The following is a 1,117,007-nucleotide window of genomic DNA, read 5'->3' as shown; positions in this document are numbered from 1 at the left end:
TTAATACCTAAGTATAATTATTTTAATATTACTTTCCAATATAATAGATACATACAAGATCGCCCCGGTTTATTGATATCACCTTGAGTGCTATTTATTCATCAAGAATTGTACGCCTGGGCTCTGTTGCGTTACGTGAATGCGAATGCGTGTGTATGTGACTGAGATGCAAGTGCAGAGCCATTAAAATCTTGAAATTGCATGCTAATAACCGTACCAGGCCGCTAGTTAAGTGGGCAAATATGTTGTACATGCTTGTTACGAAATGCAGAGCATGTAATTTGCTTCTCTGCCAGCAGTGCCATTATTATTGCATATTGCATTCTTGATTCGCTCAAGAGAGCAGTGCCAAATGCCTGAAATCTACAACTAGAATTTTTATGGCTATCGTTAGTTTTCTTCGAATAAAATATTATGGAACTTTAATTATAATTAACTCGCAAAGCATGAAAAATGCACTTAGTTTCGCGGGGATCAATGTCTACATACACCATACCTCATAAGTATCTTAAAGCTTCACATATTTCAATCTTATACATATAAATATAAAGAAATATAAATATTACAATTATATAAATATTTGTAGGTTTGCCATATTAAAATTCTATTGAACAACTCATATTATCATTTATTTTTTAACTTTGTATGCACTTCTAAAAATGTATCTTAAAATTCTCTAACTCTTTAATGAGTATACATATGTACATTGTTTTGGTTTCTGTAAGTTAGGGATCCACATCCGTTTGATTTAGAAGATGGGGGAGGGGTAAATGGGGACGGTGGCCAGCATCAATCATCATCAGTCGCCCAGCGATCGTTTGTTCGCCGGAAGTCACAGCCAATCTAATGTTAAGTGCCCACTCCACTCCACTAGATACATAGATACATTTGACACACATACGCATAGCACACAAATTACGACTAGAAAGCATTTTCCGAAATGTCCGCGGGCCATGTGTATCCATTGAAAGACCCCGATATCCACAGTGAAGCCTCTCAATTGGTCCGGGTGATTAGCGATTAAAGCGAAGAAAAGAAAACGCACTAATTGGAAAAAGGTCCGACTTCCTTTCCACTTCACTTTTGATTGCATACCCAAACCTCTGCATTGAATGTAATTAGAACAGTGAGGCCTCGATAAAACGATTGTTCGATCCGTAAGAGTTTATTTAAAAAATCGTGAAATTTAATCTTTAGACGCAGTATTTAATCTACTTATACAGTCTATATAGCTATAAGCCTACACATTTATCTTGGGTCTTAAAAAAGAATTAAACCCATTTCAATTGGCAGAAGTGGCGCCTTCATTGTTCCACAGTCTACTTTGTCCGTCCAAATTGGGGCTTCACTGTCCGTGGAAATTAAAGAGCGGCCCTTGTCTAATGTCTAATGGAGAAACTGTTGCATCCGCAGCTCGAGGCCCAAAGCTGAGTCATGCTATTATTTTTATCTTTCTCCACTTGTGTGCCACAACTTTTCTTTACGCTTGAGAATAATCACGCCATCTCGGCCCAAAAGGGCCCCTAGAAACAACCCAGCCGAAGTAGGCAAATAAAAAGCTTTTAAATGTTTTTTGTTTTACATTTGTATTTTTAAGAGTTTTTTTTTAGTTTTTGTTTTTTTTTCCGCTTCTCCTCTCGCTGGAGAGTTACAGTAAAAAAGTTCTTTTTTTTTCATCATGTTTGCATAAGTATTACAAAGTTTTAAGGAAATATACACAGTATTTGTTGTAGTTGTTTTTGTGGTTTTTCATTTTCATTTAGCTGCTTGGAGTTTGGTACTGCTCCATACAATATACACAGTTTGGTTGTTCAAAATAGTTTTTTAAAGTTAAAGGGGTCTTCGAGGGGGGAAATAATTTGGCCAAATATACGAAATATTATATAAGACAGTACATACAATTTAAAATGTCACATCGATAATGTACATACAATAAATATGAGTTTAGAGTGTGAGTGCGTGTAAAAGTGTGTGGGTGAGTGTGTGTTTTTGTGTGGGGTGGGCTAAGAAGAATTTTTAAATAATTTCAATTATAATTACATTTAGATAAACAAAATAATAAAATTGTTTTTAATGATTGAGATCATGACACAAAGTAAATTGTAAATACTTTTGGCACACGCGTGCATCAGGCACCGAAAACACGCTGAGAACGCTTGAATTGGTTTGGATTGGGGGTAAGAGTCTATATAATGGATGCACGGCGCCGATCGCTTGTCTAAAATTAGCATTGCCTAATTACATTTTAATCTACATCGTAAATCTGCTCCTAACAATTTAAGTCTGTCGCTTTTTCGCGTACAATTTACGTATTGCCAATGTACAAATAATTTTCTTTTTACACATAAATATTTAGCATACACATATCTTTAACTTAATAATTTCCATAATTATATCGATATCGCCATGCATCCGGATGTATTATAATTATTGTTTTTTGCCTGTTTTTGGCCGTGCACGCGCGCCGATCTTTTCTGGTTGTTATTTTGTTGTTGTTTCTGGTTGGCTTCTTTTTTTTTTTCTTCGCTTTCTCATTTTCATTTTCATTTGCAAGCAACAACAATTTTTGGGACCGTCAAGTCTTTTTTAAAACAAACGTACAATCCATACACAAAAGTTTCTTTGCATTTGGGGGGGTACACAAAAAAATAAACAAATTATTTTAGAAATTAAAATTACGTTTACAATAAATATCATATATTGCAATTGTTGCTCCGCCAAGGGGCCATTCGCCGTTGTCCTTCTCCAGAATTACTGCTCCTTATCTTCCAATTCGCTAGTACCATTATCCACATTATTGTTATTGTTGTTGTTGTTGTTGCTGATGTAACTATTCTTGCCGTGTTTCAATATCCCCTTGTTGATGGCCTTGCGAACGCGGTAAGTGCCTGCAGAGATAAGAAATAAAGGGGTAAAGTTAGTGATGTAAAATAGTGCAAAACATACTGTGACTAATCACTATGCAAATGGAAATGGGGAAAACAAAAATAAAAGTGCCAGCGTCACTTTTGACCTTCAGAAAGCAAAAGGGAAAGCAACCCAAGGTGCAGCGAATCTAATTACTTGGGGTACTACCTATGCATACGTGTCAGTGGGTGTGTTTTTCTTGGTCAGCTTTCTTATCTCGCTGGAATTATGCACACTTGTGCAAGCTAAAACACACGGAGAGTAAAAACCTATAGAGAATAATCGTATACCTGGTCATTGGCTGGCCGATAAATAAATGTCATGGCCACAGCGATAGCTGCAATCGAAAAAACTGCAGCTGTCCTGGGCTCTGGAGGGGGAGGGGGAAGTGCTTAGAAGGGTAATCTACGAACGGGAACGTTCGCCCTACGAAAGCGTTATAATGACAGACAGCAAAATGTCGCACAACCCCAATTAGTTGATTTTGTATTCGGCGTTGTTGCATTGAAACAAGTACAGTCTATCTTGATCAGATTGGTTTTTTACTAATCCCTCAACTGATTTTAAATCATTCTGTTTCAGCAATGTTGAATTTATCAAACAATTTTGTTAACTGAACCTTAAGCCCCTTATTCCTGTTTTTTAGGAACTTATTTCAAAAACTAACGAAATAAAAATCTCCGAACTGTCAGACTTCCTCTTCCATTTCTGAAGTTTAATTTGAAATAACAAAGAATACACATTTAAATATTTCTATTAATTAACTTTGATGTCTAGAAAAGTATAAATGGTAATTGAGCTTTAGATTTAATGTCAAGCCTAGTTTAGATGTGTTTGGAATTAGAATTGTGTATTATAATAAAAATTGTATTCAGTGCTAGAGAATGTCGACTGTACTTCCATCAAGCCTCAATCGCTAGCAGCTGCGGTTGCCTCATCACGTAAACCGCTGGAGCTTAGACGATCGTTTGGAGACGACGTCGATGATCAAACCGCAGCCACTGCGCAGTGACCTAAAAGCCGAACAAAAGCAACAAAAACGGGGAACACAAAAACAAGAAAGCTCCTAGGCTTGCTTAGAAAACCGAATACTTGGGCACCCTTGCAATTGGATTTTTCTATGTGTACGGTATGACCAAAATAATAATAAATAATATAATCTGGCCTTTGTATTTTTATAAGGCCAGTCATTTTAGAAATATTCTTATTCTGAGTAACATTTTTTTTGTTTTCAAAGTAACTTACACATAATACATAAGTCGATTTCTAGACCGAAATTATTAGAACTACTGGCCGAATTAATTAAGATTAATTTTTTAGATCAAAAACGTTTATTTTGTTCTTTTTAGTAAGACAACAAATTTTAGCACTAATAATAAGATTTCATTTTGGTAAAAGTGGAACGAAAAAAAAATTGGAAAACCTTTCATTGGGGGCGTTGCAAACTTGGGGCCGAAACTTGAAAGCCCCAAGAAAGAGAAGGGAAATCGCTGGCAGCCACAGAGTCGCGCTGCCGGCGATATAATCAAATGTACAGTTATAGAAAATTATAAGCCAGCGACAAAGAACGTCAAGCGAAACGGAGACAAGAAGAGGAAAAGAGAGGAAAACGGCAAATAAGCGATCGCCTATTGTAAAAAACGGGTGGGGAAAAAGAGGAAGAGAAGGTGGGGGAGTGCGTTTACCGTTATCATTATAAGCACGCAGCTCTAACTAGCTCTCTTTCTTTCTCCACCTATCTTTTTCCCTTTTGCAAAACAACAAAACGCGTTTTGTTTACGAAATGTGTGTGGAGAGAGAGGCGGCGATGAAAACAGGAACAGCAACAAAGAACTCACATTATAAATATTTATGTGGGAGCCCACGAGAGAGTTTCTGCATGCATAATTAAAAAACATAAATTTAGAGGGAAATCACCACACATAACTTGCTTTTTGGGGCGTGGCAAGAAGTGCCAAGCAAAACAAATGGGATGAAAGCCAAATAGATCGCAAAAATATAATCCAAAGTCATGGTGTTAGCGCTACACAATATTTAGAATCCAAAGTAAAGCAAACTGAAACCCGAATTTCCTATAAAAAATTGTAATCAATTCAAAATTTTGTTTACAAGAGTTGCGGTAAAATCGTGCTAATACTTTAAAGTAGAGAATTAAATGACTATAAGATTTGATCATCAATTAAAAAGTCATTGGAAAAATTGTCAAAGGCAACACTGCGTATTATTAATCATACGACATGTTGCTTTCAATTTTTTTTTTAAGCCCTAGGTTTTTAAACATAATTTGTTCATAAACTATTTATGCTCACTGCATGCAACTTATATTTTTTTTTTGCATTCAAAAATTATTACATTTACCATCATTTGTATTTTTCTGCGTTAACTGTAAATGTACAGTGGAGTCCAAAACATGGCACAAAAAAACGCGGGAGGGCGAGATAACAGAACTTGTATCTAATTGATTTGTTTTTCTTCTTTTGGACCAGTTTTTCGGACCTGCCACAAAAGTACACAACACAACAAAATACAACATTTGGCGCTGCTGTACTTACGCGATTTGCGTTTGCTTGTATGCGTGACCTTCACGAGAGTTTTGAAAAACATCAACAACGTGCGTGCGTAGTACTACTACGCACAATAACACAGATACACACGCACACACATACGGATTGCTTATCAGCGAAGACGACTAAAAATAAATACAAAAATACGAAATTCGCGCCAAAACGCAAAAAAACATCATCAGCAGGCAGACAAACAGAGAGAGAGAGAAAACAGGCTCTCTTTTGAAAATAATATATATGTATGCGTGTGAGTGGGCTGACGTCGTCGTATAAGAGTGACGCTATTGTTGTTGTTTTCTTCTGGTTGAGATTGCGCTTGTCGTTGTGGGTGCGGCTTTTAAAACAACAAAAAGTGGGGAGCCCACTAATACATCTACAATAAGATCCATGTACAGTCGCAGGCGTGTGCCAAGTAGTTGATTTTTGTTGTTTTTTTTTACTTTTGTTTTTTGTTCCTTTGCGAAACTGCAGCTAGCAACAACAACAATAAAAACCAGAAGGCGTTGGCGCTGATTTAAATTTAATTGAGGCCTCTCAATTAATTGCCTTTGCATTTTTCGTTGTTATTTTTCGCTTTTCTGCTGCAATCTCTTTTAGCGAAAGAAAGAAAGATTTTTGGCGCGCGATTGTTATTCAACAGTTTTTATTTTGACGTACAGTTTGTTGTTTAGCTTTTTTCGCTTTGACACACTGCCAAAGACAAACTGGCGACAGCTCTCTCTTTCTCCTCATTCTCTCTTTCTCTATCTGTTTGCCACGATATCAACGGAATATCAACGTAAAGTAAATCAGTCATAAATAACAATAAGCCCAAAATTGAAGGTACAGTCGAACTTCTATAAATCGAAGTTAGCTATCTCAAAGTTTCGGCAAAATATACAAATCTTACAAATACAATTACAATTCTTCAAGTTTTTACGATTATTCATTAAAAACTATGGAAAACTGACTTGGTATTTGGTTTCCAAAAATATACATATGTAAGTCTACGAAAATATAAGTTCAGAAAAATTTTTAGATCTAACCAAAATTACCGAATTAATTCGGTTTAAGAAAATAAATTAGATGATCATGACTGGCTAAAATATAAAATATTGAACATAAAATAAATGCATCAATAAAGGTGTTTCCTACCAAGAATCAAAATCTGTAAGAACGTCAATTGTTGCAGGAAAATTATTCGACTTTGGCCATATTCAGAAGTTCGGTTAAAAACAATTTAAAATTCGACTTATGCAAGTTCAACTGTGACGCAAAAAATAATATTGCGAGTTTCTCCTCAAGAGTCAATAACACAATCGGAGCCTTGACATGCGGAATTGATAACGAAGTCAGAGTCACAATGAAAGCGAAGTGTGAATAAAGTTCGTAGCATTTTTGTATCGTAAAGTGGTTAGGAAACAGCAGAGCAAAATGGAACGGGGCACAATAACAAACGTCTATCAAAACAAAAACCGAAAAACAAGCTTTCGATGCAGAGGAGAGATTCCGAGTTCGTACGAAAAAAAAGTACGTGAAATGAATATGAAAGTGTGGGGGGGAGGACGAAGGGGGAGCCCTGCCAAGCAAACCGATAAAAAAGAGCCATTAACGGCACTTAAACCAGTCCAACAACACACATCTGAGTGCAGTTTGTGTGCACAGTTGTTGCAAATATTGATTCGAGCCCTTAGCGCAGTTAAATAACCAAACAAGGGCAAATTAATAAATACAATACCGTCTGGACGATTAGAACCCCCAGATAAATTGAAATTAATTGTTTGGATATTTCGAAAATATTGTCTTAAGAACTATTTTTTGAATTATCTAAAGAATTTGGAATTATCTAAAGAATTCCTCAAGTCAAAAAAATTAAAAATTTTACAACCAATGAATAGTACAATCCAATAAATTTTGATATACATATTCGACCTTTTCTGAATGAACAAAATTTTGAAATATCAGATTTACCGATCATTTCCCTGTTAATAAAATAAAAATCTTTCGGATACGCACCTGAATGAAAGCAAAGCAGAATCGGAAAAAACTACCCAAAGCGGGAAACTCAGAAAAATTACACAGAACGTGACAATAGGAATCAACCCATAAAGGTTTTACGAAATTATAAAAATCTGAAAACAGGGGTGGTTTTTTCGGCCAACGGAAAGAATTTCATAAGGGTGAAATTGAACCGAGTAAAAGGACGAGCACAAACAAGGACTGCAAGAAGAAGGAATAACGGATAAAGAAACGAAAATCAGGTGCCTGCTTATTGGACACCTATGAAAAAACCTTAGATGTTTTATAATTAACACCAACATTACTTCCGCATGTCGCCACTCTTAGTTCCAAATCTGATAATAGCACAACTTCTACCTACAGCTATTGCCAGCTAAAGTAAAATACTTATTTTTGGAATCAGTACAGTATTTTGGAAAAGAAAACATGCCCAAGTAGAAATTCGTAGGAAATTTGGTCTCCTGTTTAAAAAAATACTTTTTTAAACTTTCGCTTTCATATTTCAAATAATTATTTATTTACGTAGATACATATATCTTTTCTAGAATAGAAAATAGTTTGCCTTCTGATCAGTAGAAATATTTGTTGATGATTTAGTCAATTCTGACCTTTTAGATAAATTTATCTTTGGGAAACAACAATTTTAGGGAACCAAAGAGTGTTCCAATTTCGATCTCATGGCAAAAATAAACATAAAAATCATGGGAAAAAACTTACTTTTGACTAGTGGCTGAAACGCATATGGCTTTTGGCCATGTCTCGTGCTGTTGGCCAAATCCGCACTGTTGTCGCTGCCTTTGTTGTTGTGTGTGCATTTCTGGAGGATCAGCTGAGCGCTGGCGGAGATCTCGGGGGCGGTGAGGGCCACGCCCCGCGCCACTTGGCTGGCCTTCGGATTGCACTCGTCATCGGCATCGGCACTTGGTGTCGCCCGGCTGGTCGGGTATCTCATGCCCCTTAAGGCATCGTCCTGCGCCCGTTCGCGCTGCTCCACCAGGAGGATATCGAAGCCGTAGCGCTCCTTGACGCACATTCGGTCCGCGCATTGCGTTTGGGCCAACAGCTGGTCGATTTCCGGGTCCCCGGGGGTGCTACCAAACAGATTCCGGCGGATTCGTTTCTTTTCCGAGGCACTGGGCGGTGGGCGTGGCACTATGGGGGCAAGCTGAAGGGTCAAACTGATTGGCTGACATAAAATGGCCATGGTTTCTGATTTTTCTGATTTTCTTTTCTCACACTTTTTGTATCTTTGTATCTTTTTTTTTTTTTTTGGTTTGTTTGCAAGTATTCTCGCTTTGTTTCTACTTTCAGCTTTCACTTGAACTTTCACAGAAACACTGCGCGAAATTCACGTACGTATCTTATGCATTGCAATTGCAGTTTCAATTGGTTTTCTACCGCAGACGAACTAATTTTGTGTATTTTTTTCTGTACTTTTAACTTGGCTCTCCACTTTACGACTTTCACGGGAGAGAGCTAGGAGAGTGTAGAGACAGAACACGACCGTTCGAGGCAAATTTCGAAAAACGAATGAGCGCTAAAACGTAGGTGGAGAGACATCGTTGCGGGCACCTATGTCATCGATGTTTTTAAGACATCGGCAGTGTTCCATCTCTAACGAGTTTTGCCCACTGTTAACGATTCCACTCGAGTTCTCACGGGCTCTGTTAGTTTTCACTCCCGTTCCTACGTACTGTTAACACTACAATATGCACTTTGATCATATCTTTGTAACAAATGTTTACTTATTTAAATGACAAACTATAATAATTAAGCAAATTTTGAAATACACAAATGTTTATTTAGTTATTAACTGGCATTTAAATACTCTTTTTCCAAATGAGCACAGCCGTTTTACAGCCGATTCTCTCAGGTGTTACGCTCTTTCCCTGTTAAACTAAAAGTAACTCAACACGCGCGGCTTACGGAGAGAGTGCGAGGTGACGCAAAGTGGAAGGAGGCTAGTGTGGTGACGTCATAGATTGCAAGTCCAATTTGAAATACTCAAAAAATTCTATTTAATGTATAAGTGTGATTGCTGGAATGGGTAAAATTCTGTTTTTATACATTTATAATCCTTAGATTGCTTATGCTTTGATTCCTAAATTGTTAAGTTGTTTTAAAACAGACTAAATTATTTTAAAAATGTACTAAAAAACTGTATTGTTAGCCTTAAAAAATAGCTATTGCTTAATTATTTGGAATCTAAACTAACCAATCAAAAACACATGGCAATTATATAGTATAGTTGGCTATTCAGGTAAAAATAAAACTTTACTCTTTGAATTAAATATGGAAAAAATTAACTTGTATTTTTGAATGAAGTTTTTTTTCACTTTGCTCAATATTATATCATAAATCTAAATTGCATCAAAACAGTTTGCTGTGATGAATTTAAAGTAGTTTATCAAACATTTGAATAGCAAAATGACTTCATAGTCCCTGGTAAAACATCTCAAATATTAGTTCCAGTACGGCGGCACCTTCCAAGTTTCCTCTTTCCCCAAAGAGCGACACTAATTGCAAAGAGTACCTGTAATGAGTGCCAAAGAGAGATCTCTACAAATCAGTTTAATGTATTTCCCCTACTAACGTAAATACTAGACCGACCTACGATATTGCCCATTTACGTGTAACAATTATGGAAAGTGAATCTGTTTTTGTGTGCCAATTATAGCCCGTGTAAATACAATTAGTTATGCTAGACTCCCGGCTTGTTTTTGTTTATCCCACACAAATACTATGCTAAGCGCTAACTAGCCGATGTGTTAGTGCGATTTGGGCCCTAACCCAAGGTCGAAAGGGGCTTCATGCGGCATTAAACGGCCTAATTGGCTAGACGTGCCTAGAAAAAAAAAACCACTTGCCACAGGGAACAAAAAAATTCAGCGGAACAATCTGTATAATAGAGAGGTAAAATATGCAAAAAATAAAACGAAAAAAAACACTTTCTCGTTGGCGGCGCCAGTTCAAGCGTAACTTGAACAAACGAAAGTGAAAAGAGTTGAAAAACCGCATAGAAATAGAGGTAGGAGTTGGTAACACGCACACACACACACACTCGCATTAATGTGGGCCACGGCTCATTTCAATATCACTATTGCTGAGTCAGCAGAAAACCGGGAACTGATCATCGAGACTCTGGATAAATGCAGCTGTTATGTGCTATATGCTATATGGTGGACCTCGGATCGGGCCTTCAGACCCATTTCGTCTGGCTCTTTGACCGCCGCACCGATTAGTCATTTTAAAGAGTGGCCCGGACAAAGGCCGCGCCCAAAGGATTGCGATTTATTATTGTTTTCGAGCGTACAGTGGTCACTCGCAGAAGGGTTTTCAGGAAGCATGCAAAATAAGTAAAGATTTTAAGGCAACTGGTTTTATTTTTGGTCAAGGCTTTAAAGTTGCTTACAAGGAATGATCATTGTTTTGTAGAAATCCCCAATCTAATGCAAATATTATTGGGGGTATAAAGATCCTAATAATAGCCATATTTTAACTTTACTTTCATTACATTAACATTATTTCATTTTACATTATTTTCATTTTATCCATAAATTAAAATGTTGTATTAAAATAAAATAAAAGTAATCTAATCATATCCCCTATTTAAGACTATAACCTAAATATAATAAGGAAATAGATAACAAACTTTTTTAAAGAAAAGGGAGACTTGAAACTTAGAAACATTAAACGACTAGGAAAATGTATTCAACATACATATGTACATATGTTCATATGTACTCAAGAATATACAAAGAATTTTACCAACCTTAAAGGGGTTTATAGGTAAGATTTACAGATAAGTAAATAATGTACATTATTACAACATTATTAAATTTCGATATTTTGTATTTATAAAATCGAAACCCAAGAATTCTAATTCAGCAGTGATCACTGTATACAGATGATGATTGTTTTCCCTTCCTTATTCTTATTTTTTTTGGCGCGATGTCCAAATTCGGATTGGCAACTACCTGCTTGAGAGGTGAACAGGGGTTGAGGGTTGCGACCGAGGGATCAGATGGGATCGGGATTGGGAACGGGATCGGGATCGGGTGGATGTGGACGTGGATCGGTGGCACAGGTCGGAGTGGTGCCAGCAATTCTATGCAAAAACCAACCCTCGCGCCAAAAAATCTCTATAAAAACCAGGCACTCGAGGGGGAACAATGCAGTGCGCAAATGTGTGAAAGTTGCACAGATCCCCTTTTTCACGATTTTCCCTCAAATCCCCCACCCTTTTTACTTTTTTGAGACCCAGTTGCTGCGTCATTTCCCCGAAATGCGTTTCAGCTTTGCTTATTTTGATTTTTCACTGGGCATTATTTGAATGCATGTCAGGGATTCGGGTGTGTGTGAGTGTGTGTGTGTCTAGTGTCTGAGTATTTTTATCTTTTAGATGTTTTCTGGGTACGTGTCTGGGTCTACTGATGGGCTACTTTTCCGCCGTCACTTCCGCCGAACGCAGCTTGTATGCGGAAAACTCAAGCTGTTTTTCCTGGCCGGGCAGAAATTAGTTTATGGCCCACGTACCAACCAAACCAAGTAACCCGTGGAATGAAAAGAAACCCACCGAACGGAACTGATCAATGGAAATGTCGCACGCGCTGCTCATAAGGTTAACTGCTGTTTTAATGTCGAAATACTGGAGGGAGTTCGGGATACACAGAGGTTGACGTCACGTCTGTCTAATTAATAAATGAGCTCATTAAAGAGCCCCTTCTTTCTGCTTTCTGTCTCCCTTCTCCATTTCTCCTCCCCCCGTCAGCTGTTTTATATTTTTATTTTCATTGTGTGCAATGTGCAATATGGATTTCTGTCCCGGTTGCGCGTGGCAACAACAACAGCAACTGCGGATACGGTTGGGTGAAATGTATCTAGCAGATACATTGCACAGGCAAAAATTATGCAAATTTTGTTTGGTTAATAAACCCAAAATAAGCCTTATTTATAATCAATAGATTTATTTGGGAGTACTGAAATAAATTACATGTTTTTTATGATTATTTTTACGTATTAAATTAACTAAATATATTTAAAGCCCTATAAATGGTTTTAGGCCAACTTAAGTTGATCATAACTTTGGCATTTCCTTTTCAAGTTGAAAGGATATCATGAAAAACAAAAGGGAATTATAAAAATATCGTGATTCATGTCTTTTAAACACAAAAATGAAAATGAATAACAAACCCACCATTTTTCATGATAAGTATTTTTTTTTTGTTAACATTTGTAATTCTACTAATTTTCAATTAATCAGTAATAAATGTTGTCATGATTCATGACACATGATTATGTAAACAAGTAGATCTGTTATCAAATGATTTCATACCTCAGATGATATAAATAAACAAAATTGGAGACCTGTAATATTAGTCGAATTGTCTCAAATGTTTCTCAACTAACGAATTTATCAAGTGAATTTCCTTTTGTAAACACAAGAGAATTATGTTTATTTATTATTGATGAGTGTTCGTTTTGTTTTTGCCAAAAGGCCGAAGGCATACAGTAAAAGTTAATAAATACAAGGTGTGGAATACATTTTTAGATTGGATAATATGAAGCGGAAAAACGGATGATTTTCTCCGTGTATTCTCTCAGTCTCTAAGCTATTTTTAGTGTGTGGATGCGTTTCGAGGGGGTGGTATATATGTGGCATAGGGATTCAAATGGAAAGTGGGGGCACTGCGATTGCCCTCTTCTTTGAAATGCCTGGCAAACTCAACGATGGAACCTGTCCCGCTGCAGTTTGCTTTCCATTTTGCGTTTTTATTTTTTGAGGCATCTGTAAATTTTGCGCCAATTTCTGCGGCTGCTGCTGTGGATGTGGCTATATGGATGTGGATGTGGCTATGTGGATGTGGCTATGTGGCTATGTGGATGCGGCTGCCCTCATCATCGGAGCCACACGGATACGACTACGAATGCGAATACGAATACGAGTGCGAATACCTGCTGCTGGTAATTTTGAGCACACATTTTTTGCGCCAAAACCAAAACCTGAATCTGACACAGCCCGGTGCAATCGCCCTCTCCCTTCCCCTGCACCCCCCGCTCCACATCTCCATTTCTCTCTTCCCGTTTCCGCACTTGAAACACATCCCCATCTACACGGCGAAAAATCAGGACTCTATTCGGTTATCATACTCGGATTTCCATCTATTTTTTTTATATATTTATATTGGATATTTTATTCTTTTCGGACTTGAAATAGATTATCATTCTGGAACTTAACCATTAAGGAATTATTGTGATCGAAATAAGTATTTAAAAGGTTTTCTCAGAGTACTTACATGAATTTCCGAAACTGTTACTATTACGTTAAGGAAATATTGCGATTAAAAAAATTAACTTTTAAAATTTATTTTTAAATGATTTCCTCAGAGTTTAAAAATGTATCAAACAAAAGTTTTGACTCAAACTGATAAATCTGGTACACACAAATATGCCATTAAATGTTCAAAAAACTTTTAAAGATATATAATGATATTAATCTATTATATTTAAGATAGATATTGGTATTAAAAAACTTAAGTGTCAGTATGTATGTACACTGATAATTTCCTATAAGTCCATATTATTGTGTGTTTGGCCATTTGTATCTGAACTTTATCTGTCAGCCATGTCTACAGCAATTTCTCGCAGTGCACTTCTACATCCTCACACGCGTTCGAGTATCTCGTTGAGCTGCTCAAGCTGGAACAAGTGCTTTGCTTTTTCCTTTTTCATTTCTCCCGCCCCGTCGATCGTCTCGTTTTCCTTTTGCTGGTCCTGTTTTTTGAGCAGCAGCCGGAGAATCGCAGAAGGGAGTCGGAGTTGGCTCAAAGCATTCTCGTTTTGAGCCGCCAAAAGTAACATCTGCTCCCCAAAAAGCATAGACAGTCCAGGAATTGTCGTTGTCCGCTTAGGGTTTCATTTTGGTTCCCCGTTTTTTTGGCTTTCATTATGGCCTTGCCCAAAACAAAACGTAAAACGAAGCGGGGAAGGGAAGGGAAAAAGGGTTGAGGCATGCGGTTTTGAGCAGGGGATCCGAGCTGAAATCAGGAACTTTCGGAGGGGCGATAAATGCGTATCAATTGGACACTCGAGAGATAGAATTACACGTTCCCATTCCAGTCCGTTTATAGGGGGTTTGTAATTAAGGCCATTCCCTGATTGCTCTCATTGTCCGCGGTTGTTATTTCCTCAATTCAGACTCAATATTAAGAAAAAGTCTTAAACTCTTTTATATGGAGAAATCACTGATGTGCAAATTACACTGCATTATATTGCTCTTATTAAAGACGGTAAAAATATATAAGGGAAATAAAGGATTTTTATTTTTTGAACTTGTACACTTTTAAATAAATCTGAAATCAGGAACTTTCGGAGGATCGATAAATGATTCCCTTAATTCAGACTCAATATTAAAATAAAATCTAAAACTCTTTTATATGGATTAAAAACTGATGTGCAATTTACACTGCATTATATTGCTCTTATTAAAAATATGTAAGGGAAATAAAGAATTTTTATTTTTTCATATTGAGTTTTAGATGGTAAGACATTAAAATTCAGTTATATATGTTTTTGATTTGACATAAGGCCCATGAACATGGATGAATCATCCTTATTAATCACATATGCTGATACATATTTTAAAGGGAAAATAGAATATATCTAGGTTTGTAGCATAACTTGATATCTGTCCAATTTACACTGTATTATATTGCTCTTATTAAAGACGGTAAAAATATAGAAAGGAAAAAGGGGATTTTTATTTTTTTGAACTTGTACACTTATAATCTTAAAATAAAGTAAGGTAATCTGTCATGGATGAATCATCCTTATTAATCACATATGGTGATACATATTTTAAAGAAACAATAGAATCCATCTAGGTTTGTAGCATAACTTCATATCTGTCCGTTTATTTGTAGGGGAAAAAAAAGCCTTTTTTTTTTAAATATCTATCTGGTATCTATTTTTTGGTGAATCTAATGTTGGAATCACTAAATGGCATTAATCTTCTGTAAAATTAGTTTTTGTTTCGGGTTTAACAATGGACCCTAGAACTTAGATGACTGATCCGTATTACTCACTTATAGTGACTCACATTTAAAAGGGGACATTATGAAACTATCTATGTTTGTGGCATAACTTGGTAACTGTGATGTGGCGAATCAGCCTTCGATGATTCAGATGCAGCAGGCGCATTTTAACTTCGATGTTCTACCTTATGGATTGCCCTCTGCCCTCAACCCCCCTCCTGTTTTTCCGTCCGGGTCGCCGAGTGCTAATTTGCTTCATTTATCTTTCCTGGTTTCGGACCCTCTCCCTCTCCCTCTCCCCTCCCCGATCCCAATATGCACTACAATTACTCTACGTGACTCTTGGGCGCTTAATTGCAGCCAGCAGAGTGGATGGTTCGAGTTCTGGTTCTGGTTATGGTTATGGTTCTGGGTTGGCTCTGGGTTTTCTCTTCACTGTGTTGTTCTGCCTTTTTTTTATTCTGCAAGTCCGTCTGCTGCCCCATAAATCTCACGCGCCTCCGATTGCAGGGGTGTCCGGTTCTAAGCGCTGGACATAATAGATAACACTGGGCGTCCCCGGGAATAGAGGCTTTCGCAGGCAACACAGGCTACACAGATCTCGGGTTCTGGGAGGTGGTTTTCCTCCGCTTTCGCTTGGCGATCGTGTGACTGACCAACGGGAAAGCTAATGGCTTGGCCACCACCACTGACCGAGATCATAATTCATTTGTCGGTTGGCGAAATCCAAGACAAGTCGCATGTGTGAATGGGTGCTGAAGTGGGTCGCGAGCATAAATCAAAACGGTGGGTCACTTTGGCCATGCCTCGCTGGATTGTTGCATGCAACACGCCAGTGGTACATAAGTCGCGATTTGTTTCGTAAGTCAGTTCACCGACCCACTTGCGGAATCCTATTTGCCTTGGGTGTGTCCGCGATCTCGGGCCGTTACTTTTCACACCCAAACTGGTTGGAAATGCGAAAACTAGCGACAATTGTCGCTACCACAAAAAACGGAGAAGGGGGGTACACGGCAAAAAAATATCAGACAGGTTTTTCATCCAGTTTTATTTGTTCTCTTAATTGTAATCATTTTGACTTGGTGTATTTGGTGTGTATCTAACTTTAAGAACCTCATTCTTGTCTAAATAGTAAACTAAAATTAGGTTTCAAGCTAAGAAAACGTTTGAAAACTAAACACAACCTTAATTTTAAGGTTGATATATTTATATATAATATTTTTAACCATTTCCTAAGCTGTAATTGCTTGAAAAAATATAATTACTATTGGCTTTGATATTGTTAGAATAAAGACTGTTTGATTGTAAACCTAGCCAAGAGGCAATCATCTCTTGATTTAAATCAGAAAGGCTGTATACCCCTATTATTATATTATTAAAATAAATTGAGAAAACTTTATTTTCTCTGTGCAGTCACTTGGAAAATGCACAAACAAAGGCGAGCAACTGAGAACCGCCAGCATAATAATTGATCGCTGCGGCGAACGACTTTCCAACTGGTTTTATTTCAAACCCAAAGCACTACACAGATTTTTCCTTAATTTCCCACCAGTTTTATCCAGTTTTTATTGCCCTCGTCAGGCATTGTCTAAGATTTCCTCTATTTATGCTTTGAATTTTTTATGATTACTTTCCACAGGCCGCGAACAAAAGAGTTTTGTGAGCCGAAAGTTTTCCTATTTTCCTATTTTCCTCCCGACTCCTCGAGATGTTTTTTTGGATGAATTATGAGCCCGGGAGTGGTGACCTCAACCAACTTCCCCTTGTTCGTCCCCCGGGTGGTTGGTGGTCCCTCTGTGGCTTCATTTCATATGCGTTTCAGTCGGGGGAAGGGGCAAATGTGAATGGACTCTATTAATGTAATGCGATCTGCGGCGCATGGAAAAATCAAATGAAATGAACTGGTCAGTGTGAGAGGCAGCCGTTTTGCTGCGCCTGTCTTACCGCCTGATGTTGATGTATCTCTGTATCCCTGTATCCCTGCCCCTCCCATTTATTTGTATCTTGTATCTTTGTATCTCGCGGCGCACTAATCTGACAGCATCTGGTCAAGCTGACGGCCGGGCAAACTATTTCTGGCATATTGCATTTCGCGTTTAATTTGGCTGATTACATGCAATGGCCATGGTCCACAACTGTGTTTGTCAGCTGCCCAAATATTTCGCCGCCGACTGTCAAACATCCCGCATTGCATCATCGCCCACTAATGCACTGCAAAGAAATCTAGGTTTTTTTTTTATTTGCAATATAAATATACATTTGAAGTAATATAAAACCCATTTTAAGCTAGTTCACAAATTAAGTAAATATCCTTAAAAATATTGCCTATATCATATTTCATATCCTGATCAAATATGAATAATATATCATTTTTCTTATCCTGATCAAATATGGATAATTTTATTTGTGAGTTTAAGTATAAAGTGCGTTTGGATTCAATTTTATGCTAATTAAGACCTCTAGTTTATAATTAAGTAACCAAATTTTAAAAACCAGATATAAGAAATTTGTTATTTTGATGCGTTGGTGGTTGTAAATTGTTTTTAAAGAACTATTATATATAAATAAACACTAGTCACAGTATTATGTTTTATTCCAGTCTGCCAAAACTCTCTTGATCTATTGAAAATTGTACTAATCTTTTTAAAAAAATAGTTATTTAAAAAGACTGATATTTTTAGAAATTAAATAGTATTTTTCAGTGTAATTTAATGTTATTTTATTTACTGTGTGTGTCATCAGACTTAGACTCCCTCGCTTTTTCGCTCGTGTCTTGGCCCTTTGTCTGTCAGCGGCGTTTTGTTTATTTTTATCTGGTGCTATTTCAGTTCGGGTTGCTCTTGCATTTCCATTAATTTTTGTGCGCGGCTGCGCGTTTTATTTGGTTTGGTTTGCAAGTCAGGCGACTACGGTGAAACATAAATAAATATTTACATACATTTCATCTCTGGCTGCGATCACGGCTGGCTTCCTGCCTAAATAATCGCGGATTCAGCCAACACCAACAGATGGAAAAGGAAATGCACACAGATGCAAGAAAATTCAGAAATAAAGTACTGCAAGAGGTGGTATTACTGCGATTTTCCTAGATATAGGATTGTATATATATTGTATATGGTATAGTATTTCATATTATATGTAAGACTTTTGCAATATTTTATTTGAATATCATAATTTAAACTTACATTTCTAAGGTACTTATATTCTTTCAATGCCAACTCCCAAATTCTTAATCTTGTTTGATTAACCAGTCTTCAGTAAATGTTTTTCTATACCTAAAGCTAAATTAGAGGAACTGCAATATAAAGATTATTTACACACCAATATGAATTGATTAATTGACTTGGTTGTTTTCCAAGACTTTTAGTCATAAATAATAGGTTTTAAATATATTTTCATTATGCAACCATCGATTTGTATCCGAGTTTGAGGTATGCCCTAGTTACTGTACATATGGCCAGGAATACAAATATTTCGGAATATTAATTTGTGTGAGGATTGACATGCACTGAAAAAACAAATGATATAATGGGGGGACACAAAATATATTTAGAAATGTTATTTAAGAAAATTGTTATCAGGATGTTTATAATGAACGTATACGACTGTCGTTAAAAAAAGGGTAATTAAATAATTATTCCATTTTGTAAGAAATCGGGCCTATGTCTTAGAAAGTAAAACATATAAATACTGTACGTAGTTTATATAAATATTATAATATGCTGATTAATTTATTAAAAAGAAAATTATAATAAAAATCTTTAAAAAGTAAAAATGAACCACTTGATCTTTGGGTGTTATTTTTTCTCTGTAGGAACACTTGATGGTCAGTGGATCGTGTGCCGCTGTGGGCAAACACACATATCATCCAATATATCCGGGACTACTGGGCGTAGTGATGCCTCCGGGAACTTGGGCCCCGCCCAGTGCTAAATGCCATCACAACAAAGACGGAATCCAAACCAAATCAGAGGCTTATTAATGAGCTCCGTTTTCATTTCTGTTTGTTTCGCATAATTATTCAGACGATATCTGGACGTCTCTGACGAAATCCGTCTCACATTTGGAGATGGAATGGGGAATACAAAAGTTACCGCAGATGAGAAATTTAATCAGCGGGTTCGATTTCCGCTGGCATCATAAACATCCATGACATTTAGTGCCCACTCAACGCCATTATAGATTTCTGGCATATATTAGCAGCTGATCCGATGACGTTTCACAATCATAATCATGCGGGCCCCTCGGAGAAACACTCTTGTCATGTATTTTCGTCACATTGCGAGTGTTTTTTGAATCCCCCGAATTCGATGTGCCTATTGATTGATCAATGGGGGCGGTCGGTCAATTGAACATCAATTGAGCGAAGCTAGTGACAAATGCCCTTTAATTTAGTGTTAAGCCAGATGGTACTTAAAGAAATATAAGTGTAATTAATTTGAGTTAATTTATTTTTGTGTAAATAGAAAATGAATGTATAGCAGCCCATTACACAAAGCAACATTTTATTAGTTTTAATCACATAAAATTTGAACTTTTAATGAATCTTAATGAATATTCTTAGGAACAATTATAATATAACATGAACTTTCTGAAGAGTAATATTATTTCTGAATTGCAAAAATAAGATTATAGCGAAAACGGGCTTTATTAAAACTAATAAATGTCTATTATATTTTTAAGAATTATTAATCAAGGCAAGATAAAAACCTAATTATATATATAAGAGCTCAAGTGCTTTTAATAGTATTATAACAAAAAGGCGTAAAGAATTGTTAATTTGATTTTTGAAAAACTACAAATTTTGGTTTTTAAAATAAATATCTTTTCAACTCGCTCATATAATTTCATCCCTCCATGAAATTCGAATAGTTAACAGAGGTTCACTAACATGCGCTTAACAGCACTCTATTTGTAACATTTAACAGCTGCTAGGTTAACAGCACATTTTCGTAACATAACATAACGTAAAAGCACAACGTTAGGTTAAACGTAAACAGCTGTTTTCATTTGTTGTGATCAATTTGGTTTGGATAAATTCTACTTTTGTTTACAAATATCCACCAAAAAAACAAAAATGCGACGACGAGTAGGCCTGGGAGCCATCCAGCAACAAAAACTGGCCGCGGAGAAGTATAAAGATAAGGGAACCGACCTGCAGGAGAACCAACTCGAACAAATGACCAAACAAATGGAGGTTTTCCGTGTGAAACTGGAGGAATTCGCAATGAAACACAAGGAGGACATCCGCAAGAACTCCCAGTTTCGCAAGCAGTTCCAGGAAATGTGTGCCGCCATCGGAGTTGATCCCCTGGCCACAGGCAAAGGATTCTGGAGTGTCCTCGGAATGGGGGACTTCTACTATGAACTGGGTGTCCAGGTGGTGGAGGTTTGCCTGGCTGCTAATCACAAAACCGGTGGACTCATGGAACTGGATGAACTGCGACGACGTCTAATCGCCGCGAGGGGTCAGAGTGCAGTGCACCAGGAGATCACCAAGGAGGACATCCTTATGGCCGCCAAGAAACTGAGCATCTTCGGCAATGGGTAAAGGTTTTTTTCTATATGACTCATGATATGAAAGAAGTGGGGAAGAATCATTTATCAGCCTAAAATGCATTTTAATTATCGTTAATAGTTTTGTAATAAATTTAATTTATTAACTTTCAGCTTCGTGGTGCACAAATTGGGCAAGGGAAAGTACATAGTTCAGTCCATTCCCGGAGAGCTGAGCATGGAGGAGACCAACATTCTGAATGCAGCCTCCAACACCGAACAAGGCTGCGTTACGCAAAGTCAGCTTATTAAGGATTTGGGGTATTTGTTCTTCTTGTTTATCCAACTGAATGTTTAATAGTTATCCCTATGTTTTCCTAGATGGACCGACTATCGTGCCCAACAGTCACTGGACAAGGTGCTCGGCGAGGGCCTCTGTTGGATTGACAAGCAGGCGGATGAAGAGCCTTCCTACTGGTTCCCCAGCTTGTTTCCCGGTCGCAATGCTCAGACTGCAGTTGCCTCTTAGTGCTCTCATAAAAATAATTTAATCTGTACAATAGTTATCATAAAATATATCTTTGTACAACTGTAAAATCAGCGGCTTGGCCTAGAATGGATGCCTGGAGCTGTCTCCGGCGGCGCCGCTTTTGAGCAACATGTTGTCCGCCACCAGCTGGTCGTTCTCCTTCTTTAGCTCGTAAATGACCGACTCGAAGCGCTGCGTGATGTCGTCCATGGCCTTCCGGTACTTGGACTTCATATTCTTGTGGTCCACCAAGTAGCGCTCCATTTGAGTCTCGTAATGCTTTTTCCTACAAAGGAAGCAATAATGCATTTAATTTGCATTTACGTTATATCAACAAGTATATTTAATACTATTTGACGAATTCAAATAAATGTTTAACTTTGTACTGAAGTTGATCACATTTTGTAAAATATTATAACTTTAATTTCGCTTATGAGAAAAGTACATAATCAACTCCATTGTTAAGTATAAATAATAAATAATTTAGATTATTAATTAAGCAGTATGGTTGTGTAAATGTGGAAAAACCACCTAAGTAGGATGGAAATGTATTTTGTATACCTACAATTTGAAATCTCTATCATCCTCTTCTTGCATATCGTTCAGAGATCGCTCCAACTCGTTGAGTCGCCTAGAGGTGACTTCCACCTCGGTTTCCAGCTTTTCGTTTTGCTTGAGAACCTCCTTGTATTTCTGCTCATGGCGATTGTTCCGCGTCTCCAGCAAGTGAACTACCGATTTGTGTTCGGCGGACTCCTTTTTAAGCTAATAAATAATTTAAATTATATTATATATATACATAGAAAGTTATCCTTTGTTATTTCACCTTCTCCTTTAGGGATGTGATAAGAGTGTCCTTCTGCCTGAGCTTGTTCTTCAGTTGGCCCACTTCGTTGTCCACGCGCTTTGAGGCCTCCTCCATGATGCTGCCAATGTTGTTGGCCAGTTGGGTAACCTCTTCCTTGTAGACCTCGGCCAGCCTCTTGGCCTCCATCTTCTCCCTGGTGGCCTCTTCGCTTAGGGTGATGGCCTCCTCCACCTTTCGAATGGCAGTAGTTTCCCGCCTCGTGCTCTCCAAAAGCAGATTGTGAGTGTGACTGAGGGACAGCTCGTACTCCTTTAGCTGCTTCTGTAGGCTGGCCACCCGGGCCTGATCCTGGTCCTGCACCTTCAGCTGGGAGTGCAGCTGCTGCAGTTGCTCTCCACCCCGCTGTTTGTGCTCGTGAAGCGCCTTTATGGTCTCCGCCTGCGTCCGCAGCTCCTCCTGCTGGGCAGACACCTTCGACTCCAGCATTTTCATGGCCCTTGCGTACCGCTGAATTATCTAAAAGAGAAATCCGAAAATGGTTAAGAAATTTTGGGATTTTACTCGTTAGTCTTTGGTTTCCATAATGAAACGTCAAATACTTATCAAGTCATGGCTTACTACAAAATGTAAGTACATATACATATTTAAAAATTATTCTACATTTGGGAGTTTCTTAACAAGTTTTTTAGGACCTCTAAAATGTATTATTTTCGCAGATGTCGCAAAAGTACTAGCCTTTTCCCACATAAAAATACTTATAAAAAATATTTAGAATATTATTGGACTAAGTATCGACCATCTTGAAGTTAATTTACCAATTTCAATAAAGTTTTCCCTTTCAAATAAATACCTGATCGTCACCCGACTGCTGCATCTGGACGCGATAGTTCCTGAGCTCCAGTTCCATGTTCTCGATGGTCCTTTTGGAATAGTCCTGCATCGATTGCAAGCTCTGCCGCTCCTTGAGCAGGGATTCCACCTGCTTCTTGGCGACTTCCAAGGCTTTGTTGGTCAGTAAAAGGCTCTGCCTGAGATCCTGGTAGTCCCCACTGGCCATGGCGTTCTTGCATTTGGCCAACTCGCTGGTCAGCCGGCCGTTTTCTTCCTGCACTCCGTTGACATAGATGCGCAGGTTTTTCTGCTCCTGCCGGAAGTTGCGCAGATCCTGGTTGGTATCCCGCACCAGGCGCTCCACTGCATCGGCCACTTCCCGCACACCGCTGCTGGAAGGATTAGTATATTAATAATTTAAATGGGTTTAATTTATATTGGTTTTTATTTTGCCTACCTGGGAAAAGCATCCTTTTCTTCCGGTTGTCTCATTGTTGTTTTGTGTGGAATCACATTATTTTTTAAACTTTAAGGGGGCTATGTAAGCATTTCTAATAATGTCTTATTGAGTCAACATTATGGTTTTGGTCATGAATTTTTATTTTGGGGGACAAACTCCTAGATGTATTGGTGAAATACATGTTTACATTTCATGTCATTTAATAGGGGTTTTATTGTTCATACTTTCAATATTAATTTTTCAGGTGTGTTAAGTTTGTTAAAGAGAGACTTAAAAGAACATAAAAGGGGATATTTGTGATACCAGACAACAGAGTACTAGTTATTTGGAATTGATTGCAGTGACACTTTTGTTTCTTGTATCAAGTTAGCTTTGAAGCCAGATTTTCAGCAGTATCAAAAGCAGTTTTCGAAGAACTTTGAACTAATTGCTTATTAATTTAGTTGTATTCTCGCGCGGCTGGGAACCTTTTTTATTGCACCGAATCTATGCCACTGGCAGGCTTTTGCTGTCCGTTGTCAATCTGTGACGACCTGCCACCCTTCAAGCAGGTATTTCTTGCAATGGAAACCAGGCACGAGTCCTGCCACGGCCGCTGACCCCCGACAAGTGTCGGTTGTCCTGGGCAACGAGACAACGGGGCAGCCAAAACAAATGGTGAAGTAATCGGAAAATGGTCAACTTTTCTTTTACAGTCGCTCGCCATGCCGCTGTTCAACAAGAAGTTCGAGTCGAAGCCGATCCCGGTGCGTCAGGGGCGGTGCAACATCGGACATCCTGTGGCCACCGAGGAACTGGACGACTTCCGCCAGATCTCCCTGACCCTGGGCAACAAGGAGCTGCGCTTTGCGGACGGCATCTGGATGCATTCGTCCCGAAAGGGCGATGTGGATGACATGCTGAGGCTAAACAAAAAATTCCGGGCCCTCGAGGAGGAGAACAACATGTGCAACCTGAAGATCGAGGTGATGTTGGACCTGCTGGCCGAGCATGCCACGGAACTCAATGAATTGAAGCCAAAGGAGAAATGAGATGAATATGTTTTAGGAATGTATCTAGGACAATAAAGGGTGGAAATTGAGGATAACTTTGACGACACTTAATAAAACTATTATTGAATAGTCAATAAGAACAATATATTAAGTGGTTTATATTTACAAAAATTTTACATTGGAAAATCCTAATAATTAAAAAATATATTTGTGTCTATCTTAAAGCTATGCATTTTGCAATATTTATAAGAAATTTTATTCATTTTCTTAAATCCTAATAAATAAAAAATATATTTGTGCATTTTACAATATTTATGAGTAGTTTTACTTATTTCTTTAACTTTATAATTTTTATTGAATTATTTAGTTCAATTTAGTAAAATACAATTAAAAACATGATAATTTAAGCTTAAATAAAGCATCTTTGAACTATCCTACTTCTTTCCTTCATAGACATCTTCCAATAACAACCTGTACTTTTAAAAATTAAAACTTCTTAAAACTTGTATTAAGGCTGATGAGTGCTAGTGACAACAGCGGAGTCCTTTTTCTTTTTTTGTTTATCTGCCAAAAGCTGCAAATGGACCTTTCTCAGTCGTGAGAACTCTTCGTCGAACTTTAGCATGAGATTATCCATATCCTTCTTGAAGCTGGCCATTATTTTTTCCTGCACCACTTGGTATACTTCTATTTCATTCTTGTGCCGCTTTTTCCTGTAAAAACAAAAATAAGCTATTGATCAATATTATAGATACAAAATATTTTTGGTCTTACAGTTCAGCTTGATGTTCCTCCATATCGGAATTAGGATCATTTACTGATCTTTCTGCCTCCGCCTCAAGTTTCTCATCCCGCTTAAGAGCTTCCTCGTACTTTTCCTTCAAGAGAATTTTTACCATCTTGGGATCTTGATTCGTTGGTTTCTGAGGCAGCTATCAGGTAGGATAACAGATTATTAAATTCTTAAATTTTTAAGGTATTTTTGCTCTTACCTGCTCACGCATGGAAATAATACAATTTTTGCTCTGGTTCAGTTCATTTTTTAGTTGGTCCATTTTAAAGTCTACGGATTTTGTGACGTCTTCAACTGTGCTGTCCATTGAATTATTTTCCAAATGTGGGGCAACATATAGTTCGTTTTCATCCTTGTTCTCCAAGAAAAAGTTGTTATGCTCGCCCTGATTGTGACTCATTCTTCTTCTCTTCTTAACTAACACCAAAAGTTAACTAACTAATTATTGTGGAAAATGCCTAGATCAACGTGGAATTAAAGCCGAAAATGCTATGAATTTACAAAGATCAGGTTGTTAAATGTAAACTAATTATGCAAAGGGAACTTGATTATTATTTTATTTACGTATTTCTAAGTGTGTTTGCTCATAAATAATTACTATAACCAATTAGCAATTTCACACTTATTCAGTCTTTTAAACTAGAAAAAAATGCTATTAAGGTCATTAAAGGTATACAAAAAAAGTTATATTTATTTCAGTAAAGCAATCTTACGAAGTCATATACAAAATTATCTAAATGACTTTATCTAAATGACTTTCTAAGTTTCTAAAATGCAAACTACAAATTTGTATCAGTCTAATGGATTGCCATCTAATAGGTTAATGGCTCAAGAAAAATCAAATCAGGCAGCAGGCTTGTTTATTTATCGTAAATACCATAAATATAGTTTGACCCAAAGTTACCAAACGTTCGATGAAGACCCAACCACATACTCGAGATCTATTTATAATGCCACATTAATCAGTTTCACATGCCCATCGGGGGAGTTATCAAGAGGTCTGGCTGGGGGGCTTTTGTTGACCGGCCCATTGGGCATTAATTTGGATTTGTTGCGCGAGCATTGGAGCTGGTCAAATTGGTGGCATTGTTGTCGCCATTGGCAGCAATCTATAGACGCCATCGGTGGTATGGGTGCTATGGGTGGTATCGATGGCTCTGGTATCGCAAGCGGTCCGCCGACGAGCTGCCGCTGGCTCCCGCTTCGTTTATAGGCCGCTTGATAAGCCGCCACCTCACCAGCCGATAAACCCCGGCAATTGAGCAGTTCGTCCGCGGTGATAAAACCCATCGATGAGCTGTATAAATAGCGCTTTGAATTTACATGACCTCCGCCGGTACTCCACTCCTATCTCATTCACGTCCGGGGCTAGACAAATTTTCGGATCGCCCGATAAAGCTTAGTCTAATCTTTCCCAGGGGGGAAGCGGAAGTACGAATGGCGGTGCGGGTGCCTTCACTGCATATGTACATAGGTGTCTGCATGGGCCCCATATCGGTCCACTCCATCGACTACTGTATATTTACGCACCGATATTGATATGCGATAAGCAAAACTGCTTATAAAACACATTTATTTTGTTGTTCCCAGCAATGCCAGCACCTACAGCAATAGGACACTGAGAGAAAAGCGAATCACATGCAGGTTTAAGTTGTGGTATATTTTAGTATGTTTATTCTATTGCAGAATATTTTTTTTATGTACTAAAAATAAAGTTATTAAAAGAAATCAAACGTGTTAACAAATCCATTATCCATTTTATTAATTTCAGTAAAGAAACTAAGAAAAGAAAAGAGAAAATATCATTATGGCAAAAAACGGATACAAATTCTATTAAAAACTCTGTGAGGAAATCTATAATCTCAAAATAAATATTTTGTATTTGGTTCAGTATGTTCTAGACAAATTGATCTATATAATTAAGATAACGGTATCAAACTTATAAATTATTTTACTTCCATATTATATTTTCTTGTCATAATTTTTCTCAGTGCACTGCCCACGGCTGCCTGTGGCCGCTGCCGTCGCCTCCGATGGGTAACACTTGTTCGAATCGTGTATTACAGTAGTTTGTTGATAGCCAGCCCCGCGAACGGAACGCGTACGGAAGAAAACGATCGCGAGATCGATGTGGCTACAATATTTACCGACCACAATAGCCAATTGCCGGGAGAAAACAAAAGCAATTGGAGCTCCAGACGGAGGAAAAACTAACGTTTTGTGCGAACTTCGCGAATTTCAGTGGCGCAAACGGCAAGTTCTGTGTGGCATTAGGTAACCGGAGACGCAGACCCGGAGTTCCGGATAACGAAAAAAGCCGTATCAGCTGAAGAGGGGCGAATATGAAGCCATCGTGTCAGTTGTCCATCTGCTGTTAGCCGAAGTGAGTGTGTTTGCTCCTATTTTGATTCCACTTCTCGGCCAGATCGGTAAACAAATTGTCTATTAAACAATCAACTTTTCACCTAATAAATGATATCGTATAAATCAATTGAGTCGATGCCAATCAAGTGGGGCAACACAGATAAATCTCCATCACAATGGGCCGAGATCGCAGATCTGGACGAGGCAAAACGAAATGCATAAACAAACGTCCCTCGCATCAAAAGTGTTTTATGAGTTTTGTGTTTTGTGGTCGAGCAAGTGATCGGGAAATGATTTGTTCACGACATTCCACTTAAAGGAGGAACATTCATTTATTTATTATATTAGAATGCATACAGAATATTTAAATGACCAAGACAAAAGCTACATGTTTCGCAAGCATAAAAAAGCAATTAAAATGAAGACTTTATTTCTTCCAATCAAGCTGTATTTATTTAACTCAATTTTTGATATTTTATATCCCCAATGGAGATCATAAATTCTCCCCAACAATAGTCATTTTTCGCATCACATAGTTCTAAAATGGATCATTAAGTTTTGAATACAATTTCCGTTCCGAACAGTTAACCGTTACAGCCCTTCTATGCGCTTCTCAATCTATTGAGTGCCCCGAAAGTTCTTTGGTAGCTGCCAATCAATTGATAAACGGGCATTATAGCTGTGGCAATGATTTATTGTTGCATAAATGGCACTCACTATTTATTAATAAACGAGAAGCGAAATTCTGATAATTTATATATATGAGAACCAAGGATTTGTGCCGCATTGTTTGTGTTTGTGAGCCAATGTAGAGCACCCGTTCGCTTCAAATGGCCAAGTAAATAAACAAAAGTAGATTTTTACACTCATCGCCGACAGCGCACAATAAAATGTGTGAAAAATGTGCTAGAGCCAGTGGAAATGCAACCGCGTAGACCAAATAAATAAATAAATAAATTCAAACTTGGAGAGCCACGAATGTTTGCTAAGAAATTAAATGAAAATCGATCAAATGGGAAATAAACGAATGGCCAGCCAGTGGAATGCCAAATAAATAAATGCCAGACCATTGTGTGTGCCCCAAACTAACTAATCAAAGTGTTCGACAGGTTCCTTTAGCGATAACAAGTGGAAGTGGAAGACAATGTCGTGGATATGCTAAGTGGAAATGGATCCGATGATTTGTGATCTGTGGTCTGGCCACATCTGGCTATTGATTCTCATTTGTTTCTGCGGCTTTCAACAATGTCGCGGTTCTTTTGTGGACTATACAGGTAAGTTGGTTTTGGATTGGGGTATCTTATTATGAAGTGCAGTTTAAAATGCAATTGGGTTTTAATTGTTTCCCTAATTTTATATACTTGTCTTATTTAATTATTTGGGATGACCCAATTTAGGTAATTTTAAAATTAGTTAATATCCCTAAATCATTTAAAAAAGCTTAACTACCCGTAAATTACTTGATCTAATGTGAAGTGGAAACTATGAGTGGTGACACAAAAACTAAATTTGATTCACCTTAGAAGCTTTTTGTAACTCTACGTTTCCGCATTCATTCGTCAAAATGCTCAGAAGGTTAATCGCAACTTTGGAGAGCACAGTGCTTGATAAGATACTGTCAATTTGGCTATCATCGACACAGAAAATAGTAAACAAATTTCGTGCCATTGCCTTGATTGAATGGTTCGTTCTTTTCTTTTTATTTTTCGCCGGTGCAGAGAACACAGAGTTGATTCAACAGAGAGCCGGGTTTGATGTCAGGCTGCAGTGCAATCTCAAGGGTTTGGTGGACGATAGTATGTTGGATGACATCAAGATACATTGGTACTTCAAGGTATTTATTGATACAAAAGTACTATTGCTTAATTCTCTTGTTATAAATCTTTTAACTTCTTTAGCAATGCAGTGAAAATAATTGTCATCAGTTGGAGTCTGTGGATGAATGGACCGCTCTGCCTTGTGAGCCAAGTCTTTGTCGTCCGGAGTTGTGGCTCCGGAATGTGACGGAGCGGTATTCCGGACTCTACAAATGCAGCATCAATCCTCACATTTGGGATAAGGCCCAAGCTGTGGACGTTCAACTGGTTCGCACCTATCAGCTGGATGTTAAAAGTGAGTCCAATTTATAAAACTACAATCAACAAAATAACAAACAAATATTAATTAAAATAATCTATTCTATTCTATAATATATTCTTTAAATAAAACCATGATTGGTCAACCAATTTGTAAAACAAAGAAAGACTTCTTTGCTTTTAAGAATGCAAATTTTGAATTCGGATCAGTCATAATTATAGATCCCTTCTCCTTTTTTTAGATACCTCCTTGGCCGCTCCCGAGTTCGTGGACTCGTATCCGAACAACAAGACGACTTTGGTGGGCAGTAGGGTGGTGTTCCAGTGCCGCGTCCACAGCGAGGAGCATCCCACGATCAAGTGGTTCCGCCGGCACACCTATGTGGGAACCCAGTCAGTTGGAGAGGCCTCGACTTCACCCACTGCCTCCAATTTCAGCACTCACATTGTTCGTTACAATGGTCGGACTTATGAACTGCTATCCACAGATCCAGAGAAGTTGATGGCTCCCCAGATATATCTCAGCAAGTTGATTCTGGACGGAGTGAGATTTAGGGATGCGGGTCACTACGCCTGCGTGGCCATCAGTTATCGGGGTCACAAGATCCGGGAGGCGTTCCTTGAGGTACTCCCCGTTCAGGATGATTCGGAAAAGGAGTACTGGTCGGATTACGATAGCAGCGAAGATGGAGTTTCGACCAGCGATCCTCGGGAGTTCCTGCTGCTCTTTTTAATGCCTTTAGGATTGGCACTACTTCCACTAACCGTTTGGTTCAGTTTTTTGTTGTACAAACGCTGCTCTGTGAATCACAGTGATTGCCAGCGAATGGATTCGGATGAGGATCTGGACACGGAAAGGTGCGTCCTTGGAGGGAATTAACGCATGAAGCCATAACCGGAATTGATGCAAGCTGCATTACGCTTATTAAGTTTATGAATAAAGACTGTAAGTAGAGTTAAGGAAGTTGTACATATGTTGGATTTAGGATGAATGCAATGATTAAACATATTTTGTAAGTCTTTTTGTTTTAATTTTTCATGTCCTTCACATTATTGGTTTAATCTTTAATTTAGAGAATTTAGACATAATTAAGCAGAATTTATTGAATATTCTAATTTCCCCAGCTAACAAGTCTTCTAAGCCCCTTCCTTCACTTTTGATACGAATGAATTTCAAGAATACCTACAGTTTTGTGCCATTTGGTTGAATGTGATGGTTGTGTTCGAATGTTACTAAGGCAGGCTATTTAAGCAAAGTTCAAAATTTCCGTCGTATGAAATTCAAAATTAGTTTAGTCTTCATTTGGGCACCACCACCACCACCACCGCCATCAACGAAGTTGATATCAGCAACTTCATATCCACATCAGCATCCTGATCGATCCTTTAAAGAAAAGCCACTTGTTTCTACCATCTGATGATCTTTGAGATTTGCCTGCGGTTCCATTTGATGCGACAGATCCAAGTTCACATATCCTTTCTGGTCAACCAACTGGCACCATTCGAAGAGTCCTCCATTGGAGAGATATCCAACTAAATCATCCCATTGCCGAAGCTTTGGGTAACCTAAACAGACAATCCTAAGAGGGATTCCCTGAATGTCTGGATCGAGGCGAAGCCGCAGTATGTTGGGCTACTACGAATACTTCATGCCCGGGATCTATGACTATCCGGTGACGCACAGTGCCGCGGCTACATTCAGTGCCTACAATATGGATCCCATCCTGGCCAGCGGCTCATCGCCATGGTCGATTCCCAGTGCCACCTATGTGGCAGGACCATTGGGCGTCATAAACTACCTGTCGGATGTGCAATCGCACTTGGCTCTGCCCATCAGCCAGAACCTGGGAACCGGTCTGATCTACACGGCCATCGGTTCCAATAACCTGGATTCCTATCCTCATCACTCGCTCCATGACTACGGGCAAATGGAGGAGGATGAGGGGTACGGGTATGAGGACACTCAGCTGGATCTCTGCCTGGCTCATTTGATTTCCGATTCCGATGGGGAAGAGGAGCAAGTGGAGGAATCCGATGTTGATCAGTCGGGCGATTCCCAGAGCTCCTCAAAGAGTTACTCATCTGTGGAGATCACCGAGCAGTCGGGATCAGGGGAATCGGTGAAAGCTGAGGAGGTGCCCAGAAGGCAAAGAAAGTCTTCGCGTAGGCGCATCTACGAGGCTGAGCAGGGTTACCTGGTGGAGGAACCCTCCAGTGAACTATCCGAGGAGGATCCCGAGGAACTGCCACCCAAATCTAGGACATAGATCTTCATTCAGCCGCTTGTTGACGTTTCTATTTCCGATTTACTTTTCCATTGATTGCGTTGCGTTCAAATTCGAGCAGTTGCAAATCAACTTAAGACCGATTTCCAGATTCGTGTTCAGAAGTATAGCTTACGCATTATCTGTATGCAAGTATGTAGAATTGTACAAGCTGTTCAAATTTGATTTATCGTTGCAATTTGATAGTGAGCAAATATATATATCTTTTATAACAAATGTTTTTATCTTTAAAATCCTTAGGCAAACATCCTATTCATACAATATTTCTGTCTCCTTTCTGAAGACTTGTGGTTTGATTCTCAAAAAATCTGCATTCAAAATTTTCATTTTAACGTTGGTCCAGTTTTTTGACCCATTTTCCTGTCATTTATTTCCAAGTTTCCGATGTGTTGTTAAAAGGTGGCCCACAACAGGACTTCCGCAGTCCACAACTTTATCAAATTTTATCCGATTCCAAAGTGGCATACCTCCAAAGACTTGTGGTTTGATTCTCTAAAAATCTGCATTCAAATTTTTCATTTTAACGTTGGTCCAATTTTTGACCTATTTTCATGTCATTTATTTCCAAGTTTCCGATGTGTTGTTAAAAGGTGGCCCACAACAGGACTTGCGCAGTCCATAACTTTATCAAATTTTATCCGATTCCAAAGTGGCATACCTCCAAAGACTTGTGGTTTGATTCTCTAAAAATCTGCATTAAAATTTTTCATTTTAACGTTGGTCCAATTTTTGACCCATTTTCATGTCATTTATTTCCATGTTTCCGATGAGTTGTTAAAAGGTGGCCCACAACAGGATTTCCGCAGTCCACAACTTTATCAAATTTTATCCGATTCCAAAGTGGCATATCTCTAAAGACTTGTGGTTTGATTCTCTAAAAATCTGCATTAAAATTTTTCATTTTACCGTTGGTCCAATTTTTGACCTATTTTCATGTCATTTATTTCCAAGTTTCCGATGTGTTGTTAAAAGGTGGCCCACAACAACTCTTCCGCACTCCACAACTTTATCAAATTTTATCCGATTCCAAAGTGGCATACCTCTAAAGTCTTGTGGTTTGATTCTCTAAAAATCTGCATTCAAATTTTTCATTTTAACGTTGGTCCAATTTTTGACCTATTTTCATGTCATTTATTTCCAAGTTTCCGATGTGTTGTTAAAAGGTGGCCCACAACTGGACTTCCGCAGTCCACAACTTTATCAAATTTTATCCGATTCCAAAGTGGCATACCTCTAAAGACTTGTGGTTTGATTCTCTAAAAATCTGCATTCAAATTTTTCATTTTACCGTTGGTCCAATTTTTGACCCATTTTCATGTCATTTATTTCCAAGTTTCCGATGTGTTGTTAAAAGGTGGCCCACAACTGGACTTCCGCAGTCCACAACTTTATCAAATTTTATCCGATTCCAAAGTGGCATACCTCTAAAGACTTGTGGTTTGATTCTCTAAAAATCTGCATTCAAATTTTTTATTTTAATGTTGGTTCAATTTTTGATTTATTTTCATGTCATTTATTTCCAAGTTTCCGAAGTGTTGTTAAAAGGTGGCCCACAACAGGACTTCCGCAGTCCACAACTTTATCAAATTTTATCCGATTCCAAAGTGGCATACCTCTAAAGACTTGTGGTTTGATTCTCTAAAAATCTGCATTCAAATTTTTCATTTTACCGTTGGTCCAATTTTTGACCCATTCTCATGTCATTTATTTCCAAGTTTCCGATGTGTTGTTAAAAGGTGGCCCACAACAGGACTTCCGCAGTCCACAACTTTATCAAATTTTATCCGATTCCAAAGTGGCATACCTCTAAAGTCTTGTGGTTTGATTCTCTAAAAATCTGCATTCAAATTTTTCATTTTACCGTTGGTCCAATTTTTGACCCATTTTCATGTCATTTATTTCCAAGTTTCCGATGAGTTGTTAAAAGGTGGCCCACAACTGGACTTCCGCAGTCCACAACTTTATCAAATTTTATCCGATTCCAAAGTGGCATACCTCTAAAGTCTTGTGGTTTGATTCTCTAAAAATCTGCATTCAAATTTTTCATTTTAACGTTGGTCCAATTTTTGACCCATTTTTATGTGATTTATTTCCAAGTTTCCGATGTGTTGTTAAAAGGTGGCCCACAACTGGACTTCCGCAGGCCACAACTTTATCAAATTTTATCCGATTCCAAAGTGGCATACCTCTAAAGACTTGTGGTTTGATTCTCTAAAAATCTGCATTCAAATTTTTCATTTTAACGTTGGTCCAATTTTTGACCTATTTTCATGTCATTTATTTCCAAGTTTCCGATGTGTTGTTAAAAGGTGGCCCACAACAGGACTTCCGCAGTCCACAACTTTATCAAATTTTATCCGATTCCAAAGTGGCATACCTCTAAAGACTTGTGGTTTGATTCTCTAAAAATCTGCATTCAAATTTTTCATTTTACCGTTGGTCCAATTTTTGACCCATTTTCATGTCATTTATTTCCAAGTTTCCGATGTGTTGTTAAAAGGTGGCCCACAACTAGACTTCCGCAGGCCACAACTTTATCAAATTTTATCCGATTCCAAAGTGGCATACCTCTAAAGACTTGTGGTTTGATTCTCTAAAAATCTGCATTCAAATTTTTACATTTACATTTTTTGACCCATTTTCATGTCATTTATTTCCAAGTTTCCGATGTGTTGTTAAAGTCCACAACTGGACTTCCGCAGGCCACAACTTTATCAAATTTTATCCGATTCCAAAGTGGCATATCTCTAAAGACTTGTGCTTTGATTCTTAAAAATCTGCATTCAAAATTTTCGTTTTAACGTTGGTACAGTTTTTGACCCATTTTCATGTCATTTATTTCCAAGTTTCCGATGTGTTGTTAAAAGGTGGCCCACAACAGGACTTCCGCAGTCCACAACTTTATCAAATTTTATCCGATTCCAAAGTGGCATACCTCTAAAGACTTGTGGTTTGATTCTCTAAAAATCTGCATTCAAATTTTTCATTTTACCGTTGGTCCAATTTTTGACCCATTTTCATGTCATTTATTTCCAAGTTTCCGATGTGTTGTTAAAAGGTGGCCCACAACTGGACTTCCGCAGGCCACAACTTTATCAAATTTTATCCGATTCCAAAGTGGCATATCTCTAAAGACTTGTGCTTTGATTCTTAAAAAATCTGCATTCAAAATTTTCGTTTTAACGTTGGTACAGTTTTTGACCCATTTTCATGTCATTTATTTCCAAGTTTCCGATGTGTTGTTAAAAGGTGGCCCACAACTGGACTTCCGGAGCCCATAACTTTATCAAATTTTATCCGATTTGAAAGTGGCATACCTCTAAAGACTTGTGATTTGATTCCCTGAAAATCTGAAGTAATTTTTTCAATTTAACGTTTACCAATTTTTTCATGGATATTCATTTTGACATTTCAGGTTATTTAAGCTTCAGAATGCTTCAGTTTGCTTCCTTCTTTGTTTAGGACCATATATAATACGTTGTCATTAATAATTAAAACAATTATAAGCTCAGTGAACATTAAATACAGTGAATTTTTCAAACGACTTGTTTTTACGTATACGTTATATTTATTGGGAGTAATAGAGTGCTAGGAAATAAAGCCAATTAGCATTAAATGGCAAACTTTTCCTCATGTCGTGAGGCAAATATAAAGAGTTGTTAAAAATTGAAAGACAAATAACCTGCATTTTGAATATAAAGACAAAAGTATTGTTTTCAAATATTCCTCACTTGAGTGCAAATTAAAAAAAAACCGTATGTCACACAGTAGCACCCAGTCGATACCTAAATTACACATTCCGATTGAGCAACTAATTTAATTATTCGCACATGTCCATCGGATTTGCTCTCAGTTTACTCATACTAAAAATTGTCTCACTGTCTCTCTGTTTTTCTCTAGCTCTCTCTGTCTTTTCCCATAGCCCCTTCTCTTTCGCCTCTTATCAACCCCTCTCTTTCTAGTTGTGGGACTGCCTTCTATCGTCCGCCGCTCAGTTGTTGTACGGCTTTTGTTGCCATCGGACGTGACTTGTATTTATTTATTATTTTTTGTCGACGGGGCCAGCGAAAACGAAAACACTCGCCATAAAATAAACAAAAAACTATTTTTAGGCTGCAAATCTGAAATATATTTTCTCGATCAACTGCAGCAGGAGCATAGAACCTATAATAATGGACTGCAAATCGCGTCGCGGCACCAAAATCTCGGTGATCGCCTTGGGCAGTGCCCTCTGTTTCGTGATGATGGCATACTTTGTGTTTGGTGATAGTAACGACGAACAGGGTTTGCGGAATCTACGCATGATATCCATAGTAAGCTGCAGCCACGGCTAGCATAAGCCATAATATGTAGTAAACAAAGGAAACTGAGTACTGTGTTTATCAATCCACCAGCTGTTTCGACACGGGGCCAAGAATCCGAGTGGCTTCTTTCCATTGGATCCACATGCAGCGCACGATTGGCAAGGCGGCATTGGAGCCCTTACACCGGTTCGTAATAGATACAGTAGAGCTTCAGTAGTCACAATCTTTAAATGGTTAGATACAATCGATTTCATTTTGGTACCTAACAAAACCTCTTCAATTGTCTCACATAACAGCTCGCAACTAATCTATAAAAGTGTTTTTATCAATATTATGAAAGCCAGAATAATATTTTTCAATTGGTTTCTACTTGATTTACAGCTTTTTATCTACAATCATTAAAGTCCAATGACTATAAATAGTATCATTTAAATACAAGAATTTCAATTAGGTTTTTAATAGCTCAGTCAAGTCATAACACTCGAATTGCCAAGCCCAGTTGCAACTACATATGTTAATAGAACTGCTTTTCCATTAATTTGTTTCGAATTAATATTCAATTTTCTGCTTCCGATTGAAACAAATAAATATTAAAATTTTGTATTGCTCAATTGTTGTAAATCATATGGCAATAGTTACAGAAACTCGGTTTTTCTGTTTTTATTTATAAATATATCAAAAATATTTATACATGAATTCTAAAGAAAATAAGTATGAAAAACTTCTGAATAAGTAAATACTTTCAGAGGTATACAAACCAAATTTGTATTATTATATACATATGTAGCAGAAAAAAAGTAATTTCAAATTCGTCTGGCTGGAAATTAACTTACATTACATCCTTTAAGTCTTATGGCATTTTGGATACCAAATGTGGTAAAAGTGTGTGATAGTAAAGTAAACATAAATTGTTATATGTTAATGTACTATATATTTGTGACTTTACAATTATTTCTTCTCTCATAGAAAGGCAGTCTGCAGGCATACAACCTGGGGAGGAACCTGCGCATGCGGTACTACCGGCTGCTGCCCTCGAACAGCCTCTACACGCAGCAGCAGGTGCACGTCCTCAGTTCGGCGGCGGAGCGGTGTGTGGTGCGTCAATCGTTCTGATAAGAAACCCTCTATTGGGTCTATAACCCTAGAGATGGGGGTGCCCTAATCAGTTGGCCGTGTGTTATCTTTTAGATGAGCGCCCAGAGCGTCTTGGCCGGCATGATGCCGCCGCTGGAGAACAACAATGTGCTGCCCATTCCCTGGCAGCCGGTGGCCGTGAATACGCTATCGCGCAATGATGATATTGTGAGTGCAATCTTGTTACCATAAACCATGTTGCAAGTCATTATATAGTACGATTACCCTTCCAGCTATTGGCCCAAAAGAAGCCCTGCTTGAAGTACGACAACATCCTGCAGAAACTCTACAAAACACCGCCAGCTGAACTCCAAAAACTGAACGAGGACAACTTGGAATTGTACAAGCTGTTAACCAAAAATACAGGCAAGGTGGGAGAGGCTGATTAAAAAGTTACATCAATGGCAGTTAATTCTTTTTTATCGTATTGCTTTTATTTATGCTGAAATAAGTACTTTAAAAAATATTTTGAAAAATATTTACTCTAAATCGGTATAGAAATTTCTGAATTTTTTAATTATATGTATACATATACATTTCAAATTTAAACCATGCTATGCTGTCGATACTTATATTATTTCCTTCTATCTTTTAATGGTTTTTATCTTATAGAACATTTCAAATGTACTGGATGTGGAGCTACTGTATGGCACTCTCAAAACCGAAGAGGAGGCTGGTCTGGTGCTGCCCGATTGGACTGAGAATATATATCCCGAGGAGATAAGACCACTGGCAGAGCGTAGCTATACGCTTTTTACCGAAACCAATCTGATGAAGCGGATTAAGGGTGGAGCCTTCCTCACAGAAATACTGTTTAAAATGCAGAATAAGCGAAAGAGAAACCTGAATCCGGATCGCAAAATATTTCTATATTCCGGGCATGATGTGACATTGGTCAATGTAATGAATTCCTTGGGAATACTGGATCAGACCACCAAGCTTCCCGAATATGCATCAGCCTTAGCGTTTGAGCTTCATCACAGCAAGTCATTTAGCGATGGTGACTTCGAAGTGAAGGTTGGTGATTGTCATTGTAATAAATCGTTGGTTTTTAATACTTATTATAATCTTTGCTGCAGTTGGTTTACTATTACAACAGCGAAGACAAATTCCCCAAGGAGCTGACCATTCCCAATTGCGATGCTCCGTGTTCGCTGACCCAGTTCGAGTCTTCGGTGAAGGCCCTGCTCCTGGACAACTATGATGAGACCTGCGAGAATCATCCGACTGACTGTAAAAACTGAGATTTCTTCCATTGTTAATCGTTCCTGATTGTTGAAAGTGTGTTGGTCTGGGGTGTAGCTTAGGTCTTTGGACATTTCTAAGAAATTTCCACTTTTTGTTTTGGGTAACTGGATGATGGTTATTGGGTTAATGGCAGAACATTTTACCGATTTGGTTTTCTCAGAAAGTAAACAATTTTTGATAAACCTAAAAGTAATTCAAAATACAATCAGGACTAGGGTAATTATCTCAAAAAGACAAATCTTTACGTTATCCTTTAAAAATCTCTACAAACTTTTAAACACCCCAATATGCTAAGTTGTTGCTCCATAAAATGTTAAACTTTTAATAAATATGTACATATTGAGACAAGAAGGCTATCTTTCACATTTCACATTTGGCTGCCTCTAAAATCAGGTCAAAAGCTGGCACCCTTGTCCTCGGCATATAGAAAATATATGGGAACTTTCACCGACTCGCTGACATGAACGATCTCTGTGTGACTAATTAGACGGATGGCAGCCAGTCCATAAAAGAGCATTGGTAAGCCTATGATCATACGATAAATAAAGTGTAATAGAGGGTTACTTTCTTAAAGACTGTCCTAATTCAAAATTCTATTATAGTTAGGATTTAAGTTTTGAAAGCTATATCCCTCTATTGAGTTATGACAGTCTTTTAGAGCGCAACCAATATGATAGACTTACCCAAATTGATAACCTTCAGGAAGCGAAAGAATTTGTCCTCTAGCCAGAGGTCCTGAACCTCCCTCTTGCTACAGTGATACTTCATATACGGATAGCAGGCGGTGCGCAGAATGTGGTAGTTGGTTCCACTGTCCAGAGTCCAGTTGAAGTGGGACATTCCCCTCTGATCGTTGGCCACATCCCGGAACTAGGTTTACCATCCTTTAATTTATTTATAAGCAAGAAGGAACATCCTACCTTTACGAAATATGATGTCCAGGGTGGCTCATGGCATTGTTTCAAATATGCGGTCAATACTTCCGAGGCTCGAGGCTTCAGTAAAAGGCGGGTGAGCTGCATCCTAATTAAATTTATGACTTATTGCATCACACAAAATAATAACAATTGAGCTGGGACTATTTTGTTATTATTTTGTACGCTGTTATCGAATTTCCAGCTGTTCAACAATCGATAGTAGCAGAAATAGAAGTATAGAGCTGTGCACTATTCCTTATCACAGAAAAATAGCTGAAACTCAATTTAATAATAGAAAATTAAAAAAAATAACTTTTTAAATTTCAATGTTTGCATAACCGTAATAAAAAATTTTTAAAAATCTTTATATGATAGGAATCTGTTCTAATTAAAAATAAAGTGGAATGATGCTGAGGTTTAGTTAGTATTCACTTAAATTTATTTCATTTTATTATATAAAATTTCTTCAAAAACATTTAAACAAATTAATTCAAAATAAATTTATAAATTTTTCTATCTTTTTATAGATTGACAAATTTAAAGATACATATAGCCATAAAAAAACTATTTTTACAACTTGGGGTTGTATCTATCGATTGCAGTGTAGCTATCGCTAGCTTAGCGCGCTTGATTTGAATTTAAATGCATTCGAAATTTAATATTGAGATATATCTTTAAAACCACCGTATATTTTTAGCCTTTCGGCAGTTAGAAGCACCAGCAAGAACACCCGGCTGACGGAGCACTTTACGCTGGACGAGCAGGTGGTCAACGAGGAGCTGTTGCAATATGAGGAGGGTTCGATGGAACGCACAGCACTGGAAACCGCTCTGCTGGGCGTTCTCAAGAAGGTAGAACACGTACCCATCGTGATTAATGGCCAAGAGTACCAGGCCAAGGAGGAACTTCAACAGGTATTGCCCTACAACATCCAGCAACCCATAGCTCACTATGGCCACGCCCACCGCGTCCTCATCCAAATGGCCATCGACAAGAGTCTGGAGGCTCAAGACCAGTGGGATAGGACTAAACTCAGCGAAAGGATTGACACCTGGGAACGGGCAGCGGAACTGATTGCCGGAAGACACCGGTACAACATCATTGCGGCCACCATGTTGGGCCAGGGAAAAACCCTTCGTCAGGCGGAAACGGATGTGGCCGAATTGGTGGACTTTATGCGCATCAATCCTGTGTTCCTGCGAGAACTGGCCAACTATGAACCCATTAATGGAACGTTACGGGAGTGCAGGAATTCCATGCGGTTGAGAGGACTTTCAGGTGCAGTTCTATAGAAATACCTCTGTTTTCATTCAATATTTATATCCTTTTATTTCCAGGATTTGTGGCCGCCATTAGTCCCTTCAACTTCACGAGCATTGCCGGCAATTTGGCCTACACACCGGCCTTGATGGGCAACTCTGTGCTTTGGAAGCCCTCCGATTCGGCCATCCTCTCCAACTATTTCGTCTTCAAGGCCATGCAGGAGGCGGGTGTGCCCAAGGGGGTGGTGAACTTTGTGCCCGCCGAGGAGACGATTTTCGCATCCGTCGTAACGCAGCATCCAAAGCTGGCGGGTATTAATTTCACTGGCACTTCCAATGTGCTCAAAGTGCTCTGGCAACTGGTGGCCCAGAATATCAACTACTACGAGAACTATCCGCGTTTGGTGGGCGAGGGAGGGGGCAAGAACTTCCACTTCGTACATCCTTCGGCGGATCCGGAAATGACTGTGGCCTGTACTATTAGAGCAGCCTTTGAGTACTCCGGCCAGAAGTGCTCCTCCTGCTCGATGTTATATGTGCCGGAATCACTGTGGGAGGATCACATCAAGGAGCCCCTACTAAAAGTCACTTCCTCACTGTTCGTGGGGCATGCCACCTACTGCGACTGCTTCTGTTCGGCTGTGATTAATCGGCGGGCCTACGATCGCATCTACATGTGGCTGAGATATATCGTTCAGAGTCCTAGTTGTCAGGTTTTGATCGGAGGAACCTGTGATAAGAAACGCGGTTACTATGTGGATCCCACGGTGGTGCAGGTGAAAGATCTGGATAATATCATATGCCGGGAAGAGCTTCTAGCACCCATTTTGGGTGTCTACGTGTATCCGGATAGCAAACTCAAGGAGACCATGGCCAAGGTGGCCGAGATCAATCATGGATTGGCTGGTTCAGTGTTCGCCAAGGATCAGAACTTTATACAAGATGCCTACGAGGCCTTCAGATTCAATGTGGGCAACCTCAATGTGAATGACAAGTCCACCGGTTCGATGGTGGGTCAACAGCCATTTGGAGCGGGTCACTTGACCGGTACCAGCGATAAGTTGGGAACGCCCCACTGTCTCCTGCGATGGACTTCACCCCAGGTGATCAAGGAGTCGTACAAGCCACATGTGAATATCTATTATCCGTATATGCAGGTCAACGAGCAAAATCGGGTCGTCATTCCTATGGAGAGCGAGCAAAAGGAGGCGGTTGCTCAGGATAACAACTCTATTGTGGCCTCCAGTGAAGAGGACAAGCCCCTCATATAACATCTTATTAGAGCTTTTAATTCAAAGTCCAAATTTCTGTTGCAATAAATTACAAGAAAACTTTAAATGACTTCTTATTTTTTACGTATTTAAGGTAAAGTTCTAATAATTCCACCCAAAATTTTAACTTCTACTTCTAGAAACTAAATCTAGGTATAAGTACATTCATAATTTTAAAGTCGTAAAGGTAAAATAAGGTATTTATTCAAACCTGCCTATCTTAATACTTTTGGAAATAACATCAAATATGCTAAGTAGTTACACAGGATAAACACAACCCACTTAAATGATATACTGCAAAGTCCTAGCAAAAACATGAGATGTCTAGATATCTTCTTACGATTTCGTGTTTTCTTTTGATACGGATCTCAGTTCCCATCAGCTCCACGTCGGTAGAAGTTCAGAAGCTCAATATGCCCTTCAAGGAGGCCGCCACCTGGTCGAGAATGCTGGATGACATGGGTCAGTCCCATGTCCACAGACTATACAATGCATATCGGGATCGTTTGAGAGGCGAGGGCGATGATGTCGAAGGTGAGGTAAAAATAAGTGCAATGGAATTGAAAGATGTTGCTAGGAAATCAACTGAGCCCAAAGCTTTAGAAAGGGCTGCTTTAGAAATTCCCATTTTCTCCGATGACTGGCCTGTTTCACGGGAAAAACCAATCGAACCCATTGCCAAAGAAAAAGATCCCCCCATTATCAAATACGATGCCACCGATGATCAGCCACATCCATCAGGAAAATGCCTTGCCCGTCTTCCAATTCAGAGTAGAGCAAATCAAAGTGATATAGTAAAACCAAAGGCTAAAGCTCCTTTGGTAAGTAGTGTGATTATACTAAAAATGGATGTGCCGGAAAAAATGCTAAGAGTAAAACCGCCAGAAAAGATGAAGGATCCTGGTGAGCGTCGAATCTTCGAACTAAATCGTATATACAACGAGTTTTTGAAAGCCTGGCAACAGCCTGTTCAAAGTTTACCCGCCAAGACTGAAACCCCAAACAAAGTCACGAGCTCTTTAGGATCACAGACGATTGAGTGCACTATTCGAATTAATGGATGTGGTGGAGCGACTTCAAAAGAGCGATTTGGTTAAAGAATTGGCCCAAAAGATTAACGAGGAAATGGAACCCAATCTGCAGAATCAAATCAAGCAGGATGCTCTTCTGGTAACAGAAAGTAGAGCCTCATTGAGAGCTATTAAAAAGAATGATCTTTCCGGGATCTTTGAAAATGTGGAGCCCGGAAGCGCTTCCATAGCGTTCAAGAGAATGTTGGATGATATTAACTCCAGAAGATCAACGATCAAAGCTGGTGGACTGTACGATGAGTACAAGAAGGGTTTTTGTGAGCTATTCAGCAATCAAAAATTTCCCAGGGAGTCGCTGATTACCAGCGAAGCGGATTATCCTTTGGATAGCGAAACGAGTCGAAAAAATAATGACAATTTCCCCTGTCGGTGTGATAACTCAAAACCAACTCCCTTAAGAACTAACCAACCAGAAGATAAGACCCAAAGCAAAGTCAGTGCGCCGGTTGCAAATGCCAAACCAAAAATGAAGTATCTAAAGGCCCTGGAAACATATGTTAAAATGAACAAGGAGACTAACCAAAACGGCGGTGTTGTTACGGTTGAAAATCCGAGGACAAACATAAACTATCTGAAGGCCCTGGAAACCTTTCTTAAAATGAACAAGGAGAGTAACGAGAACGGCGGCTTAAAGCCTTATTATTTACCAAATTCTAAAAATCGTCAGCTTGTTTGGAATGACATCCCCCTGATTAAACCAGGTCTCAGTGAATCGCCCAAGAAAACTTTGGAAAGTAAACCGAAATATAAGCCTTCTAGCACACCCATCAAAGAGAATGTTGTGCCTGAAAAGGAATCCAAGAAAGAACAGAATTTTAAAACTATTCCAAAACAAGAGACTAAAGGAGTTCACCAGTGTACACCGAAGACTGAGACTAAATTGGAGCAGGGTTTCTCAAAAGCTGAAAGTAAAGGCGAGCAGTGTATCCCAAAATCAGAGAATAAATTGGAGCACGGTAGCCCGAAATCTGAAACTAAATTGGATCAGGGTATCCCAAAAACTGAGACTAAAGCCCACTCCATTAATCCCTGGCAAGATGTTTTCTCAGGACTGGATCCAAAACAAATAATTAGCGGATTGAAGGCCATCAAACAATCTTCCTTCTTCAACCTGGCTGATGAGTATCAGAAGCAAATCGACAACCTTAATCAGGCATTGAAAACGAAGCAAAGTTGGTGGAAGGAGGTTGTGGAGAGGGGCAAAGCTCCTGTCAGGACACCCATGAAAAGGAATGTACTCATGAATAATGCCCCAACTGGATCCGCTATGCCAGTGCCATATCCCGAGGTTCTAGTCAATCAGGCTCCACAAATGAATTGCCATAACGTCATTGATAACATGGCCTCTCAAATGAATCTTTCACCTTTGGAGATGGCTCAGAGAATTGTGGGAACTAGTCAAAATACTGCATTCAATTCAGGAGCTGGTCGAGTTGGATTCGTGCAAACTAACATACAACCAGGTAAGTTGGTAAACATAAGGTTAAGTTATTTTGACTTATAAATATCCTTTAAAAGCTAGTCAGATCGGAAGTGGCTCCAAGAAAGGACAAGGTTTCATGTGCCAAGTACCATGTCAACCAATGGGTCAACAGCCACAACCCCAGCAACAACAAGATTCCCCGGAGCAAACGGAGCAAACGGGGATTTCCCCGGTGCTAGACAAGATCCTCCAGCGTTTGGAGAACATTCAGGCCACCAAATGCAATCAGACGACAGAAGAGGTGTCGGAGAAGGAACTGCCCTGCTGTTTTGTGGATCCAGCTGATGGTAAGATATTAACTTTGAGCTAGGATATATAACAATTTGATTAATTCAGGTGCCCCGTGTGATCTGAATGGCTCCTGGGAATCTCTCGTCCTGGGAGTTCGCATAAATATCCGATCCAACTCTACAACGACTGATCAAGGGGAGGAAAAGCCAAAGCCCACCTGTTCGCAACACAAAGCTAGTCGTGCCCGTCGCAGATTTCTGCGGCAGTGCGTCAAGATGAACAAGACTCAGTTGAAGGAGATCGCAGAGGTCAACTCACCCAAACAACGCGGTGTGTCCTTAAATATTAGTGTGCAGGATACGGTTCCACCGAGAGCCCACGATCTCCTGGAAAACCTCACCGACTGGAGCTTCTCGGGTCATGCCTCAATGATCCTCGGCGGACCCATCTCAATCTCCTTTCGCAAGGAGAACTCCAACCTGATTGGACACTTTGTTGGCTACTGTCGTACCTGCGGCTGTGTGGACACCATTTTCGGGTCCTGGACCTTTTGTCAGCCATCGCGGGATTGCCAGGATATCTGTATGTCTATTGTGGACCGGCGGGACATGCTGCGGCGGTACAGCATGGATGAGCGGCGAAAGAATCGATTCAAGGAGCAGCTCTACATAGGCAGCAAGTTCGCCAAGATGGAAAAAGAGCGACTGCGTGCCGAGCAGGAAAAGTACGAAAAGCTTCGGTACCAAATTCAGGGCGAAACTGATGCCAATACTCCTAGTCCTAAAAGTCAAGGCGGTTCCAAAAGTTGATTTCATTTAATTTTTTATTTGGATTTCGTTGTATTTTAATATTTTTTTTATAAATCGGTTCTATTAAGTTTGCTCATATACTGAATTTAAAAAATCGTTTAAAAGGAAATATTTTTGAAAATATTGAATAAAAAATATCAATAAAAAAAAAATGGCTTTTATAACTGCTTCTTTGTCTTATTATTTTCGATTATTTTTCCTAGGAACTAACACAGTTCCCCAAAACCAAAGTTTTCATTTTTTCAAGTTAATGTTCCCAATTTAATTTGTTACGCACACGTATTTTACAAACGATTTTCTTGCCTCTTCTGGTGGTGAATGAAGGACATGGTGGCACCAATCGAACGTCCAACACAATGCTGATCCATTTGTCCATCCTGGATGCATTGCCTCAATAGTCCTACCGCGTATTCCTTGATCTTGGATTTAGTTTCGTCATTGTCGATCCGTTCCAGTCGCCTATCCACCTTGTGCATTAGGACGTAGGCCTCGGGATAATGAGCCACTTCGTAGGGCCACCAAAAAGCATCCTGCTGAGCCAGGGATGAAGTGGTATCCCGTTGTGCCAGATAATCCTCCCCAGATCCATAGATGGTGTTGGCCTGGACGAGAGCCAGGGCCGAGATGAGTAGAATCACCAGAGTAGAGGCCATTGCAACGACTGCTGTTAAACTGTGAAAATTCATTCAATACCTAAGCCTTTTATAGGCCTTAAATGACAACAAACAAGCGCGGAAAAAAGGGCTTTGTCACCACATTGTTGCTATTCAGACACGAGCATCTCACTTATTTACAGGGTCAACGCAGGTCACTGATTAACAGGCTATACTAATAAATAAATTTAATTATTGATAAGCTACATCAAGGCCATAATGTTTGGAACGATCAGGAAAATTATCAATATTCTTATCAAACAAAAAAAAAAAATAACATTCCAAATAAGTTAGCGAACAAATAAGAAAAAAAAAATGCATAAATAGTTAAAAAAAGAAAGAAAAAACCAACCTAAACAAAACCAGTGCATTGATCAACATAAAGATAAGCCAAAATGTAAATGAAGAACCACAGAAACAACAACAAACACAAGTAGCATTGATCAAATAAGACAGCAGATAGTCGGCCATGGCACTATATCCGAAGGAAAAAGAAAGTAACAAGCTAACAAGTGCAGAAACGACAGACGGACAGACGGCAGACGGACGAGGACATGCTAACAACTCAGGAGGGATGAAAAAAACTTAAGGTCGGAGATGTCCCTCCGCGTGCACACTACCAAATAAATACCCCCAAGGTAAAAAATACAAAGTATTGTTTCCAAAATGACTCATTAAATATATTATTTTCTTAGAATATAGTTTTCCCTAAATGCATAGCAATTTTTCTTATGCATTTAATGTACAAAGGGTCGTTTTTAAAATATCAAAATATGAAAAATATCACTTCTTTTTCTTATCGATTTTATTGGTAATCCAGTCCACGATTTCCTGTCGTAAATAAGTACATAATATAAAAAGTGTTTTAATAATGTGGATCTTCACTTACCTGAATTCCAGCGCCTGTCTGCATGGAACATTCTTTAATCGTCCAATCCCGACCCTCTAAGCGATCTAGACCCATCAAATCGATTACTGTGGACATGGGCAGAGATCCCGAAGTGTCCTTTTTATTGGACAGGATTAGCAGAGGAGTTCTATTAAGCTCATGATGCATCAGGACATCGCATAATACGCAACGAGCCTCGCTTAGGCGCACTGCATCCTTGCTGTCCAGTATAAAAATCTACGTTTCTAGGATTACAGTCAGATCTATTACCCTTAAGACATTTTCTTACCAAGACCTTTGCTTTCTGGTAATAATTGGGCCACATCTGCCTGTTCTTCAGATCCCCGTTAATATCCCACAACTGAACTTTATAATTATTGATTATGAGGGTCCACTCACTGACCTGCTTGTTAGGTTCCTTGGACTGCAAATATTCTAGGGTAAGAGTTTGAAAGAAGGTAACAAGCTAGTCTTACTTCGCCATTATAAATTTCCGACAGGCGGGCAGTCAAGGTGGATTTCCCAGCATTATCTAACCCTAGGATAAGCAGACGGGATCTATGTGAACCCGTGGGCAGGATCTTTTTGATGAGCGAAATGGGTCCGTAAAAACACATGGGGAATGGAATGTTGTGTGTACCTCTTTTCACAAATGTTTTCAGTAATAAAATATAGTTATTTGGTAGAAATATAGGATTTACAAAGCAATGCCTTCTACGTTCCGATAATCATTATTACATTTTCCTGTAAGAAGGATGTACTATTTCCTGGTATAATAACATTTTTTGAAGTTTGTATTTCTCATTAGCATAACAAATATTTATAATAATAGAAAAGGTTTGCCTTTTTGTATAGTATTTATTTAAAAAGAACAATGTTCTTTACAGGGAGCAAGATAAAATTGAAATTAAAACAAATAAATAGTAATAAATAAGAAATAAGTCTTAAATTAGAGATTAAATCAGTTGCAATATTGAGGTGACATTATAATTACGTATATTTATGAATTCGATCTTAGGAAAAACTTAACAGGCGAAGGTTCCGATAATTAAGATTACTTCTTCATGTTTTTGCAGACCCAGTCCATTCCCTCCTTGAGACCAGTGCCATCTACAGCGGTGCACCCCTTGATTTCCCAGGTGCGACCCTGCAGTTGCACCAAACTCATCTTTTCGGCCACCTCGGAGGCTGTCATGGCATCCGGCATGTCCTGTTTGTTGGCGAAAATCAGCACTGGAATCTGTTTTAGCCGGTTGTCCATCAGCATCTCGAACAGTTCGCTGCCCGCTTCAGGAAGTCGAGCCCGGTCCGTACAGTCAATTACGTAGATCTGAAATAAGCAAATGATTTGAGTAAGCAATACATATTAAAATCAATTATAGTCTCACCAGCACGTCAGTATTGGCAAAGTAGTTCTTCCAATATGGCCTGATCTTCCATTGTCCCCCGATATCCCAAACATTCAGCTTGAAACCATCGGCTGCCACGGATTTGATGTTAAATCCGGCCGTGGGCGTTACCTGCGGGGTTTCACTCCGTATTTTATGGGGAAATCGAAAGCATTTCGCGGCCCTCATACGCACCGTGGTAATGTCCTCCGAGGCCAGTTGCTTCAGTATCGTAGTCTTGCCCGCATTATCCAATCCCAGGAGCAATATGCGAGCCTCCTTTTCCGGATTGGGTCTCAGTTTACGCAACAGCGAAAGTAGACCCTAAAATATTTCTAATATTAGTCATTGTTTGCTTTAAGAGATACAATTTTAGTCAATGTTAGAAGAGAAACTCCAGAAACAAAGTATAACCTGATTTGGTTTGCTCCTAATAGTCTCGATAGAATTGTTCTCTGAAAAAAACCTTGAAATGATTAATGACACAATTGCCACTTCCAAATGCAAGATTATGAATGGGAGTTGGACTAACGATTTTAGTTGAGAAAATAAATGGTTTTTGTGTGTTTTTTGTTTATAGAAACAAAAAGAGGCTAGAAAGAAAAAGGTGCACCTGCTGATAGATAAGAAATAGCTTATCAATTTTTACACTATTACAAAACTAATTTGCTTGAATTGTGATAAGTGAGTGCAACAGAAGCATTCAATAATTATGGTTTTAAGGTAATGGGTGCTACAAGTTTTATTGGCCAAATTATATGAAATAAATGATTATTACTTTGTGAACACAATAACAGTGAGAGTGAGATTTATATTGAAATTGGGAAAACATTTTTTTGTTTTGCAACCAGACATATATTATTGAATGACTTTGAACAAATATTGTTAATAACTGAAAGGGTAAAACTGTTATCAACTGTAGCTTCTTGTTTTTCCGAACCACCTATTTTTTTGAATGGCGATAAGTTCGCGCCAAAACTAGGGTATTAGTGCTGGAAAAAGTTCTTTTGGAAGCGCAGCCAACATAACGAAGTAGTGTTGTAAAGTTTTGGGGTTGGTTTCCATAACAACGATCGCGAAATGAAAACAAACCGAGCAATTACGGAATAACAAGGCACTTAATTGGCTGTTACGGAACCGGGAGATAACCTACCATCCTATAATCAACGAGGGAACGGAGGTCGGAACGATCTGCGTCACTATAACTATATTTCTTGGATCCGATAATCCGATAATACGGTGGCTGCCCGGCGACGGAGTCTTCTGGTGGTCAAAGTCGGGAAAAGTTGGGGTTTCCAAGAACTGGATCAACCACCAAACACAACATCACAGGTTCAGCGCTGCACAACTACTAAAAACAGATACAAATTCGCTCAACGCTCCAACAAATTCCGGCAACAACAACCAAGCGTCGCCGAGCAACCGCTGCAAAGGAGTGAAAGAGAGGGCCGAGCGGTGGCGGCCAAGTGGGTGGGGGAGCGGAATTGGAATTGGAACGGGAAGAAGATGCCGCTGCTATTTACGGGCTTCAACGCATTTGGCCAGCATGAATGTATCAGCAGAGACGTCGACTGCGCAGCCGGCTTCAGCGGTTTGTAACCGGCAACAAAAGCCGACGATCATTTACTTAGTTCCCTACAGTAGACACTAGCTAACTCAAATCAGAAGCTTGCTTCGGCAGGTCACAGCTTACATCATGAAGCAGCTCTTCACTAAAGCTAGCCTATTTTTATAAAACTTAAGTCTGATTTCTAGACTCTACCGTAGGATAAATGCAGATTATCAACATAGGATTTATAAATTTAAAACCTACATTTATAATATATTTTATTTATTTGTTAACCAATAAAAAAGTGTAGAAAATATTCACTTATCAATGCTATTATTGAAGAGGTCCCACTGTACGCATACTAATTCAATGCTGCCTTTATTACAGAAATAAATGCGCCGGTCTCGACTCAGAACCAGTGCACGATTTCGATCGGTTTTCGGTATGCGGCCCTCGCCTTTGGCAGGAAGTTGTGGCTGCGTGGGCTATTGGATGATGGCCCAAATGAGTGCGTGACCCTCAAGGCGGCGGGGGACATTAAAGCCCTGGCCGCTGGCGATTCCCACTGCCTGGTGCTACTAGAAAGCGGTCAACTGTATCGGGTGCAACCCAAACTGCAAGCGGAACTACTAGTTGTCAGACTAGAAGCTCCACCCCGATCCAATTCGGGAACAAAGCGCTCTTTTTTTGGGGCTCCCAAGGCGCCCTCATCGCCGATCATCGAGCACATTGCCTGCGGATCACATATAAACGTAGCGGTCAGCTCGGAAAACGCCGTGTTCAGCATTCCCAGCTGCCTGCACCAGTTTGCCGAGCGCCAGTTCCGGGTGAAGCAGCTCCAATGTGGCCATGAACACGCCGTGCTCCTCAATGTCAATGGTGATGTATTCACCTGGGGAAATGGACTGTAAGTGAGGTCATGAATGCTCTTGGTTGTGCAAAAATACCTTTGCGGAAAGTCTGTTATTTTCGCCGGAAGTTTGTCAAGTATTAGGGGAACATTAGAGCTGTTTTTGGGTCTTATTTTGGAAAATAATCTAGAATTATTAGCGATAAGCTTTAAATATTCACATAATAAGGAGAAGTCATAAAATTTAGTGTAAATATTTTCAGAACATATCTAAGAAAAAGCTGGTTTTTATCAAATAAGCAATTTTATCAAACTTTTAGTTACATAAAACATAATTTATTTTCCTGTAAGGGTATTTAAAGATTTGAAGCAGTAATCTAACGATTTGCCTAATCTAATTTCTTACTATTTCTGCACACTCGTGTCATAATTAACAGGCGCGGACAGTTGGGTCAGCCCGTGCTCAAAGTGGAGGAGACGCCACAATTGATGGAAGCGCTGGCGGGGATTAAGGTAAATATTTACGTTGTCTACTTATCTTAGAGTGACAATATGAAGTGCCTTGCAGATAACTCAAATAGCAGCCGGTGGTTGGCACAGTGCGGCCATATCCGCCTTCGGAGACCTCTACACCTGGGGCCTCAACTGCAGTGGCCAGCTGGGCATGCGTGTGATGAAACCAGGCGGCTTCCTAAAAGAGCCCACTGTTTATCCGCTGCCGCAGTTGCAAGATCTGCCCGAATGTGGTTGCTCCAAAGAGGCAAAGAGCAATGAACATGATGATGATGACTGTGCACCGCTGAGGGTGTTCGCTGGATCTCGTCACACTTTGCTGACCCGGCGGTGCGGGCGGCTATGGGCCAGTGGTTGGTGCCAGCACGGTCAGTTGGGAACGCAGCTCCAAAACCGGTCTTATATGGACGCATTTCAGGCCCTTGATGGAATCAGGTTGAACACTTGCTCCGATGATGTTCTCTGCGGTCCTTGGTCAACGCTGCTCTCTTTGAAAGGATCAGGGAATTGAAAAATAAAACAGGCTGTGAATCCTAAATGGAAATTGGTATTGAAAAGGCCACAAAACATAATTAACTTAATATTTTACAAAGTTAAGAGGGTAAGTTTAATATTAAAAAAAAAATAATAATAATTAATAATTTGTTTTGTTATTGATAAAAAGGATAGGTAATATTCTTATTAGAAATTTGTTTTAAAAAGCTTTGCAGTTTTGTAAGCTTTAGTTGTTAGCACAGCAAATACAAGCACCAATTTACTTTCGACTTGCATATTTTTCGGCGGGTGAAAACATGTAGAAATGATTTACCTCACTATTGCTTGTAAAATAAGTCGTTTTTTTTACTGTAAAATATTTTGTTAATTTTGAATTTAATTTAAAATGATTTTCTTCAAAATATTAACTGACCTTTTACGATTTTTTTTTAAATATCCAAGATACTAGTGCAGATCTCACTTGGTCAAATATTTGATCTATTTTTGTTATGTAACAATTAGCTAATTTTAATTTAATTACCATTACAATATATATTGTAATCTTCCAATTGTTTTTTAATTTATTTTTTGTCGGCTTAAGCGTCCCAAACAAAACCCTATATCGATTACTTTTGCTCCCTGTATTCGATGTAGATTTGGATTAGGTTATGCTTCGTAGGCGTTGGAATAAGTGTTTCTTTTGAGTAAATCGAAATTAATAAAATCCAACTAAAGGCTAGAGGTGAAGAGAACCGTGGGGATGGCGTAAGTTGAGGTGGCAGGGTGTTGTCCCTCGGCCTGTATTCAACTTTCCCGATTCTCAGTCCCAGCGTATTCATCGTCCTGTTCTGGCGTCTGTCCGTGCAACTCCTTTACCCGTACGGATACATGGACTGTTCGCTGCAGGAAGCTCTGGGTAATGAGAACCTAATATGGAGCAAGGGGGATCGGATAGAGGTGCAGCTTTTAATGCTGATGCGGGACTCCTTTCGGACCACGATCGTGCTCGTGATGATGATGGAGATGCTGGCCTGGCTGGACGCAGCCCTGAATCTTCCAATGGCCCTGGCCGCCAGACTTTAGTCTCGGGAGTGAACTCTGTCCCTGTTCAGTTCTCGCACCATTTCATTTAGTGCCCCATCAAAACAACAGTACTCAAATAATTTCGTCTTGGGGTAGGACCGCCATTGTGCCAACGTTCGTCGTCGACGTCGTCGCTGCCCATTTAATCAGTAAATTGTATTTTTAAAAATGTTATTAAACAATATTTGCCTTAGCAAAAGTCAGACGCTCACAGTGCAATAAACTTCAGCACTTGAGCCGCTCGACTGACTGATTGACTGATTGACCGAACGACTGACGTTGGGATTTTTTCTTTGTTTTAACTTAAACTCGGCGCGAACTCGTGATTATTTCGATTTCGTGGAAGTGCGTTCCACGCGAAGGTTTCGATCGGAATTTCATGCGTGGCATATGGGTTATATTATTTCTGATTACAGTTCAATTGATTGCTTCTTTGATAGCATAGGCCTTCTTAAAGTGCTATTTTTTCTGAATTTTATATGGTTCGGCGAATTGTTTCCAAGGGATTACGAAAATGTAAGCATTTTATAATGGGTACTTAAGTTTCTTTTTTTTACACATTTATACACATCATACTTTTATGAGTGGTTATAAAAAGAACAATTAGGTTTAAAGGTTTTAAAGAGTTTAATCCATTTTAGTTTCAAAATAGTTATTTCACCTTAATTTGACTTAAATATATAATATGCATTGTCTTGAAGAATATATGTAAGAATTACAAACAAATGTGAGTTATTCCAATTTTCATTTATAATATTTATAGATTGCCTCACGACTGTTAAGTTAATGTTTATAGTTGTTTTCTTACATTAGTCATATCCAGCCCCCTTATTGTAAATCATTTGCCTTTTTCAGATATTTTCTGTCCGTCAAAATTAAAATATTTTTAAGTTTTTCCTAAGATACATTTCCCAAGAAAACTAAATTTTAAAGAAAGCTTTCTTTATTTTGGGGCAGATCTTTTACTTTTTAGAAATATTCGCTCCCGTAAAATCAATTTCTTGTAGCGTCTTTAATCGTCGTCGCAGCCCCATCAATTATAAATGCCTATATACATATACGTTCCCGATCCCATAAGCGAATTTTCCGCTGTATGGTCTGCGAGCGAGTTCAACGCTTTTATGTTATTTGCCAAATGAAAAAGTAAAAAACAAATGTTTATCTTATAATGCACTGGGTGGCAGTTCAGTGGAGTTCTGGCGACACGCACACATGGTGCGTAAATAGGCTTTGCTTTTGGGCTTTACTTTTTCATTTTATGACCGTTTTTTTTTTTTTCGTTGGCAAACTTTGTTATCATCAAAAAAAAAGAAACTCCCGGTGGAATATATGTAGTCTGTGCAAAAAAGGAAAACGGAGGGGGGGGGGGAGTCTTGTCAGTTTTAGGTCGCGAAACTATTTGCAGCTAGAAATTGCCACCGCACGGTGACTAAGAGAAAGAGAGGGCCAGATGAGTCCAGAAAGAGAGGGCGAGATCGCCGGGGAGTTCAAGCGCCTCGCTCAAGGCAATTTTTGCTGTCTGCAGCTTATCAGGGCAACTGGAACCACTCGGAGCAGCGAGTACGAAAAAGTGCTAATTGTAAGCCCCCCTTTTCGAGGCGTTTTCGTTACTCGAAAATTGTAATTCATGCGTGCCAGCAGACGCCAAAGTTTCAACAGAACTCAGTCAATCATAACCGACCGACAAAAAAGTGCCCAAGAACACTCCTCTTTGGCCCAGGGAGTCAGTAGCTGTCTGCACCTTCGGTTTGGGGAGTGTTTATGTTTGCCCTCTGTCCATGTCCATGTCCAAGAAGCAGATGGAGATGGAGATCCCTCCAAGTGCGTGCCACTCCGCAACGCTGAGCAGTGGCCACCAGTAGCCGATTCGGAGTCGGATCCATGTCCATGCTCGAAAGCCAAACAATCAACACCCGCCTCAATAAAAGTACAGGGAATTCTCGTAACTTGCTTCAAAATTTATGAAGGAAAGGCTAACAATTCAGGAAAATGTTATAACATTTAAAATAAATTACCTTTATGGGTGCAGGAAATAATTGTGAGGTGTTAAATTCATTTAATTGGTTATAACAGATTGGTAAATTTAAAAACTACATCTTCCTATTTGTTACATTTAGCGACCTTTCACTGTACTTGCTTGGGCCTTTTTTGTGAGTTGTGTGCGAAAACATCATCACTCCCATTTCCTGACCTACCTTGGCGCCTGGCCTGGCCAACACGTGTTTCCGTGGAGTGGGTGTATCTGTGTGCCCACAGCCTATTTGCTTTTGGGCGTACATTGAACCGCAAAGGCCCAGAACTCAGCGCCACCCCCAACTAATCATCACTTTGTTGCTGCGTTAATGACTCGCCTTGGATTTGCCAGCGCCAACTCCCATTGGAGCTTCCCATTTAAGTGGATGCACCAAAAAACTGAAAAAAAGAAAATACACAGAGGGAAAAGGAAGTCGTGTTGGAGAGCGTGTTCCCAAAACGTTTTGGCATCCCAAATGGATGTCGGTGCTCCTCCCCTATCACTCAAAGTGCCATAAAAATTATGCATGAATGTATTTGCTTCATTTCTACACGTTTTTTCTCTTTTTGGCCAAATATAAAAAGTGCCGCAACCCCCAAAAAAAGAAAAAAACCAAAAAATGAAAAAAAGAAAAAGGGAGAACGAAAATGAAACGAATGCAGCAGCGTCGCATTTTTACGGCTCCATTCATGTGACGACGGAAGTGTCAAGTGGCTGTTGGCAACTCGTCGTCGACGGGAAAAACTTCCCAACCCCCCCCAAAAAAAAAGGCGCACCCACCCACTTTTCCTGGGCGTCCTTTTCGTCAACGTCGCCTCTGTGCATCGAAAATGCCGTTATTGTTGCCAGTTGTCTACATGCTCTATGCTCCCATGTACATCACATCACATCAGATCCCCCTGGTCTCCGTTTTTTTTACTTTACCACCGTGAATCCCTTCTGCCCATGTCTACTACGTGTGCCCAAGTTGCATTCTCGCTCTCTTTCACACCCTCTATACCCGTCTCTTTCGCCACTGACGTCTGTCGTCGAGTGGGCAAACTTTTTAGCGTATGCATGTGTATGTTTCGTTTTTCACCATTTTTTTTCTCACATTTTTCTCCATTTTTCCCATTTTTTTGTGTGTACTTTGCTTCATTTTTCTATGCCCTTCATTTAGCTGGCTTTGTTCTTTTTGGGGTACAGTTGTGCTCGTAGGGTTAAGTAGCCTCTGCCCCGGACGAATAAGTAGCTGCAGATGCCAGATCCAAAAGTTGACGTCTGCACTTTTCGGAATAGGCAGTGGAATGGTTCCTAAGACAGCATTTTCCGGGTTCGGAAATACTACTTCAAGACAAATATTTGAAATGTATACATAAAAGGGAGCAAGCAATCTATCCACAATGATACCAACAATAAAACAAACATTTTTGTCCCAGATACGAAAATCATTGTATCGTAAGATTATTGTATCGATTTTAGAGTGTGAAATATGACCGCCTAAAGCTTCAGCATTATCAATTATCAAGGGTACCCAAAATAGTCAACATTTTAATATCCAATTTATTAAGTTAGAATGCCATTTATCATCTTATATTGTTCCTGATACATTATTGTATGTTAAAATTTCTAATATCATCTAAACAAAATCTAGACTTTTAATTAGTTCCTATACAAAATCACATTCAACATAATTTTGAGTAATAAATTGCTATCGATTATAGCTGCTTCTAATCTTTATGGTTTCTAACTATAATATATATTTGAAATGATATTTTTTTTGAAAATTCCTTTGAACAAAATCAAACTCACAATACCGCAAAGGACTTATCGCAAAACAACTTTTCACCATTACTGTTTTAATTCCATTACGCACAACTAAGTAACTAAAAGTAATTCCGGAATAAAAACTCAACGGGAATGGCAACAAAACTTGCCAAAGAGTCACTGCAATTAATGACATTTAACTACGAACCCTTGACCCGCCGTCCAGGAACAAAACTCCATGTTTTGGCACCCACTCCTGCTGAAAATGCCATGACAGCTGTCTAATTTGTCGCAGTAATTTGCGTTGACAAGTTGATTGTCCCGTTCATGCCAGCCACTCCCTAATTGCAGTTAGCCACTTACATAACCAGCAATGATAGACCCGATTACATGATTACACTGGGACCCGCAGAGTCCGGGCCAAAATCCACGAGACCACGACAGCCTGGTCCATGGGGCTTTCGCTTTCGATGCCCGATGCTTTCTGGCCTAGCGCATCCACTGCTCCTCTGCCTGTTGGCACATCTGCATTGCACTGCGTCTGCCGGTATAATGAAATTCTGTTGCCACTTTTCGACCTTCACTGGAGTTTCCACTCCCTCCCACCCGCCACTCCACTATCTCGCTGCAGTTTTTGGCCAAACAAAACGCCCAAAACGGCGTCCATTCGTGGCCGTGGCCATGACCATGCTGCCTTGGCCTGCCCCACTCCGTCTGGCCCCGTTCGCCTCTCGGTTGTTATTTTTGGCATCACCAGCATCAGCATGGAAACGAAACGAAACGTGCTGCCTGCCAGACTGCATTTCCCGGCTCTGGCCGCGTGCCACCAGCTGCCTGTTGCCTGCTGGCGGTTCACTGAGAAAATAAATGGGTAACTTGATTTGTTATTTAATCAGATCCAAAAAGAGCAAAAACAAGATGTTTTTTATCAGAAAATATACTAACAGGTTTCAGTACAAGTTAGCAAAATCAGATCAATCTTAAATCATTAATCATCAACAATTTAAAACAACGTTTTTTAAGGCAGAATATTATATTTTATTTAATTTGTTATGAAAAAATTCATCATAACTTTAAAGCAGTTCGAAATTTTCTTAAAAAGATTAGTACAAAATTGCAAATGGTGATTATTTTCAATGCATAAATATAACTTAAAGGCCTTCAGTGAAACCTAAAAATTATCCCTATGGTATTTATTTTAAGGAAACATTAAAAATGTTTGTGAAAAACTCATCAACTATACTTGCAAGTTTTTCTCCGTGTGCACTTATATCTGTGGCATTGGGGCGATGCCGGGCACTGGAGTTGGACTCGGATTTGTGTGGCACTGCATCCTCTGGCGGTGGCGAATGCGTGGCGGTGGTATTGTGGTGGTGGTGGTGGTGGTGTGGTGCTGCGGTGGCATTGACATTGGCGGCGAAAGTGTGGCACCAGGCAGGCACACTTCGCAACAGTTGTATTTTTGGCTTGTTACATGCCGACATGCCATTCGAATGCCACACTGCGTATACGTAATGCGAATGCTCTATTTTTGTGTGTGTTTTAATCCAATGATTCCATTGAAACAGCATGAATAGAGATTACGGCATTATGGTTAAGTTGGATCCTCTCCATGTCGCGTTGAAAAGTTTCGGAGAGTTCTTCAAGTCGAACTGAATATCCTTCGAACTTGTGACTTGTGCATTTCAACTTTTCCACTCCACAACTTTCCGCTTGAAGTTGTCTTCGCCCTCGTATGCGAGAATCTATTCCCATTTTTAATCTCACTCTCCTTACGATAATATGCACAATTTTTTCCAATGTCTGGCCAAAAACCGTCCACATGGCTGTCTTGTCTGTTTTTTCGTTTTTCCGTCTGTCTTTCGGCTTTACTTCCCCGAACCCAAGCCAACCATTCGATTTACATGCTTCGATACTTTGCGATTCTCCGTCTACGTCTCCAACTAGCAACTTCATCTCGTTTATGGTATGGGTATTTTTCTGCTGGTCTTCCTTACTTTTCTTTTTTATTTTTTGCCCACTGCTTTTTGCTCGTTTGCATATTAAAATTTCATATATGAATTTTTGCTTTATTAATATATCTTGCAGTTATTTTCGTTGGTTGGCTACGGGTTAGTTGGGTTCTTGCTCCATTTGCCCCATCAAAATGGATGTTGAAATTAAATTTCATTTGTGTCTTCACAGCTTAGTGAGGAGAATATGCGGAAGAGGATGGAATGGTGCGAGAGCATTGCGGTTCTGTTCTGGGTTTTTGCATCTGGTCTGTGGATATGTGCTTGTGGATCGGGATCCGGGGCTTAGCCAGCGCGAATTATTGAATTATTTCGCCAGCAGCTGGTAAATTCGATTTGCTCGCTGGCTGCCATATCACTTGCAGCATATGTATCCGGATCTGTGCATCTTCCCCGGCACTCGTATCTCTGTATACCCATGTACATACATACATAATATTCCCATCAGCGTGCGGAGTTCAACTAATTTGTTTTTACTTCATTGCATCGACGGAGCGTCGATGACGACGGCGACGTCATTGAAAATTAGACAAATTGGAAGAGTCAAAAAGGCAAAAAATATAAAAATAATGTGCGGGAGGGAGGGGAGTTCAGCCATTCCATAAACACCAGTCTGTGTCTGCGTTGAGTGTGAAGAAGTTGGCGAGCCGAACCAATACAGCTGCACAATCAATTTGCACACACCAATACTGTGATGGCATATCATTTAAGTAGCAAACATCGCGCCCCCAAATGTGATGACAGTAGGGTTACTCAATTTACTTTATTATGGTCATAAGCTCAGGAATATGACGGAAACTAATTACTTACCATTGATTGTACACAAGACCACAACAGATTATTCGTTTGGATTTTCATTGAAATTTCTAAACAACAAATATATAATCCCCAATAATCAATATGAAAATGGTTACGATTTAACTTTTTTATTTGCGATCTCTAAAGAGCTTAAATGCATTTAAGTACGTATACGTATTAAATAATACGTAAGAACGTTAAGTACGTATACGTATTAAATAATACGTATACTTACTTACTAGGTATTTTCCTTCATAATTTTTAGCATACTTTTTGGCGCCTTACCTTTTCAACCTCTAGGTTAATACAAATTTTCTTTTTAAATCACTAAAATGTATCTTAAATGCTGCAAATTATTAGACATAGGAATATAATAGGAATATTTCGCACACTCTTGGAGCCCATCGTCACTATAACATTAAGGTATAAAATTTAACCCTGACCATCCCTACTAAAAGACATTCTATCTCCACTCTTTTGGTTGTTTTTGGCTTTTGTTTCTGTTGTTTTTTCGTTGCTTATTCTTTTTGTGCGCTTCGACGCGTCACCGATTCGCAATGCGTGCGTTTGTGTGAGAGAGTGTGTGCGTGTGTGTGTGTGTGGGAAGTTTATTCAACCAAAGGTTCGGTTCATTGAACTTGGCCAAATGGAATGGCGAATATTCGGTTGTCGTAGGTTAGTTAGGCAGTCAGTCGCCCATTGTGCATTCACGAAATGAAGTTGCGGCGAGTTAAGCACCCTCACTCGCTCTCTTTCTTCACCGCCGGCTGCCATCTCTTTCGCACGTGGGGGAAAGGAGTATGGCATTTATGAGAAGGCACAAAAGACGAACTGAATGGAATGGCTGGTTGACAAACTGACTTGACTGACTGACGAAAACTGTGACGAAAAGTGAATTGGCAAATGCATTCGCATTCGCATTCGCACTCGCACACACAGATGCACATATCAAAAGCGCATAAAAAGCAATAAGTGAGCACTTTATGGCACTGAGGAAACGCCGTTTGGGCAGCCCTCTCCATGTGTCGCATGTTTGGCAAGTGTGGGTTAAGCGCACGGAGGGGTTAAGGCGCGGGTTTCGGGGGCCGGACAATCCACATAGGGCTCAAAATAAACATTGATCGTTAAGCAAATATAACAACAAACAGCGGCTCAGTTCTGTAGTTCTCAACGATATCGATAAACGTCCAATGAACCTATTTATTCTGAAGTACTATAGACATATCAAATCTCGACCTCCTATCAATCAAGTACTCTTCAATTTTATGCTGAAGTTTTCTAGCAAATTCTTTATTCTTGTAGGCTAGTCAAATAAGGATGTAATATTAGTGCTTAAACAATACAAGTTAATCGTATTCGAAAAAGCAATTCCAAAAACACTTATATTCGTACATCAAAAACATTTTAAAGTCTAAGTGTCTAAGTCTAAAAATTATATGATTTTAACCCACTCCAAATAATAATTTCTTAATAACAATAAAATATTATATTTAATTAACACGACTTTATTATAGATTTTAAGTTGTTTTAATTATGTATCTAATCATCGTAAAATGTAACAGTACAGTAAACTATTTCTTTTTTCTAGCTTATCTGCAGCCATTTACCCTCCGTAATTTATTTGCAGCTGGTTCTTGTTGCCAAATAAGCCCTTTCAGTTCTATGAAATCGTACGCCTTGATGGCTTCTGCTCTGCTTTGATTCCGGCTGCCTTTCAATTGTCACCGACGAAGATCCGCCAGTCAACGCCAACTTACCACAAAATCTGCTGCGAAAGGGGCAGAAGCAGGAGGCCTGTTTCGGATTGGTGGCGTCTTGAGGCAAATGGTTAGATGGTTAGATGGCTACAGCCAGAAGACCCAAAGCTTTCATAGACGAAATATGAGGCGCAACCGAAATGGCAAACGAAGCCGGGTCGGAACCAGTAGACCAATCTTCTGCTTTTGCTCCCTACTGCCCCATTCCCCTCCACGCTCATTTTGCATATGGGTAATTTGAGAACATTTGCGCTTTAACTGCATGGGAAAAAACAAAAATAAAAGAAAGAGTGCAGCCGGCAAAAAAAGAGATCCAGCAAGAAAAATATGTGCACATGTGTCGCCTGCTTTGGCCTGGCCTGGATATCGACAGTGGGACTTCGTTAAATCGTATTTCAAATAACTTAAATTAAGGGACATCGAATTATATATATTTTTACAATTATTATTAAAACTATTGTTGGTTTATTTTTTCTTGGGTTTTAATTGTATTCATAATAGGATTTAAAATATGTTATCATATGTTATTTTATACAATTCAAAAATTTTGCATTATAACATTTAAGAATTATTTTACATTTATTTTAAGAAAATATGGATTTCTTTTAGATAATGTTGTATAAAATGTACCTGTAAGTCTTGATGGAAAATGTTTATTTTGAAAGTCTTTCTGCAGATCGGCTGGTTTTTTTTACATCTTTTACTTGGTAATTACAAGTCGAACCAACTTGTAGGTGCTTAAATTTAAAACTTGAATAAAAAGATTCTGCCCATAAAAGTTCCACTTAGTCAATTTCAACTGTACGCAGATATCTCGACGGCCATGTCCATGGTGTAGTGCTTTCAAAGGCCTAAACCGATGTCGCCTTGTTGCTGGTTGTTGGTTGTTGTTAGTTGTTGTTGGTGCTATTGTAACTGACTTTGAGGGCTTCATCATCTGCTTTCGGCTGGTTACTTGGGCTCCGCCGACGAAAACTGACAGCGACCATGGAGTCGAGTCGAGCAGATCCAAGTGGCATGGCATGGCACGGTGTGGCATGGTGTGGTGTGGTGTGGCACAGTGTAGTGTGGAGTGGCTTAGGCTTAGGTTTTGGAGTAGGCGCTTCCAAGGGTAGGAGACACCAACAACGTCAACTGGCGGCGCATTTCAAGTTGACTTTATTTTCAGCGTCTACTCGGCCGGTGTCCGTCTGTTGGTCTTTTGGTCCCTCGGTCTCTGGGCCTCTTGGTTTGCATTTTTACTTGGCACTCTCCTTATTTGCATTTCTTTTTAGTTTTTTTTTTGTAAGTTTCTTTGGCTCCGAAACTTGATGAATTGGGAATTAATTCCTTTTGACATTGTTTTTTAGCATGCGAAAAAAAATTGAGAATACCTCTTGGGCAAAGTATGTTTGATATCATCTTGGGTTTACGATCCATTTAACTCAGTATATGAAGTAAGTCTTTTACCATTGGTTTTTACACTATTAGATAAAATGGCCATTTAAATACAATTAGGATATTTATTCAAAGGCTATAAGGAAATAAGGTAGTCTTCTAATGATTAATTTAAAAAATAAAATTAATATTTTGTAAATATATAATTTCACTTTATTATTAAATTCTGTTATGTAAATTAATTTTCACCTTCCTCTGACAAACATTTCCATATAACTCATACCTGTGTTTCGAGACCTTTTCTATCGGCTTTTTGGGCATTTGATATCTTTTGTGGCTGGGGACTCAATGAAATGTTTTTTCAACTAGCACTCCCCTTTCCAAAGCACACATATAGGCATTTATTTACACATTGGCTAAGCCTGTGACTTTTCCGCTGTCCCCGCCCTTAACCCTTTTCCCCGGGATTCCCCCAATTCCCCGCTTTGGCCAAAGTTCATTGCACTTTTTGCGCAGAATTTGTTGCCTAACCAGCCGAAGAACAAACGCACAGGCGGACAATTTGTGTTGTTGTTGCTGCTATTGTTATTGTTTTTGTTGCTTTTGTTGCTTTTATTGTTGTTGCTCTCCTACTCTTTGGCTTTTTAGTTTCCTTGTGTGCGTTTGTATGTGTGAGTGTTTTTTTCGTGTTTGGCGTTAACATTGGCAGCAGGTGTTTGACATTGCGTCAAAGGTATTGCTGCTGTTGCACAGCGAGAAAATCTTAGAATCTCTGAGTTATTTATTTTTTCTCTTAATCTATAATTGGATAGACATTTACTAAGGACACAAAAGAGGTTTGATGCCTCCATAAACATTGGCTTTATTTGCGTTAAAAGTCTTATAAGTAAATTAATAATAAATCAGGGCTTGTAAAAACCTTATTTACTTTATTTATACAGAAAAGTTCCCAAGTCTTTAAGCTAGCATTATATTATTTAAATCTTCGTTTTGCCTACATAATATATAAATTTTGTACTTTAAGGTTTTATGGTTATAAAACATGTAGGACTGTCAAAGAAAATTTTACAGAATAAATACGAAATATAATAGTTTTCCTATTTAAAATCATCTTTAATAAGTATTTTCTATATAAAACCAATTTAATCCCCTCTATTTTGTTATATTTTCTCTCTGTGTGCGGTCGTTGCTTTTCTTGTTGCCGATGTTGCTGCTGGTGTTGTTGTTGCCGCAGTTGCTGCTGCCACGGACTGGTTGCCTCAGCCTGCCTCAATGCCTGACAGCCTGCCACAGGAAGCCATACAGTATTTCGCCCTGCTGGAGAGTGTGCGAGTGTGCTGGCCAAGTTGTTTTCATTGTTAACAAGCTTTCTGTTGTTGTAGGTCGCAAAATGTGAGCCAAATGTGGAGGCGAGCGGAGGGAAGCGGGATGTTGAGCCATTCCAGCTTATGCGAAATTAACTTTCGGCGTGTAAATGGCTTGCACAATTAGAGCTTGAATTGTTTTTTTTTGCGAGCGATGCAAGGGTGCTAATTATGCAGAATATGTGGGGAGAAGACTGTTGCAGATGGTCTTCTATTTTCGCAAAAGCATCTGTCAGTAGGGTTTCTTACATTTATTACTTTACTATTCGAGAAAACAAGAGAAACATCTATTAAACTTGAAATAAAAACTTTAAGCTAAGCAATAAAATGGGATAAGAACATATTAATTAATTTGTATAGAACAAAAGATTTTTATTTTTAAAAAAGTGCATGCTTAAGTTTTGAGTAGAGCACAGTTAATTAGCTAATATCAACAAATGATGTCCATTTGATATGGCTAATGATGCTTAAAAAAGCTTAAAAAAAAACCGTTGCTATAAAAATAATTCTTTATCCATACTTCAAATTCCATAAGCCTGCAATTCATAAGTGGATAATAGGCCCCGTCCATTTTCAGATACCAAACCGATTGAGGTCCTTGAAAGGCCTTTTGCCTGCAAATGAACGCACGAATAAGTTTTCACAACTAACCGACCAATCGGGCCGAATGGAAAACTAAATCAAATAGGACTCGAACTGAAAGTCAGGCGGAAAGTACTCGACGCAGTGCTCGATATGCCGATGAATATATATTCTAAAATAAATATCTGTTCGACTGACCCCCCTTCTTCGATTGATGGCTAATTTGATGCCCATTTGCAATGGGTTTTTCCACGTTCTATTTTTTTCGTGCTCCTCATTTTGCCATTGGCCAGCCATTCTGCAATTGAAAGCAAATATTGCGTATACGCCCCCGGTTCGCCGGCACTTACGCATGATGTTCTGTTTGGCCATTTCTTTTTAGCCCTGCACTGCTGCTGCTGTTTTTGTAATTTTTCTAAGCCGAAGAGGAGCAGCCAAGGGGGGGTGGGTTTTTGGAGGGGGTTGGGTTGGGGAAGTCTGCATGCATAATGCATGTGTAAACGCATAAAAGGATATTGATCTGCCCCCAGCCAACAAAGCGACCGCTATGCATCAGCCGGGGTTTTTAAAAGGGGGTTTGGGGGTTGGGGGAAAGGGGGTGGTGTGGGGGTAGCCGCAAAACTTTTTTTTTTCGCTGTGAGAAGGAGTTGGCTAAGACAGCGAGAGTGCTGCAGGCCTCGAAAATTGCGTTTGCATTTCTGTATAATTTTTCCCCCTTCAGTTCACGAATGTATACGGTATATATAGAAATTAAGTGTGTGAGGGGGGTTTTTGTATATACTTCGGCCATTATATGCAATTCTGCGGCACAACTTACGCACTTTTCGTTGTGCGTTTTTGTTTTTGTGCTCGCATGCGTCACACGTCCTGCGTGAGGTCCTCCCACCCCCCACTCCCCCCGCTCCCGTTTCTCCTCCTGAGTGCGTGAGTTTGTGCTGCTTATGCAATATTTATAATTATAATCATATTTTCCATTCCCATTGCCGCACAATGCATATAACTCTAGCGACTCATTCTGCCGCACTGCTGCACCGTGCTCAGCCTTAAATTGCATTTAAAAGATTCCCATTTCCATTCCCACTCCCAAGAAGTCCTCCCTTTTCTTTTTTTTTTTGAGCCACTCGCCTTGGGGCACTTCCTGCCGGCCGAAAAGTAAAATTCATTTCCCCAGCTCAGCACAAAGTCCTGTCACTCAGGGCCAAACGAAAAATGTTTCTGGCCCAAAACAAACCGAAAAATGCGAAGGAAAAAACTCGAAAAAAGGCAGAGAACTTTGCATTTATAATTAAGCAAAAAAATAAGGGACGGCAGCAGCATTGAATGGCTTTCAGATCCCTGAGGCAGATATAAAGATTTTCGGTGGGAGATAGCTTAGTCAAAGGAGCAACAAATCTGTTAAGTTAAGTTGCCTTACCAAATCGTTTTAAAAGGTATTAAATAAAATGTACCTGTTAAAAAGAGTATACAATGAAAAGAAACTAATTTATTTTAATGGTTTGGGATGATCTTAAAAATAATAATTGTTCTATATAAGTATAATCATTAGAATATTAATTTTGAAGCGAATAATTAAGAACTCTTTTGTTTCCATAAACGAATTCCATTAAAAAGAAACGAAATCCATTTATACATGTGTTTCCCCTTATCCTTTTTTTTATTTTTTGTCTTAACCAAAGGCGGTCGCCGTTTGAAAATTTAGCGTGTGACGAATTCTGGAATTATTTGTTTGTATGGCTTGTTAGCCGTAAATTTCAGCGCTTTTCGTGTTGGCCCGTCTTTTGGGGTCCCGCATATTTGACAAGAGCTAAGCCAGTCCAAGCCGGGCTAAGCTGAGCCGCGGTTAAATGGGGGAAAAAAAACGCAAAATATACGAAAAACAATGTTAACCTTTTCTATGCAGCCACTATACATCGAAACGGCCAACGACAAATTTATGATAATTTGGAACGAAAAAATGCCGCTGATGTTGCCGCCGTTGGCCGAGACCATAGAATGACATTAGTACATCGTCCATTATTGCCTCGAAACATGCTCTTTTGTTGTTTTGGTCGAAACATTTTCATGGCCTGTAGGCGCCACGCCCCCTCCTTGTTGTCCTCCTGCACCGCCCACCATCCAATCCCCCACCTCCCCCAGCAAAACTGCCATTGCTGTCACGGTCTTTTGTTGGAAAGTTATGACCGCCGGCGAATTGTAAATTATATTTAATTAAGGCTGCATTTCGAATACAAACGGAGGCTCAACTTCTTTTCATCCGTTTTTAAAAACCATCAGCAGTGGCAGCGCCAAAAGGAAACATTCAATTGCATTTTTAATTAGGCGCTTGTCTCAGTCCTTCGCTCATCGCTTTATGCTGATGTCTGCCAATTGCATTTGGCTTTTCGGAATATTCATATGGCCCGCCAGGGATATATATGGACATCCCCCCGATTTGTTAATGGCCGCGCTTTGCATGACATCGCCAGTTGTCCGCTGACATGCAAAGCGTTTAAAATGGTTAGCACACACCGGCCAGATCCACAAATTTTGTGTATGCATTTGGGTTTCAATTTGTAATTAGGTTAAATGCTAAATATGCCATCGAATTGGCCAGGATATGTGCATTTACTTTGCTTTATCTGGGTGGAAAAGATCAATAACCCTTACAATTAAATAAGCTCTTACATAGAATAACCGTTTAAATAAACCAACGTTTTATAGATTACATTTGCTACAGTTCTTTTTAGGAATTAAAGCATATTTAAATCATAATACAATAAAATAATTGTAAAGTTGCTGGATTAACCTAAATACTCATGATTTGTTTATAATTTTAAATGACCCTATTTTTCCTTCTGCTTCTAACAATTGAGTTTTGAACCATATCCTTCAAAGCACATTCATAACTCACATTCATGCCAATCTATACATATTTATGTTTGGTTTTTTTTTTCCGCTGCACTTGGCACTCGTAAATTTTTGGCTATCGCTTGCTGGCCAGAAAAAAACTGGCAGGCTGACAAAGTTCTTTTAGCCAGGCGAGTTGCACATATTTTAGCCAACTTTTTCAGTTCATATAGGTATTGGCCAACGGGCAACAGGCAACAGGCGACAGCTGCTGCTGCAGTTGCCGCTGCTATTGGCCAACTATGATGCCATGCCACTCAGAAGGAGGCAATCGACTGAATGCGAATGTGTGTGCCTGTGCATGTGAATGTGCGACAACAAATGAAATAAAACCAAAACCGCAAAACACAAAAAAAGTGGTTCTCTATATATTTTTCTAAAATCAAAATGTCCACTTTTTGCTCATCAACGCCGCTGCCTGTTGTTCTTGTTGGCGTTGTTAATGCGCTGCCTTACCAACTTTCTGTCTTTCTGGCTTGGTCTTTGGCCAAAGTTGTCGCCAGGCTGTTTTTTTGTTGTTCTGCTGGCCAGTTGCAGCAATGTCATTAACTTGGCCGCCTGCCTTCGTGTGCTGACATGGCAACATGATGCGCGATTTGAGCTTTAATGTTCATTCAGTTCTGGGTACTCACTGCACTTAAAAAAATATGGTAACAATTTTTAAGGATTTTTTCGCGTAAAACTAAATCTTTTACCTTTTAATAACCTCTAATTTTTCCAAAGAGAATTACACGGCAACTTAAAATAAAATTTTACAAAATATATTGAGCATGGATGGATGCTAAATTAGGTTAACATGAGGAGGAGAAAAACAGGCTTTAGTTCCATCAATGAAAATTAATCCGCAATTTGAAACTATGTCAAAATGGACATCAAATGGAAGTCAAATAACTTCTTTACATTTCTTTAGAGATCAAATGAATTGAAAATCTATTATGTTCCTGCATACATTTTGTATTTATGGACATGTAATTTGGATAATAATAATCAACCATAGTTTATAACATTTGTTCCTCATTATATAGACATTTCTAGGCTATTTTAGAATTTGTTCTTCTCAGGTGATCAAGAATTAAATCAACTTGTGACCATGATTTTTAAGAGTGTGTTGCCAATTGTGCTTGTGGCGCTGCAGTTGCTTCTAATTTTTGCCAAAGTACAAAAAGTGCGTGTGCAATTATAAAACGCATTTCATTGCCGACTGGCCGCAGGATGGGGTGCAACCCATTTTGTGGCCCAACCTAGCTCAATCCATTCCATCCCATCGCAGATGCAATGACTTTGATTTCGTGTCGCCAAATTGTTGAGTGGATCCACTGGTGCTGCTGGAAAGGAAGAGGTTCATTAAAAAAGTATTTCAGCGCTGATTTTGCCACACATTTTTTGATTGCCCACTGGCAGTGGCCAACTGGCAGCTCCTTGAATCGATCGGAACGAGTTGTTGGGCACAAGGCGGCTCCTCTCCCCATCATCGTCATCATCATCATCATCATCTTCGGCGGAGTGATTACCTTTGGTACACTCGAGATTTGTGGTTTTTCGAACTTGCGAGGGAATATTCCTTACGGGCGAAGGCTTCAAACGAAAAGAGTATAGTGCTGTGTATCCAGCGAATACCGCGAGTGATTGACACTCAGGAAATGTCAGGGAATTTGATTGGCTTTTATGATCGGCCGCATAAGGTATTAGACAAAAAGAGAATTTGCATATTTTTGCCGCTGTCTCGGCGAATAATTAGAATTCATAGACATGTGTCTCTGCCGGACAACGAAACTCCCTGAAATGCGGTAGTTATTCTCGCATGCATTTGGCTTAAAGGTTCATTGACGCGTTCAACGGCGGAGGACAGAACAGGAATCAAAACGAAATGCGCCAAAAATAGCTAAAATACAGCCCACAAAAACCAGTTATCACAAAATGCAAAGCGTTGGGTCGGGGAAAAGAGATGGGGAGAGGTCGAAAGAGACAACAACAGCAGGCCAATTTTCATAATTTTTGCATTTTTATAGAACATTCTTGTAAAAGTGTCCAAAGAAGAGATCTCGGAAACACCACACGATTATAGGAGAAGCTAAAATAATAATATACCCTATACAAATTATAGACTTTAAATTTGTATTTGCCTTTAATATCATTTAGATAATGTTCCATTTTATTACCTTGTTTAAGTATGTAATAACTAGCTTTTAACACTTTCCTGCTAGTTTAAACAAGAATTTGTTTATGTTCATTTGCAGAATTTTAAGATATAAGAAACTAGTTAACTTCTTTCTTTTTTTGCATTTTTTTTAGGGTGTCTAAGTATTTTTTTTGAGTGCTTTGACCAATCTCAAGGTTATTCCAATACAAATATTAAAAAGGGTCATAAATTGTTGTTTATGGAATTAAGCTGTTCTCTATATCTCTAACCCTGTAAAACAACATTAAAGTAGATAGTTAATAGTCCATTTAAGTCATTGAACCCATACAGATTCTGTAACATTCCATTCTTAAGTAGTTCGTTGGAAATAGTTTGTTTTTTTTTATTTTCTTAGATTATTGTCTTTATTATTGTCATTTATTCCTTCTATTATCAAAGTCTTATTTAATAATTTCTTTTTTATAATTTTATTATTGTTACATTATAAGTTTTTTAGTTTTGCTCCATCTTAAGGCTTTTTAGTCAGCTAAAATACCACCTTATATGCAAATTGCAACCTGTGTGGTCTGGGCTAATTACCTGGCCGTGGGATCGGCCATCGAAAGTGCATTTGATCTGGGCTGGCACACATTCCGATCCCCTCCATTCGATTTCATTGATGCGATCGCCGAGTGGCGGTGGCTCCTCATCTCATTCATTCATGCTGGCTGCCGGCGGATCCTTCGCCAGCATTTGGCTACTTCAGGTGGCTCAATGGTGGCTCCATGATGGTGGTGTGCTCAGTGGCTCGGCAGGTCGGTGGCTATATTACTGCCTGTGTTTGGGACACACCTTCCGAAACGCCACGCTAATCACGAGCAGTCGGCGAAGCGCCGCCAGCAACAACAACAGCAACAAAGGCAGAGGCAAAAGCAACAGCAGCAGCGCGTGGATAAATCAAAATGCAGTTGCGAGACGTGAGCAGAGCCGCCTTCTATCCACGGCTCCATCCATGGCATCATCATCCATACACAGCCCATACTGCTAACTCCATCCTCGATACTCCTCCAGCCTCCTCGCGGATTCTGTCTGCATAATCCACGGCCAAAGAAAGTGCCGCACATGGGAATTGCACTGACCAAAAGAGTTGTTTAAATGAAGTTCAAATTAAGACCAAGAACATATCCTGATTAAATGTTGCTATTCACTTATTAAATATACAAACTGGCCTGTAAGACTCTTCACTAAATTTCAAAACAAGCTGTGTTTATTTTGCCCTCTTTAATCTTAATCAAGAAAAATAAATGAATAAAGAAAATTGGAAGAGTTTTTTTTCCCTAAATTTAAAGAACTAAGCAGACATAATAGCATTCAATATTTGTTAGTAATATATTTCGATCTTTTCACTGGGTAATAATTAAATTGTATTTAAAATAAGTGATTATAATCTAGACTAAAACAAAAATCTATACAGACTTAAGAGGTTGCTTATTAGATTTATGAGATCAGTTTTTATGCCTAAAGCATATCTTAAGAAATCAGTTAAAAGAATCGAGGCATTATTGATGCCAAGCCATTTATATAGATCTTTTCACTGGGTAATAATACCAGCTAAATTGTAATTAGAACAAGTGATTATAATATAAAGTAAAATAAAAATCTATTCAGACTTAAGAGGTTGCTTATGAGATTTAAGAAATCAATTCTTATACCTAAAGCATCTTAAGAAATCAGTTAAAAGAATAGATGCAATCTTGATGCCATACTATTTTCCCCAGTGTGCGGCTTAGCATCTCTTTGCCTCAATGGATGTTCGGCTAAAGAGCTGTAGATGTAGCTGTACACCGGCTGATCCTCAGCCTCATCCACAGCCTCATCCTCATCTTCATCCTCAGCCAAGACAAATGCAGACGCTGGCTCTTTAGCCGTATCTTTCACTTTGATTGTGGCTGGGAGTCGGAGGCTGGGACCGTGGCTCGTGTGGGGCTCGTGGGGCTCTTCGCTGGGTGGTGGTGCTCCAGCGGCAGTCGTTAGCCTTGTCTTATTGCTCGTGTTGGCCAAACACTTGGCTACTTGGCTACTGGTTGTTTACATATGTACGGCAGCAGTACGGGTATAACTCAATCAGCTGGAGGAGGAGCAGTGGAAGTTGGCTGTGTGTGTGGGTCAGGTGACCTGCAAGAAATTAGCCGGGAAGTTATGAACTCGACCAGCACGGAATGCCATGTATCTGGTGGACACTAAACAAGATGCTCTGGCCATAGTTGTGGGCTAGTTCTAATGAAAACCTAATTACAAAATCAGCCAATACTCTCAAGAGCCGCACATAATTAAGGCGCACACTTGACTTGGCTCTGTCCTCATCGTCGTCCCTCCAGTTTTCCCTCCTCGCCCAATTGTCGCCGTCTCCAATTTCCACCGCTTTTTCCCCTGCGCGCGATGAAAAACGCATTTAAAAGCCACATTAATGACGCGGACTCGCTGCGACCACTTTGGTAAAATAGGAAATTGCTGCGTTCGGCTGCTCTCCAGATTCTGGTCTATCTGTTTTCCTTTTTTTCGTCCGCATCTGCAGATAGCGACACAAAAACGGTTGCCTCCAAGCCAAAGTCGAGCTCGTTGCTGCTGTGTTTGCGAGCGTTTTCAGCGCATTTTTAGTTAATTTACCAGGAAAAACATTTGAAATTCTTAAAAAAGTCGCAACAAGAAGTTGGCTGCTCGCTTGGCGGCTGGAAAAAGTCACATCACAACGTTGTCGACACAACGCCTATCTGGATTACTCTATTGAAAAGTAGGGTATTCCAGCTAAGCCTTGGCTGAGCCAAAATATCTTATTAAAGATCCTTCAAAATATATATTTTTTAATTATTTAAAAATCCCATTTAAGTTTCTAAATTTGTATTATTATATATTTTATGGTGTTAATTAAAATTACGGAAATGTAACCAAAAAAGGTTCAGATATATGGACTTCAACCTAAGATTTTCGAAGGGGTTTTAAGTTATGTAAATAATATTATTTACCTTTAAGACTTATTAACAAAATATGATATGATATGATCGCCTTATAGTCAGACTTAAAATATATATTTTAAAAATATTTTTAATCATTATAAACAAAAGAAGAGCGACTTATATTTGGTCAGAAACACCAATGTTTCTCAGATTCACTTAGGTATTTTCCAATAAAAAGAGTATCCAAAACCCTCGTTAAACACTTATTTCAGTAGTTTGTTTGGCTAGTTTGTTCTAAAGTTGCTGTTGTTCCTTCTGTTTTTCATTTTGTCGCCACCACCGTTGCTGCATAGACTAAAAATCGCATTCGATCATTTATGGGATTTTATTTGGCGCGTCAGTGAATGTTGCTAAGCAATTTATTTATGACATTTTTTGCTGGCCAGCTTGGGTTGGTTCGGTTAGCTGGATGTGGATGTGGATGGGGATGGGGATGTGGTGGCTGTGGCTCCGATGGATTCGTGCAGCAATTTCTGCAACGCATCGAAATAGTTGCGAAGGCACAGCCAAAGTCAAAGTCAGTTGCAAGTTCCATATTCATCAGATGCGACACTCTTCATTCTTGGTGTTTTTCCATCTTGTAGCTCGATTCTTTGGCTTGTCTTCGGGGTTTTCGTCTGCTACTTTTTCTATCGAAAAGCAAACTGGATTTCGTCTTAAATGATCCTCAAGTTGCAGACGCAGTTGCTGTTGATTTTGCCATTGCATTTTAATTAAGTGCATTTTAATGAGGCATCATCGCCGGCCACCGATGCGACTTTTGTACATCATCAATTACACAAACGCATTTTAAATGGCCTGCCAACGGCTGGGAACTATGTGGCTGCGATTCATTCCGATTCCGTTTCCCTCCTGGTTTCATTTTTTATTCAGGTAATTATTAAGCTTATTTAGATTAGACTCCTCTCTTGTGGCTTCGGGCTGTCTATTGCGGTCGCTGCTGCCTCCCTGAAATTGATGCGAAAAAAATCAACTAAAACTGTTTGTTTTAATTCGATTTGAGTCTGCCGGCGTCCGGAAAGGATGTGTTTGCCTCGTCCTGTTTGCTAATGCACGCAAATGGAGAGTCCTAGTTTGGTTTACTCTGTTGGTAAGCTTATGATTTATTCGCTAAGCATATTAACTAGGCAAACTAAATATTTTAAACTCTTGATTGACAATTGTTTAATTTAGTAAAGAATATTTTTAAATTGAGAAACGTGAATGAACTTTCTTATTTATTTATATTCCGAAATATCGTTTAATAAAAAATGAAATAGGAGAACGAAGTGCTGATACTCAAAAAAATGTTTATGGTAGTCTAAATAGCATACATAAAAATTGTTAGTGTCTAGAAAAAGTTTAAATATATTTTATTTTACAAAATATTTTCTACATGTATGTTAGTCAAATGTTTTGTAAAATATGAAAGGGCATCTGTCAATGTACCAGTTTTTTATGTTTCTAGCCTACTCATTCACCTGGCGTCCCCTCTCATTAGCCGAACCCTCATCCCTTTAAACCCATCTACCCTGCAACCTGTTCAAAAACTTTTTCCATTTTTTCAAATTGCGTAATTTTCATTAGTTTGCTGCATTTGCAGACAAATTAAGAGCTTCTGCTGCTGTCCTGCCCAGGACCCTTCACATGTCCACCCTCCCCGCTTGCCGCATTTGCATCCAAAGTGCGTATCTGTGAGATACGCATATGCAAATAGCTGCCTGCAGGACCACCCCGATGCAATGCGGTTTTTCAATTTCTCTCTCTTTGGCATTTTTTTTTCAGCCTTTTTGTACGCAAATAATTGTGAATTTTTTCCCTCATCCATTTTTGTTGGCCTGCTGCGGCAGGTTATTGTTTGGTTTGGTTGCAAATCCTCTTTTTTTCTCTATGCCTGAGTGTACATATTTTTTATTTTTAATTAAAAGCGGAAGTAAAAGCTGGGGGGCATTGCCGTGCGGGGGATTCTGCTGGTTAGGATTGGTTTTGGTTCGGTTCGGTTTGGTTTGGCGACTTGTCAAGTGTGCGTGTGGGTGCGTTTGCCGGGCACTTTGGCCCGTTCATTTCGCTGTGTGTAGTGTTTTGCTAACAATGCAAATTTCAGGCCATTGTTGCAGCCCCCTCATAGCTCCCCCCCGCCCCGCCCGATCCACCCCCACTCGACACGCACACACAACAAACGCATCAAATCATCAGCGGCGATTTCAGACAGTCATCAGATGAAATGTCAAATGCGTTTCCCGCCCAACACGGCCAAGTGGGCGAATGCAAACAGATACTGGCTGCTGGTAATGCCAACTGGTAACTGCCACCGCTTAGAGCGGCACAAACTAAACCAAACTCAACAACAATAAAAACATGGCTACAATTCACCAGCTGAAGAGTTTTTCAAATAACGAAAAAAAAAAAAATCGTTGGTTGGGAAAGTGGGGGAGTGGCAGCGGAAAAAGGGAAAAAGTCAGGCGAAAAAAAGAATCGAGAAATTAAAACAAAACAAACAGGCAACGCATCCTCAGCGTCATCATCCATTAATGCACAGGGAAAAATATATTAAAATAGTCTGAAGATTTAAAATGCTAGCGATTTAGTTTTCACATTTAAGTGAGAATTATTATTTATGGAGATTTATTCGTTTTTCGAAACTCATTTCGATTGACAATATATAACTAAAGAACCTATTTTTTTAAATCTCCAACAAATCATATATTTCAAAAACAAAAAACTTTCCTTAAATCTTTAGTAGTTAAGTAAAATTGTAAAAATAATTATAAGTGGATGCTATGGCTGAATATGCCAAGTAGTTTACATTTAAAACTTTTGTCTACAGTCTACAAAAAATAAATCAATAATAATATAAGATATATATAAAAACAATTTTTTAACTAAGCTCTTATTCAATTAGATATATTCTTAAGATCTTGGCTGTTATTTATGCAAATATAAGCTTTTGCCTAATATTCTTTATATAAAAATTAACAGAAAACAGAATAAGAAGAATAACCAAACACGAGGTCTTAGATTTCAATACTTTTCTTCAGTACTTTTCTTCAATACTTTTCTTCAGTGTAGTCCTGAATCCTATATCATCCTTTGGCCGTTGTGCCCTGCTTTGGCTGTTCTGTTCCACGCATGAAGAGATTTCGGTTTAGCTTTTGATTGACGAACTTGGCTCGTTGTTTGTCCCTCATCCTGTTTCCCTTGCCAATCCCCCCTCCTGCCATACGCTTTTCACTCAAACTCATCAACGTCAGCGACGCATTCAAATCGTTTTGATGGACTTCTCCCCCTCATCTCCCCCTATATATCCATATCAAGCTCACGCAGTGCATCCTGGCACAAGAACAAAACAGCATCGAAAACAAAAAAAAAAAAAAAGGAAGGATCGAGAAATGGGGAAAAAGTGGAATGAGTCTGGCACAATATTTGTATTTTACGCAATTTTTACTGACGACTGCCATCATGTCTGAGTGACTGAGTTGGCTCCTTTTTCTGCTGCCTGATTTGCAAACCGATTTGCTACATTGTTCATGTCAGTCAGCGCATTGTTGATTATCAGTGCCGGGTGGTTATGGGTTGGACTTCATTTGGTTTGGGGTTTTGGTGTTCGGTTCGGCTGAGAACTAAGCCCCATGTTTGCCCAGCTATTCATTGTGTTTTGAATTTTTTCTCTCATTTTTTGCTGATTGAAAGTTTGTGCGACAATTGTTGTGGCAACGGGAAATGGCCCAGAGTCTAATTAAACAAAATGCATGGTAGGCATAAATGGTGTGGAAGGAACCATGTTTAGTGGGGGTGCATTCAAAAGGTTTTTTATTTATATTTCAATAGAAATAATTAATACTTCTAATTGGAAATTTTATGAAATTATTAGCTTGTCGAATCTTTATTATAACATTATGTTTATGACAGCTACACATTTGTATATGTTTTCCTAACAAAATTAAATTAAATATTACGTATACGTAAAGTGGTTCTTTCTACGAAACATTAACTTTAACAAAGCATTAAAAGATGATTAGAATTTATTATTTACTACATATTTTTGCGATCTTTTTTCAATCTTTTAATCGCGAAACTTAAGTTGCTTAATTATTATCTGCCCAACAATCCTATCTACCCTATAAATAGCTCAACAATTTCCACTGCAACGCCTTTTCACAGTTAATTTGCCATAAAATATGCCATGAACAACAGCCTCTGGGACTCAGTGCGAAATTAAATTAGTCAGCTGAAAGTTGGCCAGGATTCTGCGGGGCAACAAATGAAACCCTTTCGCTCGACATAAACTGTTGCCAAAAAGTTTTAAGCTGCATTTGAGGCTTGTTTTCACACCCGAACAAGTTTGGCGAGGAAAGTTTCGAGTGGCGCTTGTCTTGTTTCATCTTCTCATCTTCTCATCGCCATAATCCGTGACGTCAACTGCGGTTAGCAGGATTCCCCATGTAAATGAGACAGGCAAGCCGCAAAGTTTGGCATATTTTGCATCTGATATTTTGGCCACTTTTGGTGCACACTATTAGCAAACTTGTTGCTGTGGCCAACTTGTTGCATGTGTATGGTAGAGTTGGTGAAAGAAGTGCTTGTGTGTGTGAAATTTCCGAGTTCGTTATTCGGTTTCTGTTGTTTTGGGTCAACCAAAACCTACAGGATATTATTTCGGCACTTGGATGTGTTTTGATAATTGAAAACCCATTGGGGTCGCTTAGAGTCATTTACACCTAATTAGTTTAAGGACCAGGGCATTTAACTTTGTTTCGGAATTTGTTTTTAATTGCCAACTTGGACAAACAATCGTTTGCCAAGGAGTGGCAAATTTGTATGGCCAACAATACGAATTCAACTGGCTTAGATGAAATTCCGGTGTCACTAATTAAAGGAATTAAATTTAGGAGAAAAGTTCTTGATTTCAATTTAAATCACTTGCTGTCTTTTTCGGTTAGGAGGAAGAACAAATTCGAGTCTAGTGCATGATTATTGATGAATATCAATTCAAATAAATGCCTTTGTGCACTCAACTTCAGTTATAAATCGACTGGCTAGCAGCTTCGCTCTGAAGTAATATTTATATTGTATACAAAAGGTGATATAACTTTAAGCTACCGGAACGAGGAAAATTTAAAAAGCGACTTTAATTTGTTGTGGATTGATGGCTTACCAAATCAGTATCGGCATCTATGTGAAACCGCGAGAGTCGCCTGAAAATGACACGGCCACCTGAACCGCTAATTTTGGTTATGGCTTTACTGAACCTTCTGTTTTTTACCATACAGGCAACTCATTACCATCAAAGCTTTGTTCACCGGGATAAGCCAAGAACTTCCGTATTGGAAGGACATCGCAGGAGCAGTAATACCATATTGGAAAATAAGCTACTTGCTCCAGCCTTGGGCAAACTGGTGCTTTTCTACAGTAATTCTTGCCATGACTGTCTATCCTTTGCATCCACTCTTCACAAATTGTCTCACCAACTGAACAATTGGCGACAAGTTCTGGCAATCTACAAAGTTGACTGCGAAGAAAGTATTAAAGTCTGCCATGACTTTCAGATCCAACATTTGCCCACCCTGCGCTTCTTTCACTCAAACTTTGAAAGGGATCGTGATGGAATTGGAATTGGTATCGAGATCAGAAGTCGAAATATCAGAGGTATTACCAATAAAATAGCAACTCTGCTGGCCAGTAACTCTTACAAGGGAGTCTTGCACCATAAACCGGTCTTTAAAACACTTCAGTCTCAGGAAACCCTAAAGTCGCTGTTTCATAAGGATAATGTGAGCAGATATTTGGTGCTAGTCTTTCAGCCCAGACACTCCCAGATAGGAGTGAATACTCTTCTAGATATGTTGCCCCATCACGAAGTTACTGTTCGGATTGTTGAGAATCCGCAGCTCTTTGCCAATTTCGGCTTGGAACCCTTTGCCCAGAAATTAGTCCTTTTCGATCGGAAGGGCGTAAGCCATCCTTTGATTCCGGCACAAGATTCAAGTAAGGCCTATGTGGATAGTTTGAAGAAACTGCTAAGAACTCTGGCTCAGAATTCCCGAACCGTTTCGAGGGACTCAAGCTGGAAGAACCGGAAATCACAGATCCAAGGACGTAGTCAGGATTTGAATGATGAAGGAAATGAAAATAATTTACATGATCTTTCCTTGAACCAGAATAACCGGAGGATCATTAATCACATATTGAATGGACCCTTGAAAATCTATCAAGCAGACATCGAGATGGCAATTGGTATTCTGCTGCACACTGAGATTCCCAAGATAAAAGTTATAAAAGGGAAAGCACTCAATGCTTTAAAAATGTTCCTCGATGTGTTGATCCATTTAAGTCCTGTAAGCCAGGTGAAAACACAGCTGCTTCGGGATTTGTTAAGCTGGCTGAAGAATAACGATAAATTGACGGGACTCGACTTTATCGACCTTGTTAATTGCTATGAGAAGAAACACGGAAGGACGTTCTATACCGGTGACTTTGTGGGTTGCCGAGGATCCCAGGCATACACGCGGGGATTCCCCTGTTCCCTGTGGCATCTCTTCCATTTCCTGACCGTTGAGGTGACCAACAGTGGACACATACTTTTACCTGGTCAAGTTATCCAGACTATCAGTGATTTTTTAAGGTATTTCTTTTCCACCTGTGTTTCGTGTATTAAACATTTTGAGGACATGACCAAGCATCAAAATATCGCTAAGATTAATCACTATGACAAGGAGGTATTGTGGCTGTGGAAGGCCCATAATGAAATCAACAAACAACTTGCCAACGGAAGACTTGAGGACCCAAGATTTCCAAAGATACAGTTTCCCAGTTCGGAAAACTGTCCGGAGTGCCAAACAGATGTCAATAATTGGGATACAAATTCAGTGCTTCGTTATTTGAAAAATATATATTCGAAAAAGAAATTGAGTCTTTTTGGACTGAATGAATCTGAGGAGTCTATTCACACAATGACGAGATCGCATACCAGAAAAAATGTATGTACTACAGGTAGTTTGGATGAAAAGTTTTCCAGAAAAATTCCTTTTCGGCAAAGGTTTTACAATATATCTAAACATGGATAGAACTTTGAGGAGCTTGTACAATGTAATAAAGTATTTCGTTTTAAACTGGTTTTTATAATTTTTATATGTTCTTGAAATGACAATTGTTATGTTGTTTATTTACCTATTATATTTATTTTATTTTGAATTTTTAAGAAAGAGCAGATGGTAATTAACTCATTTGTGGCCCTCTAAATTTTCTATATTTGGAGAGCAAATGAGATATCATCATAATAAATGAAGCGTAGCTAATGTTGACAATTATTTCCACGACAACCCTTCTAAAACACATTGGTATATACTTTTAGTAGCATCGTAAAAAGCTTTCTAAACCATGTCTCCAATTCCTTTCAAGTTGTCAGTGATGTGGGTATCTTTAATTTTAAGCTTTTTACCCTTTGCCTCGACAGCAACTCAACCACATTTTATTTACGGAAAGAATGTGCCTGAAATTGTGAACCAAAAAAGTCTGGATAAAATCTTGAGTACATCGACCCATGCAAATCTAGTGCTATTCTCTAACAACTTTTGCAATCAGTGCGTATTATTTGAAGAAACCATGGAAGAACTAATTCCCATAGTTAGTCCGTGGCGGAAAGTTCTCGCAGTGTACTTCTTTGACTGCACTAAAGAGGACAATTTAGAAGTCTGTCGCGAATACAAAATTCGGCATAAGCCCAGTCTGCGATTCTTTCACGTAGATCTCGTTGATTTAGGTTATCGTCATGGATTCGATATAACCACTCAGGGAATAACTTACATTCAGGAAGAACTTGTTCCTGTTTTGGGCTACCCAAAGCACCATAATTTGAACTTTAATGTTGTTCAGCCCAACGAAACTTTGAAAACCCTCTGGTTAGAAGACATGGCTATTAAATATCTGGTGCTCGTTTACCAGCCAAGTGAATCGGTTTTAGGAATGGAGACTGCCCTCGATATGCTGCCCTACAGAGGAGTAAGTGTACGTATTGTTGACGATTATGCAGTTCTCAAAGAAATAGCTAATGGCGAGAGGCTGACCATCTTCAAACGGAATGGAAATGAACATTCATGGGAAACTATATCGCATACGGTGAAAGCATATGTGCATGTCCTCCAACAGTTCCTCAAAGCTGAAGGTTATCCGATTCCTTCACCACCACACCCCATAAAATCTGCGGAAGGTGCGGATTCTTTTCATTTGGAGCAGGATGAAATCAGAAAGCATGTGCTGAAAGGACCAGTGAGGATATATCGTGCTGATTTAGAGCGAGCTATATACAAATTGCTGCACATTGAGATTCCCAAGGCCCAAAATATAGAGGGCCAAAGCTTGAATGCTCTAAAGAATTTTATGAGGGTCCTGGCCAAAATTAATCCACTGAATCGTAAGGGAAAGATCATGCTCAGGGGGATAAACAAGTGGCTGAAGATAAAGAGCAACTTCACAGGCGACCAGTTCCTTCTTCGCGTTTATTCCCTGGAACAGGCACCAAGTCAAATCTTCGGGGGAAGGCACTATGTGGGTTGTGTATCCTCAAAACCATTCTTAAGGGAGTACTCCTGCTCCCTGTGGATCTTATTCCACTTTCTGACTGTGGCGGCGGCAGAGCAATGGCAGCTATTCAAGCCAGGATTTGTTCTAAACTCTATTAAAGGGTTCGTCCAGCACTTTTTCTTCGAGTGTCCTTCATGTTCCGACGACTTCACGGACATAGCGAATCATTCAAATACGAAATCTGTGAATTCCCACGATGAGGAGATTCTATGGCTCTGGGAAACACATAATGAATTTAATAAACGATTGGAAGATGACGACACTCAAGACCCCGGCTTCCTAAAAATTCAGTTTCCCAGTAAAGCAGCCTGTCAGCATTGCAAAAATGGTGATGATTGGATGCGTCCGAAAGTTCTAAATTATTTGAAAAACCTCTACGACATTGACAGCCTAAGTTTCTATGGACTGCCTTCTACCTCATCATACGATTAGTAATTATTTAAATCAGCTATGGTTTAATAGAGCTATTTTCTAGAAATCAATAAAGAGCGAAGCTAATGAAACAAAAAATATATGCGTTCTTATTTTTATTTAGTATGTCATTAGTCTCAGGAGAAAATGCTTCGATTCTTTGAGTTATCATTTTACAAAAGCCTCCTTCTTATCGTCATTATACAGGTAGGACTTTCAGTTCGTTTTAAGAGAAGTGGCGAAACTTTATACTCACCACATGTGGACAATGTGCATATGGTAAACGGGTCGACTTTTCATAGCACTCTTAATGCACCAGCCCTTGGAAAGTTGGTCCAGTATATGAACATTTTCTGCGGTCACTGCCGAAGATTCGTACCCATCTACAAGAAAATGGCTGTGGGTCTCCAGAAGTGGAATCGTGTTCTTCGGATTTATGCAGTGGACTGTGCCCAGGAGGAGAACGTGAATATATGTCGGGATTTTGAAATTACTTGGACCCCCTCACTGCGCTTTTATCCTTCGAACTTTCGGCAGTCACGTGATGGACTGGGAACAGACATTCCCACAGTGGAACCTAAGGAAATAGTGGAACATCTTATAAGGCTTCTGGCCAAAAATGACTACACTGGAACCAAGGAACGGAATCCTATTTTTGAACCACTTCAGAGACACGAGAATGCAAAGAACATCTTCGATCGATTTGACAACGAATTGCAGCATATTTTGCTTGTTTTTCAGCCGACATACTCCCAGATTGGAATAGAAACGCTTCTCGACCTTCTTCCTTATCCCGATGTGGCTGTGCGGATCCTCACTGATGCCCATCTCTTCACTCATTTCGGTTTGAAGGCATTCGACCAAAATATAGCCCTCATAGATAGAAATGGAAAAATACATTCAATAATTCCAAGCGGACAAAGTAGCTCCGCTTACGTGGAAAGCGTTGCTAACTTTCTCGAGCAAAAGGGACACACAAGTTTTCCCAAATTGCCAACAACTGAAGCTCCCAAAGAGATATTGCCGATGGGAATGGATGCTGTTATTTTGGACCATGTTCTAAGCTCACCGCCGAAGGTCTATCAAGCTGATTTGGAGCAGGCAATCGATCAAATCCTGCACATCGAAATACCTAAGTCGAAATTTATAAATGGATACAAGTTTAAGGCTCTTCGCCATATTGTAAGGGTGTTCCGCCGCTTTAGTCCTCTGAACCGAGATGGAAGACGGCTGTTAAACAGTCTTGTAAAACATCTGAAAGCCATTAATGGAATGACAGGAGAGCAGTTCGCTAATAAACTAAGCGAACTTGAGAAAAGGGTGGGAAAGATCTTCAAGGGAAGGCGCTACGTGGGCTGCTTGGGCTCCAAACCCTTTATGCGGGGAATCCCCTGCTCCTTTTGGACCCTCTTTCATTATTTGACTGTGATGTCGGCCCAAAGGCCAACCGTTTATAAGCCAAGTGTCGTGTTGCTAGCACTTTATGGGTTTGCCAAGTACTTTTTCGGCTGCACGGAGTGTGCCCAGCACTTTCAAAAGATGGCAAAGCGACGGAAAATAGGATATGTACAGTCCCATGACGAGGAGATCCTTTGGCTGTGGGAGGGTCACAACGAAGTGAATAAAAGGCTGGCTGGCGATGCCACGGAGGATCCCAAGTTCCCGAAAGTGCAGTTTCCACTGCGGAAACACTGCCCTTCCTGCTACAACTCGAATGAATGGAACAGAGCTGAGGTACTGAAATACCTAAAAGGCCTTTACAATATCAAAAATGTAAGCTATTACGGATTGCCTCACCTTTAACTGTTCTTCAAGATGAAACCAGACCTAGTAAACTTCGACAAACCTCAAATGTGTATCAGAGCAACAAAAGCAAAATATAAACAAATAAAAATTAATTCTAGGCACGTTTTTGTATCTTTACTGCCTCTGTTTTGATGTTACCTTCAACTTTAAGTTGTTTATACTCTCGCAAGGGTCTTATAATTTTGGTCAGAAGTTTGTATCGCAGAGAAGGAGACATTTCCTACCCTATAAAGAATATGTATTCTTGATCAGCAAATTTTTAACATGTTGATATAGGCTTGAACTGTCTTTATAACTCTGTAGCTGCCGTATGAAATTTGTTAAATTTGCTGTTTTTGAAAACATTTTTTGGATGCCTTGAGTTGATCATATCCTATTGATGTCTTATGTGTATTAGCGCATTGCTCGCTGTCATCAATTTTCGGTATGATTGCACGGTATTACAACTTCGGCTTGCCAAAGTTAACTTCCGCTCTTGTTTTATCTATCTTTTGTATACAAATAAATAAAAATAACATTTTTTTTGGGTGTACCTGGAAAGAATATCGAGCCACAAAATTATGAAAACCAGTTTTGAGAGAATTGGAGATTTGGGATGGGGGATTATACAACCGAAGCAGGGCGAATCCAAATGCGGCTATAATTACCAAAGAGGCCCTGCGATTGAATCAGTTGAAGTGGCCCATTTGACTTGTGAGCACCGCACCGTGTGGAAATGATTCGGCTACTAAAGACGCTTCTGTATTGCCTGCTGTTCCTCTCCCCCGAAGTCCGGGCAGCCACTAATGCCAGAGTGCCGGCGACCGAGGCGAGTCTCTACAGCGAGGCAGACAATGTGATCATGCTGGACATCGCATCGCTGAGGCCAGCCCTGAACTTGAAGACCAACAAGCTGGTCCAGTTCCTCAACACCTTCTGCGGCGACTGTCAACGCTTCGCCCCGATCTACAAGGGAATTACCCGGGAATTGTACAAGTGGCGACGACTTCTCCGTTTCTACGCCGTAGATTGCGCCCAGGAGCGAAACGCAGAGCTCTGCAGGGAATACAATATCCTCGAGACGCCCACACTGCGCTTCTTCACCCCCGACCCCCAACCGTTTCAGCTGAACCTCGGCTATACCATTCCTACCCAAATGCCAAAACTCATACCTGCAATACTGACCGAATTATTGAGTCGATATGAGTACGAAGCCGATCTGGCGAACTTCCGTCCCTTAAACGCAAGTGACACGGCCAAGACTCTGTTCCTTGATCATCAAGGTGTGGAAAGTCCGGTTAAATTCATTGCTCTCGTTCTTCAGCGAAAATACACTTATATTGGCAGGGACACTCTGCTGGAATTGCTTCCTTTTAAAGAGGTGGCAGTAAGAATCGTTCCGGATGCCCAGATTTTTACCAACTTTGGACTTAAACCATCCAATCAGACATTGGCCATAATCGATCGAAGTGGAAGTGCCCAGTACTTGGCCCCTTCCCGGATTTCAGTCAAAGATTATGCGATCACTGTTGGAGAATTCCTGAAAAAGCTCAATTATAAGCCGGATCCACCACTTCCCATCTCTGTAGCCCCGAATGTAAATGAGTTCCTGGATCAGCGAAATCAAGCGGTCCTTGCAGAGGTCCTTAAACCACCACTGAAGGTCTACCGTGCCGATCTGGAGCAGGCGATCGACAAACTCCTGCATATCGAACTTCACAAAAGGTTTCTTTATCAGGTTAAAAATCTGGAGGCTCTGAAGAACATAATTAATGTTATGAGTTATTTGAATCCATTGAACAGAGACGGAAGGACACTCCTCACCAATCTGAACGAATCTGTGGGTACGAATTTTAAAAATGGATCTGATTTCAAGGAATTGATTGACTTAGAAGAAAAGTCTCTGAAGGCGTTTAAGGCAAAGCGCTACATTGGCTGTATTGGATCACGACCCTTCCTGCGGAGCTTCACCTGCTCCCTGTGGACACTGTTTCATCATTGGACTGTGGAGGCAGCAAAGGCACCGCAACCTTTTATGCCTGGCGAGGTGCTTTCCACCATTCATGGGTTCGTTGAGTACTTCTTTGGCTGCTCGGATTGTGCCCAACACTTCCTAGAGATGGCAAAACGTCGAAACATGAATGCCGTGAAAACCTATGACGAGCAGATCCTCTGGCTGTGGGAAGCCCACAACGAAGTCAATCAACGCCTTGCTGGCGATCCCATTACGGAGGATCCCAAGTTCCCGAAGATTCAGTTCCCCAGCGTGGAGAATTGCCCCACCTGTCGGAACGATAATTCCGAGTTTCAGAAGGAAGAAGTTCTGAAATATTTAAAAAGCATCTATGATATCAAGAATCTGAGCTTTTACGGTCTTCCCACCTCGCGGGGTTACGATTGAGTATACATTTCCATTTTCAATTTTCAGTTGTCTTAGAACGAACTGTTTTAAAACTATTCAAAAAGTATAAAATATGATATTAAATGGTGATTAATTGGATGTTTATTCATATCCAAAAATTCCGTATATTAGGTTGTTCTATTTTGAGTTGGTATTATCGAATTGTTTTTTTTCGTTTATTCTATACTTTAATTTCTGGCTTCTCTCCCGCAACTATTTAAAAATTTTCCCACTCTTTGACTGCTATAAAAGAAGAAAGTGAAAGCTATATGCTAATAAAATACACCTTTTCGGTTTGCCGCACCAATGGAATTGCAAATGGTTACATCTGTTGGGGGCATAATTGTTTTAAAATTGGAAACAGAATTTTCGGTATTCCATAGTCGTCGACTATATTTTTCCTTCTTGTTTTAGTAAGTGAAGCTAATGAGATACTCGTTTGCATTTTAACTGTCAGTGTAGGGAGCGAAGCTAATAAAAGATGATTAGCTAAGGCGATACTAATCGGATATTGGCAATACCGTATACTTGCATTAGTCATAAAATTAAAATGACGCGGCTTCTCGGGCTATTGTATTGTAACAGCATCCTCCTTATCGTGATTATACAGGGAGGATTTTCTGTTCGACTTAGGGGAGCTGCGGTCTTCAAGGAAACTCTATACTCACTTTCAGATAACGTGCATGTGGTCAAAGGTGCGGCTTTTCAGAAAGCCTTAAGTGCTCCGGCACTTGGAAAGTTAGTGCAATTTCTGAACATTTTTTGCGGACACTGTCGAAGATACGTACCCACCTTCAAGAAACTGGCCATTGATCTTCACAAGTGGGATCGAGTTCTCCGGATTTATGCCGTGGATTGTGCCCAGGAGGAAAATGTGAAAGTGTGTCGGGATTTTGACGTTAAGGGGACGCCCTCATTGCGCTACTTTCCCTCGAATTTTTTGAAGTTGCGCTATGGACTCGGAACAGTTTTCCCCAGTATGGAACCCAAGAAAATTGTCCAGATGCTTATTACGCATTTGGCCAAAAATGACTACACTGGAACCAAAGAACGGAAGCCTATCTTTGCACCTCTTCAGAACCACGAGAATTCGCAGAACATCTTCGATCCATTTGACAAAGAATTGCCGTATATTTTGCTTGTTCATCAGCCGAAACACTCCCAGATTGGAATAGAAACGCTTCTCGACCTCCTTCCGTATCCCGATGTGGCTGTGCGGATCCTCACTGATGCCCAGCTCTTCACTCAATTCGGTTTAAAGCCATTCGCCCAAAATATATCCCTCATAGATAGAAATGGAAAAATACATGATATAATGCCAAGCGGAGAAAGTAGTTCTGCTTATGTGGACAGTGTGACTCAATTCCTCGAGAAAAATGGATACACAAGTATTCCTAAATTTCCAACAGCTAAACCTCAAGTAAAGAAAGCGATGGGGCTGGAAGCTATTATCCTAAAGAAAGTGCTGTCATCACCACCGATTCTCTATCAGGCCGATTTGGAGCAGGCTCTCGACCAACTCCTGCACATTGAACTTCCCAAGGCGCCACTTATAAATGGCCCTAAGTTTAAGGCACTGCGGCGTCTTATAAAACTATTTAGTCGCTTTAATCCCTTAAACATAGACGGAAGACGACTGTTAGTCGGTCTTGAAAATTATCTCAGGACGGTTAAGGAAATCACAGGAGTCCAGTTGTCGGATACAATAAAGGATCTCGAAAAAGGGCTGGAAAAGATATTCAAGGGAAGGCGCTACGTGGGATGCATTGGCTCCAAACCAATTATGCGAGGTATCACCTGCTCGTTTTGGACACTTTTCCATCATTTGACTGTGATGTCGAGCCGGAATCCTAGGGAGTTTAAGCCAGGCTACGTGCTGTTATGCCTTCACGGGTTCGCACAGTACTTTTTCGGCTGCTCGGATTGCGCCCAACACTTCCAGATGATGGCCAAGCGGCGACAAATAGAGTCCGTGAGGACCCATGACGAGGAGATCCTTTGGCTGTGGGCAGCCCACAACGAAGTCAATAAAAGGTTGGCTGGCGACCCCACAGAGGACCCCAAGTTCCCCAAAGTTCAATTCCCGCTACGGGAACACTGCCCCAAATGCCGAAAATCAAATGGATGGAACACAGCTGAGGTACTCAAATATCTAAAACGTTTGTATAACATTAAAAAGGTGAGCTTTTACGGATTGCCCACCTATAATCGTTATTGAGGATTAAACTGAACTTAGAAAACTAGGACTTAATAACGCAATATATAAACAGAAAAGGAAGCCAACTTTGACAAGTCCAAGTTTATTATAATATGCTATAAAACAATTAAGTAATGTGACTGCTACATGATAACTTATGATAATACATCTTTTAAATAAATTGGTAATTTATTTTTAAAATCATAAAAAACCATAAAAATAAATCCAAATTGTTAAAAAGTCAACCATTTTAAATTTTGGGTTTTTTCAAATTTTTTTTGTCTGATATTTTCCATAAGGGTAAAGGATATAAAAATTAATTTCAGGCAAGTTTTTTTATTTTTTCTGCTCCTGTATCGATGTTACCTTCCACTTCGAGTTTTGTTATCTTTTGTATTTACATATATAAAAAAATGTAAAATAATTTTTGACTGCTTTTGGGTGTACCTGAATAAAATAGAGAGTCACAAAATTATGAGAACCAGTTATGAGGGCACGCCAGATTTGGGATGGGCGAATCAACAAACGAAGCAGGGCAAATCGAAATGCGGCTATAATTACCAAAGAGCACTTGCGATTGAATCAGTTGAAGTGTTGATCACCGCACCGAGTGGAAATGGATCGGATGCTCAAGACGCTTTTGTATTGCCCGCTGCTCTTCTGCCAACAATTGTATGGCCGGACTAATGCCATAATGCCGTCGACCGAGGCGAGTCTCTACAGCGGGGCAGACAATATAATCACACTGGACATTGGATCGCTGAGGCCGGTCTTAAACTTGAACACTAACAAGCTGGTCCTGTTCCACAACTCCTTCTATGGGGACTGTCAACGTTTCGCACCGATCTACAAGGGAATTGCAAGGGACTTGTACAAGTGGCGACGACTTCTTCAGTTCTACGCCGTAGATTGCGCCCAGGAGCGGAACACAGAGCTCTGTAGGGAATTTAATGTTCACGAGACGCCCTCACTGCGTTTCTTCAACCCCGACACAAAGAGAAAGCAGAAAATCCTTGGATCTGTCATCCCCACCCAGGATCCACTGTTCATAACTGCAGTATTGGCCGATTTATTGGGCCAATATGAGTACGAGGCCAACGTGGCAAACTTCCGTCCCTTAAAGAACAGTGACACGGCCAAGACCCTTTTCCTCGATCATCAAGGTTTGAAAAACCCGGTTAAATTCATTGCTCTCGTCCTCCAGCCAAAAGACACTTATATTGGCAGGGACACTCTGCTGGAATTGCTTCCTTTTAAAGAGGTGGCAGTGAGAATTGTTCCGGATGCCCAGATCTTTACCAACTTTGGACTTAAACCTTCTAATCAGACATTGGCCATAATCGATCGAAAGGGGAGTGCCCAGTACTTGGCGCCTTTCCGGATTAAAAGCAAAGATTATGCGATCACTGTTGGAGAATTCCTGAAAAAGCTCAATTATATGCCGGATCCACCAATACCCGTCTCTGTAGCCCCGAATGTAAATCAGTTCCTGGATCAGCGAAATCAAGCGGTCCTTGCAGAGGTCCTTAAACCTCCACTAAAGGTCTATCGTGCCGATCTGGAGCAGGCGATCGACAAACTCCTGCATGTCGAGCTTCACAAATGGTTTTACTATCAGGTTAGAAACCTGGAAGGTCTAAGGTTAATAATTAATGTTTTGAGGAATTTGAATCCATTGAACAAAGACGGAAAGACACTGCTAACAAATCTGTACAAATCCATGGACGTTTATCGGATAAAAGGATCTGATTTCAAGGATTCGATTGATATTAATGAAAAGCCTCTGAAGGTATTTCAGGCAAAGCGCTACATAGGCTGTATTGGATCACGACCCTTCCTGAGGGGCTTCACCTGCTCCCTGTGGACACTGTTTCACCATTGGACCGTGGAGGCAGCGAAGCCCCCGAACTATTTTTTGCCGGGCAAGATTCTCCTAGCCATTCATGGATTCGTTGAGTTCTTCCTTAGATGCACGGATTGTTCCGAACACTTCCTAGAGATGGCAAAACGTCGAAACATGAATGCAGTGAAAACCTATGACGAGCAGATCCTCTGGCTGTGGGAAGCCCACAACGAAGTCAATCAACGCCTTGCTGGCGATCCCATTACGGAGGATCCCAAGTTTCCGAAGATTCAGTTTCCCAGCGTGAAGAATTGCCCTACCTGTCGGAACAATAATTCCGAGTGGCAGGAGAAGGAAGTCCTAAAATATTTGAAACGCATCTATGATATCAAGAACTTGAGCTTTTATGGTCTTCCAACCTCGCAGGGTTACGTTTGAAGATGCATTTAAATGTTCAGAGGCAAATAATTATTAACAAAATTGTTTTAAAACAACTTCACTTTATTTGCATTATAAATATATTGTCAAACTTATTAAATATTATATACATTCCGTATTTGTTCGGTCAAGAAGTAATTCGAGTTATGATCGCATACAATTTGCACCATTTTGAAACGGTTACCTAACAAAATCGAAACTAATCTAATTAAGTATGCAAATAACCTGGGATTTTTTGCATGTGACTATTATTAATAAGGTCACGTCACTTGTGCTTTTCATGATCCTGTTCTTTGTGCTGCTATTATCCTTCGAAATCTCAGTTGTATCATCTTTCGAACTTTGATAAAACTTTTAAGAGCTTGGCCGTTAAGCTTCCTAAATAAACATGGTAATAAGCTTATCAGAGAAATTTTGATAACAATATCTTCGAGAAGAACAGTTGACAGAAGTTAAATAAAGAGATTTATACATGTGTTTAAAACAAGAGAAGTGATTTATCCTTTTACATATTCTTAAATCAATCATATCCAATCCAATCATACCCAAAGTTCATACATTACTTACGTGTTTCTGTGACATTAAGACTTCCTAAGACTCGAGCTGATTCGATTAGCAAAGAAAGCGGCACAAATCCATTTACGTGTATAAGTACCCTAGGATTATAACAGGGTCTCATCATTAGTGAACCCCAAGTCGGCCTTTATTCATCGTTACGGAATGAATCTATTCCTCAAGTCGTCAACTAGGACCAAGTCATTGGACCTATGGATTCTCCTGTGTTGTGTCCACCTTATGATCTCCGAAGTGGCATCTGCGGGCGTAAAGCAACCACTGCGGGTCCACCGGGCTGATGTGATCAAGGGCATCGAAAGGATTTTGCACCTCGAAATTCCAATGAAGGGATTAATCAACAATCAAAAACTAACAGCGATAGACAACTTCTTTAATGTCCTGAAGGCTCTAAGCCCACTGAACGAAAATGGGTCATCGCTAATTAGATCAGTTTGGCTCCCAATAATCCCTCGTCAACCGTTGACTGGGCAGGAATTCTTAAAAACACTGGAGTCCGAAGAAAAGGAATTTGGCAAAGTATTTCATGGCACTGATTACGTTGGTTGTGCGTCATCTATACCCAATCAGCGGGGCTACCCCTGCGCCCTGTGGACATTGTTCCACTATCTGACCGTGCAAAACGCAATGCCTCCTTACCCATTCCAGCCGGGTAAGGTTCTTTCGGTTATTCGGGATTTCGTAAAGTATTTTTATGACAGCCCAGCGGATTGGGTTACGAATTTTGAGAAAAGTGTTAAAAGTCGACCCATACAATTGGTGAAGACCCACGACGCAGAAATACTTTGGCTCTGGGAAACACACAACGAATTCAATAAAATTAGTGCTGGCAAACCCGGAGATCCCAAGTTCCCGAAGGTCCAGTTCCCCGGCGCTGACAGATGTCCCACCTGCCGGAAGAGTGATTCGACGTGGAAGACTGACGAAGTAATTAAATATTTAGAAAGCCTCTATGCTGGGGATAAATTAATCTAGAAGCTCCCCGCCTCCAAGGGATACAATCCCAAATCTTTGTAAAAATAAGCAAATTATAGCAACAAGCGGGGGATTAATGGTTGGTTTTCTAAGTTTCTGGACATTTGCTGGTGACATTTTGAAAAAGATGCAATCTCTTGCCATTGGATTCGGTTACCTAATCAAAGCGAAACAAAAACTGATCTACATATAATTGTCGTACTTACTTCAAATCAAAGGCAAAGACCCAAATGTATCGAAAACGTCTGTTCTGTCTGCTACTCATAGCCTCCTTAAGTATAATTAATGGAGCTCTCTATAATCGACGGGATAATGTAGTGCCTGTGAACCATGATTTAGAAAAAGTAATTCAAGAGTCCGATGCGGGCAAGCTAGTCCAGTTCATGAACAGCTTCTGTAAGGACAGTCAAGATTTCATACCCGGATTCACGAAGTTGGCCAGGGACTTGTACAAGTGGCGACGGGTTTTGAAAGTCTACGTCGTCGATTGCGCCATTGAAGAGAACTGGAAAATGTGCCGTGACTACAGGGTTCTTAACACGCCTGAGCTCCGCTATTTTCCCTCCGAATTCCGTTCCGAACGAGATGGTGTGGGAACCACAATACCTAATTCCGACTTTGAGGATGTTAAAATGACTGTGGCACATCATCTGTACCAACTAAAGAACCACGCTGTCGGTCAGCCAAACTTCAAACGGTTAGATTGGAACGACAATATAACAACTATATTCAAAGGCATCTCGTCGACTTATATTGCTCTGATCTTCCAAACCACGCGACTATCTCGTTTTCGTTTGGAAACTCCTACGATTGGCTGGGATACTCTACTCGAATTGCTTCCGTTCAAAGAAGTGGCAGTGCGCATTTTAAATGATCGTAAGATATTCATAAATTTTGGATTGACCGAACACCCCGATAAACTGGTACTCATCGATAAGGCGGGAAAAATCATACAACTGTCAACCAAAAACGAGACAAGTGAAGGTTATGTGGATGCCATTGAGCAGTTCCTCAGATCTCGTAATTATCAGCCACAGCCTTCGTTGGCAAACACCTTACCCCTAAATATTGAAGGGGAGCTGCGGGAAATAACCTTGGAAACACTTAGTTTTGGACCAACTAGGATTTATCAAGCTGATTTGGAGCGTGCAATCGACAATATTATTAATGTAGAGCTGCCTAAAGTAGCAGTCATAGATGGAAAAAGACTAATTGTACTGCGCAACATTTTAACGCTTTTGAACTACCTAAACCCATTGAACAAAAACGGAAAGTTGTGGCTGAAAAATCTGTATAATACATTAATATTTTCAAGGAAAAATGATACAGAAATAAATGGAAACGAATTACTGGACTTTCTGAAAAGTTCAGTAAAATATAAGTTTGACGGAAGTCGCTATGTTGGCTGCATATCCATAAAAGACAACTCGCGTGACTTCAACTGCTCCCTTTGGACCTTATTCCACTTCATGACCGTAAAAGCTGCCAAATCTCCGAATCTCTTCAAACCAGGTGATATACTGTGGGCATTTCACGGATACGCCAACTACTTTTTAGGCTGTAAGCAATGCTATGTGAACTTCTGGGAGTTTTCAATGGTTAGAAGCATTGATGCGGTGAAGACCCATGACGACGAGATCCTCTGGCTGTGGGAAGCCCACAATGATATCAATCGACGATTGGCCTTCCGTCCCAACGAAGATCCCAGATTTCCAAAAGTTCAGTTTCCGCTTAAAAAAGATTGTCTGCTGTGTCGTGACGGGAACTCAAAATGGCAGAAAGATGAAGTGCTAAAATATCTGAAAAGAATTTTCAGTTCGGAGAATCTTAGCTGGTTCGGAATGTCAACCTCAAAGGCATACATATAAACTTTTATTAGAAACCAACACCAAAAAATTGTTTTTTTATTAGGGAGATTCAAAATTGATAAGAGGTACCAATGTTTTTCGCTCTAAAAAAATAACGCCACTCTTTGGCATTTACCTGATCAATTTAAATGTGATGATTCACAAGAACGACTGTTCAAAATTGCTAAAACTTTGTTTCTTTTCAAGTTCCTTTTAATTGCATGTCAATAAAGGGATCTAATATCTGAAATGCGGGATTCACTGGTCCGAATATAGCTGAGGTTACTGGAAATAAGTGTTTTCCTTAAATTCAAGAAAACCGATAAAAAGCTATCCCTAAATATGTTATTAAAGATTAGTTTCTTTTGAACTGTATTTAATGAACTGTGCATAATAAATGCAAATGAAAAAGAGTAGTTAATAACATATTATATGGCACGATAACAATTTAATCTTCTGAGACAAGTGAATAAAATAAAAAAAAAACTTAAATTGATCAGATCCGTTGATAAAATTAAATTTTCTGCTTGCTAATTCAACTGTTATGGACATTAGCTTTTAAGAGAGTAATTATTTCATGAATTGAAAGGGTTAGTTTAATAAAAACCTGGTCTGGGGAAAATGGTGTTAGTGCTATTCTTTGCAATTACGATTCTCCTTCAGGAAAATGGGGCTTCTCAGGCCGATGGCGCACGAATGGTTCGAGTGATGCAAAAAGGAAGGTTTTCTTGGATAAACACAACCTTGGACGATCTTTTGAGCCACAATCCAATCTCAACCGCTGTGTATTTTAGCCAAGCAAAGTTGCGGGACAAATGGGATGGCGTTGAGTTGGTCTCCGACGTGCTCGCTCCCCTTACCGAATTCCCCCGCCTCCTGGACATTGTCCTGATCAATTGCAATCGGCCGATCAATAGGAACGACTGTGCAAGCTACGACTTCAAGGAACCAGGACTCCGCTTTTTCCACAGCGAGTTCCAGCGCAAGGGGCTTGAAATTCATTCAGAATCTCCCTATGAAGTGCGGAATTCGGTTATGAATGCCTTGATGCCGATTAAACTGAAGAAGCCCGGCTCCCCAAACTTCGAGCCCATTCGGGGCACGGATACCATTGCATCGCTCTTTAGGGAGGCGGCTTGCCGATGCATCAACACCATTGTCCTGGCGGATCAGTCCGAGGAAGGATCTACGGTGGGCCGTGATACTGTTTTTGCCCTTCTCAAAAGGGAATCTATCATGGTGCGCATTGTGAAAAACGCCTCGTTCTTCGAGAATTTCGGTCTAAAGTTCTTGAGAAGGGATAACAAACTGGCAATTATACTAAGGTCGCGCAAGGTCATTCCATTGCATCCGAAAAGAGCAAATGGAAAATTATATGCACAGGAAGTTATTAAATTTTTGGATGAATGGTATTAAATTTGTAATCATTCGCGATTAATGGGGTTGAAGTTTTCAATTTCGTAATTTATAATATTTTCAATTGATTTGAATAAGGTAGATATTTATAAGACATTTCTGAGGAAGTTAAGATTATTTCAAATCAAAGCGTTTCAAATGTAAAACCACTTAAATTTAGACCCTCTCCATTGTTATGTTGTGAGTACAGAAATGCCTGTTTGGCCCCCGATAGTGACAAGAAAATTGCATAAATTTGCTAAATTAAGCGTTTAGATTAAATGAAGCGACAATGTGTGTGTTCGCCCACCACAAACCACCGTCCACCATCCCTGCTCCAATCGAAGCCATTGGGAGAAGGAGCCAAGTCAAGTGACCTGGGCTAAAAGAACGGCACTCGTATTACACCGATTACCCGCACATCAAACTGAACTGTACATGAATTATTTATAGAACATTTTTGCAAAATATCTACGCACTAATTTGCGTAAAGTAATCGATGTGGTGGAAAAATTTTCACGCATGCACACCTGAGGGGAGGCAAAGTCAGTCCGACTTATTCGGAGTGCAGGAGTGCAGGAGTGCAGGAGTGGGCGGTCGTTCGTTCAGTCATGCCCAAATAAGCAACAGCAAACGGAAGCTAAAAATTACCAGATACACCTACCTCAAACCCCACCCCCCTCCCTATATTTTCGCCTCGGCCTTTGGAGCCCAGGTGAAACGCCCACAAAACTTTCTTCATTGTGCGTAAATTGGCGCCCCTCGAACAACAACCCAACCCCCCCCCCCAACACACACACACCCCACTGCCACATAAAAAGAGTTAACGCAGTCACTCTTCTGGCCCGACCCAACGTAATGATGTGTATGTAAAATTTATAATATACATAAATAAATAAAATGCACGCAGTTTGGGATTTGGGGGCGTGGCAGGGGCAGTGTGCAGTTTATCGATATTTTTCCACCCACCCAATCGATGGGTGGTGCAGTGGAAAAGCCTTCGATGGGTGGACTGGTGGGAAAGGCTTTTAATGCCAGGCCCTGCACACAACTGTACTTTTGCAGGATTTTTGTGCGTGCCCAGGAAATTGAAGGTTCCGCGAATAGTTCTCGAGGCCTTTCTCCCAGGCAGGCCGTAAATTTTCGACCATATCTTCGCCAACCGGAAACCGGAAACCAGCGCCCATTTGTACGAATAACATTGCCATTCCATCCATCTATCTTTTGAGGCCCAAATCGTGCGGTGCGTGAGGTGCGTAAAATATAGACAAAATGTATGGCGGGCCCTTAATGGAAATCGGATATTGTGGCTTTTGTGCGAGGGGAGATCCTTGGCCAAGTCAGAGGAAGTGCTCTAATTGGCCCCGAAAAGATTTGCATAACATAATTGCCAGCTGGCAGAGATCGCGACTTGGCATGCCTGGGCTGGGCATGCATTAACCAAAAACAATAACCCCATCCAGAATTATGCACAAATTATTGTTTAGGCATTTAAATTGCCACAACAGTAGCGGCAAAACGGAGAAAAAAAGGGGGTTACGAGAAGCGAAAACAATAAAATGCCAGCTGAAGAAGCATCGTTGTTATAATTATGTAAAAACAGTCTAAAGATTGACTTGACTTCTATACCCACCAGAATACACACACACAGCCACACACACACACCCCGTGCACCTGAGTGTGCATGCGAAGGCAGCATAAATTTAGTGGCAAGAGGGGGAGGGGGTTCGTTGCAACAACAACCCGGTAATTATCAGGCCTTAGCGGCAAGCAACATTGTCTGTGTAACTTGGCGCTACCGTTCGCTAGCCACCCCCAACCCCCTCACCCTCACCATTCGCACGCAAAAAATGTAAAGTGAAAATATTTTTAAGGCACTTGTAGCGAAGCGGTACCATCAAATGGGTGGGTCCCATTTTGCCGTTGGCTGCCACCCCCCTTCCCCCACCCCGCATTCTATGCCGAACTTGAGCTTTTTTCTATGTAGCTACATATAATTAAAAATAATATGAATAGAACAGAAAAAAATAAAACAACAACAGCAGCAACAAAAACCAGGGCTTCAGGGAAGATTGAATGAAGCTGCAGATGCTCCACGATTACCCTATAAAGGGCAATTATAAAAGGGTTTTGGGCATATTTTTAAAAGCGGGTGTTCAAATTCACAAATAAAATGAAAAGTTATGGTAGTTGAAAAATTTAATTAAGTATGTTTGGGAGGTTATTCATTGCCTACTTTTAGGGACATCAGTTTTAACGTACTTGCCAATTTTTGGTAATCTTTATTGATATGCATTAATATAATCAAAAATGTTAAAAACTAGAATACAAATTTCATTGCCTGCTTTGAGGCAGTAATAATCTTTATTTTTAAATCTGAGAAGACTTTTAAGACCAGTACGAATACAAATTGAAGAACTAACAATTAGTTTGGAATGATGTTATTACCGATTTCTACAAAAATATACAAAAAATGTGCAAGTTGAATAAATATATTATCCAAGTTAACCGCAGATAAAATTTTAAGTTGCAGTTTTGAAGTTTCGGTAAGGTTTAAAAAAAACTCAATGCACATTATACCCCAAAAGTCTCCCAATTCTCTCAAGTTTTGTGTTTTGGCAGCCCTATTTAGCCCACTTGTTCCAAGAGAAGCTAATCTAGGCAACGAAAAAAGGGCAAACCAAAAATCGTCAAACCGAATGCAATTTGGCAACAATTTTCCCAAAGTTTGTTGCCACAACACACAGCAAATTCCGTTGATGCTCCATGCCACAAACACCTACCTCGACCCCCCTCCCCCAGAGGCCACAAATTGCGGCAGCGCGTAATTAAAACAATTTGTGCATAATTTTTGTACAAGTGCAGCCCAAAGCCGAACCCAAGGCTCAGACCCTCCCACTTGGTGGGCTTTTAAATAATAATTTGCTTAGTTTATGAAGTGCCCGGGTGTGTGTGTGTGTGTGTGTGTGTGTCTGAGTGGGCGAGCGAAGGGGCTACATAAACAGTTCTCCCAAACCCCAAACCTCAACCTTCACCACCCCCTTTCTACCAGTTGTTGCGCACAATTTACTCACTTGGTTGCATTTTAACATATTTCGTTACGTTTTCAGCCAGGCCGAAGTCAATTGTTGCTGTTTTTTCAGTTGGCTGGCATGTATTTTTCATTTTTCTATGCCTGGTTTTTGTTGTATTCACCTTAGGTTTAATTTGTTTGAGTTTCATGCAACTGCAGCAGCAGCAGCTTCTGTTGTGAATTTCATGTGCATCTGCTGCTGCAACTGCCTTCTTTCTCCCAAGTCGAAAAATATTTGTGCACGCAAAAAATGTTAATTGCCACAGAAGCAACAGCAACAGCAGCAGCAACATCATCAGCAAAAAGCGAACCATCAATGTGGCCGGGGCATTAAAATATTTAGGTTGCTATTGCCGCTGCTCCCAGCTCTTCCCAAGCCTCAGACTCAGTCGCAGTCGCAGTCGCAGTCGCAGTTGCAATTCCAAGTCCCAGTTTCAGTTCCAGACCCTGCCTCAAAACCCAGACCCTGGCTAAAACGCAGCCACCCCCCCTCCACGCTCCGCACTGCTGCCGTTAATGCAACTGCAACTGTAACAAATTGCAATGTCGCACATCTGTCTTCCCTGGCGTTTGTCGCTGCCTAAAAAAGTTCGCAAAAAATTGATGCCGGATTAAATGGTAGAAGTCTTAATACTCTTTGATGGAACTTTAGGAAATGTGGCTTACAAAATTAAAAAATAAGGATTAAGTAAGGACACCATTGGTTTCAAAATATAGTTAAGATACTTATAGATACTTACTTGCAATTTTTTGTAAGTTCTTGAATTTGGTCTTAAATAAAACTTTTGTTTATTTGTTAGGTACATAATTTGCATTGGAACAAAAATCGAATTTAAAAAAAATTTATAGAAATTTTTTGTTTGTAAATATTAATCTTGTAAAAAAGCTACAAAATAATCCTGACGAATTAGTTTTCCACCTAATCATAAAATTATGTGATATGACGGGATTTGGAGGGATTACTTTATTAAGGAGCTCCCTAATATAATTTAAGTTTTCCTCAAAATTAAATATAATCCTCAAGTAAGGGTATATAAACCATAAAAACCTTCTACAAAAACCAGGGCCCAAAGAAAGAGAACCTTTGTGCAGCTTGAGGTCCAGAGCGATGGACTCATATTTATTTTTGCTAAAAACTACAGAAAAAATTGTCGTTTTCCTTGCATTTGTTTTTGTGGCTATTGCCGTCGCCTTTGGTTGTTGTTGGCTGGCATTGGCAATGCCAATTACCGGCGGCCGGGAACCCTAGCAATTTGGCCATATCCGGCCCCCCTGGCTGCGATGTTTGCGCTGGGCCGAAAGGAAAAATCAGGTTTTTCCTTCACTTGTCCAACTCAATGTTGAACCAGCTTGATTTTCGCTACTATTTTTCTCCCCACCCTGATTTCGATGTTTTTTATTTCTCCCCTCCATTTTCCTGTTCCCCATTCCTTTGTGTTCGCAAGGGTATTTTAAATTTAAAGATCATACAAAATGATAGAAAACTGTTTCAATTTGCGAAGGAAATGCCTAAATTGATTGAGATTTTTATGCAGACTGATTAGGTTTGCAATTTGGAGGAAGGAAAATCAAGGGTATTGCAGCGAAGACACCTTGGCAGTCATTAGCCACATTTAGTTGCCTGACGATCATGGCTCTTACTGTAGTTGTTCCTCGTCTCCGTTTTTTTTTTTTTTGCTTTATCGTAACTAATGAATATGGAACTTGAGTCTCTTGTCATGTTGTAGCTGCGGCTATTACAAGATTTGAGTTGTCGCGCGTTTTGGACGCGTCATGCGGCCAGTTTCTTTATTTTTTTTTTTTCGTTGCCGTTGTTGCTGCTGTGCCACACATTGCCGCACGATCCCGAGTTGGCAAATGTGGCGCGCAGCATTTAAACAGCAGTGGCAACAACTGGCGGCAACAAAAACAAAAACAAAAAAAAAATGTCATAAATAAATTGCTTAGCAACATTTGCTGACGCGCCAAATAAAATGCCATAAATGATCGAATGCAGAGGAAGATTTTTAGTTAGACAGTAGTAGAAACGCTGATGAAGATGGAAACGGAGATGGAGATGGAGATGAAGATGGCGATGGAGTCTGAGATGGCGACAGGAATCTCGAATGTTTTTCCTGTTGGGTAAATTAACTTAAAAATGCTACAAAAATTGTTGCTGATGAGTTGGCTTATAGGGTTGATGAATGCCAGGCATTCTATTGTGCCCATTAATGTTGCTGCAGCATGGCCAGAATGAGAAGAAACCGCTCATGCTATCCCTAATGACTTAGGACACACCATTAGGCGGTGCTAGCGGATTGGGCCAGGTTAGGAACTCTTGCTTAAAAAAGCAAATGCCTTTTCCCCTTGATTTTCTGGCTATCAAAACAATTTGCCATCTAACACTCACCTGTGGCATGCCGCAATCTCATTCAGCAACAAAGTGCCAACAAACTTTGGAGTTGAAGACATGCCAAAATCTGTAGTTTTGTGAAAAGCCAACTAGTGAAATTCCCTTCTTAAAGCAGGAAATTTAATAACGAATTCAACGAAGTATGACATTCCAACATGTGACCATTACTTCCCAGAGTTTTGTTCAAAATCCGAATTTCAAATTAAATTTTTCGGGTTTTTGGGTTAAAAAAAACATATTTTTAAGGGATTTTTGGTTATAACTTGGCTAAAATACGACGCACAGGCAAAAGAATGACTGTTTTCTGCAACTGGTGACCTAAACTAACCATTTTAGGTTGATTTGTACAAATTTATTTTTTGACCGATTTTAGCATTTTTTATAAGGGGTTACATCATTAAAATTTTCGAAAAATGGACCAAAATTAAATATTTTAGCTGTGAATGGCAATCGATCGGAAATTTTATAACGAATTCAACGAGGTATGGCATTCCATTGTGCGACCATTATTTCCCATGGTTTTGATCAAAAACCGCAATAAAAGTTGATTTTTCCGTATACTCCGGATTTCGCCATTTTTCATAAGGGGTTAGTTCATCATTTTTTACAAAAAATGGTCACGAATAAAATTTTTCAGCTGTGAATGCCATTCGATTGGAAATTTCATAACGAATTCGACGAGGTATGGCATTCCAGTATGTGACCATTATTGACCAGGGTTTTGATCAAAAAACCGAAAAAAAACGTTGATGTTTTCGGATCTTCCGGATTTTGTCATTTTTCATAAGGGGATAGCCTATGATTTTTTGCGAAAAATCGACCAAAATTAAATTTTTTAGCTGTGAATGCCACTCGATTGGAAATTTTATAACGAATTTAACGAGATATGACACTTCCACATTTGGCCACAATAGTCCAGGGCTTTGATCGAAAAACCGAGAACTTCCTAGATCTTTCTCATAAAAAAATGTATAATTTTAGAATTTTAAAAGCCAACGACTTGAAGCTTTAAAATCGTCTTTTAAAGTAAGTACGTTTTTGTTATAAACTTTAAAACAATTTCGTTGAAATTCAGAAGAAATAAGGATTCCAAGACAAGTCTTTATTAATAGCTCATATGCCTGGAATCTAAGGGTATTCGAAACAGCTGCCTGCATCAGCAACACCTTTGCTAATGCCCAACATAACAACTTAATCCACCTTGCAAGTCCGTCTCAACTGGCTTCGAATGCAATGTTCTGCACCAGGTTGGGACTTTAGTTGGGTTGGGTTAGTCGGCTGCAGGTTTTGTCAGACGTTCTGTCTGTGAATCGAACACACCTGGGATATGGGATATGAGATGTGGGCCCTGGGATCTGGGATCTGCAAGCTGGTAGCTCACTTGCCGATGCATTTTTATGAGTCCCCCCAAATGGCGGGCAGTTTTTCGGACAAGCTGCTCAAATCATGGCCTGTAATGGCGGCGGAATCAAATTCGCTGGCCCATTTGTTGGCTTTCTTATGGCCTGAGACAGAATTTGCTTGGCCTGGCAGATAAATTAGAGTTCTTAATTGCTGGCTGAACTCCTATCTGGATCCTAATCAGCGTTTGCAGCGCGCTAAAGCAACGAATTTTACGACGACTTTTTCGGTGGGGGCCGAGAGCAGACAGAGATCTAAATTTAAAATTGGACTGGTGTAAACAAAAACCGAAGTAGCTGCAACTGCAAGGGCAAAAGTATCTGCATCTGCAGGAACGGAAAATGGGCTCCAGAGCAGGCGGGCAGCAGGAGTTGCGGCAATGAAAAGCGAGATCAAGTTCAACGCACATTTGTCCTTGATAATTGAAAAGAGCAGAACGGCCTGCAAAAACACAAAAACGCAAAGGGGGAGCCCGAAAAAATTGCAGAGCAAAACAAAAAATAAACAAAAATTATGGCAGTGGATCGACAGACTTATTGCTGTCCCCCTTGCACCGCCGATCCCCCATCGCTGCACCACTGCACCACATCAAAGTGCTGAGCCAAACCGGCTGGGGCTGCGCTGCCAGGAATGCACAAACAACACACAGCACACACGAGTGTAGCACCATATAGCCACCAAATGTGTGTGCGTAGCGTCTGCCAAAAATACGCCGGCCATTAAGAGGCAGCCCCTCCAGACGGGCCCACGCCAGCCAAAAAGAACGGGCTAACACGATGGCGACTGCGAGATACTCAGACTTTTCAAAATATAAAATTTTTATTTGGGAAATTATTAGCAAAAGCTAAAACGTTTTTTTTTAATTTCTTTAGAATGCTATGACATTAAATTTAACCAAAAATTAAGTTCAAAATTAAACCATTATATGACTTACAATTCTTAAAGCCTAGTATCCACTTCGACGTAAACCGTACGCCAGTCATGAGAGAGAGCGAGAGGCAAACAGCTGGCGTTCACTTTTCGTCGGGCCTTTTTTCACGTCAGTCTCCTGATCGACGAAAAAAAAAAAAATTCCATAGCGTTGCCAGTCTGCGGAAACGTGAACCCAAAAGATAAAAAGATAAAAAATAAAAAATTTAATCTTTTGGCGTGCGCTCTCACTGAACATTATAAGAAATGGAGGAAAAACTCAAAAAACTCGCAAAAGTCGATTGCAGGTGTTTATATGTGAGACAAAATAACATTAATACTATCTGGGGTGCCTCTTGTCAGAGCAAAATGTTTTTTAGGTCCAGAATGTACGAAAAAACACAATAAAAGTGCAGCTATGAACTTTAAATTAGCAAATAATTATCAGTACATTAACAAAAACAACTGTTAAATTTAAATTGTATTGTTTTTTAATTTCTTTGTACACGGAAGACTTGTTTTGCCAAGGTAGTTGATAATATCTTTTAAAGGCTTTTTCCCGCAAATACGATGTTTGAATTTTAACTGCTTGTCAACAAACCCAGCTGATTGACAGTACGACCATAGCACGCTTAAATCTGATGAACTCTCAAACTTTTGGTCACACTGGAAAGATTAAAGTTTTTACGCTAGCGTAATCGTTTGTCGATCTGGATACTAGGCTTAAACCTCTTAATTCAATTTTTTTTTTAATCATAGTGTCTTTTTATGGACCAATTAGGTAATTTAGCACTTTAATTAAAAAAATTACAATACAGGATTTTAAGGTTGAAGTTGTCAATAGACTTTTGTAATTAATTGATATTTTAAAATACCACTTTAAAAAAATTGTATAACATATTAAGTGTAAAAATCTAAAAAAAATTTTAATGAAATTAGTATATTGCAAATAGGGTCCCATTTAAATGAATTCGTATATGTATTCGTTAAAGGACCATATAAATTTAATAAAACTTCTTGGGGAGACTAAACTTAAAGAAATAACCATCCCTTAAATTTCAAAAAATAATTGGTCAATGGCATAGTTGTTGTTACCTCTCAAAAGAGCAATATACCCTGGAGATATCCGGCTGCTGGGTATGTATATTCGGTGGAAGGGATTGGGAATGGGGAGCCCATCCGTCCGATCGTACGTGCCTCGGCTGGCTGCTCCCTTCCCGCCCCTTCTTCGCAGAATTTCCGAAAATTTGCAATTGACTGGCTGCAGCAGCGACTACGAAGACGCTGCCGGTGGACTCTGCCCCTGCCCCTGCCCCCCGGATCCGCATGCCTCCGATTCCGCCACCACCAACTTTTGCCCAAAGAAGAAAGGGAAGAGAACAAAAATGTTTATGCATTTTTTCTGGTCACTGACCGTACTCAAGGTTTTTCGTATTCTGCGGTTCAGTTTGGTTTTTGCAGTTCCTTCGCTGCGCTGCGTAAATTGCATGCGCACAAAAATTGACGAATATGCCAGGCGACGTGTGGAAAGTGGTGGAGGGGGGATCGCAGGGGGAAGGGATCTCAAGGGGGGATCGCTAGGCGGTAAGGAAGAAGAACAAGACCCACAGAAGAAGGCAGCGACAAAATGTGAATGCGCCCAAAAACGCCGCTCGAGGTGCACAGTGAAAAATAATAGATCCCTATTAAAAATATGCAATAAACTTTTAATTTAAATGATTTTAATACTTTGGAATTAAAAACTACTAAACTATCAAAGTCTTAATATTAAGAAAATCAAGATTTCCCAAGCGATGTGATGGAAATCCTTACTGAAAAATAATTATAATTCTTTATGGAGATCATTTGTTGTATGAGTGAAATGCCATAAAATTAGGCAATGACAAAATCCCTTGTTAGCTTTACAATATTTATCAAAAATTTCATATACAAATACTTTATTTATACTTATACTTATTTGGAGATAATTATAATTATTAGAATAATAACATCAAATAAACAAAAAAAATGAATTTCTTAAGATTTTTTTTTTGGCAATACACATCACCGTATTGATCATCGGATAAATGCGAAATTATTTTCTGTGTTGGTAGGGGGAGAGGAGAGGAGGAGAGGGGGGCTTGGGCCTGTGGCAAACTTGTTGCCATTTCAAGTCGGCTCCCCTATATCGCATTTAGCCCCCCGAAATTCCCACCTCGCCACCCCTCGAATTCTGTGTGTGTGCAATTTGGAGACGACGATGATATAATTTAGCACGAAAGTGAAGTCTGCTTGCAGCCGGTCGCTTTTGGAGCCTGTCTCTTTCTGTGGCCCCATACCCGTCTCTTTCGCTCTCTCCTGACTCTTCTTTGGCCAACGTCCCGAATTCACCAAATGAAACCGAAAATGCGCTTCCTCTTCTTCGGGATCTTGTTCTGGAAATCTTACCCTGCAAGTTGTGTCGGTCATCACAGCATGATTTTTATGTTAATACTGACATGCTGAATTGTTTTAAATTGTAAAACTAATTGGATGGATGAAAAATATATGGTATAGATTTTACGACCATTAAATACTAGTTCTTATGGCTGATTATTTTATAATTAAATGCCATACAGTTATGGATAAAGTTAAAAAGATGTTTACTTGTATATTAATTGTTATTTGTTGGGATTTAACATAATACATTTTGACACTTTAATAATTCTGATGTACACAAACACGATTATTGTTAGGATTACGAAAATATTTTGAATATTTAAAAATGAAGCTATTTTTGAAAAAGACTATTGCTGAACAAAAATAATTAAATAATTTTGAAATACCTCAAAAAAAGAAGGGTATCTAAAATTCTTTTCACATTAGTTCTTTAAAAAAGTGATAAATTGTTGTGCATGGCCAGGTTTTTGGTTTTCGGCGCAATTTAAATTTGATTGCGGTAGGACGACTGTACCGGACCTGCACGGATCGCATCTGATCTGATCAGTTCTGGTTCGAGATCCGCTGCCGTTCTGGCCCCGCCCCCCTTTCTGTCCTGCCCTCTTTTTATATATAGATATTCACCTCTTTCTGGTGCCCTGACCACCCGCAATTGTCGAGGCGCAAAGAGTTCTCGAATTACCACGCCAAATGCCAAGTCAGTGACCGATTATGTTACCCAAAGCACATAAAAAAGTGAAGAAACAAAACATGGACACAGGCGTCATTTTAAAGAGACTCTGCCCCTCGGGCTAACCCCCCCTCTCAGCCCCTGGATTCCAGTCCATCTATCGGGATTTCTTATGGCACATTATTCGCTGCAGTTGTGGTTGATGTATTTGCAGCCTTGATGACTCTCTTCGCAGCGCACTCGATCAAAGGCCTTGGCCGTGACTCTGTGGGTTTTTAAGGTTTTTTGATTCATCACAGGAGCATTGGAATTTAAAAAAGTGGTATTAAGAAAGGAATTTTCATTAGAGAATCTTTATTATTAAGTTTTCAAGGGGTATGGTAATTAAGTACTTGGCCATTTGTCACATTGCGTATACTTAATGTTGAAAAAAGGAGACATTTCTACTTCAAAGGTATAATTAGGGAAAAATTCTTTGGTGAAGCTTATTAAATTTGTAATTTATAAATAAATAACAATCCTAATTTACATATCTTACTTAGTAAAACATTGTAATATTGCTTTAAAATAACAATATTGATTTTAATTGAATTGAAATTGAAAAAAAACCATCATATTTCAACATTTACTAGCTCAAATCAACCTTTGTAAGCGATTACATTACCCTTACATCGTTTTTATAGCCCTGCCCACTTGCCCGACTACTCCTTTCCGGCTTAACATGCATAAATCCAACTCGATTTCTGGTAGCAATCCCCACTCCAGATGGCCAAAAGGCAATCCAATGAAGCCGCACAATTTCTGGTGACGAAAAAAAAAACAAACAGCCAACAGAAACTACTGCTGCTAAAATAGTAAAAAATAGGAAAAGGAAATGTCAAAAAGCCATCGTTAGTTTGGTATTAGCCCTGACAAAACTTGACGCGTCAACGTAAGCGGCTTTGGTCTAGGTCAAGTTGCAAGTTGCAGGTAGATGATGTACCTGCTGTCTACCAGCAAAATATACGTACACCTGCCACAGGAAATCTTTTTCAAGGGGGGAGGGGGAGGAGGGGAACATTCAATTACAATTCGATTCGATTCGTTTCGGGATAGGTTTAAATGGCTTGGAAAATGGTTTAATTGCTGACCGCTCGATATGAAGAGCTCTAATTGAGCATAAGGCTCGAGGAGGAGCTCCAGAAACACGCACACCGGGGCCTATGCGTAAATAAAAAATGCATCGAAAGTTATTTGGACGATGGGTCGATGTCGATGGCGATGGCGTGGCGCAAAAAAAAATGGAATCAAAAATGCAGTAAACAATTTGTATGGTGCACAATTTGATTGGCAGGTCGGCAGAGTGGGTCGGTTTGGGTGTTGGGTGTTGCCAATATAATGGAGGCAAAGAGTCCCGTAGTTTAACAACCGGAGAACGCTAGACTTGGATTGGATTCGGAATTGGGACTCGGAATCGGGATCGGGGTTGGGCAAAGTCTGAAGTGCTTTTGGGTAGGCCTTAATTACGTAAATGTGTGTGCCAGTTGAGTTATGACCAAAGGAGTACTCCATATTCGCATGACTGTATCCTGCGGGTGGGCTAGTATATATGTTTTGTGTGTGTGTGTGTGCGTAAGTGCTGCAAATGCGTAAAATTTTAATTTCGTTTTGAAAATTTCATTCGAACAAAATCCATCACACAAACACACACACACACACACACTGAGCTCACAAGTTGTTTGGCTGGATTTATTGTACACCCCCAACTCCCTATATATTTTCCCTACTTCCGATTCCTCTTCTTCTTCTTCTTCTTCTGCGGGTTTTTTGAGGCCAATGACCAGTCGGTATATATATGTATGTATATAGGTGTGTGTGTGTCCCGCTTCTTACGCACTTTTTGCATTCACTAATTTGAAAGCTTAAGGGGTTAACAACGCCGCCTTTTCCATTGGCCCTGTTTTCGCAATGGGCTTATTGATCTGCCCCCTCGCATCTTCTTCGCCGTATTATTATTATTAAACAACCCCATTAGGGTCACCCCATGGAGTTTCCCCTTTTGGTTATCTAACACAAAACAAAATGCAACGAAACAACATTGGGGAACGGGCTATTCCAACTTGGGACCTAAACACGCATTCGGTTTGGGCTTAACCCTGGGTTCGGGTTTGAGTTTGGGTTTGGGTTTGGGTTTTATGGGATAGGTTGGGAACAAGTTGGATGGAATTGGGTTGGGTTCTGCTGTGCAAGTTGTTTTTATGGTGGCATTTCCGCAGGGGAGTTTTAAAATTATAAGACCCCATGAATAATGGCTTGTGAAGAAAGTATAGTGAGCTTAACGCTCTAATGAGACCACAATGGGCCCTAAATGCAATAATATCTATACCTCATCTCGCAGTTCTTAGGGATATACAAATACTTAATATTTCGAAATTGATACCAGAACGAACAATAACTCAATGTTGACACAATCGCTATTTAGTCTGCTCATTGGGCGCCGTCAAGTATGCTATAGAATTCATTGAAATTCGCATTTTAAGCTTAGAAAATTGGTATTATAAAATCGCGTATATTTTCATAATGAACAAATAGTAACGTGTATTGTTTGAAATGTTTCGTGCAGAATTGTGGCACACAAAACATTGTGGTGTGACTCCTTTAGTTCTGTTTTTATTCTCGTCGAATACTCTTCCACTGGAAGTTGGGAATTTTAGAAGGGGTACGACTTGATTTTTTTTGCCGAATTTAATTGAAGTGTTATAAAGTGTAAGAGCCGGCAAAACATGGTTGAATTAAAGTTTTTACAGCTTGCAATTAAGTATTTTAATTAATAATTTTTAGTTGTTTTCTTTCAGTTTATAGTGTTATTTAACATGTTCTAAAGCTAACAAAAAACATTAAAGTACCAAATAAAAAATATTAAAAGTATAATTTAAATTGGCTTGTAAATAAAATAATATCTTTAGAACTAAATCATATTTTTAGTAAGGTAAAAGTAGTTATCCTTATATATAGTTATAGAATATCTCACTTGGCGAGGGCATCTTTAAAGTCACCCATGATGACAATTAATATATCGCTGATTTGCGGTTTGCCGGCGCATAAATGTGTGATTATTTTTTAATAAAAACGCTCTGCTCGGAGGCATAGGCTACGCACTTTGTTTAACAACATGACACCGACACTCTCGCACCCAGAATCGCGGATTATTTGTTGTGCGGGGCTTTTGTGATTTGTTGGCGCATTTTGTGGCTGTTGCCATTGCCTTTGTTGGGGTTAAAATAGGTCCACCAAGGGGACAGGCTCCTCAGCTCCTCACTGAATGCTGACTTAGCCGCGGGCTCTTGGCACGCACATACCGTATAATACAAAAGTAATTTCGCGCACATAATTTCACCCCCGTTCCCCTTTTCCTTGGTTTTTTAAGCCGATGACAACTGTCGGGGTTACGACATATTCACACACACGCGTCTATATCCCAGTCCCAGTACAATAAAGCACAGCTCAGTGACATTTAATTTCGAAATCGTCATAATAATATTCAGCCTGAATGCGCACATCCGCCAAAAGTCATCTAGAACGCATTTGTATCTGGATCTGAGGCTGCGTGGCTACAAGGCAGCGGATCAGGAGGCAGCTGCTTTAATGAGCCAGCTACAATTTAACAACAGTTTCCTGTTTTCGGTTCCTAGCCGCGTTTCAAATCAGTCTACTTCCTTGGCCAACAGCAACTGGCTGCCGTCCATCGTCTGCAGTCTGCTGCGAATTAGATCAGAACCGTAAATTTAGCTGGACCTGAGAACGGAAGCGATTCAGGGAGATAGTCGGGGAGATCGGGCAGGAGGAGTGCTTTTTTTCTGATAGAGAAGCGAGAAGAAGTCCAAATAAATAGCCCGGCGGTGTACGAGCCACTATAATAAAATGATAGGTACTAATCATTACACAATTACTAATTTAAGAGTTGGGAAACGCGGCTTCCTAAAACATAATTAAGTCTTAATAAGACAAACTATCAGTAAACAGAACAATTTTATATAAATAGTGAATGTATATTAAAGCAGTTACCATAAAAAGAAATTAGAATTAGGTAAACACATTTAATAAGGGTATCAAAATAGCAAGTAAGGTTTATGACCTGGACTTAACATTTTATTAATTATTCTATACGTTAAGTATTTTCAGAGTTTCAGGTTCAACGATAGGTAAGTATAAAATGTTTATAGTCTTCAAATTAATAATATTATTGTATTGGCTTAGGCTAAAAAAATTATATTAACTTAATTATTACACAACCGTTTTTTAGTACAATATATAGCAAATTTAATTTAGGTATAGAAATGCCAAGAAGGAGTTATCACCAAGGAGTTATGCTCTTCTTGTCATTGCTGCTGCAAGACATATCAAATGTCAGAACACCAAAAATCTCCTTTCAAGGCAGGCATTGAGTCCCTTCCCCTCTCTCCCCGCACTGCACTTCCCCTCACGTTGCATTCGATTCAAAAAATGCATCTTCAAGATGCAGCCTCCTGCTCGAATTTCGCAATTGCAGGCTTTTTGTTTTTGCATTTACCCTTGCCGTTGCATCTACTGTCTGCCCTTTTTGCATTGTTGAGGCCTTTCTTTAGCTGCAGTTTTTGCGTTTTTATTTTTTTTGGAGATCCGAAGGGGTTGGAATTGGGCTGAAATTCGGGTTTACCTTTGATCCGAAACCGGTTGCGCGTTTGTTGCTGTTAGAAGACTGTGGTTAATCTTGTCGCCGTTGCCTTTTTTATCTTGCATAAATATGGCAATCAAATGCTTCAATGCCAAATAGGTGTCATCTGATTATAAAGGAGCTGCCCTTTTTCCATAGTCGATACGAAAGCGAACTTGTTTCCATTTTTTTAGTGTTTTCGTTATGGCGCTGTTTATAAATTCATGCAGCAACTTTGAGAAAATTAAAAAAAAAAACAAAGCAAAACAAGGAAGAAATAACCCAAGGGGCTTTCATTCCGTAGGGATAGTTACAGAACTCGCTCGGTTTTTGCCGCTTACAAGGAGGGGTAGTGTGACTTTGGTGTGGTGAGTTTCTCAGCCAACTTCTTGAGTGAGTTTTACGTGTTAGTTTTCTCACTCAAAAAGGGGCGACTTGAGTGGTTATTCTGTGGCAGCCGATACTGATTGAGTTGTAAGCCCTAATGGCAATTTAATTGAGTAACTCACACACAGCACAGTAAATCAAACCTAGAAGCATCGCCTTGATTCTGGTGTGTGTGGTAAATCGGTTCATCATTCCCAGAGCGGCAACTTTAACCCCATGAAAATGCTCGTAAGCCAAATTGCCATTGCTGCCCATCATCAGCATCAGCAGCAACAACAACAACAGCTTGGGAGTGGGGGAAAAGGGGGCGACCCAACCAGTTGCATGCAAAATGCTGGCAACAGGTGTGCTGCTGCTGCTGCGGCTGTTACTGCTGCACTTGCAACATGAAATCCCCTGCAGCAGCGAAATGTTGACCTGCCCCAATCCAAAGTTTTTCAGCGCTCGCCATGGCTCATATCTTTTCAGAATGATAATAGTTGGCCTTCCGTTTCTGGCTTCATCTCAATGTGGCAGCAACAACCTAAGGATTGCACTCAGAAAAAAATGTTTTAAAAATAAATTGCCATTAATTATACATTTATTTTTTGTGTGTCCTGTCATATGAGAAACTTAAATACATTTAAAACAAAATTGAAAGTATTTTAAGTATTTCCTTTTAGTTAATTTACAAAGAAATGGCAAAGTCATCTGAGTTTAAATACATATAGTAGACCTGTAATTTTTCTCAAATGGGTTTGAGAATAAAAAACTCTTTGAGGTGAACAAAATATACAATGAATTTCGGAATTCATTCCAAACATTTTCCTTGAGTGTAGTCTCACCCATCCGCTGTTTCATTCAGCTGTTCATTGACTTGGGCCTTCAGTGCGCCTTGGCTTTGGTGTTAATCATTGTCTCAGCTCCTCATCATCTCGCAAACTTTATCCATCCATCGGATTCCCATGGCTGTGGCTTTTGTTCTTCAAATGATTTTGCTCTGATTTTCAATTAAATTTGTTTGGACCACCGTTGTCAGTTGATGTTGGCCACTTAGTTGTTCGGTTCCTGCCAACGGCTTCAGCGCAAATGTTTTGCATAAATGCCGCAGCACAAACAAATATAAATGTCCGTCTGTTTGTTGGCCCCAATCGGTGAACTGGCCTGGTCTTTTCCATGCTGACTTGGTCTGTTAATTTGTGACAGTTATTGTTGCTGTTTTGATTGACTTTGATTTGAGCCGTTGACAGATTGCCACTGCCACAGTTAGTCTGGGGCCTCTAAATGCAGCGGCTCGGCCTGATTGATTAAATCTTTTGTCTGCTAAATGGTTCTCTAACTGTGCTCACAACAAATTGCAAATTGAGAAATCAAGTGTCGACAGGGGCACACAAAGTGTTTTGATGAAAGGTGTCGGCCTGGGCAATTTGCTAAAGATTTCCTCGGGAAGTGATCGGCGATCTAGCTGGGAAATTATGTTCAGTTTTAATTACATCTTAAACTATTTTATTGGTAACGAGTTGCTTTTTCAATGCGATTTAAGAATGACTCTTTTCTTAAATATTGAATATATCACATATTTTTCAACAAATATTCAAAGGTAGTAAAAGAAAGAGGAAATATGTTTAAAGTACCATTTAACGTAGAAGAGTCTGTTCCTCCCACTTTTCGATTTCCTTGATTGACTGACCACAATCGATTTCCCCTCCCAAGTATCCCCCATAATCCTAGCCGCAAACATCTTCGCTCCTCATTGAACATTCATTCGAATCGACAAACTGCCAACTCTAGAGTATCGAAAAAAGAAACGAAAACTTCAATTGCGGCACTTTGCCGTTCAATGTTTTGGCCCAAAACGTTGCCAATTCTTCTTAGCGTTGTTGCAGTTACACAGCATTGTTGCTGTTGCCTCTCAGCGTTGTTGTTATAAATTTTGTTCAAGTACGTCAAGTTCGATTGCGTTCTTTACCTTGAAATCTTGTTTTCTATCCGTTGTTAAGTTTGCAATTTTTTGTACGTTCGTTCGTTCGTTTTTGCTGTATTTTTGTTGTTTTTGCAGTGCAGCTGCAAAAGATTTTGCATGCTGGGTATATATCCCCCATCCGCCCCATCGTCCCACTGCCTAATATTTTATTTATGCATTTTCTATATTTATTGAGTTACAACAACGTCATCAATTGTGTCCAGTTTTTGTTGTTTTGTTTTAAACACCCAATTTGCATTTATTTATATATGCCGCGGAGTGGAGTGGAGCGGGGCAAAGAAATTAATTTGTGCGCTGATAAATTCAATTAAATTGTTGTACTCAGTTTGGTGTGATTTGTTGTTGGCTCTTGCTTTTATTGTTATTGCTTTCTCTGCAATGATTTTACTCTTCCTGAGGTTCTTAATAATTTCCAAAAGAATTCTGGCTGTTGATGATGTGATCACTATACTTCTAACTTTATTGAAACTTTTTTACGAGTATCAATTAAATGAAGACGGGCAGCAAATCAAAAAAGAAAAACATTATTACAAAATTAATAGTTTTTTAAGTACGGTCTTAAATTATTTTTTATCATGTGAATTCCAATTTTATAATAATAAAACATTAAAGATTAGGATAATGTTATATTAAATATACCTATCACATTCTGAGGGTAAGTCTCATCGCATTTTAAATGTTTTATTAATTACTTCACAGAAATTAGTTAAAGTAAAATGCGGAAATTGTTGACGCCTTACACAAACACACATATCATTATGAGTAAAAAGAAATATTACATTTTTTGTGCATGTTTTGGCGCATGTTAGCAACAAAAACGGCAAACTTGACATCAAAAAACCAGCACATTACGTATACGTAATTTCGTTTGTTTTTTTCGGGCGCAGTCTGGCAACGCTCGCCCGCCCCCTCGGCTGCCCCTCCCCCAAAAAGCCGAAAATGCAACGCTTGGCTGCATACGCAAAATGTTGTTGTTGTCGGTGCTTCTACTGCTATTTCTATTTCTATTGCCTTTGCATTGCTATTGCTATTTAGTTTTGGCTGCGCTTGGCCTCCATTTCGGCATGCATTCATAACGCAAGTCGAGGTTTCCATCGGTTTCCAATTTTGCCATTTGCTATTTGCCATCTGAGCCGCCGACGCACAGTGGGAGATTTTATTAGTATTAAATTACTAATATATTTTAATTATTTTTGAATTAATAATAACATCTAACGACACCTTTATTATATGTTTATTTCTTACAAACTTTCATTATAACACAAAAAACCAAGGCTTGATTTTTGAGTGCTTAATTTTTACATAAAAAAGTCAATTTTTACAAATATTTTGTATTGTATTTCCAAGTGGTCACTGTTCTTAAAAACTTAGTGGAAAAATTTAAAAACTTGTAAGTTTCTGGCGTATTCTGACAAATTTAAATTTTGTTTATAACCTTTAAAAGTTTGGTTTTGAAGTATATCCAAATATTATATAAAGTTTTTACAAAGGAAAAAAATGTTTTTTTTTTGTTAGAAGTTTTATTTATTTTCTATTTAATAAAAAATTCCAAATCAAAATCATCCACAGTGCGCTACTTTGAGCCTAAAATTTATTGCACTGCGTTTTGTTTTCGGTGTTTTTCTTTCATTTTTTTCACGCTTTTTTGTATCTCCTCGTCTCTGTTTGTTCGTCGCATCAACCTCGAACTTTAGATTTGTTTGCAATGTTTATGAGAGCATAACATTCTGTTTGTTTTTCGCTGTTTTTTATTTCTGACGAGCTACGTGTCGTTCTTTATTTATTTCGGTGTATCTGTTCGCATTTGTTTTTGGCGCGTAGGCTTGGGTGACCAAGGTGCCATTTGGAATATGGCTGCGGATTCCCTTACAAAGTTTGGAATGATGCATGTCGAATATGAATCAAATCCACTGACAAACAACATGACTAACCAGTCTGTTCTGGTTTTATAATGTGTGTTAGGTTTTGTCGGAAAGTGATTCTTTTAATTTAAAAATAATTTCAATTTAATTGCACTTTAGAACTTTACTTGTTAGTTACGTTTTGGGAAGTACATTTTTGCTAGAAGTCCCAAAACATTTTAAAGTAATAAAATGTCATTCCATGTCAAACCAGAAAATGCAACCATGAATATGCAATTATCATCACAATCAGGATCAAACCCCTACTTATACTTTAGTATTCTAAATAAAATTCAATAAATAATTTGGACTTCGATCTAAAATTTTTATTTTGTTATTCAATATAATTAATTATGTAGCTTAATTCTTTTTTTTTAAACAGAAGGGAATAATTACTGATAATAGGGTGTTAAAGTCTTAAAGTCAGTTTATTCCTAGTTCATAATAATTGAAAAATTGATGAAAGATTATTCACTATTGAGAAATTAACTATAGTTGAAAACCTTAACTAACTTAATTAATTAAATTTTCTTTATCATTTCCTTAATCATTTTTAAATGATTATATATATTTCCAATATTTTTACACTTTACATCTGCCACCTCCTCCGAAATCTTTTCAGCCCATCTATTTAGGCCATTGGCACTTGGTGGGCTGTCACAGCAACAGATGCAGCCACTTAGCTTGGGGCAACAGGAAGGAAGCCACGCGGCGTTGCAGTTACAGTAACACACATTTGCCATTTGCTGCCACAGGCCGTGATTTCCATTTCCATTTGTGCGGCCCGAACGGCGCACTAAGGTCGCTCCTAAGCGAGCCAGGGTCCAAGACAAGTTTATTTGAGTTTTTTCTATTTTTTCCCCCGATTTTAGCCATTGCCGTAGCCATTGCACTTGCCCCTGGCTTTGAGTTGTCTGGCTTGGATAGTTGGTTAACTTGTTTTTCGGCTTGATAAATGTCCGAATCGTTAGAGTGCTTGTGTTATGGCCACTTCATTGCTCTTGACCCTAATGCCAGAGCATTGATATGGCCAAAGCGATGAGGCCTTATCAAAACGGGCGACTTTAACTGCAGCTGCTGCTAGATTGGCTCCTGTTGCTCAATTTTTGGACCGGAAATGGGGCGGCCACTTCCGTTAGATTTCACACCCACGGAGAGCAGAACGACCAACCACAGAGGGGGGACGGGGGAGGAGGGACCAGTCGTGGCTCCTGTGGCACGGACATGTGGCAGGAAACGTGAATTTATCGTTGCTCAACTCGAGTGCCCCTCCAGTGGCACTCGACTCGTTCATTTTTCGTGACTCCACTTGTTGCACACACCGAAACACACCGAAAGAGAACTAATTTCGGTTCGTGTGCTTGGGCTTTCCAGAAAATTTTCCATTTGCATTTTAATAATTGCCCTGCTCGGCCCCTCAAGTATCCAGAATTGCCAAAGCTCTGGCAATTAGTTAAATGCCAAAGTGCAATCCCCACACTCTCGGGGCCCAGAGAAATCAGTTGATCTAAGTAACTATATGGTATATGGTTAGCCAGCCGGGGTCTCCCTGGCTCTGGGCTATTTTGCGCACTATAAACTGGAAGTTGTCCCAATCAAAATAGCCAAATGACCGCGCAACAACTACAAAAATACAGGTAACAACAACGGTCAACAGTTACAATAACTGGTTCTCCTATTTAGCCAGTGGTTTTGTTTTTCACATTTTTTTTTTCCTTATTGTTTATATCGTTGATTGCCTGACTTTATCTGGCCGTCTGTCTGCCACCATTTTCGTCGTAAGAATTTTCTATTTTAATTACAATATTTAAGCAACCTGGAGCATAATCCGTATTAGCTAAATTTTCTGTGTAGGCTTTGTAAAATCTTTTTAAATTGTAACACAATCAGTCAGGTTATTTTTTGGTCAGTTGTCATACTATATTTTTTGTACTATAGTTAACTTCTTTATAAATTGTGTAATCATGAGTCTTACATCATGAGTAATAAACCACAAATATTATCTAATAAGGTTTATTATAAAAATATAAATATCAAATAACTACAAAATATGAATATAAATGTTCTTTGTATATATACAATTACAGTATTAAATAATATACATTTTACTAGTTCATTCTATTAGTGAGTTGCTATGATGATGACATCCTTTAGTATTGGAGTCCATTCAATTACAAGCCAATTTACAACGCTGATAAGTTTCAATGACTTTCTCAACTCAATAACAGCACGCACTGAAAATTCCCAATTTTTTTGTTATCATCCAACATTCCGTGCGATCGGACGACGATCTTTCAGAGCTCTGATATTTCTGCTGCCACAGCCGCTGCCGCTGCGTGCAACTTGAGATGCATTAGGAAAGGTCAGTGCCACCGCGTCTCAGTCGCTGTCCCTGTGCCTCAAATGCATCAAAACGCGCTTTTCTTTTCTTTTTTTTTTTACTTTTTTGTCGGTTGTTGTTGTCGTTGACGTTGCTGCTGCTGCTGCTGCTGCTGCGGCTGTCTATCATGGAAGGTTTTTTCGAAAGGGGGATTCGGGGGGATAGAACAGAGCGGAGAGCTACGTTTCGCGCTTACTTGCTTTTAATTCTTGCATTGCGTTTCAAGTTGCAGGGCACTCAGGCCCACCAATACAAATAAAGGCCGACTTGTGTGTGGTTAAGTGCAGCTGCAACTGCAACTGCAGCAGCAACAGCAACAGCAACTGCAGCAGCGGCACAAAAAACGCGCAACTCATTTAAAAATGCCAACGTCCATCAACGAGGATCGCCGAAGATGGCAGAATTTGTTGTCGTTTCGCTTTTTTGTCAAATTGTTTTGCTGAATTTTCTTGAGAACTTTTGCATTGTATTGCACAGAGAGATCCTCCTTCCTCTCCATTCCTCTTTTTGTGTGCAGTTTGCTAGAGGGAGATGTCCGAGGAAGTGCAAGTTCCACAACTCAAGACGACAATGAACTGTTTTGTATTGTATTCCCCGCAGTTCAGTTCAGTTTGGCTCGGTTTGTTTGGGCGGAGAGGGGGTTGTTCTTCCTTCTCCGATTTCAGCATTGCATAATCCACGAAAATACGCGTAAAATCACTGCGACCTGGGCTTATTTCATTAGCCATTTCAATTAACTTGACATTCCAAAGGGACGCGGCCAAACAAAATTAGAGAGCGACGATGGAGAGAAGTAAAGAAAAATACTTTTGCATTTGCTAACAGAATTTGCACTAATTGAAATGATGAAATGGGAAAAAATGAGAAATAATCTAGAAAAAACTGCGAAAAAACTGCGAAAGCACTGAAAGCTATGTAGAAAAATATCTGGCAAAATAAAGCACGAGAAAATGTAATTTTCATATTTCGTTTTAGACTCTGACTAAGAAAAAATTTAATTCATTTTATGGTAATTAACAGATATGCTTTTTGCAGTTTAAGCCTCCTTTATCGCAATCCAGGAAACTTTTCATTAAGCGTCAGACAATGCGGAAATTCCTCAATTCGGGCGCCTGGCAAACTGATATGGATCCCAAACTTTTAGCACCTGAGGACCCGACCCGTTAACAGCCATTTTTGGCCACAGAACAATGCCAAGACACCCATGCACACAAATTGATGTTAAGTTAAGTGTCCTCCAGGAGATGATTATTCTGTGGTCTACACAACATGCCACACAGATGAGGACCATCACTGAAAAAAAGGAGACTATAAAGTTACTAAAATTAATTTCAATTTATAAAAGAGGATACTACAAAATTACTGAAATCGAATTCAATATCTCAAAAATCATTTACAGATGAGTTTCGGAATATTGATTCTTTAGAATGTGTAAAATATGTAGACATGTCAGGGCTGTCTTATTATAAAATGATTAGACAAGGTTAAATTTTTTTATGAATGAATGCATTATTTGGCATGTTTAAAACGCAATGGCATCTTCGAAGTTTAAATTAGCAGACTAGAAATGTCTTCTTTAAAAGAAAAGTCCTCTACAAAGGTAACACATATATTTTACACATAAAACGTTAAACTCCCAGCCCAGGTGATTTTTTCTCCCAGTGCACGAGTGTGCGTCTGGCTCTGTGGTTTTGTGTGGAGACTGTAAACTTTTTGGCAGCATTTCGAGGCAGCCTGGGGCTCATGCAGCAGGAGTCAAGTGCGGTGTGCAGCATATGCAAACACAAAAGCTTAGGCGCCACACATAGGGAACATCGGTGGCACCTGTTGCCCACTGCAGACTAATTTCATTACGTACACATGTGCGTTGTACGATGTGCGATGCGACAGACCGCAGGCAGCATAACAAAAGGCCGGGCAAAGTGATTATGGCATCTAAATCGAAAATTGCACAGCACTTTCGGTTTCACCACCGCAAACACACACACTCATTAATTTGCCAGCTAACTGGTTGGAGTGGCAAAGCAACAACAACGCACACACCCACCCACCTGTTGGTTTTGGCCAACTGGATTAGAGAGCATCAACTGCAACTGCATCGTTTGGCCTGCACTTCCATTCAAATTTCAGCAGCATCATCCGTAGGCCTTTGCACACATCCACAAAACAGAGCGATTTAATTGAGTGTTTTTGCTGAATTTAGTTCAGGGTCAATTGTGTGTGTGCATTTAGCTTTTGGTCTGGCCAATTGGCCAATTTGGCAGGTGCCGAAGGATGTGTGTGAGTGTGGGTGTTGCTGTTGGACATGGAGATTTTGTTTGCGTATGATTTATTCATTGCGTATACGACGTGTGGTCCCTGGTTAGTGTCAAAATGCTAAACATATTATGGAAATCAAATGGATGGCTTAAATGATTATGTGGATTGTTAATTGCTGAAGGGAATTCTAAAATAATTTGATTAGAAAATCCTAAATAAATGATAAAATCACAAATGTAAGAAATCTAAGACTATGTAAGTTCCGAATTATAAATTTAATAATGTTTAGAAATATGTGATCACCAGTATCCTTTTTCTTAAAAATACTCTGCATTATTTAATGATTTCTGGGAATACAATGGGTTCATAGACACAATATTCTACGAGAGTTTCCAGAAATGCTTGCAATTATTTTTCGGCTTACTTTCCCAGCGAATTAACCATCGTAAGCCATCTTCTTATGGCCAGGGTTTTCTCGGCAATTATGCGTTCATCTACCTGGTCTCATAATTTCCCCTTCCCCCCCTTCCGACACACTAACTATTTTTTAGGCTTCGCAACTCTTCTGCTATTCGGTGGGTTTTGTTTTTTCCCCCGGTTTCTTTCTCCGCAGTGTTCCACTTCTCATTAGCAAGAGTTTTTGTTTGGCATTCAGTTCAGTTTTTGTAGCTGCCGGACTGTTTTTCTCTTTCGGCTGCTGCTGCTGCTGCCGCTGCTTGTGGCACCCCACCCGATTTGGCCTGCTCATTTAATTGCATGGCATTGCATTCCCTGTTCTCCATACATTTATCTTCCCTCTCCCTTGCTCGCCATAGGGCCGTCTCTGTCGCTCCCACTTGCCACCCCATTCGGTGCAGTTCAGTGCCAAAACAAATTGTGAGAAAAATGCCCAACAACAGAAAATGTGCGTGCTACATAAATTAAAACCTATGCTTCACTGGTCCGCCTAGAAAATAGGGCCGAAAAAAAGGGGGAGCGGGATAGCGATCGAGCCAGAAAGGGACGGGGCTAAGGGGGCAGAAAGAGAGGGCAGGAAGAGGGCTAGCAGGCCCATACAATGTTTTTATCGCCGGCTTTAGCTGGCTCACTCTCTTTTTCACTCGCCGATCTCATATTTTATGTCAAAGTCGTGGCTTTTTTCGGACACTGCAAAAAAATAGTATTTTTTTTTATCAATTTACAAGTGCTTTCATAGGTTCAAACAAAAATTTATTAATTAAAAAATTTCCAGGAGCAAGTCATTACATTCACCGATCGAACCAAAAAACAAGACAAAATTAAAAAAATAATGGATAAATATTTTAAGAGAATTTTTTATGCATGACAAAAATAAGTACAAATAAATAAGTTCCAAATAAATAAGTGAAGAATTTTAGATTTAAAATATCTCAACAATTTATTGGGGGTTTCTATAGATTTCTGAAGCAATCCATATTGTGTCCTCCCCATTTCCCACAGTGTATTCCTTCTTTATCGCTTGGCTTGTTTTGCATTGAATTCGGGTTTAAAATTGTTCTTGTTTTTTGCTGCGGCTGCCGCTGCTGCATCGCATATTCGTCAATTTTTTGTAGCCGCTGCTGCTGCTGTTGCAGTTACTGCTGCGCAGCAAGTGGCTGCCATCTTGATTATGTTGTAGCTCCCGTTGTTGATGTTGTTGTTACAGTGCAGCTCCGAATGCAACACGATGATGACTGCCACAATGATGATGATGATGATGGCGTGTTTGCTGTAATTTGCGCTACGAAAAACGTTCAAAAATGCAACAACGAACTGCATCAACAGCAGCGGCCACAAAAAATGCGCTCTAAATGAAGGGAATTGAGTTCTGCGATCGTTGACGCTACTTCTGCTGCAGTCGCAGTCGCAGTTGCTGCTGCTGCTGCTGCTGCAGTCGACGCAGCAAAAATAAAGGGCAAAATACGAAAAACCTTGAGGACGGTCAGTAACCGACAACCGCCAGCCCAGTAAAATTTGTATGAGCTGCCAACGAAATATTTCTTTCGCTTTTTTTCGTATTTCGTATTAACATACTCTCACTGCAAGTGGGGCATTATCTTTTGGCCGACATCGATTGTGGCTTGAATAAGTGGGGATTATAAAGAGTGGTTCATTAGGGTGATAGTCAATGATTAGTCAATAACTATTGTTCTATATTACCTCACCATTATAAACACCTCTTAATAATCCCCAAGCTTTCAAGCAAAATATCTCTTCAAAGGATACATTTTTTGAAAATTTTTGACTTTCAAACTTATTTTTGTATAAATTTTTAATTTATACCAAAAAATCAATCAACAATATTTTTAACACAGTTATTTTCCTTAAGTTTTGTTTTTTAACATCCTTTCATTTTTAAATTATTTTTAAATGTGTGATCTGGTTTATATTTAAGTTTTGCTTTTCATCCTTTTTTAAATGCTGCTTTTAAAGATTGAAGGTATCTCTTAGATACTTTTTCTAGGCTGACTCTTTAGAGTATTAATAGCTTCGACCTATTTAACATAACGCTTGTTGGGATATTTATTTTTGGTTGCTCTTTCTGCTGCGTTTTCGTTGGTTTTTTTGTGTGTGTGTGTGTTTTTTTTATTATTTTTGTGTTCATCTGTTAAGTTCTACCGCTGTTGGTGTTGTTGTTGCCGTTCTTCATTTACTTTTTATTTTCGTACAGTCAAATTGCGCATTTTTGGCTTTGGGGTGGAGCCTTTTCCTCGGCGATGCGTCGCTGCCTCAGTCGACGTCGCTGCCCCTTTGTTGTTGTGTTTTTGGGTGAGGTCGTGGACGTTGCCGGTTGTTTAATTTTTTCGTATTTTTCGTATTTTTGCGTCATCAGAAAGGAGGAAGCGAGACGCGGGGCGAGCCCTGCACTTGAAAACTCAACTGGCGTGTCTTTCCTGAGGGGGGTGAGGGGTTTTTTTTAGGGGGTTAAGGGGCTTCTGCGGGTTAAGGGGGGCCGACATCAACGTCATCATTGTGGACTTTAAGTGGTTTTGGGTGTGCTTGTCTCATTTCTGCATTCGTCTGCGTGCGCCTTCGAATGTATCTGTATCTGCATCTGCATCCGTATTTGTATCTGCATCTTTGCCATGCAACTTGCATCTGTGTGCGAGCGTATCTGGACCCCATGCGGTTAATTTATGCCCGCTTGCAATTTCGGCAGACACTGCCAGGCTCTCAAAATACAAAAAAAGGAGAAATAAAATTGCAACAAAAAAATAAAAAAGATATATTTTTGGTCTAGTACTCCTTTTGTTTTTGTTCTTGTTGTTTTTTTTCGGTGCAACCAGTTTCATTTTTAGAACATTGACGGACCGGTTTTTTTGGGACGCGGCTTTCGGCTTTCGATTTTATTTGTTGCCTTCGCCGTCGTCGTTTGTTGTTGTTGTTATGGCTGTTGTTGTTGTTGCCGGCGCATTAACTGGTTGCTGCTGCAATTTCTGTGGCAGTTGATAAATCTTTTTTGGCGCGGCATTGCCGTGTCATAAATTTGCATTGGGCCATGCCATTGGCCCTGACATTTCTAAGGCTTCCTTGGAGCCGCAGCAGCAGCAGCAACAGCAACAGCAACAGCAACAGCAATTGCAGCAAGAACAACGGCAGCCAATGCAATTAATCACAGCCAAATGCACAGAACGAACATGCGAAATGACAGACAGAAAAACTCTGATTCGGATTCGGATTCAACTGCAGACAGATGCTGTAGCTATAGTAATTCATACAGTGATCAGTGCCATAATATTTATTTACTTCAAAAAATATTGGGTATATTACACTTGTGTAATATAGCTTTCTTAATAAATAACACTAGCGTTGAATCTAACATTTACTTAAGACATTTTTTTTTATTTCATTAATATTTCTAATATTTTAAGGACTTAACTCTATCTGAAAAAATATATTTTATTCCAAGGGAGGCATTCCAAAGTAAACCACCATTGCATTCATTTTCGCCACACAAACATCTGCAGACATGGGAATGTGACATGAGTCGATGAGAAGGTGTCGATGCAGATCTGCGGCCAACAATTTGATTGACTCTTTTTGCCAGGGCCATATCGAATTTAGTCCGGGCCCAGAGCAAGCCAACCGGAGCAGAGTCACTACTGCCATTCTCAGGTCTCAGCCAGCCTCCTCTGGGCCAACTCCGCCGTCTCCTGGCCTATCATAAACTGATTATTTTTAACAGAATCATTATCGTCAAACAGGGCTATGTCGGCAGCCCGAGCAGCATCTCTAAACCATCTGGCCAACGTGGTTACACTTACCATACCAATTTGATTGATTGGGTATGATGCGGTTTAATTTTGGTTATAAAAAGGGTACACCTCAATTATTCTGTAGAAGTATACCTTTTAGTAGGCCCAATGTGATTTGTAGTATTCAAAGCAGGTGTTATTATAATTGATTATCCTATATTTAGAATGGGTTTTGCAATAATACTATTCCATAATCATTAATTTTTAAATCTATATTTATAAAATCTATTTTTAAATATGGGATACAAATATGTATTACGATATGTGATATGGGATGTCCCTTATCATATAGTCAAGATTTTCTTTTGTGAAATGGAAAATGAAATTGTAGAAAAATTAGATGACAGATTACTGCCTAACAACAAAATACCTAAATAATAATATTTCTATGATTTAGTAAGGGTATTTCTAAAACTGACTTACCCCTCATTCCGTTTCGAATCTTATTTTTTCTGTCGCTGACTTTGCCCTCCGACTGTCTGTGTGTGTTGGTGTAATTTGATTTTCTGAAAAGTTTCCGATTTCTAGTAAATTTTTCGCACAGCAGAAGAAACGTCTAGGGCTCGTCGGGGTTTTTGTGGTTAATTTCTTTTTTAAATCGTTTTTGCAGGCTGCAGAGTGGGGCGAGGATGGATGGGAAGATGTTGGGCTGGCTCACTGGCTGAGTGGCTTATCAAAAGGCCGGGGCACAGCTGTTGCCATCGGTTCAAAGTCCCTGGAGCGGCTGTATCTGGTATTCGGTATCTGACAGTTCAGTTTGCTGCGCTGCTCGTATGCATGACTCAAAATTGAAACTCAAAACGAACTTGACAAAATTAAAAGAAAGAAGCTCCATTCATGCACGCACACAGTGGCGGCGAGCGAGTAAACAGTGCACAATGCACACACGCATGACAGACGGTCGGTCGGTTGTTCCCTCATTTAGTCATTCCGTCACTCAGTCATTCCGTCACTCAGTCAATCCGTCAGTTAGCCAGCGCCCTCAATGTACGCTTTATGCAGCAGCGGCGATGACAACAACGTCAAAAGCAACAGCAACAGCAACAGAAGCGGAGACAGAAGCAAACTCAGCCAAAAAGTTCATTGAACCTGGCCCAGTGCGAATTCGGTTGTCGTAGGTTAGGGACGGTGCGACCGACCCACCGACCGACCGACTGAAACTGAATATAATTCCTGGACAAGGAGGGGCAGCAGCAGCAGCAACAACAAAAACAAAAACACCAGAAACAGCAGCAACGACAACGTCAACGTTGACGCTCTGCAAATACAGTGAAAAGTCAACGAATGAAAAGCCTTTTACCATTGGGGTTGTCAAAAATAAATTATTAAAGAGGCTCTTCTTTATTGAAAATTTAAAATAAACATATACCTTATGTATATTTATGTAGATATACAGTTTTAATTACTTTTCTTTCGGCAAGGATCATCAATAATTTTTTTTGGTATTTCACCTTGTGACTAAATTAGTAAGTATATAATTTTTTTGTCTAATTCGAATTTACTTAAACCGTTAATTTTAATTATTTTAGTATTTCAGTATTTACTTTTTGTGTCAGCCAAAAGGTATTAATTTTTAAATTGAATACAATTATTTTTTAATAAGAAATTTTAGAAACACAAGCCTCATGCCAGATCCTTTTGATTAATATAAATATTATATTATACTTTGCAATACCTTCAAAAGTTAACCCTAAGGAGATGAAAGTGTTCACTGTACTTAGCCGCTTTTGCCGCTGCCAAGTGTGACGAAAAACATACAAAACAAAATACACAAAAAAAGAAGCGAAATAAGCGAGACAAAAACAACAATGAGAGCCACAAAAAGCGTATTCAAAATAATAATAAAAATCGGTTTGTTCGGTTCGTTCGGTTCACGTCCATATAGAGCCCCGCCAGATGGAATGGAGAACAAGAGCGGATTGGTTGGGCCCGGGGGGAGTGGGGCGGGGAAAAGGGGCAGGGGCGGATTGACCGCTCGACTTTGTCTGTGTTGTGTTGGTCATGGACGCCATTTCACATTTATTGTGAATCATGTGTCGCGATGAAGAAATAGTCATAATATCAAATGGAGAGGGAGATACACATATAGAGTGGGTACAAGTTCTCGTCCTCATTCTCGGATGGAGAATCACAAGCCACAAAAATTTCTTCCTCTGGCGTTTTGCCATCGAGTAATGAGGTTTTTGAACCCGCCGGCTGCCCTTTCGTGTGGTTGGGGACCCAAACCCGTAATCAGTATTTTACTCCCCCTTTTACTGCACTTTTGGTCAAATGTTTCGATTGACAAGGCAAAGACCAAAATGAGTTCAGCTCAGAAGTGGGCTGAATTGGTGGGTGGGTCTTGGTCGTAATTGTTGTAGTAATGCTGGCGGTTTTATTGGGTTAGCCAGCCATTGAGAGCGAAGCAGTAATTGTTGGAGGAAATTGCTGGTATTTGCTCATATGCGTGGATTCTTTTTCGTTTTTTATTTTGACAGTGACTAAACAATGGGGTTGAACGTTGTTTATCAAAGGGGAGGGGTATAAAAGAGAAGCGCAAATCAGAGTGTTTTTATTATTTGGAGTTGCTGGCGGAATAAAGAAATTTCATATCTTCTCTTACACAAACAATTTTATTGACTCGTGACATGTTACTAGTGCGATTCAAATAAGTTTATTACTGCAATCGTGAATGCAGAATAAATACCGAATAGTATTAACTCTAAACTAAAACTTTTCTAAAAACTACTTTATTTTATTCGAATGACGAAAAAACTCATGTTAAATTTTGGCACTCATCAGCCTTTCTTTAGTTCACAAAATCCAACAAAAATAGATTCCTTATATTAGGCTCTAGCGTATAAATCAAGCGAATTTATTTTAAGTTTTTTCTAATGGGACACATCAATTTATAAGCCAAGCAAAAATAAAATAAAACTATTTTTAGTTTCCAGGATTCGCTTGTTTAACCATTTTTCTTATGGTGCATTAATTTTTAAAAATTGTAATAAATATTTGTAAAAACCAAACACTTAAAACTCCATTTCACAGATAATATAAGAGCAGTTTCTAAATTGCTTGTCATTAAATGCTTAGAAATATTTGGATCTTAAAATAACCATGTTAATAATTTAAAAGATACTGTTAATCTATTACTCAAATAATATTCCTATTAAATAGCCATTAATGCATATTACAAACAAAATTTCCGCATCACAATTCGCCGCACACATGCAATTTAAGAGCACATACAAGTTCAGCGACCACTCACACACAATCACGTGGCGCACATGGCGTATGCGTAATTTGTAATTGAATTGTTTGCATATATGCCGGCTGCCTGCTAAAAACACTTTCGCTTTCGACTTCATTGATATCAATGACTAAACATCTAAAATTGGCAGTGCCCCCCGAAAGGCGGAGAGTTTGCCCAGCAGCAACATCAGCAACAAATGCAGCAGCAACAGTGCCAACAGCAACAATATCAACTGCAAATTGTGTGTGAACACGTGTCGGTGTGTTCCGTGTGTGTGTGCATTCTGCAATTGTGTGTATTTTCTGTGTGTGTGTTCTATGTTATAGTGTGGATTTCTGTGGTTGTTTGAGCCGCAGGCGCTTCGGCAGTTGTTGCACTCATCTGAGAGGCATTTGGCAGGAAGCCAAATAAAATTTAGAGATTTGACCTTACACACACGGCCTTTCCGTGTGTTTGTAGCCAGTGTGTTTAACACAACAACATCGGCGAATCGGCCCAAATGTTTGAATGGTTTCCGCGTGGATGCTGCTGCCTCCATTAGAAAGGCATTTGTAGCCGATGTTGCTGCTGTTTCTGCTGCTGTTGCTCGTTGACATTGACATTGGCCAAATGGCTGTTTGTGCGTGTGTGTGCGTCTCTCTTTCCCCCGACATGTGTGCAAATTGAAAATCTAATTTTAAATTTAGACCACAACATCTGTATCAGTGGGTAAAGTTCAGGGTGACAACATTAGCGAGTCCATCACTGACCTACAAAAAAAAGGAATGGGTTGTAAATGCCAAACACAATGTAAAATGATGAAAATATAATACCTAAAATACCTACTTATTGTAACTAAAGTAATGACTCCTCCAATTTAATTTTGTAATACATTATAGTATAGCATATAATTAATATAATTAATTCTTCATTTAAATTTTGTTAAACTTTGTTGCATATGATGAGACATGAAAGCAATTAGACTGAGAAACTTGCTAATGAAGTGTAATCTGCAAATAATGGTTATTTGATCAGGCACCATATATAGAAAAGCTTTTTATATGCAAATGTATTAAGCAAAGCATGAGATATGTAATTCATAGTGTTAGGTCAAAAACCTAACATGCGGAAATACAATGTAAGATTCTACTGCACATGCTCTATAATTAATACAAAATTACTTTTAACAGAGGAGATGTTTTCATATAATAAATATAGTTCAGATATTGGTCAAATTTGAATATTGTACATGGGAAAAAAAATGAAAAAAACGAAGGCTTTGGTGGAGGTAAATGCACTAGCTGAAGTTAACGGGGTGGACTCTTGGCCTTATCGGGCAAAAAATAACAATTGGCTCTGGGCATTATCTTATCACGGCACTTAATCTTGCCGAGTACTTCACTCTCTTGACACAGCAAAATGAAAGCGAATCATCAACAGAATATGACAATAACAGCAACAACCAGCGGCTGAAACGCACAATGAACCTCGTCAACAAATCGAAAAGAAAAGCAAAAGGAAAAAGAAACATTTAAAATATTTATATGTGTGCACTGTGCCTGACCAAGGCCAAGCAATTTTGTATTGCTCTCGAGTTCCTTGGCCTCAGTAGCAGCAGCAACTGCAGCAGCAACAGAAGCAACAACAGCAACAGCAGCAACATCAGCAACAACAGCAGCAATCTCTGTGAGCTTTTCGATTGTTGTTGTCGCCGATTCTTGGTCATTGGCTCGTTGCTGGGCGGCTGTCAGTTTTTCCCAGTTTACTCTTGTTTATTTGCTGAATTCATTGCGTTTGTGGTTTATTTATTTTGGATTTTTTCGTTTACTCTTACGCGGCAGCGAATGCAACATGAGGTCAGGCGGCAGACACAGATAACCCCTGCGGAAAAGCATATTGAACGCCCAAAGTAATTGCGGCTTTAAAACTATAATTAATAATATATAATGAAGTTATTATGGCACCGTAACAAAGCTCATTTGGTATATCAGCAAAATGTAAAACTGTACCTACTGTTTAATCTGCATGTAAATTAATTCATTTTTGTTTTAATCGCTGCCTTGGCTGGCCTGCCTTTGTGAGGGCTTTAAGAGATTTTAACGACTGGCTAAAATTAAAAATGTGGAAAGAGAGCAAGTACATAAAAGCGTACATTTCAAAATAAATAATCAGCAGGAAAATGATTCAGCGCCGTTGAGATTTGTAAATTATTTTCAGAATTTCCTATCGGGTGATCTTGATCTCTGGGGTGCCCCTTGAAGGCCTCCTCGAAATGGCGTGATCTTGATCCTTGGGGACCTCAATCGCTGCTCTCGATTGGCCACAACCGGATCGAGACCACATTCTTCACCGTTTCCACATGTCGCCTAATGTCTTTGGCACTTATTCTTAATTCCGCTTAAGCATCTGGCAATTATAACTGATTTATCTAGATTTTCATCTAATTGCGAGCTTAATTTTGCCTCATTATTTATGATGGCCGGGCGAGGAGAATGTTTTTAGTCCATCGCCTTGCCCACTCAACTAACTCTAACTCATTCCCAAGCTCATTTCAGCTACTTCCGCTCCAGAGTTGGCTCAGTTCCGCCACTTGCCACTTGCCACTTGCCAAACGCTGCCTGTCCGGACTTGGAACGGATGCAATTGGCTTCCTGCGCGGCACTTGGGCGCTTCTCATTTGGCCCAATCAAAACGCTGGACCTAGCAGTTGACAATTTTAATGCCCTTCAAGAGGGTTAATAGGCTTTAAAAGGGAGTTTGTTAAAGACATGTTGCACAAAATTTAAGAGTGTTTCGAAACAATTTTCCATAAAAGTCAAAAATAAAATTAAATTACTTGTCAATCATCAAAATAAATTGCATTAAAAGCTAACCCTATTTTTTATAAAATCAATAAAAGCTAATAATATTTAATTATTTAGTGCAGGCATAAAATAAAAATATATATGTATATGAATTCCCGGAACAGATAATTATTTTATTGTGACCCAAATTCTCATTAGCAATGCGATTGTTTGGGAAAAAAACAAATTTATAATCAGTTCCTTGGGATTTGTAGATTTCTTATCAATTTATGTATAATTTATACTATGACTTGTGAAAAGTTTCTATTGCAAATTATTATAATAGAGTACATCGAATGTAGAATCCAGAGAAGTGACTTAAATTAATTAGTTTTGAAGGGTATAAGATGACTTTGTTGTAGCTTCCCTTATCTCTTCCCATTTTCTAGCACATAGGAAATGCATCATTTTGTGCAAAAATGCATTTGAAGATTGTTCATTAATCGAGCCGAGAAGTCTGGGCGTCTGGAACCCTTTAACCCTCTGGCAATCGGCCCCTTCCTCCCTTTCTTCCTGTTTTTTAACCCGTCCAAAGAGTATCTTCAAGATGCACAAAAATGCATTCTTTGTGTTCGGTGCTGCATTGGTGTGCGTAATGGGAGGGTGTGTGCGTGTGTGTGTGTAAGTGTCTGTGCGAGTGTGTTTGCACCCCTTTGGCTGTTTGCATTGCGTCAGGCCGTTGCATTTTAATTTTAGAATATATTTTTGGGTCTGGATTGCAACTCAACTCGGCTCAGTTCGGTGCAGCTCGACTTTCAATGCCCGTGCATACTATACGTTTCATTATAGCCTGTATACATACGTGTGTGTTTGTGTGTGTGTGCGTTTTGCCTGCTGCATTTTTCATTATGCAAAAATTGCATACCATTTTTTTGGGGAACTTTTTTTCCGATTTTTGTTTGCTTTTTTCAAAATGCATTCAACACAAATTGCACGTTTTGGTTCGTGCATCTTTTGTGTACAGAATGCAATTGCTTTGGGGTGGATTTTTCAGTGTCTCTCCCCTCTGCCCCCCTCCCCCCTCTGTGACTTTTTCGGGGGTTTTTGTCGCATTTGCTTACGTGGTTTTAATTTTAATTGCTCGGTCGTCATCCATTCTTTTTTTTTTATCCATATTTCGCTGGCTCTCTGGTGCATTTTTTTCTTTCCGCAAGTTCGGGTCGTGTGCATGTTGTCGCCGATTTTATCTTTTGTAAATACAGCAATTATATATGTTCCTTGATGGCGACATTATGTTTTGAAGTTCTGTTTTTTTCGGCTCTCCTTGTTTTTGCATTGGTTTTATTTTTTTCGGCATACTTGAGCCGAGTGGTTCAGTGGTTGAGAGGTGGTCGGCGAGTGGAGTTCGCCAGCGGATGTGGGCATCAATTTCGGGGAAAGGGGTGGGTTGAGGCTTCAAGCTCAAAGGATAATTATGCAAGAGCGTATTTTGGTACTTTTTGCTGATTTACCGGAAGATGCAATTTAAAGTGGTTTGCTTTCAAGTCCTTGAGGGTTCTCTTCGCTCAAGGTGATTATCGCTTACTTTGAGGAAATCATTTCTTATTCATGTAAATACAATTTTTGTATTTCGCTTTAAGGAAGAGCTTTGCAGATTGTGCAGTAAGTAGTATAAAATATTTGGCTCCCTAAAGTAAATACAATTTTGGGTCCCTAAAATAATGAATAATATCCTTTAATTCAAGCCTGCTTTATTTGACATTTAAAGACGCAAAGTAATGACTGTATAATATCGAAAACAAAGTCAGTTATTCAAGGTCTACATATTTAAGTCACATAATTAAGAATTCATGTTCTTAAAATTGTACTTAAAATAAATGGGCCATAATTTATTGATTTTCAATGTTACTCAAACTTAAGTCCCAATTGGCCCACCCCATTTGGTACCCCTCTAACCCCACCCCCATAAATGTCAAATCTATGCAAACAGCCGGCCAAGGTCAGTTGTGAGCGCAATTAACTGCACAAATATTTCGCTTATTAGAAAAGCATTCAAAAAACAATTCTGCCACGGCACATAAAAAACCAAAACAAATTACAAATAAAAAAAAAAAACCGAGAACTAAACAATTACTATTTTTATTATACACGAATTTTGTTTCTTTCATTTACAATCATGCAAACACAAACAGAGAAAAAAAAAGCAGCACAAAAATTACAACGAAATTTTCGCATTAATTGAGGGACCTTGAAACCAGTCACGACTCAAAATTCTGGCAGAGACCAGAGACCAGGGGCCAGACCAGACCAGGCCAGGCCCAGAGTAGCCGCTGCCCCTTCCACTGCCGCCCACGTCTCATTCTCGGTCCGGTCCATAAGTTGTTCAAGTCAACGCCAACGCTGCGCCGAAAAACACAACAACAAAAAATGCACAAAAAAAGGAAAATAATAACAATAAAACTAAAAATATTTTCGTCTACAGTGACATGCAATTGAGTCGCTGCAAGTCGAGTCGAATCGCAGGCTGCAGCAGCAGTTCTCAGTCTGTCATTCCGCCAGTTTCTCAGTTCCTCATTTTCGCTAATAAGCAGTCAGCCAATTTGTAATTCTCTAGTTTTCGGCATTCTCAGACTATTTAGTCAGGCTTTATTAAAGGCGATTATCTTAGAACTGTCTTATCTTAATTGCTTTGAAGTAAAGTCTTAAATTGCAGATTTTTATGTAGTCGAAAAATCAATATTTTATATTTTAAATATTTTTGTCTCTTTTATTTTAAAAATTATTTAATTTGCTATTCGAATATGTTCTTAAAAATTAACCATTAAAAGCTGATTATGTTATATGTATATTGAATTTAAGTTAAAATAAAATATTTTAAAAAGGGAAACAATATTTGATGGCGAATGACAAAAAATAATCTATTTAATAAATAAACCAAATATAAATAGTAATTTCGCCAATGGCATTTTATGAACACTGATACGATTGTTTACTGAAAATGAGCTGTCTACCTTAACGACCTGCCATATTTCCTGGAATTCAGTGCTTATCGCTGAACTATTTTGAAGTACTCAATCTGCCGATCGCTCAATTTGGGGGTCACTACCTCTGTAGCCCCGAGTCCTTCGGTTACTTCCTTGTCCAGGGTCTCAATTCTTGATGGCGAAAACCCTACCGAATTATTATAATTTTCAGTACGCTTTCGCACTCGACATTCGCACCGAAAAAAAGCGAAAACAATAAAAGCTCAAAACCAAAATAAAAACTAAAAAAAAGTGCATGTGCAACGGTAGGCTACGTATTCCGCTCCCCCCTGCCCATCCACCTCCTACCGTTGTGGAAGTGGAAGTGGAATATATAGACGTATAGCCGGCTCGGATCGGCTCGCTTCGTCGCTGGCCGCCAGTTGCATTTCGAGCGGTGAGTGAGCGCCTCCAGTGCCGAACGCTGGCGATTCGGTCGCGGACTTAAAATCGAAACCCACCAAAACTACAAAAAAAAAAAGCAAAACAAAACTACAAAAAATCGCACACACAACGAATCGTTGCAAATTTTTACAAACTCGAGAACAAAATGCTGGCTGGAAAAAAAAATTGTGTGAAATTCTCGGAGAGCGACGACTGTCCATGTGTGTTTGTGTGTGTGTGTGTGCAATTAAAAATTGCACTGTACTTGCTCTTGGCCTTCCCCGCGACTTGAGCGGAAAAACCAGCGCTCTCTGGGCCACCATTTTCCTTTTTTTTTTTGCTGTCACTCTGTCTTTCTGCTTCTAGCCTGCATTCTGGGCTCGCTCTCTGTTAACCAATTTCGCTTTTAGCCTTTTTTTACCGGCTAGCTGTGAATGCCATGAATGAAGCACCCATACCAAGGCAGTAAAAAGAGCCGGCACTCTCTCTCTCTCTTTGAGTGACTTCCCAATGAATGCACTTTCTGGCCGAGTGGAAAAGGGTGGCTCGGTGTGTGAGTGAGTGCATCCGCTCGCCAAAGTAAAAATGCAGCGGACTGCTCAGCTGAGGCAGGCTGGCTTTAGCTTTATTGTCCGTCGGCTCGAGCGGTTCGCTTCGGTCGCCCCGCTGATTTGGATTCGGATTCGGATTCTCGGATTCTCAGTGGCTTCTCGGCGAGATTCTCCACTATTCTCAGGCCCGATTTGGGTTCGGATCGGCGTGTTGTAAAAAGCGTCGTTCGCAGCTGCAGCGCTGTCGACGTCGCTGCCGGCGGCGCTCTTGCGTATTAGTAACGTCCGTCTGACAGTGTTGTTGTTTGTTTGTTGTTGACGCTGGTCGCGGTGTGCGAATTTTTATTTATTTTCTACACACACCACTGTAACATGCTTCCTCTTCCCCACGAAACAACAACAACAAGAAGAAGAACAGCGAAGAGAAAAACATTTTACGTGCGTTTTTCTTATGACAAAAAAAATTTTAGTTGACATGCCAGACCACTAGAAAAAAAAATGCTGAAAATGCAAAAGTGCTGTGACAACCACATATACAAGTAATAGTAAAAAAAAAAGGTTAATACAAAAAACAAAAACGCCAAACAACCATAAACAAAGTCAAAGTTTTTATAGAACTACAAAAAACACAATAAATTTTTAAAATATTTCCATAAATGAGTTTGTAAATATTGGGACAGTTCGGCAAGAAAAGTGAGTACACAAATCAATTATTATTAATTTAAGTTAATAGCAGAAAGGGAAACAAAGTCAGCACTTCAGGGGTTTTTACTTATTTACATATGTATGCAACAAAAAGAGTTAGATTTCTTTAACAAGAGAAACAAATTTTAATTTTATTATGTCAGCTATATTTTAATTTTATAATTAAACAAATTTTGTATAGTCCTATATTAATCTGGAAAAGCCTTAACTATTTATATTTATTAGATTCTCCCTTAATATATTTTTTAATAATAAGAATTTATCAACATATATCAATTCTTTTAATACATTTTTATGATATTACCTTATTAAAGTTTTATTTATTGTTTATTGGATTAAATATTCTAAATAATCCCAAAAGTCTTTTACAGAAAAAATATATATCGCAAACATTGCAATCATCTCTTTAATTTCCCGCTTTTCGAAAGAATTTCCGGATTTCCCCCGAATTCAGTCACAAAAAAGTACTCTTAATAGCGAAAATCTTATCGGGTTATTTTGCTATTAAGTTAATTTTACTTATACGTGTTAAAAGTTAATAGTTAGCAAGATCATGCACTTTCCAATTTTTATGGGATTGGTTGTGCTGAATAAATTGATGACTCCAAATGCATGTGAGTCATCTTAAATGATTGCACCGATTTATTCAACTTTGATCGTGCTCTTTACTCAAAAAAGATTAGAAAAGATCGTTCTAGAAATAATCTGTATTTTATATAAAATACTTCGTTAAAAAATTAAAATAATACACACTTAAAAACCAATTCTTGAAAATCAAACGCACATGTAAGAAAAGCTAAAAACTTTCCATCAGTCTAAGAAATCAACACAATTGCATTCGGAAGCCCAACAAGTGCCTCTCATGGGTGAATCTCCCCTTAGCCCCCGTAATATTTGCTTTCACAAACACTCTGTCACCTACAATGGGCATGAATGGGTTTTCCTTTTCGAGCCACAAAAAACTGAATTCGAGGAAATCTTAACAAGCAATTAATGCGCAAATATAAATGTCAACTCGATATGTATTGAATTTGAATGGAAAAAAATATAAAACAATTAAATGAAAAAAAAAGAGAAAGACAACTAAAGTGGAAGTGAATTAAATGCGAGAGAATAATAAAAATTTCTAATTAATGCGCTTCTAATTTCAAGTTGACAGACGGAAAACACTCCTGCGACTGATGTTTTTATTATTATTGTGTTTATATAGATATTTCGCCAAGTGATTCGCTTTGTGCACAATTGCATTTGATTTCGAATAATTCATTTGCGGCGATTTATGACACAGTCAGCGGCATAGACGCAAAAAAATAAGACAATGAATCAGATGGGGATAAAAGTGGGGGCAGACTGACGTTCCGCCCACGCGTGGCAATTTTCTTTTCACTCGCCGTTGTCCTTGAGGCTTTTCCGCATTGCATGACAACGACGACGACAAGTTTTCAGCTTTAATTTGCGGCACAAGCGACGTGCCAAGATGGATTGAAATTTAATTTCATGTTCTCAAATTGATTTGTGCGGATCCCCATTAGTCATCCCGGCTCCCAGATGCTCCAGGATTAGCATTAGACGGGTGTGCAACCGGCGGCAACATGCAACACACAGTCATCTGACTACCAGTCTGCCTCGTGTGTGTGTGTGTGTGTTAGTGTGTGTGCTGCACGTAAGAAACGAGTTATTGGAACAGGTTCATGACCTTGACCATCACACACAAGGCAGCAACAACAGCAGCAGCAACATGAGCAACATGAGCAGCAGCAACATCAGCGGCACAACGGCAATTGCAACACGGCCTCCTCATCTCGCCTTCTCTGGCAGACAAAAGGAAGTGGTTGCATCTGCATTTGCATTCGCCATTGTTCGCCTTGGATTGGATTAGATGTTGCAACAACAGCAACAGCAACAAGTTGCCGCCACTCCGGGAAGTCGGGCAGTAGTCGCCATGCATTTATCGCTCAATGAGTGACTCACACTCCGAAAGCCAAGGGTCTCTAGGTCTACATCTACACCCAGGGGAAATGCGTGATTCATTTTATGAAAACTTAAAAGATTGCAATTCTAGGAACAAGCGAAATATAAAATTACCAACAATTAAAATTATGCACACGTTTTTGCTGAATTAGCAGTCGGGACTAATCTTTTTGAATGGAAAGAAATTAACAAAAAATAAATATATTAAGTTTAATATTTACATGATTCAATTCAAAAAGAGTTTTCTATAATATATATGCTATAAAGCTGGATAAAATAACCCTGCAAACAAATACACTTATGACTTATGACTGAAATGTAAAGTCATGTCCAAATATTTGCTTTATATTGAAAATAATATTAACAATGTTTTAACGAATTAAATAAAAGGCCACGTACTATATTTAAAAGTTATAGAGTTTAAATATTTACGTTCTGGTTAATTAACTTCCTATATTGGTTTCATTTTAAGATAAAGTGCGCTACTACTTATGATTAACTTCAAAATGCATAACTATATAATTCCCTGGGCACTTCAAAATTAGTTTAATATTAGAATCCACTAAAACATTACACAAATTGCATACAACAAAATCCGGCAGAGCTTAGTTGGATTACGTTATAACCCCCAATTCTCGCATGGCGGGGAAAACTGGGAAAATGCTGTGAAAAAATAAACTGTTGCTCTGCTCGGAAGGACGAAGGATGGGAAATGGGATGGCTTCCACAATTGGGAGGCTTTGGATTTTTTGTGCTTATTTTTCGTATTTCGCTTCTTACTCGCAGTTTTTTTCCACCTCCTTCCTACGCCACTATATAGTTCATATAGTTCGGTGGGCGGTGGGCGGGCGGGGCCACTGGAAGTGCACTGGAAAGTATATAGCTAGTGCAACAGGCAGTTGTTGTTTTAGCTGGCCGAGGAGATTGGGCTTTGCTCCACATAGAAGGCGTGTCCCAAACGAGGATTGGGATTGGGAAAATAAAGAACGGAGAGAGCTGGCGAAAAAAAATGTTTTTAATTTAACTTTGGCTGGCTAAATCCCCTCCAAACGAAAATAAAAACGGGCAACAGGTGGGGAAAAGACAATGGAAGTTAGCCAATGATTCCTTCCTCGTTCCACAACGACTCCAAAGTTTAAACAGCGCGGCGACCTTAATAGAGCCAATTGTGGGACGGCCATTGCGTTTGGCATTCCTCGCTTTGTTGTCCAAAAACAAAATCGATATTTTCCATATGCATAAACACAATTGAACAAACAATTTTAGGCGAGTGCAGCAACAGCGCCGGCAATGCCAAACTACCATATTGTCCTTGAGCTTATCACCTTTTGCACAGCAACGAAAAAAATTCCACACAAAAAACTAGTCAGCAGCAACACCAATAGCAAATATCAATTCAACTGTTCTCACAAAAAAAGTTTGCGAAAAATAGAAAATGGGAAAACAAAAACGCGGGACAAATATTTTCGCATTTTTTATTTATACTCGCATACCAGTTTTTTTTTGTCATCTTTATTACTGTCTTTTAATTTTATTATTTGTGGCATCAATTGCTGAAAATAAACACGTTTGCCTCTATTTTTTAGGTATTTCACAGAAAACTGTGCCATTGTGTGATTTTCTATGTTTCAATATGGTTTCAATTGATTGTGTTTCATTTATTTTAGTTTGTTTTCAAATATTTAATCTTAATTAATCTTTTTATTGGGAATGTTGAGTTAAGTAAATGAAATGCATATACGTATACTTTAAATTAAAGTGCAATGCAAATCAAGTCGTTTTTATAAAAGCTTGTCATTAACTTTGGACTTAATGACACTTGGTAAAATTTTAAATGGCTTCAAACCAATTTTTTTAATCTAAGAAATTTTTTATTTCATTCAAGTTGTTCCATTTTATATACAACATTTTGGAACACAATTAACATATGCTGGTAATTAAAAATCGGACTTTTTTGGTTTCTTAACGACTCTTTCTTTAGCTTTACAATTTGAATATATTAATTCTTTAAATTGAATGTTCATTAATATTTTAAACTATTTCATAATTTGTCAGGTATTCAATTAAACTTTAATTTGTAATTTGTTAATATTAGACTATTAAAATCAGTCCTTAAAAATAATAAACTTTTTGATTCGGTAGACGGCTCAAATTTTAAAGAGGAATAAAATTGTCTTGTTTGAAATCCCTTTTTTTTGTATGTTTGTTTATTTGAATTTTTCCGTTGACGACGCAACAATTAAATTCATAGAACTCGCTCAACTCTGCCTCTTGCCCGCTTACAAATAGTTTCAATTGCGGCTGAATTTTGACGATACTCACACAGATACAAAATACCAACATTCGGGCAATGTGACAAGGACGGGGAGACGGGGGCAGACAGAGAGAGCAACACGCACGGCCACTTGTATTGACGTTTGGTTGGCGACAATTGATTTTTGTTACGTTTTCGTTTATTTTCATTCCGCCATCGCTGTTTTTTTTTTGCAGTTTTTCAGCAATTTAGTTCGTTTGCTTTCTGGCTTCGTTATTTAGACAACTGCTGAAAAAAATATTTTCCTATTCCTCCGGTCCGCAATCGCCCTCTATTTCAGCGAGGCCACACACGCGCTGCACTTTGCTGCATTGTTCATAATTCTTTTATTTTTTTTTGTCACATTTTTGTGGTTGATTTTTTTTTGCGAATTGCTTGGAAAACTTTCTGGCCGCTTTGTCGGCTTGCGACTCAATTTCGTCTTATCTAATTTTTGTTTTTTATTTCTGCTTCTTTAGTTTACAACGCCTCTATTGCATTTCCTCTCTTTTTTTTTGTAGTTTTCCAGTTTTTTTTTTTGTTTATTTTTGTGTCGAAATCAGGGCAAATTCATCATCATCAACAACATCGTTGCCTTGTTGTTTTCCTTTTTGTTTGTGTAACAAAGATAAGGTTTTTCGCTGGCGAACGAGCGAATATAGTGCTGCTGCTGCCGCCTTTTATTCCTCATACAATTCGAGACGAGGGGGTTTTCCGCGGGGTCGGACATTTTCGTGTTTGTCGAGTTAATCATTTCGGGCGAAATTTGATAATTTTGAAGGTGACCTCAATTTGTAAGCGGCGCTGCACTCGCGAATCGGCCCCAAAGATATTTTCGCAATTGATAAGGCGGGAAAAGGCAGAAGAGGCGGCGATGCAGCGGCGAGAAAAACGACAGCCAATAAAGCAATAATCACACCGAAAAAAAAAGAAAGGAAGCCAGAGTCATAAACTCATAATAGCTATATTATAAATAGGGGCTGAATCAGCGGAAGCCACGCGATAGGATTATTAAGCACCGTCAGCAATAAGGATACTTACGAATAACCACTCTAAAAATAGCCCAATAAAACCAGACTACAGAAAAAAGTTCTTAAGAGGCATTGCGAATTTGTTTTTTTTTTAATATGGCGTTTAATTTTTGGTTTTAAAATTGGTAACGGGGTAGCGCTTATATTTAGTATATAGTTATATTGAAGCATTATTAAAAATTGCACAATAATCTAGAACACTTTAATATATACCAGGAATATAAATTTTTTTTATGAAAACCAAACTTATGTTATCAAACTTATGTAACATCAATCTACTTAATTATGCATCTAGATTAATAACCTATTAACAATATATCTCTAAAAAATAAGAAAAATAAAAAAATGTCTATGTTTTAGCAGCTATAAAAAGTCGAGCTAAATCGTAACACTAGAAACACCAATGAAAACAACTTAAATTCAAAATACCGGAAGCAACAATCGCAAGAAGCAAAACAAATTGTGAAGGAAGTAAAATCGGAAGATCACTTCCATTATTATTAAATGTAAAAACGATAACAAAAATTTGCAATATAAAAAGCGGCAGTAAGGCGACCAACTTTAATACATATTTAAACGCTAATGTGATGCATTTGGCCTGCTCACATATTTATGAAAAAAGTGCATTTGCATCGCCAGTTAGCCAGGTGGCGATAGTAAAGACGAAGGTGAGACTCTCAGGCAGCCAAAGAAGTCATCACATATATCTTCGGGCAGTTTTAATAAAACCCGAAACTGACATCATAAAACAAGCAGCACATATGACACTCGACGTGGCGCACAGGTCGTATACGTAACCAGCATCGAGGTTGGGTGGGTAGGTTCTATATGAGGGTGTTTAGTTGCACTGGTGTTGGTAAACAAGCAGCCACACCCATGCTACACACACACTTATACAAAGCAACAAGTCGTTGTACCCAAATATATAGTGCAAAAAAAAAGTTAAGAGTTGGTATGGGTAGAGATGGGGTGATGGTGAAAACTAAATAAAATGAAAACGAAGACAGTGTTCCAGAGAGGTTGGGGATGGGGGGTTTTGAGTTTTGGCGAGGAGGAGCCACCTGCACCCACACCCAACCATCCAATGGCAGCAGCCAAAAAACAAGCAAAGTCAGAGCAAAAAACAAAGTACAGGGAATGGGGTTTTGTGGGTGTTGCTGCTGCTGCTGGGTATTGGTAACTTCCATTGCTGCTGCTGCTGTTGTTGTTGCTGCTGCTATTGCTCCTGCCTCCTGTTGCGCATATTGCAACGAAAAAGTTTCGTAACGTTATTTTCACATTTCCTGCAGATTGTAACGGGCAACGAGGAGCAGCCAGATAGTGTCGCTGCTGCTGCTGCTTTTCTGCTGCCAAAATGCTCAACAAAACATGTCGAAAATGTGCCACATGCCAGCAGCAGCAGCAGGAGCAGGGACAAAGCTCCTGTTGCTCCTCTGCATGCAACAGTTATGTATATATATTGGACATACAGACACACAAACTGAAGTAGATAGGGACAATGGCAACGACATACACAATGCCGGCAGCCAAATAGTTTCATACAAATGCACAGACAACACATTTCGACATGGCACATTTAGCATCCTTGAGCGGCATTTAACTTCATTTCACCCACAGAGAGGCACTCTGTTGTTGTTGTTGCCGGCTGGCTCCTCTTGTTTCATTTCATTATTTGATTTAAAAACATCTCTTGGGGCGGCGTTCTCTATCCGTTTATGCAATCAATGTCAACGGCAAAACTTTGCCAAGCTTGTGCTCCGTTTTTGCGGGCAGGAAATTAAGTTTTTGGCACTTTCGGGGGTCTTGGAATTAAATGCTGTTTTGCTGCCGGAGAACTTCATTGAGGTCAAGTGCAATCTACTGCCCATATGGACAATAAATCAGCCAATGGCCAACGCTTAAGCCAAGAGCAAGTCCAATGGCAATACTTGGCACACACACCGCCTCTAAACTTGTCTTTCCTCGGTTGTTGTAGAGTTGTATTTATTTTTTTATTGTCGATTTTTTTTTCATTTTTTCTCTTGGCCGTTTTTGTAGGTGAGCTGGGCCATGAACGAGGGGCAGGCTCGACCTTACTAACCAGGCTCGCGAAGTGGAGTCGTGGGGCTCTGGGCCGCAGATCGCAGATCAACGTTAGAAATGGAAATGCGCTTGACTGCATACAATGGCTGAGGCTATGGCTATGGATATAGTTGCAAGCTGCACTCTGCACACTGCACACTGCAACCTACAACAAACCGGCGAATGTGTGTTACTGTAACTGAGCCAGCAGCCTGTTAGCCAGTTAGTTGGCCAGTTAACTAGCCAACCAACAGGCAACAACAACTTGACTTTGGTTTCGTTTTCGATCTTCCTGTCATTGTGCTGTGCCGTTGTGGCGCGTGCTCATCTTGCTTTAGTTAGCCGATGTTGCACACGCCCGCAGCAACTTGCAACCTGCAACAGGTGAGAGTTGTCATGGCGTTGCTGCTGGCCACTGCACAAACGACAAATAGTGCCTAATGATAATGATCTGTAATCAGCAGATGTCGGCTTCAGGGTCAACGGATATGTTGAAGGCAGATAAATAGCCAGTAGAACACTTTGGCAAATATTACTCATACGACATGAGATCACAAAATCATACGTATTTTATACCTTTTAAAGAACACTTTTTGAAAAAAAGATAAAATATAAAGACCGCGTATTTAACAAATATTACTCATTATTTATTTCCACAAGACAGAATAACAGAGCTATATTTTATTTATTTTGTAAATATTATTATCATACCATACCAGTTTAAGAAGACTTTATTTCTGTTTTTATATTAAAACAGGAAGCAATATAAAATAATTTTTTTTAAAATTCCAGAATGCACTCCCTCCGCTTTTTAAAATTCTAATATATTTTTAAAGCTTCCACTTAAGGCACACCAAGCTTCCTCATGTTTTTTGCACACTGCTTAACATATTATTCCCATTCAAATTAATCGGAATTAACATATTTGCACAATTTAAACCACTTTAATTAACACATTTTACTATGCGAAGGTCGATCGCAACATCTCAATAAAAAGATCATGCAATCAGCCACCATGGAAATCCATAATCAAATTTTCTAGAAAGTAAATCTCTAAACAAACAGCACATAATTAATAAAATTATGAGAACACTTTGGGGGCGATAAAAAAACGCGAATTGTAAGCGATTATTTCCGCCTTTTTCCGGGCGGTTACAAAAACGATAAATTAGTAATAAATTCATCGATTGGATATGAATATGAATGGCGAAAAGAGTGTAAAAAATTGCTATGCAAATTGAGTATTTAGAATAACAAAAAGCGAAGGCTGTCAGGCATGCAAAGCATCCCGAGCAATTGGGAACAATAGAGAACAAATAGTACTGCCAAAACGATTTCAAGGCCTTAACATTGGCTGAAATTCGGGCCAAGTCTTGGGGCCACAACACTTCAACTTTGAGCTAATGAGAATCGAGTGCAGCCGTCGTTCGAAACTGGTTAGCCGAAATGCACTTTGTGCCCAGATCACATCCAATCCAATCCCAGCCAAACAGAACCGAACCAAAACCAATCCAATTGATATTAACTCGTTTTGTTCTAGGCAACATTTTGTGATCTGTCGTGGCTCAGAACCTTTGGCCAGCCAATCAATTGCTGCCATTTTTTTGTGATTTCGCATTCTATATATTCCACAGCCATACATATTATATGGCTACGAGTTTCTAGCTTCTAGCTTCTAGCAGGGCGGCCTTGATATTTTGTTTTATTTATGAAATCAAATGCAGGCGAGCGAGATACGAATACCGACAGCCACCAGATACTGTGGCATTTATTATAAAAAGCTTTCGAGTGAATGTATTCCCCCCCCAGCTTTTGTATCTGTAACACGTATATGTAGTCTGTCTTGGGCCTGTCTCCGATTCTCAGCCCGATGCGAAAGGCAGGAAGCCGCAGAGCTCAAAATAAGCATTGACTTTGCATATTTGTGTGTGACAGCCCAGCTGTATCAACGGATATGCCAGGGAATGTTTGGCATTTCCTTCGAGGGAAACTTGATTTAGTTTTAATTAGAAAATTACTTAAAATAATACCAAAAAGAAGGCGTTGGGCTGGCCCTAAGAATCGCTCAATCTACCATCTCGTTTGCTCGCTCTTGTGCACAGAAAAAACCAGTCATAGTTGCCTTATTATACTGACCATATATTATATTATTGTTATAAATATTTATTTCATATCTGTATGTATTAAAAGTTTACATTACGCATTCTTTTTTATATAGATTGTTGAAAAGTCATTAAAAGAAAATCATACGTTATTGTTTAAAGAGACATGATTTGTAATGAAACGGTTAGAATAATCCCCCTCTGTTATTAGTTTGAAAAAATATGTTTATACGATGAAAAAAATATCCTATGTAAAGAATTGTTACTGATATAAATTATATAAATTTTAAATTATAACATTATTTTTTGATGAGTTGAAATGTCACAAAATTAGATGGAGAAGATCTGATGAACTATTTTTTAAATGAAACCCTTGTAAGAAATGCACTTTTTTAGTTTAAGAAAATATTTTTTGATAATTTGAAATGTCAGTGGATGTCAACTCGTAACTGCCTGATAAAAATAGAGATCCCTTAATGGTGTAATACCATTTTGATGATATTTTTTTGCTGTGCTGCTCCACCCTGGCAAATTGCTGGCAGCCTCTTCTGCCGGTTTTCGAAGCTTCTGTTCTGTTCATCAGCCTGAGCTGCTGGTGGCTGGTGGCTGGTGGCTGGTTCTTCTTGGTAGGCCGGCAACGTCCATCATAATCAACGTCCATCATCAGTTGGCTGCTGTTCGGCCGCGTGCTCCGTTGACACGCCCACAAAGCTACTGCTCGGCACGCCAACCTGCTGTTCGATGGTCGCTGTTCGTTGGGTTGTTGGGCTAACTTTGGCTCTGACTTTGGCATTGCCCGCCTTTGGCCATGGCAGCTGGAGTAATTTTTCATCAGCGTAAACATCTCGAAAACGCTCTTTGGGCTACCTGTTTTACTAGGCCTCGCAGATCGCAGCTGGTGCTTCTGGCCCGGTCATGTAAGCCGACATCAGCATATCTGCTATCTGATATTAGAATCTCAATTACTTTTTCCAGCTCTTCGGCTGCTATTGTAATTTCCTTCGAAGGGGCTGGAAAATGGGAGCCGGTTTTTTTTTGGTTTTCGGTAGGCAAATATCCGTTGAGGTAAACATGAAAATTTAGTGGCTGTCATAGAGCATAGCACAGGCCAAAGGAGAATAGGAAAAACCGAGAGTTGAGCGGTGGGGAGAACTCAAATTGCATCCTATCAGATTTAATCATTTATCAGCCAACAGGCAATTACAGGTTGGGATTTTCATTCATAGCCCACCGAAAAAAAACCCCTTCGTAGTGCTTGAAATTACCCGAAATAGGAATGCAGTCCATAAAAGTTCCGATGCATCTCATTATATCCAGGCGGGCAGATATTAAGTGGCACTCATTGAGTTAGCCAAACTCATAGCGAAATCCCAAACACGTTTCGCAATTTACGACTTTTTAATAATGAAACAAAACTAATTTAATGCAAAGCGACAACAACGACAACGGCATTTGAATAAATTAATGTAATAGACAGCTTAAACAGCAAAAAATATTGCTGTCTACTTATTCAATTGTGCAGTGAGTTTCAGAACATTAATGCGGCTTAAGTGCTTATTGATCAAATAGATTTCGCCTAAACTATTTTTTGTGTAACGACAATTATTATAAAATAAGGAAAACAAATATTGATGTTTTAAAATCTTAACATATATGAAATATTTGTTATGAAAATAAATAAATTGATAATCACTAAAATCAATCGTTTTTAAAATACTTATTTTGTCAGTTTAGGTACCTCTTTTGGACTTCTAGCCAAAGGGATTTTCCACAGAACTCAAATTTATTATGGAAAGGCAAATAAATGTCTTTACTTATCTGAAGCTCACTGTACTTGTAACTAGGAAATATCAAAAACTGGTAGCTGCCCGAATAGTAAAAGCCCCACCAATACTCTGAAAAAATAAACCACAAAATACAACAACATCGGCAACTAGAACTGCAAAAAAAAAATAGTGAAAACAACAACCACACACTGGTGGCTTAGCAAGAATGCAACAACAAAATCAAGAAAAATAAATAAATTTTCAGCATATGAAATAATAAGACGAAAACAACAAAAACAAATCTAAAGTGCAACAGGTTTTGTGTGTTTTCGCGATAACCTTGAAACAAAACTCGTTTAATCATTTCGTAGCGTTCGAAAATGCGGCAACAACAACAGAAAATGAAATTTTATATGGCGTATTATAGATTTAATAAATTAACACTCATTTCCATTGGGGAAATTTTTCGTTGTTTTTTTTTTTGTTTGTCATTTCCAGCTAATTGTGTTGGCGTTTCGCTTTTGTGCATTGCAGGTACAGTTGCGATTTAACTATATCGCCCAGATCTCCCAAAAACATAAAAACTATGGCCGACTGTTCATTTGCCAGATGTCTGCAAGAGCGTCGGCTCATCAAAAGGGAGCTGCTGAAATGGTCCAAGGATATGCTGCACATTGTGGGTGAGTTTTATTCAAATTTATCAATAAACCAAACTAAATATAAATAAATAATAAATAGGTGCTTAGAAAAACACCTATACCTTTTTATACCAAAATTGATGCAGATTTAAATGTCACATACCTTTTAATACTTTTGGTTTGAAAGTCCTTACTTCACCAAATTTAATCAGATTTTGAAGTGGCATACCTCTTACGACTCGTGGTTTGATTCTCTAAAAATCTGCATTCAAAATTTTCATTTTAACGTTGATCAAATTTTGGACCCATTTTCATGTCATTTATTTCCAAGTTTCCGATGACTTGTAATAAGGTGACCCACAATTGCACTTCCAGATTCTATAACTTTACCAAATTTAATCCGATTTCAAAGTGGCATACCTCTTACGACTCGTGATTTGATCCTCTAAAAATCTGCATTCAAAACTTTCATTTCAACGTTGATCAAATTTTGGACCCATTTTCATGTCATTTATTTCCAAGTTTTCGATGACATGTAATCAGGTGACCCACAATTTCACTTCCAGATTCTATAACTTTACCAAATTTAATCCGATTTCAAAGTGGCATACCTCTTACGACTCGTGGTTTGATCCTCTAAAAATCTGCATTCAAAATTTTCATTTCAACGTTGATCAAATTTTGGACCCATTTTCATGTCATTTATTTCCAAGTTTCCGATGACTTGTAATAAGGTGACCCACAATTGCACTTCCAGATTCTATAACTTTACCAAATTTAATCCGATTTCAAAGTGGCATACCTCTTACGACTCGTGGTTTGATCCTCTAAAAATCTGCATTCAAAATTTTCATTTTAACGTTGATCAAATTTTGGACCCATTTTCATGTCATTTATTTCCAAGTTTCCGATGACTTGTAATAAGGTGACCCACAATTGCACTTCCAGATTCTATAACTTTACCAAATTTAATCCGATTTCAAAGTGGCATACCTCTTACGACTCGTGGTTTGATCCTCTAAAAATCTGCATTCAAAATTTTTATTTTAACGTTGATCAAATTTTGGACCCATTTTCATGTCATTTATTTCCAAGTTTTCGATGACATGTAATAAGGTAACCCACAATTCCACTTCCAGATTCTATAACTTTACCAAATTTAATCCGATTTTGAAGTGGCATACCTCTTACGACTCGTGGTTTGATCCTCTAAAAATCTGCATTCAAAATTTTCATTTTAACGTTGATCAAATTTTTGACCCATTTTCATGTCACTTATTTCCAAGTTTTCGGTGACATGTAATAAGGTAACCCACAATTCCACTTCCAGATTCTATAACTTTACCAAATTTAATCCGATTTTGAAGTGGCATACCTCTTACGACTCGTGGTTTGATCCTCTAAAAATCTGCATTCAAAATTTTCATTTTAACGATGATCAAATTTTGGACCCATTTTCATGTCACTTTTTTCCAAGTTTTCGATGTCATGTAATAAGGTGACCCACAATTGCACTTCCAGATTCTGTGACTTTACTAAATTTAATCCGATATCAAAGTGGCATACCTTTTACGACTCGTGGTTTGATCCTCTAAAAATCTGCATTCAAAATTTTAATTTTAACGTTGATCAAATTTTTGACCCATTTTCATGTTAGTTATTCCGTGTTTCCGATGACTTTTAATGAGGTTACCCCCAATTGGACCTCCATAACTTTACCAAATTTAATTTAACGTTAGTTAGTTATTATTATGAATGGTAAACTTTTTTCATTTGGAGAATTTTATTATACATTTTAAGTTTCTTCTTTTAACCGTAGCACGTAAAAAAAAAAAGGATTCATTTTGCAAAATCGATTTTACTCATACCCTTTAGAAATTATCCTCCCCTTTATCCAATCCAATTAAAATCCGTTGAAAGCTGAAGGTGTCGAAAAAAAAAGCACCCAAAGCCAATAAGCAGAATAATTTTTGTGCTAGGTGGCTGGAGCATCGCACCCTCGGATATTGTATACTACATATCTATGTGAAGCTCTTTCAAACTGCTGATTTTTTTCGCTATTTTCCAAGCTGCCCTCCTTGGCCTCATCGTTCATATTAAGGTCGCAAATGGGATTTGGCCCGTGTAAATGGCAAATGAAGTGCTTGCAAGTTGTTCGCCTGAAATTGACTTTAGCCAGACCTAATCAACATCGACTGGGCGGCTTACGTCCGGGCCATATGTTTGGGCATGAAAAAAAAGCACAGGAGTCTGGGCAAACACTAGGGAAAATTAACATAAAGCCCTTTTTTCTTTGGCTTGACTCTGGTGTCACCCTTGGATATATATTTCTTCGGCTCCTGGCGGCTGCTTCAGCCGTATCCTTTTGCCTGAAAACACTCATTTCGGTTTTTGAGCACGTTTAGCACGTTGCCAGCGACCCAAAGCTAAGCCCAAACCCCACATTAAAATGTTAAATGCCTTTTGTTGTTGCAAAGGCGACTAGTGGGTGGCTATATAAATGCCGCTCTCCATGTACAAATATATATATATATGTGTTTTTTTTTCTCGCCAATACACACACACACAAACACATCCACGTCCTTGCCTTGCGTCCCTGTCTCGTGCACTCAATTACTTCCTCAATGCGCTCCATAATGCTTATCGTCCTTGTTTCTAGTTGACATTCCCGCACAAACACAGAGACAGCGGCACCGCTTCCAGTGGTTTTTCCCCCCTCCCACCCTTGGCTAGGAAAACCCTTAGCACATTTTTCCAGCGACAATTTTTGCTCGGCTCTCCGGCGACGACGACTTCGTTGTCCTCGCTGCACGAAGCTGCAGCAAAATGTGAAAGAAGCCAGGCAAAAAAAAAAAAAAAAAAAAAAAAAAGGATATATATGCACGGGTGTCTGGCTTTTGGGGGTCTGGGTTTCGGGTTAGTTCTAGCCAACATGGGTTAAGCACGGAGGGAGGGGTGGCCAAAACGAAGTGCTCTGCTGGAGATAACGAAGCGCACTTAAGCACACGCACACACACACCCGCCCACCCTCACACACCAACACACACACACACACATGCGCAGGAGGTGGGTGTCCCTACGAAATATATTGCACAATATAAAAATTGCAGACGATGAGTGCCGAATGCGTTTGCCGAAAAGGCAGCCAGAACTATAGAGGGGTGGGGTGAGGCAGGGAGGGTGGGGGGTATGAGACAGGGAAAACTACTACAAAAACAGCAGGAAAATCTACTGCAACAATTGGCAAACGAACGAAGCCGAACCGAAGGACGAGCCAACGAGGAGCGAGCGTTTTCCTCGCCTGTTTTTGTGGCCGATTTTCGTCGCCAACGAATTTTCCTGCATTTCTTTTTTTTAACTTTTTCTCTAGATTTTTTTTCATACACCCCCCTTCCCCAAAACTCAAACCCACTTTGGACCACCCAGAAAAACGATGCTGATCGAAGCTGAAGAGGAAGACAAAGACGTCGTTGGTTGGCCTGGGTTTGGGTGGGTGGTTCTCTGGGGGGGTGGGCCAGTGGGTGGCAAAGTGGGCTGGGGACTAGTGTTGATGGGAAATCTCGCCTGTTGCATTTCCCATTTTCCCCACCCAACTGTTGTTGGCAATGGCTCAATCAGTGAATCAGTGGTGGAGTTTCATTTGATTGTAATGGGAGCCCATCCACTTGTGGATTCAGGTGTGTGTTCGGAGTCGGTTGGGCAGCCATCTGTATGCCAAACCGAGCGCCGGCATAAAGGAGATTACACTAACCAAATTATATAAGCTGCATAAAGGTAATTTTCGATGGCGGTGGTTATGGGCAAATTTGTCTGGGGACTAGGGGTTCAAAATTACATTTTACTCTGTATCTCTATTAGAAGAAATGTTGGCTTATTTCCTCGAACCCTAATGTCCAGTTGAATTGACATTTTAGGACTGTTAGAATTGCAGGATTTTAATCTGGAATTGCCCTTTAAGTATATCTTTAAATTGTCAAAGGGAAATAAAATAAATAACTGATTCAAAATACAAAAAGAAAGTTTGATCAAAAAATTTAATTTAAGAGCCAATGCAAATATATATATTATCTAAATTAAATAAATAAATTTAAATACAAATGTTCAATCAAAACTTCAATTTAAAACTTAGGTAAGTGACCTTTAATTAAGTCCATTTTACAAAAGGATATTTAAAGCTTATAATTATGAGCCAAAGTTAGGGCCAAGAAACTCCAAGTCAAAATAGGAAGCCACTGGTCTTAAATCACAGCTTCTGTATAAGATTTCCGTGAGATAATACAATCTACCCGAATAAAGCAATAAAAAGCTCAGGTAAATATTTTGTTAAGCTTATATTTCCATGCGAAAAAGTTATACAGCAGAGAACAAACCCCAACAAGGATTTAACTTGTTGCATAGTCAGTCGAGTCCAGCTCCTTCCACTATTCTCACCCGAATCCTTTCTATTTAGTTTGTTTGCCTGGAAAACTACCCCACCTCCGCCCGATGGGGTGTAAACATATTAAAAAGCCAAACTTTTCCTTTGCCTTTATTTACAAAAAAAAATTTAATAAATAGAGGAGAATAGAGAGAAAAAAATCTCGAATATATAGAAGAGAAAGAGATGCATTATAATGTTGGTTGGGGGGGAGGGAATGTGGGGGGGTGGCCGAAAGCAACAAGCTGCACATATATATATTTTTTATTTGCAGCGAGGAAGCGAGAGCGCAGAAAGTTTCCGGGTGTGTGTGTGTATGTGTGTGTTGGTGTATTAAGAAGCAGCAGGTGTTGGGCAATATTGTGGGCCATTCCCACACCCTAATTCCGTGTGTCTATGTAGTGGTTTTCCCAACCCACCCAACCATTTCTGCCACCCACATTGCCAAACGCATCTTTCGATTACGCCAACAACAAGCAACAATAAAGAAGAAGGAGAATAGCGTTGCAGGCGCCGCTGTCGGCGTTGGCTTTTCCCACCCACTCACCCATCCCCCACTTGGGATTTTCCACCCACCGTCTTTGGCTGTAAGAAGGCATTTTTATGCCAGAAGGATGCAACAAGCGACGAGGACAACGTCGCGTCTACCAGAGTGTGTGTGTGTGTGTGTTTGAGTGGGTGGGTGGTTGGGTGGGGCAACCCAATCCTGGGCAGCATTTCATGGACTACGCAATAAGCACTCCACCTACTTTCCAATGTCGGGCGAACTATTTCCACCTCCTTTCTGCCCCCATAAGCCACCCCCTTCTTTTTTCTACGCTCTGCCTTTGCCTTGTTGAATTTTTTCCGGCGGTTTTTAGGTTACATTTTTACGAGTTTTCTCCACTTCCACTTCCACATCCACTTGTTGTTGTATTCGCGAGGATGACGCTGCAAGCGCCGAAGGAGTCGCCGGGCGCCGCCATCGTCCTTCGTCCTTGGTCCTTCGTGTGAGGCAGCCAAATTCGTGATGGTGGGTGTGTTTGTGTGTGTGAGGAAGCGCCACAAGTGGGTGAAACACGGTGCAAGCGAGAGGGCAATACGGCTAGAATGAGACGCAAAGAAAGAGCAGGGGGTGGGGGAGGTAGATAGCTCGTCTATAGTTTGGTGCATTCAGTACCCCACACCCCCTCTTCATTTTAGCCACCCACCATCGGTTTTCTGGGTGCACAGAAATTGGAAAATAGATTTTTTGGTTGGTTGCCTTTGGCCGGTTTCCTTCTTTCCTTCGCCAGTTTTTTCATTCTTTTGGAAGTTTTTTTTTGTGAAGGAGGATAGATGCACAGAGAAGAAATACTAACTTTCTGAATAATTAAAAATTAATTTTCTTATTTTGAATTAAATTTATTTGAAAATTTCACCATTATATTTTGAGCCCACCAAAATCTTTAAATTTCCAAAATTGATTTAATTTGAATCTGCTGCTTGTCTTCTGATGTTTCATTTATTTACTTAATGATACAACAATGGGAAAGGCTAGCCTTAATAATAATTTATATTGAGATCATAGCGATTTCATACAAAAATCCACTAAGTAAAAAGAAGTGGGTCAAAATTAATTAATGAATCAATTTTAAATCCTTTAATCCTTTATTTCATAACAGAGATAATACACATTTTTAAAGAATTTTAATAATAACAAAAAATAAAAGAGAATAACATAAACTTATGTATTTTTTTTTTATATATATATAATTAAATATATTTAAGTAGCATAATCGAGCAGATATATACTTGATTTTCTCCCTGTGTGGCTGGGTGTGGATGCTGGTCAACCGGCCGGTTCTCGCCAGGAAGTCAGGAAGCTTGAGGTGGACTTTGGGTCTTTCGGTCTGGGGGGGTTTGATTGAGAATTTGCCTGGGTTCAAGGTATGGTCAGGACAATACCCCCTCCCCCTCCCCCAGGACACCCAATCCGCTCGAACGTTTTGCGGACAAGACGCAGGCCAGAATTTTTTCGCGTTGCATTTCTCCTAGTTGCCTTTTTTTCGCCTGAGAGGAAAAAATGAAGCGGAAGCACGAAAAAGCACAAAGTTAATGCGAAATGGGAGGACTTTCAAGGGGGTTTTTAGGGAGCTAGGAGGAGCTAGAGCGCGCCAATATGGCGCTAAGGACATTGGGCAAAATGCACTGCAGAAAAAAATTTTACATTATATGTAGGCAAGTGTGTGTGTGTGTGTGTGTTGGTGGGTGGTTGGGGAAGAGTAGCGAAGGCAAAACAGCAAAACACACAAAAACAAAATGGCACAAAAAAGAGAGGAGAACAAAAAAAAATGTAGTCAACGCTGGCTGGTGGGTTAAAGGGGGGGATAGTGGGGGCTGGGTGGATGGTTAGGGGGTTCGGTGTTTTTTAGGGGGCGGCAAAGTGGGAAATTGGGTGAGCTTTGAGTCTGAGTTTCGGCGTCGACTGCGCTGCCGCCTCGTTATTTTGCTGCTGCATTTGATTTTCGTGCTGAAAAAGTTTCGTGTGCTCGAAAAAAGTTTCGTCGCTTCGTTGACGTCGTCGCCATTGAGCCACCCACCCACCTAGCGCACCACCCACCACCCACCCACCACCCACTGCACCTCCTCCTTTTACGTACTATCTGTGTGTGTGAGTGTGGGTGGATGGCTGTGTAGTGTAGTTTGAATGGCATTTGGGGGGCTGGGTCGTTGGTGGCACAACTTGGGTTTGGGTCCTTGCAGCAACATTTGGCTGCACTCGGTTGGCTGGTCTGGCTCCGTCTCGTAGTTTGGTGGGTGTATCGGGCATTTTTGTCGAATTTGTTGCTGCGAAAAGGAAAACTGGGAAAGCTGGCAGCGCAGCCAGCGCCAGCAGCGACTGCACAACTATTTTCCCGTGCATTTGGCGTCGGCATTCGGTTGGCATTGTGCAACAAGTGAGTTTGGCAGCAGCCACCAGCAGGACGACAACGACGAATTCGGCAAGCTTAGGCCCCCGAAAAATCCACTTAGTGAGGTGCAATTCGACATACCCAAAAAGCAGTCGAGAAAAGTTTACTTCTCTCGATTTGGACGAAGATTGAAGCAACAATTGGCGCCAACTGTTGCTGGCGCCTTTTCGCGATTTTCTTGATACTCTCGATTTACCACCATCATCGACCCTTCTCCGCCCCAAAAAGTGTTGTGTGCTTTTGTGGGCCGAGTGTGTGTGTCCCTGTGTGTTTGTGGAAATTTAATTAAAGACCTCTGTCGTCGAGTGCAACGAGATAATTTATGTGTAGGCATTTAATTAAAGCGATCACACAACCATTTTGCATACACCAAGTCTGTGGGACAGAGACGCCACGAGGCCGTTAGACAGAGACAGAGCGGCTGATAAGTGTGGCATATGTGTGTTAACGCTTAATTGAATTGACTGAATGAAGCAGCCAAGTTTTTCCCTTTTTTTTTGGTGCTAATTGCATGTTCAAGATGTCGCCTTGCAAGCAGGTGAGTGGAGGGAATTATTTACTCGCAATACAAAAAAATTATCTAATAACTTTCAGACATTTTAATGGGAATTTAATCAATTTAAGACAACAGAGGTGAAGTGATAAATAAACTAAGTGATGGTGATACTTTACATAAGCATTAAACTTTAATTCTAACTGGGTCAAATCGGTAAAATTGATAAACATCTTAAAGCTGAATCTGAAACAAAAATTCATGTCTAAAAGTGAAGTTATATATTTTTAAATATTGAAATGTATTTTAATAAAGGCTATAATAATAAAAATAGTTTGGATTTTTAACCAATAGATGCAAACCATGCAAACAATTTCTTCAGTAAATATTATTTAGATTATAGAAAAACATGGTTAATTTTGATAAATTATAATTCTTAAAATGCATTCAGATTTAGAATTTGGAGTAGATAGAAGATATGGCTAAGAAAAAATTCCTGTATATATATTATAACAAAGCTCAAAAGTCTTCATTGCGTAAAAAGGACGTTTTCCTATTTAAAAGGTATTAATTCTCTCAAAACTTTCGTACGCAACTTACAAACCATAAAAGCCATTTAGGTGGCAATTTACACAACAAACGACATTGAAAGGGGCAACGAAAAATCCAAGCACCCAAAAAGAAGAGGGAAAACCTCTGAGAGGAAAACTTACACAACTCGGCTCGTTGACAGATTGTGGAGAAACTTGGCAGAACACTTTTAAAATATGCACAATACCCCCCAAAAACTTCGTGGCGAGGTGTGTCAGGAATTCGTATACTTGTATGGGATGTTTTCTGGAGGAGAAACCCCAAACTTTGCCAAGAGAAAAACGTCCGAAACACAGACAAGAACACATGTTCAAGCCAAAAGTCAAAGGAGCAACCGAACAAAACCAAAACAAGCTGCTACGACACTGATGACGACGTGGCAGACGTTTGTGTGTTGACTTTGTAACATCGTTATACAACAACAAACTAGCGCACTTGTTGCATAAGTCGCAGTACACACTCACAGGCACAACAAGTGGCATGAGCAGGAGCAACAGCATCGCCAACATCGCCGGCAAAACACAACGCACAAAAGTATGCAAAGAAAGCACTTCACACGTTCTAACAACTCAGTCGCCGGGGGGTTTTTTTTCGGTTTATATACACTTTTTTAGAGGGGGCGTGGAAGGGAGTTTCCCGGCTGCTGCGCCAGTCGCGGCACTTTCGGCGATTTTCGTCGAATACCCATGTGTGTGAGGGGAGTTTTCCCGTCGTCCAACCCCCTCGATTTCCACTAAACACGCGAAGCAACAGTTGTCATCTGCCGACAACTTGTTGTTCGCAAAAAAGAAGGAGGGAGAGTACCTTCTTTTTTCCCCCAATTTAGCAGGTAACTCAGGGGATATACAAAATCTAAGTCCCTTCAAATCTCAAACAACCAATTTAAGGTGCCGCTGAGATTTCCGCCTTGGGCTTTCTATCATCCCAAAAAAAAAGCCTACATGAAAAGCATTTTACTTTCCTTACACCAAAATCTCATCCTTTGTTTTTAATGCCCAAAAAAAACATATTACGTTTAGAATTTTTTTCTCTATCTACCCCTTGGCAGTTAAAAAAATAAAACTTGTAGATTTTTCCTTGTGGCACTTGTGGCGCTTTCAGCTCCTTGGCAATTGCTTTTGTCCGGACACTACAAACTGTACTTCCGTTTTATCTGCTGCGTCTTTGTCTGCAGCAGACAAGGGATGACTAGCAGGGGGTAAGTGGGGGGTGGGGGGTACTACTGGGCAGAGACGACATCTAATCGATAAATATTCAGCACACTGCTTGTAAAAATACATTGAAAATGCATTAGACTTTGGCTCAATGGCATGAATTTTAATACGTTTCGCGAATTATTTCCCCATACTTTCCCACTTTACTTGATTATTTGTTAGTTTAATTAATCTGAACTCTGTGTTCTGGCAGCTCTAATGTGCAAATCGTGTGCCATAAATTTTCAGCTTAAATACGAAATCAATTGACAAGCCTAGCCAAGTGCACAATTTCTAACTCCGCTCTCCCAAGGTTGACAATACGAAAATCGACGCGATATAATAGTAGAAAAATCCAGTTAACTTTTTGCAAAACGCAATCGAAACGCTGCAAGTCAAATGCCATTTGCCGGCCACTAATCAAACGTAACGAAATTGCCAGCATAAACACGCTTAAAGAATGAATGAGACTAGAGAGTCGAGACAAGTTCGCCTTGAGGTCTTACCAAAATGGCGTTGGAACGGTAAAAGGCGACCGGCGGCGACAAGGGGTTAAGCGGGTAGCTGTGGGTTAAGATGCTGACGTCTATATGGCGACAACGGCAACAACTTGTTGTGCGACATTTTATGCGGAAGCAAAAAGTGCCAAGAATACAAAAATTCAAGTTGAGAGTGCAATTGCCAACTGGCACCACGATGCGTATACGTGATATGTCGCAGTCGTTACGGGATCTAGAGCCGATTTTGGCGGCGTAAAAAATACATTCTAAAGCGATTTAGTCGTCTCAAAATATGATCTAAGATAATTACAGATCGTCTCACTTTTATTTAATTTTGTTAATTCAAAAATGTATTTAAAATCTAATAGGGTTGAAAATAAAAACCCTGCTATATATAGTTAATTAAATAATGCGTGATAAAGTATTTAAAAGACCTCTTATTGGACTTTGAATGAATCACTATTTATGTTCTTAAAATAAAAAAAAGCATAAGGCAAATGATGATGTGGAAATTTTAAGATGACAATGTTCGATATCGAATATTTCAGTTCTTTAATGTTTTTCCAATGTATATGAATCTTAATAAATTTTACTGGGAAGCAAACCTTAATCTCGTCGTCATTTACTTTATCTCTTAACTTTCGTCAGAATTTTCGATTTTGATCGAATCAATCGCGCATGCCACACAAAACCCAGCAACAAAGAACACTCCCAGGGTGAATCACTTGCTCCAATTGCACTCACTTGCGGCAATGCAATTCGAGCTGATAACCGATTATCGTTGCAACAAATTGCAATAGCAAAATCTAAGAAATTTGCAATACACTCCTGCAAACCGTTACGTTTATACATATTGAATTTACGTACAAACCGAGATTGCCCTCCCATAAATACGCGAAAACAAAAACGAGTGTAATTGATTAAAGCACATTATCAACAAACTGGCAATATTGCAAAAATGTATAATATACGCTTGATATTTTATATATAGAAGCTGATTTGATTGAAGATGTTGTAAAGGCAAAATAAATTCGCATGTCCCAATAACTTTGGTGTGGCAACAAAAAATGAGTTGGGTCTGCTATTGCTGAAATGTAAACAAAAGCTCAGCGATAAGCGAGTGCTGATCAAAAAGTGTTCATCTACTATCTAGTAAAGCGTAAATATATATATATAAATGGGTAGTAAAAGAAATTTAAAGCTAAAAATAGTTTTATATGAAGAAATCGTTTTAAAACCTTATTGACTTTAATATAATAATAAAGAATAATTATAATATATAAAATAAAAAAGGTATTTTATTTTAATTATTTTTCTGCCGCTTTTTTATTTTCTTATTTAATTCACTTCAAAAAGACACACAAGGATATTTTTGTTAAGGAGGAATTTGCAACTTCTTTTCACTAAAGCTCAGTAAAAAAACTTCTGATCGTTATAAACTATTCAGTTTATTAATTTTTTAAAGTTCACTAACCCTTAAAAACCCAGATTTCTCAAACAAGAAAGGGTAATCCCAAAGATAGTATCTAAATGTTATGTATTTTTTATGTACATATATTTTTTAAGTTTTTATAACAGATAAATCAGCGATCGAATGATGCGTTGGGGAAGGCAACAAAAACAAGGGAAGTCAATGCGCTTTGGGTTGCAGCATTCGCCACATGACTTTGCAACTGTTGCGCTCTCATTGTTGTCACTGAATTTACTGTTGTTGTACTGCCTGTGTTGTTGTTGTACTGCCTTCTTATTGTGTTAGTTGCGTGCGTTAATGTATTAGTGAGCAAGGGCTCTTATGGCATGCGCTTATACCATATTTGTGTGTGTGGATATGTGCCTTCTCGCTCGCTCTCTCGCTCTGTTTATGAGATAATACCTTGAACGTGCGTCAGGTCGTTGGCGTTTTACAACTGAACTACAATTGCCATATTAATTGTTGTTTTTGTTGCTGTAGCTGTACCACTAGACTTTACCTTAAAGTGAAATGAAAAGTGTACGGAGATTTACACGCTGTCAAAAAAATAGAAGAAGTGAAGTGCGCAGTTGGGGAATCGAGGTTTATCTTTATCTGCTGTTTGAAATTAGTCATCTCACCACTGAGTCGCTACGGAATGGCACGTTCCACCATTTTGGACAATCTAACTGCGCACTTAGAAAGAGACACCCAAAAAACCGAGCAAAAAAGAGAGTGACTTTTCACTTAAAACTAATTTTTAGTCGCGAACAAAGCCGAAGCAAAGTTCAAATTTGCCAGAAGAACAATAAATGCAACCAAAATATATATATAACAAAAAATAGCGAAAACAAAAATAAGAAATCATTTAAGCTCATTTACATGGAACTGAGTGAGGGATTGAGAGAGCGTAAGGTTCTTGAGTGGTTTTCTCGAGTTGAGTTGGGGTAGGAGAAACACACCACAGGAGAGCTGCTTTTGATGAGCAGGAAATGCAGTTTCTCAAGCCAAATATTGGTGGGTTAATGCGTTTGAGTGAGTTTTTGGCTTTACTTATTTATTACAGGGCAATTCTTAGATTATATTATTCCTTTCAGGGGTTAACGAATTAAAAGGTGTGTTCTTAAACGTTTGTTCTTCCTTATTGCTAAATTACTATAAATTAAAATAAATTGTTTTTAATATATAATTGGATCAGTAGAGTATAATTCTTTAAAATAATTACCCATTAAAAATTATATAAATTAATTCATTACATATCAAGAGCATTTTCAGTACCAAGAAAATCTATTTTCCTAGCTGTTTGTGGTACAAGAAAAGTAAAAAATATTCCTTAAAATATAATTAAACTTATTTGCATTAATCTAAAAATCACATCACTTTGGCTAAAACATATATATTAAAAATGTTAAAATTAGTCAAAAACTGCACTGCAACTTGTATGCTGTCGCTATAAAGTTTTCAAGAATATCCTTTTCGAGTCCATTGGAGTTCCCTTCCTGCCTCCCTAATATTTCCACCGCCAAACCGCCCAAAAAAAGGCAGCTAATTGCTGTGAGGTCGGCAGCGCAGCGGCAGAATTGCATTCCTTTTGCTGGTGTGCGTGCATTAAAAAAACGACAGAAAAAATGTGGTGAATTAAAGAGGATATGTGTTGGTGTGCATTGTTCTAGCCGCCTGCATGTGAGTGAGTGACTTTGAGTGACTTTTCAGCGAGAGCATTTTCAATGCTGAGCTGCATTTCTTGGGAGGACTCAAAAAATGGTCGGCTGAATTTTGGCAGCTCGTCGCGCAGCTTGGCAAAACTTTTTATCAACGCGCGCTGCACTCGAAGTGCAATGCAATTATTGAAGTGCACTCGGTATCTCTCTCTCTCGTTCTCTGCATAAGTGTGTGTGTGGGTGAGTGCGGCTTACCCCGTTACTCCTAAAGTTCTCGCGTCTGCGCTCTGCGAAAATAACTCAAAAAGTCCTCTCTCTCGCGCTCAAGCATTCTAGTTTTTGCAGTATGCAGTTTTGCCGTGTGTGCGTGTGTGTGTGTTTTCCAGTGTGTTTTTCTTGCTGTTTTTGCACAACGACAACTACAACGACGACGACGTCGACTTCAGCTCGGTGTGCTGGTTGGTGTCTTCGTGTTGTTGTGATATAATTTTGCAGTCGGCTTCGGCAGTCGCATAAACACAACGCATCCGATATGCAACGGAACGCATTTTCGGACGCGGCCCGAGTCGTTCCGAGGTGTAGCGTCCGACGATCGCGTATATCAATCGTAAAGCATTAAGCGCATTGCCCATTTACACGCAGTGTTCCATAGGCGAAAATCGAATCGTTATCGTTTGCTAAATGATAAACACGACAATTGCCGAAAATAATATCCAATTTAATAGCAAAAACGGCACTCAAAACAAAGTGAATAAATTAGCTTACATCTAAATAGATAGAACTCGCATTCAAAACGCCGACAACTCGAATACTAAATAAATCACCAAAAGAACAGGATTAAATAAAGTTTAAAATTAAATTAAATAACCAAAATGGAGTCAACTTAAAAATACTTAGAAAAAAACATGCATATGCAACAACCACTGAAGTTTTCAAACAACAACAACTTTTAAAAAATGATTACCTAAAAATGTGGACAAAAAAATGGCAACCAAAACTCTCCGAAAAGATAAATTTACAAAAGTGGATCGCATAAAAAAAATTAAAGCGAAATACATTTTACATAGATAAAAACAACAATTTAAAAAATGGCAACGAATTCGGAAAACCAAATAATGTGCATTCATAATAAATATTGCAAAGTTGAAATGACAACAAAATAAAGCAAAACTTCAAAGTGAAACATAATTATTTATTTATTCATATTTAAATATAATTTCTTATAATGTACAAAAGCACAAAAACAGTGGCACTTGTTTTCCCCAAAATACTTTAAATCGTTCTTAAATCTGATATTAACCCCGAAAAATGAATTTTTCCCAAATCAAGTATACGCCGTGTGGCCCTGTTTTTTGTGCTTTTCACGCATAATCATCTGCGGCATCAATCGCCCGCGTTTTGTTTGATTTTTTCGGCATTAATATAAATTACAATCGCCGCTTGTCTCTTGTTTTCTCTGCGTATGTGCATGTGTGTGTGCGACAACGCTGACGCCGCCGTCGACGCAGGCAGCGCTGCCGCAGTTGGCGTCGCCGTCGACGTCGCTGCCGCCGCCGTCATGCAAAATGCGGAAAAGTTTTTTTCGCGCACTCGCAAAATTTTTATAGAATGCATTTTTATTTCGGTCTTTTGGTTGAATAGTTGCATTGCCCAGCTCAAGTGCGTGTCTCCAGTTGATTGACTATGTGTGCCTGTGTGTGTGTGTGCCTGCGAGAGTGTGTGTGTGTGAGCCTTACTTAATAAAGATGCCTACTGTTAAATAACAATTTCGCGTAATTAATAATATTTACCCAAGCAAAGCCTTAGTGAAATGTGACATAAACACAATATATATTTTAAAGAAAATATTACAAGTTTCAATGCTAAAAAAAACTATTTTAGGAAGCAATCATCGCATTTCATACCTCGTATTTTCATTTCCTGCTCTCAGAGTTCACGAAATAAATTTATTAGCTTTAAAAAGGCACTTTAATACAAATGACAATAAAAAATACAACAAATATTTTATTGCAATTTGAAACTTATCAAAAAAGATGAAAAATTAATAAACGAATCAAATTAATTTATATACACATAAGAACACTCACAAGGCCATTTTGAATGCCTTTAAATTAATGAAACAAGTCTTAAAAAAAAGCTACTGTACATAATAAGATAAAATAAAAAGGAACAACGAGTCATTATAATTCACTTCGAAAATCATTTACGCCTTGCATTTCATATTTTAATGCCGCCTTCGATTCTCGTTCACTGCACCCAAAACTTGGCCCAAAAAAACACTGAAAGAATCTTGCAAAAAAATGCTAGAAAATAGATTAAAAGGGTAAAAAAAGATGAGAGAAAAAAACCACAAAGGCAGCAGCATACAAAATGAACTGTAGCCAAACTTCTGAAGCATCAGCAGCAGCAGTAAAACAAAACAAACAAAGCTGCCGAAAAAATAAGAGAAATGGAGGAGCAGAAAAGAAGTAGCTGCAAGTACACAGTAATAAAGTGTGTATTTTTTCGGGTGGCTCGTCGTCCGCAACTTTTCTGTGCAGGCAAATGTAACAAATTTTTGTCAGTTTCAATTTTCGTCAGGCGGGGAGAGCCATCACCATCCCACCGCCCATGACAATGGCCAGGTCGGTCGCCAGTCGCCAGTCTCCAGTTGCTGGCATTTACTTTGCCGTCGGGCTTGGCGCACAGCATAATGAACAAAAACTAAGAGCGAACAAAAAACAAAAAAAAAAAAAAAGATAGAATAAAAAAAAGCGGAAGGGGGCTGAGAAAAATCAACTCCCAGATATGCTAGACAAAAAAAATGGCAAATTAAATAGCCGAAAAAAATGTAGCTGCAGCTGCGCAACATCAATTGGAATACCCCTGCCCGAGAGCTTAACCCTCACCTTACCCACCCAGTTGACCATTGGATTTTCCTTACCTTCCGTTCGGTTTTCTTTTTTTTTCGCCCCAGCTTCTGCTTTATTATTTTATTTTACGTTTTTCGGTAACATCCTTCCGATGCCCCTTCATCCCCACGAAACTTAAATTACTATTTACAATGGTATTTTTTGGTTGATTTTTTTGTTCTGCTCAGAACTTGGCAGGGCGATTTTTTTATATATATAAATTTTTTATTCACATTTTTCGCTGCCATAAAGTTTTTTTTTTTTTTTGAAGGGGGTTACCAAGTTGAAGCTGTGCTTCGCTGGCTAATTTCATTTTGGACGAGTTCAGTTCATTTTTTTATGCAGCTGCTTTCGGTGAATTCCTCTTAAAATCAAATCATCTCCAGAGGGTTATCGAAAATATTTGAAAATAAAAAATCACCATATTTATCAGATTTCCGTTGCTTTCTTTAAATAGCTTAAATATTTGTCAGCAGATACGATTATTATCGCACAGATTTCCATGCACTTTTTATCAGAGCCAGAAAGTTGCAGTGAATGAGATCATTTCGGCCACACGTCTCTCTCTTCTTTTTTTATCAACGATTTCCATATTTTACATTTTTAGATATTAAACAAAAACAACAACTACAACATCAACGGCAACACTTTTGTTAGTAAATTTCTGTTGAATTAAAATACAAAACAAAATACATAAAAAAGTGCAGTCCAAAAAAACAAATATTAACGTTAAACGAACAAAAAAGAGAAATAATTAAAAAAGTAGTCATTACTTTTGAATTGTTTTTTAATGCAAAAAGAAAAAGGTTCGTAAAAAAAATTAAATGCAAAAGTCTTTTGATAATGCAACATATCAAAGAGCCAGAAATTAAATACAGCAAAAATAATTAAAATAATTAATACACAAACACGCGGGGCAACTGTCAAAAAATCTACAACAACACAAAGTGCAACAACCAACAACAACACAAGAAGTGCAGGAATACAACAAAAAAATCACAATTGAACATACAACATAAAAAAAAAAGAATTCCACCAAATATAAAAAGCCCGAAACAAAAATTCGCGTTTCATTTTCACGCGCTGCATATTATTTACTCTGTGCTCCACATATATATATATATACATATAATAAATAAAAACCAGCCAATAGCCCAAAAAAAGGAAATGAAAAATCCGCATCAACAATAAAAATCTGCATGCACTTTGCCTTTTGTGTGAGCTGCCCACCAAAACGAGAGAAGCACTTTTATTGTATATAAAAATTATATACATCGCCGGGAGGAGCTGCAGCAACCCACTCCAAGCCAGGGTTGCCACGTCCTGAGCTGCTGTAAACCCTCCGCAGCAGAATCAGCATCAGCAATAGCAACAGCGGCGCAGCAGCAGCAGCGCAGCATCCGCCGCAGCATCAATTTGGCTTTTGGGCAGAGATAATTTAAGACAAATATATGTGATGCTATGCACATCAGCAGCTATGAAATATGTACGTATTCCAAATTGCTTCTCAAATAATCGCCAATAAATTGAAAATATATTTAATGGTTAATTATAATTAATGAGTCATAAATAATTACCGAGTTCGTGATTAGCTTAGGCATAGATATATTTAAAGAGCGATCCTTAGTTCTGATGCATATAAATCAATTAGTAAATAAAACATATTTAATCGTTTAATGGCGTCATAAAAAAAGCTAACAAGAAATGTTGAATTATCTATTTTAGGCTTTTTGTTTTTTTTTTTATGGAATAATTAAAACGGTTAACATTTTTTTCCATCCTTTGATATCAGCTAAATCAATTATGAGGTGTCAGAACTTAACAGTATCACTTTTTGTAATAACAAGTTATAAGTCTTTAATTTTGAGCTAATTTGTTATCTTTTTTTTTACATTAAAGCACTTTATCCTTCATGTTCGATTAAAGGTCTGCGACCTCCTATCGTACATACTTTTTTGATAACATAATAATAACAATAAGAATATTATACTGATTACAGCTACTATTTCTACAGAAATTTAGCTTGTTTAGGATCTTATAATGCTGTATTCTTGGTGTATACTTTTTTAATATATACATAATGCCACTAAATGATTTATTTGTTATAATTCAATAATTCTTCGTATCTAAAAATCTACATTTACGACCAAGGCGGATCTTTATACCCTTTCTCCTTCACTTGCTGTGCAAGTTCTTCGATCGCTTATCGTTCGGTAAACCCCGAAAATTCGGTATATTACAGAAATATACACAGAAATGTATTCATTATGATACAAGCAATGCCTCATTGACATTGTCCTTCAGTGACAGTGCGATGTACGAAAGCGAAATGTGTAAACAAAGATACACAATGGGCGGCGGTGCGAGGGGGTTTTTAAGGGGGTGGACGGGTGGAAGGGTGGGGCCTATCAGAGGCGTCACAATGCGATCGCCGCAAGTACAATTACATTGAGCAATACTTAAGGACAGAAGTTCAAGCAACTGTCGAGTGCGGTACCCATAGATACACAGCTACAGATATATGAGTTATATGATATATCTGAACGTATATCTTTACTATATCTGCAACAATTCATTCAGAAATTTCACAATATATCTGCTAGTTGGCTATCATTTACCGGAAGCCGTGAAAGCCAAACGTTTCTCTTAATTTCTCGACGTTTTGGCGGTGCCAAGATTGCCAATTTGATTCACAACTATGTGCCACCATTATCTCTGCCCAATCTGAACAATCTGAATCTGCGGAACGGCGGCTCTTATCAGTGGGGCCCTGACGCAGCCGATTCTGACCCAAATTACGACAGCTTTGGCTCGCCTCATCGAGCCTGATACGTGGCGAAATCTCAAAAACGCAACAACACAAAAATTTAAGCAAGAAATTATTGAACAAAAAATAAATATACATATACTTGCTTATAAGTTGTCATGCAATCGCGCAAACAAAAAAGAGAGCAACAAAAACAAAAAGCGGAAACATTTTGCGCTTTCTTATCAAGGCATACGAAATTGATTTTATTTTTTTGCTGAAAATTTGCGCCACGAACGAAAATTTTGTACGGCCTGCCAAGTGTGGAAATATTTTTACTAGAGACTGCCATACATTCTTTACAGCAATGTAGCTAGACTAGTATATAATAAATATGTATACTGTGATAGTTGCTGTGCACGATTCGAGTCGAGTCAACGCATGGTTCAAATTATCGCAATTTCAGTTTTTTTTTATATTATATATTTTATTTCCACAAAATAGTTACAGCTGATAAGAAGACTGCGCTCTATATAAAGTCGTAAAAATAATATAATATGATTTCCACTGAAACGAAGGCGGTTAAAAACCAATCACATATTGAAAATTACTACATACGATATTCATCCAAATGAAATCATTCTTGTTTATATTCTGACTCAAGTTCTTTGTGATTAATATCTGGTTTCATCATTTTTCGGTGGTTTATTTGTATACATTTTCGACAGATTTTTTTTTTGAACAATATTCAGTATCGTTTTGCCAGTCAAACCTTAGCTAATTCAATTGGCGAAAAAATTTTCAAGGCTTATCAAATTTCGTTCGCCAAATTGCCTGCAGCTGTTTTTGGACCCCTTTTTTGTTTTATTAGATAATGGACACTCAAAAAGTGTTTACCATCTGGCCGAAAGATAACACAGTTCCATAACGACAATAAAAAATAATAAAAGAGGTGTTGTAAATACAAATGCAATGCTACGTAAACAGAAACTAAAACAACAACGTGACAAAAGTGTGAACATTAAATACGTTTATTAACAAAAAAAAAGAAAAAAAACTGTGAAAACTTAAAATAAACGAAATGAAGAAAAAACTCTGCTGACTTAACTCGAATTGACTGGCGAAAAGAAAATCAGAAAAACGAGAGACGAAAACCTAGTCTATAACATGGCGCTGGCCACACACGTGGATAACTTTGTTGACTGGCAAGATTGTTAAATTATAAAAATTCGATGAGATCGGAACACATTATATGTAAGAAAAGTAGTCAATTCAAAAGCATATTTTAAATAACACCCGAAAGGCTGGTAATAATAGTTTAAAATTAATTTTAAGTCACAACTTTTAAGCGGCCAAAAAGATTGGTATATCTATCCTAAGACAATATGTTTTGTTCTCCTTTTCCTTGTAATTTTTTTACTTTTAATTTTTGATAAGATCACTTAATGTTCTAATATCATTAAATTCCCTAAAAAAAACAGAATCGTAACACTATATTTGATCCTAAAACCCACTTTGCAATAATTAAACCATTTGCAAATAGCTAATCAATAAATGCTTGTTAGCAGTAGCATCGCCAATTCACTAGATTTTTATTTTCTAGTAAATAAATAAAAGTTCGTTAAGCGGCCCGGTTTCCCCTTTCACTGCGTATACTGCCATTTTTATTCCCCATTTTATCCGAAACGAACTGTGTACATATACATACGTATGCATATGTGGACCATAATTAGCTGACGTGCATAAGCCGGGAACAAGACACATTTAATGCCACAACAAATTCAGAACCATCAATGTCGGCGGTGGCAATCTCTTGCCAATCCGGCAAACATTTAACAAACGGAAACAGCTGTCTCGTTCTCGTTCTCGTTCTTGGCCCATGGGCCTTTTTTGCCCTGGCAGGAGGCATCTGCATATGCCAAAAGGAAGCTGCTACCAAACACTCCTCGCCGGTGCAGCTGGTCAGAGGAGGGAACCCGAAGGTAAAGTAGAGCCTGGCCACATGCGACGGTTCTCGTTCTCTAGCCTAGCCGGCCACAAATAGTGGCAACTGCCTGCATAAAACTTGGCTAACGACTTTTTTCCGTTGGCGCTCTTGACTTTTGCATTGAAAATCGTGCAATTCACCTGCTGCAGTCGCTGCTGCTGCTGCTGCTGCGACTGCTGCTGCAGCAGTAACTGCAACAACAATGACGTTGAATGCATCTGCATCTCGGCGGCAGCAACAACATCATCGTCTGGTTGCATGTTAATGTTACAGCTGCACTTGCACTTGCAACTCGTCGTCGTCTTCGTCGTCGCCGTCGTCGTCATGAATGAGTCGCGACTTGGGCTCAAAACCCGGCTCTTTTGCTCTTTCCTAGCTTTTGCAGCAGCAGCGACCCTTCTTCGCCCCCCTGCAACTTCCACATGCAATTATTTTTCTAGGCTGCAAATTGCACGCTCCCTCTCTGTATCTTTGTATCTACGTATCGACGTATCTTGCGCTTGCCCCTGTATCTAACCATCTCTATCTTTGTGTCTGCTGCAGTTTGCTGGTGCTGCTGCAGTTGCTTCTTGGGTCTTGACTGCCTTTTTGTTGATTTTACAAGGTGTGGAATGACTTTGGTAGCGCCTCATCGTCAAAGTTTAGTTACAGTTGGGGTTACAGTAATAGCTTTGCAAGTTTTACATTTTTCTTGTCTTTATAACTTTCTTAGATTGACTTAAAAATACTTTTTTTTGTCATAATTAGCATATTAATGTATTGAATCAGAATCTAAAGTAAACTATGATAAATTGATGAACATTTATTTGCAAGGTTTAGTCAATCAGTGAGTTAATATTGACAAATTTAAACAAATTAATTGTATGTTGCCCATTAATAAATATGATGATTTTATCCGGGAAATTTGTTCACATCTAAAATTAGAAAAATAGTCTTGTGACAATTGGATTAGGATTGTTTGTATGCCGAATTATAATAATAATTCGGAAAAAACTGCGAAGACGTAATTTATGAATAGCCCCAAAGATTCAACATTCGGTCTATTTACTAACTAAGTAAAATGTTTAATCATATATTGGTCAATGACGAATTATATTTTAAGAAAGTGATGTTTTCCTCTTTTGTATTAGTCATCTTTAGTTCTATTTTGCTGACCACAATCGTAGGAATTTTCCTGTGGCTTTGGCTTTGGCATTGGCTTCGCTTTGGGCCACGGCTCGGTTTAAGCCCGGTCCGAGACTTGGCCGCACGTTTATGGTCGCGTTTTAATGTAATTGTTGTTGTATTACAGCAAATTTGTTGCCATTGGATTGTTGTTAGTGCGGCCGTTACTGTTGGTGTTGTAATTTGCCATTCATGTTGTCGGCCAAAGTGGCGATTTGTTGATTGTCGTTAGAAATTCAAGCGGGCCAACACCTTCGGCTGATTCGCCCGTCGTTTTGTCGTGTGCCACCGATTGTTGGCTAATCGTTTGCGCCACTTCTTCTCCCGATTAGCCGCATCTAATGATTGAAATTATTCGAGCTTAGAGTCGTCGATTATCTGTGGCAGAAACAGGTAGCCAAGTGCCAATTTCTAAACGCACTGTTATCAAAACTTTGCCCACAATGGCCGTTAATTTAGGGTTTAATACCGCTGAAAGGCTTCCTCGCCCAGCACGAATTTATTATGACATTGATGGAAGGGATGTGCAGCAGGGCACTCCAGTGGCCCAATGAGTGATTGACTCGAATGAGTGACTGACTGACTGAATGAGTGACTGACTGAGTGACTAGTAACTCAGGGTGCCAACGAGCCAAAGCAGCCGCGGCCAAGCCGTGTTATTAGTTAAATGGCGCATAATGGATGAATAACTTGACAAAATAGCAAACAAAACAAAAGCTATGGCCGATGAAAAATGTTAGCAACAGAGCCGAGACAGCCAGCAGCTGAAATTATAAGCACTCTACAGAAATTTATTCAAAAACTTTGGAAAATCGATAAAAATCCATAGAAAATATATTAAGCAACTATAACAGTCGGTTAAAAATCTACGGAATTTTTAAGGAAAATAAATAGAAAGTTTGGTACACAAAACATTTTGAAAATATAAAAACTGACTGTTTTGAAATCTAAAAAAAATAAAAGGAAAATGTATAGAAAATATGGGTTTGTAAAAACTGCAGATTTTCTATAAACCTGACCAAAATTGGAAGGGACATTTCTTAGACAGTCAAAAATATATATTTTCTATTAAAACCAAGACAAAACTAAAGAACTCTCTTCAAGGGTATAAAGACAATAAACAAAAACAAAGTCAAAGACAAAGCGTGTGCCTTTGTGTGTGTTTGATAGTCCGGCTGCGACGACTACTGCAACCGGACCACACCTTAATAATTACTTAAAAGGAAAATAATTTACGAAATTGCATTCATAGTTCAACATTGCAGCGTTTTGCAACAAAAGCCAGCCATAACAAACAATGAGTGCCATCTAAAAAAGAAAACAAAAAAACACCCACAAAAAAAATGTGCGAAAAACGAGGAAAAGCATTAAGAAAGCAGCGCGTGGTCGTATTGAGTTTCATATAGTGGTAAACATTTGTACAACAATTCCCCTGACCCTTGACCCCTCAGCGATATTGTCGCATTTTTTCCGGGCTTACCGAATGATAAACCCCGAGCGAGGCATCTCAATTTAACCTAATTGCCGACGCTTATCCCTGGACCCTTAACATGGTATTTCAATTGTCCGCCACAAAAGAAAATTCCACTGTCATACACGTCGTATGAGTAATGGCTAAAAATATTTGTCACGCTGCGGTCAAGCAAATAGAAAAACAACCTGTTCGACCAAACACACACACTCCAAATTTGACACATTTGCTCGCTGCAAACCCAAAAAGCATCAAAAACTACCTGAAAATGCATTCGCGCATGGAAAATGTGCTAAGCAAACGCAAATGAATTTTGCAAATTCGAAATTCAAACGTGAAGCGACAACAGCACAGAATGCATAAATTGAAAACTCATGTGGAAACGGCTCAAAGAAAAGCGGATAAAAAAAAATTATCGAAAGAATTCTCTTTTGGAGAACTGTCATCAAGAATTTGTTTTTTGTATGCAAAACAAGTTCTGACTTTTAGATTCGCTCGGAACCTTGGTATATTCAGAATAAGCGATTGAAAATTGTTTAAATATCTATGGCGCAGTTGGGCTTTACTTGGAATATAAAAGTTTAGAGCGTTATAAATAATCAGCAAAATGTTATTTACATTCAAACATTATAAAACATATGTTTAAATTCTAAAATTATTAATTTTTTAAAAACTTAAGTTGATAAAATGATTCTACCTGGATTATCCATTTGTTCTCTTATTGTTCAGCCAAATCTCCACTCATGGCATTCCGCTTAATGAAGCTGAATAAAATGTCAGTCAGTCAAGGCGAGGCTTCAACCTCCGACACCTTTTCCGCTTTTCCCGTCCGACAAAAGATAGAAAGCCTGGCCAGACGCAAACAGTTTACTCAGACGAAAGAGGCGGACGGACTTAAATAGACTCTGTGTAACCTTCGAACCGCCTGGCAACAAGAAGCCGTTGGACAGACGGCCGAGAAATATATAAAAGTAAATATGGGAAATTGTTTTCATTTTTTTCTGTGCTCCTTTCATTGTTTGCCAACGTCTGGCAGGTCGGTCACTCAATCCCAATTGAAAATGGCTGACAAAAAAAACGAAAACACAATGTCTCAATCTCATTTATATTGATTGTATTTATTTCCTGGCCATAAATTTGAGCCGAAAATTTGATTAATTCCAATAAAACTGTCAAAAGAATATAAATTTGTCATAAGTGTATTTAAAAATGTATAACTAAAAAATATTCAAATAACTACAATAAATATGAACACAAGTCAAACAAAAAGTTGTGAATTAAATTAGCAAGGAAACGAAACTTTTCAAACAGGAATCCCAATCCTGAAATATAAAAATACAAAAACTTTACTGTAGGTGCAACCAAACTAAATATTTGAATACTAAAAAAAAGAAAAATAAGACGAATTAAAATAAACAACCAAATGCAAAATGCAAAATTATATAAAAACGGCGACAAAAAGATATCTCGCAATGCGGGAGTGGCAAAAAGCACGACAGCACTCACGTGTATCTGTATCTAAGCGCCAACGAAGGCAGAGATCAGATACGATCCATTGTTGCCACCGCTCACACACTCGAAAACCATGAACTGGAAAACCTTGAAAAACTTAGCTGCAAATTATTTTTAATGCAATGTGTTTTGTAGTTTTTTTGTTTTGATTTTTTTCCTCATTTATTACCATCTGATTTTCTTGTTTCGCTCGATTTGTTTCTCAAAGATATCCTAATGAATTCGATTTGCGCGGAAAAACCTGACTAACCTAGGCCCTAATGGCCTCAGTGAATTTCATTAGCCATCCATCCAATCATCGCAATCTGTTTATGCGTGGCTCTTCTTCTCTTTTTGGTCTGCGCGTGTGTTCTTTGGGTTTTTCTTTTCTTTATTAGCTTTTTTTTTGTATTTTGTATTTTTCATTTTACATTTTCTTGTTTTTGTTCCTTTGTGCACTCACTTGTAATTGTGTTAGACCATAGAGGCCTATGCCACTGCCACGCATGCCACAACTGCATTATTATTATAATTTCCAGTTCCTCATTTTTCTGGTTCTTTGACAGGCTTGGGGTTGTGTTATTGTTTTATAGAGAATTCGATTTGGTTAAGTGCGCTTCCAGGTTTTTATAATTACCTCAGCAGGCCTCTGCTTATTTCTATTTTGTTATTTTTAAACTAATAATTTTTATTAGCCAAGTAGGCTGGTTGCTGGCTTTGTGCAGCTTTCGCGCTTGACAATTGGCCACAAGTGGGTGCATTGTGCTGAAAGCTTTTATTAATTAGTCCTAATTTGCCTTTGACTATGACAGCGTTATATTTTTTCAGCTAACAACCAATGCTTGGCAATCAATTAGACAACGCAACTGGCAGCCAGTCAAGGCTAAGAGCTCGACTCAGGTTGCCTACCAAAATGTCAGGCTCCACCAAGCCCCAAATCGAGCTGGGGGCAACAACAACAACCAAGTGGGTGTTGCTTTGGCGGCGCCAAATTTGGCTAAACCAAATTTACAAAACAAATTGCATTCATAAATAAATTCAAAGTCAAAATCAACAAACAAAATTTGAATATAATAAACAAATTATGGTCGGTGGCACCGAAGTTTCAAACACTTTTTTAGAGTTTTAAAAGCTGTAAACTGGTTAAAAGATTAGGTAGGTAATTGTTAGGTTGAGTAGATCAATAAATAAATATTAAAATTAATTTTGAAGGTGCAACCAATACTTTATCCTCATAATCTTTTTTCATCAGTTGCCTATTGTTTTTCTATATTTTAAATGTAACGCTCAAAAATGATCCTATAAATTCTCGAATTTTTTTAGAAAATCTAATTTTATCATCAATCAAGATTTTTTAAAAATACAGATCCGAATCAAAGGCAAATCCCAAATTGGCCGACAAAGCTCTCCTTAGTTTTTTCCACCCAATAGAATGCAGATTTTTGTCTAAGCCGTTTGTTCAGTTTCTCTGGCAAAGTGCAACACAATTAACACCCCGAAATGCATACACAAAAAATGGGAAAAACAGCAACGATTTTTTAACAGTAAAATTTGTTTGTTTAGCGATTCAGTCTGGCATAGAGAGAACCCACTGTTGGACGAAACATATTCGATAGTGCAGCGTTAATGAAAATGAGCAACAAAGCCAAGCGGTTGCACTCACACTGCCACAGCCAGAAACTTAGAACCAAAACCACATGCAAAATAGATAGATAAAAAAAAAAATTCAAACAAGTTTTTTTTTTGTGCACAAAAAAAAAGAATTCGAGAATTTTTTTTCAGCATGTACGAAAATGCGCAAAATACACTAAATAAGTGGAAACGTCAATAAGCAGCGAAGGAGAATAAATGAGCGCACCAAACGATACCAAATTCACATGGCAAAGCTGGCCAGAGCGGGACGGCAGATGCCGACAGAGATAGATGGATATATGGATATAAGTAGGGGCTAGGGAAAATAGAAGGCAGGGCTTAGTGAAAAGCTGACGAAAGAGGCGCATGTGGTGTAATCAAATATGCGAAAAAATATGTATAGGAAAATGATGTTGTAGATGCAAATGATATGGGTTCGCGGGGAGCTGTGAGGGGAAAATGCGGGGGAAAAGGGAGCAAGAACGGCCAAAACGATTCTATCTGAGGAAAGTGCAAAGAAAACGAGCAAAAATTAATTTTTGTAATGCAATCAGCGAGTTTAATTATGCATAATTGGGAGAACGAGAAAAGGCGGCAGAAGGAACCATAAAATTTTAACAACCAAAGTTTGCTCGGGTGGGCGAAGCGGTGATCGGGATCTTCTGAATCATAAAAAAATTAAGACTTTTTAAACACTGAATTATGAAAAAAAAAAAAAAAAAATATCTTAAAAATTGGTTTTTAAAAAGGTTAAATAATATATACATTTTCCACCCTTAAAATTTTACTGAGAATCTAAGATCTTTTTCTTAAATTTAGAAAGCAAAACAAAATTCATAAACCCTCTTCTTAAATATATTACAAATAATAAACTCAAAAATTGTTTTCTGCACTAATAATGATATTTTAATCACCTCACATTATGATATTTATAGGTTTCTCAAGCCATGAAAAATATGTAAAAATATTGGGAAGCATGCTTGTGCTTTTATTAGGTGTTTTTTATTACCGTTCCGAAACGAAGATTATAAATGATCTGTATCCGTTGTGTTTTGTTTTCGGTCTGCGTGAAATCTCAAGATCTCTCTCAACTAGAAATCATGCTACGTTTTTTATGACAAACAAATTGCATTTCGATTCGAGAACTGCCAGCTCAACACACCCAATTGACTTTGAGGCACAACCATATCGAAGTGGATATGTATATGCCCATGTTATAACAAATCTTTGCAGTTGCAACTGTAATTCCATATTGTACACGCCGCTCTTTGCGGTCACATTCGTTAATATTTTACGTCTTGATATGCAATTTTTATTCCATTTATTATTGCTTGTCTAAGTTCAAGATCAGTGGAATGTCGAAAAAAAAAAGATTATGCTTGGAAATTCAAGAACTTTATTATTTATTACTTTGTCAGATAAATGTCGCATTAAAAAACGCTGAATACTTAATTTATTTATGATATTTTATGAACACAATTAAAAATTCAAAAGAATAATAGAATATAATTAAACTTTGAGTAGTTAAAAATTGGCTTACTTCCTTAAACACATTTATAATCGCGCAAGGCTTTGACTCATCATAAACCGAATGAATGAGTTATAAAATTGGCAAACAAAAAAACATTCATTTAAGCGTAGTTTTCCGCAAATCAATTAGACATAAATTAATTGCCATTAATTAATAAGCAGCAGTTTTTATAGCTTAACTCAAGGGATTGCAATTTGAATAAAAGTAGTAGCGGAGCGGTAAATTCATTCGTAATTGCCATTTGTAAGTCTCTGGAAAACCGAAAAGTAAATAAATTAAATATTTAGCTAGAAATTTATAAGGCGAATGCGACACGTTGCCAAGCCCCGATACACACCCACAATTCCCCGCTAGAGAGCCCCGATCTGGTGCGGTCTACGTATGCGGAATTAAGCGTTCAAATTGTAACCAAATATGGCGCAGCAAGTTCAATTCTAATTTATTTCGGCGAACACAGAACGCCGACTGTGTTTTTTCTTGCTCGCTTTTTGCGTTCTGGATCAATTGATTCAAGGTTTTCTATTGCTGCTTTTGATTTTACCTCTTTTTTCTCTCTCTTTGCCACTCTCTTTAGATCTAGGAATAAATATATATATATATGTGTGTATATACCCGATCGTATATGCAAACTGTGCACATATGTACAGGCAAATCGTGCGCTTTCATTGGAAGTGACAACAAATGCATTCTTAAGTGATTGAAATTTAACACGACACTCCACAAACGAAAATTGAAAACGAATGACGGGCCACATAAAGTTGACTTTGATTGAACATTAAAAAAAACTATTCAAACAAGTCGCGAGACTGATAAATTAGGGATTGGATAATGGATAGAATCTTGTTATTTCTTGAAAATGCTTTAAAGTATGTCCGGCAATGAAAGTTTTGTAGATTTAAATTATATTTCGGTGGAAATGAAACTTTTAATTGAGTGAAAAAAATCCCATCAATACCTCCTTTATTGGCTTTCATGCAGTCTCTCGCAGATCAGCGTGCTTAAATGCGATTTATTCGAGCTGCCTAAAAATAGAGACATCAATCGGCCATTCGGCGAATCTCTTTTTCCTGCCCAACTCGTTTTCCCTGAAGGCTTTTGGCTGCAGTGCCCGCCACAAATCACTGGCAATCACAGGCAGCCAACGGCTTTTGGCCATGGCCAACGAGCGCGAGAAAAAAACTGGCATACTCGCGCAAAAAATGGCCCCTGTGTCCTGTATCCTGCATCGTGCATCCTGCATCCTTTCGCCCACACACACACCCCACGCAGGCGAGGTGTTGCTGTTGAGGCCGCGGCAAAAAGCAAACAAAAAACATGGGAAAAGAATTGACAGAAGCCCCGTTTGACTATGGAATTTTCGGTTCTTTGTTTCGCTATTTTTTTTTCTGCTGCGGACGGCGGGCAATGCAATCAAGTGGATGTGCTGGGTGGCAGTCGGTTTGTGTTTGTGTTTGCTCTGGGGCGGGTGCAACTGGTGCAACACCCATGAATATGCCGGAGCAGGCCTAAAAGGATTAAGGCGATCTGTGTGCAATCCGCGCAATTATCCTTTCAGCTCCCCGACTCTGACTCCGCAATTAGTTGCATCACTCAACACTTCCCTCGCTTTTTTATGTAGCATTTTTTTTTCGGTTTTCCTCCTTTTTTCGGGTTGACTTTTAGCTACATATGGTGAAGTGGCAAGGAGCATCCTGCCACGTCCTGCCACTTCACATTCACATTCTCGTTATCGTTTTCGCTGTTTTTTGTTTTTTGTGTGTGCCCGCTTTGTTCCACGCTGCGTATACGTAATGCCATTCATGTGGAGGAAAAAAATCTGCAGCACTGCAGTTTTTCGGTGGCCATTCCTGAAGTGGAGGACACTTAAGTGGCCCCCAAATTGGTTTCACACTCGCCCATCAAGTGGAGAGCATCCCCTTTTGCCACCGTTGCCATTTTGATGCCGCCCGGCTGCTGCGGAAATTGTCTATTTAGAGTTGCCCTCGGTTAGCACCAGCTACTCGACTTCAACTTGGCTGTCAGAAACAAAGTTCCTGTTAACAACTGACTAACTGACGGCGGCTGGTTGAGTCTGCTTGCGACCAAGATGGGAGCCACTGCTTCTCATTCATGGCCACTGGTGTTGGCAACACAACAGCCGAGTGCCACAACTCCTTGCAGTGCACTGAGAAATTTTATTACATTTTACTTCGATTATATTATATTGTATTTCATATTTTCTCTATTACATCTTTTATTTTTAAAATTCATAATTCGTATTGTCATAATTTTAACTAAATGTCAGTACTAAAAACATAACAGGAAATTGAAATTATTAAAGTTTTAAATCAAGATTATATATTTATAATTATTTAGTTATAAGAAATAAACAATAGATCATATTTTTCTTTATCAACTGATAGTTTAAGCTATTTAAAAGGCATTTAGTTAACATAACTCCTTAATTTTAGTTTAATATGATAAGTATTTATATTTACTGATTTTATCCCATTTATTTACTTCAAGTGAACATTTAAATTTACTCTCTCCTTTTTTCACTTGGGAAGCATAGTTTGGCTGCCACTTGTTGGCATTTGTTGTTGCTGAGGAGCATTTAAATTGAAATGCCAATGCCGCTTTTGTTGTTGGTGTTGGTGTTACTGTTGTTGTTGTTGTTGTTGTTTCGGCTGCTGCTGCTGTGTGTTCTATGTCATCATTTGCTCTTTTTCATGGCTGTCTGAAAGTCTGGATGTCGGGATGTCTGAATGTCCGCCCATCTGTTGGAAGTGGGCAACTAAGCCGAAAACCCATTCATTGCAAATTCAACTAAATCCATGAATAAAATGTGCCACCCACTTCGGGCCACGTTTTATTGCACATCGTTGTGTAGTTAACAATTGTGGCTCCTCGCCCCTCTCTTTCTGGCGCATCCGTTTGCTGACTCTCTCTCTCTCTCTTTCTCTCTCTAACCAAATTGAATTTCCGAATTCAATGAATGAATGGGCGCCTGAATTGGTTTAGTTTTAGTTGTTTAGCCGGTTTGTTTTCCGTGGCTGTGTGTGTTGCATACTTTTCGGCTGCCGCCTGTTGCACGCCAGCCTGCTCCACTTACAGTACATGGATATATATCCGCTGTTATCAGCACATATATCCCTATACGTACACATCCGCTGGCATTTGTTTGTCTGTGCTCCATTTGTATTATGCCATCAGTTTAATGGTTTGGTCCACGGCCGTCGCCTGTTGCTGCTGTGCTGCAATGTTGCTGCTGTGCATGCAGCAATTGCAGCGCTTCTATTATTTTTGCCATAGTTGCCTCCGTTTTACTTGATATTGCTGCTGCTGCCAACGGCAGCTGCAATTTGAATGTTCTCTATCCGCGCCCTTGCCATTCTGATGCCTCGAATTACTTGCTGCCTTTTTTATTTCGGTTTCCCTCTTTTTTTATATTGTTATTATTTTCTTTTTTTTTGTGGCTCTCGGCATTTGTCTAGTGTGTTTTTGTTGTTGCGTTGCAGTTACTTGTGCGGAAATTGCATTTCTCTGCATTTTACATTTCAATAAATTTTACCCGATGCCTCTGCCTTCGGGTTTTTATGTCGCTATTCGGCCAGAACTTTATTTATATTAAAAACATTTTTGCATGGTCCTCTTTTTTTCGTTTAGAGTATTTATTTCACTGGACTCTTTATGGATTTTTATGGGGCGGTAAAATTTTTGGACAGATCAGACCATTGAAAATGGTAGTAAAGTAAGTAATAGTCAACGCAAGAAAATGGGAAATTTAACTGGTTAATAAATTTATTCAGATATGATAGAAATATAAACTATTCTTTTCTAGTCACTGTTTAATGTTAGTTTTCTCTCTACCAAGAAGAATTTAGGCTTAATAGATTTTTAAGTATTACAACTATACTTATCAATACACTAAATAACTTTGGGGTTTAGTTATTCATGGTAAAGGACATTAAACAAATATTTTTGCTTATGTTTTTAAAAAAAATGTTTAATAAATTTAAATTTTGTAGTTCCCATTACTATGCATCACAAAAAAAAATGAATCGATATGCCCTGAATCGCTAAACTTCAAACGAAGCCGCAGCAATTGATTGATACATTAATCAATAATTCTTTGTATGTGAAAACCCCAAGAACTCCCCACACTTTCGCTTAATAACATGGGACGTGAATGGATATGAGAACAACAATCAAGTCGAAGAATTATAACCACCATTTTGCACTCGAGGCCATTGAAATAACCCTTCAATCGGCAATTCGACACCTGCAATTAGCAATTTGCAATGTTGCAGCACTTAGCACATCAATTATGGCAACTTTTCTTTTGGCCAGCCCAATTTCCTTTGGGCCTCTCCGCCAATTGCAGTCGAAAAGCAGTAAATGCAGCCTAAACAAACATGCAATCAAATGCAATCGAAACGAACCAAATTTCGTGTTTTCCGAGTTTTTAGGTTCTTTTTTTCTCGACCCGTTTATTTTGTGTGTTTGGCTGTTGGCCGAAAAATGTTGTGGCCAATCAAATTGCATGCAGGCCGAAAAGTGCATACGAAAGCGCATTAGAGCGGGACAACGCTAGCACGAACATGTGGGGGGCGGTGGTGGGTTAATGTTAAGGGGGGTTAAGGGGGTGTCGATGCACCCACGCCGAAAAAGCCATACAACAACAAGATGAGCCGAATCGAGACGAGCCAAGCCGAATGAGGCAATCGAATTTATTTTGCTACTGCCTCTAATTTTCGCTTTTGCCCCATCACGACGAAGCTGAAAAACCGACGACAGCGGCTAAAATTCTATGCCAAAGTGACACACAAAAAGCCTAAAGTACACACAGATACACACACGCACACACACACACAGCCAAGTGCATATGTATTGATGTTGTCAGTATGTAAATTGCCATATGCGACAAGTTTTGCCGAGTTTCTTTTCATTTTTTGGGGTAGGTTGCGTTTTTAGTTTGTGCAAGGGTTGCTAATGGCTCAAATCGTGGGGTTGGGGGGAGGAGGGGGGCTTGGTAGGGGTGGGAGGGGCAGGTCCTGTCAACGCTGCCTGCTTAGAATTGTCCTACTCATCAGCAGCCGTGTGTTGGTGCCTGTGTGTGTGTGTGCTGCGTATGTCCTTGCATTTAGTGCAATTCATTTACATTTCACCGCTGCCACTGCCCCTTTCTTAACCCCTTTTTGGCCATACAAGTTAGCCACAATTTTCGGCCCAAGGCACGCAGGAGTCGCATGTCCTTTCTAGCGGAGTACCTCAAAAAAGCGGAACCTAAAAAGGTGCACGTGGAAAAACACTTGTTAAACGTACTTTTCCTAACTTAAATTTGGGTATATATTTTATCTAAATCTTAATATTTTATCATTGTTATTTATTTTTAATAAAATCATAACTTAGTCTTATTATATAATTTTAAATAATAAAAATATTTGTAGAATCTTACAATATTTTGTATATTTTTGTACATTTATAATACAGGTATATATATTAAGAATATTGTCCTGCTTAAATTGTTATAAATATGTATTCAAATTAAGTATTCCATTTCCTCAGTGATTAACCCTGCTTTTCCTCATCATTTTTCAACGCATTGCTGCTGCCACTTTTTTGTGACTTAGCCAAGCTCAATTCTTAGCCGCACTTTTGGCTTTTCCCTTTGTCCTTGCTGCTCCGCTTCAACCAATTTGTTGTTGCGGCAGGACATGTGACGCCGGCCGGCTGCCAAGCTGGCTTTTCCTTTTCCTCCCCCGCCTTTTGGCCGCGGAAAACCAGTTGGTCCCACCCCCGAACATAGATGGGAGTACGTTGACATTAGACATTACTCAAAATGTTATGCAAAATACGATGGCGTGTCGCGGTGGGCAAACGACAACAGCAACAAAAGTAACCACAATATGTTGAATTTCTAATTAAAGAATTTTTAGTGGATTTCTTGTTAAAAGCCCTTTTTTGGGTGTGTGTGAAAAGCCAAAACGAAATATGGAAGTCAAGACCCTATAGCTTGTTTGTATTGCAGCTAGAATTTATGTCATTTTGTACGTTGTTTTATTCCGAAAAGTAAATACCATTTGTTTGATAACAGTAAATTTTATTTTAATTAACTGGCTTGGACTTTTAATTATAAATTCATCTCAGATTCATTTCATTGTTTTCTTTCTGCAACATTTTAATTGCATAATTGTAAACCAACTTTTAATTTCGCAAGTCATTTAAAATTCATGCGATACATATACAATTTATTAACGGCTCATATTGTAAACAAACAAACAGTCTTGCACTCCTTATTTTATTCGAACTTTTTCAATATTGTGGAAACATTTTGGGTATTACTTTAATATAAAACAACAAAATGTATAATAAACTAAGATATTACCATTAGTTTAAATATAAAAAAAAAGTTTATAAAGAGCGATTTATAACAAGGACCTAGAGACTCAAACATAACATACTTATAGACTACTTAATTGCATTTTAAAGTAAATTTTCTATTCTTTTTTTTACCATATAGGCCAATCAAACTTTATCCGCGTGTGGTTAGATTATAATTATCTGTGAACGGGGCCATGTGCCCAACACCTTTGTGTGGTTCATCTAATGCAGTATTTATGGGGCGAAAATTAAACTGCGTATACGTAATATTACGTATGCGCCTCCAAGGCTGGCAGTTACTTTTGACATTTGATTACGGCACGCATTACGCCAAAAAGCTGCAACTGAAACGAGGCGAACTGTAGGAAAATGTCAAATTGCCATAGTTCCTGTCTTGTGTGTCATGTTCTTGGGCATGGGGCATGCAGCACATGGCATGCCTCAGAAAAAATATTACATAAAGGTATATAGTTATATATATCTTTTAATGGGAAATGACAACTCCAACAATGAGACAATACATTATGTACCGTCATTACAGTAATTTGCTTATGTAAACGACTTGACAGCCCCCTGTGGCAACCCGAAAATAAAATTAAAGGATGAGAATTGAATAAAACTCAATGAGCCTGCCAGCCTAGGCTGAAAAAACAACAATTTTTTAATGACTTCTGGCCGAGCATACCTATGGAGGCCTGTACATAAGTACCATGTGTACATAAGGGCTTATCTACTTGCAGGCACACATACACCTATATATACAGGGGCCATATAATGTGGTACATTAATCGATAATTGCATTTTTTCGTTTCCTTTTTTTTTTGTTGGCACTGTTGCCGTTTCGCCCATTTCTTTTGCCACTTTTCATGCGTTGTCTCTCTCATGGCGCATGCCATTTGCATTTCGTTAAGCGTATGTGTGTGTAAATGAGTTTCCGTGTTTAATTGCTTCAATTTTTTCGGTTAGTGTGGGCTAAAGGTATGAGCAACCCAACCGAACAACAACAACAAATATACAAACAAAAAATGCACCCCACAAAATGCAAATAAATCATACGCCCCGTTGCGTCGGGTCACAATTAGTTTAGCCATTTGGCTTTAATAGCTAACTTTGATTAAACGCACTTTCGTTTTTGTTTGTCAGTCGGTTGTTGTAGGTTTTAGGGCACCGCACCGCAGCGACCCTAGAGCAAACAAACGGACAGACAGGACGACAGCCCAACTGATAGGATGGGCAGACGGAAAGCGAACCCAACCCGATCCCTATCCGTATCCCTCCAGTCCACCAGTCCACCAGCCCACCTGACGTGTCACGTTGCGTTGCCTTGAATGGCAAACACTCTCGCACACTATCACCTATTCAAAAGCACACACACACACACCCGGTCATAGGTCATAGGCCACCCACCCATCGACATCGTCTAAGCCAGCGACATATATACACACACTTTTCTTCTATTTTCCATGTACAGGTATCACTGGCATAGACTCATTAGGCTTGGCTGCCTTAAAGAAACTTAAAGACTTAAGTTTAAAATATCCACAAAAATATTTAGGGCTTAAAAATCCACTTTGAAGGAGTCTTAAAGTATGTAGTGAATAAAATAACGTCTTCTTTTGTAATATGGATCCGAATTCGAACTATATTGTTGCATCCTTTTGACACTTTAAGCCCTATTGGTTTCCTTAGCACCTCCAATTTTGGATTGATTAAATGGAGAAATAGTTCCCTTCAATTTATATCAGCACAAGGTTTCTTTTTTAGTTAATTGTGTTTTGTAAGATTATCATGATTAAAAAAGAATTTAAAATATCGAACAATGAGCTAAAAATCCATAAATCACCTTCACCCACTTCGAGGTGCCACTGTAAATTTGTCGGCTAGCGAAAAATTCTATTTAGCATACATTCAGGCGCTGCTTGCTTGGCATAATGTGAACGCGGGCAGACAGCAATGATGGCAATAGCTAGCAACACCAGACCCAGAAGCAGAAGGAGTACCCAAACCCAAACCCAAGCCCAGAAACAGAACCCAAACCCGAAACGAAAACAGCATTGAAATCCCGCCTTGCGGCCGTCGACGTCGTCATCTTCATACGCAATGTGTGTCGCCCCGACCACAGGCACAAAACAAACGCACACTCTTGCAGGCCAAAAACAAAACGAATAGACATTGCGTGCGTGCACTATACAGTACACTGTACACTGTATACTGTATGTATGTGTGAGTGCATCTGGCAGACCCAGAAGAAGAACCCCTGGCATTTCGCCTGTGCGTAGGGTTTCCTTCGCTGGAAACACACGCACCCTTCTTCGTCCACAGATGGTCGACTGCAATTTGTGGTTCGGTTTGTAATGAATAGGAATTACAAGTTAAACAAGCAGGGAGTGGATAAGCCACGGCTAATTGATACAATACAATATACAATCGATTGGTGGGACGTGGCTTTATTCCGAGGGGCTTTCGAAATTAGCTGGCCAACAGCTGTGATTTTTTAATAACGCCATAATGACATAATCGCTGGCTTAATGTTTAGGAATGTTAACTTCCCATAGTGAATAAATAATTACATGAATCATGTCCTGGTATAAAAATAAAATGCACTTTTTGATAATTCTTAAAAAATTGGACAATCACTAGCTAAATTTTTAATATCTGAAGCTTAAATTTAAATAAATTGGAGGGTAATTAAAAGACAATAATTTATTTTTAGATAAAACGGGTTTATATTTTTTCATTTTATTTTTTAAACACCTCTTTTTGATCTCTTATATTAAAATTTTAAATTATTAAAGTTCCTTAAAAAATTATAATGAAGTATTTACTTAACAAATTTAATCATCTATCATGCGTAACCTAAATCCATTTTCTTGAAGAGCATTTACGTTTCGTGCAGATCCCGTTCCGTGTGCGCTGAATTTTTTAACGACAAAATGCAGGCGTGTGTCTGTGGACTGGTTGCATTTTAAAGTTTGAGTTTTGTACGTCCCGTGCGTGCATTCACCTCGTTTTTTCGCCTTTTTTTTCGGTGCGTGAGGCAGGTGGGAAAAGCGAGGAAATGCGGGGGTAAGACGGAGGGGCGGGAAAGCGGTGGCGCAACGTTGACGTCGCAACCCCCGAAGCGCTAACACAGCGACAACGGCAACGACAACAACAACGACGACGACGACCCTGTTTATTTGAGCGCTTAAAAAACTGCAGTTGCAGTTGCAGCTGGGAAAGCAATGCGATTTTTACACTGCGAAAAGTTTGAACATGCCGCTCCACTTTTGCGCCGGAATGAGCAGCAGCAGCTGCAGTGCGTCGCTGGCCCCCCAATCCTTCCCCGTCTCCTTCTCCTGCTGCTCCACTTGAGCCCCAAGTTGCCATTCCCCAAACGCACGCACCGAACACACGCACTTCTGAGCAACCAGGACGGAGGGGCCAGCGACAAGGACATCGGGGTGGTGCTGGAATTTCAAAGCCCCCACCTCCTTTGTTTCAACTTCCGGTTTTGAATATGCATACGCCTAGTTATTTTCTACCTTATTTTTTGGCAGTAAAAATGCTACAAAATGCCGGGATTTCCCGCCCTTTGTCTACCATATGTATTTCATATTTCGTCTCATATGTATTTTTTTCCTTCTTCTTCCGCTGGCCCTCCTTTAATTCGCATTTCGTGTGAGTTGACGCGTAGCCTTTTACCATATGCGCAAAAGTTTTGCTTTTTGAACCACGCATGCCTGCCCCTTCAAGTGGCGGGGTTAGGCTCCAGCCACATTCTCCCACTCTCCTGGCCAAAAGGCATTTTGCATTAAATTGCATAACTTTTGTGCGGCAATTAGAGTTCTCGGGCTGGCCAAGACGGATGTGTGTTCAAGGAAATCCAGCCAGTCGCCTCAATGCAAACATACAAATCTATCAATTTTCCACTCGCACACATTTCGTATTCAATAATTACGCATACGCAGCGTGTGCCCCTCTTAAGTATAGGGCTACCATTTCTTTTTCTTTTCGTTTCTTTTCTTTTCGATTTTTGTATGCATTTTTCTCCTATACTTAGTGGCATTGCATTTCAATTAAGTAATTTCTGTCTGCTAAAATTCCCAGGAGCAAAGCTGCAAAAGGGTTTGGGTCGACTAAAGGCAAAAAAAAAGTGGTTCATTAATTGCCACAGCTAGGCAAATTATAGTTTATTAAGCCATGCAACTGCCATAACATTCTTGAACTGCCCTGGAACTTTTTTAAATAATTAATGTAATGGAGCTCAGCCTTGTCTGCAAATTTACAAATGTGTTTTAAGTCGTAAATTTCCATTCTGGAGAGCGATAATTTGTGAAATAAATAAGATTGTTGTTAGTTGTAATATTTTAATCGTATTTGTATTTTTAAAATTTCTAACTTTAAGGCTTTTTTACTAACTAATTTTGTATATGTTCTACTTTATTTCAGGCTTAGAACGCGTTGCTGAAGAATTTATGGGTCGCAGGCAATGGAAACATTATCAAGAGCAACTGACGCGCAGCTTTTGGAATATCGAGGAGCAACAGCCCATAGCAATACTAGCCGGTTCCGTGGACGAGCCACCGCAATACAACCACAGCAGCAAGGAGTTCAGCCAGAGCAGCAACCCCAACCACTGTAAAACAGAGAACCACCGTCTAGAAGAGCAGCACCACAACGGCAGCCTGCAGCTGGAAGAAGATTTTGGTGGGTGACAAATAACCCTTCCCTAATCCCCTGAAGATTACTAAATGTTTTGCAATCCACACTTCTTTACACAGAGAACAACCAAACATCACACGATTCATCACGTACAGCAACACCGGGAGCCACCAGTACACCATCACCACCGCCAGAACCCAACGATTGGAGACCGTCGGCCAAGTGCAATTTTTGTGTTAACGGTCGCCTGCTAACGGTCAACGCCCAGGGCGAATTGGTGGCCGAAACAGCAGCAACAGCCACTAGTAGCACTAGTAATAGCCACATTCATCAGGTGGGTCCATCTATCCCTAAGCCCGCTTATCACACTCTAAAAAAAATTTGGCCCTATTTAAAAAATCAACAGAAAGTTTAATGGCTCCAATAATATTTTTTCTTTTTTAATAATCCTTTATTTAATATTAAAATTTTGGTGAAGTTAAAAATTATCCTATTTATTCAAATACTCTTTCATCTTGTATTTAATGTTTAATCCTTACTTTAAAGATTTTTTAACCAATTTTATTTTTTTTGTTTTGAAGTTGGAGCTATTAACTTGTTATATTTGATTAAGAAATGTTAAGTTCTTTTTTTTAATAGACTTAAATTTGTTATACATTTTGTATTTAAATTTCTAAAACCAAAATGTATGCTTTAAAATATTTTTTCCGAAAGTGCCCTGAACTATTATTAACCTTAAACTTTTTCCCAGCAGCACGACAGTGACAGCAACTCGAGCGCATCACTGCCCCACCACAGCAGCAATAACAACAAGAGCAGCAACAACAGCAGTGGCAACAGGGCTCGCCACATTGCTGCTGCAACAGCAACAGCAACAGCGGCAACATCCGCCAACTCCCTCGAACTGTACAAGCTGCTGACCCAGCGGGCAGCCAAAATGACATCGATGGACTCGATGGCCGCCCAGCTGGCGCAATTCTCACTGCTGGCCGACTTGAACCTGATCAACTCGCTGGCCAGCCAGCAGCAACAACAACAGCAGCAGCAGCAACAACACCAGCAACAGATCGCTAGTTCGGTAACGCCAACTACCTCAGAAGTATCTGCAGCCGCAATCAGTCCCGCACTCAAAGATACACCCAGTCCCAGTGCCGATGCACCGCTCGATCTTAGCAGCAAGCCATCGCCGAACTCATCGATTAGCGGCGATGTGAAGTCCGTCAGGTGAGTGCCGAATTGGGGTTACCCCTTCCCTTGCGGGCGTGGGAGTTGCAGCACATAAATACCTATGTATAAGCATGTATTCAATATAAATCTGGCAATCTGCGCAAACGCCGAAAAAAAAATTAAAAAACCCCTAGCACAGTACATAAAAAAATACGGATTTTATGTAAAACAGAAAGGGAGAAAAAAAAGGGAAATTAAGAAATATTTCGGGTGGGAAACGAATACTCGTTGCTCTTTTTAAGTGGCTGATTAATTTGTTCTTTTTTATTTCAATCATTCAAGAAGAAGTTTTCATTATTAGAGTATCTTGAACATTTATTTTAAAAATTTCTTAAAAACACTAATTATTTGGTTCTGAATTATTTTCCACTTCTATCGTCACCAAGTAATGTTTTTAATAATAATACTTATACTCCATTTAATAAAAAGACAAATCAGTTCTTAAAAAAATACTTATTTATTCTTTTATCCTCTTAAAGTATTTCAAATATGGCAGTCCAACTAATCGAATCCCAAAACCTTACATATTAAGCCAATCAAAGTAATCAGCATAACTTCAAAAGCTCAAAATCATCGTAGGGTATAATGTTCACCGAAAAAAACCGGAAAAAACACCGAATCGTGTGCCAGACAATACATGAGATAATTGCACTTTGGGCGCTGGCCCGCCGCCTCTGACACTGCACTTACTGTAGCATACTTAACGGGGCAGCCGCACTCCTACACCCACACACACGCACACAGCCGTAAATGCTGATGCTGTGGCAGCTGAAGCTTTATTGTTGTGCGCCTATGTAAAAATTGTGCAATTATACCACTGCCCACGCCAGTGAGTGTGTGTGCTTTATGAAACGATGCCGAAAATTACACATACGCCCCGTTGCAGCCACGCTTAATTACCAGCGTTAGGCAGGTGTGCTGCATAAATTTACATAAAATCTCCAAAAAAAACACAAAAAAAAAGAAAAGATTATATACGTAAGCAGAAAGAAAGAATACTGGATTTATGTATTCCGTTTTGTGTGGCTGCATCTTAACTCCTTCAGCGGATCCGCAATCTTTTTTCAATTCGCTTTTCGTTGGTTTTTTTTTGTGTTTTGTTGCCTGCTATTTTTTTAATTACTCTAAAATGTTCAGCAGCACCTTTTATTATTACTTTGGGCATAGGTGTAGGTGTGTAGGTGTGCACTTCAGACGACACAGCGTGTGCATAATTTCGCAGCACTTCCCAACAATTTTTGTCATTACTTTTTTCGGTGGGATTTTTTGTTGTTTGCGGTTTGGTTCTGGGTTCTGGTTTGGTTCATTCTCCTCCTTTTTTACGTTTGCTCCTTGGCTGATGCACCGGAGACTGTGGCAACGATGGCGGCTGCCACTTGAGCCGCAAAGCACGAGTCCTTGTCTATTGTCTAAAGCATGGCCAAGTGTTTGTTAGCAGCCGCCATCGTCGCCATGCACCATCTCGTACACCTATTTTAATTGTCACACACAAAAAAACCAAGAAGGATGTGTCAAAAAAATGTACAAAAAACCATGAATACATAAGGGGTTTAGAGGAAGTGAAAAAAGGAGCGATGGGAGCATGGCAAGTCAGATTTAAGCAAGGAAAGGCATACAAATGTAACGAAGAAAATCCAGACAGTAGACGTTTTCAAAGAAGAGATTTTTAATCATTTTCTTACACGAACTTATGCATTTTATTTCCAATATTAAAGTATTTATTTGGGATTTATCAACTTCGTTTACTCATTGTTAATTCATTTATTCAATTACGAAATTTGTTCATTTTATAAATTTAGCTTATTATTTTTACTACATTTTCTATATTCAATTAATATTTAAGTTAATTTGAAAAATCCCTTTGTTTGAGGACTCATCTATTCCTTAAATGTAGGGCTTTTCTAATTAGCCAATGTAAATAGGAGTTTTGTTGTACTCCCTTAACATGTGATGAAGGCATTAAACTACGATCGACCAGAGTGTTCATAAATGGGGGCCAACCAGATGACCGAGACCCCACCTCACACCCCCAGAACCACCCCACAGCCACCCACTCAGACCATCAAACCACTTGAAGCACAAAAGCCACTGACGCTGCAATTTTTGGAGTTTTTTTTTCGTCAAGCGTTTATTATTACAGATTTTTTTCAGGCTGCTGATGCTGAGGATGATGAGACGGCATCGCTCCTCGAAGCAGCAGCAGCTGAAGCAGCGACGTCGACGTCGCCCAGCGCAGCAGACAAAAATGAGTGCATCATATCGATCGCTTTTTTTTGCAAGCTGCGTTTTACTTTCTCAATGTGTGTGTGTGTGTGCACTGAAAAACAACCTTTTTAGGAACTCAAATTTTTTAATTAATCGTTCTTGAGGTGCATAATTAAAATTGGTTTCAAATTTAACCGTTTTGGGAATCCCAAAAATTAATATTAGTTAATATTACCCTTTTACCAAAATTAAATGGTGGATTTTGAAGACCAACAAAATTAATCTTTCTTAGTATTAACAGATAAGGGGTAGAAACGTCTTAAAAAAACATAATTTTTTGTTGAAAACTAATATTTCATTATAATCGCCAGAGATAGGGGATAAATGGCCTAAGCCGAGAAAAAATTCTAAAGTGTAATTCAGCTTTTATTGGTTTTTCTCCCTGTGTATCAGTGTCAGTGTTTTTTCGTATTTTTGGTCTTTCTTCTTTGCTACTTTTTTCTATGCACTTTCGGTGGGTTAAGAGGGAGGTGGGGGAGAAGGTGGTAAGCGGGGGATTGTCGCTGGGTATATATTCATTATTTTTCGTTTACGAAAAATTCTCCCCACGCACACACCGAAAAAAACGAGAGAGATTGCGAACGTAATAACTGGCAAACAGTGACGACGACGTCGACGTCGGCAGCGCAGTCGGCTGCGTTTGGCCCCAAAAAATACACACAACAACAGCAAAAAGTACAAAAAATGAGGAGAAATATATAAGGTACAACAACAATAACAACAACCAGAAAAAGGTTAATGCGTGCACTGGCCATTGCGATTGTTATTGTTGCAGGGCAGCAATTTTTTAACGGTTTCATGGATCCCCCTCGGTTTCATTATTTTATTTTTGCAGCTCCTTTCCCTTCACCACTCTCATTCACTTTTTTTTGTCATATTTTTGTCATTTCAATGAGTGTTGGATGGTTGCTCGATTCGGGCTTGCACAATTATGGACCCATTTAATTTGGTTCCAAGAATGTATTGCCTTTTTTTCTTTAATATCCAATTTATTCGAGATCAAGAACATAACATCTAGTCAGAATGGAAGATAACATTTTTAGTAGGGATGTGTCTCTAAAAACTTTTTTTACCCCATTTTGGTTAATAGAGATTTTAGGGACACCTCCTATAAAAAAATGTAAATATATGTTTTGTTTAAATATCAATTTAATATTAAACTGTTGATAGTTATCATAGCAAAGCTTTCACTTCTGGTGAAATTGGAAAACGTTGAACACTGGTTAAAGAACAATCTAATTAGATAATAAAATAAATAAGTAGAGTACTGAGTATCCTTTGATCCATAACATTCATTTGTGACAAGTTCAAAGTTACACATATACTTCAGTTTGATTATTTTTCCAGCTGTTGAGTGGCTATTTGTTTTGATTTAAAACAGGGTATAACAAGGTCCTTTAAAACTTTTTTGATTCTTTTTTGAAGCATTCCTGATTGCCGTTATATGCGTGAGTGAATGAGCGAGATAGAAACAAAAATAAAGTAAGTGCATACAAAAATGCAGCTGCAGTGACGTCGACGTCGACAGCAACGTCGAAAAAAAAATGAGTGCATATCTTCCGAAAAAATGCAACTGCAATGAATGTGTGTGTGAGGTTGGGCTCTTGTATGGGTTGATGTATGCACAAGTATGTGTGTTTGGGGGGAGGGTGGTAGGGGGTGGCGGGTTCGCTGCGCACGCATCAAGTGTAGGCGCTGTGGGGCGGACTGCATTGGCAACAAAAACAAACATGCAATTGCATTCATACCCATACACACACACACACACATGCACTTAATGCATTTTTAACAAAATTGCATTCGACGTTGTCAACACACACACACGTTCATGCACACAAAAAAAAAATGCCAGCTTGGAACGAGGGACAGTTGACGGCATTGTGCGCCCGTCGGTGCCAGCGGCAGCGGCAGCGGCTTCCTGCCGCCCCTCCCCCAGTCCCGCTCCCCCACCCCTTTTCCAGAACCACCCCCTCACACCCTAACCCATTAACCCCCACATTCCATTCCTCCAGTGAAATGCCAACCAGGCTCCCCTCCCTTCGAGTACGCCCCTGGCATATTTAGCGGCCACCATGCACGCAACCAAATTGAAAGACACAAAAAAATGCAGCAAAATGCGAAAAAATCAAAATCGAAAATATTTTAAAAAGACTTTGAAATGAAAAGGGCAACACCAGAGGCTACTGGCATGTTTAGTTGGGCCCGAGACCCTTTTAAATTTTAATATTAATTTCTGGAAAAAAAAACTATATGACTACGTCATATAAATTAATAATATAAATAATAAAGCAAGAATTGTTCCTATTGAGCAAATAAAATATTTTTTTTTTTTATTGTACCCACCCATAATAATAATCGTTGCCTTTAAGTCTGTAGTTTTTTATGGATATTCCCTACTATTGACGGTTATTAACATATATTCACAATTTCGAAAGCTGGAAAATTGAATAGGTTATTATAACATTTATTTTGAAATTGCTTAAAATTTAATTTAATAATTTTCGCCCAATCGCTTTTCAAATTATTTTCTTAATAACTTGGTAATGTTAATTTGAGAACAAGATGTTTTATGGTTTTGAGATTACAGTAAGCATGTAATTATATATTTATGTAATTGTAATTAAAAAGGACATGACACCATTAATTTCACATGACAATGGGCTTGGCCTCTGCCTTGGAATCACACCTCAATTAACGTGTTTGCACAATTACCTAGCCAAATATAATTGTTGTTAAAGCCGAAATAAAAAATTTGTCTGTTGCCGGATAAACCAAAAAATATAACCAACATTTGTGGGGGTTGAGGGGGTGCAGTGGGTTTTATATGTTAACGTATGTACGTATGACCATAGGCAAACAAAAGGTGTGGGATGAACCGACAAAAATGCAATATGCGCATAACAACAACAGCCAAAGAAATGCATTACAGTTGCGTCAAAATTACAACAACAACAAAAAATGGGAAATAAAAAACTGCACACACACAGGCAAAAAAAAATCAACCCTTTCGCTGGCGCTGCCACAAATTAAAACAAAATGTCAGAAAAATTGCAACGCCAACGGAAAAAAGAGGAAAAAAGAAGGGAAAATAGGGTTTGAGGTTCGTTTTTTTTTTTTTTTCCTTTTTGCTTTTTTTGGGTGCAAATGAATGCTCTCCACATGCGTGTGCAGCGGCAAAAACAACAAAGGGCGGCAACAAATGCATGCATGTTGTACAACAACTGCAGCGGCAGCGGCAGCGACGTCGACTGCCGTTGCAATGGCAAATTGCAATTGAAGTGCAGCCAAAAGGTAAACGACACCAACGAAAAAATCCAAACGACATTGAAATGACATTTTTCATTTATTTTTCGCGCGCGCCATCCTTTGCATGGGGGAATCCCACGCCCCATTTTTCAGCTCTGCGCAATTATGCAAATTTTTTTTTTCGCCTCTCCTCTTTTTTTTTTGGTAAATTATTTTGTATATGCAAAATGAGCAAAAATGCGAAAAACTGTCGCCATTAATGATGATGCCACCGCCCATAGCCCAATCCACTTACGGTCAGCCTGGCCACGCCTCCACTTTCCGCCCCCTATTAACCTGCCTCTGACCCTCCCACTTTCACCGCCTACCCCTCCCCCTTCACACCAAAAAAAAAAACCAACAGCTATCATACAGTTTAACATTCACTGCCACCTGCTGCCGCTTTCGCTTGGCTCTTTTTCTTGTTCTTCCTCTAGCCTGCATTTCTTTTTTTTTTTTGTGTGTTGTCTGCACAATTTTCAGACATTTTCCAGACGCGCAAGGACTCCGAAACAAATGGGCGCAGGGCAGAGAGGAGGGGGTGGCGAAAAAAAAGTAAAAAGTTGCTATGACTTTGCCATCAACTTTTGCCAGGGCCGCCTCCTGTTGTGCCACAGCCCTCAGCGAAGGGCGCCAAAGAAGCTGTGCGTTTTACCCCCTCGCCTCCCTGCCTGCCACCCTGCCACGCCCCCTTCTTTGCCGGTGCAATGTCCCCAGCCGCCCACGAAAAAAAAGAAAGGGTCTCGAGCTCGTCTCGTTTCTGGTTGCGCATAAAGAAAAGAAATATTTCGTCCAGCTTCGGCACTCGCAAAAAATGAGATTTTAGAAAAACGAAAAATACACTAAGCTTTTTTTGGAATTTTTTTTTAAATAGTTTTTTCAAAATTAACTTAAAAATCTTTTTAAAAAATTTAAGAGAAGACTTGCTTTTTATAACATTTAAAACACTTTTAAACACTGAAATAATTTAAAATCTTATTGTTCGAGAAGAATTAAATGAAATAAGACTTTCGATAATGAAATTCGATTGTTCTTAACTAATTTTAAATTCCCTTTTAAAAGTAGTATGCATTTTTAAAAAATCTTTTTATGTATAGAATTAGTTTTCTACAGTGTAACGCCGTTGTTGTTGTCGGAAAACAAAAGTTGCCTCTTCCTGATGAGTTAGTGGGAGTAGAAGGAAATGCGCTTGGACTCACGCTCGTGCTGGCATTAAGTGAAAAATGTTTATTCTTTTTTCTTTTCTGCGAAATGTCCCTTCTTGGTTTTCCTTTTTTTTCGGGATTCGTCTAATGAACTTCAAAAACATATTTGGTCCCAAACTCGCAGTCACCCCCCCACCGATCTCCACCCGGCCAGACTCCCCTGACTTGTCATCTTTTGTCTTTTCCCGAAAAAAATGGCCACCGAAATGGGGAAAAAAAAGAAAAGATTGTATAGCATCCTTGGCTTTGCCTTTGACACCAGTGTCTTCTTTTCCTCGCTGACTGCTGCAGACATTTAAGAAGCACTCATTGTCAGTCCTCTTGAGTGTCTGAGTGTGTGCGAGTGTTGGTGTGACTGTGTGTGTGTGAGTGTGCCGAAAAAAAGGAGTGCTTTCAACTAAGCCAAAAAGGGAAGTGGCTGTCAAGTTCTTTGATGGTGCTGCCAAAAAATATTACCCTCGAAGCCTGAACCCACTGACGAAAATTGCCGGGAGATAAAAGTTGATTGACTTGCTGACTTTTTGGCGGGTGAGATTGGGCGGTTGTGCACCGAAGGTCCCTGTATCGTATATTTAAGGAAAATCCAAACAGAAATGTCAGAAAAATCGTATCTTATCGCAACACCTAAGTGGCTGTAAAGTAAAATATGACGTTTATAAATCTACAATAAACCAATCATCACTTGCTTATATTTGTTTTAAGTTAGACTGTACCGAATTCTACTATTCACTGTATTGATAGATAAGCTGCATTTGATAATAACAGTTTTGGTCTTACAAAAGTAAAATAAAAACGTACTTCTAAAAACTCTACAACTATAGATTACGTGATATACGTTTACTTTTTGTCCTATTATATTTTGGTTCCTATATTGTGACTAATAGGATGAACTAAAAATGCGGGAAATAATAAATGCCCTATTACTTCACACTTCTTAATACTTCATAATATTACAAGATTAAAAATGCTTATATGTACATATAAATAACATATTTTGCTTCCCTCTTTTATAAAAACCAGACAGAAAATCCAATTTTAAAACTTAAGTATATCTTTAAAAACCCTTTTAAAAGATCACCTAAGGCTTTTATATTGAAATCTATTTTTTGTTCAATCTCTTGCAGAGCCTGTGCCACGCCCACGCCGTCAGGAAGGAGGGCGTACAGTGAGGAGGACTTGAGCCGGGCGCTGCAGGACGTGGTGGCCAACAAGCTGGGTCCCCGGAAGGCGGCCAGCCAGCACCATGTGCCGCGCTCCATTCTGGTCAACCGGCTGTTCAAGATGCAAAACGACCTGGACCAGGAACCGGATGGCGATGAGCCCGAGGACTCCAACGACGATGGCGAAGCGGAGGTGGACAGCAATGCCTCCACTCCGGCGCCGGCATATCCGGCGGACTTTGCCAGGGCGCAACTCCGCAAGCTGAGCCACCTGTCCGAGCACAATGGCAGCGATCTGGGCGAGGATCTGGACCGGGGATCGCCGAAAATGGGTCGCCATCCGGGCGGCAGCAGTGCCAGTGGCAATGCCGGCGGACTGCCCCCCAATCAGATGGATGCCAATCTCCTGCTGCACACACTGATGCTGGCTGCGGGAATTGGGGCAATGCCCAAGTTGGATGAATCGCAGACGGTGGGCGATCTGATCAAGGGTCTGCTGGTGGCCAACAGTGGCGGGATGATGAACGAGGGTCTGCTCAATCTGCTGTCCGCCAGTCAGGAGGGCAGCAATGGCAATGCCTCGTTGCTGCTGCAACAGCAACAGCAGCAGCAACATCATCAGCAGCAGCAGCAACATGTCACCGCCGCCTATCGACATCGCCTGCCCAAATCGGAGACTCCGGAAACGAACTCCTCGCTGGATGCCAACGATGCCAGCGAGGATCCCATACTGAAGATTCCGTCCTTCAAGGTCAGTGGTCCGGCCAGCAGCAGCAGCCTGTCGCCGGGCGGACCGCTGGGTGGTGGTCACCACCATCATCATCCGCTGAATAACAACAACAACAGCAACAGCCTCAGCATCAGCAACAACATCGGCAGCAGCAGCAACAGTCACCGGAACGGCAGCAATCGCAGTCCCCATTCCGCATCGCCCATGTTGGCAGCGGCCGTGGCCCAAGGTGGCTACTCCGGCGGCAACAGTCTGCTGGCCTCGTCCTCGTCTAGCATCCAAAAGATGATGGCCAGCAATATCCAGCGGCAGATCAACGAGCAGAGTGGCCAGGATAGCCTCAGGAATGGCAATGCCAGCGATTGCAGCAGCAACAACGGCGGCGGCTCCTCATCATCGTTGGGCTACAAGAAGCCGAGCATTTCGGTGGCCAAGATCATTGGCGGCACCGACACCTCCCGCTTCGGCGCCTCTCCCAATCTCCTCTCGCAGCAGCACCACCATCCCGGTCACCACCTGACCCACCAGCAGCAGCAGCAGCAACAGCTGAGCGCCCAGGAGGCAGCTGCTCTGGCAGCGGGCAAGGGAACGCGCCCGAAGAGGGGCAAGTACCGGAACTACGACCGCGACAGCCTGGTGGAGGCGGTCAAGGCGGTGCAGCGGGGAGAGATGTCCGTCCATCGGGCGGGAAGTTACTACGGAGTACCGCACTCCACCCTGGAGTACAAGGTCAAGGAGCGGCACCTGATGCGACCGCGCAAGCGGGAGCCCAAGCCTCAACCCGATCTGGTGGGCCTGACGGGACCGGCCAACAAGCTGCAACTGGACAAGCTGAAGGCCGGACCGCATGGTGGCTCCAAGCTGAGCAACGCCCTCAAGAACCAGAACAACCAGGCGGCGGCAGCGGCGGCGGCGGCAGCAGCAGCAGCGGCCGCTGCCACGCCCAACGGCCTGAAGCTGCCGCTCTACGAGACCGGCGCCCAGCAGCTGTCCGCCTTTCCGCCGAACATGTTCTGGCCGCAGCCGAATGCCACCAACGCCTATGGCCTGGACTTCAGTCGCATCACGGAGGCGATGCGGAATCCCCAGGCCGCCAACCACCATGGACAGATGAAGAGTGCTTTGGAGATGGCGGAGAACATGTACGATGGCATCATCCGGAAGACACTGCAGTCCAGCGAGGGCAATGGCAGTGGGGCGGCGGGCAACGGGAGCAGCAATGGCAATGGCCATGGACATGCCCTGCTCGATCAGTTGCTGGTGAAGAAGACCCCGCTGCCGTTCACCAACCATCGCAACAACGACTATGCCGCCACCTGTTCGAGTGCCAGCGGGGAGAGTGTGAAGCGATCGGGCAGTCCGCTGGGCACCTATGCGGACATCAAGCGGGAGCGGTTGAGCGCCGACAGCGGCGGCAGCAGCGACGAGGAGCATCACCACCAGCACCACCATCAGCACCACCACATCAACAACAACAACAGCGATCTGGCGCACAACAAGAACAAGAGTGGCGGCGGCGGTGGCAATGGCCAGGCCAATGGGAATGGCCGGAGCAGCCGGATGACTTCGCGGGATGACTCGGAAACGGATGCCAGCAGTTTGAAGAGCGGCGAGAGTGGCGGTGGCGGCGGTGGCCCCCAAAACCACAAAATTATGGATCTCAATGGCAGCAGCAGCAGTCACATCAAGTGTGAAACGGAGGCGGGATCGGAAAGGGGAACGGGAACGGGAGCGGACTTCACTGGCAGTCCCGCCGGACACACGTCCATACTGCACGAGAAGCTGGCACAGATCAAGGCCGAGCAGGTGGATCAGGTCGATCAGGTGGAACAGGCGGAGCAGTTATAGGAGCAGCCGATGGCCACGAATCCAGCGTTCGCCTGGCCACCGCTGGCCGCCCACTACTACAGCTTCTAGGGGGAAAAACACCAAATTAAGCCACGTTTTTTGATAGTACCATACAAAACACTATATAGAAATATATATAGACGTATATATTGCCAGCCAGCTGAACGATGTGGTAAATGTGCGCTAGCTCTTAGATAAATGTGTAATCAACTGCATAGAGAAAAACAAACAAAAACAAACAAAACAACAAAAAAAAAAAAAAAAACAGCAAGCAAACATACATTTGTGCCCCGGAGTGTACAATGTATATTTTTGTTTCGTTTTGACAATCGACAAATAGGCATTCTCTTGTACAAACTTTCTTAAAAGCAAAAACAAAAAAAACCAATCTAAAACCTTAAGACCAAAAACGAAATACTGAGCAAAAAACCAAGAACCATTTTCATTTTGCATTTTGCATTTTGTTTCGAACCGCATTTTTGTGTTGAATATATTTTTATTGAACAAAGCCAGCAGTCCAATGGGAAAATATATATAGCAGAAATATAAAGACAACAGCAAAGCAGTTACAAGCCAACAACTTAATCGACGTCTGTTTGGGTTGCTTTTTGGCCCCTGAGCTACGATTTTCACACATTCCATAAGAGTATCTTATGTTCCATATAGTTTCCTTCGATTCAAAGAGGGGTTTTGAAGTTATACAAATTCGTATGGTCATTGCCAGTCAAAACTTCAGCTCAAACAGGGCCAAGACCCCAGACATTCGTCTTCGACATAGACAGAATGAGTATAGCCAGCAACAACTACAATAACTACAACAAAGACCATAACAACTACAACAAACAACAAACAACAACATCAATATCCGATCAATAACAACCAACAAACCAAGCAATAATAATACAAGACTCTACAATACAAAGAAGAAACAGACACCAAATCAGTGAAATAGCAAAATTCAAAAGTAAAACCGAAAACAAAAAACTAAAAACAAAAAACCAAAACAAAATTATCCACGAAAATTCTACATTTTTTATGATTTCAAAAGATGAAAATACAAAACGGAAATCAATAAACAAAGCTGCCTTCACATTTACAAATTAAATAAATTAGTAAGCAAAGCGAGACAGAGCACACAAAATAATAAATCAAATTAAACGCAAACGCAGTGAGATGAACAAAAACTTCAAAAATAAGAGCCCCAAAATTCAACATTTATTTAGCAAAATCAAAAAACTAAAAAAAATCCAAATTTATTACCCCAAGACATTCTCTAACACACACAAATTAATTTTCATTTAAACAAATTTCACACATATTGAACTAAATTAAGCAAAATTAAAATGTTTCGGTGTTTATAAAATATATATAAAAAAATTCAAAAAAAAAATTATCTATGTTTAGGCCTTAAAACGGAAATTTGTATCGAAAATTTCAAGATTTTGGCTTAAAAGTAAAAAAAATTATTGTGAGAACACACATTTCATGTACAGTCGCCTAACCACCAAAAGTAAAAAGCATAAATATATAAAGACTTTATATTACTATATACTATATGATATATATTTGTATATTTATGTATGTGTGTGTCTTCATCACTACGCGTATACCTCAAACCAAACACATGATCATTTTGAGCAACTAAATATATTTAAATGTACTTATACACTCTACACACTCTTTTACAGGAGAGCAAAACATATTTACACAGTTAAACCCCCCTAATCTTTGGCCCTCCTTTCGACGTATCTATATTTCGTTTGACTTTGAAATTCTATCTATGGGTAAACAACTAACTAAATGTCTGCGTAAATGAAAAATAGATGAAAAAATATATAAATGTACCTAAAAACATATTTTGTGTGCTAGCTAGTAAGTGTCAAAAGAAAAAACATACAAAAACGATATACAATATATTTAAAAGAAGACGAAATAAGGAAAAATTGTCGGTAATATTTGAAAATATTTAGTAAATTATAATACAAGAAAAAATCAAAGTTATGGCAAAGAAAATTGTGGAAAATCATAAACGAAAATGCGTTTAATAATTACATTGAAATCATTTAAAGGCATTTAAAATAATTATAATTTCCACGATGCGAATGGATAAATAAAAACTATTTATTGGCTAATATCCCAAATTACATTTGATGTGCATAAATGTTGTGGTTTAGTATCAAAAACAAACGGAAAGCAAAATTAAAAGTTAAGGCTTAAAAAATATTTAAAAAAAAAATTAAATTATGCATTTGGTATAATAGAGGAGAGTTCTGCAAACCAAAAGGAATTAAAAAAATGTTTACTATATGAAGAATTAAAATGAAAAAAAGCAAAAGTAGGTAAAGAATGAATGGAAATAAATCAAAAAGTATTTATTGCTAATTTAATTATATTTGAAGTATACATACATATTTATTATATACATACATATATATTAGACACACTATCTGTGATTAATAATCCAAAATTTTGAAGAGCATTTTCTGAAATAATGTTGGCTAGGCATATGCAAAAAGACAAAACCAATGGATAAAGAAACCACACACATGTAAAAAATTGTAGACAGATCGGATAAAACCAAACTAAACCAAGCACAAGCTAAAAGCCTTATGCAGTTGACCCCAGAAATTGGAAACTGCATTTGGCCAAAAGAATTTCTTAAGCTACGGCACACATCACTAAAAAACAGAAACTGAATAAACAAAATAGACAAAAGTAAGCAGAAGACAAAACCGATGGTACTGTTCAGAACATATATAGTTGTATATATTTTGGAATAATGTTTACCAGTTCAAGTCAAAATTAAAAGAAAAAATAATGCAAAGTCTTTTATAATGCAAAATTATACACGATAAAATTCTGCAACATTTAAAAATTTAAAACAAAAACTTCGATGTAAAAAGAAAGAAAATCAAACTTAAAATAATAAACAAGATAAAGTGCAATTATACGGTTTAAATAAGCAAATTTAAGAAACAAACGTTATAAAAAAATATGTTAAAAGAAAGAAAATATTTCGAAGCAAGTTTAGCTTAAAATTCCAAGGCAACTGATAATGACAAGAAACATTTTCGAGGAAAACCAAGAAAACATTTACACAAACAGACAGCAACGTCCAGAAAGTACAGTGCGTTTCATAGCCAAATTAAGGGCAATAGAATTCTCTTCAAGCTGGATTTGTTAGCTTTGACTTAATCGAAATACTCTGTTGTTATAGGGATCTGAAACGCACTGTTTCCTCGGATATTTAGCCCTATCTAAATCAAGGTTTAGGGCCAGCAATAAAACCTTAACGAAAGATCACAACTGCAGAAACCAAGTCGAAAGTCGAAATGTCAACCTAGTGGTAGGTCTAAACACAAAAACAAAACAAACCAATCGAGTGTAATTGAGTAACAGCTTGAGAATGTTGAATTGTATAGAATTTTTGCGTGTTCACCTGGTTAAGGGGGCGTGGTTACGCCCCATTTTCGAGTCTAGGTGAACGGGCGAAAACGCTCAGGTACGTGTTTTATTTTTCGGAGAGAAACAAGATTGATTACCCATACATTACTTATTCTTTGTTTTACTACAACATAATAGTTAATATTTGTATAAAAACGATGAAAACGAGAAAGAAAACAAGCTAAAAATTGATATATTCATAATATAATTGTTTAAAATGGTTTGATGAGAGCGAGATGAAGAGAGAGTTTCTAGCGTGCTTAATGAAATTGCTCACATTTGTGTATAAAATCTAATTTGTTCAATGCGAATCAAAATTTGCTGAATATAAGTGCATATATATAATTAGAGTTTATTTTTGAGTTTAGTTTAGTACATAAAATGATTACGATTACCATTAATTATGATCTAACCGTAGGCAAATCAAAATTTCTTCACATAAATAAATCAACTTCTTTTTTTAAAATATTATATAGCCGTAACTATAATTATTATTCTATTATTATACCGATTACAAATATTTAGCGCGTTGTTAGCCTCGATTTATGGTTTGTACATATTAGACAACATTTTTATGGTATTCTCCTCTTTTTTTATTATTACTAGAATTATTACTCCCTATTTTTATTGACTTCTTAAATGGGCAACATCATTTGAACTATAGTGCAATTGTTTCAAACAAAACCAAGCAACCAACAACAAATATATTAACATTAAAGATTAATATAATTTACAAGCTTTCTTTGCCAATGCCAAGAAGGATGAATCAAGCATATGTTTACCATATGGATCGAAAATCAAAAATCATTTTAAGTGCACATAATTCTTTTAAATAGCAGTTAGACTACGCCTAGGTTTTTCATTATTATGCGCACGCTTCAGTCCAAAACCCGAAATTCTTCACATTCTCATTCGTTTAGATCAAAACATCACAAGCAGGAAAAAAAACTCAAAACTTTTCTCCTAAGTTCAACTTGAGCGACCGCAACAACTTAAGATCAGCAAAGATCACAAGCGAAAAATGCTAAGAAACAATAGCCCAGACGTGACAACAACCACAAAATAGCCCAGCACAGACAAACAACAACCAACAATAGCCCGAAAATAATTGAAACAAAAATTGAATTAAAAAAAAAACAAATAAAAAATAATTAATTAACAATCTTAATTAATATACAAAGTGGATAATAGATGTTTCCAAAGCTCAAATAAAATCCAAAACACCGCAACAACAGCCTAAAGTCGATTGTACTTTTCTTTTTCCTATCCACAAATACAACCAGCAAACAACAGCAGCAACCACAATTTTATTAAACAATAGTACTACTCTTACTACAGAACTTAAATAGCCACAAGTAAATAGAAATAGCCACAGCAATTAACTTTAACAAGAAGCCCGAAAACACAGATACACACAAAACCGTTTCTTCAAAACAGATTTGTATTCATAGCCTCATAACCGATACAATAGCCACTTAATTAGGATCGATCATAGCCAAGCAATAGAATCAGATACAAACTCAGAATCGGAAATAGGAAATCAGAAATCGGAAATTGGAAAAAAGAAGCAGCATCAAATCGAACTGCAAAGGCAAAACCATTATATCAATAATAGAAAAACAAACATAATTAATTAAAACAACAAAACCAATTTTTATTTCAATTATTAACTTTTAAATACAACAACAACAGATCCACACAGTTACAGTTACAACAACAACAATAGCCCTAGAAAAATAATATTCATAATTAATCAATCAATCCGTAAAACCAACAACTTCAATAGTTATAAGCAATTGGCATAAAAAAACGAAAAACAACCACAGAAAACTTAATTCTTAGCCAGGCAAAAGTTTTGAGAATATATTTCATTATTTTTACAAGAAACAAACAAACTGATGTAAGTACAATTCATAAAATTAGACTTTTGGTAAACTACAACAGAGAAAGTAGAGCAGAAAAACAAATTTTTTTTTGCATTTAAATAATTATTGCAAAATTAAAAATAAACGATTTTTTTAGTGGAGAACAAAAGCCAACAAGCAAATAAAAAAAACGCATTATTATTAGCAATAGCCCATAAGTACATCAAGTGTATTTCGCATTAAAGCTAATACACAAAAAAACAGAGATTTTTAAAAAAAGAAACAGAAAGTGAAGAAAAACTTAAAACTGCAGCAAAACATGTGAAATTTATGTTGTTCTGCGTTGAAAAAATAAATCCAAAATAAATATGTTTAATTTCATAAGTAATTTAAAAACATAATGAAATTTTGATTAATTTGATTTACACCAAGGTAAATGTAACAAATATATTGTAAACCTTAAATTAATATTTACAACGGCAAAAATTCTGTTTAGAAAGGCGTGCATAATTGTTATTATATTACACAGACACACATAACTAAGTTTAAGTTTATAATTTTCGTTATCTTTATTATTTACTTATTATGTTTTAAACGCAAAAAAAAACCAGATATATACAATATATTTACGAATTAAACGTTTATTAATAAAATGAAAAATATTTTAGTTAAACCATTTGTTTTTCGTTTGACTTTATAACTTTATCACCACAGGAGGCTTTCCGTTCACACATTGCAGAAGATAAGAAAAAATATGAATATTAAATTAAGCACAGTCTAACAATTGCAACAAGATACTTAATACCATTATACGCAATAGTTATAATTGACAGATGACAGAAATATGAATAAACCAAGCAATAGCCCAAAGTAAATATTGGCCGTGATAGGAGCCGAAAAAAACACCTTCTAACATGGCCAATATTTGCTCCATTTTCACATGCAAGAGATGAGCAACAACAATTGGCACTCAACAGATGCAATTACCAACAACAACAACAACAAACAGAATAACAACAAAAGGCAATTGATATTTTATTTTCGTTTAACTAAGTTTCGAATTTAGTTCTGTTCTTAAGACGAATCTCACCACTTTCGAGAATTGTTTTGGCTCCAACCCACGTAACCTTTTTGGAATATTCCGAACCAAAATCAATAATGGCAAAAACTAACAAAGACGAGCCAAGGGAATCGTATATCTAAACTCAACACAGCTTCAGGGACCAACTAAAGAAGAAATGATTTAAACAAAAATTAAATAAACAACTGGTAAATTAAAACTAAAATGTAAACACTAAAGTGTGACAAAAAAAACAAAATCTAAAATGAAGTTTTGAGGCATATCTAAAAAGAGAAAAAAAATTTAAAAAAAAATTCAAAAAAACATTTCCGAAAATTGTGAAACTATGCTAAATTATAAAGACTCAGAAAATCGTATGTGTGTACATAAAAGAAGGAGCAACCCTTTTGGTAATCTATATACATATATTATATATTTAGCGTGTCAAAAATAAATCTAAAGGAACAAAAAATATCTATATGCAAAAATACTTCAGGCAAAAAAAACTTTGGATAAATTCTGATTAAAATTGTATTTGTAAGACAAAACTGTATACGATATGCGAGGAAAATTTAAATTAAAAATGAATTAAGTGTAAAAAACATACATATTTGGATGGCGAACAACAAAAAAAGATAATGGAAGAGACCCCCTTAATTTAAATAGATCTAATTATTATTTCGCTTTGGCGTGGACACGCGAATGCCAAGTGGGATTCTCGGCAAATCGAATATCAAATGAAAAAAAACCAACCAAAATAAGGTAAATTCAAATTAGCAAAATTTTTGTCAACAAAAAAATGACCTAGTAAATGCTAAATTCAAATTTATAGTACATATTTGTGTATGTATGAGTGTATTGCATAAGTTCGATGTGAGTGTATTACAATTATTATTAGTATTATGCTTACCACTTTCGTTTCCAAGTTATTTTGTTCGTAAACAAAACAAAGTCTTAAACTAAATTAAAAGCCAATGACAAGAACAACAAAAACATGTGCTGACGTGCTGAATTCCAATTGAATTGCAACAAAAAAATGACATTACCAAAAGTAAAACATTTCGAACTAACTTAAATGTATGGCAAAAACATTGTAAAAAAGTATAAAAACAAACCAGTTGAGGATGACAAGGATACAGGCAAAGATTGCTTGAGGAAAAGATACGATTTGTGTATATGTGAACAAAATGAACAAAAATAGCAGGTATACAATAACTGTCAGAAACCAAACTAAAGAAATGAACAACTTGCAGGCGAGACAGAGGAAATACAAACCCCAAACAAAACTATTAACTTGTAATGATGTGAACTTGGAGCATACTCTCAGTATTTTTATGAATACTGTCAATAAAACATTAATAAAAGATTAATATAAGGCTGTTATGATTTATGGTGGATGGACACATTTAAATTTTATGGTTACAGGTAGTATATAAATTGGAACGGGACGGATCGTCATACTATATCATATAGCATCCACAGGAACCATTGAGAAAAAAAGGTACATACAATTATATCAACATTGTTTCTTAATATACATATATACTATACTTACTTCTCGAAGTTTTTTTTGCCTTAAATTAATTTTCGGATTGACTGAAAGGGTATTAAAAAGTCAGCTTGACAAAGTCATTTTCCTTTTGTTTTTCGATATCCCTTCAAAAATTAACGAAAAAAAAAATCCCTTTACTGTCAAAATAAAAATTTTCATTTTAAAGTTACAAAAAATTCTTAAATAGTACATTATTTTCGACTCGTTCAGATAATCGTCCATGTTTTTATAAAAGGAAAAAAAATAAAAAAATAGAAGAATTCTTAAATTGGTTGTAAAGTCAAGCCCCAAAATTCGGAAGCCTCTAGAATGACCATCCAAAGACTGAAGTGCGACCTCAGCCCCGAGGTGACCACCTGTCTGCGGCTGAAGGACAGTGTCCGTCCGGACTGCTGTCCCATCCGGGACCCGATTCCCTACGATGGCGAGTGTTTCGTGCGGGACATTGGCAAGGAGCTGGAGAAGTTGTCGCAGCGCCATGAGCGCATTTTTGTGAAGCGCCAGCGGCTGATGGAGATGGCGATCCCCAGGCGGCGCCAGTGCCGCTTCGTGCCCAAGTGCGCCTGTCCCTTCCCCAAGTCCATCGAAATGGTCCGTCCCTGCGATGCCCAGAGTCACACGCGCACCGAACAACTGGCCCTGCCCACGGTCCGCCGGCTGCTCCATCGGAGGAAGCTGGCCATCCTCGCCGGCGACCCGATCGGCGAGTCCATCCTGAACCGATGGTTGCGCTACAGCTACCTGTCGCTCTACAGTCGGCTCTCAAATACCCAGCCCCTAGTAAAACCGTAAGTTTAGCACCGATATATAAAAATTGAAATATAACCGCCAATTAGTATACAATCCTACCTTAAGAAGATATGAATTTAAAGAAACTACGACCCAATAGCATCCAAAAAGCATTGTATTTGTTTTTCAAAAAAACATGACCATGGTTTAATCTAAAAAATCTCTAAAGATATAGGATATTAATGCCCCTTAATAAAATTTTTCATATTATAAACAATATTATAAAATTATAAAAAATCAACAAAATTAAATACGTATACAAATTTTAAGGATTTGTCATCCCTTACAAGCTTTCCTTTATATTTATTATCCTTGATTTTCACCCCACTTGTAGAAAGAAAAAGAAGAAGAAGACTGAAAAGCAGTTGGCTAAGCACGAAAAGTATATTCAAAAGTTGGCGAAGCCAAAGGAAGCTCCAAAACCACCGAAACCGGTAAGTAAAAACAATAATTAAATCAAAAAATACATCAAAATATACTCTTATTTTTAATTTGATACAAATTTATTAATAATTTATTTTAACCCTAAATCAAAAGAACCGTAAACCTCCAATGTTAAACTCATTAATTTAATAAAAATGCCATTTTTAACTAATAAGCAAAACGTTATTTTGTTCCGGATAGGAACGAGCTGCGGGGGAGATCGACCAGGAGCGCCTGAAGAAGCTGGCGAGTCCCAAAGCCTTTGTGGAGGAGCTCAAGCCCAAATGGGAACTGACCTCCCAGATGAAGGACTACAAGGCCTCCAAGCGGCTCAAGCAAATATCGCAGCCCATCACGCGGGATAACGTGCACATCAACGACAACCCCGAGAAGGTTTCACCCAATGCCCTCAAATACAAACGTGAGTAGTTTCCATAAAAATATAGTAATATAGTAGTAGAATCCTTCATATTCAAAATATTAAAATTATTCATTTAGTTCTTTTAAAATTCATATTTTTTAAATATTGTTTCCGTTTTCTACAATGAAAAAATATTGATTTATGGAAAAACAATACTTAATATTTTTGCTAAATTTCCATTTTTTCTGAGAAAATAAATCAAGAAACACTCAAAAATTATTTCAAAATCGGTCAAATATATAGTCTCCATATCTAAGCTTAGATGGATATAAATGTGTATGTCCATCTGACTATTAAATTATTATCAATTACTCCCGGTACTTTTTCATCTGATTATAATGATGTCTAATTTGAATATCCCCTTAGCGAGTCCCCGCATCAAGGAAATGTCAGAGCCACTGAGGACGCGCGATGCCAACCAGGGATTGGCCGATGTCAAGGAGAATCCTTTCGGGATCGCCCCAAATGCGCTCAAGTACAAGCCGAGCACGCGCATCAAGGAGCTGGCGGAGCCCAAGGAGTTCGAGAACACGCACATCCGGGAGAATCCGTTCGCCATTTCGCCGGCGGCCCTGAAAGCCAAGGCCTCGCCACGCCTCATCGAATTGGCCAAGCCCAAGGGCGGATGAATCCATCAGAGCCTCTTAAAAATCAATACTGTTATATTTGGTGTCCTAAGATTTGCATTTTGGCTACGTTTGGTATCAAGTTTTCCATTAAATTTGTTTTTGGTTTTCTACATTTTGTGTTTTTTTTTAAAACAATGGATTCGAAGAAGGTCTTTCCTGCTGAAAGTGCTAGAGGATTTTTGAATAGCGATAGACCATCCTTCTACAGAATGGTTAAGGCACCTGCGATAATTTGACACTCAAAGCAAACAAGGATTCTCAATTTTTTTTCTTTTGTTTGTATTACTTAAAATTTAGACAGCTCAAACTGACAATGGCTTTTAAATAATAATTAATTTAGATTTGAGTTTATTGTTATCTTCCTCACAGCTCCAGTGGAGTGGGTCCACTCAAAGCCGTCCGCTATCAGTTAAATTGGTTTAGCAATATCATTTGTTTTCGTTTTTTTTTTTTTTTTTCAACAGGGTAAACATAATTTATAAGTCGGGCGTTAACTTGGATTTTTGTAAAATCAATATAGAGGAAAAATAATACGTAAATAATTACAACATAAGGATCAATGTGTTACTGCCAATTGGTAAAACTAAAGAATTCGCGACTTTGGATTCGGGGCGGGTCTTGGGGCTTTTCAATTGGACTAAACTTAAATATTCGCCGGAAATAATACTCAAATTAATGCACTGATGACATCGGGACAAATAAAAAATTGGACGTAAAAAGGAAACTAAGAACTTTCAAGGTGTTTTTTCAACAATTCAAATTTAGCTGTGGCAACAACAGAAACTGTCTAATGTCGATTATATAAGCGCCAACGTTGTTGCCCATGATGGAGAAGACTTGCTGATCGCGCCGGCGATGACAATGGTGCCCGTCTAGGACATGCTCAGGATAATGGCGCGGGTGAAGTCCTGCGTGGTCGACTGTCCGCCCAGATCCTTGGTGCGGACCTTGCCGTCCGTGAGCACCTTGTTGATGGCATTCTGGATGGTCTCGGCGTAAGTGGGCAGGTTGATGTGGCGCAGCAGCTTCGTGCCGCAGAGCAGCATGGCAGTGGGATTGGCCACATTCTTGCCGACAGCCTCAGCGAAAGTGTGACGTGCACCCTGCAATCAGAAATTGGATTTAGAGATAAGTGTTTTTCCCACTACTGTCAAGGGTGTCATAAATCAGAGCTTATGGTAGATTAGGATCCCAACAAAGAAATATTTGAAATGCGGATCAAACCAGCCGTTTTGTGGCCTTTTTTTAAAATACCATCTCAAATTGCAGCCTCTATCTTACCGGCTCGAAAACCACGGTCTCCGAAGAGTAGGAGGCACCAGCCACGACACCAGCACCGCCCACAAGTCCACTGGCCAGATTGTCCACGATGGCGCCATAGAGATTGGGGGTGACCATCACGTCGAACTGGTTTGGATTGGAGACCATCTGCATGGTCGTGTTGTCCACGATCATCTTCTCGAACTGGATGCGCGGATAGAGCCGGGAGACTTCTTCGCAGCAGCGGAGGAAGAGGCCATCGCCCAGCTTCATAATGTTGGCCTTGTGCACGGCGGTGACCTTCTTGCGCTGGTTCTTCGTGGCATAGTCGAAGGCAAACTTGGCGATGCGCATCGACTTTTTGGCGGTAACGATCTTCAGACACTCCACGATTCCGGGCACCGACTCGTGCTCCAGGGCCGAGTACTCGCCCTCAGTCTGCTCGCGGATAATCACCGTATCGATGTTAGTGTGGCGTGTCTTCACTCCGGGCAAACTGCGCACATGCACCACGTTGGCATAGAGGTCCAGATCGTTTCGGAGCTTCATGTTGAGGGTCTGCAGGTCACCCACATTGCTGTAGTCAGGAGTGGCCAAAACACCCTGGAGGAGATCGGTTAGAATTTGCCATGCTACTTGGTCTGGTATAATCTCACCTTAATGCACACTTTATTCTTCTGGATAGAGGCAACTACATCCTCCAGCTTGGCACTCAGCACCGGATTGATTTCGGAAAGGAAGTAGCACTCGAAGTCCACGGGAACACTGGCTGCCTAAAAGATAAGATAAGAATTAAGTACATATTAACTTGGTCTAAATATAGGATTTATTTTATTTTTGAATATTTGTTTTGAATGCAAAGATCTCTCATTTGAGTTGCACATTTTGACTACTACAAATAACGTTCTCTAGATATACAAAATTTAAAATTACGTTTAAAATTTGATGTTTAAAAAAGTATCATAAAAATCTAGAAATATTTCTAAGTGGCCACTCATCACATATCTTTACGGTGTAGATAAGTTGGACTGCTTTGATTTACATAATTAAAACACTCGTGATTGGGAAAACAAAATATAAATATAAATATAAAAACTGGCATAACCCAATACGGGAAATGTATTTGTATCCTTTCTATTTCATTCCTATAAATGGATTTTTTTAATTTAGGATATCTTGATAAATAACTTGATAAATAAGATAACTCTTTTTAATCTGCAATAATATTCTATGGTTCAAAAGTCTTTTTTAGGGCTATTGAATGTTGAATGATGTTTTGAATACACAAATGCTCATGATTGGAAGGATCTTGATGGATAGCTACCTTGAAGACCTCCTGGAGCGAGTAGACCAGCTCGGGACCCACACCGTCGCCGGGAACCAGTGTGCAGGTGGTCCTATTGGCGCCGAAGTTATCCTGCAAGTCGTAAGAGATTCCTGTTACCTCTTCGGCCTCCAAAATATCGCATGTAACTTACCGAAACCCGAAGCGCCGATGAGGTGTGCAGACTACGTGCTGCCGCAGCCTAAAAGAGTTGGAATATATATGGAGTTAGGGATCAGGCTAGCTAGGATTATAACCTCAAAAAAATAAGAAGAACTGGGCCCTCTGTGCAAAAATATTCGCTCAACGCGTCGCGGGCAAGTGTTTATGTAAGAGCTGCCGGAATCGACGGATATTTACCTGCATGAAGGTGCGTCCAACGGTTCTCGCCAGCATCGACATTTTGCTAATCGGTTCGCTAGATCTTCCGGCTGTTGCTCAAAAACCAAAAGTAAATCCTGTGGGCACGGGAAATTTGATTGCAATGTGATTTTTGCTCCGGTGCCAAAACCGAAAATTTCAATAGGACCAATCGACCACGCAAATCAGCTGATTGCCTCTGGCCTACCAGGGCTGGCTGGAGCCGCCCACGAAACGGGCTCAACCAGGGTTGGCTAATGACCAACTATCGACTGTTTTCGCGTACGAAAATAAATGACAAAATGTATTACTATCAAACATTAATTTTGTGGAGACCACATTGTATTGAGAGGTTGACTACTTTTGCTTTGTTTATCTTTTTTTTGGAAGTATTACAAATTATATATTCAAATCATTATTTCCATGCTATCAACTATCGGGCTTGTTCCATCACTACCGCCGTTTTCCCCTGAAATCATTGGTTAATCCTCAACTTCTGGCAAAACAAACACAGTTTGACTTTTTAGAAACAGACTATATAAAAACAGCAAAATATACCGTAATATATTACAATTTTTAATCATAAAATTAAATATAGCAAAAAGAGTTACCCAGTCAAATTTTGTTTCGTAGTGTTTTATTTCGTTTCTTTTTTCGATAAACTAAACAACTACAGGATTTATGCCTTAACTAATCACAATGTCCTTTAGGAACACTATCAAAAATTTACCAATTTTAGGATCAACCAGCAGCAGTATTTTTTTATACTAATTACTCGTTTGGTTTTTCGAAATAACGATCAAAGAAACGGAGTTTAGTCACAGGCATCAAACTTCGTGAAGACCTCCCCGAAATTTATTTTGTGTGAATTTAATAATGGCGTTTCTCTATATATAATTTGTATAATTGAAGCTAAACAAAATGTTACAAATATATATAAGTGTTTTTCTTTTAAACTGTGACCTCTCATTGGACAAATTACATATTGCTGTTTATCTTTTGCGTTTAGTGGCTTTCGTTCCGCCTTCACCCGGACTAATAACAAATAATAAGTGTATCTTTTTGTTTCTGGAGGAAAGGTATGTGGGACGTAGTCTACAAATACAAGAGGCCGCTGGCAGCTGCGTGGGCCATCAGAGTGTTGGCCGCCTGCTGCGTCTCCAGCATGAGTCGGGCCTCCTTTATCCACTCGCCCGCTATCTGGCGGGATGCACCCTGGAGCAGGTTCATGTACTTCAGCGCCTGCAGGAAATCGCTGCGATCCACATGGTACCTGTGTAAAAAATAGCAAAAGAATAAGTGTTTTTTACTACATCTTATGGTTCTTCTAACCTGGCCCTGTTTAGGATATCATAGGTGTCCAGTTTACTGTAGTCGAAGGGTTTGTTGTCGAGTTCGTCCTTTGATATGGGATTATCGGGCCGCAAGATGAACAACGATTGCAGATAGGACAGGAAATAGATGGGCAGACCGGCTCCATCCTCTGGCACGAGCGCAAGTCGTCGCGCCACGCGCTCCACATTAAGGAAACGCTCTCTCAGCGCATCCTCGGGATAGACACCGCGCTCCTGAGCCTCCTTTGGCATGCTCTGCAGCACGGCCGCCACCAGATCGTCGCCCTCTATAAAATATTATGATATCAGCATAGAGTTCATCTAGAAAGTACTTTCAACTTACTGGCCACCTTGGCAATGGCATTGATCTCGTTCTTCAGAGGGCGCAGCTTCTCCTTGTAGTGCACGCCAGGAGTGGCAGTGCGCACGGAGGCCCACAGAGCTTGACAGGCGGCCCACAAGGCCTGTGCCTGATTGGCAGTACGCTCTGCATCCGCACGCTCTGCAAAAATGTTAAAAATAGTTGATTAGCAAAAATGGCCTGGACCACAATGGGAAAGAAAATTATAGTATTGTTAAAATTGATCCCTAACTAAATAAAGAAATAATAAAGTTTTATAACTCTTTTAAATGGCATTCAAACTTATAAAATAATTGTCATCGTCATTACAAATACCGAATAAAAATAATAAACAATAATGAGTTCTCAAAACTATTCAAGAAAAATAAATGTATATATTCTGTGAAAATACCTTGAAACTCATCCTCTATCTCTAAAATATCAGCATGTTTCAGAAGTTTATGTAAACGATTATATTTCTAGCCAGACTACACTAGCTAAGTTCAAGGGAATAGTTCTAAAGGTTATAACTCACCTGCTAAAGCCGCATCCATGCCGCGCAGCTTGCCCAGCATAGCGGCCAGTTGTAGCTTATAGTTGGCCTTCTCGGTGGCCAGCTTGTCCTCCAGCTCGCGTTTGAAGCTGCGCGTGAGATCGGTCTCTCGCTGGGCCACGATGTCCTTGATGTGATCGGCGTGGGCCTCTGCCTGCTTTTTGAGCTGCTGGCGCAGCTGCTTGTCCGACTCGGCGTGAATGTGGAAGATTTTCTTCTGGTTCTCCACGGCCAGTTTGCGTCGCTCGGCCTCCAAATGGTATTCCAATTGAGCGCGCAGAGCTTCCGAATCGTTGTCTCCGCGAACCGAGTCAATGGCTCGCTTCAGACGCAGTTCGCCGTCGGTTTGCAGGCGCTGCAGCTCCTTTTGGTAGGCCAGAACATGGGTGTAGGCATGCAGAATGAACAAGTCAAGGTCCTCCTTTGACAAGTTGAGTTTCTTATCCGCCAAGCTGAGGCCGGGGAAGATAGACTCGATCTCGTCAATGAAGTAGTTGCGCGCCTTCTCCACATTGCGCCAGTACTTGTCCGACACGCTGGCAGTGTCCTTGTGGCGGTAGAGCTCGTCCTTGACGTTGCCTATATGATCCACCAGTTTCTTGATCTTGTCGCGCACTGCCTCTACCTTCTTTGAGTTCTGTGCCGTTGCCGCTGCACTCAGAGCGATCTCGCAGGCGACTGCAATGGATGTGGAAATAAACCAAGGTCTTTAAATACTTTACTAGCACTTTGCTTACCAATCTTCTCCTGGGCCTCACGAGCTGCACGTTCCGCTGTGGCCACTGCCGTGTCCCGGGCACTTGCGCGATTCTTAAGCGTGGTCCAAAGAGAGTTCTCACCATTCTCCACCGCCTTATCCACAACCTTACGCACATCATCATTGAAGCTGAAAAATAAATAAAAGTTAATATCATGATTCTTTTTTGGACCCGGCAAAATTAAAAAAATACATAAGGCAAGAGTTTTAAAAATAAAACAATTCATTGAAGGCCCTATCTATGATGTGTGCTTTCTATAATTAGGATTAAATAATATGCAATGTATGACTGAATTATCTTTGAATAAGAAAATTTTTCTTGCAGAAAATAATCGAAAAAAAAAACAATTTTAAGAAAAACTTTTTACAAAAGAAATTGCAAATTACAATTACACAAAATGTGCAAGAACTTGGATGGTTTTTTATTTTTACCCCTTCAACACGGCGATGGCGCTGTTGTACTCCTTCACGGCCAGTTGTGCGGCCAACTCGATAGCTTTCTCCAGCTCGACGACTTCGCGGGGCAGCGGATCATCCTTTGGCTTGGCCTTGGTCGCTGGCACTGTCGCTGCGACTGGCTTCTCGGGTTTGGCCACTGGTTTCGACTCCGCCTTGCTAACTTCGGTGGTTTTTGAGGGTTTCTTTTCCTCGGCAGGAGAGGCCTTCACCGGCTCCACTTTCGCCTTCTTCGCTTTGTCATCGCCGCTGCTGCTGCCAAACAGACCCGTCACCGTGGAGGTAACCGAGTCAACGGTGGAGGTAACCGTCTCGAAACCAGACTTGACCTTGTCGATCTGGTCGTTGACGCTCTTGGTGATGCCCTTAAACGGCGGCTCCTCCTGCAGCGCCACTTTGATAATGGAATCGGCACCGGGCACATTCTTTTCAACCAGTTTACGGAAGCCTTCGTCGTATCTGAATGAGATTTATATATTAAATTTAAAGTTTTATTGAGTCAATGCAAGACAGTATATATCAATAAAAAGACTCCTTATGTCAACACATCCCGTGTATTGCATCACGGTTTCTTGCGATTTTATGGAGTATCTATTTAATTAATATTATGGTTTATAAGTTAGTAAAATATATGGTTACTTGGCGTAGGTGATGACTCCGCCGACGGCTGCCAATGGAGACACGAAGAGCACAACTTTGCCGAAGCCAGCTTCGCGCATATTCGGTGGTGGCGGCAGGCTCTGGTATCCTTGATGTCCTTGTTGCCGTCTGCCCTGCTCCCTGCTTCCATTTCCGCTGAACTGCCTGCTGTTTGTGGTGCTCTGCTGCAGCGTACGCTGTGGAAATCAAAGGTAAATTATGAGGAATACTATTTACAGGACCTAGTTAACCCGGAGACACCCCCGCGTCCTGGGACAACTGGAATTTTGGAGCTTTTTGGCGAATTCCTGGGCTTTGGAGATGACATAACCAGCGCCTCTTGTTGTATTTTCGCCAACCGCTTGTTTATAGGCGCGCGGGGGTGGGGTCAACGTGACGATCGATTTTCACGTTATCAAACAGCTAAAAAATAATAGAGAAACTCACCTGCAGGGCGCACTTGCACTGATCTCGCACGGCTAGCCGATACATGGTGTTGATTCGCGTTGATCCTGCTGCTCCTGCTCCTGTTGCTCCTTCGGCTCCCGTGAATTTTAAGAGACCCGGCGGCGTGAATTAAATTGTGCCCAATTCGTTCGAAGCTGGCTCGACTGCGTCAGCGCTGGTGGGTGAATGGCTGGCCAGTGCTGCAGCTTCCTCTTCCATCCCACACACTCACACGCACACGTGTCCTGCGTCCTATTAGTCCTTTTTTGTTTTCGCTACGCTTGGTCTTTCGCTGGCTGTACTGGAATTTAATCATTCAATTTTGCTTTGTATTTTGACGGCAAAAGTGTTGGCAACATATACGCTTTATGCGATAGGCCAGTCGGGATACATTCGATTTAGGGATGGACGCGTGATTAATTTTTTTGGTACGTCACGACATACAGGATTTTTTGAAATATAAATCTAATTATCTCAAACAATGCCGAAAAATGTCAAAAAAAATAATACATAAAGAGTGAAAACTCTATTTCGTAATGTTCTTGCTTTTTAAATTCACTTTAAAAATATATTTTTCTCGAAGGCAAATTGTCAACAAATTATCAACTTAGCAAATTACTAAAAATAAGGTCCAAAAAGTTTCTGAATTGCACAGAAAACACATTCAAACTCTTATAAATATTTAGAAAATAACTAAAAGGACAATAAGAGAACAGTCTTGTTGTAAAATACTTTTATTGGGAATCCCCGTTATTGTTAGTGCGATATACTATTTTGAGGCACGACCTGTGCCCATCTCCAAAATTGGTAATTTGCGGCAGTGTTGTGTGGGCAAACAGCACTGTGAATGGCAAACAGCTGATTAACTGTTACGCGACTCAGGAAGAAGCAGAGCAGTTACGATCTGATTGGAATTTTAGATTTATTTTAAGTTTTTGGGGCTTCAAATAAATAAAATGTTAAGAACTTTTGTTACCAGCGGTAAGTGGTTGTATCTATGTAACTATCAAAGAATTGGGTTTGTAATTATCCTATAAATTACAGCGTTGCGAAGCGTTTGCCGACAACCGCCGACTGCTTCATCGGTGTTTTCTATGGTCCAGCGGACACAGCGTGCCAATTTGGTGACTTTATCCCGACCCAGCCTGCTGCCCGTTCCAACGCTGTCTTCTCCTGCTCCCCTACAGCTTCTCCAGCTGCCTGGAGGTCTGGCAGCTACAGGATCACCACCAACCACACGTAACGTGACAAAGTTCTCGCTGATCAAGGGAAAACGAAAGACGTCAAAGGCGGTTCTTAAGCGATTCAAGCGTTTGGACTGGGGAGCCTGGATACGCACCCATTCCGGTCGGCAGAAGAAGCTGTTCAAGAAATCTGGAGCCCTGCGACGCCGCCTAAAGCAACACGTCTTTACCAACGCTACGCAGAGCTGGCTGCTGGACAAGATGGTCACCAGCTTCTGGCGCCGTCCCAAGCATTATATCGCCGATCCCTACAGGCCCTATCACAGTCGCAATGAGTACTACGCCACACAGTCAAAAACCTTTAAAGTCTAACCTTGTTGATTAAATGATAATACTACAATTTTAAGTCTTTTTACGCTGGTTTCTTAAAAATTGGATTACCTTTTGTCTAAAAGATAAAACAACTTACAGAATAGAATGTTATTGTTAAATTATTGGGTTTACAAGGGTTATTTCATCTACTAAAAAAAGATACAAATCTAACCTCTTTACAAATAGTAAATAATATTGTTTATTTCTTTTGATAAAATAAGTATTCATTCAACATTATAGGTAGCGATTAAGTAAATACTTATTCTGCTGAAAATGTTCAACACTTCATTCACAAAAGTATCGTTTAACTTCATTATCTTTATACAATTAAAAACCATATGTGAAAATTAGACCAGGCAGGCAAATTGTAACGTACTTACAGTAACACCCATTTCCATTTAAACTCCAAACTCATTGATTAAATGCCATTGTTTCACAAAACAACTAATTAGTATACATGTATAACAAATAATAGGGAATGACCATCTAGGGGGCCACGATCTTGTTGCAGAGCTTGCCCAATCCTACGATCTCCGACTGAACGACATCGCCAGGCTTAAGGAATTCCGGCGGACTGCGGTGCATGCCCACGCCCTTTGGCGTTCCGGTGACGATGATGTCGCCCGGAAGCAGAGTGATGTTTTCAGTCAGCCGATTGATCACATCGTCCAGCTTGAAGATTAGGTTGCCGGTATTGCCGTTCTGTTTCTCTACGCCGTTGACCCAGGTCTTTAGATTCAAGTTGTAGACATCCGGCACCAGGCTCTTGTGCACCACCGCCGGTCCCAAGGGCAGGAAAGTGTCCATCGACTTTCCGATAAGGAACTGACCGCCATTCCGCTCCTTTTGCCAATCGCGGGCGGAGATATCCTGGGCCACTGCGTACCCGAAGACATAGTCCATGGCTTGGGATTTGGGCACACGGCGTGCGACCTTTCCAATGACACAGACCAACTCCACCTCCCAATCGATTTTCTGCGGAAAGTTTTCTGGTAATCTCGACGAGGCTATCTCTTGTTATCTCATATTCTACATACGTTGCTGGCCGAGTGAGCGATGACATTATCTTGAGGACCCACCAGGGCGTTATTGAACTTGCTGAAGAACATGGGTTCCTTGGGAGCCGGTTTGTTCTGCTCGTCGCAATGATCCTGGTAGTTTAGACCTGTCGAGAGATTGAGGTTTAAGATAAAATAATTTTGGAGGTCAAGGTCCACACAATCCACTTACCAATGCAGATGATCTTGCCGGGATCGGTTAGAGGTGGCAGCAAAGTGACATCATCGTTAACCTCGAGTCGAGGCTGCTTCTCTGACTTTTTGGCCAGCTCCTCCAGATTGGGATTCTGGGCAATCAGCGCCTTCAGATCACTTGGCACGCCCTCCAAGCCGGCAAACTCCACCAGCGACTTCTGATCCTCGGAAAGAAGACCCAGGCGCTTGGCCAAATCGCCTTTACGCAGGTATTGCACGAACCTCATTCTGGCAGTTTGCATTTATGACTGACTTAGGTGGATCGGAACGATCGGTGCTATCCAATTAGCTCTTTAGTGGCCAAACACGATTCTCACGTAATGGGGACAGCAACAAAAAGCTAAGCAAAATACTAGCGTTTTTAAATACTGTCCAGTGCTCTAAAGCGACAGGAAATTACACTTTCAAAAAAATATATGAAATTCTAAAAAATTATAATTTCTTTAATGAGTTAAAAATTGTAGTATTCGTTTAGAATTTAATTAATTAGTCGCCCAGAACATATCTTATTTTAAAAATGTTTACTTTTACACGTTGATTTTCACCTGAATCAATTTTTACCATAAATGTTCTAAAGAATGTAAATAAAATTTGAATGACTAAAATTATAAAAACATAAGACTTAATTTAAACATGAACTATTTCTGGTATATATTGGTAATTTCTGCCAATATATTCTGCAGTCTGATATCTTTAACAAAAAACACTTTTGTCTTTGGGTGTTCAGAAGTCAGAATTCAAAGTTTATTTGAGGCTAGAACAGGATTAACTACCGGAATTCGCTATTCGCCCCATAACAGTTTAAACGCATTCAACTACAACTCCAGTCGCATCCGATAACTTAAGCCGATTTTGTACAGATACCGATCATCTTTCTATCCACTCCACCTAGTCGCTTCCGGCTGACACTTTGCCTCCATCGCGGTCGCCAAACTTCTCGGACAGCTCGAACTTCCAGCGCATGTAAGCCACTCGCATCCTGTCCCAAACGTTATCCACGGAGTCCATGGCAGGACGCACGTCCAGCAGGGCGAAGCGGTAGTCTTTATCCACCAGACCGCCGTCGTAATAGTCGATGACGTAGCGCACATCCTTGCCGCACCGATCGACGATCCAGTCGTGTCTATCGAAAGGCAGCTCGTATCTAAAAGGGAGTTTAGGAAGGTTATTATTGAATAAGGAGGTAGAAAAGGGAAACACTCACCCCAGCCAGCTGCGGAAGCGGGCACGTGGACTGAAGTCCTTGGCTTTGCCGCCAAAGCTCTTGAGGCGCGGATTGCCACACTCCTTTGCGTGCAGCGCCTCCCACTTGAGCACCTCCTGCCAGGCCTGCTCGTTGTTGGCGTTGTGGATGCGTATGATGTCGCCCATATCCTTCTGCGAGACATCCTCGGTCTTCCAGCGCCAACCCTTGCGCAGCATGGCGTTCCAGAACATCTGCTGGCTGGGATACTGCCAGAACTGGACGGTGCCATCCTCGGTGACTTTGGGAATGGTCGACGTTTGACGGTCTGTGGGCAATGGGAAAGGCTGGTCCGCCGCCGGCTGTTGGTTGGCCGGTGGCATCATGTTCAGCGGATTCACATCGCTGTTGTCGTGCTGTACCGGGCACTCGGATGCCGACTGCATTTTGGGATGGGGTGGCACAGCGGAGACGGATTTCGCATCTCCGTGCTTCTGGTGCATGGGACATTCCGGCGGCGGGGCACCGGCTCCGCTCATGTACTTGGCATGGTCCACCGGCACATTCTTGGTGGCCTCCATGTGCACACGGGATATCGCTACATTGCCCATGTTAGCTGTGGATTGTTCAATAACAAAATCTGTGTCACGAGAAAATACTATTAGTTCTTTCAGTTGCGTAACTAAAAGGGAATGGAAACCCTCTAAATGCAAGGCTCCTCTGCCTGGACTTACCCGATCCTCTGGTTTACAAGTCTGGGGTCTGTATATCTGTTCCTGGAGTCAGTCGCCTTGAATTTTGATTGATATAATAGTTAGTTAGTTCATAGTTAGAACGTTGGAGCCCAAAATGCAGCAAGGTTGTGGTCAGGGTTGCCAGATCGCTGGGAAGCGAACCAATGTTTCAGCAGCGTGTAAATATAGTAAAAGTTTACAAAAATGAAAACACGTTCGTAGCAGATAGAGAGTATCGGCTGTCTATTGTCAATGAATAGTTTCTTCAAATTTATTTCAAATAAATTGAGATGAATACTATGGGAGATACGGATGTCAACACTTCTTGGCAGTGTTGGTAAATCTACTGCAGTCGTTAGCGTTTTAAACTTTTAAAATATAAACTAAAAAACTTATTATAAAATAAAGGGGCCTTGGAACTCTGAAATATGATATATTTAAACATATAGAGAGACAATCAATAAGAAAACTTAAAAATTTGATTTGTATGTTTGTGGGCTAGCTCAAAAACAATAATAAAGAAATGTATATTATACAGCAATATAAAATGTTGGGGTACATTCATAATCTTGTTATTCAAGTTAAATAAAAACTTAAATTTGCTTTATATAAATAAGAACATGAATTAATAAACATGAAGTAAACAACAAAACATAAATATACATTTTTAAAGACCCATTCTCGATTATTTTTCGAGAACCCTTGACAACTCTATCCTAGACGTTTTCCAACACCGACCACAGACCCCGAATTTGTTTTTGGGTAGATTTCCGATCTTTAGCTTGAAAAGTGAGTTAATACGGCCCAATCGGGTGATAAAACCTCAATATTTGGTAAACCGAAGGAGCACCCAACTGGCGGTCAGCAGGAAAAACCAGAAACGCCGGCGCACCTGCACTTCTTGGCTAGAAATTACCGCACAACCTGCGCAGCTCCTGTGATGTAACCACACCACAAACTGCCAGAGAAACATTTGTTATTATTATTGATTTCACATACTGATTCTGGCTTTCCCCCTTCAGCATGACCGCCGTGTTCCGCGTTGGCCTGGTGCGGCTCGTCAGCCGCACACAGTCGCCCAATCTTCTCCAGGCGCAGACGAACGCCCTGCCCGCCGCCTTCCAGAGATGCAGCATCTCCGGCAAGACGATGCGGGGTGGTCCCCGGGTGCCCAAGGCCGCCCCCTATCCGTACAAGACGAAGAAATACAGCTTGGTTAATACGTTCTTCGACAAGACGTCCAAGCGCTTCGACGAGAACTCCAAGGTGATCTGTGTGGAGGGACCCATCGCCGCCGGCAAGTCCAAGTTCGCCAAGGAACTGGCCGAGGAGCTGGATATGGAATACTATCCGGCCGTGGATCTGGACCTGATCTACATCAATTCCTATGGCTATGACATGCGGAAGTTGGATCCCCAGTTACCGCCCAGCTGCCGCAGCTACGACGTGCGCAACTTCTGCCAGGATCCCGGCCACGATCTGGCCGCCCAGTTCCAGATCCGCATGTACATGCTGCGCTATTCGCAATACATTGATGCCCTGCAGCATATCTTCAGCACCGGACAGGGTGTTGTCCTCGAGCGCAGTCCCTACTCGGACTTTGTCTTCATGGAGTCCATGTTCCGGCAGGGATACCTGTCCCGCGGCGCCCGTTCCGTGTACAACGAGCTGCGCCAGAACACCATCGGGGAGCTGCTGAAACCGCATTTGGTTATTTATCTGGACCTGCCAGTCGATGCCGTGAAGAAGCAAATTAAGGCACGCAACGTGGACTACGAGGTGCAGTCGAAGGTGTTCAGCGATGCGTACTTGACGGATATTGAGCAGCTGTACAAGCAGCAGTACCTCAAGGACATCTCCAGCCATGCCGAGCTGCTGATCTACGACTGGACAGCCGGCGGCGAGACCGAGGTTGTGGTGGAAGATATCGAGCGGATTGATTTCGACCAGTTCGAGGCGGACTCGCACAACAAGAAGATGCTCGACTGGCGTTTCCCACTGGAACCCGAGTGGTGCGAGGCCCGCATCAAGTACTGCCACGAGAAGCCCGATCTGATGAACTACTTCAATGTGCCTCGCTTCGACGTTCCCGAGCTGCTGCGCAGTGCCGACGACAGCAAAACCTGGCGGGATGTCTGGTACAATGTAAGTGCAGAGCTCCAACTCGTCCCTATTGTTTCTTTTTACATATATCTTGTTTTTCCGCCTGCAGGCTCCCGGAATGAAGTACCGTCCCGGCTACAATGCGGAAATGGGTGACGGCGGTCTCCTCACCAAGACGAAATTGGGTATCAACGAGGCCATCTAGAGGGTTTTTGCTATGCTTTTTAATTGAAATCATCTGGCGAAATGTGTTAATTATCTAATAAACAATCTAGTAAAATAATGGTAAAGCAACCTCTAAGGATAACGGATGTTCTATTTTAAATATGGATAATCGCTTTTGGACAGTAATATAAATTTATTTCTGAACTCACTTTGTGTATTATGTCAAATTGTTTTTTATGTTTTATTACCTTCAATTTAAATTAAATTTAAAATTAAATTTCATACCTTTCTTAATAGGCCAATAATTTAAATATTTTTTTTATACCGATTCAAAGACGAAATGTATGGTCATTTTAAAAATTAACTGACAAATTAATTTATTTAACTCCATTCTGCTTAAATATGAATGACTAAACATATTTTCAAACAATAAGTAAATTTCAGTTTAAATACTCAAATTTCAGAGATTAATTCGTTTAATTTATGCATAATGTTAGAGAATATTTTGTACACTTATTTAGCACTATAACCCTCGCTTGCGCTATGGAACATTCTGAAATCCAGTCTCCCAAGGATCTCCGATCTCCGATCAATCGCTGTCGTAGTCATTCTTCCCAGCACCGCCGCCTACAGCGGTGAGGGGGCGACGGGACTCCTCATCGGACCCGTAGACCACATCCTCGTCGGAGTCGTCGATCATGGAAATAGCTGGATTGTCCTTGGTAACGGCCAGTTCCGCCTGGGCAAAGCGTCCGTCCGGCGAGTACACATACGCCATGGTGTACAGATAGAAATTGAGCAGCCCGTAGAAGCACATGAACTGCGCCGAACTGCGATAGGTGGTGTTCAGTGAGGCCACAAAGTTGTCCTCGAGGATGCCGAAGCCAAAGCGACATGTGGTCACCGTGATGGATATGGAAAGGACGAACAACATGAGCAGCGTGAGAAACTTCAATCGCATATCTGTGGAAATAGATGGAACATTAAGGATTAAATATAGATGTTATAGAAATATATCTCACCGAAATAGGGCATGGACCGGAGTTCGGTGTATGCTCGTAGCAGAAGCAGTACCAAATACAGCACATACATGCAGCAGGCAATGTAGAAGAACATCTTGAAGCCCTGAGAATGGATTCGGATTTTAAAATTTACATAGCTTTTAAAGTTTGTGTACCCACATTGTAGTTCTTTGTATCTACAAAGTGACTGTAGGTGGGATCCCTTAGCTCATTGCACTTTTCCCAGGTGGCCAGGACGATGGCACACAGCCAGATGGGCAGGACGACGATCACTTTGACCAGGTAAAAGCGCACAAAGCTGCGCTCATTCTGTCGCAGTCCATGGTAAATGCAGAGCCAGAACATGAGCAGTGCACAGAGGAAAGTGGCCTGGAGAATGGCGTCCAGCATTCCTGGCAGCCAGGAGTTCATCAGGAAAATAAGCGGAAAGAAGGGATCTGTAAAGGAGAGTTTCTTGGTATAAGAACTACATAATAGGTTTTATTTTAAGCTGGGACTTACTATCATACAGCAGAAGCAGGGGCAACAGAACCGACAACCATCGCTGCTCGATTGACCAATCGTAGATTGGATATTTGCGCAAGGTGTGGGCATACCAGCACTAAAAATAAAAAAGTATTAGACTCAGTAACACTATAAAATATACGTTAGATAATAAACCTTAAATTCATAATTAGCAGAATAGAAATATTTTCTAAGAAATCAAAAATATTTTCAAGTTTTCGTAAATAATGGATTTTATAGGTTTTGTAAAATCAAAAATATTCGAAATAGATTGATAGACCACTTACTATAACTATGAAGGTAAAGAGCAGAAAGATGCACCTAAACCAGATCTCAATCTGCGTGAATTCCGGACTGTAAGTCTTGAACTAAAGTGAAAAATTAGTAAGCATAAAATAAGAATATTCCATTCACTCACGTAGAATGTAATGCTGCGTATATTGTACTTCTGGTGGAAGGACTCCAATCCGTAGAACCGCACTGTTATGATATAGTGGGCGTAGTCCAGGAATCCTAGATGCATCACCGTGAACTCCTCACAGTCGTTACGGACACAGACCAAGTGTCTTGTCCGGTTGTGGGAAACCCCCGAGCCCAGGACATTTTGGGGTTTGTGCTGCTCGTTGATTCCATCGATGGAGACACTCACCTGGAAACTCTTGTCGTAGCGCTCGTCTGGGAAATGGTTTACAAAAATGTATATCTCATAAAATATTATAATAAAATTTTTAATACTATTAACAATTTCAGTTAGAAAAACAATATAGGGGGTCGGTTTCGGAACACTCTTTTTGGGGATGTTAAAAACTAAGATTTTGCTTTCTATATTACAGAAAACATCATATTAAAAACTCGCCTGCAGTTTAGAAACAAGGATAAATGATCAAAGTATATAAAAAACTTACAAATTAAAAGGAATTCGAATTATTATTGTAATATTTTTTAAAAAATATTATTTAAAATTTAAATAATTTTGTATCCCTCAAGACCCACCATCGTTGTTGTCCGTCACCAGTTTGGCGATCAGCCACAATTGCTGGGAGTAGGTGGTGGTCAATGGTGACTTCATGGCAAAGGGACCTGTGGCCAGGACCGCTGGGCTGTGGGCCAGAGAGGTGTTAGCGAGGATCTGCTGGGCGGTCAGCGAGGAGGTGCTGGTGATGGGCGGTCCCGTCAGCCCGATGACGATGCCCAGGCCGAAGCAGGTGAAGAAGCCCAGGAAGACCATGACGAACTCGCGCTTGTGCATCGAGTAGAGCCGCATGTGGACGGACCGCTCGCAGCGGTCGTGGTGATAGGCGGGCGAGATGTACCTGCTGAAGTCGCTGAACAAATCGCTGAACTGCGAGAGGGACGACTTGAGGCGCAGCAGGAGGCCGCCGGACGGCAGCTGGTAGGCGTAGCCCAGGCCAGAGGCATCCGCATCCGAGTGGGGCTTGGCCATGGCCGCTGGCAGGAGTCTCGGGTGTCTGGCTGATGATCGGGGTCCTCCTTTCGCACGTCCTTCACTGCATCTCCTATCCTCCTTAGAAATATTTTGCAATTGTCTTTTTCCTGATTTTTGGCAGACCTCTTTTTATATCCGCTCGACGTTTGTGCGCCTTTCGTGGAAAATATCGATTTTGGCCAACACTCGCATATGTTTTGGCTTGCTTGTGGGGGTGGGTGGGCGAAAGTTGGGTGGTGGGCAAACCATCAGTCGAGTTGTTTGCATTTTCACATGCACTGCGCATGCCCACTCTTATCACAACCGAAGGTAAATAAAGACTAAACCCCACAAAAAAGGGGCTTGTCAAGCGATTATCAATGTAAGGACCAAATAAAGATAAACTTAAATATGAAATAAAATTTTTAAATATCCACCACAAACAGTGAGGCATCGCAGTTTGAACATAATATTTATACAATGTAATCAATTTACAAATCGGTTTGGCTTACATCTATCTAGATTATTTTGTGCGGAACATTAGTCCCAGTATTTGATCTGGCCATCCCAGCCGGCGGTGGCCACCTTGCTGGCCTCGTGCGGATGCCAGAGGGCACTGATGCAGACGCCGTCGTGCGCCTGCCATTTCTTGTACATCTTCGTCGTTTTCCAGTCCCAAATATAGCACTTGCCGTCGCCATCGCCCGATACCAGGTAGCTCATGTCGGGTGAAAAGTCAAGCTGGCAGGCGTAGCCAGAGACCATGTGCCCGGTGAAGGTCTTCTTGCGGTTCATTTTGAAGCGGTTGAGAGCAGAGAAGATGACAATCTTGTTGTCCAACGACTGGCAGGCCATCCACTTGCCATTCGGCGCCAATGTGACGGCCGGCATGGAATGCATAGTCGGATCGGCAATGTACTTCATGTCCACGGGAATGTCCCACTCCCAGATGCGCATCGATTTGTCGTCCGAGGTGGTCACAAACCGACGGTTGTCGTCCACAAAGGTGATGGTGCTAACCGACCCCAAATGCCGGTCGTATTCCTGAACAATATCTCCGCTGCGAGTATCCCACTGTGAATTAAACAAATAACAGAATTATAATTTGATAGCTATTTGTGTAGGAGTACTTACGCAAATGATCTTCTTATCGGAGGTGCCGGCCACAAACAAATGCTGCTTGCTGTTGTCAGGGTGGAACTTCACACAGAATGGCATTTTGCGGGTGGTGAATCGGGACACCACATCGCCCGTTTCTGCATCCCAAAGCTTTATGTAGCGATCGTAGGAAGCGGACAAGAAATTCGTGCCCCTGTTGTTCCACGCAATGTCCTTGATGGCCTGCCGATGGCCGGAGAAGGTGCGAATGCAACGTCGCTCGCCATACACCTCCCACAGCTTGACCCGGCAGTCCATCGAACCGGAGAGCAGGAGATGAGCGGTCTTGGGGAACCAGCGAATGGAGGAAATGCCCTTGTTGTGGCCAGACCATGTGTGTATGTGCGCCTTGGGCAGGAAGCATTTGGGTGGCGGCGCATTGGAGCGGAGATTGACGCCTAGATCGTGAGGAGCGTGAAGATACGAGCGGCCCTGGTAGTCGTAAGCATCCTTGACTGTGGGGGATAGAAGAAAAAATCGAATTTAGGATATTTATTCGGTGGCTATATGTTTTCCCCTGTTTTCCATCATACTCACTGTGCAGTGTGGACTTCTCCTCGAGCGGCTTGTCCTCGGGAATGCGTCCGCGCTTGTGCCGCTTGGACAGCAGCTCGTCCAGCTCGGCGCGTTCCTGTTCGTTGGGCTTGGCAACCGACACCTCGTTCTCGAATTTGCCCCATGGGCCCAGGAAGCCCTCGATATCCTCGGGACGATCATTCTTCTCCTGTTTGCGCAGTTTTTTCGCTTTGGGCGCCTCAAACACTGTCTTGCCATTGTCATCGTAGGCGGACTGCAGGTCGCCCACATACGATTGCCCGTCGGCCTTCTCGTCCACACTGGGATCCAAGGCGTAGCCGTATGTGTGAAATGTGCGTCGCTGATTCTCGAACTCGAAGGCATTGATGTGCGCCTTCTCTACATAGCCGGCCAGTGTGTTTCGCGGAGCCCGCTGCTGCATGGTGAGGTCCGGGTGCTCCGGACCCTTCACCGGCGCATACATCTCCTCGTAGCGTGGATTGTAGGTGACCTCCTTGAGCGTGGGATCCAGAGTTCGAGGCACCGCCGAGGCTCCAAGGGGCACCACCGCTGGCGCCGCACACACTGCAATTGCCGTGGAGAGCGAGTGCGTCTTGTCCACGGGCAGCAAATGAGCGGGAATGGCTTCGGTTGCGGATGCGGATCCGGATTTAGTAGCGTCCTCATGGTCCGATTCGCCCTCCGAGGAGCTGGCGTACGTCTGCAGGCCCAGCATCTAGAGGCTGCGCACGAACTCCGTGTACTTGTTGACAAAATGCTGAAGGTAGATCACAACCAGAGTGTAGAGCAGGAAAACAAAGACGTTTATAGATATTTCCATCAATTTTTAGGTTTTGTGGCCCGATTTGTAGAGATGGCATTCCGAGTCCTGCTATCGGTTATCGGTGCCATCATTAGGATAGTCGAACGGCCACACTAACAATCCATGATGACGAAATGGAAGGTGGTGCGGTTCAAATTAAAATATCTGTTGATTAAAATAATAAAATATATAATAAGTTTATTTAGCATAAACATATTATTGTTTTATATATTAGGTAAAAATATGCTTTAGTTATTTTTTAAAATACCATTCGTATTTGAACCTGAATTTGTATACAATGGAATTTTTTATCTAATGGGTGTGGTCTCACTACTGATAAGACAATGTTTGGCCATACGGTCATACTGAACCAGACAAAAAGTAGGATAGGCAACTTTGGATCGCAGTAAATACCACCGCTTTTGATCAAAAGTCCAGATATATTAGTCACGATGACGGGGGGCAACCACTGGAGCTACGACATCCTCAAGCAGATGGTCATCGAAGGATGCACAGTGGATGTGGAGGAGTTGAAGGCGATGCTCGCAGACGAGATTGGTTCGCAGCGGCGATTGGATTGTATCCGGTCCATTGAGGATCTAATCGACTGCCTGGAAAGGGCCGACGAACTGGCCGAGGACAATGTGGAGCCACTGCGTCGGATGTCCATCAATCAACCAAAGCTAATCGAGGCTCTGAACGGCTACACCCCACCGGAAAATGTCCGGGATCGGACGGTGAATATGTACCAGGAAATCCGATTGGCCGAGGAACTGCGTCAGCAACTCCGGATTGCACCGGTTCAGATGGCTCATCCCGCGGTTTCCGTAGCTGCAGCACCCACGCCTGCAATCCAGAATTATACCACTCCGGCTGCATTTACGGATCGCAAACGGACGGCTGTCTTCAAGAAAATATCCGAGGAACTGGGTCGCTATTGGCGACGTTTGGGTCGATCGGCCGGCATTGGCGAAGGCACCATGGACAACATCGAGGAGCGCTATCCGCACGATCTGAAATCGCAGATCCTGCGACTATTGCAACTCGTCGAGGAGGACGATTGCCATGATCCCAAGCACTTTCTCGTTCGCCTTTGTCGCGCCCTCGGCGATTGTGGTCGAAATGATCTGCGCAAGAATGTGGAGCGGATTATGTCCCACTAACCCTATAATAACCCACTCTTTAGGTTAGTTATCAAATGTTTGTATTTCAATTGATGGCCTGATAACAAGGGGTGATTCCCCGGCCATCGGTGATAAGGTTTGCGCCTTTAAGCCAAACCAATTTAGCAAACAGTGCTTTTGTTGTAATTGTCTAATCACCTGCATAATAATGTGTGGGTAGAATTTGCAATATGCTATCGAGTGTGTTTGTTATATATAAACGTAAATTTTGTTTATTAATAAAAGAGATTTAATTTTTAAAATTTTTTTATACTTTAAATCTTTTATTGAATAAATTCAATGTTATAAAAGTTTTAAAACCTATTCGACCAATGAAATAAATTGATAAATAAACGTGCAATAAACATTAAAACCGACTTCTCTATTAAGTTCAAGGCTATTCAATCAATGTTAGCCATGAACGGGGTGATTCCTTTTAAACAAACAAACTTCTTATCTTATGATAAGAAGATGTGATTTCCCTCGAAATTTTATTAGAATGATAAATGTCAAGCCTCACAAAATTATCAATTTTCTTATCAAGCAAAACCGGTTTATTAAATTCCAAAAATAGTGGTTTAAAAATACACCATTTGAAAAAAAAATATCGCTTGCCCCAACTATCGATGAAACCAGCTGTAAGTTATCGCGTTCTTCGGGGTGAATGGCAATTTAGCGACTGCAACACGTGCGCGCTTAGTTTTATTCGGAAATTCAGTTTTTAACCATTAAAGTGTATTAAGTAACTGAAAAACAGACCAGTCCAGCAGAATGTCGATCCGGGAGAAGCTGCTGATGAAAAAGATAGTGAAGCGGGAGAAGATGAAGAAGGAGCTCACCCAGAAAAAGGCGAAAAACAAGCCCCAAAGTCAGGAGCCACCCAAACAAAATGGCAATAAACCCAGCAATAAACCCAGTAAAAAATCGCAGAAATCAAGCAAAAAACATGTGGAGGAGGAAGAGGGTAAAACTTAAAACATATAAAATTCGTGTATAAGCTAACAGTTTATTTTCCACGCCGCAGATGACGATTTAGAGGAGGATTTCCAGGAGGCGCCGCTGCCCAAAAAGAAGCAACAAAAACAGCCGCCAAAAAAGCAACAAATTCAGGTGGCCAACTCGGATTCCGATTCTGATGAAGATGAAGACGAGGATTCGGAGGACGAAATCGAAGAAGAGGAGGATGTGGCCAGCGGCAGTGAAGAAGAAGAGCAGGAAGAAGGTTAGTAAAAGAGTAAAATCCACCTTAAATATAGTAGTATTATTTTTAGCAAATAGTCGAGGAAGTTAGTTACTTAGTTTCCCAACATAATGATGATTTAAAGGCGAATTTGAGCAGCTCTGGATCAGCGAGTTAATGCTGCCAAAAGCAGGCATGAAATCCATTTTAAAACCAACTGAATAAAATCAAATGTATAGGAACTAAATCCATTATAAACCTTAATTAACAAATTGCACTTTTTTTCAGATGAAGATGAGCCGGTGCCCGCCAAGAAAACCAAGCTGTTGCCCAACAAATCCAAGCCACAGAATGGCAAACCAGCTAAAGACGATGAGCCCTTTACCGTGGAATCCTCTCTAGCGGCCCTGGATTACCGGGATTCGGATGATCGCAGTTTTGCCTCCTTGAAAGGAGCCGTTTCCGAGGCCACATTGCGTGCCGTGAAGGAGATGGGCTTCAGCGAGATGACGGAAATCCAGGCGAAATCACTGACGCCCCTGCTAAAAGGACGCGATCTGGTGGGTGCTGCCCAGACTGGTTCCGGCAAAACACTGGCCTTTCTGATTCCCGCAGTCGAGCTGATAAACAAGCTGCGCTTTATGCCCCGCAACGGCACAGGCGTAATCATCATCTCACCCACGCGAGAACTGTCCATGCAGACATTCGGTGTGCTCAAGGAGCTGATGGCACACCACCACCACACCTACGGCCTGGTAATGGGCGGCTCCAATCGCCAGGTGGAGAGCGAAAAGCTGGGCAAGGGCATCAACATTCTGGTGGCCACACCGGGTCGGTTGCTCGATCATCTGCAGAACTCGCCCGATTTTCTGTACAAGAATCTGCAGTGCCTGATTATCGACGAAGTGGATCGGATACTGGAAATCGGTTTCGAGGAGGAGCTCAAGCAGATCATCAATCTGCTGCCAAGTGAGTGAGCATTAACTGAAAATCTCTCTTATACTAATATTATTTTCCCTGACTCTTTTAGAACGCCGCCAGACAATGCTCTTCTCGGCCACACAGACGGCTCGCATCGAGGCCCTGTCCAAGTTGGCCCTTAAGTCGGAACCCATCTATGTGGGAGTACACGACAACCAGGATACGGCGACCGTCGATGGACTCGAGCAGGGCTATATCGTCTGCCCTTCGGAGAAACGGCTGCTTGTCCTCTTCACGTTCCTCAAGAAAAATCGCAAGAAGAAGGTGATGGTGTTCTTCTCGTCCTGCATGTCCGTCAAGTACCACCACGAACTCTTCAACTACATCGACCTGCCGGTGACTTCCATCCATGGAAAACAGAAGCAGACGAAGCGAACGACCACCTTCTTCCAGTTCTGCAATGCCGAATCTGGCATCCTGCTCTGCACGGATGTGGCTGCTCGTGGGTTGGACATTCCGCAGGTGGACTGGATCGTGCAGTACGATCCTCCAGATGATCCGCGCGAGTACATTCACAGGGTGGGCCGAACGGCCAGAGGATCGGGCACTTCGGGCCACGCACTCCTCTTGATGCGACCCGAGGAGCTGGGCTTCCTGCGATACCTTAAGGCCGCCAAGGTGCCACTCAACGAGTTCGAGTTCTCCTGGCAAAAGATAGCCGATATTCAACTGCAGGTGAGTGCTCTTACTAAGTATTTTATAACTCCAAATTAGCAACATTCTCGGGAAGACAGATTAAATTTGTATGAAAATGGTAACGGAAAATGGTAAACTATCAAAATACCTTTTTCACGTTTTATTAGTTTTGTAAAAAGCTTACATATACAATCTTTAAAAAATTAAACCAACTTGGGAATAGTAAATCTTATACGTACCTTTTTTTATCCGTTGCAGTTGGAGAAGCTGATCGCCAAGAACTACTTCCTCAACCAGTCGGCCAAGGAGGCTTTCAAGTCTTACGTGCGAGCCTACGATTCGCACCAGCTGAAGCAGATCTTCAACGTGAACACGCTGGATCTGCAGGCGGTCTCGAAGAGCTTTGGATTCCTGGTGCCGCCCGTGGTCGACCTGAAAGTGGGCGCCGCCAGGCGGGAACGACCCGAGAAACGGGTGGGCGGCGGTGGATTCGGGTTCTACAAGCAGATGAACGAGGGATCGGCCTCCAAGCAGCGACACTTCAAGCAGGTCAACCGAGACCAGGCCAAGAAGTTTACGCGTTAGTTGTAGATTTAGGCAGAGATACCAATGCATATTGTAAATCTGCTTCTTTATTTCAGTGTGTATACATATAGGCAAAAAATATAAAACTAAATGTTTCCATTTCACGAATTCACATAACCATTTGGCCGGGCATCATCATCAACAACTCGCATCCCACTCGATCTCTCGATGCGGATGTGGCTTCTCCTTATTTGTGCCTTGTTTGTTTCAAATGTTTATTGTTGTCGCCGTCGAGTCGAGTTGAGTCGCCTCCCCAAATTTGGGCTATCGCGCTTTTTATTTCGTGTTTCGCCCGCTAAATTGTGCCAGTTTATGGCCCACGCTCGCCCAGTTGCTCTAAAACTGTGGCGACGTGCTGTTGTCCCAACTAATCGATAATCGGGCGCTTAATCAATTGCTGACTTACGGGCGCCCACCGCACATGCATTTGCCAATTGAAACAGCATTGGGCCGCGTTCAATTTTCCAATAAAACTTGTTAAACCCGCCCCGCTTTTACAAATTCCGTCACCCACATAACCGAAAAATGGTTAACAAACTGCAGGCAACCTTGGCTTAAACGTATTTTTCTGTTGCCATTTCTCAATGATTCAAATTTAAGTTATAATATATTTGATAATTGAAGACAGTCCAAAACGGCAAAAAAAATCAGTCTTTGTTTAAGTAAAATTAAAAAAATAATAACATATTTAAAACTATAGACTTTAATTGAATCCCGTCTTTTTGTCTTTCAATTTTTGTTTTCAACTTTGAAAGTAACTAATGAAACTATTTTAATAGTTTTTTGGATAAGTTAGGTGTGATTTGTGGAAGTATGGTATAAATCTTAGTTTTAATTTTCAAAAGCGATTTCGCTTTAGAATATTTTCAATAGTTTTTAAATTTTAATTTAGCTAAACTACTTCCAATATAGCATAATTGTAGTATGAACTTTTAAAGACGCTCGACTGTAAGTGCGCAGCGCTCGGCAGCCATCGAAATGTATCAGCAAATTAGATGTTGTTGGGGGCGTGGGCGTGATGAATGTTGAAGACCACAACGCCATACGCCCACACACACGTCTCCCCGCTGTCCCCTCCCCCCTTCCCTTGGCATAAACACTTGTTTCTAAAAGCCAAGCTAACGAGGTTTCTGTGAATGAAAAGCCAACGCGCTGGAGTTTACCCATTCATGCGCATTTGGCGGATCGTGGCTAGCTAACTTCGGCTTAGTCTGCGGCTTGTTGGATCTAATCAGCTGGGGTAGCACAATATGCAAAGTGGAAACTTTATGAATGGACTCGGAAAACGGAAGACGGGGGACTGGTCCGGTTCCACCTGTGGGACGCGGCGTGTGACACAGAAAATGCATTCGCACCGGCGACAAAAACGCTGGTAACAATATGAAAGAGATTTGGAAAAACGGATTTATCCATTTTAAAATATATTTTTTCGGATTCACTAGTTTAATATCGATGTAAAGCAGTCCATTAAAGATTAAAGTAACTGCACTATACAGAAAAAAGCAAAGAAAATATTGTTTTACCTTTAAAAATATGGTATACACAAGTCTTTGGTTTTTAATAACACGATTTTTGTAAGCTTTGGAAACAAGAAAGCTTGAAGTTTTCTCATTTGTTTTTAAATACAATAAGGTTTGAGATTTATAATATTTTAATATCTCTTAAACCGAAAGCTAGACTTAATAGCTGCTCTAGAAGGGTACAACAGTACAACAGTGCTAATTTTGTACCACTATGCATATTTTTTTAAAAAATATATTGTCTTAAGTATTCTATTTTAAAAATAAATTATTTCTAAACAAGAATTTAAGCAAACCACTTTGGACGTTTTAGTTGGCTGCTTGGCCTGCATATGTATCCATATATATGTATGTATATGATGGCGTATCTGAAAGATACTCACTGTTTGTGTGTGGGTGTTGCAGCTCGGCTTCTTTGTGGGCCTTAAAAACTGAAAAACCAAAAAGTTGGAGGACCGGAGGCGCCCACACGACCGTGTGCCATGCGTAATGGAAACAACTGAAAACTGGTTAATGGCCGACTGCCTGGCTTTTTGGCCAACATATTGCTAATTACACACTCTCACACCGAAAATTTCTGTGTCGGCAGTAAATTGAGAAAAAGAATCTTTAATTCGTCGTTTAATGCACAAAACCGTTAAATGTCTTGGCCGCATTTGCATTTGGCCCAAACGTGCAATGGACCAAAAAGGAGTCCCTGCCAGCAAAGAGTGTTGGCCTTCGCCTGGCGGTTTGTCGATTTGTGGAACCACTTCCTAATAAGCAGGCGAATTGGTCAAGAAATTGAAGTGCATTTCGAATGCAATATTTTGTTGTCCAAATAAAGCTGAATAACTAACTTCAAAAGGAAGCGATAAACAAAACAAGAGGGACAATTCAACATTTTTTAAATTTAAATTTCTTTGAAACATATGTATGTATTATATTTATCGACCTTAAGACATATGAAAACAATTTAATAACAATTGAAAACAATATAAAAATTTATTGTCATGTAACTTAAAAGCTTTTACTTAACAATTTCAAAATACATTTTATCTCTTTTAAATTTTACGATTTGTCAGTTTGAGTTAAGACCAATCGAAGTATTTTCCTCACCGCACTTTACAGCTGCTAAAAAACTTTTGTTTTGCGGCCATTTGGTTTTCCAAAACCGAAAGTGCTACCTAAAGTGACCTACTCACAAAGCCAAACACCACATACGACCCAAAACCGAATAAGGAAAATTCCAAAGCCCTAGAGAGATTAACGGCCCACGGAAAACTTGGCACTTTGGATCTGCCAGATGTCCAAAGAGAAATACTTGGCAACGTGGGTGTGCGGATTGGAAAGGGCTTTGAGATTTGGTCTTTGCACCAGAGATTTGAATCGGAAATCCATAAGCATACAATGTCTCAATCGCCACGCACATTGACACATATTTCAATGGCAGTAAAACTGTATAATGGGGCCGTATAATATAATGTCGGCCCACACACAGACCCATACGATCCGATCCGATTCGATCGGTCTGAGCCAAGTGCACACGAATTTGGTGGGACTTGTGGCCAGGCTACGAAAAACTTGGCCAGGTGAGGTCCGGTGGTGGGCGCCTGCTTTCCAATGGAATGGCCAATCCAATGTCCATCCATGTCTTCCTCCACACCAAACTTTCACGTCTCATTTAAGTGCATGCGGGTGCTGCTGCACCGCGAATAATTATCACAAGGTTTATCTGATATTCGTTGTATTTTCATAGCAGCTGCGAACCAACCCAATATCAACCCAATATTATAATAATATAGTTTAACATTCAAAATACATTGTTGAAATTAGAATTTATACAAATGAGTGAATGTTTGTTTTTAGTATTATATAATTTGAACACTATAAATATGAGATTTTAAGATTTTTTATTTTATAAGAATTTCTAAAAAATCGTTTTGACTGATAAATAAAATATAAAATATTAAATGACTTTTTTAAAAGAATGTTGTTTTTATAAATATATTCTGTGCACCCGAAATATTTTCCCGGTGTGGTGCTTATGTGAAATACGCCGAATACACGGAAGCCAGCGAAAAGTGTCTTTTTGCGATGGAAAGTAAAAGTTGTCGCCGGCCTAGGGTCGCTTTATATGGTGTGTCCATCGAAATGCTCGCGAATGCCAATTTTCCCACATACATTGTGCGACGAAGTTATCCAAGTTAACACCAACATTTGGCCAGTACGGGTTTAGGGGGCTCATTTGCATGGTGTTTTGGACCCAGATGCTAGCCCCCGCATATGTGTCCGGCAAAACAAAGTGCCGCTCGGTTCTAATCTGCCAGCAATTTCCGTGCGCAATTACTGCCTTCGCTGCAGGCTGTCTTAATTCATTCAAATTCAACGCCAACGCGCCAAGTGGTGGTTCACCCAACGACCAGGTGGCAACGCCGGGTGTTAGTGATTAACTAACTAACAAATCAAGCAATTTTAATCTCAAAATGAATCACATACTTTTGTATTCACCTGCTTTGGACATGTTTGGCCATTTATCAACTTTATTATTCACAGTTTAGGGCAAAATATGTGAAATAAGTTAACCAGCTGCGCAACTCTGTTTATAAGGGGTGGCAACGCTAGTGAGTGATCTTGCATGCTCGTAACGCGGTGGCGAGAGAACCATGCTAGAGAGACAGTGACGTCACAAAGTCTAAAAGGAGTGTATTTTGTATGGGAAATTTAATAAATGTTTTTGTTATTTTAGTTTTGGTTAATTAAATCCATAGAATTTATTTTTAATAGTCTTATGTAATGCATGTGGATTTTTAGAGAATATTTTTGTATAAATAATTATATAATTTTCAATAAGAAAGTGTAATATGTGTTAGTATAATTAATAAATATTTAGCAAAAAAATAAAAACACTAGTATGTTAGGCATAGAGTGGAGAAAGATATAATGTTGTACAATTTTCAGTCTTAATTCAGTTATTTCAAATAATTTATTGATACAAGTCAAACTTTCTGACGTCACGAGCCGAGAGAGCGGAGAGATCAATTCACAATGGAAACGCCACCCCGCGATCGCACAGCCATGATCTCACACTTACAACGTTTTGTGCTCTTCACTTCGCATTCAGTTTCTTTTTCTCTTTCTTTGCGCACGGTTCAGTGGTAGGAAAACTAGGAGGAATCGTTTAGTAAAGTCCCGAAATCCGTTCGTTATTCCTCGACTCGAATAAAACCAATATACATATATTAAATAAACAAAAGTAAAAGGAATCCTCAGAGAAGTGTGTTTTATAAACTTTCAAAAACAAAACGAAACGAATAATAAAGCCAAAAGCCATCCAGCAGCAACAACAAATACATAATCAGCAACTGTGCATATTTCTGCGAAATTTTCAGCCATTTAAGTCACTTTCAATGCGCTTGGCCACTCAGTGAATATCCAGTCAAAGGAATTTTACCATTTCTACCCTAAAAGCACTAAATATAAAAAGAATATTTTGCATATTAAAAATATTTAAATATTTTTTGTTGTATTTGCTGTTGCAGCAGCCAAATGAGCGAGGGAGAGAGCGAGCGAAAGAGAGAGGCAGCTATTTTGACATTCTGCTTTCATTCATCTCCGTCGCATATATAGTTTTACTGTATATTGTCCGTGTGTGCGTGAGCGATCGCCGAGGAATTTTCAGTCTTTGCTTTGCGCTCTCAGTTTCTCGCTCTTTCTCTCTGCGTTGTTGTTGCTGCATCGTAAAAAATACTTTTTGGGTGGAGTTGTTTTCATTTCGTTTTCCGTTTTGAAAATTGCTCGCGAACAAAAAACTTAATGAATTTCCCAACTCCCACAGTAACGTGTTAAAAGTAGCAAATTAGTGTGCAATCAGTAAAGAAAGCAGAGACCCAAACAAAGTTTGAAAGTTGTAAACCAGAATCTCGTCGAGAACAAAACAAAAATCCCCCCCAAAAAAATCAAACACACACACAGCAAAAATGAGTGTCTGTGAGAGCAAAGCCGTTGTGCAACAGCAACTGCAGCAGCACTTGCAGCAACAGGCAGCCGCAGCAGTTGTTGCGGTGGCGCAGCAGCAGCAGGCGCAGCAACAGGCTCAAGCCCAGGCTCAAGCACAGGCTCAGGCTCAGGCGCAGGCTCAGCAGCAGCAGGCGCCGCAGGTGGTGGTTCCATTGACCCAACCCCATTTGACCCCGCAGCAGCAGCAGCAGAGCACACAGAGCATTGCCGACTATCTGGCCCAGTTGCTCAAGGACCGCAAGCAGCTGGCTGCCTTCCCCAACGTCTTCACCCACGTTGAACGACTCCTGGATGAAGGTAAGTCGATCATGCCCCTTCTGCATATGTCTGATTTTCTTAAAAGTCAAAAGTTAGATATTCCCTTTAGGTCTCAAATTTAAATCTAACATAAAAAGATCCGAAGATATAAGCAAAATATCATGATTGGTTAAAATGGGCTTTGTGTTGAATACAAAGCACGTTTGATGAAAATATGGTAAAATATAAATATAAAGATGCAATCTATTTTTTTTACAATTTAAATAGTGGCAAAAGTAGTAAAAACAATTACTTTATTTAAATTGGCAGTTTTTGTATTGCACAAGTTAGTGAAATTAAACTTTTTTCTATAATCAATCAAAATTTCCATAACAATACATACGTTTAAACAAAGCTTACTAAGTATTTTTAAATATGATTTTTATTTATACAAATTGACGTAATTAAGGCTGAAAAGATGCTGATGAAGCATTTCTAAATTTCAGTTCGAAGTATGTGAGTCTGAAAAACTACAATAACAAATGATATGATCCATTTCTGATTTGTATCTTTTTTATTGTTAGAAAAGCAATTGTAAAGCATTTTAATTCCTAGAATCTTGCGAGATTTATTATAAACATTTATTACACAGACTGAAGGCATTCAGAAAACCGATTTCATTTGGAAAAATCAGTACGGTATTTTATTTGCGTGTAAAAGATCTTATTTTTAGTTAGTGACTTCATTTGTATTTTGGGTACTCGGCAGTGTAGCAGTTGTTGGATAATCCTTAAAGAGTGATCACTGTAGTTCAATCAGTTTTGGGGCATGGAAATCGTAGTGTCTGGTTTGTCTCTTCGACGTCTCCTTTTCGCCTCTTCTCCATCGTGGGTTCTGAGTTCATTCCACCTTACAGCGGAGGAACCCAAACGAGATGTTTGTTATTTTTAGTTACTTCCTTTTTGTGCGCCTCTTCGCGAGAGCACTCTCTCCGCGTTCATTCCCTCACTCTCTCCTTTTGTGTTTTTGGCCCCACACTTGACTGCCCTGTGCAGCATTTGTTGTTCTTATTATGAATTCTTTGTTGACTCGGTCGTTCGTACACAAAAAATAAGGGGGATGGAGAGAAGGATTTGAATCCCCAGGGGGGAAAACCCTAAACCAAAAGTAAAATTTATAATGAAGATCAATTAATTTTAATATTTTTGATCAGATAACTGTATTTAAATTTGATTTTTGAGAGAATTTTAAACTTTTTCCCAATTTTTTTTTCTGTGCACTTAAAGTGTAGCAAAGTTAACCGAAAGATGCGTGAACTACCGCCACTGCCCACGCCCGTCCCAAAAACCAAAGAAATCAAAAAAAAAACAATGCAAACACTCTTAAAGACAAACCAACAAAAGTCATTTTTCGGGGCGGAAAAGGGGCGGGGGCGTGTCACTACCTGGCCGCATCTTGTATCTTGTATCTCGTATATCGCAGCTCTCGTTTCTGTATTTGCCCAACATCTGTTGCCCATATGCAGGCCGGTCACGAGGGTGTGTGTGTCGCCTCGTAATGACAAAATTATGTTGCACAGATACAAAGATTCAGATATTCGTAGTTTGGTATTTGCGGATTGCTAGGTAACGCTATATTGCCAAAGTATGCGCTTGTAGTGCAAAAAACTCAAATTTGATAATTTCCTCCTATTTAAAACAAAGTTATAGTCAATTTTTTAAGTTCAAAAGATTATACTTAAATTGCATATTGAATTGCACTGTTTTTTGTAAGGTTTAATTTCGGGACAAATATTTAAAAATGAAAAATAAAACGATTTTATTAATAGAATCAAAAGCATTAATAATTAATTCTATCTTCCTCTATAATAAAAATTAAAAATTCAAATTTGTATGCCTTGATAAATTTGTTTTCAAGAATATTGGAATTTAATCTACATTTAAATACCACTATTAATCGAATTATGCCATTGCAAATAATCTTAATAATAAGATGCAAGATCTAGATCTTTTTTTCAATTCATTAAGAAAATATCTAAGAACTCTATGGCCTTATCCAGACCGATCAGATTATTGATTACCAGGTATCATATAGTTGGAAAACTAGCCCAAAAGCACTTATTCTTGTTTTGGTTTCGTTTCTGGCATAGCTGCAAACTAGTTTGCCTGTCTACAAATTGTATTTGCTAAAAGCAAATCGTTGACAGTTTGTAAAACTCGTTCCACCAGACACAAAATTCCGAGAGGAAGAGAAAAATATACAAAACAAACCGAGATTTCGAACCCAGCCCGCTGGCTTATCAGCTTAGTGGGTGTCGGACTGGATTTGGGACCTGGGAACCCGGAGCGACCGCTGTCCACTATATAGTGGCTATATCCCAACGCTGCTTACTGCGACCGCTAACGGCTTTCAACTTTTCAACTTGCTAGAAGTTTTTGTGCTTTTCTCATTTTGCAACTTTCTCTTTTCAATTGCTGTCGTCGCTGGGTTGTGTTTTTGTTTTCGTTAGCTTGACATGCGGGCCAAACTCAACATTCACATGCGGTCGGCGGAGCAACCCAAAAAGAGTTTATGCTTCAGCCTTTTCCCAGAGGGTATAACATTTATTATTGTCTCGACTTGAATTTTCTATGTCATTTCGTTGATTTGTGACAACGTTTCAGTGGATTTATTAGTGTATATTTTAATTAAAACTTTAGTGGTCAAGGAAAGCGAAAAATAATAATAATGCAAATTTTAATATGATCTAGATTAATTAATTTTAACTTCTTGGCATACAATTGGTTCATAGAACCATCGCCTAACATTGACTGATTGCTTAAATTAAATATTGGCACCCCTTTTAAGATTGTAAATTGTTTTCAAAGCTTTGTCATTTTATTTTAATCTTTCATAGAACATACAAGCAATTGTTGACTTCATATGAGATTGTTACTACAAAGGAACAAAAACAAATATTAAATAGCTTAAAATATTTTTGAAATTTACCTGCATATACTCAGGGTCTGTCTGAGATATTGCGAGAGATCTAATTAGGTTCCTGCCTTACCTCAAGCAACGCTAACATCAGCAATAGCCGCTTTTTGAGGTTGCGGTTGCTGTTTTTACTTCTGTTTTTTTTTCTGATTTTATTATTGCGGGTGTGCAGCAATGTTTGCTTCAGGTTTGGGGCTTGGGGTTCTGCTCGCAATCATCCATTGGCTACCTGTTGGGCGCTCGCCCGTCACTTGAAATGCACAGCTTGTGATTACATTTGAATAGCTGTCTGTGTGCAAATATCTATGTATTTACCGTGCGTTTCACAGCTGTAAGGCATTGCAAAAAAGTCGAATTAGTCTAAGATTTAGGAGATCTAACACGTTTTTAATATAAACATTCAATAAGTGATAAAAAAAAAAACAAAATCCATTTGTTTTAAATTCGCGTGCGATACATATTTTTGCGAGTCAGAAATTTGCATTTATTCTGGATTTTTAGACTTCTTCCTGATAATCAAAAATACAATCGAAAAAGTATTTGCTGTTAAATTGTGTATATTGTATATTGTGATTTAACACTAAAACGCAAGGAATCTAGTTGAAGTATATAATTGTATTGACTTATGGCATATAACTGTTAAATATTAATGGTCGACAAAATACAAGGGAATTTCGATTTTAAACTTCTCATCTGCTCTTTGAACTGGAATCAATCGATATCCTATACTCACGAAACACACATTACATTTATATATATTCCTTCTGTTTATTTGCCGCCTTTTTTTTATCTTCTTCATTTGTTCGACGCTTTTGGCACTGCTGACATAAATTTTTGTTGTTATTTTGACGAGTGTGTTGTTTGCTTTTTTGATCTGACTCACGCCCCAAACGAAACAAAACGAAGAATGAGTTTTGGCCGCCAGCGAGCATTCGCATTGTATCTGTTAGATAGCTTTATGACACACGCCGCTGGAGCACGTTTCTTCGCCCGAATCTGTATCTCTATCTCAGACGTATCTGTATCTGTTGCTTTTGCTGTTCGGCTCTCCGCTATTCATAGTCGCCGCATTTTGCACAGTTGAAGTGTGCCTAGACTGTGTGAATAAAAAAAAGAGTCGACGTCAAGAGGCCCGAGCAGCTCTCCGATCTCGGATCTCGGATTACCGGCGACCAAGCATAACTGCACGTACTATATCGCACTCGGAGATATCATTTTGGTCTCGCAGATATCACATCTTCCGCGTGACGTTTGTTTACCTGGGCAGGGGACAGCAAACAGCCTCTTGATATGATAAATTCCTAGTTTTTGTTTTTAAATTCGGTGGTGCCCACACCTGAGCGTTATAATTTTAGAAATTGTGCGCTCTGTTACTGCAGGCCAAGGTGTATATCTGTCAGATACGCATCCAAGTCTGTATCTTGTGCATCGAAAAACCTGCGAGATAAAAGCCAGAAAGAGCAGACCAAAATCAAATTACGTACACCCGCAACGTGAATGTTTATATGGCCGATATATGTTGCTATATATATACACCTATATATATATATATGCACAGAATCGTGTATATTTAGTTGGCCGAGTGTGTTTCTCGGATACAGAAATTTTTCTCTTTCACTCCGTCCGACATTTTTCATGAAAATTTGAAATGTGTTTCATTTCATCTAAATTTAGATTATTGGAAAATGGTTTTTCGCCTGCCACCATAGCTGTTGGAATTTCGTTTCGTTGGGTTTTCACCGTTTTAGGGCGTTGTTTTCTTCTGGTCAGAAATCCAAATGAGAGGCCTGCCGATTGGCAGAGTCATTAAAATCTGAAATTGAAGTGGCTCGTTGACATTAATGCGGCTGCTGGTCTTGTATCCGAGTTGAATGCAAACACAGCGAGGCTGAAAGACAAACAAATGATTGAAAATGATTGGCCCATCCTCGCTTTGTAAAAGATACATTTGCGCCGTTCCATTGATCATCCAGCCTTACGATCGATTTGCTCATTATTTAGTTGAAAGAAAAACACACCGAAAAGAAAAATGTTGGTTTTAAAGAAAAAACAAACAAGCATTTCAAATTTAAAAGTTTTTAATTAATGAACATAAAAAAACTGTTTAATTATTTAAATTTAAGCGGTTAAATGTATTTTTATGCTGTTAAACCTATTAAACTGTATTAGTAAACTCCCTTTATATTTTTCTCTGTGGATCAGAAATAGCAGAAAGCTGCCATGAGCATTTTAATTTAGTATTTTCATAGGCACGGCTTGCTGGTTTGGGTTCCAGGTTCCCTAACTGACGTGCTCATAAATTTGCTGACAATTGTTATGCGGAACGCGTAACCCTGCTCGTTTCTCCCTCGCCCTTCCTTACCACCCGCACAAAAGCAATCGATCCCATACGATTCCATACGATTACATTCGTATCCAAACGATCCAATCCTATACGATTCGGGCCCCTGCCCATACACGTCTCATTGCGTTTTCAAATTCAATTAAAATCTTTTGTCATGACCATCGATCGCTGCCTGCTTTGTTTTGATTTGTGATTTGCTGTCGGCCCAAAATGCACCGATGCGTTTGCACGGAAGTTGACCATGGCTCAAAAAGCAAATGAAGCCATCGTCATCGAGTAAAACAGTTAGTAGATTGCATCAAAAGGGCATTGATCGTTGGTCAATGGGGCGAAAGTTGCTGGGGGTGGCGGAGTTTTCGATTCGGCTGATCGAATTCAGCATGGAAAGTGCTTGGGAGTGGACGAAACCGATGATTGGAAGCGATCCTATGATGTAACGATGTTATTACGATTTTATTACGACTTTGTTATTGATTAATCTAAATACATATTTCCCAAACAGATCTTAAGGGCTTTATTTGCCACTTTTTGCGGCGGCATAAATTTACATCGTTTCAATTTGTGGTCGTAATTCTCATGTATCTTCATATTGAGCGACCAGCTGCACAACTTGCCTGCCAGTGGCAAAATCCCCACTCAGCCTTCAATTAGCGTTTTCCTTGGAAAACGTCTATGTTTCTGTGTACTTTGCACCATTTCAATTTCTAAGCGAGCTCTCCTACACACTCAAACTCGGAGATTACGTCATTTGCCAAGTTATTTGATAGCCAGACTGCATCAAATGTTTGCTGTTGTTATTGTGGCAGAACGAATTATTTTTGACAAAAATAGCTAACTCAAAAACAAAAAAAAAAAAAAAAAAAACTCAAAAATATAATGGGGAAACAAAGAAGCGCGTAATTAAAATATTTTTCACATGCTCGGGTTTCTTCCCCCCACACGCAGCACACAACACATGGAAATTTCAGCATGGCGCCCATTCCTTTATAATCCTCCCACTCCCCTAAAATACACTGAATGAAAAAACTCACTAATAAATTAGCTAGATAGGTTAACTTGAGTTTCTTTTATGTTATTTAATCTGATTAAATCAGTTATAGATTTTAGATGTGGATCTATGTTAAACACAATATATATATTTTTACAAAGATGCGATTCTTTACTTTTAAAAAGATATCTGTGTAAGGATCCTAACATTGTGGAATGAAGTACTTGTGATCTTTGTTTTTTTTTGTGTGTACCGCCCCCTGGCTATCCGCGATGAGGCACGCGACTACCAGCAGCAGCAGCCATGTGGCATTAGACAATTGCTTTAATATGCCACCAGGCAGGCAGCCGACGAGCTGTACAAATTGAACAATTTGATAACAAACGCCCAGGCAGGGAAAAACAAAAGAGGGGGTCGAAGAGGGAGGCACACTTGAGCCAGAGATACAAAGAGGCTACATTGTGAATTGTGCCTTTGAAGTTGCCTTTTGGCTTTCAGTGCCATATGGTCGGTCGCCTGTATCTGCGATTCTCAACCCGAACTTGCAACTCCTCGACATATATGGGCATCCGATGGATGCCACTTGAACCGACCGCAAGTGAATCATTTTTATTGTACCAATGTGCATTTGCCAATCGATTTATATCGGTAATCAATTTAATTTTTCAATTGCTTTCGAAAATCCCCCCGGCAAAAACTCCCTTTAGCGTGTGAAATGCGGGTAGCCGCAGAAAAGTTAAGCGAGCAATTTTCCACCCTGAAACAAAAGGGAAAATAGTCTTTGGGATGCAAGCTAACCCTCGGTAAAATACTTTAAACATTGTTCAAGTAATTTAGAAATAGTTTAAGTTTATTTGTAATAAAATTTTTATTGGATCTGACTTGGTAAATAAATTGTTAATTGTCAACATTTCGTTGTATCATAATGAAATCTTTAACCTTAAGATATAAACATTTGATCATTATCAAAATAACTAAATTTAAACATTGACAAATGTGAGTTACTTTTTGATTCTTCTAAAGCGGAAATCTGAGAGTAACGACTGATATCTTAAACCAAAAAGACACAACCACGAAGATAACCATAACAAGCTCTCAATCTTAATATATAGTGCAAATAAGACCTCTAAGTGGGTAATTAAGATAATGAGACATTCACTTGACATCCACAAAAGAAAAATTTAAAACAAAAGTCAAATTGTCAACAGACAAAACACCTTTCCCTAAATTCTTGGGTCTTTTGGGCGTGTGCTTTGCTATTCAAAACTATGAAAAAAAACATTGAAAAGAAATCATCCCAGCACACATCTGAACACGAACAATGACCCAAAAATTCGTCATATGAGGGGAAACAAAACGAACTTTTAGAGCCAACAACTACGACATCGTGTGAACAGAAAAAAAAACAATAAAGTCGGCTACGGATACAGATTGAGATGGAGATACTCTGTCCGAATAGTTTTCGTTGTTCCTGATAGCTCGATTAACTCACAGACATGAGCAGCATCATTGATTCGAGACAATTACAGAAGCGCAATGCAAAAAATCTAGAACATAAAAATAGGGAAAGAGAAAATGGAACCATTTGATCAAGATACAAACTGCGTTGAGCATGCAAATCGGTTTCCATAACCCAAATATTTTAAAAGTAACCTTTAGTTTGTAAAATTTTTAAATTATAAGAGTTAAATTACTAACTATACTTAGTTTACTTAAAACATGTACAAATTCGTGTCTTAATAACAATAATAGTTTTGAAACATAAAAGCATTTAAATTAAAAAATGTTTTAAATATACAAAAAAAGGTTTCCTCCCTTCAATCTAAAGTATATATTTTATTAACTATAAAAAGTTTACATAATTCTAACCATTTTCTGCTTTAAAATTATAAAAGTAATTTAAACAAAGAGTGTTTAGCAGTCAAGATAAAAATATTCTCTCGTGTCTTCAAAAGTTTTTTGCTGCTAAAAAGTAGCTGTAACACTCGTAGCTCAAGTGTCCTCAATCTATGTATCTTTCTATCTCAATTTCGTTACCTTTTTTTTTAACGTTTTTAGTGCAATTGGGAAATGCTAGAAGATACGCGTATTTGCTTTTTGCAACATGAATGAATCTTGTGAGCCAAAGTCATTTTGTCGTAGTCACGTCCTCTCTTGCGTTAACCTGTCGGATGTATCTGTATCTGTAGCTGCGTGTAGTTGTATCTGTGCATTTGTATCTGATGGCATTTTGGCGTTTATTTTTTTGGGGGCCTCAGCAGCCGTTTGAATATTTCGCTATTTTCGCCAAACGCACTGGGCCAACAGCTTGCCTTTTAGTCTCATCCAACAGTTTTGATTGAAACGTTTGTGAATTTCATAAAAATTCAATATAAAGTTGTTTAAGTATGACCCTTATTCTTGCATTTACCATCAGCTGTTCATTTAGCGTGCGGGGGAGGAAATATCGTTGCATTTGCTTTCAATTTTTTGTATTTATTTTGCCTTTGTCTTTTCTGACTTTGCGTGTCTTTCCTTTGGCTCATTGATTTTCATTTTTGGCAGTTTTTTGGCTTTGGTTTTTGATATGCCATAAATGTTTTAATGTCGTGCTGAGTTAGCCAGCCACGTTTTGTTTGTAGCTGCGTATTTGGGTTAAAAGCCATTTTATATGGACGCCCAAGCGTTGCTCATGTCAATCATGCGGCTGCTGTAGGCGTATGAATTAATTGCCCAGCTCCTCAATGAAGTCACATTTTTGTTTTTATTCAAGGAACTCTGCTGCGATTGAGGAGAATCTCGAATAAATCAAATAAAAGGGTTATTTTCATGCCGCTATGCAAATTGGCGAGTTTCCTTATGGGGGAATTTAAAATGATTATATGCGGGTTTTTAATTATAAATAAAATGAGAGCATTTGTGTATAATAAAATACTTAGAATGGTTAATGGATTTAATTAATTGTTATAATTTATTTATACTTCCTGGAGAGTATTTAATAGGGGCTTAAAATGGAACATTTTAACAATGAAATTAACATATTATTCCTGTTTCTAATTGGCAAAATGGAAGAAACAAGCTTATTAAATTACTTAAAAAGTTACTGTGCTAGTAGTTCAGTAAGTGTTGTTGTCCTAAAAATTGTTTATTTGAAATTGGTAATACGTCTTACGATAGTGGGTTGCTCATTAATTTATTCATGACACTTTTAATACGTAAATGTGGCCCTGAAATCTTCGCCCAAGCTTCACTTTCAAATACCCAACTGCCCACACTGACAACTTCCTCTCAGTCCTTCATTTTTTTTCTGGCCAAGGACGACTTGGAGCTTATCAACAGCTGAATGTCATTGGCATATGCCCTGTGTCTAAATATATGTATGTATGTATAAACGTCTTGAGCCAAAGATCGAGTGCACTTGCATTTTTCTTAGTTTTACGTAGGCTTTTCCGGTTTTCCACGCATTTTTTAAAACCCACAGATAAATATTTTGTCACAAAGCGACACTTGAGGCGGAGACAGGCGGACGAATGAAAATAAATACAAATTAAAAGAATAGGAAAGAAAATAAAAAAAGAGGAGAGCCCGTAGACGCCAGACTAAAAATAAACAAGAAACGTGGGCGAAAAAAGCCAGAAAGAACAAGGAAAAGAAAAGCAAAGGTGTTAAGAACAAGTTGCACACTCAGTCCAAATCCAAGTGGCTAAGTCTGCCCACATGTGCGTATGTGTACTTAAAGACATTTATTATTACAATAAATCCCATTCAAGGCAAGACGACGGGCGCGCAAAAAGAAAAGGCGGCAGCTTTGGCTTTTGTTTCAAAACGAGTTGTTCGGCCACACTTCAATGTTGGTCAAGCACATTACGCTATATACACAATTACGTGTTGGTGGCTGTTGAGTACATAATATATCATTTTTGTTTTTTTTCTTCTTGTTTTTGGGTAGGTGTTGATCAAGTGGTGTTGCCAGAGAAAGAGGTTTTTACCTTGATGCGATTGTCACACGGCGTTTGGGCGATGTATAGATTAAAAGACAAGACTTCCCATCGCTTTATTTGATCTATTAAATTTAGGCCGCATCGAATGGCTTTCAGCTAATTATGGGCGAGAAGAAAAAATATTATAAACATGACATAAGCAGCCATAAGTTGCCAGATCCAAAAATGGCAGCAACTGCAACTTTCTCCAAATGCCATAAGCTACAAATAATTTTCCAATAGCTAAACTTTATGGGCCAACTGAAAGCACACATTTCTCTCTTTTCGAAAAAATATATTAAATTTCCGCCAGAACTCAAGCTGTTAGTTTTCAAAACAAAAATTTGTGTATATGTACATTGTGCTCGCATAATTCCATACATATATTTTGTGTAATAAAAACAAGTCAAGGGATAACCAGAATTTGATGGAACACAGCCGTTTTTATTCTCCGTTGTGGAAATATGCTGTGTTTACATAGGCTTCCTAAACTTATCGAACAAAATCGTTGTATATTTTATATTAGAAAAATTAATCAAACAAAGCCCAAATGCAATGGCAAAAACTCAAACAAGAAGAACAACCAATTTGTTGTTAAATTATAGTACAAGAGGTCGTGAACTCTGCGGTGGCCGTCAGTCCGCTCGCCTCCGCCCCGGCATCGTCCTCCGGTTTTTGTGTTCCCCACACGTAGTCCGGAAAAGTCATTCGGCTACTCCAGAAATAAACAAGCCAGAAGCGATGGCAGCTCACGAACAGCAGCAACATTACCAGAGTGTGGGGCATCCTATAAATATGCTTAGAAATAGAATAATGGCCCCGAATCAAGAAAATAACAAAAGTCGAGTGCTGCTAGAAGAGTTTTTCCCGTTGATTGAGGTGTTCAAGTTCCTGAATTCAGCATTTGAATGCATCAATTTCCAAAGGTTTTACTTTTATTATGATCCAATGAAATGCTAAAAGAATTTTTGGGCGTTTTAGGTGTTTGAATGAAGTTTAGAAATAATGCGGCGAAAACAAAACCTTCAAAACGTGTTATGCTTTTATACAATTTTTTAAAAAATATGTTGTTACTTATATAATGTACTTGGGAGTTTATTATTTTATTTTGTAAAAGGAAAAAATGTAGTATTTATTGACCTTATGAGATTAGTACTATGTACTATGCACCATTTCTTATTTGAAGGTTATAAGTAAATACATATCTGTGATTAACAAAATTTACAAGAAACCATGTATATTCCGGCTAATAAATTCCACCCACTGTAAAAAAAGATAAATGAGGTAACTAAACAAACTTATTCAAGTTGTTTTTTTTAGTTCTTTTATAAATCTGTCTTTCATCTTTTGTTTGCATTAGCTTGTAAATTAATTCCCCATCAGCGCCATCGCATTGTGTTAATCTTATCTAATCAGAAATAAATATTTTTCCGTTTATTTACAGGTGAGTTTTCTTATCTCTACGGAACAGTAGCGCCTCCTACAAGAACAAAATGCCGTCGGCTTTCGGTGTGCGGTTAAAGCCACTAACCTGATTGGTTGAGTACACATATCGCCTATTAGCTATACTAGATATTGTTAGCTTTTAATTGGTTTAAGCAGCCATTGCAATCGGGCGACGAGTGGGGAGCAAAGGGTGGCCACAGCCCATCATCATCATTGTTGGTTGAGCTGAGTTTTTATGAGCCCCGGGCCATAAAATCAGCAACAGTTAATTGCTTTATAAAAATGGGCGCGTGTGTCGTCGACTACCGTTTCATTAGCTCGTATTTTTTGTGACTAACCCGTCAAATGAGTAAATTGTCATTCATCTCTCGCTGCCCCAACTTATCTATGAAATTTATGCACTAAAGGTTTCATTTTTATTTAGCTTTTTCTCTCTTATATTTTTTTCGCTGTCAATAGAAGTCTGCGTTATTGAACTCAACCCTAAACCGTCCGTAGGAAGCCGCTCTTAATTAATTATTTGGGTGTATTTCTTTGGGACGGGGTCAGGGTGTGGCTTCCTGTCGGTGCTCAAAAGTTTTTGCGCGCCCTCATCGTGGGCATTTATAATTTGGTCAGCGATTTTGCAACGAAAAAAAGACGTAAAGATTTAAAGAAATGGAACATTTTGCTATAAAAATATGTCGAGGCCCTAGGAATACCAAAAAGGCAACTTAAAGTAGTTATTTTCAAATAAACACTCTTAAATTATTCTTTCTTGACCAATTTAAGAAACACTTTTTTTATAAAATAAACTAAATCGTTAAAACTGGTTGTTCGTAAAGAAGAAAAATTAAATAACAACATCTTTAGAAATTCATTTAAACCAGCCATGGAAATAATTGGGTTCCCAAATGCAACCAGTTAGTCCTATTTTCAGTATCCGTTTAGGGACTTCATTTCTACTTTTCCTTTGGCATTTATTTTGTGGCAATTTACGCATTGATTGCATATTTATTTGGTTCGTTTTTGGGGAGTTTTCTCTAGCCCCGTCTACGTGGGGGCATTTTGCTGGAAATTGTGCTCATGGGAACTGATTGATTAGCGGCTAGTTGCTTCGCTTTACTCAATGCCTTCCAGTGACAAACAGTGAACCACCATCTCGGCCAGCGAACCATTGGCCAAAGCCACAACCACTGCCAGACATTTGCAATGTTTTTTGGCAACGACAAGTTGCAGTTTTCAATTGATTTAACTCCGTTTTTTCGCCAGCTATGTATTTTCTTTTGGTTAGCAATTTTCCAAACTTGTTTGTTTTCTTTGCTGGCGGTTGCCCTCGGCTCTCACGAATCGTAGTTGGTCCAGTGCGGATCGGTTATTACGGCGGACACACACCTAATGAGCCGGACAGCTGTGAAACTGTTTGTGTCCGCTCGTGACTCAATGCACTCGTCATTTTGAGTGGGATGAACTAAAACAGAGCCGATGTGAATCATTTTGAAAAATTGCCACAAATGTTGGGAATTATATGTAATGAATTTTTACGAACGCAGAAAGATTTATTTAAAGGTGTATTTCTTAGCTATTTTATTTGGAAAAAAAAACAGTAACAAACATATTAATCAATTCCAAACCAAATGATTTAGCTCTTTTAATGACCACAATAAAAACTAATCACTATAATTGCGTGTGAGCTTTGTAAAAAAAAACTAATTGTAAAAATTTATTTTAACTGTAGTTATAATCTCTTCAAATTGTATTTTCTAGTAACTGCATATATTCCCCTTACATTACAAATAAAAACTATTCTAAATCACTAAACAAAGATAAATAATTAGCAATGCCTTACAATAAAATTTCCTCGAATATCAAGTTAAGTTGTGTTTAACAAAAATTAGCTTCCAATACCCAAAGGTCTTAATTCATTTTGTCAAATCTTTTGTTTCTTGTTAATTGTTTCATTCCTCTCGATTGCTTTGACACGTATTTAATTTCGTAGAAGTGTCGGCATTTGGTGATTGAATGTTTAGGCCAGGCCAAGCCCATTTCCCCTGATGCTCTTAACTGATTGTAGCAGCTCTGGAAGCTTACTGTCAAGCTGCAAGGCTGCCCTGAAGTCAGTCGCACAGGTATTTTCTTTCATGGTTGATGTGCATGTGAAAATCGCTGAAATCTGCTGATGACGATGATGATGTGCCACCCACGTAAATGGTGTTCCGAGGCGTAACATAATTTGTGCCTGGTCGTGGGCCTAATGCTGTGTTGACTTGAAGTGGTGCGTGTGTTTGCTTGAGCCAACAACTTTCCATTTTTGCCCATTGTCTCTGAAAAACTGAAAGTTCAAATTGAACATTTCACTTCCTTTCGATTCAACCAACACCTCAACTCATCTTCAAGTTTAAGACTCATGAGTAAATTCATGAGGCATTCTGGCGTGACTCGGTGCAAGTTCATCAAAAATGTGGAACAAAGTGGGTCTGTGTGTCTGCGACATGTGAAAAGCCATTTGGCATTGTTTTTCCGCCGCATTTTCTTGGATTATAGTTTGACACATTTTCTTTTTGCCATTTGGCTGTTGTCACATGCTGCTCCTCCAAATCTCGGGCTATGGCGGGATTTCTGATGTGGGTTGGGCATTCATTTTAATGCCCTTAGACGGGACACCGATGAGCCATCGTCACATTGAGTGTCCATTAAATTTCCACCACCTCCTTGTCATTTCTCAATATTTCTTTGCTGTGGGTAATTAAATGGCAATGGCTACTTAAGACCGGCAACCATAAAAATATGTATATAAAAAATACGTAAAATATTTCGGCTTATATCCGAAAATTAGTCACGACCTGACGGCATTGTGTGCGATTAACTAAATAAACACTTTGAGATTGTAATCGCTGCGATTTATTAGCGGAACGGCTGGTTTACTGGTTCCAAGTGTCGCTAAACATGAGCTGGTAACAAGGTTTTAATTTCGTTTTAATTTCAATTGAATTAACAGGAATATATATTTAATTCGCCAACGATGATCATCTGGTCAATGCGGAATTTCACACATTTAATCTTCTGCTTCACTGTTATTTGTTTAGATTTCTCAAAACTTTTACGGGCCGTCAATCTTTATTTCACTCTGTTGAATGACTAACAAAAGTTATCGAACCATCTAATAATAGAAAGAACGTTATCCCGCAAACATTCTCTCTTCTCAAATTAAGCAAGCTGTCATAACTTTACCATAATATTTATTTGCATTTCGTTAATAAAAGAAATTATTATTTTGATGGCAATACCTCACGTTTATATATAACTTTAGAGCAGACTGGATAATTGTTAACCACAAAAAGGTATTATCGGCGACAAGCCCCAAAATGTGTGTTTATTTAAAAGCCACAAAAAAAACACAAAAAACTACAAAGAAAATGCTGACAAGAAAAAAAATCTAGTTTATTTAAGTAACAATTTGTTATTTCGTGTTATTGTTAGTTTAATGTGCGTTTTATCATTTCTGTATTTGTTCAAGTGTTTACCCATTTGCTGGGACGGATTCCGCCATGTATTTTGTTGAAAAGCGCAATACCAGGTGGAGATTTATTCACGCCGTGATTTTTTCTCGATTTTTTTCTCGTAGTAAAATCATTGGAAATATTTCACGGTGCACAAATAAACAATTTGCAATGCAAACCATTTTTGGAATTGAAAGGAAAACATTGAGTGTGAAAATGCGGACGTGTTAAAATGAAAATACATGCATTTAAAGAATTTAATTTGGGGGCAGTCCTTCGTAATATGAAAAGTACATACTTCAAAAAGGTTTTCTATTAATTTTTAAGCCAATTTCATTTCTGAAAAATGAAGTCACTTTGTTTAAAGGAAATGTGCAAATTGTAAACGTTTCTTTAGGCCAAGAAATAATTTTCGTTACCATGTTTGCACAGTGTTCGCTTGTCTTCATTTAATTTCGCTTGCTTCCTTTCTGATCAGGAACATTTCTATTTAACTCCTCACCTCTGATGATTTTACGCTTTAAGGAGCACCTCGTCTGTGGTTCCTTGGTTTATCCGATGGTATTTTCATTTCCTCTGAGTTTGTTTTGCTCGCAATTCGTTGACCTATTTTTTTTACGTGGGGTATTGTTTTTATGTTTTTTTCTTTTAGCTCTGGTGCTGTTATGTTTTCCGCCAGCATTAATTGTGTTTTCTTTTGTTTTATTTCATTTATAATGGTTGTTGCTGTAGGTGAGTCAACGGAATCATTTTTATTTATGTTTTTTTTTCTCCTCCGCGACAAACTTTCAACAACTCTTGTTTTCTGTTCGCCAAATGTGGGTTAAAGTCCGTCTGATAAAAAATGACGCTTGCGTATGCAATATTTATATTAAATTCATGTTAACACAACTTTATGTGTCTCGAGGAAAATCAGATGAACCAACTGATATATTAATGTCGTGCCAGAATTGATATTGTATATAATGGAGACCATGGAACTTTGAGCGTGTGAACCAAGTTGCCACTGACAGCTTTATTATGGTGGAAATTTATTAATAAAAATTCATAAAAAATTGTCATTGCTGTCGCTGGGTTGGATATAGTCATTAATAAAAATGCTGAAAATATATTAAAACACAAAAAGAGAAGCCATTTTAACAAATGTTTATTTTTGCCTTGATGCGAAACGTTTGCACTACAGTGCGGGCCATAACTTCGAGGTTCAAGGATCGGTATTGCCATTGAATTAAACTATTTATGGATTATTTGTCAACAAATTGATTATTTGTCAAAAACAAAGAACTTCAAACATAAAATTTACTTGGAATATTGTGTACTAGCATGTCTAATAGAACAAATCAAGAAACATACAGACATATTTTCAAGAAAATATATTTAATTTTGCATTTTTATACGCTTGCTCGACATATTAATCTGAAACCAGCTGTTGATTTAGAAGCCAATGCCTTTTGGCAACCACAAACCGAAAAGATATGCACAAAATATGCAAAAATTCACAAAAAGCGAATAATAAATTTACTTCAACGCACAATAATCAAATTTTTTTTTTCCGTTTTGCTTAAATACGAGTACAATGCGAAATTGCAAATGCGCCCAAGGCCAATGGAGTTCATGACGAAAAGTAAATAAAAACCATAAAATCAAATACATTTGGCGCTTGCCAAATATGCGGGACCTGGCTTAATTGCAGCCACAGAAGGCACAACAATCGGGCTGAACCTAAAACGTTTTCGAGCGTTCCGGCCATTTCTGGTGACAATTTGTTAGGACTACCAGCCCACACAGACCGGCGGACATAACAACAGAGGCCGAGACGAAACCCAAACGATCGCAGTTGACATTGTTTTCTTGGCTACAACGCCCACACGCTCATCAACTGGCAGTCATCTAATTCGTGTGGTATGAATGGTTTTGCATTCATAAATTAGCCGCCAGATACTTAGATATGTGTCGCACTCAGCCAGTTAATACTATATCGTATATAGTATTATCCCCCTGCCTTATTTACCATTTTCCACCTGAAGTCGTGATCCAATGCAAATTGTTCTCCCAGCTCAAAACAATCAATCAGCGCCCCTAAGCTGCTGAGCAGCTGAGTGCGGTTTTAATTTGGTTTAAAGGTGTCTGCGCCATCTGTCTGGCATATCTTATTAGATTGACAAGTTTAGGATTCGATAAGTTATATCCTCTTAGTGTATTCGGTGCGAACGAGGTTTTCGCTAATGGAGAACTGATCAAGGGTGTCGTGATATGCTTATTTAACTGAGAATTATTTAATTGTATTTAGATAATTTGTTGTTTATTTTGTGTTGGTGTCACGCATTGAGATTTAGCTTAGGATTCTGTGAGTTTACATATATTTAAAGGAACCCCTTAAAATAAACCAGGCTCAAATAGTTAACTATTAAAACCGTTCCATAACTATCTCTACATACGTATAAAATCTGATTCCACATTAATATTCCCGCTACTATATACACATTTTATGCCCTACTTGCCCACGGACATAAAGAACCCTTGCCAAAAAATCGTGGTGCATAAAATTTGACAATTTATTGACGCTCGACTGGTTGTTGTCGTTCTCAGTCGCTTTCGCATTCGTGTTTCGTGTTCATCATCAAGTGCAGGAGGCTAAATTTAAAATTCAAATGTTGCAAAATGCGGCAACCAAGCAAGGCGGGGCAAATATGCTGCGTTATGTTCGCCCACAATCGAAAAGGGCGAATTCGAAGAGGTATCTCTAGATTTGTGACCGATTTAATGGTGATCTCATGCTGAAATTAAACAGGTCCATCCTTCTTATCCACGCCCAGCCTTGAGCTTTACCCATTTTTATTCTTAGTTGCTTGACTAATAACACTCCATAGTTAAGGTTCGCCATAATTGCTTTTGTGGGGGCTGGCTATAAAAAGAGCGTAGACAAAAATTATACAAAATGATAATAATACTTGAACACACACGCAAAGCAGTTTTTTTTTTTTTTCTATACTTGGGGTGCCAAATTTGGTAGCTCCGTCCCTAGCCATATATAGAGTCCAGCGAGTTGGCCAAGAGATAGAGTCATAAGCGCGCGGTCTATGTAAATTATGACTCGCATGGCGAAAAAGATACGGAGATTGCCTTAAAAGCACAAACGACTTGACTTGTTAATGAATAAGAAGATCTTTCATTGATAATTATTAGATTGGCACTGCTCTGCTCTCGTTCTCCCCGCCCACTCTACTATATATATGAATGCTATGCCCGGTTCTGCCGCGGTATGCCCTAAAATGGTCAGTTGGCAACAGGTGAGCTGGAGCCAGGGCTTTAATTATAGACTCCAGGCTAAGTCTCTGACTAAGCTGCTATTAATTAAGCCGCCTGCGCATATGGCAGGGGGTCTTGATTATTGTAATTTATCTAAATGCCGCTATCAATCCATCTGACTTGGCCCCAGAAGTGAATCAGTGACTCCGTCATCGGTCCGCTCGTATGCAAATGCAATTTTACACCAATTTGGCGCGGCTTATTCATCTAATCTGGCTGCACAATCTTCGTGCCACTGCCACACATCGGTCACGTTGCAGATTGAAAAGATGTGGATGCGGATTGACACTCGCTCGATTAAAATTGACAGCTGTCATGATTGCGTTTATGCCAATGGCTTATGGCTTAGAACAGAACCGCCAAAACGACGATGATGCCATCAATGGAATTCTCTACTTGCGTGTCGCAACAAATTACACGAAAATGCTTGAACAAATGAAAAGCCTTTCTGGAGCTTCTCTTAATTATGGTAGAGGGGAAAAATCTCTTCTCCATACCATCTCTATCAATAATCGAGTCAAGTGTTTCGGACCGACCCTGTCGGTGTACCTCCGATTCATTCTCGTCTCTCTGTCATTTTCTTTATGGGTTCTTTGTCCCGCAATGAACTCTGGAACGGGCCTGGTTTCTTTTTCGCACCGCTCGGAAAAAGTAAATTTAAATTTTGTGCAATTTCTTTTCGCCTTCTTTGTTAGCTCTTACTGCCCAGATTTTTTTTATTTGAAATTTTATTTATGTGCCACAGAGAAAGCTGGGGGAAATAAATAAGAAAAATAAGCCAGTAGCTGGATAGATAAAAATATCAAACATAATTAAATTAAATGCCAAACAAGATGTGCTTCTGTGTGCATATTCCACATTCAACAGGTCAATAACCTTATACATGGCCTTTTATATTCAAAAAGAAATTCTTAGAAATTTGTCTAGTAGTTAACAGAATATATCTTCACCAAGTTGAGAACTGCAAAATATTCCCAATTTTATTTGAGGTGTTGAAATGTCTTTTTTGAAATAAATATATAATGCTTTATTTTTTGGGTTACAAAAGTTTATTTTAAAGACGTGTGATGTCAGCAATCGCACTGTCGAAGAAATCAGATAACCGTATGTCAAAATGTTGACATTTAGTGAGAGAAGTCAGGCATTTAATTTGATGTCATTTAGTGGCATATTCTTAAATCATTGCTGTGACATATGATGCAGTCACCTTTCCCCTTCCCGCCCCCGAGGCCAACACTCTCAGCACACCCAGCACAATTACCCACTTTTAGTGACAAATTGTCAAAGCACATGCCAAAGACAAACAATGCAATTGAGCTTATGCAAAACTTAACAACACCAGCAGCAACACAAAATGTTGATCATATCAATTCGAGAGCCCCTGTCAACTGACACAGTTGGGGGTTGAAACGCACGCCCCACCCGCCACTGAAAATCACAGAAAATGTGAATTGCAGGGGGGCTTCACTAAGGAAGGGGCGTGGCAGTTATGACTATGCACTGTCTGACCTCAGAATTAAGGGTTGGGGGTGGTGGGCGGTTCGATCATCATTACGATGATGCTAGGCAAATTATGGCATAATTTGTTTAAATATAAACCAAGTGATTTCATGGGGTCAACCTAATAAATAAGTTAGAATAGCAACAGTCAATAGCTGAGTAAACACTTTTACACGCCGTTTTATTGATGCTAATTTAGTAGGTTTTCCACCCAGAGGCAAATTAAACGTAATTTAATACAAGCACTTAGCTAAAATGACAAATTGAGCCGCGCTACGTTGAAGTGGAGCCAAAGAGCCAGCAATTAAAATTATCAACGCTTTGTTTGTTTGCCATTCATCTGTGTGTTATTACGCTCAGAAATAAATAAAGGCTGTTGTAAAAGTAGATTTCATATGATTAGTAATTAACCATTATTTTAGGCAATGAATTAATTTGACAGTTTGCAACATAATCAGATTAGAACTATAAAAATTGTTGTAAAGGAGTTTTAAAATAATTAAATAGTAAGTAGTATATTAAAAGCTAAGTAAGCCGAAGTTTATATACCATTGTAGCTACTAAAATTAAATTATTTCGATTTCTATCCGTTTTTTTTTTAACGATGATTTGTTGATTCTTTAACAATTTTTCAAACATTCTTATGGCAGGCAAATTAAAAATTAAGATTAAATAAATTGTAATGATATCAAGTATTATATAAAAGATTCCCTTTCAAATTTCTAGAATTTTTCTAAAGGTTTTCCACAGATTTTTTGGAAAAAATAATCTTATAATTGTTATTTTTGTCTTTTTGATTCTTGATTGTAAATATACATGTACTTACACTCCGCTATCTTTCCCTGTAATCATTTCAGAAATTGCACGCGTGCGCGCCTCACTGTTCCAGATCAATGGGGTCAAGAAGGAGCCACTGACTCTGCCCGAACCCGAGGGCTCTGTGGTGACGATGAACGAGAAGGTTTATGTGCCAGTGCGTGAACATCCAGATGTAAGTGGTTTTAGCTTGTAAAAATGATAACGATGATCTAATTTATGGATTTGAGGAGAGCACGACTTCCGCCAATTAGAATTGACAACGCGTTCAGTGAGCAACTGGGCTACACCGGAAATGGCTTAAAGGTGTGCCAGCCCGCTCAGCTATTTGCCGAGGTGTATCTTCGTTGCCGATAGAGTCAGTCATCTGTTAAGTTGTCTTGGCGGCAAGAAAGACGCACATACAAAAAAGAAAAAAACGCCCCAGCAAGATGCCAAATGCAAAGCTCTCTGTGGATGCACCCTTCCACTTTTTCCCTATAAAGCTTGAGCCGATACAGATACAGATCGAGCTGCAGATATATACACGTATAAATGGGTTAGACAAAATCATTGGAGCGTTTTAGGAAGTCGTTTGACGGCGTTCATTCGTTTCATTTGTCGTTCATTGTAGGCGTCGGAGCAAGTCACTCAGGCCAAGCCCTGCCACATTAGAATTTGATTTAATTTTATGCAATTTAAAATGTTTCCTCCCTTTTCCCACAACCCCCTCTCTCCCCTTCTTCAGACATGAATATTTCTTTGTTTTTTTTTTCCTTAGTTTTGTTAATTTGGAAATTGTTTGGGCGTAGTTTCGTTTTTTATTTATTTATGGCCTGACAGCAGTCGCAGTGGCGGAACTGAGGAAATTTATTTTACTGCATGACACACTTTGCTCTTGATGTTTATGTTTTTTGCTTCGTTTCGCATTTTTTTCGTTGTTTTTTTTTCTTTTCTCCTTTTTGCTTGTGATCCAGATAAATGCATAAATTTAAATAGCATTAATTAGACCCGAAAGCATTTCAGATCGCACTCCGTTCGATGATCGTGTCCCTACTCATGTGGCTTCTGCTCGGCAGCTGTTCAAATAATTTTCTTTGCCAAATGGCGCCAGCTCAGGGCGATTGGGTGGGGCGATGACCCAATCAAATGATGTGGAATTAAATGATTTTTAAATCGATTTTAGTGCTACTGAAAGATACCACCAAAATATTCTTGGAATCTCACTTTAATTGGGAGAATTTTCAATGACCACTATTTATGAGGAACAATTAATGCTTATAATAATAATATAACTTTCTTGGCTCTATAATTTGTAACTTATGTAATCCATTAATTACTTTATATTATTGGCAAACCATCATTACTCTAACTGCAGTTTCTAGTATTTTTCTAATGATCTTAGTTGAATTACCATATTTCTGAGCCTTATTCTTTCTTAATTATAAATTATCTACATGTAAACACGTTGGCCAATAAATATAAAAACTTGCCAAGTCAGCACCACTTACAAAGGTTATAGAACCGTTTGCCTTTCTTGACCATCGTAAAAATTAATGAAGTCAAAGTAAAACATTTCTCACATTCTGCCATTCAATTAATTACCGTCGGCCGTTGCATAAAACAAATATTCTAAACCGACTGAGAGTAAAGCCGGGCGAAAAGATAACACGAAAATAGACAGTCTACGCCAACATAAAATTGGACTTTATAGGGCTAGACCTAAATTAAATGAATATGAATGAGTTAAGGTCATAAATTAAAAACAACATACATAATTTAATGAAAAGAGCAGAGTGCCGGCTGAAACAACTTTTGATGATGATGTTTCATGTGTTCTCGATGTTTTCCAAACGAAAACTGGCACAGATCTCTGGCTAAGATTTACGAGCAGGGGGCCTTAGATTTTTCCGCTTGATTTTCGAATATTTCAGGTGTTCCAATCTGTCTTGTTTTCCGGCCCCTCAGATGTCGGGTGTTATGTGTGCGGGCGTTTCGAGCGCTGCTTTCACATAAATCATACCATTTAATTGCAATCATTTCGGGCAGACAAGGCCTATATAAACTAAAAATTCGCAAAGGAAAATTCTGACATTTTCCTACGGTCGCCAGTCGAATTTCGAAAATGTGTTTAAGCAAGACAAATGGCGTTTCGAGAAACATGGAAGTGCAACAAGTTTTGGTCAAAATGTTTATTGGTTTGTTGGTTTGTTTGTGCTCGCCCCGTCATGGGGCATAAATTTCTAGGCATTAGCCCCCAGACACTGGCAGTCGCAAATAATAGCAGTTAATAATTTATAACGTATTCAACAATGTAAATAGAGATTTGTCAGTTGGCCGACAGGCCGACCACAACAATATGCCATGTAAATGGTCAACAATTTGTCAACCCAGCTCCAAATGCAGAGGAGATGGCAGCGAAGATATATGCATCTATGTATGTATGTATCTGCTGAATCTCGTTTCTCTGGACGTGTCCAAAACACAAATGCAACTTAATTAAAGTCCCCAGCAGCCGAGGCATTAAAACAGTTTACAATTAATTACAGCCAACTTTTAACGCTCTGCGTTTTCAATGGGCGACCATTGATCCGCCTTTTCTCCATCCATCTCGTTCTCCTCGTTGTTCGCTGTCAACGCTCATTGCTCATACGCCCCGTGGCGCGTCATGCGACATCCGACATGCGACATGTTGACCCACTGAGCCTGGCCAGCTTCTGAGTGATTTCGCTTCGTACAGAACTGAAATTATGTTTGACATTTTTTATATTTTCGCAAACTCATTTTCCGATGCTTAAGTTTAAACAGATGGAAGAGGGACAATTAGATGCGAAATATTTTCGTGATGAGACAACGATGTTTTATTGAATAACAGAAAATGTTTAGATGAACTAATTAAAGCAAACATATTATTTAGTTAATAGGGGTCCACTTTATCTCTTTATGGTATTTTAATTGACTAAGTTTAGTGATTGAAACTACCTTTAAAATTCGATTATTCCCAACCAAATTGTTCAATTAAAACATAAAAAACACCCGAGTATTGGTAATTATGTTAAATGTTTCCGTAGACACGAACACCCAAGCGATCTGCTTAGAGATTAATTAATCAATTGTTAATACTTCCCATTGGAATGAGTAAATTCCCTTTCCGCTGATTAATGCTGCGGTCACACCCCCACACAGACTATACATTCCCCACCTGTGAACCATTTGACATTCGATTTGTGTTAAGGTCATTTGGCTTTTAGTCATATCGATCAAGTGGGAAATCGCGGCCATATTTAAGACAAATTATATCCCAACAGCAGGCCATCTCAGACATTGTGTTGATGTCTCCCCAAATCACCTTATGTTGCTTTTTGTTTCGCTTGTGCGCCTTTTTGTTTATTGTCTAAGCCGTTAACACAAAAGCCAATTAATCTACAAACTGCAGCAAATTAGTCATAAACATTGAAATGCTAATTACGTGCAATTTTTATGTACATTTTCGGTTGTTTGGTAATTTAATAGGTACAACCCCGAATGGCGTAGAAAACAAAAAAAACAGACTGCGAAATGTGGCAAGCATTATTTTCAAGTTAAATTTGCTGCCGTTGTTTGTCATGTCAAAGTTTGATTTATTTTTCCGTGTAATAGACGAGCTTTTTGTGTAGCGTAATTATGTTTGCTAAAGTGTCTCTCTGTGTAGATGCATATATATGCCATATATGTACTATATATGCATAGTAGTAGCCGACTAATCTATTTGATCTATGCCGACCCCTGCCTTGGTTGCTTATGCATTTCTGTTTCCAATTTACTGGCGAGCGGCTCAAATGAAAAGATTCGTAAAACTCACTGAGTCACACGGACAACGCGATTAAAATCTGAACACTATAAAGTATAATGTTCTTCTACTCAGCTCCTAATGAAAAATTCCAAATATTCTCTTTGTGTTTTGGTTTTCGTATGAAAAGTTTTGCGCACAATTGGTTGGTCTGTTGTCATGGTCACCTTTAGTGGGGGGTTCCTTATCACAGCCTCTCGTGTGTTTGTTTGTTTGTTTGTACTTTCCTTTTCAGTATTGTCGGTGCCCTTTGTATGTGCGTCGCAGTTCGCTTATCAATTGTTTGTACCTTTTGCTGTATTGAAAATTGTTGTACAAATTGTATAAATATAAAATATATTCCTTGCGCCCTATCTGAGCTCACAATCTGTAAAATAAAGCAGCAGCCTCCGCTCTCATAAAAAGCACACTTCCCCCCATACGCCATACAACATTTATTTGTACGCTTCACTTGGCTTCCCTCCACTTGACTTGCCTTGCAGCTACCGTTGTCGTCTGCCTTTTGTCTGTTTACTTCAGCACTTTTGGCTCAAGTACCGCCGGCAAAGGGTCAATTCAATTTTACAGACCCAAAGTCGCAAACAGTTTGCCTATACAGAAATCTATTTTAGATTCATTCCAAAATGTAGCTAATTTTGTAAACTTAGTAAATCAGTATTCATTTTAATCGGAAAACAAAAACCATGTTTAAAAATACCTTGAAATTAAAGATTAATCTTATCAGGTCATAAATAAGTTGTTTTATATTTTTTTCCGTGTAGTGCGTGACGTCTGAAAAGCTCTCTTAACAATAGAAAAAAAGGTTTTATTATGCTACCTTCGAATTCTAAAAATACATGGGCCTTCTGTGTGAATTGTGCATTTTTAAAGAATTAGTAATTGACTTTGTTTGGGCCTTAAGATCTTATTTGTTGTACCATTAAATATCTTAAGGTTGTATTTATTTTATAATTCCAGCTTATTCACTGAATTACTTACATTGACAAAAAGTGTTCTTTGAACCACACTTTTTAGGCCATTAATATAATTTAATTTTAATTTTATAATTTTTGTTTTTAAATCTTGGTAATAAAATGATTGCTTATCAATCATTAATGAAAACAAGTATTAGGGAGCACTCTACAAAAGCCATTAATTTCAAGTGTTACAATCTTAATCTTTATTGCCTCCCATATGAAAACTGCCGTCTCTATTTGAACTCCCCCACGAACTCTAAAGTAACATATGGGAAGAGCAAAACGCTTAAAGCGCAATCATTTATAATTTATTTGGCCACTCGTATTTGTTTGGCATTCCTCAATATTTGTCGAACGCAAGTAGCACTGCAACGAGTCGTATGTGGAATCTGTGAAGTGTTGCACGAGGGGAAATGGGTTTTAATTTCCGTTTAATGGTAAATGGAAGAGATCACTTGTGCAAACATTGAACAGAGCCAGGGATTTTTAATTAAGCAACTGATATGCAGGCGATAAGCAATGTAAATGTTGTCTTTTGCTTGCGTATCTCATTTTGTACGAACGTATGTGGAAGCGTTGTGATTGCAGCAACATTTCAGTTTATTTGGGTCTAGCAACTTTCTCGCCATAGTTTTGTGGACTTCAATGGAGGTTAAATGGTTTTTCAAAATTTAATTAAAATTGCCAGAGCCATTAGGCTTTAACTGCATTCTTCGCGGCAATTTTCAATTGATTCGATCTCAGGCAGTGGCAGTTGCAATTGCCGCTGATGCAGTTGCAGTTGCAGATGCAGGCTTTCAGATACAGAAACAGCATTCGGACTGACTGACAACAGCTGGTGTTGCTGCTACTTTGGCTAACTGCTGCCAGCGGCTGTCTGCTGTCGATGATCGCATCGCTGTGCACTTAACATCCCCATATCTCACATCCCATCACATCATCGCATTCGCAATGGGTCTCCAGATGCATGTGGGTGGGTTACGCCCCCGGGGCGCGACCAGAACTAGTTTAGTCAGCAATTTACAACATAGTAACTCACATGGAAATGTTTTTGATCTGGCCAATAAATCTAATTTATCGGCAGGCCTGCGGTCCCAGGTTGTTGCAATCTAACCAAAGTATATGATAATTGGGCGCCACGGCAGCTTACGGTTGGGGTCACCTCATCGCGGATTTAAGGCTTGAAAATATTGTTGGCCAACATGCCATGAACGTCCATCATCATCGACAAGCGCGTCAAAAGATTTTTGCACGCTCCGCTAATAGTTTAAGCAAAATTCTTTTGAATGTCGCCGCCTGATACACCGCAAAAAATAAATTTAATGGTGATTAGTTCGTTTAATGCGTAAGATTTCATTAGCCATGAACAAAAATTCAAATTTAATTTTAACATCTGTTACTTTAGTCTGTAACATGATTTGTAGTAGATTTCTTGATCATCCAGATTTCTCGATTTTAATTTTTCGAGTGCCCCTGACTGACTTGCTAACTGACTGACTGAATGCATTTGGCTATATGCACAAAGAGTTTTGTGTGTCTATCTGGCTGATTGGTTTATCGTGCCAAATTCAGGCGTGTCGCCGCGGGTCATATTACGTTCGCCCATTGTTGTGCCAAATGCTGTGGGTGACTCCAGCCTTCAACGAACCGAATCTGACCAGCGTCATACGCTTTAATAACTTCGACTTTGAACGGATCTGGCCTGGCATTTATGCATCCTGAGTCACGAGCCGATCTAATGCGTTTTAAATTTGCCAAAAACTTTGAACTTTAGACCAAGTTAGCCAGTTAATTAGATCGTATGTTGATTCGCTAATGATTTCCTCTAATTTCCAACATCTAATTTATATCTCCTCTCCATTTTCATTTCCATTTCAGTTCAACTTTGTCGGTCGCATTTTGGGACCCCGTGGCATGACCGCCAAGCAATTGGAGCAGGAGACCGGCTGCAAGATCATGGTCCGAGGCAAGGGTTCCATGCGCGACAAGAAGAAGGTGAGTGCAATGCATTGAGTGGATTCCAAATTCCATATGGTTTGGCAAGAAACGAGGCCTTACTGCACAAATTTTTGTGTGCATTCCAAAGATATTTAGCCATTAGCCGAGCACTTCAATTTCAATTTTAATTATCGTAAATAGTGCCCGCGAATATGGTACGCGTGCATATGAAAATTCTGTTGACAGTCGGTTTCCGTGCCAAATGGGAATTATTCTTAATTATAAAGCGGAAAAAACGCCCCTCTTCTCGTCTCTTTAAGGTTTTATTTTTGGATATGATTGCTATGTGGTTAATATTCCGCAAAAGTAATAAAGATCTAGCTTTACTATTTTAGAATAATTATTAAAAAAAAAACAATATTCAAAATTGTAATCTAATTAAGACATTGTAAGGTATTGTTCAATTTTTTGTTTAATATTAGTAGTGACCAGAACATTTTTTTGAAGAAATATGATTTAGCACCAATATTAAAGATTTATTTTTATTTTCTTTTTAAATAATTAACTATTGTAATCTTAAGGGATACCTTTAAGTCTAAACTTTGGACTGCATACAACACATTCACTGATATTTATATATCATACTTATATGCATATGTTGTCACTCAAAATGCTCTGATGATTTAATTTCCCCTGACGAAAAAAGCAAGACAAGTAAGAAGAAAAGAAGGAAAAAATAAAATGAGTGTCTCGAGATGATTAAATGTATTTTTGTAATTCATAAATGTGACGGGCCAAATGAGCGGCATTCAGAAAGAAAGGCAGACAGTCAGACAGGAGAGTTTTTAAAATTGGGAATTCGGTTGCAATATTTCGATAATTTAGTAGAAATGAATGGGGAGGACTCCCACACAAATGTCTGACTCATCGCGAACCGAAAGATTTTCGTCTGTGACACAAGTGAGAACCGAAAGAATATAAATGTTCTGTTTACTTGCATCTTAAAGATAGAAATAGACCCGACAACCGAATAAGAAATTAGTCATTGTGCATGCTTTGCTTCAGGTAAGAAGACCTTCCTCTAGATATATTTGTTCAGGTTCGTTTTGTGTTACTTTAGCTTGGCCACTCATCCGAAGTGGCCAACAAAAAGGTCGCACTCAATTCCTGATAAAACTTTTGCCGGCACTTATACGGTGACCAACTTGACAGTTGTTAATTTGACGTCGAATTAGTACTGGACTTCTTCAAAACAATTTCTATCCAATTTGATCCTAATTGATTATAAATTGTGGGTCACAACTCAAGCGAGATGAAGGAGAAATCGCAAGAATTCATTATATTTCAAGCACGTACGCCGCTAGTAATAACATCGGTGAAATTAAAAATTGCAATAATGTTTTTAGCGCGGCGTGACTCGCCAACTATTAATTCTTTTGCCCCATTTTTCACATAGGCACCTTGCTTATACATTTTCATTTAAATTTTCACATTTCTGAATATTGCATATATTAAGAGCAGTGAAGAGGAGGTAAAATGATTGAATTATTCGAATTCTTCTATTAACATTGTACGGTTTATTGTTTTGGGAAATTCTCTCCATGGCCAGTTCACACATTCGTGCTTAAAATTAAAAATAAATATAAATATAAATATTTTACAAATTGAAGTCACGAAAGAGGTTCTAATACCATAATAAATAAATCTAGCAAATTAGGTAAATATCGTAAAAGTATTTTGTAGGCATATTCTTTATATTTACTTTTTGTAGGCATGTTTTTTGTATTTACATGTTAATTTTCTTCATTGTGCTAATTTTTCAGGAGGACGCCAACCGTGGCAAGCCCAACTGGGAGCATCTGTCCGATGACCTGCATGTCCTGATAACCGTCGAGGACACCGAAAATCGGGCCACCGTCAAGTTGGCCCAGGCCGTGGCCGAAGTGCAGAAGTTGCTCGTGCCGGTAAGTGTTTCGCAAGTAATTTTAAAAAGCGAGTGACCCTCAAAATAGTCAAAAGTAATTTTATACTTGCCTAATAAAAAATTCATAATACGCCCGCGAAAAGCTTAAAGTAAAAGAGAAAGTAAACAGAGAAATTAAAAACAAATGCGTGTTGCCTTTCCCACCTCCTTTGTCTATGTTAAATCAATAATAAATTATTAAATGATTTCTCAGCTAAACTTAATTGAATGTTAACCAATATAATTAATAATGAATTTTCTTATATTATTTCTCATTCTCTCTACCAACAAATCTAATCTGCTTTAATGTATTCCGTTTAATACATTAAATCCCCCCAAAAAAAAAACAAAACAAAAACACAAACATACACTCGTACTAACAGCAAGCCGAAGGCGAAGATGAGCTAAAGAAACGTCAACTTATGGAATTGGCGATTATTAACGGCACTTATAGGGATACAACAGTGAAATCTGTCGCAGGTATGTCAACCGAAGCCTCTCTATATCTTCTATCCATCTAAAACCAAATAACCTAACCCGATCTCCACTCAGACAGAGCTAAAACACACAAAAGATAATAACGAGAACTACCAGCTAAAATCGAATGAGCGAGAGGCCATTAACCATTAACGATTTTGCAACTGTACCTTTAACGAAACCAAACTGATTTAAATTCGATTTACATTTCTTTATTTTGTATTGGATATATGTGTACGACGACCAGCTTTTTCATGCGTTGGCTCTGCTTCTTATCTGTATCCCGCAGTGTGCGATGAGGACTGGCGCCGCCTGATGGCCTCCGACAGCCGCCTGCTGACGCCCACCGGCCTGCCCGGCCTTGCTGCCCAGATTCGCGCCCCCGCCTCCGCCCCGCTGGGTGCCCCATTGATCCTGAATCCACGGATGACCGTCCCCACAACGGCGGCCAGCATATTGTCCGCCCAGGCCGCTCCGACAGCCGCCTTCGATCAGACCGGCCATGGAATGATCTTCGCACCGTACGACTACGCGAACTACGCCGCCCTCGCCGGCAATCCTCTGCTCACGGAATATGCTGATCATAGCGGTGGGTTGTTTGCCAGATAATCACATATCTCACCCTGAATCACTCTGTTCCATCGCTATCTCTATATCGATTATGATTTATGCTCACACACACACACACTTAGCGAATCATTCATCAATCTAGGCAGTCGTCTCAGAAGATATAGCTACATAAATCGGGGGGTTTAGCTACCAGTTAAATTGCGAGCAATAATATAGCATATCGCCAGACAAGCACATACCATCACACACAATTTAACACAGACTAGAGATACAATTTACACGTTGCGCATACGCCCGGTAGGTTTGTTTATCCTCTTAACACATTAACCAAGTGCAATCGATTGGGTTTGAAGTGACAGCCCAGCAGCGCCAGTGAGCTCAAGCATCTAGTATTATTTCTTTTTTATTTTTTATACATGTTCTTTGAACATATTAATTATTATTATTTTTTTTTTTGTAATATTTGTTTTGTTAATTGTCTTGTTTACACACCTACTTGTCATGTGAAAGATTTCGATTTTGCATTTAATCATTAGGAGCTTGTACATATTTTTTGTTGTTATATAGCAGGCAATAATATGGATTTGTTGTAGCCAGTGGCGTAATCACACCCCCATTGGAAAAATGTAATAGAAAATATGGTGCAAAAAAAAGTATCCTACAGAAAAACTTAGTTTTTCAACCGCCGGACAATAAATCATGTATACGCCACTGGTTGCAGGTATTTTACATGAATTTAACACAGTTATTATTATTTACGTTCAGTGCCATAAAGTATGCAATGAGATTTTCACGCTTTTAACCTTGCTTTCCTAAAAAATTCACAATTTTTATAATATTCTAACCAGAGCTAACAGAATTAAACCAAACCCTTTTCATTATTTTATCCAAAGACTATTTTATCTTATATATTTGTTATAAACATAAATATTTACAGTTGGTCGATATATGCATGCCGGCTCCGTCTTTTGAACTTCTCTCTCTCACTCTCTATTATTTTTCCCTTGAACAACAAAAACAGAACGAAATGTTGAGGAAAAACCCATTGAAAATGTTTAGCCTAAAGTTATATAGTTACAGTCACACCCCAAAACTGGAATAGAATTATACACACACACACATAAATGTATAGACTGTATATATACAATTAAATATTTACTACCTAGAAACAAAAACGTAAAAGTAAAACGGCACAACAAACAGGAAAACAGAAATACTCAATGAAAAATGAAACAAATCAAACAAGAAAATTATTGCTCGTCAATGAATTTGTTTTTAATATTTCTTATTAAAATTCTTCTTTAGTTAGATGATAGGATGCAAAAAGGGAAATAATTCCGCAATAAGCAATATTGGCAAAAATAAGTGATTTTTAGGCCCTTAAAATGTAGTCGCTTTAATTCTAACTTTAACTTTTATGTTTTTCCACCCGAAACGTTTTTATATGAGTATATTCTAGTTGAGAACAACAACAACAGCGGCATCCAAAGCAAGTTGTTGATTTTCGTTTTTTTTGGAACCCATGAGTATTCAAATTAAAGAGGGCTATACTTTATCAATTTCTCTTCTGCATAATAACCCTATTTTAGTTTTGTGGTATGAGGGTCGAGTTTTAAGTGCAATTTAGTTAAGTATCTGTTTTTTATGTAGTTATTGTAGTGAGTGTTGCGATGGGGGGACAGTATTTATGCACAAATGTACCTAACGAAGAGCGAAAAGAAAACCGTTTCAATTTTTCCAGCCAGTGCCATTTCTCGTCAAACCATATACTTTGAACAGAATTGCAGAAAAGCTTTTTAAAAATTTACACATACATATATTTATATATAGTACTTTATAGTGGAAAGGAGCCTTGAATCATGTTGGTGCTTAAATAATTACTTCAATTAGATCTAAGTTTAGTCGAGGCTCAAAGGTAGCCGTCCAAGAACAGAAATCATAATCCAAAATCAGTTGAATGCACGACTAGTCAGCAAGCTGGAGGAACAAAATGCTTGAGGAACACAATCATTTCTAGAATTTAACAATAAACTGGAGACGAATACCTTAGGCTAAGCGGCTTGAAAATCACTTATTTTGGGGCCAAGTCTAAATATCAGATCAAATATCGAATACACAATCACATATATAAACGACTCATTCCAAAGAAGCAGAGAATTTAAATGTTACAAAGTAAAAGAATACCGAAAAACAGGTCGATAATTCCCCCTCAGTTGGCAATTGGTTTCCAGCAAAGGCAGCACAGCTTCAGTTTGAGCAAGCATATGGTAGATGTAAGGATGTATGCAATATCTATTAGACCTAAGTTGTATTTTGTAGCGACTATGTTCACATCTATTTATATATATATATATAACCGATATGCCTATGCAAACATATATCTACATGTATCGTATCGTATATTTTAGTAGGCGCCATTAAGCAGCAGCGTCGTTTGGCGACTAACCGCGAACATCCCTATCAGCGAGCAACGGTCGGAGTGCCAGCCAAGCCGGCGGGTTTCATTGAAATACAGTAAATCAACACGTCCAAATCACACGTTTAAAATCAGAAGTTCAATTTTTTTTATATCACATCATATCAACAGAAGCAACTTTAAATCCTTTTATCAATACTTTCGAGAACGATTGTGTTTGCCTGCCCTTAGATTGCGTTCACCAGGCAACCAATCAATTTAGTTAAATTGTTTTAACTTTCCGCTATTTATTTTGATATCTATGCTGCTCATTAAGTCCCCCTCCATTTCCCCTTTCCCCAAACCCAAACTGTATATCCGATGAAACCTGGCCGGAAACGTTGGCCAGGCCAGGCCGCTCTGCCCTGATCAGAGTTCCGCAAAACAATTGTCAAGCGCACCGCCTCCACAGGTTAGTTGTGTTTCTACTCCTTTATTTATTTTATCAAACTATTATTTTCCTTATGTGTTATCTTTCCCCGGAATAAAATGCAAATGAGGCTTGGTACCCTTGCATTCTATTTCGATTGCGAGTTTTGAAACAACAAGCAAAACGAAATTTTGATAAAACAAAAGTACAGACACATGCAAAATCTGTCAGTCCAGATAGCTTCTGGAATGAAGAGTTGAATATCTTTTTATATGAATATATTTATACACAAATTTTTATATTAGTTTTCCTTTGTTTCCACGTTGACTTGTGCCTTTGATGTTTTACATACACGCAAAAGAAGTTGAAAAAAAAATATTTAAAAAAAGAAAAGGATTTCAAAACATTTTAGTAGATTTTTATTTGTATTACTCTTGAATAAGCCATATACCTTATTGAACAAAAAAACTCTTTACGAGATATGAATTTTACATGTGTATCCTAGAACTAAGTCCCCTGTTTAGTCTCTTAAGATTATACGATTATTTTGTATTATGCGTTCGAATGTAAATGTTGCAATTGAACCGAAAGTGTACCACAAAGAAATAAAGATCAATGATTTTTGTTGAAGTAAAAACAAAATGAAAATATTAAAAAAAAATTTACACAACAAAAAACAAACAAAACAAAATCCTTACCAAGTCTTATGATTCTTTATTGTTCCACAAACTTGACTTCTTTCAGAATTCTCCTAAAAAAAAAAACTTAAACCAAAATCTAACGCTTTCGAACTTAACCCCCAACGAATAAATAATGATATTTATTTTTCGTGTTCAGTCGTCACACATAACTCATTGATCAGAAATATTAATAAACACTTCACTTTGTTTGTTTGCAACTCTAGTAACTAAGACAACTTAACTATAGAACCCAGACACAACCGCATTTATACATAAAATCCTCACCCACACACGTCCTTTGGGCATAACTCTATGCTTACCACCCACTCCTCGATTGATCATTAATCCAACCAACGCAACTGTCAACCAGACCAACCAAACAACTACTACCAAGATACCACCACAAGTGCTATGGCATATGCATTATAATTTATGTATCCTATGAAGCGTATATCTGCATATATGATACACGTATCTATGTGTACTTATCACACTTAATCTTTAAGCTTATGGGTTGCGGTACTTCCTGTCTATGAATAATTGATCTCTAGACTAGTTAGTTGATTACATAACTTGTAACTCTAAATCTCATGAAATTGCATTGGCATCTGCTTAAAACTGAATAAAAAAGAATAATAGAATGGGAGGAACTTAATATCTTCTTATCTCTGTGAAAGCAATAAAATTTTAATAGTTTTTGATTCTTCATCACTTTAAATGGACGAACTTCTTGCTGGTTGTTTGAAAAGTTACTAAGTGTAAATTATTATATTCAAGTAAACTTGCTAAGTTCAGAATTCAAACTTAACAAAAAGAAATGCATTGAGAAAACAAGATTAAATGAAAGCATACCTTTTAAAATGTAAATAAATATAATTAACAGTCTTTTTCTAACATCAACAGAAATTTTCTTGTATGTAAAGATAAAACATGTAAATAACGTTATTGTTTTAATAGTTCTTTTATTTTGGCTATTGTAAAAAAAAAACAAATATAACCGGAACCCACTCTGTAATATGAGCTTATGCACCTGCAATTTTATGTAATCTTTTTGTTTAATTTTATTTTCCCCTAATTATTACGTGATAAAATTATAAATAGCATATTAAAACCATTAAACGGTATAAACATTTATTTTATAGCAAAACCAAAAAAAAAAATGTGATGTAATACTATTGCTAATTATAACTAACCAAAGGCCAAGTTAACCAAAAACAAACAAAAGAAAACTAGTAAAAAGAATTAATCTCAAAAGGAATAAAAAACCTATCATGTTCTTGTATATTTGAAATAGAGAACAAACTTAAATAACCATCAAATGTTGCATCAAATAACGTTTCAACAACACACAAATATTTGCACTATCTACAATTTCTATATAAATTAATATAATATCCTGTCGATGAAACTCTAATGATAATAATGTATGTGTTTGTCTTTATTAAAGTCAGAAATGTTGAGCGCATCACAAGATTCAAAAATTCTAAATGATGCGCTTAGCATTCAGCAAAAAGTTACTAAATGTTTGTGACAATTTTCCATTCAGCATGTTTTTGTGAGCTCCACTGATTATGTAAATGCTAATTAAATGCGTGGTAACTTTTTGCGCTCATAACTCGCATAACACAAGGATTATTACAAGAAAAACTAACTGCTAACCATGAAATATTAATCAAACTCTATTTCCACTTCTATGAATCTCTCTCTCTTTACATGCTAACTAAAAACAAAAACAAACAACACAAACAAATATATTCTACATACTCACAAATGTTTAATTAAAAAAATAAAAATATATTAAAACAAAAAAAATTAATAATATTCCAATGGAAACCAAACAAACACCCTAAACACACTACCAATTCCGCTCCTCCATCCGCCATGAATCCATGAATCCACCGCCTGCCGTAGATGAGCACGGAATCAGCCCAGCAGCAGCATCCCCGACTGGCCAAAAGCAGAGCCGAGTGTGTGTTGTGTATGTGCATATCTGAAGCTAACAAAAATCAAAAGCCAGAAAACTGAGCCACCACATGTCACTGACACAGCTACTAAAACACCTACTTTACCCTGAACTCAGAAACCATTTGCCACACGGGCAGCAGATGCAGCACATGCAACACTTGCAGCGGCACAGCAGCAACAGCAACAACAGAACAGCAGCAACATCAGTATGTATTGAATCTTGTGGCCATGAAACTGTTACGTTTTGATAGAAACAAAACAAGGCAATTAAGCAAAAAATTGATAAGAGAATCAAACATAGAACTTAGTTTAATTAACATAATCTAATGGAAAATACAAGTTAGTTCTTAGTGTAAAAGTTCAACGAACAAAAACATACTTAATGCAAACATATATATATACATATATTGTATATATACATATAATATGCATATACAAGTCTGTATATAATTACCCCAAAACCCCTTAACAAAATTAAGGAAAATCATGTTAACGGAATCTCATCTAAAAAACTCTCCATAAAAACAAAACTCTTTTAATTTTTTTATATATCTGCTTTTTTTAACTCAAATTGCAAAAATGAATCTTTCACTAGTTAAACGATAGTCGGTAGTCCTTTTTTCATTAAAAACCTTTTAAGAATTCAACTCACTATTATGTCGGATACAGATTTACAGCCGTCAATTAAGCATAATCTATTTTTGTTAAACTGACGCAAATTCTTGTTAATGAAGTATTTTTTGATTATGTTATACTATATCTATATCGTCTGAATAGAATTCCTACCCCACTTCAAATTGATTGTGTGAAAAGTAAGTGGGGGCGAAACAGGAAACAACAATATCATATTAAACTCGTCTAACAGCCATATTTAGTTAATGAAACAAGCATAATAGGATGATAACATCAAGCATTCATAATGTACAATTAAAAGCTAAACTTAAATTATTTTAAATATTTTAAAGCTAATGTATTATATGCAGAAATAAACAATAACTTACATTTTTAAACGAATAATTGTTCTTGAAAGCAATGCCACAAAAAGGAATTCTTTAATTTAAAATAAACATCACTCCGCCTAGAATGGAATCGGGCATTGTTAAAACTCTTAACTTAATATGTATCGTTTTTATTTGTAAATGTAATAAAATGAATGCAGAAAGATTAGAAAAGAACAAAACTAGAAAGCGAAAGTAAATTGCATTTAATTTATGGTACAAAGCAACCGCTGCGACGTAAAGTTGTTGCAAATTTTATTTTAAATTAAAGAATTTTTACAAATTTTTGTTGGGAGAAGGAAATGTTAACAACATGTGCCTTAAACAAGTTAAAGAATTGGCACCAATCAAAATAAATTTTTTTAAAATTAAATAAAAAGCATACAGAAAATCTGTTGAAATTATTCTGCAAAATGTGAGACTTATACTCAGAAACTACACGAAGTTCAACCAAACGGCAGTTGACTAACCTTATAATAATAAACATAATTATAATTTATAATTCTTATTGATAATAACGGCAATCGTGCAATCGTGGCAATCCTTGCTTATGATGAGTTCAGAATTGATTTTAACAAGAGGGACGTGTAATCCTCTCGATGATTGTGTAACAGAAAAATAATAAACTTTTGAAATCATTTAGTTATATGTTCATTATAATAATCGAATGCTGTGCCTCTTAACATCGCACCAGAAACATGAATCATCCATCGCCAGCATTATACTTTTAACTGCATACTTTTGAGAAGGAAATCATCGATTTATTGTGAGATAATCCATATGTTCAAAACCTAATAATATATCAAATACGCACATGTAACTACCTGCATATATACTAGTGTATGTATGTACGATTATGTATAACTTTTTGCATAAATAAATGTTTATAAAAAAACTTAATAAAACGATTTATTTAAGATTGGGCCGGATTAAAATTCCAACAATACCAAACATTTTTATTTGGTATGTAGCCATATATTCAGCAAAACTAAAAGGAACAACATTTATAAAGTACTTTAATTTTAATAATGTATACCAATCCGCCAATCGATGCAAAAGGGGCAATCGAGTTTTCGCATTAATTGGCTTCTGTCCCAAAAGTTGTTGCCTTCTGACTATTTGCCCACCAAGGCAGCCTGTTGCATTTGTGTTGAAAGCAGAAATAAATAACATTATCTCTCAATATACAAGTAAACCCATTTAAAGTAATGTAGTCGAATGCCCTGAACAGAGAATAAAGCACTTTATACTTTCTGACGAACACCAATTTTCTGCTACTTTAATAAATTTAAAAAATTCATATTTAAGGCCATATTATATTTAAAAAGAAAGGAAAGCTATCTTCGGGCGGAGCCGAAGTTGATATACCCTTGCAGAATATTCTGTTAATTATATTCTCCAAAATTATTCATATGATGCATTCTTAATACTCATGAAAGAGTAAGGATCGAAGGAAAGGATAATGTCAATCACCTGAACTCTGCAACATAGATTAAAGTATGGTTTTTAAATTTGTTGCCTTTTTTTCTGGGTATACAACATTTGAATAATATTGCGTAAAAATGTTAGATTGATTCGAGTAAAGCTTCCGAAGTTATTGGCAGTATAAGTAAGTAAGTAGCTCGTTTTGTATTCGATTTTTGGGTGTCGAAAACTTTAAAAAGCTCTCCTGAAAAGTTGCCATTTCAAAGTCGGTGAACACGATCCTGGACGAATCGTTTGAAATTTTGCACTCTATTTCTGTACCTAAATCCCCAGGTACTGACGTCGAGTGCAGATCTCGTCAGCTGATCAGTGCCAACACGCTGGGCATTGCCGCTGTCCTTATCAATGTTAGTTGTATTTATGTGTGCAATTTAATCTTTTATTAAAGCTTAAAATATGATTCGAGATCAAAGTTCGTTCAAAACAATTTCAGAGTGAGACTCAAAACAAGTGCATTACACCCACTGATTACGATTTGTTCTCTTATAAGGCATAACTCGGCAGTTCTCCGCTTTAATTTACAGCTCTTCGAAAGTCAACGAATAAATCGAGATTCAGTTTTTTCAAAGCGTTTGCCCTTACCGGTTGCTCGATTTTAATATGTTCAAGTCACCGATTTTGTTTTTCCTTTCATACAATCTGTATGTATCCATGGCAGAAAGCCCTGACAATGGGCGATCCGTATGCCTGTTGAACGACCCGCCAAATCAATGTGGACAGTTTTGTCTTGAGGCACTGAAGCCAATGCTCGATCACATTGCTTTTCACCAAAAGGAGTGGAGCACCTGCAATCCCCAAAAACATAATGAAACACAGGAAAGACTTGTCAGAATCGAAGCCAAACTTGACAAGTTGCTCGACCAGAAGGAAGCTTCATCGACGAATGCAAATATCCTTGACTTACAGACAAAACTGGATCGGATTGAAAACCTACTGGCAGGCCTGCAGGAAAATATGTCTAAACGTGAATCCAACGCTAGTATATCTCATTTGTTCACGCGGCTCGGGTCTAGATTAATTTACATCGAAAAAGAAATCAAAAAGTCCTGGGACGCTGCTGAAGAAACCTGCCGCGAGATGGGCGGTCACCTGGCAACTATTCAGAGCGAATCGGACTTTAACGCCATCAAAAAAGAACTATCGAAAAATTTCAGCTACTGGCTGGGCATCACAGACGTGGCCAAGGAGGGAGAGTATGTGTCCGTGGCCACTGGCAAATCAGCACCCTTTTTCAAGTGGGAATCAGAGCAACCAAACAATTTATTTGGCACAGATAACTGTGTGGACATTTACAATGGCGAAATGTACGATAGCGATTGTAGCACAAGTCAATATTTTATCTGTGAGGCAATTGGATAAGTGAAATAAGTGAAGTTTGTCAATTATACAAAAGGCTTATTCAACTAACTGCTAATTGCATTTCTTACTAATAAACAAGTGTTCATATTATATTATTGTCTATGGCAAGGGTGTAAAAATTAAAGCAATTAAAACACTCAATTAAACAAAAGTGTGTTATCTCGAAAATTCTTTGAAAAGCATTCAGATTTCGTTTGGGTAAACTCATAACTTTTAATTAAGAAAAATGTCATACGAAACTGGACATAAACCCAATGCATTCGTTTCACATAAAGTTTAATTGCACAGTAAATTGAGTGGGTGCATCTGTGGCCAAAGAATGTTTCGGGTTTCCAAGACTGGACAAGCGAAAGACCAGACAATAAGAAAACATGACAAGGGTATTTCGAATTTCGGTTGTGAAATACTGTACCCAGAGGACAGTGAACAGGTGAGTTAATCAACTTGAAACCGGTGCCCGTTGACTGTGGCTGAAAAGGTATGCCGGAATACGACACCAGGAGCAATGATTGGGGACAATCAATCACTTAAACTCTACGGTTCCATCTACACCTGGCCTAGCTGAAGTGGACGCTAATTTATGCGAAGCCCCATATCCTGTGGCGATGTGTCTGGCTGTCCGTCAGAAAGTCGTCCGTCTTTGTATTGTAAACAAAGGACGAAGCACGTGCTGATATAGAAAATGCGCAAGCGCCACAGTTAACATAGGTCTTACAGTGAGTTAACAGAGATTCTGATTCAAAGTCCTTTTTATACAAGTTGGCCGAGGTAGCTGGATTCAGTGCGGTGTTAGCGTTCGTGCGGTTGGGTTAACCAGCAATCCCAAGAAACTGGTCAATTAATATCCATTATTCGAATTGTGGCAACAAGTGTCGTCCGAGGATGTGCGTAACAAGCTCACTGTGCAGTGTGATTTTAATTTACTGTCTCGCTTTGATCGGTGTGGCGGCTGAGGCTGTGGCCCAGAACTCCGGGAATATATCACAGGAGGTGGCATTGCCGGTCGAGGAGTGCGGCAGCACGCAGAAAATGGTGGATGAGTGCTTTAAGGATCTGCCGCCGCATCTAATGGAATTCCTGCAAAACACCAAAGTCGTCATCAGCCAGAAGGAGATCACCGCCAAGTGCAAGTAGGCCTTTTGTGCATATCGAGTGTGAAAAAGAGGATATATATTATTGATTGTCCAACTCAAGCCGCTTATGAAACGCGATTTATTCATATTTCTCTGTTGCCGCGGGGAAAATGTAAGAGTTATTCAGGGACGTGCTCGGTTCGACAGGGGACTTGAGTTGGGTCCACAAACGCAGTAGGCCTTGTCTGGGCCTCCAAGAAGATGATTAATTATGCCGGCTCCAAGTGCCAAAAATAAATTACAGACTTTCGGCATTAATAGGAAAGTTCTCGCATATTATTTTCGGGTGATAGAAGATTTTTAGTGAAGTCAGATAAAGACATTTAATTAGCGATTTCAACAGCATTAGGTGGAAATGTATTAATATGAGCCCTTTTTATAACTAGCTAATAAAGCTACCGCAAGTAAGTCACTTAAAAAATATTCAAGGTTAAAGGACACAGAAAACCGCAGCGATAATTAATTATGTAGACTGAAGTGGCATACAAATATGCAGACATTTGACATTAGCGGGCCATCAGCTCACTAATTGAATAAAATAATGTTTACTGTCGTCGGCAGTCTATAAATACATTTCTGTTAATGGATAATCAGAAATAAATTCCTTGAACAAGAAATAGTTTTTCTTTTTTCGTCTTTTTGTACTGCTAAATAATATACCTTTTTTAATTAGTCATTTTAATAGAGTCAATAGCATTAACTGCGAAAAAAGTTTTTTTCTCGTTATACAAATTATTAATCAGGTTTAAGTTCTTAAACACATTAATATGAATGTTGGTTTCTCTTGTTTTCCCTGTTTATTTTCTATAATTTGTCTGGAAATTTGAAAATAAATTTGTTAGATAAGACAAAAATTCCTCAGATTCCAAAAAATTCCGATGCAAGTGAAACAATTTAGCAAGAATTTAAGCTTATTGCTTAATAGTGGAGGGCTATTATTTTATTAGTATAATTGTTTTAGGGGAGCTGCAGAAATATTAAAGAAATAAATAAAATATGTCACATTTTATACATACATACATAAAGTAGCCGTGTCACTGGAGTAGCAAATTGAGCGACATTCAATTAGACCTCACTCAATTGTCCCTCGCTCAATCGAATTACATATTTGCAGCATATTCAACCGCGGCATGCGATGCTTCGATACTTATTCAAAGCGTTGCCTGGACGATCGCAAACTAGGCACGTTTAAGAACAATGTGGAGGGAGCTCGACGATTTTTTTACAAATTCTGCGGCGACTCCGACTTCCAGCGGGGTAAGTTTTGGCTAATGTTGAATGGTTGTTTAAAAGCTGTTCGAAATCAGTTAGCCAAGTTTTCATGTGCGAAAACACAAAGATACCCACAGGCGTCGGGGTGTTAAACACACACGCATATTACACCAGACACTAGAACCCCAGATTACTGGGTAAAGAGCCGTGATAAGACCCAAACAAAGGACACCCACTTGACAGGCCTTAGCATGCACAAGCCACAGCAGCATGAACATTATTTATATACGAATTTTAAGCATTCTCCCCCTATTTGCAGACTACCTGCGGCACAAGGACTGCTTTGCGTACATCCAGCTGGATTGGGTCTCCTGCACGGCCGAGTTCGAGGGCATCCTCATGGAGGAGGTTCACGACGAGAGGCGCAACGCCACCGAAAAATTCCTTGAATTTTGCTGGTACGTTTGACAAAAAATATTCCTTCTTATTGCAATTCCCGAAAGGATCAACTTTAAAAGCAGTTTTTTATAAACATTTTTGGAGGCGTATCTTACTTTACTGTTTATGGTACTGCCAATATTTTTATTGTGTTTAAATACAAATTTAAAAACCTTAAAAAATACAATTTACAGTAGATTTTTTGAAGTGACTGAGAAGTTTAAGATTAAAGTCGCAAGATAAAAACTTTGTCTCCTCCTCCGACTTCTTTGTTTTTTGAGAATTTATTTTGTAAATAAAATTCTGTCCGCGTGTAGTTTTCGTTTACTTTGCCTAATGTTATTTGTGTTGTTTGGCCTTTTTAAATTGTAAAGTTTTTCCTTGGAAACAGCTGCGTCTTTTTTGGTTACCATCCTTTCGCTGTACCAATTTACAAGTCCCCGCGGACAGTGTCGAATGAAATTTTGCCGGAATCGATATCAATCAAGTCTTGGTCCTTTGCAGTGCCCGCTACGCATACGAGAACTGCATCTACAACAGTGCCCGCTACAAGTGCTACAAGAACTCGGCGGAATTTGCCCGCGAGACGGCCAAAATGCTGTCGGACGAGAAGCACTTCAGGAACTGTGCCGTCCTCCAGAACATCTGCGCCCACGACGCCGGCGGAGTGGGATTGGCCAAAATGCACTGGATGGGGTTCCGGCTGACGATGACGATGACGCTACTGCTGATGCTGCTGGTGGTGCGGATCTGGCCGTAAATCGAAATGCGGCCAATACACAATCTAGTGGTAGTTGCGATGTGATGTGGGGCTGCGGTTGTGGCTGCTGGTCTGAGCTTGAGTTTCGGTTTTTATTTTTTTGGGTTGTAGTTGTCCCATCGAGAATGCCAAGCATTTCAGCTCCCCTTAGCCACCCATCGAAACAAAAGATACAAAAAATCCTTCCCTACGTGTCTGTGAATTTTCCGGTGTCGTTTGGGGCGAGATTGCTGGTCTGGGCGGGTTTACTGGGTCGGATAGCGGCACTGGTCTTGTGTTTTTGGTATGTTAAGCTAAATTAAATGCATATTTCAAATAAATGAATATTCACGTTGTACCTGGTTCATGGTTTTACTGGCAAAGGTCAAACTGGACAATAGAGCTAGAAACCGCATTTGTTTTTCCTGGTAGTTCTATTTTTAACGGAGTCCGAACCGCAGCTAAAAGGACAATATGAAAGTTCCTCTGAACCACTGTAACCGCATGTACAACGTGGAACACAAATGCAATATCAAAGAAAAGGTGAAACACCTAAATTTCAATATCGAAACCAGCATCTGCTGCGGTAACAATTTCAATTCTTGCCACAGCCTCGAGTCGAACGAAAAAAGGATATTGATTGCACATTATTCCATTTTTGTAAACGGTATTTGGTATTAAATTAAATTGAACCTGGTATTGAATTTCAAGAAAGCAGGAAAGCTCCTAGCCATTTTTTGCTAGCTTCCTGCTCTATTTTATATTTATTATCCACAATATACATATTTTATTAATTATTTTTGCGCTTAATTTTACTTTTAGGGAAGATATTGCACAGCATGTCTAGGCAAACAAAACTTCCTCCTTAGCTCGTCTCAGCTGTTGAATTGTTGTCTTCTTATATTAGTTGTTGAAAGTTTCTTCGCAAAGTGATATGACATACGACATTCATACAACATACGACATTCATACAAAAATGGAAGTGCAGTACTATACATATGCGAGCAATAAAATAGTGAAAAAACCGATATTAAAAAACTATTCTAAATAAAGTCATTTTAATATTTTTAATCGGATTTTCTGGTAAGCTTTATTAAAAAACTCTTTAAGAGACTGAATATTGCTAAACTTTTCACATCCAAACATTATAACAATTATTGAATTGTTAGTCAAAAATATGTATTTTCTTATTTGTTCTAAGCTGAACAACTTCATGTCATATGAACTTGTTTTCACTTACAAAATTGCATAGCTAACATAAAGTCAAACTAGCTGCAAATAACTTTCTTGACGGTTCTCCCTTGCAGATTTTGTGATGCAAATGCAGTCTAAGGTTGCACCTTCGGGCATTTTTAGGCTTTTTCAAAGCGCTTCTCTACGAAATTGAATCCTTTTAAGCTTTTCGTTTTGGCCTTTTTTCAGCAACAAGGGAAGTCATGAATTTTGCCTTTGCCATAGATGTGGATGCCTTCTGGCGGTGGCAACTAATAGACTGATGCTGTTTTTTCCTTTTTTTTGGTAGAATGCCAACACTCTTCAGTGTTTATTTTTGTGTCTATAGATGAGTTCATTTTGCTTTTTTCTACAAACGTATGGCTCCAAAGACAGTAAAATATTGTGAGTCTGACAGATTCTTAAAAACCAAATTAAATCGTTAATAAACTAATTTGCCATTTAATATAAATTAAGGTTCAACATAAATGTAATTATTTAAAAAGGGAGATAAAATGCGCGTTAAAAAGTTTGAATAGAAAATATTGAGACCCACTTGAATACAATTTAAATTTTTCACGTTGGCGTATATAGTTTTCAAAGCCAACTTTGCAATATGAAACATAAAGTTCGCAGGTTCAAGAGTTGCACGTGCTGGCAACAAAAGAGAGTGCCTGGTCCAAGTTAATTTCCAGCATGGAATTTGAACGCTAATGGCTCTCGTATCTCGTAGCTTGTAGCTCGTAGCTCGTAGCTCTTACACCCCCATTACCAGTCGCCAAGTCCCGTCACCTGGAATCACAATTGCTGCCCCATGAAGTAGCAAACTTTGCATCCGACTTGTGGTGTTTCGCTGCAAGCGGGCAAATGATAAAAGTAGAGGGAACCCATTTACTATTAGCCGGGAAAAAAACCCAAATCAATGGAGCTGAATGTAATTATTTTCTTAAAAGAGTGCAAAGGTTGCTTAAAGCATCCGTTTAAATTGTTTAAATGTTTTTTAACTCAATTTCCTTTGTCCTTGTGAGTAATTCAACAGCAATGTAAAAGAAAAAATACATATTTGCGATGCTGTCAAGATGTCATTTGCATTCGTTCGCAACAAATAAAACAAAAATAAATCAAATGCTTTGCGACAAATTTCGATAAAAGAGGGGATCAATTTGTAAATCAAATACTTCTCCTCAAGGGTTTTAAGAAGAAATAGTGAAACGAAGGAGCTTATTTGTTTAATTTAATTGTTTATTTTATATTTTTGTCACAACCGTTCAATTAAAAATGTTTATTAAACGTCATGACTTCACTAAGAAGTCCATTCCTATGAATATATTTTTATTAAAAGCAAACTAAGCTGGAACGTATTTCTGTCTCAGATGTTTAATTTTGAATATGGAGCCGAAGACATGGCTTAATTGAACACACAATATGTAAATATTTCATGTGCATTTTTATTTAAAGCATGACTTATGTCAATTTACTGAGACAAATATTTTGCTGATAACCTTGAACATTTATCTAGTTCGCTTAAATTGTAATTTAATAATGGCCTTAAATTCTATTCCGGGTCATTAGGTTGAGCTTAGCCCACCGAAACCCTTGTACAACCAAACATCCAACTTGAAATTGATTCAATTAAGTGGCGGTGGATTCGCCGAGCGGTTCTTTGAACAAACTTTTAGGAAATTCGATGCGTTGCGTATTTAACAAGGGCAAGTCGTGTAATTAAGACTGAGAAGTGGAAGGGTCGAAACTTTTAAATACTTATCAATTATTTAGATTTGCTGGACTTGCGCTGTTCAACCACATGGCTTGGGGGGAATATTTCAGGTAACTTTTAAACATTCGTATTGCTTTACCCAATAATTTATGCAGCAGCAAATGCAATTTTCATTTGTAATGCTGAGTGCAAAAAGGGCTGCAATGAAAACTTTTTACATATAACCCTGCTTTTAAGGATTATATTTTCAAGCGTGACCTTTTTCCCTTTTGGTATATCGCAAATTATTTTCCAAAATAAAATGCGAATTGTAAACGAAATTTGACTATAAAACCGAAGAGCTATAAATCAGTGGCAATAAAGGCATTCCCTTGGGTAAATTCACCAAAAATTTCACATCGAACTCGAAAATCATTTCGTTTTTAATTTATGACCTTTGGCAATTCAAATTTCCACCTTGCCATGGTATGTTTTGTATTCTATTTCCACTGAAAAAGCCAGTTAGGTTTTAAAGCCCTGAAGTGATTTCTTCTGGGATTCTATGGAAGCCAAAAATATGCAATTCCAATGGATTGCAGTGAGGTGATGTCAATAAAATAGAGAAGGGTAATTTGTTGAAAAAAAAAAAGAAAAATACCCAACCTGTTGGGTAATTAAAAATAAATACACTAGTGAAAGTGTTTATTTATACTCAATAATTATCAATAATAAGTGGAGGTTAAGCCAATGTTAACCAACCAACAAATGCTGATAAATGAAAAGCATTTATCCACCTTAAAATTAATATGGGAATGAAAGTGTTAATAAAATGTTATAATTACTTTTAAAGCGAGATTAACAAGGTCAATTAGTATACGAACTTACTTAATCGATAATTCAATATTTAAATATTTCATAAATGCAGTGATTATTCAATTATTCATAAAGTGGTTAACAATAATTGGCATTGAATAATACAAGCTTGAACTGTATTTTTATATTATTTATTTCTTTCAAATAATCGACATTATATTTTGATAAGCATAAGTTCAAATTAAAAACACGTGCCATTTATGTTTGTTTTTTATTTTATTCTATATAAATATGAACAATCTGAATATCAGCCGACGTTTGCTCATTTGCGGGGCTTAGAGGCGACAAAGCCTTTAGATTATATTCTCATCCTCTTATAATCTGTGTTATACCGCCGTCATCGTAACCACCTCCACCGTAACCGCCTCCTCCTCCTCCTCCGCCGCCGCGACCTCCACCCCTCCTCCACCGTTGCTATAGCCGGGTCCAAAGTTGCCCGAATAAACTGGACGTCCACCGCCACCTCCCCCTCCACCTCCGTTGTTGTAATAACTCCCTCCTCCACCTCCTCCTCCACGACCTCCGTTTACACCTGTGTAGACTCCGGGTCCTTGGCCTCCGGGAGGATTACCTAAAAGTGGCATAAAATAAGTCCGTTGTTCTTACTCAATTGCGCGCGAGACTTTGTACATTTTTACACATTTACAAATACATTGGGGAAGTTGCTATAGAAACCAAAGATCTAATTACCCAAGTTGGCTGAATAAGATACAAATTCTAAAGGTATGTATGAAAAACTACTCAGGAAATCATCAATTTAATCCCATTGGAAAACAAAACTTTATGTTTCAAAGAAAAAATATTTTTTTTCTAATTTTAAATACAAAAAAATATATATTTGACTGCTACTCAATTATTATTGAATATAAATATACTGGAAGAAAGCTTACCCCAAAGTAAGCTTTAAAAAACTCGTTTAAACACTGCACTGCACAGGGAAAAAGGTGTTTCTGGTTTTTTTTTCTGAATTTTCTTCGGATGTGTAAGCAAATGGAGGGAAAACATTTTAAGAAAATTTTTTAAATTATTGGAAATTAACTTACAGTCGTAGCAGCCACCGCCAATGTAAACAGCCGCCTCTGAAAAAGCCAGAGCAGAAAAAGCGAGAACCGCCAATGCCGTCAGATGTCTCATTGTGCTGGTCTATCAAAATGTCGAACTGGTCTGGACCAGGTGCGACATACAACAGGCGCTTATATACGGTGCACTCAGCGATTCGGTTTCTGATTCCGATTCTGAACAAAAACAGACCTTATCGCTGCAAAGAACTTTCGCAGTATAAACCAGCCGCTACGTAGGTATTAATCTCAGCAGGGAATTGCCCACAGATACTTTTCATAAACAATTAGAAACTCATCAGATACTCAGTCGTAGTGTTCAGTTGGTGCTCTACGTTCTGCTGTTATTATAAATATTTATAATAAATATTTTTAAATTTTAAGAATATTCAATCAACATAAAATCAACAAAGTTGATATTATAACTTTGGTAAGTTAACATTTTTCTCTGATTTCTTATATTATTCTTATATGTATTCAATTCAAATGCATTTTAATTTTGTGCAATTGTTTTTATGTCATGTTATAAAAAACTTGATATAAAAAGGCTTATTATTCGGTAATTAATGGTTAACTGTGTGTGTAAAACCAATTTTTAAGTGTCAATTGTGGCGCTACGTTGTACGTTCTGCTCACGAGTCACGACTTTTGGGAACAAAACCCGTTTTGCTACGATATATGGATAAGTGTGATGGGGGTGTGATTCTCTGGAATCGCTTGCCATTCATGTTTAGAACGTCTAATGATTATTTTAAACTGCGTTTTTGGGCGTGACTGTCATAAATTTCTTTGTAGAAGTTCAAGGAAAACAATTACGTCGAGCTTTATCAAACCATAGGTGGAAAATCCCCTTTCAGTTCGATTTGATAGTGTCTGGGGGAAATTTCGTGGGAATAGGTAGTACAAATCAAAGGCAGCGCACTGCCGCTGGCATTCAGACTTATGCAAATTGATAATCGATTCAGATCGCATTAAGTGCCGGACTATATAAGCAGCGTGAGAGTCGAGTCGGTCATCTATCGGCTTTAAAATGAAGTACCTGACGTGTGTGTTGCTCCCGTTGCTCGTAATTCCGGCTCTGATCGACGGTAAGTTGCGCGAGATTCCAGTGCATCTGACGCTAATTGATTCTTTGATAATTACCAGCTCATCCCGGCACAGTGGTTGTGAACGGCGTCTGTCTGACTTGTAAGTTTCGATTGTTTTGCCAGCCGGGCATTTACTAGAATTCACTGAATAATTATGAATCCCACCAGGTCCCAATCCAAATGGAGAGCCCGTCTACTTGGATGGCCAGGAGTACCGCAGTTTCTCCTCCCCGGGCAGCAATGGCAATGTGGTAATCTCGCGGGGAAGCGATGGACGAGGAGGTGGAGGTGGGACGATTTACCGCAGAGGCGGAAACACCATCGTCAATGGGCGGTGTCAGCACTGCAACGTGGATCTCTCTTGAAGGCACCACATTAAAGTCTGAACTTTGAATTAAAAGTCCACACATGTTGTGAATCAATCAAATTTATATATGACACAAGTTCATTTGGTTAAAAGCATTGACAATCGTTCTCCCCGGTCTCTCTGCTAACTTAATGCAATGATTGTGATGGCTTTGAGTGCAGACAGCATCAGTCGATGGGGAAAACTTGAACAAGCGAATGCTTTATATTCAGCTTGAGTTGCCATAGAGTACACATGGAGAAGCAGAATTTAGGAGTTCAATAACTAAACGTTCTTATATGTTTCCAAAAGTGTGTTTGCTGACCTTTTACATTGGCCATTATCATTTCCAAAAAAAAAGTGAGATTAAATGTTGGATTAAACTATATGTTTACATACACACACTACACATTTACTCATTTGAATTTTTCGGAAACACTTGTATCCTTCAGAAGTTATTTACAAATTTTATGAACTGTCTCTTGATTTATTTCAAAATTTAAAAACATTTGAGAAAGTTAATATTGGCTTATCGACAAAGAAAACTGTATATGTATTATAAATTGCATTTATTTAATTTACTTTGGATGATTCTAATAATAGGTACTGCAAATTTTCACCACACAAAACAATTATGAAAACTTGTTTCAAAATTTAATCTGAGTAAAGTACTTTCATTATAAGATATCTCGCAGTGCACCCAAGCTCCCTGTTTGTCAACATTGGCTTCTCTCCCCCCTAATTGCGCATTAAATTGACAACAAAAGCGTTACAAGTTCAAAAGTGATGTATTCCATCTATTGGTATTTTTGGTATCCAAGTGCCCAAACTGAATCTATCTGAATTCATAGTAAGATAGAAATGAAGACATAGTAAAGTTTTCGTGACTGCAAAATACTTTCATTCATGTTACCATTGGCTTCAATCGGTTGTACAGCAACTATTTCACCTGTACGTTGCCACTTAAATTGGATGGCAAGATGGGGTCGCTGTCTCCTGGGTCCTGTACACCATCGATAATCAAATGCGAGTAATCATCCATGCAGTATACGCCAATGGATGTACATAATGTTATCGGTTCGATGTCCGTGAAAACGCTACGCTGATGTAAATGAGCTTAGAGTTGCGCGTGCTGCATGGCGTATACGTAATGCTGCCCCGCCACTACAAACAGACGCCTCTCAAATATTTACATTCAAGCAACTACTTGGCAATCAGTAAACATTCACAGCACACTTCTCAAGAATGACCCCTCCCCCTGAAAGTTTGAACAAAACTGATGCTTAGTTGTTATTTAAAAGATAAAAAGAGACAACAAAAGTAAGTGCTAAGTTGAGTTTTTATTGAAATTGGACTTACCATTAAAGCTTCTAAAAAAACATTGGCATTTTTGTTTAAAAATATAAAGGTATAAAATAAATGAGCAATGTGTGTGTCTTCCTAAAAAAACTCAAAGGTATGCGTTATAATAACAGGAATGTATTAATTTAAATGACTAGCCAAAGAAATGGTATTGAATCGCAGAGACGTGGGTATCGTTTTTAATTTGATTATTTTCAGTTACGAAGCTGAAAACATATTTGTCAAAAGAAATGAGTGGAATGTTTTTACAGCAGTTGTCGACGCCAAAATATCTGGCATTAAATATGCATGTTACATGAATGTTACTCAAATTCTTCAAGCATAAACTTCCGAAAAGCACAATCAGAAAGGGTATGCAATTTGATTGCCCTGATTTAAAATACTTTAAAAGCACAAAAGTACAATTTCCTATGCTTTTAACCGCAGTTGAAAACTTGAGAAGCCCCAGTAATTCAGCTTATACAGGGTAGGATAACTGCCTAGCAACTAAAAGACCTTGAGCCGAAAAATGTTCGCAATTGAGTTTATGTTGACTTGTATTTGATTTCAGGTCAATTTCTGTTCTCTTGTGCCTAATTTGTGCGGAATTAGAAAGAGATTTTGTGGCACAGGTGAAAGGTGAGCCAGGTGGAAGTACAAAAGTAGCTTTTCCTTTCTGTTCTTTCAAATAAATTTCAACTTACTGCACACAAGTGCTTTGCCAGAAGCCACCATTGATTTATATTTGTGTGTGTGTATTTGTTCGAGTGCTGTTTGTATTGGGGCAGATCCTTTGGTAATACCATCACGTGCTGCCGAACTCTTATATCTGCCACTGGTTGAGCTTTATTTGCAAGCCCCGGCCACACAACAAATTTACATAGCATGTTTAAATTATTATCATTCCCCCATCGTTGTTATTTTTCCTCTTCTGTTTACTTGATTCTTTCTGGGCGCCAGGAGACATTAATAAATAAAATTAATTCGAGTTACCAGCACTCCATTATCGGGTGGATTACGCCCGACGTTTTCCCCCATAGAATTCCAACGCAATTGAAATGTACGGCAGCGAATTTAAAATGCGTCAAGTGTCAGACATCTGCAAATCAAAGCTTGAGTTTTCCAGGAAACCAGAGGAGTTGACTAACATTCCAAATTCCTTGAATTGTGGAAGTCATACCAAGTCCCCAGATTTATTAGCATGAATGTGGGTTTAGGGTTCCAAATTAGGGCAAACCTCTATTGAATTTGCACTCTAATAATCTCTTTTGTGCTTCCGAAAATTAATCTTAAATTTTTGGGGAATGCATTCTGGATGACAAGGTCACAACAAGTTTAGCAGCTGAAAAACTTCAAGCTGACATTTGCAGTAAATCCCCAACTGAAGGCGCTTAGGACAAAAAAAAATAAACTTTCAAAAGAAGAGAAAAAAGCAACAGGCAGATGTAGCTGAAACTTTCAAGGTAAAACTTTCTGGAATGGAAATTCTTATGGAAATAGCTAGACAAAAGGTTGAACATTTTCAGACCAGTTCAATGACATTTTCCCAACGAATCAGTCAGCCATGGATGAAAGTTAATTGGTCGCACTTTAGTCGGCAACCAAATTAAATAATAAGAGTTTCATTTAAGCATTAATTTGTCACTCAGGAAAACGAATGTGATAGACATGGTGATAAATTAATTAAGCTGGGATTGGAAAAGGTCTTAATTTAATTTGATTGTGCAAATTAATTACCCGACCGTCTTATCATCTTGCTGTCAATTACACTTTTTGTAAGTCAGCTGAGCTTAAACAAATTACGGTGTAAATATGTGCACATTTTAATTGAGTTCTTTATGAAAATCCCGCTGCTATTTGTTGGCAAATATAAAGGTTTTAAGCCAGAAAAGGGTTGGAGGATATTCTGCCATGCAGTTGCTTCAGCCAAAGGCTTTGTAATTAATCTTACACGGATTCAACGAGCTCCATGAACACCGGGTCAAATGAATTACCCCCAAAGGTTATTACTCTCGCCTTCATTATTTTCCGTTTGCAACATTTCCCCATTAGTCGGGAATATATACAGCTCGGGTTGGCCCACGCTGACTCATTCGTTAACAATTCAACAGTAGCAATAGCACCGAAAATGAATGCGACCATGACTGGGGGGAACTCCATGGAAAATGCCCCATTGTTACCTGGCAGTTCGCCGTTTCGCAAGAGGTTGATGTATGCACGAATGTATGCAACAGTTTCTCGTTTTGAACTTTGGACTTTTCGACCAATCGGTGGGAACGTTTTCAGCTGTTGCTACTTCGCGATTCTCCATAAGCAACAGCATTTTCCTAAAATTGGTCAGAAATTCGATGCAGCTGCCTTTTTGCAGTTCCTGATTATCGCCAGTGGCCTCGGTGGCGTATACGTCATATGCAGTCGAAAATACATGGGTCTAGGGTATTTAAGTTGTTATTAAATGCAGTTGAATAATGTCTTCAGTTTAAAAATTAGGTCTTTTTTTTATTGTTACTTGTAAAACTGACAAGCTACATTTTTAAGCATTTTGATAGTAAACACCTAAAAAAAACACAAAAATGAATATTAAGCAAACATTAAATAGCCACCGATAATTGATTTTATACTATAAAAAATACTATAAAATTACTTATAAATCTTTTTAAAAAGATGTAGTATAATTGTCTGTATAATTAATGGGTTATGTGCTATTCAGTTTAGGAGATGTGCAGCACCAAATGTGCTTAAATAAGCTTTCAACTAAGCCTGTTCATACCTATGCAGGTTCAATTCAGCCGACTGTTGAACTGCTAACGATCCGACTGGTCTTGGGACTTATTAATTAATAGGCTTACTGGCCAATGCTAATGAATTTACTCCACACTTGCATGCGTAGTTATTAAGCGAGCTGGTAATACATAATCGCCTTTAAAAGCTGGTTGCCTTAATAATTGGGCTCTTGAATTGGAAATTAATTCAGTGTCAGAGGCTTTTTAGCTTAGTTTAGGTCCTGCTGTATCCTCTTATTGTTCAGTCCATTATTTCCCGACGAATGAAGTATAAGGCCTACAGGCAGTCAATTGAATTTTGGATTGCACACTAAGACACTTTCAATGCGAATCCCTTGGCAGCACGTACAATTTGGTAAATCAGATTTTTATTCAGGGCCTTGGTCTCCCACTCCCAACTAGATTTTTGCCCCAAAACGACTGTCAATGCACTTAAATGTCAGTTTCCCCCGGTCTGCAACTGTTGGTCACCTGTGAACTTGGGAATGGCCGCCTGTCTGCACGTGTTCTGCTTTATGTTTTTTCATTGCGAACTTGACCGTGAGAGCGTTGAAAGTGATTTGTTTTTGACAGCTGCGGGGGAGTTGCGGTCTGAGTTGGGTAAAAGGACGGCCGCCATGGCAGTCACGTTATATTTAGCTAATTACCTAATTACACACCTGATTGAAACTGAATACCCGATGAGGTAAAAATGCGGGGCGTTTGAGCAACCCCGTTTCGCTTATAATTAAACTCTTAAATTATAAATTACTTTCGTGGGTAACAAAAAGGTACAAGTTCATAAATATATTTTATTTACCATTATTTATATGTTAACTGGGTTGTTAAGAAGGTTTAATGCATAAATCCCTAACCTAAGTTGAGTTACAATCGACTAAAGTTTACAGTTTTATTTTATTTTATATACGAATTTTGTACGATTTGATTTTTTGGTACCCTTAAAAAACCTTAAATTCGCTTATATATATTTGTATTTCGCTTAAAGTCAGCCAACCATTAAAATTGAATTTAAAGGTCATCTTAATAAAGTGCATTTTAAATGGTGTGACTTTTATGTGGAAATTAACATTAAACTTACATGTACTCAGCAGTCCACTACAAATGTTTTAAGGCAAAGTCCTTAAGGTAAACCGCATGTGAGCGCTTGAAGTCCTTGGCTTTTTCCTTTAGGCCCAATGGCACCCTGCTGGCCAATCGCATAATGGCGCCTGTTCTAAGTGCGCTTTCACTCGAGTAAGCTCGAAGAATTCCCTTCGCATTGGTGATGCTCCATCCATTCTTGGTCAGGGGTTAACTGCAGCCATGTGGGACATAAAAGTGCCGAGGCCCCATCAGATATACGAGTCGGCCCATGAGTTTTATGCGCCCCACTTTGTTTATGGCCATAACATAAGGGGGCTCCGGGCAGCAATTCTGATATATTAAAAAGTTTTACAACAATAAAACAAACAGACTTTCACTGCTGTTTGTATAGGTTCATTGGATGCCTAGCATAATGCAATATATTTTACACAGAGTCCCTCAAACGTCGCCTTCCAGTCGCTATTACGGGTGCCTCCTGGTGTGATATTAATAGCATTAGAGTAATATAAAGTGGCCTGCCCACCCTCCCCCTCCCCCCTTCCGCTGACTGTTGACTTCCTGTCGTCATTAGTGATGTTTGCCTGTCGCCGCGTGACGGCGCCTAAGTATCAAAGTTAGATTTACGAGAAATCGCATTCAATCGGAGCTGAGCCAGGCAGGTAGGCTAATAGAATTCCAGCTGGGAATGGCACTTCAAAGTGCCCGCCACAAAGGTTTGTTTCCGTTCTTTGGCCAGGACAAAATAACTTTTAGGCACAAAACTAATTAAAATTTGAGATTGTCGATATGTTTGGGTGAAAAACAAAGCTGGGCATTTATTGACAGTCATTTAAAACGACAAAACACCAACTAATTTGCATTTGTTCTTGTTCAAAGTGAATAATATTTGCAAGCAACTTGTCAGGACATTGAACACACGGATAATGTGTTTTAATGACTATTATATTATATAAATGAAATGGAAACCGTTATCAAGATTGTGTTTCATTGCGACCTCAATTATATGCGTAATCTAATGATTTGTTCTTAGGGATGAGCAACATTTGATGTGTTTTTACAATGATCCTCGATTTATTTGATAAAACCTTTATTATTTCTAAGATATTTGAAGAAAAATTAAATTTCAAAATGAAGAAATACTAAAAAAATTTTTTATCAACTGTGTTATTGGTATAATTCTTATTTAGATTCCTCGTTTTCGAAACAAATTAGTATAAACATTATTTTAAGGGGGAAAAGAAAAACATTTGGTTTCCACTTAAATTTTAAGTACTTTCAAATATACCTTTTTTTAATCCATCTATTTACCTAAGAATTTTCAAATTACATGTTCACATTTAAGTGCCATTTTATTCGATAATTTGTAAATAGACATCCTTCAGAGTCCTTGAAGCACTCACACTTAAAGCCCACGAAAATTCAGCAGACATCAGAGGCTCTTGGGCTGAAAGCGCGAATACACCCTGACTAAGGCACTTTTTGCTGTCATAAAGTCACCGCACACATTTGTGTGTAAGTTGTTGCTAAGCGCCGTCGTCCGGGATTCCACAGATTTACCTACCTCAAAGGACTCAGACGACTGGAGAGTGGGGAACTTAGTCTGACGCCATAAGGATAATTGGCGGCGGATGGCGCCTCATCAAACCGTTAATGCCCGCACGTAGTTTTACTTTAAAGATGGTTTAGCCAACTTAATATATCGGCGTAGGCCACAGCCGATTGGACATCAAACGCCAGAAGTTCTTGGAAACCTGCTGACATATTAATTACTTCTGGTGGTCACTTCGCATGTGTGGGAGTGCTTGCAATTATGCCAAAACTGAAGGCCCCATATAAGTTCAAAGTTGACTTTGAGGTTTTACCCATAGTGCGACGTTGCTAACATTCTGGCCAAGTTGCTTGTTTGTTTTTCGCAAAACCCTTCCATTGCTTTGGCTGACGCTCAGACAGTTCGCTGGCGTTTTGATGGGCATCAAAAGCACAGCTGTTTTAGTTGCGATTATAATATTCATATTGCTGGCAGCTTCAGCTGATGATTCATTTAAAAACTTTGCAAAAATGGAGGGGACGTACTTGCCGGAAATTATTATTTTAATCATTCTTTATTTTTCTGGTGCAAAAGATAATTTTGAAATTTTATGCTTGACCAAAAACCAACATAGAATTATGGACAAACTTTAATCATGATAACGTACTTATTCGACATTGTAGTTTTTTTCTTTAACGTTGTTTTATCATGTCTAAAGAGAAATCTATATTTAATAAAGTGTTCTAGATTTTAGTACTATTTTTGTTTGAATAATTTAATTTTAATTTGTTTTTGCAGGAAACAATAAAATCACCATGGAGGAGTTAAACTTCAAACATTTTGAATATTGAATCATTTTATAAACAAATGCAAAGTAAGTGGATGCTATTATTGTTATTTATTGTTCTGTTGGAGTCCGCTTACGAATATAAGTAATAAAATAAATATCTGTAAAAGTCTCTAGGCACAAATCAACTTTAAAACTTTGCGGTATACGTTATAATTTATTTGAAAACTATAGGCAGTGCTGCCATATTTTGATATTCAAGCCGTTAGCTAATAAACTTACCATAGAAAGCTGCGCGGAGAAAGACTTTCAACTAAAAGCACTGTTAATATCGGGTTCCAAGACCCAAAGCTTACGATGCCCTGGCCGGAAAATTTCTCACTGCTGTGAAAATTCCGCGAAATGATTGTGTATTTCAAAAATAAATAAGTAAATAAAATAAATAAAAATTAAATAGTTTCATTTGTAAATCAGTATAGCAATTTATATATACAATACCTATTTTTCTTAATTATGTAGGGCGACATACAAGTTTGGATCCATTTGCATTTTTTTAAAAACATGTAATTTTATTAACAATATAAATATATAAACGTAAACATGTGTATGTACATTGTTGTTAAGGGTACCTTTTAAGGACCCTGGCTATAAGTTAATTCTCGTCTATTGCATATGATAGTTGGAAAGACTAATTTTGAAATACTCTAACTGAACCCTACAGAATAAATTCAGAAAAATATTAAGAGCTTAATATAGAAATAAAGTAAGGGTGAGGGTGAGTTATTTATAGGCCCAACTTCGAACTATAATTGCCCTGGCTTAGGTCTTACCCCCGGGCACTTCCCCCTCCCTTGATGACCAAACCCACAACCACTCAGGACGTGACCCATGTTCAGCTAATAGAGAGTTGGTTTTTACGCGAGTTCGCGCTTTTGTGCGACGCGACAAAGCGCCAGGATTTCGAGATGAGATGAGATGAGGAACTGCGCCTGGGATCCTGGACCTCTGGACCTGCAGTCCTGTGACCCATGCTTTTGCCCATCGGCCACTGCCGCCTTTGATTTGATTAATTGATGCATTAAGCTCATTTACGCATAATTAATGCCACTTCAATGTGTGTTTGAAATATTTTTTTTGCCGTTCTTTTTTTGATTTTTTTTGATTGCGAAAATGATTTTTTTCATGCGCCGTTGTGAAATGCAGCATAATCAGGAATTCAAGTCGTGCGACAACAGAAAAACTGATTTTCCAGCCTGGGGGCAAAGGAAAAAAGAGGTGCATTGGGAAAAATAGGAAAAGCAAGAAGAAGCGGAAGTACAAATTCAACATCTTGGCATGTTTGTCTGTTGACTGACAGTGCAGCGAATGTGTGTGTGTGTGTGTGCGACAGATATGTCCTCTGTCTGTTTGCAGATACAGATAAGATGTCGCCTATATACGTGTGGGGGTGCATATGCTGCACATAGCCATAGCTGAACCGAAGCTATATCAAAGCTACCTGAAAGCGTGGCAGTTGCAACTACGTGACTCCCTCGAAAAAGCCCGATTTCTTGAAGTTTACTACACGCAGAAGAAAAATATAAAACAAAAAATATTAAATCATTTAGTTTGGGATATAGAATGGTCTTTAATCTGCAATCCTATTTAAAGAAAAAAAAACAAACCTAAAAATTTCTAGTGGGGTCACCAAAGAAATCACAAGGTGTCTAAAAGTATGCAATAAAATAAATAACGTTTTAATGTTTAATTAGTTGGCCGAACTTCTAGTCCAAAAACCCCATGGACTAGTCATTTTTCTTTAAGTGCATTCCTAGCGAACATCTCAAAACTGAGGACAAAATGGATGCCGCATGCTAATGCAAAAACTTTTTCATTTCTTGTCTAATTTGGGTCATTTCCTTAAAGTGCAGCTGGCGATGAATTTTAGCCATGTCTTGGAGCGAAAGCAATTACAGATAAGATCGACTCATTTCACAGGCCCTTTAGTCCTGTTTGCCAAGTGTTGAGAATTTCGCTTTTCACACTTGCCACACTGAGTGCGATAATCATCGGCCACTGTCACTTGCATTATGCCCGCCGCCGCCACCGCCACCGCACTGTACATATATGCATTCGGGTTTCGCTTTCCTTTTGCCCAGTGACACAGATTGATGGCAGGCAGCTGATTAATTGCAATTTGCGTCATAATTCTAGCAGCCAGTGGGAGCCAGTTCTTCCTCTTCCAGGTTCCATAATGCTTTCCCAAAGGTTGGCAGCGGCAAACAGGAAGTGGAAGTGAAAGGCGCTCGAGGAACTCAAGGTGCCGCCAGTCAATGAACTCGTCGCCTACGAAATCCTACACTGACGGAAATTACAGCAACTCGGAGAGTAGTTTTAAAATTGTAAGCTAAATATTAAGGTATTTTTCGAAAACACATAATTGTATTAGCGCCTATCATTGCTTTGAATTTATGAAAAATCATAATAATAAACCAGCAATAAATATGATAAATTTAGAGCAAATTTATTCAATTTCGTTAAATTGCTTAGAAATGTTTTTCAGTTAACTTTAAACTATACGCAAGACATGCTAGAAAAAATATAGAAAAAATATTTATAACTAAGTCTGAGCTGATTTTATATAAATCTTACCTTCAATTTAGTTTTTTAAGCAACATTAAGATTTTGAATTTGAATCTAGAATAGCCATTAATATTAATTAGGGACACTTGTCTTTCCAAATCTGACTGTTCGCATGCAATTTGAATGTAATTATCATAAAATAGACAGGATTTGATATATCACACCCATTCCTCCTAAAACTTTCGACCCCGAATAGTCACAAAGTGGTTTGAGTGGAGGCGCTGCAATTCGCTGATGAGGGTAATTAAAAAGTTTTCACACCCCCGCACAGAAACCACAGAATGCAGGCAAATTGGTTGTGATGCAGGAATTGTAATCGTTTTAAATCTATAGGGTTGGGATGAGCTGCAGATGCGTATGGAATTTGGCTGCTGCTCTTGACTAATTCCTCAAAGACCAGGCCGCCATCCAATCCCAATCCCAATCCCATTCCACATTTCCTTCTTTTTGAGTCATCGAGAATGACGACGTCAACGACTTTGACTTTGTGCAGCAAAACTTTTGCGTCTGCCAAAGTTTTATGACAAATTTTTGTGATTATGCAGCCTCCATGCTGCCAAAAAAAGGAGCAAATTTCCTATGCATTTGTTTGCCGGGAATGCAAATTAGATTTTAAATAGTTTTCGGTTTGATTGCAGAGCGTAGGTCGTAGGTCCATCTGCGAGATCAAAAGCCTAATGCCATTTCAATTTGACTAATTTGAAAGGGCCTGCCTTAAAGTCTGAAGCTGGACCGCAGTGATTTCCAGAGTCGAGCAACCCTTAAATGCATTTGACTTTTGCTTTCAAGCTGTGCAACTCCAGCCTCTCACCCTGAATAATGTGCCCATTCCGTTGCGGCCACAAAAGCAACTAATTAAGAAATTAAAATAAAAAAAAGTGGTCAAATAACAAAGTGAGCAAAAAATCAGGAATGCACTTTGCATGCAAATTTTATAAAAAATTAAACACAACAGCCAGCCGAGTGCAGCGGCAAAAAGTGCAACTCTTGCACAACGGCTAAAAGGGGGAAAGGGGTTGGTTTGACCTCCCTTTAACCCCCCACCCAGCTCTTAACCCCCTCAGACCTTCATCACCACCCCATGTTTCTCACAGCAAAACGATGACAATGACAAAAATTGCACAGCTACAGAAATACCTTAAAGGTCTTCAAAAAAGGCAGCTGCCGAAGGGTTGAGATAGACTTTGGGTTTGGGTGTTGCCCCAACAAAGGACCCTGGATACCTGCAGACCCCTCCATCCCCCCCCTCTCCCCACCCAAAGGACAAATTGCAAAAATCCGCAGCTACGTTTTCGGTTTTTGATGCCCTCAAACTGTGTTTTGTTTTTAAGTTTTTCCTTTTTTTTCGCCCTGTTCTGTATGCAATGCAACGGAAATGTGAATGCACCGTAAAGTGAAGTGAAAAATGCACTTGAATTTTCCTATTTTTCCCTAACTGTTTAATCTGCTCCTCTTTTTTTAATGCTCATACCGGCGTTTTTTTTTATTGTAATTTTCGAAGGCCAAAAAAACGAGTAGCGAAAAAAAAAATGTGAAAATTAAAATGAGCGCAGCAAACGAGAAACAAACGCAGGCATCATAATTTTTCCCAGCCATCTCTAAGCGGTCTTGGTGGGGAAAAGAGGCGCTGGCGTCGGAGGTAGCATGAATGGGGCGTGGCATGTGCATGTACAACAAGAACAACAGCGGGAAGAACAACAATGTAAGCGCCCACGTACCAACGCCACTGGTAAAAAGGTGCCCTCAGATTTGGATGGGTGGTAAAATGGGTTTTATTTTTTTTTTTTTTTGGGTGAGGTGGGGGGGTTGGGTTACTGGCGACTTGTTAGCGTGCTGCTTGTTCATCAACAATGCAGCGTTGTCGCCGCTTCTTCTGCTTCTACTTCGTCTTCCAGGAAAATTTCATTTTCCATGAGGGTTGCTCCAAACACACACGAGTGCCAAAAGCCAGTCCAGATCCAAAACCAGACAAAAATCAGACCTGGCTAAGGAACTGCAGCTAGCTCACTGATTTCTCTTAATTATGCCCTTGCTGAGGGTATTTTGAGGGAAATGTTCTAAACTACTCTGCTGGAAACCACATTATTTTATACATCCTACATATTTGCAAACTTTTATAATTACATTTTGAGTAACAAATCTTTATTTTAAATCATAAAAATAGAACGGCTTAAATAAATACTTGTAATACTAACTATCGAATAACTCATTGCACATTAAACTTGTTACTCATTCATATATATATTGTTTGGCATTCAATTAAATTAAGTTAAATCTTTTTGGGCGGAAGAAAATTTATTTAATTTAGATTTTGAACAAGAAGTAATTAATATTTTATTTGACTTAAGTTTAAAATTATTGGCTATTTAAGTTATTTATTTATTTGAAGCTATTAAGATTTTTTAGCCATACAATTATTGCTTTTGTTGTATCCTTATGTGACAAAGTTGATATGTTAATTATATATGTTCACAATACCCGATTTAAAATTGGATAGCTGATTTATACAACGTAACTGATACCGTAGATCTTTTGTAAAATTGCCAGGGTATTTAATATGCCCTCCAACTCAAGTACACATCCTTTTCTTATGCACTCGCTTAATCTACCTGTCCCTTTCCCCCACCCCGACTACCTGGTGTTGCCCAAAAAAAGAAGAGTACGAAATTAAAAGAATTTTTGTTAAAAGCGCTTCAAGTGGGTACTACGATGTCGTTGTTGTTGTCGTCTCCTGGCTTCGCAATCCATCCACCTGTCCTGCCGGTGTGTGTGTGTGTAAGTGTGTGTGTGTCTCTTGACTCGAAACACCTCATGTTCGCTGTAGTGTGTGTGTGTGTGTGGATAGGGGATTCCCCGTCCCTTGATGCCCCTCACCTGAACGCGGGTGCAGTGACACGACGACAGCTTCGCGCTTTTGGCTTTGACGTTTGCTGCTTGATTTTCAGCTGTAGCTTTTAATTTTTATTTTAATTTTAATTTTTTGTCCGTTTTTTATTTATGTGAATAATTTGTGGGCGACTCGCGAGAGTGTGTGGGTGGCTTGGTTTGGGTTCTTGTGTACTTGGCGAGCAATGTGTGAAGAGGCATGATGATTTGTTGGCTCTGTCTGTGACAGGCATTTTTGATTTGAGTTGCCTGCCGCAAAATTCTAAAGGTTTTTCTATGACAAGCGATTTGCATGTGACCTTTGATAATCCAATATTCAGCTTATCAATTTTTGGGCTTGATTTTCTAGAATACATTAAATAGAACAATTGGCTTAGCCAGACTTTAAAAAACGACACAACATTCTGAGAAAGTTCATAAAAATATAACCGCTTAGTATTGTGCAATTAAATATAATCTCATAGTTCTGGTCTGTAATCTGTCAAAAAATTTTAACTAGGGTCAAACTGTTCATTAATAAAAAAAAACTAGGACTGGCTACACTACCTATTTTTAGTTAAGAGTTTCTGAAAAATAAATGTACATTTTTTTGAACCAATAATTTAGCCCGTTGTTGAAAACTTACCATGATATTGCGAAATCGGCCTTTATTCCTTTAGTAATTGTAATAATCGAAAAAAGGGTAGAAAGTGTATGAATGACAGTGTGTAATGTGCAAGTCTTTCCGTGTCACTGCCGTATTTGCCCAAAACCAGTTTTTGTGATTTTATTTGGATTTTAATTTTGTTGTGGCTTGTACTTGGCTTTTACATACTCCCCTCCCTGCCCCCCGAACTGCCACTCCCACTTGCCATTTGCCTTTGGGCCACTGCCACTGCGATGCTACGGTGCTTTGGTGCTACCTGGCTTAGCATTTTAGCGATGCATAATTAATCTGCGAGCGAAAAGGTATGAGGCGGTGTCCTGGGCTTCCCTTTCACTCTATCATTCCCCTGCGCCACTTCAATAAAATATCTTTTATTTTATTTTTAGTGCAGCTTTTCACTGCTGAAAAAATGTTTTTCATGTATCTGATGATGCCCCCTTTTTTCGGTGGGGTGGTGTGGTGTGCATGGGGATGTAAAAGCGCAAAAATGTGACGAGCACGCTTGAGTGCGGCCCTCATTCCCCCTTGTTTTTAGCCCTTAAACCTTCTTCTTTTTGGGCCCAAAAACCCCTGGCCATGTTGTGTATTGTTTGACAAACAACTTGAGGGCCGAAAGCGGCGTATTCTCTTACCTGTGGGTGTGTTCCTCAATGGGGGTAATGACTTATGGACTACCCCAGATCTATCTGACTCCAGCCGAAGTTTCAGCGTCTTAGGAGTGCGGTGCCGGCAATAAGGGGTTAAGCATGGATAAGCCATGCATGAGCGCCGGGGCCATTGTTGCGTGGCCTTTTTAATTGGCCAGCCGGATGGTTAATGTTGCTGCAACTTCTTTCGCACATTTAATTATTCGCCGGCAACAAAACAAAGGCGAACGCATTACATTTTTAATTTGAGAGCGGAAGCGGCCGCCCGAAAAAAACTGCTTAATTTTCAGGAGTGTTTGCTTAGATTATTTCATTAAATTGACCAGAGACGACGGGCAAAGGACAAAGATGGCTGGCCAGCTGGATGGCTTTGGCTGGCTGGCCTTTGTCCAAGACAATGCCGACAGCGCGGACAAACAAAAGTGTTGGCGGAAAGCAAAAAGTTCGGCCAGACTCCCAGGACTCCTGCCATAAACGCCAAGGACTTTTGCCGAAGGGGGTGGAACGTGCACTTAATTAAAGATAAGAATTAACTGCTGATTAGTAGTTCTTCTTTACACTTGACACTGTGCTCTGTTGTCCTTCTGGTAGTCCTTCTCGTCCATGTCCTCCTCGAAGTCAAAGTCCAGGCACGTATTCTCTGCTCCTTCGTCTTGACTCCTGCCTAACGAGTTTTTATTTTTGTTTCCCAGTCCGCCGAAAAAGTTTATTTAGCGATGCCTGCTTTGGGTTTACAAAGAGCTAATGTAGCCAAATGATTTATGCACTTACCCAGACACAATTTGGATGGGGCTGCATACACATGCACTGCGATAATTGATGTTGCTATGTCTAGGCCTTCTTTTGATGTCCTTGCTGGAAGTCCTTTGATTTTTATACCCAGCAAGTCAAGCTTTTACGTTCATACTTTATTTAACTTTTTTTTTAAATGTCTCCGTTGATCATTAGGTTTTACTTTTAACAGCAAATTGCTATATTTTGTTTACAGTGCTTATTTAATTTGCTACTTTTCCTTTATATTGATAGAAGAATAATTAATGCCATAAAATTTAGTCATAATATCATGTTGCAATCATCCAACATTTTTGCAAAAATTTGTTTATATATAATTTGACCATTTGGCAGAGATTAAATCATTAATAGGAAATGTTTTGAATTTTGTACGCGTAAAATTATTAAAAATAATATTATTCATGGAAAAATTATGTATAAATTAAACATCAATGGATTATTTTTGGCTATTTTAAATTAATTTAGAGTTCCTTGACTTGCAATTTTCTGCAAAATATTTATTAATCTGCCTTTAGTTAGCATTCAAAAAAAAATTTACTTTAATAACATAGAAGGATATAAACTTAAAAATATCCTCAACAATTATAGTAACTCTATAGTAACTTAATGACTTGATTTAGTTAAGAAGGAATACAAATACTATGTAATCTAACTTTTAAAGGTTAAATATTAAAAGGGTATCAATAGGAACGACTATAACTTACCTGCAGATGTTGAGTATAATTTAATGCTCCTACGTGTTAATCACGGCAATTAATGTATGCCACTGCGCCAGCCTCCTCGATTGTCCTTCGAACACATCCTTCGGTCCGGGACAGAAACAGAAACAGATACAGGAACAGACATCGCTGGAAGACACAGACACACAGAAGGAGCTGGAGATACAAATGCAGACCCATAAATATCTGGCACGTTCAACAACTCGAAGAGAAAAACTTTCGTTGGCACTTGGCTTAAATGCCTCATTTTCCAGTCATTAAATTTCTCTGGGCGCTCGCTGACCAATTTCGGTGGCCATAAAATCCCATAAAAATGTTGGTGGCAACTCGCCTACTAGAAAACTACAATATGTCCAAGTCAACTTTATATTGACTCTCTGTCTCGGACCGAGGAGGTCTTGAAATATGTTGACAATGGCGCCAGCAACAAAAGCTAAATATAAACACCATACCCACAACAAATACAGCCCCCCATTTATGTTCTCAAATTTTCAACCCCTCAAGGCATTTTACTTTTTGATATGCTTCTTTTTTTTGGAAGCATCAGCAAAAGTCCTCTAGTTACTTCTTTTTTTTCTATAGTTTTTCCTTAACATTTCCTGGGGCAAATTTGGAGTTGGGGGAGCGCGACAAATCAAAGCGTTACAAAGCTGGAAATGTGTGGAAAAGTTGCAGTGCAATTTATTATATGCTTTTGATTCTGTGAATCTGGCTGATGTTGTTTTTCTTGCTTTCACGTTGTTGCTGGCGCTGCGGAAATGTTAAATATTTGTTATTGCAGTCTAATGTTTCCGGCTTTTGCGAAAGACAACAGCCAGCGACTTTTGAGAACTTGTGTTAAATGATCGAATAAGTTATACTTGTTAAAAGATAAATTATGTTCAACACGTTTGTTGCATTAAATTTGATAGTTATACAATTATGTAGAATATTTCAAACGTATTTTGTAATATATTTTGTTAAAGCAATCTTATAATAAATATGAATATTCACAGAATTCTTTCCGTGTTTGAAGAACATAAAAATCTATTTATAAATATTGCTTATCTAATTAAGGAGTAAGCTTATCCTTTTTTAATAATACTACAAGTAGTTGCTGTAAATTAGAAATCATTCGGATTGGAACCTTCAGATCACTTATATACCCACTAAACGCTATTCAATATAAAAAACATATTTCTGGCAATGAAAACTATTAGCCCCAGTCATAAATCTTCAAGTCCAAAGACCAAAGACCGCGAAGCATGGAGAGCTGGCAGGCTGGAGGGGATGGGCCTGGCCAAAAGCCGGGTTCGACTAACCGCACAAGAGACCACAAGAACCGAGCTCCATTTGGCTGTGCAGACTGTGGCAAAGTCAGGGCCAGACACAGGGCACAATTATGACAATTTCTGATGCATAACGCTGCATCCATAGAGCTTTTAATGCAATAAACAAGCGACTGCAGCGTCATTAACACTGACAGGAATCGGGGAACGGGTTGCGAAGATGCCAAGGAGCATTCCCGGCCTTTGTCGTGCACTAATTGTCTGGCCTGGCCGAAATGTGCAGTGCATGCATGCAGCGCAACGCTCCAATTCAGGTGTGTGTCAGTTGGCCGATGTCGCCGCAAAACACTTTGCCGGCAATTGTCAGCTGGCAGTTTGGTACGGCTTGCGAGCAGTGATGGAAGGGGTACAGCTCCTTTTCCAAGGTACAACATTAAATTATGGGAATAAGTCCCGTTTTCATGGCAACCTATAAGTAAGCTGAGAAAATGAATGAAGATTTAAAAAAGCACACCACAATTTTTGGATGCAGTTCAGCTACTATTTTAATACTATAGATAAACGAATTGAGTTGTTTTATAGACTTATATATACACTTCAGTTTAATTAGACAGTGTCCAGTATTCACTAGTTGTTGAGAATAATTAAAAATCATTTTTCTTAAATTTTATATTTTGTGGTGACATTGTTAAAAGCTTAACAATCCAAGGAACACCATAATTAAAGCATTTTGTAACCTTTAAGTTAACCAAAGAAAATTATTATGTAATAAAACAAATTTGTGTCTATTTTAACAACAAGAATTCTTAAATCATCTTCTTGGAATTTTAAACAATTTAGATTATTTTATATTAAGTAAGGAATGTTAAAAGTGCACAACATCAGGTACCCACGAGTGCCTTGAGGTACAACTACTTACCCACTTCCCATCACTGCCATTGAGTGGTAGTTTTAAGGCCGTTGCAGTTGCCAGTTGCTAGTTGTAGCCAAACTCACTTAGCAGCTGACAATGACAGTCCCCCTCATTTCACCTGCGTTAATAGCCGCCTGCCAGCCAAGTGTCTGGCAAAGGCTTTGCCCAGTTGCCTAAGCGACATTGTCACTTGCGGTTGGGCGCTCCATCTCCACCTCCGCCTCCTGCGACTCCATCTCCGGCTCCTCGTCCCCTTCGTCCTGTTTGCGGCTTCTGCAGGCGAGTTGCCATCGGTTTATGGCAGGTTAAGCAGCAGCAACAATGAGGCACGTTGCTGTGAAGTGATAAACATACGCGCATTTTGGCACAAATCAATTAGAAATTAAATTGTGAACTCAAAGACGGCGACAATGTCCCACGGCGAAGCGACGAGTCAGCTGAATTTTCAACAACACCCGCTGCTGGCAGCCATTTCGGGAAACAATTATGAGTAAGTCATGGCCCACGGTCATCTCTGTTATACCTGGACATCAAATTAAACTGATAAGACATATTAAAGCAAGTATTTCCTTTATTTCCAACATGTTAACGACAGGAGAAAAATATATTCAAAACCATACATATTAGGAAATTTATACAGTAGCTTTGATCTGAATATTAAACTGAAGTTTAAAGTTAATTAATGTGGTTTGTACCTCAATAGGAACCTTAAGGAAACTTTTTGTAAACAAAACACAAAATAAAGTTTTTAATTGCAATTTTTAATAAGTTTTAATTTAACTCCTTTTAAAGAAATTGAGTAATAAAACGCATTCTTCGAAATGAGTAGTTTTAAGCTAACATTTAAAATTGGAATACATTTTCCCCATTCAAACTAATTCAGGAAAGCTAATACATAGATTAACAAGCGCCTTAGTGAGAACTTCAGTATAATGTTTTATAGTAATCCAACAGGCTAGAGCTTCATTGATAAATGAAAAGCAACAGGATTAAGTGTACCCATTGACTTAAAGATTATACGATGAAGTGCAGGAAGCAACTTCCATCGCCACAAGGCTGCCGCTGCGGGTGGACTGATACCTCAGGAACTTAGTCGGGCTAATGTGGGACACAAACAGGAGCGGCGTCTCGGCCTTTTGATTCCCCATCTCACCCTCTCTTGCAGTCAAACGCAGCGCATGCACTACTATCCCAACCACTACTACCCCAGCCACTACTTCCCGGGCCATTACCACCAAGGACACCAAGGACCCCAGGGGCACCAGGCGCAGCAGGGACGACCTCCACTCCTGGCGGCCGCCAGCAGCCACAACGGTGCTTATGCGACCTCGGCGGCTGGCAGCGGACACTCAGGCTACGGGTAAGCCCACAGCCACCCCACACTGAGACAAAATCAAGAAACTCCATTTCATGGTAAATAAATTAAATTAAAACCCTGTTCTTAATATTTGTTTGAGTTTAAATCAAATCTAAAACAAACCTATTAATAATTTTGTAGGAAGTAATGAAGCCATTACTCGTAATTTGGACTTCTAAAGTCTAAAAGCTTATCAAATTTATTCTAATTTCAAAGTGGCATACCTCTTACGACTCGTGGTTTGATTCTCTAAAAATCTGCATTCAAAATTTTCGATTTAACGTTGATCAAATTTTTGACCCATTTTCATGTTCGTTTTTTTCAAGTTTCCGATGACTTCTAATAAGATAACCCCAAATTGGATTTCCAGAGTCTATAACTTTACCAAATTTAATCCGATTTCAAAATGGCATACTTCTTACGACTCGTGGTTTGATTTCATTTTCATTTTAACGTTAATCAATTTTTTGACCCATTTTCATGTTAGTTTCCGATGACTAAAAACAACAAAATGATTAAGAAATAATTTACAAATTTTTTTTTTTTGCATTTTTGCTTTTTGAAAAAGTTATTTTATCCTTAGCTCCTTGAGTGTTTTTCTCAGTGTGCCCTGGAAGCCAAAGTCAAACCGGAACCTCAATCTCAGCCCCAAGCCCGAACCTAATGCAAGTTTAAATTCGCAGCAGCATCGAGCCATCCGTGGAGTACGAGTTGCAGAATGACCCACCCTCGGGCAGCTTCTCCTCCTTCCACCCGAGCAGTTCGGGGGGCAGTGGGCCCGCATACCCGCCGCACCACCCACCGCCGGTGCACCACGCGCCACCGCCGCCGCCGCCCACCAAATCCTCGAAGAAATCGAAGAAGAAGAGCGCCGGCGCGGTGATGAACGCACTAACGCTCCTCTCGTTCTTCTTCTTCATAAACATGCTGCAGAACTGCCTGAAGGATCACATGGTGGACATGAATCCCACCGTGATGGTGCTCACCGCCAGCGGCACTCGCAACCGTTTCAACAAATTAGCCGAGATGAATTCACGCGAACAGACCTCCACCACGGCCACCGAATCGGCGGCGGCATCATCTTGGAATCAGGCTGCTTTAGTTCCGGCCGCCGGGCCCAGTGTCCCGCCCTCCATTGTTACGCCCACGGTGGTGCTGCAGTCGCCCTACAGCGGTGTTTTTGAGGTGGCTGCTAATAAGCCCCACCAGCTGGAGGCCCAGTACCAGCCAAACCAGCAAAGCCAACCCAACCAGCCCCATGACTATCGTCCCCACATCGTGGACGATGATTATAATTACGGGCAGCGCAGACCTCCTTCTCGTCCTGATTTCTATCCTAATCGCACCACACACATCGACCACTCGTCCCGGCCCGACTTTGATTCGGAGTTGGGGTCCGATTACTATCAGCACCACTACAACCCGTATGCCGGCACAAACTCCCGTCGGCATCCTTGGTCTTATGGCAGGCAGCGTTACTCATCCGCACCGTGGTCTTCAGCTTCGTTGGGCGCTCAGTCGGGCGTGAGCTCTTACTTGGATAATGCCCAGCGCCGGCAAGGTGGTGATGATGACGATGGTCATGGTTATGGTTATGGGTATGGCTATAGGGATCGGGAGAGGGATCGGGATAGGGATAGGGATCGGGATAGGGATGAAGATGCGGACTGGGATGAGAACGAGGATGGTCAGCAGCGGCGACGCGGCGATGCTTTCTATACTCGCACACGCATTAATTGAATGCAAGAATCCCGCGCACATTTCTATGTTTTAAGGAGGGGATTTGCCGCATTAACCCATTGCACGAAAATGGGGTGGAAGAAGGTGGATGGGCGAGAACTTTTCAATGGATTTTTTAGGTACGCATAACCAATGTTTATGGCACAGAGCTCTTTATTTTTTGTAGTTATTTAAGCAGTGCTACAAACAATATAAATGTAAAACCCTGAAATACTTGAAAAGCTTAAATATAAAAAGAAAACTATTTATAAATTTACTAAAAAGTAAAACTGAGAATTAAATAACACAACTAATCCTTCAATCCTTCTTGTTAGTAAATAAAATTGTGAACATTTAGTCCATAAATTTTTACAAATTACTTTATAATCCTTGGTAACTATGGTTAGGCTAACGTTTATTTATTGTTTAATTTAATGGATAATTAATATAATAATAATAAGAAAAAATGTTATTATAAAAATAATTTAATTTAAAATCTTTTAAATTCAGGCTTTTTTAAACAATGGGTTAAAAATGATAAGCTTACATGTATTTATAATTAAAAGCAAACAACGAGCATAAGAGCTGACAAAAAATGAATGGGAAAATGCGATGGGGCGGCGAGCCAAGCAGACACCCAGCAAGTTGGAATCCTAATGAAAATAAATGCTAATTTGTTGCACAACAAATTAAAAGTGCCCCCAGTTTCTGCCTGGCGCTTGGCTAAGACTTTATTTTATTGCCTGCCAAGCAACTAAGTTGCAATTTTTCCGAGTTCCCCCTTTTGGTTTCGTTTTCCGTGCTTTTCTAATTCAAATCTGTTGCATTTTCACCTAGCTGGTAGCTACTTGTTCTATTACTTATTTAGGGGAATTCGTTCTTGGCCCCACAAAATCACGGCCAATCTGCCGCAAAAGCAAATTCGTGTCTGGATCGTGGGAGGGGTAACTTTAATTAACACATTTAGCGCAATTTAAAATGCATTTTGCCATTTGGCGCGCGTGCACTACAAACAATGCTATCAATTTCAACAACTTTGATTAAACGTCATTTGCAGTTCGCCGTTGCATGTGGCTCATGTCGATGGAGAAAAGGAGGAGGCGAAGGGCCAGCTGAAGTTGAAGCTGGCAATTGGCATTGTCAGCGCTTTGGCTGCGCCGTTCCTCTTGCTTCATTTGCAATTAAATGCACGCAGCAACTGCAGTTGCAGCTGCATTTCGGCCTCAGCCTCAGTCGACACTCAAAAGCGTAATTTAAAATTCTCTTGGCTGCCATTTTTCGAGGCCCTTTCTTCGCTTTGTGTCGGTGATATGGCGGATTGGAGTACCAGTACCAGTTCCAGTACCGCCGCCGCCGTCGCTACAGCCAGTTTTCCACGCATCACGGCACGGTCGCCGGCACACGGTGCGTATGAGTTATGCAACGATTGCAGGCAGTAGCACCACCACCCGGACCAAATGAAGTTAATATAAATTTTGCTTTACAACGGCGCTGGGGCGAACGTGTGCGGCTCGTGCGTTTATATATACGGCTCTGGAGCCTCCCATATATTTAAATAAATTTATGACTTTAAGTGCAAAGTGGCAGCTAATGCGTGATTTTTGGAGCCAGCACCAGCACGTAACTGGCGTAAGTGCTGCTCACTGAAGCCGGTGGTCCCGAAAATGGATGCAAGGTGATCAAATCAGTTGATGATGACCAAAAGGAAAGGTGGATTAAGAGTACATTTTGCGGAGATGATAAAGATTATGAAAAAATGAAGTCTTAAAGCCATTTTTTGACCAAATATACTTTATATTTAAAATACCCCAATTAAATTTATATTTATCTTAAAATTTATTTATTCTCAAAAACATTCGAATTAATTTATTCTCCCATAAAGTATGATTCGTCTTAAATTGTTTGTTATTTCCAACTAGCACCTGCTCATAAAACGATTTTGCCAAATGGCACTTCCATAAACACTGTAATAGAGCAGTATTAAAAGTAGACTTAAAAACCAATGAAATTAAATTAATCAACTATAGTATCAACTATTAACTGAGTGATAAAGAACTCCCCCAAGATCCCCGATAAGCAGAAAATCTCACATAAATCCAACTCAAGCCAAACAGGCATGATTTTATTACTGCGGCAGCTACCCAGCGGAGATCATAAAAGTGAAAATTCTCATTACCCAGCGGAGGTCCGGCGAATGAAAGGGATTGCAGATGGTTGCTGGCTTCTGGACGCCTGCGTCTGACACATTATCCACAATTAAACATGCAATAAATTCACTTTAAACACGCATAAATTTATAATGTAAAGGACAGGTTTTTTCAGCGGCCATTCTCCTTTTTTTTTGTCAATATTTTTTGTACCGTTTGTAGTTCATTAAAAAATAATTAAAAATTGTAATCGGCGCAATTTTGTGCTTGCCTTTGCACAATTATTTATGCTCACATAAAGCACAAAATGAAAGGGCATTAATTTGCACTCGTGTCAACTATAAGTGTGCGGTAGATAAATTAAAAGTAAACAAGTGAATAAATTTTGCAAAAATTATTAAAGTTTCCAAAAGCACAAGAGCGTGGTTCCCAGGGAGATATTTAAGATTTTCCTTACGCATGAGGCAAAGATGTTGGAATCCTTTTTGCAGCACTGTCTGGGAAAACATGGGGAACGGAGGGGAACGACTCCGAGAGATCTCAGTGGTATTTTGCTACAGTTTTATATGGCAAACAATTACGGTAAGTAATTTATTTCTGCTCAACTGAATTAGAAATCTCTTAGCACTAAGCCAGTTTCCTGAGGACTGTCTCACCACCAACATTCCCCTGGTTATCCCCTATTTTCCCAGACTGGCTTGTGTGCGTGTCTGTTTATGAAGATACAATAAGATATGCAAAGAAAATTAATAGTACTACATTTTTTACAACACTTTTGTCTCGACTGCTGGCGCAGCTAGTGCGATAATTCATTGCCTGCCTGACTCCTTGTCCGTCCTTGTCTATATCTGTGTCTCCGTCTCTGTCTGCCCGCCACGCACTTCCTGCCAAGTGACTCCCCTTTTCTCTTGGTGCACTAAGAAAAATACCGAATTCTCTTATTCGGCATAAGCATATTTCAGACTATTGAACGTTTTTAGTTTTTGATTCTTGAATAATTAAATTTGCATTCCTAGATTTTCTAGGCTAAAGTCTTGATTCATAAACTGTTTTTTTTTTTGAAAATCCTGATTGACCTGAGTAGGGTATTGATTGTTCCGAACATTCGATATGATTATTTATATTATTATTAGAGCTCTAAAAAAAAACAATAACAAAGAGAAATATAATATTGCAATATCCATTTAGTTTTCACGTTTTTTGAAAGGTATAAGTCCTTACAATTAAATTTACTTTCGTAAATAGTGATTTTCTCGGTGTATATCTCCAACTCCCATACCGCCCATCATTGCCGTTACTTTCGTGCTATAATCGGCTTAGTCTGCGCTTACGGTTTGCTTTTTGCATTGCCTGCGCACTTGTGTGGGTGAATTGTATGGATATAGTGGGAATTGGGGATGGGCGGCGGTTCGGGGTCTTCCGATGGCTGTTCCCTTTTATGCTCGCTCTGTCTATTTTGCGCAAAAGGTGTTAAGTTGTTATTTTATTGCATTTTATTTCATTTAGCCAGGGCTCACACAGCCTTTCCATGCGCTTGCGAGAAGAACACGAAAAGAGTATTATGACTTTATTGTTCAATTGCCAAGGAGTTGCCAGCCGAAAAGAGATTCCTTCTCGGAGTTTAACTGGCGCACAGATGGTAGTAAACTAGAATCTTTTGTACACTCGTTTACCTGTTCGATTTCAATAAAATCAATTTGCCTTGAGCTTAACTGAAGCCTAAAACCGGTAAGGATTTCAATTTTAAAAGGTTAAAGGATTGTCTCTTCTTTTGATCACATAAAACTTAAAATTAAATAAAAATAATTGCTCACTTGTGAATAACATAGTGCTTCTGACTAATTTTATTATCAGATTTTTACAGTCGTAGCTCTCAGTTCATATTCCTTGCAACTACAGTAAAATCTAGTCTCAGAAAAATCCTAAAACCAAATATATACCTTGTCAATTTATAACCCTATTAGTTCACCCTATTTAGGTCTTTAGAACTTGAAAAATTAGCCAAAATTACTAAAGCATTTTGCAAACATCAAGATTATTTAGCCATAAAGTTGAGTCATTTTCTGGCCTAAACTATTAAAGCAAACACTCGAAGGCAGTCGCAATTGTCACGTGCCTGGACTTGGCTTTTCTTGGCATGCTTCATTTATCACACATACAGTAAAATGTGTCAACGTTGCATGCAGCGGTTGCAGTTGCCGCTTGAAGAGCCATAACTCATAGACAACACTCGCCCCCTCTCTGTCCCACCCACCATCCATCTCTCTCGCACTCGAGTTGGTCACATAAATGTCACTGCATGTGGCACAATTGTGTCGCAATTGTTGTGGCGAATAAACACGTCATAAACCGTTGGCCATCTTCAGTTGCTAGCTGTAGGGCATCAAATATACAGGCAAGAAAATAATTTTGGGCCAAAAATAAGATTAAAAGAACTCTATTTGAGTAAACTGAATTTTAAATATAAATTTTAATCAGTTGTTCTTTGGTAGAGTACAAGATTTCTCAGGCCAAATTGATTGCTTTAAATACTTATAATTTTTGTTCTTATTTTTTTGTTAACACAAGTTATTTTAATTTAAAATACAATTTTATTCTTTAAGGGTCCTGCTGAAATTATTGACGAAATAGGAATCAAATTATTTTTTTCTCTACCAATCCCAAATTTCGGGTGTAGGCTGACCAACATCCAACATAAGTTTACTATATCCAAACGAAAATAAAAAACATGGACTCCCAGCTCTTTCAATTCAATTACACTGCACAAAAAGAAGTCGTATAAATACTACGGTCGCACACATGCAGAGATAAAATATCTATTAATGCCCATAGATTGCTAGGGTTTTAAGCTAGCTACAAATTCAATGTGTGCACACAATTCAGTGCCAAATGGGATTTCGGTCGAAAGGCAGCGAGTGTAAGCCGTGGTCGAAACGAAGGCAGCAACAGAATCGACTAAACTTTATGTGCATGTTAAGAAAAGTGCTGCAGGAGCGACGGAGACTTGGACCAAAGGCACACGGAAGTGAAAACGTTTCACACTCCAATTGCTGGTGCACATCTAGCCTCTCTTTCTCTATTTCCCTCTCTTTCCAGCAGGACTTTCCCTGTCCTGTTCCTGCATTTTTCTTGCACTTTCTATCGTTTTGGCAAAGTTTACGCTGGGACAGCAGGCACATAAAATAGTTTTAAATAAGAAAAGGCAAAAGCAAATAAACAATTCCATTTTTCAGCCACAGAGAGGGGAAGGGGCGGGGCAGGAAATCGGGCTAGGGGCGTGTCGGGAACACACACAATGAATGTAAAGCCTTGGCGCATGAAACTGAAAATATTTCGTAGCATACTTTGCAGCGCCTGCAGTGGCACACTAACACACAAGCAGCCTCTGGCGACTGTGTGTGTGCGTTGGGACTTCCGTTTTAGTGGCCGTGTGAACTATTTACATGCACGCACACACATACGGAAGAGAGCGGAAGAAAGTAACTACTAAAATATTTAAAGTTTACTTTAAAGGGTTCCTTCTACACGAAATAAAAATAATCATGATCTCAAAACAAAGTAATAATAATAAAATATTTTTACTGTTAAAACTATGATAAGTACATTTACAAATATAAATGAAATCATTAAATGGTTTCTTAATATAATAATATAATCTTAATAATATAATATAAAATAATTTTTTTTTTGAAAAGAAAAATAAATAAGACAGTTTTGTATGGTATTTTTCTTAATTATTTTAAACAAATCATATAATTTATATGAATCATATAATTTATAAAACTATTGTATATTTAAGCCTTGTATCTTATTATATTATAATATATTTTTATTCCAAGATAGTTATAAATGTAAAAATGAAAATATTCATAAATAAAAACCTTACTTATATTTCCCATTGCACCAACAAACTAATTGCATTGTACATCGGAATAAAATTGTGACACCGAGGCGGGTTGATTTAAATTTAAATACGCTTGTTTGTAATTAAATTGACTTTTACCAATGCATTCATTTTTCGACGCTGTTGTGCCGGTTTTGTTGTCCATTTAGCGAGTATGAGTAGGCCAGTGGCAGCAAAGGCCAAAAATTATGCATCTGCTACGGCGGTGCAACAGCTGTTGACACATGCCGCCAGCGGCCATTGTTGTATGGCCAACACCACTGCTGACAATGGCTGACAACGCAGTGGCCCATAGACCACCGCTTTTACACCCCCGCACACCCCCAAACATTCGCACACACCCTGCCATTTTCGACCGTGTTAATGGCGGCGCCACAACAGCACATAAATGCCATTGAGATTTGCCTTCATGCAATTTTAACGCTTCGGGGCACACGCACACATAGACAGAAAGAGAAAGAGGCGAAAGCGGGAGACAGACGGAGAAAGTGGGAAAGGGAAATGAGAACACAGGACACACATTTTGCCCAATTTATGACTTTATTTTAATACAATGTCAAATGCTATTTGCCCAGTGTCCATTTCAATTTCGATTTCAATTTATGAACCATTTCAAAATGCATCGCAAAAAGAAAATCTGAACATTTTTTGGTATTATTGGGTATACAATTTTTTTTTCTATTTTCAGCCACAAAATGGTTCATTATAGCGCCGTCCGCCGATGCTGTTGCTGAATTCTGCGGTTGCCTAAACCGGCCTCCAAGCCGGGAAAATGAAAACAAATAATAGGACAAGTGTCTGATCAACTAAACCTAAGGATTACCTTTTAAGTTAGCTTAAAATTATTATTTAATAGATTAAAAAATATATTAAATCATGAGAATAACTTAAAATAGACTTTAGGTTCTCTTTAAATGTTTGATAATATGTATACAAGATTTACGACTGATAATCTCTGCTCTAAATATAATCATAATTTACCAACAGTTAACAATGGCTTAACATTAAAGCCCTAAAATTTTTAGAGCTTCTAAGTCTTAAAAAGGAATGCAATATATAATATCCCCCATCATCGGGGGTGTGGTATAGGGTATAAAAATCTGATACAGGAACGAAATTGGAACGCTGGCGACATGCTGCCATTTGCATTTGGTCCAGTTCATTTCAGGCCGGAGTATAGATGCCCGACAACTAGGCATAAATTCTATTATAAATAACATTTAGAGTGAACCGATGGCCAAACGCTGGGGTTTTGCATTTGTCAGCGCTGGAAATGGGACTGAAAACCTATATATATATAAGTGTTTTTTTTGCGTATATGGATATCAGACAGAGGAAAATACAAATTGCGGTTTCTAAATTGAACAGCGACGGTTGCGGGTGTTAGAGTGTGCGGCGGAGTGTCTCTGTGCACGACGCATAATCAGATTTGTTTATTCAATTTTTCATGAAATTTTCTTCTTATTTTTTTTTTGTGCGGTTTCGAGGCCGCCCAACTGATTGAGTGGAAATGGCATCAGGCAGCTCTGATGGGACAATATTGTTACATTAATACTATAAAGCTTTGCGTGAACTTCAATTTTATATCGAACAGGGGGTTTTTCCTTTATAGATGGTACGCGGTAAAAATTAAATTTAATATTTTAATTTAAAATATTTTATTACCACATCAGTTTTTTTTTAAATATAACTAAGAACATTTTAAATATGATAGGTTGATATATTCATATATAGGTATTTGTAAAACACCATCAGCTCTATTTAACCTAATCAAATATCTTTAAAGAACCCATTTAATGCTGAGCTATCATACAATTAGCGGTTACTGAGTGCCAACTGTCATAATCGTCCTCAATTGACATTCCATTGAATGGTGCCCCGCTCAATCGGCATAATGAAAACAGTGCGCCGTGCTTCAATTAACATTCTCCCATGCCCTGGCAATTATCAGTCCTAATTAACGTTTCATAAACTGTAACAGGGCGGATTATGGGCATTACGTATACGACGTGTGTTGGCCAAAGGGAAATTAATCAAATTAGCATCGTTAAGCCAAAGCGAGCGACTTGCGATGCGCGCGGCCAACAATTGCTAAATGTAAACAATCATATGTGAAACAAAAAAAAATACAAAAAAAAACGGCAACAGCTACCGCAACAAAAACAATTAAGCAAAATTGTAATAATTACAGCAGCACAAATACAGACAAACAATGGCCACAAATTGTGACAATTTGCCGCCTGATTAATGACTGTCTGTGGCTCTTCGCCAGACAGAACTAGCAGAATGTCGTTCGGACAGATGCGAGATTATTTGCGGTAATATTTTATGGCCATCAATTGAAAATGATATTCTCGGAAAATAGCAAAAACAATCAGCAAATAGCAACTAAAACACAAATGATCTTCACACATCCCAGTCTTTTTAGAATAAAGCCTTTCCAGAGATTGTTTATTTTATGAATGAGTTTTGGCATTAATGTGTTCTACGTTTTTCCCAATGCCAAGCTCAAGAGTTTTTTTATTTAATTAAGCAATTAAATATCGTAATTGAAGAAAAATAAACAAATAATTCACAACTGATTAAGCTAAGTGAACTTCCTTGGACTTAAATTGACAGCTGTCGATAGTAAGTTAAGCGTTTACTCATTAAAACCTTCAGGTTCATTTTGTGACATTGAGAAATTGAAAAATTTAATCTCAGTCTCATCTAAACTTTATTATACTTAGATTCATAAAACTAAACTTTAAATTTTCTAGCTATGCACAACTTATAAAAGGAAGAACAGCATTCCCAGTACGTTGGTAATTTCATTTAAATTAAAGGTTTTTAAACAAATTAAACTTGTTAATTTAATTTATTAGTTTTCTAAAAAACATGAGTGACAGATGTCAACTGATGGGACTCATATAAATTACCATTTTCTGTATTTTTATGTGGGCAGTCTAGGAGCATTTGTTATGGATTGCAATGAAGCATGTGCTGTGCATTCATATATTTCAAAAAAGATAATTCCAGTAATAATTTCCATTCCAATTTGCACGTTCACTTAATGAGTTTTCGATAAATCTATCAACTGTCAGCTGTCATCTTAGGTAAGAATATCTTTGGCTTGGGTCAATTTTAGCCCGTAGAACATTCAGTCTATTCTGTGCACCAAGTAAAAGTGGTTAAGCAACATGGACTTACCATCTTCAATCATAATTATTGCACTCTCATTGACTTTCTTAAGTCGAGGTGCGTCTGAGCACCCACAATTGGTATTCCTCAACAAAATCATAGAGAAATTAGATGAGTTTGATGAAGTAAGAACCATGCTCGTACTGCATCATAATGAGTCCAGGAACTGCGCACTCCACGGATTTCACCAGACCAAAATTCCCACTCTGCGGTTTGACCAGCTGGCCATAGTAGAAGTAAGAAAGCACTTCAATCACAATGCGGTGAGTTTGGTTTGCATTTGCAATGATTCCGATACAAGTCTCCTCGAAACTCTGGCTGAAGATACTGATAGCATGCGACAGGAACGAATTGTCTTGTGGATACAAGCGAATGTCACCCAGCAGCTACTTAACGAGATTTCCAACCAATCCGAGAAGCACGACTTTCTGTATGTTATAATCCTGGAGGTGAAGGATCAATCTGAGCAAGCTGTCACTGTACGTCGCCTAGAACCTTTTCCCAGTCCCCGCTTTCGACGAATGGGTAACATATTCGGACTCGAAATGCCCCATTTTCGTAATAAGATTAACTTCAAGGGAAAAACGGCAAACCTTCTTCCTAGTTCGGACCCGGGTCACAGAGTCTACGCACGCTTGACCCCTGAGGTTAAAGTTCCCATAGGTCGCGTCCAAGACTTGGTATTGCTGGAGTTCGTCAGAAGGTTTAATATTAGTACAAAAGTAGTGACTGACGACTTTTCAGGCATTGTTGACTTTCGACTCAACTTGGTGTCCTATGATCAAATGCCCATCAAAAATTTAAATCCCTATGATATATCATCCATAATGGTGGTCGTTCCCTGTGGCAAGGATAGAAGTGTTGAGGAAGTGATCAAACAACTGGATGTGAAGTCCTGGCTACTGCACATTGTGTTTGTCTACGGCATCTTTGTGCTGGCGGAGACCTTCATACTCGTGGTGACCTATAAGATATCCGGCGAAGCCTATCGATTGACCAGTCTCAATCCCCTGTTGAATCTCCGTGCCTTCAGGGCCCTTCTGGGCATGTCCTTTCCCATAAGCCGCCGATCAAGTCTCTCGCTTCGCCAGCTTTTCCTGTCAATAAGCATTTTTGGAATGATCTTCAGCAACTTCTTCAGCTGCAAGTTGAGTGCTCTTCTCACAACGCATTCCGAATATCCCCACATAAGAAACTTCGACGATTTACGTGCTAGTGGTTTGACCGTCATCGTGGACATACATCAACGTTTGCTCATTGAAAGCCAACTAGGCACTGATTTCTTAAACACAAATTTGACAAGGGTCAAATATGTAAGGCATGAAGAACGAGCTACACTTCAGCTTTCCCTTAACAACACGTACGCATATGTTTTGCTCTCGGAAGAGTGGCCGATACTTAAAAACTATCAAAAGCTCTTTGGGAAGAGTGTTTTCTGCATCCCGAAGGACCTGACCATCATTCGAAGTCTTCCCAGAACGTATATAGAGCACAAGAACTCAGTATTTTTCTGGCCATTATTCAAGTTTTCGATTCAAATCCAAGAGACCGGCATCTTTGGGCATTGGACTCGCTCTGCTCCCAACCACTTAAGGAATGATCTGAATGTGAGCGTTGTTAGGAAGCCCAATCAAAAGTTCGTTCCCCTATGCCTCAATCACTTGAAGTGGTTGTGGACCGTTCTAGGATGTGGATATGGGCTCGCCATGGTTGTTTTTATAATCGAAATTTGCATGGAAGGTCTGCACCGCAGACCTAGGAATCAAGTCATCGTGGAATAAATATAACTTTTTAATCTACATAAATATATATTGATTGCAACAAGTTAAATGCAACAAGCTAAATTAAAAACCTATTAAGTAGATAAAAAAGAGTTCACTTTCGAGCTCAAATTAATTGAAATATGGAAGGTTTGTTCGTTAAGTTAATGAGTTTGCTGCCAAGCGTTAAGTGGCAGCTGTCACCTGATCTTACTTTTCCTTGATTATAAACAAAATTTTTCAATTTACACCATGACTTGTCGGTAAATTTGTCAACTGGGAGCTGTCGGCTTATTCACAACGCACTCAGCTGAAGACATTTATAGCTTGCAACAAATTAAAAGAGTAGACCATTCAGTCTATCCTGTGCAGCAAGTAAAAGTGGTTAAGCAACATGGACTTACCATCTTCTATCATAATAACCTCACTCTTATTGACTTTCTTAAGTCGAGGTGCGTGTGAGAACCCACAATTGGTATTCCTCAATAAAATCATAGAGAAATTAGATGAGTTTAATGAAGTAAGAACCATGCTCATACTGCATCATAATGAGTCCAGGAACTGTGCACTCCACGGATGGCACCAGCCTGAGATTCCCACTCTACGATTTAACCAGTTGGCAATAGCAGAAATTAGAAAACACTTTAATCACCATGCAGTGAGTTTGGTCTGCATTTGCAATGATTCCGATACAAGTCTCCTCGAAACTCTGGCTGAAGATACTAACAACATGCGACAGGAACGAATTATCTTGTGGATACAAACGAGCGTCACCAAAAAGCTTCTTCACGTGATTTCCAACCAATGCAAGGAGTACTTCTTTATATTTATGCTAATCCTGGAAGTAGGGGAAAATCCTCATCAACCAGTGACTGTTCTGCGCCTTGATGCTTTCCCAGTACTCCGTTTTCGTCGGATCTCTAATATATTCGGTCTCAAACACCAAATTTTTCAACATAGAAAGTTTAACTTCAAAGGAAGAAATGCAAGCCTGTTACCAGGTTTGGAAACAGACTTAAAAGTCAACGAAATGTTGTCGCCAAAGTATGAATTTCCTTTTCTTCGTACCCGAGATTTAATAATCATAGAGTTCGCCAATAAGTACAATTTAAGTCTTAAATTAATGAACTCATCAATTGGAACCCATCTGAAAGGATCGTCGGGAGTTGCCGACTTCCGATTGAACTCGCTGTCGCAAGAAAAAAAGTTCTTAAGATATGTAAATCCCTATGATATATCGTCCTTATTTGTTGTCGTTCCCTGTGGCAAAGGGAGGAGTTTTGAGGAAGTGATCAAGCAACTGGATCTGAAGTCCTGGCTACTGCACATTGTTTTTGTCTACGGCATCTTTGTGATGGCGGAGACCTTCATACTCGTGGTGACCTATAAGATATCCGGAAAAGTCTTTCGATTGACCAGTCTCAATCCCCTGTTGAATCTCCGAGCCTTCAGGGCCCTTCTGGGCATGTCCTTTCCCATAAGCCGCAGATCAAGTCTCTCGCTTCGCCAGCTTTTCCTGTCAATAAGCATTTTTGGATTGATCTTCAGCAACTTCTTCAGCTGCAAGTTGAGTGCTCTTCTCACAAAGCATTCCGACCATCCGGACATCAAAAACTTCGACGATTTACGTGCCAGTGGCCTGACCGTCATCGTGGAGATGCATCATCGTTCTGTCATCGAACAACAACTAGGCCCTGAATATTTTAGACAAAACCTAACAAATGTAAAATTTGTGCCTCTTCAAAAGAAGTTTCTACTGCTGCTTTCCCTCAACCACACTTATGCATATGTTACTCCGTCGGAAAGCTGGGCGACTTTAAATAACTATCAAAAGTCTTTTGGAAAGAGAGTGTTCTGCTACTCAAATAACCTGACCATCATCCAAAGTCTGCCCAGAACGTACATAGAGCACAAGAACTCAGAATTTTACTGGCCCTTTTTTATGTTTTCGATTCAGTTTCAAGAAACCGGCATCCCTGAGTATTGGAATCGCGAAGCTCCCGACGTTTTAAGGGCCGACCTTAATGTGACCATTCTGGAGAGGAACAAGGATAAATTAGTTCCTCTATCCGTGAATCACTTGAAGTGGCTGTGGACTGTTCTTGGATGTGGATATGGGCTCGCTACGGCTGTCTTTATCATCGAAATTTTCCTGGACGGTCTGCACCGCAGACCCCGGAATCATGACATTGTGGAATAAAAATAACTTTTTAAAATACTCAATTATATAAAAATTACACATTGCACATGTTAAAATATTTATTATTGGAGCACAAGTTCGTTATGTAAAATGCAAAAAAAAAACAATAAATAAAAACCTTATTAAGTAGATAAAAAAGAGTTCACTTTCAAGCTTTTAAAATAATTGGAAATTGGAAGGTTTGTTCGTTATGTTAATGAGTTTGCTGTCAACCGTTAAGTGTCAGCTGTGAACATGATGATCTTACTTTTCAATGGTTCTAATCAAAATTTTTTAATTTACGCCCTGACTGGTCGGAACATGTATCAACTGGGAGCTGTCGGCTTATTCACAACGGACTCAACTGAGGACATTTCGAGCTTGGAACAAATTAAAATTCAGTCTATCCTGTGCACTAAGTAAAAGTGGTTGAGCAACATGGACTTACCATCTTCGATCATAATAACTTCTCTCTTATTGACTTTCTTAAGTCGAGGTGCGTGTGAGCACCCACAATTGGTATTTCTCAATAAAATCATAGGGAAATTAGATGAGTTTAATGAAGTAAGAACCATGCTCGTACTGCATCATCATGAGTCAAGGAACTGCGCACTCCACGGATGGCACCAAACCGAAATTCCCACTCTGCGGTTTAACCAGTTGGCCGTCGCAGAAGTTAGAAAGCACTTCAATCACCATGCAGTGAGTTTGGTCTGCATTTGCAATGATTCCGACACAAGTCTGCTCGATACTCTGGCTGAAGATACTGATAACATGCGACAGGAACGAATTATATTGTGGATACAAGCGAACGTCAACAAAAAGCTTCTTCAAGTGATTTTAAACCAATGCAAGAAGTACTTTTTTCTATTTATGCTTATCCTGGAAGTGGGGGACAATCCTCATCAAGCAGTGAATGTACTGCGCCTTGATGCGTTTCCAGTTCTCCGTTTTCGTCGAATCGCTAATATATTCGGTCTCAAACACCAAATTTTTCAACATCGCAAGTTCAACTTCAAAGGAAGAACTGCAAACCTCATGCCTGGTTATGAAACGGACTTAAATGTCTCAGGAAAGTTGTACCACAAGGTAAAACTACCTTTGGTTCGTACCCAAGACAGAATAATCATAGAGTTCGCCAAGAAGTACAATTTGAGTCTTAAATTAATGAACCCATCAATTGGAACCCATCTGAAAGGATCGTCGGGAGTTGCCGACTTCCGATTGAACTCGCTGTCGCAACAAAACAATTTCTTAAAATATGTCAATCCCTATGATATATCGTCCTTATTTGTTGTCGTTCCCTGTGGCAAAGAGAGGAGTATTGAGGAGGTGATCAAGCACCTGGATGTGCAGTCTTGGCTACTCTACATTGTTTTTGTCTACGGCATATTTGTGCTGGCGGAGACCTTCATACTCGTGGTGACCTATAAGATATCCGGCAAGGCCTATCGATTGACCAGTCTCAATCCCCTGTTGAATCTCCGTGCCTTCAGGGCCCTTCTGGGCATGTCCTTTCCCATAAGCCGCAGATCAAGCCTCTCGCTTCGCCAGCTTTTCCTGTCAATAAGCATTTTTGGATTGATCTTTAGCAACTTTTTTAGCTGCAAGTTGAGTGCCCTTCTCACAACGCATTCCGACCATCTGCACATCAAAAACTTGGACGATTTACGTGCCAGTTGCCTGACCGTCATCGTGGAGATGCATCATCGTTCTGTCATCGAACAACAACTAGGCCCTGATTATTTTAAAGAAAACCTAACAAATGTAAAATTTGTGACTCTTAAAAAACAGTTTCGACTGCTGCTTTCCCTTAACCACACTTATGCATATGTTATTCCGTCGGAAAGCTGGCCGACTTTGAATAACTATCAAAAATCTTTTGGAAAGAGAGTGTTCTGCAAGTCAAATAACCTGACCATCATCCATAGTCTGCCCAGAACGTACATAGAGCACAAGAACTCAATATTTTACTGGCCCTTCTTTATGTTTTCGATTCAGTTCCAAGAAACCGGTATCCTTCAGCATTGGAATCGCGAAGCTCCCGACGTTTTAAGAGCCAAACTTAATGTAAGCATTCTGGATAGAAACAAGGATAAATTAGTTCCTTTATCCGTGAATCACTTGAAGTGGTTGTGGACTGTTCTTGGATGTGGATATGGGCTCGCCACGGCTGTCTTTATCATCGAAATTTTCCTGGGCGGCCACCAACAATGGAACTGCATTTCAAGACGCAGGAATCATGAGTTTGTGCTCTAAATTAAAAAAATCAATTTATTTATCAATCAGATATCAATGTTAAAATTAACTTCAATTACATGTACTTGTCGTTTTTACATAGCTTGTGAACAGTACACACGGAACAAATAAACAGGAGGTATAAAAGTACATTTATTGCACTCAATTTAATCAAATAAAAAATATCTGCATATCGTTGTTTTTTCAATCTTATAAATAAAAGGTGGGACTGGGAAACGGATTTTCTTACTTTGAAACTATTCATAAGATAAGAACAGTTAGATTGTTCTATGATAAATTTAATTAAACCAAGTGGTCAATTTATTAATTAAAAAACCTTAAGAACATTGAAAAGATATTTCTCAAGGTTTCCTGTCTAAGTACTTATAAAGCTAAATAAATTAAAACACAATTTTATATAGAGAACGAAATTGCGAAACTTTATTTATTTGAAGTGCATAGTAAGTTTGAATAAAATCGATTTATAAGCATTTTATACGACCTCATTTTCGGCGGTTGGGCTCATTTTTAAAATCTTTCTGATTTGCTTTCTTTTTTTAAGAAAAATCTCGACAAAGAATACCAAAGTGGCAGTCCCATATCCTATGATCAAAAGACGCCACAACCAGCTCAGCTGTTCCATAGATAGGGGAACTGCATCTGGTTTTATCTTTGGATGTGATGGCGGGCTATACAATTTTCTTAAAATCATAGGAGTTCGTTTAATCCAATATTCACTGATGCCGGATTCGTGAATATAAATCAGGAACCTTGTCAACATCCATCGGTAGATGGAATTGTTCTCCAGAACATACATCCTTGGTATATCCTCCACTATAATCAAATTCTTTGATTCGCAAAAGACCTTCTCTCCCACTGATTTTTGAAATTGATCGACCGTTAGCCATAATCTTTTGGGTATTATAAAGCTAAAGCTGTCGTTTAAATGAAAAAGCATCCTAAGTCGTTCGTGTTTGCCTAAAATGACGTAATTCGGTATAACTTCATTAAAAAACTGTGGATCGATTTCACTTTCTATAAAGAAGCGAGTGTACGCATCCGTGATAGTAATCAATCCGCTGGCCCGCAACTCCTCGAAGTTTCTCACCTGAGACCTTAGAAAAGGCTTCGTTAGCAGAGAACTGAGCTTGCAGCTTACAAAGTTGCTGGAGATAAATCCAAAAATACTGATGGCCAGAGAGAGTTGACGAAGTGAAATGCTTGAACTGCGAATCTCCGGAAATGGCAGGCCCAATATAGCTCGAAAAGCACGAAGATTCAGGAGCGGATTCAAGCTGGTCAATCGGTGTCCTTTTCCGGATATACGATGTGTCAACCAAAGTATGAAGGTCTCTATCAAAACGAAAGCCAAATAAACGTAGAAAAGATACAAAAGCCAACTCTGTGATTCAAACATCTTGACCACATCCACAAAGCCGCACTCTCGACTGCAGGGCACCAAAACCATTAACGAGGTGGCTGAACCGGGGTTTATGAAGTCCATTTGGGTGGGAGAATCATGGGTTATGAAGCGTTGATGTAACTGGAAATCAAAATGGTCTGTCTTGCTGTCATTTTCATCATACATTCTCAAAGTCAAGTTATACTTATTGGCAAACTCAATGATTTCCAAATCTTCGACTTGGGATACGAAAATATTGCCGGTCGAAGTATTAAGTTTATAGTGTACTGTAGAATCTTTACTTTCCTTTACGACAGCCGTAGCACCATGATATGTATATTCAAAATCGAAAAATGATATGTTCTTGAAATGCGAAGTAACTTTGATTTTGGTAAATTGTGGATTGGGAAATGCATTCATACGGTAAAATGATAGCATTCCACTGGGATCTTTCGCATTCGCCAGCAATATTACTCGTATAAATTTCCATTTTATGGATTGCTTGGTAATATGTTCCAGCAACTCTTTTTTGGGTTCTTCTTGTTTCCACAGTATGATTCTTTCCTGTCGCATTTTGTCAAAAGCGTTTGCCAAGACTTCGAGGAGCTTTGAGTCTGAATCATCGCTAATGCAGACTAAAGCAATCGATTGATCATCAAAATATCCTCTAACCTTGATGGAGGAAAATTCATTGGCCCTTAGGATGGGTACTCCACGCGGATTCCAATGCTGAAGAGAACAGTTTCTATCCTGACTGTGCTTGATTATTAGTATCGTTCGAATAGGTTCCTCTTTTCTGATAACATCAAGGAGTTTCCTGAGAAATTTAAACTCCGGATAAGTTACTCCTCTGGTCAACGATAGACATAGGACAAGTATCACCAATATCTTTACAACTCTTGCCATGTTCAGTCAGCTTTGGGATTGTTTCAGTGCCTTTAGCAAAATGAGACTGAACTAACTCAGTATGGAAACTTTTAACAAGTGCTATTTTCTAAAGCAAACGTAAGAACTTCTGTCAATCAAAAAGACATATGTCATATGTTGTGCAAATTGAATCGATCAATTAATTTAATTGCAATTTGTAAAGTTGAATATGTGGTAGAATTAGGAATGGGGTCTTGCTTTATACTTATTTAATGATAACTAGTACTGAGAGCCGGCTTCTTTATGATCAATGATGTATTATGGGGTTCAAACGACAAATAAGACTCGATTTTTCGCATTTTTATAACCCTTTCGAAATTTTCGAAAAATGGTTTTGCAGAAAAGTGCTCAAAAACTGAACTTCAAAGCCTATATCTTTTCATACAGATTTTAAAGTGGCATACATACATAAAATGATAGTGATTTGATTCCCAAAAAATCAGTGTTTAAATCTTGATTGGAAATTTGGGTTTAATAAAGAATATTTTATTTTTATAAGAGCTGCAAGAGTATATAAACTTTGGATCTTCCCTATTTTCTTCCTTTCTTGTTTTTAACTTCAAAATAAAATATTAATACAATTTTTAGAAATAAGAAAGGTCCATAGAAAGAAATCGTATGAATAAAAACAATCTTAAGTATGTAAATACTGGATATCTTATAGTCTAAAATGCCGTTAATTTGTTTTACTTTTTTCTTCAAAACGTAAACTTCTGGTTTTAAAATTTACATCTGAAAATTTTTACTTTTGTTATTTCTGATTATTTTTCCCACAAATCAAATCGCGCAGCTGCAAAAGGCAGCGGATTATCTTTCTGTTGTGTAAGGAAATAAATAAACTCTAATAACATAAATAATCAAATCGATTAACTTTAATTTTCGAAAATCTTCATTAGGCCATTATTGCCTTTCTCCAGCTGCCGATGATCTGGAACATATTTGCTCAGCGAATGTTTTTCCACATTTATGGGTCAGCTGTGCCACCATTTGTTTGTGCAACAATTGAGATCTGCCTCGGATGCTAACCGTTTCCATTTGGCCACTGATCGACGTTGTCGAGTGGCTCGGAGCAGCATTTAAATCTATCTATCGATAGCCGCCGGCCGAGCGACAATTTTCCTCGGCAGCAGCAGCACTTTTCCTCGTCCGGATGATCAGATGCTTTTGCAGTCTTGTACCGTTTGCCGAGCCGTTTGGAACGCGACGTGATCGCCTTGTGAGCGCCATTGTGAAAAGTGAAAAATGGATTTTCCACCCTGGGCAGTCGATGCGCTTGGGCCGCCCGAGCATGTGTCGTCGCTTTTCAGCGATTAACAAGTGTTTTCCCCCAGTTTTCCCCAACCACTCTCCGCCGGCGTGGGCCAAGCGGAAATGAGAAAATTTAATTTTAACAAATATTAATTGTCATCCTGTGTCAAATCAAATTGAAACTCGTGTGTGCGTGTGTGTTTTGTGTAATTGCGTAAATAATCTTTTAAATTAATTACTGTTTAAGACTCAAGTAAGTTGAAACTTACCCAAGCACAGTAGAAATTAAAAAAGTAAACGTGAATAATAATCCCTTCAAGTTCTTTAAGTAAGTTGGAGTCTAATAATCGCATACGTTTTACTTTAGACTTTCTAAGAATTATAACTGACTAAACAAATAATCATTTAAAACAGGAGATCAAAGCAAGATTTACAAAATTAATCCAAGAATTGCTAATATAAAAAGTATACTATAGTATAAATTTTACTTTTTGTTTTGAAAAATCTTATTTATTTTATAACTTGTTTGATCTCGATTTAATAACATCCTAGTAAAAATTTATAATTAACAAAAAAAGAAAAGAATTTATTTAATTATCCATCACTGTAGATACGTATTACATATTTATTATTATTAAGGCTTTTGCTAAGATACACACAATTAACTCGCTCAACACCTCAAGGCGCGCATGTTGCAATCAATTCTAGTCGCCTGTCGCACGCTTTAATAGTTTCACTAATTTTGAAATTTATTAGCCCCCTCGCTTACATATCTGTTTTATGTGCGGTAAACAGTTTTTATCACCTCCACTGGCAGTAGGATAGAAAAGTCGAGCAGTTCAGAGAGCATACAAAAGCTGTTTGGAAAATCATCAGCATCTAAGCAGACAGACAGGCAGAAAATCCAAAAAGCTAGGAAAATATTAACCCGTCCCTGGGCGACGGCAACTGTGTGGCCGGAATGTTTTGGATCCGCTGCCTGATCTGGCATCAGTCAATGTCAGTTGGCCCAGTGCCAGGTCGACTGTGTGGGCGGCGACAAACAAACAATCGAGCTAACACTGCCAAAGGAAAAGAAATTAAATAAAAGAAATGTAAATAAAAGGGAAAGTGCTAGAAAGTGTATGAAAGAATCTATCTTAGATCATAGAATACTTTGCTCCCCATATTTGTTCCGCCCATGGTGCTTGTCATCCTCAGCTAGAAAAATACATTTCAAGTGGATTTCTGTCTCCACGCGTCAAGTAATAAGTGTTTTGTTATGAAGTAAATTTATATAGTTGGCAATGAACAGTGCGTTTCATATAACACCTCTCAATTAATTCCAAATGAGCTGGCAAAGAATATATGCCGGAAAGAAAATGATAATTATTTAATAAATAAATTTGTATTATTGTAATATTAAATAGTTTTAATAATTTAAATAAATTTTTAAAGAATCTTAAACTTTTTTTTACTATATTTGTGTAAATTTGTTTTTAAATATGAAAATAGACATGAATTTATAAAAATTCTTTTCTTTCTTTCTAGTGTGTCATATTACAAATTTGTTAGGAAATTAAATATATGAAACGCACTGCATATTTCGAAGCGTGTTAATATCTATTGCCATATATTCGCTTGATTGCTAACATATGTTCAGAAGTCGACAACAGCATGCGAAATATTCATGGCATATTTTGTTTGTGGCATTTTTTTGTCATATTATTTTAATTTCAATTAATTTTTGCCGCCTCCACCGCCATCCGTCGACGCAAAAAGTATAAATATTTTAACACATTTTTTAGAAAGAATTCTTTAATGGATTTTATTGACTGAGTTTTTGGGCCTTTAGGTCGGGGCAATGGCATTGGCCAAGTGCAAAATTTATTATACATTTATAATTTAAGTATCACTTTTTGACTTTTATTTTTGTGTGTCTGCTTTTCCTCACGTTGAAAATCTGTATGTTGTTTTTGGATTTTTGAACTTGTGCAACAATTGGCAAGACTGAAATGTAAATTCAACAATGATGTAGAGTCTGTGCCATCTGGTTGAAGGCTGTAAACTTGAACGGCTTATGAAGTGGGTCAGTGTTTTCACTAACAAAATGTAAAGGAAATAATTAAATTTATTTATTTCATTCCTAGATCGATTTTGAATTTCCATTTCGTACCCATTATACGCGACTGCATCATTTCCGTTTTTGAATTTCGTGCCAAAAGTAAGAGCGTCATGCACTTGACCACAAAAAAACCCAGATCTTCAGAATTCCCCCTTCAACCACCTTTTCTTAATTTTATATTTCTTGATAATTTGAAAGCGCTTGGCTTTAATATATTTTTAAAAAAATAATTTGGAAATATGTGAAAATTGCGCAGCTCATTTTGCCTATATCCAAAGAGCAAATTGTTCTCCGAAACATTAATTTTACTGTCAGTGTTCCTGGAAATATTCTGATTTGTTTTTTATTGAATGATATAACTAGCCATTGCTTATGTTCTTTGTTTTTACTATTTGAAGCTATATTTATGCGAACAATACATAAGGTTTAATGCATATTTTAATATGTTTTTATTTAAAACAATCATCAGCTCGAATATTTTTATGCGCAATTAGATACAAATATTTATACCCATAATAATGGAGGCAGTCGAATAATAATGTAATTCGTATATCTCTGCTCATTTACCTATAAATCTTCCGAATCATCAATTACAATGATCTGGCGCCTGATTTCGTCTCTTTTATGGTGACGTCAATGAGAGCCCTACGAGAACAACTTTTCCGAATAGATATTTTTAGCTATATAGCGCCGATTCCGCTGCTTGGAAAATCTGCCAGACTTTTTTTGATTGTGCTTTATTTTATTGCTGCCTATAATTGGTTCGTTTATGTGCGAAATGGAAGAGAGCATTCTGAACTTGAAATAGAAGCATGGAAAAAGAGAAAAATGGGAGTTTTCGCGGATGGAGGAAGTGGCACCGCGATTATGATGTTGTGCTCAGTGCATCGAGATTAGGTTATTTTTAGTCTGTTCACTGCAATTTGAACTTTGGTTTGGAACTGAAAGACTAATGACTAAGGAGTGGCGCTGACTCAAGAGTAGATCTCTAAAGGGCACTGGAAGAAATATATGGATAACAAAGAAACAAGATAGATATAATTGTTTTATCTGGCATACTTTTGGGAGTTTTATTTAAAAAGTAATCGATTGCAACGAATGTTTGGAAATTGAACAATTATTTTGCACAATTAAACTCATAGCCAAATTAAAATTTGTAGAGCAAATGTATAGATGTTGCCCACAAAATACTGATTTTAAAACCGATTCAATTTCACCACCCCAAATAAAATGGATTCTCCAAATTAAGCAGTCAATGTCAATGAATAATTTTCACTTTCTGTTTGGGATTATTCAAATGCTTCACAGCTGTCGAATACCTCAATCTGAGCTCTGGCTTTCAGCAATGTACATTCTACAATTAGCAAATTGTTGTTGCTCATCGGATGACACATAATGACGCATGGCTTTGGCCACAACAATGGCAATAGGTCGGTCGGTTGGCAAACTGGCTCCCGCTTTCTATCCATCAATTAATATTCATAAGCAATTATCAAGCTTACCATAAGCATTGTATTTAGTTTTGAGTCCGTGTGCGAGTATGTGTTCTTCTGTAAGATAATTAAAACAAATTATGCCCAGTGCCTGTTTGTCTAAAGTGCACTTAAAATAATTACATTGTATTGAAATATTTTTTTCGCAATACAAATTTATGTATGTTAAGCTGCCATTTAAGATAAAGATTGTTAATTTCTTATATATTCTTTAAACCATTATTATAAATTCAAATCGATTTATACGATTGGTTCTTTATTTTTTTTTTTTAAAGTTTAAAAATATGTTCAAAAATACATTTTTATTTTTTATTCCTTACCTAGGAAAAATCGATCAAAAGATAATCACTGATTTTTTGTCTTTTTTAAGGTCCAGAAAAAGAATATAAATTTCTTTTATTTATTTATTGGTTAAAGATTAATTTATTTAAATTATTTTTTGGAAGTGCACTCAGTACTCGCACGCGCCCCAATGTTGTTACTCATATTTGTCCAGCATTGTCATCATCATGATGATGTCGTTGGTGATCATGATGGCGATAATTACGGAAACAGTCGCATCGCATGGAGCGGCGACTGAGCAACAGTCGCAGTTTATCCGCCGGCCAAGTCGAGTCTGTAAATCCGGCAAAAAGTGCTTAGCGCGTGCGGGTAAACTAATTAAGGCCAATTAACCCGCCCACTAGCCACAGCAACTAATGTAAATTTGTAAAATATTTTCAACAGGTTGAAAGCATTTAGAATACAACAAAATTCGAAATAATTGCCACAAAGCAACTATTTGTTTATTAAACGAAAACCACACACACACACAAAGAAAACCAAACGAAGGGGAACAAATGGATTTAGGAATAGAGGAAAATTAAAATAACACACCAGAGATAGCGAGAAAAATCACTAAGAGAGCGAATATGTTTAATTTGCTGCGAAGATCGCGTCGTGGAAAAACGCACAAGACGCAGGCCTACGACATCGTCGAGGATGAGGAGGAGGGGGGACCCATGAGATATAGCCAGATCGGAGCATTATCCACCGCTCTTAGCCAAGAGCGACCGGAAAGAGCTCGACGGGCGGTGATCGAAGAGCTGGAGGACTTTGCCAGCGACTTTGACAACGATGCCAGCGGCGACGAAGAGCGTTTAAAATTAGCAAAAACAGCTGCTAATGGCCGCTCCGACCATTTGTATATAAATAAAATGGGCGGAGATGCGAGGACGTATTCCTCGGGCGGTGATCGAAATGCGGCTCCCAGCAGTCAAAACGAGGCAGCCAGCGCGATCGCGAGCAAAAGCGTTGATGACCACCATCAAATTGCCACTTTCGAGTCCGAAATCGATGGAGCTATAGTTCATCGCCAGCGCAACGAGGATAGTGAACCGCACAAGCGACAATCGCTGCTCTCCCTGGGAAGTTTTAAGCTCGGCCCCAGCCGAGATAGTCCAGAAAAAGAGCCGAAAAAGCCGAGGAAAAGTCTGCAAAAGAGTCGCGATTTCCTTAGCGACATTTTCATGGCGCGTGGTCGAAACCACCAGCGTCAAAAGCAGCAAATTGCCGCCGCTGGCAAGCCGAATAAATCGATCAGTAAAAGTAATGCCAAAGACGTAATCGCCCATAGTGGTGCCGCACACCTTGAAACGAACTCCGACCCCGCGCTCGCATCCCCGACTACTTATCAAATGACTTTGGCTAATAATAGCCCAGAGAATAGCGGCCAACGAAGAGTGAGCGAAGAGAAAAGTAAGCCAGCTGGAGGGCAGGAAGAGCACAAGAGTTTTCCCGCAGAGAACGGGCATTTTCCGCTAGATATCGAGCCGGAAAAAGAGCCGAGAGTCATGCGTTCGTCGATCATTCAAGCGGCAAACGTTGAGCGGCCAACAGCAATTGCCGAACAGCAGCAGCAACAGCAGCAGCAGCAGCCCGGCAATGCAATTGCTGCCCCGCAGCAACATCTGGCCAACCAGCAGCAACATCAAGCGCCACAGCAGCAACAGCAACAGCAGCAACAGCAACATCAGCAACATCAGCAATTAAGTGACATAACCATGGGCCAAACCAGTGCCAAACCGAACGAAATCAGTTCGGCCCACAGTTCGCGTTCGAGTACGCCGCGTGAGTTCCGTGAATCGGTCGTGAGTCCGCCGCAGGCCCCGCCCAGGCATCAAAAGTCCCCGGAAGTGCCCAAGATCACCGTGGAAGATTGCAGTTTTCCAGAGGAAACAGCGGGAAAAGCCGCCACACAGGAAATATTCTACGAACTGAATGAACCCGCCGAAGATTCGCTAAATATCGAGGAACTCAACGAGGCGCATATCGAGACTTTAGAAGATGAGGTCTTCGCCTCGGATATTCCAGCTACTATCTACCAAAATTCTACCAGTCGCCCATGGACTCGCCTGAGTCATGTGAAGCTGGAAAATGTCCAGGAGGAAGCCGAGGAAGAGGAGGAGGAGGATCAGGAAATGGACGATGTAGATGAGGCTGTGGACTTGGACTATGAACACAATATAAGCAACAATCAGACGAATGGCAACTCCCGGCAATCGGCCAGCAGTGAGAGAAGTGCCCTGAAAAGTGACTCCAATCTGAGCAGCAGCTATGCGGATTCCGGGATCGGGGAGCAGGAGCTGATTACCCCACAGCAGCCACCTCAGCCACCGCCCCGCAGCTCCTCGCACATGGCCACCGCCCAGAACCTGAGCCACACCTTCATCCGCGATGGCAACTCCACCGATTGCGAGGAGACCTTTCTGCAGTGCGACGAACTCGACGACATTGAGCGTTTCAGCGAGTTCAGCGAGCGATTGGTATGCATCGAGAGCATCAGTCTGCCGGATGTGGTTGTGGAGTCAACGACCGCCAATGCCGCCGCATCAGGAACATCGGCAACAACAGCATCGGGAACAGCAACAGCACCACCATCCACAACCACAAATGGCGGCGATTCGCAGATCAACATCAATATACCCAATGGAGCGGGGGGCAACAGCCTGGGCAATGTGCACTTCATACCCATCCACGTGGAGGGTCGCAGTCGCAGCAGCAGTCCCAAGCAGCGCAGCAAGGACGACTCCTTCCTCGGCCAGGACATGCCGCCCAGCATCGAGATCGTCGAGGATGGCAGTGTCCTCAACAAGCCGGTGCGCCAGGAGAGCCCCTTTGATAACCAGGAACTCAGGTGAGCAAAAACAATATGCCAATAATTATTAAAACTTAAAAGGGTTTAATAGTTTTTCCATTTCATCTATTTATTCTCAATCAAAACAAAAAATAAGAAAAGGATCTAATTCGTAGAAAAATTAAAGTAACATCTTCTTACCAATTTCAATCAATTTTATATTAACTTTCCATAGGAAAGAGAGCTTATGTCTCTCAGAAATAAAGAATATACAATTTAATTGAGTTATGGTAAATAAAATTCATAAATTTTTTTAAAATATTTATTTTATTATTAAATACAATCAGGAAGTCATAAAAGATCAATTCAGCTATGTTTCTCCCCATGACGTATACTTGATATTTGTTAGTTCAAGCAGCTGTGGCATCAAGTACGTCGTACTTATTTAATCGCAAGCGCATGCCAACAATTTTACCATTAACATGGCTAGATGCAGCCAATTTATCTTGATCTTTGTGTCATGGAACATGCCTTGTGATCTGTTTCTTTTTACTGGGAAATCCGACAGCGGAAATTTCCCCTTTCATTTATTGTGTTTTTTCTTAGCTTGATTCGATTTGATTTGCGTTTTCCAGACAGGGGCGACTATTTATAAATGGATCAGAACACATTAATTGTACACAATTTGATGGGTGAAATATTGTGAGGAATACGCCAATCAAAGATGTTTATAGAAGGAATTATGAAAGTCAAAACTCTTAGAAAAAAGCTTCAATTTGTGTTCCAAGTTATCAAATCAAAAATATCTGTTGGAGGATGTCAAAACGATTGCAATCGTTTGAAGTAATCCGATTTGATCGACAATTTCCCTTCACAAAATATTTGTACAAATACCATATCTATAGAACCAAATTCCTTAGAAAATCCCACTTGTTTTTGGCTGATGTCTCGCATTACGTATACGCAGTGTGAAAGGTGGCATTGTTTGGCCTTCGCCAATATGACAGATTATGACAGCCGTGCGGCAAGTGTCTCATAGCCAAATGGCGACAATTATTTCGACAATTTATATTTATGTAAATTTGTTCGGTTTTAAATAATAAACATTAGAATTGTGTTCAAAATCAGTTGAACAGTTGAACGGCGGCAAAAATAAATTCACTTCGTCATTTCTCGTTTAGCTTTCTTCCTCTTTATTTGCAATTTTTGTTGGCAACATGTTGGCCATTTCCCACGCTTGTTTTTTGTGCACTCTGGCATTTTTGGGTATATTACTTAGGTATGGTATTTTGTGTTTTATACCTATTTCATAAAAATTAAATAAATATTTGTTTTATTTATTCTATTGGTTGGAAAAACCTTTCTGTTAAAGTTGTAGTTCAATCACGTTTTACCACTTTGACTTGTCATTCACAATTTTGTATCTTTTTAAAATCCTGTTTTTTAGAGTATCCATAGCATCGACCTTTCCAAACTATAGAATTTTTTCCTTCAATCATATTTTCGCATGTGCATAGAACACGATCTGCCTGCTCTACTTTTATTTGCCTCGCTTATTTTAGGTGTAGTGCAGAAAAAGACAAGTAAATTTTGAAACGTTCATATTTAGAGCAAGCTTGTGAGGAAATGGACAAGTGGGGGGCGTGCACTTGTGGAATTTTATTTGGGTTGTTCTTGATTTTGGTGGATAATTGATTGGGCATACGGGAGGAGCATCCTCCACTTGACTTGGCTGGCTAGCATTGAAAGATTGTTTATTCCGCCGGCACATGCGGCGTATGCGTAATTTGCCCCGAATAACTAATGGGCATCTTTCCCGAAGCCTCGGCTGCTGTTTCCTTCTCTTCATCACCCGATGTTTATCTAATCCGATTTAACTATCAACTTGGGCATAAACAACGAAAGAATTTAAGCTGGCAAACTAAGCATTCGCCTCGGAAAGTTCACAGGCACCGGCAGAGATGCTCTTGCCAAAAATAATTGAAATAACTTTCAATCTAAGTACATGAGTTGCATCTGTCCTTTGTATATATTTCCCATCCCCACTCTCTTTATCTTTATCTCTGTCTATCTTTATCTCCGACTGTCTCTAGAGACAAGCTAGAAACGCGTGTCTCAAAATTTGATAAATGCACATTGTGTATTCTAAACATATGGGCGCGAAATGCGAACTGTGTACGAAATAATTTGTAACACTAATTAGAAATCTTATTGTAAATATTAAAATCATTTCAAAACATTTTGAGGAAAAAACTACATCCCCTTTGTTCTTAAATATTTAAAAACGGATTATTAGAATTTAGTCAAGGTCAAAATATTCATTAACTTATCTTTAAATAAATATTATTTTCATGGTAATAAAACTACATAGCTGAGATACTTTTAACTATTTATTTTATCAATGATTTTCTTTATATATGATCAATAGATCGCAAAACATTTAAAAATAACCCCAATTAAACAAATCTTTTAATACCCACTTTTGTGAACCTTAATTAAACACAATACGATCCCATAATTATCAGTTTGATACTATTTAAACGCACTGTATCTGTTTTAGAGAGCAACTGAGAGTTGGCAAAATGCGCGAACAAAAACAACGGAAAATCGTTGATTTAAAAATAAACTTTGCGCATTTTCGCAGCAACCAAGAATCGACTAGGATAAATTCAATTAAAACGTATTTCATTTTTGCGTTGAGAAGCCAAAACAAAACAAAGCACAGGGAAATACATATTATATAAAAGTGTAGCTACGTCTACCGCAGCTATATCTGCACAGTATATTGTATCTCAACAAATTATGGTTGAGGAAGACGTTGCCACTGTTTTTACACCTCATTCACATTTAACGAGCTTTTCCATTCAAATTACGTCAGGCCGATGTCTAGCTATAGGTATAAACGCTGGGACGATAATATAAAATAATAATAAGTATCTTCTGCGGTTTTACTTTTATTTATTTATACGGTTCGTGCTGCGTGCGCGGAACACGTTTGTGATTCATTTTGTTTGTGTTGGGGATTATTCAGTGACAAGATTTGTTTGAAATATCCGTCTGACAGTTGAGCTGATCTGTCTAGGGATTTATGTTTCTATTCCGAATATTACTCATCCTGGTACTCGCCTTCCCAGAAAGGAGCTGAAACAGCAGAAAGTTCGATTCGCCAGCCAATTGGACGAGGCCCACAAGAATGCCAATCAACTGGAGGCCAAGGTTGGCGACATGCAGTTCAAGATCCAGAAACTGGAACAGGAACTGTCTATTAAGCAGTGGAATGTGGAGCGTAAGGATAACCCTTCTTAAATATATTGAAAGAACATCTTAACTGAATTGAAAACTTTTCAGGACTCCAGGGCGAACTGAGTGCAGCCCACAAGGACGATGAATATGTGCGGAAAAAACTGAAACTTTTGGAGGATGAAAAAGTTCACCTACGGCACAAATACAGCGAAAATCAAGATGAATTCCAGATCAAATATAGTGAGTATTGTTTTAATGAACGTTTGTCATCAGAAAACTTATGTCTAAATTAAAGAAATGCCTTTAAGACAATTTGAAATGTGATGCCTAATTTTATTATTTACGCGAAAAATTTAAAGGTTTTAAGAACATTTTATAAAACTGAAAGTAATCTATTTTGTTGAGTAATTATTTGTAGTTTTTGTTAAATAATTCTTATGAATAAATCTTTTAAATATTTCCCCTTCTCTTCTGCAGACGAACTCGAAGCCCAGTATACCGAACTAACCGAGAAGTACAAATCGACCCAAAGCCTGGCCAAAAGTTTGCAGACACAATTGGCCTGTGCCCAAGTCGAAGCTGAGGAATGGCGCCAGCAGGTGGAGAGGATCCGAGCGGATCTGGAGGAGCAGATGCGCATCCTGAAGAACGCACTGGACAACTCCGAGGCGGAGCGCAAGATCTGTGAGGACAAATGGCAGAAGGAGTTCGAAATGCTCAGGACACACAATCGAGGTGAGAATTATTTATTCATGTGTCAAAAAGTTATAGAAAAACAACTCAAAAACTCAAAAGCTATGAAAGTACTCTTTGGGCTTTTAAAATATATACTACATAAATACTATATGCTTAATGTTGCAATTAAATATTTGGAATGTCCATTTGATGACATGTTTTGGATTTGTTTAATAAGTAAAATACTATATTTTACAATATTAAACATCTTTTTTAGTACATCTTTAAATTTATTATTGCCGGTTTTCAGACCTATAAAATTGTTATTTTTATAGGTTTTATTTAAATTGTTTATTATTTTAATAAATTGTTCATGATTTTATTTCCAGAACGCGAGGAGTCCCTGATGACGGACTGCGAGTGGCAGCTGCGGCAGATGCAGCGGCAGTGCAAGGACAAGACGGACAAGTCCAACTACGAGCGGAAGCAGGCATCTGCGAAGGCGGAGGAGCTGGAACTGGAGCTGCAGTCCCGGCGGAAGGAGTCCGAGTTGCTGCGCACCTGCCAGGCGCAGGTGAACTCGCTGAGGGGCGTGGTCAACGAGCAGGAGCAGTCCATCCAAACACTAATGGACCGCATCGAGAACCTGAAGGCGGATCTGCAGTCGGCCAATGAGAATCTCGAGGCGCAGATCGAGGCGGTGCACAAGATCAAGTATCAGTGTGATAAGTAAGTATGCCTGAAATCACAAACAACTTTCTCAATATTAAACGCCATTTAATTTAAAGTGCCATTTATGACAAGGAGCGTCAAATGATCTACAAAATCGATGAGGTGCGCAACGAGGCGGCCGCCTTCTGGGAAAACAAACTTTAGTAAGTATTAAAATGAAAATATTTTATTATTATATATTTATTTGTAAAATGTTTTTAATATCTACAGCACAGAGATGACAAGACTGACAAATGAACTGGAGTCCGTGTATGTGGACGAGCGCCGGGATGCGTTGGATAAACTGCAGAACGAGCACATCGAGGAGCTGCGGGCATTGACCAACCGATATACGTCCAACGAAGAGGAACTGCGAGCTGAAGTAACCTTTTTTTTTAACAAAAACCCTTGTAAATTATTTAATATTTAAAATGAAATCCCCTCCAGATCGAGGAGCTGCACGAGAGCCTGGAGCAGAAGAAACAGGACTTCCTCAGCCTGCGCGAGCGTTCCGACAATGCCCTTCTCCAGACCCGCATGCATTTGGATAAAGCGGATAGGGAGTACCAGAATGCCATGTGCCGCGAGGAGGACCGCCGCGTGGAGATGGAGGAGCGGCTGAAGAAGGAGTTCGAGGCGGAGAAGGCCGAGATGGAGGAGAGGTTCCGCGAGCGACTTGGCCAGGTGAAGGAGGAGTTCGCCAAGGAGCTGCAGCTCTCCACGCAGGACATGGTCGATTCGCATCGCAAGGAGCTGGGTGAGTCTGGGGAAAAGTCTATTGGAAACATCAAAATTATACCAAAAATTAGAACTCAAATTTATATGAATTTATAAAACATCGCATTGATATAAAAAATGTAAGACACCTTTTAGAGTAATTTAAAACCTTTAGAACTTTTGGAATTTGGTTAGCTAAATGGCATAGTTAAAAATCGTTCATATCTTATTTAAAACTATATATCTACTTGTATAATTTAAATATACAATTTTTAAAAGACTTTTAATATGAAAAATGCATTCCGTAATCCATAAAAGCATCACTTAATAAATAACCGATTTCTCAATGTTTTGTTAAGTTTTTACTTTTGTTGAATTACTGTTCCACTTTACCTTATATTACTTTCTCATTATCATGTTGATCATAACTAGAGACAATTTGGTGGTTAATATTTGTAGATTGGCAAAACTATTCGTTTGACAATAGACTTTGGGAAGATTTATTGTTTTGAAAATGTACACCACATTGACTTCCTTTTAGCTTTTTCTAATTGATTGCAAGCTAGAGCCTTAACATGACATTGAGAAATCGGCCCTTTATGATTTAAATATTAATTTTTGTGTTTTTTTTCTTAATTAAGATATGTTTATAAACACATTGTTCTTTATTTATTTCCCTCATCCGAAACAGACTCTCAAAAGGCCAAGTTGCAGGCGGAGAGGGACGAGGCACTGCAGGAACTTGTGGAACGACATCGCGCGAAAATGGCCGCTGCCGATGAACGAATCAAGTGAGTGGCAAGGCGGCATGCCACGCCCCATAAATATATTTTAATTACCTATAAGTAAACCTTACCACTGCTCCCTACTAAATTGCCCGAGGACCATTGGCTTGCATTGAATGTCTGCATCCTACTCATTTGCCACTTGCCACTTTTTCACGGCTCTCGATTCATTATCATATGAACTTGTTTTCTGTTTCTTTCGTTTCTCATTTATTCATTGGATCAGCATGGATCAGCATTTAGGGCGATCGACAACCTCTCCGGCCCTGTGGGCGTTGGCCAAGGGGGCGTGGCCGTATATGCCGACGCTATATGTTCTGTATTTGACCATGTCGCCGCTGATCGCAATCGCATGCTTAGTGTTCAATATTGTCGCTGTGCTCTATATCAAATACCGTCACCTCCTAGTGCGCCAATAAAACTTAACCCCTGTTTATGCTTGGTTTGCTCCTTGATTTGATGCCGGGTTTTTCTGGAAATCTCAATGGGTTTCAAAATATTGCTTTGGGTGTCTAAAAAAGGCTTTGAATGAAATAAACCTTTTAAAAGTACCATAAAAAAACTAATAAATTTTTTTTTTAAGTCAAATTACAATTTGTACAGAAAAGATTTTCAAGTAAAAATTTATGTTACACTAAAATCAGATTTTATTGAAAGAACAAACACTTCAGCTTTAGCTCTTATAAAACTTATTCACATCTCATTCTCGAATGTATATATAAACATATATTTAAAACTTGAACATATCACTCCTAAGCCAAAAAAAAATACATTTTACTTAATTTAAGTTTAAATGATTTCATTGATAACTCACAAATTGTTTCAAAATATCTATTGTATAATCGTAGAACACCTAAATTATTGTTTTTAAATCTGTAGAGCGCTCCAGAACCCCCAAGATAAATATGTTTTTCTGGAATGCAGCTTGTCAGACTCTGCCCTTTCGGAACGATTCTCTTAATATTTTACTTTCTCTTTCTCGCTATGTGTGTGAATCCTCTGCCCACTCTATATAACCCGAATAACCCAAAACCCGAATCCGATTCCGATTTCGATTCCGACCACGCACCCAATATCCGCAACCGCATCCGCATCCGCAGCGATGTAGAACTTCGGCACCAGCGCAATCTCAAGGACCTGAAGGCGGCCTACGATGCCGAGAAGGCGGCGCTGGACAAGCGCGACATCAGCAACGCCAACGAGATCGAGCAGCTGCACCGCAAGTGCCGCTGCCTGACCAACCTGTAAGTGCCCCAATGCCCCACTGCCCCACCGAAAACCACCCACCGTATCCCCGAAATCAAGCTCCTAATTCCATAATTTGTTATAAAATAATTTAATATTTTTAAAATAAGTTTACTGATCGAGAAAAAACTTTATATGAATTTTAGGATACATTAATCATGTTTTTTACTATATAAAAGTTCCAACATTTTTTTCAAATTGAATTATATATATTTAATATTAATAGTATCAATATATTAAATCTAAAAAATCTAAAAAAAAACTGTATATCAATTTTAGGATACATTAATCATGTTTTTTTTACTACATAAAAGTTTCAACATTTTTTTAAAATTGAATTCAAAATTTTTAATATAAATAATATCAATATATGAAATCTAACAATGTTGTCTTCTATAAATACACAATTGTTAATATAAACCACTTTGGGTATCTTAGGCTCAAATCAGGACACAGCATTAAAAAATCGAATAAATGTAGAATGGTTTAAAGCTTTAAGCATTTTTAAAAATAATGGATTTAAGAGCTTGATCGAAACTTTTTATATCTTTACCCCTACTTACTACATCTTTATTTTGCTTGTCCGTGTTGTGGGATGTTGTACGCTAAGTCAGTATCCAGTATCCACTTTAATTTACGCTTTCTCTTAAAACATTTAACTCCAAATTTTAAACAAATATTTCCGCAGGTTCGAGGAGATGCGAATGCGTTACGAAAGGCGAGATCCCCGAGCCGAGGATCTGCGTGAGATTTCCGAGCTACGAACACGGTGCGAAAGTCAGGAGCGGGATTTGTACGTGCTTACGGATCGCCTGCGCGAAATGCAGATTCAAATGTCCGAGATGCAGCAAAATGGAGATCGAAAGGGAGGAGGGAAATCGGTGAAGAAACCTCCGCCCAAGTCGATAGCCACCAACTGTGACGTCATCTACGAAGAAAACGAAGAACGGGAATCCCCCGAGCAGGAAAATGGGGAAAACTCCTCCCAGGGAGATGACGATGACCAAGGGGAGGAGGGGGAAATCGAACAGGAACCCAGCGACACGGAGTCAAATCACACGATCGAGGTCAATGGAAAGTCCGATCGGATCAACGAAGATGACGCCCATCTAATCACCGCCGTGTGATCTCTTCTTTATTCTGCATCTTCCAAATTTGTGGCTGTATTTTTTCGGGATCCCCAGGAGTTCCTGAACCAAGGATGTGCGATCCCGGTTGCTTTGGTGCTTCATGTGCTGCCCTCTGTATCGCAGGATACGGAAATGTCCCACTCAAAACAAAAAATCGCTCAAAGCTTGAACTCATAAAAATTGTAAATGAAATTTCTGAATTGGTTTCTGAAACCTCAAAAAAAAGAACGAAATAAATGTAAATATTTTTAACTAAAAAAAAATAGTTATTGCTGGCATTGTTATTCTTAGTGGTCCCTTTTGTATTATTCAACTATTTTTTTGTTATTTAATATATACACTCTGAAATCGGATTAAATTTGGAAAAGTTATAGGCTCTGGAAGTCCAATTGTGGGTACCTTATTACAAGTCATCGGAAACTAAGAAATAACGAACATGAAAATGGGTCAAAAATTTGATCAACGTTAAAATGAAAATTTTGAATGCAGATTTTTAGAGAATCAAACCACGAGTCGAAAGAGGTATGCCACTTTGAAATCGGATTAAATTTGGAAAAGTTATAGACTCTGGAAGTCCAATTGTGGGTGACCTTATTACAAGTGATCGGAAACTTAGAAATAACAAACATGAAAATGGGTGAAAAATTTTATCAACGTTAAAATAAAAATTTTAAATGTAGATTTTTAGAGAATCAAACCACGAGTCGTAAAAGGTATGCCACTTTGAAATCGGATTAAATTTGGCAAAGTTATAGACTCTGGAAGTCCAATTGTGGGTCACCTTATTACAAGTCATCGGAAACTTGAAAAAAACGAACATGAAAATGGGTCAAAAATTTGATCAACGTTAAAATGAAAATTTTGAATGCAGATTTTTAGAGAATCAAACCACGAGTCGAAAGAGGTATGCCACTTTGAAATCGGATTAAATTTGGTAAAGTTATAGAACCTGTGGGACACCTTATTACAAGTCACCGGAAATTTAGAAAAAACTAACATGAAAACCCCAACACAAAAGGGTTTTCAGATAACATTTTTTGTGGCATTCTTCTTTCATACCACTGTGTATATACATATTTGCATGTAATTTGACATGTCTGTTCGCAAACATTACTTCAATTCTACATGCCTTGCAAGCACAACACAACGTTGGCAGCCCTGTCGTCCCACTGTTTTCGTGGTCTCTCTCTCTTTTCAACGCTCTCTGAGTTCGAACTCGACAATAAAACACTCTCTCCGCTGCAGCTATCTCGCTCCCACCAATGTACCAAGTAAGAGAGCAGAATAAGTAAAGAGAGCGTACTAAAAATGATAAAACGGGTGGTCTAAATTTCTTATCATTCCAGTTTGATATGATTCTTGATATTGTCACATCAATTCTTTTTTATGAATATTATTTATTGCAATGAAAATTATATATTTTTAATGTTTTTAAAGCAGATTTTTAAGGAATTTTTTTTCCTTAAGTAGTCTAAAAACAAGTTATTGGGCTTAACGTCGACTTGAAATACGTGAAATAAATAAACAAACACATTAGAATTGGCAGCCCTGGTTATTAGTAGCAGAGGATCGGCTGATGTTAGTCCAGGCAGCTGTTAGCTCAACAGATGTTTCGCCCTCTGTTAAACCTGAAAGAGAGCTAAAAAGAGAGTGGACCATGGTGTGACCGCGCTTGCGCTCTTAAAACAACCGAATGTACTAAATTCTCTAAAAAGGTGGGAGAGTTGTCGATTTAGATCGGGTTTCAAATATATATACGAACGCATCCACCGCCGCGCGGGCAGTCGTCGAAAATCCTCCGAACGCGTTTGAATTTCAACTAGAGCGGTTGAAACGGCGCTGCGTCGCGTGAAAAACTGAAAAGCCGGCAAAACGGTTGTGTGGAAAACTGAAAGCAAGTGTTGTGTCATTATAAACGGTAGCCAAAACGAGCCATTTAATAAGCAAACCAGCTTGCCAATAACCATTTACCATTAACCATCAAGGAATCGTGATAACAAAACGGAGACGAAAAATCAGACACAAACCGGCAGCAATTTGTTAATTTTAAACGTCGTGTGTGTTCCTCTCCTGGCAACAACAGCAAAAACGAATACAAGCATTTAAATTGCATTTTTAAGAGTTACTTTAGTTAAACAAGAAACAGATAATGCAAGGTCATTAAGGTCAAATGTTGTGATGCAAGTGACAAAATCAAAATTGGAGTAAATAAGGATAAGGTTGAAAATATATAATAATATCATTTCCCTCTTTTCCTGCCCTTTCTTCGTAATTTTTTTTGGGCATCTCGCGTCGCGTAACAGAACGGTAAATCTTTCGCCCTGCGTGTTTGTGTGCGTGTTTGAGTGTGCGTTTTTCGGTTTTGTTTTCGTCTTCTCCTTACCGTTCTTTTCTCCACCTTCAATTGCCATTCCATCTCCTAATTTCTTCCACGAAAAAAACGAAAAGTAAGTGCCGCTACTTTTATTCCTTCTATATGTGTTATTTTTAAAGGATTTACAGCATGTGTGTGTGTGAGGGAGATTTTGTGTGCGAGAGTGTGTGCGTGCAGCCTCCACCAAGCGCCGCATTTAAAGGATATTCCTAATCCGTTTTATTGATTGCAGGGCAAAAAGGAAAAATAAATAGGAACAACAACAACATCACAGATGGAGTGCTCAAATTGTGTGTGTGTGCTCGCCCGTGTTTAGTTGTTGTTCTCGGCAATCTGTGCCGCTTTTTTATGTTTTTATTCCCTTTCCATTCACTCTATCCTCATCCTCTGGGGTTGTAGTTGCTGTTGTTGTTGGTGATTTAGTAGTGCCTGCTGTTTTCATTTCTCCTCTCTTTTTCTCTTCTAATTCTGACTCTTTGCCGGCGTTTTGTTGTTGCTGGCAACGGATTTCCTGACAAATGTTAATTATTTATGCAACTGTTTCCTTCTCCCGTTTTGACGTATATCCTTTTCCAATTGTCAATAGTCCAACTTACTTATTAACACATGAATTTTACAAAAAAATATATTCTTTTTCAAATCCCAAATAGTGCCTTTATCTGTATTAATATAACAATCTTTCTTCTGTTTTTCATGAATACGTATGTATCTACATATCTTTGCATAGAAAATGGTAGGCTAAAGGAAGATGCCTATTTAAATTTTTTTTTCTAATGTACAAGCCAGAAGCTCAGAAGCCATTCCAAAAAGTAATTTAATTAGAAATTTAACAATTGAATTGTTCGTGCTCGTGTGTGTTTTTAGTATTTTCTACAACACCAATGTCAATATAATAAATGTGTACAAAGGGATCAACAATAATCCCTTACTTGGTTCTTATTAAAAATAAATATTCACTATAATTAATTGCTGGCGTATCTCTGTGAATAAATTCACCAAATTGACAAGCATTAAATATTTTCTGTGTTCATTAAGAGTGCTTACAATTTAAGAGTTAACGCTACGCTTTTCATTACTAACATTTTTTTTTAAACACCTGTCGCACCAATGTCAGAATACTACATTAAGTTGCAGACTTTTGGACACCGGAATGATTATTTTTATGTCTCACGAACACACCTTGATTTAACCTCTTTTTTGAGCTCTTGTTCGTTCGCTTATCTCAGCTTATAATACTTGTACCTTTTCACTGCGTTCCATATCTCTGTGAATAACTTCATCAGAAAATTAAGCGAAATATGCCAGGCACCTGCCCCCGTGGGCATAACTCAATAATCACATCAAATGTCGCCACTGGACCGCCTTGCACCCGTATTCCCCGCACTTCCTGGAGTCCAGCGGCAGTCGCAACACCTCCTTAAGAGGTGTGTCCAGTCTCCTCGGTCACCTCACCTGGCCCACAAGTTCTGCAGCTCCACAGCTTTTCAGTTCCCCAGCTAATGCCGCACAGCTGCGCGCCATTTAAGTCGCTGACAAGTGTTTTGCCGGCATCTCCGGAATGCGACGGATACGGCGCGGAGAGCCCAGGGTTCGAGAGCCACAGAAGCCGCAGCAAAAAGTGGCAGCCAACATTGCTACCAATTATGCGATAAGCGAGCGGAGTCGAACCGGGAGCCTCCTCAGCAGCAGCTGATGCTATTTCGCCTCACAATTGTGAGAAAACTTTAAACGACTACAATGCGGGCTAGCAAGTTAGAAGCTTCAAGTTTTGTGATATTTTTAAAAAAGTTGTTTATTCCAAGTTCCTCTACCTATCCTTTATGAACATTTTAATTTATCCAATTAAAATAAAGTCTGCAATTACCAACATGTAATTGATCAAAGTACAATTTGCATAAACCACAGCTTTTAAAATTTCCACTGTTATTAAAAGCTATTAAAAATTTGTTAAAAATATCTACAATTACATTGAAGCACTTAAAAGTTACATTATTTCTTGGATTATGTAAAAATGTGAAATGGTCAATGAAAAATGAATGTGGTCGTGAATATTTCAGAATAATTTGAATTTGTATAAGCCAATTAACAATTTTTAGTTAACAAAACTGATAAAATACATTGTAAAAGCTCAAAAAAAGTCTTAAAAAGACTATTAAAAACAAATTACTAAATCTAGTAGTAGTGATTACCAATTTAATTTTAAAAAAAATTTATACAAATCAACACATTAAAGAAGGAGGTTTTTGGTTTAAAGAAATCCAAAAGACCCCTTGAAACGTCTAAAAGAAAGGAAAAGTCGCAGAAGTGTTTACTCTTCCCACACTTTTCAATTAAAGCCAATTTTTTTCGCACTTTACGTGCAACTTCGTGCAACTTGCAGCCAAACAACGTGTTAACATGGCCAAAAGCGGTGGGAGACTCCGCCTAATGAAGTGATTAGACTGCGATTTCGCTGATGTTGTTCCCTTAAAGAGTATACGAAAAAAGCATAATAATAATGGAAAAAAAATGAAATTGGATGGGGAAAACTAACAAAAGGCCGCGTGCGCGCAGCCATCAAACGAAACGAAAAGCGTGCAACTGCAACAAAAACACCGGCAAGAACAAGAGCAGAGGAATGACCTTATATTGCAACTGCAAGTCAAACAAAGGGCCGCTAATGGGTGGTATCGAGGGGGTCTAAAGGGTAGGTTGGTAGGAAGGTAGGTGGCCAGGGTGAAGAGCGAGAACCGGTCGATTCGATGCCCATCGCAGTCCGCTCTCTCAACCGCGCGGCTACTGCGGGGCAATTGGGCCAAAAGCATAAAAATCAGTCAAGAGTCGCCTCCGCCAGCAACGTTCAACATTAAAAGCGACAAACAAACAAACAGACGGACACTGCGCAAAAATAAAATCCTCATAAAGATAATTGAGAATATAAAGTTTGGATACTTTACACCAGAGTAAAGCTATAAGAATAAAGCTAAGAACTTACTCTTTTTAAAGCAATCGGTATTTTAAACAAATAAACTTAGAAATATATGTGAAAGCAAAGGATATTATTCTACATGATTTAATATGTTTTATATTATTTAATAAAATAACAACTTTTATTCACTTTTAAATAAGGATAAATATTTTTCCTTTTTTTGGATTTTAAAGTAAGACGAACTTAAGAGACTTATTTTCCTAGCGCTCGAAAAATTACCTTTAATTTTTTTTTTACTGTAGAGGAACAGGAGTGCAACTCCCCAACTGGGAATCCGAACGGGAGTGGGAATGGTAGTGTTGACTGTGGACCGGGGATTGCGAATGGGTCTGCGACTGGGCCTCGGACTCGGACTCGCACTGGAGCTGGACCTGAAACCTGGACACTCGCATCCGAAAAGGCCGCCCGTGCGAGTGCAGGCAGAGCTGAAATCGATTTTCTCGCAAACTTGGCCAGGCCGGGCAGCCGCAGGGCCAACAACTACTCGCTGTCCTCGGCCCTCTGTGCTCCACATCGTCTCACTCCCGTTCCCGTTCGCATTCCTATTCCCATTCTCCGCCTGCTTCTGCTCCTGAGCCTCCTGTTATTCTGGCTGTAATGGATATGGTCGAGGCGCGCGCGGTTTTTCATACCCGAGGTCCTCGACGATTACAAAGGTATATTGCGTTTGACCATCAAAATGTAATGGTCAGAAGAAAGAACTTAATGGCAAATAAACCTTATTCGGTTATATTAAGATTTGACCACGACAAAAGCTTGTGTGTACTTTAATATTACAATATGTTATTGATTGTAGTAGTCAAAATTTTCGAGACTATTTATAAACATTTATTAGATGTTCAATGGATCTATAAAATGCATATAATATAGGCTCTTTGTGTGTGAGCGGACATCAATAAATAAATGTATTTCAAACTTTCAGCTTAAAACCTTTTATGCTGAAAACAAATAATTGAAAAACCAGGTATCCTATAGTCTAAAACCTCGATTTTGCCTTACTTACTCCTTAATGATGATGCTGTTAATGATGATTCCTTTGATGGGGATGATGATGACGTTGTGGATGATGATGGGGATGATGCGGCGGCCACGGTTTCGCTGATTTCGCTGCTGGGGTCTGCTGGTGCAGCTAAAATTGCAAGTCAAACTGTCGTCGCTCGGCGTTGTTTAGTTGTTTTACTCGTGGCATGGCGCTGCTCTTTCTCCCTCTGCTCATGCTCCTGCACCTGCCCCCAATCTCCCTTTCTCCAGTTTGGTAATTGCAATTGCAATTTTCTCCAACTGCAAGTCCGGCTCCGACTTCTTCTCCGGCTCCCGCTCTTTCTGCTGCGGGGGGTTAGTAAATCTGCAAATTGCATTCGCCTAGCAAATTTAGTGGCAGCCTGAGTCAAGTCCGATGCTCTGAGTTATTTAATTTGGGTTATAAATAAATTTGTTTAAAGCAATAAAGGCCTTCCGCTGGGGGAAGTGGAAAAATAAGAATATGTGCAGATGTAATGTTTGTCTAAGACCCATTCAAAGTTGGAGTATTTGATGCTTTTTATTATATTCATTTATTACTATACTATTACCGTTGTAAAAGGTAGTTGGTTGTATTGTTGAAAAAATAAAAATATTCCCAAAAATGGGAATTATGAAAACAAGTGCTAATTAAGATTTATTGCAAAGTTTAAAATGTTATTAACGCTTTTATTATTGGTCAAATAATTATAGTAAATACAGACTACATCTTCTCGAAAGGATAGACATGTTTTACACCAGCTTATAATTAAAAAAAACATTTTACAAATTGGAAATAAGTGCAAACAGGATTCACACTACATCTTCAGAACAGCATTTCTGGATGTTTTCAAAAGGAAAACAATTTATAAAACTGCAATAATCAGTTCTGAGTGCCACACTCACTAACGAATGGTACTAATTGAAATCATATTGCATCCAAAGGGTGGCAGTGGGGCTCTTTCAGGACGGACGGAGGGCGGAGAGGAAGGCTGTCAGAAGGCCAAACCAATTCCCGAGAAGAACAACATAATTCGAGGCCAGCAGGGACGGGGCAGCACTATGTTATATGCACCATGGTGCAGCATCCAAGTCGAGGAATCGACAATCTAGACACGCAAGCAGGCAGCAGCTACAGCATTTGCATTTGGCCCGGACAGCAATTACCGAAGCTGGCTCATGATGTTGGCCTCATGATTTTCTGCTGGCCTGAAGCCTTTGCCACCTGCTTGTCTGGGAAATCTCTGGGTGTCCCCTTCCTTCGACCCATCATATCTGTAGCTGCGTTCACAATAATAGCACTAAGTTCAAGAAAATTTTAGAACACTTTTGATTATTTTAAAATGGTTAGCCTATATATATTTCCAAGCCGTTTGCTTAATTGTATTAAAAAGAAATCTACATTTTATGAGAAATAACAAATCAGATAAATTGTCTATAAAACCTTAATCTAACTTATTTGAAGTTACGCCAGCAAAGTAGTTATTAATCAAAATATCTAAGTATCTGAGAAATATTTTTTGTGCTATTACTTTGACCACAACTGTGTCATCTTCTCGACTGCGTGTGTGTTCCCAGCAGCTTAACTGACGTGACTGTCAATAGAAGGAAAAGCGGGAGGGGCTGAAAGTGGGGAGGTGGTTCTATATAGGGGGCATGGAGTGGGAGACCCCTTCGCGTTTTCATGTTTTTCAAGTTGTCTGCAAACGACACCCAGCGACGTCGCCTTTTGCACTGATTTTTGCCTTGGCGCTGCTCTGCAGGCTCATCAGAGAAAAACAACAACAAATCAACAACGTCGGGGGCATCAATGACAACCAAACAACAAGCAACAAACAAAATCAAGGCTGGATGATGTTGTAGAAGACTACGACTTGGAGATACCTGGTATTTCCTTAAATTATGTAAAAATTTTTGTATATATCAAATCTGAATTTATTTTCGATTTAAAATATTTCATTGCTTTGGTTTAATTATTGGTTTTTAATACTGAACTGTCAAAGCACAAACCTAAAATCTCTCCACAAAACAACTTGGAATTACTTTTTTCCACCTGTTAATCAAGTCATCTTTTAAGCCGTATACCTTGTGTATCTATGAGATACAAGGATGTCAACTGCTGCATCTTGCAACCCTTTAGGAATCCCTACACCCAGACCACCCTATATATCCTGTGTATATAAGGATGGACCCGCATCATCTCATTCAAAAAGAGAGCGTAGCTTTGGTGCATTTTTGCTTCTTCTTCTTCTGCTGCTCTTGTTCCTCTTCCTGTTGTTGTTGTTGATGTTGATGTTTTTGTTTATTTTGTGTTCCGAGTTGTTGTTTTTGTTGTTTTTGCCATTGCTTTAATTATTGTTCCGTTTCGTCTGGCATTTGCCGCTGCACTTTTTCTTGACGTTTTTCTGTTGTTTTTTCATCATTTTTTGTTTTGGTTCTTGTATTTTTTGTTTTTATTTGGTTTTATTGCAGTTCTTCTGCATTTCAGTGACGTAGAACAGTAGGATGGGAAAAAAGGGGGGTGAAAATAATACAATAGGCGCACCGAATCACTTAAATCATTCACAGCTTGGGGCGGATGTGTAATGGATATGGCTGATTGAAGAGGGAAATAATCATGTAGAGTACAAGTGTATCAGATGCTGTAGCGCATTATTGTTTACATGCCATTTTAATTGCAGTTTGCCACTAAATTTGACTGTTGTCTACATATGTTAAAGAGGTAATTTTTAAAGTAGGAAATGTGGTCGACTTTAAAATAGTATTCTAGTTCAGTTCTCGTACTTTTGCATTAAGGAAATTCCCTATATTATATTATACTTTAACTAACTAAATTGTGATATTTCGTTGAATTTCTCTATAACAATTAATTAGGGTACCTAACGCGGAGACCAATGTCTCTGAAAATTCGAATACCTGCTTACAACTTCTAAGCTAAAAAATCCAGGTACCTGTAACCGAGTGTTCACCATAAGAGGATTAGTTTAGGAACAGAGATCACACTGCACTCGACTCAATTGGTTTCGCTCCACTCACTTGATAAGATCGTTGATCCATTAATTCGTTTCGGCGCTCTCTTTGTCTCTTTGTGATCTCCTGCCCAAATCCTCTTTTTTTTCGACAGTGAATGATGCCAGTTGGTGATTCATTTTCAACTTTGTGCGATTACCCCTTCTCGCATTGTTTGGTCTGTGGGGGAAATTCTCGCATGTAATTATTTTAAAGCGTTTTCCATTTTTTTGTTGCTATTAAATGTCTGTGGAAATGCAATTGCAACGATGCTGCCGCCTACTCTCACCCGTGAACTTCTAAAATCCAAAGCGAAACCCAACCGCCCAAAAACATTTCACTTTTCTTTGTGCCAAAACGAGTAAAACAAAAACTCAAAAACACGAAATGAAAGAAAAGAAAAACACAAATAAAATGCAAAAGTTCGAAGCCCCCGGAACGCTTTTGCCGGTTACTTTAACTGCCACGGCAAAAGGAGCAGCAGCAGCAGCAGGAATAATAATAATACAAAATAAAAGCCGAGCGAAACGAAATAAACAAATCAAAATGGAAGAGGACGAACCACGAATGCAGCCAGGACCTGGAGTTTTCCAGGCTCCTCGGCGAACTGCAACGTTCCAGATACTTTTTCCTTGCTGCACAGGCAAAAAATAATAACATTTTTGATCTAAATACTATTTCAATAGAAAGTAGTTTTTTATAAATTTTGAGGTTTTAATATACATGTACAAAATCTATTTAGGAAAACAATAAAAATATATTTTTAATATTCTGTCCAACAAGAATGCAGAAGCTTTGACCATTTTTTTTCTCTGTGCTGTTGTTAGCCATTTTTGTGTGACTTAAATTGCATTTTATTTCTGCAACGTTGCAAAACATTTATTTACTTTCATGGTTTGTTGAGTATTTGCCAAGCCACAAGGAACTACTGCAACGACAAGGCATGAAATTCGCCAAGGATAAGGACGATGATGATGTAATGATGACGATGTGGCAGAGGATGACGACGTCGGAGTTTCAAACAGGCGAGCGGAACTGTTGACTGCTTTTGAACTTGTGCGTCGTCGTCCTCGGCAATTGCATCCTTAGACAATGACGCGTCCATAGAAGGCAGCAGCAGAATGAGTTGAATTCACGGAGTTGCAGACATTTTGACAAGCGACAGTCTTTTTTCTTTATTTTCGGCGGTTCGGCAAGGGTGTGCCCTATAAGTAGCAAGAGGATTTCATAAAAGGGCTTCGGATTATTATTATTTTTTGCAATACTCTGTTTTAAAAGTTTGTCATTCAAGCTTAGCAAATTTCTCTCATCATAAATATTTTGGAATGGCTGTTGACTGTTTTGCAATTAAACAAATATTTATTTAAGTGACTTGATTATGTTTTTTTTTTAATAATTCAAATCTTTTTATTTTCTTTTAGGTTTCGAAGACTAAAGCGTTGATGATCCAAATCAAAATTAAATTTTATTACTTGAGAAATTGTAAGTATTTTTTATTAATAATTTTTAAGAAAACGAGTATCTAGAGTATTCTGTGCTTCGTTTTGCTAGTATACATGTTTGTTTTTTGCCATTGAAAAATTTGTTGCCGGGTGGATTACTCAGATGAAGATTTTTCAACACGCCAGCGATTGAAATTGATGAGGCCTGTGCCCTGAAAGCTGACTCTGTTGCCGCAATTATGCGCTAATTAAATGCTACATAATTTTTTGAATGCCGAAGACAACTAAAAAATGCATAACATATGTTGTGCAGCCCGAAAACGCTGGGATCTTCTTCAGTCTTAGTCTGGATTTCTCAAACCCAACGAAGCCGAAGAACCAGAACCGCTTTTGTACCAGTCTGGGTGAATTGTGGCCTCATGCCTTGGGCTCGGGGCACAAGAAACAATTTTCTGGCACACACAAAGAAAAGGAGAAGCAGAAGCGGCAGCCATAACCATAACATGTTTTGTTATTAATTATAGTTTACGCAATGCAGGGGACAGGCCGAAGACAACAACAGTCACAGTCACTCAGGGATCGAGGCTGGCTGGCTGGCTGGCAGGAAGCTCGACTTGACCATGTGCTCCTCCTCCTTCTCCTCCTCTTCCTCCGGCTGCAGATCCTCCCATTCGACAAAAAAAAGAGTTCACTTAATTTGACGCACAAATGTCAGTCACAAGATGTTGTTGAACCGCGTCAGTTGGTCGGGCTTGGGCTTGGGTTCGTTCGCCTTCTGCCCGGCTGCCTGTCGTTACTTTAGTTGTGAAAATAACTCAATAACTAATCCTTTTTGATGGTAGAAAAGGGTTGTTTGCCCAGGGCATTCCGAAAAGTCAAGGCGAAGCATGTGGCAAGAGACTTCACTCAGCGGACTTGACAATAAAAATTATCATAATTATATTTAAATTAATATGCAACAAGGCCCGAATAAAAAAAAAAATAACACAAGCCGGCAATTTCCGCGCCCGACAAATTACAGGAAATGCCAAACACCGAAGGGGTGCTTCTAGCGGTGTGTTTGGTGTTAGTTCACAAACTGTTTATATTAATTAGGAACCTCGAGTAGCTTCACACTCTGCGGAGAAGACCATAGAAGTCGCACCCACGCGGGGCCATATAAATAACATTTTATGACACAACCTTCACGGAAGGGGAACATATTTTTAATGGCCGATTCAGTTGAATAATTTCGTTTTCACACCTTTTAATCAATGAAACAAAAATTCAATGAATAGTTCCGCCTAGAAAATTTATTGCAAGAAAAAAACGATCATATATTTATTTAATAATAGTTTATGGATGACAAATAAATGTTGATATACCAGATGAGGAAATTAATTTGTCGAATAATATTAACTCGTATTAATTTTTCCGTTCCAAATTTATTTCGTGCAGCAAAAATGAGTGTTCAAGCATTTTGTAAAAAATATTTCTGTAATTCAGTATTCTTGATAATCCCGGCCGAGCTCAATGTCATTATCGCTCCTCAAACTTTATCGAATGGCAGTCAAGAAGTTGTTAAGCCCACCGACAGACTGGAGAAGACTTTAAGCCCCTTTCAACTCAGTTCCAGCCAATCAGACTAAATTAGACGGTGGGGCAAATTAATCCGAGAGCAAGACAAATAACCAAAACTTGTAACAAATGCGTACGACATTAATTATGCAAGCCGAAATAACACAAAGAACAGACAACAAAGCAGACTAAATCGTTCAGTTTGGTTTATCTAAATCATGAGCGGCATTTTAAAAATCATTAATCATCGGCGCTGATGAGTCAGACACCGTGAGCAAAGCAAGGCAAATTCGAAACGCAATGGACAAACAAAATAAAATACGATTTAGCATAAGTTATGCTGAGTTTCGAATTAAATAATTAAAATCACATTGCCCCTATGTAGAATTAACTTAATTATTTAATTTATGCCAACCGAGTTGTCATCAAAAATGCAATAAAAACCGAAATCCGAAAACTACAAAACATTTGTCAAAGGCGCCCGCTCATCGGACTGAAATTAAAAATTTGCATAAATTTGCAATTGAATTTGCAGAGAGCGTGGGAGTTGACAATATTAGTTTTTAATTGCCATATAAATTATAAATAAATTCACGCTTCTCTTGCGGAGGCATTTCAAATGCGAACAGTTTGCATAAATTATATGCCACTGTCAGCGACAGAGTGACTGGCTGACTGTCGCTTGGCAAAAGAATTGCCCAAAAAATGCATGACAATGTAAATTAATTAAAATATTTATAAGCTTGTGCCAAAATCGGAGAGGATGTGGGCTAGCTAATTGATAATTAAATGTCAAGTGCAGGTAATTGGAAGAAACAGCATAAACCGTTAAAAAAGGAAGGTTATTTTGTGGAATGATTATTTTTACTATTTTCATTTTATTTATGGTAAATCATATGAACTTAAAAATAGGTTTTTTCTCTACCTTTCATAATATTAGTTACCATCATTCCCCCACTAAGCTCTTCTAAATTTACCATTTAGCCCAGCGCTTCATTAGTTTAACCTCTGAATTTGTTTATTATTTATGACTTTCATTAGGCTTAACTGTTATCCTCTTCTTCAACGTTTACAAACATTTAAATACTAAATATAAAACAACTAAAACAACAAATGAAATAAGCTTTGTTTACATTACGAATTTCATGTTAGATTTATTGGTTTTTTTATGTCATTATTGCCTTGGGGCTGGTCTATAATTTATTTAATGATGCTTTTAATGTGGCTCGATTGGAGTTTTTGTTTCAGTTGGTCGACAGTTATTTTTGTTGCTCGTTGCTAACCATATTATTGGTGTTTAGTGGGGCTTTGGGCTATTTGCATTGCATTTTACCCACCATATGCATAATGAGTTTAATTGTCGGTCCGTTACTTAATTGAATGCATTAATAACAAAAACGCAGAGCGGTCCATGTGTGTGCTTATGTGGATTACAAGCCGAACAACTCTTGACATTTAAGCCCCGTTTCAAGTCAAATTAAAAGCAAATAAAAATCGGAGACAGCGTGGACCAGCGGACCAGGTTGTTAGCTCACATACATGGCTAAGAGTCAGCGATTTAGATAGCAATAAAATGCAGCTCACCTCACTGAACTGCACATGCTCCATTACCAATTCAGAAATCTTTAGGCCGCGGCGAGAGCAATGGGGAAGCATGTTGCAACAACCACGTCAACAACATTAGAGAAGTCACGAACTGCGGCCGGAACACGGTGCAACAGCAGATACAACAGCGGCAGCAACTGCAGCAAGAGCAACTGCAGCAATATCAAAGGCAAAGGCAATAGCAACAGCAACATCGGCAGGAGCAGCAGCTAAATTGTAAACATAAACAAAACATTTATGACTATTTACAGTTGAGCCCAAGACTTGAACTCCAACTGCCAGGGTTTTTCAGGGTGGGGGCCTGTACGTAAGCAATATCTCCTCATGTTGCCGTTGTTGCTGTTGCTGTTGCTGCCGTAGATGTTGCTGATGAAGTTCAATGAGTTTTCGGGTGTGAAAGGGTCAATTGTGTAAATAATAACGAAAAACTGTGAACAGCAAACACAGCGGCAACAGCAGCAGCAGCAGCAACAGCAACTGGGCAACCAAAATCGAAACTGAAAAATAGAGGGGGAATATCCAAGGGACGACGGGGTCGAAAGAACTCATAAAAATATCACACGCATATAGGAAAAGCATTTGCGATAAGCATTGCACTATGCAAACAACCAGGGACAAATATAAACAGACACCGAGCACACACAAGCGGAGCACCTAGAACCCGGTACAGTGGTAAATGGGATAAGTGGATTTACAACGAAAACTCTATAAGTTGTTTAGAAATACTTTTGGTACTTAGTAAAGAGTATAGCAAACTTCGAAAAAAATGTTCAATAAATTTGTTTGGGGTATTTGCAACTGTAATTAGATAAAATATTTGAACATACCATAAATGTTAAAAATTAAACTGCAACGAGAAATAAAAACCGATTTATTATATAATTGTGTGCTGAAACATATAAATGACTTTTTCAGAAATAATAACTTTATTACTAAAACTAATTTCCTTCATTTAGCGACCACTGTTTACAATGAAGTTCAATTGCTATCAAAAATGGGAGTGGGCAAAAGATAGAGAGAGGGACAAGGGTTTTTATATTGGGCCAGACAGACTGCCGCTTTTTTATGATGCAATTAAATATTGTGTTTAATGCATTTGTAAATAATAATAAATAAAAAACATTTACTACAGCAATCACGATAATGCAGCTAGGGGCAAAGCAGTTTGGGGAGGTAGCGATAACGCGATAATGAAGTTGAAGTTTCGAATGCCTCTCACATGGCGAGTTGCTTTATTTGCCTACAGGAAATAAAATTGCCATAAAAACTGCCTCTGTCCAAGCGTGTCTCATAAATGCATATAAATTATGACAGTAAATACGGGAGTCGGTGGATGGGGAGGAGGTGGACCGTTAACTGAGGCTCATCTAACCTAAGCCCGGCCTTTTAGTCCAGCTGGCTGAGCATTTGACGGGGCAATTCGGTTTTATTGCAGCCGTCAATTGTCGTTATAATCGAGCATTTAATGGCAACTTCAGTTCTGGCCCACATGTTTGCTCTCCGCTTTTTTTTCTCGATTTTTCCAAAAAGCTTCTGCTAATTGATTTTGAAGTGTGGGCTTCCATTTGACATGCATAATCTGCATTTAAGTGTCTTGAGCGCCAGCGTTGACAATTGACATGGGATTAGTATTGGGCGAACAATAAAAATTACTCCTAAGTGGCTTTGAAAATATAACGAATTTATTGAGCTCCTGTGAAATACATAACATGCTGTTCAAAAGCTGGGAATTATGATTTTATTGTTTTGAAATGCTGTCAAGGGATTTAGTTCAGGGGATTTATCTTGTTTTTCTCTATTTTAATTAAGTTGGAGACATTGAGAATTTATTGTGCAGTTAGGTTGGATTAGATAGCTCGATAAAAGGTGATATACTGTGAGGTATAAACAGACAAATATAATTCAAAGGAAAAAATGAATATTTATATTTAATTGGTATTGATAAGAGGGGAATGCGCCATTATAAAAATATATAATGTTCCATTTAAACTCACTGATTAATATAATAATTTACTGAATAAGTGCTTGCACTTCAAAGGTTTCTGCACTTACGAACCATTTACATCTTTGACTGCCTTCAAGAGGTTCTGCGTTAGTCCTTTCCTGCAGTTCCTGCAGTGCAATCAATGCAGTTCCCCCTTGATTTTTTATTGCATATTTTAAGTGTGTGCGTGGCAGGATGCAAAAGCAGAAGGATCAACAATAGAGCTGTCAAAGATGCAAATGTCGAGTGTGTGGTGCGTTTTTGTTATTTTATAGTAGGGTTCTCAATCGATTCGCATCCGCAGGCTACTTTAGGTCTCTTTGTTTTGGGTAGCAGCACAAAAAACCCCTTCCTGTGCGTGAGCCTGGGTTAATTGAACCCCGTCGCGGAGTGGGCTCAATGTCACATAATACTCAATCAAATTAGGGCTCAAGTTGACTCAAGTAATTAAATCTAAAACCAACAATTGCCTCACTTGAAACCCAAGAAGAGGCAGCCACGGCACGCACACACTTCAGGGTAAACTAGTCGTAAATAGCAACAATTTTCATATTAATTTTCATAATTTTCCAATGTTGACAGCAGAGCAAACACAAATACACGTCGGCAAACAAAGGGGAAGGAGCTGCTGGAAAAAAGTGTAAGGGATACTCAGTCGGCAGGACAATGGGGGGTAAAACGGAGCCTTGGTCACTTGTTGGTCAACGACAACCTGCTGTGTGTGTGTGCTTCTGAGAGAGTGTGTGTGTGTGTGGCGACAATTTGCCTAACAATACTGGGCCAAAAGGGCGAAAGCGGAGGGTAGTGTTTGCCTTGCTTTTCAAACTCCCCGCCTTGCGGTTAGTTTGAACTGTTGACTTTGCGGTGAGCACTTTAAATTGATTAAGTTGAATTTGTCTAGCGGCGCCACCGCCTTGCGGTCTTAACCCACCTGCGAACCCATGTCTCCTAGTCGGGTACTTAATGCCACACAAACTGCAGCTGCTCTTTGATTAATTCATGTGTGGAGTACGGAAAAGAGTCTGCTCTGCGACTCCGCAACAACTCGTCGTGAGACATTAAAACACTTGAATGCCAAAAAACTTTGCAGCAATTTGTGTCGACTTGGCCAGAAGGAGTTTTCAGCTCGACTTCGCGCTCGACTTTTGCTGAAGCCTCAAACTCTGACTCTGCACGGAAAGAAAATATTACGAAAGTTGCTCATCCATTTGGTATTTAATCTTATCTTAAAAGGGTCTATCCTAGTCTAACCTTTACAGAGTTTACAATAAAAAATATATATATTTTTTTTAACATTTTCAATAACTAAATGGAGTAATTAAATAAATAGTAAAAATATTTTCAATTAAATTGATTATTTCTTTTGGTTTGTTTCCTTATGGTTGTCAGTATTCGTGAACAAAATTAAGAAAGAACTAAAAATATATGTTTTTTCTCTGTGTTTCCAGTCACTCTAACTGGTAGCAAAAAACTTTCCAAGTCAAGCGCTGAAATTAAACTTTAGAGCGAAATTGTGAGTGCCCCAGACAACAACTAAAGTTACAAGTCACACAACAAAGGGAGACAAGTGAGCGGACAAGAGGAACGTTTGGGGGCAGCTGACGATGAGTTGAATGTCATCCCAGCCGAAAATTAATTTTCCAACGCCCAGAAAGAACACCTCATCAACTTTGTCATTTTGTGTATTTTGCTCCACTTAAAGTTTTTGCACCTTTTAAAGGGCTCACCTTGCCAAGCGATTTTTGTGCAACGTCATTTCATGCTTGAACACGATGAACTGACCAGAAGTTGTAAACTGTGTTGTGAAGAAGATGGTCCGAAATGAAACTTTGGCTGGCCAAACTAACCACAAGATTCCTCTACTCGTCGTCTACCAAGTTCTCCGCTTTCCACCTCCTTTACTGCTTTACACCTCCCGATTTCCTCCTCGTTTCTCGTATCTCCGCTCCTCTGGCAATCATATCAAAGTGTCAATGTACATGGTCCGGCTGCCTTGGACTTGCACTTTGCATTTGGTCAGCACGAAAACAAACTCAAACACGAGATGAAAAAGTGGTGCAACGGAATGGTAGTTAGGAATACCCTATAAATGTTAAATAATAGTAGTAGTTATACGCTTTGAAGTTTGGATAAATCATACATTTTATTTTGTAATATAACATATTAACTTTAATAATGTCCAACCATTTTTAACCACTTTATATTGTTCTTTTCATTTCAGTTATATAAATACCGAAAACTGGCGCACATAATGACATGGTGTTAATGACTTTGAAGGTAAGTTTTAAAAATTATATACTAGGAAAGTAACTAGGATACTGGCAACGTGGCCTCAATTCATACATTATTTTTAATTTAAAAGCTTGCTTTTAAAACTACTTTAATCATTTCACCTCGGTTAAATGGGTTACCATTTGTTTGCTCTTTTCGTAATTCAATTTTCCATTTTGTTGGTTTTTTTCTTAAGCGCTGCAATTAATGTCTTGTGGCCTCGACGTCAAGTGTTCACTGTACTGGGTAGAGTACTTCTTTTTGCCGCTGTAGTTGCTCTTGCTGAAGAGCCCACCATGTCTGGCATGGGCCTACAATCGACGACGCCTCCACACACTCTAGTTGTTTTCCCCACAACCAACCATCCAACTGTCCTGTTTTTGCCCCTCCCCCTTTTTTTGCAGTCCCAGTCCCACGCCCCCTTTGTCACCCTGTCCCTGTCTTGTCCTGATTCCCGCGCCCCAGCTACAATTGCAATTTGTGCACTTTACGCTGCCAGTTTGAAAATTGTGCACACATTCATGAGGAGATGTGGGAGGGGAAAGTGTGGGCGGGGTGGAAAGAGTGGGGGACAGAGTCTCGGGCTGAGTGAAATTTTTGTATCTTAGCAAGTTTGCGCGAAAAATGTTCCGAGTCGTCGGTGCACAAAAAAAAAATCTCAGCCAAGAGTAATGTAAACTTGGCATTATCCAAACAATTTATGAATTGATCAATTAAAAATTTGTATTCTACTAATAGAAAAGTTTGTTTACTTTTTATATTTGGCAAATATAAAGCATTCAGGTTAAAATATATTTTATACCAAAAATCTGTTTAAATATTAATTTAATTAATACCAAATAATGATATTTTTCTCTCTGTGTGCCTGACCAAATCTGCCAGTCATTGTCGTCGTTGTCGCTCGAGATGCGAGCGTGCAGCTCTAGCTGCATGCCACATAGTTGCTTCTCACTTGAAAAGTTGCTCATTTTTACACACTTTATTTTTGGTGCACTCCGGGTTTCAGTTCAGTTTGGGTTTTTGGCTTCGTTCACTGCCATGTTGTACTGGGTTCCCTTGTTGCACTTACAACTTGGAACATTGTTTCAGCACTTAAGCGACACACACAACTGCCAAACTAAGCAACCGGCGACCAGGTGAAAGAGGGGCCACCAGAGGTACCGGTGAAACTGATTGGGGGGATCGGGATTGGGATCGGGCTCCAATACGCTGGAGATGAGCAGGGCAACGGCATTCACTTTGCCCCCCACAGAGATGTGTGCGCTCAAATGTTTAAACATTGTGGCAGCCGCAGGAAAAAGTGGGAGGGGTTCCACCAAAGCAATCCCAAAAACTGAACTCAAACTGAACCAATCCACACAGACCGAAACACAGAAACACACATACAGAGAGCGATGCTGCAGCCTTTTGTTTGAAGTTTGTCTTCGAATGGAAAACTTTTGTGAAAATTAATTACGAATTCGTGAGGTCAATCGTTTTTCGGTGATAATCGAGTGGGTGCCATGCTCAGTGGGGAGTTTTCACAGGGATGGGGAGGCACAGGTTGTTTAAATACGCTTTACAGCAGGGGGCGGCCGTCCCCTTTTCTTTCCCCCCTCCTTGGGTTAAACGCTGAGTGTGTGAGAGTCCGAGTGCATTTTCGGTATTCTCACTTCATCATCGGCAGCAGAATGGATTTTTGGAGGTTCCCATATTGATCGTTTTGAATACCCTCTCTGAAACTTGTAATTAGAGTTAGAAAATAGTTAAACAGAATAACAAATGAACTTAAACTTAAATTATATGAATGATATGTTGTTTTATAAAAATGTATCGTACATAATTAAATTTTTTGATACAAATATATATTTTTGACATCAAATTTACATTTTAAAAATAAAAATGTTTTTTTCTTCCAATTTATATTTTTTTTTGCTTTTTAAGTATTGTATTATATATTAATTTTTTGCATTTGATTAAGAATAATCAATAATTTTTTTCTTCTAAATTTGTTTTACCCATTTTTCAAATGTCAATAGTACCATTATTTTATAACTAGATAACTTGAAGTTTCCATACTTTAAAATTCTTCCCTTCATTGTTGTTTGGCAGTTTGTTTTTTGCTGTTCGCTTATAATTTGGTAATTTGCAGTTTTGTCGTCGTCAACATTGTCGTGCCAAAGATTTTATAATTTTACTCACATTTTCGGAAGTGGCTTCTACTGCTGTTGCTGCTGCTGCTGCTGCCGTTGTGGCGTTGTTGCTGCTGTGCTGCAATTTCTGTTGCTGTTGCATTTTGCATAATTTTCCATTTGGCTGTGGCTTCGGCTTGTTGCGTGTCTGCCCCGGCAAGTCGTGAGGCGTAATTAAAGAGTTTATTTTATGATTTGCGGTTCGTTGATGCTGCTGCTGGTGGTAGTGCTGCTGCTGCTGCTGCTTCTGCTCCTTGGTGGATGCCTGGGTGGCCCGAAAGTCGAAGTTGATTTTCCAGATGAGCGTCTTTTTTCCCAAAGGTGCCTCGCAGCTAGTCGGGCATGGCATGCAGCTTTGGTTCGGCGGAGAGCAGCCAGCCAGCCAGCCAGGCAGCCAGCCTTTGACGTTGTCATCGCACTTGTCAGCGGCACGACATTGTCCCCGCAAATCCCCAACCCGAACCGTTTTCGTGTCCTTTGCCAGACCCTCAAGCTATTCGATGATTCTGCGCCGTCTTGTTTGCTTTGGCATATTGGGGAGACATCCTCGACAGGCACTAATTTTAACTAAATAACTTTGATGAGTTGGCTTACGGGCCGCAAGGCTTAAACCTCAGAACCTTTTGCTCTCTCCGAGCTTAACCTTTGTTTAACCTTTCTTAAGCTGCACTTTTTTCTCCATCATATTTGTTTAGGTGCTCGATGGGATGTCCTTTCGAAAGGATTGTGTTTGTATATTTAATATATTCAACGCACATATGGCGTCGAGTCGAAACCGAAAAACCCCTGCCTAAATGCTTTAATTAAATGAAATCTCATGGTTTTCGGATGGATCAAGGGGATGGGATTGGGGGAACAGAGGACATTGGCCGGTCCTGTAACACGTTTCACAGTTGCACGCACAACTATGCGAGATGCTGGTCCTCCGGGGATGGGGATGGGGAAGGGGGTAGGGGGATGGTGATGGTAATGGCGGGGCACCCATGGATCCGAGGGTTGTCAGAGGTCTGGCATTCAAAAATTGAAAAACCAAAATTTAAGCTGGGCCAGCTTTTTGAATTTATGACCAAATGGCACACACTCACATGGAATACGCATGGGAATGCATGTAAAAACTATAAAGGATCAGCAAAGCCATAGAGCAGGGGTGCCGAGTTGGGTAGGGGTAGTTTGCCAGCCATTTTTGGGGTGGCGATTGCGTAACACCACGTAATGGCATGAGCAACGAACATATATTATATGTGGCGGGACAGACGGGACCATCTCCATGTAGGAATGGAAAAAACATTTGATTAAAAGTTGATAAATTACCTCTAATACATTAGAGTTGGCACGAAGTCGAAATTTTCATGGATGTGGTGCAGCAAAGTATACAAACGAAGCTAATTGTTAAGGAATTAAATGGGATTCAAAACAAATCCTTTACCCTTGTAATGTGTTGGTAAAAATAATTAGTTAATAGATCGATTTTAAATATGAATGGTATTATAGTAATAACATATTTTAATACACTCAGCCTCTCAAACAGACAAATTGTTTTGCTCATTGTCTAAATTAAGGAATTCTAAGTAACTATTTTCAAATGAAGAGAAGAATGAATCGACAATTCATTTCCAAGAGCAAAGATGATAGAAACAAAACTGTTCATTTCCTGGGGATTCAGAGAGATAATTTTCCTAACCACTTTCAAATTACTTTGTGTTGCTCCCTCCCACTGCAAATCTTCATTTGCAGCATTTTCGATGCCCAGTTACCTTAGCAGGTATTTCGCATTGGTTCAATGAAGATACATGCCTTTGGAATGGACACACTCTCTTCTTTAATCCCGAAACCAGAATTGGCTTCAGGCGGACAGGACACATGCCTCCTATCTCCATCTCCGCATAATGTGACACGTTTCGGGGTGGTTTTCTAATCCCAAAACGAAGCAAAGGCCAGAACGAAGAGGGATTTCGGACTGGGAGGGAATGTGCCACACAACCTGACACTCTGGTGTCGGAGTTGTGAAATCAGGCAGCAAAAATTGCTCGGCTTACCTGAGCAGCAGCAGCAGCAGCTCATCATATCCCATATCCCTGGCATACAGTCGAAGTAGCAGCTGTAAGACGGACACACAAAAAGACAATTATTCATGTATGCATTGGACTATAATGCTCTGGCTCGGCTCGAAACTCTTCAGAGAATGGCTTGAATGGCCATGCAGCATTTCACTTTGCATTATGTAAAACATTTTCACAGGCGACAAACATTTGCATGATTAACCATAATTGAAAATCCGAAAGAGACAGTGGCGGCAGAGATGGAGGCGGCGGCGGGGGACAGGTGGTTGTAACTCCCTGGATCGTAAGTCCAATCAGTAGCGCTCCATTCAACTCAATTTATCTACGCATGCCAGGCAGCCAACCTTGGGATTTCTCAGCTCCGTTGTCAGCAGTGAGTCACTTCAGCTCGGTTTAGTTCAGCTAACTTGAGTGGAGTCGCCTACGGTTGGGTGGAGACTTTCCGACTTTCAGTGCGGCTCTTTGTCTGCCTCGTGGTTGCTCTTTCCCCATTTGGAGTCCACGCCCTTTTGGCTGCTCTGGAATGTGATGATGTTGGCCTTGTTCCTGGCTCTACCGAGATTGGCTTTCAAATTTTCAGCTGAAATGAGGCTTTAAACTGTTAGAAAGTTGGGAGCCCATCATCATGTAATAAATATAGCCATAATTTGAAGTCAGGAGAAACTCAACAACTTAATAAAGTAATTTTATAAATATTTCACGAATTTTCGGTTATTATACAAATTGGTATTCTCTTGTTTAATAGGGCTTAAGGGTTTTAGCTCATTTATTAATATGTCTTAGGTAACTTTAAAGCTAGTATGATATATGATATGTATTACGTCCATTGACACAAAATCATTTTCACTAAGACAATTGCGTTTATTGAAAATCAATTGTTTTCTTATCTAAATCAGGTCACTTATTAAATATTTATATCATGCATTAAAATGTCCAGTTCAATGAAAATTATTGATGTGGAAATGTTAGGGGAAACCCTTTCGAATTGGAATTCCTGCTTTTATAAGACCGGCAGCTTCGACCTGCGCTGCCCTGTAACAGTAATTTAAAACTCATTCATAATTGAATCTCGGTATGTTGTGCAGAGGAAAGCGCTTCCTGCTCATTAATGTTGCAGAAGAATGAAAGGAACCCGAAGCCGAACGCCGTGCCACATTGAGGCAAAGGTAATCAGTCAAGTGCAACTTTTTCCAGAACTTACCTCATTTTTACCCCAACCATCCAGCGAATGCCAGTGGCTTTTGTTCTTTGGGGCTAATGGGAGGCTTCCTGTTTAGAAAAGGGGTTTTGTTGCTTTAATTAGTTGATCGCACGTGATAGGGCCACACCACTTCTTTGCCTGCTAACCTGCAACTCTTTGACTATCTCTCTCACTTTTGTTGTTATATTAGCACTTGTCCAGCTTTAAATTGCTTGTAAAGATTATCTATGAAAAACTCACACTCAATTTGCGCTCCAACTTCAGCGTGCATATGTGAGCCATAATCTGTGCAAAATCTTAAGTAGCTTACAATGAGGGGCGTTGGTTGTGGCCTGGCCCGAAGACAATGCAGATTGCAAATGGTGTGGGGGTTGCGGGGAGTCTACCATCCATACACTTGACCATCCACCAGACATTCTCTATCCTTGTAAGCCAAAGGATACATAAATTGCAGATGTGCGGAGCCCAAGGAGCGGACAGAAATTGCTTGGCAAATGCACAGCTGTTGCCAACAAATCTACAAGCAATTCGAGTTTCAACTGAAATAACAATAATACCCACACACTCACACACACATTGGGGCAACAACAGTTGTTGCTTCCGCTTCATGTCCTTGTCGCTCCTTGTTGTTGTAGCTGTTGCTGTTCTAGTTATCCTTGTTCTTGTTGTTGTTGTTGCTGTTGTTGCCGGCCAGTTGTCGCTCGTTCGTTCGTTTGTTTGTAATTTGATGCGCGCTTTTAGTTAATTGTGGCATCACGACATGAACATTTCGAGCTATGCGCAATAACTAAGCCTCTTTCGCTAGCGCCTTCTCTATCGCACTTTTACGTCATACACGGGGATACAGTACGTCCTGAAAATATAGACTGATCTTAAAGTGCATTTTGGATTTCGAAGAAAATATATATTTAAAATTTAAGAATTACAAAGTATTTTGAGCACTCATAAAATTTTTTTAAGCATATTAAAAGGTGTTTGTAAACACTCAACACTATTAAATACTATTTTTGCTTATTATACTTTGTGTTTTACAGATATACATATTTTTGTATACATTTTAGATAATAAATAGTCATATATTTTTGAAACGCACTGTAAATGCTTATGTAGCTTCTGTGAATTGCTGGCCAAGTGACATTTTGTCGCAGTTGTTGCTGCCAAAGTGGGTTGGCCACTCGTATTTCTCGGTTTTTGATCGCTTTGTTAGCCCAAACCGAATCGAGGTTGGAGAATATTGGGTTTTAAATTTGCACTGCACTTGTCACTCCTCCCCCTGCTTGGCATATTTTAGTTAATTAATTTTGTGGTCAAGTGCATGCAAATCGTCTGATATAGATCCCACAAATATACGCCTGACTTTGATTGGCAAGTGATTCCGAGCTGTCTGGTCGGTTTTTGTCCTTTCCATTGGTTGGAATGCAATAGTCCCTCCATGATTTAATTGCATTTGCCGAATGCTGAAAAGGTAAAATGAAGCCTATTAGTTTGGAATGTTTTTGTATGAATTTATGTGAACTTAAGACCGAAGCATTTAGCATTATTGCTCACAAATTCACACACAACCAATCGAACAAAATTAGAAATTGCGGTTGGCCTTTCATGTCAGATGAGATGGGAAGTTGCTGCTGCTATCTCAATGACAGAAAATAAATTCATCTTTTGGTTATTATCAATTATTAATCAGTTGGCCACTTTTCTATCGATGAGGTGTCTTTCGCATTTTGCAATGCAATAAAATGGAAAATATCTGTGAATCAAATTATAGAAAGCTAAATTATTTATTGCTTTTGTGTGAGCCTCTTAGAAAATAATTACAATTTTTTTTTTTGGTTGTTTTGTCAATACATAATTAAATTATGAACGTATCAAACGTTTTTGAGTAGAAGGTAAATTTCTTATACATTCTGATATTTATTATACAGTTTGATTAATAACAATGTCAAACAATCAGTTTCGTCCTAGTAAAAACTGGTTATTAATTCTATAAAAACTTTGATTTGGTATGATGGCTGATTAATTAATGAATTTGGCCTTACTTCCGCTAAAAGCCCAAATGGCCTTGCCCAAATCAGGCCAAAATGTTGAAACCACTTCAATTTACCCCGATTTTCTCATACTTTCATCACCACTCCAAAGCCGTGCTCATTACTTATTGAAGCACTTTATAAAAGTTACAAATTTACAATATTTTTCGTCGTAATTATGCTTGGCATATGCGCGCATTTCAACAAGTTTGGCCATCCAACAACCCCTGCAATTGGGGTTAAAAATGTATCGAAGCGGAGCTTGAATTTCCATTACACTCAACAGTTTTCCATATGCAAACGGAATGAGTGGAGTTTTAATGCGGAGGCCAAACCCACTTGACCAGTTGGACAGCGTCCAGGAGGAGGCACATTAGTCATCTTTGGCTAAACGCTATTTGAGTTTCGCATTTCAGACTTTTTGCTGGATGATGCTGCTGCTGCTGCTGCCTTTCTTTTATTGGGTTTCTCGAGTAGGACGATGGAATGGGTTGGGGCTCTCGGGTCCACTGATTAGCGTTTTGCATGCGGAATGCATAAATCACTTTGGAGGCGCAGAGGAAAAGAGTGGTAAAAAGAGGGATATTCCGGCGGCTGCAATTGCCATTTGGTCTGCGGCGACGTCGTTGACATTTTTATTGCCTGAGAAAATAGAATTTTTTCTTTATTTACTCCTCGCTCCTTTTTTTTTTGTGTTTCCTTTTTTTTTCTGTGTGCTAAAAACAAGATTTAGCTGCATAAATTTGGTTTTTATCGCAACTAAATGGCCGCAAATGCTCAGCGGTTGATATGCTGAGCTAAATAAAATAAATTGTCAATAAATAATACAACAAAATAAAGGGTAGGGGAAAGGGCAGTAAAACGAAGTCCTTGACAGTGGGCGTTGATCTCCATGGCTTGGCGTCCTGACCAAGTCATAAAAGCTGAATATGCAAGGCATGAATCATGGCCTGTAATAAAATTAACTGATTGTTAGGAGCGAATAAAAATTTAGAGTACCAAGAGGACAAAAACTTAAAAAAAAATGTAAAATGGTTGAAAGGTTCTGAGTTGTATTAAATATATAGCTTAAGGGTTTGGTTAGAAATTATTTTAAAAGGCAGCAAGTCTCTCTTAACGGTAGTTAAAGTGCGCTGGCGAATAAAAAATAATTAAGATAGTTATTTTCTAATTACTCGTTATTTTTCAATTACGTAGGCAATAATATAAATATTTAATGTCTGCCCGCCCCCAGAGTATTCCGCGTTTCCTTTACCCATATCTTTTGGCTACACTTTGACCCTTCTTCCTTCTACTAATATGCAGCATAAAGTCGTAACTTAATTTACTGCTGGAAGAGGAAACTACTGTGAACGGGAAGAGCTAGAGCCAAGGCTAAAAGTGTAATAAGGAAAAGTCTTTTACTAATTGAGGGCAAGGAAGCTGCAGCACAAATTATGAGCACGAAAAGAAAATAATAATTTTATTTTACAGCTTTTTTCTGTTCGCTTTTTTTGTTTTTTTTTTTTTTGTGTTCCCCCAGCTGGCTGTGCTTTGTTTTTGCTGTTGCTATTTGCTCCTTAATAGCCGTCAAGATTCTCGGAAAGAAATAAAGCAAACGGCGCAAGGCACACAGAAGAGGCAAAGACGAACCCTTTTCTCAGGCTCCCCAAATGTGCGCAAGCGTTGAGCTGTGAAAAGGCACAGAAGCAACACCACAGCAGGAGCAGCAGTGCAGCAGCAGCAACAGCAACAAGAAGTGGCAGCAACAGCGACGGAAAGCAGCCAAGTGAAGTGGCGTGTGGCGTCATCAGGTTGCAGATGATGCTGCTGCTGCTCCCTGGCTGCCTGAAAAAAATGCGTTCTACTTAATGTTGCATGCATTTATAGCAAATATTTCCCATGCCCCACGCCTTGGCCTGCCCACAATTGCTAATGATGCAGGAGCACAAGGAGCAACATAAGGAGCTACACCAGAAAAAAAGAATTATGAAAAGTAAAACTGACTAAAAAACTGAAGAGAATAAACAACACATTTATCTTGTTGTAACCCTTAGTTAAGAGCATTCATACCTTGGGATTTTAGGGTTTTAGTTAAAGATAAACTTAATTTATGAAATTATTAAAATATTTTTTATTCGACTTACTGATCTAAATATGGAAATATGCTTCCCATTGCGTAGAAGAAAACTGTCCTTAAAAATATTATTATATTTTTTTGTTGGGTGTAGCTTTTGCAGGGAGCTGCTGCTTTTGCTTTTGCTGCTGCTGCTCCCAGTGCAACTTAGTTGGCGCTCTTGTCATTAAGCTGCGCACCATTTACAGTTCTTGCCCGCTGGCTCCACTGAGCTTGGCTTACTGCTTTTCGATTTAACTGCTGATAGCTTTTGAAGTTAGAGTAAGTTACGTAGTGCACTTGGCGCACACTTATCTATCATTATCATCAGTAACACACACACATACATCGTGGCAACTTTTCTATTACGCTGCAAACTGCACTTATCGTCATCATCAGCAGAGCATCGGCAACAGCAGGCACACAGCAGCAACATCTCCAGCAAAGCAGCAACATCTCTGCGGCACAGCAGCAACATCGGCTTCAAGTGCAGCCAAAGACGATGATGACGATGCAACTGAGGAAGGAAGCGAGGAAGCAATGGGCTGGGTAACGTCCACTCTAATCACTATATGCATCAGGCTTGATGGCATTAGTTGGACTGCTGGGAGCTGGAGCTGCCACCGCTGGATGGATGCCACTTGAGTTGTTGCCATCTCAGCTCTCAGCTGACGCCGATGACGATGAGTGCGGACTGTTTGGCAGCTGTTGAATCTGGCCCTCGCAGCGGGGCAGTGCGTTTCGATGGTGTAAAGCCAGATTCGTGGGTTTCTAGATGGGGGATTAACGAGGGTACAGGAAAATTCAGTTGATTATCGACCCATGTTGCCCATCTTTGGCATAATTTGTAACCCAATTCCAATTATTAAAACTGGACAACCAAAAATGTTCATATAAACATTTTAATGTTGCTGAAAATTAAGGTATCATTACCATTAAAAAAAATCCAGCTGGAAATTTAAACGAAATTCAAGTTTCCATCGATTTTTTAATAGCTTAAAACTAATTTTCATCTTTAAACTATCTCAGAGGTAATTAAACTAAACTGTTAATAAAGAAAGTAGCTTTTTATACGCTTGTTTACTTATAATTAGGTTGAGATATTTTTCCAACAAGCGACTCGGTTACCACAGTCTTTAGTGTTCGGAGAAAACTGTATCTATCCATCTCGTTTGCCCTATCTTATTCTCGCTTCCCCCTGCCTGCGGCCTAAATTTGTATAATTTTTTTTGTGTTATGAATTTGCTGGAAAATTGCAATTTTATGTGCAATTTCTTGTAGCCCTCCTCCTGCAACGCCCTTGTGCTTTGCCCAGCCCCGCTGGCTTACATTTATTAGAATAATTTAATTGCTTATTAAATCATCTTTGCCTTCATGACTCTTTTCTCTTCTCTTTCTAGGTGAGTTTGTTGATCTACTGCGGGGCCTTTGGACTAATTAGTTTGGCTGTTGTTGCGGCTGCCGTTGATGCTGTTGCTGCTGCAACTGCAACCGATATTGCTGCTGCTGCTGCAGTAGTGGACGGTGCAACTTTATTAGCCGCTCGAGGTTTCAATCTGTGGCTGTCAAATTAAATGAAATTTACACTTTACCGTTAAATTGCCAGGTACGTTAGAAAATTGCCCAGCCAGGCCTATACATTTTTTACAGCGGCCTTTTGTGTACATTTTAAAGTTGATGCGGGCCAACAAAAAGACTGCCCGCCCCAGCGTTTCTATTGCCCCACGGTGGGGCAGCATCCGATTTTGACACAATTTTGCAGTTGAGCGGCATGAAAAAATAAATATAGTTATAGCTGGTGAGAGCGTGGAGAAGGGTTGGATTGTTGGATTCCCCCGACTCTATGTATTATGCATTTTGCATTTCATCATCCCTTCTGCCACTGAAATTTCTGGTGCATGCCTCAATGCACTTTGCACTGAAATAGAGAAATTCCACTATTTGGTTTCTATTGCTCTGGCTGTTTGTTACCCCTTTCATGCAACTGGTTTTTTGTGTGCATCGAAAAGGAGAGGTACAAAAAAATAATGCTTACAGCAAATATAAACATGCAAAAAAGTTGAACAAACTTTGCTTGCTTTTTGTAGTTTTTTCCAGCCTTCAGGGCGGAGGTTTGAGTCTGTTCAAAAAAAAAAAAAAAAAAAATGAAGGAATACAACAAATAATGCAAGCGGGACGATTTTTGTTGTTGCACATAGAAAGCATAATACTGCGATGAGGGTCGCGTGGGATTAGTCGTTTTAGGGGATACACTTTCACTTCTGGGAAATGGCCGAAATAAAAGTTTAATTTAGATTTTACTGTTTGTTTGGGGGAAAACAGTTTAGGGAGATTTTTAAAGTGTTTCAAGAAAGTGAGGTATCGAATTTTAAGAGATATTTAGAATTACCTTTGTTTTAAATTTTTTATTTTAAAAGTATTTTGGATTCAGATTATCATACGGTAATAAATGTCATATATTTAAATTAATTCGATTCCCGACGACTAAAATTTAATTTAATTATAATTATAAAAATATATTTTCATATTTAAATTTCATTACGCTTTCTAGTATTTTGTGGAGGCAACTATTTCTTGAAATTCAGTATGCCCTGCCCTTCGAGAACTTAATGCTTGAAATGCTGGAAAAAGGGCAAAAAAATAGAAGAACCATGAAATGGAAACTGCAGTCCAAATATGAATCAAACCATGGCCCAGGCACGACCCAAAACCAAATGGGCCAGAAGACCAGAAACAGACCAAGAACAGAGCAGGCTTTCGCCCTGGACTTCCCCGCACTTCCTGGGCTTTTGGCCAACTGGTTCAGAGATGTCTGCCTGCTGCGGCTTGTTGCATTGTCTTGTGGCTTTGGCTGCAGTTGCACTTGGCGCTGCTTTTTGGATTTTATTTTTATTTATTTTTTCTGCTTCTGTTTCGGTTTTTCCTTTTTACTTTTGCCGGCTGCCTTTGACCAATGGCCAGGGCGTGTTTGGCCTGTGTGTTCCCTATGTTCTGGCCATGTTTTGGTTTCGTTAAAAAACATTTATACATGCTCTCTGTATGTGTGTGTTGCATTGTTGTTGTACAATAGTTGCAACATGGTTTTTACACATGTCCAGCTGACCTAATTCCACGAATATTTAAATTTTCATAAAGCTTGACAGAGGTTTATTACATTTTTTTGTTAAGCTAAATTTATATTTGAATTTTATTCTGGAAATGCCATGTGAGTTTGAACCAATTAAGAGCACAGCCAGCCTCCCTCAATCAAAAATGTTATTTGGCCGCAAAAGTCCTAAATCAACAGGGACATAATCCAAATAGCCCTAAAAGGTCGCAAAGTGTTGACAACACTGAATTGTTGGTTCAAACTAAAGTATTTGTGTAAATATTGTTTGGATGAAATTTGATTTCTCGGGCTAATGCTAATTTTCATTCTAGCAAAATCTGTAAATAAACAAAACTTAACAATGGCAATTTTTGTTTTCCCGTTTTCCGGGGAAAAATGCAGTGCCAGAAAATTCAACCACCGAAAAGGCTGGAAACATGTTTTCATTAGGCGAAATTATTAGAGGGCTGGCCAACCCCGAATGTGATTTGATTTTCCATATTGTTTCGGAAACGCTCGCTCTATTCGGCTGCACTCAATCCATCTGTCCAGTCATCAATACTTGTCGCACAAATCCTTTACACCATCAGCACCCCAGCGCCGGGAAGTTCATTTATTTTATGTTTAACAGCATTTAGGGATTGGAATTTTCCACGCATTGTCTTATTTGCACACCCCGAAAACCGGGGGTTGCTAAATAATTTATTTCTTTTCTGCCCGTTAATGCCCTTCAAGTGTTCGCTGCAAAGCGTAAAGTCCTTTTTAGGCCTCCTGATTTGTCCGTGGATTAATTTGACCCTGAGCCGGAGTGTTCTCTCTTGTTGGGATATTTAATTTATTTGGGTCCTTTTGTCTAGAAACTGACCACGCAAAACTTTTGGCCTTCAAAAAATGTTTTCAAAAATAATACTCAACCCACCTCACCCCCTAAAAAAAAAACAAGAAAAGGGAGAGAAAGAAATCAGCGCACAAAACCCCAAAAAGCAATTTCTATGCACAGGCAACAACATAAAGTCAATTTACAGCACGAGCCCTAAAAGAAAACACACAGGGAAAAAATAAAAAACACAAAATCCAGGGCCAAAGTCAGGCTGCCAATAAATCCGTAACGAATCCTTTTGCCAAGAACAGGAAAGGATCTACGCTTCGGTGCATTTTTGATGGACGTATCCGAGCGTAGCATATTGATGGCAAGTTTTGCGCATTTTACGGATATTGCACAATTTCTTTTTTATTCTTTATTTGGCTTTCCACTCTCTCTCTCTCGGCGAAAAAAATGATTAATTATACAGGGAAAATGGGCGTGATTGAGGCAAACGTTGTGCGAGGACTTTTAATTGGCTTTTGAGTCATCGACTAATAAAGATTAATTGTTTTTTAAAAGCAAAATGTTGACAATGCGGTGGGGTTGAGGGACGGTGAAAGGAAAGGCTCAAGAGGAGGGAAATAAGAGTGGGGGATTATTGCCGAAATTGGGGGCCAAAGGACACTTGGATGCGTCTGGGCCCAGGACATGCCAGTTTATCTATGTCAGCACAGTGGTACGCACTCGATTGGAAGATTAAATGCAAGCCAACAGTCTGCTCGCGGTCTGGTTTGAATGTGATCTCTTAGCTACAGTGCGTTAGGTGGCTATAAGGATGAAAGGGTTGTATAAACATACAGATTAGTACGGTCAATAAAACATTTCTATTAATTTTAGGCCATATTCTAATTAATCTTAATCTTTTTTTAGGATTACAAGCTGATGTTGTAAGCAAGATAAAAAATAAGATTTTAAATTAAATGTTGTTCCATGTTTCTAGAATTCATTTTACATATCAGTGATAAAATATGGTATTACCATATTAAGTAGCTTATAGTTTCGCCGCGCACTGTAGCCCTTTAGTCTCCTGGTCTGGCACTTGCCAATGCCGCACTTTTTTCCGTTTTACTTCAGACAATGTGTTATTGTGTTCCCCCGCTTCTCGATTTCGGTTGCATATGCGGTGGTGGCTACTGTGGACCGTCCATTGGCAGGTCGAACGGTTCAAATGGGCCGCTGATGTTGCTGTGTTGTTGCTGCTGCTGCTGCCTCATCCATTTTTGCGTATGAATTGCAAAACGCCGCACATATTTCACGTTATTGTTTGGTGGGGCTCGGTCCTCCGTCTGTCTGTGGATGCGAGTTCTGGGTAAAGCAGGTAACCCTCCTCCGATCCGATGGCATTCCAAGTCGTGCCACACATTTGATATATGTTTTGGTGTCGAGCATGAGTTAACTGTGTCACAGGCATCGTAAATTTTCGCCACATTTTCCAAGGGTTCGATGAAAGAAGTGGAGTGCTGCATTGAAATTGCTAGAAATAATCGTAAAATGATGAAGTCGTCCACAGCAATATGAACTTCAACTTGTGCACCGAAATAAATGATTTGTGTGTGTCCCGAGTTTTGCATTTTTGCAGGGTGGCGGCACTAAATTATCATATTTCTTTCTTGCTTCCCTGGACTGGAATGGGACTATACATATATCTAAATTAGTTGAGTAGTTTGTGTGAGGACTAATTAGGCGGCTGCAATTGCACTTTCAAGTGGCTGACAACAATGACAGGATATATAGCCACCATATATACCTACATGTGTTCGGATATGTCATGAAAAATGATACACAAAACCCGCTTTGGGCAGGGGCAGCTGCCCCTCGGACGGATGCCTTCTGTCTTTTATTTTTCTGCCTCTGAGCCCTTTTGTTTTATGCCGCCAATGGGCCTTTTGTTGGGTCTCTCTTTCGCTCCTTTTCGAGTATAATTTCGTTTAATATTGTTCATTTTAGTTGTGTAATTGTGCGACGTTGTCAAATGACAACTCCACCTCCGTCGCTTCCTTCACTTTCGTTTTTCAATTTTTCATTTCAACCGAATTGTTGGTTATCCTCTTCGTTTTTTTCCCGTATTGTTCTGCCCAGAGATCAGTTTACAGGCTATTGAGGGTCGCGTGGGTATCGGATACACACAGATATATATATATATACATATATAGTCCTCCTTCGTACCTGCCTGTGTCCTCAGATCGGCAGCTCTGTCATATAAGGTTTGAGGTATAAAAGTGGCTTAAAGGGCAGCGCCACATTTTGACATGACATTCTCGGGTTTTTATCTGATTTGAAGCAGCAGTCAGTCGGTTGGAAAATGTTGTGCTCTTCCCTGAAACAATTCTTATATCGTATCGTAATTTTCATTAATGGTCTGTGGCGACTCAGTTTTATGAGGCATCTGTCTGGAACGAGAGGAGATTCTTCTAGGCCAATCAAAATGATGAAATTTCAATTCTTCCCCGTGGGTTTTTCGATGTGAAATTTGAGCTAGTTGATGGGTTTTTAGGGTAATGTGGTTTGACACTGATTTGGATATAATTTGAGTGAAGCGATTTGACAGGATTGAGATGGGGATAAACTGTTAAAAGGTTAGGATCTGATAATTTAGATGGCTGGTATTTGAAACGCCTCAAACGGAAATAAACTGAATGGAGATTTTATTTTAAAGATAATGGTAGAATAAATAACGTCGTATTGAAATCTGAATAATCTGAAAAATTAGTTAACCTTTAAACGTATATCTTAAGTCAAAGCTCAAAGTTTAATTCGATTGATAAGGAGGAGATCAAATTTAGTTATTAATTGAAAATCATTGTCATTTCTGAAAAATATTTTTCAAAGTTCATGATTGTTCTATTAATATTTATCCTGATTAAGAGTTAATATTATTCACAGATAAATATTAAGACTTAAGGTTTGTTATGATTAATTAATAACAGAAAAAAGTAAGTTATTAATGCTTATGCCCGCATCAAGATTTAAACAAAGTGTGTTGAAGATAAAAAGTAAACATCTCAAGGGCTTTAGGCTTAACTCATAGAGGCAACTTGATGATGAAAGTTGGGTAAAGATAACAAATTGGTTCGATCATGAGGCGGATACAATTTTTAAAAGTTTCCTAAACATTACAAATTGCTACGATCATGATGATGGACCATGATCAATATACCTTTAGTCAAGGCCTTTGTTATCGTAGTCACGCCTATCGGGCGCTTGTATTTTCGATTGTATCTGCCGGATCGAAGCCCCCCGTTTAACCCCCCTTTGCCGGAGCTTTGCCAATCTCCCGTAGAGAGTGCGTGAGGCGATCGAAGAAACGCACTTGGAAGTCATTAATCAAGGCCCACTTAAACACATTTAAACGCTTACGAATTGTAACGAGCCCGACCACGATTTATTTTTTGTGTGTTTTTATTTCTCGCTTTATTATTATTATTATTGATACAATGCCGTTTATGTTAACCGTTGCCATAAATTCACTTTATTCAAGCATCGAAAATAAAAGACGACGACGACGCATGCGTCGCTGCCACAAAGACGGCGATGAAATCTCAATAAGAGTGAAGCTGGGGACAAAAAGAGATCGCTGGCAAATCGGAATGTAAATTTTGTCGCTTCCCGGGAATTGATTTATATCTGCAGCAAGTCTGTTGGCGGCGGCCCCTCGTTTGGATTGGTTTGGATTGGCTTGGCATGACTGGGCGTACTTCACTCCACTTTATTATTCATTGGAAACACAAGTCAGCCATGATGCTGATGAACCGAATGAAGTAAAATTAAGCAGAAACTCAGCCCGACAATACCCATAAAACCGATGGCAAAATCAGAGCCACAGCCACCATAGTAAAAGCCAAAGTCGGAGCTTTGAATTTCAATTAATTTGACTGACTGACTGGCTGACTGATGGACTGCCTGAGGGAGGAGACCCTCGTAAATGTGGGCATTTTCATTTTTATGGGTTAATTGCCATTGTACGTTTGGTTCGCTTCGGTTCAATCAAAGCCGAATGGCAAAAAGTAAAGGAGAGCAGGGAAAAAGGCAAAGTTTATTTATCTTCCGTTCGGAAAGAATTTGTTGTGATTTATGTGACTTCTTGGGGTTACGAAAATTGATAAAATATGTGGCACCCAAAGGAAGACGCTCTGGCACATTGACAAAATGCTAAATTGGAAATTAATCAATGAAAATTGAATGCCAAATTAATATTTATGGCCTGCTCTTTCATAAAATCCGAGTCCCAATTAATTCCATCAGATTTAAATATGAAATATTATTCAGATTTGTTCATTTCGTATAAATTGGGGCAAAGGAAAATTAAAAATTCATTAATGTATTGGTCAACAATTGTCACAAAGTTAAACATTTTTACGAATTTCAAGAAATAATGCAATTATTTTATCATATCAACATTTCAATTTTATAAACGGTAAAAGCATAATAACAATTAGGCTTGCGGTTAAAAAGAATGTTCAAAGTGCAGTGATTAAAAAGTTATGCATTTCCTTTATTTATTAAAAAAATGTTTAAATCGACCAAAAAAGTGCTTGTCTCTCGGTTAAAATAAATTTCGTCCAACCATAAACTTTCATATGATAAAATTGACTTAAATCGATGTTTACAAAAAAATTAAAGTTTCCCCATTCGGCAACTGCACACATCAAAATAATAATCATTGTAATTATAGTCGAAGCCATAGTAATAATCATAAAATTGTGAAAAATATTCAGACCAGTGGACGAGTAAATTGCCTTGCCAACTTTTGACCGTTTTCCCCACACGCCCCTGGCGATCCTTAACCCTTTTCCGCCTGTCTGCTATACACAAATTATGCCTGCGTTTAAGTAATTGTTGCAACCGATGACAACGCTGCTGTTGCATGTCCTCCACTGTCTATCTCTGTCACTTGCATTGACAACAGAAAAATACGCAAAAAAAGAATGCATATAGTGTGTGCATATATATGTAGTGGAAACCAGGAACAAGCGGAATTCATAAACTGCAGCGACGACAAATTGATAGAGGGCGAACAGCAGAGTGGGGTCCAGTGAATGCGCGTCATATAAAATTTTATGAAACGCCATAAAAATATTTATAAAATTGTCACCAAGCTCCTTGTTTACGAGCATTTAAAAAATAATATTTCCAATAATGCGAAAATTATACAGATAAAAAGGGAATACTTAAACTGATTGCACAAACGGAAATTACGGAGATCATAGAGATAGGGAACGTATGGTATGGTGTTAAAAGAAAATTGGTATTTTTTATTTAAATTAAACTAAAAAGTTATTCACCTAATAAACAAACATATTTTGAAGACTGTTAAAATTGCCAAAGAATTTATCTACTATATCTGAATTAAATTGTTGCTCTTGGTTTCGGAGCTCTATAACAAAACCTAACATAAAATATCAATGAGTGAAAAATCCAATATAAGACCATTACTATTACTGTATTTGGTTCAATTCCCAAACATTTCCTTTATGAGTTTTAGAAAAGAGTACGGTTCATTGATTTCGCCCAGCTTTTGACAGTTGAATGCATTTTTGATGCTCATTTTCATGGGGGTGGTGGATATGGGATACATTATTTGCACATGTATCTGCAGGTCCGCAATAGCGTGAGTGTTGCACGTGTCACTAACACAGCAGGCGGTACTGCGGATGTGCAAAATCAGGAGAATATTTCACACTTGCCCGACGGCTGACCCAAACCGAATTCCATGCACTCCACACCATCGAACGCACGCAATTCGGAATTGACTAATCCAAAAAGCATTTCCGACACTTGCCCCCTTTCTGCCCCCGCCAGCTTGCCTTCGTTACTAATGACTTGGCACTTTTCGCAGGACAGCAGTGGCAGCATGAGCAGCAGGCAACCTGTGCCACGCCCTTGGCTGTCAGGCATTTGTCATATTTCTGTCAAATAAGCGCTTTTAATATTGATAGCTGCCGCCTGCCACTGTCAACAGGATGTTGGCTTCAGCGCGTTTTCAGCTGGAAGTCTACCACTCAAACTTGAGTTCGAGCTCCAGCTCCAGAAACAGATTCCCGATCCCAGGAATCAGCTCAGTGCAGCTCGGAACGCAATCAGGCGTTTTATGTGAGCAGCTTAATGTGAATTTATTGCATTTCAGCCAGTTGCCACCCGCTTCCTGCCCTTGCGCCCTTATATAATGAGTCTCCATTTATTTCCTTTTCATCTTTTTTTTATATTTTTTTTCTCTCCTCCTTTTGAGAAGAAATCAATAAGTATGCAAACGTCTCGCGCTGAGCTGCCAAATTTTGATTATGAGGGTTAACGTTTTAACATTTCAAGGGGTCAGCGTAATGATGAGGATTTATAGATGCCTGTTTGACTTAACTGTAGCGCCATTTGTTGGTTGGGACGTACTAACAAATAAAGGGAAACAAAGTATGCTAAATTATGGAACATTATAAGCATAAACTTGAGACTCAAAGTTTTATTTTGAGGTTGAGTTTTGTTGAAGCCACCTGCGCGCGGTTGTCTTCCAGTATCTCTTTTTGTTGACCACCCGCTGCGGCTGAATACCGAAAAAAATGATATAAATTTATTTTTACTCCGCGCCAGAGCTTTGGCTCTGGGGCATTTGCCTTTCGCGAATGTGTGTTTGAAAATGCAAAATGCCAAAAGGTCATCAGCTTTCGGGCCCAGCATGAAGCATTTTTTGCTGGGAGAGCAAAAATTATGATTGCAACATTTCTGGTTTGGGAGGGCAATGTGCGATGGGCTTGGAAGCATTCTTAGACAACCACAGAGCTGGGTTTTTTATTATATTCAGCTATAGCCCTCGGTTATGGGTTATAAAACTAGAGTAACAACATCAATCGGTGGCCGTGATATGTCTTCAATTGAAGGCAATTAAGGGGTGAGCCAAGGAGGCTATAAAAATACCAGATAGTGCAGTTTTACATGGAAAGTTAAAGTCGTTAGAGGCCTTTGATTGGACAATATAATTTGTTGAATTGCCTAATTTCAGGCTTTAATTTCTTTGGAGTTTAAAGTCATCCTGACTTTTCTGGCTTAAGAGTTTTACCTTTCAAAAAACACACATACTTTACTAATTGTAAAAATATTCTGTGAAATAAATAATACAAATTATTTCTCCTTGCATTAATCCGAACTAAAATAACATTTAATTAATGTACTATTTCTGGTTTCATTTATAGCCACATATTAAAAGCAATTCTAATTCAGATAGAAAATAAAGTAAATTAATGTTAGATCTGGTTTTCATTCAGCAAGAATCCCATTTATTTTTATTATGCTTTAATGAGTTAACATTATGGCTCTGAAACATTTGGAGATGAGCATAAAAAGCTAAAACTATTTTGCAATTGTCCCGTATTAAATTCATTACTAGAAATTCGCAGACAGATAATTATCCAAATGAATTAGGACTTAATAAATAGAGAAGATCTGGTTTCATTTAGCAATAAAATAAATCATTTTGTTTATTACTACCCCTCAATGAGTATTTAGGTTCCATCTCCCAAGAGACTTGGCTTGCAGTGCAAGATTCATTTATTGCAGCCATGGCAACCTCTCTGGAGTCAATTGCTGCTTAATTGCCAAGCAAGACTTCTTGCATTACTACCTGTCCCCTGGTTCGTGTCCGAGCAATCAATTCCTTAAAGTTTACACAACAATTGCGGTTTAATTAGAGTCATGCATACTACATTATAAATGCCAATGCCAGACATGTGTGTGAATCCAAATCTGGTTTGGCTTTTGGATTTCGCCCAGAGACAGGGACAGTTTTCAATATTTATTGCTGGGTGTGGCTAGCAGCCGCCCCTCCACTCCACCTGGTATTAAAAAGGGGCTAGTCTAAGGTTCGTAAATTCGTAATTAATTTATTGAATGCGTTCGCCTGCTTTCGGTTTCATGTGTATATGTGTTTAGCCCCGGAGGTTGTAAAATTTTAATGTCCACTTCATTATCTCGACTTGAAAATCTAATTACCAAAAGTGACTGCAGTCAGGTCGCTCGCTCCAGTTCCGTTCCCTTTTCGGGACATTCTTTAAGTGCCCAATATATATATATACTTATATATATATATATATGTGGCAGTAGTGAATCGTTTTGACTGCTTTTTTTTCCCTGCAGCTGACGCCACAAAAGTCAACAATTTTCTGGGCTCAATTAAAGATCCGAACTGAAACCGAAACTTGGCTGGCTGCCGACTTGGCCCGGCCTTTATTATCTTGATGAGCGGCCAAACTATTTTACGAGCTCAACAACAAGTTAATTAGCCGTTGGTATTAATGCCCCCAGTGGCGGCAGTTGCTTGAAACAAAAATTTTATGTTGTCAAATGGATTTTGGCCTCTTCTTCGGCGTTCCACTTCCTATCATTAATGAAGACGCCCCGGTCTGCTGGCAATTTATTTGCTTTCCTTCTCTTATTTTTCTGTATAATTTTTATTGCCCACCGACTTCGTCGGGGACTATGCAAAAATTGTATAAATATATAAATGTGCGCCTCTGTGTTTGCCCAGCTAATGATTATAATTAGATTGCCCCGAGAAGTGCGTGGACTTGGCCATCTTAATTGCCATTAAGTAAAAGTCGTGGACCGGCGAGCGTGTGAACATTTTGTTTATGTCGTTTCCGTTGCGCACCTGCAGAGCACAAATGAACCAAAGACAAAACAAAAAAAATGAAATCGAAAATGTAAAATCCAACAAAAATAATGATAAATGAAATCAACGAAAAATTGTTTGGCCGGGCTGTGCAAATAATTTTTAATTAAATGGCAATTGCGCATACGCCGCGTGTCCCCGTGAGATGTTAGATAGATAAATCGCAAGACAGCCAAGTGCCAGCTGACACAGCTGTTGGCGACGTGTTGCAATTGCTGTCGCTTTTGCCGCTGCAACGCTGCAACAACACTAGGCCATAAGCTGAACAATCCCAATTGTAATTTGCTTGCCAGTTTATTGAGCGGCAATTTGATTTGCCCGGCAACACCTCTCACAATTGTCTTAAGCTAAGGCCAAGAGTCAAACACGATCCGAATGACAGCGTTTAAATGAAAAATGTAAAAATAAAAAGGCAGACAGACAGACAAATTAAACTGGCCGAGGAGACCCTAAAAAACGAAAATCTGAGAAAAATCTTTTTTGTATAAAATGCGTTACGACAACACGCCCACACGATATCAATTTGTTGACTGAAGCCAACAACTGCAACAAGTCCGGTCACAATTTATTCGATGATGTTGCATTAAATTGTTGTTCGGCTCGGTTCGGTTTAGTTTTTTCCTTTATTTTTTTGTCCATCCCCACCCGCTGTGCCCTGCGTGGGCGGAAGATACGAAATTAAACAGAAACAAAAAGGAAAAACCAAAACAAAAGCAAAACAAATTGAGCCCCCGACAAACTTTGACCCCAAAAAAATGCAAAGCCAATAGGTCGGATGTGAAAGGGTTGGTTCGGGTCTCATAGGAACCAGAAGCGTTGGCATTTAAGTTGATTTCTGTTTTATAAAAAATGTAATATATTATGATTGATTTATTGAAAAAGTTTGATGGGGAGCTACTTAATAAGGCAAATTAAATTAAGCTTGGTTACGTTAATGTTGTTAAATATAAAGGAAAGAAAATTAAACAAATAATTTAGTTATTGGTTTAAAAACATATCTCTCTCATTTAAAATATTGTATTAGCGCAATGGAATAATTAACAATCAGTTAATGCCCTAAGAACTCTTCACGTTTTATTGCCAGTAAATCTAAACGAGCTTTTCAATTAATCTGCCATCGAATATACATACTTTAGCAACACATTTTCCATTAAATCATTAAAATAAAAATACTCGAAGCCGTAATTGATTGCACAGACTCTTCAAAATCACTTTCCCAGCAATTTGCGATTGATTTCCGCTTAGCGCAGCAAGTAAAAGTTCAATTCATGACATTTGGTCGACAGTTTTATTGGTGAATAATTGGTCATCATTGAAGTATTTGTACGGCTAACCGAATACCATTGAACCCGTCCATGATTGATCTATTCAATGCCAATGAAAATGAAAATGGAAACAAAGCAGCTGCCTTCCCAGGCAACAACAACACAAACAGCAAAAGTAAAACGAAAACATCGGCAGAGGAAAAACTAGAGAAGAGCGACTGAAAAAACAAGAAATCAGCTTAGTCACGGGCAAAAGAGGTGGGTGGGTGATTCTGGGGAGTGGAACATAAATTATATGATATGTTTGTCCTGGCCAAAAAGGTGTGGGGGTGGTGAGATTGGGCGAGGCCTTCTGGATTATGGGAAAGATTATACAGACAGAGTAAGAGAAAGGGTATATTGAGTTCCCAAAAGCTTGAGATTTATATAAATTCATACTAAATATACTAAATAACTTTGATAAATATATCTATTTAAAGTTAAGCAAAGTCCTAACTCAAATAATGGTCTACCTTAATTCAACACCTTTGTTATTATAAATAATAATACAAGCACTTTTTTAATTACACTTTCTACCTTTAGTATCTTCATTAAAATATTGTTTGCCTAAAGGGAATTCCAAGTCCCATACTTACAAGTTACCAATCTTATTATATGTTCCCTTTTTTGCGGCTGCTCGTTGACGAGTCAAGCAACCACTAAAATAATCCATTAAAGATAAACTAAAAGCAAACACTAAACTTTAGTGCTAAGCCAGGGGAAACCGCAGCGCGCCCACACACCCACACACACACAACCCATGAATGGATTGATAATCAATCATTTATCAATGAGCGAGGGAGCCAAAAGCGCGGCACACGCCTTTCCAGAAAAAAAATTGACTGTGTGTGTATAAGCTTTTAGTTTGCGTTTAACGCCTCATGGATTCTCCAAAGCGGAATCAACTTTTGGAGGGGGTATATATGTATCCAATGATGGAACGATATGTGTGCATGAGCAGGGAATGCACGCGTTATAAGCCCCTTACCTAGATAAGGAGTTCCCAGCCAAAAGATTGTGGGAACTTGCAAAAGGGGGTGAAATGCGTGAGGGCGTGCAGTTGAACAAACCGCAGCTGCTACTGGGTTTAATTAATTTTCTAGCATTCTGAGTTTGATTTGAATCTCGGCTATGCAACGTCATCAACATCAATTGTGGCAATAGCCGCGGGCTCTATTGATTTGTGCGAGATATATTATGGTGGGAACGCCAGATTTTCCGGAGGTTCTGTGTGTGGCTGTGAAAGGGGGGGAGAGGGTGTGGAGTGGGGAGTTATCTCATCTATTTTGCATAGACATATGCGGGCTCACCATATGCGGCCAGCCATTTCAAATTTATGCAATTTTCCGGCCGCTCTCTAAATTATTGAAAATAAACGTTTTTCGCTGACTACTAAAATTCACATTTTTATCCATTTTTGCAGAAACAATGCAGAGCAGCGGCGGCGCCAAACAAAATGTGAGGATAAACCAGCGTTGGAGCCTTCTGGGATTATGCTAAAAATGCTCAAAGTACGATATAAATTTTTATGAGTGTACGCGTTGAATTTTTACGACTGTCTGGGGCGGGGAAAAGAATTAGAGAAAATGCTCCAGGGAGGACGATTTAAAACAATACAATAGCTTAAAGTGGCAACGGAAATTGCATGCAAGCAGGAGGCGTGGCACTGAACGCCCCCAGCACGTGACGCGCACCAACACAGTAAAACTAATAGACGCCATTTTGTAGCGGTAATTGGCAGGGCACACGTAAGCAGAGCCATCAGCTTCGTCAGCTCCGTCTTATATAAAACACCACCCAGAAATCCGGCAGAAACCGAACCACCCACTCACCTCATCATGGCCGTTAGCAACATTGTCTGCGAGTGGCTAAGAGCTTTGGGCCTGGCCCAATACGCCGAGAGCTTCCTGGACAATGGCTACGACGACCTGGAGATCTGCAAACAGGTCGGCGATCCCGATCTGGACGCCATCGGCGTTGAGAATCCTGCCCATCGACACAAGCTGCTGAAGAGCATCAGATCGCTGAGGGAGAAGGGCGCCGCCTCCGTCTACTTCATGCTCAACGATCCGAACTCCCTATCCGGCAGCATGGAGATCCTCTGCGAAACACCGCCCAGCAACGAACTGGAGCTTGTCCTGCGGGAGCAACTGGAAACGGACGGAGTCCGACTCACGGCGCATCCATACTCAACACCGGTAAGTGTTTAAGAAAATATTAATATAATAAAAGAGCTTTAGGAATTATGATTATTATTTTTCAAAATTTATATTTATATTATTTCATACATTCAAGATACAACATTCACTTGCCCCACACAATTTAAACCCCGTAAATTCTCTTCACCAAACTAAAGTTGAGCTACAGAAAATTCGACTTAAAAAAGTCGTTCGGAGCATCATTAACATGCCAAATTCAGCTCCCCCAGCTGATATAGAATTCGAGGCGAGGGTTTAAATATCTATTAAAAGTATCTGCCCCTGCCTGTCATAAAACTTTCAATCCAGCATGTTGAAAAAACCCGCACACACCCGCTGCAAGCAAAACTTTGGCCAGAGCTTTCTATTACGAAATCCAATTGCAAACAAAACTGAAATTGCACTCGCCCGGTCCCCTAAACTATGTAAAGGCCCCCCTTTCGCCACCGCACCCAATTTTTCCCTATCCGAATTTTCATTGAGTTGGGTTTCGGTGGAACCACCCCCACCCCCGTTTCCATTGCCACCCACAACAAAAGGGAAGCGAGCTGTGCTCCCTGGCGAAAAACTATTCAATGTCAGTTTACATACTTAAATTAAAATTCTCGACATGCGAAGCAGAATCAAATAATGGAGAAGGGCAAAGGAATATCGGGGGATCCCAGGGGCAGTTTCATCGCTGGCAAATGTCAACCCGGTCCGGTCCGCACTTGACAGTAAAATGGAGAACATTTAAACAGAGGCAGGGCAACAACTCCACCTTCGGTCGTCCCTCCCCCCTCCCTCTCATCCAGATCCGAACTGCTCAACACCAACTCTCCGCTGACCAGTGGCCTTTGTATGGGAAGCTTTTAGCTTTGGATTCGCCAGTGCGAGTATATAGTATAGTATAACCCCTTATCCTCCGACTCGAGATTCGAGACTCGAGTGTCATGTTGCTCCATGCCGGTCTCCATTGTTCTCCACTCAGCAAGTGCTCCTCTTTCTCTGCCTTTCGAAGCCCCTGAATCCCCTGAATCCCAGAGCTGCAACTCCAACTCCTGGCCAAAGCATCTCCCAGGTAGGCGACATATCATGTGTTACCAAAAAGGCACCGATGGCCCCAAAAATGTTTCGTTTTCTGACCAGCAAATCCACAAGCTGCACTGAGAATTGAATAATGTAACACAATATAAATAAAAGAAATCGGAAAATGTATTTCAAAGAACAATTCTACACGATACAGAATAAAATAAAAAGAATATTTAACTTACGTATTCCATTAAATTTTATTGATAACATAAATAAAATTCTCCTGATTTCTCCCAGTGCAAAGGAGCACTCAAAAAATACCTTTAGCCTTCTGACTGCAGATTCTGGGTTCTGGTTTTATTGCTGCGAACCTTTGCATTTGGGAGCCGGCTTGAGTGTAATTAAAATAATGCCAAAGAGCAGACAAGTTGCCGGATAAACGGCAACATTTGATGGACTTCTACGAAGCTATACGAGAAAAGGCTAAAGATAAAGCGGCAGTCCCGGCGGAAGTTTGATTTATTATGCAAAAGTATTTCGCAGCTTTAAGTTATGGCCCCCCAAAAAGAAATCTTAGAAGAAGAACCCTTTTCAGCGGATGAAGAATTTTGCACATCAGGCCCAGTGAAATGTGATTTATTTATATGAGGCAGGATTTCGCAAAAAGAATGCCCGCAACGTTGGCGGCTCAAATCACGTCATTGAGTTGTTTTCATCAAAAGGGCAGGCATGCAGAGGAGTTGCTCAGACGCTGGGACTCAGTCCCTCATTCATTCATTCATTCAGGGCAGCCTCCTTGGTCAGTTTTGTGTGTGTGCCAGCGAGTATTTTTATCCCGAAAACTATCTTTGGGGCCTGACGACCAACAACCGACAACCGACAAACGACAACCGACGACCGACAGCCGTCGACGTCTTGCAGTTTTGTATCTGCGTACGTATCGCTGGCATACAATTTTTATTTATTACTCATTCAGCTGCAAAATTGTTCCTTAATTGCCCATATCAGCTGAGAAATGAAATTTATTACCTGGCGTGTGTATATCGCCAGTGTCCAGTCGTCTTCCACCGCCTGTCTCCTCCTGTCTGTTTGTATCTGCGCCTGTCTGCCGCATCATTATCAGGCTGAACCCGAGTCGAAGTCGGAGTTGGAGTTGCTTCGAGTCCCTGGCATCGGTAGAAGATATTCCCCCAGCTTCATCGACATCATTAGTTTTGTGCGCCGTGCCGACAACGTTTTGTATATTTACTTAATATTGCATTCGCTGCTCCTCTTGGCCGAAGAAGCCATGACCATTTATCTCTGAGTCCGAGGAGCAGCCTTCTGTGATTTCTGATTTCTTATGCCAATTTACTCGGGGACTGGTCGTTGAGGTTGCTCCACATTGTCGGATGAGCCAGCCATTCAGCCTTCCAGTCATCCAGCCATCCCGCCATTCGACCATTCTCATCATCCAACATCATCATCATCATCATCAACTGTAGCTGTAGAGCCACCATAGATCAAAAGACAGTTTGCTTTAGTTTTCCCTCCTCGCCGTTGTATAATTTTATTTTATGTGCCTTTAGCCTTGACCAGGTCAAGTTGGTTGGTTTTTAGGGTCGTCTCTGTATTTTATTCTTCCTGCCCGACCGAGCGACCGACTGACTTGGCTGACTTTAAGTTATTTCTGCACTGGGGCTTTATTGATTTGTCCTCTTTGATCTTCTGCCTGAGCTGTGTCATGATTTCATTTTTATGAACTTGAGTTTGGATTGTCTTTTGCCCCTTTCCTTGTCGGATTTTGCGTAGCGTGGCAAGTAATTGCCGCAATTCAATTTGTTAATTTTGCCTACGTGCTGTGTGGCTTTATTATTGTTGATTTTACTCGTCCATTATGGCGGAACTTTTGTAGGAAATTGGTCAGTCGGTCTGGTTTGGTCTGGCTTGGCTGCTCATTTACTTTCGATTATCTGCTGCCCCTGAATTGAAATTAATGGACAAATATAAATCATGTTTGTGGGAATTATGTTTATGTTTCCATATCTCCTAGAAAAGCTATAAATAACATAGGTTATCTCCGAAACTAATTTTCTAGAAATACGAAACTAATTTTCTAGAAATACGGCTATCGTTTCAAATTGTAAAACAGTTCAAAAAGATGTACCCGATATCAAATAGTTTAATTACGAACATTTGAAGTTTGGCTTTGAAGTTTAACCCCTAACTTTGTTTATAAAGGCAAGTTTAATTTCTTGTTTATTTTACCGAGGGTTAAGACTGTCGCCCAACAGTTTTTGACAGATTTCCTCTAAATCTCCATTTACCATCATTCCGAACCCTTTGGCCAATTAATTTTGGTAAGATCCCAGTAGCTTGAGTGAGTTTTCTTCAATTTGCCCGCATTTTCTTCAACATCTGCATACGTCTCGGGCCTGCATTTTCCAGCAGCTAGTATTAAACTTTTGACATTGCACTAATTAAGAAAAAGAGTGGGAATTGTTATGGAGTTTTCCACCCACCCTCCCCTCACAACAGCAACATCAAAGCAGCCAATTTTCCAACTCTAACCCCTGGTGAAAAGGGGGAAAATTTGCATAGCTTTCACCATTCAACTTAATCAAGCATTTAACACCAAAAAGTAAAACTGCGAAACCATTCATTGCTCATAAAAAATTAAAGTCTAATTGTGCGCGGCGAAAGGAAAATGAGGAAATTGGTGAAAATGGTGGTGATGAGAAAGGGAATTCATGTTCAGGGCCACATTGTATTTTTTGTTTTGTTTTCCTTTCACACTGCCGCCCGTTTACGTTTGGACCCTAAACTGAATGGCAGGCGGGAAAAACCCTCTTCAAAAAATATCTGAACAGGAGCACAGGAACTGAAATTCGGGCAACAAGGAGTGGGATGCCCAAACGTCAAACCCCGAACCGTTTTGTAACGTGCTGCGGCTGCGTGCTTTTTAATTAATTTAATTGCAATTTAATTACGCTTGCTATTTAATTAAACACATTGAACAAGCGAACGCGAACAAGTTGGCCGTTCCGTTCCGACGTTTGCTCAAGCCCAATTGCATGTAAAGCTTTTGCTTTACTTTCGAAGGGCGGATCCTTGGCCCTCTAAAAATTTGGCAATAGTTTTTTGGTAGCTTAATTAGACCCGACTGCACAAGTTTAATTGATTTGTTAGCCGGCAGGGGTTGATAAAAAGTTTGCCTTTCCGTTTGCGGAGTAGTAAATTAGAGGAGAAATTTTATGTTTCAAGAAGCGGCAATTCAATTAATTTATGGTTATTATAACACACTCTAAATAAAATATAGTTAAATTTGAATGACTATTAAATCGAAGGTAGATTAAATGGATTAGGTGAATACTACTTATTTTTTATGAGCTCAGTTTTAAAAGTTATTGGATCTTACTTGTAAGGATACAAATACCGCCAAGCATTTTCGACACAACTTTTTTCCTTACTTTTGAGGTACATTGTTGCATCCTGCTTTCAGCTGTTTGCTCCCCATAGGCCTAGATAATTTGCAGCTCCGTTGATAATTGACGATTAATTTAATAGAATGCCCAAGTTGGGAGTTGTGGCCACTACTCTTTTCTTTTTTTCTACTTTCCTGGCAGCCCGTTGTCGGCATGCTCAATTGTGCGAAGTTATTTCGCATTCGCCGCAAAGTGGCACCAAAATGCTGTCGTCGCCTGTCGCCTGCCTGTCGTGGCGGTTGCTGTTTCCTCGGTTTGGTTAGTTCTAAACAACTTGCCACAAGCTTCGAAGCTAGAGCTATGGAGCTGTGGATCCATGGACTTGGCCTTACTTGGAGTTTATCTCATATTTCACATGCCGCCGCAATTACTGCGGCTACTTACTGCTGCTGTTGCTATAGTCGCTCGCTGCCTTTTGCTCCCAGGCCCCAAACAACTCCAGTGTCAACTGGCTGGAAAAAGAGTAGGAGCCGCCGTGTCCGCTGCCTTGAAATGTTTCATAAATACTTGAGCAACGCGGCAAACATTTTGCTTATAAATCAAAAAGTGACCACGGCTGTTTCTCTTTCTCCGTTTCTCTCTCTCTTTGCTAGCTCGTTGACAGGCGCTTATAAATCTTGTCGCGCACTTCGCGTTGCCCAGCCAGCTCCCCAATGGACCCGATGTGGTGGCCGGGGCCAAAACCCAGCCAGGCATCCACCGCCGGCGAGGACTTGGCCCGGCCGGTTGGCCAGTTGGCCAGTGCAGCCTACGCCAGGGCCACTTGTGCGTTTCATATAACCAATTACAGAAAACAGTAAGAGACAGCGCGAGACAGGGAGAGAGACAGCCGGCGAAGCGGTTCGGACTCATCTTGTCCTTTATTCAATTTGTTTCTAAAGTCTTGTAGCCTTTTTTCATACCCTTGCTGGGGATACTTTGATATTTAAAGGAATTACGCATTTGGGGTTTTACTATTTTTATCTCTTTTAGAACAGTGAAAAACAGACAACTTAACAAGATTCCACAAAAAATTTATAAAAAAGAAAAAATTTGAAACCACTCTCAAAGTGTGACCATTTTGTGTTAACATAAGCTTTGGTCACTCTGCCACTTTGGGTGCTGATATTTAAGATTACAGAAATTATAATATTATTATTATATAGTTTTTTTTAAGTTTTATTTACAGTTTATTGAAAGGTGTAGTCTCTTCATCGAGTATCTCAAGACGGGTTACTAAATACTCCTTCCCATCATTCTCACTTGTTATGCTTAAATTTATGTTACACCAGAGGAAATATACTCATTGGCAGCAACAGATCCGTCAGAGCTAAAAAAAAAGGGGGAAATGCTGCGATAGCTAAACAAATCGCATTCGAGTTGACATAACTCGCTGTCAATGTGTCGTCTGTATGTCTCATAGTTGCTGCTGCTGTTGCTGCTGCTGATGTTGCTATTGCTATGGCCGATGTTGCTGCTGTTGTAGCAGCAATTACACATTTCACAATTGTGCCACGCTAATGATGGGAGTCCCACGTCCAAAGCGCCGTTGACAACTGCCTGTAGATTTTTGTGACATTAGCCAATTGTACAATTGCGTGGAGTGAAAGGCGGCCTAGGAGCACAGAGTACCGACTTCATTGCTCCGCCTCCCCATCCTTTCAAGCCGTCTCCCCTGATCTCTGACTCTCCTTTGGCTTTCGGGGTGATTGTGCTGTCCAGTTCATTGATATGCCCGTCGCTGCTAAATGTCAATTAATGTCATCAACTTAGTAGTTGGCTTCTCGTCGGTCCTTTGCTTGTAGTCCTCCTTTTTTTTCGTTTTATTTTTCCAGCCTTTGAACGTTTTCGCTTTTAATTGGGCGTTCGACTAGCGACCAGCCTAGATTTTTAGTGGGCGGTTCTATAGGCAGATTCCACTGCTCTTGACTTCAACCGCTGAATGATTAACCAGCAAGTGAAAAAGTGAAAGTTGTTTGCCTGACACATTTACTGCCTGGGCAAGGCAAGGAGCTGCATTCAAAGGGATTCGTTCGTCCTCGTTCTATTCTCCATTTCCATCTCCATCTTTAACCCCTGCTCTAGTTTAGGCCTAGGTTTTTGAAGCTGGAGCTAATTAGAGCAGTTCCAGGCTGCATGCATAAATCAAACTTTGCACAAGTGCAGCGGAGGTCCAGGGGTTGTGGAGATGGTGAATGCAGATGCTGCCTTGGATTGCAGTTTGTGTTTGCCGTAATTAACAAGCAGCTGCAGCGATTAGAAACGAGTTACCAAAAAAATACTAGGCGTAAATGATTGTCAAATGGATTATTCGACTTTTAAATACCCGATGTTTGACATTTGTAGTCCAAATTCAAGGTATTTTTAATGCGCAATGCAAACTAAAAAAGGGTTTTCAGAATAAATCTATATTTTTTTTACTATGCTTGGCTTTATATAAATTCAAGAATTAAAATTAAATTTGAATGATGCCCAAAATGTTTTCCCATAAAATCAATATGTTTATTTTCCCATTCATAACTATTTATCAAACAGTTGAAATGTGGCCTTTCAAACTTCTTGATGACTCCATAACACCTTCGACTAGGGTATAAATGCAAATTTCAGTGAATTGAAAAGTGTTGCAGCTAGATGGAAGATACCCAGCAACTACCTAGGCTTCTTCCCCCAAAAAACCTGGTTGCAAATGTTGTGCAAATAGTCACAGAATTTGGTGCAAACGCAGCTCGGGGCTAAGTAGAGGTGGGATTTCGGGGGGCTAACTGAGTGGAGGAATCTCAACTCTGTTGACTCCTCGGCTCATGGATTTTTGGGTCGCTTTGGTTTCAGTTTTTGATTTTTGCCTTGGCCATGTTGTCATAATTCTCCCCATGCCGAGATGGATGTGTTGGTGGGGCAAATGGAGAAAAAGGTTTTTGCTCTGGGGTTAAGGATGGGGATACGGTCGTTCACGTTGCGAGATGTTGTTTGGCTTACACTAAACGACATAAGCATAAATCTCACTTACCTACAACTTGATTTACTTACTTCTGTCTGTCTCCCTCCCCCTCTTTCACTCTGTTTCGGTCTCTTTCTCTGTGCGACGTCATAACGAATGTGGCCCTGTCAACATTTCAACTTTGCGCCATTTATGTTGGTCAGCCGCCTGCAGTTTTCTGCTGAGCTTTGAGTTCCAAGTCGTGGACATTGGGTGTGTGTTTTTCAGTGTGTGTGGGAGTGGGTGCTTCACGTTTATTTTTGCATGTGCAGACATTGCTCTCTGTCTCTGCTCGTAGGCGTAGCAGTTCCCTTCCCATCCATCTCTTCCTTCCAGTTTCCCATACAGAGAAAAATTATGAATATCCTTGCATATCAGAATACCAAAACGGAAAAGTATTGCTATGCATCCCGAAAAAATTTGAAAAAATTAAATGAAGAGTAAATATTATAAATAAAATAACTTACTTTAAATAAAAGTTAAATAAAATGTGAAATAAAACACATGAAACTTTTTCTCTGTGCAGGAGTATTTCATGGGTTACTTCATAAATATATTTCCTGTTTTATGGTGGTCCACTCTCACTCCGTATCGTTACATATGATTCATTTGGCAATTTGGGGTCGTCTGACATTTGATATAAATGTTGAACATTTTGTGTAGCCTCGTAAGGATTTGCATAATAATGATGATGATGGCGATGATCATTGGGGGGCTAGACTAAAGAGGTTGGGGTTGTCACAGTCGACCAGCATGGGCTAAGCCGTCAGCTTCTTTCACATGACACGCCGGGGCCATAAATTTGCAATTCCCCCGAATCGGTTGGCGGCTAATCCCTGGGCTCTCTAAAACACAACCAGCCACAGCCACACCTCACTAAATACATTTCCATTTGGCGGCCACCTGCACCATTTTATCACCTCGGAAAAGGCTTGTACGCAAAAACCAATTTGGAGCACCCACACAAAGGAGGAAATTTAGTTGTTAAACTCAAACAATTTCAACAATATTTCTGGGCATAAATTGCCGCCATTCGAGGGACACACTTAACCCCTGGCGGCCCCTCTTTCGGTTGACATTGTTGCACCATTCAGTTGCATCCGTTGCAGTTGTTGCGGTGGCTGCTCCCCTTTTTCTCCTTCTTTCTTTGGCTTTTTTTGGTCAGTCAACGACTTCGCCTGGGGGTAATAAATTTTCACTTGGGCGAAGGAGGGAGCACCGACGACATTTTGGCATTTTCCCTGCATGTTGCTTCAAGTGAATTATGTTTGGCAGACGCAACTGCAACTGCAACAGCAACAATGAGTTTGCATTTATTTATTTGCATTTAACTTTGGCTTAATTACTTTTTCAGAAATTGGTGAAGAACGTTGATCAGCAGCATATTAAAAGGGGGCTAGAATTATTATGGAAAAGTGTTCCTTTAAAGTGTTTTTAAATTAGAGTCAATACGAACTATACATTTTTTCTCTGCGACCTTTAGTGTTGCATAACAAGGCTATCTGTTATGTCGCCTCTTGCCATTTCCTAAGCCCTAATTACTGACCGGGCTTGATCCTTTGGCTCCTCGACCGACAGCTAAATCCTATCCTTTGCCAGCCCCCTTGATTTGCTCGATAATATTACATTTTCATTAGCCTGTCCGCCTGCCTGCTGGCTGCTTAATTAATTTTAGTTGATTGTGCGACGCGTGGCATCTGTGGAGTGTCCAATAACCATCCGAATTTCGAGCGCCGGTCGGAATCTTATCTCCTCTCGTCTTTTTGCCCCTGTCCACAAAGTCTGGCGATTCGATTCGCTTCGCTTTGAAGCTCAGGATGAAGCTCGCTCATCAACGGGTTTTCGCAAGCATATCAGTTTTCATAATTGGCACTGCCCAGAGTTGCCGGCGGTTCTTGTTGTTGCTGTTGTTGTTGGTGTTGTTGCCTTTGCTGCGCAAACATTTCATGTTCAAGCTTCCCACTCAAGTGGACATTTGAGCCTCCTTTTCGGCCAGGTCTCTCATCTGAGCTCATCGGAGACCCGGCTTCAGTTCTGGTCCATTGCCATGGCAATGTTTATGTTGTTGCGTTGTATCTCTGCTGATATGTGCAGCATCATCACCTCATTTAGATATGCGATATGCAAACGCTTTGGCTACGCTTAACGACTGCTGTAGCAAAAGAAACACTGACAGAAATTGTCATATAAGAGGTTATACAAATTCGTATTTTATTGGACCTTAAATTGGAAGACACTTTTGTATGATGAACATGTTCTCTTCTTTTAGAAAAATTATAAAGTGAATAATGTGACCTTGCCACATGAATTTAAAGAAGAATTAGGATATTTTCATTATTATATTTTTCTTCTCTGTGCATCTGTATCTGAGGGTCTGCTTTTTTCCATTTGCAACTCGGTTGTCGTTGAACTTGACCCTGGGGCTAAGCCAATGAAGAACATGCGCCTTAAATGCCTGAAACCGACTTGGACACGGACGCTTCCTTTCCAGTCTCCAGACTCCGGTTCCCAGTTCGTGTTCCTTGGTGCCAACGCATTGCACTCAATGAAATGAATTGGTTGACATTAGTAAGCAGACGACGGGTGTTGCTGCAGTTGCAGCTGAAATTCTAAACAGGCAGAGAGTATTCCTCGGACCATAACCACGACAAGGTGTGAGAAGTGGTTGTGGGTCTTAGCTGCCTTTAAATGGGGTATATATGTCGGATTGTTTAAGCGAAAATTGAGATGGAGTCGGAACGCTTAGGTTGCGAATGTCAGGCCGATAAGATACGAAAATTGAATTGGTCTGCTGTATGTGGGAATGCGAGTCATGGGAAGGTGCTACCACAAAATGAAGGAATTAATCAGAATAATGGAACATAAACAGAATATTTCAAATATCTAAGAGATAAGCAAAGAGTTTAAGATAACTCTATTCAATATGTTTCATGAAGATTATGAACTGTTTAGTTGAACGCTTAACATTATAACCATATTTGTATTCTTTCATTTTCTTTTGATAATTTGATTCGTTATATTCTTAAAATAGGGAAATGGTTTAATTTAAAAATTTAATATTTTTCTGTTGCACAACAACTTTCAAAAATTCTTTCATATCCTATTATGCACCCACTTGCAAAGCAATTTATTTCTATTTAAATGCTTTAAAAATTCCGAGCATTTTTAAGTACTATGTCTCATTTTAGATCGTTTAATATGGCATGACCGAGTTAAGTTCATCATGGCAATTAAGCAAGAGCCCCATAGGCTGATTCATGTATATACATATACTCAGTTCCATCTGTCATGGTCTATCAAAAGTGTTGTCACTTCACAGCTGTCTGGGCTGCTCAGGCCCAATTCATATCAATTTTCATACAGCCCCCGACTGCAGCTCCATTTCCCAGATCCATTCCCACTGCGCATCGCACATTCCCAAACACTCCACTCAGCGCCAACTAATTTCGCATGCCCTGCACCACACGAGCAGAGCACTTCAATCCCCGTTTCCACAGGCAAGACAAAATGCATAATAATTTCTGCCTCAGTCTCAGTTCCAGTCCCTTTTTTCCCTGGATTCCTCCCATCCTGACTCCACATAAAACACCCAACAGACTGAGACGGGACTCAACCCAATTCCATAAAGCGAAAATCTCAATGGGTGTGTGTGGGGGGAGGCATCCATATCCATATGCTAAAACGAATTCGCCGTGGCGCACTTGTCTAAAATGACATAATTTACGGCGTAGCGCAGTGCCGCAGTTACGCCCACCCAACAGGGCGAGGAATTTTATAAATAATATTTCACTTGTACATATGAAAATTACCAAAGCTCTGGCACAGTTGTAAACATACAGTGAGCAAAAATAATTGCTTAAAATGGGAATTAAGCAAGATTAATAAAACAATGAATATTTAGTTTCATTAATGTCATTATCATTAATGTATCTTAAAAACTATTTTATATATCTTAAATTAAACATTTTTGTATAGTACAGCTTAACAATTAATTGAGCTTACATACAGACAAATGTACAGGAAAAATGTTATTTATAATATAAATAAGTATAATATCGACGATCTTTTTATCAAAATAATGAATACATAATTAACAATTTGAATCTTTTATTTTAGCAAGGGAATGTAACGTTTTTCAGATAAACCCTTTTTCCCACAGTGAATGTGAGTGTTTCGAATGAATTCATAGGGCCTCGTACAATTTCTTGACTCTACTCTGATCTGTCTGTTGCTCTGTCGGCTTGCTCTTATTGCCAAATAAATTCGTGCAGCAGTGAAAATGAAATGTGTAAAATATGTGGCACGACTGTCTGAGCCGCAGGCAGCGGCCAACAGCCACCGGCAAAAAGGAGGAGGCCTTGCCCCAAACTTATGGCCCCTGCTCGGGGCAAAAGCCATTTTTATATGGTTTTCACTTTTTGTGTTGCTGTTCGCTTGTTGATTGTAGTTGCAGATGTGTTGCCACACCGCAGCAACATCAGCAACAGCAGCAGCAGCAACACTGCCCTGCCTCAAACTCCAGACCCAGTTTCGGATGCCGCTTCTCCGACGCTCGGCCTTAATTAACTGCTTATGAATCTGCATATGCAGAGGCAGTCGTCCTCCCTTTGTGTGTAGGTGCTGCTTGGTGCAAGCTCAAAAAAGTACAGAAAAACAGCAGAGAGAAGTTGGAGAAGAAACCAGAAAAAAGAGAAAACAGGATGCTCATTTAAATATTTAATGAAGTGCCTGTGTTGCTGCAAGAGATCTAGGCTGCAGCTAATCGTGCCAAGCTCCCCACATGTAACAGTTTCTGTATTTTTTCCTCACTTTGGTTTTCATTTTTTTTTCGTTTTGATTTTTGTTTCTTTTTTTTCGGTGGCCCAGCACCTCTTGACCCATTTCGAGGTTGTCTTTAATTAGAAATTAATTGCAGCAAAATCGGGCGGAGTTGCGAAGAGATGTTGAGGCAGAAGACGGTAAGATCCAAGCGGCGCCTACAGCGCCTTGAATTGATGGACATGGTCTTGTTGGAAGACTTGACTTGACACATGCCAAAACAGGCAACAAACTATGAGCCAGCTTTAATTTTTTATTGGCTTTAATTTTGTGCAGACAGAAAAACATTGCCTCTTTGGTAAATAACTTTTTCAATTGTGCGGCTTAATCTGATCCTTGAATTAAAATGTAAATTGAGAAGAAAATAGACAGATTTAAAACAACCTAATTTTGAATTTAGATTTAAAAGGATGGTAAGAGAAACTCCTGTAGGTTGATAACTCTGCAATTTTTCTCTGTGTACTTGCTGTGGCTTTTTACTTATTTATTTTGGTTTGCATTACATGGACATGCCTTCAATTCAGTTGGCAACACCTTTCAGTCAAGTCATGGTCTGTCTGGGGTCTGTAGTCTGGGTTTTGGTCCATTGTCTGGATGGCTTCTCTGCAGTTTTCACTCCGCACTCCGCCTACACATGGACCTGGGTGATTTTTGCTTAAATTTATATTTACTTTTGCCTGCCTGTTGGATGGACCTCATGTTGTTATCATGTGACATATGTGCATCAACGCCCCATGTTCGTTCGAGGCCTGTCAACGCGGCCAAGAAAGACACCCGTGGTGGTTGTATTGGTGGTGCTGCTGCTCCTGCTGGTGGTGGAGTGGGTCCAAGATTTATGCTGACAACTCAGTGTTTGATTGGCAAATGGATGGGGTCGTGGCTTCGGGGGAGCCAGCGCGTCGTATGCGTAATTTGACAAGTCTTAAAGTTGCCAGTGATTTAATGCCAGAGAGTACACACCCAATATACACACAGAGCACAACTGCAGCCAGAGAAGTGGCAACTTCCGCATGCCGCTAATTGGCAGGAGCAGTGTGGCAGGCGGACGGGGGATGGGGGGCAGGAGCCACAGGGGGCATCCTTGGTTGGCAATTAACCCGCATTGCCCCAGTCGCCGGGTAGTTGAACTCCAAGTCAGGCTTTTGTTCTCTCCTATGCTGTGCTGTACTGTGCTTTGCTGTGCCTTCTTTCTTTTTTCGGCAATAAACTAATGAGCGACAAAATGCAAAAGCCGCAGACTAGTGAGAAAGGGGCAAAAAGGGATGGGGTGTTCACACTTGGCATGCAATGTACACTGCGAAAAATATAAGAAGACATTGAGAAAATTTAATAATAAAGCAAAAAAAGACTTCATAATGATTTGAGTTTTTGAAAAAACAACCCAATTATACATCCCAATTCAAAACAAAAACTTCATTATTTGAAAATAAATTGTAACTTTCTACTTTATTCAAAGAAAACTTTGATAGTATTTCCTTCCTTAGAAATAAATTTAATAAAGTTCATGTTTTGTTTGAGTGCCTGTTTGGTTAAGTGCAGCCTTCTCTGCTCTGGGCCTTAATTAGAAGGCAACTCCCAGCACCCAAGTTGGCTTAGACGCTGACGATGACACCCAAACAACTTGCAACTATGCACTATTAACCCTTTGTGCCTCATGTGACTGTCTGTCTGCCTGGAAGTGAGTGTGTGTGCCTGTGTGTGTGTTTGTGTGTGTGTGTTTGCGATGCATGCGGGTGTCCTCGGCAAATCTCATTTAGCAATTTAGCCGCACACCCACTCGCAGGCCTTGGTATCTGTTTCTGGCCCGGTTTCTCTGGCCCTGTCCCTCAACCCTTTACCCATGGCTCCACGGATCCTTGGCTCACGTCCATCAGTCGTTTGCTCGTTTGCCTGCTCGCTCATTTAATTAACAGTCGCGCGCCACGCCATACTCCTCGAATGGAAAAATAAAGGAGGCTGGGTTGGGATCTTCTCGAGCTCTGCGAACTGAAACTGAAGCCATATCTATAGCCAAAGTTGCAGCCTGGCTCAAGGCGTGCTGCTGCAATGATTCTTTTCGGTTGGTTCCCCCCCTCCTCTTTCGGCGGGCAGATGAGCAAGTTGCATGTTTTTTTAATTATGAATTATCGTTCCGCCCCGGCGGAGACGACAGAGACGACGGCTGCTTGACTGACTGACTGACTGACTTGACTGGTGGACTGCCTCGCATGGAGCTTGTTGCATTTAAATGACATAATTATGGCGCATAAAGAAACTCCCACACAGGGCGGCGTCTCAAAGGTAACCACCCAGCAGCGGCAGACAAAAAGAAAAATATTCTTCTCCACCCGTCCCCGCTGTAAATTAATATTTCCGAACTGGCGGCAGACAACTTGAAAAATTCCCGGACAACAAAATACGAGTGCCAAACAATGCAAAAAATAAAAAAAGAATCTTTATTTTCTATTTATATTGTATAACAATTTTTATTTGCACTGCCGGAGCCACTTAACTGCCACGCCCCCAGCAGACTGCACTTCAGTTTCTTTTTTTTTTTATTTAACAGAGATTCGCAAAAATTTGGACAATTGAGAGTGTATTTGAGCGTTAAGGCGCATATTATGTGTGCAAATATATTGCAAGTAAAAAAAATTTATTTCAATTCTATTTGATTTTCATGTATTTTCTGTGGGTGATTTTTCTCTTTTTTTTTGTATTTTTTGTTGCTGTACTTCAGAGTGAAGGCCACTTGTGAAAACCATTTTCATTATGAGTGGTGGGTAGCCGCCAAATATAAAAAAAAATGGAATTCCACTTCCACAATAAAATGTATAATAAAACTGCAAATAGAAGGAATAAAATTCCATATCGATTTGAGCACGCGTACACACACAAACAGATATAAAACCGTCAATGGCCTAAACAAATAAAATGATGAGCGCCAATCAAGCGGATGCTAAAATGTTTGACTCTCCAGGGGAAAATGAAATCGTTCTAAAGAGAAGGAGATTTTCTCTGCGTGAATATGTGTTGATTATCAAGTACAGTAGTTATCCTTTAGAGGAATTCATGAACTACAAATGTAATAAATAAAATAAATTACTACTACTATCATCCCGTTTAGCGCTTATTCACTGTTACCAAATTTGTATAGATTGATTTCAACTTTCAAGTGCAATGAGGTTGATGAAGCACCAAGTTCTTGCAGCTATATTGTATTGCATTTTAGTTCACTTTTAGTTGAAGTGTTTAACTTAATTGAAATTCTGTTTGACTTTGCCAGCAGAAAGAGGAACAAAGGAAAAAGAATACCAATGGTAAAAAAACGTTTTAAAATAATACCAATGCCATTGGCTAAATAGAGCTATCTAAAGTTTAAAAAGAGAATATCAGACAGACATTGGATTCGAATTAACAATCAGCTTAATGTGAAACAATGTCAGGTGCAGCAAACTAGCTAAGCTTAACTCTGTCTGCAAATAATTATTAAGCACTTAAATGAATACTATATGGAAAACTAAATTTGGCATTGCAATTAAAATACTGCGAAACCTCAAAAGAAAAAAATTACAATAAAGGGTACAACAATGGCAAGCTTTCGCATAAAGGCTAATTAACTATCGATTGTTTTTGTTAGAGATTTTATTTTTTCATCATACTTTGAACGAAAATTATTACATTGCAATTATAAATGGCTGGCAATGGGCTTGCAATTAAGCATGCATGAAACCACAAATTTGCATTAAAATCGCACGCAGTATTAGCAACAGAATCGAAAATAGTTTTTATCTATGAATATAAACGTACTTTTAAGCTGATTAATAAAAAAAAGCGAAAATTGAACACAGGCTTAATAATCCTTCTGCAGCTTGGTTAAATTACTAATTAAAAAGGGAAATTAATGTCGGAGTGGTAGGGAAAATCCCTGGCCTCGAAACAGGGAACGTGCCAATGCATAACAAATGATTTTAGTTACTACAGTTCCTCCATTTTATGGCCTTTTAATATGATAATTATATCAGTAATCTGGCTCTGGCTTAACTAATAATTAATTTTATTGATCGACGGAAGCATTAATTGCGCCGCTGCTTAAGATTCCAAGAATCCAAGATAAATGGCCCGGTATTTGTGTAAACCATTCATCAAGTTCGGGGGCTTGACAAAAACTAAACAACTATATATATGGGCAGTGTTTGCGCTAATGAGCCTTAATGGCTTCACCCGAAAACTAGGCAACACTTTGCTGAAAAATTTTAATATCCAAACACACGCAGCTGGGAAAAAGGCCTGGTGCGAGCCCGTTAACTTGTCTGCTTCGTCAACACCTACGGCATTTGATTTATGACCACTAAGGCACTACCGTGCCACCACCAACTCCCCAAAAAATGCTCCTTGAAAATCTGCAGCGAAATAAATTCCTGAAGCTGCTCTATGGAGCACTTAATGGTAATGCATAAAAACGCACTTAAATAATCCCACGCAATTAATTCAGCATACCCGCTTCTTATATTTTTCTTCCTGCGTTGTTTACTTAATTGGTGAACATTTTGTTACACTTTTACGAGCGCCAAGGTGAAGGCAGCAAATCAACCATCAGTCGACACTCTGCCCGGCAGAAAACAGAAGTCGCTGCTGCACACTGGAGTTCGGTTAATGGAGCAACTTTTAACAGCGTTTACACACACCCATCAAGGCACACACGCACCCAATTTAATATGGCTCTTTTATTGTTGCCCGCTACTTGCCTTTGTTAATTAAAACACAAACACGTGCAGTACGCATAAAATATTCAGCAGGGAGTCCCCACCTTTTAAGACTCAGGCCCTATCTCTACGCATATCCAAGTAAAATGGAGAATGATATCATGCCGTTTTCACTACATTTTTCATGGCCCACATAAAGATATAGGAATCTGTACCTAAGATAGGTTGAGATAGTTAAATAGAATAATAAAAACGTTTGGAAAATGTATTCAAACATAAGATAACCTCTTACAAGCCACATTGACAAACGAAAAATTAGTTTTCTAGTAAGTTTTAGTAATTATAATTTAGCTACTACTTTACCAACCAATTTACAAAAATTCCACAAATGTTATTGCCAAAAACACACATTGCTTTAAAAAAATGTACCCCGCTTATAAAGTCTCTTATTGTATGCATACATGTTTCCCATAAATGTAATGCAAATTTAATCCTTTTAGCAAGTCGTTTTCATTACATTAACGAGACAAATAACATTTTGGTTTTATCAAAATATAAAAAAATATATATTTTCAAAGGGCGACAACAGAAAAAAAATGCTTGGTTCGTGCTCCTTTGCCTGTTTCATTTTTTTTATGCCTGTTTGTTTTAAGCGGCAAGAATATTTCAGTTATGCTTTTTTCACATGCCCCGGCAATCATATTCGTTTATCCGCATCCATATCCCTTTTCATGTTTGTTTGCTTGCTGTTATGTGCAAAACAATTTCATGTCCCGTTTGTGCCCTCTCTAGGTTTTTTGTTGCTTCTGGTTTGTTGGTTTTGGTGCAACATTTCGTGGCTGCCAAAAATGTGCGTGCTTGTGTGCTAACAAATTGTGAATATGAAAATAATGAAAATAATAAAGATATTGTTAAACAATCTATTAACTTTTTGTAAAGATATCTATTTAAAATTATTATGAAAAGTAAAAAATTTACTTTAGATTTCCAATTATGATATTATAAACGGATGGATTAACCCTAGAAACATCTTAGAAACGAAACCCTTCTTATCCTTTTCATATTCATATATGTTTCATCTCTGTTCGTTTGCAATTCTGAGACCGCTTTCAATGCCAAAAATATGTAAAATTCTGTGTTTCCCCCACCGAAAAAAATGGGAACAAAAACATGAAATGGTTTCGTCATGAAAGATGCAAAAAGCGTCGACATGCCAAAGGATAACCAACAAAATGTGTGAAGATGAGGTGGGAGGGAAACAAAAAAACAAGAAAAGAAAAATATGGTTATGCAAAAGAAAGGAAAACAAAAAATCAAGTATACGCAACGTCAGACAAATGCAAAGTGGCAGGCAGCAAAAAGCGAAAGGAGAATATTTGAATCCGGAGGCATCATGTGTGCGCGAAAATAAGCACAAAAATTCCTCAAAACATAAAATATGAATTCCACCGGCTTGAAGTCCACTCTTTAATGTGCTGAAAATGTGTATTAAATTGAAATGGGTGCGACGGGACTTGGCTGCATCTGCATCTACAGCAGTTCGCATTCATGGTGGTCGAGGGCCTGTCACGTTGTCTGCGGTCGACACAACTGAAATTCACCTTGAACGGCCACAGCAACGATGTCCAGTGCAGTTGGGGCAGCTGCCGCAATCGACCGCAAAAGAGTTGGCAAAAATCTTGATGCAATTATTCATATAAAACGCAACACGCACGAACTGAATCGAAACGAAAACGCAATGAGTCGAGATGCAAAAACTCAACGAGTTGAAGGTGTGTGCCCAGCGGCAACAGCTGCGACCCGATCTTCTCGATCTTTTGAATCTGTCTCAACGCCACTGATCCTCCACTGACAGTTTTCCTGGGAACTGCAAACTGGGCATGGGTTTTGGTATGGCTATGGGTATGGGTATGGGTCCTCCTCGGCACTGCGAACACCGGCCCCAATGCGAAATTCATTTGTCATGCTTATAATTGTCTCACTCCGTTTCGTTCGCCGGCCAAATTGCAATTTTACGGAGCGAGCTCCGCGTTTATTTTTTTTCTTAGTTTTATTCTCCTGCTGCTCTTGTTGTGCGTGGCCCGCAGATTGGCCAAGGCAGCAATTTTAATGAAAACGTTTTGGCCCAGCCCAACACTGAAAAAAATGATTAAACAAGAAAATCCCCGACTTTTTGATTCATAAGTAAAAAATCTATATCATAAACTTAAATGAATTAAGTAGAGAGAAATCTATAGACTTGCCTTAGTATAAAAGTCAGACTGTACATTTAAATCCGCCCAATTTTGGACCTATGTTGATTAATCAAACAAATATAGAGGTTACAGTTAATGTAATTATTGAAGATATTTAAAATAACCTTTAGTGTGATGTTTATTCTAAGATGAATAACATATTCCTCCGGGTCTTAAATAATTAATAATACTTCAAAATATTATTGATATGTTTTAACTTAGCAATTTATTAACATTTTCCACTTCATATATTCCCCATATTATTATTTTTCCATTACGAGCAGCCTAGTTATTCTGGCAGTGCCGCCTTCAGCTTTAGTCAAAGATCCTGGGCTGCCTTCACGTAGCCCTTGGTTTTGGCCGCCGCCTGTGTGTGGGGCCGCCTCGATTGCTGTCAGTAATTATGCTTAATTTTTGGCTGTTTGTTTGTATTCTTATTATTTTTTGTTGTACTTTACTTGCGCCAGGCGCAGTGAAAGGGCATTCGTGGCAGTTGAAACATTTATTTTGGCTGGCCAGGAATTCGGCATCCATTCCATCCATCCGGGATGCCTTCTCATGGCTTTTGTCTGTATTAAGTTGTTTGGCAGCTGCTGCCGCTTTTGCTTCCGTTGGGATGAGAACGAGAATGAGGATGAGAACGAGGATGATGATGCCCCGGTTCGTTGTTTAAAATTGAATAATGCCCGCTCATTTGGTTTTATGACATTTCGATAATGATGATTGTGTGTTGGCTGGGCCTTTGTTCTGGGCTTAACTTTATAAGGCAAACAAATTGTTGTAATTTGGCCGCAGCGCCAAGAGCTAAAGACCGCAAAAGTCAGAATCAGTTGGGTAAAGTCTGTCGACATTGACGTGGTAATTCAATGCAGCGAAATCTTATAATTCCCAGACAGCGGCGATCAAAACGCGCCCAGAAGAGCAGAGGCAAAAAAAAAAAAAAAAACAATCCGAAGCTGAAAATGAAATCGATCATGATTGAAATCGAGCAGAGCAGCTTCGTCTGCAACTTCGAGAGGGCGAGTGTTTTGTGAAACATCAACATTTTGACAGGCACACAAATCCTCTTGAAAATGAGATTTATAAAACACAGCGAAGCGGCCGCAATAAAAGCCCGGCAAAAAAGGGCAAAGTCATTGTCAGCCGAGTCGAGTCGAGCGTTGCGCTTGGCTGCGAAATCTCAAAGGCAAACAGAACAAAAAATGTGGATATATAAAGACAGTAATGTCAAAATAATAGTACTAAAGATTACTGCCCAATATAGCAGATTCTTATTAAAATCCAAAATTCTTTCGATGGGCTGTAATATCAATAAATGTGGAATGTATATAGTAATAAAATAGTAAAATCTTTTTAGAACTAAGAATGCTTTTTCAGAAATGGTCTTTAAACTATAGATTTCAGAAGGGGAAAAATAAATGATGCATGGATTTATGATATTCAATCATAAATGTCATAAATTATGCTTGAACTCATATGCCTACCCTGAATCTCTAACGTACTAAAAGAATAGTTTCTCTTAAAGAAAATACTTAAATATCTCAATATCCAATTACTATTACTTTGACCTCAACTGTATAGACATACCCACACCTGAAAATGGGGGAAACCAGGGGGCATAAGACCGATGCGGTTTAATGTGTAACATGTAGCCAGGTCGGACTGTCGACGATGGTGGACCTCTGTGGACTGTGTTGTTGCCAATGTTGCTGCCTCATGTTGTCGCGGTCTTCACTCAGGTCCCGACTTCAGCGTATTTATTTTCATTTCGAAGACATTGTAGTGTCATTTCAGCGACCGCAGCATGAAAAGCAAATAAAAGGCAACAAAACACAACCCATCGCCTCGCCTCGCATCGCATTACATTGCAACGCATCCCGTCCGATCCGATCCAATTCGATTCGATGCGATTCAATTCCAGTCCGAATCCGAATCCGTGGAACAATCCCGGGCTTTGCTGCAGCTTTTAATTAAGCCAAAGAGCAACCAGTTGCTGAACGTCTTCGTCTTCGGCCAGTCGAATAAGAAAAAAAATCAAAAGAAAAGAAAAGAAAAGCAGAACACAAAAGAAGTAAAAAACCGAAGAAAAATAATTTATCTGCCGCCGCGCGTGTATCAGTATCTGTATCTGCGCCCGGCAATATGTATCTCTCGCCTGCCGATGTTGCATTTGCTTTGTTTGCTCAAGCCTCAGTTTTAGTATCGGTATCAGTCGCAGTCGCTCTCTGATGATGATGCTGCTGCCCTCATCTGCCGTCCCGCTGAGCCAGCAACACCCCAACTCTGTGGAGCTCACTGTGCGTTCAGATACTGTGGACCCACGAATTTCCAGGGTATGTTGTAACGCCATCTTGTGGAACTTTAATTTAAATACTTTAAAAGCCTTCAAAGATATAAATATGGATTGGAATTGTAAAATACTAGTCGAAAAGAAGAAAAATATATTTAATTTAATGTTTGCTTACCCAAATGGTTCAATAAATTATAATGAGTCTGTTAGCAGACAATATATAAATAATATTAAGACACAAACAAAATTATGAGCTTATTTTAAGAAATCGCTAATTTGTTAAAGTTTAGGCGTGATCATTGGGCAAAACTAGTATTTATATTATGTAACTTAAGCACAGCTTTAGGAATCCACTGGGTATTGGCCATTCCACAGGATCATTTTACTGATTATTCCCCGTTTTTTTTTGCACAAACCCAATCCCAAAGTCAGAGCTCAGGCTCAGCCGCTCGGCAGCATCTCACGTTCATGCGTGGCCACATTTTTTGCAGCGCTGCCTGCGTTTTGTTCGTTTTTATGGCAATAATTGCAACTTGATGACTTAATTGCGGATGCAACTTGTTTTCCAGCTTCAACCTCGGCTACGGAGGCAGCTCGGCGTATGCCTGGAAATTGAATTTTTCCACCTGGTCTATCCCGTCTGACTCTTTATTTTCTGTTTTTTTTTTTTTTAAGCAGGATATGCTTTCATTACTATAGATAGGTATATAGATAGATGGGGGCAGTGGGGCGCGGCTGCAATTTTCCCCATTGCATAAGCAAATAAAAATTCATTAATTTATGACTGCCATCGGGCAGAGCAAACCGAAGTTCCAGTCAGCCCCGGACTTCTCTCCTCCGCAGTTTGGAGTTTCGAGTTATTTTTATAATCGCAGCAACGTGACATTTATGCGAGTGTTCATGTAAATGATTATTACGTGCCGCAGACTGAACGAAACCAACCGACTGGCACCCCGCTGTCCCCACTATATATTTTCCTCGCCCCCCTCCCCTTAACCCGTCGGAACCCCCGATACCCCCGAAACCACCAGCCAAGTTCCAAGTTCCCACTTCACAGAGTTGTTTGCCCAAGTAGATTTCATTTGATTTATTCGCCCCAGCAGCACTATCTCCTGCTCCTTCTTCTTCGTCTGTGGCAGCGCCAAAGTAATTTTATGTTTAATTAAAAAGAATTCTGCGTCATTTGCTTGGAGAGCAGACTTTGATGGACATTTTTGCTATTCACGCTGCTCTGCTGTCGATTGTTGTTTGTGTTGCTGTTGATATTTATGTTTAATTATAGTTAACATGTTTTGTGTCTGTAGGTTTTGTAGGCAGTGGAGGGTTAAATGGAGGCAAATGGGAATGTCTATGTCTGTGCACGACTTTGATGTTCGTTTTGTAATTACATTGCGTGGGCCATATTCAAATCGAGTTGTAGTCGGTGATGTGAGGACCGATACAGTGCGTATCGGGGCTTTAGGACGGCTGTCTGTCAATCAGCGGCTAAGTTGGACAGCTTAGTTATAGGTTGTTGAATAATGGTTTAATGGTTTTCCGGTGTAAGGAGCGCTTAGAAAGTTAAACAGGTAACTTTAAATCCATATATTTTTATATATGTTTACAATTACAAGACACTGTAATCAATAAATCCTTCTTGAAACATCATGTTTATGACTTGTGTTGTAAATGAGATAACAAAGTAATAAACAATAATACAAATAAATAAATAAATATCAGCTTTCTATATAAATTAAAGTACATATTTCAATCGCAAAAGTTATCTGCCGCAACCCTTTATAAAACACTGCATTCCGCGACTCAAACTTTCTCATCCGACCACTTAACTTTGATTGATCGCTGGACAATCAAATGAACCTCATTTGTAGCCCCTAAAGCTCTTTTTTATTTTACCTGCAATTACAGAGACTTGAGAAAAAAACACACAATTTAATTAACATTTCTCTTCCCTCTTTGTTCGTTTCAGGTAAGTTGTTCCATCCAACAAAAAGTCAAACCTTCTTCAGGCCATATCGAAACGTTTTGTCAGACATTAAAATCGAAACGTGGGTTAAATGTAAAACGTAAGTGACTTCAACTTCCACCGAAAATACAAACCGACTTCCAACTCGCACAAATGAAATACAAAAAAAAAAAGGAATCAAAAATTGATAAGACCCGCCCCGCTACGTAGGGAGTTTAAAAACTCATTTAGTGTCCAATCAAGCGGCCATAAAATAAAGTCAATAAATCAAGCATAAAAGTAACAAATGCACGGGCAGTTCACAGATAACACGCACACACACATACACCCACCGAGATGGGGATACAGATACGCACCCATACCACTGCACTTGGCTGCATTTCAATAAAAATTCGATACGTTTTAGGGTTGGGGTTCCTGCCGGAGATTGAGATGGGGGAGCCCTGCCCTCCTCCTCTTTATCAAGGTGTGATGATCACTTGCGTGCCATCGGCGCCTGACTTGCATTTCAGAGCATCGCCACCTCGGTACCTCCAACCTCTCCTCCTCCCTCCCCTCCTCCGAATCGATCCCCCCACACTTCCCTTTGAGAATCAATAAAAATAAATCGAAATGTCACAGCGCTGCATGTTTTTTCAAGTGTGAGGTCCCGCAGCTCTCAATCTTTCTCTACAAAACTCCAAAAAAAAAAGCTTTGTGAAACTGTAAATGACTTTGTGGACAGCAAAATTTATTGGAAATTTAATCTGCCAACTAACTCTATATATTTATTTCACGAAATTGGAAATTAGTTGCCTTAAAAGCTATTGAATTACACGAAGGTGGGCGAAGTGAGAAATGCAGTGAGAAAATTAATATGGTGAAGAATTATAATCTTATGTGATTTAAGAAACTCATAACTTTAGACAGAAAATGATTTTATGAGGTAATTGATGTAAATATAATTTTTGAATCTCTAAATTTCAATAAGACATAAAAAGAATAAAATTTTATAGATTAAAATTACCTATTATAATACTTTGTACTATAATAGCAAACAAAATGAAAATTCCTCTTTTATGCCAACAACTTTTTCATTAAACTAGCGGTTTGTAAGACCCACATATCGAATTATGAATTTTTGTTTTTCACACTAAACCGTAAATATGCAAATATCTGATATTGATATGATGCCAGATTACATTAATAGAGAACAAAGAAGATGAAAAACATTAATATGGTAATAGGGTTTATTTTTCGTTGTGTGAGTTTCGATTCAGAAAAATCAACATTCGATTGTTCAGGGTTGCACATAAATCCCCGAAATCAGAAATGTGTGGCACACAGCATCCCAGTGCCCCATCAGCGGGGGTCTCTACCCCTCTCTTTCGCCCTATAACTCTTTCCCTGTCTGAGGGTCCGGCCCAACGACTATCCACAAATTGGTCGTGTTCAGCTTTAAATCGTTTTACGTAGTTTCCATCGAGACAAGTTTCGCGGCCCCGTAAATGTTTGCCAAATGTGGCGCTGTTTGTAAATCACGCACGCTGCAAGTTGCACGCAACCGTCGTCGATCGATTACCGGTCTCTTTCACTGGCCCCCTCTGTCTGTCTCTTTCGCTGGCCGTGTTCCCCGTCTCTTTCTCAGTCAGAGATTCGGGCCCCCCCACCGCCTTTGGATCGCCGGAGTATGTTAATCTTGGTCAGCCGTGACTTGGCTGGAGACCCCCCTCCCTGCCGCTGCTTAACCCATGCCGTCGCCGCTCGCACATGGGTTAAAATTTATGCGCTGTTCAAACGGCGCGTAATAAATTTGTTTGCTCTTCAACTGTGTGCGCGCATGTTCATTGAAATTGTGGCAAACAAAGGGGGCGGGGAGGAGGTCCCAAACCGAAACGAAAGCAGGCTCAATCCCAATACATATCCCCAATACCAATCCCGAGCCCAGTTCCCAATTCCAATCTTAGTTCCAATACAGGTACACTAAGAATAAAAAAATAGGTCATAGACAGGGGTTCACAAAAGCCCTGCAAGTAGAAGAAATATGATATATATGTAAAAGTTACTTCAATCGTTAATACTAAAACATAAATTACGCAAGAAGAATTATAGACTGGTTGTTGCCAAAATAAATCACCTTTATTGTATAATTTCCTCTGATGAAATTTTGTAACTGTATCAACATGCTTAAAATGTGTATACATTTTTATAATATTCCAAAAAGAAGTATCCACTTCGAATCAATTATTTTTTTATTGTCTTTTACAACGACCCATAAAGGTGATCTTCACAAGACGATTTTTATTCGTTTCGGTCTGGTAATTAAAGCCCGATTTACTTTCCCAGTGTAAACATTGCATTGCCGCCAACGGCCACTTCATTTTGTAGCTTTTAACAGCATTTCAGCATTCTTCTGTATTTGTTTATCTAAACGTTTTATTCATTTGTGGGGCTGCTTCTGCTGCATGCTGCCTGCGTTCTGTGTTCAGTGTTCTGGAGCTTGGAACTTGGCGATTGGGGTTCCTCCTGTGGCATTGCTTTATCTTTTGGTCAGTCTTCTGGCTTTGCAGTTCGTGCTGCCGTTCCGTTCCTGGCGGCCTAATTGATGCGCACTTGGCTGGGTTGCTGGTGGGATTCGCTGGGGCCCCTCTTAACCCCCTACTGCTTGCGTTTTTCTGCGCATGCGCAACATTCACACTTTGCCGGCTTCAGTCGCCGGTTGTCGCTGTTATTCGCCCGTCGCCATCTCTGACTTGATTGCACATTTTATTTGCGCATTTATTTGCATTTTTTCTCACACCAAGTCCAAGCTCAGTTCAGTTGAGTTCCGTTCCGTCCGTTCCGATCTGTTTGGTTCCCCTTGTTTGTTTTCTTTGCCAATGCCAATGCCAATGCAATTCAATTGTCTTCAGCCGACTGAACGCTTTCCGTCTTGGCCTCCTTCATTTGTTTGTTTGTTTTCCGTTTCGGCTGCTTTCTGCTGCTGCTTTTGCTGGGGGGTTTTCTCATGTTAGCCGCCGCGGACTGATGCCGCCTCCTTTAATAGTTCATTTAGTTTGCATTTTTATGAAGTCTTTGTGTGGGTTGTGTAATAAATTTAACTCAAGTTTATTTATGTGCCATCGCCGAGACATTTATCACTCAATTTGAAGGCGTAATTGGGCGCAAAACGACAGGAGGCTGCCACAGGAGTCGTCGTTCTTCGTCTTTCTCTCGTCTCAACTCAGCAACTCAACTTAAATCAACTCCGACTTTGCCTCTGACGACTGACAGCCGATATGGCATCTGTGTTGCATATTTTGCATATCGTTATGCAGTTTCCCTCTTGTTGGAGTTGCCGATGCAGTTGCTCCTCTTGATTGGCAAAGCCGTCTCTGGAGTTGGCCAAAATTGGATGATCCCCGGCTAAGGGGACATGATCTTAACGGTTTTCGGCTCGTGTCGTGTGGGGACAATTCCATTTAATTTGCATACGCGAAGTTTTATTTTTGAAGCTGTCAAAGTGGAGTAGCTTTTGACACCCAATGAGGCCTGCAATTTCAACACGTAACATGTATGATACAAAATATAATATTTTGGTAAATCATATACATATAAACTACTATAAAAAAACACAAAAGCACATTTAGTAATCGTCCCCTAAAATATGCAAATGAAGATACATACATTCATTTCAATTCAAATGAATATACATGCATTCATTTTATGGAAATTTTATCACACATCCCACTTAGCAGCATTTTTGCATACAGATGTCAAGTTGAATGGATCGAAAAATGTCCAAATTAATTTACTGCTTCATCAAGCATCAATTTTTGCCATTTCCCTCGAATTGTTTCCTGCGCCACCAAAAACCAACCGGCAATCGGCGAATTTCCAATCCGAATTTTATAGTTTGAATAGAACAATGCCACATTCTCACTCACCATCGCACATTCATAGTAGACATTCGAAATCTGCTTAACATGTGCGATACATGGATACAGAGATACTCGAACACGTGTATTTCGGCACCTGTTTTTAGACAGCGCACTACAACAATGGCCAGCAGCGCTGAAAATGTCGTTTAGCAACCAGAAACCATTTTAAACAATAAATAAGCAATTTATGCCACAATGCCAGCGGGGCATGGGGTTTTTGGAGGGGCAGTCAGTCTGAGTGGGTGGCATGCAAAAATGCTACAAAAGAATGCTACGAACATTCAACACATTTTGTAATTTCATTTCGCCCTGCTCCTGATGGATAGTTGAAGGACAGCTAGAAAAAACAATGATATGGAAGAAGGGATAAATGAATAAATGTCTGAGTACCAAGATGTTGAAAACAACTGTAAAAGTTAAAGAGATTAAATTGAATTTTAAATAAATTGTTGCTTCTTATTTCATTGAAACACTTAAAAACAAAGTGGAAATTTAATCTAGGTAATAATTAAGTCACTTGAAAGGGTATATATATATGTGGAGCTTTAGAAGTATCTCCTCTTTTGTTTATGTTTACGTCGCCTTCAGCAACAGTGTTTTTGACCGAAAATCGTTTGCCTCGAAATTGCATTTGCTGCTTTTTCTATGCCACCCGCGAGATCCTAACCACCGACTCCGACTCCGATTGCGATTCAGTTTTTGGCCTTCCGTCTGGCATTTGTTGCTGTCTGATTGCCCGCAAAAGACTAGTAGCCGTAGTGGTGCTGCATAGACGAGCATCAGCAGTAGCCCCATATCCGCAAACAGAGGAGCGGAGCATCATCAGTGGCATCGCATCCTCACATTCGCACACAGCGAACAAAAAATCGAATTTCCCGTGCGGACTGATTCGATTTGGCGTTGCAATTTCACGCTGTGTTATTGCAAAGTGGCTGCAACTGTCGGCGCCAGGCGATAGCACCACCCACCCAACCAACCAACCACTTCTCCTGCTACTCTGCACCAACGTGGTGGCACCACCACCACCACCCCTCAAATGGCCCAGCCATTCTAGCTACTCCGGCGATGCCAAAGCCACAGAAACAGGAGCAGCCCAGGCAGTAGAAACTCACTCGTTCAGCTACCAAAATAGCAATTTCGATGGCGCACAACAATGGCCAAAAACGAGCGAAGTGCAACAAAAAATACACCGAACCGTACCCGAAAAAAATCTCATTTAGTGACGAATTAAGCGCCAAAACAGACAGGCGATTCAGTTTGTCAGACAAGCGCTAGACACCGACATGGATACTCGTACAAGTGCACTGAGAAAAAATGCTTGTAATTATTTAAATGGGAAAAAAAAAGTGTTCAATGGAAAATGCTAGCCTGCAAAACTAGTTTCCACATAAGAAACCATTTGTATAGCTTCAAAAGCCAAATTATTTGGATATAGTTTCCACTGATGACAGAATTACAATATTTACTTTACATTAAAATTCTAAATAATTTGTAGCCCCATTTTCGAGTGTACATTTCGCCGGTAAAGGGTTCAGGTTGAGGTCTGGGTTCCAGTTTGGGTTCGCATTTCAGTTTGCAGGCCTGGTCAGCGAGCGGGGCGCTGTCAAGTGCAGAAGGACGAATGGACGGCAGTAGATGACTCGGCACTATCTATGGCCAGGCATCGATTGGTTTGCCACGGGTCTAAACTCAACCTCCAACCTCCTGCCGCCCCGAAACCCTACCCCTTGTAACTCCGCCGACTCGTTTGCTGTTTATGGCCTTAAACGCCATTTTGTGCGCACTCATTCACGCCACGGCTTGACATTGCCATAGGAAGTACGGAACCCCTTCAAAACCCCTTCCTGTGCCATTGTCCGTCTGCTTCGGGATCTATGGATCCATTGTCTGCATGGGTCCTGCCCCAGACCCATCCTCTCATCCGCATCCGCATCCTCATCCGCATCCGCTTCCTGTGGGTGCTGCCGTCGCTCCCATTCTGACAGATTGTTGCAAGGGCAAGTGCAATATTAGAACATGATTTATTTATGCAATTTTTACCATAAAGCGAGCAATTTTCGCAACGCGAATTTTCCCCGTTTCCATTTGGCATTTGTCTATCATTTTCGGTGGCGCGAGCTTACAATTTGTTTTTTCCCCCTCCCATTTTTCCGCCTGGGTTCGAGGGATTTCCCCGCGTTGTAGTGCAGTCATGTCCATTAGTCGATGTGTCGGCACGTCAATTTGTTTGTGTCCGTCAGCCGCCCTTCTGTCGGTTTCTATGTCTATCTGCCCATCGACAAACTCCCGGCACTGACTTGCAGTGTTGGCATTGGAAATTATGATATGGAAGGCAATCTCCGAATTCGAATCCGCCGAGTTCAGCCTGCCTAATAAGTTCTTCTTGTGCACTCGCTTTTTGGCAATTAGCCGTGGCATACTGACTGTAATTAGTGGAGGTTCGAAAAGATGAGTGGGTTAACTAATGGAATGGTTTTAGAATTGCGGCCGAAGCGATGATGATGGCATGTTGATGAGTGTTTCTTTTGATCTTCTAGCCCATCAATTTGAGTTGAATTTTGGGCAACCCTCTAGAGATTTTTCACTCTTTGGAACTTAAAATGGAATAGGGTCGGGTTTTAATGAAAATTCTTTCGATTCTTCCCATGGTAGCTATATAATACAAAACAGTATTTGTGAAGTATGTTAGGAAACACCGAAGTCATGTTAGGAAACACCGAAGTCATATATGTATTAAAAACAAAAATGTCAAACATCTTTAATCCAAAACCCTTGATCTAATTAATTCAGACTGACAAACTAAATTTTATGTTTAGAGAACTCCGACAGCAAAAAGCGTCCGTGAAAAGTTTTCCTTTAACACCTAGAAAATCACTCACCCTCGCTTTTTATCACAAGCGCACAAATGTTTCCCCTGTTCCCTTAAAACCAACGTAATCAACCGCAATCAACACCAAAGAGCCAAAAGCAATAAAAAAAGAAATGCATAATCAACATTTTTATCATTAGCGATAGAGAAATATGCAAAGCAGAGCAAAGAACGAGCCAAGTATTTTAAAATGGGGAATGAGGTGGAGAATGCAGCGGAAAAACTAGAGGGGATGGGGGAAAAATGGGGAAATAAATGAAGCACATTATAAATGCCAGAGTACATGCTAACTACAACAATTATCCTTAATGTTGCCAGCAACTGCCATTAGGGAGAAATGCGGGAGGGAAATCGCCTTGTCCATGGCTGATCACTTGCTGGAAAGAAATTCAAATTAAAATGCTTTCCAATGGTATGCAAAATAGTTTCAATTTTCCACCAGAGAGCCCTCCAGGAATGCTCATTATTCAACGGGCGAAGTTTTGCAGGACACTAGAAAGAAAGATGGGAATAAAATATCAAGGAATGCGCAGGACTGTGCGAATCAATATCGCGCGAGTCAAATTGCAGTTAATTACGTGCCAGTTGTTCGTTTTTTTCCCGTGCCTATTGATTCACGCTAATAAACCTCAACCTTTTAAACAGAGGACAAACGCCTGTTAACAAGGCGCCACAACACGCGATCGACACCATTACCAACACCCCGAGTTAAGGATATAGGGGTAGTACTATACACTATACACATATATATAAAGGTATATCCTTTAATGTACGGACACACACCCCCTGTAATCAAAGCCAGCTGCCAACTGCCGTCTGCATTCCATTTACCTTGCTCAGAGCACTTTTCAATTATGTTATTAAAACAAGCAAACGGGCAGTTAAGGACCTCTTTGCAGGACCTGCCCAACATTGCGTGTCTGGCCGTTTGTTGTTGTTATTTTTCCATCCCCTCCCCCTTTCAAACACTGCGCTCTCACATATCGTTAAATATATAATTCTGGTTTTTTAGAATTTCCTAACTCATAAATGCTGCAGCAATAGTAATGGCAGTGTGGCAAACATGAAAATTCAATTATGAATGCCCGGCTTAAGGTTGACGCCCCGTAATTTCCTATCCATAACCCCGCGCCGTCCAAGTCTGTGGCTCAAGGCAATTTGCATGGGTAAATATTGTAAATCTATGACGGGTTTGCAATCATTTGCAATCGGAGACCGCAGACGGAATGAGCGGACCGATTCGCACAGACGTCGTCTAATTATGTCGAGTGGCAAACAAGATACAGATACAGATACTAACGCACACTCGCATGCATCCAGATGCAAATAAAAATAAATATTTACATTCAATTTCGACAAACGCGCCAACTTTGCCAAAGGAAAATTGTGCGTAAAAAGCAGCGGGAGCAGTCGACGCATATTTGTTAACCTCAAGCAACAGACCTGAACCAGAACCTGAACGGAAACCTGAACTACACTGAAAGAAAACTTTCTTCAAAAGCAAAATACTTACACCTTTGGGATTTATTTTTATTAAATAAACGTTTTTAGCAAAGGTTTTATGGTTTCCTTTTCAACGAAATGCATGAAAACTCATAATATGAACTATTAATATTAAACATTTTAATATCTTAAATGAATCTTAATCTGAGTGGGAATATATTTGTAAAGAAAGCATTTAATTGTAAAATAGGACCTTATATACACAATATACAATTTTATTGTAAGAGTTTATTTTTTCGACATCTTAGCCATTTTTCTCAGTGCCTAAAGAGTTCGATTTCGATGCTACCCAGACGAAATCGATTACCAACTGATTGACTGAAATGCTGGGTTTATGCGCCCATCGAATCGTTAGCTGCAGGTTAAGTTTGGCATATAGATATATCGCTATGGCTATGGAGGATATATCTATGGCCATAGCAACAACAGCTTTGAGGACTGCCAGTTAAAATGGTAATTGACTTTTGCGCGGAACCGCAATGTGTTTGTAAACTTGTTGCCATGTTGTTGTCTATGTACACAACCCGCTCCACTGTAATTTCCCCGTTGCAATATCGCCGGGATGCACCGATGCGAGGGGGGCAATCCCCCCCGCGAACTCGAACCCCGATTGCAATTTCACAAAATGCTGGCATACGCCAAGGCGTACAAGCCGAAAGCTCTGCGTTCGCCATAATGTCATATTAGAGTTTATCAACTGGCATGGCTATGAAAATTTAGAGCGCTTCTACTGCTGCTCGAAGGACGACGACGATGACGAGGACGAGGACTAGAACGACGACAGCCTGCAATTTTCAATTTCGCGCACACTTTGCGCAGATAATAGAAATTTCTTTCGCTCCTCGAGTTGCTGCCACTGGAGTTCTCCTGCTTTTTCCTTTTGCGCTGCGTTTATTGACACAAATCGCAAACGCATTTGGCATAAGTACCGGCCAACAAGCTGCCTCCGTTTTCCCACTTTCCCGCATCCCCATACCATTTGTACTTATTGTTTTTCACCACCCCACAACCACCACCACCCCCTTAAAGTATCTGGGTTATGAGTGGTTTAATGGCAACTCGCTCTCGTGCTTTGTTCAGCTTTGTTGGTTGTTGCCTTCCAACTTGAATACTTTGGCTGGTTAGTTCTGGCCAAGTTCTGGTGAAGGAACTATTTCCTAAGCTGCTTAGCAAGATGTGTAATGCTCTGCTTAGACAATTGCTAAAAGCAAGAAATAAATGAAGGAAATACGAGTAAGCCATAGAAACTTGGAACACTTAATCTATTTGCTAAGAAAAATCAAAAGATTTAAAATATTCAAAGAGAGAAATTCTAGATGGGTTATATTATTTTATGATTCCACCAAATTTAAATTTACAATTTGACATACACTTGCTAGCCAATAACCCCTAATTAACGAACATTTTCAAGTACCCAAAGTAATAAAGCACTTTCCTTATGGCCTCTCACAATGCCAATCAAATGCTCGGCGAGAATAAGCCATTTCCGACTTGCGAAAAAGAGGGGAAGATATTCGCATAATTATGACTTCAGCGGTTACAGTCTGGCAAATTTTCCATGTGAATGAATTTCGCACAATTACACACGCGTAGGCAGAACCGAAAAAAAGAAGCGAAATAAAAAATGATATTTTGGGGGAGTGGGCACATGTCGGCACATGACGAGGAGGCAGATCAACTTCATTCACAATTAAGCTAAAAATACAAGCCCCCCAGTTCGCTGAATAAAATTTATTGTCAAGTGCAGAGTCACAACATTCAAGACGACGTGTAACAGTCGCAGCAGTCACAGTCGCAACCGAAATAATTGGACAGCGGGGAGGCCGAGAAGAAGGCAGTCTGGTTCAGGTCTAGGTGTAACAAAGGAGAAACTCTGGGAAATACGCAAAATATCTGGGGGACGGATGGAGGTGGAGTCACGCTGTCGCTCACAGAAAAATAAGGAAAACGCGCGGAGGGCTGGGCAAATCAACAACACAGTCTTAATGAAGGCAATAATTCAAACAAAATGCAAAATTCCCTGGCCAAACTGAAGGAAGTCACGGCGAGTCACTCCATTGCGAAGACAGCGTTGAAAAATTACCGCCCAAGAAAAAATTCCTGGTTGAAATTAAATTTTTACAAAATCAAATGAAATCCAGCGTGTGGCAGTCACTCACTCACTCACTCACTTACTCAATTCAATTCCCTTGACTCCCTTGGTCGTCGTCCCCCGATATTCCACTTATTAATTAGTTTGTATATTTTTGGCATACGAAACGCAACACGAAATTGTTTAACATTTTATCCCCGGCACATTAAGTGGCAACATTTGTCAATTTGTTTTCGGTTGTAATTTTTGGGCCCAGAGCGGGAGGGTCACCACTCTCGAAACTCGGACTCTTGGGTGTTTGTGTGTAGTTAATGGCCGAACATTTGCCTAAATAATGAGGCACCGGTGTATTGCTTTGAATTCGATTTGGCTTGATTAAAAATATATTTCATTGTCGAGAGCCGTTGGCTGTGTAAGTGGGTCGTCGTCGTCCATCGCCCGTCGCCCGTCGCCAGTGGGTGGATCGTATCGGATCGAAGGCGGTTGCATTAACTTCACGAGAAACAACAGCTGAGAAGCTAATCAGGCAAATGTGGCACAGTTTTCGGTAAGGTGAATTCATTAGCCCCCGAGTATGGACACGGTTAGTTGGGGGGCAGGACAAATGACTAAAGCGGAGTCGTAAGCCAGATGGCATTGAGTAATGCCCCCTGAAGAGAAAAACATTAGGGAATTCCGAAAATTTGAAAGTAAACTAAATGAAATTGATTTTTCATTTGTAAGCACATGTATGACAATTTAGTTTTTTTAAACCTTATAAAAAATTCATTATCAATCAAAAAGCAGGTTATAAATAAATCCGAAAGTAAAATCAAAAGATAGAAATACAAAATTAAAGTTGAAATAATATCCTTTAGCAAATTTTTCATCATTTCCCTACTATAGTATAAATTATTTTAAAATATTTATCAATTAAACTATGTGGTATTTTATAATATAATAGTATTTGTTCAATTCCATTTGCAAAATGTTGTATATTTTTCAAACCAATCCGCTTCAAAGTTTACTTAAATCTAGCTTGCTGCATAATTAAAAGTGAAAAATATAAAAAGGGAAAATGGAAACGCTCGCCTATTTCCTGTCGCCCTGCAATGCAATTTTCACTTTTTTTCCATGTCGCTCCGTTTTCTCATTTTGTCAAATAGCCTCAGGGCAGAAAGAAGGCAGTTGGCAGGAGGGCAGGGCAAACTTTCGAAATTTAACGCCGGGCACAATGGGGCAACTCAGGAATCGCTGGCTGCCAGCCGCAGTGGCGGAGAACAATTACTACGGGTTTTTCGGTCTTATGCAAACAGGAAACGCATAATGAACAAAGTCCGAACGAGCCGAGGAGTCACCACTCACTCGCCCGGAGAATGGAGCACGCGACTCCGGACAAGCGACTCCGGCTTCTCCTGCCTGGCTTTCATTCATTCATTTTTGAGCGGTTTCGTGGTTAACAACCGCTTCCTTATCCTTATTATTTTAATGCCTGCGGCAGCATTCCATCTTACTTACATTTTTCTCTGCTGTTGTGGCTTAAATATTTTAACTACTGCCAGCTACTAGTTGGCTGTCTGTCTGGGCCGGGTCTTTGTGCCCGTAATTGGGGTTAACTGCGTTCAGCAGGTGAGGAGCTGCTCCGCTCCGGAGTCGCCATTGTGTGTCAAAGTGTGCCAAAAGGAAAAGTACAATTTTCTGCCGCACTTATAAATTGTCCGTGCTGGAGTTTAAATTTGGTTTTCCAGTTTTTCAGTTTTTCAATTTTTTTTTTTTGGTTCTTCTCTAGCTTGGGGGCTGGCAATTAACTGCAATTGAAAGTGAAATTGAATTTGTGGAGCTGAAATAGACGGTGTGATTTTGACAGAGTGTCAGAGTTGACACGCATGTTGGGAAAATTCAATTATAAATTTCACTGCAATCGTCCCGCTGTCTCTCTGTTTTTCGCCAACTCATCGTCGATTCAGTTGATAATTATTTTTACGCGCCGAGTTGCAGGGTAAAGTGCATTAAAAATGCAAATGGCAACACTTTGCCACTTTGATGCCAGTGTTGCCAGTGTTGTCACGTTTGCCGTTTTATTAATTTATTAAATTAAAAACAACGCAAAAGGAGGCAACAGCGCACCGCCGGCTCCACTCTGGCATGTGTAATTGTAAATTTATGAGCGTGCCACAAATAAAAAGGACGCTCAGTACTACAGTACAGTAGAACCAAAAAAAAAAGGACCAACGGCGGCAGGTCCAACGAGTTCAACTGGGGCGCACTGTCAATCGTGTTGCATGAATTATTAATTATTTGCTTTTCGCACACACATCCCGATAAAGGGACAGCGGGCCCACAGATACAAAAATATACGGCGCCAGTGTTGCAATGCGGCAATCGTCTGTCAACTCCGCCACTTTGACAAGGGAAACACTAATAAAATTATTAACCAAAATGGCAAAAAAAGGGCATTCATTGCGTTACTGATTGCCAATAAAAAAAAGAGAAACCGAAATTAGTTAAATCTAATTACCTGTCACGCTTTATTGTCCTTAGCATAACGAAATGGATTTTGAAAAATAAAAAGTCAATGCCCAGGATTTTTCCAAGGGCTAACCAAAAAATCATGAAATGGGAAAAGTAAGAAGTATTTTAGGTGGGTAGGTAATGTGAGCGGCCAACCCCGAGGGCCCATGCAGGATTCAGGAATCTCCACCCCTGGCCGCTGCCTTATTTATCCTGCGTTTTCCCCCGGGGACACGGGCCATGGCATTTTCCTTGGCTCGCTCTGTGAATTATTCAGGGCTCAATCGATGGCTGGCCCAAGCATCTTCTTCGTTGCATACTGTACCATACCACCACGGTATATATACAGTACACGCCTCCCGCCCTTTTCTCTTTTTTTCTATATCCCTCAGTGCTGCTGACAGTTTATTTGCCAAATTGCTTGTATGTAATATGAAACTTTTTTTTTTGGCCATTTCTGTTTCGAGGCTAATTTTTAGTTGGGCAAAGGGGATCCCAAAAAAAATGTCTCTGGGTGTGTGCTAAATCGAAAATCTGTAACACGCGTCACACAGTATTAAATGAGCAGAATGGCAAAATCAGGAGGTATAAAACGTAAAAGAGGGTTAGAACACTAATATGGCATGACTCAACCGATTTCCACGTGGAATTTAATGGCTGAGCGACCTATCTTTGTTGGTTTATCACTATGTGCACTCGGAAAAATATTGAACACATATTTTTAAAAATGCAAAAAACATACTTGGAAGTTGTATTAAATTAAACTTTAATAATACTAATTTCTTTTCTTTAAGTAACCCCACCTATATGAATTGTGGTTTGTAATACCACTATAAAAACCTTTACATTTAAATGTTCTAAAATTTTATAAACACTTTTCTCAGTGCTCCCGCCCAACCCCATTGTCCGGGCTCTGACCATAATTCATGAAAAGTTTTAAATTTGAAAATCTGGCCATGGAAAGGCGGAATAATGGAGGAACAGCACAGTTATTGTTGCGTTATAAATCTAATTAGAATATGCGAGCATTCGGGGCCCGTATCTGAATATGCACGTAGACTAAACCAATTCCAACCCCCTTCCCCTTCCCCGGGCTCATTTCATATGCTCACCGCATCTGGCCGCATCTGAAAATTGCCAATGGCGCCGCTGCGTCTGGGGCAATAAATTTGATTTGTTTCAAATTACAGAAGAACGCAATTTCTTCTTTTTTTTCGGTTGCACTTTTTCGGCTGAGCCGGTAAATCGAATTGAATTGTTGAATCCTTGAAGCTGCGGTTGCTTTTTGTGGGCAATCTTCATAATTTACATAAGCAAATCAAATTGTAAACGTAATGCGAAGACAATGGAAGGAGAGAAGGGACGGGGAGGGCAGAAAAGGGAGTCTGAGTCGGCTTAGAATGGAACTATGTTGAGTGGATGGCGCAGATTTTGCTCCTTTATTTCTTGCGTGGTTTAAAAAATGTGTCAGCTTTGTGTGGAAAAGCCTTCTTTGTTTTAGTCAATGCGTCAGGGAAATTCAGCTCAAGTGGTGTGTGGAGAAAGTTGAAAGGATTGCCACCATCCGGAAAGGCAGAGTGTGAATCCTGAAATAAAAATCCTTTGAAGTGAGAGTGTTCAATATGTGTGCCACTTTCTGTTTTTTGCCCAACACTAGAGAACAATCGATGGGCGGTGTGACATTAGAGATACTTACCAACACTGCTGGCCAGAATCCCATCGAACTTACACCCATGACAGGTAACTTTTTTTACGTGTGTGTATTGGATTAGTCCTAGTGAAAATTGTGTAAAATTTCTGTACAAATTGTGAGAGAAATTAGAGTCAATACGAGGGCATTTTTTGAAACAAACGACTACGACGAGACAAGGAAATCTCCTCAACACGAAATAAAAGAATCGGTGAATTCAATAGATCCAAATACGAAACCACCAGCAAAAAACATAATGAAGTCTTCAAGAGCGGCACTTTAAGACAGATTTAATACAGAACATCTTAAGACTATAATCGTTCCCTTGGGTTTTTCGGTTTTCCAGGGCCTCGTTTCCAGTTAACCCACCTAAGATCCCCGAAAAAACGAAAAACTTATTTTGTGGCGTTCAGTTTGCTGTCAACTCTTTGCTTCGTAGGAGTGACAGATTGAGGTTCCGGACACACAACATATTCTTTAGCAATCTGCGTTTACGTACGCACATATATATAGATATATGTCGTTTGGATCGTGATTAGGCCGTATCGGTAGCAATGTCCACTGCTCTGGCAATGGCAGCGGCTTCATCCTCGAGTGCCACGGCAGCAGCAGCAACAACGACGATCAATAGCAACACCACAAACACCACAGCGTCGCCGGCAACAACAACCACCACCACGATGAACACCACCATAAAGACCACAACCACGGCGGATACAAATATGGCTTCCATTCAACTGGAAATTGAAGAGTCTGGCAAGGAGCAGGCAGAGGATTTGGAGCCAGCAGTCGAGCTAAGTGCTCCGAAACCAAGAAGGCTGCGCAAAACCACGGTGGTGCACACATGCCCTCGGCCACCGGGTGGCTACAGGTACTCCATGGAGTTTCTCTACGGGATTGGGAGTGGAATGGCCGGCGTGACCCTCAATATTCCCACCCCCTCTTCGATAACACCACGCACTGTGAGAACCACGGCTCCTTCACTGACCACCCACGTGCCTTTACTGCCCACCATGGGCATGGCAACAGCTGTATCAGGACGTTCGAGTGGTGCATCGGGGAATCGTTACTCAGGTGGAGTAATGGGAACAGCTGGAGGAACCACCGTAGCCTCGGTCCCGCCGACCTCCACGGCGACAACAGCAAATGCCTCTGCAGGATCAGGAGCAGAAGGAGTGGCAGGAGCAGGTGCCTTAGCAGCCGGTTCATCGGGCACCATGCCAGCTGCCCAGTTCATCTACCAGGGGTACCTGCCCACTGGACCCCAGCGACGATTGTGGCACACGGAGAACGCCGTCTGGCAGTTCGATAGGAACTATCCATATAATCAGGCCTATTCTTCACAGTACGGAATACCAATGATGCCACTGGGGTTTGAACATCCATATGGTCAGCGAATTATATACCCGGGCTACTACAATCAGGCCACTGGTGGATTACATGCTAGTCCAATGCCGGGAATGTCGAGAACCAGAAGTCATGTGGCACAACAGCCACATTTGTTGCCGCAACCAACGGTTGCTGTTGGTGAAACCACCGAGGAAACTCCTCCAACCCTTGGAAATGCTCCGCAGGTGAGCAGTCCCTGGCGTTACGGAAGACCAGGAGCACATCGCGATCGCTTAGGATCAGGACGACAGGCGGTGTCCGCCGCAGCGAGTTCAACCGTATTCCACAGAGACTCGAGGACATTTTACAACAACATAACCGGTGGACCGCGTTTCAAAGCGCCCTTTGTGGCGAATCCTCGCAGTTATCAAGGAGGAGCTATATCAGCCGGAGGAGCAGTAACCGCAGCAGCGGGAGGAGTTTCAGCTGGGGTATTTACAGCAGGAGCAGGCAGCTCCAGCGATCAAAATCTGGCCAATCGCAACAATCCAGGCTCCTCGTCCAGCAATCACTCCAGAATCCGCCAGAACAGCAAGAGAGGCGGAAAGAATGCAATTGGCAAAGAGCGCACCTCTAATTCTTCGGGATCTCTGTCCGCTTCCTCCTCGAAATCGCAACTGGACAGGCGTCCCAGTTCGAGCACGTCCATTTCGCCGATCAAACATCCGAATCGCACTTACAGGAACCGGATGCGCTATATGGCCAATGAGCAAGTGGAGCAAAAGTCGGTGGCCATAGCGGCGCCAGTGAATAACTACCAACCGCCGACACAACCATCTGCAGTGCGAAGGGTTTCCAAGTTCCAAGGAGGAAATGCCTATCAGGAGTCACGATACTATCAATCCCGACACATGGATGCTTTCGTCTACCAATCCGGGCACTTTATGGTTTATGGAACGGGGTCACCGGGCGCGGGGGCAGGAGAAGTGCCCATGCCAAGAGCAGCAGGAGGAATCGCAGGATCTGGTGGAGCAGGAGGTGGTGGAGGAGGAGCAGCTACGGCCGCGGCCAGCAGCGCCACCTCGGAGGGCGAGCAGCCGCTGGACTCGGACTTTGATCAGCGCCAGGACTATGCTGACTTGGGTCTGGATCCAGCCAATGGCGGCTTCTCCTCCGACCTGGAGCCGCTCGGTTACAAGCAGGACACCTCCGAACTGGACGCCCACTCGTGTCAGCTGTCGCATCCCAGTTCCGAGATCGATGGCGACGATGGCCATTCCTTTGCCAGCTTGGCACCCAGTGTAGAGAGCGATGCCACCGAGAGTGACCTAAGCGACGCCTCCGTGGAGTCGGTGGTTCGCAAGATAATGGTCAGTTGCCTGGCCATGGCCACTGGTGCCCAAGAGCCCGATCTGAGTGGTCCGAATCTGGTGCCCTACGGTGACATGCACCATCTCAAGGAGCTTGAGAGAAAGTCCCAAGCGACTGGCATGAGCAACGGATACAGGTGCGCAATGCAACACCATCCGCATCACCTTCACCATCCGCATCTCAGTCCCAGAGGAATGAGTTGCTGCGGCGATATGTTGAGTCAACCCTCGGAGGAGATGGTCTACAAACAGGACCAGCAGGATCAGCCGGATGCCTTTGGCAATGAGAAAAGCTACTTGAAGGAGATAACCGAGGAGGCCGACAACATCTCGGTGACCTCCAGTTTCTCTTGCAGCCCGTCCGCGTGCTCCAGCATGAGTGCACTGGCTCCCGCGGCGAACAGAGGCAACTTCATCCTGGTAGGTCAACTCCCATACCGCAAATAAGTGGCTATATTATTCAGAGGCCTAAAAAAATCTGTTTATAATTTTGTCCGTTTGTCCGACAGTTCCTTTTTATATGAAATATTTGTTATATGATTTTTAGCAATAATTACTCAAATAAAATCTAACTTAAATTCACTTCTTATAATTTGTTATATTCTTGCGTAAGAGTATCAAATTATTGCTATTATTTTAGACCGATTATGGTTTAAGAAAGTATAAATTCTAAACAAAATATCTGTTAATTTCCAAAAATAACCAAAAATTTTAACTAGGAAAAAAAATCCCAAATCATTCGGCAGCCGATGTCAGTTTATTTACCTTCCCCCGTTTTATTTTATTCCGTATCCCTAATCCTCATCCCCAAAGCAAGAAGAAACCGCAGACGACGAACTGCCCTTGGTGATTCACAATCGCTATTGGCGCGAATTTTTTGGTTATACACCAGCTGATCGTTTTTTACTCAGAACCAAATTAGTGGAAATAAAGCGGCCACCGAAAACCGTGTCCAGCAGGAACAAGTGGGAACCCTTGTCCCTTTCCATTTGGAGGAAGTTCCTCGAGGCCCAGCAGACCCGTCATGTCTATAAAACCAAGATGCGACTATGGCGTTTCATTTACACAGTGGCCATGGTAAGTGTAGATAGGGAATTTCGAATGTAATCTAAGATTTTGAGCTATCCACCGATCTGCAGACGACCTATCCCAGATATGGCCTATATTTGGTGGGCTCCTCCATATCGTTCTTTGGATCCAAGTGCTCGGACATGGACATTTGCATGCTGGCCTGCACAAATCCCAACATTGATCCCCGCATGGAGGCCGTCTATCACCTGCAATTGATGAGGGAGCTGCTGAATCGCACGAATATGTTCCAGGACTTCAATCTGATCGAGGCTCGAGTGCCGATACTTCGATTCACCGACCGGCGACACAAGGTGGAAGTGGACATTAACTTCAATAACTCCGTTGGGATCAGGAACACCCATCTCCTGTACTGCTATTCCCAGTTGGAGTGGCGACTGCGTCCGATGGCCTTAACTGTAAAACAGTGGGCTCAATATCACAATATCAACAATGCCAAGAACATGACCATTTCGAGTTACTCCCTCATGCTGATGGTCATCCATTTCCTGCAGGTCGGAGTTAATCCGCCGGTGCTGCCATGCCTGCACAAGCTATATCCGGATAAGTTTGGACTCTTGCTACCCAGCGATTTCGGCTATGTGGACATGAACGAGGTGATGGCTCCGTATCAGTCGGAAAATACCCAATCTCTGGGTGAGCTACTGCTGAGTTTCCTGCACTACTACAGTGTGTTCGAGTACGGGAAGTATGCAATCTCCATACGGGTGGGTGGTGTTTTGCCCGTGGAGATTTGCCGGGCCTCGACTGCACCCAAAAACGACATTCACCAGTGGAACGAGCTGTGCATCGAAGAGCCCTTCGATCAGACGAATACAGCGAGGTCGGTGTACGATTCGGATACCTTTGAGCGCATTCGGGCCATCTTTATGGCCAGCTACAGAAGACTGGAGACGACGAGGAATCTAAATTCCATATTCGAGGGCTACGACGGACCCACAATCCTGATGCAACAGCCCTCGGCGGAATCAGAAAATGAGTTTTACGAAGGCCAGGCGCAGCAGCATTTGCTGGCGAACAGAGGATCCTCCAGGTCCAATAGTAAAAGACCCTCGCCGCGACCCTCTAAACTGATGGTGGACAAGGCCACCACGGCCATTTGGAGCGATATCAATGGAAAACCTGAGCTAGCAGCCAACCGAAACGGAACTTTGGATAGCAATCAAAATAACCATGATACCGGCACTAGTGCAAACAATTGTGCTGGAATTAATAACAAGATCTCCAAGAATATGCATAGCAATGATGAATCTGTGGCCACCGAGTCACCGCATGCATAAAAACTCTCATCAAAAATATAAACTAAAACCAAAAACACTACATCATACGCCACTCTCCACAAAACTATGAAAGAAATCTTTTTATATCACCCCCATCAGGATGTAAAAAAAAAATTGAAAGGTTGTGAAAGAAAGTTTTTTGTAGCAGTTGCCGGGCGCTTTTAAACCGATTTAAATTTGACGTTGGATAATTATATATGAAATGTAGGGAATTAGTCGACTTCAATTCACAGAATGTGAAATGACCAAATAAATAACTAAACACCTATCACAACGCAAAGTCGGTCGCAAAAAAAGCACAAAAGTCTGCAAAAATGCAAGAAATAGTTTCATGTGTTTGCGTACCTTAACGACTAAACTCGTTTTCACAAGCTTCAAAACAAGTCAGTTGCTAAACAAAATGTAGCAATTGAAATTAAAATACCAAAAAAATAAACAAAATTTAAAAATGTAAAAAAAAAATAAATCATCAGAATCGAAGCCGTTTTGTACAAAGTAGGGAAGCATACATTTATACATCACAATATTCCTACTTTTTATACAGGTATAGGTTTTCCAAAACAAAAACATTACAAAAAAAAACAACAAATGAATAAAATGTACAACAAAAAACTCAACAAAATTTTGTAATAAAACAGTGTAAAAAACGCGCAAGTCTTCACAAAATAGCTTACGAGTTAAACGGTTGATTACCAAACTCAACCAAAAAACTTGATTAAACCTGATGATAGCGCCAAAAAAATTATAAAAAATAAAATCCTTAACAAAAAAATTGTAAATTTATGGGTAGGGATATTTTACCTCGATAAAAATTATTTTAATTTATTGTCAGTTTTACAAAAGTAGTTTCTGAAAACCATTTTTGTTTGAAATGCTCAAATATTTCTTTGCTTGTACATCTGTGCATAAATCAACCCAATGAAATCATCCATCATCAAGCCATTAAGACCCGAATCTGATCCCAATCTCGATGCCTTCATTTCAACACTTGGACTCTCTGGGGTCTTCGAACTATATGCGAGTGAAATTATTTAGGATGCTCAATTTGATATTCCGCTCTGATTAATTCTTAGTGGTTGCCGTCATCATCGAATATCACCCTTGGGACGCACACTCACACTCCGGATGTCCAAAATTCTCGCACATGTTCCAGTTTGGCAATTATCTAAGGAAATCAAATCAAATCATTGATGCAGCTGTTACGCAATAGAGGATGGTATAGGATAATGGAGGTAGCTGATGGTATATGGACAATGCCATTTTGGTTCAGGAGGGGGCGTGGCGACAACAGTCTAGGCATTTTCCATCCTCCAAAACTCTGTTACCATTCTGCATCTGTTTCGGTATCGATGGCAACCAAAAATGTCAGTGCAGCAAATTATTTCATCAATTGCAATGCTCGATTTCAGGAGGTTCACAATCGATGGTCGTGTGCGTTTTTGGGGTTGGATGGGCGATACGACGAGTGAGTGTCCAATCCCTGTGTTGGGTAATTGATATAATGCCGATGGTTCCTGTCGTCGCCCACCTAATAGCGAAAATTGTCAACGGGATTTGGTTTGGGATTTCGGATTGCAATTGGGTGGTGAGTGGGGGTGGCTGCAGTAGGGTGACAGTAATGCAATATCGAATGGCAGCGACGACGGCAGTTCCATAATCATCATCATCATTAACGCGCCAACCGAACAATTGTCACACTAATTTGTGCATATGTGCAAAAATGTTTGGTAATTAAACGGCGCAGCGAAATCCCTCAACCATTTTTCATTCTCCCAAGTAATTAATGTCTTTTGTTAATGGTAATGCATTTGCATTCGGAATTGGAATTATACCCCAATCCAGGGCTAAGACAATTTGCACAACAAAGGGCGCTTGGTGGAATGCTGAAGATGAACTTCATTAAAATTTTGCACGGAACGGAAAAATGTTTTGTGAAAGGGGCGGGAAAAATAGAGAGCAGCAGCTGGTGCATTAAAATTCCTGTCCGGGATTTGGTCTTTGGTCTTGAATAATTATTCATTGTCATTGTAATTGGCGTGCCAGGCGCTAAATGGAATCATAAAGGGAGCTGCGAAGCGGGGCGAAAACTCCAGTTGACGATTTTCATTTTTCCACCAGAGCCAGCAAATTGAAGTTGCTCGATTACTTGGACACTTTTCTTTTTTTTTTTTTTGTTCGTTTTTGATTCCTCTTTGGCCGCCCACATGAGAGGTTTTCCTTTTTGTCTGTGCGCTGCGGAGAAAGAGCGATTACTCCCCATGGATCTCGGGATTGGGATTGGGTTTTCGGTCTTGGCTTTTATATTGTTTGGGACACGTACGGGAATTTTCATTCGATGTCATTTCAATTTTCCTGTGCTCTTTTTTATGGACGCACGGAGAGAGACAAAAAGGGTTTGGATTGGAAAAGATGCAGCTAACACAAGGACCCGACATGGGATTGCGTTTCTGCCATCTATGTCTCTGGGCCTTTGTTTCGCCATTGGTCACTGAGCAACAAATTACCTGAGGCAGGTGAACAACTGCAAAAACGGAGAATAAGGGAGTGAACGAATGAATGAATAAATGAATGAGTGCCTCGATGGACTGAGGAATGTGAGAGAGGGCAAGGTTGAGTGACTCCTGATTGAGTTGGGCCTACTGCTTTATTTTAATGAACTTAAAACGTCCTTAATGAAATTTGGTTTTTCAAAAACAGCTTACTAAATTTTTCCATGTATTTGTTCTTTTAATTGCAGGTAAGCTCATTACGACAAACCTTTTTAACACACCACAAAAGCAACAGCAACAACAAGAACAACAATAATAATAAATAATGTTAGCGTAAGTGCTTGTCTACAATTTTAATTAGTTTTAAATGCAATTTAATGCATTTGTTTTTCATGTTTTTTTAGCCTTGTTTTGGTTTGCCTAATGCTAAAGCACTTAGCATAATTCAGAGACAGAGAGAGAGCTGAATTTAAATTTGAAAACAATAAATCATTTCAACTTTGTGATAAATGCCGAGCATTATACTATGTAGATTAGTGTGGGCGAATTGCTCACATGTGTGTGCATTCCCGCACAATTAGAAACGCATTAAATATTTAAAATCCTGCGCCACATTGTTGAAATGTTTTCCGTGCCTAAAACACACATTAGTCTTGTTTGCTTACGCTTGATTTTATTTACACAGAAAGAATAGGATCTTAAACTTAAAAAATAAACAAAAAGTTTAACGATTGAATGTGAAATAAAAGTCACAATTTTGTATTAAAAAGTTTATATTACAATTGCGTTTATGTGCATATACATATCAATTTTAAAAGTAAAATTTGGGTTATATATGCACTTTAGAGTATTCATTTGTTTTGGCGACTCATTTTACGATCCACCATAAAAATGACATGGCTTTCAATGTTCAGTAGAGTCAGAATTTCGCCCCTAGTTTTATGGCTCATTTGGAGTTTGTTTTTCAGTTTCCGCCCTTCGCATTTAAAACAACTCAATTTCTGTAATGGCCACGCCCCTTTAGATAGTTAAACGCCTTGGCCATAACAGTTCGAAAAAGAAACAACGAACAAAAATCAATCAATGTAAAACGCGGCGAAAGTTGCCTTACTATAAAGCTTTAAGGCGTGTTTGAACTGTCGCTGCCACGCCCACTGCCACCGCCTTTTCCGCCGATTCGGCAATCAAGCTCATTTATTATGCATTTTTCATATGACGGGTTTTCTTTTTTTTTGTCGTTTTTTTTCGACGAATTCTGGGCAGACAATTTAAAATCAACCGCAGAAAAAGCTGCATGTCCTGCCTCTCAGGCTGGAAAATTCTGAAAAGCCTGGAGTGTGGGAAGGGGAGGGGGGAAAGTGGTACGGGCGGAACGGAGACACACGCATGCCAGAGTTGCCTTTGTGTGACAAGAGTGACAACCGACGGCAACAAAATCGATCGCAAAAATCCACGCACACACAAATTACCCGCATTTTTTGTTTATGGGAAAAATTGAAATTCATGCAGAGAACAGCCCTTCATCATCCGTGTCCATATCCATATCTGACCGAATATATCTAGCTGCAATCCATATCCCTGTCGTATCGCTGTCATCGATGGCCCCCTAACAATCTATCGATAAAGATTTCGCGTTGCACAAGTACGGACGCAAAAATATAAGTGGGATCGAACTCTGTATAGCGAACTCAAAGTACAGCATTAAAAAAAAGAGACAGGTTTCGAACAAAAAAAAAATTAACTCAGCGCTCAAGAGCTTATATTAAATGCGGTTTAAAAACATGTTTGAAATATATTTATAAAGTCATTATTTTTGATAAAAATATAATACAATTCATATTGCACAGCATTGAAAAATAGTTGTGCTATTAATCTGGCTATCACTGTAGTTCGTTACATAAATTGTTTCTTTTTTTTGGAAATGTTGAAGAGTTACAAAAAGAGTTTTGGCGAGGGTCGCTTGTTTACCTGGCCCCCGAGGGTTGCCACATGCACATTTGCATATCGTTTCAAGTGCGAGCCAAGTAAAAGGGGTCGTGCCATGGGGGCGGGGGATGAGGTTGGGTAGGCGTGGCACTGCTTATCGCCGCAACACTTGCCGCGAACGGGGGCAAGTATTTCCGTTGCCTGGGCACGCTTGTTAGTCGAGGAGCCGTTTGGGTGGGGAAATGGGAAAATGAGTGGGTGGAGTGGTGGAGCTGCAAGTGTCAGCTCTGCGGCGGAGTTCAAGTCGAAGTTGCTGGTTGTCGCTTAACGATTTCGTGTCATTTTTTGCATTTCCTTCTTATACCGTGGCTTTCTGTTTTATTTTCCACTCCTGCCCGGGCTTTTCTTCCTGCGGTTTTCCGCTTTGAGTGTGCGACGGCCAGTCTTATCGCGTGCTACCTGTGTGGCACCTTCAGACAGCCACAGACTGGGCGAGAGTGATAAAAATTAAAGCAAAACGTAACAAACAAACTGAAAAAAAAAATAATAAGAAAACAAGGCGGCTTCAAGGAAATTCATACTCAGGAAAATAAATCACAAGGTGGGAGAAGCAGCAACAGCAGCAGCAGCAACTCGTAAATTTCTCTGGCCTCTTCGTGTACGTGTTAAAAACTTCTCACGTGTCAGTCGTTAGGATCCCGCAAAAGTAAAGTAAAGTCGCAGGACCGGGGCGGATGTTCGCTCTATCTGCAATGCAGAAGATAACTTTGGCCAGTGAGTGTGTCTGGCATATCATTTGCATTCTGCGCCCCACTCTCTCTCGGCTCGATTATGAAATTTTTGTTATAGTTATTCGAATGATGAATGTGCCAGGAGAGAGCCAGGGCCAGAGCCAGAGCCAAAAGCGTCTGCAATTAGTGGCAGGAAAGAAGCCAAAGGAACCGGCCGAGCCAAGAGTTTTGTCCTTCTCCAAGGAGTTGTCTCCAAGCCTCGCGAATCCGATCAATTAAAAAGCAACTTACGGATGCCGGTGGTCATGGTGCTGCTGCCGACTGTCAGCTCCTCCGGAGCTCGTCGTGATTAATTTCAGTGCCCATTTGCATGCGCCATGGTGAATGATGCCATAATCCTTGCTGGCTGCTTCTGTCCCTTCTGCAGATTCTGGCTCATTCTTTGCTGCTGTTTTAAGTAATTTGTAGCCTTAACTAGAGGGTATTGTGAATATGTTAAGGAGCTGCAAAGTAGTCGAAAGTCTTGGGGGCTGGTAACCAGTATTTTAATGACAATCTTTTGTGGTATTTTGGAAATGTTTTTCTGAATAATAACGAAACATTCTACCAAAAATGTTTTACATATATTTCCTGTTAAAAAGCAAAATTTTAGCAAAAGAATTCATCATAGTTCAGTTCCGAATTAAGGCAAAATTATATATAAATAAAATAGAAGTCACCATTAAATTCTTAACAAGGCCAAAATGTCTTGCATTATTGTTAATTATTTTTTAGAGAGTATCAAGTCCTTCGGCTCTTTAATTTCAACTTTTTACCCTTCATACCGTTGGTAGAGAAAAGAAATTAAAAAAGCATGCCGCTCAGTCTCCGAGCTGTGATGGCAAGGATAAGGCTTAAGTGTCTGCCCGGACTCAGACTCCTACCTGGAGTCCTGCGTCCTTTTGCAGGACCTGGACAACGTTGCAGTCCGCTCAGCGAGGAATATTACAAAAAACGTGCCAAACGTTTATTTAAAAGGATTTATGTGCGTTACGTGCTAAATGTGAAATAATAATTTTTCTTACTCATTCTTTTTACCCTCGCTGCCTTTTTTTTTAAACCTTTTGCGAGTGCAGCATGCAGTTAGAGTGGGTGAGCGAATATTCTTCCCATCTCTCTCACTCACTCTTTATCTGTGTGGCATTAACTCAAGTCCTTTTCGCAATTTTTATTGAGCTGACTGAACGCATGAAATTTTTGTGGGGAAAAAAAACCGCAACGCCTTTGGACTCGGACTTTCCAACTGAGATTTTTCCGGCTACGAGACTTAATTGCATTTCGAGTTGTTGTTATTGTTGCTGCGGTTTCTTCATCAGCTCCTTGTGGGTCTTAAGTGCTGGCCGAAAGGAAAAGTTTTCCCAGTTTGCTCCTATAGTCTTCCTCGCCTCCATTTTTCTGCGGCTGCCATTGCCAATTTCTAGCTTTCTTCGGGCAATTTCTTTATTTGTATTGAAATCGAAAATGCGTAGCTGGGGAATTGCAGAGAACCGAAACGAGGAATTGGAGTGGAGGATAGAAATGGGCAGAGGAGAGTGGTCACAACAATGGCCAGGACACAAATCCTAGTCCAAGTTCTGGTCCGTGTTCATTTTCCCAGTTGGGTTTCTACTTATTATTATGTGCTCTACCTTTTCCTCTCACTCCTTGCCCGTATTGCCGCCTCTTTCCAACTCCATACTGCCGCCTCTTTCTAGGTCCGTCTGTGCGTTTGTTTTGCACCCCGCACGCATATAGCATAATAATTAGGTGGAGAGTCCTGCTGCCAGACTCGTCCTGTTAATGCGAGACTCCTTCTGTCTGACTCCAGTCGGACAAAGAGGGATGTATGCGAATGGAAAGAGACGGGCAGTGGGACATAGAGTGAGATATGGGGTCACACTTTCCACAGTTCATTTTGCGGCGCACAAAGTTTCTTAATTTTTTCCTTTCCTTTTGTCTCTGGCAAATGGCAAACACGAAAAAGAGAAAAGTTTTAATATGATTTGCAGTCAGACAGCTAAAAATAATTAAAGCCAAGTCCGGAACATTCCGTCCGTTAAAGTCTAACTCCGTCTTCTTCTTGGTTGGGTTCCTGAACTTTACTTAGTCATAAGTTATGCATATGCATCTTGGCCTCCAGGAACTCAGAGGATAAGTGGGCGTGTGTGAATAGTTCTTGTCGACGGGGGTTGCACTGAAATAAATGTTCAAAAAATTGTAAACTCTAAATATATATATTCCAGAAATTTTATTTTGTATTAAAGTTTTTTTTTATTTTGTCTTTAAAAAATATACATGGTATTTATTAAACAAAATTTTCCTTGGTTTTGTACATTTTCTATATTTTACAACCATTATTGGTTGCCTTTTTTGTTCTTTTCTATCAAGCTTCCTTGAGGTTTTCAACGTTCTGTTTGTCAAAAGACGTTTTCTTTTCTTAATTTTCTTCCGCTTTCCTTGCGAGTGTAGACAATGTGCTCCTTTTTTAACTTTGCTTCAACTTTACTTTTTTTGTGCACAACTTATTACCTTAAACTTGGCGAAAAGGTTGTTGACTGGCTGCAATTTGTTGACACAGACAGACGACTTCTAAAGTGGGTGTAAGGATATGGGCCTGAGCGTGTGTGTGGATAGGTATATGTTAAAGGTGCATGTGTAGGTGAGTTAAGGCTGTTGTCCTTGGGATGTGACTCTTGAGCAGGTGCATCTGTATAAGGCGCTTTCAAATTGAAATTCATATGCGAAAAGTGTGTGTTTTTCCGCTGTTGATGTTCCTGTCCTTTTCCCAGTCATTGTTTTACGTTTGTGGAGTGCATTAAGGAAAGCCTGGGTTTCTTTTGTAATTTTCATTAGCAAAACGCAAGCACTCCACTCCGTTGACCAGGCTTCCATCTTCTCCATATTTCTATCTCATTCTCCTGACTCCAATGCCTCTCTTTCTAGGAGTGTCGAAAGCTTTAAAGGCGCTCAAGTGAAAGTAATCTCCTGCATTTTATGTTTGTCTAATTCAATTAGGCCAAAAGAGAGAAAAGATATAAAAATGGAGAAAAAATAAAATAAAACCTCCAAACCTGGGAATTATTTTGAAAAATGTCCGAATAAGAAATGCAATTTAAGTTATTTAAAGCCTTCTTCACTCTGGAATTAAGTTAAGTTGCTATCTTTTCCGCAACGCTGACTAAGGCAATAAAACTTCAATTAAATTAAATAAATCTCTGTAAAAATGCGCAACTTTTCCATCAGTCAGGGCGCAGAAGAGGGAGCAATCAACAAACAGCCTGCGGTCATCATTAAATGTCTAATTTATTTCAAAAACAACAACAAGTACAGGAGCAACAACTTGGCCGAACGGGAAAACTCAGTTTTTACAACAGGATTTTCCATTTTCCTTGGCCAGCTCGTCGTAAAAATTGATTTAATAAAACAGGCACGTTTCCATTTGAAGTGCTGTAAATTTTAATTTAGTTGTTGCTTCTCGCACAGCTGCGACACGCCCACACTCTTCCCAAAAGGGGGCGGGTTGGGGTTTGTGAAAACATCATCAAAGTCGAGAGGAAAACTTTGATAGAAATCACACGACGGCCTTCATTAACAATGGGGAAAAAGGGAGCAGAGGAACCGCTTCGCACGGAAGTGACTTGTAAACCATCCTGGTTGTCATTTATTTTCTTTGTTGTCTTGTTTATTATTATCTCTTATCACTGCAGAAGTTCCACTTTAATGAGTTTTATCTAAGAGGTGGGGATTCCCCTAGAATTGACTGCTATTTTCAAAGGCCGCGAGCTGTGAACGCACCGTAAGAAAAAAAAATTGTTGAGGGCAATCAAATGGAAAATATGCTACTGTTACTTTGTTATTTGCTCTTACCGCCGCCAATGGAATTTATGAATATTTATGAGTGTGACAAAAGTTTTGCGAGACCTGTTTAGTTTCGCTCCGTTGTTTATTTTATTTAAATGCGCCTTCAGCTATACAATTGTATATTAATTCCCCCAACTCTCTGAAAATTCCCGCTAGACAGCGACAAATGCTAACTGACAAGACAATTTCGCTGGGGTTGGCTTTTGAGCAAAAGTTTTCTCGAACGGAATAGAATGGTTAGGATCCCTAGCAGCTGACAGCCCTGGCAACAACAGGAAAATAAATACGGCAACAGCGGCTACAACAAAACTTGCCACTGACACACGTTGACATCGAATTATGCAAAAATGGCAAAAGGCGAATTAAAAATGCAAATTCCCAGCGACCAAAGTTGACGGACACCCTTGAAAATATACACAAAACTTGACTGGGAAATGGAAAATTGAACGGAGGAGGGTATATGTCCAAGAACTAATCAACTCCGCCTGACAGTCGTCGTGGGCTGGCGAGATCCCAGGCTAGACATTATTTGATGATGCTTGAATTGACTTGGCCAACTCAAGTGGAAATATCACATTTCGACCCGGCTTGGGGGAAAATATTGGCCAGGAAAATGCCTTTTCTTCTCAAAGTTAATATTACCCTAAAACGTGAACTGAAATGATAATTGTACGCTTATCTAGTGGAAATTCTTCTTTGGATTCATTTTGGCAAAATATTTAAATTTAAATTAGAAAATCAACATATAAAAGTGTGATCTGTTAGATATTTATAGGCTTTTATTACAAAGAAAATTGACATTTGAACCAGTTGGCATTAAACTTTGTTGACATTACAGTTTAAAATATTAAAAACTGTATCTCTTTTGCAATTTATTTCCTAAAACAACAAAGTATTAATTATTATTTGTCTATGCTTCATAAATTTGGATTTATTATAGAATACATAATTCAACCCAGTTTATATTCTGTGTCATTTGAATTTAAGTTAGATTTATTATTTAAGTGCCATAATAAATGTAATTAATGCGGTTTTCATTACTCATTTAAGAATGCCAATTTTAATAATGTGCTTCAATTTAATAGTGTTTAATAAAATGCTTGACATATTAAAGAGTAACTTCTGTTCGCTGTCTGTTCTACTTTATCAGAGTGAAAACATTTCATTATTTCTATTCATTGATTTTAGTTGGCAGCTCACGCCTACGTTTAGAATGCGCTTCAGTTGAAATTGTTTTGCGGGTGGGTTTATTCATGTGATTGTCATTCGCTTACGCATGAAAATGCGCTCTGGCGTGCACATGAAAATAAATTGAAAAAATACCTTTGCTTGGGTTTTGTGCCGGCATCTTTTCTTCAGTCATCGCTTTGTCAATCTGTCGGTTTTCATATTTTCAACATTTTCCCTACAAAATAGCTTAACTGCCTGTGTCAGCTGCATGCGGTTGTGGTGGTGGTGGGTGGTGCGATGTGGTGGCGCCCCCAAAACCCAATAAGTATGCAGTAGGGTTTGCCATTGTCAACTGCCTCTGATTGCTGGCTGAAATGCTGAGCTTCTTACCTGACATTACGTATACGCCACGCTGTGTCGCGGGGAGTTTTTATTGCTTTCGATTTTCATTTTGACTGCTCGCACGTGCGGCGACACGACAAGGTTTGAAGCGGGAAAAAGAAGGAAACCCCCTCTCGGCTGTCCTCTTCGAAACTTTCCAGTTCGATGGCGTAAATTTTCTTTAAGCATTATTTTATTACATATTTCCTAGGCAGCAGTAGCAGCGACAGCCGCCATGTCCTTTTCATCCGATGCTTGGTTGGGTTTGTTTTCGCTTTGCGTGAAATTCAATTTCCCATTTGCCACACATACAGTTCATGTAGCCAACTGAGACTTTTCTTTTTCGCTTTTTTCCCTTCCGACACTCTCTATTTCTCCGCCTCTCGATATAAAGATATTCATTCAGCCTGCCACACGACTTCATTTTTGCATATATGTGCAGGGCAAAAGAAGCGGCAAAAATAAGTCACTACAGTGCGTTTCGACACGCTAAGGCTGACTAAATGGGATTTAGCCCAAAGTTCAAATATTAATCTCGTTAAACTTAATTGGATAAATCTCTAAATATTTTAAAATAATTTGACTAAATGTAATGAGATGAATAACCAGAAATATTACTATCTGGATTTATTTGTAGTTTGTAAACAGAAAAGTTCTAGTTTTATTGATTGCGATAAAAAAGATGCTGTTAAATCGAAAGACATATGCAATAACCATTGAAACTTTTGATTTTAAGACTCTATTTTGACTGATTTATGGTTAATCAAGTTAATACTGAAAAACAACCAGTAAAACTTCGGCTTTAGATTTCCCTTATATTTTTCAGCAGAACATAAATTTAATTTAAGAGACTTGGCTTTGTCTTATGTGGTTGGGTTACTACAGTTTTTACAGCTCAGAAGCACCCTGTAGCTTAATCGTTTTTCCGACATCCCTATCCATACCCCTAAAACCCCTATTTTCTCCGCCCTTCGACTTTATGCCATCCATTCGTGTGTGTTTCAATGGCTTCCCGTCTTATCTGCAGACGCCATCGCTGCCGCCGATTTACTTTTCCGTTCGCCGTTCGGTTTTTCCAGCAACGTTGCAGGGGTTTTTCTTAACGGGTGGAAATTCATTGCAAATATTCTTGATTTTTATTGCGTTCGCTCGCAAGTGAAATTGCTTAAAATGTGTTTGAGTTTTGCTTTCTTTTTTCAATTTTTTTCTTGCCTTTTTTATTAGTTGTGCAATGCTAGACATTTCTGGCCTGTTATCCCGGTTCGTCCTTTTGGCATGCCAAATGCCTGCAAAACAATTTGTTCGTCGCTTTCCTTTTTGTTGGTTTTATGGAATTCCTTTCGGGTTTATTACTTTGTTTTGTTGGGTTCTTGGCGAGATTTGGTCGAAATTCATTCTGTTTATTTGGCCCGAACATGCAAACGCTTCAGTTTTGTTTTCTTTTCTCGAAGCATTTCCCACATTTTTCATGTGCATTATCTCAACCGATTTTGACATAATTTATGTGGACAATTTTTTCCATGGTCTTCGAGAGTTCTTTCCCCTTTTTTTTTTTGGTTGATCAAGTGAGCAAAAATGTGCATTTAATTGTGACTCATTTACATTTTTTCTCCCTTGCTCTTGAGCTTGCCATCATCCTTGAAAGGGTACCCTAAAAACATAAAAATTCAACAGAGTACGAAAAACGATAAAGAAAAAAACAGAAATACAAAATAAAATATAAATCATACGCACCATTTAACAATGGAGAAAGCTGCGCCATTGCCAATCCGCAATACAATGGCACACATAAAAAGCAGCGCAGCAACGCTTTCAGTATCACTTATAATGCCACGCCCCCAACGCGAACCGACCGCCCCCTCTTCAAGCTGCCATTTGCAACGGAAATCAAGTCGCACATGCGAAAGTAAAAATTCAAACAATTGTGAGTGGAAAAGGAGCAGAAGGAGCCAAGCCAAATACAAACATTTAAAGTGAAATTCTGCAACATTTAACCCGGGAAAAAGCCATTTGAAAGGCGAAACAAAAGGCAACAAGCTGCTGAAGAAAAACAAAAAAATATTTCTCCTTTCAAAAGCGAGAAGGTCAGTAGCTAAGCGCACAAACAAAAAATCTAATGAATGTTGAAAATCAATTACAAAAGCGAAACAAAGCGAAATCACAATCGAAACGGGAACAAAAGCAAAAACAGGGAGAATAGGGGGCGGAAAATTGAAAGTGAATATGCTAAATGTTGCCCATGATGGCGATGATGATGGTATTCTGGATGCTCAGAACTGATTGTTGCCGCTCAATTGGTTGAAGGTTCGATGATGATAATACAGCCATTGCCAGTGCCATCGCCACTGCCCCAACGATTTCCGCTGAAAATTGCCAGCCATTAGAGGAAAATTGAAAAAGCTGGAGCTTCAAGCTTTAAAAAGAGCACACTTACAAAAATCATTTTGTATTGCCATCCATCGAAGTTATTTGATAAACAAAATTTATACTTTTAGCTTCTAAAAGAACACCATCTATAAAATTTATGAAAATATTCTTATGTAAAAGTATTTCAGTTGAGTTTTAAAACTTTCTTCTTACCAGAAAAGCCCAACTAGCGAAAGTTTAGTTATTTTATATTGTGCTAAAATTTTTGAAGTTAAAACTTTACAACTTTCGGTTTTCAATTTAACACTTCGATAATACTTTAATCGTTTTTCCGCAGAACTTTCTTGGCCAGAGCCAAGTTTGTACTTTAAGATGCCGGGGACTCATGTGGCAGCCGCAGTGGGAAAATGGGAAAATGGCAAAAAGGAAAAGCTTGCATACTTGCAGGCTTTTCAATAAGCATAAAATAAGCAACTGCAGCGGAGTGGGCGAGCCTTGAGAGTTGAGTTTAATATAATGACACATTTTATGATTGCATTTGCTTGGCCCAGGGAGTCAGTGCAGCTGGTCAATCTCACGTCTCACGATGGGACATAAAAAGTTGGCCAACCGAAGGGAAGGATGTAGCGCAGGACGACGCAGCAAAGTCAGCACATTGTGCAAAAAATATAAGGCGTTGCCTAACGAGCACTAAGAACTGCTGGTTCGCTGTCCTGTTTCATTCCATCTTTCCTGCACTTGCAACAATTTTAAATCAAGAACTAAAAGGACTATTAAAAAACATTTCTTAATTAATTTGCAATGGTGGACTGCTATCAATTCATTAAAGTAAACAGATCTGCAGAAAGGCTTTCAGTATCAAGTTAAATTTGTTTGGTACGACCACTTTATAAGGAATTTTTTCCGTGTATTGTGTCCTGTCTTTTCTGTTTATGCCCTTTCCATCGATGGCTGCTTTTGAGGTCTTTTCTCGGCGCTGGCCTTCGTTTTTCTTCTACCGTGTTCATATACACAATTACCAGCTAAGGCGATTTGCAAAGACACGGCAACGGCAAAAACAACAGCAACAACGACATCAGGTGGCCTGGTAGCCCCCAGCACTCAAGTGCTGTGTTATGCCATTGTCCTTACTCCCAGCCACGCCCCCTTTGTAGCACACCGCCCCCGCTGATTGTTTGACAATGTTTACAGGTGCAAATTTCAAAGTGAATTGCTTTTCTATCGCTCGGAAAAGTGCTGCAACACGCAGGCAACTTAAGTAGTTGCCTGCTTTCCCACTCATTTTGCGAAGATATTTTCCAGGAAAATTAGTTCCAGAAAGGGGAGAGGGCGGGGAAAACTTGAAGAAAAGCCGAGCTAAGCGGATTTGTTTATGGCTGCTGCCTGCTCGTGACAGTTTGTCATACAATCTCAGCCATTAGGCTGATGCCACCTAGGGGATTGTCCCAACTAAAGACATGCTTCCCTGGCAATTGACAGGCCATTGTCGTTCGTTTTTGGCTGTCTCAATTTTAATTGAATTCTCTACCTTTTCAACGGACAAAGGACATTTATTAACAATAATTGCATTTTCACAGAGAAGTAGAACACAAGAAAACTGTCACCGAATGTCCAAAACTAATTTATCAATAAACGAGCGAACAAGGCATGGAAAATTGCTTTGGCTAACCATAAATGGTCAAGTGTTTGGTAAACACACACACATATTCTTGGAATTTAAGTAAAAAGTTTGCAAAAATAATGAAGCATGTCCCTGAGGCAATGGAATGGGGTTCGAAATTCAGGGGAAAATGCAAATTGCAAACAGGCGAGACAAACAAAATCCCCAAACTAACCAAGTGGGGATCTGAAAAGCACACACTAGCACCCACCAAAACAGACGGACACACCTAGCTGACCACAGGATCCTGACCAGGCAGGACATCTGTCTGCAGCAACCTCAACCCCAAAGTGCCCATCCTTCGGTCATCCTTTGAGTCCATCTCCCCTTGGCCAAAGGCCAAAGCAAACGCACTGGCACGCAAATTTACAATTTTTCAAAGCCAAGGAATACAGTCGAAAAAGTGTAATTTTAAAAAATAGATTTTGTAAAACAAGAGTTTAAAAATGTTTGTAAACATTTTTTTTATTTTAATAGATATCTTTTAATATAAGTGTAGAAATAACATATATATCATATAAATTTAAAGAGAACTATACATTTATTGGCTTGACTTTCACAAAACAAAGCTGAGATATTATTTTGTTACTTAACGTATGTGTAATTGTTTTTATGGAGGCATATATTTGGTAATTTTTTTCTCAGTGTTCCCAGCCCCACTTGGTCTGGACTGATTGCTCGCTTTGCTAGCCCTTTCCGTTAGATTTGATCATCTGACTGGTTCACAATGAAATTTTTGTTAAATTTTTCAGTATGTGAGTCTGGGTCTGGGTCTGTGCCTGTGTCTGGATGTTGTCCCCAAAGGATTACCTGAGCTTTGGCCTGTTCCCGTGTCTGTCTGCCTGTCGCACAGTGGCTACCGTTGCTGTCCAGGATTCCGTCGCGTGTCACGCACTTGTGGTGCCCTCGTTTGCCTGTCAATCTCCCTGCATTCACACATCCAATCAAGGACCTCCTGCACAACGCCCCCCGAATCCTGGTTGCATTTGGAAAAGTGCATAAGCAAAGTCAAGCAACTCTTTCACATTTCAATTTGGATTTTATTACTGTCTCACCTGGCTCCCTTGCTCAGATGTACATATACCCATCTATACTTGACTCTGGCTAAAAGTTTGCTCAACTTGTTTTCAATAGTTTCCATTGAATATACATGGCCAACTTCCTCCTCTCAGTTCTCAGTATTCAGTATGCTCTGATTGCTCTTGGTCCGGTCTTATTGATTTCCCTGGCATGACAGTGCGTGTCAAAATCATAAGACAGATGGAGATTGGATTAAAGTCAATCGTGGGACAGCAATATTTTTCTTGAAATAACTTTGTGAATCGAACAGTTATGGTTTTTAAAGGTGCTAAGTAGGTATTATTTGGATTTTTGAGGAGTCATACATATTTTAAATAAGTCTTCCTTATCCCAACCATCATATACAGTAGTGAAACACACTGTCCCACTTCTCGTTATGTAGGTGGAACTTGCATTTCATCGATGCCTTCAGCTGCTGGCCAGAAATAGTTATATGGGCAAGACAAGTTTATCTACTCGAAACTTATTCAATCTCTAGAGAAATTATCCATTTGCCATTTTTGTTTAGCTGAAACTTAATTTGGTTATTGTTATTGCTGCTGCTCCTGATTGCCAATGGATTTGAATTGCAAATTTCAATTTATGAAGCCAAGATTGTGAAAGCCAAAATTCTAATCAATGCATTTCTCTCTCTTTTCCTTGCAGGTAAGCTGATTGATCAACGTGAATTGTTTTTGGCCTCGGCTTCAAGGTTTTTATAATATTCTTTTTGATATATACACCCATCATCTGGCTGAGCCCGCGGTGTCAAGTACAAGGCTAAAGATCATAAATCAGGACAGGGGGCTAGCAGTTATTTTCGGAGGCTTGGAAATATAAATGTCCAATTTGCGCTGCCGGGAACTTTTCCCCACCGAAATGATTAACTTGATTTATGCGTGCGGCGACAAAGTTTCGAAGGCAACGCCCCGACTGCCAGGTGGTGGCCAAGAAAAGTTTGGGTAAAAAATGGTACACAAAAAAAAAATGGAAAAAGTGGAAAAAAAAAAATGGAAGAAAATACATTTGTCGCGTCGCGTCAGGGCGTTAATTTCTTGGCACTAACTTGAGGCTGCCCAAAAAAGTATGCTATACCACTTTTTGGTGCGAAGGTCTTGGCTTTCCTCTGGGAGTTTTTGGTGCTTTTGTTTTAGGACCTGGAACTATAACAAGCTCCATTAGTTGGCCATGTCGTTTCGACAGCTGCTAGTCGTCGTCTGGCTGCCAGTGGCCTCATTTGTTTTAATGTGTCAATTTGTTGACTTTTCCTGCTGTTTGCCCCCTTTCAGACTTTAACTGCGGAGGAAGGTCCTTTTTTTTGGAGGACGAACATGAGGCCACCTGTAATCTGTCATCGGACGCTTTAATAATCGTTTAATGTTTCGGGCAAACGAACTGACAAGCACAACAAACTTTTGATTGGCCAAGGTTATTTTTTCATCAAATTTTTGCATACAGAAAAGTCATTAGTCTTGTGTGTGGATACATTTCACGCCTTTTGCGCTTTTATTTTATGATTTCGATGGAAATAAACCAATTTAGCTTAAGGATATTTGAATGTTACTGAACCGAAGGACCATAAATCAATAATTGATAGGTATCAAGAAAAGTTGATTTATTAATTGGATTTTTTTAAGAATTCTTTACTTATTTTCTACTCCAAAGATTATTATTGTTTGCTTTATATTTATTATTTGAAATTTTATTGTATTATATTTCTTTTTATCCGAAATTTATTTCTGTTGACATATTTCACGCTTTTCGTTTTGATTTTTATGTTTCCGTAAGGAAGACTTTGTCGTAAAAATGTGCTCGCCCTGTTTATGGATGCTCTTTGATTAACTGTTAAGTTGGAGTTGGATACTTTAAGGGATCTTTAAGACTTTTAGCCGCCACATCTTGTTTCCCATTGTTTAAAGCTCACTTAAGGCTACAATTTCGCCTGATTTACAGGTCATATATTCTCCTATGTGTTTCTGTGGGGGATGTGGGCTCCATTAAATTTTTATTAAGTGCAAAATGAAATTGCCTCACTTTTGGGCACCGCAATCCCCCGCTTCCACCAACGCCTCCTGTCTCTGTCTTTTGTTTTTGCTGGGGCTTAATGCGCTTTAAGCCCGCTGGAACTTTGGTGGCCATTTAAAATTTGTGCCGACATAAAGCATAAATTATGGCGTTTGCCGGGGACTTTCGCCTCTCTTTTTTCCCCTGCCTCTTAAGCGTTCAACGAGCTCATATATGCACGTGTGTGTTGAGCATATGGCGAACATTTTCCAAGCACTTTTCCCACTCCTTTTTTCCATCGTTTTGTTTATGTGAAACTAGCGCATTGAAATTGCATTTTTAATGCGCTTATTAAAATGATAAAGTGGCCGGCGATACCCCTGCTAATTCCTCATAGAAAGCTAGACAACTATAGTTGTTCACATGTGTGTATACGTTGGTCAACCATTTTGTTGGGTCATTAATGTTGTTGCTCTGTTCTCCGGGCATTACAATAAGCTTCGTTTCCGTTGATTTTTTTCCGCTTCTCTTTTTTGGCAGTCGGGCAAAAGTTAATTAAGTTGCAAATGCCGCGCGTAAGTACATTAAAAACTAATTGCTGCTATCGTTATCGTTACGGTTGGGCATTACCGTTACGTAACGGTAACGTAGGACTCATTACGTTTCGCCTGGCTACACTCACACATTTAAGTACTGCAAATGGCTCTTTAAAATGTGAGGAAATAGTGTAATGGCTTTAGACTCAAGATTATTTGCAGGCCAAAAGGTTTAAGAATATTCTTTAAAGAGTAAGTAAACCTGACGAAATATAATAATGGCTTTAGACTTTAAGATTATTCGGAGGTCAATTGGAGGGATCCAAAAATATTTGGTTAAAGAATATCAGTAAAAGAGAGCTAGATTATCTTATTCTTTTTCAATACGCTTTATATCATTTTGCATTCTAAACCTTTAGGCAACAAGATTTCGTTCCAATTTATATTTTCAATTTAAATAGTAAAACTCTATTTCCATCTTATACATGCATTTAAAAATGTTCAAATATTTTTCCCTTTTCCAGTTTCATTTTTAATTCAATCGAGATCATTTTGGCGTCATAATTTATTTATACCAATTACACTTTGCCCTCGAGTACTGCCAACGATTCCCACTCCTCGGCCGTGACTCTTTAGATGATTGTTCTGTATCCTTCTCAAACAGTTGTGTTGTGTGTGTGTGTGTTTTGTTTTCTGTTTTCGACCTTAATTTCATTGACGCGCCCACATTTTGCTGACATGGCCGCAGACACTCACCCGCCCACTTGGAAATACGAACACACACGTAAAAAATTTGTTTGTCCTCACACTTGAGTGCCAGCCACAGCCGGAATTTCGTCCTTTTCGCCTCACTTTCAGTTTGTTTAGTTTTTTTGTTTCGGTATTTATTCCTGGTCTTGTGTGTGTGTGTGTGCTTGCGTTTTTTTAGTGTTTCGTCGTTTACATTGTCTAAACAGCCGGAGTGCCCAACAAGTGTACGGGTCTTTGGCATAAAGGTGTATATCGTTCTGCAGATCTCACACCCCCCACCCCGTATTTATTTCCCCGTCTATTCCCATCTGAATCCCCCTTTTCATCGCACTCTCGGCAGCTTCTCATCTTGCTGGAAAAGTTTGTTGGCTGTTGTTTTTTCGCCGTTGCGCACTTTTTTATGATTTTCAGTTTCAGTTTACCACCCCACCACAATCTCCGAGTTTTTCGTATGTGTAGGTGCACTGGAAAAAAGAGCCAAAGGTGATAAAACCTTTTAGTAAATGGATACCAGTTTGTGTTTGCTTACTTTGCTCATTCTCTATTTCTCTATAAATAACTAAAATAAGATATATAAAAAGAAATTCAATTATGTGTTGAGGTATAATTATTTAATCCATAACGAATAACAAATTCTTTCTGCATAGACTTGAATTTATTGATTGATATCCATACAGGAACAATACTTTTGAATTAAGTATGCCACTTTTTTGTGTGTATTTATCCACAAACACATATATATAAAGGAGGGCTTATACATCCCCTGCTGGTTTTGCCACGCGTTGTTCATTTAATGGCGTTGATATGGTTTTATGACCTTTGTGGCCTGTTACACATACGCCCCCGAAAATTGCATTGTTGGCTTTATTTTCCTCCCCTCCCTTCATCTGCTTTTTTATTACATTTATTTTATGTTTTTTATGATTTTGTGCTTTTGTTTCTCTCATTCTTGTATGTGTGTGTGTTTGCCGAGTTTAATTTTCCCTTTTTGCCCAGCATCACCAAGGAGCCATAATTTCTAAGTTGATTTTCTTGTTTTCCTTCAGCGCAAATAAGAGGGTGGTCATAGGCTTTTAAAAATCTTTTTATTTTTTTTATTTCATTCCCTGTAAATGCATTGAATTCAGAGCGCTGAAGTGCCAAGTGCATTTCTGCAAATAAAAATGCAATTGGATTTCGCTCTGCTGCTGTTTGCTTTTGTTTGTCATCGTATTTCAAATGTGACAAATTGAGTGGTTGCCCCGACGTAGTCCCATCTCGTGAATGAAACACCTGCAGCCGGAACGTCCCTGAAATTTGTTTGCATTTTTAAAAGAATCATTTGGGGGCTGGGAAAAATCGAGATGCGTTTGGTTTATTGATGCCAGACGGGAAAAACCGCAAAACTGTAAAGGGTGAAAAGTATCTAGGGAAAGGGCGAAATGCAGGGCAGACAACTTGAACTGGGGTTAAGGTTTTATTTTAGCGTTCTGTGCGGTTGCATTTTAAAAGCATTTTTAACCAAATGAAAGAAAATATGGAACGTGCTTTGAACCATTTTAAAGCTATTTTTTGGGAAGATTTCTTTTCCAGCTAACTTTTCTTATCAAAGTAAATTTATCACTTTCCAAGCGAAATCTATTGATAGAATTTCTGCTTTAGGAAAGTGCCTGGCACCACTGAACCATTCGATTGCTTAGGGCGATGGACGGCCAAAGAATTTAACGGCCATCTATAACTTCCGATTAACCTCTTCCACCTGCCCCACTCTCCCAGCAATAAATCCACAAAATTGACCCGAAATCGTGAAAATCGTTGATTTATGGCTGCGAAGCAGACAATTCCATCAGGAAATTGCGTGACTGTTTAATTGAAATGAGTCGCAGTTCGTGAGTGCCGGGGCCGTAATATGCAAAACGAGGTCCTCCACTTAGGAGAAAAAGGCCGTGTAGACCCAAAGGCAGACATGCCAGACAGTTTATGGCCAGAAGAAAGCCCCAAGTTGACTCGACTTGACTGACTCGCCTCCTCGAGCGTGCTCCAAAATTCATGAGCCCCGAAAACGCATAAATATAAAGTTTTTCCCTTCCCTTCTCCTTTCCTTTTTTTTCTGAGTGAGACACGAAAGTGGCACAAAATAAAAGAACCGAAAATAAAAGTATAGGCCAAAACAGAAACAGGAGGAACAGCTAGGCAATTTTGATGAAAATTATGACAATAATTGTCATTAAATCAAAAATGCTCAGTAATTGTCTCATAAATTTACTATGCAAATTGTGAGGCAGGGCCATGAAAATCAAGAGGGGGTGATGGGGGAAGAGAAGGGCGGCCAAGGACCAGGTTTCGTGTTGGACTTTGCAAATTTTACGATATCAATAAAAACGTCGACAATATAAACTTTACTTCTGGCTCATGGGCACTACCTCCTTTGGGCATTAAATTTGTATAGCATATTTCTAGGCGCACGTTGGTTTTAGTTCTCGCTGTGTTTGTGTTTGTGTTTCTGCTGGCATGTTTGTTGTTTAGAGCCCAAAACGAGCGCGCACAGCCACAAAAGTTTTTACGATGCCTCATAAAAGCCCAAAGCCGAACTGGCCAAAAGGACTCACTCCTCCTCCTGTTTCTAAACTTCTCAAAAGGTAGCAGCTCGCCAAGTTGTGCTGCAAAGGATTAGATAAGAGGCATAAACCCGATGGCCCGTTCTTACCTTTTTATGCCCATGCACTTGTCGTCGTCGTTATGTGGGCGGTCGGTTGCTCTGCCCGGTCGGTTAGCATTAAAAAAACAGCAAACAAAAATGCAAATAAAAAACCGATATAACGCCTTTGAAAAAGAAAAAAAACCGAACTTCGCCCAGAGGCGATTTAAAGTTCGACGCCCACAAATTTGCACGAGGTCGTCGAGAGCGTCGAGGGCATGCCAAAAGTGGGCGGTGACCACAGGAAGCCGCAAAGTGGCTTTTTAATGCACAGCAGGAGCAAACGACAGGATCAACAGGAGCAGTCAGTGCAGCCGCAGCAACAACGTAATCTGCGACCTGGAACAGAAGCAACAGCTAAAGTAACAAAAGTAGTGGCAACACTATTAAAATCAACAGCAGCAGCAACATTAACAATTGAAGGAACTCGAGTATTAGGATTTACACAGGGAAAATTAACTGAAGGAGAATTCATTTAAAGGAATATCATATGATTTGTAGTGAACAGAAGTTTTTATATATGAAACTTTAATCATTTTTAAAGCATAAACAGTAAGCATGTAAAAGAAGAGCAATAAAAACCAAATATATTTTAAAACGACAAATAAATAGGCTAGCATGGGAAAGTTCTGTAGTAATTGAACATGAACTCATCTCGTAATCGGAAAGAAAAACACTGTACTTTTAGCAACATTAACGACAGAAAAGGCTACAGCTACAAAAGCCACACAAATTTGCTGGAACCACAGCAAATAGCAAAGGGAATTTCAGACGAAATAGCTCATATTTTTACAGAAGCAAAGGCAGCAATACATGTGTGCCGCACACACAGCGACATGCAATTATATAAAAATCCGCCTGCCGCGGAATGGATGGAAATCGGGGAAAAAAACAACTCTCGCTGAAATTGCTTACTTTGCTGCCCACAAGCACGCCCACATAGTTCGGTGGGCGTATGTGTGTGTGTACACAGGAGTGGTTGAGCAGGAGTATGTGGTCTGTTGTGTTAATTTAATTAAGGCCTTGTTTGCCCTGCTACAACGCAACATATTAAACACACATATTTTAAAGCCGATGGCAAAATAGGGTTTTACGTAAATTCCTCAAGGTCGAAATCACATGTTTGTTTATGAAAACCGAAGGCCTTAAAAATCCCAATTCAAAGAATCAAATTTCAGCATATAAAGTGTTGGAGGTTGTTTTGGCCAAACAAAGCCATATGTTGGCCAACACAATTTGGACGCTTCATTAATAATTCAACAGGAGACGTGTACAGCAAAAGGGCCAAAACACAAACCTTTTTCCATCAATAGCCAAAATGTTGCATATCTTTGTAGAATATACCATATATTATGGTTGGCTAGGTCAATCCCCAAAAAACTGGGTCCAAAATTGTTGATTTTGATTTGATGGCCATGGGCGAAAGGGAAATACTCTTACTGGATGAATTACAATATATGTTGGCTTACAAAAATACTAAGAAAATTTGTCTACTAAAATAGAAATCACTTTTTTAGGCAGTGAAATTCTCACTTACCTTTAATAATCATGTTTCTCACTATAAATTATCCCCTTTTCATTGCAAATAATACTATCAAATCTTCATAGCTAAGCAACTCCTTTTCTATGCAACTATTGTATCAAAAAAGGTAGAAAAGCTCAAATGAATTAAAGTTTCCTAGATTTTAGACACCAAAAGCCAGTGATTTATGAATCAGGGGTCCCGAAACCAAAGGGATACTGAAGTGGCTGTATTATTTCTCACTTTTACGTAAAGCCCAAAGCACCACCCTCTCTCTTATTACTTCAGACAGCTTGAGAAATTATTATGTTTTGCTTTTAGCGTGATTGAAATGAAATTAAACTGCTTGCCATGCACGCGTTTCAGTCGTCTGCCAGCTGCCAAGGACATGTGTTGACATAAACAAAATTAAACGGGAGTGAAAAAAAAAAAGTATTCTAAACAAGAAAGGAAAGCTAACTTCGGGCGGAGCCGAAGTTGATATACCCTTGCAGAATACTCTGTAAATTATATTCTCCAAAATTATTCATATGATGCATTCTTAATACTCATAAAAAATCCGAACTTCCTAACTTTAACAACAACAAAGTTATGGCATTTCCAATCGTTCAGTTATATGGCAGCTATAGGATATAGTCGGCCGATCCTTATGAAATTTGATAGGTCGGATTGATTGGCCAAAAATAAAATCCATAGAAAATCCCAACTTCCTAACTTAACAAACACCAAAGTTATGGCATTTCCGATCATTCAGTTATATGGCAGCTATAGGATATAGTCGGCCGATCCTTATGAAATTTGGTGGGTCGGATTGATTGGCCAAATATAAAACCCATAGAAAATCCCAACTTTCTAACTTTACAAACACCAAAGTTATGGCATTTCCGATCAATCAGTTATATGGCAGCTATAGGATATAGTCGGCCGATCCTTATGAAATTTGGTAGGTTGGATTGATTGGCCAAATATAAAACCCATAGAAAATCCCAACTTCCTAACTTTACAAACACGAAAGTTATGGCATTTCCGATCAATCAGTTATATGGCAGCTATAGGATATAGTCGGCCGATCCCGGCCGTTCCGACTTATATACTGCGTGCAAAGGAAAGAAGGGTGTGTGCAAAGTTTCAATCCGATAGCTTTAAAACTGAGAGACTAGTTTGCGTAGAAACAGACAGACGGACAGACGGACAGACGGACAGACGGACATGGCTATATCAACTCAGGAGGTGATCCTGATCAAGAATATATATACTTTATAGGGTCGGAGATGTCTCCTTCACTGCGTTGCACACTTTTGACCAAAATTATAATACCCTCTGCAAGGGTATAAAAATGGAGATAAACTAGAAGACAAAGTTGATGGCGCCAACAAAAAAATTTCATTTACAAAATGAAAATTTAGTAAGAGGCATAAAAAAAGCACCCTTAACATATTTTTTCATGTTTGTAAAGTATGCGAATATTTCTCTGAAGGATCTTAATCGCATGTGCTTGGGCTGCTGACAATTTGCGCGTCTTATTTATGGACAATTTTTTTATTGTCAGCTGCATTGCAGCACATATCCTTGTACTTATATTCTTATTGTGTGTGCTTGACAGCAAAAACCTTTTAAATCCTTGTTAACTTCTCTAAATGCTCAGGTTGCTTTTTGAAAACCCCCTCTCTCATATTTATACATAAAGGACATTTATATTACTCGTGGGCTTTGCTTTGTGTCATCAGCAGCGGTATTTGGGTGGAAGTAAAAAATAAATTGAGAAGCATTCGAGAAAAGGTTTTTCTTCGTTTTTTTTTCTCCTTATAAATAAACTGAAATTATGCTGATTGTTGGTTGAGCTTGCTTGATGCCTGGAGACTTTGGCAAATCGAAACAAATGAGTATGGAAATCGGTTTTTAGCTGCTAAGTGAAAATTATGTGTGCAAAGTCTCTAGGGGATTTTGGGAGAAAAGCAGCCCAGCCCATGGGAGAAGATGAAAACAGACAATTTAAAATGTAAGGAAAAACGCTCCTGAAAGAGAATAGGGAAAATGAAAGCTTAACCCTCACTTGCAACTCGTTGAACAGCTTTAGTACTATTTTTTTTCCAGCCATTATTCATTCATTTATTCTTGGTTTTCATTTTGATTGCCCGCCAAATCTATGCAAATTAGCCAAGCTTAAGACAAAAATGCTTAACAAAATGGGGGAACAAAAAAAAACAGTCCTACTTATAAGGCATTAAAAAATAGTTGGGGCTTAGATGACCATGAAATGCAACTGCCAATCACGGTTTTTTCAGCTTTTATCTAGAGAAGCTTAAGTGTAAATGCGGCATATAAATGAACTCATTAAACCTGGCTGAAGAATGGGCCCCAAGATAATATTTATGCTATTTGAGAAATGCATTTTTCATTAATTTGAGACATTTAAATATTTACACAGCAGCCGGGCATAATTAATTGTTTGGCCTCCAAGTGGCTGACTGGAAATTTTTCACTTGGCTGGTAAATTATGCGAATGGTGCCGCATTTCACACTTTAAGCTGACAGCTGAAGGAGGTGAAGCTGGGAAGGTAAAAATTTATGCAACGAAATTAATTCCATGCAAAAACAATTAAGTTAATTTAGCAAAAGGCGAGCAGCTCGCCGGCGAAAAGCGCAACAGCAGAAAAATCAGGCTCAACTGAAATATAATAAACTCTTTCGAGAAGTCAGGGGCGTAGATGGATTGGGAAATGGAAAAGAAGGAGGAGGGTCGTTGTGAAATGCTTTAAATTTCCATTGCCATCGCCATTTGGCATTGCCACATCGCTTGGCTGTTGTTTCGCCTGTGTGTTGTAATACAAACGCAATTAAAACCCGCTGAAGAGGCGCAAACAACAGACAGCCGCCGGGGGGGTTTGGGGGGGGTTGTAATATAAGAGGTGGGTGGGTTGGGGGTGGTAAAATGCTGGTCGAGCTCTAGGGGGAAAATTGGTGAACAGGATCCAGGAGCCAACAAATGAAATGAACGAACAGAGAGCGAGAGAAACGACACCGTAAAACATTTAAATGCCGAAAAATAGACAAAAAAGAAGTGGAAGGAGTATCAAAAGAGTGAGGGTGAAAGGCGAAAATGGCTGGGAGAAAGGGGACGCACAAAAAAGAGAAAGGCCGTGCGAGCGGAATTTCGCTTTCAAATTTGCGTTGGCGCGTGAAATATACTTGCAAATGTATGCGTATATATTTAAATGTGTGTGCTTGTGTGAAAGGATTGCGAATTTCACAGTCAATGCATTTAACGTTTCGCAAATGAAAAGCGAGGGGAAAATGTTAACAACCAGTGTAATTTTACAGCTGAGCTCGGGCAGGGAAAAACTTTGAATACCCCAAAGAAAAATTAATGCACAGGACAAAAATGTACTCTATTAAAAAATATAACAAAAAATTATACTAAATTGTATGTATCAGGAAATTATATAGATACTTTATTGATTTACATTGCTGATTTATTTAAAATTAACTCTATTAACCTTTAGCTTAAAACTATGGTACATTGACTGAGTATAATATAAATTTGAAATTTTATTTCTATGTGTTGCAGAACGAATACGAATAGAGATATCCCACTTTTCTGGCTGTGTAAAGAGACAGCTTGAACTAGATAAGAGAACTTATCTCATCTGCTGATTGTTGTTTCATTTATCACGCAAATGTCAAGATCCGCTGGCGCAGCTCAAAATGAATAGCGAAAAAAATACGTTTTTAATTGCATTTCAGCTTCTACCACCCTCTCGTTGAGGTGTTAAGTGGCAACGGGGATAGAGAGTGGGTCGGGGAGTATAGAGCCACCCCCGTGGGCGTTTCAACATTGACATTGACACAACCCCTGGAACACTACCCCCCTGGTTTTGCTATCGCTCCTCCTTTTGCAACTCTCCAATTTTCAGCTGGCCAACTCACCAGCGAGCAATAAATTTTTCAATGTCATGCGTATCTATATAAAACAAGAACAGGAGAATGTCCTCGAATAGGAGAAATGGGTGTGGGTATCGTAGCTAAGCCCTTCGCACTTCGCCCTTCGTCTTTCGACCACTAAGCACCCAAACAGCAAAACAAACTTCCAATCAGACCCAAGTCAGTCACCCACCCACCCCCTCTCTATTTTGGCTGCGACTTTGTGATAAATGTGCTACAGCTTTTTGTCTTTACTTCATTTGAAGTTGGCTTGGCCAGCTGGAATCGGTTTTTCCATCTCCGTCTCCATTTTCCGCTTCCACCTTTCACCTCGCCCGAAGTCGAAGTTGTGCTCGCTGAAAGTGTTGAAGCAGCACTTTGGCAGCGCATCAACGCCAACGAGCCCCGCCCACTTCTACCACCGCCTCTCCGCCCCTTCTCCACACGCCCCCTCCCTTTTAGGGCCAACGGCATGTTTGCTTTTTTATCTGCGTTTTGCATGTGACTGTGACTCTTGAACGTAGTTTTATTGATACCCTCAAATGGGGTACCTACTTTAATTGTGAACATACGTTTATGTTCTTGCAATTCATTTTATTCATCTTTAATATAATTAGAAAAATATTTCGTTGAAAATCATATTATAATGGGTCTTAGGAAGAAAAATGTCGTATTTATTTTTAGGCAGTCAATTAAGTCTTGTTAAGTCTCAGGAACTCAGGACTTTGTAAGATTAAACTATTAACTTTAAAAACTTAAAAGAGAAACTTGTCTATAAATACTTTTATTTTAACTTGATACAAATTGTTTCAGGTTATTTGCTGTTTCGTTGCTTATTATTCGGTAGAGTATTAAAAACTTCAACCTTTAAGCATCCCCTTTTGTGTAGTGTTTTTTTCATCTTGCGCACAAGTTACATTTTTAATCGCGCCTTTGAGACTTCATTAGTGCAACAGCAGCCAGGAGAATGAAGCGGCAGGGAGGGGTAGTGAAGGGGGAGGCGGGGAAAAGGGATATGCCAGGAGGATATAGCGAGACTGAAACATGTGCGACGTTGTTTCAAGTGCAGCTGATGCTGCTGCTGATGGTTCCTCCGCTTAAACCCCCACATCATTCCCAAACCCCAACAGTTTCATTCTTGTTGTCTGCCAAATGGCGCATGAAACACAGGCGAAGAACACTATCAACCTCTCTCTTTCCCCCTTGGGTAATGCCGTCTCGCTCTGCGACTGTCTGGGCACTTGGCTTTACTTCAAGTGTTGTCTCTGCTTTTTGCCGAAACCCTTTCTCTTTCTCGCCGCCGCACTTCTGCGAGGCTTTAAATGAAGAGTGTTTGTCTTGAGCTTCAAGTGTGGCAGGTTGTGATTTTTATTTAAAACTAAGCAAACAACAATAATGGTCATTAACCAATCTCAACATTTCATCAGTTATTTGGGATCTTAAGCAATTTATGGCCGATATTTGCTAACGCACTTGACATGACATTGGCGGAGAAAAAAGTTAAACACCTTTTTCCCCCAGAAACTCCCTTAAAAGTCGGGCCACATGTCGTATGCGTGTTACGTGCCTTACTTGGCAAAACATAAAATATGCATAAATTCCAGCATATTTTACGTTTCGTTTCGCTTCTCTCTTGTCTTTGTTGGCGTTGAGTCGTAAAAACTCAACATCAGCCAAAGAATTCAACACAAAAATGTTTTCTATATACAATATTTTCATTTCATTTGCAGCTTATTGACAATTGACATGAAATTGCCATTTTCCTCACCGTGGCTGTTGCTTCTTTTATGCTTTTGTTATGCGACTGCAAATAAAGTAATAAAAGTTGAAGTAAAATCACAGACCCAGTAATGAAAGCATAGAACATGCAACAAAATGTACAACATTTTCTCGGTTTTTTTCTGACTCAGCTAAAATGACACACAACATTGACATTTTGCAGTGCTTAACCCTCCTTAGCCGTGAGTCATTTTCCACAGAAAGTTTTTTATCAGGTATTCTTGGGAAGAAGTAAAAGGAAATAGTTGGAATTTTCTTTGGCCTTACGAATATGATAAATATTTGTGGGGTCTTTGGGTAGCTACACAACCCCTAACTAATTGGGACTTTAGCTATGCATATATATTACTTGACTTTGAGACTTATTCTCAGTTACCCTTTTTGGTTTTTCTTTACTCAGTAAAGCCCTTAAATCTGTAGACTATCCATCTATCTGTCTCTTCTTTTCTTGATTTTCCCTGATTTCTTTTTTTTCGCTCCCTTGCTGTCATGCGATATCTGCCAGCTTAAAAAATTCTATTGCCACTCCTCTTTGATATATCTCAAATCCCAGCAATCTGTTTGCCACCCAACTGAAACCGAAGAAGATTTATGGTGTCTCAAAAAAAAAACCGAAAGAAAACAAATTTTGTTGCCTAGGTGTCAAGTAGCGTATACAACAATTTGTAAATAATATTTTTTATTGAAATCCAAGACTTTTGACGGGCATTTTCAATCAGCAAACTGTTGCTACTTCCCAGCTCCTTGGATGTTTATAAATCACGGCGATGATGTCGTCGCTCGTCCTGACTAACTGGCTAGCTGAAGACATAATTAATTAGCTTTTAATGCTGCTGCCGAGACAAGAGATAAGTCCCTAGCCAAGGAATGCCGCTGGCAGTTCGTTCGGTCCACAGAATGGGAGAGAGTGCATTTAGTCAGACGGAAAATGATGCCGGCAAATGCCAAGACAGCAGCAGCGGTTGCTTGTGAATCTGACAGACGGACATATATGCCGTATCCTTTGTAGACATTTCGTTAAAAGTTAGCACAGAGCACTGCCAACAATCAAATCAAAAGCAAACAATGGGCAAAAATGTAAGAAAACATAACCAGAGATAAGCGGCTTCAGTTCAAGCAAAAAAGATGGCGACAGACGGAAACGCAGACGGGAAAAATACAACACAAAAAAGCAAAAAAAAAAAAGGAAAAAGCCAGAGGACGTAGCAAAAAGGAACAAGAAACGCTGGGTGAAATGGGAGTGCAAATGTCGGCGTGTCCTTGTCCACGCCCTGGGTCCTGCTCGCTTTTCCCGACTGTTGTCTGCTGCAAATACCGCAACATGTACTCAAGCAGATAATGTTAAATACCACTCGAGAACGTATAGCAAAAGCAGCAGCACCAGCGACAGCAAAGGAAGCAGCAAATCCATGGGACAACAAAAGACATAAGCGCTATAGCGGCTTCTCTTGGCCAGAACTCAACTGGCCCGGGCCGAGTCTGCAATTGGTATTTGGGACAGAGCTTGGGAGCGGGACTGAAATTGGGACTGGGTCTGCGACTAGACGAGCAGTTAAAAGGACACCAGCAAAGGACACATGCAGAATGCGAAAAACGAAACCGAAAGCAGCGCTTGCACTGAGCCAAATTTAAAACCTACTGAAGTTAAGGGATTGGCTTTAAGACAATGTATTGTTCAAAAGAAAATTAAATTGTTTAAATTTGATAAACTTGATTAGAGTAACCAAAAATAAATATAATAATTTGTATCCTATAGTAAACTCAAGAAGGAAATTTAGATTGAGTACATTATAAGCAGTTATATTTTATCCATTCTAATAACAACTTTTCTAAACTTATAGTACTTTCTGTTTGGAATAATGATACAAAAGTTACTGGTTATTTGGTGTATAATACCCCTTGTTTGATCACTATATTGACCAGTGTAAGGCCGCCAGCTACTGCAGCACCCAGCAACCCACTGGAGGACCCTGTCCTGGCCAGTCAGACACATAAAGCGAAACAAAAGTTCAAAGACACACCGAGCTGGGGAGACATTTCCGAGGCGGGCACCTCCAGCTGCTGCAGCTTCTCTCAGTTAGCTGATTTTGTTGCTACTTCTGCCGCTGCTGCGGCTGAGCCGGAAAATTTAAGCGTAACATTAAATAATTTACAAACAAATGGCGCGACGCCGCCGCCGTCGACGTCGTCGTGTTCGGCTTAATCGCCGGAAGTACGCAAAAAACCCAACTTGAATGGGGAGCTGAATGGTTGGGAATGGGTGGCTGGTGGAGTGATGGGTGGTGGGGCAGTCACAGGGCCAGGGTCGTCGACGCATGTGCATGTGGCAAGCGAAGAAAATCAATAAAACGTGCGAGGATGCGGCGGTTTTGCTTTTTGCCACTTTTACTTTTGCGACGAGGAGACGACTGCTGGCAGGACAAGCAGCTTCCGATGTCGTCCTGCAGCCGCCTCCGTTCTTCCAGCTTTGTCATTTGTTTGGCCTGCAGCTAAATTTGCCTGTCTATGTGGGTGGCCCTCGTGTCCGCCTCCTCCCAGCCTCCCTTATTTCATCCTGGCCTCCCCTTTGTGCTCACACACACACACTCATTCGCCAGGACTTAGGTGTGGCTCCTGGCAGCTGTTTCAGCTCTCGTCCCCACTTTTCCTGTGCAGGCTACAAAGTGCAACAAACCGAATTGAAATTGGAAATTTGGGAATGTCTCTCACGATTTGAATACTCTAGATAAAAGTATTTTAAATAAATACAGGAGTTTGGAATATGAAAAGCAGAAAAATTCTTTAAAAATGCTAAGAAAATTATCTTAAATCACTTGAAGAAATGTAGATCTCATACTAAAACTGGTCTTAAATTCTTATAAAAAACACAGATCATTAAAAATCGTGATGTCTTATTATTATTATGATTTTTAGACCAAACCCAGATTTTTCCAAATTTAAAAAAAGGCAACATTTTTTCATGGATTTTTTCCTTCAGCTTCATGTTGCATTTTGTAAAAACCCCAAAAAAGAAATGGAAGATCTCAGACTTTGGGAATGGGTCCTGACAAGCGTTAATCTCGAAATAAAATATTTGTTATGCACGGCATCGGAAGGGAAGGCTTTGCAGGACGAAGGGCGGGTTTAAATTCAACCACCAAAAATTCGTTGCATACTTAGGAGCTCACCAAGTCGTGAACTGTTCTTTGGGCCCTTTTTCTTTTTTTTGGCCCCTTTTTTTTGTGAGAGTTGCTGATTATCTTTGGCGGCATTGCCTTGCCAAAGCAAAAGCGACTTTCCATAGACTTTGCATAAATTTTCAACTGTACAGAAGTTTTGGAACACACTCAGACGCTCAAATGTTTCGGGATATCTTTTACTTCTAAGCTCTGGCAAATTGACAAAGAACTTCACTTGAGTCCTGAATTTTCTGGGGCTTCTTTTTTAGGGCCAGGTGTGTGTTTACCCTGTCAATGTCTCGCAGCCGTCTCGCTATTTGCATATCAACTATGCGGAGCTGGGGGTGTACGTAACACGCTAACATTGTGTTTGTATTTCATTAATATTTCAGAGGTGGCGTTGTTTGAAATCAAAACATAAATATTAACATACACGAATTGAAACGCTGTATCGCCGCAAGCGCATTTCCTGCCAACTTCACACACACATCCCAGCAAGGCCAATAATAGAAAAAAAATCGTTCAGCCCTAACCGAAAAAATAAAGATGAGAGAGTAAAAAAATATGATATAAATGCCGCCCGCAGAAACCGCAAACCAAACAACAAATACCCGACACAACACACACCGAATAAAAATGTTCCAAAACTGTGAAACAAAACGTATAGCAGAAAGTAAACGAGATTTAACCCGCTGCAATGCAAGGCAAATATTTTTGTCTAGCACGAATTGGATTTGGGATTGGTTTTGGAATTGTACATTTTCAGGCAGCGAATCTGATTTGCTTGTTTTTCATTTAACACGCAAATATTTTGTGGCATGCAAACGATTTTGTTTCATAATTTTAAGCAAATACTGAACATTTTGGCATGGGGAATTGACAAGAAACATACAAGAGTTAATTATAAAAGTGATATTTATTATTTATCGGCGAGAGATAAAGCCAATTAAAGCAGGCAGATTTATGCGTTGTGTGATTGGAAAATCAGAATTTATTAACAAAATGTATACGAATAATTATTGATATTTTTCAGTATGTATGCTAGAGGTTTTTCTGGCTTAATAGGTAGTGAATTTTGCTAACCATCGATCGGAATTATACCTAGTTTAAAAAAACTTTAAACTTATACGTATCTTTTGCTAGGCTTAGCCTCTTTATGTATAAGTATTCAGAAAAGGTATTAACTATGAATAAAATGTATTAATTTTCTTTTATTCTCTTCTCTTTCTAGGTAAGTGTCAGAGGACTGGATCACCTCCTCAAATTGCAATCGGTGTTACATCAATGTTTTCCGCGCTTTCTCTGCACATCAGCCATTCAAGTTTGACATTCCTTCATTCAATCATTATTTCATAACCCGCATCATTCACTTTTTCATCCTTTCATGATTTTCTTCAATTTGTATGTAGTTTAGAATTTTGCCAATCCCCACTAACAACCCAAAACCGGAAACGTAATATTTATATGTGTTTGTTGTAAGTCTGTGTGATTGTCGTTACAAATTGTGGTAAATATTTAAACATTTTCATTATCATTTCGCAGACAAGCGTTGGAAATCTGTCAGAGATTTGCCAAACCGCCAAAAACAATTTGTGTGCCTAATTAAAAATTTAAATTACATCAAATAGCAGGCAGGCGGGTCTGAACAATTTGTGCGTGTGACAAATTTGCTGGCGAACGAAGGCCGAAGCGAAGTTGCAGCCATTATGACATGCATTATGGTTAGACTGGGTAGCCAGAAGGAGGGGGGGGGTGGCATATTCCGGAAGGACGAAGGACGAGGCAATATGCCACATGCTGCTGCCACACTAATTTGTGCGTTGTGCCAACTTGGGTGCGAAAAACACAGAGAACGACGCCGCCAAAAACTTTTCACCCAGTCCTACGATGGTCCTTGCCACGCCCACTTCCCTGTCCCCACCCCCCGCAGTCCCCTCGTTGAGTGCAGAAATTAATTGCATTAGAAAAGTTACCCCAAAGTAGAGAGTACAGAGAAGGGGAGGGAGAAGGAGAAGGAGTTGCACATGTGCCCGGGTAGCAAGTTGCGCTTATTTAAGTTTAGAAATGCCTTGGCAAAGTTGCCACCACCATCTCCTTCCGAATTTTGCCGAACAAACGTTTGTCAGCAAACTTAATTTCTGAACTTTTGCCGAGGCAAATGGGAGCCAATCCCCAATTTTCCCCAGCCCCCAATTCGGTGCTTACAAAATGCTCGTCACCAACTTGAGCTGCGCTTTTTCAACGTCTTTCGTAGTCGCACAAGTCCCCCTGCGAAGGATGTTTGTGCATATTTTAAAGGCGAAACTTGCCAGACGCACATTTTACATAAATGTTGCACTTAAATGCACATTTAGTCATAATGCTGCCCTGTCCTGTCCCACCGTTGGGAACAGAAGTGGTTTCAAGGGGTTTCACTCCATAAGAAAAATATAAAATACAACAGAATTCCCTGCCTTTAAGCTGCCTCGAAACTTGCAACTTGGCAACAAAATTAAGATTCTTGTCGGGGGCAAGTCTATAACAATTTTCAATAAATAACATTTTGTTTATTTTTGCCTGCAAAAATATTTCTCTCAAGGGTTAAAAGAAAACTTTGTATCCGGAGGGCGAGAGCACTTTGTGCAGTGAAATGGAAATGAAAACTGTTGCCAAATGAAGGTAATGCCAGGGGTTTTTTTTCTATATATCCTTTTTTCAGTGCGTATGCGAGTGTGTGTTCATGTGTCGCTTGTTAGTGCAATTGCAATTGCAATTGAAGAGAGACAAACGAGGCATTGCATCCCGACCCTGTCTCCGTTTGCCGAGTCACTTTGTATTGAAATTAGACACATTTCCGTTCAATGGAAAATGCCAACGGCTGCTGGTAACCACTCATCCTTTTTTCTTTTATTTAGCCGCCCCTTTTGTTGAGCATTGATATGCTCACATGGACAGAAGAGGTCGGTTTACTAGTAGCAAGGCTTTCCACCATAATGAAAGAACAAATCATAATTTGCGAAGAATGGTAAAAAAAAAGAGGTTTATGATAATTATTAATTGCTCCAAAAATTAAATTAAAAAGTGATCTAGATTACTATCGGAAGCAAATATAACTATGTATGTCTGTAAAAAGGCACTCTATTTAGATTGCATAAAATACGAAATGCTTTTACCCTAAGCAATAATAAAATTTCTTAACATTTGCATACAGAAAAAATCTCTCATATAGTAACTGCTATTATTTTGCCCTCTACTGTGTATTCAGTCTTATGCACTTGGATGCAGCTGCAAAGTATGCTATAGATTTTTGCTCGAGCGCCTCGCACATCCTGAGGTAACGGGTGTGTGATTGTGGGTGGGCGGATGTAACGAGTGGGTGGTTGGGCGGCTGTGAGTGCGTGGCGACGGGGTTGAGGGGGCAGCTGTCTGTCTGTCTGTCTGGCGACACTCGTTGACATTGGGGGCGACAATGCGTCAAGGCAGCCCATCAGTCGCGCTGCTTTTCCCTTAGTCCTCCCCACCTCACCCCTTTTGACTCACTAATTTGCATATTTATGCAATTATACGCTACCTTTTGTCCCAGCCAACGTTTTTGTACGTACATCAACCCTTTTTTCGGGACCCAAACGCGAACCCAACCTCAACAGTTGGTCGCCGGCCCAGGGAAAACAGTCGCCTGGATCACAGGCCGAGGCACAGGCACAGCATGTCACTTGTCACGCCAAACACGAACACGTTAAATGTCAACAATGAAGTGACGCAGCACGGCAACAGGGGGTTAAGGTGGGTGGCTCTCGCTAGTTGGGTGGATGAGCGGCAGCGGCAGCGGCGGTCATTGTCCCCTTGCGCGCCTACCAACTGAGACAACATCCGCAGCGGTTCGGATTTGATAAACACTTGGGAAAAAAAGAAAGAAATTTTAAATTAAAAGTGGTTTAATTTTTAAATTCTAAAAACTTAAATTGTTTTGGGCTTCAAATTACATTTTTAAGATTTAAAAAAGTGATATATTCCTAATTATTATAAAACACAATTCATAATAATTCCCAACAAGTGTCATATAATACTACAAATCACTTTGGACAGATGAACAAACTTTTTTTGTTGTTCAAATTCCATTAAATGAGTTTTAATACAGAGAGGTCTTTAATGTAGTAAATAAAGGTAAAAAATGTTCATATTTAAAGGAATCATTTTGTAATTATTATTATTAATTCATTTCAAAACCTATTTTCCCTCAGTGGACCACCCTTCAAACCCTTATCCCTAGCCACCCCGCCAACGCCCCTCGTCTCCTGACATTTGACACTGTCACAGCGTTTAGTGATTTATTTGATGGTGACATGCGTTCGCTGTTGTTGCCCTTCCAAAAAACTGGAAATAGGAAAAGGAAAATATTTCGGAACGTAGCAAACATTTTTGCTTAATTTTTGTTATTTCTATTTGCTTTGCTCGGGGAGATGTTGCCCTTCTATTAAATGCAAATGAAGTTATGAAAATTGCTCAGCAGCCCTCAAACCGCAGCATTGCCGCCGCGTGCCAACAAAGAAAGGGTCCGTCCGTGCGATATCTTCAGCAAATGATCTCAATAAGGGGGAGCGAGCATTATGAGAATTGCATAATTTCGACATAAGGGTTGGGTCGCAATAAAACCCCCCCAAAACCACCGCCAATGGCACTTCAATTAGAGAAGCAAATAAATACAAATATAAACAACATTTTGCGGCGGGTTCAAAGTTTGCACTGCAGCACAAGCAGAAAGCAGCTCCCTTTTGAGACTTCCCCAATCCGACAAGTTTATAATCTCGCCGGGGATTGGAAGACAAGATCTTTGCCCCAGCTTGTATGTCAACAGCTTTAATTCGGCCTTTCATTGGCTGCTATTGCTGCCGTTCGCTTTTCAATTACCAGCTCAATGGCTTCTGGGGAAAATCCTTGCAACAATTCCAGGATGCTGTGGCAGCCAAATAGTTGCACTTTTCCGTAAGGAGCCATCGTCTGGCTGCCTTTTTACCCAGCATCGGCACCACTCCTTCCGCAACTCACTGCTTTTCAGCATCAGCTTCAGCTTTTCAACTTTCAGCTTCATTGAGCATTGGACATTTATTGTTGCTGCGCATTAAGGCATTAGCAGGAGGTTGGCAGGAGGGATCAGGAGGAGTTATGAACGTATTTTTGACTTTGTTCGACACTTTTATTGCCCAAGTGCCGCTCTGCTGGTGCAGCGTTTACATTAAAGTCAATCGATGGTTTTAATGTTCCCTGGCCATTTAAGTGCATACGTAAAAAGGATGGAATAACTGATAAAGAATAACAATAAGTTTTTCCATGGTTTTCCATATTAAACATTAATTGGGCTTATAAAAATGCTGGCAAGAATGTACTGAGCCTTAAAATATTTATATTTATGGATTGAAACCACTGAAAACAGATTTTATATATTCATATTCTTTAAAAAGAATCTACTTCGACCCCTGTTTCGGCAACCTTTGCTCCACCCCATTATTGTTATTTTATTTATTTATTTAGCTGGTTAATTTCTTGCGGCACTTGCAAGGGGTCCTGGCCTTTTCTGATCCGTCTGCATAAACTTTTTGACAGCAAAAACAGGAGGGAGTGGATATGATGAGTTCGTGGGTTGGGAAAAGAAGGAGCACATACAGCAAATTCCTTGCTTTGCCTTTGACTGACATGATTATAAGTTTGTCTGAGTCTGTTGCCATCCTGAGTCAGAGTCTCAGTCTGGATCTCGTCTCGGCACGTTAACTCAAACGAAACTAATTTAATGCGCTGCAAAAGTATTCAAACAATTGCACAAGGCGACGCCCAAAGTGAAAGCAGCCAAAGCCAAAGCAGTACAGAACAAAAAAAAAAAAGAATGAAATGGGGAACACAAAAACTGAACTCAACTGAAAAGGAACATAGATGGATCTGGGGGCTTTTTTGGGGAGGGGATCCAGAACAACTCGTGCTCACATCAAACGAGCGAATTTCATTTGCCAGCCAGCGAAAAGGAAAAAGTTTTTGTCTTCCCCCGTTCCCACGATGTTTTATATGTATTTATTTCTTTTTTAGAAATATACTTATGTATAGAAATTTCGTGTTCTCGTCCTCCTTGAAGCAAATTCAATTGTTTGGGCGTGTGCGTGTTGATGGGGGAAAAAAAGGGGGCGTGGCTGGCGAGAGAATGTTAACAATTTTATTTATGTTTGCTTTGAACTTGTCTTCATTATTTGCTAGCGACAACACCCAGATGTTTTACGATTAAATATTTTCCACAAGCTTGAAACTCATTTGGTTTAACACTTTAATATTTAGGAGAAAAACAGTTTAAGGATCAGAGTTAAATAAGTGCTTTAAGCTTCGGGAACTGTAATTAAATTATTGTTTTTATTCAAAAGACTTTAAAAATGTTGCTTATATTCAATATAAATATTTATTGCATTTACCTAAAACGCAAACTCCGGATTAATGACTACTTAAGGCTTTAATTTGCCTAGCTAGAAGTTAAAATTAGCTTAAAAAGCTCTCCCTTAACCACGGAAAGCCATTACTCACGAACAACCATTAGAGCATTTTGAAGCCCCCCAAACCCAGACATGAAATATTTGGGCACAAACTAAATACATTTGTGTTAATTTCCACACACACATAGAAAAAGGAATGGGGGACATGGCTGCCGAACCCTTTTTGAAAAATTTGCATATGTGTGGCTGCCCCTTGAGCGAAGGGAGGTGAAGAAGTATGAGCCACTCATACATCAAACTATTAAAAGCCTCGTGCAAAAGCCTCGAGGGCATCGCAACGCAGCCACAACAACCACCTTTGGCATTAGAGGCGGAGGACCGGCCCAGCCCACACATCCTGTTGGTTGTCCTGGGTGTCCTGGGTGTCCTTTCTGTCTTGCCGGCATTTGTCAAATGCTGTTGCGAGGCTTCAGCGCTTCATGGAAAAGTTGCCTGCCAAAATAGCAACAGTTTTTCCATGGACCCGAGGAGCGGGAAAAGTTCTCCAGCAGCCGAAAAACTTACCGCAGACCCACCACCATCTCCCGATCCCCCTTAACCTCCCCCCGAAAAAGTTTAAGTATATTTGTGCTTAGATGGGAGGAGCGCCAGGTGCACATTGTATTTACATATTTTTGGGTATACAATTTTTTGGTCTGGGGCCCTTGGATATTTGCGGGCAAATGATTTTAAGCCTTTTGCCTTGGTTTAGATTGTTTCTGGCTCCCCAGACGAGAGCTGCTCACTAAATTAGTTTCATTTATCTGCCGGTCTCGGTAACGTTATTCCCTCACAAAAGTTTTCTAGATTGGAAGATTTCGTGTATCTTTTTTTTTTTTGTTGGAGCGGAGCTTGGCTCACGTAAATTTCCACAGCCGACCCAGACATCATAAACAATCCATGTGGCTATCATAAATTGCTTTTCTTTGGCCATTTCCCCACATTTTCTCAAATCCAAAACAAAGTCTGGGTCATTTTTTACGGCAGCCCAGACAGAGAGGAGAGTGGATGGGAATGGGGATGGAATAATGGGGAACTTCACCGGGGGTCTTAGAGGCAATTAAAATAAATTATGATGTGCAGATTTACGAAAATTAAGAGATTGTTTTTCCTGCCACTTAAAGCAGAGGTAAAGCCGGCAGAGTAAACTACGAAATTACGTAATAAAAGGAGCGCAGCAAAGGGATAAGTGAAATCAACTTGCAGGTTAAACGTCTCCTATCTGTGCAAAGTCCCAGGATCTCTGGAATGGGAGCAACACGTGCTGTGGCCTCATCAGCAGTCAGAACACCTGACGCGACCCCCCATACACACAGCTACACACACACACACCCACACACACATGGGCATTAAGAATGGGAGGGGGGGACAGGGATTTTGGTTTTTCGAGGCGAATCCTGGGCTCCTTGGGCAATCAAGAATTCAGGTCATGTGCATGTGAACTCAATTAAGCAGCACATAACTTACAAACCGGATTACAATCATCATCATCAACAACATCTGAGGGAGGGACCTTTTACCCACCCGGAAGATCCTCGCCTTGTTTGGCATGCAAAGCAGTGGCCGTAACAGTTGGACCTTTGCTTGCCTTTGACTTTACAGCAACGGAATATGTTGCTCATCCGCCCCGTTGCCAGTTGCCCGTGGCCCGTAACCGTAACCTTTTTCGGGTGCAAAACAATTTGCAACCATAAATTGTGGACCATTTTGGGGTAAGGTCAACAACAGCTGTCGATTGTCGAACTTATTTCGCATGTACTGCCAGGATATGAGAATTTTCACTTGAATAATTAATTGAACGTAACAGTTTTTGGCCCCGTTGTGTAGTTGAGTTGAGTTTTCCCTTGTTGCGGTTGGCTTGCCCCTTTATTTGTCCCTGTCCATCTCACTTCACGTGGACCGATTTGTGGCCTTGTCTCGAGTCTTGTCTTGTGGCTCCTTTTCCCTTCTGTTAATTAAGCCATATATACCAGCGACTTCTGTGGAAAGGGGTTTCACCATTTTGGGGTTGATTACTCCACTGCGATATTCATTTTTTCATAAGCCGCTTTCGAGCGTCGCCGCCGCAACAGGCAAAACAACATTTAAGCCTTTTCGTGATAAGCATTTAAATAAATTAAATCCAAATCCGCTTTCAACCCACCCTCCATTTGGATTCTAACCGCATGCGAGAGCGCTCTAATGAAAAATAGCGAGAGTGCCGGGCATAAACAAACACAAACCGACGGCGACAAAGCCAAACAACAAAACAAAAAAAAAGATTGCAGGCGACATAAAGATTTGTCAACGTTGATAAACAACAACAAAGGCCAGAAATGCGACGCGACTGGATTGCTGGTTTGTGTATGTGAGTTTGTCTGCTTTGTGGTAAATTTTTACTGCCCCAACCAGTTGGGCAAAAAATCTGTGGGAAAATCAGAGTGGAGTGGCAGTCGCTCCGTCCGCCGGCGAACAAACAAAACCAAATCAAATGTGCAACTGTTGCGGCCAGTGTGTTGCTGCTGCCTCAGCTGTCGCTTTGATGGAAAGTGTCAATCTGCCGATGAGCAACAGCAAAATGACACATGACAGGGAGTAATGTGTGGTAAAATCAAAAGAGTTACCCTGTGCTGATGGATTCATTTGTAGAAGTTATTACCACTCGGACTTTGGGAGTAAAGGTCGAGTTTATAATGATTTATTTCCCAAGCTGGAACAGAAGGTTAAAAATTCCAAAACATTTCTTTACTTGAATAGTTTGTTTAACAGGAAACAGTCTATTTTGAATAACTCTCACTGAAACAATGCATTAAACCATTGAATGGTTTAAAAGTAGCCTACCCTTGGTGTTTCTTTTTTATCAATTAAATATATTTATTAATTTAATAAATTAAGAAGTATTTGTCTTGAAAAAAGTCGACTCTATATCCCTCATTAAACCGCTTACAGGGTATCAAAGTGTGATAGCACCACAAAATAGGTGCATTGCTGAGCGCTGTTAAGTATGCTATATTAATTTGCATTGTTCGGATTTGCACCGATTGCTCTTGTTCTGAATCCCACTGTCTGCGGCTAAATGAATTCAGCCGTAGTGTGAGCTTTAGATTGATATGACATTGATGCCATTTTGGTGGCTCAGTCGCATGGAATGTTTATTGTTGGCTTTGTTTGGCGATTAAATTCTTTTCTAAGCAGCATTTAGCACCTAACCACTCCATGGAATGCCATCAATTCAATCAGGACTCTGCCACACAGCATCCACCACCGGGTCGCATACGTTGCCATTAGAGATAATCACTTTTGCATTTTTAATGCCCTGCCCCGGACACACGGACATAAAATGAAATTGCAATTGCCAGAGCGCCAATAGCTTTGATAAGCCATAATCAACTTGATCCCCGATGGGGAGAGGGGAAGCGGGGTGGGCTGCCAGTGAGACGGGAAATTAGCATAATAAATGCAAGTCGTGGCTCCATAAAATTTTATTAATTTGCCAGCACTCCCACCAAAACGAGGCACTCAAGGGCTTAACAGATTTACAGCTCGCAAAAAGCCAAAGCCATAAATACGGCGATGCAAAAAAGCGTGCAAAAGTGCACTAAAAGCAGACAATGACTCACGGGCTGTGGATGCAGAGGGGGTGGAGGGGGGGGTATTTGTTGTATGCCACTTTCTAGGTCAGCCAATTGGCAAGTGCACTAAAAGCCAAACAGCCGGCAAGCAAACGGACAGATAGTTGTCAAGCGGCCGTCGACGTTTGCGCCGGCAAGGTATGCCAAAGGGGCGTGGCCAGCCCCCTTTTCTAACCCACCCAACCTACCTACTCTTGCACCTTGTGCGCCGGCTGTCAACAGTGTCTAACGGGTTGCCCTGGGCCGGGCTGACAAGTGTGTACGCCTCACAGATGGCTGGCAGATTGCGATTGCCGGTTGCAGACAGTGCACTGCGAGAAAAGCATAATGACATGCAAATCTTGGTTCCAAAAGTTACCTGATTAGGTCGGAAAAATTTGCTTATTTTAGGTAAATTTCTATAAATTAAAAGATACTTATTTTAACCAATTTATTTATAGAGCTCTCTTATTCCATCAGATTTTTAAAAGATTAGGTCACTAAGTTATTATAATTTCAAAGGTTTCAAAGTTGCAAGAATGAAAGAAATTCTATATTCTTACTTACAAAAATCACCCACTTTTTGGGTTTTAAAATCGCTTTTTGCCATAATAAATTAAATAAACTAATAAATATAAATTTTTTGTAAAATGATAAATAGCCCAAAGAGTTGTATTTCCCATGTTCAATGCAATTTTTTTCGCCGTGCGAGGAGGCCGACACAGAGCAGCATGTATGCACTTTTCGGCACAAAAACATGGGCAGACATTGTGTCTGGGCCCGTGTTTTTGGCTGGCTTCATTAGGAAGAAGGGTGCACTTGTCTGTTGTCTGTCTGTTGGCTGCCGACTGTCGACTGCCGACTGCTTCTGCCTGCTGCCTTTTGCCTTCTGCTGCTGCCGTTTCCACTGCCAAAGTGCCAACAGCCAACTGCCTGCTGTCTTTCTGTTTGCCATTTGCTGCTCCTCCTGCCGGAGAACACAAACTATTTACGTTGACGCATACTGGGAAACACAACGCCCACTTGGGCACACCCAACTTGAACCTACACATCACCTACCGTGCTGCCCCTTTGTTACCCACTCAAAAGTTCAATGTACGCGCTTTTGTTTCACAAAAAACAAAAAAAAAAAAAATGTGAAAAAAGCGGAATTGTTGTAGGCCAAACGTTGCCATTTTCTTTTACCATTTTCCGCGGCTTTCAGCGCCGCACACAATCTGCGATGTCACGCCCACTTTTGGCCCAATGCCAGGGCAAAGTTGGTCTTTGGGTCGCCGTGACTTGCAGCTGATAAAAAAATTAAGCATAGTTTTAGGCCAGCAAGTGCTGATTCTGCTCCTGCCACACTGCCACTGCCACTTCTACTTCTACTTCCACTGACTTGATGAAGAAAGTTTTATTGCTCGGGGCCCAGACTCCAGAAGTCCATTTGCCTTTTTAATTTTAAACAAATATTTTGCCAAAGCGTTTTTCTGGTCCGCTATTTTTGCTTCGCCTTCTTTTTTGGTTTTATTAAAATGTTGACAGCTTGTTTGGCGGCCAAAGTTTTTCGCTTTCTTTCGCTAATGATAATGAAATTATGCTGAGATTAGGCATCTAGCCGGCACTTCAAAAAAAGTTTTGTGGAAAAAGAAAACTACCCAAAACTTGTCTAAAAATATTCAAAATATTTTTTAATTAAAAGAAATTTTATATTTTCTTTGTAATGTAAAATATTTTGGTTTGCTCCTAAAATAGCAAACAACTATTTATAGATCCACATTGGAAATAAAAATGTTTGGTAGGCATTCCACTTCCATTTGTATTTCAAACCTGAGGACTTTTCCTGAAAAAATAAAACATCAGACTGGGTCCATTTACTTCTATCGTAATTGTATATATTTTTTAAGGGTGCACATCAAACAATGCAAATTGATTGCGGGCAAAGGAAACGCGTAAATTTGGGCAAATATTACTGTCAGTCAAACGGCAAGGAATCAGGTTTTCGAGGAATGGGGTGGGATGGGCCTGATCCGTGCTGAGCCGCAGCCAAAGTCTTGCCACATGCCTGCGCATACCAAGTGGGTAAATTTGTGGGACAGGAGTCGTCGTATGAGGGGGATGGGGTGTGGCAACATGGCCATATGTGCGGCATAATGAGGAATCCCAGTGAAGGCAAGTCGTGCATGCAGTCGCCGCATCTGACAGCAAATCAATTCATATGCTCTGCCATGGGGTTTGGGTGAATAAATTCATCAAAACCATGGGCTCATTGTTGTGGGCGGTTAACAACTACGAATATGACTCGGGGGTGCCGCACAATCGTTATACTTATACAATGTCTAAACGGATTCTCCCGGACACAATGGACAATGGACAATGGCCGAAGGCGGAACTTAATCCATTTTGTCTTCTGCTTTTTACTCGGACAAATGAAGTCAATTGGATTGCGATGCGACTGGCCCTGGCCGCCGCATCAAAGTAAATTGTTTTAAGCATTCCGAGTTGATGCCATGGATTAGCATCGGTGGGTGAAATGACAAAGAGCTTGGCGCCTAAGCGAATCCAACTACCACCCACATTGCAGTTTCTTGGCCCGAACTTTGAACCCTTGTCCACGGCCACATTTATTACACACGCTCATTTGTTTCTCGTCCGCCGGAGCAGCTGTCATATTAAGCAACTTTGACCATTCGAGTGGCCACGCTCGAGATAGAAATCTTTTTGTTCATTTCATTTTATGTCCACTACGAGGCCCACGCACACACGCATTTTTGGCAATTTCCTGGCTTCCTCTGGCCATTTTCCCCACTCGCTCGTGTCTGCTGTCTGACCGATGCCTCAATTTGACATTGATGTGCGAAATGTGGAAATTCTCCTTCACTGACCAAGCTGGAAAAGCAGAAAAAACCGAAAATAATAGTGATGAAAAGTTGGGAGTGGAAAAGCGAAGGGTCAAATACACTTTCGATGAACAGTGTCTTGTGTATAAGTAAATGTAGCTCTGTAGAATATAAACAAAATATTTAGATATTTTTTTAAATTTCATGGTATGATATTTTTTTTAGAATTAAATCTATTAATCTATTTCTAAAATTACTAAGCTATAAAAGCCTAGAGCAACTTTAAAATGAATTAATAATTCAATATCTCTTTGTTAAAAATATAAACAACTAATTTATATAAAGTATTATTTTCTGCTCCTTTCTTATTTACCACAAAAAGAAGAATACCCCTTAACAAGCGTATAAAAAAAGGGAGCCCACTCGTAAGCTGAGAGAAACTGTAACGGCAAAGGCTGTTGAAATGTAATTTGGCAAAATATTTGGGTGCTATCCTCGCTTGACTTTGGTTTCGTGTTTTCCACCCAAATGAAACTCAATCTGTCAGTCGTTCCGTCTCCGTCTGTCGCCGTCCGTCCCTGTCTGTCTGCCCTGCCAGTCATGTTGCCACCTCAACTCCCACTTTTTCTGGCCGTTCAAGGCCTACACCGCCCATTTTACCGCCCCCTCAACCTTCTCATACGTGCGTTAGTCATTTTGGCACTTTCTCATGTCGTCAGTCGCTTTGCCTTTTACTCATTCGCACAGCAACGCCCACACATATTCATACCACCATTGTGCCTGTGAGCGGATTGTTTTTCCCCATTTTCCCTATTTCCCATTTTTTCTGCTCCTGTGGCAGATTAGTCTATGTACTTTGGTATTGGTGTTACTTTTTTTGAGTTTTCTTCCTGAGTTCGATTGTGCATTTAATGCCAATTTGCTGTGTTGTGGGTGGGGTGAGCAAAGCCTAATGTTTGTCTTCAAACGAAATGAAATCAATCATGGGCTGACGTTTGAAAAGGGCTCGAAAAATGTGTCTGTTCAATTAACTGTTTATTTCCATTATAAGGAAAATGCTTGCCTAGAATAAAAAAAAAAAAAAATGAATTTAAACGGATAGGACTGCAATAAATATTATTAACATTAAATCTATGATTGCGTTCCCAGTATAAACATCTTATAATTTCTTTCCTCCGCCTCAAAATATGAATCATTCCAAGTCTAGACATAATGAGAAATATTCTTGCTCTAATCTCCCTTCAATGGCACACCACCGAAAATTCGCTGTCCATTTGCAAACTCATTTACAATTAAAACAACATTAATTTTCCTGTAATATGACCTCAAGCATTTCTCTGTCCGTCCGAAAGTTTAAATTGCCCCAGCAACACAAGAACAACAAATGATTGTCCATCCATTGGACCGCCCCCATCATTGTGTATAAATGCCGCAAAAAAGTAATTAAATTACGTTGCAAACCAAACCCCAAACCAAACCGAACCAAACCAGACCAGGCCAAAACCGAAGCCAAGCCAAAAACCCCAGGAAAACTTAAAATGCCCCGCCCACGCAACAAGCGTTTAGCCACGCCCACACCCTTTGGAAAGGGGCGGCAGTTCCTGCTGTGTGCGAAAATTTCGCATAATTGCGTCAGGCGAGCGCATAAATTGCCAAAGACAAGCGGCCTGGGGGCACGTGCGTATCCGCAGGGGGAGGCGGCTGAAAGTGCTGGAACCGAGGGGAATCCATTGGAAAAGGAGGGGGAGGGGGGCGAGGGCAGCAATCAAATGCTGCACTTTGCGTGCACATATGTCATACGGAACAGCGCTCCCCTTTCTTCTCACAGAGCCACCCACAAAATGCAAGGACTGTGCAGGACTCATTGTCCTGGGCATTGCATGGCTGTCACTCCAGCTGATGATATAGGGGAAAATAAGAGACATAGAGGGCGAACGGGCGTGCATTTTGCCAACTTAAATTATATTAAGTATGAAATATTATGCTAATTATGGCTGATTTCATTCCATTTGAAGCACAAAAGAACACGAACGAACCCACGCTGCAATGAGACAATGCAAATGAATTAAAATTAAATGGCAGGGAAAATGGAAATGAAATGAGAATGGAAATTGAAATGTAATGCCAGTCGTTTGACTCTTCCTACTCAGCGTTTTGCCCTGCAGCTGTCTGACTTTTACACTTTCATGTGAAACGCTGCGTATGCGTAATTTTTGCTTTTTTTCCCCATACAAAATGCTCAACCCTTTTGACAATTTCCACGCACTCCAGCTTGCTTTTTATGTTTGAAATGATTTTTCCATCACTTACAAATGAGAAATTAAATTATTTGCTGCTAATGTATGTGCGAGCGGAAAAGCGTGAGTGGAAATGTGGAAAAGCTCGCTCCCTTTTGCGGAAATGATACAGCAAAAGAGCCAAAAGGGCAGCCATCTGAAGATAAAATTTGTGCGCCGTGTGTCGCGTGGAAAACTAAAACTCATTTCTGGCAAATTAAACTTAAATGTGCCACGTTTTGGATGGAATGGAAGATGCCAAGCGAAATGAGTTGAAAGCGGAAAAGGAAAGGGGTGGAAAATTGTGGGTGGAGTGTGAGTGTGTGTGTGTACTGGCTGGTGTGTGTGCTTGCGAGCATCTCAAATGTGAAAATTAAAAGGCATTTCCGCAGAATGTCAGCGTCATATTGTAAAACATGAGTATTTAATTAGAAAATACTTTTAGGCAGGGCCATGCAGACAGTTGCCTCAATGTAGCCCTCTCTTTCTGCCACAGTCTACACACAAAACAATATTTTAATATTCTAACCAATGAATTTAATATCGCATTTGATTAAAAGTTAAACATTATTTTGTCCAGCGATTTATGAAAGGAATCATTTTTAAATAAGAATACTATACTATACTATATACTATCATATAATAGAAATCTTAAAATATATATTGCCAAAGAATATATGTCCTATAATATATGTGGTTCAAGCTTTCAATCGTACCAGCTCAATATTTTGCAATGAACTAATATTGATTTAACACTTTTTTTACACAACTCGATCATCATTTAAGATGTAATTTTATTCAGTGTATCCCTCTCGTTTGGTTGTGTCGATACATGTGCCTGGCTAATGAATTCCTAAAGGAAGAGTTTGCCCCGAGTTTTGTGCTTTTTAACAACTTAACATAGTTTTGGTCTCGAGTCTCGAGTTTGTTGCCTGCTCATGTAAGGATGTAAGTACAAAATAGCATTTTCCTTAATGGAAAACCTCCGCCTAGGCTCACAACTTTGCATGTATGCGGGATATTAACACGGAAAAACCAACAGCCAAACAGCGAACTACAAGCAGAATGGTGTTGCCTGAAAGTGCCGGCCAAGGAGGTGGAGGGAGGGGGTTCAAAGGGCAAGGATAAGGACAAGGACGATGATGATGATGATGACTGCGACGATGATGATGATAACGATGATGGCTGTGTTAATGGCCAGGCATTATTCAGAGCCTCATTCCCAGATTGTCACACAGCGATAAGCGAGGGCGTGTGTGTGTTTGTGTGTGTGAGAGTAAGTGTATCTAGATTGCCAGTCGGCAGTCGGGGGTTAAACGGAGGGCCAATGTCCACTGGCCATGTCAAAACTCATTTGCCGTTAACGAGCAGCCATTGTGCTTATAAAAGGATTATTTACAAATCACTGACTTTCAAAAATTGTCAACTGCAGGGCAAAAATGCCTGAGGACCGCGCCCCCTTAACCCCCAACTGGCTGCTTTGATGTACAATTTATGGAATTAACCCTTAAGTGCTCGCCGGCATCAGACAGCGGCCGTGGATCAACGCTCCAGTTGATTTCTTTCAGCTGATTGCGGCCGAAACGGAAACGGATCTGCCTTCCGTTCCAATCCAGCCATCCATCTAACAACAATTGTGACTTGCAAATAGATTTTGCGATTTACAATTTGCAATTGATGGCAGTCTTAATGGTTGACTGAATGACCGACCGAGGGATGGGCAAACTTAAAGAGGCTGAGGCTCTGCTTTCCCTGTCCCCTTAATTGATGCCCTTTGTTTGCCCTGTGGTCACTCTAATTGGTGTTTGCATGTGGCTCTCGAAGTCTTGTGTAAACACGATATTCTGGCTGACCAGCAGCGGAAAGAAATCCTACCTCTTCTCCACTTCGGCTCCCCGCCCCCTGTTCTTCTTTTGTAATTTTGCGTGCGTTGTGTTTGCTCATTAAACGGATTTAGCCAGGCGCAGATACGGATTATATCTCATTGGTTGTGTTCAATTCCAAATGCCCTGTTATTTCAAGGAAATATATGTGAAGTAGTACAAGAATTACTGGGATTAGGAAGCTTACATATAAAAAAGGAAGATAGTTTTAGTATAATTAACAACAATGTGCCTTAATACTATTTACTATAACTGTTGCAAATAGCAGCCTAAATCTTTAAAAATAAATGCTTTCTTTCATATTTCATACATAGGCAGAGGAGAAAAGCAATCTGAGTTATAATTCGCCCCTGGGCAGACGTCATCAATTAACAGGCCGCAAGTCGAGTTGGCTAGCCAAGTTTGCGGAAAAAATTGACAGCTAGGGAACGAGTGTTTCGACCAGGCCTAATGAGCAAACCGAAAACGGGCGGCGTGTACTTAACGCCACTTGCGAAATCACATGTCAAAAGTTATTAGCCCGGCGTGTAATTTGTGCCGGGCTGATTACGGAAATGTACATGAAACAAATAAACAAAGTCATTTGGCTGACTCTATATGGAATAACAAAATTCGTTGCCAAAAAGTTGGGATGTCTTGTGTAGCTGCTGTCATTGCCAAAATCCTGGGCCAAAGTTGCTCTACCGCTTTCCACTTTCCGCCTTCCGCCCCTCGATTCATGCTGTCAATATCGTGGCAACATATTTCCTCGCTTAATATTTTTTTCGTCCTGGCTCCTGTCGCTATTTTAGTGGCTGTTACTGTCTGCGAGGACGTGAGGGCGTTAAACTAATACATCACTTTATCCCGTCGCCCTTATCCTGCGTCCTATGTCCTGGGACTTTGGCAGGCTCCCTAACTAACTGCCTCGCCTGCTGTTTGTCTTGGTCTGGCGCGTTTTTCTCGCACCGCGATGTGTGTCAAGAGTTGCCAATAAAGCAGCAGCAGTAGCAGCTTTCCAATTCTCAACCCGATCGCTCCTGCGGAGAAGCCATTGAAAATAAATTTATAACGCATACGTCATGTGAGCCAAGACAGAGTTCGCAGTTTATTGCATTTGTCGCTGGCATTGCAAAACTTCAATAAATTATTTTATTGCGACAGTTATTTTGCTTGCTTTGCCCTCTCCGTGGGTTTTTATGAATTTGTTCAGCTAGCGCAAACATACTATATAACCATGAGCATAAGTACGATATATCTATATCGAAATCCATCTGGCAGGAGCAAAGTTTCTGTCAGTTGGCATTTTCGTTCATTTGGCACTCAAGTACTTGGCAGCTAAATTGCAAATGACTTTATGAATTTGCTGTTACGACTTGGACGAGCTTCGATGACCTTTGAAAGGGGGCGGTCATTGGGATGGATGGTATATGAAGTAATAATCAACCATATAGCTAGATGAAATTGATTCCTCATGAAGCATAAACTCAGAATTGTATAATAAATTTGTGCACGAGCATAATGACTTGTTGAAAGGAAGCAAAACACATACCAGACAATTGCTACAAAACTGAGTCAGTTTAGAGGGCATAACATGTTGATTGATACGAAGACAGCTTTGTGATCCGATCATTTTGCGGCCATATCAGTCTCTGGCCCAGACCCATTTCAATCGAGCATTAAACACACTTTGTCAGTCATAAAAGGGCAAAACACTTTCGTTCCCCTTCATCAAAAGTTGACACTTTGCGAGTTAACCTTTAATGAAAAGGCCAAACAAGCCAGCAGCCTCGAGGGCTCATTGTGAAATTACCCAAAGCGTAAAGAGGGCGAAAACGACAGGAAAAAATAAGAAAATGGAACTCTGGCTGGTAGTAATATGGCCGAAGGCAACAGAACTCTCCCTTTTTCACTGCCATGGCATCCTAGTCAAAGAGGCAATAAGTAGCAAAAATTACGCTAAACGTGGCAATTTCCTCGCAAATTGCACAATATATATACAAAAGCGGGCTCTTATACCCTACGCATGTCTGGGCTGGAGGTCCTTCGTCTACTCAATTTAACTATAGAGAGGAGAATATGCTAAGTTTGTTAGGTGGGAGTACGGATACTCTAGGAAAAATATCACTACAGAAATTATTGATAAGATAATATAGATTTGGTCAAAATAAGCTTAAAATACTTTGAGTACACTTAAAAGTATTGTATTACTTTTTCTTTAAAATCTCTTCATTATTTGAATTGGTAAAAGGTCGTGACTTCTCATTTGGGTGACAAATTGCTGATAACCGTCTACTTAAGCCCGCAACAAAAAGAGTATAATAAGGCACATAGAGCAACGTGGCAGGTATTTTTCATACGTCAAAGTACAACGACGCACCCATAACTGGCACTCTGCAGATGGCCAGGTAAAATCCGGGGCCAGGTGGCAAGCTGAAGCCTGTCAATTTCCACATGGCCCCACATGAAATCGGGGCAGGATTGTTGGTGGAGCGGGGGGCGGGGGGTCATGTGGCAGCGGCAGGAATCGGGCGATATTTTAATGCGTGTCATATTTGATTGATGCCAGCGCGGCACAGCGCAGAGCCGTGGAACAATGTCAAGCGTTTAACATTGCCCCGAGCGCCACTCAAAATGTCAAGGCAGTGGGGTCCTTCCAACCTTTAACCCCCGACCCCCAACCCCCTTAACCTTTATTTCCGCTCTTTTTTCGCCCTGCAAAATTGCCCCTGCAGGTATGGAATGAAAAAGTGCGTAAGGGAAGCCCATTGTTCCTTTGTGCGAGTGTTAGTGTGTGTGAGTGAGTGAGTGCCTCTGTTTTGTGTAATTTAACATGGCAGTTTGTTAACAATTTTATCAGGCCCGAGATGTTTCGCCTACCGAATGAGGGAAATTGCTTCGAGAGCTGTAAATACAGACGCGTATGTTGTGGGGTCGGGTGTGGCCATAATTTATGCCCAGACTAAGTGCATTATGTTTGGCACTCGAGCTTTTAGTTGGCCCCCCTTCCCCCTCTCCCCTGTCGCCTCCCGCTTTCCCCCCGGGCGGACTCAATTATTTGTGGCAATTGGCAGCGGCAGTTGGCGCAACTAATTTGACTTGAGCGGCGTATTGTAGGCAAACAGGCAAACATTTGAGCTCGAACATATAGGCTTTTATTTAATTATGTGAGAGGTACACTATAAAACGAGTTGTGGGCACTTAAGATGGAAATAAAATATATATGACATTATTTTGCTGTATATCAAAACTATCTTTTAACTAACAGAGATACAAATATTTTCTTAAATATAAATATCACGATAAAAACTATTGTTTAGGTCTTAAAACTAATATGATTTTATAACTACCTAACTTAACTGTGATATTGGTCCTTTGGCACCCTACTCGCTTTCACGATTGTCTTTTGTGTAACCCGTAGTTGAGTTATGACAGCTGTGTATTAACCTTAAGTCGAATTAACCCCTTCAATTATTAACCCGGTGAATAGTCGAACCGATAACCCCATCCAACGCCAACATCAATGTAGCATCATTAACCGCTCTGTCTCACCCGGTATTCATCTTATATTAGCCCCACTGTAACCTCAGCACACCCAAAAATAGCATTCATAACACCCCTCCCCACCCACACTCGACTCACTCTGCCGAAAAAAGAAAGATAGAATTTGGCCAAGTGTTTTACGTTCTCTGCTGCTCGTTTCTCGCTCTTTTGCAGGATGGACAACGCGGCCACTTAGAGGGCCTGGCATCCGTCTATTGCGAGTTGCTAATGGCTCCCTTCGGGGACATTTTGTCGGCTCTCGAGCAGGCGCGCCAGGCGGCCTGGGCGGAGCGGAGTCCGCTGCACAGTACCGCCCAGCTGATGGGCGGCGGCGGTGGCGGCGGATGCGGAGGCGGTGGGGCTGGCGGCAGCACGGGCAGCGGCAGCGGCGGTGCGGCCAGCGGTGGCAGCGGCGGGAGCAGCGGCGTCCTGCACCACCGCCAGCAGCACGGCCATCGCGGCCACTCGATGCACGGCGCCGGTCTGCCCAATAGTCATAGCCAGCCCATTTATGTGCCCGGAAAGTACTCGGTATGTATGATGATGACCCCACGGTACCACCAAACTACCCAAACTCTCCCGCCTCCTTAATCACCAACAAACCAAAAAAAAAAAAATAGAAAACGAATGACTCCATTAGCGGTCCCCTAAGGAAAATATTTACAAAATCAACAGAAAGAAAAGAATTTTTCAAAAAAAGAAGTGGAAATTGATGTTGGCGTTGCTTAATAAAAAAAATAACCAAAAAACCATTAAGCATCTATCCGAATAAATTTATTTAATTGTGTGTTAAGAATTGTGTAAATATTTTTAGCTTGCTTGCGTTCTCCACTTTCACTTGCATGTTGTAGTGTGTGTTTAGTTTTCCCGAAAAGTAAACGATAAAATGACTAATTTTTCATCCACCACTTTTTCAGCCCTCTAGTTGTTTGTCCGACAAGGAGGAAGATGAAATCTACGGATTTGGCTATGGCGTCTTTGCACCCCGAGTGGCGCGAGGAGGGTTAACGCAACAGCAGCAACTGCTGCAGCAGCAGACGCTGCAGACGCAGCAGAGCATACAGCAGCAGCAACTGCAACAGCAGCATCAGCAGCAGCAACAGTTACCAATTGTGCCAGGCCAACAGCAACAAGCGGGAGTTGGACCGCATCAGCATCAGCATCAGACTCTGCCACCGAATGTCGCCCATTTGAACTTTGTGCAGCAAAAGTGAGTACAAGATTCTGAATAGTTCGAATTCTCTTTATTGAATCTTAATGCTAACAATAATTCTTTATCATTCAGCTGCCTGAGTCCCCGCTCTGCTTATTTTTATGAATTTCCACCGACAGCTGGTAAGTTGAATAAAGAAAATCCTGTGAAGCAAAGTCCTTAGCCTTGCAGAAGATTTAAAAAGCCAAAGGCTAAGAAGCCAAATAATACACTATAATTTTAATATTATAAAAAAGCAATCACTGCTTGAAGCCAAGAAGATCTAAAACTAAGTTTAAAATTGTTTTTTCAATTTAAAAAATCAAAAAGTTAAACGAATTAAATTGCTTAAGTAAATTCAGATATTGCTAAATTAAAATTCACTCGCAAAGAACGTTATAATGCATGTAAACCCTACCTTATTTATTTAGTTTAAATAGTGTTATTTTGAACAGTAAAGTTGTAATAAAACGTATGACTCCCTCTGCAAGGGTTTGGAGATGCGGAAAAGGGAAATATGTAAATCAGCCGCCGACTTCAATTCCCTTTACTAATTCCATTTCTTTCCTCTTTTTCCCCAACTTCTTCCCCGCGGTTTTCAGAGGGTCGCGAGACAAAGAAACGCACCACACTGGCCCGACTGCTGAAAGGCTTGAAGACTGTCAATCGACGGGATCGGAACAATCAACAAAATGGCGCTCAGGCCAGGGTAAGTAAAGTACTCCCTTCATCCTTTTTCCCCAGGATTTTCCCCCTTTTCTTCACTTCCCTTCCCTTCCCAACCCTCAACTGAAACTCATTTTCGCGCTTCGTTTTATGACCGCAAGCAAATTGTTTGTCCTGTCCCGCAAGTTTTTGTCCCCAGCCTTTCATTTGAATCAACTGCTGCGGTAATTCTTTCAATTTATTTGCTCGCATTTCGTTCGGTTTCCTTTCCTCGAATTTCCTTCTTCTAGGCTGCCATTTTATGACTTTCTGCGTCTTGACTTGAATATTCCGCAGTGCTCTGTGTAGTATACTTAATCTTGGCCCTGGGGACATGTAAATTTTTATGCGCGGCGCGCAGCTTCTCCTTTTCTGCCAGCTGAAAAGGTTAAAAATGTTTTGCCAGCGGCCATGTCTACATTGCCACTTCTCATCCTGGCTGCAACAGCACCACCAGTTTCCTTCCTCCCCCTTCAGAAGTTGTTGTACACTCGCTTTATCTGCGCCGCTCACAAAGGATTCATTCAGCGCCTTTGATTAGAGCAACCTTTGGGGAAAAGCATCGGGATCGGGAGACGGAGACGATGGAGCACAGCTGGAACTGGCGAGGCACTATTCTTGAGCCTGGCAATGAAACTGCGGCCAGGAGCAGAGATAACGTGGAACAGGACGGCGACGCTGCTCATAAATAAGCAAGGACATGCATAAATTTTTCACAAGCAGCACAGAAAAGAATAAATAAAGGCAGGGGAGAAGCGCAAAAAAAAATATAAATAATAAACTGCCGGGGGGAGAAGAAAAAGAAAAATGAAAAGGGGGAAAAGCCAGGACCTGCTACAGATAAGCGCAGGAAATGACTAAGGATATGTGCCTAAGTAGCGGCATCCTACTCAGCCGTTGCCTTTCAAAATATAATTAAACAGCACTCACCTGGCCTTGCGTTCGTTCTCCCACCTGATTTGCTATTTATGATAAGAAAACAAACGCATTAAACAGCGACCCGAGCAGAAGGGTCGAAGGGCGACCCTAACCTGACCCTTGACTCGTTATTAATTAAAAATTAAAGCCCCGCTGAAAGGTGTGAAATATAAAATGGCGTTCCAATGGCGATAAAGCACGATGCTGGACTGGCTTGGCTCGGCCCGACCCTCTTTCAAGTAGTCCTTGATTTATGGGTAGCCTTTTACCTCCCTTTCCCTCCCCCGCCACTCCCCTCCCATAACCTTTGTGCATACTTGAGAAAGTTAATAAGCCAGCTGGGCGATTGACGGCATAGCACCTTGCTCGGCCTGAAAATGAATTTAAAACTTAGTCCTAAATTGATTCTGTTCTCATTTCTTGCAGGCGGCCAACGATCGTCTGAGGCACTTTCAAATGATAAACGGCGGCGCCGGCGGACAGCAGCACAGTTTCGAGGAGACAATCCACAGGGTGAGTACAATGAGAAGGTAGATAAACCAAATGGATGTACATTAAAAAACATTGTGAGAGAAAAGATACATTTAAGAAGAATTTCGAGCTGATTCAAAAAGTCTAGACGGCAAAAAATAAGGAATATATTTTATACATAAAATCTCCTCTTTATTTAAAAACTATGTTTCTTGTTTAAAAATGCGTATGCTGGTGGGATGTTTGGTTGGTTAGAATGGAATAGTCGCATAAATATTTATGCAGCAAATTTAACAAGCTGATGTTGCTGCTGTGTTGCCGTGCTTCTGTATTGCAACAGCTGCGACAGCCAACAAAATTGTGCTGCAACAAAAAAATTTGCACAAACTGCAACAGCAGCAACAACAACAACAGGAGTAAACTTTCGCACACCACCCAAAGAACTCAAACCCCCTCTTTTTGACTGCATTTGCAATGCAATTTCAACACGAAAGCTGCGGCTGTTGCTTTTGAGCACGTTTACCTGTAATAGCATGCCACCAGCAACAACAATTGCAGAAGGAGTGCCGCGTGGAAAGAGGACGCGGCAGCGTGTGGATGCATGCAACATTTAAAAGTTCATTGCCGTCAACATTCATTATTAATGACAGCGCGCACGGCGCCAAACTAAAAACAAGCAGCAAAATGCAATCAACGGCGACAGCAGCAGCAACAACAGACAGACAGCAGCAGCAGTAGCAACAGCAGCAGCAGCAGCAGCAACACCTGCAGCAGCAACATCAGCAACACCTGGAGCAACAGCAGCTGTAACAGCGACAACAACACTAGTTAGAAAATGCATAATGCATAACCAAACATCCCCAATTCAGAGGCGCCCCATTTCCATTTGCTCTACATGAAAGTATACTTTAAATTTTCGTTTGCCAAGAAATTAGTTGGCGCATTCATAAATAAACAAAGTCACTCAGCAAACGACTGGAGCTAACAAGCATTTTCCAATTGCAGTTGAAAGTACAAGAGGCCATGCGGAAAAAGGAAAAATTTCAACGTGAACACGAGGAGGTAAGTGACTTGAACATATCCAGTTCTCTACATATCCAAATATCCTGACCACATGGCAAAGATTTATGCCTTCAAGATGTCTATTCTAAAATTGATAAATGCGAATGGCAAACATTTGCAGTGGCCAGGGATAAATCAAGCATATTTGTTCTGGGCACTTTTCACAAATTAAATAAACATAAAACACTCACAGCCCAAGGGTTGACCGAAATGGTTGTGATCTGGTAGGCTGCACTATTAATTTCACAGATTTCGTAGCCTTATATTTGCATGCATTAAATACACAAACGGAAGAAACAGTTGCAATTGCACAGGCCAAAATGTTTTGCTTGCTTTTTCTTGCCTTCCAGCGTACAGTGCGTTTTGGTGTTGTAAGAAGGCTTTTGAGGATGAATAGCTTATCCAAAATGGTATCATTTTGAATAGGAAAGCAATTTATTATCAACCTAAAATCTAAATGAACCAGGAGTTTAGGAAAGTCCAAAGGTTTTAGTATTTACTTTTTATTTTAAATCATAGTTAAGAGTCCCTAAAAGAAATGACCTATTTTTGTATGTATACATTAATTTTCATAACCTCACCCACAAAAGATAATAAAATGTACGTGTACCATAAAGAGCCTATAAACTTCTTGATACTTTTTGCAGCTATGGAAAATCCATTCATAAAAATTTGCTTAATTATGAGACATAAATGCAAGCAACTTATAGTGTCGACACGCACTGTTTGCATTCGTATTTGTTTTGGCAATATATAAATGCTACGACTTCTACATGCACAAGCCAATTAAAAAAGCTATTAAAAATATTTGATATAAAAACAGCAATTATTCCAAGGCATAAAAGCCTGAAGACCAGGCCAAAAGCTCGAGCTACCAAATAAATGTGTGTGCGAGAGTGAGTGGCGAGCAAACATGCAAAACAGACGCAGACAAAATGTTAAGCACACAGATACTCACCCACACACACACACACACACACACTGGCGCACCCCAAAACGAAGCAACAAAAACAATGAAGTGCAACGTGGCGAATGATAAACTTTGGTCTGTCATAAAAAAAAAATTACTTTCCACACTTTCGTTGTCCAAACGAGGGACATGATAAAAACGGATGGGCGTGTCGGTGAAAGAGAGTAACTTATTTATTTATATGCCAAGAGAATTAAATGTGAAAGCCGAGCAAAACATTTCTTGTTGATTGCTTGATAATTCAGACTGATTGATAATATAAACCCCGGTTCAGCCTAAGCTTTGGGTAAAACCGAGATTTTTCCTTGACTTAAAACCGAAATCGATTAGGGAAATCATTTCTCCCACAACACTGAACATCTTCAATCAACTTGGCAGCAGCAGGCACAGTTAATTATGCCAGTTATCAGGCTCAATGATGGATGCACAGCATGCTGATGCGAACATATACACGCAAAACTCAGATATACAACTGCACTGAGAAAAAATCATCTTTTCATTGTTTATTTTCATTCTAGTTATAATACCCTTGCATAGGGTTAAAAAGTCCCAGTCAATTTCCGATCAACAGCCACGTCGATTTAGCTTTTCATGGTAATAATATTACTTGCGACTTGGATCCTATGATCAAATTTGGATAGTGAAAGCAACGATTAAGTTAATCTTGATGCAACACTTGGCATGACAATAAGACACTTTAAAACTGATATGATTATCTGATGTTTTTTTCCTGTGTACTCACACAAATTGCGTTGGTGCACGACAATTTGTCGACTGTTTGCCAGTCCAGGAAAGTGTGTGCTTCTAAGCAAGGGCAATAATTTTTGTGCATAAATGAAAAGCACACAAGAGGTGGGGCAAGGATATATAGGAGTTCGGTGAGTGTAGGGGAGGGGCCAGGGGTGTCACATTGTTATTGTTGTTAGTGCTGATGCTACTGCTGCTGCTTAACTTGTGCAAACAACATTCTGTTTGTCTAATTGTAATTGCTGTTTTTGCAGCCCCCCACATGGCAAGCAGGCTGCTCTTCCGGCCTTGTTTTCCATTTGGTCAGGAAAAGCTGGAATGGAAAAAGAAATTTTTGTTGTTGTATGTATGTCTAGTACCGAGCAACATGAAATATTTATGATGGGAGTGGGCTGGAAATTCTGTTTTCTTTTCTTTTCCTTTTTTTTTTGGGGCCCTTTGCATTTGGCCTGGCAATTAAGCAGGCGGCCCCCAAACCTTAGATGTGATTAGAATTGTAAGAAAAGATGCTGGGTCTTCTTGGCCACGTAAATTTCAATTTGGTAACGGTAACATCTAACCAATTGTGTGGGTGAGGACTATATAACACGACCCACCCACTGCCATTTGAATGCATTTTTAATGCTACTGGCCAAAAAAGCTTTTAGCTAATTTTTCAGCGCCCCGCTTTTATTGCCGACTGTTACTCTATTTCTGTTTTGCTGTTTGTTTGGGCGGCCCTGGCATGCTTTTCGCTATCCGGCAGTCAGAAACATTTTCATATATGCTCTCAGAATTAGTATGCAGCGCACACAGAATGCCATTATGCTGCAGGACACTCAGGACATGCCGTGCCCAAAAACAGAAAAATAGTAACAAGCATCACATTCTAGTAGTTCGCTCTGCTTGCGCTGGGAAAATTGTTTTAGTTTTCAAATGGAATTTTGTAATTTTAACGCCTTTGCCTGAGACTCTGAGACTCGGAGACCGACTGACTTGGCTAATAAGATGCCAGCTGTAGAAGTACAAGGAGCTCGATAGCCCGAAAGTTGACAACATTTCGTCCTTTCATTTCGCACAGCAGTCACGTTTGGCATGCAGACAAAGTGCTGCCCAAATACGAGCAAACATGCATACGAATACGAATACGAGGACCCCGGGCGAAGGCGTTGACTTTAACATTTAGTTTTATTTAGTTATAGTCTGGCTGAGGGTGCCAAAAAGTTGTCAAAATGGTGACAAGACTTTCTCTGACCATATAAAGTTGGAACATTGCTGATTGGCCTTGATTGAAATAAAGCTAGTCTGGTGTTTGGTCAAAGGAAAAACTTATATATACTTAACTAAATTAAATACCAATAGTGAAAAGTGCCCAAAACAAAATAGGCTTAATTATGCTAAATTATTATTATTTTTTTAATACTAATGAACCTTTCATCTCTGTTTGATAGATCCTGCGTGACATTCGACAAGGACTGTTGCAAATGAGTCGAGGAGAAGGACGCATGGGTAAGTCATAACAAAAAGAGCACAAAAGATGGATAAAGGAAAACTAGTGGAAAAGAGGAAAATCTAAGCGAGTGCCCCAAAAAGTATGAAGCCAGGAATTTTACACTTGAAGTGCTTCTGTTGCAAGTTGCAACTGCCTGCTGCAATAGCAAAAGAGGGCGTGGCCCGTCCGCCCGTCTGGCGAGCGTCACATGCATAAGCGAGCATAAAATCTTATGTCCGTTTCCGGACCAGAATCCGAACATAAGCCCCGGACCACGGACTCCAGACTCCAGACTCCGGACTCCGGAGCAACTTGCTCGGCTCGCATGTGGCAAATGGCATTGCAAGTTTTGTGTGCAACGTGGCGTATAATAATATTGTGTTGCAGCCAGTCTGCTGGCTCTGCACATTTTTCGGGGCGCTCGCAAAAAGTTTTTAAAGTTTTCCTTCTCCCCGCTCCCTTATTTCCTTGGATCTAATCCTAAGCCTTACTTGCGGCTGCTAAACTCGGTTTATTCTCCTTCCAGACGATACGTACATGTACGACGAGGCGCTGAGAACGGGCGGTGGCATGGGCATCGCCGGACTGGGCATGCCCATCGGAGTGGGCGGCGGCGGAGGAGGCGGGGGGAGCGGCACATTATGCGGTGAGTGCGCTGCATCATCAAGGTCATTGGTATGACGAGCCGCCCTACGAGAGCGATCCCGATGACTTTCTCATGGCCGGGCTCAACTGCGGACCAGCTGCCACTATTCAGGTGAGTGTCGTTCTTAACGTAGTATTTTAAAATAAGACCCTTTTTAATAGTATAAGTAAGAGTAAGCTGAATAAGAATTTAAAATACCACCTTTGGGTTTTAAATAAGTGATATATAATTTATTTCCAAGGCTTATTCTTCGAATGATGTAAAATAAGATATTTTTCTTAAAAGAAAGATACAAGAAGTTTTAAATATAGAATATATTTAGATAAAAGATTAATTTATTCATTTTTTAAGATGTCCGGTTAGAGCTAAGCTTTGAATAATAATACTTTGTATTCAAAATTTAAAAAAGGAAGAAACAATTTAATTAGAATAATGTAAAATGCATAAGAAAAATTCTCGCAGCCGTAAATCAGTGTTTTTCATGTGATTCTTGACATTTCTATGACCCGTTCAATGCGGCTTGTGTCAACCTTCAAAAAAAAAAGAATTGGCAGCGGCAACATTGTCGCAGTTGCAATCACATTTGAAATTTATGCGCCGCATCCTGTGACGCCGTTAATCCTGGTTTGTGGGCGGAGGACTCCTTCGAGCCGAGGGCCAAAACCCGATCCAATACCAGTTTCCATACCAATTACAGCTGCAACCCGCTTTGATTTCTCTGTGGAATTTGCCAGCCACAAAAGTTGTGAGGGAGTTTCCTCTTCCATATATATATACATTTTTTTTCCCCGTTGAGTTTTCGGTTTTCTTCAGCGATTTTCGCTTTGTGGCTTTCTTCTATTTGCTTTATTAAATTATACGCTGAATATATTTTTGTGCTGGCGCATTGATTTCTACCCACTTCGATTTGTATGTCCATGTCCTTTGGCATTTCGTCGTTCCTTTGCCTGTGTGCATAACTCCAGGACAAACTGCGACTCGAACTCACTTTATTTTTATTGACAGTCAAAAAGTGCATAATTCCTGTTGACTTGCTCGACTTTGACTCTCCCAGTGTGGCTGTGGATTGATCCCCTGGATGGAGAGACGGGGGCGAAGTGGGATGGGAAACTTTGCGAAAGACGTCGCCGTCTTGAGACTTTTCCTTTTGCATAATTTTCTTTGCCCCTTGATTTTTTTTTTTTGCACTGCGTTCCCGGGGAGTTGCGCTTTTGTTGGAACGCATTAGGCAAGTTATCGGGGGAATTTGTTTTCTTAGTCAATTGAAATCACTCAGCGCTGAAGCGTTCGAGGCATTCGAGGCGGCCCAACTCTCAGGGGCCTTTTGTGCGGGCCTCTTTCGGTTTTCAGCCGCTTTGATGTGGCCACGAAATTTGTTTAAAATTGAAATGAAACTTTTGCGGTTCCCGAAAAAGGTTAAGCTCGCAGTTGTGGCTGCTTAACGGAGCGAAGTAGCCGGAGATAATGCATTGAAATTGAATTGTTGGTTTTGGGTCCGGCCTTTGATCAGAAACCGGACCCACAAACATTTCACATGATACGCGGCTCTCTATGTCATCAAACCAATTCCAGCCGAGTTTGCATACCGAAAATATTGTGGATTAAACCAACCCGAAAGGCGAAAGAACCTTTAGCACTCCCGCCGATACGCTTGGTTCACAAAATCTAATTCGGATTGGAGTATTTTTTCATGCCCCCATGCGCAACCCAAAACTTTAGCTGCATTGCCTAAATTAAAAACGAGAAAACTTTGCAATTTCCGTTGGCAAACAACCATACGCAAAAAAAAATGCGAGAAAAGAAAACCAAATTTGTGTTCACTAAATTTAAAATTCCAAGCTGAAACCGGCAGCCACATCAAATCAGTGCAACAACAACAACAAGTAAAAGTACAGTGGAGCCAGCCGCAACAGCAAATAAACTCGCTCCTCTCTCACGGCCTCATAAAGTTTTATAACTTTGTTAATTTTTCATAATTTTGTTGCTCTACAGCGGCCAACAAATTCTACTTGAATGCTAATCCCATGTTGTGCGCACTCTATCTCCCTCTCCTTTTACGGATATGTGCACTGAACGAAGTTGTCGAAAATGCCGTAAAATAAGAGAAACAAAAATATATTTAAAATCAAAGATATTGAATACTTTAAACTTTTTAACTTGGGTTTCTCTTACGAATACTTTAATCAAAGTACTTACGCATAGAATTTTAGTAGCAGAATAGAGATTAAAGTGTGATGGAATGTATGATTTTCTGTAAATGTTAAACAAAGTTTTAATATATATACCCAAGAAAAGGTAATATTACCGACAGCAGTTCTACCCAAATAAAGACTTGAATTCTAATCCGAAATAATCGAGTGTATTTTTCTCCATCAACCTGAAAGTGGGTTGTAAACCACTTAGCGTGATCCATTCACCATTAGATTTTTATTATTATTAAGTGTTGGGCAGTATTCAACACATTAAATTATTATTAAATAGTATTTAACCCATTTTTATTGTGTGCAATCCTAGATGCAAAATTTCTTATTACAACTTTTTTGTTTCTCGATTTTAGATGGCGTTTTTCCCCCAGTGTATGTATGCCCCTCACTCACGGTTTTCTTCTCCGCTTTTTTTCCAGGGTGGCCGAGTGCGCTTCTCGAACAACCGCGAGAGCACGGGCGTAATTTCATTAAGATCCGCCGGAGATATTTCATTGCCGCAACGTGGACCGCCGCGTAGAGGTCTTATCGTGCCGCAGCAGCCGCCAAATCCACCGACAATAATACCCTTAACGCACGCCAGGTGAGTTCGGCCCGCGGGGCAGGAAGTATCAAGTGGATCCCAAGTGGGGACCTCGGGGGTGCGGGGCAGTGGCCGGCCGGTTGTTGATTGCCATTATTATTTGCAGTTGAGTTTATGGCCAAAGGGCCGACACGAAGGTGGCGCATTAATAAATAAACTGAAGCCCGTACCCGCCGACCTTCAGAGTGGGCAGTTATGATATGGCAAACACAATTGCCGAACCCTTTTCCGCACTTCAAAGGCGTGGGAGTGGGAGGGATCATTGAACCATAAAACTGTGCCACAAACGAGCCCAGTCTGGCGTGAAAAGGTCCAGCTTTTGGACCAGCAAACACTAATAGCTGGCCAAGGCGAAAGCAATCAAACAGCTCAAGTCTGGTGGCCATCTCGTATTTATTTGTCAATCGGAAAAGGTGCACAGGCCCCAAACTCCAGACAGACAGCAAAAAAAAAAGCAAAAGGGAAAAGGGTAGACTTCACTTCATTAGTGCGGTTATCAACGGTCTGCAGCCAGCCGATTGAATAAACGAATGAATGAATGAATGGGGGCTTGAATGAGGGAATTAGTGAGTGACTGAGTGAGTGAGTGAGTGACGAACGAGGAAGGAGGAACCAGCTTGACTGGCAGACGGCACACATATCGAAACGCATCGATGCGAAAGTCATCAATTTCATATTGTTACGCATGCCACACTCTCGATATATACACGGATCCTGGGTCCTGGGTCCAGGATCCTTCTCGCAGGAGAAGAGGTATTCGAAAGCAATAAGAGCAAGACAGCGACAGGCCGGAGACACTTGAATGAAATGGCATTATTGCTACTTCAACGCCAATCCACAAGTCAGAGCGCCAGCTCCTCAATCAGCCAGCTAGGTAGACAGCAGCCCAGGGGTTGAGTGAGAAAAATCCTGAGGGGGGAGTGCGAGATGGAAAACGCCACCCTGCGTTTTCCACACGTACGCATACAAAAGGACTTGCTGAAATAACTTATACGCCTCGTGCGCCGCTGGGGCCACAAACGAGCCAAACGAAAAGAAAACTTTTTCTTCTCACGAAATGCGAGGGAAAACCGGTAGAATGGGAAAACGAAGGTGGAAAACAAACAGCAAAGGCAACCAAAAGTGAAAATCTCAACAGTGTTGAAGCGAAATGGCAAAGGAAAACCTGCCAAGGAAAAAATAAGAAAAAGATATCAAGTATTTATTTATATGACCTTTGTTTGCCACTCGACCTCGGGTCGTGTATATCTCAACCTCTCGCCCCACACCTTCCTTTCCTTTCGGTTATTGTTTGCCATCAAAATGTTTGCCGTTTTTCGATTTTAAAGTTTATTTTTGGCCATTATAAGGGGGCAATTTTCAGACCAGGTTATTCCATTGATATGACGCATAAAGAAGATTTCTGTGCAAAGGAAAAAAGAAGAGAAGTGAAATGTATATTATTTGGATGAGATTAAATTTGTATTTTAATAGACAAAGCACAGTAGGATGGGTGAAATAAACACTTTAATCCGCTTAAAGCTTCGAGAGAGCAGTTGTGATAAGATAAGTTATACAGTTTTTAATTAAATCATCTTTGTTCAGAGTTTGGAACTTAAATGAGCACAAAGCATGGGACTTTAAGAAAGAATAAAAATATAAAATGGCTTAATGAAATTATTATTTAAATTGGATTATTCTTTGGCTAATATTTATAAATTTTTATTGCAGATCTCATGATCGTGAAAGCGGCGACTATGCGGGCTCCATCTCAGACCTCCAAAGCGTTACCTCCAGGCTCAGTGCGGTGTCGGTAAGTGCAGGAACTGAGTTCCATTCGGATCGGGCTCATTTAACTTGCAGCTTTGGTCGCTCCTCCGACTCCGATTCCAATTCCAAACCCCGCTTTGCAACTGCATCTGAATGCGTCTAAATTGATTAAGTGCTCTTTGTGACAAACAAACTTCGCATTTGGCCAATGTCGTCTGGTCGAAAATGGACGATAGCAGAAATGCACGTAGATAGAGGGAAATAAAAACGAGCGGACGACCGAGGAACGCACACAAACTTGAAAAGCTTTTTAGCCAAGTTTTTCCCCAGGCTCCCCCTCCCCTGTCCCGTTTTTAGTATTTTTTCCTTGTTTTCCCGGAGTCGGAGTTGGCACTTAAGCCAGCTAAACGTTGTCGGAATACGAACGGCAAATGCTATTGGTTTGGATTTGGGATGTGGGTTGCGGGGTAGGGACTGCGACCATTTCATTTGCAAAGTTGACTTGCTCTAACTTGGCTAATATGGAAACGCACTCAATCCGCTTTTCTACCACCGTCTCCCCCTCCTCTTTCAGATTGGCACCAACAACTGCACGGCCCGCTACAGGACGCTGAGCGGCGGAATCGGGGAGTCGCCCTCGCTGTCGCCCAGTCCGTCGTCGGATTACGAGGACATCGGAGTGACCCGGGGTCACGGATGCCTGCCGCCCAGCCTCCTGGCCGCGAAGGCCAAAAAGAACGGACTGCCGCACGGCAAGGCGAACACCATTTGCCAGAAGGCCACGGTGCATCATGTAAGTTCATTAAACGCTAATGCCAGAGGAAAACAGATTTCCGCAGAAGGAGAAGTGCATCGGGCGAGTGGAGCTGGAGTCACGGAGATTTTGTTGACACATTTTCTAATTAGCCGCTGGCCAATGGCGGTTTGCATATGCAATTGCCTTCAACTAGACCTCGGCCTAAGCCTCATAATGGCCCCGCTCGACCTAAACTCTTTGCCGCGACATGCACTCTAAATGCAAATGCCAGTTTAATGAGTTTTTATGGCCGCTTGCACTGTTTGGCGGGGTCGTAAAAGTGAAAGTTCAGCTCGAAAAACTTTCGATGCGAGTCGAGGCCTGCCCAAAAATATGAGCAAAGTTTTTGGTGTCCAGCATCAGAAGTTAAAGGCTTAAGGCAAAGCAAAACTAATGCAATCCGGTGTCTAAAACCATAAATATCACACAGAAACATTTATTTTACAAAAAGCATATATTCAGTTTTAGTATTTTTTAGTTTTTAACTTTTTGAATAAATTTTAAAAGACCAGTTTTTTTACCTTAGCCGTTTAATTCAAGTCTTTCCTATCTTTATCTTGTTTTTTAAATGAAAACGCATGGATATTTTACACATTTATAAAATTTAAATTAATGGAAATAAATTCCAACATTTTACTAGCATATGAGTTACACTTTATTTTCTGTGTACGCAAACCTAGTCTCATGCTCACTTCTCCTCCCCTGCGTATTGGTATGTTCGTTTTAAACTTTTTAATGATTTAACTAACAAAACTTTCCTGCTGTTCTTGTTCTGTTTCTGGTGCTCCCCTTCGACATGCAATTTATTGCACAACGCTGACGACGACGATGTCGACGCAACAACCAAAACACACGGAAAAAATGGATAACTTTCACTACGGCTCGGCTTGGGGATTGTTAGTCGGGCGAGATGCGTAGCTCGGCAAAGGAAATTGGCGCATTTAATGAGAATGGACGAAACTTTGTTGCCACAAAGGATACGTCGAGGGATTTCAGCAATTCCCAAGATAATACCGACCGTGGCAGCATGAGCGATCAGGCGTTTGCCTGTTCGGCCAGCTCCGTGGAAAGTTTGCCCAGCGCTTCCGGTTCGAGTAAGTAGGAGTATGGATAACGAATACCGGGAGAATGGTTGTGTATCTGCTGGGACGGCTGTGTATCTTTGTCTGAGCTGGCAATTTAGAGTTTTCGGGTTTGATTTTGTCTGCAGCACGGATGTTCATGCTCCTTTCCTTCCCATGGAAAAATTCCCAGACTGCCTTGCTGGCTGGCTTGCATATTGGTCTATTAACAGTTGTAGTTCTTGTTGCGGTTTTTTGTTGCTCCTTCAAATTTCGCAAACTTAATGAATTTTTAATGCACTTGCTGCTGCCGGCCCTGTCAGCCGCTGCTTTTGGGGGTCAAAAGGGGGCCAATTGCCGATGGGCGGGGCAGATTGCAATGTCTGGGGCGTGGTTAAATGAAGGGCAACCGCTTCCTTTTTAATGAACAAAACTTTTGGCCAAATAAAAGGCAACACCGGAGTAGGACGATAGGGGGTGGCAACTTTGAAAAGTGCAAGGAAAAATACTTTATTTTTCATGTGGCCAGGACACAAAGCAAGGATTAGCCAAAAGCTTTGGCCAGCAAACCAAACAAAAGCAACGCAAAGAAAACAACAGCACAGAAAAATAATGGAAAACTTCAAGTGCATATTTGAATATTTTCGGGGGCCCAAGTGTGTGTTGGTGTGTGTGTAAAAATATTTGAAAAGTTTTTAATTAACCAAACGAATGAGTGTGAGTTCGGGCATGCATGCATGGCTGGGTGTTTGTCCCAAGTAAATTCCTTAGGTCCTGCGGCTAATTGGCTGTGGGCGCATTAATTGGAAATTTGCCAGGACAAACTTTGGCCCAAAAAAGGCAGGGTAAATATTTATCAATCTCCCTTCGAATCCTTTCGCCCACAGGTACCCAAGCGCTGGTTCGTCCTGGCAGTCCGCACAGCTCGATTTCGGCCGAGGATCGCACCTCGACGGCCAGCTGCATCTGCAAGGCCAAGGCTCTCGTGGATAGTTTGCCCAATCCCTACGACAAGGAGGCACTCAAATTCAAGGTAAGTTGGTCTAGGTTAGTTTGAAACTTTGGTGAGGGAACACTTAATGGCTTACCGAGATAGAAATCGCTTATTAACAATTCAGTAATCTATTAACTTTCTTGACTCTTAAAACGTAAATATTTTGCTTACCCAAATCCTATTAAGAGTGGTGTAAAAACATTTCCTAAAGCTCGTTTATTTTTAATTTTAAGTTGCCCTCCTAAAACCATGTTTTTTGCCTTACAAGTAGCTTTCTTAACTCCCAAAAGGATTTCTCGGAGCATGCTAATCTAATAATATTGTTCTCCCATCTGCAGAAGGGCGAGCTTATTGATGTGCTGTCGATGAATGCCTCGGGCATTTGGAAGGGACGATGTCACGGCCGCGTGGGCCACTTCAAGTTCATCAACGTGGAGGTGCTCCCCGAGCAGCGCATGAAGAACTCCAGCAGCAAGACCCTGGCCCCCGGCTCCCGGCTGGCCAATCCTGGCAACGGAAGCCACAATGGAGGTCCCTGCTCCGTGGAGGACCTGCTGATTCGCATCGGACTCAAGGAGTACACCTCCGTCTTCGTGCTCAACGGGTAAGTGGTGTAGATGAAACAAATTTACCAACAATATTTTTGTTGGATTGTTTCACCTATCGTTCCATTTGCAGCTACGAGGACCTGGAGCTGTTCAAGGAACTGGAGCCCGCCGATCTGGACTACCTGGGCATTCTCAATCAGGAGCATCGCGCCAAGCTGCTGACGGCTGTGCAGCTGCTGCATGACATTGAATGTAAGTTTTGTCCCAAAAGCTCCTATTAAAATCACTAATTACTGGCACATTTTATGCAATGATTGCGGACTTGATAGTTTGTAAACTTAACCAGTTTTTGGGTTTAGTTTATGATTATTTAATCAGATTGCCAATACTGCTTGTTAAAATTCAATGAAAGTGAAAGACCAACAGTAATAATATTATATGCATGACGAAACAACAAGATAGCTCAAAACCAAAATCTAACGTCACTTTTTAAGGAATTGTGAAATTCTTAATTTTAAATCTTAACTTTATTAGTCAAAGGCATACGATACATTGTATTTTCTATCGGCTCTTCAACACCCCATAAAGCAATTGCTGATAAGTTTATAGTAGCGATAAATTTGGTTTTGTGAACTAGTTTAAAATATTATTACTTGCGTTCACCCATTGTTCGAGTCATTGCTAAACTGAACCAAATATTGTTAAAGCCTAACCTAACCCACTCTCACCTCGTACCAAACACCACACCCATTCACACACCCACGCATACTCACAGCTACAAATTTCGCCCGCACAGGCTCCGATGTGGACATAGCCGGCTCCAGCTCGGAAAATGATGAGGCCCGCCTGAACAACATCAACATCAAGCATGGAGCATCGCCCTTTGGCCGGCGGCACTTTCCCCGCGATTCCGGATGCTACGAGGGATCCCCACTGCCCAGTTCGCAGACACCCACCCAGGCGGTGAACTCGACGGACGAGTCGAACAGCCTGGACGACGTGGTGACCAAGTGCTCCAGCGAGATTATGAAGCGCGTGGAGAGCGCCCGTCGCTGCAAGGACAATCCGTTCAAGGCCACACTGCCGGGCGGAGGCCGCCTCGGCAAGAAGTCCTTTCTCGGCGGCAACGGCCTTATGGCGGACGATACGCTCACGCGTGGAGGGCTTAGCGAGAAGTCGAGCGATTCGGGGGTCAGCAGCAGTTCGCTATCGTCGGGTCCGCTGAAGAGCAGCACTTAACATTTGCCCACCATTCTGGCCCACGAGCTGCTGCTGGGCGTGGGCTCGGGCATGGGCATGGGTCTTGGTCTGGGCCTGAGCCATGGCACCACCGGGACCCTGACGCCCCACGGACTGGCCACCGCCACCTCGCCCACCGCCCATTCGGCGCCGCTGGGTAACATCTGCAACACTCTGCCACATGCACCAAGCTCCTCCTCCGGCGGAGGCGGAGGGCTGTCCTCCTCCATGGCCAGTAATCTGCCACTGAACCGGAACTTGGTGATGCTGCGCAATCACCTGCGCAAGAATACCGGGAGCAGCATTGCCGGAAATGGTGGCGCAGGAGCATCCGGTGTAGGAGTGCAGCTGCTGCAGGATCAGGACGACAGACTGGAGGATCAATAACCCATTTACTACATCAAGTTCTTAGTTTAGTCTCCCGTTGAGTTAAGTGTATTTCAATTGCTGTGATTCGATAGTGAAAACAAAAGGCCAACACGCGTCTTTCAGTTCAAATGTATAGTATGTATAGAGAGAGATAGACAGACAGTTAGGGAAAGAGAACGGTATAGTGGGGGATGTGTGTTTAGAGAGAGAACGATAGAGAGCAGAGTTAGTCAGAGTCAGTCAATCCTTCCTCCGATAATGTTGGCATTTACACAAATATATAACACTTATATATATAAATACAGACTTATATACATACACATCTGCAGAAAAAGAGAAATTTTATATACTTAGAGACGTAACGAAAACGTTTTAGATATTTTGACTATTTTTAGTTAGCCTCAAGCTATGTATTGAATGAGACTTGTTTATTTGCCATTTGTTTACTGTTTAATTGCTTTGTGTATGCATATTTCTCAACGTGATATTGTGAAACGTCCAACTTGAATTGCATTTTACATAGATTCATTTCCAACGTTTTAATAACAGACACACACATAGAAGTTGATTCCTATTTTAAGGCACTAATCTGGGTGCAAGCAATAGACCAATTCAATTTTAACAACCAAACAACAAAATATTTATACACGAAAAGATACAAACATAAGAAGAACAGAACACCAACTGCCATTCGAAACTAATTTTAATTTGTTAAACTCGTATAAGGACAATGTAAAGGGAACGAGTGCATCGTGCGAATCCGTCAGAAACTTGTATAAATAATGCCGAAAATTGCCAAATCGAGCAAAAAAAAGTAATGTACGCTAAGCAATATTTTCAAATCGTCGACTCGTGTCCGGATCGTGTGTACATATATAGGATTGCGATCCAGTTAAGATTTATTATGCCACTTATAGAAGATATCAAAACGTATCCACTATGAGCGATTTAGCGATAATCAAAAGCAGACAATGAAATTAGTCAGGCAGCGCAAATGTTTTTAATCAGTTTCCATCAATTAGTTAAATAAATGAACGAATATTTATCACGGCACAACAACTACGAATAACATATTAAAATTTAAACTGATTAAAATACATATTAGTAGCATAACCTAGCGTAGAGCATATGATTCTAATATAGCAAGTGACTAAATGTAAATTAGTTTATTTGGAGAACGCTTTGACTTCTACTCAGAACGTAATTAAACCTGAACATATTTTGTGAACATAAGATATCGATATTCGTATTGTAACTCAATTAATTCTAATCGCAAATAAATTAAATCAAATTTAAACAACAAACAAATCGCACGTGTTACAGCCAGACGAAGAAAAGGGTTAAATACAGATATATTACGAGGGGATGAGGAATACTGGATTATAGGCATTTTTTAAATTTAACTATCCAAATTACATTTAAGTGTTTCAACTGTAAATTGTAACAAAGTCAACAAAAGAATATTTATATATTTAGAGACGAAATGAGAGGCAACACACAAAACGAACACAACCACACAGCATGTGCTAGCATTTTCTAATTATCACTGTAAAATGATGTAATTTAAAGACAGAATATATAAGCAATATTAAAGTTTAACCTTACAAGGAGCCACAAAATTGATCATTAAGTCAACACATTATAATTGCAAAACAAAAACCAGTAAAATTCCAATACACAAAGTAAAAAAACGAGAGCGCAAACTAAAGTATTCAGAGTTCAGTAAATTTTAGAAGAAATTTTCAAAGAAACCAAAACAAAGTGGTAAAAGATGATTCATGTTTATGCATAAATCAAAGTAAAATTCTTTAAATAAAAATGAACATATCTAAAAAGTAAATAATGTTATTTATTGTTATTATTGGGAGTGAACGGAAATATTGTGGGGAATATTTGGTACCAAGGTATTGAAATAAACAATTTTTATTTAATGGGTTAAGGGAAAGTTAAGTATAGTGTATTATCTTTTATTGACTCTTATTGGCATTGACTTTCCCATACCCTTGGTGTTGCTCTCACTTATTTTTCGATGGAAAAAGCACTACTTAAGGCCACCAGTCCGCTTTTGATCGGGCAAAAAAGACCGCCTCAATGGCTTTAGAAGCAATTTTGACGACACTTTTAGTTCCCGGCAATTGAAAGCTACAGAGTGACCTCGCCAGCTCAAGTGATTCACCCAACCAAGCCCAACTCACGATTGCTGAAATGTAAACGATCTCCGAACCAGGAACCCTTGAATCTCCGACGCGCTCTAATAGTCGCACCGACTTGGTGTCAGTGACAGTCAATAGATTAGCACAGCGCCGACGTAATCAGCTCTGATTAAATTTACAGATCCACTCCTTATCCCAGGTCTCTACTATCCGATGCTAGTGCTGATGATGATGATGGTGATGATGTTTATTCATAGAGTGACAGTCGTCGCTGGCTTAGTTTTTACAACGTCTAGTCGGACGGCCGGGAACTGAATTTGCGCTTAAGTGCTTTAGTAAATTGTTAAATTGCTTTTGTCTTTCGCTCGTCCAGTATATGAAAATATGAAAATTGATATTATTGCATTTGCACAAGTCGAGCCAAGTGGACTCTATCTCATTGCCAGCTACGTGTTCCCGGCTTAGTTTCATCCCCAGTCACAGTCGACAGTCAAAAGCGGCAGCAGCTCAAGCAGAGCACAAAGATAATCGCGCATTTAATCTAATAAGCAAATGGAAACAACCGAAAAGTATAAAAAAGTATACGAGTTTTAGATAAAATCAAAGTGCAAGTGCAGTGGGAATTATCAAGTGCTTAGTTTGGAGCCATAACCTAGGATTAGCAGTGTGTCTTTGCTTTGTCTAGTCCCCCAAATATTTTTGTATGCCGTAGTCTCGTGTCTATCTTATCTGTTGAGAGGCTTACGAGCTCGTTGGGCTACTGGCTTTTGGCCTCTATAAAGATGTAATTGCATCTGCAATCGCCTGGAAGCCCCATATCAATCAAAAGAGTTTCTTTTATGTAACTGACAACAAACGGAATGTAAACAATTTTATGACTACTCACATCCTATACAACTCCGGCTTCATTAAAAACAAATTAACTATTTGTTTTTGCTGTCCCACTGATTAGCAAGATGACCCACCGAGCCCTTATCAGTGGCAGTGGAGAAAGGTGATTAGATTCGTGAGCCCTGTGTGTAAAAACATAACCTGCTCAACGGGGCAACCATCACTTTCAGTCACAATTTGGACAGGTTCAGAGTGGCCCGGCTCTCGCAATGGTTATACACATTTGTGTAAATCAGATAGACATTCTGTTATCAGTAATTCGTTTTATAATGCCCGTCTTGGCCTGATAAGTGGCCCCATCACCATTCGGGCACTCAGAACAGCACCGTCGTGTGTTGGCCACAGTTGATGAGCTCTCGCAGGCGCCAAAGTCTAAAGATTCGCACTTTTGCGGCGGGATGTGAAAAGTGTAATATCGCTGCCAAAATCCGTTTACATTTCCAAGTTTCCCTTAGATTGGGATGAAGGCTGATGATCAAACACAGAAAACCCATAACTGATTTACATTAAATACCTGTTCAAAGTGTACAAAAATATTTATTTATTTATTTCAAATCTTCACTACCAGTGTTACTATCAAAAGTAAAGGTAAGTGTAAAAACCAAAATTATAACTATTAAGAGTAATTTATGTTACATAGAAATTGGCTTATTGTAAAACATCTGATAGGCATTAGTGTTTTCTCCAAGTAAACATATATAATTTATTAAAGAAGTGATAAGTGAACAAGAAATTAATGAATGTTGTTAGAGTCTGGCACACGTGCTCTTTATAATACTAATGAAAAAGATTTAAAATCCTATTATCAACTGAATAAATAAAAGAAAAATGTCGTTTCAAATGCATTCACAAAATTCATAAATCTTTCATGAGTAAGCAAACATTTTTTAGTAGAAAAATAATAACCACAAGTTTAAAGCAGTTTATAGTCATAAATGATTTTATGTCTCCCCATCAAACAAATCGTATAGTTCCCTGACAATATAGAAGATACGACCAAATATGTTTTTATATTCATAATTTGAAGATTTTAACAACAGTTCGGCGACAAGTGTCTGAATAGGAGCCCCGACAATCTGCCCCAGCTAATTGCCGAGCAATCTCCTCATCTTTGGCCCAGATGCCATAAAGATTACTCTTCTTATCGGGCCCTACGACTGACTGGGTACTCAGGCACTGCCACTTGGAATACTGGTAGTGCAAAATGAGAGACAAGAAGGAGCAGGCGAACAGCCGCAAGGCCTCCCAGGTCTCGGGACACTTTTCCCAGATGGACGTCGACGAGTCGGAGTTCAACGATCCCTTCCAGACCCTGATGGAGAAGGTGGGCAACCATGGTCGCTATCAAACCATGTACAATTACGTATTTGTCGGCGGCTTGTCCTTTTGTGGTGCAATGATCTACATGAACATCATCCTGGCCCTCAACGTGCCCGATCACTGGTGCACGGTGCCAGGCAGGGAGAACACCAACTTCACGCTGGAGGAGTGGCGGGACATCACCCTGCCCAAGTAAGTGGGGGATCCCCCTATCAAATTCAATAAACTGAATCTAATTTGGTATAGAAAGCTCGACAACCGAGGCAGGGAAACATTCAGCAACTGTGAGATGTACCAAACAAACTTCTCAGAGATCACGGACTGGTCAGCTTGGAGTTCCAGCAATATCACGAAAACAAACGAAAGTGAGTAGAAAATTAAATAGATATTAATTAAGCTCTTGGGATATTATTTTTAAGGAAATCAGATTTCTGGTAGAAATAAATGTATAAGGAATGTTCCTTATTAGATTTTTATTCCCTATTAACTTTTTATAATTCTTACTTTCTATTTATTAAATCCTAACTTATTATTTATTAAATCCTTAAATTTGTTTGGGGAACTTCAAATGAAGTTATCCAATTAAAATCGAAAGAACGTCATAGGTTCTTTATACGCATGTCTTTTTGTTTGTTTATTTAACTTAACTTGCTGATAAACCTCATCAAGTAGCGGGCTTATTGCCAAATATTTATCCAGCTCCCCGATTTCCATCAAACTCTGAGGAGAAGGTAAATACATACGTTTGCCGGATTAGTGGTGAAATTACTTGGCATTTCGCTGCCTCCCCCTTGCTTCTTATAAATATTTGCAACTTTGCACTCGAATGCACTTTACGACCGCTCCCCACTCGCTTTTTTAGCCTGCCAGAACGGGTGGACCTACGACAGGACCTGGTACGACAGCACCATCCCCACGGACCGCAACTGGGTGTGCGCCAAGGATTTGTTCGTGACAAATGTGTTCGTGGTGGGTCGTGTGACGGAGGTGGCCGGTTCATTTATATTGGGACAAATGGGAGACTCGTAAGTAGCGCGACTTCCACCTAACTAAGTTATGGCATTGCCGGTAATTGAATTTGTCCACTTGGCCGGCAGTTACGGTCGCAGGCTGGTGTACTACATCAGCGTGGTGTTCTGCTCCCTGGGTCGCATTGCGTCCATCATGTGCACCAGCTCGTACACGTGGTTCCTCATCATGTCCGGCATCGTCGGCCTCACCGTCAACAGCCTCTTTCAATCGCCTCAAATTGTCGGCATGGAGATCTCCAGGGAGTAAGTTTCTCGCCAAAGTTTTCTGCCCCAACTTTTATTGCTGACCCACTCCAATTGTGTCCAGGGAGGACCGCAGTCGAATCGCCTTCTTCCTGAGCTGTGGCTGGTCCATCGGCACCACCCTGATGCCCCTGCTCTACTGGTGGCTGCGCCACTGGGACTCCTTCATGTGGCTCACCTCGGTGCCCACGGCGATGGTCCTGATCTTCTCCAAGTAAGTCACGCAGGGCGAGTCCACAAAAATCTAATCATATACTTCGTTTCTGTCTTGACATTAATTATTTCTTAAGTTCGTCAATTTCCCATTCTATGAAATAATCAGAAACTTTTTTGGAATATACATATAGAGCAATTATAGTCCTCACCAAATTTAATCATTCACAGTTTTGAAGATAAGTTCAGTCCTTAAAGATAACAAGTAATTTAAAATATAAACAATAATATCTTGGAGCAAGTAGGACTAATGAACTAACTGTTAGTCAAAATTAAGTTATAAACGGACTCTTTATGTTTATACAATCCCATCCATTAAATTCTTATTCGAGGCCTTGAATAATCTTAAATTTCCTCCACAGATACGTAATCGAATCGCCCCGATGGTTGATTAGCAAGCAGCGTTTCCGCGAGGCCATTGTCCAACTACAGAAGATAGCCAAAATTAACGGCCATCGCTTCGACATGACCGAGAAGGAATTGGCGGAGATATACAGTCGCGACAAGCAGGAGGTCACCTACGGCATCGCATCGCTCTTTGCTGGCTGGCGGCTGGCCCGCAACACCATCATCATGGGCTTTAGTTGGTGAGAAACGTGGATAGACTGCGAAATAAAAGTGGCAACATCAATTTAGAGTCAAATTCAGTATATAAAAGAGATTTTTTTAAGACATTAGCAACCTGTTATTGAATTAATCCAAGGCTCCAAAACTATTAAGTCTCTTGATATATTAAAGATTAAATGGCTTTTCTTTTTTCTCTAAAAATATGTTAAAGACCTAATTATTTAATCCACAAATCGTATTCATTAAAAATCCTTTGCTTAAAAAAGATCATCCTTAGGCAACTTACAACTTGTTTTTCGCTTTCAAATCTAAGAAAACATTTTAAAAATTGCACAAAATTGTTCGCACTGCATTGAGAATTTCACACCAAAAGCAATTTGCATGTCTAACTGGCGATTCACTCCGCTTGCAGGTGCGTGGTGGCCGTCTCCTATTTCACGCTGGTGCTCTTCAGCTCCCGCATGGCGGGCAATCCGTTCCTGAACTTTTTGTACCAGAGCATCGTGGAGATCCCCGCCTACATTGTGGGCCGCTACATGGGTGAGTGCTGCGGGGCGTGACGCGGTGCTGATTGGAGCAGTCCATCACCGGAGTCCAGAGTCTCCTCTTACCCTTTCCCTTACCCTTTCCTCGCAGGCGACACGTACGGCAGGCGCTTCACCAACGCGGTGTCCTTCCTCATCTGCGCATTCACCTGCCTGCCCATCATTGTGTATGCGACGGACGAGCGGTACGAGAGCCTGATGATCTACCTGGCCACCTTCATCAAGTTCCTCAACGCCCTCACCTTCTTCACGGCGAACCTGCAGTGCCTGGAGATCTACCCCACCTGCATGCGGCAGACGGGCGTGGCCCTGGGCACCATCCTGGCCAACGCCATCGGGATCCTGGCCCCGTACCTGGTCTATCTGGGCACCACCGTGGACATCCGGGCGCCGTACTACATTCTGGGCATCCTCTTCCTGCTGGGCGGCATCGGAGCCCTCTTCCTGCCGGAGACGCTGCACAAGAAGCTGCCGGACACCATGGAGGAGGCGAACCACTTTGGTCGCCACGATGTAAGTATCCGGTTTTTAATTTGTTTTGTAAACGACTGGCAGTTAACAATCGCTGGCAGCATGAGTCTCATTATAAATTAATTAATTATTCACACGACAACTGCCAAAAAGTAAATAAAACCGATTTTTGTAAAAATATTTAAATTATTACCCTTTTATTCAGATTTGTTGATAAAGTCGCCGTTTAAACTTTACCTCCCTGAACTATTACTTTTGCTCAATCTGATAATTCTTTCTTTATTTCTATTAGAATATAACTTAACTTTAAATTCTGAACAAAAAATATTGATCAAATCAAAAAAATCAGTTTAATATATTTACCTTAAAATCATAAATAAACAAATTCAAACATCTCGCAAGCAAACATGCAACTAAATATATAAAAGTGGCAGAGGCAATTTCACTGTAATTATTTTCTCCAAAGTGGCAAGAGTTTTTCAACCTTCTTCCGCTTTATGAGCAATGGGCCACGACGATGGAGTTCTTCTGGCACATCTAATTTATAATCTAAATTATGCAAAGCAGCCGTAGCCTAATTTCATTTTTCACAAATTTAATTTACAGAAATTCTTCAGTCTGCCGAAACCGCCGCCGGCGGCGGAGAAGGACGACAGGCTGTCATCCCATCCGGAGTTAACCAGGCTCAGACGCTCGGAGACGGCGCCCTGAATCCCCAAATCCCGGAATACCGGAATCCTCGAGACCGAGTCCTGCCAACTCCTTCGAAGTCCTTGCCGGCAATCGATTCCCGTTGCCATTCCCGTTCGCCGCTCACGTTCCCCTTGTGATGTTACGTTAAGTTTGGCCCCAAAGTATTGCGAATAAAGTATTGTCATGTAGGCAGCCGTAATAAGACCCGCATAAATCACAAATCACACCCGAACGCCCGACCATCGCCGCACAAAGAAATCCCTGCAATGAGTTTATCAGCGCATCTGTCAGAAATTTACAAATTACCTGGGGTGGCTAATGCTGTGGCTAATTTAATAAATGGCGCTCCACCAGCACAGTGCGCCGCACACATGGCGTATGCGTAATGCGTGGCAGGCGCCTGATTTATGCAAGTTATGTATCAATTTTGATCACCAGTTGCAGGAATTGAGCCCTCGTCCTCGTCCCGTTCTGGCTGGAAGTTGGCCAAGTGCTAAACTGTAAGCAGCCACTAACACCAAAACCAACTGACAGCGGAAAAGGCAAATACAATGTATTGGAATGTGCAGAAATGGTAAAACGAAGTAGGGATGCACTACCAGAATCGTGAAAAGTAGAAATAAATTCTATACAAACACAATCTATGAGAGGTTTAGTCATATAAGAGAACAGATAAGTTATTTACTCCATAAAAAAAACTTTAAGAGATATTCTAATAAGCAATACGGTTTCAAAGGATATGACTTTATTCAAGAACCACCACTTAAATCTCTTCATATTCTCACAGGTTTTTGCAGCATTTGGCAAGACTGATATAGCCTTCCTTGAACTAACCATCTTTGCCGGGTAAAAACTTTTACTCGTACGGCTTGCCAGAAACAGGACGTGCAACTTTTGTGCGCAAAGGTGTTTCGTTTTTCAAGTTATTTATTATGATTTATTTGCCAATGTGGCGCGCTGATGTGGCAACGTCTGAGACGGAGACTGAATCTTGGTCTTGGACCGGGTAAGGCGCTCCTTCCACTTCGCCGCTGCCACTACCACTACCACTCCCAACTACCAACTCCATCTGGCGTGGCTGCAGAGGCGATAAGTAAATTGTTTATCCTACTTGTGAGTTATGTGCTGCGACGGCCAGCCAGCAAGCCAGGACAAAGAGGAGGATGGGGGGCAGGACCACAGGACTCTAGGACTCCAGGAGCCATTCAGTTTGATGATCATGTTGATGTTGGCCCTAGGTTGGACCTCGAACTGGAGCTGGAGCTGGAGCTGGAGCTCGGTAATGGCCGGGGCAGCTAACATTGTTATGCTTTCATAAACAGCTGAGCGCAATTTTCTGATAAGCCAGGTCCTGTGCCTCCGTGTATGAACTGGTGTTGGTGGCTATTTGTTTCAATTTATCATAAAAGGCAACGCCGGAAGTCAGCCAAGCTGCAGTTGAATGAACGATGGAGGCGGCGAGGTCTTGAGGCGGCTTAGTCGTAAGACGGCCAGCAAAAGTCCTTGGCATCTGGCTGAGCGGCATTAGAAGGGATTCCCGGCCATTCGCATCGAGGAGCGGCCCCTTTAAGGACTGCATAAATACGGCTCACAATTATCGCTGTCGCCAGCCAAGGCTGTTACACTGGAGGAAAAATTATCATAGGATTAGAAATATATACTCTTTCAAAATAAACACATCAGTTAATTCCTAACTCATGGTCTGAATATTTTAAAGCATTTTTACAAGCAATTAATGAAGGACCATAACTCAAATTGCAATTTAACTAAAACCAAAAGTAGTTCTTCGAAATACGGGCTCAATAAGTAACGTTATAAACCACAATTATTTCAAAATTCAATTATTATTCCTGTCAAAATATATAAACTATATTATTCATAAAAGTAGTTTCATTTTGTTATATTTATTCATTTACACAGAAAACTTTCCTATTTATCTGTGGTTTTAAAACACTCTGTTGCAGAATAAATCGACTTTAAGTCCAAACTAAGACTTTTTGTTTAAGGAGTGGTTAGTTCTCCCCAGTGTACCCAAATTACCCCCAGCTTCAGCTTTAGCTTGTCTTGAGAACTGGTCCTTCCTCGGCCAAGTTCGTCCTGTGCTTCTCGTCCTGGCAGTAATGAAAACAAATGCCCGGCCATTTGCAGCAACAGGGACAATTAAAGAGGCAAACATTAGGAGACTGCAATGGCAGCAAAGCGAAAAGGAAATCTGGAGTGCATTGCCGCTGCAACGGCAAGGCTTTTACTACAAATTTTCCCGGGGTTTTTCATATTTCACGCAATTGAGAGGGAGCCAAACTATTTGCAATATTTCAGGCTGCCACACGAACGAAATCCAGACATGAAAAATGCAATGCTTGCTTGGGCTTCCTTCAGTGGCTGAAAGTGGGCGGAAAAGTGGCGGCAAAGTGGGTGGGATTGGGCGCAAGAAGCGGGTGCCACAACAGTGATTGCGCTTTATTTGTGATAATAAAACACACCATCGCGCCGAGACGACGACGACAACGTTGGAAAACTGTGGGGGAAAAGTAAGAAGGGGGAGGGGGCGAAAATCGAACCGCGAAATTGCAACAAACTGCGCGTGCATTGGCCTCCACGAAAACGGGAAAAGGGTCAGGACGATGGGTTGTGGCTCCGGGGAAACAGAGCAGAAGTCAGGACCTTGCTGTCGGGGTAAGAATATTTAAGCTGCAACAACGTTGCAGCAAATATTAAAGGAAAACACGGACGGCAGCGGGGCGCAAAAGGATTTACTGCATATTTCATGTTCACAACGAACCAATTTTACGCTCTTCAAATCCTATTAGTCAATGGCCCTATGGGGATGCACCACCACCACACCTCCAGTGGCAGCACCACCAGCAGCAGCACCACCAACAGCAGCACTACACTTAGGGAAAAATCTATTCTTAAGAGCTACTCAAATAAATGAGTTTCTAAATGGTAATCTTTCTCAAGGCTTTTATTTTATTTATTTTTAAAATTAAATGAAAGTCCTTTGAAATACTGAAGTTGAAGCACAATATAAGATATAATAATACAATATAAATATATAAATAAATCAATAACGAATATAAAAAGAAAACAATATGCTACAATTATTCTTCTTAAAACATAGTTTAAGCAAGTAGATCAATTATTGTTATTTTATATACTACTGAAATATAGGTAATTATAAATATAAAACATTTATATTTGTTTAGAAATTAGATAGAATATTATTCATTATTAAAGCGTATGTCTTGTGGGCATTCACTGCAAATAGTTATATTTATTTATTATATATTTTAAATATACATATTTTTTGTATATTTTATTTCTCTGTGCACTCGGCAGGAGCTTCAAGCAGGGCTTTCCGCCAAGGCAGCTGTTTCGGCAAAGGGTTGGGACTGGGTGGAGTGGGTGGTGCAGGGTGATTGGTGATGCCTCGGCTCAGATACAGCGATTTACTGGCACACACTCGGATATATGCAGCTGTAGATATATCCTTATGTACGTACTATATATAAGTAAGACTCTGGCCTGGGTCAGCTTAGTGTGTCTGGCATTTCCGCACGATTATGCATGTGAGTGGCGGTGTGGTGTTCGCCAGCAGGCTGGGATGTTGGGCGGGGATAAGCCCAGTGGACAGCCCGCAAATGCCCGAATGGAAACGGCTCTCATCAATCTAGTTACTTCGAGAGCATGAATTATGAAAAACGTGCAAAATGCAAACGGAAATTAAAATTTATAAAAAAGAGCGGGGCAAGAAAACGGGGTTTGGGGGATTGAGAACTTCCACTCGGTTAGACAAATGCGATTTCGTGGGGCGGAGGGGGTCCAGCACACGGAAATCAAAGAAAACACTAGCCAGAAGCCCGAAATAACAAATGAAAAAACCCGGGGGCAGAGCTAGGGAAATATGTTTGGGAAAATTAAACATATTATCCCATACTCCGAAAGGCTTTCATCCTGCACAGCTGTTGGAAAAACAAACCTCAACTTTGGCCGCATACAACATTTTTGTCAGGGTCCTGCTGCTGTCCTTTATTAATTTAACAGGCTATGGCAGTGATGCGATGCGACTTTGACTACAACTTGAACTACAACAGGGGTTCGAGGGGCAGGAAGGACGAGGGGCAGGACGAGCGACGGAATTCAACAAGCCATAAAACATATGAGGCAGCCGAGTCGCATGCATTTTTCATGAGCCGTTGGCTTTTGTGCCCATCACAATCATCGGACCAGGCCCAAAAAGTCCCAGACCCAGGAACTCCCGTCTCCCTTCTCCCCACCTTTATCCTCCTGGCGACGCCAACAATCATCATCAGCACTCGACCCCATCCGCTCCAGCGGAGTCAGCTGGAGGACTTCTGCTCCTCCACTCTTGGCTACACTTGAACTTACAATGACACGTTCGAGGTTCGAATATTGTGGGGATTGCGGGGTGAGAGGGTGGTCCTGCATATTGGTTTGGGAATATTCGAGTAGGAACCTGCCACTGCATTTCCATTCCTCTTTTTTTTTACCCTCACACAACTCTTTACTCTTTTTCACACAAATTGCTTTCATTTGTTTTAATAGGACATGGAAGGATCTACAAACTTTGAACCCTGATTTGTGCTGTGGGAACTTGCTTACTTGCATACATATAATTAAACCCAGCAATTGTTAAGTTCATTGGACGAAGAGCAAATATGTCTCAAGGTGTCAATGAAATGAGAATATGGTTTTAATCGTTTTTAAAATGATTTCAATCCTAACCAGTAAGCCCTACATCTAAAAATAATAAAATAAAATCCATTGTCGTGGCAGTTTTATAGACGTCTAGATTTAGCGCCTCACTTCATTATCTCCAGATTTCAAATATCTTTATAGAGCTTTTGTGTAGGTACACATTATCATTTAGTGATATACCATCTTGTGTTCCTCGTTTTCAGACACCAATAAGAACTGTTTAAAGTTTGCCTCCATTACAACTCGCTGATATATTCAACCGCTATTTGTAACCCCTAAGACTTACTTTGCTTCCTGTGATTTCCCCACCAGGAGCAGGAGAGGGCTTAGGGCAATCTCAGCTTGCATGAAGCGTCAGAGCAATCATCAATCATTCGCCACGGGCAACTTGAGGATACGGAGGAGCGACATTGATGGAAGCCAACACCTGACTTCTCACCCACCCACCAGCCCTACCAGAATGTCCTTTTTCTTGATATACCTGTCCTTTTATAAACGTTCTCTTACAAATATTTAAAATCTAAGCGCCCGATGCAGGAAAGTATGCAATTTTGTAAAAGGTACAAAAGTTTTAAAAGTTTTTTTTCAAAAAAAAATAAAAATGCAAAAAACACAACCAAAAAAATGGTTTTTTATTTAAAATCATGGGAAATATTGCTCGAAACTTAGAGTGTCATACATCGTTGGATTCGTCATAAAATTTCCAATCGAATGGCATTCACAGCTAAAATTTTGTATTTTTGTCCAATTTTCGCAAATTTTGATGATGTTACCCCTTATAAAAAATGCCAAATTTGGACAAAAAATATTTTTTCGAAATTTGAGCACTGATCGATAGTTTAGGTCACCAGCTGCGCAAAACAGTCAGTCATTTGGCTATACGTCTTATTTTGCCCAAGTTACGACGAAAAAACACAAAAAAAGGTTCTGTTTTTGGCAAAAACCCTAAAAGTTCAAAAAACTCAACCAAAAAAATAGTTTTTTCATAAAAATCATGGGAAATATTGCTCGAAACTTGGAGTGTCATACATCGTTGGATTCGTCATAAAATTTCCAATCGAATGGCATTCACAGCTAAAATTTTGTATTTTTGTCCAATTTTCGCAAATTTTGATGATGTTACCCCTTACAAAAAATGCGAAATTTGGACAAAAAATAATTTTTCGAAATTTGAGCACGGATCGATAGTTTAGGTCACCAGCTGCACAAAACAGTCATTCTTTTCGCTCTACGTCTTATTTTGCCCAAGTTACGACGAAAAAACACAAAAAAACTTGTTTTTTTTGCAAAAATTAAAAAAATGCAAAAACCACAACGAAAAAATGTTTTTTCTATTTGACTACGGAGACATATTGATTAATGCTTGGAAAGTCCCACCTCGTTCATTTATATATATTTATATAATATTTAATTAGATATAAGATGCGAAAATGGCCAAAAAATTTATATTTTCGACAATAGCTTACAACACTAAAACCCACCAAGCGAAACACCATTTTGCTATACATTTCGGGAAAACTCTTTATTCCTATATGAACTGAACTTTAAAAATATTTTATTTTTCCATATAACGTATGCAAATTTTGCTACACTTTTTTTGCGACTCATTTGCCAATTTTTGATTACAATTGCAAAACATTTGGGGCATACGTTCGCTAAATATTTGCTTTAAACATTGTATATTCTAGGGGTGTATACATATAACTATACAAATGTGTGTAAATATATTCACTATGTTTATATGGGTAATTCTGACACGCTTTCACGCGTGCTCTATTTTCATAAATATTATTTATTTATTTGGGCAATCAATTTGCGTATTTTTTTTGTCGTTTCTGTTCCATTTGCATTTGAAATGCTTTGGCATTTTGCTTAAACACTTACGTATGTAAATTGAAATTTGTCGATGTCTGACCATCAACTTTTATTGTAAATATTCGTATGCGGCTAAATATAGGTTTATATTTGCTGATGTATATTTGTAAGTAGACCGTAGGCCATCAATATCCATAATAAATTAATAAATATATATCTGTAAGCCTAATTGCCGAGCCCGGTTTGGAATCCTTCTGCTCCTCTCCTGTTTATTGTGATTTGTTGCGGTCGACTGCCCACTTGGCCATGTAAACGCTGTCGTCTGCTTGACCTGGCAGCGGGGAATCCCCGATCCGATCCGATCCAATCCCCCTCCCCCGGACTGGGTCAACAAGTCTGCCCATTGATTTATGGCCCACTCCGGCCGTCCTAATTTAAATTATGATTGGGCTTACGCATAAATTAATTGACCAGGACACCTAGCTCAGGCTGGGATCAATATCGAAATGCCTCTCGCTTGATTGGCAGTAAATGTTACGGCTAGTATTATGGTGTGCACTTCTCAATCAATTTTTATTATTTATTATTTATTTTTATCCAAATTAAAGCGAGCGTGCCGGTCTGAATTTGACTTTGTATTTTACAGTTTACGCTTTAATTGCTGTCTCTGGTCTATTTCTGCCGATTGCTCTCATTGTTTTTGGCCATTTAAATGGCCCTGTGCTGCTGTATGGGTATCTGTATCTATATATGTATATGCCTATGTATTGGTAGTTAAACAATTATATGTATATTAAACTGGCGCACAATTTTACACTTGACTGCCCGCTCAGAGTTTGTTGCTTTGTTTTCACTTTGCCTATATTTAATTTCACCTTTTTTCACTGTTTGCATTTTGTTTGTTTGTTTGTCTATACTATTTTCACTATTGCTGGTTGCTGGTTGGTTGGCTGGCGGACTCTCTGCTGTGCTGCATTTAATTAAATTTAAATAAAATGATCATCGAGGCTGGCCGGGGTTAATTGCACGTTAACGAACGCTAGAAGGGAATCGAATAAAAAATTAAATATTAAATGGCTGCCATGGCAGCCGTAGAACTTCACCCAAAGAGGCAGGGTATGTGGGTTTTGGGACAAGTGCTTAAGCTAATTGCAGTTTTCGGCGACAGGCGGAACCGGAAACGGGCCTCGAAATGGCCGCAGATCCCTTGGCAAACGCACTCACGTAGCCGCTAAATGTTTCAATTTTCTGGCAGCTCCACGCGATGCCGCAGACATTTAATAATAAACGCAGCTGCAGCAGCGAAATGGCCCGAAATTTTCACGGATGTCTCCCTGGTTTTTTGGGGTGTTGATGCTGGGTGGTTGGAATTTGTGGAATGACAAAGACAACCGCGAGCAAATGGCCATCGACCATTTTGATGCCTTTCGGCCAGAGAGCAAACAAAATTAAAAACGAATTTCAAATGCCTTTGCCTGGCTCAAAAATGCAAATCGCATTCTCTGTCACCAAAATAGTGATGGGAAGTGTGATATTTCTGGGTACCTTTTAAAGGTAAAAGGAGCAGTTAGTAAGAAATGTTTAGGTACGATAAAAGGTCGATACAAAAAATGTATATTTAAAATGTATAGTTAAAAGGAGAGAATGGAAATAATTACTAAATAAAACCAAAATAAACTTAAATATTCACTATTGAATTTTCAAATTCAATTGTAGTTAAGATAAGAATTGATGGTACCTAGTTCAGATTATAAGGACATAGAATAAGTACTTCTATGGGAACTCCCCATCACTATCAACACACACATGGCAAGAAAGAAAGACAATCGCACACGCACACACACACAGACACGAACTGGACAAGTTGCATACTTTCAGGCGCAACATGCAATTAAAATGCAAAAAAGGCAAATGGCAGAGCGGCCATTTCGGCTTCAGGTTGGTTTTGGTCCCGCCTGCAGCTGCAGCCCGAAAAACCAAAGACCAAAATCGATGCAGTGCCAAGTTGAAACGGAAATGCCAGAGCCGCATCCGTATCCGTCTGTCCATCTGTCCGTCCCTCCGAAAATGTCCTTGTGTCTGTGCAACGTCTGCGGTTAGAACAAGTTTGCCATTCTGCATCTGTATGTGTGTGCCCCAATGTGCGAGTGTGCGTGTTGATTTAGCGTTAAGCTTGTTGGATTTTTGCGTTTTGTCAACATTCCCCCGGCCAGTTGTCGATTCGCATTCCCATTCGCAGACTGCTGCTGCGGCGGCTTTCTCGGGGTGTTCAAATAATTGCCGATAGACTTCGGGGCAAGAGCATTTCGAGATTGATTCTGGTTGGGTGGGAGTACGCACACAGAGAAAAAAATATCACCAACAAAGTATGTTGTTTTTGTGGGTCGAAGTTTCTATTCAGAGATTTACAGAAATCTCTATAGAAATAAAACCAATACTTAAAGTGCACACAAGATTTATGGAAAGTTTAAAGTAACTTTTAACACTTTAAGATGTTTGAAAATGTAATCATTCATTAACTTTTTATAATTAATAAATGTTAAAAAAAGATATTTATTTTTTTTTTACCCTGGATATTTTATCTTTACTTGTAGACTTTTTGTAAATATTTTTACTGACAGAAATCATGTTTTGCATATTAATAACAATTAGAAAGGGATTGTTTTTGATTGTTTTACCCTCTTCTCTCTGTGTAGTATATAGTAGTATTGCAGTAGATGTGGATCAAAGGGGAGGTGAAGTGCTGCTTAAACTAGGCTTACTGTTCATTAATGGTCAGGTGTCTATACAGTGGGTTCGGGTGCTGATCAGGTTGGGTTTGTCAATTAGTCCTATAGGTAGGTTGAACTCAACGCTTGTAGATATTATTCCTATGGCTATTTGTCGTCCTATTTGTAAGTTGTGAGTGCATTGATATTGCTTCGTTGGCCTGCTATATTATCTTTCCTATTTATTAGCCTCATCCTTTAGATTATGATCCTGTCTTTCTTAAGATTGCGTATCACCTGATTGAGAACAATGATTGATTCAACAATTTATATAAGTGAGAGTGTGTTTCTGTGTTTGCTGGTTATCCTGCATCCAGGATCTAAGCAGCTGCGCTGCCGAGGGCCGAATCCTAGGGATGCTTCGTATAATTATTGAGCGGCATCTCGTTCACATGGGTGTGGGCCACCTCCTTATTCCTTTCGTGCAAGGCCATTTCCAAGGGAGCACTGGCTGGCTTCTTTTGGGCCGCCTTCTGTGTCTTTAGCTGGAGGAAAAAGCCCAGTTAATTTGGGTATATTTTACGTTTTTAGGGTCTCGAGTTTACTCTCTGTATGGTCTTTTCAAAGTCCTGATGCGGCTCTGGTCGCTTCATCGTGCTGCAATTTCTCAGGCGCTCGTTGGTCTGTAAAATATATAATAAGTCTTAGAAAATATGTGTTCTAAATTACCAAATTAAGTATTTATTTAAAAGCCAATTCTAAACTTTATTCTGCTCGAAAATACTTTGCTTTTATAAGGCATTTGCTTAAAGACATTAATATTATTTCATATTTTGTGTAATTAACTACCACTATTTTATTCATCTTTTGGCTAAAGCTCTTTCAACTATTTATTTAGCAAAGGTGAACTTGTTTCCTAAAAGCCAGAATAATTTATACTTTCTCCGCCACTGTGTGGAGTGGTACTCTAGCCATATTGCCCACCCATGATTACTTCATTAACTCGAGCCAGACCCAACAAATCGACACCTCAAAACAACCGCAGCCCGAACTTCAAATGGAAATGGGAATGTCAAATGAAAAGCGGCGGGCAGCCCGAGTAAGTGTAATGAAAGGCTAGCGCTGATGTTTCTGTTTTTGGTTCTGTTTCTGGTTCTGTTTCTGTCCCGGGAGCAGCATTTCCGCAGCAGACCGCATAATGAGTGCCGTTGAGGAGATGGAGCTGGAACACACGCTCCGGGTGACCTTTGACCGGGTGAAAAAGCACAGCAACCGCGGGTGAATCAGGAGAATCGGGAAAATCAGGAGGAGCCGTGGCCAGGGGAGGGCAATGAGTGCCAGAGGACACACAAAAGAAGTTGTCCCAAACACGGAGCACAATTGTCGCCAGTGCTTAGTCCAAGTCATTTTCAAAATTGACCGCAAAACTCGGGAGCAACCGGAGTGGACAATCTGCAGTTCTCGTCCTCGTTCTCGTCCTTATTCTCCTGCTCGTCCTCGGCAGCGGCAAATTGTGCTTAAATATTAAATGAACAGCCGGCGAAGGAGCGGGCACACACAAAAGAAAAACCGGACAAAAACCGTAAAACACGAAAAGTTATAAACTCTCGCCGGACCGGAGGACCCCAAAAATACGGGCAAACCAGATAAAAAGACACAGAAAAATAACCAAAAAAGGAAAAGGGAAGGGGATGGGGTGAGATGGAAAAGTGCACGGCGAGGACACACAAAACAAAACACTTTGGCACGCCTGAAATAATAAAAACAAATGCGAATGGAAAAGGACAATCGTGTGTAGGGAGCTTCACCTGATCCCCACCCCTCAACCCACCATCCACCTCCCACCACCCACATCCTCCGCATCCGGCATAACAACCGCAGCAAAGCCGAAACGCGCCAAGGTGCAAATGACCAGGTAACGTGGAGTTGCCGGTACGTGCTTCCCAGATCCTTGACAACGCCCCCGACAATGCGATTGGCGCTCTCGTCCCCGTTTTTGTCCTTTGCGATTCCAGTTTTGGATGCACTCAGAAAAAATACAAAATCATAAATAAAATTAACAATTATTTGTAACATTTTTAATTATCTACGTAAGCTGTAATAACAAAATGCGGAAAGAAGTGAATGCAAAATCGATTCATAAATAGTAACGACCTACTTTCAGTAAACTAGGAAAATGTAGTATTAATTTCATTAACATCATTTTATTAGATTAAAGGTTGATTTAGGCAGATAGTTCGATTTCAATGTAAAAACTAAATAAATGAAAATATTTAAATTGCAAGTAAGCTAATATACGATAGGTAAATACTTATTAATATACGTAAACACAAAATAATTATCTGTGTTTCCAGAACCAAAAACACAATGTTTTTACAAAATAAAGTTCACATATTATTGTACTAGCTGTTATTGACTATATCCTGTAATTCCTTAGTTAAAAAATCATATTTATTTTTGTGAGTACATTCTGCATTTGCATCTGTATCTGGCACTTGCACTTGCAGGACCCCCGCCCTCATTGACAGTTCATATCTCGGAGTCTCTGCCATTTGCATCCGGCACATGTCCTGGCTGAGTTGCCCTGACCCCTGACTCCTCACCCCTCACCCCTAATCCCCATCCCGCCGAGCTCTTTTCGCTCCGGCTGTGTTGTCATTGTCTGGTCTCGACCGCTCGCCCGGCGCAAGTCAACGCAATTAACGGTAATTGCCTTTTATCGGCTTAGCCTTGATAAAGTTTTCCACCGCCTCCGGGCTTTTCCGCCCCGCCTCTTTTCCGCCAGAACGCGAACTTTCCTAGTTATTGCCGCTATTGTTGTTGTTGCTGCGGCCATCGTTGTTATTTGTAGGTTTACGCGGTTTTTATATTTTAATTTAATTTTATAAGTAGTCCCAGGCGCCCCCGCCCCCTCGAACCGGCGAACTTGTCCATGGCAAAAATTCGACATTAAACAGAGCAGCGGATGGGTGAGGGGGGTGGTGGGGGCAGGAAAAGTTTTTGTTTTGAATGCGGCAAGGAAATGCTTTGAAGTTGGCTCCAAATTATGGAACTTTTCATGGCTTTCCACAGAGATAGGAAGCGGGGGGTGGGGAATTAAGGAGCCGGGAATTAAACTGCGACCGAAATGCGAAAACTCTTTCCATTTCCATAATTCTGAAGCAGCTTAGGGAGTGTCAAATGCTCGACTAATGAAAATGTCACCGGCTATATGGCGCTGAACCGAAGTGTCGGAATATCAAATATTTTATTGAAGCTATTTGTATCTTCGGTCTCACACAAAAAGAACAGAGTAAGTCTTAAAATTAACGCACCAAATAGTTTTGAAAGTGAAATAATTAGAATCTTTTGCTTTTTAGCCACAAGAATATTTGAAAATATTTATGTGCAAACTTAAAAAACCAATAAAAGAATTAATTATTTCAACCTTCCCGACATTCCTTTATTTATTTGGTTGATTTTTCTGTCCTCTTTTCTTCTGCCTTTTTTTCAGGGATTCAAGAAAAGTTTTCCTTTAACCACCAAAAAAAACCCGCAAAAGACCTAAGATGGCTTGCCTAAAAGTAGGCAATAAAAATCGTTTCTTAACCGGAAATGACAAAATCACACACAGAATTGGTTTCCAAAAAAAGGGCTTACCTTGTGGTAAGTGGCACCCAATTTGTGACCTCCAAACTCACCTTCAGCTGCATTCCCTCCGTGGCGTTCAGCTCATCTCCACTCTGCCGGAGGCCCTGCAAAAACCTGGCGAAGACCGTTCTCCGCTGCTTGTGCTTGTTCCGACCCTCTAACCAATCCAATCCAGATTCAGATCCAAATGCGAGGCAGTGAGGCGAACAATCAAACCGAGAATCAAACAGACATTCATTTGATTAACCAGACAGTCAAAGTTTAAGCACAAACCAATTTAATTGAATTAAAAGCCATAAAAACCAAACAGCCGCCAAACTGTCTCTAACCACAGCTCCCCCCCCCCCCCCTCACCCTGCAAATGTTAGCCGCTCCTCACCTGTTGCCGAAAAGTCGTAAAAGAAATTGGTCCTTGCTCCAGGATAACTGTGTTGCATCCCGTTCAGATTCAGAGCCGACTTCGAGTCGATGGCGTTGCGGGCCATGCGATTGGCCAAATCGTTCTGCGTGTAGCTGTAGATCTCGTTCTCCTCGCGATTTGAAAGGCAGCTGGAGGGCTACACATGCACGGAAAATATCATTTTAGATATCGGATTATAAAGATATGTGTGTTAAGTGCCCTCTGGATCAATAACTATTAAATTTCTGGCTTTTTTCAGACCTTAAACACTTTTATTCGAAGTATTTTAAGACGGTTACTTGACCTTTTTTAGCTAATATAATTTGTTTCTCGTGAAAATAGTATTATTTAATATAAAAACAAGAAAAATCATATACAATATAGAAAACAGAAAAATATATAAAATAAACCCCAAGCTACAAATAAGTATTTTTGTGTAGTAAAACCTTCATAACTCAAACCAACGAAGTTTGCAAACAAAGTTTAGTCACAAAATAAAATGTATAGTAAGGTAGTATTTAAATCACCCGGCTAAGGAGGCTCCCCAATACCGGGGCAATAAATTTTCTTTCAGTGCAAGTACACATAAAAGAGCACACACATGAGCTTGCATAATAAACGAAACGGAACGGAAATGAATTAGAGTCTGATTAGCTGGAGGTCGTAAAAGCCTCTCGGGCCGTAAAAGTCAAGGGCCGAAGTCGGCGCATCTGCTTACCAAGTACTTGCCGGGCACATAGAGCGGCTGGCTGTGGCTGGTGGGCATCACCGAGGACCCGACCAGACCCGTTCCGCTGGAGCTGGCTCCGGTCATCCGGCGGGACAGGGTGTGGCCCGTGGAGATGCGCACGTGGCGCTCCTTCCACTTGGACAGGCGCACCTGCTCGATGGCGTCCAGCACGTCCTCGTACGGCATGTTGATCTGCTTGCTGTAGTGGGCGGACAGGCCCTCCAGGTAGCCTCTTTTCCCCTCCTGAACAAGGAGAAAAATCAGGGATTTTAATACTAATCCATAAATTTAATGAAACATTTGCTACAAATTAAAAATGGTAACCTATACTAAAAGTAATCGAATCATATAGTAATGTGCATTTGCTTACTTATATTATATCATGCTAACTTATCACACCTATAAATACATTTATTTTACGTATAATATTACATTAATATTATTATATAATATGCTTATTATTATTATAATATGCCTTTTAAGCAATAACCTAATCATAACGTATTAATTCAAACCCAATTGCAGGCCCACATTTTCCTCTGTTTACTGTGGGATGTTAGAAGTTTGCTAAGAGGGCCACAACCCGAGAAGTCTTAACCGCAATCCACTAAGGCCAGGGTCAAAAGCAACTCCTTAAGGCGCTTGGCGGGGCAAGGAGCAAGGGGCAAGCAGGGCAGACGCACAAGTGTTAATATCTTCCGGTAATTAGCGTGAGGTTGCCACTTAAATGTGTCCTGTTTGACATTCAAAGCGGTCACTGAAGCGGCAGCATCGTGCTCCTTTATGCAGCTCCATCTGCGACTGCATCCGCATCCGCATCTCCATTCGCATCTGCAACTGCTGAAGGTCTATGTCTGCACCTGCATCCTCAACTCGGAACCCAACCCCCCGGAGCCTGGCAAATTCATTTAGCGTCGCATTCATGTAATGCACATGCAAACATTTGTGCTGAAATGCAACTTGTCTGCAGCTGTCAGTCAGTTAGACACACAGAGATACTATATACCCACCCAGAGGGCTGTCTGTCTCATCAGCGCAAAGTGCAATTAGTTGAAGTTGGAGCCCGCGCGTCAACATGGCCCAGACGAAGGGTAGCCGACGGCCCAGAGAAGCCAACAAGTCCCGTCTAACCACCTCCCACCTCCCATTCTCACCACCCACCCCTCTCCCTTTGGACACCTTTCTTCGGTATAATTCCATTTCGGGGCTTTAAGTTGCATTTCAATTTGCCACGCCACAAAGACAACAATCGTAAATATTTAACCACATCTTGGCGCACAAACTATGCCAAGTACTGAGCCATAAACTTGTGGCGGGGTAAAAAAAAGAACGGCAACTGACGCTAATTAAAATGCAAAGCAGCAGAAGCTGATGCAGCCTATGACAAAGTTTTCACACACAGACACGGAGCAGTCTCAACACCCTTTGACAGGAACAGGAACAGGAACAGAAATAGAAGTGCTAATACACAGGGGAAAAAATAGCACCTCACTTTTTCTCATTACTTACAAGCAAAAAACTACGAATGAATAAAAATTGTTCAAGTATATAAGCCTTAAAAAATAAAGTTAAGGAACAAAGACTTTAAATACCATCCGAAACTAAATATTCGTATTAGCCAAATAAAGTTTTTCTTATAAAAAAAAAAATATAAAATAAAGAATGCCTTTTAAAATAATATCAAAGAAATCTCTTAACGTAAAAGATAACTTGAAAATGTGGTACCAAGCTATTCGATTGAATTTGAATGAACAATAAGAAAATGGGGTATACAAATATGTGCTATATGTACACTGATTGAATTCTTTGTTTTATTTTTCTCAGTTGAGTGGCAAATTCAGCGTTTGGAGCTGGAGCGGAAGCCTGCGAATCGCGTGGCCTGCATATTAAGCAGCTGCATCGGCATCTGAAGAGTGTCTGGCAAACTGTCAACACTCTATGCGTGCTCAATAGGCCCGCCTGCCACGCCCCCTAACACCAACCCCCTCCCCTCCCCAGAATGCTAGAAACACACCTCCACTGGAAATAACTTTCAATGGAGATGGCTTGACATCCATTTGCATTGCATTGGATTGCATTTCTTTGGCGGAATGCAGACGGCCCTGAACCAGTGACATGTTTTCGGATACAACCAACAAACCGACAAAAACGTGGACAAAGCCACCAGAAGTCATCACGGCAAACGAGGCTGGCAAATGCCTTTCAATATGCACTTCTTTCACAGGGATACAGTGGTTCAGTGAACTAGAAAACTAGATAAAAATCCTGTTGCCAACATGAACGAAATATATATAATTTGAAGAAAGTACTCAAGTGTTTCATCTTTACTTAGGAAAAAAATGTAGAGCCAAACTTTCATTAAAGTTACTCTCAAATATTTTGATTTATCGAAAAAAAGGATTACCTATAAATTAAAAAATTTAATATTACAAAATTATTTTAAGATCACGATAAAATTAAATAGTATCATGCAAATGAACCACTTTTACCCTCTGTCCTTGGCTTCCACGTGTGTTACCATATTTATAAATACAACACAGTCTGTCCTGATGAAACTTGCAATTTGCTGGCCTGGCAATTTTAGCCGATCATTAAATTGTGACCCTCATTCCATTTTGCCTTCGAAAAACGTAACCACAATGCAGAGCTTTATCTCTAAGCCCCAGCAGCAGTCACCAAAAAATACGCGCCAAAATAAACAAAATTAACGCAATGCAAAATCATTTCCCAGCCGGGGACCAACATGCATATAATAAAATAAACAAAACAGCAGGGGCGGCGGACCAAAGGGGGCAAAGGAGGTATAGTGAATGTTGAGGTGGCCCAGCGGGACTCCGCTGGTTGGCCACTCGGTTTAACTAAATTAAAATCGTGTTAATTTCACATTAGAGCGCACACAGCGCTGTTTCCCCAAACGACTGTCACACGTTGCATCTGCCTCCACACACGCCCCCTTTGCCACGCCCCCTGGGGTGGCAGGATGCAAATTGCCAGAGTCCTAAACAAAATGACCATAGATAAGAGCAATCGCTAGTTGGTTGGTCGCCACGGCTAGTTTGCCTCTGGACACCAGAGATGCTACTTTAACAAAAGCATAACACAAACAACAGAATAGTGAAAATAAAGGAAAGTCAGGGAAGTATGTTTAAAACCTGTGTAAAGCTGATATAAAATTGCAAATTATGAAAAATTATTTCAAAAAGACTTGACATTATTATTATGTATTTTTTTCTGACCTTAGGGTTTCATGTTTAAACATATATTTTAATAAGTAAAAGTTATCAAAGAAAAATAAAAATCATTTCATACAAAATGAAAAAAGTTTTTAAACCAGTTAATAATTAGAGACATAAATTTATATAGATTGTAATTTATATATTCTACATATTATTATAATTATATATATTATAAGTATATAAATATAGAAATATTTAAGATATATATATAAAATATATAGAAATCTTAAATATTTCTATATATATTAAATATATATCATATATTAATTTCCTGATAAACAGAACTTAATTATAAAACTCACCGGCGTAGAGTATGGATGGGCGGTGAGCCGGATGCCATCTGCCTCGAGGTGGCGCTTCATGACCGCCTCCAGCTCCTTCATGGTCACCGGCGTATCACAGTCGGAGGCCAGGATCTCGTTGCTGCTGCTGAGGGCCTTGGGATCGTTGATGAGGACGTAGACGATGGCGGCGCCCTTCTCGCGCAGCATGCGCACACTCTTCAGCAGCTTGCCCCGATGCGAGGGGTTGTCCACCCCGATGGCGTCCAGGTCGATCTCGCCGATCTGCTTGCAGATCTCCAGCTCGTCGTAGCCGTTCTCCAGGAAGCTCTCGCCGTAGTGGGCCAATCCGATGGTGCGCAGCCACTCGCAGACGATGTTGTGGTGCGACATGGTGGTGCTGGCACTCGCACTCGCATTCGCGTTCGCGTATCACGTGGCCCCGCTGGGAAACGGCAGGTCCAGCGGTGCGAAGGACACCTTGGCCAGGCGGTGCGGCTTCGTCGAGGTGCTGGCCCCACTGGCCCCGCTGGCTCCACTGGCTCCACTTGCTCCACTGGATGCGGCGATGGCAATGGCAGTCGCCAGCGGCTCCGGTTGATTGCAGCTGCTGGCGGCACTGCTGCAGCTGCTGCTGGAGGTTGCCTTCATAGTACTCTGCCAGAGAATAAGGTTAATTAAGTTATAATCATTATCATAAGCTCAAAATTAAATGACGAAATAAAATGAAATGGCAATGAATTTGAACAATGTTTTATTTGAACGCTGAATAACGAATATATACACACCATAATATGCGTAACATTAATTTATGATAGTTATATATGTATATATTTTTGAAATTCCTTAACTAATCACATAAAAAGTCGGATTTTCCTCATAATTTTAGGAGATTAAGATATTGTTTTAAATATTATTTCAATAAAATCCTTAATGAATCAGTTATGAATCAATTGAAAAGAATTGTTTTCTTCATAATTTGTAGTATTAGTTTTTATCAATTTCAAAACCAGTATAGAGAATAAAATTTAATTTTAACTACCTTTCACATATACATATTTTGAAACATAGAAACGCAAAAACAAATTAAATTGTCTTTTTACAGTCAGAGAATCAAAATTGATGGGTTTCACTCGCCAAGTGCGACAGTGCGTATGCGTAATATGGTTTCGGCCACTTCCGGTGGCCATTAAACTCGCCCGGCAGCCGTAGGTCAAACGAGGGGGAGGGCCCAGTATTTCGGCAGGCGGGAACGGGGTGCCCGGCATATCAATTTGCGTTAATAGCAGTCATTGTTCACTCGCAACGGGGGAATGGGCAAAGGCCTCGGCCGAGTCCTGCCTATAAGCACTTAATGATAATGCTCGGTCATGTACACGAGCCACTAAAACACTTGAATATGCTTAGCCCCGGAAGCCACTTGCATATGAATAAGCCACTTAAAATGACAGATGGACCAGTGCAGGCGGAGGAGCCTCAGCCCAGAAGGGTAGGGGGTGTGGGGTTTCGGGGCAGGGGGTTGGATATGGCTGCGCCCTCGGGTCACAGACAAAAGACAAAAGGAAGTCGTCTAACTATTTGCAATGCCCTTTCCTCGACAATGCGACCCCGATCCTTGTTTGTTGTCTCGGACCGAGAGTGTATGTGTTTGGCTGTAAAAATATTTTTGCTTGTCGAAAAATGAAATGCAAATGTCTGCTGGCAGCAGAAATATTGTCCAGCCATTTCGTCCGTCAGGTGGCATGGCCATCTACCCCGAAAATATTGTGTGTGTGGTCCAAGGAGGCAGACAATGGCATAATGAAAATAATGTGGCTACAGTTTGCTCACACAGAGAGCTGCAGCTGTCATTGAGTGTGCTAGATTGAAGTGGCCGGGTCCTCCATCCCTTATTCCCTGGCCAAATCATCTCCAACCCGTGGATTTATGCACAAGAAGTTCAGATCCAAAGTGAGAGACAACTAATTGACTCAGCTTGACTTGGCCTCGCATACCTTTCATATTGATAAACACATGCTAGACAAGATGCCAGAATGCAGGGGCACTTTCGCCGGACAATGGGGCGTATGAGTGACCTCCGGCTGGGGGATGAAAGCGATGAGGCTTTTAACAGATGAAAGGCTCCAAATTGCTGGAAGGGTCGGAGTGGAACTTGAGCAGGAGGAATCCGATAGCCCAGGCAATTCAGAGCTATTTTGATATTGAAATGATTTAAGATATGAATTGATAAGGATAAGGAATGGGACGAGGGTTCAAAGAAAAACTTCACCTCCGGAGTCAACATATTTGAAATCGCCCTTCGGTGTTCTAAAGTAAAGTGTTTTGCTATACAAATATCTTTAATTTTGTATAAGGGGCATATTTAATTGACTATTCTTAAAGTATAAACAAATAAGAAATGGAGAAATTAAGAAATTAGTTGCACAAGAGCAAAATTTAGCAAAATATATTACAATAAAAATACATTTTAGTGAAACTTTAGTTTCCCCAATATTTTTATACTTCCCATTTTAATACTTCTGTGAACAGGGGTAAAAGAAAACAAGTTTAAGCATATTATTTTGAATCTATTAGTTATGAAGCCCAGAATTATTAAGGCTCCCTTTGCCGACGCCTCTGAAGCTGCTGCAGCGGCAAATATTTAACCACATGCCCACCCGCATCCCAGCCCCCCGGAAAACTTTCGGCACATTGTTAGCATAATAAACACATAATAAAATGCAAAAGGCAAAATCAGTAAAGTCAATTTTGAAGATGTTTTGCATACGCAGCCGTTGCAAACAGCTTGCCAAAGTTTATTTACGAGCTGGCCGAACAAACCCCGTTCCGGCCCAAAAAAGGTTGCAATTCTTGGTTAATGAATGTCAGTGGCAGTCGGTACATAAGGCATTTTCTCGAAAATACAGAAAATGTCATATATAAGATGCTACGGGTCGAGTGTAATTACATGAAAGCTGGACAGAAATTTGCATATGCCGCAAACTAACTAAGATAAGCGCCTTAAATTTTCAATTTCATTGTTTATTAAGTGCCAAATAATTGTTTGTGTGCAGTGAGCTGAATTTGTGATCAAAGGTGTTCGGCCAGCCCACGTTTTCCGTTTGTAATTTGCAATTTCCGCCCCCAGAGATGAGATTTCCTCCGATACAATTATGAAGAGGCTGTTGTCCCCCGAAGCGTGTGAAAATTCACAAATGTGCAACGCGCTTTCTCTAATTACCACCATCGATTATCGCCTTAGCTTTCTAATTATGCAACTTTGGACTTTCGAAAGGGATTATAGCCCAACTCCTTGCCCATTTAGAGACCACTGTGCTGAAATTAAACAGAAACAACACTCACATGCTCTCAGATAAATATAAACCTGCGCGACAATGGCCCCATTGTTTATGGCTTTCACACAAATTTTTATGCAAAATTTCTGCCGGAGTAATTAATTTTAATATGAAAGCCAAACATGCGCGCTCTAACAATTGTCATATAATTTGCCGTCTAGACAGTGGAAATTTAGTATTTTCAATTAACTGCAATGGCAACTGAGCGCTGCAAACTGCCGCCTTAACCCATGCCACCCCCTCTTTAACACCCCCTTGGCAACAATGCACACAAAAAGGCGCACACTGATGATTGCCACGATGAGGGGCAGGAGGTGGAGCAGTGGGAAAAGCAGGGCTGGAGTTCTGCTGGCTGACTGCCATGTTGACATTGTTGGCTCAAAAAAACCGAAAAAATAAAAACAACTGAAATGCGAAGCAAGTAGGTATGCTTTTGGCTAGATTCAGACTTTAATATACTTTTCCATTTTTAATTGTATAAGACAAATTGATTTAATAAATAATTATAAAAACATTCCTCTTTTAATAATAAATAATAAAGTTAATACTGTGCCAAGACTGTTTTATTCATTCTCTAATTAAAATAGTATTGTTGTGATATTGTATTTCTCAAATTCAAGGAATCACATTATATACAATATTTTAAAATACATGTTTATATGCATCCAAAATTCTATTTAATTATTTCATTTTCGTCATTATTATAATTTCAGTTTTTAGAAAAGTTCCAGTTAAAACCATATTTTACTTTACAGAAAATAAATAAAAACATTATTGCCATTCTTTGCAATTCGGTTTAAAGAGTTTTTCTCACTTAGATAACATAAGACTTGTTTCTTTGTCAGTTTAGTTTAAAATCTTTTTAATGCCAATATACCCCTTGCTTTTAAGGGTACCCAGCTCGAAGGGGAGTTCAGTGAAAATCGGCGAGAACGAGTGGGGATTGGGGATCCCCTGCATGGACGCCCCTTGCAGCCTTGACTCTGGAATAGCAGGCGTTCAGCAGACGGCAGAGCGACGTCCTCAAGGTTGGCAACAAAATTGCACTGGCAGTCACTCGAAAAGGGGGTTTTCATGGGTGGAGACGGGAAAGGGGGTACGGGTCAGGGTACAGCAATGGGAAACAGCCTCGTTCGTGTGCCAATGTCAGTGCACCTGGCACTGCCACTGCACTTGGCACTCGGCATTCACTTCGAGTCGCAGCTCAACTCGAGTCAACTCAACTCGACTCGCTCCCTTTCCCAGGCCAACTGTGCGTATTGCGGTGGCCGGGAAACCTTAAAAAAAATAAAAAGGGGGAGCCCAAAACCCCCCCGATCCCCACTTCATAGCCGGCTTCGATTTCACTTTTTTTCATTCCCCGGCTCGCACTCGTTTTTTAATTGAAATTTCATTTGCCGCGTTTGTTTGCACATAATTACGATTCGGATTCGGGGGACTTTTGTCGCTTGTTATGCAAATTTAAGACCAGCTCATCCCGAGCTGAATGAGTGTGAATAGAAGGGGGATGCATGAATGCCCGACCGGAGCTGCAGTCTCATCTTTCATATTTCTCTTTTTCGGCTTCACTGCGGTTTCATTGTGGTTGGAGATGGCCCAAAAAGGAATGTTTTTCGAGCAGGCTGAAAGGAAGATGCCAGCCTGCAGGCAGCTGCAGCTCCATTCAGCTCCAAGTATGTCTATGCTGAACAAATGCGCACAAAACTAAAACCCATTCAAATAGTGAAGTTGGCGGGGGATAAACCAAGAAGCTTGAAAAGTGTGCAAAATGCATCACTTAAACTGTGCTACTTGCAAAATCCTAAGTAGCAAAAATGTTTCAAATTAAGGAACATTTCAATGAAGCCGAGAGAGAAATTAGACTAAATACTATAGAGGCTGAATTCATTCGTCTGTATATAAGTTACAAAAAATAATACCGCAACTACTACAAATATAGAAGAATTTTTCTTTATATTATTTTATGCTATCTCAGCTTGTTTCTGTTTATTTAAAAAAATTTCAATGTAGAATCATGTCAGAAAATGAAATTAGACTACAATTTAAAGGGAATAAAATACATATAATAATTGTCCTTTGGTTTTTTTTCTGTATCATGGTAATGAATCCCAAATCATTTCCTGCTGGAATGCCACATTATTATCAATACCTATTGAGGCAATCAACCCAATCGCAGTTATTAACCTGGCATCAAGTCGGGTATTAGCCCCAATCTAGGATTAGCAATTCCCCCAGATTTAAGGTGCCCACCCCTTCGAAAATCCGGCAGTTAAACCCATTGACTGCTGATTGAGTAATCAACGAATCGATCCCGTAATTCCGCAATTTACTTACATTGTGAGCCGTAATCAATAGGTGGGCCCGTAATGTCCTGCTCGGAACGGAACTCTCAAGACATGCAAACACTCGGGCACACTCACACGCGACTTAAGCGGTTCAGGAGTCGCTCGGTAATCAAATGCTGCGGCACTTCATTTGCCCTGAATTGGCCGACTGGCCCGTGCCCGCAGAGACATAATCCCAATGCCGCCCACTTGTTGGGGACTCGACCGCAGGACAAAAGCTACACGGAGGGAAAACTAATCATAGTGGTTTTGGAATTTATAATTTTTTAATATCTGGGCATCTTAAATAAGTAATAATGATTGATGCTGACTAATCAAAAGTCATTGCTTAAGTTCATATTTGAACTCGAATCTATTTGCTATTCTCCAAATAAGGTAAATTTTTCATTTTAGCTCAGTTTTTAATTGCATTATATTTGAATTTAAAGCATTAATTGCAAAACTGGTATTTTAAAATCTTACAACTTATTTTAAAGATATTAAAAATATAAAAAAACAGTTAAAATAGAAGGAGATTATATAATTTTCCAATAAAACAACTCGAAGAAAACCTCTAATACCTTTTTAATTTTTTTTGCTGTTAATCCAAACACCTAATAAATAAAATATTGTTTTAACTTTCGAAACCCCATCAAATACAAAAATCTGTATTAATGCTTTTTTATATTACGGTTTAAGATTTTTTGACTTAGTATTCAATTTGTTATGTGAACTTAATTTAAACAAATTTATTCCTCAGAAAAAACCACTGAACTCATTAGTGCCAAATATGGTTTAATTAGTTTTATAAATATGGAAACATACAGAACTACGATTTTTATTTGGTTTATCTCCCAGTGTAGCACCAGCCCGATCACACACGCACAATTGCCGGTGGTTTGATTTACGACATCGGATCCGTGGCCTCCGGCCGCAGCCAGCGATGGCGGGATTGCAGGACAATGGCTGGGCAAAAAACGGGCGCGAAAACGGTCACCGGAAGCGGGGTCGCCAACCGGAAACGCGCAAAGGTGCAAAATGGCGGGCAAATTACGCGACGAGCGGCAGTTTGCTGCCCGGCTGATTGCAGGGCGTTCGTTTCGGTGAGGCCGTAAAGCGGAATAGGCGAACTGCAGCCGTGCAACCGTGCAACTGTGCAACTGTGCAACCGGGAGCGGAGTAAAAAACGCAACCAAAGTATGCAAAGCACGCGAGCGTACTGTTTGCAGCACTGCCAGCCACACGGCCTCCTGGGCCTGGGTTCTTGCCACTGCCACTGCCTCTGCCGCTGCCGGAGAATCGAGAATTGAGAATCGGGTAGAGCAGAGCAGAGCGGAGCCAACTCAACTCCTCGAGGAAGGCCGTGCCGTGAACATTAACGCTGGCGTTAACGCTAACGGGTGGATGGCGGAGTGGGGGCTGGGGGGTCCTCTGCTGGCTGGTTGCCGGTTGCCAGTTGCTGGTTGCAAGTGCCCCGTTGTAAGCGATACCCAGGAGGGAGGTTTTTTTCCCAGCTTTTTTTATTTCCTTTTATTTATTTTTTTTCCCCCGTCGAGCCGTGCATTCTCTTTTTATACTCGCTGCAGCCACCCCGAAGCTGAGGCTTCAGCTTCAGCTTCTGCCTCAGCCTAAGAGCGGAAAGTAGGTGAGGCACATGAGGCAGGCACATTTCGCCCGCCGAAAGGATGAGGGGCAGGGAATCGGAGAGTGTTTACCCCGGCTTAGACGGCTCTGACAGGCTGTCTGGGCTCCAAAGCATGAATGAGTTGTGGAAGCAAATGAAGTGCCGCGCCAGCCGACGTTGCAACCCGCAGCGTATTTAAATATAGCAGAGAACAGGCAGCAGAAGCAGCAGCAGCGGCAATGCAACGTGTGCAGCAGCAACAGCAGCAGCTGCGCAGCCAGCAGAGGCCAACGCAGCGGTGCACTGAGCAAAAAAGGGGTATAAGAATGCCCAATGCTTAAAATTGTTTATATTTTATATGGTTCTTATATCTACAACAACAATACAATTATCAACAGCTAAGTGGCTTGGGAGTAAGCTCAGCTTTTCATTTTCGTTTTTTTTCCTTAAGGGAAGGTTCTTTCAGATTTGTTCAAAAATACATCAAAGTTAGGAAATTTTTTGTGGGGTATTGAAATAAGATAGATTGTCGAATGTGTTCATAATTTCTCAATATGTTAATATTTTTATCATGCCAAAAATACACATTGATACACTTTTTATATTTTCTCACCTAACAGGTAAACAACAAGTTTTTAAATATTCCCGAGATAAGTTTTAGATTAGTTTGTTTTACTTTTAAAAAATATTGTTAGACACAAATTAATACACTATTTTAGGAAGTAACTTTAGAGAGTTAAAAAAAAATCCTTTGGGAGTACCTTAAACTATACAAATGCTTAGTAAAGTTATACCCACAAGAGCCACATATTTTTCTGAGTGTGCCAGGACAGTCGGCAGACTTTCACAGGCTATCATGTCACCGCTGGCGTCCTCATTTGTCTGTTTGCCTGTGTGCTTGTGTAATTTTTTTTTTTATTTTAATTTCTTTTTTCTGTAGCGAGACTAGCAGTCAGTCAGTTTAGTTGCCAGCGAGCCTGGGCAAATTTTGTGCTTCATCATCTCGGCCGCTGATGATGACACATGCGAATGACTGCAAACAAATCTGGGAAGCGGCAGTTGCTGCTGCTGTTGCTGCTGATGTTGCTGTTGCCATTGCAGGATGATATTGCTGCTGTCATCAGCAACATTTCGCTGTGGCAGCTTCGCTGGAACTTTCTCGTGGAGCGGGCGACAGTTTGCTGATGCAGCCAAATGGCAGGAACGGGTGGCGCCACACCTGCCGACCTTGGTGGGTGGGCCTAGACTCCGGACCAGCACTGCCCAGCAGCTTAATCAGGGAATTACGCCAGATTGGAGTGTTAATAATGCAAATCTATAGATTGCAATGCAGACTAATCGGATTAATTGCAAGAACTTACAGCCTTTTGGGGAATGGAAATAATTGCTCATTTTAGGAAAATTGAAAATAGATTGAAATACAAATATTGAAAAAAATAGCTTTTGAAAACTATGTATTTGTTAATAAAACTAAAATAACAACAAATAGATAATAAAATAAAAAATTGAAAATTCTACTACATTTTAGAAGGACAAAAGAAAATCTAGGTTGTATAAGTTAATAGTTTGAAAACAATTGTGACTTTACTAAAAAATTACTCTTCTCTGTACACATTATCATACCCATTTTCAAAACGAAGCGTTTTAAAAATGTTTAATCTATGCCGGATACTATAACAAGGACCAAAGTCTTCCTGTAAAATACAAAAAAATGTAATCAAAGGAAAATTAGAAAACAAAGACTTGAAGGAGTTGGGGTGGCGATAAGACTGGGGTCGGCCTGCGAATCCGAATCAGACTGATTCCGGGGCAGAGGGCTGTCCGGGGCACGTACTTGCGGTGGCTGCCACACACACACACACATAATGAGAGCTGCGGCACAAACGTGCCATAAACTGTGGCACGCCCCCTCGTCCGCGCCTTAGCCCAAAAACCCTCCGATGAATATTCCATGTGGCATGCGTTGACAAAGCATTCGAGCCTCGTCATCTGGAGCATGAGAGCATATCATATAGGCAAAGTTTTTCCTTCTTCCCTTGCACATGGGAATGGGAATATATATATACTCATATATCAGGCAGGCATTATGCTGGACCGACTAGCATGAGCTTCGAGCTGGGGCTCAACTTTTATCGGCCTTGTTTTGATAGTTGACTCGCTGCTAAGCCTATTAAGGCGCTTGAGTCGACCAACAAGCCAAAGGCTTTTGCACCGACCGGGTTTCCACAGAACCCCCTTCCCCCCCTTCAAAACCCTTTGGGTTTATGTTTTTTTTTTCTGTCTCCCTAGGAAATGATAGGCCCCACAAGGGAGCTAAGCTCTCGCTGCCGTGTCTGTTGCTCTGGCTCCTGTTAATTATGGGTGGAGTGGGTGGTTGGGCTGGCTGGGGTGGCCTGTGGGTGGTGTGGGCGGTGCAGGTGGCTGCTCGTTAGTGACGTCCTCGAAGGGCCTGAATCTCTCCATCGCCATCTCGCTGTCTCTTTCTCTATCCGCTCTGGCTGCAATTTTCTCAAGAAGCCGCACTTAAATGGCTTCCTATGCGGGTGCAAACAAAAGCTGCCAAACACACATGTCTACGCCCGCCTTTCAATGTGTGTGTGTCTGCGACAGTTAACAAAAAAACAAGAAAAAAGAAAATATGGCAGAAATCGCCGCTTGAAGTGGTGGTTGAATTTATATTTTTTTCCTCTTGTTTTTGTCTTGCAACGTGCAAATGGAAAAAGAGTTGCAAATTTGTACTGCTGCTGCTGCTGTTCTGCGCAACACATGCGCCATTATGCAATTGATTTTTCTTCGTTTTTTGTGAGTTTTCCAACGCTGTTGCATTGTTTGCTTGTTTTTTCCTTTTTTTCGTTTAGCTTTTCTTTATTTTTTTTTTTTTGGTTCACTGAGCTGCCAAAGGTCATTCAACTTGGCTGCTACTAATTTAACGCTGCCCTCGCAGGTGCGCCTAATTAAGCAGATCCCCTGCTTGCAACTAAAGCCCAAAAGTCGGCAACAAAGCGGCTAGCAAACACACACACACAGCGGCAGGTGTCTAAAGTGACGCTTTGTATGGCGAAAAATAAACTGAAAGAACACGCACACAAGCTGGCGGATAAAGTGCACGTGCTCTATCTCCACGGAGGTTGCATGCAACTTCTGCTGGGGCTCATAACCCTGAATGCATGACTGCAATGAATGCAAACAGGCAGCGAAGACAGACAACTCACAGACGCACCCACACTCTAAATGGAGAGGCCACTAAAGTACCCAGCCCACCACCCACCACCCACCGCCTATCCACCCACTCAAACTCCCCCTTTTAAAAGGCTTGACTGCAGCAGATTGCGTATACGCAGCATTGGCCACTTGCATTATGAAGCGCCTCCTGCTTTCGTGTCAGCGTGATAAGCCACCGCATCTCGGCATCTGCATCTCCATCTGTGACAGCTGCCCGCGTTTTGTGCGTGTTTACACTGGAAATAAAAAAGCTTGTTTTATTGAGACATCAACTTTAGTAGCTTTTAAAGCGAAGTTTAAATTTTAATATATTTTAGATTTATTTGAGAAATTTAATTCTTAGTTTAAGAGCCTTAAATATATTCTCTTATATCTTATTTGTATTTTACGCATGGTATATTGAAGCTTTTAAAGCGAAGAAACCTTTGGTTATGATAAGAGTTTTGAAAATCACTGTTTTGAAATATTAGAAGTCTCATACATGATCTGTGAATAAATATAATAACTATTTTTTTTCACAAAGAGATTTAATGAAATTCCTTTCGACAATATTTTGAAATCTTAGTTATAAGGGCTAGAAAATTATTTAAGTGTACCGCCCCCGCAGGATCTCCTCCTTCCGCTGATCTCCGCTGCATTCATGGCGAATGTCAAGTGTTGGCAGTTGGCTTGCCAAGATGTTTTGTTTGACGCCGGAGCAATGCCAGCAACATTTGCTGTGTCAAGTGGCAGTCAAGTGCATTTAACAGGGCGCGTCTTTGATTGACGTTAGCCCGCGTTTGGAACTATGGCAAAGAACGAAGGACGCAGAACGCAGGACGCAGGACGAGGGCAATTGCCAAGGAAGTGTGCTGCAGGCGAACGGCGAAGGCTGACTGCGTGCAATTGTCAAACGGAAACGTAGAAACAAAGACCATGTCAGCACAATGCAAATATCAAAATCTGGCTTCCTTTAATGGCTCAAGAGCTGAAACATTTCTGGTGCGTGTCAATCGCTTAATCCGGTCGAATGGGTGTTGCAACATCGAAGCCGGCCAATCAACTGGTTCATTGCTTATTTATGAATACATCTGGTTAGCCTAATTATGTGCGAAACGACTAAGGAAACATCTGCTCGGTGTTATATTACAACACAGCCGATCAAAAACGCAGTTTCTCTTCTCCTTTAATGAATATATATTACCAGCAATCAAAGTCCCATTATATCTCCCACATAATACACAATCAAGTTCTATATATACGGTGTTCATAAGGAGATCAACACTTATAGGCACATTATGGGCAAACAAAATTACTTCAAGACTTCGATTTACCACACCTTCAAAAACAAATTAAACAGAGTTTATGTGATTTTTATAGTTTACCCCCAGATGGGCAAGTCATTTGCAAACTCTATATCGGCAGATAGCTTTGAATAGAAACATGTTTACATATATATGTATGACAGCATATTTGAGCCAAGATCCAACTTTTACTTTTCGCCGAGCTTGAAAACATAACTCGCTTTGCAGAAAGCCCGGCCAAATGATGCGAAGCAAATTAAATTACATTTAACTTGGCCGAAGCGCACCGAACTGAAGTGGCTAAAAGCGGAAAGGTTGAGCACATTTTCACGGTCCTCAACACTACAAAAAAATATGGTTTTTTGCCTAGGTTTTTTATTAAGTTATAAATGATTAAAATTACACTGTGTTGCATCAAAAAGTTACATAGATGAGAGTATACTTTTTCTAAATGATTCAAAGTCTTCGAGAAAAGTAAATTTGTTAACCTTAACTTATAATTTATATAAAAAACAATGATTGTTAAAAAAAGTAGTATTCCGTAAAGTTCCTTATATAAATACAGATTTGTAAACAAATTTGTAAATTAAGTTTGTTAATCAAGGTCATGAAAAACATCCATTATATAAAGTTTTATTGTATATTTTCAGAGGAATTCTTAAAATTAGGTTGTAATAATCCAGATCAGTTTGTAATTATTTTTCCAAGTGCGTGGAGAAATGCAGACAGAGAGTGAAGAGCAGCAGAGCTGGCACTTTAATTATGACAAAATTTGCGTGAGTGATAGTGAAATGATGCCGCAAGCAGCGAACGATCTGTCGAGTGTCGGAGCGGGGTTTTGGTAAACAAATAAAGAAATAAACGAATGAACGATGCAGAGACAATAAATGGAAATGGAATTACGAAATGTGTTCAAACTGTTACAAGAAATCAAAGCCAGTCGGCAGAAGCGACGGCGGCAGTGGCAACATCGCATCAGCATCAGCATCTTGAGTTGGCCCAAAACCCGTTTCTGGAGTGATCTTCTGGCGGGTTGGCTTTGCGGGTGTCTGCCCCGCCGGAGTTCATTTAGCTGCCAGCCGGCGAAGAGTCCACAACGCACGAGTGTCCAATAGTAAAGAAGATGCCCTCCCTCTGGCTGTTTATCTCGATGGTGGGTTTACCCATGGACTTTTGAAAGGATTAACCTATAAATTGGATATCTTATTTAACTCTTAGGTGGCTTTGGTTAGCTGTCAGGACTACCATTACCAGCGACCACACACTCCCTTCTTTGCGGAAACCGCACGGCCGCAGCCCCAGACCACCAGGTTTGTGGTGCAGACCTTGGGTCGCACTTACGGTTTGGAAACGCAGAGGGCTCCGGCTGTCTATGAGGATCATCAGACGCAGATTGTCCAGGTTTTGGAGCAGCGACAGGTGCCGCAGTATCAACAGCAGCAGCAGTATGCCTATCAGCCGCAGCAACAGCTGCACACCTCCATCTACCAGAATCCCCTGCTGGCCAGAACTAACTACCAGGCTCCAGTTCCCGCTGCTCCTGCCCCGCCTCCAAACTACTATGTGCCGCCCCAGCAACCTCAGCAATCGCAACTTCAGCCCCAGCAAACTCAGGCCCCCAATTACTACCCTCAACAGCAGCCGGCTGCCCAACCTCCAGCTACTTATTTGCCACCTCAGCAGCCTGCCCAGAAACTGTTCTTCGGCAATCCCTTTCCCTATTCGTCCGTGACCACCGGCTCGGGAAACCAGGTCCTGGATGCAGGACATGGCTCTGGAGTGGCGCCCAACGAGGTGCAACAGCAGCTGATACAGGCCACGGGATCGGTGCAACCGGAAACCCGAGTGGGTGACCAGGTGGGTCAGTCGCAGAGCTCCAGCCTGGATGGCTTCGACTACAAGCAGACCGTGCCGGGCGACACCAGGGAGTACCAGAGGTTCGTGACCAGCTGTCCAGGTGGTGGCCAGTGTCAGCAGAAGGAGCTGAGTCCCGGCGAGGTGGACGACAGCCACAAGAAGGTGCTGCAGACGGCGAGGGCCTCCACCCAGCCACGTGTGGAGGGCTGTTTCAAGAGCCCGGTGATCTATGTGCCAGTGGGTGCCGCTGTGAATGCTCAGGGACAGCTGCGACCAAAGAATCGACGTGCCAACGAGCGCCAGGAGCAGGTCCTCTCCAGATATCCTTACAACTAAATCCCCTCTCTCTCTAAACACTCTCCGAATTTCACATCGAATTTATTAGTTGTTATTAGTTAGTTGTCTGTTCGTTGATTGTTGTAAATAAATCGATCGAAGTTTAAATTTTAAAACACACAATCTTAATCGACTCGGGTGATTAATTTAACAAGCCCAAAAGTAGGCATGTGTGGGAAACGCAAGCGATTCAGCAAATATGTTAATCACTGAACCTGTTAACTGTTGCTTAATCAGCTTGATGGTGATATTTCATTGTGGGATTGCGTATGGACCAGCAATCAAATGCTAGTTAGCCAGCATCAAATGCACACTGAGAAATAATGGGGTCGATTGGTGAAACATTTTTATGCCCATATGCAAATAGGGCAAGCACACGCCAAGCAAAATGTAAATATGTTATGGTTATAAATCAGTTTCAGAGCAGATGAATCAATACAAGAAAGCTTCATAAAATAAAATATTTCCTAATCTTTTCGACATGAATGTCTAAAAATCCATATTAAAGACTTTACATTTCTTGAATTCATTTAAGGAATTGTTTATTTAGGGCTATCTTTTTGTTTTTATGTACAGAAATAAACATAAAAATGCGTTAGCCTTGCTAACTGAGTCATGTCAACCAATGCTCAATGAATGATTGCATTTTGGGGAATATCTATTTAAAGTTCAAAATTCTAATAGTTGAAAAGCACAAATATATTTTAAAGAAACTTCATGTGTGCAAATACATAGACGCAAAGAAGAACTGGGGGAATCCTTAAACTTTTTGAGGAAATCTCGAAAAAGTTCATACGTCATTAAAAATAAAAAAATTTCCTTATGATGTGAGTTCATTCATACCCCCAGTGGTAGATAAGCTTTCCATCCAATTCTAAATCATATTAGTAATCATAATAATCATTATTTATCATAAATGTATGTTTTGTTTTAATAATTTGGAAACTATATACATATATAAACTTTGGAAATAATGTCCTTTCTACAATTTTGTTTTCGTTTTGCATTTCCTTGTTTTTTTCTGATTTCTTTTTCCTCAATATATATAAGTTTTAAACAGAAGCTAAAAATGAAATAAAATCGGTTGAATGACATCTTCAATTTCGCGCTTCGCACCCGGCAGATGTTACAAAAAAATCGCGAATAATTTAAATATTTGGCACAATAACAAGGGGTAAAAACTGGTTTCTCTCAATGTTCTCTTCACCGCTTAGATAATGTCAAAGCCGTGAGCATAATTGCATAATAGGTTCTAAGGGCATTGGCAGATGGCAACCAGATTCGCCAATTTAGTCAGTTTTCGGTGCCCGAAGCGACGAGACATATTAAGAATCGGAATCGGAATTGGAATCGCAGAACCATGAAGACGAGTTTGCTGCTAACTTTTGTGGTAATCACTGATCAGATTTCGGAATACAGCATAACTTGTTTGCAAGCTGATGACGTCAAATGCTTAACCCTCCGTTAGATGATGATGCTGGGAGTGACATTGAGATTGGTGCTGGCCGGCGCAGATCATGGTTATACGTATGTTCAACCTTTGGGTGAGCAGCTGGACGAAATCCAAAGGGACACTCTTCCCAGGAAACACCGTGTGAGGCCACGTGGCTACCCAGAGTTTTCCTACCAAAATTGTGGAGACCCGGATGAGGTGGATTACGCCGCTGCTCTGGCCACCTACCATGCCAATCGCCCCCAACTGCGTCGTATTTACAACCACCAGGAAGTCCAGGTGGACAGCTCGTTCTTTGAGCCCTCGCTGCAGAGGATCAAGGAACTCAAGCGGATCCTGTTGGATCAGCAATAAAGTGTAATGTTCTTTAAAAAGCTACCTTCATTTATTTCGAGAGGGAAAATTTACGAATCTACCGAAAAGTATAGCTACAAGCTCTTGAGAATAACTAAGTTTGGTAAAGTAAGTTAAACCATGAAGTGACTTTTCTCCAAATTAGGTTTCGTTAAAAGTGTTATTCATGGCCGACCACCTTCACAATTTTATATTGAATTTTGGTGAACCAAAAGTGACTAAAAATGTATAATTAGAATCAAGATAACAAATTTCTTAACTGATTCATTCCAATAATAACTTTGACTCCTTTTTAGGAAAGATAAATGTTTGTTTTCGATGTGTCACAAATTAACATTATTTGTTAGCTAAAATTTAAATTTTAAAATACTTATCCGTTTTTTTTACAAGATATTTATATGGGTTTAATTTATTGAATTACTTATTTTAGAACCGTAAACTTTAAATATTCAGAGTCGCATCGTCACTGTTTTGACTGGCCTGCTTTCGGCGATAAAGTGAATGTTAATGGTTTCTGACCAATTAGATAAAATTAGATGGCATCAGCAAAAAAGTGGCTCGAACAGCATTCCAATCGAAATGACGAAAATCTGAGTGCAGTTAACAATAAATAAATAATTTATTTGTGAGCTTAAACCAAGAGAAAACAAAAACATAAACATATACAGTCGAGCTAGAGGGGAATGCCATCTAGATGTCGTAGTTGTACTTCTTGCTGTTGCCCGGATTGAGGCTGTACAGGTCGTAGTCGAACTGGTCCCACTCCTGGTGACCCGATCCCTTGGGCTGGGTGCTGCCCTTCTTCAGCTTCAGGAGGGCCTTCCTTTCCCGGTTGATGTCCACATGGGGCACTTGCTGGCGGGCACGATGCTCCTGGGGAGTCAGGGGCTGGGGAGCCCTCACTGGAGTGTTGGCCAGGAACTGGGACTCCTCCATTCCAAGATCGGACTCGGATTCGGACTGGGCATCGTAGAAGTTGGCAAAGTTCTGCAGTGCCATCGACTCGGCTGGATGGTGATCATAGTAGTCGGGCATGATCAGGTTGTAGTTTCCGGTCAGGGTCATCGGTTCCTGGGGACTGGGGGCATAGGCGAAACTGGAGGAGCTGGCGGCGGTTCCCAGGTCCTTGGTGCGACTGAACCGAGGAAGGGCTTCCGTGACACTCAAAACCACAGCCAAACTGCAGCTGAGCAGGATCTTTATTAAAAGTTAAGGAAAAGAAAATTATTAGTTAATTTAAAGACAAATATTTGTAGATAGGGTACACAATGAATTATTAAATTTATCTAAGTTATCTAAGTTATAGCTCTTAAAAAAATTTGGTGTATTAACATTCTGTTAGTCAAATTTAAATCCTATTAAATGGAGCCACAACATTTGCTAAAAATATACTATTTTTTTAAGGGTCACAATTTACTTTCATAATTACAAATTTAATACAAGATGAGGGATCAACATAAGACATATTTCTTGAATCAGACTAGTTGTATGAAAAACTATTTGTAATCCACTAACGTTTAAAAAGTGATCTATCTATTTACTCTAGATGCTTACCATTTTTGTATTGTATGTGCAAGCCATTGGTAATATTCGTGTACTAGCACCGATAATGATTTTATATAATTAACTTGAATTTAATTTTAGCACTTTGCTGGCTGTTCACACTTGCTGGAGGATCTTTATGTGTTTTCGGCTGACGTCTGACTTTATTCCCCGTCAATGCGCTTAATTCGAGCTCTTAAACCAGTCTAATGTTCTGAGCCGTGCGATTTTGTATTTAAAGCAAAAGCCAGGCGAAAGCCGAAAGAATTTCATTTCGTTTGATTTGATTTGTTTTGTTTTGTTTGCCAGCCTCGTCTTTATTGGCATGCAAATCCGGTTTCGAAACTTTGATTTCCAACCGAGTGGAGATGAAGTCGAATCTGATGGTGATGCTGATGATGATGCTGATGCTGAGGCCAAAGCCGAGGTTCGCGGAGTGAGTGACACACGGCGAGTCGAGGAGCACAGGTCAGGAACACCTGAGGGAAGCCGGAGATCCAGCGGTTTGGCGGGTTTGTGGCGTCAAAAGAAATGCAAATGCAAATCTGGACGGGATGCTGGACTATGAGGCGCTCGCGTTGACACACATTTGATAAGATGATTCATGGAACGAGCGCGGCAATTAATACAAATTATACGTAATAAAAATATTAATTGCACTCGCTTTGTACCACTGAACTTGCGTGTTTGTATGGGTTTTAAGTAATTGAGTCGGGGAGGAGAGGGGATATGTTAATTGGCAAATTACAAATTGGCACATCAATCACTGCCTTTTATTGCCTCCCATTGATATGACATTTCAATTTCTGTCACCCTGCTCTCACTGAAAGCACTGATAATCCTGCGACAGTTCAATAACTTCTCGCCACATCCATTCCATTGGGAAAATCCCAGGCAGTGCCTTTTGAAAGCTGAACCTCAGTTCCGAGATGATATCTTAATCCCATGCAAACAGGTAGATCTTCTGAGCCCGCAAATAAAACAAAAAGAAATTAGAACGCAAAGTGCGCTCTTTTAATTGGCGGTTTTTTACGATCACTTAAGATAAGAGTTAGGAAAATCTAAACCAGGCTTGGACATCTCAAACAGAAGCTCGTTTAATTGATACCCATTATTTACATTTTACAATTAAATAATTGAATGAAAAGCAAAGATTAAACGATTTGAAATGAACTTTGGACAAGCACTTATTGCTTTACAAATACTGCAGTACTAATGCAGTAAATAAATATTATGAATGGTTTAGCTATATATTATATTATCATATAATTCATCTAATTAATGTTAATTTTTTAACATTAAGTCATTATTTTACTTACAATTTTAAGTGCTTAATTCTTATACGAAAACAAAACAAAAAACAAATTAATATATCTAAGCAGATAATTTTACCCCTTGAATTCTTGTTTATTTTATAGCCATGGTGAAATTACGTCTTTTGACTACTGGGGAAATCTAAGACGCCAAAACTTAATCAAATCTCTTCAAAAATTATGGCTTGTCATCCAAAATCCAAGACGAATCGTTCCACATTTCTTAGGCTTAGCTGAAATGGCCAGTTGGGTTTAACCACAGTTTATTTACAGATTTTTTGATGGGAAGTTGTTGGCCGACAACATCGATGTTATTTCCCGCAGTTCAAAAATAAATTAGCATGTTCCAATGTTTTATATTTAGTTGGAATGTCAGCCGCACACGCTCGTGAGTGCAGAAAGAGAGGGAAGAGGGGGATCAGAGAGAGACAGCAGGCCACCCCCTCGATCAAAACGAAGGCATAAATAAGTTTTAGTGTCTCGGGGAAACCCGTCGCCTCTGGCTTCCAGCATTTCAGCATTTCTCGCATTTTTTTGGGGAAATATTTAATGCCTCCAGCCAAGTCAGAACTCATTTAGCTTTGTTTTAAGCACTTACATTTTGTTTCGTTTAATTTGTTTGCAATTCGCATTTTGCATATGTGAATATGCACAAAACTTTTCGTTCTTCCTTTTGTGTGTAAATTGGCCCGTTTTTAATTTTTGTATTTTTTTTGTTTTGTCATTTTTGTGCACATGTTTTGGAGATCAAAGACATGTTTTCGAGCAGCAGAGAAAACAATGTATTTTTTTGCGCCAATATATGTAAAACATTTTGTTGGGAATTTGCGTCAGAGTCTGAACTTTATACTTCTGCTTAAGCCGGGCATAAAATTTCAATTATCCGAGGCAGGATTCCACCCATGGGCCTTTGGAAATGGAGTGGAGGAGGAAGGGGGGACTTGTGTTTGCGCTTAACTATTTGCCAAAGGCCCACGCCGCAACGCCGATAGAATTGGAAGCCTCAAAGCAACGTGCTCCGGAATACAACCACAAAATTACTTACTCGCCAGACACGCCCCACCCCTCCCCCTCCCCCACAAAATCGAAGGATACCCCGCCGACCCTGCGGTTTCCTAGACAAACGCTGCCCGCCTCAGCAGCCCAAACTCCATGCCACTCCCAATCCCAACTTGCAAACCAAACCAAACCAAACAGCCAAGTGTCGCCCGGGGCATCGCATCATTATCGATGCAGGCAGCGGCGAATGCAAATCGCATTAAATCTAATATGCCATTCGACCACAACAAACTGTGCACATCATTTGCCATCGACCCACCTACCAGCCACCCACAATCCAACCCACCCACCGCCCAATGTCCACCACCCACAATCCAATCACCGGCATATGGTCGCTGGTCAAATGGAAACCTCAGACAGACTTGAGCTTCGGGTTCATTGTTTTCCTGTTAATGTCCAGATAAAGTCACTCTGGCCGATAAATCACCTCTCGCAATAATTTACTCGTACTTACCTTGATGAAATTATGATGCCTTGGAATTCCAAATATAAACAAGGATAAGATTTAATTGAATATTGCATATTGATTTGGAAAATGTAACTTTCTATTGTTTAAATGCATTTAATTTTGGAAATGTGTTCGAATGTTCTGTTTTGAATGTTTTTTGCTTTAAACTAGGTAATGGAAAGACCAATTGAATATCAAAATAAACATTTTGATACATAAAGTGTGGTTTGAATAGATACTCACAATGATGTGTCTGCAAAAAACAAAATTAATTGACAACAATTATACTGCAAATGAAAGCTCAAATTTTAAAGTTTGACATAAAGATATACATATGTCACTCATGCTCCAAATGTAATCTAATTGTATTGGAAATATATAAAAAATACCAGTTAAGCTAAAAACGAATTATAATATATTTTTTAGATAATGCCCAGTAAATGAACCAATTCGATTTGGGTATTTACAAATAGTACCTTGCTAGTGCATACGATAAATCAGCCGAGGACGACGATGGTGCTGCCGGGTGATCACTTCCTGAACGTCCGCCACCATTGACTTTACGAAGGACATCGCCATCTGGCCGTACATGTACCACGCCCTATACGGACACTGGTCGAAGCGGATGAGGGCCTGCTGGATCACCACTCCATTGGCCAGGATATTGGCCACCAGGACCAGGACATAAAGGGAGGTCACGCCCATGATGATCAGGTTCTGGGAGGGGCGGCTATCGCGTTGCTCGTTCCACTTGGAAAGGGCAAACACAGTGGCGGCACTGAGTGGAGCGGCGGCCACTGCCATATAGGTATCGAAGCGGTAGCCCAAAACCATCACCGCCGAGTACTTGACCCCCAGGAAGAACGAGTCCACGAAGATGTTGAAGTTCATCTGCGGACGGACCAGAGCGGCCAACATCAACACGTACAGCGCCACAAAGGCTGCTCCTTGGCGTAGGGTCACCTCAAATCGAGGCATTTTAATTCAATCTGGGGGAAGACCAACAAGGGTGATTTTATAACTACATAAATTAATAGTCTTTTCAATCACCATAGCAATGAAAATCTCTCAAAATAAATGGAGAAATTGGTGAGAAATTGAAATTCTTCAAAGATTTTTATACCCTTTATGATTTAAGTCAAAAGTTTGCAACGCAGTGACCCACAATCGGATTCTATAACTTTACCAAATTTAATCCGATTTCAAAGTGGCATACCTCTAACGACTCGTGGTTTGATTCTCTAAAAATCTGCATTCAAAATTTTGATTTTAACGTTGATCAAATTTTTGACCCATTTTCATGTCAGTTTTTTCTAAGTTTCCGATAAGAAACCCACAATTGCCCTTCCAGATTCTATAACTTTACCAAATTTAATCCGATTTCAAAGTGGCATACCTCTAACGACTCGTGGTTTGATTCTCTAAAAATCTGCATTCAAAATTTTCATTTTAACGTTGATCAAATTTTTGACCCATTTTCATGTCAGTTTTTTCTAAGTTTCCGATAAGAAACCCACAATTGTCCTTCCAGAGTCTATAACTTTACTAAATTTAATCCGATTTCAAAGTGGCATACCTCTAACGACTCGTGGTTTGATTCTCTAAAAATCTGCATTCCAAATTTTCTTTTTAACGTTGATCAAAATTTTGACCCTTTTTCATGTTAGTTTTTTCTAAGTTTCCGATGACTTGAAATTGACAATTGCCCTTCCAGAGTTTATAACTTTACTAAATTTAATCCGATTTCAAAGTGGCATACCTCTAACGACTCGTGGTTTGATTCTCTAAAAATCTGCATTCAACATTTTCATTTAAAAGTTGATCAAATTTGTAATATTTGTCATCCTAACTTTGATCAATTTGTTGGCACATTTTCATACCAATAACAATATTGGATGTTTATGTTTGTAATGTATTTTAAGACTTTGATTTAATACTGCCTCATTAAAATTTCAGCCTAACTGGAAACCAATCTCTCGGCCCGATCTTGCCCAACTCCGTCTAACCCGCGTAATCTGGCTTTTGTCAGCGGAGGCCGGTCGTTTGTCTACCCAATACCCTAATTAAGACCCACTCCCCCGGGCACACACTCGTTGCTTATTCAGAGTGACCCGACCAGCCGACCATCCATCAACCCAAATAGACTTCAATTAACTGCAGTTCATCAGACTCCGCAGACGAGTGTTTCCCTTCCCGCAGTCTTTGCTTTCGACGACTCATCGAAGCTCTTTGCAATTACTTAACACATTCGAGATGTCATCACAAATGCACTTGCAATCGCGAAAACTCAGAGTTGCAGACTCGCAGACACGCAGACAAGTGGACGGCAGTAATAACCTCATAATATGGGTCATTAGCGCAGGCGGGACAAGTGCTGCCACGCCCATTAATTACTTGCATTTCCATCGATGCGACTGAGTCTTCACACTTTCCAAAGACCAAAAAATGCAGGAAAAACAACGGGGGAATAAAGAAAACGGGAAAAGCGAAAAAGTCAGTGCAGCAGTAGAGCTTAATTAATTGTCAATTTTCCATGCTGGCGAGCTGTAGTGGAAAATTAACTGACATGGAAAATGGGAAAATTAAAAATGTCAATAGGGAAAAACGAACAGAGCGCAATCTTTGCGACAACGTCAATAAATCAATGCAAATGCCCTAACAATGCCGGCTAATTGCGAAATGATTAAGCGAAAGTGGCCGAATCAAAATTCAAAATTCATTTCCATGTGCCTGTAATGGCTGTGTGCACTTGTGTGCGTTATGGTGGGCGGCGGGGGCGTGGTTGAATGTGGGGGGAGGAGGGGGAGCAGGGGAAGTCGGGTGACATTGTGGACCACCCGTTGACAGCGATAAATCAGCAGGTGTAATGAGTCAAAGTTATCGTTATGCATGGATCATTAATCACACACGCATAACAAATTAAGAGTACATTATTCCATTGCCACACAAACACGCACACCCACACAGCTTCGCCTACATGTGTGTGTGTGTGAGCGCTTTTGCTTGCATACTTTTAGGATTTTTAGTTGACGACTTTGGTACCCTTAGGATTCAGTTAAATTGGGCAGTTTAATTATAATACCAAGAATATTTACACTATTTATATTGTAGTCCTATATTCAATTACTTTGTTTACTTAATTTCTGGTTTTGTTTCTCACAACTAAACAACTGATCCCCATAATTAATAAATTTAGGTAATAATTCATTGTTATACCTTCCCTTATACCTTAGGAAGGACAAGGTTTCTTAAACCTAGTGTGTTCTACAATAAAGGATTAACATTTATCCACAAGGGTGTTTGCTGCCACGATCCCCGAAAAGGGTTTCAGTTTATTTTGGCACCAGGACTTGGAGCATTCTCGCAGCATCTCTCTATTTACCCACTCGCTAATTGTAAATGCCAATCAGGACAGTGCCAGGACCCAGCTGACAAGACAAAGCCAACTGTCTCCGAACTGCTCCGCCAGTTGAGTGCGACTGAGTGCTGGGGGTTCGGGCTTGGGTTTGGGATTGGGATTGGTTGTCCCGTCTCTGGAGCTGCAAACGGGCCAAAAAGCTGAAGAGCCGGGCTGAGTTGAGCTGGCTGATTGCTCCAATTGCCAGGCGCCCGGGCACGCACGGCTGCCTCATACAAACTTGCAACTAAACAGGACGACTCGAGGACTCCGGGACGTCGGGATGCCGGGGTACTGGGACGCCAGGACTCACTCGGCAGCAACAACAATCGCTTCTGTCAACGCACAAAAGACAGCGCTGACGTAACGAAACGGTTAATTTAGAGTACGACAACGACAACAAACGAAGGCAGTTCAAAAGCCGTCAGCGCGAGATGAGATGAGGTTGCAGATGGGCACAAAGAGAACAACACGAAGCAGCAGAAGGAACATCAAGACACTCAAAAAAAAAAGGGTCCACTGTTCTCATTAAACTAAGCAACCCCAAAGCAACGAGTTCAGATTTTCTGATCATTGGAAAAAATCCACGAACATAGAAAGAAATTTGTATGTAATTTCACGCCTCTTAACTAAATAAAACATTTTTTTCTAAATTTAATTAAAATTAAACATTGGTTGATGCTCAAAACATATATATGTAAACGGCATTCCAATTAACTGGGTAAGGGATACAATTATTATTTATTCTATTTTTTTTTTATTCTAAGTAACTATTTTTTAGGACGATAATAATATTGGTTAATTTTTTACCTATCAAATAAATTTAGTTTTCTTTTAAGTCTATCCTAAATCCTATAACGTAATAGATTTGAAGTTAATTTTCAAATGCAAGCAAGCATTCTCTACTACCCGACTTACAATCAAAATATTTGTGCTTATAATATAAAATGTCTTAGATAAATAAAAAACCAAAACAATCAAGCAAATTAATTTTCTAAGTGGAGTGACAGCAACAACAGGGGCAGCAGCTTTGTGCCATTTGCATAGGGGCGTGTACGAAGTCCGGGATCTGCAATTACAAAGCACCAGCTCGAGATTGGAATGGAGCTTGGGATGGGAGTTCACTGTAGGGGTAGGGAAAACAAAGGATGGGTTCTAAACTCTAGCCATATAAAACATTTTTTAGTGCGCTGATGCTGGCGAATGTTTAGAATTTAATTAGCCACGCTCGCTGATTATGCGTGCATGAAATTAGAGCCGTCGAATGGGGCCCTATAAAATGACTACTGAAGTGCCGATGACAACAAAGGAGCCACCCCCACCCACGCCCCTCTACTCACATCTGCAGGACGTCAAGGGGTCGGGGCCTCAGTCACATCCAATCCAATTTCAGTCTTATTGTCAAAACCTACAGCTATCTGGTATTGAACTCAAATTTTGAAGATACACATTTTTATACTTGCTCAAAATTAGTTTTTTGACTTCTAGTGGAAGGCTTGCTGAGGGTTATTTTGTAGTACCTATAGAAGGCATTCATATTTATCTATTTTATTGATTTATAGTTCTTATTTGATTATCAAAATTGCATTAAAGTTTTTAAGGAAGTTTGTTTATAATTTATATAAATTAGAAGTTAATAGAATCCAGAAGGTTAAATTAACTGTCATTTAAGTTGCACCAATTTGTTCACAGTTTTTAATGATCTTTAGAAATACACTAATTTCTTACTACTACTAATTAATTAACTTAAAAATAAATGATATATTTGTTATAAGTGTCCAAAAAAAGTCTAGTATTTGAGTTCCATTTAGAATGCAATGCTTGGTAGTTCTGTTTAAATAGTTGGCAAGCCTTAAGAAGTTCTTTCATGGGACTGAAATTTCTTTGGGAAATGTTGAAGAAGCCTAAGGAATTTTCCGATTACAGACCAGATCTTTCAACCATTCGCCGGGCATCCCGGTCATCAACTCCTCGCGGCCAATGCAAATGCAGGCAGCTGCTTCGTTGACAGGACAAACAACAAACAATGGGCGACACTTCAGCACTTTCATTTTCCCGCTCGAACACTTGCAAAAAACACTCCGCCGCAGACTCAACGCTCCGCCACACACAGCACATAACACACACATTTTGTGGATTTTTATTTATTATTTTGCTTCTTTTCTGCGGTGGTGCCGGTGGTGTTGGTGGTGCAGCTCACTCACACAGACGCCCCACAATTTGCGAGTCGCACTCAACATGAAGTGTTTTGTGCGGTTTTTTCGTGTTGCATGTTTTATGCTCGTACGTATATTTTTAGAAATTGTTTTTAGTTGCATGTTTTACTTTTATGTTGAGTCCTGTGACAGCTCGAACAGATCCTGGTGGATGGAGGACCTGGGTGGCTCAGGTTCAGTGTGCACCACTGTCGGGTGAAGCCACGATGACAGATAAGTCACATATTGTTCGGAAAGTTGCCGGGCTGCACAGGGTGACAACTAAATCGAGTAAGGCGATTCCTTTGGGATTATATGGAGATAGAGTGCGGAAATCGGGAAAAGCCAACTGAAATATAAGTCACAGTTAAGTTAAATAGCCTTAGACTCTTAACTATTGGAAGTATAGAAACTGTGTGAGCAATATGCGCATCAAAATCTATCTAAATTTTTTAGGAATTGTTTAAGATTTTCTATTATTTTCTTTAAGGTGTAATATGTATAATAAGTGAAGTCGCAAATGGAATCTAGAATATTAGTATGTTTTAAACGGTTCATCAAAAGTATCAAAAGGTATAATATTAAGAGTAAGCCATTTTTCGAATGTATCCCTTGAAAGGACATGATTTGTACATATTTGATTGAACTAACTTTTTCAGTGAGAATAACCTCCATATTTCGAGAGTATCTAAAGTCGTTTCCCTCATTTTAAAATAAACCTGCCCCATCTGCTGCTGTCATGTAGATGAATATCGAAGGCATATGTGTGCACTCCCACCAATACTCCCACACGATCGGCCAGCCCAAAAAGTATGCAACACTTTGCCCGACTCACTATGCGCATCTTTATTAATTATGCCAGCGATTTAATTAAAAACTTAACCAGCTGTCGCCTTGAGCGCCGTGGCACTGAGCAGCGGGACCAACTCTTGGCCGCCCAAAGTGGGCGGACAGGGCGTGGCAGTGGGTGTGGCAGTGGCAGCGGCAGCGGCAGCGGCAACTTCCGACGGATTGCAGCAGACTTGGCAACTTGCTGGCGCTGCAGTTGCCGGGGATGGGCTAATTAAAATGCATTGTTTAATGCAAATAAAGGATTATATAGTTGGTAGTTTTCAGTGTTTACTTACGGCGGGTGGCTCTTGAGATCCGGCGCCCAAACGGCTGCTGCGGCTGGCGGCGCCTTAACGATTTTTGGCCCGGCTGCTGGATATTGTTGTTCGGTCTCAATTGGCTTTGGCAGGAGGCGCAGTTGCTGCTGGCGTTGTTCAGGTTGCACATTGACGCCATTGAACCCGGTCAATATTTGAGGTTGTTGACCCGCTCCGTTTTCATAAACAAAAAAGTCTTGTTCCTGTTGTTGCGGTTGATTTGTGGCCTGTTGTTGCTGCTGTTTTGGTTGGTGTTGCTGCTGGTATTGCTGCTGTTGTTGCTGCTGTTGCTGCTGTTGTTGCTGCCGTTGTTGCTGCTGTTGTTGCTGCTGTTTTGGTTGTTGCTGCTGTTGCTGTTGTTGCTGCTGCTGTTGTTGCTTCTGCTGTGCCTGCCAATTTGGCACAGTTTGGCCTATTAACTCCTGCAACAATGGCGCCAACGCTTCGCTGCCCGTGATTTGTTGCAGTTGCTGCAGCAGCGCGGCTTCCTCAATCTTCTGTCCCGCCGACCGTTCGATGCTCAAAATACCGGTGTTGTGCTTCCTGTAAACAAATAGTTTGCTCAATAGATTGACCCGCTAACCACCGCCCACTTTCTGCCACCACTTAGCCACCCAACAACCCATCCATCCACCCACACGACCTACTTTGTCAGCGGCTGTGCAAACATTTGCGAAGCAACTCCCAAACAAACCAGCGACAAGTGGAGCAGAACGAGCCAATTTGGATACATATTTAAAGGCTTATTAGAGATAGAGTTAGACCTTCCACTCGAAACTCTCACCAAGAACTAAAGCCTGACTAAATAACTTCACACATCAAATATTCTCCGAAGCCATGGATTCTCATTAGGAGAAGCTGGCTTTGCCTTGGCATTCGATTAGGTTTCTTGTTTTCGGGCATTAATTATTTTCGAGCTAATTATACATGCACATTAATATGCAAATATTATGAAGTGTGAACATTTTGATATGCCCCATTGGTTTCGGTATGATAATTACCATTTCAGCTTAACAGATCCAAATGAAGGCCCGGCAGCGATTCTCGAGTGAGTGAATCTCAATTAGGTTACTAAAAAAAAAAGTGATAAGTCAATTGGTTAAAGCTAATAATAATTATAAATTGTTTATGACTAATAAGTAAATTTATAGCACAAACGCACAGTTGTAAGTATTTGGACTAAAAGGATTTCACTCATATTCTTCGTTATGTAAAATGATTAAATGTGTGTTATGCAAATATAAATCCAAAATTTATAGCACATAAATTTAAAAATTATACGATTTTAATTTTGCATAAATTTTATTTTACTCACTCCTTTCAATAGTTGTATATATACATTTATAATCTTCTTGTACAACGCTTGGAAGAAATATTTATTAAGTAATAAGCTTCCTTTTAGTTATGTTAATGCCTCCATAATTTAGATGATGTTGTACCCTCAACGGAAAGAGCTCTTAAACTCAAACCCATAAAGGCAGGCATCTCAAACTGTTGCATTAACATATTTTCATAGAGATGGGCGATAAATCCCAGCTAAAATTTCAACCGGCTAGCAATGGCTGTCAAACTGTAAAGTGGCCCTTAGCTTCAGCTTCCATTTTTCCGCTCCCTGTGGATGTGTGGCAAAATGTTTTTCCATTAAATTACAATCCCCCCACCCATCCAGAAACCCCCTCGTCATCAGTGGCCTTCGTCTGCGTGTTGGCTCGACCAGCAAAGTCATGAAATTTAGTGTTGGCGGCATAATTAGACCATCAATTGCGGAAAACTCATGACAGTCATGAATGGCCGACTCCGTGGAGTTTGTGTGTGTGTGTGTGTGTAGATGTGTCTGTGTTGGCGGGGAAAAACCACAGGGGCGGGGGGCGTGGCCAGGGGCTAGGCACACTCTGGAATAAAGTAATATGGGCCCCAAGCATAAACTCATCAGCGTCGGAAATGCTGACAGCAATGAGGACGACATCAGCAACAAGAGCAGCATCCACATCACACAGTGAAAAACATAATTATATAATGATATCAGAGTCAAATAGGCATTATCAAGACAATTTTATTGGTTATTGCAAAGAAAGTTTTACTATTATATGCCAAAAACTAAAACAATCATTGCCTTTTCATACATCTTTAGAATTGTTTTGTCTTGTCTTTAAAAAATGGGGCACTAAAGTACTTAAATTCTTAGCGAGTTAAGATGTATTATATTATATATTATATTTTCTAAAAACAACTTTCTGGAACACCAAGAAGTAATTTGCACATCTTGTGAAATTTACCTATAATTTCTTATATATTAGAAAATGCTTTTATGATTTGAACAAATGAATACCAAAATTTTGTAAGTGGTTTATCAGCCGCAAAAGGCAGCCAGAATTTTGACGATGGCCGGGACTGTTGCTCACAGAAGCAACAACAACTAGTACTGACTACAACAACCATGCCCACAATAAAGTCGGAATGTAAAGCACAAATGCTACTTTTGTTGCTCATAAATATTCACTGGAATATATTCGGTCTCCACCACTTTTGGCTGTTGTCCTTGTGGGTTCGCTTTCATTTTCCACCGCTTTTCGTTCAAAGGCGCAAAAGTGTGAAATGGCCGAGTGCGAGTGTTCCTACATATATTTTCTATTTTTATGACGATTTTTCGGTGACTGTTTTAGCCAGCCGAGTGTGAAAGTTAAGCACATAAATTACAGGCGAGCCCTGCGAGTGAAATTAAAAGCGCAGTGCACAGTGGCCGAAAAACCAGAAAACACTTAAAATATGGCAACAACCGCTCACGAGGGATCACCCTTTCCACAAATACACCTGAGGTTAAAATAATGGGATTTTATATTTTATTAGATTTTCTTTTCTAACTTTAAATGCGTTTAACTGGTTAAGTTTGTCCGAAAAACATAAATATATTTTGTAGGCATTAGTAAAAAACTATGAGATATGCTTTATTATTACTTATTAAAGACTGATACCATTCTGCCCACAACTGTAGGCATGTGTGTGAAGTGCGGCTCGTTGGCGCTTTTTAGTAAAATTACACGCTCTAATCCACAACTTTTGAGTGGACCCACACCCCCGAAAAGTGTGGAAAAATCCAAATCCAGAAGGCCCGTGCCGAGTAGGATCTCCCAGGGAACGAGATGAAAGGCGACTGCCGAGGGCACCAAGGGCTGCAAGAATGCGCCAGACAGCGCCAAAGACCTAAACGCAAAACAAGCAAAGCCCACACAAACTCAGGCTGAAAGTATGCAAAACATAATTCATGCTGATGGAATTGTATGCATGAATATATGAGGAAAGCCCCCAAACTCCTCCGCAGCCCCTAGAACCCCGATCCCTAACCCCTGGGCTGGCTAAAAATCATATGCATCACGTGATTAAACGCGTCATGCATGAAAATGTAAAATATTGTGCAACCATATAGCTCACAGACACCGACGGCAAAGGGGAACCCCCGGCTGAAGTTGGGTTGACTGGCTGGGCAACAAAAAATACAAAAAAAAAAGGGGAAAAAATTAGACCCCGCACATCATGTTTACTTGACTTGACTGGCAGTCTGGTATCCGTGACCAAAGCAAACGAGAGCAAACAAAACGCCTCGGTTACAAATTTTTCACAATTTTTTCCAACCCTGTGCCCCCTTCTCTACCCCTGCCCCTGCCCCTGCCCCTACCCCTTGGCTCGATTTAAATGGAGAGAAATGGCGGAGATGGAGCCGAATCTGGATCTGAATCTGATGTTGAGGCTTCTCTGCTGACGGAGATGAATCTGGGCAGCACGTGCCCCAGACGCCGCCAGACATTTGGCTTGAACTTGGCCATAACCAGACGTTGTTGCTATTTGTTTGCCCCTCAGCCCATCCCCCTTCTACCCTATTGACGCCCACTTGGGGACAGGGGGCGTGGTCCCGACTGCAATGGCAATTTTGCGGCTTTAAACGAGCCCACAATGTTGGATGAAGGTCAAAAGCGAACGCCAAAAGTGAAATGAATTATAAATTAAAATGCATACGCATTTTTTCAATCGTTTACTAGTTTTTTTCATTTTATTTTCATTTTATTTGCAATGAAAAAATACTCTTTGTGTCACAGCTTGAATATAATTTTTTCTTAAATTTAATATTCCTTTTTTTCTGAAGGCTTAAATATAAAGCCTTTGAGTTTTGCCAAACTGGCCTTATTTAAAATTGGTTATTGCTAATTGCTTTTTTGTTATTTCCTTTAACATAAAAATAAATTGTAAAAGTAAATCTGGCTTAAGTTTTTCCTGCAATTTAAATTCGACCTCAATAATATTAATCCCTTTGATATTGTTAATTAATGTTGCAATATATATGTTTTTAAGGCTAGAGAATTTAATTGAATACATAATTGTTATTGTGCTTATTTTATGTGAAATGGACCTTAAAGAAGAAGATAACTTTGTTGTACTTTAAAAGTAGTAAAAATCTTTTAAAATTATTACATTCTAGATACAACTCGTTGACACTTTAAATACACCCACAATCCGCAATGCAACTTGTCTTACAAATTATGAGCTTATTGCATCTGATTTCCACTTACCCATATGAAGATATATGTAGCTTCGAAGCACATTCATATATAAAAGGACTTTAGCAACTATGGCATACTTTGTGGCATGACTGAAGGAATTTATTACTACCACTTGGATATATCATTCAGTACTGGCGCCGGGCGCACTTCTCGCGAATTATGTCAGCGAAAAAAGCAGAAGTTTAACTACTTTTCTACGAGTTTTTCGCAATGTTGCTGGTTGAAAGAGGGAAAGCCAAGGGGAAAGGCGGCGAAAGGGAGCACGAACTTTCTTCATTTGCTGCGGCACACTTTGTCGCAGTTGTCGCACTTGGCTTAGTTGATTATTTTAGTCGCCACTTTTGTGCTCCTGCTGCAGCCTACTAAATGTGACAAGTCCTTGCTATCTCCTTTCTCCGACCACGCCTGACACATATTCGCCTTTTTTCCGAGCTTCGAGACCCACTTTTCCACAGCAGTGCGGCCAAATTATGGCGGACACGTCGCATCCACTTGCAGATAAAAGAAAAGCGGTCCAACAAAAACAAGTAAGTGTGCCACTTATGGATGCAGTTTTTAGACTCGGGAAATACCATTTAAATTGGGATTTGTCCAAGCTATACACGCCCAAAGAGAGCAAAAACCACAAATTATTATGTACCAATAAAAATGGAAACAAACCCACTTTGGTAATTGCCTACAAATCACTTTATGGCCTATGGTGTTTTATATCCATATAATTTATATTTCATTTTTATTCCTTTCTTGTTATTCTTTTATTCACAGAAGTAACATTCTTCACTAAGTAAATAAAAATAAAAACCTTAAAAATCTTTAAATTTTACTATTTTATTAATTTTATTAATATATATGGATTTAGCATACCCTTTTAACCCACAGAGGATACTATTTATCATGCATAATAAAATGTAAAAGCAGGCCCTACATGAGGCCAACTACTTGCGTATTAGGAGCAGCCCGTCTTCATTAGTGAGTCCTTTGAAATTTAGCCTGGCCAGGCAGTGGGCAATGCATTGCATACTTTAAGACCTGCTTTTCTTCGGACCAACTCCCAGACCGGCGGGAAAAAAGAAACTTTGCTGTGCAGCAAATCAGCGAAAGCGCCAACAAACTATTAAAAACTTTTGCAACAAGAAAAAGTTGCAGGACCAAGATTCAGACACCCGCCGCTCCTGTTCCTCCTCCTGCCCCCCCTTTTTTTAGCTCCTGCTCCTGGTGATGGCATCCATATCTGACGAGTGCCAAAAAGCAAAAGTTTCCACCGCCAGTGCTGCATACAATGTTTGTGCTGATTGCAGCACAGCAAATGGCTTTTGATTTCACAAATCAAAAGTTTCTTGTGCGCGCCGCACGTGATTTATGCCTGCGGCAGGAGCAGGTCCAGATTCAGGAAATCTGCTAGGATGCAGGATGAAGGACGCTGGCTGTCGACTGGCTGCTGGATGCAGTGGAAGCTGGTGAAGATCGCCGGCGACATGCACGAGCGCCCGGCTGCAAAAACTTGGCTGTGTCCAGCCCAAGGGGAAAATTAAAAAGGAACACAGTGGAGTAAGAAAGACACAGGGGAAAAATATTTAAAAAGTATCATAACTTATCTTTGAAGAAACGAAATCATTTCAAAGATATATTTGTAATTTTTGGTGACCTCCTAGTTTTATTATAGTCATAACATTTCAATTATATTTAAATATTATGCTATTCATTCATGTTTATATAAACAGAAAAGTGGCAAGGAAAATATTTGTGCTTAAATATTTGAGGCAAACCTCCTAGATTTTTTCTTTGTGCAGCAAAAACTCCAATGAGCAATCCGGGGGGAATTTCCAACTAAGTTGCCCATTTTGTTTGCAGCTTAATGCACATTTGGATTTCGCTCAACGTCCTAATGGCAGCTCATCAGGCAGCCGAAAAAGTAGCAAGAAACTCCGCCTAATGAAGGCGGCATCCTTAACATCCTTAGCATCCTTAACACCTCCCCCTAATTGGCGGGCGAAACTTGTGCCGCGCAATGAAAATAACATGGAGAACCTAATGGGGCCAAAGCAGGTGAACAACTGCGGGTGTTGCATGTGGCAATTTACGTCTTAGCGTCTGCAACTCATAAATAACATCAAATAATAGCCCCGCGCGCTGTTCTGGCCTGTTCGCTAATAAAGTGCCGGGAATAACAAAAACAGCCACTAGCAACTAACAACTGGCAACATCAGCAGCAGCAACTAGCAACACTTGCAGCAACCTAGCAACTAGCAACAGCATTCGGGTTGCACTTCGCCAGCTGCCACCCCTAAAAAGTTTTGTGGTCGTGCATCCGCTTAGCGGTAAACGCAGCACAGTTAACTCTTTATGGCAGCGGCTATAAAATGCAGAAAAAGAATCAAACGGGGAGTACCCTGTAAAATTTGCAAAAAGTTTGAACGTTTGGAACAAGACTACTGGTGGCTTGCAGAAGCTATATTACATTCACTTTTCCTCTACTAACAGAACACAATTATTTTAATAAAATTTAAAACTGTAGTACACTTTTAACATTAAGGAAAAGGTTGCTTAAAATCACAAATATTTCCTAGAATTATGGTAAAGATAAAATTGGTAAAGTATTTAAATCTTAAAATATTTTATGTTTAAAAAAACTGAAATAAATATTGGATTAATAATGATATATATATCTACATATACATGATTATATATATACATTAATATACCTTGAACATAAAATGAACAACTTAAAGCTTCGGAGCTTTTACCCTTTTGCCCAATCAACTTCACATACCCTGTACGAGTTTCGTTTGTTACCCACTTATCAGGTGGCTGCGTAGCCTGCTACAAATTTAGGCTAATTAGTTGGACTTAAGCGGACTTAACCCTTTCGCCCGCAAATGGCAAGCATACTTTTGGGCGGACGAGCATTTAATATATGTAATTGCAGTTGTTGTTCTTGCCAACCCACAAAAAATACCGTTAAATGTTGGAAACAATTTCTGGGGGACAAACTCAAAAACACAAGTGAGGAGAAAGCACAGGCGCAAATTGTCAGTAGACCGCAAAACATGCTAACATTAAGGCCACGTTCGAACACTCACACTCACCCCCACATCCACGCCCACTTTTGGCTCATCTGTTTTGCCATGTCATTGAAGCGTAAATGAGACATTTGCGACGCTTGTTTAATTAAAATAAATTTCAATTTTATCAAAATTTGTCTACCAACTGGTGGGGACATCCATGCGAAACACCGTTTCGGAATTTCGCATTAAAATTGTTGGCATAGTTTTTAGGGGTTTCTAAAATGGATTCTGTGCCATCATCGCCCCTGACAACTGTCGCTTTTCGAGCTTTAAAATTCCAACAAACTTTTCCAACTGCCTTTCGGTTAGCACCTCTGCCCAACCACCCCCCACGCCCCGAATATTGTAAGTGCCTAAGTCCGTGTCATGTCGTACAGGTGTCAATGTGGGCGTGGCACTTAATTAAATCATTGTGTCAACCTTTGATTAATAGTCATATAGGATTGTTATTGTGTGTGACGCAGCGTCAGTTTGAGTTTCAATCACTCAAAGTTTGGAGGGGAATTTAGAACGATTTTGAATAGGTACTTTTAATTGATTGAGCTCTCAAATAAAAATGTTATCCTGATAACAAGACTAAAATCAGCTAGTCTTACAAAATTCCTTTACCATTCTTTATATTCTAATAACGTCTAGGCAATTGAGGAAAAATTAAATCTTACAATTTTTCTATTTATTTTACACACACTCAATTTATTCGTAGCCAAGATTAAGAAACCTTTTATAGGCTTACACAATTTCGTATATAATTCAAATTCCTTTTAAATGTTGTTTATTTAAATGAGTGCTTGGCCAGCAGGCAAAAAAGTTCCTTGAATATACAGACTTTACAACTTTTATTTTACGTTTTTTTTTGCCTGATATGAAAGTGTGAGAGCATGAGGTAATTTAATTAAATGCTTTGGCTTGAAAGAAAAGTTGTTCTAATTAAATTGGACGTTTTGTTTGCACACGCCGCGAGTATTTTTATGTAGCCATTGTTTCCATTTACATTTGCGGAATCCGAGTTTTTTATTCGATTTAGAAAGCCACACGGCGTATGAGTGATATGCGAGTAATAAAAACGTAAGCGCTAATTGCCGAAAATGCTGTTGAATGCAATTTAAGTTTTTGGCTCCAAAAAATGTTATTGCAATTGAAAAAGGAAAGCAACCGGATGATGCTGCGGATGGAAAGTCCGGCGAGGCCATGAAAAATGCATATTTGGGTTTAACCGAAAAATAAACAAGGCCAGAGGGAGGGGGATGGGGGCGTACCCAGGGGGGAGTGTATGACTACACATGTACGCAGGGAAAATTCTTTTCCACACCCCCACATTCTTGCTTTTTTGCATGCCACGGGGCGCTGAGCCGAAAAGTATGCAACAATAAATTCTGCCACGACGGGAGCTTTTCATTTATTTCAAACACCCACCCGGAAAAACCACACCCCCCACACTCCATTTTCACACCCGACAACGGTGTGCGAGCTGGCCAAAGAAAGGAAATAAAATCGGGGAAACTGTTGCCAAACTAAAAACAGTTTGTGCGCCAATTTTCTATCAATTTTCATTGGCGTTATCAGAGGAAACACCTGGAAAAAATACTTGTTCTTTCGCTTTTGACTCCTGGAAATTGTCTTTTTTTAAGAAATGACTGCCATTGTATAAAAGTTGCTTGGATAAACAACTTTTCTTGAAGAAAAAAATGGAAAATTGTCTTTATTCAACGACCTTTTTATTTTAACAGATAAATATATTTAATAAACATTTTTGTAAACTTGCATTGCATTTTCTTTGTCCTTTTTATTATTTGCCTTTTTATTAACATACTTAAATAAAGTTTTTTGATAAATACTTTGTTTGTATGTATTCGGTGAAATTTTTTTTATGATTTAAAAGCTGAATTTTCCATTTCTCTAAAACGTCTAAGTGGAACTCTTTTTTCCTAGTGCAGAAAAGGCACTCTAAGTGCCAGGGAAATATTTACAATTGTACTATTGTGTGCAGCTCAAAATGCCAGCCACTTTGATGACCCCACAGTCAAGTCTGCAGCATCTCGTTCTGGCCACTTTCGGTTTATGGGCCATAAATTCAGTCTTCTTGCCGGGCTTTTTCCCCAGCTGCATTACAATTGATTTGCATGCCTCCTTGGCCAGCTGTTAGTTAACAGCCAGGACAACTGTACCACATAAATGCCAGGGAATTTATGGCCATCCAATCGAAACAATTGCCTGACTTCTGGCCGATGGCAACCATTGAGCCACAAAAGGACTCATTCTTCTGCACCTGCATTTTATGGCTGTCAACTGCAATGTCCTGTGCCCTTTCCAAAATCCAGTCTAAGTGCATTTTTTGGTGCATCTCTAGTAGAGACTGACATGCAAATACTTCCCACCAGCCCGAGATAAAGTTGATTTTTGATTTGCCAGCAGACTCACTGAGCCATGGCCAAGAAGCCATCCAAGTGGCATTTCCCCCTCATTCCCTCAGAACAATCTGTTGTTTGGTAATTACAAAAATACGATAAGGCTCCGAGCAGCCCGTTCAACTGGAAAGCGAAAACTAATGCCTGGACGAATATTCATGGCCTGTTGATGAAACTATCAAAATGTAATGGAATATGTTATGCCAGATTATCGATAATGCATATTTTTGTGTTTGCCGAATTGGGGATTGATGACTGAATGGAAGGTTGCTAATATTTGATAAGCAAGAGTGGAATAAGAATTGCATATGAATATATTGTGTGCTGCACAGATTTAAATATTATTAAAATTTTTGGAATTATAATAGAATTGAATAACATTTTTCATTAAACTATCTGTCGAAATGCTACCAATAATATAACTTCACTAACGAAAATGCCACACTTAATAAATAAAGCACAATGGAAATATATAGATTTTTTTTAATTTCAACTTACAATTTAAACACAATACAATCAAATGTGAAGGGTATTTAAAGCTTTGAGAGCTGAGTATTGTGTTTTCTCCTTGTTGCTAAGCCATTTTCAACCCACTCCACGTGGTCTGTTTTTGTGAATAGAAATATGAAAATAATCCTCAAGTGTCAGCCCGAGAGATTAGTGACAACAAACCAAAGCCGCAGAGCGAAATGAGATTTTTCATTTGGTATCAAATATCCGCAAAAACCGACCAGGAAAAAACCAAGCAGACAAAACAAAATGCTAAAAAAAAAAGATAGCTTAAACTAGAAGTGAAATGCAAACGAGTGCAATGCTCCATGAATAGAAAAGGGAAAGGGGAAAAGAGACGAGAAGAGGGGATGAGGGGCAAAGTGCAACTAGGCGATTGCAAACTACAAACTACAACCGCACAATGCAAATACGAACAGTACGACAGCCAGTAAATTGCAATCAATTAAACCCGACTTCTGCCGGAGTGACGGGTGCCCCTGATCCGCTAAATCAGAAAAGACGCCGGCAATATAAAAATAATATTTTCTTAAAAAAATAGTTATAACCTTGTAGCTCTCACATTAACTGTATACAAATATTTCAAGATCATATGGGAATAACCATTTAAAAATCCTATGTTTTTAACAATGTTGTAAGATGAAAATTCATAAACTTGAAAATAAATATTTCATGTTATATTTTGTCTAAGTAATGCGTTCATATTTAAATTACGTTAAAAAGTGTATAAGATCTATCTATATATAAAATAATGTAGTAAGAAAAAGTAACTAAATCATTTGAATGTATTTTTATGTATGTTAAGTTTTATGTTTTACTTCTTAGCAAGTGACTCAAGTAAATGTTAATGGTATTCAGTGATAATCTAATCAAATAAGGATTAATATTAGATACCATTTTGAACTCACTTTTAAGATCAACTTATCTATATGTAAAATACTATAATTAACAAAATTAACGAAACCATTTGAATGTATTTAATTTTATATGTGTTAAGTTTTATGTTTTACTTCAAAGAAAGTGACTCAAGTAAACGCTCGTGCTTCTCATTAATAATCTAAACAAATAAAGATGAATATTAGTTACCATTTTTGACTTACTTTTATGTGCACTAGACCCACTGTGCTGCATTTGCAGCTGCGATAGATGCATCAACGATCGGCAGCAACCTCCAACAGCAGTTGTCTTTGGTCCACGAAGCCGTGAGGTTATCTCTGCTTGTACCTTATCTCGACTACCCAGATTTAATTCTTCTCTGATCATGGAAAGCAATTTCTACTGGCGCAACAAGGTGGCGGTGGTCACTGGCGCCTCCGTGGGAATCGGAGCGAGCACGGCTCTGGAATTGGCCAATGCCGGAATGCTGGTTGTGGGACTAGCTCGTCGAGTGGAACTCATTGAGGTTTATAATTCTAATTATAATCATCCACTTTATATGATTATGATGTTTCAAACAGGCTCTCAAGAATCAAGTCACCGGGGAGGGGAAAATATTTGCCCGGCAATGCGACCTCAACGACGAGGAGCAGTTGACCAGTGCTTTTAGCTGGATTAGTGTAAAATTCGAGGCCATTCATGTGCTCATCTGCAACGCTGGCATCTTGAAGGCCAACTTCCTAAGCGGTAAATATAGGCAACACAAAGTTAGTTATTTCTGAGATGATACTTTCCGGTTCAGAGTCCCCCACGAAGGACATCAAGGAACTGTTCGACACGAATGTGGTGGCCACCGCCAGCTGCCTGCGGGAGGCACTGAAGCACATGGCTGCGGTCAAGGGTCGCGGTCACATTGTGGTCATGAACAGGTGAGTCTCCTTACAGGCACTGCAATTTCCCTCAGATAAGAGTCAGTTGGCTATAAATTACCCAACCATTAATCGCTTGTACTTAATAATTAAATCAGTTAACAATTTTTACATTTATTCGTAATAAATATCAGGTTATTTTTATTGATATTGGCATGGTAAAAATATTTCAGCAATTAAGTAAATGCAATTGAAATGCACAATAACCCGTATTTAGTTCGCAGGCTTAAAGTACAGAGACTATCCAATTCTGATTTCAACACCCAGAGATTTAATTTTCCTTAAATGAAGCCTTTCTATACGATGAAAGTGTTTGAAGCCTGAGAGAGCCATCAATTGAAAGCCATACATGAAAGGATTGTCTATTGACTCGAGACAATTAGATAGAGCTACAAAATTAGCACAACTGCAAACACAGAGCAGCACAATTGCCGGACCGGGGGTAATTGTTATCATTTCGGGAGCGATGTTTACCCAGCTGAAATAGGAAAATTGGGCTTAAATCGAAATTAGTGCACAGGCCCACAAAGGCAGTGGGCATACAGTGGATAGAGTTGGAGGTAAATCATTTTCGTACATATTTGCTTTATAGTTTTGCTTGTGCTGGGCAAACAACTGACCAAAAGCTGCTGCCTTGAGTGGCAAAATATTTACCAAATTATGTCCTGTAGGGTGTTCGGTATTGGGTGTTCGGTATTGGGTGTTGTGTGTTGGAGGCTTAGAGGGGGTTCAGCCGATCGGGGCTTAATGAAAGTGCAAACAATGCAGCCGGTCAGTCAATAGCCGTGTTTCGGAGTTGGTCAGCTCAATGCATTTTGCATTGAGCGGTGGCACAAAGGAGAAGGGTCCGAGATGTGAGTGGCGCGTTATTTAAATTAAATTAAAAGCCATGCGGCAAACAAACAGCACAACAGCACAAACATTTATTGATATTTAAATGGTGAAAGCAGAAGGGGCACGTATGTGTGATGTTGGTGTTGCGGTGCGGGTGGTGCATTAAAAGCTTTGCATGCCCAATGTGTTTGCCCCAAACAACAGCAACAACTGCAACAAACAGAAACCAACAACAACTCAATTATTCAACATAATTAAGTATTTTGCATTAAGCCGAATGCGTATTGCATTTGCATTTGCATTTTGCATTCCTCCATTGGCAGTCGTCGAATGTGATTTTTATTATTTCATGTATTCCAATGCGTACCGCATTTAAAATCAAAAATGTTGCGCATTAAGCCGCATGTTTGATTTGCGCTATGGCTTTAATTTCAAATTGCATTGATTTAATTTTAATGAAATTTACTTGAGTGCATATACGCACACCCGCCCAACCAGCCAACCAGACAGCAATTATTGCCGTTTGCCCATGAGCAAAAGGCAAAATTGAATAATTGCGTATACGCACTGTGGGTGGGCCCATGCATGCGTAAATGTCCCTGTGTGTGTGTGTGTGTGTGTGTGTGCGTGTGTGTGTTTGCTTTTTTCATGTCTGTAAAATCAGTCAGCATGCGGAAATGTTAAGGCAAATTCAACAAAGCCAACGTCAATCTTATTTATTGATTGGCTTTTAGTTAGTGCAAAGATGGCAATTTATTCGAGACGAATTCTGTCTTGTTAAAACAGATAAGAGTTATATGATAGGGTCTTTGATCGTTGGGATAGGTGTTTTATATATTGAAGTTTAATCTATCTATGTTATGCAACAATCTAGTATTTTATATTTCTGAACAAGATTTCATAAGTTTATAGGTTTTTAAAAATAACATAAAAAAAAAAGTTTTAACATAAGTTAAAGTTCTCTGACTTGCAATATTTGTTTTTTTTACAAGAAAACTTTTTAGAGAAGGTATTAACTAAACTTTTGTTGATTAAATGCTCTACCACAACATAACGTATTTTTACTAGCCCTTGAGATTCCTACTTACTCAATCGGAAAGTGTAACATCGAAGTGCATTAAAGACACACCGTAAATACGAATTTTCCTGTTTTTTATTCGCATTTTCCGGCATAATGAGCAGCGGACACAAGCGTATTGTCCGCAACCGAATACAATTGAGCGCTGCGGACAGGCGGCGGGAAAAGCGGGAAAAGCGGGGAAATGGCGACTTCGAACTTCGCAAACGTTAATTAATGAGAAAATGTATTTATTTGGTTGCGTTGCGAGGCAAAGACAATCCCGTTCTGAAAACGTTGCTGAGGCGTTGCTAATGAGCGTGTGACGTTGCGGGGGGCGTGTGTGCCAGGGGGCGTGGCAGGTGAACCAGGTGGACGGAAGGGGGCGGTCGTCAATATGCATTTCGCTTAATGTCAGTGCAATAATATTAAGACTTAATTAATTAAAAAATGCAAGAGTATGCTGGCCGGCCAGCATCTGCAACGGCGTCGTCATCTGTTTGCATTAAATGCCCCAGGCTCCAAGCCACGCCCACCGCCCCTGTGCCTGGGCATTGTCCCCTCCACAAACTCTTAAAGCTGCACTCGAAAAAATATTATAAATTATTTATTAAAAGAGTTTTAATTGTAACTTATGAATTGTCTTTTAGTTTAACGTCTGTTTTAAATGGGGTCACATTTTTCAAATATTTATACTTAATTATTTTTTCAATACCCAAAACGTTTGTTATTAATCATGGTAATTTTTCCACTGTTCGTTGGACAAATAGTATAAATAATAGGTTTTAATAACTAGCAACTATCACTCTAAATATTTTAATTATTAATACAGTTCATTTGGCTGAGTGTGGGGGTTAAATTAAAAGAAGTTTACGCAATGTTTGCACAAAATGCACAGCGACATATGCAGGCAGGTGAATGCATGGCGCAGAATGCAGAATGCAGAAAACAGAAAACAAGCCTGCGACATCCGCACACATTCTTTGAGGCATGCAAAGTGGGTTTTTCGGGGGCGATGGAGGATCTGTAGTCCCCGTCAGCTGCTAACCGTCATTTTCCGTAAGTGTTCGACGGCTACTTGTTTTTTGTTGCCGTTTTAAGTGCTCGGAATCCGTTGTGTTGACTTTATTTACCCACACACACACACCCCCTGATTGTGACCCTCTCTCTTTTTTTTTTGGTCCTCCGGACACATGGACATTTGACAACAGCGTGCTCGGCCATCGGATTCCGGAAGTGCCGGTGCCCTTATTCAGCGTTTATCCGGCCACGAAGCATGCAATTACGGCCCTCTGCCAAACGGTGCGCCAGGAAATACATTTTCTCAAATTAAATATTAAATTAACGGTAAGTTAAATGCAGTGCATACATGGCGCTCCGTGCTCCCTGTTCTTTATTTCTTTGGGTAATGGACGACCCCTTCTTTCTCCGACGAACGCCGTAGAGCATCTGTCCGGGAATGGTGGACACGGACTTCCTCAGTGTTTACTCGCAGGCGGTGGCCGAACTGCCCAAGCTGCAGGCGAAGGATGTGGCCAAGGCCGTGCTCTACGCCCTGGACACTCCCGATGGCGTCCAGGTGGAGGACATCATCCTGCAGCAGATGCGGAAGGCCAATTAACCACTCCATCGAATTTAATAACTATTTTGTACCTAAAGCAATTTTGTATTTACAATTGGAGGACTTTTAATGCTTTGTACCTACAGAAATATTAAAAGAAAATTATATTATTACATTGAAATCATATCATAAATCTTTCTGATATACGTGGTTTGTTTTTGTTGCATTATTTTGATGTTTGTACTTTTATAAAACTTAAAATTAATTTCTGAGGGCTGAAACCGTTAGCAAAAACGAAAACACTGAGAGATTTTTTAGAGGGACTTTTGGATAAACTCGGTAATATTTATTTTAATATCAAAAAAAATCATATATTTAAAGGATAGTAAATTGGTTTAAAAATAACTAAGAAACAGCCTGCTTATATTTTTTTATTTGATTTTGTAAGTTGAATTTTGAAGTTTCGTTTTCTAATGTAAAAAAAAGCTTATGAACTTGTACAATAAATATAAACTTTTTTGAATTGCCTACATGGCAACCTTTTAAGTAGAGATGCCACATGGACTCGTAGATTCGGCGTTGCCAGACCACTCGAAAATGACCAGGGCTGGCCAACTATCGCATGCCACGTGTTATTTTACCGATACCCGCTTATTGGTCACACTGGGGGCTTTGATTAGAAAAAACTGACTCCAATAAAAACGTGAGGTAGAAAAGGCGAATTAAGTTGATAATTAAAACAGACAGAAACCGCACGGTAACCAGCAGCGAAACGCAATTAAAACGCGCGGCGGCAGCGGCAATTGCAACGATCAAAACCCCGAAAAGCCAGACACCCGCAGGCAGCGGGATCAAAAATCCCGAAATGCGTCCACGTAGTGCAAAATCCGAATCTGAATCTGGGATGTCTGGGTGTTTTTTTTCGGGTCGAGGGCGCGGCTGAAACGGGTGAACCTGCGATCCAAAGTGTGATTACGAAATGTGCTCGAAAGGCGAAATGATATTATAAAGTATAATATGCGTGTTACCACGTAGTTCCACACAGGCACACAAAGACTGACAAACACACACTCACCCAGTCTCGCACACACAGACAGTGAGAGAGAGGGAAATAGAAAGAAAGAAAGAAAGTGTTGCCCACAAAGAACAGGTTTTAACCTAATTAACTGAATAATAGGCCGAAAAATGTACCGCTAGAAGGAAGCTATATCCGCAAGGTCCCCGACCGCTGTCTGTGTGTGTTTGTGTGCATGTGTGTCAAGGTTCCGGAAGTTATTCTACACGTCGAATTGATTTCCTATAAGCCAAACGTTTGTTACTGCTGCCGCTGCGGTTGTTGTTGTTGCGGTTTCAGCTGGACATTGATCTTGAGTTTTAATTGCGCACTAATCTATTATCTATATATCACTTCGATCCCATCCCTATAGCCGTCTAGCCCAGCAGCTCTCTTCCCCCCACAAAAACACACAACACTCTGCTTTTCCCGCAACTGATAGCCACAAAAAATCAGCAGGATGTTCATCTGGGACTGGTTCACCGGAGTGCTGGGATACCTGGGTAAGAATCTTCATCACGACTGGTGAGGCGGTTCTCCGAGGTCCCTGAATCTCTGACATTGTGCCTTGGGGGAGCGTTTCTTGAGCGAGTGCCAACAAAGCAGCAGAGACAGACATGACCAGACAAAAGAAACTGAAATTTGACTGACGTACAGTGGGATTATCGCAAGATCTATAGGCTTACTCGTGTAAACTTTGTAAGGGTTAAGACAGGTGTTTCCGATCAAAAGAACTGTATTCCTCTGCGGTTTATATGTGTAAATATGTTTTATTCTAAAGAGATTTCTATCAAATATGAGTTATGAGTTTAAATGTCTTGTTATACATCGCTATGATAATATGTAAAAAGTATTATACAATAAATCAAGTTAATTTTAAAGGTAATAATAAATCAGGGATCTCTGTAATAATAAGCTTATAATGCTTATAAGACCACTTTAAATATACTTAAAAAGTTAGGAACTTGATGATTTAATTGTTTGCTTCAGAGTACTGAAATTCGGTAACAAATTTAATGAAATAACTATATGTAACTACCTCATATCTTTTTTTTCGACCCCAACTGTGTGTTCGAATGTCTGTGGCTGCGCAAACACAAGTGATCTGTCACTAGTGTTAGTTTAGCTGCGTATTTTAATTGGTGACGATTGAGTCAAAGGCGCTTATTAAACATATTCCTCGTTCCAGGTCTGTGGAAAAAGTCTGGCAAATTATTGTTCCTGGGCCTGGATAATGCTGGCAAAACCACACTATTGCATATGCTCAAAGATGATAAGCTGGCGCAGCATGTGCCCACACTACACCCGAGTGAGTAGCCTTAAAGATTTATGTTGAAGCTCCATTAGTAACTCCAATTCCCTTAATCATTTCCAGCATCGGAAGAGCTGTCCATCGGCAACATGCGCTTCACTACATTCGACTTGGGTGGCCACACTCAAGGTAAGTGTTTAATCTTTACCGGAGCCCAAGGGAATGTGCATCCAAATATTTGCGGGTTTCCGAACGTGCCCATTGGCTAAACATAGATCAGAATGCATATATCACAGGGCGACAAATGCAAAAGAGCAAAATCCACGACAATCGGCAAGAAATATAGCGCAGCGGGTCACCCATACAGCTCACACTCTTTACATTTGTTGCGTTCAATCAGCGTCGCACACTCGAGCGCCCATCCAAGCAATGCCATTACAGTGGTCTTAGAATTAATAAGGTTGAAATAGGTTATTTTATTTAACTGGAACATTTTACTTTTAGGGTAGTTTTTTAAACCCATAAGATTATTTCAGAAAATGAAAAATTTTAAACATATTTCTTCATTTATTTTTAGTGTATGAAACATATACCCAAGAGAGTTTTCTGTGACACCCCCATTATATAACACAAATATTTAACAAGGTCTTGTCACCATTCCAAATTTCTTATCAAAACGATGACATCAAAATTTAAAATCTTAATACCTCTTTTGCCCACTGTACATCTATATGCAAAATATTTATGAATAATATAAGTATGAAGGCAAACATTCAATATAGATAACAAACAAAAACAAAAGCTAAAGATTAAGCGAGTACAAAAACAGACGTTTGTAGACGAAAAACTTAAGTTTTCTCACGAACGTGAACTTAGTATATGTGTATACATAAATAGGTATATTATGAAAAATGGTAAAACATCGTGAAATGGCTTCTTGAGGCAATTATTATTGATAAAGAGGCAGCACTTTAAGTTATTTTATTATGAGTGCATCTCGTCATCATGACGATCGCTTTTGGTTCGGAACAATTCGGGTAACCGTGATCAGACCAAAGTTAGCTGAGGCTCGACATCGTCTGAGCGGCGAAAAGATATAACAACTTATTGCCTGATAACAATGACGTGCGTTATGTGTGTTTTAGTTGATGGTTTATAAATTATAGATTGTAAGCTAAAAGCCATCGACTATTAGAATACCCTAAGAAAGAATATCGATGTTTTAAATTTATTCTCTCAAAATAGTAATTTTGTGAAAAAGTTAAAAAGTTTGTTATTCTTATTTACAGCACGACGCGTCTGGAAGGACTACTTCCCCGCTGTGGATGCCATCGTCTTCTTGATAGACGCCTGGGACCGCGGTCGCTTCCAGGAGAGCAAAAACGAGCTGGATTCGCTGCTCACGGATGAGGCGCTGTCTAACTGCCCCGTGCTCATATTGGGCAACAAAATCGATAAGCCCGGTGCGGCTAGCGAGGATGAGCTGAGAAACGTGTTTGGACTGTATCAGCTAACAACCGGCAAGGTAAACAAAACCCTCTTCCGTTAAATTGTCCATTTTATTAATAATACATAATTCATTTTTGTTTGATTTGCAGGGCAAAGTTGCACGCGCCGATTTGCCTGGCCGCCCGTTGGAATTGTTCATGTGTTCCGTGCTGAAGCGACAGGGCTACGGCGAAGGTTTCCGTTGGTTAGCGCAGTATATCGATTAAGTCAGAATTAACAACCACCACCACACCATATTTCAACAACACTCAAACCAATAACTTGGCTACAAAATTCAAACAAAATTCGACAACAAAACAGAACCGAAAGGAAAATGAACCCAACCCAAACCGTCAGACCTTAAGCAAAACGAAGCTGCGTGCGCAATTTCTAATTTATACAAAACAAATACAAATATTTCATAATAATAAAAAAAACACAAAACAAAACAATGTATATCTGTAATTAAACGACACTGTTTAATCCAGCCACACAACCACGTGAAAAACACAACACAACAACAAAGTGCAAAAAACTTTTCTATCTAAAACATCGGGATACAATAATAAGGAGCTGGAGGATGAAAAAAATGCGCAAGGGAAACTTTTAATAATAATTATGAATAACAAATTGTAGCAAATTAAAGGTGATTTATTTAAGAGCATGTGCTTTCAACGACGCGGTTCCATAAATAAAATTTATCTATCTACCTTTTATTTAAAAATTTTTAATTGTAAATGTCACTATTGATTTCCTTTATAGTTTAGTTTGGCTGAAAAATATATTATGTACAACCCCAAGACCTTCCATCGACCGTGTTCCCTTCCGATAATGGTACATTTTAATTTAGCTAAAATTATAAGTTGCATGTCATCAATGTACTTGTTTCTTTTTTATACAATACGAAAGGGAAAACAATTTATATAAAATCGCATTTTTGTTTGCAAAAAGAATTCTAATTAAAGCGGAGAAAAGTAATTTTGTAAAATAAAAATCTATGGCTGTTTCTTTACAACATCTGGATTGGGGGTAAGAATTGCTGCGTACAGTGTTTGAATACTGCCAGCATTTTCTTTAGGAATCAAATTTATCTTATCATTGGATTAATTATTTTTTAAACAATATTATGCTACTATGCTTTACAAGGCGTGTAATGACAATGATAATGCTTGGGCTAACAAGCTCCTTTCTAGCCATTATGTTTAAAAGAAAGATTTTTTAATTAAAAAAAAAAGAGTGAAGTTCATAATTAAATAAAACCCGGAGGCGTTTTACAAATATATTGGATTTATTTATTTTTGCAATTAAGGTTTACGCTAATGAGTCATGTTGGAGCATCTATTGAAATCAGGGAGCAGGCTTGCGATGAGGGCGAGCACGGAATCAAAGAGCTGCAAACATGCTTGTCTAAGTAGAAAAATATTACAAAACTCTGGAACGACCTGGCTACGTATGATGAATGATAATCTCCATGCTAACTGCGGCGGCAGCGGGGTAGCCGTCGGAGCAGCATCAGCTGGCGTTGAAAGAGGCGCATGAGCAAGCCTTTGCGCTTGGCCCGCTCCCTGCATCAGGAGCGCGAGGATCCGCCCATGGAACCGGACCCAGATCCACCTCCCGCCATGCGTCTTTTCTTTTTCTTCTTGGCAGTGAGACTTTCCTGGCCGCTGTCCGTGTTGGAATCGCCGCCGTCTTCGCTTTCCTCCGACGAGGACGAGGAACTGCTCGAGGAGGAGGAGCTTGAGTTGCTGGAGCTGTCCGAGGCGAAGCCGGTGCTCTCGTTCAGGTTAATACTATCGGCGATCTGTGCCAACTCCGGTCGCTGTTCTCTCAGCACGCGCAGCCACTTGCGCGACAACTTGGGCCGCCCGCGAACAGTCTTGTGCCAGACGCAGGGGAAGTTCGTCTGCGAGCTGAAGTTCTGGGTGATGGCTATGGTGTCGTCCAGATTGAGAACCACGTGCCACCAACCGCCGGGCACGAACACCGTCTCGCCCTCTCCTTGAAGCACCTCAATGGGTCGATACTGCTCTGGCCAGTTAGGCAGCTGGGTGCGAGGATATATTGTGCTAAACCAGGTGATGGCCTCGTCACGCTGCTTGCCGCCCATGGCACTTGTAACCTTTAGCAGTTCCTTGGGCGTTTGCGTGGGAAACAGGCACCAGCGCTTGTGACCGCGGATGAGAGTGTTCCAGGCACTGGTGCCCAGCGGATCGATGTGGATGCCGGTGCCGGATCGAGCTGGTCCCATGACAAACCAGCGGTACGGCGGACGGCGATTCTCGCCGCAGAACTGGAAGAGGTCGTCGCGGAAGTACTTGGGCACCACATAGTCATCGAGGAGCTTCCTCCGCCGGTGGTGTTCGCCGAAGCTGCTGTCGAAGATGTATAGCGGGCTGTCGTCGCGCGTACCCTGCATGTATTCCACGTAGTACTTCATCTTCATCTTCACGCTGTAACCCTCGTTGTCCTCGCCGCACTTGAACTTCTGGTTCCGATACTTCTTGGCCAGCCGAGCTAGTGTCCACTTTTCTAGGGCCAGCCAGCCGTCGGTGCAGCCGCGGATCACCACAGGCTTGTAGGGCCGCTCGAAGCGTTCGATAAACTCCGCCTCCGGCACCTCCGAGTCCTCGATCCTTTCCAAGTTGTCCGTGAAGTCCCAAAATGGCTCGAAGTTTTCGCAGTACCGCATTGCCACCCACGCGTTCTCCCCGTCCAATTCCGGACGCGCCTTGCGCTTCACATCACGGGTGCGCTTGCGGGAGCGCTTGGGCAGCTTGAATTCCTCGCTCATCCTGGTGAAATTGGCCAATTTTCTACGGGCGGCTCCTGGAAAACGCAGCAAGTGGAGAACGTGAGTGCAGTGTGGCCAGGCGTAGAAGGCCTAGGAAAACCCCTACCGCGTGGTTCAGCCGCACCTGGTCACTCAGCTGGCCGCCAAAAAAGTCCTTCTTTGTGCCTAATTTCAACGGTTTTAAAGGGGCGGGACATTCTAAGGCGGTGGTTGGCGCTTCCCATTACGTTTTTATCAATTCAATTGGTGATTTTGTCGAAAAACTAGCGACAGAAAATGTAAATCGTCACGGGGCCAACGTTGTCAGACTTAAGAGTGACCAGCCGTTTCTGGAAATATTTAATTATAAAATATTTCATAATATAAATAAGTGACAAAGGCATCACGTATTTTTATGTATACCATTTATTTTAAACAGTTTCTTTAAGTTTTTATTATTCAGTTACTTCATTTAAATGTAGTTATAGTTATTTATACAAATTTGTTTATTTTTGCTAATTGAGTTGGTGAAATTTTTAGTCAAGCAAGAAACCATGAATAAGTTACAAGTTTATTTTCTTTGTACTTAATAAATAAATATTAAATATATTCTTATTTGTTTTACATATTTAATCTAATACATTTTCCTTACCTACGTACCTATTTACCAAATTATTTGGTACCTTAGCAGGTACCCAAATCTAGTACGTTTGCCAACACTGTGCTCATGTGACAGCTGTCGGTGGAGAAAAATAATGATAAGCCAAGTCGGACGAGGTGCAGTTTTTTTAAATTTCTTGAAAAAACATTAATAACCGAGCTTTTCCGCTGTTTACAGAGTTATACAAAGTGCCGCTTCGCATTTTAGACCATCGCGTGTTTGTAAACGGCGAGATCGAAACTTTCTTGGAGAATTTCGAGGTGCGGCGCAACGACAGTGAAGTGGAGAAACTTTTCCAGGTCACCGAAACAGTGGGATCCTTAAAGTACGATCTTTCCGAGCGGTGTATTGCATCTGGAACGCAGAACCTTACCCAACTGGACAAGGAGGTGAATCATCTGCTGGACGGGGTCAATGCATTACTAGCGAAAGCGAAAGTGGAACGAACTGTTAGTGGGTCACCGTAATCTCAGCCCCTTTATCATTGATTAATTACCCCTTTCCTGGTTTACAGGCCAGCACCCAGTTGCAGGAAGCGCGACTGGCACGTGAGCAACGCCGGGCGGAGTTTCTGACCAATTTGGAGCACGGCTATCGCCGCATCGAGAACTCATTCGAGGAAAAAGAAGAGGAAATTGCCGAACTCTACTCGGATCTTCAGTTAAAACTAAACATTGCCAAGTAGAACCATGCTGAAGTCAACGATCGTGGACCCCCGAGTGCGCCTTGTGCCCTCAAAGAAGCTGCTGGAATTTCTGGATTCTCAGAAGGAGTACCTCCCAGAAGTAACCGAAAATCTGGCCAAGATTATGAAGCAAAAGGGATTTACCCTGCCCCTTAATATACAGATAATCAAGGATAAAGAAGTAGTCTGCAAACGTCCAAAGATTGACCATCCTCTGCTGAAAAAACTAACTGAAAATATTAAATTTACGTCTGAAAAGCCTTTGAAGAATAAGCCGGATTCCTCAAAGGAAAAAGATAATGATGAAGAAACTCCGAATGAGAAGAAAAATTTCCTCTTGTTGAGCGACTTGCACTGGCTAAATAACACTTTGGTGGAACTGCGCCGCCAGGATCATTGCCAGGTTTTTCTCCATCAACTAATTGACACCTGTGAACTCATTTTGCCCGAAAACGAGCTAAAGCCTCGCAATCCTGAGCTGGAAGCCCGTTGCGAGCGTCTGCGCGCTGAACAGCACAACCGGGATTACCTTAAGATGACTAAGAACGTAGATGCCGGCCTAAAACATTATCCCGAAGACACTATCTCCTATCAGAGTGAGTCTGATCGTTACTGGAACCCTTTGCCAATCTAATTGAACATTGTCTTCATTTTGTTTTCCAGTTAAGAGCCTCAACAAGCAGATCATTGCCGTAGTTCAGTTCATCTTCTCCGTGGCCGCTGGCTTTACTTTCGGTTTCTTTGGCGTCAATTTGATGGTGGGCCCTCTGCCCTTTGGATTTCGCATTTTGCTGGGAGTGATTGTCGCTCTCATCATAGCCTTGGCTGAGATGTACTTCCTGGCCAAAAAGCTGCACGAGTACGATGAAGTGCTGGATGCACCCAAACGTAAGCAACAGGCAACGACGCCGGTAAAGCGCAAGGTGGTTGCCAAACCACCAACCGAAGGAAGCCAAGTCCAGACATTAAAACCGCACGCTGACTAGATGAATAAGGACTCAAAATTGTTCTTTATGTACATTCTTTTGTATTATTTCGCGTTGCAATGTTAGGTTATATAAATAGCTGAAAAAGTTTTATTCTTTCGGGAACGGGGGGTTTTGGATATCGTTAATATGCTACGTATGCTTGTTTCGATTATGAATGCACATTCCTATTCGTAGTGGTTCGGTTGCGGATTGGGGTTGTTCCAGCCCTCGTCCACGGCATCGGATCCTCCACGTCCCAGCCAAGCCATCAAATAGATGAACAAGACGAAGGCCAGGATGCCGGCCGGCACCAGGAACCAGAAGCGACGCCAAGGTGGCCGGGAGGATGGCGCATAGAAACGGCGTGTCCAGCGCGAAAAGAGCTCGGCCGGCGTGCGGCGCTGGTACTTATTATCGTCCCGATCCGTTCCACCAATGGGCGACTGACGTGGCAGCAACGGTCGGCGGCTGCTGGCTGTCGGAGGATAAAAAAAAGTTCACAAAATTATAACGACTGAAAACAAGATTTTTAAAAATGAGTAACTTGATAGTCATCTCGAAATTTCAAGAAGTTACGAAAATTTAATTTATATATAATGATCAGGACTAATTTATATATTAACATTTTGGGCCTTCTTGCATGAAAACTATATGAAAGTCACTTTAAATTCTACAGCTGATATAATTATAGAAAATGGGAATTTCTTACGCACCATAGTCGCCTGCAGTGGGAGGATTAAATGCGTCCATTAGGAGCACGGAATGTGGACTCATGGCATCGTTGCCGTTTGGCTTCGTGCGCTCCCGTTCGCCCCCGAAATGGACGTGGTGCACTTTGGTCATGTTGCTAACAGCCGCCTGGTTGGCCACCTTGGGCTTGATGGCCTTCAGACTGCTGCTCTGATCCTCTGAGAGCTGTGTGAGATTGTGTTTTAGTCGAAGAAAGGGATAGAATCGTTGAAATCTTACCAGGGCCAGTCCCAGGCCATTCCTGCCCCAGTTAGCCTGCGCCAGGAAGTTCTTCAGGGCCTCGGCTACGGGGGAGACCAGGTTGCTGTTGGGGAAAATCTGCACGCTGCAGGCGGGGCACTGGTGACCCCGCGGCGCTGTGTTGGCAGGTAGGGCGGCTTGGCGGGCATTCAGGCAGTCCCAGTGAAAAACGTCTGTAAATGGCAGGAGATCGGGATCAGTGAGTGATGCCTGCATTTGCTGGAGGATGTGTCGCCTTACGGTAGCAGATTAGGCGCACACAATCGCCCTGCTCCAATGTGGTGCCGCACAGGGTGCAATTGGAAATATAGTCGCTGTCACGCAGCCACTGCAGATACGACTGCACAATGCACTGAAAGGCACAACCAAGATGTAAAATAGGAGTCTATAAAGCTGATTAATGAGATCCTTACCTTCGGATGCGACTGAACCATGCAATGTTCGCAAACATTGACGCGGTGCTCAAAGCAAAACTGGTTGGTCACCAGTCGCTTGGGGCATTTGCACAGACCCATTTCTACAAACACAGGCTTCCTAAGGCGCTGAAGGAATTGCACTTGGCGCACTGGTGACAGCTATCGCATATTAAAAAACACAATTAAATTAATCTTTATTTTTCTCGCAGCTTCTGTCGGAGTTTTCGAGGTGGCATTCACAAATTCAACAGCCACGTATCTGTTCCTGCGTTCCGGGCGAATCGCAAGCAGCTGACGAATGTCGAAGCGAATACCGTAGATGTGCAACACTTTGAATGACAATTTACGATATAATATTTTAAAAATTCATTTTACGTTACAAAAACTTAGTTTGCGAAATGTATGAATTGTTGAACATACCACTTTCGCTTAAAAACCACAGTTATTTCCGCACTTCATTCTTTCATACTTAACAAATAAAGGTTTTTTAACCTAATAAACAGCAGCAAAAAATGTTTAATACTTTTGTTATTTTTTTCATTTTCCAAGATGTTATTTTATGATTTAGTTTCAATATTTCAAATAGGTGTGTCCCACTTAAACCGTTATTGTAACGTTGTTTAAAAAAAAGCCAAGTTTAATTAAATCCTTGTTAATGAACAGATCCAAAAACGCTTTTTTTTTAATCTAACCAATCTCGCATATATTCACAAGTTATAGCAGTTACATCACCGCAATTGGAACAGTTTTTAATGACAGGACAAATACCGCACGGCATCTGCACAAGACCGGTGGGTGGAAGTGGAGAGTTCACAGCCCGGTAGACATGGGATCCATCCTGCTGACGCACCCGCTCCGCATTGCCGTCGTAAACCACGGTTTTCAGGATGGTCTCCAGATCGGCCTCCGCCAGATTGACTTTGCTGATGCCCAGATCGGAGATGAACTTCTGGACCTCATTGACCGTGCAGCAGGACATTTGCTTGAAAGCCAACGGACCCTCGCGCTTCTTCTCCGCACTGTCGCGTTTCATTTGCAAGAAACGCAGGCACTGCTGATTAAGAACGTCCACAAATTCAACCTCGAAGTCCTGATCCTGGTACCAAGCACCTCCTGTGATGGAAAGATCTGGTTCCAGGTTGTAAAGCATGTAAACCTTCTTTTTGCTGGCCTGTGTATAAATGATTCTATGTCATTTTATTATAGCCGAGAAAAGCATAATATAACCTACGTTCACAGACTTGACCGCTTTTATTAGCTTCTTCGTCTCTAGATTCTTCAAGATCTTGTTGAGCTGTATCATGTTAAGATTGGATTTCATGCGTATGTCCCTTATCCATTTGCCCTTGTTGCCGCCCTCTTCTACAATTCCGTAGACCACCTTCTCCTCGTTGTCCGCATCCTTAGGCAAAGCGCTCTTCTTCTCCGGATCCTTGGCGCGGTACACCAGCTTCTCGCCCTTCTTCAAGATCTCCACTCCACCCTGCTGGATCAGTATATTCAAGGCCTCAACCCTCGTGGCCGCCGGGACGTCGGGATGCGCCTTGGTTAGGTCCTCGTTGGTGGCGCCGGCTGGAATGCCCTGGATCACCGCCAGCAACAGTTGGGAAACCTCCGTCGCCATGACGCTAATTTTAGGTTTTTTAGGTTTGTTTTTAATTAAAATTCAAGTTAATTAAACAGAACAACACGCTTACCGTACAAATCAGAATCAAAACAAACGGTTCGGGGCGAATCGTAAGGGTAGAAAGAAGAAGATCGTTAAAAACTAAAGATGAGCGCATGTTGATTACAACAAGTACTACCGAAAAAGTAAACGTTTATTTTCACATTCAATTATTTCATAAAAAGTTATACATATATAATGATTAATTTGTTAACACATTAAATGGATTTTGACGTCAAGCGGAGTATATAAGTTAAAAAAAAAACTTTTATCAATGGTTACAATTTTTTTTTGTAACTTCTTAAACAGAATTGTGTCAAAAATAAATGTTGTATATCTATGAAAAGCTTTCTAAATTCATATTTCGTGTCACGACTGTGCCTATCTCAAAGCAAGCGATACCTTAGCGATGACAAGTGGGCGGTCATTTGAATGTGCTCACGCGCGCATCTGCGAAAGCCGAGTCCAACTGTTTTCTCAATCGCCGAACAGATCGCTTGCCGGACGCACCGTTTTTCTGATTGGAGTGTTCGCTGCCTGTGCATTTAATTTAAATTAAATTAAACTAATTCCAAAACAGGAAGAGCATATACATCTCTCTGCGAGTTCACCTTTACTGTTCAAGAAGGTAAATATCAGATCATCCCGGTGTGTCATCAGCCAGAAAGATCTCATTAAATTAAACAGCGGTAAAAATGGCAAAATAATTTCGCGGTAGACATATTTTGTTGTTGTTGATGTTGATGATGAAGGCAATTTCTCCAAATTATGTAGAATTGAGTTTGCCGTCTCACAAACACACATGCAAATTGAATTCGCACACCCATACACTAGCAAAAACGTCTCGTTAGCGGAATGTGTAAAGGTGAAATAGAAGTCATTCCATACAAAAACTCATACCATGAAATGTACACTGTATAAACCACGCCATCGGGAATAATGCAACAATAATAATAATCTCGAAGCGCTGTAAACTTCCATTATCGCAATCGTTTAATTGCCTTGTGACGACGAACAGAATGGGAACAGCACCGATGAGTAATTTTGCATAAATTTCGCCTGTGCCGGGTTGTCTAAATTTTGTTTAATACTTTGTTGCTATTTCGGTTTTAGTGATAACCATTTTGTTGATATATTCCAGAACATATATTAGTAACGATGCCAACGTCCTTTCCTGTACAAGTTCAAGGGCAAATGCATTATACATATATACACATAATACTTATTACATATGTGCTCTGGAAAAGCACTTTCACTTTCAGAACTTTTCTCTCGTGCGTTTTCCGGCGACAAAAGCTGTGAATTAGAAAGCTTTCCCTGCACGCTTTTTGCGCGTGACACTCACGATAAGCGTCAAAGAGAGAAAGATAAAAGAAAAGCTATTCCAATGCTCACGCACTTGCATAATGACAGTGCGAGCGAGTCAGGAATACTTCTGTGGAGCAGATTAACTCGTCAAGGTCAGCACAGTGGGGAAAATGTGTGGAAGTGGGACAGTGCGCTCTTTTCGCCGTCAGTTGATAAGCGACATCTCACAGCTGATGATCGGTTTTTTGTTTACCCACGCACACACTTGGTGACATCGCGTGCTCATTTGTGTTATTAATTTGCAAAAATATTAAACACTCCATGAATCGTTGACCTTCTGTTCCGATTGCCGGCTTGCCTAGCAACGGAGCTTTGCTGAGTTAGCTCCGAGGCTTCACGCACTGTGGATACATATTTTGCACCCCCTACTCAAAAGGAGTAAGGGTATGGGTCTGTTAGGATTATAAGGCATTCAAATTTTTTTTTAATATTCAATTATCTTATTTCACTTTTTACAGATATCTTTTAAATGACTACTTTTCTTTAAATTCATGTAAAGTAGTTTTGCCTTAACATAGTCGAAAATAAAAAAATTGAGGAGCCAGATATTAAATGAATTCCAGAAAAGTGAAAATTAGAAAAGTGTGCCCTTATAAAAGGGCAATAATACATACCTTTGAGTTATCACTCAAAGTTCATCTTGATTAGAAATGCATTTTTAGACCCTTGACCAAAGCGGTGCTCTTTAGTTTGCTGAGTAGTTGGAATTCCATTGTCGAGCATACCCTTGGAAATACCCTTCCTGCTCGCTTTATAACGCTTCTCGCGAAAGTTGGCTCTTTAGGGGTGGCCTGTTGCGTCCGTCTCTCGGCTCTTTGGACCCAAAACCAAACTCTCTCGGGTTTTCTGCGTTTCTGCTCTCTTCTTTTCGGGCTACCGACATTCTGAGCGCTTTTGCTGCGGCTCGGAAAATTTTCCGCTTGCCAAAAAAATCTGGGTGACAGTCGAACTTTTTGTCTCGTCCTCACCGCGTCCGCTTACGATATATCCGGATTTTCGGCTCGAACTTGGTTAATATATTGACAAAATATTGAACTCGGCTAGCCGCGGCTTTGTGTGTGTTGTGCGTGGAGTTGTGTGTGCAGCTGGAAGATATAGGCGTCTATATCCCAAATTCGATCTCGATCACAAGTACGATTCCCGTTGGTTCCTTACTGCCTCTTCGGTAGGCAACAAAATGGTGAACGTAACCATCTACGATGTGGCCCCGCAGCTGAAGGTACGCCAATGTCACGGGTCTAGAACTTACCTGAACTGGTCCATAAAGATATACATAATCAGTTGGGTAGCCGTGGTTACCCGATATCAGAGTCATTAGGAAAAAAATAGAAATTATGCAACTGCAGCTGCGAAAGTTCTGTCGGTCGCGGTCGGCAGAACTGACCTTCGGATGTGCAGCGAAGTCGACGTCGACGTAGCTGCACACTTTTCTTCCGCATGCTGCTTGCTTTCTCTCGTTCACTCTCTCCCGCTCTGCCTTTCTCATGCCCTCTCCTTGGGGCCACCCACTCCCACCCATTCAAGCACTTCAAGTACCCGCTTTTTGTTTACATCAATAAATTCGACAGCGACAGATTCCGAGTATAGAAACTATAAACTAAACATTGGGGAGTATCATTTTGATTCGATATTCGTTTGTATATTTATAAAGATTTTTTCAACGAAAAAATTACACATTGATTTAATTTAAACAGGAAATCAAAGTGCAAAACGAAAAATGTGACAATTTTACAAAAAATTAGAGTTTTCATCATCCTTCTGGCTATATAATTACTTATCAGTTAATTTCCTAATTACATGCTATTGAACAAATATCAAACTTCGTTTTCATATCAAAACGGGACGTTATCACATTTCGTATTATTATTAATCATGATCTAATTGTTATGATTGATTAACCTAAAGGGTAGTTTAACTCAAAGTCTATCTTGATAAATTCATACATTTATTCATGTTTACATTGTAAAATAACTTCTAGATATCTAAAGTTATCTTTTACTTTTTGCACTCATGCTTATACAATACCTGTCGCTTAGTTCCTTCTATTTATAACTCGGTAGTAAAGTTTAATTTGGTCGATAAAAAACAATATTGATCCATCCGTAAAAATAACGATAGGGGAGTAATCATGGATTATGCACGTTTTTGCTTGGGGTTCTTTACGTATTTCATAGCCTCTTTGCAAAATGTCATCAAGGGTTGATTTCAATTTCATAAAAATCGGTATTTTGGCAAGAACTTCTTAGATTGTAAAAAATAAAAAGGTTTTCTTGTTGCTATGGAAAGACTGCTGATTATTAGTGTCAATAGTAACTTGTAGCAGCCCACTAGGCTTTCAAAACCTAAAATCAATGGTTGAAATTATCTCTAAATACCATTTTTTTTAACTTTCCGTTCAAATCAGAATTAAAACTAAAAAAACCATACTTGCCAATGTCAATGTTATTTCGAGTTATAAATAAACAACCGTATTACTTGACTAGGGTTATAATTAATTAAATCATATTAATTTAGATGTTAAATTTTTAAATCTACTATCTAAACAATTCGTGCTATTAACCGATAAATAAGCAAGCATTATCAACAAGTTATAATCCTAGAAATGTAGAATTCACCAATTAATAAATTATCCTCTTTTCTATTTTTCAGCCCAACGAAGTACCGCAAAACATGGCCGCCGGAGCTGATACCCAACTGGAGCACATGTGCCGTCTGCAGTTCGACTCGCCAGTGCCCCATGTCCGTCTGTCCGGAATCGTGTGCACCATTGGACCAGCCTCCAGCAGCGTGGAGATGCTGGAGAAGATGATGGCCACCGGCATGAACATTGCGCGCATGAACTTCTCTCACGGATCGCACGAATACCACGCCGCCACCGTGGCCAACGTTCGTCAGGCGGTGAAGAACTACTCGGCGAAGCTGGGCTACGAGCACCCCGTGGCCATTGCCCTGGATACCAAGGGACCCGAGATCCGTACCGGTCTGATCGGAGGCAGCGGCACCGCCGAAATCGAGCTGAAGAAGGGCGAGAAAATCAAGCTGTCCACCAACAAGGACTTCCTGGAGAAGGGATCTTTGGAGGTTGTGTACGTGGATTACGAGAACATTGTCAACGTGGTGAAGCCCGGCAACCGCGTCTTCGTCGACGACGGCCTGATCTCACTGATCGTGCGTGAGGTGTCCAAGGACACGATCACCTGCGAGGTGGAGAACGGCGGTTCTTTGGGATCTCGCAAGGGCGTGAATCTGCCCGGAGTACCCGTCGATCTGCCCGCCGTCTCTGAGAAGGACAAGAGCGATTTGCTGTTCGGTGTGGAGCAGGAGGTCGACATGGTGTTCGCCTCGTTCATCCGTAATGCCGCCGCTCTGACCGAGATCCGTAAGGTTCTGGGCGAGAAAGGCAAGAACATCAAGATCATTTCCAAGATCGAGAACCAGCAGGGCATGCACAACCTGGACGAGATTATCGAGGCCGGTGATGGTATCATGGTGGCCCGTGGCGATTTGGGTATTGAGATTCCCGCCGAGAAGGTCTTCCTCGCCCAGAAGGCCATGATCGCCCGTTGCAACAAGGCTGGTAAGCCTGTCATTTGCGCCACCCAGATGTTGGAGTCCATGGTGAAGAAACCACGTCCCACTCGTGCTGAGATCTCTGATGTGGCCAACGCCGTTCTCGATGGCGCTGATTGCGTCATGTTGTCGGGTGAGACCGCCAAGGGCGAGTACCCACTGGAGTGCGTCCTGACCATGGCCAAGACCTGCAAGGAGGCTGAGGCCGCCCTTTGGCACCAGAACCTCTTCAACGACCTGGTTCGTGGTGCCTCTACCATCGATGCCGCTCATGCCGCTGCCATCGCTGCTGTTGAGGCTGCCACCAAAGCCAAGGCCGCTGCCATTGTGGTGATCACCACCAGCGGTAAGTCGGCTTTCCAAGTCAGCAAGTACCGCCCACGCTGCCCCATCATCGCGGTCACCCGTTTCCCGCAGACCGCCCGTCAGGCCCATCTCTACCGTGGCCTGGTGCCACTCATCTACAAGGGTAAGACTTGTGTCTTCTTCTTCACCTTAGAATTCTAACCATGTTTTGTGCTCGCAGAACCCGCTCTTGGTGACTGGCTGAAGGATGTGGATGTGCGCGTGCAGTTCGGCTTGTCGGTCGGCAAGAAGAACGGTTTCATCAAGACCGGCGATGCCGTCGTTGTTGTCACCGGCTGGAAGCAGGGCTCCGGATTTACCAACACCATCCGCATTGTGTAAGTTTCTAGTTTTTGCTAGTTGATATTATATTCAACCGGTTAAATTCAAATATTGATGCTAATTTACGCTTATAAAAATAAATTTAAAAACTGGCTTTCTATTTTTAGCTTGATAGGGCAAAATAGTTATTTAATTCACTAATTTATAATATTTCCTCTTCAAACAATATTAATCTTTCGAATTATCTTTTATTTTAGCACCGTCGAATAATTTTTGCTGCTCAGGAAGTACCTTGATGCGTCGCAACTGTCGCGGGCGTCGCGTTATTATTGTTAATAACCAAGTTAATTTATTAATTACACAATATTCGGAATATTGGAAACTGCAGGAGGCTGCTAGACCCGCTGTCGAAAGCGCCGAAGCCCGCCTCGGGCCTCAAACAGACACAAATATAATATACCGTTGTTGAATAATATAGATTTCTTCGAAAGTATAATAAAGTCAGCACTGTATTTATGTATGTATGGAAATTAATGTGGAATTTTGTATAATCGGAGTTGCAATTTTAATTTCTACAATGTATTTAATACCTACTTAATTTTCGAATGAAAAGATTTATTAATCTTCTTCATTTGTAGCAAAAAAATAGTTTTAAGGACCTTCTAGGTAGTAAAGAAAATTAATAGATTCCTCTTTCGATCATCATCCAAAAGCTTTTTCGTTCATTTAATAATGTTTGACTTTTTAAGCTTTGACAGATTAATTTTAAAATATATATCGTTTCGGTTTCTCAAAATTTCATCAAAATTCATCTATACGCCAGAATCCTTTGCCAGAGGGCAACCCTCTGCGTACTAAGACCATGTCTCAGTCTCTCGTTAAACCTAAGATATCGCTGCTTTTCCAGCAAGTGCCAAAAGGAGAAGGTGAGTCGTTAATGTCTTCGTCTTGGGACATTTACTGACCAATCTCCGCTAGGAAGCGCCGAAGTTCCGGCTGGACCGCGGACCCTTCACATCCCAATTGGATTATCAGTCGCGACTGCAGTACAAAGCACCTGCTCTGAGTGTGCCCCTAAGCGGAATTATATGCACCATTGGACCCTCGTCCAACTGTCCGGAAGTGCTTCTGGAACTCATCCGTGCGGGGATGCGGGTGGTGCGTATGAACTTCTCCCACGGCACCCACGAGTATCATTGCAAGACGATCCAGGCGGCACGTAAAGCGATTGCCATGTATGTGGAGCAAACGGGTTTGCCTAGGCCTGTGGCAATCGCCCTGGACACAAAGGGTCCGGAAATCCGGACAGGAAAGCTGGCCGGCGGCAGTGACACCGCCGAGATCGAGCTCAAGCCCGGCGACAAAATCACGTTAAGCACGAAAAAGGAACTTGAGGAGAAGTGCACGAAGGAGATAATCTACGTGGACTATCAGCGATTACCGGGACTAGTCAAGCCCGGAAATCGGATCTTTGTCGACGACGGCTTGATAGCCTTGGTTGTTAAGGAATCGAAGGCGGATGAGGTGATCTGCCAGGTTGAGAATGGTGGTAAGCTGGGCTCCCACAAGGGAATCAATTTGCCGGGTATTCCGGTGGATCTTCCCTCTGTAACCGAGCAGGATAAGCGCGACCTTAAATTCGGGGCAGAACAGCAGGTGGACATGATCTTCGCGTCGTTCATCCGTGATGCCAAGGCTTTGAAAGAAATACGCCAGGTACTGGGACCAACGGGTGAACACATAAAGATCATATCCAAGATAGAGAACCAACAGGGTCTGGCCAACATAGACGACATTATCCGCGAATCCGATGGCATAATGGTGGCCCGCGGCGACATGGGAATAGAGATACCAACGGAAGATGTCCCACTTGCGCAGAAGTCCATCGTGGCAAAGTGCAACAAGGTGGGCAAGCCGGTGATCTGTGCCACCCAGATGATGGAGTCGATGACGAACAAACCGCGACCCACGCGTGCCGAGGCCTCGGATGTTGCCAATGCGATCTTCGACGGATGCGATGCCGTAATGCTGTCCGGAGAAACGGCGAAGGGAAAGTATCCGGTGGAGTGTGTGCAGTGCATGGCCAGGATATGTGCCAAAGTCGAGGCAGTTTTATGGTACGAAAACATTCAGAACAGCCTTAAGAGGGAGATTAGGACCACTGCTGCCGATCACATTTCGGCGGTAACCACGGCAATTGCGGAAGCGGCCACGGTGGGTCAGGCCCGGGTTATTGTGGTAGCTAGTCCGTGCGGCATGGTGGCCCAGATGGTCAGTCACATGAGGCCGCCTTGTCCCATTGTTATGCTCACGGGATGCAAATTTCAGGCCGCCCAATCTTTGCTCTTCCGGGGCGTTTATCCATTGCTCGTTGAAGAAATGGTTATAGGTAGCTTCAACTTTCGACGCATTATGCAGTCGGGCCTCAAGCTAATGGCCAAAATGGACATCTTGGAGCCTGGACAAAAGGGATCTGTGGTGCTGGTAAATGCCATGTCTGCAGATAAGATCACTTTCCGACTGTTCACCATCCGGCAGCAGACGACGGCGGAAAGGGACCAGGAGGAGCTCTGTCAAAAACTAGCAATGGAGCAGCGGTGCAAGGAGAGAGCAGAAAAGGAGTCCTGTCAAAAGCTGCAGCAGGAGGAAGAATGCCGCAAAAGACGCGAGGCGGAAGAATGTAGGAGGAAGCGCGAGGAGGAAGAATGTAGGAGAAAGCGCGAGGCGGATGAATGTAGGAGAATTAATGAAGAAAGACTTGCTCAAAAGTGCTGCAAATTAGCTGAAGAAAAGAAAAGCAGAGAAGAATTTGAAAGGATCTGCAATATAGCCGAAGATCAGAAAAAGGAAGCTAAAAAGTGCAAAAAACTGAAAAAAGAAAGGAAGTCCAAATTAGCTGAAGGAAAGAAAAGGAAGGAGGAAGCTGAAAAGTGCAAGAAACAGGAACTAGAAAAGAAATGCAAATTAGCTGAAGAAAAGAAAAGGAAGGAGGAAGTTGAAAAGTGTAAGAAACAGAAACTAGAAAAGAAATGCAAATTAGCTGAAGAAAAAAAAAGAAAGGAGGAAGCTGAAAAGTGCAAGAAACAGGAAGAAGAAATGAAATGCAAATTAGCTGAAGAAAAGAAAAGAAAGGAGGATTCTGAAAGGTGCAAGAAACAGGAAGAAGAAATGAAATGCAAATTAGCTGAAGAGAAAAAAAGGAATGAGGCGGAACTAAAGATAATTGAGGAGGAAGTGGCCAAACTGGAAGAGGCTGAAAAAGCAAAGCGCTTAGAGGAGGATAAGAAAAAGAAATTGGAACTCGTAAATTGCAAGCAGCTGTGTGAAGCAAAAAGAAAGATTAAACAGGACGAAAAATGTAAAAAGGCGGAGAAACAAAAGAAATTGGTAGAAATGGAGAAAAGATGGAAGCAGGTTGCGGCCGAAAGAAAATTGAAAAGAGAGGCTGAGCTTTGTAAGAAATTAGCGGATGACAAGAAGAGAGCAGATGCAGAATCGGAGGAAAGGATTTTGAAATCAGTGTGCAAAAAGCTAAAAGAATCCCTGAAGGACCCAGACTCTTCCAAAAAGGGCAGTAAATAGTTATAGCAAATTTTGTATATAATTTTTGGCTACAAAATTTCATTTCTCAGTTAAAATAAAATAAAACGGATAAAAAGTAAATGTTTTAAATGTTCGTTATACGGTTTTATTTTCTAAACGATAGTATTTGTTGGCATAAGGGTTAAACTGGCTTGAAAGCTTATCGATAACTCATTTATCGGATTGCACCATGTAAACAAATCACGTTCCTTGAATTTCGTTAAATTGTAAAACATTAATGCGAAATTTTTACAGTTATCACTGAGAAGTTATCACGAAAGGAACTATTACCATGTCGTTGCCCACGACCAGAGCCACCACGGCGACGGCCACACACGCGGTTGTCCAGGCCGTTGAAACTTACATTCAGAACCAGAATTTGCTGGGCGAGATCGCCGAACTGGACGATATGCTGTATAACTTGGTGCACATGCACAAGGACAACGAGCTGGCTCTGAAGCGGGTTCTGCAGTGCATCCACAATCTGCTGCAGACCAACTGCAAGTGGAACGTGCGCTTTGGTCCAAAGGTGTTCCATAAACTCGTCTCCGTTGTGATTGCAGATAGTCGTGAGGATTCACTTAGTCGGCGGCAATTAGTCGCCAATTTGCTGGTCTGCGTACAGCTCCATGTCAGGAAGTTCCCGCGCATCGAGGCCAAGTTCGTGCTGCAACAGCTTTGGTCGCTAGGCCAAAGCAATGAGAATCAGCCACATGCGGCTCAGATCCTGGTTCATCTCTTCGAGGAGTTTGCGAACAACCTGGGCTCAGATTTAGGGCTAGAATTGCTGGCTGTCACCCAAAATCTCCTGCAGTCGGAGGTACGCGAAGATCGCCGTTCTGCCTATTTCCTTATGCACAAGCTGCAGGAAAACAAAGAAGTAATGGCTGCGCTGCAGTGCAGCGAACTTCAATGGAGCGCCTATGTGGGCATCATGGAGAACCTTGAGGAGCAGCAGTCCCATCTGGTGCTACCCACTTTGAGCACCCTGCTTCCACGCTTGGGATTGATGTCTAATAGCTTAAGTAATGATTGGCTTGCCTGGCTAAGGATCCTGTGCAGACGCCTCCTGGGAGACAACAACATCCTTGTGCTGCGCTGGACCCTCAAGTACTTCCTTACACATTCCAACCTGACCCAACTGTCCCGCTTTAATCTGCTGCCGGAATTTCTAGCTGCTACCAATCGAACGCAACTTTACAACCCGGAGGTGCCCGATTGCCTCACACAGGAGCAAATAAAAGACTTCATGGCGGAATTTCCGTCGGAATCTTTGCTGGAGGCCCTAGTTGAAGTTCCGTGGCATTGTGTCCCACTCCTCCATTGGATGTGGGGCTGGGAACTACAGCAGTTGCCTGTGGTCTCTAAGGAGTCGCTCTTCCAGTTGAGTGCCCGCATTCGCGCCCTTCAAAATACTATTCTGCGAGATGCTGCAATCAAGGCAGTAAACTTTTCCTTAAGTGTAAGTTTTACTGCATTGTTTATTTAACCAATTACTTGATTTTACCTCTTATACAGGCTACAATTGACAGCCTGTCTTTAAGCGACTACCTGCTTTTTATCGAGTGCTTGTACAATACCATCGACAAATATGATGACCATCATAGACTAGGATTAAAAATCAAAAATTGCAACGATTTTGAAGAACATATTGCTAAGTTCAACAGTCGATGCTGCGAGCTTGTCTCTCAAATGGACTACAAACACGACGTTTTCATTGCGTTTTTGGAGAAAGTGAGGACAGTGCCAAAATTACAACACGGTTGGTGGCGTCTTTTACCCATATTTTTACACTTGGAGCTAGACATGCCCGAAAAATATTTGGAATTCTATCGGTCTGTCTATGACGTGAATACATCGATGCTTAAGAGTGGTGTAAGTCTCAAGGAAATGCAGGAACACCTTCATAATCGCCTGAATTGCCAGACCAGGGAGGAAACGTCCTTTGTGCGAGAGCATTGCGTAGATCTCTTTGTTAGACTTAATATACAAACATGGAGCAAATTTAAGGAGTTGAACCATAAACCCTTGGAACTCCTAGACCAAGGCTCTGAAGACACATTTTTAAACTTATCAATTATTTTGTCCACGCATAAAGAACCATTGAACTTGGAGGACCAGAACTTGTTGCCCGCTCTGATTTCCCGATTAGGAAAGCTCAAGTGTCGGGAAACGTGAGTGTTAAACATGAACGAAGTTTTTAGTTTTTACTTACTTACTTACTTACTTTAAACTTTACTTTTAGGCAAGCAATCTTGTCTTACGCGGCCCACAATCTTAGTCCAGACGAGTACGAGAAATGCGTGGTAGACGTTTTGCAAAAAAACACTTTCTTGTTGAATACCATGAACAGTGAAGAATACATTAGAGCACCATCTTCGCTTGTCCTAAAAAAACTTCTGGAAGGAGAAACCACTACTGGCGATGCACGGTAGGAAATATAATTATAGAAGCTATATGTTAATATATTTAATAATTTAATTTAATAATACCACAGGATAGAACGCGCTTTCGAGCTTACATTCGGTCAGATTGCAGATGCGGAAGCCATGACTCGATTGCAATTTATTGGATATGCACATAAGTACAAAGATTTGGACGTACGTAGCATTTGTGACGATTTGTTGAGCATGAACAACGAACTGTCCAAAAAGAAGCCACGTTATTTTGCCAACTGCAAGGAACACAGGATAAAAATGCGAATTGCTAAAGCGTTACTTGACCTAAGCGATCGTTGGATTTGGTCGAAAGAATTATGGGAGGCCGCGTTGTGTCCTAGTGATCAGCCTAACATAAGCTTTATGTACGAGTACCTTGTGGCCAAAATGTTGCCCAGTATCGATCCGTTGCTGGAACAACTAAAGCTGCTGCCAACTTTCAAGCCTAGCCAGCAAATGTCGCTAGTCTCTATTGTGCACATTTACTGCTTGGCTCGCTGGGAAAGTCTGAAACTGGATCAGTTATCCGAAATCTTTGCCGTTCTAATGCCCCTCACAATGGGAGCGAATTTTCAGACTCGACTGCTGGCTCAGTTGGTTCTGCATCGTCTTTGTACTAAGTGCGAACTCAATAGGTAAAGTGCCGATTATATTATATTAAATGGTATGTTTAATTGTTTAAAAATATTTATATCTTTTCAGCTTTGACTTGATCATAGCTGATTCATTAAAGAACTCTATCGAGGTCACGCTGGGCGAAAAATTGGAAGAGTTTCAAAGTGAAGCTCGACTTTTGCTACCGGAAATAGGCTCACAGTGCTCATATGTTTCTGACGGTATTCTTTGGATGACAAATGCACCTTTTGATGAAAACATTAATTTTATTAGCTGTAGATATGACTTTAGAATGAAACTTGAACGGGCTCGTCAGTCGTTTAAAGCCAAAAAGTCAGGGCTGACACCTGAGCTGGCATCGCCTACGGGTGCGTGCAATGGAAATGTGCAGAGAAAAATGAATCCGGTAGGAGATATATTTCCGGAAAGTGACTTTGTCGATGCGAGCCATACTTCTGATAGCAACGAGCTGATTGTGGTGGCTTCCCTTATAGACAAGCTGCCCAATTTGGGAGGATTGGCGCGGACTTGTGAAGTATTGGGTGTAAAAACGCTGATATTGGGTTTGAAATCGCAGGCAGAGAAGAGCGATTTCACAAATTTAAGGTATGTTTATTGCGATTGAAGTGGAAGCATACATTTAAATATATTTAAAAAATATCTCTTTCCCAGCATGACGGCCGAGAAAACTTTGAGCATTGTCGAGGTGAAACCGGAAACTCTTTCTGAATTTCTGTTGGAAAAGCAAATGGAGGGCTATAAAATCGTTGGAGCTGAGCAAACAGCACACAGCACAGACTTTACTGACTTTAAGTTTCCCAAGAAAAGCATTCTATTATTGGGGTGTGTAACAGATTCACTGTTTTTCAATATTTCAAAATTAATCATTTCAAACCCTTAGGCATGAAAAGCATGGAATTCCAGCGAACCTTATTGGATTCTTGGACTTCGCCGTCGAAATTCCTCAGTTTGGTTTAGTGCGCTCCTTAAACGTCCATGTGACTGGATCTCTTTTTATTTGGGAATATTGCAAGCAACACATGACAAAGAAGTAAATTGTTATTTAGCCACCGATAATGTAAATAAGACAATTCACAAAAGCCTTTAGTAACTAAGTTCAAATGTTATTGGATAAAAAAATATATGTTTTATGCTTTGAAAGTATAAAATACAATTTATTTTTAACTTTTGCAATACAGCTATTTAATAAAGATCTTTTAAGTATCAAGATATCTACTATATTAAACTCTAAATATACCATTGATGATATTTCAAAAACATACAATCAAGATTTAAAAGTTTCCCGCTTGTTATCGATAAAAGTGACATCGATGATTTATAGTCGATATATTGCTACAGCTGATCCACAAAAAGAAAACAAAAAACCATAGTAAATATTTTCGAAATATTGACGCCATGAGCTTCTCGGAAAACACCTCTGACTCGGATTGGTAAGCCCTTAATATCCGGAGAATTATTACAAAACAACTACATATACCTGAATCCAATCGGTTTCAGGAAGTCGGCAAGGGTGAAAGTGGCTCGGACTATCAAGGAATCCTCTAAGCGGAACAAGGAGCAGAGCTCCAGGACGCCCAGAACTGTGAAGCCCAAGTACAACCAGAAATTCTGCGAGAAGTGGCTGAAGATCTTCGATCCATGGCTGCGACGAGCGGCCGAGGATCCCAACAAGCCTTTTTGTCGCGCCTGCCATTGTACCATGGACTGCAATCGGTGTCACCTAGTGCGCCACGAGCGGACCACCAAGCACAAGCGCAATCTGGAGGCACTGCTCACCAAGGGCGAGGGGGCGGCGCTCCAGGAGTTCCGTATTCGTCAGGAGCGTAGCAAATACTACCATCAGCGGAAGTTGGCTATGCGGCAGGAGGATGAGCATGCGGCGCCACCGTCGGAAAATCAGGATTTGGAACCTTCCCCAGAGAATAATGCCGATCCTGACGCTATGGTAGTCATCCCTGATCCAAATTCCTGCTCCCCCATTATCGACAAGATGGAAGTACACAAACAAGAACTGCTTTCGGAAACAGAAATCACTACTAAGACGTCAGAATCCAAAGCCAGCCTGCCCAGATGCAGTGGCTCCTCCGCCGACTCCAACCAGGAGGGTATCAAGCTACTCATGCAGATTCACCAGGACAAAAACGAGTTAATGGAATCCTTTCGCGAGCTGATGGGTAGTCAGACACAGGCACAGACTCAGAATCACACTCCGTCGCCCAAGGAGAAGAACCATGTGGATCTGTTCTTCGAGAGCGTCAGTTCCAGTGTGAAGGCATTGACCCCAAAGCTGGTGGCGGAGGCCAAGATGCGGGTGTCGCAGCTGATTTGCGAACTGGAGCTGCGCAGCCTCAATGAGAGCAGTTCCAAGGAAGAGGCGGCAGTGGCAAATGGATTGCATGTTCACCGACCGGCAGGACATGGTAATCAAATAATCACCCAGCAACCTGGTTTTAGCGGCGTTAGTTGAGGGTTAACGGACAGATGCAATCACTAGGCCTTATTCTTTTGTTTGTGTTAATTTCTGTAATTAATTATTTAACTAGGATAAAAGAAATAGTGCAAAAGAAAGTATTGTTAAGATGTTATTTTATTGAATAAATAAATATATAAATCAAACTATTTAAATTAAAAATTACTGGCTGCTTAGTAATCGTACCTGTCATGTTATCGATAGCTTTGATAGGCAAAGAGTAAGCCAACGGGTGCCATCTCTAAAGCGCGGCTGCAAGACTTAAGAATTTATTAAATTCAAGATTTTAATCAATTTTATAGCGTTTAAAGGCTAATTAAACAATTAAAATTGAAAAATGTGGAACACCTCGAAAGTGTATGAGAAGAATACCACCAAAAACGAGGAAAGCGGTGAGGAGGAGGCTGCTTACATCAAAGAGGAAGATAATTTAAAGGTAGGATTAGTAAATTTTCACTTTTCAACATGAATTAAGGTTAAAATATGTATTTACAGCCGGAGAGGACTAGTTCTCTACTCATAAATCGCATCCATATGTCACTAAGGCAAAATCAGCTTCCCTATTCAAAGCCCATCCCCCAGAACCGCGAGGAACTCCTCCAGAGCATTGGACGAGATCGTGAGGTTCTGGGAGCCTACTTCCAGAAATTGAGCAGCCAGCAATCGCCGGCTCCATCACCACCGGCTCCTAATCCTCCAATTCCTCAGAGAAACAGCTACGACCTGTTCTTCGAAAGCGCCTGTGTCAGTGTCAAGGGCTTGCCACCCAAACTGGCCGCAGAGGCCAAGAGTCGCATCTCCCAGATCATCACCGAGTTCGAGATCCGCGCCATCTCAGAAATTGAAGCCCAGCAGGAGCGTCAGATGCAGAACCAAACCAGAAGAGATGGTGCATCAGAGATTGTCTACGAATTTCGTCCCTGTCTGTAAAGTAGGTTGGGTGTTTGCCGTTCAAGCTCCTCAACTCATCCACTACACTCACTTTACATTTTGGACGACCTCTAACTCCGGACTATCAAAATTCAGAATAAAATTTAAAGCGTTCTACATCCAGTAAACACACCGGCGGTCATTTGGTCGCGTTTCGGCCCTAAATTATAGAAATACGTTGATTTACAGGTGGATCGATGGAGGGAAAGCTGAAAGTATGCATCATTGGCGCCGAGGGCTGGTAGGTTTATGCGATTGTCAAGCTATAAACCACACTTATTTCTCTGGGACTGTACTTTTAGGGGCTCGGCCATCGCAGCCGCCGTGAGCAACAATGTTTTGCAGGGGGACTTCCACAGCCGGGTGCATATCTATGTCAACGACGAGTTGATACGAAACAGCGTCCTTTCGAAGGTCATCAACAGTCGCCACGAAAATGTCAAGTATCTGCCTGGGATTAAGCTGCCCAAGAACCTGGTGAGGACCTGGTTGTTAAATGCAAAGCCATTTTCCATCAATTTAACAATCATCAAATCTATTTCCTAATCCATTTTCAGATCGCTGTGAGTGATCTTTTGGAAGCTGCTCAGAACGCAGATATCCTGATATTTTCCACGCCCCAGGAGTTTGTCAAATCCTACTGCAACATCCTGGCCGGAAATGTGAAGGAGTCTGCATTTGCCGTGTCCATGACCAAAGGCTTGATGAGGGTGCGGGGCGAGGATATAGGGCTCGTGTCGCACGCCATCAGTGAGCGACTGGGCATCCCGTGCTACTCAATGATGTCCGCACACAGTGCCATGGAGATGGCGCAGGGAAAGCTGTGCGAGGCGACCATCGGCTGCAGTGATGATGCTCATGCCAAGCTGCTGACCTCTGTCCTGCAAACTAAAAATTGCCGTGTGATTTCCGTCAATGACGTTGATGGAGTGGAGCTCTGCGGAACGCTCACGGACATAATAGCTTTGGGAGCTGGTTTTGTAGATGGTCTGCGCCTTGGCGAGAACGCGCGGGTGACCGCCATTCACCTGGGCATTAAGGAAATGATGCGGTTTACGAAGACGTTCTTCCCCTCGGCCAAAATGTCCACATTCTATGAGAGCTGCGGAGTGGCCAACTCGGTTGCTTCAAGCTATGGTGGGTTAAGGCTAGAATCTTATATATAGAATTTAAAAATTTCGAATGCCCTTATCTGCAGTCGATAAAAATGCAACTTTTGCCAAGAGCTTCATCACCTCTGGCAAAACTATTGAGGAAATAGAAGCGAACCTTCTCCATGGTCGTAAAATATTGGGTCCCGTGGTGGCCGCTGATGTGAATGCATTGCTGGAGAAGGAGCTCATGCAAAAGGAGTAAGTGGGAATGTTAGCAAGCAGTTCGTTCCTATATCCCAAATATACCTGCAGTTTTCCCCTTTTCACGGCCATCCATCTGATATGCCAAAGCGAAGCTTCGCCAGAAATAATGCTGGAGGCACTGCAAAACCATCCAGACCTAAGGTAAAGAGGGTGTCTTGTTATAGATAATCTCAACCTATCCTCATCCTTTTAACAGCAATTCATCTATTTCGCATTTACTGAACCATGAGTCAGCTAGGAGCGAACAAAATTTGGACCACGTCTTGGATGAAGTGGCTAACACTCTCCCCAAGCTGAGAACTGCTCTAGACAAGGTTTTGGCCGAGTCGGGCAACGAGAGTTTAAAGCATCTGAAAGTAATGGAAGACTGGACGGAGGTCAACGACTATGATGTCGAAGACCCAAGTCGGCGACAAGTGTCTTTTCAGGATTCCTCCTTTGGGAACGACGAAATGCCCAGGCGACTGAGTTTGGAAGCGGCCAAACTCCATGATGACATTCGGGATGGCAACATGCAGGTGGCTTTTAAAATGGATATTAATGAAGGTGATAGACATGTGCGGCTTTTGCTGGAGGAGGAGCGAGAAACTTCCAGCAACAATGACGACTTGGTGATATCAAGCAGGTTGATTGCAGGTCAAGATGGCGACAATGCCAGGATGGATCAGGAAAAATTCTTGAACTCTTCCGCAGCAACTGATCACACCGAAAAAGCCTTTCCGACTAGCATAGCCATGAACGATTCCCATGATGTCCTGGACTTGAGCTCGGAATCCGAGCCACTCCATTCGTCAAAAAATAACATCCAACTAATAAATGATGCGAAGTCGAAATCCGGTAGGCTTTCAGAGATGTCTAATCTGGAAACGGCAATCAACGAACAAGAAGAGGCCAACATAAAAGCTCAGGAGAATCTTATTAAATCTATTAGGCAAACTATTCAAGCTCTCGGTGATAAAGAAAAAATGGAAAATCTAATCGCTGAAAGCCAAGTGCAGGAGGAAAGTCTGCAACTTAAAAACCAAATGGAGGAGAAAACTTCCCAACTTAAAAATCAAATGGAGGAGGAAACTTCCCAACTTAATCACCAAATGGAGGAGGAAACTTCCCAACTTAAAAACCAAATGGAGGAGGAAACTTCCCAACTTAAAAACCAAATGGAGGAGGAAACTTACCAACTTAAAAACCAAATGGAGGAGGAAACTTCCCAACTTAAAAACCAAATGGAGGAGGAAATTTCCCATATGGAAAACCAATTGGAGAACGAATCATCCGATATGAGAAGCCAAATTGAAGAAGAAACTTTTCAACCGCAAAGCCAAATGGAGCACGAGAATTCTCAATTAGAAAACCAAATGGATGTGGAAACTTTTGAACTCAAAAACGAAGCAGATGAATCGCACTTTGTTGGATCCAATGCTAAAGAAGAGCAACCTCTGGAAGAACAAACTGACAACCAGCAACAAAAATTGAGATCAGAAGCTGAAAACCTCAAAGCCCTAATGTTCAAGGATACCGAGGAGCCTTTGGAGGCCGAGAGGCTTGTTGAAATGAGATTACAGGACGAACATGATTTTGATCTAGATGAGGAGCCTGTAATAGGTAAAGAGGACCGCACTTACACCAAAGAGAACATGGAGCTCCAGGAGCTGCTCGAGTGGCAAAAACTAAAGCACCGGGGGGAAGATCATTCTTACTCTTCAGCCGAACTGGAAGATGCCACAGCCTGGGAAGACACCGCAAGGCTCCCAGTAGAGCATGAAGATAGGTTGCAGGATGTGGATAACCATCACGACGCAGAACTCGTTCAAGTCCGGGCTGAGAACAAGGACTTTAGCATACCCGAGAACGAGAAGATGGCAAAGAAGGTCGGTAAGCAAAAGCAGCCGTATCAAAATCAGGACGAGGCCAACATGCGCTACTACAGCGAAGGCAAGGATGGTGAGACTGGTCACCACGAGTGGGATTGGCTAATGAACAACGAGAAGATCGGTGCCGAAGCCGAAGCGGACGAGCGCATAAACGAATCGTACACTAATGAGAGGGACGAAACACTCAGTAAATCTGATCAGGAGAAGTTAGAAAATCTTAACCAGCAACTAAAGGAAGCATTGCAGCATGATATAGATGTCACGTCGATTAGCCAAGCGGACGAGTCAAAAGAAAGCTTGCCGGATGAAGAATTAGATACCGAAGCTGCTAAGAGAATTACTCAGCAACCAAGGAACCCCACTCCCACTCAAATTCCCCCCGTTCCCTTGCCGATGCCAGTGCCCAGAAAACAGACCCACATCCCTGAAGGCACTCCTCAGTTCCAGAATCAGCCCGGCGCTGTCCCACAACCTTCTCCCCAAACCAAACCGCCTTCGCCCAAGGAACACAAACCCCCTCGCACAAATACTCCAGTCAAATTTGAGCACTTGGATAAAGTCAGGCAGCCGGAAGCGTCAGCTGCGGATCAGGAGGCACCGCTGGCTGAGACGGTATTCAAAACTAAGCCGATGGCTAAGGAGGTGTCCAAAACTGAGCCGATGGATAAGGAGGTAACCAAAATTGAGCCGGTGGCTAAGGACGTTTCCAAGGCCAAGCCAACCGAACCAGCACAACCTAAGAAGGAAACTCCACCAGCTCAGCAGAAAAGGCCCATAAGCAAAAGAAAACAGCAGGGGGACTTCAGCGTTCAACCTGGCGATGTCAAGCCTGTAGACCGCCGCCAGATTACTCAAAAAACCGAAAAGCATCGGCCAAATATTGAAAACCAGAAAAAACAGCTGGAAATAATGGACAAAAAGATCAGCATAATGCGCAAAGATCGTCGGGTGAGCTACAAGGGCCAGGATCCCTTCAAGGGGGAACCGGATCGAGACTCCAGGCTGCCGATGGACACCAGCCTAGAACAGGACAGACCGGGGGAGTCTCAGGGCCTGGACCATCAACGTCGCAAGGTGGTGCTAACGCCGCCCTTCAATCCTCCGATCAATCCTCGAATGCGCGTGCCACGACCACCTTTCGATGGTCGGGACCATGAATTCCACACAATGACTGCCACGTCGGTGGGCGAACATCTTGTTCCGGCTGTGAGATGGCCAACCATGCCCAAGAATCTGATGCAGAATCGCACCTCCCTGGTGGCCACCATAGAGATGAAGCATCTATCCGATTTGCGCAGTCAGGTACCGGAGATTCCCCGCCCATTTTTGAAGATACCTTCGGGAGTGCCTCGCACGCCCACGCTCACCAAGATTCTGTGTGCCCTGCAGTTGGGACTGCTCGCCTCCTACCTGGCTCGCTGCAAGAAGGACTAATCCCTGGACTACCAGGTAAAAATCCAATGATGTAACGTACCCAAGCTCGGCGTTTCGATTTCCCTGATGTAAACAGTACAAGCTCTATATAGAATACTTTACTTTTTATAAGAATAAAGGGTGTTACGTTTAATATTCTGGCTATAACCAGATCAGTTCTTGCAGTGGCTCCTGTTGCAGCGGAATGAAAGGTTGGCGGTGGAAAATCAGTCGGTTTTCCTGCGACTGCAGCGGTCGGAAATTTTTGAGCAGCTTATTACCCCACTTGTCGTGCAGTTGAAAAAATTTGGGAAGTTCCTTATCCGAAATGCGAAGCACCTCGGCGAACACATGCCACTGGACCACCGGTGAGCAGGGGGGCGTGGTCAAGGATCCCTTGTACGTGTAGAAGTTGCCTCTGTCCAGATTGCCCAACAAAGATCCCAGAGTGAAACGTTCCGGCACCGTATAGCTGCTGTTAAAGTCGCTCAAGTGGAGCAGCGAATTAAAGACCTCGTTGAGTCCGGGTTGGTAGAACATGGGACCTGCCTAAATAAAAGATTCAGTGGATTAGTTCTTAATCTGGCTTATTTTACAAATATAATTTCAATATGTTATTCACCCATAATTACTTTACAGAGAATGTATATAATTTTAAATAATTGTGTGGCTAATATATGATCTTTTTAAAGTTATATAATATAGTTGGTATTTAATCCTGATCTTGACTTACCCTTACAACCTTAAAAAGCACTGCCAACACAGTCACGCCGTCGCTGTAGTTTAGTGCTTCTTTGAGGGTCAGATATTTATTATTCCGATGGACTATGTGCATTTCCAGGTCATGACGACGACCATTGATAACGTGTTCCGATCCCTTCTTGCCGGAAGATCCCCAATGGAAGTGCACTTCCTCAGCTTCGTAGCAATCCCGCAATAAGCCGCCTGTGACGAAGGGCTTGACACCATAAATCGTCGCAGGCACCATAAAGTCCACTAAAATCAGAATGGATTAGCTTTCGATTTAAATAATAAATGTCCTTTATTAATACCTGTATGTCCAGTGTTTCTCACAGTCACCAGATCATCAAAAGGCTCATCGTATAGTCCGAATAGCAGAGGGTGCAAGTTAATTGGAATAACCTTTCGTCTGCTAATCGCAATAGGCGATTGATCTGGTCCTCCACACTGGGGGTATTTAACCTGCCAACTCTCTGGTGTTTTGTAGTCGAATTCATTGGATCTCAAATCTGAAGTGCAAATTCAAAAATTACATTGTAAGTTGATATAAGTAAGCCTTTTTTAAATGATAATACAGAGATGTTTATATCCTTGCAGAGGGTATTATAATTTCAGTGAAAATTTTGCATCGCAGTGAAGGGCACATTTCCGATCCTATAGAGAATATATATATTCTTGATCAGCATACTAGTCCCTCAGTTTTAAAGTTATTTTGGTAAAACCTTAGAAAAAGTTTTTGTCTTTATTTAAAGTCGGAACGGGCCGGTTCGGCCTTGTATATCATAAAGCTCCCATTGGCAAAATCGGGAAAAAAGATAAACAAAATTATATCGAATTTTTAACAATTTCAGGATTATGGTTTTACTTTTATAAAAATCGGACTATTTCAAATTTAATTTCATCCATTTCTTAGTTCGCATATTTTCCTGTTTTCAACATTCATAGGCGTGGTCATTTTGCAAGCCATTAAGAAGGCCGTTGAAGCAATTTCTGCCAAATTCCAAAAACGTCTTCACAATTTCTGCAATTTCACAGGGCCTAGGGTTATATGTCTAAGCGAACCATAATTGCTTGATTTCGGGTCCGGACCATGGAAACCTCCTTTTGTTTACATTGTTCCAAACGATGGATCGCACACGCCGGTCTTATAACAATGGATGGTACTTCGACATCTACTCCGCCCCCGAAATTGACGCGCTCATTGGCTTTCATGGGGCATTTGTGGATGCAAATTTAATTATTGTTATTATTTACAAGCCACCGGGTTGTTTGCTATCCATTAGATGAACCGCGATGATACAGTTTTATGGGCGTCGAGTGTGACATACGAGGGTTCGGTTGGAGGGGATGGCTCATAAATTCCCATATGGATGTGAGTAGCAAGCTACGTAATAGGCGATGGTCATGTACTGTTTCATGTCGCGACGTCTCAAGATCTGGGACTTGAGACTGGGTCTTATCGATGGCGTCTCAATATCAAGGAGATCCACCAACGTATTGTTTTCTTTGGACGCGACACACCTCACTGGCTTGCATTTCGGTACTCATACTCACTTGCGGCGAACGGCAACAGAAACAGAATTCGCTGATAGAAGTCATCAAAAGCCGGAAAATGCATTTTCCACCTGATCACCCCGCTGTATACTCCAATCTTTGAGAACTTAGTCCAAATTCGATTTACCACGGAAGCCAAATATATCCACGCACGTTCCTCTGCAGACTGAGCCACGATCGGCTCAAGCCAAAACCTTTATACCAAAGGGCCTCAGTTTGGGTCTTAGTTTCCGTCACTGGGAGAGTAACATTGTCAAACGCTCGACGGAGCAGCAAAAGATGGTTATCTCGACTCGACGGTGTAATACCCGGTACTGGAGTTCGAGCCCGACGTTTCCCCAAGATTGCAAACAATAATTGAAAAATTTTGTTCGATAGGGACAAAAAGAGATTACACAAATTGGAATTCGCCGACTCAAAACAACAGTCGTATATAATCTATGTTTTGCTCATTTCCTCATTTATATATCATTCTATTTATTAAGAGTTATTCAAAATATAAAAAAAGACAGGAAATAGCCACCTAATAGGGCACGTGGAAAAAAGTTGTTCTAATATTTCTTGAGTTCTGACATGGGAAGGGTTATTGGCTATTGTATTTCTGGGAGCAGAACGTGCGCGCTACATTTTGTAGTAATACTTATTAAATACATAATCCATTTATAGACTGATATTACTTATTAATAAAAAACTTACTATTTAAATAAGGAATGAATCCTTGTAAAATATTAATACTTACTCCATTGCAATCATAAAATACGATTTTAGTATAATAATATACCCAGCTATTTAATTGAACATATTTTTGTAACATTTTGCATATGATTTCTTTAAAAAAAAATATGCATAAATCGTGTTTAATTTGATCTCTGCTCATGACATCCTCTTGTGAGTCAGATTTTTGACTGCCTTTTTGGTTGGTCCTTGAGTTATGAGTTAATTTTGTGAGCTTAGCTTAGAAAGGCAAGCACTGCAGACTCTTGAGATCCAGTTTTCAGTAGTATGTCAGTTGCGCAGCTGCGGAATGCAAAAAGTTTCTTATTATTTCCCAGATGTACATGTCACACAATCGAAATATAGAACATGGCTTTTATATTTTTACTTTCATTTCCATTTACAATACGAACTACGAACAGCTTTCAGGTGAGTTTACTTAACAAATCAGCTAAATTTAAATACACTGCTGCATATTGCGCGTGGCAGATATTTTGGGATTGAGCAAGACAAACACCTTATTAGCAAAGTTGTTAATATTTTATTTGAAACTTATTAGCTAAATTATATTAATTAATAATACAATGACTTTAAATCATGTTAAAAGGCCTTCAAAAATAAATTTAAACATCATCGAGAATAATGGCAAGTTTTCTAAAAATGCATTCCCAAATATTTGGATGTAAGAAATGTTTGTAATATTGTTTTATTTTATTTTTCAAAACAAAAATCAAAAATACTTGAAATTTCAAACTAAACTATTAATTCTGCTTTGCAAAACAAAACTTTACTTATATGTAGCCAATAAAAGATAATGAACAAGAATGGTATAGTTTTGTGTACTTATGCAACTTCTTATCACTTCTAAATTAGTGATGCCAAATAAGTTACATCAAAAAACTAAGTGTAATGTGCATTGTTTTTGCCATTTAGCAGTTCAGACGACAGAAACGTGAACAGTTCGTTTTAACTCATTATTATCACACAACAAAAACAAGTACAAAAATTTCAGTTAAAGTTATAGTTATTGATTTTCCCAGTCGATCCGAAATTGAGCGTAAAACCCAGCAAATCAGCTGTTCGGCGGCTACGACAACAAAACAATTATATACCGCCGCAGCCGCAACAAAAAAAAAAAAAAAAAACAAAAAGCAACTGCGCCGCGATAAAATTGTTTGCCAATAAGAATCGGGCTTAGTGCGAGGTGGCATCCGAAAGATACAGGAACGTGGCTGCAGCTGCACCAGGAAAATACCATGGTTTTCTTCAAGTTCTTGAAGAGCAAACTGTAACGTATATATATACAAAAACACAACAGATCGAAAAAGATACGAAAGATACAAAGTCAGATACTACACAACCCGCGGGAATAACAATATGCGCGAAATTCAGGCGTAAGTATGCGAAGGTGTGGGGGCGTTGTTTACGTCTAGGAAGTATCTGGTATCTGGTGGATACCTGGCCGATATGGGCGGGGGAATCTGCAGGAGAATCTGCGATAGAGATTGAGATTCGAACCGAGTATGAGACTGAGAATGAGGCGAGCAAAACACAAAAACCAAAACGACGCGAAAAAGTATCTGTGTGAATATGAATGGGGAACTTTTGTGTGGGGGTGTGTGCGTGTGATTATGCTGCCGTCTGGACATCAGATAATGCGAATTATATTTTGTTTTTCTCTCGTCATGTTGGCCGAGCGCGCGTTTTTTTTCTTATGCCGCGCTTGTATCTTTCAGATACACTAGTCGAAAAATATGTGCGGAATGCGCGAGGCTTTCGTATTTCTTTTTTTTCGGGCCTTCGCGGGGTGTCCACAGCTGCACTGCGTTTCAATCGAGTCCGGACGGCGTCGAGGTGAGCACACGTTCAGATTCTCGAATCTCCGGTGCTCGGCAGTTTTAAGTACCTATACCTATACCAACACCTATACCTATACCGTTATCATACGCGGGAAACCACAGTCGCCGACAGCCATGAGGTATACCCCTAAAGATTGCAGTTTACCCCAAAGCTAATCGGGCAGCTAAGCCCTACACTAAACTTTATTGTGGATAAACCAAATAAACCAAATAAACCAAACAAGCGAGGTTATATAAAGGCAACGTCAAGTACCAAGTGCCACTGCATCGAAATTCGTGGTAAACGTGTGACGATCTATTGTTCGCTTAACATAAATAATAGAATAACGACTACCGAAAAATTGAAAATAAATATATTCATTAATTAAATATTTTGCACTCATAAACAAAATTCAAATGTTCATATAAGCATTTCAGTTATCAGTTTTAGAGTATAGCTGGGAAACAATTAATTTAAACGTATTTTTGTTCATTATTTTTAACTAAAAGTTTTTAACCAGAATAGTGGTATTGTACATATAGTAGTTAAATTTTAAATATTATCGGGACTATCTATAATACTACTTCTCTTTTTACAGCTCCCAATTTATGACGAAGACAAATCGTTTGGTGGTTTTACGGCATGGCGAAAGTGATTTTAATATAGAGAACAAATTCTGTGGCTGGCACGATGCGCCATTAAGCGAGTTTGGTGAGAAAAAGTCTGAATTAAACCTTAAAAACAATTATAATATAACTTACAAATTAGGCATCCAGGAGGCTTTGACGGTGGCGATTCCCGCACTTGAACAGTCGCAGCTAGAATTCGACGTGGTCTATTCATCCGTATTAAGCAGATCCCGGCAAACTGCCGAGTTGGTCCTCTGCAAATTGAACTGTGCCTATGTGCCAATAAAAGAAGACTGGCGGCTGTGCGAACGGCACTACGGAGATCTGACTGGTTACAAGAAGCGTAAGATAGCCGATCGCTATGGGGAGCAGCAGGTTCAGGCCTGGAGACGAGGATACGACTGCGTTCCACCGCCCATCGAGGAGAGCAACCGCTACTACTACACCATCTGCAGCAATCCCATATTCGATGATGTTCCCCCCGGAAAGTTCCCGCTCTCGGAATCCCTGCACATGTGCGTCGACCGGGTGGAGCCCGCCTGGAATGAGGTGAAGCAGGAGGTGCTCAAGGGCTCCCGGGTGCTGATGTGCGTCCACGGAACTGTGGCCCGCGCCCTCGTTCAGCACATCGAAGGTGAGTAAGCACAGTGCACAAGGGAAATACATTTTAAATGTTTGAATTTCTTGATATTTTTATTTTTTGAAATTTCTCAAAAAATGTACCCTTGGAAAGGTGACCTAAAACCTTCATAGTACAGGTCATGGTATATTGAAAACGGATTTCCAAGTTGTATACCTCTTAAAGTTTGTGGCTCAATCTACTATTATTCTTCTTATACAACGTTACCCTATTATTCTTCTTATAAAACCTTCTAAAATATACAATAACATCACAATTTTAAACTTTCCTCTTCAGGAATCTCCAACGAGGCCATTGAAAAGGTCAACATTCCGAACTGCGTGCCACGCGTCTACGAGTTCGACTTAAATTCGGGAGGCTTGATTGGCTCCGCCATCAACCTGGGCGACCAGGAATATATCAGGCGGAAAACTGCCCAGGTGGCAGCCATTGGCGACTGATTGTGGAGAACTCCATTCGACTTTTGTGAGATTGAACCCCGATATAATATAAATGTGCCCTTAACTTGAGCCCCATTTGCAAAATTGTTTGCCTTTGCTGCTTTAAGTCCGAGGAATTCGGCTGTTAAGGACATTATAACTTTAATTTATTTGTCTAAAAACCATCTGATATTTCGGCCAAAAATATACAATTTATACAACTAAAAATGATTGAATTATATTGGGAAAACTATGGTCATTGCTATTTTAATAATTTCATATATGCATTTGTCGGTGCATACTAAGAGTGTGTGGATGTTGGTATGAGTGCATGGGTATATTTTCGGGAATTACATCAGAAGGCCTATTTCATCACTATTGGTAATATTGCATTAGCCTGCGTCATGTTGTCGCTTTAAGAAGTTGCGTTTTAGCGGGGCGACAGCGTAGTGTCGCTGTCGCCGAGTGTGGTTCGGTGGTAAGAACAGAAGGGAGAAGGAACGATGCATTTAGTTGCGTTTGGGACTTGAGGTGTGCGCAACCGAAACTCGCTGCGCTACTTCGATGTCGGTCGAGAATAACCCTACTCCAACATATATTTATTTAATCGTATACTGAGATACATCCCAATGAAAATACTTGTTTAGTTTCGGTGGATATATTTTGTAAAAACTACTATTTAAGCTTCGTTATGATGCAAATAACGATCTAGTAAATGAGTTATGTAATACTTTCAGTTGGTGCCACAGGCATTTGCAGAAGTTGCACTCAGTAGTAGCTCTGATCGTTGTAGAGCGGACTTATGTTGTTGGGCAGGATGTAGATGTCCTCGGGACGACCGTTGAACACGAAGGGACGCTTCAGGGAGGTCAGCTTGGAGTCCTGCTGAGGAACTGGCATCGAGGCAAGGCCAAAGTTCTGCTGGGAGCCTCCGTATCCGCCCATCGAAGGAGTCGACATGGGTCTGTAGGGATTGCTGGGCGTGGGTGGTCGCATGCCAAATCCTCCGCCACCCAAGCCAGCTGACAGGGATCCCAATCCCTCTCCCGGTGATCCATTGACCTGGTAGACTCCCGAGGGTTTTCCATTGGCCAGGAAATTCACGGGCAGATTAAATACGGAACCGTAGGCGGAGAACGAGGGCATCGGTTGGTAGGTGAGCAGTGGTGAGAATCCTCCGCCAAATGGAGCCGTCGGCATGTTGGGCAAAAACATATAGGGCGTGGGGGGCAATCTCACATAGTAAATGGGTGAATTGCGGGCGGTTGAAGCGTGATTTGCAGCAGGACGACGACCACCGGCTGCTCTCGACATCACCACTTCCTCGAGATCGTTGCTGGAGCCAGGAAAAGCGGGATAGAACATGTCCGGAGCGAGGTAGAGCGGGAAAGGAATCAGCACCGGCTGGGCATAGCCAATAAAAGGGAGCATCTTGGGCATGCTCTCATAGGGATTCCCCGAAGCGGCGGCATATGGACTCCAGGGATAATGCGCAGAGTTCGGCAACCGCGACTCCTGTTTCGCCTCCTCCAACAGCTGGTAGGGATCGTGATCCTCCTCCTCCTCGGCCTTCAGATCCTGCTGCTCGGCCAGGGTATCCTGCACATACTGCTGGGCATGGATCTGCTGTCCTTGAGGCAGCTGTTGTTGCTGCCCCGGCTGTTGTCCTGTCTGCGAGGATTGCACCTGCTTCTGCTGACTCTGCTTCTTCACCAGCTGGGCGAGATTGGCCGCCACGGATTCGGCCACCAGTTGCTCCAGCACCAGCAGTCCCAAGATAATGCTCCACATTTGGTTGCCCATTTCAGGTGGTAGCTGTAAATGGAACATGGCATTGGCGATGAGCTAAACTGATTCTAATGATCTCCGACTGACCCCAAACCATTGGAGCTGCTTTGCATGCCTCCAGCTAGTTTCTCACACTCCAATTGCGCAACCAGCGGATTTTCCCCCAGCAGCACATGTAAACAACGGAAAATATATGGCCAGCACTTTGGATTTCCACGGCTGGTTGAATATGTAGCTATTATATGTAATTCTTTGAAGCTAAGCCGCTGGATTTGCATCAATGTTATAAATTGTATGTTGTTATCTTAAGGCTTTTAATTAATAAAAAAAATTTTTAACAAACTACTGAATTATGCGCTTCTGAAATCGTATCTGAACTTGAATATTATAAAAAAACTTTTTGAATACTATTCCTATTTTAAATTTCTTTTCAGAAATTTTACATACAAAAATGTAGTTTCTAGTTTTAACTATTTTATAAAAATCGGAAAATCTTGGTTTAATGATTAGCGAATTGGAATTTGGATTGCATCCTGACAGAAAGTTTAATACAAAATTAATGTTTTCCAATTTAGTTAAATTGAATTTACTTTAAATTGAAAATTTCTTTTAACTTTGTAGAAAATTTACTTATTTAATGACCCACAGAAAAATACAAATATGACTTAGTCAAAACGGAACATTCTTTCTTTGGATATGCTTTCTAAATATTCATGCAACGTAAGCCCAATTACTCTTCCTTTTTTCACAGTCACTTTTCACCAAGCACTTTCTTTGAATTTACCTAGGTATTACGGCGGAGATCGATGATTGCTTAACAGGATCGCAGAGTCCTGCTCGAATGCCAGCGAATCAATTGGCCCACTGGTCGGCAGACGCGTTCGACTGGAAATGAGTGTGATCGCTGCCAGAATCGGCGCTTTATATAAGTGGGCCTGGCCAGAATCCCCTGGCCACATTCCCAGTGGCTCCTCAGTCGACGTCGGCGTCGCCGCTGCGCATGCGCAGAGTTGAAGAAGTGAAGAAGTTAAGTGCGCAGAGCGTTTGGGCCGTAAGTTTGTTTGCATTTGCCAAGCTTTTCTCAGCGATCTGAGGCCATGATTTTGAGGTTCTGTGGCAAGTGATAAATCGGCTAATTGCCAGCGGCTTAAACGCCGGCTTAATTAGCCCCGACTGTGAAGTAACCCGACCCCAGCCATCAGCAAACAACCATATCCACATGCAATTGCTGCATTTTGCTTTTGCTATCTCTGGCTGGCTGGTAAGCTGGCAAAGAATCGCGAGCAATGTTAATTACCGCCGACAAAAGGTCCCCGACTTGACGTAACAAGCGCCCTGCGAGCAACGCCCGCGATTATGCATTTTAATTTTTATGACGGAGCAAAAGAAGACGTATACTTGGAGTGCGAGCTGCAGAGTCGGATATGCGCTCATTAGTCAATGATATCACCCTGGCATTCCACCTAGCACCCAGCACTCAGTCCCAGCTCAGGCACCTGCTGTTGCGCCTGATCTAAAGATCTCTTCCCAGTTGCATAATTGGGCATAATTGTGCGATTGCATCGGCGTGCCTACATATTTAGTTAGAGAGCAGCTTTATTGTCCCCCGAACGATTACTCTTATACTAAGAGCATGAAATGCCAGTCAAAGTGTGGAGAAGCCTGGGCGCCATGCTCCCAGGCACAGGGTCCATCAAACAGGTCATAATTATGCCAAATACTCCAGATACACAAGCTGATACGCCCCAAAGGCACTATTAATATTCTAATATGAATAATTTGTTTATTTGTCAAAGCCAGCGGCACTGGCGCCGGCGTTGAGATTAGAGCAATAATAAATTACGCAGCTAATTAAGCGGCAGTTGCTGCAACTGCAACATCCACGCAGATGCAAAAGATACAGATACATGCCGCAGATTGCAACGGCTTGGCTTCCACAACAAGCGACGACAATAATGAACGGTTCGTGTTCTATGTGTGTATTACTATTACTATTACCATTACCCGCCAAAAGACACTATCCCAGAGCTAAAGCCCAAGACCAAGACGAAGACCAAGCCCAAGCCCAAGCCCGAAGTACCCAACTTGGCCAAGCCCCATGCCACACGTAATTAGCCTTGGAATGTCCTTGTGCACGTGACTAGCCCCGCTCCCCAGGCCCGAGGATCCCGATCCGGATCCAAGTCGCCCTGGTGTGGGGCTAAATATAAAACGCGCGTGCCTGCGGATCATCAAACTTGGCCACTTTCCTAACGAAGCCACGTTAGGTGACAATGTCGTCGCCGCACTGCCCGAAAAATCATGCAATGTCAGAAAGAACAAGATTTACTATTATGGAGTCGAAGGTATTGAAATTTTTGTTTTTCTAAAGTATTTATAATTTATCATTTTGAACTATATTAAATTTTCAGTTTGTATTTTAAGAAGACTTTCCTTATGACTTATGAAGTAAATAGCTGCAACCTATATTTTAACTTCCCTCAGTGTATAATCGACGTTCCTATCGTGGTATCGGCATTCGGAACGTAAACAACTAACAGCTATCAGGCTACAAGGGTTCATTAACACCAACTGACAGCCTGGACACAAACACGGCCCAAACAAAACGCCGTAGTTGTCGCTGCCACTGCTGATGGCTATTGCCATTTAAAAGGCAGAAGCTCTCGTATTAAATCATCAGGCCCATCATCGCTTCGCTACCGACACACTCGCTTGCGCATGCCCCATCTAAAGTAAACCACTTTTGTTTTTTACTCAAAAAGAGAGATATAAAAAGAAATCGAAGCGAAGACCGAAGATCAGCAGAGAACTGGGTCAGAAGCGGCACGACCGCCGGCCGAGAATCTGAATTATTGAAAACCCCTCAGGAAGTCGCCCTCCAGACGGGCTAAGTAAACAAATTACACGGCGAATTATAAATATTAAGACGATTGGAAAGCAAAATACCCTATAATATGCAGAGTGTAAGTGTTCCGATTACAAAAACTCTAGTTATGTTTGTATGAATCCGAATTCCAAAAGGATGTCTTAGTCTTAAATACCCCTTTCGAAACCCTAAGCTGCACTTAAGAAATCGCCCCACACGAGCCCCACTCAGCTACTTTCTTTAACGGCAAACAAATGATCAACGAAGGCAAACAAAACACCTCTTCAAAAGCTTAATTGTGCTGCTTGCAATTATTTTTGCCAATTCCATTGACATAATTATTAAACAAACAATTGAGAGCTTTCAAAAGAAATTGAACAGATACTTCCGGTTAACATCGCTGCGATTGAACAACTATGTAATCAGTTTAGTTTACTTATCATCTATATCTTGAGATAGTTCAATTAGTTCCAAGCTTTAGCGTTGCGTTCTTGGGTTCTTTGATAAGAAATGAAATCTGTTTTGCCACTAACAGTATATTGACTATATTGCATCCGAAGACGAGGTGGCCGAGAGGTTAAGGCGTTGGACTGCTAATCCAATGTGCTCTGCACGCGTGGGTTCGAATCCCATCCTCGTCGAAATTTATTTTTTTTGTAAAAAAATATCCTTGTTAGGTGATAAATTTAATGAGTTCATTTTTTTTATACTTGCTCAAAAATATCTAAATTCGCAATAAACCTTAATAAACAAAATTGAGATTAAGAAAAAAAAACAATAAAGCAATAAAACAATATTTGAAAAAATATAAAAAAGGATCTTCGACGAGGATGGGATTCGAACCCACGCGTGCAGAGCACATTGGATTAGCAGTCCAACGCCTTAACCTCTCGGCCACCTCGTCAACTTGGGTTTAGTGAATTTAGATCGTTTTTTGAAATTAGAGATGCATATATTAAAGTTAAATAAAATGCGAAAAAGGTCCTTAAATTAAATGTATCCCCTTGATATATAAAAGCCTATCTTTTAATATTTTTACTTGTCTTCAATAGCTATCTTCATACATCACGGAAATTCACTTGGACTCTTTTCTTTATAGCAATGGGCAGTGATTAGTTATTTCAATACATCACGGAATTTCTCTTGTGCTCTTTCTAGTAAAGGTTTTTAGTTAAGAGTAAGCATAAAAGCATTCAACGTTATATTTGCTTTAAAAGCTATACCTGCAAACGTTTTTTATTATTAACAAGACTCATATATAAATTAACTTTGTTTTTATTATTTTATTCCAAGCATAATTAAGTCTTATTGCTTCTTTGATTGTTTAATAATACAATCAAGCTAACCGCAAAAGTTGTTAAAAATAATAAAGTAATAACAAAAAGTATATCGACGAGGATGGGATTCGAACCCACGCGTGCAGAGCACATTGGATTAGCAGTCCAACGCCTTAACCACTCGGCCACCTCGTCCAGTGATGCGGGTAGGACCAACAAGGCACTAGTTCTGAGCGAACCAGTAAAACATTGTTATCGACAGCAAGCAGTGCTACCGTGTTTTGCTATTGGCGGGTACTTTAGATGCTTTATTACTGTTTTTACTCAATAATTAACCAAAGTTAAAATGATCTAAACTGTTTTAATACTGTCAGCAAATATTGATTTTTATTATTTAAATTGTAGTATGGGCTTTGCTTAAAGACCCTTTCACTGATAAGAACGAGCACTGCTTACTGGCCGAACAAGCGGTGCAGGAAAGCAGCATTTGGCTGCCAAGGTCGCATATGACGAGGTGGCCGAGAGGTTAAGGCGTTGGACTGCTAATCCAATGTGCTCTGCACGCGTGGGTTCGAATCCCATCCTCGTCGAGTTCTCTTTTTTGTTTTTGTTAAATCGTTTTTTGCTGAATAACGCTACTGTAGACTAAAAATAAACTTTATTTATAAGAACCAAGTCATTAAAACTGGGACAGTGCCTCAAAAAGTCAGATGCTAATCGAGTTTCAATTGAAATTAAAGTTTTACGGCCTCGTCTGCAGACGGGAGACAATAATGGCCAGCCCAGCAGTTTAAAAGCAATGAAAATAGATACATTGATAACAGCTTAAGTGTCGCTGATGGTGGCATTGGATGATCTTCTGGCCCGGCGATAAGATGCGATGTGCGTGGAGGATGCTGTGCCGACCGGTAACTAGATAGATTCCCCAGAACCGGGGTTTATTGACACCGTGGACCGTGGAAAGGGCCATGGCAACCAAAGGTGTGATGCCATTAATGACTCGTTTGCCTCTCAAGGTCGGCAGATGGGATCGACCGTGGTACGAATTTTTTTGCAAGCCCAGAGATCGCACATTTAGGCCATACAAATGGCAAATACAAACAATGCCCACTCACGAAATTAAATTCCAATTGAAATAATAGTTCACTATTGCTGCCTCTGGCGGGTAGCCAAAACAATATAAGCCGCCGGGGTAATTAACGTCGTTTCCAATGATTTCTTTCTCGTCCGCTTGCCGGCTAATTAATGCATTTAACGCAATTACAATACAAACAACGGGCTATATTATGTTTTCCGTTCCGTTGGGGTTTCATCTGCTTTTCCTTTTTACTGGCCAACTGGTTTTCAATTATCTAAAACTTACTTCTCGATCATTAATGGAAAATGGCCAAAAGAATTTTTGCGCCAGTTGACGGGCGACGTGGTACAATTTTGTATCTACTGGAAAAGGCCATAAAGCCATCATTAACGATCTATCTACCGCGTTGCTCTGATTGTTGGCCGCTTGGAAAGTTTCGCAGGTCGGCTTTATGGTGGGTATAAATCAACCGCTCGTAGAGTTATATATTGTGCAAATCAGTCTCAACTTGATGTGGGAGGTGATGCTGTTTTTGGCAGAGCTTGTTAAGCTCTATATGGCTAAGGATTCACATGTAATGTCAAAATACCCATCTGTAGAGATAACTGATCTCCGCTGACAGCTGAAGGTCGAAAGTAGTTAATGTTATGAATCTTATGTTTTCGCAAACATGCCAGATGGTAATTACCATTTTTTTCATAATTCATTGCTATTACCTTGACATATTTCAAGTACTTTTCAATTCATTTTTTCTAAGATTTCTTTTTCAACTACTTTTCAACTATTTCTAAATTCAACCATGAAAACAATTATCAAATAGATTACTAATCTCTACAACAATCTTTATTATTATCTAAATGTTAGTATCGATACGCTTCTAAAATTGAAAGCTTATAAACATATTCTAAAGCTCTGATTTTAAGTTAAATCCGAAACGAATTTTCTCCCTTTATTGATTATAAGTGCTGTATTACGACATAACAGCTAGCTAACTAATTACTCCAATTAGAACTCAGCCAGAACATGGGGATTCCCCCCAACTCACTCTCTTCTGTACTCACTCACTCTTTCTTTCTTCGCTGGACAGTTTGAAGAGCTCTTTCCCCGAACCACTTGAGCCCCTGGTTATGACTCAATAGACCCAGACTGAATGGGTAGCGATCTTGACTGCCTATCCAATTGGCAGCCAATCGCCCCCATTCGATTCAGGTGGAGGCCAAGCTCCACTGGAAATCGTAACGCCCATTTTAACCTGCTCCCTGCCCCCGGGGACTTTCACAAATCCCGCGAAGAATTCGCTGCTAAACGTTTTGGAACGGATGAGCAAATATTGAATCTTGCGGCTGACAATCGATAGCTGCTAGCAGGTCTTTTCCTTTCGTTACACTTTTCTTTTTGCGTGCTCCACAAATATTTGACTTTCGATGAAAGTTGCAGACGTGTTGGCAGTTATGACCCCGATAACCAGGGGCTAACTCTCAGAAATGCCAAGTGCACGGCCGAATCGGGATGGTCGGCATAGCGTTGCGTAAGTGGACAACTTCATTCCGAATGCACTCGATGGAGATCCGATGTGGGGTCCACATGCCAAGCACCCCGAATGACAAAAGCAAACAGACTGGAGACAAAGGCTTAGGCTAAAGTGCCTGCTAAACCCCGCGGGTGAGTCAGTTTATGGTCTGGCGGTGGGTTTAATGAACCTGCGAATTTATCGACAATAAAAGATTCGCTATAATTGGCCCATATATAATCGTTGCGATTTAAGCCGGCTGATTAGTCGGCTTAACTGTGACGTAGCAATGCCGGTGGGTGTTCCAGCCATTCATCTTAATGGATCTCGCCGCTGTGTGTCTTTATAAGCGGCTAATTAAAACGTTGCCAATGTAAATGAAGCCTTATGAGGATCCCCACTCCCCTCCTCCCCTCCACAACTTCTTCAACTTCACGGCGTGCTGGCAAATGCTTTAAAATTCAGTAGCCAAACACGCAAGCGCCAGCAGCCAAGAGACAAGAGTTAAGAGCTCAGAGTGTGTCTGTCATTCAGAGCCGCAGACCGAAGGCACCGGGCCAAGACTGGAAGACTGGGCTTGTAGACCAAAACTGAGACCGAGTCTGCTGATCTCTCTGGAGAGGTTGATAAACAAGGTCCGCGGGGTGGTTCCATACACAGGGAAAAACATAACAACCTCGTTTGCTTATCGCCAGATTAATTATGTACTCAGTTTGTTTATTATCAACTTAATTTGGGGTGACATACAGCGAAACATGGGAATCTGGATAACATCTCCTAACAAGAATCCGACAATATATACTATAAAATATGAAAAACTAATCTAATTAATTAAGATACAAATAATTATAAAAACCAACACATATTTGCGAAAAAACCTGATGTAGTTCTTAGAAAAAGTTCTTAAAATATACATTTACCAAGTTAGAATACTTAAAAAAATCAGTATTTTAAGCAAAGTATAGAGTGGAATTATTAAAACATAAATGTTTTTCCACTTTAGTTTTTTCGCACTGTGCATGCCGAGCTGTCTATTTTGGCGCCCCGTTCCCGTGCAATCTATTCGTATTGCTTCCGTCAGCATTAAACATATTACTCTTAATAATGCCTAAAACTCGGTTCACACACGGTGCTCCAAATGGGACTGATTCAGAATCGGAGGCACGAAGACATTGCAGATGCACAGATGGGGGATATCAGAAGATACTTACCGGCGTTTGCAGCTTGTTCGTGATTTGTGTAGTCTAATCGTTAACAATTACAATTACAATTAGGCCTCTGACTGCCCGTTCTTCTGGCAGGTGGTGCGTGCAGTTGGCTGTGAGAACGGGTATACTCTATATTTATGTATATATAGATTCCGATGCCATTGGCCATTTGGCACATGCGAGAGTTTACGCACTTCAACACACACTTTAAACCGGAGGCCTAATTGCCGGCAGTTCTGCTGCCATGGCTAATTAATATTTAAAGTGTCTTAGCAACGAGACACAAGATGGGAAGTTGTACTCTCCGAGAGTTTTTGCGGTTATGTCATTCGTTTAGTTTCGGGTCCCAAATTTTAGATAGTCTCTGTGGTCAAGAAAGCTGGTGAAAGATGGCTGGGCCCTGGGAAAGTTGAAAATGCCTTTATATAATCCCTCACCACGGCAATTGTGTTAGTTGCTTTTACTTGTTTTAATTAGCGGCCCATAAAACGGTGCCTCGAAGGGAAGTGATTTAATTAAATCACGTTTGCGTAAATTTCGCCATAAAATATGACCATTTTCGCTGATTTACGGAGGAGATTTCTGGCTCATTGGGTCATAGCTTCCACTTCTTGCGACTACAAGGTCGAGAGATTCCTCTTTTAATCGCCCAACACTCCCAATCAACGTCAGCAGCTCACGCAAAAGTGTTTACAAAAATGCCCCGAACACCATTTGCCATTCCAATTAAATTATGAATTATGATGAGGGCAAAAACGCTGAGATCCCTTGGAGCGCCGCACGCATGTGCACTTTTAGAGTCCCAGTTGGAGCTGCCTGGTGGCCTGTCAATAATCCAAGCCGAAAAAGCACAGAAAACCACTTGGCACGGAGAAAAGAAGAGTAGATCGGACCGAGACTTAAGCCCTACCTCAACGAAGGCTTCGTGTTACCGCCAACGGCTTTTGTTGTCGTAGGCTCATTTGTAACTAATTTGTGCACAGTATCGGAAAGACAAAGGAGCTGCCAACCAGACTAGACGCTGCTCCCAATACCGATCTGGAGTCAGGCACAATATCTTAACCCTTTTCATAACTTAGAGTTTGTCAAAAAAGGGCCTTAACCCATGGGATATTATTTTTTTGCTAACCTTTTAACCTCACTAAACGTTTGAAGCTGACTTATTAAAACAAAAGATTATGGATATCAAACAAAGGTTCCTTTCTCAACTTTATTGTTTACAAAAATCTGGATAAGCATTTCAGAAATTAGTGGCATGACCGGTATTGAAAAAAGAATTCACATTAAAAACAAAAAACAAATGAAATTCAAACATTCGCAAATTAATTTGTAAGCATTATTCAATCCATGTTATCAAAACAAACAGAAAAAAGGAAAAATATTCAAATGTATGCTAATACAAACAGTTTTAAATTTCATGTGCCGAAATTTGTACAAATTAGCTAAAGATTATGATACCGAAAAGCGAAAAAGTTTATAATCATTTATTATTGTTTACCTTTCTTTTATTACACCTAGTTAACTTAATAAAAATAACAGAAAATAAGCCTCAAATGTTTTTTTTAGTTTAGTGATCAAAACCTATTTATTTTATTATCTTAGGTTTGTATCATTTAAAATAAAATCGTAAAATTTCCAGAGGGTTAAGAAGCTGGCCCAGTGGCCGCCGAGGTGTAATTCAATCGAGAGCCAAGTGGTCAAGTGGTATAGTATTTCCTGCCCAGTTGTGGTAGGGGAGCCGAGATATGCAAAGCTGATGAATTTGTTAACGAATGGCGATTGCGGAGTGGGCAAATCCCACCAAGTGCAATTGGCAACTGTAACAGTAAGTGGACAAAAATAAAATGGCTTATTTATGGCCGCCCATCATCCGGAGATCATCTGCCACCCGGCTAACCAGTTGGCTCTCCGGTCTTCATCGGCTGGGACCTCACACAATAATAAATCCAATTCAACACCAGCTGCGCTGCGGCAAGTGGACGCTCGCACTTCCAGTTGCCGCTGATGGCGGCAGAGAAGCAGCGACGTCGGCAGCGGCAGCGGCAGCGACTGATTTTTGATTTAAGAAGAAAAAGAGAAAAAAACAAATTACAAACAGTCCGCAGATCTCATTTATTTGCCGCACTCCGAGGCGTTCACAACGTTCAAAAGCTGCGCGCTCAAGCTAAAACAGAAAAACCGAGGCATCGGCAAAGCAGTGCGAGGAAAACGCGAAAATCAAACGCAAATAGAGTGAAGTTTAGATGCTCATAGTAAAATTTAAATTACCAACCATAAACGTGCGCTTACCATTACCCATAAATTAATTTTCACAATTTATGCAAGTAAACATCTTTACTTGAAGGACACTCGGGCCATAAATTGTTCAATCAACAAATACAACTAAGAAAAATTAGTAATCGACTAAGCCAAACGGCAGCTGCAGTCACAGCCATTTAAAGTGAGTGCGATTAGAATAAAGTCGTATGCCCATAGATCGTCAAATCATTTGCAACTGACGGCTGGCAGGCGGTTCATTAATAAGTTTATAATTGCCGCCCCATTCACGTCGAGTTCGTTGCCTAAGTCTTTCGTTTGCAGCGAGTTTGCTTCCTAAGTCTTTTGTTCCCCCTACCCTCCGTTACGAGTTCGTTGCCTAAGTCTTTCGTCTTTCACCAGAGTGAAGAGCGTGATATGATTAATCATGGCTAGCATCACGAATATGACCTTGGCAATGCTGTTGATATAGGCGCGAAATAACACAGCCTTAGATAATTGAAGTCAGTGAGTGGACAAATTAAACTTAGTTTTTCAGTTTCTGGTTCCTGAACTCTGCGAACTGCGAGCCATTAGGGTTTCGAACAATTAAAATGTAATGAGCCTAGACTGTAATGTGTGTGGTCTCTCGAGATTCGCATTTTCCTCTTTGTTATTTTATCACTGCGATCTCTGATCACCGCGATCATATATCACCGAATATGCGGGGTCTATGATCAGCTAACAATACAAATTCCCAACTTTCTGCAATTTATCTCGGATACCGATTTTTTTTTGGGGAATTCTGCCAGAGACAAGAACTAGACAAATGTCTTTATCGGAAAACATATAAGTCTAAAGCGATAGAAAGCATAGACACAACCTGTTGAAACGGTGGGCGAACCGCTGACGCCCCTGGTTAGTCCCAAAAATTGTGTTATCCACTTCGATCCCAGGTTTTTCGGTTGTTGCGGCGATCAATTTATTTTTCACTGGCTCATTAATCACTGAAGCGTTGAAATCTGCGCGCGGATGGCGCTCGACTCGCTCATTAGGGTAATTGCTCGGCCGGCGTCGCTTTGATTAGCGTGCATTAAATGCTTTCATTTAAATCAAATCGAAACGAAAATTATCTCTGGCATGTAAGTGCTTCGGCTTTTACGTGTGTGGGGAACGTGAGAAACTTTACAATGTAAAGGCGAATCATTTTGCGCTTTGATGCGCACAGACAATTTATTTGTTATTAAATTATTCGGCTTTGGCATGTGACTTGCAGAAATTCGCATTGGTAGCTATTATTATTATGATTGCGAGCAGTCGAGTTCGCCACTTCGGTTGCCACCCCATCGATCAAAACCTTGAACAATCGGACAACCCGTCGAGTGGGGCGTGGGTGGCACTCAGCACTTTCATTGCCCGTCGCCTTGACATTCTCCCACCTCTCACAGATATTTATCCAGATAGCTGCCTTTTTACACCTATTCATGTTTAATTCTTGTAGCTCAAAAAGCTAACCCAAATAGCTTTGATCAGATTTTTTGACTTTTTCTGGTATCCCAAACCTTATTGCGTTCTTTAAGTACAGTTTTTCTGAGTGAAATTCCTGTGCATTCAAAACCTGAGTAGCAAATAAATGGTTTCCATTGAATTTTTAGTCTAGTAATTCACTACTAGAATTCACTACTGAATCATAAAAAAGGTCTCTATACGTGTTAATATTCGTTTCTTTTATACCATTTTAATACATTTTGGTGAAGTATACCTTTTACCTCAATGTATTAATGTAGATGGTCGGAAATAGTGTAAAAAATTAAATTTTTAATTTGCTACCGATATAGCAGGAATATTTTTACACTAAAACTTTAGTTTTGTGTTACTTTAAAAATTATAAAGGAAAAACTAAAAGTGTATATATTCTTAACCATATGCCGAAAATTATAAGAAAATAGTAAGTCCACATTATGAAATTGTTTTGTTAAAGTAATTCCCCTGAAAAATATAGACAACAGCAAATATTCTTTAAAGTTTAAGAAAATAAAATAATTGTGACAAACCAATTGAAATTATTTATCTGCAATATTTTCTTGTCAAGCTCTAACAACGTACCTTTGGGCCCAATTACAGAATGTCGCCGCTGCTTCCATTGGCATCGCTAATTATCTTGGCCAATTTGGTGGCAGCTCGACCCTACTCCTACGGTCCAAGGGCAGATGCAAATGCGCCGCCTACGAGATTGGCCAACCGGATTGTGGTGCAGTCTCCGTCGCTGGACAACTTGTACATGGACTACGTGGTCACCTCCAAGCCGCTGAACCTGCGCAAGTACAACAAGAACGGCAGTAAGACGAAAAAAACGAAAAAGGATTCGAAAATCTATTACATACCCGTACCCCCACTGCCCTTCCGTCACATACCCGGCATCGGCTTGGACTATCAGCCGATGAAGATCAATCCCATTCTCCAGGAGGCGGAGAAGACGACGACGACGAAGACCACAACGGTGCGTCCGTCGACGACGACATCCAGGCCCAAGCTGGACCATCGGAATCCCAGTAAGGTGTTCCGGGTGCAGCACCAGAAGGACTACTACTTCAATGGCCGGCCACATCGACTGCAGGTTGCCCATGCCGGTGCAAAAACTGGACTGACGGCCGCCAACCTAAAGTCCAACTTCTACTATAACAAAAACATTATTTATTAGTACTCATAGTTAGCAAATAAAAAAGAAAAACAACAATTGCTTTGTTTCGCGGGTTTGGTAAGCGAATATTTTAAGCGGCTTTTGAATGGACCCCGCCTTGAAGGGGAAATGGCAAAACCTTTCAACTGGATCGCGTTTCCTATGAGCCGAATTGACAAAACCCCACGAATTGGGTCAAAATCAAGCAAAAGAAATCGCTAAGAGCTGGGGGGCCATTAAATTTGATGATATCTGTTCGGATCATGATATAATAGTTAACAATCATTATTAAGACGGCTTCCGCATCGGTAGCATAATCGGTAGCTTAAAATCATCTTCACGTGTGGTCCGACCATCTCTCTCTCCAATCCATTTAGTAAAAGTAATTACTGTCACCGTTGTCTTTGCGCATGCCAAATGCTCCGAGTTGTGCAATAAATAATAATAAATAATAAGGCGCTGAAATATGGCAGATTGAACTGGGAAGACGATGAATTTGGGGCAATTAGAAAATATTTATGGGTATGCAAATTCGTAAATGCCCAGTGGAATTGGGGAGCTCATTAGATGATTGGGAGCTTTCACTTGTGGAAATTCAGTACGAATGCGTGAGAAAACTTAAACACAGTTGAAATTCTCTATGTGGAACTACTTGAAGGCGATCTGATTAATTTTGCTATTATTTTTGGTCAATTTTTTTGATTTAATATACAATTATATAATCATTTTATTCCCTGATTTAACTTTTTTTAGGATTTAATGCTTAACTAATTAAAAAGAAGCTCAAAATAAAAAACCAAGATTAAAAAAAGTCTGTTTTACTTATATGATTAGCCATTAAAAGGCCTTAAACATAATTTGATTTATGATTTAGCTTAAATTAGAATTTATTTTAAGTTATTTTTAATTTCATTTACTAATTCTTTCATGACTGGACTTTTGTGATGTCTGTTAGTGGTACAAATAGCCACACTGTACTTAGACCACACGAAATTAGGGCCTGAACGGCTTTTTGGCCTACAACCCGTTGCCACAACAGGGCGCCTAGCAGCGGATGAAAAGTTATTGAACAAATTCGTGGCTCCCACCCATCCTCTTGTATATCTCAGCAGGCAGTTTTCAGACTCAATTTTAAATTAGCTTAACTACAAACTGTTATTCTCTCCCTTTTGATAAATATATTTTGTGTGGCACAATGAGTGTGGAGGAGCGTGCCGCGGGGTATGTGTGCAATGTGCAACTCCATGTGGAGCCCAGTGAGCGGCCCAAGTTGCCGCCCGGTTGCCCTCCTCCTTTGGACACCGGGAGTACAGAATCTGAGCCGCAGCACTCGGAGGAATGCTGTGTGGAGCTGGAGAACGTGACCGTCAAGTTCCGGCTCTCGGAAACCGACATCCTGGCCCAGGTATATCCCAACTGCATGACCCTGGGCGAAGTGAAGCAGGACATTGCTCGCAAATTCGAAGTGGAACCGGAATCGTTGGTCCTTCGGCAGGATAGCCGCGTGCTCTGCGATTCTGTGCCTATCAACTCCACCACCCTGGATGAGTACGGCATCCACGAGTTCCAGTTGGAGCTGTGTACAGTGGGCAGTCAGTCCTCCAAGTTGGACCTAGATGTCTACTACGAGTGGGTTTCTAAATAAAAGGTTTTATTTACAAACTCTAAAAGTACCATCCTCTTCAATCAGCAAACACCGTCTGGCTGATTTCATCACTGTCCATATTTCCGGTGAGGATACCCAGGATGGTCAATCCAAAAACGTGGTGGTGGAGATCGAAAATGCGGCTATCGTCAAACCTTTCTTGTGCGGCTATCGGGATAAGGTCACTGGCAAGGAGTACCTGGATGCCTTTACCCAGACTGGTCCCTACTTTGACAAGATGAAGTACAGGAAGTACAAGACCAGGGACACGCAGACTTGGGAGCAAAAGGAGAAGACCCTGGTAAGTTCTGAAAACATTGGTTTTTAAATTGCAGTTGATTACCCATCAATCTACTTCAGAACACAGCCCACGAGCAGTCGGTGCAATGCCATCTGGATGGCATAAATATCCTGTATGTGTCGGCAGTCAATGAATTCACCATAATTCCTGGCAAGTACCAGACTTTTGCCCAGAAGGAGCGAGCTGAACGTAAGCTCGAGAAGATTCTGCTCATTCAGCGAAATTGGAGGCGCTGGATTTTGTGGAAATATATCCGCATTAGGGCTAAGGAATATCGGTGGGTGCCTCCAAATTTCTTGCAGAATTTAGTAATTTATCCTTTATGACATTGCCTGTATCAGTCGCCTGGTTCAAAATCGAGAGCAGGAGGATGAGCGGTATGAGAAGTGCGTGGAGCAGCGTGTGGAGCGTCATCGAGTAGTTAAGCAGTTTCCCCGGAACAAAGACGACTTCGATCTGCTGTTCGCGGAGGTGGGTCGATGGAAAAAGGCGGAACTGAAGCGAATCACAGCCAACTATGAGGGCCCTGCACGCATCGCTGAAGTAAACATCCTGTTGGACAAAGAGATCCAGCTGCTTAATGGCGTGGAGCGACAGCGCAATCTTGTTTACAAAGCCATGGAGGACTTTCGCAACGATCAGCTGCTAAAGGAGATGGGCAAGCCGATCGAGTGGATCGGGTACAAGGACTCCAAGATCCACATGGATTTATTAAGCACGCAGCGAGTGCGCTTTCTCACCGAGATCTACAAGGATCTGCGAAAGCCACGAAACAAGGAGGAGCGCTTAGAGTTCATCCGTCAAGTCATGACAGTGCTAACCGAGGAGACTTGCTATCCAAACTTTCCCGAGCTCTTCGATCTCTTTGAACGCGAAAAGAATCTTATGCTCTACGCCAAATCCTTTGATGTGGAAATTTTGCGCAAACGCCAGACCAAGCTCTTTTTCGATCTGATAAAGTTCCAAAAAGGCACGCCCAAAGAGAGTGAGTTTTGATCTACTAATTCCATGAACCTTTATAAAATGTTATACACAGGAACTCCATCGCGCATGTGCATTGTTTGCAAGAAGGTTAAGACCTATGCTGAGTTTGCCATTAGGACACGGCAAAGCCATGTGGATACCTGCAAGCACTGCTACTATCTTAAGGTGGGTTTTGTATGTATTATAATGATCTGTAATAACATTTGAGGTACTTACCCGCAGCTGACGGCTACAGAAAACACGGTTTACCAGTCAATTTTGAGGTGCATCCATCGAGATGAGCGCAAACGAAAGTGTACCACATCGTTTGCCTTTGTGATGCAGCCAGATGATGTGCGTCACATCATAGACAAGATATGGCACGGGCACTCGGCTCTCAGCAAGACCGAGAATCTCAGTGAATTAAGGCAACTTCTCCACTATATAACTTTAAAATATTATTAAAAATATAAATTTTCCTGCAGATTGCCACGTTGGAACAAGAGCGATGATTGGGCACCTTGGAATTGTATTTGCCTGACGGAGCGGGAGACGCGGGATCACTACAAGATCGATGACATCGACAAGATGTACGACCCAAAGTTTATTCTGCACATTGGCAATCTTCACATGCTGGCTCGAAGCCTATTCCACACCTTGGCTGCCGTGGCCATCGAATTCCAGGAGACGGGTCAGTGGTGGAAGGTGGGCATGAACAAGCAGCGCTCAAGCAAACTGAATGCCGTTTGAAATGTATGACTTAAAAGATTGCTTCTAAGCCTCTAATCTCTTGATAACATGACAAACTTTTTCGCTGGGGTTTAGCTTGTAATTCAGCGCCTAATTTAACATTTACAAAATTTAAACAATTCAAATATTGATCAATCATTACAAGGAAAATTAAATAAACTACAGCTGCAATTATTTGCTACTTGCAATCGCCTTGAATTTTGCCTCCAAATACTGAACTCGCTTCAGTAGTTTGTCACTGGTGCTGAACTCATTATAGGGCACAGGAATAACGTGGTATCCGCTCTTTTCCAGCAGGTCAAATGTCAGATTCGTAACGCCGCTGCCGCTGCGATGCGTTCCGTGGCAAATGTCATGGAAATCAATGACCATCAGGGCCACCCTAAAATCAAGAAACTTAAATATTAACAAGAAACTGGAAGAGACTTCGGATAAATCACCTTATGGCGTTGGGGTTCTCCTTGTCCAAAGGCAGGGGATTTCTGTTAGCATCAAAGTGGCACAGTGCATCTGGAATTACTACTTATTGGGAAAATCTCTCGATTTAAAAAGATAACTTTCATACCTATAAGGAAGCCCATTTTACTGTCCAATGCGCTCTGGAAATGATTGCTGGCCGGCAGCAGGCTTTTGAGTGCATCCAGCATGCCGTTAACTAGCACTTGTTTTGCTTTAGGATGCGCCATGAGCACCTGGTAGGCAGGACTGTCTGCGGACAGTAGAGGACCCTTGTAATCGGTGGCTAATAATTGCGCATAGCTGTTCAGGTTGAGTAGCCTCATTTTGGAGGTTGCTGTTACGCCGGCCTTGTCCTTTTTCAATGTCTCTAGGAAATCCGCACTGCAAATACACTATTTAACAAGCGATTCTTTGGGACTTACAGCTAAGGACAAACCTCAAAACGGAAGCCAGGTGTTTGTGTTCGACTAGACCCAGCATAGTGAGTGACCACACAAAGCTCAGCCACTCGGATTGCTTGGTGAAGTCTTCACGCACAATAGATTTCACCAGCTTGTTGCTCACTTCCTCCAGCTGTCCGCTCTTGAAGTTCAGCAGGGCCGAGGTGAGGAAGTAGGCGCTGAGGTCTTGAGGGCGGCAGATTTCGCTGTTTTTTAAAAACCATTGCGTCAGGGATTCCAGGATATCTAGGGGAAAAGAAGACCTATGGATACCAGAAGTGATTTGAAGTTATTAATAGCAAGCTAACCGAGATCCCGGTAACGCAAAATGCCCAGGCTGGTGATGATGGATCCCACAACGGCGGACTTTTCCACATTCTTAGGCAGCGCAGTTTGGACATCTGCGCAGACCTTGGCGCCCAGCACAGAGTCCTGGAAATTGAGCGTGGACATGGCGTACAGCACGTCTGCTGATTGTTTCAGATCCAGTGCCTCCGAGGAGCTGCTAATGTTAAAGGCAAGGGAACGCAGGAGTGGGGTACTACGCCTCTTCCTCTGGGCGAGCGTGCTCATCACCTTGACCATCTGGGGCAGACTAATGCTGGCAATTAGCTTGGCCGCCTCATCATCGCCAGCCACGCCGAGCACCGTGTTTAGATCATCCGTCCGAAAGCCGGAAATCCGCTTGGCACTACCATTGCTCTCTGCCAGAGTCTTTCCGTTACCACTATTACTTTTGGGCACAGTTCTGCCCAACATACGGCAAATGCGCAGGAATCTGGTGTCGTTCTCGAACTCTGAGATCTTCACCCGATCCAAGGTACTCCACTCCGCCAGGATGGAGACAATCCTGAGGGCATGTTTTCTCGAGAAGGCATTGTTGTTCTCCGTGATGGCCAGCAGTCCGTTGACTGTCTTGGCATTGATGATGCGCTCATCTATCTTGCTGGAGGCCAAGCTCTTGCTATCATCCTTGGGATTGTCGTTTTTCAGCGACTCGAAGGCGGCGGCTACCATGTTCCCTGGATGAGTAGAGACTAGTAAGTAGTCATAAGTCGGTTAAGTGGGAGCTACATACCTCTGGGCTTTCTGGCCACCGTCTCCACAGCCGGCGTGCGTGCTTCCGGCTCGGCTGCATCCGAATGACCTCCAGTGGTAGTGGTGGCCAGTGGAACGCCCGCCGTCCTCACATTGCTGCTGTAGGCGGCACGGCGGTACAATTGGCTAACAAAACTGCCGGCAAATCGTTGCAGTCCCAACATTTTCAGTCAATCTACACGCTGCAAGAAATCACAGAAGTTTACATAACCTTTTTGTTTACATTTTGAGCGGGCCGATTGCGCCTTTTTGCATTATGCCAATGCAAGAGCTTTATATTTATGACTTGAAACTTCTTATTTTCCTTAAAATCATTTATGTTTCATTTAGTAAATCCCTTAATTTAAACAAACTTTCCTATTGAACGTTGAGAATCCACAGATGACGGCAGCGTTCAGCTGTTTGCTAGTGTTGATAAGCGGCCGCCTGCCGATTGTCGACATCTTGCCACACTACCAATATCTGGAGGCAATTTTGCAACACTAGGGACAGCTCACCAAAAAAAATTAGCTGCTGTGATTTTGTTTTACAATTTTGGTTTAAATTTTTACATTTTTGTTTGGCGGATAGCGCGAGTGCGAGTCAAGTGCGCAATTTCCATGCAAAAGTGCAAACGGCAGTGAAAAGTACACACACAAAAACGGCACGACTAGCAAAAACGAGTTCGACGTCTTGTTGTAGTTGGATTTTCCAGCCACCTTTCGACTAGATTGTGTGAAAAATTCCGTAGCATTCAATAGCTCCAAAATGGTGGATAAGTTCATCAGCATGTGGAAAGTGCGCGAATTGGCGGACAAGGTGTAAGTGATCAGAAACATATATCTATTAGGATGTGTGTATAACATTCCCCTTCAAAATGAGTAAATGTGGAGACTCCCACGCCCGATGTTCCCGAATCCCCTGATTTCCCGCCACGCCCCCTACTCCTCTAAGTTATTTCCTTTCAAAAAAATATCTTAATATCCGTAGAGACATCTTCTTGATGGATGCACTCCATTAGGGACCTGGATTAGGTGCACTATTTTACCTGTTTTCAAGGTTGTTCGTAATTCCAAACGAGCTTTACTCACACAGCCACATTCCGATATGGATATCCATGTGAATGTGTGTGTGTGTGAGAGGCTTTATCAAGAAACAATTTGTTTGCTTTCGACTGCCCAAATATAACAAAATGTTTCCACCTGTGTTAACACTTCCACTTCCAGGCTTTCCAGTGAATTGGGTGTTTCTGTTTCGCCATCGAATTATTAATTAAGGCTGCCCCCTTTCACCTGCCCCATTTATGGGGTGGTGTCACCCAATAAAGCTATAGTTCTAATAAATTATATTCAATGGAGTTCCTATAATAGCACCCAAATCATTAGGTTAAGTGGAGTTTACTCCTAAAGGGGAATTGCGTACACTTTTACTAGTCCTTATCTCGAACCGATAAGGAATAACTAGCTGGAAGTCGGCAGCGACACTTAGACCTCTTCCATCACGTTTCCAATGTCTATCAACGTCACAGTCTTATTATTTATTTATTTATCTCTATCTGGGCATTGTAAAGCTGCATTGACACACAGCGTTTATTTTAAGATACCAGTTCTGATTAACTGTGGCTATATCTGTTTGATTATCAAGTCAATTGAACTTATCAATGCATTAAGCAAATAAGCAGTATTTTACTTTACTGTTGGAAGCTTACGGAGACTTTCTGGCTTTACTTTTTTAAACCATTAACATCTAAGTCATATAATATAAGAATAAAAAAAAGAAAAATATTTTGACTTCTCCATAAACGCATTTTGTTTTTCTTTATAGATCTAGTATAGATCATTGACTTGAAAACAAGGGACGGTTTCGTTATTTCAAGAAACAACTTGAGAAGATAATTGATTAATTCTTTACAAATCCTTGCAGCACCAATGTCGTGATGAATTACACGGAGACGGAGGGCAAGGTGCGGGAGGCCACCAACGATGATCCTTGGGGGCCCACAGGACCACTCATGCAGGAGTTGGCATACTCAACCTTTTCCTACGAGACATTCCCCGAGGTGATGTCCATGCTGTGGAAGCGAATGCTGCAGGACAACAAAACCAACTGGCGACGCACCTACAAGGTATGTCTTTAGTTTTATTGAATCAATAGTGTTCTTACTCAAATGATTTGTTTACAGAGCCTCCTCCTGCTGAACTATTTGGTGCGGAATGGCTCCGAGCGGGTGGTGACATCCTCCCGGGAGCACATCTACGATCTGCGCTCGCTGGAGAACTACACGTTCACCGACGAGGGCGGCAAGGATCAGGGTATTAATGTTAGGCATAAGGTACGAGAGCTTATAGACTTCATTCAGGACGACGATCGGTTGCGTGAGGAGCGCAAGAAGGCGAAAAAGAACAAGGACAAGTACATCGGCATGAGCAGCGATGCCATGGGCATGCGAAGCGGTGGCTACAGCGGATACAGTGGAGGCGGTGGAGGAGGCGGCGGCAGCAGTGGTGGCTACAATGATGGTGGCGACTACCGCTCAGGTCGTGGAGACAATTGGTGTAAGCTGACGTTCTTTTTTTAAATTAATATTTCTGTTATGACTTTCTCCTATCAAGATATAAGTAATTAATGATGTATATTTCTCCTAAAGATTCCGACAAGAACGCCGACAAGGATCGGTATGAGGATGATGATACTCACTACGATGGAGAGCGCGAGGGATCCGACAGCGACTCACCCAGTCCAAGGCAAGTGGTCGCCAAGCCCCCAGTGAACTCGGCTAAATAATTAATGTTATTTTTACTACCGCAGACGTAACTATCGCTACAATGACCGCGCCAGTCCCGCCGAGGTGGCCAGCGAGGCCAAGCCTTCCAGCCTCAACATGAACATTCGCTCGAAGACTGTCAGTTCACCAGTTTCCAAGCAGCCCACTTCAACGGTGGCCGCCAAGCCGACGCTGCCCCAGAAAAAGATCGATCTGGGTGCGGCGGCTAACTTTGGAAAGCCAGCGCCTGGCGGTGCTGCTGGCATCCACTCGCCCACGCACCGCGACACTCCCACCAGCGTGGATCTGATGGGCGGCGGCTCACCGTCGCCATCCACTTCCAAGGCCAACAATAATACGCAAAGCAATAATAACGATCTGCTGGACGATCTGTTCAAGACTTGCTCGCCACCGCCAGCGCAGGAGCAAACACTGAACAGCGCCGCAGTGATCGTGGACGACGACGATGATTTTAATCCGCGGGCCAGCGATGCTAGCCAGCAGGAGTTCGGAGACTTTGCCGCCGCTTTTGGTGGCAATCCAGCTGGATCGGCAATCACCGAGCCACCTTCAACAGGCCTAGTTCCGGCTGCCAACGATGAGTTTGCCGACTTTGCTGCATTCCAAGGATCGACGACTTCGAGCTCTGCTCTGGATGGGAATCTGCTAAAGACGGCCACGCCGGCAAACGATTCTTTTGACCTCTTCAACGCTGCTCCTGCCACGACGGCAGCGGCCACCACGGCCACAGATCTCCTGGCGGGCCTAGGCGATCTGTCCATACACCAAAGCATGCCAATGGGTGAGTAGTAGTTTGATTCTTGTAGGTTAACCTAGTTTTAAATTTGAATTAGGCCTAGGATTAGAGTAATTGTCTTGGCTTTAGTCACTTCGTGATGTATTTAGGAATCGCTGCATGAAAGCGCGCCCCCGAGCTTGACTAGAGCCATTATCTCTACCTCGAGCTCCCCCAGACCCACACACAAAGAAACACTCTTACATCCTCCCACACAAAAACGGCAACATATTCCAATCGGATGCACTCGTTCTCTTCTCATTCTCTCTCGCAGCTGTCGAAGAGCAGATGGCAACCGGTAACGATTCGATGTCGCCATCTCCTCCTTCCCCGCCGTCGGAGGCAGTGCGTTTGGCTTTGGCCAAGGCGCAGAGGCAGCTGCGTGACTTGGGGCAGGTGCAGAGTGCTTCAGCTACCGCCCAAGTGGCATCCGTTCTAAGGGAGTTGCTTCACTCGAACGCACTGCCCGGTTTTACCACTCCAGAGCAGTTGGTGGGCCTCGATCGGCAGACGTGCGACTGGAGTTCGCTGGCCAATGGAGAGTACGCCGCATTGCTGAACCAATTGGTGGAGCTGTTCAGCCAGGATTGGCCTGAGCCGTCGCGGGATGTGGATGTTCTGAACCTTTTTAAACTCGATCACAGCTTTGATTACATTCGGGTTGCCTTTGAAGCGCTTCAGGGGAAATTGGATAAGTTTCCCGCTACCATCACAGCATTTTTGGAAGATCTACTCAAAGATGACGGCCTACTTTCTATCGCCTTGCTCCACATCTCCCGACAGAGAGGAGCTTTGATGCAGCGGTTTGCTCGGACTATTAAAGTAATGCCGGAAAGGCGTGTTGAGGAGCTGGATGCCCAGGTGAAGGGGTTCTTTCAACTGCTCATCGGACTGCCAGCCCAGGTGGCCAATCGTTTGGGTCGTAAGCTGCCGGAATTGTTCGCCCCTATTCCTTATCAGCAGCTCCTGCTGCGCCAGTGGCTGAAATCCCTTCACTTTGTGCTGCAGTGCGATTATAGCGAGGAATACTTTGATCTGGAACCCTACTCCTGGCTTCTTTCCCAGCTTGTTAACCTAATATTCGATGGTCAAACTTTAGAGAGTTTCCTGCAAGTGCTTAAGGACTATGCGGTGCCCGTCAGAGGAAGAAAATTAGTCCATACCATTATGAATAAACTTGATCCTGCTGCTTGTCTTAAAACAGCCCAATCGGCACTTACGGCAGAATTGAATCTTTACGTTCTTATCGGTGCTTCCGCTTTGGAGACTCCCCATTGGAAGCACTGTCTGCTCCAGAAGCTACCACTCCAGCGGACACCTGTAGAAAACAAGCAACTCAAGACTTTGGCGAGTTATCTTAATGTCGTAGCTCCTGCTCAACTGCAGATGCTCTTTAACCAGTTGCTGGGAATTTGGTCAAAGCGAATCTCCTTGCATAAACTGGGCAACCAAGAGCACTTGGCCATATCCAAATTGATCGTGTTGGCCGGAAAATGTCTCTGCCGAAGTCTTGAAATGGATTTGGACACAAAGCGCCAACTGCATGATGGACTCAGCCATCATCTGCAATCCCCAGATGCGTTGCAGCGACATGTGGGCATGAAGACAGTGGAGCTACTCTTCAATTTTATGGCTCTGCCTGATATAAAGGAGGATGATCGTCTAAAATTTGATTACGACACAATGAAGGAAACCCGGCAGTGGCACATCTTTGAGGAGTTTGATGAATTGGCTCAGTATGAAAGCCCCAGCAAGTCCAAACTAGATGAAAAGCCAAGTTATGATTATTTCAATCTGTTGGAATCACATCTAAAGGCGTTTATGAGTAGCCCAGAGGAAAAGGAGCAGGTTAATCGCCAAAAAATTGAAACCAAAGCAAAGCCACCTACCAGAACCGAAAATATTAACATGCAGCTGGACTCGGATGACGATGAGCCACTGGATGAAGACGACGATGATTTGAAGCCCTACGATATGTCCAATGATATAACCAGCACCATTGAGCAGCGCCCCAAATTCGTCATAGACCTGCTCCAACTACTCCGGACCAAGGTGGAGAATTATCAAGTGTTTGAGGGCGCTTTAGGCACCGCGGAGCAGCTCATCCGTGGCCAGCTGGCCAGGCATGACACTCAGTTGGCCTTAGATCTATTGCAGCTATTCCTGGTCATGGAAATGCAGTTTTACTATGAGCACTTCGAGCGTACACAATTCAAGTGCTGTGTGGCAATTTGTGTGTCTCATCCTGGAGCATGTGCCGAATACTTGTGCCGCCAGTTCCACACGGATAACACCTGCTATGCAGCCAGTGTGCGCATCCTGATCCTGCAGGTGCTGGCAGCAGCTGCCAAGGAGCTTTCTGGCGATGAGAAGCAGGAAGCTGAGAGTGAAGTCTTGGACATTGTGCCACCAGCAGCCAAGCAGCCGCGCAAGTTTGAACTCCAGCAGGAGGAAGAAAGTCCAGCAGTTCGTCTGGCTGCTGCTCAACGAATCATACGGGAACGCTTGCGTGCCAAGACCAAGCGGTATTTCAGCAAGCCGAAATTTGGGGATCGAATTGAAAAGGCCAATCCATTTCACCCGGTGGCAGGGACTTTCTTCTTCAGTTTGGTCAGGGGCCAAAGGACACGCCAGATGCTTTTCGTTAAGTATGATAACATATCCCACGACATCGACACCCAATTGCTGGTAAATCTGCTGCACACCCTGTCCGTGATAATCATGTGCTCCCAGAACTGTCCACTGCTGCCGGCAATGACCCGCGAGATCTTCGATCTGTGCGCCTTTGTGCGCTTTAATGCTGAGGCTCGTGTCAGAGCGGCCACTCTGCAGCTGATTGGAATCGCCCTGGTCACAACACCCGGACATGTGCTGGCCCAACACTTTGCGGAGTCGCTGAATGAGTTGCAGCGCTGGCTGGAGGACTTTATACGATCGCCGCTTGTCGGCGGGGAAACCTCTGAGGAGTGCCGGGATCTGGCCCAAAGCATCCTGGACACTTGCTACAAGCTCTTCGATTCAGCAGCCATGGAGCAGGCTGCCTAGCGAATAAATTTTCAACCATTTTAAAGAATGAATAACTGTTGAAAACTTAAGATATTTTTACTATAAAAACTGTATTAAAAATACACAAACCTAACCCTTTTCTAAAGAATAGAAAACACAATTTTATGCCAATTTAAAGGCAGCCATATATATGTAAAAAATAGTTGCAGATGGAAATACCTGCATTATTATTGGTTTATTTATGCTTTCTAAGAACTATGTCAGTAAAACACCATCGATTATATCTTAGTTTTGCAAAGCTGTAATTTTATTTTCATACCTATTACCCAGTAACAATCATAAAGAAAGTATTCGAATCCAAACTCACAACCATAAAACATTTCCTTTATATTATAAAATAATAATATTAGACTCCTAAGAGAGATGTTATTGCTAGCAATAAGTTATATAGTTCATGGAATTATGATTATGTATTTCTCGCAGGTATACATATACGGATTTACTTCATTTAAACTACTTTCTTTTGTTTATTTGTTTTTTCTCCCACTGCATATTTGTATTGCAAACCACACACACATCGGATCCAATTTTGTTTCTCAAATATATATGTACTTAATAATGGTGAAATAAAAAGCATTTCTCAATATTCCGGGCATTGTGCGGCCACCGCAGCCGCGGACTCATTAGGTAAAATAAACCGCAATAAAACGGCATTAAGCGCAATAGCCATATAACAGATACTATCTATTCTTTGACTATGTAATTGCACTTGATTTGCTGCGCAAACGCTTCCGAGTAGTAACCACCTCATTAGCCGATCACCAAGTAGACGCATTTGCAATTCTATCGAAGCCACACATTCGAACTAGCTTTTTGTGAAACCAAACAAAGAAATCGAAAGTCAAAAGCCCCGAATAACAATATTACTGCTTCTGTTTTTTTCCAGACAATATGCTGCCTCCCATCGCCGCCGCCACGGGCAACAATCTGCTCCAGCCCATGTCGGTGACCAATAACAACAATAATATCAACGGGGGCTCTGTTACCACCGCCCCAAGTGTCCAGCCGACCAGTGTGGGTGCCACATGGTCGGGCGACCTGAAGGGCGGCAAGATGAACATCGACTTGGACAACCTGCTGATGAGCAAGTCGGGCAAACCCAGTGCTCCTGCTCCCTCGATGAACGCCCTGAAGACCCATAGTCCAGCGAAGGCCCCGCTGAATGTGCAGACGGGAGGCGGGTTCTCCGGACTTTCGCCGATGACCAGTCCCAATATTTTTGGTGCTGCGGCGCCACAGCAAAGCATTCCACAAAACCAACCAGCATTTGCCAACTTTGGAGCGTTCCAGCAACAGAATCACAGCAATAATAACAATAACAGCTCGTCGGCATTCGACTTGTTCCAATGATATTGTTTAGCCTAATTTAACCCACCCCAGCCTTGAACTACTCCCTGAAATTTCCACTCTCACATTCACATTTCTACTATCGCTAAACTTGTCAGTTCTATATTTTATTTACGTTTACCCACCCCCCTTGCTGTATAAAGTTTGCGAAGCGTGCAATTTGTTGCTAAATTTATTGTTAAACAAGTTTCCCCCCGATGCAGCTTTTCGGATCACACCCATGAATTCCACATCCGTCCTGATTGTCCACTCGGAAATTGAATGTCGTCATCAAATGCAATACACTGTAGTTGAATAAATGGTTGTACTGAACGGATTTGTTAGCACAACGCGCGGACGGACGGCTAAGCGATCCAACATTAAAATTGTTAAACAAAATACTACAAATAATGAAATCAAACAAATTTAGCAATAGTTAACGTTACGATGTGTCTGTATATAAATTGAATGTAAAAGAAATATGAAATATAAAAGAAATGAAACCAATAATTGTGCAATATTGTTGTTTATTAAGTTTTAGTCCGTCACATTTTATCTAAGCTAAAAGAGGACACAAGCATTTTTGTCATTATAAAATATAATTTAAAGGTCTTCTATGGAAGACTGGTTTCATTTCTCGACTGACATACATTAATAGAAATGATTAATTTCCTCTGTGGCTTTCAATTTCAAATAATTTGCGGTTTAGTTTACGTTTCTTATTTTGAAAACCAAAAGACAAATTAAATTCGGTGGGAATACCCTCCATAGTACATGTTTATTAAATTTGGATCCATTAGGGTCAAAGAAAATACAGAAAAAGCTGATAAGGTAAAAGGTACTTAAGACTAAGCTGAATGTAATGGAGACGATTACGCCACCAAGGCTTCCTTGTTTTTGTTTTTATTCTTCTTTTTCTTCTTCTTTGGCTCTCCATCGTCGTTTCCATTGCCATTTTCGGCCTCGGCAGCTGCTCCGTTTCCATTGCTGGCGCCGTTGGCTTCTCCCTCATCCTCCGCTGCCCGCTTCTTCTTCTTGTTCTTCTTTTTATCTGATTGAGGAGTGGCTGCCGCCTCCTGTCCAGCTGCTTCGATGGCCTCTTTCATGACCTCGATGTTCTTGCGCGGCACATCGCCGGACTCGTAGAACTTCAGGCGATCTTCGACCTGCTGCTTGAGGGTATCACCAAACACGCTGGTTGGCTGCTCAAGGAAGCAATCGATACGCGAGGCAATTGAGCACTTGTTGGCCAGGAAGCGAGAGATGCGACCCTTGTTCTTCAGGCCAGCCCGACCGATAAACGAGGAGTGATAGATAAGGCCATATTTGGGCGTATTGGACCGGGTCTTCAGCGCACGGAAGAGCGCCTTTTCGGCACCCAAAATTTGTACAGTCGATGCCGGGTACTTGGCCAGATTGGTCAAACTCCCAGCATGGGAAATGAGACGAGCTCCGACCTGGTCGCCAATCAACGACTGCAGATTGGGCGCCACCAGGTTCATTTTGTTATGCAAGTAGGTCGACAGCTTCTTTCGGTACTCGGAGAGCTTAACAACGCGCTCGGCGAACAGCTCAATGTTCATCAGATCCACAATGGAAATGTCCATGCCCATGGACATCTTGGCGGCATCGATAATGGCTTGCGCCTTGGCCGAGTCCATAACGATCTTTTCCAGATCCTCAAGCTGCTCTTGAGTGAGGTTCTTGCGGTCCTTAATGAACTTAGCAGATTTAGCGAACATGTAGTTATCGGGCACAATCTTAACCAGCTCTGGGAAGTGGTAAGAGTACCACTCGCGTATGCGCATGGAGAATGTATTCACATCCTTGTCTAGCTGATCAAGCAAGGCAATAGACTGGATGATCATGTTGTCCGAACGATGCACGTTGAACTTGACCTTAGCACGCGAGTAGCTGTGGCCCAGACCCAGCTGAGCAACACCCGCAGACTTGTCAGTGAATCCTGGAGAGGAAGCGGATGTTTGGGGTTAGTTAAAGTGTTATTTTGGGGGCCAGAAACTAGCTTACCTTTGACCAGCTTGGCGAAATGGAAACGCACGCCTCGCAAGATCTCGGGTACCACTCCAAAGTGACTGCACTGCACTCCAATGGCCTCAGTGATGGCTGCTCCCAACTTGGCATCTGCAATGCCCAGGGTGCACTTCTTCTTCTTGAGTTTGGCGAAGAAGTCATCAAGGAAGCTCAGCAGATCCTGGGGAACAATGCCCTCGGAAATGGCGTTGATGTTCTCCAAAGCTGCTATGGCCGTCTTGAAGGGCGCAAATCCGGCCAGTTTCACAATAGAGTTGAACTTAGCAAGGTCCGTGACCGAGGACTCGACCTGGGGCAGGAACATGGACACCTCCTCGAACTCCTTGACGGAGAAGAGCGAGAAGCCCGCCGCATGCTCGTACAGCACATACAGGTTCGACTGGAGGCGGGGAAATAGAAAATTATCAATTTGGTGCGGTGGCAAGCACATGTGTTTTAGGGTGCTCCTTCAGATTAGGTTAGTTTTCATTGGATAAACATTTGAATTATACCCATTTCTAAAGAATCTTTAAAGATATGTGTTTAATCAATATTTACTTACCATATTTATGCCGAATATATGCCGTTTTTATATAAAAATATATATATTTATTCACACACGATGCTTCATGCAGTTGTTTTTCCACGTGCTTACTTAAAAGTGTGACCATTAGCAGACCATTTTGAATATGTCAAAGACATACCAGAATAAATACCAAAGTACCGTACGTATTATTTTAATAGGCTGGCCGCGTTGATAACCTGATAACCTGTCGCGTTGTCCCTCTCGCACCTTCAGCTATCTCTGTCTCTGTGTGTGAAAGCAATTTTATTTTTATTTATAACAATTTTTGCGTTTATAAACACAACAGAAATAAATAGTTAGCTCGGCGCATTTCCTGGAATCGCTCGTATCAGCTGTTGGGCACTGGCACTACCTTATAGACTGATACCGATACCATTTTCCAATTTCTCTGGAGGAGAGTAAGAAACCTGCTGCAAATTCCAGTCACTTTTGTTGATTATTATTCGGCATAAATTTTGAGAAAATCGGCTGATTAATTCGGCTGACACGTCACAGAAGAGCCGGAAAAGCGGTGTGGCACTCGCCGGAAAAGTCAACGCAGAGGAAAATTCCATTGGAGGCCCAGTGAAAGGCGAGCACAACTCAACTACATGCCATGGAGTTTTTGTTGTAAGTTCTCGGGGGCAGAAAAAAGCAACAGAGTGTGCAAACTGCAGTCCTTTGGAGCACAAAGAAAGCTTGGATCACCCCGCCCCCAATTCCGACGTTCAGGCTTTGTTTGTCTTCAATGGGGTGATATCCCCAACTCTTAAACTGTAGACTTTTCTAACAATATTGGCGGGGGTGTTCAGAAGTCTCTTCAAAACCAATTGCAACATAATGTCGAATCTTCTTGTCCCAAAAACCATTGGGGAAATAACTTAATTCTCAGAAAAAAAAACATAATATATTTGTTATCCCAATATAGTCATATTTTATTAAATCTTCCGGGTGTCAGAAAACACTTCCCACTTAGTTCTAACCATAAGTCAAAGCTCTTGAACTTAAAGTGTATTAAGTTAAGATTTAAATGCAGATATACAAAATTTAATAGTCTTTTAACAAATTTATGTATATAAAATGAAGCAATAAGGGTTGTTGGGTCGTTGACTAATTGCCCTTCTCCTTCCGTAGCGGCTCTCGTTCCAGCAAGACCTTCAAGCCCAAGAAGAACATCCCGGAGGGCACTCACCAGTATGATCTCATGAAGCATGCGGCAGCCACCTTGGGATCGGGAAACCTTCGCAATGCAGTGGCCCTGCCGGATGGCGAGGATCTCAACGAGTGGGTGGCCGTCAACAGTGAGTATAGTATATTGCAAACCCAGACCAATCCCTTCATAATGGTTATTCATTCGCAGCCGTGGACTTCTTTAACCAGATTAACATGCTGTACGGCACCATCACCGAATTCTGCACCGAGGAGACCTGTGGCATCATGTCGGCTGGCCCGAAATACGAATACCACTGGGCCGACGGTATGACCGTAAAGAAGCCCATAAAGTGCAGCGCCCCCAAGTACATTGACTATTTGATGACATGGGTGCAGGACCAGCTGGACGACGAGACTTTGTTTCCCTCCAAGATCGGCGTGCCGTTTCCAAAGAACTTTCACCCCTCCGCCAAGACTATACTAAAGCGTCTGTTCCGCGTATATGCGCACATCTATCACCAGCACTTCACAGAGGTGGTGACGCTGGGCGAGGAGGCCCATCTGAACACGTCCTTCAAGCACTTCATCTTCTTCGTGCAGGAGTTTAATCTGATCGAGCGACGCGAGCTGGCTCCGCTGCAGGAGCTCATCGACAAGCTGACAGCAAAGGACGAGCGGCAAATATAGGAATCACTGCAGGGAGTCGGAAATTCCGGCGGTGGTGGCGGTGGCCTGCGCTTGCAGTTGGACTTGTGATGTGAGCGCTCTGGCAGACTCGTGTATTACGCTTTAGTTAGTTACCGCCTTTTCTTTTAAGTTTCGTTCACTGCTTAATGGGGTGCCTCCCACTAAAAACAAAAAAACAGCCGATCGGCGGAGAAAACCGAACTATAGCGGGCTAATTGCTGATCCAGAGCAACTACTATATTTTTATATGTGAATCGTAACTTTAAGGAGTATAAATCATATTTATATGTATATGTAAAGGAGAAAACAAAAAGCAGCAGCAGCACGCCTTCGATCACTAACACATCCAGCCTTCGAGAAACAACCATTATTACGTTCACAAACTATGCGTGTTTCCTTGTTTATCGTTTTTCTTTCTGTATGTATTGTATGTATTTATTACTATTAAACTATCGCTATATAGAGCTCGGCGTCGTCCAGTGGATCAAGCGATTTTGTAATGCAAGCCCCAGCAATGTGAGGCGACGGTCGACAGCACCCAATAACTGATAATAATTGTAGACTTGATAAACATTTTTGATACGTTTTATACTAATAAAGAGAATATTATGAATAAAGCCAGCTCTCTTTTTAGGTTTATCGTACATTGACACTTTATTTAAGAACGAAAGAAAAAAATCAATGAGGTGATTAAGATTACCATGATGAAAATACCACTTTTTTGAAAAGGTATAACGAATGCCTTATTATATACAATTAAGTGTTGTTGGGAAATTAGGTATTTATAGTCTCTTCTCTAAAATATGACAACTATTAAGCGCTTGTGTGCATTTGCGCATTGTAAATGTTTTCGACTAATCTAAAGCATTCGGCTAATCGCCTTGTTATCACTGTCGCCACACTAACCCCAATCACTTGAGCTTGCTTTTGTATTTGTCTTGTTCCACATAAAAATCGGCATTCTCCTCCACCAGCTGTTTCCACCTTATTGAAAGTTCCTTATAGCTGAGGCCTTGTCCACCAAGTTCTTTGGGTAATTGGTCACAGATCACAGAGGTTCCATCGCGTCGCACGAAAAGTCGGGATCTTATCTTGGGCGTCATAAATATTCTAAAATGACACTTTGACCGTATAGTAGGGAATGAATTCAGTTTAGATATAACCCACCTGAAAGTATTTAGGAAAAAATTTACATGGCGAGGGGCGTTGGTGAACTCCAAAAGCTTGGGTTGACATGGATATGCGGTCCAGCTCTCTACGGATCTCTTGATGAGCTTGGGATTCATTTGGAGGGCATGACCGAGTTGGACGCCTTGCATGTCTAGAATGGCTACCATTCCGCGGGCACAAGTCTCCGGCTCGAGCTTAAGCAGCAGGTCCAATATCATTTTGCTGGTCTGAGAAACAAAGGTCGGTGCACAGAGTACACAGAAATAAAAAAGTATAAGAATTGATTATCATTCGTTACTTACATTTTATAACCCAATATTAAAGCTAATATTAGGTATATAAAATATAAAAGTTCAAAGGTAACAAAAGACCGTTACAAGAAGCAATATGCAATTTTATAAATATCTATAAATCTAGAAATAATCTTGACTTAATATTATTCTAATATCAAACTATCTCAGCTATTAAATTTGAAACAGAGCCATATATTTTTCTATGTATATATCTGGGCACGTACATATCTATATATAAGTTCCTGACTCACCTTAAATACATTGTTCTGGGTATGTAACTTAGGATCGTGAGCCGCTGTCCGTATGACTACCACCATTCTTTGTTCTGCATCCGCACCAATTGGCAGGAATACCCCCAGATTAAGTAACTCCTGGATTTCGGGCAACTTGGGATCGCGATTATCGAACCATTCGGTGCGGTCCGCTCGCATTTGGTAGAAGGTCTTTAGCTTTTTCTTGGTTCGCTCCACATCAAACTTTGAGGTTCTCAAGAAAAAGTGGAGGTTCTCGAAGGTGTTGCATCCGTTGATTTGGGGATTGGCCAGAAGCCAATCGCTGAGATCCTGAACCTGTGATAGAACCTTTTCGGGGTCACCATCGGCGGTGGATACTTGTCGCCTGGAACTGCTGCTGCGCGACCACATGACGCTCTTTTGGGGAAGACAGCCGTCGACGAACTAAAACAATTGTTTATAAACAAATTGCGACATGCACTCGCCAAAATAAGCTTTTCAAGCTTTTACGCGCAATCAGCGTTTTCTTGTTTTTTAATCGCCCGTTTCGTCAGCATTTCGCACTGGCGAATTCTAAAAATACATAATTGCTGATCCCATGCAAGCTTAATTGTTGCGTTTTGGCGCAATTGGATTAATTTAATTCGAATTGATTGGCGAGAAGCGCTGACTTTGTTGCTTCGTATTTTAAACTTGTCGATATCGATTTCGATAGATGGCGAAGCACAAACAACAGAGAGGGTCAGCTTGGGACAGTTTAAAGTTTCTGTTAAGTCGCTGTTAACGTGATCTTTGTAACGGTTTCGTGGACTTAATATTTGAAAATGTAACAAATTTAAATCAGCCGTAATAATGTAAATATTTTAATAAACAAAATAAAAACCTTTTCAAAAGGTTAATGTAAAGATATTGTAAAGATTTTTTAGATTTGCCCTGTTTTATTTTTCTTTTATTTTATTTAAAATCAAAATCATATATATTTTACAAATATTAAAAAATATTCAAAATTTGGGAGGTCAATCAACCTAAGTTCAAATTTATTTGAAAAGTCATTTCAACCTTGATAAATTTCAGCAAATATTTAATTTTATGATCATAAAATATTTTTCCTTATATATTCTTATATACTTAAATAAAGCTAAACTCACTGAGAAATTAACCTAGTTTAAATTCTAATATGTCAGTAAGTAGACCAAGACATACAAGATAAAATGAGCTGATTGATGAGCTTACGAGGTAAATTAACGAATTGATATGTTAATTTGCATACCAGATCACTCACTGTAGGTATATAAGTCTAGCACATTTGGACAGTTCTATGCGTTTCGACGTTCTCATGATGTTTCTCCGTGTTCTTTTGGTTTGCTTGGCTTTATTTGCCATGGCATATGCCCAGCCTGTTTCCAAGGAAAAGGATATATTGAATATAGTTGATGGTGAGTGAACTTAAATTATAAGCTGCTGCATTTGGTAATGACTTTGTGTTTTTATAAGCTCGATCTGGCCTAGCTCGTCCTGTTGTTTTCCCAGAGCCGATTGATGAACCAAAGATGAGAACTGCGGTGTTCCTTCTGCCAATTCTGTTCCCCAAACGATTTTACTTTACTTAGATTAACAAATCAAATCAATAAAATCACGATTAAGTTTATTTTACGCATTTTATATATGATGTCCTAAAAAGAAAGCTGTATAGTGTATCCGTTCAATAAAAACCCAAAAAAAAAACATTAAGTTGTACTTTAAAATAAACTTTATTCACATAGAAAATAAATAATTGTTACATTTCAGCACTTTGCTCTGCCAATTGCCTCACCATAAATTCATCCTCCTCTGGGTCATCCTGCTCTCTTTCTCATTGTTAGCTTAGATCGATGCTTAGGTTTTAAAATAAAATGTATATTTACAAAGATGCTTTACGAAAAACTTAGGTCAACTGGTAGGTTGGTAGATTTCTGATTTCTGGGTAAAAAGGACACAGGAGCAGGACCGGAAACGGAAACGGAAACAGTGGGTGTTTGGTGGTTCGTGGTTGTGGTGCGGGATGGTGGTGCTGGTTTGGTGGTGGTTTTTGGTGGTGCAAGTGCTCAAAAGGCCCCGTTGAAGTGCAGGTTTTGTGAGGCGAATTGCGGTATCCCATGGTTGAGAGCTAAAACTTTACTGATTACTTTCAATTCATCAAGATTTCTTAAACTGCTAAATTGACTAAGATGATTGCCATTTTGGCTACTCGGTCTGCTTGTAAAGTGTGCTTTACCTGGACTAATATCGCCGCTGGCTTTAGGCTGCTGTTGCTGCAACTGTTGCTGCTGCTGTTGTTGCTGCAGATAATGCTGGGCATTCTGCTGCAATTGGTTGCTCAATTGAGGCGTTAAATGTTGTCGGTAAAAGTTCTGATTTTCCAGATGGGGATCGGTATTTGGGCCAGGATGCTGGCTAACAATTGTGGTGGCAAAGGAATTGCTCGGCTGTATTTCCACATTTGAATTTAGGCCAAAATTACCGACTCCCGTCTCCTGGCGGAATTGGCGGGCCCTTTGTTGCTGCTGCTGGAACACCGCATTGCTGACGTAGTTGGGCAGCAGCAACTGTTGCTGCTGTGGTTGCTGTTGCTGCTGTTGTTGCTGTTGAAATGGCTTGTAATTGTTATGGGGCAAGGCCTGAAGTTGCGACGCCTCGACCGGTGCAAAGTTGAACTGATTGGAGGGCTGGACCTGGGGGTTTTCGTTCGATTTCTGCAGCGATTGCTGCAAATTTTGGAAAATCTGCTGCACTGCATTCGCTGGGGGCTTCTGATAGTTGTTCGCGTTTATGTTGCCATTGTGCAGGGCGAATTTATGACCCGCAACGGCATCGCGCAGCGGCAATTGCTGCTCAATTGGATATGTGGGATAAATAACAGTTTTGGTGTGGGTGCTGGGTATAAATTCCACCGAAGGTCTTATGGAGTAACCACCCAATGAGGGCGGTTGGAGGCCCGCCTGAATGGCCTCCAGCGAACCATGTTGCTGCTGGACTTGCGGCAGTAGCTGTTGTTGCTGTTGCTGCTGGAGTTGTTGCTGCTGTTGCTGTTGCTGCTGTGGTTGCAATGTACTGGGTTGGGCAATCGGTGTGCCCTGGAAACGACTCTGGGTCTGCTCCTCCAGGAGCTTCAGTTGGCGCAGGATCAGAGCCTGTTGCTGTTGTGCCTGAACCTTCAGCTGGAAGATCTGCTGCTCCAGAGCCCGCTGACGCTCGATCAGATAGTTATTCACACTGGGAGGCTCTGCCAGATTGTTCAGCGGTTCTCGCTGAAATAGTTATTTCATTTAAGTTAATAAAATTATAAGAAAGAGATATGTGTATCATAAAAATTTGAATTTTTTAAATTATAATATTATTATATATATTATTATTTCATTTAAGTTAATAAAATTATAAGAAAAAGATATGTGTATCATAAAAATTTGAATTTTTAAAATTATAATATCATATTGTACGACGTTAACTTTTTTAAAAAGGCATTTATTTATTACAATAAATGGATGTTTTCTTCTCAGAAAAGAGGTGTCTTTTCATAAACTTCATTAAAATAAATACCAATTTCTTTTTTGGGTGGTTAATATTTTTAATGTGAATGATATTCATAATATATCTGATATCTATTGGCTTAGATTTTATATTAAATAATGGGAATCAAAAAAATAAAATTGGTTATTAAATTTTAAATTTCCTGAATATATGAAAACAAAGAACACTAATTTTAAGCACAAATTTGTAAAGAAATGAAAGGGTATTTGAAATTCGATTAGATATAAATATAGGTTTTATGTCTTTTTCCATACCTTCACATAATTGCTGGTGGAGCTGGCCAGGAAGGCAGGCGTGGTGGAGAAACCGCCGCCGGCAGTGGTGCTGGTGCTCGTGCTGACCTGGGTGGTGGTGGTGCTGCTGGTGGGTGGAAACTGAGTGGGCAGCGGAGTGGCCGGTGGCTCCGACTCCAACACATTCAGCTTGGTGATGGTGGGTCCGATGTGCGGAAACTGTTGCTGTTGTTGTTGCTGTGGTGGTGCGGCAAAGTTGGCGGTGCGCTGGCTGCCCGCCAGCAATGGGCGGAACTTCTGCGCCGTGCCCCGCTCGTCCAGATCCACGGTGAAGGCGGTCACCAGTGGGGCTTCCTGGATGCGAATGTCCTGCTTGTCCACCAGCTCAATGTTCTCCCCATCCTCGTTGTGGGTGGGTCGTGGTGTGGTCGTTGTGGTGGTTGTCGTCGTCGTGGTGGTGCGACGCCTGGTGGTGCGGGGTCTTGGCGTGGTGGTTGTGCTCGTAGTCGAGGATGTGGTTGTCGTGGGCGTGGTGGTCTTTCTCACATTGCTGATCTCGAATTTGATCTCATGACTGCCGCTGTCGTGGGAGATCTCATTGCTGCTCACGGATCCGGAACTGGAGCTATCCACACTCCGTGTAAGCTGGCGGTTCTCCGGACCTTCGACTTCCAAGGTTTTGGGTTCTAGGGGCACTGAAATGGCGGGTGCATTCTGTTTCCGGGTGGTGGTCTTCTTCCACAGCTTGGAACGATCGATGAAGGAGGAGAGCAGCTGCTCCTGGGCATTCTTCTCGTCAAAGGTGGCCGTGTAAAATTGGACAGTGGGCACCACTGGCTCCGGTTCGTTTCCCCGGGTGCTCTCCTCCAGAATCTCATCCTTTTCGCGATGTGAGGGCAGGGTGGAGGTCTCTGTTTGGAGGAGGGAACGGGAACCACTGCTGCTGGGACTCTCCTCACCACTTTCCGTGGCAGCCGCCTCTTCCTGTTCCAACTTATCAATAGCTCGAAGTAAAGCCTGTCTCACCGAGTAATCCAACTTCTGGATGGCCTCCCTGGGAATGATCTCATTGCTCTCCGTGCTGGAACTGTCCACCTCCTCCTCCTTCTGTTCCCCACTGGATTCCGCATTGGCCACATGGAGCTTCAAAGCAGCCAGCAGGAGAATGGCCAGCAAAGCCCAAGGCAAACTGTTTAAATGTCTCTGTTTAAAATAAAAGAAGCCAAAGAAAGAGGAATCATTAATGGTTACGCTTAAATTTAATAACTTAATAAGTTCGGAGGGCCTCCCTTAATGGAGGTCTTAGTTTCAGGCCTCATTTGCTTTAATGGCAATTGATGCTCGGCTAGTTGGAGACACCTTGGGCACTTTGGTACTTGGGTACTTGGGCTAATTGTCTGTGACGCCTTAACCATTTCACATGGCATGCCATTTGTTTAAGTGCTATTTGCAAAAATGGTTTGCGATATTTTTCAGCATTTGCAAGTTTGAGCAACTTGTATAGCTATTGTGATATTAATATTTATATCTGTACAAGTTGGTCTAGCGATTAAGAAGTCTAAGACTTGCATGGCAAATATTTTATTCAACCTTAGGATTAGGTATTGGTATTGTTAGGAAATTAGTTTACTTCATGTCTTGAGAAAGTTTATAAAATGCATGAAATTACACCACACCGAATTTGAAAACTAGACTAGTTACATCTAGTTATCGGATTAAAGCATATCATATATTTACTATAATCAGTACATAAATTACATTAATTGAGTATGCATTTTTTGTATAGCCACGCAATACCAGGTTTCAAAAATTAACTTTAATTGGACATTAAATTGGAATCGAAATAGTTTCAGGCCTTTCTTTATTTGGCAACCCGCGCATACCTAACTTAAGTTTCAAAGTAAATTCATTTTATAGTTAGATTGTCACATAAAAAGTTCGTTTTGTGTTTTTATGCATACGAATTTTCCTGGTTTAGCCGAACTCAATGCAAAAGTTATGAACTGAACTCATTGGAATTTCGATTGCATTTTCTTTGCCATATTAGAAGCCAAGCCCAATTGCGGTAAACTTTTGCAACCTGGTGGAAAATGCATGCACTGTCTGCAGTTTGTGACCCCTTCGCTTTTCGTTTTTCCAACCGAAGTCTGCTAATCGCGGCGTGGTAATCTTTCCGGCATCTGCACAGACAAAAAATCATAACGCATTATACATAGTTTTTTGCTGGTCAGGCTGTCCACTCATGGCCTGGAGTTTTCTTGGCTTTTTGGGGGAATCTGCGACTGCGTTTTGGGCCTTTTGCCTTTGCACAATTTCCCATTTTCAACAGCTTGACGATTGATTCCTGGTGGCTTTATTTTTCATGTGGTTTGGCTAGTCCGTTTGCAAATTGGCCAGCAACTTGCAACGCTTGTTTGTCTGTGGCCAAGTGCTTAGGCTAATTGTTGCATCAACGACCAGGGGAATTGGCTGGCTGGTGGAAAGCCAAACCATCTGACCACCTGTCGCCGGAGCTACGTGAGTTTCTCGCTTTGATTTGGTTTCGTTTTGTTCGGTTTTGGTCTGGGATTCGAATTTTGGGGCTCGCTCTGGGTGCCCAGGATTTCTGTGTGGCAGTCACGTTGTTGCCACTTGGCACTTGGCATTACTCCGCGTTTTTGGCCAAATTTGAACAATCGTGGCCCAGTCGTTCGCGGGCTGGAAATTATTTAATCAGCTTCAGCAGCAGCGGATGAAATGAAAAGCCCATTTGATTCGCAGCAAGGATTCCAGCCATTTGCAATGCCGATCTTGCATAAATCTTTATTTTGCACAGAGACAAAATTTTACACATTTTTTTTATAACACCTAAAATAGTTTTTCTTAAAAAAATTAAATAAAAATCTTCTTGCCAATAGTTAAATCCTTAAAATTTAGTAAATGTAAAAAGATAAAGAAAATTTTTAAACAACTTTAAATCTTAAATATCAATTAATAAATCCTTTTTTCTGTGTGGCCTGAAGCAAATGCTAAAATTATGAATACCACTTATCAGTGAACCCCCATTGGTCATCAATCTTTCCCTTTGATTAAATCTTGAGACTCTGCTAAACACCTTTGAATGGTGTTCGCCCCATAAACTTTCTACTTGTCCGCCTTCAAACAACCAAAGGCGTCTCCTTTGATGTCCATTGCTGTAAAATCGAACATGACTCAAGTGTTTTTTCATTGAATAGGCTGGTGAAAATAAGCATTATTTTTCACAATTTAACTGGCATCCGACTGCCGCCCAAGCCAAGGCCAGAGTTCAAGTTCTGCTAAAGGGCAAAGCATTATGGGCCACGCCAACGTCCCGGAGGAAACCGCTTTTGATGGGAAATAATTTCAGTTGGCAGTCATTTCTCTGCATAACTAGTTTGCTATTGACTTTCCGTCTGGCTTTTCGCTTTTTGGCCAGCAAAATCGATGGCGTTGTCTGGTTAGCTGCTCATTTTCGTCAATTTCACTATGGAAATCATCGTGGGCATTAAGTCAGTCAGCCAAATAGTCGGACAGTCCGTCAGTCGCGTCAAGTTGGCGCTAAGCTAATCAAGTTTACCGGCTTTGATTTCGCGGATGGTATGGCTTTGTACCTTAGTCTCACAGAGGGGAACGGGGGATCCATAGGCAAGGCAAAAAAAAAATAGCAATCATCATAAATTGTAATGGTCAGTTGGGAATCTCTGCAGCTATATTAAAAGGCAGGGGGCTCAATCGCATGTGGGCATTTCCATTTATTTCATTTCGGCCATTTCCCTGCTATGTTTGGCACTTCAAAACACGAAAATTCCATGCAGCCTTTGCGGAAGTGATTAATTGTAAATATTTTTGAGATTAGAGTGAATAACTTGATTTTGTTAACAAAAAAAGTTGTTGTAATTTTAAGATTTTTACATATTATTTATATTTTAGTTTGTATTATGTTAACATTAAATATGGAAAATTAAAAAAATTTTCCAAATGTAATACACTTTTTTAAATAAATTACAAGTTTTTATTCCTATTACCGAAATTTCTATGACAATCAAACTATAAATAAATTTAAAGATGTATTTTATCAAATGAATTTAAGTGGCTTTTAAATGTAAATGTTTTATGGCTTAATAAGTTAATAAGCCTCGCTGCAATTTTAAAATTTCTCTGTTTTAAATTCGCGCTAGTTCCCAATATAAATTATTATCAAAAGGCGCCGCAAATTTCCGTTTTAATTGGATGAATATATTCACATCGTAAGTGTATGAAATTAACAAGCGCGTAAAACGCCATAAGGCAGCTCAATAAAATTCCTTTAATTATCCATAATTATTTTTGTTGGCCGCTGGGTTCCGCAAAAAGCCCAAAGCCACAAGTCTTGGCCACAAACATGCGGCAAAGTGTAAAAAGTGATTTAACAACAATCGGACAACGCCAATAAATTAGCAATACCTCAATGGATAATGGCCCAGAGCTGTCTATATAATTTATTTATCTCTTGTGTGTGGGTTTAAAGTGTTTTCTTTATTGTTTTTCTCCCCCCCCTCTTGGGGTAAGCAAATATCTCCGCGGGCCAAAAGAAGCAGCAATTGCATAAGCCAAAAAACTGACCAAAACCGAAACTTCACTTTCGACTTGCGGACTGGGTAACCCAGTTCCACTGGACAACAATAAACAAAAAAAAAAAAAAAATATAAAATATCAAACACTAAACCAAAAAACCACCAACTAAAAAAAAATTGACATTTCCAATCGTTCAGTATATGCAGCATAGGAAAATGACCTAGAATACGGATGGCCAAAAAACACCCATAAAAACCGACTAACTTACAAACACCAAAGTTATGGCATTCCGACAATCATTATAGGCACTAAGATAATCGGCCGATCCTAAAATCGGCGTCGGATTGATAGCCAAATAAAACCCATAAAAACCCAACATCTAACTTACAAACACCAAAGTAGGCATTCCGACAATCAGTTATAAAGCAAGATAAGTCGGCCGATCCTTAAAATTCGCAGTCGATTATTACAAATACAAAACCCAAAAAATCCCAACTCCAACTTTACAAACACCAAAGTTATGGCATTTCCGATCGTTCAGTTATATGCACAAAATATCGGCCGATGTTCCGACTTTATACTGCGTCAAAGAAAGAAGGGTGTGCAAAGTTTCAATTCGATATCTTTAAAACGGAACTAGTTCGGAAAACAGACAGACGGACAGACAACGGACAGACAGACGACAGACGGACAGACGACAGACGGACAGACGGACATGGCTATATCAACTCAGGAGGTGATCCTGATCAAGAATATATATACTTTATAGGGTCGGAGATGTCTCCTTCACTGCGTTGCACACTTTTGACCAAAATTATAATACGCTCTGCAAGGGTATAAAAATGGAACATCATATTCGCGTATGCCAGTAATTCGAGCTGTCAGTTGGATGGGGCACTCGGCGGGGATTTCCCCCACTTTTTATTGTGATTAATTTCACGCCCGCTGAACGCCGCTGCACCTCAGATATTTCGCATTCTGCAGATGCATTTTGGATTTCGGATTTTGCATTTTGCATTTAGCATTGCTCAAGCCTGCGGTGGTTGCATCCACACAAGCCACGCATTATTAAGCAGCTGGCAAGATGATAAACCCCGAATTTCGAGACCCGGCCGAAAGTTGTTTATCTGGCTCTGGATGTAACAGTTCGCCATGCCACATAACGCAATCCCAACACCCATAAACTCGCCAATTGGCGAGCCGGTGCAAATTGGTGTTTATGCTTTATGTCGGCCAACATAAATATTAATGTTGTAAAAACGATGTTGTAATCCTAGCAAACTCGTAAAATATATCCCCATTTATTACCAATATTTTATATTAAAAGGTTTATGGGTCCGCCCAAAGTATCGATTGATGGGCTGAAAGGAACCCATTTTTGGATATATTCATCTCGATCGAACGTTGGTGTAAATGGTCTGTTATTATGATATACAAATTGGACTGTATTCATAAGCAAATTTCGGTTGATAATTAAAACAATGGGGATTATCACATGCAAAGGTGATACAGAAATCTTCTTCGGTTTAAAATACATCAAAAGCCTAATATAGATGTCACTGAAATTGTTATCTGTTGCTTTATATTCCCTTTCATCTTTTTTTAAGATTTGAACAAATACAAAAAACTTGCTATTCATAAAAACTATTTTATTGTCTAGCATATGGCGAATTCTCTATAAAAAAGTATATTTGGATTATGTAAATAAGACAATTTTTAATTTTTCCGAGATTTTACAATATTTTCCTAGGATACAAATACAAAACTGGTTTGAAAAGCTTCTAAAAATATATGTAAAATGCAATATGCTACTGTGACTACTTCTGCTTTGAATATTGATGATTTAAAAAATCTTTTTAAGTTAAAGATAAGGCCATAAGTTTTAGATACATTTATTTTAGTAGGGAATCGATTCCAAAAGTATCTTATAATAAAAACCATATATCCAAATGTGAGAGCATGCACAAATCGATTTCTTTGCTACCACTATTCAGCTTTTATCAATGACGATCCCCTCTGGTTTTCGGTTGCCCAATAAATTTGTTACAGTATTTTATGGGCTTTTAACTGCCTTTGTGGCTACCAAGATTCGTTGTCCACAGAGCCATAAAAAACCTGCGTAATTGCGTGTGTGGGCCTCGGCAGCATCTTCTCTCAATGGGAGCCATCTTTCCATCTCCAACTCCAACTTGATGCTCGATACTGGATAGCAAGTCCCGGGCATTTGCATAATTTCACACTCGCATTTCGAGGCTGACGCGCCCTGATCTCAGATTTTGTGGCATTGTTTCGAGGCGATATTATCAACCTAATCGCCCAGTCTAGGCTGTTTTGACATGGAAGCAAGCTTTTGATTGGCATTGATTGGATCGCTGGATATTGACCAATAACGCGATATCGTGATATGCGAGGGGATCTTCACCGAAATCATGAATTCATAGCTGTTTACATTTCGATTAGGGCCCATTTTGCTGACTGTTATTTGCATATTTATGTGCATTTAATTGGGCTTTGGTTGCGTGTAAGTCGTCATAGATATGGCAGATCGTAGACAAAGGTTATCTTCGCCTGATTGGCCAGAGGTCAAGTTTATTGATGGACCACCGATAACCAGCCGAAGTTCAAGTCTGGGCTTCATATTCAATTTGGCAGGCAAATAACAATAAAAATATTATGCTGTCTGAAACAACAGGTTTCCACCATGTCTATTTTTTTTTTTTTGCCACGCCAAACTCTCGCTGGCATTAGTGGATGAGTGAAAATCCGTGGATTCGGCTTATTGACCAACGCTTTTTGCCATCTCCCCGGCTTTTATTTAGCCACACAGCGTTTCATAATAAAAATAAGACAAAATTACCAATGTGCGCATATTACGATAAATTTCCGCGGCCCATACACTCGCAGTAAGTATGGTTTTTCCATCTTACAATAATTTCTGTTTGTTTGTTGGTGTTTGTTTGGTTCGCGTAATGTCGGCCCATTGTTCGGGGTTCGGATTTGGGGAGGGGCTGTGCGGGGGAAATCTCTGTGTTTTCTTTTACCATTTTACAATTTTTTTTTCATCGCTTTTTGTTTTGCTCTTTGCATCTAATGGCGCGCGTTGAGACAAAAATGCAATGTCAATGGCATCATTGGGCCGTGGTGTACTCGGCAATTTCGGTTTCACTTTTATCGATGCCCGGGCATCTGGTCTCCGAAGATGGTTGAGGAAGCGCCGAAACGGAGATGAAGATGCTGCCGGAGCGAAGATCATCGGCGGCCAGTGGAAGTGGTAAATGTTTTTATGCCCAGCTTTGTTGGCCCCTCTATATATAGTTACATATTATTATGTAAATCGCTTACATTGTGTGTGCAGCGCGTCGTGTGCCAGTTACCACTTGAAGAGGTTCAGGTACCAACAGCCAACAGCCAACCACAATTGCCAGTTCGAAATGCTGCTGTTGACCTTTCAGCGGTGGCAGATGCGTCGATGGGTTTACAAAACAAAAGACTTAGGCAACGAACTCGACACTAAACTCCCCCTAAAAGCGTTGCATGACCACCAAACCCATCCATTGCACTTGCTTAGCGGCTATAGTTACATATCTCAGGTGCTTTTGATTTATTCGAGGGTTCCCTCTTCCGCTCCTTCCCATGCACTGTCCCTTTGCCCATCCATCATATGGTAAATTGTAAATTGCTATTTTGACAATTGCACAATTTCGTGCAGACCCTGCTCTTAGATACAGATCTCCCCGCACGATATGTGTTCGCCTGCTCAGTGTGCGGGCGGCTTTTTTTCTGTCTTGTTATTTATTTCTTGTTGAATCCATGAATTGGATATCTTGTGAATGAAGCGCCGATCGTGAGCGAGTGTGTGGTACTTTTACTTTTGTTACCCTACAATGGCGCCGGGTCAACAGTTCCGATAAGCAAATCAAATACTATTCCCTGATCAATGACTGTGAAAATCGGAACCCCGGGGCACTCGACACACGTTAATTGAAATGGCCGAGAGAAACTCACGTGTGATAAAATCCATTCAGAGATATTATTTGTGAAATGTTTTTAATTGTGGATATGGTATAGGTTTTTTTGGGCAAACGATAGCCAATGACTTGGGAGATTATTAATCCAATTGTACTTACTATTACGTGCTTTGACTGGCTTTCATTGATGAGAAAAACATTTGAAAGGTTTTTGTAGGCAATAAATTACTATAAAAATGGGATTTCTTTTGGGTAAGTATTTTGGGAATGCCTTTTCAGGACTCAACAAAAGAAAAGGAAATTTAAGGGTAATAAAAGCGTTTTTTTTATTTATTGCCTAATATATCTTTTTTTCATTAAGATGGATTTAAGCGTTGATCATTTTTATAGTTTTTTTTATTTTGACTTTTTAATGTTATTTGAAATTATTTTCTTGAAGTAGCTGATATAATCATTTATAGCTTTAACCATTTGTAATAAATAAGGCTATAAGCAGGTGGCGATGTTCAATAGCTTAACAAAACCTTAACCTTTTAATTTTCCAAGAAAGTCGGAATAGAGCTTAAACACATCCCTTGACACTGAATGCCTCAGGATGATTTATGACCGTTGGCTAATTTTGGGCTGGTGAAATCAGCGGCAAGGAAGCCGCCACTATTTTTTTGTATTTTTGCCAACGCAAACAGAAAAGCGAAAAAAAGGAAAACGCAGCATAATCAATTTTAAGCATTGTCAAACTGCAATTATGCAACGGTGAAAAGTGAAATTTTATTGCATGTCAACAACGGCAGACATCTACACACATCTTGCGTTTTGGGACGTCTTCGCGGATGACTTGGTAGATGGGCTGGGATTGGGAATGGGAATGGGAGGCGATCCGGTACTGGATCCAGTCGAAGGCTGGTGCCAACTCTCAACTTTGGCTGGCGAACAGGTCGACCAACTGGCCATTTGAATTTGGCCATAAACTGTCGATTGCGTAAGCTGGAAATCGGATATGCCTGGGGTGTGGGCTTTATCTTGGCTTACATGCGGGTCAGAAGGCCCATAAATCCTTGATGTTGTGTTGGCCAATCTAACTGGGTTAAACGATCATCCACCACCTGCCGTTTGATCGCTTGTTATAAACGCCATCCGTTCGCATTTTGGGCCTCAAAGTCACGGCTTTATATGTCACTTTTAACGGTCTTAATCAGGCATAGTCACTAAATGGACTTTGAGTGATTAACGGTCGTAAAACAACTCGATCGGTAGCTGGCATAAGCATTAAATGCGTCTCATATGTCGCTAATTAAATTGTTTTATTGGCTCCGAAATGGAATCATTAAACGGCATTAAAAACCCATTACACAAATGACTTGGCAAATGACTTTCAATAATTTGGTCTTGCCAAAAACAAAAAAATCCCATGCATATATTCATGATTGGTCTATCTGATCGATTGGCGTCGATCGCAGCTGTCAGATCATATAACGTAACTCCCACACCAGAGTTTTCGAGGTGCCAAATATGGGCGGGGTCTTATGTCTTACTAATTGAGGTAATTTAATTAGTAAAGTTGGTGAAATTTCAATGGAGGTTCGTCTGTCAAACTTTCTGTTTGAAAAAGCCAACAGTTCGGGGATTCCTAGGGCAATCAATTAAAGTAATGCTAAGTGATCTTTCTCGTGAAAAATAGGTTTATTATCATTTATCAGCAGTCAAGAATATATGAAAACTTTAAGTTATACTTTAATTTTTGTTTTACAAATTAGTATTTTAGAAAAACATTTTTTGTACAAAATACATATAACATAAATGGTGAAAAAACTTTCTTTGATTTTTGGAAAAACGCCTATATATTGTTGTAACTTGTCCGAAATAAAAGATTCCATTTAATGTTTTCGAAATGTTTTCCTAGGATTTTGGTAAAAAGGTTTTCCCAAATAACAATTGCAAGCTTGTTATGCCAGATTTATTAAAATATCCAAATTTGTATATAGTTCATTATAGTCCCTTATACAGGTACTTACCACAAGCATGTTGGCTATGTATTTTAGTGGGATATATCCAAATTTATAGCGCTGTAATCCGATGGCTTGATGACCACTCCACCTCACTCTCTCTTTGGCTCCCAAATGATGCACGCAATCAAATCGAAATATTCGAATCGAGACAGAAACATAAACTAATCAAATGCGAATTAGCTGCTAACGTTTCCTTTATTGTATTTGGATTATATTCATTTGATTTGTATGGTATAATGCCAATATGCCGCTGGCTGTCGGTCGTACCTCGTTGCACTTTATTTTCGTTTAATTGCCAAATTTCGAATCGTTATTTTCGAATTAGCGGACAATAGTTCACACCGGCCGATAATTTTCGCGGCTCAGAGTTAGTTAGATTTTGTATTTTTTCACCTTATAGGCTGCTATTTGACTTTGCTTTTTTTTTGAGTTTTTTTTTAAAGCGCTGGGGCGGCAAACCGCTGGCAGAGAAAAACTGAACCAAACCAAACCGTCTGAACGCTCACTGCAGACTGAGGCGCGAACTTTCCGAGGTTTCCTGGCCGAAGACAAAAGCATAAAACCATGGGCCTGAAGATGCTGCAGATGTTGCTGCCGGGCGGCAACATGTTGCTGGCGCGCATGTTGCCAGTCGGCGATGAATGAAAGCCAACTCATTATGCCTTAAAGCTTGAACTTGGCCAGCAGCAAACTGCAAACTTACTACACCTTTAATGGCCATCATGACGCAACGGAATTCTAGTGGAACTGCAGCCGGCGGGTTAATTAAGTTTTATATTTACATTTATTTATCTTTCAGTTTTATACGGATTTTATGCGTGTCTCGCTGGCAGACTTTCCAAGTTCCACGGCATTGCTCAACATCGCTGGTTTCGCTTTCGTTCGAAATCCTTGCCCACAGCTTAATGAGCCACTTCGCTCCAAGCCAGTTGGGGCCAACTCACACACGTGCCGCAGATCAAAGTTGGCATCGCTGCCACTTCCTAGTGGCTGGATGGCCATTTTTTTTGGGCCACTTCGCGGTGCCAATTTCTCTCGAATTAGCGCCAATTCAGCATGTAAATTAACTCATTTCTGAAGACGCATGTTTCAATATTCGATTTCCGCTTGCCTTTTCCCATTTCCGTTCATCTTTGCTATTTGCAATTATTTTTCGCCACGAAGCTGTGATGAGCAACTCAATGTCAAGCAGACTAAGCTTGAAAGTTTTTCTTGACCATTAATGGTGATATTAATTAACAGAAAACGCATCTTAAGGAAAACTTGGTGATTTTTGTATTAAATATACTAAATTATTTCACATTTTTTACAAACTATAAAAGTGTATTTCGCATTTCTTATTAAAGATTTCAGGGTTTAAACCTAGTGCAATAGGAATATTTGGAACATTAATATTATGATTATTATTTTTATACATATCCCATCAACAACTATAAGTTATTTAATTGTGATGACTGGTTTCTGTACCAAAGAGTTTTTCTTTGATAGGTGAGTAAGTGATGCACCATTGCATTTAATAACATCTTTTGGGTATTACCAAATGCTCGCTGGTAGGTGGCATAACACCTTTTGGGTAAGCGGTAACCTGCCTGGGAAATCAGCAGTCGGCGGGGGAGTGGAACCCATCTCCCCTGTCAATGGGGAATCGGCAGGCAGTGAAAAGCACTTTCCGCCGCCCGACAAGTTTCCACATGCCACTGGGAGGAGAGTCGGAGTCACATCTCTTAGCGGCAGATTATTTGGCAAATGCTTCGTAAAGACCAACAGAAAGCCACAAAAGCGAGCCAAAAACCAAACATCGAACACGTTGAACGTCGAATGGCAAACCAGCTTTCTTCGTCGTGACTTTTGATATTTGAAATGATGTCGAGACGCCTCGACGCCGCCGCCTGGTGAGCTTTTGAACCCGTTTGCACCCTTTTCCAACTGTTCCATGCATTTTCCCCCGCCTCGCCTTCCCATTTTCAATTTGACTTTTCCGAGTCCAAAGTCGTTTGCCGCTCTGTATGCTGAACAAATTTTGATTGTGGCCAGGACAACGGCTGCTGCACATTTGTCCAACTCGAGGCTGAACGTGTCGATCCGCAGGCCATTTGGCCGGGGAGTTGGCTGTGGAGTACCACCTTTATACACTCAGACATTTTGGGTGAACAAAAAAAAAACATTTTAACTATAAGTTTTGCAATAAATTTGTTCTTCAGGTCGATACCTTAATAATATAATCAGAGAAGACACTGACAAGAAGCAAACAGAATATTATTATTTATTATTGTTTCTCGTTTGTGGTTTTCTTTCTGATTTTTTTTATCAAAACCATGGGAAGTAATAATCAGATGTGGGAGTGTTATAGCTTGTTGAATTCGTAATAAAATTTCCAATAAATTGGCATTCATAACTTAAAACATCATTTTTTGCCAATTTTTAAAAATAAACTTCATGATTACCCCTTTTGAAAAATGCCAGAATTCCAAAAAGTCAAGTTTTATTTCGGTTTTTTGATTAAAACCATGGGAAATAATGGTCACACGTTGGAATGGCATACCTCGTTGAATTGGCTATAAAATTTCCAATCGATTGGCATTCACAGCTAAAAAATTTCATTTTGGCCTATTTTTCGCCAAAAAAGATGAACTATCCCCTTATGAAAAATGCCAAAATCCGAGGGATCCGGAAAAATCAACTTTTATTTCGGTTTTTTTATCAAATCCATGGAAAATAATTGTCGCACGATGGAATGCCATACTTCGTTGAATTCGTTGTAAAATTTCCAATCGATTGGCATTCAAAAATCATGCTAAAAAAAAAAAACCCTTTCAATAAATTGGCCGATTTTCGCCAAAAAATATGAGCTAACCCTCTATGAAAAATGCCAGAAACCGGAAGATCCGTAAAAGTCAACTTTTATTTCGGTTTTTTAATCAAAACCCTAGGAAATAATGGTCACATGTTGGAATGTCATACCTCATTAAATCCGTTAAAAAATTTCCAATCGATTGGCATTCACAGATAAAATGTTTAATTTTAGTCGATTTTTCACAAATAATCATGAAGTAAGCCCTTATGAATAATGCGAAAATCTGTCAAAAAATAAATTTTCCCAAATCAACCTTGAATCGATAGATTAGGACCTCAGCTACACAAAAAAGTCGTTATGTTGGCTTTGTAAGAACGAAAAAGCATTAAAACATGTTTTTTATAGCAAAAATGGCGAAAAAACAACGTTTTCGGACTCAAGCTAAGATAACTTTACTCCATTTTTAAATGAAATAAATTGTGACTTTTTTCATGCGATTTTCCTACCCAAAGCTACTTATTTTCTGAGTGCAAGCTTAATTGAAAATGCATGTTGCATGGTTGTATATCTCAGTAGCTGTACATACATAGGTGAACTGGATTCCTAATGAAGTTTTGCGGTTACGGACTGGCATCCGATCGGTGGTGATCTCAGTTGCCATAACTCAAGTAAGCCACAATTTTGACCCCTCCATTTGGCAACCCACCGATGACCTTAGCCACTTTACTCGATTCGCCACGCCCTTCAGTCACTACCGTTTACATATTTTTTACCAGACCGCATAATAAAGTCATCCATCTGGAGATGATCACCTGGAGCCTCCGGCTTAGCTTCATTGTGACACTTGATTGAACCTCTTAGCCCGATATTTCGACTTCGATTCCCAGGAGCTCCCAGGCATTTATGATTGACGAGGGCAAATGAAACCATAAATAGCAAAAAGAGCAACGAGTTCAATAAATGGCACAAGCACGTCAGACAATCGAGAAATTTGTTTATAAATAAATTTGTATAAATTGCATAGATTTGACATAAGACAAAGGCCTTTGTGCTCTCCGAAATAAACGTGTCAATGAGGGCCGAACTAATAATTTAAAATGCAAATAGTCGAAAGAGGCAATCGTAGATTGTCGTTTAAGGTGTGAAATATGAACGCGGCAGAAGCGTCTCTAATCTCCGGACCCCATGGGATGCGACAAGATTGAAATTCGAGAAAAGATTTGCCAACGCACTCCGGATAATAATATGCATCCAAATGTCTTTTAGCTGCGAGGGGCCAGGGGATGCCCAAATATCCACTCTTGTTTTATTGGGGGTCTTCGGTTACATTTTGTCGGGGCCTTGTCAGTTCCGGATTAGACAAAATGGCTTTTTAAGTAAGCTAAATCAATCATTTGACAGCGGCTTAATTGTCCAGATATCGGTGGTCACTCTGGGATTGTCTTGATTTTGTTACTTTTGGACAGCTGCTTTTCTGTCTATTGGCTACCGGCTGAACTTTTGAACCCCACTTTTTTTTGGCCCATTATGCATAGTTCAATGCCATGGTGGCTGCTTCTTGGGTGATTTTTCACCATGATTGAAATATGTTTGGGAACTCAAATGTCAGTGAAACTGGAAAATTGAAGGATTTTGATTGATGCGTGAAGTAAGTGAAATTTTGAGGTATTTAGAAAGAGAAATTTCATTTGCTCCAAGTGAAACCTAAAAATTTATACGTTTTTTAAGCTGACAGATAGGAAACTGCTTTTGTACTTAAAGCACAATTTTAAAAAAAAAACTTATAATAAAGGTTAATTAACTTTTTTTATAAAACCATTTTCAGAAAACTAATTAAAAAAGGTTAAGACTTCAAAAAAACCATAGATGCAAAAAAATGGTATGTTTTAATTACTTTAAACAAATATTAGGCAAGGTAAACATTTTTATTTATAAACAATACCTGGCTGAGGAGTCTCTACCTTTCAATCAACCCAATCAAAACTTGTTTTCCTTCAAACTTATGAAGATGTGGCCAATTAATGGCGCCTCGATTTACGACCCATTTTTTAGGGCTTAATGATTATAACTAGTTAGCCATCCCGTATTAATGTAATCCATCAAATGAGATAATACGAGATGATTTCCGAGATCATTTGCTTTCTTTATTTGTATATTCCCATGTTGTTTATGTCTCGAGCAAATCAAATTTATACATTTATTCGATCCACTATATTTTTCAGGCCAAAAGATACATTTGATACGTTTTGGGATGACGTCCGCCTCATAAACAACAAGATGCCAGGCAATATCAATCAATTATGTCGGATCCAGCCGCATCTGCAACTCTAGAGCCCGACGACCCAACCCCGAGTTTTATGTAACAAAGTGGCTTAGATTTCGAGACATCTAGCAAAATCATAAATCTTGTGAATATTTTCGTTCGCCGATTGCGTCAACTTTGCGCACTTTGCTTTACATATTAGAAATTCAGAGACCAAAACTCAGTTGGTCTGTTTGCCTCAAGCTCATTCGGGTGATTAACATTTTGTTGACCCAACAAATTGTAGGTGGTGACTGGGGTCGCGCAAGATGCAAACATACCTTGTGGATGAACGAGGATGGGAATGGGCATGGGTGAACGCCCACTTGTGCTGCGTGTGAAAACGGATTGGCCAAATTAACAAACACTAAAGGGTTTTGCCATGGTCCAATACTTTGTCTTCGGTTTTTCATTTTTTTGGCTTAACCGATCTTTTGTTATGCTGATTATCCGTAATTTGTCATACGCTGCGGGCCGACTAATGAAGGTTGACGAGGCTTATGGAGCAGCCGGAGACATGACAGTTCATTTTCAACACATCTGTGAGTGATCCGCATTGAGGGGCAGTCGCGACAGACTCCCACAAACATTGATGCAGTATGAGTTATGGCTTTAGCTTTGGAGCTAAAAGGAATACTCAATCTATACAAAACTATAGAAAAATGTTCTGGAACACTGATCAATACAAATGCAATACTGTATTCTTAAAATTAAATATCAGCCGACCTTATAAACTTTTTCCTAATGACATGATTATTTTCTTAAATTGATAAAAATCCGTTTTAAAATTTCATTGCATACAATTTAATATATCGAAGACTCGTTACGCCTGTACACTAAACACATTTTAATAGCTTAACCTAGAGCAAAACAGAAGGATTTCCTACTCAGTTGACTCCACCAGTTGCTTTGATTCCTCCTTAACTTCCACCTTGTGGGCTTGCCACCAATCCATGACGTACTCCCGCAGACTGGACAAGGCGAGGACGGCCGGTGCCTCGAGCTGTTGGTCCTTGGCCAGCCAGTCGCAGTACTCAGATCGAGAACAGGCGCCAGAGCCACCGAAGTTCCTCACATAGCGCACGCTAGCCAGCTGATCCGGCCATTGCCGAGCGATGCACTCGAGCAGGACATCCAGTTGGTCGGCGGACAAGGCTCGATGCTGGCCACTGGCCGAGCCACTCTTCCACAGAACGTTGAGCAGGCGGCCCAAACCAGGCACAGAAATCCGTGGCGAGAGCAGTGGCAATATTTGCAGCACCAGACGATACACCCGCAACTGGACATGGTCGTAGTCGGGCAGTTCCGCTCGGGAGGCGGCCAGGGCATACCACAGATTGTTGATGATGCTGATGACGCCCTCGATAATGTCGAACTGATGGAACTCCGTGTCACGGATCACGCTCACCAGCCAGGGAAGGATGCCCACGTGCTCCAGCATGATCTTGACTGCGCCGGGGATCTTCACGCAAGTAGAGAGCACCGATAGGAGCAGCAGATTCGTTTCCAGAGTGGCCAAGCTGGAGCCGTAGTAACCGAGCAGAACCTTGAATGTGTTGGTGGATACCAGCAGGAAGAGATCGGCGCTGCACTTGATGCCATTCCTAAGAAGCTCCACGATAAACTCGCGGTACTGCTGGTGCTCCGGCTCTTGGGAGTAGAAGAACACATTGAAGTCGGGTATCGTCTGGAAGTTGAAGCTCTGCTTCAGCCGCAGGTACATCATAAGTCTCTTATACAGCAGATGCGTTGGCTCTGTGCTCAGGTTAAAACTGTGAGCGATAAACAGGGCTGGGATCAGGGGCACCCTAGGGGTTCCTCCGTGCGTTCTCCTCTGCGCCAGCCAGGAGTTTCTCAGGTCGCTCAATCCCGCCTGGATGTTGTCGTAGGCCTGCGTCCACAGCGGACGCTCGTAAAATTTGGAGAGCTCAAAATGGGCGCGATAGCGTTGCTGGCAACTGGCAGCCGCCAACCTCATGTCCTTGTCCAGCGAGGATAGGCCACAGAAGGTAACCGCCAGCAGTCCATTCTGCACCGGCCAGCGAGACCAGACCACGGATTCCGGTGCGAAGCAGTGCATCATCAGGGGCAGCAGGAAGGTAGGATCGTAGCAGGTATCGTAGACCTTCTCGCGCTTCGGGCAGATGCGCCTTAGATCCTGGGGGAAATCTTCCCGGCCTTCCTCCACCATTCGTTCCACCTGATTGTCGCCGAATCTTTGCGATTTCTTCGCCGGATTGTGGAACTCCACGGAGGGCAGTTGTTGACTGGCATGCAAGCTCCTCCAAATCGGGAAATTCTCAATGGTGTACTCGCTGGTCTCCCGAACAATCAGGGCCAGCACCTGGGCCACGTTCGTCTCCTGCTGCTGCAACCGTGCTCGCTCATCCTCGTCGGCAGCTCTTAATGCATAATGGGCCACAGCACTTTCTCCCCAAATAAAGGGTCTGAACTTATCCAAGCCAACATCGAATCGTTCGTAGTGCTCCAGCAGAGCTAGTCCGTAACGATCTGCGGAAGAGAGTTTCGCATGGTAAGAGCCCAGAATCACGGGTATGTGGGCGGACTGGAGGGCACTGGGTGCCTTCCTGGCCAGTGCCTCCATGAGCTGTAGGAGATGAGTTTTGGTTTCGCTCTGATTGCCCAAGAGATGATCGAAGCAGCAGGAATGCGTGCAAATCATTTCGTATAGCAGTGCTGGCGTGGGATCCTCCTCCTGCTGAGCATCCTCCTGATAATCCTCATACATGCCATTGCACAGGAAGGCCATTAGCTTCAGCACCAGTCCATTGGTTTCATCCTGAAGCGGCTGTCGTTCCGGACCGAGATGAAGGGCCAACTTCAAGCAGCTCTTGCAGAAGTTCAGCCACTGCGGGTTTTTCAGTAGGCGACTCCAATCTAGAGGTAGATCCTTATCCTGATTCATCTCCCACCACTCGTAACAGTTCCAAGATATTTGCTCCAGCTTGGGCAGATCCAAAGCCTGTTTCTTTAAATCCAGAGCCAGCAGTTGGACGTTGAGGTTTATGTAATTTACGAAGACTGTAGCCTTTTGCTTGGCATCCTTGGCAGCAGCAAAAGCTTGCCAGTAGATTTCCCGTAAAACTCGCACCTGGAAGAGCTCCACGGAGTCCAGTTTGAGCTGTTTCTGACAGTAATCCAGGCACTCGGACTTGGGCATGCAAAGCGCAATGAGCAGGGCACTTGCCTCCGGATGCTCACGGTAGATTAAAGCTGCCTTTTGTGGCTTTTCGATGCTCTTCATGAAGCCATTTTTGTATGTCTGATAGCAACGTTGGAGCACTGGTTGAGGTAGTTGGTAGTTCTTGGTCAAAGCAATATCCAGGAGGGGATACACCAGTTCCTTTTGCTCCAAATTGCTGGGCAACAGTTCCGCAAATTTCTCTGCCAATCTGGGTTGGCGTTCGAGTAGTAAACTGGCCAGGCGTATTGCGGATTTGCTTAGCTTTCGAGAGGATGTAAAGAAACACGCAAAGAAGTCGCTATCGCACTCTGTCAGGTGATGATGGTAGCTAAGTAAGAACTGCAGAATGGCCGCCTCCAAAGGTTCCAAATGTTGTTCGCTCAGCTCGCAGAAGTCCTTGTAGAAATTCAGGAGCTCCTTGAACGATTTTCTGCAATCGATGGGCTCTTTCAGAGTGGTCAATCGTCCCAGCAAGCGAAGCAGTAGATCAAAGTAATGATTTGGTTTACTGTTTGGGATGAAATCCTTTGCTTGCACTTTGGTAGTAAGCAAGTCCAGCATTTGGGAACACTGACTAGATGTCAATTCAAATGAATCCACCAGGGCCACACACTCAACAAGTTGCTGTTGAGGTTCCAGTTTCTCCACTGAAGTATCCAAAGCAATATCCAGGGTCTTAACCAGGTGTAGCCGGTAGTTTGCAGTATAGTTCTCGAATCGAGGCAAACTACGGCAATGTTCCGTCAGTCTCCTAAGGAAAATAACATAGTTCAATCGAGTCTCGCTGGTTTCGCTCAGCATTTCTGTGGGATGCAATTGCCACAGCCGAATGTTGTAGATGTAGTGCAGCAGACTCTGAGTGTATGTCTCGTCCTGTTGCTGATCGTCTTCTTCCTCTTGCACCTCTTCCTTGCCATCATTCACTTGGCTGGCGATTTGGAGGAACTTGATTAGATAATCTGCTATGAGTTCTGCTTGCGCTCTTCTTAATCGCGCACTGGTGTAGAAATAGCTGAAAACAAAGAGCAGATCCTGAACGTAGATCATGTTGCGTCGAGGATTGCTGAGGCTGGGGTGCAACAACATGGTCTGTCCCTCGCCCAGTTGCAGCTCAAAGTTCTTGTCCTGTTCCTCCACTTTGAATATCTGTTCGAAGGTCTGGGAATTCTTATTGCTGACACCCTTGCGCATTTGGTTCAGCAGGGGCCACTTATCGGCGAAGAATGATGGAAGTTTTTTTGGCTGCTCGTATGAACTGCCAGGCAACCAGCTCTTCATGTAAGAAGTGTGCTGCACTAAGTTATCCTCGTAAAGCTGCAGCACTTGCTCCGGCTTGCTGTGGTAGTGGAAGAGCAGGAAAAATACTAGCTCTACATAGGCGTCGTAGGGTTTCTCCAATTCCACACCCTGTAGCAGCAGAGGCATCATCTTGCTCAGGGTCAGAGTTTCCACATAAGCCTGCACTGTTTGACCCTGTTCGATTTGGGCAAACAGTTTGCTTAAATTTTTGGTCTTAGTGGCCGATTCGGCAACGCTTAGCTCCGGGACCTGTATCTGCCTCCAATCCAAGCAGAGTACTGCCAGAAGGATATCCACCACATTAGTCACCGTTTCCGCATTAAATCCTATGAGTGCCTCTACCCAAATGTTGATCTCGTGGCTGCAGGAATCAAACAGTCCTGTGTTGTGAAACAGGCGATTCAATATGTTGCCAGCCTCTGACTTGATGGCCACATCCTCCAGCATGTACGCTTTTATGAACGATTGGAATACCTTGCCAAAGAGGTCTTCCTGAGGGTTTAAAGAGCGCGGGAACAGCAAAAGGATAGTTTTAATCGACTTCAACTCCAGTTGAATCTTAAAACGCTCTTGCGGTTTATTTAGATTATCAAAGTCAGTCTGGTATAGCGGTCGCAAAACATCCAAATAATCCAAAATTTGACTTGTCCTGTTCACAAAAGCTCGATTCTCTTTGCACATGAGCAGCACCAGGTCTAAGGTAACCGATAAATACTCTAGCACTTCCTCCGTTTCCTGCTGCTTAATGGTAAGGAAAAGCGAGTACAGAACAGACTCGATGGTGGGGAAGTGGACTAGCAGATGGTTCAGCAAATCGAACTTGAATTTACGCAACGAGTTACCGGCCTTTTTCGACTGTTCACGGACAGCAATGGCATGCACGTAATTGCTGTACTGCTTCATCATAGACAGCAGAAGGCGTATCACTGCCAATCGCAAAGGGAATTGAGTGTCGTTTAGGAACTTTTTGCCTGTGATGTGCAACAAAGCTTCGATGGGCAGGCACAGCTGCTTAATCCAAAATCCGAAATCTGTAAGCGTCATCTTGTCAAAGGCAGTTGAAAGAGCATTTGGCGGAACGGCATCAATGACCTGGGACAAGAAAATGGCAGCTTTGGGCACGTCCTCCATCTTGTTCCTGGCTGGACTGAGAAGGCTAGAGAAATTCCTCACGGTATTGCGTCCCAAGTCAGGGCAGGCTGTTAGAGTCTGGATGACCAGCTCCGTCTTGCGTGGATTATCGAATGGTTTGTACAGAGAACCGAGTAATCTGCCTTGTAGCTTGTTCTGCTTCTGTCGGTAGTGGGTCATGGCATCGAAGCAGACGCCGTGCTTGCGGGAAGTAAGTAGGACCAATAGCAGTTCGTGAACAGCCGCAGATACGGCTTCCGCCTCCTGTGGCTTCGGAGGCTGCTTCACCTTCTTACGTTCATTGTTGAACAGAACGGAGAGCCCGACGGGCCCCTCCCAGTCGTAAAGGCGCCGCAGATTCTTGCAGCACTCCAAATCAAACACCAGCACCTTCTTGGTCTTTTGTATGTCAGGGTTCTCAAGCACATACTGCCTTAGGGCGTTCAGCACCACGCAGACGGTTACATGATCATCGTAGACCAACCCCTTGGCCAGCACGCCAATCAGTTGACCGCGGTCCAGGATGTTACGGATAAGTAGAGTGTTGCCCTCGACCAGGAAGGCCAGAATAAAATGTATATACGCCTTGCGCACTGTGTCCTCGTTCTGGTAATCGTTCTTGGCATGCGACAGCATCTGCTGCATCACCGTCACGTTAGAGAGGACATCGTAGGAGTTTAGAACCTGGCGACCTAGTTGGGGCTCTACGCAAACGATGGCCGTCAGCAGTTTCAGTGCATTGCGTCGATGACTTGGTCGCGAGGATTGCAGCAGATTCTCGAGCACTCCGCCGTGGACCTTTAGGGAAATAGCGGCAGCCATGAGCAGCCGATTCCATGTGGTTCTTCTGGTTGGTGAGTATTTCCATCACAACCCGATGCAGCGCCTCCGTGAGGTAGTCCACGTGCAGAAGATTGCTCTTGTCGATCCTTTCGAAGGCCTCGACCAGTTCCAAGGGTTTTCCGCGCTTCTCTATGTACTTGGCCGCCAGTTTGGGACGGCTGGTGGAGCACATGAAGAGGAAGTGCCGCAGTTCTGGGATGAGTTATTAAATGGGTCAGAAGATCTTTTACTTTTAATCGTATTTACCCACCTGTTATAAAGTTATTGCTACGGAGTTTGGTGCGGAAATGCATCATCTTGAAATCGTTGGGAAATCGTATCCTTGTCTCTTCGGGTTCAATCCCCGAATCTGGACTTATTTCATCCTCATCCTTCTGCTCATGCCTTTGTTTTTTATGTTTCTCAGACGGAGATTCCTCCACTTCCATTTCCACCTGTTGCTCTTCATTTTTTACGGGGGTTCTGGGCTTCCTTACCTTTTTCTTTGAAGGTGTGGAGTCTACAGACTCGGTTTCTTTTGTTTCCGGCGTGGTTTCCACCTGGATTTCATCTGTTTTAGACTTTTTCTTCTTTTTCTTTGGAGTGTCGGACTCCTTGGGCAGTTTCTTGGGCACTGCCACCTCGCCTTCGTCCTGCTGTTCCGCATCCGCCTCCTCGTGTTTCCTCTTCCGCCGGTTGGGTTGTATGGCCATAGTGCTTTAATATTTCCCTATTTATCGTACAGTTCGTTATAAATAAAAGTTAAATAAAAAACAACCGCACACACGTGCTGGCGGAGAATGGTGTGGCTGTTTTTAAAGTACTGTCAAATACCACTCTTCCTTCAGTGTTGAAAAATGCCGCGTTTGGCGCGCACTTAGAATGCTAACTAGCACAAAAACAGCTACTTATTCAAAATGGTTAAAGTTTTATTTAATTTAGCATTAAGCTTATTTTGTCAAACAATAAAGAACGAATTTTTACTATATTTATAACTAAAGGGCCTCCGATTTTGGTTCATCCGCAGTCTGCACGATCGTGTGACTCATTATCCAATCTGCCATTTGGCAATTTTCGCTTTTTCCCCTCGACGTAATCGTATGCCGGTTAATTTAACCGGGTTTTAGTCGTCCTCCAGGCCCGCGTTGGTGGCTCCTCCAGCCCCAGATCCATATCCTCCGGGAGCGGTGGTGGTCACCGATCCGGAAACCGGGAATTCCGGCAAGGTGGAGCGCTGTTTTCCCGGAGTCGGCGGAACTGGTGGCAAATCAACAGATTTACTCGTACCTGTAAACGCATTCCATTTATTAATCACTCTTGTTTATGCAGATATGTGTAAATCACTTACTAAAACAACAACCCATTATGGTATACTCTTGACTTATTCTCGAGGCGAGTGGGCCAATTTGCCGAAAGTTCTTGGAGCACTAAATCAGGCAAATCAAATCGGTGGCCAATTGACTGGGAATGCGTATGTGTGCACCTGTGGCGTGCAAACGACTCATGGCTCATTGATAAGCGTAGCTGTTACTTTTATTCTCTTTTTGTTTAAAATGTAAAGTGGGTTATTTATGAACATGGGGCGCAGGTCTGCTATCAAACTGTAGTTCCCCACCGGCTGCATAAGCTAGGTGAAAAAGAGCTCCGAACTATTGCAAAAGCGCACTTGGATAGTCGGATATAACCGGCACGCAGCGACCAACAAACCAATTAAGATAAGCGCTTATCAGGCCAAACCGTTTTTAAAGCTTTATAGTTGGCGCTAAAAATTCAATTGTTAAGTTAAATCGTTAATCGAATTTTGTCTCGATTAACCTATCGCTCCACCATAGACCGCGAAAGTTTTGAAAATATCGTTCCTATCATAATCATTATATTTAAGCTTATTTTGGGAAAAAACTTTTTTTCCTGTAAACTATATAAGAAGGTCTCATTCACTTACATTTAAAATTAAAAAATAATTTTTGAATTTCTCAAGTAAAGTAAACAGAGTTCAAAATTATTCACTGAATATTTTTGGTTGTGTAGCAGATTTTACGTTTTTATGAAGCCTATTTCATATTCTTGATTTAAAAAAAAATACCAGTGTATAGAATATATAAACGGATTTTTATTTTGATAAGTCGAAGCAAATTTGACCAATTTAAATTGATTTATTTAAAAAGATTTTAGTAATCTGCACAATATTTGTACTACAAAGTTTGGCTAATTGAATACCTTATATTAATTTTCATTTTGAGGAAATGCTTCCTTGATTCTACGGTAATACAATATATACATTATACTACTATTATTTATAGTGAAATTGAGATTTAAAGCTCAGAAACACCCATTAAAACTTGCCAATTGTTTACCACCTGCCAGTGTGGCCGTTCATCGTTCTCTCCGAATCGCCTAGTCGTCACTGTTCCCCAAAAGTGGACACAGGGGTGTGTTGCGGGGAGGGTCGTTCATTATCAGCCGGAACGTAAACAGCGTCGCTGCTTTTCACGCTTTCCGATAAAAATGTTTAAATCACACTGTGTTAATTAGAGTCCAAATCAAAATCAATGCGCCAGTAGACGCGAACGACTCGAGATCGTGTGCGCGTGAACGCGGATTAAGCAGCGCTTTTGACTAAAATAAAAATAAGTAGCAGTGTGCGGGAGAATCCGTGACCTGTGATTTTTGGCCGGTGAACGAATCACGAGCAAAGCGGATAAACAAAAGCCATAAAAAACAGATTCGCACGAGAATCGAAGAAGTCGTCTGTGCTCATAAATTACTATCCGGAAGTGGAAAAGTAGAGTTTCCCCAGGCGAACGGCGAACCAACCGCCATGGACGACGAGTTCAAGCTGTGCTGGAAGAACTTCCAGGACAACATAGCCAGCGGCTTCCAGAATCTGTACGACCGCGGCGACTTGGTGGACGTGACCCTCGCCTGCGACGGGAAGCTTCTCCAGGCCCACAAGATTGTGCTGGCCATCTGCAGCCCCTACTTCCAGGAGATCTTCACCACCAATCCCTGCCAGCATCCCATCAGTGAGTAGCCCCAGTCTCGGCCATCTGGTCATCTGATTGTCCAATTTAGCCAGCGACCGCTGTGTGCTAACTAAAAATGCAAAGATATACGGCGCGTCTTACATTGTTTGCATCGTGCATATGGATGACCCAAGTCGAGTCCACGCGACAACTTCCTCAATGAGCCGCCTATTCCCCACAAAGTAGCCAGTTTTGACGCCATACATGTGTACATTTCTAATAAAACATTGAGTTCCTACCTCTTCCCTTACAAATTGGTCGGCTAATGTCAGGGATTAGGGTCTTATACAAATACATGCTACATTGTCTTAAGTTTTCTTGGTCATTCCATTAATATGAAGCACACGGCGACTTCCCAAATTAGCAAGTTTTTACATTTTCCACAATCTATTTGCGTATTACATATGTTTACCTTTAATAGAACATTGAGTTACTCAATGAACCGAATCACCTATTCCCTTGCAAATTGATCAGCTAATATCAGAGAATGGGGTCTTATTCGAATATTTCTTACACTTCTGTTTTTCTTAGCCATTGAATACAAATGTATATGCTTAATGGAGAAGACAATGTGTCACCTATTCCTAGTCATATTGGTCTGTTAAAGCTGTATTATACGGATATTCTATCGCTAGTTGTTACATTGTCTTCGCTTTTCCTTGGCCTTGCCATACATATGAAGATTTCCAAAATAAGTAAACGAATCCTCCAGAAATCGGTCAGTTTATCACTGGGACAGAGGTGTCAGTTTATCGAGGAGCCCGCCCGTCAGCCTGTCTGTTCGTCACTCTTGTCAAATGCTTAGATATAAATCAACCTTTGTGTTTAATTCCATGACACATTGGGCGGTTATCAGCGCAGCTCCACCTCCAGTTCGTTTCCGAGTTCCAGTCGGAGTCCCATCCACGGTAGCACGTGAAGGGTCTGCTCCAGTGCGACAGTGGCACATCTATAAAACCACTTGACTTAGAGTCAAACTAGCCATAGTTTAGTATATTTTGGAATTTCCAAGTCCAGAAATTCCTTACTAATATGTAAGATAATGATGCATTTTTGTTCACCTATAAGTTCGTTGAATTAAATTTTAACTAAAATTCACCTAACTCAAATTTCATCAGAGTAATCAATTTATTTTAATACACCAAAATGTTCTTAAACGACAACTAAATAATTTATAATATTTATTTAATACTCAAATATTTTTAATAATTATTTAGAATTCAGAAATTTTTTTATTTCCCAATCCAAAGTCCAAGAACACAAGCTCAAGTTTATTACAAAGTGTTGTTATTTAACTTTAGCTTAAAGTTTCTTATCTACAGTTAGTGTTTCAATCATAGGAGTTCGACTGTAGGATGATTTTGCTGTCCGTAAATCTAAAGGCAAACAGCAGCAACCCACAAAGAATCGAGGTCTGGTGATAATCCTCCAGTGAGCCGGTTGCCGCCACGTTGTCTATGGCTATGTGGTAGCTGCAGGAGTCTTCTGCCTCCAGGGGCACACTCACATTGTTTACCCACGCCACGCACGGGAGTATGCACCGTGATAAGGTCCATGAGCCACCAGAGGCCCACTTTTGCGCTCGATCGGATCGGGGAGATTGGGTGCGTTGCTGACCTCATCAAATGTACTTCAAATGGACTCTAGAACGGTGGTGTTATATGGTATATGGATATGATATCGCCGAGCCGGGCGACCCTCCTGGTCGGTCCGTTCGATTTCGTTCGCGGACGTGTTGAACACGACTGCCTGCTGCACGGTGGCTTTATCTGATCAGGCGGTCATAAAAAATAAGGTTTTATCTTTTCAAGTAGCAGCAGAAAGGTGCTACCTACCCACCGAACGCTGCTACAAGAGGTATTTCCAAAGATAAAGAATATTAATATACCCTATAAATAACGCTGAACGCAAGCGGGGGCAAGTTATTAAATATAGACCAGCGAACAAGCCAAAGCCAACCAACAACAGTCATCGAGGTGCTAACAAGCCAAATGGCTCTGGTTGCTTTTGGTCTCGATGTTGCTTTATGTGTCTACCCATTGTCGGAGTGTAACACGCAGCGACAACAATAGTCTAAATATTTTTATCTTTTTATCGCGTTTAACAATCATTTATTGCCCAACTGAGCAACTGGGTCCCTGTACACCCCCTCCCCGTCCAACCACTCGAAGACTTTAGTTTTCGAGATATTGATTAGAGAGCTTCGCATGGCTGATATATGTACGTGTTTCCGCTGCTGCGGCCGTGTAAATCAATCCACTCCGTCCGGCCAAGTGGTTATATCGGCCCACCCGGCCCACAACCCAGTCACAGTCCCAATACAATGCTAATCCTCAAAAATTATCTATTTATTATTGGCATAAACAAGACGGACATCGTATGGGGGCAGTGTTTTATCAGCCTTGCGTTTAGTGCCAACCACTTTACCACTGGGTATCACTCTTGATCGTAAAATAAGATTTTGAACTTATTGCTCGTTAGATAACGCACTTAGACACCCGCAGCATGTGCCATGTGTGATATTGGGCCTCTCCAAGAACCAGGTCCAAGTCACTCCCCATCCCCATCCACATCCCCCTCGCTCGGTAACCATTGCCACTCCCGATTTGAAGTAGCCACGGCGATCGCATTTAGCCAGCGGTTGCTTACCAGCCATAAACGGTCCGGTTGGGGAAGATAATATAATATCGATCGGGGGACTTGTCGTAAATATTAAAAACCCTGTGTTATTAATATATTGCCGGATCGTGACTAAAGCAAAGACGTTGTGTTTTTTTTATTTTCGCTCCAGAGGGGGTAAACAATTTTTATGGAGGGATTCACTATTTTTTGCGCCAAATTAATCCATTTTTGACCATTTTGGACTTTGAGTTCAAACGGCGTAATCTTTAATTTGTTTGTTTCGAAGTTATAAGCTTGCTGTAGATTATCAAAAGTGCTTTAATTGCCATGAAACTACAGAATATCTAAGTGAATTGTGCCATGATCGAGGGGCAGTGATTTGTATAAGTAGGCATTTTTTGGTATTAAAAATAAAAAAACATTAAAATATTTGAATATTTTTCTTAGCAATTACATTTGTATTATAAATATAAAATGTTTAATTAGAATCATTTAAAATTTATTTTATTATAATCAAAAAATGGAAAAAAAAAAATTAATACCAATAAGTTTCTATTTCATTTTTTGCATATCGGAATAAATATATTTTGTACCTTTGTCCTAAAAAAACTATTTCTTTTGCTATGTTTAAAGCTAACTTGTCATTTTTAAATACAACTCAGAATTATCCAAGTAAAATTGTAACTTCGATATTTTCTATGTTTCTTCAGTTAAAAGAAGTACTAAAGATGCCACATTAGGAAAGTCTTTTTTATAATATAACGATTTATATTATAAGTTTAATGTAAGGGTAAAATTCAGGACAATTTTTTAAAGCCACTTAATGTGCGAATCTTTTTGTATTATCGAATTTATTAAAACCCTTCTACGGTTTCCGCTTCTGGCCTTACCCAATCGATTGAGCTGGTAGGTGTTTACGTTTAGGAAATGAGCACTTTATGGTCTCTTCATATTATATCAAACTTTGACTTTGAGCATATGAAATTTCATAAATGCTTTTATTGGCCATTTGTGTTGACAATTCGTAATTTATGGCCCGCCAGAAGCCAGTAGCCAGTAGTCGCAAATAGACGTGGCAATCGGCTAAGCTGGGCTAATCCCTGGTCATTTCGGCTTCTTGGAGACATTGGCAATAGATTTATTTTCGAAAAGAGTTGGGCGGGAAAGGGAGGTATCGGAATCTATAACCAGCTGGGTTGGCTGGGCCTGTCGCTGGGCTTCTTGGTTTTTATCAGGTTGTACTACTACCAGCACGACGATTCGATTCGACTACTCGACTATTATGGCGTTTGGAGATAACAAATATTTATGAATGTTCGTGCGACGACATTGTCAAAATGAAATGTCGTCAAGCCCGACGGCTCTACGACAGCGAACCTATTGGCGTTCTGATTCGATAAACATTTATCATAATTATAAAATAAAACTGTTTTCGAAATCGATCGCCTGCGATCCGATTGGTGGAAGCGTTTGGAGTGGGCGTGATCTTGTGAGCCCGAAACAAATCAAAAACGAGCCAAGGAAGATATCGCTGCAGTTCCCCAGCCCAGTCCCCCCATTCTGAAAACCCTCGATCTACTTACGGGCCACTCTGATATCAGCGGAGATCACTGCGGGTCAGGCGCCCATTTAATGCCCCTGGTGTATATGGCATACATTTAAGCAATGAACGATCGAGAAGCGATGATCTGGGCTCTGCGGAGATGCTCGATTCAGACTTTTGGGTACATTCGGTCTTCTTATCAGCAGCATACACGGATTTATCACGTTTCCGTGAACTTTAGACAGAGTTTATCTACAATCGGGGCTCATAAATGGTTTATTGATTCGAGAGAATGCCGTGTATGGATCTCTTTGTCTTGATCCACGGCCAGTCTTTATCTCCCGCGATGGGATGTATCTGTGTTTCGGAGCACGGAGAAGTAAGGCAAATAGTATTCAGTATTGACTGCTCCCTATATGTGATTCCGTATCTATCTGGCATCAACATCTATCGATGTGTGTACTGTACCCCTGGAGCAATATATTGCCCGGATTTTGATCTTTCGCCATGCGATCACTCGGTCGAATACGGACATTCCAAGGCGCAGATAGATAGATAGGCGAGACAAAACGATCCGTAATGACGACTACGGCAAATGATAGGGCACAATTGATGTCGGCGCACGGTCAGATTAAGCAACCGAGCTTGTCTGTTGCTGATCGGCGATTTAATATTGTATTTACATACAGCCGTACATTCGCGATTTATGTATGCCCGTTTGTGTAATAAAATTGTTATTGAGAACAAGAGATAATATTGTTTTTAACTAGATGTTGATGCTGCGAGGGAGAGGCACAGTGGGCAGGGGGGATGGAAGAGTGCTGATAAGGATCAGATTTAGATCAGCAAAGTTTAATAAATCGCTCGAAAGAAACGTTCAAGCCTAGTTCCTTGAAAAGGGTTAAGTACTAAAATTAATTTCTGATATTCTCTTTATTATTTGAACGCAAAATAATTTTATTTACTAGTTACAAAAAATATGATTAATAAAATGTTAGTTTAGAAATTATACGTTCTTAAACAAGTCTATCTGATGACTTATCATTTTAACATGACCCATTTGAATTTTATTTAAAAACTTATTGTAATCTCACGAAAATGCTTTCTTGACAATTGACTCCTCGATTTCTGTCTATTCCAAAACTAGGAGAACAATGTAATTAAATCCATCTCTAAAACAAATTTGAGAAGTCTCGTTGAAATACTTCCAAATGAAAAAAACCAATTTTATTACTCTCATGGTCCCCATTAAATATTAAAACTAATGTGGCCTGATCTCAAACCACCCTTGAGATAACAGATCCGCACCAACGTGAATGGAATCGTATTTGAATCCCGGACTATTCCACAGCTTCTTAGGCCGTGTCGAAAGCACGCCGATGATATGTCAGGCTACTTATTTTATAATTATTGTGTGCTACTGCGTTGCTGTTGTTGAGTTTATATTTAAGTTTTCAGATTTCTTATCATAGCTGCTTTTATGTATTGATTTAGTATTTCAGCGTTTCGATGATAACATCTCAACTACAAATTTGACCTCCTTTCGTACTGATGTTATTGTCGTTCCAAGTGTTTATGTAAACAAGCAATTACGTGGAATAATATTTTGGGAGGGAAAAATCATAAAAGGTGTTCTTAATCTGTCCAAACAAACAAAATTCCCCTAAAGAAAAGAAAGGCAATTAAAATATTCGTAAATATTTTGACTAAATCACTTTTGGTAATTTCAAAAATCCATTGGGGTTTACCCAAAGATCGAAACTGAGTATCTCTTTAGAAAATTTATTAAGACTTAAAAATCCCAAATGACCTAATAGTTTATGTCAAGCTTCCGGCATTAGATTATTAGTTCGAGGAAAGAAATATTTACATTAATTATTTTTTTTAATTGCCTTATCTCTTATAGTCATACTCAAAGATGTGAGCTTCAACATTATGATGGAGCTGCTGGAGTTCATGTACCAAGGAGTGGTAAATGTAAAGCACACGGAGCTGCAGTCTTTCATGAAGATTGGCCAACTGCTGCAGATCAAGGGTCTGGCCACCAATTCCAACTCATCGCCGGGATCGAGTGCCTCCGAGAAGTCCTCTAGTCAGCCTCCAGCAGAAGAATCAAACAACAGCAATACCAACAGCACCAACCATCACAACTCCAACTCTAATAGCAATAATAATAGCAAAACAGAAGCAGATCACAATGAGTCCAAGGGGCAGAGCAATGCGAGGACCACTTCGCCAGGCGGTGCCAGCAGAGCCTCCAGCGAAGCCAGCCACCTTTACACATCCCACAAACGTCCGATGCCTTCAGATTTCGGCAGCGATTCCCTGTCCATTTACTCGGGTAAGCAGTTGAGGCGCTCCCTCAAGGATCATGGATCCGGCGGAAGCGAAGGCGGAGGAGGCGAGAATGCGGATAGTGCAGCGGGAATGGACAATAGCCTGAATGCCGAGGAGTTTTTCATGCCACCCATTCCGCACATTACAATGGGAGAACCGCGTTACGATCTCGGAGGTCTGAAGCGCGAATCGGATGGTCACCATCATGGGCCTTCGTCGGGCGGCGGTGGCGGAAGTTCGGGCAGCGTGGGCAGCCTCACCTCCTCGGCCTCCTCCTCTGCGCCTATTCGAAATCCCTTCCCACCGGCCTTCAATCTGGACAACTACAACTTCTACAAGAGCGGCAACAACAGCGGGCCCAGCGGCAGTTCCAATAATTCCGGCGGCCCCGGAGGCATTAACAACAATGGATCCGTGAGTCTCGGCTCAGGCACTGAGTACCCCAACGAGCTGTACATGCCCAACGATTATTCCAAGAACTTTGCCAACCACATGGACATTCCCCAAAGTAGGTGGCCTTCATATACGTGCCTTTGGCACTCTTTGATCACTTTTCTGTTGCATGTAGCTTGGCACTCATTTTTATTTATTATTTTATTCGTTCTAAGATTGGGTTTTGATTTGCATCCATCATTCGGCTCACATAACATCATCATTCATCCCACGTACCCACTAGCCCACTGACCACATTGCATTTAACCAGGAATGGAACCGAATAGCACTTAACACAACACAGCCACGGTTGATTGTAGAGGGATATTTGCTGATTTAACTGGGTTAAAAGATTTAAGCAGAAGCACTTGAACTGAAGGTATAGTTAGATAAACAAAGATATCTCTGATTGCCCGCGGAATCCAGTTGTTCAATCGATCTGGCAGACTGGTAGGCTTCAAGGGGTTGCAATCGTTTTAGATTCTCATTCTTTTTCAAAAGTTATTAAAATACTAGTTGTTTTGCGGATAAAATCATTTAAAAAAGTTGTTGAAACAATTTAAAGGAAATATTTTATGGTTCACTGATTACTTGACAATTTGATTCCTTCTTAAACTGCATTTAAGACACCTTTAGTAGTGCCTCTTAGTTCTCACACATAACCATGTATCAAGATAGAACTACTTCAGTTATTTGCTTCATAAACCTAATTCTTCTAACGCCTTACAAACGCACAGTATCAAAAACACGCACACCCAATCACATTTTCCAAGAGGAGGAGGGGTATGACTCCTCCCCACTATTAAAAAGCTTGCCCCGCCCTTTTCCCTTGTAAATAAAACCTTTCGAGCGCTATACAGCGAAGAACTGACCACTAATGATCCACCATTGTCCGGAGCAGGCGGCAGCAACATGGTGATGCTGTCCACCACCTCGCTGCTGCACGGCAACTGCGTGTTCAACCGAAACAACACGGTGGCCACGCAGCAGGGCATGAAGACCTACTGGCTGTGCAAGTCGTACCGGATCAGCATGTGTCGGGCGAGGTGCATCACCCACCTGGGCAGGATCATCTCGGCCACGGGCGTTCACAACCATACACCTCATATGCGCGGCGGTCAGGGATCTTCGGCAGCTTCAACGTCTTCAGTTTCTGGGACACCTTCTGGCTCTGCTCCGATTCCCATCCAGGCGGGCTACTCTCTGACGGATGGTGGTGGCCACCTGGGCACGGACTTGCAGCATGGCAACCGAGTGAGCAACATGTTTGCCAATCAAACGCCTCCACCGCCTCCTCCGCCACCTCCACTGCCAGTGACATCGACGCCGCACCACCCGCATCATCATCACCACCTGGGACAGCCGCTGCCGAATCTCCTGGTGCAGCATCACCAGGCGCCGCCGCACATGGATCAGCATGGCGCCTCTGCAAACCTCATGCACAATCCGAATCTGATGCACCTGCAGACGCAGACGCACCACCAACAGCAACATCACCAACAACACTCGCCACACAATCCTCCTCCACCGCAGCACAATCTCGAACTGGGAGGTGGCTCGGGATCGGGAGCAGTGCTCCTCTCGCCGGCGCACCTTCAGCAGAGTCCGCAATCTAACCGCAGCAGCCACTCCCTGCAGGCCCAGAGTCCACCACCACAACCTGTGGAGGAGCAGCAGCAACAACACCAACAGCAGCAGCAAGAAGGAGCCACGGAGGGATCCACTGATCCCAGCACAGCGCACGTGATTAACTCAGTTACGATATCCCCGAACACCAGGCACAGCTTCAAGATGGAGAACATGTAAGGCTGTCGCCGGGGAATCCCCCTCGCCACACTGCCCCCGAAAACCGAGGAGTAATTTATTATTTTTGACTAGCTAGAGTTTGTAGTAGAAAATTGAATTTGATTCGAAAAGGAGAGAGAGAGTAACCAATGTAAATACCCTTACCGATGTGCATAATGTATTTGATAAACTATTGCGAAACGATAAACCAAAAAGTACTAATGGGCGCTGTGAAATGAATCCCAGATTAAGCTAACCAGAGTAATTTTGGATATGTTTCGTGGCCCTGTGCGTATATCAATGGGTATTCCAATGGCCAGCCACTAACCAAATAGAAATAGGTTTTATATTCATAAGATAGAATTAATTGCATTTTGGATCTGATATAATAAGATAGCAATATTTAACAGCATTTAATATTTAATGTGATGTATTGAACTTATAATATCAGGTCCAAAGGGATTTCTACTTTATATTACCACCTAGCAGGTAAGTACCCTGCATGACACACATAAACACACATAATTGGGCTCATTCGTGTATGTCCTGGCATTCAAAAGAAAACATTACCAACCGAGGGAGCAGCCTCAGACCCGAACCGATCCTCACCAGCCTTCTCGTCCTTCTAGTCGCACCCGGCGAGCACTGGTTCCAGGGCAAGCTGGAGTTCATGCTGAGCCAGCGGGGCAAGCCGCTGCTGGTCCACGACGGACACACCTTTGGCATCCAGTACGTGCGCAAGGACAAGAAGTACTGGCAGTGCAACCTCTCGCGCAAGTTCAACTGCAAGGCGCGCGTAACCACCACGGACACCGGCGAGATCATCGTCACCAACAATGAGCACTGCCACACGGAAATTCGCCAGCACCTGCGCAAGGACTACCAGCGCAACAAGGTGATGATGAACGCCCTGATCAACATGAGCACGACTCGACTGGCGGATATGCGGCGCCACAATATGGGCGGGGTGGTTTCCCTCCCAATGGTTCCGGAGATTCTGGCCCAGGGCTCGCCCATCCACGATATGGTCCAGAATCTGCACGAAATGGCGGCCAAGGCATCGGCGGAGCAGCAGCATCATCAGCAACAACAGCGGCAGCGGGCGCAGGATATGGAGGAGCCGCTCGACTGCGGACTCCGATCCTCGGCGGTGCTTGAGGAGATGGCACGCACTTTCATGGCCAACAACAAGCCCTCAATCGCCTTCCCGGGCAGCGAATCCGGCCACAGCCACGCCCACGATCCCAAAGAGGAGCCGTCGTGGAAGGAGAAGGGGGAGGGTGATGCTTAGGCTTACATTTAAATAGCAGGTCCAATGACAGTTAAGTACAAAACATGGAATGATTGCAATAATACTCAAATACACTAAAGACGGCGTGACCAAAACAATTCCAAAGAATTTAGTTAATACATAAGCGAACGTACAATCCACTAGAGCATTTCCATGAGTTTTTATATCGTTTTTATTATTGTACGTTGCGTTAGCTTTACACTGTAATAAATGTTGAATTTGAATAAACCTTTTTATATGAACTACATTAGATGTTTATCACGCGGCTCAGCTTCTGGATGCGGTTGAGCAGCAGATCGCCCTGCTTGATGGTGGCCTGGTACTGCCAGTTCTTGTTGTCCGGTCGATTGGTCTCCACGATGCCGCCTACGCGATCCACCTTGGCGTGCAGCCGTCCGGCGGCGATGAAGCGGGCCAGCTCCTGGTCGATGTAGTCCACGGTGACGCCGAAAGACTCGGCCATATACTGCAGGGTGAGGGAGCGGTACGACTCCAGCAGTTGGGTGTAGCCCAGGATGCGCATCTCGCGCACGTAGTAGCGGTAGTGGGGATGAATGAGGTAGTCCGAGCGCAGCTGCTTTTCTACGCCGGCCAAATGCACATAGAAGTTCTCGTACTGACAGTTGTATAGGGCGAAAAGGAACTGTTTGACATCGGGCAGGCCATGGAGCACTTCCTGGATCTCGGAGCCCTTGATCACCTTGTCGCGCAGCTCATTTCGCGGCAGGGCGATCATGGCCACGTAAACGGTATAGCGCACAAAGGTGGGGTAGTCCATCAGCTCGTAGGAGGTGAACGTGCTGACGGTGTCTAGAAAGAAGGTGGCCGCAGCTTTGAAGTCGCGCACCGCCACCGAGTAGACACCCTGGTAGACCTTCAGTCGGTTGCGTCGGTCCCAGTCGCCACCCTCCTCAATCAAATACTTGGCCTTGTCGATGTTGCGCGTAATGAGATCGTGATCGAGATAGAAAAGCCCCAAGCGGATCAAATGGAACACTATGTCGAGGCGGTGACCCAGCGATACGGTCTTTTCGTAGGTCTTGCGGAAGGCCGTCTCCGCCGCAGTCTTATCTCCAATGCGGCACAAGTACTCGGACTTCTTCAGGTTCGCCTCGCGCACCTCCATCTCACCCAGATTCTTTTCCGCGTCCTCGATGGCCGCGTCCAGCTGTTCCACCTCGACGCGGTTGTTCTCCTTCATGCGCGCCAGCAGATCTTTGTCCACGGCCCAGCCGAGTTCCGTGCAGATGTGCTCGTACCACGGAGCCATGTTCTCCGTGCGAATCGCCTCCAGAAGCTTCGCCTTCAGGGCCGCATCCTGCTTGTACTCCGCCAGGGTGAGCAGGAATTTGGTCTGGGCCAGCTCCAGGTTCGGGTTCTTCTCCAGACCCTGCTCCTCCAGGTTTTCGGCGGGCATTGTGATCGTATTTATGGATGTAGCCTTTGTTTGACACAGAGAAATTGTTAATTTTCCTTAACAAAATTGGATTTTGTTTTTGTCAAAGCCGCAAAGTCATGTACGACGTGAAGTTGGTTGTGCTGTGGCGTTGCCAGACTTGAGAGTAAGTTATCGATTGCTGTGGACTGTGAAATGCCCTTTTACACTGCCGCTAAAAATCATATTAATAAAAAAACTGTATTTTAAATAATTTGTTTGGCATTACAGTAAACACCACCGATTATAATTTTATAGCTTTTTTTTTTTGCTTTAAATGCTTAAGAGTGCTCCGTTCGGTAATAAAATATCTATCTATGTGTAATGAGTTCGTAAGTTGAGTTCTTAATTCAAGTTGAATTCTGCGAAAATGTTTTAAAGCAGCGATACGGCACTTAAACTAAAGTCCTTTTTTGACGATTAGCGTCTTTGAATTTTTATTGAAACTAAAATGTATAAATTTTCAGTTTTACTTCATTTGTAAGAAATAATTTCCTTCCACGACATATTTTCCCATACCGTGCATAATGGATCTAATTTAATAGCCTTTCAACGTTATTTTTTTCGACTTTCTTAGAAAAAGTTGTATTTAACCTATGCCCTTTATTTACAAAGCTATATTTACAATATAGTTTGTTAACAGTCGTTATAATCTGCAAAATATATGGGTTCAATATTAAAGCCGTGTCATAACCGCATAACGACATAACCGTGTGACCGTAAAACTTTCGGTACATATTCTTCCACGAACGGCCACACTAAAGGGGAGTGAAATTGATTTTCTGATAAAAATTTTCGCTTGGAGCTCGGTGCGAATCCTTTGGTGGCAAACTCCCCGTTCAGGTTAGAAAAAGGTGGATCGACTCAGAGTAACCAGCAGAAAGCGCACAAGATGATCGGCGGCCTGTTCGTCTACAACCACAAGGGCGAGGTTCTAATCTCGCGAGTTTACCGCGACGACATCGGTCGCAATGCCGTGGACGCCTTTCGAGTCAACGTCATCCACGCCCGCCAGCAAGTCCGTTCGCCAGTGACCAACATAGCGCGGACCAGCTTCTTCCACATCAAGGTGGGTGTTCCAAGTCGCAATCCTATTCCCTATCCCTCTTATCGCTTAATCTCTTCCCACAGCGGGCCAACATTTGGCTGGCGGCTGTGACCAAGCAAAATGTAAACGCAGCCATGGTGTTCGAGTTCCTGCTGAAGATCATCGAGGTGATGCAGTCGTACTTCGGCAAGATTTCCGAGGAGAACATCAAGAACAACTTTGTGCTCATCTACGAGCTGCTCGACGAAATTCTGGACTTTGGCTACCCGCAGAACACGGACTCCGGTACCCTAAAGACTTTCATCACGCAGCAGGGCATCAAGTCGGCCACCAAGGAGGAGCAGATGCAGATCACCTCGCAGGTCACCGGCCAGATTGGCTGGCGTCGCGAGGGCATCAAGTACCGGCGCAACGAGCTCTTCTTGGACGTCCTGGAGTATGTGAACCTGCTGATGAGTCCGCAGGGTCAGGTTCTGTCCGCCCATGTGGCGGGCAAGGTAGTGATGAAGTCGTATTTGTCGGGTAAGTTGAGATAATCCATATAAAAACGAGTTCCGTTAACAATGCTGCTTCACAGGCATGCCCGAGTGCAAGTTCGGGATCAACGACAAGATCGTTATGGAGTCCAAGGGACGCGGCCTCTCCGGAAACTCCGAGGCGGAAACCTCACGCTCCGGCAAACCCGTTGTGGTCATCGATGACTGCCAGTTCCATCAGTGTGTCAAGCTAAGCAAATTCGAGACGGAGCACTCGATCAGCTTCATCCCGCCGGACGGAGAGTTTGAGCTGATGCGCTACCGCACCACCAAAGACATTTCGCTGCCATTCCGAGTCATTCCGCTGGTTCGCGAGGTGGGACGCACCAAGATGGAGGTCAAGGTGGTGCTTAAATCGAACTTTAAGCCCTCGCTGCTGGGCCAGAAGATAGAGGTTAAGATTCCCACACCGCTGAATACGTCGGGAGTGCAATTGATCTGCCTGAAGGGCAAGGCCAAGTACAAGGCCTCGGAGAACGCGATCGTGTGGAAGATCAAGCGCATGGCGGGCATGAAGGAGACGCAGCTCTCGGCTGAGATCGAGCTGCTCGAGACGGACACCAAGAAGAAGTGGACACGGCCGCCCATCTCTATGAACTTCGAGGTGCCGTTCGCGCCATCCGGCTTTAAGGTGCGCTACCTCAAGGTGTTTGAGCCCAAGCTGAACTACTCCGACCACGACGTGGTCAAGTGGGTACGTTATATCGGACGTAGCGGACTCTACGAGACGCGCTGCTAGGGCGGCCAACCATCGCCATCACGGAGCAAGAGTATCACAGTTGAATTTAACGAAACGAATGGAGAACGTGTTACCGCATCTATTGGTATTTCCTCAATCAAATTGAACCAGCAGTTAATGTATTCCAAGATTAGTTCCAGCAAGTCCGGAGGATGCCCGAGTAGCGGGTCCACCCCGGACACCATATGCCGTATACCGCACACACGGCCTCCGCGAGCACTGGTTATGCGGGCGGGGCGTGTTCCCTATAGACATACCACTAGGTACTATTATTTACCCCTACTATGTAATTGTAAACTATGTTGTTTTTATATGCGTCGCGGGACGCCTCTCAAATCTCACGCTCACGTTTTCACAACTCTAATTATTATTTGTATTATCGTATTATAAATATATATATTAATCATTATTTTCATTGTGCAAAGAACAAAGGCGATAAATGCAACTAAGCGTATTTAATAGACCAAAACTCTCTGTCAGCGCTATCAATATTGATATTCAAGTGTTAATAATATTCGAATTGTTTAATAAATTAGCATGATATATACTAAATTGAAGTTTTGTTCTTTGGTGGTATGCTCAGTTCCTACTTTCTATAGGACTTTCATAATATCGTACTGATAGATTGATGGCCTAAGGTAATAAATCGAAAAGGTACCATTACACCCTCATAAATGAACAATATATGACTTTATGATACCTTCAAGTGCTGTCTTTGATATCAGGTGTGCACATTGGTTCAAACTCAACTCGTTTTTAAATTCTTTGGGACATAATTAAATATGAAATTGTATCATTCCCAAAGAAGTAAAAACTAGTTTTAAGCTATGACTCATCATACCAAATTCAAAGAGATTTTTTTTAGTGATCTTTGCGTTTGTAGTAAAAAATGCCTAAATAATGCCAGTACGCATAAAAGCTTTGCTTTTGGCTAAGGGCTTTTCACAATTTTCCATCGAAAAGAAATCAATGTCGAAACACTGACCAATCAGTTTACCCACCGCGATAACCTTTTTATTTCACTCTCTATAAAACTATTATTTATAGGTGTTAGCTGTTGCCAGCGCCGGATAACCTTGAGTGGTTTCAACATTCAGATATTAATTAATTGGACTGGAAATTTTAATAAAACCGCAAGACATCCGCTGTGTTAGTGGGAAGCTTTTGCTTTGTTATCACCCAGCCGGCTTGGTCATCAGTGATAAGAGCGCGACAAGGCGGTATCGTCCATCTTTTTCGTCAGACACGTTACACGTAACATGGATGACATAGTTCCGGATGTTGTGGATGCGGTTCCCGCTGGCACCGTGCAGGTCACCTACGCCGATGATCTTGAGGTGAAGCAGGGCAACGAGCTGACCCCCACCCAGGTGAAGGATGTGCCGAATGTCAGTTGGTCTGGGCTCGAGGGAAAGTCCAACCTGGTCACGCTGCTTATGGTGGATCCCGATGCTCCGACTCGTCAGGATCCCAAGTACCGTGAAATCCTACACTGGGCTGTTGTCAACATTCCGGGCAGCAACATCAATCCATCCGAAGGCTATCCGTTAGCAGCCTATGTTGGTTCCGGTCCGCCAGAGGGCACCGGCCTTCATCGCTATATTTTTCTGCTCTACCAACAGGAGAACAAGATCGATGAGACGCCCACTATTTCCAATACGTAAGATACATTACTTCATATTTATTGGTGAAAAGAAATTCTGACCAAGCTCTTCCAATTCACAGCACTCGTGCAGGTCGTTTGAACTTCAATGCTCGGGATTTCGCCACCAAGCATGGATTGGGGGAACCCATTGCAGCCAATTATTACCAGGCCCAGTACGATGACTTTGTGCCAATCCGGAACAAAACATTCACCGGCTAGGCTTTTGCATATATCATGCCGGGCTTTCATTTTTTGAGTCAATAAAGTCGAACCATCTTATCTCTCTATCTCTGCACTGGGGTATTAGCCGTAAAGTGCGGCGAAATGATTAGGCGACGGACTGCGACTCCGTCCGGCGATAAAAGGCAGGCCATCGGGGATCCGGGCCAGAGTCACCTCGCTAACGCCACACCGAGCAGAAGCAGCAGAACTACCAGCTAACATGGACACCGCCGGCATCATTCCCGACATCATCGACGTCAAGCCCGCCTCGAAGGCTACCATCACCTATCCTTCCGGCGTTCAGGTTGAGCTGGGCAAGGAGTTGACTCCCACGCAGGTGAAGGACCAGCCCACGGTCACCTACGATGCCGATGCCGGCTCCCTGTACACCATCCTGTTGGTCGACCCCGACGCACCCAGCCGCGAGGACCCCAAGTTCCGTGAGCTGCTCCACTGGCTGGTGATCAACATTCCCGGCAACAAGGTGTCTGAGGGCCAGACCATCGCCGAGTACATCGGAGCTGGTCCCCGCGAGGGAACCGGCCTGCACCGCTACGTCTTCCTGGTGTTCAAGCAGAACGAGAAGATCACCACCGAGAAGTTCGTGTCCAAGACCAGCCGTACCGGCCGCATCAACGTCAAGGCCCGCGACTACATCCAGAAGTACAGCTTCGGCGGTCCCGTGGCCGGCAACTTCTTCCAGGCCCAGTACGATGACTACGTCAAGACCCTCATCGAGACGGTCCAGTAATCTGGCCCCCAACTGATCAGCTCTCTGTGAAATAATAAATTTTAAATACTAGTTATCATACAAACATAGCTTTTTACCTTGTTGGCGGGTTGAGTTCAAGGATATTTAAGATTTCCGTAGGATCTCTGAATATATAAGCCGCTGACAATTTTTTTACAAACTTTTATTAGATAATGCTTTTTAATTAATTTGGCTTAATTTGATTTAAGGTGACTCAAATTTTCTGAGAGCTTTAGGCTGTTAATTCTTTCAGAAAGTCGTACCTATATTTATTTATAACCTTGTTGGCGATTTTTTCTTCGGTAGTTGTCACTTTCATTTATTTCCTTTACTGCAATCTTGCTAAGCTAAGAGATATGGTTATTCCTCAATTAGTTTCATGAATCATACAATAGATATACAATTTCCTTTAGTTTAGATATGAATTTGATTCATCAAAACTATCAGCTTTTTTGTAGTATATTGGACCCTGGACAGTTGCCTTCTCATTTCTGATATCTATTTCCTATTTCAGTCGAAATTATTTAACTCGAACCACTATCTGCCACAAAAAGGGGTTTATAAACCACTTTTGGATCAAGAGTGTATTTTTCAATTGCATTATTAATAAATGTGTTTACTATTTGAAAATTCGAGTTAAGTAATATCGACTGTTAAAATATATAAAAGATCCTAATCTTTTTTCTTTAAGAAATCGGCAACCAGTTTGTTGAACTCCTCCGCATAACGTAGATGAATATTGTGCTTGCCCTCAGGGAACTCGTGGTACTTTGCCTGGGGCAACCTCTCCCTTAGCCAGGGAACGTGTTCCGCTGCTATCATGGGATCCTTCTTTCCATGCAGTATAAAAGTAGGTGCCTTTATTTGTTCCACTTCAGAGCGACAGAAATCGCCGTCCCTTTGGTCATAGAAGGAGCAGGCGGCGTCTACCCATTCGGCCCACAATTGGGGGAATCTCTCCACGCCGTACACCTTCTCCATGGGCTCACGCATGCGGGGAGACCACTTGGCTACATCCCGGATGTTTCTGAGGGCCTTGACTTCATCAGCGTTTAGGTAGGCACCTGCTCCCCAAATGGCCAGGCGCTCCACAGCCTCGGCATGGCGACCTGCTATGATTAGGGCGGTGATTCCTCCATCACTCCAGCCCAAAATGGAAAACCTTGGCCTGTCCAGAGCCCGCATCAAATCCACAGCTGCCTGGGCATCCTCCTGGAAGAAATCTAGTCCGAACTTTCGTTGGGGAGGTACTGATTTTCCATAACCTGGCGGATCCCAGGCGATGATCGTGTGACCAGGCAAAAGTTTCGGCAGCTGTTCAATCTGCGGCTTAAAGTCCGTCCAAGCAGATCCCAGGGCTCCGGGCATCAGGAGCAAACTCTGTTCTCCGCTGCCGCTCTCTACAATGTGTAGATCGGAGCCATTAACCCTTACTTTCCGCTCCGTGTGCACAAATCGCCTGTAGAGGGGTGAACCCAATCGCCTTCCCAGATTGCTCAGCATTACGTAAGCGGGATCGTACGGGGATTTTGGAGTATGGTAACAAACTTAGTTGTTTCTGGAGTGCACTTCAGATATTCAGAAAATGGTTTGCGGCTTGTCCAAATCTTTACACACGACGCTTTGTAAAGTGCACTTGATATGGTTCCGCTGATTACAGCTGATTGATAAGAACAGCTGTAAGTAAACGATCGGATTAGTGTGGCTGCACACGCGGTGAAGCAATATTCCACCTGGTCAAAAATGTTTGATGACCGTTATTTTTTCAGCAAGTTTATCCTATCAAGCTTAACAGAAATTAATAAATAAATAAAACATACACGTATAGAGTATTCAAATAAATCAAGTTATGGTGCTAATTTCTTAGAATTATAATTAATATTAATAAGCGCTCCTAAATTACATCAGCCGACTTGGCTCTCATCCTAACTCCCTGGCCAGAAGACTTACTCGTAGACCAACAAAAAGAAGACTGAAAAGATTCCACCCACACGATCTTCCATCGAGATATATATAAATATAAACTAATATTATTATTTCCAAGCTAAAAATTATATACTCTTGAACAAGAAATGATAACTATTGTATATTATATTATAATTATGCTATCAATATTATATTTACAACCTGGTCAAGCTGCCACATAGGTAGCAGAAAACTTGTTAAACTTTAAATAAAAATATACTTTTTTAATAAAAAAAAAAAAAATAAGCGCTCCTATACTACTGTGGGGAGTTTTAAAAAAATATAAGAAATTAGAAAGCCAGAGCTGCCTGACTGCCAAAAAGCAGATGGCCGCTTAATTTAAATTAAAGCTTTTTGCTTTTCCTTCAGCTTTTTGGCATTCCCAGTCCTGGTTAGTCCACTTGAACGTCACAGTACCGAAGGACAATGGACAGCACGTGCTGGCATTTGTTTAGCCTTTAGCGCGTGTTAAATTATTATTAAAAAATGTAAGTCCTGGGGGACAGTGTCCCTGTAATAATGGTCAGTGCGTGATTGGTGTGCTCAAGTTAATGTGCTGGCTAGGACGAGGATTAATGGAGGTTACGGCCTTGCAATTGTTCTCCTGGAAGAGGCGGGGGAAGGGGGAGTTGGAGGATTTTCTCACACATACAAAGAGGTTACAGGACTAAACATTCCAATGCCAATGCAAATGCAAATCGAATTTGACACCGAATGGTTGAAGTTGCGTAGTAAATGTCAAGGAATTTACTCGGGTCGTCTCAGAGATAGTGGGCCTGTATGAGTGTGTGGGTGTCAGTGCGGGAGTGTGTGTGACCACAGGACACCCACACTAAGTACATACATGTGTATCCGTGTAGGTGTAGGCATCTAACACATATTAGTGGTGCAGGTTATGAACCTGCGTGCTCTGCGCGCATTACGCATGTGTGAGTGGGCAGCTGGTGTGTATGTGTGTGGGTGTGAGTGTGTTAGTAGTACGCATATGCATGCCTCGTGCGAAGTAAGCGAGCTTTTAATTTTTGGCATTCCCATACACTACACACAAATCAAAAGGTCCATTCATTTTTTATAGCATACTTTTTTGAGCAAAACAAAGAGCACCCAACTAGTAGTGCAAATTAGTCAATTTTAATTGCTCCTAAACCTTTTTAACTAACTTTAAGGAAAAATAAGTAAAACTTCCTTCCTTAAAACCCATTACAGCGCTCTTTTGCGAGTCGTCTAGGCCAAGCCAATGGCTTTTTGTGAATAAGCTGGCGGAGCTTTCGTTATCCATTGGAAACAGTGCGAAGAAATTAAGTTTGAAATTGCAGTTCAGTCTTGTCGTGGATGCAGCGCGGATCGATATCGGAGCCAAGAACAGCGGAAGGCGCTGCTTAGCAAATTTCGACACACAAAATTTTTCTACCCCTCAAAATTAAACCGAAAAATCAGCAAAAATTACTTCTCCTACTAAAACAAAAACGCGTCGTGCTAAAAGCCAATCCAAACTGTTACATAAAATAAAACCGACTGAGCTAACGCTCAAATACTACATAATAATTGTGTAATTGAAAAAATCAAAGTGTGTGCAATAAATAAGTCATATTTAATCAATAAATCAATCGATACACATAAATAACTTATAAAATAACTTAGAAAAGTACCCTTTTAGGGGCATTTGGAGTGAGGTGCTTAGAAATTTTTTCGCGACATGCAGTGAAAATTTTTTCCGATTTTTAGTATGTACATGTACGTTGTAGCGCTCGTGGGCGCCACGGAATCGGGTGGCAGGGGTATCCCGCGAGCTTTTGGCCAGACCATAACCCCCAGTATTGGTAGTACAGCCGACTCTGTCCGAATAACGGTTGTCTGACCCTGCATCGATGCGAAATATGTGCCCGTTTTTAATTAGTTTGCCAAGCATTAAGAAAAACAAGCGTACAAAATGCCAAAATCTTACCATTAAGGACCAAGAAACCAGTCGAAATTACAAGCAATAATCAGTGCAGTGCCGTTAACAGTGGACGAGTATCGTTAACAGTATTGTTAACTCTCCTCACCGAGCTTTCGCTCTCCTGCGCTCTCCCGCTCTCTCTTTGGCAGGCGCGGATAAAACGGATTCCCGACTAGCACCAACACAAGGACACGCGAAAAGCTCGCGCTCAAGGACTGGAATACGCGAGAAGAGAGAGAGAGTGTCCCTTTACGTTTACGCGCGCAACGTGCGTAGGTGCCTCTGTGTGGGTGAGCAGCCTGTGTGTGAATGAAGGCGCCACATAGTGCAACATATCAGGATAACTATGCTCCTGCGGCCATGACAGCCAGAAGACGACAGCCGAACATGGACAGGGATCAGCAGCGGGAGCTGCGGCTCCTGCCCGCCCAGCGCAGCAACGGCCATGCCTCACCCTCCAACACCTCCGCCTCCGCCTTCGCATCCCCGGACTTGCGGTTCAACAAGGCTCGTCGCCGGCGGAGAAGTGAGCAAGTGCCTCCGGTAATCGTGGAATACCGGCGCTCGTACCGCGTGCTCATCGTCAGCGCCCTGCTGGTCAGCCTGGCGGCCAGTTTCGTGACCCTGAGCGCTGGCTTCCAGCTGGACGGATCCCAGAACTCCTTCTACACGTTCCGCAAGTGGTACACCGGCCTGAACGGAACCCTCGAACTGGAATTCAAGACGGAGCAGCCGAACGGATTGGTCCTCTACACCGACGACGGTGGCACCTACGACTTCTTCGAACTGAAACTGGTGGAGGGAGCCCTCCGGTTGAGATACAACCTGGGCGGCGGGGCCCAGATCATCACCGTGGGCAGGGAGCTGCACGATGGCCACTGGCACAAGGTGCAGGTCCTTCGAAACGACGAGCAGACCTCGCTCATCGTGGATGGAGTCTCGCAGCAGCGGTCCACCAAGGGCAAGGAGTTCCAGTTCGGCAAGTTCGCCAGCAACTCGGACGTCTATGTGGGCGGAATGCCCAATTGGTATGCCAGCAAGCTGGCTCTGCTCGCCCTGCCCAGCGTCATCTTCGAGCCGCGTTTCCGGGGCGCCATCCGGAACCTGGTCTACGCGGACCAGCCGGGCGGCTCCACCAGGCGCCAGGAGATCAAGCAGCAGCGGGATATCAAGTGCGGCGATGTGCCCTGCGACCACGGCGAGCTGCCCGCCCGCGAAAGGCCCCTCAGGGTGAGTCCTTCAAAATCAAGTTTGTAAACTATAGTTTGCTCATAGCTCTTAACTTTTCCTGAAACCGCATTGCAATATTAATTTTATTTTATTTACTAAATAATTAAAATAACATTGAACTTTCCTTTACAAATTATCCAAGGGATAACCTTTTTTATCATATAACTTTTAACGATGAAAGATTATAGATTTTGCAAGATTATAAACTAACTGATTGAATATTTTTATGTATATGGGATATAAGTTCTTATTTGTTACACATTTTAATTGTTTTTATACACAACAATGGCTTTGAAGGGTTTCTAGGTTATTATTAAAGGTATGTAACTATATTAAACTATTACGAATAAAGATAGAGTTACTTTACTTTAGGATCTTAGAAAAATCATTATAAAACCATATGGTTGATTAACTTATTCTAACTAGACTATACAAGACCTACTAATCCGAACGGACGAATAAAATGTATAAAACATCCTTTGAAATTAATCCTGCAGGGCGTTCGTGGCAACACTACCGATGCCTGCGAACGGAACGATCCTTGCCAGCACGGCGGCATCTGCATATCCACTGATTCCGGTCCAATTTGCGAGTGTCGAAACCTCGAGTACGATGGCCAGTATTGTGAGAAGGAGAAGGCGCCATCGGAAGCAACGTTCCGCGGTACACAGTTCCTCTCGTACGACTTGGGCCAGACGGGCGCCGAGCCGATAGTGAGTGCCCAGGATGCTATATCCTTCTACTTTCGCACGCGCCAGCCGAATGGCCTCTTGTTCTACACGGGCCACGGCACGGACTATCTAAATCTGGCGCTGCGGGATGGAGGCGTCTCTTTGACCATGGGATTGGCCAACGGCAAGCAGGAGATGCACATCAAGCCCTCGAAGGTACGCTTCGATGATCACCAGTGGCACAAGGTCACCGTGCACCGCCGCATCCAGGAGATCTCCTCCATCACCAGCTTCTGTCGGGTGGGTATTTCTGAGAATTGCTTGGTAATGGATTGTATATGGATTCCTTTATCCCCCAGCTGGTCACTGTGGTGGACGACGTCTACACGGACCACTCGCACATCGCCGGAAAGTTCACCATGCTCTCCTCCTCGCGGGTTTATGTGGGTGGTGCTGTTAATCCCAGGGCTCTTTTGGGAGCCCGTGTCCACACCAATTTTGTGGGTTGCCTGCGCAAAGTGGAGTTCTCGGCGGATACGTTGAATCTGAACCTTATAGACCTGGCCAAGAGCGGCTCTAAGCTGATCCAGGTGGCTGGCAATCTGGAGTACCAGTGCCCAAGTGGAGATCCACAGGATCCCGTGACCTTTACCACCCGCGAATCGCATTTGGTAAGTTATATCCTAGTTCGAACTAACAGAAAATCAATAATAATCATTTTCAATTATTTATAAAGGTTCTGCCCCCTTGGGAAACTGGCAAGCAGAGTTCTATAAGTTTCAAGTTCCGCACCAAGGAACCCAATGGCATTATTGTCCTGGCCACAGGATCTAAGCAACCAAGAGCAAAGAATGTAAGTTGTCTTAGTAAGTTTTCTGATGCTGTTTAAAACATCCGAACTTATCCATCAGCCCGTTTTGATTGCCATTGAGCTACTAAATGGCCACATCTACATCCATTTGGACCTGGGATCCGGAGCCTCCAAGGTGCGAGCCTCGCGACGTCGCGTGGACGATGGCGACTGGCATGACCTGATTCTCCGGCGGAATGGACGCGACGCCAAGGTGAGCGTGGACGGGGTGTGGAACGACTTCCGGACGCCCGGCGACGGCACCATCCTCGAGCTGGACGGGCACATGTACCTGGGCGGAGTGGGGCCCGCCTACAATAGCGTGGCCTGGCCGGCGGCCATTTGGACGGCCACGCTGCGCCAGGGATTCGTCGGCTGTTTGCGTGACCTGGTGCTGAGTGGCAAGGCGATCGATATAGCGGCCTTTGCACGCGTCCAGGATTCGGGTGAGTGAAAGTCACGCCAGCGATAACGATAATCCTTAACCCGTCACCCGTTGCCCATAACCCGTAACCCACTTGGGGAGCAGCCTCCGTGAAGCCATCGTGCCATGTGCAGGCCAACGTCTGCAACGGGAATCCCTGCCTGAACGGAGGCACCTGCCTGGAGGGCTGGAACCGGCCCATCTGCGACTGCTCGGCCACTTTGTACGGAGGACCCACCTGCGGAAGGGAGCTGGCCACGCTGGCCTTCAACGGCAGCCAGCACATGACCATCTGGTTGGGCAATGGACAAGGAACCAAGACGCAGACCGAGGAGCTGGTCATCCGTTTTAAGACCTCGCGTCCAGCGGGACTCCTGCTGCTGACCAGCGCCGAGTCCAACTCCCCGGATCGACTGGAGATCGCTCTGGTGGCGGGAAGGGTGCGGGCCAGTGTGCGGTTGAGTGACCGCGAGAAGGTGAGTCAGGGATAAACAGGGGGAGGTACTCAACCTGACCACATTCGTCCTTGACTTTGAAAATCGCCTTCAGCTTTCAGCCCCGGTTAAATACTACTCATTGAATTATCTAACTAATTAATCTTTAGTGGTACCTTTCATATTTCTTTTCTCTCAAAAATTTTAGGTAGAGTTAAGAATATAATTTTGATGAGTTTTAAAATGACATAAGTCTTTCGCTATATCCTATTCGTATATTTGTATAAAGTGATAGGGCTTTATTGTTATTTTTAACTACTTTTTCTAATACATTTTAGGATTATAAGGGTACTTTTTTAAATTTATATATTATTATTTGTTGGCTTAAAAAAGTTTTAGAGTCATATTTCCTGATGTGTTTACTGTTCTTCAAAAACATTAAGATTGAAAGTACTTGATAATTGTAATATCCGTTGAAAACAGTTGGACTTTTTCCACGACTGTCAAAGTTAAAGGCGATTTTCTTAGGCATCGGGACAGTTATCTGAGTGTGTTAATCCTTGCAGAACCTGCTGGCCGGCCAGTCGGTGCTCAACGACAACAACTGGCACACGATCCGGTTCTCGCGCAGAGCCTCCAATCTGCGGCTGCAAGTCGACGGGGCTCCCCCCGTCAGGGGTATGTTATGTATGTATCAACAGCACATCTATGCCCTACTACGTGTCGTGCCGTGTCGTTTTTTTTACCAACCAACTAAACCAACCAATCGACAACCTACCAACTCCTGGCCAGAGTCCCTTGGGCCACAGGAACATCCCCCTCCAGCGATTAGCTTCCGAGCCACAAAAGGTGCTCCACGCACCGCCATTCAGGTTCAAGTTCAAGTAGGAATGCCCCTCTTTAGCGGGAAGGTGTGTGAAGGTGCTTCAGGACAGTTAAGGAGCATAAGTCTCAAGAAAAAGATACAAGCAAGCCAATAAAAAAAAGAAGGAAAAAATCAATAAAAAAGGAAAGTGCAGTCAGCGGCGCGATTTCCGTTTTAAGTTCCACTTAAACTTTTTCTTTTGAGAGCTTTTCAGTTAACAACGATTCCCACACCAACACCGTCTCACAAACACGCACACATACGAACACGAGCGAATACACTTAAACGAAATGCAGTAAAAATACTACAAAAAAAATGAAACTATCGATGGAAATTGAAAAGTATTTAGCAAGTTTATTTATCTCTCATTTCTCATGACACATTTCTCGAACTTTCCTTCTCCAACGATGATGATGAACTGACAGCTCTATCTAACTATCCACCTTTGTCTACCTCGCTCTGTACCTCTCTGAACATCGTTAAGCATCTGCAATATATAGTTTGAACATCATAAGACACCCGGCTCCACATCCACACCATTCCACACATTGTACGCCTCTCTGAAAGTTTGTTTAAATCATTACATCGAAGAGCCCATCAGATGGGAATCCTTTGATTGCATACTCAAATAACTCATTCGTAATGATTTCTTATATATTTTGCTCTTGTAAGTTCCTCTCTCAAAACTCTTTCAAACATCTCGATGTTGTGTTTTTATTTGCGATACTTACTTTGTTTGATTTCCCAATTACGATTGCCAATTCAATTCCAATTACAACTCAACTCCAATTCCTAAGCCCACACAGAAAGTATTGTAATCGAATAAGAGTTAATACGAAAGCAAAGAAAGTTGGACAGCTGTAAAGTTTCAGCCTTAAGTGTTATAAATACCATTATATTGATTGTCTTGTACATTGTTTTGTCCTTGATTATCGAGCTATAGTATTTGGTTTTAACTAAAATTTTGGTAATTAAGTTGCTCTTTTTACGTTGTTGAGTGAATGGTCAAGGGAACTTTCTTTAATTTTCTGAGTTTTATTAGATTTTAAAAATTAATCAGACTTTGATTTCATATCTCAAGAAACGTTCTTCACATTCTAATTGCCTTAATCCCTGGGCCCAACTCAACAACTTAAGAACCAAATTTTTGATCGTTTTATGATTATGTTTTTTATTATTTTCTGTAAATATGTATCTGGAAAAGAGTTTTCGTTTACAGTTCTATGATAATCTAAACAATTAAAATAATTTAAATAATTGCTGTACCATAACTTAAACGACACGTGCGGTATGTTAACGTTAAAAGGTGTTTGTTTCAGACGTCTACCGAATGTAGAACAGCGAACAACAACCATGGTGTTTAACCACTACAACAAGTTAAAACAATGTCAAATGCAAATGCAATTCCCTAATCACGAACGTGATCTAAATGACCTTCTTTCGAAAAAAAGCGAAATGCGAGCAAGCGAGAAAAGTAAAAATACAATAAAGCAAAAATGAGTAAGGCAAACAATGCAAAATGACGGGAACGCAACGTAAATAATTTCAATGTACAATATCGTTTTTCGTTTCATGTTTTAGGCGAGAGAAAAAAATCGACACGCAAGAACTCGGTGAAACATTTTTTTGCCCAAATCGCTCGATGAAAGTCACGCTATCGGCAAATTGCGATTGCGATTGGATTCGAGTGCCATTGCAAAATGGCATTAGCGGCGGCTTCTTGAGACGAGAGGGCAAAACAATGTTTGAAAGCGCCCAGGGCTGTAATTTTGCACCATTTAATATGTAATTAGCTTTGTGTTAAGTAAACTCAACTATCGTAAACATCAATACAACAATACCGCAACCGCAACCAAATTGCAACTAACTAATCAAGCCTAACGTGTCTCACGTAAAATTAGATTCTTGTTGTGTAAGTGTGTTCAAAAAGAAAATAAAAACACCTAACTGAAAAATATTAGAAACGAAAGGCAGGCGATGGAGAAGGCTACACCGAAAAAAGAACTACAGGATATGAGGGACAATCCAAATATCAGATCGATATGACTCAAATCATGTTAATATTTTTGTTAATTAGGGAACTCATTAGCTCTGAAAGGGGCCTGTATAATTGATTGATAAATACCTAATGCTAGCAATAAAGAAAATAAATATGTAGTCACATTTAATACTCTTCTTCCTAAAGAAGTTAAACTAACTTTCAAATATTTTGATTGCTATTTTAATGAATTTGTAACATTACGTTGCCTTTCTTATCCTTGATGTATGCTTCAGTAATCTTAAATTTAGATCTTAAAATCTTATGAAAGCAAAACAAGTAAAGATACAAAAATATGTTAAGGTACAAAAAAAAATAGAGTTTAATCTTTCGGAGCTTATATAAGAGTTTTCTGTGTAGCCGGATCCTGCTCCAGCCTCGAGCTAACACACATACACACATTGTCAACTGGAAGTCTCGCACACCTGCACAGGCACTCACCCACACTCTGTCAAGCACCGTTGCACAAAAAAGAACACACACGTGACGCGTTTGCATGTGAGCACCCAAACTCAAGCAGCAGCAGCAATGAAAAAATGATAATAATACCTATAAAATAACAAGCAAAATGATTGTCAGTCAGGAATGATATAGCCAACAACCGCATGAACCGCTCACAAAGTCCCTAAGTCTGAGCCCGAATCGGGCTAGCCCTGTACAGTGTGAATAGTGTATATCTTTGTTTCGTACTATATATCGTATACCGTATCGTTCGACATCGCATCGTATCACTCAGCTCACTTAGTCATTCAAGTGTATGAATAAGTAACTGTAAATGCGCCAAATTGCCAGCTGCAACAACAGTGCCCTACTTCGACTTCCGCCCACCAACCACCGACCACCCTACGCCACATCGCCCCCCCTCTTTCTCCAGCTCTATAGCTCTCTCTCTTTTGCTCTTGCTATTTCTCTATCTCTGTCTCTGTCGCCGCAGTCATTTGCATGTCGAGATGTCAATCATTCGGTGGGCCAACGCGTCGTATGCGCAATGTGGCCACTCGTTAAGGCTAATGCACCCTTATTAACTTAGTCGTAGTCGAAACACACACCCACTCATACACACACAGACCTCTCTAGGGCACAGATTAACACACTGACATTTACAGAAAACATGGACAATTTATACCCAATACGATACCCATCGATGTTTAGTTCAATGTCGTTAAGCAAAGTTACACATTTTTTGTTCGGTTTCGTTTTCGTTTCAATTATTCTGGTTATTACCGATATTGTCCTTTTTCAGTTACCATTTTTAGACCGTAGGTTGCCTCAGTAAAATGTTTTTCTCATATATAATATATATTTTTCCTCGGTTTACACGCACAGCTGAGAAATTAAATGAAATTATCTAAAAACGTCACCGCCACCGTAATCGTATTGAAAATGTATCTCACACACCAAAACTAGTCTATGAAAATGATACATTCCTTAAAAAATGTCAAACCATGCATATTCGTATGTAAACCAGAACAAAATGCGCACCAACTTACTAACTTATCTAACCAACTTTAGCGAACTCTTTACTTTTACTTACTTTCCTTTGGTTTGCGCTGTGACAGCGATTTTCGATTATCGATTTCGTTTTGTCTTAATTAACAACTACAACTACTATCCGTACCAGTACATTGTATGTAATGTAATCTGCACCTTTCTTTAGAATGTACCAAGCTGCAACAAACTAAATAACAATAATAATACTCCAATCGAATTCCAACTACATTCAGCCACCTGTCGAGTGAATAAAATACAAAATGCTTGAAAAAAATCTATGAACCAAAAACAACTAGATCTATGTCTACTAAAACCGCATACCTATACCTATTCTATACTCTTATATACTCTTTGACTACATATGCGTATGTGCTTCTTGTCACCAACTATACTCCATATACTACTCGTACCCAACTACCTATATATATATCCAACCAACGTATATCCATAACCAATGTAACCAATGTTAACGGTACTCCGCCTAGTCAACAACTTAGAGCAAAGCCGATCCCGGCTAGACAAACCCCAATGGCGAGGCCACCGAGTTTTATCCATCTCTTGTTTTTGGAAATATTCCTTCCACAGCCGAAACGATCCTGGGTCGCCACAGCACCATGGAGATCCGATCGATCCACCTGGGCGGTCTCTTCCATGCCGAGGAGGAGATCCAGATGACCTCCACCATGCCGAACTTTGTGGGCCAGATGCAGGGATTGGTGTTCAATGGCCAGCGGTGGGTACCAGTGTAATCCTATTGATTTTTAAATCCCTATTTTTGATTTTTTCCCTCAGCTATTTGGACATTGCCAAGAGCCTGGGACCCGAACTTTCGGCTCTGCCCAGTGCCACTTTTAAGTTGACGGCCCGCTTCGTGAACTCTCCGGCGGGGCAGCCCTACCATGCGGCCACCTTCCGCTCCAAGCACTCCTACGTGGGATTGGCCATGCTGAAGGCCTACAACAGCATCTCCATTGACTTCCGCTTTAAGACCGTGGAGCCGAATGGCTTGCTGGTCTTCAATGGCGGACGACGCAACGACTTCGTGGCAGTGGAGCTGGTAAACGGACACATCCATTACACCTTCGACTTGGGCGATGGACCGGTCACGATGAGGGACAAGTCCCGCATCCACATGAACGACAACCGGTGGCATCAGGTCAGCATTAGGCGACCGGGACCCAAGACGCACACACTCACCGTGGATGACTCGTTCGAGATCGTTAGTCTAACTGGAAATAACATGCACTTGGAGCTGGCGGGTATTCTGTACGTGGGAGGCGTCTTCAAAGACATGTACTCCAAGCTGCCGGCCTCGATCTCCTCGAGGTCTGGATTCGAGGGCTGCCTGGCCTCTCTGGATCTGGGAGATGCCTCTCCCTCGCTGACCAGCGATGCAGTGGTTCCCAGCTCCCTGGTGGTCAGTGGCTGCGAGGGACCCACCAAGTGCAGCCAGAATGCCTGTGCCAATCGGGGAAACTGTGTGCAGCAGTGGAATGCCTATGCCTGCGAGTGCGACATGACCTCCTACACAGGACCCACCTGTTATGATGGTAAGTTGGTGGTAATCTGGGGAAACTTAATGGGTTTTATAAAAAAAAACAATATCAAAGACAGAAAGAAAGTGCTAGTCAAATAAATAAACAATATTCTATTATTTTCCCACAGAATCTATTGCCTATGAATTTGGCAACAACAAGGGCATGGTGCAGTACACCTTTGCCGAAAATGCCCAAGCTGATACCGAGGAGGACAACATAGCCATGGGCTTCATAACCACCAGGCCTGATGCAGTGCTCCTGCGGGTGGAGAGCGCCACCACGCAAGATTACATGGAGCTGGAGATTGTGGAGGGCAACATCTTCATGGTGTACAACATTGGGAGCGTGGACCTGCCGCTGGGCGAGATCGGGACGAAGGTGAACGACAACGCCTACCATGTGGTGAGGTTCCAGCGGAAGGGAGGCAATGCCACGCTCCAGCTGGACGACTACAATGTGCAGGCACTCACGCCGCAGAGTAAGTGGGTGGGATGGGGGATGGCTCCATCTGGGGGTAATGCCCAATGCCTAATGCCTTTCCGATCTTCTCCGATGACTTGCAGGCCACCACTCGACCGTGTTCAATACCATGTCCAACGTTCAGGTCGGCGGCAAGTTCAGTCGGAACGGCCGCAATCGAATCGAGCGGCCGTTCGCCGGCGTGATTGCCGGACTGTCGGTGAACAAGTTGCGCATTTTGGACTTGGCCGTCGAACGCGACCCCCTTATCACCATCCGCGGAGATGTTCAATTGGTAACTGGAGTATTAGATAGAAATGATCTGCAGAGAATGCAGCAGGTTAGGGAATTTATTTGAAATTTTATTTGAATTCCTCTCAACTTTCAACTTTCCAAGTATTTTTCTCATCGTAAACCAAGTTTATTCAAAATTCTTTCTTTAATTAAAAACCAAAAACAAAAAAAAAACCAAAAGAAAATCTAACCAAAATTATTGTATTAATCCGCTTCATCAGTTTGTGGAACCCCTTTTCCCAAAAATGATTTGACATGATTTGATTGCACCTCCAAAAATTCGATATCCGATTCGAATAATGTACAGTTCCCAAGCACTATCCCGATATTTTAAATGCATATCCGTTAACCGTATCGAATGTAACTACATTTGTACATTGAAGTCATCGTCATCATAATCAAATCCGGGAAATTCGGTTCGACATTCAGTACAAAACGTTAACCGTTCCAACTAAACCAAAAGTATTAGCTAACTAACTGTATAACCTAGTGTAAATGCTGCATTTGAATTGACTTTATGATTTCCCTCGGGCGCCTTCGTTTTTTTTACTGTAACGCTTTTCACGCACCAAAAAAAAATAACAAAAAAAAACAAAAGATAATTGCCAGATTTTTCACTAACCAGCCACTTGATTTTTCTGAATTTGTTTCCATTGCTGCACAGCACATTAACCAATAACTGTGAATATATACTCAGCTATATAAACTGAAACGATTTACTATGCACTAGAACTCGTCGCACTTATGCTGCATGACTCTAATCAAAGCTCACATCAAACATAAATACACTTAAACACCAGTATGTGAAAGCCACAGGAGTTGTAAGTTATCATAATATTTATTGAGTAATGTCGAAATTAACTCTAATGAAGTTACTATATAACACAAAGACCTGATATAAAGCTTAATCAAAATAAGAACTTTAAATAAAACCTTAAATGATAGTATTATTGTAGTCTTTCTACCAAGTCTTCAAAAATTTTCGGAAACTTAAAGAAACTCCTTAGGATTTCTGTAAAAGCAAGAATATTTTTGAGTATTAGATTTCTAAAATAAAAAGTACAATTCTAGATCATAAAATAGCATTATTCTTTAAAAGTATTGCGGACTTTAAGACAACTATTATCCTGTTGCAATCTCCTTTGGCTTACATATATACTTAATCAACAGCACCTAACCAACTTACTAATCCAGTTAACAAAACCCATACAATAACCATCGCTTGGCCCGGCTGCCGCCAGATCAACTGAAGTAAAATTAGACTTTGAACTCTACTCGACAGACGCCGGCAAGTGGTTATCCGGGTGCGCTGGACGATCTGATCTTCTCGGGAGCCGGATCCGGATGTCGCGGCGATGACGAGGACGAGTGCACGCCGCCATTTGAGTCCGGGAGCGGGGATGATCTGATCACGCCGGTGTATGTGCCGCCCACCAAGCAGACAACCACCTCCCAGCAGGGGAATAACCTGAGTACCGGTGGCAACAACAGTGGCGGAGCCAATACGAATGGCACGGAGCGGGCCTGCGACGACGAGGACTGCGTCCATGGATCCGGGGACTACGGGGAGACCACGGAGCAGTTCACCTCAACGAGCACGGCCAGGGGTTCAGGTGAGTAGTTTTATAGCGGTGTTGGTGTTGGTCTCATTTTGTCATTGGCATTTGGATCAATCACGGAAAACACTAAACAATAAACACCACGCACACACACACACAAACACTTCATCATAGACATTAGCTAGCCACACTCGAAACTCAAGTTAAGTATACGCCATTAAGTATACGCAGAGTGTACACTGCCATAGAAAAGTAGAGTACGTGTTAACGATTAAGCTGTGGGTTCAGTTGTGTTTAAGTTCCAGTTGGAGTTCGAGTTCGAGTTATTTCCCATAATCTCTTAAAGCTCTACATATAACCGCTTAACCGTTTAGCTAGTGACGCTTTGCCTTTTTCAGTTTTGTTCAATGCTCCACGGAGATCGAGGAAGTTAGGTTAAAATGCCAATGCAACGCCAATGCTTTGACCGCTTACACATTTACATCCAAACAGCCAATCAGCTCTGAATATATATACATATATATATATATATAAACTGATTTATATCGCCTCTATCGCACCCCTCGCAATGCATCAACCCAACAAGAAACCAAAATCAATCAAATCGCCTTGTCATCTCAGCTCAGATCAGCCCAGAAAAACAAACAAAAAAAATGGAAATGTTTGAAAAAAAGTATCGCAACAATCGTCGCCTATATCCTTCATCTCCACCTGTTGCTGATGATCGATTGCCTTCTAATTTGAACTGACAACGAGTACGCCTTATGTGTCTCTTTCAGAATGTGAAATCGCCTTCATATTTCTGACTGTGATCGCGCCATGGATACTCTGTAAATTCCCATAAGCAAAACAACCAAATGCAACCAAAAGCAATGCACTTAGGCTAAGCTTCCAACTAGACCTCTCTGTCTAATCTGTATAACTAACTTTAGCATTAACGAGAGCTAAACCACCAGCAACAGCAACTAAAAAATGCAACAACAACAACAACTATAACTCAACAACAACAACAACCAGAACAACAACAACCACACCGATCATTGGCGAGGGTTTTTGGTTGAGTGAGAGGGTTAAGCGTTAAGCGATAAGGGTTAAGCGTTACAAGGACTCAGTATATATGTATAAATATACATATATATGTATACATATGTACACGAGTGCCCCGATCGAAGATGTATATGTTTTGTACATAGTAGCGATAAAAGCAGCGTCTGCAGTGTAAGATGTGATTTTCCCACTACAGTTCCTCCTCCTCCTTCTCCTCCTCCTCCACATTTATTCCCTCGATTGCATAGTTCTACCGTTCTTCCAATTCCAATTTGTACATATCGTGCGAAAAGATTGAATGTCCAGCACCGAACAACAAGAATGACACACCTCAACATATCTCTAAATATCTACAAATCTCTATCCTCTCTAACTGTGTTGAATAAACTATAAAAAGCAAAGCACAACTGGCGGTTCAAATGATTTTCGGGGGGGAAAAGCTTAATAAAAAGTACAATTATACAATATATAGGATTTAAATTAAAAGTAAGTTTATTCGAAATAAAATTTAGACATCAATACTCTTTAAAAATGGCGAAGCCCTTTCATTAAAAGTTATTAGTCTAGTTTGCTACAATTTCTTGTCTTATCCAATAAAAGAGTTAATATGAATAACAATCAATAATTTTGGTCCTCTAAAATTGGATCTTTAGGAAGATAAAGGAATGAAAACATCCTTATTCTGATTAATAATGTTTTATAAATCTGATCTTAATAATTGTTCATATTTATTGGAAGAAAAGTAACGCTTTATTCGGTTATGTGATATTAGTTGAACATAATTTTTAAACTTTCTTAATAGTAAAAGGGATCAGTTTATGTTTTTCGGATAATGGGGTTTGAGTAAAAATTAGGATAGTGATTAACCCACTGAGCACACACAATTGCAAAAACATATACATAGAGCACCCACTTGAGAACACTTAAATAAACCCCAACCGACTGATTGCAGAATCCAACAATGAGATGGTCACGATCACCACCACGGGACGCAGTGATGTGACCACGGAGCAGCAGCATGGCAGCAGTAGCACCGGCAGCAGCGGCAGCACTCCATCCTACGCCACCACCCAGTCCTCGAGCAGCAGCAGCGGAGGAGGAGGAGGAGGATCGGGGAGCAGCACGCCGCAGGGCCAAGTGAGCACCACCAGCAGCGTGGCCAGCACATCCACGCAACGGGCCACCAGCAGCAGCACCAGCTCGAGTACCAGCACCACGTCCACAACCTCGACCACCACCACCACACAGGCCACTCCGCCGCCGGAGATCCGGAGCACGGTCACGGAGCGGGACACCACCACGTACGATGTGTATGTGGCCGGTGGTGGCTTGGGCGGATCCGGCCGCAATGATCACGATCGCATGCAGCTGCCCGATGAGCACCACCCGCTGCCACCACTCCCGCCACCGATTCCGCCGCAGGATCCCCCGCCCTACGGACCCTACGGTGGCAACAACTACAACACCAACATTAACAACTACCGACCGAAGGGCAAGGGCGGCAGGATCAACTCGATTGAGGAGGAACGCACCGCCATGATTATAGGCATAGTGGCAGGGATACTCATCGCAGTGGTGCTGGTTATCCTGCTGGTCCTGTGGCTCAAGTCAAACGGGGATCGTGGCTACAAGACGGAGAGTGAGAAGGCGGCCGCCTACGGGTCGCACAATCCCAATGCTGCTCTGCTGGGGAACACCAGCACCAATGGGTCGTACCACCAGCAGAGGCAGCACCACATGCCGGGAGTGGGAGGAGGTGGTGGAGGGGCAGGACAACAGCAGCACCATGGCCAGCAACAGATGCACAATGGCCACAACGGAAACGGAAATGGAGGCGGCGGCGGTGGAGGCGGAGGCGGCATGATGTCCAGCGGAAGTGGGTCGCTGGGATACGGCAGCGATGGACGACCCCAGATGGCGGGCCTGGTCCAACCGAAGGCCAAGAAGCGCGACTCCAAGGACGTCAAGGAGTGGTATGTGTAAGGCGACGCGGTCGCAAGGAATTATCGTCAAATTAGCAATAAATGCAAATAGTGCAAAGCGAGCCGAAAGTGAAAGTCCCCCCTAAGATACACAAACACACACACATAAGCGTATATAAATATATATTTATTTAGCAGCCTCATAAAGTTAATTAAACAATTAGAAGCGGAAGCAGTCGGACACTGGGTGTACAAACGGAAGAGCCAGGATAATAATGAGTGGGTAATAAGCTGTAACCGATTAACTATGGCTGATTACGTTAGCTGCAAGCAGAAAGCAGAAGGACACGCAAATACTTTAGACAAGTGCATCTGGCCAGGAGCATTGGTTCACCCTAAAAGTAACGTTTAGAATAGCCTAAGAAATTATAGCTTCAACTCAAGACTTGCTAATAGAGATCTACCACTGGAGAGCAGCCACATCCATCAGCGAATAAGCATATGAATTACACTAAACGAATACAAACTATATATATTATATATATCACAACGTTACGATAAATTATGCCACTAGCCAATCAAGTAATTGTGTAAAATATTTCGCCACAAAGTATGCTATGAAAAGTTCGAAGGAAGAAAACCCAATTAAACTGCAAATCTTCTAGCAAAAACCACTAAACAATTTAGCAGAAATTCAATATAAACGTACTTAAATATATATATATATTTATATGTAAACTTAAAGTAATGAGGTTCTGAATGGGTTTTTTTCTTCGCGTGTAAAGTTACAAAATGTGGTGCTGTAAACGTAGGAGACAAAAACATTTGTTGACTACAATAATAATAATATTAATACTAATATGAGGAATGCAAGAATTTATGCTACAGATTGTTTGTTGAATTGAAACCGGCTTTAATTAGTTAAAATGTAAATGAGATAATACTGAAGGACAAGTAAAAGAAATCAAAGAAAACAAAAGAAAAACGGAGGACACAGTAGATACCCACGATTTGGTTGACGTATACGTGATGCGACTTTTTCGTTTGCGTGCAGCAACTTGATGCGACCTTTGTGTTAGTCCCTTCCACTCCCGAGCCCAACACATATACTTTTTATATGTATTTGAGACTATATGTTGTCACCGACCTGCGTGCAATATGAACTCAGACATATCAAGGAAAAGACAAGACACAATCACACACCAAACATGCGGCACTCTAAAAAGAACACTGAAGCGAACCTACCTAGCTTTTCTACTACAACTGCTATTCAATGTGAGCGAACATTACTTTACCGTCGAGAGAACGAGGAAATCAAGCAACAATTTTACAGTATTATAGCAGCTTTAAGCGTATTTTTCGAAGCCAACGTGACGTATACACAATCTGCAGTCACCAGCACACTCACACCCACAAGCTTACACCCACACAGACACACCAGCACACATACAGAAGCGAGATTCGATTTTCCGCAAGCCGCCATTAAATTCTGTATACATATACAATCGCATATATCATTTTGATGCGCTTTATTCAAATTTTTGCCTCACTATCAATACCAATTAGTGTATCATTTTGGATTAGATATACAAAATACCTATATACACTCGATATACTAACTAATACACGCACACTCACCTCACTCACACTCTCACTAAGTCACTCATTTCAACACTAGCGAAATTACTGGACATACTTCTCTCAAATTCTTAAAAGAAAAAAGGCGAGGTATGCTGTATATACCTAGGAAAGTACTATATATACACGAACATATATATATTTAACAACTAAAAAACATATATACTGCATTTCAAAAAACTTTTGATATATTTTCGAGTTTTTTAAAACCCTTAACTTGTATACAAAAAGGAAGCGAAAGGCGAAATCACGAGACAAACTAGCGAATCTAGCTGAAATGAACACCTAGGACAATTACAATTACAAGTGCATAGCGAAACACAGTACATACAGTACAGTACATAGGCAGACAAACATAATTATATACGCATACATTCAAACTATACTATTTATAAATGTACATCTATACAACATATACATATACGAGTATAATAAACGAACAATGATTATTATGTATTACGTCCCTTCGATTTGATAATGAATCCGAACGAGAAACCACAAATTTTAAAAGCTGTTGATAACCAAAACCATTCCCACTTATAAATGTAACACTCTCTCCCGATAACTTTCTCTCTATCTCTTCACAATGTTAATGCTGCACAATGAAAACTCTGCATTTAAAGTAAACCACAAACGATTATTCATTTCAAGATTCAAGAGAAAACCAAATTAAATATAACTAATTATACAAATTTGCCTTGCGAATTATCAGCGAGCACACGATATTAAATCCAGAATGGGAATTAAATATATGTATCCGCGATCGAGATATCGGATCGGCACGCTCCCCAAAAGTAAAAATCTTCTTCATTGTTTCCCAAGAAATTACATTTTATTAGAGATCAAAAGCAAATCAAGGTAAATGTTATGTATGTATGATAAAGTGACAGGATCGTAAAGGACGAGTACAGTTAGTTGTATGGGTAACAGTAACATAGTTAAAGCATGTAACGTAATAGTTCAAGGGTAGAAAGGTCAAGAGCAGGGTGCGAGTGGGAGTGCGAGTGGGAGCGCATATGGCGAGGAACGATCGCGAGTATCGGTACTAAAACTTACTTCTACTTAGGCTTAATATCATTGTTATCTAATCTATACATATATATAAACCGACACACACAACTCCCCCACATATAACAGAGAATATGTATATGAACATGTATTGGACGCGCGGCGCTTGAGCTGTGCCTACTTATATATATATTTAACAAATTGTAACGTGTATGTATATGTAGCGGCAGTGATTGTTAAAGAAATTGCTTTGTTTTGTGTTAGATTTTATAATTTACGAGAAAAACAAAAAACCAAAAATTGTAAAACGCATACAAATACAGAATGACTGACAAAACACAGAATTATAACATTGCATATAATAAATACAATAAAAATATAATTGAAAAAAATATTGAATGTTTTTTTTTATTGAATGTGTTTTTTTTTTTAAATGATTGAATATATTTTAAATCGATTTCTTAGCTCTAAATATTTTTTTTATTAAATACCAAATACCCACGTACTTCCAGACGAGTCGGATGAGGAGAGCAAGAAGGACTAGGATCGTCACAAATAGAGCGTAGATGTCCAGGTTGTGGAGTTCAATGAAGCTCATGTGGACAGCCGGACTCTGCAAATGGGGCGCACCATGATGTCTCAGGACGTACTCCGTCCAGAAAACAGCCGACTGCCGTGGAGATTGGGGTCGATCCCTGTACAGAGCGGAGAATTCGCGAACTGCTTGCCCATACTTTTCATTCCCCAGGACCTCGTGGATGGCCTTGCCGAAACCGCCTTCCGTAATAGTGAGCAGGTCGAGGGCCACGCCATATCCCGATTCCACCAATATGGCAGCGTTCAAGGGTTGATCTCCGAAAATGGGCAAGACCACCATGGGTACACCATAGAATTGGGCTTCGGTAATGCTGCCCTTTCCGGCGTGAGTGACCAATAGTTTGGTGTTCGGATGGGCCAGGATATCGACTTGGGGCACCCAGTCCTTATACAGGATGTTTGAGGCATTGCCTGGCGTGTTCTCCAAGTCCTCCCACTTCCAGATAATGTTTTGTTTTAGTCCGGACAGGACTGTGAACATGATTTTGACGATTTCCGGCTTCAGCATATGACTCTTAATGTTGGAGCCAAATGAGACGAAGATGGCTCCCTGGATTGAACTGTCTAGAAACTTATCAATGTCCGTGGGCAGCGGATCTGGTGTGTCCTTCAATTGAATTCCTCCGATTTCAACAATTGCAGGAACCAGTGGTCGAATCGGATGTTCGCTGATTAAATGGGAACCGACGAAGACCAATGAGATATTCTTTTTCATCTCATTTAGGGTTGGAAAATCTCTTTCCGTAAAAATTTCATTGTAAATGCGATTAAATTTGTAATCAAAGCGGAGGGTCAAGTAACTGAGAATCAGGTGATTGGCCAAGTTCTCAGCTCGTTTTAGAAAGCTCATGGGACCGGTGGCAAAAGTAGATTCATTTGGAACATAGGAGGTCTCAGAGGGGTTTGCTACAAACTTATCAATCATGACGTTGGGCCGTAACATAAAATCGACGATTACAGGAACCTTCAGCTTGGCTGCAACTCCCAACTGGAAGTCGTTGAAGAAGGAGCCCAAAATCATCAGATCGAATTTGGTCTGGTAAATTCTCAGGAATCTCGGATCGGAAAGCAGATAAGCCTGGTTCCTGATCATCACATCTAGCTCATTTAAGAGGAGATACATTGTGCTGATAATGTCGTTCCTGCTCCCAGCCATGAGGGCCATCGTTTTATCCAGTGTGCGCCCCTGTTCCTCCGTGACGGGCACCACAATCAGGTGGATGTCCTTGTGCATCACCTTGGGCTGCATCATGGTCACCACGGTCACGTTGTGTCCTGCTTCGACCAGAGCCTTGGCCGTGGACATGTGGAGGATTAAGTGGGAGGGACTGAGGGCGCTGTAGATCCCCAGTATATTGGCTCCCTGAGTGGAAGCTATTACTGCGAGAACACATAAAACAACGAAGCGAACCAGGATCATTTTATCAAAATTTTGCCTAGCTTGTCCGATCAAAAATAAAACGAAACTCAGTCGAAATGAAACTGAAAGTAACATTTATAAAATAATAGGCAGTGTCAAGTTTATTTCATTAGATAGCAATTCTTAACTTTTCCGGTTTTTATTGACCAACCTTAATTAGCTCCTACTTAAAAAAAACCACAAACATTTTTTAATTTTTTTTCCTACCCATACGGAAATTGAACCGTCGTCTTCCTAATTAAACTTTAATTTAATTCCCACTAGCAATCAGGGTTTCTTGGAATCAAATGTCATTTGCATTGGTGCCAATGGTTTGGTTCTTGGTTTATTTATATTATAAATATGGTGAATTGAAATAAAACGTTCTTACAGTCTTAGATTTTTGTAAATATACCGAATTCCCTTTCTGCTCTCATAAGTTCCCGCTTTGAAACTTCTCGATAAAGTGCTAGGTTTTTATGATTTTGATTTTTCGACATCCTTGGCTCCAGAAACTGTTACTCTGCGAAGCTTTGAAAGCCGAAAAAGAATCGATAACGGTTTCCCTAGAAATTGGAAATCAATTGGGACACAGGCCACAGCGGTGCCCGAGAAACTTTGAACAGAAATCCATTTAAATGTCGAAGTGCCGTGAGAGAGCGAGGGTACCAAGTGGCCGGCAGACGATGGCCAATCTGCACGATAATCATAGGTGTGAAAAATTTTTGCGAGCAAAAAAAAAAGCCCAGAAACCGCAGAATCTGACAGCATAATGAATATATAAATCTGCACAAGGGTAGGATGAAACAAATGAAAATAACCTTGAATAAGATGAGCATTGGTTTCTTAACACATGTTTCCAAATAAAATGTAATAATAACCAAAAGGCAAAATAATAAGGAACGAAGAGCCATTAAAGCCATTGATAATATAATTGAAACAAAATATTGAATGTCTTTTTAAAATTATTGAATCTATTTTCTTGCTTGAGTCTGAATTGGGCCGGGACTTAAAATCAATTCAACCAAAAGGCAAAATAATAAGGAACGAAGAGCCATTAAAGCCATTGATAATATAATTTAAACAAAATATTGAATGTCTTTTTAAAATTATTGAATCTATTTTCTTGCTTGAGTCTGAATTGGGCCGGGACTTAAAATCAATTCAAGATTGCAAAAAAAAATGGTCAATAATATTTTTAATTTTTTTATTTTCGAAAACACTCTTTTATCTTGAAATTTTTTGAAAAAGAATTAAAGCGGAGTAATTCTTTTTGAAACTTGTTTAAGTTTTAATTTTTAAATCGAGTTTTATAATTTTTGTCACCTCTGGCTTAATTTTCAAAAGATATATAAATAGTTTTAAACTATACATATGTAAGTAATTTTAAAATTTCGCGCCAAACTTTCGATAACTTTTCGATACCGCGAAGTTGGAATGAAGTGACAGCCCTGCAAATCAGCCCTGTTTTACTCCACTGGCCAAAAGTGGCATCCTTGTTCAGCAGAAATCGCAAAGGTGGCAACCACACACGGCGACTGTATAAAATTGGAATAAAAATTGTTTTATTAAATTATAAGCATAAACAATGGCTGCCACCCCAAGCGCCCCGGGCAAGACCGAGATGATCGACCTGACCAAGCTGAACCCGGAACAGCTGATGCAGATCAAGCAGGAGTTAGAGCAGGTGAGGGCCGCATGTGGGTGAGCGATGAGTCAGGAGCGGGGTGTGGGGTTTCGGGAGGAGGGGCTCCGCTGCAAATGGCACATGCTTCTAAAAATCGCTGAATTTATGTGATCCCCAGGAGATGACCAAAATACAGGACTCGCTGTCGACGCTGCACGGCTGCAAAGCCAAGTACGCCGGCTCCAAGGAGGCGCTGGAAACCTTTCAGTCCAACTGGGAGAACCGCCAGATCCTGGTGCCGCTGACCAGCAGTATGTATGTGCCAGGACGCGTCAAGGATCTCAACAACTTTGTCATAGACATCGGCACCGGCTACTACATCGAAAAGGTACATAAGATTCTCCAACCCAACCGCACCATCTGCTAACAGCCATCTGTTTCTTGAACAGGATCTTGATGGCTCCAAGGACTACTTCAAGCGGCGCGTGGATTACGTTCAGGAGCAGATCGAGAAAATCGAGATATGGATCCTGCAGAAGACGCGCTTCCTCAACTCTGTGATCGGTGTGCTAGAACTGAAGCAAGCGGCTGCCGCAAAGATGCTGCAGGCACAGCAGCAATCCCAGCCAGCGGCCACACAGAGCTCCTAGGACCACCTCCCATCACGACCGAGACAGACACAGAGAGCATTAAATTATTAAACCTATAAACGAGATGTGTGCATTTAATTAACATAGTTTATTAAATTGTTCAGCTACTTTTTGGCCTCTTCCAATGCCACGGTGAGAACCTTTAGCTTTTGCTCGTATGCAGACTTCAGATCCTGTAAGAAAGGAAGATGTAAGCTAAGAAAAGGACTGGCTGTGATCCCAAAGCACCTTGAATATCCTCGACTGGGTGTCGTACTCCGAACGCAGCTTGTCGTACACTCCCTTCGAGATGACCAATTTCTTCTCTGTGAGCGCACACTTGTCCTGTTCCGCCTTGATCCACAGCTGGCTCTTCTCGAGACGCGCCTGCGTGTGGTCGCATTCGGCATTCTTCAGCTGCAGCATGTCCTTTGTCACCTGCAGCACATCCTTGATCGTCTCCACTTGAGTCTTGAGCACGGCTATCTGCTGCTCCTGCTGCTTGTTTACCTTGGTCTTCTCAAACAGCAGAGTTTTGGCCTTGAGAAGCAGCTCCTCCTGTTCTTGCCGGGATTTGGGTGCATCTGTGCCGCCCAGCATGACTGACTGCTTGAGGGACTGTTCTAGCTGGACCACTCGCCGCTTTAGCCGCTCATTTTCCACCTTGGCTTCCTGCAATCAGGGTCAGTGGATGGGTGCAGCCCATGGAAACGGGTCAACTAACCTCAAAGTCTTTGCGGAGTGCTCCGATTCGCTTGCGAGACTCCTCTAGCAGCGCCTGTTTTTCGCTCTCCAACGTGAAAACCATGTCGAGCAGTTCGTTCTGCGGCTGTTCCGGCTGGTGCACTTCCTCCTGGCCATTACCTGTGACATTGTTGTTCAGATCGCCGCCCACGGCTCCCTCCTCGTTATTATCGGCCATTTTATTGGAGAATACTTTTTAAAACTAAAAGAATCGTTGAGCAATGTGCGTTTTCCGTGCCTTTGGGTTGTGTTTTCTTTTTGTATTAATAGACCAAATAGATGCAGACGCTATTTATAGGAGTTCCCTCTCTCCGGCGCGCTCTGTGCCTGCTCTTGGCTAGATCACTCTCCCGAAATAACAAACCATTTTCCCTCCAGTTTAGTTTGCGCCTCAGCGTATTCTGAAGTTCAATTTATTATACATTGAAGCGTGGATGAGAAAGGATTACGGATGTGCGGTGTTAATACAGATCGCTTAGGGCAACACAATTAAATTGTTGTTACAATCAAATGGGGCGACAATTGAAAGTGAGTGATTTGATTAAAATTAAATGCCTAAACAGAGTAGAAGAAATGTGCTTCGCTCGCAGAGAAGAATGTTTAACCGTCCAGCTCGCCGGCAGCGCAGGCATCGGCATAGCTCTTTCCGCTCTTGTCCTCCGGATTCAGCTTGATCATGTCGTCAATACGCAAAATGGTAATGGCCGCCTCTGTGGCGAACTTCAGCGACTTGATCTTGGACATGGCCGGCTCCAGCACACCAGCCTTCTTGTTGTCCCTTACTAGTCCCTCGATCAGATCCAGGCCGGTCCACTTGAGGTCCGAGCGCTCGGGCTTCGTCTGGCTGGAGTTGTGATAGGACCTCAGCTTGGCCACCAGATCCGTGGCATCCTTGGCGGCGTTCACGGACAGAGTCTTGGGAATGACCAGCAGCGACTTGGCGAACTCGGCGATGGCCAACTGCTCGCGGGAGGCCAGCGAGGTGGCGAAGTTCTCCAGGTAGATGGAAAGGGCGGCCTCCACACAGCCACCGCCGGCCACCACCTTCTTGCTCTCCAGCACACGCTTCACCACGCACAGGGCGTCGTGGACGGAGCGCTCCATCTCATCACAGTAGAAGTCGTTGGGACCACGCAGGATAATGGAGGCAGCAGCACTAAGGAAGGTAAATAAAATATAATCATTGGAATTCAAGATTTCCAGCAGATTTAAACTCACCGCGCCTTTGTGCCCTTGATGAGAATGAGCTCATCATCGCAGATGCGCTCCTGGGCCACCTCAGCAGCCTCTCCCACCATGGAGGCATCGAAGCTCTCCTCTCCGTCCATGTTGGTCAGCGAGGTCAGGAAGGCAGCGCCAGTAGCCTTGGCAATGATCTTAAGATCACTCTTCTTCACGCGACGCACAGCCATGGCTCCAGCCTCAACGAAATACTTCATGCACAGATCATCGACTCCGCCGCTGACGAGCACTACATTGACTCCAGTGCCCAGGATCATGTTGATGCGCTCCTTGGTGATGTCAAGCTCGCGAGCACGGATGGCCTCCAGCTTGTCGGGATCGTTGATCAGCACCTGGACGCCCATCTTCATCTTGGTCTTCTGCAGCGAAAAGTCCAGGCAGGCGATCTTTGCGTTCACAATCTTCTTGGGCATCTGCTGGGAAGCAATGGTGCAGTTCAGGGCGTAGCCAGGAATCAGCACGGACTCCCGGGCGGACTTGCCATGGGCTTTCAGGACGTTGATGGCCTTGATCGAGTAGGCGGTCTGGCCACGGGGATCTGTGATCTTCACCGACTGGGCGGCGTCCACAACCATGGCGGAGAAGAACTCGGCATCGGCGCCAATGATCTTGGAGCTCATCGAGGTCTTGGCAATGTTGATAAGGGAGTCGCGACCCAGTTCATCCACGGGGGCGGTCAAGTGCTCGGAGATGTACTTGCAGGCCTCCTTGCAGGCAATACGATAGCCCGAGATGATTGAGGTGGGGTGGATCTTCTGTTTGACCAGCTCGTCGGCGTTCTTCAGCAGCTCGGCGGCCAGGATAACCACCGAGGTGGTGCCATCGCCGACCTCTTCGTCCTGCAGCTGAGCCAGCTCAACCAGGACCCTTAAAAATAGGTTGAATTAGTGGATTTATAGGGCCTTCCCGTGCGCCACAACTATGTTACTCACTTGGCAGCCGGGTGCTCCACTTCCAGCAGTCGCAGTATGGTGGCTCCGTCGTTGGTCACTGTCACATCGCCGATGTCGTCCACCAGCATCTTGTCCAGACCTACGGGTCCCAAGGAGCTCTTTACGATGTTGGATATGGAGAGAGCAGCCATAACTGAAAGGATAAAGAATCACAGTTGCAGTCATAACCTCACTTTGCAGGGCTTGTCTGTTGGGATTTGGAACTCCTCAAGTTGTAAGGTTTCTCTAAGATTTCCAATCTGTCTGATTGGAAAGCCCTCCCCCGATTTTGTTCCGGAACATTCTTCGTATAATGCGTGACCGCCTGGTGATTAAGAAACGTGCTTCGCCGGCAGACGCATCGCAGATGTCGGCAAATCCCCGGGATTCTCACCGTTCTGTGTGCGCACGGATGCGCCCGATTGGCGGGTGCCAGCGATGGACAGAGAAGGGGCCAAGGTCGACATTTTCTTTCGGTTTTCGGCGAGTTTTAATAAAAAACGAGACAAATCAAATACTGCTGCACGTTAAACCGCCTGACTCATGAGCTGGAATCGATTCTTTTCGATACTATCGATGCCGCCTAGTCGAGAAACATCGATGTCATCGATGCTCATCAGGGCATCAGCCATTATTTTTCCATCACTAAAAGGCAAATAAAATGGTGGGTGTACTCGCTAGCTGTGTAGCCCTGGTTAAATTTGGCTATGTATGTTTCTTAGTTTAAATATATTAATGTTAAAGGCTGAGTTTCTAGAAATTTAAACATTTCACTGGGCTTAAAAATATACATGGACTTGTAGACTTATAAATCTTCTTAATCCGATCATGCAACAAAGCCACAGAAGTTCCAAATAAAGTTTATCTAATATTTTGTACAAACAAAGTTTAGCAGTGGTTACATTTTTGAGTAAGATGCTATCGATTAATATTTAACGTTTAACGTTGATGAATCAATAGATTTACTTGTCGTTCATTGAGCGCTACCGAAAAATCCCATGACCTCTGGAATGGAACGAAAAGTAATGGTGATGCTGATCAAGAACATCAGAATATCGGAAATGTGCCCTTCTCTGCGTTGTAAACTTATTTCTAAAATTATAATACCCTCTACAAGGGTATTATAAATTTAAAATATAGACTTGCTGGCTATTTATTCTGTGTGTGGCTCATTTGTTGATTTCAGTTCAGTTGAGAGCGTGGTGCGATACGGTTGTTCCAAATAATGAGGTCGTTAAATTTAGTGATTATTGCGACGGTTTTGCTTTTCGCGAAGCTATATCAAATCGAGGCAGCTCCAGCTTTAGATTATTCTAAACTTCTAAAGACCATTATCGATAACTACGAAAGTCTAAAAGAAAAAGCCGACAAAAACGATGCCCTAAGCCAGGATCCTTATACTAAAAACAGAGAAATGACAGATTTGGAGTATGAATTAAAATTAGCTGATATTCAAATTACCGTAAAACAAAACTTAATACTTCACAAGGAAGAAGAGCTCAGTAAAGCACTCCAGGATAAAAAAAACAGTGCAAATAAATTTAATGAAACTATCAAGGACTTGCAGGACGAGTTTAATGATCTTCACGGAGTATTCGCCATGAAAGGCGATCTATTTAGTCTAAAAGATTCACAGAACATGGATACAATTAAACAGCTAAATGAGAAAATTATGGAGCTAGAAATACAACATAATATTACAATCAGGGATTTAAATACAATGACTAAAACTATCCAGGGTTTGCGGAGTGAGAATGTTAATGCTAACGAAGAAATCAGAATAAAAGATGAAATCTTAAATGAACAAAAAAAAGAAATCGAAAATAAAAGCGAAATGCTCAAAAGCACTGATAACAAATTAAATACTTTAAAAGATAGAATTAAAGACTTGGAAAATCAGTTAAAAGCTACAAAGGAGGAGTTGAAGCTTAAAGGCTTACTTATTATTAAAAAAGATAATGAAATTAAACATATAAACGAGGAGATTATTAATATCAATAAAGCAGTAAAATATCATGCAGAAGAATTATTAAAAATAAAGTCAAATCACATTTAACAAGAACAAGGAAGAGGCTATCGAAAATTACACTAAACAAAAAAAGAATGCTCACTGGTAAATTTAATTATTTGCAAGCTTTAAACAAATTTTAAAATATCTTAAATTACAGATCTTTCCGTGGAATATACCATACAAACGACCAAAGACAGAATATTCAATTCCAAATGTTAAAGTTAAATAAAACCAAAGAATACAAAAAAAAAAGAAATTGAATATACAATTATCAGTAATCGCAATAAAGAATTTTTTCTTATCGGCATCAATAGCTGGGCCATGAGTTCTTTCTAAAAGGTCAATTTTCTCTGTTCCAAAATAAAAAAAATATCAGCATTCGGTTGACAATCAGAATTGATTTCAATTGTTCTTGTTTTTTTATGTTAAAAGGAAACATTAAATATTCTTAATTCTGTTTGTCATCTATATATTTTCGTCTTCCCACTCATAATTAAAAATATATCTGACATATCGACAATATCTTACATTATTTTGGGCTTCGGCATTTTTTCCATTTTTTTAATTTAAGTTATCTGGGGTCTTTTCAACTCGTTTTAGGTTCATTAATGATGGGTCAATTTTCAGCTGTAATCTTTAAAATGATAATCATTTGTTGAATTTTTGGAAATAACACATTAGTAGTAATGTATAATTTAACATTAAATGTATTTATATGTTCCGTCTGGCAACGCCATTGTATTACAACAAGTGCGCAAAGAAATCTTTGCTTTTGTTTTGGTTTTCCGTTCGGGTGTTACTTTGGTCGCCCTTCCTTCCCCCTCCTTCCCCTCTTCCCTGCTGTTTTAGCCAAAAGCCAATTTGGCTTTTTGTTCTCTTTGCCCGGCACATCGTGCAATGTTTTTGTTCTGGCTGGTTTTTCTGCTCCATGCAATTAAAGCTGCCAGCTCCTGGTCCTTTTTTCTATACCTCCTGCTGGCTTCTGCTTTTGGCTTTCTGGAGCCAAGACAAATTGTCTAAGTGCAGTGGGTATTTACACTTGGGTTCACAATAATAGTAAGTGTGTAAAAAAATACTCAGAAAGCTGATGTGTACTTTAAACATGAAATAAATTATTAATTAATGTAAAAAAAATCCAAGAACTTGCTGGCTTTTTATTTATGTTTAAGAGAGTCATCGCCAAATCGACTATAGAAAATGTGTTATTTTTTTTACGGGAGTGCTATTTAATTGGATGCTTCTGTTTGGCTGGAGTTCAGTGTGGGTGTATTGGTAATGGGAACACCTACACATACAGCTACAGCTGATAATTGCAGTGGAAACAGCAGCGGCAGCAATGGCAACTGCCTCCTGCAATAAAAGTCACAATGGCGACAGCTCACGACACATTGCTCTGCCTCCTCCTGCTTCCCCCTCCCAAATACTTTCACCTTTCTCCCCAGTGTGTGTGTGTGCGAGTGTGAGTGTGAGTGTGATTGACGGCCGGCGGGCTTTCTCATGTATGTCGAGTCTGTAGTTATTGTTGAATTCAATTTGCCGTAAATGTATTGTTGGTCTGACTCGGCTTGTGGGACTTGTGGTCGCTTCTGTTGCCTTTGGTTACAGCTCATTAGCAGCAGCACACATGCACACACAAGAGCCGAGGACAGCCACTACCACACACACAGCGCAGGATAACACTGATATCGCGACTCGGTTAACTTAAATTCAACAATGTCGTAAGCGCCACGATCACACAATCGTATTGTACTTAAAAACATACAGTAAAACCTGGATTTACCATAATTATTTTGATTATATAAAAATGTTGACTTCTGACACAGAATACATAAATTATAAACAATTATCTCCCAAAAATATTTAATTCTATTTCATAGATATGACAATAATAAAATTTATCAGACTTAATTTAAAGTTGGTTTCAAAATTAGAAAACTATTTATATTTGTATATTGCAAATACTTCTTTTATTTATACTTTAAATAGACATTTATTTTAAGTGCCTAACATAACGGGGCTTCACCGTACAAGGAACAGGCCATATTGCCGGTCTGGGTGCAAACAATTCCGATTGATTTATTGTGGCAATGGTTAATACGATTAAGCGATTGTGTCCATACCGAGAGTGAAACAAAAGCCACTGTTTGGGGGCCATCACACTGAGTCTCACCTGTACCCGTGTGTGTATAGCCGGCGCATATGTGTGCGAGAGCTGGAGCTCAGCGGCTTTAATTGCCATTCGGTTGGGCTCAGTTTGTCTGGCCGTGTTTCTGTGGATGTGGATGTGAAAGTGGATGTGGTCGGGATTTATGCTTGTTCTACATGCATGTTGTACAAACAATTTAGCTGTAACTGCGACACACTCACACACACACACACACACACACACAGCGATAGCCTGCCTCAACACTCACACAAGCACACACGTACGATGGGAACTCGGTAAGCGTGCTGGACGACCTCCATTTAACACCAAACGTGTCATTTGTGGCCATTTGCTGGTTGTACATTTGTGTGTGTGTGTGTGCTCTGGTGCTTTACGAGGCTCTGGCTGCGTTTTGTGGTCTATTAAGTGGCCCGCACTAAACCAAAAAATATGCCATCATCTTTATGCGACTTGTGCAACAAGGCGTATGAGCGTTATGCCTCAAGTGAGCAACAAGCGCCGGCAAATAAGTACCCGTTCGTAAAGCTCAAGTTCCCATTGGATGGCCACTAAAATGCCTGAGTGCAGGGCGAACTGTTTGGAAGCCCCGAAGAAATGAGTGTGTAAACTAAAGTTCATTAAAAGTAAAATCTGAGTACATCAGGAACATGGGAAGGCAAGGTTCTACCACACTTCACTTTAAGTCGCAGTAAAGCAAAAGATTTTATTTGCTAAGTGACACAAAACTACATAGCTAGAATGATGGTCTATCTTGATCCACAATTTTAGGACTCTAATTAATCCACCTCTTCCAAACTAACACCCTTATAATACCTCTAGAAGTAAAAGTATAATAAACGCAGAGAGGGATCAAACTGGGTTTTCACGAGGGATGATAAGACTAAAATATATTTCACCAAGCTTTGATAATATTTCTGTACAAATTGAGTACTTAAAGAGAATTTTTGGAAAATAATCAGTAATATTTGTATACTACATAATTTGTTATAAACCTATGAATCATTCTAAGACAATCAGATATTTTTATGTGCTGTTCGTGCGATAGGTAATAAAACGTGTCATAAATGTTATTCTCAGTTCAAATTAAAAAGTTTATATGTTCTGGGTAATAGTTAAAAATGTTAATGGCATAATTATTGAGGAATGAATGCCATACCTAGTGATGGAATTGTACAAAGTACCCAAATAGGTACAGCCACCTAGACATCACTCATCACTGCCTGTGGACGAAGATGTTTACGACCCTGCCTGATGTGCATGCAACAGGGGCGGAGAGTCCTGCCGAGGATGGTGAAATGTCGACGGCTTCGCCCACGCCTGAGATAAAAGCGTCCAAGAAAACTTTCACCCGCCGCCGGAACCGAACTGAAGCAACAGTAGAACGGCGCACAGTAGAGCCAAGGCAACATGTATGGGTTGCATGAAGCTGCCTAAGCCCGCTTCAGGTTATGTGAGTGTCTTAAAAGTACATAAAATGCTGGCCAGGAATGCCTGGTGGCCTGGCACGGCTTTCCGGAAAAAGTGAGCAGCCCAGCGTCGAGCAGAGCGATGCCCAAGATAAACAAATAAACAAATTAATAAAAGGCAAATAATGAAACAAGACGGAAGCACGAGTCATAAATTAAATGGCAACAGCGAGAATTACTTATACGAAGGCGAGGGCAGACGGCGACTGCTACTCCAAAACTCCTTACAAAAAGTGTCCCCTTTGCGTTGTGGCTGTCAATTTTTCGTAGCATACACACAGGCGCGGGTCCTCAGCAAAAAAGTTTGGATAAGGAAAAAGAAGCCTGCCAGGCAGGGAATATGATGTGGCAGGAGCAACTGGGTGCCAGCACGAATAATCTACTAGCGATTTATTTGAGACGGAGTTGGCTCCGCCGCCCCAGCTACTATTTTGGTTACTTCCTTTATGCTCGAAATACTCCTATACTCGAGGGTATGCTGGATTCCTGGAAATGAGGGTAATGAATAACACTTTCACAAAGAAATTCCCATTAAAAAGTCAGTCTTTTAATGTAAAAGCATAGTAAAAATAAACAATATAAAACAGGGTGTTACATTGAATAATAATTCTTTAATTAACATTGAAGTGAAATCATTTAAGTTTTTTATTTGTATTAAAAACCTTACCTTGGAATAATATTATTAACGATAATAACTCAAACAAAAAATGGCGTTAAATTCTAAAGAATCATATCTTGCTATAGGAAAATCCCCCGAACTAGTCAACAGATTTTAAGATACCCTGGGGACCTTAAGGAATCCAATAGTCGGGTCACTCGGCCGTGGCGTGCTTTCTTGTTCATATTTCTAATTCCGCTTACTTTCCACCAACAACGATGGAACCCACGACGATGACGACGTCGCAGTCGCTCGGATTCGGATTTGGATTCGGATTCGCCATCGACATCGTTCTCGGCTCCATCGTGGTGGAGCATCGGCTCCTGGTCGACGGCCGCAGTCGTGCGTTGTCCTTTGCTGCTGTCGGTTGTGTTCGCGCTCCGGTGACTGTGTACATCCTGAATATCCTGCCTGAGTCGGGGACCTCGACTTTCTCGGAGCCAGCTCGGGCACACACCTGTGCGCTATCTCCCTCCACTGGCGACTAACGTAAGCAAATTTGCACGTAAATTGCGCTAAATTATCTTACAACACAGCAGAAATGTTGCCTGGCGCGGATTTCTTCGCGTGTGCTCGTGCCATCCACTCCACTCCACTTCACTTCACTCTGATCCCCATCCCGCCCTTTTCCTGAAGGGGAGCACTGTGGAGGGCAGGAAAAACACGAAATAACCGCTAAGTGTTTTACAAGTCGCAGGCGTTAAGTTGGCCATCCCGTGCCCAAGTTTTCCATGCCCTGTCTCGCGGGGCTCAGGCCATAATGGCAAACAAAAATCTGTGTAAGCAGCTTTGCTGGCGGCTGGGAAAAACCCGCTAGCCATCAGCTTGTCAACGGTTTTGGGCACTTTTTTGTGTAGTTCCTTATTGAATTTTAAAGATCGCGAAAAGTGCGGCGTTTTACATGCAAATTCAGGACACTAGCTTCCCAGTTGGCTGCGAAAGTGAAAAAAGTGATGGCATGGCAAGAACATAAATTAAAAACTTTCGCTTTTAATTCAATTAACAACTTTCGTGTGCACAAAAACAATGAAAGCTATTTACCTTTTTTTAATGGAAAGTTATTTGTAATTACCTACTCAAACTAGCACTGCACTAATTAGCAAGGTTTTTTAACATTTTATGTTTGCATAAAGTTGGCATAATTAATTCAAGCAAACAAAGTTTTTGACTGATTACCACAACTCTACTTTAGCTTTAAAACTATAAATTTATTTATATATAAGGTAAGCGTTAATTGACTCTGCTAGAATATTTCAGCAGAAATATTTTTGGCTTTAAACATTCATAATTGACGATAATTTATTTTGTTCGCTACTGAGACTTTGGCATTTTGTTCTTGAACGTTTTTATCTCCTGGCATTTTATCAGTTTGTTATTAGTTCATAAATTAAACCATCCTTTCTAAGTATGAATTTATTTATGTGTATTCACGAAAACTAACCAACTACTTCAAACCAAAATCTGCTTTAAACTTTTTATTTCCCAAATACCAAAATGCGAAAAGCAATATATTTCTGCATTCCAATTTAAGGAATTTGTAATATTTCAATGATCGAATAATATTTGGATTGCCTTAAATTTAGTTATTCGTATTTAAATAAAGAAATGGTTGAAACTATTCTGTCGTTTGCCTGGAATTAATTATTTTCCAAATGCCAATAGGCAATCCATTTCAACATTCCCTCTTAAATTAAATTTAATACTTCGTTAAAATTTACAAGCCAATAAAATGGGTAAATATCCTAGTTAAGGTGCTGATTCATTTCTGCCTCAACCACTTTAAGTCATAGCCTAAAATTTGTGTGGCTACATATGGCATATTTTCCGTAGAATATCCCCGGGGTGTCCCCCAGGATCTCGGCAGGATTCGTTGATGTAGGCTCTTATGCTCCGCCCGGCGGTTCGGCGAACTCCGCCCAAGGTCCTGGCACTTGTCAGCAGGAGGGATTACTCCATCCGCGCAGCTCCGCTGGCCACATTTTATTGTTTGTCAGCATTTACATGTCCTTTTTCCCCGCCGTCTCCTGCTGCGAATGCGAGTGTGAGTAATGGCTCGACAGTTGCGTTGTTGTGCTTTGGTGTCCTTGTTAGCCACGCATAAATTTTAATAGTTTTCCTATGCTTCAAGTGGCCCTCGGTATCTGTATCGGTCTCTGCCCACCTCAGCTCAGTGCCACCAACTCACCTGCCCACGTTCACTCTGTGGGTTCCGAGTGTCTAAAAATAAAGCCCGGCCCGTCGACAAGCTTATCCCAGCCTTGAGCTGTTCAAAATGGAATTATTAATATTTCACGTACCGAAATATAGACATGACCGACTGAAAATGCTTTCCACACACGGCTGACTGCGGCATTCCCTCGCTTTCTCCGACTTTCTCCGACTTCCCCCAACATGACGGTTGTTTATTCGCGCATCAGGACTCGTGGGCCTGTTTAATCATAACGAAATGCGGTTCACCTATATATATACACCCCTGTATTTGTATATATAATGCGGGGGCGGTGGGTGTGCGTGTGTGGGTTTGGATTTCCATTAGCGCATTTCATTTTAATTAAACTGGCAACTGTCACGTAGTCAATCGATTTGTTAGGCATTAGGGCAGTAATTTGGTTTCCACCCCCGCCCTTACACAGGCATTATCCTTAGCTTTTTTGATTTGTCTTACCCAACTATGAACAAGAAGTTGATAAAGTAAACTTTTCGAAAAAGTTCAAAAGTTTTTCGGCAAATTGCGGTCGTCCACCAGAAATACTCGAACAAACAGGGCGGACAAACTTTTCGGGATATACTTGGCCCAACTACAAGTGGAATTTGTGGCCACAATTTCAATATTAATTTCAACCCACACTACATCGACCACCTGAAAGGGTAAGAAAACAATTCGAATTTTACAAAAATACCTGGTAGCTCAATTTGACCCAGATTGGGTATCGCTTAACAATGTGTAAACTGTCTAAACGAATTATTTGCCATAATATTTTGCTGGGACCAAAGCCGTTTGCATAGTTGGCTAAAAGTTTTCGGGTTTTTGGCCCAACTCAGACTTCGAGTATGACTCTCAATTAAACGCATTTTAAGCGTTTTATGTGCTGCCAAACTTTTGTGGCATAGTACTTAGGTGTCGGGAAAAGACGGATGAGGGCGAGGGTGCTTAGAAAAGTTTTTCAATCGATGGCATAAAAGCAGCACCACCAGCCAATTAATGCCCAAAAAAGCAGGAAAACAAAACTGTGAGTGGAAATTGGCGTGTTTGTCTGCGATTGTTGTGCGTGCCTTTGTTTCTGGCCTGAAAATGAGGATGGGCCATCGTCTGCTTTTGAAGTAGTTCATTAAGTGATTGTTTGATTGATGGCTTCAGGGGCCATCATCATCAATGAATTGCCTGCATCTTCATCTTCAAGTTCATCTGATTTGATTTTCATTGCCCGATACCGCACTTTGTTTGGCTTTTAATTGGCCAGCCCGTCAAGGCTAAGTAAGCGGATAACCGGGCTGTTTATTGGGGGCGGAACACGCTGTTAATAATAGCCAGGATATGGGGTCAGCTATAGATATTCGACCTTGAGAAGTCCATCGCTGCACTGACTTGCAACTGGACGGAGCACGGTGGCCGGTTTTGATTGATGACCTGGCTGGAAATAAATTGGAGTGTGTTATTAATAAGCTTATGGTCCTGCTATAATGGTCCTTTGTCTGGCAGTTGATTGAATGGCAACTCAATTATCTTATTCAATTGGATAAAAAGGGATTTGTCCGAGGTAGGAAAAGGTTAATTGAAAATCAATCTAAATTGGTAAGTGAAGCTTTTCAATTTGTATAACACTTGGACATAGAAAATTTTAATGATTTAAGCTAGTGTATAAATTTAAAACGAGAACGGAAGCTAGCTTGAAAAGCCGAAGCTTGTTATACTTAATGAAACATGTAATAATTTAGGTTAGGAATTAGAAGAAAAAACTTAAAAAAATCTGTTGTTCATTTATGCTAGTTTTTTATCCGTATACCAGTTAAATGTTTTAGTATACAATGTTCCTATAAGAATGATATCCCTAATTACCTATTTACCTACATAATTACCCTGTGAATAGTTATTCAGGCAATTTGTATATTCACATGATTAGAGATAGACAAATCGCAATTCTTGCGAAATAACTCAATCAACTCGTCTGCCGAAAATCAAGCCACGTTACGTATACGCAGCGGATGCCCGTTGACAGTGTATGCCCAACTAACTAGCTGCCAGCAAATAGACGGGCACACATGGAGATGCGAGGCCATTGTGGATGGATGGGTGAGGTGGTGGAGAAGGGAAAGGGGAAAAGGAATCAGCCATTCATAAACACAGGCCCCCCATTCGGGCCTGCTCATCTGTCAGCTGGAGTTTGGTTAGTCAAACGTTTGTTACATTTCGCTGGCTAAAAATACAGCGTGTGTATCCGAGACTCCATAGGTGGTTCCATAGTGCCAGGTGGGCTGCGATAGTAGTTCGCTTATCTAATTATAGCTTCATTACGGCGCTGCCTGATGGAACTTGGATGGTTCGGTGGGGATGGGCCACCAATAACCATCCCAAACCACCCATCGCCGAAGGACAGGCGCTGGCAAGTAGGCCATGTGCAACCCATTTGGCTCTGGCCTAGACATATTATTATCTGGCCAGGCAGGCAGCTAGTTTTCCCAGCTCTCGATGGGAACCCATCCCCCCCCCTCGATGTCAGTCAACATAATCATCGTCATCGGGCGAGAGTACATTATCGCAGGCTTGATAATGAACAGGCAGCGCGAAATTGCAGCCATTAGTTGGCCCAAAAAGCTGGTAAAGAGGCCCTTAGAGTGTTTACCACTTGGGCGCTGACATTTTCTTGCTACTGCGGGAATTCTACAGAAAAAAGTGTCGACCCAGTGATTTGATTTTATTTGATTTGCCTTCACTTTTCATGTGATTTCTCGATTCCTTTCTCTCTTTTTTCTGTTGTATTTTTTTGGCTCTTGTTGACGCTGATTGAATACAAATACAAATATAAACAAATGGCGCTCACCTGCACGTAAATAAAAGCTTTAATACATCAACAAATAATGGCATGTCTGACAGTCACCTCGATTCCCCGCCCTCGCATCCGTTTCCGTTTTCCCTTTTTATATATATATATATATTTTTCTTGTTTTATTTCTGTTTCTCTGCCATGCTGGCAGCAAATTCGATTTTCAACATTTTACACTTTGATTTTGTTGCTGCCGCTGCTGTCCTTGTCATTATGTGATTTTGGTATTTTGCGGAAAAAAACACACAATAGAAATAATGGCAAGAAATGGGGATGCTTAGAAGGCGTCGCCTCGAAAATTCCCCGTAGAGCATTTGACTTTAACGGCGTTGGGTGTTCGAGGCTCGGATTATATTGACATGTTATGATGCGTGGCCGAACTGCCGTATACTTGCTTATATGGCTCCGTAAATGCTGCGTGTTCGGCATGGCCAACAGCAGCGGTCCTTTGTCCCCTTCTCCCCCCCCGTTGCAATATTCCCCTCCGATATTAATTCAATCACTTTAGTTGCATGCCCCGCTTTATGGACAGTCCTCGGATCATCAAACTCTCGTCTTTGACCTTTATGGCATTCGGCAAACTCGGCTGGAACACATTTATGGCTTTCAGTTTGGCGATGAAACTTTAAATTTCCTTCCTTCCTTCCTTCCTTTCTGTTTGGGGGAAATCTTCCTCAGAAGGGACAGGCCATAAGCCTGCTGGGATGTATCTATATCTATATTTATCCTTATTGTGGCGGATGCTGAGGCTGGATCCGAAGCTGATGCCGTTGTTGTCTGTATTGTTTCTTGTCAGCTTGAGTTTTTCGTGATTTTTCATGTGTCTGTTGTCTGTCGTCAGCAGAAAAGAAAAGCTGCTCTCTAAACCATTCTCTTTCGCCCCCGATTTTCCCACTGAATATCTGAGAGCTGCCCCAAGCAATTCCGCCACAGAGTGGGGAATTCGAAATGGGGATGACCTTTGCCAACAATCGGTTTCCATTTCCAAATCGCATTATATATGCTGCACCAATAAAAGTTAAATTGTCCTCCGACTGCGAGAGGACATCAATATGGGATTTCATACATGTCTGCTTAATATTTCAGCGTGGCCGTCAAAGGATATCGGAAAAAAGGGACTCCCAATGCGATTTATCAAAAGCTGGGTGGGTGAATGAAATCGAAATTAGACTGTGTGGCAGCAGCGAGTTGATTGAATCCAGAATCGAGTTGACATTGTGCAAACTTTTGGCAACAACAATTCGTTTGCATTTTGCCAGCTAACACTTGAATGCGACTATAAATCATTTATTGAAATGCATTTCTTTGTGGAGACAAGTTTAACAAGTTTTTAGTCGCCACACGTGTGAAATAATTGATGGCTCTGGTTTTGTTTTCTGTTCGCAAATAACAAGTCGTTTTCACAACCAAAAACATAGATGGCAATATGGTGGTTTCCACTTACCATTTAATATGCTTTCGTTTACAATTCAATATGATTTTTGAACTTTTTCTGCCTTATTAAATGTTTATTTATGGCTAGAGTGCGTGGTCTGACCTCATAGCACGTGCCACTTAAAACTGTCTGAGAAAAGATACAAGTTCAGTAATGAAAATTGAAATTTAAGACCTAGAAATGCAGACAATTTACTTTTTAATCCGAATTTCAGCTTTCAAGAAACTTATTTTATTGAAATCCCATTACGGTTTATGTTTACCCGCTTCTGGAAAAACTCCCAAAACTCAAACTCAATTTTGCGAAAAGTGCGTAATTGTAGCTAATGGCTCTGCAAAGTTGGCCCAATCGGCTAAGGGCGGATAACTCCCAATCAGATGTTTACGCACACTTGGATCTGGCGTGTGTGCTGGGTAAATAAAATAGGTAGAAAATGGCTGGTATATTAGCCAGCGAAATGCCATAAAAATGTGCTCGCATTTATACACTCGAGTGTGCTCCGGTGTCCCATAAAAAGTCGGAGCTCGAGAGCAGAACAAAGCAGAGACATTCGATTCACTTGCGTGCCCGCCCATTTCCCTGGGTACACTGCAAGAAATTAGGTTGAATAGGTGCCGCAGAAATCTATAGAGATTGTTAAGTGTTGTTGGCAAGCTTTAAAATCAACCATCTTTGAATTATAAGCTAAGTATTCTGTTTAAAAAATTGGATTGATTCAATATAAATTGTTTTCCCATTTTCCAAAAAATCATTCTTCCAACAAACGATTATTAATTCATAAATTTATGTTTTATTTTAGTTTTGAAATGTTTGTTTAATTTATGCCACCCAATTTATTTGTTTAGAGAAGTATAGCTGCCTAACAGGTTTATGACTTTTGGTATTCGGTTTTTGGGTGTTTTCCAATCATCCTTTTTTTCGTCTGAGCATTGATATGTTTTTATAAACGGTTCGGAATTGGCTTCTGTGTAGTCATCTTTTTTGGGCCAGTCCCGTTGAGAGACAGGGGACACACACATCCACTCGCAGGAGTACAAATGCAAATGGCAATTGACTTTCGGTGCGGATGGATCGGGTGGCCAAGGAAATGGGCGGAAGGACTGGGGACCTGGGCGCTGAGCACAATGTCAAATTCAATCGCCAGCGAAGGTCGCGCACTTGGCATGAAAAGGCCAAAGTCAAAGTCAGAGCTGAATCCCAAGCCCAAGGAAAAGCAGAAGCCATCGACATTGAGTATTGAATTAGGTGAGTGACTCCGGCGGAGACCCCGGCCGTGCCGTGTACGTGATTTCATGCTAATTGTTTGGGCATGGGCAGTGCAGCAGTTTGCATGGCCCGAGGCTCCTGGCTTCCAAATACTCTTCGGCAATTTTGCGCTCCGTTTGTCAATGTCGTCTGAGGAACTTTGGAATTGTCGTCGCCTTCTCGGGGCCATCCAATTAATTAACGCTAATGAAGTTGCCGCAGACTCCGACTCCCACTCGCCCGATTGTCTGGCAAAGTTTTTATTTGGACTGCACACTTTTGAGGTGGCAAGAAGGATGTAAGGATGGATGGGAGGCAGGGGATCTAATCGCTCAAGGTCTCGGCTGCAGGTTGCTCAGCTGGCAGTCGGTTTGCCCCAGCAGACAAAACCAAAACCAAGCACTCGTGCCAAGAGCAGGATGCCTCCTGGCTCACCTGCCTGAAACAATCGGCACTGAAAGTAACAACAATTGAGCAAAATACTTTCCTGTGCTTTTACTTTTTGCCAGCTCTTTTTGTTGTTTCCACTTTTCCCCCCATTTATATTTTTTCAACCTTTTTTTTTCCTTGCCAAAAGCAGTAGCAGCAGCCACAACTACAACAAAGCCCTCTCCATGATGCTTTTGTATGTGTGTGTGTGTGTGTGAGTGCTTGTGTCCTTGATAAGGATGCATCTTTTCTATTGTTAGCTTGGCATTTTGAAAAATGTTCTCAACATGTAGCTCGCACTCTCTTCGTTGCCTCTTTTTGCTCAGCGGCTTTTGAAGTATGTGTGCGTCTGCCTATGTTACATGACTGCACGTGCTCCTAGACTCTCTCTCCTCCCGAATCCTGTCTGCCATGTCCTTTCTGCCCAACGCCCACTCCCACTCCCACACCCACACCCACTCTGCACTCGGAAATAATTTGAAATGCAAAATCATGCGGAAGGCAGGCGCAGTGCGGCAGGAGCAGGAGCAGGATGCCAGCCACCTGCTCACCGACATCCTGGTGGCACTTGTTGTTGTTCTTGTTGTTCTTGTCGTTGTGGCCTAAGCACACTCAAATACTCAAATACACAGAGCGACGCACACACGCACCCGCAGGCTCGCAGATACTCGTGCATAGGTTCACAGGACCTGGGCAGTCGTGCGTGGTTTCTATCAATTTGATACCCTGGAAATATGATTGAGAGATGGTTGTAGACTGCGGACAGCGGTTGTGTTCCACTTTTGTGGAGTTAGGCCCACCATTTACATTATAAATATAAAAATTCTTGCCAATGGTTTTAAAATCAAGTACAAAGATTTAAAAAAAATGACCTACTGTTGCCAATTTAATTACTATTTATAATTATTTATTATCAATTTATATACTAGGGGTCCATGTTAAAAAATAACTTACAATTATGGCACTAGTCAAATCCAAGTAAACTACTTTATATTTGTAGCTACAGATCTTATTATATATTCTTGGTTATTATTTTGTTATTTATTTGTTAAGTGGAAAGAGTATTAATCATTTGTTTTTATTATTTATAAGTGGTTAATAGACTTAAATCTTGAGGTATCCTTTAAACTGAACACCTCACCTTTAAAGTAGTCTAGTTTTTGACAAGAGCTAATATGGAGCAACCCCACCTTTAAACATACCCACTCTCTGCTCGGGCGCCACTCGTTGTAATGTGTCAACAGAATTCTCTAAATATTTCAGACGTCCGCAAGGGAACAGCACCCTGTATATCAATTAAAGCGTCGCCAGCACGTTTTCGTCGTTATTTTTCCGTCATCAAGGGAGCCGGGTGAATTAAATGTCCTTTGTCCGCTTGTATGCGCATATACTGTAAGTCATTTCCGCAAGTTGTGAATTTATTTTAATAAAGCTGCGGTGCGTGGGAAAATGTTTGCTTCTCGTCTACACTCTTGGCTGACAAGTGGCAGGGCGACGGTCAAAGAGAACAGAGCCAACCCAAACCATGACGGGGCATGTGGGCAAACAGTTTTCACACTTTTTGGCTTTGGCCAGCAGTAACCGTATAAATGATATAAACAACGGCCGGAAGCGGAACGACATGCATCATGGATCCAGTGGCCAGTGCTCCAACGCTCGACGTGCAAACATTCACTGAAATATTCAGGAGCGATGGCTGCGGGGCCATAATTCTGCCACGGCAATGGAACTGCACATCGAGGGTGCATATTTGCGGGCTGCAGGATAAAGCCCTGCACATGTGAGCTTCACATGTGGAGAGCATCATCAGCGGCAGCCGCCGCAGCCAGCGAAATTAATTAAAAATTGCATAACCGACACTTTTATGGGGAAGCTGGCACCGGCTGGTTGGATGACTGGATGACTGGCCATTGTGGGAGATCAGGGCTTAGGGCTACACCTTTTTATCTTTCTTAATGTCTGACCCAATTTCCGGCAGACGAGAATGCAATTTAATTAGCACACCTGCGGGGCAAAGGCATAGAAATAGATAAAATAGGTAAAAAAGTATAACCTTTATTCAGGTTAGCTGATACAAACATATTGGCTGAATTTTAGCTAGTCCTTTTTCCATATTCAAATTGCATTGTGGTTTGTGAACTGTAAGTTAATAAATATATACATTAATTTTGTCATGAGACCTGAAATGTGTGCACAATACATGTTAGCTTTTGTAAAGCCATTCTAAATAATTAATTAATTAATTAATTCCATATTTGCTTTATCCGTAAATGGATATCAATGACATTTTCAATTGAATCGTGTGTTTTGCATAGTAATTTATGCGAAACAATTTCTTGCCTGCCTGCCTGTGTTTATTTTGTAAATATTCCCAAAATGTTGCTCGAATTATGCAGTTCATTATTCATCCCGGGACCACTCCACTCGAAATACACAGGATGAAAGGCCGCAGGAGCCGCAGGACCAGCTGTTGTTGTCAACGCTCCTGCCGTCAGGCCACAAAAATGCAGACCTGAAAAATGCCAACTAAAATGCTCATCTATTTTCAGTTAAGGTGTGTGTTTGTGTATGCGAGTAAAGTAAACCAAATGTACAAACACACGCAAAAAAACATGATCTAAGAAAAACACATATTTTTCATTGAAAAGGTTGTGTAATAAAACATGCCATTTTAATTTCAATCGATAGAACTATGAACTAACAATAGGTAACAAAATAATAGTTACTTACAAGTTTTATTTTTTGACGACTTCTGAGATTTATAGTTATTCTATTTCTGATTTGGCTAAAGTGTGTACTTATTTTGGCAAGGGTAAGTGTTTTTCAATTTGGATGATTTTGAAACACATTGTTGTCAATAGTTTATTTTGTGACTATTACACGGAAAATGTTGGCCTCGATAAAATACCAAAAATGGGGCCAATAAATAGTTATAGCATTTTGATAAGCTAATCTCTAACTAATTTTAGAGTATTTTTTTCGAGTGTTTGTTCCTAGAATGCTGCTCGAAAATGGGCAACGCGTTGTTCAGGCGGGCAGCAATGCAAATAGCTCGTAATACTGCAATTTAAAATGTAAATGCGAACAAGGCCAAGTCCGATGATGGCCAGCATATGAATATGTACTGGTATCTGTGCGATTGTGAGGGCCATAATCAAGGCGGAGAAAGTGGGGACAGGGGACTGGGGGCATGTCCAGATGAATAATTGAACTTTCACTTCCGCCTTGTCAGCCTGATTGCCTCTGGTGGTGGTGGTTTCTTCTTAATATATATATTTTTTCTCTTTTTTATGTTTCTGGTTTCCCTCTGTTGTTTGATTTAGCAAATGGTCGACATAAACGCAACAAAGTTGGCTTTGTTTTCCATTTGATGGCCCGCACAACTTTTTCTCGGTTGCGGCTGACCGCTGTCAATTTATCTTTGCATATTTCCAGGCGTCCAATTAGTTTCGATTCGCTGCCGATTCGATTCGATTCGATTCCTTTTCCGTTTGGGTTCGATTTGTTCATCGGGGTGACAAGCGTTTCAGCCCGATTTCATTTCCTTCGACCGCCTTTGTCTTGGGGCTTTTAGCACTCAATTAAATCGCTTTTCGAGGGACATATTTATGAGCCCGCCAGTTCCCTTGGCCTTGCTGTCCTGTTTGTAATCCTCCCAATGATAAATGACTTCATCTCGATTGGTTCACTCAATTAGAAGGCACTGCGTGTGCTTAAGTGGCATCTTCGGGACTTAGTCCAAACCGATTAGCGGAAGGATGGCAAAATAAAGAGTCCCCCTTTGCATAAATTAAAAATTAATTAAGAGCCAAGAATGGCGGGCCAAAACGCTCTTCGAAAAGTAATTAAGGCTGACCATCAATCCAAAAGCCGCAGACGAACCCAAACCTTAAGAAAAATTAAAACCAAATCCGTGTCCAAACAAACGAAAGATTCCAAATTAATTTTTTCTCCTTTTCGTCTTTTTGTGTGGGCCGAGAGCAAACATCAACGCTTGTGGCTCGGCCCAAGTCGCTCAGCTGTAAATAAACAGAGGCAAATTCAAATAAGCAAAGAATAAGCAAAAATAAATAACTAACAAGCCAAAGTTGCTCCTAACTCCCAGACCTCCTGACTGCATCGCCACAATGGACCGGGGCCAAAGCCAAATAAATCACATCCATTCACAGTGTGCGAGTGAAGCGTAGCATGTCCTGGCAAGGACCCATCCCATCCTATCCATTCCATCCCATCCCATCCAACCCACCGACCTATACAGCCAATTTCGGTTCACAGACAGTGGACTGACAAAACATTTTATTGGGCCAAAAATACACCACAGATTTCATTTGATGTGCGTATTGATTGCACTGATTGATTTAAACTTCAATTGAATTGATAGCCGTTTTGAGAGGATATCATCGCCAGAATTCTCTCTCCATTTTAATCGCCAGCTCGGCATTTGCATCCACTGTATGCCCGGCTAACTTTGAAAGGTCAAATGAAGGCAAATCTGGGGAGCCCAAGAAAAAGGTAAAGATGCTGGCTGGATTTTCGCTTTCCCAAATGTATATGTATATTAAACAAGAAAGGCAAGCTAACTGGCGAGCCGAAGTTGATATACCCTTGCAGAATACCCTGTAAATTATATTCTCCAAAATTATTCATATGATGCATTCTTAATACTCATAAAAAATCCCAACATCCTAACTTTAAAAACACCAAAGTTATAGCATTTCCAATCGTTCAGTTATATGGCAGCTATAAGATATAGTCGGCCGATCCTTATGAACTTTGGTAGGTCGGATTGATTGGCCAAAAATAAAACCCATAGAAAATCCCAACTTCCTAACTTAACAAACACCAAAGTTATGGCATTTCAGATCAATCAGTTATATGGCGGCTATAGGATATAGTCGGCCGATCCTTATGAAATTTGGTAGGTCGGATTGATTGACCAAATATAAAACCGATAGAAAATCCCAACTTCCTAACTTTACAAACACCAAAGTTATGGCATTTCCGATCAATCAGTTATATGGCAGCTATAAGATATAGTCGGCCGATCCTTATGAAATTTGGTAGGTCGGATTGATTGGCCAAATATAGGGCCCATAGAAAATTCCAACTTCCTAACTTTACAAACACCAAAGTTATGGCATTTCCGATCAATCAGTTATATGGCAGCTATAGGATATAGTCGGCCGATCCCGGCCGTTCCGACTTATATACTGCGTGCAAAGGAAAGAAGGCTGTGTGCAAAGTTTCAACTCGATAGCTTTAAAACTGAGAGACTAGTTTGCGTAGAAACAGACAGACGGACAGACGGACAGACGGACAGACGGACAGACGGACAGACGGACATGGCTATATCAACTCAGGAGGTGATCCTGATCAAGAATATATATACTTTATAGGGTCGGAGATGTCTCCTTCACTGCGTTGCACACTTTTGACCAAAATTATAATACCCTCTGCAAGGGTATAAAAATAACCGTTGATACACACCTGCTGTGAGTGAGTGATGTATTGTGCGGCCCCCATTCCCGTCGATTTCCAGTCAGAAAAAAGCTGAGACCCGGGGATTCTGGCTGCTGTATTGTTGTGGAGCATTGTCAATGCTTTTGACAATGGCACTTGGTCGGGAAAATTCGAGAGGTGCGGGTGGAGCGCCGCGACCTACGAGGCTTTTCAATTTGTTGTTCTTTATTGATTTAAAGTTCACTTCAGTCGCGGTCGCTTTGTTGGCGAGTGTCGGTCGCACACAAACCGCATGAAACTCATTTCCCCGAAGGAGCGGCAATGAAAGGACCCCATGTACATATACATATAGCGCACGCAAATAAACACAATTCCTCTGCTGACATTCGTATTTGTTGGCCGGAGTTTACTTAGTTTGCTCGACATGGGAATTACACGTTCTCGGCTCCCAAATGTTTGCCTACTCCAAAGCAGAATAGAGGTGGAGTATAACATTCAAGTGGGGAATTGGCGAAAGTGTAGCCCAAGGCAATGGCACTCGAGTGGAGAAGGGCTGGCATCGATTACCAGGCAAGCAAATTGCTAAATAAATGTACATAATTTGAAAATTGACATTTGCTAATGATAAGCCCCTGTCGCTGATGCTGAAATATGGCCAAAGAGGCAGCATCTGGATTTCAGGAAGGGGATGAGATGGAATTCAGGCAGCAGCTGGTGCCTTCGCAGGAAGGAAGCTAAATTTTGGAGGCCCCCAAACGGAAATTTCCCCCCCAACGGCACAGAAATTGAAGCTGTTTATGGTAAATTAAACCAATTGAGTGGGATTACGTTTTGGACCTACCCACTGCGACGCCTGCAAGTGTTTTGCTGGCCGGGTTTCAATTTCATTGTCTGCCCGAGCCTGCGGCTAACGAAATTTATATACCCACACAATGCCATCAAAGGCACAAGGTGTTTATGGGCTTAACTCCGGCTCTGATTCTGCTCACTCATCCGCCTCCCAGATTTGCATGTTCCACGACTCGGGACTCGGGACTCAGCAGGCGGATAGAAGACAAATAGCCAGCACGTTGCGGTTCATTTGGCTGTCACAACAAATGCCGAATTGATGCAAATGTAAATGGATATCGAATCCCGAACGCGCCTGCGGAATACCAAGCAGAAGTCAAAAGATGAATTTAAGGAAATTCCGAGATACTCTCTACACTCCAACGACAGTTAAAGCCAGCTTTATCGGTATAATTTCATCAGGCACGTAGCCAGGTTGCGGAAATGTTGTACATTATATTTTTGAAAGAAAAAAAATATACAAGCATTGCTGAAATATTTCTAATTTAACAGTTTGGATACTTAAAATAAGGTTTAGTCAAACTGAATTACTAACAAGGTTACCCAAAGTTTTTCCGTGATTTATTTAGCACTTCTACGCTCATAACTTTTCCTACAGCCATCCGATTTCAATGTGGCATACGTCTAAATGATTGTGGTTTAATCCTCTAAAAAACTGTGTTCTCAGTTTGGTTTGTATTTTGGGGTCGATTTTTCGTCATTTTTACAGTGTTACCCCTTTCCAAATTTTCGAAAAATGGCTTTCCAGAAAAATTACCTAAAACCTGCACTTCTCAGCCCATAACTTTTCTTACAGAGATCCGATTTCAAAGTGCTATATCTCTAAATGATTGTGGTTTAATTCTCTAAAAATCTGTATCTTCAACTTGGTTTGTATTTTGGGGTCGATTTTTCGTCATTTTGACAGTGTTACCCCTTACCAAATTTTCGAAAAATGGCTTTGCAGAAAAGTGACCTAAAACCTGCACTTCTAAGCCCATAACTTTTCTTGCAGTCATCCGATTTCAAAGTGGCATACCTCTAAATGATTGTGGTTTAATCCTCTAAAAAACTGTGTTCTCAACTTGGTTTGAATTTTGGGGTCGATTTTTCATCATTTTTACAGTGTTACCCCTTTCCAAATTTTCCAAAAATGGCTTTGCAGAAAAGTGACCTAAATCCAGCACTTATAAGGCCATAACTTTTCTTACAGACATCCGATTTCAATGTGGCATACCTCTAAATGATTGTGGTTTAATCCTCTAAAATACTGTGTTCTCAACTTGGTTTGTATTTTGGGGTCGATTTTTCGTCATTTTGACAGTGTTACCCCTTACCAAATTTTCGAAAAATGGCTTTGCAGAAAAGTGACCTAAAACCTGCACTTCGAAGCCCATAACTTTTCTTGCAGGCATCCGATTTCAAAGTGGCATACCTCTAAATGATTGTGGTTTAATCCTCTAAAAAACTGTGTTCTCAACTTGGTTTGAATTTTGGGGTCGATTTTTCATCATTTTTACAGTGTTACCCCTTTCCAAATTTTCGAAAAATGGCTTTGCATAAAAGTGACCTAAATCCAGCACTTCTAAGGCCATAACTTTTCTTACAGACATCCGATTTCAATGTGGCATACCTCTAAATGATTGTGGTTTAATCCTCTAAAAAACTGTGTTCTCAACTTGGTTTGAATTTTGGGGTCGATTTTTCATCATTTTTACAGTGTTACCCCTTTCCAAATTTTCCAAAAAATGGCTTTGCAGAAAAGTGACCTAAATCCAGCACTTCTAAGGCCATAACTTTTCTTACAGACATCCGATTTCAATGTGGCATATCTCTAAATGATTGTGGTTTTATTATCTAAAAATCTGTATATTCAACTCGGTTTGTATTTTGGGGTCGATTTTTGGTCATTTTAATGATGTTACCCCTTTCCAAATATTAAAAAATGGCTTTGCTGAAAAGTGGCCAAAATCCTGCTCTTCTAGGCCCATAACTTTTCTTACAGACATCCGATTTCAATGTGGCATACCTTTAAATGATTGTGGTTTAATTCTCTAAATATCTGTGTATAAATCTTTGTTTATAATTGTGAGTCGATTTACTTCACTTTAGTGTCAGCCAGGTTAGCAAAATAAAGCTCTACTACTCATTTCAATTTATTTGAGCATCAAACAAAAATGAAATACAGATTAAATTGTTTCTTAAAGTAAATGCAGTTTAGATTTAAATATCCTCGTAAATGCCAACTGTTTGTATTCCCTTATATTTAAGTAAGAACTGTGCAAATACAAATGTAAAAACCCACTTACTCTTCCATCTACAAACTGTTGTTGCTCTTTTGAAAGTGAGCTCATAAATATGGCAGAGAATAAAACGTATTTCTTTTTCAATTGCAGGACTTGGCAAACGATTGGCAATAATAGCGGTCACCAGAAGGAGCCCAAAGCGAGAGAGCAAATGTCAGGCAGCATGTCGTGCCCATTTGAGAGTCCTTTTCTGTGGCATTAGGGCAACATTTGGAGCGGGCAACTAAGCGCACACCCCAAAAAGCACCAACTGTGGTCAGTCATCACCATGACGCTTCTGCAGAGACTCCAGGCCATGTCGGCCACCACAACCAGGACGATGCTCGAGGGCAGCATTAGCATCGGGATCGGGATCGGGACAAAGGAGCCGCCGGCAGGACTCCAACTGCCCGTGCTGGAGGAGTCCGCCTCGCATGCCCGATATTTGAAATTCATCGCCGACGGACTCATCGACGAAGGCATGGGGGGTAGTGCGGTGGGCAGCGGGAGCAGCATCGCCGTAGCCGTCGAAGACGTGGTCGCCGGACAGGCGCAGGATATCCAGGCGGGCGAAGGATCCACCGACGACGCCGACGGCAGCAGCCATCTGGCATTAGTCTTCGTCAAGTGTTTCATTATTGGTTTCATCATACTGGCCGCCATCCTGGGCAACATGCTGGTGATTGTGTCCGTCATGCGCCACCGGAAATTGCGGTGAGTCCCTTACTGCGATGGCTTTTCCCCGTATCCGCCGGCTGGACATGTGTGCTCATATGTCTGCGTTGACACTGGCTTCATTAATTTGTCGCACTGAATCAAGTGGTTCTTTCTACCAGCCAGGTTTTGGGTTTCATTGTATGCCCATGGCTGCGTTTTATTGTATTTTTCCAGAGCTCAAGTTTTGAATTGCTAGGAATGGTCTGCGTCCTTGCATGTAGAAATTATTAGCAAGACATATTTACAGGATCTCAGCTTTTTAAAGTATTTAAACCCAAAGATAGGAAAAGAAAGAAAATTATTTGTAATATTTATAAGGGCTTTAAATGAAGTATTTGAAAATTCTATTGTCAAAATATTTAAAAAAAATTGCTTAACAAATGTGGTTTTTATTGAAACATGCTTAACCATGCTTTACCATGTTTTTCCCCTTAATAAGTCGAATTTTAGAGTTTAATTTTCCCTGTATTTCCGCAGCTCAAAATAAGTCCTTGCTCATAACATTCCTACGCTTTTATGCTTTCCATTGTTTTTGAGCAATTGCCTGCGTTGTAGTCTGTCACATTGTCCACGAATCGCGGATGTTGTCGCTGTCAAGGACATGACTTTGCCTTGTAGTCCTTTCTTTTTTTTTGCACCTTCCTGCCGAGCGATTTTGTGCGATTTGACCGGGTTCGGCTTTACGAGTTAGATACCTCGTTTTTGCGGCCATTAATTTGTCATCATTTATCATATTCTCCATCATTTTTGCGTGTCAAGCGCTCGGAACTCAGCGCTCATCTTGTCCGCCCTCCGACCATTTGGATTGCTGGTTTCATTCCGCAGCCGGTGGCCAAGTTAAATGCTAGATACGTGGGTAATTACATTAGAAATGTTAATAAGGGGCGAGCATAAAAATATTGTTGCCTACTTAGGGGGCGTCATTGCCATTTACTTTATGGGCGGCCATATAATTTGTCAAATTTATGAATTGAGCGCCGCCTTCACATGAGATATATATGTATGGACACGTGGGCGGTTGAGGGATTTGCCAGGCTACCTGGCAGGTATCCTGGCAACCAAGTACGTACGTGTTTCAGCCGCAAATTCATAAGCTCAGCACTGCGTTGGCATTTAAAGAACCCAACATAAAACACTCGGAGCGAGGCGACAATGCTGTAACCTAACCCCGGGACATTCAATGTCAAGGCGCAGACTATTAAAGCAGCCCCGAGAAAATGTTTTCCACTGTCATTGCCGTATTCCCTTCGTCTGTCGTCTGTCGCCTTTCGTCTTTCGTTTTTCGCAATTTGCCATTTGCCTTGGCACAAACGCACACCTGACATTTGCGGCTGAAACTGTGTTGCTGGGGCTCATTTAGCCTGCCAGGGACAGGCAATTTGGGCCTGACCCTGACTGCGTCTATGCCAGGCTGCCACGTTGCCCTTTTTATCTCCCAACTGCCTGTGCCAGCATCTTTTTCATTATTGTGCTCATTGTCATGTGCGTTTTCCGCACCATTTTCACCTTTTCCGCCTCGCTACGCAGTTTAAATCATCACGGCAAATTAGACTTAATTACGAAACAACATGTATTCCCACTTAGGCCCTATGTTACATCTGCCACCATCCCAGATTTAGATCCCTGTGACCAAGGCGACTCGTGCTTTTTTTTCTGGTGCTCTGGATAAGCCATCTCCCTGAAAGTTGTGCGACTTATCCGATTAGCCACTTAACTTAAATAACTTATGGCACTCAAAATGTAACCTAATCGATAAATTGGGTGACAAATTAAAGCGAGGCCGAAGATCAAGTGCGGCTATCGCAGGACACTTTTCCATGAAGACGGCCGAAAGTGCCAATTCATAATTGTAATCAAACTTGACACCCATCAACCGTTCCCACGCACCCACTATGTAATCGGCTTTTGGGCACCGCCCGAATAACACTTTCGTGTTGCCTTTGATGCGGGTACTTTGCCTTTCTACTTTCGCTTCGCTTTAAGCTTGCCCCCAAATAGTCGACCTTTCATGGCGTCTGCGGTTGGCTCAGTTTGTGGTCGTAATTAGGTTTGCGGGCGGTGGTTCAATGTCCTGGTGAAATATGACAAAATGGGTAGCGATTGTTAACGAGTTTTGATAGATAAAGGCCGAACAAAGCCGACAATAAGAAAGGGAAAGCTTAGCTTTAAATACCTTTTTTGATCCATTAAATTAAAGGTTAGAGAAAAGTTCTGCTTAAGAATATAATAACCTAACAACGTAGCGAATACAATCCCATGATTGATGTGGTTTTAGTTCACAGCCAAAGTTCTTGCAATCCAAAGTTTATCTTTCATATAAAACCGTTTAGTCTGAAAGCAAAAGTTTCATTTGAGAAGTTGCGGTACGAAGTCGAGTCCCCGCAGACATTCCGGTTTTAAAGTTATATCTCTACCACCCTTTCCGTTGCGGTTGAATCTCTGGAATGTGGTTATGTTCGCCTGATTGTTTGAAAATCAGTCGTGACGGCCGATAAACGCATTTGCTGCTCCACATTGCGTATACGCCGCGTGCACATAATTGACTTAACATTTTGCGGTGCCACGCAACGTTGATGATCGCTGCTGGAAGTTGTGGTGGCGTTAAGCTAATTATTAATTAACCCATTAAACAATGAAATCCACTCAGAGAAGCGCCGTGCCACATTAAACGGCGGTCAACGCGGCGTATGCGCAATGTGCGCTCCAAAGTTTCCAACTCAACTTTGAAAGCAAGCCTGAGAACGATTAGCGCTGTGAGCTGTGAGTGACTTGAAAGCTTAATGCACAAATTTAATTTGAGAACTTGGCAATCTCGATTTCACTGGCACTCAGGCTTCCATCTCATCTCTTAGTGGCTTCCTGCTTCCTTGGGTTCCCTCTTAGTTTTATCCCCGATTTTGCTCCCATACTCGCCCTGCAGCATCATTACCAACTACTTTGTGGTCTCGCTGGCCGTCGCCGACATGCTGGTGGCCCTCTGTGCGATGACATTTAATGCTTCCGTCATGATCTCGGGCAAGTGGATGTTCGGATCCGTGATGTGCGACGTGTGGAACAGCTTCGACGTCTACTTCTCCACCGCCAGCATCATGCACCTCTGCTGCATATCCGTCGACAGGTGAGTTGCGCCTCAGTTGGCCATCGCGATTTAATTTAAATTCCATCAACTACTGATTCATATCGATACATTTAAATTGTGGCGTTAATTTTAATATTTATGATCAGAAATCTTACGTACTTACTTACTTTACTTTGAGGCTTTTCTTACTTTTACTTTGAGATAAAAAGGTTTTCCTAGTACTCTCCCCGTATCCATATTATAACTTAATATTTGTCCCATATTGTTGCTTTAAATTAAGCTTGTTTCTAATTTGTTTAATTATTTAATCTACATTAAAAGCGGAATTTTTCTTTAATTTCCTGTTGTCATAATATATTTTCCATACGCCGTTTTATGTTTTTAATTTTATTGGTATTTAATGCCATTTGTTTCTGATTGTCCTGTTTTCTTATCCTGCAGATACTACGCCATCGTCCAGCCGCTGGACTATCCTCTAATCATGACGCAGCGGCGCGTGTTCATCATGCTGCTGATGGTCTGGCTGTCGCCGGCTCTCCTCTCGTTCCTGCCCATCTGCTCAGGATGGTACACAACGACCGAGAACTATAAGTATCTCAAATCGAATCCGCATGTGAGTATCGCATTCTACGGGCTTTTAATGCATTTAATTGGACAATTAAATAAACCATTTGTGCTATGAACCCCCACTACGGCCCACACAGATTTGTTTGGACGGTCACCCACGTTGGCTGCATTATTTATTCAATTTCCTTGCACATCAAACTAATAGAAAATTCTAATTTAGTTGAAACGGTATCGACTTTGCATGCATTTTGCATGGCATCAGGCACGTGGGCGTCCTTTGACTTTTCCCCGACCCGCCTCAACGGAAATTGATTTATGTTTGTGTGTGGCTGGAGCAGTTTTACGCCTTTCAGGCTGGCAGCCGACAGGTAGCATATTTATTACTCCATTTTATTGGTTTCCTCTGGAAATACTCGGCAGTCGGCTCCCTGGAGCTCCAAGCTCTCCCGATCCATATCCATTTTTGGCCCGTCAGCAGCTGCTGTTGCCTCTTCGCCTCTGTGGTTATCATTCCGCAATAAAATGCTGATGTAGAAATAAATGTAGGTAATTCTATTCCGGTTTTGTGCGCGCACCAACGAAGCCGACTTCGGCACAGGCTGTGCATAATTTTCGGCGTTTCCACCTGCCTGCGAAGGTCCTTTGCATACGAAAGCGCCTCATCGTCGGCGACTTTAATTAGTTTTACTTGTTTATGCTAATAACTGTCAGTGCGGAGGGCCGTAAATCTGATTAGATGCCTTGTGGTGGCCTTTTGTCATGCCATCGCTGTAATGCACGGAGTAATTGAGTTTTTATTGCCGCACTTGGCATTGCAGTAATCGCATTGCCATTGCCCATACGCAACGTTGGCCGGCGAACGCATTACGCTCCATTAGGGTTCGCCGCTGGCATTCCGGCTGCATTGTTCAGTGTCCATTTTGATTTATTGATAGTCGCTAATTGAGTTGCCCGTCACTCCAACTCCGATTGCGATTTCAATTTCAATTCTCTTCCCCAGATATGCGAGTTCAAAGTGAACAAGGCTTACGCCATAGTCAGCTCGTCGATGAGCTTCTGGATCCCCGGCATCGTGATGCTGTCGATGTACTACCGCATTTACCAGGAGGCCGACCGGCAGGAGCGCCTCGTCTACAGGTAACCAGCGGCCATTCGAGTGGCCCATTCATTTGCCATCCGACAATTAACGCTAATTACTTGTGTGTCCGATACGCCAGATCCAAGGTGGCCGCCCTGCTGCTCGAGAAGCATCTGCAGATTAGCCAAATTCCCAAGCCGCGCCCGAGCATCCAGGTGGAGCAGTCGACCATCTCGACGATGCGGCGGGAGCGGAAGGCCGCCCGCACCCTGGGCATCATCATGAGCGCCTTCCTCATCTGCTGGCTGCCGTTCTTCCTCTGGTGCGTATACTTGATGCCGCCAAATAGGCGGAAATTCGCTTATACTCTGAAGTTGCGGTGCTGGGAAGGTTTTAATGAGGTTTAAATGAGATGAGGCTTAAAATGCTGCTTGAAATCTTATCTCTTAAAATATGATTGCTGGAAAATTTAATTTAATTTAATATAATTTGCTGAGGAACTATATTAAAATATTTATAAACACTGCTACTTCTTACAGTTACTGTTAGTACAAAAGCTAATTTATCCTAATCGTATTGTTTTATAAATATTAAGAATGAAATTCTTAAGTGTAGCCGATAAATACATACAAATATTTAAATACTACATATGTATAAAAAAGTTTGTCCTACTTTAAGTAAATTTATAACTACACACTCGCTAATTTAAAGTTCAAACTAACCATTACCACCTCTCTAATTGAATGGCAGGTACATTGTATCCTCGCTGTGCGATAGTTGCATCACTCCGCGCCTCCTCGTTGGCATCCTGTTTTGGATCGGCTACTTCAACTCGGCCCTGAACCCCATTATTTATGCATACTTCAATCGCGACTTCAGGGCCGCCTTCAAGAAGACCCTCAAGGTGAGTTGCGGGCTGGCCGTCGAGTAATTTGCATTTATTTTCGACTTCGACATCTTGATGGGACTTTTATTCTATTCAATTTCGCTTTGTTCGGGCATCCAAAAAAACTGAATTCTCTGCACCACCTTAGACTTAGTACAGGGCTTCGGCAACTGCTGCAATCGCAAAGGAAAGGGCCGTCCACACCCACATCCACTGCACAGAAGCAGCAGCGGCAACCATATCGACAGCAACTGGCAACTCGGCCGTCCAGCCAACAGCAGCGTCCAACAGAAGAGGGTCACGCTTAGCAATTATTTTGGTAGCTATTGGTGTCGACAGTGCACAGAGAAAGAACGGCTACAGAATTGTTCATTTGAATAAGAATTTTTTAAATCAAATTAATTAGGAGACAAACATCATCAAATAAATATAGGTTAAAGTTAGTTTTTAATTTAATCAAGCCATTAAATAGCTTTAATATAAGAAAGGAGATGTATCTCCAATTAAACCTTATTCGCAATGAGTTTTTAGCGAAACAAATAATTTTTTGTTTATTTAATTTGTTAATTTATCTTAAAATTTTAATATAAAACAAGTCAAAAAGAAGTTATTTTTCAGTCAAATATCTCTCTAATTTATAGAATATCATGCTTAATGACTACCAAACATAAAGATGTATTTAAATTTTTAGATATTTTGTGATGAAAAATCTGAGATGCCAATTAGAGTACATAGTAGCGATTTTTTCTCTGTGCAGCTGTGTGAACGGCGGAAAGTGTAGAAAGCGTAGCGTTCATATTAGCTGATTGAAATGCTTCATCTTCTGGTTGCTAAGCAAGAAAAATAGCTTTTCCTCTGCCTGAAGAACTGAAAACTGTGCACGTTCTTTGCTCTACTGCTCTGCCTGCGCCTGCTCTCTGTCTCTCTATCAATTTCCTATTGGGTTGGCGGAGTGAAGTGGGCCGAATGCTCGGGCCTTCTAATCGCTTGAACATCTTGCTTACCACTTTTCACACACATAAGTACCATCTACCATCTCTCTTTCCACGCACAGCTGGCGCTTACTGTGCTGATTCGTTGCCTGTGGCCCAACAAAAGCTAAGCGCGCCAAAGTATGCAACAAGAAACAGAAAGCATAAAACGTAATATTTAAATTAAAACTGAACCTCTTCTCTGTATATGTATGCGTATGCTTGCCCACACACACACCCACACCCACACCTGATCCACACGAGCGTAAATGCTGATGATGAAATGTTATTCTTTCTCTAAAAATTCTCCCTTTTATGCTGCACACTTTGACACACCATCAACACACACACACACAAATACACAGGGTCCTTGGTCGTCCCTTTTTTTATACGAATGCGCGGCCTTTCATTTCGTTCAGCATTTTTTTGTGAACGTTTTTCCATTTTTTTCTTGTTTTCCCTTGCTCCCTTTATCTTTTGTTTTTTGTGTGAAACCAAATTGTCACAGACATGTGCCGCCACCACCCAAAACCAAGCACCCACCACCCACCACGCCCCCTGTCGATTGTCGCCCGTACCACGCGGCGTATGCTTAACCTTTGAGTGCTGTACAGTAGCGAGCTAACTCTATTAAATTACATAGCGTTACTACTCTAAGGGAAACCAGCGAGGTTATTGTCCCCACTGATAGTCGGGTGTTGTTTTCTGTCCCCGCAGAGTCTCTTTCCGTATGCCTTCTACTTTTGCCGCCGAGGCAGGGGGCGGGATGATGACCGGGACCTGGAGTTCGGCAATCCCAGCCGGCGGGGAACCAATGGCAACCAGCGCGCCGGATCCGGATCCGCCGAGCTGGCCAACTGCGTCAACTCCACGGCCTCGTCGGAGATTCACATGAGCGTGATGCGTGCCCGCCAGTATGCCGTCAATGTCACGCCCACCACGGATGCCCAGATGCAGCAGCTGCATCCCCTCTACACCAACTAGACCAGCATGGCGTATACTTGATTTCAGCTCCAGTGCCCCACGATGATGATGATGTCTGCAGATGACGACTGTTCAACTGTTCAACTGTTCTCCAAAACACCAGAATGCCAGCTTACAAATAAATTACTCGATTACTCGACAAAAAACATTCCTCAAGAGGGCTGAAAAAGAATTTAACCACAAACAATAGCTACAGCAAGAGCAACAATACGACAATCCCACAGATTAAAGAAAGCCTTCAATAAAACAACAAATTGACGTGCAAAATGAATTGAAATATAAATAGAAATATTTCGACCTAAATATTTACCTGTCACCGAGTCAGGAATTTCATAAAGAGATGTTTATAAGTGCGCAAGCAAATAGATATGTGAATTGAATGTTTGATATACGTATATAAAAATGCTAGATGTTAACCCACAAAAATATGAGATATGCATTGATTGAAATAATACTCGAAAAGAGAAAAATATAAAAGCTACAATTACACTGTGCGACAGTGGCTTTGTACTTCATCTGAGAAAAAGAGTAAGTTTATAGTTTGATTGAGTAATTCTTGTAATTGATTTTTTTCCGCCTCTGAATTTGATTATCTCTGGAGAGTTTAAAACAAAGTTGAAATTTTTTCAATTTGGAAATGATTTCTAAGCTTTTTGATTTAATTTTATTCGATTAGCGAATAAAGACTGATTTTTTTTGTAAGCTCAGTTAAAGGCCAAGTTGAATTTTGTAATAAGTTTTGTAAATATAAATACTTGAGTAAATCTTCTTTAACTTTGTTTGTAACTTTAATTCCTAATTCTTCAAACATACGGACAAAGGTCATTTAATTCGTTTAAAACCTTAAAATAATGTAGTTCATTTAACTAACATCAATTTATATATGTCATAATGCATAAACGTATAAACTAAATATATAGAGCCTAAAGCACGACCAACATATCCATTGGGTCTATTAGCCTCAGTACTTAGCCATCAACTTTGATGTTTCCCGACTTTAAGTCCCACACTGTTGTTGTAGTCGAGTTAGGGCTAGAGCTATATATTATATACGAAATATACCTGTAGCTATGTACCTCTATCTGCAAATAGATGCAACCGACATTCATAGAACTGTTCTGTGACTAATTCCTACACAACGCTACTCTTTGCCTGGACAATCTCAACGGAGCACAATAAACTTAACCTTCAGACTCCAAGCCTGTTTAGTTAACTTTCGCTTTCGTCTCGAATTAGTAGGAGAAATAAGAGAAATTATCAGTAACTGCCACGCCCTATTTGTCACCGCCATTGCACCCATAAATCAAAGGTGGTTCAGCGGAAAGCTGGCTGGAATTGTTTGCCTAAAATATCAAATCGTTGCAAAAAATATATACGACATGCATAAAACGCCGACTTTTACTTACGATTCATAGTCATTATTTAAAGCGCCGGCTTAAGAGCTCACCGCCGTCGACAAATGAGCATCGGCCGTCTCTTTCGGCGGCACTACACCCCTCCTTTTCTGTCAATATTTGCTTTATTTAACTCGCAACGGCGCTTTGTTTAAACTGCGGAACGCCCACGAAAAAGTTGGCAGTCAGCAGTGTTGATAACATTTCAAATGTAGCCAAATATTGTTAACTAAATTACGCGTCGAACGATAAGAGCCTCGAGTACAAAATGCGAATGCTCTTTAAACAGTTTTCCTTTCACTAAAATAACTTTAAAGTATTTATTTTTGCTTACATAAGTCATTTCTTTGTTGCCACAAGTGTTTCCAGGTGCAATGCACTTCGGTAGAAGGTCCACTGAAATATTGCATCCGTTCATCGAGGAAATGAAACACACGAGTATATATCTTATCAAGTCGAATACAGCTGTGTTCAAGCTATAATATATATGATGTCTAGAATAATTAAAATAAATTACAAATATTATAATTACAATATTTTCAACACAGCTGTATATTAAAAACCTCAAACAAGTAGTGTTCAGACTACTTCCCCTTACCCCATGAAATAAGGGTATTTTCTCGTAAAAGTGTGGCACGTGTCCGTAAACCACCTGGATCGCAGCACCAACAACAAAAACGGCCATAATTAACAAATATACGATTTAGTTTAACCGCAAATTGGCATGTCAACTCATGGGGAGCATGTGACTTTAAATAAAAGCAAACTAAAAGGTGGCGTATACGTAAAAGTAAATAATTAAATTATGGCAATTAGGTAAAGCTCACGACGATTACAGTCGCTTGGAAAAGTATGCTAAGTCATTCCATGATGCAATCATAATTTGATAAGTCAAAAATTCTCGCACATTCCACACAGACTCTTTAATTACAATGACTTGTGCAACTATTTCTGCCAGCGACTGTATTTTGATCTTATGACTGATTCATTTTATTTCGATTTCTACGTTTTTCACAGTGATTGTTGCGAAAAAAGAAATACAACGGATAATTTAGCTGAGAGAGGCTCAATGTTCAAATGCAAATTCTCATTCAAATGCACTCATAGAAATCGAAGCCAAACCAAATTAAATTTAATTAAATGTCCAACAGAAACGCTGAGCTGAAGCTTATTTTGTAACAAAAAAAAAGAAACTGAGTGTCTAAAAATAATGGTAGTCAAATAATTGTTGAATATTGTATGTGTTATGCATGTGAATAGTTGGAATCAATGCATTAAAAAGCGAAACAAAATAAAAGAGAATTTTAAAATCAGACCACATTAAGGTGATTACTAATTAATGCGAAATTCATATGTTCATACGTAACTCGGCCACATGGCATTAAATATGAATTACAAATAAAGGTGACAAACAAGAGGAAATGTTAATTAAATTGCGGAAAATATTTACAAAACAACTAACAGCTAGCACGGATCTTGTGGTCGATTGTCGGTCAATTTCGGAATTGTACTCAGATACCTTCCAAGTTTCACAAGAATAAAACCATAGGCGAAAACCCCTCGACTTAAGTAAATGTTAACATGTGCGTTTTTCAGTGGAAACTATATTAAATTATACATATATATTTATTATACAAAGGGATATGTTTACGGTGTATGCATGTATTGTATATAGTATCTCGATACATATAAATTAATGAAATGAAGCAATTACAATCGTATGGAATAAAAGTAAAGGTAATAATAAAAAGGTTCAAAACATCATATGAGTTGCTGCTTTTCATTTTCTCCATTTTCCCCCGTTCCCACGACGAACTTCATTCCAGTTCAGGTAGAGATGCGATGGATGGCTCGACGGGTTATGGTCGTTATGAGTGATTGTTATTGCTATACGTATCTCTAAACTTTTTCTGTATTAACTGATATGCATTGTAGACTCTGTGAAATTTATAGCCACCAATCGTCGGCGATAAGCCAAAAAAGAAAAGAAACAAAGGGGGTCGAGTGAGTACAGGAAATGTGATTAAAATGGAGTGCCAATTCACCTCTCTTTCGCCGCCTTGAAGGACTTCTTTCGCTGCTTGAGACACGCCTTGTCCTGGGCGGCATCTGGATTGGGCAGATCGTTGGGCGATATCATGGTTATGTTATCCGGATGGCAAAAGAACGCTATCGAGTGGCGACCTCGGGCCCGAATGTGTTCCTGTTCTGGTATAACCACGCGATGTTGCTGGGGGAATAACACAAATAGATTAGATGGGCTTTCATAAATTGCATAGTCTTTAAAGGGGTTACACCAGCTTTAAAAATAAATTTATGATTCTTTTGAATCTTTGTATTGACAACGACTAAAAAGGTTAAGTCATTTTTCTAACTTTTTCCTTAACTAACTTGTTGTTTAAATAAATTATAGTGGCAAAGCCAATTGAATATATACAAGCATATTGAATACATATAAACATATTGAATATATACAAACATCTTTCAAATTATTTCACTATTAATTTATTGCTGGGGAATAAGTTACACTTAAAATCTAAGATGCTCACCAATGCGGGATATCGCTCCTGAGTCCAAATATTCAGGATCTCGCCGACGTTGACGAGAATTGAGCCGGGAAGGTGGCCGACGCGGTGCCACTTTTCGCTGCCGGGCAGCTTCACCTCCAGCCCGCCCTCCGAGTCCTGGGAGAGCAGGGTGAAGGTGCCGTAGTCCACGTGGGGTGGACACTGGATGACCGCTCCGCTGCCCAGCTTGTGCTCGAACAGCTGGCCGTTCGGTCCGTCCACCTCGTTGAGGTCGTCCTCGTCGCGGGGATTGTGCTCCGGCCGGAAGTCCGGCTGGTTGGACAGACAGCGCTGGTAGCTGTACTGGCAGCGCCCCTTGATCACGTCGTTCTGGCCGGGCTCGTCGTCCACGATCGGCGGGTAGTAGAGCATGCGCAGGGAGCTCATGTTGTCGTGGTCGCCAGACAGCATGTGCGAGTGCTTTTCGAGGAAGAACGTGTGCGGAATGTCCAGCGAGACGGCCAGCGCCTGCAGGATGAAGCTGGCCAGCGCCTTAAAGTCCGTGGCCAGCGTGCTGATGTGGTCCGCGAATCCTGGCAGCGGTTCCTCGGGCAGATTCTGGGCGTTCAGTGTGCTGATGTTGAAGGCGTGGCGCAGTTCCGGCGCCTTGCCATCAAATCTCTGCTGGCCGCGACTCACGTAGCCGTGCTTGTCCCCATCCGCTCGAATATAGTGTTGCCTCACGTCGGGTGGCAGGTCCACGAAGTCATCCAGGTGATCCCAGGCAGTCTTTAGCTGTTTCAAGAACACGAAAAAATGTCAGATTATCCCATTTAAAATGCAGAAATATTTAAATTGCTTAATACCCAGAATTCTGATCAACACTTCTTATCTTACAATTATTTGTAGTTTTGAGTTCTAAGAATTATTTCAGATTTTGAATAAAACATTTTAGAAATTTGATGATTAAAACTTTGACCCTGACTCGGACCTTGAAATTGTGTTTTTTTTTATCTCTATAGCGATATGTTTCCCCGGGGAATATATACTATTAACTCCTATCAGGCTGATAGTATATTTTCATACTGAGATTTCGGAAAAGACTTGCAGATTGCTGGTCGATTTATGACGTTCTTGATTTTAAATAGCCCGGGGAATTTGTCGATTCAAGATCAAGAATAAAAAAACAAATTTATTGTAATCGGTGTCAAAATTTATTTAAATTTCCTTTGGGGCTATTTTTAAGAGGAATTTATTAAACTTGACGTCAATTGTCTGCAACCTTTAAGCAAATTTATTTTGCTTAACATAAATGTTTATTTCTTAAGGCCAAGTTTGGTTTTCACCAATTTACCCACATAATAAAGAGTAAGCTATATATCTTTGAATATTTGAATTTGAATTTAAAGAACCTTCTTTTATGATTTTACTCATCTAAAGGTATTTATTTACTATTTTTGAACTGCTTAAACTTTCTTTGTGATCTTACCTTCTCGTCTGATATGCCATGGTTGACCAGCAGGGCCATGCCCTTCTCGGAGAGGGCTTTCTTCAGCTGGTGACCCACGCGATTGACCACCGACTTGACCGGCACCTCCTCGATACCTGGAAAAAGTGCAATCGGGATAGGGAGAGATTAGTTGGCGTGGGAATAACCAGCGGAACTGCCACTCAACCGCTAATTGTTTTGTGGCCGCTCGTTTATGGCTTCTTCGAATTGTTTTCCACCTGGCCATCATAAAGTATGGGTCGTGTTTATGGCGTATTGTATGAACACTCTATGGCCGAAGGCAATAAATAGCTGGCTCGCGAGCACTTGGCCGTTGATTTGAATGTCAGGGCCCATTGAGAAGTGTGGCTAAGAGGCGTCCCACGTACACGTGCCTTAAGTCCAGCACTTGGTTGAGATAATCGGGTGCTTGGAATCTCTGATGAGCCACAATCGCACAATGGCAGGCAAAAGGCGAGCTCGATAATGTGCGATAGCCCCCATGCAATAAAGGTAAATGCAATCAATTTCAATGCAACGATGGCGGCATTGACAATGCACAGCGGAAAATTAAGTAGAAAATGTGCGGAAAAGCCGCAGCGGAAGTGCTGGTTTCACCCCGCCCCAACCAACCATTTGGACTTTCAACCAGATAGCTAGCTTTATCTGGAAGAAGAGCAGGGTATTTCCCTTGCTAGAGACCTTGCACCGACCGCCAATGTGATCACTTACTCATTGAGGGACAGGAGAAGTCATGAATGAAATCGCGGAATGCAAAGTAATTATATACTTCCCCGCCAGTGTCACACCGGGCGTATGCGCAATCTATAAATAGGTTTCCTAGGCACTACTGGAAGTCACTTTTTGCCTTTCTGCCTGCCCTAAGCTCCCGTTTCGGCCAGTGACGCACTGCGCCCGCTGACTGATAAGGGTTTTCAGAGCTTCCAGCATTTCACAAATAATAACAATTACGATTGCTTATCATTCCGGGTAAGAGAGCTCTGTCGCCAGGCGGGAAGTATTATTACGATTGTTATTTGCTCGACGGGGAGGCAGATCCGCCAGATGATGTGCGGAATGATGATGGGGCGGCGGATAGGTCAGTCGGACGAACCGAATGATTCCAATTGATGCCAGCAGCAGCAGCGGATCGCCTTTCGTTTTCATTAGGCGGCGGTCCAGTTTTATTTTTGTTTTGCTCGTTTTCCGTGCGGTTTCTTGATTTCTGCTGGCATGCAATTCAATTAGGCGGCAATTGGGATGCGAGTCGCTTTTCAATTTGCCATTTTTCAGTTTTCAGCTTTCAGCTACCGAGTTGTCAGTGCTAACTTGTCGCTAATTTAGCTAATTGAGTCAGTAGATTCAGTCGGTCGGTCGGTTCCGTAGAGGAGGCCAAGTCGCTTGAAGATCATCTATCTCGACCGCGGTCGCTGCCAGAATTTCTCGACGTCTCGATTTGTTTTCCTTGTGTTTTATTGTGTTTTCTTTTTGATTGGCGCTTGCTGTACTAATTTATCGTCCAAATTGATTGGCTTTTATGCATTTATGGTCGGACATAAATTGCGGGCACGCGTTAAGCATTTCTATTGTTTGTTTTCAACGCCATTTGATTCTGTATTTTTGTAATTTAATTGAAACGGGCAATTGAACTCTCTGTACACTTGGAAAAATATGAACTGTAAGGTTTACAAATTCTCTAATATGTTTAATTGTAAATTGTATTTTCATTATAATTTATGAATCGATATCTGGTTGTTGCAAAACAATGTAAATTAAATGTCTAAAGCTGTTCAAGTCAAAATGTATTGAAAATGTGGTTTTAAGTGTGAGTCTTTTGTAGCCATCGGAATTTCCATTTACTCATGCGCGGGAAAACCCCTTAAACATAATCCACAAATAGATCCCAAATTCGCCACTTGAATCCCTCGGTTGAATTAATTCAATTCAATATTTATAGACCCATTCGAGCTCGTATATATGTACATGCCAATTTAGTTGCGGAATTTTCGCGGAGAAATATGGCTGTGCAGTATAACTTATTTATAGAAAACTGAAATGCGGCTATTGCATGAGGATGAGGGGGAAATGGTTTGCAGATGTCGGGCTAATGGAAAAATGATTTCAATGGCATTGAAATATGCGGGGACAGAAGTCAACGGCATCGAGGTAATTGGCCAGAATAATATTATGGGGCAATGAATAAAAGTTAGCATCAATTTGTTGAAGGCTGCAAATTAGTTTGGCCAGCTGTCAATTTGATTTGCCAAGAGAGCTCAATTCATGGCAAAGTTATGCGAACTTTCAGGTGGTGTCATTAACCAATTTGTGGGGTCAAGAGAAATCCGCCCAAGTCGAGCTGGCAATTTCTACAGGCTGCCAGAGAAACAGGCAAAACGCGATTGTGGCCATTAAACAAAGCGCCAGGCACGTCAGCCGAGCCAAGAATCAACAGGTTTAAGCTGGTTTCGATCGGTTGCTCGGCAAAAGTCCAACTACTTAACATGCTCGCACTGCCGTTGGGCCCTCGTATTTCGGTAGTATAGTTAGTATCGCTTGTTGTTTCCGAATAAAACAAGGTGAGGTGTGCCGATGACGCCGAGGAGTGGATCCCCAAGCCCCAAAAAGTCGAGATGCGTCACTGCGGTGACCGTCTCCAAACTGGTAACTCCGAAACACGGGAAACTGGTCAGCGGCAGTGTGTAAATAAAGCTGCAATCACTGCTTATTGCAGTCACAACAAAATCTGGTTTCGTAACTCAAATAATTGTAAATATTTTGATGCGCTTTGTTTGAGTTTCCGCACTGGCTACAGTGACATTGGGCTCCCCAGCCCACAGAAACAAAAAAAAAACATTCCACAAATGCCACAAGTCCGACTTCCAATATAGTTCAAAAACCTCTCCACCTCGGAGTCAGTAAAAAACACAAAATAAATAAACAAAACAAAGGAAAGAAAAAAATCCAATTGAAGTTCCGTTGACATAAAATGCCGCAAGGCAGCGATTTAATTGCTTCTAGCTGCTTTGGGGGTCAATGGCTCTGATGGGGCGAGAAGGTCAAGAGAGTGCTCCCACCAAGGCCAGGCCCCACTGTACCTGTGCTCGGGTGAGCCCTCGGCGAAACTTGCGGCCAGATAAGCAGGCCCAGTGCGTATGCGCCGCTTTTCCATGGCGCATTACACCGGAGAAGGAGAAACCGTAAGTGTGTCACGTATCGGCAAAGACCCAGTTAACGTTAACACAATGGGCACGGCTCCGAAATAGGCAAATGGAAAATTTTGGTGTGGCCAAAGAAGGGCAGAAGAAACGCCGAAGAACAAACAAAGCCATTAAATCTGGTGGAACGAATGTTAACTCCAGGTATGCAAGAGGTTATCCAAAGAAACTCTTGGTACTCTTGGCAGAACATAAACACAGTTCAAAAATACATAAACTGAATGTGTGGCAAGGAAAGTGTATACCTTTTCCGAAGTATCTCAAAGATACTACCCTACTATTTATCTGACAAAGCATGTAGAGTAATCTTTCAGAATGCTATACATATTCATTGGTTCCAATGCTTATAAATATTTATATGTTTTGATTAGTACACTTGAACTTGTTCCTCACCATAAATAAACAAGACTTTGTCACATTTGAGAGCAAATACAAATCTAAACAAAAACTGATTTAGAGAGCAATATCTCACAAATAGCTGATGATTTATAATACCAAGAAATCGCACCAAAAAAACAGGCAACAGCAGCGTGATACTTGCCAGCTTTCTACACACAAAAGTACTTCATAGATTAACTATCTATTTTCAATTAGTTGACTTAAAGCGATAAGGTATAGGTTCTTCGTCGTTTCTTGATCATATTTTCTCCCATTAACTTAGCATTATTCATTATTCTTAACAGAGAATCTGGGATCAGGTGTCGGTTACACAAGTCAATAATTACTTATAATTAACTACGTCGTAGTTGAAGAACCACGATCAAAATTAAGTAACTGCAATTAAGCGAGGGAGCCCCTTTTAGCCCTGAACAATTGGGAATAGTCACCCAAACAGAACTGTCGATGACTCAATGACGAGTGCACTTAATTAAACCCAGCTGAATACGGAGTTTTCAAGTGCACATAAAAAAATTTGACAAAATTAAATAGATTATTTATTTTTGTACCCACCACTCAACTAATCTTAATATTATCAATTTTAAAAACGTCATAGCATTTAAGTGGCAAAGTGGAATTTGCTAAATATATAATTTTGAAATGTCGAAAATTTTTATGACTTTGGCGCATCTCATAATTTTGTGAATTCATGAATCATGGATTTATTTAACTTTTTATTTTGTTTTTTGCACCATTCGATGGGAATTTTACTGAGTTTGCATTCAAAGAATTTGTACACAACATAAACAAAAAGCAATAAAAAGTTGAAAGACAACTTCCTCTGATAAAACACAAATGTGACTGTTCTGGAATGTTAACTTATGATTTTACTGAGTTTAGATAATAAACTTTAGGATTTAAGGCAATAACAACATAAAAGCATAAAAAACCATAAACTACACCACAAAAAATTGTAGCAGTAACTTATTCTCTTCAGTTATTCTTTTTAGGTGTTTGATTTTTATTTCGCACAAAATTAAAACGTAGCACTAGAACAGAATTTATCGCACCAGGAACTCCCCCCAATCCATTTCACATTTTCGAGACATGTCACAGATAAGTGTTATTTTTTAATGGAAAAACTCCTCCATTGATGGCAAGTTTTGCCATTTTTTCGCCGTGCACGAATGCTGGCTGAAATCGCTGGCCTAGCAACGAGTTCGAGTGGCGATCAGCAGCGCGTTTAATGGGTTTAATGGGGTGGTGCCATGGGGGGTATGATGGACAGGGGGGGGAGGGGGCTACTTACCACAGTGGGCGAGATCGATGATCGGAACCACGCTGCGCGAGAGGAGCGTGTCGAGTTTGTCGTCGCTGCTCTTTGTTTTTATCATTTTGTATGTGTGTGTGTTGCGTATTCCAGAGGGTCTTCGACGTCTAAAGTTCTTTGGTTTTTGATTGGGGAGCGATCGAACACTCGCCGCACTTGTGCTCGCTCCTTACCTTTATCACAAACTGGGGGACTGGAAACCGGAGGGGGGAACCGGAGACGAAGTGCACTTCCAGCGATGGCCGACTAAATAAAACTGAATGGCAGCAACGCACAGAATTCGATTATTAGACTGGTTATACCGATTGGGGGGAAAAAAAAACAAACATTCGAATCGCGCATCCGAGTGTTTTTATTTTTGTTTGAATTTTCGCTATTTGTTTTTGCAGCGGCTATTGTTTTTGTTTGGCTAGCGAGCAAACGCTTTGACAGCAGAAATGGTTGTTAAGAGGGGGAGGGGGTTTCTTGGGGGTTTACGATCCGATACGATCCGAAACACGAACGATTGGGTGATTGGTGATTTTAGAAGGGCGCGTGGCGGACGAGAGGCGATCGAACAATCGCTGCGCGCTTCTTGGAGGAACTGAACGACCCCTTTTTTTTGGGGGTTCCGACTTGTGGCTCTTATCGCACCCAGTTTACGATTTTATTTTGCGAAAACCAACTGATTGCCAGCGGTCTAGTATGTGGAATGCCTGCATGTGCGTCGCAATTAGATAAAATTTAATCAAATCAAAAATTGTGATAACTAAATTAGCACTTGTCGTTCGGGGGGGAGGGGGTGGAGGGGGGTACATCTGAGCCAGCTGCGTACTCACAGTGGCAATGTGTAGGTACTCCAGCTTGTGGTGAGCTGGGCCGAAAGGTGAGACTATGCAAAGCCGTCAACAGGTAGCAACGTCTCGGTTTGCTTTTGCAATATTTGTGATGGCTATTAACGTGGCTCAGGCAAATACATATTCGAGTATATATATATGCACATGAGGTACAGATACAGATACTCTGGTGTGAGTTTGCTCTGGCATGTACCTTGTATTTTGAATCTTGTATCTTGTATCTGGCAGATCCCGTTCGGCCGTTTAACGGCACTCGGGCTCAGGTGTGAGCCCTCCTGCCGCCTTTTCACCCCCTAAATAAACCAGCTGAGCGATCTCGTCGCTGTTGCCAAGCGGTTTTCTTCAGGAAATGCCGGATGAACAAAGTCTGGGTCTGCCAGTCTGCATGGATGCGGTTTTTAGGGAGGGGGTTTAGAGTCACAAAGGGGTATCTGGGTATCTGGGCATGAGTAAGCGTTTGCCTCGCCTTTCGCTGCAAAAACAATCTGCCATCGAATGCCAACTAAAAACTACTCGAAGCGCCCATTCAGCTGAAATTGTGACTTATACCGATGGGCATTTGCTTTTGCTTACAGTGAAAACTCGCTTTCTTTTTTCGCACAGGTTTCGCTTTTCATCGAACACCCGACCCGACGAGCAGTTGGCCAACAATCTACTTAGTCAATTTTCGTATCGCTTTCTGATGCTTCTTTTGCACACTTTCCATCATTTTGTAACACACTAGACACTCGCGAATTTAACCTAGATACACCTGAACTAGTGCAGAGAGGAACGGCGTCTGTCTCAAAACATTTGCGATCCGCGATTTCGGTCGCCTCGGATCCAGTTCGAATGCGATCCCCACCTTATCGGTAGTCGCTGTTGGCACCTATCGATATTTCTCGAGTCTCTAAGATCGGGTAAAACGCCCGTTAACATTTCGGTGTTATATCTGACCGATTTCTACATCAGCAATTACATTTTACCTACGAAATAAAGTAAAATGTAGTATCTTAAAGATACTTCTAATCCATTATGATTTTAGGTGTTGAGATATGAATTTCAATATTAAGAATTTTATTAATAAATTTTAGGATTAAAAAATGATTTATTTTGTGATGTTTGGTTTTGTTTTGTGAAAAATCCCTTTAACATTTTCTAACGTCTTCATGTAAAAAGTAAAATAAATGTTTTATGAAATAAAAGTGCCATAATTTATTTAGATTTGGACAAATTACAGTTGTAAAATTGCTTTATTAAATATACCAGTTTCATGTGTCTATAGCTGTAATAAAGTTTTGCCCCAGATTCGTTGATTTATTGAGATCGCTGACCGTAGGTGTCATTAAACTTTTTCTGTATCAGTTCATAGGCGCTGTATACTCTTGGGGTTAGAAAACAAAATAAATACAAAATAGTAATTGAAATATATTACAAATCTTACTTGTCATTACTCTGTTCGACATCTTCAGCCAAGAGATCGTTGGGAGATATCATTGTCGAGTTATTGGGATGGCAAAAATAGGCAATGGAATGTCTGCCGCGGGTTCGTATATGATCTTGTTCAGGTATAACGACCCGATGAGGCTGGGAAATGTGGAAAACAAAGTATTAGCTAACTGGGGAAATTTCTGCCTCTCAGGAATAACCTACCAATGCGTGGTATCGCTGCTTCGTCCAGATGGACAGGAGTTCCCCGCCATTTATGAGAATGGCTCCTGGTAGATGGCCCACTCGTTCCCACTTCTCGCTGCCAGGCAATTGCACCTCCAAGCCACCTTCCGAATCCTGAGTGAGAAGGGTGAAGGTGCCATAGTCCACATGGGCACCACACCGTATGGCACCCTCACTCTGACCAGGTTCATCATCCACAATCGCCGGATAGTAGAGCATCCGTAGGGTGCTCATGTTGACCTCATCGCCTTCGAGCATCTGGGAGTGCTTGTCGATAAAGAAGGCCGGAGGAATCTCCAAGGCCACCTCCATGGCCTTCAGTATAAATGTGGACATGGCCTTCAAGTCCTGACACAGTGTAGTAATATCCTCTGCAAATTCTGGCAGTGGCTCCCTCGGAATATTCTGATCATCCAGTTTGCAAATATTGTAGGCGTGCCGGAGCTCTGGGGTGCTTCCATCGAATCGTTCCATTCCAGGACTAACGTAGCCATAGTTAACGCCATCCTTTCTCCTGTAGCGATCCTGAACCTCAGCTGGCAGATCCAAGAAGTTGTCGAATTGATCGTAAACAGCTTTAATCTGAGGGGAGAACAAATGATAACACAAAATTCGCTTGTAAATGATCAAAACTGACCTTATCTTCGGCTATTCCATGATTAACCAGGAAAGCGATTCCCTTCTCGGTGAAAGCCTTATGCAGTTGCTGACCAACCCTATTGACAAGGGACTTGCCTGGAAATTAACAGTCATAATTAAATAAAATAAAAGTACCAACATGTTTTATCAAATATTTTTTTAGGGATGGTGGGAAATATTTGGAAAGCCAACCCTATCCAACCCTACCCACAATATTTACAATATGCTGGTCCCCCACAGATTGCTTGTTTATTATTAAGTTATCTTTATTTAAAAAGGTTTGTTGTGAAATCTTACCGCAATGGGCGAGATCGATGATTGGCACAGCGCTCCGCGAAACAAGGGTTTCCAACTTGTCCTCACTTATCTTGCTCTTTATCATTTTAAGTAAATTAAGACCCGCGGAGGTAAATCAAATACGAGAACGATTGCGTCTGAAAAGTCAGAGCTCTAAAAACCGAGTACGATGTGAACACCACGCGCTTCTCCGGGAGACTGACCCAAACAGAACCCGACAATTCCATTATTATTATTGTCTAATCGGTACTCTCAAAGATAATATTGTATTGCATACTTTCAGGGTTCATTATTTTATTCAAGCGAGTTATTACGACCCAATGACTTCGAAAATTGTACATAAATTACATTTTTCAGCTGTGAATGGCGATTGATTAGAAACTTGATAACGAATCCAATGAGACATTGACTTTTTTCAGATTTTTTTTACTTTTCGGATCTTCCTGATTTTCGCCATCAGTTTTTCCTAATAATTATTATGCCCATATGCGCCTTTTGCCAAAGACATAGCTAAATCATAAGCGTTGTGTATTCTGAAATAAAATAATAAACGAAAATTGGATAGATTAAAGTGTTGGTAAGCTACTCACATTCCAGTTGTCGACTCCTTAAGTGGAATATTTAGCTCTTTAGGGTCTATCATGGTTGAACTATCAGGATGTCAAAAATAGGCAATAGAGTGCCTGCCTTGCTGGCGAGTAGAAGTCTGATCAGGAACAACCACTCGATGTTGCTGAGGAAAGTAGAAATATAAATATGTTATGATACCTCCAGATAAAGTTATATAAATATACCAGGGCGTGATAAAGCTGATCTGTCCACATTGCCATGGTTTCGCCGCAGTTAATGAAGAGTGCTCCCGGCAGATGACCCACTCGCTCCCATTTGTCACTGCCCCGCAACTTGACCTCCAATCCACCCTCCGAATCCTGCGCCAGCAGAGTGAAGGTGCAATAGTCGGCATGGGCTCCGCAGCGGATAACTTTTCCAGGATCTTGATCCTCCACCGGTGGGTAGTAGAGCATCCGTAGGGTGGTCAGATTAAAACGATCGTCGGATAACATGTAGGAGTGCTTATCGGAGAGGAACGACGGGGGAACATCCAGGGAAAGGGCCAAAGCTTGAAGAATTAATCTACCCAAAGCATTAAAGTCATCAGTCAAAGAGCTTATGTGCCTAGTAAATCCAGGCAGCGCCTTTTCGGGAAGAAATTCATCCTGCAACTTGCATATATTATACGCATGACGTAGTTCCGGTGTCCTGCCATCAAATCGTTCCATTCCGGGACTCACATAACCGTGATTTTCGCCATTTGGAGCCTTGCTTCTTTCGTAGGCCATTCTGACTTCCTCTGGTAACTTAACAAATCCATCGAAATACTCCCAGGCTATCTTGATCTACATATACAGTTTTTATTTAGGTTTTAATGGTCAAATATTGGATTGAATTAAATACCTTCTCATCTGAAATTCCGTGATTGATTAGCAGAGCATAACCCTGTTGTGAAAGGGCCTGTCTTAGATTTTTGGCCACGTCTTCAATGGCGTTTCCCAAATCTATAATCGGAACTGCATTTCTCGAGAGCAGCGTCTCGATCTCAGATTCCATTATCACTTTGTATTATCAGAATTTCTTATCGAGTGAGCTGGGATTGATGTTACTACGAGCACAAGAATTATGAGACTGAAAGTCAAAACAATGAATTTACATTTGAAAATAAAGCGAAGGAGAATATAAATAAATATTTTATATATATGCAACAATTTAACTGTATACTTTTAGGTTGATTTTGAAAATTCTAAATATTACCCATTATCATGTAGAAGATACATTCTAAACAGTTTATTATGTTTGAGTGCAGCCCCATAGCAAATAACCCATGTATATAAAGACAATCACCGTTTTCATATGAATCGTTTGTTTATTGTTTGCAAATATAATATACATAATTACATTTCATCATAAAATTGGGCATGACAAATGGGGACAGTTAGGCGCTGAATTGTTCGACAGGCAACCTTCGACCTTCGACCTTGCCATTCGCCTGTCCAACCTTGCCCGCGACTCACACAGTCCATAGGATAAAATCTAATCACTAAACTATAATATTTGGTACTATTACACTATCCCAATACAGAAAGTGCAACGATCTCTTGCACTCTGCAATGGCGACTGATCCAAACAAGTACAAAAGGGGCCGCTTTCCTCGAACTAACGAAATACTACGAAACAAGCTTACAAGAACTACAGGTTGTATTATATCCATCTTGACCTATGTATACCTAGGGGAGGATATCTGAGGGGATTGGGATGGGGATGGGGATGCGGATCAGGGGGAGGGGGAGGGGCAGGGAAGGAGCATTAAAGTAAATGTGCATAGCTTAAGGTAGCGCCAACTAACGTCGCTTCCTACTCCTTTTTCGCCGCCAGTTTGGCCTGGGCAGCCGCCTCCTTTTTGTAGTTGGCCACATAGAAGGCACTGAACATGTAGGTGAAGAGGCCGGCATTGAAGGTCAAGAGGGCGGCAATGGACTTGGGGAAGTTGCAGTTGGGCTGGAACTGGATCTGCAGCGTGTGCACGAAGATGATCAGGAATTGGACCTATAAAAAGAATGTAAAATTAAAGACTAGATCCCTGATTTAGATAAAGGAAACCACTCACAATCTGCAGGATGGTGATGTACTTCTTCCACCACAGATACTTCTGCACCTTGGGTCCCATCGCGGAGAGCAGATAGTAGGCGTACATGATGATGTGGATGAACGAGTTGATGAAGCCCAGCAAAGTGCCATGGCCGCCGGCGAAGTACTTCACTCCAATGAAGGCACACACGGGCATCAGAGTGTGGTGGTACAGGTGCAGGAACGAGATCTGGCGCTGCTTCTTGCGGAGCACGAAGAACACGGTGTCCAGCAGCTCGGTGATCTTGGCAATGTAGTACAGCCACACGGCACGAGCCATCTAAAATGTAATTAAAGGGTATTCAGAAAGGTTAAGCTACCAGAGAAATCACTAACACCTACCCTCATGGAAATCGGATCGGATTCATAGGTCACCGGCTGGCACTTGAAGTTGTAGTGACCGCCCCAGCCGCCCTTGTAGCCCTCGTAGAAGAGCACCCAACTGAGGAGCACCTGGACGGCATTGTAGATCAGCAGGGTGTTCTTCAGCTCGAAAGGCTTCCTATCCCGCATGTAACGAGGTCCGGCGTACAGGCAGAAGTACAGGTAGGCTCCAAGGATCATGAACAGCGGTCCGGGGGCATTGGAAAGGAACCAACTCTGCAAGTATACAATAGTTATATTTCTTGGATTTTATTTTAAGTCAACAAGCTATTCTCCTGGCCATTTTAAAACAAATCATAAACAAATAAAGCCGTTTCTATCAATTGATTATTATCTCTGATAAAATATGTAAATAAGTTTTTTATTTAACTAAAGAAAAATTTAAAAAGAACACCGCTGAAGTGAATATGTAAATTGTTGCCTCCAAACATCTTGGTTGCGTTGCTGATGTCACGTTCTCCAACTCATTTCACCTTGATAAAATTCAATCAAATTCCATTGATATTTCAGCAATCTAAGTTTTAACATAATTCTTCCAAATTCGACCTTAGCTAAATAATATGCTCTTTAAAATTTCAAGAGCTTTAAGTTTTGTTCTTTAAATATACAAGGGTAAAATTTAGAGCCATTAATCCCCAATGATATATTCGTCTGATATATTTTGATAAGATATATTTTGGCGTATAATAAGCATGGGAAAAAGGGCCTTACACGTCAAAGTACACAAAATAAAGTATTTGTTTATTTTGTTTGATATTATTCGTTACGAATACCCACCTTGGTGCGCAGATCCTCGTGCTCCACGAAGAAGTTGACCATCCGATCAACAATGGTGTTCGTCTCGTTCAGTCTGACCGACATCTTGCCAACTGAAAGTGTAGGGTAATCGAGAAATTAGTTTGGATTATGCAGTGACTTGGATTAGCACCTTCTACGACCATGGATCAGATAGTAGAAGCAAGCGCATTCGATCGGTGTTTGATTTACGCGCCGTGAGCATTTCCTGTTAATCAGCGAGACACACAAACTGATGCGGTCCAAGGCGAATCCGCGCCTACGCTTCGCCAGATCAGAATGTGCGCTAATATATAGACGCCGATATTTGCATGCCCATAATACACTGATCGTTGCGGGTGCGAAATGTCATATTAGTAGAATCGTGTAAATCAGGCGTGGCGTTGCAAATTTCGGAATGGCAATAACCTGGCAATTTCTGTCGAAGAAGCGGAAAAAGCCACCGGACAAACAGTTCAAGCTTGTAATTTATCGAGGGCCCAATCGCATTCTTACAGCCAAACTGTCGCATCAGCAATTACCCGTCGCGCATTTAACTCTTTTTTCCACGATTATGATTTACATATATTGTTAAGTGGCAGTTAACTGCATGGGCCTGGCCAAAACAAGGGACACGAAACGGCTTACGTGCACAGAACTGGTTTCGAGCTCATCGCTTGGCCAAATTAGCCGCATGTTCTCCCCTTTTGTCTCTCGGTCTGGCTAGTTTTTTTGTTCAGGTCTCTTGGAAAAGCCCAGGAGCAGGATAGTCCAAGGACAGGACAGCCTGGCAGGTCCATGCATCATTAATTTTATGGCAATGCGTTCAGGGAATAAAAAACCGGTTGGTTCTGATTATTGGTTTCACGAGATGATTTAAGCAGCTAAAAGATATTGCTTTTAAACATTGTTTATTTTAGAAATGAATCAGATATTAATAATATATTAACCATGAATAGAGAAACGGTTTACAGGATTTTATTCAATTTTTTTTTTGAATAATTAAATATAATATATCTGTAAGCAACAAAAAAATCCCAACTGATTTTAATCAATTATTTTTAGACATTTTATTTAGCCCTTAGGTATGAATAGCGATAATAATGATTATCCTATTCTTTTGTTTTTGATAAGTTTTATTAGAACGCATTTCCATTTAGGTATTTTATGTAGCCCATATAAAAATGCCTCTTTCCTTTGTCTAGCCTTCTGGCTATTTATTTTTAGGACTTTGGGTACGACACCTAGAGGCAAGGACAACAGGCCAGGATTTTATGGGCATTGTTTTCAGGGAAACCTGTTTTTGGATGCAGTTTTTGCAACAGATGATGGTTGCGATGATCGGTTGGCCAGCCCATGCGAAATCCTTTAGCAACGATGACCAGGCGTTTTCAATGCCCGCTGATATCGGTCATTATCCGGCCATAATGGCAGGCGACATCAATGGCTTCTTGACGCACCGAGTTGACCAAATAGCTGGCCCAGTTCGCCTTTGTCTAACCCACTTGGCCACTGGAATCATCATTTGGCCCGGGCTCTGTCTCTATTAATTATGTGAGCACCTGCCATCTGCGACTCCGCACTTCGCACTCCAAGTGAACGCCATTATCGAATTACCCAGCGTTTTCTGTGCAGTCATCGCTCTTGGCGGAGCTGCGCGCCAAAAATGCATTCATTCAGTGGGATATTGAGATATTGACTAACGAGAATTTCGTCTGACTTATTTGCATTTTTTCGAGTGCCTTTGCCGAGTGTTTTTGCAAGGCCGGCACTTTCAATCGACCAAAGCCAGCCAATGGTGTTTTCGAGGGTGTGAAGATATTGTGCAAGACAAATGCACAACTTACCTTCTATATTTCTAGGCAATAAAAATGGGTCCCAGACCAACAATCGATTTGTTTGTACCAGGAACTAAGCATTCAACGTTTTAACAATGTTTTATCGTGTATATCTCTTTGTTTAAATTCTGAACTTGTTTTATTTGCTGACAGCGTTTATAATGAAATGAATATATATGGCTGCTCCAGTAACCTGTTAATGCACTTTCCACTCGAATTTCACCGACAAAACTCAAATAAAATAATAAAAACAAATCAAACTGTTGTATAATCAAACCGAAATCTTCTACCGGTTTGCAACAGCCGGCAACGAAATTTAATTCTTGATTTATTTGGCGGTCAGCGGTTGAACTTGGACTTGGTTTTGGGGACTTTCGACTACGAAGATCTTTTATGGCCACTTAACAGTCATAAATAGTTAGATAATATGTGGAGAATTCCAGTTTGGATTCAGGAGGCCACCGTTTCCATGTATTTCCCCCCCCAATCCCTACCTTCCGGTCCCCGAGATCAGCCGCGACTCATCTCGTCACCGCCCAGCGAATATCATAGGAATCGCTGTAAAATTTGGCTTATCTATTTGCCTATTGATTTTTAGAAACATCCGATGTTCACATGCAAATTAGTTTGGACTTTATAGCCAAAAACTTCAAAGTCAGCGTTACTTTGCATATAAATCTTAGAATTTTTCCACGGCCTTTAGCATTTTGAAAGCCGATTTTTCGATTGAATAGCGGAAACTTCGGTTATTTGGACCCTGAGATCTGCTCTCGTTTTGCATAACATTAAAGGAAAACATTGCGCAAATCATAGCTACTTTTCCAATAATGCTGACGGCCGTTTGCCTGCCAATTAGCGATTGACAGTGAACGAGAGTGCGTGGCAACGACAGAGTAAATATTAAACGAAGCCAAATAATGGCAAAGTAAATACATATATACTATAAATATCACCCGCTGCCCTGACGTCACATTCCAGTTTATTATTATGCGATAATCAGCCCGGCTAGAAGTCGGCCGATAAATTCTAGACACGCGCCGCTCAAAAGATTCGCACGTTTTGTTCTGTCGCCAAGCTGGCCACCATTTTTGGTCTACCCAGCACATGGGGCGTATGCGCAATGTGCGCCTCATTATGCTGCGGATTTCGAAGCCAGGTTATATTCTATTTAGAGACTCTAGGCTGATAAGAGGCCGCTTGGGAAGGCTAGGAATGTTGAGGACGGCACTCAAAGGCGGATCGAAAAGGAAGGTAAAAATAGGATAACACTCAGAAAAAAAACTTTCAAAAGTTTTCTGCGTAATTTTCCAAGTACATTCTTCACAAATCTTATGTTTTTTCCTGCTATTTGCACTTATATTTACATATACAAATTTATTTCATTATTTCAGTTCACCTAGGTTTTTTTATTCTTAAGCGCTACACATTTATGGCAACAATATCTACTGCTGGGTTTTATTTATTTAAAGTGTAGACCAACAAAAGGCAAGACAAAATATTGAATTCGAAAACGGAGTCGAAGTCGAAGTCGGCAGCCTCTGATCGAGCGATTGAATGGACCTAAGGCAATGGCATCGGCATCGGCAACGCATTAAAAACCTCTGCGAAGGTCGCACGTTTTGAGGAAACAACAAGAAAGGAAAGCTAACTTCGGGCGGAGCCGAAGTTGATATACCCTTGCAGAATACTCTGTAAATTATATTCTCCAAAATTATTCATATGATGCATTCTTAATACTCATAAAAAATCCCAACTTCCTAACTTTAAAAACACCAAAGTTATGGCATTTCCAATCGTTCAGTTATAAGGCAGCTATAGGATATAGTCGGCCGATCCCTATGAAATTTGGTAGGTCGGATTGATTGGCCAAAAATAAAACCCATAGAAAATCCCAACTTCCTAACTTTACAAACACCAAAGTTATGGCATTTCCGATCAATCAGTTATATGGCAGCTATAGGATATAGTCGGCCGATCCTTATAAAATTTGGTACGTCAAATTGATTGGCCAAATGTAAAATCCATAGAAAATCCCAACTTTCTAACTTTACAAACACCAAAGTTGTGGCATTTCCGATCGTTCAGTTATATGGCAGCTATAGGATATAGTCGGCTGATCCTTATAAAATTTGGTACGTAAAATTGATTGGCCAAATGCAAAACCCATAGAAAATCCCAACTTCCTAACTTTAAAAACACCAAAGTTATGGCATTTCCGATCGTTCAGTTATATGGCAGCTATAGGATATAGTCGGCCGATCCCGGCCGTTCCGACTTATATACTGCGTGCAAAGGAAAGAAGGGTGTGTGCAAAGTTTCAATTCGATATCTTTAAAACTGAGAGACTAGTTCGCGTAGAAACAGACAGACGGACAGACAGACGGACAGACGGACAGACGGACATGGCTATATCAACTCAGGAGGTGATCCTGATCAAGAATATATATACTTTATATGGTCGGAGATGTCTCCTTCACTGCGTTGCACACTTTTGACCAAAATTATAATACCCTCTGCAAGGGTATAAAAAGCGGAGCCGAAGACCTGATCTCTTGCATTGGAGAGCAGCTTGAGATTCGGCCATATTTTCCGCTCCCAGTAAGGCTTTTTTTTTGGGCGTGGCCCTGTTGGTTGATCAAACACCAATATTATTAGGCAGCACCACATATCGGAGGCGTTTAGTCTCTCTTTGTGGGCTGATTTGCATTTTATTGGCTTGACTATTTTGCATTAGCCTTAGTTTGTGCTGTGACCTTGAACTAGTGGCTAATGCGAGCTGCTGCAGGCCCATAAATTAGTCGATTTAAGCTAAAACCACCTGAGTGATTTCCGCGTGGCTGGCTGACAGAAAAACAAAACATTCCACCAGGAATGCCAGATAAACTGACTCCCGGCATTCCTGAGATCAATTAACTGGACTTGACAAAGTTTCCGTTACTACTAATGTCGGTAAGTGCTAATTGAGACAACTCATTGGCCATATGTCTAGATCGGGGTATAGTATGTGGGATCTACTACAGTCAATCGATTAGATCGGATATTCTACACCCTCCGCCGACGAAGGCGGTTCGAATGGAAATTATTCTGAATGCTTTCTTCTGTTATTGGATTATTTAAATCTCGGCAATTTGTCTTTATAAATATGCAATTACCTGTAAATATTTCCCAGTGCAATCCCACACGAAAAACAAGTCAAAGTTCGTCGTCTCAGTCTTTAGTTTGGACAGAGGCAGAATAAATTACAAATGAGAAAAATAGCTACTAATTGCGCATGCCACAAATCAAATCGATCGATAGGTGGTCGCATCGATCACAGTCTATATGTGACGGGCCCTTCTTTTAATTATGATCAATTAGGTTCTCGAACTGGGAAAAATACCGCGACAATTAACAGCCTTTGATAAACAGTCATCAAGTTTTTCTTTATTAAATGATCATTACTTTGCCTTCTGTTTGTATGTGGTATTAATGTCATTGCACTTGCATTCGCAAGAATCATTTGGTCCAACTCAAGGGTGCCCAGATTGACCTAGTCATTCATATAAGTAAATGCAATCCAGAGAGGTACCTACATATACCCATAAATATTCATTCTGTGCGACTTCTGACCTCCAATATTTGCCATTGTCATCACCTACATCATCATTGCCTTTGCCTTGTTCTGCCTGGCGATTTGCTTACCTTGCCATTATTATCAGCTTTTTCTGGCCAACTTACCGAGTGACGCCTTGTTGGGCAAACAAGTCAATTGGAAACGCACTCGGCCGAGAGAAAAATTAAGAAATCCCAAAAACCAGCTGGAAATTTGGTGGATTTTCTTGGTTTCTTTTTATTGTAGGTGTGACCACCAGCGCATGTGACCCCAATTGGATTTTTACATATTAAAATGTAATTTGCCAGGGCGAGAAATGTCACCGAAGAGCCCCATAAACATAAGGTAAAGTCGCCCAGGCCGCCAACGTGCGAACGGATGTGCAGCAGAAACCTTTTGTGGACCCCGCAATCCCAAGATACCGTCATAATTTCGCTCTCCGCCTGACTAACTATCTCCCCTGGGTGTTGACGCCAAGAAAACAACAATAAAATCATAAATAAACAAATTGTGCGCATGCGTGAACGTCACCAGCGCAGCTGCCTCTTTCCAAGGGCAATTCCAAACCAAATTATATTGTTAAAAAACTACTGGCAACTGTATGATCGCAGCAAGCGTGATATTCGAATTAAATTTTTATGAATGAATGACATAGATTTCGAAATTAAAGATCAACAGACGGGCAAACCCAATAAACTTGTCATGTTCTTATCAGATCTCAACTTGGATCAAACGTATAAACGCAAATGTGCGAGTTGATTTTGGGATTTCCGTCGATGTGTATCGCTTCATTTAGCACTTCTTCTGATTGTTATTTATATCGCAAACTTGTCCAGTTGTTCCCATTGTGTCGAAAATGTAACGCGAAATTCAGGGCCAAATAAGAGGGCCCAGTGATGATATAATGCCGCGTGAAATCAGATGCCATATGCACACAAGAAGAAAAATTTCTATCAATTGCAGCTGATAATAATTTGATATTTAAAATTGATTTTAAACTCTTTTACCTAAAGAAGTATTGAAAGATTACTGACTGAAATTTAAGACTATTTTTATTTATATTTTGTCAGTATAGAACAATAAGTTTTTCTACCAAACAAAATATATAAGTATTCAAAATAAATGATCAAATCATTTAAAATCAGTATAAGTGAAGAAGGAGACCTCAATTAACTAAGGCATATTTTTTATATATATTATAGATATTTCTTGCAATAGCCAAACACCATTTTGTAATTTAAATACAATTTTTTTCTGTGTTCAAATCAGTGGTAATGCAACTGGTAGCTTCAGCTTGTACCACATCGAAATGCATTCGTCTTCATCTGCGAGGGATTACAATAACGTTTAAAGTTGATCAATCGCTATGCGATTAACATATGAGCCACATTAGCCGAGTGATTGACTTGGCCCACTCGCACCGCCTTGCTGGCCATCTTCATTTTCATCTGCGGGCCTCACAGCTGGTTTTGTAAGACCCTCTTTTTTTTATCTCTCCTCTCTTTTATGCTATTTATTTATACATATTTGGCTTGTATTTTTCTTTCGAATTCGTCCATGCCCGAGTCTTTGGGCTTGGGTGTCGTTTCGCAATGACCCCAAAAATGTCTCAAATCTTTAACAGGTTGCCAGCGTGTGCGCATAACTTAGCATAAAGTCTGGACACAAATTCCCATTGTTTTTGTTTTCTATAGTTCTTTAACACTTGCCTTTCTGCTGAATTGATTTGATGGGGACCAAAAAATATGTTGAAAGGACGTCTGTGATTTATTTGCGGCACGACACAGCACACGGCACAAACGAACGCACAAAACGAGAATTCCAGCAAAGGACAGACACTAAATGCACTTTCTGTTATCCTTCGAGGCAGTATCACGCATACGCGGCGTTGTCGATCGGAACACAGAACACGAGGCGGCCAATCCCGAGATCTCGAGCTCCACGAGAGTACACAGCGATTACTTGGCAGTAGAGGTGCCGACAGCAGACTAAGCGATATCCGGGCCCTACAAGCGGTCTTGTAGCGGTCGTATCACGGATACGAGCGGCTCGCCTTCGGCCAAGATTCGCCGTCGTATTCGGCCAAGATCGTATTCGGTGGGGCCATCGGCTGGCATCGCAAAACAGGTGAGCAGTCGGACAGAATCCAGCACCAGCTGACTTGGCAGTCATTGCGTGTTTTTAAGGGCCGGTTCTAGGATTCCTCCCGCTAATTACCCATTAGCTTTATGCCGACGGTAATGAGTAGTCGATAATTAACTTAATGCACCGCCGCCTCTTTAAGGTACAAAAATATTTATGAGACTACATATGCAGCTGGCAGTCGAGCAAATCATAACAGAAACTGCATTTATCATCGACTGGCCCATATGCTTTTGCAGTCGCGGGAGTTGTGAGTGTGGTGTGCAAAAATGATTGTGCAATTAAATGGCCCCAAAATGCCTCCGGCCCAAAGCTTCCAGTGGCCACTTGATGGATTTCAGCCGCGTCATTCCCTCATTCACTCGCAAAAATCGCGGTTTTCAGTATTTTAGGCTCCGCTAACTGCATTACTCCGCGTACTAACACATTGTTTTGTGGGCTGAAAAGAAGTCTACACTTGCCGCGACGCACTGACTCCCGAGTACAAATGTATGTCTGACATTTGCCACCATTGCTAATTGCTCAATCAGAAGGAAAGAAAACAAAGTTGGGAAAATGCAGCCAAGCGCGCTTCATTTGGCTGTGAAGTGATTGCCGCGACACACCCACTCATTCCACGCATTTATGGCTCCAATGTGCACTTTACAGCCGAAATTCCATAGATTCATTCACAGATCGCTGTTGCCTTTAATCTTTGGATTCCGATCCGGCCGATGCCCAATTCGATTCCATTCGAGCTTCCGCCATCGCGAAGGTCGCCTGTGTTGGCATGCCCGACGCGTGCCCGAATCTCATTTTGGAGGTGCTGCTGCTGCTGTGGTGTTCATGTTCAGGCGGAGCTCATTTCAATTGCTAAATATTTTGGCAATTTGAGGAAGATTCTACGCAGCTCGTTTTACGTTAACGAGCCCCGCGTTTGAACCCATTTCAAGGCGTGCCAGCCGATATCGAACTAAGCAATCGGAAGACAGTCAAACTCCACGCATACGTGTTTTTAACAAAAATCGAAACCAAAATATATTTTTAATTAGTATAGAAATATTAAGTAATTTTTTATGTACTCAACCGACTTCCTATTTTCTAACTCTTTGGCTTTGTACAGGAGTAAATTCATTATGCATTTATACATATTTCTTTATTCACAATATCATTTCCATGTTAAGATAATAACCAACTAATTTTTATACTCCCATCAAGACTTTTATGTTAAGCTACTTTAATAGTTTTCTTTTATGACAATCACATTCAGAAGTCGAAAATAAAGTAATTAATGAATGCTTAATTAAAGAAATAACACATCAAATCACTTAAAGATGTTTTTCCTTTCTACAAATAATGTTTATAATTCTTGATAACATAAAACAAAGAACATTCGATTTTAATCTCAGAAATCTTCACACGTCTCATTAATTATTAAGTTCCAATCTATAGAATTTCGACTGTATTTCCATACAAGCGACACAGTCACAATTTAATCAATCTGTTTATTGTTAAGCGATGATTTCCGTAAATTTTCCATCTGAATTTTCACCTTTGTCTACAATTCAAACCATTTCAAAGTCAATGTCGCCTGGCGGAAACAAAAGACTTCGGACACGAACTCGCGTCGATGCCCCGGAGCATCGTCTTTTAGATACTGCTGCCGTTCATTTAACGACTCATTCGATTAGAGCTTTTTTATTCAAAACATCTTTACATTGGCAACAACAAAACGAAAATAAATAAAAACCTATTGCCAACCAGTCTTTGGTGGGTATTATACGGTTTTAATGTTTTTGAACTTGACAAGATACCATAATTTGCATGAAAATGATTGGATTCGGTGTTTCTGCAAGAATAGGATTGATCGTCGGATGGTTAGACAAAAAAATTCTGTCTCCTCTTTGTCTTATTTTGCTCTTAATTTAGTAATTTTCAGTCGTTGTTGCCGTTTTTGTGTCAATTCTTGTGCGCAATCAAATGCGTACATTAAAACTCAATTAATGCGTAACACTTAGAGAACGCTGATGGTGGAAAAAACGCAGCCAAAGCCAACAAAATGTTGGCAAGCAGCGGAGTCCGAGGTGAACTGAGGCTGATTGGAAATCAATGAACTAACGAACTGGACACACAGCGGATGCTGTGCGACAGCCTTGACCATAACACTTAAACGCCAAAAACCTTCAAAGACCAGTTGCCACTTGCTGGCTGTCAGTCTGCGTCTCACTCGCAGTTAGCGTGTATTTATTGAATTTAAGGCATAAAAGCAACTGCACAAGACCATTAATAAAGAGCTGAAAGCCAAGTCGAAACTGGGTGGCCGAAACAGCCTGAACTCTCCATCTACACGCACTCGGCGGAGTCTGCCGATGCCGACATTGAACTGCACAAAGCACCGATACACGGATGCTGATGCATACCTCATAATGACGATGTCTTCTCTTCCGGCTGCCCCACTGAGCCACCACATACTGACCCGCCTTGGTCAACAAACTGCCAAATTATGTGTAATGGGGGTAATTAGAGTACAAACAAGTCGCGTGCACTGCCTACTGAATAATGTACTTAATTGGAAGTGAAATCCCAGTTACATTTTGGGACTTCTACTTTGGGTAACTCAAACTGCAGAAAGCCCCACACAGTTGACACTTGCAAGGGTCAGCGCAAACTAGAGACCAGCCTTAAAAGGTAAAACCAATTCCCCATCTGGCATCAATTTGTAGCCACTTGATTTGCATTTTTTATTCAACGCAGTTTTTGGTATACTGTGTAGGGTGTTTTATGTATCCCGGTGCCAACGATTTTCGAACTTAAAATGTAAAATACTTGGGTCTTAGTAATATTTATAGATTTAATCGCATAACAAGGGGTCGAGCCAACATGTTTGATGAGTGAATCCATTAAACTGTGACAACAAATCATCACCCCGAAGCCCCACTGTACCTTTTAGATATGCACATGCTTATGCCTCATTAGGTAATTTTTAAAATATTTCTCTTTGACTTTGGTTTTCTCCCATTTTGCTCAACTTCCGAACTGATTTTCGCCTTATATTGACCGAGTCATTTGTTTTTTTTTTGTTGCTGTTGAACTTGAAATTTTAAAGTAAAAAACCTGCAATCGCATTTAGTTGAAAGACACGTGCCGACAAGTTGTCGAGTACAAAGTTCGATTATTTGCGAGAAAAAAAATAAAAGGTTTAGCGATCTGCGGATTCGCTAATAGAAACTGGCACACGGCGAAGACAATGACGGCGCATAGAACACAAGGCAGCGGAGGAATCAGATCGAGATTTCGGAGACTAGACCACGGCTGCTCACTTTATCAAGGGGGTCAAAGTCGACTCGGCATTCGCCCAGTCATCAGCAGCAAATGCTGTGCCCTCGCCTGGCAGACTGAACTCAAGCAATAACCCCGATGCGGATTTCTAGTTCTCTGGGGCGATATTTATGGCTAGGCATTAGGGTGATGGCAAGCGAATTGCCAAATCGCAATCAGCAATCTGAAACGTAGTTTTTGTGTTGGGAAATAAAATACCTTTGCTTAGAAGTCTTAAGTTTTTTATTGTTTTGATTCGCTTTATGTTTTGTGATAGATCTGCAATTATAATGTATATGGTGATATAATATCTTAGGCTCCAATGCGGTGTCCTGCTATCCGTGTATGGTTTTGGAATTATGGTTTGCAGTGTTTGAAACTAAAATCAGACCTCATTTAACGATTGAAACGTAGGTTCATTACACCATAAAACCTTAACAAACTTAAGCGGTAAATTCTATGTGGAAATTGCTTGGCTGGGTTTTCGAAAACTTTTATAGCAATGGTACCCCTGAGGAATAGTCACATAGCGATGACTCCTGTCGGATGTTTGGCCTTTTAACAATTTCAGATGCAAGCAATTCAGCACTACCTGAAAGGTCGATCAACTTAGTAGAACATTGAGAGACGAATTGGAATTTTATAAATAATTGTACATATATTAATTACTCTACTGCAGATTTCATTCGACAATCAACTGTTTTTGCTAGGTTTTCTTTTGTAAGATGAAAGATTTTGATGATAAATGCGCGTAATTCGTGTGTTTGTGTCTTGATTATGATTCCGTCGAATATGTTTAACAAGGTACAAATGCGCACCAAACGCTAAAAAGGTTGCATTGTAAAAGTGTGCTACTTCACAATAATTTGTATAATGTTATTGGAAAATGTATGGGATTGAATGTGCTTTTACGATGATTGTTTCTTGCCATCCGCTTAAGCATCTAGAAGGATATCGGTTCGATGGGAACGGTGCACTCGCTGTACATGACCCGGTACATTGCCATTTCGGAGATGCCATGGTAGTGCACGAAGGCAGCAGCAATAACCAGTATGTGGAATATCTGATGTGATTGGCCCTGCAATGAAATAAAATATTAGACAAGTACAAGGGTCTAACGACTCCTTCAAGCCTACCCAAATGTCAAACTTTCCGGGGAACCAACGCTCGGGAACACGAAGAGCATACAGCAGAGCGCCTAGGATGTAGAGCAGGCCTACAAAACAAATGTTAACCATTATCTTCTTTATATATTACTCGTTTAGTAAAACTCACCCATCAGAATAAGCCATCCCAGACTGGCGCGGCTCATCTGACTGAACCAGCCCTCCATGATGCTATAGTGAATAGCTGGAATCACACCCGACAGGCCAAAGCTCATGAACACGCCAGCGCGCAAGGGCCGAAGTGCAGGCTCCGAGAACTTATCCCACAGGGAGACAACGATGGAGAGAACGCCCAGTACGCACACCACCGACAGGTAAATAACCTTCGGCTGGTAATGACAGTAGAAGCCATAGTACAGCCAAGGTACAAAGGAGCCCATGATCAACAGCGCAATTCCACAGTAGTCAAGTCTGCGAATATACAAAATAATTAATATGACTTTAGTATTAACGATGTGACAAACTTACTTAGAAAACAGTCTTCCCATCTCTACAGAGTGACAGCTTAGAGTGTGAAAGGCGAATGAGAATCCCAGGCACACGATGGCCCCGACGAAAAAGGCGCCAAAGACGATCTTCTCCTGCGTTTGAATCTCAACCGAAGGCCGCGATATGAAGTACAAAGCCACTCCGATGAAGGCGATACAGCCCAGCAGATGTGTCCAGATGTTGCCCGTTTCCGTGTGGACGCGGAAAATAGATTTGAAACAAGCGCGGAACGAGGGCAGCGGTGGGCGATGGCCGCGGTGCAGGAAGTCGTTGTCCTGCAGCCACTTGGGCAGATTTTTGTAGTGGCACACCTTCCAGCTGGCCTCCCAAACCTAGTGATAGAAAAATCATATTAGTAACAGGATTAAGCAACAGACTAAAAAACTAAAAACAACCACAAAAAATACAGACACCGCACAACATAATCTATTTATTTAAAGGTTACACAAAAATTGCACAAATACAACAAAACTTCACAGGGAATCTTGCACTCAGGTCATCCTCCACCTGATTAAATCTCTTCGCTTACCTTGCGCACAAACTCCTCCGCCTGCTCGGCGGCATTGTGGGCCAATGCTCCCAAATCAATTTCATCGGATAGAACACCAGCCTTTAGCACTTCCGTCATCTGTTGGAAAGATTGATAAGACATTACTCAGGCCACTAAACGGATATCAAAAGCTTAAACTACGAGATGAAAGGATAATTAAAAACGAATGGGACTAACGACTCTTTTTTGCGCTTCGACTGTGTTCTCGTTCTGGGTTTTCTTCGCCTTCTGACTGACATCCGGCTCCAGATCCGGATTCACACGCACTACGACTTCCGGGTGGGACTCCATCTTGAGCGGCTAACAGAGATTCGAACAGAACTAGAACTAAGTGTGCGAAAAACAAACGTTCGTACTTTGAAGCTTCTGCCAGTCGCATACTCAGTCGGCACAATTTGTTTATACGATGGCGGAACAAGAAAGCACGAATGCGTCCGGAGATAAGATAAGCGCGCTAGAAACCGTCTCTCTTGTCATTATCAGCACCGCATCGAAGTAGATTGACTATTTTTCTATCATCTGCCGTTTAAAGGGCTATGCCGAAGCCTTTCGCGTTAAATCTAAGCTAACCTTTCGAGCCGAAGAGCAAAATGTGCTGATTAATTAAGCCTCAATTCGGTGAACTGTATTTCACAGGTCGAAAGTAGAGAGAATAAGCTAAAATAGATAAGGCTTTACTTTTTAATGGCTGTGGAATGGGCTACAAATTGAGCAATTATATTTAGTGAGTCATAAAAAACAAGAAATGGCCAAGATAAGGTTTTACAACACTCCATGGTTATGGTACATTTAAATGTGGTAACTAGTCATTGGGCTAGTGCAACATTTCCATTGATAAGAGCTCGACATTCAAATGACTGCCTGAGCAGTCGGAAAATTGCGACTAAAAACTGGCAGGAGATAACCACATGACAATGGGTCATCGATTAGAGCTGCGCACTTGTATCGCCAAGTGTTATTTGTATTTTTCCACCAGGTTTCCCCTAGGTTGCTAGTCCCAACTCACCTCTGCCTCGATTAGCTGTGTGTCCTCCGGGGTGGAGGGCAGAGGGCAACCGGCGTCATCCTCTTCGGCCAACTCATCGTCGTACCCGAGAAGGTCCAGATCATTGGCGCTGAGAGAATCCTCTGGGCCCCAGCCGCGTCGCTTGCGCAGGATCATCTGCACCTGTTCGAAGATGTCCTCTTCGGATCCTGACGCCCGCAGAGTGGCCGTGGTGGTGGTCACTCCCTCGGCGGTCGCGTTCCCGGTGGAATCCATGGCAAAGGAGGCCCTGGCCTTGGTGATCACCTCCACTTCGGGGGCTCCACTGCTCAAGTCGCCCGTCGAGCTGTGCTGCTCCAGCAGATTGGTGGCTGAGTCCATGGCGTTACGAATTCCGGATCCCTCGGGCACTCCGCAATTAGATTCTGTAATAAAACGCGTTCTGATCAATACGATACGTTTGAATTTGGTTGCTCAAAGGCAATGTGAAACGTTTGTTAGTTCAACGCTGGCTTTACTGGGGAAATGCGATATTTTATTTGTTTATTATTCTGTCCCGAGCGCATATATATGTAGTATTGGGGCGACCTTTGTATCCCAGCGAAATTTGCAATGTGTATGTCTGTATCTGGTTTTTATTAGTTCCTATTGCTTTGTGGGTTTTATCACTTGGTGAATTCGCTGCTAATTGAAGTTTTACATAAGATGGGGTCCCAAAAATACAGAGGGTTCCTAGAGGGTTAAAGTGCAGGTGGGAGTTATGGGAAATCTTTGTAGATGGCGAGAACCGTTTAAAACATTTTACCAAGGCCACGTGTAAAGGGAACACTACCAACTGGTTTGTACCCACACCAGCACTCCACTTGCGCAGTTCCCATTTTCGAGAAGTATTTAGGCAGTGTCACAACACCACCGAAGGGTTAATCACTCGATTTTTTCACTGGCGTTTCGTCACTATGCACTTACCACTCGAAAGTAGCGCAATTGGCGTTACTTCAACGGCAGGCCCTTGAAGTCAACACTGGCGCGGAAAACTATTGGCTGCACTTGCTTTAATTATCTACAGCTGCAGTTTCTTGCATATGTTTTTCCTAAATTTTCGATCAGTATGGCTGCCTCCGGGAAAAGAAAGGTCCCCAGCTACCATATGTTTTAGCAGGAAGTGCGGTCACACTTTGCTACACCAGCTACTGTTAACAGCTGGTTAACAGTTCTTGTCTTTAACAGCTCCCAAACAGTATGGCAACTCCCTAAAAAGGCGCAAATATTTAAAAGGGCTGCCCACATAATTACATTACCCCCTGTAAACAAAGTGCTTTCATTAGTAGCTAAGCACTGTTGGGCACTCACAACTTTTTATTGACGATCAAAGGTGATAATTATACTCGTTAAATATTGGTTATTTGCCTAAGTATTTCACATACAATATACTTTTCATGAGAAACTGTCGACCGTGACGGAATTACAAGACGTATATTATGAGAATACTGTCTTTTTTTTTGGTTTACGGCCACAGAGAAATTGTTTCAAACAGTTTCCGAAAGCCCCTCATTAAATTCAGTAAACAGAAAGTCAACTCAAAACTGGTAGTTATGAAATCGCAAATTGAATTCTCTGGGGGTTAACCTATTTAAGTATGCAAATAATTTTATTTTAGGGGCTACTTTTCCGTAAAACAAAAAGCTCATGGCAAAACACATTGAATTTATTACTATATATAAAAGGCTAAGATTCTCAGATGTTATTTACCTAAAGTGCAGGTTTTAGGACACTTTTCTGCAAAGCCATTTTCCGAAAATTTGGAAAGGGGTAACACTGTGAAAATGACGAAAAACCGACCCCAAAATACAAAACAAGTTGAGAACACAGTTTTTTAGAGGATTAAACCACAATCATTTAGAGGTATGCCACTTTGAAATCGGATGTCTGTAAGAAAAGATATGGCCTTAGAAGTGCTGGATTTGGGTCACTTTTCAGCAAAGCCATTTTTAGAAAATTTGGAAAGGGGTAACACTGTAAAAATGACGAAAAATCGACCCCAAAATACAAACCAAGTTGAGAACACAGTTTTTTAGAGGATTAAACCACAATCATTTAGAGGTATGCCACTTTGAAATCGGATGTCAGCAAGAAAAGTTATGGCGTTAGAAGTGCTGGATTTAGGTCACTTTTCAGCAAAACCATTTTTAGAAAATTTGGAAAGGGGTAACACTGTAAAAATGACGAAAAATCGACCCCAAAATACAAACCAAGTTGGGAACATAGTTTTTTAGAGGATTAAACCACAATCATTTAGAGGTATGCCACTTTGAAATCGGATGTCAGCAAGAAAAGTTATGGGCTTAGAAGTGCAGGTATTAGGTCACTTTTCTGCAAAGCCATTTTTTAAAAATTTGGAAAGGGGTAACACTGTAAAAATGACGAAAAATCGACCCCAAAATACAAAACAAGTTGAGAACACAGTTTTTTAGAGGATTAAACCACAATCATTTAGAGGTATGCCACATTGAAATCGGATGTCTGTAAGAAAGTGAAGGCTTTAGGGAACTTTTCTGCAAAGCTATTTTTCGAAAATAATAAAAAGCAAATTGAATACACGGATTTTAAACCAGATTCTCTCTCTAAGTTTTTAAATAATTCCCAAAAAAAAAAACGTTTGGTTATTAGAAGACTTTATTATTTTATGTGATAGCTCTTAAGAAATTTAAATAATACAATTCAAAAAAACTAAATCAAATAACTAGGATAATAAAGCGAACCAGATTTTGTGGCCCAAAAAAAGATTCGCGGTTTCGTAACACCTCGAAATCTAATTAATTCTTGAAAGATTATAAAAAAAATTAACATGATAAAAAGTTTTAATTGGGAATACAAAAATATGTATACACTTTTAGTCGGTATTCCATTTTTTATAAATTAGTGTATGTTAAGGAAATATAACCAGCATTTTGAGCTTCAAAAATGCACTTGTATACCGCTCAAAAACTTAGTTAAATTTTGATTTAATAGTGCCCGTAAAATATTTATTGGATATGAAAAAACTAACACCTTTAGCAGCTCCCAATAGGCATTCAACTTTGTTTAACAGAGTCAATTAAAGTTAACAAAAACCTTAGAACTTGTTTTCCGCATGGACACCGCATAAACATGAAACCCTACTGACGAATCCAGGCCAATAACATCAATCAGCCGGCCCGCGTCATGAAGCTCTGGGCGTTCTGAACTGCGCGCCATCAGAAAGTCGGCCAAGGAGCAGATTTCGCACATGGACAGACCCCGACTAGCGGTATTAATCGACTGATTTAAAATAGTAGCGCTGAAGTTCATGGTCATTATCACAAAAGAGAAGCGGCGATAATACGCGCGCTGCTCGAATGACAAGCGAGCGATAACAAATGCAAAACGACTTTTTGTTTTTGGCCCGCCTTGTTGCTCAAATGGAAATGCTAAAGACCCGGAAGAGCCGGACTAGCCGGGCGACCAATACAGCTGCAGTGCACCGACTCGGCCAAATATTTGGCCGGGCACTTAGCACGTGGGTGGAGCCGGGTCACCCAGTTCCGGAAACTGGGAAAGTGCGTGAAATTTCCCATCACTGGGTCGGCTAATCGTTCCCATCGGCCTGGAAATGTGTTAACTACCCGCCGTGAATCCCAGTTTGCGTAAGTTAAGTAGGTACATGTAATAGAGTTGGGGCGTGTCGCCTACATATCGTATGTGTGTACATATGGTATATGTGTGCTGCCCATTGAGTCCGTCCCCATGACGTGACAGCGATAATAAATCAATTGTCTAGCGGTTTATTTAAAGCCAATTTGGTTGCTAGAAAAGTGCACACGGAAAAATACCAGCGAAATAGCTCACCTTTTGTTTTTTCACACAGAAAGAGCCTCTTATCTATAACACAATTTACTTTTAATAGTTTTGAAAATAAAATGTTGATACGTATTTATTTTATGGATATGAATAATTTATCTATTTTATCAATTCCATTTAATTTGTTTCGATTTTTTTAGTCAACAATTTTTAATAAAATATTTACAATTATTTGTACACAGTTTTGTTAAATAAAAATATTATATTGGCTGTCAATTTAGAAGAAATGAAATTAAATATTAAAAGCTTTAGAATATGAAAATGAAATTGGAATGACGCGAAAATCACTAAACTTAAGTTATCACCCAAAGGTCGAGGTAAATAATAAAATATCTTAATAATATAACTCTACTTACTTAAAGCATTTAAAAAGTGAATAGTAAGTAGTAAATACAGTAGGTAGCTAAAGTTCTCTCAAAAGTTTTCTCAAAGTAGTTAACATACATTTAATTATTTCCTTTAAAAGGTTTTTAAAAAAGCGAATTAAAAGTCGGCAACACGATTTTCACTGTGTACATTTTTGTTTTTCTCTTTGCTTTCGTTTTCTTTTTTCGCCACTCTTTTTGCGATAGGATCTGCATGTTTTTTTGGCTAACCGGGAAAGGGTTAATAAACTTGTTCAAAATAAACCAAGAAAACCGATCGCATGTAGCTGCTGCCGTTAGCAGTTTTGCTTTCTTTTCTCGGCACAGACATTCAATTTAATTGCTTCAAACTTGACCTTAGCACCAGAAAATCAGCAAAAAAAAAATCAGAAAAGAAACCAAGACTGGCTATTTCTATTAACAAGACCGCGCAATTCAAATTGGCCATTAACGAAAATTCGACTTGCATCGCATCGAACCTGACCGAGTGACGAAAAAGTGAAAAAAAAAAGGTTAAGTATACGCCGAGCGGGCCGAGCGTCGACTGCGCTGCCGACGACCCGCCAAGCGAAGCTCGTTCATTTTGTTTATTTATACAGCCGAGCGGGTAGAACTCCATATTAGTGTCTTCTTGGCGTTTGCCGCAGTCGAGTCCGAGTTTCGAGTCCGTTTCTGAAACTGAATCTTCAGGCTACGGTCGTGCGACAGTGTGTGTGTGCCAGTGTCAGTGTGTGTGTGAGCCAAGTTAGCAGGGAGTCCGGCGAGAAAAGAGCCCAACAGGTACGCTACGGAAGTGATTTCCATTTTTGGGGGCACACCCGAGGTGTGAAAGTGTTGCATAAATTAGAGTGCGGTTCTTTTGCAAGGAGTAGGCCAAAACTCAACTGGCAGCAGTGGGCCGATCTAGGCCTGGCTAATTCTGCTGCAACTGAACTGCCACTGCCACTGCCACTGGTCCGTCTGATTTTTCTCGTCGACCTTAACCCAATGCATCGTACATAGATTAAATGCTGAAAACTGGCTTGAGGAGCTGCAATTTTGCCAGTCAGCCAAGGCCAAGTCTCTGGCTGCAGCATTGAGGCGGCCAAAACTAAACGATTTGAACTTGTAATCGATTGCGATTCAATTTGCAGCTGCATCGGCCAAATGGCCTTCCATAGACACCCAGCAACAAGTCAGTTAAAGATGACCACATTTCATGGTTAGACAAACAAATTAGAAGTCGCAGTTCCCACGAAGAGATCGCGGGCCATATCCGTTACAGTTTCTAACGAAACGCCGACGCCGAGAGTTTTGGGCCAGGAAAAATCCAATTAACGCAGCAAATATTTGCCAAGTAATTAAAGGTTGTCAGCCAGCCCAAAAAGTCACCACCGCCAAACTCTTACTGTTTGTGCACGGCGAACAATAATAGTTTTTTGGCAATCCGCCAAAATATTACAATTATAAATAGTTTGAAAAACCTAGAATAATATATTAAATTTAAAAATACTTGAGGTTCTAAAAATGGTTCAGTTTTTGTTACCTTTCTTTTGCAATCATTTTCATTATTTAATATTATTTTAAATAATAACATATTCCCTTCTTTCCTGTTTATTTAAAGATAAATATTATAATGTTATTTATCCATATCGTTCTTAAAATTAAGAAAATGTTCATATATTACATTTTCGCTAAGAACTTATACTGGTTTTTTAAGTTTTTAAAATACTTGACTATATTTTTTCCCGGTGTGGGTTATAGTTATGGATGTATATGTGGCGTTTCTGCGGTTTGCCAAGTGCTGGCTGACTCGACGCGTTTCTTTGCCTTCTCTGTAAATGCCTCGGCTGGCAGAAAAAATAATTTTACAGCGCTAAGCAAGCATGAAAGCATAAAACATGTGCACTTGACACAGGCAGAACTAAATGATTAACCTGTTGCACTGCTTCAAGCCACGTTGGGGAAACAATGCGCCAGCCACCGAGAAAAATGTACAAATTTTGATGGTGAAACACCCACTACTCAGAACATATGCGTTTTATGAGCTACTCGCTCGATTGCATCGCAAAAACCGCCCAGTTGCGGACCCTCAATGGGTTAATGTATTCGGGAATTTCACATGGCTAATTGTTGTCATTCGGCCAACACTCAATGCGTGTGAAAATCGTGTGACGCCTGCAATCCATAGAAAAACATCCGCCCTTTAGATTACAGTTTACAGGCACAAATAATTACATAATATTTGGAGATGATAAAATACAATAAACAAACTTAAATAGAATTGATTTTATAAAAATGTTTTTCTTTGATTTAAATAAACTTAATAACCAGACTAAGCACTAATTGGTAAACATTCAAAAACATTTAAAAATTTGATATGTCAACTATTTGATTTATTATTTAATTTTTTAACAAATTTTAAAGCCATTACTTATTTGAGTATACACTTTTTTCCGGTGTATACACGTGGCGACATAACACGAAAAACGCCTTTTGCCTTCTTGGCGCAATCTTGCAAAATAAACATGCAAAACTTGCAGCTTTTGCTTGTGGCACATTAACAACATTTAAATCGCAGATACAGATACATAAAGACTCGCTCCGAGATGAAAGACTAATGCCCCATCGGCCTTCATTAGATTTCGAATTAGTGGCAAATTAAGTTGTTTTTTTGACTCAAACCTTTTATTTTTAGAGGCAAAATCGTAAAAATTAACGCTTTTTTCGGTGCTTTTCCGCAACGCAGCAGACGGCCAACGCTTTTGGGTGTTTAGATACTTTTCGTATTAGTCACAACATTTGAAATTATGGCCAAGTCGTGTTCGAGTGCTGGGTAAACCCAGTTCCGAGTATCGCCAGCTCGCTTCTCCGTTCTGATAATGCTGACAAGTGAGCTCTTAAAGGGGACGAAATCAATTATGCATACAATACACATAATTTTAATGCGTGCGCGGCAGTATCTCGCATTGTGGTTTATTTTTAATGTACTCATGGCGGAAGAGTCGGGCCTAGAATCCAGCCTTAGGGGTTCCGAAAGTGTGGCAGAAGGTGCTGGCTGGGTTGGGGGTTTCCCAAAAAGGGTGGGCATCTCAACGTCAGCAGCTGTGAAGGCAGCCAGCGGAACAGTCGCCTGACTGCCAATTGGCGTCACATTTTTGGCTGGCTATGATCATCGCGATCGCGATGATGATGATGATGATGCGGCAGCCAGCTCACTTTTCCTGTCTCCAGTGTCAGTCTATGGATGCCAAGTGGCTTGCATACGAATGGGTCTGGGAATGGCTATAGCTATGTGGATATATGGACATGGGAAGGCGATTCCGATGGCGACTGCGATTGCGATTGCGATTGCTTTAACCCTGACAGAGACCTAGTCTCAGTTGCTGTCGATCAGCGGCAGTCAGCACATATCAATCATACGCCGAGTGTGTCCAATTAGCGACTGTGGCAGGTGTTGTTTGCCCACCTTTCTGTTCTTCGGCCAGGCTCTCCAAATCTAATTACACGCCATGTGATCCATGAAGAGGGCTGCTGCTGCAATCACAGAAGAGAACAAAACTCCAGTCATCGGAGAATCATTATAGAGCAGGCCGTGCCTTTAAAGTAGAAACGTTTTGAAATAGTTTTGCCAACTAGTTTTATTCTGCGACGTCCCCAACTGGATTGGATACCTTTCAGCGAAGCCCAGCAGCTAATTATACAAACTAAACTAACTAACTAAACTTCGAGAATCTTCTGCCGAACGAGTTCCGGTTCGAGTTGGCTAGGTCAGTGGTTAATGAACATAATACACACACGGTTTACACAAGAAACGAGTTCTGGCTGCCATGTAATTGAATACATTTGATGGGTCATTTTCAATCAAACTCTTTCCGTGTGCAATTTAAATAACAATGTGAAGCAAGAGCACGAGGGCCATTGGCTAGAACATTAAGTCCGTGTGTTTCTGCGATTTTATCTGAAAACCAACACTGATGCCCAGATAGAAGCCAAGATGAATGCCAAAGTTAGTCGAAACTTTAGTGCCAAGGCGAAAAATTCAAATGAAGCCTTGAGTCCGGCTCTTTTCAGGTTTCCAAGCCATTGACTTGCGGTCGTGGCTTAGCCCAAGAATCTTAGATCTTGAAGACATCTTCGTTATTGATTCGAGAGAGATATGTCTAGATGTTTAGTCGGCATTGAGGTGCACCAGCTTAATCTTTGTCCGCCGACTTGCTGTCGTCATTCATCATTCGATTGGGGATAACTTAATAAGCGATTTCTTCGCGCCTTTCATTAATAAATCTGTGGCGTGCCTGCCCAGAAATTCCGATGCGGATCACGCTCCTCGTCGAGCCGAGCAAAAAAAAAAAAAAAACGTGCGGAGCCTCTCAAAGCGATCGCGATTTAGAATAACTTTTCATTCAATATTTTGGCAACGCGGCGTTCGGACGTCGGGCTCTGAATTCTCGATTTTGGGCGAAATTTTCTAAAGCTCGTGAACCTTTTTCTTCCAGTTGCCAAAATGACGACCTACATGAAGATTGTCGAGGAGCGCATCTCCGGCCTTTCGAAAGGCGTGGGTGAGTTGAATCATTATTCAGGTGTATTTGAAGACATAAACTCATTTATTTATCTATTCCCCAGATGAGACGGTGGACAGCTGGTTCCTGATGAGCTCCCCAGCCCCCGTGTTCGCCGTGGTCCTGGTCTACCTGGCATTCGTGCTGAAGATCGGACCCGAGTACATGAAGAACCGCAAGCCCATGGACCTCAAGCGCATCATGGTCTTCTATAATGCCTTCCAGGTCTTGTACTCCATTTGGATGTGCCGCACGGTGAGTCCATAAACCGGGAGCTCGGCTTCCGATCCCGATTTATGTATTATTCATTTTTAATAATCCACGCAGCGAAGTGCTTGTTGAACATACAAAGGCTAGGTCGTTTTTGCATTAGGAATTCAGAATTTCAAATAGATCAACGTACTTTTTGAGCAGCAAATTGGTTTAAATTCTAGTCGCAATTTTTGGCAATAAACGCAAGCAGAAGCGTGGCCTTTTAATGAATGAATGAACTGTTTCCATTTTTATTGCTTAATCGTACATGAATAATTCAGGAATATAGCTGTATTCAGTAAACTTACAAAAATGTAAATTAATTAAGTTAAATTTGGATTTTTGAACTTATCTTAAAGTTCATTATAAAACTATAAATAATCTTTAATTTAAAAATGTATTTAAAACATTTTATCTCGACAGTTAATACAGTAATGCCTTTTTTAATCGTTTATCAAATTTTGAAATCAGATTATTCCATTAAAACGAAAAAGAAAAGTTTTGTGGATGTTTACTTAATTGAGATGTACATTTCACGGAATGTCTTATGAATTGAAAAATGAGTTCTAAACAATCCTTTCTAATTGTTATTGCAGTCCATCCAGGAGAGCAATGTGATGGCGTCGATCTTCTCGAAGAAGTGCGAGATCAACCGCACCAGGGAGCAGAACCTGACCCTATACTCCGGCGCCTGGTTCTACTTCTTCTCGAAGATCATCGATCTGCTGGACACGACGTTCTTTGTGCTGCGCAAGAAGGACAACCAGGTGTCGTTCCTGCACGTGTACCACCACACCATCACGGTGCTCTTCTCCTGGGGCTACCTGAAGTACGCTCCCGGGGAGCAGGGCGTGATCATTGGCATCCTCAACTCTGGCGTGCACATCATCATGTACTTCTACTACATGGTGGCCGCAATGGGACCCCAGTACCAGAAGTACCTCTGGTGGAAGAAGTACATGACCAGCATCCAGCTGATCCAGTTCGTCCTCATCCTGGGCTACATGCTGGCCGTCGGGGCCAAGGGATGCAACATGCCCAAGACGCTGACCTTCTTCTTCGTGGGCAACACGGTGATCTTCCTGTACCTGTTCGGCAACTTCTACCGCAAGACCTACAAGAAGGCCAAGAGCCTGGACGCCAGCGGACGCCCCTCCTCCACCACCGGCAGCAGCCTGGCCAAGTCCGCTCTGCGGGCAGCCGGCGGCATGGGTTGCATGCCCCAGACCATGAACGCCGGAAAGCATAGCCTGCTGAACGCCCAGCCTGGAAAGGCCTACCTCGACCTGAACAACAACAGCGTGAAGCCGCTGAAGCTGGAGTGATGGGAGCGGTATCATCCGGAGAGATGCTACCATTTCAGGGTTTCAGTTAGCAATTACGTTTTTAGCGCGGGGCTTAGTTCGTAACTCTTACCTTTACCATTTACGATTTACCACTTACCACTTACCTTTTATCTGAAGCCTGCAGTCTGGAGTCTGCGGAGAATACCTTGTATAATGTTTATATGCCGGGCAGGCGACGATTCAAAACCCAAAAAGTAGCTAGGACCCTAAGTGTATGATTGTGGCCATGTCTGACTGAGTACGTGTTAATGTTTTTCTAGTTGAGTGTGTGTGCGCCAATGTGTGATAGAGCTTATTAATGAAATGCAGCCGTAAATCGTTTCTCGAAACAAGAATTCAATAAAACTTTTATTTTGTATATTAAATAAAACCCAAACTGTGTTTTTGTTCTTTGCCGGCTTGATTCGAGTTTTGGCTTTTGGGGATTTGGGGTTTTTAGTTCTGCACGAGGCTCTTGGGTTAGGTAACCAAACCGGATCCCATTGGAACCCATTATTTATGACGGCAGCGGCACTGCCGGGCCACGCGCTTCATCCAGACAAAAAAAAATTATGCAGATCTGCAAGACGTCAGGTATTCTTCGACCATAAAACATGATTAATGCCTGTCGATTAAACACCGATACTGTACCTACTTTTTTAGTTGACTGTCCTACCTTAACTTAACCGCATATTTTGGAAACTCGTATTACCAAAAAATTAAAGATGATAATCCCTTGAAATAATTCTTAAGAATTGCTACTTCCTCAACTACAATTGTGACACATGTAGAAAATTTAACTTTAATGAAAACATTTCGAGCAAAAATCAAAGCAAGTTTTTTTTCTAAAAAACCTCCACTTTAGTATACATTTTTTTCTGAGTGTGTCAATTAGTACGCGTGCTGTGCTGATTATGCAACGTTCTGGACGCCGACCAGTTTGCTGGCCAGGCTTAGACACCCTGGCGGCGATTGGGAGAATGTCTTTGCCAAATTAGAATTTCTAATCACTTTTTTCTCCCTCGCCTTGACTCACACACATGCCCACCACCAGCATCACATGTAGCACCTTTATTTATGCAGATTTCGAATAAAAATACACTGTTGTTTCTGATCATAGGAGTCAAAGTTCAAGGGCCTGATAAAGAGCTTGTTATGTATCTTGGGGTTTCTTTGGGTAGGCGTGTATTTTTAAATATGCCTTGGTTTTTGCCAAATTAGCATAGGTCAAACAGGGTTGGCTTGAAATCGGAAACGGCCTGAAAGTATGCCTTAAAAAATTATTATGGAAATTTTCTGAAGTGTCTTCGTTAATAAAAAAGAAACCCCACTAGTTCTGTTCTTTTTCAACTCTAATATCGGACCTGATAGAATCTATGATGATCGGGCAATAAAACTGGAATAATATTGGCATAAACCTTAGCTCCGGTTTGGCCAGATGAAGACCAAGTTTTGGCTCAGAGGTTCGCTTTGTTTTCTCGTGTTTTGTGGTCAAGATCAAGGTCAAGTGTCCAAAACCGGCTCTATTGGATACTGTATCCGCACATCGGACACTGCGATCGCAAACCCCACTCGAAGATGCGTTTTCACTTCCGCCTCGGTTCCGTTTTGACTGATTGCTCAATAAAAGGCTGTGGAATTTATCAAACTCTTATCTCAGCCGCCTTTCAAGGTGCCTGCGAAATGAGCTCTAATGAGTGGTTAACTCGTGTTCCCAGAGCCTCGTAAAAATTCACAAACTGGACGTGCTGCATCACCTCATAGACCAGTTCCAGCCACGCCCATTCATATTTAAATCATCCATCGATTACTGATGTCTTTGCTTCCGCTGCCGAATGAATGAATAGATTTGATTCTATATATCAGCTGGTGCTTCAATTCAAGTCAGTTCCTTGAGAAAAGGTTTCCTCAACTCAGTTATCTGAGGTTAACTGAGATCATGAATGGTTAGATTAGGATGAAATAGGGTGTGGCCGCTCTTTAGGAGATTCCCCAATGTTATCTTAAAGATAAATACCATTTGAATTGTAGACTCTATAAAAAAAAAATTAAGTGAACATTTATGGTTACAGGAAATGGCTTTAGTTGCAATATTTTCAAGGGCAACATAGGGTTTGCTTACTCAATATTTTACATATTTAAACAGATTTGATCATTCAATTTCACAGAACCTTTTTAATGGATTTGCCATTGATTTTATATATTTGCTGTATGAGAATCGTCAGGAAAAAAGGCATTATGGTTTAATTTTGTAATTCATTACACAGTTTTAAGTGCTGACGAATCAATAGAACTCTCCATAGATTCTTTTTTAGAAGTCCTGCTCAATAAATAAACCTTTGTGTTTGATCAAATACAACTTTTTCCCCCCGTCCATTTCCCATTCATAAGAAAAAGAATAATTCTCATTGTTATTTTTCGATATTTTTGTAGAAAAAATTCTAGATTTATTTGTAAAATGTGTTTGTATTTATGGTTTTGTTATTAGCTAGTTTTTCACTTGTTTTATGCCTACTTTACATACCACACGTATATAAAATCTAAGAAAACACATTTGCATGCGTACCTACACTTATTTACACAACTAACGCTTCTTCTGCCTGTTTACTTAACTTAGTTCAGTTTTGGCCGAAAGACATACGACTTCTTTCATTTGGGTCCGCCAGATGCGAACATCAAACGGAGCGAGCGATGATGACGATGGCTGCAAAAAGCAATTTCAACTGTTTGAACATTTACATAATATGTGTATCTGTGTCTCGAAAACCTCATTTGCTCAAATATCTATTCGTCTCGTTTCTTTTTTGGCGGCGGATTACTTAAGAAATTAGTCAACAAGGTTGCACATAGAACATGGGTGGCTCTCAGTGGGTGTTTGTCCCGCTTTTGGTACGAGTATTGAAGGGGGGAGTGGTGGTGGGTGGTGGGGGTTTTGCGGGGGCGGGTGAGGTTGGTGGGTGGTTGGTTGGAGGCCCCCCTCTACAAGGCCTTCTGCTTCATCTGGTTATCCAGCTCCACGGCCCTGTTGAGGTCCTTGGCGCACCCATCGTTGTTGTTGTCCGCCGTCAGAGCCTTGGCCTTGGCAGCAGCCTGCTTCTTCTTGTAGGACTTCTGGTAGAAGTCGTTGAACAGGAAGTAGAAGAACACCGCGTTGGGCAGGGTGAAGCACACCGACCACCTGGGATACCCACAGTCCGTGTACAGAAGCTGGGTCTGGTGGATAAAGGCGCAGCAGAACTGGATCTGCAAAGGAGTGGAAAGGTCAGGTCACTGGGTTCATGAAGTGGAAGTTTCTCAGGGAGGTGCAGGCTTATAAAACACCTACAATCTTAACGATTACCTATTTCATATTAAGTTTCATGAAGTTGGAAGCCATATTCTCAATAAATAAAATACAAATTTGTTGTTTCTAAAACCTACAACAATAATTATACTTTTAAATCTATAATAAAAAGGATTTTTAAATATAAGCTCATACTAAATACACCTATATGTAACAACACAATTTTTGAAAAAAGAGTGTGCTTCCTTTTTTTTTAGAATTCAGAAATTAAATCATTACAAGGCTCAAATGCTTAAGGTCCCTTTAATTTAGTTACTTTTCTGTATAAATTAACCATTTCAGCATATACAAATGTATCATATATCTATTTAGCTATTTGCAATTTAGTTACTTTTCACTAAGGTTAGAACCCGAGTTGACTTAATACAAAAGCCTGTAATTATTTATTAGACCTTTCCTAACCCTTCAATGTGCTGAAATGTAATAGATAGTAAGTAGACTCACCATCTGCAGGTTGGTGATGTAACTCTTCCACCACAGGTACTTCTGCATCTGGGGTCCGAAGGCGGAGAGGAAGTAGTAGGAGTACATGATGATGTGCACGAAGGAGTTGATCCAGCCGATGAAGGTGCCGTGTCCGCCGGGGTAGTACTTGCTGGTGCCCCAGCTGATCATGGGCATCACGGTGTGGTGGTAGACATGCAGGAAGGTCACCTGGCGGTCGTTCTTGCGCAGCACAAAGAAGATGGTGTCCAGCAGCTCGGTGATCTTGGCCAGGTAGTAGACATAGACGACGCGTGCCTCACGATAGGCCTTGGGGGTGCGGGACCAGTCCACCGGCTGGCACCTCCAGCTGTAGTACTGCCAGATGACCACGCCCTCGTACACCATCCACACACTGAGGGCCACCTGGAAGAAGTTGTAGACCAGGAGGGTGCGCTCCAGCTTGAAGGGCTTGCGGTCCTTCATGAACTTGGGTCCCCACGAGAGCACAAAGAAGAGGTAGAAGGCCAGGATGCCCAGCAGGGGCAATGGCGACTTGATCAGGAACCAGTCATTGGTGCGGGGATCTACACGGAAGTCGGGTAAGTTGATCAATTGTTTATTTTATATATGTTACTCCGCCAAATAAAAAACCCCACTCACCTGCCAGATCGGTGAACAGAAAGTTCCAATAGTCCACCTGCGTTGCGTTGACGGCTGCCATTTTGGAATTCTTAGTTGGCCTTTTGCTCCCACAAACACGAGTATTTCAGCTTTTGATCGCTTCGATGTGAAATTCAAAAATCTGCTAAGCCTGCGTCGCAACGAACGAGTTTTGCCAAATCTAAATGGGGAAGATCGGAAGGGAGTTGTCTGGATGAGTCTCCGAGCCTCGTCTTTAATATATGTTAATGCCATTCTAGAGCCCAAGCAACTGGTGGCTGTTGCCGAGCCCAGAAATATAAATAAAATTAAAATAATAATCAAAGGCGAAGGAGAATAGCAATGGCAATGGCAATAGCTAGTGTGACGGTGACGGTGAAATGCCGTGAAATTATCATGTAACAGTAACAGTAAATTATATTCATTATTATGAATTAAACAACCGCAGCGCACAACAGCCCGCAACAAATTGGTGGCCAAGTCATATTGCCTCACGGCTAAATTCACGGGTAAATTGGATACTGCCTCACGTGTGGAACGCGTAAAACCCACTCGCACACTCCCGAGTTGAAGCCAAATTAAAATTGTTGTTTGTGTTATGCAGTTTGTTTTGGGTTTCGCTCCTCAACAGAAGCCGTTTTCAAAGTGGGACAGAGTGAAGTGCTCCCAGTGGGTGATTAATCATCGCAAAGAACTTGCATCTTCGCAGGAACTTGAGCACATATGCTAAAATCCACAATCACGTTCGTTGACTTGAAGTCTCCACACTTGAACTTGGCTAAGGCCGATTAAGACCACAATGATCGAATAGCAATGTGATTTCTTAGTCGTTTCCGAGGCCATTCTGATCGGCTTCTTGGTCCGCTTTAGTGGAGTGTGTGTGTGCGAAGTGAGGAACAAATTGAAATAATAAACGAATGAAACAGAAATATTTTGAAGGGCAAGTTGGCCAACACTCCAGCAGCGATCAGCTATCAGCCATCAACAGGTTTGGCTTGGCTTTCTTGGTCATTTCCTGCACTGAAGTTATGGCTCTTTGAATATTACCTGCAACAGTTAGCGCAGAATGAGGCCAGAAAATTGTGGGGTGACAAATGGCGGCAATAAACCCAAAAGGTGCTAAACGCTTTGGCTGGCTAAGTCGCTTTTGGCCAAGAAAATCCAGTTTCAAATCAATTCCCAGTCGGAGGCACGACCTTGTCGGGAATGGGTGGGAATGGCGATCTGAAAAACCTGACAACTGTCGCATCATTTGGACGCCGTCGTGTCTGGCTGATCATCGCCAGCCAATTCGCAGGCATTTCCACTTGGTTAGTCATTTGTTAAATAGCCAAAGATGGCGGGCCTTGAAAACGCCTAGAGCGAGCAAATAGAAAATTGTGTCACCTATTGCCCAACTGTCCAAGTCGGAAAGCCAAAGGCGGTTTTATTTGGCAAATTAAATTATGTCACAACAGTTTGATGACCTTGACAGGTGGATTTCTTAAATGGCTTTATAAGGCACTTGTTCTAAACCAAATAATTCTATGTTCTAAGCCGGACATAAATAAAGACTCGAAATAGAAAATGCTAATATAAATGCATATTATTGTTATTATATTGCTTTTATTCCTAGTCGCACCAAGATCAGGATCTATATCTTATGGACATATGAAGAAATTCTTATCACTTGGCTAAAGTATTATATTTTTACGATTCTATCTAATCATTTAAAGGTGATTTTCTAAGATCGATATTGATATAGGTATTGATATGGATATTTGATACTGAAGTTTAAGTCACCGATTTTAGAATATAATATATTATCCTTTTATGGAAGCCCAAGAAAAGGCAATATTTTTATATGGAAAAGTAGAGCGTTCTCAACCAGTCTTAGAACTGACTTTTGATTTAATTATAATGTATACTTTTTTATTGATTTGATAAATGAAATCTAAATCAAGCCAGACTTTAGGTCCAATCGATCTTTATGGAAACTTTTTGGACAGCGGAATAAAACACAAATTCTACATTTCCTCTTCTTATGGATCCGATCTGATCTGATTGATCACTTCGATATATAGACACACACTCGCACACACAAATGAAGAGCTTTGGTTGGGGCACCTGTTGCAATCTCTTCGATTGCCGTGCACTTAATTTTCAACGACGACGCCGAGAAACGCTTAATGTTAACACCGTGACAACTGTTTTTTCGACTTGTTCCATCTGCTTCTTATGGCCGATATGAGGCACTACTATATGGTGGTGTATAGTACTATATTGTATAGTATAGTTTAGCTTAGTGTAGTGTAGTGTAGGGGGAGAGACCTTTGCTGGCATCCGCTACCCACGAGACTTGTACGCGCACTGAACTGCTACGCCGAGTTGTACGGGGCTATGTATAAAAATTTCGTCTAAAGGTTCGATTTTGGCGCTGCTGTTTCTTCGTCTTCCTCTCCGCTTTCCGATTTGTTTTTGTTTCTGTTTCAGTTTCAGTTTGAGATTCAGATTTTAGTTTTTGTTTAGCCGCACTTTTGTCTCGGCTATTTGGCATCTTGCTCATCTTCATCTTTGACTTTAGCTTAAGCTTTGGCTTTGGCTTTGGACGAGATGTTCTTTGGTGCCTTGTGGCTTCGGTTCGAATGGGTTGTTATTTGGCAAAAGCAAAAGTATCGAACGATCGTCGCCTGGTCTCGTTTTCCTATGATAATTGCGATGACAATGTCGTTGTTGTGTGCGTGTTGCCGGCTCTTTGTTGTTGCTGGCCAAATTCGCTGGGATTTTAATTCGTTTTGTATTTGGCTGCGCAGCCTTTTGTACAATTAAAAGAATCATAAAATATTCTTCAATAGTTGTCACTTTTGATCGATTTGGCCAAAGCGATTGCGGTAGAACTTATAGGATAAGGAACACAATGTTGTTTTATTTCTGATTCTACATAGAAGAAATAGACAGAGAAGAAATATTAATGCTAATTGATAAAATTGTATTTTTAAGTCATCAAAGTCTTGATATAAATTTGGTTAACATTCATTTCTTTAAAGACAAACAAATTCTATCCAGTGGTTATGACTAACAAAAAATACACTCTTAAAATAAAATAATAGTTGTAGCAAAAACACTGTTACTTTTGGGAACTCAGATTTCTTCCATGTTTTTTAGAAAGCTTTTAAACGTATTCCATAAATCGTTCGACAACCCAATACAATATGTACAGATAAGAAAAGCTTAACTAATAACCTGTCAAGTGAAAATTCTAAAACGAGTTGAGAGAATATTCTTTATATATACTTACGCTAATGGTACTTTCATATTCTCTCAATTAATTGCCTTTTTGAACACCCTCGAATCATTATTGAGTGTTCTCTCAGTTGTTTTTCGGTTCCTCTGGCACTTTCATCATTAGCCACACAAAACAAACTCTTGATTAACCGCAGAATGAAAAGTTTATTATATTTTGTTCTCGCTTTCTGCTAATTCTCCCTTATTTATATCTTTTTCGAAAACCACTTGACCAACCTTGACCTACTTTAAATACTTTTTCACGCTTTATCTCCATTATTTCTGAACTTTAGAACCGAACCGAAATTGCGTAGGTGGTCAATATTTTGGTTGACCTTTTTAAAGGCGAGTCGGCGAAATTCTCTAGACTTTTTACAAGCAATTCCCTAACTGTTTAAAACAATTGCTATTAACAGCAGTTAACGGAATGATTTACAGCCAGAAACATTTGAGTGCGGAGTTTGCTCAAGGAGACTGCGTATTTGCTGGGCAATTTGCATACAAATTCTTGGGGCCTAGGGCTCGGATTCTAGAGACCCACAAAGATCAGAGCGGATCGATTGAAGCCCACTTCCGGGTCAAGACGCAGACTCGACCTGTGTGGCTAATGAAACCGATCCGAAAACAACTCTTTTCGGCCAAGACTTCGAGCCAAGTTTGAGACCAACAATCGGAGGCTGAGGCTGGGGTCACCGAAGAGTTAACTGTGTCACCGGCGAATTGAACTTGAACTTGCCGATTACCTTATGCGTATCGCTAACCAGTTCGAATCCGATTGGACTGCATAAGATGTGGGTGAATGTCGACCGGGCGGATTGGCGATACTTCGGGTGAATCCCTTCGGCTGCCAGGAATCAATCATACGCCGTGTGCGCCGACGCCATATTCTTCCGGTCTGTCAAGCCATTTGCATGCGTCTTTTGTTTGTCCACCATCATAATGGTATGCAAAAGACGTTAGTTTATTAGCGCCGTCGCTGCAGACGATTCATGCGATCGAGTTCGATATATATGAGGGGTGACTGCCAGTTATGCAAATATCTTCCGCAAACATTTACATTTAGCCAACAGCCAAACTGGCGAGCAAACCGTTAAACAATTATTATTGAATTTGTTTGTATATTCAAGCCGAATTGCGTAGACGAAGACAGTCACACGAGCAACAATCAAATGTGCAAAATCTATTTTGCTTGTAGAATTCTTAATTGGCGATGAGACAAAACATTATAAAGTAATTATAAAGTTTTGTGATTTTTTTTGTCTACAAGGGCGCCAAAGAGTTATCGTTTTCCGATGTCCCACAAAGTCTGCAAAGTTAATCCATTAAAACAGATTTTATTTCCATGCCTACAGCATTGTTTGGTCGTAAGATTGTTAACAGCAATTGCAAATTAGGCTCATAAATGTTTAATTGGCCGCATTAAAGTTGTTTGCGGTCTGCCGGCTTGAATTTCGGAGCTTTGCGTTTTCACACGCTGCTGGCGGCATCTGGAGTTCGAGTTTTTAAAGCTCCGCTTAAAGCTTAAATTGGGTCCAGAGCTGCCAGCTTAGTTAAAAAATATGAAATCAAATGCAAAGCCGTTATAATTTAAATTTGACCGACATCATATTTTGTTTAATTTATCTTTTGGATACGGGTAAATTAAATAAAAAGTTATCCGATTTGAAGTTTGATCTTTGAAATTATTTTGTGGTAATGAAGCTTGGGTCAAAGCCCATAAAGTAATTAGTGTTAAAGCTTTGTTAAAATTAGTATACAGCCATGTTTAATGCTTACATAAGGGATTCCCCAGTTGAATACATGGCCAATAGAAATAGTAGACCAATGGCGGATCCAAAGATCAAGTTTTCGATCTTGAATGTCAAAAGTAAAAGTCTTTTGGTGTCTCATAATAATTATACAAATAATAGCTAGAAAATTTTGACTCCTACTGACCGTTTAAGCAATTAACTTTTCTATTCTATTTTAAAGAAAGTACCTTGTTTTATGAATTATATTATTTTGAGAAACTTTTATTTAATTAATATTTGTTAATTTAAAAACTTAAAAATCAATTATGTGAGGATTCTTGCGATAGATGTGACATGAAAACCATGACAATAACAAAATGTTAAGTTTTTCCAGAATGTTAATATGTATATTCACAATATCCAGTTGCACTAATATGAATTAGTTATTCAATTTCTCTGTCTCCAGAGAACCCTTATCAACCCAGTTTTAGGGGCAGAAACTATGATCATATAATTAAAATTGCAAACAAGAAGATTATTTATTTGGAAATTCGACTTAATACTTTGTTTACCCCCGCCAATTAATTGAGAAATTATTCGCATACGCGTGACTTAATTAAAGCCCTAACCAAATACTTGTTTTTGTGTTTCGCATATTATTAGAAGAGGGCCACTTAAGTAAACAATGGGTCAATGAAGCTGGGCCGATTAGCGGATTACATGACAGGTCGTCACCGAGCGGCTGTAACAGGGTCGATGCTCTACGGCCACTCATTGGAAGTGGCTCGTTACCAAGTTAATTGCGCAAATCGAACTCGTTTGCCAGCGCGGAAATGCCGGGCTATGCCAAACTTATTTCTAGCGGGCCTCTCGCGAACTCTCCATCTCGATCACCGATCTCCGATCGATCGAATTTTGGTCGAATTGGAGTCGAAGCTGGCCAACTAGCTGGCCAACTACAACTACCGTTGGCTTGCCCTTGGCAGGAACTCGTTTCGAGCGATAAATCGAGAGAAAAACAAAAAGATTAATATGTGGAGAAAAAGAAATCGCACTTCCGTTTCCTGATCGATCAGACGACTGAGAAGCAGAAAATGCCTAAGAAGCTTAATAGATTCGATTTCGATGGCGCAAAACGCAAAGCGCAGAGCGGTTTTCATTTAAATGCATAATTATAGACAGTAGTCTTGATTTTTTTTTTTTGCCAGCTTTTGAAACGTATCTGAAGCAAATTGCTGTCTGCGACTTTTTTGCGCTCAACAACTGTGTCAAGTTCAAAGTGAACTTTTAATTGCTAATTGAGTGACGAGGGATCTATTCTTGGATCAGCTTGCTCTTAATTATTCAAAATTATGTATGGCGCAGTTTTCAAGTTCAACATTCGACAGAAACATGTGTGTTGCCAAGAACTTTACCATTTGGCCGCCGTCTTGCCTCATAAACCAGAAAATAAAATGCGAAGAGCTCTGTGGAGTTCATATTGTTGGTTATATGTTTTGAATATACAACAAGTAGTCGACTCGATCTGTTTGGCTGTAACTGAACACACGTTTGTCCAATTGATTAGCAGCCTTAGCTGCATTCGGCCTTTAATCTGACTTGAGCCAAGATCAGTGGTGGATCTAAGGGGGTTTACAGGCTCTGCATCCCTTGGAAAATAAATACATAAATACATTATTTATATTAGCATAATAATCCAAATGATTTTAAATATGACATTAAGTTAAATTTTACGACATATTGATTTTACATTATGTTTCTACATGTTGTAAATATATTAGATCATTAATGTAAAGTTCGTGTATTTTAGTTAAGTTAGAATTAATTGTTTGTCATAAAATTTGAGTATGTAAGTTGTTGCGTTTTTTATTGCTTAAATATAAAATGGCTATACAAAGTTTTAAGGTGGAAAAAAAAAATATAACTTTATTTTAAAATAACCAATGTTGATATATAAATTATTTTTCCAAAAACCCCTCATTAATATTTTCTTAATTCGCCCCTGTCCAAACTAGCGAGCGTGACCATCGAACGTGCCATCTTCTCGGCTCTACCAATTCTCTTCGGCCATTACACAACTGAATCTGGGCAGTCAACTTCTGGGATTGCCCATTCAATTAGGGCCAAATGTGATGTGTGCTCGGCAAAAGTCTTTGCCGCGCAAATGCGAGTGTATATTGAGCTTGAAATTCCGAATGCCCAAGTCATCTGCACATGCGATATAAATATGTTTAAATGTTTAAATTAAACTCTTGTCTCTTTTTCGAGAAGCGGCAAGGTCAGGGCGTGCTCGCTTTTCTGCACCAAATTGCAACGCAATTAAGACTAAGTACTGTATATGGCCAGATCGGCAGATAAACTCGCGCAGACGAAGTTGACATGAAACATTTGGCAATCCAATAGCAGCGATTGCGAAACTCCGTACAGAAATGTTGGTACTTTAATGGAAAGCCTTAACAAGCAGCTATTAATTGGTAATTGCTGTTTACAGCTCCGATAATCAGGGGGCCGACTGAAAAGCCAGCCTTTCGAAAATATTCCGTTATCAATTAGAAAACGCCAGCGGTCAACGGTCAATCTGCGATCACGAGCGTTCTAAAACGCTCCAAAAACGCCCATGGCTTGACTTGTTAACACCCACACCCTATTCTATTCACTGCTAATTATTTTATAATGGCTAATTATAGGCTACATATGCTTGCTAATTCAATTTCTGCATATTCATTCTGTGCGCAGGCAATAAGTTCGACGACTGAAATTTGTTCAGTAATAAATTAGCTAATTGGTAAAGCAAACATTATGGAATTGTATGTTACTTAACGGATGCTAAACATGTTTTAGAATTAGAGAGCAAACACAACAATGTTGAAACTTTAAATTTTGTTTTCTATCACACTCGCTGAATCTTTTTTAAGTATTTATTTACACTACATACCAAAGTCTTTAATTCATAAACAAATAAATATATTTTACTCTATTAAAAACAACACACCTTTAACATTTTTCATTATTATTATAATAACAAATAACTAAAAAAGTATATTAGTGTTGTAATTATATTGAAAAACGCAACAAGTTACAAAATTATAAAACTTGTGCTTTCCTATGAAATTTGTTAATAAACAATATATTACATATTGTATTAATTGTCATTGGAGTTCCCAAAAAAAAAACCTTAAAATCGATTGTATAAATAATGACAGAAGACATGAACACTCTAATAATTACTTTATTAATTTGCAACAACTTTCCGCTAAAAAATCGAATTCTTGTCAACACCAGGGCCATTAATCAGGCGAATAATAAGCGACAAACATTTAACATTTGCCATTATGAACATATTCAAAACATATTGATTATGATGAAGTCAAAGCTGAATCGCCAATGGCAAAAATCTCACATTGATGGAACGGAAATTTGCAATAAAAAAAAGAGAAAAAAAACGCGACGCACAAAATCACAACAAAACTGGAGCTATCAAAGCATACATTTATCATCGAAATCTTGGTCCGGTTGGCTGGCGGCGTTGACTTCTTTTAGCTTTTAGCTTTTCGACTTCTTTGACTTCCGACTAACCTAGACCTAGGCCGTGAAATACCGAGGGGCTGTTACCAAGCTCATCCACGTTTAGGAGCCGGTGAAAACGAAGAGTCGGATTCGGAGTCGGAGTCAAGCGTGGCTAATCCGCCGCATTCAACCGTTAGCGGTGGCAGTGGCCAACGTCATCCTCGCCGGCTTCGGCCCCAAACATGGCCAAAATAATCAAGCCAAAGGTCGAACCGGCCGGGCTGAACTTCAAAGAACAATTTACTCGGCGTTAATTTGTCACAAAACGCAAATGGTTCTGTATGGAACTCAATGGCATAATTACGATGAAGGTTTCGCCGCACGTCCGATACTTTACACATTTTAACGACCCCTAGTCCACTGGCTTTTGCCATGATCTCGATGGATTTTTACACGTATCCGCGGATTGATTATGCAAATGAGGCCATCATCTGAGGCTTTACCATTTACCATTCTGGACCCTTCAGAACTGGATGCTGTCGATCCCCCTAACTGCCCGAGAATTTATTTAGCATATGAACAAACCCCCGAATCAACACCTCCAGGGCCGATTAGCCCGAGATCAGGTTATTCTGCTATTCTGCTGTAAGCATGAATGGGAATTACAAAAACACTCGTCGCTCAAATAAACATCACCTGAGGTCACCCGAAGACAAGCCGGAAGTCCAGGAATCAACCTAGCTCAAGCCTTTAATATAGTTTGTCACAAACTAAGGCACATACACATTAAAGATGCCATTAAAAACTTGTTTTATTAGTACGTGCTCCGCCGGTGGACAGCTTGTTTGACTCCTTAGAAAAATAAAATAAAAGTATGTGAATTACAATCTGGAAAGAAGTTTATTTTTCCCTTAGGGGTCTTAAGGTGCTATGGGGAACTGGGGATCCCCACGATTTAAATAAATTATCTATTTAAAAAGTTTGCAATAAAAACGTTTTATTATCGGCTTATGGACTAATCTGACGCACTATAATTCTTGTTAAATTGGCGATAAATTATATAAATTTAAAATTTTCCAATGCAATCACCTTTTTACTATCCAATTTTATTGGTAAGTTAAGCTTTCTTTATGAATTATTCAAGTTAAACTTTGCATTATAAGAGATAAATGAAACCAGCATTTATTTATATCTGATTATCAAACCGAAAATTGATTTGTAATAATCCCAATAATTGATTTGTAATAAACTGTCAGTTATAGAGATTAGGATATTTTACTAAAACCTGTATTAAATTGGTTTTGTTTCAGATAGATAGAAACTGCAAACAAATGTTTATATTTAAATTCTAGGGCCAAGTACTTTGACTTTAATATTTTTCAATTCCTATGAAAAACTGTAGAATAAATAAAACTTCTCCTTCTAAACCTTAAGCGGTTAATTAATTAGTCATTTTACCCAACATAGTAAATCTTTGCAGATTGCAAACCACAATCAGAAGAATTTCCATCTGCAAACACTCATGATTTCAGCCACTTCGCAGTGCATTGACCTATAAAAAAGCAAATTCACCTGCTCAAACCAGCGGCAGCATCATCGCCGTGTTGAATGTTGAATGCCAAACGGAACATGCTAAAAATCGAAACCACTCGAAAGCGACTCAGTGGGCCAAGCACACACACACACACATGGGTAGGGGGTTTGTGGCCAACACAGACACACGTAGACACCGAAAATTGCATGCAGTGCGGCGCTAAACTGAACGAAACTTCCGTTGTTCTATGGCTTTATTCGGGGTTCGTTGAGTTTCCGAAGTCGGGCTCTATCTGGCATTTGTAGTTGTGGCTATATGGCTATATGGCTGCCAAGTATTTTGCACAAGCGTCGTGATCGCCGCTTTTCAGCCTCTGCCGCTGCCGCTGCTCTGCTCCGCTGGCGCTGCGAAAAAGTTACTTTATCTTGTGATTGCTGAGAAGTTTTAGATTCAGTTGAGCATAAACATTCCTACGGTGTGGTGGCAGAATCCAGCAAAGTCTGCGCGGCAACATTTAATCGCATTTGAGCAATAGTATTCAGCAATTCAGCGAGTCGAAAAGTGCAGTTTTCTGAGCGTGTGCAGTCAAAACGAGAGGATTATAAAGTGATTTTTCAACAGGCTTGAGCGCAGCATGCAAAATCCTGCGGCGAGCCTCTGACCTAAAGGAACTGTAATAAAACACCGCGAAGCGAGGAGCTTTGGATACCCAATACAGATCAATACAGAACGCCAGGAGTCGAAAGCAACGTCAAATACCACCATGAGTATGAACTACCACAACTACAACAGCAGCTCGCGATTCGACATGGTCGTGGAGATAGCCAATATCGCGCTGGATGAGTTCAAGACCCATCACATAACGCGCAACTACACGGGCCTGGTGCAGCGCTACTACCAACTGGTGGAAGAGGATTACGGCGGTAGGTGTCAAGTGCTGGGCTGCCCTGGTGTTTTTCATATATAGTGCATCAGCCGACTAAATTATAAATCCATAAAAATGACGAATTGCCATGAAATTGACATTTTTATGGCTTGCAAATCGTAACAAACACAAAAAAAAACGTAAATCCCTAACAAAGCGAATACAAAACGGCAAAGCCGAAGGCACTCAAAAAAGATTGAAATATGAAATGAGCAGAAAAAAAGTAAACAGACAAAGCCAAAAGCTCAGCCAAAAACTTCTAGGACAATTAAAAAAGGTTTCTTCTGTGTTTGTGCGCGTATTAAATGGCGACCTTGGCAGTGTCAATTGTATTTTTGACAATTATTAACGTAATTAAAATGTATTTACATTGTTTATCTTAGACACTTTTATGAAGCGACCGTCGACATCGACGACTTGGGTTTAAGCCGTGTGCAACTGAGCATGTATTTATTAGGTACGATAGCAGCCGGAGCACTTCGAACATTCCAATTGCCTCTGGGGTCTTGTGTTCCGTTTTAAAAGCCACTTGGTGACTGTGTCCCAAATTCACATGATCACGTTCTTGGCAATGAAAAGGGTCACCGGTGAAAGATCAATGGCAGATGCAATAAAAAGCAGTGCAAATAATGTTTAAACCGAGCTAAAGAAGATTACGTTTTGCTAAAATCATGATTACGAAGCAAATACTTTCCCAGTTTTTGGTTATAAACAAAAGACTTAGGACACGAACGTAGGAAATTTGAAAGTACGGGTCTGTAAACAAAAGACTTAGGACACGAACTTGAAGAGTTAACATGTTGTAATATGAGGATAAGCACGTAGGAAATAAACAAACAAAAATATATATTTTTATGATTAGAACAGAAACAATATTTATCATACATAAAAAATAGAAGATAGAATAAAAAGTTTTTCTAAGTGCACGCTTATAGGTAGAAAAAGGTCTAAAGCTAAAGAATTCATAATATAAACTTATATTCTAATTAGTCGTATTAAAATGAGTTACGAATGACAGTGCAGCTCCTAGCACAACAGACTGCCCAGATTAAAAGGTCAAGAAGTCCCGGCATAAAAAATTAATCCCAGTTACCAATGGAATATTTGCAGTAAACAACTATATATTTGAAATAATGTTGAACTGGAAAATAAATCATAACAACATCTTAAATCGATTACTATAGACTATTTACCAGACAGTATGGAAAAGTTGCTCCATTTAAAACGCAATCAATTTACATATCAGTTCTGGGGGTTCCTTCATGTAAATTACTGAGCTATGACGTCGATGTTTATTAGCAGTGGAATAATTCCTTAAGCGGCATGCCAGCCTCACATATTTTACAATTATTGGCCAGTGAAAAGGCAATTGTGCTGGCAGTTTAAACGATGCAAGTGACATGTAGACTTTATATTTAGCCACGATTTCATTCAGCCGGAATCAATTGAATGGCCTGGCTATCCCAAATGCAAATCAAACTCGTCGTCTCTGCATTAGCATAGGCAAAACCGAAAGCAAAATGAATTAAAAACAGAATTGCGGCAATTAACAAGTTGTTTTGATGTTGTGGTCAAATTCACAGATCCGCGTGCAACGCGCTTCCCTCTGATGGAGCACCCTATGTTCACCTTCGGCATGGTGGCCATCTACTTGTCCTGGGTCCTGGTCATTGGACCGCTCTTCATGCGCGACCGCAAGCCCTTCCAGCTGCGCCGCACCCTGGTCATCTACAACGCCTTCCAGGTGGCCCTCAGTGGCTATATGTTCTACGAGGTAAGTTGGACCAGCGAATTAGCATAGTGTCCGTCGAGCTAATCGCATGCCCTTTCCGCTTTCCCCGAACAGCACCTAATGGCCGGCTGGCTAAACTACTATAATCTGAAGTGCCAACCGGTTGACTACTCGGACTCGGACAGCTCAAAGCGGGTAAGTGGTCGCAACCGGTCACTCCGATTCTAAATCGATTCAGACCCGCTCATCCCCAATCAAATTTCTATTTCGAGAGGCACGCGTGGACTTAAGGAGTTTATGGTCTCTATTATATAATTTGGCATTTGTCATTTGCTCTATCTTTTTTGCCTCTTCATTTTTTTCGGCTCACCTTGCCGTGTTCATCTTCCGCTGTTGGCTAGCAAGTTCGTTGCCTCTACTTTGTGATGACTCACTGACTCCGCCAACCTCAAGAGCCATTTAGTTGGCCCGTAAAGTTCAGCTCAAAGCCAAGCGGTTTTTGGCCAGTCATAGCGCAGAAATGAAAACAACTACAAACCTTTTAATTATGCCTCGGCAAAGGCACAAAGTTCACATGCAAATGTACTGAGCTGGGCAATTAAGTGGTTGGACCGAAACAAGCTTCTTAATCCAAATTCTATGTCTAATGGCTTTTTGGCCAGCCATTTGTTACGCTTCACCATCGATTGTCTTCCCTTTTCCCAGACCACTCGGCATGCTGGAAAACAATTAAATAAATAATTGTGTAATGAGAGTTTAAAGTTAAATGCATAATTTTATGCCAATTTGTCCGTGCACCGCAAATGAGACATTTAAATGTCCGTAAAATTGTAACAGTAGCAAAAACAAAGGCAGTGTAATTTGTAAACCGATCGAAATATACTCTGAAATTATGATTTATTCAAGCTTAAAAAGTTTACAAAAATTACATTAATAGTTTTAAAAATTCTTGAATTTTGCTTTCTTAATTCTTTTTATTTCACGAAAGTTAATAAGTAAATCGTGGACTAAAAAACAGAGTCTATAAATTCCCTATTACTTCATAGCCAAAGTTAAAACATTCCGAATTGTTTTTAAGATTTCTTTATTGTTGTAGTACTTCAGCTAAAATCAATAAACAAATTAAAGACTCTATAAAGACTTTATGCATTGACATCACTTTAGGCCTCCAGTATTACACAAATAACAAAAATTAGAGACAGCCACACCCTCAAGGCCGCTGACTATTGCCTATGTTACAATCAAATTAACAACATTTAAAGCGGTCTAAACAGTCAGTTTGTTCCGCCGTTTGTTGGCAATTGGAATAGTACTTAGTCTTTGAATCAATAGAGCATAAAATCTGTGGAAACCGCTGACCAGGCAAGACCTTTTCCCACTCATTCATTGATCGGTTTCACATCCGCAACAAAGTATAAAAAAACCCGAAAAAAACAGCCAAGCCCAGAAGACAAGTCAATAAACTCCGTTGGACCCAAGTGTCATTAGCGTCTGTCATCCAGTTTTATGATCATTTCCATAAGTCCACGGCGCCTTAGCGAAGTCGTAAAAGTCAGCATTGTTTACATTGCGCATACGCCGAGTGCGCCCAAACGTTTCACTTGCAAACCAGCAGAATTCTTTTGCTCGGAAAATGGAAAACAAAAGTGCGAGGCATTCCGACATGAAAAGAAACTACGCGAAACGAAACTAAAAGAGAAGCGACGGAACGAAAACTTTGTCAATGTCATTGCGCAAGTTCTTCTGCGGTTTCTACGCTAATTGGGCACGTTGCTCGATGGGCGCGAATTGCACAACGACCTTGCTAGGTCATCCGCACTGCTGGCCCCCCGTCCCTCAATCCCCCCTTCCTCACTTTTCTCCGGCAGATGCTCAACCTGTGCTACCTGTACTACCTGTCCAAGCTGACCGAGTTCGCCGACACCATGTTCTTCGTGCTGCGCAAGAAGTCCTCGCAGATCACCTGGCTGCACGTCTACCATCACTCGGTGACGCCGCTGGAGACCTGGGTGCTGGTCAAGTTCCTTGCGGGTGAGTAACAAATCAGATCCTCAAAGACAGGTGCCTGAATTCATTAATTTTTCATACCAAAATAAACTTTTATTGAAGATCAAAATGAATAACAAATAAACATAAGTTAAGAAAAAAGAGCATAGTATTAATTTGTAATAATTGTAAATGAAAAGAGCATACACAAAAAATATTACCCCATAAAGAACTCCTGCTAAATAAATAAAAAATTAACATTTAACTTTGCTAATAGGGATGCCAAATATCTAGTTTCAATAACAATAAGTTGAGAGAAAAGAGCATAGTAATAAAATGTAATAATTAATTGTTAACGTAAAAAAGCACAAACAAAAAATATTACTCCACTCATGCTAAATAAATGCAAAAATAACATTTCAAATTGTCTAAATGCCAAATGTATAGTTTCCAACTAAATCAGACTTTAAGCTTTCAGAACTGATGATCTTATTTTTGACTTGATTACCTAAAGAGGGTAGCATTTTCCCCAGTGATCTCATATTTATCATTTTTCCTTGTAGGTGGAAATGCCACTTTCCCGAATCTGCTGAACAACTTCGTGCACGTGTGCATGTACTTCTACTACATGATGGCCGCCATGGGACCGGAGTACGCCAAGTTCCTGTGGTGGAAGAAATACATGACCGAGCTGCAGATCGTAAGTACAGCAGGGGTGGGGCTCGAACTCGGACTCAGGCTCGAGCTCATTAAAATGGAATCAGTTCCAGCACAGATACCGGGGCGAAAATCAAACGAAACTTGTTCAGAAGTCTGCGCTGGCATGTGTGAAATGTATTTCTCGGACATAGATCGAAGTTAGTCGCTGTGGCCAGCAATTGGCCTGGTCGATCTGGCCAAGAAGCTGCCAAAAACCGAAAAATGCAAACCAGTTAGACCGGCAGTCCCAGCCGTGCCTCACAGTTTTAGACTGGCGGCCAGCCTCTGCCACATAAATTGGCATTATTCATTGGGCCCAAAGGCACGCACACCATCGCATCCGCGGAGACCAGTTGCTATCCGTGCTTATATTGCCAAAATAAAATGTTGGCCAATGCTTCTAACTCCAACTGTGCCTTGCATTAGCCGAACATGCCGAAATGCCACTCCACCAGTTTGTTTGTCTTAGCGCTTAAGTTTTGGCCAAACTTTTTTTTTGGGGCCAAAGGCCAATCTCTGGGCCATCGATCGCACATTCTGAGAGATTACACAACATCGAGATCGGAAAGCAAAAGTGAGGCGAACGGAACGAAACAAAAACGAGACAAGACAAATCCCGAGATAGTCGCCAATCATGTGATCTAGATATCTCTCGGCTGGTTTCTGGTTTTTCCCATCCGATTTTATGCTGCCAATTTGGCATTGTATTAGATTGGCTCTTGGAATGGCTTCACTTGAACCGATCTCGCTGGCCAGCCTTTTTTGTGGCCACGCATAATTGAAAGACCCAACAAATGCGAACCAAGCCGGTAAATAAGTTCCATTGCATTTCGAATGGCGTTTTTTTTTTCTACATACATATCTCTCGTTTTCAAAGTTTCGAAATTCTTGAAACGCATGGAAATATGGCAAGTTTAGTTTGTTCTGCTGTGGCTGGCCTCCTTCGAATCGAGATTCAATGCTGTAGTTGTTATTGCCGTAGCTGCTAGTTAGTGAATTGCCTTGAAGCTCTGCTCCACAGTTGAGTTGTCAAACGTTCGGTGACTAAGTTAAGTAGCAAGCACAGGTTGTTTTTCTACATAGACAGTTGTGCAGGAGGCATGCAGTGGGTATTCCACATACAGATAAACTAAAAAAAAAACCTATGAAAACTACACCAAAAATAGACACTTAAAAAATTAATAAGTAAATTATAATTTCCCACGAAATTGGTCACCCATACCAGCTCTTCCAGTCGCTGAAAGCGAGTGCTCACTGTGTCCGATTTATGCCTCTATGAAATTTGCAAATGTAGTCAATAGAGTGCTTATTTTGATTGCTGTTTTTATTGTTGTCGTAGTGCAGTTTTCTTGATGTTTTTCCAATTGCCTCACGCTGAGCCCTACACAGAGAAAAAATATTGTAGGCCTATTCTTATTTCAAATCACTTCTAAGTATTTTTTAATTGCAAAGAATTATATAAAATCGTTTTTTAACAAGTCAGAAAGTTAATGATTAGTATATAGAACCTAGATAGCATACAAAAAATATCTATGGAGAAGTTAGCTATTTTCTTTACCAAAAAATATTATTTAAGGACCTTGCTTAATTATTCGTTGATACAGGATAAAATGAACTTGAATTTTTTCCGGTGTTTATCCGATCACTGCGCCATACTGACATTTTTAATGAGTAGGCGAGCGCATCTTATAGATAATTTATCTGTCATGCCAATTTGTGCGATTTTAGCTGGCTTACAGTGAGTGTTGGCAATTGTTGGCCTGCGCAACCAGTTGGATTCTTCCAGTTCCGTTCCTGTCCGCCAATTAGCCGCAAATCGCAAATCGCCTGACCATATATCGCACGCTCCACATTTTAGCCAAGAGGCAGGCCCAAGTTGAAGTTAAGTTCCGATTTGCCGCTTGCCGATTGCCGATTGCCGATTGCCGATTGCCGTTGGTAACATTTCGGCTAGCTGGCTGGCCGCGATTTGTTGCAACATCCCCGCAACTCGCCGGTGTAGGCCAATTCCAATTCCAATTCCACCGAGAGTTTCCACATTTGCGGCACCAACCAAGCCGACCGATCCGACCAGTTTCGATTACATTATCATTTCGTGTTCGTTCCGTTTTGCGGCAATGAATGTCGAGCGGTAGCGGTAGCGGTAGCGTTCACTTTTGTCCAGCACCGCGACGAACTTGCCACACCAACTGGGTGAGTGTCTATGTCGGCTGTTGCGGCTGCATGTGAATAATCCCCCACTCCGGAGTCCGGACCAGTCGATGGCGACCACTGGGCAGACTACTCATGCAATTGGGCCCGACTCCGTGTCTGGGTAAAAGTCAACAAGCCATCTACCACTTTCAATTGCCGGTGCGGCGATCCAAGACGCCAGTTCAGATCAGTCATGTTGCAAGTGCAACTGGCTTTTGTTTTCGACCGGTAGTCACCGGCACACGCACACTCGCTTCCACCGGAGCAGCGTTCAATGATCTATGGCACGATTGTGCAATATCAATTGTGCTGGAACAGTGGGTCAATAAAGACATATTCTCATATTTTAATGAGAAAATCTATTCATAATTAAAATATACTTAATATAAAAACATCATTAGAAAACCAAGAACATTGTTTATAACCAACAGTAATAGCTACTTTTTATTTAAAAAAGAAAAATTCAAGTGATTGTGTGCCTAACTTACATATTTCAGTTAATAAGAAGAATGTTTAAACAGGTAGTTAAAGGGAAATAAACAATTTCAAATCAAAGTAATTGATCTTAAAGGTCAGTGTGGGCTACAATCTAAAACTGTAACCCAAAAATGTCATTTAAAGTTGCCAAAAACATGTTTGAAAGGGGCGAGCCTAGTTGGCCTTACTAATATCAGATGGCAATAGTTATTTGGCAAGATAAAATAGTTTTTAGTGCCATTTAGCAAGGGCTCGGTAGGAAATCAATCGCAATTTCGACAGGTCGACTAATAAAATATAAAACTTTTTAATTTGAGGATTGGGTTTTGTTGTTTAAACAATAAGCAAAAGTTATTTCCGTTCAAAATAAGTTTCAAAATCTATTCTCTTAGATTAATCAAAGAAAATCCGGCACGAACCACAAGCAAACAGCGAGGTCAAACCTATAAAAAAACGTGCAAAAATAATTTAGCATTTAATTACAAACAATTTATGGAAGAAGCTACTGTGGTTGCATAATGTGAGGAAAACAAAAAAGCGTTTAGAAACTATTTTGATTCTATAAAAGCTGTTTACTCTCAATAATGGCAACGTTTATAAGGAAGCCGGCCATTGGTCAGGCTGGACTTCCCATAAACTCGAGAATCGGCCCATTTCCATCAATCACTCGGTGCCCACGGTGCTCGTGTCTCGTGCAATGAAGCATTTAAGCGTCGACGTTGGCTTTCAACGGACCGCAAGACGCAAACTTGGCCAGCAGTTGCAGTTGCCATCTTGGCCAACAGTTGTTGCTGCAGTGGTAATGGAAACCTGCAGCGCTTGGCTGGCCAGCGTAATAATTTGTAGGTCACCGAAAACTGCACGCTGTCGAGATTGCTGCACAGGAAAAAATGTTTTATAAGATGATAGCCATAGTAAATCAAGATGAGAAGGCTAGGTTACATATATGTTAGTGATAGGATTAGGATACAATTACTAATTTTCGTTAAAAATTCTTCTAAATAATACCTTCTCATGGAACTCCAAAAATGTCAATTTGGTGACAGTCGGCAATTCCTTGGCCTCATTAGACTATTCTTTATTAAATCAAACTGGAATTTCAAAGACAAGCCAATTGACATTCCCCGAGATCTGAGTGCAGCTTGTTAAGTCTTCAATGTCGTGGGAGTGGGTGCCATCTAAATACCTTGATCGATCAAGATCAAACAGAAGCGATGAATATGGGCTCCACAACACGCGCCACGGGGTCGATAAAGGCCAATCGAGTGCCAGCTTGTTGGACTTGGCTAAACATAGCCACTAGCCACTAGCAGCACGGCTAGTTAATAGCCGCATATCAGACACTCCGGCTAATTCCAATCAATGTGCGCACATTGTAGCCGCACAGAGTGCTTTTTGATTGCCGCCCAGCTCAAGGGTGCTCTCCACTGGCAGCAGTTTTGTTTTATTAGCCGCATTCAAAGAGCTGTAACCTGGGCTGCAAAAAAGGCTAGAAAAAGCAATGACTTGGCAGTAAGCGACGCGGCTAATTGGATGACGTTACAACTTCCGTAACGAGACAAGTTCTCTGCCCTTCGCCAGCGCCAATGACCAGGAGGAGGTGGGTCAAGTTGAGCTCTGATTATGACCTGGTTAGTGGAAGGGGTGTGTGCTCTCTTCAGAACTTTCCCAGTATTCAAGCGTAACAAGTTTATTTGCCACATGATTCCCACAACTGTTTAATATGTATGATTAAATGGAACAACACTTGTTGTTGAAAACGTATGGATAGAAATTACATCATCTATTAAATTGCGAGGTCTTACTTTTCAACCTTAATCAGTCAGTGTACTTAAATCTAGGCAATAAAAAGTAAGATGTTTGGTTAAGATGTAGGTCGAAAGCGGAAAAGTCAACGAAAACTTTTTTAGGCCACTTCTAAGCTGTGATAATATAAAAATCTGTCTATTTTCATTTGCATTTTTTGGACTACCAGGAAAAGTTTTAAATAAGAATGGAGCTATTGGGTTTTGTTGAAAACAAAATATCTTTAGATCTTTAAAATTGTTGTTCAATGAAAAACAAATGATAAATTACAATTATCAGAGATATTGGACCAGAAATACATTTTATGTTCTAAAAATACATTCTACATATTCCAGCCAGGCTTTTGTTTATTGACATCCATTTTAAGTACCAAATGTACATTCTACAAAGTTCAGCCAGGCTATTGTTCTTCTGACATCCATATATGCTAACATTAGACTGACTTTAAATCGCAATACTTTCCTTCTATTTAGGCCCAGTTCGTGCTGTGCATCTTCCACACCCTCCGCGCCCTCTTCAGCAACCAGTGCCAGTTCTCCAAGTTCATCTCTGCGCTGCTCCTGCTGAATGCCTCCATTTTCTTCTGCCTCTTCATGAACTTCTATATGCAGAGCTACAGGAAGTCCAAGGCGGCGCAGCAGCAGCTGCAGCAGAAACAGCAGCAACTCGATGCCACGCCCTGCAAGGCGGACAGCAACAACAACACAGCGATGGTGGCGCAAAAGCTAAAGGCCAACTAAACCGAAATCAGTCAGATTTTAGAGGGAAAGTGCTTCCAGGGATTGCCCGAAACGGGGGAACAAATTTTGTATAAACACGGATCAGATTGGTGATGGCAACGGACGGAACGGAAGTAGTTTTGGTACAAAGGTTTCAACTAACGCTAAGCTAAGCTTAAGAGCCATAAATACACGAGCATGCACACACACACACACACACACAGAGGAAGTCCGCCTGCCGATGATCGATCGCACATGGAGAACACGGGGCGCATGCGTAATTTCAATTTGATTACAATGGATAGACAACCGACAGCCAGCTTCGCTTGATTGCTTCGCTTCGCATCCTCATCATCTGTGGCTGCTGCATTCGCATGTGTAAACAAACCGTACAACAAACTGGGTCAATTTTCGAGATCTGCCTAATGTGTAAGTCGCCTAATTCTAGAACCTCACGAACGAAGCGCGTTTAGTTTTAATCCCCTCTAGGCTAAGTGATTATTGTAATTGTGTATAGACGATTTGTAAATAGCCTGTTAAATGTTAATGTTAAATATTTGTAGTCCTAAGCCAACTAGTCTAACTTACAACATTCGCACGAACAAATACGGCGAGCACGAAATTAAAAGCGAAGACAAATAAAACGAAGAAAAGATAAATATAATAAAACAAAACCAACAAAGTGAGTTTTTATTTGTTCTGCTTTTTCATTAGGAGATCAGAGCTGAGAAACGGCAGGGTCATCATTGCGGAAGAGATCAATAAGTCTCAAGAACTCAAGATAGTTTCTATCCGCTTGAAATCCGAAATACCGGAATTAATGACTGAACGTTTATTGTTTATGTCTTTGTTCTTGATAAAAGCACTAGAAGTTAAAAAATCAATCTCCCATACCATAAGTTTGTTAAAACGAAGTTCTTACATAGGTATTATCCGCAATTTCCTGATTAAACAGGAATGGAAATAAAAAAAAATGATGTTTACCATGCCTTTTTTCGTTTAGTTAAGTACGACATTAATAAATAAATATATGTAATTATATAGTAAAGACTTTGATTTATCAAAAATTTACAGAGATGATTTATTTTTAAAACACGTTGTTTTTTAGCATAAAGTAAATTTAGATTGGCAGGCAATGTTAGTCAACCAGGATTAAAAAATTCAGGCTTTTTGATTTTTAAACTAAAGTTTTCAAATTACTCACCATTTTTTTTAGCAACATGGCAACGCCGCTTAATTTTCACCATACATGAGTAATGGACTACGATTCGAGTCTTCGCTGTACTCTCCAGAAACTTTGTATTTTTAAGCAACTAAGCCGCGGTCACACTGGCGGAGAGCCGGAGCTTATCAAACAAAAAGAATTCGAGTTTACTTTTTACCGCTAACTACGATTTATTAAGAGCTCGCAGGCAGCATGGAGCAAATGGAAGTGGATGTGGACATGTCGGCCAAGCCGAGCACCTCGTCCTCGTCCGGCGGTGCCAGCAAATCACAGGATCTCACTCCGGACCAACAGGCGCAGCCCCAGGGAAACATAATGGCTGCGGCGGGCATAAGTGGCTCGGTTACCATTTCGCTGCATCCGCTGGTCATAATGAATATATCGGAGCACTGGACACGATTCCGGGCGCAGCACGGTGAGCCGCGTCAGGTGTACGGAGCCCTAATTGGCAAGCAGAAGGGTCGCAACATTGAGATCATGAACTCATTTGAACTCAAGACGGACGTCATAGGGGATGAAACGGTGATCAACAAGGATTACTACAACAAGAAGGAGCAACAGTACAAGCAGGTGGGTACCTGAGTATGCACACCCATTGCCAGACTAGATAATCCCCTATGTGCTCCCCAGGTATTCAGCGATCTCGACTTCATAGGCTGGTACACAACGGGCGAGAATCCCACGGCTGATGACATTAAGATCCAGAAACAAATAGCCGCCATCAACGAGTGTCCCATTATGTTGCAGCTCAATCCGCTCTCCCGCAGCGTGGACCATCTCCCCTTGAAGCTCTTTGAGTCCCTGATCGATCTGGTGGACGGTGAGGCCACCATGCTGTTCGTGCCCCTCACCTACACACTGGCCACCGAGGAGGCGGAGCGCATTGGCGTGGACCATGTGGCGCGCATGACCTCGAATGAGTCCGGTGAGAAGAGCGTGGTGGCCGAGCATCTGGTGGCCCAGGACAGTGCCATCAAGATGCTCAATACTCGCATCAAGATCGTGCTGCAGTACATTCGCGATGTGGAGGCCGGCAAGCTGCGGGCCAACCAGGAGATTCTGCGCGAGGCCTACGCCTTGTGCCACCGTCTGCCCGTTATGCAGGTGCCCGCCTTCCAGGAGGAGTTCTACACGCAGTGCAACGATGTGGGCCTGATCAGCTACCTGGGCACGCTGACCAAGGGCTGCAACGACATGCACCACTTTGTGAATAAGTTTAACATGCTATACGACCGCCAGGGATCCTCACGCCGTATGCGAGGCCTCTACTATTGATATGCAACCCCCCATTAAAGCCTCTGAGATAAATGTACGATGGGTGAATGCGGTTTTATTTCAGCTGCCGAGGGGCAGACTACATACGTATACGGGGGTGGCATCAAGCGATATCACTTTCTTCCTGAGCTTCCAGCTCCTCTTGCTTCGTAAATTCAATTCAGATGCACAGACAACATTTCCTAGACACTTAAATAGGTATTTTCCCAGTGGAATTAGTGGTTGTAGTCGTCCAGCTTCAGGCTGGCGGCGTACTGCTGCAGAAACTCCACCTCCAGGGGATGCATCTCCTTGGCGGGAATGATGAGTGAGTGCAGAGGACCGCCTAGATCGGTGGAGCGCATGTCGAGCAGCGTGCTGACGGCGATCTGCTGCGATTCCTGGCCCACACGGGCCAGTCCCACGCACAGGGACTGCTCGTTGAGCACTGTATTCTTCTCCAGCGAGTCCTTCTTCTCCACGATGGACAGCAGTTGGTGGGCCGCTTCCGCCACGCTCATGAAGCGCGGCGGCATGTACTCCTTGCGTTTGCGCATCAGCGACTCCGGCGTTGGCTCCTTCACCTTGATGTCCAGCAGGCACAGCGTGTGCATGTTGTGCAGGCGATTCAGCTTGATCTTGTCGTAGAAGCTGTCCGGCTTCCAGGTCTCGTCCCAGTAGGGAATCGACACGGTCTCGCCGAATTTGTACAATTGCAGGCCGCAGCACCCGACGGCGTTCATGATCGAGGCGTTGTGGATGACCTTGTAGGGGATCTTCTTCTCCTTGGCGCGCAGTATGAAGTCTGTGTGGGTGGTGGCGCCGAAGGGATCGCCCACCACGAGCAGGGCCACGTCGGATTCGCCAGCCCCTGCCAGGATCTCATCGGCTCCTTGCTCTACCAGATCTCGGTCGGCCAGCAGGAGGGGTCGTCCGTAAAACTCTTGCTGTGGGGTTTACAGAGACATGAGGGTGGGCGCTCTCCCCATACGAAAACCAATGGATACCTACCATATCCTCAAGGCTGCAGCCCAGAATCGAGGTGTACATCTCCAGGTAAACGCGACTGCACTGTTTCACTATCTCCAGACCCTTGACCGTGATGTCCTTGAGGTCGCCAAGGCCGAGGCCGATTAGGTAGAACATCCTGGGCAACTGATGCGACTGCTCGGCCACTGCAACTCCTGCCAAATGTTGTTAAAAGCGCTTTTAAATGCAGTCAACACGTGCCGTGGGGCGTTGTGTGACCGCGGCCAGAGCGCCAAAAAATCTTGCTTTCCTAGAAAGCACTAAAAAAACCTTTACAGATTTTATGGCTTATTTTGGTCTATTAAATAAATCAAATGGGTTTATATAATCGATTTTGTTAAATTGATTTTAAACTTTGAAATAAGTTAAAATAATTATTATTCCACATCAAAATATTTTGGCCAATGACCAATACTGCCATATATCTTAAAGTGCCAGAGCCATCAGTATGACCGCACTTTAAAATGGCAAAGGCGCACTTTAAAAAGACAAGGTCAATGTCCGCCAACTTCATTTAATTTTAAAAATCTTTTTCTTAAAAAAAAAAAAAGGTTATCCACTACTTAACAGATTAGATATTTGGTATTTGTTTTTCATCTCAGCTGTATGCTAAATGTGTTCAAATTAAAAACTATGTTCATCACTTACATACTCTTACACATTGCTAAGCTAGTTTAAGCTAAACAGAAACATAACACTTAATCCTAAATTTGGTCAGCCTCTGAATTAGTTATCTCTGAAATCTTGTAGGTGCATAGTTGAGGGCTATAAAGGAAAATAAATTATTAGAAAGAAATCTATTTATTACACTTACTGCCGTGAACTTACGTTGTGGTTGCTCCGCGGATAACGCAGTAGGCAATGAAACGCTCAATCTTTAAGTAATATATATCAAACAAATTGCGAGATAAACGTATACCAACTTACCATCATTTGGAAGGCCCCATATTCAGCAGATTTATCGAATGCCTTCCCGACCTGCAGGAAGTATTTGTGTATCTCGGGACCCAGGTTATTCTTCCAATCAGGACACTCCTCTCGTGAACGACGGCAGTTGATGATCAGGCTGAATGTTCGGATGAGCATATACATATCTGCATGGCGGCCACTGTCCGCCAGCTGCTGCCAGTTGATCAATTTTGCCATCTCGAAAGCCTGGCGAGCCTGTAAAATGTAGCGAAAACAATTTATAATTTATTGCTCTTTGCGAACAGTGATGGACTGGATAGAAGCATTAAAGGCTTACAGTTTCCTTGTTATCCAGATAAACTTGTACTCCTATGTACCGCCCCATTATGGTAAGCAAAAGAGCCATAGCAACATTGAGTCCTAGTCCGGAGGACTCCACAAAGGCGGGAATGGCGGCCTGCACGTCCAGAACCTTTTCCAAGCGCTCCAAACCCAGACCAGAAACGAAGTTCTCGAACAAACCAGTGGCCATGAAGATAATCTGAGAAGTTTAGGGATAAATATACAGAATAGAAGTGATAAGTGGAGAGTACTACCTCCTCTGAACTCAGGGAATCCGCCAGATGACTGACCACATCCACTAACATAAAGCGTTCCTTCGTCACCAGCATATTTTCCTTTTCGTATGTTATCATCATAATGGACAGGCTAAACAGATCCAATAGCTGTTCCAGATGCAGCACCAGCTTCCCTGATAAGGTGACTACAAATCGATCCAGTAACTAAGTTAATATGGAATATGGTATAGTTTAGTAACAATAAATAGGTTTAAACTAAGTTATTAAAGAGTTACCCGCTTTGCCTCTGTGATTTCACTTGTGTAGGGAAACAAGTCCTTGATAGACGATTTCTTCAGAAAGGTCTGGATGTCTTCATGGTTGTAGCCCAGACGCACTTCGTCTTCCTCCAGCATGTTCAAGGATGTCACAGATACGTTCATTATTTATTGGCGGCAAAATAAATGCGCAAAAAATAAAGAAACAAAATAAGAAAATTAAAGAGTGACCAAGCTATGAAAAACTTTTACACTAAAGTATACCAAAATATGACAAAAATATATACCATTATCTTGTTTTTCGACGTTTAACAACACTTATTATTGTTCTTGCTCCACGTGCGGTGCCTTTGGAGATTTTATACTTGTATCGCTTTTATTACTTAATTTAGTTAATAAATACAATTCAATATGCCGCCTGTTAAAAAACCCAAGCCCCAGAAGATCGAGAAGCAGGCCACACCCAAGAAAGCTTTAGAGAAAGCCAAGGAGGTGGTTTCGGGACAGGTAAGACCCTACAAAAACAACTGTCTCCGCGGATGATAACCGTAAACTGCATCCATTTTAGCTCAAGAAAAAAGTGGCCAAGGCCAAGCCCCAAAAGGTAAAGGGTCCGGAACGCGGCGTGGTCATCGTGAAGCACCTGCCCCACGGATTCTTCGAGCAGCAGTTGCGCCAGTACTTCCGACAGTTCGGCCGGGTGCTTCGCGTCCGTTTGGCCCGATCCATTCGCACCGGAAACAGCAAGGGCTACGCCTTCGTGGAGTTCGAGTATCCGGAGGTGGCCAAGGTGGCCGCCGACACCATGGACAACTACCTCATGTTCCAGAAGGTGGTTAAGGCATCGTACATTCCGCCGGAGAAGCAGGTCTTCAACTATTTCAGAACCTCTCTGAAGAAGGTCAAGAACAAGGTGAGTCCGGATAAGAAATACATTTACTTTGTAATCTCTAAACCAAACATACACCCTTTTTAGGCCGGCAAGGAAATCTACGTGTCGGAGTTGACCAAAGCCACGCAGCGCAGCGTCAAGAAGCAGAACAATTGGGATGAGTCCGCTTGCCAGAAGCGCACTGTGGCCAATATCAACAAGATTAAGAAGCTCCAGGAGAAGTACAAGGACTTGGGCATTGATTTCTCAAACTTACTGGTGGAGCCAGTCAAGAAGACAAAGAAATCGCCAGAGGCAGAGGCCACTGAGCCATCTACGAGCCAGGCAGCAGCCAAGACAGCTGGCAAGAAACAGAAGCAGGCGAAGAAGGAGCCTAAGCTTGAGGATTTGCTGGGCAACACCATCAACGAGGACTCCGACGATGAGGACTACGTGGACGCATCGGATAATGAATCTGAGCTTGAGTTCGATGAGGAGGACGCTAGCGATGACAGCGACGAAGAGGAGGATCTGCCGCCACCGCCCAAGAAGAAAGCAAGCAAGGCGAGCCTGACTGATAAACTGAAGCGCAAGCCCGGCACTGGCGGTGTGCAGAAGAAGAAACCCGCTCCGGTTGTCAAGAGCAACAAGAATGCTGCCACCCAGAAGCTGCAGCTGGCCGCAGCCAAGTCGCTGGCCAAACCCCTGCCCAAGGGAAAGGCCAAGAAGTCTAAGAAGTAGCTTAAAATACCTTTACTATAGTTGTTAAGTAAGCAAAACATTTTGTAAGATGAATTGTGTTAAAATATGTCCTTGTACAAACTAAAATTGTGTTTTGGTGACGCTTTCGTTCTGTTCCTCCAGTTTGATGCGTTTGCACTTCATTCGGCGATTCTGAAACCACACCTTCACCTGGCGTTCCGTCAGCTCCAGAGCCACTGCGATCTCGTAGCGACGCAGACGTGTCAGGTAGTTGGAGTAGCAGAACTCTGATTCCAGCTCTTTAAGTTGCGATTTTGTGAAAGCTGTGCGTTCTTTCCGATTCGATGTTGTTGATCGGAGCTTTTGCGTTTGTTTTGGCACATCGTGACCATCAGTTTCCCCAGTTTGTAACCATTGATCGGTGGATTCGGTACACCAATTAGCCTCAATTTTATTGTAATCCACATAGGCTGATGTCACACTTTGGCTGTATCCATAACTGCAGTCCGTGTATCCTTTAGTTTGATTAAGCCACGATTTTGTTATATCCTCGTAGTAGCAGGACTCGTACTCTGCGTTCGCGTGGGAGTTCTTCATTCCGGATCTCTTCGGTTGTAGGGCTAAACTAATACTGAGATCTCGGATTCGAGAGAGTCGCTTTTTAAGGAAGACACAGAGTGTGCCAGTACAATCTGCTAATTCACTTAGCCGCAAATGATGTGCTGCTGATATGATAATTGTGCGCAACATCTGGATACACAAGCCCCGAATCGTCGCGAGTATGAGTGGTTATGACACCCACAGATCGGCTTGTTGTCTTTGCCTACGAACTGTTGTCACAACAAACCCGAATCCGATCCCCCGTCGTCCGGTCAGAAACGGAAGTGGATGCAGGACGGCCAGATATTGCCATGAGTCAAGTGCTTTGTGCCACCAACTGCGGGTGGCTATAAAATTTAAATAGACAACCGTCGGCAGGTCGTAAAGCCGAGTCGGAGATTCATATGAAAGTCGCAATTGCACGCACTCTTAAAACTGATGTAGTGCATTACTAGCGGCTATTGAGCGTAGATCCACGGATTCCCAGTCCAAAGTGGAGTTTGATATCATAATTACAGGGCGAATCAGCGCGTAGCTCACAAATGGGAGACGGAAAAATAAGCATAAAATTATCATTTAGACAGATTCGACTTATGATTTTTATAAAACTAAAAACATATTTCAGAAGTAAATTAAACCACAATCATTTAGAGGTGTACCACTTTGAATGTCTGTAATAAAAGTTATGGCCTTAGAAGTGCAGACTTTAGGTCACTTTTCTGCAAAGCCATTTTTCGAAAATTCGGAAAGGGGTAAAAATGACGAAAAATCGACCCCAAAATACAAACCAAGTTGAGAACACAGTTTTTTAGAGGACTAAGCCACAATCAATTAGAGGTATGCCACATTTAAATCGGATGCCTGCAAGAAAAGTTATGGGCTTAGAAGTGCAGGTTTTAGGTCACTTTTCTGCACAGCCATTTTTCGAAAATTCGGAAAGGGGTAACACTGTAAAAATGACGAAAAATCGACCCCAAAATACAAACCAAGTTGAGTATACAGATTTTTAGAGAATTAAACCACAAATATTTAGAGGTATGCCACTCTGAAATCGGATGTCTGTAAGAAAAGTTATGGGCTGAGAAGTGCAGACTTTAGGTCACTTTTCTGCAAAGCCATTTTTCGAGAATTTGGAAAGGGGTAACACCATTAAAATGACGTAAAATCGACCAAAAATTACAAGCCAATCTAAGAACACAGTTTTTTAGATAATTAAACCACAATCATTTAGAAGTATGCCATTTTGAAATCGGATGGCTGTAAGAAAAGTTATGGCCTTAGAAGTGCAGGTTTTAGGTCACTTTTCTGCAAAGCCATTTTTCGAGAATTTGGAAAGGGGTAACACCATTAAATTGACGTAAAATCGACCAAAAATTACAAGCCAATCTAAGAACACAGTTTTTTTAGAGAATTAAACCACAATCATTTAGAAGTATGCCATTTTGAAATCGGATGGCTGTAAGAAAAGTTATGGCCTTAGAAGTGCAGGTTTTAGGTCACTTTTCTGCAAAGCCAGTTTTCGAGAATTTGGAAAGGGGTAATACCATTAAAATGACGTAAAATCGACCAAAAATTACAAGCTAATCTAAGAACACAGTTTTTTAGAGGACTAAACCACAATCATTTAGAGGTATGCCACATTGAAATCGGATGTCTGTAAGAAAAGCTATGGCCTTAGAAGTGCAGGTTTTAGGTCACTTTTCTGCAAAGCCATTTTTCGAGAATTTGGAAAGGGGTAACACCATTAAATTGACGTAAAATCGACCAAAAATTACAAGCCAATCTAAGAACACAGTTTTTTTAGAGAATTAAACCACAATCATTTAGAAGTATGCCATTTTGAAATCGGCTGACTGTAAGAAAAGTTATGGCCTTAGAAGTGCAGGTTTTAGGTCACTTTTCTGCAAAGCCATTTTTCGAGAATTTGGAAAGGGTAACACCATTAAAATGACGTAAAATCGACCAAAAATTACAAGCCAATCTAAGAACACAGTTTTTTAGATAATTAAACCACAATCATTTAGAAGTATGCCATTTTGAAATCGGATGGCTGTAAGAAAAGGTATGGCCTTAGAAGTGCAGGTTTTAGGTCACTTTTCTGCAAAGCCATTTTTCGAGAATTTGGAAATGGAAATGACGTAAAATCGACCAAAAATTACAGGCCAATCTAAGAACACAGTTTTTTAGAGAATTAAACCACAATCATTTAGAAGTATGCCATTTTGAAATCGGATGACTGTAAAAAAGTTATGGCCTTAGAAGTGCAGGTTTTAGGTCACTTTTCTGCAAAGCCATTTTTCGAGAATTTGGAAAGGGGTAACACCATTAAATTGACGTAAAATCGACCAAAAATTACAAGCCAATCTACGAACACAGTTTTTTTAGAGAATTAAACCACAATCATTTAGAAGTATGCCATTTTGAAATCGGATGGCTGTAAGAAAAGTTATGGCCTTAGAAGTGCAGGTTTTAGGTCACTTTTCTGCAAAGCCAGTTTTCGAGAATTTGGAAAGGGGTAACACCATTAAAATGACGTAAAATCGACCAAAAATTACAGGCCAATCTAAGAACACAGATTTTTAGAGAATTAAACCACAATCATTTAGAAGTATGCCATTTTGAAATCGGATGACTGTAAGAAAAGTTATGGCCTTAGAAGTGCAGGTTTTAGGTAACTATTCTGCAAAGCCAGTTTTCGAGAATTTGGAAAGGGGTAATACCATTAAAATGACGTAAAATCGACCAAAAATTACAAGCTAATCTAAGAACACAGTTTTTTAGAGGACTAAACCACAATCATTTAGAGGTATGCCACATTGAAATCGGATGTCTGTAAGAAAAGCTATGGCCTTAGAAGTGCAGGTCTTAGGTCACTTTTCTGCAAAGCCATTTTTCGAGAATTTGGAAAGGGGTAACACCATTAAATTGACGTAAAATCGACCAAAAATTACAAGCCAATCTAAGAACACAGTTTTTTTAGAGAATTAAACCACAATCATTTAGAAGTATGCCATTTTGAAATCGGCTGACTGTAAGAAAAGTTATGGCCTTAGAAGTGCAGGTTTTAGGTCACTTTTCAGCAAAGCCAGTTTTCGAGAATTTGGAAAGGGGTAACACCATTAAAATGACGTAAAATCGACCAAAAATTACAAGCTAATCTAAGAACACAGTTTTTTAGAGGACTAAACCACAATCATTTAGAGGTATGCCACATTGAAATCGGATGTCTGTAAGAAAAGCTATGGCCTTAGAAGTGCAGGTTTTAGGTCACTTTTCTGCAAAGCCATTTTTCGAGAATTTGGAAAGGGGTAACACCATTAAATTGACGTAAAATCGACCAAAAATTACAAGCCAATCTAAGAACACAGTTTTTTTAGAGAATTAAACCACAATCATTTAGAAGTATGCCATTTTGAAATCGGCTGACTGTAAGAAAAGTTATGGCCTTAGAAGTGCAGGTTTTAGGTCACTTTTCTGCAAAGCCATTTTTCGAGAATTTGGAAAGGGTAACACCATTAAAATGACGTAAAATCGACCAAAAATTACAAGCCAATCTAAGAACACAGTGTTTTAGATAATTAAACCACAATCATTTAGAAGTATGCCATTTTGAAATCGGATGGCTGTAAGAAAAGTTATGGCCTTAGAAGTGCAGGTTTTAGGTCACTTTTCTGCAAAGCCATTTTTCGAAAATTCGGAAATGGAAATGACGTAAAATCGACCAAAAATTACAGGCCAATCTAAGAACACAGTTTTTTAGAGAATTAAACCACAATCATTTAGAAGTATGCCATTTTGAAATCGGATGACTGTAAAAAAGTTATGGCCTTAGAAGTGCAGGTTTTAGGTCACTTTTCTGCAAAGCCATTTTTCGAGAATTTGGAAAGGGGTAACACCATTAAATTGACGTAAAATCGACCAAAAATTACAAGCCAATCTAAGAACACAGTTTTTTTAGAGAATTAAACCACAATCATTTAGAAGTATGCCATTTTGAAATCGGATGGCTGTAAGAAAAGTTATGGCCTTAGAAGTGCAGGTTTTAGGTCACTTTTCTGCAAAGCCAGTTTTCGAGAATTTGGAAAGGGGTAACACCATTAAAATGACGTAAAATCGACCAAAAATTACAGGCCAATCTAAGAACACAGCTTTTTAGAGAATTAAACCACAATCATTTAGAAGTATGCCATTTTGAAATCGGATGACTGTAAGAAAAGTTATGGCCTTAGAAGTGCAGGTTTTAGGTAACTTTTCTGCAAAGCCAGTTTTCGAGAATTTGGAAAGGGTAACACCATTAAAATGACGTAAAATCGACCAAAAATTACAAGCCAATCTAAGAACACAGTGTTTTAGATAATTAAACCACAATCATTTAGAAGTATGCCATTTTGAAATCGGATGGCTGTAAGAAAAGTTATGGCCTTAGAAGTGCAGGTTTTAGGTCACTTTTCTGCAAAGCCATTTTTCGAAAATTCGGAAATGGAAATGACGTAAAATCGACCAAAAATTACAGGCCAATCTAAGAACACAGTTTTTTAGAGAATTAAACCACAATCATTTAGAAGTATGCCATTTTGAAATCGGATGACTGTAAAAAAGTTATGGCCTTAGAAGTGCAGGTTTTAGGTCACTTTTCTGCAAAGCCATTTTTCGAGAATTTGGAAAGGGGTAACACCATTAAATTGACGTAAAATCGACCAAAAATTACAAGCCAATCTAAGAACACAGTTTTTTTAGAGAATTAAACCACAATCATTTAGAAGTATGCCATTTTGAAATCGGATGGCTGTAAGAAAAGTTATGGCCTTAGAAGTGCAGGTTTTAGGTCACTTTTCTGCAAAGCCAGTTTTCGAGAATTTGGAAAGGGGTAACACCATTAAAATGACGTAAAATCGACCAAAAATTACAGGCCAATCTAAGAACACAGATTTTTAGAGAATTAAACCACAATCATTTAGAGGTATGCCACTCTGAAATCGGATGTCTGTAAGAAAAGTTATGGGCTGAGAAGTGCAGACTTTAGGTCACTTTTCTGCAAAGCCATTTTTCGAGAATTTGGAAAGGGGTAACACCATTAAAATGACGTAAAATCGACCAAAAATTACAAGCCAATCTAAGAACACAGTTTTTTAGATAATTAAACCACAATCATTTAGAAGTATGCCATTTTGAAATCGGATGGCTGTAAGAAAAGTTATGGCCTTAGAAGTGCAGGTTTTAGGTCACTTTTCTGCAAAGCCATTTTTCGAGAATTTGGAAAGGGGTAACACCATTAAATTGACGTAAAATCGACCAAAAATTACAAGCCAATCTAAGAACACAGTTTTTTTAGAGAATTAAACCACAATCATTTAGAAGTATGCCATTTTGAAATCGGATGGCTGTAAGAAAAGTTATGGCCTTAGAAGTGCAGGTTTTAGGTCACTTTTCTGCAAAGCCAGTTTTCGAGAATTTGGAAAGGGGTAATACCATTAAAATGACGTAAAATCGACCAAAAATTACAAGCTAATCTAAGAACACAGTTTTTTAGAGGACTAAACCACAATCATTTAGAGGTATGCCACATTGAAATCGGATGTCTGTAAGAAAAGCTATGGCCTTAGAAGTGCAGGTTTTAGGTCACTTTTCTGCAAAGCCATTTTTCGAGAATTTGGAAAGGGGTAACACCATTAAATTGACGTAAAATCGACCAAAAATTACAAGCCAATCTAAGAACACAGTTTTTTTAGAGAATTAAACCACAATCATTTAGAAGTATGCCATTTTGAAATCGGCTGACTGTAAGAAAAGTTATGGCCTTAGAAGTGCAGGTTTTAGGTCACTTTTCTGCAAAGCCATTTTTCGAGAATTTGGAAAGGGTAACACCATTAAAATGACGTAAAATCGACCAAAAATTACAAGCCAATCTAAGAACACAGTTTTTTAGATAATTAAACCACAATCATTTAGAAGTATGCCATTTTGAAATCGGATGGCTGTAAGAAAAGGTATGGCCTTAGAAGTGCAGGTTTTAGGTCACTTTTCTGCAAAGCCATTTTTCGAGAATTTGGAAATGGAAATGACGTAAAATCGACCAAAAATTACAGGCCAATCTAAGAACACAGTTTTTTTGAGAATTAAACCACAATCATTTAGAAGTATGCCATTTTGAAATCGGATGACTGTAAAAAAGTTATGGCCTTAGAAGTGCAGGTTTTAGGTAACTTTTCTGCAAAGCCATTTTTCGAGAATTTGGAAAGGGGTAACACCATTAAATTGACGTAAAATCGACCAAAAATTACAAGCCAATCTAAGAACACAGTTTTTTTAGAGAATTAAACCACAATCATTTAGAAGTATGCCATTTTGAAATCGGATGGCTGTAAGAAAAGTTATGGCCTTAGAAGTGCAGGTTTTAGGTCACTTTTCTGCAAAGCCAGTTTTCGAGAATTTGGAAAGGGGTAACACCATTAAAATGACGTAAAATCGACCAAAAATTACAGGCCAATCTAAGAACACAGATTTTTAGAGAATTAAACCACAATCATTTAGAAGTATGCCATTTTGAAATCGGATGACTGTAAGAAAAGTTATGGCCTTAGAAGTGCAGGTTTTAGGTAACTATTCTGCAAAGCCAGTTTTCGAGAATTTGGAAAGGGGTAATACCATTAAAATGACGTAAAATCGACCAAAAATTACAAGCTAATCTAAGAACACAGTTTTTGAGAGGACTAAACCACAATCATTTAGAGGTATGCCACATTGAAATCGGATGTCTGTAAGAAAAGCTATGGCCTTAGAAGTGCAGGTCTTAGGTCACTTTTCTGCAAAGCCGTTTTTCGAGAATTTGGAAAGGGGTAACACCATTAAATTGACGTAAAATCGACCAAAAATTACAAGCCAATCTAAGAACACAGTTTTTTTAGAGAATTAAACCACAATCATTTAGAAGTATGCCATTTTGAAATCGGCTGACTGTAAGAAAAGTTATGGCCTTAGAAGTGCAGGTTTTAGGTCACTTTTCAGCAAAGCCAGTTTTCGAGAATTTGGAAAGGGGTAACACCATTAAAATGACGTAAAATCGACCAAAAATTACAAGCTAATCTAAGAACACAGTTTTTTAGAGGACTAAACCACAATCATTTAGAGGTATGCCACATTGAAATCGGATGTCTGTAAGAAAAGCTATGGCCTTAGAAGTGCAGGTTTTAGGTCACTTTTCTGCAAAGCCATTTTTCGAGAATTTGGAAAGGGGTAACACCATTAAATTGACGTAAAATCGACCAAAAATTACAAGCCAATCTAAGAACACAGTTTTTTTAGAGAATTAAACCACAATCATTTAGAAGTATGCCATTTTGAAATCGGCTGACTGTAAGAAAAGTTATGGCCTTAGAAGTGCAGGTTTTAGGTCACTTTTCTGCAAAGCCATTTTTCGAGAATTTGGAAAGGGTAACACCATTAAAATGACGTAAAATCGACCAAAAATTACAAGCCAATCTAAGAACACAGTGTTTTAGATAATTAAACCACAATCATTTAGAAGTATGCCATTTTGAAATCGGATGGCTGTAAGAAAAGTTATGGCCTTAGAAGTGCAGGTTTTAGGTCACTTTTCTGCAAAGCCATTTTTCGAAAATTCGGAAATGGAAATGACGTAAAATCGACCAAAAATTACAGGCCAATCTAAGAACACAGTTTTTTAGAGAATTAAACCACAATCATTTAGAAGTATGCCATTTTGAAATCGGATGACTGTAAAAAAGTTATGGCCTTAGAAGTGCAGGTTTTAGGTCACTTTTCTGCAAAGCCATTTTTCGAGAATTTGGAAAGGGGTAACACCATTAAATTGACGTAAAATCGACCAAAAATTACAAGCCAATCTAAGAACACAGTTTTTTTAGAGAATTAAACCACAATCATTTAGAAGTATGCCATTTTGAAATCGGATGGCTGTAAGAAAAGTTATGGCCTTAGAAGTGCAGGTTTTAGGTCACTTTTCTGCAAAGCCAGTTTTCGAGAATTTGGAAAGGGGTAACACCATTAAAATGACGTAAAATCGACCAAAAATTACAGGCCAATCTAAGAACACAGCTTTTTAGAGAATTAAACCACAATCATTTAGAAGTATGCCATTTTGAAATCGGATGACTGTAAGAAAAGTTATGGCCTTAGAAGTGCAGGTTTTAGGTAACTTTTCTGCAAAGCCAGTTTTCGAGAATTTGGAAAGGGTAACACCATTAAAATGACGTAAAATCGACCAAAAATTACAAGCCAATCTAAGAACACAGTGTTTTAGATAATTAAACCACAATCATTTAGAAGTATGCCATTTTGAAATCGGATGGCTGTAAGAAAAGTTATGGCCTTAGAAGTGCAGGTTTTAGGTCACTTTTCTGCAAAGCCATTTTTCGAAAATTCGGAAATGGAAATGACGTAAAATCGACCAAAAATTACAGGCCAATCTAAGAACACAGTTTTTTAGAGAATTAAACCACAATCATTTAGAAGTATGCCATTTTGAAATCGGATGACTGTAAAAAAGTTATGGCCTTAGAAGTGCAGGTTTTAGGTCACTTTTCTGCAAAGCCATTTTTCGAGAATTTGGAAAGGGGTAACACCATTAAATTGACGTAAAATCGACCAAAAATTACAAGCCAATCTAAGAACACAGTTTTTTTAGAGAATTAAACCACAATCATTTAGAAGTATGCCATTTTGAAATCGGATGGCTGTAAGAAAAGTTATGGCCTTAGAAGTGCAGGTTTTAGGTCACTTTTCTGCAAAGCCAGTTTTCGAGAATTTGGAAAGGGGTAACACCATTAAAATGACGTAAAATCGACCAAAAATTACAGGCCAATCTAAGAACACAGCTTTTTAGAGAATTAAACCACAATCATTTAGAAGTATGCCATTTTGAAATCGGATGACTGTAAGAAAAGTTATGGCCTTAGAAGTGCAGGTTTTAGGTAACTTTTCTGCAAAGCCAGTTTTCGAGAATTTGGAAAGGGGTAATACCATTAAAATGACGTAAAATCGACCAAAAATTACAAGCTAATCTAAGAACACAGTTTTTTAGAGGACTAAACCACAATCATTTAGAGGTATGCCACATTGAAATCGGATGTCTGTAAGAAAAGCTATGGCCTTAGAAGTGCAGGTCTTAGGTCACTTTTCTGCAAAGCCATTTTTCGAGAATTTGGAAAGGGGTAACACCATTAAATTGACGTAAAATCGACCAAAAATTACAAGCCAATCTAAGAACACAGTTTTTTTAGAGAATTAAACCACAATCATTTAGAAGTATGCCATTTTGAAATCGGCTGACTGTAAGAAAAGTTATGGCCTTAGAAGTGCAGGTTTTAGGTCACTTTTCAGCAAAGCCAGTTTTCGAGAATTTGGAAAGGGGTAACACCATTAAAATGACGTAAAATCGACCAAAAATTACAAGCTAATCTAAGAATACAGTTTTTTAGAGGAGTAAACCACAATCATTTAGAGGTATGCCACATTTAAATCGGATGCCTGCAAGAAAAGTTATGGCCTTAGAAGTGCAGGTTTTAGGTCACTTTTCTGCAAAGCCATTTTTCGAAAATTCGGAAAGGGGTAACACTGTAAAAATGACGAAAAATCGACCCCAAAATACAAACCAAGTTCAGTATACAGATTTTTAGAGAATTAAACCACAAATATTTAGAGGTATGCCACTCTGAAATCGGATGTCTGTAAGAAAAGTTATGGGCTGAGAAGTGCAGACTTTAGGTCACTTTTCTGCAAAGCCATTTTTCGAGAATTTGGAAAGGGGTAACACCATTAAAATGACGTAAAATCGACCAAAAATTACAGGCCAATCTAAGAACACAGATTTTTAGAGAATTAAACCACAATCATTTAGAAGTATGCCATTTTGAAATCGGATGACTGTAAGAAAAGTTATGGCCTTAGAAGTGCAGGTTTTAGGTAACTTTTCTGCAAAGCCAGTTTTCGAGAATTTGGAAATGGAAATGACGTAAAATCGACCAAAAATTACAGGCCAATCTAAGAACACAGATTTTTAGAGAATTAAACCACAATCATTTAGAAGTATGCCATTTTGAAATCGGATGACTGTAAGAAAAGCTATGGCCTTAGAAGTGCAGGTTTTAGGTCACTTTTCTGCAAAGCCATTTTTCGAGAATTTGGAAAGGGGTAACACCATTAAATTGACGTAAAATCGACCAAAAATTACAAGCCAATCTAAGAACACAGTTTTTTTAGAGAATTAAACCACAATCATTTAGAAGTATGCCATTTTGAAATCGGCTGACTGTAAGAAAAGTTATGGCCTTAGAAGTGCAGGTTTTAGGTCACTTTTCTGCAAAGCCATTTTTCGAGAATTTGGAAAGGGTAACACCATTAAAATGACGTAAAATCGACCAAAAATTACAAGCCAATCTAAGAACACAGTTTTTTAGATAATTAAACCACAATCATTTAGAAGTATGCCATTTTGAAATCGGATGGCTGTAAGAAAAGTTATGGCCTTAGAAGTGCAGGTTTTAGGTCACTTTTCTGCAAAGCCATTTTTCGAGAATTTGGAAAGGGGTAACACCATTAAATTGACGTAAAATCGACCAAAAATTACAAGCCAATCTAAGAACACAGTTTTTTTAGAGAATTAAACCACAATCATTTAGAAGTATGCCATTTTGAAATCGGATGGCTGTAAGAAAAGTTATGGCCTTAGAAGTGCAGGTTTTAGGTCACTTTTCTGCAAAGCCAGTTTTCGAGAATTTGGAAAGGGGTAATACCATTAAAATGACGTAAAATCGACCAAAAATTACAAGCTAATCTAAGAAAACAGTTTTTTAGAGGACTAAACCACAATCATTTAGAGGTATGCCACATTGAAATCGGATGTCTGTAAGAAAAGCTATGGCCTTAGAAGTGCAGGTTTTAGGTCACTTTTCTGCAAAGCCATTTTTCGAGAATTTGGAAAGGGGTAACACCATTAAATTGACGTAAAATCGACCAAAAATTACAAGCCAATCTAAGAACACAGTTTTTTTAGAGAATTAAACCACAATCATTTAGAAGTATGCCATTTTGAAATCGGCTGACTGTAAGAAAAGTTATGGCCTTAGAAGTGCAGGTTTTAGGTCACTTTTCTGCAAAGCCATTTTTCGAGAATTTGGAAAGGGTAACACCATTAAAATGACGTAAAATCGACCAAAAATTACAAGCCAATCTAAGAACACAGTTTTTTAGATAATTAAACCACAATCATTTAGAAGTATGCCATTTTGAAATCGGATGGCTGTAAGAAAAGTTATGGCCTTAGAAGTGCAGGTTTTAGGTCACTTTTCTGCAAAGCCATTTTTCGAGAATTTGGAAATGGAAATGACGTAAAATCGACCAAAAATTACAGGCCAATCTAAGAACACAGTTTTTTAGAGAATTAAACCACAATCATTTAGAAGTATGCCATTTTGAAATCGGATGACTGTAAAAAAGTTATGGCCTTAGAAGTGCAGGTTTTAGGTCACTTTTCTGCAAAGCCATTTTTCGAGAATTTGGAAAGGGGTAACACCATTAAATTGACGTAAAATCGACCAAAAATTACAAGCCAATCTAAGAACACAGTTTTTTTAGAGAATTAAACCACAATCATTTAGAAGTATGCCATTTTGAAATCGGATGTCTGTAAGAAAAGTTATGGCCTTAGAAGTGCAGGTTTTAGGTCACTTTTCTGCAAAGCCAGTTTTCGAGAATTTGGAAAGGGGTAACACCATTAAAATGACGTAAAAGCGACCAAAAATTACAAGCCAATCTAAGAACACAGTTTTTTAGAGAATTAAACCACAATCATTTAGAAGTATGCCACATTAAAATCGGATGTCTGTAACAAAAGTTATGGCCTTAGAAGTGCAGGTTTTAGGTCACTTTTCTGCAAAGCCATTTTTCGAGAATTTGGAAAGGAGTAACACCATTAAATTGACGTAAAATCGACCAAAAATTACAAGCCAATCTAAGAACAAAGTTTTTTAGAGAATTAAACCACAATCATTTAGACTCTGAAATCGGAAGACTGTAAGAAAAGTTATGGCCTTAGAAGTGCAGGTTTTAGGTCATTTTTTGCAAAGCCATTATTCAAACATTTTTATTATTCATCGGAACCAACATAAAAATGGGTAAACAAATTGATAAACGTTAAAATGAAAAATTTTAATGCAGATTTTTAGAGAATCCCACCACAAGTCTTAGGAGGTATGTCACTTTTAAATCGGCTGAAATTTGTTAAGGATATAAACTAGGATGATTTTGAACCGAATATTTCCATTCGATATTTTAGTGTAAAACATATATCAGAGGTTTTTAAATTGCCCGCCCATCTGGTAGATCGAATTGGATCAGTGCTGGGAAGGGCACAATAAACATTCACCGCAAGTAGCTTGGACCATTTTTACATTTCTGTTAGAATCCGATGTATTTTAACATTTAGTGATGGAAAAACATTGATGACGCAAACATCGGGTTACCGTTAGAGGTGGAGAGACATTGGTGTTTTCGATGTTTTTTTTGGCGGAAAACTTCGAAGTCCTATCGATGTTTAAAAAAAATGTTATCAATTAATTAGCATTGTGTTTTCTTCACTGCTAATGGAGTTTTTTGTGATTAAATGAGTGCGTAAGAACTGCAGTGGAATCGTTAAGAGTGCGTAAGAACTGGATTGAGATTTTCGATACTCGCTACCGATAGGAAATCATCGATTGGTCCCGGCCTTATATCGATATCAGCTATATTTGGAAAACATCGATGTTGGCATCGGGGCAGCTCCACCTCTATTCAGTTCGTCTGTGCGAAATTTAAGCAATTAATCAGCGAGAAACCAGCAATGTCCGCGATAGCTGGCACCCACATTCGCCTTAAAATGTGCGGTTAATATCCCCCCGCGAACCGCAACAAAGCGGTGGCCAAACAGTCCGACAAAAGCGACAGAAAGAAGCGAGAAGAAGAAGGCAAGAATTAAACAAGTTTGCGTGGAACGAAAATTGTGTGAAAAGAAAGCCACGCCGAAATAAATGCAATGATGTTTAGTGTTTAAAGAAATTAGCCAAGGAGTTTTGAGTTATTTGGAAGTCCGTTGTAAGTGGGTGTGCGTGTGTGCCGTGCGAGTGCGTGTGTGCTTGTTGTGAGTGGAGTGGAAGTGTCTCAGTCTGAGTGCAAATGAAGTTGGCCAAGCCCAAAACGAGAATTAATTAAAGCAACTAAGAAAAGTGCCCTCTTGGAGGAGGAGGATTAAATACACCCAGGGGTCAAACAAGCCGATCGGGAGCAGGACGAAAAGGACGAGAGAAGGAGCCAAAATATGGGCGAGGAACTGAAAGTGGTGCTGCGCCGCAGCGAGCAGCATTCCGGTTTCGGGTTTTCGCTGCTCGGAACCACCGGACCGCCACATGTCATCTACGACATCGTCGAGAATTCGCCGGCAGCCGATTGCGGAGCGGTAAGTAAAATGCAGGCATACTCCTTTATCCTTCATCCTTTGTGTGTGTCATTCCCGTCTGGGACAGGAGTTGCCCAGTCTCCACCCACTGGTTCCTGCTCCCCCACCCATCTATGACTTCATCAACCACCCGGCTATGAAAACAGCAACAGCAACAGCTCCCTGCTGGCCTCACTTTTGGCACTGCTACATTTAGCTACAGTATAACTTCCCTAGAGGAAACGTCATAAATGTTCATATGGTTCGAAACATTTAAGATAGCCTGGAGTTTCTCAAGATAAAATAACCCGTTCTGAATAACTAACCAATAAATATAAACAAAGATTTTTGCAATGTATATAAATATGAATTTATACATTTTCCCCTATTTTATGAACTTTCCTAAAAGATCGATCCTTTAATTTCCTAGAAACAGTGAATGTTTCTAGTTCTGACTCCCTTTGACGCATTTTTCGTGGGAACCACTTTTTGCACTTTCACAGAATTGATGTGGTTGCCTATGCCATCAAAAGGAAATGTACACATAAAATATAAATTCATTTTAAATTTTGGGCAACCAATTTATTTTCATAAGATAATTTGTTTTATTTTAAAAGCATTTAATAAACAATAAGTAAGGTGTATGTCGTCCGTCATTCCATATTTTGTTTAGTGAAAATAGTTATATTCCATGAAATGGTATTGACATTTATTATTTTTCTTAGCGTGGAAACATTGCTAAACAATTCGAATGAATTTTGTTTCTATAAATTGATAATGATTTATACATTTTTTTTAAAAATGTACACATTTGTGTACATACGCTTAAAAATTGGATACATTATTTCTCATTACTTTTTATCTACTTCTGGTACGTCTATGTGTGTGAATAGATAAGAACCTTTTTTGTATGGAATATGTTAGTTCTAGTTTTAGAAGTTTGACTGTATGCAAAGCGACCCGCCCCTCATCGGTTGATAAGAATGTTTTCCACTTTTCCACTTTTTTTATGGTGATGACCATGGCTGTATTGCTGTCTGGCGTATGTGAAAGCATTTCAATTTGCACAGCCACAAAAAGCGAAATGAGAGTCCTCCGTTGGCGTGTCATCATTGTTTGCCGCCCGTGATGTCATCGTTGTTTTAATTGATGGGAGAAGGGGGTGTCTGCGGGTTGGGTAAGACACACAAAAGACACTGTATCAATTTTCTGGCTTGTTTTACTTTTATTTACTATTTACTGTCATCGCATCGCATCTCAAAAGTTAATAGCCGAGTTCAAAAGAAAACAAAAGCAAGTAAATAAAGGGGACAAAGTAAGACAAATATTTTTAAAATAAAATGTCAATATGTGTTCTGTTGCGATTTGATGTCAAGCCAATAGAATTACCCACAAAATGATTATTGGAATTCTCTACAGAGAATAGGACAAATATCTGCTTAATTTATTTCCATTTGAAATGATAGATGTTTTTGCTCAGGTACAAAATTAAGAACAAACTCAAACAAAGAAATAATGTCTTAAGAATCTTATCTCAGTAAATTAGTAAACATATGATTAGAAACTGTCTTTTTTGTAGTCATTACCAACTCAGATTTCAGGGAAAATTGGCTGAACGCACCCAGCGGAAATTGGATAAGAATGGGCCTTACGTGGGGCCCATTTCAATTATTATTAATTTCTCGGTGCAACTCTAATTCGAAAGAAGTGCAAGGCAAAGTTAACGTATCGACAAAATGCAAATGCAGCGCTATAAAAAGCCCTGCAAAGACATTTAAAAATAAACTCACTCATGCCGATGCAAACACACAGACAGACTCAAACTTACTTTGTAATTATCGGACGTGGCAACAATAAACGATTTACACGAAACCAAAACCAAACAAAATTCTCCGGCTTTGGTTTTTTAATTTATGCGCCCGACCACCAAAAACACCGAAAACTTGGTCCCGAACAAACAACAAACTAAATGCGTGAAAGCAGAGTGCAAAAAACGCGTTGGGAATTTTAAATTGTTGAAATTATTAAGTAATTCCACACAAGCCAGGTATGACGAAGAGCAATACAAATGCATCGGGGTAATTGTCTTCAGGCAACGAACTGACATGGACATATATGAACATATAAATATCTATAAATATATGTGTATAGATGCAGCGGCACGCACTTTTTCAATTTCTTATCGCTTTCGCTTACAACTTGTTGTTATTTTTGTTGCCCGGCTTGTTTTGTGGTTGTTTGACTTGTCTTGTCGTCTCTCTATCGCGCACTCCTTATAAAGTGGGTGTGCAAGTGTCACTAGGCACTTTGGGTATCCAAAAAATATAAAAGTTACATTGCTATCAGTTGACAACCTATACAACCGATACAAATTGCAGTTTTCTCATAACCCTTTAAGGTTAAATAAATAAAACATTACACAATTAATTAGTTTATAAATGTTTTAATTTGTTCATATAGTTTGGAATAATCATACAGTTTCTGGAAAAATTAGATTAAAATTTGCACTGTAAACTGTTCAGGTTAAAATACAGCAGTTACGAAACACGATAGATTATAAAGATTATAACCCCTTCCAATCTTAAAACCTAATGAGTAACTCACACGTCGGCCCCTCGAAGGCAATTAATTTTACTTTTTATATGCCGTCATTCTGGTTGCGGTATAATTTTATTTTTCAATGAATGCACAAGCGTACACACTCAACTGGGTGTGTGTTCAAAACTGTATGTACATGTGTTTGTCCACGCTGTCGTCGGTTGTCTTTTGTCGCCTTCGCTTTTCCTTTTCCATTTCCACTTCCATTTTCTTTCCTTTTTCTTCTCTTCGCTGCAGTCTCTCGCTGTTTGTTGTTGTTTGTCCATGCATTTTCTTTGCGTTTGTTTATTTTCCTACTTCTCCAACTTGATAATATCAAGTATGCTCCATACTCGCACGATGACAAAAGTCTGTGCGTTCGGAGTGCATTAATTGTGCATTAATTGCGCAAGGCGAGTAAAGTACTTACACTTAATTCTACTTCGTTTTAAGCAGACTTTCTAATAAACCAAACCCCTTTGGGATTTAAAAAAAAAAATATTCTTCTCTAAAAGTGTCTACGAATGTTTATTTCAATTATTATTTTATTTTTTAAATAATATTTCTCCAGTTTTTGGTATGATTACCAAATATATTTGCCATCTTAGTTTGTAGAATAAGGAAAAAAATGTGCATTTTAGGAAATGGTCAAGAATAGGAATTTTACTCTTTAAAGCGTAGTAGAAGCTCGCTGTTCTAAATGAAAATTAATTCTTGGGTTAATCCCCACGCTAGGGATTTATATTGTTAAAAATCCAACCTGGTTGTTTATGTTTTAGAAATTATTTATATTTGCTTAGTCATTAATCTTTTAGGGTGCCAAGTAATTGGCTCTCCTCTCGCCTCTTAAAAACATGTTTGTTCTCAGCTGTTCAAGGAAAAGAATTTAATATTCGGATTTTTTAGGGCACACAAAAAATCGGAAACAAGCAAAAAATAAACCTTTCAAGCATCAGATGTGTATGCCTCGCCAGACTTTTTCGCTGTCACTTGCGCCCCCTCTCCTTCGAAATTTGTAGCTTCTTTTGTTCTCACTGGCGTTGTTGCAAAATTCTAACGTTATGCTTAATTACTCGTTAACTGGAAATGACAAACGACTTTTCGCTGTTGCCGCTTTTGTTGTCATTGTTTCCATTGTAGTTGTTGTTTCTGCCAGTTGTGTGGCTCCGCCCGCTGCTAGTAACAAATTAATTGCCACCGACAAGTCGCAGACGACAAAAAAGAAAAAAAAATAATGGAAGAAGCTCTTGGCTCTTAGCTATTTATTGATTTTCCGCCTTGAAATGGGCATGTGTTTGCTGCTGCCATGATCGGGAATCGCTCCCCTCGTTCTTTGGCAAATTGTCGGTAATGACAATTGACACGTTCAAGAAGTCCCAACAATAGTAATACAAAGTCGAGCAGGTCGGCCAACTTCAAGCTCTGAATAGCACAATCCAACAACAAGCATTCACTCGATTACAATTGCGAGATAGAAGTAAATGTCAAGAGATTGGGATACCGCTTAAGCTTCTGCTTTTAATGCTCTTTCATTGCGTAGTTTTAGTTATAAACTATGTTTGCAGAAAGTATCATTTAAACATTTATTTTCTTAAAATGTCTCCTTCAGCTTATGACTAAACTATCAATTTTAGATTCAGATATTTTCTGAATGGTTTTAGAATTTTTATAAGTAAGCAATAGGTACTCCGATATTGACTGCTGAACTAAACAAAAATACAAATGTAGGATTACTTCTTTGATAGGGTATTTCAATTGCAGCTCTTGCGATTTGGGACTTTCTGTCCATAAATTTGCCCCCCTCTCATTTGTTTCACTTGGAGTCAAAAGTGCAAAAAAGAAGAGTAAACTCGCTTTAATTGAATTACAAAAGTAGGAAAATTGCGCACGCGTTTATTAAGTTGGTTTTCTTGCTGCTTTTTGCTTTCTGCTTGATGGCAGTCGGCCCAGCCCAACTAAATTCAACCCGGCTGAGTTTAGTTCCATTCGACCCGGCTTTCCTTGAGGTTGAGCTTTGGGGGTGGTACTTCTCCCGCTCTTGGGAGGTGGAAATGGAAACGGAGGAGGAGGTGGATGCGAAGGCGCTTGAGGAGATGGAGGCCTGAGGTGTACGAGTAGCTCTGTGTGCGCGCCGCCGCTGCGGTTCGTTGCACGCCACGGCACAGCGAGCAGCAGTAGAAGCAGTAGCAGCCACTATAACAGTCAAAGAAATAATAAGAACAATAAGTGCATAAGGCACTCAGCTGGCCAACAATCCAGAGATGCCAAAACTAAAAAAGAGTGGCATTTAGCTACCTGAAGCAAATATAAAGCTTTATTTAGTTATATGTCCAGTTAAGACTAGGTCTTCTCTTTAAATTGCTATTCTCTTAACTTATTTTCTTGCCAGTTTATTGATTCAACTTAAAATTTGAACCCCTAAAACCTCAAAGATTAATTTTCAATATATTTAATTACTTTAATTTTAATATATTTATACCACAAATAAGTAATATGTTCCTTATTTTATTCATCAAATGATGATGTAGACAAAATTTAATTAACCTTTTAATGCATCTTGTAGTTTAAATCCACATGTGAAGTATTTTGAGATGTCAGAATAATTTTTGTAGATTTGAGTTAGTCTCATAGGTTTAAAATAGCTTGCTTTAATAGAGTATCATTACTTTGTAAACCTCCTTTCTCATTATTATATTTGTTTGTGACACTCAATTTTCTTTTATAAGCCTAGAACTCGTCTAAATTGGGCTTCTTTGGCTATAAAGCCGCCAAGTGGTCGGCTCTTCCGTACTGCCTGACTCAGATTCAGACTCAGGCATGCAAAAAGTGTTGTAGAAAGCTTAGCGGCGAGCGGTAGCAGTAAACTTTGCGCTAAATCTCGAGCATTTATATTTGGCGTTGTTTGTGCTCGCTGGCTCGCTCACTCATCATTTGCCCACTCGCTCGTTCGTGTGTGCGTCCAAGCATTGCAAAGATGCAACAAATGCAGCACAGGCAGAGGCAACCGAAGAGGCAGCAACCGTCGCAGGCGGGTGCAGTGCATCCGAGTCCGAATCCGACTGTGCAGCCACTTGGCGGCTGTCTGCCTGCAAATGGAGTGGCAGCACTTCTCGCCCCATCTCATCTCACCTCGCCCCATTGTTTCCTTCCCTTTTTTTGTGTTTGGAATGCTCAATTAGCCGGCTTGCTCTACCCCCCATAGTTGGGAATTTATTCTCCCTGCTCTTTTTTTTGTTTTGCAAGTTTCTGGCCCACATTTGCCATTTTTGTAAATGCTGCGCTACCAAGGCGAATGCAAATCAATAACAAAAATAAACCCTGCCTAGGCACACTGTTTGAAATAGGGCGAAAACAGTTTGAACACCAATAGATGCACGTAAAAGAAGTTGTTAAATTCTGATTGAAGTTTGAAAATGAATGTTTTAAAAGTCAAAAAACAATATTGTTTTTAAAATCGAGATTAAATAGATATTTTTTTTAATTTCATATTATAAATAAAACATATGAATGTGTATAAAAAAATATTAATTTAACTATATAAATGTAACAAGTCTTTTTCTTTAATCATTTCTAGTAAAATATACAAAATAAATATTACTGAATATTGAAGGAGTTTTATGATTCATTTTAAAATCCAAGTAAAAAGAGGTATCTTAGTTCAAGTAGAAATGATTCCCTCAGTGTAACATAACAGTCTAATAAAACACACACAAATACAAAAACATTTTGTTTGAAAAACATTTGTTGTTTGTGTCTCTACTTTTCGTTCTTGTTGCAGTTTCATTTTTACGCGTTTCGCACAAATGCAAATCCCGCACGAGCCGCACTCTCGCAACAGCCGTAAATTCCATGGTTCCACGGACACACACAAACATCCCGTCTATTTCGATTTTCCGGCATAGAAAGTGCGCAAATTTTTCGGATATTTACATTACAGAAAACACAAAGTAATAGGGGGGCAATAAAGCAGGCTAAATCATTGATTTTAAGCTTGCGATAAAATTACTTGTGACGTTGTAGATACTCGACCTTGAACCATAAGACAGACCGAGTGCAAATGAAATTAAAAAATAAAAGCTTATTTGCTAGACTGAAGCTTCAAATATCAATATACCAAAGGCTCTTGCCATATGACAGAAATATGTTGTTACTTGAATTACATTTAACTCAATAATTCGTTCTGATTTTAGTCATGATGCACGTTGTATTTCTAAAGAATTTTCCTGTTAAAACTAATAAAAACTGTTAAAAGCTTGACGATGATTTTCTAAAACGAAAGATTTGGAATAGCAGGATAGAATACCCTTTTAAAGCATCTAAAATGTACAGTATCTTAAATTTACTTACGATATAATGACTATACTTTGCCCACACAAAGTGCAGGGCATAGCATCAGTGAAATCTGTGTCCGTTAACATGGAAAGCGTTTTAATTAGGCAGTTAGAGATTCAGCAAACAACCTGCCCTAGAATCCGGAGAGAGCGCATCGAAAAAGGTTTAGTTTCGCAAAATGCTAAGACTATTTCCCAACCCCGAACCAGCCCACATCTATAAATGTATATGTGTCTATGGTGACAGGGCGTGAATCACTCAATTCACGTCTACAATCTCAAGTTGAGCCATTGGCATAGTTCTGTGCAAGTTCGCACTTTATTAGCATAATGGGTCGGGTTCCACACCGACTCGCATCACCGGAATTATTTAGCTAAGCGGGGCAGCGATAGCATCGCAATCGCCATTCAGACCATTCACCGACTTCCGATTCCCGCGATTACACAACACCCACCGGAGCATGATAATGAAATAAACCAATTCATGCTAATTTGTTGCTCCCCCTCTTTTTATTTGGTGCAAATATGAAAGGAAATCCACAATGAATGTGCCTGCAAGGTCGTCAAAATAAATAAAACAGCTCGGTGGTAGCTTGATGGGGCTATGTATATGGGTATTTGCTTGTGGGCTTTTATTTATTTGATATCTTATTGTCCAGGGGCTTCGCACATGTTTATTTGGCAAATACGATAAGAGATATCGCCGCATTGAGCTAGATGGGAAACCCTTTGTGCCATAATTCAAAGTCGTTAATTGGTGTTGGGGGAATTTAATAACTTTGTGGTTTTTTATTTACTGGACACACTATATGGTATTAAATTAGAAGTTAAAGAATTTGTTTGAATTTCGCTTATTTACTTTCAGAAATTACAAAAGTATTATATTTCATATGTTTTTGAAAATGCTATATAAATTATGTTTCTCTACTGCATAACAAGCACATGAATCTATATATATTATTAGCTAAAATTAGTGTAATTGCCAACTCACCGCTTTCCTTCGATGTTTTTTCCCATTTTCCATATAATAGGGGGTGTGATTGATGTCCTAATGTAAACCCTATACCGCTAAGTGCCGTGATGAAACACAGAACGAGTAAACAAAGCCGAGGAAGCCGTGTAGAATGCAAATAGCCAAAGAAGTGGCAAAATCATTAGTCCAATAACAGTGAGCCATAGGTCCCCAGTGTCTGGCTCTATCCACCTTGCCACTTGTGGGTCTACCGACTACGGTTCGGTTTCTGCGGGTCTCAATATTTTTTCCGTTGAGTGCGTCATTTGCGACGCCCACGTGAAAAAGTGGACGACACTTGCGGTCTGGATGGCTTTCTGCCTTTTATCTGCCTGCCTGCCTGCCCCAACATTGATTTTGTGGGCTCCGGCGAAAAAGAGGTTAGTGGGTTTTCCTATTACTGCAGTCTGTCAACGACTCTGCGGCAATAGACGTCCGTCCTACATATATATATATATATATATATACAGCCGTATAACGGTGAAGGTAGTGCACGGAACCGTACTTGACTAGGTCGTCGTAGTCGCTAATACAATCAATCAATCGCCTTGTTTACCTCCACACAACCGCGTGGGCGAGCTGTTGTTGCTATTGTTAATTGATATTGGTTTAGTTCGTGTCAATAAAGCGTCATTGAACCAAAATCAAAACATACACAAGGAGAACCCCAAAAAAAAAGCCATTGTTCACTTGGCATTAATTTAGGCTTCAAGTACTCGGTAATTGAAAGCCGAATGTGACGTGAATGCTTAATAGCATCGGGTAGCCGAGTGTTATCAAACTTAATGGCTTTAAAAGCGATTATTACGACAAGGAATTTCTTGGTAAGGTTTTCTTTAATGTCGTTTTCCCTGAAGGGAATTCCCATAAACATTTTTTTTAGGAGTTGTGTGTTTTTATTGCCAAGTAAAACTGATACATCCTCTTCATAATTAAGAAATGATTTTGATTTTTATTTTCCCTAAATTCCCTTTATTAAAACAGGAACTTGTTTGTATAGAACCATTGAGAATTATTTTTTGTAATAGTAATAATTAGCACTCTCAAACGCAGTATTTGAATTGAAGCTAACAAAACCAAGAATGGTATAAATGTATATAGGTACTGAAATTTTAAAGATTTATTTGGAACTTTAATGTGTGGACATCTCATTGCGAAGCAATCTCTGTGATGGCTGTTTTTTCTCCCCCAAAGTGAGCTTATCCTCTTGTGGTCGTATCGTCAACGCCCAGTTGACTTTGTTTTCCTTTGGAATAGGGGCATGACATTGCGGATAACAAACAAGACTGCCGACCAGACCAAATACGCCTAGAATGGAATGGGTCGTAGGCAAGGCAGGAGAACCTCTCTCCCCAATTGTCATTGGTGTCGTTGGATGGGAAAACAAATCAATTCGAACCAATTTCAATTTGAGCAGCCAGCGATGCAGTGGTGAAGAGAGGGGTCACAGAGGGGTCACATGCAAGTGAGGGCGTGGAGGCGTCAAGGGGTGCAGGCGGAGGACAGGGCGGCAGCCGAGTGTAACTGATTGATTTAACTTTTAACTGTGCAGCCTGCTGGCTGTTGGTTGTTGCTTGCCGGTTGCTGGTTGCTTGACTAGCTTGACTGCCTGCCCGACTCAACAACTTGGGCCCCAGGGGGCCCACCATCTCAATTCCAGTATACAGGCGAGCTTACCGAAGAAGAATCTTCTTGAACTAGCTCTTTAAAGGGAATTTTACAACACGAATGTCTTCAAATCTATATTGCATTTACTAATACTTAAATATTAACAGATATGAATTTCCCTACCCCAATCCAACTTTTCTAAAACACGTCACTTTTTAAAACATCTAGGGAATCCTAACCAATTTGGACTTTAAAACATTTCAAATTATTTCAGAAGAAACTCTCACACTTAGATACAACTTCATTTCTTTTAAAATTATTATTTGTATGCTAATCACCTTGTAAACAGCCGAGGTTTTTATGAGTTACTGGGACATCAGCATAACTACACATTGCTTAATTTCAATTAAAATTTGAATAATAGTATGCTCTACATTTGTTTGTATAGCAACTGAAGCTCTGTAAGGTTTTCAATTTAAATGCAAATTAAAGCCTTGTTACTATGTGAACATAACTATGCATACTTAAAATGAGCTTAATAAATTGCAAATGTATTTAGTTCGAGCTACAGGGGTTCCACTGTAAACACATCTCGCAGCTATCGTTCGCTGCTCCCCTTCGTAGCGTGAAAGTGAAATGCAAAAGCAATTTCGTTGCATGCGCGTAGCTGTGTGCACCTGCTGGTTGATGGTGAAGTGCCTAATCGAATCTGGGAGAGCTTCCTCGGCGCTGTAAGCCATTAATCGCGGCTTGTTATCAAAAGGCGGCGAACACGTTTCCGAAGTGGCCGAAAGAGTGGAGAGTTCCTTTGTCGTGTTATGCAGATGCTGCCATGGGGGAAAACATCAAATTTGCATTACGGGTTTGACTTTCTTTTCGCCTAGAAATTGCAAACGGGGTGGCTTGACTTTTGGGTTGGGTTATGTAACCCAGCTTGTCGACATTTTCTGGGCGGCACAATTAATTTAAGCACGGTTTTAATTGAATTGCATCGCAGCCCGCGGCAATGGCACCCACTCTCTCGCTGCAAAGTTTTCTGGGCTTGCCGCTCGCTCTCTCTTACCCCATTTGTCCCCCCATTTCTCGCTCTCTCGGCCATGCAGACGTCTCTCTTGCAGACCACACAGAAATCGTGGCTTCCATAGCAACGATATAGTGAGAGCATAAATTAGTGCGACTTTTAGTTTTAATTGCCGCCCGCAATTCGCGTCAAGTGTCTCCGAAGGAAGCACACACCCAGCTTAGTACAATATAAATGTGCACCACGCCATCCTGGGCATTTATAATAAAAGCCCGGGGAAAGTCAGGAAGCCCGTGGAACTAATTATGCAATAATAGTATAAAAGTAATTTGAGCTTCTTGTTGTGGTGTGGCTCTTTTCCATGAACCCACGAGGCGCGCGTGCCGCGTATCCAAAAATCCCCACGGCTAGGGCATAGCATATTTATTGAATAATCTATGAGTGCCATCCGGAGGTGAAGGTTCCACGTACCACTCAACCCCGGACACGGACACCAAAAAGCTTCTCTGCCACTGCTCTCGTACGTCAGCAAGTAAATAAGGCGCCAATGTCGTCCCACGTTGTGATTTCATGCTGTTTTCCCTCCGCATTTCCACGCGCGTTGCGATGGGCCCATCGAGAAGAAAATTAAAAATAGTTTACAAGTGCCGACAGCCGGGGTTTTAGCTCTGCCTAACATGCGAATAATAATAACAAAGAGGCAGCTCGAGTCGAAGGAAAATCAATAGGCTTTGCGTTGTCAATATAATCGAGGGGCACTGCCAGTGATTCTATGCCTACTAAATGGGATTCTTCGGCTTCTTTTGCAGGTTGAGGCCGGGGATGTCATCCTTAAAGTCAACGGAACGGATGTCCATCGCTACACAACGAAGGAAGGTGAGTGCTCACGGGGATTAATGGGGGAAGAAAGCTGTAAATAATTAACTGAAACGTATTTTTGAACAGTTCTCAAATGCCTGCGCCTGTCGGAACAGCTGGTGACCTTGGAGCTGAAGCGAGGTAGGTGAAAATGTATATCACTCCTCAAGGATCCAAACCAGTTTAGAACCAAATCAAACTAAACTGAAGCGAACCGCTTTACCATTTACCACAAAACCACATATGCATATACATACAAGCGTGTGGAATTTTACATTTAAACAGATCTAAATTTATTTTGAGTAATTTTTAACAAATTTGGCTAACATTTTTTGGAGTTTATTCATTTGAAGTTAAACTTATAAAGTTTATCAGACATTTCAATACGCTTTAATAACTTTTGTAGGAACGTACTTCTCCGTTATAAACCAATGCGTATCTATATTTCCAAAAATATTTACTTAAAGATAAGTTTATATTAGTATTTTTCAATTGGAAAAGTCAATTAGCTTTATGAACTTATGCATAACCTTTTAAACACAAAAAAAAAGAATTACTAGATTACAAACTGATTAGAGAATGTTTTACAAATCACAAACCATATTTAAAAATGAATTAATCAACCATTGCATTTTAAATAAAAATCTCGTAAAATCGATAATTAATACTTATATTTCTCCGATCAGATCCCAAGCTCAAGGCGCGAATCAAAGAGCAGCTGGCCAACACCCAGAGTCCGCACTATGTGGACATTGAGTCGCCGAACATCTACGACTACCACAGCAGCAGCACCAACTCCTCGCCAAATCACCGGCCAAACGTCGGTGGAAAGGGGGCGGCGACCACGCCCTCGCAGAGTGGACTGCGCTACAAGTCGCCCACGCACTTGCCCTCGCTGCGCCAGAACTCATCGCCACTGCTGGCGAGTGGATCCACCACGACCACGACCACCGCCACGCATACGCACACCCACAGTCGCAACTCCTCGGCCAGCTCCACCAAGATTAAGGTGGTGGAGACGAGCATTACCACCTCGATTACGGGCATAGTGGGTCCGACATCGCCCACTGGTGGTGGAGGTGGCGGCGGGGAAGCCACCTCGCCCACCTTCCGCCCCTCTCGCATTCCACAGGCGCTGACCAAGTGTGCCGTTCCCAAGCCCGTGCCCGTCCTCCATTCGCCCCAGAATAAGCGGCCACGCCCCTCGCAGATTCCGACAAAGGCGTCGAACGGAAACGGGAACGGGCATACCGCCCAGCTGCCGCCGCAGTCGCTGCAGCACTCGAACAGTTACAGCGGCAGTCCAGTGACCCGGCAGCGGTTCACGGATCGGGATCAGGAGCGCGAACCGGAACCGAACTCGGCGCCACCGCAGCCGGCGAAGGCGCCTCGCTTTGAGGCTTACATGATGACCGGTGACCTGATCCTTAACTTGTCCCGGACACCACAGACCAGCAATCCTCTGCCCGCCCAGGCCAAGAAGGTAAGGAATTGTTAATCAGCTGAGATGCATTAACCAAAACCTTTCCCTTTCCAGGTGGACAGTCTTCGGGATTCGCCCAGTCGCCTGGTCAATCAGCGTATCAATGGCGCCCTAGCACCTCGTGCCTCCGGTGAGTCCTCGCCCACTTCCTCCTCCTCGGTGGACTCGCCCACCAACACCAGCTCAGATTCGGTGAAGCGCGAGGCGCAACAGAGGAAACAACCACAACAGCAGCAGCAACAACAGCCTCACCAGCAGCAACAACAGCAGCAGCAGCGAGACAGCATTAACAATAGCTACAACCGAAAGGATTCACTGACCAACGACACACTGCTGATGTGCGAGGAGCTGGAGCAGGACGAGGAGGGCGAGTACGTCCTGGAGGAGGACAACAAGCAGCAGCGCCACCGCCAACAGCAGCATCGCTATCGCCAGCAGCAGAATCAGCAACGCTACGAATACTACCAAAACGAGGACGAGCTGGAGGAGGAGCAGGAGGAGGTGGAGGAGGAGCGGGAGGAGGACCAAACGCACTACGACATCACCAACATCGATACCTACCAGAGTGGACTGGGTCGGGGCGATGAGGATGACAGCGATCGGCAGTGCCTGGTGGACGACGACGACGATGATGATGCGTACGACGAGGAGAACGATGCCGGTGACGAGGACTACTCCACCAACTCGTTGGGCTCCGGTTCGGCCAAGCAGAGATTGCGGGCGCTCAAACAGCGTACCGCCACCCGCCAGCAGCAGCGAAATCGTGATGCCGTCGACTGCGCCGGTCGCTCAGGATCGGGATCTTCGTCCACCACGGTCAAGAGCGAGGCGGGCGGCTTGGGCCCGGACGAGACATCCTTCTCAGTGCCAACTTCTCCGATCTCACTGTCGACGCCACTGATCGACAAGGAGACGGCCAACTCGGTGCCCACCAGCCCGGAGCCCAGCTCCCTAGCGCCGGAATCGAGCAGCGGAGCTGGTGCCGGAGCAGTGGTGGTGCGCAGACACAACGGGCATGTGGTGCGGAAGTGTGATGCCGCTGGTTTCCGCACCAGCAAGTCCGAGGACCATCTGCAGCAGATCCAGCGCGAGGGCATCGCCGCCGTGATACCTATCGACATCGATGAGGATGTGAATAGCTCGCTGAACACGTTGTTGGACACGCGTCAGGACTCCGAGGACTCTCAGGTGAGGCGTCGACAGGCTTAGGTACTTCCATTAAACGAAGGATAGTCCGCCGAATAGAGCTAGCTACCTAGCCCCAGACTAGACAGCGAACAGTCGAATTTTCCTTCAGCCAGATCTCCCCTCGAAACACTCGACACTCGTAGTTGATGAGTTATTATCCCACTACCCGTTTTCAAGTGCTTTTGTAGAGTTCGGATTTTGTTAACTGGTTTCTGTAGTCTGTTGTCCATATATGTGTATGCGTGTGTGTGTAGCCATTGCATTGTTCTATAAGCAATTCATACCATCCAGTCATCCCTAGACCTAAACCCAACCCCACCGTTTTTCTTGCTCACTTGTTACTTTGAACTTTCCTACTTAACTTAACTTACTTACTACTAAACAACTCTGTCTATCTTACTCTCTTGTTTCGGATTTCTTTCTTCTTTTCGTTTTCTCGTTTCTCTGTTTCCTACTTTGACTCTTCTCGAATCGATTTGATATGCGCAATTTATTGTCCCCCGTGAGCTTTCTAGTCGATGGCCACTGTAATTGTAAACAACTCGTCATTGGCCTCAAACAACAACGAGGGTGAGCAGAGCGACAACCGCAGCAGCAGCAGCAGCTCCAGCGACAACAATAACTGCAGCAGCAGCAACATCAGCGAACCAGCAACATCTGTTACTGCAACAGCAACTGCAACGCCCACGACTGCAGCAACAGCGGCGAGAACGATGAACTGCAGCAGCAAATTAAACTATATTTTATGCAAAAAGGTTGCCATTTGCATAGTTGGCATGCTGATTAATGTGACTTTTGATTTCGATTTCGTTTCGATTTTGCCACTTTTGATTTGTTGCCTGCGCTTGGAAAAGTTTTGTATGTAGAAGATGAGAACCTCTCGACACCAAACGCTTGCCCATAACGTACATACACCACAACACACGAACCAAATGCATAACACCAAAGTTTCTGACACTCACACAAAACAGACACCTACCGAACGCTTTCAGCACTCGGGAAAATTGTTTAAGACTCCTCAGAGAGATTGGGCAACGGCAAATGGAAATTCGAGATCTGACAAAAAATCCATAGAGCATAAATATCAATTAATGATAAAACCCTTGTTTTTTTGCATTACTAATCTCTGGTTTGTTGCAAATCCTAGGCATCGGATCGCGATCGGATCGTGTGGACCTATAATGCCCCACTCCAGCCGCACCAGCTGGCGGCCCTCCAGCGACAGCAGCAGCAGCAAGAGCAGCAATTCCAACAGCAACAGCAGCAACATCAGCAGCAGCAGCAGCAACATCAGCAGCAGCAGCAACTCTACGGTCAGCAATCGCATTCAAATTCACATTCAAGTTCCATTAGTTCGTCGCCCCAGCACTCGGCTGTGGGCAGTCCGGCCTCGCCCACGTCGGTGTCCTCGTCGGTGATGTCGTCGTCGGGCTCGAAGGGCGCCCTGGGCCTGGGCAGCAGCAGCAATGGTCCCATGGCCGCCATGCAGCAACAGCAGCAGCGGGAACAGGGCGGCCAGGTCGCACAGCCGCCCAGCGGGATTCCCGGTCTGCTAAGCTGCCCAGGTGGCGGGCCCGGGAACAATGGTGGTGGTGGAGGTGTTGGTGGTGGTGGTGGCAACAACGATCAGAGCGTCTCAGAGGCCATTTCGAATATATCTAGTCCCGACTACCAAGACGACGATAACTTATTGAGTTCTCGCGATATTCTAGGCGGCATGGTACTTAGCGATCCCAGTGACTCGGACTCCACCATCCTCGTCTCGGACGCGGCCGCCCTGCAGCGCCAGCAGCTCAAGCAGCAGTTACGCGCCCAGCAGCAACAGCAGAGGGACAGGGACAGGGAGCGGGACCGGGAGCGGGACCAGTCCGAGCACAAGGTGGTCATCCAAGTGCGCGGCCTGGACAGTAACAGCAGCGGTGGTGGCCGCTCCGAGGAGGATGTGGTCACACTGACGGACGAGCCGCTGGGCACGATGGCCATCGGTCTGCGGGACGCCTCGCCGCCCGTCTCCGATGATGGCAGCGATGTGGAGTCCCTCCACTCCTATCACTACTCTCCCAAGGCCGTGGACATGCCCTCGGCTATTCGCCTGGCCAAAAGACTGTACTCCCTCGACGGTTTCAAGAAGAGCGATGTGTCGCGACACCTCAGCAAAAAGTGAGTAGATGCCGTAACTAAACTGCCAAAACTAAACTTGCCTTCCATTCACAGCAACGATTTTAGTCGCGCGGTGGCCGACGAGTATCTCAAGCATTTCACGTTTGAGAAGAAGTCACTGGACCAAGCGCTGCGTGAGTTTCTGCAACAGTTTTCGCTCTCCGGCGAAACGCAGGAACGGGAGCGGGTGCTGGTGCACTTTTCCAAGCGCTTCCTCGACTGCAATCCTGGCACCTTCAACTCGCAGGACGCCGTACACACGCTGACTTGTGCCATAATGCTGCTGAACACGGATCTGCACGGCCAGAATATGAATCGCAAAATGAGCTGTGCGGAATTTGTTGACAACCTGGCAGATCTCAACGATGGCGAGAACTTTCCCAAGGATGTGCTCAAGTCTCTGTACCAGGCCATTAAAACAAAGCCGCTGGAATGGGCGCTGTTAGTTAAATAAAAGGATTTGGTTTACTTACATATTTTAACTACGATTTATTCCCTCAGAGATGAAGAGGCTGGCGATCTGCAGCAGCAAAGAGCCAACAACAGTGCCCTGTGTAATGTGGGTCAGAATCCATTCCTCGATCCCCCGGAATTGGCCACGGCTGTGGAGTACAAAAAGGGCTACGTGATGCGAAAATGCTGCTATGACAGCAGCTTTAAGAAAAGTAAAATATTTCAAGAGTTCCTTAAGGGATTATATTATTTCTCAATCTTTGTATGTACAGCTCCTTTTGGCAAGCGTTCCTGGAAGATGTTTTACTGTACGCTGCGTGATCTTGTGCTGTATCTGCATAAGGATGAGCACGGTTTTCGCAAGAGTCAAGTGAGTTCTAGCTTATAATATAAAACAATCCTATAAGTAATCCATAATATCCAACTCTACCCACAGATGTCCGACAATCTGCACAATGCAATACGCATACATCACGCACTGGCTACCAAGGCCAACGACTACACCAAGAAGCAACATGTGTTCCGCCTGCAGACGTCCGACCAGGCCGAGTATCTGTTCCAGACCAGCGACTCCAAGGAGCTGCAATCGTGGGTTGAGACGATCAATTATGTGTGCGCCGCTATATCAGCGCCTCCGCTTGAGGGCGGTGTTGGCAGCCAAAAGCGGTTCCAGCGTCCGCTCCTGCCCAGCAAACAGTCGAAGCTGATGCTGGTGAGTAGAGATAGGTAGTTGTTTTATGTACGATTGCTAATATTACCTTTTTCACAGAAGGAGCAGTTGGAGTCGCACGAGGTTCAGTTGGCCCAGTTAGACCAGGAGCTCAACGAGCACAAGAAGGGTCCGATTCCCAGCAAAGGCTTACCTTTGCAGAACTACAAAGAAAAGGAGAGCTATTTGCAGTACGAAGTAAGTCTTAACTTTATGCCTTTCGAGTGGAAACGACCTTTAGTTTAACCATTTGTACTTCCTATAGCTGCGTCGCTACCGCACCTATGTAAGCATCCTGAGCGCCAAGATGCTGGCGGATCAACAGCAGCTGGAGCTGCAGGCTCTGCAGCCGGCTCCAGCGGCGCACGAGGAAGAGGCCGACACATTCCCAGTGGGCAACACCACCACCTGCACGCCACCCACGCCGCAAAGTATTAACCAGAAGGAGCAGCAGCAGCAGCAACAGCCAACGAACAGGTACAGTCAGCAGCAACGCCCTAGCGGCAGCAGCTCCTCGTCCTCCAGCAATATGCAGCAGGACATTGGCTGACGCGTAATGGGAGTTTTCTCAGCTTGTGTGGTTTAAGCGATCGCTCCGATCCATTCGTTATGTTCTGTTCTTATCCTTTGCTATATGTTCCCTTGTATTTTTTTCCGCTTTCGTTGTTTTTTTGTGTTTAGCTTTTCCGAAATTCCCTCAATGTTGTGTTGTTTGATCCGCAGTTTACCCCGGATCTCGGTGTCGACCAACAAGGGTTGGCACAAGCTGTTCTGGGACTCCGTTTGCTGCGGTGTTCTGTTGTGTTGCTGGCATTACTGTGCTGTTATCACTGTTATAACCTAATCCTTTCTTTGTGTAAATATATTTCGTGTGTGTTTTTGTTTTGTTTTGCATTTTGCCCGAATCATAATTGAGACATTCCCACAAGTACAAGCTTTTGAATAATTTTGAATAGTTTTAACTACGATACGTATAACAATAACAGAATCCAGACTTAAGTGTTGCGCGTAGGCAATTAAAACCACGAGGAAACGGAGACGGAGACCCCTAATGTAATTAGTTTTTATGTGAATAATGGTTTTATTTTGGAAGCAACCACAAAAAACCACACAACATGCTGTGAAAACTCAATGAACAATTCGAAATCGATAATTAGGAATTTAGAAAGCAAAACGTTCACCCGTTTAAAAAGATTTAAAGTCAAGATTGGAATAGAATAGAAAACAGTTTTTTGTAGCACTTGTAGCAATCTAAAGTTTTGGCGTTATATGTACTTATACATACCGAAAATATATTTAGAAACGAAATTAAACGAAGAAATGTAGAAAACACAAATGTGGTTCATTAGTAGCAAACGTTTACGTTTAAATCTAAGCTAGAGGCATTCCAAATATACATGCAAACAACATACTCACAAACAAAAAAATTGCATTATTCAAGTTTTACAATACCCGCACACATCCCAGCAGATACGAGATACAATTTTAAGTAGACAAAATCAATTAATTAAGCCCGGGACTCATCCCACACCCACTCAAACCACACTAATTGCTGGCTACATTGATTGTAACATATAAGACTCATGCTAACCCGACGACATTTGGTGACCCCGACCCCTACGTGAACCCAAAGCAGTTGCCGTTACTCGTTACCCGTTGCCATTCCGTTTGCGTTAATGCGTTCTACCCAATTGCAAGTCGAAAAACAGTGAAAAGCAAAACCCAAATGGAAGAATTCTTCAATCTTACAGATGGTTCGATGTCTTCTGCTGCTGTAGCCCACTCTGGCGGCACTTGATCCATTCGAAAAGCCATTAACCAACTTAGTCTCTTGCCAAGATTTAGCACCAGCCACACAGCACTCGAAGCACCACTTCCCGGAGGCTAGTGATCCGCTCCATGAGGTGCTCCTTGTAAAATGCCCCTGACCACCGCCTGTCTTAAATGTGAGCAGGCCGAGGCCAAATCTCAATGTTAATTGTTAACTCTTCAGTGTCTAGCTTGGCTTAGTGCGAACCCAAACGAATATCCACCATCTGACACTCCGTTTTTAAGTTTCCAATCACGATTGCTAACCTCGCTTATCGTTCTACACTTGCAGAAAAGAGAAGAAAAAGAAATAATTACGTTTTGTTTCGCTCTTGATTTCGATCATTTCAAAACTCGCATACCAACACTCACACCTTCACCACCAATCCCCGCCTCCTGGCCATCGGTAAGTGCCACGCCTAGATTGCAATTACCATTCAATTCGACGACTTATGCATGTAACTATCTTTTCTCTCCCCACCAGAGAAGCAGGCGAATGAATGAATTTGAATAGAATACTCCGAAATGCCAGGCTGCCATCGCCGGAAACACAGACTACAGAACCACACACCCCACTCGCATACTCAGCACCACTCACCCACCCACTTACACTCAAGCGCTGCGGCTGTGCCGTGTCTGCCACTGAAGAAATTCGGAATCTGTACACATTCAATTACTTGAACCCCACTCCGGGGGTTAAGAGGAGATCATTTGAGATAATTAGACTACCAACACGATAATTAACGAGGGAGAGTTTTACGTTTGAAGGTCGTTCTCCAGAAGATATCGGCGTTATCACGTCAATCAAAAGGATTATCTCGAATTCGAGCATTTGATTTCATAAGTATAAAATGACTTATCAAAAATAGTGCTCTCGATATCGGTTTCATCTGATTTAAAGCTATACAGTCTATTCGATTCGAATTTGAATTATTGTTCATTTTTGCTTCGCCAAAGATTCTGCTGGACGACTGTTTAGGAACGAGAATGAAAACTGCTTATACACATAGACTTATTATTACAAGAGTTGATAAACAATACTTACATCATTACCTATGCTATCATTATAAATGATAAAAATAAATTATAAATTATTGAACAATATCTCTACGCAACCAGAAGATGGAACATCGGCAGAAACCGTAACACAATGAGAAAACGAAACAAGAGCATTAGCATTAACCTAAGCAATTACTACCATACCATGTACGACTTGTTTTTGGTCTTTTGCGATACATTATCACATTATCTGTGTAGGTACACTTACTCCAATATTATGTACGGATCAATATATTTATTTAAACAATTATCGGTTGATTACGCGACATGTCCATGTAGCTAGAATATGAAATTGATATCGATTACGGGATAAAGAGAGAAGGAGGAAACAATAAATTTAAATACATCATATATTTTTGAATATATTATAATTATTGTATTGTGTAATTATGTAAATGCAGATTATATAACATTGTTTATAATAATTTTTAACAATTCTACTGAAACGGCAATAAATTCAAAAAACAAACTAACTGAAAAGTGAAAGCAACTTGTCTGCAAACCAATCGCCTAAATGTATGCATATTGTATATTTATTTGGTCAAACATTTTAACTGGCTTACGACGAGTGCATCACTTAGTTTTTAAAGCAATAACCCTTTCGATTACAATTCTCACGAACATTCGTTAAAGAAAAATTGCAAGCAAATGGCGAAAAGGGAAACAAGATGACGAACGTGAAGACGGTGATTTTTATGTGAACATTTATTACTAACTGATAAGCTTTGATTAAATTTAGGAAAGCCGTTATACTATGCATATACACGTATATATATGAACTATATATAGTATATATGAATGCTCATGTGAGCAACCAAACAATTACGATATGAATCATTAAATACTTCCGAAAGCATAAAGCCCCCGCAGTTTGTCTTTAATCCTCCTCCGTCTTGAAAGTAAACGACGTGTCCGTCTCCACCAGCATGTTTTCCAAACGTAATCCCAACTGGCGACGCTGAAGATCCAACTTTACCACCGATGCCACTATGCGATCGCCGATGCTCAGCTCGCTGTTGTTCATGTGGCTCTTGTGTATTAGGCCATCGCGTTCCACTCCGACATCTACGAAGGCGCCGAACTGCGTTACGTTGGTGACGGCACCTGAATTTTGTAAAACAGTGGCAATAAGTTCCGTATGTGACATAATCTAAAAGTGTCCACCTACCCGTAACCACTTCGCCTATGCTGAGATCATCCAACCGTGTTAGGCCTTGTTTAAAAAGTGGCCTCTTGTCGAGATCAGCTCGATAATCCTGAAGCAATTCGCGCTGCAGGGCAACTAAGAGGAATTCCAGCTGAAAAGAAAATTCCGTTTTTACCATTTTTATACAAACTAAATAATTATATTAAAGATTTATTGGATATAAAGGATAAACGGATATAAGATATAAGTATTACTTACCCGCTCCATGGGCAATTTGTGTTGTTTGGCTATGCGATCGAGTTTAGATTGGGACGCGGCAAACTCCTTGATGCGGGCTATAAAGCCGGCCTTGCCAATGTCCGTCAGTTTCAAGTCACATTCTCCCACGATACTGAAAGCACAAACAGTATTTAGACTTCAAATTTTAGATTTAAAATTTACAATTATCGTTATGCTCGCCGATTTAAAACGACAATACGAAGAGCGATGGCATTATCCTCCAAAGCTGCCACCGGGCAAGGTGAAGGTTGTTGCCTGTGGTGAGGTGCCGTATTATCGCTACCAAGACCCGACGGTGTACACACCGTGCTGGGAGCATCCTCTTAAAGTGCCTCAACAAGCTCAATTTGGAGTGTGCTGGGAGTATCCCCCGGAGCGGTATAAGCGTCGTCCCCTTCCGCCGCCATGCCGGGGATCGACCATTCCCATCCATCTGCTAAAGCCGACCTTCAAGCATTGTGAGAACATCTATACCCGCTACGATTTTAAGCTGGAGCGATGCGTGCACGAGCAAATCCTAATCGTTGACCAGAAATTGAAGAAGCTCAAAAAACAACTTGCGAAGGCTAAGCCTTTGCAGATCGAAAAGGTTAAGGAGATGCGATACCACGGGGTGCGCTATCGCATTTTAGTCGGCGCCACCGGATGCACTAAGATCTATCCGGAGTACCTCAGCCGGATGACCGAGGAGCGGGAACTCTGCGAGTTTCAGAGGGCCTACAACCTCGTCAATCAGTCCAAGTAGGTTCACCTGTAATCCAATACAACTGTAATTGCATATTTTTAACACTTTAGCTCTGATTTGACCAAATTGTTTCTGGATATGCGTGAGTCCAAGAAGGAGTTGGATCTGCGTCTGACTAGGCTGGACCGATCTCTGAAGAGTCCTTTCTTAAAAGATCTAGACTCAGTTCTACAGATGGTCGAAGACCTAAACAGATACTTCTTTGGTGTGATCGTCAAGCTAAAAACCTGGGCGGAACTGATGGACCCTATGAAGGAGCACTCCATCGAGGACTATTTGGCGCTGTTGAGCCAGGAGTGCGACTTTAAGAGCTTCATGAAAGCCGGCATGGAAAACTGCACTTGCAAGCGGTGCGACAAGAAGGATCCCTTAAAGCCGTATCTGCCATGCTGGTGCCACCACTCTGAATCCAGCGAGGATGTGAATAAAATTAGAAAGTTCGATGATGATTGCCCCAAAAACTTCGCAGGCAATATCTCGAGCGACAGTGACTTAGTCAATAAATTAAGTGACACCTCTATGCTAGTGGAAGCGGCGGAGCAGAAGGCAAGGATTGCAGCAGAGCAAGCAGAGTAAATGTCCTTATTATCAAGGATCGTGTCATCAATAATCGTTTGTAAAATATAAAGCTAGTTTTGATTTAAACTTACCTTTCCGCCACTTTATAGCTCTCAGGGTGAACCCAGGTGCAGTCCAAAGGGTTCTGTAGTCTTCCTCCCGTGCTCAATGGTTCAATGCGCACAAAACCGGCGCACTGAACAAATGATTTTTCGCCTATGGTTCGCACCGAAAGCAGATCCTTGCGGGTCTGAAAGGGTCCCTTCTGCGTCCGATACTCAATGATCTTCTCGGCCTTCTTCTCCGACAGACCAGCAATGTGTCTGGATAAGAGGGAATTTAAATAATATATCACATATAAGACTCTTGACCTACTTGAGCACACTGAGACTGGCGGTGTTGAGGTCCACGCCCACATAACTGACGCATTCAGAGACGACGTCCTTCAGCGATTCTGTGAGAGTCTTCTCGGACACATCGTGCTGGTACATGCCCACACCCAAATGTCGCGGTTCTATCTTCACATACTCACTCAGCGGATCGTTTAGACGACGCGCTATAGATACTAAAGATAATATTAAAGGGATTTACATCGATAATCTTCATATTTGATTTTATGTTAAGACCAAACCTGCACTCCTTTCGTTTGTATCCATTTTGGGAAATTCCTTGGTGGCCACGTCGCTGCAAGAGTAAACGGAAGCACCATTCTCGTTAACGATGCTGTAGCGAATGCTTCTGCTGTCCAGGATGCCCGCATGAAACATGTCAGTCAGCCAGTGCTCGGTTTCCCGGCAGGCAGTTCCATTGCCGAGGGCAATAATTTGGCAGCTTTAAAATCGAGGACAAAATAAGTAAAAAGTTTTTAACTTAAATATTAAATGTAATATACTTGTGATCTGAAAGAAACTGAACCAGCTTTTGCTCTGCAGCCCGCTTATTGGACCTTGCACCATGGGGGTAAATAACGCCCGTGTCCAGGACATCAGCCGTTTCAGATATAACCGCCAGTTTGCAGCCATTTGTGTAACCAGGATCGATGCCCAGAATGCGCTCTCCTTTAAGAGGGGACATTAGCAGCAGTTGCTTGAGGTTCTTAGCAAACACATCGATGGCAGCTTTTTGGGCCTTCTCCTTTAGATCGGCGCGTATTTGTCTGCACATCAAGGGTTGCACTGCAATTGGTCTTTGATTAGCTAAATATAAGAGTTTTAAATAAGTTATTCTTACATTTCTTGGAGAAGCACTCGTCAAGGGATTTTGTAAATATCTCCCTTCTTAGAGGATACTGCAGACCTTCGTTCATATACTGGTCGGTTATGAAGCGCATAAGATCTCGTTTAAGGTAATCGTTTGTCTCTAATTTGACACTCAGAAATTTGTGGGCCTCCCCTCGATTGATGGCCAACATTTGATGAGGTTTTATGGTTTTAATATCACCCTGAAAGTTGAAGTAGTTTTCGAACTTTGAGCTGTCCAATTTTTTGTCTGCGATGCCGCTGGTTCCTCTGCTACTGCTTGCTTTACTTGTACTAGCTTTCGAGGACTTGGACTCCTTGGTCTTGCTGCACTTGAGGAATACCCGATGCACATTTTGTCTGGAATGGGATAATATTGATCAAAAATATGTTGCTGTTTTCATAGCAGTGTTTAAAATTAACTAGATATGAAAATATTTTAAAACAATATGCTTACAGTCTCCGAATCTCTTCCAAAACATTTGTGTTTTTGCTGATGTTATGTAGAATGATGTTGCAGATTCCACTCATTACGAGTGCTTCCGTGGCCAAGGCATCATTGCCGGGATCGACAATTTCAAAGAGGTTTACTTTGGGAGCCGAGCCATAAAGCAAACGATCGGCATATTCCTCCAGTCCCAAAGCCTTGGCCCGCTCCGCCAAAGTGCCCTTACTCGCCGGCTTGTAAGGGGCGTACAGGAACTCCAGTTCCTCGTTGGTCTTGGCGCACATCAACTCTTCCCGAATCTCCGTATTCAGGACATTTTCGCGCTCCAACTGACTGACAATGTTTTCGGCCCTCTTGCGCAGATCCACGATCTCCGTGTAAGTGTTGCGAATGTCTCTCAGGCGATCTGGAGCTATGTGATCCACTAGATCTCGTCGGTAGCTAAGAGCATGCATCGATTGTTAGGTTGAGCAAATATATTTAAATAATGAGGCATACCGGCAGATAAAAGGTATTGTATTTTCGTTCTCAAAGAGCTGCACAATATTCCTCGCTGCCTGCGGTTGGATATTCTCCGTTTCGGCCAGGAGCTCATGGATGTTCCACACTTTGCGCCGCTCCCAGAAGGAGCTCCGTCCAGTGGTGGAGCTTGCTACAGTTACATCTGATTGGGTCATAGTTGGAGGCGGGTCATGCACCTCCGACTCTTGATTGGTCTCGCTGGGACCCGCATATTCCTTCTCTTGTTCCTTTCTAGCACGCTTTCTCTTGGGAGCTTGTGCTTCGGAACTCCTTTCAGTGGTGGCGCTGGATTGGGTTATAGATGGAGGTGGTGCCATGACCTCCGGCTCCGTATTCGTCTCATTGGGACAAGCATTTTCGTCCTCCTTTTCTTTCCTGGCGCGCGTTCTCTTTGACGCTGCTGCCTCAGTAGTTGCCTTTTTGGATGTGGGCCACCGCTGGCGCTTGGTTCTGCAAGGGATTAGGGTGTGAAAGTATCCTTACAGGGAAAACTAGGGGGAACCACTTACCCGTCTGCGAGGAAATTGGCAGCTCGATCTATCCTGCGGCTCTTTGTTTCCGGAGGCCTATAATCATCGTTTTCCGTAGAATTCAGTTCCTCATCCGAGTCGGAGAGCTCAATTACCAACTTTTTAGTAGATGCAGCGCGTCGAGGTCGAGTAGACATTTTAAAAATTAATCCACAAACTAGTTAAACAAAAGTTCAAAAAGCATGCAAATTTAAGTAAAACGCGCACTTTTCCTTTGAATTCCTTTTATTCTTAAAACGATTAAATTTGGCGTGCCTTAAATCAAGCCGCAAAATCTTAAATATTTGATTGGCCGCATCAGCTGTGTGCTGCACTTATCGATAACGATATCTGGCAAACAGCTGTTGGATTGCCGGTTTTATTTTGCTGAGTTCTTTCATGTACATCAATTTAATTATTCAATGAAAATGCTTAAATATGCTTTGCAAATTGGTTCGGGACAAAGCAACAGGTTCCTCTGGCAGCTGCCAAATCAAATCTGGAGGCGTAGTTATACCAGTAAGATCAGAAACATAGGAATATTGGCGCATATCGATGCAGGTGAGCTGCAAGAAGAAAATAGGCTATTGCTCTGAGGATTACTTAGTAATTAAACCCATTACAGGCAAAACAACGACAACGGAGCGCATGCTGTTCTATGCAGGCAAAACCCGGGCCATGGGTGAAGTGCATCGCGGCAATACGGTGACCGATTACCTAACCCAAGAGCGGGAGCGAGGCATCACCATCTGCAGTTCGGCGGTCACGTTTCCCTGGAATGGGCACCGGTAGGGTGACCTATTCAATCATCCCCCTTTTCCTATCTAATTCCCTTCACCGTAGCATCAACCTGTTGGACACGCCCGGCCACATCGACTTCACCATGGAGGTGGAGCAATCGCTGTATGCCGTTGATGGTGTCGTCGTGGTTCTGGATGGCACAGCTGGCGTGGAGGCCCAAACAGTCACCGTGTGGACGCAGGCCGACAAGCACAAGCTGCCACGACTCATATTCATCAATAAAATGGATCGTCCCGATGCAGATTTTGAAAAGTGCGTCACGGACCTCAAGGATAAACTGGAAACGCAGCCAGTTTGCCTACAGTATCCGGTAAAAAACGAACATGGACTATTGGGTATTGGCTTAATTTAAGAACTCTCCAAGAGTTTAGTAATTCAAAAATCTACAACATTTAGCCATCAACGATGTAATCACCCTTGAGCAGCTCAGCTGGCAGCAAAAGGATCTGGGGCGAAGCTACAAGAATATCAAACTGGAGCCCTCAGATATCCTGCGCCAGCTGCAGGAAAAGCGTAACGAACTGATTGATCAGCTGTCGGGACTGGACGACGAACTGGCCGATGTGGTTATCAGCACGGAGAGCTTTGACAAAGTGGATAATGCACTTATTGAGAGAGCTCTTCGACGGGCAACTAGTCAGCAGAAAGTGGTGCCCGTGCTGCTGGGCTCCGCCTACAAAAACGTTGGCATTCAGCGACTTATGGACGCCGTGAATTCCTATCTCCCTGCTCCGGAGGAACGCAACCAAATCTATGACTGCTTTGGGTAGGTGGTAATCCCGTGTGTAGAAATCCGTCTCTAAACCTAATTCAAATATGTTACAGAACAGAGGTGGCCGGCAAGGTGTTTAAAATTGTGCATGACAAACAACGTGGTCCATTGACCCTGGTTAGGATTCTAAGAGGTGAGATAAAGCGGGGAATGCGTCTCATATCGGCTCGCGGCCAGGCGGAAGTGGTGTCCAAGCTATATGAGCCATTGGCAGACGAATATCGAGAGGTCAGCGCTGTCCAGTCGGGAGATGTGGTCATATGTGCAGGTCTGAAGGTAAGTTATACCTAGATCCCCTACTTAACTCGCTGTTAATGAAAATTTAGTCCACAGTCACGGGAGATCTGCTGACCTCAAGCCAGTCAGCACTGAAGAATGCCCAGAAGCGTTTAAAGCAAAGCCTGGGTGCACATCCAACAAAAGATGAGGAAGACGATGAATCAGATCAATCAGATGAACTGTTTGCCATTGATCCCCAGATACCAGATGCTGTCTACTTCTGTTCCATCGAACCCCCCAGCGTATCCTCGCAAACGGCCATGGAGCAAGCTCTTCGGCAGCTGCAACGGGAGGATCCTAGCCTGCGTGTCAGCTACGATTCCGTCACCGGGCAAACTGTGCTCGGAGGGATGGGCGAACTGCACATGGACATCATCAAGTCACGCATCCTGAGCGAGTATAAAATCGACGTTGATCTGGGGCCCCTGCAGATTGCCTACAAGGAAACCATTGAGTCACCAGCGTTGACAACGCTTAGTGTGGAAAAGGAAATCGCTGGAAGCAAGCAGAACGTCAGTATCACATTGGAGGTGGTCAAGGATCAAACTGAGCTGTTTAGGTGAGATAGAAACTAAAGATTTTTCCTGGAAGACTGATATGATAACCTGTTGTTTTTACCAAAGCTTAGATAAGTCACCAGAGAACTTACCAAGCCTGAACGCGCTTAGACCACGGATCCTTCAGGTTCTGCGGAAGGGCTCAATCAGTGCCCTAGAACGTGGACCTCGTGTTGGTGGCCTGGTTGTGGAGACTCAGATTCGCCTGCACAATGCCACTATTGGGCGTGGCACCGCTGACTCCTTTGTCATGGCTACGGCAGCTCAGTGTGTCCAAAAAGTAAGATAAATTATAATTATTTGATGTGCTTTACAAAAAATATTTATGACATTACAGCTGCTGAGCACGAGTGGAACCCGCCTATTGGAACCCATTATGGCTCTGCAAATTGTGGCACCTAGTGAACGCATCTCCGGCATTATAGCCGATCTCTCACGGCGACGAGCTCTTATTAATGACGTCTTACCAAAGGGTGATAGAAACAAGGTAAGTGCTTGGTTACTGCCGTCTTTTCATTAATAAACCCCTTTTTGTAGATGATCCTGGTGAACGCCCCTCTGTCAGAGCTCTCCGGTTACTCAAGTGCCCTACGCACAATTAGTTCTGGCACAGCCAGCATGACGATGCAGCCGTGTGGCTTCTCTTCTATGAATTCTGCAGATGAATCGCTGGCGGAGCGGAGGGCCCAGGGCCTCGAATAATTTGCACTGCTCCCAGAATTGTTAACTAGTTGTAATTGAGCAGGCGTAGTTCCACCTGCCAGCAGCCATGACTGGGACAGATAATTCATTTTTAAATTGTATCTGTCTAGTAATACATATTTTTGTGAGTTGATACATGTCGGACCTGCTTTTTGTTGAGAACTTTCAGAACCGAGCCTTAAGCATTTATATAAATTCGCGTGACGAACAGATTGGTTTTTTTTTTTGGTGAACGATAAGAACAACAATGGCGTTCTCCACTCAGAAAGAGTTTTTTCACGTGCCGTTTAGTAACGAGACGTACGAGTTTGAGTGCGTTGATGCTTGCGTTAAACTAAAGAGCTATCCATCCACAATCGACGACAGATCATGGTCGGCAAACGAAGACAAGAAGTCGCAGTTCGTGGCTGATCTAGTTGCTTGCAATTCACCAATTAAGAAGGATCGTGGCGAAGGTGGTAAGCTTACTGCCAGAAATCCATTGGGTCCAGAGGATGAGTACGGTAGTAATTTGGTGGTGGGTGACAGCCTCATCAATGCCGCCGACGACACAATTGGCCGCATGCAGGATCTGATGATCAAGAACAACATGCTGCAGAAAAAACTGGCCGACTCCGATGATAAATTGAGGACAGCCAATCAGGAAAGTGACGAGATTAAGCGGATTATGGACCAGCGCTATAACCCAGATAAAAGCAAGGCCCTCAAGAAGAAGATCAAGGAGCTGGCCGATGCTAATAAGATCAGTCCGCAGGACGAGAAGGAGCTAAACGATCTGCAGGCGGCGATTGACGACATGAACAAGGCCCACGACATCCTTGAGGCGGAGAATGCCAATCTGAAGCGGCTGATTGATAAACAGTCAAAGCGCTGCAAGATGGACAGCATCCCAATCGATCCGGAAAAGAGCAACGACATCCCTTATCTGCAGAAGAAGATCGACGATCTCGGAAAGGAGGTGGCCCTTCTGCGCGAATTCGAGGATGATGTGATGAAGCGGTGCGCCAAAAAGTGCGGTTCTGATGGCAGTGGTGGAGGAGGTTCTGGAACCCCAGCAGGTGGTGCTCCAGGTAAGGGTAGCTTCTCGCCGGATAAGGATGCCGCCAACATTCAAAAGATTCTGGCCGATCGCGATGCCCTGCGCAAAAAGTGCAAGGAACTAGAGGAGCTCGGCGAGAAGGTCAACCAGCTGGAGCAGAAGGCTAACGAGGCGGAGTGCCTGACCTGCAACCTCGAGGGCAATCTTCAGCAACAGAACCAGTGCATGCAGCAATTGCAATGCGAGATGCAGGACATGCAGAGTTTCTACGAGAACGAGGTGGACAAGGCTAAGGGCAACGAGGAGATATTAAAAGTATAGTTCATCCAGGCTAAATAAATGTAAACCCTTTTAATTACGTCGCCCCTCTTATCCAGTGCCGCTGCAATCAAATGAAGCAGGAACTGGTGGCCGCCAAATGCGCCGTTCAGCGGGCCCAGTGTCAGCAAATGGAGATCGATGTACTGCGAAATGAGCTGCGGAAGCGGGACATAGCCATTAACGCATACGACTGCCAGTACCAGCAGCTAATGGTGAGTATAGGCAGGGAGCTGCTGGGACGGATGCATGTAAAAGCCTCTTGTTTGGCCTCCAGATGAAGGCCAAGATGTTCAAGAGCGCCGGCTACCGATTTCTCGACGATCTGCCAGCCGACTGCAGCGAAAGTTGCGTGGATGGGGTCGAGGAAGAGGAAGAAGGAAACTGAAACTGAAACGGACCACCTTGAAACCGGAACTACTTTCCCTTTGCTCAGATAGTTTCCGAATTGCCAAAAGCCATTGATCGAAATCTATAGTTTTATCAAATTAAACCATTTACTGAACCGGAACTCTTGATTTGTTACCTTTAATTGTTCCTGAGATCTCGATATTCATATGGTTCGACTCCGCCGTGTATGCTGATCAAGAATACATATCTATATATACTACAAGAAAATTGCTATATCGTTCTTGGTAACCAGGTATCAATAGTCGGGAAGCTTTATAGCTAGGTATAAGATTTACTATTATATTATTTTACCTTAAGCTCACGAATCTGGGCAAAGATATTTATCATCTGGCCAAATAATGAAATGGTTATTCTAGATAAGCCTAAAATCAATGTAGTATTTTACATCTATATAATTACACTTTAATGTCCTCATACTCACATATATGCTTTATGGCGTCAGAAAAGATTTCTTGCACCTATTCAATAAACTGAACATTTTTCAAATTTTCCCGCATTTTATCGAATAAATCTCCCTTTACTCGATAACGGTTTGCTCACCTATTCGAACCTATCGAATGAGTGCAATCACGTTTGCCAGTGGTACGCGTTAGCTAATTTTAAAGGGTTTGTTATTGAGGAGTTCCTTATTTATATAATAAACAAAGTTCGATGGAAAAGCTTATGTCGGTCAAAACGTGTCTTAAACTGTTGCAGGTCAGTGAGTTATTGGTCTAGCAGTCAAAGAGATCCCCACTTACGAGCCTTTCATTGATAATCTTAGGTAATGCCCGGCGCCCAGCATGCGGCCACGTCTGGGGGCCTAGGCGGGCTCGCTCCTCCGCTTCAGAATCTTCTCCAGATGCAGCAGGTGCGCCACCGACAGACCAAGCACTGGCAGCCCGAGTTCAAGCGCCTACGCAAGCAGAAGTTCGTCAAGATGGATTTGCCCAATCTGCGCGAGAAACAGGAGGATATTAGCAAAGAGGAGATGCGTAGCCGGATGAAGGAGCGTGGTGTCTTGCCGCCCCGTCCCTGGATGGAACGCCCATTTCACATCAGCTGCACGGGTGGCATTTTCGAGGCGTATGTACCGCCCGAGGGCGATGGCAAGAAGTCAATCATCTCAACCTCTGGCGCCAAGCAAAAGCTAGAGTTCCTCGAGAAAAAGTCGAAGAGCCTAATGGCCGTACGCAAGATTCGCTCCTACGAGGAGAGCTTCAGCTCCGACGAGTTCGGCGCCGAGGCCCAGGATATCTACATTCAGGCGCACACGCACATGGCCGCCAAGGATAAGTACAAGATTCGCGAGTTCGTCAGCGAACGCTGCTATCCGGAGATGATGCACAACGTCAAGGACAAGACCATTCGCTGGAAGTTCCTCCAGTCGCTGGAGCCACCGCGCGTCGTCCACGCCCGTGTAACTGAGGTGATCTCCAAAGAAAACCAGTTTGCTCAGGTCACCGTGCGCTTCCACAGCCAACAGATGCTGGCCATCTACGACCGCTTCGGCCGGCTGATGCACGGCAGCGAGATCCTCACCAAAGACGTGCTGGAGTATGTGGTCTTCGAAAAGCATATCTCCAACGAGTACGGCAAGTGGCGGCTGCACGACAAGATCATTCCCGACTGGCTACCGCCCAAGAATCCGGCTCCTATAACCTATCGTCTTATCGAGGATGTGGAGGAAGAACCCCCCAAGGAGCTAAGTGGCGGCGAGGAGGCCAAGCAGGTGGAGGCGGGCAGCGAACAGTCCAAGGAGCAACTGCAACTTGCCACCCCGGTTGAGAGCCGGTCGAAACCTTCCCTGGCCATTTGATTGTATTTTTTGTGGGCCGCCTGGCGGCTCAGAAGGATGCGCTTTTATGTTGTCGAATGATTTTTGAGTCGCCAACAAGTGAAATTATAATTTTAAACAACATTGCTTTTGTTTTATTTGTTTCTCTTTTTATTTTATAAATCTAGTAAAAGTAAGATTAAGAAAAAATGGAATATCGGATAATAATTAATTAGTATTTTTAGTAGAATGTTTAATTTCTCAAGAGATAGAACGTCAAAGCGATATGAAAATGAAATTGTTTAGTCCTAGGAGTTTGTTTTTCCGATATGTAAAAAAAAAACTATACAAAAGAAGAGAACGAATTTTATTTTTTTAAGCGTATACTATTAACCGCTTTAATTATTTTGAACTTGTAGATAAGTTAATCGACAGCGTTGAAATATTAGTCATCATGGAATTATTAAATGTAGTTTTTACTTTGCATTGCATAAATTTTGAAATATAGTCGAATTTATGAAATAATATAATAACATTTTTTTGACAACTCTTTTGTCCGGTTTTACGTAAGGGACATTAAAATAAATAATCTTTAAATGGAAGTTCTATTAAACAACGATTCTCAGGAACTCATATTTAAAATTATTGCAAATACATACACAAATTTTAATTTATTTTAAGACGCGTGTAATAAATACCTATCTATTGGCCATGCAAAGCTTTAGAGATAAGGGAAATATATTTCTATATTTCTTTTGGGTAATTCCAAAAAATAAATTATAATGGGTTTGTTGTTCATTGTTTTCTCGTTTATTTCAGCACATTTATTATTTATATTTCAATTGAATTATAGTAACAATAATGATCATATTTTTACCGTTTTCGATATCCACTCGGCGTAGCTTCGTATATCTGTAAATACGATCTCACTATCCCTAAAATGGCTTATAATGCCAATCAGAAGATAATTGTTGACGTTCTTGATCTCATTATAAGTTAATAACGCCGAACCCGGTAAATCGTATTCTAGATCATGAGGTTTGTCGACACAAAATTGATTGGAATCAACTGTAGAGGAACATGTGATGGTGTTAAAATGCTTGGTTTGAAGACCCAGTTTTTTTCTATCGTAAGCATAGAGAAGGGCAGTAAAAGTTTTTGGAGGAAAGGAGTTCACTGCAAGGCAGATTGGCTTCACAAGATCTAAAGAAAATACATTTTTTATATGACAAAGAATTGGAGAAAACTGAGACTTTCTTACATGATATTTGTATCTTTCTCTTTAGTTTAAGCAAAGCTATATCATTCTGTATTATTGGTGAATTAGAGAACTCAGGGTGCTTAATGATCTCAACAACATCATACTCAGAATATCTCGACTTTGCTTTTCTAAAAATAAAAACATTAACTCAAGTTTAATAAGCGGGCCTAGAAATAATTTGATTAAAAGTAAAATCACTCTCAATCAATATTAAAAGACAAGTTCAAAGAGTACTTACATATTAGTGAATTTGGTTTGGAGCGCACTAGCAACAGTCACGGCAAATTCTTGGGGATTCGAAAAAATATTTAGTCATATGTACTCGAAATTAGGCAAAATAAGTTCTTACGGTCTGTGATTAAGGTGCCGGCTACAGTGCGCTTAAGAAAGAATAGCTCCCATAGACGCACTGCAATGCCACCACTCCAATGGCTGCCGCAGTTCTCAAATAAGAGCTGCTCCTCGTTAGCGTGCACCGTTTCAGCTATCCAGTGATTGTAGATTGAAATATTTGTATATAAGCTATTACTATTACAACTGTTGGGACCAAAGCTCACGATCCCAATCTGAGTGTAGCTTGTATTTCCCTCGTAATTATATTCCACCGCCAGTGGACCCCCGGAGTCGCCTTGGCAAGTGTCGCCATTTTCTGATCCGGCGCAGATCAGCGAATCGCCTGCCAAAAATCCCATGGATTGCTCGCATTCATTCGGGTTTTTTCGGACCAGGTTGATGGTCTTGAGGATATCGCTCATATGCGTTGCGGATCCATTTGTTTTACCCCATCCGAAAGCCCTAAATTTGTTTACATTGGCGAAGTTTACCGCGTCATCCACGATAATGCAAATTGGCAGCCTGTCTTCTGCAGGTGAATTAATTATTAGGAGCACTGAATCCAAAGAACAGACGAATTCCCATGTGCGCCACACTTACCATTGTACTCCACATTTGCGTTCAGTCTTAGAAGAGCTATATCATTGCCGTGCCATAAATCAGATCCTGGTTTATAGGCTATAACCTTGTCCACCGAATACTCTGTCACCTTATCGCATTTCGTATTTATGCACCTTCTGTCCTTTTCCCCCAAGCGCACGATTCTAAGCCAAGATATTTTAACATCGATCATAACTTCATCCGGCCTAAAAATACTTACTTTGGATTTTTAGATAGGACGTGGGCAGCAGTTAGAATGAATCCTGAAGGCAATGGAAGATAATATATGATTCTACTATATGTAAATGTTCTTGTACTCACGTTTGTGGATTAAAGTTCCGCCGCCAATAAAAGTCCTCTTACTATCGTATATGCTGGCCATCCAGGGTGTAAAGTAATATTGGGCGTCTTCACCACCAGAAACTTTAAAGCTTATTTCCATACGACCCCCACATTCTCGATCCAGGAGATAAGCTAATCCCTGGTGAAAAAGCAAAAACGCGAACAGCGCTAAAGAAAACACTGACATTTCCAGAGCAAAGATTTTTGACAACTAAATGCCAAGCACAAAACGTGTTCAAACGAAAGCCTCTGATAAGCCCGTATCAACAATATATACTTTTGCAAATTTTGAGAATCTTAACTCTTGACCTATTAAACTTTGCTCTTGATGCTGATTAGAAATATAGCTACGAATTCGATAGCCTCATACCGCCGTAGCAGTTATAAAATATTTACCTACTTTTGAAGGATAAAACCATCCCAAGTGAGTTAAACATAAGAGTTATTTCATGTTTGTGGTATATTTATACAAAATGTAGTAAAGCTAAATCTTACTGTTGCTATTTATAAATACAGGCGTTTCATTCAGTAGTTTACATACAAAAGTGGACATTTAACAGGGAATACGATAAAACAGTATCAATAAATAGTGCACATGTATATACAGTCAAGATCAGTAAAGACAATTCAATCATACGAAGCTACTGCTGGGCTCATCGAGATAAGCACACCGAGAGCCCGCCTCCTCCAGAGACTTGCGTCCCAGTTCCAGTGGTATTTTGCTCGTAAACGTTGCCGGCTTGGAGGCTTCTTTGGGTGATGTCAACAGCTGCTTGCTGGGGGAGAACTTGTTGCAATAGTTGCCCGTCGGTTGGGCCACAGCCACGCCCCAGTTGGATGGCTTGATGGGCAGCACCTTTGGCTTGGGTGGCAATGGAGGCGGCGCTTTGGCAAATTCCGTTTGATCCTTCGTCCCGGCAGGCAACTCAGTCTCCAGCTCCTGGTCCACCTTCATGGGCGACACCGGCTGTTGGCTGCGTGTGATGGACAGACGTGGCGCCGGCTGGGGAATCTCCGTGGGCGAAGATGGCACCTTGCTTACGGGACTCAAGCTGGCGCGCACCTTGCGCAGCTTTGAGACAGCTGCGCTGAGATTCTCCTTGTTCTTCAGAAAATCGGGCAGATCGAAGTTGATCTCCGTGCCACGCTGATCCTCCAGCCGCGCCAGCTGTGCCCGTTTCAGGCCCTCGAGTAGTTCATCTGCAATCGCATAAATAAAGCAGTTAGTTTGGATTCTCTGGCGCAGGCACGGCAAGGCTACCCACCTTGGTGCTCGGCTACTCGCTCCGTCACCTGCAGCTTCACTCCAGCCTTCAGCTTGGCTATTATCGGCTTCTTGGGATCCGCGGCCGCCTGCGTGGTAGTCGCCTCCTCGGACTGCTGACTGCTTGTGGACTTCTTCTTGAGCTTGGGCAGCTTGCTGCCCGGAATGTTGCTGCCATCGCGCTGCTGACGCCGCATGCGTTCGAACAGCGAGGACGACGCCTCCGAGGGCACCTCGTTGGACTTCATGGAGCACTGGTCGCTGGGCCGTGGCTTTTCAGTGGCTACCGCATCCGCCTTGCTGGCCAACAGCTCGTTGAAAACCTTGTTCGTCAGCTCATCCAGTTGGCCCTGCGGCAGCGGTTTCATCGGTTTGCTTTGCTTCGGCGGCATGCTATTGCCGCCGCCTACCTGAAAATCCGAATTGAGCAGCACGATCCTCAGCCGCTGTCCATCCGCCATCGTCACGGGCTGATTGAGGTCAAGTGGCGTCTGGGTATCCCTCATGATCACCTGCACCTGCTCCATCTTATAGTTGTATTTGCTGAGTATGGGCCGGATCACCTCGTGCAGCTGCTTCTTGGGCTTGCTCTTCACAGAGATCACCTTGGGATCGGGGAGGTCCAGCTTGAAGGCCACCCGCCGCTCGATCAGCACCTCCTTGCCGGCCAGCATTTGCGACGGCTGCTGCACGTCGATGGACTTGGTGGTGCCCTGGAACACTATGTCGTAGTAGGGATACACTAGGTTCCTCTTCTCTAGCAAGCGTTCCACCAATTCGCCAACTGTTTCTCCAGCTCGCGTCTGCACTATAGTGGTGGCTCCATCGGTGAGGATCACCCGGCACAGCGAGCACACGCTCTCCGCACTGGCTCCTTGTCCACTGGGCGCTGTGCCTGCATCGAAGGAGGACAACGATGACCTAGAGCTGTGCAGATCGCTCAGGGAATTCTGTCCGCAGACGAGCTTAAGCGAGGCACTGGTGAGCAGGGCAGGTGGCGGAAGTGGTGGCGCCGGCATCAGCGTGTGCTGCAGGTCAGCCATTATCTCAGCGCGATCACGGGACTTACTCCGCGTCTTTCGATGCCAGGGAAGCAGACTCTTGCGCCGCCGATCCTCTGCATTGCTAGCCGATTTTTTGAGCTGCCATGAGAGAAGATATTCAATAAAGTAGGTATTTCACATTGATATGTATAGATAAAGCACTCACCTTAGAGGAGGCGGCCAAGTGAAAATTCGTCTTCAGCAGCTCGTCCAGATCCATGCCGCTGTAGGGCAGCGGTTGGTTCTTCTGCTCCGCATCCACGCAGCTCTTGTACAAATCCGAGCGGATGAAGCGCTGGTAGCTGTCGAACTTCATCAGATTAAAGATCTGCTTCTGGGCCGGGGCAAAGATGTCCGGGGCGGCACTGGCCAGCTTCTCCTCCGTAAGGCTGCGTGCCTGCGAGTCCACGTTGACGGGATCACTGCTGCTGTTGGCCAGATGCTTGCCGAAGATCTCACGGGCCTGCATCACTCTCTCCGCCTCCGATTCCAGCAGGCGGTAACGTTCGCAGGCGGTCCAAAAGTAGATATTCTCCGCGGAGAACTCCTTCTTGAGGAACTCGGAGAAGGTCTGCATGCCGGCGGCGTCCTGCAGCATCCGCTCGAAGGAGCCACCCCAGCTACTGGGACAGCCGTGATCCTGGGCCGCATCCTCTGCAGCAACGGATACCGTGATGGCGGAGGGCGGGGCCGGCGTGGTCAGGATCTTGGGCACCTGCAGCAGGCTCAGCTGCTGCTGACTGCGCGTCCCCTTCATGTCCGAGTCCATCATCAGCGTCTTGATGTACACGTCGTTGTCGGAGGCGTTCATGGAGGCAGTGCGTCTCACAGGCGACGACTGGCCCTGCTGCTGCTGCTGCTGCTGTTTGGCCACCTTGTCTGAGCGGGGAGTGCGGAAGGAAGACTGTCCCCAGGCTCGGCGAAAAGGCGAGGCATTGGCGGGCAGAGCGCGGTTCTGGAAGAGTGAACAGGAAGAAAGGCTTTATAAGCAGGTGTCTCAATGCAGACCTATTTAATCAAATAACAATATAGCATCTAAACAACTTTTCCCAAATTTAATCCAATTAAAACAGTTTAAGATATTGTAAAATAGTGTGTAATAGAAATAAAATAAAACTAGTCTGACTAAAAAAAAAAAACTCGAAATGGTATGAAGCACTTTCGCAAATAAAATGTATTGACAAATAAAAACTCCCCCCATTGCTAAATGGTGAAACACATGGATGTATGAAAATTCCTATTTATTATATACATTTCAAATCTTTTGGGAGAATAATTATATATTCCAACAACATATGTTTGTTATTTTACATAAGCCCTTTGTGTTTCAATTAAAATGAACTTGTTGCAAGTGCAAGTACCAAAAAGAATAGAAACAAGACGTCGATTCATGGGCCATTCACAACTACAAATTGCGGGTATCCAGAGGAGACCGTCATTATCATGGTCAGACGGGCACGATAACCTCAAGTCAACTCATAAATTTGTTTTTGTGACGCATGGTCCGGCGGTTCCCCTTCGAAAACTATGTTTCCCAATTGTGTGTTAAGACATTCTGGAGTGTTTCCATGGGAGTTGCTTCAAGTCGAGTTGAATTGAGTTCCCCTATGCTGATGATGATGATGGCGATGCCCCATTCCCTTCTATTTACTGCACTTGGAGCTACGATAATCGCTGCTCAAACAGACGGAGAATCTCTAGTCCCTTACTGGTCATTGTATTTGTGCATTTCCCACCGACTTTTCGTTTAACGACAGCTTTTGTGCACCATCTCCTTATGGCTAGAGATTAATGAATTCCACTCCTAAGCCCGTCATTCTATTCAGATCTCAAGTTTCGCAGAAACCATAACTCACTCCCAGCTCAAAAAAAAAAAAAACACTAAAATACATTTGTTTTGTCGGCTTGGCGCTGATTGTTATAGATAAAAGAGAAATTTTCAACATTTCCGGTTGGTTTCAGCTTACTCCCCATACGAACTTAACAGGGGACCAACAATTTTCATTCATTTGTGTTCATTAATAGAAACCAATTTGTATCGAGCACGGCAAGTTCGTTTATATAATTTATAAATTGGTTCGACACATGCCACCAATTGAGCGGATTGAGATGAAATGGCTTTTTTGCCATCATGTGTGTAACTCCTATAAAATATTCTCATAGTTTTATGGTCAAGAGGTTCAATGAAGTGTAATTTCATCATCTTAAGAAATATTCTTGTGACGCCATAAGAAATGCAAAAGATATAGAAGTGTATAAATATATACACAAAGCAGCATGATAAAACCAAAGTACTCAATGTTTATCGCTCTGTTAAAAAAATTAAAATAAATGGGTCAAAGAACAGAAATCACTTAAAAAACGACTCAAACTGCACTTGAGTTTGGCTTTGTTTTTTCTTGGAAAGGGGCCTAAAATTTCTCAAATTCTCCAGGCGGTGCAAACAAGCTGACAAACACTCATCAAAATAAACGAGTAAAAGCAGAGAGGCGAACATAAATCAACGCTGATTGCCAAACAATGGGCGATGACTGCGGGGGAGGGAGGGAGGGAGGGGGTCCACAGGCGGTAAGTAGGAAGTGAGCAATTTGGCAAAGAAAATAATTAAAATAAATAAATGACGGCTAATTCACAGATTGTCGGCTCCAAGCTGCAAATGCGAAATCGAATGGAAGCAAAGGGGCAAAGCAACCGAATTTGGCCAAGCTAACCGTACAACCACTATTTAATCACACAGCAAAGCATACACCGAAAAAAAAAGCACCAGCAATCTACATTCCGTTCCGTTCACTGGACAGAAAAGGGAGTGCGGGGCGGAACACTTTTCCCCGCTTCACTGGACACTGACTTGGACATTTTCCGGTGCCGCCATGGTGGGTACGTTCACATCCACATCACCCTCTCTTTCTGTCTCCTCATATTAAACTCATCATTGGACACTGAGGAAAATTATTATAACTACAATATAATAACCACAGTGGCTTATTAAACACTGCTTTATTTCGTGATATTAACCCGTGGCACTTAATTAATTTCCATTCAGGGGCTTTTAACTTAGTATTTATGTAATTATTATCTGAAGCTCAAGAATTTGTAAGTCCTTTGCTTCTCAATGAACTTTATAAACTATTTTCATCGAAGATATTTAGAATAAGAAGATCTGATTAATTTTCTAACTACTAAAGTTTTTTTTAGACTTAAGGAAAACATCTTAATTGTTTTATCTAAGTATGCCTTTCAAAATATTATTTCGTAAACATAAAGTGATATGTCACAGAAGAAAGGGCTCTCTACTAAATAATTAATGTCTCAAGATTGTTGTAATTTTCTCCCTGTGTACTTATAGACTCGGCTCAACTCTTTGGTTTGGCTTCATCTCCCTTGCTCGCTCTCCATCCGAGTGCCAAGTCATTGAGCTGAGTTTGCATTTCGAGGCGGCGGAGAGCAGAAAACAAACAAAGTCCCACGAGTGAATTATCCGCAATGGCTTTAAGCTCGGGTTACCACTCTTTTGTGCTTGGCCATAATATAATTTCCCTATATGCACAACCCAATCCCGATCCCAATCCCAATTCCAACCGATCTGCAACTTGTCGCCTTCTAGGGTGGCACTTAATTAGCAGGTCTGCGGTAATTGGAGTCTGGAGCCGATGAAACCGCAACGGTCTGCTGGACATGATGGAAAATTGAGATCCATCGAAGGGTTTCGTTTTGGTTATTCTTGGGGGGCGTCCATTATGGTGAAATCACCCGTAATCCATTCCCCAGACACTTGAGAATATCACGTAGTCTCGTTCGGTATCGGCGTACCCACCCGTATTTCATACTCTCCCCAGTTAATTCAAGCAAATATCACGCATATCGGTTTCTTGGGAAATATGTACATTTCAGGAGATAGCACTGCTTATATGGCAAATATGATATCAAATGTGAGTGTATGACGAAGAGGCTTTTTTGGGTTCCATTCAAAGACACAAATATTTGCCTCTGCGTAGGTATTCCCCGAAGTGTGCCAGAAATTCGGAGAATCGTTGATAAATCATACCAGCCCTTATATGTACAGAAATATGATTGTATGCCTGCCTACGAAAATGTACATATACTCTCAAATTAATGGCGCAAGCAGATGTTTTTAATAAATAGAAAATTGTTTTGGGTCTATGACTTAAACAAAATATAAGTATATGTGTATGTATTGCAATGAGTTAGAGAAAATGTTTAAACAACATTCATCATTTTGCGTCCCTTCTTAATTTTGTATCCTAACTCAAGACACTCAAGCTTCTTTTTTTTTAAACCAAGTAACATAGGTATCTACACGGGTGTGAATTTAAACGTTTCTCTAAATAATATTGAACTAGTATCCACTGATACATTTACCTATTATTATCAAGCCAATTGAAATTTATTTTCCCCAAAAAAAACTCTTTTTGTTCTTAAGAAAGAAAGAAATCGGTTTTTATGGAAGTAAAATAAAATGCAACTCTCGTAGGAATATATTTATGACCTCTGTTGTGGGCGCACACTTCTTATATAGGCAACAATGAAAACGAATCTTATCTGGGGAGAGGCCTGCGATTCAAAATAAAGCGAAAAGTGGGCGAATTGGGGGTGGCTCATGCGACAAAGAGAAAGAAGAGGAGAGAGATGAAGATAGTCTCATTAGAAATGCAAATGATAAACTAACCATAAGCGTTGATAAACCCGTGTGTCTGGCAGAACAAACCTTCGGATTCTCTGGATTGGTTATATTTTTGCGGCGTTTTAAGATTTCAACTTTCTGTTGCTTTCTGTGGTATTCCAAGTATTTAAAGCCCAGGTGTGTTTTTGTGTGAGTGCGTGGGCAATACAATGGCAGAAAGCGAAAACGTGACGCTTTTGTCAACTGGCTTTAGCTTAACTCTCGCACTGGAATTCGCTACGCCGCACCGCACTTTTCACTTCACTCTTTGGACTTTATGTAATTGCTTTATTTCACTTGGAAGTACTTGTATCTTTCGGAAAATGAAAACCGACCGGAGAGCCGCGAACCCGTCGATTCAAACGCAAAAGTATCTGTGAAGTTGTTGAGGTTTGGCTAACAGCAGTGCAATGATTCGATATTCTCTTAACAGAAATGTTAAGTAATGAGAGAGCGGAGTGAGAGCGAGAGAGCTGATATTTTAAGCATCGATCGTAAGTGTAATTTTTCTTTTATTAAGAATATGTGAATGGTCTTAAAATATGTTTCAATATAATTTTCCTATACAGCTAAATACATTTGACGTTGTGAACAAAAAAACCTTAACATTATCTGAAGATACAACAAAGCAATCTATTAAGAGTGAGCGAGACAGTGATCTTGGGGCCAACAGCTGTTGTTGTTCATTTTAACAGCATCCAATTGGCGCTCTCCTCCAGCTGTTAACTCTCCCATTTTCGAAATTCGAACTCGACTGTGAGTGTGCTGCTTACTCATTTTCAATGGGAATGAGAATGCCTTTTGTTTTTTTTTTTGCTGCCTTGTACATTGCTCTTTGTTGTTATTATTGTTATTGCCTTTGCCTATTTGCTGACACCGGCTGCTGGAAATTGCTTTTGTTGTTTGCTTTGCTGCTTATGAATGAACTGCGCACACAGATACAAGTTTGCACAGCTTGTGTGGGTGTGTTCGCTCTTTTTATCTCTCTCGTTCCCTCTCCCCAAGTGACGCATTTTTTGATATGCCTTAATTACATTAGTTTTTGTCTTTTTACCCAATTAATTAAGTTGCTTAGCGCGTCTTGTCCATTATTTTGCACAACAAATGACTTGTTTGCCCATTTAGGTAGGCAATGGAATCGGCCTAATATGTACATAGTTTGCAAAAAACATGCCGCCGAGTAAATAAATTGCTCTAAAAATAGCCAAAACACGCTGGCAAATAAATTATGCGATCCCCCTCCCAGTAATGTAAACAAAGAGAGCCCCAGACAATTGGAATAATTAAAATGCCAAGCAAAGGAAACTGGAATGCGGGCGGCTGCAGCTTTTGTTGTTGCGCATTTGGTTGATAAATTAAGCAATTTGCAGATATACAAAAGTAAAGATAGAAGAACGAAAGAGCATGGAAAGACGGAAAATCTAAAGAAACGCGTGGAAGACCCCCATCTGCGTCCAATTTCCAGATCACGGGATTACTGGAAAACTATTATTTTTCCCATTTCGCCGCGTGTGCATTTTTTGTCTATAATTTCACAGTTATTTATGATTTGTTTAGCTAATGGCAGTACGCAAAAAAAGAAAGGGAACGATAATTTTCGACATTTTACGCACTTTGCTCTGGTTTGCTTCTGCGGTTTGTGCGTGAATAAACCAATTGCCCCAGTCCCATCTGTTGTTCCGTTCCCAGACCCATGAATGCAACAACAACACCCGTTTTGCATTTGTGATTTACAGTAGAGCCTCAGAAAGATACATTTTCAGAAATCTCTATTTTTTATAATATTGTTAAAATAAAAATAAATTTAAAAAAAACATTTTGTGCCATAACCTATTGTTCGTAAATACACATATTTTAAAATATTAATTCTTGTTTTTGTTTCGAATTTACCCCAAATATTTAAACAAACAAGCATTTTTCAGTTACAATAGTTTGCCTGTATTGCTTTTTTGAACAATTGCGCACATTAAATTAAATATCCGGCATGCTGTTTGTTTTCACTGCTATTTTTTTGTTCGTTTTTCGTTAATTTTATCGAAGATAATGCGGGTCATATGCGTTCTGAACGCTCCAGGCGGAAGATACATACATACATATGTACATATATGTATTAATATACAGGAGTAGTACGGAAATGTGCTTGGAATTTTTACATTTAACGACTATTATACGGCCCAATGTGTGGGCAATTCAAAGAGAATATTTACTTAATTTCTTTATTGATCAATGGGAATGGTAAATATCGGCGTGGGCTATTTCCCCACTTGGCAACCGACGAGGCAAGTGATGACCAGCAGGCCCACAATGGGGCTCATTGAAAAGTGAAATGCGGCACGCGCCGCCCATGCAAATGCGATAATTAGAAAGTCATTATGGCTGGCAAGCGATGTCCCGATTTGGAATTAGATGGGGACATCTTCACTCCGAGGGTGTCACCTCGTATACATATAGGAAAAAGTGTTATTAAACAAGAGAAATCAAAGTATTACACGCCCATCTACTGATGAATCTTTACCAAAAAGGGGGTGTATTTGGGAAAATAAATAATCAGATTTATTTAATTTAAATGTTCTCTAAAAAAAATATATTTCAAAGACCCAAATAAAAGTCTTCATCTCTAATCTCTTTATTACAAATGCCACCTGGTTATTGCACATATGTACATACATCGTGAATGACATCGTAAATGATCATCCTCAATTTCAGCCCAGATTCTGCGCAGAATGCAACGATGATCGATTTGTGGCATAACAAACAAATATATTTTATTGGCCAATAAACTAGAAATGAATGGCGTAATCCAGGGTGCATCGCAGGGTAAACACCACAAAAGCGACGGGTTCAAAGATCATTTGGGGATCACTCTGGGGCATTCGCTGGAATCCAGGTGCCGCCATACGGACAACCATCAACGGATTGGATTGTACGGGCCCGTATTAATGGCAACTGATTGACGACGACTCGGACGTAAATAAACAGCTTCCAGCGAAAAATTATGAAGAGTTTGGCGTAAACAAATTCGGAACTGAACGGATCGGAACGGAAAAGGGTAAAAGGAATCGAGGCGACTCACAATGGCGCCAGCTGGGGAAGTACACTCAACAAAATTACAATAATTTTTAGAAAGTATCTATCTAAATAAAAAAAAAATAATGTTTTAAGCTTCTTGTTTAAAGAATTTAAAAATTTATTATAGACTGTGAAATTCTCAAGGAACAACATTTTAATGTTTTTTTGTAAAATTTGAACTTCTAAATTGATTTAGACATTCTAACTTGTGTTTTTATTTTAAAAGTTTATAATTTTAAGGATTGACTTAACCGCTAATCCAAAATACATACTCAATTTGTATTCGTTTTTATTAGTTTGTCTTATATGAAAATATGGGAAAACTATATTAATGATGTAATTTTTTTTTAAATATTATTATGTACTTATGATGTAATTAAAAAAATGTTGATTGATTTGTAAGTTATCTTATCTTAGTTGTGTAATCTTGTCCAAATACTGAGATTTCAGTCTTATTGCCGACCCTTTAGGTTATATTAATACAGAGTATTTGTAAATTATTGTAATTTTGTAAGCATTTGCCCAAAGTGTAGTTCCTCAATTGTGCTGAGTGTATGCCCAGGCGATTAATTCCCCTGGGCTGTGAATGGAATCTAGAAGTGACTCACGCGCATGACGTTGGTGGTGTCGCGAAGTGGCGGCGGCTTGCTGAAGTCCATCTGCTGCACTGCGTCCGGATCGCTGAGGGAGCGCCGCAACGAGGTCACCGAGGCCCGTTTGGAGTGAAAGGAGCCGCGCAGGAAGCGTGCGAACTCGCAGGCGGCATTTCTTCCCGCTCGACAAACCGCCCGTGGGGGCGTGACCTTGAAGCTGGGCAGGAGTGGGGCGTGCATCTCGAAGGAGGAGTCCGGCGACAGATTTCGGCTATTGGAGCTGCCCGATTGAGAGGTCAGGTTGGAGCTGGCCGAGCTGATGCCGTCGTCGTGCTCCTCCTCGTCCTCGGAACTGGTGGGGATTTCCCCAGGAGCCGGCAGTGGCATGCAGCCCAGTTGCTGATCCTGCTGGTCTCTGGTGACACGGATGAGCACTGGGGAATCGGCGCGATTATCCTCCTGCTCCGGCTCACTCAGTTTCCGGCTGCCACTCCGCCGTTTGGTGGCCGAACTGAAGAACTGCAGCACACGGGAGGCACTGCGGCAGCTGCGTCGCTCCGCCTGGACCCGTGCCATGGCCATGGGTGGTGGCATCAGGTCCTCCGCCTCCGCGCATCTCCTGGGCAATGGGTTCCCCTGCTCCTGCTGCTGCTCCTCCTCTCTTGCACTTTCCGGCACAACGTTTATTTGCGGCGAGGCACTGCGTCTGCCACTGGCACTCTGACAGAACTCCCTGGCCTTGCGGCATATGTATGGTGAGCTTATCTTGGACTTGGCCTTCGGAGTGCTGGCCTGCCGCTCCTCGAAGTCCTGGACGAAGCGGGTCAACTGCTCGCGATCCAACTCCGTGAGGCAGCGATGTCGCACCTGCTTGGGCGTGGAGCCCGCCGAGGTGCCGGGATGGATCCGCTTGATCTCGAAGCTGCTGTCGAAGGTGCCGGAGTCATTCAGCTGGCTCAGCGACTGGACAAAGCGCTCCACCATGCTGGCGATGCTCTCCTGGGTCTTTGCGATGGGTATTCTGGAGCCACTGCCTCGGCCAATCGAATTGTTCATGACGCGCACTTGCCTAAATGGGTTTAATTTTATTTGATTATTATTGGCACTTCAAAAGCTCTCAGCACTGAGCAATTAAAATGCAAAGTTCTTTGGGGTTTTTGGGGGAGATACTCCCAAAATGTTTTTAGCCACGTTCACGCTGCTCGACTGTTCGCGTACGACTGAATTTCCCCATCCAAACGGCCCGCCAAAGGTAAACTTTTCACGCAAGTGGGGAAAAGCTATGCAAATTCGAGAACGTATCTCTCTGGGACGCCTGCGCCCCAGACTTCTTCGCTGTTGAGTAAGCACTTTTTATGGGCTCTCCACCGTTTACTGCTTTCTTCAGACGGGCGATTCGCAATTGGAATAACTAAACACTGACGGAAATTGTCACTTGTCGATGTCGATGTTGCTGTCTGTTTGTGGAACCCGTGATGCGTCACCTAATGTGGCCCATAAGGAGATGCCAGCAGGTTTGCGCAATCGAAGAGTGTGGGATCAAATGAGTTTATATGAAAAACAAATCGGACCTCATAATCCAAACAAAAGATGGCACGAAGGCAATCACGAGTTGTTTAAATTATGTTTACGGCTTTAATATATAGAACACAACTAATGGGGCGGCCATAAAAAGAGCTCTTTACTCGCTTCCCCCTATCTGCAATCTGGCATCTGGCATTACCCCGACTTTGTTGTTGACTTTCAACAACAAACCTTCTTATCAATATTTGGGTATCAAAAATAGCTTCGGAATTCCCGTGTAAACACTAAGCACTAAGAAAAGTGTGACTGCGCAATATGAGCCAAGAACTTAATGGCTCTGACCCAAATGGAGAAAATATATGTATCAGGGAGAATCGTGACCACTCACGGGTGTCATATCGTTTGAGGTTCTTAAGGGCAACTTCAACTCCAGGTCCAGAAGGAACCCAGTCATGAAGTGCCAACACTCGCGTCACATTAAGTTTGTTATTCTCAGATCTTTCCACATGCAAAAACAATCAAAGACTTAGCCCTAATTCAAAAGGAATTCGTTCATTAAATACATGTAATGTATTCGTAATTTCATTGTGGTGCAAAAAGTTATAATATTTCATATTAAAAAAAATTAGACAACAAATTAAGTATGGAGTTCTCTGGCATATCGCACATAATTTTAACATTAGTCAGTTAATGTTAACTATAGAGTTCTTATCGCATGATGGTTTCATACTTTAAATGTGCATTTCAAGTAATTCATTTTTCGGAATATGATGTCAACATCCTATACATACATACATACATATAAAGAATTAATTTTTGCTTTATGATGTTTCATTTTGGAAATATATTATTTTCATGAATAATAATCTAGATTGTCGAGTGACGTCTCACTTCGGAGATTTTGTTTTTTCTACATTATTAAAAACAACTATTGTTTCTCTGAAAATTACAGTGTGACTAACTCAAATCGATCGGCTTCAATGACGACAATAGATCAAAGTGATTTCTCGTACTGCGTCTCATTGTTTTCGCCACGAAATGTGACATCATTAGGGGAACCAGAATGGATCGAAATGAGATGAGATGAGAATACTTCCCCTAGTAAAGTGATTAAATTGGGCGTCTTTTGGCGAAATTCGGGGAAATTCCACAGGAATCACGGCCTGTGTAATAAATCTGCGAAGCTGTCTGGTGCTATTCCGTTGAATAGGTCAGAATCGGAATATCGGCCCCCATCGACTATTTTTGGCATTTAAGTGGAAGCAGCAAGTCAGCGATTTGTTTGATTTTTTCATCTTCGATTTTTAAGTGGAATCATTTTTGGCGTGAATTTTTGGGTTCGTTTACACCAAAAGCAAATAAATAAGGAACTCGTGGGTTGATTCAATGGGGATTTTGCAGGGAACAGTCGAGCGGCAGGCGATTATTTCTGAATAAAACTTTGCTTTTTTATTGCACAGTTGGTATTTGCAGGGTGATTTAAATTTTTTTAAGTTCTCAAAGTGTTCGAAGAAAAGTTTATAAAAACATTCACGCACTCCCACTCGCCATGTATTAATTATCAAATATGTCTGGCGGGAAATACCGCAAAATCATACTTTCTGGTATTTTAAGTCGCTAGCGTTTTGCCAGCGTTTCGAGGGCGATTTTTGGGGTTTACGCGGTTTTAGCTGTGACGTCGATTGGGGATTTCATTTGGTTGATTATTTGCCATATCAAGGCAACGAAACGGAATGTTTTTAGTGCGTGTGCTTGTGTGCGATGGAATTTGCTCAGTTTATGAAACGAAGAAAACATTTCCATGCTCTCTTTTTTCCTTTAATTTGTATATTATTTAGCACATTCTATTTTTGGGGCCAAAAGCACAGAAAACAGGCCGCAAAGTTCAATTGACTGGCTGTTTTTATTTATCCAGGCAATATTTGATGCGAGGGCGAGATGTTTTTTTGGGGGCGTTGATGGATTTTTGAACGTACACTTTGTGTTTTTGGGTCCAAGGTAATTATTTAATAGCTATTTAATATTTGGCCCAGTTCAATCAATAAATAGTTGAAATCACAGTTTTCAATTTTTGATTCTTCAATTTTCTATTTGTTTGCATTCTGGTTTGAGTCTTTTTAATATTTAAACTTGTGTTTTGGTTTTCAATTAGTATTTAATTATAGATTTTTAAACGTACACTTTAGATTTCTGAAAGCCAGGTTATTGGCCCAGTTAACTAGGTAAATTTAAGCTAGCTGCTCGGTTTTCCAAATTGATTTTCGTTTTTACTTTAAGGTAACCAAATACGTTGTGATCGAATGAACTGCGCTCGATGACTGACTCACAGTTTGTAAGCGACGTCCGACGTTTAGGTCGCTGTTAACCTGGCTCAAATGGAAAACAACAACACATTGCCCATGGCAATGAGCAGCTGAAACAGCAACAACGCAGCTGTTGGGCGACGCCAAAGGGTGCGAGTGAGAGGAAAAGAGCGCGTGCGCGCGTTTTTGATCGCTTCGCGGTTTACAGGCGGTTTCGACCGCTTTCGCCGTTCTATCTCTTTGCAGTTGTTGTTGTTGTTGCTGCTGTTGTCGCTCGGTTAGTCACTAAAACCTGATCATAACAACCAACATCGGGGTGGAAAATGAATAGCAGAGTCAGGTGTTTTCCTGCCACTTGCTGAATGCATAAATTCGAAACTGCAGTCAATTTTATAACGATTTTATACCCTGCAGTGCACACAGCGATTGGGTCTGATAAGCCCACCCTTGAAGATTTCAAAATATATGTAATAGTCGTTTACCCATTAATAATCATAGCGAATAAAATGAGTCAGACAATGCTAAAAGCCTATCCTAACACTTTTAATCGTTTAAAATAAGTTAGTGTAGCTCTAATGATTATAATTAAAAGTTTACGACGTCATAAAATGCGCAGAGAAGCGGATAAAGTAATATTTCCCTTCCACTGGAAAGTTTTCAATAATTTTCCAAATTCATATGTTTTCAAGATATTTAAACGGTAGTTAAATTTACAAAAGTCGTGTATGTACATATTTCACATATTTTTCAGTACACAATAAATTTCCAGTTAATCTGATACAAAAACAATTATTATCCCAATAAAAGCCACACATTAAAACATTCATAAGTATTTTTTTATTAATGTTTCCCAATATACTTTCCCAAAAATAAATATTTTATGTATTTTCATTTATGATTCCTCTTTGATTTTTACTAAGAACTAAAACTTGGATCCAAGAATTCTGCATTAATTGGAAATATTCTAGATTAGAATGCCAGATTTCTTTAATAGGTATGCATTTCGAAAGCATTTTAAACCGATTAACCTGTGTTTTTCCTACATATAATAGTCAGATCATCTGATCGCCTAGGGCTCTTTTCGCTTGGGTTTTTTTTCAGACAACTGCTTTGGGTCATATCAATTGGCAGGTTACGTGCCTGGAGCGCAAGGTGTTTATTATTAGCAGCATTTCAGCATTTCTGACGTACTTCGGACTGCCCCATTCAATGCTTTTATTTTCGCTCTTATTTTCGCTGCTATCAAAAACATGGAAGCACAAAAACAATTGCACACACACGGCTATGTTGATCGGCCAGCTAAATATAATGCAATTTAAAAATAAACATTTTGTTTGTCATTTGCCACTTGTGTTTGGCCTTTGGCATTTTCGGGGCACTCAGCCAGTCATACTGATAAGACCGATGATGATGATCGCAGCGAAACAACTTTAGACAATAATTCCCATCGAAAATTACACATCTTACGTATGTATCTGATAGATACATTTGGCCGACTAGCTTGTGGGTTTTCCATTCCCACAGCGTCAGCTGGTAAATACGTTATGAGGTAATAGAAGTCGCATTCAGAGGCCGCTTCGTGGCTCAACTTAAATTACCATTACCATTAAAGAAAACGTACAAAAATCAACCTGCCAGATATGTAGCTGAAAGTCATGAGTTTGGATCGCACTCATTTCCCATGACGATCCTTTGGCCAGGAAGGAAGCAAAGTAACGTTCATTTAGCGGGCAGCCCCTGCCACTTTTTCTACTAATTCCCCATAGCACGAGGGTTGTTTTCTGTTGCACCTGTGACGGCATGTGCCACACCACCTTTTCAAGGGAAAACCACGCAGGTTGCCGCCAAAATGCCGTCAGACGAGAGTCAACCTGTTGGAACACCCGGCCAACTATGTCCCCGATTGCGATTGCGTGTTTAAAAATTGCTTCTAAATATAAGTCAACTGTCACAAGTGATATGGGGTCGAAGGTGCACTTGACATGCTTACTCATTAGTCCCCAGCTGTTTATCTTTTCTGAAATCTTTAAAACAGAACAAACAAGCTTAGAAAATACCTGTCGTGCTAATGAAACTTAATTAACTAACTTTTCCCCAAAAGATTCATAAAGTACGCTGCTAATACACACCTGGAATTTATCAGATAAAGAATTGATTGATCGAATTCTGCTAAAACCAACAAGGGTTCGGAAGATTCGATATTTAATTATATTTTCTTAGTATAACATAATTTCATAAAATTGAGAATGAATATGGATCTAAAATTAAAAACAGCATTTCAATGCATATTATAAAAAACATATTATCAAAGAAATAAATGGGAAATCCCACTTCGCCATTCGCTTTTAATATATCAAGTTATGAGTCACATAAGATCTGGGTCACCCTTCATTCAACTGAAGAAGGGATCAGGGTCACCAATCCCTATCTTCAACTGATCACAAGCAGCCAAGCACATAAAAAAAATTCAAAGGGTAATACAATTAACACCTTACCAGGTGTCGCAGATACATATATGGATTGGTAAACAATGGTAGCACTGTTTGTCGATTGCGACCATGAGAAAAGAAATAGAGCATTCTATCGAAGGTGCAAGAACGTGCTGAAATAAGCAAACAAAATAAAGCCCCAAACACAGATTACCAATTCCAAGCCCCAACAAATGGTATTTTAAAAAGACACTTTGGTCTTTTAGTCATTTTTGTGGTGTGTGGGATAAGGAACGTTGTGATAAAAGGCTGAATAGGACTGATTCAGTCAGGCATAAAACTAAGCAAATATTGTAATGGAAATGGACACACAATGTGAGTAATATAAATTATTCCACCTAGGGTATTCGAAACCTCTCCCTTACTACGGTTGACTTGTGCATAATTAGATAGACTTCCCAATAGCTTGACAAGTTTGTTTTAGGGGGAGTCATCGATCAAGTGGGAACCGATAAGTGTGAGATGTGTGAGATATATATTCACATGTTGGCGACTTACCTCATTCTCCTCGGAGTACAGGCCACAAACGAGTTCTCGAAATGACATTTTTGCATTGAGACGCCTTTTGTTTGGCTGTATAAAACAATTGAACTTGCAATTTGTGAACGTTTTCTTGATTTCTTCTTGTTTTTTATCGTAATGAGAATTTATTTATATTTATTTCAGTCGCAACTGCTGACGCAGGGCTCCTTGAACTGGCGTTGAACTTTTTATGGAGCAACTTTTCGCGACGGTAATTTTATTTATTTTTAATATGCACATATGAAACAAAACAAATAATCAAAACACAGCGTCGAAAGTGAAACCGTCGCAACGAGCGACCAAATCGCACAAAATCGTATAAAAATCGCGTGTTGTCAAATCGAAAATCAAACTAAATAACGAATAGCCGTCGGGAATTGGGGGGATTGTGGAGCGGTTGGAGGAGTGAAAAGGTCAGCCGACGGCCACGCCATTAATTGCTTTAGATTGAATTAAGCCCGAGTCTGAGGAATCGGCGGAGGCGGCGCTCGGTTTTCAGTCGTGACCTACGCGCATGACGTCATTGGATCGGAGCACTTTATTTTTAGCCGGCGATTTCCGCCCTTATCACCCGTGACGCGGTCGGTTCCCCAGATTCCGATAGTAGCGATCGGAGTCGTAAATTCTAGACAAGTCCGCGAAATTGGAGTTGGATAGCGGAACCGTGGCCACCGATTGCCAAAGCCCCACTGTGACTACTAAACCCCGGGCAAACTGACAAAGGAATCGCCGATATATGGCCCACTAAAACCAGAGAGTGCCTCGGAGAGCTCTGGCCCCTTATCTGGGTGGCCAGAGAGCGAGGAGTGTGGAGCGATAAGCTCCGAGAACGCAGGTAACTTCGAGCGCGTCCAGGTAAACAGATTTTTACCCGCGCACAGGAACGGTTCACAAATGATGAGGGTTCTAAACTTTGGGTGCAAAGAGGAGAGCTACAAATCATTTCTCTATCAATATCATTTCAACGATCTTCCTAAAATAAAATAGTGAAGGTTTTTAACCAGAAAATGAAATAAAACAGTAGAGTCAAAACTGACTCCATGAATGAGTTCTAAACTTCTTGGTAAAGCCAAATACAATTTCAAGTCCTAATCTATTTTTAGAAATGCTGAAAAACACCCTTGTACTTTTTATAAAGCCACAAAAGTCCCTAGATATTAGATGGTTAATCACATTATGATTTATAGCACTTTTAATAGAATTGGTTTCTAATATCTAGCGTAAGTTCCAAATTATCATCTATGATTCCAGTCATTTGTAAATCCCCAGCTTGATTTTATGTTATAAATAATTATACAGATTTCTGGTGTTGAAAAATACAGAATGTGTGGTAAACCTAACCTGATTTTAGTCCTTAAATTGTATATATACATCGAAAGGCTTTCTAAGATATTATCCAAAAGAAAGTAACAGAAAATTGTACTCACCCCCAGATCCGGTTCGCTGTTTGTAGCTTCCAAAAGGCAGTGTGAGGATGAAGAGGCCGAGAGACTGGCCCGATCCCTGTGAGATTTGTGTAGATTCTGCAGGCTGGCCCACGTGTCCATGGGCTGATCGATGCATGCTTCACTGACCGACGACTGGACGCTGTCGATGGCCTCGAATCCCAGCGAGTGTCGGGAGCCAGGTTGACCAAACACCTGGGCACTCAGCTTATGCGGCGTCGTTGGCGTCTCCAGAACCAGCGATCTGCGCATCTTGCGGGGCACACACGATGGATGGGCAAAAGTGTGCGCTTCATCCAGAGACGGAGCAGCCGAGTGCAACGATATGTCGTCCATGGAGGCCACTGCGCCCAAAGCACGCGGCGAATCGTCCACAAAGAGATTCAGGACATCATCACAGGAGCGGGTGGAAGTGAGATTCGTGGCAGGACTCTTGATCAGGTTGAAGCTGGCCAACAGATTGGGTCGCCGCAGCGAGGAGCTCTCTGGCGGCGATTTCAGAAGGGCAGCATGATCGGGCATGGCCCGCACAGTCAGTCGGTTGTCCGGAATTCCCACAATGCCTAGTGGACGCGCAGGCGCCGGGTGATTCGGTGGCCCTGCATGCGCAGCCCCTGCTCCTGCTCCCAGAAAGTCCACGACCAGGATGCGATCCGAGATATTCGTGCAATCGTTATTGAAGCCAATCCCAGAATCGGAATTTGAAGTGGTGGTGGAGATCTCGCTGTGGTTCGATGGCTGCGGCGAGTGGGCCGCTGCTCCTGCTCCTCCAGCGGCAGCCGGACCGTCGTAGTCCACTTGATGACTCCGACTGGCAGGCGGCAGGATACGCATGGTGTACATGCTGCGCACCAGATTCACCACATACTCCGAGTTGTTGGGAAACTCCAGGCACAAATTCGAGATGGGATCCCTTGTGCACTGCAGCCGGAACTCATGGGCCCGCTGCAAGTGCTGGGCATGCTCAATCAACTTGGTGTCGATCACGAACACGTGGCAGCTATGCGAGATGCTGATGTGGCCAGCAGCTGCTCCGCTCCCGGCACTCGGCTCGTACTCCTCCTCGATCTGGGTGTTGTGCACGGCGCTGGTCACCAAGCCAAAGAAGCGATTCTCGCTCTCCGACGAGGAGCTGACGAAGTTCAGTCTCGCCGAGGAGTAGGTGGCCAGGACTCCGCCACCGGCGCTCTGCAGGCATAGGCTATCCGGCGTGATGCACATCAGCACAATGGTAGGCTGTCGCTTCTCCTGGCGCAGCTTTCGGATGCAGGACCTCACGGTCTGCAATTTGGAGCTATGAGAGATCTGCTTGGGCATCTCGATGGTTCCCAGATAGCCCACAATTACGCGGTACTCCAGGGCAGCACTGCCCACCGCCCGCACCATGGCACTGACATTGGCCACATCCGCTGCTTTGGATAGATTGGCTGCCACGGGGGCATCCTCTAGGACGGGTCTTAGTGTCAGGTGGTCAGGGGATGTCTTGGAGCTCTGGGGTTCTACTCTCTCTACATCGGGCAGCGGCAACTTCTTCTGGGGCGAGTTACGCAGTCTGTGGAGCTTGGCTTTGTGGTGGAGAAACCTGGGTTTGTGCCTCAAACTGGCGGCCAGTAGTTGACCCCTCAACGTGGCATGCGCGTTCTCCTCATCCGAGCTATCCGAATAGTAGTTCTCGGCGATCTGCATGCGAATACTTCCAAAGGAGTTGCCTATTAGCTGGACCACGGTTTCATGCGGCAACTTGGAGACGTTAAGGCCATTGACGGAGATGAGGAAATCGCCGGAACGCAGGCCTGCTTGTTCGGCGGGTGAACTGCTGATGATGCAGGATAGCCGGCAAGGTTGCTGCCCCGAAATGGTGAAGCCAAATCCATTGTACCCGCGTCGCACCTCCACGGTGCGGATGCCATTGTAGTTGTAATTGGGTCGCTTCTTGCGACGTCTCTGGTGTTGTTGGGTATTGGATCCAGACGGAGTGGAGGAGGTGGCAGGTCCGGCGACCACAGCAGGTGGTGCATCCTCCGCTGCTGCTGCTCCTGCTCCCGCTGCCGTGGAGCCACTTGCTCCTGTTATGGGCAACGGCGGATGATGGTGGTGCATGGCGATCGATCACTGGGGGGGAAATTAATAATGGTAACTGGAAACCACAATTCGATCTTGGACATTCGCACCTTTCTCATGGATGGAAGCTGCAACCTGGATTTCTGGAAATGGAATGCGGTTTCTGTCGCTGCCCCTTTTCCAGTGTTGCCCCCTCTCGCTCGCACCTATCTTCGCCTATGCCAACTATGTAATCAATGGCACACACACACGCGCGCAAACTGCCAGGCGTATTTTGTTGCACTTTTCTAGGCACCTATTTATTTAGTTGGCAGCTCGTCGTTGATTGCAAGCCCATTGCCACACTGTTAATAACTTTGTTTGCACTTTGTCAGGCTTAGTTTTAAACATTTAAGCAGTTTAATTTAGTAATTAAAAAATGTCTACAATGCGCAAGCGTAACTACTATTGCGGGTGTGGTGTTACCACTGGTGGAACGCTGAAAAATACCACACTACGGTTATCAAACAACAAGAAGGATGGTCACACCTTTTGCTTTGAAAATTGTTTCTTTATATTTTTTTTTTATTGTCTTTTAAGGAAATTCGGAATATTAAAATCACTAAATTTACTTAAAAAAAATAATTATGACCATGGAGCTAAGTATTTGTACCTAATTAAGAAAGTTCATAAATTGTATTATACTCAAATCAAATTAATCTAAATAAAATTTTTCCTAGCCTAGAAATTATTACCGTCGTTATTTTTTTTATCAATAAGGTGACCCAGATTTTAAGGTAACACGCTGCAATACTTCAATACTTTAATTGCATTGCCTTAATATCTCACTAAGTAGAACATTTCCACTAATTTTTTTTAGTTAGGGTATATCGACCGATTCAAATAAATAAAAAAATTCCATATGCCATATTTAATCTTATTTATTAAGTTACAATCGTCAATACTCATGTTACTTGTTATCAGGACTCAGTAAATAGCCTACATTTACGTTGATTCATTAGAGGATTCATCCTGGGCCTCCACTTTCTCCTCCTCATTTACTACATCTGCAACTGCAGCACCTTCGCCCTCTTGCTCTGGATTGCTGTTACTATTGCTGGAACTGCTGCCATTGCTCTCGACCAAATCTTCCTGGTCAAATCCATTCGTATGCTCCGGCGTGGGAGCAGTGTCATTGGCACTGGGTTCAGGAGCCACGCTCTGTAGCTTCTGACGGGCGGCGTGGACGAGCTTCTCCAGCTCGACGCACTCCGTCTCTATTTCGTAGTTCTTGGACACCAGCAGCACCCAGTGGGCCTCCAAGGAACGCAATCTCTCGCCGGCCTGCGTCTGCGCCTGTTTGCGCTGCCAGTTGACGTCCTGGATGTCCTTCTTCAGCTGCTGCAGCTGCAGCTGCGCCTTCGCTTGCATGGCGGTAAAGACCTCCAGGTAGGACTTCCACGCCTCCGTGCCGTAGTCGAGCATCAGTTCCAGGTTGAGGGATCTCACCCACTGGTGCTCCAGTTGAGCCATAGAGTTCTCGATGGCCTCCTGCCAGGCGGACACCTCGGAAAGCTTTCCAGACGGTGGCGGCGGGAGTTCATAGCGCTTCATCGAGAGTGTCTCCATGGGCAGTCGGTTCTGGATCCGCTCGAACTCATTGACCATCAGAGGAGTCTCAAATGGCGAGGTGGCGGGAAGGGGCAGGTGATCCAGGTAGTTCTTGGTGGGGCGATACCGACGGCATTCCTCCTCCACCATGGCAAGGGCCTTGAGAAGAGCATGGAAACATTTTATTTACATTTATCATTCCTTTAACCAAATCAGGAACACTAAAAACTAGTTTAATGAACTTACCGACTCCCTGACGCCGACATCATCATATCCATGATCTATATAGGGCAATGCATCCACAATAACTTCGCCAGCCATTATTTATAATTATTTTTAAAGTTCTTACAAATTTTACCACAAGTAAACAAAAATAAATGCCATAAGCCGCTCAGAAATAACGGCAGAGGTAACTTTCTAGCTTTTTTATTGCCAAAATGTAATTTAAAAAAAAAGCCAGAAAAATGTTATTAAAACTGTTAAATAAATTATTTATTAACTTACAATATTTAAAAACTGGTTTACTCTAAATAAGCTCTCTAAAAACTGAATTTTGTAAGTGCATATATATGTTTTTGTATTATATATAGTTAGTTAAGTTGCAGTATAAAAACAAATAATTTGTATATCTATCTATCTATACATTAATATGTTGAAACAAATCTGCTATAGTTTTCTTTGCAGCGTTAATTTTTTTTAACCCAAAATTCAAAAATTCAATTAATGGATTTAAAATACTGCAATTTTGTATTAAGCAGATATTTATACAAGTTTTAATTCATAAAATATCAACAAATAAACAAAACCATATTGTTAACAGAGCTCAAACCTAGTATTGTGCAACGTCAAATTCCCCTGTTATCTTGACACTAGCCACTGTTAGCGAATGCAACCCTGCCTCTCCGAACGCGTTTCGCAGCACTTTTCAGCCATTTCCGGCAACTCTCCTTCTTTCTTCGTTCTTCTTAATAAAAAGAGGACGGAATCTGCGTTTGCAGAATATTTAACACCTTTCATTGGGTTTGAAAATCAACGAAAATGGTGAGAAATGAACCTTAACACACCCCGCTACCGCCGCCGAAACCAAAACATTGGATTTAACACACGAAACGGCAAGAAAATAGTGAAAAAGTGTCGCCCTAACCTCCACGTGTTTGGAATGTGCGGCGGTGGCGAAACGCGGATGTTGTGTTTTGTGATGTGAAAAGTAAACTAAATTAATTTATCTCCAACAGAGCTTAGGCAACGCCAGGCCATTGGTCTCCGTGTACACGGAAAAGAACGAGCCAGCCAAGGACAAGAACATCTGCCTGCCGGCGGTGTTCAAGGCGCCCATCCGTCCGGATGTGGTCAACGATGTGCACCAGCTGCTCCGTCGCAACAACCGTCAGGCCTACGCCGTCAGCGAGCTGGCTGGTAAGTAGTCTATATAGTAGCCCTTATAAACAATAAGGCTAATCCGGCTTAATTGTATTTCTCAGGTCACCAGACCTCCGCCGAATCCTGGGGCACTGGTCGTGCCGTGGCCCGTATTCCCCGTGTCCGTGGTGGTGGTACCCACCGTTCCGGCCAGGGAGCCTTCGGCAACATGTGCCGTGGTGGACGCATGTTCGCCCCCACCAAGACCTACCGTCGCTGGCACCGCAAGGTGAATGTCAACCAGCGCCGCTACGCTTTGGTGTCGGCCATCGCCGCATCCGGAGTGCCCGCTCTGGTCCAGTCCAAGGGCCATGTCATCGACGGTGTCTCCGAGTTCCCCCTGGTCGTCTCCGATGAGGTGCAGAAGGTCCAGAAGACCAAGCAGGCCGTCATCTTCCTGCGTCGCCTGAAGATCTGGGCTGACATCCAGAAGGTGAGTCACGTTTAATACCTGCAAGGGTATGCACACTCTTTTAGGCACTTATTAGAAAGTGTTTGACCTTTAATAATCATATATATATTTCGACTATTCGAACAAAACGCGTGGATTTGGGATATTTCGTTCTCGTAAACACGTTTTTCGTATTTTAAACTTCTGATAGAAAGAAAAGGCTCTTCAAACCAAACAGATAGATTTGCTAGCAATATGTAGTTGTTTTAATTAATGATTAATAATTTATGAGTTCAGTGTTATTTTAACGCAAGATTTATTTTACTGTTCAAATCATTAGCGGCGGCGTGTAAGCAACTGGCTACTTAATAGTGATCAGATGTTTGCGAAGCATTCCTGCGTTGCCAGATAAAAGGCTCTTCTAGGCGTTGCGATTGAAACCTGATCCACGGTTTCCATCGCGGTAACGGAAGAGCTACATTTGTTTACCTTTTAATAAGCATGTCTTAAGGTCTTATTTTTATATACATTTAGAACTTATATTTTATTTGTTGTTTTGTACATATGCCTAAAAATTGTTTTCGTAGAAAGCTCTCTGTTTTTACACTTTTAGTTTTGTTGACTTGGATTTTCTATAATTAGTTAAGGGAAATAAACTGCTGTATCGCAGTGTATTACATTTTAGGAAATGCATAAATACTTACAATTTATTGACTTGCGTAAAAATTAAAAGTGTGTAGCTGTATAATCTTAAGTTCCTATTTCTTAATAGATGTTTACAAAATAATAATAATTTATACCCATTTCCCATTCACTCCACAGGTGTACAAGTCGCAGCGTTTCCGTGCTGGCCGTGGTACCATGCGCGACCGTCGCCGCATCGCTCGCCGTGGTCCCCTGGTGGTCTACGACAAGGACGAGGGTCTGCGCAAGGCCTTCCGCAACATCCCCGGCATTGAGACCATCAACGTGGACAAGCTCAATCTGCTGAAGCTGGCCCCCGGCGGTCATGTCGGTCGCTTTGTCATCTGGACCGAGTCGGCGTTCGCCCGCCTGAACGATCTGTTCGGCACCTGGAAGAAGCCATCCACCTTGAAGAAGGGCTACAACCTGCCCCAGCCCAAGATGGCCAACACCGATCTGTCGCGTCTGCTCAAGTCTGAGGAGATCCGCAAGGTGTTGCGCGATCCCCGCAAGCGTGTGTTCCGCAGCGTGCGCCGCCTCAACCCCCTGACCAACGTGCGCCAGCTGGTCAAGCTGAACCCGTACGCCGAGGTCCTGAAGCGTCGTGCCGCCCTCGCCGCCGAGAAGCGCACCGTCGCCAAGGTGCTGGCCAAGGCCAAGAAGCAGAACGTCGAGCTGGCCAAGTCGCACTTCGCCAACGTGGCCACCAAGGCCGCGGCCAACCGCGCCAAGCTCCTGGCCGCCCGCAAGAAGAAGGTCGCCCCCAAGAAGCCAGCGGCCAAGAAGTAAACTTACTCTTTCCCCCGAGTAGAGCTGACACACACTTTTATATTATAATAAACCACAAACGTTGTATGAATTTTATTCATAATACATATAATAGAGTGCGACAGTAATGCTCATTAAACTCTTAGTTTTAGGCACATTTAGAATATGGCTCTCTTTTTGATCGTCTCCCCGAGCGATCCACTATCACTCGAGTTGCTCCCGCTGATAACAGCAGATGTGGTGGCTGTCGCTTTTGTTATCTTCGTTCTGCCGCCGATCGTGGTCTTCGTACGGGTTCGCCGTACATACATATGTTTATTGTCACACGTTAATTGGCATTTAATTAAACGTGGAGCGTCGCCGTCGCTGTTATTCCACTGTGGACGCTCGAGTCGCGAGGTTCTACGAATCGCGAATAAACCGCATCTCCACTGCGCGTCGTATAAAAAATTAAAAAACAAAGACAGCGCAAGAATAAAGGATATATTTGATCCAATTAACTGATGTAATTTCGCGACCAGTACTTGCAGTAAACCGGTTTTTGAACCAAGTACAATTTTTAACCACTTTTTCATGGGCTTCGCTTGCCGAAAAAGTGTAGATGCTATCTGCGCGCAAATCTCAAACCTCGGATCATACGATATTTTCTATGTGCGGGTCGCGACCGATGTCTGGTTATATTGAGTAGAACGCAATAATATATAGCCACCACCGATCGGCCAGAGAGGAGAGAGCGAGAGCGACGGCTATCAGCATCTGAAAGAGAGAAGGCTGGAGCGTTTTTGATGCGCTGCCGTCTCCATTTTTCATATTTTTTTCTCCGTTCGGCTTTGCAATAGTACTACTAGTCGCTGCCACTAAAAGGGTCGCTCTGTTCGCGTTTAAGCATCAGGGTCGAATAGACGATTTGGAGAGCACTTCCGATCACTTGCCCGCCGGCTGATGCCGGAGCATCATTCAGCACCAGTACCTACTACCTAGTACCCAGTCCAACATAATCGCCAAGCCATGTTGACGACCGTCCTGAACTTTGCACAGCGCGTCGCCGAGATTTCTTTGCTCGGCGGCATCGAGATTGCATCAGTTGCCCTTATTGTCTACTATATATTCGCCAAGACGAGGTGAGTACAAATGGGCGTAGATGGAAGCCAAATAAATCTCGCCTTGCGGGCACCCATAAACCGAGTGTAGCATATCATGTATAGTATAAGTATGCCTCCCCCAACCTCCAAGTTCGAGTAACGCCGCCGAGGAAGAAGAGCCGTTATTTTTAGACGCGCACTCGCAAGTTATCCAATGCATTCTAAATGAGCCACAGTGGTACTTCCCCAAGTCGAAAGTACCAAGCTTTGAATCGCGCAAAAGTTGCACCACTTTTTAATCGGGGTTATAATACGTAAGTGTTGCCAAAATCGGTCAGCAGATGTGGATTATTTGTTATCTTTGTTTGTTTCACTTTTTATGATCAAGATTACTTTTCTAGTACAAGAAAGGATAGATCAATTAGGCATGTCTTATTCTATTGAGCTTTCTTTTTGCGACTCCAAGTTTGATTAAATTATATTTTATATTAAAATTATAAACAGTGATCACACAGAAATATATGTATGTTTAATTATGAAGACTAATTGACTACCACATGTTGTTTTTCCTTACTTATGATCCCGATTATAACAGTGATAATAAATGTTTTAAAAATAGTTCGATTAAATGCGTTTTTACTTATTTTGAGTGTTTTTATCTCCAGTTTCAATCAGTTAAATAAATATATCAAGACACGATAAGATTAAAGGTTATTTTGATAACCATCTACTCTTTTTTCTCATTTCTGACAGTGAACAAAAATTGAAATATTAGAAAAAACGTAAAACTACCATAAAACTTGAGAATAAAAGTTGAAATGTCATTCATTATAACACAAATAAAACTTAAATATAGAAAAAACATTTGAAGATTTTAGATTTTACTTCACTGTGTAGGTACTATACATCATCCAAAAGATAACCATTTTCCACGGCAGTGAGTCGAACATTTTAGATAGGTCCGACTGTAGTTATGCTTTGTTTTGTTGTCGATCGCACAGGTGGTTGCTCCATTGGCCATGACTCACAATAGCCCTTTGTCCACTTATGCACTTGGACCTTTGTGGAATGTAAATTGGTAGATTTCCGCTTATCATCCACGTGCTAACTTACACTGGGAGGCTGCCTTGAGGTCATCGGTTCAGGTTCAGTGACGTCAATAGTGTTTTTGTTTACCCTAGCAATAATACTTTCTACCGCACTCCCACCCACCCAACAAGTGCTCCCTTTGCAAGGCGCAATTTCTGATGGTGCACTCAGAGATAACCACTAATGGCCCCACCCACCCATTTCGCCCGCAAATCATTCTTGGCAACAATTATCGGTACGATTGCCCCTGTTAAATTTGCACCTAAATATCTGATTAAGATTTCCCACTTGCTATTTCCGTAATCTCCCTGGATTTCGACCACTTTGGGGCTACAAAGAAAGCGTGGTTCTCATCTCGTATCGGTCGGTCATTAAAATACATATATGGCCTAGACCTCTAAATAACACGTTCAATCCCACAAGAAGAATACAAGAAGAATACAAGTTTCAAGTGCCTGAAACAGCGAAACTTTTCCACTGCTCGCGATGATTGCTCAATCCACTCTAAGATTAGTATACAGATTGCTTGTATTGACTTAAAATTGATTAAATAATATTGATGATCTCTATTAAAATCTCCCTTCTTAATTTTTGGTAGTAGGATATCGGATGATGCTTAACTAACTTTATTTTAAGATTTAAGGCGATTCTTTAAGAAATGCTGATAGAGCAGCTTACACCTCTACTTGTTATTCATAAGTTTTTAAAAATAGCATTTCGTTAGAGTTCACGATTCTCTATAGCTTAGCAATATAGATTAGTTGAATTGACATATGTATATTTAATCCTAAAATTTAATGATCTAGGTTGTTCTACTAAATATTCTCAAAGTTAATCAATCCATTTCACGTTAAAGCTTAAACATATTAAAGTTGTATTTCATTGTAGATTAATATCTACCAACGTTTTTTAATTTAAATTTAAAAAAACATGAGAAAATGTTATACCCTCACCCAAAATACACAATATAAAGTGATTAATTATGAGAATCCGTAACTTTTTTCATAAAGGGGGTCACTTTCTTAAACGACGAGATTAGACCCAAGCCAATGAGAAAATATCGAATATTTTTCAGTACAAATTAAATTTTAGATTTAATTTCAAATCCCTAGTACAAAGAAAATATATAAATAAATAATGATTAATTATGAAACTGTTTAATTTTTCTGTCAACGGTTTTTTGCGCGATCCCCCATCTATAATAAAATATAGAAATGTAATTAAATATGAAAATCCTTAACACTTACCGAAATTAAAGAAAACTGAATTTGTTCTAAAACTATTCTTCGCAATTTTCTCATTGACGGGAATCCTACGGGAGAAACATTAAACAGTTTAATATGTTTTGTGGAAAGGATTTTAAATGATTAAATATGGAACTCCTCAATATCCTCGCTGAAGCTTTTCTTGCGCGGATTGCATATCGCCGGAAAATCTGTATCCGAGTCCAAAAAGGATACGTCATCCGACTGGCTGTTGTCCGTTGTGCTAATGGAGGGTGTCCGTGGCCGTACGCCACGACGCCTCTGTTTGCTTTGGGGCTTTTGGAAGTCCCTGGTTTGGGATTGATCATCCATGCTGCGCCGCCTAGTTTTCTGAACCGCTTCCTCGTGGTAGGAGATGTAAGCGCGCAGCTCGTCGATCCGCTTCTTCTCCATTTCGATCTGCTGGTTAATCTGTGCCTCCATTTTGCAGAAGCCCTCCAGTCGGAGTTTGTTCTTCTCGTGCTCCTGCATCTGTCGGTAGAATCCCAGGTTGTCCGATGCTCGCTGGTCGGTCTGAAACTTGCTGATCTTGCGGTAGAGCCCCAGGAATTGAAGAGGATCCTCGAAGTAGCAGGCCACGCCACGGGGCAAATTCCCGTTGATGGGTATCGAATGAAGCTCCTGCTTGCAAATTGGACATTTTTTTTCTGACGAGGATTCTGTCACACAAGTCTTGCAAATTACGTGCTGGCATCTCGTCATGTTGAAGACCATCGTCGGATCTTTACTGCGGTGACAAAAGCACTTGTTGCAATGCATTCGAAACATAATTAAGCAATATTGTTTTCCTAGCAAATTTAAAGTTTATGCACATTAAACAGCAGTGTTTTAGCGTCTGATAAATCTAACGGATCTTATCCTTAGTGGTCTGGCCACTCTGGTTTTACTACTTTAAACACTCTTAACAGTGAACATAAAAACAGAAAAGGGTTGAGTCACTGTTTAGTGTTAAATATCATATGGTTACGATTTCCTAAACAAAAAACTTAAGCGTTAAATAAGCTTCCAATTTATAAATTTAGTGGAATTTTATGAAAACCATAAAACTTTTACATATTTTCCGTTTGCAAGTTGTCAAATCAATAATGGGTTTCGTTACAAAATAATTCAGCATAAAGAAACCATTGTGGAATTTAAAAAACTAAATAGAAAGAGAACGTGCTTTTAAAGCAATTCCAGAACGAACGCTGATGTAATGATTTTTTGTTGAAAAAATTAAACAGATAAATATGTTAAATATGGTTGTTGGAGTATTTAAGTTAAACTAAGAACTACAATTTAATAAATATGTCATTTACATACAATTTACATACGGTATATAAACTCAAAACCACTTAAAATATCATTACTAAAATAGCAGTTCAAATTCAAAAAAACAAATAAACTTTGTTTATGTTTTTTTAAGTAATGTTCGGGAAAAGCCAAATGATTTAGCCTGTGCACATGTCAGCTGATTTTCGAGCAATGATGATGACTCCGCCATACAAAGCACGCTCAAAGTTCATTTCTGTGCCATATTTTATGAGCAACTAAACACTTATCAGTAGCAACCACTACTTTAAAACCTACACCGTTTTTTATATAAAAATATATAAATACATTTGCCGATTAATTCGCTGGGCTATTGAACTCTTGCGAAGTTGGACTGTATACCTCTTAAGTGGTCAAATTTTAATCGAAGAGGTGTTGTATTTTAAATTGCGTGCTCCTGATTTGAGCACCACCCACGACAGTCGTACTGCATTTTATTGATACTGATTGATTGTAACGCGTTTCCAATCTGATTCCGATTGCAGGGCACCCGTTATCATCGCTGGCCTGTTTCCCAACCTGAATCTGAGCTACCGGACGAGCTACCTCAGCAAGATCAACAGCATTCGCAGCGATCTCCTGGTCACTTTGCGATCATCCAATGTAAGTTTCCCGGCCTATCAGGCACTCATCGTCTCCATTAACGTTAACCCAATCGACAATATACAAACATAGTACACGCTCTGACGCAATTGCAGGGAGTGTCTAGTATAGCGATAAGAAAATATTTCCACTCAATGAATTGTGAATCTGCGATTGCAATTCTGTCAAAGTCCCCAAAGTGGTTCATGTATTTTTTAAAGATCTAAATCGTTGAGAAGTTTTATGTTTTGCAATTAAAAACTCTTTGATACTCTTCAAGTTTAAAGTATTTATTTTTATTCAAGTCACAAAAAGAGCTCAAAAAGACGACTAAAATATTTTCAAAAATCATAATCTTTGAAAAATAAGTGACCATAATTAAATTTGAATTTCCGCGGCGTTGCCACCTCGTCCTGCCAATCGATAACAGTCCTGAAAGCTAACAGGATCTATCGGCCGCCGATTTTCTGCGAAAAAAGCCGGGCGCATGTAGCAAATGCGAAAATTCTGAATCTAATATAGTTTAAAGTGCGAAGAATAGTGAAATCTCAAAGGTAAAATGACGCTGAAGGAGTTTCATGCTCGCGGCTGGTTCGAGGTATTTTTTGGATTTGTCCACATATTGTCTATATGTATGCCAGTTGCATCACAATCAAAGATTCTTTATGATCGTTTCTTTGCAGGACCCCAAGACGCAGAATTCCGTCGCCCATGGCATCGGGACGCAGAACATGTTGGAGCTGACCCCGCAGTCCGGTCAGAAGCCCTTCAAAAAGCTCCTCGACTGGGGCGTGCTCTTTCCATATGTTGCTCAGGTGGTGCGCAGCGAGAAGTTCGAGTACCGACAGGTTGGTGACCTTCATTAACATCTTATAACCCGGCATAACCTTCACCTGTATCCCCCAGGTCACCGAGATCGTGCACAACGATGTTGTGCTGAAGCACGCTATTAAACAGGCCGCCGAGCAGTCGCTCAGGGAGCAGCGGTATGCCAAAAATGGCCATCGACTGCTCACGCGCAGCGCCAGTGGGGATCAAGAGGGACAGGAGGAGGAGGACGAGAAAGTGGGCATATCCTACCAGAACATTCTGCGCAAGCAGGAGCAGCGCGCCATCAGCATTCTAAAGGACATGGGCTCCACCCTAAACAACGGCCTGCTGGCCTTCACCTCCTGGATTCTGTACAAATTGCTTCCATGCTTTCTCTCCGGCGTCGTGACCAACACCAAGCAGATCGAGATGCTCAAGACAGCCACAGAGCGATCGCCAGGAACCCCGTTGATCTTTGTGCCGCTGCATCGCAGCCATTTGGACTACATCATGGTCACGTGGATACTAACCAACAACGATATACGAAGTCCGCTGGTGGCCGCCGGGAATAATCTGCAAATACCCGTTTTTGGAGGACTTTTGCGTGGTCTTGGCGCGTTCTTTATCAAGCGCAAGATTGATCCAGTGGAGGGCAAGAAGGATGTGCTGTATAGGGCTGCTCTACACTTGTATCTTACCCACGCCTTAAAGCAGGGCCACAATGTGGAGTTCTTTATCGAGGGCGGACGAACGCGCACCGGAAAGCCGTGCATGCCAAAGGGCGGCATCCTCTCAGTGATTGTAAACGCCTTTATGGACGGCAGCATTCCGGACGCCCTGCTGGTGCCCGTCTCCGTGAACTACGAGCGACTCGTCGACGGAAATTTTGTGCGCGAGCAGAAGGGTGAGAAAAAGATACCCGAGTCCTTCAGCAAGGCCATTTCTGGTATTTGGAAGGCGCTTAAATCGAACTACGGCCTAATGCGCATCGATTTCAACGAACCGTACTCGATACGGGAGCTGGTCAACTCGTACAACAAGATAGCCCGAGAGGATGGCAACATTGCCAAGGTCTACAAGCCAGCTGCCAGGTAGGCTGTAGAAAATGATTTATGATTGGTGTTCAAAGGTCTGGCATAGGGTGTTAAATTCTGAGCATTTTGGGTTTTCTGATTGTTTCTTTAGAATATCCTTATCTATGTATATCACATCCACACTTTAAATATCTTCCAAATGCCAGTTATTCGACTCCTTGTACTCTCGCACACTTACTTCAAGATTATAGCACAATACCCAACTCAAAGCTAGGTCTAAAAGATGTTCACAATTCTTTAATTTGGGTTCATATCATTACTTTAAGAATTATGCATGATCTGCCAAGACCGCAATTAGCATTATTTTATTATCTTCCTTTACTAAGCGCATGTTTATCTTAGGACATTGCAGCACAATCAGTCCACTTCCTCGCTGTACGGCACCGATGTTGTGTGCGAGGAACATCGCAATCTCATCGAAAGCATCTCGCGCCAGGTGGTCTTTGACTGCGCGGCAGCCACCTCTGTGATGTCCACCAATGCACTGGCCTTTTTGCTACTCACCCGATTTAGAAACGGCGCCGAAGAACAAATTCTGGCCGAGGCCCTGGATGACTTGCGAAACTCGTTATCCGGCTGCAAGGACATTGGTTTTTCCGGGGAATCGTCACATATCCTGTCATATGCGTGTGATTTACTCGGTTCAGGTACCTAAACAGCCTGTTTTTTGGTACAATTTTGTTCTAATTTTATTTAAATTGTTTAGGTCTTGTAACTCGCACTCGGGATGAGAATGGGCGTTTGGTGATTAGGGCTGTGAATTCAGTAGAAAGTTTTATTGAGCTGGCCTACTACTCCAACATGCTGACCCCGCACTTTGCACTCAGTTCGATACTGTTGGCCACTTTCCACTCCCTGCTCCCAGAAACGGAGAACAAAAATGAGGCTGGTGTATCGCGGAAAAAGCTGATAGAGACCGCCCTGGAGAACTGTCAGATCTATCGCTACGAGTTCATACTAAACAAACCGACTCAATTACTGGAGAGTTTATTATACAAACAGTTGGACGACCTCTTGATTAGTGGTTGCGTTCGCTCAAAAACGGTAGCGTATATAAATTATATTCACTTTATTCCCAGTAAATTATAAATTGATTTTTATACAAAAGGTGGACGATGATTTGCCAAACGCAGCGGAAAGCAGGCGCTTGGCCCACAGCCTGGCTGACTGTCTTGATGAAGACGACGACTACCTCCACGTGCGCAACGGCGAAGTAGATGAGCCCAAGTTGTTGTTCGCCAGCGAAACCCTGCAGCAGCAGCGCTACATCTGCGAGGTGCTGGCGCCCTTCGCCTGGACGTATGTGACGGTTGCGCAATCCCTGCAGATACTTCACCGAAACTCAATGCTGGAGTCGGAATTTATTTGCTTTGTGATCAACGATTTGAGCAGCAAAGTCAAGCGCGGCAGCTGCAACTATGGTAAAAAAAAACGATCTAATGACCATCCCCTACATTTGGTTTTATTATCTTTCTGTTTCATTTTTAGCTGAAAGCATATCAACGGACTCCGTGCGCAACTGCCTGAAACTGTTGGAGAAATGGTCTGTGATCGAGGTGTGCAACCAGCAAGGCATGCGCCTGATCTCACTCAACACGCTCTACGAGATGTCTCGGGAGTCGCTCAACACAATTGTCAAGAAGATTGACGCCATAGTACCAAAATTCAATTCTGGTTACTTTAACGTAACGCCTTAACCAAAGGGGCTCGCTTTATTTTTGGCACTCACTCTTTTTTTATCCTTGTACAGTGCATATCCACATAGATTTAAAGTGCGTACTCCTAGATCTTAGACTTAGATATGTCTAGTTTTATAGTCATACGAGTTTATATATGCCAAAGTGCTAGCTTTACTGTAACTAAGCGACAAACAGTGAAATATGAACAAATTTCTAATGTATAATTTAAACAACATTTTCTATGTGCGGCCTGAGCGCGGCAAGACAAACGAAAAACAATACAATATATATCATCTATACTGAACTGATTGATTAAACTTTATAATTTTATAATAAAGGCAAATAGAACGGCTTACAAAATAATTTTTTCACTTTATTTTCATAACATCGGTCTAGGGCGCATATGGTGGACAAATTGTCTACTAAACATAATGGTGAATTTTCGGAAATAAATACATGTGCAAGCTAAAAATAATTATACATAATACAACAATAATGTAATGTTTAAAAAAAGATTGATTGAGCGATTATTGCTTTTATCTAATCGGTATTCATTACTCTTTCTTAATCTGTTCTATTGGCTCATCGTCGGCACTAATGTGTTTAACCTTGGGAGCCTTTTTAACTTTCTTGCCAGCCGCAATGTGGATGCGAACAGCGGAACTTTTTAAACGACGCAACTGCTTCAGTTTGGCACTGTTCTTTCCCTTGCTTGTCTGTGGGTTTGTTTCCTAAAAATCGGATTTAAAATAATATATTTAAGGCCAATTAAAAATAAGATATTTGTTGACATGCTCACCTTGAGTGTGCCGTCCCTGAGCTTGCCACCGATCTCGCCGGAACAACGAGTTGCTCCGCAGAAACAGACCTTTTTGCTGTCGTTCATTAGATCATCCCACAAGTAATTAAAGGTGAGCTCAGTGTTCTGAAAAGAAAAATGTTTGAATAAATGTTAATAAATTAATCTCTATAAATATCTCTAAAAAGCAAAATGGAGGTCCTAATTAATGTTATCATAAATTTTAAAAAATTAATTTTTTAACATACCACAGGAATGTCCTTGATGGCAAATAGACCAACTCGATGGATGCAGTTGACAGTCCACTTCTGGGTAGCGCAGTTCGGCTCACACGAATGATTCATGAACCGTGCCAAGTTACCCTTTGGTCCCGCATCTATTATAAAGTCCTTCTCTACGCCTAAGAAGTAGTAGTTTTCGTCCCTATCACGCTGCTTCTGCTCCATGCGCTGCTGGAACTCGGCATGGTTAATCACCTCGCCCACATACTCGATGACGAAATCACCCTCGGCAATGGGCTCTCGGTTAACGAGTCCGAATCCCCGTTCGTTCATGTAAACCACCTCCAGACGTGGCGATTTGCGCAACTCAAACATCTGATTCTCGCAGCGATCGCCAGCCCGGCAATATTCCGGATTGCATTCGTTAAAAAGCATGCGATTGAGGCAGCCCGAATCTGGACCGCAGGGATGCTCGTCGTTCGGCTGGCAGTCACAGGCACTTAAATCCTCTAGATTCTGGGTGAATCGTACCGGCGGCACCGCCTTGTTTGCCTTGATTCTAACATATGGCGGCGGATGAAGCTTGGCGCCGTTTTGGCGTCTGATGGCCTGCTCCTGACGCCTTGCTTTGATAATCTTCAGGAACCGCGACGCCTCCTCCACGCCGGTAGTGTAGTTTCTGAACAGCTGCGACTTGGTTTTGTGGCTATCGCCAGTGTCCCCCTCAATGTAGAGGTAAACGCGACGCCTCGAAATCCAGCCATGGTCGTGGGTGCCAAAGAATCGCACGACAAAGTCATTCTCGCCATGGGCTTTCTTTAGGATGTTGCTGGGTATCTCGGTGGGCGGCAGTATAATGGCCGGCCACCATCGGAAGTTGTTGAACTTAGCCCACACGATCTCACCGTACAATGGTAATCGTCCGCTCTCGCATTCCTCGCAGATGTAGCTCTCGTTCTTCTTGATTGGAATATTTCGGCAGTGGGCGTGCACAGCAATTGGGCACGTTTCGCAGCAGACCAGTTCGCCGCCCTTTACGCAAATGTAGCACCACAGCACATTCACGTGCGCATCCGCCTTGGCAATGTTGTGACGTGGACAAATTATATGCGTAGCGTTTAGCATTTGTGTGCCTGCTGGAATGCAATGGGAGTCCTGATGATAGGTGGCCGGGCAGCGAACGCACTTTGCCAGCTTGGAGCTACCCAGCTGCTGGAACTTGCCGCTGGGATCGTCAGAAACGCAAGTGTGGCACACATGCCGCGGGCAACGGGCCGAGCTTTTGCTGCTATTTGCTTGAGGCCAATATTTGCAGCAGCCTATGTGGAACTGCTTGCCACACAGTGGCTGACTGCAGGTCATTAGCTTATCTTCGGTTGCAGTCGTTAAGGGTTCCTCTTCCTTGATCGGGGAGCCTAGTACAGCATTAGAAGGCGACTCAACCTGGTGGCAGATGACACAGCCTTCCGGTTCGCCGATATTGCACTCGTGGCAAACCAATTCAGTGCCGCTGGCATCCACCTTGACATCGGCTGTTACGTGGTCCTCATCGGGACTCGGCGACTTGGATGTGGGTGAGATAACAGTGGTCTTACGACTGCCGAACTTGGGCATAGGAGCTCCCGTCTCCTTGCGTTCTAGGCAGTCGGCATGCAACCAGTTGCTGCAATTGCGCGAACAGCGCTGCAGATCAGAGCCCGCCTGGTAGCAGTATTTGCACACCGGCTCGCGGTGAAGCCCACGGAAGAGGTACTTGCTGTCCAGCTGCAAGATGTCCTCGACCACCTCATCGATGGGCCGGTTAAAGGGCTTCTTGGGCTTTGGCGCCTCTGAAAGACGACGTTCTGGCTCTGAAAGAGCGGGCGTTGGACTAGGTGCTACAACCGGAGTCATGCTGCGTCGAATCATCATGGTTTTCAGGCGATTCGAGAGACGTTTGATTGTGCCCACACCACGGCCGCGCTCCACCACCGATGAGCCCAACGGCTGCTCCACCTCGCCACTGGCCAAATCACGTTCGAGGTCGCGCAACTGGATCTGCTTCAGGGACCAGATATTGGTGACCACGGCGAGAAGAACCTTTTCCACTTTTTCCTCGGACCGGTGCACCATCACATATTCCTTTATGGCAGCAAACAGTTGCTCGAATTCGGGGTTCTCGTAAAGGGAAGAGCTCTCTGGCGTAAGGTGTTTTTCCAAGCTGGTTTCTGTCTGAGAGGGTGTCACTGTCATGCCAGTATCCGCCTCGGTGCCACCGCTTAACTTACGCCGCTTGGCCCGCTTCTCGTTTTTGCTCTTCACGGGCGAGAAAGCCGGACTGAAGGGCGACTCTGAACGCTCCCGCTTCACGGCCAGCAATTGGGTGATTGGCTTGTTGTGCAGATTGTCCGTGGAGTCGTACAGACTGCTGCCGACGTCTGAAGTGTCCTGCATCATAGACTTGGTTCGTTTGCGCTTTTGTTTGTTAAGAGTGCTGAAAAAGGAAATGCGATACCATTTAATCTTTCATATTTTGGTCTTCAGTAAAAATCGGAGCTGGCAATCTGGTTAACTTACATGACGCTTTCGTAGATCTGGTAGAACTTTTCGATGCGATCGCAGTAAGGGATCTCGGTCATGATCTGAGCCTCTTCGATGGCCTGGCGCCAAATGACGACCTTGTTCCGCTTGGGAATCATCTGACGGTGTTTGGCGCTCTTCGGTCCGTGCTTGATGCGCACTTCTTCGCGCTGCTCTTCGAAGGCCTTGAGTCCGGCGAATGTCAGCAGATTCTCCGGCTTGATCCAATTCCGACGTCCGTTGTCAGCAAAGAAGCGCACGTGCACCTGGATGGGCACCGTGGCATTATCCAGGGATGAGCGCTGCGGATGACTCGGCATGTTGCCCACAATCTGGCCAAACGGATCGGGACACACCATACATGGCCAGAAGCAGTACGAGAAGACCTTGCCCCAGAACAGATCCCCCACTTGGTAAGTGGGCCAACCGGGATCAGTGACTATAGAGAGGCCTTTGGCACTATCTATGCTCACAGAGGAGGGGGATTTGACTGAGGCACCGAGTGCACTGGAACTCAAGTCGGGCGGAGATTTCACGTTCACTTCTGTAGAGGCGGACAATGGCAGGGCGAAGGTCAGTTGCTCAGGACTGTTGTCCAAGTCTTGAGGTTCTTCACTAAGAACTCTGGGAGTGCTTTCTGCTGGTTTTATATCTATTTCCATGCTGAGATCCTCCTCATGCTTTATAGGAACCTCAATGGCCTCTTCATTATCAGCCTCAGTCTCAGATTTAATGGAGATCGTAGAAGTTTCAGTGTCAAGTTTTAAGGATTCTTCCGTCACGGAGGCTTTCCCATCGTTTGGCTCTATTTTTATGGCCTTCTCTTCCAGAGTCTCTGCTTCGTTGTCTATGGACACCTTAGATTTGGATGTGCGCTTCATTTTGCGCTTGAGCTGCTTGCGAACGGATGGGCGGATGGCCAGGTCCTCGGCGTCCGCCTCGAAGCCCGTGCTGTTGGGTGAACTAGCGCCATTCTTGATCAACAGCTTCTCGATGGGGCTCATGTAGTTCTTGGTGTTGGTGCTGAGCAGCTGGCTGCTACCCCCTACTCCTCCCCCGGTGGTCTTTGGTGAAGCATTGTCGCGATACAGGGTCTCGCAGGTACTACTGCTGTTATTCAGAGACACAGCTTGGTTGACGCGTCGCCTTGTGGTGCGTATCGTATCATCGGAATCGGAAAGTGGCGTGGGCGAGTTGGCGTTGGCATAGCCAATGTATTTGGGGCTCAGCGCCGACTGCAAGTTAATTAGATCGCGTTTCCCTATAGCGGCGCAGACAATCACACACACAAAAAGCAGAGAAATTAGCATATGGACGGCAAAGGGCGGGGTATCTTGCGCCATTGTTATACTCACTGTTCACCACGGGCAGTCGCTGCTGCTTTTGGTTTGGCGTCTGTCGTTGGTTCTCCACTTCCGCATCGGACTCCTCCGCCGCTGCTGCCCCCTCGGCGTCCTGACCGGGATTCGCTTTCACCATTCGGCGCATTGCTGTGCTGTTGACGGCGTCCTTTGCGACTTCGCCATAGTCGCCATCGATGGCCACCGACCCGTCGTTTCCCGCAGCCACTTCATCAGCGGCTAGGTGAGCGGACGCGGAGTCACACAACACATTGCTCTGGGCACCCTCGCCCTCAATCTCGGAGTGCGAAGTCGTGCTCAGTTTCATTCTGCGGTCCAGCTCAATTGCGCTATTATTAACCAAACAACTAGCAACAATTTCCAAGAACTCAGCGCTTCGCGTGCGCCAAAAATTCATTTGCAACCATGGGCATCGCGGGACTTATCGATAACGCGGTAGATATATCGATATAATTTGATTTACGCTCTAATTTGGCTGCAGCTCCGTACATGCATTAGTGCCATGCACTGGGGAAAAGGAAACAAATCGCTAATTTCTTCTCTAAAATCGCTAGAGCAAAATTGTACTGTTCAACGAATGCATTTTTACAGTGATCAATTTATACTTATTAAAGGGAAACTCCTCCAGGATATTTAAAAAATTCAATACCTAGTTGAGTAAAACCATAAATGATTTACTACACCTTAAATTATAAAACGCTTAGGTGTACAGCAGTTACATATATCGAGATTTAAGAAGTAACTTTATAATTTTGTTTGAGTTTGAACATCGATTAGAAGATAATTAGCCGAATATTTCCAGTGAGGCAGTCTCCTGAAATTAACGGTATTAAATAATCGTAATTTTCGAATAGATAAAGCTGATCTGCCATCACTGATCGAGAGGGCTGTTTGTAGCTATTTTCGTGCATGAAAAATCTCCCTTAAACCAGGACAAGACTTTCTCCGCCAATGCTGCCAACGTAGTGTCTTTTAACAACAGGGCTGCGAATTGATCGTCCTCACGAACGCCTCACGAGCCATTCCAAGGCCCAACTCACGACGCACGCCCACCTCTAGCGTAAACATATGTACATTTCTGTGTAAACGCATGTAAAGCAATCGCAACGTTTATCCTGGATTTCCACGGCACTCACGGGTGTCGCGGCAACGAAAACCACACGAATCCCACGGGCAACGCACCATGGACGACTTTATAAAGACGCTAATTGCCGAGGTCAAGTCGCAGGGCGTCTTCGATGAATTCCGCTTTAATTGCTGCCTGGCGGACGTGGACACGAAGCCTGCTTACCAGAATGTGCGCACCCGGGTGGAGACGGCGGTCAATGATTTCCTGGCCAAGCAGCACTGGACGCCAGAGACCAACAAGGTCCAGCTGCGAGAGAGGCTGCGCAAGCACCTCCTTGAGTGAGTACACTTCTGGCGGGGATAAGGTAACGTAATCATCTCGGTCATTCCAGCACCGACGTCCTGAACAAAGGAGTGGACCAAATCGTGGACCAAGTGGTCAACCCCAAGGTTGCCACCATATTCGAGCCAAAGATCGAGAGCATCGTCTACAAGTACCTGGGCATCACACCCCCGCCGCCGCCGCCAGCGAGATCCACCCTGCTGCCGGCTCCGCCTTTGCCGCCATTTGCTGGCCACATGAACGGCAGCAGCCTGCTCAACGTGGAGACCACCGCCGGCCTCCTGCCCACCGACCTGGAGCAGATCAGTCCGGACTCAGACCGGGGCACCGTCAAGTCGGAGGCGAAGGATGACGAACTGCCGCCCGGCGTGGACGAAGAGGACACATCGCCATCGTACGAGCCTCTCAGCGAAGAAAAACAACTTGCCAGCAAGGAGGATTTAAACAACGGGTCGCTGAACAACTCTGATTCGATCAACGGCGTTTCGCAGGCGTCGCAGCTCTCGCAGGTTTCCAGCGACAGTCGCCTGACCATCGCCTCCTCCACGGAATCAGTGGGCGATGCCCAGCAGGCAACGGCAGCCCACAACAGCGGGGATCCAGCCAACATTTCCGAGGAGGCCCAGATGCCAAAGTTCAACGAAAACTCCAGTGATACGAGTGCTGGAGCAGGGGACAACGGCAGTCGCCAACTGCACTTCGATATTAAGCAGGATGCCATTACCTTCGAAGGTGGGTTTGCCAATCTCCAAAAATTTGTTTGATTAATTGATAAATTGATTTCATGTGCAGGTACTGAGCGGAAGAACTCTGTGTCGAAGGACACAAACGGTGGCCCACAGATTCTATCTATTGAAGATGCCATTATGTCGGAGGTTAAGGCCAACATAGACGATGCTAATAATGCCAGCATTGAGTCTATAGTTGAACCGGAATTAATAATACCGCCAACTCCAGCTCTGCCGACAGTTGAGCCTCCTCCTCCTCCGGCCCCACCAAAAATTGAGCCTCCTCCTCCTCCAGCCCCACCAAAAGTTGAGCCTCCTCCTGCGCCCCAACCACCAGCACCACCTAAAGATGATCCACCTTCTCCGCCAGCGCCACCAAAAGTTGAACTTCCTCCAACGCCACAACCGGCAGAGAGCAGTAATGGATTCTTTTCGGAGGCACCCAAGGATGTTGGGAATACAAATACAAATGTACAGTCCGATGCGGTGGATGCGGAGGTATTCGTAAACAAAGAAGCCAAATCCACAACGACAGCCGAAATCAAGGATGATAAACCTCTAATTCTCGCCCCGCCAGAAGATGTGGAAACGTCTAAGGAACCGAGTAAACCCATGGCATCGCCCATTTCTGTATTGTCGCAATCCAAGAGCCATTCAAAGTCCAAGGACAGAGAGAGGGAGCGCCGACATCGCAGCCACTCAGATGATAAGCAGCGCCGCAAGAGCAGCGACCGGGATCGTGATCGTGACCGTGAGCGTAGTCGGGATAAATCTCACAACAAACATTCCTCGAGTTCCAGCTCGAAGCACTCCTCATCGCACTCCTCAAGCTCGAAACATAGAAGCAGTAGCTCCAGGAACGACAAAAGCTCAAGCTCATCTAGCCGAAGCAATCGCGATTCGTCCTCATCAAAACACTCGGCCACTTCATCTTCATCTCGCCACGAGTCCTCGTCACACAAAAAACACAAGTCCAGTTCATCTTCATCACGATCGGATCGGGACAAAGACAAGGATAAGGGAAGGGACAAGGACAAGGACAAGGAAAAGGAGAGCCAAAGACGCAGCCACCACAGCAGCAGCAGCTCCTCATCGTCGTCTAAAAAAAAGGAACACGATAGAGGACGCGATCGTGACCGCAACAAATCAAACTCATCCGGCAGTGGGAAGACTAAAGCGATCCAGGATGATCACAACGAGAGCAAGTCGAAACTTAATCAGCGACGGAACTCCGACTCAAATGATGAGGGCAAGCCGCCAAGCTCTGGTGGTCCGGCAAAGATATCCCAGTCCGAGATTGCGCAAGTTCCGGAAAAAGCTGAAGCGCCGGTAGAGAATGGCAGCAACACGAATGGAAACTCCAATGGTGGCAGCAATGGTGAGTGCGACAGTGCTGCCAGTTCAAGCGGTGTTGTTATTGTCAGCGACATCCTCCAGCAATCGTCGACCAGTTTCATTGAACTGACTGCTGGTTCCCAGTCACAAAGGCAAGTGGAGACCAGTAAAGATGTGCCCGAGGATATTGACGGAAAAAAAAACAAAAGTCAGTCAGAGAAACCAGAATCGGAGCCAGATTCACCCGATGAAGAACCAAATGTAGAACCTCAAATAGCTGACAAAGCTGAATCCGTACCTGATTCCCCTGTCGAGGAAAACAAAGAAGACGATGGGTTGAAAATGGCATCAATGGAGAAACCACATGCTGAGAAGAGCATACCGGAGGCACCTTCTAAATCTGAACAAACCCTAGAGCCTGCTGACCCCAGCCAACTTGAGGATATAACGAAAGATGCCGAGAAGCTCGCCCCAGAAATTCCAAAATCAAGTGAACAAAGTGATAAATTAGTCGGCGACTTTGTAACCCACTTTGAGGAAAATACAGACGAGTTTAAGGCGCGCCTCCAGCTCATAAATCAATTGATCGAGGATCGTAATAATTTGCTCAACAGGCTGAGCGCGGACGGTTCACAGGACGAGGTAGTTGATGTACGTGCTCTGCGAAGGAGTATTTCCAAGCGAAGGCGGAGCAGCTTACAAGAGCAGCAGCAAGCGGTGCGGGAGTCCACACCGACGCGGCATTGTAGTCCGAGCAGCAGCACCTCCGGCAGTCCGGCGAAGAGGCTCAGGCGGGATGAACCTAAAGCGTCGCCCACGCCATCCGACGCCAGTATAAACTCCAAGGAAAACGAGGCTTTGGAGAAGCAGGAGCATGGTGCGTACTGTATCATAGCAAGTTATCAATTGGTCTGACAATCTGGTGAACCTGTGTTCCAAGTATCGCTTTATTGTTAACGCTTTTATTAGGATGGATCGATAATATCTTAAGAATCGTAGGATGCGGAAGATATTTTCAGAAAGAACAAACATTTTTGTTTGCTTTTTAAATCTAATCTATTTTTTTTTATGAAATCAGGTAATCTAAAATCCTTAATAAAGCAAATTGATCTCCATATATATATCTAATTCCGCTTCTACGATATTTCACAATACTAAAGTCAGCCCCAATCGATCCACCCTTCGTACTACATATCTCATGCTCATCCTTATCGTTATTTCTACCACCTCTATTTTCTCCTCCACATGCATCCACATAATTTGTAAATTAATATAGCTGTATGAAGCCTCCATTAGTCCTATCCAAATCTATGTGCTGGGTAAGCGGTTCCCGCAAGATTTCCTGTTATTTTGACCACTTTCTGTTCTTTATTCGATCGTTTCCGTGAATGCGACTGTTTAATGTGCTTGTTTATTCTGCAGACGCCCTGTCAGCCAGGCGACTCAGCAAGAAGCTTTGCCAGCAGCAGCGGTACACCAACGATGATCTCTACAAGCCCCGTCCAATCCTGTCACAGCGGTCTCGTCGCCGGGGCCTGGATTCAATCCTCTAGCTAACGAACGAACTGTTATCGGAAACAATAAAAGGCAATTGTTGTTAATGCATTTGACATAAAACAAGTTATCTTTTCTTTTATCCGTTTAATGGGCCTTTTCGCTTGCCAATGTTTTTGCTTCGTTTTCTTTTGAATTCTTTAACAATAAAATTGTAATTTTAAGGGCTGCACCTTACAGTTCAATAATCGTCGGTGTAGCATATCCATATATATATTATGCATATATATAAACAAAAATAACAGTGAACGTAATAATATGATGCATTATTGTATATTGTGGGAATTCCGGTTGTCCCTATCCCTGGCACTGGACTGCGATTGCTAGGCAAAGGGTTAAAAATATAGCACTGAGACGAAAGATAATGTGTGATGATTGCATAAAAACAATGCCGAGAGGATGGAAAAATCGTACAGCTTTTAGCAATCGCAATCGAGTGCAGAAAAAGAACAACAGACATAGCTAGGCTACTACTCTAAAATGGGGGGCTGGCTAGTTAGTATCGGGTGTAGATTGGGCAATCTGGGAGGGAGACGTAGTTCTGCGATTCGTTATGTTTTGTAACATCTCAGTTTGAAGATTTAAGTGTAATTTGATTACAAATTATTGAATTTTCTCCTCGCACGTTTTTGCTTTACATTTTTGCTCTCGATTACTTTACAACAATCAACATAAATATATGCATATATACTTTGAAATTTGTTTAAAAAAAAATATATATAAATGTAGTAAATCAAAGGTTGTAATACATAATAGTAGGTAATAGTATTTTACAAGAAGGTTCTCATTTCGAAATAACATAGATACAGTATTATCATTAGCATATACTTTTAACAAGAATTTCGCATTTTGCCTAAAACTGTTTTTGTGTGGTGTGTGTGGGGTTGGTGTAAGGTGTGTGTGTGTGGTTGGTGTATGGTGTGTGTGGAGTTTTGCGTGTTGTGTGTGAGAGCGAGAGTTTTGTGCAGAACAACAACTACGATTTAACCTCCGACTATGGAGTGATAAAACTCTCTCACCGACTCCTCGCAGAGTATTCATACAAGCAGCTGGGTTCGGGTGGGCTGAAAGTGGGCAGTGGCCAGGCGGTGGTCAGCGGAACGGCAGGCGTTTCGAACACCGTGTCGTCCACCTGCCCAAAGGCCTCCCAGCTTTCCCGATCCCTACCGCCAACTAATAGCTACGCTTAGGTTTAGCTGTCGCTGCTGCTGCAAACGTTTAGAACGCAGGCCCCGCTCGCGGCCACGCCCTCTGGCGCAGCCTACGTGCTGGAAAAGCCCCTTTCATAGGGACTCTTTACGTCCGTATGCCGCGTGTGCAGGTTTATTGTTGGCCCAGCGGGCCGCGTCGACAGCTCGCACACCGTCTTGATGGCACCGGCGGCGTTCACCGAGGTCGGGGCAGAGTGCAGGGTCGCCGCGGTATCCTTCTCCTTCTCCTTCACCGTCTCTCGATCCTGATCGCTCTGCTCCTCATCCGTGGTCCTGGGCAGCACGTAGTCCGCTTTCCGGGGCTCCGAGCGGCCCGTAATTGACGATTTGTACTGATCTGCGTCCATGCCGCACAGGTAGAATTTGAAGAACTCATACGTGGACCAGCAAATGGCCGTGGCGGGCATGGAGTACAGCACGCGCGCAGTCATGCCCCTGAAGAAGCCCAATGGACCAGCCATGAGGTAGATCTAAAAAGGTTAGAGGCCATTAGATCATAATTTATAAACTTGGTTTTATCTTAAAGAAAAAGTCACACCTTAATGGGCTATTAAACTTGAAAGATCATCTTATGCGATAATAAACGAAAACCTTTCGAGTTTAATATTTCTTTTATATATCATTTTCATAATTTTAAATTCTAGAGAAACAATATTCACCTTTCGACTGGCCTCGATCATGCCGCGCGTCAGTCCAGTCTCCTGTGTGTTTAGCAACGTCTTGATCACATCCAGAGGCGTGGTTATAGCCGCCGCACAGGCGCCAGCTGCAGCACCCGCCGCCATGTGCACTGGTGGATTGTATTTGCGTTCCAGGTTCAACTGCAACACAAGATGGATGGATATAAGGTGTTTGCGAGGCGATATACGTTATTAAATGCACTTACCGTGTTTTGGAAAAACTCGTATGTGGTAAAATGTATTGTCTGATATGGTAAATTCATGACCAGTTGCGTGCCGTAGGCTCTGTAAAAGGCTTTAAAGCCCTCCTTTTTGTAGATATCCCGTACGCAGGATATCACAGATGTGTAGGGTGAGTTGTACATCTGCATTCGCTGCTTGATCACATCCGTGGGACTAGAAATGGCGTCGTGAATGAGGGTAGCGACTACTCCCGAAATCACTGCAATGGATTTGGTACGTTAGGAGCCATTGGCGCAAGTATACTCATAAAATTACCATAGTTGAGGTTTCTCACTGTTGTGAACTTGGCTGTGAGCTCCTTGGTCATTTCGTACGCCGCGAAGTACAGCGAATGCGCTGGACCTGCACCCAATACTACAGCGCTGGCTCCCCGAACGGGTCTGTAAAATAGAAGGTATTTTTTAGATTACTCTGCAATACAGCAATGCAATTGGCTTCGCACTACTTACCTTAACAAGCCCTCACGTGAAATCATGTTCCGAAAGGTTGACACTATGTTCATGTTTTGTGTGGGCGGCGAAAGACTCTGCATTCGCGTCTATAAATGGGCAATAATGGAACGTTTAAAATAATTGTATTTATACATTGTGCATTTTACAATGGGCTTTCTGCAGTATTTGTTATTTAATTTACCCATTGTTTGTTTTAGATTAAACTGAGTAAACTACTGGTTAATGTGATGTGTCAGAATTACTAACTTCTTTATCTGACAAAATTGAATAGACTCGCTTTTCGCTATTATTCTGCAAATCATGGTTACTCATGAAATACAATACAGAAAACCACTCAATTGTGGGATCTCCGATTTTCATTTTATTCCCTGACATTGTCAAGACCTCAAAACGTGCTTTCGTCTGACTGGGTGTTTCCCGAAACTATTTTAATCTTTCACTGCAGTTGCAATGTTACAGACCAAAATGTCAACAGCCAGAGTGAAAAATTGTTTAAATGCATATTAAGTCATTTCATAAATAGTTTTAATTGATAATTCTAGTTCGAAGTTTTATTTAAGCTGTCTCCGTTTTGTCAATACGCTAATAATCGGTATAGAACAGCAGGTACTAATAACCGATATCAATGGAATATAAAAATATATATTACTGTGTTTGCCGGTCGAAACTTTCGCTGATTTATAAGCAAGTCACTCGGAGCCTACAGATTTGCAATTGTTTACGTATTTTACGATTACACAGGCGTATGCATACATATGTATGCACATCCATATACTTAATTGCATTTATTTAAAGGCGTGCCCGACAAGCAGACAATATAGAAATATATCAAAAAGCTGAGAGCTGCATCCACATTGTAAAATACGGAGACCGGGCTTTACGATGAAGATAAGATTTCCTAGAAAATCTATTTATCTGCTGGGTGCCCGCTGATATCAATAGCAAGTCAACAAGGCAATTCAAGGTGAAAAATCTACTCTCGAGTGGGGTCCGGAATAGAAACCTAATTAAAAAGGTGCCACGAACTGATAGAAGTCTCCATTACATAAATGTTTGACAGAACAGAGATTGAGAATGATTCATTCATCCCAATAGTAGGTGCGTCTGATAAGAAAACAAATTGGGAAGTCAGAATGACAACGCTGCGGCGGTAATTATTTATAAATCAGCACGAAACATCGCGAATAAAACCGCCTCAATTGCTGGTCAATTTAAGGTTTTCCGCTCTGGCTTTCGTAGCTTCATGAAATTAGCTCGTCAAACGGACTGTGGAGGGACTATTATAATGATGACGCCGGGAATCCCGGCCAGGCTTTAAACTGGCACCCAACTGCCTGCCGGCTGTCACAGCGCGATTGACACATGTGGCCACGAAAATCAATAAATGCTCGAGTCACCAGCCAGCTGAGTAAAATATAACGAAACAAGAATCGGTCAATAATAGAATGCCTTGTATATATACACACATATATCGGGCGAGCTTCATTACGAGGTAGCCAGGCGCATTTTGCATATGCTTAAGTTGTGTACTTTTGGCCCTACTGAGTTTTCAGGTGAACGATCAGAACTTTACCGATAAGATTTAGTCTGTTTAATGATGGAACGACGCGGTCTAATCTAATCACCGCAGCATAAACCAACCGAACGTGCGCAGATAAGGTCAGAAAGTGGCTATACCACGCAAAGCTGAGAATGGGGAACTCTTGGTTGCAGTTGATACCCGAGAAATTACATCACGATTATGCCAAAGCAGAAGCGGCGGCACACACAAAATTCCGATTGGTAGTGAGGTTAGGTTTATGGCCGTATTATGCTCCTCCGGTTACCAGGCGGGTAACGCTCTCACCTTGACGGAGTCCAGCGGATACATGACCACATGCTCCAGCACGCCAGCAATAGCGCCCGCCGTCATATTCACACCCACACTGGTGGTGGGCAGCGACTCGTAGTCGTCTATGTTCATGGTGGATCCGGTGGTCGTGCAGCTATAGCTACAGTGGTAGTGCCCTTGCTGCGGCTGCTCCTCTTACGATGACCTGCTAATCCGGACCAGTTGCTACAGCTCCAGTTCCAGTCGCAGTTGTAGAACAGCTTTCTCCACTGCGATTATGTTGCTCCACCGGGCGAAGATGGTGTTTGGGGTCGATTTTTAGCCGGCGTATGGTTGGAACACGGAACAATTTTGTTGTATAACACGGATATCGCGATTCACGGGTGGGCGGGTGTTCGGGGGGTGGTGCTGTTGAGTATGTAGAGTGTGTACGCGTGAGGTGGTGTTATGCGAAACTACTAATTGACACTGCGGCGGTACTCTGCTACTTGGTACTGGTACTATGCACGACTATCATATAGACGACACGCTCCCCGATTCACTCGATTTCGATTTCGGAGCGAAGAGGTTTTTGCTTCTGTTTCTGCGATTGCTCTGCCTGCGGCCCCTGTGTCGGATGAACTGCGTCTGCTGCTGCGGATGTTTTCTGGATATATACGAGTCGGTTGTAGGCGGAGTATGGCCGAAACGGAATATAAAATAGGCTTAGTGTTTGGCAACTCACGCAACTGCTGAATGATTACAGGGAATCATTAAATTTCGCCCAATAAACAAGCCTCGTGCCAAGAGTGACCGCAGCGGGTCCGTTGAAAATTCCCAAGGGGTTGGATTTTTATACCAAAGTAGGACATGTAATGGAAGCAATATACCAAAACCATGTGGGTGGGAAACTTTAATAAAAATCGTAGAAATATGACCGTAGGAGTATGACCTTTCTAGAAAAATACAATTGTAGCAAATATTGTTTATAAATATGAGACAAGAAGGCTGTGTACAAATAGTTTTAAGACCATGAGAATAATTGTAATTGTACTTGTTTATTTATAATATCATAGAAAATTTATATTATAGACATAAGAATAAAGTTCAGTTGACTGGTTTTCTAACTATATGAGAGCAGCAGAAAATAAGTAATGTCAAACTTTATGATAAGTTGTTTAACTTAATTTCTATAAAGTACCCTATGTATAATAAATAAGTCATACAGAACTATAAAATAACAAGTCAACGTTTTTGGAGGAGTGCAGACACTTTTTCTAAATAGAACGTCAAAAAACTATCATACAAAATTTAAAATCATATTGAAAATCAAATAAACTAAATCGGTTTTTTAATTTTCTCAATGTCGGTACTTATTTCATGCCCGCCACTGTATATATCTTAATTTTGAAGTATATTTTCTGTTATTTTTTAGTATTTTTCACGGCGCATGGCATGTTCCAACGCCGCACAAACGGTCAGCCAACAAGGGATTTAAAGGCTTTCCAGCCGTACGACGGCGTCATTTAAAAAATCGAAGCGGGCGTCGCAAGTGCGGATTAATTTATTGCATCTGTTATTCGTGACGTGGCCTTTTCGCCGGAGCAACTGATAGCTCGTCCTCCGTAAATCAAGTTATCTTTGATCATGAAGTACTTTTTGCTGTTTGGCCTGCTGCTTTTAGCAGGTACGTTTGAGTTTGCCACGCCGCCATGCCGGTGAAATACCGGTGTTTTAACCTAATTAATTCATGTCGCGTTCTCGTTTCTTAGGCGTCAATCAAATCGCCGCTAGTGAAGATGAGTCCGCAACGGAAACCATTGATTTGGATCTGGGATCCTTCAAGGAGGGATCAAGAACCGGTAGGTTGACACGCCCCCTGCGAGTTTCGCTAATGTTGATGGTACACGTCAGCGTTGCGAACCCCTGCAATGAACGCCCCCATTATCTTTTCTCCTTATCCAAATCCACAGATGCCGAAACCCTGAAGCGTGAGGAGGAGGCCATCCAATTGGATGGTTTGAACGTGGCGCAATTGAAGGAAATTCGCGAGAAGGTGGGTTCATACCAGGTCATCCTGAAAGTACACGTATGACTGGATTTTCCCTTCTCTTTTTCTTTGTCTCGGCAGGCGGAAAAGTTTACCTTCCAAACGGAGGTCAACCGAATGATGAAGCTGATTATCAACTCCCTGTACCGCAACAAGGAGATCTTCCTGCGTGAATTGATCTCCAACGCATCCGATGCCATTGACAAGATCCGCCTTTTGGCACTTTCGAACAGCAAGCAGCTGGAGAGCAATCCGGAGCTCCACATTCGTATCAAGGCCGACAAGGAAAACAAGGCGCTGCATATTATGGACTCTGGTATTGGCATGACTCATCAGGACCTGATCAATAACCTGGGAACAATCGCCAAGTCCGGCACCGCGGATTTCCTGGCCAAGATGCAGGATCCCAGCAAGTCAGAAGGACAGGATATGAACGACATGATTGGTCAGTTCGGTGTGGGCTTCTACTCTGCCTTCCTGGTCGCCGATCGTGTGGTTGTGACCACCAAACACAACGACGACAAGCAGTACATCTGGGAGTCGGACGCCAACAGCTTCAGCATCACCGAGGATCCTCGTGGCGACACCCTGAAGCGTGGATCCGTGATCTCGCTCTACCTTAAGGAGGAGGCCCAGGACTTCCTGGAGGAGGATACCGTCCGCGAGCTCATCCGAAAGTACTCGCAGTTCATCAACTTCCCAATCCGCATGTGGTCCAGCAAGACTGTCGAAGAGGAGGTGCCAGTGGAGGAGGAGGCCAAGCCCGAGAAGACCGAGGATGACGTGGAGGATGAAGACGCCAAGGTCGAGGAGGCCGACGATGAGAAGCCCAAGACCAAGAAGGTCTCAAAGACCACCTGGGACTGGACCCTGATCAACGACAGCAAGCCCATTTGGACCCGCAAGCCCGCCGAAGTGACCGAGGAGGAGTACACCAACTTCTACAAGAGCCTGACCAAGGACTCCAGCGAGCCCCTGTCCCAGACGCACTTCATCGCCGAGGGCGAGGTGACCTTCAAGAGTTTGCTCTACGTGCCCAAGGTGCAGCCCTCGGAGTCCTTCAACCGGTACGGAACCAAGTCGGACAACATTAAGCTGTACGTGCGCCGCGTCTTCATCACCGATGAGTTCAACGATATGATGCCCAACTATCTGAGCTTCATCCGCGGTGTCGTGGATTCCGATGACCTGCCCTTGAACGTTTCCCGTGAGACCCTGCAGCAGCACAAACTCATCAAGGTGATTAAGAAGAAGCTGGTTCGCAAGGTGCTCGACATGCTCAAGAAGATCGACAAAGACGCCTATGAAAAGTTCTGGAAAGAGTTCTCGACCAAGTAAGTGAAGTTTTACGAAAAAATGAAGGGGAGGTTTTTTTTTTTTTAGAATTTTGAATCAAGAACAAATATTATTTGCATGCAATGATAAAAAGATAAGAATAGGCAGAATCCACGTAATTATTATTTTGACCAATTGGTGACGTGGTTTATTTATTATACACGTTCAAAATTGATAACAGTTTGTTATTTTACAAAAAACTCGGATTTGTTTTAAAACTTCTTATGTATTGCTGTTAACTTTAAAGTTAATTTTATTAGTATTTCTATAAAAATATACATAGGAGTGTATTTATAAGATTAAGGAAATGATAGAAATATAAATAATGATGGTTTTAGATGTAGTTGCAAAAATACGTGAAGAGATAAGAGAATACATTTCGCAGAATTCGGGCAATATTATAATATTTGACCATAGTGACGTGGAAAATTGATAAGAATTTTGTTCGTGGAACAACGATTTTTTAATTATATTAATGGGTATTTAAATTAAATTTTGAAAGCATATGTACAATTTTGATAATCCTTAAACCATTTTAAGAAGATAATGTATATTAGTAGCGAAAAGCCAATCTTTTGTCCTTAAACAACTAACTGATTTTTTATATTTTCTTGGTAATCAACATTTTTTTCGAATTGCAGCATTAAACTGGGTGTGATGGAGGATCCCAGCAACCGATCGCGTCTCGCCAAGCTGCTCCGCTTCCAGACCTCCAACGGCAAGGGCGTCACCTCGCTGGCCGAGTACAAGGAACGCATGAAGGCAAAGCAAGAGCACATCTACTACATCGCCGGTGCCAACCGCGCTGAGGTCGAGAAGTCGCCCTTCGTGGAGCGCCTGCTGACCAAGGGCTACGAGGTTCTGTATCTGGTGGAGGCCGTCGATGAGTACTGCATCTCCGCCCTGCCCGAGTTTGATGGCAAGAAGTTCCAGAACGTGGCCAAGGAGGGATTCCAACTGAACGAGTCTGAGAAGAGCAAGAAGAATTTCGAGTCGCTGAAGAGCACTTTCGAGCCGTTGGTTAAGTGGCTAAATGATGTGGCTCTCAAGGATCAGATCTCCAAGGCTCAGGTGTCGGAGCGTCTGAGCAACTCCCCGTGCGCACTAGTTGCCGGTGTCTTCGGCTGGACCGGCAACATGGAGCGTTTGGCCATGTCGAACGCCCACCAAAAGTCCGACGATCCTCAGCGCACCTACTATCTCAACCAGAAAAAGGCACTCGAGATCAACCCCAGACATCCACTGATTCGTGAGCTGCTGCGTCGCGTGGAGGCCGACGAGGCTGATGACACCGCCAAGGACATGGCAGTGATGATGTTCCGCACCGCCACTCTGCGATCTGGGTACATGCTCCAGGAGACGGCTCAGTTCGCCGACAGCATTGAGCAGATGATGCGCCAGACTTTGGGAGTTTCCCAAAACGAACAAGTCGAATTCGACGAGGATGAGGAGGACGATGCCGAGGAGACCACGCCAGAGAGTCAAGAGAGTGCAAATGCCGACGATGAGGAGGAGGATCAGCAGCACGATGAGCTGTAAGCCGGATCATAGTTCACATAGATTGTACATAAGAGTGTGGAGGTCAGACTGAGTTTTAAACAACCACCTGCCGGGCGTTTCATAAACATTACTCCTTAGCATGTCCTTAGTTTCTAAGTAAAGCAATTTCGTAATCCTTCGCCCACGTTGTCGCTACGTCCAGTCGCCCAGAGAGCACTCCTCCATTACACCATAACACACTCTCAACGTTCGGTCACTCAAGCGTTTTCTTTTTTCGAAAGCAAAAATAAATGTATTTATACAATGTAATGCGTAATACAGAACAGATTCCAATCAAAATAAAGAAAGACAAATTAATATAAATGGATGCTTATTCCAAATCAAACTCTATTTGCCCAAATTGGCTACCTAAGATTTTATCTATCGTAAAAATACAAAATGCGTAACAATCTTATATCATGTAAGGACCAGTTTAGTCTTCAAGGTCGGAACACAATGGGTCATCGTTCAAGGCCTTCAGATACGAGTGGTACTTCATTTGGTCACGTATTTGCTGCACTGCCTCTGAATGTGAAAAGTGGTATGTGTCCATGAAGAGGCGCACTATCCACAGCGGGAGCAGTCCGTTTACAAGCAGTGCTGTATGATTCTGATAATCAGAAAGTTTTTAGATATGTTTTATTCCAAGCATCCATACACTTACGCTTTTACCGCTGTAGACATCCCCAAGTTTCTGGAGCATCTTCTGGTGAATTTTCGTGCTAAGTATGTCCATGATTTCAATGTGAGAAATATTCATATAACTAAGGGTGCGCGTCTTAAACTCCCGATCCTTGAACAGCTTGTCGAAATCGGTACGATATTTGTCGAAAGTTTTCAAAACATCTGCTTCGCCCATTTTTTCCAAGAGACTGAGGCAATCAAAAGATCAGAGGTTGAAGGCAATTTCGTAAACGTTTTATTTCCATCTGCTCGAATCACTTACAGAATCTCAACTTTTCGCGGCTTGGGCATGTCCAGCATGCTGTCCAGCCGTTGCAGTGCATCAAACCGGGCTCCGTCCATCTGCCCCACCATCAGAGCTTTGGGTGGCGATGGGGTAGGACGTTTAGGCTTGACCTTTGATTTCTTACCCTTGTTGCCCTTCGTCTCGCTAAAAATGAACCCAGAAAAATGCTTAATATTGGTATTTCCAGTTAAAGGTCCGAAGCGTACCCTACGACGAAATTGTTAAATCGACTCGGACGCATTGGTGATCGGCCTGAGCGGCGAGCAGGCTTGGACTCCACAGAGCTGGATCTATAACTCCTGCGAATACAGAAATAAGCCTTGATTCTCGTACTCCTCCTAATGAATATATTTTTTACTCGCCTTTGATCTGGACTCTTCGATCGCTTGATAGGATTTCCCTGGCGGGAGGATGAAGCGCTACTGGAAGACTTTTCCTTCTCGCCTCCATGGGAAATGGATCTGCGCTCGCGTTTGATGGCTGGCGGTTTGCTGCCTGAGGAAAATAAGTCATCGTCGTCGTCGGCATCTATGTGCTTGGGCTTCGATTGCGAGCATTTCTCTAGTGCACTAATACAAAATCGTTTAAAATTATTAAAAACTAAGTATAAGAAGCTTAGATAATAACAAATTGTACATTATACGATTCTTAACGTGAAATACTTATTAAGGAAAATGGTTTTAATTATTATACTCATTATAATCATTACATATGCAATTCATATCACAACACTAACGAGTATAAAACGTGGTATTAGCTTACCATAAAGACGAGAAGACATTCGTAAACATATAGGCACTTAGACTAACTAGGTACTAAATAAACATTATTTAATTGAGAATTACATCAATCATGCAAAAATTAGCAATATAAGTACATTTAAATGGTCAAAAATTGCGCCTAATGCATTTGAATAAGCTACTTAAACATACATTTATTTAAATAATCTTAGAAAATTTTGGGCAAGCAACGAATCATATGATAAAATTTATCAACAAGGATATAATTGACTAATTTACTTATAACATAAATGCCAATCATTGCAAAATAAGTATTACAGGGCATAAAGGCTACCAAAACGAATTTCAAATGACAATGTCCTTAGGGCTACTTGGGTGGAAAACTACTTAGGGCTGGGTACTTAGTAAGGGGTTTCCTACCCAGCTTTCGGCTTAGATCCCGAGGTGGCCGCCTTGGCCTTGTTGGAATTAATATTGCGGCCGGAGCCGTTGGATTCTGTATCCGTGGCATGTTTGCGCTTCGTGGTGTGGACGCCCACAATAGTTTTGTCCTCGTGCGTCATGTATTGGAGCTGGATGTCCAGGCAGAGATCCTTGGGGGTCGCTTCCTCCCCTGCCAATAAGGTCATCGTGGCAGTATGCGGTTTGTCGGTGGCCTGGACCTGAACATTGATATGATCGATCAGCAGCTCCCTGTGCAGTTTGTGGGCATCCTGCCAGTTTTTAAGGTTCTCGAACAGGCGCCACAGTCCATCTTCGATCCTGTCCCAGCGATCCGCCGTCATCCAGTGGAAAACATTCTGTGGTTCCCGCTCAAAATGGGTCACAGGTGTCGGCAGAACTTTGAAGCTGCATGCGATGCGGTGATTCTTGTACTGAAATGGGAATTGGTTTAGGGCGGGACCGCTTGCAATATTCACTGGTTAGTACTTTATATATTTGCGAAATTAATTGGCAATCACCAATGGCGGAAAATGACATTTTTGCAAAATCGTCCCGATTTGGCAGCACAAACAATAATTAACTTCTAATAAAAAATGTCTGGTCACACTTTTTGAGGTAGATAATCGATAGGCTTATCGATTGACGATACTCTTAATCGATATTTACGCGCCACTAAGCTTAAAATTCATTATCAATAAACGTTGGTTAAACTTTCATTTATTTTCTTAATAATAACACAATATTTTCACAATTAATTTAATTTTTCAATAGCCCTATATCTATACAAATATTAAGAAAATGTTATAGTTTTATATACAATTTTTAAAGGCAGCCATCATTATTTGAAACTTGTGTTAAAAATATAAAAAAAAATATTACACTTTAATATTTTTAATATACATTATTTAAAACTGGTGTTTGCAAATTGGCAAAGAAGTAGTTTTAGTTTTAGCTTGGAAAGTCTTAGGAAACATACAATTTTATTTATTTTTTCGCAGAGCGTCTTAAAAATATTATAAATTGCAATGCTAAAGTCTCTGCTGATTATATTTTAATGTTAAGAATTTTTTATAAAGCCTTCAAGGGTTTTGGAAAGTGCGTACTTAAAGAGGGGTTCTCAACGCTAACGGGTTTCCTTTTTACTTACTTTCAGGAATTGTAGAAATTGAGTGATAACCTACTAATAAATAAATATTAGTGCTTTCGAATAACAGTTTCAAAATATACTGACTCTGTTGCTTTTAATCTGAATGAATGACGCCATAATGAGTAAATCATTTAAAACTTACAAATCCTTATCTCACCAGCGTGTAGCTTAGGTCAAGTCTTGGCAGTACAATGGATTACACAATACAACAAATTATACCGATGTGGTAAAGCTCATAATGTCCGGTTTGCATAGTCTCTTATTCGGCAGTTGTTCAGTTCTCAATAGCGCTTGGAATAAAACAGTCAAGACTCTGTGCACGCCCTAAGAATAGGGCATCATGTTTTCAATCTCAACGCGCTCTCGATTATCCTTGTCCTTCCTTATTTGTGTATTTTTGTCGGTGAGTGAGGCCAGAAGTGTTTCGAATGACTCCCAGGATCAGTCGGATCGCGAAAAAAAGATCACTGATGACACGGCGGAGTATCTCAGATCCTATGGCGCGAAGATGAAGTCCTATATGAACTTTAGTGTCGAACCCTGCGATGATTTCTACGAGTACGCCTGCGGAAACTGGAAACAGCCGCGGAAAAGCAAACAAAAGGAGAGCAATCTGCTGAGCATCGACTATTCTCTGGCGGTTATTACAGAGCAGCTGATGACCAGAACTCAATTGGCAGAGGCACTAAACGTTTCCGACGAACTGCTTGTTACACAACGCTTCTATAACGCTTGCCTAACAGCCGTGGTCTCTCCGCTTCCGGCCGCTGATCCCGCTTATCTATCGCTTATCAGGTCAGTGGGTGGTTTCCCCGCCGTCGACGGAGCTGCCTGGAACGCCTCCAAATTTAGCTGGTTCAACATGAGCGCCCATCTCACCAACTACGGTGTCAAGGGGCTGATCAACGACGACATCCTGGCTAAGTACCCCTTCGATCCGAACTTTAAAATGCCGGATTTGGGCTACGACCATCCCGTCCATACGGACAACATCGCCAATTCCAGTTCGCGAGCCTACAAATTGAACGAGGACCGCATGCGCGGCTACCTGCAGGCCTTCAATCTCACGGAGGAAAAAATCTCCGCCGTGGTCGCCGGCGTCTTTGACTTTTGGCGCGAGGCACTCTCTATTGAAGATAAGTTTGAGGGTAATGAGGATATGTGTATAATGCTTACCGATATGCACGAGGTGCCAGTATTTAGTCAATGGAGGAGCTATTTCGAAATCGCCTGGAATGGCCTACACTTCAATGAGGAAGAATATTATTACTGCCCCTATTACTACGCCGAGCTAGACAAGGTGTGTGCCAAACATCAGGAGGCGGTGGCCAACTATCTGGCTATGCTGCTCCTGTACCGCATGGACAGTTCTCTGAAGGACGAAAAGTACCATAAGGAGCACTGCCTGATGCTGGTCCAGTCCACAATGGACCATCTTATTAACAAACTCTACATGGCGGTGAGTTAAAAATTATTTGAAGATTGAGCAAGGGTTTCCAGAATTGGTTCTTTTGTAAATAACGTCTCCGGCTACTACCAACAGTTGAAAAAAATGTATTTGATTTATATTAAAACACAACAAATTTTACAAAATCAAAGAATTTTTGCCGACAGTATTAAGAAATCGGGAACAAAGTCACTGTCGGTGCTAGCATATAAATATACCTTACCTGCATTTTTTTATTTGGGTCAACACATTTGTAAGTGGCGCCATCTGCTGGGGCTTATATAATTAAAAATTGAATAACAGTGTACGAGTATCTGATAGTCATTTTATTTATTCAGAACTGAATCGAATTTCGTCAGAACTATCTACTTGCCTAATCCATTTACATTTGTTCGCAGGAGTACTTCAGCGAGGAAACACACTCCGAGATCTCCGGCTTGGTGAAGGAGTTGCGGAAAACCCTGCGTCAAGAGCTGGAGAATGCCGAGTGGCTGGATACGGAGACGCGGCGAGAGGCGTTGCTTAAGGAGGCCAATATCACGGCGCAGATTGGTAGCTACAAGGACGAGCAGCTTACCGACACCCTCATCCGCCAGATCAGGAATCTCTCCGTGGTCAAGGACAGCTTTGCTCAGACCATGATTAATCTGCGTAAATTTGGAGTCAGTCTTGGACGGTACAATGGCCTGCACTATAAAGAAATACCCGCGGACTCGAAGCCACTGGAGTTGCTCGTTGGGATGCAGCCGAATGCCTTCTACTTCAACATGGATAACTCGATCTACATAATGGCAGGTCTCCTGCATCCGCCCGCGTATCACCGCTCCTGGCCCGACTCCCTTAAGTTTGGCACCCTGGGCTACCTGGTAGGTCACGAGTTGACCCACGGTTTTGATACGGTGGGCTCCACCTATGACGGCGCTGGGGAGGAGCGCAATTGGTGGTCAAAGAAATCTGATGCTGTGTTCCAAGAACGCGCGCAGTGCTATGTGGATCACTTCAGCAACTACTTAATACCGGAGATCAATCATAAGATCAAAGGCAACGAGACCAAGGATGAAAATATTGCAGATGCCGGTGGATTGAGGGAGGCCCTCGCCGCCTACAGGAGCCACATGAAGCAGCTCCAAAAGAAGGGCGAGAATAACGAGACTTTGACACCCCAAAACGAGCAGATGCCCGGGCTCGACCTCTCGCCAGAACAACTTTTCTTCCTCGGATTTGCACAGCTTTGGTGCGCCAACTACGAGCAGGAGGATTACTGGGAGGAGTTGAAGAATGAGCACACCATCGAAAAGTATCGCGTTCTGGGGGCCGTTTCCAATAATGAGGTCTTCGCCGAGGCCTACAACTGCCCTCTGGGAAGTGCCATGCATCCAAAGTTTGAAAAATGTCGCTTGTGGTAATGTGAAGACAACTTTAACTCGATATTAACACATAGCCATAATAAACACATACAAATAAAAAACGAGTAAAGAAAATAAAGACAAGGAGCGTGGCTATATATCCCGTTACTCACATAACAAATTTTAAAATAATTGTAAATTTCAAGGAAATGTATACAGTTTTCAAAGGCAATAAATTCCTCAGAAAAACAGAAATACAAAACGATTCAAAAAAATATAAAAACGATTAAATAAATAAAAAAAGCAATGTCGCTATTATTTTAAAATAAATGTAAATTTCAAGAAAATGTATACAATTTTTTAAAGGCAATAAATTCCTCAGAAAATAATCATTATTAATAAATTGTTTTTGCCAATTGGAAAAAGTAGTCTTTTCAAAGTAAAAGTCTTTTATCCAAGTCTTAGATAAAATTAGTTTCTGTTCTTGACTCGTATTTTAAAATAAATTCTTTTTGAAAGTTTTAGGAAACATGAAATTTGATTTATTTTATCGCAAACCGTCCAAAAATATTATAAGTTGCAATGCTAAAATCTTTGCTAATCATATTTTAATGTTTCGAATTTATTATACCGCCTTCAAGGGTTTTAGAAAGTGCGTACTTGAAAAGTGGTCCTCAACGTTAATGGGTTTCCTTTTTATTTATTTTCATAAATTGTATAAATTGTGATAGATGTAATCTACAGTCTTTTTAAAAAATAAGTGATAACCTACTAATAAATAAATATTGCCGCTTTTGATTAACAATTCAAAAATATACTGACTCTGTTGCTTTTAATCTGAATGAATGACGCCATAATGAGTAAATCTTTTAAAACTTACAAATCCTTATCTCAGCAGCGTGTGGCTTAGGTCAAGTTTTGGCAGTACAATGGATTACACAATACAACAAATTATATTTTATAATAACAATTTACCAGCTATAAGGGTGTTATATAAAATATCATATATTTAAAATTAAATAGTTCTTCTCTCGCTCAAAAATTAATTTCTAAAATATTTTCTCTCGCGTTAAATATGACTCAAGTAATATGCCATCTGAACTGTTTAATTTTATCCAAACAAAAACCTTGGAAAATAGATTTTACAAGTGTTACAAGTTATACAAGATCTCTGTTGTCCAGTGTTGTTCGCCGATGTGGTAAAGCTCACAATGTCCGGTTGGCATAGACTCTGTTTCGGCAGTTGTTCAGTTCTCATCAGCGCTTCGAATAAAACAGTCAAGCCAGTTGCTTACATTTTAAATAATTCGGGCCATTTATTAATCTTTGCACGTCCTAAGAGTATGGCATCATGATTTCAATCTCGACGCGCTCTCGATTATTCTTGTCCTTCCTTATTTGCCTATTTTTGTCGGTGAGTGAGGCCAGAAGTGTTTCGAATGACTCCCACGAAGAAAACAGGATCACTGATGACACGGCGGAGTATCTTAGATCCTATGGCGCGAAGATGAAGTCCTATATGAACTTTAGTGTCGAACCCTGCGATGATTTCTACGAGTACGCCTGCGGAAACTGGAAAAAGCCGCGGAGAAGCAATCACAAGGAGAACAATATGCATAGCATCGACTATTCTCTGGCGGTTATTACAGAGCAGCTGATGACCAGGACTCAACTGGCAGAGGCACTAAACGTTTCCGCCGAACTGCTTGTTACACAACGCTTCTATAACGCTTGCCTCACAGCCGTGGTCTCTCCGCTTCCGGCCGCTGATCCCGCTTATCTATCGCTTATCAGGTCAGTGGGTGGTTTCCCCGCCGTCGACGGAGCCGCCTGGAACGCCTCCAAATTTAGCTGGTTCAACATGAGCGCCCATCTCACCAACTACGGTGTCAAAGGGTTGATCAATGAAAACATCCGGCATACCTACCCCTTCGACCCGTACTTTGAAAGGCCGTATTTGGGATACGACTATTTGGCAAATATGGTCGACATCGCCAATTCCAGTTCGCGGGCCTACAAACGGAACGAGAACCGCATGCGCGGCTACCTGCAGGCCTTCAATCTCACGGAGGAAAAAATCTCCGCCGTGGTCGCCGGCGTCTTTGACTTTTGGCGCGAGGCACTCTCTATTGAAGATAAGTTTTGGGGAGAAGAGCTAATGTGTATAATGCTTTCCAATATGCACAACGTCCCAATATTTAGTCAATGGAGGAGCTATTTCGAAATCGCCTGGAATGGCCAAAACTTCGATGAGGAAAAATATTATTACTGTCCCTATTACTACGCCGAGCTAGACAAGGTGTGTGCCAAACATCAGGAGGCGGTGGCCAACTATCTGGCTATGCTGCTCCTGTACCGCATGGAGAGTTCTGTGAAGGACGAAAAATACCATAAGGAGCACTGCCTGATGCAGGTCCAGACCACAATGGTCCATCTCATTAGCAAACTCTACATGGCGGTGAGTTAAAAATTATTTGAAGATTGAGCAAGGGTTTGCAGAATTTGTTCCTTTGTAAATAACGTCTCCTGGCTACTACCAACAGCTGAAAAAACATTTATTTGATTTATAAACACACAACGATTTTAACAAAATCGAAGAATTGTTGCCGACAGTTGGGACTAACATGTCACTGTCGATGCTAGCTTATAAATATACCTTACGTGCATTTTTATACCCTTGCAGAGGGTATTATTATTTTGGTCAGAAGTTTGTAACGCAGTGAAGGAGACCTTTCCGACTCCATAGGGTCGATCTAGCCTTGTCCGTCTGTCGGTCTGTCCGTCCGTCCGTTTGTACGCAAACTAGTCCCTCAGTTTTAAAGCTATCTGCAGTTTTTCTATTGCAGGTAGTATAACGAGCCGGATCGGGCAACTCATATCATATAGCTCCCATAGGAACAATCGGAAAAAATTTTAAATATTATAACTTTGTTGTTTTTAATTATTTTTTTTGTTCTTTGGGATTTGGTTATATTTAAATATTATTGAATTACGGTTTTAATTTAATTTAAATCGGACAACAATATCATATAGCAGCCATAGAAGCGATGGCAAAATGCAGCGCAAAATGACATGGCTTCATTGTTTTTAGTAATATAGGCATAGAAATCGAAATGTAGTCGATTTGTAATAACTGCAAGAGTATATAAACTTCGGCTTGCCGAAGTTTGCTCACTTTCTCGTTTTTTGTAATATAGGTATAGAAATCGAAATGTGGTCGATTTGTATAACTGCAAGGGTATTTAAACTTCGGCTTGGGGAAGTTTGCTTCCTTTCTTGTTGCAGTATAAAAGCTATTGACATGAAACTATGCAAATCTAATTTAAGCAATTTCGGAAAAGTCTGCAAGAGTATTAAAACTTCGGCTTGCCGAATTTAGCTTCCGTCTTCGATTTATTTGCCGGGCCAACACATTTGCAAGTGGCGCCATATGCTGGGGCATATTTTATTAGAAATTGAATGACTGAGCAACGAGTATCTGATCTACTTGCCTAATCCATTTACATTTGTTCGCAGGAGCACTTCAGCGAGGAAACACATTCCGAGGTCTCCGGCATGGTGAAGGAGTTGCGCAAAACCCTGCGTCAAGAGCTGGAGAACGCCGATTGGCTGGATACGGAGACGCGGCGGGAGGCGTTGCTTAAGGAGGCCAATATCACGGCGCATATTGGTAGCTACAAGGACGAGCAGCTTACCGACACCATGATCCGCCAGATCAGGAATCTCAGCGTGGTCGAGGACAGCTATGCCCAGACCATGATCAATCTGCGTGAATTGGAAACCAGTCTGCAACGGTTCAATGGCCTGCACTACAAAGAAAGAGCATCGGACTCGAAGCCACTGGATTTCCTCGTGGGGATGCAGGTGAATGGCTTCTACTACAACCTGGATAACTCGATCTACGTTATGGCTGGTATCCTACAAGCGCCTGCGTATCACCGCTCCTGGCCGGCCTCCCTTAAGTTTGGCACCCTAGGCTACCTGGTAGGTCACGAGTTGACCCACGGTTTTGATACAGTGGGCTCCACCTATGACGGCACTGGGGAAATGCGCAGTTGGTGGTCATTTAAATCTGAGGATGAGTTCCAAGAACGCATGCAGTGCTATGTGGATCACTTCAGCAACTACTTAATACCGGAGATCAATCATAAGATCAATGGCGACGTGACCAAGGATGAAAATATTGCAGATGCCGGTGGATTGAGGGAGGCCCTCGCCGCCTACAGGAGCCACATGAAGCAGCTCCAAAAGAACGGCGAGAATAACGAGACTTTGACACCCCAAAACGAGCAAATGCCCGGCCTCGACCTCTCGCCAGAACAACTTTTCTTCCTCGGATTTGCACAGCTTTATTGCGCCAACTACGAGCGGGATAATTACTGGAAGGAGTTGCAGAATGACCACATCATCGAAAAATATCGTGTTCTGGGGGCCGTTACCAATAACGAGGACTTCGCCGAGGTCTACAACTGCCCTCTGGGAAGTGCCATGCATCCAAAGTCAAAAAAATGTCGCTTGTGGTAATGTGAAGTCATCTTCAACTCGATATTAACAAAAAGCCATAATACACAAATGAAAATACAAAAACGATGAAAGAAAATAAATTTAAAAAAAGCAGTGTCGCTATCGATTATAAGATCCCGTTACTCACATAACCAATTTCAAAATAAATGTAAATTACAAGAAAATGTATACAATTTTTTAAACGCAGACAACAAATTTCTTAGAAAAACAGAAAATAATCATTATTAATAAATTGCCAATTGGAAAACTAGTAGTCTAATAAAAATTTAATTCTTAGAACAAATTAGTTTCTGTTCTTGATTCGTATTTTGAAGTAAATTTTTTTTGAAAGTCTTAAGAAACATAAAATTTGATTAATTTTATCGCAGACTGTCCAAAAATATTATAAATTGCAATGCTATAATCTTCGCTAAGCACATTTAATGTTCCGAATTTATTATACCGCCTTCAAGGGTTTTAGAAAGTGCGCACTTGAAAAGTGGTTCCCAATGCTAATGGGTTTCCATTTTACTTACTTTTTAAATTACTTATTTAGCGTCAATCATTTTAAAAATTGAGTAATAACCTGCTAATAAATAAATATTAACGCTTTCGAATAACAATTTAGAACAAGAGAGAACGCTATAGTCGAGTGCCTCGACTATTAGATACCCGTTACTCAGCTAAACAACTTAATATAAATATGCCTTCTTGTATGTTTTTCGACGCTCGAATTAGCACCTTGGCCAGCTGTTCCAAATTCATCCATTAGATGGCGCTACGGGCCATGAAAGGCGGAAATGTAGGCGCTAGCCAGGCTTAAGCGTTTAATGGGTTTTTGGGCGTTAGAGTGGGCGTGGCAAACTTTTATTAGGCCAATCGATAGGTATTGACGAAACAAATACATATCAATTAAAATTTTCATAATAGCATCAAAACTGTGGCCACAGCTTGTGGCTTGTGGGCGTCAGAGGGGGCGTGGCACCATTTTGAAACAAACTTGCGCTGCGTAGGAACTCCTAAAATCTACATGCAAAATGCCAATCTTCTAGCTTTTATAGTTTCCGAGATCTCAGCGTTCATACGGACGGACAGACAGACGGACATGGCTAGTTCGACTCGGCTAGTGATCCTGAACAAGAATATATATACTTTATAGGGTCGGAAACGTTTCCTTTTACATGTTACATACTTTTGCACGAATACAATATACCCTTTTACTCTACGAGTAACGGGTATAACTATACTGACTCTGTTGCTTTTAATCTGAATGAATGACGCCATAATGAATAAATCTTTAAGAACTTACAAATCCTTATCTCAGCAGCGTGTGGCTTAGGTCAAGTCTTGGCAGTACAATGGATTACACAATACAACAAATTATATTTTATAATAAAACTTTACCGCTATAAGGGTGTTATTTAAAATTTCATATATTTAAAATTATATGTTTCTTCTTTCCCTCAAAAATTGATTTCTAAAATATTTTCCCTCGCGTTAAATATGACTCAAGTAATTTGCCATCTGAACTGTTTAATTTTATCCAAATAATAGAAGTATTTATCCAATAATATCCAAATTACAAGGTAAATACAAAAAAAGGTGCAATAGTCTTTAAATGGCACTTCAAATATGTAATAATGTCAAGATCTCTGTTGTCCAGTGTTGTTCGCCGATGTGGTAAAGCTCATAATGTCCGGTTCGGAGAGACTCCCATTCGGCAGTTGTTCAGTTCTCAAGAGCGCTTCGAATAAAACAGTCAAGACTCTGTGCACGCCCTAAGAATAGGGGATCATGTTTTTAATCTCGACGCGCTTTCAATTATCCTTGTCCTTCCTTATTTGTGTATTTTTGTCGGTGAGTGAGGCCAGAAGTGTTTCGAATGACTACCAGGATCAGTCGGATCGCGAAAAAAAGATCACTGATGACACGGCGGAGTATCTCAGATCCTATGGCGCGAAGATGAAGTCCTATATGAACTTTAGTGTCGAACCCTGCGATGATTTCTACGAGTACGCCTGCGGAAACTGGAAACAGCCGCAGAGAAGCAATCACAAGGAGAACAATATGCATAGCATCGACTATTCTCTGGCGGTTATTACAGAGCAGCTGATGACCAGAACTCAATTGGCAGAGGCACTAAACGTTTCCGACGAACTGCTTGTTACACAACGCTTCTATAACGCTTGCCTAACAGCCGTGGTCTCTCCGCTTCCGGCCGCTGATCCCGCTTATCTATCGCTTATCAGGTCGGTGGGGATGTTTCCCTGCCGTCGACGGAGCTGCCTGGAACGCCTCCAAGTTCAGCTGGTTCAACATGAGCGCTCATCTCACCAACTACGGTGTCAAGGGGCTGATCAACGATAACATCCTGCATGATTACCCCTTCGATCCGTACTTTAAATTGCCGGATTGGGGATACGACCATATCGTCCATAAGGACATCATCGACAATTCCAGTTCGCGGGCCTACAAATTGAACGAGGACCGCATGCGCGGCTACCTGCAGGCCTTCAATCTCACGGAGGAAAAAATCTCCGCCGTGGTCGCCGGCGTCTTTGACTTTTGGCGCGAGGCACTCTCTATTGAAGATAAGTTTGAGGGTAATGAGGATATGTGTATAGATATGCATGAGGTGCCACGATTTAGTCAATGGAGGAGCTATTTCGAAATCGCCTGGAATGGCCTACACTTCGATGAGGAAGAATATTATTACTGCGACTATTACTACGACGAGCTAGACAAGGTTTGTGCCAAACATCAGGAGGCGGTGGCCAACTATCTGGCTATGCTGCTCCTGTACCGCATGGAGAGTTCTGTGAAGGACGAAAAATACCATAAAGAGCACTGCCTGATGCAGGTCCAGACCACAATGGTCCATCTCATTAGCAAACTCTACATGGCGGTGAGTTAAAAATTATTTGAAGATTGAGCAAGGGTTTCCAGAATTTGTTCCTTTGTAGATAACGTCTCCTGGCTACTACCAACAGCTGAAAAAACATTTATTTGATTTATAAACACACAACAATCGGATAAATATTGTAAAAATGAATGAATGAACTTGTAAAAATGAAGATAAAAGCTATTGTAAAAACTATTAAAATGCATCTTTCCAAATCTTATTTTTTTAGGCATATCATGATCAGGGTAAAAGCGCGTGCCATAGGAACAATAGGGTGAAATCGGTTAAAATTTGATGTTTTTTAGGATATTTTGCGCAGTGTGTAAGCTATTGACATCAATTTTTCCAAGTCTTATTTATTTACGCATATCTTGATCAGGGTAAAAGCGCTTGCCGATCGGACGTCTATATCTTATAGCTTGGTAAAAGCTGTGAAAATATACATTTTTTTCTATTTTTATATGACGTTTATGCAGTATAAAAGCTATTGACATGAAACTATGAAAATCTAATTTTAGCAATTTCGGCAAAGTCTTTGTATTAAAACTTCGGCCTGCCGAAGTTAGCTTCCGTCCTCGTTTTATTTGCGGGGTCAGCACATTTGTGGCGCCATCTGCTGGGGCTTATATAATTAAAAATTGAATAACAGAGTAACGAGTATCTGATAGTCATTTTATTTATTCAGAACTGAATCGAATTTCGTCAGAACTATCTACTTGCCTAATCCATTTACATTTGTTCGCAGGAGTACTTCAGCGAGGAAACACACTCCGAGATCTCCGGCTTGGTGAAGGAGTTGCGGAAAACCCTGCGTCAAGAGCTGGAGAATGCCGAGTGGCTGGATACGGAGACGCGGCGAGAGGCGTTGCTTAAGGAGGCCAATATCACGGCGCATATTGGTAGCTGTAAGGACGAGCAGCTTACCGACACCCTCATCCGCCAAATCAGGAATCTCTCCGTTGTCGAGGACAGCTTTGCCCAGACCATGACCAATCTGCGTAAATTTGGAGTCAGTCTGCGACGGTACAATGGCCTGCACTATAAAGAAATACCCGCGGATTCGAAGCCACTGGAGTTGCTCGTTGGGATGCAGCCGAATGCCTTCTACTTCAACATGGATAACTCGATCTACATAATGGCAGGTCTCCTGCATCCGCCCGTATATCACCGTTCCTGGCCCGACTCCCTTAAATTTGGCACCCTGGGCTACCTGGTAGGTCACGAGTTGACCCACGGTTTTGATACGCTGGGCTCCACCTTTGACGGCACTGGCCAGGAGCGCAATTGGTGGTCAAAGAAATCTGAGGCTGTGTTCCAAGAACGCGCACAGTGCTATGTGGATCACTTCAGCAACTACTTGATACCGGAGATCAATCATAAGATCAAAGGCAACGAGACCAAGGATGAAAATATCGCAGATGCCGGTGGATTGAGAGAGGCCCTCGCCGCCTACAGGAGCCACATGAAGCAGCTCCAAAAGAGCGGCGAGAATAACGAGACTTTGACACCCCAAAACGAGCAAATGCCCGGCCTCGACCTCTCGCCAGAACAACTTTTCTTCCTCGGATTTGCACAGCTTTGGTGCGCCAACTACGAGCAGGAGGATTACTGGGAGGAGTTGAAGAATGAGCACACCAGCGACAAGTATCGGGTCCTGGGGGCCGTTTCCAATAATGAGGACTTCGCCGAGGTCTACAACTGCCCTCTGGGAAGTGCCATGCATCCAAAGTCTGAAAAATGTCGCTTGTGGTAATGTGAAGTCAGCTCGATATTTACACAAAGCCATAATACACAAATGGAAATAAAAAACGATTAAAGAAAATAAACTAAAAACATGCAGCGTCTTGATTCATATTTAAAATACATTTTTTTTGAAAGTCTTAAGAAAAATAAGTCTTCAAAAATATTATTAATGGCAATGCTAATCACATAATCACATACCGCCTTCAAGGGTGTTAGAAAGTTCGTACTTGAAAAGTGGTTTCCAACCCAAATGGGTTTCCTTTTTACTTACTTTTTAAATTACTTATTTACCTTCAGTCATTTTAGAAATTGAGTGATAACCTACTAACAAATAAATATTGACGCTTTCGAATAACAATTCAAAAATAAACGGACTCTGTTGCTTTTAATCTGAATGAATGACGCCCTAATGAATCAATCTTAAAGAACTTACAAATCCTTATCTCATCAGCGTGTGGCTTAGGTCAAGTCTTGGCAGTGCAATCGATTACACAATACAACAAAAAGATTAATTTTAATAATATGAATTTACAACTGGTATATACAATGTCATGTATTTAAAATTATACGCTTTTTTAAGGCTGCCCTCGCTCAAAAATTAATATTATATTATATGTAGGTACATATTTTATTATATTTCTAAAATATTTTCTTTCTCGTTAAATATGGCTCAATTTCTTTTTAGAAACCCTTTAGGTTATATGCCATGTGAACTGTTTAAATTTTTTTCAAATAAAAAACTTTGGAAAAGTGATTTTACAAGTTTTCCAACTGCACTTTAAACATCACTTTAATGATAATCATTATAACATGTCATGTTGACCAGTGTTGTTCGCCGATATGGTTGCGAATAAAGCTCATTATGTCCGGTTCGGAGAGACTCTGATTCGGCAGTTGTTCAGTTCTCAATCGTGCTCTGAATAAAACAGTCAAGCTAGTTGCTTGAATTTCAAATAATCTGGGTCATTTAATGATAATATATATTATTTAAAAAACTCTGTGCACGCCCTAAGAATAGGGCATCATGTTTTTAATCTCGACGCGATTTCAATTATCCTTGTGCATCCTAATTAGTCTATTTTTGTCGGTGAGTGAAGCCAGAAGTGTTTCAAATGAGTCCCAGGATCAGTCGGATCGTGAAAACAAGATCACCGATGACACGGAGGAGTATCTCAGATCCTATGGCGCGAAGATGAAGTCCTATATGAACTTTAGTGTCGAACCCTGCGATGATTTCTATGAGTACGCCTGCGGAAACTGGAAGCAGCCGCGGAGAAGCAACCACAAGGAGAGTAATCTGCTGAGCATCGTCTATTCTCTGGCGGCTGTGACAGAGCAGCTGATAACCAGGACTCAATTGGCGGAGGCGCTTAACGTGTCCTCCGAATTGCTGGTTACACAACGCTTCTATAACGCATGCCTCACAGCCTTGATCTTTCCGCTGCCGGCCGCTGATCCCGCTTATCTATCGCTTATCAGGTCAGTGGGTGGTTTCCCCGCCGTCGACGGAGCTGCCTGGAACGCCTCCAAATTCAGCTGGTTCAACATGAGCGCCCATCTCACCAACTACGGTGTCAAAGGGCTAATAAACGACAACATCCTGCCTATGTACCCCTTCGATCCGTACTTTAAAGGGCCGGATTTGGGCTACGACCATCCCGTCCATACGGACAACATCGCCAATTCCAGTTCGCGGGCCTACAAATTGAACGAGGACCGCATGCGCGGCTACCTGCAGGCCTTCAATCTCACGGAGGAAAAAATCTCCGCCGTGGTCGCCGGCGTCTTTGACTTTTGGCGCGAGGCACTCTCTATTGAAGATAAGTTTGAGGGTAATGACGATATGTGTAAAAAAATTACCGAGATGCACGAGGTGCCACAATTTAGTCAATGGAGGAGCTATTTCGAAATCGCCTGGAATGGCCTACACTTCAATGAGGAAGAATCTTATTACTGCGACTATTACTACGACGAGCTAGACAAGGTGTGTGCCAAACATCAGGAGGCGGTGGCCAACTATCTGGCTATGCTGCTCCTGTACCGCATGGACAGTTCTCTGAAGGACGAAAAGTACCATAAGGAGCATTGCCTGATGCAGGTCCAGTCCACAATGGCTCATCTCATTAACAAACTTTACATGGCGGTGAGTTGAAAACAAAATAGTTATATCATTAATAAGGTCTCCTGGCCATTAACAATTGATAACATTTTCCACATTATTATTATACCCTTGCAGAGGGTTTTATAATTTTGGTCAAAAGTGTGCAACGCAGTGAAGGAGACATCTCCGACCCTATAAAGTATATATATTCTTGATCAGGATCACCTCCTGAGTTGATATAGCCATGTCCGTCTGTCCGTCTGTCTGCTTCTACGCAAACTAGTCTCTCAGTTTTAAAGATATCAAATTGAAACTTTGCACACACCCTTCTTTCCTTTGCACGCAGTATATATGTCGGAACGGCCGGGATCGGCCGACTATATCCTATAGCTGCCATATAACTGATTGATCTGAAATGCCATAACTTTGGTGTTTGTAAAGTTAGAAAGTTGGGATTTTCTATGGATTTTATATTTAGCCAATCAATCCGACCTATCAAATTTCATAAGGATCGGCCGACTATATCCTATAGCTGCCATATAACTGAACGATTGGAAATGCCATTACTTTGGTGTTTTTAAAGTTAGGAAGTTGGGATTTTTTATGAGTATTAAGAATGCCTCATATTAATAATTTTGGAGAATATAATTTACAGAGTATTCTGCAAGGGTATATCAACTTCGGCTCCTTTCTTGTTTTTATGTATATATAGTTTACTAAAATTTCTAAATATTTTATTATATTATACAATTCATATGCATTAACTCCAGCTAACTCCGTCCGTCTGTCCACATAACGTCGAAATCTCGGGATCTAAACGAGCTGGGAATTAAGCATGCAGATTCTTTAGATGCATATGTACGTAGTGTAAACTTATTTCAAAAGTTGGCCCGCCTACTCTTAACACACAAAATTTTAAAAATCGAAGAATTGTTTCAGTTTAACAATGTCAATATATTATATATAATGGGTCTTATATTTAGAATTCAATCGAATATGTTAAGAACGATCTAATTACCTAATCCACTTACATTTGTTTGCAGGAGCACTTCAGCGAGGAAACGCATTCCGAGATCTACGGCATGGTGAAGGAGTTGCGCAAAACCCTGCGTCAAGAGCTGGAGAATGCCGAGTGGCTGGATACGGAGACGCGGCAAGAGGCGCTGCTCAAGGAGGCCAGAATCACGACACAGATTGGTAGCTATAAGGACGAGCAGCTTACCGACACACTGATTCGCCAGATTGGGAATCTCTCCGTGGTCGAGGACAGCTTTGCCCAGACCATGATCAATCTGCGTAAATTTGGAGTCAGTCAGCGACGGTACAATGGCCTGCATTACGAAGAAATACCCTCGGACTCGAAGCCACTGGAGTTGTTCGTGGGGATGCAGGTGAATGCCTTCTACTACATCCTAGATAACTCGATCTACGTTATGGCTGGTATCCTGCAACCGCCCGCGTTTCACCACTCCTGGCCTGATTCCCTAAAGTTTGGCGTACTGGGCTACCTGGTAGGTCACGAGTTGACCCACGGTTTTGATACGGTGGGCTCCACCTATGACGGCACTGGGGAAAGGCGCAATTGGTGGTCAAAGAAATCTGAGGCTGTGTTCCAAGAACGCGCGCAGTGCTATGTGGATCACTTCAGCAACTATTTGATACCGGAGATCAATCATAAGATCAAAGGCAACGAGACCAAGGATGAAAATATTGCAGATGCCGGTGGATTGAGGGAGGCCCTCGCCGCCTACAGGAGCCACATGAAGCAGCTCCAAAAGAAGGGCGAGAATAACGAGACTTTGACACCCCAAAACGAGCAGATGCCCGGGCTCGACCTCTCGCCAGAACAACTTTTCTTCCTCGGATTTGCACAGCTTTGGTGCGCCAACTACGAGCAGGAGGATTACTGGGAGGAGTTGAAGAATGAGCACACCAGCGACAAGTATCGGGTCCTGGGGGCCGTTTCCAATAATGAGGACTTCGCCGAGGTCTACAACTGCCCTCTGGGAAGTGCCATGCATCCAAAGGCTGAAACATGTCGCTTGTGGTAATGTGAAGTCTACTTCAAAAAATTTAATAAAAAAGAAGATATATAAATGTTGGCTATTTTTAAATGTTTCGAATATTTTAAAGTATTTTATTTTTAAAGGTTGTTAACTAACGCTTAAAAGATTAAAGATTAAACCTTTTTTAAATGAGATAAATTCCCATAAATAAAGATACCAATGTTTTTTGAACTGTGAATACATATTAAAAATGGTATGCCCAAAAACCACTTCATGTATATTCACGTTTTCTTTAAACTTACTTACTCTACTTAATCTTATTAGTTAACCATTAGAATAGCATTGAAGCCACAAAATATTCTAGAAAAACGGTCTTAGCAGCATCATATATTTATTACTGACTTGGGTTAGTGAGCAACGTGTTCTGAGGATTTAAAGGCGTTTGGTCCCAGGTAATTCTCGACCAGCAGTGATTTATATCGCCGCAGGTGGACGCTGAGTCCTTCCTCACGTTCATTGGCTGAGAGGATTGAGACGCGAGCCACGACCAGGTGGGAGGGATTCGTCTGGCTGAAGCCCCTGATCACATCGATGTCATCGCCGATTTCGAGCTTGAATTGAAATCTTTTTAATGGGGTTTCTATCCATGTACACAAGTATGCATTCCTCACCTGTGCACTCTTCTTGGGCAGTTTTTTTCCATTGACTCGAATTTTGCTCTCATAGAAATTGAGTTCAACTTTGCTAGGGAAGGAGATTCATCGTGGTTGTTAGGAGGACTTAAAGGTTTTTTGGGGAGAATCCTTACTTTCTCGCCATGCCCAGGCCAGCTTTCAGCAGGAGATCCGCACGTAGCGAGTTCACCTTCGTCTTGACCACCTTGGAGTCCCTTTCGTCCTTGAAATCCTCATCATCATCATCGTCGCTGTCCAAATCATCAGACGCTCGCGAGGATTTCTTGTCGTATTTCCATGCAGTGCTGCTTGTGTGCAAAGAAGCCTGAAGACCTGGTTTCGCTGGTAATTTAAGCAGACTGCTGGTAGGAATTGAAGACGTGAGTCTTCTTCCTATCCTAGTTATTTGACGAAAACTGCGGAGCATTTTGTGTGCGGGCGCCTTAAAAATTACGATAACAAACTGAGTAACATAACCTTAAAACTACAGCTGATGCGGCCGCGTTGCCAACTAACTTTAGGATTTGCTAGTTGCCTTCTTATTTCGCTTCTTTTTGGGTTTCTTGTCTGGATTGGGACGTATTTGGTGCACAGTAAGGGGTCGATAGATTTGCAGATCCCTGTCCAAAAAGTCGTCCTCAACTGGCTCCACTTCCATAGGATCTAAGCTGGGGGATTTCTCCTTTTCTACTGGTTTTTGATTGATTTCTTCTTTCTCCTCCTTGCTCTTCCCTTTCATGGCCAATTTTTTAAGAGCATTGTCTAGTTTTTCCGACTCCACCAGGACATCTACGCGGTCTAGCTTTACAGAGGGTGTATATGAGGAAAAGGATATAAAATCATAGTCCCAATCTTTTTTTTCAGCAGCGGGAAGCGGCAGCTTCTTTTCCTCTTCAATTGGGTTGATTACTACAAGTTTTTTCTTGGGCTTCTTGTGGATTTTAGCGACTATGTTTTTGGCAGGCGGGGGAGTCCTTTTTCTGGCAATAACCCACTGTTCCAACTCAACACTTATAGGTCTTAAATCCAAAGGTAAAGCCAAGGAAAGTGCTCGTACTCCAAAGATTTCCATAGTAAACTCCTCCAGTTTAGGCTGTGCATAAATGGGTGCAGTGGGCACCTTGACGGATGCACTGGTGGCTATCAAACGGATGAGATGAGCTGGTCGCAGGCTCAAAGAAACCAGCAAACACGAGAAACGCTGGGAATTAATGGCTCGCAGGGAACTTTCCAGACCAAGATGTATTCCAAATCGAGTGGCAAAGGATTTGATTCCTGTCTCGCTGCTTTCCATAGCCTTTTTAAAAATCATCCCAAGCTGCATTACATCTACATCTGGCAAAATTGGACTAAAAGGTAACAATTACAACCTGTTGATTGAGTTTTAATTTATATTGGGTCGGTATACCTGTGATGTTTATATGGATTGGCTAAAACTGTTCGCAATTTGGGGAGTAATTTCTTCTTGCCCTTGACTTCTTTCTGTTTTATGCTGGCCAAACTCATATTTAATGTAATTCCGTGAAAATAGTCAACAAAAATGTGTTTTGCTTTTTGCCAGTGTGCCTGCCTTTCTTATTCTAAAATATACCATTAATATATACATATGCCGTCTTCCTTAATAATACTTAAAATACTTATACTGTCATACCACCTTCAAATAAAACGACCGCTTTGATTTAAATTTAATAATGATCTTTATTTTTATCAAACATTAGTACCAGTAAAGTTCAGGCTCTGTGTCTGAAGAATACTTCATTTTTCTTGGTCTTTGCCTTACGTCATCCTCTACGAGATTTAATTTTCTTATAGTTGTGGTTTTTTCTTGAGGTTTATTTAGCTCAGTTGTTGTTAAATAAAATCCTGAAGTGGTTGAAGAAGTCGATGTTTCCACTTCTGTACTATCAATCGCTGTATCTAGGTATGACGTTGAAGTTTCGAATCCCGGAGTAGTGGCAATTATATCGAGCAGTGATGTAGAGGTTTCCGGATTTTCTGTCGAGGTTTCTACTGATTCAGTTGCAATCTGATCATCTGAATATATTGAAGTGGTTTCCGGAGATTCTGTACTGATATCTGACGACTCTGAAGTTGATTCCGGCAAAACTAGACTGCTTGTTGAAAAGAAATTTCCAATGATAGTCGTTGATTCTGGAAATGGTGTACTACTTGAAACGGTTTCCGTAGTAGACTCTAATAATTTCGTACTGAAAAACTCGGGACCTGCTGTCGATGTCGGAATTTCAGTACTGCTTGGATTTGTCACCGTAGAAAAATCTGAAATTTCGGTACTGGTTAACTCGGGCCTCGTTGTCGTTGTAGAATCTTCATAAATTGTTTTAGATTCAGTACTGGTGAATTCCAGCCATGATGTTGTAGTGGAATCCAAAAAACTTGTGCTTGTTTCGGGCGGCCCTGAACTTCTTAAAACCGATTCTGTAGTTGAAAAATCAACTTCATATGTCGCCGTACTCTCAGTGAAGATTTCTGTAAGAAAATCAGTGCTGGTTGTGGTGGATATTTCTTCAGTGGAATAATAAGTTGTCTGATCCGGTGATGCTGTTGATTCGGAGATTGCTTTTGCTGTGGTTGTCTCCCATAAATCTCCACCAAATGGTTTGGTATAATTTACAACTCTCGGCTTGTACGGTTCGTAGGTTTTTACTTTTAACGGCTTGTGATTTAATATATATTCCTTGGCTATGTTAATCCATTCGTCACGATCCAGAATTTCATTTAATTTTCTACTTGAGGCCACAAGTTGGGCCATCAAAAGGAGCAAACACAATTTCTTCATAATGATGCTGATGCTTGGAGTTGACATTCCTTACTAATTACTTTCGCTAATAGCGATGCAATATAAGCCCAGGCTGTCTACCTAGACTTATTCACTTTGCTACTACCTGGCTGCTGGGAAAAGGTTAATTACGCCTAATGATTTGGGAAATTTAAAATTTTGCCGCCAGGGCTGCAAGCGGCCATTTATTTTTATGCTGGCAATGCTGTAAAAAATGCCGGCATTTAAACAGATGTTTTCGTTTTTGCGGTAAGAAGAAGAAAAGCGTGTTTGCAATCCGCGTTTTTGTGTAAAAATTGTAAAAATTAAATTTTTTCGTGTTTTCTTCAATTTTTGATAAATAAATAGTAATTAGAAGGTGTTCATACCCTTGGTGAGTTATTGGAAATATACAAAAATATGCAGGGTGTACTTAACTGGAGCAATATAAATAGTTTACCACACCGCTGGCACTTCTTGAATGAAATAAATAAAAATGTATTTATTTAAGCTAATATCATGGATTCCGATTTATACGATGAGTTTGGCAACTATATTGGCCCCGATTTAGACAGCGATGAAGATGATGACCAGAGTATTTACGGCCAACCCGATGTGCAGGATGATCCCGAGGTATATGTAGGGAAAATAACTAATGAAAAGCATATGTAACAAATCGCATTCATTTAAAGGATCCCATGGACGAGGATGAAGTGGAGCCGCAGGAAGACGAAGACAAGGAGGTGACCGCCGTGGTTCTGCACGAGGATAAACGCTATTATCCTTCAGCCGTTGAGGTTTACGGGCCGGATGTGGAAACCATTGTGCAGGAGGAGGACGCCCAGCCGCTGGACAAGCCGCTCATCGAGCCGGTAAAGAAACTCAAGTTCCAGATCAAGGAACAGGACATGCAGGAGACCACCTACGACATGGAGTTCATGGCTGATCTAATGGACACACCGCCGTTGATTCGCAACGTGGCTTTAGTTGGCCACCTGCATCACGGCAAGACCACCTTCGTCGACTGCCTTATCCGGCAGACTCATCCGCAGTTCGAGAACATGGAGGAGCGCCAGTTGCGCTACACGGATACTCTATTCACGGAGCAGGAGCGCGGCTGCAGCATCAAGGCCACGCCAGTGACTTTGGTCCTGCAAGATGTCAAGCAGAAGAGCTATCTACTTAACATCTTCGACACCCCGGGGCATGTGAACTTTTCGGACGAGGCCACCGCTGCAATGCGAATGTGCGACGGAGTGGTTCTGTTCATCGATGCTGCCGAAGGCGTCATGCTGAACACGGAGCGACTGCTTAAACACGCGGTGCAGGAGCGCCAGGCCATCACCGTGTGCATCAACAAGGTGGCTTATGGTTTAAGTGACTGCTTTACAATTACTAATGTTTCTCTTGAATACGTAGATTGATCGGCTTATCCTGGAGCTGAAACTGCCGCCCCAGGATGCCTACTTCAAGCTCAAACACATTGTGGAGGAGGTCAATGGACTGCTGAGGTGAGCAAATATTTCGCTTAAAGAAAATTTATTTTTGATTTGGTTTGTAAGTGTACCTTACTAATTTATGCTTTAACTTCAGCACCTACGGAGCTGCAGATGATAATTTGCTAGTGTCGCCCATACTGGGCAACGTATGCTTTGCCAGTTCGTTGTACGGCTTTTGTTTTACCCTGAAATCCTTTGCCAAGCTCTATGCAGACACATATGAAGGAGTGGCCTACCTTGACTTTGCCAAGCGCCTCTGGGGCGACATGTACTTTAATAGCAAAACGTAAGTGCATCTACAAAATTTCATAATTGTCTCTTAATATTAACCCATTTATAAAAAGGCGTAAATTCTCGAAGAAGCAGCCGCATAATTCGGCACAGCGCAGCTTTGTGGAATTCATCCTGGAGCCCATGTATAAACTTATCGCCCAGGTGGTGGGCGATGTGGACACCACTTTATCGGATACCCTAGCCGAGCTGAATGTGCGGGTTTCCAAGGAGGAGATGAAGTCCAATATACGACCTCTGCTGCGACTCGTGTGCAACCGTTTCATGGGCGATTGCAGCGGATTTGTGGACATGTGCGTGGAGCACATTAAATCTCCTTTGGAAAACGCCAAGCGAAAGGTGGATCATATTTACACTGGACCAAAAGAGGGTGACATCTATCGGGATATGATATCGTGCAATCAGTACGGCACTTTGATGGTGCACAGCTCCAAGATGTATCCCAACGATGACTGTACCTTCTTCCAAGTGCTGGCGAGGATCGTATCGGGTACCCTGCATGCTGGTCAGGAGGTGCGTGTCCTTGGAGAAAACTACACTCTGCAGGACGAGGAGGATTCTCGCATACTGCAAGTGGGTCGGCTCTGGGTTTTCGAATCTCGCTATAAAGTAGAGCTTAATCGAGTTCCTGCCGGAAATTGGGTTCTTATTGAAGGCATCGATCAGTGCATCGTCAAGACCTCCAGCATTGTGGATATTAATGTTCCGGAGGACCTTTACATATTCAGGCCACTCAAATTTAACACCCAGAGCATTATTAAGATTGCTGTAGAGCCTGTGAATCCTTCCGAGCTGCCCAAGATGTTGGACGGTCTGCGCAAGGTCAACAAATCGTATCCACTTCTCTCAACGCGAGTCGAAGAATCGGGTGAGCATGTTATCTTAGGCACTGGCGAGCTGTACTTGGACTGTGTGATGCACGACCTGCGTAAGATGTACTCGGAGATTGACATAAAAGTGGCGGATCCTGTGGTGGCCTTCTGCGAAACAGTTGTGGAAACTAGTTCGCTAAAATGTTTTGCCGAAACCCCGAACAAAAAGAACAAAATAACCATGATATCGGAGCCACTAGAAAAGGGATTAGCCGAGGACATTGAAAACGGAACTGTTTGCATAAACTGGAACAAGAAACGTATTGGAGAGTTCTTCCAGGTTAACTATGATTGGGATTTGCTGGCGGCACGTTCCATTTGGGCCTTCGGTCCCGACTCAACGGGCCCGAATATCCTTGTGGACGACACCCTGCCTTCGGAAGTGGACAAGAACTTGTTGACAGCGGTAAAGGATTCGATTGTGCAGGGCTTCCAGTGGGGCACGCGGGAAGGCCCATTGTGCGAAGAGCCCATCCGAAATGTTAAGTTTAAGATACTCGATGGAGTCATCGCCAATGAGGCGTTGCATCGCGGTGGCGGCCAGATTATTCCCACAGCTCGAAGAGTGGCTTACTCTGCATTTCTGATGGCCACGCCGCGTCTTATGGAACCTTATTTGTTTGTGGAGGTCCAGGCGCCGGCGGATTGCGTGTCTGCCGTTTACACTGTCCTAGCCAGACGCAGGTGAGTTTTGTAAACTGCTTTCCTTGGGGATTAGTTTTTATATTATCAGCCCTTTTACAGAGGACATGTAACGCAAGATGCTCCCGTTTCCGGGTCCCCCATCTATACGATCAAAGCCTTCATACCCGCCATCGATTCATTTGGATTCGAGACAGATCTGCGCACTCACACTCAGGGTCAGGCCTTCTGTCTGTCGGTGTTCCATCACTGGCAAATCGTGCCTGGCGATCCCCTGGACAAGAGCATCATTATCCGTCCGCTAGAGCCGCAGCAGGCGTCGCACCTGGCGCGAGAGTTTATGATCAAGACGCGCCGCAGGAAGGGTCTCTCAGAGGATGTTTCCATCAACAAGTTCTTCGACGATCCCATGTTGCTGGAATTGGCGCGCCAGGATGTGCTGGTCAATTATCCCCTTTAGGCTCCGTATTGCAAATAAAACCAATAAAACTCTTAGACTTTCGGGATTTAAATTTCGAACTTTAAAGGAAGACTTTTTTTTTACTATATTTACTAATTATTTATTTGAAGCCTGTAAGGGCCAAATAATTTACAAAATAGTATACAGAAAACAGCTACAAAGTGTTAGTCTCTAGGTTCTTACTCGGCATTGCCGTTCTGCAGAACCTCCGACTCGTAACCATCTTGCTCGACATGCTCGTCATCAAACTCCACGTCGTCGTCGGCTGTAGCCTCCTAAAAAGTAGATAAATCGAATGAGTGAAAGTAATTTCCTTATATTAATTCGTGTACAATTATTTGGCAGTACATTCCTTCTATTTAAAAAAAAAACAATCTATACCATTGTCAAGGTATCAAAAATTGTAATTTTAATACTGCAACCTGTAATTTTGAAAATGAAGTAGTTTTTTACTCACTTGATACTGCTGGTACTCGGATATCAGATCGTTCATGTTGCTCTCGGCCTCGGTGAACTCCATCTCGTCCATGCCCTCGCCGGTGTACCAGTGGAGGAAGGCCTTGCGCCGGAACATGGCGGTGAACTGCTCGGAGATGCGCTTGAAGATCTCCTGGATGGCCGTCGTGTTGCCGATGAACGTAGAGGACATCTTGAGGCCTCTGGGCGGGATGTCACAGACGGCCACCTTAACGTTGTTGGGTATCCACTCAACGAAGTAGCTGCTGTTCTTGCTCTGCACGTTTAGCATCTGGGTGTCCACCTCCTTCATGGACATTGGACCTGTTAATTATTGAGCGAACCTTTAAAAAAAAGTGCCTTAGGGCGAGCGCCGGAAACTTCTTGAGCGCATTTACATCAAAAGCCAAGTTCGCTTTGATGCGCCAGCGGAATCCCCAAATCCCTGAATATGAAATACTAAACGGTTTCTAAGTCCTGGCTGGCGCACCTTGCCACCTGGCCTGGGATTTCCGCGGATGAGAAACACAAACAGTCCCAGGAGGCAACTAAAAAAGTTGTTTAAATTCCTCGCTGGCATTTTTTTCGCACATTTTTGTGATTAATTATTTTGCAAGTATTTCTGGCAGTCAGTCGGAGACGAAAACGAATCCTGAGATGGAAACGGAGCCAGTGGGTGGGGGACCCACCATGCAGCCCAAGTCACGTTCGGCATGATTAGTTAAGCCAGGGGCCGTGTCAGGCGGCGGTCGTCGCAATTCCCCAATGGATCTTGAAAGTAAATTTCTAATTACGCGCGTTTTGCGAGTCATCAGTCAAAAGCAAGGGCAAAAGCGACGCACACAAGGAATAGCAAATGAAATATTATGCGGCATACATTTGGGCGCCGCATCGCAGTTTATTAATTTAAAAATTAGCGCGAAAAAATGCCCAGGAACCTTTTTTCGGGAGGCGTGGGGGCTAACAAATTTGCGCTACGTGCGCGTTGACGGATTGCAGCCTTTTTAGCCGCCAGCCAGCGGCCATTAATCATTTTTAGTGGCTCCCATAAGTAGGCCCAGTGCTCGGCTTTGGCTAATAAAATCGTCGCCAAAGCCAAGCCCCAGGAGTCCAAGGTGTTAGCCAGGGGCGGATCGGGCAAATATTTAAGGGGGGATATTTTTTTTGTTCCTCAGAGATTTATAAACATTATTTGGACTGTCTAATGCTTTAAAACAAAAAAAAAATCAATAATTAAGTTGTCTAAAATAATTATAGCAGTTGGGCCACACCTCTTCATATTTTTCAGTAAATGAAGATCGTAAGTCTACTTTTTTATAAAAACAAAATAAAAAAAAAAAAAAAGTTTTGTAAAATTTTTGGAAACATGACCATGAATAAGCCTAGGTCGTTTTCAAAAAAAAAGACTAACCTCAATAACATTTTAGGCTAGTTGTAAGATCTTTTGGTTTATTTGGATTTCTGTCATTTTTTCCTATTCCTATTAAATTTTGACCAGTCCTAAGTGAAGAAGAACCCCTTTTGATCAGCCTCTGGTGCAATGAGTACGTGCCTGCGGGTCCGGAAAAACGGCGGACAGGTGCGCCACCGGCTGCCCATGACAAAGTGACAAAGTTGGGCCGGATAAGCCTGAGCGGGGGCTCCTGAATAAATGAGCGGATAGATGAATGGATTCCCTGTGTTTTCTGGCTACGCGTGGAAGTGTTTAGGGCTTGTTGTTAAATAACTATTTTTCTTTTTCCACCCCCGTGGGCTTACTCACCCCGGAAGATGCAGGCCACCGTGAGGTAGCGACCGTGCCTGGGATCGCAGGCGGTCATCATGTTCTTGGCGTCGAACATCTGCTGGGTCAGCTCGGCCACCGTAAGAGCGCGATATTGCTGGGATCCCTTGGCGGTCAGAGGAGCGAATCCGGGCATGAAGAAGTGGAGACGCGGGAAGGGCACCATGTTCACCGCCAGCTTGCGGACATCGGCGTTTAGCTGGCCGGGGAAACGCAGACAGGTGGTTACTCCGGACATTGTGACCTGGTTGCGAGGGGGAAATATTTTATATTTAAAAACTCAATAAATTGTTATTAAGCTATTTAGTTAAACTATATATAAACTATATACAAAGTAAAATGGGTTTGATCAATTTAAAATATTTTCTGATAATATTTTTAAACATTTAAAATAATACAATTACATTAATTTATAAAAAAAACTATCTTAACAAGTCTTAACTTAATAATCTTTAAGATGCCTAGATAATATCATAATATTTAAAAGGTTGAATTAGGTTCATGTAGGTAACGAGTTAAAAGGTTAATTGAAGATCCATTGTTTTTGGTGTTGACATCTGGACATCTGTACATCTTGGTCGCCTTTATTTTGGACTCCACCTACATTTTTGGCTACTTACGGACACCAGGTGGTTGAGATCCTCGTAGGTGGGCGAGCAGAGGCGCAGGCTCTGATAGCAGATGTCATACAAGGCCTCGTTGTCGATGCAGAATGTCAAATCGGTGTTCACAATGAGTTGGTGCAGGGACAACGTGGCGTTATATGGCTCCACCACGACCTCGGACACCTGGCCGGGATTTTCGATGGGATGGGGAGCAGGAAATGGGGGTGGGACAAACAGAGGACGCATTAGATGGATTAACTAGGGGGTACTCACGGAAACCAGATGGTTAAGATCGCCGTAGGTGGGCGACGATAGCTTCAGCGTGCGGAAGCAGATGTCGTAGAGAGCCTCGTTGTCAATGCAGAAGGTCTCGTCCGTATTCTCCACCAGCTGGTGGATGGACAGCGTGGCATTGTACGGTTCCACGACAGTGTCGGACACCTGGACGCATTAAATGTGCGAGTTGGAGCAGCGCAGCGACATGCAGGAGGAGGAGCAGACACAAGTTCGTTAATTAGCAGTGCTATCAGCTATCAGGTTACTTAAAGATTCAAAATGATTGAATGGATCGCTTAGGCTTTAAAGCTGCAAGGCTTCTTAGCAAAATTACTACATGTAAGTGGCCTTGTTTGATGATAGGATATCGTAAATTATTATTTAATTTAATAACAGAAATATATTAAGTACAATATGAACCTCCCTTAAAGTACACCTAATTATTTTAACTTCCCTGCTTCGTGAGTTCTTTACCTCCGTTGACTTTGTAAAATGTTTTATTTATAAAATAATTCGACGGTTTTGGGAAGTCGTTAAACTGTATCCATAAATGGAGTTTACCTTTAAAATTAAACTTAGTAGTTACTCAACAAAAGCATACAATTCTTCCTATTTAAGAGTGTTATTTTGCAATTGGCTTTGAATACCAAGTTCAATTCAACCTGAAGCCTTTTCCTCAGCTGGCCGTATTTGTTCTTGGCAATAATCAACGATTGGTCGCACTTCTCGTCTAATTTCCACTTCTTTGACCCATTCTAATGGTCGGCAGTTGAGTTTTTCATGGACATGAAAAATGCATTCTGCCAACAGGACGCAATTCGAATGCAGTGCTAACTGAATAGCAGACCCTATTAATACAGGCAGTTGTTGTGGCTGCAACCTGCAGTTGCTAATGCCATTTTGAGCCTGGAGCGCACTCAGGCCGAGAGTTGTTGCATAAATGCAGTTGCATGTTGCACAAACATCTGGGTGCCAGCTATACCCCCATTCACATTCGCATTCATACATGCCTGGTGTGTGTTTCGAATGCTGCAAATTGAAAATTATGTATAATCTTTGGCTTGTCCTCTATATTTGCGCAGCCAAGATGCATTGCTCGTCGGTTGTTGAAGGCAGGGGTCTTTTGAGGGGCTTTTCATGAGGGGGAGGAGACCATTGAGCATGCGACAAACTTCACTCCAGCCTCGGTTTGCCGTATGCCAAGTGTGTGCACATAAATTGTGGCAATTATTTAATGGCCCCAGCCCTAAAGCGATAACGTGTTCTCCCACGCACACACTTTAAGTTTCAAAAATAGTTAACCAAAAAAAAAAAAAAAAAAATTAGGGCAGAATACAAGTTATATAGTAAAACTATATATGTATATTCAATGACTAGCTTTGGAATCGCTTTCACTACTACATTTTTAAATATAATTTAAAAGTACTTTAAAAACCTATTACAACTACTCTTTTATTAAAATTTTTTATTAATTTTTAAATATTAATTATCTGATTAGACTTTTAAATGTTGATCTTTATCCTCCAATTATTTGACTACTTTCCACTACAAAAATATTCAAAAAATGTTTTGTTTGTTTCGATTTCTAGTTTTTTTGTGCAATAATATTTAAGTAAATTTTTTTTTCTGTGTACACCCTCACACTTAAAACACACAAAACACACCTTTGCCTGCTTAGGTGGTACATGCAGTTAATACTAATGAGTTATGCTCGGGCATATGCATTTAGCATTTTGTATTTGGTATTTGTTGCCAGCCTCAGTATTTGTACACCGCCAGGACACAATATTTGTCTGCTCAGTGTGTGTTTGTGTGTGTGATTCTGAATCTGGAGGATTTACGAGCATGCATTTTGATATCAATGCTTTGTCCAACAGGCAGGTGCAAATCTCAGATGCTCCATGGCAACCGTCGGGTATATTTCAGTTTGAGTGAGCTTCGAAGCGGCATTTCGTTAATTAATGAACGCAATTAAAAACTTTAATCAAAAGGCTAAAATATTGTAGCATTAAAACAGCGAAGACAGTGTTTTTTTTCGTGCCATCTCCCCTGATTATTCAGATTATTCCGTGTGACTGCGCGCTGCTGCATTTGCATAAATGCCGCTTATCAAAGCGACAAAGGCTTTACATTGCTCGCATCGGCTGATGGGAATGAAAAACTATTAAATTATATACGCGCACATATTAAAACCGCTATAACGTGACAGGCATGTGTCAGGCCAGGCCGCAATAAAATGACCGCCGAAGCCAAAACATTGCGGTAAGCCAAGCAAACCCAGCTCGGCACATAAATAACAGTCGAAAAACAGGGAATATACCGGGGGATATATTGGGGCATTTAAAGTTAAACCCCATTCAGGGGTCGGGGGTCGGGGATCGGGGACTGGTTCAATAGTTGGTCATTGGCGTTCAGCCGTGACGGTAATAAATTTAACGCACTAGCACAGAGCCTGTGGGCCCCACTAAAAATTCCATAAAATTTATTGTGTACTCCGATATGCGAGTAAGAACATTGTCAAATGTTAATTTCATGCCTCACGGACTTTTGTCTCTTCCGGAGTCTTAAAACTTACAATTGCAAATCTCCCAAATTATAAATCTCAATCGGTTTGATATAACTATTTAAGTCTAACCGAAATTTAATCTTTTAGCTATAAATTGGGAAAAATAGACAACTACCTTTTAATCAGATTATCTATATGGGTTTCTTTCTAAAGCAGCTTAAGTCGTTTTTCCCAAAACTAAACTTTTTGCTTTAGTTTCTGCTAATTAAAAGTTCATTCCAGTTGTTCAAAATTTGCATAACAAATAAAGAACAACAAACCAGAACATTTAATCTGTGTGCTATTACATAAATATACAAATCTTTTAAAATAAATAAAATATCTAGCATTGTGCATGTATATTTCCCTCGATTTAAACTGTAGTTTTACAATAAATGGTCTTATAATCAACAACACATCAAATCGGACCTTATATATCGAGTTGATAAATGTAAATGAACTAAATCAAAATATTCCGTTGTAGAATTTTTATAAAATGTAAAACTGGGCAAAATATTGTAATTGTTTGTCCATACTGTGTGGTGGTTGGGGCACCTCCTCGCATTGGCAATTAATTCCGCACTGAATAAATTTAATTAAACTTCAAAATGTAATTAAATGCGAATAATGCAAATGAAGGCGTACCACGTGCCGCTCGCACGCATACTACCTATCTATTAATAATTCTACGTCTACATTTCCGAATGCACGTGTAATATATGCAACTGGGTTAATTAAGCGGCAATTGAGGTGTGTCAAAAAAGGCAGCGAGGTGATATAAACATATAATAAAAAATCCAGACATGCTGGGTGGGCAGAGAGGGTCAATCTTGCGATTGCGAGCCACCAAATTGCATTAAAATTGCATTGCCAATTAGGCTTTCGGCCGCTGGTCGTTGCTAATTTCGCCTGAAAATTAATTAGAATTATTCGGACAAAGCTGGGCCAGCCTGCGCACAAAGCCGCCAATTGAATTTGGCGTATGAATTGCATAAATAAAACAACATTTGTGGCATACTTTGGGCGCACAAATAAACGGGAGCGGCTCCCTGTGGCTTTCGCCTGCTAATTTGGCCAAAACGCGTGCAGGTGTAAAGCGCTTTTGGTTCGGCTTAGGACCGCCACCATGGGTGGTCCTTGTGTCCTGGCGGGTCGGTGATAAAGGAGGAAGCTCGATGTCAACCGTTCAGCGGAGGACACCCTGATTTGATGGCCATTGTGCGCGGCAGTAAGCTGATTTTGCTAAGCGGATTGCATTCGTCATGACCACAATGATGATGATCGGCAGTAGCAGTTAGGAGCGATAGCAGGTGGCCAACATAGACAAGGACTTACCTTTGGCGACGGCACCACGGAGAACGAGAGCATGATGCGATCGGGGTACTCCTCGCGGATCTTCGAGATGAGCAGCGTCCCCAGTCCGGAGCCAGTGCCTCCACCCAGCGAGTGGGCCAGCTGGAAGCCCTGCAGGCAGTCACAGCCCTCGGACTCCTTGCGCAGGACCTCCAGCACGGAGTCGATCAGCTCGGCGCCCTCTGTGTAGTGGCCCTTGGCCCAGTTGTTGCCTACGGAAATAATACGTTTAAAGTTGCATTATTATTTTAATTTTGTGGAAAAAACATATTTATTTATTTTAAATTGTTTAAAGCTAAGATATAGTTATGATATTATTTTTGTTTAAATACTTTAATTACTTTATTAATTTTAAGGAAATAAAAATTGAAATAATAAGCTTAAATAACATTAAATAAGATTTCAATCAGTCTTAATAATGAAATCCAAATCTACTAAATTTTTGGGCCAATAAAAATGCACATAAATAAGATATTTTCTTTATTTCTCAATTAAATTGTGCCATTTTGTGTTCAAATTAAAGCATAGACTGTGTTCTTTGATTATGTGGCATTAAAGCAGCCACATCGGCTGACATGTGAAAAATTAATTTTCATCATTATCCGCAGGGCATTTTATAATTGCAAGCATCATTACCATCAGCATCAACGGCATCGGAGGGGAAAGTGGGCGGAGGGAGGTCATGCCAGCGGCTTTTAGCTGATAAGCTCGCCTGTGATAACAATAACCTCCATCGAGGCCATCTTGTCAATTGGTTGGCACTTATCAAAGCAAGGACGAGGCCGCCTATGTGGCTGCTGTTTTTGTCACGACTGTTGCTTCTGCTTGTGTGGCTCCTGTTTTCGTTGTTGCATCCAGGCCACGCAGCTGCAATAACTGCCCTGGCAGAGGACAATCGCATCATTGATGGAGGATTCCCAGCTTTGGTCGAAACAAAAGCACCCCCGAAAAGCATCAGGAAAACAGAAGCCACGTTCTGGCTCACGAACACGACATTCACCCATTAACGAGTGCAACGGAAATGCATTAGCAAAATGGCAAAAATGTGATTGGTTTCTGCAGAGATATTTTCTTGTCTTCAAAAACACATGATTTCGTTCAGCAGCTCTTGAGGTAGCTATTTTTTCAGGATACAATTATTACTGACTTTAGGCTAGAATTTAATATTGAAGAATTTCTGAATATTTGGAAAAATAAATAATATTAAAATTATAAGTCAAATAAATGTTTAAGACCTACATTTTTTACGTCTAGGCTTTTACAAATTTAAAATCGTAGTTAAAGAAACATTGCCAATAATGGCCGGAATCTATTTATTTAGTCATTCGATTACGCGTTTTCTACAATAAGTCACGATATTTTATACAACAACTAAAATATCAAATAACGATAAAATGTTTAAAAATAGCAGGTAGATATCTTTGAAGTGTCATATCGACATATCAGAGATAAGAGATAGTGCGATATGTCAATCCACCGATTATCTGCAACTGGATTTCAACTCACCGGCTCCCGACTGCCCGTAGACAAAGTTGTCCGGCCGGAAGAGCTGGCCCATCGGCGACTGGCGAACGGAGTCCATGGTGCCCGGCTCAAGGTCGATGAGCACCGCCCGCGGCACGTACTTGCCGCTGCTGGCCTCGTTGTAGTAGACATCGATCCGTTCGTGCTGCAGATCGGACTCGCCGTGGTAATATCCATTGGGATCGATTCCATGCTCATCGGAAATGATTTCCCAGAACTGCAAAAAATAAGGAAAAGCGAAGTGCTACTTTAATGCCGTTTCAATAATGATTTAAGTGTATAATGGAGGCCGGCTGATGTATGCAAATATGCGGTGGTCGCAATGAGCGCATTTGCATATGTGTCCACCGACCGTTTCACATGACGTATGCGTGATATTTCACGACAGCGCCCGTTTGTATGCAATGAAATTTCGCGAAGCTCAGTTGCCTCCTTTTTCTTTTTCAGAAATATTATTTTACAATCAATGTTGTGTGGGTGAGAGGGGTGTGAGGGTATGCGTGCGTGTGTGTTTGTGTTGCATTGCTTTGGCAATCAATGCATATAAATATGAGTGTCCTTTTTACATGGCTCTTGCTTTTATTGCCGCCGCCATCGGAGCCCTCGTATCTGTCGTCGATTTATGCGCGTGCATATGCTGCATGACCCTGCCGCGCCCCCCTGTCCCTGCACCTCTGCCTCCACCCCACCCGCTTCCCCTCCCCCTTTCCCTTCACTCACACACACAAACACAGCGAGCACTTTACATGCCGTGAGCACTTTCTGTTGCATACTTCCATGGGCGCGCAATTTTTTCCTGCCGTGTTATTATACCCTTGCAGAGGGTATTATAATTTTGGTCAAAAGTGTGCAACGCAGTGAAGGAGACATCTCCGACCCTATAAAGTATATATATTCTTGATCAGGATCACCTCCTGAGTTGATATAGCCATGTCCGTCTGTCCGTCTGTCCGTCTGTCCGTCTGTCCGTCTGTCCGTCTGTCTGTCCGTCTGTCTGTCCGTCTGTCTGTTTCTACGCGAACTAGTCTCTCAGTTTTAAAGATATCGAATTGAAACTTTGCACACACCCTTCTTTCCTTTGCACGCAGTATATAAGTCGGAACGGCCGGGATCGGCCGACTATATCCTATAGCTGCCATATAACTGATTGATCGGAAATGCCATAACTCTGCTGTTTGTTAAGTTAGGAAATTGAAATTTTATATGGGTTTTATATTTGGCCAATCAATCCGACCTACCAAATTTCATAAAGATCGGCCGACTATATCCTATAGCTGCCATATAACTGATTGATCGGAAATGCCATAACTTTGGTGTTTGTGAAGTTAGGAAGTTGGGATTTTCTATGGGTGTTATATTTGGCCTATCAATCCGAACTACCAAATTTCATAAGGATCGGCCGACTATATCCTATAGCCACCATATAACTGATTGATCGGAAATGCCACAACTTTGGTTTTTGTTAAGTTAGGAAGTTGGGATTTTCTATGGGTTCTATTTTTAACCAATCAATCCAACCTATCAAATTTCATAAGGATCGGCCGACTATATCCTATAGCTGCCATATAACTGAACGATTGGAAATGCCATAACTTTGGTGTTTTTAAAGTTAGGAAGTTGGGATTTTTTATGAGTATTAAGATTGCATCATATGAATAATTTTGGAGAATATAATTTACAGAATATTCTGCAAGGGTATATCAACTTCGGCTCCGCCCGAAGTTAGCTTTTCTTTCTTGTTTTTTTTTGTTGTTGTGTAACGAGCGGGAATAATTGAATCCTTTTAGGTGTTTTCATACACATATACCTGCGCATATATATATTTTTATACGCATACGTATACCCTCTCTCGATAGCGTTCCTCGATTTTATTTACACAAGAATTTCTCCAGCTCGGTTCGTGTTTGTTTTGTTTTTGGTTTGGCTCTTTATTTTTTATTGCACAATACGCTTGGCAAAACATTTCACGTTTGCTGCGCATATGAATTTCAAATTTTTAAAAATGTTTCAATCGACCCCGCTCTTTTCCGCTTTTCCCGCTCCACACGGCAGGTGAGTGCCTGGGAAAATGGGGGGAAAATGCTAATTGTGAGAAAATCGCAATGTGCGCGCTCGGCCTGCCACGGCTACCATTGATCGAAATGATTTTTAATGGACTTAAAGGCAACGGTGGCAGTGGCAGTGGCAGCCAAGGGCCATGAATTCACTTTTATATATGCGACTCTTTTTTTTTACGTGTTTGTTCCTGCTTGGCTGGTATTACCGAAGGTCGGCGGCAGATTGATTACTGAATATGAATTTTAATTAGTTACACATGGCGGTGAAGATGCGACTTTTCCATTTGACGGGACTCCCTGAGAACGCTATAAACTCAAGTGACTGTCGAGAAAATGGCAGCACAGAGAAAAAATCACATCACCAGAATGGGCCATCATTTCGGTAGTTTTTATATCACATGATAGCTTATCTGTGACATATCGACATGTCATATCCAAATGACAAATATCGATATTCAGCCAGGCGGAATGAAAAGTGCCTTTTGCTTAAATTAAAATTCAATTGCTTTATTTTAACCAATATATTTTGAGTGAGACTTTCAGATTTTGCTTTTTAGTTATTTGTAAGCTATATAAATGCACGAAAAAATAATTTAGTTGTATTAAAATAATATTTTAAGCTATTTAACTTTGTTAAATATTAGTGAAACTAAATATTAAAGGCATTAGTTTTGAATCGGATTAAAAAACTGTTTTTTCTCTGTAAATGGGAAGAGAAGGTCCTGAATAATGCATGGCACCCGGTGTTTATGTCAAGACCGGTTGTCAGACATTCCATCGAGCACTTTGAGGCGCACTCTTCCGAGGATTCCGCGCACACACAACACACCACACTCCACACTCCACACACGCCTGCATTTCGGCCATAAATAGTTAAGTGGCTTGCGTAAAGCGTTGAAGTCTTCGCAACCAGCAACCAGCGAACAAAGGGAAAGCGGTGGTGGAAAGTGTTTTGAGGGCTAGGTGAAAGTTGTAAAAGTTCGAAAAATTTGATAACGGTTGATTGCACACACACAAAGAGCGCCGGCACACACGTCCTTTTTTGTGCCAGCCCCCGAGCGTGTGCTATACTGTTTTTATGCTTTTTTATTTGTGGCATTCAGCTTTTCCGAAGACACCCATGCCATGCTAATCCTAGAGAGCCGCATAAATGTTTGCCCTGGCACTGCGATTGTTTGGCAAAAGTTTTACTCCTCCATTGGCTCTTAGACACGCAACAATGATAACAAGTTGCATGGCCAAAACAGAGACAAGAAAAATCGCTGGCCAACAAAACTTTCCGGCTGGCAGAAAAGTTTGGCCCTCGCATGCTGGCTTTTGCATACATAACAAACTGGAAATATGACACTCAATTGTACGCATCGGTGGGCACTTTTGGCTTGACAATAACTTTGATTTGCATGCGCAACTCTTTGGACAAAACCCCCTCCTCCCCCTCCACCCGATGCTATGCCATGGCACTTGTTGCCTTTGGGGAAATGGAAATTCAAATGTGTTGCCTGCTTTTTAGGAAGCCAATTGCAGATAAGCGCTTTTCTTTTCGACTACTCTCGCTCCGTTTGCCAGCCGTTGGCATTGAGTGAGCAGCATAATTTATTTACAAAAACTTTTCCCAGTCGATCTGCCCATCATCCGCTGGCTCCTGACAAGAGCACCCCGTGTTTGGCAGTTTTTGAAGTGGATAAAGTAGCCTGCGACAGGCCATCAGCTTTCCATTTGTGGAATCGCCCCTGCCAAGTCAAGGAACGCAGGAGAAAAAAAACAATTACGCTGCCTTCATTTGCTTAAAACTTTTTACTGGCTGCGGTCAAATTGCTTAATTACAAAATTGCGTCCATGTGCCAAGAGGGAACCTGGCGAAAGGCACTTGGCCACAAAAAAGCGGCAATGATCAAATTAAAAGTAAACAAAGAGCTGCGTGCGTTGACCAAAGCGGCGCCATTTTGCGGCGCCCGCTTTTTGTTGGCCCCAAAAACCCTTGGTCTCACTTGAAAGAAATCCAAAATTAAAATTCCCAGAGCGTTTGCACAAAAACCGAAACAAAAGTCAAGTGGAAAAGTCGCGATCCAAAGGAAGATGTAAAAAAAAGCGCATAAATTAATTCTGACCAGCTCTTACACAGAGAAGAAAACGTCCTTTTGAATAAAGTTTTATCTTTAAATAGTATCATCAAATGATAATAATGGGTTTTGATTTTCAATCAAATTTAGTTACTTCTTGTTTAGGTAAATATAAAATAGTCCAAGTCATGTGTTGTACTATCATGCGATTACTTTATGTAGTGTAATTATATTCTCCTAGAATACTTTTTAAAATATCTTAATAAATTTATACATGAGTTACAAATCGAATGCCCAATTGATTGCAAATTTAACTCAATTTTTCTGTCTGCATTTCAGCTTTGTGCCCTCGGCTATTCGAGGACATTTTAGCTTGCGTTAGACAAGGATGTGCGTGGCGCAAAGCGACGGAAGTGCATGTCGCACCGGAAGTGAACGAGCGGTGGGCGGTGGGGCGGAAGGCGTGGCAGAGGGTGGCGGATTGCTTGGCAGCTGCGTTTGCATACTAAATTTGATGCCTTAGCTCGCGGCTCACATAAATAATAAACAATTGCAGTAATAAATATTAAATGATGGCCAAGTTTGTCTTAAGGCGCTGAGCTTGACATGCGAAATGATTGCACCGGATTTCGGTTCACTTTTTTTTATCATATTCATGAAAAGTTCTAGTCGAACAGACTATTTGATTTAGTTTAAGGAATTGCCTTTGGCACATTTTTAATGGTATGCATTTTTTTCGTAAAATTTAATTAAGTTGTCAGCAGGACAACAAAAAATTGTAAAATAATTCATTGGTCTAAAGTATTAAATGTTGTCCAATACTATACCACTTATATTAAAATTCAATTATAATAAATAATTAAATATCTATATATTTCAATGTGCCCACATGCAATGCCAGAAGATAAACAAAAAAAATGCATTTCTAATTAACATTCGTGCGTGAAAATCATTAAAAACCCAACCGCATACGCATTAACCCGTATGCCCGACTCCTCGGGCAATTCCTTAACCCACCAACGCCCGCTGAGAGCGGAACAATTTGGAATTGCAATTTAATTTTCGGCCACTGGCATTAAACTAATTATAAAATAATAAACAGGATTTTAGCGCATTTCGATCATTTGCCAATTTACAAATGTGCGACAAATCCGCGCGATTTGCGGGCGAACACTTAAAATGCAAAGCGTACGGCCAAGTTAATTTATTTTAATTTCCAAAAAATCTATTTGAATATTCGGCGGCCAGGGGCTTGCATTTGGCATCCATTAGAGTAATGAGCTTTAGCTGGGGGATGTGGATGTGGAAAATAACCCTTGCAATAAAACCGAAAATGCCAAAACACTCTGGAAACTTAACGGCCGCCCTTCGACGGATGACACTTTGCAGCCTGCGGCCATAAACCATTCGATTCGCAGCGACAAAAAGAACAAAAAGTATAAATCCACCATATATACATGGCATATTCTCAGCTGGTAACTGGATACTGCCAATTGGCAGCTGAGCTCCATCCGTCTCCGACTGCTCAAAAATGCAATTTATGTGTTCACAAGGCAAATAACGAATTGTACCCCAAACTACGCTTAATGCTCCGCCGAATGGAGAAGGAAATACAAGGATATTTTGTAATAACACTAAAAGGATCTTATCGACAGTTGACAGCTATGTTACACTCGCATGTTGTCTTTATTGGCCGACGTCGTTTAGGGCCATAAAAAGCTGGCACTAAGAAAAAATTTCCACGTTTGTATTGCTGTCCCACATAAAGTCAGCTCTAATATTTGCTATATTTTATGCAATTTATTTTCTTGGTATAATAATTTTTAAAAAATATACAAATTGTGTTCAGACCAAGAAGTTAATTTTATTGAAAAGACTAAAGCTCTGACAACTGAAAAATGCATTTAAAAGAATTGAAAAATAAGTTTTAAAAGTGTTAAAGCATAAAATAACCAGTTAAAATAAAAGTTTATTTTTCATTGAAATGCTTTCTGTTTTTAAACGAAAGAAACTTTGCATTTTAATGAAAAATAAATAAAATGTCAAACAATTTATGGGTTTAGAATGGATTTCATTTATTCAAGTCGTGCCAGAAGTTTATGGAAATTTTCTAAATTTTAGATAACGAGTTTTCTGAGTGTGGATATAGCCTGTGTTACGGGGCGGGGTCCTTCGGAACGGAGCAGCATAATTAGACTCACGTAGCCATTGCGAATGAAGCAATTGGCGATGCAGCTGCAATTTATTGCCCGGCATGCTCATATACTCAAATAAAGCAGCCTCAATTTGGACGGCACGTGTGAGTTTCGAGGCGAGTTGGGTTGGCCAGAAAAATGCAATTTTTCCCTCTGTAAATTACCCTTTGTACACACGCATACTGGCTGAATTTGCAATTGCATTTATCGTCAAGTGCATCAATTTAAATGTGGCCACTAATTGTCATTATCAGTGCGTTGCGTTGCGTTCGCAGCGCAGTATTTTCCCATTCGGGCTTTTTTCGATTGCTGCACTTCGTTGTTTATGTTGTGTTTTTATTTTTATATTTTTTTAATTGCCTGTAGCATTAATGTGCGAAATGGTTGGCGAAATTCAAGATGCCATGGCATACGGCAATACTAATTTAATCAATGGGGCCGGCAGGTTCAAGGCTTGCCCAAAGACTCTTGTCTGGCAAGGATATGCAAATATTTGTTCATTAGTATTGGTCATTCGGCTTTCGGCTTATTGTGTGGACCCGCCTGTGTGCATAAATACATACACACAAGGACAACGATGACGCAGTCTAAGTGCAACATCAAATAGCTTATAATTAAAAGTTCCATAACTCATACGCACCGTTGGCGGTGAGGAGCAGGAGTGGAAATTGAATAAATGCACTGGCTTTGAGCTCAAGTATATTAGTTTGCTGTATGATATCTTCTAGCTAATATAAGAAATATGGTGAGTGAGAAGCCGAATGTTTAAATAACTGATAAATAACAAAATGAATTTAATTGTAGAAGAAAAATAAGCTAAGAAGTCATAACTGTGAAGTTATTGCACAACAACTCTCATTGATAAGTTAAATTATGAATGGGTAAGAAATAGCTACTAATTTATTTACAACAATTAGCTTAAATGGGGGATTGAAAATAATAAATTTACCATCTGATTTAAAGGAAGAGTAATAAACTGATGTAATTAATGCTTTTATTAAGCTTTTCCTTTATTAAAACCTTAGTTAACTCTGTTAAGCACTAGAAAAATATATGTGCACCAACTGAATGCTTAGAAAATTAAATTTTATTTAATTTTTTCAAAGTATTTGAACAGCTGAATAAATTCGATAAAAAAGCTAAAGCTCTTTAAGCTGAAAAAGGTTAACTTAGTCGGCTGGTAAAATTGTTGATACTGAATGAGGTAAAAAAGTTTAAGAAATGTTCAAAAAAATGTTTAATCTTCGCGATCTGGGGAACTTCTTAAGCTTCCCTCGCTGTTAGATAAATAACCAATCAATTGCTTTGGGGGGTTAACCCTCTGAAGGCGTATGTCACCTCGTGTGATTCCATTGACAGTCGTTGCTCCGTCGTTTTTCCATCCTACAGATATCAATGTTCGATGTACATATACACCAGATATATACGTTTAAGTGTGGTTGTGTCAACGGTGCGTATGGCTTCATTTAAACACACGCATAGAGGGATTCGGCTAACAAACAATTTCAATTGAGATTTCAATAATTGTCGATTTAGATATGTAAATATTTATTGTATATTTCGTTGGCTGAACTGCTATTGACTTAACTAATGTGCACCGTGTGTCTGAGTGCATTGGTGTGTGTTGCTTTGTGCGTCTGTCTGCGTGAGTGACATGGTTACGTGGTGTGTGTGGCCACCAGGGTCTCGATTGTTTGCTCCTCCGTGGTCAAAACGAGGCAAACATGGCACAAATCAGATTTGATACGAGCCCAGGTGTCACTCTAATGCCCATTCTGTCGATTGTGATTGCAAAGATAGTGATGATCTATTAAATGTATTCTGGTTTCTATTTCTTAAGCTCTCCTTCTTACATAATTTAAATATATTTATATGAATGGTACACAATTGTAGTTTATTAAAATTGTCAGAAAGCTCTAATAAAAATGTTCATAAGCCAAATCACCAGATTCGTTTAGATTTTAGGAATCAAAATCATCTTAAAAGGCGATGTCCTCCGACTGCGAAGCGATGTCAAGTTTTTGCCCTGTAGGCCGAAGGGTTGCAATAATATTTGCTAATGGCCACAGTTTGGGGAGCCGTCTCCGCCGTATGTTTTACGGTCCTGCCATGCATATAAACGACTGCCACTTGCACTCCATCATCCCGTATGCACACACTCACACAGCAACACGAATTTAGGCTGCTTGCCTGGGGCAAAGAGGGTAATAATAATAATATTTATATGGTAAGCGATATGAAGTTCATGGCTTGAAGAACACTTTGGCAAAAGCTAAATAAATAAACAGTGTCAGGCAAAAGCATTTTTGTGATGCTAGGTGTGAGCACATGTGGTGTTGAACGGCAAGTGGCTGCCCCAACCACCTGAATTGGCGGTGGAGCATCTGAGCCACCAAAGAAATTAAGACCAAGTTAGATGGCAAGGTATACAAGGTATGAAGAGAAAATCCCCGAAATTCTCTAAGCAAATACGACACGTTAATACCCAAAAAAGAGTGGACCGAAAATTCCAATTTATCTGCGGTTGTGTACCTGTCACAAATATGCGCCTGCCAGCAAAATATGTACTGGCATTTTTTCGCCAGCCAACATTATTTTTTACGATCTGCTCTATTTGAGGTCTGGCTTTATTAAGTGCTGGACCAAATGAATCGCTGTTGGTTATTAATGAATATAATAGCATTACGGTTTTTCTTTTTTCTCAAGTGCCGTTTCAATATCAAAATAATTCATGTTTTTTATTGTGATTGCGAAATGCAGTAGAATCAATAAAGGGACAGATAAAGAACTGAGCAAACTTTCGCTCTATTAATCAATTTCGATCTACTTCCATCTCTGTCGCGCAGGACGAGTGCATTTGCTGATAAAACTTGGTCATTTGCGGGAATATCCTATAACGATTTTTATGATTCAACAATGAAATTAATTTTTATTACGGCCAAGCGTGAATTTCCCTTTGACCATTTGATCAGCCAATGCAAACTTTTTACACAATTCCCTCGCAAAAGTTTTATTTTTCATTTTAATTGCCATTTGCACGCGGAATGGCTGGTAATATATGTATGAGCATAAAAAATCCAATTAATACTGTTTGTCAAATAAGCCCGAAATGAAATACAATATAAGGCAAATGCAAATAGGGTAAATTGAAAAACTTGTATGTAAAATGCGGAAATATTTTGGCAGGACAAGCGAACCAAAGTCCCGAATTCTCTAAAACTAATACAGTCCAGAAAATCGCACTTAATTGAATTGCCACGAAATTGCTAAAATCCCAGGCACATTGGTCCGGCAATAGAAACCAAAAATAATTGCACCACTCGGAGCTCTCAAAATATTTTGATTAATTTCGTTGCGCTAACTTGACAGACCACAAATTTAAATTATGCTTTGATATGTGTGCGCATATCTGCACAATTTGGCAAATTTGTTGATCTAGCCATCATTATGGCCGAAAACCAAAACCCGATTGTTGATTCTGATTTGCCATGGTTTTCTCCCACATTTTTAGGTTAAGTTATTCGTTCATTTGCGGTTTTGTGCGCCTAAAATATCGAATTTCTTTTCGCGAACATTATTCCCCTTTCCACCTGACATAAATTATAAAACTGATGTTAATCTTTCAAGGACATGCAGCCGGACATATGTTCGTCGAAACAAATACAAACAAAAAAGCGGTAGTCGAGCGTGGATTTAGCAGGGACACATAAATGATAAATATTTTGACCACATTGGTTTTTAATGAGGTTTCGCGGACTAGCTATTATTTTTCGGTATTGTTCAATACACTTATTGGGGTATAATCGTTATTAAAATTAGTTGTGTGTCATATCGTTTCTGTGGGCCACACTAATCTTTAGAGCTTGGTTAAACATTAAAAAACATTAAGAAAATTCTTTGGGCGAAAGTTGCTTTAGAATTTTTTATTGATTTTAAAGTAAATTAAGTACTAAAAATATATAAATTAAGACCCACATTAAACTTACTCCTGAAAGAGCATGCCGAAATTTAAATTATCCTTGCCTCTTTGTTTATTTAGGCAAATCATTTCGTGTATTTGGTCGCACAATTAGTCAACGCAATTTGCACAAATAAAATAAAACGAGTCGAAATGAATCGAAAAACAAAAACACGTGCAGCAAAAGCAGCGCCAAACCAATCTTGATTATTGTTATTTTTGCCAGTTGTATTTTTGGCTTAATTATGCTTCATTTTGCCATAAATTTGCTGGCGTTTTGCGGTTAATATCTGCCGGCGGAATGCTTTATCTGCCGGCTTTCTCTGAGCCCAGGGCGTGTGTAAAATTCCTCTGCCTGCTTATCGGCAAGACAGCAATTTGTAGCTCGCATAGCCGGCAAATCCAATTGCATAAATAATTCCAATGGCGAGAACTTCGGGCGTTTAAAACGCATTGCCAGCTGCTTTATTGTATTATTAATTTTTTCGTAAATACCAGATTACAACGGGGCAACATATTTCATGGGGCTGGCGCTATCTGCCGCCGTGCAGAGCTCGTTGGCAGTGTAATGCGCAATAATTACAATTTGCGGCTTGCCATTTCAATAATATAAAATTACCAAAGTAATTGAAAATACTGAAAAAATAGCGAAAAATGCGGCAGAGAGAGAGAGAGAAGGCAAAACAATTGCTCGAATAACAATGGTAATGAAACATATGCCCCATCTCCTCGGCAATCCAACTCCACTTACCATATGCAATTTGCACTTTTGCCAGAGAACTGGCAGAACAGGCTGAATGGCGCTAAGAGCAGCATGAGATATTAATGAGCAAAAGGGCGAAATGCTTTTTAAAAGTGTTAAATAAATAACAAATGGCCATTTGCCGGACTGCCCACATGGCCAGTGCCATGTTCCATTGTTGGCCTGGTCAACCTGTCGGCTCAGTGGGAGCAAGCGGCTTACAGGTGCCCACAAAAGGCACGAGCAGCACTTGCACTTCCATTTCGGTTAGGTTTGGTGTCCTTTTGCCCAGGAGAAAGCACAAGTATATCCACAATCTTACAGGACAATGCCAAAGAAATCACTTTGGCTTAAAAATCACTGATACAAGTGATTTCTTTTCCATAAATATAACTTTCCACACTAGTAAGAAAGGTTTAACTTTAAGATTTATAACATTTTTGATCAGCTTAAGTTTAGTAGGCTCAATTACTTTTACTAGCAGATACGCAAATGTATTCGTTAGGTAAAAAAAGGGTAAGATAAGATGACAATATGAAAATAATAATGTTATGCTTTTCCTCTCTGCCGCATTTTCTCCTCACGTTTTCCTAATATCTATGCGCAGTTCCTTTTTTTGTGATTTTCCCTTTTGTTCATCAATTTGCATGCACATGTTCAAAGCAATGTGTAACGGAGCAAAAATATATACATAAATAAGTAATTATACCCGTTACTCGTAGAGTAAAAGGGTATATTGTATTCGTGCAAAAGTATGTAACAGCTAGAAGGAAGCGTTTCCGACCCTATAAAGTATATATATTCTTGATCAGGGTCACTAGCCGAGTCGATATAGCCATGTCCGTCTGTCCGTCTGTCTGTCCGTCTGTCCGTCTGTCCGTCTGTCCGTCTGTCTGTCCGTATGAACGCTGAGATCTCGGAAACTATAAAAGCTAGAAGATTGGCATTTTGCATGCAGATTCCAGGAGTTCCTACGCAGCGCAAGTTTGTTTCAAAGAGGTGCCACGCCCCCTTTAACGCCCACAATCGCTTATATACGATTTTAAAAATTTTAATATTTCGGAAAAGTAAAAATGCAGTTTTATTGTGTTTATCAATACCTATCGAAATGTAGAAGAAATTTTTCAAATCGGACCTTTCTTTAAAAAGTTATGCGTGATCAAAGTTTCTATCTCCATCTCCCTCGGACTCCCTTTACCTGAGTAACGGGTATCTGATAATCGGGGCACCCGACTATAGCGTTCTCTCTTGTTTTTATATTCCATCAAGCCAGCAGCTACGAAAAATTTGGCGAGTGTGGCTGCGTGTGGTATGAGGAAAATATTTATAAAAATTCCCTTTTGTTTATTTATAATCAGTTTGTGCAGCGGAGCGGCGGTTGTGCCCTTCCACCTGCCACGCCCCCTTCTCCACTCCCGATTTCTATTGCATACTGCTAGGCGCAAGGACGCTGGGAGCTACCAGCTGCAAAAGGGGCGTGTTTGAATGCGGTGTATGTGTATGCGGCTCATTTGGTATGCATAAACGCATTTTTATGTAAATTGAAAAATATTTCGCCAGCGAAAAAAATGGGATATTTCTCCCCATTCGATACCCTTTTCTCCCTATATTTTACCCTTTCAGCTCATGCCTTATTGCATGCTAAGGCAATTGTTGACCATACCCACTTGCGTTGAGGTTGTTCAGCAATCGCTGTAGAACCGGACCACATATGTGCATTCTCATTATCCAACACAGCAAATGGAATAGGCGCATTCAATTAGGTTACTTGAGATCTCATCTTTGGCCAATTTGCACTTGCAAGAAAATAAAAAGGAGCAGGTGCAGAAATGGAATTAAATGATGTGCGATGCGGGAGCTAAGCAATACTGAAAAATACAGAAAATTCTCGATACATGTCCCTTTAATTTTCCATAACATTGAAATCGACAGTCAAAATAATAATGCAATAAATGTAGTTATTGGCTATTGAAAAAAATAACATGGAAATTGAGTAACAACAAAAGAAACCTTCGCTTAAAATATTCAACTTAATTTTACCAAATCATTGTCTCCACAGTATTTTAATCAATAACAATATCATCATAATTTAGTTAGTCCCAGAAACAGGCTAAAGACAGCTTTAAGTGATTACCATATTTTAAGCAATAATCGAAATTAAATTTCCAAGTGTTCATCACTACATGATCCCTGGCAACGCGGTGAATTGAAGTGAAGATGCCAACTAAGTTATCAATAGCTTGTTTTTCCAGCTCCACCCATCAGCAACGAACAGTACGAGTAAATGCAATGCCACATGAAAATTGCATTTGCATACGAGCAAGGGCATTACCTATGACGTGCCAAGCCGGGCCATAATGTAATCCGACCGATTCCCCAGTTACCCAGCTCGATATCGGGTAACCATAAAGAAATTACGGCTGCCAGCTAGCGAACGCCATCGATAATTCAATTTTGTGCATTATTTTGGCGCTGCTCGATGATGCCCTGCCATTATGGGCTAAACAAATGTATCCTGGGGCGGAATAAACGGGCATGCGACTGCACACTAGGGCTCAAAGGAGCCGTTGCAGCCCGGCTTATTCCACTCTTTAATTTTATTGTCTGTTGCCTGGCTTTCTCCGCTCTCCGTTCGCCGTGCTCGTCTATAAATTTCATCCGCACTTTCCCCGCCACGCTGGCTCAACGCTTTTCCATCGTCTTTATGCCATGCCGTAAATAGATTTTCCTTGTTATTGTTCACAAAATGATTTAGGGAAAATTAGGTTTATGTAAATAATGAAGAACAAAAAAAAAAACGAAGGAAGAAAACGAATTCTCGCTGCAGGCCAAAATATCCTTGGATAGATGCCTTTGCTTGGCGTGTACATATGTGATCAATTTCGGGTGTTGGCAAAGAAAAGCCGGAAGACGTTTTGCAAGGAATTTTGCAAAATTAAACTGAAGCCAAGAAAATGGATTAAATAGCAGTATCCTTTAAAATCGAATTAAACATAATTCAATGAAAATATTAAGTTTGCAAAACATGTCCTAAATAAACCTACATATGCTGCCGGGATTTTCATTTGTTAAGCTCTGTTTTTAAAATTACAATCCTTTCTGTTTTGCGGCAGCCCATTCATGTGTGAATAAGCTCTGCTTTTAATGTGTAATCAATCTGTTAGGCTTTTTTTTATTTGCTTATTGGCCTTTATCAGCGGAGCAATTAGTTTTGAAAATTTATTTAAAAGTCGCATTCACCATTTACGCCATTGTGCATACAATTTTGCCACGTAGGCAGTTTTGCATATTTATTATTTGTTTATTCTGGGCTGCAACAATAATTCATCCTGACAGCCAATTAATCAGTAAAGGACATTCAATTAAGGAACAAAATCAGGCTGTGTAAAAAAGCGCATGAATAGGACAAGCAACAAAATATGCTCGCTATTATTATATTCAAATTTAATGCACCAACAAATAAGTTTTATGCAATCTATAAAGATTCGATAAGCGGCAAATTGCATAAATAATCTCATTTTTTTTTAGATCCACAAAGGCCGCAACAATGGCGCAAAATATGGATGTAAAAATAATGCTTTGATTCGGGGGCGTAATGGGGTGCATAAAATCGGATGGGATCGTCAGGTTTTATCCCGGAAAAGCGCGTTCTAATTAACTGAAAAGGCGCTGGGCAAAAACACGCAAAAAAGTGCTTTAAAATATGTGGCGATGTGTTTACATAAAACTCAAGTGGAAAAGCGTGTAAAAGAGGGAGAAAAGAGAAACGGTCGGAGAAAAATGCGCTGGGAAACGCCGGGAAAAAGACACAAAAACATAAAAATACAAAAAGAACTGTGTCAAACGTCAACGACTTTTTGTAGCTGGATTTTCATGACGCGGCAAATTGTGCGAGTTAATGTTAATGCGCTGAATTAGCTTAGAATGGGCATCCACCCGGAGTTACAGGGATTTTTTCATTTCAGCTTTTCTAATTGCCCACAAACATGCTTCCCCCGTTCTATTGAAAATTCCAGAACGCACTATGTAATTGCTATTTTCGGTTCCCATATCAGTTTTTTTTTTGTCGAGTATTTATGTTTAAAGATCTGTAAACAAGCTCACTGATTAGACGCCGCCGATAGCGGGAAACACACATAAGCCCCCCAGTATGTCATAGTCAGTCGTGAGTCAGATATATCGGTTCAAGATACAGATACTATTTACCAGCCCTCTGCCGTAATTAAAAATGCTTCAAAAGAAACCTTCTGAGGGACGGGTTCTTTATGACTGTAAGATCAGTCAACTGTATGAGGGCAAACATAATAAAAAAACCCATGAAAAGTACTAGTATCCGAAACCAGTTGTGAAACAATGTATGCCCCAAAGACGGAAGCTTCAAAGAACCTTCGAGCTAGTTTCGAAATACTTTCCACAGTCAACGAAACTATAAGCGTCTTCTAAATCTTCCCGCTAAATATACTTGGTTCGCATATCGGATTTCTTGAAAGCCTAGCCCTTAGATGCACAGAAAAAAATGCAAATGATAAAATAGGTAAATATTAGAAAATAAATTTGAGAAAACTGGTTCTATCTTAAGGTACCAACCAATACAAGGAGTTCAAGACAGATTTCTTTAAGAAATTCATAATCATGTACCAAAAAAATGATAAATCGATCATTACAAAATGGATTTCAATGCAGAAAAAATATAACAAAGTATCTAAAATATGCTAAAAAGTTAGTTTTTAATTAAAAAATAAACAGATACACATATTTATTAGGTATTTAGAAATGGTGGTAAATAGTGGTATTTTTAAAAAAAAAAGGTAATTTTATAAACCTTCTGTTTCGGTTTCGGTGTAAGTTTGGTTTGCCGGCTGATCACAAGCTCTTTACTAAGCGACGAGCTAATTGTTTACACCTGACTGAGGTGGTTTTTGCTTAGTTTGCGAGCGGATTTCTGGCTTTAATTGACTGTGATATGCTCAGAGTCCAAGGTAATTTAAATGTGATACTTCGAGCCGGTTGATATTCGTATCTTGCGAGCGATAGATAAGATAACTGCCAAGCTCACCAGGTTTCTTTAATGTTTTTTGCAGTTCTATAGTTTCCCGAACTAACGGAATAATCTTTTCCAACCCCCCCCACCTCCCCACTGCCACCCATTTTAATTGCTTCCCACTAAAAACAAAACGAGGAAAATAACAGAAAGAGAGAGGAGAGAGTAGAGAGCCAAAGAAAAAGAGCGCGCCAAGAACGATTTATAGTCGGTACTCTTTTCCACTCTGTTTTATAATTAAACATGTGAGGTTAGGATAGCGAAAAATGGCGAGAAAATAGAGCAAAGGTGTGTAGTTCGACGCACCTATGGAATATCAATTATACGCACCTTCGAACCGATCTGGTTGCCGCACTGGCCCGCCTGCAGATGCACGATTTCCCTCATTTTGTGGCTGATTTGGATGCCCCTTCAGTCGAATCTAACTCAATTGAACACACTGACGCACTCACGCACTATCAGCAATTATCGGTGGCTATATCAATCTGAATCACAATCGGCACACGCACTCAAATAAATCCGGGGAAGAGTTGGAAGAGCGATTCGGGAGCGGTTCAGAACGGTACCACGGAATTCGGAACGATCGACGCGCGCTCGCTTTGAGAACTGAATGTGAACTGACTGGCCGGCGAGCGACCCGCTGGGGGAATTAGTGCTCCGTGGCCCAAGGGGGCGGCATTAGTTCCCTCACTTAGGAAAAATACACAATTTTCTAATGTACTTTCCAAAAGTTTTTCAGCCTGCATCATACTTTGATGTTAAATTTGGGACTAAAATAAAATACAAATTACAAAAACTGAATTCTAAGTACTTTTCATTAGAAAGTTTATAAATAAGCTTGGAATGGAGAAGTTTAAAAACTTTCAACAATAGAAAACAATTATTATTAAATTGCCAAAAATTCTTTTTACTGCTTATATTGCTAACTTTTTGAACTCTGCTGTATGTGAAGTTCTAAGGTATTTTCTTAAAACGGGTTTTTTTTTATAAACAGGTTATCTTGTTTACCAAAAGAAAAAAGGGTTTATGCAATGAATTTTTAAAATAAATAAATAAAGTTAAGTTTATTTAGCATTAATATTACACATGTTTATTATATACATATGAGATATATTTTTGGATTAATGTGTAAATAAGAGAGCATACTCCGCAGATTTCTTTAAGTGTAAAGAGCGCGGATTGCGAGCGGCAAAGAGCAGAGGTTGCATTAGTTGAATCCGCTGCCGGCGACCGCTAAGCAGAGTGAAACTGTGTGACACAGCGAGATATTTTCACTGGCAGCATGTTTTGTGTTGCCTCCCGCTTTTCCCGCATTTTCCCCTTTTTTTCTCACCGGCGGAGGCGCCAACGCTGCACCTTTTCTCTCATCTTACGCTTCGCTGAGCGTTTGAGAAAATCTGAGAATAAAAACCATATAAAGTGAGCGTTGAAGAATAAGATGAGCACGTGAGGTGCAAAGAGTGGCACTTTCTACATTCTACACCTTTCTTCTACTACCTGAATTTGTAGAATTGCATTATATCTACTAGTGTCATGATGAATTACAAAAATTCCGCTTGACAACCATGTAAAACTTGGCAGAAAATCAATTCTTCTTCTAGAATTACAATACTATTTAAAAATCATGCATAAAATATACAAATCAAGCGTTATGTACTAAACTAATTCTTGAGAAATATAATAATTTAGTTCTTCTACAATAAAAGGTTACTTGGCGTGTCGCTGCCATTCAAACTATCTATAATTTTATCATCATAGTTGAGTAATTTAATGAATCATAAATACTTAATTTAACTCAGCGAAATCTACATGATGATATGGAAGCGCTTCGGTTTAGAACAGTTCAAGAGCAAAATAACTAGGTCAGCTAACTCAGTAAATGAACAACAACTTATTTGAGAGGCCAGTAGACAATAAAGCTTATATGGTTTCAAATTCAAGTTTATTTTTAGAGTTACACTCGACAAAGATCATATTCAATTTAAGGAATTTTTGATTGCAATTTAATTTACGAATTAAGGGTTAAATGGGATCATCTTGTTTGTAGTACAGTTTAAACGAAAAGGCTGGCGAATTAAACTGTATTATGAAGAGTTAAAACATTTAAACACAATATATAAATGTGTTTTTTAAAAGCCCATTGCATTTATAGTCTTGTTGATAAATTTAGCGTAGTATCGTACACTCATGTAGATGTCGGGCTTCCTGCTGTTGCCGCATTTATAAGTCCACGTACTGAGGCCGCAGACCTCATTCTGGAACATGAGTGGTCCGCCGGAGTCGCCAGTGCAGACAGTTTCATGATTATAGGCACGTGCACACAATACATTCGACGGAATGAATATGCGCAGTTGCTTCTGGCAAACATGTCTGTCCACGATTCCAACTTTCATAGAGCGCAGAGTTTTCCGCGAGCCGGCACTCAAGAAACTGTCACTGGAACCAAAACCGGCCACGGTGACTTTATCCTCGGGATGCAAACGCGTCCGGCAGATCTTGGCATACCCAATGTATTTGCCCTCCAGGGGATATGTGCTCTTGCCCACTGCGATGTCGGCAATGAACTTCTCTTTGTTGTACTCCGGATGCAACCGCAACTGGAGAATATAGTTCTGGGCATTTGTGTCATGGCGATTAAATTCCCGGGTATGTCCAGCGATCACGTGAAATTTATTCAGGTTCATGTTCTCAAAACAATGGGCTGACGCGAGAAAATGCCGCGATGTGATAAGTGTTCCCGAGCACAAGAGTTTGGTTTTATAAAAGATCTGCACACCGACTCCGCCAATTTCGCTGTTGCTAGTCTCTCTTCCACCGTATATCCTGGGGTGAATCCTTGGAGCGGGTTCCTCATCCACTTCATCACTTTTATTTGAAGAGATTAGCAGAAACAGCGAAGTTATGATCACCCACCTTGATGACATGACGTTGATAGAGGGTAAATATTTCTAAAACGTTTTCTACAAATGCCTTGAAATTGATTCGTTTCTTGAGAGAAGTCAACAGTGATTTACAAAAATATTTGCATTACCTTAAAATTCAGGTATATAGGTATATTGTTAATAAAACAGTTTATTATAATTTGTTTTCAAATGTTATAGAGAGTGTTTTTATTAAATAGAACTGGTGGTGTACGATTAATTTTCAAGATTTTTAGATTTTATTAAACCTACTTTTTTTTCATGGGTTATTCTTACATCTGAAATTATCTTATTCATAAGATTAAATACAGATTTAAGCTGAAAATGAAATCTCTGAAAATCAGCTTCCAAGAAAAAATAACTTTCAATAGACTAGTTAGGATTCAAGCCAGATTTACTGGCCAATGGGATTCAGGCCATGACAGCGGCGTCGTCGAGTCGATTACGCGAAAAGTTCTCTGTGTGAGTGGAAAGTTTAACCCATTTTCCTTTGAGGATTCCCATTGGTCTTTTTGTGGAATCGCGGCACGTTTTGTTGCCAGTACATTTGCGGTTATGTGCTCATTGCAGGCTCACACACACAAACACACACACATAAATTTGTCTGGCTGTGCGTGTGTGCGTGCGGCTCTTGCCAAATTGTCGATTTTATTATTTGTGTTTATATGATTTTTCAGCTGTTCTGCATTTTAAAGGAAGTTGGAAAACTGGAAGGAAATAGAGGGGTTTGCCGAGTGCAAGCAGAAAAAATGCGAGGCGCGTCTTCAACCTCATTTCTTATTATAATGTAAAAAAAATATCCTTTTACAAATTCAAAACGTTGAAATGTACGATTTCTTTTGTTGCCGTTTTTAACGGCCGGATAGAGAGATTCTATGTGCGACTGTGAGTTCACAGTGCCCGCGAGTATTGTTGTTCAGGAATGTCCGGGTCACGTCCGATTTTGCATGTAGTTTACGAAGGGAGATATTTATCAGCGGGTGTTGAAATATTCCTCGATTCACTGGGTGGCAATTTTCGAACATTTTTCGTTTGAAAACTCATCGTTGTCACCCGTTGGTGGAGGCTCTATAAATTGCTTTTTGATTCAACTCGCCCTTCACTGAATGGTCCTTTGGTACTTGCAATGCAAAACTCCAACAAGACTCTTGAAATCACAGAATTTATATTTCTAAAAATCATTGAAATGCACTAAAAATACATTGTGATGGACGTAATATCAACATGAAAACCTATGGTTTATTTGTTAGAAATAAATTATTTGTGTTTAATAGGCCTGATGTCCTTTTCTTATTTGATTCAGTTTTAATTTTCGTAAAAGAAATATTGGTTTTCAGGTAAAACATTAGAATTATTGGTTTACTTTGGTTGTTTCATAAATTATTATTGGAATGGTTTTAATAACAATCCCAATAATTAAGTTCAGAGCGGAACACTTTTCATTAATAATGGCTCAATACTTTTTAATACAATTTTAAAAAACTAACATTTTTTTTCCCCTTGATAAATAAAGGAAAGTGTAACATTTATCATTTTAATGTCTACATATGGAAATTTATTTAGTTAATTCCCAGAAAAAATATGCCAATATAGCGATTAAATAAGCTAATATAATGGCGATTATAATTAATGTTTTATATTTTTTCTATACTGTTCAAAGACCTTTTTTATGGCATCAGGCATCTAAGAGTCGATTTAAATTATGTTTTTTTCTTAGCAATTCGTATGCCACAAGCATTAGTGGCAAAAGTAAAAAAAAAACAGTTTTATTGCCTATTTGTTTATGTTTTTACAGCATTTTTTTTGTGCACCGTAAAAAAAAGGAAATTTCAGTTGCAGAAAAGCCACTGCAGCGAAGCATTTATTAGTTTAGTTTTCGAAATTAAACGTATTTGCATGTCAGGCTGTCACACACACAAATTTCTCCCCAAATAAAAAACTTTGCCATTTTCTGTGGGCCCGTATGTGTATGTGTCTAGTTGATGTATTTTTTGCAGTTGGCGAATGTTATAATATTGTTGCATGATGCCTTTGGTGTCTTTTGTCGACGGTTTGGTAATAGTTGTTGTTGATTTGCTTGGCTTTTGCCTGCTGCCACTGCCGAGTGTACAATTTAATTGCTTTTTGGGTTTTTGTTGGCCGCACACATTCGGCTGTGTGTGAATATGACGGAACTGGTTGTCGTCTAACAATTTATAGAATGGCCCCGTCAGACGATGTGGGAGCCAAAGAAAATCCAGTTGAAATTTCACGCCGTAGAGCAATGGAGCTGGTGAGGATGGCTGGCATGTCTGCTACAATATTTTGCTTTTAACTTAAAATCTAGAGTTTAATTGTCATAGGATGTAGATGGGCGTGCACCCAGAAAAATGATCGAATTTCTATCAATTATACGAATAAAGATGGTTATTTAAGGTCTGGCCATAAAAAGGAAATTGTAAATAAAATGCAACTTTACACAAACAGGCAATTTCCAAAAGTGCAATATGCAAACATGATATATCAAGTCTTCGTCATTAATTATATAATTATTATCTAGGATATGAAATACAGAAAAACACAGACAAATTTATTTATTTACCTGCTAGTTAGCTGAGCTAAATCTCTTACAAAATCCAAATTTCCAGAATAATCCTACCAAAATCTGTAATCTTGTAACGGATTTAGTATTGCCAATTATTTTCGATTTGATTAAATATATTTCTGCCAGTGTTCCGCACTCTTGCACTCTTTATCTTTGGCTGGTGTCAACGGAAGCCGTCGCAGTGTTTGTTAGGTGGCTGCCATCGAAATTCCGGATTCAACAGCAAAGTAACCAAAATGCAATTGTTTTGCAATTGGCATTTTGACCACATTCTGACACCCCATATGGCCAAATGGCGAGTGGCAGTGGCAGGCACTGTAAATTGCGAAAAACTAAATATGCACAGACATGCGCAAATGTGTGTGCGAAGTTGGCGTTATTTAGTTAGCATTTGAAATGTTTTTCCATTGCCTGCACTCGGCATTAGGAGGCATAGGACATTTTCTGTCGATATGCCGAAAAATTCTTAATTGAAAATGAATTTGGTTTTGCCAAAGTGCTGCGTGCTGCTGCCGATTCCTCTTTTTTTTTTCGTTGCCTTGTTTTGCTTTCTACTAATTCGGATTGTTTTGTGTTTTATCTGGATGTGATGGCAGTTCGAACAGATCGAGGGGCTGGGTTTTCAGTTTTTGGGGTCTGTTGGCTGCCATTTGCATATTTTTCAAAGCCTGCAGTCGAGTGCTGTTATCCTTTGGCACAGCTGCGCTGCTGTTTACTTAGTGTCGCCGAATCTGTATCAGAATCTGAATCAGGCAAGGAGCATCCTTTCCACTTTCAGCCGGAACAGCACCAACACAACACACGAGCATGGGCAAATACAAAAATTCTAGTCTACATATTTGAATTCGACAATGAACGGAGCAAATGCCTCTGTTCTGTCTCTGAATTTGATGAATGTAGGAACGGCCATCGCATCGAGTCACTCAGCACTGCGATATTAAAAGCGTTTATAACGATTTGGATATAAAATTTGTTAATACATGCCTTGAATTTTCCAGACTAATAATTAATTAAGGATTCCATGTTTGCTCAACACTCAAAGCATACCACAAATTCTTGTCTCATTCATAATGCTTCAGATTAAGGTAATACTAATAATATAATTGAGTCAGTTAAAATTTGAAATATGGAAATGATTTATTTTTTGGTAACTTCTGGAGTATGAGGGAATATTTTGCTAAGTGCACCTGCATTTGTGTATTTGTTGTGGATATAATAGATATATAGACGGACAGCTGGATAACTGGACAGGCCGGAGGCTTCATCTGGCTGGCTGCTGGCCATATTTGCCGTTATGCATGCAAATTGCACTAATGAGCGTCACAAAATTTTGCATAGACAAATGCCTGAAAATGCCGAGCAGCCACGGCGGGGATTTTGCATCTCCCCAATGCTCGGCTAAAAGGTTTCAGTTCTTGGCCCTTAAATGAGGTCGACCCCGAGAAAAGAGACCACAAAAGCTGCCCCAAACTCGCCAGCTGGAGGGCACTTTTCACGCACGGTTTGCCACGTTCACGGAGCTGTGACAGTTTTTAGCCACTGCATCTGGACATGGAGCCACTTTTGCTGCTGCTGCTGCTTCTACTGCCATTTTTGCTCATTAGAGTAAATGCACTTAATTAGAGCATACCAGCCATTGGGGGTTTCTCAAAAAAAAAGGGGACAAAATAAGAGGAGCAGAGCAGCGCCAACGGCTATGATTACGCCGTTCTTAATAACAATGATGGAAACAACAGGGGCTGTGGAAAAAAACAATGCAGTTTACACTTTAAATGAGTGCAAATAAATAAATGGCTAAGCGAAATGCGACAAATAGCTGGGAAATGGCAAAAATGGCTTACAAAGTTGCGCATTTTAGTGGCCGCTCTCCGCTGGTCATTCTGCATTTAACATCTACCATTCTCCACTGGCTCTCCACTGACCAGTAATTTGTGTGCGACAGGACCCCGACTTATTTGCATTTCCCGGCAATTGTTGTTGGGCATCATTAGCGCACGAGTTGTGTGTGGTTCCGGCAGATAAAGCATACTGCGAAAAATAATTAGGACTTTTAGAGATCCTAAGGTCTGATTCAAGGTAAACCAATATTGTATACAAAAAGACTAGATTTTTTTTTTTTTATGTTTTCTTCATTTGACTGTATAAATTATAATAAAAACAAGAAAGGAAAGCTAACTTCGGGCGGAGCCGAAGTTGATATACCCTTGCAGAATATTATGTACATTATATTCTCCAAAATTATTCATATGATGCATTCTTAATACTCAGAAAAAATCCCAACTTCCTAACTTTACAAACACCAAAGTTATGGCATTTTTGATCAATCAGTTATATGGCGGCTATAGGATATAGTCGGCCGATCCTTATGACATTTGGTAGGTCGGATTGATTGGCCAAATATAAAACCCATAGAAAATCCCAGCTTCCTAACTCTACAAACACCAAAGTTATGGCATTTCCGATCAATCAGTTATATGGCAGCTATAGGATATAGTCGTCCGATCCTTATGAAATTTGGTAGGTCGGATTAATTGGTCAAATATATAACCCATAGAAAATCCCAACTTCCTAACTTAACAAACACCAAAGTTATGGCATTTCCGATCAATCAGTTATATAGCAGCTATAGGATATAGTCGGCCGATCCTTATGAAATTTGGTACGTCGGATTGATTGGCCAAATATAATACCCATAGAGAGTCCCAACTTCCTAACTTAACAAACAGCAGAGTTATGGCATTTCCGATCAATCAGTTATATGGCAGCTATAGGATATAGTCGGCCGATCCCGGCCGTTCCGACTTATATACTGCGTGCAAAGGAAAGAAGGGTGTGTGCAAAGTTTCAATTCGATATCTTTAAAACTGAGAGACTAGTTCGCGTAGAAACAGACAGACGGACAGACAGACGGACAGACAGACGGACAGACAGACGGACAGACGGACAGACGGACATGGCTATATCAACTCAGGAGGTGATCCTGATCAAGAATATATATACTTTATAGGGTCGGAGATGTCTCCTTCACTGCGTTGCACACTTTTGACCAAAATTATAATACCCTCTGCAAGGGTATAATAAATAGAAAAGTATCTTGGGCAGAGAATAATTTTAAAGTAATCAAAGTGCATGGTGAAAATGGAATATTTTTTAGTGATACAAATACGAGTATATCTTAGTAAATTAATATAACAATTGCAACCTTTTCCATAAAAAAAGAAGATACAAGGGTTTAAAGTGAATTAGTTTTTATTGTATATTATTTAATATCAATGAAAAGCTTTCCTTTCCTTTAAAATCCCTCTTTTTTTCAGTTTACAGCAAGTACTTTCATACCTTGATTGCGATTACAGGCCGCTCATTAAAAATCATTCAAATTGATTGCAATGGGTTCGTTTCTTTATGCCTTTTGCAACTTTGTGTCAGCCATAAGAATCGCAGCAGGAACCTGCAAAGTAATCGGATTGTTAACTCTACATATGTACAGCGATCTGCGGTATTTCGAAAATTTCGGACAAAAGAAATTCCTCGTCCCCAGACCCAAGTTCCCAGTTCCCAGTTCGCAGTCCACTAAATGCTGCTGCAACTCGAGGTCTGTCCGTCCGTCTGACTGGGAGAAAAGTGCCCGGGGCAATGGCAAAGCCAAATGGTGCAATGTGCGAGGGAAATTGTTTGCCTTTTGCTTGTCTTTGTCGTTTAATTAACTAAAAAATTGCTTTTTTAAATAGTTTCCAGCTGAAAGTCAGCCAGAGACATACAGACACAAGGGGGAAAGGGCCGAAGGACGATGGGGGAGGGGGCAGGGGTTTGAGGGGCTTTCCGCTGGGGCGAGTCTCTATTAAAGAAACGCTTGAATAATTTCAGCCTTAGGCCAGTGGGGAGCAGCCATTGGAATATTATGCTTGCCATTTGCTTTGACGCTCGCTTTTAGCTTATTAGATGTTCTGTGCCTGCTCGGGCGCCATCTCTCACATCCCGTCGCCACCCCACGCCACTCCACCTCACCCCACCACCCACCTAGTCGTTATGCAATATTTATTAAAGTGAAATAAAACACTGAGCACTGCTCTAGTGAATACTGCTGCTGCTGTTGTTGATTGCTTAAATATTCTCTTTTGGCTACCTCCGAGCGTGCCATTTTTTCACACATCCCTACGTCCCCCCCCCCTCTGGCTCCTCCAAGTAGTTGTAATCCAGCGCATATCTCCATTAAATATTCGCAATGTAAATACATAAATACTTGAGTAAGACGCTTAACCAGCGCACACACACTCATTCTCCGGCTAAAACACCCACACACATTCCAGTGCCCAGCTTAGCGTAGGCTTTGTCCCGCCCCAAAATGCCTTGTATGCCTACATATCTACTTAGCATTAGTGCACGTACTTGGGCTTTGTATTAATTTAACTGAACAGACACGGGTCGAGGTGGAGTGGCCTTGGTGGAGGGACCTCCATGTGGCCTGAGCCGAGGAGACCCCATCTTCCCGCCACCGAAGCTCCCGGGATCCTTAAGTGGGTGAGTGAGCCTATTGAGGCGATTTCGAGGGACGCACATAATAATTAAATTTCAGGTTCCGATGCCAATTTGCAAACGCGATTTGAAATGCAGTAGATTGAGTGACTGAGGGCCGATACAGAGGGGATTTATGGAAATGGATGCTAATTGCAAGTCAGGGTGATATTCTTATTTTTATGATTGTTTATGAAACACAAGTTAATCGGCTTAATAAGAATTGGTTTGGCTAATATTGTTATTTTTTATGCTTTTTGTATATATAATTTATAATGAACATAAGAAAGATATGGCGCAGGGATGTAAGATCGTTTTATTTTGCATGTGTTTTAATAGCAAGTGCCTTTCTTAATCATTGATTATGTAAATCTCTCTTATGCCAAATATAAAATACTACAAAATAATAAAATAATAATATAAAATAATAAAAATATGTAAAATATGCCATATTTATAATAATAAATAAATATAAATGGCCTTTGTTAATCATTGATTATGTAAATTTCTTTTAAGCCATATATGAAATTAAATCGTATTAAAAGATATTTCTGAAAAACTGTTTTATGTGCAAACCGAGTTCGAAATTTCAGTTTAAGCTTCGTTTACTCAATTTTGCTTAAATTTTTTGAGCACTTGGCCTAATTAGGACACGGTGCTGGCGGTCGTCTTAATTGCTCGGGCCTTCAGACTCCTTTCGTTGGGGTGGCGGTTGAAGTATCCGTACTTGGCCTATAAATAAATATATTTCCAGCAATTTCCGCTGCAGTGCTGGGGCGTGTCCACTTGGCACCGGGGTAATGAAGTGCCCCAATGCCCGTACACATGCATGCACTCACTCTCACCTATGACGTGTACAAATTGCGTCACTGTAACTTCTCATTTTGGCCATTATTTTGTGGGCCGCCATTCACCGTTCAGCGTTCGCTATTTTTTCTGGCCAGCTTTTCCTCTTTTAACGACTTTGGCCGGGGTGGCTGGCAAAACGCAAATTTTTCGGTGCATAAATTAAAATGCAAATCCTCCGCATGGAAAATCCCCCTGTAATTAACATACATTAGCACGAGGAAATGCAAAACTTTTCTTTCCATTCCTTTTTCGCCTTTCGCCGTTCTCCTTTGGTTTCTTTTTATTTTTGCTCTCGGCACTCCCTGTGTGTTTGTGTATATATTTTCGTTAATTTCTGGACAATGACAGTTAGGTGGCAATGGGGGCAGGGGGAAGGGGGATGTGGATCCTTTGGGTGTCTGTGTGCTAATATAAAAATACAGCGGGTCGGCAGTGGAAGGACCTCCTTTCATGCATATGCAGTACGTGAAATGAGCAGCACTCGCACACACACACTTACGTAATGCACATAAGGTTGGTGTACTTGTATAATGAGTAAATTACACAATCAGCCCTGTCCATTTTTGGGGCCAGAACCTGCGCCTCACTTGACTTTCGTTGGACTTTTCATTTTTCGTCTCTCTGTTTTGCTTTTTCGACCACCTTTTTTTCGTCCTATTTTTAATTTGCAGCTCGATTTTTTGTGCTTGAAATTTTTCCACATGGAAAATTATTTGATTTATTTCCACTTGGACACACTGGCACTGCAATAAATCTTCGTTCAATATGCCAGAGTAGCGCAGCGGGTAGGGGTCCTTTCACAACTACATGTGTGTGTGTGTGTGTGTGTGTTAGAGCCCAAGGACATGCGGCCAATGTGCGTGCGTATGTGTGTGTGCTCACGCAGTTGAGAACAGAAAATTTTATTTAGTGTTTAGTGCGCCTCCTCTGACAGCTGCAAGGCAACAACAATTGCAAAACTTCGGCACAAGAATTTGCTGCTGGCCAAAAAAGTACAATAGCAACACGAGCGAGCCACAGTAATGCTTTCAATTTTCTTCTTCTGTGAAATTCGGGCCACATTTTCAGATGCAGCTGCAGCTGCAGATGGAGCTGGAAAATCTAGGGGAAAAGCGGTGGGGAAAAGCCGGGCCCCAGTCTGAGGGGCACGAGTTATGCTTTTGAGGCTGCGGCTGCGACTGCGGCTGTGGCGTCACCAAAAGCTGCCCAGACGTGCTGGCAGGTCTATAAAATGAAACTTTATTACACATCACACTCAGGACCTCGCCTTCGCACACATATGTATGTACATGGGCGCAGCCATTTTGGAACGTAATTGAATTGTTTCTGCCTTCCATCCGGCAACACATGCAAGGGTCAAAGATGAACCGAAAAACTGGAGGTAAGGAGTCTACCTCTCTTTGGGGAATTTCACACATGCCACATGCCCCATCCTCCCCCGAATACCACATTTTTTAACCACTCGTCTTCATTTGCCAGCCAGCGAAAATTTGCCTATGCTTTTGTGAGAACTGGATTTTTTTTGTGCCCCTTTACTCCCTGGCAATTTAATGAAATTTTATTATTATGAACAGGCCCATTAAAGTTTATTAGGGCCGCGTGAGTGTGTGTGTGAAAGTCCTTTGGCTATTTACTTGGGTTCTTGGTGTTTTGTCCCAGGTTAACCGCCGAAAGTTAGTGCATAGCTCAAGGCGTCGCTTGTGCAGCATTAAAAGAATATCTGAGAATCATTTGACCATGAGCTCAAAGGAATTCCCAGCGGCAGGAGCAGCTGGCTGACACGGGATGGGTGGCAAACATCCTGACGTCCTTTTGAAGTGGGTTGTAAAACAAGGGCGTTGGAGCATTAAAATAAATACAAATTAAAATATTTCCCCCGTGTGGGTTCGCTTCACTCTCTCGTAGACCAGAAATTGCTCGAATGAAATGGCTCGGAAATATTTCTTTGTGGCTGCTCAAGTAGTTGACGTTTAGTGTTTCAAAACTTATTGTGTTGGAATTCTGTAGGCATTCAGGTAAATACTTTCATTTATACATCACTTTAAGCCCTTGGTAATCCACAGTTCTATGTTCAAAATTTAAAGGTTAATCCTCATGAATCATTAATGCGATAAGACCAGCCTGAATGTTTGCATCTACATCAAATATGCCAAAATAACACTGCTAAATACATATAGAAATTAATGTTTTAATTTCACGCTCAAGCAAGCATTTAATATTTTGATATGGGACAGGTTGTTGGGGTGACTTTGTTTACTCTTCTGCGGCAGATTGGCTGGATGGAAATGAGTGACAGCCCAGCTCCAACCTTTGCCTTATCGAACACTAGGAATCGGAGGTCTAACAGCAACTTCTGACACGATATCTCTGTGACGAGTTGCCAATGTGAGACCACAAGAAAGTGGACAGGGGAAGAAAACAGTTGCGTAATGAGAAAAGGGCCAGCCATCCATACTGCTGATACACTCAGAAGAACTGTATTGGGGTAGAAAAATAATATAAACTTTTTAAAAGTTATAAAAATAAAAAACAAAGTTTAAAACTATTTTTTGTACTCATTCGTTTATAACATCTTAGAAGATATAATTTATTATTAACATGTTCCTTTGAATAAGCCATGATTGAATTATATTTCAGTTAGGAAAAACGATATAGTAAAGAATATAAATATTAAAAAAATTTCCAAAAGCATCAAACTTAAAATATAATCAAAAAGTTGCTTTTCCCCTGAATTAAATACAATTTTTGAAGACCATTTGAAGAGTTTCCAAGTGTACCTTCTCATCAAATGATTACAAGTTGCCCAACCACACAATGCCACCAACACGGCCAACACAACCGCCACTCCCCAACGCCCACTTCCAGTTGCCACTCCACCACAATCAAGGGGAGTGGCAGAATATTCAAACCTGTGCCCCTCCAGCGCTCGTCCTGGGCTCCTTTGGATCCTTTGGCACGTCTCTGAAGTTGAGTTGAGTTTCATTTTGCCTTTTGTTGCGCTCGACTTGAGCACAAATACCGGAAATTGTTGTCAAGATAATTATTGTTATTTGTTTTTCAACAGGGGGCACAAAATGAAGCAACAACGGAGCAGGGTTCTGTTTTCCTCCAGCGACGCCTTGTGGCTTGTCCTTGCCCCCTGCCTCTACCCCACCAACTCCTGTTCCTGCTTGTGCCACTCGAAGCCTTGTTTTTGGGTATGTTCATCAATCTGGCAAAAACATCAAAATTCGCCAGCACTTGGAGCGGCGTATCCTTGGCCAAGGCAACTTGCAATTTGCGGTTTCCCGACGACCCGGCCAGTGATAGTGGCCCGGGGGCATCCGTTCGGAACTGGCGGACAAAGGGTGCTCCCTCCTTGTGGCATCAAACTTTAAGAGTTGATGGAAGTACTTGAACGGGCAACTGATTAAAATTTGAACACTTGATTGATTCTGAATCTGGAAGGGGTGGCAAGGGGAACAAAACGACGAGCTAGTGGTGCTCGAAAATGTAATAACCGAGGCAAAAATATTTACCTTTTGGCAACCGGAGCATGCAGCATGGAGAATGGGAGTGCAGAGTGCGCAGTTCAGAGTGCGGAGCTGCAGAGCTGCACTTCATCGACCATCGATGAGGAAAGTGCTGTCCTTGCGGCGCACTCAAGATGGAGTTTCGTTTACATGCTCCTGTTGTCAATCACAAGGCCCTTCCACTCCCCGGGTATCCTTTGTATCTGCAGCGGAGTGCACTTGACATTTGAACTGCAACTGTCAAAGTGGCGGACAGCTGGGGCTGCAAAACGAGCCTGTTTCCCCAGAACAGTGTGCAATGCAATCACCGTCTGAAATACTGAAAGTTTTACGGCTTTTAATTAACCCTCCGCACATGGAGCATACGTTCCCAGCACGAACATCAAGATTATTGGGTCCCCAGTTTTGCAGGTAGCGGGGTGGTGGACCACCGAAATAAAACTTTAGTAATTAGCAAAAGGGAGTTAACTGATTTTGCTAAAGCCCAGTGGCACAGTAACTGCAAATGAAGCATGCCTTAAAAAACAAAAACAACCAAGACACGAAACGTAATGAGGCGAAAGGAATAAAGTGCAGAGAAAGAAAAGGACACAAAAAACGAGGGGGTTTTTAAGATTTTGTATTAATTTTTATCCAAGAATTTAATATGCTTAAACACATGATTTAAGCTCTATAACAATTTAAAATGGAATTTTAATCTTTTCACTTAAATCAGATAAAATTCTATTGGATAATAATAAATATTATTTTCTTAGATTCTGAAAGCAAGTTGCGAAATATAAAATCCTTATGGTTTGTTTAAATTCAGAAGCTAAAGTTTTTTACTGAGAAATGCAATTGTAAAGTTGAGATCCATGAAATTTAAAATTAAGACCGTAAATAACCAGAAAATTAAAAGTTTTTCTTTCGGCATAGAAATTCGAGTAACAGCGGAAAAACGCAGTAAACAGCAGGGGACGCTGGCAAAAGTCACAGAAAACTGAAAACAGAAAGCATTTAGCGCATTGCGGAGGATCGCCACTCGCTGTGTCTAGATGAAAATATAACGAAATTAAATTAATTACAATCATTATCGCTCCATGCACACCTGCTGAAGGTGAGGATACCAGGGACTACGACGCCGGAGTAAGTAGATAATTTCACTTCATTAGCGGGCAGGACACTGCCATATATATATATATATGCACTCCCAACAGAAACCAGAAGCAATAAAGTTAATTTGTTCCTGATTCTGGCACCTCCGGCAATCTTTGTTTGTCCGAGTCGAAAGTAATTAAATCTATATGTTTGATGCATTTTTGCTGAAAAATGAACTCTGAATCGGAGCACACATATTTCACTTGCCGGGTAAAGAGGGCAGATCGATTGGCTGGGGGCTTAGTTGGTCCTAAAAATTATTATTTGTTGTTTAATTAAAACTGCAAATGTCATTGAAAAATCCAGGACATATCTGAAAGCCATAAGCCGAAGACAAAGATGGAAGGACAAAAGCCAAAATGCCCGGCAAACAAACGCCAGTGGCCCTGACAGGTTTTTCGGAAGAGTTGTAAATAAATATTTATGACCAGCAGCAATGGAATTAATCGCATGCATGTAAAAGACAATTGTAATTTACTGATAATAAATATTAGATGTCCTGGCTCCGATTCCGAGGACTAAGCCCCCAAGCTTGAGCCCTGGCACTATATGTTTTCGTACATTTGCCTCACTAATTACGAGCTGCATTATGCATAAACTACGGATGGCCGCATAAATCAAGTGCTGGGGCTGAAAACTAAAAGTTGTACGTACTATATGTATTACCAATTCCAAGCCCTATTCCAATCCCAATCCCAATCCGTTTGCCACCTGCATTTGTTTCCTGGCGGCCCTGCTTTCGTTGCATTTTGCGGGGCCGTGTGTTTGCTATTAATTAAGTTGGAAATAGCTACACGCAAAAGCACTCTTAGGCGACTATTTTTGGCCCCAGCATGCATGACGGCCGGCGAAAAGCAATTAAAATGGCGCACTCGCATTCCAAATGGGCGAAAAAAAAAAGGAATCGAGGTGGCCCCGGTCGCCTAATGGCTGCCCAAACAGTGGCAGCTTGTTATCGACGTGGGCGAAATGTGTTAAATGCCGGCCACGCCCCTCCAAAAAAAGGGGAGACTATAAAGCGGACTGGAGCCCGCTTCACGCTTAATTTACAAAGCTCATGCAAGAGCGAGCGGTGCACGCGGCGTATGCGCAATGTACATGTGATATGTATTTTTTAAAAATATTTGCACGCACTCACACGGGGCCAGTGTGTGTTTGCCTGTAAATACAGCAATTTTAATTACAGTGTAATTAGCGACACGAAATGCTCCGAGTAAGGAGCGCGAAAAAGACGGAGTTCGCTGGGGAAAAAGAAGGACGTGCTGCACAAATTACACGACAATGAATTCAAATCAAACAATGTCTGCCCGAATGGCGACATTATGTGGGCACAGACAGACGTCAGTCAAACAAAGCCAGAGCTACGCAGCAAGCCAAGTAAAAGGACCAAAAAAACCAGGACGAAAGATGTAAAAAGGTGGCTGAAGGATGCTATTGAAGTACCCTTTAAAATGGGAATGAATGAAAAGGTTAATTCTGGGTAAAGCTTTATTTAAATCTTTTTCCATTTCTACTCTCTATAGCATTGACTTCTTTTACAAGTAAAATATTTTAACAAAATCATCAAAGTTACCCACATTTGGACTTCTAAATAACATAACTTCACCAAATTTAATCCGATTTCAACGTGACATATCTCTTCAGACTTGTGGATTGATTCTAAAAAAATCTGTATTCAAATTCTTCATTTTAACGTTGATCAAAATTTTGACCATGTCATTCCATGTCATTTTTTTTAAGCTTCCCGATTGTAGTAGGATAAGTCACTGACTATATATATTAGTATGTACGAGTATACACAGTTATGAATATGTTTTAGTGGTATAACTCTATTATTTAAATATTACGTTTAGATGGTTAATAATCGTTAGTACTTAGAATAATTAGCTTTTATATAGTTGCCAGTCTGGCAACTCTGAAATGTTAACTATCGGTGCTGATCGCAGCCAACTTCGCGTTGTCTAATGTTAAAACCGACGCCATGTAAATTAAAGCAATTGCGCATAAGAACTAAGAGAGAACGGTCAAGTCTAAATAAAGTGTAATTAATATTAAACCCCGTTTGTGCTACTATACGATGACATGTAAAAAAGTGACCCACAAGGGCACATAAGAGTCAATAACTTCACCAAATTTTATCCGATTTCAAAGTGGCATACCTCTAATGACTTGTGGTTTCATTCTCTAAAAATCTGCATTCAAAATTTTCATTTTAACGATGATCAAACTTTTGACCAATTTTCATGTTAGTTTTTTTCCAATTTTCCGATGACTTGTTATGAGGTGAACCCCAATTGGACTTCCAGACTCCATAACTTTACCAAATTTAATCCGATTTCAAAGTGGCATACCTCTAAAGACTTGTGGTTTCATTCTCTAAAAATCTGCATTCAAAATTTTCATTTTAACGATGATCAAATTTTTGACCCATTTTCATGTTAGTTTTTTCCAAGTTTCCGATGACTTGTAATGAGGTGACCACAATTGGACTTCCAGACTCCATAACTTTACCAAATTTAATCCGATTTTAAAGTGTCATACCTCTAAAGACTTGTGGTTTCATTATCTAAAAATCTGCATTCAAAATTTTCATTTTAACGATGATCAAATTTTTTACCCATTTTCATGTTAGTTTTTTCCAAGTTTCCGATGACTTGTAATGAGGTGACCACAATTGGACTTCCAGACTCCATAACTTTACCAAATTTAATCCGATTTCAAAGTGGCATACCTCTAAAGACTTGTGGTTTCATTATCTAAAAATCTGCATTCAAAATTTTCATTTTAACGTTGATCAAATTTTTGACCCATTTTCATGTTAGTTTTTTCCAAGTTTCCAATAATTTAAATGAGGTGACCCCCAGCTGGACTTCCAGACTCCATAACTTTACCAAATTTAATCCGATTTCAAAGTGGCATACCTCTAAAGACTTGTGGTTTCATTATCTAAAAATCTGCATTCAAAATTTTCATTTTAACGATGATCAAATTTTTGACCCATTTTCATGTTAGTTTTTTTAAGTTTGCGATGACTTGTAATGAGATGACCCTCAATTGGACTTCCAGACTCCATAACTTTACCAAATTTAATCCGATTTCAAAGTGGCATACCTCATTCGACTTGTGGATTGACTCTTAAAAAATCTGCGTTAAAATTTTACATTTTAACGTTGATTAATTTTTATATCAAATAGCTGCACTGGGAACGTTTAAAAAATTTATTGGGAAATCGATCTAGCTTAACTGGTTTTTGGAATCGAAATATACATAAGTGTATATAAAATTCGGCTTTTTATTAAAATTTGTTAAGTCTTCTTATCGCTTTACCAGTGTACAAATGTACATGTATTGGCTTTGAATATTTTTTTATGTACTAAAATAATTTGATAGTTGACCTTTTCAAAAATTATTTTTTTTTTGTTAGAATTTGCGATTCTTCGCGTAACAATTGCATTCATAAGCACAATAAAATAAGAAATACGACTGAAAATATTTATATTGATGGAAAGCTAAGAGCCGTTTAAGCGTAATGAAGGTGACACCAGCACCAACAATCGAGCCGGCAGCTGCTCATCCGGCAAACAAAGCCTGCAGTGAAGCATGCTCATTGAGTGCTCCGCCATCCGTCGTGTCCTGAGTCCTTCCCCGCTTACCACTCCCCGCTCCCCACTCCCAGTCTCCAATCTCCGTGAAGCTGCTGCTCGTGGCATCCAAAGTCCTCTGTGTTTGGGGCGTCGCGACAATCTGCTGAATCTCGAGTACTTTGGCATGTCATTCGCATTTTAGAGCAGCTAAGCTCCAGTGATAAGAAGCGGAATTAGATTGAATGAAGGTGCAGCAGCTCCGGGAGAAAGGGCTTTCTCCTGGAGTCCCAGACTCCGGGCGTGGCGAGGTTAACAAGCATCCTGGCTTGTTGTTGTCACAATTGGCAGGGCATGGCCAGGCAGCAACCCCCGGCGAAAAGTCGCAACCCTCCTTCACTTATTTCAATTATTTCGCTTTGTTGCTGCGCTTTAAATATTTATCAATCACAGGAGTTGGTTAGCTTTCACCCCAGCGGTGGAAGGAAAAATTGCCGCTGCCTTCGTGTGCTTTCAATTTGCCCTGCTGGTTGATGTTGAGCCCGCACAACTTCTGGCTGGTACGTAAATCAGCCTACCCAAGTATCCTGGTGGCGGTGCCCCGAAATTCCCGGCTTATTGTTTTCCGCAAGCTCCTGGTCCCTGCCGTCGGCATCGGCTTAGTTGTCAGTCCCGTGGCCTTGAGCTAAGCCACCCACCTCGGCGGTCCTCCCCCGCAGACAGAATACCTCATTTCCCACTCATTAATAAATTTATGCAGTTCACTCGGCGACTCCCGCATTGCGGACTCCGGCGCTATGTTTATTAGCCACATGAAATATGATGTTCTTCAACCCCCAGCGCAGTATGTCCTTTGTGCTCATATAACATACCTTATGGCGCATCGCACACGCCCACGTAATGAAGTTACAGGTGGAAAAGGGGAGGGGTGCGTAGGGTATTCGAGAAGTTTAAGTGTGGGGACCGGGGATTTAAGTCTCTACAAAAGGTTTAAAATAATATATTTCCAAAAGAAGGAAACGATACGATTTGAGTAATAAGAAGCATCAACATCCTTTTCATATAAATTCAATTCCATGTAAAATACGTCTTTATCCTGTTTTCGAAATCAGTTTTTCAAAATAAACAAACATTTCACATCTAAAAAATCTGATTAATATTAGTAAATGTCTAAGAACTATTCCAAGCCCGATAAAATCCCATATCAAATATTTAATTAAGAGGAAAGAAATAAAAGTCTAAGAATAGTATATCCATAATTTATTAAAAGCCAAATCAGGAAAACCAGGTTTAAAGTTATTTTAAGTATTGATTCCTTTGTAGCGCTCTCCAGATTCCACACAACGCAACCTTTGATGATGGCTCCTTGCCGGAGTTCCTGACTGACTGTTGCTCCCTGATAGACGAAGTGGCGGGACTCGAGGGGTGGTTCCGAGCGCACTTTTACTTCAGTTTGAACTTAAGCACTTCCTGTTTGATCGGAAGCGCCTCTGGGGAAATTGAAAAAGGCACTTCAGAGCCGGCGTCGGTGAAAAAATTAAGTACAATATGGAGCACAGAGTACGGAGCCGAACAGGACAGGACAGAACAGGACAAGACGGCTTGTTAGCCAGGTAGCTAACCATTCAGGTGTGCAGACCTCGAAGGATGGGCCTCCTTCAAAATTATATGTAATACACATAGTCCCTGTGTGTGTGCGTACTTGAATTCGAAGGCCTCAAAGGAGCAGAAATTTAGCCTGTTATTTGTCCGTATTTCGCTGTGTTTCGTGTGTGTGTGTGTGTTTGTGTGGGTGGATGTCTTCTTGTTTTACATTTTTGCCCAAGGAAGTATTAAGTTTGCTGAGCAGGAAGCTTGTAAGGAAGCGCAGGTGATTTGCCAAATAACCATCAACAGCCCACCCATCACATGGCCTAAATGGCCACGAAAACAGGCCAGCAGAATACAGCGATAATAATATCAGCCGCAAATGGAGGCCCATAAAAAATAAATCTATGCCATTATGTCTTTATTAACTGGCACATCCAGATGCCCAGATCCGTGCCAACTATTCGGCACACATGGTGCGTGGTTATTAAAAAGATTTGTCCCTTTGACTTTTCGGACATGGTCAGCAATTTGGCAGCGTCTTAATGGCCGCAATTGTGACAACTGTCTGCCGTTGTCGTTGTTCGTTGTTCGCCGTTCGTTGTTTGTTGTTTGTTCTTTGCATTACGTTTGACACTTGACGGAGCTTAGGCCCAATTTCCTGTGACATGAAGTTGGGGGCATGGGGCATGGGCTTGGCGTCATCCATGTGTGGCATAAGTGTACTTAATGGTCGGCAAATATGATGTTAACGGCTTACTGGGTACAGCGCAATTAAGGCTTAAAGCTCAGGGATTAAGCAACCTTGATATCATGTGCAATTCAATGGTTTTTGCATTTTGCTTTTCATAAAATCTGTAAAATTACACATTCAGTGTTTAGCTTAAGGCTGCGGAGTTTATTGATTCATAGCTTATTGCCGATTTAAGTCTTTATTACATTTCATTTCAAAAGAAGAATAATAATTCTATAAGGGGGAAATATTATAAATAATCTTCTGTTTATTTTTGGAATTCCAAAATAACAGTAAATATCAAACTTAACAATTTAAATTGCCTTTCTTAAGAAATTAGGAAACCAAAAGTTATGACCATTTGCCAGTCCTCAATGCAAAGTTCCCACTCTATTTAGTGTTTTATTACCTGGAATTTGTTCTTCTTCGTGGAATTTATTTTATTATTTCTGCGACTGAGGACTTACCTCACAGTTGCCGCATATTCAAATTCCATTTAAGTTTTTTCATTACAAACCGCGAAAGGAGTCTGCCGCCTAAGGATTTGCCTTTCTTTTCAATTTACTGCGCGGGAATCTTATGGCTGAAAAAAAGGGGGGATGAAAAGGGGGCGGAGATGACAGGGCCATTTCAATTCTTGTTTTCATTTCCGTTCTTAATTTAAGAATAATACAAATTTATATTCGCATTTTATATTTTTCTCCGCCAGCCGCAAACGATGCAGCAAAGTATGCAACAAAGTTTTGCGCTGCTTTTCCCGATTTTCCCCCGTGTTTCGCGGAGCTTTTGCTCTGATAATTGTGTTCTGCTGCGCTTTTCCGCTGCGCTATAGTTGCATTTACTCGCATTTTGCTGCATTCTTTATGCAAATGCGCATCAAATTACATGGGAGCCAAGTTTGGAAAGCTCCTAAGGCGCCCAGAGTCGCCTTTTATGCGTTTTTATGGCATGTTATGCAGTTGCTCGCCTTGGCTTGTTGTTGTTCTTGCCGGGGACCGAGGAGACCAAGGACCACGGAGCCCAGGAGGACCAAGCTGAGGCCCAGGATCCGCCTCAAAGTGCCTCCAACCGGCTGCAATTGGCATGCAAATGTACGACGACATCGATTAAAATTTTATTACACGCCATGTTGCAAACGGTTGGCCTGACATGCCAGGGCTATAAATCAAGTCGAGTTTACAGGTAAAGCCAAAGAAAATTGTCAGCTGACAAGGGGGAGGTCCTTCGCCACCGCATCCTGCAGACAGTCAACGAAATGCGACAGCCAGGAGCTGCTCTAAGCACATCAAATGTGGGATTTAACATGCCAAACACAGCAGAAACAACAACTGCAGCGTGGGCTTCGGATTCCACACTGTGGAAATAGTCCATTTGATTATTTATTTATTTCATCTTTTTCATAGTCAATTTTAGATGCAACAAAGTGTTGAGAATCATAGCTAAATAAATCGTTTTAATAAGTAATATGTTGTTATATTATTTTCTATTACATTTTCGATTAGTTTCAGTAAAGTATCAGTGTATCAACGTTGTACCACAAGGACCTCGTCCTGTTCGTCCTGCTTTCAGAGCAGACACTTGATGGCGGCACTCTTAAGGTAATTGAATTGAGTGAAATGTTGTCGCTCCTGTAGTTGCACTCTTTTTTTTTGTTTTTGTTGCCTTCGATGAGACGGATATTTAGAAGGCGATGGAACAGGACAAGATTGGAGAGGACAGCTGGGCAGACAAGGGGGAGAACAGCGAGGACAACGCACCGTCGTCGCCGACAAGGACAAATATTTAATAGCTGCTCGTAAAGGTTGCCCCGGACTGGATGCAACATTATGGCCAGCATATTTTTACAATATTCAATTTAATTTTGTCAATGTGAAATCGAGCAGCCGAGCCATCAGCAGCAGCAGGTGGAATAGACTGGGAGCTCCTCTTTTCCCAGATGGGATTCTGTTTACTTTGTATGCGGATCAGCGATAGGGATTTGAATGCATCTCAGTCCGGATTGCCCGGAGGATAGGAAAAAGTGGAGTGGGCAGGTCAGTGATTGGATGGATTCCGGCGAAAATCTTTTCGGCTTTCACTCTTCTCCATTTTTAATTCCGAGAACAAAGAAGCGAAAAACATTGTATAGAGTATCTAATTCAGACTTAATACCTACGTTAACATAAAAATATCACTTAAATTAGTTATCAATGTGGTGTTTTGAGTATATACTGTATATACAGTGGAACTTTCATTAATTAACTTTATGTGTATAAACATATAATTATTAAATTATTTGTATATACAGTGGAACTTTTATTTCTCTTTTATATCCTATATACCAATAACAATAGTTCGATTCAGACTTCAGTCTAGAGAAGTTTAAGTTATGGAAGTTAGACTTATTCCGGGGGTTCTTTTCCCATCACCTGTGATTGAAATTACGTACTAACATGAGTACAACATGTTTTATTCTTCAAACAGTGCTTGTTCTAAATTCAGAGTCAGGCAGACTCAACATAAACGCCGGCTGAAATAATAACCACATAGTGTTCCATATAATGAGAGCTAGGGGCGCAGAATAATAAATATTGAACAATAAACAAGCGCATAAACAAGGCGAGAGTCGGACAAATCAAATGGGTAATTGAAGCAGCTCATGTACGAGCCTCGAACCTGGCATCCTCTATCCTATATCCTCTATCCCGTATCCTCTATCCCCCGCTTATAAATAAAACATGGCTGAGGATATGTGAGCAGGAACAGGATGTCTCACCCCATGACCGAAGTCAAAAACAACACGGAATGAAGAAACAAAAAAGCGTAATGCCAGAGGACATGTGGGCGATGATGGTGGGGTCTTTCTGGGATTTTCTGGTCTGCACCGGGCACATGTTGGGCATGTTCACCAATTATACGGGTTATTATTTTCTGTTGTACCACGAGGGGGAACATTTTTCGGCCCCGGGGGCCAAAGATTTTCAATTTTTGTTAATCTCAAATGAATATATATGTACAAGAACGTGGCCGGCGGCGGCGAGTGGCAAGCCAAGCCAAGCAATTGTTGGCCACTCGCAAAACCCGGAGTCGTACAAGATTTGTGGACGCCCGTACACATTCCGGCATTCCGATATTTTTGGATATTCCGAACAGTGCAGTCGAACATGCACAGACAGTTGCCGTGAAATGACAAAACAATTTATGCCACATGCATGGCGAAAATCGAATTTAATTAGAAAATTGTTGTGGCCAAGCTGGACGAGGACTGCAATTGAAGGCGAGCAGGATATGCACGTATCACAGGATGTGTTGCGGTATTGGCCGTATGTACACATTTCCAATTTGACCCCCCTTCTCCACCCCCCTTCTTGCCTGGCTGATCGAATCGAAAAACGAGAAATAAAATATCTTCAATTTATTTTGACAACGACGACGAGGCAAAATAAAACAAAAATACTGCAGTAAAATGAAATTAGAGCAAACGCATCAAAGGCATATGCCAAAAAATATATAATTTTAATGGATTTAGTGGCCAAAGGAAAATGTCAAAAATGCAATGAAACTATTTCGAATATCGAGAATATATCCGCCCAACAAAAAGAGCCCCCGAAAACTATTTGTGTTGTCACGTACACGTGGGGAGCTCGAAAAGATTTTCAACCCAAACAATTTTCCTACGTGACCATGCCGAAGAATGGCTCCATCTTAGCATTAGTGTGGGTTTGTGTGTATGTGTGTGTGTGTGAAAAGGACGTGCTGTGCGACTGTGTGTGTGTGCGAAAGAGTGGTCAGCATCGCGCTCAATTGCACGTAAAGAAAAAACCACAAATTGAAAGGAAATAATGCAGAGCGATTAGCGAAAAGTAATCATAAGGAGCGCTGTGCGAAATACGTTTCTGAATTTACAATTCCCTCTGGCGAATTGGTTGGGAGTGGGTGGATAGGGTTTAGTGGGCAAATAACAAACAGGATTGGCCAGTCGATCTTAATTTCAGATACTGCTAAATGAAGGAACATGTACTAGATATATATACTTCACGTTACTTCATTATCTTAACACCAACTGGAAAATAGTGTGTAATTGGCTTGCCACAAATCGTAAGACAATTAAAATTATTATTTTTATACCCTTGCAGAGGGTATTATAATTTCAGTCAAAAGTTTGCAACGCAGTGAAGGAGACATTTCCGACCCTATAAAGTATATATATTCTTGATCAGCATCACCAGGAGAGTCGATCTAGCCATGTCCGTCTGTCCGTCTGTCCGTCCGTCTGTCCGTCCGTCTGTCCGTCTGTCCGTCTGTCCGTCTGTCCGTCTGTCCGTCTGTCCGTCCGTTTCTACGCAAACTAGTCCCTCAGTTTTAAAGCTATCTGCTTGAAACTTTCCCAAAAGTTGTCTTTCTATTGCAGGTAGTATATAAGTCGGAACGAGCCGGATCGGGCCACTATATCATATAGCTGCCATATAACTGAACGATCGGAAATGCCATATCTTTGGTGTTTTTAAAGTTAGGAAGTTGGGATTTTCTATGGGTTTTATTTTTGGCTAATAAATCCGACCTCCCAAATTTCATAAGGATCGGACGACTATATCCTATAGCTGCCATATAACTGATTGATCGGAAATGCCATAACATTGGTGTTTGTAAAGTTAGGAGGCTGGGATCTTCTATGGATTTTATATTTGGTTAATCAATCCGACCTACCAAATTTCATAAGGATCGGCCGACTATATCTTATAGCTGCCATATAACTGATTGATCGGAAATGCCATAACTTTGGTGTTTGTTAAGTTAGGAAGTTGGGATTTTCTATGGGTTTTATTTTTGCCTAATCAATCCGACATATCAAATTTCATAAGGATCGGCCGACTATATTCTATAGCTGCCATATAACTGAACGATTGGAAATGACATAACTTTGTTGTTTTTAAAGTTAGGAAGTTGGGACTTTTTTTAAGTATTAAGAATGCATCATATGAATAATTTTGGAGAATATAATTTATAGAATATTCTGCAAGGGTATATCAACTTCGGCTCCGCCCGAAGTTAGCTTTCCTTTCTTGTTTGACTAAGTATTTGATGTATAATAAAAAATAATATTTATAAATTTAAAAAATCTATAATTTGTAATTTTGAAATTACTTAAACAAGACTGAAGTTTATTAAAGTTGTTTAGGATTTAAAAGTTCAGCTTGTAAATTTGTTGTGTATAATTGTATCTATTGGATTACTCGAGGTCATACGTTGGTTATATTTTAATTTCTTCTATAACACAACGAGTTTTCCACTTAACTTGCATCACACTTTTTTGTATATACATATATATATTTTTATATTTCTAAGGACTTCCTTCCGAAGCCAAAATGCTGGGGCATTACCTATAATATCCCTTTAACTGCCCACCGCCATTAACCGCTTTGGCATTAGTCTGAATCAAACCTAAGCCTCATATTTATAGTTCGAAAGGCATAAACTCAGCTCTGAGCTATGGCACGGCAACAGTAAAACGCAGCAAAAATGAGTCATGTTTGGAGGCCCAAAGGGGTTCCAGCTGGACAGGATCGCAGATGCCCCTCCTGCTCCGATTTGCTAATATTGCCAAGCTCTCACGGCAGCGGAAATTGCTTTGTGCCTTTCACTCCAAATGCTGCAATAAACATCGAAAGCCGTCCGAATGCCAAGCGCAGTCGGAGTGCCGGCCCTCGGCTCCCGGCTGTCAGCTCTTGGCTCCCAGCTCTCTGACCAGTTGTCCTGGCATCGGAGGAGGAGGAGCAAGGGGATCGGAGGAGCAAGGGGATCGGAGGACAGGGACCAAGGACCAAACAGGAGTGGCCGCACGCTGAGCCACTGACTTCGGGCCAAGCAACACAATGGGAAAACACGGCGGAAGCGCACAATAAATTGCTTATTTATGGCTCAGCTTTTGGCCATAAGAAACACGCTGTTTTTATTGTTTTTAATCAACTCGAAAAGATTTGGCAAAGCTTATAAAATAGACTCAGTGCACACGGCGGTGGATGAGCTTCCGGTTGTAGTTGCTGTTTTGATTTTTTTCCTGGACAGGAAATACGTTTTTGCCTTCCCTCTTTTATTCCTTCAGTATTGGCCACTAATGCTTGGTCCTTGTCGCCGAGAATTTAAATTTATGACTGTTTTAAAGTTGCAGTACAGCTGGCAGGCTGTCCTGTGTTCCCTCAGCCTCAACTTTGTGGGTTTGCAGCCCAACAGCAAGAACAACTGAGGTACACGCATCAAAGGCAGCATCCATTGTCCTGCGAAACGAGCATGTGTGCGTGAGAGTTTGTTTACACATTTATGCATTTTATTCAGTTAGTTATTTATCTGCGCAGCCTGGGACAAAGTTGTTCCGCACTCGGAAACAAAGGCGCCCAGCTAGATGGGCGTGGCCGCGGGACCTGCCAGCTAATCGCCTTTTTGTAGGATGCAACTTCGCTCTTTCTCGGTGAAGTCCTTGTTGCACTGAGAAAACAGATCGAAATATCAAAGAGTGGTATTAAAACGAAATACAACTTAGTTTTAATATCATAATTTTTACATTTACAATTGACAAAAAATAAATTTCTTAAGGAAATTAGATTAAGGACATTCATATACAAAAACTATAGTTAAAATGCTATTGTTGTAAGTAGTATATAATCTTTAAAGCGCCAAAACAAACTATCATATGTGAATATTTGCGTTTTAGTTCTTTAAAAAGGTAGCTTTATTTATATTTATAACAGGTAAATGTCAATTTCTTCTCCGTGTAAGTATTTTGGCAGTGCGAGAGCTACCACTTAAATGATTAATTAAAGCACCGCAGGGTGCCTCCTGTTTCGTCCTTTTCCGCCTGCCCATGCAAATGGCAGCCAAAATGAAGTGACTGCAGCAGACACAGATAGCAAAAAGGGGGGCGTGTTTATTTACTTTGCGTTTTCGAGTGCAAACAATTTACGAAATAATTTAACGCTTAATAAAAGGGCAAATCTAATAAACCTTTGAGCTTTTTGCGGCAGCCACTCGAGCTGCCTAAAAGTGTGCTCCCTGCGATGTAATTGCATTTGCCCGGTTTCTGCAGTTGTTTTGCCAGCTTGTTCACCGTAAATGTTGGTTAATTTAACTTTCGTAAATTATGCATCCTCGCCGAGTATTGTTCTCGTAGCCATGGACCTTTCGGCTCTTGGATTCTGGTGGTTTGAAAATTTAATTTCTGCCCAGGCAGAGCAACAATAGTGCAACGGCCGTGACTAATTTAGTGCTAATTTTGCACGCATTATGCGCAATTAGATTATTAATGGAAACATTTGTTCGACAATTATCAGCAGGCATGCCAAAATTTTAATTAAAATGCTTCACATTTTTTTTGGCCCGGAAATTACATTTTGGTGCATTGATTAGCTCATTAGGTGCTGATTAAAATCACTGCCAATAAAACAACCGAAATGGTTTTAATTACCCAGCGATAAGTGATATTAAAAATTGAAAAGCACCATAAAAAGTGTGCGCCACTCACACGCTTTAATTAAATATCTCATTTTGATGTCGAGAAAGAAGGCCATAAAATCCGAAAAGAAACGTTTGGCAGTGCCATTAATCGGCAACATGGTAAGGGCGTCGTCAGTTGGCCATTATCAAAAGTCGGCCCACTCATTAGCGGGCAGAAACAAACCCATACAAAGGATCTTTGCAGCAGAATGGCTGCAGAACATTCCGGTGCACAGGTGAGCGGCACCTGCCAGCAGTTACATAAGATTCGCTTAATTAAACAGACAAACCGTGGACCAAGAGTGCCAGCTGCATTAACAGCCCGCGGCGGAAGCAAATGCAGAATGTCCGTCGAAGAGTTGCCTACTTTGAGGCGCCACCGGTTCACAGGAAAAATGGCGAAGAGGACACTGCGATATACTCTTACTTTTTGCATAGTATATATATGTGAATTCATATGAATGTATAAATATATATGTATAGTATTTGTAAGAAATCTTTTCTTTACCACCAAGTGGCTGTTGATATTTCGATCTATACAGTTTTTATCAGTATGTTTACTATAAATATTAATTAAATTAATATTACCCCAAATTCTATAACTCGAAATATTAACAGCTACTTCCTTTTAAAGAAAAGATTTTACCTTCAAATGTAGTCTTTATAGTGAAAAAAAACCTTATTTTAAAAGAGACTAGGAACATGTCTGAATTGGATTTGAATCTTTGTATAACTTAAGGAGTTATATGTTTTTTGGGACAAAATAAAGTGGAACATAAGATATAATATGTGATTCTGAAGGTTCATAAAAATTGAAAAAGAATTCTAAATTGATAAAGAAAAGAATTGAAAATAAAAGTGTATTGGTGGAATCGAAGTGCGAAATAAAATCGCGGCCCACACAGAGTGTCCACTTTGGGGCAGCGCCAACAATGCGAAAATCCTGTGCTGTCCTTTTCCCGCTGCATCTGTATACGTTTTTGTCTAATGGTTTCCGGTGCACGCACACAGCCGCACACGCACTCACACACACACACACACACATACATACGCATTCACGCACGACTGCTCAGCGCCGCGAATCTTTGTTTTCTGCAACAACTGCGCGCACATCCGTTTTAGTTTCTGGTCCGCACTCCTTTTTTTCGTATCTGTATCTGTGTATCTGCGTCGTTGCCGCGATTTTTGTTCCTGCTCCTGGCTTTTCCGCGGTTCTTGTTGTTGGCCTTCGTGCCGCTGACGGCCTTTCACAATTTCCAAAACTTATCCACGCTGGCGTCGCAGTTTTTCTTTCGCCATTCGCGTTGTTCGAGGAGCACACATAATGGACAGCCAGCGACGTGGTTGCACTTGCAACTAAGAGCCGTTCGCCCGCAGCTCATTGGGCTTTGAGCTGCCAGTGCCTTTGTTTCCCAATTTTCCGCTCCCCAAGTGGCAGCACTCGCTTTTCTTTTTCCCCGCCCCTGCGATTGCTCCATAGTTTTACAGTTGACCGATGTGGCCGGGGGAATATGGGCGTGGATGGGTGCTCAAAAGTATCTCCCTTTTTGTTGACAGCCTTTTGGTTTGCTCACTGAACTTCTGTCCCTCGATGAGCATTCGAAATTGTCAAAACTTGTTTCCAAAAAAATTACGGGTTCAAAAGAAATATTTGTTGACAGCGGCTAGTTCTAGAAACTAGAAAAACGAATCTATATAATAGTAAAACTAATACATTTCAATACTTAAATATTCAAATAATTATAATTTAATAGAACAAACATTAATTGAAACTTATACTGCCAGTATAAAATAAACGTAAAACAAAGAAAATTAAATAGATGTGATGGGGCTATAACAGTCAAAGGACATTGTAAAAATATCCTCTTTTAAACAAATTTGTAGAAATCACAACTGAATTTTAATAATTCAGTAATTGCGTACATTCCCTAGAGCGACAGCTGTAATTAATTTGTAATTAAATATACAATTTATGTAAGCATTGTAATAAATATTAAAGTATTTAAAAATACCTTTTATATATTGAAATTTTTGCGTTAAGCCTTTCAAGCTCACAAGCTATTAAGTAAACTTTAATGGAATCCTTTTAAGAATTAAGAGAAGCACCCCAGTTCATTCAACTGCGGCATTTAATCAATTTTATTGCCAGGCAAAAAAAGACACATCCTGCCCCAGGTCCCTCTCTCTTTTTTTTTCCTATTATTACATTTGCTTTTGTTGTTTAAAAATGCAAATTTATACATAACCCAGCCGGAGCAAGTGGAGCCCCGTAGACATTTGCTTGATTTATGCGCCAGCTGATGACGCTTCAATGGAGCAGCTAGCGAGTCGAGTCCATAATCAATTAGCAAGTGCCATGGGTTCGGGACCGCAGATCCTGGTGTCCTGCGGTCAGGACGATGATATGACGAGGACGACTCCGGCGACTCCGACTCCTTTGTCTTTGAACCCAGGAGCGAGTCACCGGCGCAGACACATTAACTATAAATCCACGTTAATTTAGAGCGGGCAGAGCCGTGTATTCCCGGATAGGGCCATAAAGAGCCACCTCACGCCCGTTTCAGCTGGCACGTGCAGTTGCATAAGTTTATCAAACGCGGCCAAAAACAGTCGGCAAGTCAGTGGTGAATGGTGCAGAGGGCGTCGAGTGCTTAACGGTAAAGATAAACTGCGCACGGGGCACAAATAATGTCTGGAGATGAAATTAAGCCGCAAAAGTAAATCACGACGCGCGATGCGCACGAAATGTAAATAAGCCATGCCAGAAGATTTCTAGGAGGTGGAGGGAGACAATGCACTGAAAATAAATAATTCTAATTAATTTTTAAGGTATTTGATTTTGAAATATAAGAACATATTCTAGAGTTCGGACTGTAATAATTTTGGTGGAGGAAAATCTGGTTGATAGTTTTGATTTATAAATCCAATCGAAAAGCTACAACAAAACTGTTATTAAGTATAAGATCCTTTTTTTAAAGTTTCCTTGATACCTTTTTTTAAATGATTATTCCTTTTAAACGATTCCAGTAAAACAACTTTTTTTCAGTGATACAATAACGCGGCTAATAAAGGTTACCTTGAATTTGTCAGTTCATTTTATTCCTGTGTTTTTTTATTATCTTTGAATATATTTTCTAACTAACTACTTCAGTCCTAGGAATAAGTGTCTAATATTTATTATTTTTTTTTTTCAGTGCATCACTGATGCTGCTGATGTTGATGATGGGCCGCGCTCAATAATTTAGAGGAACTGCAAAACCACCATGGGCACACCTTGTAGGGAGTTTGGGCCTGTTTTGGGAGACCGCCCCTCAAATATTTATGAGCCCGGCAACAGACACAACGGCAACAACAACACAAGCAACAACAACACAAGCAACAACAACACAAGTAAGAAGAACAACAACAAAAGCAACACCAACACCAACAACAAATGCAGGAGTGAGTGGCTCCGGAACTTTAGTGATTATTACTGACGTGGTTACGTGACTGTTTTGGAAAGTGTCGAAAATGCGGCACGCGGGACTTTCCCCTGGCCAGCTGCACACATTATTAACAAGTTTTGTGTCTCGGCTGTGATTTCTGTTGCGCCCCCGTTTTGAGAAGGAGTCATAAAAATAAATCCACTAGCAAAATATTTATGAACCCGCCGCCGACGACGCCGCCTTTCGAATTTAATGCGAAATTGCTGTAAAGTGCCATCAGCGCTATCAGCGCGGCATTTAACACTAATTCATAATAAGATGTCGTTGACAGTTAACCCGGACCGAAAACCCGACCGAGCTGACAATGAAATTTTTACGCGTTGTCCTGGTTGTCCTCGCCGCTGTCCTGACACTCCTGCCAAAAAAGTGATGAAGGCTGCTTCGTGCAAAACTTTTTAACCCGGCCACCAGGCCCCACAATTTTTCTATATATATATATATTTTTTTTTTTTTATGGCTCCTCACCTCTTTGTGTGCCACTGCGGTTCTTTTGGTTCCTTCGGTTTTGTCCTTTGGCTTTGTCGCGTCCCTGGACGTTTGTTTTATGCTGTCTGTCTATGTGCCGCCTCATTTTGCCACTCCTTCTGGCTGGCTTGTGCTGCGGAAAGCTGTCATAAGCAGATAAGCTGCCGCAATAAGCCTGAGCCGGGATATATTTGCTCTGATTTACGAGATTCGCTTTTGCATATGGTAATCACGGGAGGCCAAGAGCAGTCACAATGAGGTTAAAAGGCGGGGGAGCGGTGGAGCAAGTCGTTCAATGAACCTTCAAATGTGCGGAAAGTGTTGACGCACTTACGTGGTATCCTGTTAGTGGTTATATTCCTTTTTTGAACGATTTTAGTTGGAAAATTTTGGCAGAACATTTGTTTAGTAAGTTTCTGGCAGCACTAAAAAATCCGAATTTTATTTGAATAAACCCTCAACTTGCAAAATGTTTTTCTGTTGGTTGTAAGAAGATGTTTCTAATGTCAAACATGTTTTTAAAAACGTTGCAAGCTATAGATTTTTCGGTTAAAAAATCAGTTATTTCTAAAACCAGTTAAGATCCAAATGCAGGTGTTTTTCCTCGTTATGCCTATATAATACACTTTCTAATCAATTACCTCCGCTATTTTCCCCCCTTTAAATGCGCAGCCTTACTGCACCGACAATGTTACAGATCACCCATTATCTTTCCATTTTTCGCTTGACTTTTGACCATCTCCGCCGAAAAGCCAAAACGCTGAAAGCGCAACTAAGCCAGAAGTCTGCTGGTTTCCTTGGCATTGTCCTCGCAGTTGATGATGCCGTTGATGTTGTTGTTCCTGTCAGCGCTAGCGCAAAAATTAAATTTAGATTTAATAGCCTGCAACCAAAAGTGGGGAGGGGGGTGCGAGGATTTGCTCAGTTTTGTTCGCATTTTGAAGCGGTGTTTTTGGTGCTGCACTCGATGCGCCAAAAGGTGGAGCCAAGCATGAAATTTAATCAACAAAGTGCAGCAAGTTTTTATTATTTTCTTTTTTTTTATTTTTTACTATAGCTTTTGTTTTAGCGCTGCGCTCTGCGAAATTGTGTTTGCCGCCGATGTTGCTCTTGTGTGTTGTGTAGTGTTGTTGCTTGTCCTTAAATATATGTGTCGCCGACGTGCTTTGTTCTAATACGGTTTTTGTTTAAGCATATTGTGCATATCCCGTCTGCTGGCAGCCAATTTATTTATTAAAGTCCCGTCCCGATTCCGCTCCGACACTTCTGGTTGTCGTGGCGCCGGGCCATTGGAGCATCTCGACTTACATTTGCCGAGGAGGGACCCTGGGATCCAGACTCCTTGCTGCCAATTAAACTGGATTAAAAATTCCATTTTCGCGCGCACCATATGGGTGCGAATGTTTGCGCCAATCGCCATTGAATATCCCGAAGCTTTTCGACGTGCGCGCGGTCTAATCAAAAGGGTAACTGCATGGCATTTTCGCGTCCATAAACAAATCCTGCGAAAAGGGGGTTTTCACTGCCTCCGAGGAGCACGCGCTCCGATGCTCCGGGCTGCGGATCTGGCAAGCAGAAAAATGACTGACGATGCCCGGCTGGCAACTATTTTCTGGAGTGAAGTTCCAGGGGCAGCAGGGAGTGCAACGCCGAGTTTTGTTGGTTTTTAATTAACTTTTGGCTGCAGGATACAACATATTGTGGAAATTAACGTTCACACATGCCCTCGCCCGCAAACACAAACATGTGTGCATGTGTGCCAGTGTGTGGGTGACTTGGCTTGACACGCCCAAGCGCCCACAAAAGGCTAAAAGTCGTATACACACACGCACCAGACACAACAAAAAATTATGCATTTGTGGTCTTCAGAAACAGTGTTATTTTATGCATATAAAATTGTATATTACAAGGTGTGCCAGACTGTTATACATATTTATCATAAAAATATATAAGGTTTTTATAATCTTTTTGATTTTCAATAAAGTTAAGCCTAAATCTGAATACCACTTATTACAATTTTTCTTAATTTAATTGTAAATTTTTGTATAATTTCGTTTGAACTAAGGTTTATGGTGTCCTCTTAAAATTGCATTTATCTCTCTGCAAACTTGTTTCCTTTTCCTCAGTGTACATACATCTATGTGTGCGAACTGCAAGAAAAGTTAGAAGTGAGCTTTGTTATTTTGGCCAGTTTTTGCCTAAGAAAAACAAAAGTATAAATTGAGTTTTGCAGTTCATGGTTCATTGGGCGAGTCAAGTGATTGGAAATCAAAACTATTAACCCATGGCAAGTGAAGGATCCGCAGTGAATCGAATTCAATTACCATGGACGATAGTTGGGAAAACCAATGTCATTACCTCGAAATTAATTGCGAATTCCCTTAGTTAAACATGCTAGCAATCAAAACTTTTAAATTATTTTCGCCGCACAAATATGTCAAAGTTTTCTTTCATTTTTTTTTTGTTGCTGTATATTTGTGGGTTTTTGCTGCCAATGGCAGTTGTTGTGTGTTGTTGTTGGCTGTTAACTTTTGATGTTTTAATACACTGCAATTAGGGAGTCCGAGCCGCGGCAGTAAACAAATTGTAACAGAAACTGCAATAATTTTTAACAACATGCAACGCGCTGGAACAAAAGCGCCAAAGGGCGGCGATGATGAACGGCGGCCGGTTCACGGGGCGTATGAGCAATGGCCGTGCATTAAAGCGCGTCCACGGGGCGTATACGTCCTTTGCGTCCTTCGACTGGACAGAAAACGAGCAGAAGAAAAACAACCGCAGAGTGCAACAAATTTCGCACTGATTTCCTGCGGTCTTCGCTGACGGAAATGTTTTAGTTTTTCCAAATTGTTCACAGCAGTTGAACGCGTTGCGTTGCATTTGCTGCTCTGCATGCTTCTTCTCATGTTTGCCTTGTTTTGGCCATTTTGTTAATTTTCTTCTATTTTTATTTGCCACAGAAAATATTTATATTAGTTATTGTTATTGTTTCGCCCGGCCCATGTTTGCCCTTTTTTATTTTTTTAGTTTGAGGAGCGCGCGAGTTTCATGTTTGCATTGTAGTTGCCGTCGTTGTGCAACAAAAGTTAATTAATTGAGTTTTACAAACTTTTGGCTATAACATAAATTTAAATTGTACAACACAGCCAGAGAGAAATGCTTTGGTCGGGTATTCGTGACTATGTAATGGCGAGAAGCTCTCATATCTGGTTAGGGTATGTACGTGTTCCACTCCTTTTAGTGGCCTGCCATCTGGCGAATTTATTTCCTCAGTTTATAAAATTGCAATTTCCGTACTCAAACTGTAGTGCAACTGCAGTCATTTAGGGGTACTTGATGGGCCCCCCCCTACTCCTTATTCTCTTCGCTGGGCGTAAAGTTTCCGGGGTGAAGAAGTTATGGCACCCGTGGTAGATATTTATGGGCCACGCTCTTATTAGCACTTGACCACTTGACAAAAAGCTGAGCAAATCCGCAAACAAACTTATGCGTTAACCGCATAATCATTGCGTCTTTTTGGCACACGTGTGGCATTGCTCATACGCCCCATCTGCCCGTCACCGGAAATCCTTATTTATCGCTTTCAATAAGTCGCCGCAGGCTAAAATGCAAGAAGGGGTGCTCGGTGCATGCAAAAACCATTAAAGGCATTACGCGGCTGCCATTTTTCTCAGCTCCGCTGCCAACTCCTCTCAATATTTCGCTCTTGTTATACCCTTGCAGAGGGTATTATAATTTTGGTCAAAAGTGTGCAACGCAGTGAAGGAGACATCTCCGACCCTATAAAGTATATATATTCTTGATCAGGATCACCTCCTGAGTTGATATAGCCATGTCCGTCTGTCCGTCTGTCCGTCTGTCCGTCTGTCCGTCTGTCTGTCCGTCTGTCTGTTTCTACGCGAACTAGTCTCTCAGTTTTAAAGATATCGAATTGAAACTTTGCACACACCCTTCTTTCCTTTGCACGCAGTATATAAGTCAGAACGGCCGGGATCGGCCAACTATATCCTATAGCTGCCATATATCTGATTGATCGGAAATGCCATAACTTTGGTGTTTGTAAAGTTAGGAAGTTGGAATTTTCTATGGGTCTTACATTTGGCCAATCAATCTGACCTATCAAATTTCATAAGGATCGGCCGACTATATCCTATAGCCGCCATATAACTGATTAATCGGAAATGCCATAACTTTGGTGTTTGTTAAGTTAGGAAGTTGGGATTTTCTATGGGTTTTATTTTTGGCCATTCAATCCGACCTACCAAATTTCATAAGGATCGGCTGACTATATCCTATAGCTGCCATATAACTGATTGATCGGAAACGCCATAAATTTGGTGTTTGTTAAGTTAGGAAGTTGGGACTTTCTATGGGTTTTATTTTTGCCCAATCAATCCGACATATCAAATTTCATAAGGATCGGCCGACTATATTCTATAGCTGTCATATAACTGAACGATTGGAAATGCCATAACTTTGGTGTTTTTAAAGTTAGGAAGTTGGGATTTTTTATGAGTATAAAGAATGCATCATATGAATAATTTTGGAGAATATAATTTACAAAGTATTCTGCAAGGGTATATCAACTTCGGCTCCGCCCGAAGTTAGCTTTCCTTTCTTGTTTTTATTTACTAGCCTCGTATGTGATTTTTTTGTTCGCCTTTTTGCGCTTGCGGCAAATTAAAAACGATAAATTTGCACTGCGCATACGGGTGCATCTCCCCGAGCTGCGACTTCCGGCTGCCATAGACAAATCCGCGCGCATCAAGACCCGCAAACGGATCCCGAGGTTCTGCACTCAAAGTAAACTCTCTATTATTAGATGATATCACTGAAATCTATAGAAATGTCAAATAACATTTAAATGTGCCTGAAAGAATAACACGACATATTTTGAATCCTAAGGTCTCATGAAAAAATGCCGACGAATTTATATTTGTTACATCATCATTTTAGACAGCTTTTATAAAACTTCGTATACCTCACAGCCATGTGAAATATTAGTGGGGTTAAGCTGTTTTTAACTATTATTAAAAATAAATAACTTACAAAACAATAACCTTAAATATTTAATCAACATTTAATCAATGCTGTTTTTGGAAAAATAACAAATTGAGCCAAAATATCTCTGTCGTTTTAGAGCTACTGCTGAAATACAATTTAACTTTAATGGTGAATTTCTTGAATTAAGGGTTAATTTTTTCCGAGTGTGGGGTCGGCTCGGGTTGGCGGGGCCCACAAACAAATGGCCAAATAAAAGCGAAGCTCCAGCGGCGGAAATTGCTTTGCATTGTCATGGCTCTCGGTGTTACACGGCCTGAGTTTCAGAGTCCTCCTGTTTTCGGGGTCCTGAAAAGCCGGAGCGACAAATTTTTAAGTCATGACTGCACAATAACAATAAAACAAACGATGGCCGGCGGACAAAGTATTCTTAAGCCCGGCGTTCGACCAACGGTTAGTGGTCAGCGAATGCGGGGCATAAATTCGCGCGACTTTTGGGCCGACAAGTGCCACATAAATTCTAAATGCATCCGCCCGGCCCAAGGAATTGCTGGGCAAAAATGTGTGGGGCCTTGTGGAATGTCAATTGTAAAACGACTGGAAAATTATTTCGGGCTGCCTTCGCCACGGAAATTACAAATCTTTATCCAATTTATATTCATATTTCCTTAATTGCCCGATTGCGGCTGGCAATAGATTTTTATGCTGGCCATAAGCAAAGGCTTATCGCCCTGAGAGACCAGCAGAAGTCGAGGCGGATTCCCGCCTGTATGTATTTGTAATTCCCTTATTGCATGGCACTGGGCAAATATTGATATATAAAAACATGGCTCATGGCATAGATTTAGCTAAAACCCCGGCCAGGCCGCAAAAAACGAAGCCAAATGCGTTGCCAACATGGCAATAACAACAAGAACGGTAGGCCAGAGCAAAAAAAAAAAAAAAAAAAGGGCAAACAAGGCAATTACAAAGTGCCAAAATGGCACAAGCCATAACAGTCTAAGCTCCCCGCGCACCCTCCAAACCCCAAAAACAAATAGCCAAAGCCATTTCGATGTATTTAGCCAGGGTCGGTGGGTCCACATATGCATAGCCATCGACATCGCCATAGCCATCGCCATCGACATCGACCCATGGAGCCATGTACCCATGTACCCATGGAGCTGCTGCGGCTTTTGCAACTGACTCTGGCAAACTGTCATCAATTTGGCGACTCGCCGTCGCTGCAACTGTGTGCGTGTGTGCCATTGTGTGTGTGCAGAGAGAGAAATATAGCAATATCGGTATGAATATCAATCTATATTCAGGGCTATTGAAAAGGTTTAGTTTATCTACAGTAAATATAACAAACATATATCCACATTTTTTGCTAACAATCTATGACTCGAACTGAGATGTAAAAAGGTGAACAAATAGTTTACTGTTTACTATGAGTTCATTGGATAATTTGTTTTCCATTGTATGTAAAATAAATTATTAAGTCGAAACAAACAAAAATATGTTAAAAAAAATACAAGTACAAGTACAAGTACAATATAATATAATAAGCTTTTCGTAACGACATTCACAATGGCATTTATTTTAATTTAATGTAAAAACCGTTTTTATGTTTTAAATTTAATTGAGTACTTTTTTTCAGAAGTAATTTGTGTAAAAATTTTACAAATTATTGTTAAGTCATTCCTGAAACGAATTGTTTGATTTTATGTATGGTTTTTAATATACATTCTTTAGTAGGTTACATGCAATTAAATAAATGTACTGAAAATACACAAATATAGCAACCTTTTAATATAGTTTGAAAAACAGTAGCTTAGTTTTCTATACTAAAATTTAATTTCAAATTTAAAAAACAAAGCTTTATTATTGTTGAATGCCTTATAATATATATTATATTAAATACCGATATAGTTTTGCTCGCAGTGTATTGGCGTTGGCCAATGGCCATATTGACAATATGTATTGAAACTCACTCAAGCTATTAATGCTGAAAGCTTTTACGGCCACTTCAGGCAGCAAGCGGCATGCAGGGATCGCCCGAGGGGCGTGAAGGGTTGCCGGAGGGGGGAGGTTGGTTTCCAGGGGCGTAGAGGGGGGCCACGCCCTCCCAGGACGACCGCAGGCAGGCACCAGCTGGTGTCAAACTCAAAAGTGGTTTGTTCTCCTTTTTTCTCGGCTCCTTTTTTTTTTTTTTTTTTTGATTTTGTCCAGCACACTCTACTAGAAAAAACATTAGCCAAAATATAAACATGAACTTTACATTTGAAATATGAGAGTGTCGTGCATTTTGCGAGGGAGGAAGCCAAAAAAAAGCCGGGGGCTGTCGACAGTCGCTTGAATTTTAAAGGACAATTTGTCCGGCAACGTTAAAGGCGGAGATAAGGCACGCAGCGAAAGGAACTGTCTACACAGGACGCACAGCTGGCAAAATAAGCGGAAAAACTGCGTTTAGCGGCAGACACGAGATTATGGGACGGCAATCGGGGAATCGGGGGGCTTCTGCAATTGCAAAGTTAACGTGTCAATGGCAACCATTGAAGCGTTCTCCCCGCCTCCAGACCAAGACCAAGACCCAGACCCAGACCCCCAATTCCGGATCCCAGATCCCCACTTCAGCACAGATAAAGGCACGAAAAGAAAGGCGGCTGCGTCTGGGAAAACTTCTTGAGAAAGTTTCACTTTAACTTGAACAATTGACTTTTTTCCGAGGGCTTCTCGTGAGGAGTGTTGTTCCTGGACCCACGCCCGAAACACTTGACTTGCGGCCACAGCCAACCGGTTGCTCCAACATCCCCGGTTACCCCTTCTTAAGTTGCACGGAGAAAAACTAAGTGGATTCACTAGCAATGTTTGCATACAATTGGGCAACTTTAAGTCTTTATTTGAAATGGCTTGACAAAGGAAATAAACAGTTTATATTATTGCTAACTCTAACGTATTTGAATTCTGGTTTCTGACATCAAAAAGGAAAACCTAAAACCCTTTTTCGCTGTGCAGAGATCTCATCCATCTATCTATACTTTGGCTGGCCCTGACAATTGGAACGTGGCTGAATCTTGGTATTGAAATGCTTGCAGCCAAGTTATTGTTATTGTTATGCGAATTGCTGCCACCGCTGGTGGGCTTGTTGGGTGGGTGAATTGGGGGGTGGTGGTGCCAGTTGGTAGGGGTGGTGCTGCTGGCAAATCGACGTCTTCGCCACTGAAGTGAAGCGATTGTTGGCCCGTGCTCATGAAACTGTAAGCGAAAAGTTTGCTTTACTTTTGTGTCACGCTCTGTTGCTTCCCGCGCCCCAAAGAACGAGAAGTCAAATTGAAAATGTTCTCATAATTTCTGGCCGTAAAAGATTTCAATCGTGAATCGCGAAAACTTTGCGCCGCCAGTTCGAGTTTACTTTTTACTGATTTTACAATTGATTTTAATACACACTCACACCGAGGACCTTAAAAAGTTGTTGAAATCCTGTCGATTCAATCGTGCAGCTAATTGAAATTTTTGCTAATTAAATTGTTTGGCAAAATGAGTATTAATTTTTGGTTTATTCATTTCCAGCTCTTCTTTGATTACCATAATGGAAGCAAAGTCGTAAATGTACAAAACAAAAGCTGACATTTCCACTTAATCTACCGGAATCATATCGGTCATGCGGTCAAATGTGACAGCGCAAAAACAAAAGGCGACCCTGAAAACGAGACCCTAATAAAGCCGTGTTGCAGACTGTCAAGCTGTGATTTCCATCTAAATCTCGGGGACAGAATTCCAACTCAGCCATCTCTGAACCCAAAGAAAAAATTGTAATACCTTTTGGACATTTTCTTTTCCTTTTTCATTAGACTTAATGAATAAGTTATCAAACTTTATTGGATGCAATGTAAATTAAATCCGTTTTTAAATTTTTGACATACTTTTATATAAATTAATTAACTCTTAACCATTAACAATTAAAGAAGGATATTTAACAGCTTTATAAGTTTTGAAACAACAGATTAAATATAGAATTTTTGATTATATAATATATCTTATTTAAACCTTTTGAAGAGTTAAATATTATTCCGTGTGTGTGCCGAATCCCAGTGAAAAGCCCTCAAAGATGCAATGTCGCGACATTTGTCGTTAAACTCCTGGAAAATGCTCTGATTAGCCACAATTCCGGCTGGCAATTCGAGTGCCTGACAATGTGTGCAGGCGTGCGACGGCAATCCTGGCCAAAACGTTCAACCGCTGATGAGCTCGGATTTCGAAACAATAACACAGTGAGAGATTTTCGGGGATTTATGAATGTTTTCCGTCTGACGAGCCTTTTGTTTTGCCGCTTTTCCCCGGAGTTTGGCGTGTCTTTCGATTTGTTTGCCCACAGTTTGTTGTTTCTTTTGCATGCAGACAATCAAACGGCCGTCGTTACTCATACGCCATGCTGGCCGCTCGTTAGCTGGTTGCTCGGATTGTCTGCTCTGCCCGCTGTTGTTGTACAAGTCTGGGCGGGATCTGGGCTTGCCACCCGCCTGCCTGTAACAATATTTATTCTTGTTAATTAAATTGTGTGAATATCACAATTTTCCATATGACTGCGCACATTTATTGTCTTTCAATTTGCGCCTGTGGTTTTAGTTGGCGTTCGAATACCCCGTTTTTGTTGGGGGATATGTTGGTTTTAAAATGGGACAATTTAGCTAAAAATATTTTTAGTTATTTGCTCCTTACCAATATATTGCTAAAATTAAACCTCCATAATTTTTAGTTGAGTAAAAGAGAGGTTATTAAATGATAATGTTGTGGAAAATGATATATACAATTTATAGAATTACTTTCCATATTCTCACAGTGAATTTTAAATTTAGTGAACAGGGTATTTAAAGGCTCGACTTTCCCCTTGCCAATAGTCAAAGTTTCCGCCGTGGTTTACCTAACCATTGCTCGGTTATGATTTGGTTTACCCACGAGCACGGGCTTTCATTAGAGCGGGTTCCGCCTGGCCAAAGACTGCGGCCGTGGTCGTTGCCGTATGATTTCCCTCGCTCGGCTTTTATGACTGTAATCCGGCGAACGGCGATCCTGCAACGCATGCAGAAATAAGCAATAATAATCTGTGTTCAATTTTCACTCGCCTTGGCCGCAAATTGCACGCAAGTGACGACTGCGGACCGGAAACGAAGTGCTACCCGGACTGGAGACCGTTTGCCACCACGTTTCCGCAGCTGACAAAATAATTTGAAAGCAATTTCCAGCCCCGGAGGAAGAAAAAATGTTGGAGAACATTTCGAAAAGGGAAAAAATTGTCAAATTCGCACTTTACCGGCAAGCAAATTTTCGGGCTCACTGCAATAATATTTCAATATGTAATTTGGTAGATTCGAATTTTCGTGGCCAACTGCAGTCCCTGAGTCTCGGTCCTCCGACAGCGATAATTTCCCACAAGAATGCAGCATTAACACGAGACGCAGATGGCCGAAGGGCCAAGGAGTGGATTAGATCGGAGTGCTTGGGATTCGGATTGGGATTGGGATTGGGAAGGGCTATGCCGGGGTATACACTCGACTTGTGTGTTTGTCATATTTGCATGCGCAACTAAAAAGGTTTCTGGCTGCTGGCAAATTGATCCCAGCTCACTGGCTTATGAAGGACACGGACTGTACTATTGTCTGGGTTTTTAGGATGTAGGTGCGGGCGGGAGTAGGGCGGATAATAAACGTTGCTGCAGGAGCGAAAGAAACTGGGAATTGGAGCTCTAGCTGGAGCAGCCAGCCGAGCAACGCAAAAAGCCAACTCTCAAAGGACCTGTGACAGGATAATGCATGCTTGCATTTTAGATGACAATAATGCATTTTTGTTTTAAGGGTAATTTTGCAGAATGTTTTTGCTGGCACAGTCGCTGGGGGATTTCATTATGCGCAAAAATATATAAAGAAGTTTTGTGTTTACTCCTTGCGATTTGCAGATGTCTCTTCTACAACTTTGGCCAAGCGTGGCCATCAAACGGCGAACATAAACAACTCGTGTTTCGCACAACTATTTAAAATCGTATTAAACTCGCCGAGAGTGAAAAGTACTTCAAACTTTTGCAGCCAATTAAATTCGCGAATATATTCTTTATGCAGCTTACATATTTTATGGCACAATAATTTTTCAATTAGAGCAACAACCATTTTGTCTTCTGCTCGAAACAATAAATGAAATATCGGGGACCTAAATTAACAGACATTTAACGCAGGAGTCAGAGAGTGGTGATGCTTTTAAGTATCTGTAAATTATGCCAATGACAGCACATTGACTTTATTATGGTTAGCAAGAAAAGTGTAGAGGGATGCAGAGAATTTTATTCTTTAAATGTAGCATTCTAAATGTAATGGTTTATTGTTCTGAAACTTAACTTTTAATCTTGTCCTAAAATCAAATTTTTATAATATATTCAACGAAGTAAGAATACAATTTTTTAGCTCTGAATGCCAATAAATTTAAAATGGTATAGCGAATTTAAAAGAGTACTTTCGCAACATATCATAAGAGGTTATAAAAAGAGAAAATAAATTATAATATAAGTTATCCTCGAATTAATAGGTCAGGTTCTCAGTTGCAAAAATAAGTCATTCCATTTTTCTGTACATCCTTTTTTGGCTACGATACATATGGCCAAAATCTAGAAAAAATTAACTCGAGTTTCGTTTTTTAAATGCAAAATTTTTGTTGAGGATAGTTAATACTAAAAATATTTATAATATGGGCATTAACCATTTTCTGACTGTGCTGAAGAGCCTTTAAAAGCAATCCTCACGGAATATTCAAGGCATTCTCCAGGTCGTACATCATGCAGCCAGACTTTAGTAAAAGCCACTTTAAAGCCTTCCCCTTGGCAGTTAATCGATTTGCCGTTCGGTCTGCATTATGCTGCTGTGCGGAGGGATTAAGTGAAAAAGTCTATAAAAATACATCGTGGGTGGGCCGTGTCTGATGTGCGTTTCCGCCGGACCTGGTGACGCTCGGCAGCTGGTGTGTCTGGAATCCTGCTAATCCTCGACAGGCACGTCCTCGTGCTCAACGGAAATCGCCATTCAAAAATTACAGGGGTGGCCCCCGTAATGCTCACATGCTTTGTTTACTTTTCATTTCCTTGAAGCAGATGCCACATGCTCCGCCTCCCGGTCGATGGATGATGAGCAAATAAACTCGGGGAATCCCCGGCCATCTCCCTTTGGGGTCGCATTTTTTCCATCACTGGCGGACTAATTTGCAAGACAATTAGAAGGTCCCTGGCCGACCCAGACGACGTCCGCTAATGAAAGCGCGCGATAAGAAAACTTAACAAATGTCAAATGGCCAAAAAGGAGCGGTGGAGATTGCAATGCCGCCGGGCCACGCTGTCTGCGCTGAAAAGTAAAGTAAATGTTTACTTTGGAAATCTGAAATTTGCATAATTTGCCAAGAAGATGGAAAAGTCAGGGAGGAGTCTGTCTGCCACCGATAAACGGGGAGTATTATTCATGGGTTTGTCAAGAGGATGGATGACAAAGTTTCGGGGCGACATCCGATAATGTCATATGTGTCCTGTGTGCCCAGCGATAGATAGTGTCAGGGATGTGTCAAACTGGACGCCGGTTTGACCAGGATGCCGGTGAGCAGGTGTCAAAAGCCGAGTCCTGTCAGCTGATTCGGGCCAGGCTCAACAGGATGCCACTTGCTCATTCCCGAAGTCAAAATCCTAGTTGTATCGCAGTTATTGCAGCCGAGAGCGAGCCGAGGAAAATTGCGATACAAGGAGCAGCAACTTTCGCTCTCGGCGAGCGACTCTTCGTGACTTGTATCGTATTTATGCCGCCAGCCGCCTGTTGTTGTATAGAATTTCCCACCAAACAACTCGTAAACAAAGCGCAGAGGCGTCGATTCTCCTGGGGTTTTATTCCGGAAATGATCTTCCGCGAAAAACTATCGGGAAATAAGTCCGCCATTTTGCCTTTCCTGCGGAAAAGTTCAGCTCTTTTGCGACTATGTATTAAGGTTCGACGGCACCTCCCCTTTCAATATATAAAGCTTTGTGGATTTTACATGGCCAGCATTCAGACTCCGCCTCTGTGCCGTACATGCATTTCCACTGGGCTGCCGGATGCACTGGTGTTGGTGAGTATCCTTGCAGCTTGCAGAGAGCTGAGAGAGCGCACGAAATGTAGCCCTGCTCTTCGGTGGTGGATGGAGCCAAAGGACTTCAACGAACTCGGCAAATGCGCTACATCTAGTCAAAGATGGTTATCTTAAGGGCTTTAGAAGAAATCATAGGGTATTTAAAATTGATTTAAAAATTGTTCAAGAAACATTAAAATAAAAATTTAAAATGGTTCTTGAAAGATCTTTTGGATGTAAATACATTTAAACAAAACATCTTTTCTTGGCTTTTATTTAAGATCCCATTAGCATTGGTTTTTGGACTAGTATTTTGAAAAATATATATTCATTCATTTCTTTAATTGTATTTTAATAGTAAAGGGCATACACCATTTTAATTCTCAATTTAATACCTACATTAATTCCTAACAGTTGATATTGAACTGATTACAATTTTATCAAGTCTTAAGGCATACCATTTACATTTTTTATAAAAATGTTCTCAAAAAAAAAAGAAACAAGTATTTAAATAACTTTTCTTATCCTTCTATCCTTTCTGACCATATTGAAGATTAAAGAAATTTTTTTAAGTCACATGCTCAATTGTTGTTGGTACATTTAATTCTCTAAGATTGGAATTTTTGTTTAAGAAGAAAAGAAGACAAAGCCTCCCCTTCAGGACTAAATAATTAATGAAATCTCCAAGTGTGTCCATATGACCAAAAGCAGCTCATCAGGAGGCAGCTAACCTGCTGCCACTCAGGAGTTAGGTCGCGCTGAAGAGCCATCAAAACAGAGCGCTCATAACTCAGAGATACTCGTGAGGCACTTGGCCAGCAGGAAGGCGGCGGCAGGACGTAGGAGATGGCGAGGAGCAGATGGCCATACTCGCACCTTTTCGTCCTGGTGGTGGATGTCCTTGCTCTCTCTCTCTCGCTCTCTCTTGAATATGTGCAAATTAGCATATCAAATGCCATAAATGGCGCTTAGGAAGATAGCCGTGTGTGTGTGTGAGCTGCTCTCCATTGTTACCCATACGCCACGTTGCACGAGCGAATGAGCGCACGAGGGGCGGTGCAAAAAGGACGAGGGGTGGGCAGCTGCAGCTGTGTGTGTGTGAGTGTGTGTGTGCGTGTGATTTAGTTGCATGCGATATAATGTCAACCACAGAGCGAGCCGTTCGCCTTTATTCCGCTGCTTGGGTTGGCTCGCCTTGCGTGTCCTGTATTGGTGTCCTTTTTTCGGTGGTGGTGCAGCGCTGCCACTTCAAACGCTACTGACTCTGCTGGACGCCGACTTGCGACTTGGCTACGTGGCGACTTTCCTCTTCAGTGTCAATTCGTCGACACGAGGCGCTGCTTTTTCCGCTGAGAACTAATCGTTGAAATCTTGAGAAGGTTTTCCCCCGTAATTTCCCGGTTCTTCCCGTGTGCGTAAACCACTTCGGCAGTGCCACGTGCTCGTCCTCTCTGTTTTCCCGTGCCTCGTACTGTTTTGTTTTCCTGCCTCTCCCAATCGCGAGTTTTGTTGTGCGGAAGTACAAAAATTCGATACAACCCATCCAAAAGTGGGCCATTCGGGCGGTGTCCTGCCTTGGTCCTGTGCGGCAGTGCATCTGTGTGAGTGAGCACTGCACTCCGGCAAACGAGAGAGAGAGAGTGTGAGTAGAAGGACCTCTGCAGGCCACTCTCTTATTGTTGTGCTGTGTTTTGGCCTACGTGTCCTGACCTTGTTTACATTTATTGTGGTGCCACAACGGACAAAAGTGGCTTAATATTGTGCGCATGTGTACAAGAAAACAGATCGTTAAGTCGGATAAGTCAGAAGACATAATGAAATCTGTCAGTTTATAATAAATCAAATAAATTATTTTTAATGAACGCTGTGTGTCCCAACACCATTTTATTAATCAAAATAATATGGAACTAGTTTCTTTGAATAGAGATCAGTAATTTAAATTTTTCTTTTCGAGTAATTTAATAAAGGAAAATTAAATCAATTACTATTGCATAACTATGAGTTATGAGACATGTAAATATTAAGCTTAAATCGTGTTCATGAACTGCTGTTCAAAAGTACCTCTCTTTAACAGAAACAGCAAACTATTTAAAATTTAAAACAAAGGACTGCACTGTAATTTTTAGTGTTGTAATTTCAATTAATCGTTTACAAGTATTTTCGTTTATTTTTTTTTTTTAATGCCAATTAAGGTAAACGATCTTAAGAGTATAAGTTCTGAAAAGACCAAGGAATATATACAAACTCAATTGTTCGAAAGGCTTTATTTGTTAGATTCAATATTTATATTACTTGTCCCTATATATTTGTTTATCTCTTAATGAAACGAAAGCCATTCAAGGAAGTGTGACTCATATGATCTATAAATATGAGAATTTTTAACTAAAAATTCCCACCCGATGGAATTTTAATTAGTTAAGACTTAAGCCTGCTCGCCCAAAATTCAACTGGTAGTTCAATGGAATTCGAAAGGAACTTCTAGTGCTAAGCCCCATTCTAATGCATTTATAATCAGCCGGGGATTACACATTTAAATGCCAGATTTAAATCACAACCCCTTCCCCAAAAGTCCGCCCAGATAATTTATGTAAAAACTTTATAATCCAGGGGAGATTTTTTGTTGCAATGGTGCTTCATTAATTTATGAATATCAAATTGCATTCTGACATTTGCCAACAAAAACTATTTAAAACTTGTCCCGGGGTGAGCGTGGCGCACAATACCCTTGGTCCCGGTCCGAAGGACCTTTTCCAGGACATCCTGTCCTTTCTTCGCTCCCCTGCCATTGGCGATTCGGTTTGATTGAAGCACCCGCATGTACAGAACATTTTAAATATTTACAAAGATATTTGAAAAAACGCTTTTGGCATGTTTTGTTTTTGTTCCCCAGCTCCCTTATAATTGTTGTTGTTGTTATCCTGCATGTTGTTGGGGTGTGTCCAGAGGTCCTCGGAGTTTCCCCCACAGTTGGTCGAGTGTTTTGCTCACTTTTCGGTCGTTGGAAAAAAAAGGGAAAACCGAACTTCAAATGTGGCATGAGGGCGGCTCTCGAGCTGTGTGTGTATGTGCTTGTGTGTGTGGGGGGCGGTGCTCTTAAGGGCGCGTGTGTCCTTTTAGGAAAGTGTCAAAAACCGTTGGTCAAAAAACCGTATGGCAATTATTCAACACAATTGAATATGAAGTGTGGCGATGGCAAGGATGGCGAGGATGTGGGGCAAAAAAAGTTGCAGCGCTGGGCAAATAATGAAAAATACACCCACATCAGTATTTTTCGGCTGTCTGCACTCGAGCACACACCACACACACACACACACACACACACACTCACACACCCACACACTTGCACCCTTTTCATGTCCTGCCGCTGCTGCTCTTGTTGTTGTTGCGCAGTTGCTGCCGCCTGGCAATTTTTCGGTGATAAAATATTTAAATTTAATTAAGGCCAGCGACGAGCCAGCGAGCCAAAGGGAAGATGAAGTGGAGCCGGTCCTGGCCGGACCTTTGACCCTGCATTCCCGTTCCCAGGATACAGGGGGTGGATACGAGGGGGGAGGGCATAGAGGGCCAGGTCCTTTTTGCGCCTTTTGCATTTGCGTGCGGTGCGTTTTGGAGGCTTACGGCTGCTGCCCGGCAAGAAATTCATTAAAAATTTTTGCTTTGATGCTACCAAATTCTTTTTGTAAGTTTCTTTGTACTTTCAGCTTTGGCCCCTTTGGCCTGCCCCCCAAAAACGAATGTATCTCATGGACAACAGGGCCACAAAACAAATACTTTGAAAGGACCCTGGCGGTCCCTGGTGTGTCCTTGCCAGTGATTATGTTCCGGATTAAACACCTTACGGTTTTAGTAATTAAGCTCCAGAGCCACAAAACTTGCATATGCACACGCGTATCTAGTAGTTATTGTGTACACAAATTGAACTCGATTGCAGCAGAAAATTGTTGGCCAAAAGAGCAAACTTTCCGTTTGTTGGCATCTTAATCGCCGGCAAGAGTCAGAAAGTTGCTGTCTTGCCTGTCTAAACCCAGAAACTAAACTATTCCTGCTCTGCCACCAAAACTTTTGATCTTGAGTTGTGCAAATATTTTTCATTATGCGGGCCAAGTATTTATGGAATTATGGAAATTTCTTTTTAAGATATTTGTTTCCGTTCGTTGATACAACAAAGGAGGTGATTTCTGTAAGATTGAAGAGAGGTTCGACTTGGTTTGCAGTTTGGTATTTGTTTAAAAAACACTTGGAGTAAATTTTAAATTAAATATTTTAAAAAAGTATCAAATTACTGTAATTTACTTCTCGCCAAATTTCTAATTGTAAAGTCCTTTACGGGAATTTTAAGCTGGCTCATTAGGTCTTCTGCCTATTTTCAAACAGCCTGTTTCCAAACTGTATTGATTGATTGCTGGAATCTTCATTTATCCCGTACTCATTCCTAAACTGCAATTTTGGGAGTCTTTCTATCAAGTACCCGATTGACTGCTGATCCTGATTGATTCTGCATGTTTGTTGTAAAATGAGGCTTTCTGGCCAGTCGAGAGTCTGACAATTAACCATGGCCAACTGGCTGAGGCCATCTTTGGGCCCAGAATTTCGGCCAGAGGCAGTTGCTCTATGTGCACCTGTTTTGTCACATCTAATATTCTATTGTTTGGCCTGTTCCAAGGATTCGTTTCTGGCCAAAATGCGTTTCTGTACATTCGGAGAACAGGGTAGGAGGCGAAGTCAACAATGGACTGTGGACAGAGGCATGCAAATTGGCCAGGAAAGGGAAAGGAAAGGGAAAGGGGAAAGGGGCGAAGCCAGAAGGAAAAGGGAAAAAGGGAATAGGCCCAGCCAATTTTTCTTGCATTTGCCTCCGAGTTTTTAGGTTTTCCTGGTGTTATTGTTGCTCCAGCCCGTGCTGTTTGTCCAAGTTGCCATTTCAAGCGTGTTGCAATGAAAAGCAAACTTTTCCACAGCACACGCAGCCGTGTTTTCTGCAGTGTTGGGAAGTAGCTAGATACTTGGGACTAGGTACGTACCTGCAAACAATTTTTGAGTATATTTTTCTTCACCTAATCGCAAAATTAAATGACGACCTCATAAATTACCTGGCTATTCCTTTTTGTTTACACAAGTAATTTTGAGCATGAATATGTATAAATGTTTAAGCATTTGTATTTATGTTAAATTAATATGGAATTATATGAGTGGTTGTTCCATATTTTGATATTTGTGTATTAAAATAGGAAGTTGTACCATTAACCTTTAAATATACACTGGAAAAATGTTCTAAGCTACAAAAATATTTATTTTTTTAAATACCTGTTACCTTTTTAGGTACAAAACATTAGTATCTCACCCAACACTTGTTGTCTGGGGTCGAACTTGGTGTTAGGCATTCGGTCTTCGGTTCTCGGTCTCTGGGCTGCAGGACTCAACAGGCGCACACGGGGCGTATACGAAATTAAAATGCACTCAGCTGAAAAATTGGTTTTCTCGTTCTTGACAAACTTTGAGTGATTTCTGAAAGCCCACGACGAGTGCCAACCCATCGAGGGTGAATCGTGGTCGATGGCAACCTGAAAACTGGTAGCTAAAATCTCCCACCCACAACAAGATACTTTCGGGGAGCCAGAGACCCCATCTTGTTTTCGCAAAAAAATGTTTTAATAAGGCGTACATTTTAATCAAGCGTGCCAAAAATAACTCATAAATTATGGGAAGCCAAATGAAAACAGATTCCGAGGCCAAAGGAATGATAACAAGATGGTCAAATATTGCTGGGCTCATTAAAAATAAATGATTTGATATTTTAAGCCCTCTTCTGAACTTCAATAGCGGAAAACACTAAATGGCTCATTGAAAATGTAAATAATTGTAAATGCTTCTTTAATATGATTTATTTATTCTTGGTTTTTTGCTGTTTTGAGGTCTGCTCTTTTGAGATAATCTTTAATATAAAACAGGTTTTAACTCCATAATATGCTTATGACCATTATGTTAAGAAAAAAAAATACATTTTGTAGAGGTGTATCTCCTAATATTTAATCATTGCAAGATTAAAATAATATTTTTTAAAACTTTTTAAAGAATTAATTCTAATATCCTATTGTCTTTTCAGCTGAACTGAGCTGATTGAGCTGGTGCGACCAAGATAGCTAACCTGTCGACCGGACATTCAGCCAGTCCCGCCGCGGGACTGGGATTCGTGGGCATCCTGCAGTGGCAGCCGCCGGGAAAGGCGCCCAGGCTGCAGAGCTACTCCTCCGGCGCCCGAACCTCCAGCCAGCCATATGCGATGCACGCCTCCGGGAGCAGTTGCAGTTGCAACAGCGACCGTGGTTGCTGCCAGGATTGCCATTGCTCCAAGCAGGGATATGAGCATTTGCCTGTTCCACGATTGCGCCACCAACAACCGCCTCCCCCGCTCTACCAAAATCTGCAGCAGCAGCAGCAGCATCAACAAGTCAGCTGCATTACCACCCTGCAGCAAACAACTACAACGCAGCAGGTGCAGCAGTTACCAACTGCAACATCCTCTATTTCGAACTATTCGTATGGCAACTGCCTGATGCCAACAACTGCAACATCCAGCACGTATGTGAGCAATATTGCGCCGGAACAGCCGATGATAACAATGCATCATTGCCATTCCCATTGCAATGGACACGGCAGCAACATGCAACATTGCGGTAACATCAGCACAGCGCCAGCGGCACCTGCAATATACAATAATTCCCCTGCTCAACCGATGATTTTCGTGCCTCTTATGCTGCCCATGCAACAGCAACATCAACATCAGCAGCAGCAACATCAGCAGCAGAAACATTTGCAGTTGCAACCTCCGCTGCCGCCGGCGGAGGATTGCAAGCCTCTGTTGCAGGCCAAGAACGTTCCACCTCCGCCGCAACCACCGCCTCTGCTGAGCCACTTTCAGTCCCTGTTGCAGCCACCGCCGCTGCCACCTCCACCGCTGATGCCTCAACCTGAAGTTGCGTGCCCCCTGCCCAGCAGAGCACCTGCCACGCCCCCACTGCCGGTGACCCACAACGTTCAGAGCCTTAAGTCCGCGGCTGCATCGGCCGTCAACGTTTATCAGCGGGTGAGTGGACTGAAATAATAGAAGACTTTCTACCAAAAAAATTTTGAAGCAATGCAAAAATATGCTAGGATATAATTCAAAAACGTCCCTACTAATTTTCAACCCAAAAGTCTTGATTTTTGTCAGTATTTTGACCATAACATTGCAAATATTGTACCAAATATAGAATGTCATACCTCATTAAACTCGTAATGAAATTCCAAAAGAAGTGGCATTCAAAGTTACAAATTTTTATATTTTGCCCAATTTTGGAAAAATTAATGATGTTACCCCTTATAAAGAATGTGAAAATTGACAAAAATTTAATTTTTAGTTATCAGCCGGAAATTAATGAGTATCGTTAGCTTAGGTCGTAAGGTGTACAAAACAATCGTTCTTTCAGTTTTAGGTCTTTATTTGGCCATGATACTACAAGAAACCCTTCAAATATTGGACGAAATTTGGGATCCTGATTTTGGATTTAGTTACGGAAAAAATATAGAATGTCATACCACGTTGAGTTCGTAATGCTATCCCCAATAAATTGACAGCTTTTAATCTTAGGTAATTCGATTAATTCATCAGATAGACAACAAAATAGAAGCAGAGATGGGTCCAAATACCTGAGAGATGTTCCATATCGATCCAAGGTGGCTGGCTGTAAACGGAGAATATTTGTTGTACATCAGCAGCACTTAGTCAATGGCTGCAAATCCTCCTGGGCTACTAAAATGTTGCAATTTGCGAAGCACAACAGAGGCAGGGACAATGCCACGTATACTTAATATTTATGGGTGTGCTGCTGCCAAACTTCAATTTACATAAACATAAAAGACAAGCAACATCGAAGGAGCTGCTTCTTCCCGTTGAGTCTGCATGCATGTTGTTGAGATTTAGCGCAGCGACAGGACACAAAAAATCAAAGCTGTAGCTGTGTGGGGATAGGGATGGGGAAGGGGGAGGGGGTTTCGGGGAGAAATGCAAATCGGAACGAGCGGAAGTGAAAGCGAAGATATGGAGGGGCCATGGTGGGTTAAGACGGGCTTACGGCGAGCACGAAAAACTAATGCATAACCTAGTAAGATCATCAACACGAAATTTTACAGCAAACTCATGTCCAAGGATGTGGAAATAAACTAGTTGTTTTTGTTGCCATGGCCGTTACCTCTGCCACTTTTCCCGCACCTTTCCCCTTTTTAACCCCTCTACCCCACTGCTGTCCTGCGCTCAATGACTTTTGCATTTAATATGAGTAAGGAAGCGCAGGACAACAAGAGGAGCAGTCGGCACATTGACACACAGAAACAAATTTCTATCAGCTTGTATTAAGATATTATATTAAAGGAAAATGTACAAAAAAAATGTATATGCTTTTCCTGAATAAACTTGTGTATTTAGGGGCTCAAATGAATGTATTACAGAAAAGGACTAAAACACTTTCTTTCCTTATAGAGTATTTTATCTAAGCTATTTAAAAATTAAACCCAATCAGTTTAAAAAATGTATCTTTGCATGTTCCATTTCGTTGAGTGATATAAACTTCTTAAATCCTATTTTTCTCAGTGCAGCGGTTGCCAAATACCTGAGCTGGACTTGAGGATTGGGCTTCGGCCCTTTACTGGGGGCTGAGTCCTGACCAGCGACATGCAAAACGTGCTGTTTAAATTACGTTCCTGCCGGCAGATTTCGGATTTCAGGTGGGGCCGCCTGCAAGGACATGAAGATAGTGTCTGCTGTCGGTTCGCCTCCTCAGCTCTTTTTTATACTTCTTGGCCGTGTCCGACGATTCGTTTATTTGATAGCCTTGCTGTTGATGCTCCTGCATAGCGGATAAGTTTGTCCTGATTAAGAATCTGCAACAGAAAAAGCTGTCGAGCGAAAAGAAGGGAAAAGCCGAGTGGTCACTCGGCAATGTCTTAATGCGGTGGGAGGAGAAGTCGGTCCGGATTACAATGGGAAAATTCATAAGTTTGCTGCCAGCAGTTTGCTTTTCATATTTCTGATGACAACGCTGTGGCATCTCATTTTCCTCCCTGTTTCTTCAAGTGAAATATATTTTACATGCGAAATAAACATAAGCAAAGTGCACATCATAGTCCTGCATCCTTAATGCTGTTCATTCACATGTGCTTAAGTAGTTTTATTTAGGAGAAGAGCACACTCTGGACTCTATCTGCACATTTGAATGTTAAATCTTTCATGAAATGCTTTTTTTTTTCGACAGTCCGTGTGTCCGTCCGCTTGTCCATATCCAATATTTCCAGAAAATACTCATGTGAGAGTGCTTTTGTGTGTGTGTCTGTGTTGTTTGTTGCGGTCTTCCTGCAACTTAACAATACCTTTCCCTCACTTTTCCCAGCTTTTCCCTCCCCCACCTCCTTCCGCCGGCATTCGCTTTCATTTGTTTTTGCATTTCCTTCCCCTGTTTCTGAAAAACTGAGCGCGCTATCATGCACAAAGAAAGCATTTTATGTGCTGCCTTTAATGTTTGCACTAGCCCACTGTTATAATGTACTCCCACCCACACATGTGTGTGTGAATGCATGAAAGACTATGAGTGTGCACTCAAAAAAATATCAGAAAAATTATTAATCAGTTGAGAATTTAGCAAAGGTGAGTCAAAGTATAAGAACTAAACAGTCTAAAATATATATAAATATGTAATCCTTAAAAAAATAATTTCATTTCAATGTAAGTCATTTGTGGTCATCCTTAAAAACATTTTGTTCTTGTGTAATTCTCCCACAATGATTTTGGTGCTTGGTGCTAGCATTAGAAAGTTTTCTCGGATCTGTAGCTGCATTCGAAATCACTTGAGGCCCTGGGAATCGTCTGGTTGTCTTTTCCCACCCACTTGACCCCGCCCCGGGTATTATGCTGGAAAAACAGTTGGTTTCCATCTAATAATTGTTCTGCTCATATTCCATATGCACTTGCCGAGTATTTCAAAGCGGATTTCGTTGTTGGAGTTAACTTGTTTTTATGGTTATTTTTTGCTAAGCTGTGAGCTATTTCATATTGTTTATTTGGGCTGTCGAAATCTTTTGCTTAATACCGCTCCCTGGAAACGAGGATGTGGGAAAGTGTTACTAAGTACTTGGATCATAAATGGAAATGTTGCCCACAAAACAATTAATGCTAAATGAATGGTAATGAATCGCAGAGTTTTTATATTGCTCAGCTTGTGTACAATTTACTAAGAGGCTTTGGCCTAAGCCCACAATTATGATCCGGATATTAGGAAGCAGCAATGTGCCCTGTTTTACAACTCTATGAAGTAATAAGGCAAAAGGCTTTCAAACTTCATGTTTTTTAAAGAGGTATTTATTTTTAAACGATTAAACAAAATGGTGTTTGTAAAAAGGATCCAAAAATTAAAATTTAAAAAGGATCACAGTAACAGTCATTTGGTTGTTCTGTTAAAATCGGAAAGAAAATGCTACAAATAAAAAGGATGAAGAGGGAGATCTACTATGAACCCCCAAAAATTGAATCCTTTGGCACTCAACAGGGACAGTGGTGACTTAATGGCCCCGAAGGGTCGCGAGTGATGCATAAGTGAATCCATATTTCATATGCCGCGTTAACGGGTCGCAAAAAAAGGCAGACACACAAAGCGAACAACATATTTCGAGGGCTGCCAGAATTCGTTGACTTCATTGGAAGAAATCCAAGCAAAAAGTTGGAGATACCAACCAAGGCTGTCATTATTTCGCTCTTAGCTGTGGAAAACTGAAACAAAACGAAATAAAAAGACGGGGAGAGGGAAGAGGAGAGCAGCCGGAGTGTCCTTGCTGCTGCTTAAGTAGAGGAAATTTGATAGCTGCGCCAAAGGATGCGATATCAAAGGACTGCCTTGTGGCCAACGAGTGACAGGCGGCGAAGGAAAGTCGAAGGAAACGGTTGACAGCCAAACAGCCAAACTGGCAAATTGGACAAGCACAAGACAGGACAAAAAAGGAGGACCCCGGAGGAAGCTACGCGAAAAAAAACGCACCCACAAGCGCAAATCTAAATAAGAACTTGGCCTTAGGGCCAATAGTTTCACTCGCCAAAGCCAAAGCTTTAACAGTCGCACCATCGACCATTTCAGCAGAATGTGGTGACTTTCTCGCCATTTCACAGAGCCTGTAAATGCTTCATTGCCCTCCAGAGGATATGGCATACGCCCCCCCCGCAGTCCCGCCATATCGCAGCATTATGCCGATCTCACCATGAGCATCTTTAGTCCTCTGTTAATTCAATCTGCCGACTGGCCGCGAGGTGGCGCCCCAAAAGTGCCAGCCACTGCTGCTGAGTGCCTCGAATCTCACCGCATCTGATTGTGTGAGTGCCCGTCCTTCGTCCTTCGTCTTTAGTCCTTCGTCCTGTGCGCGGCTGTGTGTGCGAGTGTGTCGCGCACTGGCATGCTAGAAGGCGATTAACCCATTAAGTGCTGGCAAAAGATACGGCTGTATTTCCAAAACTTTGCACACAGTAAATCCCGTATTGAAACGGGTTGTATTCCGAATTCATAAAAAATATATACGTTATTTTGTAACAAGCTCACTCTTTGATAAGTCCTAGACTTGTAGCGTGATGATTTTATTATAAAAACAAAAATTTCACATAATATTATTTATTCAAAAAAGATTTTCAAAATAAAAGAAAATTTTTCAGTAAACACACGTAGGAAATAAAATATCCCATTTAATCTTTTCGATTCTTCTCTTTATAAATTTTATTCATTTATTCTTATTCGCATAATATTTACAATTTTGTTAACTAGTAAAACCAAACAAAAACGGGCTATAAATAAAATAGTAATACGAACCATTTACCATTGTTTTACATTTTTCCAATTCAATTTAGCGTGTTAAAAAACCAAAGCCATACTAAAATATTTTTCTGAATAGCGTCGCCATCGAAAAAAAATGGCAAAAAAATGGGTTAATCATTGCGGAGCAGATAAAAAGGACGAGGGCGTCAGGAGCAGCCTCGCTTTTCTTGTTGTTGCTGCTGCTGGCACTTGAAAGCTTTTACCACAATGCCTGTGTATCGGTGCGTGTGTCAGTGTGTGTGTGTGTGACTGTGTGTGAGCGCCCATCAAGTGCCCCTTTGTTTCTCGCTGTGTGTGCGAGGGCGCCAAATTTCAAAAGCCGCCGCGCGCAAAAGCTTTTTTGCTGCCAACGGTTTATTTTGCGCGACACTCGAATAAGGACGACGCATCCTTTGAAAGTGTAAACGCCGTCAGCAGCTTCACTTTCAATGGCCGCCCACGCGGCATATACTTGATACTGTGTGCCACAGGAGAGGCGCACTTTGAAGCGACGTCTCTTAAACCCTTGCCAATCCTAATTTAATTTAGCGTAAATTCAGTTTTCCCTTCTTTTACTTGTTTGCCGTTGTGTGGCCCGCGTTAAGGTCAAACCGCCAGGAACAGGGCGAATTAAATGCAATTGACAGTTGCAATTTCCAACTGGCTGTCAGGCCAAATCCCAAAGCAACTGCATTCGAGGAACATGGGAGGAGCAGTCGGGCTAAGTCCAAACTTGGTTGTAACACAATAAAATGCAACCTCAACTGACACAAAGAAAATGTTTTACCGAATGTGAACCAAGGAAAGGAGTCGCTCGTGCAAGGACGAGGGCGGGCACTCTAAAGGGGGCGGGGCAGAAAAAAAACAGGAAAAAATAGGACAGACATCACGTAAGCGAAACAACAATGCCAAGCCAAGCCAAACCGCCGCGGCTGTCAAATTAGAGGCATTCAGGCAGGCACCTCTGCAAATTTGTGGGAATTTCTCATCAAATAGTCGTAGTTTATATATAGGTTTCCAAAACCCAAACAGATTCACACACATTTTCATCGGACAATGAAGGTGACATACGGAGCATTCTAAACATAATACATAATTCGCATTCCTAGTGAGAAAATCAGTGAAATGTATTCGCAGCTTATTGAATCAATCATTCTGGTTAAGTAAGCAATTTGCACCCAAGGCGTTGATTCATATACTCCACCGTGATTCCGGCTCACATGTGTGTAAACGTAATTGAAATACCCCGGCATTGTTCGAATTAAAGTTTAGCAACCACTCAGCCTGAATCGTAATTTAGTTTCATTGCTTGTCTAAGACAATAATGACCGTACTGGTTATTGCCGCAAATTTGCCTGCAGTAATATATAGGCCGGCATGCCTTTTTCACCGATAGAAACGACATCGTAAATCAGGATTAAACAATCTCACGTTTGTTTTGTTTTTCCTTAGGGGAAATAAATATTTTAAATTAGGTCTTCTCCAAAATCTTTCAAATCATGACTCCAATCTAAACATTTAATCAAGCACATACAATAAAATGTTTGATTTAATTGTGGAAATGTTTTAAAACTTGATTAGCTTTCTCATTTAAGGCTGCAAATGTTTATCATAATTGGATTTGGTTTAAATTCAACCATTTGCGAATTTAATAGTTGTTTATTTTAATTACAATACAATCATTAAAGGAAGTTTAATTATTTTAACCTTCTGAATTTAGAAACTAATTTAAATTGTATCATTTATTTTCAATTATTGTCAATAACCATGTATCAAAGAATATCGAATTTTGAACTATTATTATTTAAGCAAATGAGTTTAATACGTGTATTTGTTTTCAGTGAGCATACAACGCAATTACTATCGATGTCTGTCTCAGTGTTTGTAAAATATTTTCTGAAATTCCTCTCTAGCTTACAGTTAAATTTATTTAATGGCAAATATTTGTCAGAAAATTACCTGTCCATCGATGAGTTGAAATGAATGCGTAGATAGAATGCAGACACAAGAGGACTTCGCAGGGAAGACTTTAAATTTCATCTAATGACTGAGGCATGTGAGTTGTTTGTTTCATTTCGTTGCATTTTGTTGGTCAATTAATTTGCATGTCGTTGCTGGCCGTAACTAACGATAACCGGACTGAGAACATGTTCGAGTCAATTCTTTAGTGACTCCCAGGTGGTCTTTCTTCATTAAATTAGTGTATGTGGTGACTTTGACAAAGCGGTTGTCTGTCAGTCAGTTTGCCATACCTCACAATGTTCTTGCAGATGCCTCGTTACGTTGGAATTCCAGGACGGCCTTGTTTTGTTTGTCTTTTGCAACGTGCTCGGACATCTTTATTTTCAATTTTCAATAACAAATAAAAATGCCAAGAGTACAACTTAAAATATATTGCAGCCACGGCCCCAATTTCCAGACTGTCCTGGATTCCACAGTCCATTATGTTTCTTCGTATTTCCTTTGCTTTTCGGCATTTAATTGGCCGTATAATTGATTGGAGTTGTTGTTGTGGCCACTTCCTGGTATTAGGATCCCCCTCATCTAACTCATTATATGTTGTGTGTGCTTGCAGCCAAACATTTCAAAATACCGGCCCAAGTGGCAAAGTTTTCTTTGGCCAACAATTGAATTGGCTCGTGGCACGAGTCTTTGATAGACTTCCACATCCCCCATCTCTTATTTTGCTGACTAGGCTTTCGGCTGCCTCTATAAATTTGTATTGTACTGGCCTGTTCACTGCGGTGCGTAATTAATTATATTTGCCTCCGACTCGAAATGTCAGTGGGTCTCTAATTATTATTATTCCAATATAGCGGAGAATGGCCAGTGCCCCCAGCCCCAGTTCCAAAAACGATGCCAAGTCTGCATATCTTTTTCGGCCCGGCTCTCACAGGTTGTTTGACATTAATTGATTTATTTGCCTTTTACATAAATTAGGCGCTGAATATTTGGTTTCATTGCTGAAGTGCAGGTGGGGTGACTGCTGCTCTATGGGGTCTGATTTCACTTGATTTAAGCATTAAAGTGTAAGGTAATTATTTATGGAAAAACCTATTACCAGTGTAATTTATTTAGGAATATGAGACATATTTAATGTGTTATATATTTATTACCCAAAAGTGACATCTAATTAAAATGTTTTATATTTAGAGGAGGATTCAATGATAAAAATAAAATTAATTGTATTAAAATCAATACAGTTAAAAAAAATTCATTACAAACATATGTTCCTTCTTTCGTTACATTCTGTAAATTTGTGCTTTTAATATCTTATCATCGATGAAAACTCCTCAATAGGGAAATTTTGAATGGCAAACACAATTGTTGACTGTGTGCCAGTTAGCTTGGTTTTAGCTGCTGTTTTTGAGCGGACCAAAGTCCGTTGCTTTTTGGCGTTCGCTCAGCTGGAAAACGCGATGGTGGCAGGGGGAGCGGAAAAAAGGAAAACTTTCTGACAGCAAAACATGCAAAAACAAATTACCAAACAGTCAAACTGTCAATTACGGGGCAATTAGTTGGTTTCGATTAAATGGCAGCCGCCGTTGTAGTTGCTGTCGTCGCTTAAGCCATTTTGTTGGCCCCTTTTACAATGGCAGCACGTCGCCGGCACTCCATGCTACCAACTTCCGACTGCCAAACTCCCTGGGAGCTGTGTGCACAAATATTTGTGGCTGAAAATTAATGTCCGACAAGCCAGCGGCAACTGGACAACTTTCTGTGATAATTGGCCCACTGCAAGGGCCATCGCTTAAGTGGCGGCCAGCCGGCCAGTTTGATTTATTCCCGCTCCCTGAACGGAGACTCCGGGACTCGATTCGATAGCCAGGTGCACGGATCGGATGCATCCCCGGTGGCCACTCAAACGGCAAATACACAACATTTACAACTGAGCCGGACCGGCCAAGGATCCAGCTCCGCAATGCACTTTCGGGCCTGGCAAACTGATAAGAAGATAAATGAGTCCGCTCGGCCGGCAAGAGTTAAGTCCTGCACTCAGAAATGGATATGCCGTGAGTTATCGAACTTCGCAAGCAATAAACTGCTTGATATAAATGCTAAATGTGAAAGAAGTTCACAGGATTCCGCTTGAATTAATCATGCATTTGATAGTCATTTCATTTACATTTCTTTTACTTAAAGATTCTTTCATTAATTTATAAATATTTGCTCTATTTAAATGGATCAAATATCAAATGTAGACGCTTAAGGAATAAACAATAGAAAATCAAATAATTTTTTTAGTTTTCAATTTTATATATAAATATTTTTATTTATCTTTGAAAAGAAAGGTAAGCAAAAATATACGTATAATTCCTTTCGGAAGTGCTGCACACTTTTATTGGAGTGTACAGATAATAAATTCATTCAAATGACTATAAGAAATGGCATTTGAAAGTTTTATGATCGTATGATACAGCAGAGGACATTCTTAAATTGAAGGAGGAGGGGAGGAAGGCGCTGCCAATGGCAGGATATGCAAAATGGAGCTGAGACGGTTTCCCTCTAGAAAACCCCACTTTCTAATGTCGCTCCTCTGTCTTTGTTTGTTCGCTCAGACTGCCGTAGGCTGGCATATGCGAACTGGAAATTATGAGCGATAGTACGCCTCGTGCGCCAGAACGAAGTCTTGGGCTATAGCCCCGATACGGCTTTGGATCTGGCTCGACGGCAACATTTGGCATTGCTCATACGACGTGTGGTTGCAATATGCAATGTTGCGTGTCTTTCCGGAAACGGCTGCCAGTACGCTTAAAAAAATAGTGGTAACTTTTATATTCAATTAGATTAAAATTTGTTCTTCAAAACTATTATCCAAGACCATCTCCTTTTTTCAATGTAGTCATACTCGTAAGAAAACGTCATATACAAGGTTAATTTAAATATAAATAGATAGATACAATATAATCAGAAACCCCTCAAAATGGTGCCGATCTTTCTCAACTTCAACTTCATCTTCATTAATATAAATAATTATTTTTAATAGCCAAGTGTTGATTAAACAAATTTAAAGATATTTTTTCTGTGTATGGGGCAGGGTGCTGCACGCTGCGAGTATCTACTGCACTGCACTCTGGCCGATTGATGCCTTTGGCATGCTTTTGTGTTTGGCTCCGGCTGCAGTTCCATCTCCATCTCCATCCTTATAGCCAGCCCCATCTCATGCCGTGGCCTCCGCAGCCTGAGTGATGTGGGGCCTAATTTATGGCCCGGTTTGCCTGCTGGCCCGTTCTGCATACCGAAATGGCAAACGGCCTCTGTCAAAGCAGGCCTAAAACTGCAGCTGAAACGGCAACTGCAGCGGCTACTGCAGAAAATTGCATGGCATTAGATCGCCGATTGCCCCCGGAACTGGGGTCTCGTCGTATAAATTGCATTGCATACCTCGCCGCGCTGCTAATTATGCGACCAGCCCGATCCAATCCAATCCGATCCGATCCGCTGCGGTCTCCGGCCAGCTGCTGGCCTCATAAATATGCATTACAGCATATACTTTCACCTGTCGCCGGACGCGTCATCAATCAACGTCCATTAGGCCGAAGAAATGCACCAGGAAGCGGAAGTGTCGCACAACATACCGTACACAGTCGTGTACGCAGGTGCCACTTAAACATGACGCACGAATCGGGAAAGTCCTGACAGGAAAAGGGGAAGCCTCGGAGCCCAGTTTTTCAGAAGGCCTTAAAACGCAAACATGGAACTTAAGCTGCAAAAATAATTGCAAGGCATAGATAATAGTCCATTCATTTTGTTAAGCTATATAATGGTAATATACGTTTGAAAGACAGTATCATATGGCAACTATCATAGGAGCGATCAAAAATGTATCTAAGTCCATAACTTTTCTTACAGACATCCGATCTCCAAAAGGCATACTTGTAAATAATCGTAGTTTAATTTTCTAAAAATCTATGTTTTTACTTTTGTTTTTATTTTTGGGTCGATTTTTGGTCATTTTGACAATGTAACCCCTTTCCAAATTTTCGGAAAATGGTCTTGCCGAAAATGACCAAAAACCTGCACTTCTAAGCCCATAACTTTTTTTACCGACATCCGATTTTAAAGTGACATACTTCCTAATTATTGTAATTAAATTCTCTAAAAAACTGTATACTCAGTTTGGTTTCTAATTTTGGGTCGATTTTTCATCATTTTTACAGTGTTACCCCTTTCCAAATTCTCGAAAAATGTCTTTGCAGAAAAGTGTCCAAAATCCCCACTTCTAAGCCCATAACTGTTATTACAGACATCCGATTTCAAAGTGGCATAATTCGAAATAATTGTGGTTTAATTCTCTAAAAATCTGTGTTTTCAACTTGATTTGTATTTTTGGGTCGATTTTTGGTCATTTTGACAATGTAACCCCTTTCCAAATTTTCGGAAAATGGCCTTGCCGAAAATGACCAAAAACCTGCACTTCTAAGCCCATAACTTTTGTTACCGTCATCCGATTTCAAAGTGACATACTTCTTAATGATTGTAGTTAAATTCTCTAAAAAACTGTATACTCAGTTTGGTTTCTAATTTTGGGTCGATTTTTCATCATTTTTATAGTGTTACCCCTTTCCAAATTTTCGAAAAATGGCTTTGCAGAAATGTGACCTAAAACCTGCACTTCTAAGCCCATAACTTTTCTTACAGACATCCGATTTCAAAGTGGCATACTTTAAAATGTTTGTGGGTCGATTCTCTAAAAAGCTGTGTTCAAACATTTTTTTGTATTTTGGGGTCGATTTTTCGTCATTTTCCAAATTCTCGAAAAATGTCTTTGCAGAAAAGTGTCCAAAATCCCCACTTCTAAGCCCATAACTGTTATTACAGACATCCGATTTCAAAGTGGCATAATTCGAAATAATTGTGGTTTAATTCTCTAAAAATCTGTGTTTTCAACTTGATTTGTATTTTTGGGTCGATTTTTGGTCATTTTGACAATGTAACCCCTTTCCAAATTTTCGGAAAATGGCCTTGCCGAAAATGACCAAAAACCTGCACTTCTAAGCCCATAACTTTTGTTACCGTCATCCGATTTCAAAGTGACATACTTCTTAATGATTGTAGTTAAATTCTCTAAAAAACTGTATACTCAGTTTGGTTTCTAATTTTGGGTCGATTTTTCATCATTTTTATAGTGTTACCCCTTTCCAAATTTTCGAAAAATGGCTTTGCAGAAATGTGACCTAAAACCTGCACTTCTAAGCCCATAACTTTTCTTACAGACATCCGATTTCAAAGTGGCATACTTTAAAATGTTTGTGGGTCGATTCTCTAAAAAGCTGTGTTCAAACATTTTTTTGTATTTTGGGGTCGATTTTTCGTCATTTTCCAAATTTGCGAAAAATGGCTTTGCAGAAAAGTGTCAAAAAACTGCACTTTTAAGCCCATAACTTTTCTTACAGACATCCGATTTTGAAATGGCATACTTCTAAATGATTGTGGTTTAATTCTCCAAAAATCTGTGTTTTTACTTTTGTTTTTATTTTTGGGCCGATTTTTCGTCATTTTTATTTGAAAAATTTTCTTTACAGAAAAGTGTCAAAAAACTTAGAAGTTTCGACTTTTTTGTGTTTGCATAAGCGATGCAAATTTATACATTTTGCACAATAGATTTGCATTTTAAAGCATTCATAAATTTAGTGTATAGTGAAAGCTGAAATTGCCTAAATCAAGAGCAAAATCAAATATTATAAGATTTTGTGATGGAGCCGAGCCTCCAGTTTTTGTTTATGGCGTCAGCATCTCTTGCTCAATTGTCATGTAGGCATTTTAGCTAAAATCAAACGTAGCATATTTAATATGTCTGCTGGTCATTAAATAACAAACAATCTGGCTCCGGTTCCTTGGGCTTCTCGGGGAGGCAGCCTGTCAACTGCCGCTGCTCCACACCCCCCGAAAACACACACATATTGTATGGTATATAGTAGTCCTGTCAGCGGCAACAACAAATGATAAAATGTTTGCGTCCAGCCAGCGACTTTCTCTTACTTTCATCTCCGGGTGGAGCGGCGAGGGGGAGGCAAACGAAATAATTTAATTTCGCCTGCCATGTTCGCCGCAGGCCGTCGCCCGCTGAATTTGTTTTATTAAAAACTGTACACTATACGCTGGCAAACACACACAGGCGATGGAAATGAAAGAAATGAAATCAAATACTCAAAAATGAGCAAATAAGGCGAAACCAAGGCGGCGACAACATAAAAACAGAAAAAAAATGTACAAAATATGTATGCGATGGAGCTGGGAAATTTTGTAATTTCTTGGGGTAAATCGCGAAACGCTTTGTTTCGCAGATTTTCTTTGACGGTTTGACGGTTATTTAATTTGCTCCCTTCCAAATTGGGACACCAAATCTACGTAATCCCGGGGTCCCCAATAAAATCGAAGGCCGCGGGGGGACTTACAGTTGATGCTAATGCTATAAATGCTCGCCCATCATTTGTCTTCATTCGTCTTCGGCAATTGTCCACCCACCCGAGTTTGGAACGCCACTCGAAATCATTAATTTCAAATATTATCCCCGCCTGGCAGCCCCCACTCCGAATTGTAAATAGTAATACGAACGGCATATTCATAAATACAAAATAACTTCGGTGCCATTTAGCGGCGCATAATTCGCAACAGGCCGCGCTCTTTTTTAAGTGGGGATGGGTGTTGCTACACAGAGAAAAAAAATCATAAAAAATTGTAGTATCTGTGAAATAGGAATATATAATTTCAAAATCTATTAGACTTTTAGTTTGGGGAATAGGAAGATTCTGTGCCTTATTAATTCATTATATGTTAATAAGCCATTTTTTATTTGGATAATGGAGTGAATTATATATAAGCTTGATTAAATCTTTATAATTTTCATATTAGATTACACTAAACTTGATTTAATTTGGTATATTAAAATATATTTATTGGTACTACAAGTATTACTTACAACTAAAAGACCCCACTCACAAACCATTTTGTATTGTATAGTACCTTTTTAGTATGACTTTTTCTCAGAGTGCCCTGTCCTTTTTTCATATTTATCGACGCTGTTCCCAGTTCTTTATTAAGCAAACTAATCATGACCCTTTGCGGCCGACACGTGGCTGGTAAAAGCGAACCCGGGGACGGCAAATAATGTGCGCTCTGATGGCCAGAATGAGCGGCCCAGGATCCCGGACATCAGCTTCGGTATTCGGCATTCCCATAACGCCGAGCATATTCAAGGTTCGCCCAGGCAAATCCTTTAAGTGTCATTCGGTGGGCCGCCCCAGCTTTCGGTTGCATCGTCGTTTGCTCTAGTTTTTCTCGGATGTTTTTCCTCTTTTTTCCCCGAATTTTCCTCTGCCTCTGTCGGCCAGCAGTTGTTTGCTCACTTTTTATGCGTTTGGATTTGCACATTTGGACACTAGTTAATTATGTTCTTAGTCCCTTTTATGTCACAATTTTCATTTGGCAACATCAAATAAACTAAATGTCCGGCAGGGGCTGGGCCGGAAACAGCCTACCGATCCTGATCCCGGGGAAAACTGTCTACCGCAATTGTCGTGGCAAGGTAAACAAATATGCGTATATGGCTGGCCGGCTAACTACATTGGCCATTGGCTGCAGTCCTGATCCCGGGGTGCCAAGGGGGTGGCACTGGGGTGTTTTGGGGTGGAACAAATGTGCCTATTTGTAGCCCGGGTTGGGGTTTTGGCCACCCCCTTTGGTGCGGTTGCCTGCTATAAAATTCTGTGCGGAATGGACATTCGGACTTTTAATATGCTCGAGTAATGTCTGCATTAACAGAATTCATTTGCAGGACATGGCCAGCAGCCAGGACAACCCCATCTCCATTCCTAGACCCACATGTGTGTGTGTGTTTGCACTGTTGGTGTGGAGAAAACAAATTTATGTCGTGCTACTTGCTGAAATTGGATTTCTGGCCGCTGCTCCCCCTGGTTGTTATTGTTGTCGTCACATCGTTGCTTTTTAGTCACCGAAATGAGAGGAAAAACCAAGAAGAAAAACAGAACTTAGCCAAGAAGAGGAGGGAGAGAAGGCGGGGGGCATTTGTTTCCATTCCAGGTTTTAGTACGTGTAATCCTTTTTCATGATTTGCACGCCACTTCAGAGGACATTTGTCGGCCTTGGCATTAGTCTCAGGTTAGTCGTTCGTCCTTTGGCACTCCAGTCGTAATCAAGTTGAATGCCTCAATTAGGGCACTGGCTCTCCCTCGAAATTGGAATGACCTGGCACGTGTTTTTATTTTCATTTCCATCTTTATCTATTTATTGTCTAATTTTAATGGTCCATCGCTCGTCTCTCTCCGTTGCAGAATGGCAAATTGCCCAGGAGCCTTCCCGCTCTGCGTGCCATGGAAATGGCGCTGCGTACCAACTCCTTTGCCACGCCCCCACGCCCCTCAGCGAGGCCCGAAGGAAGCGCACTACTGGACATGGAGGACAGCGACGAGGAAATGGAGTACATGCCGCCACTGCACAGTAAGTACGAGTGCACTGGGAGAAATTATCGGAAAAATTAATTAAGAATTTGGCAAAAGAAAATACCAAAGGAAGATAACTTTAAATAAATCCAGATTTTGACCACTTTTCATAGAATATTCATTCGATTTCTGGTATTTAAAAATATTAATAGGTGCAATAATTAATTTCAGAAATGTTTATTTCCCCATCAGTAAATCTTTAACGAATATTTAGATTTTTATTAAAATAATAATATTATATAAAATATTAATACAATATACATCCTTAAAAAATGTATATAAATAAGGTTTTAATATTTGCTGTTAGAAAAAACTTTAATGTGAGATTGGCCATAGATTTCACTCTAAAATCCACATTGTCACAATCTGTTTCAGAGTGTACGAGTCCCTTTCCCTGTCCAGTGGCAAATTCAATTAAAAATTTTTGAAACTGCTCCACCTGCACGTGCGTGACGAGCTTCTGACGTCCAGCAATGATGGTCGGGAGCAGGAGCACCTGGCCGGGCTGCCATCCTGGCGTTATCCTGCCGTTCCGGCGGTCCATTGGTCCAGTGCTCTGGTCCGTTGTCAGAGCCACTGTCAGGCGTTTCAATTTACTTTTATGTCTCGCAGCCCTATCGCGGCGCAAATTGAAATTAAATCTTGACACAATCAGCATGCCCATGCCACCGGCAGCTCAGATTCCCACATACAATTAAGTTAAACGCTGACCATCAATTATGGGACGGGCTCTAAGGCAGCTGGGTGCCAGCTGGGTTGTGCCCGGCAATGGGCAAAGTTTCCAGGCCCAAAAGTATATGTATATTTTTGCCAAGCAAATAGTCAGGGCAGGGCGGTAAATAGACAAGCAGAAAAAAAAATAAACATAGAATAAAACAGGGGAAAGCCAAGTCAAAGCGACAAAAAATTGTCAACTTTTGCGAAAGTCCCCGCCCTTTTTGCCACCGTTTCCCCGGATGTTTCGCTAAAGATGATATCAAAAACTTTCCTGTGAGCTGCCGGCAAACAAAGCCGTGGCACTGGCAAATGGTCTCGGAATCTCCTCCACTCCCCTGTTTATTTATATTAATATTTTTATCATTTTATGACGACTATACAAATGTGGAAGACTCGTGGCCTGACCACCTTGAGCCAGGATTGCGGCCACAAACTTTTTGGCCCTTACTTAAATTCACTTTATTTAGTCGTTGTGTTGTGTTGTGCAACCATATTATTAATCCGCTGCCAGAGCGCCATTTACATTTCATTTGTGCGTCCCGCCCGTAAATATGATAGAATAATGAATATATAAATCACAGCGAAACTTTTTGCGTCCCGCCTTGTGTGGTTGGTGTTTAGCATATTATGTAATAAATCAATAAAGCGGGATTTATGGGTGGAAGATTCTCCGGCATTCGAGCAACTCTTTTCTTTCCGAGAATTGTTAGGAGAATGTGGTGTAGGTATATTGGACCTACTGATGAGGGCAAATCAGTAATTAGTATTTAAGTACTTGAAAACAAATAATTAATATTTTAATAAAATAGAAAGTAAATTTTATGTTTTAATGACACATCATAGCTAAGTGCGCATTACCATCTTCAAATCAGTTTAATGCTATATAATGTGTTTAAGCTAAATTAAAGTCTCTTTGTTAAATGGCGTTAAGAGGTCTTAAATTCAAGGGGAAATCAGCATCAGCTGGCTTTAGTCAACTCGTCCTTTCGCCTCTTTAAAAACCCCGCGGCAGCAGCTGTAAGTGCGTCGCTTTGCAGCTGTTCCAATTTTTAGTGTAAATAACCCCGGCAGCAGCAGCCTTGTTTTTGTCCCCTGCTTGAGTTTTCGCAGCCCCCATTTCCATTTTCATTTCCACTTTCCACCACGCTTTCCCTCTTCGGCACACTTGTCAATATGAAAATGTTGCTGCTGGGCCGCTGATGTTGCTGGTGGCGCTGCTGCTGCCGCTGCCGTTGCTGTTGCATTTTTTCGCTCACCTGAATGTTTGTTCAGTCAGAAAGTTTTGATTTATTTACGGCGCAAGTTTTACATTTTACACGACACTCGCCTCCAATTACACGCCGCTGCCACTGGCACAACTGCCAGCAACAACCCTTGCAACTGAACTCATTTGCACCTCAGCAACCCTCGGCCTGCAGCCCTAAGAAAAAGTAAAACTGAAATACTTTCCTTCAGATTTTAATCGCTCACGTGAGTCCTGCGCCGCTGCGAGGGATGTGTGTGCAGTTGCTATTTGTGTTTTACATATTTAGTCGCAGGATAATGTGTCGCCAAGTTGCTATCGTAGTTGCTGTTTTACTATTCGCTGCTGCTGCTGCGCTGGTGTTCCTGTTGCTGTTTCCGTCGTCACGGTGGACTTGGCTATTTGCATGATGCATCAGCTGAAGGTCCTGCTAATCAAGCCCACCAGGCGATGCTAAACTCCTGGAATAAGTCAACTCTAATCAAGTGTTCAATTGAACGATCACGGAGATTAATCAGAGAGTGGTGGGATATTGAAATTTTTCCCTTAGGAATTGTTGAATACTAAGCTTAATATTTAAGCCAAGGGTTTTATAATAATTGTTTTGACCAAAAGTTCTGCTCTTTAATATACTTTTGAAGGCAATCTTCTTCACCCTTCTGTCTTTTAAACTATCGTAAGTTATTACCGTACATCTATGATTATTCATAATCATTAACATATACAAAAACTTTCCCTTTCAATTTTTGCTTAATATTTTTTTAGGCAACTTATATGTAAATAAGTTTTAAAGATTTTCATGTTTTCAATCGATTTTCAACATGAAACTTGTATTATAAAGGTTATTTATACATTTTAAGTTATGCGTGCGACAAGTTCTTTACTTCTGGGCTGCATTTCTCCGAGCTTAACCCTTTACTTCCTGAAGGCTTGCATTGCCGTTGCATGCAACGTAACCGATATCTGTTACACCATCAACGTCCTTTCGTCCTGCAAGCAGTGTTTGTGTTTGTGCCTGCCCATGAATATGCAACGCAGAGTTTGCCTCGTTATTCCGCCGTGCGAGTTTGGTGGGGGTATCCGTTTCCGCTTTGCGGGAAATCGATCAGGAGGCCGCTTTGAGATACAGAAAGGAAGATTGTCGCTTCGCCGGCTCATCTCGAAACTACAGTGAGTCTTATAAAACTCAACACTTGATACTAAATCGTTTAATTATAGTGGTGGAGTTTTCTCCATAGCTTAATTTGTTTTATACATTTGTTTTTAAGTAAGCCCTAAATCACTGTTTGTGACTGGGTACAAAAAACCATTCTCTTTTGTTTATTTTTCTCAGAAAGTAGTTATAAGTTATGAGAATAAATATTCAAAAGAATACATATGTATATTTATTTAAAAAGAGTCCTAAAATTTTACTTTAATAATTTTTTTTGTTAAAAAATAATGTGGTTTATAAATGATTATGACGCAAGTATTAATATGAAGAGTCATACAACTTTTCTTCAGTTATGGTTGACCAAGGAAATTTCGAGCTTAGGAAGTTCGCCCGTATTTATCGTCTGAAGTGACCTTGAAGTGCTGCTAGGGAAAAACTCGCAGTGGTCTCCTTGCCTTTTGCCTGACCGAAAACCAAAGCGATTTGCCAGTCAGACTCATCGCGGCCACTTTCCCCTCCACATGGCCGCAAAATGCTGCCCAGACTTTTGGGCCCAACGTCTTCGGAGGTCTGCGTCTAATACGCTTTCGGCGCAGAGTAACAGTTGCTAAAATGTTTCCCATTGTTTTCACGCTCAACAAAAGGCAGACAATTAGTTTTCTTAAACGACAAATCAAGTAGAAATTAAGTGGTGGCGGGCAAGGGCAAAAGCTGCCGCAACGAGTTGAGTTCTGCGGGTGGTTGGGTGGCAAAATGGTTGGATGGGTGGTTCAGTGGGTGGATTGGGTGAGTGGCTGGAGAGTGATAACAAAACAAAAGTGGATTATTGGCTCTCGAGCGCATAAACAATAGCATGTGGGCCTGTGTGTGCCTGGGCCTTTGTTTGTTTGCCCAGTGCAAAGCGTTTGAGAACACTCCATTCTCGGGGGTCTTAGCATAATGAGTACGAAGGCGCTAATGTAATCTCCCAAAGAACTCGCTGTTAGAATTAGCCTTGTTGATAAAAATGATAAGGCTGATTTACAGAGTGGTTAGTGTATAACACTAAAGTGTGCCATAATGTTGTCACAAAGTAGGGAAATTTTTCTAAGCGATTATAAAAGAAAACTGCTGGAAAAACCCTCAGCCGAGACAGCCACCTTTTCGAATTTCCACGTGCGCATGCCTGAGCGAGAGATTTTCCTGGCCAGACTTCGGCGGACATTCGGGACTTATCCTTTTGGCCAGCACGAGCGGTAGTCAGTCGGCCGGGAAGAAAGGCTTTCGGAGCGGCAGCGACGCCGGCAGAATAACGGTAAACGACCGGAGCGGTACGATGTGTTGACTATTTGTGAGGCGGACGAAGGCGCTTCGCTTTCAGTTTGAATTGTGTCCTCGTTAAGAAAGGATATTCGTTACATTGTTGTTAAGTTGTTATTATAATTTCTCAAACAAACCAACCAACCAACCAAAGCAATCCAAAAGCAAACCGAAAGCCAACTGCTCGCTAAAGAGAATTCAAAATAAAAACCGAAAAGTAAGAAAAAGCGAAAAAAGGAAATCTAGAAATCGCCGAAGTGAAATAAACGAAAGCCGAACAAACGAAAAACTAAATAAGAACTGAATGATGATAAAAAATATATAAAAAAAACAATAATATAAAATCTTAAAAAAACTTGGAGAAAATAAAAAATATATATTTATAAACAAGTTACATATTTATTTTTGATCAGCTGCTTTTAGTTTTTATTACTTTTTAGTGCCTTATGCTTAAGTGTTTGAAATAAGGTTTGGTTTGATTTGGAAAAAAAAGACTTTTGTTGCATAAACTTGCCAAGTGAGTTGGATTGAAAAGTGTGTGAATCGAATTGTGTGTGAATTATTGCCAAGATTTTTAGCATTCATTTTGAAGTTTTTTAAACTTTAGAAATACCTTTTTCCATAAAATCGATTCGAGTGAGGTTTTTTGGAAACGCTTAGCCCGTTTTGGGTTCCTTGGCTTCGTTGTCACATAGGCGAGCATCGATTTTGGCCATATTTACATAGCCAGCCACAACGCTTTTTGCGTGCATGTATTTTGTTGTGCCTGTTGTGTTTTTGGCCACATTATGTACAACTACAGGCGTCTGGCACTTCGGCTTGTGGGCCACATAAACCGACAACGAGCAGCCAATAAATGCTGCCGACTGGGTTCCTATATAAAAAGGACACTGCAGCTGTGTGTGATTCATACTCGCATTCTCATTCTCATTCTCCGGCAGCGGCAGACACACACCGAGAATGCTGTGTGTGCCGTATGTATTTTGTATTTTTGGTGTGGCCCCTGCACTCGTCCTGCTTTTCGCGAGTGCTTCCGTGTGTCCTGGCCTCTCCAAATAAACATAAAAATATAAGTTTATATTTATATTTATACATAGCATTTGTCTGTCCGTCCCAGTGTATCCGTCTCCGTGGGCGAGATATAAAAACCGGAAGCGTCTGATCCTGACACTTGCCAACACTTGGGGCGTACAGGGTGTCAGGACTCGCCTCGTTTGGGATGCCTTCTTTCGGGGACTGTCGTAAAACCCCAGCTCGGTTTCTTGTGCATGTTTTTTTGGCACTTGTATTCCGCTGCTTTTATTATTATTGTTATAATTTTTTTTTCGCCGCTGAGCTGCCTGAGCTGTCTGTTTCTGCTTTTGGCACTTAGACATTGCGTTACGCGCATAACTTTTTATTTTTTGTTGGCTCATGTTTCGCTTTGTATGCGTATGCGAGCACACAAATCGTAAAATATTAAATTTAATTTTTCAAATGATGTGTGAATGGCTTAGTCTTGATATATGATAATGGTTGTGCGCGGCGTCCATAAAAGCAGTCAGTTTTATTTACTTTTCTTATGGTTCGAAGGGCTTTGAACACACTAGCAGCAAGGCAAAGTTAATTATCCTTTTGTTTGTTTATGCTTATGATTTTCAGCTTGTGGATTATTTTTGTAAGATATTCCGCCAAGCCTAAACCAGAATATTGTGTTTTAATATTTCCATAGAAGTAAATACCAAGGGAATCCACTTGCCACAAGTGCTGGGGATTGAGCCTGGGAACATAATTCAAAAACCAAATGAACTTTTCGAAAACAAATTTCATTGGTCTGTGATAAGTGAAGGTCAAGCAAAGAGGAAATTTTTTATGAAAACTAAAAACCAACCACAAACAACACGAAGCGGAACAAACGTCAAGGAAAACCACAAAAAGGCAGCATTTTCCAAATTAGCAAAATTGTAGAAATTATTTAATGCATCAAAACGTTTGACCAAACAACAAGCAGCAGCAAAAGCAGCAGCAGCAACACAGTGCGGTTTCACACAAAAGGCGGCCATTAAAAAAACCAAAAAACCTAGCCAAATTATAACACAATTTATTTATATCATCAACTGCAAGGCGGCAGGCACTTCATTAAGCATCAAAGCGAGCTGCGTGCAACCGCAGAACGTGCAAATTCCGCACCGCAACAGAAGCACCACCACAGCACCACTGCACCACCAGCCGTAAAATGTTGGCCATGCCCACGCTGATGATGCCAGCCACCGCCCAGATGACGCTCAGCGCCGCCCACGGAAAGCCCTACGAGACAAAGCTGCTGGCCATCCACCAGACGCACCTGCAGCAGCAGCAGCAGCAACAGGCGCCCGCCCCGCAGCAGCAGCAAGTGCAGCAGCAGCAGCAACCCGGCAATGGCAAGCAGCAGCAGCAGCAGCAGATGACCATTGTCACCACCCAGCAGCAGCAGCAGCACCCACAGTCGCAGTCGCCGCACCAGCAGCAGCAGTCGCAGCAACAGGCCGCCGCAGCAGCCGCCGCTGCAGCCGCCGCAGCCCACCATCAGCAGCAGCAGGCGGTGGCCGCCGCCGTCTGTGCCGCCCAGCAGCAGGCGGTGGTGGTGCAGCAGCAGCAGCAGCAGCAGTACCAGATCCACTCGCAGCAGCAGTCGCCGCAGCAGCAGGTGCTCTGCATCTCGCCCAAGCAGGGTAAGCTTAAGAATCAGTCAACTACTCTTATATAAAGGGAGATATATCGTAATAAGGGAAAGGATTTCAATATCCTCAAATAGCAAAGACTCTAATATCTATTTAATACGCTTTTAAAGGGGTTCTATAGTTACACACAGAAATCATATTAAATCATACTTAAGCATTAAGTAGACTTTAATCAGTCCCAAAATAGATATCAGATATCAAAGGGGTTCTTTATTCAAAGACTAATCCTGTTTTTAAAGGACATAATCAGAATCAGAATCAGGTTCAATAAATTTAAATACCAAAGTACTTTTAAGTGGGTGTGTTCGATCAATAATATTTTATTCAAAAATTATTTAAATTATAATTTTCAAAATAGTTATTTGGGTAGTTCATAAGATATAAGAAATATTGAATTTGTATTAAAACATGATTATTACATTACAAATATATATCTATAAATCTCTTAAACACTTAAAAGTTCAAGAAACAAATACTTAAACTTCTTAACAAAACATTAGGAGGTATTAGAAATAATTTACTTCCTAGCACATATAATTTCACAAATTAATTTAATAATAGTTGTTATTATTTATGCTCCCTTTTCCCTTGTCGAATTCTTAAAAACCTCCCTCCATGATTTCTCAAGCTTATACCAACATTAACATTAGCGCTTCCTATGCGTAATTGTCATAATCGAAATGATGATGGGGCAGCTAATAAATTGGTGCCCCAGACTGGGGAACTCCTTTGACGATTCCCTGATGGATGAGTATTCCCCATCGAGGTGTGGGCTCGCTCCATTTGTTTACGAGGACCCCCAACACTTTGGGCACTTATCGATTGGCTTTTATTGCCTGCCTACGCCTACGGCCGTATTCGTAGTCCCAGTCCGAGTCGCAGGTCCTTACAAATTTCACGAGTTTTACGAGCAGTTCGGGCAGTTCAAGTAATGCTTTTTATGGTTTCGTCGTAAAAGTCGGCCAAGCCTCTAATAGCTGTCTAATGTTATTTGGCCTCAGAACGAGGCCCGCGTGTTTGACAAAGTTTACGTTTTCACTTAGCCTCTAAGAATAAAAACAGAAAGAGGAAAAACACCTATCCGTTTCACAATTATTGAACTGAAGGTGTCTGCCTTTGTTGATGTGCTAAATCAAATAGAAATCAATTTGAAATTATTGACAATTTCCACATTGGCATTGGCTCAGTCAATCGACTCGATTCGATTTTGATTTCGAGTTTCTTTCCCAAGTTTGCTGCCGTTGCTTTGCGGCAAATTTGTTTTTAAATTTGCCGAGTGTCTGCCGAAATTTTCAATTGAATTCGTTGTAAGATGCAGAAACAAATTGCCAAAAGCGAACGACACAAGAATGTGCAGGAAAGTTGTAAGCAAACAGACAAAGGCGCAATGTGCCAGCGTTGAATTTGGCTTATAAAGTGGCTCCCTTTTTTGTCGGAGTGTCGCAACCGGCAAATGTCGTCCTTTGTTAAGGACGACGGTAAGGACGTTGACTGATGCGTTGGCACAGCTGCCAAGTAGCCCCGCCATTGTTGTTCTCTCCCGTTTTTCGGGGTGGGCCAACTTTAAACAGGTGATCGATTTTTCTCTTTGTCACTTCGAAACTAGAGCTGGCCGAAACGAAAATTTAATAAAATGTGGCGGGCTGAAATTTAATCCGCTTGCAGGCGGCTTGCGACACCTATCACATATTAAATATGGCATATTTAAATTATAAAATAAAGAGAAATAAAATTGAGCGCGTAGAGCTGGCAGATTATGGCTGATTTTGAAGCCCATTTAGCAGCTCCCATAATGGAAATTATTTATATTATTTTATTTGCCATTTTTTTCCGGCTCTCTCTCAATTTGCATATTCATGTTCTAGCTATGGCCCACAGTTTTTGCTCTGCAATTGAATAAATAAGCATATTAAATGTTTACCCAGAGCCAACATTAATTTTTATTTAACTACAGCTTAAACTAAAGTCCACTTTAGGGTCTTTACGGACCTTGAATATATTGGAAAACACTATAAATTCCGCTGGAGAGAAGCCATTAAGAGCCTGTAATTAGGCTGATGAATTCAGAGCTCCGGTTCGGGTGGAAAAGCACCCTTAAAGTGGAAAATAAATTCAGTTCGGCGTCTGCTGCTGAGTTAATGCATTTTCCGCTTCCATAAGCAGACACAAAGAGCGATTCGTGTGCGAATGTCGAATGTCCTTCTACTGCTCCTTCCTAATGATAATGATGATGATGATGATGATGATGATGATGATGACGATTATTATTGGCAGCCAGTGGATTGCATGCCGAGTGCATTTTGTCAACCTGCTGCTCGCTGCTAACTCATCGCCCATTATCGTCATTATTGTGGCCGTTAAGTACGTTTGCCGCCATTATCCTGGTCTTCCTCCTCCAGCAGTTATTATGTTTTAAATATGCCAGCGACGTGCACCTTATATCTTGGGCATTTTTTCTGCCAGAACGCCTCGCCTGGCCGTTCCAGCTGCTCAATGGTTTTTAAAATTGAAAACTATATATCAATTGGCCTAGGCCAAGGGGATAGTTTGTCGGCTGGCAGTCTGGACCGGAGGCATGTCCTTTGTCTGGCTGGGTTTTCCCCCATTCCTCCCACTCCTCTTGTTGCTCTGCTCTGCGCTTTTCTTATGGGCTTTCATTTATTTGCTATTAACCTGTCATTGTTCATTTTTATTATTGTGCGGTTTTTATGCTCGCTTTTTGCGCTTTGTCCTCGCCACTTCCATTTGTTGTTGCAATCGTGTCTCGCGGCATTTTCCCGCTCGTGTGTGTGTGTGTGTGTGTGTGCAATAAATTGTTATTATCGCCGCGTTGCAGCATGTCGTCGTCGTCCTTTTGGAGGACTTTGCCTTGTCCTCCGCAGACCATGCAAAAGATTTATAACTTTTATTATTATTGAAGCTTATTTGCCGCTTTATCTGGCCACGCCCCCTGCCCTTCCCCCACCAACGACTTTGGTTCACAGCTCAGCCATAGTTTACGACTGGAAAATCAATCATACGCCATGTTTGACGCCGAGTCAAGCCAGCCGAGCATCACCTGCCAGTTTGGAGGAGATGGAGATGGAGATGGGGTCACATCCGAAGGAGACCCCTTTGTTTTCCTCGGTTGTCACCGTCGTTTGGTATTAATTTTTCACCGCCACCCGACACTCATTGATGTTGGCTGTCATTAATGTCTTTGCCCTGCTGTCCATTCGCTGTCCACTTTGGCAGCGACTTTGTCTGGCTGCAAGGAGGGTGCCGGAATGCAGCTCTTGGAAGAATCCCCAAAGGATGCACTGGGAAAAATTAAATACTAATTTATGACAATCTGAAGAAATTTTAAGGGGACATTATAAGGCTTAAACAAAATGGTTTTGTGTTTTTTAGTGGGTGTTTTGGGAAAACCTCTTTACATTTCCTTTAGAAAAATGGTAAAAAAAAGTAAAGAGACTTTCCATGTGGATCCTCCATTTAAGGAAAGGGTTTTTCCCCCTGTGGGAGCATTTACAATACAATATATGGCCTCTCATATAAGATGGAGTGGGAAATTCCCCTCGGGCTGGTCACTTAATTCAGTGGGAGGCGCAAGTGGGCCATGGATTAGTATGCCAAGTGACGTCCAGCGGCTGATGCCTTGTTATTAAGTGGACGCTGCAGTTCCACTTCCACATCTTGCAGCCCCTTGGACAGAGGGAAAAGTTTTTTACAAACGTCACTCCTGTCGAGCTCCCTGGCATTCCGCCTGATTTTCCCGTTTTCCTCATCGTCTTTCTGGGCTCCTTTGTTTTTGTTTTTTTTGCTAAATTCCAGCAAACAACAAAAGCAGCATAAGGCAGTTTGGACAGCCGGGATGAGCATACAACTACGTAGCTAATACTTTAGCAGCCGGATTAGGTTCAATTGGAGCGGGCGGAGGGATAAAGGGGGTAAGGGGGCGTAAAAAGAGAGACATCCTGGCTGTAAAAAAAAATCTCAAGCCCACTCACACACACACACACAAACACACATGCAACAAGGACAGAAAGAGAAAAGGCGGCAGGAATAAAAACTGTTGTAGCATGCATTAAAGTTTAAACGTTGGTAAATTCCTACAGCTTCCGCTTTGTTGGACTTCATGACAGTCACTGCGGGGACAATGGACCGCTTGACTGGACAAGGCCAGGTGGATTGGATGCGGGATGCGGATGAGGATGCGGATGGGGAGGTCCTGCGGTCCTGTGGTCCATCCAGGTGCGTCGGTGTGCGTGATGGGTGCAAATGAAAGGACGATTACAAAAATCGATCAAGTTGCCTTTGAGGGAGAAACAAGGCAGAAAGTCAAATATCGTGTAACAAGTTTGTCTCTTAAGCAGCAATTACGTTCTTTGGGATAGGGGGGAAATGGTAATTAGATTGATTTAAGGTCTTTTAATTTCTTTAATCAAAACAGAATGTTAATTGCATTTTGGGGAAGAAACATCTGGATCTGCTGTTTATCAAGTAATATTTTTAGATTAACATAAAATAAGGGATGGTTTTGCAATACAAAATTGAATGAATTTATTAATAATTTAATCATTTTTCTTGAGAGTTCTTATATTAAGGTTTTGTACTCAATACTTTTTGTATTTAAGGTATTGTATTACTTTACTCCATTCAACATCATTTACCGACTTTAGGAGCTTGTTTTCTATCGATTTTCGGAAGCCTTGCACGCAATATCCCAGCGCACGTTAGCTCTCGTTAAAGTCGGTTGTTTGAGTCTGCCAAAAAGCACATAAAACGTGAATACTTTTCCCAGAAGCACTGCATACTTTTGTGCGCTGCGGTCGCAGATAAAAATGTTTGGCGGGGCATCATAACACGCACATGCACATATGGTGCATGCCATTGTGTTTGTTATCCTGCGGGCACAGCGTATACAGTCACATCCACATCCCTGCACTCGTAATTTCGCAATCGTCAATCATGATCAATGTTTTATACACAGCATTTTAAATGTCAGCCAGACTCGACTCACATGCAAAAATGTCTGGCCCTCTTCCTGTGGAAAAATCGATGCTGCTGAGCTGTTCCGTCTGGCAGGAGCGGCTTTAAGGTCCGTTTTTCAATGACCAGTGGAGGGTTGGGGTTGGGGGTTCAACCGGGGGTCAGCTGGGTAGCTGGGCAACCGGGCAGCCATTTTGCCATTCGGGCCGCACTGCGCCTTTGTCTTTGTCTTTGGCGCCTGTTTGGAGGCTGTCGCAGCCACAGGAACTGGACGCAGAAACAGAAACAGGCTTTGGCTGTGGCACTGTCCACTGTCCACTGGGCACCGGGCACAATGCAGCAGTCAACGCATTTGACATTGTCAGCCAGGCTAGGCAGGGTTGTGGCTCAGTTATGGCTTAAAGGGGACTTCCTGGGGGTATCATATGGCTTAAAGTTTACTCCAATCGAACGGGAAGTGCAATGGCGATTTTGGCATCATTTAGGATGATTTTTCACTAGATTCTACTAGCTTAATTTAAATTTAAGCATCATTTATGAAACCTACAAACGCATATGAACGAATATTTTAACATCACTTGCTACTTTTTTCATTTGTCGTACTTCTAAAACAAACATAATTCATTACTTACCAATAACTAACACATTTTAATTAACAGAACTCAATTTACTAAACATTTTGTCGTTAATTGTAAGATATTGTTATTACATAGTTATTTTCGGAATATAGTTACATTCTTAAAATAATGAATTTCCACCCTAACTTTACCCCAAGTCTGAGACCCCCTTAAAAAATACCCCTAGCCACTGCCATGTTTGCTTTTGTTGCTGCTTGTGTTGGCTATGAGATGGTGCTATCTTGGTCATCCTCCGGCCATGACCATCGTCAACAGGATCCTCCTCGAATGACTAACAGCAGCTGCGGTGCCTGACGTCGACTGAGACAGAGGATGGGGCAGGGACAGGGGGCAGAGGGGGCAGCAGGAGGCAGCAGGAGCGACCGCACAAAAAGCCACAAAGCCACATCCGTCTGTGCGCCGCTTGGGTCGCTCGCTGCTCTTGGGTCGTGGCCTGGCCTTTTGTTCTGCAGCTGCCGCGTGACCAGCCAAACAAGCCGAACCACCCTGGACCACCCACCACCCACAACCCACCATCCACTGCCCCCCACCCCCCTGACTTTGTGGCATCCGCGACATTCCCCGTTCGCTGATTTGTATATTTCGTGGCAGCATAATTTATTGATTGAGTGTTTGGCCAGTCCACAGCAACCACCGAATAGGGCGAGCTGTCCCCAACCACCAACCACCACCTTGACCCACCACCCCCCATTCACCCCTTCTCACTTCCAAATTCCGACTTTCAATTGTCATTGCGAATATTTCAGCTCGTTCTTTTTGCAGCGTTTTGTTTTGCTGGCCCTGCCGGTTTGATTTTGTCAGCTACGCTTTGTTGCGCTTTTCGCCAGCTCTGTCTGCCCCGCTTTTCCTGATTTTCCACGCTTTTCCCCATCTCTTCCCGTTAACTGTGTTTTTGCATCCAAACTAACACCAACCGCCGACCCACCGACTCCGCTGAAAATTTAAATTGGTTTGTTTTGTACTGCGGCGGCTTCTGGTGCACACGTAAAAACTAGAGTCAAGTTGTTTTCCATAAATATATTTCTATTTATTTCATATCAAATAAAATAATGATAATAGCTAAGTTAAAAGTCAGTTAATTAAAATAAAAAGGTTATAATTTAATCATAAAAAATATTATGTGAAGCTTAAAAGAACAATGTTGATATTTAAAAAGACATATATTTTGTGACCTTTTTTCCAAGTGTTGTTCTGCTTCTGTTTCCAGCAGCGCTGCCATAAAATTGCAAATTGCAATTCGCTAGCAGGTCTTGGTCTTTTCCCCCGACTTTTCCCCGCTTCCCCCCACCCAAGATGTCTGGCAGACATCAGCGTCATGTTGCGCATCGTTGACAAAGTTACGAGAAACTGTGGTAAATTTTATTTGAATTTCCAATGCATCTGCTGCCGCTTTGCTGCTCCTCCCCTGCTAACCCCAAAACAGCAGCTGCTCGTTGCGGTTGGCAAGCGTTGATGAATGGAATGCAGTTAACACCCGAAAAGCATGGAGCTTCCTTTGATTTCTCTCCAGCTTCTCCACTCCAACCGCTCTGCATTTTAGCCACCAATTAATCATGGCCCTGGGCAATCAGTTTCTGCTTCATTAATGATCGCAGCCAGCCGCAAAAGATAAGTCTGGCAGAGCAATTTTTAATCATAATGGGATCTCGGTTCCGGGGCCATGTCAAATTTACTGAGGAGCCAGTGCCAAAGCCAGCCCGCATCATTGGCGGAGTCGCAGGGCCAAGACAAAGACAACATGTCGAACATGGGAACACGGGCCAAAAAGGCGTGGGAGTGGCACGCTTTAATGATAACAATAAAACAGCTCACACAGCGCGAGCAGAGGCATCAATGTCACACATGAGGAGTCGGGGAATGGCGGGAGGGGCGGGAAAAGCCGGGAAAAGCACCAGCACAACTTTCAACTTTTACAGCAGGGCAACAAAAATAAAAGCATGAGGGTGTTTTTTTGAAAAATTGCGACAGCAGCAGTAGCAGTAGCAGCAGCAGCTTCTGCGTTAAATCAAAAAATTATATAGTCATATAGTCGGGCGCACACATAACCGACACATGGCCCGGAACAGGAGCAACATGTTCGGCATTTAGGTGCGGGCCCGCCAAAGTGATAAGGGCGATAAGGATGGCAAGGAAAAGCCACGGCTGGCAGAAATTAATTTATAATAGGCATCCTTTATGAGATGACAAGGCTGCTGAATAAGATAATGGCATCAAAAGGCGTAGCTCGTCGGGATTTGTGGAGCCCCGAGAACCGGTCGCATGTTTGGCAAATAACCAAATTATTTAACGTCGAGGGAAAATAGGATGAAGCTTGTAAGCTGCTGCCGCTGCTGTTGATAATAAATATTTTAAAATGTTTGTGTGGAAAATGGGAAAATGTGATTTTTATCGGAGAGAGAGAAGAACTTTGCTCGCTCAACCAGTAATTAATTATGCAAGACGAGACGGTGGCAAATGACATGGTCAAAAGGTTGGTCAACGAACCCCAGAAGGACCTCCTTTTCAAACACCCAATTTGGGTTTTATACCTGCCTCGTCTATCGCTATCCTGCCAGCAACTCCTGTCATTTACTGTCGCTCATCGGCATTAACATTAACTCATCCGAGCTGCACAAACCCATGAATCCCCGAATCCTGAAATCTGATGGCTGATACAGGGCGCGCGCAATAAAACGTATTTTATGAGCAAATTATGTTTATTAGTGCGTCACAATGTCAACATTATGCACGACAAAATACATATTAAAAAGTACGTATAAAAAATGAAATATGAAGCCTCACACAGAGGGCCATAAAAGTATGGCTTTTTTTGGCAGCCAATTTCGAGAGTAAGGTAATTTCAGAGCCAGCTCAAAAGCCCCGCAGGCCGAACGACAGAGTGTTGGTCAAAGGGCGGCAAAGGCCAAAGGGCAACAAAGTGGAAGGACGAGATGCAGGACCTCAGGCATTGTAATGCGGCCTTGTCCGTTGTCTACATTGTGGCAGCAGATATAATTCGATTTGCAAGCTATCCCCACCCTGCCGCACGAGCAGCACACGATTCGAATATGAAAATGAAAATCATCGTAAAATTTCTTGAGGAGAAAAAACCTTGTGCTCACTGCAAAAAAATGTTGCTCTTCTGCTAGCTATATCATAAGCACAAGGGATTATCTGAGATATATTTTTGTATGAAGCAATGTTCGAAATGAATTTTGTTATGTTGTTTTATTCTTTTATAAAGAATATAAATAATACTTTTACACTATACATCAGTATTTATAGAAAGATATGCATGCATTTATGCTTTTTATTCTCACTTCACTTCAATGATTTTACATTGTAAAATAATAAATATATTTTGTTGTTTATTCACACTTCCTTAAAAGACTTTTAAAATTAAAAATCTAATAGTTTGGTTTTGGTTTGGTTTGAAGAGAGAATAGAACTTAAGGGTAACAAGTTATAGACTTTACTTAAATAGCTAAAATAATAGAGGTGGAGTTAGCAGTTTGGGAATTTTAAATTTAAATTTAGAGTGCCTAGATTTTTCTCTGTGTAAGCGGCAAATGTTGAAGCCAACGAACCGGACAACAACAAGTAAATTACAACAATGGCCGGGCAACATTGTTGCATCAGAGAACGCGCCGCGATGCATGCTAAAAGTAATGCACAATGACAAACGCTCGCCCAGAACCACCACCACCACCACCACCACTAGCACCACCATGGCATTACCCCAATCCGGCTAAAACCCCCGGGGGCGAGTGCCACAAAGACTGGGCCAGCATATAAAAATAGTGACTGGCTGGAAGGAGGAGCGAGTGACAGGAGGCGGTTGCCTTTTCCTTTGCCGCTGCGATTGCGACTGCAGCCCACGCAGGATGGCCAACGCGCATGACGCGCTCCTCCAACCGCCGCAAACTTACTGGCTGTCCCGCTGCACCACCACTCCCACCCGGAACCACCCAGGCCACCCGCAACCACCCATCCACCCACCAGCGGAAGCTGACGAAATGTTGCCGATGAGCATTGCTAACGATGTGGGCAAGAACAACACAACGCCTACGAGGACGAAGCGATGACGAGGACGAAAGCCAGGACGAAAGCAGGACGAAGGCGGCAGCAACAAAATTGCAGCTAGCCACTTTCTTCCTGGGCGGGAATTGCATTATCTGTTCGTGTGTGAGTGTGAGTGTGCGAGTGTCTGTGTATTTGTTGCGTTTTTATTTGCCGTCTATGTCTATGTCTTTGTTGCTGTTTTCTATTTTCCAGCTTCGGCTGCCTTCATTTGCCGCCCACTTTTTGTTTTTGCCCAGCTCGTTTTGCTCGTCGGCGGTTGGGCGTAAAACTTTTAAATTAGAAATTTTTGTTAGTTGCACAAATCGAGGGGTGGGGACAGGGGTTGCCCCCCCTTGAAGTGAAGTGTTGGGAAGCCAGCACTCAATAGTTTTTTACACTTTGTTAGTCGGTTAGTTTTTGTTGCCCAGTTTTTTTTTAGTTGTCCGCTGCATTGTGGTTTCCATTGCCACTCGCCAGTTGCTATTAATTTTTAATTTTTTCTTTCGCTCTTGCCCTTATATATATAATGTTTTTTATAACACTTTGTGGCGGACGTCGCGAGGTCAAAGTTTTAATGCAATTTCGGTTGGGGTGTTGAGTGGGCCAGAGTCTGAATGATTGGTAAACAATCGAAAGGCTTATGCGAAATTGATCAATTTCAAAGGCGAAGAATGCGAATTATATTTCATTATATTACGTCTTTTTTTTGCCGCTTACAAGAGAACCCTTTAACATTGTGTGCCCACAGAAATAGGCAATACTTTTTCTTGGGCTTCCTTTGTGCGCCGCCCCAACTTGTTATTACCTATTTACCCAGGCCTGGAGTTCAACAAAAGATGAGGTGATTGAAATTTCGCTCCACAAAAGGAGGAAAAGAAGAAACGCAGAAGCCAGAGATAATTTCAGCAATGGGCGTCACCTAATGGCATTCCGCAAATTGTTTGTTGGATTCACTGGCAAGGGCAAGCGGCTGTCAAAACGACTGAGATTCAGGACTTCAGGACTTACTTCCTTCTTCCTGCTCCCCAGTCGCATAAAAAAAGGTTGTCATGCTGCCAAGAAGCGGCGAAGACGATGACAAAAAACAACAACTTAATACCCAGCTGATGCCTATTAAGCACAGCATTTGTGGCACCACCACCACCACCCACTCCCAAACCCCCCCTACCCGTCATCCCACCCACTGTGCAGCACTGCGTGTGTCTTGCCTTGATTTTGTGGCTGTGATATTTTCATTTGCTTGATTTGTTTTGGCATAATTCTACCATCTTGTGGACTTTTTTCTTGTTTTGCTGGGCTTTGGTAAATTATTGGGAATTTCGTTGTGGTTGGGAACTGGCATCGTTTGGGTATTGGCATTGCTATTGGTATTGGCAAACCGCAAATCAGCATTTTTTCTCCTATTGCTCGCATTAAGCATTCGCCATGGTGGCCCGGTCTCCACTAATTTGGCCCTGCCAAGTGACGATGCACACGTAGCAGCAATAATTTCGGCTAATTGCTCTCTGAACAGCAATTTAAATGCGAAATGAATTCAGGGATGCTAGGCTGGCCACACGCCCACAAAAGAGGGCCAGAAAATAGTTTCATTTGAAGCTGATGCTGCTGCAGTTGTAATAAAATTACGCATACGCTGCGTGCGCCCACTGCTGGCTGCATATTAAAAACGAGTTTGCCGTGGCCAGACCAGACAACCGGACTAGACCGACCCGCATTTTCCTACTGGAATCTGCACCTCGCCCGGTCGTCATACATGTCGAGTATGACTTTCATTGCAATTCATATCTGAGCGCAGACATCGCTCGGAAAATGGCAGAAATTAAATTCGTCTCTCGACTGACAAATGTCCCCCGAGTGGGCAAAAGCAGAAAAGTACTTGACGATACGTAAAAGTCAAGTCAAATTGCAGGGGCTTCTGACTCCCAGCCCCCTCCATTTCATAAGTCAGCTTGTAATGTTGTTAAGCATCCAAAGATACTGTCACTGTAGTGGCCACAGAATGGAAAAGGGGACGGATCCTGGGGGAGGACTCTGCTGGCTGTATCTGCAGCTTTGTATCTTTAGTGCTGCCGGCGGAGTCGGCAACTTCAACTTGGTCCGGGTTTTTCCCACTGCTCTTGGTCTTTGGTGAGCTTCGGTTTGGCTTGGTTTGGTTGGGTTTGGTTGGGTTTGGGTGGCTGAAGAGCAGCTGATGTTGATGATGATACACACTCAAGTGCGCTTTGGGTACAGCAGTTGAGTAAATACACAAACAGGACCCCCACACACGCAAACGGAGGAGGACTGCCCTCAGACACACACACTTCTACACACACACACACACACCATATGCGCAATATGGCGACGTTGACGTTGACTTTGGCGCTGTGGCCGCTTTTACTTATTTATGCCAATTTTTGGGCTGCGTGTGCGAGTGTGCCTGCTGGAATGTGGCTCGTTTGTTATTGTTGATTTTCGGCTGGCTTTGCTTCTATTTAAGCATTTAAAGCAAGTTGCTACGTGAGCCGAATGTTAAGCCCATGCTACCTACACTGCAAAAAGTGTGGACAAATTTAGGCACTAATTCAGCCAGCAAGCATTTAAAGAGTTCTTGATAACGAGAAAGTAAGGGGGGCTTCTATTGAAATATAGAATACACCTAGCAATATAGAAAATGATTAGAGGAATGAGTAATAAATATATCTTTAGGTTAATCATTCAATAACAGAAATCAGATGGGATACATAACTTTGTACATTGAATTTCAAACTCATTTATTGTTAATACCTATTTTTAAATTCTCCACTTGTGAGTTGTTACTAGTATAATTCATAGTTTATTATATTTAATTATTCTGCATATTTAACTAATTTTTAAACCGTAACCGGTTGATGGAGTAACCCCTCTTATTAGCCAGCTAACATGGGATATGTCGCTTTTTAAATTCCACCCCTTAACCCACTGACTCCCCGGGGACATTAAAGACCTCTAAACCAAACCAAACGAAACCGAACCAAACCAACCAACGAACCAAGCAGCCGGCACAAATTTAACCAACTGAAGCCACTTGGGAATCGCTCTGACATCGCTCCCGCATTGGTTTTATTTCATTAGTTCTGCGCCAATTTAAATATTTAACGAACATTGCGAGTTGATAGCATTTGCCGGCAGCTTTAAATTGACAAAAGCGAAACAGAGAGCGGGATAAAAAAGTGGGCAAATGAACGCGGCTGTGGCATAGATTAAATTTCCGCTCTTATGAATGCGCGTAGCTAATAGAAACGGTGCTGCACAGGGTGGTGCTGGTGGATGGATGTTCTGGGGAGGCTGTGACAGCACGGGGGCTGCATATATTTTGAGTTAGGTCCCTGCTGATGCCGCACATCCGTGGTCCCCGGCCGGCGCTCGTCAGTTTCAAATGTCCGAAAAAAGAAATCCAATTTGCCCGCCGTTCGCGTTGGCAATGCCCCATGGACATGCGTTAATAAAAAAGAAAAAAACGAAAAAAAAAAAAAAAAAAGAAACGGCGGGCCAAAAAACTCAACTGGCGACGGCTGCAGACTGGCCACCCAAATCCAAATCCAAAACTGCGGGGCCACGGCCATGGAAACGTGTAGAAAATAAAAATTTCTATTTAAATGGCAAAAATCAACAAATGCAACGCAAAACAATCTAAAACACAAATCGAAATTAAATGACCGCACTTGCACACAAAAGCGAGCTACACAGAAAGCGCACACACACACACATCCATGGTACACAGGGAGAAAAAACGGGGAACATGGCAAAAACAAGCCACTCGTGGCCAGCAAAAAAAGAGCGAGAGTTGGGAAAAAATGGAAAGCAAGTGACTGAAATAAAGTGCAGCAGCTGCGCAGCTGTCCAAAAACAAAAAAAAGGTAACAAGGTTGGTAAGAGTTTGAAGGTGATGGGGAAGGCGAAGGGGAAGGGAAAGGGGGAAAAGGGGGCAAGGGCGGTCAGCTTGCCGGCCGCTTTTCCATGCATGTGTTAGCCAAATGCTAGACGCGGGTTGTGCAATTTCAACATTTCATTCAGCGACGAGTTTTGAATTCCATGTTTGCCTTTTTGTGCGTTTTCCCTTTTTGCCTGTTTTTATTGTTTGCTAAAAATAAATGGGAAAACCCCTCAACAGACTTTGGATTTGATCCAGACTTAAGCTGATATTTGTTTCAGATATGGATGACCATTTCTTTTAATACAAATATTTACAAACGTTGAGTAAAAATGAAAACCAAAATGTAATCTGTTTATGTTTCCATGTTTCCTATACATGAAACAACCTCATTTCGCACCCACTTTAGCACCTTTCCCTTGTCTTTTTTGAACCAAATTAATTAACTACAAACGTGCGAAACTAAATGAAGTCACTTGCCAGTTTTTTGTATAAAAAAAACCACAAACACTTTACAATTAACACTCCAATGCCCAACGAACCCATATCCTACCATCCCAAAACCCAGCTAAACGCATATGTACAAGTCATGTCGGAGCTGGGAAAAAATGGAGTATCTCTGCCACTATTACTATTTCGGGCGCCTAACGAGTGACACTGCGATATAAAGGGAAAGCCCCTGGAAAGTGTGGATATATCAACACCTACACCCACAACAACAGCAACAACAACTGGAACTGGCCAAGCGACACAGACAGAGACAATAAGTGTAATAGGGGGAAAGGAAAGGGAAAACCGGTGGCGGCGGAAAATAAAAACGGTAACCGCAATTTGACCCAGGTTTTTACTTGCTTTACATTTCGTGGCGCCCGACAAATATGCAGATTGGCAAACAGGGAGTGCTCCTGGTCCTCCACCTGCGACTCGTTTACCTCTAACATGTGCTTCCAACGACGACAGATACATTTTCCGGGGGCTGGTGTTTGTTTCCACCCCCAGCCCACCCACTACCAACTCACAACCACCCCACCACCCACAACACCCCCTTTGACAAACGCTTACAGCAGCGTTAAATGTTCAACGGGGGTTGCTGGCGGGGATGTTGTCTATAACTCGGTGTGCGTTGGATATAACTAACCCGAACCGAACCCAAGGCAAACACATGGCCACCCAAAAGGTACAGCGAAAAAATTGTTTTATGTTAGGAAATATGTTTTCGATATTGGATACAAAATGTTTCCATAGTTATTTGTCGGGTAAAATCTCAAAGTGTTTCCCTATAATTAAAGTTAAAATTAAAGTCATTGTAAAATAATTGATAGTTAGTTATGAGTAAATCACTAAGTTATTTTAGATATTTAATTGTTTAGGCTATGAAAAGTATGCCAAATGTGAACCCATTTTCAAAATAAAAATTCTAGCTCACTACAAAATTAAATTTTCTTCAAAGTTAACTAATTTTCCCCAAGTGAACTGTATAGATTCCTCAAGCCAAGTTTGTTTTGTTTTGGCGAGAGCTGTTTTTGTTGTTTCGTAGGCCGGAACACACGCAATTTCCATTTCGCAGTGGCTCTGTGTGTGAGATTTCTAATTTATAAGGCCGCTTGTTCTCGGCAGTCAGGACTCAACCTTGCTGCATTTCTTGGCTGTCCTGCCTTTTTTCGATTCCAGCTACGCAAATTCGTTGTCGTCTCCGGTTTTCCGGCTACAGCTACTGCTACTGCTGCTGCTGCATTGTCGCTTCACACGATTGTCAACCCCATGAAGTTGGAAAATCGGCAAAATACTCGTAGTAGGCAGTAGGCTACTGGCATGTAAATGCGAATTTTGCACGCGATCTGCAAGCGGAATGTGGGACCCTGCCACATTTAAATCAAATTATTGACATTTGCTTAAAGGCCGGGCGGGAGGTGACTCGCATACAAATGATTTAAGTTGGGCCGGCACTTAAAGTCCTCCAGGACGCAGAGTCAGCACTAAAAAGGACCCGGGTCTTGAGTCGCTGGGTCGCTGATAAGAGTCGAGATGTCCGGGGATGATGATGACTCCGGGGGTTGGGCTGGGGTTGGGTTGGGATTGGGTTGCCCCGGGGGCAGCAACCCTTTTGCCGCTTTTGCGTTTGCCTTTGCTTCTGTCATGTTTTGTTTTTAATAGTTACTGAATCTCATTAGAATTTAGATGAGTCTTAATGAGTCATTGTTTTACACGTTAGACGAGCGAAGAAGACGACGCCGGTGGCAACAAAACACAAACAACAATACCACCCACACACAGGAGTAGTGCACTGCTCCCAAAAGTTTTCAAAGCCAGGCACAAAAACATGAAAAGGTAGCGAATTTCCGCGAGCAATTTCCCAACCCTCCAAAACACCGACACAAAGACGGGGTAAGCGAGTCACAACACAATGAAAATTTCATTTGATCTGCGCGACGCGACGACTTGATGAGGCTGCACCACCCAACCAACCCCAACTACTCTTCCCACAAGGTTGTTGCCACCAGAAGCACACAGTGCAAAATAAATTACTTACATTGTGTTAAATAATATTAGAAAATTCAAAATAATTTATATTAGTTTTTAAAGGGAAAGTAAATAATCTACTAAAGGAGTAAAACTACAAGTTTTGTTATTCTTGTCTTGTCTATAGACTTAATTAAAATAAAATCTTTAAAAGTTGACTTTTTTGAAAATCGGAAATCAAAGGATAATAATCGGGCTATGGCCTAAAAGCTAAAATGAGTTAAGTAAACTTACTCAAATTAAAGGATAGAATAAACATTCCGGTTTTTGGTAAATTGTCTTTGCATGTTTGGCAATATTAATATAAAATTTGAATATAAAAATAAAATAAGTTAAACTTTTCACTGTGCACTTGCACAATAGAAACGACTGGGGCTCATTTAAGTGGCAACTTAAATGCCACGCACACTTGCGGAAATGATGCTGACTCCGAGAGCTCGGTTATCTAAGAATCGTGAGGGGGCAAGTAATGTAAAAAATGGAAGGTGGCAAAGGATTGCGGCCTGGCAGCTTGCGGTAATCAGCATTAAAAATCAGCATTATCATCGGCAAGGCGGCGTCTAATGGCGACAACGAGACACCGGGTTGGGATTCCTTAAAGAGACTGCCGTTTCATTAGCGAGTCAAGTTGATTGGCTTTCGAGTTTGCTGCACAAACAGGCCAAGTCGCAGCTGCATTGCGAGTACGTAATCAAGATGAAATTAAAGCGAAAAGTTTGCTTTAAGTCGACTCGTGCAGCGGCAAACGCTAATTAGATTTTTTAGTTCCACTTAGCAGCAGGCCAGGGTCCATCGCCGGCTTTCTGCTCTCGCAATTCATGCAAATGAATGAAATTAAAAGCACATTATACTTTATAATACGCCCTGAATTGCCCCAAGCAAATTTAATTTAAAGATTTGCCGAGCTACCATCTATATGTATTGGGGGCTTAGGCCAGCTCCCAAGACAACCGCAGTGGCAAATCGTGGGCATAAGTGACTCGAGAGGACATAAATGCGGCAGGGACCCCATTGATTGGGTTTCGGGGCAGCCCTGATCAAAGTCATAAGTCAGCGGCATACAAATCTCCATGTAAATATCCCTTCACAGTTGAGTTGTCCTTTTCGGACATCCCGGGATGGCACAGCACGTCTAAGCAACTGGATTATTAACATTTCAATATAATTTGTGGTCCTGGTTCATATTCTCGGGATGGGCTGCCCAACTTTTCCTGCTGACGTCTGGGAAAATTAACGCGCCTCAGGACTTTGATCCTTTTTTTTTTGTGTGTGTTACATGTATATGTATGGGGGGAAAACCCGCTGCGTGTTGGTCCTCCGTATTTGCTTACATATTCATCAATTTTTGGGTTAAGTTGTGGGCGGGTTCCGAGTTGGGTTGGGTTTTGGTTTGGTTTATGTATGCGAATTCGGATGCTGGGCGGCCAGCACGTTTTGCGGTTGTTGGCGTCAAATTGTTTTGCTTGTTTGGGGCTTTCACTGTCACAGCGGGATGGTATCAGTGCGTAGTCGGTCAGCTGGTGGTTTTTCGACCGGCGCGCCAGCTAAACGCTTTTAGCTTTAATGCACTGCCCACTTAGTCCCGGCGAGTTCATAATTGCCATTACGCATACGCCGTGTGGTCGGCTACAAAGTGAATCGGCAAATGAGATTGCAGGGCCCGGTCCGAGTCCGAGTTCCAGTCCGGGTCAATAAAACATTAGGGACACATACATCTTGGCAAGGCCGTGGGCAGAGTCTCGCTCCCAGGGGGCAGATCAGCCAACCATCCAGCCATCCAGCCAACCACATCCTGCCCGGAATCGTGTCCTCGATGGGGTTGCGTGTAATTAAGCGCTGCAGCTTATGTAAGACAAACAGGAAATAAGGTTTAGCACAAACGCATAAATAACAACGGCAAATCAGTAAACCAAGGCAGCAGGCAGTGGGTAACATAAATAAAGGCATACAAACAATGAAAGCGGATAACATAAAATTTACAACAACTAAAGCCAACAATACAGGAGCAGCAGCAAAGGCATGACAAGGCGTAAAAGTGGATAGTTATGCACTGGCAGAAAATTTAAGTATGTGTCCGAGAAGGAACTGGAAATTACCCTTAAGAATATACAAATACTTATATGAAGTCGAGTAGTATTAAAGTCAACAAAGTTCTGTTTCAACACTTAAACTTAAACTTGGCAATAATGCTTACTTTTATTAAATTCATTTTGGTGAATCCCTTTTAGAAAGAACTTATTAATCCTTGTTTGATAACTGCTTCTAATATTTTTAGAATATTTGTACCTCTCTTGACACAAAGAAAATCCATATTTTCCATTAAACATTGGTTTATAAACATAACAGAAACAAAAACTAAGAAATCTTAATCATAGGCTCTTTGGGAATCCAGATTACTCTCATTTTCGCTAAGTGCTCCGTAGTTCCACACACATGGACACTTGTGTACACCCTGAGTAGCTTCCGTCTTTAATCAAATGGTACAAGGGGGCGTGCCAGGCGGCACTGCTGACACACTTAGTCCAAAGGCGACTCGCAATCCCCGCCAGCTGAATCACCTGGTGGCTCACTCACCTGGCTCACGACGTTGTTAACGCTTCGGCACAGAAAGACAGAAGGCAGAAGGGCACAGGAAGTTGGGGCGAGCGGAAAGGGGCAGGTGCGTCCTTCTCGGCAAATATACAAAACACTTGTAACTGCTAGCAAGGATTTATGATTAATTTATGTGTACATGTGTGAGTGTGTGTGTGTGCGAGTGAGTGTAAGACAACGACAACGGGCGACTGTAACGATGGCAAAAACTTAATTAACTCATTACATACGCACCGTTTTAATCAGCAAACGAGCCGACACGGAAACGAGGGAAAGAAATGAAAAGCTGCCAGCACGCTTGACATGCTGACACCGAGGGCGGCTGCCAAAAGGGGGCGTGGCATAAGGAGAGCTGCCAATCGAGCACTCGGCTCAGTGCAAATTTAAAGCGGCCTTTGACTGCAATTAGTGGCTGCCTCGTTTGTCTGTCTCGCACACATTCAGCCGGCGATACGTTGGAGTAGCAAGTTGCGTGCCAGGCTTTACCCCTATTCCCCCTTTTTTACCTTCATTCGGCATTTCCCATTTGCCTTTGAGCCAAGTGCAATGGGGCGAAAGCAATAACCTGAGAACCGCCGGAGCGAACCTCAACGATTGATTTACAATAACCCCAACTACTCGAGCCGAGTCAAGCCGCCTCAACGTACTAAGCCGCGCTCTGCTCCGCCACTGCGATTACAATGGGCTCATTAACGGTGGCGTATACGCAATTTCCAATTAAATAAAAAGTGGCCACGCACACACGAACGCAAGCACTGGGGGAAAAAGGGCGAGGTAAACTAAAATTGAATGCCATTTGCATTACATTATTCTACATTTTATTAATATGGAACAAATTATGTACTCTGGTAGTAGTTAAATTTTTAGTAGTAAAATAAAAACGAAAATATACAAATACACAGATTTACCGAAAAACGAAGCTCTTATAAACTTTTTCCACTTTCTTAGCCTAATTATGTAATTTTTTCCCAGTGTCCCCCTTCGTATATTTGTACACGTGCACACGCAGAGATTTACTCGTTGGGTTTGTGTTTTTAAAAGGCCAACAGGCCGCAGTCAGAACGATTCTACTTACTCAGTCCGCCCGGCAAACCCCTCGTCTTGCCATTTCTCCATCAATTCCGCTGGCTCTGGGAAATTCCTTTTAATATTTATTTAACACAAAAGCTTTCCGCATTTCGCATTTTGCCTTCGCTGCGGCCGCGACGACGACGTTGCCGTTAATTTTTCGCTTTGCTTTTCATTTTCGCAAAATTACCGGAAATGTTAATTTCTGCACGTGCAGCAGACAAGGCCGCTGGGTGGGGGGTTTGCTGGGTGGGTGGATCGCTGGGTGGCTCTTGCCCCGCCCATCGGCGTTGTCAGCCTCGAATGTTGTCGTCGTCGTAGTCGTCAGTGGGCCCCAGCTGAATAGTGCTAATTATTTAGGGTAAGAATTCTCTGTGTGTGTTTGTGTAAATGGGGAGGGGTTTTGGGGTTGACCCCCGAAAAAAGCCCCCCATTGCATTGGCCCTTAACCCATTACCACCCCTCGTGCGTCGCTGTGCTGGCTTTGCCTTTGCCATTGCCTTTTGCCAAGTCTTGGCAGCCAGTTTCGGAGCTCAGCGCTGAGCTGAGCTCAACCCAACTGAGCTGACACAAGAGCACACGAAGGACAACGAGGACGAGCAGCACCAGAACCACCTAAAATCCACCCGAGCACCACCCCTCTAGGATTTCCCATTCGCCGCATTCGCGACTTTTTTCTGTGCCAAAGAGACAAAGCACACAAAAATAATAATAAATGATTGCGATTCGTGCGAGTGTGGGTGTGTTTGCTTTGCATGCGAGTTTCTTATTGTATAGGTGTGCACTCTGAATATTTCTTCTTAAAATCGCATCGCAAAAATTGTATGTTAATTTGAGATTAATTTTATTCTCAAGCTTTCTTATTTATTTTTGGTTATATTTTATATATTATTATTATGTAGCGCTAGAAGTTTGTTTACACACAGTACACAGATTGCCAAAAAATATAATAAAGTTCAAATGCAAGATTATGATACTAATAAAAAACGTCTTTTTTAAATTAAAAAAAATCAGTTTTTCCTTTTCTAAGAAATCTAGACTTTGATACAAGGAATCTTTTCAAAAAAGTTCGTCTGACTATATCATAAATTTAATTTGCAATCTAGACAAGTTTCTGGAATTTAATACCCTTAACTTTTTAGAGTGTGGTGGTGGGGCAGGGGTTTTCTGCGTGGGTGGTTGGGTGGTGGGGTGGGCCATCACCGACTGCACTTGTGTTTGTGCAGCCTGCATGACAGCGAACGGCTTTGAGTTTGTGCATGTGTACACGATGTTTGGCCTGATGATGGGACCAGAAGATTCGAGCGTGCAAAGTTTACTTAGATGAATGGGTTAATTAGTATTAATGGGGACGTTCTTCAGGGGGCGAGTGGGCGACAGCACAAAAGGCACGCAGTTGGCAAAGTTTTTCGCGACGTTTCTGAAAAACTAATACAGAGTCGGTGGGAGAAGCACCCGCTTTGAACCCATCAATCTGCGGCGCTCCTTTGTGATTTCAATTAACTTATCTCTGCTTATGCAGCATAAAATTATATATGGGAAACTTTTCCTTCCTTGGATTATTTTCCTTTTTTTTTTTTTTGTGAATATGCATTAAAGAACAGCGTCAGCGTTGGCAATAAATTGCGAAATAAAAGCGCATGACTTGGGATTCTCTTTTGATTTGCGTTTTTATCTGGCGCATATTTTGTGCGATTCACGATGCGCCAGCGGCAGCAACCCTTTCCCAAAAGTCTCTGAAAATCTGTGAAAATCTGCGAAAAACCCGATACTCAACTTGGCACTTTCTCTCTTATTTTTGCAGAACAATTCCACATCTTTGTCGGCGACTTGAGCTCAGAAATTGAAACTCAGCAATTGCGCGAAGCATTCACACCATTCGGCGAAATCTCGTAAGTATTAAAATGCAAATTTTCCATTTGCCAGTTAACTTGAAATTGCCATTCTCCCATTTCCCCCATTTGGCAGCTTTTATTTCGGCTTTTTTCCCCTTTTTTCGCGACAATTTTCCTGTCACACATATACTCTGATTATTGGCAGGCGCGTATGGAGTGGAGGCCCACTACTCCATAAAAAATTCATAACCGAGCGGCAAAAAATGAATTTATGCAAATGCCACTTTGGCCGAACTCTTTTCGCTGTCTGTAAGTGTCGCCTCGAATAGCGGGAGAGGCAAAAAGCCAGGGCATTCAAATATTTAAGTTGCTATTTTTCGGCATGAAAAGGCAAAGTCACTATACCACCCACAACCACTTACCGCCCACCGCCCACCGCCCACCACCCACCACCCACCGCCCAGCGCCTTTCCCGTGGCAACGACAGCATCAAAAACTTGGCTTAATTAACTTCTGTTTAATCGCAAAGTTTTGAGTCAAAATGTTAGTCCGTCTCCTGGGAGGAGGTGCTCATCCAACTCCTCCCTCTCCTCTTCCACAAAAGGAGGCCCTGCGGCGGCTTATCAAAAATTACGCCAAAGTATTTGATTTTCGGATTTGCCGCTTGTTTGAATCGCGAAACGGGGCATTCAGTCAGCCAATCTGCTCTGCTCATCATCTCCCAGCCCATGGCCAATTTAAATTTTAATAATTTCAAAATCATTCTAATGACTCTGGCCTGATTGGGTTAAAGGGTTCTCTGATTCGCTAATGAGCTGGTCATGTCCTGGATCAAAATCGGCAGGAAGTCACGTCTTTTGACTTCGTTCGGTGGTATTTTTTTAAACCTTTTTTGGTCGATGGCAAAAAAGATCGATTTAAAGAGTTTAAATCTATTCTTATGGAGATATAATACTCCTGACTCCTAAAGAAAAGTCTTCCATATCGAAAGTCTATACAATATCAGAATGAAAACATTTCTGTAGGAACTAAGGCTAAAAAGATTTTAATGAAATCGAATGAAAACTACATTTGTTCAATAGAGCACTATAACTTGTCATGCCTTAAAATCAAATAATGTTTATAGGTAATTGTTATAGCCTCTGAAAGCATTCCATATACTATATGAAAGTAATATGCCAGGGAAAAAATCACTGCCTGTTGACAACCGTATCGATGGCTACACATTTCAGGCCTACTGAACAATCGATTGGCACCTTTGTGAAGCTATCGCTGACATCATTATCGTCGATACTCCCCGAAAACTCCGTCCACGTCGCCAGCTGATTATCTCGCAAAGTTGTGAGAGGAGGGGGGCGAGGGTGGACCGGCTTAAAGAACTTTATTTCTTTGGTTTTTCTTCAGGGCCCGAGTCGATCTGCTGGCCGACATGTCAAAACGCTTAACGCACAAAGTCGGCCGGATTCGGTCGTGCGGCTCCCAGGGATCAAGATGTCCCCTCCCAGGCTGTCAAAACTTTTATGCGTGCCTGGCGTTGTTTGCCCTTTTTTTTTGGCTTTGTTTCTTCTGGTTTTTCGGGCATTGTGTTGCCTGGTTTTGGCATTATGTTCTGGGCACCCTGGCGCATTTTGTTTCGTTTTGTTAAATGCGCGGCGCGTGTGAATATTTAATAAGACCTGGCAACGAACCCCCAGAAGCCAAAGCCAAAGACCCGACGGGTCTCCCGGCATTTTACTTATAATAATCATAAAAAAAAAGTTGCCGGTCCGAGTCGCCAACTTCGCCGCCGCTGTGGTTTATGCTTCATAAATGAAAAGTAAACTGCCGGACCGGGGGTAATTGCCAAAGTTTCCTGGCAGCCCGCTTTAGTGCGGTGTCGAGGCCCCAATTGTCCAAATGAGAAGTCGTACAGCCGCTGGGGGAAATCAATTTGAGCCCCTTGAGTCGGAAGTTGGCCAATTGGCACAAGTGCCGGGTCACTAGTGTAAGTGACCAAAACGAGCAGGTCCTTTGGCCATAGTAACAGTCAGTAATGAGCGCAGTTCGATTTTCGGGGCCAAATCACGGGTCGCAAAGCAGAAATTCATCAAAACTTTATCGTTATCTTAAAGCGACTTGCGACTGACGACTGGCTTCTTGGCAGCCCAAATCCTCCCTTTTCACAAACTGCAAGATAAATAAAAACTTTCCAGCATGAGGTCAGATTTCTAATTTCCGAATTACAAGGGCCCACGCCCACGCCGGCAAACACAGACTGAATATATTTGAATTTTGTACTCGAACGGAAATATTTGAACACGTCGGCCAGACCGGAGACCTCGGGAGATGTCTTTATTAGGAATTTGCATAAATTTTAAAGTTTGCCAGGACTTCCGTTCGGCGGAGGGAGGATATAGAAATATATATTTAAAACTTGAGAAACTCAGTGCAAGACTTTAATGTTTACATTTCGTGTTCTTCTCTTTTCTTTCCTTTTTTTCAGCGACTGTCGCGTGGTTCGCGATCCACAAACCTTGAAGTCGAAGGGCTACGGTTTTGTGTCCTTCATCAAGAAATCGGTAAGAACCGCCTGCGGCATTAGCATATTTAAGTGCATATTTATGCAGTCGTGCGCAGGCTCTTTATTTTAAATTCGGTTATGCACGGTGAAAAAAATATCCAAGAAATGAGAAATCGTACATTTTTAGCTTATCAAAATATTTTAAATATTTTATAGCTAAATTATTGACCTAAATTGTGATTTCATTCTTTAGATTTCATTATTTAATAATCTGATTTGTATTTATAATTGGTCAGCAATGTTTTAAAGATGATTGCCATAATACCAACTACTTACTTTTGATTCTGTAATTAAGTGTTCAATTCAGCATTCTTAAAATGATTTAAAGATATAGAAATGAAATTTCTGAAGTGATATTTTTTCCCGTGCCCTCCTTATTCCTCCTCCTGCGATTCTGCTTCTGACCGTGTCTCTGTCTTCATTATCGCCCCGCAGGAAGCCGAGAGCGCCATTACGGCCATGAATGGCCAGTGGCTTGGCTCCCGTTCAATTCGCACGAATTGGGCCACACGGAAACCGCCGGCGAGTAAAGGTAAGGAAATCATGAGTGTCACCCCAGTCGGCAGGCCAACGGTGTTTCCGGCGTGCGTACACTCCGGACTTGGGACCCGGACTTGGGACTCGAACTCGCACTCGCACTCGAAAACAGACCCAGACAGTCGACGCGTCCTTCTTATTACAGGAAATTATGGCAATGAATGCCAAAGGTAGAGCGACACAGGCACAATGCCAGGACCAAATTGTGAGGCTGGGGATTCAGGAAAACCGCCTGCTATTTATAAACGCTTGAATTTTCTGCCAGATTATGTTTTCTTAATATTTTTGTCCTTTCTTAAACGCCACGCGCTTAATTTCCGTAATGGGCTGTACCCAATTTGGTTTAAACTTTTTCAATTAGCTGGCAGATAAAAAAAAAACAAAAACCCCGCCGTCTAGAGGCATTCAATTAGGACCGACAAATCAATTTTCATTTAGGCCCAACGACACGCCCCCCAATTTATGACCCCGGATCGTTGTCAACCGCACAGACATCCGAGGACCGTAACCGTAACTATATACTTAGTCCGGGGCGTAATCATTATTAACAGCGGACAAACATGCGCGGGGTTTCCCTCGTTTGTCTTTCATAAATCAAAACTTAACGCATATTTGCATGTTTTAACATAATTTTTATTTGTTTTGTTAGACACACACACACCCACACACACACAGTCAAAGCGAATCAGATAAATAAATTTTGCCAACACGAAACTATTATCATAAAAGGCCCACACACACAAACAGGGTTATACAACGAATATTTGAAGGAAATAGTTGGAGTCAAGGTGGAATTTATCGTGCAGAGGCCCGAAAACTGTTGAAGGGTTCGGGAAAAAGTGAGGGAGTGGATGTGGAGAAAGGACTTTCCTGAATATAATATTTTCCCTTTGCATTTATATTGTTGTCATAAAAAACGCCTATGAAAGCTTAAGCGTATTTTTATTGGTCTCATTGTTTATTTGACTGTGTCACGGTTTTGTCTGCTCTTCTATTCTGTGTGCTCTACAAAAGGGGGGAAAGTAAAATTACTGGGCGGCTGTAGTTGGGGGCCTCCTGTAATACAAGTTATTATTAGCAATTTGACAGCGAAATAATTTTGATTTTTTGATCGCCCCGAGATGGGCTGAGTCGGCACAAAAAAACTGAAGGGGTATACCATACAATCGCTAAAGGGTTTTTATGTCCCGCTCACATATGCAAGGGTTGGAAAATGGGGTATAGCTTTTACGGCCAGCCTAGCGACTGCTGGCGAACTTTACGATTTGTAGCACTCAACTCATTTCGCATTTGGCATTCGCATTACTTCATGTTTTACGCAGCCACTTTGCTCGATTCTTTTGGCAATCCCAACGAGTTGAGTTGAGTTGGCCCCGGCATTTTTATGTTTTAAGCAGGCTGCACATTTCACGTCCGTCCGCGTTTAGTGGGCCACTCATGTGTCTGCCCCATTGTTGCCAAGGATTTACGATCCGGCGCAATTGCGCATTTTACAGTTGTGACAATTTTGGCGACGCTTTGCAATTTCGTCCTCAGCTAAGAGTTCCTTTTCCCCCCTCCCTCCCCTCTAACCAGGGGTTTATAACAAACGCATTTGCCGCGGCCCTTTTTTATGGCCCCTCCGCGAAAGGGAAAGTTCTTACAAAGTTTTTACCTTTGTCAACCAGAATAGAGACTCTATTCCAGTGCATGCCCATAAATAAGGCCCGAAATACCTGCAAGCTCATTATGGTAATAACTTAATTAACCAGAAACAATATGCCGACGACGACAATGCCGCACAAAGACGGCAACGATGTTGTATGACAAATTTCTTTGCCGAAACTATTTGACTTTTGACCCGGCTCTGTGTGGGTGTGGTTTATTGGCCAACTCGCAGCAAAAATATTTGCGAAAGTTGGGGCTACGTGAACTCGTTACATGGCAGTTGCCAGTTGACGCAATAACATTTTATGCAGAGTTGCGCACAATTAAGTAAAAGTTTAAATGCCTGAATGCGTTCGAGTTGGGAACTAAATTCGGGTAGCTTTGGGTATAGTTAAGACAGGTAGAATGAAGTATAAATAAAGTTGAGTAAAGTTAAAGAGTTGTACTTGTAGTTAAAGAACTTCATCAATTTCTTATATGAAAATTTTACAATAATTAACAAGGGTGTTAAAGACAGATACATTACGAAAAATACGTCTTTTTTCAATGCCATACTTTAAAAATCAATTTTAAAAGTGATTTTAAGATATTTGCAATTTTTGTGCCTTTATTGCTTGTCTTACAAATAAATCTAATGGAATAACAAGTTTTTTTTTAGGAATTTTTTGTGGTAGGCAACGACCATTCTGATTAGCACCTTGCCACGCCCTTTCGAGACGCCCCTTAGCAACCTTAAAAAAAACCGCCCTGTTTAACGAGCATTTCCATGCATATTAATTACTTTTGAATTTCCTCAAGTGTTGGCCACGTCCTCAAGGCTCGCGTTGTTTTTGCCGCGTGTAAAAATGTGAATTATTTATGTTAATGATTTGGTGATTATTTCATGATTTAGTTTTACATGCCTATAATTGCTCATTAAAATTTCAAATCGCCGGCGAAAACGGGAGCACCTGCCGGCGCGCCGTTGGCATTCGGTGTTTGCCCCGATAATGGCCCTCGGGCTGACCAGACTCCAATTACTTGTGTCTGGGAAATGGGAAATGGAAAATGGGAATGCACATGGTTTGTCGTAGACAAAAATGTGCGATAATTATGGCCACGCTGGCTACGAAAGTGCTTTAATTTGCTGCGGACATGAAACTTGGCCAAGTTAACCCAAACCCCAAGGCTGGCCACGTAGGACGTATGCGAATATGTGGGCTCAGCTCGTTGGTTGCATTTTCAAAACTTAATTACACCTATTTAAAAGCGTAAAAAAGAAATTAGAGAAAACAAAAAGTGGAAATAATATGGGGGGAAAAATGAAGGTGCACACGAATACAAAGCAAAGTGCAAATTAGTGAAACATGACGCTGTAAAGTATGCTATGTTTCTTTCAGCCAGGTCCTTATTTAGATGCACTGACAAATAAATTGAAAAACGATTTTAGAAATATTACATAATAGCTAAATGGGAAAATAGCAAGTGAAAGAGTTTTCAGAAGATTGTTTTAAAATCACATGATATTTTAAATGTTTTTTATAACTAAAGATTGCCTTCTGTTGCGACATTTTTTTTGGTAATATTTTTTTTATACCTAATTATTTTTTTAATATTATAAATTTTCGAAATTTTTGGGTGTACCCTTTTTTCTGAGTGTTGTATTTCTGATTTGCGTGTGTGTGCGTGGCCAAAGCGCATACATTTGTGGCAAAAGCTTTCAAAAGTATTTGCGAGCTTGTTAGTTTTCCGTGTTTTTCGGCTGCACCCCCGCCACGAAGCTTTGATTGTGATTGTGGTGGCGTGTGTGTGCTGCAATCCTGTTGCATGTCATTGAGCCATATTTTTGTGTTTTCTTTGGCATGTTCGCTGCGCAGTCGAAGGCAAAACAAAAAGCAGTCGCACACACAGAAGCCCAGACATCCTGCAATGGCATTTTGATGGGCGAGTGGAAGAATGGGGGCGGTAGTTGGCTGCCATTAACAGGCCATGTTAAGTAGGCATGGACTGGACCCACAAAGTGCTTGGACTAAACTCTTCTCCCAACTTAACTATTCCCCATCGATCTATGCAACTGTCATTAGGGTTATAAGCACCGGCATACAATGCGTGGATATCGTACGGAAAAACTAAACAAAGACATAAACACGCAAAGCTGACATTATTTTTAAAAGTGCAAATTTAGTTTTAACCTCAAAGGAAGTAATTAGAGTAGCTTTTGCATACAAATACGTGCATTCATGGCTTATACGAAACAGCAATCAGGGCAACGACAACGACAATGTGGGGTTCTTTCATACCATTACTATATACACATATATATGGAGTGAACCGTATACAGTGAGTGCAAAAAGCATGTCGACAATAAAACGGCATACGAAAAATGTATATCCACAAAATACGTATAATAAAAAATGCAATAACAACCGCAACAATTTTAAATATGCAAAGGCAACAACAAGAAAGCAACGGTAAATGGTGTTGCAACCACGCCCCCGACCCACGCCCCCCGTCACATACACACACATATAGGAACCGCACACACACAAGCATATTGACTAAGTGCATGCGGTTATTTTAATTACCAAAACGTTGCCGAGGCTGCACTCGTTGCGTTGTTGCTGCCGTTGTTGCGGGTAAATCCGTTAATTAATTTGCATATTAATCATGCAGCTGGCGAATAAAAACGGGGACGAACAGAAAAAACTGCGCCCATACATCGAAGATTCATCACACACACTGAGTAACACTTTCTCCCCCGTTTTTTTCGCTTCCCCCTTCAGAGAACATCAAGCCGTTGACCTTCGACGAGGTCTACAATCAGAGCAGTCCCTCCAATTGCACCGTTTACGTGGGCGGCGTCAACAGCGCCCTCACCGCCCTCAGCGAGGAGGTCCTCCAGAAGACCTTCGCCCCCTTCGGCGCGATACAGGAGATCCGTGTCTTCAAGGACAAGGGATACGCCTTCGTGCGGTAAGATAAATTCTTAGAACAAATTTGAGGAAAATCTATTTTTAGAAATACTTGCTTTTGTTATCGATTTTATGAAGCTTAAAAGATTCCCTTCATACCCGGTTTTTAAAAGTTCATCATCATGTTTGGGAACATTTCGAAGTCATTGTACTTTTGTTACCATTTCTGGATTATCTATATTTTACCAAATCTCTTAGAACCCGCTTGTAAATAATCTTACATTGACATATTTAAAGTTTATTAAATTCACATATCTAAAGTTTATTAAATTGAATAAGAATTAATAATAATTTAAAAACCATTTTAGGGTTTTCTATACATCACCAAATATTTTAAAGACTTATTGTTAATAAACTAATATTCAGAGGTTATTTTTGTGCCAGTTTTTGAACAGCATTTAAGTTGTATAGTACCTTGTTTAACAAACTCAATTGCTATTTGTGTCAATTAAGTTACATTGTAATTAAACTAAGAGTTTTTTAATTGTCCTGATCTATTATTAATTTCCCCACTTTTTCCGACAGTTTCTCCACCAAGGAGGCGGCCACCCACGCCATTGTGGGCGTGCACAACACCGAGATCAACGCCCAGCCCGTAAAGTGTTCGTGGGGCAAGGAGAGTGGTGACCCCAACAACGCGCAGACCATCGCCACCCAGGCGCTGAACAGTGCCGCCGCCGCCGCTGCCGGTTTCCCCTACGGAGTGGGCGCCGCCGCCGCCGCCGCCGCCTACGGACAGCAGCTGGCCGCCACGGGCTGCTGGTACTCGCCCACGCCCACCTACCCGGCCTCCTCGGCCACGGCCGCGGCGGTGACCCCGGCGGCGGCCAGTGCAGCCGCCGTGCAGAACCAGTTCCTGCAGGGCATCCAGGGATACCACTTCGGCCAGTACGGCGGCTATCAGCAGGGATACATGGGGTGAGTGGGGGGTAATAGTAATGGTGGGGGTCAGGGGTCAATCCATTGTCATTGGATTTGCGCACAATAATTTTATTAGCTGATTTTCCTGGCTAGCAAAGTTACCAGGGGGTAGAGAACTACATTAAGAGAAAAGTATTGGGTAAAGAAAAGAAGAATATTAACAAAGTTACATAGGAAAACTTTGAAAAGTATTAATAAGTGAGCCAGTAATTTGTTAATATAATTAACCATTTTCAAGCAGGCCATTTTGGAGGAATTTAAAGGGTATAAGTAAAAAATATTAAAAATACATATTGGTGTTTCCATAAATTGCTCAGACTACAACTTAATTTGGTTTGCCTTACGAAGTGTTTTCTATACTAACAAATTCAAAGTAATATCATTTAACCCAAGAAATAAGCTTGTTCAGCAACCAATTATTCTCTCTGTGTAAGAAGAGGAATCCAACGCCCCCCCATTTCATCTGTGTACTTTGTGCAATGATTGAACCGCCACCGGGGATCGGCAAAAACAACAACAGAGGCGACACCAACAAGGACAGCATGACGGATGGGTGAATTCATTTGCTAATTGCGAAAGTTTTTCATTTGCACCGCCCTCGGTCTGCGGCCGTATGAAATACATTTTCGCGTCCGTCGGGCTGTCAACATAACGTGCTATTTGCATCGCAGTCGCGTAAATTTTGTTTTCCGTTCTCCCAACTGGCATCTCTTTTGGTTTCGAATCCCTTTGCCATCCGGCGACTGCCCGTGATAATTGTGGCGCACACCACGCTTCGGGGACTTTTCGCGGGCGGATCAGCAAACCCAGTAATGCAGCAGTACTGCACTCAAGAAAATATCAGAAAAATGTATATCTTTTAATAGGATGTCGTTGAAAAAGTAATTGTACAACCCTTAATGTACTTCATCATAAGCTTGTGATACTGCAAGATAATTTTAAAATTAAATTAATTAAATTGTCTTTAATATTTTTAAAGATTTTATGATAAAGAATAACTATCAAATTGTTTAAAAATATAATTCAAATAAAATCAGGGTTTTAAGTATCCAAAAAAAAAAGAATACTTAACAAATTTGATTGGTTACAAGTTATTAGCTTTAAGTAGAGGTAATTGATATTATCTTAAATGCACTTCTATAAGATTTTTCCGAATTTAAGGATAAATAAAAACAGATTACGAGAGCCTCCTAAGAATTCACAAATTCTCCCCTTTATCATCATTTCTCCGTGTGTACTCATGTTTGGAAACTTTGAACCCTCGTTGCAGCATGGGAGTGCAGATTCCGGCCACCTGGCAAGGCGTCACCCAGGCGCAGATCTCACCTGCCCAGCAGCTGGCAACGGGCGTGGCCGGCACCGCCATTCCGCAGGCCGCCGGCGTGGTGGCCTATCCGATTCAGCAGTTCCAAGTGAGCCCACAGGTAGGTGACGCCCACTCAAATAGAGATACAGATACATTTACAGACACTGATACCGCATAGATATAGATACATTGCCCGACACATTGAAACATTTTTCGTGCATCTCTCCTACGTTTGTTGAAAGTTTTGAATGTATTTTGGATTCCATTATAGTCCGCTCGATTCGATTGAATTCGATTTGATGCGATTCGATTCGATGCGTTCGGTTCGTTAGGGTGTGCGATGGGTTGTTTGCTCGGCAGCTGTGTGTGCACACTCGATATGCGTACATATTTTTGGCTGCTATCAAAATATTCCATCGCCATTCGAATGCCTTTGCTTGCTAATGTTATTCTTTTGCATTTGCAATATCGAATGTGGACAGAGACAATTGTAATCTGTCAATATGCATGCATGTTTTTGATTAAATATCATTATTCCAAAACGAAAGGGACTAAAACAATTGAACACAAAATATATTGAATAGTAAAATAAACATTCCGATGATACATTTTAGTTGAACGATTTTTTTTTTGTTTTGGCCTCCAGTAAAATATACTTTTTGCATGTATTGCTTAGTAATCTTGCCATAAATTCGGCTTTGGTATTATCTTTTAACTGTAATATATTTGCCAATTAGTTTGTTCGTTTTATTTGTTTATCTTGCGCGCTTACATAATTCAAGCCTCTCTGATCTGTAAACAATGCCAATAGAATAATTATTTTAGCTTATCAAATATATGTGTTGTAGACAAAGAAGCAAGCCACGTTTTTGCATTACAATTACTTTTATTCCGTCTACTACTTTTTTCCAATTCTTACTAACACCCATATTATTTTTTAAGGTTTATCCTTTACTCTTGCAGGCACAGTAAACGCAAAAAGCCAAAAACCGAAAATCCAAACCAAAATTTTTAAGTACAGCTGCAATTTTCTGAACAGAAACAAAACCAAACTGAGCTGTAAATAAAATGCGAAGCGCAGAACACACAAATTGCAAAACAATTGATGGCAACTTGAAGTTTGGCGATTTTAGCGAGCTGCACCCCAGAAACAAAAGCAAGCGCGAATGCAAAATCCGAAATCCCACACCCACATAAATATATATCTATATATATATATATATATAACTAGAGCATAAATATCTGTCAACGCCCGTTGAACAAGCATCGGGGGAAGCAAACAATTATTATGTATATGCAAAAAGCAAAGAAAGCGAACATATTTTTAACCCTAGTTGCTTACACCACACGGACACACACACACACCTCACACCATATATTTTAATGCTTTATGTAAATGTGTTGAAGCACGGCGCGTATAAAAATAATAATGACAATTATTAATTAAAGAAGGCAACATGAGAAATTGCAGGCCAAAATGGCGAGCGTAAATAAAAGAGGGGAATATAAATTGGACTAAGGAAAACGTAAATCGAGTGGGTTGTAGCAGCCTAAATCAAACACAGTCGCGGCATTAAATTAAAATAAACATAATTAAAAATGCGTTAAAATTAATTAAGCGCACACAGACAGGCACAAATGTATGTACGTATGCAATTAAATATTGATGTGTGTGTGTGTGCAAACAGCCCTTAACCCCATAAAATCATCCTTCTCACAACAGGACCCGCATCACTTTGCATTGCCTACTTTTGTGCGCAGTTTGGTTCTAGCTTAGCACACACACACACTCACTCGTACACTACTTTTACGGGGCGAGTGAAAGTAGATTTTTATCCTTTTTTAATCATCTAACATATACACACTACAATATCACATATGATTCTATAGATAATTGAATAGTGTGTGAGAGTTAGGTGCTTTGAACGAAAAACAAAAACTACTTTCACTCTTACCTAACCACACACTTAGCACTAGTGCCTATAACTATGATAGATGATACTGCTTAGAAACAACTGCCAGTTATCGGGCCAAGTGCAGTTGATTGGCCAACTAACTCGTCATGTCCTGCTATCATCATTTCCTATAGAATGCAACTGAAAGTTCACGCACTCACACCGATTTGTGATCGATCAGCTATCGAAAGACAGGTTCCTACACACGCACACTCACACGGTCTCACCAGCACTCGCAGTTCGAAGTATCTGAAACATATATAGTAATCGTATGAAAGTCCAGGAAAATCCAGCCAGCCAACCAGCCCATTATTTGCCTGAAATCCGAATCTTGTTTCATTAAGATTTAAGTTTTTCGCTTTACTTTCAACAAGCGCTTTCACGAGAGCCACATGTACAAAGCAGCCGCAAAAATGTTTCAAACTCCCTCCAAACAACTTACTCTTAAAAACACGCCAGTATTAACCCATGTTTGTACATGTTACGTTTATGGTTTTATTTCAGTTGCCAGAAGAGGAATGGTTAGCTGCAAATTTGTTGTGTTAGTTCTCTGTTGTTTAGGCCAAACGAAAGCGATAAGGAAACCCAAACCAAACTGAAACCAAACCGAAACCGAACCGATAACCAAACAGAATATCCAAGTAGCTAATAATATATATATGGTATGAGTACGAGTAATATATAAAGAAAATGAGAAAGATAAAGAGAGAAAGAGAGAGCAGAACTCCCCTACACAAGTAAAATATATTGAAAACAATCAAAGTATGCCATCGAATGATATTAATTGATATTAGCTAATCGAGCATAGCCGTAATGCAGTAGATATTATCGCCTAATCATATAAGCCAATAAAAACACTTGCAGCCCAAACAGACAGTGAGAGAAAGGAGCCGTCACACACAGGACACGATACCCAGAAGGCAAGCATTAATCAACTTATGACAACACCACACCACACCACACACCCACTCACACACAAATCTATAGGGATCGAGAATTTCGGATGGTAGTACATGAATGTGAAACATAAAAATAGTCATATGGTAAATACAACTAAAAGTGTAGAGTATATAAATGTAAAGTGGTAAAGCCTAGACTTAGCGTTGGTTGATAAGTACTTAGAGTATACAGCATATGCATTAAACAAACATGCTTATATAACATATAGCATATATAGAGAACACTCACACAACAACAAACAGCGCCCACTCACACACACACATACACATACACACATGGTGTTTACATATAGAGATGAAAAACTAAATGCGAGCAACATATGGTAAATGATATTTATTGTATATTGTGTTGTATGCGTTGGATGATAAATCACAAATAGATGTTCAAAATGAAAACCAATTAAAACGATGACAGCAACAACAACAACAGCAACAGCAGCAAGCAGAGATCCCAAGTAATAGAAATAGCAATACGCATACGTAACGTAATCGCAATCGCAATAGCATTCGCATATATTCGTACGTATCGGACAATTAAGCTGCAAAGGACGAAAAGGACGAGGCTTGATTTGCATTTGACACGCCCCAATCCCCAGCGACTGGCAGCGTGGAATTTGTTATGTCATTTTTTTAGTGGAATTTTTCGCAGCTAACGGAGCAGAGCATTTAGTAACTCGCGTGTGGCCCTAGCACCAGTAAATGTCTATTGATAATACCCACACCGGAACACGTATATGTTCGCAGGATGCGCTCACTCAGTACGATAAGATGGGTCTGGGGATTTTAAACAAGAATCAGAGGATCAGCAGGACACGTAGTAGTCTTTAGGAGCAGTCGTACTGTATATTTAAATGTTTTTAGCACTAGAACTTAGAGGAACTACGAGGCGCATGGCATGCGACTTAGATGTAGATGTGATTTTAAAGAGGGCGGGATTGGGCCGCATAAATGCAAGTGAAGTGGAGCTGACAAATGCATTTTTTGTTGTTATTTTATTTCCTAGAAATTTTGTTAAGTGAAAAAAAGCGAGAACAAAAATTTGAAATGTTGTTGACCAAACGAAAAGAAAGAATAAAATAATCATAAAAAAAAACAGTTTTGCAGAAAACAAAAATTTGGCTAGGAAAACAAAGAAGAAAAAAACCATTTATAAGTGAAAAAGTTTATAGTTAAGACAGAAAAAAACGAAAAAAAAATATTATCGGTTTGTTTGTTAATGTTTGCGCTACATATCAGTAAAGAGTTAAAATGGGTAGTTGGCACGTAGAAATAGTGAAGAGTTGGAAACTAAATAAGAATTCAAATGTGGAAGGTAAGAGGCATAAAAACAAGCTGACGAAGACGACGAACTAAATAATATACAAATAATATAATAAAAAAACATAAAAATTATATAAATAACAGCTGTAACTGTATGTATTTATGTTGTGTAACTATAAAATGTGCTAAGTCATTTATATACGTCTATATATATATATGAACATATACAAAGTATTTATACACATGGAAGCCCACGTCACATATACAGCAGAGAAGGACTAATCCTGTTAGAGGATTTGCCCAAAACAAAGCCACTACAAAAGTACTGTGTAGCTGCACTATATTGCAGGATGATTATTATTATTCATCGACTCAGGTTCTGTTCCGCTCATAGCCCATTTCCACCATTAGTCAAGCATAATTCAATTCCGAGTCCTTCGCTTTGAGTTACTAATTCGGTTTGGGTTCAAAGCCAACTACACACTGAAACGATTGCAGTTATTAACCATAAACTACAATTACCAATTAGTCAATTCGAAGTGTAATTAACTGGAGTGCTGAAACAGGAGCAGTTAGCAAAATTTACCACACGCAACGCGAAAAACAAGCGCTGCATGTGGAGGCACATAGCATAAATTAAACTAAACGAAGGGAAAACAAATTTTAACGAGATCCAATTGCAGCAAGGCGAAACCGAAAATCAATCAAATAAAAGTATTATCTAAGCTACAAACAATTATATATATTTACATGCAGACAGACCCTTCAAGGTGAATGGCAGTGCATACTATTTATCCGAGTTCTGAGTGTGTTTTCCGTAAGTTTAATTACACACCAGTTAGGGATAAGGCATAAGGATCTAATTTACAGGCAGACGCAGAGCAGAAATATTATATTAAATGTACTAGCCACGAGAACCGTTGGAACCAAATCAAATTCAGTATAATCCGAGCAGGCAGGCAACCCAGGATATTTTTGTGCAATAAACCAGGCGGATTGAAGGGCATGTTATGCAATTAAAATTACACTAAGATTGTAAACAAATCAAATGCAAATGTAGAAAAATCAAACGATGAGCAAACAACCAAAAGCTGCTAACAAAACAAACATCAAAGGAAAAACAAAAGCTAAAACCAAAAAAGTTTTGGAAGGCATTCGACACGAGGACAGAACTCACACAGACACAAATACAGATACAGATACAGACACAGACATAGATATCGATATTATACGAACAATATATATATATATATATACACATATATATATACAGACGTAAAATATGATAAGTAAATAGCAAATAACTAAAGTAAACAAAATATAGATATCGACTGCAGTATTGCAAATATTTTGTAGAAATTTAAGCATGTTTGAGTGTGTTTTAGGACAAGGACTAGTAAACACAAAGGCGAAAGGCAAACAGGATGAAAAAATCGAAAACATTGTAGCGGAATATAAGGGCCGAGAACATAAGAAAACAACCAAACAACAAACAACAGCAAGAACAAAGCCGAAAATTCAAAAACCTAATGCATAAGCTAAGTATTAAATATACACTAAAACAGAAAAATATATATACAAATTAAATACGGCATCACAAGTCACACAGACATACACACATACAAAACGGCATTTGCATAAGAAAACACACAAGTGAAACAACGTAACGAATATTAAAAGAGTTAATCAAATTAAGCATAACAATTCAAAGGAAAAATATTTATAGTTGAAAAACAAACAAACAAATAAAAACCAGGATAATTTGGTTGCGTATTTGTATACCAACGCGCCAAAGAAACCCGAATAACCCAGCAGCGAAATGCAAGCAAAATATTATACAACAATGTCAGCGAAGCGTAGCGGTCACCATCTCATCGAGAAAGTTTCGACAGAAAGGTGACCCCGACAAATGGGGAATGGTTTTAGAGCTAGACGCTGGGTTGCCATAAGAGGCGAAACGCATAGAGAAATTATACTTAGGTGACAGCAAAAAAAACAAAAAACACAAAAATAACACAAAAACAAGAGTGTAATAACAAACAAGAGAAGAGAAGAAGGCGAGATGGAAAAACAAAGAACAACTGCAACATAGAAATGATGAAAATAAGTAAATATACCGAATAAACAACAAAAATTATATTATGTATACATAAATATATTGAAAGAAAACAAATAAAAACGAACAAAAAAATTTTGTAAAAATAAAACATCTGAATTGTGTTCTAATTTCGTTGGGCTTTTTTCAGGATTCTAAAAGCTATTAATTCGTTGTCTTTAAAATTAAATTTATTCTTGGTTTAGTATTTTCAATAATAATTTTTATTGTTAAATTTCACAAATTATTAACACGGAGAACCGTTTTTAAGCGTTGAATTATCGAGCCACCCATGCCTCCTTCAGTCCCATAAAATTCAACCAAGATGATTTTGCATTTTGTTATTCGTTTGCTTTATGATCTCTGTGTATGGAAGTTTTCCCGGCTGGCTGCTCATTTCCCTCGAGGCTCTTGGCCATCGCTATCTGCTGTTGTTTTTCATCTGCCTTGTTTTTGTGGAGGGCTTCGCTTTCCATTTACACAGGTGACATGAAGAAGACGTTCTGCTACTTATGCGTATGCCCCACAGGTGAGTTCGTTAAAAACATTTTTGCCCCGGATGGGGCACACTCGTGTTCGCCAGGAGATCCGAGATCCGAGCCACCTGCTTGCCAGTTGGGCCGCCAAGGATGGATTGGCATAACAAAGGCAAAGGACAACACGTGCAACAATAACAAATCAAAAATTTACAGAAACAGAACAACGACAAAATGCTGAAGGGGAGAAAGCAAAGGCAGCAGCAGCAACAACAACAAGGCAGCGGAAAAGAGCGGTGGGATATGCAAAGCGGAAAAAAATGTTTAAAACATATTTTTTTTCGCCAATTCTTTTTGTTGTTTTGCCGTCGCGACTGCTGGCTCTTGTTTCACATTTTTGCCGCAGGTTAAAACCAGCAGACTCACACACATGGAAACAAGAGCGCCCATTTATATTTATTGTGTGCGTGTGAGTGTGTCTATTATCACAAAGATTTCGAGAACACTCACACACACACACACACACAAACACAAGGACCCCATAATGGCTGCATTTTTAAGCAACATATGCGTTACTTTCACTTTCCCCCTCACATGTGTATGTGTGAGCAAAGTAATGGCGCTATGTTTGATTTGCATTGCAAATCGGCGTAATTTTGCAAAATGTCTTCCTATAAGAGAAACAATATGTTTTATTTACTTACATTTGACTTTGATTTCACTGTGTCATTCGCAACCCTCGTCTGATTTCCTTTCGCAGGCGTGCACATGTTTGACTGAGTTTCCTTTGCCTAAAAAAATAAAGGCGCATATAAAAAGTGAAATCTAAGCCATTGCTTATTTCAACTTTACGCAGGACGAATATGGGGGCGTAGGAAAAAATAGATTGTTTGACTTGGAAATGCTGTGTACATACGGATAAGTACATTTCGCCTGCAAAGTTTTTCTAGGGATATATTTAGACTTGTACGAAAAACAGCAGCTGTATTTTAACGTGGCATTGAGTATTTACTGAATTAAATTCAGAAATAATATTGCAAAAACGCACAACCAAAAATAATCATTTTTTATATGAGCTCTCTATTTCTGAAGCTGTTTTTTTTACTGTTTAACTTTAACAGCAATAGCTGAATGGCTTATGATCATATATTATCTGAAATTGTTAATTGTTAATTTTTCTTTTTCTATTTTTAATTAGACAACACAGCCTTTTTGTATGTAGTTAAAAACCTTCCCAAGGCTACAAAGCTAAAAGCCAATAAAAATAAAATAAAAGATTTTAGTACATATAAAAAATCTAGGCAACTATTTTATAGGGCTATAACCCGGTATTCGAAGTGACACTGCTTAAGCCTCCACTTCACTTGACGGCATGTTTAGTTAATAATTCCCATAGCTGAAAGCCTGTCGCATCCACTAAGTCGACACGGTAGCAAGAAGCATTTTCTGCATAACAGGATATTTGCAGAATATAAAGAATGTATCAGCAGCAGCTGCAGCCGGATGCCAGGAGGCGGTGGGGCAGAGGGGGCAGGGGTAGGGGCAGGGACAGGACGTGCAGCTGTGCGACGGAAACCGGAAATGCGCAAATAGCAGGGCACTGAAGATTTTTACGCTCAGCACGATTCCGCACGGCAACGTCATTGGGCTGTGACCGCATGCTGAGCTCAGAGCTCACTGCCAGCTGAGTGGCTCCGTATCCCCATATCCTGATGCCACCAGATTAGACACTCAACAGGACGAACAGGGGAGCAACAATGCAGCTGGCAGGCGACAACACCACTTGACAGCAGATATGCATTTGTGTTTTTTTCACTCGCTTTTCCCTGATGCCCCGATATATCCTGCCCCGAAAAGTATGCTAGCCTTTAATTGGGTCATTCGCAAACGGGATGAGCGGTGAGCAAAAGTTTTTCCAATACACGGGAATCATTAACATACAAAGCACCTAGTAATTTATGGGCAAGGACCCCCACACTTCTGGTGGTATTTTTCGGCATATTACCGGACGCTTATGACTGCTAACTGATACAGATGCCACCCCAAGGAAAACACGTGCCCTCGTCTGCTGCGTCCTCGGACAACCACAATTCGGGACATAATGAAGCAAACAGTTTTCGCAGAGAAAGCAGGTCCCGCCCACAATGTCCTGCATCGTTACAAGTAGCCGAATATCCTCGGCTCATAACACAAAACAGAACAAATGTCCTCTGCTGATAAAGCCTCATAATAAATGTCGACCTTTCGTTTTTCCATTTATATTATCAACTCAGGGGGAACACCGAAACGAGGACTTTTTGGACAGCCACGAGGATAAAAAGAGGCAGCTGAGGCCGCTGCTGTTAGGACCTTGTTGTTTCCACACCTCCCTCTATGTCCACACTGGGAAAAGGGGGCGTGGTCGCATTGTGGCTGCTGCTGCCGTGTTACCTGTATTACATATATACTTAGTATATTAAAATTTATAACAAACAATGCGACCTGCAAAAAATAAACAACCGGAGGTCAACAACTTTTGCATACTCTTTAAATTAAATGATTAAGGATAATTTGACTAAAGTTGGTCGATTTAAAAAATGGCAGTAAACTTAAAGTCAAGAAAATGGTATTAGGAATTGTTTCTAAACATAAATTTTTAAATTAATTTAATTTAAGAATTAACTAAAAATTTTTAGAAAGAGCATCGGTTGAGCAACTTTCCTCGGTCCTTTTTAGAGCAGCTCTTTTTATAGCGCCGGACAAATCAAAGCTCCGGAACCCGAAGGACACACACAGGGGCAAAGGCAGCGGAATTTATGTTACTTTTCCCGTTTGTCGCCATATCAGATGAGCTAATAAAAAACATTATAATTACATATATCTGACGGTGACCGCAGCGCCTTGGGTCCTGCGCAGCTGGAGCAAAGTAAGCCATAAGGACAATTTAGACTTTGAAGTGCCATTGCCATGCGAACTTATTTTAATTAGACGCGCGCACATAAATGCTTAACGCCCTCGCCGCAGAGCAGTTTCATCTGGAGACAATGCGACCGTCGACTGTCGACCGTAAAAACAGGTGCCCAGCCTTGAGGGGTGAAAGGTGGGCGGGGTGAAAGGTGGGCGGGGCGAAAGGTGTGCGGCGAGCGCCGTGTCGTGTAACTCACATTAACCGATGCCATGCAATGCAGCCATAATAAGAGGCGAGCACAAGTTTAATTAGTGCAGCCAGTGAGGCCAAAGGAAAGCGGAAGCCTGTGGCCACCGTTGCGTATGAGCAATGTGTGTTCGTGTGATAAAACGGCCCGGCCGCATCAAGGTCCCCCTGTCTGTGTGGGCACTTTTATTGCTGTCATCCATCTGAGGAGTAAAACTCTTATGGTCATAAAACTCTAGAACGCACGGGGTAAAAACAAAGCCAAACCCAACCGAAAACCAAAAGGAAAAAAGCAAAAAACCAGAGCGGAGCCACCGCAAAAAATGTCAGAGTGCTGAACTAATAATGGCACCTGTCAAAATTCGTTAGCCCCAAGCGGGAGAATGGGGAAATCGGGGGAAGCAACTTTGGTCCGAATGACGAAACTCAAGCGACATTCATAGTGATTTGGTTTGGCAGTTTTGTGTCATTTGTTGGATCCAACCGATGGCACACATGGCTGGAGCTACACTCAGGAAACTATTATGGGTTTTAGTAGCTTAAAATTTATGAATTTATATAAATAATATATTACTGAGTATTGATTCTAGAACGAATAAAAAGGATCATGAGCAGAAATGCATGTATGGAAAAATATAAATATATAAATTTGATAGATATTCTTCTCTGTGCAAAGTGCCAAATCCTGACCTGGTGATGATGCCGTTGCAAGGGGCCTCAAGTCGCACACTTGGATAGCTCCTGCTGATATGGCTCGAAGGACGCAGATGAATGGGAAAAAAAAACGGGGATCATATAGCAGCAGTGGAAGCGGCAGCGAAGACAATGAAATTTATCACCCAACCGCAAAGCCACAAAACTACAGATACACCAACAAAAACGTGACATCTAATAAAGGCCGGGAGATGGAAAAGGGGTGGCTTGAGGGAGGTGATGGCAGTTCAACACCATTGTGCACCAATGAATGTGAAGTCTAAGACTGCGCTTTAGTTATGCACTTTATGAGGGACCTTGCAGCACTTTGATGGCTCTCGGTGGCCGTGTTCTTCGCCTCCCCGTTTGGGATTATGGCCGTAATGCGTGGCATAAAAACCAGACCGACCCTGAACACACCGTATATCTCTAATGATGATGATCACCGGCTTTTTTCGGTTTCTCGAAAAACTTTAATCGCCCTCAACAGCACCCAGCCCATCAGTTTACGTTGCTGTCGTGGGGAAGATGTCGCTGTTGTCCGACAAAGCCGCAAACACTTCATGAAACTCAACAACATGCAGCTGGAACAGGAGCAGCAGGACCAGCAGGAGCTCCTGGAGCTGGACACGACATGTGTGGCATGTGCCACACGCATGCGTTGCATGCCAATGTTGGCTGCCATATAAACAGAATAAGAAACTGCATAGAATTTGCAATGGCAATGAGAAAAGTGGAGCAGGACAGTAGGAAAGCGGCAACACCGAAAAAAAGACCAAATGCTTTTTACATATTCTTTAAAATTTGTTATTAGTCTAATAAAAATATGTATTTTTAACTACATATTTGTTTACTTATTATCACAACGAATTTGCTAATTTATTTGTTTAAAAATAGTTTTTATAAGTTGTTTTCTTTTTTGAAAATACTGATTCTCTAAAGAAAATAAACAATTTTCATAAATTAAAACTAAAAAAATGTCTAATAAATTATCAATAAAATGCTAATCGCTCACCAATTGTATTACTAGTTTTTGCCGCTGCATGCACAGCTAAGCGGCAGCTGGCCAAAGTCGAAGGAAGTTGGTTGGCTGCCATGTCAACGGCTAAATGACACTGGCACTGGGAATGGGAATGGAAATGGGAATGGAAATGGGAATGGAAATGGTACTGGTGCTGGGGACAGTGGCCCTGTGGGTGCTGGTGTGTGTGCGAGTGTGCTGTGCGGTTGTGTGCCACTTCCGGTGACAATGTGCAACCGTGGCAAAAGGAATGAATACGACGACGTGCAAGTGAACGAGCCGGATGAATGGTCAGTGGCAATGCACAAAGGCCGGCGACTCGATTTGGGATTGCAACAGGAATAGGAATAGGAATAGGAATAGGAATGCGAATAGGGATATGGCCAGAAATAGGAACAGGAATGGGCCAGGCCCTTGTACTCCGACTCGGAATCGCAATGTTTGCCGTTGCATCCAAAACACTTGCCATGCAGCCAATACTTTGAAAATATGTGTGAATATTCCCTAGATTCTTCCTCCGGCCAAATTCGTATCTGTCTCTGCATTATGATTTATGACAAAGGGACATGTGTAATTCAAAGCTCATAAATTTATCGCTGCACTGTGAAAATATCTGTCAGCCATTGTCATACTTGGTTGCCATGTCAACCAGATACTACTATCGCTTCTATTGGAAACCAAAAAAAAGGGGATTCATAGATGAAATCTCTCCTATAAACTTCATAGTTCATTATTAGTAAAATTTAAATGAATAAAATGTACCTAATGGCAATAAAATTGTTCAAATGAATCCCAAACTTTTTCGTCTTTCTAGGAAATGGGCTTGACTTTAGTGCCCCTTAACTGCAACGATAAATTCAATTAATTGCATTTTATTTCGATTATCCTTCGTCGCAAACCGCTTTGCCACATAAATGTCAATTGCGGTCATTGAATTCTTGAGTGGTGGTCGTCGAAAAGCGGTCTCTATCTGCCCTTCTCCCATCTAATGTCTAATTTTTGCACATTAATTCCATACAACATTTTTATGCATTGTCATAAAACTCTGTTTAACGAGAGGCACGCATATATGCCACCCAATGTTTGTTGTTCGCCTAATTAGATTAGTTAGTTGCGCATTCTTTCGCTGAGGGAAAAAGATTTCGTCTGTCACAGGGCAATGATTCACTTATTCCGGCTTCGGAGGTTGACGTTGGTCCGAATGGCAGGCACTAATTGGCAGGTTTTTGTAGGCTTTATTTACCAAGCTTTCTTCGTTTAATTGGTGCGTTTTCCAAGCTGCATTTTGCCAAAAATTTCTTTCGATAAATTCTCGGTGCATTGTTAATTAATTAAATGGCAACAGCAGAGCCCGATGTTTGGGCTCGTTAAGAACGATGCAGGCATTGTGATATCACTGTAAGCCAGTCGAATCCAGAGGCTGCTGTAAAAAGGAGCCAGCTCCTATCTGCTATCTGAAAACACCCCAAATTCGGTAGACTCGTTAATCCACACCTATGCATCTGACATCGAGCCAGGGATTTTTGCATCTGCAGCAGCAGTCGAGATATTTCCACTCTCGACCTTTGTTCTGCTCGAAACGCAGTGTGGACCACACTGCAACCAAATGTGCTAAAATGGTACGTTATCAGTGCGTATACTTGATTTTTATACGCACACTTAAGCAAATAACTGCAGGCATTATTTCAAAATTCGAAAATTAAAAGCAAACAACAGAGAAAGAGAGAGAGAGAGAGAGAGAAAGAGTGAGAGAGTGCAGAGCCATGGCAGATGGCCATAAGAAAAATACACATACACACACATAAAGAGAAAGGAGTGGAAGAAAGGCGGAGGCAAAGTTTTAATATAAAGTGATGCGAAATGTTTTCCTTGCGAATTTACCTTCAATTTATGCATTTATGAATATGTAAGCACATTCGAGTGAACGTTCTGTGTGTGTGTGTGAGTGCAGTCTAGTGGCATATGAACACGAGCACGCACACCCACACATTGATTAATAAAACGCATTTGGCTAAGAAGTTTTGTGCTCTACCGAAAAGCATTTCCCATTGCTCAGCCCCAAGACATTTCGTCATGTGAAAAAGAAGGCAAAATGAAATATTTATGGATTAATGTTTTATTTAGCCCGTAGAGAAACATGAGCAAGGAAAAAAAAAACTAAATGCAAAGCACAACTAAAATTGTCTGGCCATGTGTGAAATTACGTATTTTGGAATGCAAGCGCAAATTTCCATTTTGACCCCTGGAGCTGTGTGTTGTTGTGGCCAAGGATTTAATTTGGGCTTTTTTCGTAAACAGATTGTTGACTTGTTTACCATGTATTTACATGCGGATAACTATGCGGATGCGGATTTGGCATGCAAGTGAACTTTGGCCAGTCGAAAACAATTTCAAATCAAAGTTAATCAATTACGGGCCCAGTCACAAAGTGTCATGAATTTAACATGACAGCGATGTCGCATTGCCGACACGAAACACGCTCCTACGCCACCCCTCCCCCTTCCCCTCCCCCACTAAAAAACAATCAACCGAAAGCCACGCCCACATGTTCCACAATTAGCGTGACAATTTGAAAACGCCGAAAGCCACCTTTGTCGAGCGTCAATCATTCCATTTTTGGGTACCAATATTTGCGGCCATTAAATTGCGTATACGCGATGAGGCGCGCCAAGTCTTTAACTCGGGCATAAGGAACCCTTTTTATGGGCCAATGTCACTTACTCATTACGCAAATGGCACCCGAGAGAAATTCTATATCAGTTTTACTGATTGTAAAACGTTTCGCTGCCTTCGTCGTAAAACAAATAAACTTCCTCGTTGACATTTCTTTACGACAATCAATTTATGACATTTATGATAGGCAAATGGCACGCGCTAATCAATGCGTCGTCAACTTCCTGCTCCTCATCGTCCTTCGTCCTTTGTCCCTCTGCCTAAACGGCAAACTTCCGTTACGCACTGTTTGCCAGGACAATGCGGCACTCGTTGCGTTACATCGCCTAATAGTCATTTGCCACGATATGGAAAACGAGTCGTGTTGAAAAATTAAACGAGCATCGAGACAATTGCCAAACAAGTGGAAAAAAGTTTATGGACAATTTTACGACCGGCACAGCCCTCGTCGACCAAGGGATCAAGTCAACTTTTTATTGAGTGAAGGCAGTAATCAATTTCTGGAGACTGTGAAATGAGGAAAACCATTAAATTCAAATAGTTTATGAAATCATGGCTTTTTTGCGTCCCAGCCATGGAAGATTACCAGCCGAAAATATGCCAGCGAAATTAGTTGAATTTTATTCAAAGTCTATTAAACTCGCTGAAACTTGTGGGTTTTATTGCTTCTCTATTGTTATGCAAATACTTCTTTAAATAGTTTATGACCCGTTTACTGCAGATAGGAAAAATCGTTAAGGAATAGTTACATTTAAATTAATTCCAGTATTACAAATACGAGTAAAAGCAATTTCATCGATGGTTATTTTTATTACCTAATTAGCTGCCGTAAAAATCAAAGACTCATATGCAGGAAACTTTTCGATTGCTTATTCTTTGCGTAAATCAACACAAGTATGGCTCTACTTTGCGAATACCCAACGACAATAACCTAATAGCAGCAATATCCATAAATGCCGAGGGCACTGTTACACGCACTTCAAATGCAATTAAACGGAAGGAAAGGGGGAAAAGTTCTGATACATATAGAGGCGACTCCTGTGTCTGCGTATTCCATAAATAAATTAGAAAGTGGCAAAAGCGAAAAACGTTGAAATGTCAGCCGAGTCGAAGGAGTTTCATTCTCGAGCTCGTTTTCACACTGACACGGATATGGGGCTGGAAAGGAACAACAACGATGCCGACGCACTGCGACATAATGGCGTCCACTTTGCGTTTTTATGCTTAATTTACTTAAAAGGACGGCCTGCAACTCGGAGCCAAAGTGCACTGATACATGGAAGCGGATGGAAATGGGGGAAATGGAGGGAAACGGCTGGCTGACACACCCCAAACAGTTATGACTTAGGCGTAGAAGGAGGGAAAACTGTCGACCCGACCCGAACACGCAATGCAATGCCACTATAAACCGAAGGGGAGGAGTGTTTGGTGGGCAACTGTCCGAGTCTCTGGGTGTATTTTACATTTCACGCACAATTTTCCCTGGCACGCAATTTGCCGCTTATGGCAGCGGAGAGCGGCGTTTTACTATTTTAAACCCTACTGAGGCACAGTGGCTCCTCATAACACATGCACGGCGGCACATGCAGGCGACAGCTTAGCGAGCGCTAAGCAAGTCCTCGTCATAGTCGCATATTACATATTACATCACTCGCCGAGTGACTGAACCCAATCCAGTTCATCCCACTCGCCCTTTTCTTCAGCCATGTCACGTTGTTGTTAGCATTCCAAATGTGCGAGGTTCATGGGGTCGGTTGTGCACTACGGGAAATATCTACAAAATCAATAGACTTATTAAATATAAAAAAACAATTTAACGAATCTCTTGCTTAACAGAAATCCCTGGAATTTAAAAGAGAAACGATTGTGAATCCGATGTTGTTTATTCGCCTATAGATGTGTGAAGAATGGATGTTTGTATATGAAAACTGAAGAATAATGCATAACTGAATCAAGCATAAAAAAAACCAAAAATTACAAAACGGTCGTGTTATAATATTTTAATAACAAATTATTGACCAATTATAGATATTTAGATTGTTGCTGACAAACTAAACAAGTTTTTGTTAACATTAACATAGTTCTTCATAAAACAGGCAAATTGTTTTACATACTTTTAGAACTAAATACATTTATGCAAATTAAAACAACGAGGAGTTTTCCCATTTTTTCCTGTGTAAAACTTTGGAGAGGGGTTTGCTTCGAGGACATGTGCGTGGCAAAATAGTTCAAATAGTTGATGCGCACTTTTCAGCGGTTTCGAATTGGGCTTGGCCTTTGAACCCCGCCCAGAGCCATTTCTTTGCCGCACAAAGGGGGATGAGATGGCCCGTTGAATTGTTAATAACATTTTGGGACTCACGCATTTAAATGAGGCTCACGTACGCGGACGATTTGTCACAAAATAATTTTTACGACTTTGCGACTTTATTGCCAGTGACCAAGCGAACCCCTCCCCCTTCTCCCAAGAAGACCCGCCCCCCATTTTTCCGCCAGATAATTGTTGTCTTTTGGCCAACGAGGACTGCCAACTGCGACATCGTTCGATTCCCGCTGAAAGTGTCGCATACTTTTCTGCGCCACGGGCGGTGTCCTCAAGGTTGGCATGTCGTCCCCACTTAAACCCTTAACGCCATTTCAGTCGGCATTAGGTGGCAACTGTAGATCATTATAGCCCCCACATCACACACACACACACACACCCACACACAAACCCAACTTGTTTGTCCCGGGCTTATGCCTGATTGCATTTATTCTGATGGCCCGAAGAAGCTCGGCCTTGTCGCCGTCTCAATAACAACTGCAAATGGAGGGGGCCAACTCAAATCAGGCGGACGCGATTGGCGGCTGCTTTGACTGCTCAGCTTCTCCACTAGCCAAAGCTGAGGTTGCCAAGCAGCGAGTGCCACAAATGAAATTAAACGCATTGCCACCGCCGCAGCTGTCGATGTCTTATCCGCGCCCACAGCATAGAGGATAATATAGATTCACAGGGGCAGTGGAAACTCTGGTTTAACATACCGTTCATGAATATTAAACAAAATTAATTGAAAACCTTTAGAATTTAAAACAATGAACCAATTAGAGATAGAAAATGTCGTAGCTTTAGCTAAGAATATAAAAAACAGGCTTATTTTATGGTAAAAAATGGTAAATGTGTTTTCAAATTAAAATAAAAATATAGGTTAATTCCCATTTCTTGATCAGTTCAATATTATTCATTGGAACATAAATAAATGACAAGCTTTAACTTTGCGAGCGACCACTGTACAGCGATACACTGACAATGTCGAATTTAAATGACGTGCGAAACAAGAATTTAATTTTCTACTTGCGCAAGCAACATGAAAGCCTCCCGGAACCAAAAACTCAACGATCAACCCCCCGAAAACCCCCGCCAATGTCAGGCTGTTCCGCTCGCTATTCAATTTTTATTTGCTTCCCGTTCTAGTAGTTGGTTTCGGTTCTCTGCGTTTTTCCGGGTCGTATAGTCGTTGTCGTCGTCGTCGATGTCGTCGGTTACTAACTCACATCGCTAGACGTTTGGCAAAATGACAAATTTGGAGCGCATGTTGTCTCTCACAAGGGGCGGCGATGGATGTGGGGGACCAGGGGGCACAGGGGCGTAGGCCGTGGAGGGTAAGGACATCAGGACATCAGCCAATGGCGCGGCAGTTGGTTTTAGTTTCAGTTGCCCTCCTCCGAAACGCCGTTTGTGTGCCAAAATGCGTTGCCTACTTTCGGGGCTGGCATAATGAAATTCCAACTTTTGACTTATTGACGACGACAGCGAGGACGAAAAGGGAACGAGGACGACTGCTCCGCTTGTTGTGGTTACCGCTGCCGGCGTCACAGCGACGCTTGCGCCATGTCCTTATGCCCAGGATACCATGGAACACTCTCCCCAATCATGTCAAGTCATAGTCCAAACTCACACCCATCTTCGCTTGGAGAATCTCAGACATCTACGTCTGAAAATATTTTAGCAAATTTAATTTCAATTTTATATTTTAAAGATACAGATTTATTCTTTGTAATTTCACATACACACTATTCCACCTTTGTGTTTGGCACCCCAAGGCCTTAATAGTGCGTATAAAAAGGGGAAATTAAATATAAATAACAACATTCTTATGAGTGCTTTGTTTAAATTCCCCTTTTGCCTCTTCACGTTTTATTTACAATCCCATTGGCGAGCAAACGGCAAAAGCTTATTAGTTAGCATAATGCTATCATTTGCACAAAAGGCAACTAGAGACTCGAGATGAAAATTCCATCGATACTTGTCAGATCCAACTGAACCGGGAACAAAAGTGGAAGTGAGGCAGCCGGGCGCTCGCCTTTCAAACGAAACTCAAAACGGAGTCTCCATGATCCAGTTGCATGTTAATTAAGTACATTTTTCCGTTGAGGACCAAAAGGGGAAAGCGGCGACAACGGGTTGACACAACAACAGGACGAACCGGAGCAGAACCGAGCTGATAATTAAGGCCTGAAGACGTAAGTCCCTTTTGTCTACGCCAAATTAGTTGCATTTACAAATAACTTTAAATTGGCCAGGGCCAATGGCGAACTCTGGCCATGTTCAACTCAGATTCGTTTCGTTTCGTTTCCGCTTTTGGTTTAGTCGGTCCAAACGGCTCAGCACTGCAGTAATAATAACTGGCTGTGCAACTAATTTGGTTGCGATTCCCCAATGTCCTGGCCAGGACTCGACTTTTAATGAATGTGCCAGGGCGAGAGTGCGAGTGCGAGTATTGTGCATAAATTCGTTTCGCCTATCTGCAGGCGCAGGAAATTGCGCAATTTTCTAGATGTTTTCACCCAGAAATTTTTCCGAATCCTCCTTTTGCATCTCTTCTCTTTTCGGGGCTCTTTTGTCTTGCAGTCCACGGGGCTGCAGGACTCACGCCTCAGTGCGTCTCACCTCCGCCTCGTTTGGCATTCAATGAAAATTAATTTTAATTGACTTTCGGTGAGCACGGGGGCGTGGACAAGGGCGCGGGAGCGGGGGAGGGGGAGTGGGGATGGCTAGCTCTCTGGCTCTGGGCCATGTCAATATTTACATGCCACGCATAAATTATCTACACATTTAGGCGCACGCATTAGGCACCACAATGGCCAATTTCCGAGGCGAGCTGGCGACTGACCCGCGGCGCGGAGAGCGGTATATACCATATATAGTTGGCCAGCTTATTAACAGGCCAACACGCACGCACATTCGGAGCGGGCCAAAAAGCGCAGGCAATCAAAATTATCCTGGGCCCCGGTCCACGCCCCCTTCGGCCGGCCAAAGCCATCGAACTTTTACGCATTGTTTATGTTAACAAAATGTAAATAAATGAGCCGTACAAACGACAACGACGAAAGCGACAACAAAGGGCAATTAAATTCCGGGCCACGCAAAACGATGTCGCAAAGGACGCGGTCTAAGGACAACAACAGGTGTTCAGGTTTACAGGGCTGGCTTGGCCAACAAAAGCGGCAAAACAAAAATAAGAACCTAAACGCAAACGTAAAAAAGAACGGAGAGGAGAAAAACAAAACCAAATAAATCAAACCGGAGGCAGACAGGCGCACACGCACTCCCCAAACCGACCAAACTGGCCAAACCGCCCGAATAATTCCCCAGAATTTGGTGTGAGTAAGTAGCAGGACTTGACCGGCGGCAGGACATTGTGTATCGAACGTTTTATCGCTTATGCAGCCACTTGGTCGTCGCCATCGTCGTCGTCGCTGTTTGCTCAAGTGGCTCGCGTGTTAATTGTCGGGGAATGTGCATAACACGGCGATAACAATGAACCTCCTGCTCCAACTCCAACTGCTCCTTGAGCTACTTTTCCACCTCCAGCTGCGGCGATTCGACGCGGCTAACGTGCCCGGTGACAATTCAAAATTAACTGTCCAAGTGGCGGCGCTGGAAAAGCAGCGCATAATGAAACGGAGCGGGAAACGCATAAATAAGGCCAAAAAGCCGAAAGGAAAAGTGAGGCAGCGGAAGTGCGACTTTGCCACGCAGCTCTTGGGCAAAATTCGCACTGAGTTCATTAATATTTATCGATAAATAGGCTTTTTATTAATTCAGGAATGCACTTTGATAACTAAATTTCAAAGTGTGTGGCAAAATTTACATACAAAGGCTTTTAATTTAAATAAACAAGAAACTGTTTTCTTTATCCGAATGAAGTTTTAAAGTCACAGTTCAAGATAAGGAAATGGTGAAGAAATTAATAATACAACATATACTCTTATTGCTATAAGTTTAGGTAACTTTAACGACATGTTTTTAAAATCTCTTATTGCCTGTAAAGTGTCTTGAATTTATCACTTTAAACATTTTTTCCAGGTTTATCTTATAGCCAGTCTACTAAAAGCCCAGCGCCATTAAAGTCACTTTCGCATTTTTTTATCTTTAGTTTTTAATTGCATTTATTTTTGGCTGCCGCTCCTTGGGCATTGTCTATTTTCCATTTTACTTCCTCCCGTTTTGCGGTTTGCTCATTTGTCGCCGTGTGTTTGCTCGTTTATTTTATTTAGCAATTTATTTCACACATTGCCATTTCCCTAGCGGTCGCTTCGTCTTGTGGTGGTTACTGTTTTTAATTTTTGGCCATTATGAGCGGACGGCCGTAAGGAGATCGAGGGAGCCCATTCCCCATTTTCCAGGATTCCAGGAGGTACTGTGTGTTGCTGCGAGGTCCCAGTCCCAGGAAGGCAGGCCAAAAATTATGGCCACACATATAAATTGTCAAGCGACCATTCATCTTGCAGAATAAATGTTGCAATTTGTTGGCTTTGCTTGGCGCGGCGGACCCGAATGAAGATGGCCACCAGTAGATAGTCGCACTCCTACTCCTCGCACGCACAACAGTATGCTACGTTTTTTATTCGGCCTGCCCATCCGTTTGAGTTTATGTGTCGCACCTTTGCTGACCGCGGGTCGTCGGGTTTGCGACCCCAAAACGAGGGCTGTAAATTCAAAGAGTGTGTGTGAGTGTGTGTGTGTGTGTGTGTGCGTTTCGGGGCGACACAAATAACTCACAGTTTGCACTGGCCTGCGCTAGTGTGGCACCCGAGCAGGGACCTTTCATTAGACGGAACTGGAAGTGGAACTGAAACTGAAACTGACTTTGCCTCCGCTGACCATTTGCGGGCATATATTTGCGCACAATTAATTATTATAAATGTCGTGGTCTCCGGGAAACACAAGCCGGAATTCGTAGAGCTGGCAGAGGAAGCCAAGAGTCGGACTGCAGGCAGGCGAAATTGTTTATGAAAATTTATGATTACAATATTAGTATGTCGCAGTGAATCTTTTCTGTCCCTGGCCTTTGTCTTTTAAATTATGGTCGCATGCATTTTATTTATTCGTTGTCGGTTTCCCCTTGCAATTGCATTCCACAGAGCTCTGACCCCGGGGAAAATTGAATAAATACCCCCATGGCAGGTGTACAAGTACACCTTTCGGTTGGCCAAACACAAATCTCTGTGTGTGTGCATGTATATGTCTGGCAAGCTGATTATGATTATCGCCTCTTTATCCGTGCACTGTTTACCACCAATACACATGTGCACAGGGTGCGAGTGTTTGGATTGGTATTGATACCCTGTTTACAATTGATTTCACACGACTTCATTCACGTTTATTCACAAGAAAAACTTTTTAATGCCTTCGAGTGCAAACAACCGAGCGATGAAAGCACACAGACACCCACATTCTCACACCGACTGCCGATGACAACAACAAAAGGTCGCAACATTTTCCTTTTTTATTCCGTTTTCCTTTTCCTGATTTCCCCCCTGTCTGATTTGTATTTGCTTAAATGATCTTTTATTTATTTACTTAACGATTTTTGATTTATTTATTCGTTTTGCGAGTGGAAAGTTGAAAAGTGTGGGATAACTTAATGGGTATTGGTTGGGCTCGAGCGGGAGGACTTGAAGAAAATGCTAATTCCCCTGCAGGAACATTATTTCCACATTTATCATCCCAGACATTTTTCGCTCGAACACTAATTTGGCCACCTCTCGGCATCGTCGTCGCCCCTCTGTCAAACTTCATGCAGCTAATTATGCGCTAAGTAGACACACCGTAACACACAGCAAACGGAGTGGGATAGCCGTAATTTATGGCCGCGATTGCAGCCAAAAATCCTTTGTCGAAAAGTTGCAAATACCTGGAACTTAATGTTGGACTTTGAACTGGCGCGTAGCGTTGCAAAGCGCCCAGCCCAGAAGCAGGGCCCAAAATTTGATAAATGTTGTGCGGAAGCCGGCGACCGACCAAAACCACCCCTCTCCTCCCCCCTCCCAAGCTTAACCCACTATGGCCAAGAGGCCGTCGATACGCGAATATGCGAGCCATCGCCGACTGGCAACGGAATCCGCTGCCATTGCAACAGAATCTATGGGCCGGGCTTTTGCCATTGTGCGTGTGCTAATGCAGCAGATAAACACTGCCAAATGCCATGAAAATCTTCGGTTATTTGTCACAACGGGTGGCTACTGTGTGCCGTGTGTGTGTGTGCGTGTGTGGGTGGATGGAAAATTAAAGACGCGCCTGCACCGGGGAAATTGAATCATAATGAGCCTGGCATGGGCGATCCCACACGACAGTCGTAACTTTGTTTTGGGCTGCTTTTCACACGCTGCCAAAACGTTTCCGCTTCCGCTGGCAGTCTCAACAGCAACTTCTTGTGCCCACACAAATCCTTTTTTCGCAGCAGAAAAAGTTTCGCGCCCGCCCAGAAGCGTTGACATTTCGGAGACTGGCCAAAACAGAAATTTCGCGACTGGCGTAATGCAACTTTCGCTGGCAGTTGAGTCAGCAGCCAACATCCTGCAGCCAGGACAAACAAGCCGGAAACATGTGGTCACATCAACTGTGCACCCTTGAACTGCATCGCTGTTTCACTATTCCGAATAAAATTCAAATTACCAAATTTAATCCGATTTCAAAGTGGCATACCTCTTACGACTCGTGGTTTGATTCTCTAAAAATCTGCATTCAAAATTTTCATTTTAACGTTCATCAAATTTTTGACCCATTTTCATGTTAGTTTTTTCGAAGTTTCCGATGACTTGTAATAAGGTGGCCCACAATAAGACTTCCGGACTCCATAACTTTACCAAATTTCATCCGATTTCAAAGTGGAATACCTCTCACGACTCGTGGTTTGATTCTCTAAAAATCTGCATTCAAAATTTTCATTTTTGCGTTGATCAAATTTTGGACCCATTTTCATGTCAATTATTTCCAAGTTTCCGAAGACTTGTAATGAGGTTACCACCAATTGGAACTCCAGAATCCATAACTTTACCAAATTTAATTCGATATCAAAGTGGCATACCTCTTACGACTCGTGGTTTGATTCTCTAAAAATCTGCATTCAAAATTTTCATTTTAACGTTCATCAAATTTTTGACCCATTTTCATGATAGTTTTTTCTAAGTTTCCGATGACTTGTAATGAGGTAACCCACAATTGGACTTCCGGACTCCATAACTTTAACAAATTTAATCCGATTTCAAAGTGGCATACCTCTTACGACTCGTGGTTTGATTCTCCAAAAATCTGCATTCAAAATTTTTATTTTAACGTTGATCAAATTTTTGAGCCATTTTCATGATAGTTATTTCCAAGTTTCCAATGACTTGTAATGAGGTATCCCAGAATTGGACTTCCGGACTCTATAACTTTACCAAATTTACCCCGATTTCAAAGTGGCATACCTCTTACGACTCGTGGTTTGATTCTCCAAAAATCTGCATTCAAAATTTTTATTTTAACGTTGATAAAATTTTTGACCCATTTTCATGTCAGTTTTTTCTAAGTTTCCGATGACCTGTGATGATGTGACCCACAATTGGACTTCCAGAGTCTATAATTTTACCAAATTTGATACGATTTCAAAGTGGCATACCTCTAAAGACTTGTGGCTTCATTCTCAAATAATCCTTTTAACGTTGATCAAACTTTTGACCCATTTTCAGTTCATTCTTTTTTAAGATCCCGATGTCTTGCGGATGTTGTCGGCCTTTTTCTTCTTCTTGTTTCATATAAATTAATTGCTAAACTGTGTTGACACTTTATTTAATTTGAAAAAAAAGTTTAACTTATAAAAGTGGGAAAGTTCACCTTTTTTACTTTTTTAGAGACGAAACCCTGCTAATGACTTACTACCCTTTTAGATCTAACCGAATCATCCCTTTTGAAACCTTTACCCTCAATCAGAGGGAATGTATTTAATTATATTTAATTGACATTTTTCTTTGACAGCTTCAAGGAGTATTAAGTTCTTGCTTTGATATTTTAGTCGTTCCGGCTGACACATATTTTAAGAATTACACTTTTTTGTAAGCCACTCCTACTTGGCAATTGCCACATTATCTCGCGGTTGCCGTGGTGCTAAAAGTTGGCAAAACCGCCTGCAAAATATGCACTTAGCACGAACCTTTCTCCGATGCCAACTCACTCAAACATTCGTGCTACTCGAACTCATTTGGAATTTTTTTTCTAATTACTTTAGGGATTAATTTGGAGCAGCCAGCAAAGTGCACACACACACACCGAAACACACGGCCTCACACTCTCACAGATATTTACATGTATTACGTGCAACACGTTTCTTTACTTTTAATTTCAATTACTTTCATTACGCGGGCAAAATGCGTTCAAATGAAGCAAAACAGGCAAGGAAAGCAGCACAAAAAAAAAAATGAAAATATAAATATTCCGGGGAATATTATAGGTACAACACACACTCACCCACTTAGGTACTTTTACACATGAGCGTAATAAAAAAAGGTACTGGGGAAAACCCGAGCGTAGAAAAAAGTTAACTTATTAATTTTCATAAGAGTAATTTTGTGTATTTTATGTTTGATGTGTGTACGCGAGTCGAGAGTCGGGCCAAGACAAACAAACAAAAATACGAGCGAGGAGCAACCGCAGCAATAAATGATGGTGCGGGTGAGCCAGGCGCCGTTAAACGGTTAAGGACATGCAAAAAGGGCGCGCTCTGATGAGTTGATGAAGTGTTCAACGCCTGGCTGGCTCCGCGGGACACAGAGTGGGCGGTCGTGGGTTAAGGGGGCAGCGATAGGGGTTAAGGCATCCGGGGGACAGCCCGTGGCGCAAATAAAAAGTCAGGTTTTTAACTAAATGACTTTTTGTTGTTGTGCACACGCATTGCTACACACAAACGCACTCAGTGCGGCAACAACATGCATGTCGAGCCCTGTATCGTAATTATTTTGATGGCGGCAACCTTTCTACACACAAACATTCGTCCACAGTTGTAGGCTCTACACAAAACCCTAAGCAATTATCTGTTATCAAAAAAATTAATCCCAAAATTCGAAATATTAAAAAATTTGTTTCATAAATAAATAGAAATCTAAGTAAATATTTAATATTAATAATGATAAAATATTATATTCACGATTAGAATTAAAATAAATATTTAAATAATAGTTTTTAAATGTAGATTTTATATTAGTTTTTAAATTACTGTTGCTACTTAATATTGAATAATAAAATAAAGAGATAAGTTTAAAAATAAAACAATTTTATAAAAAAAAATTGATAAATGTTCGCTTTTATATATATCTATGTACCCCGAAAATATTAAAAAATTCCTAATACTTCCACCACAACTGTGCTGAATGTGTGGCAGCGTTAAGTAAAATGGTCAGGACCTCACCTTTCCTTTGGTGACCCACTGCCCCCCGTCGACCCTTGGATTTTCTGGCTTGCGGGTGTGAGTGTGTATTGCGGCTGTCTCGTTGATTATGCGCTGATAACAAATTATTCACTTGGGAGCACACTTCAGCCGACTTTGGCAAACACACACTCGCACACTGGCACACTGGCACACTCGCAATAACGTACCCTCACACACCCACAGGCTCTGCAGACGCGTGGGTTTTGCCAGGATTACATGAGACCATTGGCTTGGGAGGTCCTGGGAGCTGTTGTATGTACTCACGCCTACCGCCCCCTCCGCCCACTTCCGGACAAACCCCCTTTCCTACGGCCCTGCGTGCCGAAAATTAATGAAAAGCAACCAGCGTCGCCGCTGACGTTGCCTATTTGTGTTTGCTTTTTGTATATTCGATTCTGCTTTTTGTTTTGGCCGCCCGGTGACATTGTGATAACAATCAGTGACTTTTTAGTGGCATTAGGCCCGGCATTATGCATACGCAGCGTGGCCATTGAGAACATAAAAAAAACAACCTCGTTGAGTGCGTAGCTGGGCAATACCGCGGTAGATATGCTGATTACGCCACAATCAATATATCGACTGTTATAACAAGAAAGGAAAGCTAACTTCGGGCGGAGCCGAAGTTGATATACCCTTGCAGAATACTCTGTAAATTATATTCTCCAAAATTATTCAAATGATGCATTCTTAATACTCATAAAAAATCCCAACTTCCTAACTTTAACAACACCAAAGTTATGACATTTCCAATCGTTCAGTTATATGGCAGCTATAGGATATAGTCGGCCGATCCTTCTGAAATTTGGTAGGTCGGATTGGCTGGCCAAATATAACACCCATAGAAAATGCCAACTTCCTAACTTTACAAACACCAAAGTTATGGCATTTCCGATCAATCAGTTATATGGCAGCTATAGGATATAGTCGGCCGATCCTTATGAAATTCGGCATGTCGGATTGATTAGCCAAATATAAAACCCATAGAAAATCCCAACATTCTAACTTTACAAACACCAAAGTTATGGCATTTCCGATCAATCAGTTATATGGCAGCTATAGGATATAGTCGGCCGATCCTTATGAAATTCGGCATGTCGGATTGATTAGCCAAATTCAAAACCCATAGAAAATCCCAACTTCCTAACTTTACAAACACCAAAGTTATGGCATTTCCGATCGTTCAGTTATATGGCAGCTATAGGATATAGTCGGCCGATCCCGGCCGTTCCGACTTATATACTGCGTGCAAAGGAAAGAAGGGTGTGTGCAAAGTTTCAATTCGATATCTTTAAAACTGAGAGACTAGTTCGCGTAGAAACAGACAGACGGACAGACAGACGGACAGACGGACAGACGGACGGACGGACAGACGGACAGACGGACAGACGGACAGACGGACATGGCTATATCAACTCAGGAGGTGATCCTGATCAAGAATATATATACTTTATAGGGTCGGAGATGTCTCCTTCACTGCGTTGCACACTTTTGACCAAAATTATAATACCCTCTGCAAGGGTATAAAAATATAAATATGGCAAAGGCCAAACCAACGTGCATTGAAAGAGTTGACAGGCAAAAAGGGCACATAAGTGGTATTTACTAGGTCATTAAATATAAATTAATTAAACACCTTTGCTGAATTAATAAAATTCTAAATACTATTTGTAGGTATTAAGAAAGACCGAATTAGCCCTTTGAATAGTATTGAATAACAGAATGTTGAATTACATTTGAGTGTGTCATTTGGTAATAAGAAAGCATACTAAAATACACTTGGCAATGATTAGTTATTATCAAAGTTCACAAGTAGGTTAATGGACAATTTTGTGAATAGTTTCATATTAGGATAACTGTAAATTGAAAGCAATTTCGGCAGCACAGTTTAAATCGATTTTGGATATACTTGTTTTTTGCCAACCCACCAGAATTTTCTATGGCTAAGCTATTGCCACCAGCAGCAGAGCACTTAAATCCGTTCGGGCTTTCGTTTTGAAAAGGTAGAGTTACAGTGGGCTGGCTCATAAAAATAACAATTCCGAAATCAAACGTTGCCGGAAATAGACAGCACAACTTCCGGCCCGAGCGCCGCTGATGGGCCAATAAAAAGGACACAACTGGCCAAACGCCCCCAGGAGGCAGGATGCCCATGCCCATGGCCATGCCCCTTTGTATCCTCCGCCTCTTCCTTGGAATGGCCAAACCCACCATTGTTTTATTATGCGAAACAAGCGAAGGAACAAACAAGAGGAATGCCGGCAAATTCGTGTTTAAAAAAATAACAACTACACAGCTTCAGCGGGGGGGCGGAGGCAGAGGGGGCGTGGCAGCTGCGACAGCCGAAGAAGGAGTCGCCATTTATCTTAATCTACCTTTTAACTTATCTCGTTGCCTGGGTTTGAACTTCTTTCTTCCTTCGTCCAGCCGTCCTGGCTATCTTTGCTTTTGTTGCAACAAAAATCAATTAATTATTTATCACTTAAACTCTCCGCCACTTGTCATTATGTCATTGTTTACTCATTGCCCGCGGGGGCCACAAGGGAAAACTGGGGAAGAAAACGAGCTCTGCGAAGGCCAGACTTTATCAATACTCAATTGAGATGGGGATGAAGATGAGGGGATGGTGATGGCATCGGGGATTGGGCTTCCGGCTAAGATCCCGGTCTGGATGGAGCATTAGCTGACCCCATTGATGTTTGTGCGCTTAACTTCTTGCCGGCAGTTTGTCTCAACGGGCCTCTGTCGTGGCGGAATCTTTCCTCTTCCTACTTTATTTTACTTACTACTTATGCTGGCATCTTTTTTTTCTCACCGAGCCGAGTCTCTTTGGCAATGTCGTCGCTTTGGCCTCTTGCAACAATCGAAATCCCCAATTGACAAAAAGAAAACCAATTTAGCAGACAACGACAACTGTTGTGGTTGTGTTTGGCTGCGAAAGGAGGAGAGTCCTCATTCCCAGCTGTGATAAATTCATCAGGTGAATGCCGAGGCATGGCGCAAATATGTTGCTCCACTAAGCCCCCCTTTGGGCCCCTGCCCCCTGTTCCCCCGCCCCTGGAGCCCCTTGATGTGGCTGACTTCGGTTTGCTGCGGCTGGGCTGTCGCCGCATCAAACGACAATTGAATTTGCCATGTTGAAAACTTGGTCGGATGCCGCCACAATATCGACTCGGAGCCAACAAGGTCCCTCGCTCTCACAGTGCAGGTACACTTGGAAAAAAGGAGGGCAGTTACTTTTAATTCTAGAAAATATTGCCAGATAAATAACAGGAAGTTTTGACTAACAAACAAAAATTTAACTAAGGCTAACATTTGGTTAAATATTCGTTTAAAAGAAGTCAAAAATACTTTAACAATCCATTTAAATGTGGATTTAAGTCACACTCTTTTGTTAGCCTAACTTAAAGATCGTATTCATTATTAACTGAGGTATGGCTTATGATTTGTAAATAACTATACATAACTCTATTTTATAATCGTTTCATTTACAAATCCCAAAAATATTAAAAACAATTTATGTATGAAACTATTATTCAAGTTATTCTTATCATTTGTATGTATTTTTAAAGATTTTTTCGGTGCACTCTAGCAGAGCCGAAGCAGGAACTCTAGCCAGGACATGCAGCATTCCACATGCCTGGCCACACATTCCTTGGCCAGTCGTTGTTATTTATTTAGTTTTGTTTGCCGTTGGCATGCCTTCAATTAATGTCAATTCGTTTTTAAGTAAGATATCGATAGCAGGACGAACCTGGTGGCCCACACTCTGCACATATGGCTAACGACGGAGGAACGCATCAAACGAAATGAAAACGTATGGGCCGGGCAATTTGTCTATATTTGAGGGCCCCCCACTAATATACCTGAGGTAGGGGGGTGGGATTGCCCAGGTGGCCAGGTGATCAGGCCCTATCATCGGCACAGTTGATGTGTGGATATAAACTTAATGCTAATGTCCTGTCCTCGTCATCGTAGAGAACCCCGTCTAATGGAAGGGTAGCAAAAATATTTTCCATTATGTTTGAATGCAATAAATTACCTGTAGAGGCAAAGGCAAAAACCACACACACACACACACACTGACATAGGGCAAAGGATACAGGATATAGAGGGGATCGGGGCACAGATGTACGCACATTAATTTACTTTTGTTGTCACTTTGCCAGTGGGCCACATTCGAAGTTCGCTGCCGGCATGGAAATAAAACAAATACAAATGACAAAGCCGAGACAGAGAGTCCTGGCTGAAAGATGGAGCAGGACACACGGCAAGGTGGCTCCTTGGTAGCCGGGATATGTAAATGTGTAGCGCACACATTTCGGGCGGGCCGAGTGTAATGGAATTGTATGACATTACTTTTAATTAAAAGCGCACAACATTTTTGGCCAGCCGGTTGAGTGCCAGGCTTTCAGTCCCTGTCGCTCGGTGAAAAGGCTTTTCCTCTCTCACTCTCTTTTGGCAGCTAGGTGTGAAGTGTTTTCCATTTGGGACAACGGCTGGTGGACATCCGCCATCGGACATTGGACAACGGGCAGCAAGGGGTTAAGCCGGCCCAGCACTCATTGTTAGACAGCTGCCAAGTCATAAAGACGCTCGGCACTCAACACTGAAAACTGGGCCAACAACGAACGACACAACGTATTTATCAATTGTATTAAATCTGAGAGCAGCAACGGAAATTGCATGCAATTCAATTGCAATCAAGGAAAATGGTCAAGCACTGGCAAAGAAATAGAACAAAGCCCGAGTCCTGATTCAACGCAATTACAAGTGGAGCGTGGAGCCAGCGGATGGCAGATAAATCAGGAGTTTAGCGGATAAACCAGCTCGAGGATGTGCCGTGTGTGTGCCCTATCTCATCTAGAAATGGGACAAAACTTCACTCGAAAAGAAATATGTTTATAATGAAATGCTGCTTGAAAGTATCTGGTTGAGGAACAATTCCAAAACTTTCGATAACCTTTAAAATAAATCACAAAAATAGTTGTGAAGGTAGAGTACTCGGAAAATCAGTTGACCAAGTTTTCCAAGAAGAGGCAATAAGTATAATGATTTTAAAGTTATATAGAACTGAAGTGGACATTTTAAACTTCGTTCGGACCACTTGTTAACTAAAGAAAATGTGGGAGGCTTTTTTTTCTAATGAAATCTTATATATGAACATTTTACAATTACAACCTACTTGGAATTTATTAAATAATATTTTCGGATTATAAGAAATGATTAATTGAAGTATAAAACTCCGTAGATTTTTTCCTCGAGTGTAATTAAATGGCAAATGCTGGCAGAAGATGATTTTGTCAAAAGACTTTTGGCATTTCATACATTTCAAAGTATATAAATTGCAGAGCCAAAGATCAGGAGCTGAAATTGCAATAAGACGGGATTTTTGAGTACTGAAAAACACAAGAACATTAGAGGCGAATGAAAACCTTTTATTCCACCCGCAGATCTGCACCCTCTGATTCTGTGGTTTAAATAAAAACAATATCGAATGGCGACCGAACCCAATGAAAACCCACCCAATCCGCGCAAATACACTTTATGAGGGCCGCGTAAAAACCCAAAATTGCAAATAATGCGAATCACGTGGCTCACTGTGACCCAACGCACAAAAAAGCAGTGGGAAGTGTGTTTTTTTCGGGGGTTTTTGGAGTACAACGAGTGCAAAGAGCAGGGATCCTATCGCACAATCAACCATTACCGAACGCGATTCGAGTTGGGCACGAGAACATTTCGATTCGCAGGCAAATCATAAAAACGAATGAGTAAAATCAAATGGAAAATCAATGAAGCCAGCCATCAATTGCGTTCCGGGGGGCTTTTTTGGGGCCGCGTCACCCGCGGTTTGCATAAATTCCGTTTCGCCGGCGGGGCCGAAAGGATACAGGATACAGGATACCCGAAATGCAGCCCTCGAATTATTATTTTTATTTCGAAACGTTTTCCGAACGCTTTTAATTGGGCTGCATGGGGCATCATCGCATCAGCTCCGGGTACTTTATGCAAAATCAACAATGGTGGTGCCACAAAAGCGGAGAGATGGAGGAAAATGGATGGAAAAACATTTCCCCGGAGCGGGTGGCGCTGTCTCGCTTTCCATTCGACCGCTGAACCCAAAATAATTAAAAGTATTTGGCGTCTGTAAAGTAATTTTTAATTAAGTTGAAGTGCGCCAAAAGTGCGTTGGTGGGTTGGAATTTTCCGGGTGGACCGGCTGCCACGGCTGCTGGTTTCCTAGGTTGCTTATTACCGTGCATAAACATAAACAATTTTAGAAATTAAATGATAATTTCGGAATATTTACATAATTTTATGCATTATCTCGACGGCTGCGGGGTAAATATGGCAGCTCTTGTTGGTTTGTTTTCCACGCTTTCATTTTCTCGCCGCCAAATAAAGATAGATTTTGTGGGGATTGGGATTTGGGAAGGTCCTTTTTTTTAGCCTCTCCCTCTTGGCAAATATTTGGCTTATGAAATTTCATTGTTTTTGGCCCGTGCCGAGAACGTTTCTCTAATCTCAATCCAAGTGATGGCTATCTCGAGCCACCAAATTGATTTTAGTTTCATTTACGTTTCCTGCCTTTTTTGCAGACTGCGACTCGATCAGCCAGTGTCCTGCCTTGGCTGCATTTGGCAGGACTGCCGCATATATTTTTATGACGAGCCAGGGGGCGTGGCATTCTTGCCCTGACATTGGATGCCAGCCAAGTGCAATGAAATTCTATTTGAGCCCCTTGAAAACTGGGTATTTCCCTCCATCTCTTTCAAGTTTTAATTAAGTGCAAATTAGGAGGGGTGTACCATTTTTTATGCAGACTCAAGGAACTGCCAGTGCTGGATATCTGAGATATTCGCCGGATATATATGTTAAACTATTTAAAAGCGTGTTCACATTAGTGCCCCAACTGCTGAAAACGCGAAAACTTAATTAGCAAACATTTTTAATGGCACCAGCAGTAGCAGTAGCAGTAGCTGAACATTTTAATGTTCCTGGCAATTTGGTTATAAATTACAACTATTATTTTAATATTTTCACACATTTTTGTTCCCTGCCACTGGCTGAAATGGAGGGAAAACGTTGCCAAAAGGGAAAGCGAGTGTGTCTGGGCTGTAAGTAACATTATTTGCACCTCCATGAAACTCGCGAGCAGTCGGCAATTATTGAAATAAATTTACGAGCCTGAAACAAATTATGGCAAGGAAATGGAACAATGCCCCGACCTCAGAGTAAGAGAGCGGCTAATGAGTGGGGGTGTTGGGCAGGGAAATGGAAATGGAAATGGAGGCTGAAGCGGTTGCCACATTGTTGTGAAACTTTGCATATGAATGATAATAAAAAGGGGTGACTTCGTCGGGGAAGGAATACATTAATATGCTGCATAATTATGCGATAACCCAGTCAAGACGGGGCTTCCCCGGCTCGCTCGGAATATGCCATAACGTAACATAACATAACGCTACACGGCGTTAACGCTAATGATGCCCCGGCAGAACAGCACACCCAGGTGTGTGTGTATGCGTGTATGCGTGTATGCGTGTGTCCGTGTGGGTGTAAGTATTGGGTGTTACATGCTCCCAAGTACTCCCCGAAGTGCCCCTAAATGCAAGAAATGACAGTCATTTCATATTTGTTGTCCTCCGAGGACCGCACACTCTCTATCTCGCTCTAAGGATCTCGTGTCATAAAATTAAATACTTCACTGGAGAATTAAATGCAGTAAAAAGTGGGCGTGACCCCGCACGAACACACCTTCAAGGGGTTGGTGAAGGGGGAGGGGGGTGCGTTTTAACCAGGACACACAACACAAGTCCTTGCAAATACCTGGGGCGTTGCTCTGGCTGACAACTGTAAAATAAAGCTAATAATAAGTTAAAAGCTGAAAGTGCTTTCTGTATTACGATTATTACGGATTGCCCAGCTATCCCCCCTCCTTTCTCCCCGCCCGGGAATATGATCCCTTTCCCCAGTTTTTCAGTACAGGATTTGCTGGCCGAGCTGAGATGTCGGTAATAAATACATAAACTGCAAGTGCCGAACAACAAGCGACGACCATTGACCATTAGCTGGCCCAGGGAGATTCCCAAGTCGGGTCGTAAAGTATTGTTAAGTATAAAGGTGCAATGGCATTAGAACGTAGTGCTTTAAGCCAACTCACCTGACTGAAATCTCGGAACTTGAGGTGCCAAAGGGTTTCGGACTGCCTGTCATACGCTCATTAATATTGATGAGAATGGTCACCGTTTAATCCTTTAAGAGATTCCAGCTGACCAGCGGATCCAATGGGTTTCTCCATGATTCGGTTGTGAAGTGGTTTGCATGGTTGCCTGCCAATACATATGTGATAGTACATAGCTTTATCAAATTAATAATAAACTCACCGGAGAATCCTATGAAATCCCACATTTTCAGCAACATAACCTCCAATGCAGAAGTCCACATTTTGGTAGTGGTTCACCGCGGCTTATATAAGATCAGCAGTTGGATTAAATGCGTAAGCTGAGTGAGCTATGTACTATTGATAGATCCATTGTTATTTTAACACAAGCACTATTTATAAATCCCGGGAAAAAGAATAAAATGTTCAATAAACGTGTCAATCAGAAAGTAAACAACTTCGCATGGCGATCAGTGTGGCCAGACCAATGGTGGTACAGTCTTCCACCACGCTGCCAGAGTGCAGTGCTGCCAGACACGTAACAAAGCTTATAGGCGCCACCTGCCGAGAATCTGAGGATCGTAACCGAAATTTAAAAAGTTGTTATCTATGAAAAGATTAAAAAATGACCGGCAGTTACAAGGAAGCAAAATCTACAAGGAAAATATACTTCTCATTGGTGCCCAACTAAAGAAGTGATAGTCATGATCCAATTTAGATATTTTTAGGATTGTGCCCTAAAATATCGCTGTTGTCCAAAGACAACAATTACATTAAACTATTTTAGTCTTTATAAAAAAATTCGACCACAACTTTATACATTTCCAAAAATTCGAAAATATCGATTACGCTTTATAATCATGTATAATCTTTTAAGGTATTTTCAAAACTAAACAGGTGATATATTTTTAAAGCTATACTAACAATAAACTATAACTTGGCATTGACAGCTTATACTAAAGTTTCTGAATAAAATTCATCACTTCAGAACCGACCCAATTTAAAATAAGCCATAAAGATGTTGTCCCACCGATAAGCTTGGCAACATGAGGTCGATTTATCGCTAATTTAATTTGGGGAGCTGCATTGGCCGCCCACTGGGCATTCATGGATTGCAATCGGCCTTTGGGGTAACTCATCCACTCAGGCATTCATCCATGCATCCATCAGTCCTTCCATCCATCCGCCCGTCCAGTCATTTGTCGCTTGAGCCGCCATTACAACCGCATTCGAATTCACATTCGCATTCCCAATCCCAATCCCATTCCCATTTGAATCGACTAGCATCGAATTGCATTTGGCCGGAAATTGCATGAGCCCGATTGCTATAATTAAAACTAACTAGCGTTGATTTAGCCAAGATGTTCCACTGAGGTCGGCGGTTTGGCCGGATCGCCTTCCTGTCTTGTCTTCATGCCTTGTCTTTCCTTGTCTTGAGCAGGCGGCGATGCGGTTTTGTTAAAATTACATT

The 1,117,007-nt window shown here is 41.0% G+C and overlaps 132 protein-coding genes, 2 long non-coding RNA genes and 4 other non-coding genes across 203 annotated transcripts; 77 read left to right on the top strand and 61 right to left on the bottom strand.

Moving 5' to 3' along the window:
• Positions 1-1,567: 1,567 nt before the first annotated feature.
• On the bottom strand, positions 1,568-8,995 carry LOC108053502 (gliolectin). The gene is made up of 2 exons (XM_017136188.2): positions 8,187-8,995; positions 1,568-2,888 (listed from the first exon to the last, which is right to left on the bottom strand). The coding sequence occupies exons 1-2, from the start codon at positions 8,671-8,673 to the stop codon at positions 2,752-2,754; spliced, it is 624 nt and encodes a 207-aa protein (XP_016991677.2). The 5' UTR covers positions 8,674-8,995; the 3' UTR covers positions 1,568-2,751.
• An 11,496-nt stretch (positions 8,996-20,491) lies between these two features.
• Positions 20,492-21,555, top strand: LOC108053503 (vacuolar-sorting protein SNF8). The gene is made up of 3 exons (XM_017136189.2): positions 20,492-21,049; positions 21,173-21,319; positions 21,380-21,555. The coding sequence occupies exons 1-3, from the start codon at positions 20,580-20,582 to the stop codon at positions 21,525-21,527; spliced, it is 765 nt and encodes a 254-aa protein (XP_016991678.2). The 5' UTR covers positions 20,492-20,579; the 3' UTR covers positions 21,528-21,555.
• On the bottom strand, positions 21,524-23,725 carry LOC108043505 (coiled-coil domain-containing protein 30). Of its 2 annotated transcripts, none has more exons than XM_044458772.1 (5): positions 23,624-23,725; positions 23,186-23,555; positions 22,354-22,851; positions 22,093-22,292; positions 21,524-21,813 (listed from the first exon to the last, which is right to left on the bottom strand). In XM_044458772.1, exons 1-5 carry the CDS (start codon positions 23,656-23,658, stop codon positions 21,609-21,611), a joined length of 1,308 nt encoding a protein of 435 aa, XP_044314707.1. In that variant the 5' UTR covers positions 23,659-23,725; the 3' UTR covers positions 21,524-21,608. The 2 variants fall into 2 exon arrangements, with proteins under 2 accessions (XP_044314707.1, XP_044314706.1); XM_044458771.1 differs by having other exon boundaries at positions 23,186-23,558; positions 23,624-23,679.
• Positions 23,726-23,977: 252 nt separating this feature from the next.
• On the top strand, positions 23,978-24,733 carry LOC108053505 (protein chibby homolog 1). Its single transcript, XM_017136191.2, has 2 exons — positions 23,978-24,177; positions 24,322-24,733. The coding sequence occupies exons 1-2, from the start codon at positions 24,115-24,117 to the stop codon at positions 24,655-24,657; spliced, it is 399 nt and encodes a 132-aa protein (XP_016991680.2). The 5' UTR covers positions 23,978-24,114; the 3' UTR covers positions 24,658-24,733.
• Positions 24,734-24,949: 216 nt separating this feature from the next.
• Positions 24,950-27,060, bottom strand: LOC108050399. The gene is made up of 3 exons (XM_017132115.2): positions 25,611-27,060; positions 25,393-25,550; positions 24,950-25,331 (listed from the first exon to the last, which is right to left on the bottom strand). The coding sequence occupies exons 1-3, from the start codon at positions 25,809-25,811 to the stop codon at positions 25,127-25,129; spliced, it is 564 nt and encodes a 187-aa protein (XP_016987604.2). The 5' UTR covers positions 25,812-27,060; the 3' UTR covers positions 24,950-25,126.
• A 352-nt stretch (positions 27,061-27,412) lies between these two features.
• On the top strand, positions 27,413-30,870 carry LOC108050488 (cell adhesion molecule-related/down-regulated by oncogenes). 4 transcript variants are annotated; one of them, XM_017132233.2, is made up of 5 exons: positions 27,413-27,794; positions 28,885-29,049; positions 29,494-29,609; positions 29,674-29,887; positions 30,093-30,870. In XM_017132233.2, exons 2-5 carry the CDS (start codon positions 28,944-28,946, stop codon positions 30,728-30,730), a joined length of 1,074 nt encoding a protein of 357 aa, XP_016987722.2. In that variant the 5' UTR covers positions 27,413-27,794; positions 28,885-28,943; the 3' UTR covers positions 30,731-30,870. The 4 variants fall into 4 exon arrangements, with proteins under 4 accessions (XP_016987722.2, XP_044314711.1, XP_044314710.1 ...); XM_044458776.1 differs by having other exon boundaries at positions 28,875-29,049; XM_044458775.1 differs by having other exon boundaries at positions 27,413-27,840.
• Positions 30,871-30,968: 98 nt separating this feature from the next.
• Positions 30,969-32,351, top strand: LOC108043709. Its single transcript, XM_017122518.2, has one exon. The coding sequence runs from the start codon at positions 31,449-31,451 to the stop codon at positions 32,115-32,117; it is 669 nt and encodes a 222-aa protein (XP_016978007.2). The 5' UTR covers positions 30,969-31,448; the 3' UTR covers positions 32,118-32,351.
• A 3,707-nt stretch (positions 32,352-36,058) lies between these two features.
• Positions 36,059-39,169, top strand: LOC108053005 (venom acid phosphatase Acph-1). 3 transcript variants are annotated; one of them, XM_017135572.2, is made up of 7 exons: positions 36,111-36,448; positions 36,530-36,625; positions 37,406-37,534; positions 37,628-37,741; positions 37,807-37,944; positions 38,186-38,590; positions 38,653-39,169. In XM_017135572.2, exons 1-7 carry the CDS (start codon positions 36,308-36,310, stop codon positions 38,815-38,817), a joined length of 1,188 nt encoding a protein of 395 aa, XP_016991061.1. In that variant the 5' UTR covers positions 36,111-36,307; the 3' UTR covers positions 38,818-39,169. The 3 variants fall into 3 exon arrangements, with proteins under 3 accessions (XP_016991062.2, XP_016991061.1, XP_044314708.1); XM_017135573.2 differs by lacking the exon at positions 38,653-39,169 and having other exon boundaries at positions 36,059-36,448; positions 37,807-37,939; positions 38,186-38,383; XM_044458773.1 differs by lacking the exons at positions 36,111-36,448; positions 36,530-36,625 and adding an exon at positions 36,655-36,672.
• Positions 39,120-39,773, bottom strand: LOC108053006 (uncharacterized protein C15orf61 homolog). Its single transcript, XM_017135574.2, has 2 exons — positions 39,505-39,773; positions 39,120-39,346 (listed from the first exon to the last, which is right to left on the bottom strand). The coding sequence occupies exons 1-2, from the start codon at positions 39,659-39,661 to the stop codon at positions 39,216-39,218; spliced, it is 288 nt and encodes a 95-aa protein (XP_016991063.1). The 5' UTR covers positions 39,662-39,773; the 3' UTR covers positions 39,120-39,215.
• Positions 39,641-42,338, top strand: LOC108053003 (delta-1-pyrroline-5-carboxylate dehydrogenase, mitochondrial). The gene is made up of 3 exons (XM_017135571.2): positions 39,641-39,832; positions 40,436-41,016; positions 41,076-42,338. The coding sequence occupies exons 1-3, from the start codon at positions 39,753-39,755 to the stop codon at positions 42,269-42,271; spliced, it is 1,857 nt and encodes a 618-aa protein (XP_016991060.2). The 5' UTR covers positions 39,641-39,752; the 3' UTR covers positions 42,272-42,338.
• Positions 42,339-42,549: 211 nt separating this feature from the next.
• On the top strand, positions 42,550-45,895 carry LOC108052991. Its single transcript, XM_017135552.2, is given in 4 exon segments — positions 42,550-43,302; positions 43,304-44,825; positions 44,881-45,132; positions 45,182-45,895. Coding segments are annotated over 4 exon segments (3,189 nt in total). The 5' UTR covers positions 42,550-42,591; the 3' UTR covers positions 45,886-45,895.
• LOC108052996 lies at positions 45,882-46,568 on the bottom strand. The gene has a single exon (XM_017135561.2). It carries the CDS (start codon positions 46,536-46,538, stop codon positions 46,170-46,172), a length of 369 nt encoding a protein of 122 aa, XP_016991050.1. The 5' UTR covers positions 46,539-46,568; the 3' UTR covers positions 45,882-46,169.
• A 625-nt stretch (positions 46,569-47,193) lies between these two features.
• LOC108052994 (ADP-ribosylation factor-like protein 3) lies at positions 47,194-48,122 on the bottom strand. Of its 3 annotated transcripts, none has more exons than XM_017135559.2 (4): positions 47,904-48,122; positions 47,717-47,851; positions 47,428-47,664; positions 47,194-47,369 (listed from the first exon to the last, which is right to left on the bottom strand). In XM_017135559.2, exons 1-4 carry the CDS (start codon positions 48,042-48,044, stop codon positions 47,322-47,324), a joined length of 561 nt encoding a protein of 186 aa, XP_016991048.2. In that variant the 5' UTR covers positions 48,045-48,122; the 3' UTR covers positions 47,194-47,321. The 3 variants fall into 3 exon arrangements, with proteins under 3 accessions (XP_016991048.2, XP_016991049.2, XP_044314600.1); XM_017135560.2 differs by having other exon boundaries at positions 47,717-47,862; positions 47,904-48,016; XM_044458665.1 differs by lacking the exon at positions 47,194-47,369 and having other exon boundaries at positions 47,613-47,672.
• Positions 48,123-48,265: 143 nt separating this feature from the next.
• Positions 48,266-50,254, bottom strand: LOC108052993 (ADP-ribosylation factor-like protein 3). 2 transcript variants are annotated; one of them, XM_017135558.2, is made up of 4 exons: positions 49,969-50,250; positions 49,011-49,139; positions 48,816-48,947; positions 48,266-48,757 (listed from the first exon to the last, which is right to left on the bottom strand). In XM_017135558.2, exons 1-4 carry the CDS (start codon positions 49,969-49,971, stop codon positions 48,482-48,484), a joined length of 540 nt encoding a protein of 179 aa, XP_016991047.1. In that variant the 5' UTR covers positions 49,972-50,250; the 3' UTR covers positions 48,266-48,481. The 2 variants fall into 2 exon arrangements, with proteins under 2 accessions (XP_016991047.1, XP_016991046.1); XM_017135557.2 differs by having other exon boundaries at positions 48,816-49,139; positions 49,969-50,254.
• A 48-nt stretch (positions 50,255-50,302) lies between these two features.
• Positions 50,303-62,019, top strand: LOC108052992 (RCC1 domain-containing protein 1). Of its 3 annotated transcripts, none has more exons than XM_017135555.2 (5): positions 50,303-50,406; positions 50,752-51,271; positions 51,652-51,727; positions 51,783-52,328; positions 61,482-62,019. In XM_017135555.2, the coding sequence occupies exons 1-4, from the start codon at positions 50,322-50,324 to the stop codon at positions 52,236-52,238; spliced, it is 1,137 nt and encodes a 378-aa protein (XP_016991044.2). In that variant the 5' UTR covers positions 50,303-50,321; the 3' UTR covers positions 52,239-52,328; positions 61,482-62,019. The 3 variants fall into 3 exon arrangements, with proteins under 3 accessions (XP_016991044.2, XP_016991043.2, XP_016991045.1); XM_017135554.2 differs by having other exon boundaries at positions 61,443-62,019; XM_017135556.2 differs by lacking the exon at positions 61,482-62,019 and having other exon boundaries at positions 51,783-52,095; positions 52,146-52,249.
• On the top strand, positions 52,858-53,478 carry LOC108053507. Its single transcript, XM_017136193.2, has 2 exons — positions 52,858-52,966; positions 53,026-53,478. Exons 1-2 carry the CDS (start codon positions 52,962-52,964, stop codon positions 53,282-53,284), a joined length of 264 nt encoding a protein of 87 aa, XP_016991682.1. The 5' UTR covers positions 52,858-52,961; the 3' UTR covers positions 53,285-53,478.
• A 20,052-nt stretch (positions 62,020-82,071) lies between the features above and the next one.
• Positions 82,072-83,830, top strand: LOC108052983 (sulfhydryl oxidase 1-like). The gene is made up of 2 exons (XM_017135543.2): positions 82,072-82,130; positions 82,226-83,830. The coding sequence occupies exon 2, from the start codon at positions 82,266-82,268 to the stop codon at positions 83,724-83,726; it is 1,461 nt and encodes a 486-aa protein (XP_016991032.1). The 5' UTR covers positions 82,072-82,130; positions 82,226-82,265; the 3' UTR covers positions 83,727-83,830.
• Positions 83,831-84,415: 585 nt separating this feature from the next.
• Positions 84,416-86,235, top strand: LOC108053013 (sulfhydryl oxidase 1-like). The gene has a single exon (XM_017135583.2). The coding sequence runs from the start codon at positions 84,445-84,447 to the stop codon at positions 86,107-86,109; it is 1,665 nt and encodes a 554-aa protein (XP_016991072.1). The 5' UTR covers positions 84,416-84,444; the 3' UTR covers positions 86,110-86,235.
• Positions 86,236-86,659: 424 nt separating this feature from the next.
• On the top strand, positions 86,660-88,327 carry LOC108052981 (sulfhydryl oxidase 1-like). The gene has a single exon (XM_017135541.2). The coding sequence runs from the start codon at positions 86,660-86,662 to the stop codon at positions 88,325-88,327; it is 1,668 nt and encodes a 555-aa protein (XP_016991030.2).
• Positions 88,328-88,911: 584 nt separating this feature from the next.
• Positions 88,912-90,692, top strand: LOC108052979 (sulfhydryl oxidase 1-like). The gene has a single exon (XM_017135538.2). The coding sequence runs from the start codon at positions 88,923-88,925 to the stop codon at positions 90,585-90,587; it is 1,665 nt and encodes a 554-aa protein (XP_016991027.1). The 5' UTR covers positions 88,912-88,922; the 3' UTR covers positions 90,588-90,692.
• Positions 90,693-133,473: 42,781 nt separating this feature from the next.
• LOC108052986 (mushroom body large-type Kenyon cell-specific protein 1) lies at positions 133,474-197,648 on the top strand. 2 transcript variants are annotated; one of them, XM_017135546.2, is made up of 6 exons: positions 133,474-134,703; positions 146,474-146,619; positions 185,523-185,780; positions 185,855-186,069; positions 186,490-186,959; positions 194,842-197,648. In XM_017135546.2, exons 2-6 carry the CDS (start codon positions 146,526-146,528, stop codon positions 197,453-197,455), a joined length of 3,651 nt encoding a protein of 1,216 aa, XP_016991035.2. In that variant the 5' UTR covers positions 133,474-134,703; positions 146,474-146,525; the 3' UTR covers positions 197,456-197,648. The 2 variants fall into 2 exon arrangements, with proteins under 2 accessions (XP_016991035.2, XP_016991034.2); XM_017135545.2 differs by having other exon boundaries at positions 186,487-186,959.
• Positions 197,649-205,525: 7,877 nt separating this feature from the next.
• Positions 205,526-207,748, top strand: LOC108053009 (testicular haploid expressed gene protein-like). The gene is made up of 4 exons (XM_017135579.2): positions 205,526-206,164; positions 206,500-206,599; positions 206,790-207,009; positions 207,376-207,748. The coding sequence occupies exons 1-4, from the start codon at positions 205,686-205,688 to the stop codon at positions 207,636-207,638; spliced, it is 1,062 nt and encodes a 353-aa protein (XP_016991068.1). The 5' UTR covers positions 205,526-205,685; the 3' UTR covers positions 207,639-207,748.
• Positions 207,749-207,893: 145 nt separating this feature from the next.
• LOC108053008 (isocitrate dehydrogenase [NAD] subunit beta, mitochondrial) lies at positions 207,894-210,791 on the bottom strand. Its single transcript, XM_017135578.2, has 6 exons — positions 210,583-210,791; positions 210,377-210,424; positions 210,223-210,315; positions 209,555-209,671; positions 208,920-209,501; positions 207,894-208,741 (listed from the first exon to the last, which is right to left on the bottom strand). Exons 1-6 carry the CDS (start codon positions 210,622-210,624, stop codon positions 208,511-208,513), a joined length of 1,113 nt encoding a protein of 370 aa, XP_016991067.1. The 5' UTR covers positions 210,625-210,791; the 3' UTR covers positions 207,894-208,510.
• A 604-nt stretch (positions 210,792-211,395) lies between these two features.
• On the bottom strand, positions 211,396-215,488 carry LOC108053007 (MICOS complex subunit Mic60). Of its 2 annotated transcripts, XM_017135576.2 has the most exons (9): positions 215,109-215,488; positions 214,662-214,858; positions 213,999-214,481; positions 213,547-213,695; positions 212,792-213,487; positions 212,669-212,689; positions 212,260-212,418; positions 211,915-212,203; positions 211,396-211,855 (listed from the first exon to the last, which is right to left on the bottom strand). In XM_017135576.2, exons 1-9 carry the CDS (start codon positions 215,151-215,153, stop codon positions 211,678-211,680), a joined length of 2,217 nt encoding a protein of 738 aa, XP_016991065.1. In that variant the 5' UTR covers positions 215,154-215,488; the 3' UTR covers positions 211,396-211,677. The 2 variants fall into 2 exon arrangements, with proteins under 2 accessions (XP_016991065.1, XP_016991066.1); XM_017135577.2 differs by lacking the exon at positions 212,669-212,689 and having other exon boundaries at positions 215,109-215,484.
• Positions 215,489-215,938: 450 nt separating this feature from the next.
• On the top strand, positions 215,939-216,770 carry LOC108053000 (39S ribosomal protein L35, mitochondrial). Its single transcript, XM_017135567.2, has 2 exons — positions 215,939-216,089; positions 216,153-216,770. Exons 1-2 carry the CDS (start codon positions 216,065-216,067, stop codon positions 216,662-216,664), a joined length of 537 nt encoding a protein of 178 aa, XP_016991056.1. The 5' UTR covers positions 215,939-216,064; the 3' UTR covers positions 216,665-216,770.
• A 305-nt stretch (positions 216,771-217,075) lies between these two features.
• LOC108052998 (fumarylacetoacetate hydrolase domain-containing protein 2) lies at positions 217,076-218,262 on the bottom strand. The gene is made up of 3 exons (XM_017135564.1): positions 217,895-218,262; positions 217,702-217,829; positions 217,076-217,639 (listed from the first exon to the last, which is right to left on the bottom strand). Exons 1-3 carry the CDS (start codon positions 218,157-218,159, stop codon positions 217,151-217,153), a joined length of 882 nt encoding a protein of 293 aa, XP_016991053.1. The 5' UTR covers positions 218,160-218,262; the 3' UTR covers positions 217,076-217,150.
• A 369-nt stretch (positions 218,263-218,631) lies between these two features.
• LOC108052999 (holocytochrome c-type synthase) lies at positions 218,632-220,159 on the bottom strand. 2 transcript variants are annotated; one of them, XM_017135566.2, is made up of 3 exons: positions 219,835-220,159; positions 219,122-219,716; positions 218,632-219,061 (listed from the first exon to the last, which is right to left on the bottom strand). In XM_017135566.2, exons 2-3 carry the CDS (start codon positions 219,709-219,711, stop codon positions 218,806-218,808), a joined length of 846 nt encoding a protein of 281 aa, XP_016991055.1. In that variant the 5' UTR covers positions 219,712-219,716; positions 219,835-220,159; the 3' UTR covers positions 218,632-218,805. The 2 variants fall into 2 exon arrangements, with proteins under 2 accessions (XP_016991055.1, XP_016991054.1); XM_017135565.2 differs by having other exon boundaries at positions 219,122-219,740; positions 219,835-220,156.
• A 384-nt stretch (positions 220,160-220,543) lies between these two features.
• LOC108053002 (NADH dehydrogenase [ubiquinone] 1 alpha subcomplex subunit 10, mitochondrial) lies at positions 220,544-222,238 on the top strand. 2 transcript variants are annotated; one of them, XM_017135570.2, is made up of 3 exons: positions 220,544-220,623; positions 220,857-221,979; positions 222,047-222,238. In XM_017135570.2, exons 2-3 carry the CDS (start codon positions 220,858-220,860, stop codon positions 222,140-222,142), a joined length of 1,218 nt encoding a protein of 405 aa, XP_016991059.1. In that variant the 5' UTR covers positions 220,544-220,623; position 220,857; the 3' UTR covers positions 222,143-222,238. The 2 variants fall into 2 exon arrangements, with proteins under 2 accessions (XP_016991059.1, XP_016991058.1); XM_017135569.2 differs by having other exon boundaries at positions 220,591-221,979.
• A 302-nt stretch (positions 222,239-222,540) lies between these two features.
• On the bottom strand, positions 222,541-225,253 carry LOC108053001 (transmembrane protein 181). Its single transcript, XM_017135568.1, has 7 exons — positions 224,622-225,253; positions 224,047-224,303; positions 223,916-223,996; positions 223,626-223,725; positions 223,284-223,561; positions 223,125-223,227; positions 222,541-223,065 (listed from the first exon to the last, which is right to left on the bottom strand). Exons 1-7 carry the CDS (start codon positions 225,070-225,072, stop codon positions 222,692-222,694), a joined length of 1,644 nt encoding a protein of 547 aa, XP_016991057.1. The 5' UTR covers positions 225,073-225,253; the 3' UTR covers positions 222,541-222,691.
• Positions 225,254-225,464: 211 nt separating this feature from the next.
• LOC108052976 (pre-mRNA-processing factor 17) lies at positions 225,465-227,464 on the bottom strand. Its single transcript, XM_017135534.2, has 3 exons — positions 226,750-227,464; positions 226,189-226,667; positions 225,465-226,128 (listed from the first exon to the last, which is right to left on the bottom strand). Exons 1-3 carry the CDS (start codon positions 227,462-227,464, stop codon positions 225,595-225,597), a joined length of 1,728 nt encoding a protein of 575 aa, XP_016991023.2. The 3' UTR covers positions 225,465-225,594.
• LOC123037489 lies at positions 227,465-227,569 on the bottom strand. Its single transcript, XM_044458488.1, has one exon. It carries the CDS (start codon positions 227,567-227,569, stop codon positions 227,465-227,467), a length of 105 nt encoding a protein of 34 aa, XP_044314423.1.
• Positions 227,570-227,891: 322 nt separating this feature from the next.
• LOC108052989 (fas-associated death domain protein) lies at positions 227,892-229,002 on the top strand. Its single transcript, XM_017135550.2, has one exon. The coding sequence runs from the start codon at positions 228,004-228,006 to the stop codon at positions 228,712-228,714; it is 711 nt and encodes a 236-aa protein (XP_016991039.1). The 5' UTR covers positions 227,892-228,003; the 3' UTR covers positions 228,715-229,002.
• A 360-nt stretch (positions 229,003-229,362) lies between these two features.
• On the top strand, positions 229,363-232,200 carry LOC108052988 (probable ATP-dependent RNA helicase pitchoune). Its single transcript, XM_044458441.1, has 5 exons — positions 229,363-229,678; positions 229,739-229,936; positions 230,183-230,863; positions 230,925-231,550; positions 231,770-232,200. Exons 1-5 carry the CDS (start codon positions 229,486-229,488, stop codon positions 232,094-232,096), a joined length of 2,025 nt encoding a protein of 674 aa, XP_044314376.1. The 5' UTR covers positions 229,363-229,485; the 3' UTR covers positions 232,097-232,200.
• Positions 232,201-236,714: 4,514 nt separating this feature from the next.
• Positions 236,715-275,749, top strand: LOC108052987 (protein held out wings). 9 transcript variants are annotated; one of them, XM_044458712.1, is made up of 9 exons: positions 236,716-236,851; positions 237,434-237,912; positions 258,711-258,844; positions 265,312-265,428; positions 267,195-267,335; positions 267,718-267,814; positions 268,059-268,400; positions 270,790-271,248; positions 273,798-275,749. In XM_044458712.1, exons 2-8 carry the CDS (start codon positions 237,576-237,578, stop codon positions 270,897-270,899), a joined length of 1,278 nt encoding a protein of 425 aa, XP_044314647.1. In that variant the 5' UTR covers positions 236,716-236,851; positions 237,434-237,575; the 3' UTR covers positions 270,900-271,248; positions 273,798-275,749. The 9 variants fall into 9 exon arrangements, with proteins under 9 accessions (XP_044314652.1, XP_044314647.1, XP_044314649.1 ...); XM_044458714.1 differs by having other exon boundaries at positions 236,716-236,872; positions 270,793-271,248; XM_044458710.1 differs by having other exon boundaries at positions 236,716-236,872.
• A 1,236-nt stretch (positions 275,750-276,985) lies between these two features.
• LOC108052974 (accessory gland protein Acp29AB-like) lies at positions 276,986-277,693 on the top strand. The gene has a single exon (XM_017135532.1). It carries the CDS (start codon positions 276,986-276,988, stop codon positions 277,691-277,693), a length of 708 nt encoding a protein of 235 aa, XP_016991021.1.
• A 193-nt stretch (positions 277,694-277,886) lies between these two features.
• LOC108053011 lies at positions 277,887-281,697 on the top strand. The gene is made up of 4 exons (XM_017135582.2): positions 277,887-278,823; positions 279,941-280,083; positions 280,358-280,496; positions 280,981-281,697. The coding sequence occupies exons 1-4, from the start codon at positions 278,576-278,578 to the stop codon at positions 281,234-281,236; spliced, it is 786 nt and encodes a 261-aa protein (XP_016991071.1). The 5' UTR covers positions 277,887-278,575; the 3' UTR covers positions 281,237-281,697.
• Positions 281,698-285,193: 3,496 nt separating this feature from the next.
• Positions 285,194-286,184, bottom strand: LOC108052980 (keratin, type II cytoskeletal 1b). Its single transcript, XM_017135540.2, has 2 exons — positions 286,040-286,184; positions 285,194-285,567 (listed from the first exon to the last, which is right to left on the bottom strand). Exons 1-2 carry the CDS (start codon positions 286,128-286,130, stop codon positions 285,323-285,325), a joined length of 336 nt encoding a protein of 111 aa, XP_016991029.2. The 5' UTR covers positions 286,131-286,184; the 3' UTR covers positions 285,194-285,322.
• Positions 286,185-287,049: 865 nt separating this feature from the next.
• Positions 287,050-287,573, top strand: LOC108052982 (bomanin Bicipital 1). Its single transcript, XM_017135542.1, has 3 exons — positions 287,050-287,142; positions 287,201-287,242; positions 287,311-287,573. The coding sequence occupies exons 1-3, from the start codon at positions 287,085-287,087 to the stop codon at positions 287,505-287,507; spliced, it is 297 nt and encodes a 98-aa protein (XP_016991031.1). The 5' UTR covers positions 287,050-287,084; the 3' UTR covers positions 287,508-287,573.
• An 18,340-nt stretch (positions 287,574-305,913) lies between these two features.
• Positions 305,914-308,600, top strand: LOC108052985 (negative elongation factor E). Its single transcript, XM_017135544.2, has 3 exons — positions 305,914-305,993; positions 306,669-306,863; positions 307,544-308,600. Exons 1-3 carry the CDS (start codon positions 305,914-305,916, stop codon positions 308,598-308,600), a joined length of 1,332 nt encoding a protein of 443 aa, XP_016991033.2.
• Positions 308,601-317,944: 9,344 nt separating this feature from the next.
• Positions 317,945-319,591, top strand: LOC108052972. Its single transcript, XM_017135531.2, has one exon. It carries the CDS (start codon positions 317,945-317,947, stop codon positions 319,589-319,591), a length of 1,647 nt encoding a protein of 548 aa, XP_016991020.2.
• A 508-nt stretch (positions 319,592-320,099) lies between these two features.
• LOC123037501 lies at positions 320,100-321,770 on the top strand. Its single transcript, XM_044458543.1, has one exon. The coding sequence runs from the start codon at positions 320,100-320,102 to the stop codon at positions 321,768-321,770; it is 1,671 nt and encodes a 556-aa protein (XP_044314478.1).
• A 552-nt stretch (positions 321,771-322,322) lies between these two features.
• Positions 322,323-323,805, top strand: LOC108052971. Its single transcript, XM_044458542.1, has 2 exons — positions 322,323-323,692; positions 323,751-323,805. The coding sequence occupies exons 1-2, from the start codon at positions 322,323-322,325 to the stop codon at positions 323,803-323,805; spliced, it is 1,425 nt and encodes a 474-aa protein (XP_044314477.1).
• A 53-nt stretch (positions 323,806-323,858) lies between these two features.
• On the bottom strand, positions 323,859-326,295 carry LOC108052970. Its single transcript, XM_017135529.2, has 2 exons — positions 324,726-326,295; positions 323,859-323,968 (listed from the first exon to the last, which is right to left on the bottom strand). The coding sequence occupies exons 1-2, from the start codon at positions 326,293-326,295 to the stop codon at positions 323,859-323,861; spliced, it is 1,680 nt and encodes a 559-aa protein (XP_016991018.2).
• A 1,211-nt stretch (positions 326,296-327,506) lies between these two features.
• On the top strand, positions 327,507-343,047 carry LOC108052969 (myb-like protein X). 4 transcript variants are annotated; one of them, XM_044458531.1, is made up of 13 exons: positions 327,507-327,892; positions 331,888-334,336; positions 337,411-337,562; positions 337,625-337,759; positions 337,997-338,254; positions 338,584-338,923; positions 338,983-339,069; positions 339,137-339,287; positions 339,353-339,662; positions 340,314-340,413; positions 340,634-340,816; positions 341,508-341,651; positions 342,341-343,047. In XM_044458531.1, the coding sequence occupies exons 2-13, from the start codon at positions 332,073-332,075 to the stop codon at positions 342,777-342,779; spliced, it is 4,563 nt and encodes a 1,520-aa protein (XP_044314466.1). In that variant the 5' UTR covers positions 327,507-327,892; positions 331,888-332,072; the 3' UTR covers positions 342,780-343,047. The 4 variants fall into 4 exon arrangements, with proteins under 4 accessions (XP_044314466.1, XP_044314463.1, XP_044314465.1 ...); XM_044458528.1 differs by lacking the exon at positions 340,634-340,816; XM_044458529.1 differs by lacking the exons at positions 327,507-327,892; positions 340,634-340,816 and adding an exon at positions 331,711-331,812.
• A 1,527-nt stretch (positions 343,048-344,574) lies between these two features.
• Positions 344,575-501,299, top strand: LOC108044192. Its single transcript, XM_044458577.1, is given in 19 exon segments — positions 344,575-345,229; positions 360,942-360,997; positions 385,876-386,650; positions 483,184-483,476; positions 483,552-483,601; positions 484,061-484,167; positions 485,508-485,594; positions 486,558-486,614; positions 489,762-489,819; positions 490,329-490,426; positions 490,428-490,559; positions 493,072-493,235; positions 494,946-495,027; positions 495,559-495,777; positions 496,682-496,874; positions 497,729-497,874; positions 498,174-498,439; positions 498,514-498,635; positions 499,180-501,299. Coding segments are annotated over 17 exon segments (3,264 nt in total). The 5' UTR covers positions 344,575-345,229; positions 360,942-360,997; positions 385,876-386,290; the 3' UTR covers positions 500,010-501,299.
• Positions 424,269-430,443, top strand: LOC108042106 (poly(A) RNA polymerase gld-2 homolog A). Its single transcript, XM_017120236.2, has 3 exons — positions 424,269-427,730; positions 428,124-428,387; positions 428,450-430,443. Exons 1-3 carry the CDS (start codon positions 425,166-425,168, stop codon positions 429,677-429,679), a joined length of 4,059 nt encoding a protein of 1,352 aa, XP_016975725.2. The 5' UTR covers positions 424,269-425,165; the 3' UTR covers positions 429,680-430,443.
• A 1,621-nt stretch (positions 501,300-502,920) lies between the features above and the next one.
• On the top strand, positions 502,921-508,350 carry LOC108044193 (carcinine transporter). 2 transcript variants are annotated; one of them, XM_017123094.2, is made up of 10 exons: positions 502,921-503,623; positions 504,076-504,547; positions 504,602-504,720; positions 505,218-505,380; positions 505,453-505,629; positions 505,694-505,843; positions 506,205-506,429; positions 506,822-506,949; positions 507,046-507,467; positions 508,032-508,350. In XM_017123094.2, the coding sequence occupies exons 2-10, from the start codon at positions 504,240-504,242 to the stop codon at positions 508,134-508,136; spliced, it is 1,797 nt and encodes a 598-aa protein (XP_016978583.1). In that variant the 5' UTR covers positions 502,921-503,623; positions 504,076-504,239; the 3' UTR covers positions 508,137-508,350. The 2 variants fall into 2 exon arrangements, with proteins under 2 accessions (XP_016978583.1, XP_016978582.1); XM_017123093.2 differs by having other exon boundaries at positions 504,063-504,547.
• Positions 508,351-517,176: 8,826 nt separating this feature from the next.
• LOC108044191 lies at positions 517,177-526,045 on the bottom strand. Its single transcript, XM_017123089.2, has 6 exons — positions 525,659-526,045; positions 522,109-522,363; positions 521,370-521,547; positions 521,041-521,147; positions 517,966-518,043; positions 517,177-517,905 (listed from the first exon to the last, which is right to left on the bottom strand). Exons 1-6 carry the CDS (start codon positions 526,028-526,030, stop codon positions 517,771-517,773), a joined length of 1,125 nt encoding a protein of 374 aa, XP_016978578.1. The 5' UTR covers positions 526,031-526,045; the 3' UTR covers positions 517,177-517,770.
• A 12,453-nt stretch (positions 526,046-538,498) lies between these two features.
• Positions 538,499-539,729, top strand: LOC108044189 (altered inheritance of mitochondria protein 3). Its single transcript, XM_044458632.1, has 2 exons — positions 538,499-538,578; positions 538,644-539,729. Exons 1-2 carry the CDS (start codon positions 538,549-538,551, stop codon positions 539,616-539,618), a joined length of 1,005 nt encoding a protein of 334 aa, XP_044314567.1. The 5' UTR covers positions 538,499-538,548; the 3' UTR covers positions 539,619-539,729.
• A 1,203-nt stretch (positions 539,730-540,932) lies between these two features.
• Positions 540,933-541,425, top strand: LOC123037527. Its single transcript, XM_044458705.1, has 2 exons — positions 540,933-541,008; positions 541,087-541,425. Exons 1-2 carry the CDS (start codon positions 540,979-540,981, stop codon positions 541,423-541,425), a joined length of 369 nt encoding a protein of 122 aa, XP_044314640.1. The 5' UTR covers positions 540,933-540,978.
• Positions 541,426-542,061: 636 nt separating this feature from the next.
• On the bottom strand, positions 542,062-545,667 carry LOC108048021. The gene is made up of 2 exons (XM_044458540.1): positions 545,626-545,667; positions 542,062-542,622 (listed from the first exon to the last, which is right to left on the bottom strand). The coding sequence occupies exons 1-2, from the start codon at positions 545,665-545,667 to the stop codon at positions 542,116-542,118; spliced, it is 549 nt and encodes a 182-aa protein (XP_044314475.1). The 3' UTR covers positions 542,062-542,115.
• A 512-nt stretch (positions 545,668-546,179) lies between these two features.
• LOC108048028 lies at positions 546,180-550,665 on the bottom strand. Its single transcript, XM_017128486.2, has 2 exons — positions 550,525-550,665; positions 546,180-546,776 (listed from the first exon to the last, which is right to left on the bottom strand). The coding sequence occupies exon 2, from the start codon at positions 546,763-546,765 to the stop codon at positions 546,268-546,270; it is 498 nt and encodes a 165-aa protein (XP_016983975.1). The 5' UTR covers positions 546,766-546,776; positions 550,525-550,665; the 3' UTR covers positions 546,180-546,267.
• A 1,592-nt stretch (positions 550,666-552,257) lies between these two features.
• Positions 552,258-553,260, bottom strand: LOC108048032 (putative cyclin-dependent serine/threonine-protein kinase DDB_G0272797/DDB_G0274007). The gene is made up of 4 exons (XM_017128489.2): positions 553,175-553,260; positions 552,917-553,070; positions 552,507-552,844; positions 552,258-552,438 (listed from the first exon to the last, which is right to left on the bottom strand). The coding sequence occupies exons 1-4, from the start codon at positions 553,258-553,260 to the stop codon at positions 552,258-552,260; spliced, it is 759 nt and encodes a 252-aa protein (XP_016983978.2).
• A 10,991-nt stretch (positions 553,261-564,251) lies between these two features.
• LOC108048024 (farnesol dehydrogenase) lies at positions 564,252-568,510 on the top strand. Its single transcript, XM_017128481.2, has 5 exons — positions 564,252-564,462; positions 564,518-564,683; positions 564,739-564,865; positions 567,968-568,103; positions 568,201-568,510. Exons 1-5 carry the CDS (start codon positions 564,322-564,324, stop codon positions 568,375-568,377), a joined length of 747 nt encoding a protein of 248 aa, XP_016983970.1. The 5' UTR covers positions 564,252-564,321; the 3' UTR covers positions 568,378-568,510.
• Positions 568,511-568,920: 410 nt separating this feature from the next.
• LOC108048051 (GTP-binding protein SAR1b) lies at positions 568,921-573,105 on the top strand. Of its 3 annotated transcripts, none has more exons than XM_017128513.2 (6): positions 568,921-569,025; positions 569,745-569,874; positions 570,561-570,680; positions 570,747-570,812; positions 571,913-572,148; positions 572,222-573,105. In XM_017128513.2, the coding sequence occupies exons 2-6, from the start codon at positions 569,832-569,834 to the stop codon at positions 572,336-572,338; spliced, it is 582 nt and encodes a 193-aa protein (XP_016984002.1). In that variant the 5' UTR covers positions 568,921-569,025; positions 569,745-569,831; the 3' UTR covers positions 572,339-573,105. The 3 variants fall into 3 exon arrangements, with proteins under 3 accessions (XP_016984002.1, XP_016984004.1, XP_016984003.1); XM_017128515.2 differs by having other exon boundaries at positions 568,999-569,020; XM_017128514.2 differs by lacking the exon at positions 568,921-569,025 and adding an exon at positions 569,050-569,074.
• A 275-nt stretch (positions 573,106-573,380) lies between these two features.
• LOC108048050 (bifunctional arginine demethylase and lysyl-hydroxylase PSR) lies at positions 573,381-575,002 on the bottom strand. Its single transcript, XM_017128512.2, has one exon. The coding sequence runs from the start codon at positions 574,903-574,905 to the stop codon at positions 573,682-573,684; it is 1,224 nt and encodes a 407-aa protein (XP_016984001.1). The 5' UTR covers positions 574,906-575,002; the 3' UTR covers positions 573,381-573,681.
• A 276-nt stretch (positions 575,003-575,278) lies between these two features.
• On the top strand, positions 575,279-576,230 carry LOC108048022 (biogenesis of lysosome-related organelles complex 1 subunit 5; the record flags this gene model as incomplete). Its single annotated transcript, XM_044458539.1, has 4 exons — positions 575,279-575,301; positions 575,573-575,661; positions 575,723-575,994; positions 576,060-576,230. Coding segments are annotated over 4 exons (555 nt in total), but the record flags the coding sequence as incomplete, so codon positions are not given.
• A 4-nt stretch (positions 576,231-576,234) lies between these two features.
• On the top strand, positions 576,235-577,294 carry LOC108048052 (transmembrane protein 199). The gene is made up of 2 exons (XM_017128517.2): positions 576,235-576,826; positions 576,894-577,294. The coding sequence occupies exons 1-2, from the start codon at positions 576,235-576,237 to the stop codon at positions 577,214-577,216; spliced, it is 915 nt and encodes a 304-aa protein (XP_016984006.1). The 3' UTR covers positions 577,217-577,294.
• Positions 577,214-578,869, bottom strand: LOC108048053 (zinc finger protein-like 1 homolog). The gene is made up of 5 exons (XM_017128518.2): positions 578,602-578,869; positions 578,429-578,540; positions 578,168-578,361; positions 577,912-578,113; positions 577,214-577,673 (listed from the first exon to the last, which is right to left on the bottom strand). The coding sequence occupies exons 1-5, from the start codon at positions 578,701-578,703 to the stop codon at positions 577,384-577,386; spliced, it is 900 nt and encodes a 299-aa protein (XP_016984007.1). The 5' UTR covers positions 578,704-578,869; the 3' UTR covers positions 577,214-577,383.
• Positions 578,870-579,220: 351 nt separating this feature from the next.
• Positions 579,221-580,388, bottom strand: LOC108048044 (probable DNA-directed RNA polymerase III subunit RPC6). Its single transcript, XM_017128506.2, has 3 exons — positions 580,302-580,388; positions 579,836-580,232; positions 579,221-579,775 (listed from the first exon to the last, which is right to left on the bottom strand). The coding sequence occupies exons 2-3, from the start codon at positions 580,226-580,228 to the stop codon at positions 579,287-579,289; spliced, it is 882 nt and encodes a 293-aa protein (XP_016983995.1). The 5' UTR covers positions 580,229-580,232; positions 580,302-580,388; the 3' UTR covers positions 579,221-579,286.
• Positions 580,389-580,746: 358 nt separating this feature from the next.
• On the top strand, positions 580,747-586,365 carry LOC108048043 (pyruvate kinase). Of its 3 annotated transcripts, none has more exons than XM_017128505.2 (4): positions 580,747-580,898; positions 584,288-585,677; positions 585,735-585,891; positions 586,093-586,365. In XM_017128505.2, exons 2-4 carry the CDS (start codon positions 584,309-584,311, stop codon positions 586,103-586,105), a joined length of 1,539 nt encoding a protein of 512 aa, XP_016983994.1. In that variant the 5' UTR covers positions 580,747-580,898; positions 584,288-584,308; the 3' UTR covers positions 586,106-586,365. The 3 variants fall into 3 exon arrangements, with proteins under 3 accessions (XP_016983994.1, XP_016983993.1, XP_016983992.1); XM_017128503.2 differs by lacking the exon at positions 580,747-580,898 and adding an exon at positions 582,601-582,857; XM_017128504.2 differs by lacking the exons at positions 580,747-580,898; positions 586,093-586,365 and adding an exon at positions 582,600-582,857 and having other exon boundaries at positions 585,735-585,895.
• Positions 586,366-586,593: 228 nt separating this feature from the next.
• Positions 586,594-589,498, top strand: LOC108048042 (pyruvate kinase). The gene is made up of 2 exons (XM_017128500.2): positions 586,594-586,761; positions 586,814-589,498. The coding sequence occupies exon 2, from the start codon at positions 586,985-586,987 to the stop codon at positions 589,415-589,417; it is 2,433 nt and encodes an 810-aa protein (XP_016983989.2). The 5' UTR covers positions 586,594-586,761; positions 586,814-586,984; the 3' UTR covers positions 589,418-589,498.
• A 98-nt stretch (positions 589,499-589,596) lies between these two features.
• LOC108048041 lies at positions 589,597-593,656 on the top strand. The gene is made up of 8 exons (XM_017128499.1): positions 589,597-589,609; positions 589,673-590,879; positions 590,936-591,591; positions 591,663-591,848; positions 591,915-592,490; positions 592,558-593,076; positions 593,143-593,313; positions 593,372-593,656. Exons 2-8 carry the CDS (start codon positions 589,710-589,712, stop codon positions 593,523-593,525), a joined length of 3,432 nt encoding a protein of 1,143 aa, XP_016983988.1. The 5' UTR covers positions 589,597-589,609; positions 589,673-589,709; the 3' UTR covers positions 593,526-593,656.
• Positions 593,657-593,837: 181 nt separating this feature from the next.
• Positions 593,838-595,102, top strand: LOC108048026 (protein suppressor of variegation 3-7). The gene is made up of 2 exons (XM_017128484.2): positions 593,838-593,921; positions 593,989-595,102. The coding sequence occupies exons 1-2, from the start codon at positions 593,887-593,889 to the stop codon at positions 594,956-594,958; spliced, it is 1,005 nt and encodes a 334-aa protein (XP_016983973.2). The 5' UTR covers positions 593,838-593,886; the 3' UTR covers positions 594,959-595,102.
• A 97-nt stretch (positions 595,103-595,199) lies between these two features.
• LOC108048057 lies at positions 595,200-596,019 on the top strand. The gene is made up of 2 exons (XM_017128522.2): positions 595,200-595,397; positions 595,457-596,019. Exons 1-2 carry the CDS (start codon positions 595,299-595,301, stop codon positions 595,889-595,891), a joined length of 534 nt encoding a protein of 177 aa, XP_016984011.2. The 5' UTR covers positions 595,200-595,298; the 3' UTR covers positions 595,892-596,019.
• On the top strand, positions 595,925-600,689 carry LOC108048055 (titin). The gene is made up of 6 exons (XM_017128520.2): positions 595,925-596,132; positions 596,194-596,368; positions 596,449-597,028; positions 597,090-597,243; positions 597,298-597,390; positions 597,446-600,689. The coding sequence occupies exons 1-6, from the start codon at positions 596,089-596,091 to the stop codon at positions 600,552-600,554; spliced, it is 4,155 nt and encodes a 1,384-aa protein (XP_016984009.2). The 5' UTR covers positions 595,925-596,088; the 3' UTR covers positions 600,555-600,689.
• Positions 600,690-602,962, bottom strand: LOC108048056 (carbonic anhydrase 12). The gene is made up of 4 exons (XM_017128521.2): positions 602,829-602,962; positions 601,586-601,783; positions 601,267-601,529; positions 600,690-601,082 (listed from the first exon to the last, which is right to left on the bottom strand). Exons 1-4 carry the CDS (start codon positions 602,890-602,892, stop codon positions 600,696-600,698), a joined length of 912 nt encoding a protein of 303 aa, XP_016984010.1. The 5' UTR covers positions 602,893-602,962; the 3' UTR covers positions 600,690-600,695.
• Positions 602,963-604,504: 1,542 nt separating this feature from the next.
• LOC108048025 (phosphoglycerate mutase 2) lies at positions 604,505-607,297 on the top strand. 2 transcript variants are annotated; one of them, XM_017128482.2, is made up of 4 exons: positions 604,505-604,830; positions 605,980-606,092; positions 606,150-606,644; positions 606,927-607,297. In XM_017128482.2, exons 1-4 carry the CDS (start codon positions 604,799-604,801, stop codon positions 607,088-607,090), a joined length of 804 nt encoding a protein of 267 aa, XP_016983971.1. In that variant the 5' UTR covers positions 604,505-604,798; the 3' UTR covers positions 607,091-607,297. The 2 variants fall into 2 exon arrangements, with proteins under 2 accessions (XP_016983971.1, XP_016983972.1); XM_017128483.2 differs by having other exon boundaries at positions 604,505-604,936.
• A 443-nt stretch (positions 607,298-607,740) lies between these two features.
• LOC108048031 lies at positions 607,741-608,974 on the bottom strand. The gene has a single exon (XM_017128488.2). The coding sequence runs from the start codon at positions 608,897-608,899 to the stop codon at positions 607,838-607,840; it is 1,062 nt and encodes a 353-aa protein (XP_016983977.2). The 5' UTR covers positions 608,900-608,974; the 3' UTR covers positions 607,741-607,837.
• A 3,308-nt stretch (positions 608,975-612,282) lies between these two features.
• On the top strand, positions 612,283-612,364 carry Trnas-gcu. The gene has a single exon. It is a non-coding gene; the product is annotated as a tRNA-Ser (tRNA).
• Positions 612,365-612,545: 181 nt separating this feature from the next.
• Trnas-gcu lies at positions 612,546-612,627 on the bottom strand. Its single transcript has one exon. It is a non-coding gene; the product is annotated as a tRNA-Ser (tRNA).
• Positions 612,628-613,113: 486 nt separating this feature from the next.
• On the bottom strand, positions 613,114-613,195 carry Trnas-gcu. The gene has a single exon. It is a non-coding gene; the product is annotated as a tRNA-Ser (tRNA).
• A 313-nt stretch (positions 613,196-613,508) lies between these two features.
• Trnas-gcu lies at positions 613,509-613,590 on the top strand. The gene has a single exon. It is a non-coding gene; the product is annotated as a tRNA-Ser (tRNA).
• A 5,313-nt stretch (positions 613,591-618,903) lies between these two features.
• Positions 618,904-621,890, top strand: LOC108048027. Its single transcript, XM_044458633.1, has 2 exons — positions 618,904-619,236; positions 621,156-621,890. The coding sequence occupies exon 2, from the start codon at positions 621,157-621,159 to the stop codon at positions 621,730-621,732; it is 576 nt and encodes a 191-aa protein (XP_044314568.1). The 5' UTR covers positions 618,904-619,236; position 621,156; the 3' UTR covers positions 621,733-621,890.
• Positions 621,891-622,693: 803 nt separating this feature from the next.
• On the top strand, positions 622,694-625,558 carry LOC108048033 (IQ and ubiquitin-like domain-containing protein). Its single transcript, XM_017128490.2, has 7 exons — positions 622,694-623,340; positions 623,402-623,657; positions 623,717-623,934; positions 623,999-624,642; positions 624,694-624,806; positions 624,864-625,048; positions 625,106-625,558. The coding sequence occupies exons 1-7, from the start codon at positions 622,907-622,909 to the stop codon at positions 625,368-625,370; spliced, it is 2,115 nt and encodes a 704-aa protein (XP_016983979.1). The 5' UTR covers positions 622,694-622,906; the 3' UTR covers positions 625,371-625,558.
• On the bottom strand, positions 625,438-627,806 carry LOC108048034 (FAST kinase domain-containing protein 4). Its single transcript, XM_017128492.2, has 7 exons — positions 627,725-627,806; positions 627,348-627,549; positions 626,578-627,291; positions 626,266-626,515; positions 625,936-626,210; positions 625,811-625,880; positions 625,438-625,752 (listed from the first exon to the last, which is right to left on the bottom strand). Exons 2-7 carry the CDS (start codon positions 627,529-627,531, stop codon positions 625,542-625,544), a joined length of 1,704 nt encoding a protein of 567 aa, XP_016983981.2. The 5' UTR covers positions 627,532-627,549; positions 627,725-627,806; the 3' UTR covers positions 625,438-625,541.
• Positions 627,807-627,825: 19 nt separating this feature from the next.
• On the top strand, positions 627,826-635,808 carry LOC108048035 (clathrin interactor 1). Of its 2 annotated transcripts, none has more exons than XM_017128493.2 (6): positions 627,826-628,167; positions 629,270-629,471; positions 629,529-629,901; positions 629,994-630,090; positions 630,155-630,912; positions 631,181-634,832. In XM_017128493.2, exons 1-6 carry the CDS (start codon positions 628,115-628,117, stop codon positions 633,949-633,951), a joined length of 4,254 nt encoding a protein of 1,417 aa, XP_016983982.2. In that variant the 5' UTR covers positions 627,826-628,114; the 3' UTR covers positions 633,952-634,832. The 2 variants fall into 2 exon arrangements, with proteins under 2 accessions (XP_016983982.2, XP_016983983.1); XM_017128494.2 differs by lacking the exon at positions 631,181-634,832 and adding an exon at positions 634,859-635,808 and having other exon boundaries at positions 627,827-628,167.
• A 238-nt stretch (positions 635,809-636,046) lies between these two features.
• Positions 636,047-638,023, bottom strand: LOC108048037 (nucleolar protein 56). Its single transcript, XM_017128496.2, has 3 exons — positions 637,892-638,023; positions 637,327-637,729; positions 636,047-637,261 (listed from the first exon to the last, which is right to left on the bottom strand). The coding sequence occupies exons 1-3, from the start codon at positions 637,892-637,894 to the stop codon at positions 636,171-636,173; spliced, it is 1,497 nt and encodes a 498-aa protein (XP_016983985.1). The 5' UTR covers positions 637,895-638,023; the 3' UTR covers positions 636,047-636,170.
• An 86-nt stretch (positions 638,024-638,109) lies between these two features.
• LOC108048039 (MOB kinase activator-like 1) lies at positions 638,110-640,350 on the top strand. Its single transcript, XM_017128498.2, has 3 exons — positions 638,110-638,524; positions 639,029-639,195; positions 639,255-640,350. The coding sequence occupies exons 1-3, from the start codon at positions 638,511-638,513 to the stop codon at positions 639,731-639,733; spliced, it is 660 nt and encodes a 219-aa protein (XP_016983987.1). The 5' UTR covers positions 638,110-638,510; the 3' UTR covers positions 639,734-640,350.
• Positions 640,351-640,360: 10 nt separating this feature from the next.
• On the bottom strand, positions 640,361-641,895 carry LOC108048038 (retinol-binding protein pinta). The gene is made up of 3 exons (XM_017128497.2): positions 641,448-641,895; positions 640,901-641,130; positions 640,361-640,843 (listed from the first exon to the last, which is right to left on the bottom strand). The coding sequence occupies exons 1-3, from the start codon at positions 641,838-641,840 to the stop codon at positions 640,645-640,647; spliced, it is 822 nt and encodes a 273-aa protein (XP_016983986.1). The 5' UTR covers positions 641,841-641,895; the 3' UTR covers positions 640,361-640,644.
• Positions 641,896-643,164: 1,269 nt separating this feature from the next.
• On the bottom strand, positions 643,165-656,264 carry LOC108048036 (putative mediator of RNA polymerase II transcription subunit 12). The gene is made up of 4 exons (XM_044458516.1): positions 655,764-656,264; positions 645,251-646,432; positions 643,684-644,716; positions 643,165-643,575 (listed from the first exon to the last, which is right to left on the bottom strand). The coding sequence occupies exons 1-4, from the start codon at positions 655,770-655,772 to the stop codon at positions 643,514-643,516; spliced, it is 2,286 nt and encodes a 761-aa protein (XP_044314451.1). The 5' UTR covers positions 655,773-656,264; the 3' UTR covers positions 643,165-643,513.
• Positions 656,265-661,633: 5,369 nt separating this feature from the next.
• LOC108048054 lies at positions 661,634-668,110 on the bottom strand. The gene is given in 3 exon segments (XM_017128519.2): positions 661,634-667,292; positions 667,294-667,523; positions 667,582-668,110. Coding segments are annotated over 3 exon segments (6,228 nt in total). The 5' UTR covers positions 668,024-668,110; the 3' UTR covers positions 661,634-661,736.
• A 108-nt stretch (positions 668,111-668,218) lies between these two features.
• Positions 668,219-668,823, bottom strand: LOC108048029. The gene is made up of 2 exons (XM_017128487.2): positions 668,659-668,823; positions 668,219-668,597 (listed from the first exon to the last, which is right to left on the bottom strand). Exons 1-2 carry the CDS (start codon positions 668,672-668,674, stop codon positions 668,434-668,436), a joined length of 180 nt encoding a protein of 59 aa, XP_016983976.1. The 5' UTR covers positions 668,675-668,823; the 3' UTR covers positions 668,219-668,433.
• Positions 668,824-669,752: 929 nt separating this feature from the next.
• On the top strand, positions 669,753-680,590 carry LOC108048045 (protein abrupt). 3 transcript variants are annotated; one of them, XM_017128508.2, is made up of 3 exons: positions 669,753-670,333; positions 676,405-677,343; positions 678,169-679,639. In XM_017128508.2, exons 1-3 carry the CDS (start codon positions 670,129-670,131, stop codon positions 679,071-679,073), a joined length of 2,049 nt encoding a protein of 682 aa, XP_016983997.1. In that variant the 5' UTR covers positions 669,753-670,128; the 3' UTR covers positions 679,074-679,639. The 3 variants fall into 3 exon arrangements, with proteins under 3 accessions (XP_016983997.1, XP_016983998.1, XP_016983999.1); XM_017128509.2 differs by lacking the exon at positions 678,169-679,639 and adding an exon at positions 679,682-680,590 and having other exon boundaries at positions 669,755-670,333; XM_017128510.2 differs by lacking the exon at positions 678,169-679,639 and adding an exon at positions 677,444-678,156 and having other exon boundaries at positions 669,757-670,333.
• Positions 680,498-681,882, bottom strand: LOC108048046 (26S proteasome non-ATPase regulatory subunit 6). The gene has a single exon (XM_017128511.1). It carries the CDS (start codon positions 681,758-681,760, stop codon positions 680,591-680,593), a length of 1,170 nt encoding a protein of 389 aa, XP_016984000.1. The 5' UTR covers positions 681,761-681,882; the 3' UTR covers positions 680,498-680,590.
• A 625-nt stretch (positions 681,883-682,507) lies between these two features.
• LOC108048062 (AP-2 complex subunit mu) lies at positions 682,508-684,653 on the top strand. Its single transcript, XM_017128526.2, has 3 exons — positions 682,508-682,847; positions 682,910-683,348; positions 683,404-684,653. Exons 1-3 carry the CDS (start codon positions 682,671-682,673, stop codon positions 684,099-684,101), a joined length of 1,314 nt encoding a protein of 437 aa, XP_016984015.1. The 5' UTR covers positions 682,508-682,670; the 3' UTR covers positions 684,102-684,653.
• A 374-nt stretch (positions 684,654-685,027) lies between these two features.
• Positions 685,028-686,025, top strand: LOC108048060 (protein D3). Its single transcript, XM_017128524.2, has 2 exons — positions 685,028-685,761; positions 685,827-686,025. Exons 1-2 carry the CDS (start codon positions 685,361-685,363, stop codon positions 685,963-685,965), a joined length of 540 nt encoding a protein of 179 aa, XP_016984013.1. The 5' UTR covers positions 685,028-685,360; the 3' UTR covers positions 685,966-686,025.
• A 90-nt stretch (positions 686,026-686,115) lies between these two features.
• On the top strand, positions 686,116-686,783 carry LOC108048061 (protein D3). The gene has a single exon (XM_017128525.2). The coding sequence runs from the start codon at positions 686,189-686,191 to the stop codon at positions 686,717-686,719; it is 531 nt and encodes a 176-aa protein (XP_016984014.1). The 5' UTR covers positions 686,116-686,188; the 3' UTR covers positions 686,720-686,783.
• Positions 686,784-686,877: 94 nt separating this feature from the next.
• LOC108048058 (valacyclovir hydrolase) lies at positions 686,878-688,407 on the bottom strand. Its single transcript, XM_017128523.2, has one exon. It carries the CDS (start codon positions 688,220-688,222, stop codon positions 687,392-687,394), a length of 831 nt encoding a protein of 276 aa, XP_016984012.1. The 5' UTR covers positions 688,223-688,407; the 3' UTR covers positions 686,878-687,391.
• A 1,580-nt stretch (positions 688,408-689,987) lies between these two features.
• Positions 689,988-708,483, top strand: LOC108048023 (neurexin-1). 7 transcript variants are annotated; one of them, XM_044458751.1, is made up of 13 exons: positions 689,988-691,853; positions 692,351-692,824; positions 692,884-693,195; positions 693,261-693,377; positions 693,436-693,820; positions 693,904-694,274; positions 694,799-694,910; positions 699,212-699,359; positions 699,419-700,176; positions 700,292-700,642; positions 700,728-700,963; positions 702,179-702,530; positions 704,476-708,483. In XM_044458751.1, the coding sequence occupies exons 1-13, from the start codon at positions 690,933-690,935 to the stop codon at positions 705,504-705,506; spliced, it is 5,568 nt and encodes a 1,855-aa protein (XP_044314686.1). In that variant the 5' UTR covers positions 689,988-690,932; the 3' UTR covers positions 705,507-708,483. The 7 variants fall into 7 exon arrangements, with proteins under 7 accessions (XP_044314686.1, XP_044314689.1, XP_044314685.1 ...); XM_044458754.1 differs by having other exon boundaries at positions 689,989-691,853; positions 694,799-694,919; positions 700,728-700,918; positions 702,200-702,530; XM_044458750.1 differs by having other exon boundaries at positions 689,989-691,853; positions 694,799-694,919.
• A 54-nt stretch (positions 708,484-708,537) lies between these two features.
• LOC108044517 (UDP-glucosyltransferase 2-like) lies at positions 708,538-710,112 on the bottom strand. Its single transcript, XM_017123556.2, has one exon. It carries the CDS (start codon positions 710,106-710,108, stop codon positions 708,540-708,542), a length of 1,569 nt encoding a protein of 522 aa, XP_016979045.2. The 5' UTR covers positions 710,109-710,112; the 3' UTR covers positions 708,538-708,539.
• A 1,468-nt stretch (positions 710,113-711,580) lies between these two features.
• Positions 711,581-712,442, top strand: LOC108044526 (probable prefoldin subunit 5). Its single transcript, XM_017123566.2, has 3 exons — positions 711,581-711,774; positions 711,893-712,102; positions 712,164-712,442. Exons 1-3 carry the CDS (start codon positions 711,676-711,678, stop codon positions 712,362-712,364), a joined length of 510 nt encoding a protein of 169 aa, XP_016979055.1. The 5' UTR covers positions 711,581-711,675; the 3' UTR covers positions 712,365-712,442.
• On the bottom strand, positions 712,434-713,357 carry LOC108044525. The gene is made up of 3 exons (XM_017123565.2): positions 713,068-713,357; positions 712,593-713,015; positions 712,434-712,537 (listed from the first exon to the last, which is right to left on the bottom strand). Exons 1-3 carry the CDS (start codon positions 713,263-713,265, stop codon positions 712,469-712,471), a joined length of 690 nt encoding a protein of 229 aa, XP_016979054.2. The 5' UTR covers positions 713,266-713,357; the 3' UTR covers positions 712,434-712,468.
• A 103-nt stretch (positions 713,358-713,460) lies between these two features.
• Positions 713,461-715,824, bottom strand: LOC108044523 (T-complex protein 1 subunit alpha). Its single transcript, XM_017123564.2, has 4 exons — positions 715,656-715,824; positions 715,262-715,415; positions 714,306-715,196; positions 713,461-714,243 (listed from the first exon to the last, which is right to left on the bottom strand). The coding sequence occupies exons 1-4, from the start codon at positions 715,726-715,728 to the stop codon at positions 713,688-713,690; spliced, it is 1,674 nt and encodes a 557-aa protein (XP_016979053.1). The 5' UTR covers positions 715,729-715,824; the 3' UTR covers positions 713,461-713,687.
• Positions 715,825-721,918: 6,094 nt separating this feature from the next.
• On the top strand, positions 721,919-749,727 carry LOC108044527 (octopamine receptor beta-1R). Its single transcript, XM_017123567.2, has 8 exons — positions 721,919-722,052; positions 738,399-739,001; positions 741,925-742,122; positions 742,525-742,696; positions 743,651-743,787; positions 743,868-744,050; positions 744,479-744,632; positions 746,303-749,727. Exons 2-8 carry the CDS (start codon positions 738,577-738,579, stop codon positions 746,567-746,569), a joined length of 1,536 nt encoding a protein of 511 aa, XP_016979056.1. The 5' UTR covers positions 721,919-722,052; positions 738,399-738,576; the 3' UTR covers positions 746,570-749,727.
• Positions 749,548-758,537, bottom strand: LOC108044521 (1-aminocyclopropane-1-carboxylate oxidase). Its single transcript, XM_017123562.2, has 6 exons — positions 758,292-758,537; positions 756,862-757,138; positions 751,960-752,075; positions 750,513-751,265; positions 750,009-750,193; positions 749,548-749,901 (listed from the first exon to the last, which is right to left on the bottom strand). Exons 2-6 carry the CDS (start codon positions 756,944-756,946, stop codon positions 749,832-749,834), a joined length of 1,209 nt encoding a protein of 402 aa, XP_016979051.1. The 5' UTR covers positions 756,947-757,138; positions 758,292-758,537; the 3' UTR covers positions 749,548-749,831.
• Positions 758,538-758,887: 350 nt separating this feature from the next.
• Positions 758,888-760,495, bottom strand: LOC108044520 (UPF0676 protein C1494.01). Its single transcript, XM_017123561.2, has 5 exons — positions 760,308-760,495; positions 760,009-760,106; positions 759,351-759,953; positions 759,142-759,284; positions 758,888-759,081 (listed from the first exon to the last, which is right to left on the bottom strand). Exons 1-5 carry the CDS (start codon positions 760,390-760,392, stop codon positions 759,015-759,017), a joined length of 996 nt encoding a protein of 331 aa, XP_016979050.1. The 5' UTR covers positions 760,393-760,495; the 3' UTR covers positions 758,888-759,014.
• A 278-nt stretch (positions 760,496-760,773) lies between these two features.
• LOC108044518 (2-oxoglutarate-dependent dioxygenase htyE) lies at positions 760,774-761,958 on the bottom strand. Its single transcript, XM_017123558.2, is given in 4 exon segments — positions 760,774-760,840; positions 760,898-761,040; positions 761,102-761,704; positions 761,763-761,958. Coding segments are annotated over 4 exon segments (966 nt in total). The 5' UTR covers positions 761,916-761,958.
• Positions 761,959-762,208: 250 nt separating this feature from the next.
• Positions 762,209-771,575, bottom strand: LOC108044519 (elongation of very long chain fatty acids protein AAEL008004). Of its 3 annotated transcripts, none has more exons than XM_044458466.1 (5): positions 771,287-771,575; positions 764,151-764,242; positions 763,332-763,589; positions 762,970-763,269; positions 762,209-762,908 (listed from the first exon to the last, which is right to left on the bottom strand). In XM_044458466.1, exons 2-5 carry the CDS (start codon positions 764,232-764,234, stop codon positions 762,717-762,719), a joined length of 834 nt encoding a protein of 277 aa, XP_044314401.1. In that variant the 5' UTR covers positions 764,235-764,242; positions 771,287-771,575; the 3' UTR covers positions 762,209-762,716. The 3 variants fall into 3 exon arrangements, with proteins under 3 accessions (XP_044314401.1, XP_016979048.1, XP_016979049.1); XM_017123559.2 differs by lacking the exon at positions 771,287-771,575 and adding an exon at positions 764,302-764,473; XM_017123560.2 differs by lacking the exon at positions 771,287-771,575 and adding an exon at positions 764,312-764,472.
• Positions 771,576-775,648: 4,073 nt separating this feature from the next.
• On the bottom strand, positions 775,649-779,341 carry LOC108047438 (adiponectin receptor protein). Of its 2 annotated transcripts, XM_017127614.1 has the most exons (7): positions 779,173-779,341; positions 778,228-778,631; positions 777,201-777,299; positions 776,651-777,003; positions 776,292-776,593; positions 776,153-776,232; positions 775,649-776,094 (listed from the first exon to the last, which is right to left on the bottom strand). In XM_017127614.1, the coding sequence occupies exons 2-7, from the start codon at positions 778,585-778,587 to the stop codon at positions 775,960-775,962; spliced, it is 1,329 nt and encodes a 442-aa protein (XP_016983103.1). In that variant the 5' UTR covers positions 778,588-778,631; positions 779,173-779,341; the 3' UTR covers positions 775,649-775,959. The 2 variants fall into 2 exon arrangements, with proteins under 2 accessions (XP_016983103.1, XP_016983104.1); XM_017127615.1 differs by lacking the exons at positions 778,228-778,631; positions 779,173-779,341 and adding an exon at positions 777,399-777,527.
• A 3,742-nt stretch (positions 779,342-783,083) lies between these two features.
• LOC108047449 (elongation of very long chain fatty acids protein 7) lies at positions 783,084-788,959 on the top strand. 2 transcript variants are annotated; one of them, XM_017127637.1, is made up of 4 exons: positions 783,084-783,227; positions 786,926-786,991; positions 787,056-787,246; positions 787,840-788,959. In XM_017127637.1, exons 2-4 carry the CDS (start codon positions 786,934-786,936, stop codon positions 788,566-788,568), a joined length of 978 nt encoding a protein of 325 aa, XP_016983126.1. In that variant the 5' UTR covers positions 783,084-783,227; positions 786,926-786,933; the 3' UTR covers positions 788,569-788,959. The 2 variants fall into 2 exon arrangements, with proteins under 2 accessions (XP_016983126.1, XP_016983127.1); XM_017127638.2 differs by lacking the exon at positions 783,084-783,227 and adding an exon at positions 786,026-786,196.
• Positions 788,960-790,979: 2,020 nt separating this feature from the next.
• LOC108047395 (elongation of very long chain fatty acids protein AAEL008004) lies at positions 790,980-795,356 on the bottom strand. The gene is made up of 4 exons (XM_017127551.2): positions 795,308-795,356; positions 792,998-793,178; positions 792,356-792,921; positions 790,980-791,811 (listed from the first exon to the last, which is right to left on the bottom strand). Exons 2-4 carry the CDS (start codon positions 793,056-793,058, stop codon positions 791,548-791,550), a joined length of 891 nt encoding a protein of 296 aa, XP_016983040.1. The 5' UTR covers positions 793,059-793,178; positions 795,308-795,356; the 3' UTR covers positions 790,980-791,547.
• Positions 795,357-803,500: 8,144 nt separating this feature from the next.
• LOC108047446 (elongation of very long chain fatty acids protein 7) lies at positions 803,501-814,241 on the top strand. Of its 2 annotated transcripts, XM_017127634.2 has the most exons (7): positions 803,533-803,593; positions 803,654-803,955; positions 805,541-805,731; positions 805,804-805,884; positions 807,558-807,720; positions 808,239-808,375; positions 813,324-814,241. In XM_017127634.2, exons 2-7 carry the CDS (start codon positions 803,796-803,798, stop codon positions 813,588-813,590), a joined length of 999 nt encoding a protein of 332 aa, XP_016983123.1. In that variant the 5' UTR covers positions 803,533-803,593; positions 803,654-803,795; the 3' UTR covers positions 813,591-814,241. The 2 variants fall into 2 exon arrangements, with proteins under 2 accessions (XP_016983122.1, XP_016983123.1); XM_017127633.1 differs by having other exon boundaries at positions 803,501-803,955.
• A 630-nt stretch (positions 814,242-814,871) lies between these two features.
• Positions 814,872-816,106, top strand: LOC108047442 (COP9 signalosome complex subunit 6). Its single transcript, XM_017127628.2, has 2 exons — positions 814,872-815,364; positions 815,425-816,106. Exons 1-2 carry the CDS (start codon positions 814,987-814,989, stop codon positions 816,067-816,069), a joined length of 1,023 nt encoding a protein of 340 aa, XP_016983117.1. The 5' UTR covers positions 814,872-814,986; the 3' UTR covers positions 816,070-816,106.
• LOC108047443 (diphthine methyl ester synthase) lies at positions 816,105-817,307 on the bottom strand. Its single transcript, XM_017127629.2, has 2 exons — positions 817,060-817,307; positions 816,105-816,995 (listed from the first exon to the last, which is right to left on the bottom strand). Exons 1-2 carry the CDS (start codon positions 817,192-817,194, stop codon positions 816,285-816,287), a joined length of 846 nt encoding a protein of 281 aa, XP_016983118.1. The 5' UTR covers positions 817,195-817,307; the 3' UTR covers positions 816,105-816,284.
• A 270-nt stretch (positions 817,308-817,577) lies between these two features.
• LOC108047401 lies at positions 817,578-819,045 on the bottom strand. The gene is made up of 6 exons (XM_017127555.2): positions 818,840-819,045; positions 818,583-818,768; positions 818,324-818,527; positions 818,005-818,241; positions 817,906-817,952; positions 817,578-817,842 (listed from the first exon to the last, which is right to left on the bottom strand). The coding sequence occupies exons 1-6, from the start codon at positions 818,984-818,986 to the stop codon at positions 817,782-817,784; spliced, it is 882 nt and encodes a 293-aa protein (XP_016983044.1). The 5' UTR covers positions 818,987-819,045; the 3' UTR covers positions 817,578-817,781.
• An 84-nt stretch (positions 819,046-819,129) lies between these two features.
• On the top strand, positions 819,130-820,520 carry LOC108047447 (MKI67 FHA domain-interacting nucleolar phosphoprotein). The gene is made up of 3 exons (XM_017127635.2): positions 819,130-819,328; positions 819,390-819,734; positions 819,798-820,520. The coding sequence occupies exons 1-3, from the start codon at positions 819,233-819,235 to the stop codon at positions 820,431-820,433; spliced, it is 1,077 nt and encodes a 358-aa protein (XP_016983124.1). The 5' UTR covers positions 819,130-819,232; the 3' UTR covers positions 820,434-820,520.
• LOC108047448 (homeobox protein MOX-2) lies at positions 820,431-821,010 on the bottom strand. Its single transcript, XM_017127636.2, has one exon. The coding sequence runs from the start codon at positions 820,989-820,991 to the stop codon at positions 820,515-820,517; it is 477 nt and encodes a 158-aa protein (XP_016983125.1). The 5' UTR covers positions 820,992-821,010; the 3' UTR covers positions 820,431-820,514.
• Positions 821,011-833,777: 12,767 nt separating this feature from the next.
• On the top strand, positions 833,778-855,572 carry LOC108047413 (PH and SEC7 domain-containing protein). 6 transcript variants are annotated; one of them, XM_017127572.2, is made up of 15 exons: positions 833,778-834,459; positions 845,797-845,863; positions 845,933-845,986; positions 846,532-847,328; positions 847,383-848,516; positions 849,032-849,271; positions 849,664-850,676; positions 850,731-851,117; positions 851,178-851,341; positions 851,402-851,499; positions 851,566-851,841; positions 851,899-852,036; positions 852,104-852,315; positions 853,940-854,053; positions 854,132-855,572. In XM_017127572.2, the coding sequence occupies exons 1-14, from the start codon at positions 834,322-834,324 to the stop codon at positions 853,959-853,961; spliced, it is 4,740 nt and encodes a 1,579-aa protein (XP_016983061.1). In that variant the 5' UTR covers positions 833,778-834,321; the 3' UTR covers positions 853,962-854,053; positions 854,132-855,572. The 6 variants fall into 6 exon arrangements, with proteins under 6 accessions (XP_016983061.1, XP_016983060.1, XP_016983057.1 ...); XM_017127571.2 differs by lacking the exon at positions 849,032-849,271 and having other exon boundaries at positions 849,664-849,829; positions 850,229-850,676; positions 854,132-855,569; XM_017127568.2 differs by lacking the exon at positions 849,032-849,271 and having other exon boundaries at positions 854,132-855,570.
• Positions 855,573-855,583: 11 nt separating this feature from the next.
• LOC108047414 (uncharacterized protein YdcI) lies at positions 855,584-860,461 on the bottom strand. Its single transcript, XM_017127574.2, has 11 exons — positions 860,153-860,461; positions 859,620-860,093; positions 859,131-859,562; positions 858,666-859,033; positions 858,328-858,610; positions 858,067-858,266; positions 857,811-858,000; positions 857,528-857,758; positions 856,112-856,244; positions 855,875-856,004; positions 855,584-855,810 (listed from the first exon to the last, which is right to left on the bottom strand). Exons 1-11 carry the CDS (start codon positions 860,308-860,310, stop codon positions 855,584-855,586), a joined length of 2,826 nt encoding a protein of 941 aa, XP_016983063.1. The 5' UTR covers positions 860,311-860,461.
• Positions 860,462-860,522: 61 nt separating this feature from the next.
• On the top strand, positions 860,523-863,269 carry LOC108047415 (ribosome-releasing factor 2, mitochondrial). 2 transcript variants are annotated; one of them, XM_017127575.2, is made up of 9 exons: positions 860,523-860,713; positions 860,778-860,940; positions 860,996-861,288; positions 861,350-861,719; positions 861,779-862,001; positions 862,052-862,563; positions 862,628-862,841; positions 862,899-863,048; positions 863,099-863,269. In XM_017127575.2, the coding sequence occupies exons 1-9, from the start codon at positions 860,575-860,577 to the stop codon at positions 863,261-863,263; spliced, it is 2,229 nt and encodes a 742-aa protein (XP_016983064.1). In that variant the 5' UTR covers positions 860,523-860,574; the 3' UTR covers positions 863,264-863,269. The 2 variants fall into 2 exon arrangements, with proteins under 2 accessions (XP_016983064.1, XP_016983065.1); XM_017127576.2 differs by lacking the exons at positions 862,899-863,048; positions 863,099-863,269 and having other exon boundaries at positions 862,633-862,706.
• Positions 863,270-863,501: 232 nt separating this feature from the next.
• LOC108047416 lies at positions 863,502-865,131 on the top strand. Its single transcript, XM_017127577.2, has 3 exons — positions 863,502-864,617; positions 864,680-864,835; positions 864,898-865,131. The coding sequence occupies exons 1-3, from the start codon at positions 863,511-863,513 to the stop codon at positions 865,006-865,008; spliced, it is 1,374 nt and encodes a 457-aa protein (XP_016983066.1). The 5' UTR covers positions 863,502-863,510; the 3' UTR covers positions 865,009-865,131.
• A 481-nt stretch (positions 865,132-865,612) lies between these two features.
• On the top strand, positions 865,613-866,931 carry LOC108047445 (probable 39S ribosomal protein L45, mitochondrial). Its single transcript, XM_017127632.1, has 2 exons — positions 865,613-865,727; positions 865,795-866,931. The coding sequence occupies exons 1-2, from the start codon at positions 865,683-865,685 to the stop codon at positions 866,827-866,829; spliced, it is 1,080 nt and encodes a 359-aa protein (XP_016983121.1). The 5' UTR covers positions 865,613-865,682; the 3' UTR covers positions 866,830-866,931.
• A 124-nt stretch (positions 866,932-867,055) lies between these two features.
• LOC108047444 (chymotrypsin-like protease CTRL-1) lies at positions 867,056-869,509 on the bottom strand. Its single transcript, XM_017127630.2, has 7 exons — positions 869,303-869,509; positions 869,202-869,244; positions 868,982-869,145; positions 868,398-868,910; positions 868,287-868,335; positions 868,049-868,176; positions 867,056-867,990 (listed from the first exon to the last, which is right to left on the bottom strand). The coding sequence occupies exons 1-7, from the start codon at positions 869,421-869,423 to the stop codon at positions 867,653-867,655; spliced, it is 1,356 nt and encodes a 451-aa protein (XP_016983119.1). The 5' UTR covers positions 869,424-869,509; the 3' UTR covers positions 867,056-867,652.
• A 256-nt stretch (positions 869,510-869,765) lies between these two features.
• LOC108047425 (regulator of G-protein signaling loco) lies at positions 869,766-890,780 on the bottom strand. 6 transcript variants are annotated; one of them, XM_017127590.2, is made up of 5 exons: positions 890,428-890,780; positions 888,239-890,368; positions 871,797-872,585; positions 870,589-871,729; positions 869,766-870,523 (listed from the first exon to the last, which is right to left on the bottom strand). In XM_017127590.2, exons 2-5 carry the CDS (start codon positions 890,354-890,356, stop codon positions 869,955-869,957), a joined length of 4,617 nt encoding a protein of 1,538 aa, XP_016983079.2. In that variant the 5' UTR covers positions 890,357-890,368; positions 890,428-890,780; the 3' UTR covers positions 869,766-869,954. The 6 variants fall into 6 exon arrangements, with proteins under 6 accessions (XP_016983079.2, XP_016983083.1, XP_016983084.1 ...); XM_017127594.1 differs by lacking the exons at positions 888,239-890,368; positions 890,428-890,780 and adding exons at positions 879,989-881,042; positions 883,677-883,804; XM_017127593.2 differs by having other exon boundaries at positions 870,433-870,523; positions 870,617-871,729.
• A 439-nt stretch (positions 890,781-891,219) lies between these two features.
• LOC108047398 (pre-mRNA-splicing factor SPF27) lies at positions 891,220-892,282 on the bottom strand. Its single transcript, XM_017127553.1, has 2 exons — positions 892,154-892,282; positions 891,220-892,066 (listed from the first exon to the last, which is right to left on the bottom strand). Exons 1-2 carry the CDS (start codon positions 892,226-892,228, stop codon positions 891,302-891,304), a joined length of 840 nt encoding a protein of 279 aa, XP_016983042.1. The 5' UTR covers positions 892,229-892,282; the 3' UTR covers positions 891,220-891,301.
• Positions 892,283-892,815: 533 nt separating this feature from the next.
• LOC108047420 (60S ribosomal protein L4) lies at positions 892,816-895,297 on the top strand. The gene is made up of 4 exons (XM_017127581.2): positions 892,816-892,948; positions 893,143-893,323; positions 893,389-893,759; positions 894,540-895,297. Exons 1-4 carry the CDS (start codon positions 892,946-892,948, stop codon positions 895,188-895,190), a joined length of 1,206 nt encoding a protein of 401 aa, XP_016983070.1. The 5' UTR covers positions 892,816-892,945; the 3' UTR covers positions 895,191-895,297.
• Positions 895,298-895,420: 123 nt separating this feature from the next.
• Positions 895,421-904,444, top strand: LOC108047419 (glycerol-3-phosphate acyltransferase 1, mitochondrial). 2 transcript variants are annotated; one of them, XM_017127579.2, is made up of 8 exons: positions 895,421-896,290; positions 900,402-900,519; positions 901,182-901,346; positions 901,405-902,399; positions 902,745-903,049; positions 903,109-903,446; positions 903,511-903,823; positions 903,891-904,444. In XM_017127579.2, the coding sequence occupies exons 1-8, from the start codon at positions 896,178-896,180 to the stop codon at positions 904,097-904,099; spliced, it is 2,556 nt and encodes an 851-aa protein (XP_016983068.1). In that variant the 5' UTR covers positions 895,421-896,177; the 3' UTR covers positions 904,100-904,444. The 2 variants fall into 2 exon arrangements, with proteins under 2 accessions (XP_016983068.1, XP_016983069.1); XM_017127580.2 differs by lacking the exons at positions 895,421-896,290; positions 900,402-900,519 and adding an exon at positions 900,959-901,096.
• On the bottom strand, positions 897,867-900,376 carry LOC108047421 (RING finger protein nenya). The gene has a single exon (XM_017127583.2). It carries the CDS (start codon positions 899,371-899,373, stop codon positions 898,708-898,710), a length of 666 nt encoding a protein of 221 aa, XP_016983072.1. The 5' UTR covers positions 899,374-900,376; the 3' UTR covers positions 897,867-898,707.
• LOC108047417 (probable histone-lysine N-methyltransferase Mes-4) lies at positions 904,434-909,431 on the bottom strand. Its single transcript, XM_017127578.2, has 5 exons — positions 909,016-909,431; positions 907,658-908,921; positions 905,129-907,574; positions 904,881-905,006; positions 904,434-904,812 (listed from the first exon to the last, which is right to left on the bottom strand). The coding sequence occupies exons 1-5, from the start codon at positions 909,416-909,418 to the stop codon at positions 904,636-904,638; spliced, it is 4,416 nt and encodes a 1,471-aa protein (XP_016983067.1). The 5' UTR covers positions 909,419-909,431; the 3' UTR covers positions 904,434-904,635.
• Positions 909,432-909,992: 561 nt separating this feature from the next.
• On the top strand, positions 909,993-914,112 carry LOC108047428 (protein starmaker). Of its 3 annotated transcripts, XM_044458430.1 has the most exons (5): positions 909,994-910,428; positions 910,482-911,164; positions 911,225-913,372; positions 913,772-913,814; positions 913,918-913,990. In XM_044458430.1, exons 1-4 carry the CDS (start codon positions 910,205-910,207, stop codon positions 913,777-913,779), a joined length of 3,063 nt encoding a protein of 1,020 aa, XP_044314365.1. In that variant the 5' UTR covers positions 909,994-910,204; the 3' UTR covers positions 913,780-913,814; positions 913,918-913,990. The 3 variants fall into 3 exon arrangements, 2 of the variants coding, with proteins under 2 accessions (XP_016983090.2, XP_044314365.1); XR_006417519.1 differs by having other exon boundaries at positions 909,993-910,428; positions 911,225-913,814; positions 913,918-913,996; XM_017127601.2 differs by lacking the exon at positions 913,772-913,814 and having other exon boundaries at positions 909,993-910,428; positions 913,918-914,112.
• Positions 914,113-914,795: 683 nt separating this feature from the next.
• Positions 914,796-919,303, bottom strand: LOC108047430 (mitoferrin). 2 transcript variants are annotated; one of them, XM_017127603.2, is made up of 7 exons: positions 919,191-919,303; positions 918,482-919,112; positions 916,633-916,721; positions 916,439-916,563; positions 916,147-916,382; positions 915,920-916,081; positions 914,796-915,730 (listed from the first exon to the last, which is right to left on the bottom strand). In XM_017127603.2, the coding sequence occupies exons 2-7, from the start codon at positions 918,596-918,598 to the stop codon at positions 915,311-915,313; spliced, it is 1,149 nt and encodes a 382-aa protein (XP_016983092.1). In that variant the 5' UTR covers positions 918,599-919,112; positions 919,191-919,303; the 3' UTR covers positions 914,796-915,310. The 2 variants fall into 2 exon arrangements, with proteins under 2 accessions (XP_016983092.1, XP_016983091.1); XM_017127602.2 differs by having other exon boundaries at positions 918,482-919,253.
• Positions 919,304-919,948: 645 nt separating this feature from the next.
• Positions 919,949-923,693, top strand: LOC108047435 (endoplasmin homolog). Its single transcript, XM_017127610.2, has 5 exons — positions 919,949-920,132; positions 920,218-920,307; positions 920,419-920,501; positions 920,577-921,829; positions 922,472-923,693. Exons 1-5 carry the CDS (start codon positions 920,093-920,095, stop codon positions 923,367-923,369), a joined length of 2,364 nt encoding a protein of 787 aa, XP_016983099.1. The 5' UTR covers positions 919,949-920,092; the 3' UTR covers positions 923,370-923,693.
• LOC108047436 (uncharacterized protein CG4951) lies at positions 923,688-926,094 on the bottom strand. The gene is made up of 7 exons (XM_044458514.1): positions 926,010-926,094; positions 925,500-925,954; positions 924,702-924,908; positions 924,546-924,638; positions 924,316-924,483; positions 924,034-924,241; positions 923,688-923,979 (listed from the first exon to the last, which is right to left on the bottom strand). The coding sequence occupies exons 1-7, from the start codon at positions 926,058-926,060 to the stop codon at positions 923,803-923,805; spliced, it is 1,359 nt and encodes a 452-aa protein (XP_044314449.1). The 5' UTR covers positions 926,061-926,094; the 3' UTR covers positions 923,688-923,802.
• An 840-nt stretch (positions 926,095-926,934) lies between these two features.
• On the top strand, positions 926,935-929,741 carry LOC108047397 (neprilysin-1-like). The gene is made up of 2 exons (XM_017127552.2): positions 926,935-928,129; positions 928,516-929,741. The coding sequence occupies exons 1-2, from the start codon at positions 927,011-927,013 to the stop codon at positions 929,521-929,523; spliced, it is 2,127 nt and encodes a 708-aa protein (XP_016983041.2). The 5' UTR covers positions 926,935-927,010; the 3' UTR covers positions 929,524-929,741.
• Positions 929,742-930,732: 991 nt separating this feature from the next.
• On the top strand, positions 930,733-934,166 carry LOC108047394 (neprilysin-1-like). The gene is made up of 2 exons (XM_044458439.1): positions 930,733-931,921; positions 932,980-934,166. The coding sequence occupies exons 1-2, from the start codon at positions 930,815-930,817 to the stop codon at positions 933,985-933,987; spliced, it is 2,115 nt and encodes a 704-aa protein (XP_044314374.1). The 5' UTR covers positions 930,733-930,814; the 3' UTR covers positions 933,988-934,166.
• A 1,547-nt stretch (positions 934,167-935,713) lies between these two features.
• On the top strand, positions 935,714-938,692 carry LOC108047432 (neprilysin-1-like). The gene is given in 3 exon segments (XM_017127606.2): positions 935,714-936,222; positions 936,224-936,871; positions 937,614-938,692. Coding segments are annotated over 3 exon segments (2,118 nt in total). The 5' UTR covers positions 935,714-935,760; the 3' UTR covers positions 938,622-938,692.
• An 840-nt stretch (positions 938,693-939,532) lies between these two features.
• On the top strand, positions 939,533-943,019 carry LOC108047431 (neprilysin-1-like). Its single transcript, XM_017127604.2, has 2 exons — positions 939,533-940,754; positions 941,756-943,019. The coding sequence occupies exons 1-2, from the start codon at positions 939,636-939,638 to the stop codon at positions 942,761-942,763; spliced, it is 2,127 nt and encodes a 708-aa protein (XP_016983093.1). The 5' UTR covers positions 939,533-939,635; the 3' UTR covers positions 942,764-943,019.
• A 66-nt stretch (positions 943,020-943,085) lies between these two features.
• LOC108047434 (mitochondrial transcription rescue factor 1) lies at positions 943,086-943,819 on the bottom strand. Of its 2 annotated transcripts, XM_017127608.2 has the most exons (3): positions 943,527-943,819; positions 943,390-943,462; positions 943,086-943,329 (listed from the first exon to the last, which is right to left on the bottom strand). In XM_017127608.2, the coding sequence occupies exons 1-3, from the start codon at positions 943,817-943,819 to the stop codon at positions 943,126-943,128; spliced, it is 570 nt and encodes a 189-aa protein (XP_016983097.1). In that variant the 3' UTR covers positions 943,086-943,125. The 2 variants fall into 2 exon arrangements, with proteins under 2 accessions (XP_016983097.1, XP_016983098.1); XM_017127609.2 differs by lacking the exon at positions 943,086-943,329 and having other exon boundaries at positions 943,399-943,457.
• Positions 943,820-943,909: 90 nt separating this feature from the next.
• On the bottom strand, positions 943,910-944,952 carry LOC108047433. The gene is made up of 2 exons (XM_017127607.2): positions 944,801-944,952; positions 943,910-944,741 (listed from the first exon to the last, which is right to left on the bottom strand). The coding sequence occupies exons 1-2, from the start codon at positions 944,896-944,898 to the stop codon at positions 943,910-943,912; spliced, it is 930 nt and encodes a 309-aa protein (XP_016983096.1). The 5' UTR covers positions 944,899-944,952.
• A 152-nt stretch (positions 944,953-945,104) lies between these two features.
• LOC108047402 (cell wall protein DAN4) lies at positions 945,105-946,301 on the bottom strand. The gene has a single exon (XM_017127556.1). The coding sequence runs from the start codon at positions 946,214-946,216 to the stop codon at positions 945,107-945,109; it is 1,110 nt and encodes a 369-aa protein (XP_016983045.1). The 5' UTR covers positions 946,217-946,301; the 3' UTR covers positions 945,105-945,106.
• Positions 946,302-946,436: 135 nt separating this feature from the next.
• LOC108047426 (116 kDa U5 small nuclear ribonucleoprotein component) lies at positions 946,437-949,998 on the top strand. Its single transcript, XM_017127598.1, has 7 exons — positions 946,437-946,562; positions 946,680-946,801; positions 946,861-947,529; positions 947,588-947,679; positions 947,762-947,953; positions 948,012-949,514; positions 949,575-949,998. The coding sequence occupies exons 2-7, from the start codon at positions 946,688-946,690 to the stop codon at positions 949,930-949,932; spliced, it is 2,928 nt and encodes a 975-aa protein (XP_016983087.1). The 5' UTR covers positions 946,437-946,562; positions 946,680-946,687; the 3' UTR covers positions 949,933-949,998.
• Positions 949,971-975,136, bottom strand: LOC108047427 (tubulin beta chain). Of its 2 annotated transcripts, none has more exons than XM_017127599.1 (7): positions 974,858-975,136; positions 958,457-958,691; positions 956,933-957,162; positions 953,050-953,217; positions 952,151-952,415; positions 950,390-950,712; positions 949,971-950,207 (listed from the first exon to the last, which is right to left on the bottom strand). In XM_017127599.1, exons 1-7 carry the CDS (start codon positions 974,912-974,914, stop codon positions 950,112-950,114), a joined length of 1,374 nt encoding a protein of 457 aa, XP_016983088.1. In that variant the 5' UTR covers positions 974,915-975,136; the 3' UTR covers positions 949,971-950,111. The 2 variants fall into 2 exon arrangements, with proteins under 2 accessions (XP_016983088.1, XP_016983089.1); XM_017127600.1 differs by lacking the exon at positions 953,050-953,217 and adding an exon at positions 952,792-952,959.
• A 1,314-nt stretch (positions 975,137-976,450) lies between these two features.
• Positions 976,451-977,451, bottom strand: LOC108047406 (seminase). Its single transcript, XM_017127561.1, has one exon. It carries the CDS (start codon positions 977,449-977,451, stop codon positions 976,657-976,659), a length of 795 nt encoding a protein of 264 aa, XP_016983050.1. The 3' UTR covers positions 976,451-976,656.
• Positions 977,452-989,869: 12,418 nt separating this feature from the next.
• LOC108047407 lies at positions 989,870-990,218 on the top strand. Its single transcript, XR_001769435.1, has 2 exons — positions 989,870-990,030; positions 990,102-990,218. It is a non-coding gene; the product is annotated as an uncharacterized LOC108047407 (long non-coding RNA).
• Positions 990,219-1,019,930: 29,712 nt separating this feature from the next.
• On the top strand, positions 1,019,931-1,043,492 carry LOC108047393 (bromodomain-containing protein 4-like). The gene is made up of 4 exons (XM_017127549.1): positions 1,019,931-1,019,967; positions 1,026,635-1,027,554; positions 1,042,627-1,042,792; positions 1,043,407-1,043,492. The coding sequence occupies exons 1-4, from the start codon at positions 1,019,931-1,019,933 to the stop codon at positions 1,043,490-1,043,492; spliced, it is 1,209 nt and encodes a 402-aa protein (XP_016983038.1).
• Positions 1,043,493-1,047,270: 3,778 nt separating this feature from the next.
• Positions 1,047,271-1,087,754, top strand: LOC108047423 (RNA-binding protein 208). 3 transcript variants are annotated; one of them, XM_017127587.2, is made up of 9 exons: positions 1,047,271-1,047,423; positions 1,048,918-1,049,896; positions 1,071,432-1,071,519; positions 1,073,945-1,074,020; positions 1,074,458-1,074,554; positions 1,078,969-1,079,158; positions 1,079,683-1,080,075; positions 1,081,349-1,081,502; positions 1,083,844-1,087,754. In XM_017127587.2, the coding sequence occupies exons 2-9, from the start codon at positions 1,049,422-1,049,424 to the stop codon at positions 1,083,883-1,083,885; spliced, it is 1,515 nt and encodes a 504-aa protein (XP_016983076.2). In that variant the 5' UTR covers positions 1,047,271-1,047,423; positions 1,048,918-1,049,421; the 3' UTR covers positions 1,083,886-1,087,754. The 3 variants fall into 3 exon arrangements, with proteins under 3 accessions (XP_016983076.2, XP_016983078.2, XP_016983077.2); XM_017127589.2 differs by having other exon boundaries at positions 1,082,348-1,087,754; XM_017127588.2 differs by lacking the exon at positions 1,083,844-1,087,754 and adding an exon at positions 1,082,327-1,082,366.
• Positions 1,087,755-1,088,834: 1,080 nt separating this feature from the next.
• On the bottom strand, positions 1,088,835-1,116,100 carry LOC108047424. Its single transcript, XR_001769436.1, has 3 exons — positions 1,115,760-1,116,100; positions 1,115,537-1,115,705; positions 1,088,835-1,088,920 (listed from the first exon to the last, which is right to left on the bottom strand). It is a non-coding gene; the product is annotated as an uncharacterized LOC108047424 (long non-coding RNA).
• Between the last annotated feature and the right edge of the window lie 907 nt (positions 1,116,101-1,117,007).

Source organism: Drosophila rhopaloa, unplaced genomic scaffold (assembly GCF_018152115.1).
Source record: "Drosophila rhopaloa isolate 14029-0021.01 unplaced genomic scaffold, ASM1815211v1 contig_167, whole genome shotgun sequence".
In the NCBI taxonomy this organism is placed as follows: domain Eukaryota; kingdom Metazoa; phylum Arthropoda; class Insecta; order Diptera; family Drosophilidae; genus Drosophila; species Drosophila rhopaloa.
This window is presented reverse-complemented; position numbering and strand designations above follow the sequence as displayed.

Excerpts from the sequence above, each read along its gene's own strand:
- LOC108053502 (XM_017136188.2), bottom strand. The coding sequence starts at position 8,673 with ATGGCCATTTTATGTCAGCCAATCAGTTTGACCCTTCAGCTTGCCCCC. Across the intron at positions 2,889-8,186 it reads GTTTCAGCCACTAGTCAAAA|GCACTTACCGCGTTCGCAAG; the intron begins GTAAGTTTTTTC and ends TTATCTCTGCAG.
- LOC108053503 (XM_017136189.2), top strand. The coding sequence starts at position 20,580 with ATGCGACGACGAGTAGGCCTGGGAGCCATCCAGCAACAAAAACTGGCC. Across the intron at positions 21,050-21,172 it reads CTGAGCATCTTCGGCAATGG|CTTCGTGGTGCACAAATTGG; the intron begins GTAAAGGTTTTT and ends ATTAACTTTCAG. Across the intron at positions 21,320-21,379 it reads CAGCTTATTAAGGATTTGGG|ATGGACCGACTATCGTGCCC; the intron begins GTATTTGTTCTT and ends ATGTTTTCCTAG.
- LOC108043505 (XM_044458771.1), bottom strand. The coding sequence starts at position 23,658 with ATGAGACAACCGGAAGAAAAGGATGCTTTTCCCAG. Across the intron at positions 22,293-22,353 it reads TCACATCCCTAAAGGAGAAG|CTTAAAAAGGAGTCCGCCGA; the intron begins GTGAAATAACAA and ends ATTATTTATTAG. Across the intron at positions 21,814-22,092 it reads GATGATAGAGATTTCAAATT|GAAAAAGCATTACGAGACTC; the intron begins GTAGGTATACAA and ends CTTCCTTTGTAG.
- LOC108053505 (XM_017136191.2), top strand. The coding sequence starts at position 24,115 with ATGCCACTGGCAGGCTTTTGCTGTCCGTTGTCAATCTGTGACGACCTG. Across the intron at positions 24,178-24,321 it reads ACCTGCCACCCTTCAAGCAG|TCGCTCGCCATGCCGCTGTT; the intron begins GTATTTCTTGCA and ends TTTCTTTTACAG.
- LOC108050399 (XM_017132115.2), bottom strand. The coding sequence starts at position 25,811 with ATGAGTCACAATCAGGGCGAGCATAACAACTTTTTCTTGGAGAACAAG. Across the intron at positions 25,551-25,610 it reads TTATTTCCATGCGTGAGCAG|CTGCCTCAGAAACCAACGAA; the intron begins GTAAGAGCAAAA and ends CCTACCTGATAG. Across the intron at positions 25,332-25,392 it reads GAGGAACATCAAGCTGAACT|GAAAAAGCGGCACAAGAATG; the intron begins GTAAGACCAAAA and ends TTGTTTTTACAG.
- LOC108050488 (XM_017132233.2), top strand. The coding sequence starts at position 28,944 with ATGGATCCGATGATTTGTGATCTGTGGTCTGGCCACATCTGGCTATTG. Across the intron at positions 29,050-29,493 it reads TTCTTTTGTGGACTATACAG|AGAACACAGAGTTGATTCAA; the intron begins GTAAGTTGGTTT and ends TCGCCGGTGCAG. Across the intron at positions 29,610-29,673 it reads AGATACATTGGTACTTCAAG|CAATGCAGTGAAAATAATTG; the intron begins GTATTTATTGAT and ends TAACTTCTTTAG.
- LOC108043709 (XM_017122518.2), top strand. The coding sequence starts at position 31,449 with ATGTCTGGATCGAGGCGAAGCCGCAGTATGTTGGGCTACTACGAATAC.
- LOC108053005 (XM_017135572.2), top strand. The coding sequence starts at position 36,308 with ATGGACTGCAAATCGCGTCGCGGCACCAAAATCTCGGTGATCGCCTTG. Across the intron at positions 36,626-37,405 it reads GCATTGGAGCCCTTACACCG|AAAGGCAGTCTGCAGGCATA; the intron begins GTTCGTAATAGA and ends CTTCTCTCATAG. Across the intron at positions 38,591-38,652 it reads ATGGTGACTTCGAAGTGAAG|TTGGTTTACTATTACAACAG; the intron begins GTTGGTGATTGT and ends TCTTTGCTGCAG.
- LOC108053006 (XM_017135574.2), bottom strand. The coding sequence starts at position 39,661 with ATGTCCCACTTCAACTGGACTCTGGACAGTGGAACCAACTACCACATT. Across the intron at positions 39,347-39,504 it reads CCTGAAGGTTATCAATTTGG|GCTTACCAATGCTCTTTTAT; the intron begins GTAAGTCTATCA and ends GTATGATCATAG.
- LOC108053003 (XM_017135571.2), top strand. The coding sequence starts at position 39,753 with ATGATGTCCAGGGTGGCTCATGGCATTGTTTCAAATATGCGGTCAATA. Across the intron at positions 39,833-40,435 it reads GAGGCTTCAGTAAAAGGCGG|CCTTTCGGCAGTTAGAAGCA; the intron begins GTGAGCTGCATC and ends GTATATTTTTAG. Across the intron at positions 41,017-41,075 it reads GCGGTTGAGAGGACTTTCAG|GATTTGTGGCCGCCATTAGT; the intron begins GTGCAGTTCTAT and ends TTTTATTTCCAG.
- LOC108052996 (XM_017135561.2), bottom strand. The coding sequence starts at position 46,538 with ATGGCCTCTACTCTGGTGATTCTACTCATCTCGGCCCTGGCTCTCGTC.
- LOC108052994 (XM_017135559.2), bottom strand. The coding sequence starts at position 48,044 with ATGTGTTTTTACGGACCCATTTCGCTCATCAAAAAGATCCTGCCCACG. Across the intron at positions 47,665-47,716 it reads ACCAGAAAGCAAAGGTCTTG|ATTTTTATACTGGACAGCAA; the intron begins GTAAGAAAATGT and ends CTAGAAACGTAG. Across the intron at positions 47,370-47,427 it reads AGACAGGCGCTGGAATTCAG|GAAATCGTGGACTGGATTAC; the intron begins GTAAGTGAAGAT and ends TATTTACGACAG.
- LOC108052993 (XM_017135557.2), bottom strand. Across the intron at positions 48,758-48,815 it reads TTGCCAATACTGACGTGCTG|ATCTACGTAATTGACTGTAC; the intron begins GTGAGACTATAA and ends TGCTTATTTCAG.
- LOC108052992 (XM_017135555.2), top strand. The coding sequence starts at position 50,322 with ATGCCGCTGCTATTTACGGGCTTCAACGCATTTGGCCAGCATGAATGT. Across the intron at positions 50,407-50,751 it reads CTGCGCAGCCGGCTTCAGCG|AAATAAATGCGCCGGTCTCG; the intron begins GTTTGTAACCGG and ends CCTTTATTACAG. Across the intron at positions 51,728-51,782 it reads AAGCGCTGGCGGGGATTAAG|ATAACTCAAATAGCAGCCGG; the intron begins GTAAATATTTAC and ends AGTGCCTTGCAG.
- LOC108052983 (XM_017135543.2), top strand. The coding sequence starts at position 82,266 with ATGAACATTTTCTGCGGTCACTGCCGAAGATTCGTACCCATCTACAAG.
- LOC108053013 (XM_017135583.2), top strand. The coding sequence starts at position 84,445 with ATGATTCGGCTACTAAAGACGCTTCTGTATTGCCTGCTGTTCCTCTCC.
- LOC108052981 (XM_017135541.2), top strand. The coding sequence starts at position 86,660 with ATGACGCGGCTTCTCGGGCTATTGTATTGTAACAGCATCCTCCTTATC.
- LOC108052979 (XM_017135538.2), top strand. The coding sequence starts at position 88,923 with ATGGATCGGATGCTCAAGACGCTTTTGTATTGCCCGCTGCTCTTCTGC.
- LOC108052986 (XM_017135545.2), top strand. The coding sequence starts at position 146,526 with ATGGCCGACTGTTCATTTGCCAGATGTCTGCAAGAGCGTCGGCTCATC. Across the intron at positions 185,781-185,854 it reads GCAGCTGGAAGAAGATTTTG|AGAACAACCAAACATCACAC; the intron begins GTGGGTGACAAA and ends TTCTTTACACAG. Across the intron at positions 186,070-186,486 it reads GTAATAGCCACATTCATCAG|CAGCACGACAGTGACAGCAA; the intron begins GTGGGTCCATCT and ends ACTTTTTCCCAG.
- LOC108053009 (XM_017135579.2), top strand. The coding sequence starts at position 205,686 with ATGACCATCCAAAGACTGAAGTGCGACCTCAGCCCCGAGGTGACCACC. Across the intron at positions 206,600-206,789 it reads CTCCAAAACCACCGAAACCG|GAACGAGCTGCGGGGGAGAT; the intron begins GTAAGTAAAAAC and ends TGTTCCGGATAG. Across the intron at positions 207,010-207,375 it reads CAATGCCCTCAAATACAAAC|CGAGTCCCCGCATCAAGGAA; the intron begins GTGAGTAGTTTC and ends ATATCCCCTTAG.
- LOC108053008 (XM_017135578.2), bottom strand. The coding sequence starts at position 210,624 with ATGTCGATGCTGGCGAGAACCGTTGGACGCACCTTCATGCAG. Across the intron at positions 210,316-210,376 it reads CATCGGCGCTTCGGGTTTCG|GATAACTTCGGCGCCAATAG; the intron begins GTAAGTTACATG and ends TACGACTTGCAG. Across the intron at positions 209,672-210,222 it reads CGCTCCAGGAGGTCTTCAAG|GCAGCCAGTGTTCCCGTGGA; the intron begins GTAGCTATCCAT and ends CTTATCTTTTAG.
- LOC108053007 (XM_017135576.2), bottom strand. The coding sequence starts at position 215,153 with ATGTATCGGCTAGCCGTGCGAGATCAGTGCAAGTGCGCCCTGCAG. Across the intron at positions 213,488-213,546 it reads TGAGGCCCAGGAGAAGATTG|TCGCCTGCGAGATCGCTCTG; the intron begins GTAAGCAAAGTG and ends CATCCATTGCAG. Across the intron at positions 212,419-212,668 it reads GATAGAGGATGAGTTTCAAG|AGCGTGCGGATGCAGAGCGT; the intron begins GTATTTTCACAG and ends ACATTTTTGCAG.
- LOC108053000 (XM_017135567.2), top strand. The coding sequence starts at position 216,065 with ATGTTAAGAACTTTTGTTACCAGCG. Across the intron at positions 216,090-216,152 it reads AAGAACTTTTGTTACCAGCG|CGTTGCGAAGCGTTTGCCGA; the intron begins GTAAGTGGTTGT and ends TATAAATTACAG.
- LOC108052998 (XM_017135564.1), bottom strand. The coding sequence starts at position 218,159 with ATGCAAACTGCCAGAATGAGGTTCGTGCAATACCTGCGTAAAGGCGAT. Across the intron at positions 217,830-217,894 it reads CGGCAAGATCATCTGCATTG|GTCTAAACTACCAGGATCAT; the intron begins GTAAGTGGATTG and ends ATCTCTCGACAG. Across the intron at positions 217,640-217,701 it reads TCGCTCACTCGGCCAGCAAC|AAAATCGATTGGGAGGTGGA; the intron begins GTATGTAGAATA and ends AACTTTCCGCAG.
- LOC108052999 (XM_017135566.2), bottom strand. The coding sequence starts at position 219,711 with ATGGGCAATGTAGCGATATCCCGTGTGCACATGGAGGCCACCAAGAAT. Across the intron at positions 219,062-219,121 it reads CGCTTCCGCAGCTGGCTGGG|ATACGAGCTGCCTTTCGATA; the intron begins GTGAGTGTTTCC and ends ACTCCCTTTTAG.
- LOC108053002 (XM_017135570.2), top strand. The coding sequence starts at position 220,858 with ATGACCGCCGTGTTCCGCGTTGGCCTGGTGCGGCTCGTCAGCCGCACA. Across the intron at positions 221,980-222,046 it reads GGCGGGATGTCTGGTACAAT|GCTCCCGGAATGAAGTACCG; the intron begins GTAAGTGCAGAG and ends TTCCGCCTGCAG.
- LOC108053001 (XM_017135568.1), bottom strand. The coding sequence starts at position 225,072 with ATGGCCAAGCCCCACTCGGATGCGGATGCCTCTGGCCTGGGCTACGCC. Across the intron at positions 223,726-223,915 it reads TCTTTACCTTCATAGTTATA|TGCTGGTATGCCCACACCTT; the intron begins GTAAGTGGTCTA and ends TTTTATTTTTAG. Across the intron at positions 223,228-223,283 it reads TAGATACAAAGAACTACAAT|GGCTTCAAGATGTTCTTCTA; the intron begins GTGGGTACACAA and ends ATCCATTCTCAG.
- LOC108052976 (XM_017135534.2), bottom strand. The coding sequence starts at position 227,464 with ATGCTGGGCCTGCAGACGTACGCCAGCTCCTCGGAGGGCGAATCGGAC. Across the intron at positions 226,668-226,749 it reads GGAGAAGTCCACACTGCACA|TCAAGGATGCTTACGACTAC; the intron begins GTGAGTATGATG and ends TATCCCCCACAG. Across the intron at positions 226,129-226,188 it reads CCGATAAGAAGATCATTTGC|TGGGATACTCGCAGCGGAGA; the intron begins GTAAGTACTCCT and ends TTTAATTCACAG.
- LOC123037489 (XM_044458488.1), bottom strand. The coding sequence starts at position 227,569 with ATGGAAATATCTATAAACGTCTTTGTTTTCCTGCTCTACACTCTGGTT.
- LOC108052989 (XM_017135550.2), top strand. The coding sequence starts at position 228,004 with ATGACGGGGGGCAACCACTGGAGCTACGACATCCTCAAGCAGATGGTC.
- LOC108052988 (XM_044458441.1), top strand. The coding sequence starts at position 229,486 with ATGTCGATCCGGGAGAAGCTGCTGATGAAAAAGATAGTGAAGCGGGAG. Across the intron at positions 229,937-230,182 it reads AGAAGAAGAGCAGGAAGAAG|ATGAAGATGAGCCGGTGCCC; the intron begins GTTAGTAAAAGA and ends ACTTTTTTTCAG. Across the intron at positions 230,864-230,924 it reads GATCATCAATCTGCTGCCAA|AACGCCGCCAGACAATGCTC; the intron begins GTGAGTGAGCAT and ends TGACTCTTTTAG.
- LOC108052987 (XM_044458712.1), top strand. The coding sequence starts at position 237,576 with ATGAGTGTCTGTGAGAGCAAAGCCGTTGTGCAACAGCAACTGCAGCAG. Across the intron at positions 265,429-267,194 it reads CCATGCGCGACAAGAAGAAG|GAGGACGCCAACCGTGGCAA; the intron begins GTGAGTGCAATG and ends CTAATTTTTCAG. Across the intron at positions 267,815-268,058 it reads AACAGTGAAATCTGTCGCAG|CTTTTTCATGCGTTGGCTCT; the intron begins GTATGTCAACCG and ends TACGACGACCAG.
- LOC108052974 (XM_017135532.1), top strand. The coding sequence starts at position 276,986 with ATGGCAGAAAGCCCTGACAATGGGCGATCCGTATGCCTGTTGAACGAC.
- LOC108053011 (XM_017135582.2), top strand. The coding sequence starts at position 278,576 with ATGTGCGTAACAAGCTCACTGTGCAGTGTGATTTTAATTTACTGTCTC. Across the intron at positions 280,084-280,357 it reads CGACTCCGACTTCCAGCGGG|ACTACCTGCGGCACAAGGAC; the intron begins GTAAGTTTTGGC and ends CCCTATTTGCAG. Across the intron at positions 280,497-280,980 it reads AAATTCCTTGAATTTTGCTG|TGCCCGCTACGCATACGAGA; the intron begins GTACGTTTGACA and ends GGTCCTTTGCAG.
- LOC108052980 (XM_017135540.2), bottom strand. The coding sequence starts at position 286,130 with ATGAGACATCTGACGGCATTGGCGGTTCTCGCTTTTTCTGCTCTGGCT. Across the intron at positions 285,568-286,039 it reads TGGCGGTGGCTGCTACGACT|GTAATCCTCCCGGAGGCCAA; the intron begins GTAAGTTAATTT and ends TGCCACTTTTAG.
- LOC108052982 (XM_017135542.1), top strand. The coding sequence starts at position 287,085 with ATGAAGTACCTGACGTGTGTGTTGCTCCCGTTGCTCGTAATTCCGGCT. Across the intron at positions 287,143-287,200 it reads AATTCCGGCTCTGATCGACG|CTCATCCCGGCACAGTGGTT; the intron begins GTAAGTTGCGCG and ends GATAATTACCAG. Across the intron at positions 287,243-287,310 it reads GAACGGCGTCTGTCTGACTT|GTCCCAATCCAAATGGAGAG; the intron begins GTAAGTTTCGAT and ends GAATCCCACCAG.
- LOC108052985 (XM_017135544.2), top strand. The coding sequence starts at position 305,914 with ATGTCCCACGGCGAAGCGACGAGTCAGCTGAATTTTCAACAACACCCG. Across the intron at positions 305,994-306,668 it reads ATTTCGGGAAACAATTATGA|TCAAACGCAGCGCATGCACT; the intron begins GTAAGTCATGGC and ends CCTCTCTTGCAG. Across the intron at positions 306,864-307,543 it reads AGCGGACACTCAGGCTACGG|CAGCATCGAGCCATCCGTGG; the intron begins GTAAGCCCACAG and ends TTAAATTCGCAG.
- LOC108052972 (XM_017135531.2), top strand. The coding sequence starts at position 317,945 with ATGCTCGTACTGCATCATAATGAGTCCAGGAACTGCGCACTCCACGGA.
- LOC123037501 (XM_044458543.1), top strand. The coding sequence starts at position 320,100 with ATGCTCATACTGCATCATAATGAGTCCAGGAACTGTGCACTCCACGGA.
- LOC108052971 (XM_044458542.1), top strand. The coding sequence starts at position 322,323 with ATGCTCGTACTGCATCATCATGAGTCAAGGAACTGCGCACTCCACGGA. Across the intron at positions 323,693-323,750 it reads ATCCATAGTCTGCCCAGAAC|TTCCAAGAAACCGGTATCCT; the intron begins GTACATAGAGCA and ends TTTTCGATTCAG.
- LOC108052970 (XM_017135529.2), bottom strand. The coding sequence starts at position 326,295 with ATGGCAAGAGTTGTAAAGATATTGGTGATACTTGTCCTATGTCTATCG. Across the intron at positions 323,969-324,725 it reads TATTCACGAATCCGGCATCA|TTCCATTGTTGGTGGCCGCC; the intron begins GTGAATATTGGA and ends CTTGAAATGCAG.
- LOC108052969 (XM_044458531.1), top strand. The coding sequence starts at position 332,073 with ATGTTTAATTTGCTGCGAAGATCGCGTCGTGGAAAAACGCACAAGACG. Across the intron at positions 334,337-337,410 it reads TTTGATAACCAGGAACTCAG|AAAGGAGCTGAAACAGCAGA; the intron begins GTGAGCAAAAAC and ends TCGCCTTCCCAG. Across the intron at positions 339,070-339,136 it reads TTCTGGGAAAACAAACTTTA|CACAGAGATGACAAGACTGA; the intron begins GTAAGTATTAAA and ends TAATATCTACAG.
- LOC108042106 (XM_017120236.2), top strand. The coding sequence starts at position 425,166 with ATGTCCACTGCTCTGGCAATGGCAGCGGCTTCATCCTCGAGTGCCACG. Across the intron at positions 427,731-428,123 it reads ACAGAGGCAACTTCATCCTG|CAAGAAGAAACCGCAGACGA; the intron begins GTAGGTCAACTC and ends TCATCCCCAAAG. Across the intron at positions 428,388-428,449 it reads TCATTTACACAGTGGCCATG|ACGACCTATCCCAGATATGG; the intron begins GTAAGTGTAGAT and ends ACCGATCTGCAG.
- LOC108044193 (XM_017123094.2), top strand. The coding sequence starts at position 504,240 with ATGAGAGACAAGAAGGAGCAGGCGAACAGCCGCAAGGCCTCCCAGGTC. Across the intron at positions 505,630-505,693 it reads GGCATGGAGATCTCCAGGGA|GGAGGACCGCAGTCGAATCG; the intron begins GTAAGTTTCTCG and ends AATTGTGTCCAG. Across the intron at positions 506,430-506,821 it reads ATCATCATGGGCTTTAGTTG|GTGCGTGGTGGCCGTCTCCT; the intron begins GTGAGAAACGTG and ends CTCCGCTTGCAG.
- LOC108044191 (XM_017123089.2), bottom strand. The coding sequence starts at position 526,030 with ATGTCGCACCACAACATCGTCTGCGAGTGGCTGCGCACCATCGGATTG. Across the intron at positions 521,548-522,108 it reads ATGTGCCCGGCAAGTACTTG|CCCTCCAGCTGCCTTTCAAA; the intron begins GTAAGCAGATGC and ends GTGCATGTGTAG. Across the intron at positions 517,906-517,965 it reads TTGAAAAGACCATACAGAGA|CTAAAGACACAGAAGGCGGC; the intron begins GTAAACTCGAGA and ends TTTTTCCTCCAG.
- LOC108044189 (XM_044458632.1), top strand. The coding sequence starts at position 538,549 with ATGCCCTCCCTCTGGCTGTTTATCTCGATG. Across the intron at positions 538,579-538,643 it reads TCTGGCTGTTTATCTCGATG|GTGGCTTTGGTTAGCTGTCA; the intron begins GTGGGTTTACCC and ends TTTAACTCTTAG.
- LOC123037527 (XM_044458705.1), top strand. The coding sequence starts at position 540,979 with ATGAAGACGAGTTTGCTGCTAACTTTTGTG. Across the intron at positions 541,009-541,086 it reads GTTTGCTGCTAACTTTTGTG|ATGATGATGCTGGGAGTGAC; the intron begins GTAATCACTGAT and ends ACCCTCCGTTAG.
- LOC108048021 (XM_044458540.1), bottom strand. The coding sequence starts at position 545,667 with ATGCCGGTGATTGGATTGTGGGTGGTGGACATTGGGCGGTGG. Across the intron at positions 542,623-545,625 it reads TGGTGGACATTGGGCGGTGG|ATCCTGCTCAGCTGCAGTTT; the intron begins GTGGGTTGGATT and ends CTTTTAATAAAG.
- LOC108048028 (XM_017128486.2), bottom strand. The coding sequence starts at position 546,765 with ATGCCTCGATTTGAGGTGACCCTACGCCAAGGAGCAGCCTTTGTGGCG.
- LOC108048032 (XM_017128489.2), bottom strand. The coding sequence starts at position 553,260 with ATGTATCCAAATTGGCTCGTTCTGCTCCACTTGTCGCTGGTTTGTTTG. Across the intron at positions 552,845-552,916 it reads AAACTGTGCCAAATTGGCAG|CAGCAACAACGGCAGCAACA; the intron begins GCACAGCAGAAG and ends CAGCAACAACAG. Across the intron at positions 552,439-552,506 it reads GATCTCAAGAGCCACCCGCC|CCCATCCCCGGCAACTGCAG; the intron begins GTAAGTAAACAC and ends CATTTTAATTAG.
- LOC108048024 (XM_017128481.2), top strand. The coding sequence starts at position 564,322 with ATGGAAAGCAATTTCTACTGGCGCAACAAGGTGGCGGTGGTCACTGGC. Across the intron at positions 564,463-564,517 it reads GTCGAGTGGAACTCATTGAG|GCTCTCAAGAATCAAGTCAC; the intron begins GTTTATAATTCT and ends TGTTTCAAACAG. Across the intron at positions 564,866-567,967 it reads CACATTGTGGTCATGAACAG|CGTGCTCGGCCATCGGATTC; the intron begins GTGAGTCTCCTT and ends ATTTGACAACAG.
- LOC108048051 (XM_017128513.2), top strand. The coding sequence starts at position 569,832 with ATGTTCATCTGGGACTGGTTCACCGGAGTGCTGGGATACCTGG. Across the intron at positions 570,681-570,746 it reads TGTGCCCACACTACACCCGA|CATCGGAAGAGCTGTCCATC; the intron begins GTGAGTAGCCTT and ends AATCATTTCCAG. Across the intron at positions 572,149-572,221 it reads ATCAGCTAACAACCGGCAAG|GGCAAAGTTGCACGCGCCGA; the intron begins GTAAACAAAACC and ends TTTGATTTGCAG.
- LOC108048050 (XM_017128512.2), bottom strand. The coding sequence starts at position 574,905 with ATGAGCGAGGAATTCAAGCTGCCCAAGCGCTCCCGCAAGCGCACCCGT.
- LOC108048052 (XM_017128517.2), top strand. The coding sequence starts at position 576,235 with ATGCTGAAGTCAACGATCGTGGACCCCCGAGTGCGCCTTGTGCCCTCA. Across the intron at positions 576,827-576,893 it reads AGACACTATCTCCTATCAGA|TTAAGAGCCTCAACAAGCAG; the intron begins GTGAGTCTGATC and ends TTTGTTTTCCAG.
- LOC108048053 (XM_017128518.2), bottom strand. The coding sequence starts at position 578,703 with ATGGGTCTGTGCAAATGCCCCAAGCGACTGGTGACCAACCAGTTTTGC. Across the intron at positions 578,362-578,428 it reads TGTGCGCCTAATCTGCTACC|ACGTTTTTCACTGGGACTGC; the intron begins GTAAGGCGACAC and ends TGCCATTTACAG. Across the intron at positions 578,114-578,167 it reads ATGGCCTGGGACTGGCCCTG|CTCTCAGAGGATCAGAGCAG; the intron begins GTAAGATTTCAA and ends AATCTCACACAG.
- LOC108048044 (XM_017128506.2), bottom strand. The coding sequence starts at position 580,228 with ATGGCGACGGAGGTTTCCCAACTGTTGCTGGCGGTGATCCAGGGCATT. Across the intron at positions 579,776-579,835 it reads AAGCGGTCAAGTCTGTGAAC|GCCAGCAAAAAGAAGGTTTA; the intron begins GTAGGTTATATT and ends ATTTATACACAG.
- LOC108048043 (XM_017128503.2), top strand. The coding sequence starts at position 582,816 with ATGGTGAACGTAACCATCTACGATGTGGCCCCGCAGCTGAAG. Across the intron at positions 582,858-584,287 it reads ATGTGGCCCCGCAGCTGAAG|CCCAACGAAGTACCGCAAAA; the intron begins GTACGCCAATGT and ends TCTATTTTTCAG. Across the intron at positions 585,678-585,734 it reads GGTGCCACTCATCTACAAGG|AACCCGCTCTTGGTGACTGG; the intron begins GTAAGACTTGTG and ends TTGTGCTCGCAG.
- LOC108048042 (XM_017128500.2), top strand. The coding sequence starts at position 586,985 with ATGCGGGTGGTGCGTATGAACTTCTCCCACGGCACCCACGAGTATCAT.
- LOC108048041 (XM_017128499.1), top strand. The coding sequence starts at position 589,710 with ATGTCGTTGCCCACGACCAGAGCCACCACGGCGACGGCCACACACGCG. Across the intron at positions 591,592-591,662 it reads AAGCTCAAGTGTCGGGAAAC|GCAAGCAATCTTGTCTTACG; the intron begins GTGAGTGTTAAA and ends CTTTACTTTTAG. Across the intron at positions 593,077-593,142 it reads AGCGATTTCACAAATTTAAG|CATGACGGCCGAGAAAACTT; the intron begins GTATGTTTATTG and ends TCTCTTTCCCAG.
- LOC108048026 (XM_017128484.2), top strand. The coding sequence starts at position 593,887 with ATGAGCTTCTCGGAAAACACCTCTGACTCGGATTG. Across the intron at positions 593,922-593,988 it reads AACACCTCTGACTCGGATTG|GAAGTCGGCAAGGGTGAAAG; the intron begins GTAAGCCCTTAA and ends AATCGGTTTCAG.
- LOC108048057 (XM_017128522.2), top strand. The coding sequence starts at position 595,299 with ATGTGGAACACCTCGAAAGTGTATGAGAAGAATACCACCAAAAACGAG. Across the intron at positions 595,398-595,456 it reads AAGAGGAAGATAATTTAAAG|CCGGAGAGGACTAGTTCTCT; the intron begins GTAGGATTAGTA and ends ATGTATTTACAG.
- LOC108048055 (XM_017128520.2), top strand. The coding sequence starts at position 596,089 with ATGGAGGGAAAGCTGAAAGTATGCATCATTGGCGCCGAGGGCTG. Across the intron at positions 596,133-596,193 it reads ATCATTGGCGCCGAGGGCTG|GGGCTCGGCCATCGCAGCCG; the intron begins GTAGGTTTATGC and ends CTGTACTTTTAG. Across the intron at positions 597,244-597,297 it reads AAGGAGCTCATGCAAAAGGA|TTTTCCCCTTTTCACGGCCA; the intron begins GTAAGTGGGAAT and ends ATATACCTGCAG.
- LOC108048056 (XM_017128521.2), bottom strand. The coding sequence starts at position 602,892 with ATGCATTTTCCGGCTTTTGATGACTTCTATCAGCGAATTCTGTTTCTG. Across the intron at positions 601,530-601,585 it reads GAGAAACACTGGACATACAG|TGGACTTTATGGTGCCTGCG; the intron begins GTATTAATAAAG and ends TTCTGATTTTAG. Across the intron at positions 601,083-601,266 it reads TGCTTTTTAAGGTTGTAAGG|GCAGGTCCCATGTTCTACCA; the intron begins GTAAGTCAAGAT and ends TCTTTTATTTAG.
- LOC108048025 (XM_017128482.2), top strand. The coding sequence starts at position 604,799 with ATGGTTTTCTTCAAGTTCTTGAAGAGCAAACT. Across the intron at positions 606,093-606,149 it reads TGCGCCATTAAGCGAGTTTG|GCATCCAGGAGGCTTTGACG; the intron begins GTGAGAAAAAGT and ends CTTACAAATTAG. Across the intron at positions 606,645-606,926 it reads CCTCGTTCAGCACATCGAAG|GAATCTCCAACGAGGCCATT; the intron begins GTGAGTAAGCAC and ends TTTCCTCTTCAG.
- LOC108048031 (XM_017128488.2), bottom strand. The coding sequence starts at position 608,899 with ATGTTCCATTTACAGCTACCACCTGAAATGGGCAACCAAATGTGGAGC.
- LOC108048027 (XM_044458633.1), top strand. The coding sequence starts at position 621,157 with ATGTCGCCGCTGCTTCCATTGGCATCGCTAATTATCTTGGCCAATTTG.
- LOC108048033 (XM_017128490.2), top strand. The coding sequence starts at position 622,907 with ATGAGTGTGGAGGAGCGTGCCGCGGGGTATGTGTGCAATGTGCAACTC. Across the intron at positions 623,658-623,716 it reads AGCAAAAGGAGAAGACCCTG|AACACAGCCCACGAGCAGTC; the intron begins GTAAGTTCTGAA and ends AATCTACTTCAG. Across the intron at positions 625,049-625,105 it reads GAGAATCTCAGTGAATTAAG|ATTGCCACGTTGGAACAAGA; the intron begins GCAACTTCTCCA and ends ATTTTCCTGCAG.
- LOC108048034 (XM_017128492.2), bottom strand. The coding sequence starts at position 627,531 with ATGTTGGGACTGCAACGATTTGCCGGCAGTTTTGTTAGCCAATTGTAC. Across the intron at positions 627,292-627,347 it reads GGTGGCCAGAAAGCCCAGAG|GGAACATGGTAGCCGCCGCC; the intron begins GTATGTAGCTCC and ends CTACTCATCCAG. Across the intron at positions 625,753-625,810 it reads GAGAACCCCAACGCCATAAG|GGTGGCCCTGATGGTCATTG; the intron begins GTGATTTATCCG and ends TCTTGATTTTAG.
- LOC108048035 (XM_017128493.2), top strand. The coding sequence starts at position 628,115 with ATGGTGGATAAGTTCATCAGCATGTGGAAAGTGCGCGAATTGGCGGAC. Across the intron at positions 628,168-629,269 it reads CGCGAATTGGCGGACAAGGT|CACCAATGTCGTGATGAATT; the intron begins GTAAGTGATCAG and ends AAATCCTTGCAG. Across the intron at positions 629,902-629,993 it reads AGGTCGTGGAGACAATTGGT|ATTCCGACAAGAACGCCGAC; the intron begins GTAAGCTGACGT and ends TTTCTCCTAAAG.
- LOC108048037 (XM_017128496.2), bottom strand. Across the intron at positions 637,262-637,326 it reads TTTCGCCAAGCTGGTCAAAG|GATTCACTGACAAGTCTGCG; the intron begins GTAAGCTAGTTT and ends CTTCCTCTCCAG.
- LOC108048039 (XM_017128498.2), top strand. Across the intron at positions 639,196-639,254 it reads CGAGTGGGTGGCCGTCAACA|CCGTGGACTTCTTTAACCAG; the intron begins GTGAGTATAGTA and ends ATTCATTCGCAG.
- LOC108048038 (XM_017128497.2), bottom strand. The coding sequence starts at position 641,840 with ATGTGGTCGCGCAGCAGCAGTTCCAGGCGACAAGTATCCACCGCCGAT. Across the intron at positions 641,131-641,447 it reads CCCAGAACAATGTATTTAAG|ACCAGCAAAATGATATTGGA; the intron begins GTGAGTCAGGAA and ends TTTGTTTCTCAG. Across the intron at positions 640,844-640,900 it reads TTTTTCCTAAATACTTTCAG|AATATTTATGACGCCCAAGA; the intron begins GTGGGTTATATC and ends GTGTCATTTTAG.
- LOC108048036 (XM_044458516.1), bottom strand. Across the intron at positions 644,717-645,250 it reads CCACCAGCAATTATGTGAAG|CGAGAACCGCTGAACAATCT; the intron begins GTATGGAAAAAG and ends TAACTATTTCAG. Across the intron at positions 643,576-643,683 it reads CAGCGGCGATATTAGTCCAG|CTCTCAACCATGGGATACCG; the intron begins GTAAAGCACACT and ends GTAAAGTTTTAG.
- LOC108048045 (XM_017128508.2), top strand. The coding sequence starts at position 670,129 with ATGGACGACGAGTTCAAGCTGTGCTGGAAGAACTTCCAGGACAACATA. Across the intron at positions 670,334-676,404 it reads TCCCTGCCAGCATCCCATCA|TCATACTCAAAGATGTGAGC; the intron begins GTGAGTAGCCCC and ends TATCTCTTATAG. Across the intron at positions 677,344-678,168 it reads CCACATGGACATTCCCCAAA|GCGGCAGCAACATGGTGATG; the intron begins GTAGGTGGCCTT and ends TGTCCGGAGCAG.
- LOC108048046 (XM_017128511.1), bottom strand. The coding sequence starts at position 681,760 with ATGCCCGCCGAAAACCTGGAGGAGCAGGGTCTGGAGAAGAACCCGAAC.
- LOC108048062 (XM_017128526.2), top strand. The coding sequence starts at position 682,671 with ATGATCGGCGGCCTGTTCGTCTACAACCACAAGGGCGAGGTTCTAATC. Across the intron at positions 682,848-682,909 it reads CCAGCTTCTTCCACATCAAG|CGGGCCAACATTTGGCTGGC; the intron begins GTGGGTGTTCCA and ends CTCTTCCCACAG. Across the intron at positions 683,349-683,403 it reads GATGAAGTCGTATTTGTCGG|GCATGCCCGAGTGCAAGTTC; the intron begins GTAAGTTGAGAT and ends GCTGCTTCACAG.
- LOC108048060 (XM_017128524.2), top strand. The coding sequence starts at position 685,361 with ATGGATGACATAGTTCCGGATGTTGTGGATGCGGTTCCCGCTGGCACC. Across the intron at positions 685,762-685,826 it reads ACGCCCACTATTTCCAATAC|CACTCGTGCAGGTCGTTTGA; the intron begins GTAAGATACATT and ends TCCAATTCACAG.
- LOC108048061 (XM_017128525.2), top strand. The coding sequence starts at position 686,189 with ATGGACACCGCCGGCATCATTCCCGACATCATCGACGTCAAGCCCGCC.
- LOC108048058 (XM_017128523.2), bottom strand. The coding sequence starts at position 688,222 with ATGCTGAGCAATCTGGGAAGGCGATTGGGTTCACCCCTCTACAGGCGA.
- LOC108048023 (XM_044458750.1), top strand. The coding sequence starts at position 690,933 with ATGAAGGCGCCACATAGTGCAACATATCAGGATAACTATGCTCCTGCG. Across the intron at positions 700,643-700,727 it reads GCAGGCACTCACGCCGCAGA|GCCACCACTCGACCGTGTTC; the intron begins GTAAGTGGGTGG and ends GATGACTTGCAG. Across the intron at positions 700,964-702,178 it reads ATCTGCAGAGAATGCAGCAG|ACTTTGAACTCTACTCGACA; the intron begins GTTAGGGAATTT and ends AAGTAAAATTAG.
- LOC108044517 (XM_017123556.2), bottom strand. The coding sequence starts at position 710,108 with ATGATCCTGGTTCGCTTCGTTGTTTTATGTGTTCTCGCAGTAATAGCT.
- LOC108044526 (XM_017123566.2), top strand. The coding sequence starts at position 711,676 with ATGGCTGCCACCCCAAGCGCCCCGGGCAAGACCGAGATGATCGACCTG. Across the intron at positions 711,775-711,892 it reads TCAAGCAGGAGTTAGAGCAG|GAGATGACCAAAATACAGGA; the intron begins GTGAGGGCCGCA and ends TGTGATCCCCAG. Across the intron at positions 712,103-712,163 it reads CCGGCTACTACATCGAAAAG|GATCTTGATGGCTCCAAGGA; the intron begins GTACATAAGATT and ends TTTCTTGAACAG.
- LOC108044525 (XM_017123565.2), bottom strand. The coding sequence starts at position 713,265 with ATGGCCGATAATAACGAGGAGGGAGCCGTGGGCGGCGATCTGAACAAC. Across the intron at positions 713,016-713,067 it reads CACTCCGCAAAGACTTTGAG|GAAGCCAAGGTGGAAAATGA; the intron begins GTTAGTTGACCC and ends CCCTGATTGCAG. Across the intron at positions 712,538-712,592 it reads CCCAGTCGAGGATATTCAAG|GATCTGAAGTCTGCATACGA; the intron begins GTGCTTTGGGAT and ends CCTTTCTTACAG.
- LOC108044523 (XM_017123564.2), bottom strand. The coding sequence starts at position 715,728 with ATGTCGACCTTGGCCCCTTCTCTGTCCATCGCTGGCACCCGCCAATCG. Across the intron at positions 715,197-715,261 it reads GTGGAGCACCCGGCTGCCAA|GGTCCTGGTTGAGCTGGCTC; the intron begins GTGAGTAACATA and ends CCTATTTTTAAG. Across the intron at positions 714,244-714,305 it reads ATCAAGGGCACAAAGGCGCG|TGCTGCTGCCTCCATTATCC; the intron begins GTGAGTTTAAAT and ends TACCTTCCTTAG.
- LOC108044527 (XM_017123567.2), top strand. The coding sequence starts at position 738,577 with ATGACGCTTCTGCAGAGACTCCAGGCCATGTCGGCCACCACAACCAGG. Across the intron at positions 742,697-743,650 it reads ATCTCAAATCGAATCCGCAT|ATATGCGAGTTCAAAGTGAA; the intron begins GTGAGTATCGCA and ends TCTCTTCCCCAG. Across the intron at positions 743,788-743,867 it reads CAGGAGCGCCTCGTCTACAG|ATCCAAGGTGGCCGCCCTGC; the intron begins GTAACCAGCGGC and ends CCGATACGCCAG.
- LOC108044521 (XM_017123562.2), bottom strand. The coding sequence starts at position 756,946 with ATGATAAAAACAAAGAGCAGCGACGACAAACTCGACACGCTCCTCTCG. Across the intron at positions 751,266-751,959 it reads ATGGCATATCAGACGAGAAG|CTAAAGACTGCCTGGGATCA; the intron begins GTAAGATCACAA and ends TTCTTGAAACAG. Across the intron at positions 749,902-750,008 it reads TTCAAGGCGGCGAAAGAGAG|AGTCTACAATGCATATCAGT; the intron begins GTGAATTGGCAC and ends TAAATTTCACAG.
- LOC108044520 (XM_017123561.2), bottom strand. The coding sequence starts at position 760,392 with ATGATAAAGAGCAAGATAAGTGAGGACAAGTTGGAAACCCTTGTTTCG. Across the intron at positions 760,107-760,307 it reads CATCGATCTCGCCCATTGCG|GCAAGTCCCTTGTCAATAGG; the intron begins GTAAGATTTCAC and ends GTTAATTTCCAG. Across the intron at positions 759,954-760,008 it reads ATGGAATAGCCGAAGATAAG|ATTAAAGCTGTTTACGATCA; the intron begins GTCAGTTTTGAT and ends TTCTCCCCTCAG.
- LOC108044519 (XM_017123559.2), bottom strand. Across the intron at positions 763,590-764,150 it reads ACGAGGATCTGCGCACCAAG|AGTTGGTTCCTTTCCAATGC; the intron begins GTGGGTATTCGT and ends GTATACTTGCAG. Across the intron at positions 762,909-762,969 it reads ACATCACCATCCTGCAGATT|GTCCAATTCCTGATCATCTT; the intron begins GTGAGTGGTTTC and ends TTCTTTTTATAG.
- LOC108047438 (XM_017127614.1), bottom strand. The coding sequence starts at position 778,587 with ATGGACTCAGCCACCAATCTGCTGGAGCAGCACAGCTCGACGGGCGAC. Across the intron at positions 777,004-777,200 it reads CGGAGGAGTTTGTGCGCAAG|GTTTGGGAGGCCAGCTGGAA; the intron begins GTAAGCGAAGAG and ends TTCTATCACTAG. Across the intron at positions 776,095-776,152 it reads CCGGAAAGTTTGACATTTGG|GGCCAATCACATCAGATATT; the intron begins GTAGGCTTGAAG and ends ATTTCATTGCAG.
- LOC108047449 (XM_017127637.1), top strand. The coding sequence starts at position 786,934 with ATGACGACCTACATGAAGATTGTCGAGGAGCGCATCTCCGGCCTTTCG. Across the intron at positions 786,992-787,055 it reads CGGCCTTTCGAAAGGCGTGG|ATGAGACGGTGGACAGCTGG; the intron begins GTGAGTTGAATC and ends TCTATTCCCCAG. Across the intron at positions 787,247-787,839 it reads CCATTTGGATGTGCCGCACG|TCCATCCAGGAGAGCAATGT; the intron begins GTGAGTCCATAA and ends TTGTTATTGCAG.
- LOC108047395 (XM_017127551.2), bottom strand. The coding sequence starts at position 793,058 with ATGGCAGCCGTCAACGCAACGCAGGTGGACTATTGGAACTTTCTGTTC. Across the intron at positions 792,922-792,997 it reads TCTGTTCACCGATCTGGCAG|ATCCCCGCACCAATGACTGG; the intron begins GTGAGTGGGGTT and ends ACTTCCGTGTAG. Across the intron at positions 791,812-792,355 it reads ACATCACCAACCTGCAGATG|ATCCAGTTCTGCTGCGCCTT; the intron begins GTGAGTCTACTT and ends ACTCCTTTGCAG.
- LOC108047446 (XM_017127633.1), top strand. The coding sequence starts at position 803,796 with ATGAGTATGAACTACCACAACTACAACAGCAGCTCGCGATTCGACATG. Across the intron at positions 805,732-805,803 it reads GTGGCTATATGTTCTACGAG|CACCTAATGGCCGGCTGGCT; the intron begins GTAAGTTGGACC and ends TTCCCCGAACAG. Across the intron at positions 805,885-807,557 it reads ACTCGGACAGCTCAAAGCGG|ATGCTCAACCTGTGCTACCT; the intron begins GTAAGTGGTCGC and ends TTTCTCCGGCAG.
- LOC108047442 (XM_017127628.2), top strand. The coding sequence starts at position 814,987 with ATGGAGCAAATGGAAGTGGATGTGGACATGTCGGCCAAGCCGAGCACC. Across the intron at positions 815,365-815,424 it reads AGGAGCAACAGTACAAGCAG|GTATTCAGCGATCTCGACTT; the intron begins GTGGGTACCTGA and ends TGTGCTCCCCAG.
- LOC108047443 (XM_017127629.2), bottom strand. The coding sequence starts at position 817,194 with ATGTTCTACCTAATCGGCCTCGGCCTTGGCGACCTCAAGGACATCACG. Across the intron at positions 816,996-817,059 it reads GCTGCAGCCTTGAGGATATG|CAAGAGTTTTACGGACGACC; the intron begins GTAGGTATCCAT and ends TAAACCCCACAG.
- LOC108047401 (XM_017127555.2), bottom strand. The coding sequence starts at position 818,986 with ATGAACGTATCTGTGACATCCTTGAACATGCTGGAGGAAGACGAAGTG. Across the intron at positions 818,528-818,582 it reads ATTCCCTGAGTTCAGAGGAG|ATTATCTTCATGGCCACTGG; the intron begins GTAGTACTCTCC and ends TAAACTTCTCAG. Across the intron at positions 817,843-817,905 it reads ATCCGCGGAGCAACCACAAC|CCCTCAACTATGCACCTACA; the intron begins GTAAGTTCACGG and ends TTTCCTTTATAG.
- LOC108047447 (XM_017127635.2), top strand. The coding sequence starts at position 819,233 with ATGCCGCCTGTTAAAAAACCCAAGCCCCAGAAGATCGAGAAGCAGGCC. Across the intron at positions 819,329-819,389 it reads AGGAGGTGGTTTCGGGACAG|CTCAAGAAAAAAGTGGCCAA; the intron begins GTAAGACCCTAC and ends CATCCATTTTAG. Across the intron at positions 819,735-819,797 it reads TGAAGAAGGTCAAGAACAAG|GCCGGCAAGGAAATCTACGT; the intron begins GTGAGTCCGGAT and ends CACCCTTTTTAG.
- LOC108047448 (XM_017127636.2), bottom strand. The coding sequence starts at position 820,991 with ATGAAGAACTCCCACGCGAACGCAGAGTACGAGTCCTGCTACTACGAG.
- LOC108047413 (XM_017127572.2), top strand. The coding sequence starts at position 834,322 with ATGGGCGAGGAACTGAAAGTGGTGCTGCGCCGCAGCGAGCAGCATTCC. Across the intron at positions 848,517-849,031 it reads AGGACTCCGAGGACTCTCAG|TCGATGGCCACTGTAATTGT; the intron begins GTGAGGCGTCGA and ends TGAGCTTTCTAG. Across the intron at positions 851,500-851,565 it reads ACGGTTTTCGCAAGAGTCAA|ATGTCCGACAATCTGCACAA; the intron begins GTGAGTTCTAGC and ends CTCTACCCACAG.
- LOC108047414 (XM_017127574.2), bottom strand. The coding sequence starts at position 860,310 with ATGTCTACTCGACCTCGACGCGCTGCATCTACTAAAAAGTTGGTAATT. Across the intron at positions 859,563-859,619 it reads ACAATACCTTTTATCTGCCG|CTACCGACGAGATCTAGTGG; the intron begins GTATGCCTCATT and ends GCATGCTCTTAG. Across the intron at positions 858,267-858,327 it reads CAGTTTCTTTCAGATCACAA|CTGCCAAATTATTGCCCTCG; the intron begins GTATATTACATT and ends TCGATTTTAAAG.
- LOC108047415 (XM_017127575.2), top strand. The coding sequence starts at position 860,575 with ATGAAAATGCTTAAATATGCTTTGCAAATTGGTTCGGGACAAAGCAAC. Across the intron at positions 860,941-860,995 it reads TTTCCCTGGAATGGGCACCG|CATCAACCTGTTGGACACGC; the intron begins GTAGGGTGACCT and ends CCTTCACCGTAG. Across the intron at positions 861,720-861,778 it reads CAAATCTATGACTGCTTTGG|AACAGAGGTGGCCGGCAAGG; the intron begins GTAGGTGGTAAT and ends AATATGTTACAG.
- LOC108047416 (XM_017127577.2), top strand. The coding sequence starts at position 863,511 with ATGGCGTTCTCCACTCAGAAAGAGTTTTTTCACGTGCCGTTTAGTAAC. Across the intron at positions 864,618-864,679 it reads GCAACGAGGAGATATTAAAA|TGCCGCTGCAATCAAATGAA; the intron begins GTATAGTTCATC and ends CCTCTTATCCAG. Across the intron at positions 864,836-864,897 it reads GCCAGTACCAGCAGCTAATG|ATGAAGGCCAAGATGTTCAA; the intron begins GTGAGTATAGGC and ends TTTGGCCTCCAG.
- LOC108047445 (XM_017127632.1), top strand. The coding sequence starts at position 865,683 with ATGGAAAAGCTTATGTCGGTCAAAACGTGTCTTAAACTGTTGCAG. Across the intron at positions 865,728-865,794 it reads CGTGTCTTAAACTGTTGCAG|GTAATGCCCGGCGCCCAGCA; the intron begins GTCAGTGAGTTA and ends TGATAATCTTAG.
- LOC108047444 (XM_017127630.2), bottom strand. The coding sequence starts at position 869,423 with ATGGAAATAAGCTTTAAAGTTTCTGGTGGTGAAGACGCCCAATATTAC. Across the intron at positions 868,177-868,286 it reads CAAACCAAATTCACTAATAT|AAAAGCAAAGTCGAGATATT; the intron begins GTAAGTACTCTT and ends TTTTATTTTTAG. Across the intron at positions 867,991-868,048 it reads GAGAAAGATACAAATATCAT|ATCTTGTGAAGCCAATCTGC; the intron begins GTAAGAAAGTCT and ends TATTTTCTTTAG.
- LOC108047425 (XM_017127590.2), bottom strand. The coding sequence starts at position 890,356 with ATGCACCACCATCATCCGCCGTTGCCCATAACAGGAGCAAGTGGCTCC. Across the intron at positions 872,586-888,238 it reads ACAGCGAACCGGATCTGGGG|AACCGCGCTCTGCCCGCCAA; the intron begins GTGAGTACAATT and ends TCACTCTTCCAG. Across the intron at positions 870,524-870,588 it reads GCGAGTAGCCGAGCACCAAG|ATGAACTACTCGAGGGCCTG; the intron begins GTGGGTAGCCTT and ends ATGCGATTGCAG.
- LOC108047398 (XM_017127553.1), bottom strand. The coding sequence starts at position 892,228 with ATGGCTGGCGAAGTTATTGTGGATGCATTGCCCTATATAGATCATGGA. Across the intron at positions 892,067-892,153 it reads ATGTCGGCGTCAGGGAGTCG|GCCCTTGCCATGGTGGAGGA; the intron begins GTAAGTTCATTA and ends GCTCTTCTCAAG.
- LOC108047420 (XM_017127581.2), top strand. Across the intron at positions 893,324-893,388 it reads CGCCGTCAGCGAGCTGGCTG|GTCACCAGACCTCCGCCGAA; the intron begins GTAAGTAGTCTA and ends TGTATTTCTCAG. Across the intron at positions 893,760-894,539 it reads TCTGGGCTGACATCCAGAAG|GTGTACAAGTCGCAGCGTTT; the intron begins GTGAGTCACGTT and ends TTCACTCCACAG.
- LOC108047419 (XM_017127579.2), top strand. The coding sequence starts at position 896,178 with ATGTTGACGACCGTCCTGAACTTTGCACAGCGCGTCGCCGAGATTTCT. Across the intron at positions 900,520-901,181 it reads TCACTTTGCGATCATCCAAT|GACCCCAAGACGCAGAATTC; the intron begins GTAAGTTTCCCG and ends GTTTCTTTGCAG. Across the intron at positions 901,347-901,404 it reads AGAAGTTCGAGTACCGACAG|GTCACCGAGATCGTGCACAA; the intron begins GTTGGTGACCTT and ends TGTATCCCCCAG.
- LOC108047421 (XM_017127583.2), bottom strand. The coding sequence starts at position 899,373 with ATGTTTCGAATGCATTGCAACAAGTGCTTTTGTCACCGCAGTAAAGAT.
- LOC108047417 (XM_017127578.2), bottom strand. The coding sequence starts at position 909,418 with ATGAATTTTTGGCGCACGCGAAGCGCTGAGTTCTTGGAAATTGTTGCT. Across the intron at positions 908,922-909,015 it reads GCGACTGCCCGTGGTGAACA|GGAAACGCGATCTAATTAAC; the intron begins GTGAGTATAACA and ends GCGCCGCTATAG. Across the intron at positions 904,813-904,880 it reads TCAGGGACGGCACACTCAAG|GAAACAAACCCACAGACAAG; the intron begins GTGAGCATGTCA and ends TCCGATTTTTAG.
- LOC108047428 (XM_017127601.2), top strand. The coding sequence starts at position 910,205 with ATGGACGACTTTATAAAGACGCTAATTGCCGAGGTCAAGTCGCAGGGC. Across the intron at positions 911,165-911,224 it reads GGATGCCATTACCTTCGAAG|GTACTGAGCGGAAGAACTCT; the intron begins GTGGGTTTGCCA and ends TTTCATGTGCAG. Across the intron at positions 913,373-913,917 it reads TTTGGAGAAGCAGGAGCATG|ACGCCCTGTCAGCCAGGCGA; the intron begins GTGCGTACTGTA and ends TTTATTCTGCAG.
- LOC108047430 (XM_017127603.2), bottom strand. The coding sequence starts at position 918,598 with ATGAACATAGACGACTACGAGTCGCTGCCCACCACCAGTGTGGGTGTG. Across the intron at positions 916,383-916,438 it reads AGTGAGAAACCTCAACTATG|TGATTTCGGGAGTAGTCGCT; the intron begins GTAATTTTATGA and ends AATCCATTGCAG. Across the intron at positions 916,082-916,146 it reads ACGAGTTTTTCCAAAACACG|TTGAACCTGGAACGCAAATA; the intron begins GTAAGTGCATTT and ends CTTGTGTTGCAG.
- LOC108047435 (XM_017127610.2), top strand. The coding sequence starts at position 920,093 with ATGAAGTACTTTTTGCTGTTTGGCCTGCTGCTTTTAGCAG. Across the intron at positions 920,502-920,576 it reads TGAAGGAAATTCGCGAGAAG|GCGGAAAAGTTTACCTTCCA; the intron begins GTGGGTTCATAC and ends TTGTCTCGGCAG. Across the intron at positions 921,830-922,471 it reads TGGAAAGAGTTCTCGACCAA|CATTAAACTGGGTGTGATGG; the intron begins GTAAGTGAAGTT and ends TTCGAATTGCAG.
- LOC108047436 (XM_044458514.1), bottom strand. The coding sequence starts at position 926,060 with ATGTCATTTTCCGCCATTGGTGATTGCCAATTAATTTCGCAAATATAT. Across the intron at positions 924,484-924,545 it reads TTTAACAATTTCGTCGTAGG|CGAGACGAAGGGCAACAAGG; the intron begins GTACGCTTCGGA and ends GTTCATTTTTAG. Across the intron at positions 924,242-924,315 it reads CCGCGAAAAGTTGAGATTCT|TCTCTTGGAAAAAATGGGCG; the intron begins GTAAGTGATTCG and ends TGATTGCCTCAG.
- LOC108047397 (XM_017127552.2), top strand. The coding sequence starts at position 927,011 with ATGTTTTCAATCTCAACGCGCTCTCGATTATCCTTGTCCTTCCTTATT. Across the intron at positions 928,130-928,515 it reads TTAACAAACTCTACATGGCG|GAGTACTTCAGCGAGGAAAC; the intron begins GTGAGTTAAAAA and ends ATTTGTTCGCAG.
- LOC108047394 (XM_044458439.1), top strand. The coding sequence starts at position 930,815 with ATGATTTCAATCTCGACGCGCTCTCGATTATTCTTGTCCTTCCTTATT. Across the intron at positions 931,922-932,979 it reads TTAGCAAACTCTACATGGCG|GAGCACTTCAGCGAGGAAAC; the intron begins GTGAGTTAAAAA and ends ATTTGTTCGCAG.
- LOC108047431 (XM_017127604.2), top strand. The coding sequence starts at position 939,636 with ATGTTTTTAATCTCGACGCGATTTCAATTATCCTTGTGCATCCTAATT. Across the intron at positions 940,755-941,755 it reads TTAACAAACTTTACATGGCG|GAGCACTTCAGCGAGGAAAC; the intron begins GTGAGTTGAAAA and ends ATTTGTTTGCAG.
- LOC108047434 (XM_017127608.2), bottom strand. The coding sequence starts at position 943,819 with ATGCTCCGCAGTTTTCGTCAAATAACTAGGATAGGAAGAAGACTCACG. Across the intron at positions 943,463-943,526 it reads GGCCTGGGCATGGCGAGAAA|CAAAGTTGAACTCAATTTCT; the intron begins GTAAGGATTCTC and ends CTCCTTCCCTAG. Across the intron at positions 943,330-943,389 it reads TGCCCAAGAAGAGTGCACAG|CTCGAAATCGGCGATGACAT; the intron begins GTGAGGAATGCA and ends TTTCAATTCAAG.
- LOC108047433 (XM_017127607.2), bottom strand. The coding sequence starts at position 944,898 with ATGAGTTTGGCCAGCATAAAACAGAAAGAAGTCAAGGGCAAGAAGAAA. Across the intron at positions 944,742-944,800 it reads AATCCATATAAACATCACAG|TCCAATTTTGCCAGATGTAG; the intron begins GTATACCGACCC and ends GTTACCTTTTAG.
- LOC108047402 (XM_017127556.1), bottom strand. The coding sequence starts at position 946,216 with ATGTCAACTCCAAGCATCAGCATCATTATGAAGAAATTGTGTTTGCTC.
- LOC108047426 (XM_017127598.1), top strand. The coding sequence starts at position 946,688 with ATGGATTCCGATTTATACGATGAGTTTGGCAACTATATTGGCCCCGAT. Across the intron at positions 947,530-947,587 it reads TCACCGTGTGCATCAACAAG|ATTGATCGGCTTATCCTGGA; the intron begins GTGGCTTATGGT and ends TTGAATACGTAG. Across the intron at positions 949,515-949,574 it reads ACTGTCCTAGCCAGACGCAG|AGGACATGTAACGCAAGATG; the intron begins GTGAGTTTTGTA and ends GCCCTTTTACAG.
- LOC108047427 (XM_017127599.1), bottom strand. The coding sequence starts at position 974,914 with ATGAGGGAAATCGTGCATCTGCAGGCGGGCCAGTGCGGCAACCAGATC. Across the intron at positions 957,163-958,456 it reads CTACGGGCAGTCGGGAGCCG|GCAACAACTGGGCCAAGGGC; the intron begins GTGAGTTGAAAT and ends TTATTTCCGTAG. Across the intron at positions 950,208-950,389 it reads CCGAGTACCAGCAGTATCAA|GAGGCTACAGCCGACGACGA; the intron begins GTGAGTAAAAAA and ends TCTACTTTTTAG.
- LOC108047406 (XM_017127561.1), bottom strand. The coding sequence starts at position 977,451 with ATGTCATCAAGGTGGGTGATCATAACTTCGCTGTTTCTGCTAATCTCT.
- LOC108047393 (XM_017127549.1), top strand. The coding sequence starts at position 1,019,931 with ATGTGTCAAACTGGACGCCGGTTTGACCAGGATGCCG. Across the intron at positions 1,019,968-1,026,634 it reads CCGGTTTGACCAGGATGCCG|CCAGTCCCGCCGCGGGACTG; the intron begins GTGAGCAGGTGT and ends CCGGACATTCAG. Across the intron at positions 1,027,555-1,042,626 it reads CCGTCAACGTTTATCAGCGG|AATGGCAAATTGCCCAGGAG; the intron begins GTGAGTGGACTG and ends TCTCCGTTGCAG.
- LOC108047423 (XM_017127587.2), top strand. The coding sequence starts at position 1,049,422 with ATGTTGGCCATGCCCACGCTGATGATGCCAGCCACCGCCCAGATGACG. Across the intron at positions 1,049,897-1,071,431 it reads CTGCATCTCGCCCAAGCAGG|AACAATTCCACATCTTTGTC; the intron begins GTAAGCTTAAGA and ends TTATTTTTGCAG. Across the intron at positions 1,081,503-1,083,843 it reads AGTTCCAAGTGAGCCCACAG|TTGCCAGAAGAGGAATGGTT; the intron begins GTAGGTGACGCC and ends GTTTTATTTCAG.